At 38.5% G+C, this 1,153,433-nt stretch overlaps 5 protein-coding genes across 9 annotated transcripts; 3 read left to right on the forward strand and 2 right to left on the reverse strand.

Moving 5' to 3' along the window:
• Positions 1–20,896: 20,896 nt before the first annotated feature.
• Positions 20,897–21,405, reverse strand: LOC150080265 (protein PET100 homolog, mitochondrial). The gene has a single exon (XM_090381404.1). It carries the CDS (start codon positions 21,188–21,190, stop codon positions 20,954–20,956), a length of 237 nt encoding a protein of 78 aa, XP_090237530.1. The 5' UTR covers positions 21,191–21,405; the 3' UTR covers positions 20,897–20,953.
• A 30,822-nt stretch (positions 21,406–52,227) lies between these two features.
• On the reverse strand, positions 52,228–115,275 carry RpS27 (ribosomal protein S27). Its single transcript, XM_090381772.1, has 4 exons — positions 115,155–115,275; positions 88,981–89,089; positions 78,687–78,797; positions 52,228–52,356 (listed from the first exon to the last, which is right to left on the reverse strand). The coding sequence occupies exons 1-4, from the start codon at positions 115,158–115,160 to the stop codon at positions 52,328–52,330; spliced, it is 255 nt and encodes an 84-aa protein (XP_090237898.1). The 5' UTR covers positions 115,161–115,275; the 3' UTR covers positions 52,228–52,327.
• Positions 115,276–168,959: 53,684 nt separating this feature from the next.
• Positions 168,960–255,134, forward strand: LOC150080267 (ATP synthase subunit C lysine N-methyltransferase). Of its 2 annotated transcripts, XM_090381259.1 has the most exons (5): positions 168,960–169,237; positions 193,328–193,577; positions 206,852–206,989; positions 232,137–232,187; positions 254,862–255,134. In XM_090381259.1, the coding sequence occupies exons 2-5, from the start codon at positions 193,341–193,343 to the stop codon at positions 255,009–255,011; spliced, it is 576 nt and encodes a 191-aa protein (XP_090237385.1). In that variant the 5' UTR covers positions 168,960–169,237; positions 193,328–193,340; the 3' UTR covers positions 255,012–255,134. The 2 variants fall into 2 exon arrangements, with proteins under 2 accessions (XP_090237385.1, XP_090237386.1); XM_090381260.1 differs by lacking the exon at positions 232,137–232,187.
• A 35,429-nt stretch (positions 255,135–290,563) lies between these two features.
• Positions 290,564–293,863, forward strand: LOC150080268 (uncharacterized). The gene is made up of 3 exons (XM_090380670.1): positions 290,564–290,704; positions 290,815–290,967; positions 291,938–293,863. Exons 1-3 carry the CDS (start codon positions 290,564–290,566, stop codon positions 293,861–293,863), a joined length of 2,220 nt encoding a protein of 739 aa, XP_090236796.1.
• A 22,505-nt stretch (positions 293,864–316,368) lies between these two features.
• On the forward strand, positions 316,369–920,944 carry LOC150080269 (uncharacterized). 4 transcript variants are annotated; one of them, XM_090381639.1, is made up of 26 exons: positions 316,369–316,683; positions 393,574–393,731; positions 397,811–397,897; positions 413,856–413,951; positions 422,333–422,439; positions 465,511–465,603; positions 492,156–492,257; positions 525,874–526,018; positions 556,564–556,684; positions 577,058–577,243; positions 600,605–600,698; positions 634,699–634,768; positions 651,264–651,446; positions 670,615–670,727; positions 717,692–717,855; positions 727,277–727,385; positions 746,810–746,956; positions 775,887–776,021; positions 809,526–809,654; positions 810,014–810,142; positions 816,301–816,429; positions 844,810–844,975; positions 853,905–853,933; positions 881,393–881,572; positions 916,136–916,288; positions 920,220–920,944. In XM_090381639.1, exons 3-26 carry the CDS (start codon positions 397,812–397,814, stop codon positions 920,342–920,344), a joined length of 2,991 nt encoding a protein of 996 aa, XP_090237765.1. In that variant the 5' UTR covers positions 316,369–316,683; positions 393,574–393,731; position 397,811; the 3' UTR covers positions 920,345–920,944. The 4 variants fall into 4 exon arrangements, with proteins under 4 accessions (XP_090237765.1, XP_090237766.1, XP_090237767.1 ...); XM_090381641.1 differs by lacking the exon at positions 316,369–316,683 and adding an exon at positions 368,691–368,885; XM_090381640.1 differs by lacking the exon at positions 393,574–393,731.
• Positions 920,945–1,153,433: the final 232,489 nt, after the last annotated feature.

Raw genomic sequence — 1,153,433 nt, forward strand, 5'->3', positions numbered from 1 at the left:
TTTCCAGTGCCCGAAACATTGCCTTATGCTGTATGGAGTCAAATGCCTTTTCATAATCCACAAATGCCAGGCATAATGGTGTTTTATATTCATTTGCTTTCTCCATTAGTTGTGATATTACGTGAAGGTGATCCATAGTTGAGAATCCTGTCCTAAAGCCAGCTTGCTCTTTCGGTTGATTCTCATCAAGTATTCTTTCTAATCTGTTAGTAATGACCCTTGTGAACAACTTGTAGATATGGGATAACAAGCTAATTGGTCTATAATTTCCAATTTCTGATTTATCTCCTTTCTTATGCAGCAAAACTATGATTGCATTATTCCACTGCTTAGGCATCACACCTTTTCTAATGCACTTTGTGAAGAGCCTTGCCAGTTTTTGTGTTATGTCTCTTCCTCCCAATTTTAACAACTCTACAGTAACTTCATCTTCCCCCGGGGCTTTCCGATTCTTCATTTTCTTCAATGCATGTTCTACCTCATCGGGAAGAATATCGGGTATGTCGTATGTGTTGCTACTTTGCAATCCATCTTCCCCACTGCTGGTATCATTCCCTCGCTCCTTGTATAATTCTCTATAGTAGTCTTCTGCTATTTGAATTATGCCTTCTCTGCTGTTTATAAGTACACCATCGCTATTCTTCAGTTTCAGTATCATTTGTCTTCCTGTATTACTGCTCATGGCTGCTGATTTAAATCCTTTGTTTTCCCTTAATGCTTGTTCTACTTTTCTTGTGTTAAATCTTCTTATGTCCTCTCTGAGTCTCTTTCTAATGGCTTTGCATAACTCAGTATACTCAATTTTCTCCCTGTCAGTGTTTTTCTTGCTCTTCATTTGTCGTCTTTGGTTCATCATGACAAGTGTTTCTTGACTAATTTTTTCTTCTTTGGATTTCTGTTTCCCTATAGGTTTCTTGGGCTTTATCACTTTCAGAAAGTTGTAATATTCCTCGTCGATATCTTGGTCCTGAGCAGTCTGCAAAAGCTCAAACTTGTTCTTAAGTTCCAGTACATACTGCTTTTTCTCCTCCTCTGTTATTTCAAAGACCTTTGTATTATTTACTCGAGTCAGTTTTTTCCTTTCCTTTCCTACATCTATATCAAGTGTACATCTTACCATTCTGTGATCACTTCCAACATTTACCTTATTCAGGACGGTAACATCATTCACAATATATCTTCTGTTAGTGAGGATGAAGTCGATTTCATTAGTTGTTAATCCATTTGGACTCTTCCATGTCCACTTTCTGTTCACCCTTTTCTTGAAAAAAGTGTTCATTACTGACATTCCTTGAGATTCTGCAAATTCCACAAGTCTTTCACCTCTTTTATTTCTTTCACCAATTCCAAAATTTCCTATAGTTCCTCTTTCTGTGCTGTTTTGCCTTTTTCCAACCTTAGCATTGAAGTCCCCCATAATAATAGTGTAGTGGGTTTTCTGCTCATCTAGAAGACTCTCAATTTCAGTGTACATTTCTTCAACCTCTTCATCATCATCATGGCTCGATGTTGGTGCATAAATCATTATAATCTTTAGCTTGTACCTCTTAGAAATCTTGAGTATTAGTCTTGACACCCTTGGTGATGTACTTTTGAATTCCAAAATGTTGTTTTTAAAATCTTTATGGACCAGAAACCCAACTCCACCTTCACTCCTTTCACTGTTTCCATTGGTGTACAGCAGATTTCCACTCGATAAACTTATAAGTGATTCATTTCTTCTTCTTGTTTCAGCCAAACCAATGATATTCCAATTCACATTTTCTAATTCCTTTTCCAGCTCTAATATCCTGTCTTCACCGATGAGTGATCGTACATTATAACAGGCCAAGTTCAATTTCCGTGCATGGCAGCCTGGTCGTACCCAGAGATTCTTAGCACCCTCTGCTTCCACTCTGATCCTCTCGCTGCCGTAAGAGGGAGAGTGAACGCTGCTGGGGACTGAGGGCCATTTGTATTGTTGTGCTCTCATTGCTGGAGGGTTTGGTCTTTTCCTCTTCACGCTGACCAGGCGTCTTGAAGAGAACCACTCTACACGTTCGTTGCCACCTAAGTGACGTAACAGGGCTTACCATCGAGAAGGTGTGCATGAGTGGATTTTAGGGAGGCAGGCCAACCGGACTTCTCCTAAATCTTCTGTAATAGAGAGATATTGGATCCATCAGTGTTTTAGGCTGAGTGTCTGATAACACACAGGATACCTGTTCCCCTCTAAGCCCCTTGTAAATTATGCAAATTAAACATTGATCTATATGTTATCTACATTGTGCTGCACTACGTTTTGTGGACCTTAAAATTGATTTTAAAAAGATGAACAAGCAACGGAGATGCAATTTTTCATGAAAGGAAATACCTGATAGTGAGTCCCTCAACAGTGGATCAAGGGCACCTACCCAATGTAATGAGATACCCTGCACATCAATTGAAACTGCATCATCTGCACAGGAAAATAAAGCTATCCCACCACGCTGGAAACAACTGATGATCAGCAGGTACAAATCGCCAATGGTGACAATCATTCCACCACAGTTAACAGTGCTACCCCTACTTCTCTGTTACAATACACGGCAGTTACACATGACCCTGAAGGAGTCATACATGATGTAACTACCTCGGCCACGAAGTATTGCCAAACAGTAAAAACTTTGATGCACAGGGAAAACTGTCCACAGATAAGCGATGCTCATAAACAGTCAGCTGAATACTCATATTTAATGAGATTAAGCAAATTAAAGCCCAATTAAAACTCAAGACTGCTTGAAGAAATACAACTCAAGGCACAAGTAGTTACAAATAAATTGATTAGACCATAGAACCCAACCTTCAAAGTGGCAAAAGAGCTACACCAAAAGAATACAAGGTACCAGCACATCACGATGACCAACAAAGGAAGAACCCCACTAATCAGCTCAATAGCAAAGATGCAGGTCTCAGTGAAGGTAACTCTCCCAAACCTGCATCTAACATCACTGGGGGATGGCTACTCAAAGACCTCAGGTGGCCCTCTCCACAGTACTGACCTTAAATAATACTGAACCTAAAATGTTAGAACAGACAATCCATACTGGAAAAGATCCATTGATACCCACATTTGCAGAAGTAGCCACCAGTCAAAAAGATGCTCAAAATATCCAAAAGATCCCACTAGCAAGGCTTACAAATTGCTTCCACTCCCTGCTCAAGTCATCTCACCAATCAAGAGTTTCATTCAAATGATATATTAAACCTATCAGAAAATGGAACGTGGAAGACGAATGGGAAAACAGGTGCCATGCAACTGTCAACTAAGAGGATTCACTCCTATTCATACAATATCACAGCAGGCCAGACTCGTGGGCAAATCTTTGTTTCTCGAATGGAACCAACTACTGAACCAGGCAGCATTAAGGCCATCTTTGCAGAAGTACACTGAATACACCTAACTGTGAGACAGAGAGAAACCACATACCCAACCTATGCATCTTTCATCCTTGCCTGACACCCAAAGAAGGTGAGTTTCATGCTGGAAGCTCACCTTCAAAGAAGATGAGCTTCAAGGCTATGGCAGCTGGAACTCTCATCAAGCTCTTCCTAGATCAGATGCCAAGAACCACAATAAACCAACATAATCAAATGCAATAGCAATTAAAGCTGCCAAGCCAAACAAATTCATGAGAAATCAGATAAATCCACTGAGAAAAAACTTACTATTGGAAACAAAATGTCCACATATCAGTCAATGCAACTACCAGCAGATTATAATATAAATCCCCAAGGCTGTAGACCAATGCGGACCCAAAAAAGAGACTTGCCACGTGTACAAACTCCGATTACTATGGCTACCACCATTCGAATTGCCTTTCAAAATGCAAGGAATATTTAACAAGTTAGACACTGTTGAACAGCTTCTGCTCTCGAAAACCCTTGATATTCTCTGTATCACTGAAAAGTGGTGGGACTCCCTTGCCTGTGCTCAGGCTGGTTACCAGATGCTCTGCTCTCTAGAGAGGATCACAGAGGAGGGAGATTGCAATACTCTATAATACCATCCTCTTTTCATTGGTACATTCTGTGGTAACCCAGTCCCTTGCATTTGAAGCTGCCATGGTGTCCCCCAAGCTCAACACCGACATGATAGACATAGCAACAGTATACATTCCACCAGGCCCAAACAGTGACATTATTGAAGATGTTTCGCTTGCTAGTAAATCATTTCCACGCCTCTGCTATAGCACATTGATTGTGGAGATTTCAATCTTCCACCTACTCTCACACACATCTGAGTATTAGCCTACTCAACTACCACCCCATGAGAGGATCTAATCTCAGATTTGGTATACTCCTCAGCACAATCCAATTATCGTCCCATTGCAGTTACTTCTACTCTTTCTCAAGTAATAGAGAAATCAATTAATCGCCAACTCTTAAACTGCTAGAAACCTTCCGTCTGATCAACAATTGCCAGTATGGATTCCGTCAGTGTCGGCACTGGTAATATTCTGGCTTATGTTACCCATTTATGGACAAATTCAATGGAAACGTTCGTGAAACACAAGCAGTTGCTCTTGACATCTCAAAGGCTTTCGATCGTGTTTGGCATAAAGGTGTAAACAAGCTTCCATTGTATGGTTTGCCAATTGTTTTTTCTAATTGGTTATCCAGTTTTCCTCTGATCGCTCATCAGAGGAAAACTGATGAGCGATCAGAGGGTGATGGTAGATGGCTCTCTGTCTTCTGACTTCTCCACTAATGCTAGTGTCCCCCCAAGGTTCAGTTCTTTCCCCCACTCTTTTCCTCTTGTATATTAATGACCTTCTATTGATTGAAAATCCCATCCATAGTTTTGCCAATGATAGCACATTGCATTCCACTTTCCATTTTGAGAAACCTTGCCCTGCTTCAACTTCTCGAATATCCACTACCAATTCCTTAAATGCTGATCTCCAGGTAATTCTCCAGTAGGGCAAAGACAACTTAGTTGATTTCAATCCTTCTAAAACTCAGCCTTGTCTTATATCTAGCAAAAAAAGGATTATTCTGCTCCTATGCTTATCTTTGGTGAAACTCCAATTTCTAGGCAAAATGATATATCTCTTTTGGAGATTACCCCGACTTCTAATCTCTCTCTCTCTCTTGGCACAAGCACATTACATATATTGCTTCCTCTACATCTAAAAAACTTTGTTTTCTCTTTCGCTCTCGGCATTACTTTTCTTCCAAACAGCTGTTCAGCTGGGATTACAAATCGCGAATCCGCCCTACCATGGAATATTGTTCCCAAATCTGGGGCAGTGCCCCCAAAACCTCTCAGGCTTCTAGATTCCATTCAGAAGAGTGCACTTAGGTTAATTAATGACTCCTCTCTAACAGAGTCTCTCCATTCACTGTCTCATAGACATACTGTTTCTGCTGCATGTCTTTTCTACAGATACTTCCATGGGCACTGTTCTAAATTGGCTTCTATAATTCCTGCTCTCTCTTTCAAAACAGTCCGAACACGTGCCGCCAACATCCACTTATTGTCCAACTTCAAACTCACAGAACCAATTTTTCATCTTTCTTGTTTATTCATCCAACTGTTGTTTTCTGGAGCGACCTTCATACGTATTTCTGAAAATTACAATCTACAGAAGTTCAAGTCTAATGTCAACAAATATCTTATTTCGTCTTCTCAACTTCCAACCGAAGCACGGTACTAAGTACTATAGGTTCTAATACCTCTCGTGTTTGGGGTTTTCATAAAAAAAAAAAAAAAAAAACCATGCGATCAAGAAGACAGTCCTCACAATCTCTCAATCTGATCACGAACCAATTGCCATGCTCTTGCACTTAGCCACACCTAACTTTGATATCCAAGGCCCTAAAAAGATAAAAGAAATAACAGCAACCAAATACATTGATCCACCATGATGTCCGAAAGCTGCACAGTTGATCGCTTGGGAAGCTCTCAATAATTGCGATCTCGAGCTGGCTGTGGACCTCATGATCAGGTGGATCAGAACTATCAAAAGTTATGGAGTGGCAAAGACTGTCTGTATCACTCCCCATTCCAGAGCTTGGTGGATACCTGCATTGAACAAAACCTTTCAAGAAAAACAAAGTCTGCATAAGAGATGGAAAGAGTCAGGTGCTGTTCAAGATCAGATTGCCTTCTCCAGAACACGGGCAGTGTTCATCTGCAATTAAAAAACGATTTTTTAGATGATTTTTAATTGCAGAGATCATCTGCAATTAAAAATCATCTAAAAGCAACCCTATGAAAAGACAAACCATTTTGACTCTCAGCACACGGGAATTCCTAAAACACTGGACCGTGAACTGTGGATGGATCATATTGCATGGTTCTCAAACCTTGTGACCCTGACATATTCAGACATCTTACCCATCAACAATGTCCCAACTGATATGCTTGCCACCATTCAAATCACCAGGAAGCAGCTTATAACTGCTATAAATGGATTGCCGCCCACCACAACTGCAGGCACAATTAATGATCAAGCGCCTTAGCACTTGTTCATTAACTGTGGTCATCAATCCACTAAAATTTTAGGGTCTGTAGTCTAATGAAAGACCCTTATAATGTCACTTGGTTGTCTGTCTGTTCGTCCGTCTGTCACAGCATTGTATCTCTGGAACCACTCAACCTATTGACTTGAAATTTTGCACCGGTTTGTACATCAGGTGGGCCAATGTAACGCCATATTGATCAATTGACAAAAATTTGTCTAAGAAATGGGTAAAATTTGAGGGGGGGGGACAAAAAATGTTGACAACCTATAGCTTATTATACACCATTGGAAAGAGCTCAACGAGTAGGTTTAAAATATAATTTAAAATATTTTTTTAATTAAAAATGGCGGTGCCAGACAGGAAAATGGGAGTAATTTTCATGTCCCCCCTCTACCTCTATTTCCGTCGCTAATGGAGCTAAAAATTTAAAAATCACATTAGCTATGCGTTATTCGATGCTTGTCAAGGGAAAACTATTCCGATTGAAATTATCATTTACTTTTTCATGTTATAATTAAAAAAACAATTTTTTATTGGACTTCAATAGCGTGCTTCTTTGTACTAAGTAACTCTCCTTTTGGTGACAAAATGGTTGCTAAGTAGTTAATAATTCTATAAAGGTCATTTATAAATTATGCGATGAGAAGTATTTTTTAACAATTTTCAAAGCTGAAGTTGTCCCGGCAAGGAGGTACTCAGAAAGACAGTGTTCTGGCAGCAATGGTGAGGAGGCACCTGCACGGAGTCTTGCATGGCCCTCACCTGCTAGTCACTTGTCCCCCAAGACTTTAACCACTTCTCCCACCCTTGTCATTCACAACAAATGGAAAGACTCAGACATTTTCATTAGTTCTTCAGTTTTTAGGCCAAGCCGAGATACTAGAAACTTTTTTCAGTTTTGTGACTACAGACCTTTCATCCTGAGTGCCCGGCACTCAGTAGTTGACCAATTTATTAACCATCTTAAGACAGCACTACTTTTCCCCTCTCTGGAACAGATATGCTGTGAGGCTGCATCCTAAATACCAATCTGCATCCCTCATTAAACAGTTCAGGCCAATCTCTTGCTCTTCCAGCCTCTTGAAACTCATGGAGAAGATGCTACTTTCAACTATCACCAATCAAATCATGCCTCACAAATTCATTATGCCATTCCCAGAAGAATCACAGTTACCAATTTAACATCCATAACCAGCACCATTCTCAGAGCACTAGAAGCTAAAGCAGAACACTAGAAGCTAGAAGCTTCCAGGTTGACAGATTCTCAGAGCACTAGAAGCTGCCTTTGACTCAATCAGGATTCCCTCGCTCATTCACCTACTAGAAAATTACTTCCATATAAAATGACATGTTGTGGTTCATCACAATCCTGCTCTCTGACAGAATCATTCTTACAGCGGATCAAGATATAATCTCAAGAAAAATCACTGCAGTAGTTCCCCAAAGTGGAGTCCTCTCCAGAGCATTATTTACTGCAGTCATTATTCCGTTTGTGCAACAGAGAGTAAACATCTGCTATGCTGATATTAAGCTAGATAGCCAGATTACCCCGGCAAACATATCTCAAACGTTATTGAAAAGATCCGTCAAAATTTAAACAGCTTAGGATCCAATCTCCATCAATTTGGACTACTTGTTAACCTGCAAAATCAGCACAGACTGTCTTTTCTTTGAAGCACCAACCCACTGAAGGACTTCAGTGGGTTGCTGCTTCTCTAGATGGTATTCTCCTACCAGTGGTCAATATACATATGGACTTGGGAATCATCTTCAATTACAAACTGACCATCAATCTCCACATTGACAAGCTCATAACGAAATTCTGCAAAATGCACTGGACTACCAAACAACAACTGCTCCACATTAAAGATCTGGAGGTGACTCATTGGTACATATACACCTCTGTATACTCCATCGTGTTATATTCCTCAGAAATCTGGGCATCTGCAGCCCCAACAATATCAAGTGCGTGTACTCCTCCAAATACTATCTCCTTTGCTGGATTATAAACATCGTCATCCATCCCAGCAAAGAACAACTGCGATGGCAACTGCACTAAACTTTGCCCGACTGTCAAATCTTGTAATAGAAAGACGCCTCACCCTAACTGCCAAAATGACTACCAGAATAATCCCAAAGCCAAACATTTCGGAACTGTGCATCCGAGGAAACCCTCAACCTGGACTGAGGTCAGCTCATATACTTAATGCCAACCCTAATGGACTAGCCCTTAATGACCATTTTCTCCCCAGGCAGATGCTCATCACAGTCCAAGCAATCGACAGCGACCTCGACAAATTTGCCAAGGATCGGAAATACTAGAGACAGACCCTTGATGGCCTAACCTCAACCAGACAAACTGCACAGTAATGTGGGTAGTATAATAAAGTCAAAAAGTATGTCTATATAATATTGTAAATAATGCCAAAAGTATATCTTTATGAATATATTGTAAATAATTTAACTGAAATTTATTTTGTTATTGGCCCAGGGGGATGAACCCGAATCTCGATGTAAGCCCCTTTTCCCAAGGCTTTTGTCCACCAGTAAAGCCCCTGGCATTGCTACTGTGAAGGGTACATTGTATACATCCTTTTGTATACAATAAAAATTATATACACTGTGATGGACAAAAAAACTACATCACTTGTGAATTTTGCAAATAATGTCTTTTGCGCTGCATTGTGGGTTGCATAAATGTTCGAAATGCATTTGTTAGATGGGATATATATCTCTGTGAATGAAATCCAATAAAAAGACTCCACCTGATATACCAAATTGCCATAAATATCTTCCCCAAAGGGCAAAATGCATAATTAATGGAAATATGAGAAATCATGCAAATGGCAATCATGACAACCAAACATACATTTTATTGCATTTACATATACAAACTGAAATGACAATTTAACATAATGGTATTATGTACTATAAATCAGCAAAATCCTCAATATTTTGTTGTTCCTCCTCGAGCTGCAATTACAGCCTTGCAACGATCTGGCACAGAGTTAATCAACTTCTGGATATACAGTTGCCCAAATTTTGTGGTACCACACCATTACAATGCTCTGCTGCAGCTGAATCTTACTTGTTGGCTTCTTCTGAACAATTTTAGACATTATGTACCAGCAATTTTCAATAGGGTTCAACACTGTAATGCCACCATTTCTGAGGTATAATTGCACCTGAAGGGGGAAAAACATTGGTGTATGTTTTCAGCCTTGTGAGACAAGAAGACAAACTCATCATTAAATCTAAATAGCATAAAACTTATCAATTTTGCTGTGTGGCAAAGTGCTGAGTCATGTTGAAAAATACAGTTTTGGACATCTGTGTGGTGATCCCTAATAACAGGTTTCAGGCACTCCTCCAAGATAGCAATGTTTCTGCATTCACCTTTCCGTTAATAAACATAATTTGCCCCACTCCTTTGCTTGTTATGCATCCCCAGACCGGTGGGGAACTTTACAGTTGGTGTTATTCAGTCAGGATGGTATACCTCCAATTGTCGTGTTTTAACATATCGCTTCTCATCCGAGCCATGCAGGTTGAATTTCGATTTGTCAAAAAAGATGACGCATTGCTCTTTTGTCCATGAAACATGCATTTTAGCCCAAGCAAGTTCACTTCTTCCTCATTTGTTGGGTCAACAAAAGCTTCTTCTTGTGCCAATAGGCATGCAGACCACATTTCAAAAGCTGTCTTTGGATAGTTTGTGCACTTGTTTCAATGCCAGAGGCCATCTCAAAATCCAGTTTTAGATCAGGAGCACTAGCATGGTGACTACAAAGGCATAGCCATTTCAAATATCAATCTTATGAAGGCATAGTCACTCTCTTATGAACTGATCCAGGTCTTCTCTTCACATCACCAGTTTCACGCTTTAATTTCAGCACCCGGGATACTGCTGGCAGGTGGCAGCCTATTTTATCAGCGATAGTATGGATAGCACGCATAAGAAAGCCCTTCCTGGGACAGAGCAACAGCTACACTTTTTTTTTTTTTGGTATCAACTAGAGACATATGGAGCCATGCTTATACCTCTGCAAAACAGGATACTAATGAGTGTGTATACCCTTCCAACGGTGTATTTAAGAAAACGACAGATGCAATACCTTACAATTACTGTCTGATGCAATAGAAGTTTTATCTGACTAAATACCTGTTTTGCGATAAACAAAATTACTGTAATCAAACAATATCTTATACATTTCACTACAAATGTTACTTTTTTAAGATGATGCAGTTTTTTTGTTCGCCACTATATATATATATAACCATCCCCATTAGTAGAAGTCCAGGATATCGGGGGGTATGTTTTGTTTATTAAATTTGAACTTGTAGGATATTTGTTTTATATCCCACTCCTCAGAAATTATTATTGGTCTACGTATGTTTATTGACCTGTTTGCTGATCTTATTGCTAGAGTCTCACTGGTTTCTAATCTAAATTTTGTCTCTTGTCTGTCTAATATTATGGTGTTTTCAAAGGATGGGTAATGTCCTGTGTCTAAGTGGTGGGCTACCAACTCGGAACTAATTTTTTCTGTCCAGTCTATTTTTTCTTTATTATTTGAGGCTACTTTTAAACTGCTTTGGTGCTTTTGGATTCTCATATGTAACGATGTTATCATGCTGCCTACATATATATACAAACACACACACTTACAATCGCAGTCTGGTGTGCAAGGAATTGCATAAACTACATTTGTTTGTTGTTTAAAATGTATTGTTTTTTTGTTGTTTGTTGAATTTTTAAAGTATGCCCATAATTTCTTGGAGTTGCTGAAGGCTGTTTACTTCAATCTTTGAAAAATTTTTTTCAAATGTTGTTGGTACATTCCAACATACGGAAGGCCTATCCATTGGATTGTTTTTTCATCACTTCTCATTTTGGTTTTTCTTTACTGTTTCTTTCGGCAGTATTTAAGTCACTGTTTATCAGCCATTTTGGGTAGCCGCGGTTGGAGAATCTGTCCTTAAGTGATTCGATTTCCTGTTTACAATCATCTTCTATAGATGAATACTTGAAAGCATTGCTGAATTGGACTATTAAGGTTGATTTTTTGTGAGAATGGGGTCTATAGCTGTCAAAATGCAAATAATTTCCTTTATTTGTAGGTTTATGATATATTTTGTGTTGATTTTGGCGGCATTTCTTGTTAATATTAGATTTAAGAAGTTTATGCTTTATTTCTTCATTTTCTGTTGTGAATTGTAGCCTTTCATCTAAATTATTCAACTCGTGAAAGATTGTATTTATGGTATCTGGTTTGCCTATAAGCAATCATCTACGTACCTTCTATAAAATTCAAGGGATGGGGAAGGGTACTTGGTAATGATGTGATTTTCTATTTCCAGAAGGTAAAATTCAGAGAGATGTCCACTTATGGAAGCACCCATTGGTTACCCAAATACTTGTTGATAAAAAAACTCCTTAATGGGCAAAATAATTGGCAGATAACAGTATGTTTAGTAAGTTTGTTATATCAGTGATTTCTAATTTTCTTCCATTTTTTTTGATTCCCATAATGATTTTTACACAGTCAATGTCGACAATTACTTCCTTGGATTTCTTCCCCTTTAGAATTTGCTTTTGGGAAAGTCAGCAGTCCTTGATTAGAGAAATGAAAGTGAACAAGAAAGCATCAAATGTAATTCAGATCTTTTTCTTTCTTTTTTTTTTTTGCAGTTTTGGAAGAGCTCTTGAGAGCCAAGTCTCAACAGCAGTGCTCTTGTTATAAACAAAACTTTTACTCAACATTTCTGAAGAAGTGCAAAGTTTGCTACTGCCTTTCTTGTAGCAATCATAATGAACCTATGTGATCCAAATCCACAGGCAGAAAAATGCTCAGTAAGCTAATGTTTAAAAGCAGTTAAAACATTAGCTTACTTGGAAATAGTTCTATGACCTGTATTTCAATATAAAATGTGTACTGTATTTTGCCAGTGAAATTTAATTTATATTGCAGTGTGGCCTTCAAAAAACCTTTTTCTGAAAATTTTGTTTTCCCTCCTGTTTTTTTTCCAAAGAACTTTTTTCAGAAAACCTGTTTTGGCAAAAAGTAAAACCTGCTTTCTTCCTGCCTACAATAACCTTTAGCTTTTCAAAAATCAGAAATTGGCAGCTACATAGCAGCATTAATTTTCCTAACCAGGAATTCAAACTTGCTCATTTCACTGACAACATCCTTGATATTACTGGAGACAATTTAGACTTAAGTTTCCAGTCTTAATCGTTTTCATATACACCTTGAAAAATTACTTGTCTTTCTTTCTTTCTTTCTTTCTTTGCTCTCTTTGTGATTTTTCAGTTTACTGTATATATTAATATATATACATCCTTTGAAGTTATGTAAGTTTGTTAACTTGGAATTGGCCTCCCCTTCATTTAAAACAATATTAGAAATCACCAATGGTAGATTCCGAAAAAAATGACAGGAGGGGCACCATTTTGTGCCTTGTGTGTGCACAAACAAGGCACAAAATAATGCACAGAACAAAACAAATATGACACTCAAACGTAATGCGACTAGCAGACACAGGCATGCAGCTAAACTTTGAAATAAACATTATGCACCACCATACTGTGTGGCACCTAGAACTAATGGCAATCACATCAGCATTGCAAACTGTAGTCAGTTTGCAATGCTGTAGTCAGTTTGCAATGCTGATGTTTAAAATGCTGCATAGTTTAAAAAGCTATGCCTCAATGTAAAAATAGCTAAAATCTTAACAATAAAAAAAAAAAAAATTTGTAGCTAAAGGGAATTTAAACAGTTGATGTATATTCTCAGAAAAATGACAGGAGCACATACCCCTGTGCCCCTACCCTGAATCCGCCTATGGAAAGCACTCTGGCTTTTGAGGCCTCATACCAGAACTCTTGATCAAGGTAATGCAATCATTACTTTGACCCATATTATCAGATAAGTGGGTATCTATATTACTTAACCCCAGACTTGTAGCCTTGAGGGGTGTTGTGTACAGCACATGCCTTGTATATACAATAAAGAGTTCTACTTATCTAATTAGCAGTTTACCTGAACCCTAAGGGCTCTTCAATATTGGCAAAGACTTTAGCACCACCTTTGTTTAAATGTATCCTGTCTCTTCAAAATAGGCTCCTTCTACCTATAAGTGTGGTTCATGCAAATAAAAATATCTGCTTCCCTAAAAACCTTGTAGCATCCCTCTAGTCGTAAGTTGTGCTTTGGCAGAACTGCAGACAAATACATACTAAGCTAACCTATTAATATACTGCTACTGGTGCCAAAACATTTGGCTTTACCTAGATGTTTTGTTACCCAAGGCAAGATATGTACCCTGTCTCTGTGATTTGTCAATGTCATTTGTTTAGAAGTACAGTAAACTCCCAATTATCTTGGATGGATGCAAAATAAATTTGTCAGGATAATCTAAAAAATGATAAAAAACTAATAAAGTCACAAAAACATGAATTTATTTACACATATTCCATATCTCTCTATATGTTAAAAAAAGTTTTCCTCCTAGTGATATTTATTCGAGCCAATGGGAGAAGAGGGCGAGGCAATTACATCACTACAAATGCAATTAATTATTGACAACTGCCTCCATAACATTCACCAACCTCGTGCACATGCTTTCCTGTCAAACATTTGATGTTCCATTGTAACGTTTTCTGTATATTAATGAATATTGTATATTTGTAAATGCAGTAATTTAGTCTTTTGTAAATATTTTAAATATTTGTACAGTCTGTAAATATTTCAGTGAAATATTTTAGTCCTGTTCTTTGCAATGCAACAATATTCCTCATGCATTACAAAACCCGAAGCAAAAGGCCTTTTCCTAAGTGACCTATGTAAATGCAGGTAAATAATTACATAGTAATATTTATTAGACCTTGAAAATGCTATGCACTACAAATGCATAGGTAAATTACATAGGTCATTTCCTGATTAGATGTCAATCACAGTAACAGTGTTTTTTTGTCTGGCAGCACAGGGGGTCTCCCCCAACTCCACATTTTTACTCTGTGTAAAATGCAATACTCTGCATAAGGCAAGGGTGTGTGTTAGTGAGTTTTGTCAAGTATTAGTGTGGGTTGGGTTGTTCCTCTGGCTACTTAGCCTGAGGAGCTGTGGAGCACCACTGACAACCGCAGTTTCCATCACCGGCACGGAGAGGTGGGCCAGGATGCATTAGGAGAGAAGAAAGCTCTGGCAGGGTGAACCCTGGGGTAGCCTAGGCATCCAAAGAGAGCCCAAAAAAATTTATTGGAAAGGAGATAATGGGGAGATATGAAGAGGGTGAGATAAAAGGGTAGAGAACAGAGGGAGCAATGTTGAGGCACTTGCCTGATTTAAAAGGAGGGACTGTAAGGAGATCCCTGGTACAGGATGCCCATCCTGGTTGGCGCCTCCGTAGCCAGGTGGGAAGGAGCAGCAGTGCGTAGCACACGCTTCTTGATTAGACCGGGGTTCGAGCCCGTCACCACCAAATACGGAGGATGCGGAAAGGTCAGGGAATGACCACCGCATATCTCGGAGCAATATGGCCTTAGTTGCTAATGCTCCTAAAAACTAAAATAACAAATAACATAACCATCCTGGTCCAGAGGGTGGGAGTTGAAATTGGGTGGTGGGGTAGGGCACCAGGTGGGGTGGGGGAAGGAGACTCAACCACCCCAGGTGGTAGGAATAAAAAAACCAAGGGAAACATTCCTATGGAATGTTTGCAGCTCTATCCCACACTGGCCTGAGGATTACCCTAATGGCCAGTGTCAGTATCCCACACCATGCCAGCTAGGAAAAGCTACAGCATGGTATCAGCTTGGATAACCATGAGGCCCCTGAGGGCCTGCATAGCCATCAGTCTGTCCAGTGAAGAGGCTAAGATAGAATATGCAATTAATAATAACTTTCATTCACTAACATTCACAAAATTTTACTTTTTATAGTATTTTCTTACTTTCTATTTTCTTTTATATATTAAATTAGATATTGATCAGGGTGTTTCGACAGGTGTCTTTTACATAGAAAAGATTTAACTTACTCCATCATACCTCTACATATTATGTAGAAAAGTATTCACGGGGGTTGGTTGGCGCGAGCCCCCTAGTTCACATTATAAAAAGTGTTGTGAGATTTCACAAAATTTAATACAATTTTTTTTTAAATAAAACAAAGTTTGCTTTTCCTTTCTGTGAATGGTGCTATATAAATTTCAAAGCATCACCTTGTCTTCTTGACATTTCCTTGTTACATTAATAAAAAAAAAACACGAAAAAGGTGGTTGACCCCTAACTACCTTTTTCACTTTTAGTGATAAGCTGACTGAAGTTTTTGTTCAATAGAAAAGACTTTTCTGTTTTAACATGACACATGCATACACTCATTTTCAAAAAAAGAAATCTCAGAATAATGTTAAATTATAGCAGAAGAACTGAACAATTACTGAAATATGACTAAAGTGAGCTAGCAGACAGAAGCAAAAGCGGGAATGAAGTTTCTAAGAATTCAAGGACCTCGTGTATGGATACATTAAAAAAAAAAAAAAGTAAATGAACAATGAGTGTTAACGGATTCCACTTATTCCTTTTGTTATACTACTTACACTGGCTTAGACTTCTGCAGGCTGTAAAAGCCCTTGTTAATCCTCAAAGCAGATAATTGAATCTACTGTAATACAATATCCAGCAGTTTGTCAAAACAGCAGATTCATTATGCTGTGAGACAGTTTTCCCATGCAGTTTAAACTCTCAAGGCAGAGCAATTAACACTTAAAATAAGTGGGCAAGCATAATAGTAGTGCCTGAAAAGCAGCTGTTTGTGGTACGCAAGGAAGTCAAAAGAGAGGAAGAGATTAAATTAACAAGGGCTCACTAAATTGAAACTGCTTATCATGCATGGGCTTAGATCACCCAAAATCTAAAGCTTGGCTTTCAAACCCTCAGGTTTGTAACGGTAACATTCCTATTCCAGTACTGAATGCCTTTGGAGAAGATAACATAGTATTAGTAGTGGCAAATGATGCAAGGAAGTAGAAAAAGGCATGTCAACGTGATTTGAATTTAGATTGGTTGTAATTTAAAAGTACTGAATCACTTTATTATCAGCGAAGATCCTACTGAAATGCACATCAGATTTCTATTTTGCAAGTTCACTTCATTCAATGAGATTTCTTTAGTACTCTCTTAAGTTAGTTTTTCTCTTGTTTTTGCTTAGTAATCACTTTTATTCTACATAATGGGTTACATTTTTTTTTTAAATGGGCAAATTTAAATTTTGAATTTAGTTTTATCTTGAAGGCATTTTATGTTGAAATCTTCCAAATCTAAAGATGGAAAATTTTCTACTCATTTAATATCGAGCAAAGATATTAAATTTTAGACTATTATCTGTTATTTATCCATATTCATTGCAGGTCTCAAATTAGAAGCTTTTCTTGAAATAAGTAATAGAGTGAAGTTGTTCCTAGGACATTAGGAATTTTCCATTCGCAGATAATTGGAGGTATGCAAACCCTTAGCAATAATTATGAGAGAATGCTTGGATTCAGAAGAGGTTCCTATGGACTGGAAATATGTGACTATATCTCTAATTAGCAAAGGGGGATCAAAAGGTGATGAGTAATTACAGACCTGTTAGCTTAATATCTGTTTGAGGGAAAATAATGGAGTCACTGTTTAAAGAAGTGATGCCGGCTTGTTTGTTTGTTATTTGGTTTTTAGGAGCATTAGCAACTAAGGCCATATTGCTCGGGGATATGCGGTGGTCATTCCCTGACCTCTCCGCATCCTCCGTATTTGGTGGTGATGGGCTCGACTCCCGGTCTAATCAAGAAGCGTGTGCTACGCACTGCTGCTCCTTCCCACCTGGCTATGGAGGCGCCAAGTGATGCAGGACCATCTAGATAGGAATGCAGTTTTACTGCAATCACAGCATGGATTTATCAAGTGGCAGTTTTGTCTGATTGGATACTGTGATGCAGTAACCAAGGAACTGGATGCAAAAATTAATTTTGATATCATATACTTGAGCCAGCACTGAGGCCAATATAAAGAAAATAATTAAAAATAAAAATTATTATATTAAAATTCAAAATATTAGTTGTGCCTTCCGGGCGATGGTAAGAGATATCTCTCTCCCTACACTGTTGTTTAAAAAAAAATCACAGGAATTCTCAGTTATCAGGGACTAGCTTGATATTATATGTAATACTTCATTTAAGAGTAAGTGATGTACTACACAGTTTGACTTTTATACAACGACAAATGGAAGAAATATACCTTCTCCCCATAAAATATTTACTTTAATAGGGTAACATGAGATATGTACTATCTCTCTGCTTTATTTCCCTTGCATAAAATTCAGGAATTGTATCCACCTTTTCATATGAATAATTAATTGTGAATATGAAATATTCACAATTAATTATTGTTTCAATACAAAAAAAGGACATGTAAAAGACGGAAAAATAACCAATTTTATACATAAGTAAACACAAGACACAAGACAGAACTAAATGGATACTTAAATACTGTTCAAGACTTAGACCTAAGTGGATATTTAAATATTCTCCAAAACTTAGACCTAAATGTATATCAGATGAACTATTGAGAGAAGTGGCAGAGAAGAAAAGAGCATGGGATGCATATAAATTATATGGTGATTCAGAAGCCTATGGTAGATATAAATTAGTTTGTAATCAAATCACAAAGGAGGTTAGGCCAGCTAATGCAGATTATGAGAAGTCTCTGGCAAAGAATGCAAAGAAAAGTGCCAGACTTCTATGCTTATATTAAGAGTAGAAGGAAGTGATTGAATTACACTGAGCCACTTGATGACCCTGCTCATGTTGCACACATGAGGAATTCTTTAGGGGAGAGGATGCCAGAAGTTTATCAAACTCCAATGAGGAGCTAAATGACTTTGCGATAACTGAAAGGAAAGAGGAAGAGTTGAAACTGAACATAAAAAAGGCACTTGGGGTGGATGAGATATCCAATCATATTAAGAAAAGCAGCAAAGGAGGTAAGCAAGCCTTTACGATAATTATGAGCATCCCTGGATTTTTTTTTTACCTTGGATTCAGGGGAGGTCCCTACAGAGTGGAGAAGTGCAAATGTATCCCCAATTCATAAAAGAGGATTGAAAGATGACAGGTGTAATTACAGACTTAGCTTAACATCTGTTTTAGGGAAAATAATGGAGTCTCTGCTTAAAGAATTAATACATGACCATCTGGGAAGGAATGCAATTATACTGCAGTCACAGCATGGATTTTTTTCAAGGGCAGTCTTGTCAAACCAAACTGATAGGTTACCATGATGCTGCAACCAAGAAACTGGATGCAAAAAATTATTTTAATATCATATACTTGGATTTCAGGAAGGCTTTTGATACTATTGCAGATAAAAGACTGCTATATAAACTGGAGCAATGTGGCATTAAGGGCAAGTTACTGCTATGAATAAAGGGATGGTTAAGTGGAAGAAGGCAGAGAGTGGTTATCAATAGGGACTGCTCTTCCTAGACTAATGTTATCTGTGGAGTACCCCAGAGTTCAGTGCTGGGCCCTTTGTTTTTTCAATATTTATTAACGATATTGATGAAGGTATATCAGGCTTAATGTCAAAGTTTGCAGACAACACAAAGGTTGGCAGGGTGGTTAACACCAGCAATCAAGATGAGTTACTGCAACAAAATCTATGAATTTTGGATCAATGGGGTATGAAATGGCAATTAAAGTTTAACATTGACAAATGCAAGGTACTATACATGGATAGCAGTAATCTCAGATTAATTTCTTATCAACTGTGTGATACTAAACACAGGGTAGCAGAAATTGAAAAAGACCTGGGGGTAATAGTCGATTAGTTATGAAATTCTCTGAGCAGTACAGACATGCTGCCAAAACAGCTCATGGGGTTTTGTCAATAATATATGGAAACTTTGATAGCAAGGATAAAGAGGTGATTAACCCTTTATACAAACAATGGTTAGGCCACATCTTGGGTACTGTATACAGATTTGGAGGCCTCACTTTAGGAAAAATGTTGATCTGCTGTAATGGGTACAAAGAAGGGGAACCAGATTGGTGAAGGGAACAAAAGGGTGCACTTACCTAGAAAGGATTTGGTTCTTCAAATTGCAGCTTCTGCAGACTAGGCACCTGTGGGATGATCTGATTGAGATGTTTAAGGCCTTGAATGGATTGAGTAAGCCGAATGTGAATGGCATTCTTCCTCTTGCTGAGACTACACATAAGGGAGCATAAATTTAAGTTGAAGAAGGATGGTTTCAGGATAGATGTGCAGAAGTTTGCCTTCAGCCAGTGGATGTTAGATTGTTGGAACAGGCTTCCATCTGTTGTTGTGGAAGTGGATGGTTTGAATAAATTCAAGAATTAGACAAATTCTTGGAAGGTATGGGTGAGAGAAGTGTATACAGCATTTTTTCCTACATCATTTGCCACTACTACTTACTCAACAATATCAGTTTTGTAAATGAATCGCAGTTCCGATTTTTATATAAGAGCAGAAAAGGGGAGACAGTATTCCTCCCATATCTCGCTGTTAAAATGAATATAACTGTTATAAGTACTAAATATAATACTGAATCCAGATACCCGAAATACAGAAGGGTACAGAATGGAAGGATCCCACTCTTAACCCTACAGATGACTTCTTCCCTAGCCGAAACAGGCTGCACATAGTTGATAGATATCTCCTCATGTCAAAGTCTCCTCAGGCAAATGCTGAAGGTTGCACAGTCACTTAATGTGGACCTTTATAAATTTGCTATAAGGTGTGCTGCAGAAAATTTTAATAATCTAAATGTGTATGTTTCACAAGGTATACATTATTTTTAATATATGCATAGGCTGTAAATAAACATTTAATTTTGTGTGTCCCACAGACCAAAAGTTAGCATCTATGTCCCTACTGCACTATGGTTAGGCAGTCTAGGGTTAAAAATCGGAAAAGTGAATGAATTGTTATGAATATATTGTTGTTCACAAATTCCCCACAAAGTTTAGGAACCCTAAGTAAACTTTAGCCCAACAAAAAAAACTAACCCACAACAATGGCCCCTGAGAAAATTACAACTGTAACATTAATAAATGGTATTTCTGAGTGATATTATTATTAGCCATATTAGGTGCTAATATGCACCTAATATGGCTTACACCTAATTATGCACCTAATAAGGTGCATATTAGGTGCTAATATGCACCTAATATGGCTTACACCTAATTATGCACCTAATAAGGTGCATATTAGCACCTAATATACCATATTAGGTGCATATTAGCACCTAATATACCATATTAGGTGCATATTAGTACCTAATAGAAAATTCAAGTTTTCCTTTTAATTAATCTCTTTAATGTTTCATGCTTTATAAATCAAACGTATTTCTGCAATATTCAGTAGAAAACAAACATTTTAATTAAATTATTTTTAAAATGCAAATCATTTCTTGTTATCCACCAATTTATTCAAAAGCTCCTGGTTACGCCTTTCTTGAAAACGTTCAATACATTTTTCCACTAATGCACGATTTTCTGGATTATCGGGCGGATACATCTCCCGCTTAGTTTTCACAACCCATTTCTCAAATAGTTGAGGTTGATTAAAAAGATAAAATGTGCCCACAGGGAAAAGCATATAAATGCTCATTCTAATCACTTCCAGATGCCAATTTCCCATGTCCAGAGGTTCACTATAAATATCAAAAAACTTTGACAACGACCAGATTTACTAACAAGTTCAATAAAGTTTTACATATTTCAATATCATGAATCAACTGTTTAAATAATTCATTTATTGCAAACCAACATTTGCCTACTATACTTCCATTATAACAACTAATAAAACGCACTTTAAAAGCGGACTCGAAAGATTAAGATGTTCAGACAAGTACATGTATATAGTCACAAACACAGTAGAAAGATAGTATCAACTCCCATAGACAATAATGTTAATTCCAGTTACAAGTTAAAACGCATAGAAAGTAGCGCCACCAATTTCGGACCTAAGAAACAGGCTGGAAGAGTGGGTAGAGAATTTTCTACAGCTTTGTAATTGCCATGGACAATATATCAATTCACCGATTATTAGTATGAAATATTCACAATTAATTATTGTTTCAATACAAAAACAGGACAGTGTAAAAGACGGAAAAATAACCAATTTTATACATAAGTAAAAACAGTGCTTTTTTTGTAAAAAAAATAGGTGCCGATACTCATTCCTTGCTATCAGGAAAAATTGAAAATTAAAAGGATATGAAAAGTATTCTAAAATTTTTTTTCCTCATATTGTTACTTTAGTAGTAATATTTTTAGAATAAGAACAACAAGTTAAGTATATTAACACAGTTTATTAAACATAAATTTATTATTCAAGTATATATAAAAAAATAAGTAAAAAATAATTTCATAATAAAGTTTTTGTAGAATATTCCAAATTTTTATTAAGTTCTCATCAGACACCCTATGCCAGGGTCGGCAACCTTTTTTGAGTGAAATGCCATTTTTGATTGAAGAGCCGCACCTCAGCTTGTGCTGAGGTGCGGCTCTTCAATCGGCTTTTTAAGAAATGGAATAGAATGGGAAGGTGTTTATTAAAAAATATATATTTTTTGAAATATTATTTGTTAATACTAAAAAAAAACGTAACAAACATCCAATTCGGTACAAATAAATGTGACTATTCCTGATGGACTTCTTCAGCGAGTCTCTCAACATCATTCGAGTATGTCGTAATTAAACATGCTCGCATTGTTCAGACAACGGTTTCTTGATTTATTTTTAATATAGTTCATGTTCAAAAATATTTGCTCGCAGAAATACATCGAACCAAAAACTGAGAAGTCCAAACGCAAATATTTTCAAATTTATATATGGGTCCGGCAAGCTACTCCATGCATCGAACACAATTTGGTCTGCATTTTAAACTCATCTATCGCGGTCCATTTGTGTAGAATTGCAAGGGCAGCCTTTTGCCTCTCCAAATCCTCAATTTCAGTTTTAAGGCATTTTAGCTCCACATGTCCTTGATTTTTAAGTCCTCTTAACTCCATTTCAAATTGTGCTTCATGTGAGCTGTAAAGTTAAAGAGCAGCAGTTAATGTTAAAAGAGCTGCATGTGGCTTGCGAGCCGCAGATTGCAGACCACTGTCCTATGCCGACTTATTTTCTTCCTCTTTGTGTGTCGTTGCTGAATGACGTTTCCGAAGCAGCCACGAATCCACATATTTTGCTGGATCGAAGCGGGTCAGCAGTGTGCCTACAATTTTAAGAAACAGTAGTGAAGAAATTGTTTTTGTCATCAAAGAAGTGCTGGTTGGGCTGGCGATCAGATTCATTTATGAAAATCCTCGTTCACATTCACTCAATGAAATTGGTATCGTACTCAGAGCGTTCATCAAATGCTTCAATTCTTCCGAAACCTTCTTATTAATCAGGTATCTCCGAAATCCACGAATTGCATCTCTTTCATTTAACTGTAACCTAATTGACAATTTTCTAACTTCATTTTCACCAGATACCAACAATTCATGTTTAGAAGGATTAATACTTTTCTTGTCCTCATTTTCCTTCTCTCGTCATCAGTATTGTCACTAGTTCTTAAATTTGAATTTTTTCTTTTCATTGTTTTGAAACTGTCCAAAATGACGGTGTCATTCGGATATTCAGGTACTGTGACCATGTAAACAGAGATAGGAAAAATGTGAATAACGCACTTCCGCGAAACAACAGATGATTATTTGTCGGGGTAAAAGAAAATCGCTTTTCTAATTCTCGAACGGGGAGCTTACAGTTGATTCACAAAGGTGTTTTACCTACGGCCAGCGATGAAAGTGAACTAAAACAGCATTTTAAATTTTGTTATTATCAAAAGAAATTTCTCATTAATGTTTTGTTCAGTAAATATAATTGTGTATTATACTTAATAAAATTTTCGAATATTTAATTTTACTTTTACATGCAACAAAATATGGAAAATGTAACGCACTAAAGAAATATAAGTTTGACTTTTTTGGAATATGGCCCCTGTACGGGAAAAGGTTGGACACCACTGAAGTAGAAAGTGGGCCAAAGCCCATTGGGAATACACCTTGATCTGCTCACTCTTGACTAGCGCGACTCCTTCGTATGTGGGACAGGAGGTCGGATAGGTCTTAAGAGGTACCACTAAGTTGTAGAATGCTTTAACTCTCTTAATTAACTCAGTACGCATCACTGTTAGCATTTCTGGCCTTCAGGCCAGAAATGCTAACAGTGATGCGTACTGAGTTAATTCTCTCCTAATCCGTTCGCTATATGAAAATTTTCTCGCTCAACGGAAAGTATTTTAATGTAACTTCCAACGGGAATTCAAAATAATTTGTTATAAAAGGACTTCGTTAAAGTGAAGTCCGACTGAGTAATTTAGAATTATAAAAATGGTTATACAGTTTTATATAGAAAATATCTTAACAATAGACAGTAAAAAATGCAAATAGTTAAATATAATTTTAAGCTTATTTCAATAGTAGGTAAACATGTGAAAACAATTTAGGGAATATTACAAATTTCGAAGTGCACTGCATCCAAATATCACACGTCATTGATAAAGGTGCCAGTACCGTCCCAAAAACAGCACTGAAAAAAATATCGACAAAGTTAATTTAACAGTTATGGTAGCCATGTGATAACGCTAAAAGCAGTCGTCTTTTTTCCTCCTCAGTTCAAACCTCTGTTTATCACCCACTACTTTTTTCTTTCCCCCCGTTGTAATTAAAATTTATTTCTCAAGTATACATATGGTAATTTCCTATGTTTTCAGATTTTTAATTTATTTTCCTTTATTTATTTATTACTTTTGCTATGGCATCCTATGAAATGAATACTGTATCATATAGCTGCTAACCACAGCCGTTAATATTTTTTTTTTTTTTTTTTTTTTTGGTATACTACACAACAAAAGAATACGGAATCAATGAAAAATTTGGAATATGATTATGTAGCTAAATTTTTACTGTTTTATTGTTGAGTTAGTTACTTTCTTTAACAAAATTTGGCATTCTTTCATTTAGATCACTATTTCATTTAGATCACAAGGGTAGGAGACCGGCAGAATTACTTAACAAGTACAGGTCATTGTTGAAAAAAAGCCGGGAATTAGGGTTGAATTTGCAAGTGTCTGCAATTCTGCCCAGACACGATAGGATGGAGTATATGATGAGAACCTTGTCGATCAATTCGGCCCTGGAAAGATTGTGCAAGGCTCAAGGGGTAGAATGTTTTTCGGCCTGGACTGTACTTGTTAACAGGAGAGACTGCTTCTACAGGGATGGGATACACTTAAATAGAAAGGGTGCAAGAATATTTGCTGATGCTATCGAGGCAGTGTTAGGTGGTTCGGAAAACTGTTATGTTGGGGGGATACAAAGACTAATAGATTAACAGTAGCCACTGGCAGAGGTGAAAGTGATTCTTGCACTGCTTCTACTGGAATCAGCAGAAGCCTGAAAAACAAGATGCAGGATATTTCAGAGACTGCTGGCAATCATTGCGGTAAAACTAAACACATGGGTTCTGTTAGGGTAGCTAAGAATAGAAACAAGTGTATGTATACTTGCGTGTACACCAATGCTAGGATTTTGGTAAATAAATTTCATAAATTTGAGGTATTGCTCAAAGCATCAAAGGGGATATTTTTGAGATATCAGAGGCGGGGTGTCACACAGATAAAAAGAATGCAGAACTGGAATTTGGGTAGTACAACGTCTACAGAAAAAAAAATCAAATTCCTATATTAGGGTTATCCGTAAATGATTACATTAACCCGAATTCGTGTCTGTAAATTGCGTGCGTTCTCTAGTCGATTTGCCTGTTTTGCTGGACGAAAAAACCCCAGTTTCTGTGGGAAAAAACCTTGCTATCTACGCCTGAGACCGACTAACTCAGCCACGGAGTGAAAGACGTCTACAGAAAGGATAGACAGGATAGGAAGGGAGGAGTGGTTATGCTATTAGTTAAGAAACACATAAAATTAAAGGAAGTGAAGCCAGTCAACATCGCTGGACAGTGCAGTTTCGAGTCAGTTTGATGTGACATAAGTATTGGGAGATTAAAATTGAGAGAAGGAGTGTGCTATAGGTCTAATGACTCTGATGAGTACAATAAAAAACTGTACAGGGAAATAGAGTGGCCCAGTAAATCAGAGAGTATTATACTGGGAGATTTTAATTTCCCAGATATTGACTGGAATTTGTGGGTTGGTCACTCACACATTAGCAAGGCTTTCCTGCATTTATTGGATGATTGCTTTCTACATCAGCATGTTCGGAAGGCAACTAGAGGGAATAATACTCTTGATTTGATTATCAGTAGTGATTCATCATGCATTAAGAATCTGCAGATAATGGAACCACTAGGTGGTAGTGATCACAGTGTGCTGAAGTGGGATTTACTCAAAGAGGTAACTACCATCAGGGGTAAAGGGAAGGGTTTTTGCTTTCGTAAAGGCGACTACGATAATCTAAGACAGTATTTAAATTCTATACAGTGGGACCAACTGAAGCTGTTACCAACAGCAAATTCAAAATGGGAAGCATTCAAAGAACTTATCTTGGAAGCTACTAGGCTTTACATACCAACTAAGAAATATTATTTATTTCTTAGTTGGTATGTAAATTATCCATTTTTAGGCCTAAACCTTGTTCAAGGTTTAGGCCTAAATGGATGTCAGATGAACTAATGAGACATATGACAAAGAAGAAAAATGCATGGGATACATATTCACACGTAACACAGAAGCCTATGATAGATACAAGTTGATCCGTAACCAAGTTACAAAGGAGGTTAGGCAGGCGAAGGCAGATTACGAGAAATCTTTGGCAAGGGATGCAAAGAAAAACAGCAAAGAGTTCTTTACTTATGTAAATTCTAGAAGGAAGGGGATGAATCAGATTGGTCCACTTGATATCGATGGATCAACTGTTGATGATCCTGCTCAGGTAGCTAACAAACTAAATGAATATTTTGCATCCACATTCACACATGAGGAGTTATTTAGCGAGGGGAAAGCCAGAGGTGTATTCAACTCTAGCAGTAAGCTAGAGAATCTTGTAATAACTGAGAGTAAAGTGGAGGAGAAATTGTTGAAGATAAACACAAGAAAGGCACCTGAGGTGGATGGGACCTATCCAGTTATATTAAAGGAGGCAGCAATGGAAGTAAGCAAACCCTTAGCCATAATTATGAGAGCTTCCTTGGACTCAGGGGAGGTACCCAAAGACTGGAGATGTGCAAATGTGACCCCAATTCATAAAAGAGGATCAAAGGCTGACACAAGTAATTATACACCTGTGAGTTTAACTTCTGTTCCACGAAAATTAAGAGACGCACTGCAGAATCATCAAGACAAGATTTCAGTTATAGCTCGGACTCAGCATGGTTTTGTTAAGGGGAAGTCTTGCTTGACCAATTTGATTGGATACTATGATGCAGTCACAAAAGAACTGGATGCAGGGAATAACGTTGACATTATATACTTGGATCTTAGAAAGGCCTTTGACAACTGTTGCACATGGAAGACTGCTGCACAAATTGGAGCAGTGTGGCATTGCAGCCAAATTGCTGCTATCGATAAAGGAGTGGTTGAGTGGGAGAAAACAGAGAGTGGTAATCAATGGACACTGCTGATCGTGAACAAATATTATTAGTGGAGTCCCTCAGGGTTCAGTGTTGGGTCCATTATTGTTTTCTCTTTTTTATAAATGATATTGATGATGGTATATCAAACTTAATGTCCAAATTTGCAGACGATACAAAGGTTGGCAGGGTTCTCAAGGACACTACTGACACTATGCTGCTGCAACAGGATCTGGAAAGGTTGAGCAGATGGGCTTAGAGGTGGCAAATTAAGTTTAACATTGACAAATGTAAAGTACTACATAAGGGAAACAGTAACCCCAGAGCAACGTATCAACTCTGTGGTACTACACTGACAGTGGTAGAGAATGAAAAGCACCTGGGGGTAATTGTGCAATCAGATATGAAGTTCTCTGAGCAGAGCAGAGAACTCATGGTGTCTTGTCAATTCTGTACAGGAATTTTTCTAGCAGGGATAAGGAGGTGATTATTTCCTTAGCATTTTAGCATTAGCATTAGTAGAGGCATATGATGCAAGAAAGCAAGCTTATGCAGCATCAGCCAAAAAAAAAAAAAAAAGCCCTTCCACTTCACCCCTCCGTTCGTTCGAAATTCCTGTCCAGCTGAGCCTTAAATTTATTTGGGCTATCAACTTCCACAACAAGGGATGAAAGTCTGTTCCACCAACCAAGTGTCCTCTGGCTAAAGGCAAATTTCCGCACAATCTGTCCTACATCTGTCTTTCCTCAATTTGAATTTATGTCCTCTCAGGTGATTAATCTGAGCAAGAGGAAGAATCCCATCAGCATTGAGCATGCTCAAACCATTCAAGGCTTTATACACCTCTAGCAGATCACCTCGCTGGTGCCTAGTCTCCAGACACTGTAATTTGCAAAACTTAAGCCTTTCTTCGTAAGAGCAACCCTTTGTTCCATTCACTAATATTGTTGCCCTTCTCTGTACTCGTTCCAGCAGTTCTACATCCTTCTTGAAATGAGGCCTCCAGACCTGCATACAGTACTCTAGGTGTGGCCTGACCATTGCCTTATACAGGGATTAATCACCTCTTTATCCCTGCTAGAAAAATTCGTATATATCATTGACAATACACCATGAGCTACTCTTGCAGCCAGTCTGCACTGCTCAGAAAACTTCATATCTGCCTGTACAACCACCCCCCAGGTCCCTTTCATTCTCTACCACTGTCAGTGTAGTACCACAGAGTTGATACGTTGCTCTGGGGTTGCTGTTTCCCATATGTAGTACTTTACATTTGTCAATGTTAAACTTCATTTGCCACCTCTCAGCCCATCTGCTCAAACTTTCCAGATCCTGTTGCAGTAGCATAGTGTCAGTAGTGTCCTTGTAACCCTGCCAACCTTCATATTGTCTGCAAACTTGGACATTAAGCTTGATATACCATCATCAATATCATTTATAAATACAGAAAACAATAATGGACCCAACACTGAACCCTGAGGGACTCCACTAATAACATTAGTCCACGATGAGCAGTGTCCATTGATTACCACTCTCTGTCTTCTCACCCTCAACCACCCCTTTATCCATAGCAGCAATTTGCCTCCAATGCCACACTGCTCCAATTTGTGCAGCAGTCTTCCACGTGCAACAGTGTCAAAAGCCTTTCTAAGATCCAAGTATATAATATCAAAGTTATTCCCTGCATCCAGTTCTTTTGTGATTGCATCATAGTATCAAATCAAATTGGTCAAACAAGACTTCCCCTTAACAAAACCATGCTGTGTCCGAGCTATAACTGAAGTTTTGTCTAGATGATCCTGCAGTGCTTCTTTATCCAGTATCTCCATTAATTTTCCGTGAACAGAAGTTAAACTAACAGGTCTATAATTACTTGTGTCGCCCTTTGATCCTCCTTTGTGAATTGGGGTCACATTTGCACATCTCCAGCCCATGGGTACTTCCCCTGAGTCCAAGGAAGCTCTCATAATTATGGCTAAGGGTTTGCTTACTTCCATTGCTGCCTCCTTTAATATAACTGGATAGATCCCATCAACCCCAGGTGCCTTTCTTGTGTTTATCTTCAACAATTTTTCCCCCACTTTACTCTCAGTTATTACAAGATTCACTAGTTTACTGCCAGAGTTGAATACACCTCTGGCATTCCCCTCGCTGAATAACTCCTTATGTGTGAATATCGATGCAAAATATTCATTTAGTTTGTTAGCTACCTGAGCAGGATCATCAACAGTTGACCCACCGATATCAAGTGGACCAATCTGATTCATCCCCTTCCTTCTAGAGTTTACATAAGTAAAGAACTCTTTGCTGTTTTTCTTTGCATCCCTTGCCAAGGATCTCTCATAATCTGCCTTCACCTGCCTAACCTCCTTTGTAACTTGGTTACAGATCAACTTGTATCTATCATAGGCTTCTGTGTCACGTGTTAATTCGTATGTATCCTTAGTTGGTATGTAAAGCCTAGTAGCTTCCAAGATAAGTTCTTTGAATGCTTCCCATTTTGAATTTGCTGTTGGTAACATCATTAGTTGGTCCCACTGTAAAGAATTTAATGTCTCAGTCAATCGTAGTCGCCTTTACGAAAGCAATAACCCTTCCCTTTAACCCTAATGGTAGTTACCTCCTTGAGTAAATCCCACTTCAGCACGCTGTGATCACTTCCACCTAGTGGTTCATATATTTTTCAGTATCGAGTATTATCTACGAGTTCCGTTTATATAACTTCCGTATCAAGTTATTATTTATTATTATTATTATTAATGGCTACATGGTGCAAGGAAGCCTGAGGCTTTTGCTGCACCAGCCAAAAAATAAAAAATTTTGAGTTACCCTGAAAGAGAGAGAGAGGGGGGGTAAAAGGAATCACCAAGAAAGAGAAGAATAATGATATCCAGCTCAGGAATCTGGGTGTGCCAAGCCCATACTTAATTATGTTACGTTTGTAATCTAAGTTGTTATATGTATTTAGTTAAAAAGTACAATTTAATTGACAATGAAGTTTAACAAGATTAATAGATTTTACTGATTAATTGACAATATTATGTTATGTACTATACTATTCTAAGCTTACGCTATCTAGTTCGGGATATAACGTTGTATCGTATAACAATGGCGAGAAGTTACGAACGTTAAATCTACCGACACTTAAGTATTAATTAACTTCAAATCTCGCTGTCTCAATTCAGAATAAACTAAGGATCCTGACTAGATCTATAAGTTACTTATAGAAAATAATTTAATATAACAATTGGTCAATAAAGGGGCTAAATATGGCTAAAAAACTTCTCTTTCAACAGACTGCAACTTGTAACACGTGGATTTGATACCCTTACCGACTAAGTAATACTTACAAAATCTCTATCTAAGTTAAACTTTAAACTAAGTATCGTAACTAGGAATATAAAGCTACTCTAGAAAATAAGTTAATATGCCAATTTAAGCTAATAAAACAGAAAAAACTTCTCCATTACAGGAGCAGTAAAAACTTCTCCTGCACAAGGCTACTCTCGTTCTCCCAATGATATATTTCAATTATGACATATTTCAATTTTTTTAAGGGATTTTGATGCTGGACTAGATCAGTAAGCCAAGTTCACATTTTTAACTTTTTGTTTTAACATAATTTTCAAGATTGAATAAGCATTTTTTGCATATTATCTTTGTGCTTGTGGTTCCCAATCCACTCAAAGTCAATAAAACATGTTTTATTGCAAACGTTTTTTTTTTACAAAATTTTCCTTATGAAATACCAAATCAACTTTAGAAAAGAAGATATTTGATACACATATCATTGTATTCAACAATTCCTTTGATGGCCATTTCAATCCATACTTTATTTCACATTAAAATACAATAACATTTTTTCAATATCAAGATCTTTTGGGCCTAATAGTAAATTTTTATATGTTTCACAATTGTTGCTCTTTAAAATATTTCTGGCTAGGTAACCTGAGACATATGGCCAGTACATTGTCATCAAAAATATCCATATCCTCACTGTACCTGGTTGATTTTGACTCACTTTGTCAGGAGACTTACTGGTTCACTAGCATCCTGGTGATCCAATTCAAGCAAAGTATCAGTATGGTTTAAGAGGCCAAGAAGAACAGCAGCATCATCATTTTCACAATTAGATAATGTACTTTGTTTATTAATTGCATGCACAGTTTGTCTTTTTCCTGCATAGCTGTTATTTACTTCCTTAAACAATTCAGCAAAACAGGACAGAATCCTGGCTTATTAGTAATGTTCAACATTAAATGCTTCAGGGTTTTTCTGCTTGGTAAATTGAGCTTCCTTCTCAATAGCTTATAAGTACTTTGGCTTTGAAGGTAAACATTAAAAGCAAAAGCCGTGGGCATGGCTGAAAAACATGAACTGAACGCCACACAATCAGTTGAAGGAGAAACTCAGTATTTGGCCAAGCAAATTTGATAAGGTTTTCCCTTTCAGTGTTTGTAAAACACCAATCATAAAGATGAGCTCCACACAGTCTAGCATTATTATATAATAATGATGCATAATTATCTTAATGTCGAATACTATCATACTTACCAACTGCTTTCAGCCAGTCAGTAACCCAGAAAAAAAAAAAGTCAAAACCACTGATGATAATTTAAAAAAAAAAAGGGTTAATATGAGCAGGAATGGCAGGGAAGAGTAAACTCCCCAACCCAATTATGTCTTTACATCTATAAATTCAAATTATTTAATTATTTGAAAAATTATTTACTTTGATTAATATCATTACACTATTCATATTAATATAGCTGAGTGGTCAGAAGTGGGAGTGCAGTGGCACACACTGTTTGAGTAGACTGCAGTTCAAACCCCTGACTACTAAATATGGTTGATCTGCTAACCAGTGCATAGCAGATTATGGTCCATTTCCCTCGATATGAATTGGTTGACGAGGTTTCCATCCTGCAGTGGATTGATAATGTCTGCTGCTTACCTCTTATTCATATTAATTAATGTAATAAGTTTGGAATTAGTTAATAATTAGCTATTCAGTAGTGTTTTTTTTTTTTTTTTTTTTTTTTTTTATACATTTCATTAAATATTTCCTGGTTCCATTGGCGGATTTCCGCACAGGCGCACGAGGGGCGCCCCTGGGGCCTCTTAAATCGAGGGGGCCTCAAATTTCAGGTCTCAAAAAAAAAAGTTTCATTTTAAATTTTTACACTCATCTTTATTACCGTTACTGAATAAAACTATAATTTAATATGAGAAGTTAGTAAACTCTTATGCGAATATCACCACATATTATATGAAATATCTATGCGAACTAAGTGAATCTGAAGTAGAATACATATTATCATTAAAGCTTAAATTAAACACTTTCAGTTTTTTCTTAGTGGAGGTAATTCCACGAGTGAAGAACTCTGTGACGATATTGCTCAAGAAACGATATTAGAATTGTTCGCGGATGCAGTTCAAAACTATTCGCAACTAATTGGGAACCAATAAGCAAGCGCAGTAGTCTTTTAAAGCCTCTGAAATCACTACTGCGCTGGCTCACATGTAACGAAGCATCGTCTTTTTTAATAGCGTTCGGAACTAACATTTCACTCACGAATCTGTTACAAATTACTAGAGTTTGGTGTGGTTGGTGTTTTAGTGTAGGAGTATTTTTGTTCTGTTATCAAGTAAGTATCTGTAATATCTTATGTATTGTTTATGTATTTATCAAAACTGAATTGTTTGACGAGGCGTGACATTTATAGCAAGTGATAATTGGGAATTAATTTTTTAATTCCCAATTAATAAAATATGTATGAAAGAATTGCGCAACCAAAATGATTAAAACCGCAACACCAAATCTAGGGCGCGTGCTATAGTAAAAACGTGCGCGTAGAATGCACACTGTAGTGGTACCGAAAATATTTAATAAATAAATATTCATTTATTGCAGAGGGGGGTCCTCAAAATTGAATTGCGCCTGGGACCTCTCAAGTGAAAATATTTAATAAATAAATATTCATTTATTGCAGAGGGGGTCCTCAAAATTGAATTGCGCCTGGGACCTCTCAAGTGCTAAATCCGCCACTGCCTGGTTCTATCAATTATGATATATTACCTTAAATGTTCTTTCGGAAATCAGTATAATCGCACTCCAGATTTATTACACGAGAAGTACTTCTCTTCATAATGTCAGCAGACAAATATATATAAAAAAAAAAGAGATAATAATAATAATAATGCACAAAAATAATTATAATAATAGTAACCGAAATGCAATGAAAAATTAACTCGCTACGCTAATAATAATACGCTACGCCAATAATAATACACAAATAATTAAAATAATAGTAACCAAAATGCAAAGGAAAATGAACTCGTTACGCTAATAATAGTACGTTATGCCAATAATAATAATACACAAATAATTAAAATAATAGTAACCAAAATGCAAAGGAAAATGAACTCGCTACGCTCAGCAATTAATCTTTTCAAACCAGTACCAATTTTATTAGCAATGGGCATGCGCGTTAGAACTCTGTGGATTTTGATGTTTATAGGTCCGAAATTGGTGGCGCTGAAAGTAATTCAGCGAGTTGACGCTCTGTATCTTACTACAAAGTAATTATTTACATACTTCATGAGCAAACTAGAAATTCCTGCGCTACTGAAGCCTACGGGTGCGTGATTCGACACCTTTGACGTCAAACACTGCAGCCAGCTGGCAGGCAGTCAATTCATAGCCTACTATAATATTGAGCACAGAGTAGTAAGATACTCTGTGGTACTCACAGAGGCGTAGCTAGGTTTTTGGCGCCCTTAGCAAATTCGTGGCTACACGCCTTTTTACGATTATTGGTAAAATTATTATTATTAGTCATATGGTACAAGGAAGCCTGGGGCTTATGCTGTACCAGGCAAGAGAGAGAGAGAGGTAAAAGGAAATCACCAAGAAAGAGATGAATGATGATATCCGGCTCAGGACCATGGGTGAGCCAAGCCAATACTCACCAGATGTGAGCCCCTCATCATAAAAAGGCGCGTAAATAAAATTATCATAATAAATAATAATAAAACTTCAGTACCCGGTACATAATGTGTCTTGCAGCTAGCATATTTAACGTGTTTTACATTTAAGAGTCATCGGCAGTGGTTAAAAGCGTTTTAATTTTTTAATCCATGAATTTTATTGATATTATGGATATTAATAAAATTCATGGATTCAATAATATAACAATGTTTTTATTTTATTTATAACAATTATATATCGGTTATGAAAGTATTGGTCTGTGATGACTAAAGCAGGATATATAATTTTTACATTGAAGAGATTTTAGTTCAAGACTAAATACACCATCTATAGTTGTTCCATTACGTGTAGTATTTATCGAAAGATCTGATGACACGTCTAAGTTGAAGAATGTTATCATAAATGTGCAGAACTCTTTTTCCAGCCTCAAAGTTTAATTGTAAAGAAAAAAAAAAATAACATTCAATCTAAAAACACCAGTTGACTTGAAACCAGATGCGTTTTCGAATTAATGCTTTTCCAAGTTTCCGAAACCCACGGGGCTCACATCTGGTGAGTATGGGCTTGGCACACTCAGGGTCCTGAACTGGATATCATCATTCTTCTCTTTCTTGGTGATTCTCTTCTAATTTTGACTCACTCTCTCACTCTGTCTCAGGGTTACTCGGGAACTTTTTTTTTTCCTGGTACAGCATAAGCCTCAGGCTTCCTTGCATCATATGGATATTAATAATAATAATAATAAAGATTTTTTGTATCTTAAAACCTTAATATTTCTGTTTCTTAGCTTTCCAACGATATGCTATACGTCCACATTTCCATAATCACATATTCATTATTTTCCACTATCCTGGAAAACTACTGCAATTTTCAGAGGTTTGAAAGTTTTTCCTCTAGTATAGACCTAAGAAGAAGCTCCGTGCAAAATTTCATTAAATTGGTCCAGTAGAAGATAAATTATCGTTGCCATCATACAAGTATGATGCTACAATACAAGATACAACAATTCGCTTCTGGCGGAAGCTGAATATGACGTTACTTCCGTAACGCATTTCACATGACGGTTTTTCGTTACAATTTTTTTGGAATAAAGCCAGTAAAAACGTTTATAGCGTCAATAAGTACAGTCTGACCTTTGTTTAACGAACTTCTTTATATCAGATTTTTTCTGTTTAGCGAATTTTTTTGAATTCCCCTTCGTAATTACATTTAAAATAGTGTCCGTAGAAAAAATAAAATTTTCCATATTAGATTATGATGTTAATGGATTAACATCACAATTTCATTTAAAAGTCCGTAGTGTCCGTAGAAAAAATGAAATTTACATCACATGCCTCTACTACTACTATATACCGAGAAGTCGAGCTGGTCAACTACTTTATATGTATCCATAGTCAGTTGGCAGATCAACGGTATTCCAAATTCTTACAATAGGCTCTGGTCAGCCTTCTACTGTAAGCACCGTGTTAGAGATTTAAGAGAAAGTAGTTTACCTTTACCCCCAACAAGGTGTCATCTGTTGTTTCGCTGAAGTGAATCATCCACACTCTGCCATAAATTTTCCCTATTTCTGTTTACATGGTCACAGTAATTGAAAATCCGAGTGTTTCCGACATTTCGTACAGTTTCAAAATAATAATAATAAAATTCAAATTTAAGCCAGTTTTGTAAACAAGCGGAATGTTTTTTTTTTTTTTAATAATTTCCTCTTTATGCAGTCTTTCTACACCGTGCTGATGTCGGCTTCTTTTCTTTGGTGGCATGTCTAAAATTAATTCGTATTTTTTTGTTTTATTTGAATTATAAATCACAATATTTACGATTACCCGTTTAAATAGCAAGCACAAAACTACACACATTATTTATAACTCAAAACTTATGAAGTGGTCCCTTAAAAATGGACAGCAAATAGATCTGTGCTGCTATGCAATATGTATTCAAATTTAAGGATGCATGCATTTTTACATACATTTTTATTACATATATACAAACACTGTCTATTTACAATAATCACATTCTGCGTAATTTTAATTATACAGCTTCACTTGCAAGCAATAAAACGCAATAAAAGATATACTATGTATGTATGTTTGGGTGGCACCTAGACGTTTGGTCAAACTCCACCTTGGAAAATCTGTGTTGAAAAAGTAACTCTGTCTACACTCTACAGCGATCAACACCCGGTCAATCATTGCCCATTTCTAAGCATGAGGAGTTGTGCCTGCTTTATCTAGTGCTGCTGTACCAATTTGTCGTCCAGTGGAAGGATGCATGCAGAATTGAATCGCCCTCTGAAAACATTTGGCAAAAATCAATTTTTACCCCGCCCTCTGCTCCCATTCTGATGCGATATCTAGGGACGTCATTTCGTCATCTAGCCTCGGGTATCGAAATAACTTGACACCAAATTGATGTGGCCTGTCAATGGCACCTGCCCCAATGCCAAGACATTCCAACGCTACTGTCCGTGTACCTCGAACTTGGAGTAACATTCTAGCTGACGTGCCAGTATGAGCACTTGCTCCTACACAACTGTTACCACTATGTCAATGAAACTCGTCTATCGGGGGCGCACATGATATGAACTCCATTCCACACAGGTGCCACATTTTTTGCACAATTATACAAAGAGATGGCGGCAGGTGCAACTTATTTTTTGAATTTTCCTTGTACATATATTAGAATGTATATAAATATTGTATATACACCAATGAGCCAAAACATTATAACCAGCGAGTCGTTATGCAAATCAAAGCAACTGTAGGTGAACTACGGCACATGCACGGGATATGGTATAAAACACACCTGATACTGATCTCAGCTACTCAGTTACTCTTGTTCTTCAGATGGGAAAGGTAGCAGACTTAAGCGAGTTTGACAAAGGCCAAACGACTGGGTCAGCGCATATCCGAATGGCAATCGGCCATGGTTAGTACCTACCGAAATGGTCTGAGGAGCGGAACCCACGAACAGTCGGCGAGGTGTTGAACAACCATGGCTCATCAATGCTCCAGGTGAGCGAAGGCTCTTCCAGATGGTACATGGCAACAGAAGGGCGACTGTGGCACAACTCCCTGGTAATTGGGATGCTGGTGATGGGAGTAATGTGTCACAACACACAATACATCGAACCCTGGTGAAAACGGGGCTGCGTTGCCGCAGGCCTCTCTGAGTGCCCGTGCTAACCATGGTTCACCGGCGACAGCGCCTACAATGGGCATGCGAGCATCGAAACTGGACCTTGAGTGATTGGAAGGACGTCTGGTCCACTGAATCATATTTCCTGTTGCATCATGTGGACGGCTGGATACGTGCGTGTCGCTTGCCTGGGGACATGATCGTGCTTGGTTGCTGTGAAAAATATTTTCATTTTCAGCCCTTTCACTTACTTTCAAGAGGTATTTGGCCTAATAATGCCTGATATATTTTTCACGGCCTATACAACTAAATTATATAACGATAGCGTCACTTGAGCTAAGCTTTTACTTTCGCTTTCAAATCACCCCAGGGATGCGGTCGCCGTAAGGGGACACTACAGTGATGTCACCCGTTCTCCTGAGCGGACAAGAATGTTGATCGAACGCAAAGGTCCGAAGAACGGTGAATTGTTATATGAGTAGAAATTACCAGAACAAGGCACAGCAGGTCTTGCATAACAAGACCTTTATAAAGATATTAATTGTCACTACGACGCCGTGCATGGTACAGTATCAATTTATTTCTCACCCCCCCCCCCGAGGCGATGCGGAGATATATATATTTGAAGGGGAAAAAGAAAGAAAAAAGACGAAGAGGGGAGACGGACACACACAGAGACACAGTTATCTTTGTGCAAGACATGACTGAAGAAAGAGTAGTAATAGTTTTGGCCGATTTTTGTCATTATGTGAAGAAGAGGTAAATTAATAATTAATAGGAAAAGATGAGAAAAGAATCGTATTGATGTCTGATACAGATTTCACCCCCCCAAGGCGTTGCAGAATATTTTCGGGTAAGTCAACCCCTATTGTTTGATAACAAACAGTATTAAATCACCCAAAAGCCGAATCCATTACCTGCATACGTTTAATGCATTTATAAGACATCATTCCTCACATAAATATATATAAATATACCCCGACAATTGTATTATTTTCTTAGTATTCAGTTTTAATGGAAAATGCGACTTATTAATTTAATGGTCGAATATTAATTACACTATTAAGTTAATATAATTACCTGTTCTAGTTTTTTCCTGTTAATATAATTCCCTGTTCTAGAATTTTGTACTTGATAGAGAATTAGTGTAAAAGTCACATGAAGAACATTACAAAATTATAATATTGCTAAAGCAAGATACTGCTTGTATCCAGTTAGTTTACTTAACAATTACATACCAACTAATCTAACTTATGTACCAGTTATATTGTACTCACTTGTATACATATATGTTAAATAAACCTTATTTTGTTTGTTATTATTTTGCGTTCTGATCATTCTTTCTAAATTACATACAATTCACTGAACAATAATTATTTTTAAAGAATCATTTATGGCGGCATTTCGAACCAGCCCTTAGCTAAGAGTTGTTTCGGGATGAAAAACACAACGCAATTCTGTCGCTGCGAGTACGCTCACTGTGACATGTTGAGTGAGACTTGAGGGCGCAGGATTTTGTCCTAATTTGAACCACTAGATAGATCATTCGAAACCCAGGCTTTTCTGGAATTCACATGATATTGTGCTGACTTGCTATAGCGAGGATTCACGAGTATATTGATAGGCAAGAGCATAATATGACGGAAAAGCCTGTGGAACATTGCACCGTGGGACGAACACAAGCCAGTGTCATGCTTTGTCATCCATGTGCCAAGCACTCTGACCCCTACCACCGCTAAACATCATTGCTGACCAGGTACACCCTTTCATGGCAAGTCTTTCCTTCTGGCAGTGCAGTCTTTCAGCAGGATAAGGCACCATGCCACGTCACCTGGATTGTTTGCAGAACATGAGGAAGACTTACAGGTATCCTGGCCTCCAAATTCCCCAGACATCAATCATTTCTGGTTTGTATTGGAACAGCAACTCCGATCTGTGGCGTCTCAACGAGGGACTTTACAGGAATTAAAGGATCTGCTGGTTACGTGTTGGTACCAAATACTACAAGACATTTAGTAATCTTGTAGCGTCCATGCTTCACCTGGTACGAGCTGTTTTGGCTGCACGACGTGGAAGATCAACATCATATTAGGTAGGTGGTCATGTTTTGGCTAAATGGATTTAGCCAAAACATGATAAATGGATTTTTATAAAATTTTGCTTAAACAAATGAATTACTTTGTGTCTACAGTGGTATCATCACAGTCAACCCTATGAAGTGTAAAAAGCCTGGGCTCGAATCCTGTTGATGACGCAAGGAACCTTAATGGGCTTTTTTCACTCTGTGGCTGAGTTCGTCAATCTCTGGACAGACAGCAAAGTATTTTCACCCAGAAACTAGGGTCTTTCATCCATCACGACGCAAATTGACCGAAGAATATGAAATTTACACATTACATAAATTGGTATATAGAAGAAATTCTGGGTGACTCTAATAAAATATTTTTTACTTTTTCCAGTAAGATCACGAACTTCACAGCTTCAATAGTTAGGATCTCACAGGCAGTGTGGTCTTAACATAAGGATACTATATATTATCATGCAATATTTCTTCCAATAGCATCTTACGAAGCTGGAGTTTTATGCCAAGATACCATTAAGCCAGGCTGGAACATTTTGAAGTCATTCCAAATCTCGATCAGAATGCAAACGTGTTAATTGAAAATCTCAACCACTTTGGAGCCTTCCAAGGATTTTCTTTTTTTTTGCTAGAACAGTTCTTAGGGCTCGTATGACATTGCATACATGTTTCCTCTTCAACGAACTTGTTCCTGTTATTCTGTTCTAAGCTTTGGCTAAATAAGAGAGTTATGACAGCGGACTTGTAACCATTTATAAAGTGAACTTTAAGGATGTATAAATCTTGTTAATTAAATTTGAATTTAAAATGCTAATTTTAGTTTTTACTTGGACTAATCCTGACACACGACACAAACTACAAAACGTTCACACTACATATGCATTCATTAACGAACACATCAGGCCTGTTTTAGTTTCTGTATTTCATCTGAGTGATCGACATGTCTGGGATCCACCACAGAGAGTGCACATACGCGTACTTTGATTAGTATCACAACTTGAGACTAACAGTTGTATGATAAGGAAGGGAATATTTCCTCGGATCGATTGTTAGAACACCTTTTAGACTTGGACAATTATAAGGCTTTATAGTCATAAATGAAGTTTTTAAACTAAGTAATCGTAGGTGATTAGTGAATTTATTTGTATTGGTTATTTATACATTGAGTGTAGTGTATATAAAATAATTGTACATATTGTGGTTTTCAGAGCTTTAGACAAATGGTTTTTAGATAGTAGAAACCCACCTCCGCAATGGCATGAATGGTAAACTCTGCTATTATGCCCGACTGCTTTTAGCATTAGCATTAGTAGAGGCATACGATGCAAGAATGCAAGCTTATTCAGCATCAGCCCAAAAAAAAAAAAAAAAAACCCTCTCCCATTTCACCCCTCCGTTCGTTCGAAATACCTGTCCAGTTGAGCTTTAAATTTGTTTAGGCTATCAACTTCAACAACAAGTGATGGAAGTCGGTTCCACCAACCAACCACCCGCTGGCCAAAGGCAAATTTCCGCACATCTATCCGACATCCGTCCTTCCTCAATTTGAATTTATGCCCTCTGAGGTGATTATTCTGAGAAAGATGAAGAATCCCATTGGCATTGAGCATGCTCAAACCATTCAAGGCCTTATACACCTCTATCAGATCACCTCGCCGGTGCCTAGTCTCCAGACTCTGTAATTTGCAAAACTTAAGCCTTTCTTCGTAAGAGCAACCCTTTGTTCCATTTACTAATCTTGTTGCCCTTCTCTGTACCCGTTCCAGAAGCTCTACATCCTTCTTGAAATGAGGCCTCCAGACCTGTATACAGTACTCAAGATGTGGCCTAACCATTGCCTTATACAAGGGAATAATCACCTCCTTATCCCTGCTAGAAAAATTCCTGTATATCATTGACAAGACACCATGAGCTACTCTTGCAGCTCGTCTGCACTGCTCAGAGAACTTCATATCTCCCTGCACAATTACCCCCAGGTCCTTTTCATTCTCCACCACTGTCAGTGTGGTACCGCAGAGTTGATACGTTGCTCTGGGGTTATTGTTTCCCATATGCAGTACTTTACATTTGTCAATGTTAAACTTCATTTGCCACCTCTCAGCCCATCTGTTCAACCTTTCCAGATCCTGTTGCAGCAGCATAGCGTCAGTAGTGTCCTTGACGACCCTGCCAACCTTTGTATCATCTGCAAACTTGGACATTAAACTTGATATCCCATCATCAATATCATTCATAAACACCGAAAACAACAACGGACCCAACACTGAACCTTGAGGAACTCCACTAATAACATTAGTCCACGTTGAGCAGTGTCCATTGATTACCACTCTCTGTCTTCTGCCACTCAACCATCCCCTTATCCATAGCAGCAATTTGCCTCCAATGCCACACTGCTCCAATTTGTGCAGCAGTCTTCCATGTGCAACAGTATCAAAAGCCTTTCTAAGATCCAAATATATAATATCAAAGTTATTCCCTGCATCCAGTTCTTTTGTGACATCATAGTATCCAATCAAATTGGTCAGGCAAGACCTGCCCTTAACAAAACCATGCTGCGTCTGAGCTATAACTGAATTCTTGTCTAGATGATCCTGCAGTGCTTCTTTAACCAGTGCCTCCATTAATTTACCTGGAACAGAAGTTAAACTAACAGGTCTATAATTACTTGTGTCAGCCTTTGATCCTCCTTTGTGAATTGGGGTTACATTTGCACATCTCCAGTCTATGGGTACCTCCCCTGAGTCCAAAGAAGCTCTCATAATTATGGCTAGGGGTTTGCATACTTCCTTTGCTGCCTCCTTTAATATAACTGGATAGATCCCATCCACCCCAGGTGCCTTTTTTATGTTTATCCTCAACAATCTCTCCTCCACTTTCCTCTCAGTTATTACAAAATCATCCAGCTCACTGCCAATGTTTACTTTACCTACATCATTCTCCTTCCTGAATAACTCCTCATGCGTGAATGTAGATGCAAAATACTCGTTTAGATTGTTAGCCACCTGAGCAGGATCCTCAACTGTTGAACCATCAATATCCAGTGGACCAATCTGATTCATCCCTTTCCTTCTCGAGTTCAAGTATGTAAAGAACTCTTTTCTGTTTTTCTTTGCATCCTTTGCCAAGGATTTTTCGTAGTCTGCCTAATCTCCTTTGTGACTTGGTTACAGACCAACTTATATCTATCATAGGCTTCCATGTCACCCATTAATTTATATGTATCCCATGCATTTTTCTTCTCTGCCACATGTCTCATTAGTTCATCTGACAACCATTTAGGCCTAAACCTTGAACAATATTTCTTAGTTGGTATGTAAAGCCTGGTAGCCTCCAAGATTAGTTCCTTGAATGCTTCCCATTTTGAGTTTGCTGTTGGTAACATCATCAGTTGGTCCCACTGTATAGAATTTAAATACTGTCTCAGACCATCATAGTCGCCTTTACGAAAACAAAAACCCTTCCCTTTACCTCTGATGGTAGTTACCTCCTTGAGTAAATCCCACTTCAACACACTGTGATCACTGCTACCTAGTGGTTCATTTATCTGCAGGTTCTTAATGCATGAAGAGTCACTACTGATAATCAGATCAAGAGTATTGCTCCCTCTTGTTGCCTCACGAACATGCTGGTGTAGAAAACAATCATCCAATAAATCCACAAAAGCCTTGCTAGTGTGCGAGTGACCAACCCACAAATTCCAGTCAAAACCTGGGAAATTAAAATCCCCCATTATAAGACTCTCTGATTTACTGGCCCACTCTATTTCCCTGTACAATATCTTATTATACTCATCAGAGTCATTAGGCCTATAGCACACTCCTACTCTCAATTTTGATTTCCCTATGCTTATGTCACACCAAACTGATTCGGCACTGCCCTGTCCATCGATGTCGACTGGCTTCACTTCCTTGGACTTTATGTGTTTCTTAATTAATAGCATAACCCCTCCTGTCCTGTCTATCCTTTCTATACACATTGTATTCCCCAAATTCCAGTTCCGCATTACTTATATCTGTGTGACACCACGTCTCTGATATCCCAACAATATCTGCCTTTGATGTTTTGAGCAATACCTCAAATTCATCAAATTTATTTACCAAACTCCTAGCATTGGTGTACACGCAGGTATACATGCACCTGTTTCTTTTCTTAGCTACCCTAACACAACCCATGTGTTTACTTGTAACGCAATGACTACCAGCAGTCTGCTTCAGGGGGCATTGCTAGCAAGGATAGCAGTAATGTTGCGAGCGGAGTTTTGAAAAGCTCGTATTTGCTCTAGGTTTTTATATTTTCAATGTTCTTAGTGCCAATGAGCCTGAGATGCTTTGAGAGAAAATGATTCCCATTACTCTAATGAATTCACACAGTAATCGCTATTTACTTAAAATGGTATCTTGAGGCTAGAAATGCTGAGGCATTATAGAAATTTGAAAACAAGGGGACTAGATTATAAAAAAAAAAATCATAACTGTGCCACCAAAGGAGAATTCCCTACTCATGTTGGAACCATGAGCAGAAGACAATTGTCTCTATATAACTTGTCCCTTTCTGGCATTAACTGCTGAAAAACAGGGGACAGAACCTACAAGTATATTTTTCTTACAAATTTTAAAATTAAAGATTATTTTTAATCTTTCTTAGTGCTTGAAAACCACTTCTATAGATCCTTAATACACAAAAATGACTTCAGAATATGCTAGTTCAAAGAACAATTCACTGTAAAAAAAAAAAAAAAAAAAACTGAGAACATATGGAATACAACTTCTCTACTGACTTGCAGAATCGGTACAACTTTTTGGCTTCCACCTACTGTACCTTGAACTTGCTCATTTACAAACTGGACATGCGCATACAGCTTACATAGGGTGACTCTGCATACTTAATCATACTTCAACCACTTTACTGTTATCATTATCATCATTATTATTAGCCATATGGTGCAAGGAAGCCTGAGGCTTATGCTGCACCAGCCAAAATTTCTGAGTTACCCTGAGAGAGATAGAAGTAGAAGGGAATCACCAAGAAAGAGAAGAATGATATCCAGCTCAGGACCCTGGGTGTGCCAAGCCCATATTCACCAGATGTGAGTCCCGGGATGTTGTATTTGAAATAAACTATTAAAATATTTTTTGTGAAATATTAAAATTTATTAATTCTAGGGTCCCATCTAGAAACTCCAGGGGGTCTTGGCATAAATCAAACTCTTTGGTGTTTGTGTTGGATAATTTTTAATGTAGAATGGTGAAAAATTAAAAAAAGTGTATTATAGTACTTCTAAACAATACCAAACTGAGATTTGAGTGGGAAAAAATCGGCAGGATTCCAATTCAATTATCTAGAACTTTTTATATTTCTTTCGGTTATTATAAAAGGGTCATAATTATGTTATCACATTAAAATGAATATTTAAATAATGATTCGACTCACGTGAGCAAATTGACGACTTATTCTTGTGGGGTGGGGAGAGGTGATATTCCATTTTAAAATATTTTTTAAAATTTCTTGGAATGAAAATAATAGTATACATTACTTTATTAAAACTTCAACTATTTATTACAACTCCCCTTTCAAGAATATTTAGTATTCCATCATCAGAGAAGTCCCAATTTGAATGAACTGAGAATTCTCGGATAACCTGGAAACAACTCAGCTGTTTCCAGGCCGCTGCTCAGTAAAATCATTCTAAAAGCTTCTCTATGAAGATTTTAGAATCAAAGGTTTGAAGATTTCAAAGAGAGTAATTACGTTTTTTAAACTTATTTTTATATAATTTCATGCCAATTTTACCAAAACGAATATCAGATAATAATGCTTTCTAAAAATAATTATAAATGGAAACCCAAATATGCTAATTCAACCATTGCTAAGTTTAGTTTCTTGTAATAATTTATTATTTTCAAATAGCAATGCTCAACTGTATTATTTGCAAGTAACGAACAGTACGGTTCAAATATTTACCGTACATTGACAAAGGAGAGAGAGAGATAGTTAACGATTATACTCATATAGCGTAAAGCCTGCCATCTAGAGAAAGAAAGAAATAAAAAACTCACCACAGTTTCTCTTTGTCCAGTTGTTAACCGCTTTATCGGGAATTAATAATGCCAGCACACGAATACTGCACGTCAATTTACGAGTCTGTCTGGATAAATTTTGTTTCTGAATGCGAGTACTTTTGCTTTTGATTAGTCTTAGTGCAACGTTTTTATTCCCTTGCACTACTAAGTCCTTTACATGTGGATTTAATTAGGTTTCGACAAGACCCTGAATCCACTGCATTATTACGGAACTGTTTCGTTTTGTTATCGGCATTCTTTTAATTACCTTTTATAGGGAGAAGGGAACATAGATGGTTAATTTTTATAGAACACATACGAACTTAGATAAACTATACATTCCAAATTTGGATTAACTGCATGAAAATCGATTACTTCCACACATCACTTAAGATAAAAACAAACGTACATAGACCTGGAAAGCGTTGAAACAAAAAAATATGATACAGAACTCTGCTACTGGGGTCTGCATTCATTGACGAAGTGATTACTGCTTCTCAATACCTATTAAGCAGGCCATATTTATGCACATACCATTGCACAATGCTGGGAGCAAAAGAGGGTTTAAAAAAGATAAAATAAATAAAAATTCCCATCTCCTATAAATGACACCATTGTATCTGCACGACCACAAAGATGGTGGGAATCAGGAATCACACTATCCCAGAAGAGAGAGTGCACTGCCAATATCATCGAGCTATGCTGTGCAGCTGCTGAAATTTCGATATTTGAAAATGGATATTTTTGGAAAAGACCTTTAGTTGAATAGCATACTGCATTTAATATGGTTTTAATTATCCTAATTATATACAGTAGCTTATTTTTCGATTTGGCACTTCACAATTTTCAGAGCCCTTTTTACTAATTTTATGAAAATCTAACAAGTAAATTTTAGAGTATATCACAGTAATTAACTGCAGTTTTAAACTAAATACTTTTTAGGTCCTAATAAAGTAAGTTTTTTGTATTCAGCTAAGCATTTACAAAGTCAAACGGCATTATTTAGAAATAAATTTTCTCTTTATATTCTGGGACAACAAAACGGTCGGTCAGAGTTCACAAGACAGACAGAATACAAGAAACAGCATTGTATTTAGCAGTCACAGGCTTGAACCCTGGTCACTCAAGGCACATGTACTTATGCACCCGTGCACCCGACCACTTGGCTACGGCAGCCTAACTGTTAGAAACATGATAGCTGTTTCACAGCCTGAGAATAAAGCTACGCCTTGCTTCCTGTGTCTGAATTCTTATACTGAATCCAGAAAAATCAAAATGTATGGTGTTTAGAATGAAAAACAAACCACTAAATATTGATTTAGACGTAACATACAAAGAAAAAGAACCTGAAAGGGTGAATGAAACCAAGCTTCTCGGAATCTGGCTGGATGATAAGCTAAGTTGGGCAAAACAAATGATAACCCTACGAAAAACTTCGTCACTAGCAGGAATACTTGCCAGGTTGTCTCCTCTTCTCAGACAAGTATTCCTTTCTTTAATTCAGCCGCACCTCACCTATGGATTCATCTCATGGGGTACTACGAGCCAAGAAAACCTTGCGAGAATCAACTCCATTCTCAATCGATGCATTCATTCAATTTTGGGCATTCCCTGGAATACATAGGTTAGTTTGAGATGCAAGTGAGACTCCTAAGCACCTACCAGCTATTGCAGAAAGCCAAGGCGATCCTTGTTTACAATGCTATGAAGACAGCAGACTTTCCTCCTCTTCAGATCCTTTTTCATAACCACAGATGAAGAAAAAATATCATACAATCTAAGAAATGAAGCCAACCTGAAGATCTTGCTTTAAGCCATAGGTCAGAAAAGTATAAAATAGAGGTGCTAAAACCTGGAACAAACTTCCTACAAAAATAAAAAAATGTCAATTCACTAAATCAATTAAGAAACTATTAATCGAACACATCACCAGGGATGTCTGATTCAAATTACCTTCCACTCAACTCCTGAATTTTAAAAACACCAACATGGAAATAATGTATAAATGTTAAAAGCAGTTGGCAAATAGTTTGTAAATTTCTGTGCGTGTATTTCATCATTTTTTTTCTCTCCTCATTTAATTGTAAAAAATGTTCACAATATTATAAGTAGTGATGCTTTTCGAAGTTTTCTGTAAAGAAATGTACGAAACACTCCAATTTATTTGTCTTTCCTGTTGAACATTACCTGTACAATTTTCAATTGTATATTCATCATTTTTAAGGGAACACCCCCTAAAGTCATTGGCTTGTGTTCTCTCTCCCTTATTTGCTGTTATCTCCCAAAAAAGTGTAACATAAAATAGGGATAAAAAATTACTATTATTAAATAGAAGAGGTGAAATACTATTTGCTAACGCAATCAGTACAGTGTGTGGTCAAAGATAAGTCATAATGCATTTGTATGAAAAAAATTCAAGGTTTCCCATGAGTTTAACTTAAACATAATGAGAAACCATGGTCGGGTTGCATCAGATATTTGGACTCATCTGACCAGCATGTTGTTGTTACTTGCAGCAATATGACTCATCTGTAGTAGAATCTTACCTGCCTATAGTGTTTATGAAGAATTTGTATTACACGAATGAAGCAACATTTAAAACCAAGGGTGGAATTAACTGGCATAACCGCTTATACGAAAAGCAAGAAACATCAGGTGTTACTGCATGAATAATAACAGGTTTACTGTGTGGGTCAGGATTTGGTTTGTAGGGTGGTGGTGATTGTCACGACACTGTCAATGCCATCAATTGTCTGAAAATTTTGCTGAACTCTTTCCAACACTAAGACGTAGAATTACGAAAAGCATAATACAGCAACAATAGTGTTCCCCTGCATTTCAGAAATTTTTGTCCAATGATTAAAGGCCATTCAGCTGTCCACAAAGTATCTGAACATAGCCAAATGATTATTCAGAGAATTTAAATTTAAAAAATGAAATAAGTTAAACTAAAAATAACTTACAATTTCAACATTTTAAATGGTGGAAGAGATATGGAATAAAAAACCTTTTTTCAAAATTTCAGTTAATTATATAAAGTATTTTGTGACTTCCTGCAGCAATTTAATACATGTTCTACTAATAGAGAAGTTTTCACCCACCAAGCCTGTTCTCATCTAAAACACACTTTGTAGACAAATGTACCAGGTAGGTGGTTATAAAATAAGTTTCCCTATTCAAGAGACCCTAGTGTCAAAAGTTAGAACTGTGAAAATCTGTGGGTATGTGATTTAGGATATGGAGAAGCGATTTGATTTGTAGAAGCAAAAAAAAAAAAAAAAAAAGTCCAAATTTCCACCACCAGGGGTAAAACAGCACTGCACAAATACAAGTCATTTACTTCAAGAAACACTGCTTACACAAATGATATCCTGTTAGATTTTGGTAAAACTGTTCTACCAAAATAATAGTAATGCTAATATCGGAAACTTAAAGATTTGCGTAAAGGACCTTCGACGTCAGTGGGGCTTCGAAAACTAATAGACATTTGAAGGGACCGGTGAGTTAGTTGCAATTCCAGGCAGGGGATGACCACATACTGGAACGGAGGTAGTTGATGAAATGACGGTTGCAATGGTTTCCATATCAGAATGCGAAACACTACCAGTCAGCAGTGCCAAGAGACTTGAACCTTCCTCGGTCTACTGTATGTAAAAGTACTTTGAACAATTTTATGCTGGTTCCTATACAAGATTCACATAGTGCAAAAACTAGTCTTGTGATCAGCAACAACAAACAGACTTTGCTCTATGATTTCTGGCTCATATGGAACTTGATGATACACGGGCTCGAATGATCTTGTGGTCTGATGAGGCACATTTCACTCTTAATGGGACAGTAAATGCACAAAATTACAGAATATGGGGAACTTCTCGTCCATCTTCTGTGCATGAAAGACCACTACAAAGAACATATGTTACTGTATGGTGTGGATTCACAGCAAGTTTATAGTTGGACTATTTTTCTTTGAAGAAAGAGTGTCTACACCTCATGGCCCGTAAGGTGTATAGTAACTAGCACGGTACTGCACTCTTCTAAGAGATCACATTATTCCTGCTCTGCAAGAAAGGCAATGCTTGGAGACCGTAGCGTTCATGCAAAATGGTGCCCCTTCCCACGTAGGAACTGCTCCGTTCAACATTTGGAAATTATTGCATCATTTCTAGACTTTCCGCAGTCCTGACCAGCCCAATCAACAGATCTCAATCCCTGTGATTTCTGGCTATGGGAATACCTGAAAGACAGTTTACTGTCGTGGCATACAGATGCTTGTCGAATTGAAAGTAAACATTAAACAGCATGTAGCCAACATCCCCAATGAGATGCTATGTTAAATTGTCACACGCAGTCTTTCATTTTCAGAATGTCATCTCAAGTGAAGGTAAGCACATAGAATATCTGTAGATTTCTAAGCTCTGATATTAAAATCTAATCCTAAGTTAAGTATTCCATCTCATATTTGCAGTGCCTCACCTGGTGGCAGAAATTTGAATTAATTTTTTTTTCTTCTACAAATTGCTTACCCATACCTTGAATGACATACCCACTGATTTTCACAGCACTGTCTCTAACAAATTTGACACTAGAGTCTCCTGAATAGGGAAACTTATTTTATACCCACATGGTACTTATTATTTATAAACCAATGTAGTACAAATTTTGCAAAAAAGTTTCTGGTTTGCTGTAGCAGGAATAAAGCTTTGTGGAAATGACCTTATTCAAAATGGTCACTGCTAATGATTATATACATTATACAGTGCAGTCTCATTTTCCAAAGCCCATATGTAGAATCCACTGCAGTCATATAGAAAGATATCCAGTTTCCCACAATGATTGGTTTAACCCCTCATGAAATTTCAGTAGTAAAAATATTCACCTAAAATGGATTTATCCTTTTAAAGGTAATCAACAAATATTCCCTTTGTATCCCACTTCCCAAAAAACCAGATCCATGGTAACTGATGATGCCCTTTCAAAATTTTCTTGTGGGGAGATTCTTCATGCCATTCTACCGACGGTTTGGTGTCCGGATCACATTTAATGAATCCAAATTTTTTGTGATTGCCCATTGGTTTGCAAAATTACCTGAATCCACAGAAAATTTTCATACAAACTGTTTTTGCTAGCATTATAATGTTCTTTTGTGAAATTGCGGGTTTTGGTAGACACAAAAAAAAAAAAAAAAAACACAATTATATGTATATAAACACACACTCACTGATCACTGAATTATGACCACATACCGTGTTGGGTCACTATTTGCACAGATAACAGCCACTATTCACCTAGGTATTGACTCCACCAGATGTCTGAAGACTTCCACTGGGATCTGCAGCCATTCTGACTGTAAGACTCCCCAGTATCGGAACAGATGGTTGCATCTCCATACCTCACTTCCTGCTCCAAAACATCCCACAGGTGTTCAATTATATCGAGGTGAGGCATTTTTGGAGGCCAGTCATTCACTGTGTTCCTCAAACCATTCACGCAGTGTAGGACTGATGATATGGCATATTATCGTCTTGGAAGATGGGAAAAATACATGGCAGGGTGCACACGGTCTTCTAAGAGCTGCCGGTAGGCTTCAGGAGTTCTAGTACTTACCAACAAAACATGCCCCATATTAAGCAACCATTGCCACCTGCCTGGATAGTGGGCACCATGGGTCCACAGACTCGCATTGCTTGCACCAAACACAAAGGTGTCCGTTGGCATGTTGCACTAGGCATTTGGACTCATGACCAGCACGTTTCCAGTCCTCCAGTGTCTGACCAGCATGTTGCTGCTACCACAGCAGTATGGGCCTGATGACCTGGTGCATCATCACCTTGGAAGATGGGAAAAAGGCAACGTGTCAGAGTGCATGTGGCCTCCTAAGAGCTGCTGGTAGATTTCACATACCATACACAATGGGTCCATAGACTTGCACCATACACGGAGTCCACTGGTGTGTTGCACCAGGTATTTGGACTCATCTGACCAGCATGTTGTTGATACCACAATACTCGTTGCTGATGACCAGGAGGAGAGGGTGTCTCTTGGGTCATCTACTGTGGAACCCTGTACATCTGGCAATAAACTGCGACCTGCCATTGAGCTAACAGTGTACTGCAGCTGTCATGAACCATTAGCATGCACCCTGCATAATACTTTACAGTTCTGCTGGTGGGAGGTTTGAACCATTTGACACCATTCTTTGTACACCCAAGCGACAGTGGGTCATGATCAACCGACAAAACATGCCGTTTCCAATATGGATGCACCTGACACACGAGCTCCCACAATCATGCCGTTTTGAAACTCCACGATTTCTTTACGTCACATAACTGCTACTTTATCAGTTTTATTTCCATGACTGCATGCAAGTTACCACTACTATCGTGTACAAAGCTGTTGGGCTTTTTATACTCTGAGCAACGTGACATAGTCCATTATAGATGGGATGGTCACAATACAGTAATCACTGAGAAATCTCTCTCTCTCTCTCTCTCACACACACACACACATACATACACACACACACCTGAAAATTCTGGTTTACGTGCGTGTCTGTAATTTATTATTTTTATAGTAGTCTCAAATAATGAAGTACATGGCCACAAACTTTTCAAATACTCCTCATATTACAACTTAATCTAATGTCGAGCCAACTAACAGCCTACTTACAAATGATTAAAATTTTCTCACTTCACATCATTATTGGGAACCATTTAACCCAATTTTGGTTTATGTGAGTGTGTGTGTAGTACTGCCAGGATTTAAGATAGGTTACAGAGTGTAACAGTCGTGTTCACTGTTCCTTGTACTGTGTGTATAAAAGAAATAGGTATCAAAACTTTTTAAAATGTAATAAAATTAGATTGTAAGATACACATTTAAACCAACAGGAATTTATTTTTGTGGCATTTATTTTTTTTTTGAAATTTTACTTCTTCAATGTTGCTTCTTCCTGAATGAACAACCTGAAACAGATGCACAGAATTAAACAAATTTGGAAAGCCTTTTGTTATAATAACATCAATAACATGCAAGAAAATCATTAATTTTGTTATACAAGATGTGGCAATAAAGTCTCCAGACTGATGCAATAAAAAGAACATCAAGTGAAGGAGCCAAAAATGGATTTTATTCAAAGTTTCCATTCTGAAAGTTTCTGAAAAGAGTAAAGGAAGGGATTCAAAGAGATTATGTTCAGTTTGGCAGTTACATTTTTCTTTATGTCAATATCCTGAAATTATTTCCTTTGAGGGAAGTTTTCACACTGAGAAAGAGAAAAGTCTGATGGTGCTAGATCAGGAAAGGAAGTATAGGGGGATGGTTGTTCTGTACAATGCCACATTTCTTCATAAACATCTTTACAAATACAGAATGGGCAGGGGCATTGTTGTGCAAGAAGAACCAGCTGCCTTCCTCTCCAAACTGATCTCACCAGAGAAATGCACTTCAATAGTCTCTGAAGCACTTGTATGTAGAACAAGGCACTGACTTCTCCCCTTTAGGTACAAATTCCTTGTGAATCACAGTTGCCTCACAAATTTTGCACAGACCTTCCCTCCTCCTAAATCTTTGTCCAGAACTTGAGAAATCAATCCATATTCATATCCAACTCATCAACTACCATTCTGAGGCGTCAAACAACAATCTTTCTACAATTTCCCAAACTTTTGCAACTCTGCCCTCACTTCAAGAGGTTGATGGGTGCCCACTTCTTGCATCATTGTGAACATCCTCATGTCCATCTATTCAGACACCAGTAAAACTTAACATTTCATCACCATAAACAGTTCTTATTTCTGTTGCAGATTTTCACAGTTTAAAATAAAATTTGATGTTTGTTGCCCAGTTGCAAAAATTGGGCCATGGAATGTTAATGCTACTAACCAGGGCTGTGAAAAGGTACTTGGGGGCCCCTGGTACGGAACATCCAATGCACCCTCCATTTGCACAGTCATACTACTAACAAAACTGGTTGTTACTTGCAGTAACAACCTACTGGATAATCTCTATATCACCATCAGTTGGAACTACTACACACCACCTCAGTTTATTTTCAAACTTATTAAACATGAATGCATCAGTCTAGGAATGTTATATTGCCACACACTGTACACAGCATTATTCTGCAAAAATGAAAATATAAAACAATATTAAACGAGCAAAGATTCCTATGGCTAAAGAATTTATTTCTAATTAAGCAAATGAATGATCTGTGATGCTTTCATTTTAAGGCTGTAATGTCTAATTATTTATATATAAATAGAACATTGTCCTATTAATCTACTCAAAAAAAAAAAAAAAAATAAGTTCATGCAGAACATTATAATTCAGCAAGACCCCCTAAGATTCTGGAGTTTACAACTAATCATTACCTGCAACAATCATGTGAGTTTTAAACAGTCAAACTCAGCTATGCCAGGCCTTCAGTCATGGACACCAGCATACTTTTGTAACAGAAGTCTGTGTGAAGCTGGAATCAGAAATGTATGAAGGGAAACATTCTACAGCTATTATAGTTCCAATTTATGTAAGAAAATGGAAAACAATTCTGTGCACAGCTTCATTAACCCACTTGCAATTGCACAAGAATTAACTGAATTCCAGCTATTTTGAGCTCTTTTTTACATTTATTAATCATTCTAGCCATGCAGCTGGAATTCAAAATAACTTGACAGTGCTTTCTATAATTTTTTTTGGACACTGAATTTTCCACTAGGGCTGCTGGAAATATTTGTTGGAATTTAAGTTGAACACTACATAAATGTTTAAGTCCTAATTTATTACTATTTTACTGTAACTCCCAACATTAAATTACTACTAAATTCAAATTTAAATATTTACAAAAACTTATTTTTTATATACAGTGGCAGACAAAAAAACTGCATCACCTTAAAAAAAAAAAAGTAACATTTGTAGTGAAACGTATAAGATATTGTTTGATTTGTCATTTTGTTTGTCGCAAAGCAAAAGTATTGCGTAAGATAACGATTCTATTGCATCAGACAGTAATTGCAAAGCACTGCTTCAGCCGTTTCTATAAATACGGCATTGGAAGAGTATACAGGCATACCTCGGTTAACGTTACCTCTGATAACGAAGCCTCAATATAACGAAGTCCGCAATTTCAAGCCCCATTTAACATAAAAAAAAATATTCCATTTTTGTTTAATCACCTGAAATCTAAACAAACTGAAGAAATTACGGAAACCTTTGGGGATTCTCGTGATTGGTTCGAGAAATTTAAAAAACGGGCCAGGATTCATAGTGTAAAATTAACAGGAGAAGCTGCAAGTGCAGATGTTGAAGCTGCAAATAAGTTTCCAGAAAAACTAAAGGAAATAATTAAACGTGAAAATTTTCCACCAAATTTGGTGTTCAATGTTGACGAAAGCGGTTTGTTCTGGAAACGGCTACCAACAAAAAGCTTCATTTCTATTGAAGAAAAATCGGCTGCTGGGTTCAAAGCAGCCAAAGACCGTTTAACGTTACTCTTTGGATCAAATGCCTCTGGCGATTATAAATTAAAATTGTTATTAGTTTACCATTCAGAAAATCCGAGGGCGTTAAAAGGTAACATAAAAATGAATTTACCTGTAATATGGAAAGCAAATAGAAAAGCGTGGGTTACCATGGAGTTATTTACTGATTGGTTTGTTAACCACTTTTGTCCTGGAGTAAAACGGTACTGTCAAAAGAAAAACAACTTTGAAGAAAAAGCTGTTTTGTTGTTAGACAATGCTCCGGGACATCCTACTGATCTTAACACGTTGGACACATGCATTCCTGTCAAAGTTGTGTTTCTTCCAGCAAACACAACTTCCCTGATTCAACCATTGGATCAGGGAGTAATAGCATCATTTAAAGCTTATAATCTGCGTCGAACTTTAAGCAATTTAACTGAACTAGAGGATAAAGAGGAAATAACAGTTAAAACCTTTTAGAAAAACTACACCATTAAAAACGCAATAGAAAGCATTGATAGTTCTTGGAAAGAAGTCACTAAGAAATGCTTAAATGGAGTTTGGCGCAAAATATGGCCAGAAGTTGTACCAGAAGAAGAAAATAACATCCAAGAATTAGAAATGAAGTTATCCAGATGGCTCAATCAAATAGGTTTCGAAAATGTCGATGAAGAGGATGTTAGAAATTTATTGAATGCAGAAGATGATGGTTTTTCAGTGGAAGATTTAGAAAGCCTTGTTAGCAACGAAGACAAAGATAATGAAGGCGAAGTTAAAGAAGTACCTGCCGAAAAAGTGTTAACAACCAAAGATTTAAAAAGGTGCTTAAATGATATTGAAAACGTTTTAAATTTTTTTAGTGAAAATGATCCTGACTTAGGAAGAAGTGTTATAGTTAAGCGATCAGCGTTAAATGCAATAACTCCGTATAGGCAATTGTTAAATGAAAGAGAAAAAAAGCATAAACAATCAACTTTAACCTCATATTTTAAAATGTGATTTCACTTTGTATGTAAGTTGACTGTTTATTTAATAAAACTTTTCTTTGTTCGAAAAAAAGCTTTTCATTTTCTTTATGTAGGAACGTATCCCTATTCTGGCCATAGTATTTTTACCTCTGAAAACGAAGTTTCGCTTAACGAAGTAATTTCGTGGAACGCATCCTATTCGTTAATCGAGGTATGCCTGTACATACTCATTAGTATCCTGTTTTGCAGAGGTGTAAGCATGGCTCCATATGTTCACAGTTGACATGAAGAAAAAAAGTGTAACTGTTGCTCTGTCCCAAGAAGGGTTTCCTACACGTGCTATCACTGATAAAATAGGTTGCCACCAGTCAACAATACCCAGGGTGCTAAAATTAAAGCATGAAACTAGTGATGTGAAGAGAAGACCTGGATCAGGCCATAAGAGAGTGACTACGCCTCCCCAAGATCGATATTTGAAATGGCTATGCCTTCATAATCACCATGCTAGTGCTCCTGATCTAAAACTGGACTTTGAGATAGCCTCTGGTGTTGAAACAAATATGAACTATCCAAAGACGGCTTCCGAAATGTGGTCTGCATGCTTATTGGTCCAAGAAGAAGCCTTTGTTAACCCAACAAACGAGGAAGAAGCAACTTGCTTGAGCTAAAATGCATGTTTCATGGACAAAAGAGCAATGGGACACCATCATCTTTTCTGACACCTGCAATGCTCGGATGGGAAGCGATAAGTCAGAAGACAAAAACTGGAGGCACACCATCCTGACTGCATAACGCAAAGGGGTGGGGCGAATCAAGTTTATTAATGGAATGGTGAATGCAGAAACCTACACTGCTATATTGGAGGAGTGTCAGAAACCCGTTATTATGGATCACCAAACAGACGTCTAAAATTGCATTTTTAAACAAGACTCAGCACCTTGTCATACAACAAAATTGGTTAAGTATTATGCTATTTAGATTTAAGGATGAGTTTGTCTTCTTGTCTCACAAGGCTGAAAACACACACCAATGTTTTCTCCCCTTAAGGTGCAGTCATACCTCAGAAATGGTGACATTAGTGTTGGACTGGCCCAGCAACAGTCTAGATTTGAACCCGACTGAAAATTGCTGGTACATAATGTCATCTAAAATTGCTCAGAAGAAGCCAACAAGTAAGATTCAGCTGCAGCAGAGCATTGTAAGGGTGTGGTACCACAAAATTGGGCAACCGTATATCCAGAAGCTGATTGACTCTATACCAGACCATTGCAGCTTGAGGAGGAACAACAAAACAGAGGATTTTGCTGATTTACAGTACATAATACCATTACGTTAACTTGTCATTTCAGTTTGTACACGTAAATGCAATAAAATGTATGTTTGTTTGTCATGATTTCCATTTGCATGATTTCTCATATTTCCATTAATTACACATTTTACCCTTTGGGAAGATATTTATGGCAATTAGATATATCAGGTGGAGCATTTTTATTGGATTTCATTCACAGAGATATATATCCCATCTAACAAATGCATTTCGAACATTTCTGCAACCCACATTATTTGCAAAATGCACAAGTGATGCAGTTTTTTTGTTTGCCACTGATGTACATTAATATCCTCTATATCTATTAATTTATTACACTGAAAATGAAAATTTTTTCAACAGAAATATAGCAGCCTGTATATTTTTAATGCTGATTTCGAACATAAAGCCCACTTTTCCCTAGCCCCCTCAGTTACTTCAGTATTCTAGTTTTCACATACTTAAATCTTAATCTGTTCATATTAGTTGGAATGCTGATTGAGAAGTTGTGCAGCCTGCAGTTCTCTAGACTATTCTACACCACCTGCTCCCCATACATCAGACAGATATATAAAGCAAATCACCTGGAAAGGTCAATCAGTTGGAATTATAAATGTGCGAGTTAACATTAACTCACACACTTATAATTCCTGGTGTTTTTATAGTTTATGTTAATTTTAGTTTAACATGCTTTTAAAATATCACACCAGCACATTAATTCATCAGACAGCATTTGTTGTGCAGTGATTACACAATTAAATCTTTTAGATGGCCTCTGGTGCTTAAAATTTGAATGCTATTCTACCTTTTTCCAACAGTTCCATTGGTTGAGTGTGAGAAGACAAGAGTGGTTATCAATGGGCACTGTTCTCCTTGGACTGCTGTTATTGGCAAAGCTCCCCAGCATGGTTTCAGTGCTGGGTGCATTGTCGTTTTCACTATTTATTTAATGATATTGATGAAGGCATATCAGACTTAAGTCACTAATCAAAGAATGCTACTGCAAAATATCTACAAAAATTAGGCAGAAGATGAGCTGAGTAGTGGCAACTGAAGTAGTTTAAAATGGATAAATACAAGTTACGGCATATGAGTAACAGTAATTGCAGAATATCATACCAACTATGTGATACTGCATTCAGATTAATGGAGAATGACAAAGACCTGGGTAATTATGCAGCTGGACAAAGTTCTCTGTACAATGCAGACTCTGCCAAGGAAATCCACGGCACCATTTAAAAAACTTAAATCGAGAAGGGATGGTTGCAGGATAGATATGTGGAAATTTGCCTTCAGGTAGCATTTTGTTGATTGTTATAACAAACATTCTGGTGTCGTGGCAGTGGATAGTTTGAATAAATTCAAGAGCTAAACAAATTATATTAGAGGGGATAAATATGTGATGTGGGAAGTTTTTTTTTTTTTTTTTTGGCAAATGTCAAATTTTGATTCCCAAAGAGAATGTAGCATCTACTGTACCTCTTTGATGACACTGCCTGCAACGTAGTTAGCAATTGATATACAGTCAAATCTCGTTACTACAAAGTTCAAGGGACCTAAATTTTCACGTTCTGCAATAATGAGGCCCCCCAAAAGTGTCAAAATTTTACTGTTTTTTTTTTTTGGTACATACATACTATACACTGATGAGCCAAAACAGCTCGTACCAGGCAAGGCATGGACGCTACAAGATTTCTAAATGTCGTGTGGTATCTGGTACTAACATGTAACTAGCAGATCCTTTTAAACTCCTGTAAGGTCTGTGGTTGAGATGACGCAGATTGGAGTTGCTGTTCCAACACAAACCACAGATACTCGATAGGATTGATATCTGGGGAATTTGTAAGCCAGGTAAATGACCTGGAAGTCCTCCTCATGTTCAGCAAACCAGTCTTGAACAATCCTGGCGGTGTGGCATGGTGCATTATCCTGCTGAAAGATGGCACTACCAGAGGGGAAGACCATTGCCATGAAAGAGTGTACCTGTTCAGCAATGATGTTTAGGTAGGTGGTAGATGCCAGAGTACCCAGCACATGGATGACTGGACCCAGAGTATTCCAGCAGAGCATTGCCCAAAGCACGACACCGCCACCAATGGCTTGTTTTCGTCCCATGGTTTATCCAGGTGCCATCACTTCCCAGGTAAACAACGCATACGTACCTGGCCGTCCACATGGTGCAACAGGAAACATGATTCATCAGACCAGATGACCTTCTTCCAATTACTCAAGGTCCAGCTTCGATGCTTGGGTGCCACTGTAGGTGCTGTTGCTGGTGAACAGTGATTAGCATGAGTTCTCTGAGTGGCCTGCGGCTATGCAGCCTCACTTTCAGCAGGGTTCGATGTACTGTGTGTTGCGACACATTACTCCTGTCACCAGCATTTCAATTACTGGCAAGTTGCACCACAGTCGCCCTTCTATTGCCATGTACCATCCGGGAGAGCCTTTGCTCACCTCTAGCATCGACAAGCTATGGTCGTCCAACTCCTGGCCGGCAGTTCGTGGGTCCCCCCCCCTCGGACCACTTCCGGTAGGTACCAAACACGGCTGATCGTGAGCACCCTGCCAGCTGTGCCGTTTCAAACATGCTCTGACACAGTTGTCTGGCCATTACAATTTGGCCTTTGTCAAACTCGCTTAAGTCCACTGCCTTTCCCACCTGAAGAACAAAAGTAACACTGATTAACAGAGCTTGGCACCAGGCGTCCTCATACTGTGTCCCGACCCACGCACGTGCCACAGTTCACTTGCAGTTGCTTCGATTTGCATAACGACGCGCTGGTCATAATGTTTTGACTCATCAGTGTATATCTAAGAATAATAATAACAAAAATAAATTAATTTAAATTAATAAAAAAATAAATAAAAACAAAAGCCTTATCTAACAATAGAGTAATAGAAATAAAACATTTTTTAAAGATTTTATTTTATTTGTAAGATCAACTAAGAAAAGAGCAATTAACGGAAATGAAAATATTGTACAATATACAGGGTGATTCACTACCAGTGTGGCAAACTTGCAGGTGTATGGGGCACAAAGACGAATTGGAATCACATAGCATTGCAGGGTCCGAAATGCCTTTGTCATGCGGTAGAGGACGTTGAACGGGAGGTCGCGTGAACAGCGATCCTGCTGGAAGTCAGCACTTGCGAACCGTTTCTGTTGAAGAAACCAAGTAGCAAAAGTCCTCCAGAGTGGATAATCCGCAGGCTCCAATGATCGGACGCGTTGCAGATGGTATGAACTCATTTGGTTTGTTGACAGTATCCTCCATACAGTGGATTGGGAAATACCCAATCATTGGCCTATCGCTCGAGTACTCTTACTCGGATTGCCTTCTGCAAGACGTAGGACATTCTCCTCATTGTCTGGCGTCCTCGTCATTCGCTCTCGATTCATGGTATCTCTCGTAAAACAACCAGTCTCACGTAACCTTCTGTGCACACGTGTGAAAATTGTATGAGGAGGAGCATGCATGTGCGGGAAACATTCCTGGTACAAGCGCAGAGCGGCGTGCCCGTTATAGTCTGCAGCTCCACATGCGAGGTGCATGTCGGCCAGTTCAACGTTTGAATACGTGTCCATCCTACTGCCTTGGGAACCGGTTCGCAAATGCTGACTTACAGCGGGATCGCTGTTCATGCGACCTCCCATTCAACGTCCTCTACCGCATGACGAAGGCATTTCGGACCCTGCAATGTTATGTGATTCTGATTCATCTTTGTGCCCCCTACACCTCCTGCAAGTTTGTCGCACTGGTAGTGAATCACCCTGTATATTTAGATATATGCAATATTTTAGTATCATAGTAAAAATTACAATCTTAACATAAAAGGAGACACAAACCATTAACTTTATAATAAATTAATCTAATTGAAAGAAAGATCTAATGTTATTTGCACAGTTTTTGTCCCACATGCATTTTTAACTACATCATTTATCAAATGAAACAGCTGTTTCTTTATCAACGTTACTGCAGGCCAACACATTCTCTACTATGTTCAATGCATTTTGGACATCTTTTTTAGCTGGAAGTGTATGTGCTTCTTCAGTTTCGCTGGTAACAAAAACATCGTTTTGTTTGGTGCTCAGCAGTACTTCTGGTGTTAATGTTGCAGTGGTAGCAACTTCATCATCCACCTTCACAAACTCTTCAAATTTGCCAACAAAATCCATCTGCTCCTCCAAATTCCTCCATTCCTCAATGTTGCTATCACATTCGTCTGCTGGACCATGTTTTTCAATGATATTCTCTCCATGCTCTTTCTGAAGCAGTTGATTATTACACTTAGATGCAATACTGTCCCAAGCAATAAGATTATGGACAGCAGCCAAGACATTCCTTGGCTGAACTGGAGGAACAATTTGGCTGCAAATTGTTCCTCCTTCTATGCTGTAGATCAAGTACCTGATAAGGTACTTGATCCACAGAGGGGGGGCTCTGTATGCACTCCTGAGGTTATAAATAATGCCCTGATCCAGTGGTTCCATTAAACTGGTAGTATGAACAGTTTTGTTTCAAGCTCCTTGTGGTTTCCACGACGAATATGTTTTCAGTTTTTTTTATCGTTGTTCCAGTGTCATGCACTTCTTTGGTTTTTCAGTATTGTAGATAAAGGGATGTGTTCCTTTTCAATGTCCGTTTTGCTTCTTTCCGTCCTATCAGCCTCTTGTATAAAAATTTTGTTTAATATCCAGGCTTAATGCCATCCGTTTACGATTTGTTGCCATAACACTGCTATATAAAATTTAATATAAACAAATTTTAAATTAATTTAAAGACAAGTTCCAAAAAAGACATCAGATAAAATGGCACAAAAAAATAGACTGCTGTATACTGTAGCAAAACTCTTTGAACTGGGGTAACAATTGCAACTGACCTTAATCACATGGAAACAACTTAGAAAAACTTTTTCTTTTGTTAATTTAACAACTCATCCTTCAGAAATTTGTTTTTCAGAGTGCACCTAACATTGTAGCTACCATAAACTGCTTTTGTTTACACAAAACTAATTTCTAACAAGTCAGTGCCAACCTTCTGGAAGTAGTAATAGTAGTAGCATGTGATCCAAGAAAGCAATTGTATGAGCTTATGCAGTATCAGCAAAAAAAAAAAAAAAAAAAATCACACCATTCCTTCCAAATGCCTGTCCAGTTCCTCCTTAAATTTATCCAACCTATCAACTTCCACAACGACAGATGGAAGTTTGTTCCAGCAATTAACCACCCGCTGGCTAAAGGCAAATTTCTGCACATCTATTCTTAATTTGAATTTATGTCCCCCTAGGTTCGTAATCTGAACAAGTGGAAGGATCCCATCAAAATTCGGCGTACTCAATCCATTCAAGGCCTTATACACCTCAATCACATCACAGCACAGTTGGCTCGTCTCCAGCCACTGCAATTTGCAGAACTTAAGCCCCTCTTGGTAAGAGGATCCTTTCATTTCCCTCACCAATCTTGTTGCCATCCTCTGTACACGCTCAAGCAAATCTACATCCTTCCTAAAATCAGGCCTCCAGACCTGTACGCAGTACTCAAGGCGTGGCCCATCCATTGCCTTAAACAGAGGGACAATCACCTCCTTTTCCCTGCTAGCAAAATTCCTATATATCATTGACAAAACCCCATGACCTGCCCTGGCAGCCTGTCTGCATTGCTCAGAAAACTTCATATCTGACTGCACAATTACTCCCAGGTCTTTTTCATTTTCTACCACCTTAAGTGTAGTACCACACAGTTGGTACATTTCTCTGGGGTTACTTCTACCCATATGCAGTACCCTGCATTCGTCAAGGTTAAACTTCAGTTGCCACTTCTTAGCCCATCCGCCAAAGTTATCTAGATCCTGTTGCAGTAGCATACTGCCATTACTGTCATTAACAACCCCGCCAACCTTTGTATCATCTGCAAACTTCGACATTAAGTCTGATATACTTTCAGCAACAGTGTCAAAAGCTTTCCCGAAATCTAAATATATGATATCAAAATTATTCTTTGCATCCAGTTCCTTTGTAACCACATCATAATATCCTATCAAATTTGTCAGACAAGCCATTCCCTTAACAAAACCATGCTGTGTCTGAATTATTGCTGCAGTCTTGTCTAGATGATCCTGCGATGCATCTTTAACCAGTGACTCCATTATTTTACCAGGAACAGAAGTTAAACTAACTGGCCTGTAATTACTCGTGTCACCCTTCGATTCCCCTTTGTGAATTAGGGATACATTTGTACATCTCCAGTCTGTGGGAACCTCCCCTGAGTCCAAGGATGCTCTCATAATTATGGCTGAGGGTTTGCTTAGTTGCTTTGCCGCCTCCTTTAATATAACTGGATAGATCCCATCTACCCCAGGTGCTTTTCTTATGTTTAACTTCAACAATTTCTCCTCCACTTTTCTCTCAGTTATTACAAAATCATTAAGTATTCTGCTACAATTTGATAACCTTCTGCCATTTTCAAAACTTAATTCCTCACGTGTGAATGTAAATGCAAAATACTCATTCTGTTTGTTTGCTATCTGAGCAAGATCATCAACAGTCGAACCATCAATGTCAAGTGGAACAATCAGATTCATCCCCTTCCTTTTAGAGTTTATATAAGTAAAGAAATCCTTGCTGTTTTTCTTAGCATCTTTTGCCAAGAATTTCTCGAAATCTACCTTCACCTGCCTAACCTCCTTTGTGACCTGATTACAGACTAGCTTATATCTGCCATAAGCTTCTGAGTCGCTTGATAATTTATATGCATCCCATGCATTTTTCTTCTCTGTCACCAGTCTCATTGGTTCATTTGAAAACCATTTAGGCCTAAACCTTGAACAATATTTCTTAATAGGTATGAAACTTTTAGTAGCATCCACGATTAATTCCTTGAATGCTTCCCACTTAGAATTTACTGTTGGTAACATCGTCAGTTGATCCCACTGTACAAAATTTAAAAACTGTCTGAGACCACTGTACTCATCTTTACGGAAGCAAAAACCCTTTCCTTTACCCCTGATGGTAATTATATCTTTAAGTAAATCCCACATCAGTACACTGTGATCACTGCCACCCAGTGGTTCCTTTATCTGCAAATTCTTAATACATGAATGATCACTGCTGATAACCAGTTCAAGAGTATTACTCTCTCTAGTTGCCTCTCGAACATGCTGCTGCAGAAAACAATCATCCAATAAATCCACAAAAGTCTGATTAGTGTGTGAGTGACCAACCCACAAGTTCCAGTCAATATCTGGGAAGTTAAAATCCATTATAAGACATTCTGATTTACTGGCCCACTATTTCTCTGTACAATTGTTCATTGTACTCATTCGAGTCATTATTCCTATAACACACTCCTACTCTTATTTTTGCTTTCGCAGTGCTTATGTCACACCAAACTAACTGAACAGTGCACTGTTCATCTATATCAACTGGGTGCACTTCTTTTGATTTTGTTTTTCTTAATTAACAGCATAACACCTCCTCCCTTTCTATCCTGTCTATCCTTCCTGTACACATTGTACTCCCCAAATTCCAGTTCTGCATTTCTTATATCTGTGTGACACCACATCTCTGCTATCCCAACAATATCCACCTTTGATGTCTTGACCAAGACTTCAAATTCATCAAATTTATTTACTATACTTCTAGCATTGGCATACATGCTCCTATTCCTAGTTACCCTAACACATCCCATATACCCACCAATTTCACGATGACTGCCATCTGTTCCTGAAACCCCCAACACCCCTCGCTCCAGGTCACTACTTATTCTAATAGAAGTTGTGCAAGAATCACCTTCACCTCTGCCCGCGGCTACTATTAAACTACAGGTGACCCCCGCTTAACGCTGATCATTCGTTCCGGAAAAACAGATCGCTAAGTGAATCCGCGCTAAGCGAGCGCCGCTTTCCCATAAGGTAACATGTATTTGTGAGCTGCGGTCGGTGCCATAGGATATTTCCTAATCAATAATAAACGGTAATGAAAAGATGCACAAATGTCGGTCAAAATATTTAATATTCAAATATTTGCACATATAAAATATTCTGCACTACATACGTATAATTATGTGGTAACTACTTGCGTCTCAAAAGTAAACAAAATTCCAATTAACATAATGAATTTAATTGATTTAATTTAATGGATGAATTTAATCATGAAAAATGTGTGGATTTTGAGTTGAACTTTGGCCCTCTTCCAAATAAACTAAAAGGGGTATTAATTTTAAATGGCCCGCAGCGTTACCACCCAACAATAAAGTCAACCGATCCTTCGCCGCTTTGAAACTTGCCATGTTTTTTGTTCTTTCAATATGAAACTTCTTTTAGGCATTCGTTTCCACAAAAGTCCTGCTTCATCTGTGTTAAAAACTTGTTGAGATGTATAACACACAATACCCCTCTTCAATAATTTTAACAAGTTCTTTTTTGAAAGTTTCCGCTCCTAATCTGCACTAGCGGCTTCTCCCTGGATTTTAAATCTATTCTACCAGTTTTAAATGGTTCCACATTTTTTTTTAGGCGAGTGTTCTTCAGATCATCGTATTGGCTAATCTCTTTTTTTAATATTTAACTTAACTGAATTCTGCACTGGAATATTATCTTCAAAAAAATTAGTCTTTCCATTTCAATCCTAATAGCCGGTCTAGTCCTAGTTGCTTGCAGTGGAACAGCTATCTTTCCCGCTGCTAAAATTAATTCTTTATTTTTTCATAATTGTTCTTACAGTTAAATTCGCGAGTCCTAAATTATGGCACACATCCGCTTGTCGTTGACCGGAATCGATTCGCTTCAAAACGTCTAATTTAATTTTTAAATTCAGTCTTTTTCTTACATTTATAGTCTTCGTACTGCACCCAGACGTTGTTGCATTTTCATTCCTGTCGGTCATTATTAGCTCTTCGAAAATAACTGCGTTGGTTGAATTAATTATGATACAATGTTCAAGTAAACTGTCCGTTACGCACGATGTCTAATACTGTACTGAGTGATGACTAACTGGACTTCGGATAAACGCATATAACGCAAATATTACAAGCAATATATTTGATCATTTTTTAAAATGTTGATCTCGGAACTACGTAACAAGCTACTGTACTTAAATTAGCGTGAGAGAAAATTTCACTGAGCGTGGGAAAATTGATGAAGTCGGCGTGGGAAATGTTTTAATGCTGTTTTGCTATTCATTTTCAAGCTATCGACTCCATCAAATGAAACGATTTCGTTAAATATGTCAAAAATGTAATCTGTAAAAGAGCGTTATAGTGATCTGTGACAGCGTTATAGTCAGATACGGGTTATAATATAAGAACAGCGTTATAGCGAATCAGCGTAAAGCGAACCGCGTTATAACGGGGGCCTGCTGTATTTGTTTTTGTATCCCCCCCCCCAAGCTAGCAGTTTCTAACACTGCCTCGACAGCATCAGCAAATATTTTTGCACCCTTTCTATTTAAGTGTATCCCATCCCTGTAGAAGCAGTCTCTCCTGTTAACAAGTACAGACCAGGCTGAAAAAAATTCTATCCCTTGAGCCCTGCACAATCTTTCCAGAGCCGATTTGATCGACAAGGCTCTCATCTTATACTCCCTTCTATCGTGTCTGGGCAGAATTGCAGACACTTTAGGAAGTAGGAAGCCAGGTGGCCAGAGGCAATAATCGGACAGTTCTGCCAAGATTTGTATCAAACACAAAATAACAATATTTCTCACAGGGTGAAAACGAACTTTGCAATACATATTAACCAAATTTTGTAATAAACAAATATATTTACACAGAAAAGCCTATCCTTTTGCAAGGGAATGGTATGTGCTTCACATAAATGAGTTTGTATTAATGAGATTTTACTGTATACCATACATCTACGGCAGTGGTTTTCAACTGGGGTGCTGCAACAACATTCCAGAGGTGCCACGTAATGTGAGTTTAAGTTACTCAAACTGATTTTTTTTAAAAATTGATTTATTTCATTATAAAAAGGTTTACGGTATCCACTGCATGCTTTCTTTTTAATTTTGTGGTGATCTATAATTGTTGTTTATTTAGTACCTCTATAAAAAGAATAAAATTATTATATAAGTACAAATAATTTGTATTATGAATTTTAATTTTGTTTATAGTTATATTATTATAATAACCGTCATATAACATGTTTTTTTAAAAATATTTATGTATATACAGGTGGTGACTCGCAATTCGACAGTCGGATTTCGCGGGCCAGCGAAAACGCTACATGATATTGCACGATAGAATTCTTTGCTGGACTACGTAACTGCATTTAATGTTACTAAATAGCACTAAATAGTGACAGCTGCTTCATACATTTTAACCAATGGTATTAAAGAGCGAGAGTAACATTTAACCAATGATAGATAAAGTGGGAATAGATCCCTCAATCGTTCAGCTACGTTAGCCGCCCTCAAAGAGAGCTACAGGTATGCCGTCAGTTCTTCCTCGATTATGAGACATTATCTCGTTAATAATCGTAGTCTGAGTTCACGTTTGCTCTAGTTGTTTGTGCTAATTTATAATTCTGCATTTCTCATAAAGTAAAAATTTTGTGCTTTGGCAGTTATTTTTTGAGTGAAATTTGATAATGGGTCCAAAGAGAGGCGAACAGCAGAATAATTCAGGAAAGAAACACACTTGGTTGAGCATAGAAAAGAAGAAAGAAATTATAGAAAAAGTGCAGAAAGGTAGAACAATTTACAGATGTAGCTCAAGTGTATGGCATCCCTAGGTCAACCGTGGCAACCTTTTGGCAACAAAGAGACAAGATTATAGGTGCTAGGGTGTTCGCTGGAGCAATGAAAATTTCTGACAGAAACAGATTTAATCAACGAAGAAATGGAAAAGCTGCTTCTTACCTGGATTAGAGAAAGACAGATGAAAGGAGATCCAGTAACTCAGGCAATGATCTGTGAGAAGGCTAGGTTAATTTTTGAGAATTGCAGAAGAAAATTCCAGGCCGTATCTCAGATCAAACTGATGAATTCAAGGCAAGTCGTGGGTGGTTTCACAGATTCAAAGGTAGAACAGGTATCCATAGTGTTCTCAGACATGGGGAAGCAGCTAGTGCAGATAAAAAGGCTGCAGAAGAGTTTGTGAAAAAAATTGAAGATTTAATCATGAAGGAAGGCTACTTGCCGCAGCAAATTTTTAACGGGGATGAAACCGGGACATACATCACGCAAGAAGAAGTGACGCTCCCAGGACATAAGTCTATGAAAGATAGGCTTACCTTGTTATTGGCAGCAAATGCAAGTGGAGACTTTAAAGTAAAGCCACTTCTCGTTTACCACTCTAAAAATCCTCACTGCTTTGGGAAGAAAATCATAAAGTCCAAACTGCCAGATGTGGAGATCCAATGCAAAAGCCTGGGTAGACCAGAAAGTCTTCAAAGATTGGATTTTTGAGGAGTTTGCCCCGAGCGTAAAAAAATTCCTCATTGACAACAATTTACCTTTGAAAGCACTGCTGATTCTTGACAATGCTAGTGCCCACTCCCAAGACTTGGCAAACATTCTTGAAATTGACTTTGATTTCATCAAAGTCCAGTTTTTGCCTCCAAACACCACATCACTGATCCAACCCATGGATCAAGAAGTAATTTCCTGTTTTAAAAAACTTTACACCAAGGCTTTGTTTTCACAGCTTTTTGACGTGACTCATTCTTCTGATAAGACACTGAAGGAGTTCTGGAAGACTGAGTTCAATATTCTTCATGCCATTTCCTTTATTAAAACTGCCTGGGAGGGAGTGACACAGAGGACCCTTCGTGCATCGTGGAAGAAACTCGTTCCTTCCTTTTTTCGGGATGACAACAATGCAGTCATCCCGAAAAAAGTCATCCCCAACAACAACAAAGCCGCTGAAGAATCAGAAGCAACTGCAGCCATGCGAGAAATCATTTTGACGGAGGAGAACCTCGACATAGGAGAAGTTGATGAGGCTGATGTGGAACATTTTTTTTTTTTTTTTTGATTTGGTAGTTGTTGGCGCATCGGCTTCTGTGGCCATAATGCACCTCCCAAGGTTTTTGCAGTACTTTGATCCAAGCCCGAGGCGGGAATCGAACCCGCGACCTTTGGGTTGCCGGGCAGGTACTTTACCCACTCGGCTAGCCCGGTCGGCTATGTGGAAGAGCTTGTGGAGGATCACGATGACAAACCAACTGTGGAAGAACTCAAAACACTCAGCGAACAGGAAGCAAAAGAGAGAGAAAAGGAAATTTCACTTGAAGAAGAAGACAGGGAAAAAGGGCCGATTCCAACAGCTGCCATTAAAGAAATTTTATTCCACTGGGAGAAGGTGCAGTCTGCTTGTTTAAAATGGCATCCCAACACTGCTGTTGTAACTAGAATGACAGACTTGTTTAACAACACTACTATGCATCACTTCAAGGCTATCTTGAAAAAGAGGGGGAGAGAGTCCATCCTTGATCAATTCCTCATCCCCATTCAAGCCAAGAGGACAAGAGAAAGGGTAGAACAAGATAAATAAAACATCCTTCCAACATCTAAGGCTCAATGAAATGTATGTACTCATTATGTATTTTGTAATTTCGTTTATATGGTAGAATATAGTAAAGTCAATAATACTGTGTATTTCTCTCCAGCAACGAATTAATCAATTTTCCATAAACTTATATGAAAAATATTGACCCACAATTCGACAAATTCGCAATTCGACGACGGATTATAGTCAAATTGCGAGGCACCACTGTATACAGATAATCGGATCGTGTAGGCAGAAAATTGAGTAGGGGGTGCCACAAAATAAAATAAATCACTTCAGGGCGCTGTTATTAAAAAAAGGTCGAAAACCACTGACCTATGGTAACGATGAATTTTAATGTGATCCAAGGCTAGCCAGTATCACATGGAACTCAGCCATGTATATGCTACTTTGTGCCAGGATCAAGATGGATACTACACTATGTAAGAGGATGCACAAGTCACATTTGTGTAGAATGGCAAGAATAAGGGAAATTCTGCTCAATGTGTTGAAGCGTTGCCAGTAAATTGTATCATCCCTTTCCCCAGAGTGACATCCAGTTCAATTACCAGCCCTTTGATCCAAATACCAAATGATCAGTTGGCAGTACAATGGGTGTTGTACAGATTTTCTCACTGTGGCTCAAAAACTGATGTCCACAAAGGGTAGTCAGACATGGATTTCAGTTTAAAAGCACATTGTAAGGACAACTGCTTACGTTGACGAGATAGGAATGGCTCATTTGCTTTAAAATAGACTTTGGGCAGGTGATCTATGAAATGTGAATGGCCTCATGGTGGATTGGATCTAGCCAAAGTGCACTATCCACAGCAGTAGTTTTCAACCGGGGTGCTGCAACAACATTCCAGGGGTGCCACGTCATTTGGGTTTAAGTTACTTGAAGTTATTATTTTTTAAATTTATATATTTATTTCATTATAAAAAGAAGTACGGTATTCTTTAATTTTGTGGTGATCTATAATTGATGTTTACTTAGTACCTCTATATAAAAGTAAAATTATTATATACAGTAATACCTCGACTTACGCTACCCCGACTTACGCGAACTTGGAGTTACGCGGTTCTTGATTTTTTTCGTTTGGTGTATATCTAAAATTAGCTTACCAGTGATTTGGAAGTCAAATCATAAAGCTTGGGTGACAGCTTCCGTTTTTGAGGACTGGTTTGGTCACCATTTCATACCCGAAGTCGAACGTTATTGCAAGTCTAAACAGATTCCATTTAAAGTGATGCTTCTTATTGACAATGCACCCAGTCACCCTCCTGCCACCCTAATTAATTTTGACCCACGTGTGAAAGTTGTGTTTTTGCCTCCAAACACAACTAGCTTGCTTCAACCGATGGACCAGGGAGTCATCAAAACATTCAAGGCTTACTACACGAGGCATTCGTTTGCATGTCTGAATGAAGTTATGAGACAAAATAGTGAGATATCTGTTAAAGACTTTTGGAAACAATTCAATCTTTTAGATGCCGTAAGGATCATTGAAGAATCTTGGGATGAAATTCACAAAAAAACATTGAATGGTGTCTGGAAGTAACTTTGTCCATTTGTTTTTTTCAAAACCGAGACGAAAACAATGCCAGAAACTGATCATGTCGCTCATATGATAGAAGAAGTTGTTAATCTTGCCAGGCAATTAGATTTGGAAGTCAATGGTGATGATGTCAACGAGCTGCTGGATTCACATAGTCAGGAGCTGACAATGAATGAGCTCATAGAGATGCGTGAGCACTGAAGTATCCGACACTTCAGACCCAGTTCCACCAGAAAAGCACATAAAGCACATGACAATTGCAAGCTTGACAGAAGGTCTCAGCTCAATTGAAGAACGAGTTATAGCTATAAAGCAAGGGATAAAAAATTTATTAGCTTGCTACGAAGAAATTCTGCTTGAAAAAAAGAAGGCGCTGCGTCGTCAGACGAATTTGTTAGATTTTATGAAGCCTTCGACATCGAAATAACTTTTTTTACGTAACTCATTTATTTTTTAATACATATTTTGTATTAATATGTATAAAGAACTGCAATTTTATTAAATATTTTAATTCTAAACCAGTGTTTTTGTTAGTCCTCGGTCCCAATTAAACAAAATTTATATGTATTTATATGCAAAGTTATACCCCGACTTACGCAAATTCGACTTAAGCGATTTTCGTCAGGCCCACCTATCGCGTAACTTCGGGGCATTACTGTATATATAATTTGTATTATGAATTGGTGTTTGTTGTTTGGTTTTTAGGAGCATTAGCAACTAAGGCCATATTTCTCCAGGTATATGCAGTGGTAATTCCCTGACCTTTCCGCATCCCCCATATTTGGTGGTCATGGGCTCGAACCCCGGTCTAATCAAGAAGCGTGTGCTACGCACTGCTGCTCCTGTCCACCTGGCTACGGAGGCGCCATTATGAATTGTAATTGTGTTTATAGTTATATTATTGTAATAACTAGCATATATAATTTTTTTTTTTTTCTGAGAGAGAGAATCAAATCTAACAGGCCGAAAATTGAGCAGGGGTGCCACAAAATAAAATAAATTACTTAGGGGTGCTGTTATTAAAAAAAAGGTCGAAAACCACTGATCTACAGCATAAGAATAAATTTGGAAATTATAATCAAGTTTAGAGTGGACAAGAGTGCTACCAAGGCACAGCAGGGTACATCAAACGGGACTCCATGAAATTGAGGAATGGCAAAAAGAATGTTATGCACTTTTGCCCTTAGCTGATATGGATATCTTGGAGAAAAGTCAGCTTCCTGTCAAAAATAATTACCAGGAATTTTACTTCTGCTATTATCAGGGTGATGCTTTGTCCAAACCTTAATTGTGTGCCAAGATGAAGATACCATTTGCAACAGAACTGTACACAGATGGTCTTCTGTAATAAAAGTTTGAACCCATTAGTCAATGTTCAGGATATAAGATTATCTATGGCTTTTTGCACAATCATCCATCAGATCACGTTCCTTGCCATATCAATCAAGTACTCCCTTTTATTGACCCTAGTATTGCATGAATTACAAATTACAGTAATATCATCAATCTTAGAGGGCTTTGTATACAGTTGGTAGAAATTTGATCTGTAAAAAATTTTTATTTTAATTTTGAAAAGTGCAACACTCAGAACAGATCCTCTTTGGACCCGCTCCTCTTGGCAAAACATTCAGTCATACACGAACTTCAAAAAAGGCAGTTAGGTAGGAAGTTTTTAATAAAAACAGGAAGGAGATCCCCAAGGCCAGAGTTGTTTAGGTCTGGGTAATATGCCAAATGAGGTTGAGTCACAAGGACCTGTTTCTTCAATATCAAAGGAAACTGATACCAAATACTTGGATTTTAAAAAAGCGCCACAAGAGTACATTCCCAATCTAATTAAATAGTCCAAAGTAAGATAATCTTCAGAAGCCACAATGTGACCTGGAAAGGAGGCCATTTACTTCTAAATACCAAACAAGGTGAGCATTGACTATTCCTTCCAGGATCTTGCACAGACAACTTGTCAGAGTGATTGGATGATAGTTAATTAGCATACAATTTATTAGAATTCTTTCACGGTTTTGGAAAGGAAAAGAAAATCTTACTTTGCAAGAAATCTGGAAACTCTTTCAATAAAGATTCTACTGAATAGGATTAGGAGGTGATCCACTGACTCCGACAGGTTGCTTATCATTTCAAAATGGATATTATCTGATCCAACAGCAGTTGGTTGTGAGAGAAATAATGCTGCTCTTAGTTCTTGTATGAAGTGGTTCAGTGGTTATATGGTTCAGCAATTTAAAAGTTTAATATCTGTTTTTCCTTTTTTCTCTTTTAGAGGCATGAACTCTGGGGACAATCACTGCAGTTGATATGTAATTATGCATTCTTTATGATCTTAGATCACTGAAGAATACGATACATATTTTCCCTTTATTTTCCAGATCTTCTGCCAGATTACCTTGTAGATAGTATACGAGAATATCTGGAAAACTAAGACTGGTAGTGGATGAAATAAAACAGATCCAAGATCCCTTTCGGCTCTCACATCACTATAACATACTCCAGCCCATGCAAGTTTAAGGAAAAGAGATTTTCTTGGCAAAATATTAGTGAAATATACCCCATACCCCATTGTACATTTGGAATTCCATCAAGGTACTGGAAACCATGTTTATGTTTTCAGAATTGCAGCTACTGCTTTACACACACTACAATATACATCACTCAACCATCATTAATAGGTTTCTAGACATTATTCCAGCCAACCTTTTGAACAAATGTAGGCACACTCCTTATTTATTCATTTGATGAATATTCTGAGAGCTGAATAAGAGATAATTAGCTCTGCTTTGGATTTCTCTTTCTTCCTTCTGGCTCTGGCATGCTGGAGCAGTGGTTCCCAAACAGTGTGGCACGAGATTAGGAAAAACTCCATTGAATTCAATGACAATCACTATTTAGGTGTGCCACAAACGTGTCTTAAGGGAACTTATCATAAGTTCCCATTATAACTAAGAATCATGTTCAATGCATGCATCTCTGCGTAGAAGCACAGTGGTGTTCCACTCCCAAGTGCATTTTTTGCTTTGCTGGGTTGTGGGCATTCCTTTAGACTCAGTGGTGGGTTAGGAGTCCAGGTACTGAAGAATAAAACAAAATAAAAACAGAAATAGACTGACCATTACGCCCCATCTCTTTGTCAGTGGTGCGGCTTTGCATTTGAGTGCTTGTACCTGTCCTATTTTTAATTTTCGCTGCATCAGGACCGCCGCTATTCAAGTCCTCTGCATTGGCAGTTCAATCTGGGGATTGGATGGTGGACTGATCTTTCGATCGATTTGCCTTTGCGGCGATTTGGCTAGCAATCGAAATGCAGCGATTCCCTGACCATTATTGACCTTGTGGTCCTCTGTTGAGATGGGGCATAATGGTCAGTCTATTTCTGTTTTTATTTTATTGTAGTTGTTCACATCTCTGCTCGTGATATTTCACATAAATTTGGACCTGGTGCCTGTCAGAGGGGGTGCTGTTAAATTTAATTTAATTGGCTATTCAAAACTTAATTGATTATATTTTACTATCTTTGTATTTAGACTTCTAAATTATCTTCGAGAGTTTCTGCTGCAATAATTTTATTCTCTTCCTTCCCTGTTGATTTGATCGTTATGTATAATTAACCCCGGGGACTCACATCTGGTGAGTATGGGCTTGGCACACCCAGGGTCCTGAGCTGGATATCATCCTTCTTCTCTTTCTTGGTGATTCCCTTCTACTTTTGTCTCTCTCTCTCTCTCTCTCTCTCTCTCTCTCTCTCTCTCTCTCTCTCTCTCTCTCTCTCTCTCTCTCTCTCAGGGTAACTCGGGAGCTTTTTTTTTTCCTGGTGCAGCATAAGCCTCAGGCTTCCTTGCATCATATGGCTATTAATAATAATAATAATAATAATAATAATTTCACAATTTTCGCTCTTCTGTCTTGCCATGCCGCTGGCTTTTTTATTTATTTTTTATCATTATTCTCATACCCTAGGGGCTCACATGTGGTGAGTATGGGCTTGGCACACCCAGGGTCCTGAGCTGGATATCATCATTCTTCCCTTTCTTGGTGATTCCTTTCTACTTCTCTCTCTCTCAGGGTAATAAGGAATTTTTTTTTTTTTTTGGCTGGTGCAGCATAAGCCTCAAGCTTCCTTGCACCATATGGCTAATAATAATAATAATAATTTAAGTTCAAGCGACATGTAGAGGAAAATGCTTTTTTGCTGCCTATGATGCATGCTTTACCCCTTTTTTATGTAAGATTCAGTTTTCAATTATTTCAAGCATTATTCAAATATAAGTATATACAGTGGATTCCAGTTATTTGGGCCACTGTTTAACCGGGGTAAATCTTAAAAAACAGAAACCAATCGAGAAAATAGCCAGGGTTTACTTCGCTTAATTGGGACAAAATGCCGTTTAATCGGGGCAGGAGACTGCAGCACTGAAGATTATCCTACGATTGTCTCCGACCGTACCACGTAGTTCCGTCGGATTTCTGGAGGTCACAACCATAAAACAATTAGCAGTCACCTGTTTATTGGGCTTTTCTCTTAGTGAAATCTATCATAAACTAATAGTAAACTCGATTTCATTGAATTTGCGATGATACCGACAACTGGAATTCTGTATGTTATTATGGTAGAATGTGTTTAACACTTCTATGGAATCTTCAATCATATAAAAAAAAAATAATTTGCAGAACCGTCTCTTCATTCCTATTTTTAAAGCTTCATAATTTGTTACTCCGTTCTCACTTGCACGTATCGTGTTACTTGCAATTTGTGTGTGTCGTGTTCTTTGTTATTGATTGCTTATCTTTTTACTGTTTTAAATTTTAACCCCCACCCACAAATGACAGTGAACAGAAATGTCAACTAGTTTAGTTAGTATGCACATATTACAGTACGTATTAATTCTTCCGATTATCATGTATATTCTTCCAAATTTCACGTATCATTATATTTTTTAATTGGTATAAAGGGTAAATTTGTACTTAATATATCTTTACTTTTATAGCCTGTGGATAATATTCCTCATTTTTTCGCTAATTAGAATCGCTGTTTAATTGAATTAAAATTCAATTCACAAACGTGATCACAATGACCGGCACTTATATTGAGCTTTCATTAGAGGCAGCAGCACGCAAATCCTCCATATGAAGCCAAGATATATCCAATTTTAAATTTAAGAATTAAATAAATAAAATAAAACATATAAATAAAATAAAATAGCCAAAAACTGTAGAGCAAAAATTAACATAAAAATAACCCAAAATAAAACAAACGGAAAAAGGAGAGTAAAGGTAAAAATAATCAGTAGCCGAAAAACCCTTATATAATTTCGCACTTTAAATCCAATTAATAAAACCGATATAAATTTAAAATAATGCCAATTACATAATAATTTAGCGGCATCAGCACTTGTGAACTCCAAAAGGATTATATTTCAGCCAGTGGTCGCTATCCAGCAAAATATCAATGAATGTCCCTATATAATCTGAACCAAACAGAACTCAAAATTATAAAGTATGTCTACATTATAATTTTGAATTCTGTTCACTGTTTTCTGTCTTGTCCAGACTGTATGGGTACACCCGCTGACATTTTGCTGGATAACGTTTAATGACTGAAATGTAATCCCTTTTGGAGTACAAAGTCAGAGTATAATCTGTGATATGCCTTTGAAAAGGTAGTGCTTGGAAGTTCCTGGTTCCTACCTAATTATCTATTATAAAAGTGTTGTTGGTTACTTAGTGTTTAAAGGTAAATTGGCAACTTAGACTATAATGCACAAACTCAAAATGCAGGTTACCATTTATTATTATTATTAGCTATAATGGTGCAAGGAAGCCTGAGGCTTATGCTGCACCAGCCAAAAAAAAAAAAAAAAAAAATATCTCCCTATTACCTTGAGAGAGAGAAGTAAGTAGAAAGGAATCACCAAGAAAGAGAGAATGATGATATCCAGCTCAGGACCCGGGGTGTGCCAAGCCCATACTCACAAGATGTGAGTCCCTCATGTATATCAAAAATTATAAAAGGATAAATTTAAATCTGTGTGTGTATATTATAAACAGTAAAATGTTTTAAAAGAAAACATGTCTGTTATCCAAACTCTGGCTGAGTGTAAACAATTCAGCCAGATTGTTAAAAGCAGTAAGACATACATATAAACGGACATCTGTAAAAATATGATGAATGGTTAAAATAGTTTTGCAAGACCAACTTCCTCTTCAGACCCTGCAGAAACTGGTAGTCATTGCTTGATTACATGCTTAATCTCATTTAGTTTATACGTAGCTTGTCCGCGCCAAGAAGCTTCGCACTGGAGTACAGTTTGTTATATATTACTTGCCTGTAGTCTGTATATGGGACTTCAAGGCAACAGTTATTCAATGGGATTACTGGTTTGGCAGTGATATCAGCTGGATCGTTTCACCTGATTCTGATGTGGATTGGAGCCAACATCATAATCATATCCAAAAAGAGAATAAAGCATCTGCCAAATGTGAGGCAGAACTGGATGAGGGATATGCTTCACTGTTGATGATAAAGCATGTAAATGTAACACACTTAATGAATCAGAATATAACTTATATTTTTGGTAATAGCTAACCTTTATAAGATCCAGGGATAATTCTAATGTATGCAACTTTACTGTACTGCATAAAACCATCTGTGTGTGACTGGCAGGAAGTCAAAATATTGTGCTCGATATGCTGCAAAGAATTTCTGGTAGTTGGGTGGACCCTCCCAATTCTGCCCAGTTACCAATGTCAAATCCATAATTGTGCAGGACAATTCCTTCCACCCTGCATGCTCAACTTCTGCACAATTCTCCCTGAAGGTCTGGGGCAGACATTGAGAGAAACTGATATGAGTGTTGTACAGATTTTCCCATTTTCACTCAAAATGGTGTCCATACGAGGCAACTGGACAGAGATATCAAATTAAAAGCATACTGCAAAGACAACTGTTTATGCTAGAGAGAGAGAGAGTTTCCTGGTATCTAAAGTGTAGGTGCTGGTTCCCAGTAATGCTAATCTGGAGGTCAGCACCATCAATGGGAGGTCCTCTCCCAACATACAGGTGCCCACATCAAAAGGATATAAAATGGGATTCATACTTTGGTGGATGTAGGCATGCATCTCCTAGGGTGCATTTGTGCTGCTAAAGGTGGGTGTTCCTTGCTTTTTCTTATTTATATTTTATTTTGAGAATCACACTCCACAAAGTCCAACCTTAACCGAGCAGCAATTTGCTATATTTGTTATGGTTTAGTCCATCCCCCCCCCCATAAGCCTTAGTGATATTACCATGTTGGTCTCTATTTTGAAATTAAAACTGATATTTGATGTGAACCTTTGATATGAAAAGGTCTGAATTACTGCAATATATTTTTTACTGGACAATAAGTCATATTTCTGTAAAAGATTTCTCAGTTCATATGGAATAGCAGTTTAGCCTGAAATGTCTTAAGAATGTACTTCAAAAATTACACCGTTACTAATTTAATTTATAAATATCTTACCTTCTGTTAATCTTGCTTTGCCACCAGTTGGTTGACATAACACTGTAGAGCAACCAACACACAAAACTACAGTCTGAGCATGGCTAAACACAGTGGTAATCTTGTAACAGCCTATTATATAAACAAAGAAAAACACATGAGCATATAAAAACATGTTTATCATTACAGTGTCATTATAGCAACATTCAAAATTCACATACATGCTATCCTAAAAAACAGAACAAACTGCAAAGGTAAATGAGTAGTCATGAGTAATCTTAAGTACCAACCCAGATGTGGAAACAATATTCCACAGCAAGACAGATTTGTATATATGCTGTAGCTAAAAGAAAGTAATGCTGAGAGCTAAAAAAGAAAACTCAGTTTTTTAGATTCAGAGTAAGCAATATTTGTGATATGCTTATATACAAGAGATTAAAAGTTAGGGCAATACTGAATAGAGATATGTGACCTTGCCTAAAAGTCTGAGTGTTGTTGATGACTAAGGGAGCAACATTTTTTAGAAAAATAACACAGGTCTGAGTTACAGAAGGACTGCATAACTATGTTTTCTTACACTCACTGGCAGTGGATGTCAATAAAGAATTAATACAGATGTCAATTAATACAGAAGAGGAAAACACCACCTACATATGAGGACAAAATTCCATGGTGGGGTGGATTTAAAATTTTACAGTCACAACTGTTTAGAAGAAAGGTAATGCAGAGAGAAAAAACAAATCCTGTTTTTCTGATACTGAGGAAGCAATATTTGTGATGTTTATGTAAAGAGAGATTAGAAGTCAGGAGAATCCTGAATAAAGATGTGTAATCTTGTCCAGAAATCTGAATATTATCAAAGATAAATACAGGAGCAGAAGACTTTTTTTGTGAAAAAGGCACACAGGACTGAGTTTCAAGATTGAAGTTAACTAAGTTTTCATCACTTCACTGCAGAATTAACACAAGACTGGCATTTAAGTAATTGGCAGTGGATGTCCAAGAAGCTGCTTGCAGAGCAGTTTCTTAAACTGGAAACTAGAACATAGTGTGCTATTAGGCAAAACTGTGGAGAGGTAGCCAGTTACTGAAAGGTCATTAACATATGAGGAAAAGAGTGTATGAAAAAACTGAACCTTGGGCACCATTATCAGTTGACAAGTTAGGAGAGAGAAAGCCAGTTCTGCTTTTACTTCCAGTGAGAACAGTTAAAGAGAAAACTGGCTACCAAATTACAAAATGTGGAAAGCAAATCATAAGTGATGGAAACTAGTTTAAAAGGCCTTTATGCCAAACATGAGCAAAATCTAGGACAGGGTGGCTGGCCTTTTTTGTTTTACTAATGTGCCATCCAGGACAAATAACAAATTTGGGGAGGAAAAAAACATCAGACTTCTGGAATACATATAGTGCATAGTATTTTTGCTAACTCCATTGTGGAAAAAAAACAAAAAAAAAAAAAAAAAACCCCTTACATAAGTACTACAATTATTTGTTGCTATGTTATTGTACTTTTATACAAAAATTGCCCTTAATGAGGTGACTGAATCTGTTTCAAGCTAATGATTTATTCAAAATCAGATTATAATTAAAAAACAAAAAAATAAAAATAACCTATTGTTTATTACTTTTTTGATGCAGTAATATCCTCTACATCTATTGATGTATCATTTGATTCGATTTGGCAACTTGTAAATCAGAAATCCAGAACTTATTCAATTTTGCCTTTGTATGGAAATACAACTGAAGCTGAAAGGTGTAAGGCTTTTCTAAAGGTTTGATTTTCAAAACTATCTAAAAGACACAACGTGGTTTTATTAAGGCAAAATCATGTTTAACTGAAGAGGTAAGCTATTTTAACACGGTGACCCATGAGTTGGAGGTAGGGAACAATTTTGACAGTTTTAAACTGTAGCAAAGCCCAGCCTCTTGTGAAAGGTTACTGTATAAGTTGGAACATGGTTGGGAATTACTGGCAAGATTCCAAGAGAATCTTTCCAGTAATTCCCAAGGGGATGGCTGCAGGGCAGAGCATAGTGATTAACAGATATTCTTCAGATTGGTGTAATTCAGAAGTGGGGTTCCCAAGGATTGGTTTTTGGTCCAAGAACCAATCTTTGTGGAACCTCACTTCTGACATCATTTGTGAAAATTGGAAATTTTCACGAATAATGTCAATGAAGGGAGATGACAAAGATTAGAAGAGTCATTAATGATCAGGGCCAATTAGTGCTCCTTTGGGATGACTCAAACAGACTTCAAGAATGGCCAGGAAAGTTGTAGCTATCTTTAATGTAGCAAAATGCAAGATCTTAATAACTCACACAGTTGGTGAAGTTGAATTAAAAACAGTAGAGGAAGACTTCAAGGGGATGGCTATCTATTAATCACTATGCTCTGCCCTGCAGCCATACCCTTGGGAATTACTGGAAAGATTCTCTTAGAATCTCGCCAGTAATTCCCAACTATGTTCCAACTTATACAGTAACCTCTCACAAGAGGCTGGGGATTTGGGAGTTATGATATAGACAGATGAGATTCTCTGGAGAGTGTAAACAGGCAGCCAGGAAAGCAGTGTCCTATCAATGATTTATCAAACAATAGCCTGTATGAGAAAACCAAGACCACACTTGGAATACCATGACCAAGTATGGAGACATCATCTAAAAAAAGATTCTTAGCTTCTTTAAAGGGTCCAAAGTTGAACAACTTACAAAGTGAGATTGGCAAAAAGGGTGACCATACAAAGAAAGACTTCGAATATGTGGGATACATGCTTGGCAACCTGGCACCTTACAAGGGACCTAACCGAGGTTCACAAGGCTCTGAAAGGGATTAATAAAATGAATGAAGGCAAAATATTGAGTATGTGATGAGTTTCATTTCAGAACATATATGTACATGAAGGGAGGAGAGAGAAAGTTATACTTCTGATGAGAAACTGCTTGAATTCAGCAGGATCATACTCTGATTTAGAACTTTCAGAAACAGTTTGTGTGAAGGAAAGGTGAGAGTACAGGTGTACTATGGACCACACAACAGTGATAGATATGATAAGGGTTTCTAATTTAAGCCTGAGTGCCTCATGGAAAATTTGATTTACTATCAATTGACATTTTCCATGGATTGGCAATTGGACCTGAGGTGGAAAAAAAAAAGGTAAACTTCAACCATTATCAACCCACTGCAGGATGGAAGCCTCCTCAACGATTTATGCTGAGGGAAATGGACCATAATCTGCTATGCTGGTCCAGTGTGGGATGGCAGATCGACTGTATTTAGCAATTAGGAGCTTTAACCCCAGTCTACTCAAAGAACGTGCTACTGCACTCCCGCTCCTGACCTCGTCTACAGAGGCACTAAATATTCTGAATCAACTTGCTTTATCTGTATAAGCATGTAACAGAGAATACTGAGAGCAGGAACAATCGATCTGGTCATCTGCAGTGACACAAATAATATCACACATACAGGTAGTTTCTGCTTTACGAGTTCTTTATTTCAAGTATAAAGTATCATCAAAATTGAAAATATGAACATTAATTGAAATAAATAAATGACAAACATTCATAAACATGGCATTTCAAGCCACACACACAGCTACACAATACTACATTACTAGTGTAGTACTGTATAGCTATTCGTACTAGTGTAGTACTGTATAGCTACTGGTACTCGTTCAGACAAATGAGAGCATCTCACTGATTCACATAACATAAAGCAGTTACCACACTGACATTACAAATAGTGATTGTGTTGCTCTTAATTTCCACTGTCTTGTCTTATTTCAAGTTATGAAGTAATACTACAGAGGGTGATATTAATAAAAAGAAATAGCGAAGATGAATAACATTGGAAACAGAATATGAGATCATAAGCAAACGTGATCTCATTCTTCTTCATCATCATCATCAGTCAATGATGAAGAAGAATAAACACTAACGTTTGTATGACAAATAATTTCTTTATTATTATAATTTACATGATTTTAAAGACTATGTTTTCATTATTTTGGATAAAAAAAAAATCATTGTTTTTTCATTGTTGAGAACGCAATCCCTGTTTTTAACATTATGTCTATGGGAAATGAGTCTCCACTTTATGAGCTTACGCTAGGAACAAATTAACTCGTAAAGTTGAGATCTACCTGGAACTGTTTCCAGTGAGTAATCAGTGTCCTTAAAGGAAAATGACAAATGAGATTTTGGTAGAAAGGTAACAGTTTTAATTTCAAGAAAGGGTTTATTGCAGACTGAGAAGTTTCCTGCATTCAATCAAGATGAAATTAGCATTAGTAGAGACATTGATGATAGAAACCAAGCTTATAAAGAATCAGCCAAAAAAAAAAAAAAAAAAAATTCCCATTTCAAACAACCATTCACTCTGAACATTTTGTCCAATTCTTCCTTGAATTTATTTAAGCTATCAACTTCCATGGCAGATGGAAATTTGTTCCAGCAATCAACCACCCGCTGGCTAAAGGCAAATTTCCAAACCTCTATTCTATAACTGTCCTTCAATTTGAATTTATGCCCCCTCAGGTTCATAATCTGAGCAAGAGGAAAAATCTCATCAGTATTGGGCCTACTAAACACATTCAAGGCTTTATACACTTCAATCAGATCACCTTGCAGGTGTCCTAGACTCCAGATGTTGAAATTTGCAGAATTTAAGCCTTTCTTGGTAAGAGCAAGCACCCCTTCGTTCTCCTCACCAATCTTGTTGTCCTTCTCTGTACTCGTTCTAGCAACTCTACATCCTTCCTAAAATGGGACCTTCAGTCCTGTATGCAGTACTCAAGGTGTGGCCTGACCACTGCCTTATACAAATTGATAATCACCTCCTTGACCTGCTCTGGCAGCCCATCTCCACTGCTCAGAGAACTTCATATCTGACTGCGCAATTACCCCCAGATCTTTTTCATTCTCTACCACCCTGAGTGTACTCAGTTGGTATGTTTCTCTGGGGTTACTTTCATTCTCTACAACATTCAGGGTGGTAGAGAATGAAAAAGACCTTGAGGTAATTGTGCAGTCTGATTATGGAGTTCTCTGAGCAGTGGAGATGGGCCACCTCGAACATTAAGCCCGGTATACCTTCATCAATATCATTGATAAATATACAAAACAATGGGCCCAACCCTGGGGGGGGGGTTCGGTGTTGGGTCAAATATATAGCATAAGGATGAAAATACATTGAGCCATGAGGTACTTTAAAGCCATTCTCCATTAAGCACTTAGTGCATTCATTCTATTAAGGACAATGATAGAATAGATGAAAAATGAATTTAGTAAGCTAAGATTTATATTCTGGGGAGATTCCCTTGGATTCAAGCATCAGATAAGCAACAAACTGGTCGTTTTAACCTGAGTGGCAAGGGGCATTACAGTGTCTAGATGTGGTCACACAGCAGATGAAAACAGTTTTGAGATTATATGAAAGATAATACTGCGAGTAGGTTAGAGGTTAAGACAGAAGATACTTGTCGACAACAGACTTTTGAAGTTGATAACTTTCAGGAAATATATATAAAAGAAGGTAATTCCAGAAAACAGAATCGAACAGTAAATGGATGCAGACTGGTTGCTGCATGTATTCGGACTGTTTGTAAGACAGAGAAGGGGAATTTATACATACCAAGTCAAAAGAATGGTACCCATGTAAATAGAAAAGGCATGCAACAGAAAAAGTTTGAGAGAAAGAATGGAAAGAATTTACAAGAGATGGGTCCTTAAGTAACCTGACTGCTCTCTTTCAAATAGTCCAGAAGCCTGAGAGAGGTTCTGGGTGCATGCAACAATATTCATTGTGTGTGTGTGTGTGTGTGTGTGTGTGTGTGTGTGTGTGTGTGTGTGTGTGTGTGTGTGTGTGTGTGTGTGTGTGTGTGTGTGTGTGTGTGTGTGTAATGTGGTTATTATGTTTAGATGTATGTATTCTTTTAGATTTGCGAGTTCTTCTGTGCTGTGTTAATGCCATTGTATTTTTGCCATAGGCCAATTGTACATTAATTGTAGATTGTTACCGATTATTGGTGTTTTTCATATAAGTATTAGTGTTTATACAAATTTGTAATCAAGTTATCCTAGTTTGGTTATCTTCATTCCATATGGCCTATACATTTTGAGTTAAGATAAAAAGTATAATGCTAAATGATAATGATTTTTCATTAACATTTTACTAATGAAAACATTTTATCTGTAGCCAGATAATTATTAAATCTTAATTTCTGTATAAATTTATATAATAATACTAAATCTTAAAGACTGTACAAATTTATATAATAATATAACGTATTGCATTGAAGTAGGGGATTGAAGTAGGGAAGTTACTTTAGAGTTGTTAAAATTGGGAGGAAGAGACATAACACAAAAACTGGCAAGGCTCTTCACAAAGTGCATTAGAAAAGGTGTGATGCCTCAGCAGTGGAATAATGCAATCATAGTTTTGCTGCATAAGAAAGGAGATAAATCAGAAATTGGAAATTATAGACCAATTAGCTTGTTATCCCATATCTACAAGTTGTTCAAAGGGTCATTACTAACAGATTAGAAAGAATACTTGATGAGAATCAACCGAAAGAGCAAGCTGGCTTTAGGACAGGATTCTCAACTATGGATCACCTTCACATAATATCACAGCTAATGGAGAAAGCAAATGAATATAAAACACCATTATGCCTGGCATTTGTGGATTATGAAAAGGCATTTGACTCCATACAGCATAAGGCAATGTTTCGGGCACTAGAAAGACAAGGCATAGATACTCCATATATTATGATTTTGAAGAAAATATATGAGAGTGCTACATCCTTTATTGGACTAGACAAAGATGGTAGCAAATTTAAAATCGAGAAAGGAGTTCAACAACGAGACACAATATCTCCGAAGCTGTTTACTGCTGCCCTTGAGGAAGCTTTCAGAAGATTAGACTGGTCGCAGAAAGGAGTCAATGTGAACGGAGAGTACCTAAACCATTTACGATTTGCAGATGACATTGTGGTCATAAGCCACGATCCCAAAAAACCAGAGGAAAATCTTAATCAGTTATGCACAGTTAGTAAGGATTTTGGGCTAAAGATGAATATGGCTAAAACAAAAGTAATGATGAACAAGTATGCCACGGAAAGGGAAATATTGATTGAAGGAGCAGTAATTGAAAAGGTGGAGTCATATACTTATCTGGGACAAGTTATTAGCTGTAATAATGATAAATGGCTGGAAGTCAAGAGAAGAATAAATTTTGGATGGTAGCATTCAGGAAATATAGTCACATACTGAAGAGCAATATCCCAGTTTGTCTGAAACGTAAAATAATGAATCAATGTATACTCCCCACCATGATTTATGGAAGTGAAACTTGGGCACTCACCAAAAGAATGGAAGAGAAGCTAAGAACTACACAGCGAAGAATGGAACGAATTATATTGGGAATCAGACTGTTAGATAAGAAGAGAAACACATGTATTAGGCAGCAAACTCAAGTAAAGGACATTCTTATCAAAACTAAAGAACTAAAATGGTCCTGGGCAGGACACATAGCTCGAAGACATGATGACAGATGGACTAAGAAAATAACAGAATGGTACCCACGAGGAGCTAGAAGAAAACCTGGAAGACAAAGGCAGAGATGGATAGATGAAATTCATGAGTTTTTGAGTAGTAAATGGATGGCCAGTGCTCAAAACAGAAGGAACTGGAAAGTTGCTGGAGAGGCGTTCATCCTGCAGTGGATTGAAAATGGCTGATGATGATGATGAGGGGATTGACGGCCACGTGGTGTAATGCAATACGTTATGTTATTATATAAATTTATACAGAAATTAAGATTTAATAATTATCTGGCTACAGATAAAATGTTTTCATTAGTAAAATGTTATGAAAAATCATTATCATTTAGCATTATACTTTTTATCTTAACTCAAAATGTATAGGCCATATGGAATGAAGATAACCAAACTAGGATAACTTGATTACAAATTTGTATGAACACTAATACATATATGAAAAACACCAATAATTGGTAACAATCTACAATTAAACGTGTATATATATACTATCGTTGAATTATATTAAATATTAACATAAGTTAAATTATAATAAAGTGAATAAATAAATAAATAATTAAGCATTCATTAGAGGCCGCGACATGCAATTCCTCCATATGAAGCTGAAATACATCCAATATTTTAAATTAAATAAAACAAAACATAAGCCTGTAGTATGGCAAAAACTGTAGGGCGAAAATTAACATAAAAATAACCCAAATAAACAAACGAACGAAAAGAAAGAAGACATAAATAGTAGCCCTGAAACCCTTGTATAATTTCGAATTTTAATTCCAATTAACAAAAACTATACAAAATTTAGGATAATGCCAATTACATATTAATTTAGCGGTACCCCCCCCCCGAGAGGTACCAGTTCCGAAAGACGTGAAATATCACCAAAAGAGGGTTAAAGGAACTACCAAACGATAACAAAATCAAAATAAATTAAAATAAAATAGACTGACCATCATGCCCCATATCGACAGAGGACCACGAGGCCAATAATGGTCATGGAATCGCTGCATTTCAATCGCTATACAAATCGTCGCCATGGTGAAAAGATCGAAGTACCAATTCACCCTCCCTCCTCCGATCGATCCACCAATGCAGAGGATTTGCACGGCGGTGGTCCTTATGCAGCGAAAAATAAATTATAGAACAGACAGCACTCTAGAGCAGAGCCACACCACTGACATACTGTAAGCTGAATCAGCTTATATAGAAGAAAAAAAGAAAAATAGATGGCGGCACAGGCGTTGCTAAATTAGCATATCGACCCATTACTATTGAATTATATTAAATTTTGACGAAAGTTAAATTATAATAAAATGAATAAATAATTTGCCATACTACAGGCTTATGTTTTATTTTATTTAATTTAAAATATTGGATATATATATATATATATATACAGGGTGTCTCAAAAATACATGGCATAACTTCAGGAATGAGTTCCTCATATGTAGACAATAAAAATATTTTATATCAACATAGTTCTGGAAATGCTTGGTTCCCGAATTATTAACCGGAATGTCTTATCTCCCGCAGGTGATTTCCTTCATCACAAGGTACTGACAGAATCTGGTGGTTTTCCATTCCGACCATGTACTCAAATCAGGAGCAAGCAGATATGCACTTTATGTACAGTTTGGTGGACGGCAATGCTCTGGAGGCTTGTCATTTGTACCACGAACAGTTTCCAGAACGAAGATGTCCAGACAGGAAAACTTTTGAAGGTATCCATCGCCTCCGACAGAGGACGACTAAGATCTACAACTCCTGAAGTAGAGGAGATTTTGGATGTTGTGCATTGCTATTCTGCATGGAATCAGCACACGCAGAATAGCAATGCAACTGGCTGTTCACAACGTTCAACCATTTGGAGAGTGTTGCGAGAACACCAACTGTATCCTTACCATCTGCAATGAGTATGACGATGTCAACGGGAATTTGGCATCGTCTTCACGAGTCCATGAGACATCAATGTAAGACCTGTATTCAGGCAGAAGGTGGACATTTTGAACAATTACTATAAGGTGATGTGAACAGTTAAGTGTCATAGACAGACCTTCTAAACTCGGAAACCAAGCATTTCCGGAACTATGTTGATATAAAATATTTTTATTGTCTACATATGAGGAACTCATTCCTGAAATTATGCCGTGTATTTTTGAGACCCCCTATATATATATTTAAGATAAGAAAGGCAACTTATTCCAGTAATCAACAACTCACTGGCTAAAAGAAAACTTTAAAATTAGGTCTAAAATCTCTTCCTTACCCTGTTAATTTGAATTTATATCTCCTAGTTTTGAAATTCTTTATAACAGTGCAAATTTCACCTTTATTCACTTTACTAATAGCTAATTCTGCACATGCTTCCTTACATAATTTTGCCACTACTAATACTAAAACTGGTTATCTTTTATTGATGACTCTGCAGATAAAAATTACTATCACGCAATATCAACATATTTTCTTCTACAATTCTAATAACCTAATCATTTTTCACAGAGAAGTGTGTTCTTAAAATTAATTTAAGATAAATAATAGGTTTACCAAATAATGTTCTTTGCTAGTTACATTAGTAAAATAGTTTCTCAGTATTCCACATTAATCTCCCCCCATTCTATTTCACCAAGAGTTGATTCCAAAAAGTAGTTAATTATCACCTTAGAATCTGCTAAAATTTAGATTTTATAATGCTTGAGGAGTATTCATTTACAAAACTTCTAAAGAAAAAAAAAAAAAAAATCAGCAAAAACTCACCAGGGCATTTAACATCCATGAAAAAGGAGTTTGGATGCTGGACAAGTCTTTTAAGTTTGCACTTCCTTCTCTCTTCATCTGCTGATGGATGAAGCAGGTCTTTTGCCAGCTAAACAATAAACAATTTTAGATAATATGAAATATTTGTTTATAACTGCCTTTCACTCTCAATAACCTATATTAACCTCCAAAAAAGTATCTAGACAGATGTAAGTCACTACCACTCACTTCCATAGTGTGTAGGTCCTTTGGACAATATGGCACATTCCATCCTCCTGGGTAGGCTTTCAACCAATAAACAATAGATTGCAGCAAGCACACTCCATCTTGCCTCTTGCAGAACAATGATCAATTCAGCTATTGATGTGAGACAGGTTGGTCTGACCCTCATCAGACATCAGACAGTTCATCTCACAGCATTCAAATTAGAATTCTGCACTGGCCATTCCAACTTCTGTACATGTCCATGAACCATTCTTAAACAGCACCAGTAGTTCAGCATGGAACAGTATCCTGTTCAAACAAATATGCTCCTGTGCCATAGAATTGCCATATTATGGGTGCACAGCATTTTCCAGAATGTTAAGCATTAACATTCAGTTCCCCACTCAACCACCAAAGATCCTAGGGCAGGGAAGGTGAACCAATGGAATACACAGGAACATATACAAGCATGTGGACACCCATAAATATTTTATATTATAAAAAAGGCATTCTTATATTTGAAGACAAATTTCTTTAAGTGTATATTCTGAACACAATTACAGTGAAACCATGATTCTAATTGAATGAAAAATTATACAGCAACAAATTCTCATTAGACGTTCAAGTGCATTTACTTTTTTTCATAATAGCAATAAAGATTACTAATTTTTGTAAGTTTTTTTACTCCATGTGGCATATGAAAATTGGCATATTTTTTGTTTCAACTCATTTTTGAGATACACACTGCAAACATCTTGCCATTTCTGTCCTAGGCCATACCACAAGAAACAGATGCACACCATAAACCCACCTAGTCTGATCTTTGTCCCTGGTGCAGTTCATCAGAATAGGGTCTAGTATGACTTGTCACTTCACAGAACCACACAAAGACTGATCTTAATACAGACAACTTCTACTGATATCTTATACTCCTGGTGATGTGCAGGGATGGCTCATGAGACTGCAATACTCCTTCCTAGTACTCTCTGGTTAAAAGAAGTGTGCTTCCACGGTCTTCCTTTGTGTTGATGAATGAATGCTGGTCATATCGTCATAATTTCATTTCATAAAAGCATCATCACCAACTTTGAATGGTGTCAGCTGTCAGAAATTGCATAAACTGATATGTCAGCAATGTAACATCTGGCAGAGTAATATCCACCCCCCCCCCCCTCACAGTTCAACTTCATTCTGTGTCATGACAAGAACAACTAAATTGTTTTGTTCATATGTAATCCTTATATATTGGTCTGAGTCACCAAAAGTCTAACTGACTAGGAAAATGGGTGTCCAGATGTTTTTGGCAGGTAATGTTTCACAAATTAGATATTCTATATCAAAATGAAGGTGTACAAAGAAATTCACATTTACTTAATTCAAGCAGTACACACAAAAACTATTCCTTGAACAAAATTATATTTTATTCTCACTGTACTGGTTGCACAAAATACTGACCACTAGGTTAACAAAAATAACATAAATAGTTAGTTAGTTAGTTATTTGGTTTTTAGGAGCATTAGCAACTAAGGCCATATTGCTCAGGGGATATGCGGTGGTCATTCCCTGACCTTTCTGCATCCTCCGTATCTGGTGGTCACAGGCTCGAACCCCGGTCTAATCAAGAAGCGTGTGCTACGCACTGCTGCTCCTGCCCACCTGGCTACGGAAGCGGCATATATATAACATAATTGTTTTTCAAAAGGTATGTGTTCCTATAAATTGCCAATAACATTGAGACCAAAGCCTTATGGGGGGAGGACAGAGTTAAGCAGACTTGCTGATGGAAATCAAGGTGAATGCTTATGTTCAGATATACATAATAACCACACTCATAACAAAAATAAATATCAATATTAAAATAAAAAATAGGTGTCCCAAAGGGTCTACCACCTCCACAAATGCCAAGCTCTCAAGAACAAAATCTTCCAGATAACACACACCTTCCAGTAACTGTGGTTATCCACATAAACTCATATTGAAAACAAAACAAAATTTTTATCAGGTACACTAAAACCACAACAATAAAAGACATTAAAAATGCCCATCTCGACACCCACCTCTCAAGACTCTCACCGCTAAAAACCATATACAGTGGGGCCTCGACTTATGATGACATTGACATCCGATATTCTCAGGAACCAATATACCCTCCATACGACTGTTTATTTTAAGGACCAGTGATATTTGCAGGTACCGATGGCTGGAACAATACATGGGTGAAAATTTTCAGACGCGTGGTGCACGGAACATCACTCATTCATACGATTGTTCTCAACCAATTAGCATCTTTTTTATTGTTCAACACATGGCGTGCAAAACATCACTACCCATACGATTGTTTCAGATCTATGATCTGAAACTCAAAGCTCCATCAACCAGTGGCAGTGCTGTGCACTTTGAAGACTTTAAAGTCAGCAGAGTTCAAGCACTTCAAAAAAGGGCGAATATCAAAAGTGTTGAAAGGCATGGGGAGGCATCCAATACTGAAAAAAAAAAAAAAAAGCAGCTGAGACCTTTAAAATTGAATTACAAGGATTTTGTTAATCATTTTGTTAATTTTGTTATCTTCCCCACCAGCATTGACAAAACCGGCCTCTTCTGGAAGTGAATGCACAGGAGAACGTACATTACTAAGGATGAGGCTAGTTTACCTGGGAATAAGCCTATGAAAGATAGGCCCACTCTCCTGTTGGGTGCCAATGCCTTTTGGATTCCATGCTGAAGCCTTTTTTGCTTGTGTATCCCTCTAACACCCCCAGAGTATTTAAACAACAAAGGCATGCCGGGAGCATTTTGGCACAATAACAAGAAGGCCTGGGACAGTAAACTTCAAGCTCCCATTCATTGAAGATATATCCTATGAATGGGAGCTTGAAGTTTACTGTCCTTCAGTGAAGAGTTATCTTGAGAAAAATAAGCTTCCTGTGAAGGCACTGCTCCTGCTGGATGTGCCAGGCCATGATCCCAACCTTGTTCAATCTCTTGAGGCACAATTTGACTGTTCAAGTCAAATTTTTGCCACCCAACACTACTCTTCTTCAACCAGTGAATCAGCAAGTGATTGCAAACTTCAAGAAAACCTACACTACGAAAAAGTTGCTTTGCAGAGACCTCTGGTGAAAATGCTGTAACCCTCAAAGGTTTTTGGAAGTCCAAGTTCAACATGCTGGATTGTTGAGGCTGGGTATAAGTTCTTGGCATGATGTTTCCACCAGGTGCTTAAATTCAGCCTTGAAAAACATCTGGCCTTTAATAATCCATAACATTGACGGATTTCAAGATGATGGTGCTTTGACAAATGATATTGTCACTCTTGATAAATCAATGGGTCTGGAAGTTAGCGAAGAGAACATGGAGGACCTTATTGATGCTCATGGCCGTGAGCTAACAACATAGGGGGGGCTACAAAAGTTGGAGAAAATTACGGTGAGTGACACTGGAGAAGAAGAGGAAGAAAAAGACACCCAAAAAGTGTCAGCTGAAGACTCATTGCTTGTTGGAAGCATTTAAGAGAAGTGGTAAAAAAACACCCCAACTATGCCACCACTGATTTCATCAGCTCTGCACTTCAAGTCTAAGGTAAATGCTAATTTGTTTGTTTTTATTTTAAGGTGTTTTATGACTATTTATTAAATAATCTGCACAAAACACTAAATCAATGTATTATTTGTTTCAACTTACAATGGGTTTTGTGGAACGAATTACCATTGGATGTTGGAGACCCACTGTATACTGCCCACAACGTAGAGATTGAACTAAACCTATAGGACAAAGCAAGAGTAAACTCAGAGTAAAAGAACACAAGGACACTGAAAAAAGGCAGAGTAACATATTCAGACCCAGCTTTCCACAGGAGCAACAATGGACATTTTCCAAAACATCAGTACTGGTCACAAACTGCAACAAAGGAATCCAGATCGAAAACAGCCACATAAACATCCTTATGTGGCTGTTTTTGTCCTAACCCCAAATAAAAATAAGTTTAAACTTCTTAACCACTACCCAAATCTCAAACCAAATAACTCTCCCCAACGAAAGAGTGGATTACGACCTAGATCAATTCTTAACCAACATGGACACGGATCTTAACTAGTAAAGTTTTCCAACAAGATTAGAGTATATAATTAAAATTCTATCACATATCCTTAAATGTGTATAAACATCCCCCATTACCATTAAGGCCAATAGCTGCAATAATACCCTCAGGGCCCAAGTAAACCCTGGGATCAAGACGAAGATAATCCCTTACTCTTTTCCACCAAACCACCTGGTAAAAGGTTAAGTAAATCACAGTATTAGTAGGAGATAATTTATTAGACTTCATGTAGTGTGCCTGGAAAGTTTTCTGTGTTACTCTTCCTCAGAGACAGATAACAGACAACCAGGGTCTAACCTCTAAAAGCTTTCATTTCTGTGCAGCACCCAGATGTGCCTGCTTCCTCTTTCCACCTCTTTTCTTAGGGGGAGGGGGAACATCATGATACATCGTAAGTAAGGCTATAATACAGCAACAGGATAAGATATGACAGTGAGATTATCTGTAAACAGAATAGTATGCATACTGTACTGTTGGCTGCTGACTCATGATTTCTGGTTTCAGTAATTTTTTGTCATCTGTTTTTTTTTTTTTTATGAAAACCCCAAACACGAGGTATTAGAACCTATAGCACATAGTACTGTGCTTGGGTTGGAGGTTGAGAAGACGAGAGAAGATATTTGATGACATTAGACTCGAACTTCTGTAGACCATATTTTTCATGAAAGACATATGAAGGAAGGTTGTTCCAGAAAATGGCAGTTGAATAAAAAAATGAGGAAGATGAAAATTTGGTTCTGTGATTTGAAGTTGGACAGTAAATGGATGTTGGCTGGTGGTGGCATGTGTTCGGACTGTTTTGAGAGAGTGGGAATTATAGAAGCTAATTCAGAAGAACAGTGACCATGGAAGTATCGGTAGATGAGTGGAAAGACTCTGTTAGAGATGAGTCATTAATTAACCTAACTGCCCTCTTCTGAATGGAATCTAGAAGCCTGAGAGAGGTTTTGGGGGGACTGCCCCAGATGTGGGAACAATATTCCATGGTACGGCGGTTTTGCAATCTGTACAGAGTTAACAGCTGTTTGGAAGAAAAGTAATGTCAAGAGCGAAAGAGAAAACCAAGTTTTAGATGCAGAGGAAGCAATATTTGTAATGTGCTTGTGCCAAGAGAGATTAGAAGTCAGGGTAATCCCCAAAAGAGATATATCATTTTGCTTAGAAATCGGAGTGTCACTAAAGATAAGCACAGGAGCAGAAGAATCCTTTTTGAGAGATATAAGACAAGACTGAGTTTTAGAAGGATTGAAATCAACTAAATTGTCTTTGCCACACTGAAGGATTATCTGGAGATCGGCATTTAAGGAATTGGTAGTGGATATTCAAGAAGTTGAAGCTGATTTAGCAGGGCAAGGTTTCTCAAAATAGAAAGTGGAATGCAATGTGCTATCATCAGCAAAACTATGGATAGGATTTCCAGTCAATGGAAGAAGGTCATTAATATACAAGAGGAAAAGAACTGAACTTTGGGGGACACCAGCATTAGTGGAGAAGTTAGAAGACAGAGAGCCATCTACCATCATCCTCAGTGAGCGATCAGAGAGAAAACTGGATAACCAATTACAAAAAACAGATGGCAAACCATACGATGAAAGTTTGTTTAGAAGACCTTTATGCCAAACACGATCAAAAGCCTTTGAGATATCAAGAGCAACTACTTGTGTTATACCGAACCTTTCCATTGAATTAGTCCATAAATGGATAACATAAACCAGAATATCACCAGTGGATCGACACGGACAGAATCCATACTGGTGATCGCTGATCAGACGGAAGGTTTCTAGGTAGTTTAAGAGTTAGTGGTTAATGGATTTCTCCATTACTTTAGAAAGAGTAGAAGTAACTGCAATGGGACAATAACTGAATGGGAGGGATTTGTCACCTTTTTAGGAACTGTCTGGATATGAGCAAATTTCCAAGCAGAAGGGAAAACACCTTTGGAATAAGAAAGTTAAAAAAGGCAGCAAAGAATAGGAGTAAGTTCAGGAGCACAGGTTTTGAGAACAAGTGGAGAAATACCATCAGGACCTAGAGCTTTCTTAGCACCATAATTCATTGGAATCCTTCTGACGGAAGACCACAGGAGGCATTGAATGGAGTGTGTTGGGAATGGTGGGAGGTGTTTTACCAAGATCATTAACACATGAGTTGGAAGAAAAATGGGATGCTAGCAGGTCAGCTTTATCCTTCGCTGAATTGACAACAGAACCATCTTGTTTTGACAGAGGTGGGAGCAGAGATGGGCAAAAGTTACAGCCAATAGCTTTGGCAAGAGACCAGAATGCTCAGCTACCATTAGGGCAAGAAGCAAGTTTTCTACTCTTAGCCTGTTCAAAATCTAGTTTGGACTGATTAATAACTGCTTTACAATTGTTGCGAGCTTTCGTATAGGCAGAAAATGAAACTGAAGAATTGGAAACAAGCCAATTACGATATGCACCATTTTTCTCCTGAAAGGCCTTTGCACATTTATTGGAAAACAAAAGTTTAGATAGAGGACGAAATTTAAAGTGGAGTGTGGAATAAAGGATTCCATTCCTACAAGAATAATTTCACTGACACGATCTGAGCAAACATTGACATCAGAAGTTTTGAAACAGTAGTCCAACCAAGAAAAAGAAACCTCGCAGGTCATCCCATTTTGCTTTCTTGTAATACCAAACAATACGAGGTTGGGAATAGACATCAAATAAAGGCTCCATTGTAGAAGAGACAATCACCAGGTTGTGATCTGAGGTGCCTAAAGGACCACTCACTTTGACCGTGTACTTAGACGGGTTTTTTGTGAGAAAAAGATCAAGCGTGTTGACTGTATGGTTAGGATTGTCCGGTAGTCTTGTAGGTAAATGAACAATCTGTGCAAGGTCATTAGTAATTGCAAAAGCCTGAGCATCTCGACCAGCTGGGTCGGTGTGACTAGAAAACGGAAGCTAGCTGGAGTTGTGAACATTAAAATCACCAATAAAAATTACCTCACTGTTAGGAAAGTTGCAAAGAGAGGAAGTCAAAGAGCTCCAAGTGATTAGTGGAGTTGGGAGAATGGTAGAGACAACAGATGAATTTGACAGAATGAGGTAGAGAGATTTTAAGGCAGAGAAGATCGAAAAGAGGAGATTCCAAATTACCAAGTCTCTGGCAGGGAATATCGGAACGGACATAAGTACCACCTTTGAGGCGAAAGGAATCATTCAGCAAATAATTTGGGCAACTGAGTTGAATCAACTGATAACTGAGATTCTGTTAAATCTGAGGTCCATAAAATCTAGGGTTTACTGTACTGTAAACACTGCTTCTGCTTATCGGTTGACAGGTTTCAACCGAAAAGCCTTTTAAACAAATAAAAACAAATTCTGTTTACTTTTCATGGGGCAGAGGAGTTTAACTGGACTTTTTTGCACTTACAGAAATTCTTAATACCTGACAAATCAATGCTGATCACCAGTTTAGGAATTTAAGGCTTTGAATGGATTGAGCAAGCTCAATGCTGAGAGGATTCTTGCTCAGGCTGCACATGAGGAGACACAAATTGAAGCTGAGGAAGGACAATTGCAGAACAGCTGTGTGGAAGCTTGCCTTTAGCCAGCAAGTGGCTGATTGCTGGAACAAACTACCATCTGTTGTTGTGGAAGTTGATAGCTTCAGTTAAGTTCAAGGAAGAACTAGACAAACTATTGGAGGGAATGGATAGGTGAAATGGGAAGGGTTTTTTTTTTTTCTGGCTGATGCTGTATAAGCTTGCTTTCTTGCATCATATGCCATCACTAATGCTAATTACAGTATCAGTTAAAAGTCAATTTAAATCAAAGACCATTATGGTAAAAGTTTTTTTGGACAGAGCATCTCAAACACCTGCACCTAAGGCATTTAGAGTGAATAGCACTATTCTGATTCAGGATATCACAATATACAGAGTGCTACAGCAAACAAGCACTAAGTGAACTGCACTGTAGCAGGTTGTACTGTTTTCTTTTGTTGTCTTTCTAACATGCTGGTATAGGAAGTAATCACCCACATTATTCAAAAATGTTCTGCTTTCAGTGAGCTCTCAACCCTGGAGGTGCTGTATGTATGTATGTAATTAAACTTCTGAAAGCCATGGCTGGAAATGCAGATTTTTGATCAACCCACCACTCCACCAATGGACTAGCCCAGTGGTGCACAAACTTTTTCACTCGCAATCCCCTTTATTAAATATAAAATTGACGCAATCCCTCAATGTAAACCCCGCGGTAGGATGACCAGATTTTAGAGAAGAAAAATGGCATTTTATAAATTATGTAGTAGAAAATTTTGTTCGAGTACTGAGAAAGGAATAAAAATCTCGTTTCCATTTTAATTTACACATTAAAATAATTGTTTAATATTTTAATTGAATAAAGCAAAAACAACAAATCAAATTCTTATTCTTCAATTAAGATTACAAAACAATAAAAATTGAATAATTACAAAACAAAACAATTAACGAGCCTGGATAACCAATAATATTTGGTCCGTATTTGGCACAATGTTTGAAATCGCTAATTTAATGTCATCTGGATCAAATCTGGAATGCTTTTTTGTTTTTATAGATGTTAATTTTGAGAAACCAACCTCATAAATATGTAGACCCGAAAGGTAGCAAAGTTTGTATCGCCATTTTCAATAATTCTGGACACTCATCTCAAAGAGAAAGCCAAAATTTTCCCAAGCAGTCTTGAAAAGAGCACATAATGCTTCGTCAAACGAGAGATCAATAAGATCTTCCTTTGGCTGAATGGTAATTTCAGGACATGAAGAAGTGTCAAAAGCAAAGTGGTCATGAATCCAATACAGCTAGGCCTCGCATAATGCGAGTTCGATTAACACGATATTCAGTTAACGCTATTTGAAAAATGATACCACTTTTCACTTTACACAATGCAAATTTCCAGTTAACGCGATCTTTTTTTTTTTTTTTATGCGATAGTTGAAAAAGATTTGAATCGCACGTTAAGCTTACCATGAGTCGTATGGTCAATAAACAAACATTTGCCTGCTGCCCGCCTCGGTGTGTTCCATCAACTATTGGAAGAAGACATGTTTGTCTCCTGCTAATAAAGTCAATGCAGACTTGCATTTAAAAATTCAAATTTTTAAATGAGTCAGATGAAAATGTTACCGCGAAGGAGATAACGGTAAAAGGATTAGATGAAATCTTTCGTATCGCATAGAACCTCAAACAAAAGTTTTGATGTTCTCTGCAATATTTATTTCGCCAGGGCCCAGAGAAGATTGTTGTCAGCTATCGGAAATTGATTGATGAAAAGAGAAAGTCAACACTATTCAAATATTTCCGTAACGGTAATTTCTTCATTGTGTATTTTGTCAGAGGTTCCCAAAGTTTCTCGGTTCACGGCGCACCCAGACCAAAAGAAATACCTAACAGTTTCGTTTAGTAGTTAAGTCCAAACAACTTAATAAGAAATGCTGAAACTGTGAACTACCTTGAGCTAGTAGTTCGCACGGTGTCCGACAGATGTCGAGTATCGCTGTGTTTCACTCGAAAATTTAAAATATTCCGCGGCGCACAGTTTAAGAACAGCTGTTTTATACAATAAACATTTAATTCCATAATTATTTTCATTATCTTTTACATTATATACAGTTAAAAAGTTATTTAAAAGTTTTTTTTTAAATTTTTATGGAAATTCCAGAAGGTCAAGGACCAATTATAATTTTTCCTATTGGTTATGATATTCGATTAACGCGTTTTCGTTTTGCGCTCGCGGGACGAATTAATCGCATTAATCGAGGCCCGCCTGTACAACTTTCTTTCTGGAGATACATTAAATCATTTGGAAAAATTCTTAATTAATTGTTAAGTGGGTGGCAATGATATCCCTAAATTGCAAACTGTCAATATTATAACAAAATCAGAAAAGCACGGGAACACCTCAGTATTATAACGCTCAAATTCAGTTTTCCAAAGATTAAGCTTCCCTTCAAAAGTTTTATTCTATCAAATATATCAGCAAGGGAGCTAAGTTTTCCAAGCCATTTTGGATTTGTAAACAATTAAGCAAGGTTCTGATTTTTATCCGATAAAAACAACAAAACTTCATGTTTGAGATCAAAAACACGTTGCAACACTGGACAACCACCTCACTTTCGTATATAAAAAGAAGTGTTTCATCACATTTCATTACAAAGCACTGTGAAAAGTCTACTATTTAAGCTTCTACTTTTTAATAAAGTCGATCACACTTATCGCATCCTTTCAAAACTTTGTGCAAATCAGTTTGCATTTCCTTTGCTACTAATGCTTCCCTATGTTCTGTATAATACAATGATTCAAAACTATATTTGAGTCAATTTCCTTTACTTTGCCTTTCAAACCTTTATTTTCTCTTGTTAATGCATCCGTACAAATTGTAAAGCAGTTGTTCCACGTTAGAGTATTTGTTTGAAAGAAAATATTTATAACATCAAAAATCTTCTCGACCTTCGTTCTTCCTTTCAAAGCTTTGCAAAATAGAAATTTCTCTAAAATATTTCCCTCGAAGCAGTATCTCACACATACAGTAAGTTGAGCAAGGTTTTAAATATCTGTGAATTCATGTAATGGTATTGCAAAAATTTAACTTTCTCTCAATCGATTTAATAAACTGGATTTTATGTTCTCCGATAACTATAATATGCTGCGAGACTGTCTCTGGATAGAGGAACGGTATTTAAATCGTTGCTCCATGCATAATTGAAATTATTTTGATAGCAACAAGAGATTCAGCAATAGTATGTGATTTCAAATTTTTTTCTATTAAATATGAAACTTCCAACGATGCTCTTACAGCTTTACAAGGAACTGCCATATGTTTCTTCTTAAAAGATTTCAGACCTTGTATCGGCACATCTTTTGAAAAGGTCCAGTTTTGTTTGTTTGGTTTGGTTTTATTGGCGCATTAGCATCTAAGGCTATAATGCGCCAAGACCAGAAAAGGTCCAGTATTTTTCATTATCTCTGGATGTTTCATATGTGTCTTTTTAATTTAACAGGTTTCATGCTTTCTTTAGCTAGTTTTTCGTAACATATTATGCACAAAGGACGTTGCTCATCATCAACAACACCGTAAGTAAAGCCATACTTCATAAATTCTTCTTGATATTTTCTGTTCTTTTTCATTCTTTTCGATTTGGAATATGATGGAACTTGTCCACAATAAAGTCACTTTCTTCCGTTAACACACTCACAAAAAAAAAAAAAAAAAAAAGCCTGTTTTACACTGAAAACGGTAGATTTTTCACTTTTGTAGGCATATCAATTTATAAATTGATAAATTTACTCAATTTATAAGCATATAAATTAAAAGCAAACGACGAAACCAGCCATGACAAGCACATAACACATACTGAACAAGGATTAGCGAGAAATATCCACACTGAGCGCTGGTTTGACCGGGAAAGATAATTTTAGCCACGCCCATGTTTTTTTTATGGCGGAAAATGTTCATGGCGATTTAAAATCAGCGACCGCAAATACGTGAATAGCGGGGGTTTACTGTATTAATACATACTGAGAAGTCACACTAGTCAGCTGCTTTCTCTGTGTCCATAGCCAGTGAGCAAATTAAGGCTTATTACGCACAAGGGCAATAAGTAAGAAAACAACCTGCATTAAACATGAAACCACCCTAAAAAATAGTGGGAATAGGGTTCATTCGTATCTCAAACTTCGTTCGAGTAGTAAGGTCTCTATACCTACAGTACTGAAAAAGTAATTTTAAGTTTTTTTTAGCTTTTATGTACACAATAACTAATTTTATTTAAAAATTGCTGCATCCCCTCTGAGGGTCGTCGTGCCCCATAGTTTGCACACCACTGGACTAGCCTATAGTGTGCCCCCATTCCTTCTCAGTCTACATGATCCATTCAATCAGACCATAACCTCCAAAACTTTGAACCTAAACACAGAATATTATCTATTATCCATGCCAAGAGTGTCACAGTTATGCCAGTTAAGTTGTAACAAAAGAACTGCAGGCAGCATAGAAGTCAGTATCTCTGATATCTCTAAAAAGGGATTGTAACATAATGGTTATATCCAAATCTCTACTTTTAGTATTTAGATATATAAATTTAATGAATACTGTATATGTAAATCACAGTGCAGCATCTCTTAGTAATCCGAGATCGCTATACATTTTCTATAGCTGTTCACTTTAATTCTGACGAACATATGGTTGATAACTCTATCATTGGTCAGCAACTTAAAAATAGTGCCTATTTCAACAACTGACCACTGACAGCTACCATGAACCACACATTTTTGTGTCAGGATTGAAGAGCGAACAGACTACAGTAACATAACCTGCCTTAAGCCTCAGAGCTGACCACAATTAAATATTGTACTTTCTATTAGAGTTCTAGGTAAAATACAGTAAACCCTCAACTTAATGGACTAATAGGGGAGAAGGGATGTCCGTTATATCAAACGTAACCTAGGGGCATTTTTATTGTTCTTAATTTAGTTTTTATCTCGTGCAACTCGTGTTTTCTACTCCGTTCTGTAGAACCACATTTAGAGCTATCAACTGTATTTTAAAGAAAAATGTTGCAATTTGGGCTTTGATTTACGGATATCAGGAACTGTTTTTTTACACCGTAAATTTCACAAACACATGCTACTGAGAGAGGCCTTGTAGTAGTAATAGCAGTGGCATGTGATGCAAGAAAGCAAGTGTATACACTATACACTTGCTTTCTTCAGCATCAGCATCAGCAAAAAAATCACACCATTCCCTCCAAATGCCTGTCCAGTTCCTCCTTAAATTTATTTAACCGATCAAATTCCACAACGACAGATGGAAGTTTTTTCCAGCAATTAACCACCCGCTGGCTAAAGGCAAATTTCCGCACATCTATTCTACATGTCTTTTCTTAAATTGAATTTATGCCCCCTTAAGTTTGTAATCTGAACAAGTGCAAGGATCCCATCAGAATTCAGCATGCTCAATCCATTCAAGGCCCTCAATCAGATCACTGCACTGGTGCCTAGTCCCCAGCCACTGCAATTTGTAGAACTTAAGCCTCTCTTGGTAAGAGGATCCCTTCATTCCCCTCACCAATCTTGTTGCCCTTCTCTGTACACGCTCAAGCAAATCTACATCCTTTCTAAAATGAGGCCTCCAGACCTGTACGCAGTACTCAAGGCATGGCCTGACCATTGCCTTATACAGAGAGACAATCACCTCCTTCTCCTTGCTAGCAAAATTCCTATATATCATTGACAAAACCCCATGACCTGCCCGGGCAGCCTGTCTGCATTGCTCAGAAAACTTCATATCTGACTGTACAATTATTCCCAGGTCTTTTTCATTTTCTACCACCTCAAGTGTAGTACCACACAGTTGGTACGTGTCCCTGGGATTACTTCTACCCATATACAGTACTTTGCATTTGTCAAGGTTAAACTTCAATTGCCACTTCTTAGCCCATCTGCCAAAATTATCTAGATCCTGTTGCAGTAGCACACTGCCATTACTGTCATTAACAACCATGCCAACCTTCATCAATATCATTGATAAATATACAAAACAACAGAGGACCCAACACCGAACCCTGTGTGACTCCACTAATAACATTAGCCCACGAAGAGCAGCATCCATTAATTACCACCCTCTGTCTTCTCCCACTCAACCATCCTTTTATCCATTGTAGCAACTTACCCTTAATACCATTCTGCTCCAATTTGTACAATAGTCTTCCATGCGCAACAGTGTCAAAAGCTTTCCTGAAATTCAAATATATGATATCAAAATTATTTTTTGCATCCAGTTCCTTTGTAACCACATCATAATATCCTATCAAATTTGTCAGACAAGACTTTCCCTTAACAAACCCATGCTGTGTCTTAATTATTGGTGCAGTCTTGTCTAGATGATCCTGCAATGCATCTTTAACCAGTGACTCCATTATTTTACCTGGAACAGAGTTAAACTAACTGGTTTGTAATTAGTCGTGTCATCCTTCGACCCCCCCCCTTGTGAATTGGGGATACATTTGCACATCTCCAGTCTGTGGGGACCTCCCCTGAATCCAAGAAGGTTGCTCTCGTAATTATGGCTAAGGGGGTTTTAGTTGCTTTGCCGCCTCCTTTAATATAACTGGATATATCCCATCGACCCCAGGTGCCTTTCTTATGTTTAACTTTAACAATTTCTCCTCCACTTTGCTCAGTTATTACAAAATCATTAAGCACCCTGCTACAATTTGATAACCTTGTGGAATTTTCAAACCACAATAACTCATAACCATAATGTGTGAATGTAGATGCAAAATACTCATTCAGTTTGTTTGCTATCTGAGCAGGATCATCAACAGTCGAACCATCGATGTCAAGTGGACCAATCAGATTCATCCCCTTCCTTTTAGAGTTTATATAAGTAAAAAAATCCTTGCTGTTTTTCTTAGCATCTTTTGTCAACAATTTCTCGTAATCTGCCTTCGCCTGCCTAACCTCCTTTGTCACCTGATTACAGACTAGCTTATATCTGCCATAGGGTTCTGAGTCGCTTGATAATTTACATGCATCCCATGCATTTTTCTTCTCTGTCACGAGTCTCATTAGTTCATTTGAAAACCATTTAGGCCTAAACCTTGAACAATATTTCTTAATAGGTATGAAACTTTTAGTAGCATCCACGATTACCTTGAATGCTGCCCACTTAGAATTTACTTTTGGTAACATTGTCAGTTGATCCCACTGTACAGAATTTAAAAACTGTCTGAGACCACTGTACTCACCTTTACGGAAGCAAAAACCCTTTCCTTTACCCCGATGGTAATTATATCTTTAAGTAAATCCCACATCAGTACACTGTGATCACTGCCATCTAGTGGTTCCTTTATCTGCAAATTCTTAATACACGAATGATTATTCTAATTTCTCTGCCACATTTAAGTTCACACACTTTCTTTCAACTCCTGTATCACTTGATGCCATTTTAAATTGTAAGGATTGCAAAATTATTTAATAAAAAATCAATTCAGAAATCACAGAAACACTGTATACAACCTGACCGCAAGATAGCTTGAGGCAGACCAAGACAGAAACAAAGCAAGTCGGCAGACCTGCAGTTTAGTGTCTCGAGTCACGTTCAGCTCACAAGTCACCACCTGCTCTTATCTGTTATCTGGGAAAACAGTTATTTGAACATGTTTTCAGAAAGAATAAAAAACAATTTCCTGAATTTGATTATTAAAATAAAAGTAGATAATTATCAAAACAATAATGGAAATATGTAATTATTATTAATTTTTAATTAATAATAACACTGAAGTTTTGTATAACCTAAAAAAAAAAATAATAATATGGTCAAGATTAATATGTACATTACTGTATTATTATTTGTCCGGTCCGTTAAATCCGAAATATCGGAGTCCGTTAAATCGAGAGTTTACTGTATATCTGATCTATAATCTATTGTGTATTTAAAACAATCTCATTTTTATATTAAATTCAACTGGAGACATAAAACTGTCTAAAATTATTTCAGTAATATCAGTTGTGTACAATGCCATTGCTAATTATTACAATAAAGTTGGACTTAACAATATTCTTTTTGAACCAAATCCTCTCCCCCAATATATAGCAACTTTTTAAACTGATGCTAAACATTCCAGAACAGCCAACATTCAGAGTGTGAGGTTAAACAGATTAACTGCTGCTATGTTCTCCAGCTGCTTGGCAGCGGGCCACAAATTTGTTTGTAACAGAATTAGGTTTGTTTGTTTCAGTATTTATTAGGCACATCGGCATCTGTGGCCATAGTGCGCCAACAGAAGAACTAGGATGGTTCACATTACTTTCTGACAAAAGCACCAACAATTAAATCTACAAATTTCATTCAGGACATGAATCTTGCAATGTGAATGCATAAGTATATGACCACAAGCTAGTTTAGTTTCAGGGGATATACGGTTAAGAATGCATTAATAAAAATAATATATATATATATATATATTTTTTTTTTTTTCTACAAGGAAGAGGACAAATGTTTTTCATTTCTACACACAAATGCAGGAATTAATTTAAACTTTATTTGTATAGCAACTGACAGATTCAGTCCTTTACCTGCCCCAACCCCCAAACTTGAAAGTAGTCATCTTTCCTCCGCAACCTTCTCTGAATGCACTCTTTCTTTTTTCATTTGGTAATCCCCTATTATATCACTGTTTCCATTGGTATATTAGTTTTGACTTGCTTTACCTTTTTTAGAGTCTATTTGTTTATTTTAATCCTAATGAACAAACGTGGGCCGACAAACACTTTCATTGGTCAGCACTTTCACAACTGACTGATGACAGGTATCATCAACTGTGCTTTTGTTTGCCAGGATTAAAGTATAAAATCCTATTTACTAAGCATAAGAGGTTAATTTAAACAGATACCAAGAGGCAGCATCTGCAGACACATTTCTCCTCCAAGCAATCAACTATAATTCACGAAATAGGCCTTAGTAGTTAAAAAAAAAAGGGGGGGGGGGAATTCATAACAATTGCAATAAATACACCGATCCAAATATATGTCAAAATCTTTAACATAAATGAAAAAACTACGTACAGGATAAAACTGTACATTTAATACAGTAGAATGTCGGTTATCCGGAATAATTTGAAAGGCTAATTTTTCTTCATTTTTTTTTATTAACCATAGTATTTGAGACAAATGTTTATTATGCTACAAGAGTATTTCTGTCTGTTTTTTTACATTGTATATCTAGTGAAATGTTGGATTAGGACTAATGGGTTTTCTTGGAAACCATGAGTGATAGTTTAGTCAATTCAGTTACATGAACCAATTTTCCATGACATATTTTGTTCTCCATTTCATATTATGTTTAGTTTAACTCCAGATTTGATAAGAATAATGTCGGCCCGAAACTGTGCAATTTCTTATTTTTCTCCGTTTTTTTACAGTAAAATGTCAACGAAAAGAAACGGCACTGAAATGGGCAGAAAACTAGGAAGAACATGATATAATCAAATTGATATTATTAAGGAACTTGAGAGATTTCGCAGCAAAAAAAAAAAAAAAAAAAAAAAAAAAGTTCCCAACAAATGAAACAAAAACGATCAAACATTATTTTAAAAAATTACTTTAAATTATTTCCACATAAAATTTGCATATGTAAATGTGCGAATTTTTATGTAAGTTATTATTTTAATTTAATTTAATTCACTTTTTCACACTACTTAGTCTTTCTTTTACATTAATACATTATAACAGAATTTATTTAATTTTACCCTACGTTCGATTATCCGGAAGAGGTCGGACATTAATTATTTAGGATAACTGAAGCAATTAAGTGATAAAATCACGAGTTAAAAATGATAAAACACCAAAGCTTTCAAAGGCAACTGTCTCCTTTGTCAATTTTACAGTAATCCTTAAATTACACAGCAGGATTAAATAACCCACCAAGGGATATCTACCTGTATACCACCTAAAGTTGTCCAATTGTTAAAAAAAAGACAACTTAAGTCCACAGGTGATCTTAGTAAGTTTAGAACATAAGCAAAATCCCACACAGTTGGCCAAATGCTGGGAAGATTTCTAAGGACACATACTGGACGTATTAGTATTAGCAATGGTCACTGGGTGCAAGGAAGCCTATAGCTTATGATCACTAGCCAAAATAAACAAATAAATAAATAGAATAAAAATAAAAATTATAATAAAAAGAAAATTAAAAAACAAAATAAAATAAAATAGACAACCTATGCATTTCCCTTTGCCCATGCTCGGAGAACTTCATGTCTGACCGTATCGTAATACCCAAGTCCCTTTCCTCCAATTAAAGGCTTTAGTTCAACTGTACTAAGTGTACAGGAACCTCTGTAGCCAGGTGGGCAGGAGCAGCAGTGCGTAGCACATGCTTCTTGATTAGACCGGGATTCGAGCCCGTGCCCACCAAATATGGAGGATACGGAAAGGTCAGGGAATGACCACCACATACCCCCGAAGCTATATGGCTTTAGTTGCTAATGCTCCTAAAAATCAAATAACAACAATAACCAAGCGTACAAGTTATTTTGGGGATACTGTTCCTCGGGTGCAATACGTTACACTTTGCTGGATTAAAGCATAGCTGCCATTTTTCTGACCATCCCTAAAGTCTATCTAGGTCACACACTGAAGAAGCTCTGCTTGGCTGTGATCATTAACTACTCTACCAGCTTTACATCATTGGCAAATTTAGACACCATGCCCTCTATCCCTTCATTGATGTCATTTATGAAAATCAAAAACAACAGTGGTCCTAGTGCTGATCCTTGGGGAACCCCACTTTTACATCAACCCAATCTGAGGAATAACCATTTATCACAACCCTCTGCCTCCTGCCCTGAAGCCATCCATCTAAGAATTTTGTGATTCCAACCTGTTCCAGCTTAAAAGGCTTGTTGAGACTGAGTCAAATGCTTTGCTGAAATCCAAATAAACAATGTCAAAATTATTCCCTAAGTCCAGCTCTTGAGTGACCCAGTCAGAATAGCTAACCAAACATGATTTGCCCTTTACAAAGCCATGCTGAGTATCGGTCAGAATTCCATTTCTATCTAAATAATCCCGAATTCCACCCTTGATCATTGTTTCCATGATTTTCCCTACTACTGAAGTTAGACTAACCGGCCCGTAATTTCCCACTTCACTCTTAGAACTGCCCTTATATACTGGAGATACACTGGCACTTTTCCAATCCAATGGAATCACTCCTGAGTCCAGTGTTGCTCTCATAATTAACCTCAACGGTTCAATGCACTCCGTTAAAATCTAGGGGCATGTGCCATCAACCCCCTTACTAGCCTAGAGGCTAGAAAGTTTTTTCATTAAATAAACATGTAAACTTTCAATATCATTAATTGCCACAAAGGGTTTTTCTTCTGTAAATATCGATGCAAAATAACTGTTGAGTTCATCTGTAACTTCGGCTTTGGTATCTAATACTATCCCCATCAATTACATAAGGGTCCGATCTGGTTTGTCCTCTTCTTTGCATTTATATATGTGAAGAATTCCTTAACTGCACTCTTTGCTCTCTTCTTTATTCCTTATCCCCACTCTTGGCTCTCTCCCAGACTCAGGAATGCCCCGTCAGGTATGTAATCTGAAACAAGAGGAAGAATCCCATCAGCATTGAGCCTGCTCAATCCATTCAAGGCCTTCTACACCTCAATCAGATCCCCTCGCAGGTGCCTAGTCTCCAGAAGCTGCAATTTGCAGAACTTAATATTGTTGCCCTACTTTGTACTCGTTCTAGCAACACTACATCCTTCCTAAAATGAGGCTTCCAGACCTGTATGCAGTACTCAAGGTGTGGCCAGACCATTGCCTTATACAAGGGGATAATCGCTTCGTTATCCTTGCTCGCAAAACTCCTGTATATCATTGACAAGACCCCATGATCTACCCTGGTAGCCTGTTTCCACTCTCAGAAAACATGCATTTCTCTGGGGTTACTGCTACGCATATGCAGTATTTGCATTTGTCAATGTTAAACTTCAGTTGCCACTTCTCAGACCATCTACCCAACCTTTCCAGATCTTGTTGCAGCAGCATACTGTCATTACTGTTATTAACAACCCAGCCAACCTTGGTATCATCTGCAAACGTGGACATTAAGCCTGATATACCTTCATCAATATCACTCATAAATATACAAAACAATGGGCCCAACACCAAACACTGAGGAACACCACTAATAACATTGGTCCATGTAGAACAGTATCCATTGATTACCACTGTCTTTTCCCACTCAACCATCCTTTTATCCATTGTAGCAATTTGCCCTTAATGCCATAATGCTCCAATTTGTACAGTAGTCTTCCATGTGAGCAGAATCAAAAGCTTTCCTGAAATCCAAGTATATGATATCAAAATTATTTTTTGTATCCAGTTCCTTTGTGACCACATCACAGTATCCAATCAAATTGGTCAGACAAGACTTCCCCCTGACATGCTGTGTCTGAATTATTACTGCTGTCTTGTCTAGATGATCCTGCAATGCTTCTTTAACCAGTGACTCCATTATTTTCCCTGGAACAGAAGTCAAACTAACAGGTCTGTTATTACTTGTGTCACCCTTTGATCCCCCTCTCTGAATTAGAGATACATTTGCACGTTTCCAGTCGGTGAGGACTTACCCCGAGTCCAAGGATGCTCTCATAATTATGGCTTACTTCCTTTGTCACCTCCTTTAATATAACTGGATAGATCCCATCTACCACATGTGCCTAACTTCAACAATTTCTCCTCCACTTTGCTCTGTTATTACAAAATCATTCAACTCCCTGTTAGTTTGATAAACATCTGTCCCTCTCCTTGAATAACTCCTCATGTGTGAGTGTAGATACATTTTTCTTCTCTGCCATGAGTTTTTGAATTTCAGATCAGTGATCCTCTGAAACCCAGACATAAAATAATCTCTTGTTTTGTCAGCTGTTTGCATTTAGACAGCAAAATCAGAACTCTTTGGCAACATTAAACACCTGTCATGGCACTCTATAGACACTACTACGAGAATTGAATTTGTCTATGCCTTTGCTAGGTTTGTACATAATAATGTTTACGTGTATAATGTTTGGGCCTTACTACTGATATACATAAGGCAATTTGATTCTAACTGTACAAGGTGTCACTCTGTTTCAGTTTTCTCTATCAAAAAGTTCTCACTTTATGTGTAAATATCTCCTTCTGTATAGCATTAGTAGAGGCATTTGATGCAAGAAAGCAAGCTCATGCAGCATCAGCCAAAAAAAAAAAAAAAAAAAACCCACTTCCACTTCACCCCTCTGTTCGTTCAAAATACCTGTCCAGCTGGGCCTTAAACTTATTTAGGCTATCAACCTCCACCACAAGGGATGGAAGTCTGTTCCACCAACCAACCACCCGCTGGCTAAAGGCAAATTTCCACACGTCTATCCTACATCTGTCTTTCCTCAATTTGAATTTATGCCCTCTCAGGTGATTTTTCTGAGTTATAGGAAGAATCCCATCAGCATTGAGCATGCTTAAACCATTCAAGGCTTTATACACCTCTATCGGATCACCTCGCTGGTGCCTAGTCTCCAGACACTGTAATTTGCAAAACTTAAGCCTTTCTTCGTAATAGCACCCCTTTGTTCCATTCACTAATCTTGTTGCCCTTCTCTGTACTCGTTCCAGCAACTCTACATCCTTCTTGAAATGAGGCCTCCAGACGTGTATACAGTACTCTAGGTGTGGCCTGACCATTGCCTTATACAATGGAATAATCACCTCCTTATCGATGCTGGAAAAATTCCTGTATATCATTGACAATACTCCATGAGCTACTCTTGCAGCCCGTCTGCACTGCTCAGAGAACTTCATATCTGCCTGCACAACCACCCCCAAGTCCCTTTCATTCTCTACCACTGTCAGTGTAGTACCACAGAGTTGATACGTTGCTCTGGGGTTGCTGTTTCCCAAGTGTAGTACTTTACATTTGTCAATGTTAAACTTCATTTGCCACCTCGAAGCCCATCTGCTCAACCTTTCCAGATCCTGTTGCAGCAGCATAGTGTCAGTAGTGCCCTTGACAACACTACCAACCTTTGTATCGTCTGCAAACTTGGACATTAAGCTTGATATACCATCATCAATATCATTTATAAATACAGAAAACAATAATGGACCCAACACTGAGCCCTGAGGGACTCCACTAATAACATTAGTCCACGATGAGCAGTGTCCATTGATTACCACTCTCTGTCTTCTCCCCCTCAACCACCCCTTTATTCATAGCAGCAATTTGCCTCCAATGTCACACTGCTCCAATTTGTGTAGCAGTCTTCCTTGTGCAACAGTATCAAAAGCCTTTCTAAGATCCAAGTATATAATATCAAAGTTATTCCCTGCATCCAGTTCTTTTGTGACTGCATCATAGTATCCAATCAAGTTGGTCAGGCAAGACTTCCCCTAAACAAAACCATGCTGTGTCTGAGCTATAACTGAAGTCTTGTCTAAATGATCCTGCAGTGCTTCTTTAACCAGTGCCTCCATTAATTTTCCTGGAACAGAAGTTAAGCTCACAGGTCTATAATTACTTGTGTCAGCCTTTGATCCTCCTTTGTGAATTGGGGTCACATGTGCACATTTCCAGTCTATGGGTACCTCCCCTGAGTCCAAGGAAGCTCTCATAATTATGGCTAAGGGTTTGCTTACTTCCTTTGCTGCCTCCTTTAATATAACTGGATAGATCCCATCCACCCCGGGTGCCTTTCTTGTGTTTATCTTCAACAGTTTCTCCTCCACTTTACTCCCAGTTATTTCAAGATTCTGTAGCTTACTGCTAGAGTTGAATAAACCTCTGGCATTCCCCTTGCTGAATAACTCCTCATGTGTGAATGTCGATGCAAAATATTCATTTAGTTTGTTAGCTACCTGAGCAGGATCATCAACAGTTGACCCATCAATATCAAGTGGACCAATCTGATTCATCCCCTTCCTTCTAGAGTTTACATAAGTAAAGAACTCTTTGCTGTTTTTCTTTGCATCCCTTGCCAAGGATTTCTCGTAATCTGCCTTCGCCTGCCTAACCTCCTTTGTAACTTGGTTGCATATCAACTTGTATCTATCATAGGCTTCTGTGTCATGTGTTAATTTGTAAGTATCCCATGCATTTTTCTTCTCTGCCATATGCCTCATTAGTTCATCTGACATCCATTTTGGCCTAAACCTTGAACAATATTTCTTAGTTGGTATGTAAAGCCTAGTAGCTTCCAAGATAAGTTCTTTGAATGCTTCCCATTTTGAATTTGCTGTTGGTAACATCATCAGTTGGTCCCACTGTATAGAATTTAAATACCGTCTCAGTCCATCGTAGTCGCCTTTACCCCTAATGGTAGTTACCTCTTTGAGTAAATCCCACTTCAGCACACTGTGATCACTGCCACCTAGTGGTTCATTTATCTGCAGATTCTTAATGCATGAAGAATCACTGCTGATAACTCCCTCTAGTTGCCTCCCAAACATGCTGATGTAGAAAACAATCATCCAATAAATCTACAAAAGCCTTGCTAGTGTATGAGTTACCAGCCCCCAAATTCCAATCAATATCTGGGAAATTAAAATCTCCCATTATAAGACTCTGATTCACTGGCCCACTCTATTTCCCTGTACAGTTCCTTATTATACTCATCAGAGTCATTAGGCCTATAGCACACTCCTACTCTCAATTTTGATCTCCCAATGCTTATGTCACACCAAACTGACTCAACACTGCACTGTCCAGCGATGTCGACTGGCTTCACTTCCTTGGTTTTTATGTGTTTCTTAACTAATAGCATAACCCTCCCCCCTTCCTATCCTGTCTATCCTTTCTGTAGACGTTGTACTCCCCAAATTGCAGTTCTGCATCCCTTATATCTGTGTGACACCACGTCTCTGATATCCCAACAATATCTGCCGTTGATGTTTTGAGCAATACCTCAAATTCATCAAATTTATTTACTAAACTCCTAGCATTGGTGTACACGCAAGTATACCTGCACCTGTTTCTATTCTTAGCTACCCTAACACAACCCATGTGTTTACTTGTACTGCAATGGCTCCCAGCAGTCTCTGAAATACCATGCATCTTGTTTTTCAGGCTTCTGCTCATTCTAATAGAAACAGTGCAAGAATCTCTTTCACCTCTGCCAGTGGCTACTGTCAATCTATTGGTCTTTGTCTCCCCCCAAGCTAGCAGTTTTCCGACCCACCTAACACTGCCTCGATAGCATCAGCAAATATTCTTGCACCCTTTCTATTTAAGTGTATCCCATCCCTGTAGAAGCAATCTCTCCTGTTAACAAGTACAGTCCAGGCTGAAAAAAATTCTACCCCTTGAGCCTTGCACAATCTTTCCAGGGCCAAATTGATCGACAAGGCTCTCATCATATACTCCCTCCTATCGTGTCTGGGCAGAATTGCAGACACTTTCAAATTCAACCCTAATTCTCGGCTTTTGTTCAGCAGTGACCTGTACTTGTTAAGTAATTCTGCCGGTCTCCTACTCTTAATATTATTAGTGCCAATGTGTACAACAGGTCTGTTATTACTTGTGTCACCCTTTGATCCCCCTCTCTGAATTGGAGATACATTTGCACAAATTTCCAGTCGGTGAGGACTTACCTCGAGTCCAAGGATGCTCTCATAATTATGGCCAAGGGTTTGCTTACTTCCTTTGTCACCTCTTTTAATATAACTGGATAGATCCCATCTACCCCATGTGCCTTTCTTACGTTTAACTTCAACAATTTCTCCTCCACTTTGCTCTGTTATTACAAAATCATTCAACTCCCTGTTAGTTTGATAAACATCTGTCCCTCTCTTGAATAACTCCTCATGTGTGAGTGTAGATACATTTTTCTTCTCTGCCATGAGTTTTTGAATTTTAGATCAGTGATCCTCTGAAACCCAGACATAAAATAATCTCTTGTTTTGTCAGCTGTTTGCATTTAGACAGCAAAATCAGAACTCTTTGGCAACATTAAACACCTGTCATGGCACTCTATAGACACTACTACGAGAATTGAATTTGTCTATGCCTTTGCTAGGGTTGTATATAATAATGTTTATGTGTATAATGTTTGGGCCTTACTACTGATATACATAAGGCAATTTGATTCTAACTGTACAAGGTGTCACTCTGTTTCAGTCTTCTCTATCAAAAAGTTCTGACTTTGTGTGTAAATATCTCTTTCTGTTTATATTCCTGTAACAATAATACATGTTTTCCAATGGTTGTATTTCCAAGTTTTTTTCTCCCCTTACTCTGAACTGAGCCTCCAGGGTTTTTACTACTACATTTAATTGTACAGCACTCTCTCCTGTGAATCTGGGAGCTGTCTCTTTTCACCAGCGTGCTAATAGTAGAATTGGCCTACCTTCCTGTCAGAGATGAGTACTTGAAAGCCATTCAGGTGATTGCTTCTTCCAGGTAACCAAATAGCCTGAACAAGACAACATACATAATTCACACATGCATCATACCACTCACACTTCTGGCCTTTCCTACAGATTTCTGTATCCTCAATGAAACAGGGCAGAGTTGCACTAATGTTCCAGGTGCTTCTGTACCAAAACATATGTACACCTTTGCTCACTTAGCAACTTTTAAACACCACACAGAAAGAAATCAATCATAATCCATAGTGTACCAAAATGTACACAGAAAATACTGTATAGACAAAGTGAGCAAAGATACAAGGGAAAATTTGATTTCATTTACAAATTTAAAAAATAATAAAATAAATCTATCTATATAAAGAGAGGGGGGAAGGGACTAAAGAGTGGCGTGTCACACGACATACTGGCAACGGCAGACTAATTTGCTATTTAGTTTAATTAGTTAAGGTTTAATTTGCACGGGTTCTGCGTGTCTTTAATCCACTTTAATGGTGTAAGTTTTTACCAATTACTACTGTAGTTGGTCCTTAAGTATCGCAAATAAATAATGACTTCAGAAATAAGGCTTGAGTTTTCTTATTCATCAGTCGCCAATTCGGGTCTGCTGATTTATATATATACTCAAGCAAGGCAGAAATTTCACCAAATAACCCCAACTCTCTCAATTCAGTTTTCTTTAAAACAAATGATAATTTCGCGGAGCCTGCGTTCATCAAAAAAATAGCTCACCCAAATAAAAAACTAGTTACACACAAACAAAGGGTTTGTGTGTAACGAAACAATTAGGATAAACAAAAGTTTTGAGACCCAGCCAATTCAAGGGACAATGAATTTTACGCACTTAGGCCTAAGTGCCACGCGGCAAGAGCCATTTGCCTTTATAGTAACTTTTATGCTTTAAACACAAATTAATATTCGAAACTAATGATAACTAATGTACATACTTACAGGCATTTTTTATCCCGCAGTAAAAACTAGGAAAATTCCAAAAGTTATGCTTAACTTCCACTTGATCTGAAGCACGACGTTCGCAGATGTGCAAGGCACACAGGTGGATAACACTGGAAAAGAACTTTTACCAATAGAGGGCCCAAGAATATTATTATCACTAAATGATTGTTATCAAAGTGATTACAACACTTTAGATGACAACAAATGTTGTAAGTTTTGATTGCAACACTTTTGATGGCAACAAATGGTGTAAGTTTTGATTGCAACACTTTTGATGGCAAAAACGGTGTAGGTCTTGATTGAAACATATGGTGTAAGTTTTTACTGCAACATGTGGTGTAAGTTTTGATGGCAACATATGGTGTAAGTTTTTACTGCAACATGTGGTGTAAGTTTTGATGGCAACATATGGTGTAAGTTTTTACTGCAACATGTGGTGTAAGTTTTGATGGCAACATATGGTGTAAGTTTTGATGGCAACACAGCTGAAAATAAAAATTAAAATATACACTAAAAGCACTAGCATTAGCATTAGCATTAGTAGAGGCATTTGATGCAAGAAAGCAAGCTTATGCAGCATCAGCCAAAAAAAATATATAAATAAATAAATAAAAAATACCCACTTCACCCCTCTGTTCGTTCGAAATACCTATCCAGCTGAGCCTTAAACTTATTTAGGCTATCAACTTCCACAACAAGGGATGGAAGTCTTTTCCACCAACCAACCACCCGCTGGCTAAAGGCAAATTTTCGCATGTCTATCCTACATCTGTCTTTCCTCAATTTGAATTTATGCCCTCTCAGGTGATTATTCTGAGCAAGAGGAAGAATCCCATCAGCATTGAGCATGCTCAAACCATTCAAGGCTTCTACACCTCTATCAGAACATCTCGCTGGTGCCTAGTCGCCAGACACTAATTTGCAAAACTTAAGCCTTTCTTCGTAAGAGTACCCCTTTGTTCCATTCACTAATCTTGTTGTCCTTCTCTGTACTCGTTCCAGCATCTCTACATCCTTCTTGAAATGAGGCCTCCAGGCCTCTATACAGTAGTCTAAGTGTGGCCGGACCATTGCCTTATAAAAGGGAATAATCACCTCCTTATCCCTGTTAGAAAGATTCCTATATATCATTGACAATACACCATGAGCGACTCTTGCAGCCCATCTGCAATGCGCAGAGAACTTCATATCTGCCTGCACAACCACCCCCAGGTCCCTTTCATTCTCTACCACTGTCAGTGTAGTACCACAGAGTTGATACGTAGCTCTGGGGTTGCTGTTTCCCATATGTAGTACTTTACATTTGTCAACGTTAAACTTCATTTGCCACCTCTCAGCCCATCTACTCAACCTTTCCAGATTCTGTTGCGCAGCAGCATAGTGTCAGTAGCGCCCTTGACAACCCTGCCAACCTTCGTATCGTCTGCGAACTTGGACATTAAGCTTGATATACCATCATCAATATCATTTATAAATACAGAAGACAATAATGGACCCAAAACTGAACCCTGAAAGACTCCACTAATAACATTAGTCCATTAGCATTAGCATTAGTAGAGGCATATGATGCAAGAAAGCAAGCTTATTCAGCATCAGCCAAAAAAAAAAAAAAAAAACCCTCTCCCATTTCACCCCTCCGTTCGTTCGAAATACCTGTCCAGTTGAGCTTTAAATTTGTTTAGGCTATCAACTTCAACAACAATTGATGGAAGTCGGTTCCACCAACCAACCACCCGCTGGCCAAAGGCAAATTTCCGCACATCTATCCGACATCCGTCCTTCCTCAATTTGAATTTATGCCCTCTGAGGTGATTATTCTGAGAAAGATGAAGAATCCCATTGGCATTGAGCATGCTCAAACCATTCAAAGCCTTATACACCTCTATCAGATCACCTCGCCGATGCCTAGTCTCCAGACTCTGTAATTTGCAAAACTTAAGCCTTTCTTCGTAAGAGCAACCCTTTGTTCCATTTACTAATCTTGTTGCCCTTCTCTGTACCCGTTCCAGCAGGTCTACATCCTTCTTGAAATGAGGCCTCCAGACCTGTATACAGTACTCAAGATGTGGCCTAACCATTGCCTTATACAAGGGAATAATCACCTCCTTATCCCTGCTAGAAAAATTCCTGTATATCATTGACAAGACACCATGAGCTACTCTTGCAGCCCGTCTGCACTGCTCAGAGAACTTCATATCTGCCTGCACAATTACCCCCAGGTCCTTTTCATTCTCCACCACTGTCAGTGTAGTACCGCAGAGTTGATACATTGCTCTGGGGTTACTGTTACCCATATGTAGTACTTTACATTTGTCAATGTTAAACTTCATTTGCCACCTCTCAGCCCATCTGTTCAACCTTTCCAGATCCTGTTGCAGCAGCATAGCGTCAGTAGTGTCCTTAACGACCCTGCCAACCTTTGTATCAACTGCAAACTTAGGCATTAAACTTGATATCCCATCATCAATATCATTCATAAACACCGAAAACAACAATGGACCCAACACTGAACCTTGAGGAACTCCACTAATAACATTAGTCCACGTTGAGCAGTGTCCATTGATTACCACTCTCTGTCTTCTGCCACTCAACCATCCCCTTATCCATAGCAGCAATTTGCCTCCAATGCCACACTGCTCCAATTTGTGTAGCAGTCTTCCTTGTGCAACAGTATCAAAAGCCTTTCTAAGATCCAAGTATATAATATCAAAGTTATTCCCTGCATCCAGTTCTTTTGTGACTGCATCATAGTATCCAATCAAGTTGGTCAGGCAAGACTTCCCCTTAACAAAACCATGCTGCGTCTGAGCTATAACTGAATTCTTGTCTAGATGATCCTGCAGTGCTTCTTTAACCAATGCCTCCATTAATTTACCTGGAACAGAAGTTAAACTAACAGGTCTATAATTACTTGTGTCAGCCTTTGATCCTCCTTTGTGAATTGGGGTTACATTTGCACATCTCCAGTCTATGGGTACCTCCCCTGAGTCCAAAGAAGCTCTCATAATTTTGGCTAGGGGTTTGCATACTTCCTTTGCTGCCTCCTTTAATATAACTGGATAGATCCCATCCACCCCAGGTGCCTTTTTTATGTTTATCCTCAACAATCTCTCCTCCACTTTCCTCTCAGTTATTACAAAATCATCCAGCTCACTGCCAATGTTTACTTTACCTACATCATTCTCCTTCCTGAATAACTCCTCATGCGTGAATGTAGATGCAAAATACTCGTTTACATTGTTAGCCACCTGAGCAGGATCCTCAACTGTTGAACCATCAATATCCAGTGGACCAATCTGATTCATCCCTTTCCTTCTCGAGTTCAAGTATGTAAAGAACTCCTTTCTGTTTTTCTTTGCATCCTTTGCCAAGGATTTTTCGTAGTCTGCCTTTGCCTGCCTAATCTCCTTTGTGACTTGGTTACAGACCAACTTATATCTATCATTCGCTTCCATATCACCCATTAATTTGTATGTATCCCATGCATTTTTCTTCTCTGCCACATGTCTCATTAGTCCATCTGACATCCATTTAGGCCTAAACCTTAAACAATATTTCTTAGTTGGTATGTAAAGCCTGGTAGCCACCAAGATTAGTTCCTTGAATGCTTCCCATTTTGAGTTTGCTGTTGGTAACATCATCAGTTGGTCCCACTGTATAGAATTTAAATACTGTCTCAGACCATCATAGTCGCCTTTACGAAAACAAAAACCCTTCCCTTTACCTCTGATGGTAGTTACCCCCTTGAGTAAATCCCACTTCAACACACTGTGATCACTGCCACCTAGTGGTTCATTTATCTGCAGGTTCTTAATGCATGAAGAATCACTACTGATAATCAGATCAAGAGTATTGCTCCCTCTTGTTGCCTCACGAACATGCTGATGTAGAAAACAATCATCCAATAAATCCACAAAAGCCTTGCTGGTGTGCGAGTGACCAACCCACAAATTCCAGTCAATATCTGGGAAATTAAAATCCCCCATTATAAGACTCTCTGATTTACTGGCCCACTCTATTTCCCTGTACAATATATTATTATACTAATCAGAGTCATTAGGCCTATAGCACACTCCTACTCTCAATTTTGATTTCCCTATGCTTATGTCACACCAAACTGACTCGACACTGCCCTGTCCATCGATGTCAACTGGCTTCACTTCCTTTGACTTTATGTGTTTCTTAATTAATAGCATAACCCCTCCTCCCCTCCTGTCCTGTCTATCCTTTCTATATACATTGTATTCCCCAAATTCCAGTTCCGCATTACTTATATCTGTGTGACACCACGTCTCTGATATCCCAACAATATCTGCCTTTGATGTTTTGAGCAATACCTCAAATTCATCAAATTTATTTACCAAACTCCTAGCATTGGTGTACACGCAGATATACATGCACCTGTTTCTATTCTTAGCTACCCTAACACAACCCATGTGTTTACTTGTAACGCAGTGACTACCAGCAGTCACTGAAATATCCTGCATCTTGTTTTTCAGACTTCTGCTCATTTGAATAGAAGCAGTGCAAGAATCACTTCCACCTCTGCCAGTGGCTACTGTTAATCTATTAGTCCTTGTATCCCCCCCAACTAGCAGTTTTCCGACCCACCTAACACTGCCTCGACAGCATCAGCAAAAATTCTTGCACCCTTTCTATTTAAGTGTATCCCATCCCTGTAGAAGCAATCTCTCCTGTTAACAAGTACAGTACAGGCTGAAAAAAATTCTACCCCTTGAGCCTTGCACAATCCCTCCAGGGCCGAATTGATCGACAAGGCTCTCATCATATACTCCCTCCTATCGTGTCTGGGCAGAATTGCAGACACTTTCAAGTTCAGCCCTAATTCACGGCTTTTTTTCAACAGTGACCTGTACTTGCTAAGTAATTCCGCCGGTCTCCTACTCTTAATATCATTTGTGCCAACGTGTACAACTATATCACCTTTTGTGCCCTTAAAAGATGATATCCGCTCTACAACATCATCAACCTTTGCCCCTGGCAGACATACCCTGGTCCTATTCCACCTATCCTTTTTACAAAGCATGTTCCCCGTTTCCCTGACAATAGAGTCACCAACAACTACTAGTTCCTGTGGGACCAGCGCATTCTTCCTAGGGGGCTGCCCCTGTGTTGCCTGATGACCAAGTGCAAGCTCCGGCGTTGATGTGGGCAGCTGAGAGCTTGATGGGCCCCTCAATTTATTTCCTTCGAGGGCATCCACCCTGTCCTTCAAGGTCTCATAAAGGCCCATAACAACGCTGAGTTGTCGCCTGATTTCCTTGCACTCCTTACATCGTGCACACACAAAGACATCCCGGGACATGATACTGCCCCTTGGCAGTATCATGTCCCGTACCCGACTGCTCCGCAAACATCAAGCAAACAGTGCATTTTAATAGACTGTGATTCAGAGGGCAACTGCCCCCCTCACTTCTCCCCTGAACCACAGCATTCCCATTAGCTTGAGCCTTTTGCTTTGCTGCTCTGGTCAGAGTCATGATTCCAATTTAATTCAATAAAATTTAAAACAAAAATTGAATCCTTAAGTTATATCCCAAAACAGTTATGTTATATATATATATATATATATATATTTTTTTTTTTTTTTTTTTTTTTTCGGTATCTAGTGTTCCCTTTATACAAATTCCGTAGTATCACGTGTACCACTATAGTTATGTATTAATTATTTGTTACGATTAAGTCGTTATATATATTTATAGAGTTAAAAATACAATTTAATTGACAATAAAGTTTATCAAGATTAATAGATTTACTGATTAATTGACAATATTATATTATGAACTTTACTACACTAAGCTTATGCTATCGTGTAAAAATGGCGGGAATTCACGAACGGTATTTCTACGGACTCATAAGTATTGATTAGCTTCGAAATCTCCCTATCTCAATTTAGAATAAACTAAGGATCCTGACTAGGTCTATAATCTACTTATAGAAGATAATTTGATATAACAATTGGTTAATAAATCGACTAAATTTGGTTAAAAGACCTCTCGTTCAATTTGTGACACGTGGATTTGATACCGTTACCGATACTAAGTAATATCTACGAAATCTCTGTCTAAGTTAAACTTTAAACTAAGTATCGTAACTAGGAATATAAAGCTACTCTAGAAAATAAGTTAATATGACAATTTAAACTAATAAAGCAGAAAATAAATCAGGAAAAACTTCTCTGTTTGAAGAGCTTTCAGTCCACGATGAGCAGTGTCCATTGATTCCCACTCTCTGTCCTCTCGCCCTCAACCACCCCTATATCCATAGCAGCAATTTGCCTCCAATGCCACACTGCTCCCAGTTTTTCAGCAGACTTTCATGTGCAACACTATCAAAAGCCTTTCTAAGATCCAAGTACATAATATCAAAGTTATTCCGTGCATCCAGTTCTTTTGTGACTGCATCATAGTATCCAATCAAATTGCCAGGCAAGACTTCCCCTTAACAAAACCATGCTGTGTTCGAGCTATAACTGAAGTCTTGTCTAGATGATCCTGCAGTGCTTCTTTAACCAGTGCCTCCATTAATTTTCCTGGAACAGAAGTTAAACGCACAGGTCTACAATTACTTGTCAGCCATTGATCCTCCTTTGCGAATTGGGGTCACATTTGCACATCTCCAGTCCATGGGTACCTCCCCCTGAGTCCAAGGAAGCTCTCATAATTATGGCTAAGGGTTTGCTTCCTTCCTTTGCTGCCTCCTTTAATATAACTGGATAGATCACATCCACCCCAGGTGCCTTTCTTGTGTTTATCTTCAACAACTTCTCCTCCACTTTACTCTCAGTTATTACAAGATTCTCTAGCTTACTGCTAGAGTTGAATACACCTCTGGCTTTCCCCTCGCTAAATAATTCCTCATGTGTGAATGTCGATGCAAAACATTCATTTAGTTTGTTAGCTACCTGAGCAGGATCATCAACAGTTGACCCATTGCTATCAAGTGGACCAATCTGATTCACCCCCTTCCTTATAGAGTTTACATAAGTAAAGAAATCTTTGCTGTTTTTCTTCGCATCCCTTGCCAAAGATATCTCGTAATCTGCCTTTGCCTGCCTAACCTCCTTTGTAACTTGGTTACAGATCAACTTGTATCTATCATAAACTTCTGTGTCACTTGTTAATTTGTATGTATCCCATACATTTTTCTTCTCTGCCATATGTCTCATTAGTTCATCTGACATCCATTTAGATCTAAACCTTGAACAATATTTCTTAGTTGGTATGTAACGCTTAGTAGCTTTCAAGATACGTTCTTTGAATGCTTCCCATTTTAAATTTGCTGTTGGTAACACCATCAGTTGGTCCCATTGTATAGAATTTAAATACTGCCTCAGACCATTGTAGTTGCCTTTATGAAAGCAATAACCCTTCCCTTAACCCCTAATGGTAGTACCCTCTTTGAGTAAATCCCACTTCAGCACACTGTGATCACTGCCACCTAGTGGTTCATTTATCTACAGATTCTTCATGCATGAATATTCACTACTGATAATCAAATCAAGAGTATTACTCCCTATAGTTGCCTCCCGAACATGCTGATGTAGAAAACAATCATCCAATAAATCTACAAAAGCCTTGCTAGTGTATGAGTTACCAGCCCCCAAATTCCAGTCAATATCTGGGAAATTAAAATCCCCCATTATAAGACACTCTGATTTACTGGCCCACTCTATTTCCCTGTACAGTTTCTTATTATACTGATCAGAGTCATTAGGCCTATAGCACACTCCTACTCTCAATTTTTATCTCCCAATGCTTATGTCACACCAAAATGACTCGACACTGCACTGTCCATCGATATCGACTGGCCTCATTTCCTTGGATTTTATGTATTGCTTAACTAATAGCATAACCCCTCCTCCATTCCTATCCTGTCTATTCTTTCTCTAAACATTGTACTCCCCAATTCCAGTTCTGCATTCCTTAAATCTGTGTGACACCACTTCTCTGAAACCCCAACAATATCTGCCTTTGATGTTTTGAGCAATACCTCAAATTCATAAAATTTATTCACTAAACTCCTAGCATTGGTGTACACACAAGTATACATGCACCTGTTCTTTTTCTTAGCTATCCTAACACAACCCATGTGTTTACTTGTACCCCAATGATTCCCAGCAGTCTCTGAAATATCCTGATTCTTATTTTCCAGGCTGCTGCTGCTCATTCCAATAGAAGCAGTGCAAGGTTCACTTTCACCTCTGCCAGTGGCTACTGTTAATCTATTAGCCTTGTATCTCCCCAATCTAGCAGTTTTCCAACCCACCTAACACTGCCTCGATAGCATCAGCAAACATTCTTGCACCCTTTCTATTTAAGTGTATCCCATCCCTGTAGAAGCAGTCTCTCCTGTTAACAAGTACAGACCAGGCTGAAAAAAATTCTACCCTTTGAGCCTTGCACAATTTTCCAGGGCCGAATTGATCGACAAGGCTCTCATCATATACCCCCGCCTATCGTGTCTGGGCAGAATTTCAGACACTTTCAAATTCAACCCTAATTCACGGCTTTTTTTCAACAGTGACTTCTACTTGTTAAGTAATTCCCCGGTCTCTTACTCTTAATATCATTAGTGCCAACGTGTACAACTATATCACCTTTTGTGTCCTTAAAAGATGGTATCCACTCTACAACGTCATCAACCTTTGCCCCTTGCAGACATACCCTGGTCCTGTTTCTGGCAGACATACCATGGTTCTTTTTTCCTCCATTCTTCTTCCATCTTTGCATGTTTTCAGCATATATTTTTATTCCCAAAACAGTTTTCAGATGGGGATACTGTATTTAAAAATACAGTTTGATAGGAATACTGTATTTAAAAATACAGTATTCCTATCAAAACAGGTTTATGCAGATCCTTTCTGGATATTAACAGCAAAAAAAGATGTCATATTTTAACAAGTCACAGGTGTAATAACTAAACTAACTGTTGTATTTATCTACCTCAAATTTTATTTAATCCTTCCTCATCTGTTATTCCTTTGTTTCTGCTATTATGATGGAAGGCATTACTTTTATCTTTCTATAGCAAGGTTCTCAACTCTTTAACTACTTATTTAAATACTAGGTAGGATCAAAAAGATTGAGGATTGAATTTTCATTTACAGAAATATAATACTGTATTAACAAATAATCTTTTCAAAATAATGACTTGGCCAGTCACACATTTTTTCATTATATTATTGCGAAAAAACTTCAAAGTCCTTTTCTGAAAGCCCTCTGGCAATACTTGTACTTGTAACTTTTGGTTCACTGGAAAATAATGATTCCTTTAATCAGATCTTTATATGTGGTGAAAAAAATAAATAAAAATTGCAGTGCCATTTTCAATCCACTGCAGGATGAAGGCCTCTCCAGCAACTTTCCAGTTCCTTCTGTTTTGAGCACTGGCCATCCATTTACTACTCAAAAACTTATGAATTTCATCTATCCATCTCCGCCTTTGTCTTCCAGGTTTCTTCTAGCTCCTCTTGGGTACCCTTCTGTTATTTTCTTAGTCCATCTGTCATCATGTCTTCGAGCTATGTGTCCTGCCCAAGACCATTTTAGTTCTTTAGTTTTGATCAGAATGTCCTTTACTTGAGTTTGCTGCCTAATCCATGTGTTTCTCTTCTTATCTAACAGTCTGATTCCCAATATAATTCGTTCCATTCTTCGCTGTGTAGTTCTTAGCTTCTCTTCCATTCTTTTGGTGAGTGCCCAAGTTTCACTTCTATAAGTCATGGTGGGGAGTATACATTGATTCATTATTTTACGTTTCAGACAAACTGGGATATTGCTCTTCAGTATGTGACTATATTTCCTGAATGCTATCCATCCAAAATTTATTCTTCTCTTGACTTCCAGCCATTTATCATTATTACAGCTAATAACTTGTCCCAGATAAGTATATGACTCCACCTTTTCAATTACTGCTCCTTCAATCAATATTTCCCTTTCCGTGGCATACTTGTTCATCATTACTTTTGTTTTAGCCATATTCATCTTTAGTCCAAAATCCTTATTAACTGTGCATAACTGATAAAGATTTTCCTCTGATTCTTTGGGATCGTGGCTTATGACCACAATGTCATCTGCAAATCGTAAATGGTTTAGGTACTCTCCGTTCACATTGACTCCTTTCTGCGACCAGTCTAATCTTCTGAAAGCTTCCTCAAGGGCAGCAGTAAACAGCTTCGGAGATATTGTGTCTCCTTGTCGAACTCCTTTCTCGATTTTAAATTTGCTACTGTCTTTGTCTAGTCTAATAAAGGATGTAGCACTCTCATATATTTTCTTCAAAATCATAATATATGGGGTATCTATGCCTTGTCTTTGCAGTGCCCGAAACATTGCCTTATGCTGTTTGGAGTCAAATGCCTTTTCATAATCCACAAATGCCAAGCATAATGGAGTTTTATATTCATATCCTTTCTCCATTAGCTGTGATATTACGTGAAGGTGATCCATAGTTGAGAATCCTGTCCTAAAGCCAGTTTTCTCTTTCGGTTGATTCTCATCAAGTATGCTTTCTAATCTGTTAGTAATGACCCTTGTGAACAACTTGTAGATATGGGATAACAAGCTAATTGGTCTATTATTTCCAATTTCTGATTTATCTCCTTTCTCATGCAGCAAAACTATGATTGCATTATTCCGCTGCTTAGGCATCACACCTTTTCTAATGCACTTTGTGAAGAGCCCTGCCAGTTTTTGTGTTATGTCTCTTCCTCCCAATTTTAACAACTCTACAGTAACTTCATCTTCCCCCGGGGCTTTCCGATTCTTCATTTTCTTCAATGCATGTTCTACCTCATCAGGAAGAATATCGGGTATGTCGTATGTGTTGCTACTTTGCAATCCATCTTCCCCACTGCTGGCATCATTCCCTCGCTCCTTGTATAATTCTCTATAGTAGTCTTCTGCTATTTGAATTATGCCTTCTCTGCTGTTTATAAGTACACCATCGCTATTCTTCAGTTTCAGTATCATTTTTCTTTTTGTATTACTGCTCATGGTTGCTGATTTAAATCCTTTGTTTTCCCTTAATGCTTGTTCTACTTTTCTTGTGTTAAATCTTCTTATGTCCTCTCTGAGTCTCTTTCTAATTGCTTTGCATAACTCAGTATACTCAGTTTTCTCCCTGTCAGTGTTTTTCTTGCTCTTCATTTGTCGTCTTTGGTTCATCATGACAAGTGTTTCTTGACTAATTTTTTTCTTCTTTGGATTTCTGTTTCCCTATAGGTTTCTTGGGCTTTATCACTTTCAGAAAGTTGTAATATTCCTCGTCGATATCTTGGTCCTGAGCAGTCTGCAGAAGCTCAAACTTGTTCTTAAGTTCCAGTACATACTGCCTTTTCTCCTCCTCTGTTATTTCAAAGACTTTTGTATTATTTACTCGAGTTAGTTTTTCCCTTTCCTTTCCTACATCGATATCAAGTGTACATCTTACCGTTCTGTGATCACTTCTAACATTTACCTTATTCAGGACGGTAACATCATTCACAATATATCTTCTGTTAGTGAGGATGAAGTCGATTTCATTAGTTGTTAATCCATTTGGACTCTTCCATGTCCATTTTCTGTTCACCCTTTTCTTGAAAAAAGTGTTCATTACTGACATTCCTTGAGAATCTGCAAATTCCACAAGTCTTTCACCTCTTTTATTTCTTTCACCATTTCCAAAATTTCCTATAGTTCCTCTTTCTGCGCTGTTTTGCCTTTTTCCAACCTTAGCATTGAAGTCCCCCATAATAATAGTGTAGTGGGTTTTCTGCTCATCTAGAAGACTCTCAATTTCAGTGTACATTTCTTCAACCTCTTCATCATCATCATGGCTCGATGTTGGTGCATAAATCATTATAATCTTTAGCTTGTACCTCTTAAAAATCTTGAGTATTAGTCTTGACACCCTTGGTGATGTACTTTTGAATACCAAAATGTTGTTTTTAAAATCTTTATGGACCAGAAACCCAACTCCACCTTCACTCCTTTCACTGTTTCCATTGGTGTACAGCAGATTTCCACTTGATAAACTTATAAGTGATTCATTTCTTCTTCTTGTTTCAGCCAAACCAATGATATTCCAATTCACATTTTCTAATTCCTTTTCCAGCTCTAATATGGAAAGGTACTCAAAAATTATTAGCATAGGCACATGATGCAAGAAAGCAAGCTTATACAGCATCAGCCAAAAAAAAAACACCCTTCTCATTTCACCCATCCACTCGCTCCAAATGTTTATCTAGTTCTCCTTTGAATCTATTTAAGTTATCAACTTCTACAATGACAGATGGAAGTTTGTGACGTCAATCAACCATCTGCTGGCTGAAGGCAAACTTCCGCACATCCATCCTACAACTGTCTCTCCTGTTAACAAGCACAGACCAGGCTGAAAAAAATTTACCCCTTGAACCTTGCACCATCTCTCCATTGCCAAATTGACTAACAAGGCTCTCTCTCATCATAATACTCCCTCCTATCATGTCTGGGCAGAATTGCAGACACTTTCAAATTCAACCCTAATTCACGGCTTTTTTTCAACATTGACCAGCACCTGTTAAGTAATTTCGCCGGTCTCCTACTCTTAATACCATTAGTGCCAACATATACAACAATATCACTTTTTGTGACCTTAAAAGATGATATCTGTTCTACATCGTCATCCACCTTTGCCTCTGGAAGACATACTGTGGTCCTGTTCCACCTATCCTTTTTGCACAATATGTTCCATGTTTCCCTGACAATAGAGCCGCCGAAAACAACTAGTTCCTTTGGGACCAGAGCATTTTGCCTTGGTGGTTGCCGCTGTGTTGCGTCATGTTCAAATACAAGCTCTGGCATTGATGTGGGCAGCTGAGATCTTGATGGGCCCTGAATTTAAATCCTTTAGAGGCATCCACCCTGTCCTTAAAGCTCTCATATAAGCCCATAACAACGCTTAGTTGGCACCTGATTTCCTCACTCCTTACATCGTGCACACACAAAGACATTCCCCTTGGCAATATGTCCCGTTTCTGATTGCCCCACAAACATCAAACAAGCAGTACATTTCAAAAGGCTGTGATTCAGAGTGAGGGCTGTGAGACGCAGCACTCCCATTAGCTTGAGCCTTTTGCTTTGCTGCTCTGGTCTGAGTCATGATTTCGATTCAATTTCAATAGAAAAATATAACTTATTCTAAATAACCCTAAACTTATATCCCAATGCAGTTATGCAGTTATAACACTATATATATATATATATATATATATATATATATATATATATATATAAGTAAGTTCCAGTTACAGTGATCATGTTTGCAAATTGAATTTTGATTCTAATAAATGGCGATTCTAATAAGCAAAAATCAACAAATATTATCCAGAGGCTATAAAAATAAAGATATAAAGCACAAATTTACACTTTATTACCAAAGGTTTATTACCAATTAAATGATACTTAAAAATCTGAAGGATATTCCGATTTTTACGTTCCGAACAAAATAAAAATAAATTTATCCACAAATTAGCAAAAGAAAAATAAATTTATACTTACGGAAAATGTCTTTGTGTGTGCGCGATGTAAGGAGTGTGAGGAAATCGGGCGCCGACTCAGCATTGTTATGGGTACATATGTTTAATTAATATGTATATTAATTAACACTTTGTAATATGATTATAATTTAAAATAGTCACTTATTTTAGATTGCTTCAAATTATCACTACAAAGTCTATTTATATATTTTTCAATATTGTATAACAGTCTATATTCACAATCACTTGCACCAGTTTTTTCCAATGCTCTCCTCAGAACAGCTATAGCTTCACGAGTTTGACGTTTTGTAACTAGAATTTGTTCGGGTTCATCTTCATTTTCCTCCTCCTCGGCAAAATTATCAGTAACAGACTGGGCAATTTCTACATCTGTTAGAGCTGTAGTAACTTGTAGATCATCTATGTCCACCCAATCATTAAACTCCTGTTCACCCATGTCTTCAGGCTTTTCAACATGATCAGTATCGTGACTTAGTTGCCCATCATGAATAATTAATCCACATTTTTGAAACAGTTGCTAATGCAGGTTTCAGAAACTTCATTCCAGGCGCTCATTGTCATATGAAGTGCATCTAGAACAGTTATCTGCTTTGCGATTAGCATTAGCATTAGTAGAGGCATTTGATGCAAGAAAGCAAGCTTATGCAGCATCAGCCAAAAAAAAAAAAAAAAAAAAAAAAGTAACATAAATAAATAAAAAAAACCACTTCCACTTCACCCCTCTGTTCGTTCAAAATACCTGTCCAGCTGAGCCTTAAACTTATTTAGGCTATCAACCTCCACCACAAGGGATGGAAGTCTGTTCCACCAACCAACCACCCGCTGGCTAAAGGCAAATTTCCTCACGTCTATCCTACATCTGTTTTTCCTCAATTTGAATTTGTGCCCTCTCAGGTGATTTTTCTGAGCTAGAGGAAGAATCCCATCAGCATTGAGCATGCTTAAACCATTCAAGGCTTTATACACCTCTATCAGATCACCTCGCTGGTGCCTAGTCTCCAGACACTGTAATTTGCAAAACTTAAGCCTTTCTTCGTAAGAGCACCCCTTTGTTCCATTCACTAATCGTGTTGCCCTTCTCTGTACTCGTTCCAGCAGCTCTACTGCCTTCTTGAAATGAGGCCTCCAGACCTGTATACTGTACTCTAGGTGTGGCCTGACCATCGCCTTATACAATGGAATAATCACCTCCTTATCGATGCTGGAAAAATTCCTGTATATCATTGACAATACTCCATGAGCTACTCTTGCAGCCCGTCTGCACTGCTCAGAGAACTTCATATCTGCCTGCACAACCACCCCCATGTCCCTTTCATTCTCTACCACTGTCAGTGTTGTACCACAGAGTTCATACGTTGCTCTGGGGTTGCTGTTTCCCATGTGTAGTACTTTACATTTGTCAATGTTAAACTTCATTTGCCACCTCGAAGCCCATCTGCTCAACCTTTCCAGATCCTGTTGCAGCAGCATAGTGTCAGTAGTGTCCTTGACAACCCTGCCAAACTTTGTATCGTCTGCAAACTTGGACATTAAGCCCGATATACCATCATCAATATCATTTATAAATACAGAAAACAATAATGGACCCAACACTGAGCCCTGAGGGACTCCACTAATAACAGTCCACGATGAGCAGTGTTCATTGATTACCACTCTCTGTCTTCTCCCCCTCAACCACCCCTTTATCCATAGCAGCAATTTGCCTCCAATGTCACACTGCTCCAATTTGTGTAGCAGTCTTCCATGTGCAACAGTATCAAAAGCCTTTCTAAGATCCAAGTATATAATATCAAAGTTATTCCCTGCATCCAGTTCTTTTGTGACTGCATATCAGATGATGTGACTGCGATATCAGATGATGTTCCCAAACCTTCATCTATAGACTGGATGATTCTTTGTCTCATATCTGATCTATAAAAGGTCTTAAAGGTTTTTATTATTCCCTGGTCAAGTGGTTGAATTAGTGATGTGGTATTTGAAAGTAGAAAAACTAATTAAATGTTTTTGAAAGTCAACTTTGGATGAGCTCAGCAGTTGTCCAAAACCAATGCAGTTTTTTTTTGATTTTCTTATCCAATTTAAAATTTCATTTACGAAGATAATCTTCAAATAAAGAAGCTGCCATCCAAGCATTGGTATTATTGGCATATTCAACAGGCAGCTGTTTAACTCCTTTAAAAACATCTAGGCGATTTACTCTTGCTAACTAACGGCTTTATCTTGATTGTTCCCGTCATGTTGCATGTTAAAAGAACCATAATCCTGTCCTTGATCTTCTTTCCTGCAGACACATTCCATTTAAGCAACAGAACCTTCAGTGCGCCACCCAGGCAATAGCCTATATGCGCAAAATTCTTAATCTTTTTAGTTTTATTACAATTATTATTTGTGTGAATTATCATCACTACTATGGTTATTAGGCCAAAATTGTTCTAACATTTCTGTTGATTAAACAGTTTATTTATTTTTTTTTTTTTTTCGGTCTTTAGCCTGTGGTCACACAGAGATAAGCAAATATCCCGTGTGACCACAGTTACCGCCCCTTCCTCGTGGAGGAAGACCTCTACTCGTAAGGCGGCTAAAAATTTTTATCATAATAAAATTATAGTGTCACACTAGGTCTCTCTCCAAGCACAGCACTATCTCTAATCATAATCTGTTCTTCTTCGATTTAAGGCTACAGCCTTTTCATATTCGGGACAGGTATGGTCTATGGCACTATGTTCCGCTGTCTGTTTTTTACGCTTGCAATTTATACAGCAAGGTGACTTTTCCTTGTTCTAACAATCTTTATATGAATGACCTTCGGTGGAACAATGTCCGCAGAACGTTTTCATTTTACAGGTCTTCGCAATATGGCCATAATTCATACATCTGTAACACTGGGTTACCGTGACAATATCACGGACCCGACAAGCGGACCAATTGATGAACACTTTTCCTTTTCTTATCAACTGTTTGTGGACAGGACCTGCTATCTGCACTATCCAGTTATTCAACTTCTTGCTCTTTGCCTTGTTCACAGATATCACATCTTCATCCTGCAGACACAGAGGAATTTTTAAAAATCATGCAGTGGTCTGGGGGTTCATCTGTATTAAAAATGTCTTCAGCATTATAAGTGCTTAACACAGTTTGCCAAGAGGTTTTCAACCAGGTTTCAGCTGCAGAACCATTGGATTCCTGTTTTTCTCCGTGAAGTTTTTTGTAAACAATATCATGCCTCTCCTTCCATCTTGTCAGCCATCGATCCACCACCTTAAACTCTTCGTGTAGTTTTTCAGCAAAATCATTAGCTTTCTGAGGAAGAATGCTACAATTGACTGGTGCATTAAATGAGCTGGCCTGTTTGAACCAAACGAACAGAGCTTCATCTACTGTTTGGCCTTTCCCTTCATGCTTCCTTTTTCTGGTTTCACTAATCACATTAGTGTTTAATGTGTGAAGTGATTTTAACAATTTTGATAAAAATGACTGAGGCACTCCTAATTTTATTGCTGCTTCCCTTTGAGATATATTGCCTAAGTTTAATTTATTGTACGTTTCGATAATGTGTAACTTATCTTTTACACTCAAATTCACTCTCTTTCTGTTCACTGACTTTTTTTTTGGTAGTAAAATTTAAAACACAGTAAAATATATAAGCGTCAGTCAATAACAAAGCACACAGCACACACAAATTAGAACTAACACAACACACGCAAGTGAGATGAACTTTAGATATAGAAATGAAGAGCAGATTTCAGCGAAGGGGAAACACATTTCACCATAATAACATGAAAACGCAGAATTCCAGTTATCGGTATTAACGCAAATGAATAAGATCAAGTTTACTACCCGTTTATTGCACTAACAGAAAAGCCCAATAAACCGGAAACTGGCTAATTTTGCATTAGCCAGAAAATCCCAAGATTTATCGGGATTTTCTTACGTCTGGCAGCAGACGAATGGCTTTCATTTTACTTACATTTACTTATTGTACAGCAATTGCAGAACAGTAGTGCGTGTTCCTATGTGTCACCAGTAAGCAAAATAAAGACAAAATTCATGGGATACCTAGTTCCTGAAAAACGCGACGCTGTCACCCTTCTCGCTAGCGGACGAACCGACCTTATGTAGACGGTAATCGATGTCAGTATGGATAAACGTCGTGAATTAACAACTTTAAAGATAGATGATAGTGGGTGCCCGATGCATGATTCTCTATCGCGGAGGTGGTACAGAAATTGCACTGTTCCCGTTCGACAGTATCAAAAGTGTGCCGGGAATACATTATTTCCCGAATAACATCTCTTCAGGGATAACTCTGTGGGCGGAGAAAGGTACTGGATGAACGTGGCCGTGGACGTCTGTCTCGCATTATTTCAGCTAACCAGAGAACGATAATGGCACAAATCACCGCCGACTTCAACGAGATAAGTGCCAGAAACGACTCCAACGTGGCCATTAGGTGATCATTAGCCGCAATAGGTGATGGGAGCCGCCGACGTAACAGATTCCCATTGCCAATACCACGACACAGGACCGTACGCCTCAACTGGGCGAAAGAACATCGGCCCTAGACCTTGTATGATTGGACGGGTCTGCTGGTCCAATGAGTCCAATTTCCAGTTATCTCGAGCGGACAGAAGGGTGCATATCTGGGAGAAACCGCACCCCTCATGAAAACAAGGAACTGTTCAGGCAGGTGAACGGTCGGTAATGGTCTAGGGCGTGTTCAACTGGCACAGGTTGGGACCTCTAGTAGGACCTCTAGCATGGACACGTAACCTCAAGATATTACGTGTCCATGTTTGCAGACCATATGCATCCCGTCATTGTCATCGTGCACCACACTGGACAATGGACTCTAACAGCAGGGCAATGCGCCTCTGCACAGAGTCTTGGTGATTAGAACATGATTCGAAGAGCATTCTGCAGATTTTTCCGCCATGCAATGGCCTCCCCATTCACCAGACATGAACCCTGTGGAGTATCTTTGTGGTGCTGTGGAAAGATCCGTTCGAGCTGTGGATCCTGCAACCAGGAATGAGGGAATTATGTACAGCGGTGGAGCAAGCATGGATGGAAATACCTGTGGAACTCTTTGGTACACTATGATGAACCCTGTGGAGTATCTTTGTGGTGCTGTGGAAAGATCCGTTCGTGCTGTGGATCCTGCAACCAGGAATGAGGGAATTATGTACAGCGGTGGAGCAAGCATGGATGGAAATACCTGTGGAACTCTTTGGTACACTAGTGGACTCAATGCCTCGCCATGTGAGTGCCCTTATCCGGGAGAAAACTGGGCCTACCCGTTACTAGGTAGGTATCCCACGATTTCTGTCTACTAAGTGTACATTAAGAGATATTTTTACTATCAATAAGTACAGGACATCAGCTACATTTAGTGAAAGAGAGAAACACTGTTTGCAGTGAATAAATTCATAAAATAACCTTTCCTATCCTCTACTTTCAATATATAATATATTAATTTAGTAACCGATGCAGAAATGTACATACTTGAATTAATTCCAAGATTTTGAAACCACAGAAGCAAGAAAATGGCGGATCTAACAGCATGCAACACCTGAAAAACACCGATCGGACCCATCGAGAGCTGGACGACCAAGACGAATCAGAAGTCACACTGTTAAGTTAGTTAAAGTAAAAGCATATACAATTCTGCTATTATTATATCATGTTATTTCTACAACTACCAAACTATTATTTTTAGGCGAGCCGAATAAGTAAATTCATCTGCCGTGCACTGTATATTATGTCCGTCAATTGCGTGTTTTCTTTGGTCGATTTGCCTGTTTTGCTGGTCGAAAAACCCGCGTGGCCGAGTAGACCTTGCTGTCTACGCCTGAGACCGACTAACTGACCCACGGAATGTTTCTACAACTACCGAGCAATGGACCTGGTGGTATCGCATTGACAAGCCTTACGTTATATTAAGTTCAACTTTTTCGATACAGAACTGTCGGACGGTGCACTGGAGAAAACGCGAACCCCTGTTTTGATCTGCTAAATCAGTGATATTTCTACGTTCCGCCATGAACTTGGAAAACAATTCACTGCACTTACCGGAGAGAAATAAATACCTTTTAACCTCAGATTTTACTTGACTGCCATTGTGCACAGTTAATGTAAATACACCAAACATCCCAACAACAAAACGCATAAAGAATTTAGATTAAAATTATTTTACATGCATTAAGAATTTGCTGTTATAAGAGGCTCAATAGGTAACAGTGATCACAGTGCATCGACGCAGGATATACTTTTTATGGGTCTTTTTTCTCAACGTGGCTGAGTTAGTCGGTCTCAAGGAGGCTGCATGATTTTTTTCTACTGGAAACAGCAAAGAGAAATTCGATCTCATAACACATACAATTTACCGACAATATACACGGAGCAGCATGGCCTTAGTCGCCGATGCTCCCAAAAACTAATAATAACAACAACAACAGTAGGATATATACATTCAGTGATCACTGAATTATGACCACCTACCTAATACCTCATAGGTCCTCCTTTTCACCTCAGTGCAGCAGCTATCCGACGTGGCATTCATTCAACAAGATGTCGGAAGTGATCAAGAGGTACGGCCAACCAAGCTGTGTGTAGTGCGGCTAGCAATGCAGGTATGGAGGTGATTAGTGTATTCAGACGCCTGATATGCCTTTCCATAATGTCCCACAAGTGCTCTATGGGATTGATATGAGGAGGGAGTTCGGAGGCCAATCGACATGCTGGAAGTCAGAACTGTGTTTCTCAAACCATTCCTGCACATCAAGTGCCCGATGGCTCGGCACATCGTCACCTTGGAAGACACCATCGCCATTCGGGATCAAGTGTAACTTACTGGAGTGTACACATTCAGCAAGCAGTTGACGATAGCGGAGACCAGTAATGCGTGGTTCCACATGCACCAGGAGTGCAAGTTCCTGCCAGGGAAACATGCCCCACACCATACAACTGCCTCCACCTGCCTGCACTTTTGATACCATGCATGCTGGATGAAGAGCCTCATGTTGTTGCCTCCAAATCTGTACATGACCAACCAGTGGAGTAAATGTTCCAAACCGTGGATGGTCGTGTACAGATTTGGCACGCCGTCTTCCAGTCCCCTAACGTCCAACTTGCATGCTCTTTGCACCAGGCGAGTGTTTTACGCCGATGAACCTTGGTTAGGAGAGGATGCCGTAGGGATCGTCTGCTGGCATAGTCCATGCTGTGTTGGGTAGTCAACTCTTCAACAGTGCCTGCACCTATTCGCCTGTACGAGTCATCGGATCCAGCGCTCACCTCTAACATCTACATTTCGCTGACTTTTGCAATTTTGCCGTCCGGTCATTGTTTCAGCATTTTGACTCCAGTTTTGGTACACTTTAACAACAGCAGCTCCCGAACAGCCCACCAGTTCAGCCGTTTGGGAAATCGAGGCACCAGCTTGTCGAGCTCCCACAATCTGTCCTTTATTAAAGTGCGATAAATCCTTCGTTTTACCCACATCATGCTCTCAATTTTACTACCAATTGAACCACTGACACCTTATCTTTATTACATAGGTCGACTAACTGCGCAGTCTCGTACCTCACTGGGTAAACGGGTCGCATTCGGTTTTCATAGGGGTGGTCATAATTCAATGATCACTCAGTGTACAAAGAGAAGTAACTGCCATCAGAGGCAAAGGTAAGGGTTTTTTTACGCAAATGTGACCGCTATCATATCCAGGTATCATCGTAAGGGGTGGGGGGAATGACGACCAAGTTTTTGAGCGTTTTTTCTTTTAAATATAGCTTGGAACACCTACAGGCATGGTTAAGGGGGAATATTCCCCTCGACCCCCCTGAATACGAGCCGATGGATGTGACAATAGTGGTCTGAGACAGTTTTTAAATTCAAGATAGTGGAACCAACTGATGACGTTACTCTCATCAAATTTCAAATAGGAAGCATTCAGGACAGTAATCATAGAAACGACTAGGTTTTTTATATCAATTAAAAAATCCTGCTCAAGGCTAAGATCTAAATAAATGGCAGATGAAGTAAAGAAAAGCGTGGTAGAAAATAACAGCAAACCTAGAACAATATTTCTTATTTGGTATGAAAAGCCTAGTAGCTTTCAAGATTAATTTTTTGAATGCATCCCATTTTGAATTTACTGTTGGTAATATACCTGGAAAAATTTATCAATGATCAAATAAAAAAACTAAAATAACGATACAAAAACCTTAAAAGTCACAAAATACACGCTTCAAAATCACAATTTTTTATGGTCTCAAACAACCAAACAAAGTTCAATACCATAGAAGTAAGAAAAAAAAAAAAAAAAATTGCATAACGACTAGCGAGTCAACAGCGGAGATTCACAAAAATAATACAAATGTTGAAAAATTGCATCCAACTTAATAGGAGGATTTTCTCCGCACAAAAGCTCAAAAATACCGTGTTATGCGAGTTTTGCCACAATTCTCAAAACCGTGTTAGAGCGAGGCCGTGGTATTTAAGGACCGCGTTGTGCGAGGATTGTCGCAATTTATCAATCGAGAAACAGTGTTGTAGAAAAGCGGTGTTACACGGGTTTTGCCAGTATATGTATATTCAACCATTCCAGAATATTAGGACATAATTGCGCAGATCAGACAGCAAAACAATGATTGAAAAAATTGGCCTATTTGCAGTGACAAAATATATGATGTAAACGTGGCAATATAAAATTCCTGACAACTGCCCTTGAGGGTTTCTGCACTAGGAAAGGATGGGATCTAGACATGCATAATATCTCATGGAGGGCGGCAGCTGGTTCATGAAGTACAACTCTGCAATTGTAAACTGTGATGATCAGCACTGTGTAAAAATAACCAGAAATGTGTGTAAAGTGTTGTCTGTGCAGTGTACTATTGAAGTGTTTTGTCCTAATATTCTGGAATGTATAAATATACATGTACAGGCTGTATACACATAGAGGCTCAAAAAACAGGTTCTGTATTTTATCCAGTCAGTTGTACACGAGTCTAATTTAGTTACTTTTTTTTTTTTTGTAAATTGAATTTCGTTGATATTATTTCCTTTGTTGGAGACGCTGGATTTTCCGTCGTGTGAAGAGGTCTTGCGTGAAGCATGTGAAGGCGTGGTAATCATGTTCAGAGTCTAACAGATGGCTCTCTCGGTTTCTTCGTAGGTTTGTTATTATTATTATTATTATTATTTCTCCCTGATTGGGGGATCCACTCCGTGACGGGTATTGCTACCAAGTACACAGGGTGGTTGTAAAGTCTGGTGTTACTGTCGGTCGAGGAAATCTCTGAGTATCCTACAGGTATTCAGGATTGCGACATTCTGGAGTTCCTTGGTGTTCTCTGGAGACCTATTGCTGCTAGGTTGCTATGTAGGGTCTTTGGTACCATACCGGTGGTTGACACGATGATTAGGGTGGTTAATACTTCTTGCATATGCCACATCTCCTTGACTTCATGTCTCAGGTTCATGTGCTTCCTAATTTTTTTCTCATGGATTTTCTGGACATTGCTATTGTTCGGCACCGCTATGTCAATCAGATAGGTAGCCTTTTCCCATCTTGTCCACAAGGGTTATGTCCGATCTGTTATTATTATTATTATTATTATTATTATTAGCCATAGGGTGCAAGGAAGCCTGAGGGTTATGCTGAGCGAGCCAAAAAAATAAATTAAAAATGCCATGTTTTCCTGAGAGAGAGAGAGAGAGAGAGAGAGGAAGCGAATCACCAAGAAAGCAAGAAAGGAGAAGATATCCAGCTTAGGGCCCTGGGTTTGTCAAGCCCATACTAATCCCATAATAATAATTCTTCTTCAAGATTAATGGAGACCTACTAGCTTTCCTCACCGCCTTATGGAGGAATAGAAGTGTCCACCTCACTTTGAAGAAGACCCACTTTACAAGAAAAATCAATGCAGGAGTCCCACAAGGTGGTGTCCTGTCTGGCCTTCTCTTCTCAGCCATCCTGATTCCTTTCATGAGTCCTCGGGATGATGCTATAATATATGCCGACGATATAAATTTTCTTACATTAATCCCACCGTCTGCAAACCCAATGACAATTACGTCTTCCATCACAAAGAACTTGACCGCCCTTTCAACTTACTTGAAGATGATTGAATTAAACTTTAACCTTTCAAAATCTGCAATAATGATTTACTCATTGAAACACCAACCAACAATAAATCAACCTTCAGTTTTAGGTACTCTCATCCCAGTAGTCACCTGCCATAAGGATCTCGGTGTCTATTTTGATCCGAAGCTGAAATTTAATGTTCACACAGAATACCTCTGGAAACGATTTAACACTCTACGCTCGAGAGCGAAACAACACTTACTTCATTGCAACGATGCCGCAACCACTACCAGATTTCTTCAAACCACTGTTTATCCGGCTATATTATACGCTGCTGAGATTTGGGCATCTGCGTCGCCCTCACTTCAAAAACCGGTGTTCTCGTCTGAATACTGGACCCTGAAATGGGCCACAAATAAGCATCTCCGACCCGCTCAATGGAGAACAACTGACATGGCTGAGCAGCTAAATGTACCCAGGCTTCCGAGGTTAACTGACAGCAGGCGTTTAATGACTTCAGTAAAAATGTACACAGGAGTGATAAACGCCCCAAACATCTGGGATTTCTGTCAGTGGCACAATCCTCCGCAATCCTTGAGGTTAGAGCCCACACTAACCCTCAAATACAACCGGCTGAAACTGTGTAGTCGGTTCCTACCTGCCCAGGCACTCCCCAAAATTCAATCACTGCTCCGTCTTGGAGTCGACCTTCAGAAATTGGCTACCGACTACAAATATCGTCACATGCTCCTCGAGTGGAGTACATCTGTGGAACTGGGATAATTTCCTCCATATGACGTTCAGTCCACATATTTTCATTATTTTAATTTCATTTTACATGTTTAATTTTGTGTAACTAATAATTTCCACGTAACGGTAAAATTTTTTTTTTGCCAATTAAACTAATTTATAATGTAAAACTTCTGGCCATGTCGCCGTGATGAGTATTATTGTCTCTAGTACATATTCTGTACTTATCAGCAATAAAGAATTTATCTTTATTATCAGATGTGAGCCCCTGGGGTCCTAGTAATGAAGATGCGTCGTAAGTCGTCGTATAATGGACAGTCCAACATCAGGTGTTGCCAGCTCTCCAATCCTCCACAGGAACAGGTGGGCCTCTACACTCCCCAGTAAGAAGAGTTTGGATTTAATAGATCTGTGTCCGGTGAAGAGAATAGTTGGGCAAAGGCCGGGGGAAAATCAAAGGGGAGAACTTGGATATACTCTGTTAATGTCAAGGATAAATTTTCGCTTGATTTCTCCTATAGGTGAATTTGTCCATCTTACATGCGATACCTGCTGCAAATGGGTTACAAGGCATTTCTTTTCTGCTCTGCGACTGTTCGCCAGATCTACTGTGAAGCTCAAGAAGGTATAGGGGATCCCTCTGGACAGTTGGCTCAGAAATCCACAGTGGACGATCTCCAAATCAAGTGGAAGGGTACCAGCCGAATTCAGTAGTGCATGGGTGCTAACTGTGCACCAGGCACGGTGACGGTTAAGAGATTTGAACGCTGAATGGTTACAACTGTCTTTCTGTTTGTTGTAATTGTGGCCTTCGTGAACCTGATACCAGAAACATAGGTAATAGCTGCAATAAATATGGCCTTATAAAACAATGACAGAGTGAACCGATTCAGTCCCCAATCACGTCGTGAGACTGACAACCAGGGCAGTAAAATTTCTAATCTTTGCCCTCTGATATTTAAGATGTGGTTGAAATGACAGTTTTGGATCAAGGATGAATCCAAGATATTTTAGCTACGCTGTTAGTTTAACTGTTTTATCTTCAATTTTTATTTATGGTGGCCATCGGATATTTAGAGTATCCTTCAGCAGGATAGATCTTGTTTTCGTTCAGAAGATCCTAATATAGTGCAATCTTGCCCAGTATTAAAGAAGTCAGAGAGAGTGGTTTGCCTAGTTCTCAAGCTGTGCTGTATTGGTAGCGACAGTGAGTATGAGGTCATCTGCAAAAGCTTGCGAACCAACCTGACCCAGATCAATGTGGAGAAAATCGTCCATGACAATATTCCACAAAAGCGGTCTCAGGACAGAACCCTGTATACAAGGCAGGTATACCGATCCTTGTATACCTGCCTTTCGAGTTTCTGGAATGGTGTGTTGATAAATACAGATCTGTCGGATAAATAGGTTTTAATAATGCTATAGAGGTTTGTTGGTAAGTTTGCTTTCCGAAAACGGCCAAGGACGCTCGGCCACCAGAGCGAATTGAACGCCTCAGCGAAGTCAACGGAGATAACAAGAAATTATTTCTTATCTGTTGATACAGCAGCCAGAAGCTAGTTTTGGAGAGAATGAACTGTGGAGCACCCCGGAAGGAAGTTTGGTATTTGAATAGTGATTTTGAATTCTATTGTACAGCAGGCGTTCAAGGAGCTTACTTAGGACTGATAGAAGGGCTATCGGCCTGTAGGAGTCCCGTAGTTCTGACGGCTTGGTTGGATTATTTAATTAACTTGACGTTAGCTATTTTCTTATCATAGGGGTATTTTCGAGTTTGAAGGCAGCAGTTGTAGAGATTTAATATGAGCTCTGGTGAGTATCCCATTGCCTTCTCTACAATTTCAGACTCGAGCAGATCCAACCGTGGAATTTTTTTCATTCGGATCATTGCAGTAGTTGCATGCAGCTCCTCAGCAATAAAGGGCGGCTCTATCTGATGTGTGGCATGTTTAATTATCTTGGCAAACTTTAAGTTGCTCCGGCGTAACTGGTGAAACTTGTCGTTGGAAAGTTACCTCCAAGATGATGTGAATGGACTGCTCCCAAGAGGTAGCCACTATTCCTTGTGGGATCTTCTTAGAGGTGTTAACCTTCCCACTTGAGAGCTTGTTTGTTGTGATTTTATACACCATTTCTCAGGGGTTATTGTTCTCAGTGGTGGAAATAAGCAGCTCCCAAGACTGATTTTGCAAGTTCTGATTTTGGCAGTTTAGGTATTTCGTACCTCCCGGTTTAGTTGTCTGAGGGCCTCCACCTTGGCGGCACGCCAAGATCTTCGGTCCGCTGGAAGGCCTTTCTCCTTGTGTTGACTACTTTATGCAGTCTCTGCAATTCGGCGAACAATCAGGGCAAGGCTCCCGGTATGGGACACTTCCTTTTTATTGCAGCGTTTCTTGCTTTGGTAATCATTGTAGTTATTCGTCGTTGTAGTATTTCGGTATTATGCAGTTGGTACAGTTCTGATAGTACCTCTCTTGGAGAAGTAGTCAGATAGTCCTTGAAGAGTTCCCAGTTTGCTTTGTTCATTGCATAAGCGATGAAGAATTTGTCTCGATATAGGAAGTCTGTTTAGTGGGCTTGTGGGCTGGTAAGTTATCATCTCGATGGTCAGAAATAGTAAACGAATCCTGGATCCTCCGGCCAGTAAGATTGCCTGCTATGTTTCTGGTGGCCAAAGTGATCTCAATCGTGGACTACCAGAGAGTGTTGCAGAAGTTTGGTAAGTTATGCGGCTGATTGAGGATGGCTATTACTGAATTTGAGAGAAACTCTTCAAGTCGTTGGCCCTCCTGTTTCCCTGTCTGTCTGGCGTCGTACTATGCCATGCTGGGGACCAGCAATTCACATCTTCCCCAATGTTAATCTTTTCGTTTGGTAAGATATTTAAAACATTTGTAAGACATCTAATTACAAAAGCAATATCTACCCCCGGCCTGACAATAGAGGGCAACTACATAAAACGACCCCATAGAGTTGATAATATGGGCGCTTACTGCCCAGGCTGTGTAAAGTTGGGAAATCTTCATTACTGTTATATCGTGGTTACGGACTGCAACAGCTGCCCATGGAAAATTTTAAGCACTCCAACATTATACTTTTTAGTGCGGGTCCCCATAATAAATTCTCGTTTTTTGGATACGCTTGGCCTTGATGTCCCGAATGGAGTGGGCATGACCCAACTTGAAACTTTAGCAGTTGGCACAGACAGGCATGGCCACTTTGTTGGGGCGAGAATTGAAATCATGACCCTTCTCAGAACAGTGGTCGCAGGTAGCGACAGTCTGGGTACAAGTGTGGAAGGTATGACCAAACTTTCAGCATTTGTAACATTTAGGTACAGCTATGTGTTACCGGAATCGGTCGCTGCTGCAGTTTACGTAGATCCTCCTCTGGTTACTTAAGACTTGCCATGCTGGAGGTGGTAATTCAACAATCCAGTTGACATTTTCTCCAACCTTAGATTTAGTAGAGTATTTTGGGTTGATTAGGTAGTGCCTGTCTTGATTAGGTAGGATACTCTGCAGGTTTCGATGGTATAAATCTTCAGCTAATTGCACGGGGATGATATCTTTGTTCAAATCAAAAATTATTATTGATGGCCCCTTTCTTTTGGGGAGCACAGTAGTAAGTCCGAGCATAGTGATTTTCGGGTTCTGCATTATTTCATTTGCTTCTTCTCTTGTTTCCGTGTCAATAACAATTCAAATATTTCGTGTTTTCCTTATCGCTTTAATTCTAGTCTTCCTAAAGTCATTGTTGAGGTTATTCATAACAGTACTCTTTATTTCCTCACTTTTTCAGGTATCAGTATCAGCTAGCAGAAAAACTACAAGGTTTAGCTGTTTCAGCAATGACTTTTTCCTGGGTAGGGTTTCGTTCCTGATTGAAACGTTGGTTTGTGGCATCCTCAGCACGTAAGCATAAGAATAGGCGCGCTGTGGCGCGCCTATTCTTATGCTTACGTGCCAAGCTTAAAGGCCAAGCTAGCCATGGCCTTTTCAAAGGACATGGGGATATTTGTTCTATCAGATATGAAATTTTCTGAGTAGTGCAGACGGTCTGCACAGTAGCTCATAATGTCTTGTCAACGATATAGAGCAATATTTCTAGCAGGGATAAAGAGGTGATTATCCCATTGTACAAAGCAATGGTCAGTACTGTATACAAGTCTGGAGGCCTCATTTTAAGAAGGGTGGAGTGCTGCTGAAACAAGTACAGAGATTGGCAACGAGATTAGTGAATGGAATAAAGGATTTCTCTTACGAAGGCTTAAGTTTTGCGAATTGCAGTGCCTGGAGACTAGTCACCTGCAAAGTGATCTGATTGGGGTAACTGAATAAGGCCTTGAATGGTTTGAGCATGCTCAATGCTGATGGGATTCTTCTTCTTGAAACCGCTTGTAAGGTGCGACATATATAACTGTGACCGACTTATCCATCTGTTCAGCTTAAGAGTTTGCATGTTGAAAGCGAGTTAGAAGGAAACTTAGCAAACTAAATCTCACCATTTTTGGCTACTTCTGTCTGGCAATCAAGTATTCGATTAGATGACCGCTTTTGCTGGAACCCCTCATCAACAGGTTTCAGATGGCCCATCTGCCCTTTCAAAACTTACTTAATTTGTGCATCTCCGGAATTTAGCCTATACTTCAAGCTAGTAAGCTGCCCAATTGCAGCAAAACTTTGTTGCTCCATGCCTTTTCGCCTACCCGATTACTGCCTTTCTCGACGTGCCATCCGCCCCTTTTTCAGCTCAGATCCTTCGATTATAATTCAGCTGTATACAATGAAGGATAGGACGGGCGTTCAGCAAAAGTCCTGTGCCGAATGTGGGTTCAAACCCGAGGCTCCGGCATTACTTTGTGTTACGTGTCGTAGAATCTTCTGTCGTGATTGCCAGCCACCTAAAGCTAAAAGGTTGAACAAACAACGGAGAAGAAAATGGACCTGCCACCTAAAGCTAAAAGGCTGAACAAACAACGGAGAAGAAAATGGACCTGCCACGCAAGTAACCCAAAAAGTGCGGACATCTCGAAGGAAGAGATATCCACTACCACTCTTGCAGAAAAAAAACCCATCCAACACCCTCCCTGGCCTTCTTGATGTGCACAGTTCGATTGAAGGTAGTATTGTGTCGTCTGCGTTGAGAACACTTGGAGATTCAAATTTATGCTTTGGGAAAGACTTTGCTTCTTCGGATAGGGAGTTTGATACCGCTCCTGCCAAAGGTAATAGCCCCTTTGATAGTTTGTCAATTAAAAGCGCTCTAAGGGACAACACGTCCCTAATCAATGCCCTCCCTGAAAGATTTAAGATCACTTTCGGGGAGATTCTGTCCCCAATAATCGACTCTCATGACTGCCTTAATGACGAAAATAGAAAACTCAGACCCCAAAATACGGAAATTCTCGACCAAGTGCTCATAATGAATGAATAACTCAGGGATCTCAAAATCTTTATAAGTGAATGCTGTTTTCCCTCTAGTCAGACGACAGTGATGGATCATCTGGAACTTCAGGAGCATTCACAGGATGCAGATGATGCACTTCCAAGACCTCCAACTCAAACTGAGCGCGTCCAGCAAAGAACAAGAGAACTTAAAAATCTGCACAGTTTGCCGCTTTTTGCAGACAGAACAACTGAACAGATCGTAGCCCCGGCCGTGATGTTGAACCCTTTGGGTAGTCATCCCCCTTACACCGCTCTCTATCAGCACGATCCGACCTTCGAGGCTGACAGCCCTTTTATCCAGGACAAGTGTAAGATTCCTGGTGAATCTAGTCTGCACCAACCTTGCAAAAGACGTCAGGAGAAGCCTGGTGGCCAGGTTCTGAACCAGGATCATCACTGTTACAACAGGATGGAGATGAGAAAAACCCCACGCCTAAACAGGGATGAGCGGATCTATGCTCAAGCAGTTGCCTTCTGTCTCTCTGATCAATTTAACTATCATGCGCAATTTCCCAGGCATAACCCACAAATGGCTTGCACTCAAAGTGTTTTGACTGTGAAAACACAAGGTAACAGAATTCCATGCGAGGAGCCTAATATGTCGGTTCCTACTGAACCTACCTCGGTCCCTCGGTCGCGGAGTCTTGAGGAAATATATAATATTACAGCTGTCCAGACCCGAAAGAGAATTTTTGTCTCCAGACTGGGACCAGCAACAAAAGCGGAAAATATCAGGGCACTCTTTGCCCAAGAACATGGGATCAACTTAGATGCAAAAGCTATCAAAACTAGACACCCGACCTATTCTTCCTTTATCATCTCCTGCCCTGCGAATGCAAAGCATATCATCTGGATTGTAGTTGCTGGCCGGTAGGCACCCTTATAAAGCCGTTCCAAGAGAGGAGCAGATCGATCGCTTACAGCGGATACAGGCGAGATAAACAGCCATAGCTACAAAAGGATGACTTGCTACCAGGTTCACACGAAGGAGAGATTCTTTGGTTTATGCAGAATGTACGCAGCCAAAAAATCAAGCTTCGTTGTCTCCAGACCCTCCTATTGCTTAATGAGTTTGATGTCATCTGCCTTACAGAAACATGGTTAACGGTGGATAGACAGGTTGATCTTGCCCATTTTAACACCCCTTGTGAATCCCATTGAGAATCACAGGATTAACGGGCGAGGCAGAGGTGTTGAAATCCTGTTCAACGATCGATTCCAGCCAATAAGGACACGAGTGAGCCAGTCAAACAACTTTGAGGCAGTCTCCCTGACGCTGAGGAGTCTTCTTCTTCAAATCCAATGTTGCTTGGTTTACCTTTCTCCAGACCACAATGAAGACTCTAGAGCTTAGCTGCTCATGCGATTAGCAACCAACTTAGTGCCTAATATTCGAACTGTTGTAGCAAGTGATTTTAACTTACCACTGCCCAGGCATGGGAATGCTCTTGAGGGCCTTGAGGTCACTCTTCGTGCCTTTAACCTTACACGGTTAGTGTTGCAACCAACTAGAGCGTGTCGAGCGCTGGACCTAATCTTCCACAACTTGCAAGATATCAAATTCCTACCTAGCAAACTTTCGATTCCAATCTGATCACACGCCAATTGCGTGTAAACTATCCTTACCGAGCAATTCCCTTGGGTTACCTGACGAGTATTCCGCTGAATTGCCTAGGATAGCCTTCTCTACCAAATATCTGAAGCCAGAGATCATTCTCCAATACTTGATTGGGTTTGACTGGGGCGTCTCTATTCTGAGCCGTTGGAGGATGCCGTTATGCTCTTGTCGGAACAACTGAAATTAATATTTTCTATGAAAACCCCAAACACGAAAGGTATCAAAACCTATAGTACTTAGTACCGTGCATGGGTTGAAGGAGAAGTATGGGGGAAGGGGATGCCGGAAACAAGATTGGTGAGGGGAACGAAGGGATCCTCTTACCAAGAGAGGCTTAAGTTCTGCAAATTGCAGTGGCTGGAGACTAGGCACCTGCGCGGTGATCTGATTGAGGTATATAAGGCCTTGAATGGATTGAGCACGCTGAATTCTGATGGGATCCTTCCACTTGTTCAGATTACGAACCTAAGGGGGCATAAATTCAAATTAAGAAAAGACAGATGTAGAATAGATGTGCGGAAATTTGCCTTTAGCCAGCGGGTGGTTAATTGCTGGAACAAACTTCCATCTGTCGTTATGGAAGTTGATAGCTTGAATAAATTTAAGGAGGAACTGGACAGGCATTTGGAGGGAATGGTGTGATTTTTTTTTTTTTTTTGGCTGATGCTGCATAAGCTCATCCATTTGCTTTCTTGCATCACATGCCACTACTTCTACTACTACTACTACTTTGCTCTAGAGACTAAACATGGGTTTCACCACTTCAAGTCTCCAATAAGCAAAGTGGTGGTATTTCATCGGTTGATCAAAGTCAATTGCACTACATGGTGCAGCCAGAATCACCAGGATTGATAACAGGTCGAATCGGGGTTTCAATAAGGAAACTAAGATGGCTTTCATCAAGAAGCAGAAGGCCTATCGGAAATGGCAGAAAACTCAACTTCCCTCAGACCGTTCCATCTCTAAGAAAGGAAGAGCTTGCTTCTTGAAAAAGAAAAGGCAGGTCCTCAACCAAGCTGTTTTCAATAGGTTGAAGAGTAGTAGAAGGATCCTTTTGCATCATCATCATCTAGCCATTGACAAAAAGCTTGTCCAGGAATGGGCACAGTTCAACTTACTGCAGGCAGATTTTCCTGACTCTGATTCCTCTCTCTCTCTCTCTCTCTCTCTCTCTCTCTCTCTCTCTCTCTCTCTCTCTCTCTCTGTCTCTCTCTCAGGAGGACTGGTTACCTAGGGCACACTTGTCTGAAATAGAAATAACTAGAGAGACCCTAATTGATGTCATCAATAAACTACCCGACAAAGCTACTTTAGGTCCAGATGGTTTCCCACTCTTTATTATCAAAATTTGCAGCCCATATATAGTCGACCTTCTCCTTCACCTTTTCAGACAAATTCTGCAATCTGGAATAGTTTCTTCAATTTTAAAAACCTACCATGTTAAGCCCATTCCAAAGATCAAGAAACCAAAATCTCCTAAAGACCTGCGACTAATATCCATCAGTTGTCCTTTACTCAAAATTTTTGAAAAAGTAATTCAGCAACAATTGCCCAGCATTGCTTTGCACACAGGCCCAAGTACCTACATACTGTCCTACAAAGGAGATCGACAACTATCAATCTTCTTGATGCCCTCTTCAGAATTCAGCGCACCCTTAACAACAAATCACAGATTGATATCATATTCCTCGACATAAAATCGACTTATGACAAAATACAGCTCCCAGCTTTTTTTACCATTCTGAAACACTACTTCGGCCTGGCAGATACCTTACTTCAAATTTTGAAGTAGTCTATTTTACTTCCTAGACATCTGACTGTGACCCACAATGACTTTCAAGTAACTATTGACGTCTCAAGAGGCATTCCACAAGGAAGTGTACTGTCAGCTACCCTGTTTGCAGCAGTTTTGGAGCCTTTCCTTGCTCAGAATACGAACTTTGTCTCTTATGCCGATGATCTGAAGTACTACGTGAGCTCAGATCATAATCATCAAATTGATAATATCAACCAACAAGCTTCTAGGCAGATATTAAGCTTGGAAAGTTATCTTGCCACAATTGGGCTCCATCTGATCCCTTCCAAATCAACGCAACTGACGATAACCAAGAAGAAAGTCAAAAATGATATCCAAATCCTTGTTAGTGGGGAACCGGTGCAAAAGGTGACCTCTCGTACGGATCTTGGCCTCACCTGGGATGTTGGACTCACTTTTCAACCTCACTTTGCCAGGATGAGGCAGAAGACGTACGCTGCTCTTTGGGTAGTGCGTCAAGAACTCATTGGTGTGCATCAGCCAGCGCTGCTTGTTCGGCACATCCTGAGGTGCATTACGCCGATTCCTCTCTATGCTTCAGAAATTTGGTCATCTGCCTCATACCTTTAGAAGTATCTCAGTTTAGAGTACTGGTTGCTTAGAGGGATGAACAGGGTGGTAGGCCACCCCCTAACTATCTGCAGATCGATTCTACAAGCAAATCTGGGTACCACTCCCTGGAGACATATCATCATGACAAAAAATGTCTTCACGCTTGCACGGCTTATAACGAGGCGAATTGATGTTCCATCGGTATCCACATTAATCTCTGGCCCTAGGAGGGCAAGTGGGGAGCACCCCGACTCCTGTCTCCCTCTACGTCTTACGCTGTCAAGCATTGATTCCCTGAGGAGCATGTTTCCAGCCAATTGTCTTCGGATCTTCAATAAATTTAGGATCCACCCTGAGAGGTTCTGTGAAGACAAGCCCTACAGGAAGGAAATCCTCAAGAACTGCTACCAGATAATGAACTTATAATACTCACCTGCTCCTGGACATAACAGACTGTTGTGTTTTTTTTTTTTTTTTAATATTTGTATATTACTGTATATTTTGTATATTTAATCCTGTAAATGTCTCGGGTCGAGCACACATGTACTCTTGTCTATTGTACATGTGTTCCTCGCACCTTAATCTGTAAATATTCACACCCTTCTGGCACAGAGCCGTCCCAGGGGGACCCAAGGTTTCTTGGGAAATAAACTGATTAATAATAATAATAATAATAATAATGATATTTCTTGCTCAGATTAAACGCCTGAGAGGGCATAAATCGAGGAAAGACAGTTATAGGATAGATGTACGGGATCGTTCGGTCGTTCTAGAAGTTGATAGCTTAAAGAGATTGAAGGCAGAACAAGACAGAAGCGAATGAATGGTTGAAATGAGGTCTTTTTTCTCTTTTTTTTAGCATTAGCATTAGCAAAGACACGTGATGCAAGAAAGCAAACTTATATAACATCGCCAAAAAAAAAAAAAAAAAAAAAAAACATCATTTTACCCATCCACTCACTCCAAATGTTTGTCAAGTTCTGCCTTGAATCTATTTAAACTATCAACTTCCACAACAACAGATGGCAGTTTGTTCCGATAATCAACCGCCACTGGCAAAAGGCACACTTCCGCACCCCTATCCTACAACCGCTTTTCCTCAATTTCATTTATGCCCTCTCAGGCGATTATTCTGAGCAAGAATAAGAATCCTATCTGCGTTGAGCCTGCTCACACCATTCAAAGCTTTATACACCTCAATCAGATCACGTCGCAGGTGCCTAGTCTCCACACACTGTAATTTGCAAAATTTAAGCATTTCTTCGTAAGAGCAACCCTTTGTTCCATTCACTAATCTTGTTACCCTACTCTGTACTAGTTGCAACAGATTTACATCTTTCTTAAAATGAGGCCTCGAGACCTGTATACAGTACTCAAGGTATGGCCTGACCATTGCCTTATACAAAGGGATAATTACCTGCTTATCCTTGCTAGAAAAATTCCTGTATATCATTGGCAAGACACCATGAGCTACACTTCCAGACCTCTGCACTGTTCAGAACACTTCATATCTGCCGACACAATTACCCCCAGGTCCTTTTCATTCTCTACCACTGTCAGTGTGGTACCACAGAGTTGATACGTTATTCTGGGATTACTTCTTCCCATATGTAGTACTTTACATTTGTCAATTTTAAACTTCATTTGCCACCTCTCAGCCCATCTGCTCAACTTTTCTAGATCCTGTTGCAGCAGTGCACTGTCATTAGTATCATTAACAACCCGGCCAACATTCGTATCATCTGCAAACTTGGACATTAAGCCTGATATATCATCATCAATATCGTTTATAAATACAGAAAACAACAATGGATCAAACAGAAGGACTTAACTAATAAACTAGTTATTAACTAATAATAACTTAACTAATAGCAGTGTCCATTGATTACCACACTCACTCTCTTCTCCCCCTCAACCATCCCTTCATCCATAGTAGCAATTTGCTTCCAATGCCACATTGCTCCAATTTGTGCAGCAGTCTTCCATATGCAACAGTATCAAAGGCTTTCCTAAGATCCAAATATATGATATCAAAGTTATTCTTTGCATCCAGTTCCTTTGTGACCACATCATAGTATCCAATCGAATTAGTCAGGCAGGACTTCCCCTTAACAAACCCATGCTGTGTCCGAGCTATAACTCAAGTCTTGTCTAGAGATCCTGCAAAGCTTCTTTAACCAGTGCCTCCATTAATTTCCCTGGATCAGAAGTTAAACTAACGGGTAGGTAATTACCTGTGCCTCTCTGTGATCCTCCTTTGTGGATTGGGGCACATTTGCACATCTCCTGTCCACGGGTTCCTCCCCTGAGTCCAGGGAACCTTACATAATTATGGCTAAGAGTTTGCTTACTTCCTTTTATAAAACTGGATAGATTCCATTCACCCCAGGTGCCTTTCTTGTGTTTATCTTCACAATTTCTCCTCCAGTTTACTCTCAGTTATTAGAAGATTATCTAGCTTACTGCCAGAGTTGAATACACCTCTGGCGTTCCCCTCCCTGAATAATTCCTCATGTCAGAATGTCGATGCAAAATATTCACTTAGTTTGTTAGCTACCTGAGTAAGATCATCAAAAGTTGAACCATCGATATGATCTTGAACCATCGATATCATCTGAGTCATCCACTTCCTTCGAGTTTACCTAAGTAAAGGACTCTTGGCTGTTTTTTTTTGCATCCTTTGCCAAAGATTTCTCGTAATCTGCCTTTGCCTGCCTAACCTCCTTCGTAACTTGGTTGCAGACCAGCTTATATCTATCATAGGCTTCTCTGCCACATGTTAAATTATATGTATCCCTTGCATTTTTCTTCTGTCACACGTCTAATTAGTTCATCTGACATCCATTTAGGCCTAAATCTTGAACAATATTTCTTCGTTGGTATGAAAAGCCTAGTAGCCTCCAAGATTAATTCTTTGAATGCTTCACATTTCGAATTTGCTGTTGGTAACATCATCAGTTGATTCCACCATATAGAATTTAAATAATGTCTCAGACCACTGTAGTCACCTTCACGAAAGCAAAATCCCTTCCATTTACTCTTGATGGTAGTTACCATTGAGTAAATTCCACTTCAGCACACTGTGATCACTGCCACCTAGTGGTTCCATTATCTGAAGATTCTTGATGCATGAAGAATCACTCCTGATAATCAGATCGAGTATTCTTCCCTCTAGTTGCCTCCCGAACATGCTGCTGTAGAAAACAATCATCCAATAAATCTACAAAAGCCTTGCAAATGTGTGAGTGACCAACTCACAAATACCAGTCAATATCCGAGAAATTAAAATCCCCCGTTATAAGACACTCCATTTTACTGGCCCACTCTATTTCTCTGCACAATTACTCACTATACTCATCAAATTCATTAGGTCTAAAAGACACATCTACTCTCATTTTTCCTTTCCCAGTGCTTATGTCACACGAAACAGACGCATCATTGCATTGCATTGCCCACCCACCGACATCAGTTGGATGCACTTCCTTAGATTTTATGTTTTTCTTAACTAACAGCATAATCCCTCCTCCCTTCCTGTCCTGTCTATTCTTTCTGTACACATTGTAATCACCAAATTCGAAATCTGCACTTCTTATGTCTGTATGACACCATGTAGGATAGATGTGCGGAAATTTGCCTTTAGCCAGCGGGTGGTTGGTGGGTGGAACAGACTTCCATCCCTTGTCGTGGAAGTTGATAGCCTAAATAAGTTTAAGGCTCAGCTGGACAGGTATTTCGAACGAACAGAGGGGTGAAGTGGAAGTGGTTATTTTTATTTATTTATGTTACTTTTTTTTTTTTTTTTTTTTTTTTTTTTTGGCTGATGCTGCATAAGCTTGCTTTCTTGCATCAAATGCCTCTACTAATGCTAATGCTAATGCTAATGTCTCTGATTGCCCAACAATATCTGCCTTTGATGTCTTGACTAGCACTTCAAGCTAATCAAATTTATTAAATATACTCCTAGCATTGGTGTACATACAAGTATACATTCACCTGTTACTGTACTACTCTTAGTTACCTTAGTTACCCTAACACAGCCCATATATTTACTCGTTCCACTGTGACTCCCAGCAGTCCTGGAAATTCCCATTGCCTTTCTTTCAAGGCTGCTGCTCAATTGCATTTCAATTGAAGTAATGCAAGAATCACCTTCACCTCTGCCAGCAGCTACTGTTAATCTATTAGTCTGTGTAACCCTCCCCAATCTAGCAGTTTTCCGACCCATCTAACTCTGCCTCGACAGCCTCAGCAAATATTTTTGCACCTTTTCCTTTTTTAGTGTAACGCATCCCTGTAGAAGCAGTCTCTCCTGTTAACAAGCACAGACCAGGCTGGGAAAAATTCTACCCATTGAGCCTTGCACAATCTCTCCAGGGCCGAATTGATCGACAAAGCTCTTATCTTATACTCCCTCCTATCGTGTCTGTTCAAAATTGCAAACACTTTCAAAATCAACACTAACTCACGGCTTTTTTTCAGCATTGTCTTGTACTTGTTAAGGAATTCTGGGGGTTTGTAATCATTAGTGACAGGTATACAACAATATCACCCTTAAAGGATATCACCTTAATATCACCTTAAATTTGTCCCCTTAAAGGATGATTTAGACTGATGAAAGCATGCTATATAAGCTTGCTTTCTTGCATCATGTACCTTTACGAATGCTAATGCTCAAGTTTGTTCTTAAGAATCGTATTGGAACAATTTCTTTGTTGTGAATTAAATTCCAGTCATAAATTATGCCTAAGTAATTTATGCATAATTTGGGTTAATTGATGTCTTATTTAAAGAATGGTTTCTAAATTGTTTACTTAAAGGGAAACATCGAGATTTAAAAGTTTTATTACTATTGGATAACGCGCCAGGCCATACAAAAGATTTGTCATCCAAAATGTTCAAGTAATGTTCCTACAACTAATACAACGTCTTTAATTCAGCCATTAGATAAAAGCATTATAACTACCTTTAAAACTCATTACTCAGAAAATCGTTACAACAGATTTTGAAAAAATTGATTCTGAATCTACTGAAGTGATGGAGGCATGTAAACGTTTTTCAATTGTGGACTGTATCAGAATCATAGCTTTATCACTCAAAGAAGTAAAACCGTTAACACCTTGTTTTTATATTGGTTTTTAGGAACATCGGCAGCTAAGGCGACGTCGATCCTTTATACTGTTTGTGAATTGCATATGTTCTGAGATGGAGTTTCTGTTTTTCCTGGACGAAAAACCGGAGTTTCCGGGAGAAAAATTCATGCTTCCCTCGCCCGACTAACTCAGGCACTTTGTGAAAAAGACCCGTAAAAATTCCTCCGGTGATAGTCTTTTCCAACCGGTGGAGAGGACGGCGATCCGACCAACTGAGTTACCCACGAAGGCACCGTGAACAGGTGCGTGTTGGAAAAATGTATGGCCTGAATCAGTTTATTCCAGAAATATGGTCGAACCGACAGAAAACGGAATCGGTACGATTGTAGAGTTTGCTTATTCGGTAGGAGGGGATGGTTTTGATGATATTACTACTGAAGACGTTCAAGAATTACTGACAGAAAAAGGGGCTGGCGAAGAGGATTTGGTGGAAAAGGCTTTGGAGGTAATCCAAATCAATTCAGAGGATAATAGCGAAGATGATAATTCGGAACTTCGAAATTTTACACTAAAAAGCATTCGGGAAAGCATAAATTTGGCCGAGCAATAAAATTAGAATCTTATTTTTTGAATTCAGATGCTTCGAACGAAAGGAACAGTTAAAAAGGGAGCATCAGAAATGCTTAGCTCCATACCACGCAATTTACAAAGATCTATCAAACAAAAGCAAACAATTCCAGGATACTGATTATTAAAGATAGCAGAAATCTAGGTGCTGCAGAAGAAAGATCAAAAGGCGACAATAGTCTGCACTAGAGAAAACGTTCTTGCTTGATTGTGCTTAGCAGCAAATAAGAGGAAGAAAATTAAATGAACGCACATTTTCTGACATATATGTATCACAATTACTATTTTAAATAAAAATGAAGTTTCCGATAGTTATAAAAAATTATGAGTTTTTGTTAGCTTTTGGAACGTAATACCCCTTTTTGTACTAGTAGTAGTGGCATGTGATGCAAGAAAGCAAGTGTATGAGCTTATGCAGCATCAGCCAAAAAAAAAAAAAAAATCACACCATTCCCTCCAAACGCCTGTCCAGTTCCTCCTTAAATTTATTCAACCTATCAACTTCCACGACAGATGGAACTTCCAGCAATCAACCACCCACTGGCTAAAGGCAAATTTCCGCACATCTATTCTACATCTGTCTTTTCTTAATTTGAATTTATGCCCCCTTAGGTTCGTAATCTGAACAAGTGGAAGGATCCCATCAGAATTCAGCATGCTCAACCCATTCAAGACCTTATACACCTCAATCAGATCATTGTGCAGGTACCTAGTCTCCAGCCACTGCAATTTTCAGAACTTAAGCCTCTCTTGGTAAGAGGATCCCTTCATTCTCCTCACCAATCTTGTTGCCCTTTTCTGTCCACGCTCAAGTAAATCTCCATCCTTCTAAAATGAGGCCTCCAGACCTGTAGGCAGTACTCAAGGCATCGCCTGACCATTGCCTTATACAGAGGGACAATCACCTCCTTTTCCCTGCTAGCAAAATTCCTATATATCATTGACAGAAACCCATAACCTGCCCTGGCGCCTGTCTGCATTGTTCAGAAAACTTCATATCCGACTGCACAATTACTCCCAGGTCTTTTTCATTTTCTACCACCTTAAGTGTAGTACCACACTGTTGGTACGTTTCTCTGGGGTTACTTCTACCCATATGCAGTACTTTGCATTTGTCAAGGTTAAACTTCAGTTGTCACTTCTTAGCCCATCTGCCCAAATTATCTAGATCCTATTGCAGTAGGATCTAGATAATTTGGGAGTATTGCACAATTACTCCCAGGTCTTTTTCATTTTCTACCACCTTAAGTGTAGTACTACACTGTTGGTACGTTTTTCTGGGGTTACTTCTACCCATATGCAGTACTTTGCATTTGTCAAGGTTAAACTTCAGTTGTCACTTCTTAGCCCACCTGCCCAAATTATCTAGATCCTATTGCAGTAGCACACTGCCATTACTGTCATTAACAACCCTGCCAACCTTCATATCATCTGCAAACTTCAACATTAAGCCTGATATACTTCATCAGTATCATTGATAAATATACAAAACAACAGTGGACCCAACACCGAACCATGTGGGACTCCACTAATAACATTAGTCCACAAAGAGCAGCACCCATTGATTACCAACCTTTGTCTTCTCCCACTTAACCATCCTTTTATCCATTGTAGCAACTTATCCTAAATACCATTTTACTCCGATTTGTACAATAGCCTTCCATGCGCAACAGTGTCAAAAGCTTTCCTGAAATCCAAATATATGATATCAAAATTATTTTTTGCATCCAGTTCCTTTGTAACCACATCATAATATCCTATCAAATTTGTCAGACAAGACTTTCCCTTAACAAACCCATGCTGTGTCTGAATTATTGCTGCAATCTTGTCTAGATGATCCTGCAATGCATATTTAACCAGTGACTCCATTATTTTACCCGGAACAAAAGATAAACTAACTGGTCTGTAATTACTCGTATCACCCTTCGATCCCCCTTTGTGAATTGAGAATACATTTGCACATCTCCAGCCTGTGGGAACCTCCCGAGTCCAAGGATGCTCTCATAATTATGGCTAAGGGTTTGCTTAGTTGCTTTGCCACCTCCTTTAATATAACTGGATAGATCCCATCCACCCCAGGTGCTTTTCTTACATTTAACTTCAACAATTTCTCCTCCACTTTGCTCAGTTATTACAAAATCATTAAGCACCCTGCTACAATCTGATAACCTTGTGGAATTTTCAAACCATAATAACTCATAACCATAATGTGTGAATGTAGATGCAAAATACTCATTCAGTTTGTTTGCTCTCTGAGCAGGATCATCAACATTCGAACCATTTATATCAACTGGACCAATCTGATTCATCTCCTTTATTTTAGAGTTTATATAAGTAAATAAAATCCTTGCTGTTTTTCTTAGCATCTTTTGCCAAAGATTTCTCGTGATCTGCCTAACCTCCTTTGTGACCTGATTACAGACTAGCCTATATCTGCCATAGGCTTCTGAGTCGCTTGATAATTTATATGCATCCCATGCATTTTTCTTCTCTGTCACAAGTCTCATTATTTCATTTGGTTACCATTTAGGCCTAAACCTTGAACAATATTTCTTAATAGGTATGAAACTTTTAGTAGCATCCACGATTAATTCCTTGAATGCTGCCCACTTAGAATTTACTTTTGGTAACATCGTCAGTTGATCGCACTGTACAGAATTTAAAAACTGTCTGAGACCACTGTACTCACCTTTATGGAAGCAAAAACCCTTTCCTTCTTTACCCCTGATGGTAATTATATCTTTAAGTAAATCCCACATCAGTACACTGTGATCACTGCCACCTAGTGGTTCCTTTATCTGCATATTCTTAATACACGAATGATCACTGCTGATAATCAGATCAATAGTATTACTCTCTCTGGTTGCCTCTCGAACATGCTGCTGCAGAAAACAATTATCCCATAAATTCACAAAAGTCTGACTAGTGTGTGAGTGACCAACCCACAAGTTCCAGTCAATATCTGGGAAGTTAAAATCCCCCATTATAAGACATTCCGATTTACTAGCCCACTCTATTTCTCTGTACAATTGTTCATTGTACTCATTCGAGTCATTAGGCCATTAAGCCTAACACACTCCTACTCTTATTTTTGCTTTCGCAATGCTTATGTCACACCAAACTGACTCGACAGTGCACTGTTCATCTATATCAACTGGGTGCACTTCTTTTGATTTTATGTTTTTCTTAATTAACAGCATAACACCTCCTCCCTTTCTATCCTTTCTGTATACATTGCACTCCCCAAATTCCAGTTCTGCATTGCTTATATCTGTGTGACACCACGTGTCTGCTATCCCAACAATATCCGCCTTTGATGTCTTGACCAAGACTTCAAATTCATCAAATTTATTTACTATACTTCTAGTAAATAAATATCTTGAGTACTGTATACAGGTCTGGAGGCTTCATTTTAGGAAGGATGTAGATTTGCTAGAATGAGTACAGAGAAGGGCAATCAGATTGGTGAGGGGAAACAAAGGGATGTTCATACCAGAAAAGGCTTCAGTTCTGCAAATTGCAGCATCCAGAGACTTGGTGTTTAATGCTTTGAATGGATTGAGCAAGCTCAATGTTGATGCCATTCTTACTTGGACTATACATATAAGGTTTCAGTTCGGCAAATTGCAGCATCCAGAGACTTGGTGTTTAATGTTTTGAATGGATTGAGCAAGCTCAATGTTGATGCCATTCTTATTTGGACTATACATATGAGGGGACAAATTTAAATTGAGAAAAGATGGTTGTAGGATAGATATGCAGAGGTTTACATTTAGCCAGCAGATGACTCCAGTCAATCAACAGTCCCAACTTCAAAGGGTCCGAAAAACCAACCCAGATACAAGACTAAGGATGAACATTCAAAACCTAATCACACCAGTGACACTCCTGACGATGTATTTCTGAATACATCTAATAAAAACAAAGTCAAACTCACTGAAAGGGGAAAGGGATGGGTGATGATGGAATGAAAATGCACCAGGTCAAGGTTACTACTGATAATGTCTCTCTCAATAACACCAATGATAGCAAAATAAGATTCATTGGAAAAAGGGATAGAGGAAACCTCGTAGTGGTTCCTAAAAAGATTTTGTGGCATGTCTCCAGGCTGGCACCCTCCATGGAGGCTGACCTAGAATGCTACTTTAAGAAAAAAATTAAAAAATTAAAAAAAAAAAGTTAACATATCAGCTGAGAAAATTAAGTCACTTCATCCTGAAATATACTCCTCCTTTAAGATCAGCTTTGATCAAAAGGATGTAAAACTTATGACATCTAAACATAATTTCCCTGATGGGGTTACAGTTCAGGCGTTTAGGTTCAGAAAACATAAGGACTACAGGCCTATCACACACAACACCTTCTACAAAAAAAATGACCTGGAAAGGCTGAAAGCAATCAATGAATAATAATACTCATGGCAGAAACAAAGATAAAAGAATCTTCATAAATATATACTTTCAAAATTGTAGAAGCATCATTGAGAAGCTCAATAAATTTAAAATAGAGGTTAGCCACTCTGACTTTGATATCTGAGTTCTCACAGAAACTTGGCTAACCCCTGACATCTTGGACTCAGAAATTTGTCCCTCAAACTTTCAAATTATCATAAGAGATAGGGAAAAGAAGAAAGGGGGAGGAGTAATGATTTTACTGCACCAAAAAATTGTCATCTCTGACATCATCTCCCTAGAAGATATTGAGGGAATTTACATCAAAGCCAAAGTTGGCAACATAACGGTGCAACTGGTAGGAATCTACTTACCACCCCCAGTCAAAAAGACCACCTTAAAAAAAACTTGAGAAGGGACTAGAACCCATTCTTATCTCCTTCAGGAGTGATGTCAAAACAATAGTGCTAGGTGACTTTAACACTCACTTTGAGTATGGATTGGGCAAGGAAGACCATAACAATAAAAATAGCTACTTATTGCAGTTTCTCAAGGATATGTTCCTCAGACTGAACCTGAAACAAAAATGCAAACTCCCCAGCAGAAAAGAGGAACTCCTTGACCTAGTATTCACAAATTTGGACAAAAATATTAACTATACTCCCAGTTATTTCCACTCAGATCATCTAGCCTTATTGCTTGTCTTTGATCTCAAGACCAAATATATCATCAATGAAGTCAGGCAATGCTCCTTTAATTTTAGGAGAGCCCTCTGGGACAAAATAAGAAATGAAATCTCAAATGCGAACTGGCAACCATTATTTAGGAGTCAAGATCCAGATACAATTCTGGATATGCTGTATAACAACTTAAGACCCAATTATCAAAAATTATACACCCAAGAGCCATGCAAAGGCAAACACTAACAAATTTCCTGTGTGGTTCTCAAAAGAAATCATTCAATTACTTAAGAAAAAACAACAAATTTTCATCAAATTCAAAAACACACAGACATGACAGCTACATCCAGTTCTCCAATCTAAGAAGGCAGATAAAAAACAATATCAATTTGGCCTACCAAAATTACTTATCTTTTTTTTTTTTTTTTATGTGAACTTCAAACACGAGAGGTATTAGAACCTATAGTACTTAGTACTGTGCTTGGTTTGGAGGTTGAGAAGACAAAAGAAATATTTGTTGACACTGGACTTGAACTTCTGTTAGATTGTAATTTTCAGGAAATACGTATGAACGAAGGTTGTTCCAGAAAACGGCAGTTGAATGAATAAATGAGGAAGGTGAAAAGATGAGGAAGATGAAAAAGATGAGGAAGAAAAGTTGGATCTGTGAGTTTGAAGTTGGGCAGTAAATGGATGTTGGCTGGTGGTGGCACGTGTTCAGACTGTTTTGAAAGAGAGAGTGGGAATTATAGAAGCCAATTCAGAAGAACAGTGCCCATGGAAGTATCTGTAGAAGAGGCATGCAGAAGAAACAATACGTCTATGAGAAAGCGAGTGGAGAGACTCTGTTAGAGATGAATCATTAATTAACCTAACTGCCCTCTTCTGAATGGAATCAAGAAGCCTGATAGAAGTTTTGGAGGCACCACCCCAGATGTGGGAACAATATTCCATGGCAAGGCGGATTTGCGATTTAAACAGAGTGAGCAGCTGTTTGGAAGAAAAGTAACGCCGAGAGCGAAAGAGAAAACCAAGTTTTTTAGATGCAGGGGAAGCAATATTTGTAATGTGCTTGTGCCAAGAGAGATTAGAAGTCAGGGTAATCCCCAAAAGAGACATATCATTTTGCCTAGATATCAGAGTGTCACTACAGATAAGCATAGGAGCAGAAGAATCCTTTTTGCGATATATAAGACAAGACTGAGTTTTATAAGGGTTGAAATCAACTAAGTTGTCTTTGCCCCACTGGAGAATTACCTGAAGATCAGCATTTAAGGAATTGGTAGCAGATTTTCGAGAAGTTGAAGCTGATTGTGCAGGACAAGGTTTCTCAAAATGGAAAGTTGAATGCAATGTGCTATCATCGGCAAAACTATGGATAGGATTTCCAGTCAATGGAAGAAGGTCATTGATATACAAAAGGAATAGAGTGGGGGAAAGAACTGAACCTTGGGGGACACCGGCATTAGTGAAGAAGTTAGAAGACAGAGAGCCATCTACCATCACCCTCAGTGAGCAATCAGAGAGAAAACTGGATAACCACTTACTAAAAACAGTTGGCAAACCATAAGATGGGAAGCTTGTTTAGAAGACCTTTATGCCAAACACGATCAAAAGCCTTTGAGATGTCAAGAGCAACTACTTGTGTTTCACCGAACCTTTCCATTGAATTTGTCCATAAATGGGTAAGATAAGCCAGAATATCACCAGTGGATCGACACTGACAGAATCCATACTGGCAATCTTTGATCAGACGGAAGTTAAAGAGTTAGCGGTTAATTGATTTCTCCATTACTTTAGAAAGAGTAGAAGTAATTACAATGGGACGATAATTGGATGGGAGGGATTTGTCACCGTTTTTAGGAACTGGCTGGATATGAGCGAATTTCTAAGCAGAAGGAAAAACACCTTTGGAACAAGAAAGTGAAAAAAGCCGGCAAAGAATAGGAAGTAAGTTCAGGAGCACAGGTTTTGAGAACAAGTGGAGAAATACCAACGGGACCTGGAGCTTTCTTAGCCTCAAGATTCGTCAAAATCCTTCCGACATCCTTTTGACGGAAGACCACAGGAGGCATTGAATGGAGCGTGTTGGGAATGGTGGGAGATGTTTTACCAAGATCATTAATACATGAGATGGAAGAAAAATGGGATGCTAGCAGGTCAGCTTTATCCGTGGCTGAAGTGACAACAGAGCCATCTGGTTTGGACAGAGGTGGGAGCAGAGATGGGCAAAAGTTGCAGCCAACAGCTCTGGCAAGAGACCAGAATGCTCGGCTACCATTAGAGCAAGAAGCAAGTTTTCTACTCTTAGCCTGTTCAAACTCTAGTTTGGACTGATTAATAACTGCTTTACAATTGTTGTGAGCTTTGGTGTAGGCAGAAAATGAAACTGAAGAATTAGAAACAAGCCAATTACGATATGCAACATTCTTCTCTTGAACAGCCTTAGCACATTTATTGGAAAACCAAGGTTTAGACAAAGGACGAGATTTTAAAGTGGAGTGTGGGATAAAGGATTCCATTCCTACAAGAATAATTTCACTGGCACGATCTGAGCAAACGTTGACATCAGAAATTTTGAAACAGTAATCCGACCAAGGAAAAGAAGTAAAGATGTCTCGCAGGTCATCCCATTTTGCATTCTTGTAATGCCAAACAACACGAGGTTGGGAATAGCTGTGAGATAAAGATTCCATTGGAGAAGAGACAATCACCAAGTTGTGACCTGAAGTGCCTAAAGTACCTCTCACTTCGACCGTGTACTTAGAAGGGTTGTTTGTGATAAAAAGATCAAGCGTATTGGCTGTATGATTAGGATTGTCCGGTATTCTTGTAGGTAAATGAACAATCTGTGCTAGGTCATTAGTAATTGCAAAAGCCTCAGCACCTCGTCCTGCTGCGTCGGTGTTGCTAGAAAACGGAAGCCAGCTGGAGTTGTGAAGATTAAAGTCGCCAAGGAAAATTACCTCACTGTTAGGAAAGTTGGACTGGAGAAAGTCAAGTTGCAAAGAGAGGAAGTCAAGTTGCAAAGAGAGGAAGTCAAAGAGCTCCAAGTGATTAGTGGAGTTGGGAGAACGGTAGAGACAACAGATGAATTTGACACAATGAGGTAGAGAGATTTTAAGCCAGAGAAGATCAAAGAGAGGAGATTCCAAATTGCCAAGTCTCTGACAGGGAATATCAGAACGGACATATGCACAAGTACCACCTTTGAGGCGAAAGGAATCATACAGCGAATAATTTGGGCATCTGAGATGAGCAGTAGTTGAATTAACCGATAACTGAGATTCGGTCAGAAAAAGTACATGGGGTTTGGCAGACTGCGAGTGGAAATGGACATCGTTGAGATTAGAATTGAGACCACGTATATTTGTGAAATGAAATAGGAAGTGCTTGGGAGGTTTAGATCTTTTCGTAGATAAGCTTGCTCTATTAGTTTGACATAGTAAGAAAAAGTAGGTGGGGCATGCTGTATGAAGTAATGAAATTTTTGGATATGGCATACATGTGGTAAGAATATACCCAGATCCTTGACATAATGTGGCCTCGACAATGCTCCCCGCATACACACTACTCGGACTCCCTCCAGTCACTATCTGGCAGAGTAGAGGTAGCAAGATTATATGCTAGCTGATCCGGAAGCCTCCTAGAGAGTTACCAATAGGTTTGGTGCGGTAAACAGGCATGATATGGGTCCATTCTGGAAGCATTGGAAAATGGGTTATAAAAACCACAAACATATGAACAAAATGGAGACCATTCAATTAGATGAATTTGCAAACTTCTACAGTGAACTATAGAAGTTGAAAAAGCTGATCTATATTGAAAAAGCTGATCACAGCAGTAAGCTGGATAACACCTCTCATCCCTCCTCATACTTCAGTGATACTCTGACACAATTTGAAGTCAATCTAGAGATTTTATTGAATACCCTTAACAAATTCAAATTAAGCTATGACACAAACACTGACAGTCTCCCCATGGCACTCTGGAAACACTGCTTTGTTGTCCTGCAACAACTTCTACATCTGATAAAAGCCATTTTCAAAAAGGGACCACTCCCCGGAAGATTAAAGGAAACCACCAGTACCCCACTTTTTAAAAGGGTGCAAAAGACACACTGCCTCATTTTGTCCCATACTCAAAGCCAACTCCCTAAGCAAGATCATTGAGAACCTCCTTTACTCTCAGCTCTGCTGCTTCATGAAAAACAAATTCAGCCACATTCATCATGGTTTCCTTATGGGCAGATCAACAGTGACCAACCTACTCTCCATAGAACATGACATCAAACATAGCCTTGATAATAACAATCAGATAGACATTATATATCTGGACCTACAAAAAGCCTTTGACTCAGTACCACACAAGTTGCTTTGCCTCAAATTAAAGCACAGAGGTTTATCAAGTAATGCCTTATCACTTATGTCTAACTTTTATGACAACAGGAAAAGCAGGGTTCTTTTTGAAGGAAGTTACTCCTCCATTTTCCATATACAGAGGGGAGTTCGACAGGGTTCTCCTCTGGGGCCACTACTTTTTGCTATATATATTAATGACATACAAGATTGTATGCAGCATGTTAACATCAAAGTGCTCTCATACACAGATGACTTGAAAATATACAAAACTATCTATCAAAACAATGTAGGATAGATGTGCGGAAATTTGCCTTTAGCCAGCGGGTTGTCTGTTCCACCAGTTGGTTGGTGGAACAGACTTCCATGCCTTGTTGTGGAAGTTGATAGCCTAAATAAATTTAAGGGTCAGCTGGACAGGTATTTTGAATGAACGGAGGGGTGAAGTGGAAGGGTTTTTTTTTTTTTTTTTTGGCTGATGCTGCATAAGCTTGCTTTCTTGCATCATATGCCTCTACTAATGCTAATGCTAACAACACAAGACTGTGAACCACTGGAAAATGGGCTAGAACACTATCACCTGATGGATTTCAAACAATGGCCTAACACTAAACTTATAAACAAATGCTGCACCATGTCTGTTGCAGACTATCACAAAAAACACAAGATTAATTATCCCTGTAAAACTAATAACCATGAGCTATTGAGAATATAAGAGGTTTCAGTTTTGGGAGTATGGTTTTCTGACAAGGGAAACTTCAACACACATGTAAATAAAACTACAGCTAAGGCCTCCAAATCCCTTGGACTGCTTAAAAGAATCTGCTTCAACTTTACCAACATACAGCTCATAAAAACAGCTTGCATAATGATAATCAACCCAATTCTAGAATATGCCTCACAAATCTGGAATCCTCACACCAAAATTCTTAAAAAACAACTGGAATGTATTCAGAAATCCATAGTCAGATTCCTAATGTACAAATCCAGGTTGGAATTGAACACAAAATCCTACGATGAATGGTGCATTCACTTTGGGATGGTACCACTCTACCAAAAAAGGGCTGAGGCAGGCTGCAAATTCTTAATGCATCTCGTGGCTGAAAAGTTGGATGTCCCCGAGCTGCTCTACCTCATCAATTTCAGCTGTCCTCCAAGAGCATTGAGAAGACACAATATGCTGGCACAAGAGCCATTCAGAACTGATCAACTTAGATTTCATTGCTTCAACAGAACTGCAAAATTGATAAATGAATCCAACATTGATATTCTAGATGAAGACATCAATATCAAAAAAAGAGTTGCAAAGGTTTTATAATCAAGTAACTAGAAAATGAAAATAAATAATTAACTTAATAATAATAGGTATATTTTAGCTATAAATTTTTCAATAAACAAAGATAATAAATAACAAAGATAATAATAAGAAATAATTAAAAAAAAAAAAAAAACTGGATAACTATAAGAATAATAACACAAATCAATCAATGTAACTACTCATTGTGAACAAACAAGAAAAGATAACAAAAATGCTTAGAAATACAAATTCTCTGTCACCCCAGCTTTGCTCAAATGCAAATTGATTTTACATTGCATATTAAGATCTGACATTGTATACTGACTATAAAAAGAATTATTACTGTATTGCTACTGTCATATTCCTCCTCTGTAAGGCTTCGGCTGTTTTGGAGTAATAAAAAAAAAAAAAACCCTCCATCTGTTGTTTTGGAAGTGGGTAGTTTGAATAAATTCAAGTTTAGACAAAACAAGAATAGACAAAATATTGGAGATGGACAGGTTATGTGGGAAGTGGTTTTTTTTTTTTTTGCCTGATGTATTATTTATACGCTTGCTTTCTTGCATCATATGCCACTACAACTATTAATTAGTAACATTTGATGCTGAACAGATAAAAACTTATTTGCACATACTTTTGTAGAATAAAATTTTTCACCAGCATGGTTAACATAGTGCTTATAAAAAGTGACACTTAGATTCCCCTCCCCCCTTTTTTTACTTACCATTAACTAAACATTAGTTGAAATATTTCATTTCATTTTAATGAATTCACATGCAACTTAATTAAATTTTGAGATTAATTTTTTTGGAAATTATGGGCTACACATAGAAAGAGGCAAACCAGTTATATGTTTCACTGTTATAATTCCTGTAATTACACACTGTTTTGTACTTTTATTCTTCAAACGTAATAATACTAATACCGGGTTGTCCAATAAGATTCTTTAATAAGAAACAAAGAGTTATTTAGGTTATTCAGCCAAATAAACACTTCAGGGCTCACATCTGGTGGGTATGGGCTTGGCACACCAAGGGTCCTGAACCAGATATCATCATTCTTCTCTTTCTTGGTGATTCCCTTCTACTTCTCTCTCTCTCTGGGTAAATCAGAAATTTATTTTGGCTGATGCAGCATAAGCCTCAGGCTTCCTTGCACCATATGGCTAATAATAACAATATAGTTGGTTGAAATATAGTTTATGCTACCCCTCGTGTTTTGCTACGTGATGAACAGGTTACATGAAGGATGCGAACTGAGAAAAATGGTTGTAATTAGAAGGGGAAAAAAACAAAACAATTATTACCCAAGGGGCTCACATCTGGTGAGTATAGGCTTGGCACACCCAGAGTCCTGAGCTGGATATCATCATTCTCTTTCTTGGCGATTCCTTTCTACTTCTCTCTCTCAGGGTAACCTGGGAATTTTTTTGCTGGTGCAGCATAAGCCTCAGGCTTCCTTGCACCATATGGCTAATAATAATAATAATGAGGGGTCATGTTTTTGATTAACTTTCATTTGTGTTTAGTGAAAAAAAAAGGTTAGGTTTTTAAGTGACTTTGGGAGGGATTCAAGCAAAAATCGACCGTTGGCCATGGGCTACCGTAAACTAAAGTTTTATCTTTTTTTCTTTTTGATTGATTGACTATTTAAATGCAAATGACAAAACTATTATATTTAGGCCAACTGAATAATTAAATTCATATGCCATACTACATCTTATGTCTGTTAATTGTGTGTGTTCTATGGTCGATTTGTCTGTTTGGTGAACGAAAATTCCCAGTTTCTGGGGGAAACCTTGCTATCTGCAAATGACATTATGGCATGAATAAAAATCCACTAACAATCAGGTTTCAACTCCTTGGTGCATGGGTTTTATGAGTGTTAAAATATTATTATTAGCCATATGGTGCAAGGAAGCCTGAGGTTTATGCTGCACCAGCCAAAAAAAAAAAAAAAATTGACTCACTCGGAGAGAGAGAAGTAGAAGGGAATCACCAAGAAAGAGAAGAATAATGATATCTAGCTCAGGACCCTGGGTGTGGCAAACCCATACTCACCAGATGTGAGCCCCTGGGATTATATCTTAGCATTTTAGAAATTATGTTGACTATTTCAGTGCTCAGCTTGTACAAACAAACTGAGCATTGCAATTTTCAGAAATAAGAGCAGGTACAAACAAGTACATGGATAAACAAGTGATGTCACTTGGTGACTCAGTTTAATTCTGAATACAGTATTATTTCTAAGCATGCCTAATTATCAACAACCGTTTGGAGATTACTCTCTCTACTCATTGTTTGTACTTCTTCCTGCATTGTTTTCTAATTACATTTTTTGCAATGAAACAAAAGTAGATAATTTTAAGTTTATATAAAAATAAAAAAGAAACTTTTTTTGCTATCACTTAGGGGAGAAATAATCTTGTTAATAAATACATCTGATAGGTAGTCTCTAATTCCAACTGATGATTAAAATGAGGGCTGTAACACATCCTTCCCCTTATTTTTTCCCGACATTAGTGTAACATTAGGGGCTCACATCTGGCGAGTATGGGCTTGGCAAACCCAGGGTCCTGAGCTGAATATCATCATTCTTCTCTTTCTTGGCGATTCCTTTCTACTTCTCTCAGGGTAATTTTTTTTTTTTTGGCTGGTGCAGCATAAGTCTCGGGCTTCATTGCACCATATGGCTAATAATAATAATAGTGTATTTATGCTTTCACGCACCATTATTACATCTGATTGTTTATCACAGACGCAACCAAAGACCTCAATTTCTGAAGATGGGGAAATTATATTCCAAACAGATTTACGTGAAAACATATATGAAATATGACTATATTTAACAACCTAATTGCATGCAAACTAGCAAAGAAATGGCAAAAAACTGAATGTTTCAATTGAACTGTAAGCTTTGTACTTGACCATGGCCCTTATGACTATGGCAAAATGTACTCAGCTATCTTTACTATGAGATTGTAAAATTAAGCCGACCAATAAAATATCACCAGTAACACGATAAACATGTGCTCAAGAACAAATCCAAAGCATCAGCTCATTGTGGCTCTTCACCAGAAATATTTTGATCGGTTTCCTAGAGCAAGGAAAGTTACTTTTCTCTATTTGGATCACAGGAGTTGTTAATTCCCAACAGTTAGTTCTTTTTTTAACGACATTTACAAAGGTTCTGCTGAGAACTAACTGATGAAGAACAGCAGAATAATCCAATGTATTAAATAGCTGGTTAGGTTAATGTATGCTAGCAAAACTTACTCAGCACACAGAGACATTAACAACACCTTGATCAAAGAAAAATTGCGTGCTTGCGATTTATATATTACATGAACGCCTTACTTTGCGCCATCTATTAGCAAATATCTAACGAAATATTGACACTAGGTAGTAATATTTTGTATTTATACTGCGAATTTTTTAAATGTTTAATTAATGTTTTTGAGAAATTAGTTTACTTTGCAATATACCTGATATAAACACGAACTTTTCAATATTTGGTATATATGTTCTATCAAGTACGAAAACCACTAAATTGAGGCTCAGCGCAAGGGCTATGCGAGAATTTTATAAGACAGGTGGACTAAAAGCCGTTAGGAACTAAAGTAGTGTTTCGGGAAATCATCAATTAAGCTTTTAATATCGTGTAACAGCAAAACAAATCCACATTATTCAGATCAGAAGGACTACAGCACCTTTAATCCCTACCTGGGACCCACCCATATTCACACGTAATTCAAAGCTATGAAAACCACATAGTAGATGTATTAGTACTCTGCGATGAAAATATACAAGTTGACCTAACGATTTAAGGTACTATTGTAATGATTTAATGTAGTAATAAATGTTTTTTGAGAAGTAGAGCGTATTCAGTGATATTTGAGAATACGTGTTATAAATGTTAAGATTTGTACTATGATTGCTCATTTAGTATACTTCTACAACACGAAGAATAGAGGCATGTGATGCAAGAAAACAAGCGTATGAGCTTATGTAGCATCAGCCAAAAAAAAAAAAAAATTCACTCAACCATTCCCTCCACAAGTTATTTCACTTTACTCGGGGGCATGCCGGATTCTGTGAACGAGTTGTGTGAGATAATGGATGTAAAATGCCGTGTAGGTTGATAAGGTCAAAATGAGGTTCCAGTTCAGTAGTTACAGTATGTAATCAGTCAGAGCATGATATTTGTAATAGTTGGGGAATGTGTGAACCTGCCCATCAGTATGGATTTAATTACATAAATGACCCCAGGTGCTCACATCTGGTGAGTATGGGCTTGGAACACCCAGGGTCCTGAGCTGGATATAATAGCTCATGGAGTATTGTCAATGATATACAGGAATTTTTCCAGCAGGGATAAGGAGGTGATTATTCCATTGTATAAGGCAATGATCAGGCCACACCTAGAGTACTGTATACAGGTCTGGAGGCCTCATTTCAAGAAGGATGTAGAGCTGCTGGAACGAGTACAGAGAAGGGCAACAAGATTAGTGAATGGAACAAAGGGGTGCTCTTACGAAGAAAGCTTAAGTTTTGCAAATTACAGTGTCTGGAGACTAGGCACCAGCGAGGTGATCCGATAGAGGTGTATAAAGCCTTGAATGGTTTAAGCATGCTCAATGCTGATGGGATTCTTCCTCTAGCTCAGAAAAATCACCTGAGAGGGCATAAATTCAAATTGAGGAAAGACAGATGTAGGATAGACGTGCGGAAATTTGCCTTTAGCCAGCGGGTGGTTGGTTGGTGGAACAGACTGCCATCCCTTGTGGTGGAGGTTGATAGCCTAAATAAGTTTAAGGCTCAGCTGGACAGGTATTTTGAACGAACAGAGGGGTGAAGTGGAAGTGGGTTTTTTTTTTTTTTTTTTTGGCTGATGCTGCATAAGCTTGCTTTCTTGCATCAAATGCCTCTACTAATGCTAATGCTAATCATTCTTCTTTTTCTTGGTGATTCCCTTTTACTTCTGACCCTTGTTTTCTCTCTCTCTCTCAGGGTTAAAAAAAAAAATTTTTTTTGGCAGGTGCAGTATAAGCCTCAGGCTTCCTTGCACCATGTGGCTAATGATAATAATAATAATAATAACCCAAAGTAATAAAAATATATATGAAACTTATCCACAACACTGCTGGTTCAGCAGCCAGCTATTATTGTGCATGTAATATGAATTAGAATGTCAATTAATCATTTGTGCAAATGTAGCAGTTATTTGGTACCTACATTCAAGGTTGTGTAAAACGAAAAACAGATGGTAATTGTGCATTCCACCATGAAGTTCTCTGAATAGTGCACACAGGCTGCTAGGACAGCCCATAGAATTCTATCAGTGGTATACAAAAGGTTTGCCAACAGGGACAAAGAAGTGATTATCTTGTTCCATAAGGCAATAGTTATATTGCTTGTACAGGTCTGGAAATCTTGTTTTAGGAAGCAAGTGATCAAGTTGGAATGGGTGCAGAGAAGCAAAACAAGAATCATGAATCACAGTTTTGGCAATGGCCCAGGGCTTTACAGCTGATTGAAAATTTTAAAATCATGTTATATAACTATTCAGAAATTCATTTAGCTTAGATGTTTGAACAATCAGGAATCCAAAGATTATAATCAAGTTTAACTGTAAATTTAGTAAATTTTAATATAATTTTAAATGTCTATTAAAATTATTGTAAAACCTTTTGATTACATAACTGATTCTAAGGAACAATTTTTATAAGAACCAATTATGCAATCAAAAGGCAAAAAAACTGGCAATATTACTGGAAAGATTATACATTATTCAATTTTTGTACCATATAACTTTCAAATGCCCAGGGAAATATCATCCTTTGGCTGAATTCAGTATAGGGTACACTGATGAAAGTTTGTTTGTTATTTGGTTTTTAGGAGCATTAGCAACTAAGGCCATATTGCTCCGGGGATATGTGGTGGATGCGGAAAGGTCAGGGAATGACCTTTCCGCATCCTCCGTATTTGGTGGTCACGGGCTCAAACCCCGGTCTACATCAAGAAGCGTGTGCTACGCACTGCCACTCCTGCCCACCTGGCTACAGAGGCGCCTGATGAAAGTGAGGAAAGACAGCGGTGATTGACAGGTGAAGGCACTTCCCACTCAGTGCTGTGATTGATGGTCAAGTTCTGTGTTTGGGTGATTATTGTGGAGGCATTTCTTTCTGATTGTTTTGTGTTGTCAAGGAGGGAGTGCTTAGCTTAGGTAGGGTGTTTATTTCCCCATCCCGCTGTTTTTGAATCGGAAAATGAGTTCACGATCCAAAAAACAAAGGCAAGTGGGAGAACACCCTAGGCATATCAATCTAGCACAGTGGATGGAGTCATAACTTGTCAATCTCACTGTTTTGCTAGCCGCCATGTTTGATGGGGTACCCTAATCTGGAGTTTTACCCATCCTTTACATGCAGCTTGAAATGCAGAAAACTTTATGTATTAGTGAAACTGATTTCTAAATATCAAGACTGTACATCTATAGCAGTAACAAGCCCAAGCTACAAAACAATCTGCACTGAATTTTTACTAATCCTAAAAGTATTTTTTGCAGTGAAAGATATTTTTAGGGCCATTAAAAATTTTGAATTGCTCAAATTTTTTTAGATGTAATTCTCTCCCTCCTCTTCTTATGGGCAAGGGCGTGGAACAGTCTGCTGTGCCATTACTTAACAGACTAGTGAGGGACACAGAAGGGTACTCTTAAAAAGAAAGTTCTGCAGGCAAGACACCAGCAAGAAGACCTGATTGAAGTGTTTAATGCTTTACATGGAGTGTGTTGCTGATGTATCCCGCCTGTTTTTCAGATGATAAACACAGGGGACATAAACTGAAATTGAAAAAGGATGTTTACTGGAGAGATGTGTGAAAATTTGCTTTCAGCCAGGGAGTAATTGATTGTTGGAGAGACTTCTGTCTGATATAGTGGAAGTGGGTAGTTGGAATAAATTTAAGGAAGGATTAGACAAATTATTAGAGGGGATAGACTAAGGATGTGGAGAAATTTTTTTTTTTTTGGCTGATGCCATATAAGTTTGCTTCTATGCTCATTTGCCACTAGAAATGCTAAATAATAGTTACTTTCACATTTAAAAATTGACTCATTGCGGCTTTGTGAATGATATATGATTTATCACCTTTATAGGATCAAAGATTGAGGGTTCAAAACAAGCCTTTTTTTTTTTTTTTTTTTATGAAAACCTCAAACACGAGGGGTATTAGAACCTATAGTACTTAGTACCGTGCTTAGGTTGGAGGTTGAGTTAGTTAAGTTAGTTAGTTAGTTATTTGGTTTTTAGGAGCATTAGCAACTAAGGCCATATTGCTCTGGGGATATGTGGTGGTCATTCCCTGACCTTTCTGCATCCTCAGTATTTGGTGGTCATGGGCTCGAACCCCAGTCTAATCAAGAAGTGTGTGCTACGCACTGCTGCTCCTGCCATTGGATATTGAGAAGATGAAAGAAGATATTTGTTGACATTAGACTTGAACTTCTGTACACTGTAATTTTCAGGAAATACATATGAAGGAAGGTTGTTCCAGAAAATGCCAGTTGAATGAATAAACGAGGAAGATGAAAAGTTTGTTCTGTGAGTTTGAAGTTGGACAGTAAATGGACGTTGGCTGGTGGTGGCATGTGTTCGGACTGTTTTGAAAGAGAGAGCAGGAATTATAGAAGACAATTCAGAAGAAAGTGCCCATGGAAGTATCTGTAGAAAAGGCATGCAGCAGATCCTTGGTAAGAGCACCCTTTTGTTCCCCTGACCATCTCAATGCCCTTCTCTATACCTATTCCAGCAGCTCTACATCCTTCCTGAAATGAGGCCTCCAGATCTGTATGCAGTAGTCAAGATGCAGGGATAAGGAGGTGATTATCCCATTGCCTTATTCAATGGTATAATCACCTCCTTATCTCTGCTAGCAAAATTACTGTATATCATTTAAAAAAAGCCCTATGAGCTGTCCTGGCAGCCTGTCTGCACTGTTTAGAGTACCTTATATTGGACTGCATACCCCAAGGTCTTTTTCATTTTCCACTACTCCGAGTGTAGCATCACACAGAGACATTCATGTGTTGTTGTGCGGACCCCAGGGTTTCCCCCATTAGCCGCTATTGTACTTCTTGTGTTGAAGCTTATGCCAAAACCGGCCATTTATATGTAGTATTGTTGGGTGTGTAAAGATGTTGCTGCTGTGTTGTGGTGACCAGGTCCTACCCTCATGCCCGCCACAAGGAGTCGGCCAGGGTCTACTATTAGCTCATGCTAGGTCAACCCAGGGCAATGATCCAGGAAAACCCAATTAGAGACATGAGAAGAGAAAGACAAAAGGAGAAGTATGGGAAATGGAAAGGGAGCGAAAAGATAGAAAATAAGGGAATCAGCAGAGGGATCTGCCTTGGAATTTGAGCTACTCTTGCAGGCTGTCTGCACTGCTCAGAAAACTTCATATCTGCCTGCACAATTATCCCCAGATCCTTTTCATTCTCTACCACTGTAAGTGTGGAACTACAGAGTTGATATGTTATCTGGGATTACTGCTTCCCATATGTAGTACTTTACATTTGTCAAGGTTAAACTTCATTTGCCACCTCTCAGCCCATCTGCTCAACTTTTCTAGATCCTGTTGCAGCAGTGTACTGTCATTAGTGTCATTAACAACCCTGCCAACCTTCGTATTGCCTGCAAACTTGGACATTAAGCCTGATATACCATCATCATTATCATTTATAAATACAGAAAACAACAATGGACCCAACATAACCCTGAGGGACTGCACTAAAAACATTAGTCCACGAAGAGCAGTGTCCATTGATTACCACTCTCTGTCTTCTCCAACTCAACCATCCCTTTATCCATAGCAGCAATTTACATCCAATGCCACACTGCTCCAGTTTGTGCAGCATTCTTCCATGTGCAACAGTATCAAAGTCTTTTCTAAGATGCAAATATATGATATCAAAGTTATTCTTTGCATCCAGTTCCTTTGTGACTACATAGTATCTAATCAAATTAGTCAGATGAGACTTCCCCTTAACAAACCTATGCTCTGGCATTCCCCTCCCTGAATAACTCCTCTGCAAAATATTCATTTTGTTTGTTGCTACCTGAGCAGGATCATCAACAGTTGAACCATCGATATCAAGTGGACGAAACTGATTCATCCCTTTCCTTCTAGAGTTTACACAAGTAAAGAATTCTTTGCTGTTTTTCTTTGCATCCTTTGCCAAAGATTTCTCGTAATCTGCCTTCGCCTGCCTAATCTCCTTTGCAACTTGGTTACAGATCAGCTTATATCTATCATAGGCTTCTGTGTCACATGTTAATTTATGTGTATCCCATGCATTTTTCTTCTCTGTCACATGTCTAATTAGTTCTTCTGACATCCATTTAGGCCTAAATCTTGAACAATATTTCTTTGTTGGTATGAAAAGTCTAGTAGCTCCCAAGATTAATTTTTTGAATGCTTCCCATTTTCTAATGTAGGACCATTAGAAACAGGCATGCAACTATACTGCAATCACAGCATAGATTTGTCAAGAGGCATCCTCGTCTAACCAATCTGATAGGTAACTGTGCTGTAGTAACCAAAGAACTGGATGCAAAAAATAATTTTGACATCATGTACTTGGATTTCAGGAAGAATTTTGATACTGTTCACGCATAAGACTGCTGAACAAACTGGAGGAATGTGTTATTAAGGGCAAGTTACTGCTATGGATGAAGGGAAGATTAAGTGGAAGAAGAGAGAGTGGTTAACAATGAGCACTGTTCTTCGTGGGCTAATATTAGTGAAGTTCCATGCTGAAACAATTGTCATTTTCAATATTTACCAACAATATTGATGAAGGTATATCAGACTTAATGTCTAAGTTTACAGATGATACAAAGGTTGGCAGGGTGGTTAATAACAGTCAATCAGGGTGAGCTACTGCAATAAGATCTAGGAAAATTGGATTCATGGGCTAAGAAATGGCAGTTGAAGTTTAACATTGACAAATGCAAGGTACTGCAGATGAGTAGCAGTAACCCCAGTGTAAATTATCAAGTGTGTGGCACTGCACTCAGGGTATTGGAGAATGAAAAAGACCTGGGGGTAATTGTGCAGTCATACATGAAATTCTCTGGGCAGTGCAGACATGCTGCCAGAACAGCTCATGGGTCTTTGTCAACGATATATAGAAACTTTGCTAGCAGGGGTAAGGAGGTGGTTATCCCTTTGTATAAGGCCATGGTTAGGCCACATCTTGAGTACTGTATACAGGAATGGAGGCCTCACTTTAGGAAGGATGTAGATCTGCTGGAATGGGTGCAGAGAAGGGCAACCAGATTCTTGAAGGGGACAAAAGGGGGCTCTTATGTTGAAAGGTTTCAGTTCTACAAATTACAGCTTCTTGAAACTAGGCATCTGCAGGAAAATCTGATGGAGGTGTTTAAAGCCTAGTGCGTAAGTTTGCCTTCAGCCAGCGGGTGGTTGATTGTTGGAACAGGCTTCCATCAGTTGTTGTGGAAGTAGATGGGTTCAATAGATTCAAGGCAGAACTAGACAAATTCTTGGAGGTTACAAATGGGTGAACTGTGTTTTTTTGGCTGATGCTATATAAGGTTGTTTTCTTGCATCATCTGCCAATTACTACTATTGCTTTATCCATAGCAGCAACTTGCTCTTATATGCAACAGTATCACTATGTGTTTTATGTGCAACAGTATCACTATGTGTTTTATGTGCAACAGTATCACTATGTGTTTTATATGCAACAGTATCACTATGTGTTTTATGTGCAACAGTATCACTAGCTTTCCTCAAATCCAAGTTCCTTTGTGGCCACATCATAGTATCCAATCAAATTGGTCAGGAAAGATTTCCCCTTAACAAAGCCATGTTGTTTCTGAATTATAATTGCAGTCTTGTCTAGATGAACCTGCATTACTTCTTTAACCAGTCATTCCATTATTTTCTCTGGAATAGAAGTTAAACTAACATCTATAATTATCTGGGTCACCCTTTGATCCCCTTTGGAAATTAGCAATACATTTGCATTTTTCCAATCTGTAGGGACCTCCCAGAATCCAAGGATGCTCTCTTAATTATGGCTATGGGTTTGCTTACTACTTCCTCACTGCCTTCCTTAATATAATAGGATAGATCTTATCCACCCCAGGTGCCTTTCTTATGTTTAATTGCAACAATTTCCCCTTCCACTTTCCTCTCAGTTAATTCAAAATCATTTAGCTCCCTGTTAGAGTTTGGTAAACTTCTGGCCTTTATTTCCCTAGAAAATTCTTCATGTGTGAATGTAGATGCAAAATACTCATTCAGTTTGTCAGCTACCTGAGCAAGATCATCAACAGTCAAACCATCAATGTGAAGTAGACAATCTGATTTATCCTCTTCCTTCTAGAGTTTATATAAATAAAGAAATCTTTGCTGTTTTTCTTTTCATCCTTTGCCAAAGATTTATCATAATCTGCCTTTGCTTGCCTAACCTCCTTTGTGACTTGATTACAGACTAGTGTATATCTGCCATTGGCTTCTGTGTTGCTTGATAATTTAGATGCATCCCATGCATTTTTTTACTCTGCCACAAGTTTCATTAGTTCAACTGACATCCATTTAGGCCTATACCTTGAACAGTATTTCTTATTTCTTATACAAAAAGCCTAGTAGCTTCCAAGATTAATTCCATGAATGTTTCCCATTTGGAATTTGCAGTTGGTAACATCACTAGTTAGTCTCACTGTATAGACTAGAGATGTGCAAATGTATCCCCAATTCACAAAAGGGGATCAAAGGTTGACGAGTAATTACAGACCTGTTAGTTTAACTTCTGTTCCAGGGAAAATATTGGAGTCACTGAACACTGCAGGATCATCTAGACAAGGCTACAGTTATATGAGTTCGGACACAGCATGGTTTTGTTAAGGGGAAGTCTTGTCTGAGCAATATGATTAGATGCTTATCTCTGCCCACAAAGGAACTGGATGCAGTTCCTTTGTAAGCAGAGATGCTCATCTCTGCCCATCTCTGCTCCCAGAGGTGGGAGCAGTTGCAGTCAGTTACCATTAGGCAAGAAGCAAGTTTTATACTCTTAGCCTATTCAAAATCTAGTTTGGACTGATTAATAATTGCTTTACAATTGTTGCGAGCTTTGGTGTAGGCAGAAACTGAAACTGAAGAATTAGAAACAAGCCAATTACGATATGCATTGTTCTTCTCTTGAACAGCCTTAGCACATTTATTGGAAAACCAAGGTTTAGATAAAGGACGAGATTTTAAAGTGGAGTGTGGAATAAAGGATTCCATTCCTACAAGAATAATTTCACTGACACGATTTGAGCAAACGTAGACATCAGAAGTTTTGAAACAGTAATCCGACCAAGGAAAAGAAGAAAAGAAGTCTCGCAGTTCATCTCATTTTGCATTCTTGTAATGCCAAACAATACGAGGTTGGGAATAGCTGAGAGATAAAGGCTCCATTGGAGAAGAGACAATCACCAAGTTGTGATCTGAGGTGCCTAAAAGTCCACTCACATCGACTGTGTACTTAGAAGCGTTGTTAGTGAGAAAAAGATTAAGCATGTTGGCTGTATGGTTAGATTTGTCCAGTATTCTTGTAGGTAAATGAACAATCTGTGCTAGGTCATTAGTAATTGCAAAAGTCTCAGCATCTCCACCAGCTGGGTCGGTGTGAGTAGAAAACGGAAGCCAGCTACAGTTGGGAACATTAAAATCTCCAAGGAAATTTACCTCACTGTTAGGAAAGTTGGACTGGAGAAAGTCAAGTTGCAAAGAGAGGAAGTCAAAGGGCTCCAAGTGATTAGTGGAGTTCGGAGAATGGTAGAGACAACAGATGAATTTGACAGAATGAAGTAAAGAGATTTTAAACCAGAGAAGATCAAAAAGAGGAGATTCCAAATTATCAAGTCTCTGACAGGGAATATAGGAATGGACATATGCACAAGTACCACCTTTGAGGCGAAAGGAATCATACAGCGAATAATTTGGGAAAATGAGATGAGCAGTAGTTGAATCAACTGATAACTGAGATTCTGTCTGAAAAAATACACGGGGTTTGGCAGACTGCAAATGGAAATGGACATCATTGAGATTAGAATTGAGACCATGTATATTTGTGATCTGAACTAGGAAGTGTATGGGAGGTTTAGATCTTTTTGCAGATAAGCTTACTCTATTAGTTTGACAATTCAGGGTGTATTCAATAGTAAGAAAAAGTGGGGGGGGGGGACATGCCATATGAAGGAATGAAATTTTTGGATATGACGTACACATGGTAAGAATACACCCAGATCCTCGACATTTCCCCTGCATACACACTACTTGGACTCCCTCCAGTCATTATCTGGCAGAGTAGAGATAGCAAGATTATTCACTAGCATTATTCACTAGCTGATCCGGAAGCCTCCTAAAGAGTTACCAATATGTTCAGTCTGGTGTACTAACTAGTGGCCGACCTGCGAACACTGTTTTAGAGCTGTACCCTCGAAATGTAAGGAAGATTGGATCTTCCCGTGATGTTCATCATAAATCAAAAAGTCATCAGTCATACTGCACAATGGAAGAGATGGGGAAGGATTGACCAGAACTTAGCTCTGGAGATTAAACGTGGGTTCCACCACTTCAAGCCTCCAATAAGCAAAGTGGTGGTATTGCACTGGTTGATGAATGTCATCTATTACCTAGTATTGCCTGGTAACACAGAGGAGCGGTAATACTCCATGTTGTGTGGGCACCACACCTCGACCCTTGCTTACGTTGGTTCACACCTTGGTGGTCACCCACAGTGTGTTTGTGCATGGAGGTTATACCAGGATTTCTAATAATCCCACCATCGTGAAGGTGCAAGCAGAGGATTTGACTGTCACAGACCATCCAGACTTGGCCGAAATTAGTCCACTTGACTTGAATGTCACCCGAATATCAGTTCCATCAGTGTTTTAGATTCCTAGGTAGCAAGTACAGCTTGTCTGGCATATCTGAGATAATGTCTGTGACAACCTCAGCGAACATTGGTTGGTTGATTGGGAGAATACAGAGAGTAGTTATTACTAGGCTCTGTTCTTCTTGGAATAATGTTATTCGCGGAGTTCACTAGAGTTGTTGCCAATACTTATTAATGATACCGATGAAAGAATATCAGGCTTAATGTTTAAGTTTAGGTATATATATCTCAAACTGATAGCGTAAGGTATAAAGTAAAACTAGATGGCATAATACAAAGCACTGTATTAGGAATCTGTTAGCATATTATAGTATTATCAATGAATCAAAAATAATATTAGTCTTATTAAAATTCATTGTTAATTAAGTTGTATTTCAATGGAAATCATGACCCAGACTAGAGCTGCGAAACAAATATCACAGACTAGTGAGAGTACTGTGACTCGGGGGAGAAACGAAGGGGGCGATTCTCCAATACATCACAATCTCAAAAAATGTGCAAAATGTGAAATGTTTGGCGACCTGTCTAAAACAGGACATGATCTAGCCAAGGAGGATGCCTTTATGTGTTCTAGGTGTATAAAGTGTCAAGAAATTAGGCACCAACTCAGTGTTCTGATGGGCGTGTATGAGAGCTTGAGGTGTAGGGTAAATGCCCTCAAAGAAATTAATATGAGGGCCCCCATCAAGCTCTCAGCAGTCCAGCTGAGCTCACTCCTCTGCATCAGGCAAAACAGAGGTAATCTCCAAGGCAGAATGCGCTAGTCCCAAAGGAACTAGTAATTGTTGGTGACTATTGTCAGGGAGACGGGGAATATACTGTGCAAGAAGGATAGGTGGAACAGGACCAGGGTATGTCTGCCAGGGACAAAAGTTGATGATGTTGAGCAGATATCATCTTTTAAGGGCACAAAAGGTGTTGTTTTTTTTATTATTATTATTATTATTATTAGCCATATGGTGCAAGGAAGCCTGAGACTTATGCTGCACCACCCAAAAAAAAAAAAATTCCCGAGTTACCCTGCGAGAGAGAGAGAGAGAGAGAGAGAGAGAGAGAGAGAGAGAGAGAGAGAAGTAGAAAGGAATCACCAAGAAAGAGAAGAATGATGATATCCAGCTCAGGATCCTGGGTTTGTCAAGCCCATACTCACCAGATGTGAGCCCCTGGGGTTAAATACACGTTGGAACCAATGACATTAAGAGTAAGAGATCTGCAGATTTACTCAACAAGTACAAGTCAATGTTGAAAAAAAGTCGCGAGTTAGGGTTGAAAGTGTGAAAGTGTCTGCAATCCTGCTCAGACACAATAGGAGGGAGTATATGATGAGAGCATTGTCGATCAATTCAGCTCTGGAGAGATTGTGCAACGCTCAAGGGGTAGAATTTTTCTCAGCCTGATCTGTGCTTGTTGAGAGGAGAGACTGCTTCTACAGGGATGGGGTACCCTTTATATTTAAGTGTACCCCATAAGAATATTTGCTGCTGATGCTATTGAGGCAGTGTCAGGTGAGTTGGAAAACTGTCAGCTTGGGGGAGGGATACACAGACTAAAAGATTAACAGTGGCCACAGGCAGAGGCAAAAGTGATTCTTGCATTGCTTCTATTAGAATGAGCAGCAGCCTGGAAAGCAAGGCTATGGAGATTTCTGGGACTGGTGGGAGTCATAGTGGAACAAGTGAATACATGGGCTGTGTTAGGGTAATTAAGAGTAGGAAGAGGTGCATGTATATTTGCATGTACACCAATGCTAGGAGTATAGTTAATAAATTTGATGAGCTTTAAGTAGTAGTCAAGACATCAAAGGCAGATATTGTTGGGATATCAGAGACATGGTGTCACACAGATATAAGCAGTGCAGAATTGGAATTTGGGGAGTACAATGTGTACTGGAAGGATAGATAGGACAGGAAGGGAGGAGGGGTTATGCTGTTAGTTAAGAAACACATAAAATCTAAGGAAGTGCATCCAAATGATGTTGATGGATAATGCAGTGTTGAGTCTGTTTGGTGTGAAATAAGCACTGGCAAAGGAAAAATGAGAGTAGGTGTGTGTGTTATAGGCCTAATGAATCTGATGAGTATAATGAACAATTGTGCACAGAAATAGAGTGGGCCAATAAATCAGAATGTCTTATAATGGGGAATTTTAACTTTCCAGATGAGTGGAACTTGTGGGTTGGTCATTCGAACACTAGCAAGACTTTTTTGAATTTATTGGATGACTTTTCTGAAGCAACATGTTCGAGAGGCAACCAGAGGAAGTAATACTCTTGATCTGATTATCAGCAGTGATTATTCATGCATTAAGAATTTGCAGATAAAGGAACCACTGGGTGACAGTGATCACAATGTACTGATCTGGGAATTACTTAAAGATGTAACGACCATCAAGGCTAAAGGGAAAAGCTTTTGCTTTCATAAAGGTGACTATAGTTGTCTCAGACAGTTTTTAAATTCTGTACAGAAGGTCAACTGATGATGTTACCAATGTTGAATTCTGTCGAGGCAGTGTTAGGTGGGTCGGAAAACTGCTAGTTGGGGGGGATACAAGGACTAATAGATTAACAGTAGCCACTGGCAGAGGTGGAAGTGATTCTTGCACTGCTTCTATTGAAATGAGCAGAAGTCTGAAAAACAAGATGCAGGATATTTCAGAGACTGCTGGTAGTCATTGCGGTACAAGTAAACACATGGGTTGTGTTAGGGTAGCTAAGAATAGAAACAGGTGCATGTATACCTGCGTGTACACCAATGCTAGGAGTTTGGTAAATAAATTTGATGAATTTGAGGTATTGCTCAAAACATCAAAGGCAGATATTGTTGGGATATCAGAGACGTGGTGTCACACAGATATAAGTAATGCGGAACTGGAATTTGGGGAATACAATGTGTATAGAAAGGATAGACAGGACAGGAGGGGAGGAGGGGTTATGCTATTAATTAAGAAACACATAAAGTCCAAGGAAGTGAAGCCAGTCGACATCGATGGACAGGGCAGTGTCGAGTCAGTTTGGTGCGACATAAGCATAGGGAAATCAAAATTGAGAGTAGGAGTGTGCTATAGGCCTAATGACTCTGATGAGTATAATAAGATATTGTACAGGGAAATAGAGTGGGCCAGTAAATCTGAGAGTCTTATAATGGGGGACTTTAATTTCCCAGATATTGACTGGAATTTGTGGGTTGGTCACTCGCACACTAGCAAGGCTTTTGTGGATTTATTGGATGATTGTTTTCTACATCAGCATGTTCGTGAGGCAACAAGAGGGAGCAATACTCTTGATCTGATTATCAGTAGTGATTCTTCATGCATTAAGAATCTGCAGGTAAATGAACCACTAGGTGGCAGTGATCACAGTGTGTTGAAGTGGGATTTACTCAAGGAGGTAACTACCATCAGAGGTAAAGGGAAGGGTTTTTGTTTTCGTAAAGGCGACTATGATGGTCTGAGACAGTATTTAAATTCTATACAGTGGGACCAACTGATGATGTTACCAACAGCAAACTCAAAATGGGAAGCATTCAAGGAACTAATCTTGGAGGCTACCAGGCTTTACATACCAACTAAGAAATATTGTTCAAGGTTTAGGCCTAAATGGTTGTCAGATGAACTAATGAGACATGTGGCAGAGAAGAAAAATGCATGGGATACATACAAATTAATGGGTGACATGGAAGCCTATGATAGATATAAGTTGGTCTGTAACCAAGTCACAAAGGAGATTAGGCAGGCAAAGGCAGACTATGAAAAATCCTTGGCAAAGGATGCAAAGAAAAACAGAAAAGAGTTTTTTACATACTTGAACTCGAAAAGGAAAGGGATGAATCAGATTGGTCCACTGGATATTGATGGTTCAACAGTTGAGGATCCTGCTCAGGTGGCTAACAATCTAAACGAGTATTTTGCATCTACATTCACGCATGAGGAGTTATTCAGGAAGGAGAATGATGTAGGTAAAGTAAACATTGGCAGTGAGCTGGATGATTTTGTAATAACTGAGAGGAAAGTGGAGGAGAGATTGTTGAGGATAAACATAAAAAAGGCACCTGGGGTGGATGGGATCTATCCAGTTATATTAAAGGAGGCAGCAAAGGAAGTATGCAAACCCCTAGCCATAATTATGAGAGCTTCTTTGGACTCAGGGGAGGTGCCCATAGACTGGAGATGTGCAAATGTAACCCCAATTCACAAAGGAGGATCAAAGGCTGACACAAGTAATTATAGACCTGTTAGTTTAACTTCTGTTCCAGGTAAATTAATGGAGGCACTGGTTAAAGAAGCACTGCAGGATCATCTAGACAAGAATTCAGTTATAGCTCAGACGCAGCATGGTTTTGTTAAGGGCAGGTCTTGCCTGACCAATTTGATTGGATACTATGATGTAGTCACAAAAGAACTGGATGCAGGGAATAACTTTGATATTATATATTTGGATCTTAGAAAGGCTTTTGATACTGTTGCACATGGAAGACTGCTGCACAAATTGGAGCAGTGTGGCATTGGAGGCAAATTGCTGCTATGGATAAGGGGATGGTTGAGTGGCAGAAGACAGAGAGTGGTAATCAATGGACACTGCTCAACGTGGACTAATGTTATTAGTGGAGTTCCTCAAGGTTCAGTGTTGGGTCCGTTGTTGTTTTCAGTGTTTATGAATGATATTGATGATGGGATATCAAGTTTAATGTCCAAGTTTGCAGATGATACAAAGGTTGGCAGGGTCGTTAAGGACAATACTGACGCTATGCTGCTGCAACAGGATCTGGAAAGGTTGAACAGATGGGCTGAGAGGTGGCAAATGAGGTTTAACATCGACAAATGTAAAGTGCTGCATATGGGAAACAGTAACCCCAGAGCAACGTATCAACTCTGCGGTACTACACTGACAGTGGTGGAGAATGAAAAGGACCTGGGGGTAATTGTGCAGGCAGATATGAAGTTCTCTGAGCAGTGCAGACGAGCTGCAAGAGTAGCGCATGGTGTCTTGTCAATGATATACAGGAATTTTTCTAGCAGGGATAAGGAGGTGATTATTCCCTTGTATAAGGCAGTGGTAAGGCCACATCTTGAGTACTGTATACAGGTCTGGAGGCCTCATTTCAAGAAGGATGTAGAGCTGCTGGAACGGGTACAGAGAAGGGCAACAAGATTAGTAAATGGAACAAAGGGTTGCTCTTACGAAGAAAGGCTTAAGTTTTGCAAATTACAGAGTCTGGAGACTAGGCACCGGCGAGGTGATCTGATAGAGGTGTATAAGGCTTTGAATGGTTTGAGCATGCTCAATGCCAATGGGATTCTTCATCTTTCTCAGAATAATCACCTCAGAGGGCATAAATTCAAATTGAGGAAGGACGGATGTCGGATAGATGTGCGGAAATTTGCCTTTGGCCAGCGGGTGGTTGGTTGGTGGAACCGACTTCCATCACTTGTTGTTGAAGTTGATAGCCTAAACAAATTTAAAGCTCAACTGGACAGGTATTTCGAACGAACGGAGGGGTGAAATGGGAGTGGTGTTTTTTTTTTTTTTTTTTTTGGCTGATGCTGAATAAGCTTGCTTTCTTGCATCATATGCCTCTGCTAATGCTAATGCTAATGCTAATTAATGCTAATGCTAAATGGGAAGCCTTCAGGGACTTAATTTTGGAGGCTACTAGGCTTTTCATTCTAACTAAGAAATACTGTTCAAGGTTTAGCTTAAATGGATGTCAGATGAATTAATGAGGCTTGTGGCAGAGAAGAAGAATGTATTGGATGCATATAAAGTATCAGGTGACACAGAAGCCTATGGTAGGTATAAACTAGTCTGTAATCAAGTCGCAAAGGAGGTTAGGCAGACAAAGGCAGATTATGAGAAATCTTTGGCAAAGGATGCAAAGAAAAACAGCAAAGAGTTCTTTACTTATGTAAATTCTTGAAGGAAAGGGATGAATCAGATTGGACTGCTTAACATAGATGGGTTGACTATTGATGATCATTCTCAGGTAGCTGATAAACTGAATGAGTATTTTGCATCTACATTCACACACGAGGAGTCATTCAATGAGGGGAGTGCCAGAAGTTTATTAAACGCTAACAGGGCGCTAAGTGATTTTGTAATAACTGAGCGCAAAGTGGAGGAGAAATTGAAGTTAACATAAGGAAGGCACCTGGGGTGGGGATCTATCCAGTTATATTAAAGGTGGCAGAAAGGAAGTAAGCAAACCCTTAGCCATAATTATGGGAGTTTCCTTGGACTCAGGGGAGGTCCCCATGGACTGGAAGTGTGCAAATGTATCACCAATTCACAAAGTGGGTTCAAAAGGTGACACAAGTAACTACAGACCTGTTAGTTTAACTTGTGTTCTGGGGAAAATAATGGAATAGCTGGTTAAAGAAGCATTGCAGGATCATCTAGACAAGACTGCAGTAATAGTTAACACACAGCATAGGTTAGTTAAAGGGAGGTCTTTTCTGACCAATTAGATTGGATACTATGTGTGTCACAAAGGAACTGAATGTCAAAAATAATTTTGATATCATATACTTGGATTTCAGGAAAGCTTTTGATACCGTTGCACATGGAAGACTGCTGTACAAATTGGAGAGTTATGGCATTAAGGGTAAGTTGCTACAATGGATAAAGGGATGGTTGAGTGGGAGACAACAGAGAGTGGTAATCAATGGACACTGCTCTTTGTGGACAAATATTAGTGGAGTTCTCCAGGGTTCGGTGTTGGGCCCATTGTTGTTTTGTATATTTATAAATGATATTTATGAAGGTATATCAGGTTTAATATCCAAGTTTAAAAAGATACAGAGGTTGGCAGGGTTGTTAACTACAGTAAAAATATCAGGTTTAATATCCAAGTTTAAAAAGATACAGAGGATGGCAGGGTTGTTAACTACAGTAAAGACAGTATGCTACTTCAACTGGATCTAGATAAGTTGGGAAAATGGGCTGAGAAGTGGCAATTGAAGTTTAACATTGATATATGCAAAGTACTGCATATGGGTAACGATAACCCAAGAGAAACATACCAACTCTGTGACACTACGCTCAAGGAAGTGTACAAGTGTGTGTTAACGGAAGAGAGTGATTTTATTAGCATTAGCATTAGCATTAGTAGAGGCATTTGATGCAAGAAAGCAAGCTTATGCAGCATCAGCCAAAAAAAAAAAAAAAAAAAAAACCCACTTCCACTAAAGTGTAAAGTGAAAAAGATCTGGGGGTAATTGTGCAGTCAAATATGAAGTTCACTGAGCAGTGCAGATGGGCTGCCAGGGCAATTTATGGAGTCTTGTCAATGATATATAGGAATTTTGCTAACAGGGACAGGGAGGTGATTATCCTGTTAACCAAGGCAATAGTCAGGCCACACCTAGAGTACTGTGTACAGGCCTGGAGTCCTCATTTTAGGAAGGATGTAGAGTTGCTAGAACAAGTAATTATGGCAGTTTCCTTGGACTCAGTGGAGGTCTCCATGGACTGGAGGTGTGCAAATGTATCACCAATTCACAAAGTGGGTTCAAAAGTTAACACAAGTAACTACAGACCTGTTAGTTTAACTTGTGTTCCGGGGAAAATAATGGAATAGCTGGTTAAAGAAGCATTGCAGGATCATCTAGACAAGACTGCAGTAATAGTTAAGACACGTGTACGCCATATCCAAAAATTTCATTACTTCATACAGCATGTCCCACCCACTTTTTCTTACTATTGAATACACCATGAATTGTCAAACTAATAGAGCAAGCTTATCTGCGAAAAGATCTAAACCTCCCAAGGACTTCCTAATTCATTTCACAAATATACGTGGTGTGAATTCTAATCTCAACGATGTCCATTTCCACTTGCAGTCTGCCAAACCCCATGTACTTTTTCTGACAGAATCTCAGTTATCGGTTGATTCAGCTACTGCTCATCTCAGAGGCCCACATTATTCACTGTATGATTCCTTTCGCCTCAAAGGTGGTACTTGTGCATATGTCCGTTCTGATATTCCCTGTCAGAGACTTGGCATTTTGGAATCTCCTCTCTTTGATCTTCTCTGGCTTAAAATCTCTCTACCTCATTGTATCAAATTCATCTATTGTCTCTACCGTTCTCCCAACTCCACTAATCACTTGGAGCTCTTTGACTTCCTCTCTTTGCAACTTGACTTTCTCCAGTCCAACTATCCTAACAGTGAGGTAATTTTCCTTGGTGATTTTAATGTTCACAACTCCAGCTGGCTTCAGTTTTCTAGTAACACCGACCCAACAGGTCGAGATGCTGAGGCTTTTGCAATTACTAATGACCTAGCACAGATTGTTCATTTACCGGACAATCCTAATCATACAGCCAATACGCTTGATCTTTTTATCACAAACAACCCTTCTAAGTACACGGTCGAAGTGAGAGGTACTTTAGGCACTTCAGGTCACAACTTGGTGATTGTCTCTTCTCCAATGGAATCTTTATCTCACAGCTATTCCCAACCTCGTGTTGTTTGGCATTACAAGAATGCAAAATGGGATGACCTGCGAGACTTCTTTTCTTCTTTTTCTTGGTCGGATTACTGTTTCAAAACTTCTGATATCAACGTTTGCTCAGATCGTGTCAGTGAAATTAATCTTGCAGGAATGGAATCCTTTATCCCACACTCCACTTTAAAATCTCGTCCCTTATCTAAACCTTGGTTTTCCAATAAATGTGCTAAGGCTGTTCAAGTGAAGAATGTTGCATATCGTAATTGGCTTGTTTCTAATTCTTCAGTTTCATTTTCTGCCTACACCAAAGCTCGCAACAATTGTAAAGCAGTTATTATTCAGTCCAAACTAGAGTTTGAACAGGCTAAGAGTAGAAAACTTGCTTCTTGCCCTAATGGTAGCCAACCATTCTGGTCTCTTGCCAAAGCTGTTGGCCGCAACTTTTGCCCATCTCTGCTCCCACCCGTGTCCAAACCAGATGGTTCTGTTGTCACTTCAGCCAAGGATAAAGCTGACCTACTAGCATCCCATTTTTCTTCCAGCTCATGTATTAATGATCTTGGTAAAACACCTCCCACCATTCCTAGCACGCTCCATTCAATGCCTCCTGTGGTCTTCCATCAAAAGGATATCAGAAGGATTTTGATGAATCTTGATGCTAAGATAGCCCCAGGTCCTGATGGTATTTCTCCACTTGTTCTCAAAACCTGTGCTCCTGAACTTACTCCTATTCTTTGCCGCCTTTTTTCACTTTCTTGTTCCAAAGGTGTTTTTCCTTCTGCTTAGAAATTCGCTCATATCCAGCCAGTTCCTAAAAACGGTGACAAATCCCTCCCATCCAATTATCGTCCCATTGCAATTACTTCTACTCTTTCTAAAGTAATGGAGAAATCAATTAACCGCTAACTCTTTAACTTCCGTCTGATCAAAGATTGCCAGTATGGATTCTGTCAGTGTCGATCCACTGGTGATATTCAATTAACCGCTAACTCTTTAACTTCCATCTGATCAAAGATTGCCAGTATGGATTCTGTCAGTGTCGATCTACTGGTGATATTCTGGCTTATCTTACCCATTTAATTATAGACCTGTGATTATAGACCTGTGACAAGTAATTATAGACCTGTGAGTTTAACTTCTGTTCCCGGAAAATTAATGGAGGCACTGGTTAAAGAAGCACTGCAGGATCATCTAGACAAGACTTCAGTTATAGCTAGGACACAGCATGGTTTTGTTATAGCTAGGACACAGCAAGGGGAAGTCTTGCCTGACCAATTTCATTGGATACTATGATGCAGTCACAAAAGAACTGGATGCGGGGAATAACTTTGATATTATATACTTGGATCTTAGAAAGGCTTTTGATACTGTTGCACATGGAAGACTGCTGCACAAATTGGAGCGGTGTGGCATCGGAGGCAAATTGCTGCTATGGATAAAGGGGTGGTTGAGGGGGAGAAGACAGAGAGTGGTAATCAGTGGACACTGCTCATCGTGGACTAATGTTATTAGTGGAGTCCCTCAGGGTTCAGTATTGGGTCCTTTATTGTTTTCTGTATTTATAAATTATATTGATGATGGTATATCAAGCTTAATGTCCAAGTTTGCAGACGATACGAAGGTTGGCCGGGTTGTCAAGGACACTACTGACACTATGCTGCTGCAACAGGATTTGGAAAGGTTGAGCAGATGGGCTTCGAGGTGGCAAATGAAGTTTAACATTGACAAATGTAAAGTACTACATATGGGAAACAGCAACCCGAGAGCAACGTATCAACTCTGTGGTACTACACTGACAGTGGTAGAGAATGAAAGGGACCTGGGGGTGGTTGTGCAGGCAGATATGAAGTTCTCTGAGCAGTGCAGACGGGCTGCAAGAGTAGTTCATGGTGTATTGTCAATGATATATAGGAATTTTTCTAGCAGGGATAAGGAGGTGATTATTCCCTTGTATAAGGCAATGGTCAGGACACACCTAGAGTACTGTATACAGGTCTGGAGGCCTCATTTTAAGAAGGATGTAGAGCTGCTGGAACGAGTACAGAGAAGGGCAACAAGATTGGTGAATGGGACAAAGGGGTGCTCTTACGAAGAAAGGCTTAAGTTTTGCGAATTACAGTGTCTGGAAACTAGGCACCAGCGAGATGATCTGATAGAGGTGTTCAAAGCCTTGAATGGTTTGAGCATGCTCAATGCTGATGGGATTCTTTCTCTTGCTCAGAATAATCACCTGAGAGGGCATAAATTCAAATTGAGGAAAGACAGATGTAGGATAGATGTGCGGAAATTTGCCTTTAGCCAGCGGGTGGTTGGTAGGTGGAACAGACTTCCATCCCTTGTCGTGGAAGTTGACAGCCTAAATAAGTTTAAGGCTCAGCTGGACAGGTATTTCGAACGAACAGAGGGGTGAAGTGGAAGTGGTTATTTTTATTTATTTATGTTACTTTTTTTTTTTTTTTTTTTGGCTGATGCTGCATAAGCTTGCTTTCTTGCATCAAATGCCTCTACTAATGCTAATGCTAATTTATGGACAAATTCAATGGAAAGGTTCGGTGAAACACAAGTAGTTGCTCTTGACATCTCAAAGGCTTTTGATCGTGTTTGGCATAAAGGTCTTCTAAACAAGCTTCCATCTTATGGTTTGCCAACTGTTTTTAGTAATTGGTTATCCAGTTTTCTCTCTGATCGCTCACTGAGGGTGATGGTAGATGGCTCTCTGCCTCATAACTTCTCCACTAATGCCGGTGTCCCCCAAGGTTCAGTTCGTTCCCCCACTCTATTCCTTTTGTATATCAATGACCTTCTTCCATTGACTGGAAATCCTATCCATAGTTTTGCCGATGATAGCACATTGCATTCAACTTTCCATTTTGAGAAACCTTGTCCTGCTCAATCAGCTTCAACTTCTCGAAAATCTGCTACCAATTCCTTAAATGCCGATCTTCAGGTAATTCTCCAGTGGGGCAAAGACAACTTAGTTGATTTCAGCCCTACTAAAACTCAGTCTTGTCTTATATCTCGCAAAAAGGATTCTTCTGCTCCTATGCTTATCTTTAGTGACACTCTGATTTCTTGGCAAAATGATATATCTCTTTTGGGGATTACCCTGACTTCTAATCTCTCTTGGCACAAGCACATTACAAATATTGCTTCCTCTGCATCTAAAAAACTTGGTTTTCGCTCTCGGCGTTACTTTTCTTCCAAACAGCTGCTCACTCTGTATAAATCGCAGATCCACCCTACTATGGAATATTGTTCCCACATCTGGGGTGGTGTCCCCAAAACCCCTTTCAGGCTTCTTGATTCCATTCAGAAGAGGGCAGTTAGGTTAATTAATGATTCATCTCTAACAGAGTCTCTCCACTCGTTTTCTCATAGACGTATTGTTTCTGCTGCATGCCTCTTCTACAGATATTTCCATGGGCACTGTTCTTCCGAACTGGCTTCTATAATTCCCGCTCTCTCTTTCAAAACAGTCCAAACCCGTGCCGCCACCAGCCAACATCCATTTACTGTCCAACTTCAAACCCACAGAACCAACTTTTCATCTTCCTCATTTATTCATTCAACTGCCGTCTTCTGGAACAACCTTCCTTCATACATTTCCTGAAAATTACAATCTACAGAAGTTCAAGTCCAATGTCAACAAATATCTTCTTTCGTCTTCTCAACCTCGAACCTAAGCACGGTACTAAGTACTATAGGTTCTAATACCTCTCGTGTTTGGAGTTCACATAAAAAAAAAAAAAAAAACAAAGAATGCCAAGAAGATTGGTGAGGGGAAGAAAGGGGTGCTCTTACCAAGAAAGGCCTAAGTTCTGCAAATTGCAATGGCTGGAGAGTAGGTACCTGCGAGGTGATCTGATTGAGGTGTATAAGGCCTTGAATGGGTTGAGCAAACTGAATGCTGAGGGGATTCTTCCTCTTGCTCACACTAAGAACCTGAGGGGGCACAATTTCAAATTGAGGAAAGATAGTTGTAGAATAGATGTGCGGAAATTTGCCTTTAGCCAGCGAGTAGTTGATTGGTGGAACAGGCTTCCATCTTTTGTTGTGGAAGCTAATAGCCTAAATAAAGGCTGAGATGGTCCGGCATTTGGAACAAATGGAGGGGTGAAATGGGAGCGTTTTTTTTTTTGAGTAATGCTGCCTAAGCTTGCTTTCCTGCATCGAATGCCCCCGCTAATGCTAAAGTTTTCAGATGATACAAATTGGTTGTTTGGGTGGTTAGTGACTAATCAGGATATGCTACTGCAAGTAGATTTAGAAAGAAAATAGGCATCTGGTTCTGAGAAATGGAATTAAAGCTTAACATTGACAAATACAGAGTACAGTACTGTATATGGAGAGCTCTAATCCCAAAATAACATTTTGCGTGGCACTACACTCAAGTTAATGGAGAACAACAAAGAGCTGGAGGGGTTATTGTGAGGTTAGATGTGAATTTTTCTAAGCAATTCAGACATGCTGCTATGACAACTCATAGAGTTTGTTGGTGATATGCAATAATTTTGCTAGCAGTGATAAGAAGCTAATCATTCTGCTGTATAAGCTGATGGTTAGGCCACATCTTGAATACTGCATACAGGTCTTGACGTGTCATTTTAGGAAGGACATGGTTCTTTTGGAACAGGTGCAGAGAAAGGCAATGAGATTATTCAGAAAGAACAAAAGGTTGCTCTTACCAGGAAAGTCTTCAATTTGTAAATTGCAGTTTCTTAAGACTAGGCACCTATAAGGAGGTCTGATTGGGGTGTTTTAAGTCCCTGAATAGATTGAGCAAACTAAATGCTGATGGCATGCTTCCACTTGCTCAGGCAGCACACATGAGAAGGCATAAATTTAAATTGAGGAAGGATGGTTGTAAGACTGATGAGTGGAAATTTGCTTTCAGCCCATAGGCAGTTGATTGTTAGAAGAAACTTTCGTCTGGTGTTGTGGAAGTAGGTTGTTGGAATAAATATGAGGAAGAATTGGACAAATTATTATAATAAAGGATGGACAAGTGATGTTGGAAGTGTTGTTTTTTTTTTTTTTTTAGACTGATACTATATAAGCTTGGATCTGTTTCCACTATTAATGCTGATATGAATCAAAGACTGTTGATAACTGGGCCACATAGCACTATATGATTGTCAATAGTTATATATATTACATGTTTAATGACACCAAACTTACAATGCCAACCCAGTATATCAAAAATGAAACAGACATTCAAAACTGCTTCATGTTTATATTTAGAACCACCAGATGGGTGAAACAATACTTTTCCCTCTGCAGATAGCAGCCATTTGGGGTGACCGACCGCCACCACATTTGGCTCCAGAATGCTGTAGTTTCATATTTATATAGTTACAGTTTAGCAAATATTGACAGATCATGTGAATTAAAATGTTTGTTCACATTGAAAAAAAAAAAAAAATTAAATAGTAAATTCTCTGTGCTATGCATTTTTATTTTACTAAGTAGTATTAATTTTCCTCATTTTTGATTTTTAGGTTATATGAAAAAATGACAGCAAGAAATCATTCAGAAGAAACAAAACATTTTGGTGTAATAATAACTGGAATTATTAGTTCAGTTACAATAGGCATGGTAACAGTTTGCGTGCCTTTCCTGCTACCTGCTTTACGAAGATTCTGCCTTCCATATGTTCCTGCAACAAATTCCCAGGTTAATAATGTTTTAAAAATGCTTTGTGGAAGGAAGGGGAACATTCTTGACTTGGGAAGTGGAGATGGAAGGATTGTAAGTTTATATGAAGAAACATCATTATTAATATGGTAGTAATAATTAGTAATAAATTTGGTATTAAGACAGTATTACAAACTAAAGTGGTCTTCACTACAATTTTTTAAGAACACTATTCAGCATAGCTTCATTCAAACTTCATGTTTGAATTTTGAATGAAGGTATGCAGTCACAATGATTATATAAGCTTTTCTATCCTTGGCCTACTCGAGAATAAACAGAAATTTATTTTATTAAGGTTTATATATATATATTTCCTTTATTACCCTAAAAAAAATAGAAAAAATTCAAGACAATGAACATAAAGCAAATACCTCATGTTAATTTTTGAGGCTAGGGAGGCTTGCAATGCAAAAAAAAAAAAGAAATAAAAAAGGACAAAATGAATATTGCAGGAGTGATAATTAGCATTAGTAGAGGCATATGATGCAAGAAAGCAAGCTTATACAGCATCAGCCAAAAAACCCCTCCCATTTCACCTATCCATTCACTCCAGAAGTTTGTGCGGTTCTCCCTTGAATTTATTTAAGCTGTCAACTTTTACAACAGGTGGAAGTTGGTTCCAGAATTCAACCACCCGCTGGCTAAAGGAAAATTTTCCCACATCTGTTCTACAACTGTCTTTCCCCCAGTTTGAATTTATGCCCTCTCAGGTGATTATTCTGAGCGAGAGGAAGAATCCCATCAGCATTGAGCATGCTCAAACCATTCAAGGCTTTATACACCTCTATAAGATCACCTCGCTGGTGCCTAGTCTCCAGACACTGTAATTTGCAAAACTTAAGCCTTTCTTCATAAGAGCACCCCTTTGTTCCATTCACTAATCTTGTTGCCCTTCTCTGTACTCGTTCCCGCAGCTCTACATCCTTCTTGAAATGAGGCCTCCAGACCTGTATACAGTACTCTAGGTGTGGCCTGACCATTGCCTTATACAAGGGAATAATCACCTCCTTATCCCTGCTAGAAAAATTCCTATATATCATTGACAATACACCATGAGCTACTCTTGCAGCCCGTCTGCACTGCTCAGAGAACTTCATATTTGCCTGCACAACCACCCCCAGGTCCCTTTCATTCTCTACCACTGTCAGTGTAGTACCACAGAGTTGATACGTTGCTCTGGGGTTGCTGTTTCCCATGTGTAGTACTTTACATTTGTCAATGTTAAACTTCATTTGCCACCTCTAAGCCCATCTGCTCAACCTTTCCAGATCCTGTTGCAGCAGCATAGTGTCAGTAGTGTCCTTGACAACCCTGCCTACCTTTGTATCGTCTGCAAACTTCGACATTAAGCTTGATATACCCTCATCAATATCATTTATGAATACAGAAAACAATAATGGACCCAACACTGAGCCCTGAGGGACTCCACTAATAACATTAGTCCACGACGAGCAGTGTCCATTGATTACCACTCTCTGTCTCCTCCCCCTCAACCACCCCTTTATCCATAGCAGCAATTTGCCTCCAATGTCACACTGCTCCAATTTGTGCAGCAGTCTTCCTTGTGCAACAGTATCAAAAGCCTTTCTAAGATCCAAGTATATAATATCAAAGTTATTCCCTGCATCCAGTTCCTTTGTGACTGAATCATAGTATCCAATCAAATTGGTCAGGCAAGACTTCCCCTTAACAAAACCATGCTGTGTCCGAGCTATAGCTGAAGTCTTGTCTAAATGATCCTGCAGTGCTTCTTTAACTAGTGCCTCCATTAATTTTCCTGGAATAGAAGTTAAACTCACAGGTCTATAATTACTTGTGTCAGCCTTTGATCCTCCTTTGTGAATTGGGGTGACATTTGCACATCTCCAGTCTGTGGGTACCTCCCCTGAGTCCAAGGAAGCTCTCATAATTATGGCTAAGGGTTTCCTTACTTCCTTTGCTGCCTCCTTTAATATAACTGGATAGATCCCATCCACCCCGGGTGCCTTTCTTGTGTTTATCTTCAACAATTTCTCCTCCATTTTACTCTCAGTTATTACAAGATTCTCTAGCTTACTGCTAGAGTTGAATACACCTCTGGCTTTCCCCTCGCTGAATAACTCCTTATGTGTGAATGTCGATGCAAAATATTCATTTAGTTTGTTAGCTACCTGAGCAGGATCATCAACAGTTGACCCATCGATATCAAGTGGACCAATCTGATTCATCCCCTTCCTTCTAGAGTTTACATCAGTAAAGAACTCTTTGCTGTTTTTCTTTGCATCCCTTGCCAAAGATTTCTCGGAATCTGCCTTCGCCTGCCTAACCTCCTTTGTAACTTGGTTACAGATCAACTTGTATCTATCATAGGCTTCTGTGTCATGTGTTAATTTGTATGTATCCCATGCATGTTTCTTCTCTGCCATATGCCTCATCAGTTCATCTGACATCCATTTAGGCCTAAACGTTGAACAATATTTCTTAGTTGGTATGTATAGCCTAGTAGCTTCCAAGATAAGTTCTTTGAATGGTTCCCATTTTGCATTTGCTGTTGGTAACATCATCAGTTGGTCCCACTGTATAGAATTTAAATACTGTCTCAGTCCATCGTAGTCGCCTTTACGAAAGCAATAACCCTTCCCTTTATCCCTAATGGTAGTTACCTCTTTGAGTAAATCCCACTTCAGCACACTGTGATCACTGCCACCTAGTGGTTCATTTATCTGCAGATTCTTAATGCATGAAGAATCACTGCTGATAATCAAATCAAGAGTATTCTTCCCTCTAGTTGCCTCCTGAACATGCTGATGTAGAAAACAATCATCCAATAAATCCACAAAAGCCTTGCTAGTGTGTGAGTGACCAGCCCCAAATTCCAGTCAATATCTGGGAAATTAAAATCTCCCATTATAAGACTCTCTGATTTACTGGCCCACTCTATTTCCCTGTACAGTATCTTATTATACTCATCAGAGTCATTAGGCCTATAGCACACTCCTACTCTCAATTTTGATCTCCCAATGCTTATGTCACACCAAACTTACTCGACACTGCACTGTCCAGCGATGTCTACTGGCTTCACTTCCTTGGATTTTATGTATTTCTTAACTAATAGCATAATCCCTCCTCCCTTCCTATCCAGTCTATCCTTTCTGTAGACGTTGTACTCCCCAAATTCCAGTTCTGCATTCCTTATGTCTGTGTGACACCACGTCTCTGATATCCCAACAATATCTGCCTTTGATGTTTTGAGCAATACCTCAAATTCATCAAATTTATCTACTAAACTCCTAGCATTGGTGTACACGCAAGTATACATGCACCTATTTCTATTCTTAGCTACCCTAACACAACCCATGTGTTTACTTGTACCGCAATGACTCCCGGCAGTCTCTGAAATATCCTGCATCTTGTTTTTCAGGCTTCTGCCCATTCCAATGGAAGCAGTGCAAGAATCTCTTTCACCTCTGCCAGTGGCTACTGTTATTCTATTCGTCTTTGTCTCCCCCCAAGCTAGCAGTGTTCCGACCCACCTAACACTGCCTCGATAAAGACTTGTGGATCTTTCAGAATATCCAGGAATGTCAGTTATGAACACTTTTTTCAAGAAAAGGGTGAACAGAAAGTGGACATGGAAGAGCCCAAATGGATTAACAACTAACAAAATCGACTTCATCCTCACTAACAGAAGATATATTGTGAATGATGTTACTGTCCTGAACAAGATAAATGTTGGAAGTGATGACAGAATGGTTGTTTGTTTGTTGTTGTTGTTTGGTTTTTAGGAGCATTAGCAACTAAGGCCATATTGCTCCGGGGATATGCAGTGGTCATTCCCTGACCTTTCCGCATCCTCTGTATTTGGTGGTCACGGGCTCGAACCCTGGTCTAATCAAGAAGCGTGTGCTACGCACTGCTGCTCCTGCCCACCTGGCTATGGAGGCACCCACAGAATGGTAAAATGCACACTTGATATAGTTGTAAGCTTTTTTTTTTTTTGTAAAAAAATTGATGTCAGTACTCATTCTTTGCTATCAGGAAAAATTGAAAATTAAAAGGATATGAAAAGTATTCTAAAATTTTTTTTTCCCCTGATATTGTTACTGTAGTAGTAATGTTTTTAGAATAAGAACAACAAAATAAGTATAGTAACATAGTTTATTAAGCATAAATTTATTATTCAAGTATACAAAAAAATAAGTAAAAAAAAAGAGAGAGAATCCAAAGAGCTGCACCTCAGCTCAAGCTGGGAGGGGGGGAGGCAAGAGTTTTTTAAGAAATGGAATAGAATGGGAAGGTGTTTATTAAAAAATGTATATACTCTGAAATATTATTTATTAATAGTGAAAAAAACAAAACAAACATCGAATTAGGTACAAATTAATGTGACTTTTGCTGATGGACTTCTTGAGCGAGCCTCTCAACATCATTCGAGTATGTTGTAATTAAACATGCTCGCATTGTTCAGACAACGGTTCCTTGATTTATTTTTAATATAGTTCATGTTCAAAAATATTTGCTCGCAGAAATATGTTGAACCAAAAACTGAGAGAAGTCCAAACGCAACTATTTTCAAATTTATATATGGGTCCGGTAAGCTACTCCACACATCGAACACAATTTGGTCTGCATTTTAAATTTGTCTAACGCTGTCAATTTGTGTAGAATTGCAAGGGCAGCCTTTTGCCTCTCCAAATTCTCAATTTCAGTTTTAAGGCATTTTAGTCTTGCACTCCACATGTCCTTAATTAGCATTAGCATTAGCATTAGTATTTGATGCAAGAAAGCAAGCTTATGCAGCATCAGCCAAAAAAAAAAAAAAAAAAAACCCCACTTCCACTTCACCCCTCTGTTTGTTCAAAATACCTGTCCAGCTGAGCCTTAAACTTATTTAGGCTATCAACCTCCACCACAAGGGATGGAAGTCTGTTCCACCAACCAACCACCCGCTGGCTAAAGGCAAATTTCCGCACGTCTATCCTACATCTGTCTTTCCTCAATTTGAATTTATGCCCTCTCAGGTGATTTTTCTGAGCTAGAGGAAGAATCCCATCAGCATTGAGCATGCTTAAACCATTCAAGGCTTTATACACCTCTATCAGATCACCTCGCTGGTGCCTAGTCTCCAGACACTGTAATTTGCAAAACTTAAGCCTTTCTTCGTAAGAGCACCCCATTGTTCCATTCACTAATCTTGTTGCCCTTCTCTGTACTCGTTCCAGCAGCTCTACATCCTTCTTGAAATGAGGCCTCCAGACCTGTATACAGTACTCTAGGTGTGGCCTGACCATTGCCTTATACAATGGAATAATCACCTCCTTATCCCTGCTGGAAAAATTCCTGTATATCATTGACAATACTCCATGAGCTACTCTTGCAGCCCATCTGCACTGCTCAGAGAACTTGATATCTGCCTGCACAACCACCCCCAAGTCCCTTTCATTCTCTACCACTGTCAGTGTAGTAATTTTTAAGTCCTCTTAACTCCATTTCAGATTGTGCTTCAAGTGAGCTGCAAAGTTAAAGAGCCGCAGTTACATGTTAAAAGAGCTGCATGTGGCTTGCGAGCCACAGGTTGCCGACCTCTGTCCTATGCTGACTTCTTTTATTCCTCTTTGTGTGTCGTTGCTGAATGACGTTTCCGAAGCAGCCACGAATCGACATATTTTGCTGGATCGAACCGGATCAGTGGTGGGGGCCTACAATTTTAAGAAACAGTAGTGAAGAAACTGTTTTTGTCATCAACAAAGCATTGGTTGGTCCGGCGATCAGATTCATTTGTGAAAATCCTCGTTCACATTCACTCAATGAAATTGGTATCGTACTCAGAGCGTTCATCAAATGCGTAAATTTTTCTGAAACCTTCTTATCAATTAGGTGTCCATGAATTGCATCTCTTTCATTTAACTGTAACCCAATTGACAATTTTCTAACTTCATTTTCACCAAATGCCAACAATTCATGTTTAGAAGGATTAATACCTTTGTTGTCCTCGTTTTCCTTCTCTCGTCATCGATATTGTCACTAGTTTTTAAATTTGAATTTTTACTTTTCTTTGTTTTGAAACTGTCCAAAATGATGGTGTCTGTCTGATATTCAGGTACTGTGACCATGTAAACAGAGATAGGAAAAATTTACGGAAAAATGCGGATAACGCACTTCCGCGAAACAACAGCTGATTATTTGTTGGGGTAAAAGAAAATCACTTTTTTAATTCTCGAACGGGGCACTTACAGTTGATTCACAAAGGTGTCTAACCTACAGCCTGCAAGGAAAGTGAACTAAAACTGCATTTTAAATTTTGTTAATTATCAAAAAAAATTTCTCATTAAATGTTTTGTTCAGTAAATGTAATTATGTATTGTACTTAATAAAGTTTTCGAATATTTTCAATTTTACTTTTACATGCAACAAAATATGGAAAATGTTTCTTTGAAGTTAACTTTGAAATATAACTTTGAAGTTTTTTTGAATATGGCCCCTGTACGGGAAAAGGTTGGACACCACTGCAGTAGAAAGTGGGCCAAAGTCCATTGGGAATACAACTTGATCTGCTCACTCTTGACTAGCGCGACTCCTCCGTATGTGGGACAGGTGGTCGGATAGGTTCTACCAGGTACGACTAAGTTGTAGAATGCTTTAGCTCTCTTAATTTGTGGAGCAGCACTAATTGCCTGAAGGCCAGAAATGCGAACAGTGCGTACCCAAGTTAATTGTCTCCTAATCCTTTCACTATATGAAAATTTTCTCGCTCAACAGAAAGTATTTTAAATGTAACTTCCAAGGGGTATTCAAAATAATTCGCTATAAAAGGACTTAGTGAAACAGAGGTCCGACTGAGTAGTTTAGAATTATAAAACTGGTTATACAGTTTTATGTAGAAATATCTTAACAATAGACAGTAAAAAATGAAAATAGTTAAATAATTTTAAGCTTATTTGAATAGTAGGTAAACATGAAAAAAATTTACGGAATATTAAAAATTTCGAAGTGCACTGCATCCAAATGTCACACATCACTGGTAAAGGAGCTGGTGAGCTGTACCGTTGCGTACTGTCCCAAAAAAAAGCACTGGTTGTAAGAAAAGAAAGGAAAAAACTGACTCAAGTAAATAATTTGAAGGTCTTTGAGATAACAGAAGAGGAGAAAAAGCAATATATACTGGAACTTAGAACAAGTTTGAGCTTGACCTTTGAGAACCAAGATATCGACCAGGAATACAACAACTTTCTGAAAGTGATAAAACCCAAAAAACCTATAAGTAAAAAAAAATCCAAAGAACAAAAAATTAGTCAAGAAACACTTGTCGTGATGAACCGAAGACAATAAATTAAGAGCATATCTTGCTCTTCATTTGTTGAGTATGACAAGGACAAAATTGAGTATATTGTGTTATGCAAAGCCATTAGAAAGAGACTCAGAGAGGATATAAGAAGATTTAACACAAGAAATGTAGAACAAGCATTAAGGGAAAACAAAGGACTTAAATCAGCAGCCATGAGCAGTAATACAGAAAGACAAATGATACTGAAATTGAAGAAAAGCAATGGTGTACATATAAATAGCAGAGAAGGCATAATTCAAATAGCAGAAGACTATTATAAAGAATTATATAAGGAGCGAGAGAATGATGCCAGCAGTGGGGAATATGGATCACTAATTAGCAACACATATGACATACCCGACATCCTTCTTGATGAAGTAGATCATGCATTGAAGAAAATATAGAATCAGAAAGACCCGGGTGAAGGTGAAGTTACTGTAGAGTTGTTAAAATTGGGAGGAAGAGACATAACACAGAAACTGGTAAGACCCTTCACAAAATACATTAGGAAAGGCGTGACGCCTAAGGAGTGAAATAATGCAATCATAATTTTGCGGCATAAGAAAGGAGATAAATCAGAAATTAGAAATTAAAGACCAATTGGCTTGTTGTCCCACATCTACAAGTTGTTCACAAGGGTCCTTACTAAAATTACAGATTAGAAAGAATACTTGATGAGATTCAACCAAAAGAGCAAGCTGGCTTTAGGAGAGGATTCTCAACTATAAATCACTTTCATGTAATATCACAGCTAATGGAGAAAGCAAATGAATATAAAATGCCATTATACCTGGCATTTGTGGATTATGAAAAGGCATTTGACTCTATACAGCATAAGGCAATGTTTTGGGCACTAAAAAGACAAGGCATACATTATGCCTTTATGATTATGCCCATACATTATGATTTTGAAGAAAATATATGAGAAAGCTAACTTCCTTTATTAGCTTAGACAAAGGGAGTAATAAATTTAAAATTGAGAAAGGAGTTCGACAAGGAGACACAATATCTCTGTGTTGTTTATTGCTGCCCTTGGGGAAGCTTTCAGAAGATTAGACTGGTTGCAGAAAGGTGTCAATGTGAATGGAGAGTACCTATACCATTTACGATTTGCAGAAGACATTGTCACCATAAGCCACGATCCCAAAGAATTAGAGGGAAACCTTAATGAATTATGCAGAGTTAGTAAGGATTTTAGACTAAAGATGAATATGGCTAAAACAAAAGTAATGATGAACAAGTATACCACAGGAAGAGATATAATTGTTGAAGGAGTAGAAATTGAAAAGGTGGATTCATATACTTATCTTGGACAAGTCATTAGCTGTAACAATGATAAATGGCTGGAAGTCAAGAGAAGAATAAATTTTGGATGGATAGCCAGGAAATATAGTCACATATTGAAGAGTAATATCCCAATTTGTCTGAAACGTGAAATAAAGAACCAATGTATACTTCCCACCATGACTTATGGAAGTGAAACTTGGGCACTCACCAAAAGAATGGAAAAGAAGCTGAAAACTACACAGTGAAGAATGGAACGAATTATCAGACTGCTAGATAAGAAGAGGAATACATGGATTAGGCAGCAAACACAAATAAAGGACATTGTTATCAAAACTAAAGAACTGAAATGGACTTGGGCAGGACACATAGCTCGAAGATATGATGATAGATGGACTGAGAAAATAACGGAATGGTACCCAAGAAGAGCTAAAGGAAAACCTGGAAGGCAACAACAGAGATGGACAGATGAAATTCACGATTTTGTGGGTAGTTAATGGATGGCATTGCAAAGAACAGAAGGAACTAGAAAGTTGCTGGAGAGGCCTTCATCCATTGGAAAGAGCTGCTGATGATGATGATGTTGTTATACATTAGGATAAATTTTGTTGTATTTTTCAGAATTTTTCCATCACAGTGCTATATTTATTTAACAAATCATCAGTTAGGCCTCATATGAATAATGTTCTCTTTACCTGCCTTATAATCAGACAATCCGTTGGTAACATGAGTTGTTGCTCTCGGTAGATACACCTGCTTCTAGTCCAAAAAATGTTACCCATTTCTGTGACAGTGGAATGAACCTGTCCAATAAACTAAATATTCTTGAACCTGAGCAATATGCACTAAATGTTCTGTTCTAGGGCCAGAGGCGGGAGTGCATCACTTGCCAGATCACTAGATACTTGATTCCTTGAGAGATTTCCAATTCCACATATTAGGAATAGTGTGAGACCAAGAATTGAACCCTGTGGGACCCAACTCATAAAATTAGGAATGAACAGCAGTGGCCATTTATAACTGCTCTCTGTCTTCTATCATTTAACCATCCCTTTATCTATAGCTGATGGAAAAGACCAGTTATTAAAGGAAGCAACAAAAGATATAAGCAAGCCTTTAGCTGTTATATGAGAGCATCCATGGCTTCAGATGATGTTCCTATAGAGTGGAGATGTGAAAACATCTCTCCTATTCACAAAGGTGGTTCAAAGGGCAAAATGAACAACTACAGACCTGTCAGTTTGATTTCTGTGCCAGGGAAGGTTATGGAGGCTATAGTTAAGGATGTTAACAAAGCCATTTTCTACCCTTAACAAAGCTATGTTCTGCTTCTCATAAGAGAAGCAGAACATAGCTTAACATAATAGCGTTCTGCTTCTCATAAGAGAAGCAGAACGCTATTATGTTAAGAGTAGAAAATGTCTCATTAATATAATTAGCTTGTGTCTCATCATCATCATCATCAGCCATTTTCAATCCACTGCAGGATGAAGGCCTCTCCAGCAACTTTCCAGTTCCTTCTGTTTTGAGCACTGGCCATCCATTTACTACTCAAAAACTCATGAATTTCATCTATCCATCTCCGCCTTTGTCTTCCAGGTTTTCTTCTAGCTCCTCTTGGGTACCATTCTGTTATTTTCTTAGTCCATCTGTCATCATGTCTTCGAGCTATGTGTCCTGCCCAAGACCATTTTAGTTCTTTAGTTTTGATAAGAATGTCCTTTACTTGAGTTTGCTGCCTAATCCACGTGTTTCTCTTCTTATCTAACAGTCTGATTCCCAATATAATTTGTTCCATTCTTCGCTGTGTAGTTCTTAGCTTCTCTTCCATTCTTTTGGTGAGTGCCCAAGTTTCACTTCCATAAATCATGGTGGGGAGTATACATTGATTCATTATTTTCCGTTTCAGACAAACTGGGATATTGCTCTTCAGTATGTGACTATATTTCCTGAATACTATCCATCCAAAATTTATTCTTCTCTTGACTTCCAGCCATTTATCATTATTACAGCTAATAACTTGTCCCAGATAAGTATATGACTCCACCTTTTCAATTACTGCTCCTTCAATCATTATTTCCCTTTCCGTGGCATACTTGTTCATCATTACTTTTGTTTTAGCCATATTCATCTTTAGTCCAAAATCCTTACTAACTGTGCATAACTGATTAAGATTTTCCTCTAATTCTTTGGGATCGTGGCTTATGACCACAATGTCATCTGCAAATCGTAAATGGTTTAGGTACTCTCCGTTCACATTGACTCCTTTCTGCGACCAGTCTAATCTTCTGAAAGCTTCCTCAAGGGCAGCAGTAAACAGCTTCGGAGATATTGTGTCTCGTTGTTGAACTCCTTTCTCAATTTTAAATTTGCTACTGTCTTTGTCTAGTCTAATAAAGGATGTAGCACTCTCATATATTTTCTTCAAAATCATAATATATGGGGTATCTATGCCTTGTCTTTCCAGTGCCCGAAACATTGCCTTATGCTGTATGGAGTCAAATGCTTTTTCATAATCCACAAATGCCAGGCATAATGGTGTTTTATATTCATTTGCTTTCTCCATTAGCTGTGATATTACGTGAAGGTGATCCATAGTTGAGAATCCTGTCCTAAAGCCAGCTTGCTCTTTCGGTTGATTCTCATCAAGTATTCTTTCTAATCTGTTAGTAATGACCCTTGTGAACAACTTGTAGATATGGGATAACAAGCTAATTGGTCTATAATTTACAATTTCTGATTTATCTCCTTTCTTATGCAGCAAAACTATGATTGCATTATTCCACTGCTTAGGCATCCCATCTTTTCTAATGCACTTTGTGAAGAGCCTTGCCAGTTTTTGTGTTATGTCTCTTCCTCCCAATTTTAACAACTCTACAGTAACTTCATCTTCCCCCGGGGCTTTCCGATTCTTCATTTTCTTCAATGCATGTTCTACCTCATCAGGAAGAATATCGGGTATGTCGTATGTGTTGCTACTTTGCAATCCATCTTCCCCACTGCTGGTATCATTCCCTCGCTCCTTGTATAATTCTCTATAGTAGTCTTCTGCTATTTGAATTATGCCTTCTCTGCTGTTTATAAGTACACCATCGCTATTCTTCAGTTTCAGTATGATTTGTCTTTCTGTATTACTGCTCATGGCTGCTGATTTAAATCCTCTGTTTTCCCTTAATGCTTGTTCTACTTTTCTTGTGTTAAAACTTCTTATGTCCTCTCTGAGTCTCTTTCTAATGGCTTTGCATAACTCAATATACTCAATTTTCTCCCTGTCAGTGTTTTTCTTGCTCTTCATTTGTCGTCTTTGGTTCATCATGACAAGTGTTTCTTGACTAATTTTTTCTTCTTTGGATTTCTGTTTCCCTATAGGTTTCTTGGGCTTTATCACTTTCAAAAAGTTGTAATATTCCTCGTCGATATCTTGATCTTCAGCAGTCTGCAGAAGTTCATACTTGTTCTTAAGTTCCAGTACATACTGCTTTTTCTCCTCTTCTGTTATCTCAAAGACCTTTGTATTATTTACTCGAGTCAGTTTTTTCCTTTCCTTTCCTACATCTATATCAAGTGTACATCTTACCATTCTGTGATCACTTCCAACATTTACCTTATTCAGGACGGTAACATCAGTAACAATATATCTTCTGTTAGTGAGGATGAAGTCAATTTCATTAGTTGTTAATCCATTTGGACTCTTCCATGTCCACTTTCTGTTCACCCTTTTCTTGAAAAAAGTGTTCATTACTGACATTCCTTGAGATTCTGCAAATTCCACAAGTCTTTCACCTCTTTTATTTCTTTCACCAATTCCAAAATTTCCTATAGTTCCTCTTTCTGCGCTGTTTTGCCTTTTTCCAACCTTAGCATTGAAGTCCCCCATAATAATAGTGTAGTGGGTTTTCTGCTCATCTAGAAGACTCTCAATTTCAGTGTACATTTCTTCAACCTCTTCATCATCATGGCTTGATGTTGGTGCATAAATCATTATAATCTTTAGCTTGTACCTCTTAGAAATCTTGAGTATTAGTCTTGACACCCTTGGTGATGTACTTTTGAATACCAAAATGTTGTTTTTAAAATCTTTATGGACCAGAAACCCAACTCCACCTTCACTCCTTTCACTGTTTCCATTGGTGTACAGCAGATTTCCACTTGATAAACTTATAAGTGATTCATTTCTTCTTCTTGTTTCAGCCAAACCGATGATATTCCAATTCACATTTTCTAATTCCTTTTCCAGCTCTAATATCTAATAGCTTGTGTCTCAATGACTGTTAATTGTGATAACTTTGCTTCTAGTCCCTTCTCAGTTATCATAAAATCTTTCAGCTCCCAATTAGCATTATCTAGACTACCGGTTATCCTCAACTTCAAAAATTTTCTTACACTTGAATCTGGATGCAATGTATTTATTTAGCTTATCAGCAGCCAGTTTAGAATAAATTACTGCTTCTACAAAAGATACCAAGTGGACCAATATGACTGATTCCTTTCCTTTTATTGCTGACATAAGAGAAGAAATCCTTGCTACTCTTTTTTTTTGCACTCAAAGCTAATAGCTTCTCTTAATATGCTTTAGCATGCCTAATCCTCAATTAAATAAATTTATTACTGACTAATTTATATTTACTATAGTTTTTAGAATATACTGATAGTTTATCATCATGTTATAGAGAAGTCAGCAGTCAAATACTATGATAAATTTGTTATATTCTATTACAGATTATATTTTTATTTTATGTAGGTTATCGCAACTGCAAAATGTGGTTTATATTCAGAGGGTGTTGAACTCAATCCATGGTTAGTATTATATTCCAAAATGAAGGCATTCATGATGGGTGTGAGGAAGAGTACAAATTTCAAGTGCCGGGATTTATGGAATGTAATGTATTTTTAATAATGAAAAGAAATTATAACTAAGCATTGTTTTTGTTTGTGTTTTACTTTTTCTTGTCACCACTATATCCCACATCTCAAGCCTTTCACGTAAGTTTTCCAAATGTTTGTGGACTGGACTTTGAGTAATGAGTTTTTGGTAGTTGTGGGCTCTGTGGAGTGAGTTTTTCTGGAATTATGAAATTTTATAAAAATTAAGACTTTATGCTTAAATGTTATTTTTTGACTTTATTGCCCAACACTAAAGTTATTTTAAAAAATTAAACCATAATTTTTTTTTTAAAAATTCATAAAGCATCCATTCTAACTTTTTTTTTTTTTTTGATATAATAATGTTCTCTACATCCATTTTTTATCACTTTATTTATTTTATGAACTTTTAGATCTGAATTTCAGATAATTTCTCCAATTTCAACTTTTGTAAGCCCAAATCAGATTTGAAGTCAACAGGTGCAGTTCCTCCTCTAATTTTACCCCAACTGTTTTTTTGCTGTTGTCTATTATAAACATGTGTCTCACAATTAGTTGTCATAGTTTATAACAGATAGGAAACACAGATAAGAGATGACAATGTGTACTGGAAAAATTTCAAGATAACTTGTACATTAATGGGAACATTGTTTGAAGTGACCTGTAAAATTCCCCAGCAGTGGCAGCTATAATGTGCCATCAAGCCATGGCACTGACACAGTTGCACTAAAAAAATAAAATTAAATTCTTTTTGTATTTATTGCTGATATTATTTCGAGCCCATCACCACCAAATACGGAGGATGCGGAAAGGTCAGGGAATGACCACCGCATATTCCCGGAGCAATATGGCCTTAGTTGCCAATGCTCCTAAAAACCAAATAACAAACAAACAACAAACAGCTGATATTATAAATGATTAAATGTTATATAACCAAATTCATAAGTCAAGAATGAAGTGACATGGCAGTTTAAAACTGGCTCTCATTGTGTCCATATAACAAATAATCCATACGTGCCCACAGTAATTCTTTGGAGCTTTTCTCTCCCAGCTGAAGGATGGCTAAGTTGGGCCATGGCAAAATTAGCTTCAATATCTAGTTTCACATGCTTTTATTTGTGTTTATTCTAAATGAGTAAGATAAGAAGTAATTCAGTTAAAAAAACTTTCGTTGCTGTCATGATGATAAACTTGAAATTGAATGGTTAGGCAGTCCTCTGCCTTATTTAAATATTATGAAAAAGCAATGTTATGGTGAAAAAAATTTTGAAATCACAAATGGCTGCTACTGCATCCTAGATGCAGTAGCAGACATTGGTGATTTCAAAACAACCCACACAAGAAAACTGTTGATCTACTTATGTACTCCTGAAAGAGCTAAGGTTTACAGGATTATTGTTACTGTTCAGACTTATATATTGACTTAATATGGCACCTCCATAGCCAGGTGGGTAGGAGCAGCAGTGCATAGCACACGCTTCTTGATTAGACCGGGGTTCGAACTCGTAATCACCAAATACGGAGGATGCGGAAAGGTCAGGGAATGACCACCGCATATCCCTGGAGCAATATGGCCTCAGTTGCTAATGCTCCTAAAAACCAAATAACAACAACTTAATATGTTTAATAATAAATAATGTTTAGTTAAATGAGGTTTACCTTTTTCTTTTGTGTATTTTAGCATTACCATTAGTAGAGGCATATGATGCAAGAAAGCAAGCATATGCAGCATCAGCCAAAAAAAAAAAAAAAAAACACTTCCATTTCACCCTTCCGTTCGTTCGAAATACCTGTCCAGCTGAGCCTTAAATTTATTTAGGCTATCAACTTCCACAACAAGGGATGGAAGTCTGTTCCACCAACCAACCACCCGCTGGCTAAAGGCAAATTTCCACACATCTATCCTACATCTGTCTTTTCTCAATCTGAATTTATGCCCTCTCAGGTGATTATTCTCTGTGCAAGAGGAAGAATCCCATCGGCATTGAGCATGCTCAAACCATTCAAGGCTTTATACACCTCTATCAGATCACCTCGCTGGTGCCTAGTCTCCAGACACTGTAATTTGCAAAACTTAAGCCTTTCTTCATAAGAGCAACCCTTTGTTCCATTCACTAATCTTATTGCCCTTCTCTGTACTCGTTCCAGTAGCTCTACATCCTTCTTGAAATGAGGCCTCCAGACCTGTATACAGTACTCAAGGTGTGGCCTGACCATTGTCTTATACAAGGGTATAATCACCTTCTTATCCCTGCTAGAAAAATTCCTGTATATCATGGACAAAACATCATGAGCTACTCTTGCAGCCCGTCTGCACTGTCAGAGAACTTCATATCTGCCTGCACAATTACCCCCAGTCCTTTTCATTCTCTACCACTGTCAGTGTAGTACCACAGAGTTGATACGTTGCTCTGGGGTTGCTGTTTCCCATATGTAGTACTTTACATTTGTCAATGTTAAACTTAATTTGCCACCTCTCAGCCCATCTGCTCAACCTTTCCAGATCCTGTTGCAGCAGCATAGCGTCAGTAGTGTCTTTGACAACCCTGCCAACCTTTATATCATCTGCAAACTTGGACATTAAGCTTGATATACCATCATCAATATCATTTATAAATACAGAAAACAATAATGGACCCAACACTGAACCCTGAGGGACTCCACTAATAACATTAGTCCCCAATGAGCAATGTCCATTGATTACCACTCTCTGTCTTCTCCCCCTCAACCATCCCTTTATCCATAACAGCAATTTGCCTGCAATGCCACACTGCTCCAAATTTGTGCAGCAGTCTTCTATGTGCAACAGTATCAAAAGCCTTTCTAAGATCCAAATATATAATATCAAAGTTATTCCCTGCATCCAGTTCTTATGTGACTGCATCATAGTATCCAATCAAATTGATCAGACAAGACTTTCCCTTAATAAAACCATGTCCGAGCTATAACTGAAGTCTTGTCTAGATGATCCTGCAGTGCTTCTTTGACCAGTGCCTCCATTAATTTTCCTGGAACAAAGTTAAAATCACAGGTCTATAATTACTTGTGTCAGCCTTTGACCCTCCTTTGTGAATTTGGGGTCCTTAGCAGCTAGCAGGTTTCCAACTGCTGTAAGCAGTGACTTTTGTGTATCCACAAGTAATTATGCGATGCACTACTTTTAAACAATTAACATCACCAGAACACTATTCTGCTATATTTTAAGATGCAGCATGTTGATATGAGGCATTTGTATTCTATTCTACATTTCACCATTATGAAAGTGAATATTATAAAATTTTAAAAAAGATTAATAAGTGTTTTTGTCATATCATACATCTTGTATTGAGATTTACTGATCTTTCATCAGAAAGCACATAGTATTCAGTTAATGCATTTCTGATGACTTTTGAATAATGAAGCAATTCTTAGTTACAATATGAATATGTTATAACTTCAAGCACAGAAAAACCTCATAAATCAGGTATTCAAAAATTTTAGAAGAGGAAAGGGGGAAAAAAAATTCTAAAGATTACTCCTCAAGTCCCATACTGCTAACCTGCTATCCACCATGCTGAACAGTATCAAGTACGGATATAACCTCAAAGAAAGAAGGAAGAACCTGTACACCCTGACTCACCTGATGTACATGGATCACATCAAGCTCTACGCGGGAATCGAGAAGTAACGACAGCAACTACTTCAGATCACCGAAGAATTCAGCAATGATATTAGGATGGAATTTGGTCTAGACAAATGCAAGACCCACAGATTGCACCAGGGAAAATTAGTCAACTGAAACTACCAGCTGCAGACTGGTAAAGAAATCAAATCCATGGCAGAGGGAGAGGCCTACAAATACTTGGGGATGATGCAGGCTCAGCAGTTACAGCACAAGGAAATTAAGGCCTGCCTGACCGAAAAATACGATCAGAGACTTAGAAGCCTGCTGAAAGCAAAGCTGAATGGAGGGAACACAGTTAAAGCCATAAACATCTATGCTGTCCCAGTGCTAACAAACTCCTTTGGGATCATAGATTGGACTAACGCCAAGCTGGAGGATATCATGAGAAAGACAAGGACAATGATGACCAAGAGCCGCCAGCACCACCCGAAATCTGCTGTGGAGAGACTGACAGTTGCCCGGGAAGAAGGAGGAAGGGGCTTGATAGACCTCATTGAACAACAGAAGACAGTGATAGTTAACCTGAAGGATTACTTCCAGAAACACACAGCAGCACTCCACCAGGCCATAAGGAAGATAGACAAGCGGTATACCCCACTCGACCTAAGCGAGGAGTCCTCCCCCCAACCAGAGTTACAAACGAAGCTAGAAAGATGGGCAGAGAAGACTCTCTATGGCAGACACTACAATGATCTCCACCAAGATCACATCGATAACACTGCTTCCAATGCATGGTTCACAAGCAGTATGCTCTTCCCTGAGACTGAAGGATTCATGCTGGCCAGCCAAGACCAGGTAATCAACACCAGAAACTATAGACAATACATCGCTAAGGAGCCCAGAATGTCAGATGACACATGTCGACGATGGCTATCAACTTCCACAACAAGGGATGGAAGTCTGTTCCACCAACCAACTACCCACTGGCTAAAGGGGGAGGGGTGCAAGGTGATCACCCAGATTGAGTACACTCATAGACACGACCAGGTGGCCAGGATAATATATCAGAAGCTAGCAAGGAAATACCAGTTGATCGAAGAAAGTGTACTGTACTACAAGTACGAACCCTAGGCATTACTAGACATCCCAACCTACAAGCTGTACTGGGACTGCACCATAATAACACATAAGACAATCCCGCACAACAGACCGGACATAGACCCTTGTGAACAAGAAGGAAAAGGCTGCCTATATGATTGACATAGCAGTACCAAACACTGGCAACCTGCAGTAAATCCATGGGGAAAAAATCAGGAAATACTTGAACCTAAGACAGGAGATCAAAGAGTTGTAGCATATGCAACAAGTAATGACTATCCTGATCATCGTGTCAACCACAGGTATGGTGCCAAACACCCTACATAACAGCCTAGCAGCAATAAGTCTCCCAGCAAACACCTACAAGGAACTCCAGAAAGTCAGAAATCCTGAAAACCTGTAGGATAGTCAGAGTTCCTCGACCAACAGTAACACCAGACATAACAACAACCATCCTGTGTACTTGGTAGCAATACCCGTCACGAGGTGGAATCCCCAATCAGGAAGAAATAATATAAGAGCAATAATAATAATAACATTAACATTAGTAGAGGCATTTGATGCAAGAAAGCAAGCTTATGCAGCATTAGCCAAAAATAAAAATAAATAAAAATTAAATAAATAAAATATAACCACTTCCACTTCACCCCTCTGTTCGTTCGAAATACCTGTCCAGCTGAGCCTTAAACTTATTTTGGCTATCAACTTCCATGACAAGGGATGGAAGTCTGTTCCACCAACCAACCACCCGCTGGCTAAAGGCAAATTTCCTCACGTCTATCCTACATCTGTCCTTCCTCAATTTGAATTTATGCCCTCTCAGGTGATTATTCTGAGCAAGAGGAAGAATCCCATCAGCATTGAGCATGCTCAAACCATTCAAGGCTTTATACACCTCTTACAGATCACCTCGCTGGTGTTTAGTCTCCAGACACTGTAATTTGCAAAACTTAAGCCTTTCTTCATAAGAGCACCCCTTTGTTCCATTCACTAATCTTGTTGCCCTTCTCTGTACTCGTTCCAGAATCTCTACATCCTTCTTGAAATGAGGCCTCCAGACCTGTATACAGTACTCTAGGTGTGGCCTGACCATTGCCTTATACAAGGCAATGGAATAATCACCTCCTTATCCCTGCTAGAAAAATTCCTATATATCATCGACAATACACCATGAGCTACTCTTGCAGCCCATCTGCACTGCTCAGAAAACTTCATATCTGCCAGCACAACCACCCCCAGGTCCCTTTCATTCTCTACCACTGTCAGTGTAGTACCACAGAGTTGATACGTTGCTCTGAGGTTGCTGTTTCCCATATGTAGTACTTTACATTTGTCAATGTTAAACTTAATTTGCCACCTCTCAGCCCATCTGCTCAACCTTTCCAGATCCTGTTGCAGTAGCATAGTGTCAGTAGTGTCCTTGACAACCCTGCCAACCTTCGTATCGTCTGCAAACTTGGACATTAATCTTGATATACCATCATCAATATCATTTATAAATACAGAAAACAAAAATGGACCCAATACTGAACCCTTAGGGACTCCACTAATAACATTAGTCCACGATGAGCAGTGTCCATTGATTACCACTCTCTGTCTTCTCCCCCTCAACCACCCCTTTATCCATAGCAGCAATTTGCCTCCAATGCCACACTGCTCCAATTTGTGCAGCAGTCTTCCATGTGCAACAGTATCAAAAGCCTTTCTAAGATCCAAGTATATAATATCAAAGTTATTCCCTGCATCCAGTTCTTTTGTGACTGCATCATAGTATCCAATCAAATTGGTCAGGCAAGACTTCCCCTTAACAAAACCATGCTGTGTCTGAACTATAACTGAAGTCTTGTCAAGGTGATCCTGCAGTGCTTCTTTAACCAGTGCCTCCATTAATTTTCCAGGAACAGAAGTTAAACTAACAGGACTATAATTACTTGTGTCGCCCTTTGATCCTCCTTTGTGAATTGGGGTCACATTTGCACATCTCCAGTCCATGGGTACTTCCCCTGAGTCCAAGGAAGCTCTCATAATTATGGCTAAGGGTTTGCTTACTTCCTTTGCTGCTTCCTTTAATATAACTGGATAGATCCCATCTACCCCCAGGTGCCTTTCTTGTATTTATCTTCAACAATTTCTCCTCCACTTTACTCTCAGTTATTACAAGATTCTCTAGCTTACTGCCAGAGTTGAATACACCTCTGGCATTCCCCTCGCTGAATAACTCCTCATGTGTGAATGTCGATGCAAAATATTCATTCAGTTTGTTAGCTACCTGAGCAGAATCATCAACAGTTGACCCATCAATATCAAGTGGACCAATCTGATTCATCCCCTTCCTTCTAGAGTTTACATAAGTAAAGAACTCTTTGCTGTTTTTCTTTGCATCTCTTGCCAAAGATTTCTCGAAATCTGCCTTCGCCTGCCTAACCTCCTTTGTAACTTGGTTACAGATGAACTTGTATCTATCACAGGCTTCTGTGTCATGTGTTAATTTGTAAGTATCCCATGCATTTTTCTTCTCTGCCATATGTCTCATTAGTTCATCTGACATCCACTTAGGCCTAAACCTTGAACAATATTTCTTAGTTGGTATGTAAAGCCTAGTAGCTTCCAAGGTAAGTTCTTTGAATGCTTCCCATTTTGAATTTGCTGTTGGTAACATCATCAGTTGGTCCCACTGTATAGAATTTAAATACTGTCTCAATCCATCATAGTCGCCTTTACGAAAGCAATAACCCTTCCCTTTACCCCTAATGGTAGTTACCTCTTGGAGTAAATCCCACTTCAGCACACTGTGATCACTGCCACCTAGTGGTTCATTTACCTGCAGATTCTTAATGCATGAAGAATCACTACTGATAATCAAATCAAGAGTATTACTCCCTCTAGTTGCCTCCTGAACATGCTGATGTAGAAAACAATCATCCAATAAATCCACAAAAGCCTTGCTAGTGTGTGAGTGACCAGCCCCCAAATTCAAGTCAATATCTGGAAAATTAAAATCCCCCATTATAAGACTCTCTGATTTACTGGCCCACTCTATTTCCCCGTACAGTTTCTTATTATACTCATCAGAGTCATTAGGCCTATAGCACACTCCTACTCTCAATTTTGATCTCCCTATGCTTATGTCACACCAAACCGACTCGACACTGCACTGTCCAGCAATGTCAACTGGCTTCACTTCCTTGGATTTTATGTATTTCTTAACTAATAGCATAACCCCTCCTCCCTTCCTATCCTATCTATCCTTTCTGTAGACATTGTACTCCCCAAATTTCCAGTTCTTGCATTCCTTATATCTGTGTGACACCACGTCTCTGAAATCCCCACAATATCTGCCTTTGATGTTTTGAGCAATACCTCAAATTCATCAAATTTATTTACTAAACTCCTAGCATTGGTGTACACGCAAGTATACATGCACCTATTCTTTTTCTTAGCTACCCTAGCACAACCTATGTGTTTATTTGTACCCCAATGATTCCCAGCAGTCTCTGAAATATCCTGCATCTTATTTTCCAATCTTCTGCTCATTCCAATAGGAGCAGTGCAAGAATCACTTTCACCTCTGCCAGTGGCTACTGTTAATCTATTAGTCCTTGTATCCCCCCAATCTAGCAGTTTTCCGACCCACCTAACACTGCCTCGATAGCATCAGCAAACATTCTTGCACCCTTCCTATTTAAGTGTATCCCATCCCTGTAGAAGCAGTCTCTCCTGTTAACAAGTACAGACCAGGCTGAAAAAAATTCTACCCCTTGAGCCTTGCACAATCCTTCCAGGGCCAAATTGATCGACAAGGCTCTCATCATATACTCCCTCCTATCGTGTCTGGGCAGAATTGCAGACACTTTCAAATTCAACCCTAATTCACGGCTTTTTTTCAACCTGTACTTGTTAAGTAATTCCGCAGTTCTTGTATGATGGTGCTCCAACTTGCTGATAACAAACTTACCGAAGAGGGGGGATAATTTTCTAAAAAAAAAAAAAAAAAAAAGTTTGGTTAAATGACTATGTGATGTGTACTTCAATTGATAGTAATCATTCCAGATTAGGAACAACCAATGGGAAACATACACTGCAGAATTCAATTATCAAGTAATCATCCTGTTATATCTTAGTGTCATTCTAACTTATATTGCAAGCTTCAGAAAGTGAAAACTCAGTGTCAGTGATTTACACATGCCCAAGAGCAAAAACAACAAAAAACTGCCCTCTATTTTTAACCACTTTAAATAGTGTAGAGTTTAAAGAGTTTTAATTAAACATTTAAAATATCTGTTAGTTGAACAGGGTGTCTGTAATTGTTGCTTTTAGCAGTAATCAATATATCTTAGTGTCATTCTGATTGATATTGAGAAGCATGAAAGCTTTGGAAAGTGAAAACTCAGTATGAGCAGAGGCATATGATGATGCAAGTAAGCAAGTTATATAGCATCAGCCAAAAAAAAAAAAAAAAAAAAAACTTCCCATTTCACCCATCTGGTCACTCCAAATGTCGTCAAGTTCAGCCTTAAATTTATATAAGCTATCAATTTCCACAACAGATGGAAATCTGTTCCAGCAATCAACTACCATTGGCTAAAGGCAAACGTCCACACACCGATTCTACAACTGTCTTTCCTCAATTTGAATCTATGCCTCCTCAGCTTCTTAAACTAAGCGAGTGGAAATATCCCATCAGCACTGAGCCTGCTCAAACTGTTCAAGGCCTTATACACCTCAATCAGAACACCTAGAAGGTGCCTAGTCTCCAGATGCTGCAACTTGCAGACTTAAGCCTCTCTTGGTAAGACTACCCCTTTGTTCCTCTCACCAATCTTGTTGCCATTCTCTGATCTCATTCTAGCAACTCTACATCCTTCCTAAAATGAGGCCTCCAGACCTATACAATACTCAAGGTGTGGCGTGACCATTGCCTTATACAAAGGGATAATCACCTCCTTGTCTCTGCTAGCAAAATTCCTATATATCATTGACAAAACTCCATGACTTGCTCTGGCAGCCCATCTGCACTGCTCAGAGAACTTCATACCTGACTGCACAATTACCCCCAAGTCTTTTTCATTCTCCACCTCCCTGATTGTAGTACCACACAGTTGATACGTTTCTCTTGGGTTACTGCTACCCATATACAGTACTTTGCATTTTTCAATGTTTAACTTTTGTTGCCACTTCTCAGCCCATCTGCCTAACTTTTCTAGATCCTGTTGCAGTAGCATAATGTCTTTACTGTCATTAACAACCCTGCTAACCTTTGTATCATTTGCAAACTTCAACATTAAGCCTGATATACCTTCATCGATATCATTGATAAATACACAAAACAACAATGGGCTTAGCACCGAATCCTGGGGGACTCCACTAATAACATTAGTCCACGTAGAGCAGTGTCCATTTTTTACCACTCTCTGCTGTTTCCCACTCAACCATCCCTGGCGCCTCTGTAGCCAGGTGGGCAAGAGCAGCAGTGCATAGCACATGCTTCTTGATTAGACCGGGGTTTGAGCCCATGACCACCAAATACAGAGGATGCGGAAAGGTCAGGGAATGACCATCTCATATCCCTGGAGCAGTATGGCTTTAGTTGCTAACGCTCCTAAAAACCAAATAAAAAACAAACAAACAAATCAACCATCCCTTTATTCATTGCAGCAACTTGCCCTTAATGCCATACTGCTCCAATTTGAAAAGCAGTTGTGTGTGTGTTGGGGGGGGGGGGAGTACAAAAAATGTTATTAATTGCAATTCTTGTCTTGTTTTTGTTGAGTTTATTTTGTTTCAAATCTGAATTTTGTTTGCAGTCAAATCTGACTGCAATTCACAGAAAACTCTAAATTCTAGGGTGTATAAAGCGGGTGTTAGCAGAACTTAATAAGAGACACATTTATTTACAAACCTTTAATGAACATTATATACAACATTTACAAAAAAAAAAAACAAATAATTACATACATCCATACCCATTTCCATATATATGAACCATACTAGTACAATACACCGTCTCATCAACTATTCCTGATTTATATATTATTAACATCAGTTTGTATCAGATGTATCTTACTTAATATGAATCCTCGATGATTACTCAGTCATTCTCTTACATTACCAAGTTCTATCACTTACATCAGAAAAGCTCATTTCAACTCTTTTTACTCTTTTTGTATATTTGTTTCCAGCCTTTAACGCATGAAATGTATTACAACTGGTATTCTCTTACCTCAATAATATTCACTACAGATCACCCATTTTGCCTTAATTACTTTCTAGTTATCATCTTAGTCATCCCTCTTTACTGAAGAGGTCTCTCTACTAATAAAATTTCTTTCTCTTTACACCTCAACTGGTATGTTATCTTGTGTTGGCACCTGGCCTAATTTAATGATATAGATTAACATATCCTTACAGCACTACCCCCTATAAATATAATTTCTTTACTAATTCCTTTATACTATTACTTTCTTTTTATTACCCCTGTATCTCACTTACATTATTTCATAATCATTTAACATTTATAACAAATTATCTCAACCTTAGTAACTAACTAACTAACTTGCCGTGGGGGATGTCTTTGTGTGTGCGCAATGCAAGGAGTGTAACAAAATCAATCAAGAGTAGGAGACCGGCAGAATTACACAAGTACAGGTCACTGTTGAAAAAAAGCTGTGAATTAGGGTTGAATTTGAAAGTGTCTGCAATTCTGTCCAGACACGATAGGAGGGAGTATATGATGAGAGCCTTGACGATCAATTCGGCCCTGGATAGATTGTGCAAGGCTCAAGGGGTAGAATTTTTTCCAACCTAGTCTGTACTTGTTAACAGGAGAGACTGCATCTTCAGAGATGGGATACACTTAAATAGAAAGGGTGCAAGAATATTTGCTGATGCTATCGGGGCAGTGTTAGGTGGGTGAGAAAACTGCTAGCTTGGGGGGGATATAAGGACTAATAGATTAACAGTAGCCACTGGCAGAGGTGAAAGTGATTCTTGCACTGCTTCTATTGGAATGAGCAGAAGATTGGAAAACAAGATGCAGGATATTTCAGAGACTGCTGGGAGTCATTGCGGTACAAGTAAACACATGGGTTGTGTTAGGGTAGCTAAGAATAGGAACAGGTACATGTATACTTGCGTGTACACCAATGCTAGGAGTTTGGTAAATAAATTTGATGAATTTCAGGTATTGCTCAAAACATCAAAGGCAAATATTGTTTGGGTATCAGAGATGTGGTGTCACACAGATATAAGGAATGCAGAACTGGAAATTGGGGAGTACAACGTCTACAGAAAGGATAAACAGGATAGGAAGGGAAGAAGGTTTATGATATTAGTTAAGAAACACATAAAATCCAAGGAAGTGAAGCCAGTCGACATCGCTGGACAATGCAGTGTCGAGTCAGTTTGGTGTGACATAAGCATAGGGAGATCAAAATTGAGAGTAGGAGTGTGCTATAGGCCTAATGACTCTGATGAGTATAATAAGAAACTGTACGGGGAAATAGAGTGGGCTAGTAAATCAGAGAGTCTTATAATGGGGGATTTTAATTTCCCAGATATTGACTGGAATTTGGGGGCTGGTCACTCACACACTAGCAAGGCTTTTGTGGATTTATTAGATGATTGCTTTCTACATCAGCATGTTTGGGAGACAACTAGAGGGAAGAATACTCTTGATCTGATTATCAGTAGTGGTTCTTCCTGCATTAAGAATCTGCAAATAAAGGAACCACTAGGTGGAAGTGATCACAGTGTGCTGAAGTGGGATTTACTCAAAGAGGTAACTACCATCAGGGGTAAAGGGAAGGGTATTACTTTCGTAAAGGCAACTATGATAGTCTGAGACTGTATTTAAATTCTATACAGTGGGACCAACTGATAATGTTACCAACAGCAAATTCAAAATGGGAAGCATTCAAAGAACTTATCTTGGAAGCTACTAGGCTTTACATACCAACTAAGAAATATTGTTCAAGGTTTAAATGGATGTCAGATGCACTAATGAGACATATGGCAGAGAAGAAAAATGCATGGGATACATATAAATTAACACATGACACAGAAGCCTATGATAGATATAAGTTGATCTGTAACCAAGTTATAAAGGAGGTTAGGCAGGCGAAGGCAGATTACGAGAAATCTTTGGCAAGGGATGCAAAGAAACACAGCAAAGAGTTCTTTACTTATGTAAACTCTAGAAGGAAGGGGATGAATCAGATTGGTCCACTTGATATCGATTGGTCAACTTGATGATCCTGCTCAGGTAGCTAACAAACTAAATGAATATTTTGCATCGACATTCACACATGAGGAGTTATTCAGCAAGGGGAATGCCAGAAGTGTATTCAACTCTGGCAGTAAGCTAGATAATGTTGCAATAACTGAGAGTAAAGTGGAGGAGAAATTGTTGAAGATAAATACAAGGGGTGGATGGGATCTATCCAGTTATATTAAAGAAGGCAGCAAAGGAAGTAAGGAAACCCTTATCCATAATTATGAGAGCTTCCTTGGACTCAGGGGAGGTACTATAGACTGGAGATGTGAAAATGTGACCCCAATTCACAAAGGAGGATCAAAGGCTGACATAAGTAATTATAAACCTGTTAGTTTAACTTCTGTTCCAGGGAAATTAATGGAGGCACTGGTTAAAGAAGCATTGCAGAATCAATTAGATAAGACTTCAGTTATGGCTTGGACGCAGCATGGGTTTGTTAAGGGGAAGTCTTGTCTGACCAATTTGATTGAATACTATGATGTAGTCAGAAAGAAACTGGATGGAAAGAATAATTTTGATATCATATATTTCGATCTTAGAAAGGCTTTTGATACTGTTGCACATGGAAAACTGCTGCACAAATTGGAGCAGTTTGGCATTGGAGGCAAATTGCTGCTATGGATAAAGGGGTGGTTGAGTGGGAGAAGACAGTGAGTGGTAATCAATGGACACTGCTCATCGTGGACTAATGTTATTAGTGGAGTTCCCCAGGTTTCAGTGTTGGATCCATCGTTGTTTTCTGTATTCATTAATTAGCATTAGCATTAGCAGAGGCATTTGATGCAAGAAAGCAAGCTTATGCAGCATCAGCCAAAAAAATAAAAAATAAATAAAAAAAAATAAAAAAAAAATAAATAAATAAAAAAAAAAGAAACCACTTCCACTTTACCCCTCTGTTCGTTCAAAATACCTGTCCAGCTGAGCCTTAAACTTATTTAGGCTATCAACTTCCACGACAAGGGGTGGAAGTCTGTTCCACCAACCACCCACCCGCTGGCTAAAGGCAAATTTCCGCACGTCTATCCTAAATCTATCCAGTTATATTAAAGGAGGCAGCAAAGGAAGTAAGCAAACCCTTAGCCATAATTATGAGAGCCTCCTTGGACTCAGGGGAGGTACCCATGGACTGGAGATGTGCAAACGTGAACCCAATTCACAAAGGGGGATCAAAAGCTGACACAAGTAATTATAGACCTGTGAGTTTAACTTCTGTTCCTGGAAAATTAATGGAGGCACTGGTTAAAGAAGCACTGCAGGATCATCTAGACAAGACTTCAGTTATAGTTCAGACACAGCATGGTGTTGTTAAGGGGAAGTCTTGCCTGACCAATTTGATTGGATACTATTATGCAGTCACAAAAGAACTGGATGCAGGGAATAACTTTGATATTATATACTTGGATCTTAGAAAGGCTTTTGATACTGTTGCACATGGAAGACTGCTGCACAAATTGGGGCAGTGTGGCGTTGGAGGCAAATTGCTGCTATGGATAAAGGGGTGGCTGAGGGGGAGAAGACAGAGAGTGGTAATCAATGGACACTGCTCATTGTGGACTAATGTTATTAGTGGAGTCCCTCAGGGTTCAGTGTTGGGTCCTTTATTGTTTTCTGTATTTATAAATGATATTGATGATGGCATATCAGGCTTAATGTCCAAGTTTCCAGACGATACGAAGGTTGGCAGGGTTGTCAAGGACACTACTGACACTATGCTGCTGCAACAGGATTTGGAAAGGTTGAGCAGATGGGCTACGAGGTGGCAAATGAAGTTTAACATTGACAAATGTAAAGTACTACATATGGGAAACAACAACCCCAGAGCAACGTATCAACTGTGTGGTACTACACTGACAGTGGTAGAGAGTGAAAGGGACCAGGGGGTGGTTGTGCAGGCAGATATGAAGTTCTCTGAGCAGTGCAGACGGGCTGCAAGAGTAGCTCATGGTGTATTGTCAATGATATATAGGAATTTTTCTAGCAGGGATAAGGAGGTGATTATTCCCTTGTATAAGGCAATGGTCAGGCCACACCTAGAGTACTGTATACAGGCCTGGAGGCCTCATTTCAAGAAGGATGTAGAGCTGCTGGAACGAGTACAGAGAAGGGCAACTAGATTGGTGAATGGGACAAAGGGGTGCTCTTACGAAGAAAGGCTTAAGTTTTGCGAATTACAGTGTCTGGAACCTAGGCACCAGCGAGGTGATCTGATAGAGGTGTACAAAGCCTTGAATGGTTTGAGCATGCTCAATGCTGATGGGATTCTTCCTCTTGCTCAGAATAATCACCTGAGAGGGCATAAATTCAAATTGAGGAAAGACAAATGTAGGATAGATGTGCGGAAATTTGCCTTTAGCCAGCGGGTGGTTGGTAGGTGGAACAGACTTCCATTCCTTGTCGTGGAAGTTGATAGCCTAAATAAGTTTAAGGCTCTGCTGGACAGGTATTTCGAACGAACAGAGGGGTGAAGTGGAAGTGGTTATTTTTATTTATTTATGTTACTTTTTTTTTTTTTTTTTTTTTTTTTTTTTTTTTTTGGCTGATGCTGCATAAGCTTGCTTTCTTGCATCAAATGCCTCTACTGATGCTAATGCTAATCTGTCTTTCCTCAATTTGAATTTATGCCCTCTCAGGTGATTATTCTGAACGAGAGGAAGAATCTCATCAGCATTGAGCATGCTCAAACCATTCAAGGCTTTATACACCTCTATTAGATCACCTCGCTGGTGCCTAGTCTCCAGACACTGTAATTTGCAAAACTTAAGCCTTTCTTCGTAAGAGCACCCCTTTTTTCCATTCACTAATCTTGTTACCCTTCTCTGTACTCGTTCCAGTATCTCTACATCCTTCTTGAAATGATGCCTCCAGACCTGTATACAGTACTCTAGGTGTGGCCTGACCATTGCCTTATACAAGAGAATAATCACCTCCTTATCCCTGCTAGAAAAATTCCTATATATCATTGACAATACACCATGAGCTACTCTTGCAGCCCGATTGCACTGCTCAGAGAACTTCATATCTGCCTGCACAACCACCCCCCAGGTCCCTTTCATTCTCTACCACTGTCAGTGTAGTACCACAGAGTTGATACATTGCTCTGGGGTTGCTGTTTCCCATATGTAGTACTTTACATTTGTCAATGTTAAACTTCATTTGCCACCTCTCAGTTCATCTGCTCAACCTTTCCAGATCCTGTTGCAGCAGCATAGTGTCAGTAGTGTCCTTGACAACCCTGCCTACCTTTGTATCGTCTGCAAACTTTGACATTAAGCTTGATATACCATCATCAATATCATTTATGAATACAGAAAACAATAATGGACCCAACACTGAGCCCTGAGGGACTCCACTAATAACATTAGTCCACGACGAGCAGTGTCCATTGATTACCACTCTCTGTCTTCTCCCCCTCAGCCACTCCTTTATCCACAGCAGCAGTTTGCCTCCAATGCCACACTGCTCCAATTTGTGCAGCAGTCTTCCATGTGCAACAGTATCAAAAGCCTTTCTAAGATCCAAGTTATTCCCTGCATCCAGTTCCTTTGTGACTGCATCATAGTATCCAATCAAATTGGTCAGGCAAGACTTCCCCTTAACAAAACCATGCTGTGTCTGAGCTATAACTGAAGTCTTGTCTAAATGATCCTGCAGTGCTTCTTTAACTAGTGCCTCCATTAATTTTCCTGGAACAGAAGTTAAGCTCACAGGTCTATAATTACTTGGGTCAGCCTTTGATCCTCCTTTGTGAATTGGGGTGACATTTGCACATCTCCAGTCTGTGGGTACCTCCCCTGAGTCCAGGGAAGCTCTCATAATTATGGCTAAGGGTTTGCTTACTTTCTCTGCTGCCTCCTTTAATATAACTGGATAGATCCCATCCACCCCGGGTGCCTTTCTTGTGTTTATCTTCAACAATTTCTCCTCCACTTTACTCTCAGTTATTACAAGATTCTCTAGCTTACTGCTAGAGTTGAATACACCTCTGGCTTTCCCCTCGCCAAATAATTCCTCATGTGTGAATGTCGATGCAAAATATTCATTTAGTTTGTTAGCTACCTGAGCAGGATCATCAACTGTTGACCCATCGATATCAAGTGGTCCAATCTGATTCATCCCCTTCCTTCTAGAGTTTACATAAGTAAAGAACTCTTTGCTGTTTTTCTTTGCATCCTTTGCCAAAGATTTCTCGTAATCTGCCTTCGCCTGCCTAACCTCCTTTGTAACTTGGTTACAGATCAACTTGTATCTATCATAGGCTTCTGTGTCATGTGTTAATTTGTATGTATCCCATGCATGTTTCTTCTCTGCCATATGCCTCATCAGTTCATCTGACATCCATTTAGGCCTAAACCTTGAACAATATTTCTTGGTTGGTATGTAAAGCCTAGTAGCTTCCAAGATAAGTTCTTTGAATGCTTCCTATTTTGCATTTGCATAACATCATCAGTTGGTCCCACTGTATAGAATTTAAATACTGTCTCAGTCCATCGTAGTCGCCTTTACGAAAGCAATAACCCTTCCCTTTACCCCTAATGGTAGTTACCTCTTTGAGTAAATCCCACTTCAGCACACTGTGATCACTGCCACCTAGTGGTTCATTTATCTGCAGATTCTTAATGCATGAAGAATCACTGCTGATAATCAAATCAAGAGTATTCCTCCCTCTAGTTGCCTCCCGAACATGCTGATGTAGAAAGCAATCATCCAATAAATCCACAAAAGCCTTGCTAGTGTGTGAGTGACCAGCCCCCAAATTCCAGTCAATATCTGGGAAATTAAAATCTCCCATTATAAGACTCTCTGATTTATTGGCCCACTTTATTTCCCTGTACAGTTTCTTATTATACTCATCAGAGTCATTAGGCCTATAGCACACTCCTACTCTCAATTTTGATCTCCCAATGCTTATGTCACACCAAACTTACTCAACACTGCACTGTCCAGCGATGTCCACTGGCTTCACTTCCTTGGATTTTATGTATTTATTAAGTAATAGCATAACCCCTCCTCCCTTCCTATCCAGTCTATCCTTTCTGTAGACGTTGTACGCCCCAAATTCCAGTTCTGCATTCCTTATATCTGTGTGACACCACGTCTCTGATATCCCAACAATATCTGCCTTTGATGTTTTGAGCAATACCTCAAATTCATCAAATTTATTTACTAAACTCCTAGCATTGGTGTACACACAAGTATACATGCACCTATTTCTATTCTTAGCTACCCTAACACAACCCATGTGTTTACTTGTACCGCAATGACTCCCAGCAGTCTCTGAAATATGCTGCATCTTGTTTTTCAGGCTTCTGCTCATTCCAATAGAAGCAGTGCAAGAATCTCTTTCACTTCTGCCGGTGGCTACTGTTAATCTATTCGTCTTTGTTTCCCCCCCAAGCTAGCAGTTTTCCGACCCACCTAACACTGCCTCGATAGCATCAGCAAATATTCTTGCACCCTTTCTATTTAAGTGTATCCCATCCTTGTAGAAGCAATCTCTCCTGTTAACAAGTACAGTCCAGGCTGAAAAAAATTCTACCCTTTGAGCCTTGCACAATCTTTCCAGGGCCGAATTGATCGACAAGGCTCTCATCATATACTCCCTCCTATCGTGTCTGGGCAGAATTGCATAATGATATTGATGATGGTATATCAGGCTTAACGTCCAAGTTTGCAGACGATACGAAGGTCGGCAGGGTTAAAACTAATGACATGATGCTGCTGCAACAGGATCTAGAAAAGTTGAATAGATGGGCTGAGAGGTGGCAACTGAACTTTAACATTGACAAATGTAAAGTACTGCATATGGGAAGCAGTATCCCCAGAGTAATGTATCAACTGTGTGCTACTACACTGACAGAGGTAGAGAGTGAAAAGGACCTAGGGTAATTGTGCAGGCAGATATGAAGTTTTTTGAGCAGTGCAGGCAGATATGAAGTTTTTTGAGCAGTGCAGACAGTCTGCAAGAGTAGCTCATGGTGTCTTGTCAATGATATATAGGAATTTTTCTAGCAGGGATAAGGAGGTGATTATCCCCTTGTATAAGGCAATGGTGAGGCCACACGTTGAGTACTGTATACAGGTCTCGAAATGTAGAGCTGCTGGAACGAGTAGAGAGAAGGGCAACACGATTATTGAATGGAACAAAGGGTTGTTCTTATGAAGAAAAGCTTAATTTTTGCAAATTACAGTGTCTGGAGACTAGGCACCTATGAGGTGATCTGATTGAGGTGTATAAAGGTTTGAATGGTTTGAGCATGCTCAGTGCTGATGGGATTCTTCTTCTTGCTCAGAATAATCACCCGAGAAGGCATAAATTCAAATCAAAGAAAGACAGTTGTAGGATAGATGTGCGAAAGTTTGCCTTTAGCCAGCAGGTGGTTGATTGCTGGAACAAACTTCCATCTGTCATTGTAGAAGTTGATAGCTTAAACAGATTCAAGGCAGAACTAGACAAACATTTGGAGCAGATGGATGAGTGAAATGAGAAGTGGGGTTTGTGTTTTTTTTTTTTTTTTTTTTTTGGCTGTTGCTGTATAAGCTTGCTTTCTTGCATCATGTGTCCTTTCTAATGCTAATGTAATATAAGTGGTGTTACTTCCTATTGATATTTACTAATGCTTATTACTGCCCAACATGTGTGTGTGTTTTTAGGGAATGACATCAAGATTAGAATATTCCATTCATGCATATGAGCCTTTCTCATACATGTAACCAATGAAAAGACCTATTCAATATGTGTGTACACAAACAGTTGTGTACATAGTGGCCGAGACTCATGGCTGTGGTCTGGCACATTTAAAGTATTACTTACAAAATTATTACAGATTTTTAGCAACCCATCTTCCAGTTCTTTAATAGTCCACTTTATTGGATACACTATTGAGAATCACTCCTCTGATAGATTTGTATCCTCATTTTGATTAATTTGTTCTACTGTTACCTTTTGGAAGGTGAATAGTGTGTAATGGGAGACTTTAACTTACCAGATATTGACAGGAACTTGGGAGTTGGTCACTCACACAGTAGCAGAAATTTTTGGATTTATTGGATAACTCTTCTACAGGAGTGTGTTAGAGAAGCAACTAGAAAAAGCAATACTCTTGATATGATTACTGGCAGTGACTCATCATGCATTAAGAATATTCATTTAGAGGAAACATTAGGTGGCAGTGATTATAATATATTGTGGGATATACTTAAAGATATAACAACTTTATATACAGTATATATATGATGTGGGATATACTTAAAGATATAACAACTGTCAAAGGTAAGGAAAAGGGATTTTGCTTTTCTTAAGGCAACTACAGTGGTCTTAAACAGTATTTAAATTCCCTTCAGTTGGATCAGCTGATGACATTACCAACTCTAAATTCTAAATAGGAGGCATTTATGGATGTAATCATAGAAACTACTATGCTTTTTATCCCAACTAAGAGGCAAGCTAAGGCAGATTATGAGAAGTCGTTGGTTAAGAATGCAAAGAAAAGGAGCAAAGAGTTCTTTGGTTATGTTAACACTAGAGGTAAAGGAATGAACCACCTTGGTCCACTATGTGGTTCATTCCTTTACTAACATACATACAGAAGTTTTTAGCGATGGAAATGCCAGAAGTATACAAAGTTATAATTGGGTGCTAAATGATTTTGTGATAACTGAGAGGAAAGTGAATTTGAGGCTAAAAGTAAATAAAGTATCTGGGAGCTGATGGAATCTATCCAGTTATATTAGAAGCAGCACCACACCAAAAAAAAAAAACTCTTGACCATAATTAAAGAGCATCCTTGGATTCAAAGGGAAGTTTCTATAGATTGGAGGCATGCAAATGTATTGCCTGTTCACACAGGGTCACATGAGCAATTATAGGCCTGTAAGCTTGACTTCTGTTTAAGATAAAAGTCAGTGGTTAAAAAAGTATGACAGTATCATATTACCAGGAATGAAATTATATGGAAATCACATGATGGGTTTGTTATGGTGGGAGGGGGAGGATTTTGTCTAACCAATTGTGATTAGCTACTATGATACAGTAACAAAGGAACTGGATGCAAATAGTAAATTTTTGACGTCATCTTAGATTTCAGTAAAGCTTTTGATACTGTCCTACATGAAAGACTGCTGTACAAATTGGAGAATTGTGGCATTACTGACAAGATTCTGCTATAGATAAAGGGATGGTTAAGTGGTAGAAGGCAGAGAGTGGATATTAATGGGCACTGCTCTTCTTGGACTAATGTTAATAGTGGTGACCCTCAAATTTCAGTGCTGGGTCCCTTACTATTTAAGGTATTTATTAACAGTATTGATGAAGGCACATCACACCTATGGTTTTAGTTTAAAAATGACACAGAGGTTTAATTACAGCAAACAAGGCATACTACAAAAAGACCTAGATAAATTAGGCATATAGGCTGAGAAGTGGCATTTGAGGTTTAAAATTGGTAAATGCAAGATACTGCATGTGGGCAGCAGTAATCTCAGAATAACATATGAGTTAGGTGGTGGAGAATGAATGAGACCTAGGAGTAATTTTGCAGTCTTACATGAAGTTCTCTGAGCAGTGTAGACAGGCTGCAACAGCCGATGAGGTTCTGTCAATGATATATAAGAACTTTGCTAACAGGGAAAAAGCGGTGATTATCCCATCCCATTATATAAAGAAATGGTTAGGCCACATCCTGTCTGCAGTACAGGTCTATGGCTTCCAGACCTGTACTGTTTACAGGTCTGAAAGTCACATTTAATTAAGATATGGATCTCTTGGAACAGGTGCGGAGGATTGCAACCAAATTAGTTAAGAAAAAAAAAAAGAGGTACTCTTACCACAAGAGATTTCAGTTTTGAAAATTGCAGAGCTTGAAACCTATGCACTTGCAAGGAAACCTGATTAAGTGTTTAAGGCTTTAAATGGATTGAGTAATCTTAATGATGATGATGGTATTCAAACTCTTTCTCAGAATTGAAAAAGGATGGCTGCAGGATAGATGTATGAAAATTTGCTTTCAGTCAGAAAGTAATTGATTGCTGTAACAAACTACCATCTGGCATTGTGGAAGTGGATAACTTCCACATTTTAATTTTTAATTTCTCAGATATTGACTGGAATTTGTGGGTTGGTCACTCACACACTAGCAAGGCTTTTGTGGATTTATTGGATGATTGTTTTCTAAATCAGCATGTTCGGGAGGCAACTAGAGGGAGCAATACTCTTGATTTGATTATCAGTAGTGATTCTTCATGCATTAAGAATTTGCAGATACAGGAACCACTAGGTGGCAGTGATCACAGTGTGCTGAAGTGGGATTTACTCAAGGAGGTAACTACCATCAGGGGTAAAGGGAAGGGTTATTGCTTTCGTAAAGGTGACTACGATGATCTGAGACAGTATTTAAATTCTATACAGTGGGACCAACTGATGATGTTACCAACAGCAAACTCAAAATGGGAAGCATTCAAAGAACTTATCTTGGAAGCTATTAGGCTTTACATACCAACTAAGAAATATTGTTCAAGGTCCAGGCCTAAATGGATGTCAGATGAACTAATGAGACATATGTCAGAGAAGAAAAATGCATGGGATACATATAAATTAACATGTGACACAGAAGCCTATGATAGATATAAGTTGATCTGAAACCAAGTTACAAAGGAGGGAGGTTAGGCAGGCGAAGGCAGATTACGAGAAATCTTTGGCAAGGGATGCAAAGAAAAACAGCAAGGCGTTCTTTACTTATGTAAACTATAGAAGGAAGGGGATGAATCAGATTGGTCCACTTGATATCGATGGTTCAACTGTTCATGATCCTGCTCAGGTAGCTAACAAACTAAATCAATATTTCGCATCTACATTCACACATGAGGAGTTATTCAGGAAGGGGAATGCCATAGATGAAGTAAACACTGGCAGTGAGCTAGATGATCTTGTAATAATTGAGAGTAAAGTGGAGGAGAAATTGTTGAAGATAAATACAAGAAAGGCACCTGGGGTAGATGGGATCTATCCAGTTATATTAAAGGAGGCAGAAAAGGAAGTAAGCAATCTGTTAGCCATAATTATGAGAGCTTCCTTGGACTCAGGGGAGGTACCCACAGACTGGAGATGTGCAAATGTAACCCCAATTCACAAAGGAGGATCAAAGGCTGACACAAGTAATTATAGACCTGTGAGTTTAATTTCTGTTCCAGGAAAATTAATGGAAGCACTGGTTAAAGAAGCACTGCAGGATCATCTTGACAAGACTTCAGCTATAGCTCGGACACAGCATGGTTTTGTTAAGGGAATTTATGCATGGTTTTGTTAAGGGAATTGCCTGACCAATTTGATGATGTAGTCATCATCAAATTGGTCAGACTATATATTTTGATGTAGTTATCAAATTTTGATGACTACATCAAAATATGATGTAGTCATCAAATTGGTCAGGCAAGACAAATTTGATGATGATTCTATGACCAATTTGATGATGATACTATGATGTAGTCACAAAAGAATTGGATGCAGGGAATAATTTGATATTATATATTTGGATCTTAGAAAGGCCTTTGATACTGTTGCACATGGAAGACTACTGCACAAATTGGAGCAGTGTGGCATTGGTGGCAAATTGTTGCTATGGATAAAGGGATAGTTGAGTGGGAGAAGACAGAGAGTGGTAATTAATGGACACTGCTCATCGTGGACTAATGTTATTAGTGGAGTCCCTCAGGGTTCAGTGTTGGGTCCATTGTTGTTTTCTGTATTTATAAATAATATTGATGATGGTATATCAAGCTTAATGTCCAAGTTTGCAGACGATACAAAGGTTGGCAGAGTTGTTAAGGACGCTACTGACGCTATGCTGCTGCAACAGGATCTGGAAAGGTTGAGCAGATGGCCTGAGTGGTGGCAAATGAAGTTTAACATTGACAAATGTAAAGTACTACATATGGGAAACAGCAACCCCAGAGCAACGTATCAACTCTGTGGTACTACACTGACAGTGGTAGAGAATGAAAAGGACCTGGGGGTAAATGTGCAGGCAGATATGAAGTTCTCTGAGCAGTGGAGATGGGCTGCAAGAGTAGCTCATGGTGTCTTATCAGTGATATACAGGAATTTTTCTAGCAGGGATAGGAAGGTGATTATTCCCTTGTATAAGGTAATGGTCAAGCCGCACCTTGAGTACTGTATACAGGTCTGGAGGCCTCATTTCAAGAAGGATGTAGAGCTGCTGGAACGAGTACAGAGAAGGGCAACAAGGTTAGTGAACGGTATGAAGGGTTGCTCTTACGAAGAAAGGCTTAAGTTTTGCAAATTACAGTGTCTGGAGACTAGGCACCGGCGAGGTGATCTGATAGAGGTGTACAAAGCCTTGAATGGTTTGAGCATGCTGAGTGCTGATGGGATACTGCCTCTTGCTCAGAATAATCACCTGAGAGGGCATAAATTCAAACTGAGGAAAGACATGTAGAATAGATGTGTGAAATTTGCCTTTAGCCAGCGGGTAGTTGGTTTTCGAACGAACGGAGGGGTGAAGTGGAAGGGTTTTTTTTGGCTGATGCTGCATAAGCTTGCTTTCTTGCATCATATGCCTCTGCTAATGCTAATGCTAACTTGAATCAGTTTAACGAAGAAATAGACATATTATCAGAAGGAAATAACAGATGAGGTAGATAGGTTTTTTTTTTTTTTTTTTTTTGGTGATGCTGTATAAGCTTGCTTCCTTGCATCATTTGCCAGTATTACTACTACTAATTCTAATAATAATAATAATATTATTGCCTTTATTCCCTATTATCATATAATATTCATTCGATGGTATACACAACAAAACAGCATCTAATGTTGCTGAGTGCAATAGGGTTGGCTTAATATTTTACATTGTTTGAGTTCTTATTGATAAGAATAAAAGTATAAAATATTGGAATAATGAAATAAAGCCATAATTATGATATGATTAAATATAATAAAAATCAAGGAGTATTATAAATATATATCAGGAATCGAAGGAGGGGAATGAAATGCAGAACATATAGTTGCCCATCAAAACATAGTTTACGATGTAGTTTCATTTGTGTGTGTGTGTGTGTGTGTGTGTGTGTGTGTGTGTGTGTGTGTGTGTGTGTGTGTGTGTGTGTGTGTGTGTGTGTGTGTGTGTGTGTGTGTGTGTGTGTGTTATTTTTTATTTATTTGTTTTTTGTTTTTTTCAGGTAAATCTAATACAGTATAATAACATAATAATATTTGGAGTAGAAGAAATGGTAAGTTTTATATTATATATTTATGTTTAGCATTAGTAGAGGCATATTGATGCAAGAAAGCAAGCTTATATAGCATCAGGAAAAAAAAAAAATAAATAAATAAAAAACCCTTCCAATTTCACCCATCCATTAACTCCAAATGTTTGTCTAATTCTGCCATGAACTTATTTAAGTTGTTGACCTCCACTACAACAGATGGAAGTCTGTTGCAACTGTCAACCACCTGCTGGCTAAAGGCAAATTTCCGAACATCTGTTCTACTATTGTCTTTCCTCAATATGAATTTATGTCCCCTCAGGTGAGTAATCTGGCATGAGGAAGAAATTCATCAGCATAGAGCTTGCTCAAACCATTCACAGCCTCATACATCTCAATTAGATCACCTCACAGGTGCCTAGTCTCCAGACACTGCACTGCAGTTTGCAGAACTTTAGCTTTTATTCATAAGAGTAACCCATTGTTCCACTCACCAGTCTCGTTGCCCTTCTCTGTACTCATTCCAGCAGCTTTACATGCTTCCTAAAATGAGGCCTCCAGACCTGTATTCAGTACTCAAGGTGAGACCTGACCATTGCCTTATACAAGGGGACAATCACCTCCTTATCCCTGCTAACAAAATCATATAGACAGATAGATACAAAGGGTGTCACAAAATTCCAGGTATTATCAGCAATTGGAATCTTTTGCAAGTTCTGACACAGTAGTTCATCAGTATAGAGCTGTGTGGCTAAGATAAACTTCAGTTAGACTTACTACTATTCTATTTATTAATAAAGTTTTATTAAGAGCAGTTCGAGATTGATCTGGTCTGACATACAGTATTTTACAAAAACGCCTATTGTAAAAAAAAGGTTTACAAGCAATTGTAAAAAAAAATTATGATCATTATGATCGTTCTTTATTGAACAGCTCTTGTAGGTAATGCATTATTGTCCATGACATCTAGACGAACCTCAGCATTTGTGGTTTTTTCCAAAGCAACTAATCGTCCCAGGCCAAACCACGAAAAACAGCCCCAGACCATCATGCTACCGCTGCCAAGCTTTATTTATGGAATATCCAGTCCAGCAGGCAGTTTTTTTTGGCATTCACCATACCAGGCTGTAGTGGAGGGTATATGCCGCATACCCTATGGATTTTTTTGGGTGATTAGCATATACCTTCTGGTTTTTGAATGACTTGTAAAAAAAAAAAAAAAGGTAAAGTGCAGCCATTATCAACCCACTGCAGGATGGAAGCCGCCTCAACAATTCGTGCTGACTTGTAAAAACAAATATTAAAATACTGTATTTACTAAAAATTAAAAAAATAAATTTATTAGAATTTGATTCTTAGGCAATACTTATAGGTCTATTATTTTTAATATCTATGCCATATATATATATATATATATATATATATATATATACAGGGTGTCTCAAAAATATTGGTACAAACGTTTAGGGGAGGTAGGTAATATCTAAAGGAATGTGAATCACATAGGAACCCATAACCGGAAATGTCACCGTGATTTGGTACACGGCGCTGTTCATCAGTTCGGGAGAGAGAAAATTTCTGGTTTACTCATTCAAGCAGTAGTTGCTGCACAAAGAGCATGCATCGATATATGAACTGTGAGCAGGCAGACATGCACCTAGTGTATGGATTAGCACAGGGACCACACGGTGTGTGCCCCCATGCGGCACAACATTGCTTCGCAATAAATGTGTGGGCAGGTATGGTCGGTGACTGCTTAGTCGGCCCATACCTGTTACCATCCCGCATGAACTCTGCTAAATATCGGATCTTTCTTGAACAAGTTCTACCAGGGTTACTTGACGATGTTCCAGCAAATGTGAGATGCAACATTTGGTTTCAACATGACAGGGCGCCTGCCCATTATGGAAGGTGTGTTCATGACCATTTGAACAGGCGTTTTGGGCGTCGATGGATTGACCGTGGTGGACCCGTTGCCTGGCCCCAACGCTCACCTGATTTATTGAGCCTTGATTTCTTTCTGTGGGGGCCCTCAAATCTATCATGTATGAATCGCCTGTGGAGACAGAAAGGGATCTCGTGGCGAGACTCGTCTACGCTGCTGCTGCTGTCAAAGAAACTCCAGGTGTGTTCGACCATGTCCGCCAGTCCATGCTGTGTCGGTGTCACGCATGCATCGTGTCTCATGGTGGAACCTTCGAGCATCTGTTGTAACATCATGAAATGCATCCATCTCGTACTCCTTTGTTAATATTATGTCAAATAAATGTTTGCCACTAATTACTGTCTTGTGTCATTTCTGATTCTTGTGCCTCTGCTACTACTTTCCCCGTGACGTTTGCGGTTATGGGTTCCTATGCGATTCATATTCCTTTAGATGTTACCTACCTCCCCTAAACATTTGTACCAATATTTTTGAGACACCCTGTATAAGTAAATATGCAGTATATATAATATATATACAGTGGAATCTCGTTAATACAAAGTTCAAGGGACCTAAATTTTCACGTTTTGTAATAACAAGATTTGTAGTAACAAGGTACCCCCAAAAGTGTCAAAATTTTACCTTTTTTTTTTTTTTTTTTCGGTAACTACTGTATATCTAAGAATAAAAATAAAAACAAAAGCCTTGTCTAACAATACATTAATAGCATATTTTTTAAAGATTTTATTTTATTTGTAAGATAAACTAAGAGAAAAGCAATATTAACAGAAATGAAAATATTGTACAGTATATATTTTGATATATGCAATATTTTAGTATCACTGTAAAAAGAATTACAATCTCAATATAAAAGGAGACATACAAACTATTAACTTTTTAATAAATTAATCTAATTTAAAGAAAGAATTCAATGTTGTTTGCACAGTTTTTGTCCTATGTGCATTTTTAACTACAGCACAGACGTTATCAAATGCAACAGTTGTTTCTTTATCAATGTTACTGCAGGCCAACACATTCTATATTATGTTCATTGCATTTTGGGCATCTTTTTTAGATGGCAGTGTACTTGCTTCTTCACTTTTGCTGTTGCTGGTAACAAAAACATCGTTTTGTTTGGTACCCAGCAGATCTTCTCGTGTTGGCGTTGTAGTGGTAGCAACTTCATCATCCACCTTCACAAACTCCTCAAATTCACCAATATCCATATGCTCCTTCAAATCCCTCCATTCCTCACTGTTGCTATCACATTCATCTGCTGGACCATGTTTTTCGATGATGTTCTCTCCAAAGCCACTCTTTCTGATGCAGTTGAATATTACTTGATGTAATACTTTCCCAAGCAATAACAAGATTATGGATAGCATCCAAGACATTCCAATTTGGCTGAAAATTGTTCCCTCCTTCTATGTTGCAGATCAAGTACCTTATCAGGCGGGCTCTATATGCTCTCTTGAGGTTATAAATAATGCCTTGATCCAGTGGTTGCATTAAACTGGTGGTATTGGGGGGGGGTTAAAAACAACAGTCGTATATTTGTCAACTTAAGTGTCTCGGCAGAATGTGCTGTACAACAGTCTAGAATCGTCAAAATGTCCCTTTTTTCTGAAGGCATTCTTCTGTCCAATTTTGATAACCAAGACTGAAAAATTTTGACCACCAAGCACTTCTATTGGCCTGATAATCACAGGGAAGTTGGTTAACTGCTTTAAAACACGGCTTGGAAAACTTACCAATCACAAGTGGGCATAGTTTTGTACTGCCATCTGAATTGCAGAATAACAGAACAGTGAGTCTTTGTTTACTTAATTTTCCACCATGACAAGACTCTTTTCGAACAGCAAATGTTTTGTTTGACGGGAAATTATAAGATAAACCTGTCTCGTCAAGATTAAAAATATCCTTTGCCTCATATTTTTCAAGGATGGACCGTACGGAACACAACCAGTCTGTAGCCTTTTCTTTGTCGACTAATCCAGACTCACTGCAAACATTTCGCGAAACCAAGTTATTCCTGGCTTTAAATCTTTGGAGCCAGCCACTGCTGCATTTGAAGTCGCTAATCCCATGTTGCTGAGCTAGATAATTTGCCTTTTCTTGCAAAATTGGACCCGATATTGGCAAATTATATGCATGCATTTTTTGATACCACTCAAAAAGTTTTGTTTCAAGCTCCTCGTGTTTTGCACCACTAATTTGTTTCCTGTTTTTCATCTCTGGTCCAGTGTCACACACTTCTTCAAGTCTTTTTCGGTTTTTCAGTATTGTAGATAAAGTAATGTCCATTTTGCTTCTTTCCATCCTATCAGCCTCTTGTATAATTTTTAGTTTAATTTCCAGGCTTATTTCTGTCTGTCTATGTTTTGTTGCCACAACACTGTTAGATAAGATTTAATATAAAAAAAGACACAAGTTCTGCAAAAGACATCAGCTCAGATAAAATGGCACAAAAAATAGATTGCTGTATATGATAGCAAAAGACTCTCTCTGAATTGGGGTAACAATTGCAACTGAGCTTATTCCTGTGGAGAGCGAGGGGAGTACATGTAAACAACTTAGAAAAACTTTTTATTTTGTTAATTTAACAACTCATCCTTCAGAGAGATGTTTCTCAGAGTGCATTTGGCTTTTTGTAGGTACCATGAACTGCTTTTGTTTACACAAAGCTAATTTCAAACAAGTCAGTGCCATCCTTCGGGAAGTAGGGAGCCATGTGGCCTAGGGCAATAATCGGATTGCTCTGCCAAGATTTGTAATAAACATACCAAATGACAATATTTATTTCTCACAGGGTGAAAAAGAACTTTGTAATACTTATTAACCGAATTTTATAATAAATGAATATGTTTACATAGAAAAGCCTATCCTTTCACAGGGGAATGGTATGTGCTTCATATAAATAAACTGCAATTAATAAGCCTGATATGCATAGTATACTCTGCTTTTGGTAACATTCATAGAGTATACTTACTGCTAATTTTATGACTACAGCACAATCATCACACTTGTAGACTATGTACCATGACATCACTCCAAATCGCATTCTTCCATTAGCATTAACATTAGTAGAGGCATATGATGCAAGAATGCAAGCTTATGTAGCATCAGCCAAAAAAAAAACATTTCACACATCTGCATTTCCTCTAAACGATTGTTCAGTTCCTCCTTGAATTTATTTAAGTTATCAACTTCCACAACAACAACAACAACAGATGGAAATTTGTTCCAGCAATCAACAACCTGTTGGCTAAAGGCAAATTTCCACACATGTATTCTATAACTGTCTTTCCTCAATTTGAATTTATGCCCCCTCATTAGTCGGAAGTCCAAGAACAGTGGGTCTTTGCACCAAGCCAGACAGCATCTGGCATTATTCTGGGTGATTAGCAACTTGTGGAAAGCTGCACAACTGTGGTAATCCGTATTATGTTGCATTCTACACACTGCACTATTTTGACTTGGCGCATTATAGTCTTAGATGCTAATGCGCCATAAAATCCTAAAACAAACAAAGCACACTGTACTTGTGCTGATATATGTCCCACTTGTCTCACTGAGGGCTGAGGTATGCTGCAACGTCAGCTATGATTTTGGAGGGCTCTCCTGTAATGTTCCATCAGTTTTAAGGGATTTTCCAGGTCATTTTGTGTTCCCAGGCGAAACCATGGTTTCAGCACCAGCTCACTTCCATTTGCAGAACACATCACCAGTCATTGAACTAGATATCTTCAATGCTGTTGAAATGTCATGTATAGACCAATTGGTTATGTGGCACCCTATTATTTTTCCATGCTGCAAGTCTCTTAACTCTGCTGATCGCAGCATCGTACATTCACAATTGTATTATTGTCTACTTGGAAGCCCATGAACATATTTATAATTGTGTCTAACATGTGGTGCTGAGGTAGGATGTGACCAACTATCATTAGCATTAGCATTAGGAGAGTTGGCGCACTATGGCCATAGTTGCCGATGCGCCCAAGAAATTCCCAAACAAACAAACAAGCATTAGTAGAGGCGTATGATGCAAGAAAGCAAGCTTATACGGCATTATCTGCTTTGAATTTCTGCCTTCTCAAATGTTCCTTCATTGCACACAAGAGTATCCTTGTGTGCAAACAAGTTAATATTACTATCAACAGAAGAGTGTTCAGATATTAATTTTAGGGCAGTGTAAGTGTCCATGAATAATTCCCTCTGTACTTCCAACACCTATGTACACTTGCATTAGTAGAGGCATATGATGCAAGAAAGCAAGCTTATGCAGCATCAGCCAAAAAAAAAAAAAAAAAAAAAAAACCACTTCCACTTCACCCCTCTGTTCGTTTGAAATACCTGTCCAGCTGAGCCTTAAATTTATTTAGGCTATCAACTTCCACAACAAGCGATGGAAGTCTGTTCCACCAACCAACTACTCGCTGGCTAAAGGCAAATTTGTGCACATCTATCCTACATGTGATTAAGTGCTCATCTATCCTCTCATGTGATTATTCTGAGCAAGAGGAAGAATCCCATCGGCATTGAGCATGCTCAAACCATTCAAGGCTTTATACACCTCTGTGAGATCATATTGCCGGTGCCTAATCTCCAGACACTTGTAATTTGCAAAACTTAAGCCTTATTGCACATTATAGTTAGTCTGTTTTCACAAATCAGCTCCATGACACTGTGAACATTCACATCTACAAACTCTACAGCTGCATATGAACAAGCAGTAGGTTAGCAACTTTTTCATAGTCTTTGGAATACTTATTTCACTAGTCACACACAATTGCATGTGATAGGGTCTCTTCTTCCGTGCTCTGTTGTGCATTAACACGTTTACTTCCACCTATATTTGAGAAACTGCATTAGTATGCTTTAATTTGTAGAATAGATGTGCAGAAATTTGCCTTTAGCCAGCAGGTGGTTGATAGTTGCAACAAACTTCCATCTGTCGTAGTGGAGGTTGACAACTTAAATGAGTTCAAGGCAGAACTAGACAAGCACTTGGAGTGAGTGAATGGGTGAAATAGGAAGGTTTTTTTTTTTTTTTTTTTTTATTTGGCTGATGCTATGTAAGCTTGGTTTCTTGCATCATATGTCTCTGTTAATGCTATTTTTTGTAATATTGAAAAATAACATTCCGAAACTTCTTATATAACGGTTGAAAAATAAGTCTGTAATTCATATCTAAAAGCAAACTGACTTTTGATCTGAGCTGTAAATCGGACAAAATGTGACACATGTGCTGAGTACGCTTAGTAGATGGTTTTATGTGAAACATCCTTTGTGTTTCTTTTAGGTATTTTGATTTGTATATATTATTTATGAAATAAAAGAGCTTTTTATTATAAATATTTTATTGATCATTCACAAATTTCCATAATTTCAGCTAAAAAACAAGATACAATGGATTTATGATAACTAAAGTAAGAGACATATACTTGCGATTGCAACGTATCTAAATGTCTCTGAAAAACAGAATTGATTGAGGTACCTGATCTTGTAGTTGAAATTGAGGGATTAGAGTTAGATCGAACATTTCGTACAGGTAAGTAATTAGTGGTTTAGTTTCTTCCAATCCGAAGTTAACATTGAAATCGCCACTCATGATCATGGGTATTTTATGTAAATTTTTCTTTAACAGCACTGCACCTTGAATTAAGTACAGTAGCAAAATGAAATGAATGAACTCCATTATATCCTGTATGTTACTGTTAGGAGAAATATAGACAACCGTTGTTATCACTTGGCCGTTGGGTAACAAGCAATCTGCTGTATGTATATTGCCAATGGGCTGAATACTGATTGTCAAACCAGTTGTTTGTTGATAGATGACATCTAAGTATAGCATAGCAATGTCTACCTCTTCCATCTTCTTGTTTACCTCTTCCATCTTATTCAGCCTCATTATTTCTGCATCACATATATATTATAAAAATAAAAGTTTCTAGATAAAATAAAAATCGAAATAACGGCACCTTCAATCCCCGAAGGTGCCATTATTCTGAAAGTCTACTGTATAAACAAAAAAAAGAAGAAAAAAAAAATCTGCTGATAGCTCAGGTTCTGTCGGTGTGCTGACAGAATCACAATTCACTTTAAGTAAACTAAACAAAGGTGTGCAAGTTATCTCTAGACGACTTGTTCTGCTATATTTGTGGATATTGTATGCTGCATTTGTTGAATAATAAGACACACTAGACCATAAGATGGTCCCAGTAGGAAGAGAATTTTGATGAAATTATTTTATTATATATTTGAAATATATATATGTTCACATACTACATATTCACAGGTAAAGGTATTATTTTTCTCAGTTTGGGGAGTAGAAAGACAAAAAAGCCTTTCAACTGCCCTGTTTCTATGTTCTTTGACATCAATTTAGCCAGTGATTTTGTAAGTTACAACTCGCTATTTCCAGCAGTGTTTTTGGTGGGAATATTGTAGTGTAAGGATATTTAAATTGTAATAAATAAGTATTTTGAAAGGGTTAATCATCTTTTATATCTGTTGTATTTTTTGATTAGTTAACATATTAAATTTGTGTTTTACAAATAGATTAAATAGGCTTAGTAGCGTTCGTTACTGTATTTTTTTAAATTTAGCTAATGACTTTGTAAGTTACAACTCGCTACTCTTACCACTATTGTATTGGTGTTTTGGCTGGAATATTGTAGCGTAATTCTATAGCATAGAAGAATAATAGGGTTTTAATTCAGTCGCGTAGAAGAATAATAGGGTTTTAATTGTAATAAATAAGTATTTTGAAGGTTTTATTCACTTTTTGGGCATATATCTTTTGTATTTAGCTAAGGATACAACTGATTTAGCATTGTGATCGTTATGGTCGAGTGTAACTTGATAACGTATATCTTGAATTTGATAGCTAAGATACAACTATCAAATTACTGCATTAGCTTAGTATAGTTTTGTATAGTCAAGATAGTATAGTAAATTAATCAAATAAATTTATTAATCTTATTAATTTTCATTGTTAATTAATTGAATCATATTGAAACAGAAATCATGCCCCAGACTAGAGCAGCAAAGTAATGGGAGTGCTGTGGGTGGGGGAAACCGAAGGGAGCAATTCTCCAACGTATCACGGCCTAAAGAAATGTGTAACGTGTGAGATGTTTGCAGAACTTTCTAGGATGGGATATGATGTTGCCAAGGGGGGTGTCTTTGTGTGTGCGCTCAATGTAAGCAGTGTGAAGAGGTTAGGCGCCGACTCAGCATTGTGGCACCTCCGTAGCCAGGTGGACAGGAGCAGCAGTGCGTAGCACACGCTTCTTGATTAGACTGGGGTTCGAGCTGTGACCACCAAATACGGCGGATGCGGAAAAGATCAAGAAATGACCACCGCATATCCCCGGAGTAATATGGCCTTATTTGCTAATGCTCCTGAAAACCAAATAACAAACAAACTCAGTGTTGTTATGGGCCTTTATGAGAGCTTGAAAGGCAGGATAGATGCCCTTGAAGGACAAATTCGGTGACCCATCAAGCTCTCAGCTGCCCACTTCAAAGCCAGAGCTTGCACTTCATCATCAGGCAACACAATGACAACTTTCAGAGCAGAATGCACTGGTCCCACAAAAGCTAGTTATTGACAGTGACCCTGACAATATGTCAGGGAGATGGGAAATATATTGGGCAAAAAGAATAGGCGCAATAGGACCAGGGTATGTCTGCCAGGGGCAAAAGTTTATGATGTTGTAGAGCAGATATCATCTTTTAAGTGCACAAAGGGTGATATTGTTGTACACGTTGGCACTAATGACATTAAGGATAGGAGATCTGCAGACTTACTTAACAAGTACAGGTCAATGTTGAAAAAAAGGCGCAAGTTAGATTTAAATTTGAAGGTATCTGCAATTTTGCCCAGACATGATAGGAGGGGGTATATGATATTGTTGAAATATCAGAGAGCCTTGTCAATCAGTTTGGCCCTAGAGAGATTGTGCAAGGCTCATTGGGTAGAATTTTTCTCAGTGTGATCTATGCTTGTTAACAAGAGAGACTGCCTCTACAGGAAAGGAATACACTTAAAGAGAAAGGGTGCGAGAATATTTGCTGATGCTATCGAGGCTGTGTTATTCACAGACTGCAGGCAGAGGTGAAAGTGATTCTTGCACTGCTTCTATTGGAATGAGCAGCAACCTGGAAAGTGAGGTAGTTGGGATTTTAAGGGCTGCTGAGAATCATCGTGGAACAAGTAAATACATGGGTTGTGCTAGGGTAACTAAGAGTAAAAATAGGTATATGTATACTTGCGTGTACACCAATGCTAGAAGTATAGTAAATAAATTTGAAGTGCTGGTCAAAACATCAGAAGTGGATATTGTTGGGATATCAGAGATGTGGTGTCACACAGATATAAGCAGTTCAGAATTGGAATTTGGGGAGTATAATTTGTACAGAAAGGATAGACAGGACAGGAAGGGAGGAGGGGTTATGCTATTAGTTAAGAAAAACATAAAGTCTAAGTAAGTGCATCCAATTTACATTATAGACAATTCAATGTTGAGTCAGTGTTGTGTGACGTAAGCACTGGGAAAGGGAAAATGAGAGTAGATGTGTGTTATAGACCTAATGAATCTGATGAGTATAATGAGCAATTGTGTAGAGAAATAGAGTGGGCCAGTAAATCAGAATATCTAATAATGGGGGAATTTAACTTTCCAGTTATTGAATGCAACTTGTGAATTGGTCACACGCACACTAGCAAGACTTTTGTGGATTTATTGGATGACTGTTTTCTATATCAGCATGTTCGAGGTTTAACCAGAGGGAGTAATACTCTTTATCTGATTATTAGCAGTGATTCTTCATGCGTTAAGAATCTGCAGGTAAAGGAACCACTAGGCAGCAGTGATCACTTTGTACTGATGTGGGATTTGCTTAAGGATGTAACTACCATCAGGATTAAGGGGAAAGGTTTTTGCTTTCGTAAAGGTGACTACAGTGGTCTCCGACAGTTTTTAAAGTCTATAAAGTGGGTTTAACTGATATTTAAAACAGTGAATTCTAAATGGGAATCCTTCAGGGAATTAATCTTAAAAGCTACTAGGCTTTTCATACCAACTAAGAAATACTGTTCAAGATTTAGATCAAAATGGATGTCAGATGAACTAATGAGGCTTGTGACAGAGAAGAAAAATGTGTGGGATGCATATAAATTATCAGGTGACATAGAAGCCTATGGCAGATATAAGCTAGTCTGTAATCAAGTCACAGAGGAGGTTAAGCAAGCAAAGGCAGATTACAAGAAATCTTTGGCAAAGGATGCAAAGAAAAACAGCCAAGATTTCTTTACTTATGGAAACTCTAGAAGGAAAGGGATGAATCAGATTGATCCACTTAACATTGATGGTTTCACTATTGATGATCATGCTAAGGCAGATAAGCTGATAAAGTATTTTGCATCTACATTCACACATGAGTAGTTATTCAAGGGGGGGGATGCCAGAAGTTTATCAGACTCTAACGGGGAGCTAAGTGATTTTGTAATAACTGAGAGTGAAGTGGACGAGAGATTGTTGAAGTTAAACATCAGGAAGGCACCTGTGGTGGATGGGATCTATCCAGTTATATTAAAGGAGGCTGCAAAGGAAGTAAGAAAACCCTTAGCCATAATTATGAAAGCTTCCTTGGACTCAAGGGTGGTCCCCTTGGACTGGAGACGTGCAAATGTGTCCCCAATTCACAAAGGGGTGGTCAAAGGATGACACGAGTAATTACAGACCTGTTTGTCTAACTTCTTTTCCAGTGAAAATAATGGAGTCACTGGTTAAGGTAGTGATGCAGAATCATCTGGACAAGAGTTCAGTTAGGTGCCTCCGTAGGCAGGTGGGCAGGAGCAGCAGTGCGTAGCACATGCTTCTTGATCAGACCGGGGTTCGAGCCCATGACCACCAAATACGGAGGATGTGGAAAGGTCAGGAAATGACCACCGCATATCCCCGGAGCAATATGGCCTTAGTTGCTAATGCTCCTAAAAACCAAAATAACAACAACAAAGAGTGCAGTTATAGTTCAGATGCAGCATGGGTTTGTTAAGGGGAAGTCTTGTCTGACAAATTTGATTGGATACTATGATGTGGTCAGAAAGGAACTTGATGCGAAGAACAATTTTGATATCATATATTTGGATTTTAGGAAAGCTTTAGATACTGTAGCACACATGGAAGGCTACTGTACAAATTGGAGCAGTATGGCATTAAGGGCAAGTTGCTACAATGGCTAAAAGGATGGTTGAGTGGGAGAAGACAGAGAGTAGTTATCAATGGATACTGCTCTTCATGGACTAATGTTATTAGTGGAGTCCCCTGTGTTTGGAGTTAGGCCCATTGTTGTTTTTGGTATTTATCAATGATATCGATTAAGGTATATCAGAGTTGATGTCTAAGTTTGCAGACGATACGAAAGTTGACAGGATTGTTAATGACAGTAATGATAGTAGACTACTACAACAGGATCTGGAAAAGTTGGGCAAAAATGGGCTGAGAGGTGGCAACTGAAGTTTAACATTGACAAATATAAAATGCTGCATATGGGTAGCAGTAACCCCAGATTAACGTATCAACTGGGCGGTACTAAACTCAGGGTAGTGGAGAAAGAAAATGACTTGGGGGTAATTGTGCAGTCAGATATGAAGTTTTTTGAGCAGTGCAAAAAAGGCTGCAAGAGTAGCTCATGGTGTCTTGTCAATGATATACAGGAATTTTGCTAGCAGGGATAAGGAGGTCATTGTCCCCTTGTATAAGGTAATGGTCAGGCCACACCTTGAGTACTGGAGGCCTCACTTTTGAGCTCCTGGAACGAGTACAGAGAAGGGCAATGAGATTGGTGAGTGGAACAAAGGATTGGTGTTACCAAGAAAGATTTAAGTTCTGCAAATTGCAGTTTCTGGAGACTAGGCAGCTGCAAGGTGATCTAATTGAGGTGTATAAGGCCTTGAATGGATTGAGAAGACTCAGTGCTAATGGGATTCTTCCTCTTGCTCAGATTACTCACCTGAGGGGGCATAAATTCAAATTGAGGAAAGGCAATTGTAGAATAGAGGTGCAGAAATTCGCCTTTAGTGAGCAGGTTGTTTATAGTTGGAACAAACTTCCATCTAATGTAGTGGAGGTCGGTAACTTAAGTTCAAGGCAGAACTGGACAAACATTTGGAATGAATGAATGGGTGAAATGGGAAGTTTTTTTTTTTTTTTTTTGGGCTGATGCTAGATAAGCTTGTTTTCTTGCATCATGTGCCTCTGCTAATGATAATTTAGGACCGTCAGTTTGACATCAACAGTGCAAAAGAGGTTGGTAACTTAAATAAGTTCAAGACAGAACTTGACAAACATTTGGAATGGATGGGTGAATTGGGAAGGATTTTTTATTCTTTTTTTTTTTGGCTGATGCTAGATAAGCTTGCTTTCTTGCATCATATGCCTCTGCTAATGCTAATTTAAGACCATGAATTTGACACCAACAGTGCAAAAACTTCTTCTGGTGTATACATGTTTTGCCAGGGCTACAGTTTTGTAACAAATTCAAACTATAATGCTGCATGAAATGCTAAAACTTAGAGCTACTAAAAAGATGTTTTTCTCTTTCCACCAGTGACTCGCTTATTGCTTATTCTTAATGATCACGGATAAGGTCAATCAAGTAATTATTAATACCAGTAATTTGGATTAATTGCACTGCTTATTTTTGCACATGTAGATCTCAGGAAGGAGAAGTAGGGAGGGAGGGTGGTAATTCATTCCCAGTAATCTTATTCAGAAAAAGGTTTCTAGAATGAAGGGGTTTTATTGATTTTTTTTTTTTTCATTGAAACAGAGGAAGAGTTCTAGTGAGTTGTGTAAGACCTCACTTGGATGTGTGACCAACGTTTTCTTTTTTGTATGCTCCATATATTGTCACATGCCACCTAGGGGTATATCTATAAGGTACTGGAATCAATAATTCTCCCTCCCCGCTAGTGATCTGCACTAAGTGCTTATATTGAAAATGTTGACACAATATCTGGGATATAAATTTTGGCAATAAACAGGGAATTTAAATTATATATTCATTTCTGATTTTTTACTCTATTTTATTTTATTTTTTGACATCAGTAAGTGTGCCACTAACAAGAGCTGCATATGGCACGCTTGCCACAAGGTTGACACATTGGGACCATAAAATGCAGAGGAATTTTAAACATTTTCCAGGAGAAAAAGAGTGCCTTTTGGTCCATTAAATGGTAAGTCTGAAGCAGGTGTAGCATAGCACTGGTGGCACTAAGTTTTGCAGTAAATAAAGGTGCAAACACTGTTATCACCTCACACAAGGGGCGCTTCCGTAGCCAGGTGGGCAGGAACAGCAGTGCATAGCACACACTTCTTGATTAGACCGCGGTTCAAGCATGTGACCACCAAATACGGAGGATGCGGAAAGGTCAGGGAATGACCACCGCATATCCCCAGAGCAATATGACCTTAGTTGCTAATGCTCCTTAAAAAAAAAACCAAACCAAACCAAATTTGTTTGGTAAACAAATTGTGAGAGCTATATTTTCCATTTAGTGGTATTGATCGGAGACTATGTATGCTTATGTACATAGCTTAATTAATACTGAAGTATATACATACTAACTAATTGATATTGCTGTTTTTTGGATTGTAATTTAAAACAGTAAAAAAAGTAAGCAATCGATAATGATGAACACGGCACGCACAAATTGCAAAAGTGAGATACGAAGTAACAAGTTTATAAAGCTTAAAAAATAGGAATGAAGAGAAGATTCTGAAATTTTATTTATGCTTTTTATATGATTGAAGCTTTCATGAAGGAGAAACACATTTCACCATAATAACCTGCAGAATTCCAGCTATCGGTATTATCACAAATGCAATAAGATCGAGTTTACTACCCGTTTATAACAGATTGTACTAACAGGAATGCCCAATAAACCAGAAACTGCAAATTGTTTTTATTGTTTTATGGTAGTGGCCTCCAGAAATGTACTCCTCTGCTCAAGCTATCATGCCTCACAGAATTTCTGTTTGAACAAAAAAATGTGAGCTCCTGAAAACTTGAGTTGGCCTACAATATCACTTGTTAAGGAAGGCCTCCGTAGCCGAGTGGGCAGGAGCGGGAGTGCAATAGCACACGCTCTTTGAGTAGACCGGGGTTCAAGCCCCTGACTGCTGAATACGGTTGATCTGCCAACCCGCACTGGACCAGCGTGGCAGATTATGGTCCATTTCCCTCAGCATGAATTGTTGAGGAGGCTTCCATCCTGCAGTGTTTATAGGAGCATAGGAGCATATGTTAGCATTAGCATTAGCATTAGCATTAGTAGAGGCATTTGATGCAAGAAAGCAAGCTTATGCAGCATCAGCCAAAAAAAAAAAAAAAAAAAAGTAACATAAATAAATAAAAATAACCACTTCCACTTCACCCCTCTGTTCGTTCGAAATACCTGTCCAGCTGAGCCTTAAACTTATTTAGGCTATCAACTTCCACGACAAGGGATGGAAGTCTGTTCCACCCACCAACCACCCGCTGGCTAAAGGCAAATTTCCGCACATCTATCCTACATCTGTCTTTCCTCAATTTGAATTTATGCCCTCTCAGGTGATTTTTCTGAGCTAGAGGAAGAATCCCATCAGCATTGAGCATGCTCAAACCATTCAAGGCTTTGTACACCTCTATCAGATCACCCCGCTGGTGCCTAGCTTCCAGACATTGTAATTTGCAAAACTTAGCCTTTCTTCGTAAGAGAACCCCTTTGTCCCATTCACCAATCTAGTTGCCCTTCTCTGTACTCGTTCCAGCAGCTCTACATCCTTCCTGAAATGAGGCCTCCAGGCCTGTATACAGTACTCTAGGTGTGGCCTGACCATTGCCTTATACAAGGGAATAATCACCTCCTTATCCCTGCTAGAAAAATTCCTATATATCATTGACAATACACCATGAGCTACTCTTGCAGCTCGTCTGCACTGCTCAGAGAACTTCATATCTGCCTGCACCACCACCCCCAGGTCCCTTTCATTCTCTACCACTGTCAGTGTAGTACCACAGAGTTGATACGTTGCTCTGGGGTTGCTGTTTCCCATATGTAGTACTTTACATTTGTCAATGTTAAACTTCATTTGCCACCTCGAAGCCCATCTGCTCAACCTTTCCAAATCCTGTTGCAGCAGCATAGTGTCAGTAGTGTCCTTGACAACCCTGCCAACCTTCGTATCGTCTGCAAACTTGGACATTAAGCCTGATATACCATCATCAATATCATTTATAAATACAGAAAACAATAAAGGCTCTTCTTTAGAAGACAGATTGGGAATTGGCTGGTAAGTTAGGATACACTGCAGATGCACAAGCCACCTTTTTTCAATTTGCAGTGGGTTGATAATGGCTGCAGTGGGTTGATAATGGCTGCACTTTACTTTACTTTCTATCACTTGTTATCTTGTGAATACAGCAAATGACAACAGTGTGCATAGGTGCTGGCAGCATGGTGCAAAACCTTTGGATTTCAAAGTAATACACAGTTTTTAATATTTTCATTAATTTATTGAAACAAAAAAAAATATATTAAATACAAATAATTTATCAAAATAAGAACAAAATTAAAATAACTATTGCAAAACAGAATTTTCATTATTATCTTTAAATAAAAATTGCAATCTTATTGGCTTCTCTGCAAATTTTGATATAGTTGCATTCATAAAATCTTCATTTCCATTAATTCTTTTCTTAATTAAGGTATTGCATATATTCAAAAATTTGGTGCACAAACAATTTATTCCCACATGAAAAATATCCTGCCAGCATCCATGACAATGTGTCTTTAACCAATACAACTAAAGGGGGGGCGCCTCCGTAGCCAGGTGGGCAGGAGCAGCAGTGCGTAGCACACGCTTCTTGATTAGACCGTGTTCAAGCCCATGACCACCAAATACGGAGGATGTGGAAAGGTCATGGAATGACCACTGCCATATCCCCGGAGCAATATGGCCTTAGTTGCTGATGCTCCTAAAAACCAAATAACAAACAATACTTTGTTTGTTATATAGCTAAAGGGGAAATATAGCTCTCACAATTTGATGTTTGATATACTTACATGCGAGTTCGTGTGAGGTGATAATAGTGTGTTTCCACCTTAAGATGCCTATTTTGGAATGGATGATCATGATAACCTGTGGGTATACCTCATTTCAGCTGTGCTGATTTGAAGGGTAATATTAAGGGGGGGGGGGATATTGTTATAGTCATAAGTTTATGCCTTTTGCTATACCTTGAATATGGGGAGAGTCCACATGTCACTGCTAATTTTTTATGGTGGATATAGCAGTTTAAAAAGTCTGCAAATTGAAAAAAGGTGGCTTGTGCATCTGCAGTGTATCCTAACTTACCAGCCAATTCCCAATCTGTCTTCTAAAGAAGAGTCTTCTGAGTTGGATGATGAATTAAAGTGCCACGTTTCGCTAATTAGAAAGCATTGAATAACTTAGTGAGCGATTTAGGTCAAACCAAAGCCAATGCAGAGTCCTAACGTCTTATTTAAAATCTTGGAATCTGCTAAATGCCAACTGCAAAACATGCACATACAGAAGAACATGTTACTTATACACATTTTTACACAGTTGCAGAATCCCTGTGCTACTCTTTTGATCTGATTGATTTTTATGAAGAAATTGGTGTTAGTTACTATCCAGAAATGGAGTATTTTCATAGTTCAAGTAGTTTGAAAGCTGTGTGAGTTCACAATGCCTTTCAGTGAAGAGGCATCAGAATTGGCTGATGGATCTGATGAACAGGGAAATTGGGATTACACCTCAGAAACCTGTTCGAGTAAAGTACCATTAATTTCCGTAATCAGCAAGCATTGGATGACTTAGTGAGGGATGTAGGTCAAACAAAATTCAGCTCAGAACTCCTGACATCTCATTTAAAATAGTGGAATGTAATAGAACTAGTTTGCAAGATTTCCATATTCAGAAAAAGACATCACTTATGCACATTTTATATTGGTGCAGAATCCTTGTGCAAATGTTTTGATTCGATTGGTTAGTCACAATACAGATATAGAGTATTTTCATAGGTCAAGTAAAAGTTTGAAAGCTGTGTTCTTCACATTGGGAATTCATTGATTCCTGCGTACACTCTGTTCATATTAAAAAGACTATGGAAATGTGAATTATTTGTTAGAGAAGATCAAGTATGACCAGTATAAATGAGATGTCTGTTGAAATTTCAAGATTCTTTTTTAGATTTGCAAAGTTGTTTCTCTAAGTTTCTCTGCTTTCTCTATAGCTGGGACAGCAAGACAGGTAGATTAGCCTAGGAGAAAAGATGGAGAAGAACTACAAGGGAAGATCTGTCCAGAATTGAGTTGCAGCTTGGCACACAGTGTAATAAATAATCCCTTGGTTCCAAGAAACAGTCTTGCTTCCACCACTTCATAGTAAGCTGGGAGTGGTCAAACAATTTGTTAAAGCATTGGATCCACACTTCAGGCCTTTATAATCTGTTTCCAGAATTGTCTGATGGAAAAGTGAAAGGTGGCATATTTATTGGCTTGCAAGTTAAACAGATATCGGCTTCATGAGAATTGGAAAACAAAATGGCTGTTATTGACAGTTTTGTCTTGTAGTGATTGCTTTCTGTAAGGTTAAATGAAATTTATTTACAAAGATCTAGCTAACAAGCTATTTGAAAATTATAGAAGAATAGGATGCAGAATGTCATTTTAAGCTTCATTACTTGCACTCCCACCTGGATTTCTTCAGACTAGATCTGGACAGTATTGATAAAGAGCATGGGGAGAGATTCCAACAGGACATATAGTCACTGGAGAAGAGGTTCCAAGGAAGATGGGAGGAAGCTATGATGGGCAAGACGACTATATCCAGTTCTTGTTTCGGGATGATCACAAAGACTAAGATGTTCTAGAGTGCATTTTTTTTTTTTTTTTGGTTATCCTGAGAATTGTTTCTGATTTTTAATTTGTAATTTTTTTACTTATAGCAAAGATGTACTCTATTCTGCATGGAAGTTAAACATTAATAAATCTAATATAGTTATGTATATTTACTTCTCTTTAAATTCTGGGCAAATATTGAATCTAAAGCTAAGGTAATTTTCAGAATTACAACACTCAAATTAGCACATAAAGAAACCGGGAAATGCAGATAAACAAAACCTTGTTTGAAAATTCTATTTATCTGCATTTTCCTTCAATTTTTAAAGAACTTCCAAATTCCTTAAAAAAATTTACACTGGTTAGCATGCAACTATCCAGAAACCCACTTGACACCTGGTTAATTAACTAAGTGAAAAATGGGTCAGGTGTCCTCTAGCCTTAAAATAAACTGAAGTGGGTGTAGAACATTATTTTTTAGTGTGCCTACATCTGTGATATTCAGTTACTATTTGTGAAAATTCAATTACACTAATTTTCTGGGTGGCAAAGGTCCAGGTGAAATGCTTCATTTAAAATGTACGAATGACAAATGGATAAGAATGCACAGGCATTTATAATTCCAAGGTAAATTCCAAGACCCCTTATTTCAAATTCAATATAATAAAAAGAATAAACTAATTCCCTGTAACAATAAAATAAAAACAGTGTTCTTGTCACTGTGATTACATATTTATTAGCATGTTGAAGCTCACCTTAAAATGAACAATGTGGGCTATCAGAATAGCATATACCTTGTATACTTTTTTGGCACTTTAGGTGTGGCAATACATTTTATGATGAAATGTACCATACAAAATACTATCATGAATTATGAGCTTTCCTTTATAACTGCAATAAAAAATGGGTCATTCAAATTAGCTGAAAAGATTTTTTAAATTCTTTTCAGAGAAATTTTTTTAAATTCTAGTAATTATAAATGCACTTTAAAAGAAAAACGTCCTAGTTTTTTTCTTGAGAGGGAGAGAAAAGTCTAATCTCATCAACCCATCCATCCATCTCATATCAACTGTCTACCCCAAAATAAATCATATCCACCAAAAGGTAGATCGTTCACACTGGTTGAGTACTTGAAAGCAGGCTTCCTCTGATTGCTGCTTCCTGGTAAGTGTCCAGAAGCACTAAACAGAACAACAACATTCATGAATGCATAACACGAACATAAACAATGTGCTAATTTCTGGCCATTTTACAGTGTTCTATATATCATTACAGATTATCATGGCAAAGTTGAGCTAGCAATCAGGAACTGCCCTACCTAAGACACAACACATATCCATGACCATGGTTGAATAGCACTGTCCTATGAGACTCAGACCCAGACTTTGCCAAATTAGTAACAAGCAATGAAACCATTATACTATCATAAAGACCTTTGTTGCAGTAGATATCATTACTCTATATATGGCAGAGGTACCATGTGGATTTTCCTGCTGCTATGTTACGCACTCGCAGCATTAATATTTAGGCACACCATAAAAGATAATACAGAGTTGCCTTTCCATGCTTTTATCTGTTGGATCTGCTGTTTCTAAATATTAGTTTATTTCTATGTTTCTATTTCCATCCTGTTGTTTTCTTTGCAGTCCATCAGCATCTTAGGCAATTTTGAGGGTATGACGTCTGTATGTGGAAATTATGTTAAGTGTATGGCCATTTTACAGTGTTAACAGTCCTATTACAGGAATAGTAACTTTTCTTTTTTTTCTCTCTAAATCATTGATGTTATCCAGCTTTCCAGTTGGCTTTTTTGGGCCATCTATCATTTGTGGAATTAGTGTTGCTAACTTCAAAGAAAAGACATCAGGATTCTGCAATCTAGTTTATTGTTACCCATTACTGCTATACTTGCAGGAGTAATGGGTTCTCTGGATTTAACCTCCCATGGATGAGTACCTTACTTACTACTCTGTATTATAAAATGCATATAGATTTCTTATGTAAATAGTGTATTAACAAAAAAAAAACCCACTTTTTTTGATGTCTTGGAATATTTTCACCCCCTTGTGGACTACCATCTTATCCTAGTGAGAATGATGGAGTACTACAATGACCCCGAAAGGTATGCTGGTGAGAGCTTAAGCTCCTGGTAGAGCCACCCTAACCAGACAAGGGGGTGAATAGTGCATTCCACTATTCACCCCCTTGTCTGGTTACAAAGTGTATTTCACTATTGAAGAGAAGAGACAGCAGCTTTATATGTACAAGGTGCATTCAAGTTATAAGGTCTCCAAATTTATTTCTCACAAAGTAATCAAAGTGTACACACAGGACTGCTTTAGTGTAATTTCCAGTTAGGTCTGAATGTTTTCAGAAGATTGTGCGCAATGCAGTATGTCACATTGATTGCAGTACCCTAAACAGTATACAATGTTTATAATACTTAAAATCAAGGACAACGTGTGATCTGATTTTTGCTTCTCACTGGGAAAAGTCCGATTGAAATCCATTGGAAAATGTCAGAAGTGCATCTTGTAAGATTTATAAATGCATTTGTAGCTGGTATGTAAGTTTCTTGAAGGACAGGAGTCCTGCGAGAATGAAGCACGTGAACCAAGATGTTAAACGAGTTGTTCTGAGGCCAACATCCAGGTTGAGGAAATGGTTTTGGGTGACAGAAAACCAACAGTGAATGAAATTTCAACAGATACAGCATTTCTGTGGGATTCCTGCATACTATACTCAGTATGCATACTGTTCCTGAGAAAGGCAGCTTTCTCAGGAACAAAAATACAATCCTGTCATTCGAGATGATGCAGTGAATGGATCTTTCTTTTCTTCTATTGTCACAATGGATGAGATATGGGTTCCACTCTTCAATTGAGAGAAAAAACATCACTCTACCCAATGGAAGCACACTGATTGACCACCACACAAAAAGTTCCTTGTTGCTGCAGATGCAGAGAAAAATGATAATTGCTGTTTTAGTAATAGTAATTGCCAAACGGTGCAAGGAAGCCAGACACTTTTGCTGCACTAGCAAAAAAATATATATTTTTTTATATATTGATGGAAATCCTTATACTTTGTGTACCCATGGGCAACAGTGACAGGCATCTCATATGAAGAAGTTCTGAAGAAAAATTTCATCCCAGCACTTCAGAAAAATCCATATAGACAATCACATTTGTTTCCATCAGAACAGCACTTCACCCCATCATTCTGGAAATGTGCAAAATATTTTTAAAGAAAACAACATTGATGTTGGCCCACGTCCTCAAACTTTCCTTACCTTGCACCTTGTGACTTTTGCTTGTTCCCAATGTTGAAGGATGCTCTTTGTGGCAGAAGATATCCTAGCTGACAAGCAGCTGCCTCTGCAAATCAACCAGTGGGCCAAACATACCTCCAAAGAAAGCTTTGCTGCTGCCTTCACAGCTTAGAAGAACAGGTGTGAAAAATGTGTGCATCTTCTAGGAGACTGTTGAAAAATGAGGCAAGTGTCACCTCTATGTCTTGTTTACTTTATGAGAAATAAATTTAGAGATTTTATGACTTAGAACATACCGCATATAATGAAAATGCTCAAATAAAATTAAAAGAAACAAGCAGAATGCGTAATGAAAAAAGAAGAAAATTTTCATTATTGTTGTGATGCTAGTTTTTGCACTTACATATATGGATTCTCAAATTTATTTAGTTTGAATAAAATTGAAAAAAAAATCATTTTTTTTAAATTTAAGTCTATATAAAAAAAGTAACAATTAGCAGATTAAAAATTAAATTTAAATTTAATTTTTTATTCTGATTTCTTTTCTCATTCCATTTCCTTAACTGACTTTTGATTAATTTCCAGATGCCTGATATAGAAAAGAAACTATCAGAAGAACTGCAGAATGGAAGTTGGGTGATAGCATGCAGGTATCCCTTACCTACGTGGAAACCAATTTGTTTTATTAATGCAGGGATTGATTCTGTGTGGAAATATGAGAAAGGCAGGTCATGATATAAAATTTTAATTATGTTATTTTGAGCAATAATTCATTCTCCTAGTACAGTATCTATATTATATAAAAAAAATTATTTTCTGAAACCAACAGAATGGCACACCATTTCAAAACCTTTTCTGGTTACTTATTCATAGGCATATAACATGCAGAGTAAAAGTAACATTTCTGATAAAACAGCAGTGAAATTATTAAAAGTAATATTTTACTTACTACACATTTTGTATAATAAAAATGCATTTAGAATTCTTATGTAAATAATGTATTAATAAAAGAATACTTTTTTACTGCCTTGGAATATTTTAATATAAAATATTGAAATATTTTGCTGTTTAACCATTGTATTTGAGAATATAACTTCTGTGGATTTCAGATTATAACTCCTTCTGCTAGTATGGCATCATTAAGGAGTTAGGCATCAAATGATATATGAAATAACAAACAAAGAAACCTGGTTTCCTGCAACCAAAACTTAAATTTTAAGTTTAATCTTAAATTCTTTTCTTAAATTTTTTTCGAAATATCTTTGAGCCAAGAATTTTGAATGAAGATCAAAGAATGAGAAGACTTCAAGTTTTGAAATAATTTTGAAAAAAATTTAAGATCCAGACTCTGAGTACTGTAATTACTGTAATTACCACAAGGTTCTAGGAATTGACATGCCCTATGAGTAAAGGCTGCCTGCAGGATTCAATCCCTGGCTCTTTGTTCTGAATGAATTTCTGGCCTAAGATTTGGGCACCGTGGAAAGCCTGACCTTTGCAGATGACATGATTTTCCTTGTAAAAGGTAACATGCGAGTGATTGTAGAGTAAAGATCAAATGCCGCCCTCAGAATATTGCCTGAAAAAAAAAAAAAAAAATACTTCTAAAAGGCAATTTGGACATAAGATGTCCACAAATAAAAATTAACATAACTACTATAAAAATGGTAACAGGACTAAAATACTCTGGAGTGGTTTTTGATTCAAAATTAACTTTTTATTCCCATTTGACCTACTTGGCAAAGAAAGTGAGAAATTATACAGGTATGATTGCCAGGTTCAGTCGAGCTGACTGGCGGCTCAAAAGAAAGACCCTGGCAATCATATACTGTGCAGTGTTCCTACCTGTTATCACCTATGGAGCCAGTTCGTGGTTCACCCTCTAGGCCATAGTAAGAAATAGAAATAAAAGTGAATCGATACAAAGGACATCTGGGGGGTACTAGATTGACCTGGGTACCCCCCAGGACTACCCTGCCATGTGTAGGAACCTGGGGCCCCACACCAAATAAGTAACCATGAGGGGAGGGAGTTGTTCAGCAGCCAGGAAAGCAAATTAGCTGAAAAATATCAGTAAGCTAGTAGCAAGGGGATGTAAAGGAATGAATGAGAATGAAAAACAGAATGAATAGACTGGGCTGTTGTTTGTTTGTTGTTTGGTTTTTAGGAGCATTAGCAACTAAGGCCATATTGCTCCGGGGATATGTGGTGGTCATTCCCTGACCTTTCCACATCCTCCGTATTTGGTGGTCACGGACTCGAACCCCGGTCTAATCAAGAAGCCTGTGCTACACACTGCTGCTCCTGTCCACCTGGCTACGGAGGCACCAATAGTTTCTGTGTAAATTTTCCTCTTTATGATGAACAGATGTTCTTCTACCTGGGAAGGGGGCCAAATCTGTGCTATTAGCTGTGTTCTGGGAATGTCATAAATTATACATTGATATAGAATGTGTGCCCAGTCTTCACTCTCACTACAGGTGCAGTTTGGGTCATCAGTCAGCCTTAAGGAAGTTAGTTTCACCTTTAGGGAGCAGTGACCTGTCAATATAAATGTTATAAAAAGTCCAGGGACATACCACTTAGGTGGCTTTGGGCTAACTATTGCCACTCATGGCAGAAACCTTTTGGTAACCAGACCTCTGGTTTCCTGCTCCCACTTTGTTTGCCCTAGCTCATGGGGCTTTGTGGTTATTCTTTTTTTTTTTTTTTTCAGCATTGAAGGTGTTTGCTGTACCAAGGACTATCCCCAGAAAATCTGTGGGTATGCCCTTTTTAAGTCTATAATACATACCTCTTTTGGCTACTTCCAGGTAAAGTGGGAGAGCTCTGGCCAGCAATATTCAATCAAATTGGTCAGACAAGGCTTGCCCTTAACAAACCCGTGCCATCTCTGAACTATTACTGCAGTCTTGTCTAGATGATCTTGCATCATTCTTTAACCAGAGCCATCATTCTTGACTCCATTATTTTCCCCGGAACAGAAGTTAAACTAACATGCCTATAATTATTTGTGTCATCCTTTGAAACCCTTTGTGAATTGGGGATACATTTGCACATCTCAGGTCCATGGGGACTTCCACCGAGTCCAAGGATGCTCTCATAATTATGGCTATGGGTTTGCTTACTTCCTTTGCTGCCTCCTTTAATAACTGGATAGATCCCCTCCACCCCAGGTGCCTTTTTTATGTTTAACTTCAACAATTTCTCCTCCACTTTACTCTCAGTTATTACAAAATTATTTAAATCCCTGTTAGAGTTTGATAAACATCTGGCCGTTTCCTTGAATAACTCCTCATGTGAATGTAGATGCAAAATACTAATTTTGTTCGGCAGCTATCTGAGAACGATCATCTATAGTCAAACCATTGATATCAAGTGGACCAACCTGATTCCTCCCCTTCCTTTTAGAGTTTATATAAGTAAAGAAGGCTTTGCTGTTTTCTTTGCATCCTTTGCCAAAGATTTTTCATAATCTGCCTTCGCTTGCCTAACCTCTTTATGGCTTGATTACAGACTAGCTTGTATCTGCCATAGGCTTCTGTGTCACTTGATGATTTATGTGCATCCCATGTATTTTTCTTTTCTGCCACGAGTCTCATTAGTTCATCTGACATCCACTTGGGCCTGAACCTAGGGCAGTATTTCTTAGTTAACAAAAAGCCTAGGCGCTTCCAAAATTACTTCTTTGAATGCTTCCCATTTAGAATTTGCTATTGGTAACATAGTCAGTTGGTCAGACTTTATAGAACCTAAAAAATCTCTGACACCACTGTAGTCGCCTTTACGAAAGCAAAAACATTTCTCTTTACCCCTGATGGTAGTTACATCTTTAAGTAAATCCCACGTCAGTACACTGTGATCACTGGCACCTAGTGGTTCCTTTATCTGTAAATTCTTAATGCATAAATAATCACTGCTGATAATCAGATTAAAGGTGTTACTCCCTCTTGCTGCCTCTCTAACATGCTACTGTAGAAAACAATCATCCAATAAATCCACAAAAGCCTTGCTAGTGTGCGATTGACCAATCCACAAGTTCCAGTCTATATCTGGGAAGTTAAAATCGCCCATTATAAGACACTCTTATTTACTGGCCCACTCTATTTCTCTATATAATTGTTCATTTTGCTCATTAGAGTCATTAGGCCTATAACAAACTCCTAACCTAATTTTTGCTTTTCCAGTTCTTATGTCACACCAAACTGACTCAGCATTGCACTGGCCATCTTTGTAAAGTTGATGCACTTCCTTAGATTTTATGTGTTTCTTAACTAACAGCATAACCGCTCCTCCCTTTTTATCCTTTCTGTACACATTGTACTCCCCAAATTCAAATTCTGCACTGCTTGTATCTGAGTAGCACCACGTCTCTGATATCCCAACAATATCTGCCTTGGATGTCTTAACCAGTGCTTCAAATTCATCAAATTTATTTACTATACTCCTAGCATTGCTGTACATGCAAGTATACATGCACCTGTTCGTACTCTTAGTTACTCTAACACACAGCCCATGTATTTACTTGTTTGATGACACCCAGCGGTTCCTGAAATCCCCAGCAACTGGCTTTCCAGGCTGCTGCTCATTCCAACAGAAGCAGTGCAAGAATCATTTCCACCTCTGCCTGTGGCAACTGTTAATCTATTAGTCTGTGAATCCACCCCAAGCTAGCAGTTTTCCGATCCAGCTAACATTGCCTCAATAGCATCAGCAAATATTCTTTTCACCCCTTCTATTTAAGATTGCTTCCCCTGTAGAAGCAGTGTCTCCTTTAACAAGTTCTCGCACAAGATGTTCCTCTATTCCCAAGTTTCTGAAAACTTCCCGTACTTTCTCTCTGTTCACAGCATCAAACATATTATGTCCAAAAATGCCATTCATAGTTCATTGTTGTGTTCATAACATTTTTCCATCAGTTGCCTAATGCACAAAATTAGATCCACTGTCAATCTCCTAGGCCTAAAGCCAGGGTCTAGCATTGGTGTACATGCTAGGCCTTGGTGTGTACTCCTAGCATTGGTGTACATGCTAGGCCCTGGTGTGTACTCCTAGCATTGGTGTACATGCAAGTATACATACACCTGTTCTTACTCTTAGTTACTCTAACACAATGTATTTACTTGTTTGATGACCCTCAGCAGTTCCTGAAATCCCCAGCAACTGGCTTTACAGGCTGCTGCTCATTCCAACAGAAGCAGTGCAAGAATCATTTCCACCTCTGCCTGCGGCAACTGTTAGTCTATTAGTCTGTGAATCCACCCCAAGCTAGCAGTTTTCCGACCCAGCTAACATTCCTCGATAGCATCAGCAAATATTCTTTCACCCCTTCTATTTAAGTTTGCTTCCCCTGTAGAAGCAGTCTCTCCTTTAACAAGTTCTCTGCACAGGATGTTCCTCTATCCCCAAGTTTCTGAAAACTTCCCATACTTTCTCTCTGTTCACAGCATTAAACATATTATGTCCGAAAATGCCATTCATAGTTCTTTGTTGTGTTCATAACATTTTTCCATCAGTAGCTTAATGCACAAAATTAGATCCACTGTCAATCTCCTAGGCCTAAAGCCAGTGCCAGCTCTAGGCTTAGGCACAATCAGCACCGGCCTAAGGGCACAATGGCTTTGGTGTGCCAATATTGTAAAAAAAAGTAATAGTATTAAAGAGGACCAGAGAATCAAAGCGTTGGTGGTACAAGCAGTGCCCCCCAAAAGCCGTATTGCAAGGGACGATGTTTTTAGCATTTTTTGTTTTTGGTTTGCCTATTTGATTTTTTATACCAGGCGCCGTAAACAAAGCTGAAGCAAACGCCTTGTTCAAGAACATTGCAAATTTTAAATTCATTTGTTCATTAATTATTTGGCATGACATATTAAACAACATAAATATAACAAGTAAAGCTTTACAAGAATTTGGATTAAATTTAGAAAACGCAAATTCGCTTATTGCTAGTTCGATGCGCCTCCGTACCAGGTGGGAAGGAGCAGCAGTGAGTAGCACACGCTTCTTGAATAGACCGGGGTTCGAGCCTGTCACCACCAAATATGGAGGATGCGGAAAGGTCAGGGAATGATCACCGCATATCCTGGAGCAATATGGCCTTAGTTGCTAATGCTCCTAAAAACCAAACAACAAACAAACAAACTAGTTCGATGCGATATCTTCATGATTATAAGTGCAACGAAAAGTTGAAAAATATTTTGCTGGAAGCAGAAGATATTGCAATAAAATTATTGAAAAAAAATTTGAAAAAATTAGAACATGGAGACGAAAAGTAATGTTTCCCTACGAAAATAAAGATGAAGCAATATGCGATGAAGAAGAAAATTTTAAAATAAATTTTTTTTGGAACATTTTAGACCTCACTGCTTTGAAGGATCGTTTTGATTTGTTAGCTGAAACACAGTAATAATTTTAATATTCTTTTGAATTTAAATAAATGTAAGTCTATGAATGACATAGAACTTTTAAAACATTGTATGAATTTAGAAATGCTTTTAACAGCAGAAAAAGAAAAAGGCAATATCGAGAATGGATTTACTTCATGAAATTAGATATCTTCACTGTTCATATTCGAATGAAGAAATGTCACTAGTGTTGCCAACTCTTAATAATACTTCCGCTAGCTGCATACTCAAAATTTGCTATTTTTAGCACTTAACCCGCCAACTTTTTAAATTTTTGTTTGGGTTAAATCCTATTAACGTGTGCCTTAAAAATTTTTAAAACCCCTACATTATGTCCAAACAAAAACTTCCAAATTGCGTATCAAATGCAGTTTATTCTGAGGAAGAAGTCAAAAATAACAACTACCATTAAAGAAAGACAAAATACTTCCTCACGTTAAAAAAATCACTTCCATATTGATTGTACATCATATGTAAAACGTTATTATTGTTATTATAACGGAGTTGATGAGTTTATGCAGTGGCAATATTGATCACACGATTTCTTGGTTGGCGAAAAATCACATTTTGCAAAATACAGCTTTTTGTGAAGTTTGCAATCTTGAAATCCGGCTTACAAAAAGTAAATGTAAAACTAATATTATTATTGGCTATATGGTTGCAAGGAAGCCTGAGGCTTAAGCTGCACCAGCCAAAAAAATTCCCGAGTTACCCTAATAGAGAGAGAGAGAGAGAGAGCGAGAGAGAGAGAGCAGTAGTAGTAGTAGTAGTAGTAGTGGCATGTGATGCAAGAAAGCAAGTGGAGCTTATGCAGCATCAGCTAAAAAAAAAAAAAAAAAAAATCACACCATTCCCTCCAAATGCCTGTCCAGTTCCTACTTAAATTTATTCATCCTATCAACTTCCACAACGACAGATGGAAGTTTGTTCCAGCAATTAACCGCTCGCTGACTAAAGGCAAATTTCTGCACATCTATTCTACATCTGTCCTGTCTTAATTTGAATTTATGTCCCCTTAGGTTCGTAATCTGAACAAGTGGAAGGATCCCATCAGAATTCAGCATGCTCAACCCATTCAAGGCCTTATATACCTCAATCAAATCACCTCGCAGGTGCCTAGTCTCCAGCCACTGCAATTTGCAGAACTTTAGCCTCTCTTGGTAAGAGGATCCCTTCATTCCCCTCACCAGTTTTGTTGCCCTTCTCTGTACACATTCAAGCAAATCAACATCCTTCCTAAAATGAGGCCTCCAGACCTGTACGCAGTATTCAAAGCGTTGCCTGACCATTGCCTTATACAGAGGGACAATCACCTCCTTTTCCCTGCTAGCAAAATTGTTATATATCATTGACAAAACCCCATGACCTGTCCTGGCAGCCTGTCTGCATTGCTCAGAAAACTTCATATCTGACTGCACAATTACTCCCAGGTCTTTTTCATTTTCTACCACCTTAAGTGTAGTACGACACAGTTGGTACTTTTTCTCTCGGGTTACTTCTACCCATATGCAGTGCTTTGCATTTGTCAAGGTTAAACTTCAGTTGCCACTTCTTAGCCCATCTGCCCAAATTATCTAGATCCTGTTGCAGTAGCACACTGCCATTACTTTCATTAACAACCCTGCCAACCTTTGTATCGTCTGCAAACTTCGACACTAAGCCTGATATACCTTCATCAAGAGAGAGTCAAAAGGGAATGACCAAGAAAGAGAAGAATGATGATAGCGAGCTCAGGACCCTGGGTGTGCCAAGCCCATACTCACCAGATGTGAGCCCCTGGGGTTAAATATATTTATATGGGGTTGTAAGAACCTTGCCGTAAAGCAAAAAGTATTAGACCTAGATCATTTTTTGATGATAGTAGATTATCGTCATCTCAAAATTTATTATTTCTAAACTTCTGGTCCCAAGATTGGTCTCAAGATTGCACTGCTCTTGATTTAAATATCAATAAGAACACTGTTATTGAAAAATGCAAAGATCTGAGGGAGATCTGAATGATATCAATAATTGATTCAGATAATTAACTGGAAGGGGGGGGGGTCAGAAAATGGAATACCTATCAAACGGTGAAATTGATGAATCAGCATTTTTCAAAAGAAATAGAGGACGACTAATAGGAACAGAATTGGTTTTTGGTGCATTTTCGAAAGAATTACGAAACGATGTTTTTTTAGTTCCTTTAGAAAATAGAGATAAAACAACTCTATTATCGATTATATGAGAGAGAATATTGTCAGGTACAAGAATCATCAGTGATGGATGGCCTGCATATAAAGATCTCTACTGAAACATTAATTATACCCATGATGAGGTTATTCATCGCTATAATTTTGTTTCTCCAGATGATTCAAGATCTCTTACTCAAAATATTGAAAACATTTGGTTACATGGCAAAAGAAAATTAAAATACCAATTTGGAACACGGTTATCTATATGAGTTTCTATTTAGAAGAAATTTTTCTAAAGAAACATTATTTAATTACCTTATTTTAGAAATAAATAAATTAGAAAGGTAAATTTTTTTTGTATTTTGAAAGTTTCAATTGAATTTTTGATTTTCCATAATTTTTTATATATTAAATTTTTTCTAACTTTTTAAGCATATATTTTTTATTTTTTTATGGTACCCATTGTTTTTTATGGCATCCATTAATAGGTTTAGCCTTCATTTGTTTGTAGGGGTTAAAAAATTATATTATATATAAATAGTTATTTATTTTCTGTTTTTAATATAAAATAAATATCTAAATATAAAATAAATATCTAAATCCACATTTTTCGATTTGATTCAACAATTTAAAGCTGTGACCGGTCATGTCGTTTGTCCGCGAGTGTAACTATGTATTGAAATTGTTGGGTTCTCCTCAGGGAAATTTCTGAATAATATAAAACCGATTCTTCACTTTATAAAAAAAAACCATGAAATAAGATATCCCTACTATGTTTGCAATGTTTTATCAATAAAACATTTCAATTATGAAATATTTATATTGTTAAATAAATAATTCTTAATTTAAATGTTACATTGCTAAAATATATAAAATGCTAAACTTATTTTAAATTTTTACATTTATACTCTTTCCTCTAAAAAATCCGCTATCACATATTTTAGTCCACCAAACCTGAAACAATTCCGCTAAAACTAGCGGGAAACCGCTAAATTGGCAACACTAAATCACCCGCTAAATTCCCCAATTCATTTGTGATCAGCAATTAACATCTTCCTTACCAAACCTATTCATTGCTATACGCATTTTCCTAACGTTGCCTGTCTCTGTGTGAAAGGAGTTTTTCGAAACTGAAATTTATTAAAACTCATTTGAGAATAACGATGAGTCAGGAAAGATTAGGCGGCTTAACAATATTATCGATTGAACGAGATGTTTTAAAAGAACTTTATATGGAAGAATTGATAACAAATTTTGCGACAGTAAAAGCCAGAAAAGTTTTTATTTTGTTAAAAAAATTGTTTTTTGCTACGATTTTCAATAATTATTCTTATAGTTTATAAACACAGCTATAAGCTGTGTTTATAAAGTATACTTAATTTAAGATTTTTTTTGCTTTGTTTTTGCAAAGTTATTACATTTATTATTGTTATACACCTATTTTATAAGTATAATTTTAAATATTTTATTCAAGAATTTTTTTTAGTTTTCGAATAATTTATTGTTGTTATATACCTTTTGTAAATAAAAGTTTGTAAATTTAATTTTCTGTAAGATTTTTTAAATATGTTCTATTACGACATGCCCTTTTTGTAAAATTTATAAAGCTTAAAAATTTAAAATAAAAAAAATGATCAGGCGCTGAAAACCAAACTGACCAAGGAGCGCCACATACCCTCAAGCCAGCCCTGCCTAAAGCCATACTCCTCGGCCATCTGGTTTTCAATCGTTCCTCTTATCTTCCACATCAACACTCTCTCATACAGCTTACTCACTTGATGTCGTGGGGTCTTGTCAAGAGCAGATCATGGGGTTTTATCAACGATATACAGGAATTTTTCTAGCAGAGATATGGAGGTGATTATCCATTTGTATGAGGAATAGTCAGGCCACACTTTTTAAGTACTGTGTTCAGGTCTGGAGACCTCATTTTAGGAAGGAAGTAGAGTTGCTAGAATGAGTAGAGAAGGAAAACAAGACTGATGAAGGGAACAAAGGGGTACTCTTGTGAAGAAAGGCTTAAGTTCTGCAAATTGCAGCGTCTGGAGACTAGGCACCTGCGAGGTGATCTGATTGAGGCCTGGAATGGATTGAGCAAGGTCGATGCTGATAGGATTCTTCCTCTTGTTTGCTCACATTTCAAACCTTAGGGGACAAACTCAAATTGAGGAAAGACAGTTGTAGAATAGATGTGCAGAAATTTGCCTTTAATCAGTGGGCAGTAGATTGTTGGAACAAATGTTGATCTCTCATGAAAGTCTCGCTCCAGAATCTCATGGATTCTGGAGCAAAAGGATGAGTGAAATGGGAAATGTTTTTTTGGCTGATGCTGTATAAGCTTGCTTTCTTACATCATGTGCCTCTACTAATGCTAATGTCAGTGTGATGCCTCTATAATGGAACACTTCTTCCTGTTCTCGCTATTGAATAACTGTGTGGTCAAACCTTGTTTCCAGTTTTTGTTGATATTGGGTTTCAGGAGCATCAGCGACTATGGCCATGTTGCTCCACGTATATTGTCTGTAAATTGTGTGTGTTCTCAGGTCAATTTTCCATTTCCTATAGGAAAAACCATGCTACCCTAGCCTGAGACTGACCAACTCAGCTATGTTGTTAAAAATACTCATAAAAATTCCTTCCGTCGATGGGATTCAAACTTAGGTCTTTTCTACCCGGTGTGGAGGATGGCTTTCCTTCCAATTGTGCTATCCACGAGGGCCTTTCCAGTCCTTCGTCACATTTCTCTCTTATTCCAGAATTTGCAAAATGGTCTGTTCTCGCTATCACTGCCTTGCCATTTATACCAGCAGATTTATCTGTCTTGATGTATTTCCGTGCCTGCACCATATCACTCCATGTCAGGTCTGTCTGGTCTCTCTCTGTATCTTCTCTTTCATCCCCTCTTTCATGATCAACCTGCCTTTGTCCCTTTTACTGGCTGTCCTGCACATTCAACAGATTGTGCAAATATTTCTTCCATGTTTTTGTAATCTTTTCATCCATGGTCATTAGGTTCTCATCCATCAGGTATTTGCTCTTTTCACCATCTCTTCTCCTATTACTGACCATGCCATACAGCATCTTTTTATTACGGTTGATAGGTTTAAGATTAAGATATGGTTTAAAAAATTAAAAATTTAAAAATTCAATACAGCAGGCCCTCATAATGCGGTTTGCTTTATGCTGTTCTTATTTTATTACCCATATTTCACTATAACACTGTCACAACTCACTGTAACTCTTACTAGCATACAGATTTCGTTAAACATGCACTTTTGACATGTTTAACGAAGACGTTTCATCTGATGTAGTTGATAGCTTGATAATGAATAGCAAATCAACATTAAAACATTTCCCACTCCGACTTGAGAAATTATTCCACACTCAGTGAAATTTTCTCCCAGACTAATTTAATTGCTAATTATGTAGTTCCGAGATCAACATTGTAAAAAATTATCAAATATATTTTGATAATTGCTTGTAATATTTGCGTTATATGCATTTATCCGGAGTCTAGTTATCACTCAGTACAGTGTTAAGACATCGTCTGTAACAGACAGTTTACTCGAACATTGTGTCATAATTAATGCAACCAACACAGTGACATTTTTGAAGAATTAATAAGGGCGGATAAGAATGAAAAAGCAACAATATCTGGACGTGGTACGAAGACTGCAAAGGTAAGAAAAAGATTGAATTTGAAAATTAAATTAGACGTTTTGAAGCGAATCGATTCCCTTCAACGACAAGTGGATCTGTGCCATAATTTAGGACTGGCAGGTTTAACTGTAAGAAAAATTATAAAAAATAAAGAATTAAGTTTAGCAACGGGAAAGACAGCTGTTCCACTGCAAGCAACTACCACTAGGCCGGCTATTAGGATTGAAATGGAGAGACTTCTAAAAAATTTTATTGAAGATGATATCCAATACAGAATTCCGTTAAGATAAATATTTTAAAAAAAAAAAGCGATAAGCCTATATGATGATCTGAAGAAAGCTCACCTCAAAAAAAAAAATGTGGAACCATTTAAAGCTAACAAGAGCTGGTTCGACATTTAAAATCCAAGGAGAAGCTGCAAGTGCAGATCAAGGTGCGGAAACTTTCAAAAAAGAACTTGTTAAAATTATTGAAGAGGGGTGTTATGTGTTATACTTCTCAACAAGTTTTTAACGTAGATGAATCAACTTTTTTGGAAACAAATGCCTAAAACAAGTTTCATGTCGAAAGAAGAAGGAAACATGGGAGGTTTCAAAGCGGCGAAGGATCGGTTGACTTTATTGTTGGGTGGTAACACTGCGGAGGATTTTAAATTAAAAATCCATTCAGTTTACCAGGAAAAAGGCCGAAGTACAACACAAAATTGACACATTTTTCACGATTAAATTCATCAATTAAATTAAATCAATTTAGATCAATTAAATTCATGATTTTAATCGGAATTTTAAATTTAATTTTGATACTTAATGTAGTTACTTACTACATAATTATATACGTATCTAATGCAGAATATTTTATATGTACAAATATTTGAATATTATATATTTTGACTGACATTATCTTTTCACTACCATTTGTTATTGATTAAGAAATGTCCTATGGCACAGACTGCAACTCACATATACACGTTACCTTATGGGAATACAGCGCTCGCTTAGCGCTGATTAACTTAGCACTCTGTTTCTCCAGAACGAATTAACAGCATTAAGCAGGGTACGTATTAACCTGTACGTATTAAAAATTACATTCTAGTACACTGAGTGGGGTATCTACCTAGAAATGGGTAGGCCCACCTTTTGCCCGGATAAGAGCAGTCACACGGCTAGGCATTGAGTCCAGTAGTTCACGAAAGCATTCCACATGTATTTCCATCCATGCCTGCTGAACCGCTGTCCATATGTTAGCCGTATCCGTGTTCTAGTCACCACAGCTCTGTGGGGAGGCACATTGTCCTGCTGGAAGAGTCTATTGCCCTGTGGGGGCACAATGTCTGTGAAGGACAGATGGTCTGCAAGGACAGACATATAACCTGCACCATTCAGAGATGCGTCTAGACGTACTAGAGATCCCAACACCTGCCAGTTGAACATGCCCCAGACCATGACTGACTGTCCAGCTGAGTGAACAGTTCCTTGTTGACATGACAGGTGCATAGCTTTGTGCAGCTCTTGCCAGAAAAGTGCCTTCCATCTGCTCAAATTAAATGGAAATGGGACTCATCAGACTGAAAGACCCGTACTGATCATCAAAGGTCCAGTGCCAATGTTCTTTCACCCAGTTGAGGCGTAGTGTCCTGTGTCGTGGTGTTAACAATGGGACTCTGGTGGGTTGGCAGCTCCCATAACCTATTGAGACTAATGATCACTCCCTCATTGAAGTCGGCGGTGATTTTTGCCACTGTCGCCCTCCAGTAGGCTGAAACAATGAGAGACATGTCGACGACCACTTTCATCCACCAGCTTTCTCCACCCACAGCACTGTCTGCAATGCCCGATACAATCTTGATACTGTCAAACGGGGATAATTCAATTTCTGTACCACTTCCCCTATAGATTGACCCATGCGTTTAGCACCCACTGTCGCCCATCTTTCAAAGTCTGTTAACTCATGGCGTTTATCCATTCTGACCTCGAATTACCATCTACGTGAATGCAGTTTACCTATTTAAGTTCTATCTAAGAGAGGAGTGATCACTATGGCTAGTGGACGAACCCACTAAACAGTGGATTCATCCACTAGCGAGAGGGGTGACAGTGTCACGTTGCCCAGGAACCAGGTACCCCCTGAATTCTGTCCTCTGTGTATAGCACAATCATTAAATTAAATAAAAAGAATAATACACAATTATTTTGTTCATTAATGCTTTATATTTTCTTTTAGTACAGAAATCGTTTTTTTTTTTTAAATGCATCGCACCAAAGCATGTTGAAATGTTTCATTTTAACTGTATAACTTCCCAGAATATTTAAACTTACAAAAGTAAAAAAAAAATTAAATTTGTATTTCTCTGAAAGCTACAGTTCAATAAGAATAATTCACTAATATTCTGTATTTTAAAATTATATAATTGCACAGAATAGAGCCCCGGAAACAGGTATCCCATATATTAGTATTAGTAATAGCTACATGGTGTGAGGAAACTTATGGGTTACGCTGCACAAGCCAAAAAAAAAAATAAAATAATAAGAAAATCTTTAAAAATAAATAAAATAAAAGAATATAGACTATATATACCTTTCCCTCCTGCCTTAGGTAACTATTCAGCTGAATTTCTCCAAACTGTCAGCCTCTACCACCCAAGTAGGTAACTTATTCCAGTAATTTATAACTCACTGGCTAAAATAAAACCTTGCAATCCAGTCTAAGCATCTCTCCCCATAACTTGAATTTGTGGTCCCTAGTTCTAAGGTAATTTATAATCGAGAAAATTTCATTCTCATTCATTGTATTTATGCTTCTCAGAACCTTAAAACCACAATTAACTCTGTTCTAAGATGCTTAGTTTGCAAGCTCTGCAATCCACATATTCGAAGTCTTTCCTCATATGGACGCCCTCTGATCTTACCAGTCTTTGGATCCTTTCAAGGATCCAAGACTAAATGTCTTTCTTTAGATTCTAACCTTTTTATTTGGGTGTGGTCTAATATTATTTCAAGCGTAGTCTAACAACAGCCTTATACACTGATGAACCAAAACATTATGACCAGCGAGTCATTATGCAAATCAAAGCAACTGCAGGTGAACTACAGCGCAGATCGGAACACAGATAAAAAAACACCTGATACTGAGCTCCGTTAATCAGTGTTACTCTTGTTCTTCAGATGGGAAAGGTAGCGGACTTAAGCGAGTTTGACAAAGACCAAATTGTAATGGCCAGACTACTGGGTCAGAGCATATCTGAAACGACACAACTGGTGGGGTGCTCACAGTCAGCCATGGTTAGTACCTACCGAAAGTGGTCCGAGGAGGGACAACGTACGAACTGCCGGTGAGGTGTTGGACGACCACGGCTCATCGATGCTCGAAGTGAGCGAAGGCTCTCCCGGATGGCACACAGCAACAGAAGGGCAACTGTGATTCAACTAGCAGGTAATTGAATACTGGTGACGCGAATAATGTGCCACAACACACAGTACATCGAACCCTGCTGAAAAGGGGGTTGTGTAGCAGCAGACCACTCTGAGTGCCCATGCTAACCACGGTTCATCCGCGACAGTGCCTACAATGGGCGCACGAGCATCGAAACTGCAACTTGAGTGATTGGAAGAAGGTCATCTATTACGATGAATCTCAATTCCTGTTGCACCATGTGGACGGCCAGGTATGTGTGCATCGTTTACTTGGGGAAGTGATGGCACCTGGAAGCACTGGGACGAATACAAGCCGGTGGCGGCGGTGTCATGCTTTGGGCGACGTTCTGCTGGATACCCTGGGTTCAATCATCCATGTACTGGACATTCTGATGGTCTTCCCCCTCTGCCGGTGCCATCTTTCAGAAGGATAATGCGCCCTGCCACACCCACACTTCCTAGACTGTTCAAGACTGGTTCGCGGAACATGAGGAAGACTTCCAGGTATTGCCCTGGCCACCAAATTCCCCAGGCATCAGTCCCACCCATCTAGCATCTGGGGTTTGTGTTGGAACAGCAACTCTGATCTGCGGCGTCTCAACCACGGACCTTACAGGAATTAAAGGATCTGCTGGTTACGTGTTGGTACCAGATACCACAAGACACATTTAGAAATCTTGTAGGTGCCCATGCCTCGCCAGGTACAAGCAGTTTTGGCTGCACGCGGAGGACCAACATCATATTAGGTAGGTGGTCATAATGTTTTGGCTCATCAGTGTATAATGAGATTAGGACGTCTTTATCTCTACTAGAAAATGTTCGATAAATGATCGATAGGACACTATGAGCCTTCCTTGCAATGTATCTTAAACGCACTTAGAACTTCATGTCTGATTGTATCATGACACCCAAGCCCCTTTCCTCCACTACTGGCTTTAGTGTAACTCCACGAAGTGTGTATAAGTTATTTTGGGATTACTGTTCCCCAGGTGTAATACCTTACATTTTGCTGATTATGGTCTATCTCGGTCACTCTGAAGAAGCTCTGCATGGCGATGATCATTAATTACTCTATCAATCTTTATATCTGCAAATTTATACATCACACCCTTCATCGATGTCATTTATGAAAATCATTAACAACAGTGTCCTAATCTGGTCCTTGGGGAACACTACATCTTAATATCAACCCAATCTGAGGAATGACTTTATCACAACCCTCTGCTTCCTGCCCTGAAGCCATCCTGCTATCTGTTTAAGGATTTCTCTGTGATTCCAACTTGTTCAAGCTTATAAATTAAATGCTCACGTTGGACTGCGGAGCAATATGGCCTTAGTTGCTAATGCTCCTAAAAACGAAATAACAACAACGTTGGACTGAGTCAAATGCTATGCTGAAATCCAAATAAACAATGTCGAAATTATTCCGTAAATCCAGCTCATGAGTGGCTGTCAAAATAGCTACTCAGATTGGTTAAACATGATTTTCCATTTACAAAACCATGTCGTGATTCTATTTCTATGAAAATGATCCTGAATTCCACCCCTGATGATTTGCCTCTATGATTTTTTTGACTTCTGCCGATTGAGAGCTCGGTAATTTCCCACTTCACTCTTAGAACCACCCTTATGTATTGGTGATACATTGGCACTTTTGCAATCCGACGGAATCACTCTGGAGTCCATTGATGCTCTCGTAATTAGCCTCAATGGTTCACTGCACTCACTTGCCACCTCCCTTAAAATTATAGGGTATCCTACGTACATTATAAATAATATACTATCCCACGTACATTATATAAGGGTCCAGCGACTTCTCCTAATCTGCCACTGCCAGTCTAACCTTTTCTGTGGCACTATTACAGATCACTTGGCACCCCCGTAGCCAGGTGGGCAGGAGCAGCAGTGCATAGCACATGCTTCTTGATTAGACCAGGGATCGAGCCTGTGACCACCAAATACGGAGGATGCGGAAAGGTCAGGGAATGACCACCGCATATCCCCGGAGCAATATGGCCTTAGTTGCTAATGCTCCTGGGCGCCTCCATAGCCAGGTGGGAAGGAACAGCAGTGCGTAGCACATGCTTCTTGATTAGACCGGGGTTCGAGCCTGTCACCACCAAATACGGAGGATGCAGAAAGGTCAGGGAATGACCACCGCATATCCCGGAGCAATATGGCCTTAGTTGCTAATGCTCCTAAAAACCAAATAACAAACAAACAGCTAATGCTCCAAAAAAAAAAAAAACCAAATAACAAACAAACAGCTAATGCTCCAAAAAAAAAACCCAATTAACAATAACAATACAGATCACTTTGTTGCTGTTATAGGCTTCAGTACCCTTTATTGCTCTTTAACTTTTCCATGCCATCTTTTTCTGCTCAAGTAATTTGCCAACTTCATTACTCATCCAACTCGGAATCCTCCTGGTTAAGGATTTTTTGAATGGCATATACTTTGTATGCATTCAAGTTTTCTGTGAATAATGTTTTAAAGGTATACCATAATTCAATTGTATTCACTCTCTGTGCAATATCTATCCAGTTAATTGAGGCCATGTAGCAACTTAAGGCATCGTAATTTCCTTCTCTGAAATTTTAACCCGTTCCTTTGCCTAACTATTGCTACCTCTCTCTTCGTCGTCCGCTGTAGAACTGAGTGATCACTTCCTCGTACTGGTTCCTGTACTGTCAGCCCTGTTATGTCATCTGGTTCATGGGTGATGATGAGGTCTAGAAAATATTTTCTCCTGACATGTTGATACAAATAAAAATCATCTAGTTGATAAAAAAAAAAAAAAAAGTTTGATCCCCATGTTTTATTTTCTTCAATCAATTAGAGGCAAATTAAAATCCCCTATGATAAGCCAATCACAGTTACTTGCCATTTCATTTGAACGTAGAGGCTCTCATCATAATCTGCGCAATCAGATTATGGTTAACCCTAATCTAATTAGCATGACATTATGCCTTTGCTTAAAACTATCTGACACCATACAGATTCTATACTACCACGAGAAACAACTGAATCCAGGAAAGCTTTCGCGCTCAGGCTGCTTTTGATAAGAATCATACCCCATTACCAGTGCTATCTGCCCTATCCTTCATAAATTATACATACTGTACTGAAACTTATCAACCCCTATCTCTGGGTTGCATCACATTTCTGTAAGCCCTATAATATCAGCGTTACTTATCTTCATCAGCAGTTCGAATTCACTCATTTTATTGACGACACTTCTGACATTACTGTATAAACAATTCAGATTTAATATTCTTGTGTAGTTATTTATCCTGACATATACCTTAAAGTTATTTAAGCTCGCTTCCCTGGCATTAGCTACCAACTCATATGAAACGTTTCTGCCCCCAGAACACATTGTCAGTAGAATCTGTTGCAGTAACAAACAAAAACTCTAGAGGTATATGCAAGCGTTACTTTGGACAATATCATTAGATAAACATGTATTTATATTATCCCCTAAAATAGCAGTTTCCCTGAACCTTTAAGGTATCCTCAATGATACTGGCAAAAACCCTTGCACCGCCTTTGTTTAAATGTATCCCATCTCTACAAAACAGATTCTTTCATCCTACAAGTGCGTGCCAAGCTGATAAAAATTTCACCCACACAAGCCTTGCACAGTCCTTCAAGTCTTGAGTTAATCCCCAAGGCTTTCAGCATATGATCCCTCCAAGCAGAATTGCAGACATATACATTGTGACCTAACTCGCAGCATTTCGTCAGCATGGTCCTATATTTGTCTAACAAATCAGATCGTGTATGTTTAATATCATTATTCCCCACATGAATAATAATATTCTGTTTATCACCTTTAAAATCTGAAATTCTGTTGGTAACAGGGGCGGGCTGTCCCAATGGTGAAAGGTTTGTACTGCACCTGGGTGCCAATGTTCAAGGGGAACTTTAAAACCTTAAATATACATACACGTATGAAGAAAATTTTAGAGGTGGTGCCAAATTTCAATCTGGCACCCGTTCTCCACATACACGAGTAATTATAGACCTGTGAGTTTAACTTCTGTTCCAGGAAAATTAATGGAGGCACTGGTTAAAGAAGCACTGCAGGATCATCTAGACAAGACTTCAGTTATAGTGCGGACACAGCATGGTTTTGTTAAGGGGAAGTCTTGCCTGACCAATTTGATTGGATACTATGATGCAGTCACAAAAGAACTGGATGCAGGGAATAACTTTGATTTTATATATTTGGATCTTAGAAAGGCCTTTGATACTGTTGCACATTGAAGACTGCTGCACAAATTGGAGCAGTGTGGCACTGGAGGCAAATTGCTGCTATGGATAAAGGGGTGGTTGAGGGGGAGAAGACAGAGAGTAGTAATCAATGGACACTGCTCATCGTGGACTAACGTTATTAGTGGAGTCCCTCAGGGTTCAGTATTGGGTCCATTATTGTTTTCTATATTTATAAATGATATTGATGATGGTATATCAAGATTAATGTCCAAGATTGCAGACGATACGAAGGTCGGCAGGGTTGTCAAGGACACTACTGACACTATGCTACTGCAACAGGATCTGGAACGTTTGAGCAGATGGGTTGAGAGGTGGCAAATGAAGTTTAACATTGACAAATGTAAAGTACTACATATGGGAAACAGCAACCCCAAAGCAACGTATCAACTCTGTTATAGTACACCGACAGTGGTAGAGAATGAAAGGGACCTGGGGGTGGTTGTGCAGGCAGATATGAAGTTTTCTGAGCAGTGCAGACGGGCTGCAAGAGTAGCTCATGGTGTATTGTCGAAGATATATAGGAATTTTTCTAGCAGAGATAAAGAGGTGATTATTCCATTGCCTTGTATAAGGCAATGGTCAGGCCACACCTAGAGTGCTGTATACAGGTCTGGAGGCCTCATTTCAAGAAGGATGTAGAGATCCTGGAACGAGTACAGAGAAGGGCAACAAGATTATTTGATGGAACAAAGGGGTGCTCTTACGAAGAAAGGCTTAAGTTTTGCAAATTACAGTGTCTGGGGACTAGGCACCGGCGAGGTGAACTGATAGAGGTGTATAAAGCCTTGAATGGTTTGAGCATGTTCAATGCTGATGGGATTCTTCCTCTTGTTCAGAATAATCACCTGAGAGGGCATAAATTCAAATTGAGAAAAGACAGATGTAGGATAGACGTGAGGAAATTTGCCTTTAGCCAGCGGGTGGTTGGTTGGTGGAATAGACTTCCATCCCTTGTCGTGGAAGTTGATAGCCTAAATAAGTTTAAGTCTCAGCTGGACAGGTATTTCGAACGAACAGAGGGGTGAAGTGGAAGTGGTTATTTTTTATTTATTTATTTTTTATTTATTTATTATTAACTTTTTATTATTATTATTTTTTTTTGGCTAATGCTGCTTAAGCTTGCTTTCTTGCATCAAATGCCTCTACTAATGCTAATGCTAGTCCGCCTGTCCTTATTACAAAAAATAAATTCCTGTTCCACTACAATGAAGTCTCCTAATAGAAGAAGTCCTTTTGAACCAGAGGTGGAGCAATATGGCCTTAGTTGCTAATGCTCCTAAAAAGCAAATAACAACAACAACCAGAGTAGTTTGCATTTGGTTATTCTGTTCTGGGCCCGAATCGGGAGTGCATTACTTGGTTGGTTACTAGAGACTTGAGTCCCTGACCAACATCCAGTTAAATCATTCTCGAAGGCAAACACCCGTTTTTTCAGTGATTCAAATTGTTCTAGCAATGCACCAAATTTTAACTTATGATTGCTGATACAAACTGAATGTCCAAGTTTGTATCATCCGTAAACTTGGACATTAAGCCTGATATATACCTTCATCGATATCATTGATAAATACACAAAAGGACAATGGGCCCAGCACCGAACCCTGGGAGACTCCACTAATAACATTAGTCCACATAGAGCAGTGTCCATTTATTACCACTCTCTGCCAATTCCCACTCAACCAACCCTTTATACATTTCAGCAAATTGCCCTTAATGCCATATCGTTCCAATTTGTACAGCAGGCTTCTGTGTGCACAGTATCAAAAGTCTCCCTGACATCCACGTATATGATAGTCAAATTGGTCAGAAAAGACTTGACCCATCGTGTGTGTGTGAACTATTACTGTAGTCTTGTCTAGGTGATCTGTATCAATCTAAGGATGTATCTGAATCTAAGGATGCCCTCATAATTATGGCTAAAGGTTTGTTAATTTCCCTCGCTGCCTTCTTTAATATAACTGGATTGATTCCATTTACCCCAGGTGCCTTTTTTATGTTTAACTTCAACAATTTCTCCTCCGCTATGCCCTCATTTACTACAAAGTTTCGGCAAGCTGTGTGGCATCGGATGATATTTAAAACCATTTAACTCCCATAGAGCTGGAATCACTTTGTCCTTGAGAGAGCCACGACAGCTGTTACAGGCCGACTTTTGACTTACATCCAAGGACGCCGCAAGTGGGTAGGCGAGTTAAGCGTTGCTTATGGGGGGCAGTTCAGGTGGGCACCAAATTTTATTTTGATATATACAAGTCGGACCTCTGTTTAACGAACTTCTTTATAGCGAAATTTTCCATTGAACGAAATTTTTTGAATTCCCCTTGGGAATTACATTTAAAATAGTTTCCGTAGAATGAAGAAAATTTCCATGAAACAAAGGATTACGAGAGACTTAACTGGGAACGCATTGTTCGAACTTCTGGTCTTCAGGCAATTAGTTTGGCTCTTAATTCGTGATACTAAGCAAGAATTAGAAGAAATGAAGAAAAATAAACGGAAAACGGCATTTTTTTTTTAACAGCTAACAAAAATTAACACCACATACAACCGTTGATTCTTCTCGCCCATACAGTACTATACGATTTCGTATGCATTAACAACATGAAAGGAAAGATAGATGTAGAATAGATGTGTGGAAATTTTCCTTTAGCCAGCGGGTGGTTAATTGCTGGAACAAACTTCCATCTGTCATGGAAGTTGATAGGTTAAATAAATTGAAGGAAGAACTGGACAAACATTTAGAAGGAATTGTTTTGTAATTTTTTTTTTTTTTTTGGCTGATGCTTCAAAAACTCATACACTTTCTTTCTTGCATCACGTGCTGCCACCACTACCACTACTACTACTATTACTACAACGAGAATTGCTGGTGCATGTTAAGAAAAATGCTCCTTTTCTCTCTTTCTTTTGTTTTCAGTGCTGCTCAAAACTAATACTAACAACTGTTACAATTACTACAAAAAACATCAAATCGTAAAGAAACAACCTGAAAACAAACAAACAAACCAAAAAAAACCTCACCTCATCAGCCCTCGCATGCCGGCTGGTACACTTCATCAAACATCCACACTGAAAACACTTGTATTCCAAAGCTATCAGTTTCACCCTCATACACCATTCAATTACACTCGTACATCCATCCTTTTGCAAACTGAATAAAACGCAATAGCCCAGGTAGCGGAGCAGTACGAGGCCGACTAAACAACAGCACGATCATTTCGCATTTCACGCTAAAATTAAAAACGAATTTGCATCCAATCAAGAAATCAGAAACGCAAAATGAGTTAAATTACGCATTCCCAGTAATCAGCCAATCACAAAACTCGACCGGACAATCACCCACTTCTACGGCCACGCCCGCAACAGAGATACCATGTTCTGTAATTCAGCCAGAATAAGATATATGATACTAATTTTAGCAAGGCAATCTGCAGCGTTCAGGGAATCTTCAAAAAAAGTATATCAAAATGACAATAGTACTGAACAATTGCTAAATTTGATTCGGTTATGGCAGAACGTATTCGCCGTATTCAAAATCTGAATGGAAAAATATCATGCATTATTTGGGTGATGAAAAACAAAATGAAATTATTTAAATAATTTCACAAAGTATTACAGATAAAATACTAGAAATGACCAGAGAAGCTAAATATTTTGCTATGATTTGACTATAATCACTGAAGAGGAAAATAAAGATATGGATACAAGGAATCGTTCTAAATCAATAGCCTGAAAAATAACATCTTATAAGATTCTTTGTTCAATTATAATTTGGTATAATATTTTAAATAAAATGAATCCGGTAAGTAAAATTCTCAAAAAAAAAAAAAAAAAAAGATTCTGATACACATGAAACTTTTGAATGTATACAAAAATATCACGGAATTTTTTTAAGAAAATAGAATAGAGGAAGCAGGTCAAACAATTCTCGATTCGGCTAATAATATGGCTATTATCATTGTCATTGAAGCTTCGTTTCCAGAAGGAAGCATTGTAAGAAAAGGATTGAAATAATGTCATTTCGATTATAAGTGTAGAGATGATATTCAGGATCCAAATTTTCAAAATTAATTTTTTCTTTCAAAAAAATAAATTTTCTGAGAGAAATTAATATGGACACAATAATTTTCTCGTTAACTTTAAGGTTTCAAATACGAAAGAACATGCAGAAATATTTAAAATGTTTTATAACATTTCTGAATAAAAAAAAAAAAAAGGTCACATGACGATTTATTAAATCATTGCAAATATTTACATATTAAGTTAAGTGACATTTATGTAATGAGTCCGATATTGATGGTTTAGCATTATCTGAAGAACTCAGAGTAGTTCAAATTTATATTAAAGACAATATTACTCCATTTCAAGTTTTACAATACAGGGTCTCTCAAAAATACACATAACTTCAGGAATGAGTTCCTCATATGTAGACAATAAAAATATTTTATATCAACATAGTTCCGGAAATGCTTGGTTTCTGAGTTTTGAAGGTCTGTCTATGACACTTAACTGTTCACATCAACTTATAGTAATTGTTCAAAATGTCCACCTGCCTGAATACAGGCCTCACATCGACATCTCATGGACTCGCGAAGACGATGCCAAATTCCTGACATGTTTCGTATTGTCTCACAACCTGCCACAATTCGATTGCGGAGAGTTTCCACATCAGCTACCGGAGTCGAATGCACCAATGACTTTAAATGGCCCCCACAAGAAGAAATCTAGTGAGTTTAAACCAGCTGAGCATGGAGGCCAGGCAATTGGTCCACCTCTACCCATTTACCGACCAGGAAATCTTCGATTCATGTAATTGGGGGCTGTGTGGCTGAAATGTGCGGGAGCGCCATTGTGCATGAAGTGTGCTTGTTGACGAATGATCAGTGGCGTGTCGTCCAAGAAATCAGGCATGTTGTTTTCCAGAAAGTTTCTGTACGCCTGCCCTGTGAGTTTGTTTGGAAGTACATGGGGCCCAAATAACTTATCACCAAAAACACCCGCCCAGATGTTGAGGCTGAACCGCTGTTGGCGATGTGATGGAAGAATTGCATGTGAGTTTTCCTCAGCCCACACATGCTGATTCTGAAAGTTTTGGATTCCGTCTCGTGTGAACTGTGCTTCATCTGTGAATATCACTAAGGCAGGAAAGTGAGGAGTTGTACCACACTGCTGCAAGAACCACTGGCAGAACATTACTCGCGCTGGGTAATCTGCTGGTGACAAGGCCTGTACCCGTTGCAGACGGTAAGGATACAATTGGTGTTCTCGCAACACTCTCCAAATAGTCGAACGTTGAGCAGCCAGTTGCATTGCTATTCTGCATATGCTGATTCCAGGAGTGGCATGCACAACATCCAAAATCTCCTCTTCTACTTCAGGAGTCGTAGATCTTGGTCATCCCCTGTCGGCAGCACGAGGTGTAAAGGTCTCATGTTCACAAAGGCGGCGATGGATACCTTCAAACGTTTTCCTGTCTGGACATCGTCGTTCTGGGAACCTTTTTTGGTAAAAACGACGAGCCTCCAGAGCATTGCCGTCTGCCAAACCGTACATAAAGTGCATATCCGCTTGCTCCTGATTTGAGTACATGGTCGGAATCGAAAACCACCAGATTCTGTCAGTACCTTGTGATGAAGGAAATCACCTGTGGGAGATAAGACATTCCGGTTAATAACTCTGGAACCATTCCCGTGAACTATGTTGATATAAAATATTTTTATTGTCTACATATGAGAAACTCATTAATGAAGTTATGCCTTGTATTTTTGAGACACCCTGTATATTTTTAAAAACGATTTTACAGATGCTTTTCCAAATGTAGCAGATGCATTAAGAATATTTCTGACTTTACCAGTTTCAGTTGCCTCAGGTGAATGGAGTTTTCCAAAATTAAAATTAATCACAATTTATTTACGAACGACGAGGTCTCAGCAACGAATCTCTAATTTGGCAATCATTTCAATAGAAAATGATCATTTGGAACAAGTAAACATAAATGAATTAATAAATTCACACATCTTGAAGCAAAACAACATAAATTTGTATAATTTTTCGAGGACTCTTCATATAATTTTGTATAATAAATTTGTATAATAAATTATAATTTTCCTTTTGTTTTATTATTGTGGGTACGATTAACTGTGATTTATAATTTAATGATTTTTTATTTTTGTTTGTTTCATTATATTACATGTGAGATATGTTGTAATTCTTTTCTTTTTCAGTAAATTAATAATAATTATTTACGCCTTTTTTATTTTTTAATCCAAATATTTTGGGGCAGCAAATTTGATTTCGCTTACTGGCTGCACATAGGGTCGCAGAGGCCCTGCTTGCATCCTCATTTGAAAATGCTGTTTGAAGAAGATCGTGATCTCGAGCCGCTACAATCTTCACATCGTTCTTGAACGAAAGCCGACATCACACAAGGAACAGAATGAACCGAAATCGTAATTTGGGAATTGGCGTTAAAACTATGCGTGGATGCTTCCGTGTCTCTTAAAATTCTGTTGCTTCTCCGGCTGTTGTTATGCCCGCATTATTATGTCTGTTTTGGCTTCGCTTTTTGTGTAAGACTGGGCTTCGAGGACTCTTCATCGTTTTCATTTGCAGTAACAACTTCCATGACTTCTTCCAAATTCACTTCTAACATTTCTGGGGAGATGTAAGGCTCTGAAGATATGGATGGATCTTCTCCGGCTGTTTGTTATGCCCTCATTATTATGTCGGTTTTGGCTTCTTCGCTGTTCGTGTACGACTGGGCTTCGGGGACTCTTCATCGTTTTCATTTGCAGTATCAACTTCTATGATGCCTTCCAAATTCACTTCTAACATTTTTGGGGAGATTTAAGGCTCTGAAGATATGGATGGATCTTCTCCGGCTTCTTTGTTCAACTCCATCGCACGCTGTAATTTCTTCCGCTGTTGAAATAGCTTAGATCTCTCCTTTTTTACTCAATGGAGGTGGTTTCGGTGGTTGCATTGCACGTATACGTGCTCTATACGCCTTACAATACTCACTACAGTGTACCCCCATTTACAGTTAGTTCATTGTACGATGAAATCACTTTATAATGGATGCTCCATAACAAAATACAGGCTGGCCTCGATTAATGTGATTAAATTCGTCCGGGACCGCATCGCGCAAAACGGAAACACGTTAATCGAATATACTAATCAATAGGAATAGGAATCAATATAATTGGTCCTTGACCTTCTGGAATGTCCATAAAGAATTTTAAAAATACCTTTTAAATAACTTTTTAACTGTACACAATGTAAAAGATAATGAAAATAATTTGGAATTAAATGTTTATTGCATAAAACCGCGGTTCTCAAACTGTGCGCCTTGGAATATTTAAAATTTTCGAGGTAAACACAGCGATACTCGAGATCTGTCGGACACCGCGCGAACTACTAGCTCGAGGTAGTTCACAGTTTCAACATTTCTTAGTTGTTAGGACCAGGGCTCCCACGCCTGGGTTTTTCCACCCAGATCTGGGTTTTTCCACCCAGATCTGGGTTTTTTGATTGTCATCTGGGTTGATAGGTTTTTTCACAAAAATATCTTATTATCTGTGTTTTTTCGGTAAGTTTTAATTTTAAGTCAAAATTTATTTTTATTTCTTGTAAATACAATAAAATTTAATACATTTAATAACAGTTTACAATTTTCTTAATTGTATATTGTAATAATACTGATCATAATTTGCAATATCTCAAGTGCTTGTACACTACAAATGTAAAAGGATTTCAAAGTTTTCGCAGGGTTCTACACTATGGTTTTTGTTCGTGTTACTAAAATCTATGCGCAGCCTATTGAGCAGGCGGTCTTTACTGCACAGTCTTTCGTGATCGTTCGTGGTATTATTGCATTATTTGGTGTGCTTTTTATATTTAGGCATGCACTACATACAGTGATATAATAAATTTAAATTGTAGTGACTATTTCTATTTTATGTTAATGGATTAGTGCCTTATTTTTTTATTTTATAGAACATTTTTAAATAAGATAACTGCTAACTAGCCATACCCACGAATTGCCCACAATGTCTGAAACTTGTTCCCCACAGAGAAAGATGAGTAAACGGTGGTGTACTCAAAATTTTAGAAATGAATGGTTAGAAGATCCGGAATTAAAGGATTGGTTGAAAGAAGACTAATGAAAAAGGTGCGTCTTACTGTATTTGTTGTGAAATGAAATTAAAGAATGCTAATAAATCGATGTTACTAGCGCATAAAAATACAGTTAAACATAGAAAAAGTGCAAATATTGCTAAGACAAATTCAACGTTAGACACCTTCACAAAAAGTAAGCCTACGGAGAATGAAGAATTAGCAAAGGCAGAGTTAACAATTGCTGCACTCATTTCTGAGCATAATATTCCATTTGCGCAATGTGATCACCTTATAGAAGCATGTAAGAAAGAATTTCATGATAGCAATATTGCAAAACAAGTTCAGATGAAGGCGACTAAAGTCTCTTATCTTATACAAGATAGCTTAGCCTATCATGAAAAAATATACATTTCTAACATATGCAGAAACAACAAGTTTTCAATAACGAAACAGGCCTACGCGCTCTGGATTCATTAAGAATTTATTACAGTATACACAGAGCGTACAAATAAAGGAAGAAATATATGAGCTTTCGGCTATATGGTAGCCTTCATCAGAATTAAAAATACATGAATGGCAGTCGGAATGAAGATGTGCACTGCCAGGTGCGTGAGACGCGAGGTTTAATTGTTTGTTGACGTCTGTGGCTGTGACGCATGATGACGTGGCCAGCGCTTGTCCAATGATAGAACTACTGACTCTGTGATCGGGTTGACTTGGCAACCACTGTTCCTGTTCAAGGATTTATCCGAAGATTTTATATTTAACGATTCCAACCAGGTACGTTTTAGGTAATGGTGGGATCTGTCTACCACCACGACATCGCGGTGTGGGTCGATGTCGTGGTGGGTTGTCCAGACATGTTCGGCGATAGCTGAGTGTTCTATATCCGCTAAACGGATCGCTCTTTTGTGCTCCGAGAGACGTTTCTCGAGTCGACGTCCAGTCTCTCCAAAGTAGCAGCTAGTGCAGTCACGGCAAGAGATGCGGTAGACCAAACCGCTCTGCAGAAGGGTGGGGACAGGTGTTTTCACGTTGGAAATGAAAGAACGCAGTTTCTTGCCTGGGAGTTGGATGCACTTTATTCCGTGCGTTCTCAGGATTCTACCGATCTGTTGTGACAGGTTGGGGTAGTATGGGATGAATGCCCTCGTGGATGGCTCGTCACTGTTGGTGTTGTAGCTGGTCGTCACGATGTCACGTGTCTGTAGATCACACCTGTCGAGGACGTCAATGGGGTAGCCACACCTCGTAAGGTCTACTTTGACCCTAGTGACCTCTTTGCGTCTTTCATCAGCGGAGCTGGAGTGTGTCCAGGCGCGAGTAAGCAAGGTTCGGGCAGTGGAGAGGAGGTGGCCTCGCGCGTGTGCTGACCGGAAGTTGGTGAACTGGCCAGCACACATGGGCTTACGATAAACTGTAGTCCTCAGGTATGTGCCTTCACGTCGGACAAGTGTGTCTAAATATGGTAAGGAGTTGTTCGACTCCAGCTCAATCGTGAATTTTATGAAGGGCGATAGTGAGTTGAGGTATGATAGAAGTCGCTGACCTGAGTCTCTAGGGATGACCACGAACACATCGTCAACATAGCGACACCAAAAGGCGATGTGATCTGGTGCGTGTGCAAACGCACGTCCCTCTAACTCCTCCATCACGATGTTTGCTGTGACCGAGCTGACAGGGGAACCCATGGCCGTGCCATGTATCTGCTGGTAGACTGAGTCATTAAATATGATCGCACCCCCTGTTAAGCACAGTCTGAGGGCGGCGGAAATGTCATCGGGTGTGAGACCAGTTCTTTCGTTGAGGGTTCTATCATTGTCCAAGAGTTGTTTTGCACAAGAAATGGCAAGTTCCACAGGGATGGAGGTAAAGAGCGATATGACGTCGAACGATGCCATAACTTGATCCTGCGAGATGGATACAGTGCGAATCCTCTTTATGAATTCAACACTGTTGGAGACGGTGTGGGTGGTCTTGCCAACTAGAGGAGAAAGAAGTCTCGAGACAAATTTAGACAGCTCGTAAGTCGGTGATCCACAGCAGGATACAATTGGTCTCAGTGGTGTGTCTTCTTTGTGCACTTTCGGTAGGCCGTAAAACCGTGGGATCTGACATCCGGAGGCACGGAGGTGATTACGGGTTGACTGTGTGATCTTCCCTTGTTTCAGCCAACTGTTGATGAGGATATTCACCTCTGATTCCCATCGTTCTAAAACTCTGTTGGGGTTGATGGTCAGGGGTTTGTATACGGTGGTATCTCGTAAAAGTAGTAGCGCTTTCGCCATGTAATCAGTATATGGATCGGCTGCCTCCATCATGACATACAACGTGCTTCAGCGAGCAAGGCAACCCTACTAGCCGACCTTAAGACTCTGATTCCCGATCCCGTTTACACCGATGTGGTCAACACTTTATGTCACCAGGCCGTCAGAGAATCAGATCTTTATTGTGCCCGACAGAAACGTAAGTTTTGTAATTTGATTAATGAATCCCGTCAATTTCGCAGCCAACGTAATACCCCTCTCACTAATTCCACGGACTTCGTATTGAACCTAAGCAGCAAACAGTTATCTGCGGACCAAATAAACTTATTGACTCTTGGCATGACATTTGCCGTTCTTCCTAAGCACCGGCCGATCACCGACATCGCCTTAGGTGTGGAAGCCAGCTTATCACGCCTCCCAGAAGATGTAGCCAACACAATCCGCTTGAAGACTGCAGCAGTTCTACACCGTGCTCGCCCCGTCTCTTCTAACCTCAACCGTACACAGTTTTCTGCCCTCAAGGCATTGAAACAGGATTCGTCCATCGTCATTCTACCGGCAGACAAAGGCCGCCGTACGGTTGTAATGGATCACACTGATTACATGGCGAAAGCGCTACTACTTTTACGAGATACCACCGTATACAAACCCCTGACCATCAACCCCAACAGAGTTTTAGAACGATGGGAATCAGAGGTGAATATCCTCATCAACAGTTGGCTGAAACAAGGGAAGATCACACAGTCAACCCGTAATCACCTCCGTGCCTCCGGATGTCAGATCCCACGGTTTTACGGCCTACCGAAAGTGCACAAAGAAGACACACCACTGAGACCAATTGTATCCTGCTGTGGATCACCGACTTACGAGCTGTCTAAATTTGTCTCGAGACTTCTTTCTCCTCTAGTTGGCAAGACCACCCACACCGTCTCCAACAGTGTTGAATTCATAAAGAGGATTCGCACTGTATCCATCTCGCAGGATCAAGTTATGGCATCGTTCGACGTCATATCGCTCTTTACCTCCATCCCTGTGGAACTTGCCATTTCTTGTGCAAAACAACTCTTGGACAATGATAGAACCCTCAACGAAAGAACTGGTCTCACACCCGATGACATTTCCGCCGCCCTCAGACTGTGCTTAACAGGGGGTGCGATCATATTTAATGACTCAGTCTACCAGCAGATACATGGCACGGCCATGGGTTCCCCTGTCAGCTCGGTCACAGCAAACATCGTGATGGAGGAGTTAGAGGGACGTGCGTTTGCACACGCACCAGATCACATCGCCTTTTGGTGTCGCTATGTTGACGATGTGTTCGTGGTCATCCCTAGAGACTCAGGTCAGCGACTTCTATCATACCTCAACTCACTATCGCCCTTCATAAAATTCACGATTGAGCTGGAGTCGAACAACTCCTTACCATATTTAGACACACTTGTCCGACGTGAAGGCACATACCTGAGGACTACAGTTTATCGTAAGCCCATGTGTGCTGGCCAGTTCACCAACTTCCGGTCAGCACACGCGCGAGGCCACCTCCTCTCCTCTGCCCGAACCTTGCTTACTCGCGCCTGGACACACTCCAGCTCCGCTGATGAAAGACGCAAAGAGGTCACTAGGGTCAAAGTAGACCTTACGAGGTGTGGCTACCCCATTGACGTCCTCGACAGGTGTGATCTACAGACACGTGACATCGTGACGACCAGCTACAACACCAACAGTGACGAGCCATCCACGAGGGCATTCATCCCATACTACCCCAACCTGTCACAACAGATCGGTAGAATCCTGAGAACGCACGGAATAAAGTGCATCCAACTCCCAGGCAAGAAACTGCGTTCTTTCATTTCCAACGTGAAAACACCTGTCCCCACCCTTCTGCAGAGCGGTTTGGTCTACCGCATCTCTTGCCGTGACTGCACTAGCTGCTACTTTGGAGAGACTGGACGTCGACTCGAGAAACGTCTCTCGGAGCACAAAAGAGCGATCCGTTTAGCGGATATAGAACACTCAGCTATCGCCGAACATGTCTGGACAACCCACCACGACATCGACCCACACCGCGATGTCGTGGTGGTAGACAGATCCCACCATTACCTAAAACGTACCTGGTTGGAATCGTTAAATATAAAATCTTCGGATAAATCCTTGAACAGGAACAGTGGTTGCCAAGTCAACCCGATCACAGAGTCAGTAGTTCTATCATTGGACAAGCGCTGGCCACGTCATCATGCGTCACAGCCACAGATGTCAACAAACAATTAAACCTCGCGTCTCACGCACCTGGCAGTGCACATCTTCATTCCGACTGCCATTCATGTATTTTTAATTCTGATGAAGGCTACCATATAGCCGAAAGCTCATATATTTCTTCCTTTATTTGTACGCTCTGTGTATACTGTAATAAATTCTTAAGTTTTCAATGATAATAGATGAAAGTACAGATTTATCTTTATCGCAAGTTCTAGCTGTTATTGTTGTTAGATATTTTGATATTCAAAAACTTCATGTTACTTGACACTGTGTCGAAAATGGTACTTCAGAAGGGCTTTATCAAGCTGTAAAAGATCTTTTCATAGAAATAAACATTCAAATAAGTAATTTTGTTGGCTTTGGAAGTGATAATTGTGCCACAGTAGTATAAGGTTGGGGTTCTAACCGAGTACGGCTCTATGAATTTTGGCGTCAATTTTCGTGCGTGCTGCCGCGTCGGTCGCTTGTTTTGCCGTTTCGGTTTTGCGCGTGTGCCGGTGAGGCGAGCCGAGGTTTAGGCTTAGCTGTTGCGCCGAGGCATAGTTGCGGAGTCGGAGGAAAAAATATTTTAGTTCTTATTTCGCCCGCTAGATGGCGCCACTTATTTTTTGCATTAAATATATAAATTTTATTTTCGCTTTGCCGAGGCTCGAACCCATGTCGTTGCTACTGGTGGTCCGGTGCTTATCCCCACGGCTACCCTTTCAGTTGTAAAAATATGTGTAAATGTAGCTCTTATAGTTAAGAGTGGTGTGAGTGTGACGTAGGAAGTTGTATTTCGCCTTGTTCTGATTGGAGGGGGATATGAACCGATGTTCTGATTGGTTTGGGGGTATAAACCGACTTCGACTCTGAGTTTACCGGTGATTTTCTGGTCGCTTGATGCCGTAGCAATCGTCTGTTTTTTGCCGTGTTGTTTATCAAGCTACCGTGTTCGCAATGGATTGTGGGTTTGCGCCCGCACGCGCACACACACACACAAGCCCGAGCTCGCGCACGCACACACACACACACACACAAGAAAATAGAGCAGTAGACATTCTTTCCCAAGACAAAGGATTTGGCGGGAAAAACGTGGACGCTGTAGACATACAGGCACTTGGGGGGTCACAAAAGCTCGAGCACGACGATGGCCACGACAACAGAAGCCCACGAAACAGTGCCGCCATCTAGCGAGTCATTCTGAAAGCTGAAATCAAAGATTTTATTTTATTTAAGGTGTTTAAATTTTTTTTTTTTTCCTAGGTAGCTATGACTTTGCCGTTTAAATATATTTCAGTGGCTTTGCAATATGTGGCGCCATCTGTGGAAGCAATCTGAAAGCTGAAAATTAAAAGATTTTATTTAAATATATATATATATTTTTTTTTCCCTACATACTTCTTGAACGGAGATTGCCACGACATCGTAACAACCAAGAAACTGTGTCGCCATCTAGCGTGTTATTCTGAAAGTTGAAATTAAGGATTTTATTTAAATATATATTTTTTTCTCTCACATACTTGGTGTCACAATACTTCTTGAACGGAGATTGCCACGACATCGTAACTACCAAGAAACTGTCGCCATCTACCGATCCATTCTGCAAGTTGAAAAGCTGAAAAATTAAGTATTTTTATATGTTTAATGTTATGTTGTGTTTTTTTTGATGGTTAAATTTTTATATGTATATATTTTTACCCATAACTATTTATGATGGTTCCTCTTCAAGTTGAATTTATATCCTGATGTTTAGAGTCTATCTTGGAAAAAAAAAACCTGAAAAGTAAAATGTATTGATGTGTATATATATTTATTTACCTTCTTCGTGATATGGTGGTGCCATCTTCAGATTCTTTCCACAAATTTGAATTTTTTTTTTTTTTTAAAATCTATATTCGAAATCATTTCTTTCCTAAAAGTAAATTCTCAATTTTTTAAAAAAAGGTTATTGATTAATGGAAAATTAAAACTTAATTTCTACTTTCTACTTTCTAAGAAAAAAAGACAGACAATATTTTTCAAATAGACATGTTTTTATTGGTAAGTTTTACAGATGTTGTTACTAATCACAAAAATCAACACAAAAACTTACATATGCACATTGCTTTGATCAGAACGGATACTTTGTATATTTCGTAGTGTAAGCAGTTTGAAGTTCTTCGATCATCGAAACTACAGCATTGTACAAAGCATAATCGTTGAACTCAGTAACTACACCTTCTTTCGAACACTTAGCAGAAAAAATTTTAACAGTTGTAGATGGTTCAGCATTTCTTACGAAGTAAGCATACACGTCGTTAAACGAAACATCGATAGAGCCAGTAAACACATCGTTCTTTATACGTTCTCTAACACAATCAAGATGTTCCAATATAACTGATTGCATTAAGAGAAATGCGGGTTTTTCGTCTTCTAGACGTTGAAGAAAAGAATCTATGTCTATGATTCTGTTAGATATAGCTTCAAGTTCAGAAAGGTGGAGAGTCATTCGTCGTTCTGCAGATAGCGAGAATTGTTTCCAATAGAAATCACAAACACCACCATCTGTATTGATTCGGATCCCCGGTAGTTGGATTTCATCTTTAGATCTGGCTCTTACGGAAAGCAAGATATCAGTTATTTTGTTTTTGAATTCATCCCACTGGTTTCTGGATAGCATCATGTGCGTATTAGTTGTCTCAATCGTAACATGTGGCTCGAATTCATGGCAATAAACACGAACTGTGCTACTATGGCTCAGACGCCTGTAGAAAGTTACGTTTGGTCTTATATCATCAAACATTTCGTGTCTTGACATTCTGGATAAAAAAAAAAACTGCAGCAGTGGAAAAATTTACAACCACACTGAGAAAGTTCCAAACTGTAAATGCGGTCCAAGGGCTATAACAGCTTGTGGTTAGAATCTAGTCGTGTTGTTACTGGCTCATAAGCTCGTGACGTGTCAGGAACAGGTAGAGGCATGTCGTACAATGGTTATATAATCCCATATAGCTAACGCAGGTGTCGCTCCCAAAGTCTTTTGTTCAAATTTAGAGAGGGCTAAAGCAAAAGATAACAAAGCTAGTTCAATTTCAAAGGTGTCGGGTGATCACAGGTTGGGCACATGGCATACAAAGGCCATATATATCGTCATATAACTAAAGGAGATACCACCCCCAAGTCTGTACCACCGTTCCCAAGCCTTTGTTCAAAACCTTTGTACGACATGTGTCTGAGCTACCGCTCCCTAGTCTTTGTTCAAATGTAGCGTAACAAAAAAAAGCAAAAGATAGCTCACCTTCAAAGATGTCGTTCGGGAACGGCTAGACACATGTCATGCAAAGGTTATATTTCATCATATAACTAAAGGTGATACCAACCCCAAAGTCTTTGTTTAAATTTAGAGTAGTAAAAGCTAGTTCAACTTCAAAGGTGTTGGTTGGGAACAAGTAGAAACATGTACAAAGGTTATATAACTAGCGCTGTTATCGTTCACAAGCCCTTGTAGTAACAAAAGGTAAAAGATAACTCAGTTTCAAAAGGTTACCTTCAAGGATACCACACCTACCCTTACTGATGTGTAAGGATTTCGCTCTCATGCCATGGTATTTTCCTATTGGTGGTGACTTTCACATACTATTGAATCTAAGCACTGATTGGCTGTCGTCAAATGTTGTTTCAATCCACGAGTTTGCTTTAAAAAGGGGTCAACACGGTCACAATTCACAAGTGCCTTTTTTTTCCTATTACAAGAAATCAAAATGAGTAGTGAAGATATTTTCTTTGGGGACGAAGTAGATTCGAAGTTCATAGATGAAGTTATCAGGGTAGAGAAGGATCATGAAGATGCTAGGATGATTGAGGCTGAGATAGAATTCTGCCAAACTTTGGTGTATTCGAGTGTAAGTATTTCTTTTTTCATTACTGAAAAAATTTTTTTTTATTTGATTTTTTAAATATGTTTATAGAATTATTGTTTGGTAACTGAGTTTCTTTTACGTTACCCTTTCAGAATGCGGAGTTCTTTGGCTATGGTGATGACGGTATTGAGCATCGACCAGGATGCTCACATGACAACATGCTAGAAGGTGCGGGGGGAGAAGAATTGGAGGCTGAGAGTCCGTTATTACTAGATGGATTTTTGAATGTTGACGATGATGATGATGTAAGTATACCTATAGATATATATATATATATTTTTTTTGTTTTTGTTCGCGAAAAACAAACCCCTAAAGCTCATGCGATGTTTTTTTTAAATTTTAGATGGAAGAGAGAGAAGTAGTCGTACAAGAAAGTTTTGAGCAGTACTACGAAGTACAGGATGGGGTTGCACGTTATTCAAAAAAATATCGGACCTTATTTAAAACGTATGAGGTCCGGTTTACAAACATTGTAAACTTAGCAGACGGGGATCTGTTTTTTTCGAACTTTCGGCGGATGCTAGAAGAGATAATCGCAAATTTAAGTAATCAGGGTGATTATTCTCATGTTAGGTTGTGTTTAGACGCACCCAGTCTAAAAAATCCCATAAACTTGCCATTTATGCCTCTAACCGATCTGACATTTGACCGTGTGATGGCCGCATTTATAGCTGTCGACCAATCAAACAGTGAATTTATGATAACGGACGACTTGAGTCTGGACGTGATTCTTATTAATATCACGAATAGAGGGGAGGGTGGCTATCGTTCTGAGAATATTAAAAAAAGGGCAATGTTGAATTTGAATGACTTTTTAAAAAAAAAAAAGCTGTCATTCAAATCAACAATACCGATAGTTTATGTCTCGCCAGAGCATTAGCTGTTGGTATTTCGGCCCATCAGGACGATGCTAAAACATACAGACAGGTGCGAGAGGATAAGCGTAGTATGCAAACTATCAGAGCTACAAATTTACATGGTATCGCAGGGGTTGCCTTAGAAAGTTGTGGTTTGAATGAAGTTGAGTTGTTTCAGCGAGCGATCCCTGATTACCAACTGGTTGTAATTTCCGCTGAGTGCGGTTTTGAAGTTGCATATCGGGGCCCCACTGCTGATAAACAGATATTTCTACTCAGTCACGACAGACATTATGATCTTGTGCGATCTTTGAAAGCTCTGTTTGGCAGTGATTATTATTGTCCCCTATGCCTTAAGGTTTTACCTACTCGAGAGAGATTAAACACACACAATTGCTCTTTCAAGTGCAATAGATGCAGAGCTGTCGCCGTTCATAATGAAGACAACCTTCTCCTGTGTAATTTTTGTAATCGTTTTTTCCAAGGCGAAGCATGCATTAACGCTCACAGGGCAAACAATACCTGCTCTGAAGTGCATCGCTGTGGCGTTTGTATGTGCACTTTTCTTACCAATACAGCACACAAATGCATCCACCCCGACTTCTGTAGCTATTGTAAAACTGTGCACAAAACACAACATTGCTTTGTTCAAAAACCTGAGGACCCGAAGCACGATGTTTCTGTTGTATACTTTGACACAGAAACAGTCTTGCTGGATGGTGAGCATGTGGCTGTGCTCTGCGTTGCTTCTTTTGGCGATCAGGAACGCGTTTACTGGGGCCGCAATTGCATGGCGGAGTTTTTGGATGAGCTGTTAGGAACCCGAGAGACCTTGAAACGAGGTAGTGATGGCCGAAAACTTCGACACATAGAGCCAAAATATAAGAATGTGCGAGTAATCGCCCACAACCTTCGTGGTTTTGACGGTTACTTTGTGCTTTCTTATATTTTCGCGAAACACATAGCTCCTCACACTATCTATGATGGGTCAAAGATTTTGGGTATCTTTCTATCTTCGTTAAACATAGTCTTCTTGGACTCTTATTCTTTTCTAACAGTTCCACTCCGAAAACTGCCAGCTATGTTCGAGCTGCCAGAGGTGCGTAAGGGCTTCTTCCCTCACGAATTCCACAAGATAGACACATTAGATTATGTGGGAGCTTTGCCCGATCAAAAATATTTTAAACCGGAATTCATGAGCGAAGAAACCCGTACGGAATTCGTGTTACGGTACCAAGAGAAGTCACGAGATACCTACAACCTGAAATGTGAACTTTTGGCCTATGCCTTAGACGACGTGAGAGTATTGCGAGATTCCTGCAATAAGTTCCGTTCTCTCTTTATAGCAGTCTCGCAAGTTGATCCTTTCTGTCAGGATATTACTATCGCCGGTGCTTGTAGTAGGATCTTCGCCAGAAACTATTTAGAACCAAACACAATGGCTATCCTACCACCTGGCGGCTACATAGGGAGTAACACACAGAGTAGGAAGGCGTTGGCTTGGCTTTCGTGGCAGGAACAACAGAACAACATTAAAATTCAACACGCTCGATCACAGGGTGGTGAAGTTAGAGTAGGTCCTTTTTTATTAGATGGGGTATGTGGTAGCACCGCTTACGAATTCTACGGTTGTTACTATCACGGGTGCAAGAATTGTTTTCGACCTAGTACTATACAGACACAGAGAAACAAACCTATGGGCACCCTATACGCTGAAACCATGGATCGCGAGGCCTTCATTAGGTCTCGAGGATATGATGTGATTTCCGTATGGGAATGCCAGTTTGACAGCCAACAGAAAAACGACCCTGCCATGAAAGAATTTGTTGCAGCATTCATAACGTATGAATCGATTACACCACGTAGCGCTCTCAGAGGAGGTAGAGTTGACTGCTTTAAACTTTACCATCAGGTGGCGGATAACGAGGAGATTCACTATGTGGATTTCTGTTCGTTGTATCCGTGGGTTTGCAAATACGGCGTATTTCCTCGCGGTCACCCCGAAGTCATTCTTAGCGACTTTGACTATAGTCACAATGCATACTTTGGTATAATCCATGCTAGGGTGACAGCGCCCGAAAAGGAGTTCTTACCCGTCCTCCCAATAAGCTCCAATGGCAAGCTAGTGTTCCCACTATGCGGCGCTTGTGCCGAGCAGATGTCTCCCACCTGTAATCACAAGGATCGGAGCTTTTCGGGAATCTGGTGCACGCCTGAGTTTTACCTGGCTGTTGAGAGCGGTTATAAAATTGATAACATCTACGAAGTTTGGCATTTCAAATAAAGAGCCATAAGTCTTTATTTGGTGGCTACATAGACACCTTCTTGAAAATCAAACAGGAGGCGTCGGGCTGGCCCGAGGGGGTTGAACCCGATGCATACATTTCCGATTTTAAAAGTAGGGAAGGCATCTCTATGGACAGGCACGAAATAAAGGCGAACCCCGCTAAGCGCGCACTTGCAAAATTATGTCTCAATAGTTTATGGGGTCGGCTCGCAATGAGAACTAATAGGGTGAGCACTGCAGTATGTAACACTTACGAAAGCGTTGTACAGCTTTTTATGGATGACACAAAAATCATCCACGACGCCATGTTAGTGTCGGAAGAAATAATGCAAGTTGCATTTGCCCCAATTGATGGAACGGAAGAACCATACCGTCAGGGTAATGCAGTCATTGGCTCTTTCGTCGCTTCCTATGGCCGAATAAAGCTTTACAAAGCTATGGCCCCTCTACGCCAATCTCTTTTATATTGCAATACTGATTCGGTGGTGTTCATCCAAAAACAGGGGGACGAACGTCCACCCATAGGTCACTCGCTGGGTCAGCTCACAGACGAATTGTCTGGGGACCACATTGTTGAGTTTGCCTCGACTGGTCCCAAATCTTACTCCTTCCGCACCCAAGGGGGTAAAACAGTGACCAAATGCAAGGGTGTGACACTTAATGCCAAAAACGCGAAGTTAGTCAACATGAATGTTATGACCGCTGCTGCAAAAGGCCAACATGTTGACGTTTCTGTCGATGTACCGTTTTCTGTCCGGAGAGACAAACGTACTTCTCGTCTCCTTGAGTCCTCAGTAACAAAAAGGTTTGGATTTACTTTCGCTAAACGTGTGGTAGGAGACGACACACGCACTTACCCTTATGGATATTTCCAAGACACATAGCGAAAGCTAACCACCTAGTCATCATACTATCAACATTAGAAAAAAAACCCAGTGAAATCCCCATGTTTTTGACACTAAGCAGTTTTTTCAATGGCTACCTCTGGTGACGTCTCCTTTTTTTTCAGGATGTCGGCGAAGTCGATCGGGCACGTCTTCCCCATCCTATTCCCACCGACGTCACATTCGTGACGGCACTCGGATGGGAATCGCAGGGCGCCGGGGCATGGGGGGAATCGCGGCACCCCTCACGTTGTGATGGGCGCGCGCACGGGGGAATCGCGGCACCTCTCCCACCCATCACGTGATGGGCGCGCGCACGGGGGGATCGCGGCACCCCTCCCACCCGCCACGAAGTCTCGGGCGCGCTTAGAGGGAGGAATACCCTTTTTTTTCCGTGTCAAGAATGGTTTCATGGAAAAGACAACTTCCAAAAAAAAACCTTTTTCATAACTCACAGTTTTTTTTTTTTAAAAAAGGGGACAATGTTTCGTTTTTCTGGAGACGTCACCTTCTGTCTTTACAGTTGCTAGTCCTACCTCTCGCATTGGCGCGCGAACACACACACACATAAATACTTGGTCCAGACTCGAGCGCGATCATTTACATAATGTTTCACCATCCATTCACAGCGATAGTCTCGGGAGCAACACAGAGTGGAAAGACAACGTTTGTATTGTCGCTATTAGAAAATAGTGAAAGTTTAATTTCGCCACCACCTCAAAGAATCGTCTATTGCTATTCAGAGTTTCAAGATAAGTTTCGGTGTTACTCGCAAATCGAGTTCGTGGAGGGTTTAAACATCCCCGAATTTGATCCATCAGTAAAAAATTTACTTGTTTTAGACGATCTCATCAACCAAGCAAAGGATAGTATTGTCGTTTCTGAGATATTTATAAAAGGATCACATCACAGAAATCTGAGTGTTATTTTGTTAACACAAAACCTGTTTTCGCAAGGATCGCAGTTCCGTACTATTAGTTTGAATTCGCACTATCTGATTGTTTTTAAAAACCCTCGCGACTCAAGACAAATCTCACACCTAGCAAGTCAAGTGTTCCCCGGGTGATCACGTGTTTTAGTCGACATATATAAGCATGCAACACGCGATCCTCATTCATATTTACTGTTTGATTTTTGTCAGAACACTGACGATAGATTGAGACTGCGCTCACACATGTTACCAAACGAAGGACATACGATTGTTTACATCCCCATATGGCTCTGCGTCAAAAAAACAATGCTAACTTTATAAGGTATCTGTCGGAAGTTCGACCGAAACAGGCAACCGCTTTATTAAGGAGTTCAAATCAAACACAAATAAATTCACTCTGTGAAATATGTAAAAACATAGTCAAAGGTAGCATTCCGTTGACAGAGAGAGTGAAAAACAAGTTACAACGCAAAAAACGTCTGCTCAGAACACTAGCAGATAAAAAAGTAGCATTTAAAACTAGGCGGAAATTAATTCTTCAACAAGGAGGTTCACTGTTCCCCCTGATCGCAAGTATAGTGGTTCCGCTCATTACAAGTTTGATTAGAAGATGAGTGAATCTTTCCGTAAATTCTTGCTTGTAGCTGCACCGCCAGAACAAAAACAGATGCTCTCTTTAGACGAGCAAATGTCTGCAAATGTCTTCTAAAAAGACAGGATTTGCAGCCCGAGTCTAAAGTTAAAATGTATCTTCAGATACTACAGTCATATTTAGGCCTGAAAACTAATGCCGCAAAACAAGCGTCCTCGTCGGCATCAAGCGATATCGAGACCAGCGTATCGAACGTAACGGCGTCGCTACCCACAATCCCCTCCTCCTCTGAAGCGCTGGAGCAACGGTACTCCAAGAGCGAAGTTATAAAGCCTCGTAAGCAGGTCAAGCGCAGATATGCGGGTTTGATATCGCCTCGTCGTTTGAGACGTAAGCATACGTGGATTTCGTTGTGGTAAGTTTTTTTCAATAAAACAGACACTTTTTAAAAATAAATAAAATTTTATTTTGTAAGTAAAGGTTCAATGACATGTAATGTGGCTAACAAATCATTTGCCCACAAATCTTTACAATAATATTTGTTTACAATCTTTGACATAGAAATATTTCTACACCGATGAGTCAGGAAAAAAATACAATGTAGTCCACACGCTATAGATTCTGGATGTTGAATCACCACTTTGTTATAAGTCCATTTCTTACTGTTTTGGTTAAGGAACTCTGCAATGTCCGATGTCGGCGGTCGTGCAAAGCTGTCGAAATATTGACTGCTGTTTTTTCCCAGAAAAATGCAAACCCAGTGAGTACCGGGCAAATACGAAAAGTCCGTATTAATGACTAACAATGCTGGTTTCCTCTGTATTCTTGACGGTAACTCGTCCCTGGCACAGACACCGATCAGATGTTTTCTCGATTCACTGTCTGCTTCTAAAACCTTCAAAATCTGATCAGTGTTCATAATTCACGAGGATTGAACGGTCTTTAGTCACAGAAAGAATGTTTTCGAATTCGGCATACAAGATCACTGTTACGTTTTCGGGTAGAGGTTCTGCGAATTTCAGTTCAAGTCGAACACCGCCTCGCCGTAAAGAAGTGATGTGCGCGCCGACAGCGTTACTGTCGGGAGTTAGGTCGAAAGCATAAAGCACATTCCCTTCTGTATAATCCAAGATTGATATGTCGTTTCCACAGTCTGAATTCCATTTGTTTAGCGATGTGAAAAGAGACAGGTAGGACCGGGTATAATGTCCATTCTTATAATCGGGTGTTAGCGGAATGGAAGGATGCTGCACACCATCAGCCGTCAGAAGTAAATAGCACAGGTTGTAGTGACCAAAATTGAATGGGTTGGTTTTGAGGGAGCCATTGAAACCATCACTGGACACAATACCGACTATTAAACGAGTGGGGATCTGGCCTAGATATATATTGTCTCGGGTAGAGTCTGACATGCCTTTTGGTATTGAATAGTAACTTACATCAGCTCTGTTAATGGGATATACAAGAGGATGTTTTTCAAGAACACTCATGTGGGCTAACTGTATGCTGGGGTTAAGTTTAACTTTACGCACAAAAAGACAGGCTTCGCGTATATGAATTTTAGCAGTATTGTCGAGAGACAACAGACAGAACTCGGGCGAACTGCGAACCATTCTCAGGCGGAGCGATAAATTGTTAATAATATATTTGGCCTGATGGCACAAATCTAGTCTGAGACGACCCAGAAGTTCCACAGTTTTGATTTTCGAAAAAAACTTCATACGTTGATTCATACCACTGTCAGGCTGAGAAAACATTTGCGAAACATCGGAAACATTGTCTTTTACGAACAGTTCTGTAGTGAGTTGGGATTTTTTTGCTCCTCTGTCAAAATTCAAAAGCGTTTCTAAATAAGCTCTATAGGGGTATGTATCACTGCTAGGATTTATTAATTTGTCTTGAACGAAAAGATCCACATGTTTAAACATGGAGTGAAAAAAGTTGTTGACAACACCTACACTCGACTGTAATTCTTTTCCGTCGCTTTGAGTTAACTGTACTTTGAGTCGCAAATAAGTTTTTCCCAGGTCCAGATATTCTTCTGATGTTCCCGGTATGGAAAATTCTATTGGCCCCGGCGTATCCACTGAAGCTAAAGGCAAGAAAGTAATGTATGAAGATCGCTCGATGCATAGATTAGTGGCAGGCTGAGCAAACAGGTCTAGTTCTGACATCATAACTTCACCCATCATTGAAAGATGTCCTGATATTTTTTTTTCTTTCGACGCTTGCCTCCACTCTGACTACGGACTTTTTGCTTAATGGCCTGTCCTACTTCAGAAGCTCGATTTATAAACGAGCGTTTCACGGGTGCTCCCGAAATGACATCATCGATCATATTACGACCTGCCGATAGCACTTGGCGACCGATGAACTTGGCTGCGGGCTTCAGAAGAGGAGAGAGAAATGTAAATGCAGATCTGAATATACTGCCTAAACCTTGACCTCTCTGGATCGCTGCTCCTGCAAAGTAGGGATTTCCCCCCGCTTGCACTGAGTAGTAATCAACGTACGCGTTCATTGGGGTCGAAAATGTAACTTAATTAGAGTTTTACCACCTCTGAATGGAAATAACTGACCACTGTCTGTGCGAATTTGAATAGAAATGGATGGAATGTTTGAGAGCAGTACAGGGTAATAAACCAAATGTAAGAATTCACCACTGCTTCCGAACGGTACTACTCGCAAAAGAGGCGCTCTGATATCACCCACAACCTGGTCTTCTATCACACTACTATAAACAAAATAAGAGCCTACACCTCTATTTATATCTCCGGGAAATTTCGATCTCGCTGTTCCTTCGAAACCATCAGGCATACGCTCAAAACCGAGTAACTCACCGAGTCCTGTCTCAGGGAAGCGAAGACGCTCACCGCTTTCTATTTCAAAAGAAACAAAACCACGGGCATTAACAGAACCTTTAATTTCGGGGGCTATAAAAGTCATAACCTTTAGAATTTCGGAGATGCTATCGTAATTACCATAAGGAATTTTATGCTCGCGAACATCACAAGTCGGCTGTTGTACGAGTACAAGCTTCCTATCAGCACACTCACTGTTAGGCTTTAATGGTGGTAACACTATTTTACCTTTAGGTATCCACTTTCCTATGTACTCCCCTTTAAAAGTTCTAGATTTGTCAACAACTTCACTCACTACTACTTTGTGTACTAGTCCTAGAATTCTGGCAGTTCGTAAAGTCATACGCAACTCACAGCCATTTTTAACGCGAATTGTAAATCTCACTTTGAATTCTGTCTCTTCTACTTTAAGCTCTAAATTGGTATTAAGACCACACATATGTTCAATCAATTTAGACGAATTTTTGTACTCATCGTTCAGCATGTAAACCTCAGGGTTCCTAACTGTCGGTTCTTTCTGCAGAATTGCAAACTCGGCCCAACCTTCGGAAATATTGTCCCATGACTTAGGTACGTGTATTTCTGCAAGTGCTACCTCCCACTTGCCTTTGAGAGGTATAGTGTCGGGCAATATAATAGTAAAATTAGCTTGCGTATTCTGGGGATGGAAATCCATGCACGCATTACTCGGTAGTGTTAAGAAGAACATCTTTAGCCGAAACCCAACTGTTGTAGGAAGCAGGGTATCCTAGCCACTTAACACGGAATTGACGTTCTCCTCCCACACGTCGCTCCTTAAGTACTTTTTCAATAAGATACACGTCGATTGGTAACGAGTCGTGAATATTAACAAGCTGTAACTGTTGTTCATAAAAGGTACCTTCGATCGTATCGCCTGTTTTGTCTTGTACTCTGTACACAACTGGTTTTCTTCGTTTCAACACTTGAGATATAGTAAAAACCTCGTGAGTCCAATTGCCCCAGAATCCTTTGCAGAAAAGATTCGAACCTGTACTAAGAACGACACGATCCCCCACTTTAAATTTAGGAATCTGTTCTTTGGTTTTTTTCAAGTACAATTTCCTGTAGACATCTTCTTCATTATGCAAAGTGACATCGGCAGGTGGCATTCCTATAGCTCGATGTGGCGTTCGATTATAAGTAGCTACAATGTCGGGAAGAACATGCACATATTTCTTACTTTCAGAATAAGTTATCCATTTAAATATTTTTTCTTTCAGAGTTCGAATAAAACGTTCAGCGATTGCAGCCTTTTTCTCCGATCTAGTAGTATAAAAATTAATGTTGAGAGACTTAAATAGGGCCCTCACATCTTTGTTTATAAACTCTTTGCCCTGATCGCTGTTAAGACTGAATTGAAAATTGATTTGAATGCTTTTACCATCTGCTTCGATGTTTTATTTCTAAGTGTTCTCACCCAGGCGTATCTAGAAAAAGCGTCTATACAGACGAGTAAATAGCACACTCCACCATTAGCATCTGACAGATTGGAAACTTCTGCTAAGTCACACTGAAACGTATGGTGTAGACCAGGAACTATTATTTGGTTTCTAGGAAAATTAACTCTTTGAGGTTTGTGTCTGACATAAGCAGGTTGAGATGACAAATACTCTTTCACGATACGTCTGGGTAATTTTGTATGTTTTTGTAATGCATTAACACCACTAAAACTTCCAACGACGCGCGGATCGTTGTAATCTTCTAACATTTCTTTTTTTTTTTTCCAGATGGACTTCTACGAAAACCAGGAATACTTATGGCGCGACCCCTGTTTCTTTGCATCTTATATGGCGGGTTTGGATGCTAATGGTTAAAGATGGGGTAAAACTAGCGATGACCCCACTATCTTGTAATTTTTTTTTATTTTATTTTTTTATTATTTATCAATAAACATATCTATTTGAAAAATATTGTCTGTCTTTTTTTCTTAGAAAGTAGAAATTAAGTTTTATTTCGAATATAGATTTAAAAAAAAAAAAATTCAAAGTTGTGGAAAGAATCTGAAGATGGCACCACCATATCACGAAGAAGGTAAATAAATATATATACACATCAATACATTTTACTTTTCAGGTTTTTTTTTTCCAAGATAGACTCTAAACATCAGGATATAAATTCAACTTGAAGAGGAACCATCATAAATAGTTATGGGTAAAAATATATACATATAAAAATTTAACCATCAAAAAAAACACATAACATAACATTAAACATATAAAAATACTTAATTTTTCAGCTTTTCAACTTGCAGAATGGATCGGTAGATGGCGACAGTTTCTTGGTAGTTACGATGTCGTGGCAATCTCCGTTCAAGAAGTATTGTGACACCAAGTATCCGTATGTGAGAGAAAAAAATATATATTTAAATAAAATCCTTAATTTCAACTTTCAGAATGACACGCTAGATGGCGACACAGTTTCTTGGTTGTTACGATGTCGTGGCAATCTCCGTTCAAGAAGTATGTAGGGAAAAAAAAAAATATATATATTTAAATAAAATCTTTTAATTTTCAGCTTTCAGATTGCTTCCACAGATGGCGCCACATATTGCAAAGCCGCTGAAATATATTTAAACGGCAAAGTCATAGCTACCTAGGAAAAAAAAAATTTAAACACCTTAAATAAAATAAAATCTTTGATTTCAGCTTTCAGAATGACTCGCTAGATGGCGGCACTGTTTCGTGGCCATCGTCGTGCTCGAGCTTTTGTGACCCCCCAAGTGCCTGTATGTCTACAGCGTCCACGTTTTTCCCGCCAAATCCTTTGTCTTGGGAAAGAATGTCTACTGCTCTATTTTCTTGTGTGTGTGTGTGTGTGTGTGTGTGTGTGTGCGTGCGCGAGCGCAAGAGCTCGGGCTTGTGCGTGTGTGCGTGCGCGAGCGCAAGAGCTCGGGCTTGTGTGTGTGCGCGCGTGCGGGCGCAAACCCACAATCCATTGCGAACACGGTAGCTTGATAAACAACACGGCAAAAAACAGACGATTTCTACGGCATCAAGCGACCAGAAAATCACCGGTAAACTCAGAGTCGAAGTCGGTTTATACCCCCAAACCAATCAGAACATCGGTTCATATCCCCCTCCAATCAGAACAAGGCGAAATACAACTTCCTACGTCACACTCACACCACTCTTAACTATAAGAGCTACATTTACACATATTTTTACAACTGAAAGGGTAGCCGTGGGGATAAGCACCGGACCACCAGTAGCAACGACATGGGTTCGAGCCTCGGCAAAGCGAAAATAAAATTTATATATTTAATGCGAAAATAAGTGGCGCCATCTAGCGGGCGAAATAAGAACTAAAATATTTTTTCCTCCGACTAAGCCTCGGCGCAACAGCTAAGCCTAAACCTCGGCTCGCCTCACTGGCACACGCGCAAAACCGAAACGGCAAAACAAGCGACCGACGCGGCAGCACGCACGAAAATTGACGCCAAAATTCATAGAGCCGTACTCGGTTAGAACCCCAACCTTATACTACTTGCCACTATAATGGGTACTGAGAGTGGGTTCTAGTCATTGCTAAAAAAAGGATGTACCATCAGTATTTATAATGGGATGTGTTTGCTATTCTTTTGCATTATGTGCTAGTCATTCAGTCAAGGTACTACCATCATATCTAGAAATATTTATAAAAAATATCTCTTGTTATTTTTCCCGTAGTAGTAAAAGATTAAACGAGTTCAAAATGATTCAAGATGTTGTAGATACTGCTAAGCATAAAATCCCCAAATTAGCACAAACACATTGGTTATCCCATGGCAATGTAATCAAAATTATTATTGAGCAGTGGGATGCGTTAGTTCTTTATTTTCAGTCTCAATCAAAAATTGACAAAATCGATGGTGGAGGGAATATTTATAATACTATGATCACCAAAGGAACCAAGCATATGTTGTTTTTAGGATATGTACTGGAGAAAATAAACTGCCTGAATATTGAATTTCAATCTGAGCATTTCAGATTGCACTTACTTCATTCAATGGTTTCGATTGAGTATAAAAATATTCTTAGTTTTTTTCATAAAAGAAGAAGTCATTACTTCGTGCAAGCTGGTTGAAATTGATCCAAGCAATGCAATAAGTCATAAGCCTTTGAATAAAATATATTTGGGAGGCTGTTGTATGGCCTTATTAAATTCAACACCACTTGGTGACAGTGAAAAGAGGTTTAAAACTGATTGTTTAAAATTTCTTGTTGAACTTTGTATGGAAATCAGAAAAAGATTTCCTCTAAATGACGATGGAATTATCGCCAGTCTCAATGTTCTTGACACAGTAGTGATACATGATCGTGCCAAATTGCCATCTTCAATTTTACATTTAGCAATGCAGTTCCCTCATTTTGTTTCTGAATACAAAATAGATCTAGATGATGAATGGAGATCATTTCGTTTAAATCAAGATTTAGATCTCTCTTACAAAACCATCCCTGAGTTTTGGTATCTGCTACGTAATGAAAAAGATGGCTTTAATAATTCTAAATATAAGATTTTATCTAACTTTATGACCAGTCTAACTATTTAACCTCACTCTTCGGCAAGTGTAGAAAGCATCTCCCAAGTAAACCATATAAAAACAAAATCCACAAACTCCCTTAAACTAACCAGAAACTGTGAAAGATCGACTAATGTCAAAACAAGCGATAAATAGATCTAATCAAAATTACTATACATGGAAACCTAAATCAGAATTGGTAAAAGAAGTCATACAAGGAACTTGTCATAAAAGAACATTTGAAAAAAATGTTCAAAGAACGTTTGAAAAAAATGAAAGAACCTCAAAAAATAAATGTGGAGGGAACTGAATGGGATGAAAATTCTGATTACAATTAAATAAAAGATATTAGCATTAGCATTAGCATTAGTAGAGGCATTTGATGCAAGAAAGCAAGCTTATGCAGCATCAGCCAAAAAAAAAAAAAAAACCCACTTCCACTTCACCCCTCTGTTCGTTTGAAATACCGGTCCAGCTGAGCCTTAAACTTATTTAGGCTATCAACCTCCACCACAAGGGATGGAAGTCTGTTCCACCAACCAACCACCCGCTGGCTAAAGGCAAATTTCCGCACGTCTATCCTACATCTGTCTTTCCTCAATTTGAATTTATGCCCTCTCAGGTGATTTTTCTGAGCTAGAGGAAGAATCCCATCAGCATTGAGCATGCTTAAACCATTCAAGGCTTTATACACCTCTATCAGATCACCTCGCTGGTGCCTAGTCTCCAGACACTGTAATTTGCAAAACTTAAGCCTTTCTTCGTAAGAGCACCCCTTTGTTCCATTCACTAATCTTGTTGCCCTTCTCTGTACTCGTTCCAGCAGCTCTACATCCTTCTTGAAATGAGGCCTCCAGACCTATATACAGTACTCTAGGTGTGGCCTGACCATCGCCTTATACAATGGAATAATCACCTCCTTATCCCTGCTGGAAAAATTCCTGTATATCATTTACAATACTCCATGAGCTACTCTTGCAGCCCGTCTGCACTGTCAGAGAACCTCATATCTGCCTGCACAACCACCCCCCAAGTCCCTTTCATTCTCTACCACTGTCAGTGTAGTACCACAGAGTTGATACGTTGCTCTGGGGTTGCTCTTTCCCATGTGTAGTACTTTACATTTGTCAATGTTAAACTTCATTTGCCACCTCTCAGCCCATCTGCTCAACCTTTCCAGATCCTGTTGCAGCAGCATAGTGTCAGTAGTGTCCTTGACAACCCTGCCAACCTTTGTATCGTCTGCAAACTTGGACATTAAGCTTGATATACCATCATCAATATCATTTATAAATACAGAAAACAATAATGGACCCAACACTGAGCCCTGAGGGAATCCACTAATAACATCAGTCCACGATGAGCAGTGTCCATTGATTACCACTCTCTGTCTTGTCTTCTCCCCCTCAACCACCCCTTTATCCATAGCAGCAATTTGCCTCCAATGTCACACTACTCCAATTTGTGTAGCAGTCTTCCATGTGCAACAGTATCAAAAGCCTTTCTGAGATCCAAGTATATAATATCAAAGTTATTCCCTGCATCCAGTTCTTTTGTGACTGCATCGTAGTATCCAATCAAATTGGTCAGGCAAGACTTCCCCTTAACAAAACCATGCTGTGTCTGAGCTATAACTGAAGTCTTGTCTAAATGATCCTGCAGTGCTTCTTTAACTAGTGCCTCCATTAATTTTCCTGGAACAGAAGTTAAACTCACAGGTCTATAATTACTTGTGTCAGGCTGTGATCCTCCTTTGTGAATTGGGATGACATTTGCACATCTTCAGTCTGTGGGTAACTCCCCTGAGTCCAAGGAAGCTCTCATAATTATGGCTAAGGGTTTGCTTACTTCCTTTGCTGCCTCCTTTAATATAACTGGATAGATCCCATCCACCCTGGGTGGCTTTCTTGTGTTTATCTTCAACAGTTTCTCCTCCACTTTACTCCCAGTTATTTCAAGATTCTGTAGCTTACTGCTAGAGTTGAATACACCTCGGGCATTCCCCTCGCTGAATAACTCCTCATGTGTGAATGTGGATGCAAAATATTCATTTAGTTTGTTAGCTACCTGAGCAGGATCATCAACACTTGACCCATCAATATCAAGTGGACCAAACTGATTCATCCCCTTCCTTCTAGAGTTTACATAAGTAAAGAACTCTTTGCTGTTTTTCTTTGCATCCCTTGCCAAGGATTTCTCGTAATGTGCCTTCGCCTGCCTAACCTCCTTTGTAACTTGGTTGCATATCAAGGCTTCTGTGTCATGTGTTAATTTGTATGTATCCCATGCATTTTCCTTCTCTGCCATATGCCTCATTAGGTCATCTGACATCCATTTTGGTCTAAACCTTGAACAATATTTCTTAGTTGGTATGTAAAGCCTAGTAGCTTCCAAGATAAGTTCTTTGAATGCTTCCCATTTTGAATTTGCTGTTGGTAACATCACCAGTTGGTCCCACTGTATAGAATTTAAATACTGTCTCAGTCCATCGTAGTCGCCTTTACGGAAGCAATAACCCTTCCCTTTACCCCTAATGGTAGTTACCTCTTCGAGTAATTCCCACTTCAGCACACTGTGATCACTGTCACCTAGTGGTTCATTTATCTGCAGATTCTTAATGCATGAAGAATCACTGCTGATAATCAAATCAAGAGTATTACTCCCTCTAGTTGCCTCCCGAACATGCTGATGTAGAAAACAATCATCCAATAAATCCACAAAAGCCCTGCTAGTGTGTGAGTAACCAGCCCCCAAATTCCAGTCAATATCTGGGAAATTAAAATCTCCCATTATAAGACACTCTGATTTACTGGCCCACTCTATTTCCCTGTACAGTTCCTTATTATACTCATCAGAGTCATTAGGCCTATAGCACACTCCTACTCTCAATTTTGATCTCCCAATGCTTATGTCACACCAAACTGACTCCACACTGCACTATCCAGCGATGTCGACTGGCTTCACTTCCTTGGTTTTTATCTGTTTCTTAACTAATAGCATAACACCTCCCCCCTTCCTATCCTGTCTATCCTTTCTGTAGACGTTGTACTCCCCAAATTGCAGTTCTGCATCCCTTATATCTGTGTGACACCACGTCTCTGATATCCCAACAATATCTGCCTTCGATGTTTTGAGCAATACCTCAAATTCATCAAATTTATTTACTAAACTCCTAGCTTGGTGTACACGCAAGTATACCTGCACCTGTTTCTATTCTTAGCTACCCTAACACAACCCATGTGTTTGCTTGTACCGCAATGGCTCCCAGCAGTCTCTGATATACCATGCATCTTGTTTTTCAGGCTTCTGCTCATTCTAATAGAAGCAGTGCAAGAATCACTTTCACCTCTGCCAGTGGCTACTGTCAATCTATTGGTCTTTGTCTCCCCCCAAGGTAGCAGTTTTCCGACCCACCTAACACTGCCTCGATAGCATCAGCAAATATTCTTGCACCCTTTCTATTTAAGTGTATCCCATCCCTGTAGAAGCAATCTCTCCTGTTAACAAGTACAGTCCAGGCTGAAAAAAATTCTACCCCTTGAGCCTTGCATAATCTTTCCAGGGCCGAATTGATCGACAAGGCTCTCATCATATACTCCCTCCTATCGTGTCTGGGCAGAATTGCAGACACTTTCAAATTCAACCCTAATTCTCGGCTTTTGTTCAACAGTGACCTGTACTTTTTATGTAATTCTGCCGGTCTCCTACTCTTAATATTATTAGTGCCAACGTGTACAACTATGTCACCTTTTGTGCCCTTAAAAGATGATATTCGCTCTACAACGTCATCAACCTTTGTCCCTGGCAGACACACCCTGGTCCTGTTCCTGTTCCACCTATCCTTTTTACAAAGCATGTTCCCCGTTTCCCTGACAATAGAGTCACCAACAACTACTAGTTCCTTCGGGACCAGCGCATTCTGCCTTAGGGGTTGTCTCTGTGTCACGCGATGCCCAAGTGCAAGCTCTGGCGTTGATGTGGGCAGCTGAGAGCTTGATGGGCCCCTCAATTTAGTTTCTTTGAGGGCATCCACCCTGTCCTTCAAGCTCTCATATAGGCCCACAAGAACGCCGAGTTGTTGCCTGATATCGATACACTCCTTGCATCGCGCACACACAGAGACATCCCCCTTGGCAGTATCATGTCCCGTACCCGATTGCTCTGCAAACATCAAGCAAACAGTGCATTTTATAAGGCTGTCAGTCAGAGGACAACTGCTCCCCTCAGTTCTGCTCTGAGCCACAGCACTTCCATTAGCTTGAGCCTTTTGCTTTGCTTCTCTGGTCTGAGTCATGATTCTATTAATTTATTAATTAATTATGTTATGTTATTAATTATATTACGTTTGTAATCTAAGTCGTTATATGTATTTATTTAAACGTACAATTTAACTGCTAACGAAGTTCAACTAACGCTATCTAGTATCCACCCTTTCCTTCAAGCTCTCATATAGGCCCACAAGAACGCCGAGTTGTTGCCTGATATCGATACACTCCTTGCATCGCGCACACACAAAGACATCCCCCTTGGCAGTATCATGTCCCGTACCCGATTGCTCTGCAAACATCAAGCAAACAGTGCATTTTATAAGGCTGTCAGTCAGAGGACAACTGCTCCCCTCAGTTCTGCTCTGAGCCACAGCACTTCCATTAGCTTGAGCCTTTTGCTTTGCTTCTCTGGTCTGAGTCATGATTCTATTAATTTATTAATTAATTATGTTATGTTATTAATTATATTACGTTTGTAATCTAAGTCGTTATATGTATTTATTTAAACGTACAATTTAACTGCTAACGAAGTTCAACTAACGCTATCTAGTACGGTATATAACCTACGGTATATCTATTACGGTATCACAATGGCGGGAAGGTTACTAACGGTAGCGGTAGTTACGAACGGTAGTTACGAACACGTGGAAACACTTACCGATACTTTTACAAGGCCGAGTAAAGAATAAATACACCAAATTAATCAAAAAATCACAAAATAATGTTATACTACTAAATTTAAATCAAAAGTTTTAGAAAAACAATAATTTCAAATCAATAAATAAGAAAAATCCACTTAGCGGCTTTGAGCACGACCGTCACTAGTGGCCTCGTCACTTATTTGTGTTGCTATACTATATGATGAAAATTAGGGTTTTTTTGGGTTTATTTAAGTTGCAATCTAAGTTTTTTTTAAATTTGTGAATGGGAGCCCTGGTGGTACTCCATTTCGTCATTGTTGCTCCTAGGAAGTTTGTCACTATCGGATTGACCTTGTAGATCTTCAGGAAGTTTCAGGCTCCTAGGAAGTTTGTCACTATCGGATTGACCTTGTAGATCTTCAGGGTTTCTATTAGCCAGCTATGAGGTACGGAGTCAAAGGCCTTGCCGTAATCGATGTAGGCCGTGTATAGGTTGCGGTGCTTCTTGAAGGCTTGCTCCATATCTGTGGCATCCATGGTGAATTGCTCCTTGCATCCTTTGCTCCTCTGCTTGCATCCTTTCTGCTGCTACCCATACGAACTCCGATTGCTATGGCTACCACCATTCGAATTGTCTTTCAAAATGTAAGAAGTATCTGTATCGAGCTGGACACTGTCGGACATCTTCTACTTTCGAAAAAACCCTAGATATCCTCTGTATCGCTGAAACATGGCTTAGAAATGGGCAGGACTCCCTTGCCTGTGCACCTCAGGCTGGTTACCAGATGCTCTGCTCCTCTAGAGTGGATCGCAGAGGAGCAGGAGTCACAACATTCTACAATACCACCCTCGTTTCATTGGTACATTATGTTTTGATTTGATTTGGATTTTATTGGCACATTAGCAACGTACATTATGTGGGAACCCAATCACTGGCATTTGAAGCTGCCATGGTGTCCCTCAAGCTTAACACCTACTTGATAGACATAGCAACGGTATATATTCCACCACACCCAAACAGTATATCATTGAAGATGTAATCCATTTGCTAGTGAATTACCTCCACGCCTCAGCTAAGCACATTGTTTGTGGAGATTTCAATCTTCCACCTACTCTCGCACATCTTAGTAGGACAGTCATTAGCAGTGTGGATTCACTGGGTATCAGCCTTCTCAACTGCCACCCCACGAGAGGATCCAATCTCTTAGATTTGGTATTCTCCTCAGCACCATGCAACCTCGAAGTCAACCTTCACAATCTCTTTCAATCCGATCACGAACCCATTGCCATACTCCTGCACTTAGCCGCACCTAACTTCGATATCCAAGGCCCAAAAAATAAAAAAAGAAATAACACCCCCTCCCATAAATTCATTGATCCACCATGATGTCTCGAAGCCGCATCCTCCTTCCCTTGGGATTTTAGAAGCTCTCAACAATTGCGATCTCCAGGTGGCTGTGGACCTTATGACCAGGTGGATACGGACCATTGCCAATTACGAAGCCACAAAGTCTCTCTGCATCACTCCCCATTCAAGAGCTTGTTGGACACCTGCACTGAACAAAATCTTCCAAGAAAAACAAAATCTGCATAAGAGATGGAAAGAGTCAGGCGCTGTACAAGATCGGATTGCCTTCTACAGAGCAAGGGCAATGTTCAACTGCCAGAAATTATCTGCAATAAAAAAAAACATCTAAAAGCAACCCTACAAAAAGGCAAACCATTTTATAACTCTCGGCACACAGGAATTCCTAAAACACTGGACTTTGAACTGTGGATGGATCACATATCACGGTTCTCGAACAATGTGGCCCGACATATCCAGGCAACTTACCTGTCAACAACGTCCCAAGGTATGCTTGCCACCGTTTGCATCACCAGGAAGCAGCTTATACTGCTTTAAATGGATTACCACCCACCACAGCTGCAGGCCCCGAACTTGTGCCACAATTCATGATCAAGTGTCTCGGTACGTTTATCATCGATCCACTACTCTCAATTTTAAACCATGTCTTAACACAGCACTACTGTCCCCCTCTCTGGAACAGATATACTGTGAGGCCAGATCCTAAATGCCAATCTGTGTAGTAGTAGTAGTAGTAGTAGTAGTAGCATGTGATGCAAGAAAGCAAATGTATGAGCTTATGCAGCATCAGCCAAAAAAAAAAAAAAAAAAAATCACACCATTCCCTCCAAATGCCTGTCCAGTTCCTCCTTAAATTTATTCAACCTATCAACTTCCACAACGACAGATGGAAGTTTGTTCCAGCAATTAACCACCCGCTGGCTAAAGGCAAATTTCCGCACATCTGTTCTACATCTGTCTTTTCTTAATTTGAATTTATGCCCCCTTAGGTTCGTAATCTGAACAAGTGGAAGGATCCCATCAGAATTCAGCGTGCTGAACCCATTCAAGGCCTTATATACCTCAATCAGATCACTGCGCCGGTGCCTAGTCTCCAGCCACTGCAATTTGCAGAACTTAAGCCTCTCTTGGTAAGAGGATCCCTTCATTCCCCTCACCAATCTTGTTGCCCTTCTCTGTACACGCTCAAGTATATCTACATCCTTCCTAAAATGAGGCTTCCAGACCTGTACGCAGTACTCAAGGCGTGGCCTGACCATTGCCTTATACAGAGGGATAATCACCTCCTTTTCCCTTCTAGCAAAATTCCTATATATCATTGACAAAACTCCATGACCTGCCCTGGCAGCCTGTCTACATTGCTCAGAGAACTTCATATCTGACTGCACAATTACTCCCAGGTCTTTTTCATTTTCTACCACCTTAAGTGTAGTACCACACAGTTGGTACGTTTCTCTGGGGTTACTTCTACCCATATGCAGTACTTTGCATTTGTCAAGGTTAAACTTCAGTTGCCACTTCTTAGCCCATCTGCCCAAATTATCTAGATCCTGTTGCAGTAGCACACTGCCATTACTGTCATTAACAACCCTGCCAACCTTTGTATCATCTGCAAACTTGGATATTAAGCCTGATATACCTTCATCAATATCATTGATAAATATACAAAACAACAGTGGACCTAACACCGAACCCTGTGGGACTCCACTAATAACATTAGTCCAAGAAGAGCAGCACCCATTGATTACCACCCTCTGTCTTCTCCCACTTAACCATCCTTTTATCCATTGTAGCAACTTACCCTTAATACCATTCTGCTCCAATTTGTACAATAGCTTCCATGCGCAACAGTGTCAAAAGCTTTCCTGAAATCCAAATATATGATATCAAAATTATTTTTTGCATCCAGTTCCTTTGCAACCACATCATAATATCCTATCAAATTTGTCAGACAAGACTTTCCCTTAACAAACCCATGCTGTGTCTGAATTATTGCTGCAGTCTTGTCTAGATGATCCTGCAATGTATCTTTAACCAGCGACTCCATTATTTTACCCGGAACAGAAGTTAAACTAACTGGTCTGTAATTACTCGTGTCACCCTTCGATCCCCCTTTGTGAATTGGGGATACATTTGCACATTAGCAGTTCAGGCCAATCCCTCGCTCTTCCAGCCTCTTGAAACTTATGGAGAAGGCATTAATTTCAACCATCAGCAATCAAATCATGCCTCACAAATTCACTATGCCATTCCTGAAAGATCCACAGTTAACAATTTAACATCCATAACAAGCACCATTCTCAGAGCACTAGAAGCTAAAGTAGAACTTGCCGTCATGTACTTCGACCTGGAAGCTGCCTTCGACTCAATCAGCATTCCTTCACTCGTTCACCTCCTTGAAAATTACTTCCATATAAAAGGTGACATGTGGGTTATCACAACCCTGCTGTCAGACAGAATCATTGTTCTGACAGCGGATCAAGATATAAACTCAATAAAAATCACCGCGGGAGTTCCCCAGGGCGGAGTCCTCTCCGGAGCATTATTTACTGCAGTCATTATTCCGTTTCTGCAAGAGAGAGAAGTCATAATCTGCTATGCTGACGATATTAGCATTAGCATTAGCATTAGTAGAGGCATTTGATGCAAGAAAGCAAGCTTATGCAGCATCAGCCAAAAAAAAAACCCACTTCCACTTCACCCCTCTGTTCGTTCAAAATACCTGTCCAGCTGAACCTTAAACTTATTTAGGCTATCAACTTCCACGACAAGGGATGGAAGTCTGTTCCACCAACCAACCACCCGCTGGCTGCTGGCTAAAGGCAAATTTCCGGACGTCTATCCTACATCTGTCTTTCCTCAATTTGAATTTATGCCGTCTCAGGTGATTAATCTCAGCAAGAGGCAGTATCCCATCAGCATTGAGCATGCTCAAACCATTCAAGGCTTTATACACCTCTATCAGATCACCTCGCTGGTGCCTAGTCACCAGACACTGTAATTTGCAAAACTTAAGCCTTTCTTCGTAAGAGCACCCCTTTGTTCCATTCACTAATCTTGTTGCACTTCTCTGTACTTGTTCCAGCAGCTCTACATCCTTCTTGAAATCAGGCCTCCAGACCTGTATACAGTACTCTAGGTGTGGCTTGACCATTGCCTTATACAAGGGAATAATCACCTCCTTATCCCTGCTAGAAAAATTCCTATATATCATTGACAATACACCATGAGCTACTCTTGCAGCCCGTCTGCACTGCTCAGAGAACTTCATATCTGCCTGCACAACCACCCCCAGGTCCCTTTCATTCTCTACCACTGTCAGTGTAGTACCACAGAGTTGATACGTTGCTCTGGGGTTGCTGTTTCCCATGTGTAGTACTTTACATTTGTCAATGTTAAACTTAATTTGCCACCTCTCAGGCCATCTGCTCAACCTTTCAGATCCTGTTGCAGCCAGCATAGTGTCAGTAGTGTCCTTGACAACCCTGCCTACCTTTGTATCGTCTGCAAACTTCGACATTAAGCTTGATATACCCTCATCAATATCATTTATGAATACAGAAATCAATAATGGACCCAACACTGAGCTCTGAGGGACTCCACTAATAAGATTAGTCCACGACGAGCAGTGTCCGTTGATTATCACTCTCTGTCTTCTCCCCCTCAACCACCCCTTTATCCACAGCAGCAATTTGCCTCCAATGCCACACTGCTCCAATTTGTGCAGCAGTCTTCCATGTGCAACAGTATCAAAAGCCTTTCTAAGATCCAAGTATATAATATCAAATTTATTCCCTGCATCCAGTTCCTTTGTGACTGCATCATAGTATCCAATCAAATTGGTCAGGCAAGAGTTCCCCCTTAACAAAACCATGCTGTGTCCGAGCTATAGCTGAAGTCTTCTCTAAATGATCCTGCAGTGCTTCTTTAACTAGTGCCTCCATTAATTTTCCTGGAACAGAATTTAAACTCACAGGTCTATAATTACTTGTGTCAGCCTGTGATCCTCCTTTGTGAATTGGGGTGACATTTGCACATCTTCAGTCTGTGGGTACCTCCTCTGAGTCCAAGGAAGCTCTCATAATAATGGCTAAGGGTTTGCTTACTTCCTTTGCTGCCTCCTTTAATATAACTGGATACATCCCATCCACCCCGATTGTATTTCTTGTGTTTAACTTCAACAATTTCTCCTCCACTTTACTCTCAGTTATTACAAGATTCTCTAGCTTAGTGCTAGAGTTGAATACACCTCTGGCTTTCCTCTCGCTAAGTAACTCCTCATGTGTGAATGTCGATGCAAAATATTCATTTAGTTTGTTAGCTACCTGAGCAGGATCATCAACAGTTGACCCATCGATATCAAGTGGACCAATCTGATTCATCCCCTTCGTTCTAGAGTTTACATAAGTAAAGAAGTCTTTGCTGTTTTTCTTCGGATCCCTTGCCAAAGATTTCTCGTAATCTGCCTTCGCCTGCCTAACCTCCTTTGTAACTTGGTTACAGATCAACTTGTATCTATCATAGGCTTCTGTGTCATGTGTTAATTTGTATGTATCCCATGCATTTTTCTTCTCTGCCATATGTCCCCCCCCCGTGCAAATGCTCTGGATTTAACAATGTTTACGATTCAGCTGGCCAAGTTCGCCCGAGGGCTAGGTCAACCAGAACAGATCGCTATTTTGGCTCTAAAAGCAAGACGAAACTCTACGATGTCTGGTCGTCAACTCTCTCTTGAGGTTGTTGTGACAACAGGTAAAAATATTTCCAACCGGTCTGTGTTAAGGTACAAGCAAAGCGGACTCTATGCAGTTAAGCCCAGACCACAAAGCTCGTCGAAACTGGTACCATGAACATGTGACTTGGAGCCCTGACAAATGGGGTACATACCATCTCGCCAACATCAGAGAAAGGGACACTTACGTTGGAGACGGTGTTCTCGTGTTTTGGCGGAATAATGATCAACGGCCACACCCCTTTTCACGCTTTTGCTAGGGGTACCGTAACAGCATATAGGTAACCGAGAACAGATTCTCGAACTCTATGTGAGTCTGCGTGGGTAGCGCAGTGGTATCATCATCGTCCTCCCCATACCGTGGGGAAAAGGCCCGGGTTCGAATCCCGTCGATGACGAGAGGAACTTTAATGGGCTTTTTTTTCACTCTGTGGCTGAGTTAGTGGGTCTCAGGCGTAGATAGCAAGGTTTTTCACCCAGAAACTGGATTTTTTCGTCCAGCAAAACAGACAAATCGACCATAGAGCACACGCAATTAACAGACATAAGATACGGCAGATGAATTTCATTATTTGGGTGGCCTTAAAATAATAGTTAGTTTAGTAGAACCCTATGTGAGGCTTTTTAGGGATGCCGTTGGCCCAGATTTTCTTTTCATGCAAACGCCACTGCACATAGAGCTCAAGTGGTGGAGGATTATTTTGAAACTGAAGGACGACCGACGTGGCCAGCACGATCACCATTTGAATGAACATGTGTGGAACGCCCTTGGACGTTGCATTGCATATCGACAGCCAATTCCTCGGTCATCAGTTCGTGAGATAAGGTCTGCGCTGGTGAAAAATCGGATTTGTTGCTACAGAACCTTATAGACACCCATACATCGAACATGGTTCACTGCTGTCAGGCCTGTTTAGCTGTTGGAGGGGATCGTCAGGGCAGTACTTATAAACAGGCGCATGAGGCTCTGCCTCACCATAGAGGAAGGGGGGCCTTGCATGGCGTCTGTAATCTCAAAATTTTAAAGCGATCTTTGTATTGCAAAGTTTGTGTTTAAACAGATCGGTAAAATAATTGTTTTTTTTTTCAGATTATATTTAGATATGCATGTTTTTTTCTTTTTTGTAGTCTGGTATCTTTAAAGGGGGGGGGCCGTAAGAGCTTAGCGCCTCGGGTCCCGAGAGGTGTAAGTACGGTCCTGGGGATCGTATACAGTACTAATGTCATGTCACACCGGCTGTAGCCGTAAAAGGTGTTGTCGGCGTGTGCCTTGTGTATTTAATAGAGTTCTGCTATTTTCCAGATCATGTATCGACTTCTGTAATGTGACCCTTTTTGATAATTATTCTTATACAACCCCTATAAATGTTCCTTATAAGTGTCCGAAGTTTTTCTCTGTCCGTTCATTTCATCGTTATTCTATGGTACCTCGTAAGTTGCACGTGTTACGTGCAACTTTTTTACGTGTTCCCCCCCCCCCTCAAATTTTGTCGAGCAGTGTATATTTGCGTTACAGTTCGACAAATGTGAAAGGAGTATGCAAAATCGCAGAGCAAAGCCAACATTTATTGTTAAAAAAGCAGCAACATTGCGTCACATATTTTTACATTTGTTCCAACAATTGCTGCTTTCCTCAGTTTGTTCCGTTAGTAATCACCTGTTCTGCGTGCCACAGGTACATCACATCGGAAGAAAGGTCGTAAGTTCTATAGTCTCCGCTTCGCAGAACGACCGGGGTCATCACGTAGCCTTTTCTTACAGGTTTCCGTGGTTACTTGCGTCACACTTTGTACTCAGGAAGTGACTGTATCATAACTTCTATGTCAGCCGTGAATCTTAGTGTGTGTGTTTGTATGCGTAATTTTCCGATTCGTTTGTATGTATGTGTAGATTTCAAAATTCATTTGTGTTCATGTTAGAGTAAATCCATGTTGCAAGAAACCTACTACATTTTCTCTCCAGACTGGAGTTAAGTAAATATTTTTCTTCCTCTTCCAGGTTTTGGTGAATTGAACTTTTATAGGTACGTGTTTTTAATGCTCATCTAACAGAAATTTATTTAATTATATTCAAATGATTCGGTAATCAATCCTGAAGTGTTTAAATGTTGGAGATAATCACAGTTTCTTGGCAAGATAATTGTTTGTGATATACTGTATTCTGGCAATAGTTCCACCCTTAACTGTTTAGTCCCTCTATAACAAAACCATTTTTATTATAAGTAATGAAACGTGGTTACATCGTCCTAATTTAAATAAAATTTAAGAAACAATTTTAACTTATATAATAGGGTTACAGATAAGGCAGAGTTCTGTTCTATTCTGCTCCTGTTGACGTAACTACCCCTATATCAAAACAAAAGTGAATAAACCATTTTAAACGACTTCAATATCCATTATAGGGTTTACCAGATGTCTCGGTTTTCTGCACACTTGTTTCAGCACACCAAAAAGGTTTTTCCGTACCATCGAGTAGTTCTGAATAAAAAACATAATAAATAAATAACTAAAATAATAATCACGTAAAAATAAGAATTATTATGTCAACCAGAGTTTACTTATTTTTCCAAATAGACAACACTGCTATGTAGTCAATGGAGCAGTTCGTTTCCGGTTGGTAGAATTCCAGTTAACAGTTCGAACCTAACCTGGGTGTGCAGGTTCGATTTTTTTTTTTTTTTTTTCCATTTTTTTGTTACTGTTCCACATACATGATTCTTGTTAGGATAGGTTAATTCTGTTTATATTAAAGAAGGCAACAAAGCATCAGTATATTATATTGTCTGTGTTCTCCCGTAGGTTTGATGTTTTCAGAACAAAAAACGAGTTTCTTTGCAAAAAAACAAACTTAGCCATGTTGTGAAAAAAAAGAATTTAAATTAATCACATTCGGATTTGGGCTTTCAGCCTGACTCGTGGGTGGCACAGTTGGTAGAATTACTGTCCTCCCAACACCGGGTGTTGTGAGGAGCACAGTGATTCTACAGAGTGAGTTTGAGTCCCCTTGATGATGTGAGAAATTTTTATTGGATTTTTTTCACAATGTGGCTGAGTTAGTCTGTCTCAGGTAAGGGTAACATGGTTTTTTTTCTTTTCTCCCGGTAACTTGGGTTAAGACATTGATATGCTTTAAAAACTGATAACAACTGTGCAGAGGATTTAAGCTTGAGCAGAGGCAGTGGTTGTTTGGAAAGGAGCTTTTTTTATCCAGTAAACAGAAAACGACCATAGAAAACATGCAATTTACAGAGCAGTCTGTCCTCAGTCACTGATGCTCCTAAACCGTATACAACAATGATAACAATAGTATTAATATGCTATCCCAAGGGTGAACCGGTATTGTAATAAAGGTAGGGTTGAAGCAGTAGGATAGATTTTAGTTATAAATGGCCATTGCTCTTGGTAGGATTAATGTTATGGGGGGGACACCCTTAATTGGAAGAGGTCAGAATGGTGGACCTTTTTCCTGGATCTTGTCTCCATGAACCTTAGTGGTTGATATATTTAGACTATCAACAGGTTTTAACTTCCTGGGGCAGAAAAAAGTATAAATGTTCTTTCAATCAGGAAGGCTTCAGTTCTGCGAATTGTAGCATTTTGAGACCAGGCACCTGTGGGGAGATCTTATTGAGGTGTTTAAAGCCTAAATGGATTGAGTAAGCTGAATGTTAAGATATTCTTCCACTTGCTGAGGAAGTGGAAGAATATCTTAACAGATACTCTGGGGAGTCATAAATTCAAGTTGAACAAGGATGGTTGAAGGGTAGATGTGCAGAAGTTTGCCTTCAGCCAGCAGGTGATTGTTGGAACAGGCTTCCTTCTGTTGTTGTGGAAGTGGATGGGTTGAATTGTCCTCTATTTGACAATTTCCAATTAATTACTCATCAACTGATCATCAGCTGCTCTTGAATACATGGAAACTATAAACTAGCTTAAGATACTAAAATACTGAGGCCTTCTTCCCTGCAAGTACCATTTATTGGCATCAATTTAAAATATTATGGATTCTTATTGTGATCCATGTCATGACTAAAGATAATGCTATAGTTTTAATGCAGTAGGTGTCCAAGAATATTAATCAGGGTATGTACTATATATATGTGTTGTGAAACTCCACACCACGTTTAGATTTTTTTTGCATCTACAAATTCATAAAATTACATTATGGAAATCATTATTACTGATACTAGAGGCCATAAAATTTGACTGATATTGCACTACCTTCAAACGAATAGAAAAATTCCACACAAAGGATTAATTTCCTATTTATTAACTTCTGGAAAACAATTATAAATTAGTCTGCTTTACTTTGTAAACCAAACTATATGATGTATAATTGTGTTTCGGGTAACCAAAAGCCTTTAAAGCTATAATGCCTTAACTACTCATACACTGCGATTGAAGAGATCATCCAAAAGTAAAACATTTTTTTGTCAAATACATAAATAATAATAAAGGAGAGAAGGAAACACAGTATGTAACTTACATTAGAAAAACATCTAGTTACCTGAATATAAATGACTGATGCAAACATGAAACCGAAACAAACAAGATAAAACGTCCAACATGTTGTAAAACAGAATTAAAAAAAAAAAAAAAAAACTTTTGCACAAAAAAATACCTCAAGAGTAAATCATGTGTTTTAAACATCAGTGTATCACTTCAAGACATAAAGCTAATATAAAAAGAAAAATTAAAATAAAAAGAAATTCTAAAGCTATAAAAAAAAATAAAACAAGCATGAGAAATATTTCCTAGCATAACTAGTGAGATATGCTATTGCCAGTGAAAAACAGTAACAAATATGGTGGCACTATACCTGGTGGGTGTATTCATGCCATATCTCTGGTGGAAAATGATAAAAAAAAAAACAATTCAAGACATACCCCAGTTAAAATTTGTCTATATTTAGGAAGGTGCAGAAAATTTTTGAGGTGGATCTCACAGGTGTAGCACCTTTGCTGCATTTCTTAAATGAGGTTCTGGAATGGTTTCCCAGCAAGTACCCCCCCCCCTCAGATTTTGATAACTGCAAAACATATAATTATAGTGATTCAAACAGTAACCAGATAAAGCTAAAAAAACCCCAGTAAACTAAGAGATGTCTCCTGATCTCTGCTGCAGAATATTTCTTATTAAAGTTACAAAATTAGCACACTGATTTACTCATTCAGTATTATATTATGTTGGGACTGTAGCTAGTTGTGACATGGAGATCTGAGGTTACATCTGTAGTTCTTGGCAGATTGATGCTTGGGCCCATGCATTCCTTTGAAATGGCGGCATATTGGTGATTGTAGTTGATGTTGATCTTCTGTAAGTCAAGATGAATAGATTAGTATTAGTAACGGCCGCATGGTGCAAGAAAGCCTATGGCTTATGCTGCACCCGCCAAAAAAAAAAAAAAAATCCGAACAAAACAATGATAAAAACAATAAATAACTAAATGATAATAATTAATAAATAAAATAAAAAATAAATAAAAAGGAAATTAAACCTATCATCCTATACGCTTCCCTTACCTGAAAGTACTATCCAGATGACCTTTGAATTTCCCCAAACTGTTGGCCTCTACCACCCATGAAGGCAACTTATTCCAGTAATTTATAACTCGCTGGCTAAAATAAAACTTCCTGCAGTCCAATCTAAACATTTTCCCCCGTAACTTGAATTTATGTCCCCTAGTTCTAGCATCATTTATAATCTTGAAAATTTTGTCCTCATTGATTTTACTGATACCTCAATCAAATCTCCTCTAAGGTGTCTAGTTTCCAAACTCTGCAACCCACATATTCTAAGTCTTTCTTCATAAGGACGCCCTTTTGCAGATCTCACCAGGCGAGTTACCCTTCTTTGCACCCTTTCAAGAAGCTCGATGTCTTTCTTTAGGTGCGGTCTCCATACTTGAACACAGTATTCCAAGTGTGGTCTAACATAAGCCTTATATAATGGGATTATCACGTCCCTATCTCTACTTGCAAAAGTTCGATAGATCATCGATAGGACACCATGGGCCTTCCTTGCAACCTGTTTACAATGCTCAGAGAATTTCATGTCTGACCGTATCGTAATACCCAAGTCCCTTTCCTCCAGTACTGGGTTTAGTTGAACTCCACCAAGTGAATAAGTTTTTTTGGGATTACTGTTTCCCAGGTGTAATACCTTACACTTTGTTGGATTAAAGCACAGCTGCCATTTTTCTGACCATTCCTGAAGTCTATCTAGGTCTCTCTGAAGAAGCTCAGCTTGACAGTGATCATTAACTACTCTACCAATTTTAACATCATCTGCAAATTTAGACATGACGCCCTCTATCCCTTCATCAATGTCGTTTATGAAAATTAAAAACAACAGTGGTCCTAATACTGATCCTTGGGGAATCCCACTTCTTACATCAACCCAACCTGAGGAATAGCCATTTATCACAACCCCCTGCCTCCTGCCCTGAAGCCATCCTTCTATCCATCTAAGGATTTTCCCAGTGATTCCAACCTGTTCCAGCTTATAAAGCAACCGCTCATGTGGGACTGAGTCAAAAGCTTTGCTGAAATCTAAATACACAATGTCGAAATTATTCCCTAAATCCAGCTCGTGAGTGACCCTTTCGAAATAGCGAACCAGATTTGTTAAACATGATTTTCCCTTTACAAAACCATGCTGAGTATCCTTGAGAGTTTCAATTCGATCCAAATGATCCTGAATTCCACCCTTGATCATTGCCTCCATGATTTTCCCTACTACTGAAGTCAGACTGACAGGTCGATAATTTCCAACTTCACTTTTAGAGCCACCCTTATGTATGGGAGATACATTTGCACTTTTCCAATCCAAGGGAATCTCCCCAGAGATGACCCTTGATGGTTCCGATAATTGCATTTGGCAAGAATTTGTTTCTGAACTGGGAGCACCTGCATGCTAGAGTACTGGTTTTGCCACTTGTCATTCATTTTAAGAAGTTTTGACAACTGGAGGAATTTCTAAGTCCTCTCTCTTTGAGACCGTAGTTTGCCAATCATAGGCAGACACAATGGCACAGTATGGGTTAAGACATTGATATGCTTTAAAAACTGATAACAACTGTGCAGAGGATTTAAGCTTGAGCAGAGGCAGTGGTCGTTTGGAAAGGAGGCTTATGGGGATTCTCCAGCCTATGTATTCCCAAATGTTTGTCATATCGAATATAGGTATTAAGTTGATAGTGACTTAAAATTACAATTTCTGATGTTTGTGATAAATGTGTAGTCAAGGTTGCTACATAACACAGATTATAGAATCTGGAAAAAGTTTGCTTTGTAGATTATTTTTTCATTTGAGTGTTGGAAAATAGTGATAATAAAGGCTTATTGATGATACAATATGATTAATGATAGTAATCAGGATGTGTTTCATCAAGATCTAGATAAACTAGGCAAATGGGCTGGAAATCGGAAAGCAAGGTTCAGTAGCAGTAATCGCATACCATTTGATTAACACCAAACTCAAGGAGTTGATAAGGGGGAAGTTCTAGTGATAACTGTACAGTGTGACATGTTCTCTGACAGCGCATAGAGACTGCTAGAATAGATCATGGTGTTCTCTAACCGATATACAGGAACTCTCCCAGCAGGAACAAAGAGGTAATTATCTGTTCATATAATGGAACGGTTAGGCCACATCTGGAGTATTACTTACGGGTTTGGAAACCTCATTTTAGTAAGGATATAGTTCTGTTGGAAAATAATACAGAGAAGAGCAACAAGATTAATTGGGGCACAAAAGAACGTTCTTACAATGAATGACTGTGGTTCTCTAAATTGCAATTTCTGGATATGTCTGCATGTTGATTTTGAAGTGTATAAGGTTTTAAAAAGTACACTCAAAAAGTAAACTTTAAACACTGATGGCATCTTATTTGTGTGATGAATAGGGTGCTTTTCATTACATGTCTTCATCTAAAAGTGGGCAATTATTTGGTGGACATCAGTGGCGGTTTCAGGTAGGGGCTGAGGAAGTTATAGCCTCCCAGTTGTGATCAAAAGAATATGGATTTTTATTTCTGTATGGTGATTAAAACTTGATGATTTCCAGGAATATAGCTTTAGCCCCCCCCCAACTGCTTTAAAAAATCCTGAGACTCCCAGTGGTGGACACTTACTACTATCTAGATAGAAAAGTGCAAAAAGGAAAACAGATTGAAACTGTTATTAAGCATCTGTTTTTAAAGGCTTTCAACTTTTTAAATTGGATATGGTGTTTGATGCTATGTAATATACTTCATGCTATTTTTATATCCATTATTCTCATATGGTGCTCTAATTTGGTTGTCAGCTTTAGTAAAATCTAAATAATGAAAAATTAATTTTGAAATGGTTAAAATTTAAATTAAACCTACTTTTTTTTTTTTATTGGTGACTCCATTATTTTCCCTGGAGCAGAAGTTAAACTAACAGGTCTGTAATTACTTGTGTCACCCTTTGATCCCCCTTTTGAATTGGGATACATTCACACATCTCCATTTGCAGGGACTTTCTCCGAATCAAAAGATTCTCTCATAATTATGGGTAAGGGTTTGCTTACTTCCTTTGCTGCTTCCTTTAATATAATTCAGTAGTCCCATCAACCCTATGTGTCTTGTTAACCGTATGGTGCAAGGAAGCCTAATGCTTATGCTGCACAAGCCAAATTTCTGCATTACCCTGAGAGAGAGAGAGAGTGAGCAAAATAATCATTGTTTGTCAGCAACCTGAGCAAGATCATCAATAGTCAAACCTTCGATATCAAGTAGAACAATTTGATTCATCCCATTCATTCTAGTTTATACATAAGTAAAGAAGTGTTTGCTGTTTTTCTTTGCAGCCTTCACCAAAGAATTCTCATAATTGCTTTCGCTTGCCTAACATCCTTTGTGACTTGATTACAGTCTAGTTTATATCTATCATAGGCTTCTGTGTTACATGATAATTTATATGCATCCCATGCATTTTTCTTCTCTGCCATTAGTCTCATCACTTCATCTGACATCCATGTAGGTCTATCTATACCTTGAAGTGCATTTCTTAGTTGGTATGAAAAAGTCTAGTAGCTTTTATGATTAATTCCTTGAATGGTTTCCATTTAGAATTTGCTGATGGTAACATTGTCAGTTGGTTCTACTGTATAAAATATAAAAACTGTCTTAGATCACTGTAGTTAACCGTTACAAAAGCAAAAACCTTTGCCTTTACCCTTTATGATAGTTGCATCTTTAAGTAAATCTCACATCAATATGCAGTGATCCGTGTTTCTTTTATCTGCAGATTCTTATTGCATGAATAATCACTGCTGATAATCAGATCAAGAGTATTACTCTATCATGTTGCTTTTCTAACATGCTTCTGTAGAAAACAGTCATCTAGTAATACCAGAAATATTTTACTAGTCTGTGAGTGACCAATCCACAAGTCAAGCGAATATCTGGATAGTAAAGACCTCCTCTATAACACATTAGTATTAGCATTATCAGAGGCTATGATGCAAGAAAGCATCATAGTCTTAGAAGCACAACAATGTCAAAAGCTTTCCTGAAATCCAAGTATATGATATCAAAATTATTTTTTGCATCCAGTTACTTTGTGACCACATCGTAGTATCCAATCAAAATTGTCAGGCAAGACTTCCCCTTAACAAACCCATGCTGTGTATGAATTATTACTGCAGTCTTGTCTAGATGATCCTGCAATGCTTCTTTAACCAGTGACTCCATCATTTTCTCTGGGACAGAAGTTAAACTAACAGGTCTGTAATTGCTCATGTCACCCCTTGATCCCCTTTGTGAATTGGGGATACATTTGCACATCTCCAGTCCGTGGGGACCTCCCCTGAGTCCAACGATGCTCTCATAATTGTGGCTAAAGCAAAACTTAGCATTAGCATTAGTAGAGGCATTTGATGCAAGAAAGCAAGCTTATGCAGCATCAGCCAAAAAAAAAAAAAATAAAAAATAAAAAATAACCACTTCCACTTCACCCCTCTGTTCGTTTGAAATACCGGTCCAGCTGAGCCTTAAACTTATTTAGGCTATCAACTTCCACAACAAGGGATGGAAGTCTGTTCCACCAACCAACCACCCGCTGGCTAAAGGCAAATTTCCACACGTCTATCCTACATTTGTCTTTCCTCAATTTGAATTTATGCCCTCTCAGGTGATTATTCTCAGCAAGAGGCAGTATCCCATCAGCATTGAGCATGCTCAAACCATTCAAGGCTTTATACACCTCCATCAGATCACCTCGCTGGTGCCTAGTCACCAGACACTGTAATTTGCAAAATATAAGCCTTTCTTCGTAAGAGCACCCCTTTGTTCCATTCACTAATCTTGTTGCCCTTCTTTGTACTCGTTCCAGCAGCTCCACATCCTTCTTAAAATGAGGCCTCCAGGCCTGTATACAGTACTCTAGGTGTGGCCTGGCCATTGCCTTATACAAGGGAATAATCACCTCCTTATTCCTGCTAGAAAAATTTGTATATATCATTGACAATACACCATGAGCTACTCTTGCAGCCTGTCTGCACTGCTCAGAGAACTTCATATCTGCCTGCACAACCACCCCCAATTCCCTTTTCATTCTCTACAACTGTCAGTGTAGTATCACAGAGTTGATATGTTACTCTGGGGTTGCTGTTTCCATATGTAGTACTTTACATTTGACAATGTTAAACTTCATTTGCCACCTCTCAGCCCATCTGCTGAATCTTTCCAGATCCTGCTGCAGCAGCATAGTGTCAGTAGTGTCCTTGACAACCCTGCCAACCTTTGTATCGTCTGCAAACTTGGACATTAAGCTTGATAAAGCATCATCAGTATCATTTATAAATACAGAAAACAATAATGGACCCAATACTGAACCCTGAGGGACTCCACTAATAACATTAGTCCACGACGAGCAGTGTCCATTGATTACCACTCTCTGTCTTCTCCCCCTCAACCATCCCTTTATCCATAGTAGCAATTTGCCTCCAATGCCACATTGCTCCAATTTGTGCAGCAGTCTTCCATGTGCAACAGTATCAAAAGCCTTTCTAAAATCCAAGTATATAATATCAAAGTTATTCCCTGTATCCAGTTCTTTTGTGACTGCATCATAGTATCCAATCAAATTGGTCAGGCAAGACTTCCCCTTAACAAAACCATGCTGTGTCCGAGCTATAACTGAAGTCTTGTCTAGATGATCCTGCAGTGCTTCTTTAACCAGTGCCTCCATTAATTTTCCGGGAACAGAAGTTAAACTCGCAGGTCTATAATTACTTGTGTCAGCCTTTGATCCTCCTTTGTGAATTGGGGTCACATTTGCACATCTCCAGTCCATGGGTACCTCCCCTGAGTCCAAGGAAGCTCTCATAATTATGGCTAAGGGTTTGCTTACTTCCTTTTCTGCCTCCTTTAATATAACTGGATAGATCCCATCCACCCCAGGTGCCTTTCTTGTATTAACCTACAACAATTTCTCCTCCACTTTACTCTCAGTTATTACAAGATTCTCTAGCTTACTGCCGAGTTGAATACACCTCTGGCATTCCCCTCGCTGAATAACTCCTCGTGTGTGAATGTTGATGCAAAATATTCATTCAGTTTGTTAGCTACCTGAGCAGGATCATCAACAGTTGACCCATCGATATCAAGTGGACCAATCTGATTCATCCCCTTCCTTCTAGAGTTTACATAAGTAAAGAACTCTTTGCTGTTTTTCATTGCATCCCTTGCCAAAGATTTCTCCTAATCTGCCTTCGCCTGCCTAACCTCCTTTGTAACTTGGTTACAGATCAACTTGTATCCATCATAGGCTTTTGTGTCACGTGTTAATTTGTATGTATCCCATGCATTTTTCTTCTCTGCCATATGTTTCATTAGTTCATCTGACATCCATTTAGGCCTAAACCTTGAACTATATTTCTTAGTTGGTATGTAAAGCCTAGTAGCTTCCAAGATAAGTTCTTTGAATGCTTCCCATTTTGAATTTGCTGTTGGTAACATCATCAGTTGGTCCCGCTGTATAGAATTTAAATACTGTCTCAGTCCATCGTAGTCGCCTTTACGAAAGCAATAACCCTTCCCTTTACCCCTAATGGTAGTTACCTCTTTGAGTAAATCCCACTTCAGCACACTGTGATCACTGCCACCTAGTGGTTCATTTATCTGCAGATTCTTAATGCATGAAGAATCACTACTGATAATCAAATCAAGAGTATTACTCCCTCTAGTTGCCTCCCGAACATGCTGATGTAGAAAACAAACATCCAATAAATCCACAAAAGCCTTGCTAGTGTGTGAGTGACCAGCCCCCAAATTCCAGTCAATATCTGGGAAATTAAAATCCCCCATTATTAGACTCTCTGATTTACTGGCCCACTCTATTTCTCTGTACAGTTTCTTATTATACTCATTAGAGTCATTAGGCCTACAGCACACTCCTACTCTCAATTTTGATCTCCCAATGCTTATGTCACACCAAACTGACTCGACACTGCACTGTCCAGCGATGTCAACTGGCTTCACTTCCTTGGATTTTATGTATTTCTTAACTAATAGCATAACCCCTCCTCCATTCCTATCCTGTCTGTCCTTGCTGTAGATGTACTCCCCAAATTCCAGTTCTGCATTCCTTATATCTGTGTGAGACCACGTCTCTGAAATCCCAACAATATCTGCCTTTTATGTTTTGAGCAATACCTCAAATTCATCAAATGTATTTACTAAACTCCTAGCATTGGTGTACATGCAACTATACATGCATCTGTTCTTTTTCTTAGCTACCCTAACACAACCCATGTGTTTACTTGTACCCCAATGATTCCCAGCAATCTCTTAAATATCCTGCATTTTATTTTCCAGGCTGCTGCTTATTCCAATAGAAGCAGTGCAAGAATCACTTTCACCTCTGCCAGTTGCTACTGTTTATCTATTAGTCCTTGTATCCCCCCAATCTAGCAGTTTTCCCACCCACCTAACACTGCTTCGATAGCATCAGCAAACATTCTTGCACCCTTTCTATTTAAGTGTATCCCATCTCTTTAGAAGCAGTCTCTCCTGTTAAGAAGTACAGACCAGGGTGAAAAAAATTCTACCCCTTGAGCCTTGCACAATCTTTCCAGGGCCGAATTGATCGACAGAGCTCTCATCATATACGCCCTCCTATTTTGTCTGGGCAGAATTGCAGACACTTTCAAATTCAACCCAAATTCACAGCTTTTTTTCAACAGTGACCTGTACTTGTTAAGTAATTCCGCCGGTCTCCTACTCTTAATATCATTAGTGCCAACATGTACAACTATATCACCTTTTGTGCCCTTAAAAGATGATATCCGCTCTACAACGTCATCAACCTTTGCGCCTGGCAGACACCCTGGTCCTGTTCCACCTATCCTTTTTACAAAGCATGTTTCCCGTTTCCCTGACAATAGAGTCACCAACAACTACTAGTTCCTTTGGGACCAGCGCATTCTGCCTTAGGGCTGCCGCTGTGTTGCGTGATGACCAAGTGCAAGCTCTGGCATTGGTGTGGGCAGCTGAGAGCTTGATGGGCCTCTCACTTTTAATCCTTCGAGGGCATCCACCCACCCACCCTGTCCTTCAAGCTCTCATACAGGCTCATAACGCTGAGTTGTCGCCTGATTTTCTTACACTCCTTGCATCGCGCGCACACACAAAGACATCCCCCATTGCAGTATCATGTCCCGTACTTGACTGCTCCACAAACATCATGCAAGTAGTGCATTTTAAAAGGTTGTGATTCAGAGGGCAACTGTCCCCCCCTTAGTTCTCCCCTGAGCAACAGCACTCCCATTAGCTTGAGCCTTTTGCTTTGCTGCTCTCGTCTGAGTCATGATTTCGATTTAATTTCAATAAAATTTCAATTTCAGTACAAAATTAAAACCCTAAACTTGTATCCCAACACAGTTATAACGCTATATTTATGTTTCAGTATCGAGTGTTATCTATGAAATCCCTTTATATAACTTCCGTATCAAGTTAAGTATTAATTATTTATTTTTACTAATTATTTATGTTACGTAACCTAAGTCGTTATATGTATAGTTAAAAGTACAATTTAATTGACAATGAAGTTCAACAAGATTAATAGATTTTACTGATTAATTGTAATATTATGTACTATACTATACTATATTAAGCTTATGCTATCTATTTCAAGATATTTTGTATCGCGTAACAATGGCGACAATTACGAACGGTAAACATGTGGATTTGATACCCTTACCGATACTACAAAATCTCTATTTAAGTTACTTTAAACTAAGTATCGTAAATATAAATATAAAGCTACTCTAGAAAATAAGTTAATATGCCAATTTAAGCTAATAAAACGGAAAATAAATTAGAAAAAACGTCTCTGTTCCAGGAGCGGCAAAAAGCTACGTCCGCACATGCTACCCTCGTTCTCAAACTCCCCTTACTTCCTTTGATTTCATTCATTTTACATTCTGATCACTGGCTCCCTCTACCGTGTACATTATTACCTTGTTCATTATACTCATAAGAGTCATTAGTCCTATAATACACTCCTACTTTCATTTTTGCTTTCCCAGGTATTATATCACAGCATACTGACTCATCATTGCCCTGGCACCCATATAAAATAGATGCACTGCCTTAAATTTTATGTGTTTCTTAACTAAGAGCACAACCTCTGTTCTCCTTCCTACCCTTTCTCTACACATTGTACTCCCCATATTCAAATTCTGCATTTCTCATATCGGAGTAACACCACGTCTTTGATATTCCAGCAATGTCCACATTTGATGTCTTCACCAGCACTTTAAATTCATGAAATATATTTGCCATGCTCTTACCATTGGTGTACGTGCAAGTATACATGCACCCATTCTTACTCTTAGTTTTCCCTAACATAGCTCATGTATTTACTTGTTCGATGATTACTCCATGCAGTTCTTGAAATCCTCAAGAACTTGCTTTCCACATTCCCACAGAAGCAATGCAATAATCACTTTCACCTCTGCCTGCAGCATCTGTTAATCTATTAGTCTTTGAATCCTCCCAATCTAGCAGTTTTCCGATGCACCTAACACAGCCTCTACAGCATCAGCAAATATTCTTGCACCCTTCCTTTTTAAGTATATACCATTCCTGTAGAAGCAGTCTCCTGTTAACAAGCACAGACCATGCTGTGAAAAATTCTCTGTAAAATTTATCTGTAATAAACTTTCAACTTTTTTTCAATATTGCTCTGTACTTGTTAATTAAGTCTGCAGATTTCCTACTCATAATGTCATTAGTGCCAACTGTACAACAGTATCAGTTTTGGTGCCTTTAAAAGATGATATGGCACCCAATAAATCCCCAAACAAACAAACAAACAATAAAAGATGATACCTGCTGTATTACCTCATCAACTTTTGCCACTGGTAGACATAGCCTGGTCCCCTTGCCACCTATCCTTTTTGCATAATATATTTCCTCTTTCCTTGAAAATAGTCATCATCAACAACTAGCCCCTGTGGGTCCAACGTATTCTGCCTTAGGGGTTGCCGCTGTATTGCCTGATGCTCAAATGCAAATTCTGGCATTGAGGTGCGCAGCTGAGAACTTGATAACTGTAGAAAACAGTCATCTAATAAATAACAAAAATTTCTGTGCATGTGACCATGACCATCCCACAAGTTCTATTCGGTATGTAGAATGTTTAAATAACCCAGTATATGATAGTCAGATCTACTGGGACACTCTGTTTGTCTGTACAGTTGATTGTCAAGCTCATTACAGTCATTAAGTCTATAACACACTCATACTCTCATTTTAGTTTTCCCAGATGTCACATCAAACCGATTCACCATTGCACTGGCTACCCATGTTGAATGGATTTACTACCTTAGATTTAATTGCTTCTTAACTAAGGGCATTACTCCTCTTTCTCATCTGTCCTTTCTCTACATATTGCACTCACCATATTCTGCATTGCTGATATCTGACTGGGATCATATTTCCAGTATCTTTGTCTGCATTTGTCGACTTAACCACTTCTTTAAATTTATCAAATTTGTTTACTCTTAACATTACAATTATTCGTGTACCAGTACAAGTATATATTTTTGCTTTTTGCAAAGATTCAGTGAAACTTCCCTTTAACGGACAGCCATGGGGAACGAAAATCTGTCCGTTAGAGAGGTGTCCGCTAACAAGAAGTCTGAGGGAGAAAAAAAAAGAAAGAAAGAAAAATCGTTAAACGTTTAACGTAAAATTAAATTAAATTATAAACAGATTTTGCACAATATTTTTGTAAATAATATACATACAATTGTGTTATGCATGTTATGACTTTATCTTAAGAAAAATACATACAGTAATCACTTATTTTCTTCTGCACCTTCTTCCGGCTGATAATTTTGTTTTCAACATTTGTTTGGAGTGAAGTAACCATCGAAAGTCCTTCAGTATCTTCTTCAGCGGCGAAAAACATATTTAAACGATTGATTTGTATGAGCGCTTCTTCTATTTTCATCGGTGGTTCGTCGTTAATATGTTCTTCGACAGAATGACCTCCTTCCATTTCTTCATCCTCATGAGGAACTTCTTGAAAAATATCGATGATAATGTCGTTGATATCTAGAGCACCATCTTCTGTAGTGAGGTTCGAGTCTATATCTTTGTAGCCAGGGTCACTTGTAGCGGAAGTAAAAAAAAAAAAAAAAAAAGCGGAAGTATCGTACATTGTCAATAGATGTTGAAGTTCTTGTTCTTCTTGGTGCTCCACATTGCTGTTCACAACTTCAATTTTTGCGTTTGAGAAGCCAGACTTTACAAAACAGTTCACGACAGTTTGTTTTCTAATTGCGTTTACTGAAGAGGAAATCCATTGAATCGCATCTAGGATGCTGAGTTTATTTGCAAAGTCACTCGCACATGTTACATCGTTCATGTTTGCAATGAGATGTCTTAAAACACCTTTTCTGTAGTGAAGTTTAAAATTTTTTATTATCCCTTGATCCAAGGGCTGACACTCTGCAGATGTGTTTGGTGGCAGAAAAACGATTTGAATGTTGGACAATTCAATGTGTGGGCACGAGATGCAGCATTATCCATGAAAAGAATAATTTTTCTGTTTTGACGAATCATGTTTTGGTTAAAGTGACTTATCCATTCACTCATGATATCTCGTGTCATCCACGCTTTTTTATTAGACTTCCAGTCAACATTCAAAAGATTCAAATTTATGCCCTTGAAACAATGAGGATTTTGTGGTTTTCCTATAACAAGAGGTTGTTCAAAGTCTCCCAGCATATTTGTACACAATAGTACAGTCAAGCGTTCCTTAGAAATTTTTCCGCCCTGGCACTTTTCGTTTTTTAGACTCATTGTTTTTTCAGGAAGAGCTTTAAAAAACAACCCTGTTTCGTCACAGTTGTAAATATCCTTAGCTTCAAAATCACAACATAAATCTTCCAATTTGACGGTCCCTCTGTTACAACCCCAGTATCAACAGATCCACCTTCACCACTTACATTTTTCCAAGAAATTTTATGCTGAGTTTTGAACTTGTCTAGCCATCCCACAGAAGCTTTGAACTCATTTACTCCCATAGATTTCGCAACCTCCAAAGCCTTTTCCCTAATAATAGGCCCATTAAGGGGAATTTTTTTAGCACGTGCGCGACAAAACCACTCATATGTAACATTGTCAATTTGAAGTCCAACAGTTTTCGGGAATGATTTTTGAACCTGATCATTTACGTGTTGCCAAAATTGTTTGAGCAGTTCATTTTTTTTCTTTAGGATGTTGTCTTCCCGATTTTGAATTTTGCAGCGAGATTGCGAACACTATTTTTTTGCCAATCATATGCATTAATGAGTTCAATTTTTATCTTTTAAAGTTAAATGTTTAGGAGAAGACACTGTGCACTTCACATGACACTGAACAAAACTGAAAACTGAAACTCAAAAGACGAAAGGCCGACAAAATCCCCCCCCCCAAATTCATCAGAAGTTTTACACATGCCTTAAAATTCTTGAAAAAGGGTTTAGAACCGCGACGTAAACCTTGATAAAATTCAGAGAATCGGAAATAGAAAAGAAACACACGATTGAGGCAATATGTGGAAGAAACGTTCCTAGAAAAAGGGCCGTGAGCTTGCCCACTGTCCGTTATTGGGAGATCAAATTAAGTGCTAATCTAAAGTGCAGATTGCCTGTCTGCGTCGTTACAGAGAATGTCTGCTAGACAGAAGCTGAAAACACATTAAAACCAATAGAGGAGAGTTGGGGAAAATGTCTGTTTGAAAATGTCTGTTGTAGAGAGATGTCCGTTAAAGAGAGGTGTCCGTTAGGAGACGTTTCACTGTATATACTTGCTCATCTCATGATGACACCTCCAAACAGCTCCTGTAATCTCTGATACCTTGCTTTACAGACTACTATATGTCCCAATAGAAGCAGTTCAGGAATCCCCTTCACCTCTGCTTGTAGCTACTGTTAATCTATTAGTGTGTGTACCTTCCCCAGCCTAGCAGTTGGCTGACCCACAGCCTTGTAGTGTTAGCAAATATTTTTGTACCTCATCTGTTTAAGTGTATCCCACCCCCATAAAAACGATCTTTCCTTTTTACAAGAACATTATAAGAGTGCAGTTTAAAACCTGAATTGCCCAGAAAGTTGGGCCCAACTACGATTTATGATGATCACAAAGACTCCAAGATTGAGGATATAATAGAAGATATATATATCAGAAAAATTTAAAGTACTATGACTTTACGCTTGAGGATGTAAAAAACTGTAAGAAGCGAAAGAAGAACTGCACCCACTCCTTGAGAGATCCCAAATACCAAGAGTACTTAAAATCCGTAGATGCTGTTCATTCAAAGACATTTTATTGGATAGAAACACAACATCAAGTATAAATTCTAGTACTTCACAATCAACAGAAATCAGGTTTTTGCAGCTAAACTGCCAACAATCCATTTCAGTTACAAATGACTTAACAAAAGTGTTGCAAGAACATTTTATTCAGGTTATGGCTCTTCAAGAGCCCTATTCATACAAGGGCCTTGTAAAGGGTCTTCTCATTCGCTATAGATTAGTACAATCCAATCCAACTACGGTTAGAACTGGTGGAAATACCTGATGTCGGAATTGGGCTGCAATAGTCATCTTAGATCCAAGCCTCACAGTTACAAGAATTCCCAGTCTCTGCTCCACCCATGCTGTGTGTGTGTGTGTGTGTGTGTGTGTGTGTGTGTGTGTGTGTGTGTGTGTGTGTGTGTGTGTGTGTGTGTGTGTGTGTTGGAGGGCTAGTTTGGCTAGTCTGCGCTATCTCGTTATACTGTTAATGCTCCCAATACAAAGACTCTATACAACCATTTGTGGTCTACTTGGATATGACACTTAATATTCTCTGTGGGAAGAATGTTATTGTAATGATGGATGCAAATGCTGAGTCTACTCTGTGGAGTGCTGCAACTATAAATAAAAAGGGTGAACTAATGGAACACCTAATCTTATCTCATCACTTAATTATATTAAATACCCCTGGCTATCCACCAACATGTGTGATGCCTATGGGTTCTTCTTGCATCTTCTGCTATTAGTCCGAGACTTTCCAACTGGAAGTTGCACCCTAGCTGGTCTACTAGCGATCACAACATCATGACATTCCAACTTAATTGTGATCAATCGCGATCCAGATTTGATCCTACTGACAAACCAAGATTTCACACAAAGAAAGCAAAGTGGGATAAATTTGACTCCGCACTTAAAGACTCCTTTACACAAGACCAAATAGAACAATTGACTACTCTCACTGCAGATGAACAGACACGAATAGTTCAAAACATAATTATTGCAGATTGTAGACAGTCCATGAGCTATAGGAAAAGGAAGCCCTACCATGTGCCGTGGTGGTCCTCAGACTTGACACAATTAAAATCATTGATGAGACAGGCAAGAAGAGATTTCCAGAAAGTGAAGAGAGACAGATCTCGTCCCACTCTGGAGGTTGTTCTTTTGCAAAACAGATACAAACAAGCCCGTAGAAACTATCATCAGGAAATCTACAAGAGGGAAAAAAGCTTTGTGGGAGCAACTAGTGAGTACTCAGGGAAACAGTTCTCCCTGGGGTCTGGTTTACAGATTAATAAACAATAAAATTCCAACTGGGTGAAGTGTTTGCATCGGTTACAACCACTGATGACCAAGAAACCATATCTTGGGTATCCACCATGAATAGGATCCTGGATGTTACTATTTATCAAGAAGAAGAAGTATGTACGGATCCAAAACAGATAAACATCAGAGTGAAAAACACTTGTTATTCGGGCTTGCCTGATGAACCTCCTTTTACCTTTGAGGAGATTGATATTGCTATCCAGTCCATACATTCGGGCAAATGTCCTGGACTTGATGGCATTGAGGTGGAAGTGCTCAAGCGTGTATGGGAAAACGGTTCCTGTAGTTATTGCAACATTATTCAACTCTTGCCTTAATCATGGTATTTTTCCCTGCAATTTGGAAAGTTGCTAACTTAAAAATTCTCAAAAATCCAAAGAAGCCAGAATCTGATCCGCTGTCATATAGGCCTATTGCCTTTCTCCCTGTTGTGGGCAAGGCTTTTGAAAAAGTTATTGAGAGTTGTCTTTTGACTACCTATGTTACAAAAGGACTTTCTTCACCTGTACAGTTCGGTTTACAAAGGGTAGAGGAACCGAAGATGCCACCGCTTCTCTTTTAGAGATACAGCTGGAAACTGACTAAATATCTGCTCGGTCTCTTTGTGGACTTCAAAGGGGCCTTTGACACTCTTTGGTGGCAAAGTGCCCTGGAGAAGTTCTGGGAGGCCGAAGTGTCTACACCTATATACTGGTTGCTAATGGGTTACTTTTCACAGCGTTCAATTGATAAGAGTGGTTCCATTCAAGTTTCAAGAAAAGTTACCAGAGGATGCCCACAGGGGTCTATTCCTGGCCCCCTGTGCTGGAATTTAGTGTTCATCTCCTGGTTAAATAAACATTTTGATGCAACAACCATGATCTCATATGCAGCCCTAACCATCTTGGTCCAAGGAAACTCCAGGAAGTCTCTTGAAGATGCTGCCAACCGGGTCTGCAGGAGCTGTCTGTGTGGTCTGACTAGCATAAACTCCAGGTATCTACGAGTAAAACAGCCCAAATGTTGCTTAAAGGCAGGTTAGACAGAGGACTTTCCCCTCAAATAAAATATAAAGGACAAGCTATTAAATACAGTTCAACCATAAAATACTTGGGAATTATTTTGGATGATGGTCTGAGTTTTATACCCCATGCAAAATACATTAAAGAAAAATGCAAGTCATTATCTATAGTGAGACAAGTAACATGAAAAGAGTGGGGCCTTAAAGGTCACTCACTGAGATTGTATTATAACTGCATATTCCTGTCCATTATCACATATGGTGCTGGTGCCTGGGGATATAGGACAACCAAGTGTACTATTATCAAACAGCTATTGCGAGCACAGCGTGCTGCCTTTCTTATGTTATCGAGAGCTTGTAGGACAATTTCTACTGCAGCGTTGCAGGTCCTGACAGGAAGGATGCCAATACAATATTTTTTTTTTTTTTTTTTTGGTAGTTGTTGGCACATCGGCTTCTGTGGCCATAATGCACCCCCCAAGGTTTTTGCAGTACTTTGATCCAAGCCCAAGGCGGGATTCGATATGAGGTCCAGTATAGATATTTTAGATACCATCTGAAAAAGGCACATCGTACTTCTTTTGATAACGTGGAACCTGAGTGTTCCAATAACAACCGAAAAGGAGAGATTGCGCACCATATATGTTAATAAGTGGCAGACTGACTGGTCTGTATTGGAGACGAGAAAGGTGACAAGAGAATATTTGCCTAATGTAAGGGAATTCAGGAAAAGGGAACTATTGTGGTTTGCTCCTGGACTATATGGAATGTACCTTTTGTCAGGTCACGGCAGTGTCAATAGCAAGCTATATAAACTTGGATTGTCTCCTTCCCCTCTTTGTCTCTGTGGAGGTGAAGAGGACGCAGATCATATTCTTTTGGAGTGTCACTATTATACTGACTTACGGAATGAACTCATTACTAGTTCCTATGACAGGAGAATAAACCTTTGCTGATCCAATCACAAGATGCATTTTAAGTGTTTAACTTATTTGCAACAGAGTATTTAAAATAAGAGAGGAATCGAGAGCTGCTGCCCTGAGATAGCCTGGATCTGGATCAAGAGAAAGACTTGAACAAGGACTGACATTCTCTTTGCAGACTTGCACAAGAACTGCTATCTAGAAAGAATTGACTAATATATTGGATTACATTATCACTTATTTCTCTATGTCTTCTTATAAGAAGAACTGGTGTAAGCTGACAAGTAGCATAAAAGCTTCCTGCATTTTGTCTCACGAACATTAGGTGATACATTGTGATGGAAGTTAAATCCTTATTGATTGGAGTGATGAACCTGCTGTGTTAGAAATTGTAAATAGTGTACGTAGTATGCAGTTTGACTCTAGTGCTTCAGCTGTGCCAAGCCATTGGATACTTATTATCTAACACTGAAATTAAGGATTGTTCAACTACCAAACCTCCTCCTGGTCTGTCATAGAGTTCTGATATGCTTTTCTCCAAGAGGATCTCCTGTCAAACAGTGGGAGTGCTAAAGAAATCTTCAACATTGGAAGAGCTACATTTCAAGCTGAAGGATCTATTGAGGAAGTGCCTCGACATCTCCTAGTTCTGGTCACAGGATAGGAATTGCTAATCCTAATTTAGGATAGGATTACACCACAACATGGCTTATAAAAAGACAGGCTGAAAATTGTCTCCGCCACCTCTTTTTCTTCCCTTTTTTTTTCTTTCATCTTTTCTCAATTTCTCTCAACTTCCTTTTATTCCGGCAGGTCCCTTTTCTGACCCCCACCACCCCTAACTTTTCCAGTTATTCCCATTTTCCTTTTTTCATAACTCTGTCTGAGTTTGCATCCCGCCTCGGGCTTGGATCAGAGTAGTGCAAAACCCTTGGGAGGTGCATTATGGCCACAGAAGCCGATGCACCAACAACTAACAAAAAAAATAAAAAATAACTCTGTCTATCCTGCAACTTTATTCCGGTATAGACTAGCATGAAGCATGAAGGTAATAGAGCCTGGCCACCTCTACACGGTGGGGATGGGGGCTGGAATGCTGTGACCAGGTGTTGCCACTTCCCACATGTTAAGAGCCAGGTACCGGCCAACTACATAGCAACAGAACACATCATAACATTTACACACCCAACACACTACATACAAATGGCTGGTTTTGGTGTGAGCCTCAACACAAGTAGTACAATAGCGGCTAATGAGAGAAACCCTGGGGTCCGCCACAACAACAACACATGAATATATATATATATTCATGTATGCTTGTAAATATATATATATATATATATATATATATATATATATATATATATATATTTACAAGCACACATCACACTGTGAAATATTCTAACTCCATGGCTTTGCACAGTCTCTTCAAGATTGAATTGACAAGGCACTCATCATTTACTTCCTATTGTTGTGACTTGGCATAATTGTAGACATTTTAAAATTTATTCTTCTATCTAGAATTTTTCTCAGCATTGTTCTTTACTTGTTTAGCAGTTCCTTATATCTCCTTCTATTCTGACATCAATATAAAGTAAAACCTGGATAAGAAGTTTTCCAAGAGACTGGAGGTTTAGAACATCTTACGTGGGAAAACTTCTTAGAAGGGAAAATGACCTCAGGGAATGAAATATTAACTACACAAATAAAAATGAAAAGATACACATACATAAGTTAAAGATCATTTTAAGTACTATTTCAGAATTTATAATATTTTACTCATCTATGGGAAACATTTTTAAACTGAGGATTTAAAAAAGTTTCCCATAGATAGAGTAAAATTTTATAAAAGATCACAATTACAGCAAGACAGAGCAATAATCTACTAAGTAATTCAGAACTGTTCACAACCCATCAGAACTTAATGCTTAATGCGGTCGACCTATCCATTTATGGATATAGATGAAAACAATTGCAATATGTCACTTCCATTGTATTAAAATGTTTCTACTGTTTTTTTGCTTGAAGCGTCAGACTACAGAAAATACAAGTTAGTGCCAAGCATCATTTTAGTTGGTAGTAAACCAAGGCCTCTGTAGCCGAGTGGTCAGGAGCGGGAGTGCAGTAGCACACGCTCCTTGAGTAGACCGGGGTTCAAGCCCCTGACTGCTAAATACGGTCGATCTGCCAACCCGCACTGGACCAGCGTGGCAGATTATGGTCCATTTCCCTCAACATGAATTGTTGAGGAGGCTTCCATCCTGCAGTGGGTTGATAATGGCTGCATTTGCCTTTTTTTACACCGAAGTAGGTAAAATGGCATCGTTTCTGTTATATCTCAAATTTGAATGCCTTCACAACGAGTTGCCCCTCGATGAGCAACACTTTGCCAATGGATTCTCGGCAGATACCCTAGCACAACCCCACACCTCTGGTGGGGTGGTATGAGAATAAGTAACATTAGTCTTTTCCATTGGCCAATTGGAGGTAGTGCAATATGAGGGCAATTCAATGTAAAGGCATTCACAATATGAGATGTAACAAAAACGATGCTATTTCGACTACTTCGCTGGTTTACTATGAAGCAAAATGATGCTTGGAATGCACTTATTTGATTACCAAATGTTTATATTTTTTAATATTATAAAATTAATAATTTCTATATTTAAAAAATGTATTAAGTGGGAAAACGTCATTATAATAATACACTATGTATTCTTTATCACGAACTTTTTACCCGGGGGAACTTCTTATGTGGGAAAATAATCCATTACAACATATAGAGGTGAAACTGGGACTTAAGAAACCAAACCTGGTACAGGGGAAATCTTCTTATGTGGGAATTTCTTATCTGGGTTCTACTGTATTATGATCACTATAACATAGTTGGCCCCCTATCTGGAAATTCTTAATGCACAATGAGTCACTGTTGATAATCAGATCAAGAGTATTGGTTTTTCTTGCCTCTCTAACATGCTGCTATAGAAAACATCTATATGCTGCATCAAATAAATCCAGAAAATATCTATTACTGTGTGATTGACCAACCCAAAAATTCCAGTTGCTATCTGGAAAGTTCAAGGACACCATTTTAAGACATTCTGATATACTGGCCATCTCCATGTGTAGTTATTAATTATACTCATTACAGTGATTTGGCCTGTAGCAGACTCTTATTATCACTTTAGTTTTCCCAGTGCTTATGCAACCTGACTCAACATTACACTGGCCATCCACATCTTGTGTGTACTGTCTTAGATTCTGTGTGCTTTTTTTCAATATAGAGCATTATTCTTTCCCACCCTCTTCCTGATCTGCCTGTCCAATCTGTACACTTTGTACTCACCATATTTAAATTCCACATCACTTATGTCTGAGTGGCACCATGTTTAGAATGGACTATTTCCGCATTCATTGAATTAACCAGTACTTTATCAAATACCAGTATGTAAAAAAAAAAAAAAAAGAAACGCACCTGGGGTGGATGGGATCTATTCAGTTATATTAAAGGAAACAGTGAAGAAAGTAAGCAGGCTTTAGCCATGATGAGGGCATCCTTGGACCTGGGGGAGGTCCCCACGGACTGTAGCTGTACAAATGTATCCCCAATTCACAAAGGGGCATCGAAAGGTGACACGAGTAATTACAGGCCTGTTAGTTTAACTTCTCTTCGGGGGAAAAATAATGGAGTCACTGGTTAAAGAAACATTGCAGGATCATCTAGATAAGACTGCAGTTATAGTTCAGACACAGCATGGGTTTGTTTAGGGGAAGTCTTGTCTGTTCAATTTGATTGGATATTACGAAGTGGTCACAAAAGAACTGGATGCAAAATAATGCATCCAGTGTTGCACGTACAAATTGGAGCAGTATGGCATTAAGAGCAAGTTGCTGCTATGGATAAAGGGATGGTTGAGTGGGAGAAGACAGCGAGTGATAATCAATGGACACTGCTCTTTGTGGACTAATGTTATTATTAGTGTCTCCCAGGGGTCTGTATTTATCAATGATATTGATAAAGGTATATCAGGCTTCATGTCCAAGTTTGCAGTCGATACAAAGGTTGGGAGGGTTGTTAATGACAGTAAGTTCCAGATCCTGCAACAGGATCTGGAACAGTTCAGCAGGTCGGCTGAGAGGTGGCAACTGAAGTTTAACATTGACAAATGCAAAGTGCTACCCCAGAGTAACATACCACACAGTGGTATGTTACTCTGGGGCTCCCTCAATTTGAATCTATGCCCTACTACACTCAGGGTAGTGAAGAATGAAAAAGACCTGAGGGTAATCGAGTAGTCTAATATGAAGTTTTCTGAGCATTGCAAAAAGGCTGTAACAGTAGCTCATGGGGTCTTGTCAATGATATATAGGAATTTTGCTAGCAGGGATAAGGAAGTGATTGTCCCTTTGTATAAGGCAATGTTTAGACCACATCTTGAATACTGCATGCAGGTCTGGAGGCCTCATTTTAGGAATGATGTAGAGCTGCTGGAACGAGTACAGAGAAGGGCAATGAGATTAGTGAGTGGAACAAAGGGTTGTAGTTACCAAGAAAGCCTTAAGTTCTGCAAATTGCTGTCTGGAGATGAGGTACCCACGAGGTGATCTGATTTAGGTGTATAAGGCCTGGAATGGTTTGAGCAGGCTGAATGCTGATGGGATTCTTCCCCTTGCTCAGATTACAAAGCTGAGGAGGAATAGATTCAAGAGGAAAGACAGTTGTAGAACAGACGTGTGAAAATTTGCCTTTAGCCAGCGAGTGGTCGATCTCTGGAACAAACTTCCAGCTGTCACTGTGGAAGTTGACAGCATAAATTCAAGGCTAAACTAGACAAACTTTTGGAGTGAATAGATGGGTGAAATGGGAACTTTTTTTTTTTTGTGCTGATGCTATAAAATCTTGCTTTCTGGCATCACATGTCTCTATTAATGCTAATGCTAAATTTGTTTACTATACTCTTAGCATTAATGTACAAGGAAATATACATGTACCTGGTTTTGCTTTTAATAACTCTAACACAAAACATATTTCCTTGTTCCATGATGAACCCCCCCCCCCCCAGCAGGCTGTGTAATCTCAGGGGTTCACATCTGCTAGTATGGGCTTGGCACACTCAGGGTCCTGAGCTGGATATCATCATTCTTCTCTTACTTGGTGATTCCCTTTTGACTCTCTCTCTCTCTTTCTCTCAGGGTAACACTGGAATTTTTTTTTGGCTGGTGCAGCACAAGTCTCAGGCTTCCTTGCACCATATAGCTAATAATAACACTCACCCACTGATGTATATGGATGACATCAAGCTCTACGCTGGAACCGAGAAGCACCTTCAGCAACTACTCCAGATCACTGAAGAATTCAGCAAGGATATTAGGATGGAATTTGGTCTAGACAAATGCAAGACCCACAGATTGCGTCAGGAAAAATTAGTCAACCGAAACTACCAGCTGCAGAGTGGTAAAGAGATTGAAGCCATGGCAGAGGGACAGGCCTACAAATACTTGGGGATGATGCAGGCTCATTAGTTACAGCAAAAGGAAATTAAGGCCTGCCTGACCGAAAAATATCATCAGAGACTCAGAAGCCTGGCTTTGCTGAAAGCAAAGCTGAATGGAGGGAACACAGTTAAAGCCATAAACACCTATGCTGTCCCAGTGATAACATACTCCTTCGAGGTCATAGATTGGACTAACACCGAACTGGAAGATATCATGAGAAAGACAAGGACAATGATGGCCATTGTCCTTGTCCCACCTGAGACAAGGACACCACCCGAGAGCTGCCGTGGAGAGACTGACAATTGCCTCGGAAGAAGGGGGAAGAGGCCTGATAGACCTAATCGAGCAGCAGAAGACAGCGATAGTTAACCTGAAGGATTACTTCCAGAAACACACAGCAGCACTCCACCAGGCCATAAGGAAGATAGACAAGCGGTATACCCCACTCAACCTAAGCGAGGAGTCCCCCCCAACCAGGAGGTACAAACGAAGCTAGAAAGATGGGCAGAGAAGACACTCCATGGCAGACACTACAGTGATCTCCATCAGGGTCACATAGATAATATTGCTTCCAATGCTTGGCTCAAGAGCGGGATGCTCTTCCCCGAGACTGAAAGATTCATGCTCGCCATCCAAGACCAGGTAATCAACACCAGGAACTATAGAAAATACATTGCCAAGGAGCCTGGAGTGTTAGATGACACATGTCAACGATGCCACCTGGCCTCAGAAACGATCCAACACATCACTGCGGAATGCCAGGTGATCACCCAGACTGAGTACACTCATAGACAAGACTAGGTAGCCAGGATAATACATGAGAAGCTCGCAAGGAAATAACAGTTGATTGAAGAAAGTGTACCGTACTACAAGTACAAACCCCAGGCAGTACTAGAGACCCAAACCCACAAGCTGTACTGGGACCACGCCATAATAATGGATAGGACAATTCTGCACAACAGACCGGACATAACCCTTGTGGACAAGAAGGAAAATGCTACCTATCTGATTGACATAGTGGTACCCAACACTGTCAACCTGCAGAAAACCCATGGGGAAAAAATCAGGAAGTACACAAACCTAAGACAGGAGATCAAAGAGATGTGGCATATGCAACAAGTAACAACCATCCCGATCATCGTGTCAACCACAAGTATGGTGCCAAAGACCCTACATAACAGCCTAGCAGCAATAGGTCTCCCAGCGAACACCTACAAGGAACTCCAGAAAGTCGCAATCCTGAACACCTGTAGGATTGTCAGAGAGTTCCTTGACCAACAGTAACATCAGACATACCAACAACCACCCCCATGTACTTGGTAGCAAAACCCGTCACGAGGTGGAATCTCCAATCAGGGAGAAATAATATAAGAGCAGCAATAATAATAATAATCTTAGACATCCCACATTTCAGGTTGCTGCATGTCTCAGTAGAAGCAGTGCAAGAATAACTTTCACCTCTACTTGCTGCTGCTAGTCTGTGTATCCCTCCCACCCCAAGGCTACCAGTTTTCCGACACACCTAATACTGCCTTGATAGCAAAAAGTGGGCTCAACACCGAACCCTGTGGGACTCCACTAATAACATTAGTCCACAAAAGTGTCCATTAATTACCACTCTCTGTCTTCTCCCACTCAAACCTTTTTTCAACATTGACCAGTACTTGTTAAGTAAGTCTGCTGATCTCCTAGTCTTGATGTCATTAGTGCTAGCGTATACAACAATATCACATTTTGTGCCCTTCAGAAATGATATCTGCTCTACAATGTCATCAACTCCTTCCCCCTGGCAAACATACCCTGGTCCTATTTCAACTATCCTTTTTTCACAATATATATTTTCCGCTTCCCTGACAATAGAGTTACCAACAACAACAACTAGCTCCTGTGGGACTAGTGTATTCTTCCTTGGGATTTGCTGCAGTGTTTCCTGAGGATCAGGTGCAAGCTCTGGCGTTGATGTGGGCAGCTGAGAGTTTGATGGGCCCCAGTTTAAATCCTTCAAGGGCATTAGCATTATCAAGAGTAGGAGACCAGCAGAATTGCTTAACAAGTACAGGTCACTGTTGAAAAAAAGCCGTCAAATAGGGTTGAATTTGAAAGTGTCTGCAATCCTACAAAGACACGATAGGAGGGAGTATATGATGAGAGCCTTGTCGATCAATTCGGCCCTGGAAAGATTGTGCAATGCTCAAGGGGTAGAATTTTTTTCAGCCTGGACTGTACTTGTTAACAGGAGAGATTGCTTCTACAGGGATGGGGATACACTTAAATAGAAAGGGTGCAAGAATATTTGCTGATGCTATCGAGGCAGTGTTAGGTCGGTCGGAAAACTGCTAGCTTGGGAGGAGACAAAGACGAATAGATTAACAGTAGCCACCGGCAGAGGTGAAAGAGATTCTTGCACTGCTTCTATTGGAATGAGCAGAAGCCGGAAAAACAAGATGCAGGATATTTCAGAGACTGCTGGGAGTCATTGCAGTACAAGTAAACACATGGGTTGTGTTAGGGTAGCTAAGAAAAAGAACAGATGCATGTATAGTTGCATGTACACCAATGCTAGGAGTTTAGTAAATAAATTTGATGAATTTGAGGTATTGTTCAAAACATCAAAGGCAGATATTGTTGGGATATCAGAGACGTGGTGTCACACAGATATAAGGAATGCAGAACTGGAATTTGGGGAGTACAACGTCTATAGAAAGGACAGACTGGATAGGAAGGGAGGAGGGGTTATGCTATTAGTTAAGAAATACATAAAATCCAAGGAAGTGAAGCCAGTGGACATCGCTGGACAGTGCAGTGTCGAGTCAGTTTGGTGTGACATAAGCATTGGGAGATCAAAATTGAGGGTAGGAGTGTGCTATAGGCCTAATGACTCTGATGAGTATAATAAGAAACTGTACAGGGAAATAGAGTGGGCCAGTAAATCAGAGAGTCTTATAATGGGAGATTTTAATTTCCCAGATATTGACTGGAATTTGGGGACTGGTCACTCAAACACTAGCAAGGCTTTTGTGGATTTATTGGATGATTGTTTTCTACATCAGCATGTTCGGGAGGCAACTAGAGGGAGGAATACTCTTGATTTGATTATCAGCAGTGATTCTTCATGCATTAAGAATCTGCAAATAAATGAACCACTAGGTGGCAGTGATCACAGTGTGCTGAAGTGGGATTTACTCAAAGAGGTAACTACCATTAGGGGTGAAGGGAAGGGTTATTGCTTTCGTAAAAGTGACTATGATGGACTGAGACAGTATTTAAATTCTATACAGTGGGACAAACTGATGATGTTACCAACAGCAAATGCAAAATGGGAAGCATTCAAAGAACTTATCTTGGAAGCTACTAGGCTTTACATACCAACTAAGAAATATTGTTCAAGGTTTAGGCCTAAATGGATGTCAGATGAACTAATGAGGCATATGGCAGAGAAGAAACATGCATGGTATACATACAAATTAACACATGACACAGAAGCCTATGATAGATACAAGTTGATCTGTAACCAAGTTACAAAGGAGGTTAGGCAGGCGAAGGCAGATTACGAGAAATCTTTGGCAAGGGATGCAAAGAAAAACAGCAAAGAGTTCTTTACTTATGTAAACTCTAGAAGGAAGGGGATGAATCAGATTGGTCCACTTGATATCGATGGGTCAACTGTTGATGATCCTGCTCAGGTAGCTAACAAACTAAATGAATATTTTGCATCGACATTCACACATGAGGAATTATTTAGCGAGGGGAAAGCCAGAGGTGTATTCAACTCTAGCAGTAAGCTAGAGAATCTTGTAATAACTGAGAGTAAAGTGGAGGAGAAGTTGTTGAAGATAAACACAAGAAAGGCACCCTGGGTGGATGGGATCTATCCAGTTATATTAAAGGAGGCAACAGAGGAAGTAAGCAAACCCTTAGCCATAATTATGAGAGTTTCCTTGGACTCAGGGGAGGTACCCACAGACTGGAGATGTGCAAATGTGACCCCAATTCACAAAGGAGGATCAAAGGCTGACACAAGTAATTATAGACCTGTGAGTTTAACTTCTGTTCCAGGAAAATTAATGGAGGCACTAGTTAAAGAAGCACTGCAGGATCATTTATACAAGACTTCAGTTATAGCTTGGACACAGCATGGTTTTGTTAAGGGGAAGTCTTGCCTGACCAATTTGATTGGATACTATGATGCAGTCACAAAGGAACTGGATGCAGGGAATAACTTTGATATTATATACTTGGATCTTAGAAAGGCTTTTGATACTGTTGCACATGTAAGACTACTGCACAAATTGGAGCAGTGTGACATTGGAGGCAAATTGCTGCTGTGGATAAAGGGGTGGCTGAGGGGGAGAAGACAGAGTGGTAATCAATGGACACTGCTCGTCGTGGACTAATGTTATTAGTGGAGTCCCTCAGGGCTCAGTGTTGGGTCCATTATTGTTTTCTGTATTTATAAATGATATTGATGATGGTATATCAAGCTTAATGTTGAAGTTTGCAGACGATACAAAGGTAGGCAGGGTTGTCAAGGACACTACTGACACTATGCTACTGCAACAGGATCTGGAAAGGTTGAGCAGATGGGCTGAGAGGTGGCAAATGAAGTTTAACATTGACAAATGTAAAGTACTACACATGGGAAACAGCAACCCCAGAGCAACGTATTATCATCTCTGTGGTACTACACTGACAGTGGTAGAGAATGAAAGGGACCTGGGTGTGGTTGTGCAGGCAGATATGAAGTTCTCTGGACAGTGCAGACGGGCTGCAAGAGTAGCTCATGGTGTATTGGCAATGAGATATAGGAATTTTTCTAGCAGGGATAAGGAGGTGATTATTCCCTTGTATAAGGCAATGGTCAGGCCACACCTAGAGTACTGTATACAGGTCTGGAGGCCTCATTTCAAGAAGGATGTAGAGCTACTGGAACGAGTACAGAGAAGGGCAACAAGATAAGTGAATGGAACAAAGGGGTGCTCTTACGAAGAAAGGCTTAAGTTTTGCAAATTACAGTGTCTGGAGACTAGGCACCAGCGAGGTGATCTGATAGAGGTGTATAAAGCCTTGAATGGTTTGAGCATGCTCAATGCTGATGGGATTCTTCCTCTCGCTCAGAATAATCACCTGAGAGGGCATAAATTCAAATTGAGGAAAGACAGATGTAGGATAGACGTGCGGAAATTTGCCTTTAGCCAGCGGGTGGTTGGTTGGTGGAACAGACTTCCATCCCTTGTCGTGGAAGTTGATAACCTAAATAAGTTTAAGGCTCAGCTGGATAGGTATTTTGAACGAACAGAGGGGTGAAGTGGAAGTGGTTTTTTTTTTTTTTTTTTTTTTTTGGCTGATGCTGCATAAGCTTGCTTTCTTGCATCAAATTCCTCTACTAATGCAACTTACCCTTAATACCATACTGGTCCAATTTGTACAGTAAACTTCCATGTACATCAGTGTCAAAAGCTTTTCTGAAATCTATGTATATGATATTAAAATTATTTTTTGCATCTAGTTCCTTTGTAACCACGTTGTAGTATCTAATCATTTTCAGACAAGTCTTTCCCTTAACAAACTGTGTCTGAATTATTGCTGCAGTCTTGTCTGTATGATCTTGCGATACATCTTTAAACAGTGACTCCAATATTTTACTAGGAACAGAAGTTATTTTACTTTATTTTACCTGGAACAGAACTAACTGATCTGTAATTACTCGTGTCACCTTTAGATCCCATTTGTGAATGGGGAATACATTTGCACATCTCCAGGACGTGGGGACTTCCTCTGAATCCAAGAATGCTCTCACAATTATGGCTAAGGGTTTGCTTAGTTCTTTACCGCATTCTTTAAAATAACTGGCTAGATCCCATTAACCCCAGGTGCCTTTCTTATGTTTAACTTCAACAATTTTTCTTCCACTTTGCTCTCAGTTATTACAAAATAATTAAGCAACCTGTTACAGTTTGATAAACTTCTGGCATTTATCTCGCTTAATAACTCCTCGTGTGAATTTAGAATCAAAATACTCATTCAATTTGTCAGGCTATCTGAGCAGGATCATCAACAGTCAAATTATTGATATCAAGTGGACCAATATGATTCATCCCCTTCCTTTTAGAGTTTATATAAGTAAAGAAGTCCTTTCTGTTTTTCTTAGCATCCTTTACCAAAGATTTTTCGTAGTCTGCCTTTGCTTGCTTAGTCTGTAATCAAGTTTGTGACTTGATTACAGACTAAGGGGACTTACTGCATTGCTGAAAGAGGGTACCAAAGTGGTTAAAATGGACTATTTTTTTATAGGTGTGTTAATTGATATATCAAAATTCTGATCAGTATGTTATATAGGTTATGTTAACATTCATCTAGTAATTAGTTATTTAATAACTTATTTCAGTATGATTTTCAAAAATTTTGGTGAAAATGGAATACAATAGACAAAATATCTACAAAACAACAAATCAATAATAAGAGGAAGAACAGGATACTCTTACCAGGAATGGCTTCGGTTCTGCAAACTGGAACAGCTGTAGACTAGGCACCTGCAGGGAGATCTGATTGAGATGTTTAAAGCATTTTGAACATCAGCATTGAGCTTACTCAATGCTGATGGAATCCTTCCTCTTGCTCAGACTACATGCATTGAGGGGTATATAAATTAAAACCAGGGAAGGATGATTGCAGGATAAATGTGTTGAAATTTACCTTCAGCCAACAGGTGGTTGATTGTTGGAACAAACTCCCATCTGGTGTTGTAGTGGTCAATAGTTTGAATAAATTTGAGGAAGAACAAGCTATTTGAGAGGATGGACAAATGATATGGGAATGTTGGCTCTTTTTTAGGTGCTTTTGGAATATGAGGTCTGTTACAAAATAAACGAGATTGATTTTATAAAAGATTTTCATGTAAAATTTTCTACATTGAAGGTTCTCTTCTTTAAAGTAGCTTCCATGGAAAGCTACTCATTTTCTCCAGCATTGCTTCCAGAGATGGAAGCTTGGCGCATTATAGCCTTAGTTGCTAATGCGCCAATAAACCCCAAACCAAACCCAAACCCAGAGATGGAAGCAGTGCTGGAAGTCGTCTTCTGTGAGGTCTTTCAGTGCATTGTTTATGGCATTCTGAATGTTGTCGATTGTCCCAAAATGATGTCCTTTCAGATTCTTGATCTTTGTAAAAAGAAATGTCGCAGTGACAGATCTGGGGAATTGGTGGCTGTGGTAGCACTATAATGTTTTTGGAGGTCAATAATTCCTCCTTATCAGACATTGCAAAGTGGCCTTTTAAGGTTGACATGCAGAACCATTTTCTGTAGCTATTCAAGGACTTCTCAGTAGAAAGTTTGATTTGACAGTTTTACTCGAGGAACGAACTCTTTGTGCACTAAACTGTTCAAAAAAACAGATGAACATCGATTTGATTCTGGATTTGCTCATTCATGCTTTCTTCAGTTGTGGCGAATTTGTGCTGTGCCATTCTTCACTCTGTATACTCTTCTATTCACAGAAAATGTTCACAAATTTTGGTATTTTTTTTATTTCCGAATCATACTCAAAAATCCAAGTTTTTTTCACCTGTTATCACTCACCGAACGAACTCTGGTTCAGTTTCAACATGATCGAGGAGGTCGAGAGACAGATGTTTTTCCTATTTTGCTTCTGTTCTTCAGTGAGATTTTTTTGGCATCAATTTTGTGCATGGACAGATCAGTGACTCATGTTCAGCTCACCTGCCATCAATCTCATGGTCAGCTGTCAGTTGGACACAATCAGAAACCTTACCTTCTTCACATTCTCCTCTGTTGTTGCCAGGACAGTAATCCCTGTGTTTGGTTCATCTTTAACAGCTTCCAAAAAGGCTGTGTGCCATTGGAAAACTTGGGCTTGGGATAAAACTTGATTTCCATAAGCTCTTTTTAACTTTTCATGCATTTCTAGTATACTTTCGTTCAGTTTGGTGCAAAATCTGATGTTAATATATTTTTTTTTATGCTCCATTTTTTGTGTAAGCTAGCACAGTTAACAAAAATGTGCTTGCTTATTTGGTATAAGCAAGCACATTTGGTATTATAAACTGAATGCAATGAGACCTGATATGTGGAATGTGTGCACAATGCTGCCATGTTGAATTCTATAAAATCAGTCTAATTTTGTGAAATACCTTATATATATGCCTTATTGTCTTCATCATGTCCATCCATCTGCATGTAACAAGTCAACTCCTAATTGATGAATTTTCATGAAATTTTTATATTTGGGTCTTTTAAAAATATTTGTTGAGCCATGCCAAATTTCATTAAAATTGGCCTAATAGAAATCTTGCAATTATTACAAGGGCTGTTCAATAAAGAATGATCATAATTTTTCATAAACAACAACACTGCTTGCTATTTCTAACTGAGCTATGGAATTTAACACCAAACCAAGCTCCATCACATAGCAACTGTGCAGTTGACTCGTTCACACAGTGACCTTGGCAGTCTTCAAGTTTATGCCTGTTCAGTTTTGCCTACGAAACAATACACATAACACATGAGGAACAGTATGCTGCTCTCAAATTTTTTTTCTGTTTGAAGAAAACATCAGTTGAAGCATATGAAATGTTAAAAGTAGCTTTTGGTGAATGTATGCTTCAGTATAGCACAGCTCACACAGGTGGTTTAGAATGTTTAAAGATGGACATGATTCAATCACAAAAATCAGCCATCCAAGAGCTCCAATTACTGCTGTCACCGCAGAAACCATAGACACTGCTTTTGCAGTCATGAGAGAAGATTGTTGTATAACAGTAAGGCAACTGGCAAAGATATTATGAATATCAGTAGGAAGCACACCCGACATTCTTCACATTTGTATATGACTTGTGTGTGCCCACTGGGTTCCAAGACTACTCACAGTTGAGCAATAGCAAGTTCACATGGAGGTTTCTCAGGAGCTGCAGCGGACAGTTACTGAAGATGGTGAGGTTCTGCACAAGGTGATAATGGTGAATGAGACATGGCTTCATCATTTCCACCTAGAGAGTAAGCAACAAAGCTCTGTTTGGAAGTCTGTCACCACCAGTGATGAAAAAAGAAAAATTTATGGCTTCTGCAGGAAAGGTTATGGTCTTCTCTTGTTTTGACATTCAGGGAATGGCTTACCTGTATGTTGTGCCATGTCATATTACTCTTAGGAGACCTTACTGCAGAACTGTACTGCACAATTTTCAGAATCACATTCGTAGCAAATGACCACAACTGCACCAGGTGGGCGGTTGCAGCATCATGACAATGTAAGACCACACACTGTTCATGCTATCGAGTACTTAGCCAGCATTAATGTTAAATGTGTTCCTCACCGGCCCTACAGCTCTCATATTGCACCTTGTAATATTTTTTATTTCTAAAGTTAAAGCAGTTTTCTTTTCAAACTTATTTTGGATTTTGCAATCTCCATTGCTAAGTTATATTCTTCTGTGTTTTATTTATCATATTTTTAAAACACATGAGATCTCATCCAAATAAATAAATTTTAGTATTGTATCTGTGCATTGTATTTGTAATCCTCTGCTTATGACCATGAATGGTTTTTGCGAGACCCCCCCCCCCTCTCTCAATTGATCGGCATCAGTTGTCCACCAAATCTTGAGAAAATGGGAAAAGAAATGAAGAATCAGACCCAATGAGGAGAGTGAAAGAGGTTGTGGACCATTTTCTTAATTATTCATTCTAAGGCACAGAAAGGTCTGAAAGTGTCAATCTATATGAGCAGTTAATTATTTTTATGTTAGATCTTTTTTTGTTGCTGTGCACAGAATTTTTGTTGATAGTAAATATGCTGGTATTATATCTATGTCCTTCATTACATATGTTAGAAGTAGAATTATAAGCATAAATTATGTACTTAATGAATGCATAATGATGTTACAAAGAAATTGTAGATTGGTCTGATTCCTTTATAATATGAATATAAATTTGACATGATGAAATTTATTCATGATGTTACATGCAATGTTTTGAAAGGTATGTATTTTTACTTCAAAAGTAATTGCCAATACATACAAGTACGTCATCATTTTTGTTAATAAAATACAATTACAGGAGTTATGGAATTGCAGAGAAAGTTTTATTTTCCTTATGATATATAACATACAAAAGCATATATTTCTAATTGCTGGCAGGTTTACTCTTTTATCTAATCTACTGTGTTCCATATTTTGAAGTTCGTACTTTTCATTTTTATAAAAGTAATGATTGCTCATGTTGCTGAATTATCACAATGAGTACAGGAAGCTGCAGTCACAACTTTCCGTACAACTTCCTGCTTTTCATTTGACAACTTGATAACTGTAATATACATTAATAGCTAATGATGTATGTTGAGGGTGCAGATATTTGCAGTTATATTCGAAGCAGGAATATTTCTTTGGATCTACATCAGCAAATTTTTAAATTTGTTTCTGTATTTGTTTATCTTTTCAGTTAACTGATGTTAAGTTAGATTTTAACCTATTTTTTAAATTTATTTAGAGGAACTGTTTCATGTAGTTATTTATGATATCTGTCACTGGTACAGAGACAGAAACATTAGCAGAAATGTTTCTAATATTATGGATTTAAATTAAATTATTTTATTCCAGCTTATACAAATAAAAAAAAAAAAAAAAAAAAAAATAGGCATAGAGAAGTAAATCCAGTGATTATAGTGGAATGTTTGTAAGATTTTGAATGGAAAGTGCCAAATGTGTAGCAGCATTGTCATGCTGTAAGTGCCTATTTTCTGAAGTCCATTTTTATAATTAAAAAAAAAAAAATCCTCTAATTGAAATACAATGCAATAAACATTATCTTCACATTTGATCAAGATTGTCTTGCTTTTTTGGGACTGAGTGGACTGAGCCATTTTTACTGGTGACATTACTTCCCTCATTGCTGGTGACACCCACGTCACCAGTAATGAGGGAAGAAACAAAAAGTGTAGGTCAGCAGCAGCATGTTGATGAAGATTCTGATGTGTCTGAACTTAGCATTAGTTCAAGCATATTTAGCATTTCGTTAATTGAGGCATATGATGCAAGAAAGCAAGCTTATAGAGCATCAGCCAAAAAAAAAAAAAACACCTTTCCATTTCACCCATCCAGTCACTCCAAATGTTTGTCTAATTCAGCCTTAAATTTATTTCAGTTATCAACTTCCACAACAACAGATGGAAGTCTGTTCCAGCAATCAACTACTGGCTGTCTAAAGGCAAACTTCTGCACATCTGTTCTACAATTGTCTTTCCTCAATTTGAATCTATGCCTCCTCAGGTTCTTAATTTCAGCAAGTGGAAGTATCCCATCAGCATTGAGCCTGCTCAAACCATTCAAGGCTTTGTACACCTCACTCAGATCACCTTGCAGGTGCCTAGTCTCTAGATGCTGCAACTTGCAGAATTTAAGCCTCTCCTAGTGAGAGAACCCCTTTATACCTCTCACCAAACTTGTTGCCCTTCGCTGTACTCGTTGCAACTCTACATCCTTCCTAAAATGAGACCTCCAGACCTGTACACAGTACTCAAGGTGTGGCCTGACCATTGCCTTATACAAAGGTATAATCACCTCCTTGTCTCTGCTAGCAAAATTCCTGTATATCATTGACAAAACTCCATGGCCTCCTCTGGCAACCCTTCTACACTGCTCATAGAACTTCATGTCCGAATACACAATTACCCTCCCAGGACTTTTTCGTTCTCCACCTCCCTGAGTGTAGTACCACACAGTTGGTACGTTTCTCTTGGATTACTGCTATCCATATACAGTACTTTCCATTTGTCAATATTAAACTTCAGTTGCCCCTTCTCAGCCCATCTACATAACTTTTCTAGATCCTGTTGCAGTAGCATACTGTCTTTACTATCATTAACAAATCTGCCAACCTTTGTATCATTTGCAAACATGGACATTAAGCCTGATATACCTTCATCAATATCATTAGTAAATACACAAAACAACAGTGGGCCCAGCACCGCTTCCCTGGGGACTCCACTAATAACATTAATCCACATAGAGCAGTGGCGATTTATTACCACTCTCTGCCGTCTCTCACTCAGCCATCCCTTTATCCATTGCAGAAACTTGCCCTTAATGCCATACCGCTCTAATTTGTACAGCAGTCTTCCATGTGCAACAGTATCAAAAGCTTTCCTGAAATCCAAGTATATGATATCAAAATTATTTTTTGCATCCAGTTACTTTGTGACCACATCGTAGTATCCAATCAAAATTGTCAGGCAAGACTTCCCCTTAACAAACCCATGCTGTGTCTGAACTATTAATGCAGTCTTGTCTAGGCAATCCTGTATTACTTCTTTAACCAGTGACTCCATTATTTTCTTCAGAACGGAAATTAAACTAACAGGTCTATAATTATTTGCAGCATAACCTTTGTGAATTGGGGATACATTTGCACATCTCCAGTTACATGGGGACATCTCCTGAATCTAAGGGGACTCTCATAATTATGGCTAAGGGTTTGCTTACTTCCTTCGCTGCCTCCTTCAATATAACTGGATAGATTTCATCTGCCCTAGGTGCCTTTTTTATGTTTAACTTCAATAATTTCTCCTCCTCTTTGCTTTCCATTATTACAAAATCATTTAGCTCCCTGTTAGAGTTTAGTAAACTTCTGTTCTCCCTTCCTTACAGAATTCCTCATGTGTGAATGTAAATGCAAAATACTCATTAGGTTGTCAGCTGTCTGAGCAGGATCATCAACAGACCAATCTGATTCATCCCTTCCCTTCTAGAGTTTACATAAATAAAGAAATCTTTGTTGTTTTTTTTTTGCATCCTTTGCCAAGGATTTCTCGTAATCAGCCTTCCCTTGCTTCACCTCCTTTTTGACTTGATTACAGACTAGCTTATATCTGCCATAGGCTTCTGTGTCACTTGCTAATTTATATGGATCCCATGCATTTTTCTTCTCTGCCGTGAGCCTCATTAATTCATCCGACATCCATTTAGGCCTGAACCTTGAACAGTATTTCTTAGTTGGTATGAAAAGCCTAGTAGCCTCCAAGATTACGTCCCTGAAGGCTTCCCATTTAGAATACAGTTGATCCCACTGTATAGAATTTAAAAACTGTCTGGGAGCACTGTAGTCACCTTTACGAAAACAAAAACCCTTCCCTTTTCGCTTGATGGTAGTTATATCTTTAAGTAAATCCCACGTTGGTAGACTGTGATGACTGTCACCTAGTGGTTCCTTTATCTGCAAATTCCTAATGCACGAGTCATCACTGTTAATAATCACATCAAGAGTGTTACCCCCCTTAGGTTGCCCCTCGAACATGTTGCTATAGAAAACAGTCCTCCAATAAATCCACAAAAGTCTTGCTAGCATGTGAGTGACCAATCCACAATTGCAGTCAATATCTGGAAAGTTAAAATCCCCCATTACAAGACATTTGATTTACTGGCCCACTCTATTTCACTGCACAATTGTTTGTTGTATTCATCAGTCCTATAACACACTCCTACTCTCATTTTCCCTTTCCCAATGTTTGTCACACCAAACTGACTCAACATTGCACTGTCCACTCACGTCAACTTGATACACTTCCTTAGATTTTATGTTTCTTAACTAACAACATAACTCCTCCTCCCTTCCTACCTTGTCTATCCTTTCTGTACACATTGTACTCCTCAAATTCCAATTCTGCACTGCTTATATATGTGTGACACCATGTCTCTGATATACCAAAAATTATCTGCCTTTGATCAGCACTTCAAATTCATCAAATTTATTTACTATACTTCTAGCATTGGTGTATATGAAAATATACATGCACCTGTTCTTACTCTTAGTTACCCTAACACAGCCCATATATTTACTTGTTCCATGATGACTCCTAGCAGCTCTTGAAATCTCCAACAACTTGCTCTCTAGGTTGATGCTAATTACAATAGAAGCAATGCAAGAATCGCTTTTGCCTCTGCCTTCAGCTACTGTTAATCTTTTAGCCTGTTAATCCCCCCTCCAAGCTAGCAGTTTTCCAACACGCTTAACACTGCCTCGATAGCAACAGCAAATATTCTTGCCCCCTTTCTATTTAAGTGTAGCCCATCCCTGTAGAAGAAATCTCTCCTGTTAGCAAGCACAGATTATGCTGAAAAAATTCTATCCCATGAGCCTTGCACAATCTCTCCAGGGCCGAATTGATTGACAAGGCTCTCATCATATACTCCCTCCTATCGTGTCTTTGTAGGATTGCAGACACTTTCAAATTCAACCCTAGCTCATGACTTTTTTTCGACATTGACCTGTACTTATTAATTAAATCTGTAGATCTCTTACTCTTAAGGTCATTAGTTCCAATGTGTACAACAATATCACCATTTATGCCCTTAAAAGATGATATCTGCTCTACAACGTCATCAACTTTTACCCTTGGCAGACTTGGAATAGGACATACTCTGGTCCTATTCCAACTATTTTCATTTTTGCATAATATATTCTCCGTCTCCCTGACAGTAGTCATTAACAATAACTGCAACAATAACTTACTGCACTCTGTGATCATCAGTGAGATTGCAAGGTACAAACTTGGCTGAATTTGCATCACATTCCCAAATTGCATTAAAATTAAAATCTTTAAGAAATACCAATTTCATTTTTAGCAGCTTTTTTGGATAGTTAAATGACCATTAGTCCTTGTCAGGTAAAAAACATAAATGAATCAGTTACTGGTTTTGAAGTTGGGAGATGGCCTGAGCAAGGGTCAACTTCAACAAACAAGCAACCTCTTAAAACTTTACATATCACTGAAATGTCTTGAATGACACATAGCATCTTATTCATAAGCTGTTTTTAACATTTTTGTCTGTTGTACTTTTCCCTAATTTAAACAAAACTTGATGAAAATTTTCTGCTTAGTAAAAGCATTCATTTTAAAATGTTGTATAAGACAGCTTCTGTTCAGTATATTTGCCAAATCAGTTGACTGAAAAAAATGGGTGATTGAATGTTGCTAAGTCCAGCCAAGTCACCAAAGTCCCCAAACTTTTTGATAACACCTTGTAAGCTTATGTGTAAGAAACTCACAGATGGTGGAGAGTGCAGGCAAGAGCAGAGTTCAAGGAATTCTTGCAAAGAGAATTAAGAATGGGGATAAGGAATAAGCTTGCTTTCTTGCATCAAATGCCTATACTAATGCTAATGCTAATACTTATATGCAAATTAAAAACAAATTAACTAATTGTGTGCACTGCAGTACATTTCCGGTGTGGTTAGCAAATGGTAATGAATCATGATAACGCTCGCGCGCACACACACACAGTTGTTGTTGTTATTTGGTTTTTAGGAGCATTAGCAACTAAGGCCATATTGCTCCAGGAATATGCGGTGGTCATTCCCTGACCTTTCCGCATCCTCTGTATTTGGTGGTGACAGGCTCGAACCCCGGTCTAATCAAGAAGCGTGGGCTACGCAGTGCTGCTCCTTCCCACCTGGCTACGGAGGCGCCCACACACACACACACACACACACACACACACACACACACACACACACACACAGTGATCACTGAATTATTACCACCCTGTCTGCAGTGAACTGCACAGCATAGCTTGTAGTATAAAAAGCAAAACAGCTTCCTATGCTAGAGCAGTGGCAATTTGCACCTGGTTGTGCAAGTCAGTGTGATAAAGTAGCAGTTATGGGATGTAGTAATGATATCATGGAGTTTCACAATGGGATGTGAGGGCATGATTCTAGGAGTTCCTACATCAGGTGCTTCCATATTTGAAATGGCATTTCTTGAGTTGCCCATGGCCCACTGTGGTTAAGGTGTACAGTGAATGATAACAAATGGGTCAGACCACCTCCCACTGACAGAACTGTGAAGGATTACGCAAGGCACACGTTTGTGATAAGCGAAGGGTGCAGTGCATTGCATAAGCTCAACAGCAGGTCAGTTGCGAGAGCTGACATCACAATACAATATGAGGAATTAAAGAACAGTATCCCAAAGACCGCTTCCATAGCCGAGTGGTCAGGAGTGGGAGTGCAGTAGCACACGCTCTTTGAGTAGACTGGGGTTCAAGCCCCTGACTGCTGAAGACGGTCGATCTGCCAACCCGCACTGGACAAGCGTGGCAGATTATGGTCCATTTCCCTCAGCATGAATTGTTGAGGAGGCTTCCATCCTGCAGTGGGTTGATAATGGCTGTACTTTACCTTTATCCCAAATGATGATGCACTGTATAGGGTTCCACAGCAGACTACCCAAAAGACACCCTGTCCTCATTGCTGATTATGGTCATGGCAAATGCTGTTGTGTCAACATAATGCTGGTTGGATACTGAAGGACTGGAAACAGGGGTGCTGGTCAGATGAATCCAAATACCTGTGCAACATGCCAACAGATGTCTTTGTGTGTGGCACAGGCAACACGAGTCCACAGACCCATCATGGTGCCCATTATCCAGGCAGGTGTCAGTGGTTGCTTAATATGGGGCATGTTTTTGTTGGCAAGAACTAGGACCCCTGGTGCATATGGACCAATGTGTCACTGGTGAACCTCTTGAACCACACTGTGCACAAGTGGTTCAAGGAACACAGTGAAGAAATCACCCATCTTGATTGTCCTCCGAATTTTCCAGAATTCAGTCTAATTGAACATGTGTGGGATGTTTTGAAATGAGGCATATGGACACAACCATCATCTGTTCTGATGCTGTGGAAAGCCTTGCAGGCAGCATGGCTGCAGCTCTTTGCTGATGTCTTCAGACATCTAGTGGAGTCAATATCTGTGCAAATAACAGCTGTATTAGGTAGGTGGTCATAATTCAGTGATCACTGTATGTGTGTATAAAATAAGTATAAAACAATGACTTTTAAGTAGAAAGCAAAAGCATTTTGTTTCTGCACATCTGCTACATTCCCATTCTTTCCTCCAGTCAGTTAGGGCAGAAAACATAATATCTAGTGCTTCAGCTAAAATTATGGTATTAGTATTAATGGTGACAGATGATGAAGCAAGCTTATACAGCATCAGCCAACAAAAACAAAACCATTTCGCCTATCCATCCCCCCCCCCCAATAGTTTATCTAGTTCTTCCTTGAATTTATTCAAACTATCCACTTCCACATCAACAGATGGAAACTTGTTCCAGCAATCACTACCCTTTGGCCGAAGGCAAACTTCTGCACATCTATCCTGTAACCATCCTTCCCCAACTTGAATTTATGCCCTCTCGTGTGTAGTCTCGGCAAGTGGAAGAGTACCATTAACATTCAGCTTACCCAATCCAGTCAAGGCTTTAAACTCCTGAGTCAGATTGCCTGCCGATGCCTGGTCTTGAGACACTGTGATTTGCAGAAATGAAGCCTTTCTAGGTAAGAGTACCCTTTTGTGCCTTCCACCAATGTGGTTGCCCTTCTCTGCACACATTCCAGCAGATCTACTTCACTTCCTAAAGTGAGGCCTCAGGATATAGAGTACACAAAATGCATCCTAACCTTGGCCTTATATAAAGGGATAATCACCTCCTTATCTCTGCTAGCAAAGTTTCTATATCTCATTGAAAAAACCCCATTGGCTTTCCTGGCAGCATGTCTGCACTGCTCAGAGAATTTCGTGTCTGACTGCACAATTACCCCCAGGTCTGTTTCATTCTCCAGTATCCTGAGTGTAGTACCATGCAGTTGATAAGTTACTCTGGGGTTACTGTTACCATTGTGCACTACCTTGCATTTGTTAATGTTAAACTTCAGTTGCCATTTCTCATCCCGTCAACCCAACTTTCCTGGATCTTGTTGTAGTAGCTCACCCTGATGACTGTCGTTAACCACCCTGCCAACCATTGTATCATCTGCAAACTTAGACATTAAGTCTGATATACCTTCATCAATAGCATTGAAAAATATTGAAAACAACAATGGACTCAGCAAACCTTGGGCAACTCCACTAATGACATTAGTTCATGAAGGATAGTGCCCATTGATGACCACTCTGTCTTCTTCCACTTAACATCCCTTTATCCGTAGCAGTAACTTGCCCTTATTGCCACATTGCTGAAGTTTGTACAGCAGTCTTTTATGTGCAACAGTGTTAAAAGCCTTCCTGAAATCTAAGAATATGATGTCAAAATTATTTTTTGTATCCAGTTCATTGGTCACTGCATCATAGTAACCAATCAATTTGATTAGAGAAGACTGCCCCTTGAGACATCCATGCTGTGATTTCAGTATAATTGCATGACTGTCCAAATGGTCCTGCATTACTTCAACCATTGATTCCATTATTTTCCCTGAAACAGATGTTATGCTTACAGGTCTAATTACTCATTTCATCTTTTGATCCCCCTTTATGAATTGTGGATATATTCACACTTCTCCAGCCTATAGGGACCTGAATCTAAGGATGCCTGAATCCTTCTTTGCTTTCATAATTATGCCTGAGGGTTTGCTTACTTCTTTGCTGCCTCCTTAATATAATTTCATATAGATTTCATCTGCCTCAGATGCCTTTATTTTTGTCCATCCTCAACAATTTCTCCTGTACTTTGTTTTCAGTTATCACAGTTCATTTAATTCCTCATTAGAGTCTGATAAACTTTTGGCATCCCCTCCCCTAAAGAATTCCTCATATGTGAATGTAGATGCAAGATACCTATTTAATTTGTCCACAACCTTAGAAGGGTCATCAACAGTTAACCCATAAATATCAAGTGACCCAATGTGATTCAATCCCTTCCTTCTACTGTTAATATAAGCTTAGAAGTCTTTGCTATTTTTCTTTGCCAGAGACTTCTCATAATCTGCCCTAGCTTTCTAATTTATATTTACTATAGCAAGGGTGGTGGACCCATGGCAGGCATGCCCAAAGTGGCACACATACAGATTTCTTAGGCACGCAGAATTCAGACCGTCTCAAAAAAATTTTTCAAACTTCGAAACAACATCACTCCAGGAATCCACCTTGAGTTGTGACCTGCACGTGTCCATTCTTTCTGCCAGGCATGTAGTGATGTCATACCATTCAGTAAATAGCTGTATTCATGCAGTGATCTGTTTGAAGTCAGAGTTGCTGTTTGTTTGTTTGTTATTTGGTTTTTAGGAGCATTAGCAACTAAGGCCATATTGCTCCGGGAATATGCGGTGGTCATTCCCTGACCTTTCCGCATCCTCTGTATTTGGTGGTGACGGGCCCGAACCCCAGTCTAATCGAGAAGCATGTGCTACGCACTGCTGCTCCTTCCCACCTCTAGACATTTAATCACACAGTCTTGAATATTGCTTTCCAAGAGGCATGCGAAAAATTTTGATGGGCACACGGTAATCTTTTAAAAGATTTAGCCAATTTTGGCACGCACCCTTAAAAAGATTCGCCACCCCTGTACTATAGGCTTCTGAATCATATGGTAATTTATGTGCATCCCGTGCACTTTTCTTCTCTGTCATGTGTCTTAGTAATTCATGTGACATCCATTTAGGTCTAACCCTTGAACGGTATTTCGTTGTTGGTAGGAAAAGCCTAGAAGCTTCTTTGATTACTTCCCCGAATACTTCCCATTTAGAATTTGTTGTTGGTAATATCATTAGTTGGTCCTGTGTAGCAGGACCAACTAATGGTATTACCATTAGTTGGTCTGAGTACTACAGAGTACTCAAAAAACTGTTTGAGTACTCTGTAGTCATTTTCATTTTTTTTTTTTTTTTTTTTCATTTATTGAGTAAAGCGGCCTCTAGCCAAAAAAAACTGGCAAATCTGCCGTACATATAGAAATAGTATAGTACACTAAACAATTATTAACAATACAAATTTCACATTCACATTACAAATCAACTTACTGTGCAACGGTCATCCCCTCAGCTACAGCAGAACAACCTGGAAAGTAGGCTACAGCAGAAACCGATGAAGAGACACTGTCCACAGATGAGCACAAGCATCACATCCTAGAGACTAACCATCACAATGAGCTGGACAAGTAGGCTACAACAGAAACTGATGAAGAGACCCTTTCACAGTGAGCACAAGCATCACATCCTAGAGATTGATTATCCCTGGTATTCTCCAAAAGATAAAAAGTTCAACGAACAGCCATCTACCAGCAGCCAGAGAGCTCAACAGAAGTTACTCATATTAACCAGCAAAACCAAGCTGGAAGAAGATGTTATTGCAGAATCAAGTCCAAGAAAAACAACTAAGGCTTCTTACCAACTGCATTGGCAAGAGCAGAAGTGGACACCCACCCATTAAGGAAACAGAGTATCAACATTTATACTTCTTCTCACCTTCTGCAGGCCATAACCATTTTGAGTAACATAACCCGATGTATAGAATAGAGCTTTCTGGTGTTGCTTACTTTGATTGCATGGCCAACCCAGATTGATGCACCATACGTAACAATTGGCAGAAAAATGCAATCATAAATCAAATGGAGTGCTTTCCCCTTTATCCCCCATTCCACCCGCATTATTCTTGAGATCATTGCAATAAATTTCTTCACTTTCTCTGATATATAATTAATATATCTGATATATAATTAATGTATCAGAGGTTCAAACCACTAGCAATACATATTCCCAAGTATTTAATCATTAACACCTGCTGTAAGGAAATACCATTAAACCTTACGAGGGGAGGTCTACTAAGAGCCAGTTTATCCTTCAACATCATGATTTTAATTTTGGATGTAGAGATTGTCAACCTATATAAATTACACCATTTGCATAATTCTTTCAATATGCAATCAGATCTCATTTCAAGCTCCTTTCTGGTGTTTCCGTGCACAAGTATTACTATATCATCTGCATAAGCTATTGTGTGTGAGTGATCAAATTCTCTCTTGAGCCAATCTTCCAAAACCAAGTTCCACATTAAAGGACCAAAGATGGATTCCTGCAGGCAGCCTCAAGTCACACAATGTGTAATTGATCCAAAATTAGACTTAATTGTTACTGTGCAATCCCTAAAGTAATCCTTAATTATAGAGAAAATATTAAAAGAACATTTAGCCATGCAACATCATCAGTACACTGTCCCAACTAATGGAATCAAAGGCACCTGCAAAGTCTACAAAAATTCCCAAGGTATATTTATAATTTGATTCCCGAACATTGCAAACTAAAGAGTGAAGCGCATCCTCAGTACCTAGGAGTGAAACCATATTGCTTGTTAGAAATGCCAATATTACTGTTTTGGTAGATAGCAATCTGCATAGCTTAAAAGCTTCTCATAAACTTTACCAAGACCAGGAAGCAATGCAATAGGTCTATATGAAGCAGGTGAACTTCTTGGCTTGGATAGAGATTTAAGGATAATCTTGAGCAGTGCATCCTTCCAAGGAGATGGAAATACACCATCTCTTAGACAGTTATTAAAAACTTGTAACAATTCATTTGAATAAAGATTAGAGAACTTTTTGATTACCTTTCCCTCCAGTAGGTCCATACCTGGACATTTGTTATTTTTAATGGACTTAACAATGGCGAGAAGTTCATCATGGGTAAAGGGTAATTCTTCAGTGTTGTTACCATGTGACTCATTCAATGCCTGCATATGACAATATTATTATTATTATTAGCCGTATGGTGCAAGGAAGCCTGAGGCTTATTCTGCCTCAGCCAAAAAAAAATTCCCGAGTTACCCTGTGAGAGAGAGAGAGAGTGAGTCAGTCAGAAATAGAAGGGAATCATCAAGAAAGAGAAGAATGATGATATTCAGTTCAGGCCCTTGGGTGTGCCAAGCCCATACTCACTAGATGTGAGCCTCTGGGGTTGTGTTCTAGATTAACACATGGGTTTTCAGCCATGTTATCATTACGCATAAGGTGATCTAAGGTTGCACTCGTGGAATCTTCCCAACTATACGTCTCAGTGGTGCCCTTGCCACTAGAATATATAACATCAGCAGCTGCTCTGAATTTGCCAGTACAAATTTTATAAACCAACCCCCAGGGGTCATTATTTCCTGCTTTTTTTTCCAATGTTTTCCAGCAGTCATATTTTTGTTTAGCGATAGCGTGGACATACTTATTACGAAGACTTTGATAGTCTTTCTTTAATCGAATAACTTCCAAGGCACTTTCCCATGTTTGCTCTTCTGAAATTGCTTCCTAGCCTTATTAACCTGTTTTTTCAATAGAGTAAGCTGAGGTGTCCACCACTTAACTGGTCTATGTTTTATCATAGCAGCTACACACACATCATAGATAAGTTTTTGCAAAAACTCCACAGAGTTCTCACCTGTCATGAAGACTTATCTCCAAGTTTGCATGCTTAACAGAAAAGCGCTGTAATTGATTCAAGCCAACATTGTTTCCCTATGTGTATTGATTTCATAAAATATCGCACTATGATCACTCGATACCCAGTCAAATTTGACTTTCCATCCACAGACAAATCTAGTGCCAGTTTAGTTTGTAAGAGTTACGTCTATGTTTGATTCACCATTTACTGTCCAAAAGGTGGACTCCTCTCCAGGTTGATTATGAAACATAAGCTCCTGCTCTGCTATCATATCATAAAGCCTTCCCTATATCCTTGGTAGTGCCATTGAACCAAAGTGAACCCTTGGCATTCCCTGCATCTAATTCTTTTGTGACTACATCATAGTATCCAATCAAATTGGTCAGGCAAGACCTTCACTTAACAAAACCATGCTGTGTCTGAGCTATAACTGAATTCTTGTCAAGATGATCCTGCAGTGCTTTAACCAGTGCTTCCATCAATTTTCCTGGAACAGAAGTTAAACTCACAGGTCTATAATTACTTGTGTCAGCCTTTGATCCTCCTTTGTGAATTGGGGTTACATTTGCACATCTCCAGTCTGTGGGTACCTCCCCCGAGTCCAAGGAAGCTCTCATAATTATGGCTAATGGATTGCTTACTTCCTTTGCTGCCTCCTTTAATATAACTGGATAGATCCCATCCACCCCGGGTGCCTTTCTTGTGTTTATCTTCAACAATTTCTCCTCCACTTTACTCTCAATTATTATTATTAGTAGTAGTAGTAGTAGTGGCACTTGATGCAAGAAAGCAAGTGTAGGAGCTTATGCAGCATCAGCCAAAAAAAAAAAAAAAAATCACACCATACCCTCCAAATGCCTGTCCAGTTCCTCCTTAAATTTATTTAACCTATCAACTTCCACAACGACAGATGGAAGTTTGTTCCAGCAATTAACCACCCGCTGGCTAACGGCAAATTTCCGCACATCTATTCTACATCTATCCTTTCTTAATTTGAACTTATGTCCCCGTAGGTTCGTATTCTGAACAAGTGGGAGGATCCCATCAGAATTCAGCGTGCTCAACCCATTCAAGGCCTTATAGACCTCAATCAGATCACCGCACAGGTGCCTAGTCTCCAGCCACTGCAATTTGCAGAACTTAAGCCTCTCTTGGTAAGAAGATCCCTTCATTCCCCTCACCAATCGTGTTGCTCTTCTCTGTACACGCTCAAGCAAATCTACATCCTTCCTAAAATGAGGCCTCCAGACCTGTACGCAGTACTCAAGGCCTGGCCTGACCATTGCCTTATACAGAGGGACAATCATCTCCTTTTCCCTGCTAGCAAAATTCCTATATATCATTGACAAAACCCCATGACCTGCCCTAGCAGCCTGTCTGCATTGCTCAGAAAACTTCATATCTGACTGCACAATTATTCCCAGGTCTTTTTAATTTTCTACCACCTTAAGTGTAGTACCACACAGTTGGTACGTTTCTCTGGGGTTACTTCTACCCATATGCAGTACTTTGCATTTGTCAAGGTTAAACTTCAGTTGCCACTTCTTAGCCCATCTGCCCAAATTATCTAGATCCTGTTGCAGTAGCACACTGTCATGACTGTCATTAACAACCCTGCCAACCTTCGTGTCATCTGCAAACTTCGACATTAAGCCTGATATACCTTCATCAATATCATTGATAAATATACAAAACAACAGTGGACCCAACACCGAACCCTGTGGGACTCCACTAATAACATTAGTCCACGAAGAGCAGCACCCATTGATTACCACCCTCTGTCTTCTCCTACTTAACCATCCTTTTATCCATTGTAGCAACTTACCCTTAATACCATTCTGCTCCAATTTGTACAGTAGTCTTCCATGCGCAACAGTGTCAAAAGCTTTCCTGAAATCCAAGTATATGATATCAAAATTATTTTTTGCATCCAGTTCCTTTGTGACCACATCATAATAACCAATCAAATTTGTCAGACAAGACTTTCCCTTAACAAACCCATGCTGTGTCTGAATTATTGCTGCAGTCTTGTCTAGATGATCCTGCAATGCATCTTTAACCAGTGACTCCATTATTTTACCCGGAACAGAAGTTAAACTAACTGGTCTGTAATTACTCGTGTCACCCTTCGAACCTCCTTTGTGAATTGGGGATACATTTGCACATCTCCAGTCCGTGGGAACCTCCCCTGAATCCAAGGATGCTCTCATAATTATGGCTAAGGGTTTGCTTAGTTGCTTTGCCGCCTCCTTTAATATAACTGGATAGATCCCATCCACCCCAGGTGCCTTTCTTATGTTTAACTTCAACAATTTCTCCTCCACTTTGCTCTCAGTTATTACAAAATCATTAAGCACACTGCTACAATTTGATAACCTTCTTCCATTTTCAAACTGTAATAATTCCTCACGTGTGAATGTAGATGCAAAATACTCATTCAGTTTGTTTGCTATCTGAGCAGGATCATCAACAGTCGAACCATCGATGTCAAGTGGACCAATCAGATTCATCCCCTTCCTTTTAGAGTTTATATAAGTAAAGAAATCCTTGCTGTTTTTCTTAGCATCTTTTGCCAAAGATTTCTCGTAATCCGCCTTTGCCTGCCGAACCTCCTTTGTGACCTGATTACAGACTAGCTTATATCTGCTACAGGCTTCTGCGTCGCCTGATAATTTATATGCATCCCATGCATTTTTCTTCTCTGTCACGAGTCTCATTAGTTCATTTGATAACCATTTAGGCCTAAACCTTGAACAATATTTCTTCATCGGTATGAAAAGTCTAGTAGCTTCCACGATTAATTCCTTGAATGCTTCCCACTTAGAATTTACTGTTTGTAACATCGTCAGTTGATCCCACTGTACAGAATTTAAAAACTGTCTGAGACCACTGTACTCCCCTTTACGGAAGCAAAAACCCTTTCCTTTACCCCTGACGGTAGTTACCTCTTTGAGTAAATCCCACTTCAGCACACTGTGATCACTGCCACCTAGTGGTTCCTTTATCTGCAAATTCTTAATACACGAATGATCACTGCTGATAACCAGATCAAGAGTATTACTTTCTCTGGTTGCCTCTCGAACATGCTGCTGCAGAAAACAATCATCCAATAAATCCACAAAAGTCTGACTAGTGTGTGAGTGACCAACCCACAAGTTCCAGTCAATATCTGGGAAGTTAAAATCCCCCATTATAAGACATTCTGATTTACTGGCCCACTCTATTTCTCTGTACAATTGTTCATTGTACTCATTCGAGTCATTAGGCCTATAACACACTCCTACTCGTATTTTTGCTTTTGCAGTGCTTATGTCACACCAAACTGACTCAACAGGATTACAGGATCATCTAGCTCACTGCCAGTGTTTACTTCATCAATGGTATTCCCCTTCCTGAATAACCCCTCATGTGTGAATGTAGATGCAAAATATTGATTTAGTTTGTTAGCTACCTGAGCAGGATCATGAACAGTTGAACCATCGATATAAATTATTTTTAATTTTTTTTTTTTGCTTTGATTTAATAAATTATTTTCTTCTTTCTTTTTTTTTTTTTTATTTAAAAAAAAAAAAAAAAGTCACCTGAACAGGCTCATGATGAATAAAATTCACCGCAATTGTAAATCCGAAACTTTTTTTGGTTGGATTTTCTTTAATTCAACCGTAGCATCAATAGGAATCGTGATGGAACGTTCAATGTATAGCGGGATCGCGTTATAATGGTGTCCCGCTTTAGTCTATATTGATTATTTCAAACCCGACCCCAGTAATTAAATAAAATAGACAAACTGTTGGAGGGGGTGGATAGGTGAAATGGATTTTTTTTTTTTTTTTGTCTGAATCTGTATAAGCTTGCGTTCTTTCATCATTTGTCACTACTAATACTAAACTGTCTAATTTATGTTAGCACAACCTGATATTTTCATTTATTGCACTTTTCTAACGTATGCAGTGAGTTTAAAAGGAGAAAAATCTTAAATATTTCATAATGGTTAAAATTTGTTATATAACCTTCCAAAGCTTATTTATTAGCAGGTTTGTGAATTTGTCGCAAAAGTTTTGTAAATAGTACGTGGATTTTCCTCCCCTTGGAATCATTTGCTGTTACGCAGTTTTATTACCTTGAACGTTCAAAAACAGTTCTGCTTTCAAACGAGGAAATTTATTTTCAGCAAATCTAATGCTTGATGATTTCGACGATTTTAGAGACAGTGTAATGTACTCTGCTGATTTAAATAATGCTGTTATTTGACAAATATTAGCCTAAATTTGAGCAGTAGGTGGCGACTCTTGTCGTGAGTTAAGATGCTTACATGAGTATTTTGACATCCTCTCATCTGAGGGAATTTGTTTTTGGACTTTTAATAACAGCCATTCCAAGTGAAATGTGTAATGCCATTCTTGTTTGGTATTAAATTCAGATGACTTCCTGGTTAAAATATATGCCCCATTTGACAGGTACGTAATATTTACAGTAGTTTAGGAAAATGCGCTTATTAATTTTAAGTATTGATTTAAATTTTGGTGACTTGTTAATTGCGAATTACATATACATGCTTTCACTAAAAGTAACAAAAATTTTCCTCCATAAATATACTACTTTTCTTATTTTATGTATTAGAAACATCATTTTCCTGTGTGTAATGTCTTGTATGTCCAGCAATTTTTATATTCTGATCCTATTCTGTGCAGTACAATATTAACAATATTAATGTACACAGTAAAGTATTTGCTCGTTTGGTGATATCTCTCCCCATTTGAGGAGAGATATCACCTAAAAAAACAAAGAAAATACAGCACACAATTAGGTGATATCTCTCCCATTTGGGGAGAGATATCACCTAATTGTGTGCTGTATGTGTATTTTTTTAAATCTTTATTTTTTATTATCCATTTTCAATATCTTTTTGATCTTATTTTTTACCTTTCTTTCATTTTCTTTCTATCCTTTATCTTTCTTTTTAAATTTCCTATATCTGTCTATATTTTTGAGGGCTAACGAGAGCCCTGTGTATTTCCCTATATATTGGAAATATATATTGCATACATCAGTTGATTATTTTTAATTTTATGACTGATATAAACACAAATGCTTAAAGGAATGTGTGTTTTTATGCATGCATTGGCAGTGCAGAGCTTTTGGGTATATATTAAATAAAGTATGAGGGCTAATTTTTAGTGACTTAATATTTCAATTCTTGTGAATGTCAGTCATATTTAAATTGTATCAGGGTTTTTATCTCAGAGTACAGATGTTTTCATACAGCAGCTGTGGTTTTACATCAAATTAAATATGGCTTATAATCATAGAACACAAATTTATAGACATGATGTAGTGATGCCATGTGGCTATATTATGTTTTTAAATTTAGTATTTGGACAACTGAATACTTTTGCTGTATTACCCAAACATTCTAAGAAAATTTAACTATACTGAGAATGTATTTTTCTTACCCCTATAGCATTATTTACTTCCTTTGTACTTCTCCCAAGTTTCAATGTCACAGATACTCTGTTAGTTTTTTAGTCTCAAATTCCAACTTGGTGCATCAGTAGATGAAATAGTCTGAAGAAATGGGGAGATGCCCTATGGACAAAACAGAGGGCTCATGTATGTAGTGACCAGCCAAGAGAAGCAATTCTGATTAAGGCTACAGACCAGAATAATCAAATTCATACTGCTTTGGTTCAGGAAGCTTGTTTTATTGGGAGATTCCATTTTCAGGGAAATGAGTCACATTTTATGCAGTGAAGATGGGTAGACTAGAATGAGGGCGTGTCTGAAGGGAGTGCTAATTGATACCCTTACCAATGATTTTCAAGGCTTGAGGGTTAAAGAGAGCATTATTATTCATGTGGGAACTAAGAATGTTAAGCACATGTGAACTGATGATTTGTCGGATAAATATAAAATCATGCTGAAAAAATGCCATGATTTAAGTCAATGTATGCACCTGCAATACTATCTGGGAATGATAGGAGGGACTATATGGTGAATGCTTTGTGGGATTAACTCAAGACTTGAGGAACCCTGCAAGGTATTTGGTGAGAGAATTTTTTACCACTGTGTCTCTCCAGTAGGTTGAAGGAATATATTTTTTAGAGATAGAAATATATTTAAACAAAGGTGCTGCAAGGTCTTTCTCAGTATCACTGAGGAGCCTTAACACATTTTCCAGACTTTTCTGAAAACCTTTTTGACCTGGGATTGAGCCAATCTGGATTGGAAAGGGCAGAAACATTTTTGGGCTTTATTCTCACTGTGACTGAATTAAGCAGCCTATAGTGAAGGTTGCTTAACAGAAATATCTGGTTCTGTCAAATTGGAAGAAAATTCTAAAATTAGGATGGTTTTCCCTTCACCTGGATTAAAATCTGAAGCATATTTGCCTTCAGGAAGCAATGAAAGTGTTAAGGGATTAGAGAAACTGCCATTTGGGGTGGGGGATAAGGGTAATATAGGCATGCACTTATTTTATGATAAAGCAACAAAACTTGCACACACCTCAAGAGTTCTTGATTATGGTAACAAAAATTGATATTCCTAAGATGTGAAGGTAGCAATGCTTCAACCAAATGGGAAACTAATGCAAGTAAACAAGCTTAAGTTAAAATAAAGGGGCTAATTGTACAGGTTTACATAACGGTCTCTGAGTAGTGCAGACAGGCTGCTAGGAGAGCTCATGAGGTTCTGTCAATGAAATACAAGAATATTGGAAGCAGGGACAAAGAGGTGGTTATCTCATTGTAAAAGGCAATGGTTAGGCTGCATGTTGATTATTGGGGGTGGGTTGGGATTAAATTTTTTTTTTTGGCTGATGCTGCATAAGCTTGCTTTCTTGCATCATATACCTCTACTAATGCTAAATATTATATACAGGTCTGCAGATCTTGTAGGAAGGATGCAGATGTCTTGGAAAGAGTGCAGAGAATAGTAAGATTAGTCAAGGACACAAAAAGATACTGTTATCAAGAATGACTTCAATTTTAGGCACTTGTGAGGAAACCTGATTGAAATGTTTAAAGCTTCAAATGGATTGAGTAAACTAAATTCTGATGACATCCTTACTCTTTGTTAGACCCTTAAGGGGACATAAATTTAAGTTGAAAAAGGATGATTGCAGGATGGTCAAGAGCGGGAGTGCAGTAGCACACACTCTTTGAGTAGACTGGGGTTCAAGCCCCTGACTGCTGAATATGGTCGATCTGCCAACCCGCACTGGACTAGCGGGGCAGATTATGGTCCATTTCCCTCAGCATGAATTGTTGAGGAGGCTTCCATCCTGCAGTGGGTTGATAATGGCTGCAATTTGCTTTTTACTTTTTTATGCAGAAATTTGCTTTCAGCTAGAGACTGATTGTTGGAAGAAACTTCCATCTGGTGTTGTATCCCTGGATATAATCAAGGAGCCTGAGACTGGTTTTGGGAGCACCATCCCAGATTTGGGAATAATATTTCATGGTAGGGCAATTTTAAATTATACATAGTGACTAGTTTTTAAGAACAAAAATATGCTGAAAGGAAAAAAGAGGGTCAATATTCAGAATGCAGAGTAAGTGATATTCGTGACATGCTTATGCTGAGAGCAAGAGGGAGGGAGGGAGGGAGATTAGAAAGCTGAGCAATTCCTAATGGAGATGTGGTCTTGTCTGTCTAGAAATTAGCATTAGTAGAGGCATGATGCAAGAAAGCAAGCTTATATGAGGGGGGGTATCAAAAAGTTTAGTTTGTACCCTTACCTAGAAATAATAGCCCTAGAAAGGTGAACCTTCACAGGCACTTTAATCCTTTTCTGTGTACTCTCCATGTATAGTAACACATTTCTCCCATCTATGGATCAGTTGTTTAATGCCTTGATCATAGAAGTCAGTGGTTCAACTGTTGATCATCCTGCTCAGGTTGCTGAATAAGTATTTTGCATAAGTATTTTGCAATAAGTATATTGCAACTGAATAAGTATTTTGCGTCTACATTCACACGAGGAATTCTTTAGGGAAGTGAATGCCAGAAATTTATCAAACTCTAATAGGCAGCGAAATTATTTTGTAATAACTGAGAGGAAATATAATCGGGATCCATCCAATTATATTTAATTAATATATTTAATTCTATTTAAGAAGTGAAGGAAGTAAGCAAATCTTAGCCATAATTATAAGAGCATCCTTGAATTCAGGGGAGGTCCCTGCAGGCTGCGGATGTGCCAATGAATCCCCAGCTCACAAAGGGGTGACATGAGGTCCGCAATTTTTGCCTGAAACCACGATTCCACTTCATTGATGACTTCCTGAGATGAATCAAAGCAGTGTCCACGCAATGGTTTGACATGACTTTGGTCTCCAGATCATAATGGTACACCCAAATCATCACCATCCGATCATCCAAATCTTCACCATCCTTGTCACCATCCGATCAAAAAAGTCCTCAACATCCACATTACACAAATCCAACAGTTGGCGAGAACATTGCATTCGACATTGCTTCTGCAAAAGCATCAGCAAACTTGGAACCCATTGTGCGGAGACCTTAGACATGTGCAGATGGCCATGTAAAATGCTGTGGGCAGACCCATAACTAATTCCCACTGCTTTTGCGATGAAATGAACAGTCACACGTCCGTCACTCAGCACCAGCTGCTCAACCTTTGCAACCGTCTCACTGTCTGTGGATGTCGATAGCTTTCCTTCTCTTGGTGGCGGCTCCGTAGCCACGTGGGCAGGAGCAGCAGTGCGTAGCACACGCTTCTTGATTAGACTGAGGTTCGAACCCGTGACCACCAAATACGGAGGATGCGGAAAGGTCAGGGATTGACCACCGCATATCCCTGGAGCAATATGGCCTTAGTTGCTAATGCTCCTAAAAGCCAAATAACAACAATAACAACTTCTCTTGGTTCATCAAAGACACTTGTATGACCACACTGGAACTCCCGTGCCCACTTTTTTACAGTCATAGCATGGACAGTTCTGCCAATACAGTTTAAATTTCTTTGTCAATTTCTTGAGCTTTTTTTTTTTTTTTTTATGAAAACTTCAAACACGACAGGTATTAGAAGTTCCAGTACTTAGTACCATGCATGGGTTAGAGGTTGAGAAGACGAAAGAAGATATTTGATGACATTAGACTTAAACTTTAGTAGACTGTGATTTTCAGGAAATACGTATGAAGGGAAAACGTTGTTCAAGAAAATGGAAGTTGAATGAATAAACGAGAAAGATGAAAATTTGGTTCTGCGAGTTTGAAGTTAGACAGTAAATGGATGTTGGCTGGCTGCATCACGTGTTCAGACTGTTTTGAAAGAGAGAGCAGGAAATATTAGCATTAGTAGAGGCATATGATGCAAGAAAGCAAGCTTATGCAACATCAGCCAAAAAAAAAAAAAAAAACCACTTCATCCCTTCATTCGTCTGAAATACCTGTCCAGCTGAGCCTTAAATTTATTTAGGTTATCAACTTCCACGACAAGGAATGGAAGTCTGTTCCACCAACCAACTACCCGCAGGCTAAAGGCAAATTTCCCCACATCTATCCTACATCTGTCTTTCCTCAATTTGAATTTATTCTCTCTCAGATGATTATTCTGAGCAAGAGGAAGAATCCCATCAGCATTGAGCATGCTCAAACCATTTAAGGCTTTATGCACCTCTATCAGATCACGTCGCTGGTGCCTAGTCTCCAGACACTGTAATTTGCAAAACTTAAGCCTTTCTTTGTAAGAACACCCCTTTGTTCCATTCACAAACCTTGTTCCCTTCTCTGTATACTTGTTCCAGCAACTCTACATCCTTCTTGAAATGAGGCCTCCAGACCTGTATACAGTACTCAAGGTGTGGTCTGACCATTGCCTTATACAAGGGAATAATCACCTCCTTATCCCTGCTAGAAAAATTCCTGTATATCATTGACAAGACACCATGAGCTACTCTTGCAGCCCGTCTGCTCTGCTCAGAGAACTTCATATCTGCCTGCACAATTACCTCCAGGTCCTTTTCATTCTCTACCACTGTCAGTGTAGTACCACAGAGTTGATATGTTGCTCTGGGGTTGCTGTTTCCTATATGTAGAACTTACGGCCTCCGTAGCCGAGTGGTCAGGAGCGGGAGTGCAGTAGCACACGCTCTTTGAGTAGACCGGGGTTCCAGCCCCTGACTGCTGAATACGGTCGATCTTCCAACCCGCACTGGACCAGCGTGGCAGATTAGGGTCCATTTCCCTCAGCATGAATTGTTGAGGAGGCTTCCATCCTGTAGTAGGTTGATAATGGCTGCACTTTTTTTTTTTTTTTTTTTTTTTTTATGTAGAACTTTACATTTGTCAATGTTAAACTTTATTTGCCACCTTTCAGCCCATCTGCTCCACCTTTCCAGATCCTGTTGCAGCAGCATAGTATCAGTAGTGTCCTTGACAACCCTGCCAACCTTTCTATCATCTGCAGACTTGGACATTAAGCTTGATATACCATCATCAATATCATTTATAAATACAGAAAACAATAATGGACCCGACACTGAACCCTGAGGGACTCCACTAATAACATTAGTCCACGATGAGCAGTGTCCATTGATTACCACTCTGTCTTCTTCCACTCAACCACTCCTTTATCCATAGCAGCAATTTGCCTCCAATGCCACACTGCTCCAATTTGTGCAGCAGTCTTCCATGTTCTACAGTATCAAAACCCTTTCTAAGATCCAAATATATAATATCAGAGTTATTCCCTGCATCCAGTTCTTTTGGCACTGCATCATAGTATCCAATCAAATTGGTCAGGCAAGACTTCCCCTTAACAAAACATGCTGTGTCCGAGCTATAACTGAAGTCTTGTCTAGATGATCCTGCAGTGATTTTTTTTACCAGTGCCTCCATTAATTTCCTTGGAACAGAAGTTAAACTCACAGGTCTATAATTACTTGTGTCGACCTTTGATCCTCCTTTGTGAATTGGGGTCACATTTGCACATCTCTGGTCTGTGGGTACCCCCCTGAGTCAAAGGAAGCTCTCATAATTATGGCTAAGGGTTTGCTTACTTCCTTTGCTGCCTCCTTTAATATAACTGGATAGATCCAATCCACCCCGGGTGCCTTTCTTGTGTTTATCTTCAACAATTTCTCATCCACTTTACTCTCAGTTATTACAAGATTCTCTAGCTTACTGCCAGGGTTGAATACACCTCTGGCATTTCCCTCGCTCAATAACTCCTTATGTGTGAATGTCGATGCAAAATATTCATTTAGTTTGTTAGCTACCTGAGCAGGATCATCAACAGTTGACCCATCGATATCAAGTGGACCAATCTGATTCATCCCCTTCCTTCTAGAGTTTACATAAGTAAAGAACTCTTTGCTGTTTTTCTTTGCATCCCCTGCCAAAGATTTCTTGTAATCTGCCTTTGCCTGCATGACCTCCTTTGTAACTTGGTTACAGATCAACTTGTATCTCTCATAGGCTTCTGTGTCATGTGTTAACTTATATGTATACCATGCATTTTTTTTCTCTGTCTTATGTCTCATTAGTTCATCAGACATCCATTTAGGCCTAAACCTTGAACAATATTTCTTAGTTGGTATGTAAAGCCTAGTAGCTTCCAAGATAAGTTCTTTGAATGCTTCCCATTTTGAATTTGCTGTTGGTAACATCTTCAGTTGGTCCCACTGTATAGAATTTAAATACTGTCTCAGACCATCGTAGTCGCCTTTACGAAAGCAATAACTCTTCCCTTTACCCCTGATGGTTGTTACCTCTTTGAGTAAATCCCACTTCAGCACACTGTGATCACTGCCACCTAGTGGTTCCTTTATCAGAAGATTCTTAATGCATGAAGAATCACTACTGATAATCAAATTAAGAGTATTACTCCCTCTAGTTGCCTCCCACACAAAAGCCTTGCAAGTGTGTGAGTGACCAACCCACAAATTCCAGTCTATATCAGGGAAATTAAAATCCCCCATTATAAGGCTCTCTGATGTACTGGCCCACTATTTCCCTGTACAGTTTCTTATTATACTCATCAGAGTCATTAGGCCTATAGCACACTCCTACTCTCAATTTTGATCTCCCAGTGCTTATGTCACACCAAACTGACTCGACACTGCATTGTCCAGCGATATCAATTGGCTTCACTTCCTTGGATTTTATGTGTTTCTTAACTAATACCATAACCCCTTCTCCCTTCCTATCCTGTCTATCCTTTCTGTAGACGTTGTACTCCCCAAATTCCAGTTCTGCATTCCTTATATGTGTGACACCCCCCATCTCTGATATCCCAACAATATCTGCCTTTGATGCTTTGAGCAATACCTCAAATTCATCAAATTTATTTACCAAACTCTTAGCATTGGTGTACTCGCAAGTATACATGCACCTGTTTCTATTCTTAGCTACCTTAACATAACCCATGTGTTACTTGTACCGCAATGACTCCCAGCAGTCTCTGTAATATCCTGCATCTTGTTTTTCAGGCTTCTGCTCATTCCAATAAAAGTAGTGCAAGAATCACTTTCACCTCTGCCAGTGGCTACTGTTAATCTATTAGTCCTTGTATCCCCCCCAAGCTAGCAGTTTTCCGACCCACCTAACACTGCCTCGATAGCATCAGCAAATATTCTTGCACCCTTTCTATTTAAGTGTATCCCATCCCTGTAGAAGCAGTCTCTCTCTCTCTCTCTCTCTCTCTCTCTCTCTCTCTCTCTCTCTCTCTCTCTCCCCCCCTCCCTCCCTCCCTCCCTCCCTTTCCCTGTTAACAAGTACAGTCCAGGCTGAAAAAAATTCTACCCCTTGAGCCTTGAACCATCTTTCTAGGGCCGAATTGATCAACAAGGCTCTCATCATATACTCCCTCCTATCGTGTCTGGGCAGAATTGCAGACAATTTCAAATTCAACCCTAATTCACAGATTTTTTTCAACAGTGACCTGTACTTGTTAAGTAATCCTGCCCGTCTCCTACTCTTGATATCATTAGTGGCAACTATATCACCTTTTGTGCTCTTAAAAGATGATAACCACTCTACGTCATCAACCTTTGCCCCTTGCAGACATACCCTGGTCCTGTTCCACCTATCCTTTTTACAAAGCATGTTTCCCGTTTCCCTGACAATAGTCACCTGCAACTACTAGTTCCTGTGGGACCAGTGCATTCTGCCTTAGGGGTTGCCGCTGTGTTGCATGATGAACAAGTGCTAGCTCTGACGTTGATGTGGGCATACGAGAGCTTGATGGGCCCCTCAATTTAGTTCCTTCGAGGGCATCTACCCTGTCCTTCAAGCTCTGATATAGGCCCATAACAATGCTGAGTTGTTGCCTGATTTCGTTACACTCCTTGCATCACGCACACACAAAAAGACATCCCCCCATGGCAATATCATGTCCCGTACCTGATTGCTCCATAAACATTATGCAAACAGTGCATTTTAAAAGGCTGTGATTCAGAGGGTAACTGCCCACCTCAGTTCTCCTCTGAGCCACAGCACTCCCATTAGCTTGAGCCTCTTGCTTTGCTGCTCTGGTCTGAGCCATGATTTAATTTCAATTTAAGTACAAAATTATAACCCTAAACTTGTATCCCAATACAGTTATAAATATATATATATATATTTCAGTATCAAGTATTAATTTTCTACGAGTTCCCTTTATATAACTTCCGTATCAAGTTATGTATTAATTAATTCTACAGGGATGGGATACACTTAAATAGAAAGGGTGCAAGAATGTTTTCTGATGCTATCGAGGCAGTGTTAGGTGGGTCGGAAAACTGCTAGATTGGGGGGATACAAGGACTAATAGATTAACAGTAGCCACTGGCAGAGGTGAAAGTGATTCTTGCACTGCTTCTATTGGAATGAGCCGCAGCCTGGAAAATAAGATGCAGGATAGTTCAGAGACTGCTGGGAATCATTGGGATACAAATAAACACATAGGTTGTGTTAGGGTAGCTAAGAAAATGAACAGGTGCATGTATACTGGCGTGTACACCAATGCTAGGAGTTTAGTAAATAAATTTGATGAATTTGAGGTATTGCTCAAAACATCAAAGGCAGATATTGTGGGGATTTCTGAGATGTGGTGTCACACAGATATATAAGGAATGCAGAACTGGAATTTGGGGAGTACAATGTCTACAGAAAGGATAGACAGGGTAGGAAGGGAGGAGGGGTTATGCTATTAGTTAAGAAATACATAAAATCCAAGGAAGCGAAGCCAGTCAACATTGCTGGACAGTGCAGTGTCGAGTCAGTTTGGTGTGACATAAGCATTGGGAGATCAAAATTGAGAGTAGGAGTGTGCTATAGGCCTAATGACTCTGATGAGTATAATAAGAATCTGTATGGGGAAATAGTGGGCCAGTAAATCAGAGAGTCTTATAATGTAGGATTTTAATTTCCCAGATATTGACTGGAATTTGGGGGCTGGTCACTCACACACTAGCAAGGCTTTTGTGGATTTATTGGATGATTGTTTTCTACATCAGCATGTTCGGGAGGCAACTAGAGGGAGTAATACTCTTGATTTGATTATCAGTAGTGATTCTTCATGCATTAAGAATCTGCAGGTAAATGAACCACTAGCTGGCAGTTATCACAGTGTGCTGAAGTGGGATTTACTCAAAGAGGTAACTACCATTAGGGGTAAAGGGAAGCGTTATTGCTTTCGTAAAGGCGACTACGATGGACTGAGACAGTATTTAAATTCTATACAGTGGGAACAACTGATGATGTTACCAACAGCAAATTCAAAATGGGAAGTATTCAAAGAACTTCTCTTGGAAGCTACTAGGCTTTACATACCAACTAAGAAATATTGTTAAAGGTTTAGGCCTAAGTGGATGTCAGATGAACTAATGAGATATATGGCAGAGAAGAAAAATGCGTGGGATACATACAAATTAACACGTGACATAGAAGCCTATGATAGATAAAGTTGATCTGTAACCAAGTTACAAAGGAGGTTAGGCCGGCGAAGGCAGATTACGAGAAATCTTTGGCAAGGGATGCAAAGAAAAACAGCAGAGTTCTTTACTTATGTAAACTCTAGAAGGAAGGGGATGAATCAGATTGGTCCACTTGATATCGATGGGTCAACTGTTGATGATCCTGCTCAGATAGCTAACAAACTGAATGAATATTTTGCATCAACATTCACACACGAGGAGTTATTCAGCGAGGGGAATGCCAGAGGTGTATTCAACTCGGCAGTAAGCTAGAGAATCTTGTAATAACTGAGAGTAAAGTGCAGGAGAAATTGTTGTAGGTTAATACAAGAAAGGCACCTGGGGTGGATGGGATCTATCCAGTTATATTAAAGGAGGCAGCAAAGGAAGTAAGCAAACCCTTTGCCATAATTATGAGAGCTTCCTTGGACCAGGGGAAGTACCCATGGACTGGAGATGTTCAAATGTGACCCCAACTCACAAAGGAGGATCAAAGGGCTACACAAATAATTATAGACCTGTTAGTTTAACTTCTGTTCCTGGAAAATTAATGGAGGCACGGTTAAAGAAGCACTGCAGGATCATCTAGACAAGACTTCAGTCATAGCTCGGACACAGCATTGTTTTGTTAAGGGGAAGTCTTGTGCCTGACCAATTTGATTGGATACTATGATGCAGTCACAAAAGAACTGGATGCAGGGAATAACTTTGATATTATATACTTGAATCTTAGAAAGGCTTTTGATACTGTTGCACATGGAAGACTGCTGCACAAATTGGAGCAGTGTGGCATTGGAGGCAAATTGCTGCTATGGATAAAGGGGTGGTTGAGGGCGGGAAAACAGAGAGTGGTATTCAATGGACACTGCTCATCGTGGACTAATGTTATTAGTGGAGTCCCTCAGGGTTCAGTATTGGGTCCATTATTGTTTTCTGTATTTATAAATGATATTGATGATGGTATATCAAGCTTAATGTCCAAGTTCGCAGACGATACGAAGGTTGGCAGGGTTGTCAAGGACACTACTGACACTATGCTACTGCAACAGGATCTGGAAAGGTTGAGCAGATGGGCTGAGAGGTGGCAAATGAAGTTTAAAATTGACAAATGTAAAGTACTACATATGGGAAACAGCAACCCCCAGAGCAACGTATCAACTCTGTGGTACTACACTGACAGTGGTAGAGAATGAAAGGGACCTGGGGGTGGTTGTGCAGGCAGATATGAAGGTTTCTGATCAGTGCAGATGGGCTGCAAGAGTAGCTCATGGGTATTGTCGATGATATATAGGAATTTTTCTAGCAGGGATAAGGAGGTGATTATTCCCTTGTATAAGGCAATGGTCAGGCCACACCTAGAGTACTGTATACAGGTCTGGAAGCCTCATTTCAAGAAGGATGTAGAGATGCTGGAACGAGTACAGAGAAGGGCAACAAGATTAGTGAATGGAACAAAGGGGTGCTCTCACAAAGAAAGGCTTAAGTTTTGCAAATTACAGTGTCTGGAGACCAGGCACAGGCAAGGTGTTCTGATAGATGTGTATATAGCCTTGAATGGTTTGAGCATGCTCAATGCTTAATGGATTGTTTCTCTTGCTCAGAATAATCACCTGAGTGGGCATAAATTCAAATTGAGAAAAGACAGATATAGGATAGATGTGCGGAAATTTGCCTTTAGCCAGTGGGTGGTTGGTTGGTGGAATAGACTTCCATCCCTTGTCGTGGAAGTTGATAGCCTAAATAAGTTTAAAGCTCAGCTGGACAGGTATTTCGAACGAACAGAGGGGTGAAGTGGAAGTGGTTATTTTTTGTTTATTTATTTATTTATTTTTTTTTTGGCTGATGCTGCATAAGCTTGCTTTCTTGCATCAAATGCCTCTACTAATGTTAATGCTAATTATGTTACGTTTGTACTCTAAGTCGTTATATATATTTAGTTAAAAGTACAATTTAATTGACAATGAAGTTTAACAAGCTTAATTGATTTTACTGATTAATTGACAATATTATACTATACTAACACTATCTAGTTCGGAATATAACGTATCGTATAACAAAGGCGGCAAATTACGAACTATAAATCTACAGACACTTAAGTATTAATTAACTTCCAAATCTCGCTGTCTCAGTTCAGAATAAACTAACGATCCTGACTAGGTCTATAAGCTACTTATAGAAAACAATTTGATGTAAAAAATGGTCAATAAAGTGGCTAAATAGGGCTAAAAAACTTCTCATTCAGCGGAGCTGCAACTTGTAACACATGGATTTGATACCCTTAATGATACTTTTATGCAATTACAAGGCCAAATAAAGAATAAATACACCAGATTAATCAGAAAATCAGAAAATAATGCTGTACTACTAAATTTAAATCAGAAGTTTTCAGAAAAACAATAATTTCAAATCAATAAATAAGAAAAATCCACTTAGCGGCTTTGAACACTTCTGGCTCCCACTGTAGAAGCCAATTCAGAAGAACACAGTGCCCGTGGAAGTACCTATAGAAAAGACATGCAGCAAGAACAGAACGTCTATGAGACACAGAGTGGACAGAGTCTGTTAGAGATGAGTCATTAATTGAACTAACTGCCCTCTTCTGAATGGAATCTAGAAGCCTGAGAGAGGTTTTGGGGGCACTGCCCCAGATGTGGGAACAATATTCCATGGTAGGGCGGATTTGCAATTTGTACAGCTGTTTGGAAGAAAAGTAATTCCAAGAGTGAAAGAGAAAATCAAGTTTTTTTGATGCAGAGAAAGCAATATTTGTAATGTGCTTGTGTGAAGAGAGATTAGAAGTCAGGGTAATCCCCAAAAGAGATATATCATCTTGCCTAGAAATTGGAGTGTTACCAAAGATAAGCATAGGAGCTGAAGAATTCTTTTTGCGAGATATAAGACAGGACTGAGTTTTTAGAAGGATTGAAATCAACTAAGTTGTCTTTGCCCCACTGGAGAATTACCTGAAGATTGGAATTTAAGGAATTGTTAGGGGATATTCAGAAAGTTGAAGCTCATTGAGCAGGGTGAGGTTTCACAAACTGGAATGCAATGTGCTGTCATCAGCAAAACTTATGGATAGGATTTCCAGTCAATGGAAGAAGGTCATTAATATAAAAGAGGAAAAGAGTGGGAGAAAGAACTGAACCTTGGGGGACACCAGCATTAGTGGAGAAGTTAGAAGATAGAGAGCCATCTACCATCACCCTCAGTGAGTGGTCAGAGAGAAAACTGGTTAACTAATTACAAAAAACAGTTGGAAAACCATAAGGAAGAAGCGTGTGTAGAAGACCTTTATGCCAAACACGATTGAAAGCTTTTGAGATGTCAAGAGTAACAGTGCTTGTGTTTCACCAAACGTTTCCATTGAATTCGTTTATAAATGGGTAACATAAACCAGAATATCACCTGTGCATCAACATTGACAGAATTGTTACTGCTGATCATTGATCAGATGGAAGGTTTCTAGATAGTTTGAGGTGACGGTTAATTTATGTCTTCATTACTTTAGAAAGAGTAGAAATAATTGCAATGGAATGATAATTGGATGGGATGGATTTGTCACCCTTTTTTGGAACTGGCTGGATATGAGCATTTTCCAAGCAGAAGGGAAAACACTTTTGGAATAGGAAAGAGAAAAAAAGGCAGCTAAGAACAGGAGTAAGTTCAGGAGCACAGGTTTTGAGAACATGTTCAGAAATACCATCGGAACCTGGAGCTTTCTTAGCATCAAGATTTTTCAAACTCCTTCTGACATCCTTATGAAGAAGACCACAGAAGGCATTGAATGGAGCATGCTGGGAATGGTGGGAGGTGTTTTACCAAGATCATTAATACATGAGTTGGAATAAAAATGGGATGCTAGCAGGTCAGCTTTATCATTGGCTGAAGTGACAACAGAACCATCTGGTTTTGCCAGAGGTGGGAGCAGAGACGGGCAAAAGTTGCGGCCAATAGCTTTGGCAAGAGACCAGAATGCTTGGCTACCATTAGGGCAAGAAGCAAGTTTTCTACTCTTAGCCTGTTCAAACTCTAGTTTGGACTGATTAATAACTGCTTTACAATTGTTGCAAGCTTTGGTGTAGGCAGAAAATGAAACTGAAGAATTAGATACAAGCCAATTATATTTGAGGCAAATTAGATTTGAGGCAAGAATATTTGATGAGAATCAACCGAAAGAGCAAGCTGGCTTTAAGACAGGATCACCTTCACATAATATCACAGCTAATGGAGAAAGCAAATGAATATAAAACATCATTATGCCTGGCATTTGTGGATTATGAAAAAGCATTTGACTCCATACAGCATAAGGTAATGTTTCGGGCACTGGAAAGACAAGGCATAGATACCCCACATATTATGATTTTGTAGAAAATATATGAGAATGCTACCTCCTTTATTAGACTAGACAAAGATAGTAGGAAATTTAAAATCAAGAAAGGAGTTCGACAAGGAGACACTATCTCCGAAGCTGCCCTTGAGGAAGCTTTCAGAAGATTAGACTGGTCGCAGAAAGGAGTCAGCGTGAATGGAGAGTACCTAAACCATTTACGATTTCCAGATGACATTGTGGTCATAAGCCACGATCCCAAAGAATTAGAGGAAAATCTTAATCAGTTATGCACAGTTAATAAGGATTTTGGACTAAAGATGAATATGGCTAAAACAAAAGTAATGATGAACAAGTATGCCACAGAAAGGGAAATAATGATTGAAGGAGCAGTAATTGAAAAGGTGGAGTCATATACTTATCTGGGATAAGTTGTTAGCTGTAATAATGATAAATGGCTGGAAGTCAAGAAAAGAATGAATTTTGGATGGATAGCATTCAGGAAATATAGTCATACTGAAGAGCAATATCCCAGTTTGTCTGAAACGTAAAATAATGAACCCATGTATACTCCCTACCATGACTTAAGGAAGTGAAACTTGGGCACTCACCAAAAGAATGGAAGAGAGGCTGAGAACTACACAGCCGAAGAATGGAACGAATTATATTGGGAATCAGACTGTTAGACAAGAAGAGAAACACATGGCAGCAAACTGAAGTAAAGGACATTCTTATCAAAACTAAAGAACTAAAATGGTCTTGGGCAGGACACATAGCTCAAAGACATGATGACAGATGGACTAAGAAAATAACAGAATGGTACCCAAGAGGAGCTAGAAGAAAACGTGGAAGACAAAGGCTGAGATGGATAGATGAAATTCATGAGTTTGTGGGTAGTAAATGGATGACCAGTGCTCAAAACAGAAGGAACTGGAAAGTTGCTGGAGAGGCCTTTATCCTGCAGTGGATTGAAAATGGCTGATGATGATGATGAGTTTAAAAAAAAGACTGAAGTTAGTAAAGTTTTCTTTGCACCATTGGAAATTTACTTTGAGATTAGCATTTTAGTAATTGATTGTTATTAGCCTGTCTGTAGATTACATATATTGTTTATAATGGAACTTGTATCTGTTTTTTTTTTAAAGACAAATGAAAAAAGATAATTTAATTGAAAGGTGCTGATCTCTGAAATTGTAAGGCTGCCACCATGAATTGCCCTGTATTGCACTGCTAAAAAAAAGAAGTATAATGTACATTATTAATAATGCATCCACCTTTCCATCATCAAATGACCATTTCAGTACTTATTGGCATCACTGAGAATTTTAACACCTTATCAGTATAGCATATGGCAAGCTAGTGATGATTTAAGATGAGAGATGCCAAAAGTTGGGAAAAAACTAAGTTTAACACATTTGTGTTGCTTAATTGCTCTGTGCCTGTCTGTAAATTGTACACACCTTAGCTGTACAGACATTATTAGCTGTCTTATTGTTGTGCAATAGTTCAGCTCTTCCATAGGCATGTTCCGAATTTTGATATTGGTATTGTAATTATTTATGTAATATATTGAGCTTTTAATTTGAGCAGCTAGCTCTATAATTTTAAAGCAAGATGATAAGGTTGTTTATGAAGTGAATTAATATAAAAAGTAATGTGTTAATGTTTTGATGTTAATATTTTAATCTACATGCAACAAATCATAATAATTTAGTTTTTATTGTGGGGCTTCAATTTTACATGGCTACAAATATTGCTCAAAATGTTGTCATGTTGAATCAGTAACATTTCCGATTTGAGAATGAAATTATGAATATCTGAAGGAAAGTTGATATCAGGTTACATTCATCATCTGTTTGGATCAGCCTCTTTATTTGTAATGCACAATTATCATAATCATCTCTATTTGATCACCCTCTTTAGCTGTGACATTTTTGGATTGTGTCTGTAGATGCAGGCAGTGATGAATCCAGGGGGATGATGGAGGTGAGTTTCACCCCCAGTGGAATAAAATTCCCCCCCGGCAAAAAATATATTTATTTTAATATTTGTTCCAACACCTCGGACCTTGAAATTTTTGCCACATTTTTTGTTTAATTTTAATTGATATTTTCTTCTTACTGTTCTTTTCAGTTTTATCAGTTTACTGTGTTGAAATTATAAAACACAAATTCAATAAATTTATATCAAATAAACAATACAAAAAATCACATCAACTAGAGCAGTGTTTCCCAAAGTGTGGTACTCTTACCACCTCTAAAGATAATTAAATATGCAACATTTCTGGTTGCATAAATTGTACCTGAAAGCTACTATTTCAAGTGTTGGCATTTTTGTTTTATGGTTTTCAGGTTCCCTTTATTTTTGAACAAATCATCTCTTGATAGTGTTTCACATAAACAGTCTACTTGCAACTAATTCTTTGTTTGTATGTTGCAAACAAAGTCCTTCTATTCCAGGAAAATTAATGGAGGCACTGGTTAAAGAAGCACTGCAGGATCATCTAGACAAGACTTCAGTTATAGCTCGGACACAGCATGGTTTTGTTAAGGGAAAGTCTTGCCTGACCAATTTGATTGGGTACTATGATGCAGTCACAAAAGAACTGGATGCAGGGAATAACTTGGATATTATATACTTGGATCTTAGAAAGGCTTTTGATACTGTTGCACATGGAAGACTGCTGCACAAATTGGAGCAGTGTGTCATTGGAGGCAAATTGCTGCTATGGATAAAGGGGTGGTTGAGGGGGAGAAGACAGAGTGGTAATCAATGGACACTGCTCATGGTGGACTAATGTTATTAGTGGAGTCCCTCAGGGTTTAGTGTTGGGTCCATTACTGTTTTCTGTATTTATAAATAATATTGATGATGGTATATCAAGCTTAATGTCCAAGTTTGCAGACGATACAAAAGTTGGCAGGTTGTTAAAGACACTACTGATGCTATGCTGCTGTAACAGGTTCTGGAAAGGTTGAGCAGAGGTGGCAAATGAAGTTTAACATTGACAAATGTAAAGTACTACACATGGGAAACAGCAACCCCAGAGCAACGTATGAACTCTGTGGTACTACACTGACAGTGGTAGAGAATGAAAGGGACCTGGGGGTGGTTGTGCAGGCAGATATGAAGTTCTCTGAGCAGTGCAGATGGGCTGCAAGAGTAGCTCACTGTGTCTTGTCTATGATATACAGGAATTTTTCTAGCAGGGATAAGGAGGTGATTATTCCCTTGTATAAGGCAATGGTCAGGCCACACCTTGAGTACTGTATACAGGTCTGGAGGCCTCATTTCAAGAAGGATGTAGAGCTGCTGGAATGAGTACAGAGAAGGGCAACAAAATTAGTGAATGGAACAAAGGGTTGCTCTTATGAAGAAAGGCTTAAGTTTTGCAAATTACAGTGTCTGGAGACTAAGCACTGGCGAGGTGATCTGATAGAGGTGTATAAAGCCTTGAATGGTTTGAGCATGCTCATTGCTGATGGGATTCTGCCTCTTGCTCAGAATAATCACCTGAGAGGGCATAAATTCAAATTGAGGAAAGACAGATGTGCAGAAATTTGCCATTAGCCAGCGGGTAGTTGGTTGGTGGAACAGACTTCCATCCCTTGTTGTGGAAGTTGATAGCCTAAATAAATTAAAGGTTCAGCTGGACAGGTATTTCGAATGAACGGACGGGTGAAGTGGAAGTGCTTTTTTTTTTTTTTTTGGCTGATGCTGCATAAGCTTGCTTTTTTGCATCATATGCCTATGCTAAAGCTAACAAGATAATGGCTGGATCACAGGCCGTGAATAGGTTTGCCTGAATTGGTTCCTCAGTGATGAATGCTATTGTAATTAGAGTCTCATGACTTTCAGGGGAAGAGCTAAACGATGTATGGGCAGAGAGAGGAGTCTACTGCAGACACTATTTCAATTGTTGGCAGTTTTGCTTTATGGCTTTCAGGTTCCCTTCATTTGTTTTTTTTTTTTCACAGCAAGAGTCTACTTATGGCTAATTCTTCATTCGTATACCAAAAATAAGACAATGACTTGGTGGCAGCCTATAAACAATGCATTTTATAACTTTTATTATATATGTATCTGTACTATATGTAGTTTGTGGTGGGATCATCTGTTGCTAGGTTATGTTGATGAATGCCCTGTGAAAGACAAAGAAATAATAAAGCTATATACACGTATGGAAAGTTGAAACAAAGAAAGAAGAAAATGCACGGGAACTGAAATGAGAAAAATTCAGCCGATCACAGGGATATCCAATCTTTGATTCTTTTATCCTTGCCACCTTTTACAAATTATATATCACTCAAAGTCGTGCAGACGGTGCAGTTGGGATAGAATACTCTTTCGGTGAAGTTAGGATTTGGTCGACAGTGAACTTTCAATCGGTATTTCATAAAGTGAGAAAACAATTATGAGTGCAAAAAACCAATTCAGATCATTAAATGCACTACATTGTCATTGTCTATTAGAATCATATGTTCGGTTATATAAATTATTTTGAACGCCTTTGTGATTTTATGAAGCACATTTCTAGACGTCACAATATCTTTATCGTGATATCTTTAATTTGCAGTTTCCCTTTTATTGGACTTTTTTTTTTAGTTATTATAAATGAGTAGTAAACTCAGTCTTATTGCATTTGTGATAACACGGATAGCTAGAATTGTGTGGGTTTTTATGTTATTGTGGTGAAATATGTTTCCCCCTCCATGAAATCTTTAATCATATAAAAAACATGAATAAATTTTCAGAATCTTCTTCTTATTTCTATATCTAAACTTCGTTAACTTTTTACTTGCGCATATCGTGTTACAATTTGTGCGTGCCATGTTCTTTGTTAATGATTGATACTTATCCTTTTTTTACTGTTTTAAATTTTACAACCCAAAAAAGAAAAAAAAAGTGTGAAGAGAAATATCAGATTACAAACTGTTATGTTTAGTTAGTATGTATATTAATTTAGCTATGTATGTAAGGGTAAATTTATTTTTATTTTGCTAACCCGGTGTTTCCCAACGTGGGTCCCACGCCCCACATGGGGGAAATTTGATTGTTCTGGGGGGCAATTCAAAAATTGCTCGTCTATAGTTTAAAACAACCGCCTACTATGACTTAACTTGTACAAAAGAAGAATTGTTGGTAAAGTCTCTGTTTATTGCTCATACTGCAACTGTCAATCGTACTCTTGAGGCTAGTTATGAAATTTCTTTACTCATTGCTAAATCTGGGAAAAATCATACTATAGGAGAGAATTTAATCAAACCATCAATATCAGCATTTCTTAAAACAGTTCTGGAAAAAGATGACAAAGACGTGAAAGCTATGCCACTCAATAACAATATTGTTAGCGGAAGAATAGATGAAATGAGTGAAGATATTGAAATACAACTTGTTGGAAAGCTGAAAACAAGAAAATTCTCAGTGCAAATGGATGACTCAACTTTGAGAGACAGTGAAGCCGTACTGATAACTTATGTAAGATATATTGATAAAGGTAATTTTGCTGAAGAAATGTTATTCTGTAAATCATTAGAGAGCACCACTACCTCCAAAGATATATATAATAAGCTAAAAAATTACTTAGATGACAATAATATATCAATGAAAAATATAACATCTTGCGCTGCAGGTGGTGCTCCTAATATGATGGGCAAGAAAAATAGCTGCCTAAAATTGATGAAAGATGAGAATCCAGAAATGCTTCTTGTGCATTGTGTTATTCATAGGGAAAACTTGTCTCTTCAAGCTTTTTTGTGAAGAACAAAATGAAGACCATGTGAGATTTTTACTTCACACTGAAGTAAGGTGGCTCTCGAAAGGGAACTGCTTGAAAAGATTTATGGAACTATTTGATACTATTAGTGACTTTTTAAGTGACAAACCTAAAATGAAGCATCTGTTAACAGTCGATGGTAAAGCATTTGTGAGTTATTTAGCCGATATCTTTGAAAAACTAAATATATTAAATAAACAACTTCAAGGAACAAATAAAATTCTCGTCGATGCAAAAGCGAAAAGACATTTGGTTTCATTACATTTATTAAATTATGTCAAAAATATATTTTTAAAAAAAGTTTGAACAATTTCGTTGTCTGCAAAAATGTGAAGTGACTGATACCGCTGTATTTTGTTATTGTTGATCATCTGAAAATTCTGTCCGATGATTTAAAAGAAAGGTTTTTTTGATTTAAAACAAATTGATTTTCCAACCTGGATGATGCAACCAATGTTAGTGGATTTGTCTGATGTATCAATACAGTACCAAGAAGAATTCTCAGAAATGCAAAATGATGAGTCAGTTAAAACTTTATTCAATATAAAAGAAGCGATGGCATGGCTTTGTGATGAAACAGAAATTAAATACCCAAATTCAACCAACTTTGCAAGAGAGCTATTGTTACCGTTTCCATCTTCATATTTAGCTGAATGTGGATTTAGTTCCATAAATGATTTGTTACTAAAGAAAAGAAATCGACTGGATATCACAATGTCTATTATATGTTTTGAAAATTTACTTCCTATTTTTTTCTTAATTTTTCCTAATGATTTCTTCCTAAAACCTAAGTCTCGTGTCCTGAACAAGTTGTAATTAGGCTTCATTTAGGGAATAATTCAATTTTTGAATATAAAAAAATATATATATCGGTGTTTCCCAACGTTACATAGGGGGCATCAGAATTTTAGAAAGACTTAGGTGGGGCATGGTAAAAAAAAGGTTGGGAAACACCGTGCTAACCTGTGGATAATATTCTTCCTATTTTCTCATGTCATTTAATTTTGTTAATTGGTAAGGTTATAAGTGTAATTTGTGTTTTATATATTTATTTTTATAGCCTGTGGATAATATTATTCCTGTTTTCGCTTATACAAAGTTCAAGGGATCTACATTTTCACATTTTGTAATAACGAGGTTTGTAGTAACAAGATTCCCGAAAAATGTCAAAATTTTGCCTTTTTTTTTGGTACATACTATCTGTCCAAGAATAATAATTAATAATAATAATATCAAAAATAAATTAATTAAAATTAATAAAATAATAAAAATAAAAGCCTAGCAATACAGTAATAGAAATAACACGTTTTATAAAGATTTTATTTTATTTATAAGATAAACTAAGAGAAAAGCAATTAACGGAAATGAAAATATTGTACACTATATACTTTGAAATATACAATATTTTAATATCACACTAAAAAGAATTACTATCTTAATATAAAAGCCTATAAACCATTAACATTTTAATAAATTAATCTAATTTAAAGAAAAAGTCCAATGTTGTACACAGTCTTTTTCCTATATGCATTTTTAAGCTACAGCACAGACATTATCAAAATGCAATGTTGTTTCTTTATCAACGTTACTGCAGACCAACACATTCTCTATTATGCTCAGTGCATTTTGAGCATCTTTTTTAGATGGCAGTGTGTGTGCTGCTTCACTTTTGCTGTCCCTGGTAACAAAAACATCATTTTGCTTGGTGCTCATCAACTCTTCTGTTTTTGGCATTGCAGTGATAGCAACTTCATCATCCACCATCACAAACTCTTCAAATTCACCAACAAAATTCATTTGCTCCTTCAAATTCCCCTATTTTCAATGTTTCTATCACATTCATCTGCTGGACCATCTTTTTTTGATGATATTCTCTCCATCAGAAGAAGAAGCAGTTTGATTATTATTTCTGAAGCAGTTTGATTATTACACTTGATGCAATACTGTCTCAAGCAATAACAAGATTACAGAAAAGCATCCAAGACATTCCAATTTGGCTGCAAATTGTTCTCTGCTTCTATGTTGCTGATCAAGTACCTTATCAGGCAGGCTCTGTATGCTCTCTTGAGGTTATAAATGGTGCCTTGATCCAGTGGCTGCATAAAACTGGTGGTAAGGGGAGTTAAATCAACAGCTGTATATATCTACACATCTGTGTAGATCATCAAAAAGTTCCTTTTTTTCTGAAGCCATTCTTCTGTCCACTTTTGATAACCAAGACTATAAAATTTTGATTGTAAGCCAAGCACTTCTATTAGCCTTATAATCACAGGAAAGTTGGTTAACTTTTTTAAAACATCTTGGCTTGGAAAACTTACCAATCACAAGTGGGCTTAATTTTATTATTATTCTTAGCCATATGGTGCAAGGAAGCCTGAGGCTTATGCTGCACCAGCCAAAAAAAAAAAAAAAATTTGGGTACCCTGAGAGAGAGAGAGGTAGGAGGGAATCACCAAAAGAGAGAGAGGTAGGAGGGAATCACCAAAAGAGAGAATGATGATGATATCCAGCTCAGGACACTGGGTGTGCCAAGCCCGTACTCACCAGATGTGAGCCCCTGGTTTTTTGTACTGCCATCTGAATTACAGAGCAGTGAGTCATTGTTTACTTCATTTTCCACTATGACAAGACTCTCCTCGAACAGCAAATGTTTTGTTTGGCAGCAAATTATAAAATAAACCCGTCTCGTCAAGATTAAAAATATCCTCATATTTTTAAGAATGGACCATACAGAACACAACCAGTCTGTAGCCTTTTCTTTTTCGACTAATCCAGACTCACAGCAAACATTTTGTGAAACCAAGTTATTCCTGTTTTTAAATCTTTGGAGCCAGTCACTTCTGCATTTGAAGTCGCTAATTCCATGTTGCTGAGCTAGATAATTTGCCGATTTTTTGCAAAATCGGACTCGATCTTGGTAAATTAGATGCACGATTTGTAGTATAATTGTAGCACGAATTAGTTACCTCTTTTTTATCACTGCTCCAGTGTCATGCACTTCAAGCTTTTCTGTTTTTCAGTATTCTAGGTAACTTGGGGTTGTTGTTATTCCTTTGCAATGTCTTTTACTTCGATCCATCCTATCAACCTCTTGTATAATTTTCAGTTTAATTTCCAGGCTTAATTCTGTCCGTTTACATTTTTTCATCATAACACTGCTAGATAAGATTTAATATGAACAAACTTTAAATTAATTTAAAGACAAGTTCCAAAAAAAAAAAAGACATCAGTTCAGATAAAATAGCACTAAAAATAGATTATGCTGTATTGTAGCAGAAGACTCTTTGAACTGGTGTAATGCAATAGACCTTAATCCCATGGAGAGTGAGGGAGTGTATGTAAACAACTTAGAAAAACTTTTTTTATTCTTTTGTTAATTTAAGCTCATTCTTCACAATGACAATTTTTTTTGAGTGCATTTAAGTTGTAACTACCATAAACTGGTTTTGCGTATACAAAAGTAAATTCTAACAAGTCAGTGCCATCCTTTGGGAAGCAGGGAACTGCGTGGCCAGAGGCAATAATACGGGAAATAATCAGACAGCTGTGCCAGGATTTGTATTAAGCATATAAAATAACAATATTTATTTCTCACGGGGTGAAAACAAACTTTGTAATTTACACATTAACCGAATTTTGTAATAAATGAATATATTTACATAGGAAATATCGTTTCGCAGGGGAATGGCATGTGCTTCATATAAATGAGACTTTGTATAAACCGAGTTTGTATTATTAATTAGATTTTACTGTAGAATCAAAATTCTGTTCACAATAATTGGCACTTACTACATATTGCATAGACTGAACCGTATTTTATTATGGAGAGTCCATTGTAAAGTGATTTGATTGTGAACCAGCGGGCTCCGCTATAGCTCATCAGGGTGAATGGCAACTTTGTGTAAGTTAGAGAACGCAGAAGTGGAGTTGACTTCTTGTGTTGTGTACGGTGTTCCATAGTTTTTTTAAGTGTGAAGTTTAAATATTTTTAACGCATTCATTTTATATTACTTAGTACTTTAGCACGTTTCATTTATAATAACAAATAGAATTATACCTCGATTATGGCCGAAAAACCAGTACAAAAGACTGTACTTTCTTTCATTTTTTCTAAAAAGCGAAAACTTAGTTCTGAAGTAGAAGCAGAAAATAAACCTGCGATTACTGTCGAGGAAAAAGAAGAGAATGAAGAAACAAGGCATCTGTGAGAAAACAAAGAATAGTAACGCAAGCAATAATCCCGACACAGATGAAGTGGAAATTGTTGAAGAAAGAGGTAGGCAACTAGATAACATGAAAAAAAATATAAATTATAACAAAAATTGGGAAACCAAGTATAACTGGTTATACTTTGACAAATCTCGCGATGGAGCATTTTGTAAGTTTAGCAAGATTTTTCTCATGTACAGTCTTTCCATGGAGAAAATTTGTTCACAAGGATTGCATAAGCCAATTCATTCTGTGCTAATTAATGAAAGCGAAAAACAGAAATATGATAACCAAAAATCTCTGTGTGCCTTAATTGAGGGTTTATATTTTTTGGCTAAAGAAGAAATACCTCACACAACGAAATATGAACCTTTTAATTAAATGAATAATACTTGAACACGATGAAACCCTAAACTCCCAGTTAGAAGAGCAGAGCAGCCATTCAACATATATCTGTAAAGCAACTGGATCTGAATTTCTTTTGTATATTGCTGAAGTGCTCGATAAGCAGGATATAAAGAACATTAAAGGTAAATACTTCTCTTTAATGGCTGACGAATCAATGAATATCAATAATTACTATCTTAATACATTTTGCGGATGACGGAAATAATATCAGGGAAATGTTTCTGTGTTTGGTCAAACTTGACAGTACAGATGCAGAAACAATGACTCAAACTATCGTGAGAGAATTTAAACAGAGAGACGACTTAAAATATTTATTAGCCTGTGCCTTTGATGGTGCTGCAAATTTTTCTGGGAATATTAATGGAGTTTGGAGGAAACTGTTCTGAAATGGCAAAAGAGAAATACTTTACATTCATTGCCAAGCACACATATTTTCATAGCATTAACTAGTGCAAAAAATAAATATCCAACCATCAAATGCATGTTACATGTTATGAAAGACGTCGACAACACTTGTTTCATAAATTCTCTCAAGTTCCGATGATTTATGAAATCATTGGAAATCAAGTTCCGATGATTTCTGAAACCATTGTACAAGCTGTCCTGGAAGGGCCACTGTTAAAAATTCCCGAAATGATTGAAGTTTGTTGGCTGAGCAATTTCTAATTGATTAATGCAGTGAAATTGTGTTATAGTAACATCATGATGACATGTGAACATATTCACAAAGACGGAGCCAATCTTGCATCACTGACAGATGGAATTAGAAAAATCTAGCTTTTTAATTAATCTGTCTTGCATGATGCTTTATTCACTGTTTCAAATTTGAGTAGTTTTACAAAAGGAAGAGCTCCACTTGTCTTCACTGCCGATGCTTATCAACTTGACAATATAACATTTAGAAATATATCATCAGATTGTATTGAACAAAACCCAGAAAGTACAATTTCTAAAAGTTATCATAAAATGCTTTGGACTATTCATCATATTTGACCAGTTGTTCTAAATGAAGATATTAGTACAAGTTACAAAACGGCAAAAAGATTTGTTGATACCATGGTCAGTCAAATGAAGGATCATTTTAATGACAAAGCAATGTCGATCATGAACGTTACTGCAAAGTTTGAATCATTGAAATCTTTCTGCAAACTAACAGAAGATGACATAAAGATAATCTCGTCTTGTCTAAATTTGAACTATGATCCTTTGTTGGAACGACATTCGCTCATTTAAATATGTGACAAAAAGAGAAAACCAATTCAACAACAATCTTATACATTCAATTTTGGAATCAAATATTGAATATGTTGAGCTAAACACATTATGTATCAAGCTATGCTGTATTCGTGTTTCAACTGCTAGTGCTGAAAATTTTTTTAACACAATGAATCGGTTGATGACAATACATATTAAGGAACTGAATAGGACAGGAAACATTGCAAAATTGCATGAAGACAAGTATTTGTAGAGGCATATGATGCAAGAGAGAAAGCTTATGCAGCATTAGCCAAATAAAAAACTTCCACTTGACCCCCCCCGTTCGTTTGAAATACCTGTCCAGCTGAGCCTTAAATTTATTTAGGCTATCAACCTCCACAACAAGGGATGGAAGTCTGTTCCACCAACCAAACAACTACCCGCTGGCTAAAGGCAAATTTCCGTACATCTATCCTACATCTGTCTTTCCTCAATTTGAATTTATGTCCTCTCAGGTGATTATTCTGAGCAAGAGGAAAATCCCATCAGCATTGAGCTTGCTCAAACCATTCAAGGCTTTATACACCTCTATCAGATCACCTCGCCGGTGCCTAGTCTCCAGACACTGTAATTTGCAAAACTTAGCCTTTCTTCATAAGAGCAACCCTTTGTTCCATTCATTAATCTTGTTGCCCTTCTCCGTACTCGTTCAGCAGCTCTACATCCTTCTTGAAATGAGGGAGGCCCTAGGCATAGAAGGCCCTAATGAGTTATAGGAAAAATTAATAAATGAAGTGATTGAAACATATGCAAAGAAAAAGCAAAGAACAAAAAGATTATTATAATACTTGCATGTTTATTATAATTTGTATGTTTTTTTTTTTTGCCAATTTTAATCTGTGATTTTAATATAAAACTGCGATTATTGTCATTAATGTGGTTTTTGTGAACTAACTATTAGTATTTAGATGTTAAATAATAAATATTCCCTTTTATTTTCTCATATTCTCTTATTATAACGTTCATAAATATGCAGATTTGTTTGTAATATACGCATACATTGTAAATATTAAATAATAATAAAAAATATATACATATATTGTATGTAACCCCAAATTTATATTCTCTCCCAGTGCAAACAGTCTGGATTCAACACTGGATGCAGGTTTTTAGATTTCCATTACAACCAGTGATTAGCAGGATTCAAATCTACACTAAGAATTTGCCACTTTGTTTTAAAAGCTCTGCCATCATTTCTCCTACCAAAATGTTCTCTTAATAATTTAGTAACTCTCTCTCTCTCGAGAATATTTGTTGAGCCTCCATCCTGTTGAAAGATCACATGGCTCAAAATGCCTGTTTGTCCCAAATGCGGAAGATGACATTTTTCAATATATCTTCACATCTCTGTCCGTTTGTGAATACAGTAACAAAGTATCCATTAACATTGAAAAAAAATAAAATAAAAAATTGTTTTATGAAAATGAATATGAAACTACATCATACTGTTACTTTGTCATTATGTAATAATTGTTTATCAGTTATTGCATGTAGGTTTTCATCAGCCCTACACAACACAGTTATGCATATTTACAACATATTAACAATACCATAGTGGGCTGGATTTCATTGAATTATAAAATTCAATCTGGTCATATTCAAGGTGCACAAAATTCACAGACTTCTGAGTCAGAAGGTAACAACTTTGGCTGTTTTGATAAGAGTGGAATTTCAGGATCTTGGTCATTGTTTTGAATGCAGATGTCTTGAGTATTCGTAAATGTCCGGACACCTCTTGTATTACATGCTTCTCAGGGCGAAGGTCAGCACAATTAATTTACATTTGGATTAATCTTGGGGAGAGTTTATACTTATAAAAGGTGTAGTGTTTTAGTTTTTTTTTCTTTTTTTTTATGAGTAATGTACAATTTATTCAGAATTTAGTGTCAGTACCTTCAGGGATTGAATTTTTCTTTGTTTGCTTCTGTTTTGTAGGTTGATAGTAGCTGTGTCATTATTACTGTTTTTGATAATAACAGGAGATGAGAAAAATGCATTATTCCAAAGAGTATTATTTTTAACTACAAATCCTGCTGCTTTTCCTCAATTACACTGGATATTCTTTCTTGGAATGCAGGCGAGCTTATCAGGAGAGATGGGCTAATACAGATTGAATGATCCCTTCCATACTGGATGTTAATTGGGCCTATGAGACAACACTGATGTACATTAAGAAACGGATTAAAAAATGAATTAGTTATCAGAATTTTTATTATTATTTAAAGTGTTATTTTTCACTTTATGAAAAATAATATGAAAAGTATTATTGTTGTCACGCTGGTCATCCATTTTGTTCTCTGCCTTAAACAAAAAGTTTACAGGTAATAAAAAGAGCAATTATTGTTTATAAAATAATTGTTTAAAGATAATTATTGTTTATAAAATAATTGTTTAAAGATAATTATTGTTTATAAAAAAATTGTTTAAAGATAATTGTTGTTTATAAAATAATTATTATTATTTATTTAATTTTTTTTCTAGAATGATGTTTCACATTCAGATTTTTTTGATGTTCTTGCCCTTTGCCATTGGACTAAATGGTTCAAATGTTTGCACTAAACAAGAAACGTAAGTTGTTTTTTTTTTTTTTTTTTCCATCGCAAGTACTGTATATCAGTTCAACATAAATGCTGAAATATTTAAAACATTATTTTGCAGTTTCTATATAATTATATAAATTTGTTTCTTGTTGAAGCACATGAAGTTAAATCTTATAGCATACGCATTTATGAATATTACTAATTTATCCACCCCCCCCTCCCTCCAGAAGAGTAGGTATTTTGAAGTGACACAGCTACAAAAAAAAACAAAAAAAAACCAGAAAACTTTTCATAACCTCAGTGACTGGACTGGCTGATTTTTCATAACGAGCATTTAGAAACTTATAATGTAGCTAGAATAGATATTTTTATTAAATTAATTTTATAGTCAGATGCAAATTAAATTAAAGAAAGGTTAATGATTCTGCTTTCAGAAAACTTTTCAGATAAAATAAATAGCAGTTTAAAAGTAGCATTCTATAGCCTTTATTTCACAAATCTTATTTGATAATGCTTTATACTTTTATTTAGCTGGAATAAAAGCATTAAAGAACTGCCCAGTTTCACATGGAAAACAAAAAAAAAAGACTAGATATTAGTAGAAACAGTTCTACATGCTATAAATTAGTTAATTTTAGAACATAATAGTGCTTTTCTAATAATTTTCTCTGTTTTTCACTTTTATTGCCCCTTTTCTTATGTCATGTCAACTTTTCCATGTTAACTGCCACAATTTTAATTGCATTGTGCTGAAGAAGAAGAAATGATGCTGATGCCAAATACTAGCTTCATTATTCTTCATTATTCTGCCAAGGGCAGATCAGTGTATACATTGCCCTACTTCTCCATAGCTCCCTGTCCTCAGCCTCCCTCTTCATCTTCTCATATCCACCATCCCCTCTCAATCCATCCTTCATAGTTTCCTCAATCTTCCTGTGGGCCTGTTCTCCTCAACTTTTCCTTCCATCACATTCTTTATCAATTGCTTACCTTGCAAAACGTGTCCAGTACAATTTCTCTTCTACCTTTTGATTATTTTATTCAAACATCGTTCTCACCTACCATTCTTAAAACCTCATTTTTCACTTTATCAACCCATCTTATTTATCTTTTCCATCCTCCTCCTTCATATCTGCAGCTCAAAGCTTGACAAGCTTCTAATATTTTCTATCCCCAATGTCTGTCTCTGCTCCATAAAGTATCACACTCCTTACCAGAAAGGAAGGTGCCTCCGTAGCCAGGTGGGAAGGAGCAGCTAGTGCGAAGCACACGCTTCTTGATTAGACCGGGGTTCAAGCCCGTCACCGCCAAATATGGAGGATGCGGAATGGTCAGGGAATGACCACCGCATATCCCGGAGCAATATGGCCTTAATTGCTAATGCTCCTAAAAAAAACCAAATAACAAACAAAATAACAATACCAGAAAGGAAAAGGTGTGAGATAGCACTACTGTCTCATACCTCTGCATATTGAATAATTTAACCCAGTCTACTCTGAATCTGTATATATAGAGGGGTTGGTTTCAAAAAAGATTTGTATTCACCCACAAGTAATTGTGATAAAAGGTTGAAATACCATGTATTAACACTTTTTCAACATAGTCACCAGACAAAATGACGCATTTTTGCCACCTGTCAATACACTTTTGTAGAGGTCCTCTGACTCTCCTTCAAACCACAATTTGGCGGCAGAAATCATCATCAGTAAAGTGTTTTCCACAAAGAAAGGACTTCAAGGCACAAAAGTGAAAGAAAGGAAAGAGAAAGAAAAAAAAAAAAAGAGGGGAATAAGCAGGATGCAACAATGTTTCAGTTTTTCCTGGCATATCGAAAACATGTGCAAATTATGCCCTTTCCTTCTTCTGGTGAGGGGTCAGAAGTCTGGGGACCCATCTAGCAGACACTTTACTCATATGCAACTGTTGATGGGTGATGTTCTTCACAGATCCTACACTAGTTTGGAGCTCTGCAGCTAATTCTTTGACAATAATATGATCTTACAGGATTAATGCCTTAATTTTTGCAATATTCTTATGTTACAGCAGTACTGGGCATCCTGTGATTTCTTTGTCATGCACTAAGGTTCTTTCACATTTGAATTGTTTATACCAATGGCTCCCAAACTACTAAGATCTATGGACCACCTCAAAAATTAAAAGTTTGCAGATCCGTGTGTGTGTGTGTGTGTGTGTGGAGACACACACACACACAGTGTCCCAGGAGGAAAGGTCAATATTCCAGGAGGTGAAAGGATATGCCATTTTAAGCAAAAAAAGTTCAGATAAACATGTGCCCTATCCCGAATGGGTTCCGAGATAGAGGCATTTGAATATTTATTTTTAAGTGACAAATTTAGAACAGTTTATAATAAATTTTAAAAAATGCCACCATCAAGTTCAGTGCACTTTTCTACTCTCATGAGAACATGGCATGTTGCTTATCTGAGTGTATCTTCACGTTCCTTTATATGGGCAACAGCGTCCAATATGCGAGCTAGCAGATCATCTCTTGTATCCTCCTTTTCTTCTGTACACTTCACTCTTCATCCAACCCCGTAAACAAAAATCTAATTATTAAATGGAACCACCACGACCAATCCACTGAATTGGGAAAATTTGGTCCAGATGTTGCTTCATACGTCTGGTAGAATGGGAAGGGGTCCCATCATGCTGAAAGTACAAAACACACCGTGGGGCCAAAGGAATGTCCTCTAGTTGTTCACCTAATATATTTTGCAAAAATTGAAGGTAATTGTGTCCTGTCATTCAATGTTCTAAAATAACGGGACCTATCAACAGGTTATTGATCACACTGTGACTACCCCTATGCACATTGATTGAGAAACAAACTTGTAAATTTGTTTCCACTGTACCATGTGGATTCATGCGACCATCGATGAATGTTACATGGGTTTTGATTCCATTCCTGGTAAACATGGCTTCATCAGTAAATAGTATTGATGGAAGCACTTCACGATTGGCATTTAACCAGTGACAAAATTCAAGACGCGTGGCACTGTCCCCTATGTGAAGATCTTGCACATACTGTTGGTGAAATGGGTACAAGCTCTCTTCATGTAGTGCTTGCCATACATATGTTCTTGAAACACTGAGATGTGCAGAAAGTCTTTGCATGCTAATTGTAGGACCATGCTGAACCACATTCAGAATGTGTTCCCATTCCTGCACATTTTCTTGACGTCCTCGTTCAGATGAAACATGAGCACTGGGAAGCATACCACTTTCACGCAATGTGTTGAAAACTTTGGAAAACACTCTACGATCCGGAATTCGACGTGTAGGAAAGCACTGACGGTAATCTTCAACAGCAGCATGGGCACTACCATCGCAGAAGCCGTAAACATACAGCTTATCTGCATATTTGGCATTAGTAAAAATGTTCGGCATTTTTAGCGAACTTCTACAATTAGAACTGACAACTGATGCTGCTCATTGATTCACTCGCAGTCTGATTCACTTCTACAGTCACAACAATCAACTGATAACTGGCAACTGACAATCAAATGACACAGTCTGATGGGAGGGAAGGAAAATATTGCGCGGCAATTTCAAAACAAATTCAAAACAAAACAAAATGTACATTAAAGTAGCTCTATCTGGGAAACCATTCAGGATAGGGCACATGTTTCTATGAACTTTTTTGCTTAAAATGACCTATCCTTTCACCTCCTGAAATATTGATCTTTCTCCTGGGACACCCTGTATAGATAAAAATATATAGAGCCTATAGGTATAGGGTGCAGAGTAGTCTAAAGAACTATCTGTTGAATCCATAATAAAATTTCAAGAAAGTACCTGTAAAAAACCCAACTAGCTGTATTCTAGCTAACCTTTACCTGTACTTCTCAAAAACCTCCTTACCTTTTTTTTTATGCAAGTATAGATACATTGACAACCTGCTGGTTATCAATTGCAATAATTTCCTGCAAGACTTTTCCCACATCTATCCTCCAGAGCTCACTCTAGAAAAAACTAATAGCAATAACCTTGCTGCATATTATCTAGACTTGGATATTAATCTCCATAACTCCAAGACTACCATAAAAATCTGCAATAAAAGTAATTCAACTTCAAAGTAGTCATCTTCACACATTGGCACTCCAGCTAACATCGTCCTCACTCAATGTATAAGAATAGCAACTATATGTAACAGCCACAACTTAGTCACCCTAAACATAAGATACCTCTATAACAAATTGCTGGATAACAAGTTTCCAGCAGCCTACCTACATTTCATTTCAATAAAGCTGTCCACATTTTATTTTACAAAAAATTAATCAGCCACCCTATTAAGGAAGGAGCAGCAGTGCGTAGTACACGCTTCTTGATTAGACCGGGGTTCGAGCCCATCACCGCCAAATACGGAGGATGCGGAAAGGTCAGGGAATGACCACCGCATATCCCGGAGCAATATGGCCTTAGTTGCTAATGCTCCTAAAAACCAAATAACAACCTATTAATATAAAATGTATAATATAAAGCAATCATCCTCACCTATCAGACTGTGTAAATATGTACAGCATATACCCCTTAGCCTCTTTGGTGTCTCACAGTCTGAAAAACTTGTGCCCACCGATTGGCTAATTAAGTGGGGTTTACTTATTTTAAATTTGATATATATTTTCTTAATTTTAATGCATTTTTATTTTAACTCTTTATATATTTAGATATCTGCTTTATTTTAAAACTTGTTACACATTAAAGATTTTAACCCTAAATGGTAAAAATGGTTTTTCCACCATTTTCAACACTTGTAACCTGCTCCCAGAACTTCCTTCAGGGTCCTACTAGAGGAACGGGAATTGCAACCCCGAACTGCCCGAGCACCTCCTTTGTCACTCTTCTTCATAATACTTAAAGGGTTAAAGAAATACTTAAAGGGTTAAATTGCTTTCCTCCTTAAAGCAATCGAGATGTTATTTTCTACTATATTCTCTGTTTTCACCTTACAATAAGTTCAGCATCTATATCATGCTTCTTTACAGTTAATTCTCTTTGCTTTCTTGGGATGCATGCTACATGAGTTTAATCCGTTGTCACCCAATCATAATTCTGTGTTTTATTACTTCCACTTCCCTACACACAAGGTCGCTTCACTTCCACATATACATGCTAACAATTAGCGGGAATCTCTCTTGTTTGGAATCTCCTACGCTGCGTGCAGGCACGCACTCCTCGGCTCCCCTCCCATCTTCAGCATGGCATGTTAGTAAGTACCACCTCGACCCACTAATTTATTTTACTTCCATCTCATTCTTTCTTTCTTCTCATTGCTTTTATTTCTATCTTCGAATATTATTTTCTTAGTTTTTTTCACTTTTACGCCAGTTGTTATTATTATAGTTATTATTATTAGTATTTCTTCCGCCTCTGTAGGGTCAGCCACGAGATATATGTCAGCTTTCACATTCTTTTATTCACTTCGTTATCACAGTAATTTACACTGTATTGAGTATATCTCATGTTTGAAACAGAGGCCCTTACTTATCTGTTGCATTTTTCTTGGCTTTGGTGCCTGACTCCTAAAAAAAACGCAAAAATCATCGTAAATGCAACAGTAAGTAATTTCATATTACTTATTTCATCTTTTTTACTGGTACTTTCTTGCAAATTTCTTTACAGGTACTTTCTTGTAATTTTGCTATGGATTCAACAGATAGTTCTTTAGACTACTCTGCACCCTGTACTTATAGGCTCTATATATTTTTATCTATATTCCTTATAGTTGCTAGTTTCTTCTACTATTAATGTAGTAATCTAGAACTATAATCCTTTATACATTTCATACTCTTTTATACCTTTCATAATCTTTACCTTCTCTCTTATAAACATAATATTATATATAGGTAGTTCCTGACTTTACGAGTTAATTTGTTCTTAGCGCACGCTTGTAAAGTGAGAATTTATTTCCCATAGACATAATGCTGAAAACAGGAGTTATGTTCTCAACAATGAAATTAGTTAGCTAATTAGTTTGTTTAAACTATGATTGACTTATCCAAAGAAATGAAAACATAGCCTGTAAAATCAAGCAAATTATAATTTAAAGAAATTATTTATGACTTACAAATGTTAAAGAATGTTTATCCTTCATCATCCACTAAATGCACACTCATTGATCACTCATTGTTGGGTTGTCACTCATTATTGGTTTGTTGCACAAGTCATCTTCTTCAGAAATGCTTCAAGAGGCATTTGTTTCCGAGATCTTCTCTTTTCTTTATGAATTTTACGATAGTATGCATAAGCATTTTTTAATGGTACGCACAGATTGCAACTGACTAAGACGATAAGCGCAAGTGAGATTGCAACTAACACAATATGCGTGGAGTAACAAGTTTACAAAGAAAAGGAATGAAGAGAAGATTCTGAAAATTTATGTTTTTCATATGATTGAAGATTTCTAGTTAAGGAGAAACATATTTCACCATAATAACATAAAAACCCACACAATTCCAGCTATTCGTAATTTTGCAAATGCAGTAACATCGAGTTTACTACCCATTTATAATTGATTGCACTAACTGGAAAGCCCAGTAAACTGGAAAATGCAAATTGTTTTATGGTCGCGACTACCAGAAATGTGCTTTAGAAAAATATCACAAAGGCGTTCTGAATTGATTCTTATAATGGAACATATGATAACGATGAAAGTGTAGTGTGTTTTAATGATTTGAATTAGTAACTAATACAATTTACATTATAAAAATGACCTTTTAGAGAGATAAATAGCTTAGTTATATAGTAAAAACTTCAACTTCAGAGGTCTTGGAACGAATAACCAAAAAACAATATGTTATTGGGTTCACATTACGATATTTTCGCGATACGATGGCGTCGTGAACAGATTAATATCGTAAAGTGGGGTGCACTGTATTGTATAGCTACAAGCGTGGTTTTAAATGCGGGATTTATGAATTGCAAAACATTCATGTTTTGCAATTAATGTTCATATTTTTGAATTGTTGATACTTGAAAAAAAAACTCGTAAACTCGGCAACTCGTAAAGTGGGAACTGCCTGTATATATACAGTTGTGTCCCCATATCCACGGGGGATATGTCCCAAAACCTACTGTGGATATAAGCGAACACCTGCTGACCCCATATATAACATGATTTTCTTGTACATATGCATAATAAAGTTTAATTGATAAATTAAACAAACAGTAAGACATTACCAACATTAAATATGGTAATAATAAAGTACAGCAGACTCTCGATTTACCGGGATTGGATTAACTGGGAAGCAGATTAACCGGAACACTTCAAGACTCCAAATAAATAAAAAAAAAAAAAATCAACCAGAAATCATAAAATTCAAGTAATAACTAAAATAGGTATAAAAGATATTTTGCAAGTCGTAAATGAGCGACAAGAACCGGCATTATAAGTCGTCATTGGGAGATTAGTGTACCTATTATCTTGCAACACCTACTGTCTTCGCACCTACTGCTCAAAACAAAAGAAAAAGAAAAAATGAGACCAAATGTTCTAGTTAGATTTACGCGTCGCATCGATTGTTGTGTTCCGTCGCACCGGAAAAGGACAAATTTTTTTTGTTATTTATGTCAGGGATGTCGGAAGTTTTTTTTTTTTATAGTAACTATTTTTTATTTATTTATTTTTTATTTTAAAAATCGCGAAAATGATGGGCAAATGCTTTCAGATTAAACAAAAACTTGAAATTATTCAACAGTTTGAAAACCGTGCATCCGTTAAATCTCTAAAGAAACATTATAATGTTGGTGACGAAACCATACGCGACATTGTAAAAAATAAAGGGAAGCATCGTATTGGACATGTGAGTAATGTGTGTTAAGTTTTTTCGTTTTTTTTCCATGGTTAACCGTGGGTAACTGAATCAGCGGATACGAGGCCACAACTGTATATATAAAATATGTTGTATATAGCAATTAATATTGAAGACAATTCATGATGGATTTATAGAAAAAAAAAAAAAAAATATATATATATATACAACATATTTTATACACATTATGGTCGTAATGCATCATTGCTGTTGCAAGTGTGTTGGCCCATAAGTATTAGTTAAAGTTGGTTATAATTTATTAACTTTCTTTCCATATTACTCATATAAAAAAACACTCACATGCATGCACACACCCACCCACCCACCCATATCTGGTAGATATACTCTGGTCTTATTCCACTTATCCTTTTTACACAATATATTACCCGTCTCACTGACAATAGCTATCTCCTGAGGGACCAGTGCATTCTGCTTTGTAGATTGCTGCTGTGTAGCCTGATGCACAAGAGGGAGCTCTGGCATTGAGTTGGGCAGCTGAGAGCTTTATGTGTCCCCCACTTTAATACCTTCGAGGGTATTTACTCGACTCTTCAAACTCTCATAGGCGCCCATCAGAACACTTAGTTTACAGTAAACGCTCTCTGCACCTAGCACACACACAAAGACATCCTCCTTGGCTAGATCATGTACTGGTAAACTTTCATTGTATTAATTGTCCACAACCTTTTTAATGTAAGGTATTAATTAAATGAAAGTAATACCTTACATTGTATTAATTTCATTTAATTGTCCACAACCATTTCACAAGCGCACACATTTTTTGATCCTGTGATGTGTTGGAGAACTGCCCCCCCCCCTCGGTTCTCCCTCAAGCCACAGCACTCCTGCTACTTTGTACTTGTTGCTTTGCTGCTCTAGTCTGGGGCATGATATCTGATTGAATACAATGAAAATTAATAAGATTAATCAATTATCAGTACTACACCATCTAATAGATTTCTAAATGCAGTGATATGTACTATGCTATCTAGTTTTATGTTAGCTACCCATTTACTACAATTAAAAAATTTGAATTCCACTCTGTACTATAACAATGGCAGCAAGATTCGAATGAAATAACAGTTTTACCTATAATAAGTAGTAACCTACAAAATCTCTATCTAAATTAAAAATAAAAATAACAAGCATAACTAGGTCTATAAAGTACAATATAATATGACAATCAAGTAAATAAAATGGCAAAAAACACTTATTTCTTGGAGCTTGAATTTCACTGCATCCACTTGCAGTTGAACTCAGTGCCTTCTCCAATCTAGTCAGTCTCTAGTCTGTCAATTTCATTGATATCACTTTCTCTGTTGCAGTGTTTGAATGTGAAATCATGTGATGATAATAACCATACAATGAAAGTTTACCAGTCGGATGAGCATAGAGACAGGACCAAAACATCTGTGAAAATTGAAACAGCACATGTCACAACTAATAAGATTATTTAAAAAAATTTCAAGAACTTTACAAGAAGATTGAAGACTGACTTGTGATAAATTGTTTTGTGTTGTTGGTATCATTGTAGTTGCCATTGTAGGTGTTGTTGCCATTGTAGAATTTATAAAATTTTGACAAAGCATGATTTCATTGCTCATATAGCCTGTAGCATTGTATTTCAAGGTTGCTCTTGCAAGTAATCTTATTTAAACTGATGATTCTTTTATATGTCTCAGATGTATGGAGTGTGGTGAACTGAAGCTAAAATTTTGGGCATTACCGAATTTTTTATTTTTAGTATGAAAACCTCAAACAAAAGGGTATAAGAATCTATAGTGCTGTGTATGGGATCAAGGCTGAGCAGCTGGAAGATACTTGTTGCCATTACACTTGAATTTTTGCAGATTTTATAATTTTCAGGAAATATAGTTGAAGGAAGAAGGAAGGTTGTTCTAAAGAAGAGAAGTAGAAGGGATAAACGAGGAAGAGCAAAAGTGAATTTTGAATAGTTGGACAGAGAATGGATGTTGACTAGGTGTGACCTGTGTTTGGAAGAGCAGGGGAATTACGGATACCAATTTGGAAGAATAATTCCTGTCAAAATATCTATAGAAAAGGCTTGCAGGAGAAACAATGTCCGTGACAGAGAGTGGAGAGAATTTGTAACAGAAGGACGATTAATTAATCTGATTGATCTAGGATAGAACAAGAAGCTTGAGAGTATTTGTGATGTTCTTATGCCGAGAGAGAGAGAGAGAGAGAGAGAGAGAGAGAGAGAGAGAGAGAGAGAGAGAGAGAGAGAGATATTAGAAGTCAGCATAATCCCTAATACATATGAAATTGTCTAGAAGTTTGAATGTCATTCAAGATAAGCATATGAGCAGTAGGCCCTTTTTTGTGAGAAATAAGATTGGACTGAGCTTTAGAAGGATTAATAATTAGCATTAGTAAAGGCATATGATGCAAGAAAGCAAGCTTATACAACATCGGCCAAAAAAAAAACCCCTTCTCATTTCACCCATTCACTCGCTCCAAATGTTTGTCTAGTTCTGCCTTGAATCTATTTAAGCTATCAACTTCTACAATGACAGAGGGAAGTTTGTTCCAGCAATCAACAACCTGCTGGCTAAAGGCAAACTTCTGCACATCGATCCTACAACTGTCTTTCTTCAATTTGAATTTATGCCCTTTCAGGCGATTATTCTGAGCAAGAAGAAGGATCCCATCAGCATTGAGCATGCTCAAACCATTCAAGGCCTTGCACACCTCAATCAGATCACCTCGCAGGTGCCTAGTCTCCAGACACTGTAATTTGCAAAACTTAAGCCTTTCTTCGTAAGAGCAGTCCTTTGTTCCATTCACTAATCTTGTTGCCCTTCTCTGTACTCGTTCCAGCAGCTCTACATCCTTCTTAAAATGAGGCCTCCAGACCTGTATACAGTACTCAAGGTGTGGCCCGACCATTGCCTTATACAAGGGGATAATCACCTCCTTATTCCTGCTAGAAAAATTCCTGTATATCATTACAAGACACCATGAGCTACTCATGCAGACTGTCTGCACTGCTCAGATAACTTCATATCTGACTGCACAATTACCTCCAAGTCCTTATCGTTCTCTACCAAAGTCATTGTAGTACCACACAATTGATACGTTACTCTGGGGTTACTGCTTCCCATATGCAGTACCTTACATTTGTCAATGTTAAACTTCAGTTGCCACCTCTCAGTCCATCTGCTCAACTTTTCTAGGCCCTGTTGCAGTGCATACTGTCATTAGTGTCAGTAACAACCTTGCCAACCTTCGTATTGTCTGCAAACTTGGACATTAAGCCTGATATACCATCATCAATATCATTAATAAATACAGAAAACAACAATGGACCCAACACTGAACCCTGGGGGACTCCACTAATAACATTATTCCACGAAGAGCAGTGTCCATTGATTACCACTCTGTCTTCTCCCACTTATCCATACCAGCAATTAGCATTAGCGAGTTAAGTTAAATTAGTTTTCTTTGCTTAATTGAAGGATTAACTGGAAGTTAGCATATAAGGAATTTTTGTTGGGGGAATTTCAAGAAGTTGAGGCTGTTTGTGCAGGATGCAGTTTCTCTAAATATAATGTAGTGTGCTCTCACTGGCAAAATGATGGAATCAGTTTTCTAATCAATAGGTCATTAATAGTATAGTAAATCCAAATGCAACGAGGCATAATATTATAAGAGCTTAAAATTATCTATTAAATATTGTTGTAGATACACCATAGCTAGCTCTTAAACAAAAACTACAATAGTAGTGTAAAGGCATTCTTGGTGGTTGTGGTGCCCACCACCACCAAAAATAAGTTACAGTAGTCTTCTCTATTAGTGAATAATTACTTATTAGGGATAGTGCAATACATGGTAACTCGGGGATGATCACAATATGAGATAAAGTTGAAACGATGCCTTTACACTACTATGGTAATTATCTATAGTGTATCTACACCAATAGATAATTTTAAGCTCATAATATTATGCTTTGTTGCATTTGGGTTTACTGTAGTATTATCATGTATACCTTTTGGCATCTCTTATATTGTGGGATTAACTTCAACTGGGTTGTCATGATTACAATACTAGGTTAACTGCCCACCCACCGATGAAAGGCCAACAAGCCTCGAAATGGTGCCATCTGGGTAGTGGTGCCCACCGAGAATAAGTAACAATAGTCTTCTCTATTAGTGAAGCATTACTTATTTGAGGTAGTGCAATCCATGGTAACTCGTGTGGGATGATCGCTATATTAGATACAGTTGAAACGATGCCTTTACACTACCCTGGTAGTTTTTGTGTAAGAGCTATCTCTGGTGTATATACAACAATATTTAGGTCATTAGTTAGGTCATTATATGACCTAATTAGTCACTAATTAGGTTATTAATATATAAGAAAAAAAGTAGAAGAAAAACTGAATGTTGTGGAATGCCAATGTTAGTTGAAGTTAGAAGATAGGTATCATCTATTACCTGCAGTGAGTGGTCAGAGAGAAAATTGGCTACCCAACTGGAGAAAGTAGACTGCAAACTATTAACACTGAAATTTGTTTTAGAACACTTTTATTGTATGAAAACCTTGGAAATTGAAGTGCAACTGCTTCACTATGATCTAACTTTTTCATAAGATTTGCCCAAAGATGAGTACCGTAAGTCAAGATATCACAAGACTGACGGAATTCATAATGGTGATCATAATGGAATCAGGTAGAAGATTTTGAGATGGTGTAAGAATTTTTGGTTGATGGATTTCTCGATTATTTGGAAAGACTAGAGGTAAGTGCAATTGGGATGGGGGAATCTGTCACTCTTTTTAGGAACTATTTGGATAAGGGCAAATTTTCGTGTAGAAAAAAAAAAATAAAAAAACACTAGTGGTATAAGAGAATGAAAAAGGCATTACAGAACAGGAACAAGCTCTGAAGCACAGTTTTTGCGAACAAGTGGAGGACTTGGAGACTTCTTAGCATCAAAATTGTTCAGAATTCATTTTGATGTTCTTTGTAGGACCGCAACAGGAATGTGTGTTCCAACACCTTGAGGATTTAGTGTCAAACAACGTTAACTACAAAATTATTTTGTAGTGAATGTTTTTGTAATTAACCAAGAAAGTTATTTGACATTGTCTTAGTTTACCAGAAATGTACTTACAGTTAAGCTAACTTTAAAGTACTGCAGAAATGCAGTTCTATGACATGATATGCATTGTTATTTGTATAGTGTAAAACTAAAGACATCTCAAAGAAAAAATGCAATTTTGTAGTTAACATTGTTTGACACTAAACCATCGATATGTTTGGTATGTTAGGAGGTGATTTACCAAGGTCATTGATGTAAGAATTGGAGGAAACGTACATGTTAATTAGTCAGCTTTATCTCTTGCTGAGAATGAAATAGGACCATAAGATTGTAACAGAGGCGGATGGACAAATGTTTTTGACTATCATTTTGAGAAGTAAGTTATAAAGCAATTGTGAGATTGCACTTCGAATACTGTGTCAAGGTATGGAATCTACACCTAAATACAAGAGCAAATTTCTTGAAAAGCCTCAAAGATGGGTAATATTCCTGGAGATCAGCAAAAGGACACTCATGAGAAGAAATTTTGACTATATTAGCTATGGAATTTGGTAACTAGGTACCTTACAATAGTTTTTCTCAGTCTGTGGATTGTGTAATGCCACTCTAAAATTGATACAATGCTTTATTTTGACCTAATCAAAGAACTGAGATAATTAAATTTTTAACTGTTATATATATACATATATTTTCTCTTTATTCTTCAGAATGGACACACTGGGTCAGGGGACTTTTTATAGTTTGAAATAGAGAAAACAAGAACATTACCATATTTTATGGTACATGTGGAGTTCATCAGAATTACTCACTGGTATATGTTAGGAGGTGATTTACCCTAGGATATGTTAGGAGGTGTAACTCTACTGGCATTTGGCTCTGGTGTTTCTTAGCCTTTTTCACTATCCATTATTAATCATAACGATAGACAGTGAAACAGATCCACAGTTGACTGTAATGATAAATATAATTTTGTATTGTACTTAACTATAAAATTGATTACAGACTTGATTGTATCCTGCAGTTGCATTAGATTGGACCAACAGCAGAACTCAACCCCAAATGGCTTGTTTCAGGTCGTCCCATAGTTCTCAGTCAGGTTTAGATCTGAAACTGAGCATGTAAATGACGTTTGGTAAGGTTACCCTTCATGCTTCTGGAATCATTTTCAAATGATCCTTGCCTTGTGACGTAGCACATTATTGTGCTAGAAGTAACTGTTACGAGATGGATGAGGTCCTCCTTTTGCATCCCAGGCCAAATGGCTCACATGTCATTTTGATATATTGGATACAGATTATGAATGTGTAGTGTTCACAAGAAAGACAGACGTAACAGAATGGGAGAAGGCAATTTTCTTTTATTTATAAAGCACATTGATTTAAGAAGAGTATGTCCTGTAGATGAGAAATGTTGAGATATTGAGTCAGTCTAGTGTGACATAAGTAAAGGGAAAGAAAAAAATGAGATTATTGGATTCAGGGGAGTAACCTGTAGATTGGAGATGTGCAGATGTCTCTCCTATTCACAAATGGGGATCAAAGAGCAAATTGAGGAAAATTGAGAAAAAATCCAAGGAAAATAATGGAGTTCCGGTTAAAGAGCAGTGAAGGAACATATAGAGAGGAATGCAGTTATACTGCAGTCACAGCATGGATTTGTTAAGGAACAATTTTGTCTGGTCTGAACAATCTGATTGAATATTATGATGGATATTATATTATATCCATCATAATATATTGGATATTATATTAGATTATGATGAAATCAAACAAACTGAATGCTAAAAATGACTTTGACATCATATACTTAGATTTTGATACTGCACTGCAGAAAAGCTTTTGATACTGCACCACATAAGACTGCCCTACAAATTGGAGCAGTTTGGCATTAGGGGCAAGTTGCTGCTATCAGTAAAGGGATGGTTCAGTGGGAGAAGACAGAGTAGTTATCAAAGGATGCTGCTCTTCTTGGACTAATATTGTTAAGAATCTTCTAGGGTTTAGTGATGGGCCCATTGTTCTCAATATTTATTAATAATATTTTGAATACAAATCAGGCTTAATATCTAAGTTTGTAGATGATATGAAGGTTGGTATGAAGTTAATGACAGTAATTAGGGAATGCTACTGCAACAAGATCCAGAAAAATTGGGCGAATGTGCTGAGCGGTGGCAGTTAAAGTAGTTTAACATTGATAGTAGTGTACTACATATGAGTAAGTGTTATCCCAGAATAACATGACTATGTGGTAACACATTCAGGTTAGTTGAGAACAAAAAATACCTGTGGTAATTGTGTGGTCAGATATGAAGTTCTCTGAGAAATGCAGACAGTCTGCTGAGACAACGTATAGAGTTTTGTCAGTAATATACAGGATTTTTTCCAGCAGAGATAAGTAGTTGATTGCATTGTTGAACAAGGCAATGGTTGGGCCATATATTGAGTACTGCTTACAGGTCTGGAAGCCTCATTTTAGGAATAATGTTGATCTGTTGGAATAGGTGCAGAGAAGAGCATCCAAGATTAGCGAGGGGGAATAAAAGGGCACTCTTACCAAGAAAGGTTTCAGTTCTGCAAATTTCAGTGTCTGAAAACTAGACACACACGAGGAGATCTGATTGAGATGTTTACGGCCTTGAATGGATCGAGTAACCTAAATACTGATGGCACTCTTTTTTTCTGCTCAGACAACACATATGAGGGGACATAAGTTTAAATTGAGGCAGGATGGTTGGAGAATAAATGTGCAGAAGTTTGCTGATTATTGTAATAAACTTCCATCTGGTGCTGTTCAAGTTGGCAATTAGGATATTTTTAAGGAAGAACTAGTCATTCTTAGAGGGTCAGATGATACAGGATTTTTTTTTGTTGATGTTGCTTTTTGCATCATTTGTTAATATTAATATTAAGCAAGTAACACTAAGTCACTTTATTAATAAATGTCAGTGTCGTATGTAAAAATGTTTAATTACTTCAGTTGAACTGCAGTTTAATTGTAAAATATTTTCATAGAATTATAGTTTTTCATTATGGAGTTTTTATTAGGGAATTAAGATTTTTTTTTTTTAAAGTGTAAACATTTTAATTTTCAGTTTCCTGACTACAATGCGTGTCACATTTAATAAGCCCTACCAAATACGAACATTTACTTGGTGCTTGGCATTTCCTCCTAGATGCTCCAGATACCGGTGAGTACAGTCTGAACTTTTGTCGTAACAGAGAAATTTAGAATATTTGGTTTCTGTGTTTATTGGTTAAAAAGATAAATAAATAAAACAAACAAAAAGTTGCAAAAAATGTAGAATAATTTCAGTTTAGAAATCAAGTATTGCTTAAAAGCATTAACATATTTCCACAAAATAACTGAACTTTTCAGATTGATATTAATTCATACATTCTGGAATGAATATTATTGAATAATTATTAATGTCAATAGACGTTAATTTTTCGGTGTGCAAAGTTGGTGAGATTTGTCAGGTCTCATAGAATCATTCAATGCCTGCAAAAGGTCTTCTGAGCAAATCTGAAGAAAGTTTTCAACGGTGGTCAAGGATAAATTGATGTTCAGCATCTTGTGGGAGAACAAGAATGGTACTGATAAGGATGGCCCTAAGATTATGATAGTTTGGGCAGTGATAGATATGTTCTCAGTCCTCGAGGATACCACAGTTGTCAATAGATCATGAGTGAATTTTGGAGACGTTGGCGAAGTGCACCTTATTGGTCAATTAAGTGTCGACAGAGAACTAATACACATTTTTTCTAAAAAACCTTTAAGAATTTAAATACACAAAAAAAATATATATAGGAAATAGCCTGAAAAAGTCCAAAATGTTTGGAAATAACAATTCATTACAATTATATGTACCCAAACTGAGCCCGAACATCGTTTGTGTTACCCGGCCCGGGTCAGCCCGAGGGGCTGGTCCGGGCCTATGCAGACCTCTAAGGCAGTATATTTACAGATTCTGGAGCTAAGATATTGCAGGTGATGGTGGATGGTCAGCTTGGAGTCAGTAGTGATGCCAAAATACTTAATTTGCATCACAATTGTGATAGAAGTGGATTCTGTTTTGATAACTAAATGTCATTGATACTCAAGTTTCCTTTGAGGAGTTTTGCTTTTTTTTCTCAGGAGAAATTTTTAGTTGTGTCATAGTCCAGTGTTAGAGTATATTGGTTGTATTGTTGGCATGGTCCTTGAGGAGAGCTGTAATGGGTGCAGGGGCAGTAAAGACAAGATCATCTGCATAAGAGAGAGAAAGAGAGAAGTCATGTAGTATATTGCAGTGCAAACTTAAACTTTAGTTGTGATTTATTATATTCACACTCATTTTTTTTTTTTCCTACCATAATTAACTATTGAAATAATTGATTATGGGCAATCATTCACTTATTGAAATAATTGATTATGAATCATTTGATTATGCCCATCACTACTATAAGGCTCTGAGAGGGGATTGGCAAAACTTTTACAGTTATGAAGTATTCCAGCACTAGAGACTATAAATTCAAATCATTGGGGGGTGAAGAGATTTATACTGGGTTGCAAGAAGTTCTACTTTAGCCCATTTGAATTGTTGATTGCTGAAACAAGTTATCTCTATGGTTATTGAGGCTGGTGGAGAGGTTTATACTGGATTGCAAGAAGTTCTGCTTTAGCCTATTTCAATTGTTGATTGCTGGAACAAGTTATCTCTGTGGTTATTGAGGCTGATAGCTTGGAGAAATTCAACACAGTAATTATTATTTTCTTATATACCTTTTTTACATATTTTCTTTTATTTTTTATATCTTTCTTTATAATTTTATTGTTATTTTTTATTATTTTCATTCTTTTATTAATATTATGTTTATTTATAGTATGAACCACAGCTATAATGCTCAATACATTATATGTGATATCAATATTTGTAAAAGAATAAGAGAAGTTTACCTCAATATGATACATAGAACACTTCCTTACGATATTCTCCAGAAATTAAAATGAGAACAATAAAAAAATATATATATAAAATCTGACATTACAGTAAGAAATAATTAACAATAATTAAAAATCAAATGAACACAAAAATCAATTTAAAGTAAAAAAATTATTTAACGAAAAAAATTGAAAAATTATTTTCCTTCCTGAAGCTGACAATGCTTTTTGACCATATGTTGTGATCACAGGAATGAAAATTACCAAATAGGGGTGAGCATGGAACTTAAATAGGGATTATTTGTCTTCGTGCATGCACATAAAGGATCACAAATCAGAAGGATTAGATATGGCTGGCGAACATTAACAGTATTCTCATGTAATTTAATTTTGACAGTTTTTGCAATTAATAATTGCAGAAATCGTCAATCTGCAAAAAACCGTCCATTTCTGCAATTAATAATTACAGTAGTAATGGATGGTTTCTGCAATTTAAATGGACGGGCGGAGATTAGATATGGCTGGAGTCAGAGATTAGATATGGCTGGCGAACATTAACAGAATTCTCATGTAATTTAATTTCGACGGTTTCTGCAATTAATAATTGCAGAAACCGTCGAAATTAAATTACAATTACAAGTTTCTGCAATTAATAATTGCAGAAACCGTCGAAATTAAATTACATGAGAATTCTGTTAATGTTCGCCAGCCATATCTAATCTCCGACTTGTGGTCCTGCACGTGCGAAGACAAATAATCCCTATTTAAGTTCCATGCTCACCCCTATTTGGTAATTTTAATTCCTATGATCACGACATACGGTCGAAAAGCATTGTCAGCTTCAGGAAGGAAATTGCAATTTTTTTCATTAAATTAATTTTTTACTTAATTTTTAATTGTGTTCATTTGATTTTTAATTATTGTTAATTATTTCTTACTGTAATGTAACATTTTCGTTTTTTTTTTATTGTTTTCGTTTTAATTTCTGGAGAGTATCATGCGGAAGTGTTCTACATATTATATTGAGGTAAACTTCTCTTATTCTTTTACAGATATGTTTATTTATTTATTTTTAGATGGTGCAACAGATGCCTGTGGCTTCCTTGCATTGTATGGCTAATATTAATACTAATGAACTGAGTCACTTTAATGAATTTTCTGTCTTTAAGATTAAAACTGTTGTAATATTTACTTCTCCCCTAATTTTACTTACTAATTGTAAATATATCACTACTTCCATGTCGTAAGGTATGCCATTTTTATGGTTCGTGTGTTTGCTATACAGCAGGTCCCCGTTATAACGCGGTTCGCTTTACGCTGATTCGCTATAACGCTGTTCTTATATTATAACCCGTATCTGACATAACGCTGCCACAGATCACTATAACGCTCTTTTACAGATTGCATTTTTGGCATATTTTTTTGATGGAGTTGATAGCTTGAAAATGAATAGCAAAACAGCATTAAAACGTTTCCCACGCTGATTTAAGAAATTTTCCCACGCTCAGTGAAATTTTCTCGCACGCTAATTTAATTGCCGTACAGTGACTTATTACGTAGTTCCGAGATTAACATTTTAAAAAATTGTCAAGTATATTGCTTGTAATATTTGCGTTATATGCATTTATCCAAAGTCTAGTCATCACTCAGTACAGTATTAGACATCGTGCGTAACAGACAGTTTACTTGAACATTGTATCATAATTAATGCAACCAATGCAGTTACATTTTCAAAGAGCTAATAATGGCCGATAAGAATGAAAAAGCAACAACATCTGGGCACAGTACGAAGACTATAAATGAGAAAAAGACTGAATTTGAAAATTAAATTAGACGTTTTGAAGTGAATCGATTCCAGTCAATGACAAGCGGATTTAGGACTTGCAACTTTAACTGTAAGAACAATTATAAAAAAAAAATAAAGAATTAATTTTAGCAGCGGGAAAGATAGCTGTTCCACTGCAAGCAACTAGGATTAGGCCGGCTATTAGGATTGAAATGGAAAGACACTAACTAATTTTATTGAAGATAATATTCCAATGCAGAATTCAGTTAAGTTAAATATTAAAAAAAAAGAGAGAGAGAAAAAGAGATTAGCCAATATGATGATCTGAAGAAAACTCGCCTAAAAAAAAAAGTGGAACCATTTAAAACTGGTAAGGGCTGGTTGAATAGATTTAAAATCCAGGGAGAAGCCACTAGTGCAGGTCAAGGAGCCGAAACTTTCAAAAAAGAACTTGTTAAAATTATTGAAGAGGGGTATTATGTGTTATACTTCTCAACAAGTTTTTAACATAGATGAAGCAGGACTTTTGTGGAATGCCTAAAAGAAGTTTCATATTGAAAGAAGGAAAAACGTGCCAGGTTTCAAAGCGGCGAAGGATTGGTTGATTTTATTGTTGTGTGGTAACACTGCGGGGGATTTAAAATTAATACCCCTTTTAGTTTTTTTGGAAGAGGAGTAACGTTCAATCTAAAATCAACACATTTTTAATGATTAAATTCATCAATTAAATTAAATAAATTAAAATCAATTAAATTCATTATTTTAATTGGAATTTTAAGTTTACTTTTGATACGTAAGTAGTTACCACATAATATACGTATGTAATGCAGAATATTTTATATGTACAAATATTTGAATATTAAATATTTTGACCAACATTTGCACATCTTTTCGCTACTATTTATTATTGATTAGGAAATATCCTATGGCACCGACCACAACTCACAAATACATATGTTACCTTATGGGAATGCGGCGCTTGCTCGGCACGGATTCACTTAGCGCTCTGTTTTTCCGGAACGAATTATCAGCGTTAAGCGGGGGTCACCTGTACCTGTAGTTAATTCAAGTGAGGCAAAGAATGCATGCTGTATAATTAATATTTAGCTTTTAGATGAGTTGCAGAGCTATTTACCTTGTTGAAGTTTTGGTAATCCACTGTAATTTGCATATAATCCAGTGAATTATAACTTGTTTTAGCACTGATGCACACTTATTTCACATCACATACTTCTGGAATATTCATGTTTCCTGCATGTTTTCAGCAATAATTCATTATATTTACTGAACTGATTGCTGCCTGTCCTTAGAAAAAAAAAAAAAGCATTCTGTGTGGAAAGATAGGAAAGTGAGCTTGAGAGATAAGTCGGCGAACATTAAAATGGAAACAGCATCATTAATTTTGTGTGTAGGCGCCTACGTAGCCAGGTGGGAAGGAGCAGCAGTGCTTAGCACACGCTTCTTGATTAGACCGGGGTTCGAGCCCGTCACCACCAAATACGGAGGATGCGGAAAGGTCAGGGAATGACCACCGCATATCCCGGAGCAATATGGCCTTAGTTGCTAATGCTCCTAAAAACCAAAATAACAAACAAACATTAATTTTGTGTAATGAATTTATGTTTAATGTTTTAATATTGATAAACAGTGAGTTTTATGTTAAGAAAGATTGAGATACAAGTAGAGGCATTTTCCTGCCATTTTTAGTTCATTGAAAAGCATAGGAGTTAATTTGATTCGGAGGAAATTGGACAGAATGTTATAAGTTTAAATGGACGAGTAAAAGACTGTTTACTGTTATTGTTGGAGTTATTTGCAATAAAAATAAATGCTTTGAGGTATTCTTTTCATGATGAAAGGTGAGATTAGCATTAGTAGAGGCATATGATGCAAGAAAGCAAGCTTATATAGCATCAACCAAAAAAAAAAAAAAAAAAAACCCTTCCTGTTTCACCTATCCATTGACTACAACAGTTTTAGTTCAGCCTTGAAATTATTTAAACTGACTGTCAACTTCCACAATGACAGATGGAAGTTTGTTCCAGCAATCAACCACCCACTGGCTGAAGGCAAATTTCTGCACATCTATTCTACAACTGTCTTTCCTCAATTAGAATTTGTCTCCTCAGGCAACTAATCTGGATTAGAGGAAGAATCCCATCAGTATTGAGCTTGCTCAAACCATTCAATGTCTTATACACCTCAATCAGATCACCTCACAGGTGCCTAGTCTCCAGACGCTGCAATTTGTAGAACTTAAGCCTTTCTTGGTAAAAGTAACACTTAGTTCCACTCACTAATCTTGTTCTAGTAGCTCAACATCTTTCCTAAAATGTGACCTCCAGACCTGTATGCAGTGTTCAAGGTGTGGCCTGACTGCTGCCTTATACAAGGGGATAATCACTTCCTTATCCCTGCTGGCATAATTCCTATATATCATTGACAAGACCCCATGAGCTACACTTGCATGTACATGCAAGTGTAGCTCATGGGGTCTTGTCAATGATATATATCACTTGCAGCCTGTCTGCACTATCAGAAAACTTCATATCTGACTGCACAATTACCCCAGATCCTTTTCATTCTCCACTACTCTGAGTGTAGTACCACACAGTTGGTATGTTACTGTGGGGATTACTGCTACCCACATGCAGTACTTTGCATTTGTCAATGTTAACTTCAGTTGCGGTTCTCAGCCCATCTGCTCAACTTTTCTAGATCCTGTTGCAGCAGTGTACCGTCATTAACAACCCTATGAGCCTTCGTATCATCTGCAAACTTGGACATTAAGCCTGATATACCTTCATCAATATCATTGATAAATACAGAAAACAACAATGAGCCCAACACGCATGCCTTGTAAGGAAGAGACGGTTGCTTAATTTTTCTTGCTTAACATATGGAAGAAAGTCAAGTGCATCCAACAAAATAGGTTTTAGAACTTTTTGCATGTACTTAAAGGGAGAGTTAACCTTTGTACACTATCTTATCGACTTGATGTGCTGAAATGAAAAATATTATTGTGAATTTTGGGCTAGTTAATTTGATGTACTGTGGCCCACCATAATTATTGGTACTATTTTGAACAACACACACAGCCAGCTTTCTGTTTTGTAAACAGAATATCCTTTGCATGAAAATAAAGTTACTAATGAAATTTCTAATTATGCTGTCATCTCTGTTATTTTGTATGCCCAATAGTAGAGGCATAATATGCCTCTACTAATTTCTTTTCTAATTTTTTTTCTTTTCTTGTCACCTGACACAAGCCATAACAGATCTAGATATCCAAAACCTGTGATGCATTGTGAATCACATGGCTACATACAGAAGAGATTGTATACTTTAGTTAAGAAAGAGAGAAATACTCTCATGTCATTTATTTATCTGGTGGGATGCAGTCTACTGATAGAATCTAGTGTGATTGTTTGCTTTGCTATTAAACTGTTATTTCAGGTACACTGCAAATCCCCTGATTATTAAACTGAAATTTTATATTTAATGAAATGTTTGTTTCAGGATCTTGATTGCAGCTACGTACCTTCCTTACTGTCATTAACAATCCTACTAACCTTCATATCATCTGCAAACCATGAAACACTCAACATGCATGTTGAGCATTTCGTGGTATTCAGTTTTATTGATCACTAAGTAGGGTTTGACAATAGATTCCTTGTCATACTGTATCAGTGCTATTCAGGCTACACATGGTGACTACAGTATATGCTGCCTGCCACCAGCATATACTGTACGCACAAAGTGTGCATTGTGTGGTAAACTATTATGCAGTAGATAATTTTGGGATAGAAGTTAGACGAAACTTGTTAATGTTGGACTTGAATTTCTGTAGTTATAAGATTTAAGAAATACATATGAAGGAAGTTTGTTCCATTGAAGAAAAGTGCTAGTGATCACAAAGTGGGTTATACATAAAATGTTTGGACTGTAAATATAAGCATAGCATGGCTGAGATGAAAGAACTAGAGTTATAATGTCACTTAAGACAGATGATGTCACTGGTTGTAAAACCATACACATCATCCATGATAATAAATGCCAGCAACAGCAAATAAATGTCTATGTGATAGAAAATGGAGTGTGCTTTTGAGAGAGAGTGCTGCTCAGCCCAATTGTTTTTTTTTTTTTTTTTTTTTCTTGATATATTTTAGAAAGGTTTTGGAGGTTATCTTCCTCTTCCCCCCACGCGATGCAGAATTGTATTCCATGGCAGTTCGGATTTGAGGTTTTTTTAGATATTCAGAATAAAAAATAATTTAAAAATCCCAGTTTTTTTTTATATAGAGGGGGGTGGTTGATACAGAGGGGAATGATATTTGCAATTTGTTGTTGGTTTTGATTTTTTGTTATATTGACTATGTCAGTGATAATGTGTACTGGTTCATTTGGCTTATCATGACTCTGTGTGTATGCGTGCATGCATGTGTGTGCACATGCATGCAGTGCACTCTACTCCCTCTACTTAGGATCCATTAACTATAGTCCCAGTAGAAGATGACCTTAGTTCCTACGGTCTCTGTCTTGATTTAAGCCCAGACCTTTCTGAACCAGTTACTGGTGAATCCATTTAATTTGTATGGAGCAGTATGTGTAGATAAAAAGTTAAGAGGTAAACTTTTTATCTACTTGTTTTATTTTGAGGGAAAAAAAAAACCCAGATAAATCATGGAGTTAAATATAAGCATAACCTGAGAATTGCACAAAAATTGCTAATAATGGTGAAATTTTTGGCAATCATTTTATTAGCTGTAGTTATCTGTGGTCTTAGACAATAATGATAGTGTGGTTCTGATGCAAAAAATTGTGTAAGCAAGTATTGGTTTATTCTATTTTTTTACTTCCAGAATAGCATACAAAGTGGGTTATAAAACTCAAGCAAATGTGAATACTAGGATAATAAATGTCTGCTGTAAGGGTTATGTTACCAGTGGAGATGGAAATAAATGCATTCGTAAGTCTGTTTTATAAATGTGTATTTTTAAGAGTCTTTTGTTATATTTGTATTTCGTTTGGCATTATTTTACTACTGTAATTAGGGAAGATAGGGCAGTGCAGCTAAGGAACAAAACTGTAATAAATGGTATTTTTATATTGCTAATAAATTCATTTTTATTAAAACACTTTAGTTATGTACAGATAAGCAGCTTTACCAGGAAATTTAATCTACAGAATTCTTGTATCTCTCAACAAAAAAAGAAAAACAACAACACAAGCTTTTAAGTTGCAGTGTTTATCACATTTATGTCTTTTGTTCAACTTTATAGTAATTACTGTCATAGAACATCTGAACAATTAAGCTTCAAGCCTTGTGCATGGTGGGGAGGTAGTGAAAGGGTTGTAGCTTCCCTATTGAAGAAGGGGGACTTATAGCTTTTCCGATTAAAAAAAAAGCTAATGACACACTTGTTCCAGCAATGTTGCAATGCAGTTATCCCACTCTTGTAGAGTGATTTATCAATGTCTAAAGTGCTTCTATGGCTGATGTAAACTCCTAATTTTTTTTATTTTTTTGTTCGGATAAGTGAAATTTAAATTTGGTAACAAAAAAGTCTAATGGGGCCACATCTAGTGAGTAGGGTGGACACAATAGCAATTTATGTACAAATTTCACTGACACGATCTGAGCAAACACTAACATCGAAAGATTTGTAACAGTAATCTGACTAAGGAAATGAAGAAAATAAATCATTGTAATGAAAAACAACACAAAGTTAAGAATGGCTACGAGAGAACAGTTCAATTGGAGAAGAGACTGTTACCAAGTTATAAACTGAGGTGCCCAGAGGACCACTCACCTTGACCATGTACTTAAACAGTTTTTTACAAGAAAAAGATAAAATGTGTTGGCTTCATGTTTAGGATTGTCTGGTATTCTGGTAGGTAAATGAATAATCTGTGCAAGGTCATTAGTAATTGCAAAAGCCTCAGCATCTCGACAGCTGGGTCCATGTTACTAGAAAGCAGAAGCCACTCTGGCGTTGTGAACATTAAAATCATCAAGGAAAATTACCCCACTGTTAAGAAAGTTGGACTGGAGAAAGTCAAGTTTCAAAGAGAGGAAGTCAGCATTGCAAATGATTAGTGGATTTGGGTGAATTATAGAGGCAACAGATGAATTTGACAGAATGTGTTAGAGATTTTAAGCCAGAGAAGATTGAAAAGAGGAGATTCCAAATTACTAAGTCTCTGATAGAGAATATCAGAATAAACATATGCACAAGTACCACTTTGAAGCAAAAAAGAATGATACAGCGAATAATTCTGACAATTGAACTGAGAAGAGCAGTGATTGAAACAACTGATAACTGGGATTCTATCAGAAAAAGTATGGAGGATTTGGCAGACTGTAAGTGGAAATGGACATCTACAAAATTGGAACTGAGACCATGTATATTTCTGAAATGACTGAGAAAGTATTTGGGAGGTTTAGATCTTTTTTGCAGATAAGTTGTTCTGTTTATTTGACTATTCATGGTGTATTGAGTAGTTAGAAAAGGTGGGGAGGATGTTTGTATGAAGTAATGAAATATTTGAATATGGCATACACATGTCAAGAATATTAGCATTAGTTGAGGCATATGATGCAAGAAAGCAAGCTTATACAGCATCAGCCAAAAAAAAAAAAAAAAACACCTTCCCATTTTGCCCATCCAGTCACTTCAAATGTTTGTCTAGTTTAGCCTTAAATTTATTTAAGCTATCAACTTACACAACATCTGTTCCAGCAATAAACTACCTGCTGGCTAAAGGCTTTCCCCCCCACCTCACTTTCAGTCATTCTGTTCCAGGTTGTCTTCAGTCTGTGTTTTGGCCTAACCATTGGGTCTCAGGTTTGCTGCTATTATGTTACAGTCCTTATGTCTTTTTAAGATAAGTCCTAACCACTTTCACCTTTTTTGTTTTTTGAAGTGTAAAGCAAATTGTTCTGTTCTCTGTCTTATTCTTTTCTTTTTTTTCTGTTCAGTATACTTCCATTATTTTTCAAATTTTTATTCTCACAACATTCAAATTTTCCCTTTTTCCTTTAGCTTATTAGGCATGTTTCTACTACATAGGTAAGCATTGTTCTAACCAAAGTATTAAACAGTTTCATATTTGTTTTACTTTTTATATATTACTGCCTAAGTGTGAAATTAAGGGCAAGTTACTGCTCTGAATAAAAGGATGGAAGACAGAGTGGTTATTAATGAACACTGCTGTTCACCCCACTAATGTTATTAGTGGGGTTCCCCCAGGGCTTAGTGCTGGGCCCGTTGTTGGTTACCACTTTTATTAATGATATTGATGTAGGTATATTAGGCTTAATGTCTTAAGTTTGCAGCTGATACAATGGTTGGCAGGGTGGTTAATGACAGTAATCAGGGTAAGCTAATGCAATGAGATCTAATAAAATTAGGCAGATGGGCTGAGAAATAGCAGTTAAAATTTAATATTGACAAATGCAAGGTGCTGCATATAAGTAGCAGTAATCCCAGATTAATGTACCAATGTGGTACTAAACTTATAGTATAGTGGAAAATGAAAAAGACCTGGGAGTAATTGTGCAGTCAGATATGAAGTTCTTTGAGCAATTCAGACAGGCTACCTGGACAATCATTCGGTTTTGTCTATAATATACAGAAACTTTGCTAGCAGAGATAAGAAAGCGACTTTTGCATTGTATAAGGCAACAGTTAGGCTGCATACAGGTTCGGCCGCCCCATTTTAGGCAAGATGTAAATCTGCTGGAACAGGTGCACAGGATAGTGAGATTCATGAATGCGAACGAAAGATGGTATTATCAAGCCAGACTTCAGTTCTGCAAACTGTGGCATCTGGAGACTAGGTGTCTGTAAGGTGATCTGATTGAGGTGTTTGAGTCATTAAATGCATTGAGTAAGCTGAATGTGAATGGCATTCTTCCTCTTGCCAAGAGGCACATGAGGGAGCATAAATTTAAGTTGAGGAAAGATGGTTGCAGGATAGATGTGCACAAGTTGATTGTTGGAACAGACTTCCATCTGTTATTGTGGAGGTGGGCAGTTTGAATAAATTCCAGGAAGTAGACAAATTATTGGAGGGAATGGACTTGATTTGATGATTTGAGAGTTTTTTTTTTTTTTTTTTTCTCTCCCTTAGTGCTTCCTTGCATCATATGCCACTATTACTAATAATTATATAAACATATCAATTTCTTCCATATTCTCCATCTGTGTGTATCTACCTTGAACCAGTTGCATTACCGTGTGTAGATTTATTGGTTTGGGAGGGGAGGAATTTCGCCACAGTATTTGAAATCAAATGTTGTATATTTTACTACATTTGATTTTTCAGTTACAGAAATAATTCTGTATGTCCATTGAAGACCATGGCCAGGTATTTGGTCTTAAAGTTTGAGCATAAGCTCAAGCCTTTAGTGCCATTGTCTCTAAGTTGAACATACCATTGTCTGTTTGGTGTACTGTGATTCCAGGTGTTGATGATGCTGTGCCAATAAACAATCTGTTATCCATGGTTCTGCCTAAGTTTCTGAATTTTTTTTTTTTTTTTAAGTTATATAACATTACCCAAACAGATGAATTCACTATACATTTAAAACTCTGAGACAACACCAGGACAACTGTTTTGAAGTTGCTGGCTTCTCATCAGCTGTAAATTGCCAAATGTCAGCTGATAACGTCTGTTTTAAAGTCATGATTTTGGGAAATTTTAGTGATGTACTTGAGTGATTTTTTTGAAAAATATGCTAATAATATTTGCAGTATGAAATAATTAAATATTATAAAATTAAGTATTTATAGCTAGTCTTCAGATTATATACAAATGCATATTGTGGACATTGTAGTTGTTAGTGAATATAATACAAATATTAGAAGCAATACTGCATATTCCTTAACTTATCTTGGAATTACGTAACAAGTCACTATATTGCAATTAAATTAGTGTGTAATAACATTTCACTGAGCATGAGAAATTCTCAAATTGACATGGGAAACATTTTGTAAGATCCACATCTTACATAAAGTTGATGTTATGTTTATACGTATATTTTTATTATTATTTTTTTTTTTTTATTGTTTTAGAAAGGAAGAAAATGGTAGAAGAAAGAGTAGGCTTGTGTTAAGGGGAAGCAATCAACACAGTCCTTGTAATTTCAGAAACAGAAAAAAATACATTTACTTGTGATTGTTGAGGGAGTGCGACATGGTATCATCTGAGGACCTTCAAGCAAGGGAAGTAGTAGGCTGTATACGAAAACAACGAAAATAAGACAAAAGAGACCGAGAAATTTCAGATCATGTAAAGATGTGAAAACCTCTACCTGTGCTATCAGAGAGTGGAAATCTTGTAGACAGAGAGATCTCCAGTGGGGAACCTTTGTGGGAGGACAGTGGTGATGCATTGAAAATGACAGATAAAAGGGCCACTAACTAGTATTGCCCAGCAGGTGGAGAAGATATAAACAACTGGTAATGCCATAGGAAAAGTATCGAGGAAAGAGAGGGTAATGTGCAAATTGAGAAAATAGTGCTAGCAAATGAAAGGGAACAACAAAAAAATAAAATAAAATAAACACGTAACTACCCTACAGTTTTAATGCTATTTTGCTATTTGTTCTTATGTATGCTATTGACTACATCAGATTTCTTCGAAATTAATATGCGAAGCCCATCAAGCTCTCAGCTGCACAAATCAACGCCAGAGCTGACTCTTGTGCATCAGGCAATGCAGCGGCAATCTCTAAGGCAGAATGTGCTGGTCCCACAGGGGTTAGTTATTGTTGGTGACTCTGTTGTCAGGAAGATGGGTAATATATTGTGTACAAAGGATAGATGGAATAGGACGAGGGTATGTCTGCCACGGGCAAAAGTTGATGGTGTTGTAGAGTGGATATCATCTTTTAAGGACACAAAGGGTGATATTATTGTACATTAGCATTAGTAGAGGCATATGATGAAAGAAAGCAAGATTATGCAGCATCAGCCAAAAAAAAAAAAAAAAAAAACACTCCCATTTCACCCCTCTCCAAATACCTGTCCAGCTCAGCCTTATATTTATTTAGACTATCAACTTCCACAGCTAGGGATGGAAGTCTGTTCCACTAACCAACTACCCGCTGGCTAAAGGCAAATTTCCACACATCTATCCTACATCTGTCTTTCCTCAATTTGAATTTATGCCCTCTCAGGTGATTATTCTGAGCAAGAGAAAGAATCCCATCGGCATTGAGCATACTCAAACAATTCAAGGCTTTATACACATCTATCAGATCACCTCGCTGGTGCCTAGTCTCCAGACACTAATTTGCAAAACTTAAGCCTTTCTTCGTAAGAGCAGTCCTTTGTTCCATTCACTAATCTTGTTGCCCTTCTCTTTACTCGTTCCAGCAGCTCTACAACCTTCTTGAAATGAGGCCTCCAGACCTGTATACAGTACTAAAGGTGTGGCCTGACCATTGCCTTATACAAGGGGTTAATCACCTCCTTATACCTGCTAGAAAAATTCCTGTATATCGTTGACAAGACACCATGAGCTACTCTTGCAGACCGTCTGCACTGCTCAGAAAACTTCATATCTGCCTGCACAATTACCCCCAGGTCCTTTTCATTCTCTACCAATGTCAGTGTGGTACCACAGAGTTGATATGTTACACTGAGATAACTGCTTCCCATATGTAGTACTTTACATTTGTCAATGTTAAACTTCATTTGCCACCTCTCAGCCCATCTGCTCAACTTTTCTAGATCCTGTTGCAGCAGTATACTGTCATTATTGTCCTTAACAACCCTGCTAACCTTTGTATCGTCTGCAAACTTGGACATTAAGCCTGATATACCATCATCAATATCATTTATAAATACAGAAAACAACAATGGACCCAACACTGAACCCTGAGGGACTCCACTAATAACATTAGTCCACGAAGAGCAGTGTCCATTAATTACCACTCTGTCTTCTCCCACCCAACCATCACTTTATCCATAGCAGCAATTTGCCTGCAATGCCACACTGCTCCAATTTGTGCAGCAGCCTTCCATGTGCAACAGTATCAGAAACCTTTCTAAGATCCAAATATATGATATCAAAGTTATTCCCTGCATCTAGTTCCTTTGTGACCACATTATAGTATCCAATCGAATTGGTCAGACAAGACTTCCCCTTAACAAAACCATGCTGTGTCCGAGCTATAACTGAAGTCTTGTCTAGATGATCCTGCAGTGCTTCTTTAACCAGTGCCTCCATTAATTTCCCTGGAACAGAAGTTAAACTGACAGGTCTATAATTACTTGTGTCGCACTTTGATCCTCCTTTATGAATTGGGGTTACATTTGCACATCTCCAGTCCATGGATACCTCCCCTGAGTCCAAGAATGCTCTCATAATTATAGCTAAGGGTTTGCTTACTTCCTTTGCTGCCACGTTTAACATAACTGGATAGATCCCATCCACCCCAGATGCCTGTTTTATGTTTATATTCAACAATTTCTCCTCCACTTTCCTCTTAGTTATTACAAAATCATCTAGCTCACTGCCAGAGTTTAATTCACCTCTGACATTCTCCTCCCTGAATAACTCCTTACGTGTGAATGTAGATGCAAAATACTCATTTAGTTTATTAGCATCCTAAGCAGGATCATCAACAGTTGAACCATCAATATCCAGTGGCCCAATCTGATTCTTCCCTTTCCTTCTAGAATTTACTTTGGTAAAGAACTCTTTGCTGTTTTTCTTTGCATCCTTTGCCAAAGATGTCTCATAATCTGCCTTTGCCTGCCTAATCTCCTTTGTGACTTGGTTACAGACTAGCTTATATCTATCATAGGCTTCCATGTCACCCATTAATTTATATGTATCCCATGCATTTTTCTCTTCTGCCTTATGTCTCATTAGTTCATCTGACATCCATTTAAGCCTAAACATTGAACAATATTTCTTAGTTGGTTTGTAAAGCCTAGTAGCTTCCAAGATAAATTCTTTGAATGCCTCCCATTTTGAATTTGCTGTTGGTAATATCGTCAGTTGGTCCCACCGTATAGAATTTAAATACTGTCTCAGACAACCGTAGTCACCTTTACGATAGCAAAAACTCTTCCCTTTACCCCTGATGGTAGTTAACTCTTTGAGTAAATCCCACTTCAGCACACTGTGATCACTGCCACCTAGTGGTTCCTTTATATGCAGATTCTTGATGCATGAAGAATCACTACTGATAATTAGATCAAGAGTATTACTCCCTCTAGTTGCCTCCCAAACATGCTGTTGTAGAAAATAATCATCTAATAAATCCACAAAAGCATTGCTAGTGTGTGAGTGACCACCCCACAAATTCCAGTCAATATTCAGAAAAAAATTAAAATCCCCCATTATAAGACTGTGATTTACTGGCCCACTCTATTTCCCTGCACAGTTTTTTAATATACTCATCAGAGTCATTAGGCCTATAACCCACTCCTCCTCTCAATTTTGATTTTCCATTGCTTATATCACACGAAACTGACTCGACACCACGCTGTCCAGTGATGTCGACTGGCTGCACTTCCTTGGATTTTGTGTTTCTTAACTAATAGCATAACCCCTCCTCCCTTCCTATCCTGTCTATCTTTCCTGTACACGTTGTATTCTCCAAATTTCAGTTCTGTATTCCTTATACCTGTGTGACACAATGTCTGTGATATTCCCACACTATCTGCCTTTGATGTTTTGACCAACACCTCAAATTAATTTAGCAAACTCCTAGCATTGGTGTGTATACGCAAGTATACATTTGTTTTTTTTTTTTTTTATTAGGAGTATTAGCAACTAAGGACATATTGCTCCGAGGACATGCGATGGCCATTCCCTGACCTTTCCGCATCCTCCGCAAGTATACATGAACCTGTTCCTATTCTTAGCTACCCTAACGCAACCCATGTGTTAACTTGTACTGCAGTGACTTTCAGCAGTCTCTGAAATACTCTGCATCTTGTTTTCCAGGCTGCTGCTCATTCCAATACAAGCAGTGCAAGAATCACTTTCACCTCTGCCACTATTAATCTATTAGTCCTTGTATCCCCCAAGCTAGCAGTTTTCCGACCCACCTAACGCTGCCTCGATAGCATCAGCAAATATTCTTGCACCCTTTTTTATTTAAGTGTATCCCATCCCTGTAGAAGCAGTCTTTCCTGTTAAAAGTACAGACCAGGCTGAAAAAAATTCTACCCCTTGAGCCTTCCACAGTCTTTTCAGGGCCAAATTGATTGACAAGGCTCTCATCATATACTCCCTCCTATCGTGTCTGGGCAGAATTGCAGACACTTTCAAATTCAACCCTATTCACGGCTTTTTTTCAACAGTGACCTGTACTTGTTAAGTAATTCTGCCGGTCTCCTACTTTTAATATCATTAGTGCCAACGTGTAGAACAATATCACCTTTTGTGCCCTTAAAAGGTGATATCTGCTCTACAACGTCATCAACCTTTGCCCCTGACAGACATACCATGGTCTTGTTCCACCTATCCTTTTTACACACCATGTTACCTGTTTCCCTGACAGTAGAGTCACCAACAACTACTAGTTCCTGTAAGACCAGTGCATTCTGCCTTGGGGATTGCCGCTGTGTTGCGTGATGATCAAGTGCAAGCTCTGGCGTTGACGTGGGCAGCTGAGAGCTTGATGCGCCTCTCAATTTAGATCCTTCAAGGGCATCCACCCTGTCCTTCAAGCTCTCATATAGACCCATAACAACCTTGAGTTGTTGCCTGATTTCCTCACACTGCTTACATTGCACACACACAAAGACATTCCCCTTGGCAATATCATGTCATGTTGGTATCAATAGAAGATCTGGAGATTTACTTAACAAGTAAAGGTCAATGCTGAAAAAAAGTAATGAGTTAGGGTTAAATTAAAGTGTCTGCAATTCTGCCCAGGCACGATGGGAGGGAGTATATGATGAGAGCCTTGTCAATAAATTCGGCCTTGGAGGGATTGTGCAAGGCTCATGGGGTAGAATTTTTTTTAGCATGGTCTGTTGTGCTTGTTATCAGGAGAGACTGCTTCTACAGGGATGGGACACCCTTAAATAGAAAGGGTGCAATAGTGTTTGCAGATGCTATTGAGGCAGATTTAGGCGGGTTGGAAAACTGCTAGCTTCGGGGGATTCACAGACTAAAAGGTCAAAAATACCCACAGCCAGAGGTGAAGGTGATTCTTGCACTACTTCTATTAAAATAAGCAGCGGCTTGGAGTGAGCTGTGTTGGGGGTTTCGAGGACTGACGGCAATCATCATGAACCAAATAAATACATGGGCTGTGTTAGGGTAACTAAGAATAAGAATAGGTTGCTTGTATACTTGCATGTACACCAATTCTAGAAGTATAGTAAATAAATTTGAAGTGCTGATCAAGGCATCAAAGGCAGATATTGTTGTGATAGAGATGTGGTGTCACACAGATATTAGGAATGCAGAATTGGAATTTAGTAAATCAGAATGTCTTATAATGGGGGGTTTTAATTTCCCTGATATTGACAGAAACTTGTGGGTTGGTCGCTCGCACACTAACAAGACTTTTATGGATTTATTGGGTGATTTTTTTCTGCAGCAGCATGTTCGAGAGGCAACCAAAGAGGGTAATACTCTTGATCTGGTTATCAGCAGTGATTATTCGTTTATTAAGAATTTGCAGTTAAAGGAACCACTAGGTGGCTGTGATAACAGTTTACTGATGTGGCGGGATTTACTTAAAGATATAATTGCCATCAGGTGTAAAGGGAAGGGTTTTTGCTTCCGTAAAGGTGACTATAGTGGTTTCAGACAGTTTTTAAATTCTGTATAGTGGGACCAACTGATGATGTTACCAAAAGCAAATTCTAATTGGGACTATTAATTCCACGATTAACTCCTTGAATTAATCGTGGAAGCTACTAGGCTTTTCATACCGATCAACTGTTGTTCAAGGTTTAGGCCTAAATAATTGTCAAATGAACTAATAGGACTCGTGGCAGAGAAGAAAAATGCATGGGATGCATATAAATTATCAGGCAACACAGAAGCCTATGGCAGATATAAGCTAATCTGTAATCAAGTCACAAAGGAGATTAGGCAAGAGAAGGCAGATTATGAGAAATCTTTGGCAAAGGATGCTAAGAAAAACAGCAAGGACTTTACTTATATAAACCCTAAAAGGAAGGGATGAGTCAGATTGGTCCACTTGATGTCGATGGTTCAACTGTTGATGATCCTGCTCAGATAGCTAACAAACTGAGTATTTTGCATTTACATTCACACATGAGGAGTTATTAAGAGAGAAAAATGTCACAAGTTTACCAAACTGTAATAGGGTGTTTAATGACTTTGTAATAACTGAGAGCAAAGTGGAGAAGAAATTGTTGAAGTTAAACATAAGAAAGACTCCTGGTGTGGATAGGATCTATTAAAGGAACTAAGCAAACCTTAGCCATAATTATGAGAGCATCCTTTGACTCAGGGGTAGTCCCCACAGACTGTAGTGTGCAAATGTATCCCCAGTTCACAAAGGGGGATCGAAGCGTGACATGAGTAATTACAGACCAATTAGTTTAACTTCTCTTCCGCGTAAAATAACGGAGTCACTGGTTAAAGATGCATTGCAGGATCATCTAGACAAAACTACGGCAATAATTCAGACACAGCATGGATTTGTTAAGGGAATGTCTTGTCTGACGAATTTGATTGGATACTATGATGTGCTTACAAAGGAACTGGTAAAGTAATTTTGATATCATATACTTGGATTTCAGGAAAGCTTTTGACACTGTTGTGCATGGAAGACTACTGTACAAATTGCAGCAGAATGGTATTAAGGGTAAGTTGCTACAATGGATATAAGGGTGGTTGAGTGGGAGAAGACAGAGGGTGGTAATCAATGGGCACTGCTCTTTGTGGACTAATGTTATTAGTTCAGTCCCACAGGGTTCGGCGTTGGGCCCACTGTTGTTTTGTATATTTATGAATGATATTGATGAATGTATATCAGTCTGTATATCTATATTAGTGTCGAAGTTTGCATATGATACCAAGGTTGGCAGGGTTGTTAATGACAGTAATTGCAGTGTTCTACTGCAACATGATCTAGAAAATTTGGGCAGGTGGGCTGAGAAGTGGCAACTGAAGTTTAACGTTGACAAATGCAAAGTACTGCTTATTGGTAGAAATAACTCCAGAGGAACATACCAACTGTGTGGTATCACACTTAGGGTGGTATAAAATGAAAAAGATGTGGGAGTAATTGTGCAGTCAGATATTAAGTTTTCTGAGCAATGCAGACAGCCTGCCAGAGCCAGTCATGGTGTTTTGTCAATGATATATATGGCAGGGTTTCTCAACCTATGGGTCGAGTTAAATTTTTAATAGGTCGCGAAATGATAGCTGCTACCTTTTGCCGAAGTGAGAAGCCAGAGCACATGATATAAATTGTATCATGCCAGAGCATCATCCTGTCGCTTCATCCTTTGATATTCAATCTTATGACAGAAAGACAAATTAATTTTCTAACCTAAAAGTTTAAAACTGAAATGAAATGGTCTCAGCGCGAAACAAACGGCGTGATCACGACCAGTTCAAACAGTTTAAAGGTAAGAATTATTTTTTATGTACTTGTTTATTTACTTTACTGTCCTGTTATGTAGTTAGTGTGATACACTGCCTGTGGTCCATTTCAATATGTGTTCGATGATATTATCGTATTTTGTATTTCGCTGAGATTGAGTAATATTAAATTTCTAGTTTTTCGTTTTTCAAATTTTCATTTGGCTCTTAAATTAATATATTTATTTTGTTGTATGTCATTAATTCATCACAATGAAAACTTTTAGTAAATTTTCAATAGGAAACAATTTAAAATTCCTTTTAAGTTTTTTTTTTTTTTTTTTCCCCTTGGATTTAATAATGAGTAAACAAGTCCAATTATCTAGTCCAATTTTTTTTGGAATAAAAGAAAAAGAAAATTCCCAAGAAACTAATTTGTATAATAAAAATGTAGAAATGTCTAGTACTTCAAGCGAACCAGTAGCAAAAAATACAAAACAAGACAAGAGTTTTAATTACAATTATCAAGAGAAATATATTAATCATGGTTTCACCTTCATAAAAAAGAATGGAATAGATTTACCACAATGTGTTATATGTGGAAATGTATTGGCCAACTCTTCATTCAAAACTAATAAACTATTAAGACATTTGAAAACAAATCATAGCCAGTATAAAGATAAACCTACGGATTTCTTTTTAAGAAAATACGATGAATTAAAAACAACTAGATCCATTTTGACAAAATTTGTTTCTACGGACAAAAAATTCTTGAAATGTTCTTATTTAGCAGCCTTTCATATTGCTAAATGCAAGAAAGCATATATCATTGGAGAAATGGTATTAAAGCCTTGCATGAAAGTCATTTGTAGTGAATTATTTGGTGAAGAATATGAAGCAAAAATAAATTGCATTCCCATGTCAAACGACACTAAGTCGACGGATAAGCGATTTTTCTGATGACCTTGAATTAGTTGGTGGAAAAAATACAAAAATCCCAGTATTATGCAATTCAATTAGACGAATCGACAGACGTATCAAATGATGCAATAATATTGGTTTACACCAGGTATATTGATTTTTCATGTAAAGATAAACAGGAAGAATTACTATGTTCTTTGAAATTAGTCTTCAGCAACGTCAGAAGAAATTTTTAAAAACATCAATTCGTCTTTCCAAACAAAAAACATTTCTTGGAATAGTTGTATAGGGATTTGTACTGATGGGGCTGCAGCAATGACAGGAAAGCATAGGGGTTTAGTATCACACAAAGAAAATTGTTCATCTAGATTTAATAACTCACTGTTTTCTTCATCGGGAACAATTAGTTACGAAAGATATGAGTGAAGATTTACATGACATTTTAAATCAGTGTGTACAAATAGTTAACCAAATTCAAAAGAGTGCAGTAAACAGCCATATCTTTAATATAATGTGTGAAGAAATGGGTTCAGCCCATAAACAGGTATTGTTATATTCTCATATGAGATGGCTTTCAAGAGGAAAAGTTCTGAAACGATTATTCGAACTTAGAGTAGAAGTTGAAATATTTTTAAATGACCAGAAGGCAACATTAAGTGAATATTTTAAAAGTAATTTGTGGCTTGCTAAAGTTGCCTATCTAGCTGACATATTTTCATTAATGAACAATTTAAATTTGTCAATGCTAGGAAATCGGACCAATCTTTTTATTTGTTATAATAAAATAGAAGCTTTTGTTAAAAAACTTGATCTCTGGTTAAACAAAGTTAAAAAGGATTGTTTTGATATGTTTCCATCATTCTTACAAATGATTGAGGACATGATAACTCAGAAGGAAATTTTGGATATACGTCAATTATAAAAAATCATTTATTAAAATTAAAAGAAAAGTTCATTCAATATTTCCCACCTACAGGAGATATTCGTTTGGGCAATATGTGGGTAATAAATCCTTTTCAACAATGTCAATCAAATAATTTATCTCTATCAGAAGAAGAAAATTTAATTGAATTATCAACGGACAAGAGTTTGGAAATAAAGTTTAAAGAAAACCAGAATAATTTTCCTAAATTTTGGTTACAAATTGAAGAAGAATATCGGACTCGGAGTGAAAAGGCAATAAACTTGTTACTTCCATTTGCAACAACTTATTTGGCTGAAAGTGGATTTTTAACAATGGTTGTTACGAAAAATAAGTTCAGAAACCGACTCGACATAAGTTCAACAATGAGAATAGTATTAACTAATTCTATTGAAGTAAGAATTAATAAATTAATTGAGGATAAACAACAACAACAAAGTCATTAAATATTATCTTGTATTATTTTGTTCATTATTTTTGTAAGAGTTTTTAATAAATATAATTCAAACTATTTTAGTGATTTTTATAATTTTGAAACAGCCTGCTTTATTTAAAATTGTTAGCCTTATATTTTTACATAGTTGAATTTAAATAATAAAAAATGAAATTGAAGTATTTGTTATGAATCGAAATTCGTCTGAAACGCTTTCAGTAGAAATGTACTGAATGTTACTTTTCACATGTAGAAGTTATTGTCATATATGCATAATTTTATTTATTTATGTAATATATAGTGATTCCAGTCTACCAGGTTTTTAAAAAATTTATATTATAAACATTTGGGTCGTGGTACAATTACAAACAAATATGTTGGGTCACGTGGCAAAAAGGTTGAGAAATGTTGTGATATAGAGGAATTTTGCTAGCAGGGAAAAAGGAGGTGATTATCTATTTGTATAAGGCAATGGTCAGGCCACGCCTTGAGTACTGCATGCAGGTCTGGAGGCCTCATTTTAGGAAGGTTGTAGATTTGCTTGAGCATGTACAGAGAAGGGCAACAAGATTGGTGAGTGGAACAAAGGGATCCTCTTACCAAGAGAGGCTTAAGTTCTGCAAATTGCAGTGGCTGGAGACTAGGCAGCTGTGAGGTTGTTATGTTTGTTATTAGGAGCATTAGCAACTAAGGCCATATTGCTCCGGGAAATGCGGTGGTTATTCCCTGACCTTTCCGCATCCTCCGTATTTGGTGGTGACGGGCTCGAACCCCGGTCTAATCAAGAAGCGTGTGCCACGCACTGCTGTTCCTTCCCACCTGGCTACGGAGGCGCTGCTATGAGGTGATCTGATTGAGGTGTATAAGGCTTTGAATGGGTTGAGCATGCTGAATTCTGATGAGATTCTTCTGCTTGCTCAGATTATGAATCTAAGGGGGGCATAAATTCAAATTGAGGAAAGACAGGTGTAGAATAGTAGGAAAGACAGGTGTAGAACAGGTGGCTAATTGCTGGAACAAACTTCCATGTGTCGTGGAAGTTGATAGCTTAAATAAATTCAAAGAGGAACTGGACAAACTTTTAGAGGGAATGGTTGTGTGAATTTTTTTTTTTTTTGGCTGATTCTACATAAGTTCATACTCTTGCTTTCTTGCATCACATGGCTCTATTACTAAATGTTTTCGTTAAACATGTCAAAAATTAAATCTGTTACAGAACTTCATATGGAATCATGGATTGCCAATCACAGAAAAGATATTACTGTGGATAGCTCTGTTGTGTTCTGTGTTTGTAAAAAAATGTTCCATGCAAGAAAAAAATTCCAGATCGGCCAACATGTGGAAACAGCATTGCACATTATGGCCAAGCAAAGGAAAAATTTCCAGATCAGTTACTTTTAACCAAGCCATTTACTTCAAAAGAAGGGAAAAGTGATTTACAAAGGATTGGTGTCTCACCCCAGTAGATAGCAATATCCTTTTCAAAAAGTTAAACAATCAATTCTTCAAGCAAATTTTGAAAAAATATTGTAAAAACCAAAATATTCCAGATAATGTACCTTGAGAAAGAATTACCTTAACTCTATTTATGATGACATTATTACCAAAATTTCTCAAGATATTAGAGAAAAGTACATTGGATTCCTGTTGATGAAATGACTGATGTTTGTGCTGCTATATTACGCATTTTACATGTGGAAAATGAAATGCAAAACCATCACGTTCCATATTTACTTGCTTGTATGGCCATAAATTTACAATGGATCATTTTGAGAAATATATTGTGTATTGTAACAAAAATTATTCCTGGAGTGAGTTTGAAAGGGGAAACTTTTAAAGATGTTAAAACATTTCATAAATGATTTTATTACTTTAACATGTTGAACACAAATAGACAGTGTTTCAATTTATTGTAGTAAACAAGTAATAAATGTAAAAATTGTAGTGCATATATTAGCATTTTGGTGTATATTTTAGAGCCCATTTGACTTGTTTTTCGGTGCATATAATGTGATGTTTAATTATAACGTATTAAGGTAAGATATAAATTTAGTTCAAAATCTAGATTTTATTCATATAAGTTAGATTAAATTTTTAACCTTTTTTTTTGTTTTGTTTTGTTTGATAACTCTAGACATGAAAGGTGTAAGAACCTATAGTACTTTAGTACCATGGATCGAAGGCTGAGAAGACAGAAGACCCTTGTTGAAATTAGACTTGAATTTCTGTAGATTTATAATTTTTCAGAAATACATGCAAAGGAAGGTTTCTCCAAAGAAGAGAAGTAGATGGGATAAATGAGGAAGAGCAGAAGTTAGTTCTTTGAGTTTGGAGTTGGACAGTGAATGAACATTGGTAGTACATCTTTCAAACTGTTTTGGAAGCAAGTGGTGGAATTAGATGCCAATTCAGCTGTGCTTGTGGAAGTATCTATAGAAAATTATCTATTGAGGTTAATTTATGTGGCATTATTGGACTCAAGAGAGATTCCTTTGGATTGGAGAAGTGCCCAAGTATTGCCAATACATAAAGGAAATTCTAAGAGTGAAGTCAGTACTTACCAACCGGTAGGTACTGACTTCGATTCCTAGGTACTGACTACTGATTTTTCCTACCACTGAAGTTACTTCAGTGGTAGGAAAAATCTTACAAGCAATGAAGTTTATCCAGGTACATTTAGATAGAAATGGCATGCTGAAAGGAACACAACATAGGGAAATCATGTTTAACTAACCTGGTAAGCTACTTTCACAGTTGCTCATGAGCTGAATCTAGAGAACAATTTCAACATAGTTTATTTGAATTTTAGCATGGCTTTTGACTCGGTCCCTCACAAGAGCTTACTGTATAAGCTGGAACATGTGGAAAGATTCTGAGATGGATTGGATGGTTGCTGCAGAGTAGAAGGCAGAAGGTTGTAATTAATGGATATTCTTCAGATTGGTGCAACACCAGAAGTGGGTCCCAAGGATTGGTTCTTGGGCTACTGTTTTTATGATTTTTATAAACAACATTGACAATGAGATAAAGGGCATGATGTCAAAATTTGCAGACAACATAAAGATTGGGGAGAGTCATTAATGATCAGTGCCAAGCAGCACTCCTTCAGGTTGATTTGAACATCTTCAAGAATGTTTGGAAAAGTGGCAGTTATGTTTTAATGCAGCAAAATGCAAAGTCTTACACTTGGGGAATAGCAATCCCAAAATAACTTATACACTTGGTTGGGGTGAATTAAAAACAGTTGAGAAAGAAAGGGATCAGGGAGCTACGAGGCAGATATGAAATTTTCTGAGCAGTGTAAACTAGTGGTCAGGAATGCCCATGGTGTCCTATCAATGATTTATTGGACAATATCCAGTAAAGATAGGGAGTTAATAATCCCACTGTTGTAAGACCACATTTGGAATACTGACCAAGTATGGAGACCTCGCCTGAAAAAGACATTGAGCTTCTTGATAGGGTCCAAAGCAGGGCAACTTGCGTGGTGAGATTGGCAAAAGGGCAACTGTATAAGGAAAGGCATCGATTATATGGGCTACAGAGCTTGGCAACCAGACTCCTAAGAGACCCCCTCGACGTGGGTACCTGTACGTGGTGAGTGGACCTCCCAGTGATGCTGCTGGTTTTCCAGATTAGCACCACTGGGATCTAACGCCCATACCTTGGTTCCAGGGTTACATCATTGGAATCCGGCGTGTGCAGCCGTGTGCCACGACCCGTGGATTTCGGAAAGGGGGATCCTGGTGGTTGAGGGGCCCAAGCCTTAATACACCACTTTGGCCCCTGCTTCAACATGACGGGAGGTCCCCGGACCGGCCCGACTGGGATCAATCGGCGGGTGGTTTTTTACTGCTAGGGTCAACTGCGTTCCAATAAGTCTCCCTCCCTTTGGTCCTGGGACAGGATAAAGACTTATTGGTAACGTGGGTATGGTGCTCCTAAGCGAACTCGGCGTCCCATTTGTGTACGCAGTACCTGCTAGTTCACGAGTGGGCGTCCCCTCGTTGGGCTCCGTGGTGGGTAAGGTGCTTTTGGCATCAGATACTTTCTCTTTACTCTTATGAGTAATTTAAAACCCTCTTTTTCTGGGGCCCCAACAAGGCCCCTACCCAATCGATCGTCTGATGATAGTGAGAGCAATTCTGCTAAAAGAGCCAGAACTGAGGAGAAAACACCATCTGTGACACCTCTTTTCCTCATTCTCCATTCCACCGGAGAGCAGTCAGTTGGGAAAATGTTACCTTTCTTTATCCAGAAAGGATTAGAAGGGATGGCAGGTTCAACCAAATCCGTAAAATGGCTGCGTTCTGGAGATATTTTAATTGAAGCTTCAAATACAAATCAAGCCGAAAAAATTTTGAAAGCCACATCTATAGGGGGTATACCCATCATCGTAACCCCTCACAAAACTTTGAACTCTTCACGAGGTGTCAGTCATATCAGAGTGGCATCTCCTTCACGTTTCTGAAGAAGAGATCTGCTCTGAATTAAATGAACAAGGAGTAACAGCTGTCAAGCGAATATCCATGCGTAAGGATGGGAATCTCATCCCTACCCGAGTTCTCAGCCTAACATTTAACACCCCATGGCCTCCAAGTTCCATCAAGGCAGGGTACTTACACTACCCAGTGAGGATTTACGTTCCTAACCCACTGAGATGTTTTAAATGTCAAAAGTACGGCCACTCACAAACAGCTTATTGTGGTAACCCTGCCTGTGCTCGATGTGGTGCTAAAGATCACGAGAGCAAGGAATGTCTAGCTCCTAAGCCTAATTGTACTAACTGCCAAGGAGAGCACCCTGCATACTCTCGCGCATGCCAGCGGTGGAAAGACGAAAAGGAGATCCAAAAATTAAAAACGGAGCTGAACATCTCCTATCTAGAGGCCGTAAAACGCATACAACCAATAAATAGCGGGAAGCCTACATATGCTCAGAAGGTTTCTGCGAAGTGCACTATCGGTACACAAACAGAGATGACTGTACCACCAAGAGAGTCATTCACTCCGATTGCATGCTATTTATTGAGTTCACAAAAGCCTACCAAAAAAACACAATCAGCTGCCACTCCTATATCCGTACCTCCTAGTGCTCCACCACTACCAAAACCAAGTGGTAAAAAAGAGCAACCAATAATAACAGAAACAGTGGATGTAGAGTACAAGGAGGTATCGGACGAATCAGTCTTGGAACTCTTTGTGGAGGAAGAAATGGATACCGGACAGCGTCCATACTTCCCCAAAAGAGATAAACCCAAGACTGATAAAAGTAAGCCCTCAGCAACTCGGAAGCCACCTGATGGACTCACCAAGCCAAAATAATGGCTAAATTCCTACAATGGAATTGTCGTGGATTCTGGCGAAATACTGATGACATCAAGGCCCTCCTGCAAAAGCACGAGCCCATTTGCTTTTGCTTGCAGGAGACTTACCTAAAGGCAAATGATGATCCCACCGTGCGTAACGTCACAATTTTTTGTAAGGATAGAATTGCAGATGGTCCTGTTCATGGAGGAGTCGCTATCCTTGTGGGCAACCAGACTCCCATTCAGCCCTTGTTAATTACAACCAGCATAGAGGCTGTTGCAATTCGCCTTACAGTGGGATTCCTATTAACAGTGTGCTCTATTTATTTGCCACCTGGGACTGACATCTCCCAGGAAGACCTTGATGATCTTATAAAGCAGTTGCCTCCCCCTTTCTTACTTCTCGGGGGATTTCAATGGACATAATACTCTGTGGGGTAGTGCTAGCATTAACGGAAGGGGACGAGTCATAGAGTGTATGCTAAATGACAATGACCTCTCCCTTCTAAATATTGGAACAAACACATTCTTCCACATGCCTACCCGTACATTTTTTGCCATAGATCTCTCTATCTGCTCCCCTTCTCTACTCCCTTTGCTCACTTGGGAAGTGGAGGAGAACCCATATGGAAGTGATCACTTTCCTGTGATAACCTCGTTACAAAGTGGGAGACCGTGTCTTCTTTTCAGGTTACCACGGTGGAAGTTTGATCAGGCTGACTGGAGTGCCTTTCAACACCTGGCAAATTTTGACATCTCTGCAGTCAGTCAGGAGCCTATCAATGATGCAGTCACGTACATAACAGAAAATATTGTCCATGCAGCTGCAACTACAATTCCAAAAACGTCCACCCGGTTTCCTTCGTTTCCAAAACCATGGTGGAATTCACAATGCACAGCAACAAAAAAAGGCTCAAAATAAAGCGCGGAGGATATTTCGCCGATATCCTACCACGACCAACCATATAGCCTTTAAACGCGCGCGAACCAAAGCATGCTACATCCGCCATCAGAGTCAAAAGGGATCGTGGATCCACTTTACTTCATCAATTACTCAGTCTACTAGTACTAAGTTGGTCTGGGATAAAATTCGGAAAATGAAGGGGAAATATACAGCACACCCCTCATCGGTCCTGGAATATAATGGATGTACTATTGCAGAATCTACTGCAATAGCCAATGCTCTTGGGGAAACTTTTTCTAACATCTCTGCAACATCATCTTACTCCCCAGAGTTTCTGGTCTTAAAGCACAACAGTGAAAAACAGACCCTTAAGTTCACATCGAAGGGGTTCCCATGCGTATAATGGCCCATTTACTAGCCACGAGCTGAAAGCAGCACTTGCCCGTACAAAGGCTACCGCTGTTGGACCAGACAACATCCATTATTAAATGATAAAACATCTTTCACCAGAATCCATGGACCGTCTGCTCTTTCTGTACAACAGAATCTTTCTTGACGAGCATTTTTCGGATACCTGGCGCAAAGCAACTATACTTGCTTTTCCAAAGCCAGGAAAGGATCCTAAATGTCCAAAAAACTATCGTCCTATTGCTCTGACCAGCTGTCTGTGCAAAATATTGGAGAGAATGGTCAATGCTCGTCTCTTATGGTATTTAGAATCGATTGACCTTCTCTCCCGCTTTCAGTGCGGCTTCCAAAGAAACAGGTCCACATTGGACCACTTAATTAGACTGGAAACATCTATCCGAGATGCTTTCCTAAAAAGAGAACATTTGGTGTCCATCTTCTTTGACATGGAAAAAGCGTACGACACAACTTGGAGATTTGGTATTTTAAAAGATCTTTACAATCTCGGTCTAAGAGGTCACCTTCCCATTTTTATTAAAAATTTTTTATCCTGCCGTTATTTCCAAGTTCGTGTAGCATCCTCCCTTTCGCGGCCCTTTTGCCAAGAGGATGGGGTACCACAAGGATCTGTCTTAAGTGTCACGCTTTTTGCCATTAAAATAAATTCTATTTCTGAACAACTTCCTCCAACTATAAACAGTGCATTCTATGTCGATGACTTCAGCATATTCTCTCAATCATGCAATATGAGGGTTATTGAGAGACAACTGCAACAAGCTATTGACCGTCTTAACTCCTGGACCATGGCCAATGGTTTCAGGTTCTCACCGGAGAAGACCGTTTGCGTATATTTTTGCGCAAACATAACCTCCACCCTGAGCCTGAATTACAACTTGGACAAAGCACCATTCCAGTTGTATCAGGCGAAATTCCTGGGACTCATTTTTGAAAAAAAGCTGACATTTGTCCAATGCATTCATCAGCTATGCACAAAGTGCACGAGAGGGCTTAACATTCTCCGCTCTCTCTCTTCTACCTCTTGGGGTGCAGACCGATGCACTCTACTATGTCTATACCGTGCACTTGTATGCTCAAAATTAGATTACGGGTCTCAGGTATATGCATCTGCCAGAAATAGTGCTGTTCGTTGGCTTGACCCCGTCCATCATCAAGCCATTCGTATTGCTACTGGTGCATTCAGAACATCACCTGTCCAAATTCTGTATGTCAAAGCAAATGAACCATCCTTGTCGCTTCGACAAATGCAGTTGTCTCTACAATATGCCTTCAAGCTGAAGTCCCTGCCAGACCATCCCACGTGGACATCCGTTTTCGAGCCACGATGGGAAAATCTTTATAATACACGACGGACCGCCAATCGCTCATTCGGCATTCGTGTTCAAGAGCTACTCAATGAGCTTAACATCTTGGTAGACAAGGTTGCTCGATCACCAAAGGGGAGCCCCTTCCACCCTGGCATGCACAAACACCAGCATGCGACTTCTCGCTCAAGATTGCGACAAAGTCTAATACTCCAGCTTCCGTCTACCTTCAGCTCTATTCACAACACCGTGCAGAACATTGTGACTTCTTGCTAGTTTACACAGATGGCTCAAAGTCAGAATCGTATGCGGGATCTGCTGCTGTTTTTCCAATTGATACCATATCAGAACAGATACCCCTTGATTGCAGCATTTACACTGCAGAGCTGCATGCTATAGAGTTAGCTCTAGATCACATTAGAAAACACCGTTACCAATGGTGTATTATATATGCCGATTCAATGAGTGCACTACAGGCTTTATCAGTGGTGTCACGTACTAATCATCCAACCCTATCCCGAATTCAGCAGATAATATACAGCCTCTATGTAAGTGGATTCGATATCCGCTTCTGCTGGATCCCCAGTCACATCGGGATTAGAGGAAATGATTTGGCTGACATTGCAGCCAAATCATTTCCTCTGAAATCGGCACCCCTGACGGATAATCTTGACCTGTTAGTCCCCTATACAGACTACAGGCAAGTGATCCGTAGTAACCTACAATCTCATTGGCAAGATTCGTGGCATCGCCTGGTTACTACAAACAAACTATGTCGAATTAAGCCTGTGATCCATCCTCGGCGGTCCAGCTTACGCAGGGATTGCAAAGAGGAAGTTGTTCTTGCTCGGCTCCGCATAGAACACTGTCATTTGACACACTCCTTTTTGCTGAGGGCTAATGATCCTCCTATGTGCGAGCAATGCGACACCATTTTATCTGTTCAACATATTTTATGTGACTGTACCAGTTTTAGAAATGCTCGTTTTATCGCTTTTAACCATCTGACTGAGCCGTATACACTCAGTCAGATTTTATCCGACAATGACCATGTGTCTGCTATTTTTAGCTTTCTAAAATCAGTAAAGCTTTTTACTCACATTTAAAAAAATCTACCTTACTATTGTTACTTGTTTACTGATATTTGTCTTTTACAGTTTATACTTGTTTTTATGGCACCTCCGTAGCCAGGTGGGAAGGAGCAGCAGTGCGTAGCACACGCTTCTTGATTAGACCGGGGTTCGAGCCCATCACCACCAAATACGGAAGAAGCGGAAAGGTCAGGGAATGACCACTGCATATCCCGGAGCAATATGGCCTTATGCTAATGCTCCTAAAAAACCAAATAACAAACTAACAAACTTGTTTTTATACCCTGACTTAGTGACCTAATTCATTAGGTCACTGAAAGTTTTATTTTTTTATGACAAGGTTTTGGTGCATTATAGCCTTAGTTGCTAATGCGCCAATAAAACCCAACCAACCAGCACCTTAGAGGGGGGGGGATCTGTTTGGGGTTTATAAAGCTCTGAGAGGGGTTAGTAAAATGAATGGAGAGATTTTCACTGTTATAAAGAATTCTAGAACTAGGGACCATAAGTTCAAATTGCAGGCTAAAAGTTCTCTTTTAGCCAGCAAGTTGTTGATTACTGTTGTTGCCTCTGCATGTAATTGAGGCTGACAGTTTAAATGAATTCAAAGGTGAACTGGATAGTTATCTAAGTGAGGCGGGAAGCACTTAATTTTCTTATCCACATTTTCATTTTTTATTTATTTCATTTTATTTGTTGATTTATTTATTTTTTTTTTTGTCAGTATATAGAAAAAGTCCATGGCTTCCTTGCACTATGTGGCTGATACTAATACTAAAAAAGACATACAAAATAATTGAGCATCTGCATGACAGAGCTCATATGAGAAGGGTCATTAATTAAGAGAGTTAGAGAGAGGAGTTGGGACTCTATTCTCAGATGTGGATTTGAAATATGTACAGAATCAGGCCACCGTAGCCTAGTGGTCAGGCGCGCGGGTGCGTAAGTACACGTGCCTTGAGTGACCGGGGTTCAAGCCCGTGACTACTGAATACGGTGCTGTTTCTTGTATTCTGTCTATCTTGTGAACTCCTCTGACCGTTTGGTCGTCCCGGAGTATAAACAGAAAAATTTATTTATTTATTATTTAGAAGAAAAATAACTCAGAGTAAAAAGGAAAACCCAGCTTTTTTTTTTTTTTTTTTGATGCAGAGGAAATATTTGTGATGTGCATATCCCAATAGAGGTTTTAAAAGTCAAGGTGAACTCCAGTAAAGATATGTGATCTTGTCTAGAAATCTGTGTTATTGAAAATGAGCACAGGGCAGCTAGATTCTTTTTGTGAGAAATAATGCAGATTGAGTTTTAGAAGGATTCAAGTTAACTAAGTTTTCTTTGTCTGACTGAAGAATCATCTGGAGATCAGTACTTAAGGAGTTGTCAGTGAGTATTTGAGAAGTTGAGGCTGCTTGTTCAGGACAAGACTTCTCAAACTGGAAGGTGGAACATAGTGTATTGTCATTAGCAGAACTATGAATCAGATTTCTGATCAGTAGAAGCTAATTATTATACAAGGGGCAAAAAGAGTTAAGAGAAGAATTGAACCTTGGAAAATGCCAGCATTAGTTCAAGTTGGAAGACAGGAGCCATCTACCATTACTTCCAGTGAGTGGTCAGAGAGAGTAAACTCTGTCCATTTGCAGAAAGCGATAGCATACCATATGTATGCTATTAGTTATTTGGTTAGTTATTTTGGTTTTTAGGAGCATTAGCAACTGAGGCCATATTGCTCCGGGGATATGCGGTGGTCATTTCCTGACCTTTCCACACCCTCCGTATTTGGTAGTGATGGGTTTGAACCCCGGTCTAATCAAGAAGCGTGTGCTACGCACTGCTGCTCCTTCCCACCTGGCTACGGAGGCGCCTTCAATATGTATGCTATGGGAAATGTTAAGTGAACTGCTTCAGTTTCATCAAACGTTTTCATGAAATTTGTCCAAGGATGAGTAACATAAGTCAAGATATCACCACTGGATCGAGAAGACTCTGACTGAATCCATGTGTGTGTGGGGGAGAGAATGAGCCTTGTTGAGTGCATGAAGTATCTGAAAAACAAAATACGTGTTCTTTATGCTAAGCTAAGAAGGATGATAAGAACTGATTTGGGGTATATAAAGGGAAGGGCTTTGAACCTTCTCTATGAATGTTTATTTGTTCCCATTATTACTTATTCCTCAGTGGCTTGGCTGCATAGAATAATGAATTCTGTAATAAAGAAATACTTGCTCCAAGCACAGAGGTTCACTTTCCTGAGCACAACTCGTGCTTGTAGAACAGTATCGACAGATGCCTTACAGGTTCTGGTGGGTCGATTACTGGCTGATTTGCAGACTGTTTTGTCAGCATTATTATACTTCACCAAGAATATTAGAAAATCAATATTGGACATAGTTTCTTGTCCAGACCCCGAAAAGATATATATGAGGTCTGTTGTGAAGGATGAAAAGATTAGGATAAAAGGCGAGTTAGTGGCTGTATGGCAACAAAGATGGGATTCCAGTGAGAAAGGCCGAGTTACCCATGTGTATCTGCCACGAGTAGACATACTGAATGTACAAAAAAAATCCTTGGCAGCAGTTTGGACTCTGTGCTACATTTTTAATCACAGGACATGGATTAGCAAGAAGGTTGCAGGAGTTGGGGCTTGCAGTAAGTGATTTATGTTCCTGTGGACAACAAGAAACCAGTGTACATATCATGTTGCACTGTAATTGTTATCTTGATCTTAGGAATGAGTTGGAGATCTGCTTGGGTGAACTTGAGCAAAGAAATCTATGGATCATGTTCATGGATATAAGCTTTTTTGGGAGTTTTAATAAATTTGTGAGTTTGGTTTTTAAACAGAGAGCAAGATTACAGCTAGATAGTAGTACCCGCCTCCCCGTGGCTGGGGAGGTAACAGTTCATTAGGATAAGTGGGACTGAGGTAGCCAATACTATATTTTTCTTAGCTATGGCTAAGAAGTATAGTGCTCTCTTTAAGTTGAATTGAGTTTTGTATTTTTAATAGTTGATGTTTATAAAATAATGTTTTAATTACGGCAGTAGAATAATACTGAAGTAGCATTATTCACTTATAAGCTACGGCTTAGGAGGTGGATGTGCTGAAGGTGTTTCTGAATGAATGACTAAATTCATATTGAATATAATGATCAGATTAGCATTAGTAGAGAGGCATATGGTGCAAGAAAGCAAACTTATATAGCATCATCCAAAAAAAAAAAAAACCCCTTCCTGTTTCACCTATCCATTCACTCCAAAGGTTTGTCTACTTCAGCCTTGAATTTATTTAAGCTGTCAACTTCCACAATGAAAGATGGAAGTTTGTTTTAGCAATCAACCATTTTTTTTTTTTTTTTTTTTTATGTGAACACCAAACACGAGAGGTATTAGAACCTATAGTACTTAGTACCATGCTTGGGTTGGAGGTTGAGAAGACAAAAGAAGATATTTGTTGACATTGGACTTGAACTTCTGTAGATTGTAATTTTCAGGAAATACGTATGAAGGAAGGTTGTTACAGAAAACGGCAGTTGAATGAATAAATGAGGAAGATGAAAAGTTGGTTCTGTGGGTTTGAAGTTGGACAGTAAATGGATGCTGGCGGCACGTGTTCGGACTGTTTTGAAAGAGAGAGCGGGAATTATAGAAGCCAATTCAGAAGAACAGTGCCCATGGAAGTATCTGTAGAAGAGGCATGCAGCAGAAACAGTACGTCTATGAGAAAGCGAGTGGAGGGACTCTGTTAGAGATGAATCATTAATTAACCTCACTGCCCTCTTCTGAATGGAATCAAGAAGCCTGAGAGAGGTTTTGGGGGCACCACCCCAGATGTGGGAACAATATTCCATGGCAGGGCGGATTTGCGATTTATACAGAGTGAGCAGCTGTTTGGAAGAAAAGTAACGCCTAGAGCGAAAGAGAAAACCAAGTTTTTTTAGATGCAGAGGAAGCAATATTTGTAATGTGCTTGTGCCAAGAGAGAGATTAGAAGTCAGGGTAATCCCCAAAAGAGATATATCATTTTGCCTAGAAATCGGAGTGTCACTAAAGATAAACATAGGAGCAGAAGAATCCTTTTTGCGAGACATAAGACAAGACTGAGTTTTAGAAGGGTTGAAATCAACTAAGTTGTCTTTGCCCCACTGGAGAATTACCTGAAGATCGGCATTTAAGGAGTTGGTAGCAGATTTTTGAGAAGTTGAATCTGATTGAGCAGGGCAAGATTTCTTAAAATGGAAAGTGGAATGCAGTGTGCTATCAGCGGCAAAACTATGGATAGGATATCCAGTCAATGGAAGAAGGTCATTAATATACAAGAGGAAAAGAGTGGGGGAAAGAACTGAACCTTGGGGGACACCGGCATTAGTGGAGAAGTTAGAAGACAGAGAGCCATCTACCATCACCCTCAGTGAGCGATCGGAGAGAAAACTGGATAACCACTTACTAAAAACAGTTGACAAACCATAAGATGGAAGATTGTTTAAAGACCTTTATGCCAAACACGATCAAAAGCCTTTGAGGTATCAAGAGCAACTACTTGTATTTCACCGAACCTTTCCATTGAATTAGTCCATAAATGGGTAACATAAGCCAGAATATCACCAGTGGATCGACACTGACGGAATCCATACTGGAGAACGTTGATCAGACGGAAGGTTTCTAGGTAGTTTAAGAGTTGGCGGTTAATTGATTTCTCGATTACTTTAGAAAGAGTAGAAGTAATTGCAATGGGACGATGGGAGGGATTGGTCACCCTTTTTAGCAACTGGCTGGATATGAGCAAATTTCCAAGCAGAAGGAAAAACACCTTTGGAATAAGAAAGTGAAAAAAGGCAGTAAAGAATAGGAGTAAGTTCAGGAGCAAAGGTTTTGAGAACAAGTGGAGAAATACCATCAGGACCTGGAGCTTTCTTAGCATCAAGATTCATCAAAATCCTTCTGATTTCCTTTTGACGAAAGACCACAGGAGGCATTGAATGGAGCGTGTTGGGAATAGTGGGAGGTGTTTTACCAAGATCATTAATACATGAGCTGGAAGAAAAATGGGATGCTAGCAGGTCAGCTTTATCCTTGGCTGAAGTGACAACAGAACCATCTGGTTTGGACTGAGGTGGGAGCAGAGATGGGCAAAAGTTGCGGCCAATAGCTTTGGCAAAAAACCAGAATGCTCGGCAACCATTAGGGCAAGAAGTAAGTTTTCTACTCTTAGCCTGTTCAAACTCTAGTTTGGACTGATTAATAACTGCTTTACAATTGTTGCGTGCTTTGGTGTAGGCAGAAAATGACACTGAAGAATTAGAAACAAGCCAATTACGATATACAACATTCTTCTCTTGAACAGCCTTAGCACATTTATTGGAAAACCAAGGTTTAGATAAAGGACGAGATTTTAAAGTGGAGTGTGGAATAAAGGTTTCCATTCCTGCTAGAATAATTTCACTGACACGATCTGAGCAAACGTTGACATCAGAAGTTTTGAAACAGTAATCCGACCAAGGAAAAGAAGAAAAGTCTCGCAGTTCATCCCATTTTGCATTCTTGTAATGCCAAACAACACGAGGTTGCGAATAGCCATAGGATAAAGGTTCCATTGGAGAAGAAACAATCGCCAAGTTGTGATCTGAAGTGCCTAAAGGAGCTCTCACTTCTACCGTGTACTTAGAAGGGTTGTTTGTGAGAAAAAGATTGAGCATATTGGCTGTATGATTAGGATTGTCTGGTATTCTTGTAGGTAAATGAACAATCTGTGCTAGGTCATTAGTAATTGCAAAAGCCTCAGCATCTCAACCTGCTGCGTCGGTGTGACTAGAAAATGGAAGCCAGCTGGAGTTGTGAACATTAAAATCACCAAGGAAAATTACCTCACTGTTAGGAAAGTTGGACTGGAGAAAGTCAAGTTGCAAAGAGAGGAAGTCATCTGCTGGCTAAAGGAAAATTTCTGCAGCACATCTTCTGCAAATGCCTTTCCTCAATTTGTATTTATGCCCCTCAGGTACGGAATCTGAGCAAGAGGAAGAATCCCATCAGCATTGAGCTTGCTCACACCATTCAAGGCCTTATGGTCAACAGGTCATTTAGACTGTTGGCATTCGAGGTGAGCAGACGCGCTTAGACAGGGCTCCTCAGTTAAGTGGTTTACTTTTGGATAGTGCTTTTAAATATTTGATTTATTTAGATATTGTTGGATTATTTTGTTATAGGTTTTCCTGTAACTGTTTGATTTTAATAATATTATAGATATAATTTTTTAAAGTTACTTTCCTTGATATTTATTTAATTTTATAACGGTAGTTACGAGATGTGCCTTAAACACGTCACAGGGTATCGCGACTCACACGGAAATAGCCGATGGAGATTTGCGGGTGAGTAATGATTTAATCCGTTGTGGAACCTGTGGAATGTTTTCCAAGGTCGACCTGGTGACTAATCCTACCTCACCTGGGGATTCTTTTCTTTGTGATTGATGTAAGGAGTGCACCAATCTTAAATTACAATTTGGTGCACTGATGGAACAATTTGAGTCCCTGAAAAAACGGGTGCTTGCCCTCGAAAATAATGCATCTGGGCACTCGTCAGGGACTCAAAACTCCAGCAATTTACCAAGTGATGCACACCCGATTCGAGCCTCAAAACAGAAAAACCAAGTGCAAACTACTCTGGTTAAAAAGGGCATTGTTTTATTAGGAGACTCCATTGTCAGGGAAACGGGGAATATTTTTTGTAATAAGGATAGGTGGAGCAGAACCAGGGTATGTCTGCCGGGAGCAACTATTGATGATGTCACCAACAGATTGTCAGATTTTAAAGGGGGTAAAGAAAATATCATTATTCATGTGGGGACAAATGATATTAAACGTACACGATCTGACGATTTGTTGGAAAAATATAGGACCATGCTGAGGAAATGTCGCGAGCTAGGCCATAATGTCTATGTGTCTGCAATTCTGCCCAGACATGATAGGAGGGATTATATGTTAAGAGCCTTGTGGATTAACTCAAGACTTGAAGGAATTTGCAAAGCTTTAGGGGGTAAATTTCTGTCAGCATGGCCCACACTTGTAGGTAGAAGGAATTTGTTTTGTCGAGACGCGATACACTTAAACAAAGGTGGTGCAAAAGTTTTTGCCAATATTATTGAGGATACCTTAAAGGTTCAGGGAAACTGCTAGTTGGGGGGGGGGGATGTGGGTAATACTGACACGCGTTTATCTGATAATATTTGTCAAAGTAACTCTTCCACATACCTTAAGAGTTCTTATCTGTTACCCCAACTGGACGTATTATCTAGATGTTCTGGGGGCAGAAACGTTTCACGTGAGCGGGTAGCTAATATCAGGGAAGAGAGCCTAAAAAACTTCAAGGGTTGTGTTAGGGTTGTTAAATATACAAGAACAGTAAATCTTAATTGTTTATACAGTAATGTTAGAAGTGTCGTCAATAAAATGAGCGAATTCGAACTGCTGGTTAAAACAAGTAACGCGGACATAATAGGGCTTACAGAGACGTGGTGCCACCCGGAAATTGGGGATGATGAGTTCCAGTACGGCTTGTATAATGTATTTAGGAAGGATAGAGTAGATAGAAGGGGTGGTGGGGTAATGCTTCTTATCAGAAGCAGCCTGAGTGCGACGATAGCTTTCCCGGATTCAGACATTTCATATGCTAGTATAGAGTCTATATGGTGTGAGATAGTTGGAAACAAAGGTATAATGCGAGTAGGAGTAATCTACAGACCAGCTGATTGTGATGATTATGACAAAAGCCTCTACATGCAAATGGAATGGGCAAGTAAGTGTCAATGCCTTATTATGGGTGATTTCAATTTGCCTCTAATTGATTGGAGTAAATGGGAAGGAAACTCGACATGGGGAACAAAATTTTTAAATCAACTAGATGACTGTTATTTGTATCAACATGTCAGGGAAAGTACTAGAGAAAAGAATATCCTAGACCTCATCATCACACATGAATCAGATGACATAACAGGGCTGACAGTAGAGGAACCAGTAGCAGGAAGTGATCACGGAGTTCTACGGTGGATGATGATGAGAGAGGTAGCAGAAGTAAAAGGCAAAGGAATGGGTTTTAATTTCAGAAAAGGAAATTATGATGCCTTAAGGTACTACATGGCCTCTATTAACTGGGTAGATATCATGCAGAGAATGAATACAATTGAACTGTGGTATGTTTTTAAAACATTAATCACAGATGCCTTGAATACGTATATACCATTAAAAAAATACTCCACGAGAAGGGTTCCAAGTTGGATGAATAGTGAAATTGCCACATTACTTGAGCAGAAAAAGGTGGCATGGAAAGGTTACAGAGCAATAAAAAGTACTGAAGCCTATAACAGCTACAAGGTGATTTGTAATAGAGCCACAGAAAAGGTTCGACAGGCAAAGGCAGTTTATAAGAAATCACTAGCAAAGAGGGGGGGGGGGGATAAAGAATTCTTCACATATATAAATGCCAAGAAGAGCAGGACAAACCAAATCGGACCTTTACGTAAGGGAAAGGGGATAGTAATAAATACACCAGCTGCCGTTGCAGATGAACTCAACAGTTATTTTGCATCGATATTTACAAATGAAAAGCCTTTTGTGGCAATGGGAAATTGTGGGAGCGAAGTTAAAAAATATGTAATTAATGATATTGAAATTTCGCAAGATTATTTAATGAAAAAACCTTCGAGCCTAGAGACCAGTAAGGCTCCTGGAGTTGATGGAATATACCCTATAATCTTAAGGGAGGCGGCAAGCGAGTGCATTGAACCATTGAGGCTAATTATGCGAGCATCACTAGACTCTGGGGAGATTCCCTTGGATTGGAAAAATGCAAATGTATCTCCCATACATAAGGGTGGCTCTAAAAGTGAAGTTGGAAATTATCGACCTGTCAGTCTAACTTCAGTAGTAGGGAAAATCATGGAGGCAATGATCAAGGGTGGAATTCAGGATCATTTGGATCAAATTGAAATTCTCAAAGATACTCAGCATGGTTTTGTAAAGGGAAAATCATATTTAATAAATCTGGTTCGCTATTTCGAAAGGGTCACTCACGAGCTGGATTTAGGGAATAATTTCGACATTGTTTATTTAGATTTCAGCAAAGCTTTTGACTCAGTCCCACATGAGCGGTTGCTTTATAAGCTGGAACAGGTTGGAATCACTGGGAAAATCCTTAGATGGATAGAAGGATGGCTTCAGGGCAGGAGGCAGAGGGTTGTGATAAATGGCTATTCCTCAGATTGGGTTGATGTAAGAAGTGGGGTTCCCCAAGGATCAGTATTAGGACCACTGTTTTTAATTTTCATAAACGACATTGATGAAGGGATAGAGGGCGTGATGTCTAAATTTGCAGATGATGTTAAAATTGGTAGAGTAGTTAATGATCACTGTCAAGCTGAGCTTCTTCAGAGAGACCTAGATAGACTTCAGGAATGGTCAGAAAAATGGCAGCTGTGCTTTAATCCAACAAAGTGTAAGGTATTACACCTGGGAAACAGTAATCCCAAAATAACTTATTCACTTGGTGGAGTTCGGGCGCCTCCGTAGCCAGGTGGGAAGGAGCAGCAGTGCGTAGCACACGCTTCTTGATTAGACCGGGGTTAGCGCCCGTCACCACCAAATACGGAGGATGCGGAAAAGTCAGGGTATGACCACCGCATATCCCGGAGCAATATGGCCTTAGTTGCTAATGCTCCTAAAAACCAGAATAAACAAAAACAAACAAACTTGGTGGAGTTTAACTAAACCCTGTACTGGAGGAAAGGGACTTGGGTGTTACGATACGGTCAGACATGAAATTCTCTGAGCATTGTAAACAGGTTGCAAGGAAGGCCCATGGTGTCCTATCGATGATCTATCGAACTTTTGCAAGTAGAGATAGGGATGTGATAATCCCATTATATAAGGCTTATGTTAGACCACACTTGGAATACTATGTTCAAGTATGGAGACCGCACCTAAAGAAAGACATCGAGCTTCTTGAAAGGGTGCAAAGACGGGTAGCTCGCCTGGTGAGATCGGCAAAAGGGTGTCCTTATGAAGAAAGACTTCGAATATGTTGGTTGCAGAGTTTGGAAACTAGACACCTTAGAGGAGATTTGATTGAGGTGTTTAAGGCTCTGAGAGGCATCAGTAAAATGAATGAGGACGAAATTTTCAAGATTATAAATGATGCTAGAACTAGGGGACATAAATTCAAGTTACGGGGGGAAATGTTTAGATTGGATTGCAGAAAGTTTTATTTTAGCCAGCGAGTTATAAATTACTGGAATAAGTTGCCTTCATGGGTGGTAGAGGCCGACAGTTTGGGGAAATTCAAAGGTCATCTGGATAGTACTTTCTGGTAAGGGAAGCGCATAGGATGATAGGTTTAATTTCCTTTTTTTATTATTAATTATTATTATTTAGTTATTTATTTATTTTTTTATTTTTTTTTTTGGCTGGTGCAGCATAAGCCATAGGCTTTCTTGCACCATGCGGCCGTTACTAATACTTATACACCTCAATCAGATCACTTTGCAGGTGACTAGTCTCCAGACGCTACAATTTACACAACTTAAGCCTTTCTTGGTAACAGTAACACTTGGTTCCACTCACTAATCTGATTGCCCTTCCCTGTACTCATTCTAGCAGCTCTACATCTTTCCTAAAATGAGGCCTCCAGTCCTGTATGTAATACTCAACGTGTGGCCTGATTATTGCCTTATATAAGGGAATAATTAGCTCCTTATCCCTGCTAGCAAAATTCCTATATATTATTAACAAGACCCCATGAGCTACTCTTGCAGCCTTTTTGCACTGTTCAGAAAACTTTGTACAGCGACGAGCCAAAACATTATGACCAGTGAGTTGTTATGCAAATCGAAGCAACTGCAGGTGAACTATAGCACGTGCATGGGTCTGTGTGAGTTTGACAAAGGCCAAATTGTAATGGCCAGATGACTGGGTCAGAGCATATCTGAAACGGCACAGCTGGTGGGATGCTCACGGTCAGCCGTGGTTAGTACTTACCGAAAGTGGTCCGAGGAGGGAAAACCAAGGAACCACCGGCAAGGTGTTGGATGACCATGGCTCATCATTGCTCGAGGTGAATGAAGGCTCTCCTGGATGGTACGTGGCAACAGAAGGGCAACTGTGGCACAACTCGCCTGTAATTGGAATGCTTGTGATGGGAGTAATGTGTCACAATACATCGAACCCTGCTGAAAATGGGCCTACGTAGCCGCAGGCCACTCCGAGTGCCCATGCTAACCACGGTATACTGGCAACAGCGCCAACCAACAATGGGCACGTGCATCGAAACTGGACCTTTAGTGATTGGAAGAAAGTCGTCTTGTCCAATGAATTACGTTTCCTGTTGCACCATGTGGACGGCCGAGTACGTGTGCATCATTTACCTGGGGAAGTGATGGCACCTGGATGCATCATGGGATGGAAACAAGCCATTGGCGCTGTTTCATGCTTTGGGCGATGTTCTGCTCGGTCCAGTCATCCATGTGCCAGGCACTCTGATGTCTACGATTTACCTAAACGATCTACCTAAACATCATTGCTGACCAGATACCCTTTCATGGCAATGCTCTTCCCCTCTGGCGGGTGCCGTCTTTCAGCAGGATAATGTGCCATGCCACACCACCCGGATTGTTTGCGACTGGGTCGCGGAACATGAGGAATACTTCCAGGTATTGCCCTAGCCTCCAAATTTTACAGACATCAGTTCCATCGAGTATCTGTGGTTTGTGTTGGAACAGCAACTCTGATCTGCGGGGTCGCAGCCAAGGACCTTACAATAGTTAAAGGATCTGCTGGTTATGTGTTGGTACCAGATATCACAAGGCACATTTAGAAATCTTGTGGCATCCATGCCTTGCCAGGTACGAGCTGGTTTGGCTGCTCGTGGAGGACAACATCATATTAGGTAGGTGGTCATAATGTTTTGGCTCATCGGTGTATCTGACTGCACAATTACCCCCAGGTCTATTTCATTCTCCACTACCCTGAGTGTATTACTGCACAGTTGCTATATTACTCTGAAGTATGAAACCGTTTGTTATACGGGACTAAAAAAGAGTACCAAAAGGTACTCTTTTAGTCCCGTATAACACACGGTGGGTTACGTTCCAAAAGCTAACAAAAATACTCCATTTCGTTAACAAAACTAACAAAAATACGCCATTCTAGATTTCTTGTGTCTTCTGCTCTCTTTAAAAAATCAATAATCTGGGTTTGTTTGCTTTTGCTTGATAAATCATTGTATGGAACTAAGCAGTTTTGAATCTCCATTTTGAACTTTGGCTCCTATCATTCAAGAATCTGCATTCGAAAAATAAGATTCTAATTGCTAGGCTAACTTTATGCCTTCCTGTATGCTTTTTAGTGTAAAATTTGGAAGTTTAGAATTTTCATCTGCGCTATCATCATATGAATTGATTTTATTTTACCTCTGATGCTATTTCCACCAAATCCACTACGCCGACCTCTTCTTCTACTAGTAATTCTTGAACTTCTTCAGTAATATATTTTTTATTTTTTTAGACACATCGGTAATTGTTTATAAATTGCATTTGCATGTGTCCTGAAGTCAATTTTCTGTTTTGCTGGACGAAAAACCCAAGTTTCTGGAAGAAAAAACCATGCTACCCTTGCCTGAGCCTGACTAACTCAGTCACGTTGTGAAAAAGACCCATAAAAATTCCTCCTTTCATTGATGGGATTCGAACTCAGGTCTTTTCCACCCAGTGTGGGGAGAAGGGCGATTCTACGAACTGTGCTACCCATGAGGGCTTCAGTAGTCATATCATCAAAACCTTTCCCTTCTGCTGATGTAGCAAGGTCTACTGTCACACCGATTCCATTTTCTGCCCGTTCGATCTTATTTCCTGAATGAACTGTCTCTGACCGTACATTTTTCCACACACATTTAATGTTGACGGTTTTACTTCTTTCAGTGATAAAGCTATGATTCTGATATACTCTGCAATTGAGAAATGTTTCCATGCTTCCATTACTTCAATTTTTTCAAAAATCCATTGTAACGATTTTCTGATGTATTGAGTTTTAAAGGTGGATATAATGCCTTTATCTAACAGATGAATGAAAGAAATTGTATTAACCCAGTATAACTGTGGTGGTAGGAACATAATTTCAATGTTTAGATGACTTAAATCTTTTGGATGGGCCTGGTGTGCTATCCAATAGTAATAAAACTTTGAAATCTAGATTTTTCCACAAGTTCAATAGCACAGAACATAACACGGGAATTTCCCAACAAAATAAAATACAAGGATTTCTCAATTTTTTTTTGACTAGTGAGTCAACAGCAGGGATTCAAAAAGAGTGGAAATGTTAAAAAATTACAACCATCATAAGTGCAGGGTTTTCCCTGCACAAAAGTTCAGAAATACCCTGTGCTGTTACTTATATAACACTCTAACCCTGTTAGAGCATGTTATATAAGTCCAGGATTGCTGCAATTTATCAAACATGTTAGAGCGAAACCGTGTTGTAGAAGTACCGTGTTATACAGGGGTTGCCTGTATATGATATCAAAATTATCCATTATTTTCTTGACAGTAATGGAATTCTTCATTAATTTCAGAAGAGTAGAAATAGGTGCAATGGGATGATTATTGGAAAGGAGGAGTTCATCACGCTTTTTAGAAGGGAGCTGAATACGAATAAATTTCCATGCAGAAGAAAAAACATCAGCAGTATAAAAAAAAAAAAAAAAATAGGAACCAACTCTGGAGCACAGGATTTCAGAACAAGTAGTGTAATGCCATTTAGGACCTTGATATTTCTTTGCATCAAGATTGTTCAGAATTCTAATTAGAAAAAAATCCTTAGAAGACTGCAAGAGGCATTGAGGGGAATGTATTTGTTGCGTTAGTAGGTGATTTATCAAAATCATTAATGTAAGAGTTGGAGGAAAAGGTAGAATGTTAATTAGTCAGTTTTATCTTTTATCTGAAAGTGTAACAGGCCATCAGGTTGTAACAAAGTTGAAGTATGGATGGGCAGAAGTAATGACCAACAGTTTTGGCCAGAGACAAGATGTGATTATTTATTTTGACTAGAAGATATTTTCCTATTCTTCGCTTGTTCAAAATCCAGTTTGGATTGATTAATACAAAGGTAATAATAAAATGAAATATTATGAAAAAAATTTGAAAATAATCTTATGCAGATTTTGAAAGTCTGTTCATGGCACTGCCGTCTGCTGTAATCCAGTTTTAAAATGTAGAATGATTTTCATATTTATGTTATTAGTATTTGCCATGTGGTGCAAGAAAACCACAGGCTTTTGCTGCAATGACTAACAAAAGAAAAAAAAAATAAATAAAAATCTAGGGAGCTTCGTCCCTTGCTCACTTTGCTCGTCAATCCCCGCACATGCTTTTCTACTTAAAATGTAGAGGTATGATGGAGTAAGTCAAATCTTTTCTACATAAAAGACATGCCTGTCAAAAAACACACTGATCGATATCTGATCAGGAAATGACCTATGTAATTATTTACCTGTGCATTTGTAGTGATGTAATTGACCTGCCCACTTGTACCAAGTGACCCACATCCCTGCTATCCCACCATGCGAAATTCTCAAGGTCGAATAAATATCACTATGTAATTATTTACCTGCGTTTACATAGGTCACTTAGGAAAATGACTTTTGCTTCGGGTTCCATAATGCATGAGGAATATTGTTGCATCCAAAAGAGCAGGACTAAAATATTTATAAACTATACAAATATTTAAAATATTTACAAAATACTAAAGTATTTGCAAATATACAAATATTTAAAATATTTACAAAATACTAAAGTATTTGCAAATATACAAATATTTAAAATATTTACAAAATACTAAAGTATTTACAAATATACAAACTATATCAGAACAATGGGTTTCTTCATCAGCTGACATTAATATACAAAAATCATTACAATGGAACATCAAATGATGCCGGGCGTGGTTATATATTAGACAGTTAAGCACATGCATGAGGTTGGTGAACGTTATGGAGGCAGCTGTCTTGAAATGCGATGTTTGTCAACCTTGTGTACGTGCTTCACTGTCTAATACATAACCACACCCTGCATCATTTGATGTTCCATTGTAAACATAAACAGCTAAGGACAAATGAAATGGCCAGTTTGATACAGGTTCACAGGCTCCCCGCTCTGATTAGGGTGAACCGCCTTACTACGACTTTCAAAATGATCGTTTCTGTATATTAATGTCAGCTGATTAAGGTACCCATCATCCCGATATATAATAGAGGTATGATTGTAAATAGTTTAGTATTTTGTAACTATTTTAGTTTTTTGTAAATATTTGTATAATTTTGTTATTACAGGCTGGCCTCGATTAACGCAATTGATTCGTCCCGCGAGCACATTGCGCAAAACGGAAACGCGTTAATCGAATATAATAATCAATAGGAAAAATTATAATTGGTCCTTGACCTTCTGGAATGTCCATAAAGAACTTTAAAAATACCTTTTAAATAACTTTTTAACTGTATACAATGTAAAAGATAATGAAAATAATTATGTAATTAAATGGTTATTGCATAAAACAGCGGTCCCCAAACTGTGCGCCGAGGAATATTTTAAATTTTCGAGGGAAACAGCGATACTCAACATCTGTCGGACACCGCACAAACTATTAGCTTGAGGTAGTTCACAGTTTCAACATTTCTTATTAAGTTGTTTGGACCTAACTACTTAAACGGAACCGTTAGGTATTTCTTTTGGTCAAGGTGTGCCGTGAAAAAATTACTGAGACACTAAGGGCACCGTGAACCGAGAAAATTTGGGAACCTCTGACATAAAATACACAATGAAGAAATAACTGTTGCGGAAATATTTGAATAGTGTTGACTTTCTCTTTTCATCAATCAATTTCCAATAGCCGACAACAATCTTCTCTGGGCCCTGGTGAAATAAATAACGCAGAGAACCTCAAACCTTTTGTTTGAGGTTCTCTGTGATACGAAAGATTTCCTCTAGTTCTTTTACCATTATCTCCTTCGCGGTAACATTTTCATCTGGCTCATTTAAAAATTTGAATTTTTAAATGCAAGTCTGCATTGACTTTATTAGCAGGACACAAACAAGTAACACGTCTTCTTCCGATGGTTGATGGAACACACCGAGGCGGGCAGCAGGCAAACGTTTGTTTATTACCCGTCTGACACGCGGTAAGCTTAACGTGCGATTCAAATCTTTTTCAACTATTGCATAAAAAAAAAAAAAAAAAATTGCGTTAACTGGAAATTTGCATCGTGTAAAGTGAAAAGTGGTAAAATTTTTTCAAATAGCGGTAACTGAAAAACGCGTTAATCGAACTCGCGTTATGCGAGACTTGGCTGTATTTGTATAATAATAACATTATACTAACATTATAATGTTAGTATATATTAGTGACATAATTTCCCCACCCTTTTCATCCATTGGCTCGAATAAATATCACTAGGAGGAAAACTTTTTAATGTATAGATAGAAATAAAAATAATAATAATAATTAGCAGTAATAACAAAAATATAATAATAACAGCTTAAGAATTTGGTGTGTTTACCATGTGCTGCAACTGTGGAAACTTGAAAAGGGGGAAACCTAGTGGTAGAGGGAGCCTAGCTTCAACACACCATTTTGCCCCCTGCTTCGATAAAAGGTGGTCCTGGATGACCCAGCCAGGATCAGTCAGCTAGTGGGTTCACCTGCAATCGTCAATCATGCCAATGCCATGGTCCGAGGGTACAAGATTCAGATATATAATCAAATATAACAATAAATATTATAAAGGAAGATTTAAAAAATAAAAGAAGATATAAAAAGTAGATAACAAATATGCTTCCCTCCTCTTGCAGGTCAAGAGGAGGGAAGTTTTTCAAGTTGTCAGCTTTAGATTGAAACTTGAAATTTTTTCAAGTTGTCAGCTTTAGCTACCCATGGATGGAGGCAATTCGTTCCATTAATCAACAACCCCTGGCAAAAAGAAAACTTCCAGTCTGCACTTCTTTCTCCCTTTGTAATTTGAATTTATGCTCCCTGATTCTGGAATCCTTTATAACAGTTAAAATTTTGCTATCCTCTCTCAGAGTGTTATTAGACCTCAATCCCTCTAAGAGGACCTGATCAAGGGTGCCTAGTTGACCCATCAATGTGGGCACCTGTACATGGTGAGAGGACCTCCTAGTGATGCTGCTGGCCCTCCTCCTCTGCCAAATTAGCATTACTGGGATACAATGCCTGCAGTCTACGTTGCAGGCTAACACCTTAGGAATTCGGCATGTTTGCCATGCACTGCAACCTGAGGAAACTTGAAAAGGGGGAACCTGTTGGTTGAGGGAGGACCAGCTTCAACATACTACTTTGGCCCCTGCTTCGACAAGACAGGTGATCCTGGATGTTTCAGACAGGATGAATTGTCTAGTGTGTTTGCCTGCAAGGGTGAACTGTGCCATTGTCATGACCCTATCTTCATGGTCCAAGGTTTGCTTTGCTGGGTAGTGGACTTCCCATTTGGACTCCATGGTGAGTGGGTAGCTCGGGTACTGAACTACAACTAAAAACACTATGAATCCTGAAAAAATTATTTCTTCAGGGGTTTCAACATGGTTCCTATCTGAAAATAAAAACAAAGATCCAGACGATATCAATGTAGCAAAGAGACCCCGAACTGAAGTATCCTCAGATTCCGTACCAAGATTCCTAATCATACACTCTAACACCAAAAAACCTATTGGGAAAATGTTGCTCTTTTCATGCAGAAGGGTTTAGAGGGGCTAGCAGGTTCTCCAAAATCACTGAGGTTTTGTTCTGGGGATCTCTTGATTGAAACCAAACACGACAGGCACCCTGAGCAGCTACTCCGAGTAACATCAGTCGGAGAAATACCAATTACTGTGGCACCGCACAGGCACAAAACATTAAATTCATCAAGAGGTGTCATCTCGGAGTGGTACCTCCTTGAGGTTCCTGAGGAGGAAATCTGTTTTGTACTAAAGCCAGAAGGAGTGATAGCTGTTAGAAGAATTTCTGCACGTAAGGATGGGAAGTTAGTACCAACCAGAAACATCATCCTTGTGTTTAGTACTGCAACATCTAATTTCATAACAGCTGGGTACGTAAATTGCACAATAAGATCATACATTCCAAACCCACTGCAATATTTCAAATGCCAAAAATATCGACAATCACAGATGGCCTGTGCTCGGTGTGGTGCAAAAGACCATGAAAGCAATGCATGTACTGCCACCAAATTCACTTGTCAACTGCGAAGGTGAGCACCTTGCATACTCAAGGGCATGCCAGCAGTGAAAACAAGAAAAGTAAATACAGCAACACAAAGCAGAGCTCAATATCTTATATCAGGAGGTGAAAAAACTGGTAATGCTAATAAGTAGCAGTAAGCCCACTTATTCTCAGGGTGCCTCCTTAGCCAGATGGGAAGTAGCAGTGTGTAGCACACGCTTCTTGATTAGACCGGGGTTCGAGCCTGTCACCACCAAATATGGAGGATGCGGAAAGGTCAGGGAATGACCACCACATATCCCGGAGCAATATGGCCTTAGTTGCTAATGCTCCTAAAAACCAAATAAACAAACAAACAAACAAACTTATGCTCAGAAGACCGCAGGGAAGTGATCTGTTGGGACTGAAAACAGATATGACAAGCCCACCAAAAGAATCTTTTGTTCCCATTGCATGTTACTTATTGAACAGCACTCAAAAGCCAGTATAAAACACTCAGCCAGCTGCCCCTCTAACAAAACAAAATAATACAGAGGAAACTAAATAACTTTACTCTCTGCTCACAACAAATGAAAACATAGAAATAGAGAAGGAAACAAATTACAATGCAGTCTTGGAACTTTGTGGACAAAGATATGGACACTGGACAACATTCATACTTCCCCAAAAAGGATAAATCCAAGTACAAAGTCCAAATAATGGCCAAATCCATACAGTGGATTGCCATAGATTCCAATGGAATTTTGATAATATTAATAAGGCATAAGCCAGTGTGCTTCTGTTTGCAGGAGACATATCTAAAGGCAAAAGAAGACCCTACTTTACGTAATTTCAGCATAACATATAAAGACAGAACTGGGGATGGACTTGCTCACAGTGAAGTCACCATTCTAGTGATCAACCATCCCCCTTTTAAAGTAATTCCTCTTGCAACCACCATATAGATGCAGTTGCTATTCTCCTCTTTGTAGTTTCTTCTCAGTTTTTTTTTGGTATATTTGCCACCTGGGATCAACATCTCCCAGACAGACCTTGATGATCTCATGGCACTCTGATTTTTAGGCAAGATCATCTAGGCTAATCCCTCTTGACATAAGCACATTACAAATATTAATTCCTCTGCATCTAAAAATCTGGGTTTTTTTCTATCATTCTCAGCGTCTCTTTTCTTCCACACAGCCGTTCACTCTGTACAAATCGCAAATCCGTGCTACCATGGAATATTGATCTCACATCTGGACCCTGCCCTCAAAACCTCTTTCAGGCTTCTAGATTCTATTCAAAATAGGTCAGTTAGGTTAATTAATGATTCTTCACGAACAGAGTCTCTCCACTCTGTCTCATAGACATGTTTCTGCTGTATGCCTTTTCTATAGCTACTTCCACAGGAACAGTTCTGAATTAGCTTCTATAATCCCCACTCTCTCTTCCAAAGTCCGAACACATGCTGCAACCAGGCAACATCTTTTACTGTCCAACTTCAAACTCACAGAACCAGCTTTTCTTCTTCTTCATTTATTCATTTTCTGGAACAACTTCCAGAAACTTTCATTTTCTGGAACAACTTCCAGAAACTTTCATTTTCTGGAACAACCTTCCTTCATGTTTATTTCCTGAAAATTACAATTTACAATAGTTAAAATCTAATGTCAACAAATATCTTCTTTCATCTCAACCTTCAACCCATGCACGGCACTAAGTACTATAGGTTCTAATAGCTCTCGTGTTTGGAGTTTCCATAAAGAAAAAAAAAAAAACCCATTCCCAATCACCTCTCCTCTCTTTACTTGCAATAGCTGAACTCTCATTATAACTATGCTTGTTATAAATGAATTCGACTGTGTATGTATATATATATATAAGAAAGTAATACATAGTATTATAATAAATTTGCTGTCTTGTGCTTTATTGCAGCATTTTGTTCTAATGCCTGTATCCATGGTACATGTTTGACACCTGAGGAATGTGACTGTCAGCCTGGTTGGGGTGGTCCAACTTGCAATGTATGTAAGTACCATGCTTTAGATATTGTTGTACCATTTACATTTAGAAAAGTACAATCAGTTAGCGAGTGTCCTAGATGTAAAAAAATCAAGATAACAATTATATAATAGAATAAGGTGTGATCAATAAATAAATTCTCTGGTGCTAATTAAAAGAAAAAAAAAACAGTAGTTCTATTTAACAAATGAAAAGGAGGACTTCTTTCCGTATCATAGCTTCATAACAGAGGAATTATTGTGGTAATTACACTTATGCCTGAATTCCTTATACTTATGGGCAGCATCAAAACATCTTGTTTTGTTGCTGCCCATACCTTTGCTTCATTACCTTTACCTTTGCTTCATTACATTTGCTTCATTGCTTCATTATCTTTACTGTATTTGTACTTCCAATAGTTTTACAGGTACATCAAATCTCGACATTTTAAGGCAGGTTTGGGAATCTTTTAAGTTGGTAGGCTGTATACAGAATGGCAGATCCCAAGAGGCAGAAGGCAATGGAGAAAGCTGACAAAGTGTAAAGAACAGAAGGAGAAAGCTACATTCATATTGTTCTATGACACTAGATTATTTGAAGTAGTAATATTATAATAGCAAATTGATATATGGAAACAAACTTCCTGCATCTGCCAAAACAAAAAATAAAAATCTCTTTTACTAATGCCTTTTCTTTTCCCAAAATGTGACCATCCAGTTCATCTTAAACTGTACCAAACTTAATTTGGAGGATAACTTATTTCAATGACCAAAAAACCCTTAGATATCAGGAACTAGATACATGAATAAATCTTGCTTGCTTGCTTGCACCGACCGGGCTAGCCAGGTGGGTAAAGTGCCTGCCTGGCAACCCAAAGGTCATGGGTTCGAATCCCGCCTCGGGTTTGGATCAAAGTACTGCAAAAACCTTGGGAGGTGCACTATGGCCACAGAAGCCGATGCGCCAACAACTACCAAAAAAAAAAAAAAAAAAATAAATAAATAATTCTTGCTTAGACTTTAAAATACAGTCAGTCCTCGTATAGCACGATAGTTGTGTTTCTAGAAACCCTTGTGCAATGAAAATCGTGCAATATAAACAACAGGCCCTATGGGAAAAATAGGGTTAGGTGCCGACCACCCAAGATTGAACACACATTTGTAACCAAAACATTACCAAACACAATAAATAATCGTAATAAAATACGTATTTTATTATGACTATTACATAATAAAATATTGCTAATGCTTTTGCTTCTATCGTAAGCAAACTTGTTTTTTGTTTGATTTTCTATCCTAACAGATGACAGTCGTTCCATCTCTTCCAATTCTTTGTGTCTTAATCTAATGGATTTTAATTACACTTTGAATTGTTCCTGCTATGAAAGTTGTTTTTATTTTCTCCGCATTCTTTGTAATTCTCGGTGTTGCCTAATTTAGGTCTGTAGCACGTGCAATATCACATGGTCTTTCATTTCGCTCAAAGCGTTTGACAATTTCATATTTTTTTCTCTATCGACAGAGGCGGACTGGCCATAAGCCTTACTGGGGAAACCCCGGTGGGCCGGAGGCCGGTGTGATTTTGGCCATAAACCGTAGTGAGGCCACTATAAATTTTCCCGGGTAAGAATTTTTGACTCAGTCCGCCTCTGTTTATCGATATTGCGTTTTTTTTTCTCTCTCTGAATCTGCAGTGTCTTCACCAGGACGCTTCCTTTTCACACCTTTTAAGTATTTTACTAATTTTTAGGGAATAAAGCGTAATTACAAAACGAGGAGGCACGGTTAATACACATAAACAAAGCTGTCCGCGTATAGCAACTGAATAAACAACACCATAAGGGCAGAGATACACTATTAACACCTCACATTTCTAGGGGTTACTACCATAAAACAATAAAAACAATTTCCAGTTGCGTTTCTGCTAGTGGAATCTGTTATAAACTGGTAGTAAACTCGATCTAATTGCATTTGCGATTATACCGATAACTGGAATTGTGTTGGTTTTTATGTTATTATGGTGAAATGTGTTTCCCCTTCACTGATATAAAAAACATTAATACATTTTCAGAATCTTCTCTTCATTCCTATTGTGTTGCGTTCGGTTGGGGTGATTCCGCGTTCTACTGCCATTTCTTGTAAACACAAAGGCGAATCATGCATAAGCGAATTCGGTTCGTGTTATATAAGATATCGTTCCCCTATTTATAAATCGTGTATGATCGAATTCTTGTAGTGTAAACACGTGTTATATGAGGACTGACTGTACATTTCTTGTACAAGTATATGATTAAAATAAAAATAATACCAGTTAAGAACATACTTTAAAATGTTTAAAATACATGTTTAAAAGCAAATAACAAATAAAAATAAAAATAAAAATAACAAATTCTAAAAACAGGAGATTTTGACATCTACCCTGCCCATCCATTAATACCTGGACACCCCTCCGTTGATAGTTGCCTCTGTCGATATTTGGTCACATTCTTCCAGGCACCACTTGTCAGATAACTATAAATATGCCCATAGGCCTTCAAGGAGACAGTAGTAAGATTGTAAATACAAGATGCCATGATCAATGGATTTAACAGACTTCTAGCATTTAATAATAATAGAGCACCATGCAAGCATTTGATCAGTGCATGACATTTTGTAGGCAGCAAAGATCCCTAAGTCAACAGTTGGTTATGCAATCTGCAAATGGAAGATGATTGGTGAAAATATGAAGTGCTAAAACTGACAGAACAGGAAAGAATAGCCATGCAAAGAATTTCCCTCACAACACAGGTCGACATTGTTGCAACACACACACAAACCCTCACTGAGATAATGGGGATACTGCATGATATGGGTTACCATGGTTGTGTAGCCATCTGCAAGCCTCTAATCACCCCTACTAATTCCAGATGGTGTGAGGCCCACCATTCTCAACCTGTAGATCAATGAAAACTGTGCTTTGAAGTGATGAGTCACAGTACATGATCTACCAGTTTGACAAGTGCCAGGGTGTGGTGAATGTCCAGAGAAGTTAACTACCAACAATTAAGTTGGGCATAGGCAGCATAATGTTCTGGGGCTGTTTTTCATGGTTGGCCTGGGTCCATTGGTTGTTTTAGACAAAACGATGAATGCTGAAGTCTATTCGTACATGAACTTTCACAGCACTGAAGATCCCTGTGGACAATTGGTGATGTGATCTGAAAATGGAAGCTGACTGGCGTTGAAACTGTCACAGAACAACTCGGGAAAATCCCCAAAGCTGAAGGAATGGGGCAGGAAAGCCCTGCAAAGAATCATCCACTCAGAAAGCAGGTCAACATTGTTGTAGCACACACAGGCCCCAGTGAGATGATTGGACACATGTCAGCACTAGTACAGTGCACAGTATGTGGCATGATATGGGTTACTGCAGTTGTGCAGCCATCTACAATCTGCTAATCACTTTGACTAATGCCAGATGCTCTCTAGCATGTCGTAAGACCTACGGTTTTTGGACCATAGATCAATGGAAAGCAGCAAGTTATGTTAGATAGTCTGCAAGCTTGATGGTCATCCCTGGGTGTGGTAGATGCTACCTGCCAGACTGTATCATCCTGCCAACGAATTATAAACTTGTCCTTTGTGGTTTGGATTAGGTTTTGCAATTTGTTAGAGATTTTATTCAATAAAAGATGCTATAATTGAAACATAGTTGAAATCATCCGAATGAGAAACATATTTTTCGACCATTAAATAAGGTTTTTAATTCGGAAATAAAACGTTGATCAAATATAATTCAAGTTCAGTTGCAAGCTGTTAAAGCACTTTATTAGGAAGATAATGAAATGATTATACAGAAGGCATATTAAGGTGAAAAAATAGTTTTATTAAATAAAACAGTACAATTATAAATTATATCAAATTGTACAAGACAGAGTTACTTACAGGTTAGAGAATTCTTTCAGTATAACCTATAACAACAGTTAAAAATATAAAATTGACAGTTTCCTAACAGACTGATGTGAAAAAACAGGGAAAGATTAATCTTATCATTGTACAAAAACAGGCATACAGAGCATGGTCATGCCATATTTGTTCAGCATTATAAAAATACATAAATCTGGTTACCCCCTATGCCTTTTCATTTTTTATAGATCCTTCTGCCTTCTCCAGGTTGTATTTGTTTTTAGTGAATATCACTTCCTCGTGGTTGCTTTCATATTTACTTACGTCGTTAATAATGCAGAGGATGTTTTTTCTAAAACTAAATCAAGTCTGTTTAAATTCTGAAAACATCTTAGGGTGCTTGGATGTAGAACTTAATTGGCCTGCTTTCCAGCAACCAGCACCTTCATGCAGCTTAAATGAATCATGTAAGTTAATGGGAAAACACTGTAACAGCATGTCAGGAGAGGTCATCAATGGGAGGGAATTTTAGTGACAGACTGATGTGAAAAAACAGGGAAAGATTAATCTTATCATTGTACAAAAACAGGCATACAGAGCATGGTCATGCCATATTTGTTCAGCATTATAAAAATACATAAATCTGGTTACCCCCTATGCCTTTTCATTTTTTATAGATCCTTCTGCCTTCTCCAGGTTGTATTTGTTTTTAGTGAATATCACTTCCTCGTGGTTGCTTTCATATTTACTTACGTCGTTAATAATGCAGAGGATGTTTTTTCTAAAACTAAATCAAGTCTGTTTAAATTCTGAAAACATCTTAGGGTGCTTGGATGTAGAACTTAATTGGCCTGCTTTCCAGCAACCAGCACCTTCATGCAGCTTAAATGAATCATGTAAGTTAATGGGAAAACACAGTAACAGCATGTCAGGAGAGGTCATCAATGGGAGGGAATTTTAGTGTAAGCATGCTGTTTGTTTGTCAGCTGCTGAAGCAGTGGAGGTTGTGTTGTTGGTATATGCGCTGATTGGAAGAATGAATGGCATTGTGGCATATGCACTGAAATGAAATGTTCTGTGTTCTCACAGGTCTTTTTTCTAGTAGCTTTTGCTGTTTATATCAGTATTTTTGTTAATTGATGATTATAGCCTTTTTTAAAATATAACTGAAAGTTTTTAAAGTTGACAATCTTACTTGTATATGTATATACGACTCAGTTTATACAATCTGGCATGTGCAATGGCTTTGAATATTGGAAGTTTCTGGAACGGTCAATATTGTTGTACATGTTGGCACTAATGACCTTAAGAGTAAGAGATCTGCAGATTTACTTAACAAGTACAGGTCAATGCTGAAAAAAAGTTGCAAGTTAGGATTAAACTTGAAAGTGTCTGCAATTCTGCCCAGACACTATAAGAAGGAGTATGTGATGAGAGCCTTGTCATTCAATTCGGCACTGGAGAGATTGTGCAAGGCTCGTGGGGTAGAATTTTTTTCAATGTGGTGCTTGCTAACAGGAGATACTGCTTCTACAGGAATAGGATACACTTAAATAGAAAGGGTTCAAGAATATTTGCTGATGCTTTCGAGGCAGTGTTAGGTGGGTCAGAAAACTGCTAGCTTGGGAGGATTATACTGCTTCTAACAGGAGATACTGCTTCTACAGGAATAGGATACACTTAAATAGAAAGGGTGTAAGAATATTTGCTGATGCTATCGAGGCAGTGTTAGGTGGGTCAGAAAACTGCTAGCTTGGGAGGATTATACTGCTTCTAACAGGAGATACTGCTTCTACAGCAATAGGATACACTTAAATAGAAAGGGTGTAAGAATATTTGCTGATGCTATCGAGGCAGTGTTAGGTGGGTCAGAAAACTGCTAGCTTGGGGGGATTCACAGACTAAAAGAATAACAGTAGCCACAGGCAGAGGCGAAAGTGACTCTTACACTGTTTCTATTGAATGAGCAGCAGCCTAGAGAGCAAGTTGCTTGGGATTCCAAGAGCTGCTGGTAGTCATCATGGAACAAGTAAAACCATGGCCTGTGTTAGGGTAACTAAGAGTAAGAACAGATGCATGTATACTTACATGTACACCATGCTAAGGTCCTTGAGGTTGTCACACATTCTCTCAGATATGCCAGACAAGCTGTACTTGCTACCTCAGAGTCTAAAACGCTGATGGAACTGATATTCGGGTGACACTCAAATGAAGTGGACCCAATTTCGACGAAGTCCAGATGGTCTGTGATAGCCAAATCCTCTGCTTCCACCTTCACGATGGTAGGACTGTTAGTAATCTTGGGTATAACCCCCCATGCACAAGCGCACTGTGGATGACCACCCAGGTGTGAACCAACGTAAGCATGAGTCGAGGTGTGGCACCCACACCACATGGAGGAATGCCACCCTTCTGTGTTACCAGGCAATATTAGGTGGTAGATGACTCTCATCAACCGGTGCAATACCACCAATTTGCTTATTGGAGGCTTTAAGTGGTGGAACCCATGTTTAGTCTCCAAAGCTAAGTTCCGGTCAACCCTTCCACATCACTTCCATCATGCAGTATGATTGATGACTTTTGAGGTTATGATGGACATCATGGCGAGATCAAGTTTTCCTTACATTTTGAGGGTACAGCTCGAAAACAGTGTTCGCAGGCCAGCCACTAGTTAGTACACCAGACCAAACCTATTGGTAACTCTTTAGGGGTCTTCCGGATCAGCTAGTGTATAATCTTGTTACTTCTACTATGCCAGATAGTGACTGGAGGGAGTCTGAGTAGTGTGCATGCGGGAGGCATTGTTGAGGCCACGTTAAGTCAAGGATCTGGGTATATTCTTACTATGTGTATGCCATATCCAAAAATTTCATTACTTCATACAGCATGTCTAACACACTTTTTCTTACTATTGAATACACCATGAATTGTCAAACTAATAGAGTAAGCTTATCTGCAAAAAGATCTAAACCTCCCAAACACTTCCTAGTTCATTTCAGAAATATACGTGGTCTCAATTCTAATCTCAAAAATGTCCATTTCCACTTGCAGTCTGTTAAACCCCAATGTACTTTTTCTGACAGAATCTCAATTATTGGTTGACTCAACTACTGCTCATCTCAGTTGCTCAAATTATTCGCTGTATGATTCCTTTTGCCTCAAAGGTGGTACTTGTGCATACATCTGTTCTGATATTCAATGTCAGAGACTTGGTAATTTGGAACCAACTCTTTTTGATCTTCTCTAGCTTAAAATCTCTCTACCTCATTGAGTCAAATTCATCTGTTGTCTTTACTGTTCTCCCAACTCCACTAGGGCACCTCCATAGCCAGGAGCAGAAGTGCGTAGCACACGCTTCTTGATTAGACTGGGGTTAGAGCCTGTGACCACCAGATACGAAGGATGAGGAAAGGTCAGGGAATGACCACCGCATATCTGCGAAGCAATATGGCCTTAGTTGCTAATACTCGTAAAAACCAAATAACAAACAAACCAACTCCACTAATCACTTGGAGCTCTTTGACTTCCGCTCTTTGCAACTTGACTTTCTCCAGTCCAACTTCCTTAACAGTGAGATAATTTTCCTTTGTGATTTTAATGTTCACAACTCCAGCTGGTCGAAGTGCTGAGGTTTTTGCAATTACTAATAATCTCACACAGATTGTTCGATTATCTACCAAAATACTAGACAATCCTAACCATACAGCCAACACGCTTGATCTTTTTTCTCACAAACAACCCTTCTAAGTACATGGTCGAAGTGAGTGGTCCTTTAGGCACCTCAGATCACAATTTGGTGATTATTTCTTCTCTAATGGAGTCTTTATCTCATGGCTGTTCCCAACCTCGTGTTGTTTGTCATTAGAAGAATGCAAAATGGAATGACCTGTGAGATTTTTTTTCTTCTTTTCCTTGGTCAGATTACTGTTTCGAAACTTCTGATGTCAACGTTTGCTCAGATCGTGTCAGTGAAATTATTCTATTAGGAATGGAATCCTTTATCCCACACTCCACTTTAAAGTCTCAACTTTATCTAAACCTTGGTTTTCCAATAAATGTACTACGACTGTTCAAGAGAAAAACGTTGCATATCATAATTGGCTTGTTTCTAATTCTTCAGTGTCATTTTCTGCCTACACCAAATCACGCAACAATTGTAAAGCAGTTATTAATCAGTCCAAACTAGAGTTTGAACAGGCTAAGAGTAGAAAACTTACTTCTTGCCCTAATGGTTGCTGAGCATTCTGGTTTTTTGCCAAAGCTATTGGCCGTAACTTTTGCCCATCTCTGCTCCCAACTCTGTCAAAACCAGATGGTTCTGCTGTCTCTTCAGCCAAGAATAAAGCTGACCTGCTAGCATTCCATTTTCCTTCCAACTCTTGTATTAATGATCTTGGTAAAACACCTCCCACCATTCCCAACATGCTCCATTCAATGCTTCCTCTTCCATCAAAATGATGTCAGAAGGATTTTGATGAAACATGATGCTCAGAAAGTTCCAGGTCCTAATGGTATTTCTCCACTTGTTCTCAAAACCCATGCTCTTGAACTTACTCCTGTTCTTAGCCGCCTTTTTTCACTTTCTTATTCCAAAGGTGTTTTTCCTTCTGGTTGGAAATTTGCTGATATTTAGCCAGTTCCTAAAAAGGGTGACAAATCCCTTCCATCCAGTTATCATCCTATTGCAATTATTTCTACTCTTTCTAAAGTAATGGAGAAATCAATTAACAGCCAACTCTTAAACTACCTAGAAACTTTCCGTCTGATCAACGATCAGCAGTATGGATTCCATCAGTGTCGATCCATTGGTGATATTCTGACTTATGTTACACATTTATGGACAAATTCAGTCCAAGTTTGCTGAAACACAGTTGCTCTTGACATCTCAGAGGCTCTCTGAGAGTAGTAGTGGCATATGATGCAAGAAAGCAAGTGTATGAGCATATGCAGCATCAGCCAAAAAAAAAAAAAAAAAAAATCACACCATTCCCTCCAAATGCCTGTCCAGTTCCTCCTTAAATTTATTTAACCTATCAACTTCCACAACGACAGATGGAAGTTTGTTCCAGAACAATTAACCACCCGCTGGCTAAATGCAAATTTCCGCACATTTATTCTACATGTCTTTTCTTAATTTGAATTTATGCCCCCTTAGGTTCGTAATCTGAACAAGTGGAAGGATCCCATCAGAATTCAGTGTGCTCAACCCATTTAAGGTCTTATACACCTCAATCAGATCACCACGCAGGTGCCTAGTGTCCAGCCACTGCAAATTGCAGAACTTAAGCCTCTCTTGGTAAAAGGATCCCTTCATTCCCCTCACCAATCTTGTTGCTCTTCTCTGTACATGCTCAAGTAAATCTACATCCTTCCTAAAATGAGTCCTCCAGACCTGTACGCAGTACTCAAGGCGTGGCCTGACATTTCCTTATACAGAGGGACAATCACCTCCTTCTCCCTGCTAGCAAAATACATATATATCGTTGACAAAACCCCATGACCTGCCCTGGCAGCCTGTCTGCATTGCTCAGAAAACTTCATATCTGACTGCACAATTACTCCCAGATCTTTTTCATTTTCTACCACCTTAAGTGTAGTACCACACAGTTGGTACTTTTCTCTCGGGTTACTTCTACCTATATGCAGTACTTTGCATTTGTCAAGGTTAAACTTGAGTTGCCACTTCTTAGCGCATCTGCCCAAATTATCTAGAGCCTGACAGTAATGGCAGTAGCACACTGCCATTACTGTCATTAACAACCCTGCCAACCTTTGTATCATCTGCAAACTTCGACTAAGCCTGATATACCTTCATCAATATCATTGATAAATATACAAAACATCAGTGGACCCAACACCGAACCCTGTGGGACTCCACTAATAACATTAGTCCACGAAGAGCAGCACCCATTGATTACCACCCTCTGTCTTCTCCCACTTAACCATCCTTTTATCCATTGTAGCAACTTACCCTTAATACCATTCTGCTCCAAATTGTACAATAGTCTTCCCTGCGCAACAGTGTCAAAAGCTTTCCTGAAATCCAAATATATGATATCAAAATTATTTTTTGCATCCAGTTCCTTTGTAACCACATCATAATATCCTTCCATTGACTGTAAATCCTATCCATAGTTTTGCCGATGATAGCACATTGCATTCCACTTTCCATTTAGAGAAACCTTGCCCTGCTCAATCAGCTTCAACTTCCTTAAATGCCTATCTCCAAGTAATTTTCCTGTTGGGCAAAGACAACTTAGTTGATTTCAATCGTTCTAAAACTCAGATAAACTTTGCAAAAAGGATTCTTCTGCTCCTATGCTTATCTTTGGTGACACTCCGATTTCTAGGCAAGATGATATATCTCTTTTGCGGATTCCACTGACTTCTAATCTCTCTTGGCACAACACATTACAAATATTGCTTCCTCTGCATCTAAAAAACTTGATTTTCTCTTTTGCTTGTGTTACTTTTCTTCCAAACAGCTGTTCACTCGGTACAAATCACAAAACTGCCCTACCATGGAATATTGTTACCACATCTGGGGTGGTGCCCCCAAAACCTCTCTCAGGCTTCTAGATTCCATTCAGAAGAGGGCAGTTAGGTTAATTAATGACTCATCTCTAACAGACTCTGTCCACTCTCTGTCTCATAGACTGTTTCTGCTGTATGCCTTTTCTACAGATTCTTCCATGGGCACTGTTCCTATGAATTGGCTTCTATAATTCCCACTCTCTCTTTCAATACAGTCTGAACATATGCTGCCACCAGCCAAAATCCACTGAATGTCCAACTTCAAACTGACAGAACCCACTTTTCATCTTCCTCATTTATTCATTCAACTGCTGTTTTCTGGAACAACCTTCCTTCATATGTATTTCCTGAAAATTACAGTCTACAGAAGTTCAATTCTAATGTCAACAAATATCTTCTTTCATCTTCTCAACCTCCAACCGAAGCACAGTACTAAGTACTATAGGTTCTAATACCTCTCGTATTTAGGGTTTTCATTAAAAAAAAACAAAAACAAAGTATAGAAAATAAATTTGATGAATTTGAAGTAGTGATCAAGACATCAAAGGCAGATATTGTTGAGATATTAGACATGCAGTCAAACAGCTATAAGCAGTACAAAATTGGAATTTGGGGTATACAATGTGCACAGAAAGGATAGATAAGGTAAGAAGGGAGGAGGGGCTGTGCTATTAGTTAAACACTAAATCTAAGGAAGTACATCCAGTTGACATGGATGAACAGTGCAATGTTCAGTCTGTTTGGTCTGACATAAACACTGGGAAAAGGAAAGTGAGAGTAGGAGTGTGTTATAGGCCTAATGACTCTGATGAGTACAATGAACAGTTGTGCAGAGAAATAGTGGGCTAGTATATCAGAATGCCTTGTAATGGGTGATTTTAATTTTCCAGATATTGACTGGAACTTGTGGGTTTGTCATTCACAAGCTAGCAAGACTTTTGTGGATTTATTGGAGGATTGCTTTCTACAGCAACATATTCGAGAGGTAAGCAGAGAGAGGCATTAGGATTAGTAGAGGCACATGATGCAAGAGAGCAAGCTTCTCCAGCATCAGCCAAGAAAACAAAACAAAACCATTCCCATTTCAATGATCCGTTCATTCCATATGTTTGTCTAGTTTGCCCTGAATTTATTTAAGCTATCAATTTCCACAACAACAACAGATGGAAGTTCATTCCAGCAATCAACTATCCACTGGCTAAAGACAAACTTCTGTACATCTATTCTATAACTGTTTTTTTTTCTCAGTTAATTCATTCAAGGTCTTATACACAATCAGATCGCCTCGCAGGTGCCTAGTCCCCAGAAGCTGCAATTTGCAGAACTTAAGCCTTTCTTAAGCATTAGTAGAGGCATTTGATGCAAGAAAGCAAGCTTATGCAGCATCAGCCAAAAAAAAAAAAAATAATAATAAATAAATAAATAAAAAATAACCACTTCCACTTCACCCCTCTGTTCGTTCGAAATACCTGTCCAGCTGAGTAAATCTACATCCTTCCTAAAACGAGACCTCCAGACCTGCACGCAGCACCCAAGGCATGGCCCGACCATTGCCCCACACAGAGGGATAATCACCTCCCCCTCCCTGCCAGCAAAATTCCTACATATCACCGACAAAACCCCATGACCCGCCCTGGCAGCCCGTCCGCACCGCCCAGAAAACCCCATATCTGACCGCACAACCACTCCCAGGCCTCTTTCACCCTCCACCACCCCAAGTGTAGCACCACACAGCTGGTACGTCTCCCTGGGGCCACCTCCACCCACATGCAGCACCACGCACTTGTCAAGGCCAAACCTCAGTTGCCACCCCCTAGCCCATCCGCCCAAACTATCCAGATCCTGTTGCAGCAGCACACTGCCATTACTGTCATTAACAACCCTGCCAACACCCGCATCATCTGCAAACCCCGACACACTCTCATCAACATCATTGATAAACACACAAAACAACAGTGGGCCCAACACCGAACCCCGCCGGAATCCACCAACAACACCAGTCCAAGAAGAGCAGCACCCATCGACCCCCCCCCCGTCCTCCCTCACCCAACCATCCCTCCATCCACTGCAGCAACTTACCCCCAGTACCACCCTGCTCCAACCTGTACAACAGCCCCCCATGCGCAACAGCGCCAAAAGCCTTCCCGAAATCCAAATACACGACATCAAAATTACTCCCCGCATCCAGCTCCCCTGCAACCACATCACAATATCCCATCAAATCTGTCAGACAAGACCTTCCCTTAACAAACCCATGCTGCGTCCGAACCACTGCTGCAGTCCTGTCCAGACGACCCCGCAATACATCTGACCAGTGACTTCACCTGGAACAGAAGCCAAACCAACCAGTCCGCAATCACTCGTGCCACCCCTGAACCCCCCTGTGAACCGGGGACACACCCGCACATCCCCAATCCGTGGGAACCTCCCCCCCGAGTCCAAGGACGCTCCCACAACGACGGCCAAGGGCCCGCTTAGTTGCCCTGCTGCCCCCCCCCCCCCCCCTCAATACAACTGGACCAATCCAATCCACCCCAGGCGCCCCCCACCTATGCCCAACCTCAAGAACCTCTCCTCCACCCCGTCTCAGTCACTCCAAAATCACTTAAGTATCCTGCCACAATTTGATAACCCTCTGCCATTTTCAAACCTTAACAATTCCTCATGTGCGAATGTAGATGCAAAACACTCATTCAGCCCGTCTGCCATCTGAGCAGGACCATCAACAGTCGAACCATCTACGTCAAGCGGACCAATCAGACTCATCCCCCCCCCCCTCCAGAGCCCACACAAGTAAAGAAATCCCTGCCGCCCCTCTCAGCATCCCCTGCCAATGATTCCTCACAATCTGCCCGCCACCCGATCACAGACCAGCTCACATCTGCCACAGGCCCCGGAGTCGCTTGACAATTTATATGCATTCCATGCATATAAATTATTCTTCTTTCTTTATTCATGCATTTTTCTTCTCTATTACGAGTTTCACTAGTCCACTAGACAACCATCCAGGCCCAAACCCCGAACAACACCTCTCAATAGGTATGAAACTTTTAGCAGCTTCCACGATTAATTCCTTGAACACTTCCCACCCAGAACCTACTGTTGGCAACATCGTCAGTCTATCCCACCGCACAGAACCCAAAAACTGTCGGAGACCACTGCACTCACCCTTACGGAAGCAAAAACCCCCTCCTTCACCCCCGACGGCAATTAAATCCCTAAGCAAATCCCACATCAGCACACCGCGACCACCGCCACCCAGCGGCTCCCCAATCCGCAAACTCCCAATACACGAACAACCACCGCTGACAACCAGATCAAGAGCACCACTCTCTCCGGCTGCCTCCCGAACACGCCGCTGCAGAAAACAATCATCCAACAAATCCACAAAAGTCCAACCAGTGTGCAAGTGACCAACCCACAAGCTCCAGCCAACATCCGGGAAGCCGAAATCCCCCACTATAAGACACTCCGATTCACTAGCCCACTCCACCTCCCTGCACAATTGTTCACTGCACTCATCCGAGTCATCAGGCCTACAACACACTCCCACTCCCATCTCCGCCCCCGCAGCGCCCATGCCACACCAAACTGACCCAACAATGCACTGCTCATCTATATCGACTGGATGCACCTCCCCTGATTCTATGCTTCTCCCAATCAACAGCACAACACCCCCCCCCCCCGCACACACTGCACTCCCCAAACTCCAGCTCAGCACTCCCCACATCTGTGCGACACCATGTCTCCGCCATCCCAACAACATCCGCCTCCGATGTCCCGACCAACACCTCAAATCCATCAAACCCACTTACCACACCTCCAGCACTGGTACACACGCAAGCATACACGCCCCTACTCCCACTCCCAGTCACCCCAACACATCTCATATACCCACCTATTTCAGGATGACTGCCATCCGTCCCTGAAACCCCCAACACCCCACGCTCCAGGTCGCTACCCATTCCAACAGAAGCCACGCAAGAACCACCTTCACCTCTGCCTACGGCCACTGCTAAACCACCAGTCCCTGTATCCTCCCAAGCCGGCAGCCCCCCGACCAACCCGCTGCTGCTTCGACAGCATCAGCAAACACTCCCGCACCCTTCCACCCAACTGCATCCCATCCCTACAGAAGCAGTCCCTCCCGTCAACAAGCACAGCCCAGGCCGAAAAAAATTCTACCCCCCCCCCCCCGAGCTCCGCACACCCCCTCCAGGGCCAAACCGATCGACAAGGCTCCCATCATACACTCCCTTCTATCGTGTCTGGGCAGAACCGCAGACACCCCCAAATTCAACCCCAATTCCCGGCCCCTGCCCAACAGTGCCCTGCACCTGTCAAGCAACTCTGCCAGTCCCCCACTCCCAACACCACCAGTGCCAACATGCACAACTACATCACCCCCCCCGCGCCCCCCAAAAGACGACATCCGCTCCACAACGCCATCAACCCCTGCCACCAGCAGACACACACCGGCCCCGCTCCCCCCCACAAAGCATGCTCCCCGACAACAGAGCCCCCAACAACCACTAGTTCCTGAGGGACCAGCGCACTCTGCCCTCCAGTGCAAGCTCCGTCGCCGATGTGGCCAGCTGAGAGCCTGTGGGCCCCTCAATTTAGATCTTTCGAGGGCATCCACCCTGTCCTTCAAACTCTCATACAGGCCCATAACAACGCCGAGCCGCCGCCCGACCCCCCACACCCCCCACACCGTGCACACACAAAGACATTCCCCATGGCAACGTCATGCTCCGCTCCAGAGAGCTCGGCAAACACTTCACAAGCTGCACACTTTTTTAGGCTGTGATCCGTTGGAGATCTCATTATCCCTTCTCGCAAAATTCATGTTTATCCTTGACAAGACCCCATGACCTACTCTGGCAGCCTGTCTGCACTGATCAGAAAACTTCATATCTGACTGCACAATTACCCCAAGATCGCTTTCATTCTGCACCACCCTGATTGTAATACCACATAGTTGGTACATTTCTTTGGGCTTAGTGCCCAATGTACAGTACTTTGCATTTGTCAATGTTAAACTTCAGTAGCCACATCTCAGCCTATCTACCCAACTTTTCCAGATCCTGTTGCATGCAGCAGCATACTGTCACTGCTGTTATTAACAACCCTGCCAACCTTTGTGTCATCTGCAAACTTTGACATTAAGCTTGATATATCTTGATCAATATCATTGATAAATATAAAAAAAAAAAAAAAAATGGGCCCAACACCGAACCCTGAGGGACACCACTAATAACATTAATCCATGTAGAGCAGTACCCATTGACCACCACTCTGTCTTCTCCCACTCAACCGTACTTTTTTCCATTGTAGCAACTTGCCCTTAATGCCATAATGCTCCAATTTGTACAGTAGTTTTCCAATTGCAACAGTATCAAAAGCTTTCCTGAAATCCAAATATATGATATCAAAATTATTTTTAGCATCCAGTTCCTTTGTGATCACATCATAGTATTAGCCGACCGGGCTAGCCGAGTGGGTAAAGTACCTGCCCGGCAACCCAAAGGTCGCGGGTTCGATTCCCGCCTCGGGCTTGGATCAAAGTACTGCAAAAACCTTGGGAGGTGCAATATGGCCACAGAAGCCGATGCGCCAACAACTACCAAATCAAAAAAAAAAAAAAAAAAAACATCATAGTATCCAATCAAATTGGTCAGACAAGACTTCTCCTTGACAAACCCATGCTGTGTCTGAATTATTGCTTCAGTTTTGTTTCATTGATCCTACAATGCTTCTTTAACCAGTGACTCTATTATTTTCTCTGGAACAGAAGTCAAATTATAACAGTTCTGTAATTACTTCTGTAACCCTTTGTGAATTGGAGATACATTTGCATATCTGCAGTCCGTGGGGACTTCAACGAAGTCAAAGGATGCTCTCATAATTATGGTCAAGGGTTTGCTTACTTCCTTTGCTGCCTCCTTTAATATAACTGGATAGATTCCATTCATCCCAGGTGCATTTCTTATGTTTAACTTCAGCAATTTCTCTTCCACTTTGCTGTCAGTTATTACAAAATCATTTAACTCTCTGTTACAGTTTGATAAATGTCTGGACCTCTCCGCCTTTAATAACTCATGTGTGAATGTAGATGCAGAATACTTATTTAGTTTGGCAGCTATCTGAGAACGATTATCTACTGTCAAACCATTGATATCAAGTGGACCAATCTGATTCATCCCCTTCCTTTTAGAGTTTATGTAAGTAAAGAAGTCTTTGCTGTTTTTCTTTGCATCCTTTGCCAAAGATTTTTCATAATCTTCCTTTGCATGCCTAACCACTTTTGTGACTTGATTACAGACTAGCTTGTATCTACCATAAGCTTCTGTGTCCCCTGACAATTTATGTACATCCCATTCATTTTTCTTCTCTGCCACAAGTCTCATTAGTTCATCTGACATCCAGTTGGGCCTGAACCTAAAGCAGTATTTATTAATGTTGGAACAAAAAGCCAATAGCTTCCAAGAATACTTCCTTGAATGCTTCCCATTTAGAATTTGCTGTTGGTAACACCATCAGCTGGTCCCATTGTATAGAACCTAAAAAATCTCTGAGACCATTGTAGTCACTTTTACCAAAGCAAAAACCCTTCCCTTTACTCCTGATGGTAGTTACAGCTTTACGTAAATCCCACATCAGTAGACTGTGATTACTGCTACCTAGTGGTTCCTTTTTCTGATCTAAGTCTGATACATAATTAGTAGAAACGGATTGATGTCAAATTTTCATATCAAATTTTCAACATATCAAACTACTATAAAGTAGTTTGATATGTTCCTCCTTTTAAAATAAATTTTTTAGAAAGGTGTAATGTTCAGATTATCATATTCTGAAATATATATAATTAAAAAACAAATTAACATGTTATGCTCTGTGCGGTTCTTGTACCAGAACAAATTTAATTTTTAAGTATCTCTAAGCAACTTTCAAATGTTTTTGTAAATTTGCCTCTGTATATCAGCATTTTATAAGATAATTTTCAGGATAAGCTCAGATTTCTCCTATAACAAAATTACAAAAATTAAAAAATGTGCCAGAATGGTTTTTCTCTACTAATTTGAGGTAGAGTGCATTGTTTGTTGTACTGCTATGCAATTCTACATGTGGAGTAATTGTGTTCTAATTCTCTAAGTTTATTGTATATTGAAACAGTGATATACATACAAGTAGTTTGCACGTCACCTCATATTCTACAAATGTCTGGAAAATGATCATTCAGCTTCATACTGTGATTTGAAAAGTTCAAGGACTAATGCTGTCATGCACCAGACTAGAAATAGATGTGTTATGTCTAGTGGGTATGAAGACATTTAATCTTACACATCATACCCCTTACTCTGTACTCATACATTGCAACAGTCCTGCATAGTCATTGAGTGCAGACATGAGTTTCTGTTTTGCCAGATTTCATGGATTGAAAATTGTATGAAAAAATTTAGCTATGAATGTGCATTAAATTATGCAAAAATTGGGAATTTGGCTATAAAAACTATCAAATTGTTAAGAGAAACCTTTTGGAACTATATTTCAGCAAGAGTTTTGTAAGTTGTTGTTATTTGGTTTTTAGGAGCATTAGCAACTAAGGCCATATTGCTCCGGGAATATGCGGTGGTCATTTCCTGACCTTTCTGCATCCTCTGTATTTGGTGGTGACGGGCTCGAACCCTGGTCTAATCAAGAAGCATGTGCTACGCACTGCTGCTCCTGCCTACCTGGCTACGGGGCACCCGTTTTGTTAGTGGTATGCTAAATTAAAGATGGCTGGGAATCGGTCCAAAATGATTCTATCTCACTTCTCACTTCAAAAATTGCTGACATCATATGATCTCATGCTTACCAACCTAGTTGGTCATGAAGTAGTTAGTCACTTAAGTAGAATCGATGTTTTTCACATTTTGGTCCATCTTAACTGAAGATTTGCAGATATGGCATGTTTCTGCCAAATTCATTCTTAGAATTCTAATCAAGCACCAGAAAAGATGACATGTTCAAGTGTGTTAGAAACTATTGGTTGCACTGGAAATTATTCTAATTTCAATCATTAAAGTTGAAAAGACATTCTGTGTTTATGACCCCGAAACAAATGCCCAGTCTTCATAGTGGGTGTTGAGGTTTGTTGCTACCAGAAAGAAAGAGACAAGAGTTTCTCAAATATTTAAAAATATAGTGATAATTTTCTTTGATTCCTTTGGACATCATTCAATGTGAATTAACTTCCTTCATGTCAGACAGTGAATCAGCAATTCTGTAAAATATATTTGAGGCATGAAAAATTGAATAAGAAACAGCCTGAACTTTGATATGACAAGAGCTGGGCTCTGTATCAAGATAATGCACCACCCTACTCGCACTGTGATCGAATTTTGGGCTGAATATCTGGTCCCCTTGCTTCCTCAACTCCCTTGTTCTCATGTGATTTCTGTTTCTTTCCAAAAATGATATTTCTGCTAAATGGGAAAGAATTTAACAAATTTTTTAGATCTTTTTGCAGTCACTTACCCTGATTACTGTCATTAACAATCCCGCAACTTTTGTTTCATCTGCAAACTTAGACATTAAGCCTGATATACTTTCATTAATACCATTAAAACCCTGAAGTGAACTAAGAAAATGCACCAAATGTTCTGCAGACATGAAAAAAAAATCTCCAGGAATGCTTCTATAATTGGAAAATTGGCTTGCATTATTGTTTAAGTGCCAAGGAGACTGCTTTTGTGAGGGGGGCACAACCCACAGTAGCCTCTGAATATCTGTTATTTACAGCCCTAGTCCATGAAACTTTCAGTCACATTTTGTACACACACAAAAAAAGGTCATGGAAAGCTATCTCTTCAGTAGTGAAATTAGAAAACTAAAACAATTTGATATACACATTGGCTAAGCATTTAACTTACCTTGAGCCACTGTAATGATTTGTGGGAATGCTTACAAAATTAAAGAACATGTGCACCGTAAAATGTTGCCCATATCATAGGTTATGGGCACTGTGGACTGTTTCAGTTCTGGTTCAAACTGTGGATGCTAGAAACTTGGTTTCTAGATTAGATAACTTGTCATTTTTGCACATTCATTGAGGGTTACTGTGTTTGAAGAAAAACTAGAGTAACAGAACTGTATCTATCCCAAATAACATATCTGAACATAATAACCAAATAACCCATCCAAAATAACATATCTGAACATTCATCTCACCTCCATAGGTTGCTAACAAATCATTCTGATTTGTTAGCAACCTATGGAGGTGAGATTATAATTGCAAGGGACTAGTATTAGTATTAATAAAGGCAAATTGATAAAGGCATCATCAGCTTAAAAAAAAATAAATTCATTCCACAAGATTGGATGATAATTTATTCTAGCAATTAATAACCCTTTGTCTATAATTGGATTTTCTTATGTCCAGTCCATAACTGTCATTTCTTAATTTAAATAATAGTATTATTAAATTAATTATACAAGGAAGTAAGCTTATACCACATTAACCAAAAAAAAAAAAAAACTATTCAGCTCACCTGTCCATTCCCTCTAATTAGAGGGGATGGACAAATTATTGTGTAATTCAACACCAGATGGAGATTTGTTCCAACAATCAGTTACTCTTTGGCTGAAAGGAAATTTTTGCACCTGTTCTACAGCCCGCACATCGTTTAGTTTGTCGTTATGACCACCATCACTTAATTCACTCAAGCTTTTCAAACCTATAGTATCTCACTCAGATTTCCACACAGATGGCGATCTCAAAACTGAAGTCAATTTTAGACTATTCCAGAAGGTAAGGAATGTTGTTAAAACATATATATTTCTTGTGTATTAAAATATCATAATTTATTACAGTATTTATTTTTTAAAAATTTGTTTTTTTTTTAATGTTAAATTCTTGTTATCTATTGTATTTTAAACATTACTTATAATTTGATATACAAAATAAAAAAAATTATGCTATAAATTGTTTAAATTTTAGATATGAAAAGTTAAATTTTTCTCCTGTTTTTTTTTTTTCCCCTGCTATACAAAAAAAAAAAAAAAACCAGTGATGCACAGTAAGTGAGAATAATTTTTAACTCTTAAAATATCTGAGGTGTAATTTATTAACATTTTGCCTATTACAAAGCATTTTTGCCAAAAGAAATAAACTTTATATCGCTGTAATTATTATATCATACATAACTTGTATATTAAGTTTTTACTTTTTTCATATGTAACTCTTGTTTCAAATGAACACATTGGGCCAATGTGGTTTATTATCCTCAAATTTTATTGCAGGATAATAAAACCATGTGGCAGCTGTAATTTTCATTGACCGAATGGGAGTTTTCACATGTCAGTGGTAAGGTAAAAATGACTGGATGATGGTTATAGCTTGATCGGTTTGAGTTTTTCAGCTGCATGCATCTCTAGTCAGGATACAGTAAAAATTGCATATAATTGTTAAAACTCATTAGTTGGTGTGAAAGTCCTACTTTGACATTAGTGTAGGGCATTAAACAAATGGTAGCTACCATCCGGAGGTTAATTAGTAGCTCAAGGTCAGTTGCTAGATCTCCCCTTTCCTCTGATAGCAGGAGCATGAGTTTTTATTATCAAGTCTTATTTTATTACCCTTTGTGGTGGAGGAAGCTATTAAATTATTCTAAGACACTGAGTTCTGTTTACATTTTTCATTTTAAAGTGAGTTGAAATGTCTACTGCTATGATGCTGTCAAGTGCATGCCATTCATGTGCAAGGACCCTCTGTATTGCCATATCCTGCAATAAAAAATTATCACTTACGTAATTATCATATACGGGTTCAGAGTTTGTGGGGGGAGAGTGATGATTGTTGTGCCAAATTATTATAGTCCAGCAAAAGGGGCACTTGGTTGGACTGTTGCAGCAGAGTACCCCTGCTGATTGAACCATCACAAACAAATGTGTGTAGTGGGCACATGGGAGCAGGGCTATTGACTGGAAATAGTTGCGTACTCTGAAGAATGAGTTTCCAACTTTACCATGCAGATGGCTGAATGTGGTATACTCAACATGAGGCTCTTGAAACCTACTGCACAAAGGGGTTGATAGGAGTAGTGTAATGGTCTAGGGCCATGGTTTTCAATTAAATTTAAGTTAAGGTTCACTAAACTTGACTGTTGAATCTCTGGTGGGCCAATCATCAGTCAGTGAGAAAAGTGACACTTCGAATCGCTCTTTATATCCTTGCAGTTAGGCCCATAGCTTGTGTGTGTGATTCACAGGAGGTTTTATGCATTTTCATCAGTAAGTGAGCTTCTGTATCTTGACTTGATGAATGTTAATGAACTAAAACCACTTTCACAAATCAGGTTGACCTAAACATTGTTAGAATTTTTATAATCACTGTTGTGATATCAGGATATTTGTTATTATGTAACTGTATCCAAAATTTTGTGTAGTAGACTTAAATAATTCAGTAATGCTTGATTTTGTTGTAAATTCACACATTTACAATTTAAATCGAGCGTCATCAATTTCAAACCATTCTTTTATTTCCTGCATCCATTCAGATGTGGTTTCTACTGATAGTGGGCTATCAGCAAATTGTAGCGCACACTGTTTGCCTTTCAGATTTTTGAATCTATGATCAAACTTGCTTTTCAATTTATTTAAGAATTCTAATAGTACATCAGTTTCATACATACTTGTTACTTCTTTATCTTGAAAATTTTTAAGAGTGGGGAAGAAAATAAATTCATTACTTCTTGCATCTTGAATGAAAAACTGAAGTTTCTTTTTGTAACTTAAGATAGACTCATGGCGTTCGCTGATGTTTTTATCTTTTCCTTGGAGACAAATGTTTAGATCATTAATGTAAGTAAAAATATCAACCAAAAATGCTAGATTGGAAAGATGGTGGGCATCCTTCAAAATATCAGCAAAATATTTAGTTTTATCACTGTCTTCAATCTGCTGCAAAAAACTCAATTTCACATCCTAAATTACATATCCTTTTCAGCATTCTTCCCTTGCTCAACCACCTCACGTTGTTGTAAGCAACCACGTCAGGAAACTCAGTATCAAAATCTTTTTAAAACTGTTTTAGTTGCCTGTGTGACAGTGCTGATTTCGATCACAGAAAATTAACTAATTTGGTCATTTCACTCAGGAGAAAGTGAAAGCCACCACTCAGTTCAGAAACAAAATATTTGTTTTGTTTCTGAACTGAGTGGTGGTCAGTTTATCTTATCTTATTTTCTTATCTTATTTCCTATAATACAGTGATAGGAAATAAGATTGTTTTGTTTCTTTAAGCCTGCCAACAAGTGCACTGCTTTCACCTATCATGGCTGGAGCTAGGGCTTACAATACCGGTCAAAATCTTAATACCGATATTTCAGTATTTTTAATTTATGAAACTGGGATACTGGTATTAACACCAGTATTCCAAAAACAAACATTTTTCTCAATAAATTTTGATGATAGTTAGGTGCAATAAAGTAAGGAAAAAAACAAGTACTGTAATTACTTGAATTCATGTTTTAAATAAACTTTTATTGCAATAATAAATATTGTGGATAAAATCATTAAAATACAGTTATTCTAAAAGCAAAAAAAAAAAAAAAAATACATATTGTTACTGCAAAGTTTAGTTATGTTTAAGCATCCACACTACCTGTCCGAATAAAGTGAGCTCTTAAGAAACATAAGTAATCAATAGTGTGATCGTTTAAAATGGATCTAATTTTGGCACATACAGTATTTGATTAGCGGCAGAAAACGCCCCTTCGGATTCTATTCTGGTACTATTGTACTGAGATAATCGTAGACAAACTCAGTCCATATTTGCTAGGCTTTGAACTTTTTTAGCAAAAATAGTTAAGTGTTTCATTAATTTCCAACTCAAGTTCATCTTTTAAAATCTCATTGGAGTTGGGCAATTTCTTATTTTATGAAGAATTTGCGGAACACTGATGTTCTGTTCCACGTTAGTCTTTCATGGTTGAATTATGTTCATCATTTTCTGAAGGAGAAAGACGTTTTATTCAGCGAAGTATAATTTTCACTATAGTATCTTTACTGAGTCTGGGAGAGAGTAAAGAGTGGGGATAAGGAATAAAGAAGAGAGCAAAGAGTGCAGTTAAGGAATTCTTCACATATATAAATGCAAAGAACAGAAGGGCAAATCAGATTGGACCCTTATGTAATGGACGTGGGACAGTATTAGGTACCACAGCTGAAGTTGCAGATGAACTCAACAGTTACTTTGCATCGATATTTACATAAAAAAAACCCCTTTGTGTCAATGAGATATTATGGAAATGAAGTTGAAAAAAATGTAATTAATGATGTTGAAATTTCAAATGATTATTTAATGAGAACTTTCGCACCTATAGGCGAGTAAGGCTTCTGTGGTTGATGGCATATATCCTATAATCTTAAAGGAGGCAGCAAGTGAGTGCATTGAGGCTAGTTATGAGAGCATCACTGGACTCTGAGAGATTCCATTGGATTGGTGTAAATTGGAACATAAAGGTGGTTCTAGGAGTGTAACGGGAAATTACCGACTGGCCAGTCTAACTTCAGTAGTAGGGAAAATCATGGAGGCAATGATCAAGGGTGGAATTCAGGATCATTTAGATGGAAATGAAATTCTGTAGGATACACAGCATGGTTTTGTAAAGGGAAAATCATGTTTAAATAATCTGGTTAGCTATTTTGACAAGGTCACTCAAGAGCTGGACTTTAGGAATAATTTCGACATTGTTTATTTGGATTTCAGCAAAGCATTTGACTCAGTCCCACATAAGTGGTTACTTTATAAGTTGAAGCAGGCTGGAATCATAGGGAAAATCCTTAGATGGATAGCATGATGGCTTGAGGGCACTAGGCAGAGGGTTGTGGTAAATGGTTATTCCTCAGATTGGGTTAATGTAAGAAGTGGGGTTCCCCAAGGATCAGTATTGGGACCGCTGTTGTTTTTGATTATCTTAAATGACATCTATGAAGGGATGGAGGGCGTGAGGTCTAAATTTGCAGATGATGTAAAGATCAGTAGAGTAGTTAATGATTGCCACCAAGCAGAGCTTCTTCAGAGTGACCTAGATAGACTTACGGGATGGTCAGAAAAGTGGCAGCTATGTTTTAAGTCAGCAAAATGCAAAGTCTTACATCTTGGTCACTAAAGTCAGTAGTGGAGGAATGGGACTTGGGAGTTACGATATGGTCAGACACGAAGTTGTCCAAGAATTGTGGACAGGTTGCAATGTTGCATGGTGTCCTATTGATGATTTATCGAACATTTGTTAGTAGAGATAACGTCATAATCACATAAAGGTGATTTTATAACCTTTATGTGATTAAATTATAAGCAATTATTTTTTTTAAAATTAGTACCGAAAAACCGGTATTTTTTGTATCAATACCTGAAAAAAATGACTGGGATCCCGGAATTGTAAGCCCTAGCTGGAGCCCCATTTTTACTGTTCTAATTTTTACATTTCTAAGTTCTTTGGAAGTTAATAATTTTAAGTTCCAAAGAATATAAGGGGAAATAATTGCAATATTTCCTCTTATATTTTCATCCTTTGAAATGGAACCATACATATTTTCTCTCACAAGGCTGCTTTCACAATGCACTTTGAAAATCGGCAGTACCCACCTTATTCTTCTGGCTTTTCACCTTCAAACTTCTTCCTGTTCTCTAAAATTAAGAAATCATTATAGGGTTATGGATATCAGACCGATGAGAAGGTAATTGATGAAGTTGAAACCTGGTTTTCTGCTCAAAGGAGGAGTTCTATCCAAGAGGCCTGATAGATCCTGATTATCCACAGATGGGGAAAAATATGACTCTAGAAGGGTGTCTACATGATGAAATTATCAGCCAAGTTTCAAATCACTAACTGAAATATTTTTAGGTGAGGTAAATATTTATTGCCTTGTTTTTACAAGGGGCAGTAAATATTTACTGCCCCTTGTAAAATAGCTTTTAACAGTATTCAGATATTTTTCAGTCTCAGAGAATAAGAAGGCTCCTTGAGCCGTCTTCTTATTCTCTGGAACTGAAAAATATGGCAGTGCTAATAAAATAAACGAATCCCTCTACACTAATGTAAAACAAGTGGCAGAAAAATTCATATCTGAAAATAAACTAATTGCTGATATGTACAGTAGAGTACTAGTTTATGGATAGCCATTTAAAGGGACTTAATTGCAAGGTTTTGGACAAGTATCCTATTTGAAGTCTTGTATGTTTAATATGAATTTTCTAATTAATTTTGACATTTCTGCCTACATTTTCATCTATAAAGTGATTGTTTGCGGCTTTGAAATGGATCCATACATATTTCAGTATTCTTTAATCTGCATATTGAGAGATCCAATAGTTTCTTGATTATAATTTCTTGAAGTGAGGTGAAAAGTTTTGATATCTGTGTAATGTGTAGTTTTAAGTAATGTTAAAAGAGATACTTCATTTTACAATCACCATAATGGTCAGAATTTATCACGCAAACCTATATTTACACATAAGTTCCGGATGGAATGGATTTTTTTTCTGTTATTTGCCTAACCATTGAAACCTACTGTAGTGATAAGATAATTTATGCATTTCTTATTTACTAACATATTTTTTATGCATTTATTATTTACTAACATATTTTTTATCACTTGTTATTTAATTCATTTTATGCAATTATTGTATAACTCATTCATTTTTTACATTTATTATTATTTAACTCACCTTTATGCATATACAGTAAACTTCCATTTAGCACCTTTGAAGGGACAGGCCCCAAAGAGTTCTGCTCATTGGGGGCCAGTTCACACCACTTCACAGAATTGAATATGAGATCAGAAGAAAAGAGTGATAAAATTGGGTTAGTACTATAAGTGGGAGTGTTATAATTGCAGTTTACTGTATTAGTATAATTCATTTTAAGCATTTATTATTATTATTTATTTAATTATCTATGATGCAATAATAAAGTAGTAAACTACAGAAAATTATTACAGAAGGGAGTGAATTTATGTAAATATTTTAATAAATCCACTGTCAGTGTATGTGAGAATGGAAAATAAAATTAAATGTTGTCTTTAATTTTCAAAGCTAGAATGGTAGGTAGTTGTAATAATTGTTTTTCATATATGGAAGTGATACTTATATATAGTCCTATTTCATATCAGCATGCCCTGTTGGTAAATATGGACCGATGTGTGAACAAGACTGCATTTGTAATAATGGTGCTCTTTGTGATCCTGTAACTGGAGCATGCACATGTAAACCAGGTGATGTACACATTATGTTTTTGGCATTTTATAAATATTTTAGTTTAATTCTTTTAAAGGGGTGGGCAAAAATATAATGAATACCAGGTAAGGCCTTGGAAGTAATTTAATTGGGCCCTTGACTATTCCCAGATTTTATTAATAATATAATTTTCATCCATTTCTCAAGTGATGGCTGTTTACTTTTTGTATGAGCATAGAGATCAGCTGTTCTCTATACCAACAATTTTGTTTCATTGCAGTTAACCAGCAGAACAATAAGGCAAATTGTGCCGTTGCCCCTGGCCTCATACTTGAAAACTATTTCAAGTCCATTGGACCTTGAAGATAAAAAAAAAAAAAAAAAAAATGATTCAGACTAATACAAAGGAAGGCAGATTGTGCAAGGCTCAAGGGGTAGAATTTTTTTCAGTCTGGTCTGTACTTGTTAACAGGAGAGACTGCTTTTACAGGGATGGGATACACTTAAATAGAAAGGGTGCAAGAATATTTGCTGATGCAAACGAGGCAGTGTTAGGTGGGTCGGAAAACTGCTAGCTTGGGGGGGATACAAGGACTAATAGATTAACAGTAGCCACTGGCAGAGGTGAAAGTGATTCTTGCACTGTTTCTATTGGAATGAGCAGCAGCCTAGAAAACAAGATACAGGGTATTTAAAACTGCTGGGAGTCATTGTGGCGGTACAAATAAACACATGGGTTGTGTTAGGGTAGCTAAGAATAGGAACAGTTGCATGTATACTTGTATGTACACCAATGCTAGGAGTTTGGTAAATAAATTTGATGAATTTGAGGTATTTCTCAGAACATCAAAGGGAGATATTGTTGGGACATCAGAGACGTGGTGTCACACAGATATAAGGAATGCAGAATTGGAATTTGGGGAGTACAATGTGTACAGGAAGAATGGACAGGATAGGAAGGGAGGAGGGGTTTTGCTATATTAGTTTAGAAACACATAAAATCCAAGGAAGTGAAGCCAGTCGACATCGCTGAGCAGTGCAGTGTCGAGTCAGTTTGGTGTGACATAAGTAGTGGGAGATCAAAATTGAGAGTAGGAGTGTGTTATAGGCCTAATGACTCTGATGAGCATAATAAGAAATTGTACAGGGAAATAGATTGGGCCAGTAAATCAGAGAGTCTTATAATGGGAATTTTAATTTCCCAGATATTGACTGGAATTTGTGGGTTGGTCGCTCACACACTAGCAAGGCTTTTGTGGATTTATTGCTTGATTGATTTCTACATCAGCAGGTTTGTCAGGCAACTAGCAGGAGTAATACTCTTGATCTGATTATCAGTAGTGATTCTTCATGCAATAAGAATATGCAGATAAAGGAACCACTAGGTGGTAGTGATCACAGTGTGCTGAAATGGGATTTACTCAAAGAGGTAACTACCATCAGGGGTAAAGGGAAGGGTTTTTGCTTTCGTAAAGGCGACTATGGTGGTCGGAGACGGTATTTAAATTCTATACGGTGGTACCAACTGATGTTGTTACCAACAGCAAATTCAAAATGGGAAGCATTCAAAGAATTTATAGTGGAAATTACTAAACGTTTCATAAATATTAAGAAATATTGTTCAAGGTTTAGGTCTAAATGGTTGTCAAATGAACTAATGAGACTCGTGGCAAAGAAAAAAATGCGTGGGATGCATATAAATTATCAGGCAACACAGAAACCTATGATATATATAAGCTAGTCTGTAAGCAAGTCATAAAGGAGGTTAGGCAGGCAAAGGCAGATTAAGAGAAATCTTTGGCAAAGGATGCTAAGAAAAACAGCAAGGATTTCTTTACTTATAAAAACTGTAAAAGGAAGGGGATGAATCTGATTGGTCCACTTGATATTGATGGTTCGACTGTTGATGATCCTGCTCAGATAGCAAACAAACTGAATGAGTATTTTGCATCTCCATTCACACATGAGGAGTTATTAAGGTTTGAAAATGGCAGAAGGTTATCAAATTGTAGCAGGGTGCTTAATGATTTTGTAATAACTGAGAACAAAAAAGGGGAGGAGAAATTGAAGTTAAACATAAGAAAGGCACCTGTGGTGGATGGAATCTATCCAGTTATATTAAAGGAGGTGACAAAGGAAGTAAGCAAACCCTTGTAATCCCCTGAGTCCAAGTAAGCATCCTTGGACTCGGGGGAGGTCCCCATGGACTGGAGATGTCCAAATGTGTCCTCACTTCACAAAGGGGGAATCCAAGTGTGAAATGAGTAATTACAGACCAGTTGGTTTAACTTCTGTTCTGGGTAAAATAATGGAGTCACTGGTTAAAGATGCATTGCAGGATCATCTAGCAAGACTGCAGCAGTAATTCAGACATAGAATGGGTTTGTTAAGGGAAAGTCTTGTCTGACAAATTTGATTGGTTATTATGATGTGGTTACAAAGGAACCGATGCAATAAATAATTTTGATATCATATACAGTACTTGGATTTCAGGAAAGCTTTTGAGAGTGTTGCACATAGAAGAATACTGTACAAATTGGAGCAGAATGGTATTAAGGGTAAGTTGCTACAATGGATAAAAGGATGGTTGAGTAGGAGAAGACAGAGGGTGGCAATCAATGGGCACTGCTCTTCATGGACTAATGTTATTAGTGGAGTCCCACAGGGTTCAGTGTTGGGTCCACTGTTGTTTTGTATATTTATCAGTGATATTGATGAAGGTATATCTAACTTAGTATCGAAGTTTGCGGATGATACAAAGGTTGTCAGGGTTGTTAATGACAGTAATGGCAGTGTGCTACTGCAACAGGATCTAGAAAATTTGGGCAGATGGGCTGAGAAGTGGCAACTGAAGTTTAACATTGAAAAATGAAAAGTACTGCGTATGGGTAGAAGTAACCCCAGAGAAACGTACCAACTGTGTGGTACTACACTTAAGGTGGTAGAAAATGAAAAAAAATCTGGGAGTAATTGTGCAGTCAGATAAGAAGTTTTCTGAGCAATGCAGACAGGCTGCCAGAGCAGGTCATGGGGTGTTGTCAATGATATACAGGAATTTTGCTAGCAGGGAAAAGAAGGTGATTGTCCCTCTGTATAAGGCAATGGTCAGGCTATGCCTTGAGTACTGCGTGCAGGTATGGAGACCTAATTTTGGGAAGGATGTAGATTTGCTTGAGCGTGTACAGAGAAGGGCCACAAGATTGGTGAGCGGAATGAAGGGATCCACTTACCAGGAGAGGCTTAAGTAGTAGTAGCAATGTGATGCAAAAAAGCATGTGTATGAGCTTATGCAGCATCATCCAAAAAAAAAAAAAAAAAAAAAATCACATCATTCCCTCCAAATGCCTGTCCAGTTCCTCCTTAAATTTATTCAACCTATCAACTTCCACAACAGCAGATGGAAGTTTGTACCAGCCATTAACCAGCTGCTGGCTAAAGGCAAATTTCCGCACATCTATTCTACATCTGTTTTTTTTAATTTGAATTTATGCCCCCATAGGTTCATAATCTGAACAAGTGGAAGGATCCCATCAGAATTCACGTGCTCAACCCATTCAAGGCCTTATACCCCTCAATCAGATCACCGCGCAGGTGCTTAGTCTCCATACCCTGCAATTTGCAGAATTTAAGCCTTTCTTGCTAAGAGTATCTCTTCATTCCCCTCACCAATCTTGTTGCCCTTCTCTGTACACGCTCAAGTAAATCTACATCCTTCCTAAAATCAGGCCTCCAGACCTGTACGCAGTACTCAAGGCGTGGCCTGACCATTGCCTTATACAGAGGAATAATCACCTCCTTTTCCCTGCTAGCAAAATTCCTATATATCATTGACAAAACCCCATGACCTGCCCCGGCAGCCTGTCTGCATTGCTCAGAAAACTTCATATCTGCCTGCACAATTACTCCCAGGTCTTTTTCATTTTCTACCACCTTAAGTGTAGTACCACACAGTTGGTACGTTTCTCTTGGGTTACTTCTACCCATATGCAGTACTTTGCATTTGTCAAGGTTAAACTTCAGTTGCCACTTCTTAGCCCACCTGCCCAAATTATCTAGATCCTGTTGCAGTAGCACACTGCCATTACTGTCATTAACAACCCTGCCAATCTTTGTATCATCTGCAAACTTCGACATTAAGCCTGATATACCTTCATCAATATCATTGATAAATATACAAAACAACAGTGGACCCAACAACGAACCCTGTGGGACTCCACTAATAACATTAGTCCATGAAGAGCAGCACCCATTGATTATCACCCTCTGTCTTCTCCCACTTAACCATCCTTTTATCCATTGTAGCAACTTACCCGTAATACCATTCTGCTCCAATTTGTACAATAGTCTTTCATGCGCAACACTGTCAAAAGCTTTCCTGAAATCCAAATCATTTTTTGCATCCAGTTCCTTTGTAACCACATCGTAATATCCTATCAAATTTGTCAGACAAGACTTTCCCTTAACAATCACATGCTGTTTCTGAATTATTGCTGCAGTCTTGTCTAGATGATCCTGCAATGCATCTTTAACCAGTGACTCTATTATTTTACCCGGAACAGAAGTTAAACTAACTGGTCTGTAAGTACTCGTGTCACCGTTCGATCGCTCTTTATGTATTGGGGATACATTTGTACATGTCCAGTCTGTGGGAACCTCCTCTGAGTCCAGGGATGCTATCATAATTATGGATAAGGGTTTGCTTAGTTGCTTTGCCGCCTCCTTTAATATAACTGGATACCTCCTTTAATATAACTGGATAGATCCCATCCACCCCAGGTGCTTTTCTTAATTTTAACTTCAACAATTTCTCCTCCACTTTGCTCTCAGTTATTACAAAATCATTAAATATCCTGCTACAATTTGATAACCTTCTGCCATTTTCAAACCTTAATAATTCCTCATGTGTTGAATGTAGATGCAAAATATTCATTCAGTTTGTTTGCTATCTGAGCAGGATCATCAACAGTCGAACCATCGATGTGAAGTGGACCAATCAGATTCATCCCCTTCCTTTTAGAGATTATATAAGTAAAGAAATCCTTGCTGTTTTTCTTAGCATCATTTGCCAAGGATTTCTCGTAATCTGCCTTCGCCTGCCTAACCTCCTTTGTGACCTGATTACAGACTAGCTTATATCTGCCATAGGCTTCTGAGTCGCTTGATAATTTATATGCATCCCATGCATTTTTATTCTCTGTTACAAGTCGAACTCATTAATGTGTATGATCTGCAAAAAAATAGTGTTCGCAATCTCACTGCAAAATTCAAAATCGGGAAGACGCAGGTAAGCGACAACCTAAAGAAAAAAAATGAACTGCTAAAACAATTTTGGCAACACAGAAATGATCAGGTTCAAAAATCATTCTCGAAAACTGTTGGGCTTCAAATTTGTCACGCACGTGCTAAAAAAATTCCCATTAATGGGCCTATTATTAGGGAAAAGGCTTTGGAGGTTGTGAAATCTATGGGAGTAAATGAGTTCAAAGCTTCTGTGGGATGGCTAGACAAGTTCAAAACTCGGCATAAAATTTCTTGGAAAACCGTAAGTGGTGAAGGTGGATCTGTTGATACTGGGGTTGTAACAGAGTGGACCGTCAAATTGGAAGATTTATGTCGTGATTTTGAAGCTAAGGATATTTACAACTGTGACGAAACGGTTGTTTTTTTAAAGCTCTTCCTGAAAACACAATGAGTCTAAAAAACGAAAGTGCCAGGGCGGAAAAATTTCTAAGCAACGCTTGACTGTACTATTGTGTACAAATATACTGGGAGACTTTGAACAACCTCTTGTTATAGGAAACCCACAAAATCCTCGTTGTTTCAAGGGCATAAAGTTGAATCTTTTGGATGTTGACTGGAAGTCTAATAAAAAAAGCGTGGATGACACGAGATATCATGAGCGAATGGATAAGTCAATTTAACCAAAACATGATTCGTCAAAACAGAAAAATTATTCTTTTCATGGATAATGCTGGATCTCACCCACACATTGAATCGTCCAACATTCAAATCATTTTTCTGCCACCAAACACATCTGCAGAGTGTCAGCCCTTGGATCAAGGGATAATAAAAAAATTTAAACTTCACTACAGAAAACGTGTTTTAAGACATCCCATTGCAAACATGAATGATGTAACATGTGCGAGTGACCTTGCAAAGAAAATCACCATCCTAGCTGCGATTCAATGGATTTCCTCTTCAGTAAACGCAATTAGAAAACAAACAGTCGTGAACTGTTTTGTAAAGTCTGGCTTCTCAAACGCAAAAATTGAAGTTGTGAACAGCAATGTGGAGCACCAAGAAGAACAAGAACTTCAACATCTATTGATAATGCACGATACTTCCGCTACAAGTGACCCTGGCTACAAAGATATAGACTCAAACCTCACTACAGAAGATGGTGCTCTAGATATCAACGACATTATCATCGATATTTTTCAAGAAGTTCCTCATGAGGATGAAGAAATGGAAGGAGGTCATTCTGTCAAAGAACATATTAACGACGAACCACCGATGAAAATAGAAGAAGCGCTCATACAAATCAATTGTTTAAAAATGTTTTTCGCCGCTGAAGAAGATACTGAAGGACTTGCGATGGTTTTTTCACTCCAAACAAATGTTGAAAACAAAATTATCAGCCAGAAGAAGGTGCAGAAGAAAATAAGTGATTACTGTATGCATTTTTCTTAAGATAAAGTCATAATATGCATAGCACAATTGTATGTATATTATTTACAAAAATATTGTGCAAAATCTGTATATAATTTAATTTAATTTTACATTAAACGTTTAACGATTTTTCTTTATCTCTTGTGTATGTAATTGTATATTATTTACAAAAATATTGTTCAAATCTGTATATATTTTAATTTTACATTAAACGTTTAACGATTTTTCTTTCTTTTCTTTTTTTTTTTTTCTCCCTCAGACTTCTTGTTAGCGGACACTTCTGTCTAATGGACACATTTTCGTTCCCCATGGCTGTCCGTTAAAGGGAAGTTTCACTGTACGTGAATGCTCACTGCTGATAACCAGATCAAGAGTATTACTCTCTCTGTTTGCGTCTCGAACATGCTGCTGCAGAAAACAATCATCCAATAAATCCACAAAAGTCTGACTAGTGTGTGAGCGACCAATCCACAAGTTCTAGTCAATATCTGGGAAGTTAAAATCCCCTATTATAAGACATTCTGATATACTGGCCCACTCTGTTTCTCTATATAACTGTTCATTGTACTCATTCGAGTTATTAGGCCTATAACACACTCCTTCTCCTATTTTTGCTTTCGTAGTGCTTATGTCACACCAAACTGACTGAACAGTGCACTGTTCATCTGTATCAACTGGGTGCACTTCGTTTGATTTAAGTTTTTCTTAATTAACAGCATAACACCTCCTCCCTTTCTATCCTTTCTGTACACATTGTATTCCCCAAATTCCATTCCTTATATCTGTGTGACACCACGTCTCTGCTATCCCAACAATATCCGCCTTTGATGTCTTGACCAACACTTCAAATTCATCAAATTTATTTACTATACTTCTAGCATTGGTATATATGCAAGCATACATGCTCCTATTCCTAGTTACCCTAACACATCCCATATACCCACCTATTTCAGGATGACTGCCTTCCATTATTTTACCCGGAACAGAAGTTAAACTAACTGGTCTGTAATTACTCGTGTCACCGTTCGATCGCCCTTTATGTATTGGGGATACATTTGCACATCTCCAGTCTGTGGGAACCTCCCCTGAGTCCAGGGATGCTCTCATAATTATGGATAAGGGTTTGCTTAGTTGCTTTGCCGCCTCCTTTAATATAACTGGATAGATCCCATCCACCCCAGGTGCTTTTCTTAAGTTTAACTTCAACAATTTCTCCTCCACTTTGCTCTCAGTTATTATAAAATCTTTAAGTATCCTGCTACAATTTGATAACCTTCTGCCATTTTGAAACCTTAATAATTCCTTATGTGTGAATGTAGATGCAAGATACTCATTCAGTTTGTTTGCTATCTGAGCAGGATCATCAACAGTCGAACCATTGATGTGAAGTGGACCAATCAGATTCATCCCCTTCCTTTCAGTTTCCCTGAAACCCCCAACACCCCTTGCTCCAGGTCACTACTTATTCTAATAGAAGTTCTGCAAATTGCTGCAGCTGGAGACTAAGCACCTGCGAGTGATCTGATTGAGGTGTATAAGGCCTTGAGTGGCGTACACCTCAATCATGGGTTGAGCACGCTGAATTCTGATGGGATTCTTCCACTTGTTCACATTACGAACCTCAGGGGGCATAAATTGAAATTGAGTAAGGACAGATGTAGATTAGATGTGCGGAAATTTGCTTTTAGCCAGCAATTAACCACCCTTTTTTTCCAGCAATTAACCACCCTTTTAGCCAGGGTGGTTAATTGCTGGAACAAAATTCCATCTGTTGTTGTGGAAGTTGATAGGTTAAATAAATTTAAGGAGGAACTGGACAAATATTTAGAGGGGATTGTTTTGTAATTTTTTTTTTTTTTTTTTTTGGCTGATGCCTCATAAGCTAATACACTTGCTTTTTTGCATCATATACCACCACCACCACTACTACTACTACTACTACTACCATAGTCAAATGTTCATTTCAACATGAAATAGAAGCATTTGATACTATACCATCCCCATCTGGCAATGCACAGGGACACCATGGAAGCTCATTTCATGTGGGCAAAGGGTACTCAGACATCCCTGCAAAACACCAACTAGGAGTTTAACTAGGCCTTGGAAATAAAAACAATTTAAATGGGCCTTTGACAGTCCCCAGATGACTGTTGAGGTCTCTACAAACACATGGATCTCCACAGTGTTAGTTTTCATGGGAGAGGCAATGCATAAGACATATCACCAACCATAATCAGTGGTCTTGCTGTTTGTTTGTTATTTGGTTTTTAGGAGCATCAGCAACTAAGGCCATATTTCTCTGGGGATATGGCGGTGGTCATTCCCTGACCTTTCCGCATCCTCCGTATTTGGTGGTCACGGGCTCGAACTCCGGTCTAATCAAGAAGCGTGTGCTATGCACTGCTGCTCCTGCCCACCTGGCTACGGAGGCACCAGTGGTCTTGCCTTTCATGGTACAGTGAATGCTGTTATTGGTCCATAGAATAGTGAAAATTGGTTCTATAGAGTGATGAATTTCATTACACTTTTTTTCCAATTAGATGGGCAAGAATGGGTGTAGAGTATGAATGGAGAACATCTGCTGCCTGAGTGTGTACAGTGCACTATGGAGCTATTTTTGTCATTTTAAAGGAAATCGTAAGAAGTAGTGTAGGAAATCATGTATAACTGCCAAAACAAAATGCCTACCCAGGAGGATAGCTGTAGTCTATCATAGTGCTCAGAGGGAGGTCCAACACACTTTTGAAATGAGTGGCATTGATGTCAGTATGAAACCAGTGTTTCTGGTTACTTTTTTGGAGGGTGATGTCAATTTCCTTTTAAAATAGCCCTTCTTCAGATTTTATTATTAAAAAACAAAGAAACAAATTAATAGTGGATGGTTATAAAAAAGATAAATGTTAGATTGTTACTGAGCTATGGTCACTTTGAAATCTTTCCATCTACATATTGTTTACATAAAAATAATTATCCAGTTGTGATCTGCTATAAGAGCTTTTTAATTAAAGTTAAAAAATTATTTGGTCACAAGTATGGCAATGAAGAGGTATTGATAATAATTGATTCGTAATGTATTAGAAGTGGCCTCCGTAGCCAAGTGGTCAGGAGTGGGAGTACAATGGCACGTGCTCTTTGATTAGACTGGGGTTCAAGCCCCTGACTGCAAAATACGGTTGATCTGCTAACATATGCTGGATGAGCATGGCAGATTATGGTCCATTTACCTGAACATGAATCGTTGAGGAGGCTTCCATCTTGAAAGTAGATTGATAATTGCTGCAGTTTACTTCTATTTTTTTTTTTTTTTTATGGTATTAGAATCTCTAGTATTCTCCATAGTTAGTGATCCAAAAGATCAAAAACACGCACTACACCCAGTTTTCAAAAATAAGAAATGTGGCATGTACTACTGCCAATTCAAGGAAAGTAGTAATGCATAAGTGAATATACTGATGTAATAATATCTGGAATTTAGCTCACTCTTTGCCTGCTTGGGATGTAGTTTCGGGAATCATTCAGTTATACTCATGCACATGGTGGGGTTGAATTAAAAACAGTAGAGAAGAAAGGGATCTGGGAATTATATGGACAGATATGAAGTTCTCTGAGCAGTGTAGATAGGTGGCTAGAAAAGTCCATGGTGTCCTATTGATGATTTATCAAACAGTAGCCTGTAGAGATGGGGAGGTCATAATCCAGCTGTATTATGGCAAATGTAAGATTGTATACATTTGCCATAATTCTTAATTAATTAATGGCATAAGATTGCCATACAATCTTATGGCATTAATTTTCTATAAGATTGTATACATTTGCCAATGCTTGAACAATGTTGGAATACAATGTTGTCCATGTATGGAGTGCGTAGCACACGTTTCTTAATTAGACCGGGGTTCGAGCCCGTGACCACCAAATACGGAGAATGTGGAAAGGTCAGCGAATCACCACCGCATATCCCCTGAGCAATATGGCCTTAGTTGCTAATGCTACTAAAAAACCAAAAAAAAAATAAATAAATAAAAATAATATGTCTCTGCACAATTGCTCATTATACTCATCAGATTCATTTGGCCTATAACACACACCTACTCTCATTTTTCCTTTCCCAGTGCTTATTTCACACCAAACAGACTCAACATTGCATTGTTCACCAACATCAATTGGATGCACTTCCTTCGATTTTGTGTTTCTTAACTAACAGCATAACCTCTCCTCCCTTTCCGTCCTGTCTATCCTTTCTGTACACATTGTACTCCCTAAATTCCAGTTCTGCATTGCTTATGTCTGTGTGACACCATGTCTCTGATATCCCAACAGTATCTGCCTTTGATGTCTTGACTAGCACTTCAAGCTCATCGAATTTATTAACTATACTCCTAGCATTGGTGTACATGCACCTGTTTCTACTCTTAGTTACCTTAACACAGCCTATGTATTTACTTGTTCCACTATGACTCCTAGCAGTCCTGGAAATCCCCATTGCCTTGCTTTCCAGCCTGCTGCTCAATTGCATTTCAATAGAAGTAGTGCAAGAATCACTTTTACCTCTGCCAGTGGCTACTGTTAATCTATTAGTCGGTGTATCTCCCCAAAGCCTGCAGTTTTTTGACCCATCTAACTCTGCCTCGATAGCATCAGCAAATATTCTTGCACCCTTTCTATTTAAGTGTATCCCATCCCTGTAGAATTTATTAATCTTATGAAATTTTATTGTCAATCAGATTGTGCTTAAATGGAATCATGAATCAAAGCAATGCCCACAGATTGATTAATCAGAGTGCTGTGGCTTGGAGGAGAACCGAAGGTGGGATTCTACAATGCATCAGTCTAAAAAAAATGTACGAAATGTGGAATTTTTGCAGAACTGTCTAGAACAGGACATGATCAAGCCAAGTGAATGTCTTTTTTGTGCTAGGTGCAGTGACTATGATAAAATTAGGCACCAACTTAGTGTTCTGATGGGCATCTATGAGAGTTTGAAGTGTAGGGTAGATGCCCTCGATGAAATTAATAAGAGGGTCCCATAAAGCTCTCAGCTGCCTAACTCAATGCCAGAGCTCACTCCTGTGCATCAGGCGCCACAGCAGCAGTCTCCAAGGCAGAATGCATTGGTTCCACAGGAAGTAGTTATTATTGGTGACTGTATTGTCAGGGAGATGGGGAATATATTGTGTAAAAAGGATAGATGAAACAGGGTATGTCTGCCAGGGGCAAACGTTGATGACGTAGAGCAGATATTATCTCATAAGGGCACAAAAGGTGATATTGTATACAAGTTGGCACTAATGACCTTAAGAGTAAGAGATCTGCAGATTTAATTAACAAGTACAGGTCAATGTTAAAAAACAGTCACGAGCCAGGGTTGAATTTGAAAGTGTCTGCAATTCTCTGCCCAGACACGATAGGAGGGAGTATACGACGAGAGAGCTTTGTCAATCAATTCGGCCCTGGAGAGATTGTGCAAGGCTCATGGGGTAGAATTTTTTTTCAGCATGTTCTGTGCTTGTTAACAGGAGAGACTGCTTCTACAGGGATGAGATGCACTTAAATAGAAAGGGTGCAAGAATATTTGCTGATGCTATTGAGGCAGTGTTAGTGGGTCGGAAAACTGCTAGCTTGGGGGGGGGATTCACAGACTAAAAGATTAACAGTAGCTGCAGGCAGAAGCGAAAGCAATTCTTGCACTGCTTCTATTGTAATGAGCAGCAGTCTAGAGAGCAAGTTGCTGGGGATTTCAAGAGCTGCTGGGAGTCATCATGGAACGAGTAAATACGTTGACTGTGTTAAGGTAGCTAAGAGTAAGAACAGGTGCATGTATATTTGCATATACACCAATGCTAGAAGTATAGTAAATAAATTTTTTGAATTTGAAGTACTGATCAAGGTATCAAAGGCAGATATTGTTGGGATATCAGAGACATGGTGTCACATAGATATAATCAGTGAATAATTGGAATTTGGGGAGTAGACTGTGTACAGAAAGGATAGACAGGGTAGGAATGGAGGAGGGGGCTGTGCTGTTAGTTAAGAAACACAGAATCTAAGGAAGTGCATCCAGTTGACGGGTGGACAATGCAATGTTGAGTCAGTTTGGTTTGACATAAACACTGGGAAAGGGAAAATGAGAGCGGGGTGTGTTATAGGCGTAATGACTCTGAGTACAACAAACAATTCTGCTGAGAAATAAGAGTCGGCCAGTAAATCAGAATGTCGTGTAATGGGGGATTTTAACTTACCAGATACTGACTGGAATTTGTGTGTTGGTCACTCGCACACTAGCAAGACTTTTGTGAATTTACTGGAGGAATGTTTTCTACAGCAACAGGTTTGATGGGCAACCAGTGGGGGTAATACTCTTAATCTGGTTATCTGCAGTAATGACTAATGCATTAGAAATTTGCAGATAAAGGAACCACTAGGTTATACAGTGATCACAGTCTAATGATGTGGGATGTACTTAAAGATGTAACTACCATCAAGGGTAAAGGGAAGGGTTTTTGTTTTCGTAAAGGTTACTACAGTGGTCTCAGGCAGTTTTTGAATTCAGTTTTTGACCTGTTAGTTAAAAACAGTGAATTATATAGGGAGTTCCTCAGTGAATTCTGAGGGAGGCTTTCAGGGAATTAATCTTGGAAGCTACTAGGCTTTTCATAACAACTAAGAAATACTGTTCAAGATTTAGGCCTAAATGGATGTCAGATGATCTAATGGGACTTGGGGCAGGTCAATATGAAAAATACGTGGGATGCATATAAATTAGCAGGTGAACCAGAAGCCTATGGCAGATATGAGCTAGTCTATAATCAAGTCACAAAGGAGGTTAGGCAAGTGAAGGCTGATTACGAGAAATCCTTGGCAAAGAAAGACAACAAAGACTTCTTTACATATATAAACTGTAGAAGGAAGGGGATGAATCAGATTGGTCCACTTAATATAGATGGTTCGACTTTGATGATCCTGCTCAAGTAGCTGATAAACTGAATGAGTATTTTGCATCTACATTTACACATGAGGAGTTATTCAAGGCGGGGAATGCCAGACGTTTTATCAAACTCTAACAGGGAGCTAAGTGATTTTGTAATAACTGAGAGCAAATTGGAGGAGAAATTGTTGAAGCTATACATAAAAAAAGCATCAGGGGTGGATTGAATCAATCTAGTTATATTGAAAGAGGCAGCGAGGAAAGTTAGCAAACCCTTAGCCGTAATTATGAGAGCAACCTTAGATTAAGGGGAGGTCCCCATGGACTAGAGATGTGCATATGTATCCACAATCGTCTCTAATCTTTTGTAACTCAGTACCTCCTGTGCTACTTTTTTTTTATGTTTTGTTTTTAGATATTCCAGATATTCATAAATGCTATTGTGCTTCTTTCAAAACTAATTTTTTTTTTTTTTTTTTTTTTTGAAAACCCCGAACACAAGAGGTATTAGAACCTATAGTACTTATACCATGCTTGGGTTGGGGGTTGAGAAGACTAAAGGAGATATTTGTTGACATTAGATTTGAACTTCTGTAGACTGTAAATTTTCAGGAAATACGTATGAAGGGAATATCTTGTTCCAGAAAACGGCAGTTGAATGAATAACCAAGAAAGATGAAAAGTTCGTTCTGCGAGTTTGAAGTTGGACAGTAAATGGATGTTGTCGGGTAGCGGCACGTGTTTGGACTGTTTTGAAAGAGAGAGTGGGAATTAGTGGGAAGAGAGAGAGAGAGAGAGAAGCCAATTCAGATTAGTGCCCGTGGAAGTATCTGTAGAAAAGGCATGCAGCAGAAACATTACGTCTATGAGACAGCGAGTGCAGAGACTCTGTTAGAGAGGAATCTTTAATTAACCTACCTGTCCTCTTCTGAATGGAATCTAGAAGCTTGAGAGAGGTTTTGGGGACACCAACCCAGATGTGAGAACAATATTCCAAGGTAGGGCAGATTTGTGATTTTTACAGTGTGAACAGCCGTTTGGAAGAAAAGTAACGCTGAGAACGAAAGAGAAAACCAAGTTTTTTAGATGCAGAGGAAGCAATATTTGTAACGTGCTTGTGGTAAGAGAGATTAGAAGTCAGGATAATCCCCAAAAGAGATATATCATTTTGCCTAGAAATCGGAGTGTCACCAAAGATAAGCATAGGAGCAGAAGAAGAATCCTTTTTGTGAGATATAAGACAAGTTTGAGTTTTAGAAGGATTGAAATCAACTAAGTTGTCTTTGCCCCACTGGAGATCGGCATTTAAGGAATTGGTAGTGGATATTTGGGAAGTTGATGCTGATTGAGCAGGGCAAGGTTTCTCAAATTGGAAAGTGGAATGCAATGTGCTATCATCAGCAAAACTATGGATAAGATTTCCAGTCAATTGAAGAAGGTCATTAATATACAAGAGGAAAAGAATGGGGAAAAGAACTGAACCAACCTTGGGGGATACCAGCATTAGTGGAGAAGTTAGACAGAGAACCATCTACCATCACCCTCAGTGAGTGATCAGAGAGAAAACTGGATTACCAATTAGAACAAACATTTGGCAAACCATGAGATGGAAGCTTGTTTAGAAGACCTTTATGCCAAACAGTCGAAAGCCTTTGAGATGTCAAGAGCAACTGCTTGTGTTTCAGCAAACTTTTCCATTGAATTTGTCTTTAACACAAGCCAGAATATCACCAGTGGATCGGCACTGATGGAATCCATACTGGCAATTGTTGATCAGACAGAAGGTTTCTAGGTAGTTTGAGTTGGCGGTTAATTGATTTCTCCATTACTTTAGGAAGAGTAGAAGTAATTGCAATGGCACAAAAATTGGATGGGAGGGATTTGTCAACCTTTTTAGGAACTGGCTGGATATGAGCAAATTTCCAAGCAGAAGGAAAAACAACTTTGGAATATGAAAGTGAAAAAAGGTGGCAAAGAACAGGAGTAAGTTCAGGAGCACAGGTTTTGAGAACAAGTGGAGAAATACCATCAGGACCTGGACTTTTCTTAGCATCAAGATTCCTCAAAATCCTTCTGACATCCTTTTGACGGAATACCATAGGAGGCATTGAATGGAGTGTGTTGAGAATGGCGGGAGGTGTTTTACCAAGATCATTAATACAAAAGTTGGAAGAAAAATGGAATGCTAGCAGGTCAGCTTTATCCTTGGTTGAAGTGACAACAGAACAATCTGTTTTTGACAGAGTTGGGAGCAGAGATGGGCAAAAGCTGCGGCCAATAGCTTTGGCAAGAGACTAGAATGCTCGGCTACCATTAGGGCAGGAAGCAAGTTTTCTACTCTTAGCCTGTTCAAAATCTAGTTTTGAATGATTAATAACTGTTTTTCAATTGTTGCGAGCTTTGGTGTAGGCAGAAAATGAAACTGAAGAATTAGACACAAGCCAGTTACTATATGCAACGTTCTTCTCTTGAACTGCCTTAGCACATTTATTGGAAAACCAAGGTTTAGATAAAGGACGAGATTTTAAAATGGAGTGTGGAATAAAGAATTTAATTTCTAAAAGAATAATATCACTGACACGATCTGAGCAAATGTTGACATCAGAAGTTTTGAAACAGTAATATGACCAAGGAAAATAAGAAAAGACATCTCGCAGGTCATCCCATTTTGCATTGTTGTAATGGAAAACAATATGAGGTTGGAAATAGCCATGAGGTAAAGGCTCCATTGGAGAAGAGACAATCACCAAGTTGCTAAAGACCGCTCACTTTGACCATATACTTAGAAGGGTTGTTTGTGAGAAAAAGATCAAGCATGTCGGCTGTATGGTTAGGATTGTCTAATATTGTGGTAGGTAATTGAACAATCTGTGTGAGGTCATTAGTAATTGCAAAAGCCTCAGCAATTCGGCCAGCTTGGTTGGTGTGACTAGTAAACGGAAGCCAGCTGGAGTTGTGAACATTAAAATCACTAAGGAAAATTACCTCACTGTTAGGAAAGTTGGACTGGAGAGAAAGTCACTGTGGGTGACCACCCAGGTTCACACCTGGGTGGTCACCCACAGTGTACTTGTGCATGGAGGTTATACCCAGAATTACTAACAGTCCCATCATTATGAAGGTGCAAGCAGAGTATTTGGTTTGTTACAGATCATCTGGACTTCATCGAAATGGGGTCCACTTGACTCGAATGTTACCCAAATATCAGTTCCATCAGTGTTTTAGACTCCCAGGTAGCAAGAACAGATTGTCTGGCCTATCTGAGAGAATGTCTGTTACAACCTCAAGGACCAGAGAATCTATTTCGTGGTCCATTCTTGGAATTTATGAATCCTATTAATGACAATATAAGAACTCTCTGTGGAGTTCTTATAAAAACTCTCCATATAGAGTTCTTATACTTTCATCATGGAGCAACTCAATATTTAATTTTTTTATCATATCCTTTTCTTCCTTTACCTCTCTTTGTTGTACTGTATCTGTCTGTGTCCAATGCCAAAAGGTTTTTGCTCTGACAAGATAATGGTCTGATCTGCAGTCAAATCCTCTATACACTCTGACATCATTTAATAAAACTGAACTTATTTGTTTTGATATGTCATAATTAATATGGATCTATATTGCTTAGTTGTTTGAGTCCATGGAAATTTGTGAATATTTTTATGCTGAAAAAATGTGTTATTGATTTTAAAATCGAATTGCCCGCATAACTTTATTAATTGATTACCATTGTCATTTCTTACTTCTCCTCCAAATCTTCTTACCACTCAATTTTGATCTTTCTGTTTTATCCTAGCATTCATATCTCCCATCACGAAAACTTCCTTTCTTCTTGGTACAGATTCCATAGTCTCTCTCTGTGTGTCCCAAAACTTAACTTTCTCTCCACCTGATTTGTCATTAGTTAGGGCAGCTGTACCAGTTATCGCAATTTCTCTCCCTTATATCACCAGTTCTACCACTATAACCCTTTCATTTATATGTCACCAACTTCTGTCTTAGTCTTTTATGTATGACAATTGATACTTCTGCTTTTGCTCTCATACTTTTATCAATTCCACTCCAAAAATGGATGTATTTTCCCCATATACTTCTCACCACATCCCTTCTTCTTTATCTCGGATAACACTGCTATGTTATCTGTGTCCCTTCAGTAATTCATTGGGCACTTCATTCATCTTGGTCGATAATTGGATAAATTGGATTTTTATTTTACAAAAATCACTACTGTGATTATTAAAACCAATTTTAGGATTTGTGAACTAGATAATATTTCTAACCAGGGAAGAAGGTGGCGTGGGAGGACAGCATGAAGAAATATTCATAAATGATGGCTCAATGTTGAGTTTAATTTACTGGGTCATTTTGACCCAAGCAGACCTAAGGTTTTTGACCAGTAGAAATCTGGAAATTTTTGTATATAAAACACTTAGGTATGCTGCCCAAATTTTCCAACTGCTAATTGTTGCCAGCACTCGTTCATGAGGTTCACCTTGCATGACCGCCATACCGGGCATTCTTTATTAATTTTTTTACTAACATTTTTCGACTGAAGAAAAACAACCTATGCCTGAAAGGTATTGATGTTTGTTTATTTTTTCTGTCTTCAATTTTAATAAACTGTTCTAAGAAATGTAAAAATGGCTCAACAATGTGTAAGAACTTTGAGAAAATGTAGAAGAAATGCTAATGAAACATTAGAGAAGAGATCTAATAGACTAAGAGAAAACGAAACACTACGAAGACAGACAGAAAACATTGAAGAAAGAGAAGCAAAATGGGAAATGAAAAGACGGGCGAAATGCCATGTGACTAATCAAATAGAAGTACCGGATGTGAATGATCAAGGCGCCTCTGTAGCCAGGTGGGAAGGAGCAGCAGTGCGTAGCACACGCTTCTTGATTAGACCGGGATTCGAGCCCGTCACTACCAAATACGGAGGATGCGGAAAGGTCAGGGAATGACCACCGCATATTCCCGGAGCATATGGCCTTAGTTGCTAATGCTCCTAAAAACCAAATAACAAAACAAAAAAACAACGAATAATCAACAAGCTGTAATTAATGTGGAAGAGCATGACATAGGAAATATGTGTTACAACTGAGAGTATTGTAATGCAAGATATTGGGGACACGAGTTAAACACATTGAGTAAATACACTAAATGCTGTCATGTGGAAAGGTTTCACTTGACCCACTGTCTGAGACACTCTATTACGAGAGCTGCTTACAGGGGATACACGTGAAGCAAATAACTACAGAGAACATATATGAGAGTGCAACTCAGCAATGGTGTTCTCATCAATGGGTACAGACATTAAATCATCACCTGGAAATGGTCCATACTGTTTTAGAATACACGGCTAGATTTACCATTTGGTCTCACCGCTATATCCAATGAGGCAAATAAGCCAGGATGTGGACAACTTTATATTTTTGATTCTGCTGAAGCAACAACAAAATGGCTTGAAAAACAATCAAACCAAGGGTGTATGGGCGAAGTAATGCAACAATTGGATGAGATGCTGCGACAAGTTAACCCATTTGCTGAGTCATATAAACAAATGCATAAAATAACCTAGGCCAATCCAACAATGAATGTGCACATGGCATTTATAGAAGACCTGGACTTAGATAAGATGGATATAATGCACCTACATCCAAAGCGGAGGTTGCTGCATTATTTGTTGGAGAATGCGGGGAACCACCTGCAAATAGAGACATATGCATATGTCCCACAGGTGACTGCTGTAGAATTATATCACTGCTAAACAAGATTGGTGAAGACTGAAGGATCTAGATTAAACTATTTAAACTATTTATGCCATAATAAGAAAGATGACGTATGTTACCCCGGGTACAACTAGTTATTATCATTTTTATTTATGTATATATAAATTAAAATTAATTAATAAATTGTAAAAAATAATGTAAATTGTATATTATATTGCGGCCCCGGGTGCCAAGCGATTGTGATCGAGCGTTTTCTCTGTGCTTAAAGTGTAATTATCCAAAAGCGATTTAGAATTCTATTAAGTTCCTGCCGTTAAGAAATTTATTTATTTAATATCAGCTACTGTTACAAAAGTACTTGTACAGAGCAAGAAAGAAAAGCTACCTTTCTTTATTTCTCATATTTCTTTTACTAACACTTACTACTTTACGCTTGGTCACACCGGGCACTGCTCCTGCCTCCCCGTGGCGGGGCTGGAAATCTTGGCAGAAAAGCTAATCTGCCAAGGGCCAAAAGGAGCAAGCATGGACCAAAATACATTTCCGCCTCTAGAGCCGACAAGCTCTCGGCTAGAGTTAGACCCTGATCATAACACGTCGCAACCCAAGAGGTTGAAAACCACTTCCTCAGTGACAAATTGTCCTGCATTTCTTATAATGCACTCTCTTGCAGATCAGCCTCTAAGTAAGCTCTCTCCATTCCTTATCCAGAAACACCTGAAAAGTTTGGCAGGATCTCCTAAGACAGTCAAGAGATTACAATCAGGCGACCTTCTATTGGAAACAGTGAACAGTAGACATTCAGAGAAACTGCTAAAACTTACAAGCTTTGCTGGAATTCCAGTAAAGGTTTCTCCCCATGCTACCCTAAATACATCTAAGGGTGTTATATCCAGCTGGGATCTATTGAATGTCATGGAGGAGGAGATAACACAAGAGCTTCAAGATCAAAATGTCACTGCCGTGAAAAGAATTATGGTGAAAAGAGAAAATATACTCACACCTACCAGGAATATTATTCTAACTTTTAACACGCCAAATCTACCACCATTGATAAAAGCAGGCTACCTACTCTGCCGCATTAGACCATATATTCCTAACCCATTGAGATGTTTTAAGTGCCAGAAGTATGGCCACTCTCAAACGACGTGCAGAGGAAACCAGATTTGTCCTAATTGCGGGTCCGCCGACCAAAGCGACTGCTTGGCAAAAGAAATGACTTGCCCCAATTGTAAAGGAAACCATCCAGCCTACTCAAGGACATGTGACAGATGGAAAACTGAAAAGAAAATCGTTAAATATAAGATTGAAAATAAAGTAAGTTTTCAAGAAGCGAGGAAAGTAATTGCTCCCAGTATGACTAAGCGTACATACGCCAGTATTGCGCAAAATTATCAATCAGTGGGCACCCAAACCGATGTTACAGTAACTTCAAACACTTCAATCTCTGACTGGGCTCGGGCTGTTCTCTCCCAGCAACAGTCCAATATCCCTAAGCAGTTGAACCAGGCAAATAATACTGCACTTGCAGTACCAGCAACATCTTCTCCTCCCACAGTGATTGCTTCTACATCGAATAATCGGAGCTCACATTTAAAAAAGAATATCCAAGAAACATCTATGGATACACTCGACTCATCTAGACAAGAAGAACCTATCTTAGAAATTCATGCGGAAGAAGAAATGGACACCGGTCGACCATTCTTCTCCAAAAAAGACAAACCAAAGCCTGAACGTCACAAGCCAGCCACATTAAAAAAACAGTCAGATACAGCTTCTTCTACTAAACACCAGTAATGCCTTATATTCTACAATGGAATTGCAGAGGACTTCGTAGCAACCTTAATGATATTCAAGTCTTAATTAACCGCTACTCTCCAGTTGGTTTCTGTCTACAGGAAACCTATCTAACTCCTCAAATTTCCACCAACATAAAGAACTATTGACAAGATCGTAATACTTCAAATGCTGCCCGTGGAGGCGTGGCCATCTTTGTTAGCTCAAAGATCCCAACCAAACAAATTGTTTTGCAAACTGATATTGAAGTTGTTGCCGTACGTTTGATAACTCAGATTGCGTTAACACTAGCATCAGTCTATCTCCCACCAAGTCATACCTTCTCTTACCAAGATCTGGAAAATCTGCTAATACAATTACCACCCCCTGTCTGTCTGTTGGGTGATTTCAATAGCCACCATCCCTTATAGGGATCAACAAAATTAGATACACATGGCCGCCTAATTGAAACTTTTCTAGACAAGCAAAACCTTACTGTTCTTAATACTGACGCACCCACTCACATACAATTACCAACTGGACAAACCTCTGCAATTGATCTATCAATATGTTCCCCGATTCTGTTTCCAATCATAGAATGGTCTGTTTTAGATGACCCCTTAAGCAGTGATCATTTTCCAATTATTTGTGATCTGCTCACTGCACAGCCACCATCAGTCAAACCCTGCAGGAAATGGAAGTTCTCTCAAGCCAACTGGGTCAAATTTCAATCAGTTGTCACCCTGGATGAGCAATACATACGAACACAATCGATAGATGAAGCCACAGATTATATCACTTCACACCTACTATCTGCAGCTAAATGTTCAATTCCATTGTCGAATCCCCAATCCCGACAGCACCTTAACTATTGGTGGAATCAAGAATGCACAATAGCTAAGAAGTTAAAAAATAAAGCGTGGAATTTATTTCGTAGTTCCCCAAACACAGCTAATCTTATCAATTACAAGAAACTAAGAGCAAAAGCACGTCGCATTCAAAGAGAAGCCAAGAAAAATTCTTGGATTCGGTTTGCTTCTACCATAAACAGAAACACTAACTCCAGGTTAATATGGAAGAAAATCAGACAGATTTCCGGAAAATTTCCAACCACCCCTTCACCAATTCTTTCATGGAATGGGCAAGAACTATCTGCTCCTGAAGACATTGCAAATGCCTTGGCCAAAACCTTTGCCGAAGTTTCTGCGACATCAGATTATTCTCTGGTTTTTCAGAAAATAAAGACCAAGACTGAACAACGAGCCATCAACTTTCGAACCTCAGTTTTCTTTCCATATAACCAGCCTCTTCAATATCATGAACTTCTACATGTCATTAAAACAACATGCAACAGTGCCACTGGACCAGATGGAATATCTTGCATTATGTTACAAAACCTTGGTGACAGAAATTTACAAATACTGCTGGTCTACTATAACCGGATATTTATGGAAAACATTTATCCCAGCTCTTGGCATCATGCCACAGTTCTTGCCTTTTTGAAACCCGGTAAAGATCCTACCAGTCCTAACAGTTATAGACCTATTTCTCTATCCAGTTGCCTCGGTAAATTACTTGAAAAAATGATCCATAATCGCCTTGTCTGGATCATCGAAACACAACAACTAATTAGCAATAATCAGCATGGCTTTCGAAACAACAGGTCCTCCTTAGATCTCATGATCAAAGCAGAGTTTGCAATTCGTAATGCCTTTGTAAAAAATGAACATCTTGTTATGGTTTCCATAGACATAGAGAAGGCATTTGATACTACCTGGCATCGTGGCATCCTCAGTGACCTCCATGCTCTAGGTCTACGAGGCAACCTGCCTATATTCATCAGGAACTTTCTCAGGACTCGTTCGTTCCAAGTTCGATACCGCAACTCGCTTTCTATGTCATTTTTACAGGAAGAAGGAGTGCCACAAGGGTCTGTACTGAGTGCAACCCTTTTTGCTCTAAGAATCGATTCCATCACAAAAGAACTTCCAAATACTGTTGAGACCTACCTTTATGCCGATGATCTCTCTATTTCTTGCCATTCTCAGAATATGAGATCCATTGAACGACAGCTGCAGATATCTTTGAATAAAGTCCAAAGGTGGGCAGAGTTAAATGGCTGTCGTCTATCACAGCAGAAAACTGTTGCAATACACTTTTGCAATCAACGGAAAATGCATACAGATCCAGAACTTCAGATGCAAAACTTTACTGTTCCAGTTACTAACAACATCAGATTCTTAGGATTAATCCTTGACAGGAAACTAAATTTCCTTGAGCACATTAAATCTGTCCGTATATCCTGCCTCAAAAAAGCTGAACATACTAAGAGCTTTATCTGCCTTGTCTTGGGGAGCAGACCGTACATCTCTTTTGCTTTTATATAGAGCATTGATCAGATCCCGATTGGATTATGGTTCTCCACTTTATGATTCTGCCTGTAAGAGTACACTACGATGGCTGGATCCTATACAGCCTAGCGCATTGCGGATTGCACTTGGTGCTTTCAGGACATCTCCTACTCATAGTTTGTATATTGAAGCACGAGTCCCCTCTTTGTCTCCGCAGGAAAACACCACTTCTTAAGTATGCATCCTATTGGGCCATATCTCTTTAATCCACCACTGGAAAACCTTTATAGAAATAAACCCAGTAAAATAAGACCGGCAGGCTTACGCCTTATTGAATTAATGCAAAGTTGGAACATTCAAATTCTCAATAGGAAACATGTAATGAATTACTCCCAACCGCCGTGGATTCCTCCTCCTCAGTTATATTTGGATACTTATCTTGACAAGTGGGGAAAGAATCGTCTACCAACACTCAGTGTAAAACAACTCCATGCAAGTCATATTCAGAAATACGTTGATTTTTTGCCCATATATGCTGATGGCTCCATATCACATTCAGCCGTTGGAGCAGCGGCAGTATTTCCCTCTACCATCATCTCGGCTGCCCTTCCACCTGAGTATAGCAGCTTCTCCGCAGAACTTCATGCAATAAAATTAGCTTTAGACAACCTGAATCTCTACCCATCTATAAAATATGTTGTATACACAGACTCTCGCAGCTCAATAACCGCAATGCAAAACTCTTCCTACAAGGCTCATCCTGTGTTAAATCAAATCGGAAGACTCCTATTACAAATTGAAGAACGTCATCAATCAGTGACCTTTTGCTGGATCCCAGCACATTCAGGGATAAAGGGTAACGAACTTGCTGATGAAAATGCTAAAAATCTGTCAACCTTTGATTTAACCTCCATTCCGGTTCCAGCCTCTGACTACTGTCACATCATACAAACAGCATGTTTCTCGAAGTGGAATGAGCTATGGCACAAACAAAAGAATAATAAACTCTACCAGTTGAAACAGGATCCAAAACATTGGTACTCTAGCACAAAAACAGTGCGAAGAGAAGAAGTGGTTCTTGCACGGGCACGTATTGGACACACATATCTGACCCACCGCCATCTGCTCAGAGGCGAAGATCCTCCTCAATGTCCATACTGTTCAGAAAATTTAACAGTTAAACATATTCTGATTGACTGCCCTCAATATCAACAGGACAGAACATCCGTCCTGTGTTCCCTGAGAAATCTACGAGAACCAATGACATTACAACATATTATTGGAGATGATGCAAACATCAACGGGTTTTTCTCTTATCTGAAAATAATTGGACTTTATGATAAATTTTAAATATCTCTGTAAATGCAACCAAGTTGTTAGGCCTAAATTATGTTTTTAACTTTTTCATGTGAATAGGCGCATTATAGCCACAGCAGCTTATGCGCCGATAAACACCCATAACACACACATATTATATTGCCATGTGCTGATTTCAGAAATGAATGTATATGTGGCACATGCACATAAATGAAATGCTTTTAGTTCATACATGAAAGTTGTTGATATTTTCCCATTTTTTTTTTTATATAAATTGTGAATTATTATTACTATTATAATAATATGCCTGAAATGTAATAACTAACTTGTTTCAGCTTGCATTTGTGCCTTCAGTTCAATCAAACTATTGATGTGAGGTCTTCTCTATGAGACTCCACAACTTTTTCACATCTTCATTATCCACTTCCAGGTTAAGGTGTTCTGCCCTGTCTGACATTTCCTTCTGACATTTTCTTACATTTTTGAAAGTCTTCAGTTATGGAGAAACTGTAGGCAAAGATTTCTTCAACAACCAGTCAGTGGAATGCTTGACATTTTTCCAGCTTGTAGCAGTGTTTCATACTGCCATTAAGATGCTGCACTCCTTCCAAAACTGCATGAGAGTTGTTGCTTCCTTTCCATCAGTAGCAAAAACAGCCTGAGCCATGGTTTTCTGAGATAATGCTGCTTAAAGGTGAAAATGGTTTTTTGATCCAGAGGCATTTTGGGGCGGGATGTGAACACTACTTCAACTTGAGGGCAAGAATCTACAATATGAGAAGCATGACCAGAAGAATTGGTGAAGATTAACAATGCCTAAATTGACATGTTTTTTCCCAACAAAGATTGTTCCACTTCTATTACAAAAGTGCACAAAACAGTAAAAGCATTGTAGTAATGGATGCTTTCTTATTTGATTTCCAAATCACTGGTAGAGCTGTGAAGACAAATGGTTGTCAGATGAAGTATTGAGATGTGTGCCAGAGAAGAAAAGTGCATGGGATGCATATAAATTATCAGGTGATGCAGAAGCCTGTGGTACAAAAAAATTAGTGTATAATCAAGTCACAAAGGAGTTTAGGCAAGTTAAGGCAGATTATGAGAAGTCTCTCACAAAGAATGCAAAGAGAAAAAAAATGACTTCTATGTTTGAATGAATCACATTGGGATGATGTCTATGGATTAACTGTTGATTATCCAACTAAGGTTGTGAACAAATTGAATAGATATTTTGCATCTACATTTACACATGAGGAATTCTTTAGGGAAGGGGATACCACAAGTTTATCAACTCTAACAAGGTGCTAAATGACTTTGTAGCATGGATTTGTTATCCATGCTGTGATTAGTAACTGATAGGTTACTATGGTGCAGTGACCGAAGAACTGGATGCAAAAAATAATTTCTGCATCATATACTAGGATTTCAGGAAGACATTTGGTACTGTTGCACATAAAAGACTGCTGTACAAACTGGAACAGTGTGGCATTAAAGGCAAGTTACTGCTATGGATAAAGGGATGGGTAAGTGGAAGAAGACAGATTAGTCATCAGTAGGCACTGCTGCTTGTGGATTAATGTTATTAGTGGAGTTCCCCGGAGTACAGTGCTGCACCCATTCATATTTATCAATGATATTGATAAAGGTATATCAGGATTAGTGTCGAAGTTTGCAGATGATACAAAGGTTGGTAGGGTTGTTAATGACAGTAATGGCGGTGTGCTACTGCAACAGGATCTAGAAAATTTGGGCAGATGGGCTAAGAAGTGGCAACTGAAGTTTAACATTGACAAATGCAAAGTACTGCATATGGGTAGAAGTAACCCCAGAGTAACTTATCAACTGTGTGGTACTACACTCAGGGTAGTGGAGAATGAAAAAGACATAAGGATAATTGTAAGTCAGACATGATATTATCTGAGCAGTGCACACATGCTTCTAGGACAGCTCATGGTGTTCTGCCAATGATATATGCAAACTTTGCTATCAGGGATATGAAGGAGATTAACCCTGTGTATCCATCTCCTTCTCACACTTATGTGAAACTTTATCTCTGTATCATGACCTAGAAGATGCAAAATATTGAAATAATCTTCAACTTTCATCAAATTATAAGTTTTATTGTATTGCATTTAGGACTGCAGATCTTAAAAATCAAAACATGTTTCTTCATGACTTTTATAGATGCAAGTTAGCCATGGTAGTTTTTGCACCAGTAACTCAAAACAGCTGAAGTGCTTTCATTTTGGGCATTTAGATAAAGATAACATTCCATTCAAATATAGTATTATATTAGTATTTTGGTAATTTAAACACTGCACATGTATCTTTCAAAACACTTAGCTATTTTTTGAAAAATTTGTGATTTCATTTATTGTATTAATAGAGGCATGTGATGCAAGAAAGCAAGCATGAGCTTATGTAGCATCAGCCAAAAAAAAAAAATTCACACAACCATTCCCTCTAAAAGTTTGTCCAGTTCCTCCTTAAATTTATTTAAGCTATCAACTTCCACGACAAATGGAAGTTTGTTCCAGCAATTAACCACCCATTGGCTAAAGGCAAATTTTCGCACATATATTCTACAGCTGTCTTCCCTCAATTTGAATTTATGCCCCCTTAAGTTCGTAATCTGAACAAGCGAAAGAATCCCATCAGAATTCAACATGCTCAACCCATTAAAGGTCTTACACACCTCAATAAGATCACCTCACAGGTGCCTAGTCTCCAGCCACTGCAATTTTCAGAACTTAAGCCTCTCTTGGTAAGAGACAAATTATTATTATATACATATAACTTGTTCCTAAGCAATGGGCATCTTGCCTTCTCCCAAACAGAAAGGAAGAATTTGTTTTTGCCCATGTACAAAATTCAGTATATATGTTGAATTACTATTTATTTATTTTGTTAATTTGTGAAATGTATGTTGTATATCAATTTTTTTTAAAATCGGGCAGAAATAGTAGTACATAACAAAGTTCATAGAATGTTTTGTTGAAGTATGCGAAGTGAAGTGAAAATGGTTACTTTTTACATATTATTAACCTGTTAATTGCCATGAAACTGTTTGTCTCACTTTTTTTGAGCATTTGGTCACATAACATGTCACAGTTCACTTTGCTGTTTGAACTGGGTGCCTCCATGTAGTATCACAAACAGCATATTATTTAAGTAAAATGAGCCTAGATGGCCCAGCCGATAATATGATTTTGATTTCAGTTTTATTTGGATAGGTCATGGTATATTTGGCACATTATACCATTTTACCTTATCAGTTGATATAATTAATTCTTAAAAGGAAAAATGAATCTCTGATTTCTTATTAACATTATGCGAATTAGTGAAAGTTACTTTTCATTGCTATTAACTTTTTAGTGCACACACACACACACACACAGAGTCAAAGCTCTTTATAGTGACCCCTCTTTTTAACATCACAGCATGTTTTGATGATCTATGTAGCTCCTAGCCAGTTTTCTATTAACCTAATGCTATTTTACATTTATCTTATTGACCTTAAAAGATGAATGAATTCTCTATGACAATTTCTACTGCTCTCTTTGTTTTTTACTTCTTTAATTACAATATTTGCATTCAAAATGAAAGAAAAAATGAAAAGTTCAAAAACATGAAAAATTTGATTGGTTATTATGATGTGGTTACAAAGGAACTGGATGCAAAAAATAATTTTGATATCATATATCTGGATTTCAGGAAAGCTTTTGACACTGTTGCGCATGGAAGACTATTGTACAAATTGGAGCAGAATGGTATTAAGGGTAAGTTGCTACAATGGATAAAAGGATGGTTAAGTGAGAGAAGACAGAGGGTGGTAATCAGTTGGTGCTGCTCTTCGTGGACTAATGTTATTAGTGGAGTCCCACAGGTTGTTGTTGGGTTTTTAGGAGCATTAGCAGCTAAGGCCATATTGTTCTGTGGATATGCGGTGGTTATTCTCTGACCTTTCTGCATTCTCCGTATTTGGTGGTCACGGGCTCAAATCCCGGTCTAATCAAGAAGCGTGTGCTACGCACTGCTGCTCCTGGCTACGGAGGCGCCCCAGACTTGGAGGAGATGTGTGTGTTGAAGACTCTGCTGAAGTGGATGTGGACATTGTGTTTCAGGATGTGCAGAATGAAGAGGAACTCATTGTAGATGCAGTGGAAGCCTGAAATCTGTAGTGATGAAGAGGAGGAACTATTGTGGTTGAGCAAGTAGTTTTGGTAAAGGATGCTCTTCAATTTTTTTTTTTTTGTTTGTTTTTGGGGGCAGCCATACTGCAAAAGTGATTGAACTGATATGTGCCTTCATAATTCTGTTTTAAATCATGCTCTGCCACTGACACAGCACACTTTAATGGATTATTTTAAAGTCTGAAACCAGTTCCTCTGTGGTTAGACCATTATATATATTGAAGTATGCATGATGTACATAGATACTGTACATATGTACAATAATTACTGTACATATGTACAATAATTACTGTACATATGTAATTTACAAATCAATGTTTAGCATTAGTAGAGGCATTTGATGCAAGAAAGCAAGCTTATGCAGCATCAGCCAAAAAAAAAAAAAAAAAAAAAACCCACTTCCACTTCACCCCTCTGTTCGTTCAAAATACCTGTCCAGCTGAGCCTTAAACTTACTTGTGCATATGTCCGTTCTGATATTCCCTGTCAGAGACTTGGCAATTTGGAATCTGCTCTCTTTGATCTTCTCTGGCTTAAAATCTCTCTACCTCATTGTGTAAAATTCATCTGTTGTCTCTACCGTTCTCCCAACTCCACTAATCACTTGGAGCTCTTTGACTTCCTCTCTTTGCAACTTGACTTTCTCCAGTCCCACTTTCCTAACAGTGAGGTAATTTTCCTTGGTGATTTTAACGTTCACAACTCCAGCTGGCTTCCATTTTCTAGTCACACCGACCCAGCAGGTCGAGATGCTGAGGCTTTTGCAATTACTAATGACCTAGCACAGATTGTTCATTTACCTACAAGAATACCGGACAATCCTAATCATACAGCCAATACGCTTGATCTTTTTCTCACAAACAACCCTTCTAAGTACAAGGTTGAAGTGAGAGGTCCTTTAGGCACTTCAGATCACAACTTGGTGATTGTCTCTTCTCCAATGGAACCTTTATCTCATGGCTATTCCGAACCTCGTATTGTTTGGCATTACAAGAATGCAAAATGGGATGACCTGCGAGACTTCTTTTCTTCTTTTCCTTGGTCGGATTACTGTTTCAAAAGTTCTGATGTCAACGTTTGCTCAGATCGTGTCAGTGAAATTATTCTTGCAGGAATGGAATCCTTTATCCCACACTCCACTTTAAAATCTCGTCCTTTATCTAAACCTTGGTTTTCCAATAAATGTGCTAAGGCTGTCCAAGAGAAGAACGTTGCATATCGTAATTGGCTTGTTTCTAATTCTTCAGTTTCATTTTCTGCCTACACCAAAGCTCGCAACAATTGTAAAGCAGTTATTAATCAGTCCAAACTAGAGTTTGAACAGGCTAAGAGTAGAAAACTTGCTTCTTGCCCTAATGGTAGCCGAGCATTCTGGTCTCTTGCCAAAGCTATTGGCCGCAACTTTTGCCCATCTCTGCTCCCACCTCTGTCCAAACCAGATGGTTCTGTTGTCACTTCAGCCAAGGATAAAGCTGACCTGCTAGCATCCCATTTTTCTTCGAGCTCATGTATTAATGATCTTGGTAAAACACCTCCCACCATTCCTAACACGCTCCATTCAATGCCTCCTGTGGTCTTCCGTCAAAAGGATATCAGAAGGATTTTGATGAATCTTGATGCTAAGAAAGCTCCAGGTCCTGATGGTATTTCTCCACTTGTTCTCAAAACCTGTGCTCCTGAACTTACTCCTATTCTTTGCCGCCTTTTTTCACTTTCTTATTCCAAAGGTGTTTTTCCTTCTGCTTGGAAATTTGCTCATATCCAGCCAGTTCCTAAAAAGGGTGACAAATCCCTCCCATCCAATTATCGTCCCATTGCAATTACTTCTACTCTTTCTAAAGTAATGGAGAAATCAATTAACCGCCAACTCTTAAACTACCTAGAAACCTTCCGTCTGATCAACGATCGCCAGTATGGATTCCGTCAGTGTCGATCCACTGGTGATATTCTGGCTTATGTTACCCATTTATGGACTAATTCAATGGAAAGGTTCGGTGAAACACAAGTAGTTGCTCTTGACATCTCAAAGGCTTTTGATCGTGTTTGGCATAAAGGTCTTCTAAACAAGCTTCCATCTTATGGTTTGCCAACTGTTTTTAGTAATTGGTTATCCAGTTTTCTCTCTGATCGCTCACTGAGGGTGATGGTAGATGGCTCTCTGTCTTCTAACTTCTCCACTAATGCCGGTGTCCCCCAAGGTTCAGTTCTTTCCCCCACTCTTTTCCTCTTGTATATCAATGACCTTCTTCCATTGACTGGAAATGCTATCCATAGTTTTGCCGATGATAGCACATTGCATTCAACTTTCCATTTTGAGAAACCTTGTCCAACTCAATCAGCTTCAAGTTCTCGAAAATCTGCTGCCAATTCCTTAAATGCCGATCTTCAGGTAATTCTCCAGTGGGGCAAAGACAACTTAGTTGATTTCAACCCTTATAAAACTCAATCTTGTCTTATATCTCGCAAAAAGGATTCTTCTGCTCCTATGCTTATCTTTAGTGACACTCCGATTTCTAGGCAAAATGATATATCTCTTTTGGGGATTACCCTGACTTCTAATCTCTCTTGGCACAAGCACATTACAAATATTGCTTCCTCTGCATCTAAAAAACTTGGTTTTCTCTTTCGCTCTCGGCGTTACTTTTCTCCCAAACAGCTGCTCACTCTGTATAAATCGCAAATCCGCCCTGCAATGGAATATTGTTCCCACATCTGGGGTGGTGCCCCCAAAACCTCTCTCAGGCTTCTTGATTCCATTCAGAAGAGGGCAGTTAAGTTAATTAATGATTCATCTCTAACAGAGTCTCTCCACTCGCTTTCTCATAGACGCACTGTTTCTGCTGCATGCCTCTTCTACAGATACTTCCATGGGCACTGTTCTTCTGAATTGGCTTCTATAATTCCCGCTCTCTCTTTCAAAACAGTCCGAACACGTGCCGCCACCAGCCAACATCCATTTACTGTCCAACTTCAAACCCACAGAACCAAATTTTCATCTTCCTCATTTATTCATTCAACTGCCATTTTCTGGAACAACCTTCCTTCATACGTATTTCCTGAAAATTACAATCTACAGAAGTTCAAGTCCAATATCAACAAATATCTTCTTTCGTCTTCTCAACCTCCAACCCAAGCACGGTACTAAGTACTATAGGTTATAATACCTCTCGTGTTTGGGGTTCTCATAAAAAAAAAAAAAAAAAAAAAAATTTAGGCTATCAACCTCCACCACAAGGGATGTAAGTCTGTTCCACCAACCAACCACCCGCTGGCTAAAGGCAAATTTCCGCACGTCTATCCTACATCTGTCTTTCCTCAATTTGAATTTATGCCCTCTCAGGTGATTTTTCTGAGCTATAGGAAGAATCCCATCAGCATTGAGCATGCTTAAACCATTCAAGGCTTTATACACCTCTATCAGATCACCTCGCTGGTGCCTAGTCTCCAGACACTGTAATTTGCAAAACTTAAGCCTTTCTTCGTAAGAGCACCCCTTTGTTCCATTCACTAATCTTGTTGCCCTTCTCTGCTACACTACAATCTATGTTACTACACTACAATCAATGCAAAATGTAGTCTTCATTTTCTTGTTTAATAGTGTAGTATTCTTTACATTGTATTATATCATGTTAGCAGAATTACATAAAATGTTCAAATTTTGCTTTGTTCTTTTAATGATTTATGAGCTATTGGTATAATGACCTTTTGATGTAATTGTTTTTCTCATTCCCCTGGGGGACCACTATAAAGAGCTTTGTACATGTATGTACAAAGAGTGTGTACACATACGTATATATATATACTAACCCCACTCAAGATTTTGATGTGTGCTACCTGTAGCATATATATATATATTTATCTTTTATTTTTATCTGTTTTGTATTATCTCTTATTTTTAGTTGTCTGATTTGGGCATACAAAAGGCAGAATTTAATAAGGACTGTATATTTCTGATCTAGAAGTTGAAGAAATTAAACTATACGATATATAAATAGGTTTAGAAAATGTTATTGCATCAACAAAAGTAACAAGCTTTTTTATTTTTTCACGATTTTTGTCTTTCTGTTTTGTAAATTGTGATTTGATTTTTGACAGTAATTTTGTTCTAATGTTGAACAGTAAATCATTTATTATATGATGTGTTCATTTTTACAAAATTTCCAAATTCCATAAAGAAATTTGCCCCACAGAGCTCACCACCATGAGAAATTCACTAATCTCTCTCTCTCTCTTTCTCTCTCTCTCTCTCTTTCTCTCTCTCTCTCTCTCTCTCTCTCTCTCTCTCTCTCACACACACACACACACACACACAGGATCTCATGTAAGAAAGAGTTAATCACAGAAAATGGAAAAAAATCCAATTAATTAAAAAAAAATGAACATGCCTGTAACGTGTTGTATACACTTGTCATTGTGTTTTTGATAAGATGATCTTTCACTAATTGCAGAAAGATTACAATTCATTTGTATTAAATTATCAAGAAAAATGTTTTGATAAAGTTATAGTTTAATATATACTGGCTGCTAAAATCGTCTATATAATTTCACTTGTGTGTTTGTGAAAAAGCAGGGAAACTGTATCACGTTTATCAGCTTCAGTTTGAGAAAAAAGAGAGAGAGAGAGAGAGAGAGAGAGAGAGCGCGTGCGCTTTTATGTTATATATTATTGATACTTAATGTTACTTGTATAATAGGATGGCAAGGAGTTGACTGTGGAAGTCCCTGTGATGAAGGTTTCTATGGTTATAAGTGTGAACAGATCTGCCGTTGTGAAAATGGTGCTCACTGTAATGCTATTTCTGGCGCCTGCAAATGTGCAGCTGGTTATCGTGGTCCTCTGTGAGTAATTTATACTTTATAGTTCAACCAAAAATTGAAAAATTGTTTGTTTTTCTAGTAATATGGTTTGATCAACTTGTAGTCAGAGAAAAATATTGTGGCCGTTGAAATGTGACCACTTCCTAATGAACTGGTTCAGCTTAATAAAAGATTAGTTGAGCCATCAGTGTTGGTATTCACTATATACTAGTATTTGAAGATTAAATTCACAAGGCTTAATATGACATGGGTTTAAATTAACTGTATAGTATTACTTTACCCATAAATTTAACTACATATGTAGTGTAAAGGCATTGTTTAATTTTATCTCATATTGTGGCTGCCTTCACAACGAGATACCAGGTATTGCACTAGATTGAATAAATAATGCTCCTCTAGTAGAGGAGACTATTGCTATTTATTCTCAGTGAGCACCACCATCCAGATGGCACTGTTTCAAAGCTAGTTGGCTTCATCATCGGTGGGCGGGCAGGTACTTGATAATGCTAACATGCCATCACAGTTGTGAAGTCATTCCACAATATGAGAGATACTAAATAGTGAACTGAATGATACAGTATTTGAAGATTAAATGCACAAGGCATAATGTGATATGTGTTTAAATTAACTTTATAATATCGGTGTAGATACACCATAGATTACCCATAAATTTAACTACATACGTAGTAAAATTAAGCGATGCCTTTATACTACATATGTAGTTAAATTTATGGGTAAACTATGGTGCACCTACACTGATGTTATATACTACATATTAGTATGTAGAGCATTTATGAACATATAAGGAAAAAATGATCTGGTTTGTCAGGGTCTGAAAGTGGGATGATAGTTAGTGCTAGGCACATACACCTCACCCTATTTCCAAACCAGTGTTTCTAGTGGGCTGCTCCAGAGCCACTGTTGTGAAAGAGGTGTGGACTGGAAAACTGAGAAAAAAATACTTTGCTATTACAGATGATATAGGAGAAAATGGATATGGAATCTTAGTACCTGCCAGTGGCACTAGAGACGCTCACTGTCAGATACAATGCCATGCAGTCCAAACCCATTTCCTGCAGGACATTGTGACATACTATCTATAAATTGGAGTATAACATGGTGCAAGGAACATTGATTGAGCAGTCAGTGAATTTCAGAAGGGTGTGCTAGGTTTGAATTACACATCCTGTTTGCATTATGGCTGACAGTAGCAGGCTGTGGATGGCAAAAAGAGAAACTGTGCCTAACATACATTGTTCAGAGAGTGCAGGTAGTGTCGAATGTGCTGCACAATGGGTGGCTCTGCCAGTGGGTCTGTGGAATGTGTGTCGAGTATCTTTGTTACCGCCTAGCACAAAGATGCCCAACATTGAAGAGTTACCAGTGTTATTGTTTACTCAATGCTTTTGTTTGTTTCCCAACAATAATGGTATCTTTCAGAAGGATTGTACCATATTATATTGTACTGAATGCCATATGTAGCATTAGTTGAGACATATGCTGCAAGAAAGCAAGCTTATACAGCATCAGCAAAACAACAACAACAAAAAAAAAAAACCTTCCCATTTCACCCATCTGGTCACTCCAAATGTTTGTCTAGTTCAGCCATAAAGTTATTTAAGCTATCAACTTCCACAACAGCAAATGGAAGTCTTTTCCAGCAAATCAGCCACCCGCTGGCTAAAGGCAAACTTCCGCACATCTATTCTATAACTGTCTTTTTTCAATTTGAATCTGTGCTCCCTCAGGTTCTTAATCTGAGCAAGTAGAAGTATCCCATCAACATTGAGTTGCTCAAACCATTCAAGGCCTTATACACGTCAATCAGATCACCTCGCAGGTGCCTAGTCTCCAGATGCTGCAACTTGCAAAATTTAAGCTATCTTGGTAAGAGCATCCCTTTGTTCCTCTCCCCAATCTTGTTGCCCTTCTCTACTTGTTCTAGCAACTTTACATCCTTCCTAAAATGAGGCCTCCAAACCTGTACTAAGTACTCAAGGTGTGGCCTGATCATTGCCTTATACAAAGAGAACCTTGTATCTGCTAGAAAAATTCCTATATATCATTGACAAAACTCCATGACTTGCTCTGGCAGCCCATCTGCACTGCTCAGAGAACTTCATATCTGACTACACAATTACCCCCAGGTCTTTTTCATTCTCCATCTCCTTGAGTGTAGTACCACACAGTTGGTACATTTCTCTTGGGTTACTGTTACCCATATGCATTACTTTGCATTGTTCAATGTTAAACTTCAGTTGCCACTTCTCAGCCCATTTACCTAACTTTTGTAGATCCTGTTGCAGTAGCATACTGTCTTTACTATCATTAACAACCGTGCCAACCTTTGTATCATCTGAAAATGTTGACATTAAGCCTGATATACCTTCATCGATATCATTGATAAATGCACAAACCAACAATGGGCCCAGCACTGAACCCTGGGGGACTCCATTAATAACATTAGTCCATACCGAGCAATGTCGATTTGTTACCACTCTCTGTCGTCTCCCACTCAACCATACCTTTATCCATTGCAGCAACTTGTCCTTATTGCCATATCACTCCAATTTGTACAGCAGTCTTCCATGTGCAGCAGTATCAAAAGCTTTCCTGAAATCCAAGTATATGATATCAAAATTATTTTTTGCATCCAGTTCCTTTGAGACTGCATCCAATCATATTGGTCAGACAAGACTTCCCCTTAACAAACCCATGCTGTGTCTGAACAATTATTGCAGTCTTGACTAGGTGATCCTGCATCACTTCTTTAACCAGTGACTCCATTATTTTCCCCAGATAGAAGTTAAACTAACAGGTCTATAATTATTTATGTCACCCTTTGAACCTCCCCCAAGTCTGCTGACGAGGCTACTGGGAGTCAGAAGTATTCAAAGCCGCTAAGTGGATTTTCTTATTTATTGATTTGAAATTGTTTTTCTAAAACTTTTGATTTAAATTTAGTAGTATAGCATTATTTTGTGATTTTCTGATTAATCTGGTATATTTATTCTTTACTCGGCCTTGTAATTGCATAAAAGTATCGGTAAGGGTAATCAAATCCACATGTTACAAGTTGCAGCTCCGCTGAAAGAGAAGTTTTTTAGCCATATTTAGCTGCTTTATTGACCAATTGTTACATCAAATTGTTTTCCCTAAGTAGCTTATAGACTAGTAAGGATCCTTAGTTTATTCTGAATTGAGACAGCGAGATTTGGAAGTTAATTAATACTTAAGTGTCCGTAGATTTATCGTTCGTAACTTGCCACCATTGTTATACTACCCAACGTTATATCACGAACTAGTATAGTACAAACTAGCCTAGTATAATACAATATATAATATAATATTGTCAATTAATCAGTAAAATCTATTAATTTTGTTAAACTTCGTTATCAGTTAAATTGTACTTTTAACTAAATACATATAACGGCTTATATTACAAACGTAACATAATTAATTAATACATAACTTGATACAGAAGTTATATAAATGGAACTTGTAGATAATACTCGATACTGAAAAATATATATAGCGTTATAACTGTGTTGGGATACAAGTTTAGGGTTATAATTTTGTACTGAACTTGAAATTTTATTGAAATTAAATCAAAATCATGACTCAGACCACAGCAGCAAAGCAAAAAGCTCAAGCTAATGGGAGTGCTGTGGCTCAGGGGAGAACTGAGGGGGGGGGGCAGTTGGCCTCTCAATCACAGCCTTTTAAAATGCATTGCTTGCATGATGTTTGTGGAGCAATCAGGTACGGGGACATGATATTACCATAGGGAGTGTCTTTGTGTGTGTGTGCGCGATGCAAGGAGTGTAACGAAATCAGGTGACAACTCAGTGTTGTTATGGGTCTATGTGAGAGCTTGAAAGACAGGGTGGATGGCCTCGAAGGATCTAAATTGAGGGGCCCATCAAGCTCTCAGCTGCCCACATCAACGCCAGAGCTTGCACTTGGTCATCATGCAACAAAGCAGCAACCCCAAGGCAGAATGCGCTGGTCCCACAGGAACTACTAGTTGTTGGTGACTCTGTTGTCAAGGTTCGGGGAACATGCTTTGTAAAAAGGACAGGTGGAACAGGACCAGGGTATGTCTGCCAGGGGCAAAGGTTGATGACATTGTAGAGTGGATATCATCTTTTAAGGGCACAAAAGGTGATATAGTTGTACATTTTGGCACTAATGATATTAAGAGTAGGAGACCGGCGGAATTACTTAACAAGTACAGGTCACTGTTGTAAAAAAGCTGTGAATTAGGGTTGAATTTGAAAGTGCCTGCAATTCTGCCCAGACACTATAGGAGGGAGTATATGATGAGAGCCTTGTCGATCAATTCGACCCTGGAAAGATTGTGCAATGCTCAAGGGATAGAATTTTTTCAGCCTGGTCTGTACTTGTTAACAGGAGAGACTGCTTCTACACGGATGGGATACACTTAAGTAGAAAGGGTGCAAGAATATTTGCTGATGCTATCGAGGCAGTGTTAGATGGGTCGGAAAACTGATAGCTTGGGAAGGGGATACGAGGACTAATAGATTAACAGTAGCCACTGGCAGAGGTGAAAGTGATTCTTGCACTGCTTCTATTGGAATGAGCTGCAGCCTGGAAAACAAGATGCAGGATATTTCAGAGACTGCTGGGAGTCATTGCGGTACAAGAAAACACATGGGTTGTGTTAGGGTAGCTAAGAATAGGAACAGATCCATGTATACTTGCGTGTACACCAATGCTAGTAGTTTGGTAAATAAATTTGATGAATTTGAGATATTGTTCAAAATATCAAAGGTAGATATTGTTGGGATATCAGAGACGTGGTGTCACACCAATATAAGGAATGCAGAACTGGAATTTGGGGAGTACAATTTATACAGAAAGGATAGACAGGATAGGAAGGAAGGAAGGAGGGGTTATGCTATTAGTTAACCGTACTTTTATCCCATCCCCCATAACCCTAATTTTCAATCTCACTTGAAAATTGCCCCCCACTGAGAGAAACTGATAATTTCCATAATTTCTACTCAATTTAAAAAATTTAAACTCTCAGTATACATAAACAGAAGTATATTCTTTGATTTCCTACCTTTGGCATTCAGCAAAAACTATTAATTCATTTGAAAACAGCAAAAATGTGCCACCACGTATCAATTTATGAAATTACGAGAGCAAAAAATGACGGCAGACACGTTTTATCTTGTTACGCGTTACTGCATTAGTCAAAATTCCCGCTTCATTTGTCTACAACGAATCAACAGACGCGGAGATATAATTAACTGGTCAAGCTTACGTCATTAGCGTTACCATGGTGATCCAAGGAGAAAATTAAAAAGTAAACAACTTTTGTGGAAAACAAACAGTTGAGCATCATTACTTGCGAACATATTTTGCATGCCGTTTTCACAACATTTTGCTTTACTGCTTTTCGTAATGGTTGTACGAAAGAATTGCCATCAATTGTTTTTGAAAAACTAAAATATCGCATTTCCTTTCTTCAATGTGTATTGTATCTACTAACAAAAAATCAAGGAAATTCATCTATTGTAAACCACAGCGGAAACGGAAGAAAAAAAAAAGTGCCGTAAAACTGACCACTACTATGCGCATTTCATAAAAAAAAAAAGTTCGCTTTATTGTAATTGTTTTTAGAGGACTAAATGGGAACAGCAGTTTCATGGATGTGTATTTGATCATCTTATGAAATTTAAAAAAAAAATTTCTATTCATAGTTGCGTTATTAACTTTGAAAACTGATGTCGAAGGAACTTCGCATGCATCTCACCTGGTGTGCAAACAAAAAAAATACGCTACGAGTAATGTTGCATTGTTTTCACTACGCTACGAGTAGATGCATTGTTTTCACAATCCATTACTCATCTCGTAGTAACGGATTAGGAAATTGTAATTGTTACTGAATACTTCGATATTTCCTTGATATGCATTTGATACCATCAATAAATTTCGAGGGAAAAATTGAATTTTCATTATCACACACACGCCCCAAAAATTCACCATAAAGTGTCATGTGTTTGGATGCCTGAATTTCATTCTGAACTGCAAATGTAATTTCACTTCTCTTGCGCTGACAGAGTAGCTGTTTGCCAAAAGAAGGGAAACAGGGTTCATTTTCCTGAAATTTCCAGTTCCTTTCATTCACTTTGGGGAAAAAAACCCCTTAGGGTAGATTGTCAAAGGTCCAGAGCTGTAACTACTTTAAAGTGGTTACAGTCCCTAACTTGGCAATGTTATTATGAATGAAATGCTGATCTTGGGAAATTTTATAAAAATAGTGTAATTATTATTTCTAAGTAAACAATATATTATATTATTATGATATCAAAGCAATTTATCAATACACAATCTTTCATGAATAAGGTTTGTGTGCAGTGTATTCTTGTCCTGTGCAATTGAATTTCAATATTGCAAGTGAAAGTCTTGTTCTGCACGTATGGTTGTTTCCTATTTCGCCTTACTGAGTTTGAACTGAAAAGGCAAGGCTTTCCAAGATCTGACTGTGTTCACTTTTTTTATTGTAGTACTTAATTTGTCTCTTGTTTATGAAATTATAATAGCTGTAATTTATTGATATTTTATGCAAATAAGAAAAAAAATAAGTAAATTTTTTAAAAAATACGACGGTTGTCGTATTTTTAACACAGTAAAACCAAAGGAAGTTCAAATAATTATTTTTATTCGTATCATGATATTTTCATAGTTTGAAATTAATAAAAAAATATTATGAATTCTCAAGAACATAATTTTTGCAACTTTTCTAATTAGTTTCACCACAGATGCTGAAGTAGTAATGACTCTGTTTGATCACAGATGATGAAGCAATAATGACTCTGTTTCATCCCAGATGCTGAAGTAGTAATGACTATTTCATCACAGATGCTGAAGTAGTAATGAATGTTTCATCACAGATGCCGAAGTTGTAATGACTGTTTCATCACAGATGCTGAAGTAATAATGACTATTTAATCACAGATGCCGAAGTTGTAATGAATGTTTCATCATCCCAGATGCTGAAGTAGTAATGACTCTGTTTGATCCCAGATGATGAAGCAGTAATGACTCTGTTTGATCCCAGATGATGAAGCAGTAATGACTATTTCATCACAGATGCTGAAGTAGTAATGAATGTTTCATCACAGATGCTGAAGTAGTAATGAATGTTTCATCACAGATGCCGAAGTAGTAATGACTGTTTCATCACAGATGCTGAAGTTCTCATAAGTGCTAACTTCAACTGATGAAAGAATAAAAGTAATAGTAATGATTGTAGGGAAATCTACAATTCCAGATTCTGTGGACTGTTATTAGATACATAGGAACTGATAAATTGGCAAAAACCGTTGATGACGCTGAGTTTTGAGAAAGTGAACATACCACAGCAACACACACTGAAAGCGTGACTATATCAAAAGAATAGTCACCAAATGAAGAAAAACTGCTGGCCTCCAAAATATTCACACAGCCCAGAACATTATATGTTGGCGCCTCCGTAGTGAGGAGCAGCGCGTAGCACACGCTTCTTGATTAGACCGGGGTTTGAGCCCATGACCACCAAATACGGAGGATGCGGAAAGGTCAGGGACTGAGCACCGCATATCCCCGGAGCAATATGGTCTTAGTTGCTAATGCTCCTAAAAACCAAATAACAACATTATATGTCATCTGTCAGGTACGAAGGCTGCAGCAAGAACGCCAATCACTAGAAGATTGTCCTTTCGATAATATAATGTTAATCCATATAGTGATTCATACCAGATGTTAGAAGAACAGATGACGATGAAATTAGCTTTCTAACAAACTTTTTTTAGGATTGTATTTTTCAGGAAGTTAAAACTTGGAAAATATGTGGAATAATAATGGTTGGTTAGAAGTGACAGACTCAAAAGACAAAGAAACAGACTGATTAGCATGTATTTACAGATTTTTTTTTTGCCTTTGTTTTTAGATAGATGCCAAAGAAATTACATTGCGTTGGAATAGCCTGAAGATGAACAGCTAGTTTCGTTCAACGATAAACTTTCTTTTTTTTCCGCCAAATACATACCAGTAAAATAGCAAAATATGAACTGCATACTACATTATGCAAATATGGTGATTCAATACATACTGAATATGGAGATTTATGTAGGAAGACAAAAGCCAAACAACTTTTCAAACATGTCTGGATGTGATGAATCAGCTTGTTTGCCCTATTGAAGAAACTAATCATAATATGCTCCTATAATGCTTGATTCTAGCGTTCTGTCTTTGACTGCTAAAATGTTACGAGGAAACACTGTTTGTTGGTTCACTAAAAAAAAAAAAAAAAAAAAAAAGAGAACTCCCAGATGAATATCACAAAAAAAACCAGAAATGTGGTCCTACACAACCCACTTTGACTGCTCTATAGATAGCAACAGTGGTGACAGTAGAAAGCCAGAAATTGCGCTTCAATATGAACTAATGTGGAATAGATCCATAGGATGAAATGTGAAAAACTGAATATGACCAATGGTGTTTTTTTAGGATTCTTGACATTTCAGGAATCAATGCCATAAACATCCTGTACAGCAAATATCCAGAAGTGAAAAATACACACGAAGAGCTTCTCATAGAGATTGGCATCAGTAGTGAAATCACACAACTCTAAAAAAGAGTTGCCATTCGGCCTCTGCCAAAACCGCTTCATGTCAAAGCTGCGCAACTATAGTTGCATCCAACTAAAAGAAGATTTCTGGGCCTTCTCAAGTAGTGGTGCACCAGGAAGAAAGAATAAAAATAAAGTCTTCTGCAACATGTTATTCCAACTAACCTGCAAGAAACACACCACCTCTGAAACAAATGTCTCATAAGAAGTGACCTGCAAAAAATGTTGTAGTAGTGACATATTAAAATTACGGCATATATTTTATACTGTTTTATATTAGCATACATAGTTTTTGCATATATATATATGCAAAAACTGTGTATGCTAATATATTTATACATATACTTTTTTTTATCAAATGCTTATCAGTTTTACACCAATTTTTTGCCGTTTCCAACATGAATTTCCTTGATTTTCTGTTCATAGGAGCAATACACGTTGAAGAAAGGAAATACGATCTGTTCGCGCTTCAATAAACAGTTTCGATAAAGCGAAACAGTTGCTACTGTTTCGATTTATCGACTAACAGTAGCTCGCCCGTGTCTTTTTTTATTTTCTTAGCGTCCGAAGTAGCCGCGCGGAGACATAAAACGCCGTTTGGCCCTCTCTCGATGTAGCTGTATCTAGGAAGTGTGACGTAACCGCTGGCTTCTTTCTCACACCTCGCTCCACGAAAACAATTTCGCTCTGTAAACAGAAACTCCCGCTCCAAAACAAACAAACGAATCAGATATCGGGTTTCATAAGCCATAGGTTAATTCGGGTGGGGTTAGAAAAATAACAGAAAAAGGCCTAAAAAAATACACACTTGATGTCACATTTTTGTCATTTGCGCGAAATTCAATAGAAGGTTTTGAAAATTGAAGTGGGAAAATCGAAGAAAACAGTTCTGGCTTCACCTATAGCGAATTTCAGCTGTGCCCATAGAGTAAAAATTATAGAATTTATTAGTTGACCTTTGAACTGGGTCCACCAAACCCAAGGAGCCTGATGACTCTGATGAGTATAATAAGAAACTGTACAGGGAAATAGAGTGGGCCAGTAAATCAGAGTCTTATAATGGGGGATTTTGTTTTCCCAGATATTGACTGGAATTTGTGGGTTGGTCACTCACACATTAGCAAGGCTTTTGCGGATTTATTGGATGATTGTTTTCTACATCAGCATGTTCAGGAGGCAACTAGAGGGAGTATACTCTTGATCTGATTATCAGTAGTGATTCTTCATGTATAAGAATCTGCAGATAAAGAAACCACTAGGTGGCAGTGATCACAGTGTGCTGAAGTGGGATTTACTCAAAGAGGTAACTACCATCAGGGGTAAAGGGAAGGGTTTTTGCTTTCATAAAGGCAACTACAATGGTCTGAGGCAGTATTTAAATTCTATACAATGGGACCAACTGATGATGCTACCAACAGCAAATTTAAAATGGGAAGCATTCAAAGAACTTATCTTGGAAGCTACTAAGCGTTACATACCAACTAAGAAATATTGTTCAAAGTTTAGATCTAATTGTACCCCAATGATTCCCAGCAGTCTCTGAAATATCCTGCATCTTATTTTCCAGGCTGCTGCTCATGCCAATAGAAGCAGTGCAAGAATCACTTTCACCTCTGCCAGTGGCTACTGTTAATCTATTAGTCCTTGTATCCCCCAATCTAGCAGTTTTCCCACCCACCTAACACTGCCTCGATAGCATCAGCAAACATTCTTGCACCCTTTCTATTTAAAGCGGTGGGAGGTAGGAAGGAGAGGAAATAAATGACTAAAACATAATTGCTTGCATAATGGATAGGAATATCAAAAAAAATGGCATCATTCTGATAAGAGATGAGTTTAGTTGTTTTAAGTTTAGTTGTTTAGTTATTCTCATCAGAGAATCGATATATTGGATCAGTAAATTGATTATATTCTGTCTACTAGACTAGTTTTCATGTATAATGGGAGGAAATGTCAGTTTTCTTGGCTAAAAATTAAAACATCTCCACTCAGGGTTCGCCATAACCCTGAATGAAAAATTCCTGTACAGAGAACTTCTCTGATCTGTGATGGGAACCGAACCTAATCTTCTTTCAAGTGATGGATAATAACATCATTATGCTATCATGTAGAACTATAAAGGATGATCTGATATATACAAAACGACAGGATAGATAGTTACTGTCAACACAAATTGAGAATGGTATGACATAAATTAGAGTAGGAGCATGTTGTGAACTAAGTGAGAATGACGAGTGTGATAGTTGCTTATGAAGTAGATATGAATAATTTATGGGGAAAATTTCATAAAGAACTGCCAAACTTGTTCACTACCAGTAAGTACATTTTGAGCAGTGGCTACTCAAACTTTTTTGTACCCTCCCTCGTTTCCATGAGTCCCATTCTCTTATCGCCAAGTAACTTAGTAACATACTATCATTTATGCCTAAACTTAATTATTATTTCAATTTTATATTGTGATAAACATCACAACATCGAAGTATGAATTCGTAAGTTTTTTGAATTAACTGAAGTAGTTTATAGTGTTACTCTTTTTTGGAAGTTGGTTCAAGTAAGGCTTTAAATGGTTTGAACAAGCTCAATGCAGATGGGATTCTTCCTCTAACCCAGATTAATCGCCTGAGGGGACATAAATTCAAATTGAGGAAAGACATTTGTACAATAGATGTATGGAAATTTGCCTTTAGCCAGCGGGTGGTTGACTGCTGAAACAAACTTCCATCTGCTGTTGTAGAAGTTGACAGCTTAAATAAATTCAAGGCAGAACTAGACAAACATCTGGAGAGAATGGTTGGGTGAAATGGGAAAGATTTTTTTTTTTTTTTTTTTTGGCTGATGCTGTATAAGCTTGCTTTCTTGCATCATATGCCTCTACTAATGGTAATGCTATTTGTGCTGCTGCACATCTGTATCTGCCCTTCATATTAGCGCCATTATCAAAAGGCAAACCAATGCATTTCATAGTAATAGTAATAGATGTATGTGATGCAAGAAAGCAAGTGTATGAGCTTATGTAGCATCAGCCAAAAAAAATAAATAAATAGATATAAAAAAAGAAATAAAAAAAAAATAATACACACAACCATTCCCTCTAAAAGTTTGTCCAGTTCCTCCTTGCATTTATTTAAGCTACGAACTTCCACAACGACAGATGAAAGTTTGTTCCAGCAATTAACACATGCTGCTAAAGGCAAATTTCTGCACATCTATTTACAACTGTCTTTCCTTATTTTGAATTTATGCCCACTTAGGTTTGTAATCTGAGCAAGTGGAAGAATCCCATCAGAATTCAGTATGCTCAACCCATTCAAGGCCTTATACATCTCAATCAGATCACCTCGCCGGTGCCTAGTCTTCAGACACTGTAATTTGCAAAACTTAAGCCTTTCTTCGTAAGAGCAACCCTTTGCTCCATTCACTAATCTTGTTGCCCTTCTCTGTATGCACTCAAGCAAATCTACATCCTTCCTAAAATGAGGCCTTCAGTACTGTATACAGACCTTTACGCAGTACTCAAAGCATGGCCTGACCAGTGCCTTATACAAAGGGATAATCACCTTGTCTCTGCTAGCAAAATTCCTCTATATCATTGACAAAATCCCATGACCTGCTCTGGCAGCCTGTCTGCATTGTTCAGAAAACTTCATATCTGATTGCATAATTACTCCCAGGTCTTTCATTTTCTGCCACCCTAAGTGTAGTACCACACATTTGGTATGTTCCTCTGGGGTTACATCTACCCATATGCATTACTTTGCATTTTTCAATGTTAAACTTCAGTTGCCGCTTCTCAGCTCATGTGCCCAAATTTTCTAGATTCTGTTGCAGTAGCACACTGCCAATACTGTCATTAACAACCCTGCCAATCTTTGTATTATCTGCAAACTTCGACACTAAGCCTAATATACCTTCATCAGTATCATTCATAAATGTACAAAACAACAGTGGGCCCAACACTGAACCCTGCGGGACTCCATTAATAACATTAGTCAACAAGGAGCAGCATCCATTGATTACCACTCTCTGTCTTCTCCCACTCAACACCCTTTTATCCATTGTAGCAACTTACCCTTAATACCATTCTGCTCCAATTTGTACAGTAGTTTTCCATGTGCAATGGTGTCAAAAACTTTCTTGAAATCCAAGTAAATTATATCAAAACTATTTTTTGCATCCAGTTCTTTTGTAACCACATCATAGTATCCAATCAGATTTGTCAGACAAGGCTTCCCCTTAACACACTCATGCTGTGTCTGAACTATAACTAGTCTTGTCTAGATGATCTTGCTGTGCTTCTTTAACCAGTGACTCCATTATTTTACCCAGAACAGAAGTTAAACTAACTGGTCTGTAAGTACTCGTGTCACCTTCAACCTCCCTTTGTTAATTGGGGATGTGTTTGCACATCTCCGGTCCGTTTGGACTTCCCCTGAGTCGAAGGATGCTCTCATAATTAAAGCTATGGGTTTGCTTAGTTCCTTTGCCGCCTCCTTTAAAATAACTGGATAGATCCCATCCACCCCAGGTGCCTTTCTTATTTAATTTTGGCGCATTATAGCCTTAGTTGCTAATGCGCCAATAAAACCCAACAACAAACCAACCAACCATCTTAGTTATTACAACATCATTAAACATCCTGTTTCAATTTGATAAACTTCTGGCATTTTCCTTCCTTATTAACTCCTCATGTGTGAATGTAGATGCAAAATACTGATTCAGTGTGTTTGCTATCTGAGGAGGATCATCAGCAGTCGAACCATTGATATCAAGTGGACCAATCTGGTTCATCCCCTTCCTTTGGAGTTTATATAAGTAAAGAAATCCTTGCTGTTTTTCTTAGCATCCTTTGCCAAAGATTTCTTGTAATCTGCCTTTGCTTGCCTAATCTCCTTTGTGACTTGATTACCGACTAGCTTATATCTGCCATAGGCTTCTGTGTCACCTGATAATTTATATGTATCCCATGCGTTTTTCTTCTCTACCACGAGTCTCATTAGTTCATTTTACAACTATTTTGGCCTAAACCCTGAACAATACAGTTACAGGCTCCGCAAAAACGATAAGTGTTTGCCTTTTATTTACATGATTGTTATTTTATATTGTACTTAATACGTAGTCATATAGTTATAGTTACGCTGGTTATTTTTTATTTTTAATTTAGATAAAGAGTTTTTGTGGATTTTACTTACGATAGGTAAAACCGTTATTTCGTTCCATTTTTGTAGCCATTGTTTTTGGATATAGTGGTAGGGAATTCAAATTTTTTAATTGAGGTAGCTAGGTAGCTCTACCGCATAATTATATAGTAATACGCTTCACTGTTTCTATTTAATAGTTTCTATTCGAATACTATTGACATTTAATTTATTGATTTTATTAATTTAAACTACCATGCCCCAAACTAGAGCAGCAAAGCAACGGGCACAAAGTGGCAGGAGTGCTGTGACTCGGGGGAGAACTGAGGGGGGCAATTCTCCAATGCATCACAGCCTAAAAAAATGTGCAACTTGTGAAATGTTTGCCCGACTCTCTGGAACGGAACATGATATTGCCATGGGGGATGTCTTTGTGTGTGCGCGATGTAAGGAGTGTAAGGAAATCAGGCGACAACTCAGCGTTGTTATGGGCCTATATGAGAGTTTGAAGGACAGGGTGGATGCCCTCGAAAGATCTAAATTGAGGGGCCCATCAGGCTCTCAGCTGCCCACATCAACGCCAGAGCTTGCACTTGGTCATCACGCAACACAGCGGCAACCCCTAAGGCAGAATGTGCTGGTCCCACAGGAACTAGTAGTTGTTGGTGACTCTATTGTCAGGGAAACGGGGAACATCCTTTGTAAAAAGGATAGGTGGAACAGGACCAGGGTATGTCTGCCAGGGGCAAAGGTTGATGACGTTGTAGAGCGGATATCATCTTTCAAGGGCACAAAAGGTGATATAGTTGTACACATTGGCACTAATGATATTAAGAGTAGGAGACCGGCGGAATTACTCAACAAGTACAGGTCACTGTTGAAAAAAAGCCGTGAAATAGGGTTGAATTTGAAAGTGTCTGCAATTCTGCCCAGACACGATAGGAGGGAGTAAATGATGAGAGCCTTGTCGATCAATTCGGCCCTGGAAAGATTGTGCAAGGCTCAAGGGGTAGAATTTTTTTCAGCCTGGACTGTACTTGTTAACAGGAGAGATGGCTTCTACAGGGATGGGATACACTTAAATAGAAAGGGTGCAAAAGTATTTGCTGATGCTATCGAGGCAGTGTTAGGTGGGTCGGAAAACTGCTAGTTTGGGGGGATACAAAGACTAATAGTTTAACAGTAACCGCAGGCAGATGTGAAGGTGATTCTTGCACAACTTCTATTAGAATAAGAAGCGACCTGGAGCGAGGGGACAGATGGCAGTCATCATGGAATAGTTGGGTATATGGGATGTGTTAGGGTAACAAGGAATAGGCATAGGAGCATGTATGCTTGCATGTATACCAATGCTAGAAGTATAGTAAATAAATTTGATGAATTTGAAGTGTTGGTCAAGACATCAAAGGCGGATATTGTTGGGATAGCAGAGACGTGGTGTCACAAAGATATAAGGAATGCAGAACTGGAATTTGGGGAGTACAATGTGTACAGAAAGGATAGACAGGACAGAAAGGGAGGGGGTGTTATGCTGTTAATTAAGAAAAACATAAAATCAAAGGAAGTGCACCCAGTTAATATAGATGAACAGTGCTCTGTTGAGTCAGTTTGGTGTGAGATAAGCACTGCGAAAGGAAAAATAAGAGTAGGAGTGTGTTATAGGCCTAATGACTTGAATGAGTACAATGAACAGTTGTACAGAGAAATAGAGTGGGCCAGTAAATCAGAATGTCTTATAATGGGGGATTTTAACTTCCCAGATATTGACTGGAACTTGTGGGTTGGTCACTCACACACTAGTCAGACTTTTGTGGATTTATTGGATGATTGTTTTCTGCAGCAGCATGTTCGAGAGGCAACCAGAGAAAGTAACACTCTTGATCTGGTTATCAGCAGTGATCATTCGTGTATTAAGAATTTGCAGATAAAGGAACCACTAGGTGGCAGTGATCACAGTGTGCTGAAGTGGGATTTACTCAAAGAGGTAACTACCGTCAGGGGTAAAGGAAAGGGTTTTTGCTTCCGTAAAGGGGAGTACAGTGGTCTCAGACAGTTTTTAAATTCTGTACAGTGGGATCAACTGACGATGTTACAAACAGTAAATTCTAAGTGGGAAGCATTCAAGGAATTAATCGTGGAAGCTACTAGACTTTATATACCGATTAAGAAATATCGTTCAAGGTTTAGGCCTAAATGGTTATCAAATGAACTAATGAGACTCGTGACAGAGAAGAAAAATGCATGGGATGCATATAAATTATCAGGTGACGCAGAAGCCTGTGGCAGATATAAGCTAGTCTGTAATCAGGTCACAAAGGAGGTTCGGCAGGCGAAGGCGGATTACGAGAAATCTTTGGCAAAAGATGCTAAGAAAAACAGCAACGATTTCTTTACTTATATAAACTCTAAAAGGAAGGGGATTAATATGATTGGTCCACTTGACATCGATGGTTCGACTGTTGATGATCCTGCTCAGATAGCAAACAAACTGAATGAGTATTTTGCATCTACATTCACACGTGAGGAATTATTACAGTTTGAAAATGGAAGAAGGTTATCAAATTGTAGCAGTGTGCTTAATGATTTTGTAATAACTGAGAGCAAAGTGGATGAGAAATTGTTGAAGTTAAACATAAGAAAGGCACCTGGGGTGGATGGGATCTATCCAGTTATTTTAAAGGAGGCGGCAAAGCAACTAAGCAAACCCTTAGCCATAATTATGAGAGCATCCTTGGACTCAGGGGAGGTTCCCACGGACTGGAGATGTGCAAATGTGTCCCCAATTCACAAAGGTGGATCGAAGGGTGACACGAGTAATTACAGACCAGTTAGTTTAACTTCTGTTCCGGGTAAAATAATGGAGTCACTGGTTAAAGATGCATTGCAGGATCATCTAGACAAGACTGCAGCAATAATTCAAACACAGCATGGGTTTGTTAAGGGAAAGTCTTGTCTGACAAATTTGATTGGTTATTATGATGTGGTCACAAAGGAACTGGATGCAAAAAATAATTTTGATATCATATACTTGGATTTCAGGAAAGCTTTTGACACTGTTGCGCATGGAAGACTACTGTACAAATTGGAGCAGAATGGTATTAAGGGTAAGTTGCTACAATGGATAAAAGGATGGTTAAGTGGGAGAAGACAGAGGGTGGTAATCAATGGGTGCTGCTCTTCGTGGACTAATGTTATTAGTGGAGTCCCACAGGGTTCGGTGTTGGGTCCACTGTTGTTTTGTGTATTTATCAATGATATTGATGAAGGTATTAATGTCGAAGTTTGCAGATGACACAAAGGTTGGCAGGGTTGTTAATGACAGTAATGGCAGTGTGCTACTGCAACAGGATCTAGATAATTTGGGCAGATGGGCTAAGAAGTGGCAACTGAAGTTCAACCTTGACAAATGCAAAGTACTGCATATGGGGAGAAGTAACCCCAGAGAAACGTACCAACTGTGTGGTACTACACTTAAGGTGGTAGAAAATGAAAAAGACCTGGGAGTAATTGTGCAGTCAGATATGAAGTTTTCTGAGTAGTGCAGACAGGCTGCTAGGGCGGGTCATGGGGTTTTGTCAATGATATATAGGAATTTTGCTAGCAGGGAAAAGGAAGTGATTGTCCCTCTGTATAAGGCAATGGTCAGGCCACGCCTTGAGTACTGCGTACAGGTCTGGAGGCCTCATTTTAGGAAGGATGTAGATTTGCCTGAGCGTGTACAGAGAAGAGCAACACGATTGGTGAGGGGAATGAAGGGATTCTCTTACCAAGAGAGGCTTAAGTTCTGCAAATTGCAGTGGCTGGAGACTAGGCACCTGCACGGTGATCTGATTGAGGTCTATAAGGCCTTGAATGGGTTGAGCACGCTGAATTCTGATGGGATCCTTCCACTTGTTCAGATTACGAACCTACGGGGACATAAGTTCAAATTAAGAAAGGACAGATGTAGAATAGATGTGCGGAAATTTGCCTTTAGCCAGCGGGTGGTTAATTGCTGGAACAAACTTCCATCTGTCGTTGTGGAAGTTGATAGGTTAAATAAATTTAAGGAGGAACTGGACAGGTATTTGGAGGGAATGGTGTGATTTTTTTTTTTTTTTTTTTTTTGGCTGATGCTGCATAAGCTCCTACACTTGCTTTCTTGCATCATGTGCCACTACTACTACTACTACTACTACTAATATTTCTTAATAGGCATGAATAGCCTAGTAGCTTCCAAGATTAATTCCTTGAATGCTTCTCACTTAGAATTTGCTTTTGGTAACATCATCAGTTGGTCCCACTGTATAGAATTTAAAAACTTATAATGTTAATATTATGCAGTTTCATTACGGTGCACGATAGATTATTATTAAAGCTGAAATGATGCATGTTAGCAAACGTTTTCTGTATCAGCCAAAAATAAATAAATACTAGCAGTACCCACTGTGAAAATTTCGCAAGGTTCAAATACATCTTAAAAATAATACTAAAATGGGCAGAATAGTTAAAAGTCCACTATAAACTCATCTTTCATTTTAAAAACTGATCTCCTCCCCTGGTTCCTCATCTCCATGTCTTTAATGTCCTGGTGAAACCTCTCACTCTGTTCTTCACTTACTCTTCAATTTTCTGGGGAAAAAAATTATGTGGAAGTGTAAAAATGTACCATGACACTCATGTTGTGGCTGAACTTCTTAAAATGTAGTACAGTCTCTATAATACTTCTTTTGAAAACAACAATTTTTGTATTCTTTTGTGCCCTTCTGGTAACCTTATCTTGACTTTTATTTATGGTCATCGCAAAAGCCAGCCGAATAGGAAACTGCTGTTTTTTAAATGAGAATGGCAAAGTCGTATCGGATGGAGTCAAATTTACATGTGCTAAGAGTCCCCGTTTTTCTTTAGCTTCTGTTATTATTTCTAGATCCAAACAATTCTGATGCATAATTTGACTTATAAGTCTTGTACCGTTGATCAATCTTCTGAAATTGCCATATTCCTCAGTAAAATAACAACTGCTCCTACCTTCAACTCCAAAATGTTGGGCGGTAAACCCCTTAAACTCAGGCTGTTCAGGAATTCGATTGGATATTGCAAAGGTTCTTCAGATATAATTGTGTTAACTCTTATATTGTAATGAATCACCAGGCATCATTTGTAAAATTTCTAAATTGATTCTTTTACACTTGGCATTTTTTGTGGCAGAATAGCATGCAATGAAACAGCATTTACATAAGTAAGGCCATGGCCAAAAATAAAAGGAATCAAGCTGTCATGAACTAATAGATTAGGATCTAATTCAAATTCATTTCAAATACGTTTTAAACTTATTAAATGTAACAAATGGCAATGAGTGTATGAGCTCCTGGTGTGCAACATGGGGACATATAGTGACTGAGCAGTGCATTGGAATCCTAATGATTAGTTCTTTCTTTTAAGGTAGGCAGCACTAGTAGAGAATTATTTATTTATTATTTTTTTTCAGAACAAAGGACACAATTGTGCGAATGTGCAAATTGTTAATCAGTTAAATAGTTAATGGGCAAATCAGAAAAAATGCCTTATCAACTTAGTCAACTGTTTAACAGTTAACATCTTCCTGTGGCTTCATCTATGAAGTGAACGTTGAACTATTCTCGTTTGTAGTACAGAACTGGCAGTTCCGTAAAATAAAACTATTCGGAATTTTTAAACTTTAATAACTTTGTGCACACCTAAGAAGAAATAGCTTCAATTTGAGACCACTTCCAACCCAACCGGTTAAGCCTATTGTTCACACTGACAGAGTAAAGAAAACGGCTTCCATAACAAATATGTAGATAATAATAATGTTAAAAATTAAAATAAAAAAACAGAATATTCTTACTGTTCCCATTCCCACAAGATAATCATAAAATACTGCATTAAACAATCAGACTGAAATAATTGCAAAACACCTGGAAAATTTCAGTGAACAGATGCAGCTGTGGTAAAAATGTGTGCTGTTGGGGCAACGTGACTAACTTCTGGGGCAGATTATCAAAGTTAGTTATTGCCAGATGAAGGAACAATTAACTGCTACATTAGCATTAGTAGAGGCATATGATGCAAGAAAGTAAATCAATATAGTATCAGCCAAAAAAAAAAAAAAAAAAAAAAACCCTTCCCATTTCACCCACCCATTCATTCCAAATTTTTGTCTAGTTCTGCGTTGAACTTAATTAAGTTCTTGACCTCCAATACAACAGGTTTGTGCCATCTGTCAACCATCCGCTGGCTAAAAGGCACATTTCTGCACATCTCTTCTACAATTGTCTCCTCAGTATGAATTTATCTCCCCTCAGGTGAATACCATTCAAGGCCTTATACACCTTGGTTAGATCACCTCGCAAGTGCCTAGTTTCTAGACGCTGCAATTTGCAGAACTTAAGCCTTTCTTGGTAACAGTAACCATTTGTTGCACTCACCAATCTCATTGTTGCACTCACCAATCTCATTGCTCTTCTCTGTACTTGTTCCAGCAGCTCTACATCCTTCCTAAAATGAGGCCTCCAGGCCTGTATGCTGTACTCATGGTGTTGTCTGACCATTGTCTTATACAATGGGACAATCATCTTATCCGTGCTAGCAAAATTCCTGTATATCATTAACATGATACCATTGAGCTGCTCTTGCAGCCTGTCTGCACTGCTCAGAAAACTTTATATCTGACTGCACAATTACCCAAGGTCCTTTTCATTCTTCTCTACCTGAGTGTAGTACCATCCAGTTCGTATGTTACTCTGGGTTACTACTACCCATATACAGTACTTTAGATTTGTTAATGTTAAACCTCAGTTGCCACCTCTCAGCCCATTTCCTGAACTTTTCTAGATACTGTTGCAGTAGTGTACTATCATTTCTGTCATTAACAATCTTGCCAACCTTTGTATTATCTGCAGCCTTAGACATTAACCTTGATATGTGTTCATCAATATCATTGATAAATACAGAAAACAACAATGGACCCAACACCAAACCCTGTGGGACTCCATTAATAACATTAGTCCATGAAGAGTAGAGTCCATTGATTACCACTCTGTCTTCTCCCACTCAACCATCCTTTTTTCCATTGTAGCAACTTACCCTTAATGCACACTGCTCCAATTTGTATAGTATTCTTCCATGTACAACAGTATCAAAAGCTTTCTAAAATCCAAGTATATGATATCAAAATTATTTTTTGCATCCCGTTCCTTTGTGACTGCATCATAGTATCCAATCAAATTTGTCACACAGGACTTCCCCTTAACAAATGCATGCTGTGTCTGAACTATAATGTTAAACCTTAAGTCTTGTCTAGATGATCCTGCATTGCTTCTTTAACCAGTGGCTCCACTATTTTCCCTGGAACAGAAGTTAAACTAATAGGTCTGTAATTACTCGTGTCACCCTTTGTGAATTCGGGACACGTTTGCACATCTCCAGTCCATTTAGACCTCCCCTGAGTCCAAGGAAGCTTTCATAATTATGCCTAAGGGTTTGCTTACTTCCTTTGCTCCCTCCTTTAATATAACTGGATAGATCCCATCCACCCCAAGTGAATGGGATCTATCCAGTTATATTAAAGGATCTTGTCTTGTGATGTCTTGTCTTGAAATTATCTTGTAATGTTCTCACATGTAAATAGATCCCATAAAAATGGGATCTATTTACATATGAGAACATCACAGGATACCAGTACTGCACTAAGCAATGAATCGTACAAAAAATGTACTAGTAAAGTAAATTGCAGCCATTATCAACCCACTGCAGGATGGAAGCCTCCTCAACAATTCATGCTGAGGGAAATAGACCATAATCTGCCACGCTGGTCCAGTGCGGGTTGGCAGATCGACCGTATTCAGTAGTCAGGGGCTTGAACCCCGGTCTACTCAAAGAGCGTGTGCTACTGCACTCCCGCTCCTGACCACTCGGCTACGAAGAATGTACTAAGGAAGTAGCAAATCTTAACAGATGGAATTTTTTTTAGCCACCAACCAGAAAATACAAGTTGCTTTGATACCAAGAATGGAATCGATAGACACGTAATGGAGACAAGTCATGTGGAAACAACTCTCAGTTCCAGTTTGTATTTTTCAGCACCAATGGAAGAAACCACACAAGGCACTCATGCTATCCTCTTGTGTACTGACAGTACAAGCTGCTACTGGAGGAGTTGTAATGGTTTGGAATGGGATTAAAAAAATTCCCCAAGTTAGGTCCAAAAGTGTATGTGCCTGCAATTCTGCCCAGGTACAATAAGGAGTGATTATATGCTGAAAGCCTTATCAATTAACTTGAGACTTGAGGTATCTGCAAGTTTTTTTGTTTTTTTTTTTATAGCAACATGAACCACACTTGTAGATAAGATGGAGTCTATTTTGTAGAAACAGTATTCATTTGAATAAAGGTAGTACAAGGGTTGTTTTTGCCAGTATCATTGAGAGTACAAAAAAAAAAAAAGTTCTTGTTTATACTCTGGCAACCACCAAGTCAGGAGGTTAAAATAAATATGAATACGATTGTTAATCGTATTTAATCATCATGGGCTTGAGCCACTGTTCACTCAAAGAGTGTGTGTGTGCACACTGCACTCTTGCCCCTATCTGCTCAGCTGTGGTATCTCTTAAGGGTTTAGAGACACTGCTAGTTAGTGGGGAGAAGAGTAATATAGACATGCATCACACTTAAGAATTCTTGCATGTTGTCACAATGGTCAGTGTTCAAATTTTCTGTATTTAATGTATGGGTAGTTCCCGACTTTGAGTTAATTTGTTCCTAGCGTGTGCTCGTAAAGAGGGAATTTATTTCCCATAGACATAATGTTAAAAATAGGGGTTACGTTCTCAACAATGAAATTACTTAGCTAATTAGTTTATGTTTAAACAATGATTTATCCAAAGAAATGAAAATGTAGTCTGTAAAATCAAGCAAATTATAAATAATAAAGAAATTATTTTTGACTTACAAATGTTAAAGAATATTTATTCTTTGTCGACTACATGCACACTCCTTGATCACTCATTATTGGCTCGACACTCATTGGTTTGTTGCACAAAGGGTCGTCTTATTCGGAAATGCTTCAAGAGGCACTTGTTCCCAAGATAATCTACTCTTTTCTTTATAAATTTCAATAGCATGCATCAGCATTTTTTAACAGAATGCACAAATTGCAACTAACATGATTTGCGCAGAGTAACAAGTTTACTAAGCTTAAAAAAAAAAAAAAAAAGAAATGAAGAGAAGATTCTGAAAATTTATTTATGTTTTTTATACGATTGAATATTTCAGTAAAGGGGAACACATTTCACCATAATAACGTAAAAAACCACACAATTCCAGCTATCGGTATTTTCGCAAATGCAATGACATGGAGTTTATTACCTGTTTATAATTGCTTGCAGTAGCAGAAAAGCCTAATAGGGTGAAAAGGCACCAGGCAAGGGAGCCCGGTGCGATCGCCAACAAGCGTCTGCAGGAAAACTATACAATGACCCTGTTGGTGGTGTCCAGTCTGGTGTCATGTCCAAGTTGTCATCTGTGGGACCTGGGTCCTGTCCATGTTAGTCCTTTATCTTAGTGTAGTTTATTTCCTAAGTCTTGCAGTTCTCAGGAATGTGTCTTGTTCACAGACCCAGCTGGTGGGATGTCTAAGCTTGGTAGTCATCTCCATTTGTCATTCATGGGACATGGGTCCCATCCATGTTAGTCTATTTTGGTATAGTTTGTTTCCTGAGTGTTCTAATTCTTGGGGGTGGGTCATTTCTGGTGTCCCAGTCCAAGTGAGCTGAAGGACAGTTGTTCTTTGGTTATAATGGTAGTGGGCTGTGGCCATTTGGTTTCTCCTCCTCGCGAACAGTGCCTGTGCATAATCTGAAAAGGCTTGATACTCCTCCTTTGTGTCTAGGAGGTGATGTTCTTGTCCCTGTGGTAAGTAGTGGATTCTGGTGAGTAAAACACCACTTAGGTTGTTGGAAAAATAATAAGTGTGGCATGGAGAATTTCAGTGGTTAGCAGTTAGTCCATGATGAATTACCAGAACAGTGAGCCAAGGACAAAGCCCTGTTGGCAGCCCCTGGACACCGGGCATGAGGACTCCTTGTATTTAGTTCCTACCATAACCGTCCTGTTGCTCAAATAGTCACGAAGACAGTAATACAGAAAAGGTCAATTGGATAGTTATCTATGTCCATTTGAGCTTTCCTACCTGTCCAGTTGAGTTAAAGCTCAACTGGACAGGTATTTCGAACGAACGGAGGGGTGAAATGGGAGAGGGTTTTTTTTTTTTTTTTTTTTTGGCTGATGCTGAATAAGCTTGCTTTCTTGCATCATATGCCTCTACTAATGCTAATGCTATGTGAGGAAAGAAATGCATAATTTGTCTATTTTCTTATCAAATTGTTTTTTTAAATATCTTATCTACTTTTTAAATTTTGGTAAATATGTAGCTCTAAAGTTCAAATCACATAGGTTGGAGTTAGTAGGATAATTTTTTTATTATCAAGTTGACATTGTTTAACTAATTTAACATTAGTTATGTTAATTAATAACATTGCGATTGTTACAGTACAGTAATACCCCGAAGTTACGCGATAGGTGGGTCCGACGAAAATCACTTAAGTCGAATTTGCGTAAGTCGGGGTACAACTTTGCATATAAATACATATAAATTTTGTTTAATTGGGACCAAGGACTAACAAAAACACTAGTTTAAAAGAAAAATATTTAATAAAATTGCATTTATTTATACATATTAATACAAATTATGTATTAAAAAATAAATGAGTTACGTAAAAAAGTTATTTCTATGTCGATGGCTTCATAAAATCTAACAAATTCGTCTGACGACACAGCGCCTTCTTTTTTTCACACAGAATTTCTTCGTAGCAAGCTAATAATTTTTTATTCCTTGCTTTGTATCTATAACGCGTTCTTCGTTGTGGTCTGTTTTCTAAAATTTTTAAGCCCTTTTCAATTGAGCTGAGACCTTCTGTCAAGCTTGCAATTGTCATGTGCTTTTCTGGTGGAACTGGGTCTGAAGTGTCGGATAATTCAGTGACGTTTTGCTCACGCATCTCTATGAGCTCATTCATTGTCAGCTCCTCACTATTGTGAATCCAACAGCTCGTTGACATCATCACTATTGACTTCCAAATCTAATTGCCTGGCAAGATTAACAACTTCTTCTATCATATGAGCGACATGATCAGTTTCTGGCATTGCTTTCATCTCGTTTTTGAAAAAAAAATGGACAAAGTTTCTTCCAGACACCATTCAATGTTTTTTTTGTGAATTTCATCCCAAGATTCTTCAATGATTCTTATGGCATCTAAAACATTGAATTGTTTCCAAAAGTCTTTAACAGATATCTCACTATTTTGTCTCATAGCTTCATTCAGACATGCAAATGAACGCCTCGTGTAGTAGGCGATGAATGTTTTGATGACTCCCTGGTCCATTGGTTGACGCAAGCTGGTTGTGTTTGGAAGCAAAAACACAACTTTCACACGTCGGTCGAAATTAATTAGGGTGGCAGGAGGGTGACCGGGTGCATTGTTAATAAGAAGGATCAATTTAAATGGAATCTGTTTAGACTTGCAATAACGTTTGACTTCGATTATGAAGTGGTCAGTCCTCAAAAACGGAAGCTGTCACCCAAGCTTTATGATTTGACTTCCAAATCACTGGTAAGCTAATTTTAGATATATTTTTTAAAACTCTTGGATTTTCTGAGCGATATATTAAGAGAGGTTTTAACTTGCAGTCACCAGCTGCATTCCCGCCGACCATCGTTGTCAATCGGCCTTTGGAAATCTTAAAGCCTGGAAAGTTTTTTTTTTTATTCGTGAAAACGATGTACTGTAATTTCCGACAAAAGTTGAGCATGAATTCGAATGCACACATATAAATATGACAGTTGGAATGCAAATTCTTGTATATGTGTGTGCAGCTCATGCGGCAGCAAAGTTGAATTTTGTTCATCTTTCACTCTTGCTCTCCACCGTCGCACTGTATATCGATAGCATATGAAAAACGACCTTGAAGATAGTGGGCGGCAGTGTTGCCAAACGAAAAAATCAAGAACCGCGTAACTCCGAGTTCGCGTAAGTTGGGGTATTACTATATAGCATATTATATATCTTGAACTTGATGGTACCCATAGACTGGAAATGTGCAAATGTGACCCCAATTCACAAAGGAGGATCAAAGGCTGACACAAGTAATTATAGACCTGTGAGCTTAACTTCTGTTCCAGGAAAATTAATGGAGGCACTGGTTAAAGAAGCACTGCAGGATCATTTAGACAAGACTTCAGTTATAGCTCAGACACAGCATGGTTTTGTTAAGGGGAAGTCTTGCCTGACCAACTTGATTGGATACTATGATGCAGTCACAAAAGAACTGGATGCAGGGAATAACTTTGATATTATATACTTGGATCTCAGAAAGGCTTTTGATACTGTTGCACATGGAAGACTGCTACACAAATTGGAGCAGTGTGACATTGGAGGCAAATTGCTGCTATGGATAAAGGGGTGGTTGAGGGGAGAAGACAGAGAGTGGTAATCAATGGACACTGCTCATCGTGGACTGATGTTATTAGTGGAGTCCCTCAGGGCTCAGTGTTGGGTCCATTGTTGTTTTCTGTATTTATAAATGATATTGATGATGGTATATCAAGCTTAATGTCCAAGTTTGCAGACGATACAAAGGTTGGCAGGGTTGTCAAGGACACTACTGACACTATGCTGCTGCAACAGGATCTGGAAAGGTTGAGCAGATGGGCTGAGAGGTGGCAAATGAAGTTTAACATTGACAAATGTAAAGTACTACACATGGGAAACAGCAACCCCAGAGCAACGTATCAACTCTGTGGTACTACACTGACAGTGGTAGAGAATGAAAGGGACTTGGGGGGTGGTTGTGCAGGCAGATATGAGGTTCTCTGACAGTGCAGACGGGCTGCAAGAGTAGCTCATGGAGTATTGTCAATGATATACAGGAATTTTTCCAGCAGGGATAAGGAGGTGATTATTCCATTGTATAAGGCGATGGTCAGGCCACACCTAGAGTACTGTATACAGGTCTGGAGGCCTCATTTCAAGAAGGATGTAGAGCTGCTGGAACGAGTACAGAGAAGGGCAACAAGATTAGTGAATGGAACAAAGGGGTGCTCTTACGAAGAAAGGCTTAAGTTTTGCAAATTACAGTGTCTGGAGACTAGGCACCAGCGAGGTGATCTGATAGAGGTGTATAAAGCCTAGAATGGTTTAAGCATGCTCAATGCTGATGGGATTCTTCCTCTAGCTCAGAAAAATCACCTGAGAGGGCATAAATTCAAATTGAGGAAAGACAGATGTAGGATAGATGTGCGGAAATTTGCCTTTAGCCAGCGGGTGGTTGGTTGGTGGAACAGACTCCCATCCCTTGTGGTGGAGGTTGATAGCCTAAATAAGTTTAAGGCTCAGCTGGACAGGTATTTTGAATGAACAGAGGGGTGAAGTGGAAGTGGTTTTTTTTTTTTTTTTTTTTGGCTGATGCTGCATAAGCTTGCTTTCTTGCATCAAATGCCTCTACTAATGCTAATGCTAAGGTATACTGCAAAACTATATAGTGTAATACGTGTTATTGCATTTAGGAATCTGTTAGCTTAGTGTAGTATTGTCATTTAATCAATTAAATTTATTACTCTTATTAATTTTCATTGTTAATGAATTGTATTTAAACAGAAATCATGCTGCAGACTAGAGCACAAAGCACCACGAATGCATACGTACCTGCCTTTAAGAAAATATTGCAGGAGGAGGATGCTGAAATGGATGACTGTGGAGCTTGTTGGTCAGAGCAGAAAAAGATAGCATGGGACAGTTACAGAGCGATGAAAAGTACTGAAGCCTACAACAGGTATCTGTCTTTACTGATGGAAGAGGCTGTCTGAGTGACATTGAACCATAAGAAATTAGTGATGTTGATATTACAGATGACTATTTATTAGAAAACGTTTTGAGCATAAAGGCAAGTAAGACTCCCAAAGTTGATGACATACTCCCTATAGTTTTGAGGGAGTGTATTGAACCATTGAGGTTAATTACAAGGGCATCTTTGGACTCAGGAAATTCCTTGGACTTCCTGAGTCCATCTTTGGACTCAGGATTGGAGAAGTGACAATGTATCATCAATATACAAAAGTGGTTCTAAGAGTGAAGTCTAAGTAAGTACAGACTGGTTAGTCTGATTTCAGTGGTAGGAAAAATCTTAGAGACAGTGAGTAAGAGTGTAATCCAGGAACATTTAGATAGATGTGGCATCCTGAAGGACCGACACAACATGGCTTTGTTAAGGATAAATCATACTTAACTAACTTAGTAGGCTATTTTGAAATAGTTAACTCATGAGCTGGATTTAGGGAATAATTTCGACATAGTTTATTTGGATTTTAGCAAAGCATTTGACTCGGTCCCTCATGAAAGGTTGCTGTATAAGCTTGAACAGATTAGGATTGCTGGGTGGCTGCAGGGCAGAAGGTTGTGATTAATGGTATGCTTTGGCGTAATGTCAGGAATGGAGACCCTCAAGGATCGGTTCTTGGACCACTGTTGTTTCTCATTTTCATAAATCACATCAACGAAGGGATAGAAAGTGCGATGTCAAAATTTGCTGATGACATAAAGATTGGCAGAGTCGTTAATGATCAGTGTCAAGCAGTGCTCCCTCCCTCAGTATGACTTGAACAGACTTCAAAGATGGTCAGGGAAATGATAGATAAAATTAAAATATGCGAAATTAAAAGTGATAAAATCAACTGTAGTTTTCAAAGGTGACTATCAAAGGTTACTGTTTGTTGACAAAGTTGATTACTGTTGCTGTTACTTAACTTAAATAACATCAGCAGGTTTACGGCTCGCATGTGTTACTGAGCATGGGCGTTATCCTGTTTTTATCGATTTTAATTTCATCTAGCATTTTATCGCTTTTAACTTTACAGTCAGTGTATTTTATTTTTATTTGTATAACAAATTTTACCTTGTCTTATTTTATTGTTATTTTAATAAAGTTTCAGTCATAGACGGCTGGTGTGTTTTATTGCAGTTATCATGAGTCAGAACTTTCCAAACCCCAAAGGCCTATTTGAAAAATAGGCCTTTGGGGTTTGGAAAGACCGTAAACTGGTCCTATTCCAGGTTATGGAATAGGACAGACATGCAAGGGGCAAAATGTTGATGATTTAGTGTGGATATCATCTTTTAAAGGAACAAAAGGTGATATTGTTGTACATATTGGCACTAATGGACAGATACTAGGAGATCTGCGGAATTCCTTAGCAAGTACAAGTAAATGCTGAAAAAAGTCATGAGCTGGGGTTAAATTTGAAGGTATCTGCAATTTGGCCCAGACAGGATAGGGAGGAGTAAATAACAAGAGAGCCTTGTCAATCAATTTGGTCATGGAGAGATTATGCAAGGCTCATGGGGTAAAATTTTTTTCAGTGCTGTCTGTGCTTGTTAACAGAAGAGATTACTTCTACAGGAATGGGATGCACTTGAATAGAAAGGATGCAAGAATATTTGCTGATGCTATTGAGGCAGTATTAGGTGTGTCAGAAAACTACTAGCTTGGAAGGATTCACAGACTAATAGATTAATAGTAGCCACAGACAGAGGTGAAAGTGATCCTTGCAGTGCTTCTATTGGAATGAGAACCAGCTTGGAAAGCAAATTGCTCGGGGTTAGAAGAACTGCTGAGAACCATCATGGAACAAGTGAATGCATGGGCTGTGTTAGGTAACTAAGAGTAAGAACAGGTGCATGTACATCAATGCTAGGAATATAGTAAATAAATTTGTTGAATTTGAAGTGCTTGTCAAGATATTGTTGAGATATCAGAGAAGTGGTGCCATATGGATATAAGCAATGCAGAATTGGAATTTGGGGACTAATATGTGTACAGAAAGGATAGACAGGATAGGATAAGAGGGGTTAGTTATGCAGTTAGTTAAGAAACATAAAATTTAAGAGAGTGCATCTAATTCACATAGGTGGGCAGTACAATGTTCAGTCAGTGTGGTGTGACATAAGTTTGGTTATGGGAAACAAAGGGTTTCCATTATCAGGAAAGGCTTAAGTTCTGCATATTGCAGCATCTGGAAACTATATGGTCCTTCTGGGTGATCTGATGGAGGTGTATAATGCCTTGAATGGTTTGAGCAAGTTCAGTGTTGATGGGACTCTTTCTTTTGCTCAGATAATAAATTATATAAAGTCAAATTGAAGAAAGGCAGTTGTAGAAGAGATGTGTGGAAATTTGCCTTTAGCTAGCGGGTCGTTGATTGCTGGAACAAACTTAAATCTGTTGTTGTGGAAGTGGAAGTTGATAGTATAAATAAATTCAAGGAAGAACTGGACAAACATATGGAGTGAATGGATGGGTGAAATAATGGGAATGGTTTTTTTTTCTTGTTTTTTTTGTTTTTTTTTGCTGAATTTGTATAAGCTTGCTGTCTTGCATCATATGCCTCTACTGATGCTAATGCCAGTATGGACTCACATTTGCAATTGAACCTGAGAAAAGGTTTCAAGTGAGACTGAAAAAGAAAGTTAGCATAAGCAGCTTTATTTTATGTTATAAACGCATATGCACATTTAGTTATATAATCATGTATATATTAATTATTTATTATATATTAATATGTATATATTAATTATTTATTATGCATTAATATGTACATATTAATTATTATTTATATATATTTAATTATAATTATTGTTTATTATTATTATTATTATTATTATTTTTTTTTTTTTAAGGTGCTCCGAGAAATGTCCAGAAGGTACTCATGGGGAATTTTGTGCCAATAAGTGCGTTTGTCAAAATGGTGGCACGTGTGACCATGTTACTGGCAAGTGCTTTTGTCCTCCTGGTTGGATGGTAGGTTCTGTATTCAAGATTTTCAAGTCGAAATTTGTATATAAAATTTAAGTAATGTGTACAAATATTGAGCAGCTAGGAAAAGTAAAAAAATCCAGCCATATTCTTTACCATTGAGTTTGTATTAATGTTTAAACCTTAATGTTATCATTGATAATTTTAGTGTTGCCACTTCCAATATAAACAACGTAAATACAGATGAGCAATCAACGATTAAAATAAAAGTTGCATTGGGAAGCAATGTCATGTTTGACCAAGCTATTTGATTGCTATTATGTATTTGGATTTCATTTTTTTTTTTCCCCTTATTGTTGAAAACAAAATGAGATCACATTTATCATGGTCCACAATGACAAGAATTGAAGAAGAAATATGGAATAAGGTTCATAATGTTATTTTTGCCCTATAAAATTACTTACCAGAGCTTATCCTTGCAGTACTCGCCTCTAAACTCGTAAATTAAGAAAATGAATTCATAAAAAAAAAGGTGAAAGGTAAAAATTAAACTATTTAAAACATACCCTAAGGAAGAAAGGAAGTGAACAACTTTTTCCCAGATTGTATTATCGTCTATAAAAGAATCAGAATAGTCTTAAAAACCAAGAGTCTAGACTTTTGACATTTAGCATTATTAGAAGCATAGGATGCAAGAAAGCAAGCTTATACAGCATCAACAAAAAAAAAAAAAACTTCCCATTTCGCCCACATGGTCACTCCAAATGTTTGTCTAGTTCAGTGTTAAATTTATTTATGCTGTCAACTTCCACAATGACAGATGGAAGTTTGTTCCAGCAATAAACTACCCACTGGCTAAAGGCAAATTTCCACACATCTATTTGACAACTGTCTTTCCTCAATTTTAGTTTATGCCACCCCAGTTTGTAATCTGAGCAAGTGGAAGTATCCCATCAGCATTGAGCCTGCTCAATCCATTCGAGGCCATATACACCTCAATCAGATAATCTCACGGGTGTCTAGTCTCCAGATGCTGCAGAACCTAAGCCTTTCTCCTTAAGAACAGCCCTTTGTTCCCCTCACCATTCTTGTTGCCCTTCTCTGTACTCGTTCTAGCAACTCTACATCCTTCCTAAAATGAGGCTTCCTGATCTGTATGCAGTACTCAAGGTGTGGCTTGACCACTGCCTTATACAAGGGGATAATCATCTCCTTATCCCTGTTAGAAAAATTTCTGTATATCATTGACAACACCCTATGACCTACTCTGGCAGCCTGTCTGCACTGCACAATTACTCCGAGGTCTCATTTTCCACTGCCCTGAGTGTAACACCACCCAGTTGGTACATTTATCTGGGGTTAGTACTTTGCATTTGTCAATGTTAAACTTCAGTTGCCAGTTCTCAGCCCATCTGCCCAACTTTTCCAGATCCTGTTGCAGCAACATACAGCAGGCCCCCGTTATAACGCGGTTCGCTTTACGCTGATTCGCTATAACGCTGTTCTTATGTTATAACGCTGTCACAGATCACTATAACGCTCTTTTACAGATTAGAGTTTTGACATATTTAACGAAATCGTTTCATTTGATGGAGTTGATACCTTGAAAATAAATAGCAAAACAGCATTAAAACGTTTCCCACGCCAACTTGAGCAATTTTCCCACGCTCAGTGAAATTTTCTCGCACACTAATTTAATTGCAGTACAGTCACTTGTTACGTAGTTCCGAGATCAACATTTTAAAAAAATGATCATGTATATTGCTTGTAATATTTGCGTTATATGCATTTATCCGAAGTCTAGTCATCACTCAGTACAGTATTAGACATCGTGCGTAACGGACAGTTTACTTGAACATTGTATCGTAACCAACGGAGTTACATTTTCGAAGAGCTAATAATGACCGACAGGAATGAAAATGCAACAACGTCTGGGCGCAGTACGAAGACTATAAATGTAAGAAAAAGAGTGAATTTGAAAATTAAATTAGACGTTTTGAAGCGAATCGATTCCGGTCAACGACAAGCGGATGTGTGCCATAATTTAGGACTCGCAAATTTAACTGTAAGAACAATTATAAAAAAATAAATAATTAATTTTATCAGCGGGAAAGATAGCTGTTCCACTGCAAGCAACTAGGGCTAGGCCGGCTATTAGGATTGAAATGGAAAGACTAATTTTATTGAAGATAATATTCCAATGCAGAATTCAGTTAAGTTAAATATTAAAAAAAAAAAAAAAAAAAAAAGAGAGAGAGAGAGAGAGAGAGATTAGCCAATATGATGATTTGAAGAAAGCTCGGTAGAAGCCGCTAGTGCAGATTAAGGAGCCGAAACTTTCAAAAAAGAACTTGTTAAAATTATTGAAGAGGGGTATTGTGTGTTATACTTCTCAACAAGTTTATAACATAGATGAAGCAGGACTTTTGTGGAAACGAATGCCTAAAAGAAGTTTCATATTGAAAGAAGAAAAAAACATGCCAGGTTTCAAAGAGGCGAAGGATCGGTTGACTTTATTGGTGGGTGGTAACGCTGCGGGGGATTTAAAATTAATGCCCCTTTTAGTTTATTTGGAAGAGGGCCAAAGTTCAACTCAAAATCCACACATTTTTCATGATTAAATTCATCCATTAAATTAAATCAATTAAATTCATTATTTTAATTGGAAGTTTAAGTTTACTTTTGATACGCAAGTAGTTACCACATAATTATACGTATGTAATGCAAAATATTTTATATGTGCAAATATTTGAATATTAAATATTTTGACCGACATTTGTGCATCTTTTCATTACCGTTTATTATTGATTAGGAAATATCCTATGGCACCGACTGCAGCTCACAAATACATATGTTACCTTATAGGAAAGCGGCGCTCGCTTAGCGTGGATTCACTTAGCGCTCTGTTTTTCCGGAACGAATGATCAGCGTTAAGCGGGGGTCACCTGTATTGTCATTACTGTTATTTAACAACCCTGTGTCATTACTGTTATTTAACAACCCTTTGTATCATCTGCAAACATTGACATTAGGCTTGATATACCTTCATCAATATCATTGATAAATATACAAAACAACAATGGGCCCAGCGCTGAACCCTGGGGGACACCACTAATAACATTAGGCCATGAGAAGCAGTATCTCTTGGATAGTGCAGTGTTGAGTGAGATTGGTGTGACATAAGCACCCTGAAAGCAAAAACGAGAGGAGGAGTGTGTTATAGGCCTAAGGAATCTGATGAGTACAATAAAAAATTATACAGAGAAATAGGGGGCAAGTAAATCAGTGTTTTATAATGGATTTTTACTTCCCAGGCATTGGCTGGAATATTAGGGATTAGTCATGCACACAATAGAAAGGCTTTTGTGGATTTGGATGCTTCTTTTCTACAGCAGCATGTTAAAGAAGCAACCAGAGGGAGTAACACTCTTAATCTGATTATCAACAGTGATTATTCATGCATTAGGAATTTCCTGATAAAGGAACCATTAGGTGGAAGTGATCATTGTATATTGATGTGTGATTTACTAAAAGATGTAACTACCATCAAGTGTAAAGGGAAGGGTTTTTGCTTTCATAAAGGTGACTACAGTGGTCTCAGAGATTTTTTAAGTTCTATACAGTGGGACAACTGATGATGCTACCAACAGCAACTTCTACATGTCAAGCATTCAAGGAAGTAATCTAGGAAGCTACTAGGCTTTTTATTCCAACTAAGAAATAATGTGCTAGGTTTAGGCCCAAATGGATGTCAGATGAACTAACGAGACTTGTGGCAGAGAAGAAAAATGCATGGGATGCGTATAAATTATCAGGTGAGACAGAAACCTATGGTAGATATAAGGTTGTCTCTAATCAAGTCACAAAAGAGGTTAGGCAAGCGAAGGCAGATTATGAGAAATCTTTGGCAAACGATGCAAAGATTTCTTTACTTATATAAACTATAAATGGAAGGGGATAAATCAGATTGGTCCACTTGATATCAATGGTTTGACTGTAGATGATCATTCTCAGATAGCTGCTAAACTAAAGTATTTTGCATCTGCATTCAGACATGAGGAGTTATTCAAGGAGGAGAGGGCCAGATGTTTATCAATCTCTAACAGGGAGTTAAATGATTTTATAATAACTGAGAGAAAAATGGTGGAGAAATTGCTGAAGTTAAACGTAAGAAAGGCATCTGCGGTAGATGGGATCTATTCAGTTATATTAAAGGAGGTGGGAAAGGAAGTAAGAAAACTCTTAACCATAATTATGAGAGCATTCTTGGACTCAGGGGAAGTCCCCATTGACTGGAGATATGCAAATGTATCTCCAATTCACAAAGCGAATTAGAGGATGACAAGATTAATTACAGACCTTTAGGTTGACTCTTGTCTTGGGAAAATAATGGAGTTACTTGTTAAAGAATCATTGCAGGATCATCTAGACAAGACTGCAGTAATAATTCAGACACAGCACTGGTTTGTTAAGGGGAAGCAATTGTCTGACAAATTTGATTGGATAAAATGACGTTGTCACAAAGGAGCAGATGCAAAAAATAATTTTCATATCATATATTTGGATTTCAGGAAAGTTTTTGATACTGTTGCACATGGAAGACTACTGTACAAATCGGATCAGTATGGAATTAATGGCAAGTTGCTGCAATGGATAAAAAGATGGTTGAGTGGGAGAAGCCTGTGTGGTAATCAATGGACACTGCTCTTCATGGACTAATGGTATTAGTAGGGCCCATTCTTGTTTTGTATATTTATTAATGATACTGAAGTATATCAAGCCTAATGTCAACGTTTGGAGATGATACAAAGGTAAGCAGGGTTATTAGTAATAGGAATGATAGTATGCTTCTGCAACAGGATCTGGAGAAGTGCAGATGGGCTGAGAACTGGCAACTGAAGTTTAACATTGAGAAATGCAAGTACTACATATGGTACATACAAATACTACAAATTTTTTTTCAGTCTGGTCTGTACTTGTTAACAGGAGAGACTACTTCTACAGGGATGGGATACACTTAAATAGAAAGGGTACAAGAATATTTGCTGATGATATCAAGGCAGTGTTAGTTGAGTCGGAAAACTGCTAGCTTTGGGGGATACAAGGACTAACAGATTAACAGTAGCCACTGGCAGAGGTGAAAGTGATTCTTGCACTGCTTCTATTGGAATGAGCAGCAGCCTGTAAAACAAGATGCAGGGTATTTCAGAGACTGCTGGGAGTCATTGCGGTTAAGAAACACATAAAATCCAAGGACGTGAAGCCAGTCGAGATCGCTGGACAGTGCAGCGTCGAGTCAGTTTGGTATGACATAAGCATTGGGAGATCAAAATTGAGAGTAGGAGTTTGTTATAGGCCTAATGAATGTGATGAGTATAATAAGAAACTGTACAGGGAAATAGGGTGGGCCAGTAAATCAGAGAGTCTTATAATGGGGGATTTTAATTTCCCAGATATTGACTGGAATTTGTGAATTGGTCGCTCACACACTAACAAGGCTTTTGTGGATTTATTGGATGATTGTTTTCTACATTAGCATGTTCGGGAGGCAACTAGCAGGAGTAATACTCTTGATCTGATTATCAGTAGTGATTCTTCATGCATTAAAAATCTGCAGATAAAGGAACCACTAGGTGGTAGTGATCACAGTGTGCTGAAGTGGGATTTACTCAAAGAGGTAACTACCATCAGGGGTAAAGGGAAGGGTTTTTGCTTTCGTAAAGGTGACTACGGTGATCTGAGACTGTATTTAAATTCTATACTGTGGGACCACTGATGGTGCTACCAACAGCAAATTCAAAATGGGAAGCATTCAAAGAATTTATTTTGAAAGCTACTAGGCTTTACATACCAACTAAAAATATTGTTAAAGGTTTAGGCCTAAATGGATGTCAGATGAACTAATGAGACATATGGCAGAAGATAAAAATGCATGGGATACATATAAATTAATGGGTGACATGGAAGTCAATGATAGACATAAGCTGGTCTGTAACCAAGTCACAAAGGAGATTAGGCAGGTAAAGGCAGATTATGAGAAATCTTTGGCAAAGGATGCAAAGAAAAACAACAACGAATTCTTTACCTATGTAAACTCTAGAATGAAAGGGAAGAATCAAATTGGTCCACTTGATATTGATGGTTCAACAGTTGATGATCCTGCTCAGGTGGCTAACAAACTAAATGAGTATTTTGCATCTACATTCACCCATGAGGAGTTATTCAGGGAGGGGAATGCCAGAGGTGTGTTAAACTCTGGCAGTGAGCTAGATGATTTTGTAATAACTGCGAGTAAAGGGAGGAGAAATTGTTGAGGATAAACATAAAAAAGGCACCTAGGGTGGATGGGGTCTATCCAGTTATATTAAAGGAGGCAGCAAAGGAAGTAAACAAAGCCGTACCCATAATTATGAGAGCTTCTTTGGACCCAGGGGAGGTACCCATCAACTGGAGGTTTGCAAATGTGACCCCAATTCACAAAGGAGGATCAAAGGGCGACACAAGTAATTATGTTAAGGACACTAATGACAGTTCGGTCCTGCAGCTAGTACAGTCGATTCCGGTTAATTGGGACACATCGGGACAGATCACTTTGGCCCAATTAAGCGAAATTTTAATGAGCTGAAAAGCACATTCTAACGGAGGCAAAAAAGGTATGAATAAAATAAGGGAATGTGGTATTTAAAGGAAGCACACTGTATTTAAGTTATATTGGTACAAACATTTATTTAAAAATAACTAAAGCTAAAAGCAAACAAAATGTACGTATGTACATGTGTAAAATGAAGATACAGTACAGAATAATGTCCGTGTCAGGCAAAGGTTACACATTACTTAAGGGTTCTTACTTTGAAAAAATTATGAAGTGTACCCTGACGTGTCCTCTTTATGGACTGCAATTGAACAAAGTCGGCGCAGGTATCTAATGCTGATAAAGGACTGCCTTCATTGCCTTCCTGCATGAAATAACATCTCAATTTAGCGATACATTTCCTGGCATCCTGGTTAGTCACTCGCTTAGGTATATCATCGTCATCATTTTCTTGGTCTTTTGGTGTCTCTGAGTGTTTTGCCGCAATTTGTTCAATAATCGTTTCCTTATAATCTTCATTTTCATCGTGGCATTGAAGGTTATTGTCAATCGTTAAAAATTCTTCACAATTTTGGACCTGTTGCAGTTCCAAAGTCAGTTCATTTTCTGTACAACTTATCGCGTGTAAATCACAATTAGTCGCGAAACCACATTTAGCAAAACAATTCCGAATTGTTTTACTGGTTATTACTCGCCAACTATCGGCGATAAATTGTACAGCTTTTAACATCGAAACTTTTGCACTAACCTCTATTGATTTCGAAGATGATGTCAGCAGATTTTCCTCAATTGCTTCAAGGATGTGATTAACCAGCTTTCCGCGATAATAGGTCTTCAAATTTTTTATAATTCCCGCGTCCATAGGCTGTATCAGGGATGTGGTGTTAGGGGGTAAAAATTCCAGTTCAATATTTTTTAAACCAGCTACATTAGAGTGTGTGGTGCAGTTGTCCAATATCAACAGAATTTTTCTGGACTTCCGTTGCAGTTCTGCATCCCAGTTCATTAGCCATTACGTAAAAATATATGTGGTCATCCACGCCTTCTTATTGGCATAATACGAAACTGGCAAACTGCTTATTGTAAGCCCCTTGAAACAACGAGGTTTGGCACTTTTACCAATAACCAAAAGTTTGAGTTTATCATTTCCTGACATGTTTGAGCAGCACAACACTGTTACACGATCCATTGCTTTCTTTGAACCAGACAGTGTTATGTGTTGATAGCTGAGGGAACCATCCGGCATAGCACGATAATATAGACCTGTTTCATCGGCATTGTAAATGTCATCCCCACTAAATTTTTTAAGCAACTCTGGCAGTTTTTCACATTTCCATTGCTCAGCACTCATAGCATCAGCACTGTCCTTCTCGCCTTGTGCTTTTTTGTAACTAATGTCATGTCTACACTTCCATCGAGACAACCAACCATCCGTCGCTTTGAAATTTACGTGACCTAGCTTTTTGGCCAACTCTTCTGACTTGTGTTTTAGCATAGGACCGCTTACACGCACTCCTCGTTTAGATACAGTGGAAAACCATTGATTCAAAGCATCTTCGACGTCTGGATCTTTGCCTTCCCTCTTTCGCTTATGAGATGTTTTCTTTAAATCCACACGCAATGTCCACTTCTCTCTAAGTTTTTCTTGTTGCTGTAGCAGTCGTGAAATCGTAGATTTTGGCACCTTTATTATCTCCTCTAGCTGACGATGACTGATGTTAGGAGGTTGACTTTTTATCTTGTCAAGAATAGCGATTTTTTTCTGAAAGTGACAAATCTTTACGTGGCATCTTGACAGGGGTCTTAAATGTACTGAAAAAAAGGGGAGGGGGAAACCAAAATCAGTGCACTGTTTGGTACAGTTTTTAATCTATTCTAACCCACAAGATGTATACATATGTACCGACTGTGATCGTAAACAACTGCAAGCAAAATTTCTTCAGAATCCGATTACCACAACACAGAACAAACGTAAAACAACCACTGTACAGCACGACTTCGCAATAACTGATTCTGCTGCTGCTCACATGATCTCTTTGTTACGAACCATCTAAATTAGTTTATTGTTCAATAAACAAATTCTGTTTATACTCCGGCACGACAACCAAGTCAGTAGAGTTTACAATAAATCACCAATTATCGTATTTAGTAGTCACGGGCTTGAACCACGGTCCACTCAAAGAACACGTGCGATGCACTCTCGCTCCTGACCACTGGGCCACGCCAGGCCTAATAAACTATATTTAGATGTTTGTGCGCTCTATCTAAATATAGTTTATTGTTCAATCAAGACCGTCATTGCCCCAATTAAGCAGCGAGTTGTCCCAAATAAGCGAAACAAATTCAGACTAAATATTTGTTTTGTTTCTGTTCTTCATAATTTGCCCCAAATAAGCGGCTGCCCCGATTAACCGGTGGCCCAATTAACCGGAATGCACTGTACTACATATGGGTAGCAGTAACCTCAGAGTTGATAGACCTGTTAGTTTAACTTCTGTTCCAGGAAAATTAATGGAGGCATTGGTTAAAGAAGCACCACAGGATCATCTAAAGACTTCAGTTATAGCTTGGACACAGCATGGTTTTGTTAAGGGAAGTCTTGCCTGTCCAATTTGATTGGGTACTATGATGTGGTCACAAAGGAACTGGATGCAGGGAATAACTTTGATATCATATATTTGGATCTTAGAAAGGCTTTTGATACTGTTGCACATGGAAGGCTGCTGAACAAATTGGAGCAGTGTGGCATTGGAGACAAATTGCTGCTATGGATAAAGGGATGGTTGAGTGGGGGAAAACAGTGTGGTAATCAATGGACACTGCTCATCGTGGACTAATGTTATTAGTGGAGTCCCTCAGGGTTCAGTATTGGGTCCTTTATTGTTTTCTGTATTTATAAATGATATTGATGATGGTATATCAGGCTTAATGTCCAAGTTTGCAGACGATACAAAGGTTGGCAGGGTTGTCAAGGACACTACTGACACTATGCTGCTGCAACAGGATTTGGAAAGGTTGAGCAGATGGGCTTTGAGGTGGCAAATTAAGTTTAACATTGACAAATGTAAAGTACTACATATGGGAAACAGCAACCCCAGAGCAACGTATCAACTCTGTGGTACTACACTGACAGTGGTAGAGAATGAAAGGGACCTGGAGGTGGTTGTGCAGGCAGATATGAGGTTCTCTGAGGCGGGCTGCAAGAGTAGCTCAGGCGGGCTGCAAGAGTAGCTTGCAGGCGGGCTGCAAGAGTAGCTCATGGTGTATTGTCAATGATATATAGGAATTTTTCTAGCAGGGATAAGGAGGTGATTATTCCCTTTTATAAGGCAATGGTTAGGCCACACCTAGAGTACTGTATACAGGCCTGGAGGCCTCATTTCAAGAAGGATGTAGAGCTGCTGGAACCAGTACAGAGAAGGGCAACAAGATTGGTGAATGGCACAAAGGGGTGCTCTTACGAAGAAAGGCTTAAGTTTTGCGAATTACAGTGTCTGGAAACTAGGCACCAGCGAGGTGATCTGATAGAGGTGTACAAAGCCTTGAATGGTTTGAGCATGCTCAATGCTGATGGGATTCTTCCTCTTGCTCAGAATAATCACCTGAGAGGGCATAAATTCAAATTGAGGAAAGACAGATGTAGGATAGATGTGCGGAAATTTGCCTTTAGCCAGCGGGTGGTTGGTAGGTGGAACAGACTTCCATCCCTTGTCGTGGAAGTTGATAGCCTAAATAAGTTTAAGGCTCAGCTGGACAGGTATTTCCAACGAACAGAGGGGTGAAGTGGAAGTGGTTATTTTTTATTTATTTATGTTACTTTTTTTTTTTTTTTTTTTTTGGCTGATGCTGCATAAGCTTGCTTTCTTGCATCAAATGCCTCTGCTAATGCTAATGCTACTGCATATAGCTAGGAGTAACCCTAGAGTAACATTCCAACCATGCTGTACAACACTCATGGTAGTGGAGAATGAAAAAGACCTGTGTGTAATTGTGCAGTCAGATATGAAATTTGAAGTTTTCTGAGCGGGGCAGACAGCTCATGGTGTCTTGTGAATAATATGCAGGAATTTTTCTGTCAGGGATAAGGAGGTGATTATCACCTTGTATAAGGCAATGGTCAGATCGCACGTTGAGTACTGCATACAGATCTGGTGGTCTCATTTTAGGAAGAATGTCAAGCTTCTAGAATGAGTACAGTGAAGGGCAACTAGATTGGTGAATGGAACAAAGGGTTGCTCTTATGAAGAAAGGCTAAAGTTCTGCAGACTGCAGTGTCTGGAGACTAGGCACCTGACAGGTGATCTGATTAAGGTGTGTAAGGCCTTGAATGGGTTGAGCATGCCCAATACTGATGGGATTCTTCCTCTTTCTCAGAATAATCGCCTGACAGAGCATAAATTCAAATTGAGAAAAGACAGTTGTAGGATAGATGTGTGGAAGTTTGCCTTTAGCCAATGGGTGGTTGATTGCTGGAACAAACTTCCATCTGTCGTTGTAGAAGTTTATAGCTTAAATAGATTGAAGGCAGAACTTGACAAACATTACGTGAAATAAGGGGTTTTTTTTTTTTTTTTTTGGCTGATGCTATAAAAGCTTGCTTTCTTGCATCATGTGCCTTTGCTAATGCTAAGATGTATAAGGCCTTGAATGGTTTGAGCAAGCCAAATGCTGATGCGATTCTTCACCTTGCCCAGATCACTTGCCTGAGGGGACATAAATTCAAATTGAGGAAAGACAGTCATAGAATAGATATGTGGAAATTTTCCTTTAACTAGCAGGTGGTTGGTTGCTGGAACAAACTTCCAACTGTTGTAGTGGAAGTTGACAGCTTAAATAAATTCAAGGTAGAACTAGATGAACATTTGGTGTCAATGGATGGGTGAAACAGGGGTGTTTTTTTTTTTTTTTGGCTGATGCTGTATAAGCCTTCTTTCTTGCATCATATGCCTCTACTAATGTTAATTCAATTTTCAATATACCGTAAAAGGTAGTAGTAGTGGCATGTGATGCAAGAAAGCAAATGTATGAGCTTATGCAGCATCAGCCAAAAAAAAAAACAAAAAAAAAAAAAAAACACACCATTCCCTCCAAATGCCTGTCCAGTTCCTCCTTAAATTTATTCAACCTATCAACTTCCACAACGACAGATGGAAGTTTGTTTCAGCAATTAACCACCCGCTGGCTAAAGGCAAATTTCCGCACATCTATTCTACATCTGTCCTTTCTTAATTTGAAATTATGCCCCCTTAGGTTCGTAATCTGAACAAGTGGAAGGATCCCATCAGAATTCAGCGTGCTCAACTCATTCAAGGTCACAATTACAATAAGACACAGCAACAATCCACTAATTAATTCAGAACTGTTCAAAATGATCAGAACTTAATGACAAATGCTTCACATGGTCAACAATATCCAATTATGGATATTGATGAAACAATTGCAATATATCACATCCATTACTGTATATTGTAATGTTTTTATACTAAAAAGGTTTTAGCACTGAAAGCCTCAGTCTATGGAAAATTCGCTAATCTAACAGGTTAGTGCATAGCATCATTTTTGTTCGTTGTAAATCACCGAAACGGGTGAAATGACATCGTTTTTGTTACATCTCATATCGTGAATGCCCTCAAAATGAGTTGCCTTGATATTGCACTACCTTGAATACCTGGCAATGCTTCGCTAGTAGAGAAGACTATATTACTTATTCTTTGCAGAGATACTCATTGGTATCTTCCGAGTATCTAGTGGTATCCACCGCTGGGTGGTGTCTTTCACAACGAGTTGTCCTGATATTGGCCTACCTCATATAAACATTTCTTATTTGAGGCAACTCATGCAATATCAGAATAACTCGTGCAATATTGAGCATCAGCTTGAATAAGCAATGCTTATTCGAGTTGGTAATCGCCAGTGGAGAAGTCTAATGTTGCTTATTCGTGGTATCTGCTGAGAATAAGTAGCAGTGCATACCACCACCCCAATCCTGGGTGGATACCACCACTCGGGGGTGGTGGTGATGGTGATGGTATCCTCCGAGAATAAGTAATATTAGTCTTCTACACTGGCGTAGCATTGCACTATTCAAGCTAGTGCAATATCAGGTCAACTCATTGTAAAGGCATTCACAAAAATTATGCCATTTCACCTGCTTCAGCGATTTACTATGAACTAAAATGATGCTATACAGTAATTTGTTCAATTGCCAAAATGTTTATATTATTTAATATAAAAATAAAGAATTTCTATATTTAAAAAGCATGTTAAGTGGGAAAATGTCATTATAATAATACACAGTGTATTCTTTATCGCTTACTTCTTATGCGGGAAAGCTTTTTACCTAGGAAACTTCTTATGCAAGAAAATTTTTTTTTTTTTTTTTTTGGTAGTTGTTGGCGCATCAGCTTCTGTGGCCATAATGCACTTCCCAAGGTTTTGCAGTACTTTGATCCAAGCCCGAGGCGGGATTCGAACCTCCGACCTTTGGGTTGCTAGGCAGGCAGTTTACACACACGGCTAGCCCGGTCGGTGCAAGAAAATAATACATTCCAATATATACAGGGTGATTTCACTACCAGTGTGACAAACTTGCAGGAGGTGTAGGGGGCACAAAGACGAATCGGAATCACATAGCATTGCAGGGTCCGAAATGCCTTCGTCATGCGGTAGAGGATGTTGAACGGGAGGTCGTGTGAACAGCGATCCCGCTGGAAGTCAGCATTTGCGAACCGGTTCCCGAGGCAGTAGGATGGACGAGTATTCAAATGTTGAACTAGCTGACATGCACCTCGCGTATGCAGCTGCAGACTGTAATGGGCGCGCGCGCGCCGCTCTGTGCTTGTACCAGGAACGTTTCCCGCACCCCGGGGGCTCACATCTGGTGAGTATGGGCTTGGCAAACCCATGGTCCTGAGCTGGATATCATTATTCTTCTCTTTCTTGGTGATTCCTTTCTACTTCTCTCTTTCTGTCTCTCTCTCAGGGTAACTCGGGAATTATTTTTTTTTGACTGGTGCATAAGCCTCAGGCTTCCTTGTACCATGTGGCTAATAATAATAAAAAAAAAATAATAATAGGCGTGCTCCTTATCGTATGACGAGAAGGTTAAGACTGGTTGTTTCTCGAGAGGTACCATGAATCAATAGTGAACGACGAGGATGCCAGACAATGAGGAGAATGTCCTACATCTTGCAGAAGGCAATCCGAGTATGAGTACTCGAGCGATAGGCCAACGATTGGGTATTTCCCAATCCACTGTATGGAGGATACTGTCAACAAACCAAATGAATTCATACTATCTGCAACGCGTTCAATCATTGGAGCCTGCAGATTATCCGCTCCGGAGGACTTTTGCTACTTGATTTCTTCAACAGAAACAGTTCGCAAATGCTGACCTCCAGCAGGATCACTGCTCACGCAACCTCCCGTTCCACGTCCTATACCGCACGACAAAGGCATTTTGGACCCCGCAATGCTATGTGATTCCGATTCGTTTTGCCCCCTACACCTCCTGCAAGTTTGTCCCACTGGTAGTGAATCACCCTGTATAGTTGATAATAGGTATTAAGAAACCAAACCTAGTATAGGGGAAAACTTCTTATGTGACAATTTCTTATCCAGATTTTACTATATTATAAACTTGACTGATATCATTAATTTGTAGGAATAACTTTTATTTAATGCTTTCAGCGGTATATACATATATACTGTATATGTTACTAGCAGAGTGTAGAATCCAGGCATATAGAATGCCTTGAAAAAAAAGTATTCAATACTTTTTTTCATTTTTCTGTGTAAGTGAATCACAGTTCCCAACTTTTACAGAAAGGCATGTGGAGAAAATACTATTTCCTTCCCCCATTTTGTGTAAAGGAATTGGAAGGGATGAAATTACAATTTAATTGGATTAGTTTTTGATTTTTTCAACAGGAGCATTGGGATGGGGGGGGGTAGTAGTATTTCTCCTGTATACCCTTGTATAAAGGTTAGGCATTGTGATTGATGTATATAACTGATACTGTTTTGTAAGTGAATCACAGTTTTCGAATTTTTTATAATGGCATATGGGATTAAAACTATCCCCACATGCAAACTATTAATTTTAACTGTGAGATACAGGGAGTGCTACCCCCACTCCATGTATAAAAGTTGGAAGCTGTAATGATTCATTTTTTATGTAACAGTATCAGTTATGTAAGAGAATTGCAGTTCCCAACATTTATACAAGAGCCTACTGGGGAAATAACACTCCCCACCATATCTCACTGTTAAAATGAATGTATAAGGTTAAACTATTAAATATGGAGACAATTGAAAAAATGTATTTTTAATATGAAAAAAACTTTTATATTAGCAAGTTTCGAAGTACTCTGGATTTTACGTGCTTAGTCAGTGCTTCTGCTGTTGTCCATAACAACTCTGGAAGTCTTTGGCTTCAACATCTTTTAAAATTTTTTTTCATGCCAATTTTAATGTCTTCAGCATCTTCAATGTGCCTTCCTTCGAGAAAAATTTCCAGTTTAGGAAACATCCAGAAGTCAACCAGTGCTAGGTCAGGGGAATAGTGCAAGTAATCTATTGTAGTGATCTGTTTCTTTGCAGAAAATGTGGTTATGTGAAGCAGAGAATGAGTTAGGTGCTTTGTCATGATGGAGAATCCAGGAATGACTTTTGTACAAATTATTTTGTTCCTTTTCATGGCATTGCCTAACCTTTTTTAAGTCTAATTTATAGTTCCCTCCCACAGCACAAATTCTTTGTGAAGAATGCCATGAATGTCGGAAAAAAAAAAAAACTTTTCAAAATTGTTTTGATTTTCAGCTTTGCCATTCATGGCCTTTTTCTGTCTGAGTGAGTGCCCTGTTCTCTTCTTTGATTGATGTTTTGTTCTGAAAAATTATTGGTACCATCAAATTCAACCCATGAATAATGAAACACACTAAGGCCATAAAGATGCATACTTATATGTAATCATTGGCTATTTCAAAGTTTAATGGAACTTTTTGGTTTTTTTCTCTCTGGAAGTGAAGTAAAATGGAGGAAATAAATGTCTTTAATAGCCATATTAGAACCAACATGCCTTACCCAAAGTACTGCATATGGGTAGAAGTAACCCCAGAGAAACGTACCAACTGTGTGGTACTACACTTAAGGTGGTAGAAAATGAAAAAGACCTGGGGGTAATTGTGCAGTCAGATATGAAGTTTTCTGAGCAGTGCAGACAGGCTGCTAGGGCGGGTCATGGGGTTTTGTCAATGATATATAGGAATTTTGCTAGCAGGGAAAAGGAGGTGATTGTCCCTCTGTATAAGGCAATGGTCAGGCCACGCCTTGAGTACTGCGTACAGGTCTGGAGGCCTCATTTTAGGAAGGATGTAGATTTGCTTGAGCGTGTACAGAGAAGAGCAACACGATTGGTGAGGGGAATGAAGGGATTCTCTTACCAAGAGAGGCTTAAGTTCTGCAAATTGCAGTGGCTGGAGACTAGGCACCTGCGCGGTGATCTGATTGAGGTCTATAAGGCCTTGAATGGGTTGAGCACGCTGAATTCTGATGGGATCCTTCCACTTGTTCAGATTACCAACCTACGGGGACATAAGTTCAAATTAAGAAAGGACAGATGTAGAATAGATGTGCGGAAATTTGCCTTTAGCCAGCGGGTAGTTAATTGCTGGAACAAACTTCCATCTGCCGTTGTGGAAGTTGATAGGTTAAATAAATTTAAGGAGGAACTGGACAGGCATTTGGAGGGAATGGTGTGATTTTATTTATTTTTATTTTTTTATTTATTTATTTTTTTTTTTTGGCTGATGCTGCATAAGCTCCTACACTTGCTTTCTTGCATCATGTGCCACTACTACTACTACTACTACTACTACTACTACCCTAATCCAGATAACAAAATGACCCAAAGAAACTATACAAACAACAGAAGATAAATCACATTCTCCTGAATAGTAAAAGCTTCATCTTAGACACTGCATGCCAATACCAAATTAGAGCTGCCTTAATGCAATGTAGCATCTTCATTCAAGCCTTGATCAGGCTATGGAGGCCCTCTCCATGCAACATGATTTAGAATTGCCTTAAAATTAATATGAAGGTTATTAGAATGAAGACCAAACATCCCTCACACTCTTCTTTTCAGATAATATATAGCACGCAAGATGTGGCTGCAGTTCTTGACCCCCAGATATGGCCCATAGGTTTGAAGGTTAGAAAACTCTTACCAGTTGATGTTTCAGATAGTAGACATAAAGCAGACAAATAGCAGTTAAGCACGTTATTTAGCCCAGATCTTGGAAACCAAATAGAAATCAGAATAGAACATATTTTGCACATATGAATAGAGACAATAATATAAGTACTGATAGAGTGAGTTTTGTTCAAGTGAATGGGGAAAAATACAAATCTGTATCTTTGCAACTGATTAAGGTTCTTGAAGAAAGTAATATAGATATTTTTCAAGAACCACGTGTTTTTAAAAGAGAGTTAGAGCTTTTCCTTTGGGATGGGGTGAATTGTATAACATACTGGGAATGTGATGGCTATGATTGCGATTTCATATTAAAAACTTTATAGTGACACAGATTGACTGTTTTATACTACTCATAGGGTTTGTGTGGAGATTACATGTGGTTTTGGGCAAGCATATTACATTAGTCTATATGTCAGTGTAGTGAGGAAATTACTGGATACACTGAAAAGGGTCAGGAATTGGAAGAATTCATCTTTGAAAAGGATCTGGTTATTTTAAATGATACAGAGAGTATCCTGACTTACTGTTCAAGTACAGGAGAATCACATATAGATGTGACCATCTGTAGTAATTCAATGAGGAATATGATATGTAACTGGTAAGCCAGAGATCAATGGACTACCGGTGAACCTGGGTTGATCATGGACTATTTGGAATATATGTGTGGTAATAATGTACAAAAGGACATAAATAGATTTTCGTTGAAAACTGTGGGCTGGGAAAAGTTTGATGGGAAGGTTATTGAAGAAATGGATAGTGTGGGACAAGATGAATGGCATAATATGAATGTAGACAGGAAAGCGGAAGTTCTCAAAAATATATTACAAGAGGCTTCCAGAGTTTCAGTGAGAAGAATTAAACATTATGAATGATCTGTTCCATGTTGGAGCCAGGGCTTGAAAATACTGAGAAAAGAGGTTCAGATTGTCAGAAGACAGCTCTAACAGTTTCATAGGCTAAGAATGCCAGAAGTGGTTTTTTGGTTTAAATGTATATACACTAACATTAAGAAGCAATATAATGGGCTAATAGTTAAAAGCAAAAACAAAGTGTGGCAAGATTTTGTACAAAAGGAGGGACAGACCCCATAGAGTTCTGTGTATAAGATTGTCAGATAAGACGAAAGGATATACAGTAACTGATATTCAAGGAGATGAAACTATTGGTCGGCATGACACAATTGACCTTGGAGAATTTATTACTAGAAGATTCTGAAGAATTGGAAGATGATTATCATAAGGACAGAGAATAATGAGTATATTGTGTGTGAAAGGGATACAGAGTTTACGTGATGAGGATGATACAATCAAGGTCATAAAAGTTAAAGCCTGTTGAATCGACGTAATTGAGGTGGATGTAGTGAACAAGTTTTTTAGGATAAGACTGCAAGTTTTGAGGTCGGTTTTTAGTGAATGTCTTAAAAAAGGTTGTTTTCCTGATATTTGGAAAGGTGTTATATTGACGATTTTGAAGAAAGATACTGGTCAAGCTGCAAATGATAATTGGTTCATATAGCCCAACTGTACTGTTATCAGCTGTTGGAAAATTATATGGATGGTTAGTAATTAAAAGACTGAAGGAAAGGTACCAAGGATTGGTGTCTGAAATGCAGTTTGGTTTTGTACCGGGCAGATCATTGGAAGATGCCCTATATCAGTGATGCGCAGGCCACACGGTGCCCACCTAAAGATTTTTTGTCAGCCATCCCAGCCTATAAGAATATTTCAATAAATATTCATTTTACTAATCCCTCTCAGAGGGATTAGTAAAACTCAATCAAACTCAAAGATAAACCTCAATCAGGTGACCTCTCAGGTTCCTGGATGCCAAGCTCTGTAGCCCACTTAATCGGGAGTCTTTCCTCATGTGGTTGTCCTTTTGCCGATCTTACCATTCGAGTTTCCTGTCTTTGGACCTTTTCAAGAAGTTTAATGTCTTTATTTTTCAGATGAGGTCTCCATACTTGATTCCATTCTTTTAGTAATGAAGACTATCATTACTAAAATAATATTTCATTTATTTCAAAGGATGTTTTATTCACGAACTGAAAATTCATAAAACATGCAGTTCTATTATCAAAAGTAATAAAGTAAATAGTTACAGAAAACATAAATGCTAATGATACATAACAGATGTCGTCAGTGTCATTTCCATGCCACAGATATGCAGATTAAGTGTATACACCTATTCTCACATTTAAACTCTTTCCATTACTGAAAAAAAGGAGGAGTAGACAGACAAAGTTGAACCTGTTAACCTTCCCAACATTACTGCCATCTATGAACACGTGCAAACATCATTATTTGCTGTTAATACCACAGATCAGTGTCATATCTACCTCTCTGAATTGTAATAAGATGTATGTATTATGGGGAAGTGAACACAAAAACTTGTATATGTAGAAATTGTGACATAATTTTAAGAATTATTTTTGAACTCTTGGCATAAAAATTGACTGCAAACAGTTGATATATTAGTGGAGGTAAAAATCATGTTGGCCAATGTTATTAGCTTCCCCTGTTTCAAACTAATAACCTATAGCATGTATTCCATGGTCAGTTGATATATGCAAACAGTTGATATATTAGTGGAGGTAAAAATCATGTTGGCCAGTGTTATTAGCTTCCCCTGTTTCAAACTAATAACCTATAGCATGTATTCCAGTCAGTTTGGCAGGCAGTTCTAGTTCAGCTGAAGGCTGATCATCTTCTCTGTCACAGTTGTAAGGTGTGACCCCATCTTTAACAGTAATGTGTGCTGCTGATTGGAATTTGGCCACAAAAAAAAAAAAAACTTTCACAGGCTAGAATGGTCAAGTCAGGCTACTCTGGATCAGAAAGCTTCAAATTGCCCTCTTGGTTTTAATTGGTTAAAAAACACACCACAATATTTGTTGCTTCTCTCCCCCCCCCCCCCTTCCCAAATGATAATGTTCCACAATCACTCCTTTTTGATTACAAAATACAGCGAGTAACACTGTCTTGGATTGGATACAGACTTTCTTTGGTCAAGTTTGCCTGTATAGCACTGAATGCATGGTTGATTGTTGGAACAAACTTACATCACTTGTGGAATAAACTTGTATGTTGTGTCATTTCTTCATACAAGTTTCCTGATTTGAATAAATTCAAATAAAGAATTAGATTCAAAGTAAGAACTAGACAAATTCTTGGAGGGTATGGATGGATGAAGTCAAGTTTTTTTTTTTTTTTTTTTTTGATTTTTTTGCTGATGCTTTTTTATAAGATTGTGCTTTCTTGCATCGTTTGCCATTACTAATACTAATTATTTCTCAGCTGTTCGGTATTTTCAGGGTGAACTGATCACATCACCATTTATTGCTAATGCACAATAGCCTTAATTTTGAATTTTGGATAAGTTTTTAATTGTTTGAGTCATCCTGCTTTCATTTAACTCCAGTTATTGAGATTTTGTTTTAGTTGTGGAAGCCTCTAAATTTTGTACAACTAATATTCATAAGTTTTTTGCTCTTCAGTGATGCACATATTTTTGCACATGTCTTGTTCATTTAATAAAATATATTAAGCTGAAATATTTATGATTCTAGGGAGATGTGTGTGCCAATCCTTGTAGTACAGGCTTTTTTGGACAGAACTGCAGTGAACGATGTGCTTGTTATAATGGTGCTTCTTGTCACCATCTCACAGGTACATGCAGTTGTGGACCTGGTTACCGTGGTCAACAGTGTCAAGAGGAGTGTCCTTTGGGAACACACGGATTGAACTGCTCGTTGGTATGTGTCTTGGAGTTTTAAAATGAAGAAATTTCTTTGATAATATTACTATTTCAATTATATATGTAATAATGGAAATGTTGTGCAACTCTCCATATATTATTCTTTCAATCCTTATATGCTTTTATTAAGAAAAATATTATTAATAAATTAATGAAACCAATAATAGATGGTAAGTATGAGTAGCCATCTGAGAATTATTTCAAGACATTACACAGGCACTAACTTAACATTAATAAATAATATTACATTGCTGAAAAAGCAATAATTTAATTACTGCCTATAGTTTCAGAAATTGTTATATATTTACATCCTCAGAGTGACTGAGGATGGTATGTGTGATTTATGAAACCATCACTGATAATTAAATTATTGCTTTTCTAACAATGTACAGGTAGTTTCCGACTTTACGAGTTAACTCGTTTCTAGCACGCGCTCGTAAAGCGAAAACTTGTAAAGCGGGAATTTATTTCCCATAGACATAATGTTAAAAATAGGGATTACGTTCTCAATAATGAAATTAATTAGCTAATTAGTTTGTTTAAACAATGATTGATTTATCCAAATAAATTAAAACGTAGCCTGTAAAATCAAGCAAATTATAATAATAAAGAAATTATTTATGACTTACAAATGTTAAAGGATATTTATTCTTCTTCATCATCATCATCGACTAAATGTTGATCACTCATTATTGGCCCGGCACTCATTGGTTTGTTGCACAAGGAGTCGTCTTCTTCAGAAATGCTTCAAGAGGCATTTGTTTCCAAGATAATCTTCTGTTTTCTTTATAATTTCAATAGCATGCAAAGCATTTTTTAACAGAATGCACAAATTGCAACTAATGCGATTTGCATGGAGTAACAAGTTTACAAAGCTTAAAAAAAAAAAAAAAAAAGGAATAAAGAGAAGATTCTGAAAATTTATTTGTTTTTTTGTACAATTGAAGATTTCAGTAAAGGGGAAACACATTTCACCATAATAATGTAAAAAACCATACACTTCCAGCTTGGTTATTTTCGTAAATGCAATAACATGGAGTAATGACTAATTTTACAGCTGAAATTTTGAAGTACTGTTGATTATCTATTAAGATTCTTAGCAAATCTTATTGTCTTAGTACTCAGAGGTGAGTACTAAGATAATAAGCTTTGCTAAGAATCTTAATAGCATGGAGTTTACTACCCATTTATAATTGCTTGCAGTAACAGAAATGCCCAATAAACTGGAAACTGCAAATTGTTTTATGGTCATGACCTCCAGAAATGTGTTTTAGAAAAATATCACAAAGCCTTTCAAAATTGGTTCTTATAACAGGACATACACCGATGAGTGAAAACATTATGATCACCTACCTAATATGATATTGGTCCTCCACATGCAGCCGAAACAGTTCGTACCTGGCGAGGCATGGATGCTACAAGATTTCTAAATGTGTCTTGTGGTATCTGGTACCAACACGTAACCAGCAGATCCTTGAACTCCTGTAAGGTGTGTGGTTGAGATGCCGCAGATCAGAGTTGCTGTTCCAGCACAAACCAGAGATGCTCGATGGAATTGATGTCTGGGGAATTTGGAGGTCAGGGCAATACTTCGAAGTCTTCCTCATGTTTCGCGAACCAGTCTCGAATTATCCGGGAGGTGTGGCATGGTGCATTATCCTGCTTAAAGATTGCACTGCATTGCCATGAAAGGGTGTACCTGGTCAGCAATGATGTTTAGGTAGGTGGTAGATGTCAGAGTGCCTGGCACATGAATGACTGGACCCAGGGTATCCCAGCAGAACATCACCCAAAGCACGACACTGCCACCACTGGTTTGTTTTCGTCCCACGCTGCATCCAGGCACTATCACTTCCCCAGGTAAACAATGCACACGTACCCGGCTGTCCACATGGTGCAACAGGAAACGTGATTCATCTGATCAGACGACCTTCTTCCAATCACTCAAGGTCCAGTTTCGACGATCACTTGCCCATTTAGGCACTGTTGCTGGTGAACCGTGGTTGCGTGGGCACTAGGAGCGGCCTGCAACTAAGCAGCCCCATTTTCAGCAGGGTTCGATGTACTGTGTGTGTTGTGACACATTTCTCCCATCACCAGCATTCCAGTTACTTGCTAGTTGCACGAGAGTTGCCCTTCTGTTGCCACGTACCATCCAGGAGAGCATTCACTCACCTCGAGCATCAATGAGCCGTGGTCGTTCAACACCTCGCCGGCAGTTTGTCGGTTTCCCCTCCTCAGACCAATTTCGGTAGGTGCTAACCACGGCTGACCGGGAGCCACCCACCAGCTGTGTCGTTTCGGATATGCTCTGACCATTACAATCTGGCAGGCCATTACAATTTGGCCTTTGTCAAACTCACTTAAATCCACTGCCTTTCCGATCTGAAGAACAAGAGTAACACTGTTTAAGGGAGCACAGTATCAGGTGTTTTTTATACTGTGTCCTGACATGCACACCACTGTAGTTCACCTGCAGTTGCTTAGATTTGCAGAACGGCTTGCTGGTCATGTTTTGGCTCATCTATGTATGATAATGATGAAAGTGAAGTGCATTTTAATGATTTGAATTTTTAACTAATACAATTTACACTATAAAAATGACCCTTTAGAGAGTTATATAAGCGAAAATTTCAACTTCCAAGGTCGCGGAATGAATTACCAAACGATAATGTGTTATTGGGTTCACATTACGATATTTTCACAATACGATGGTGTCTCTGGAATGGATTAATATTGTCAAGTGGGGTACACTGTATTGTACAGATATGCGTGTGGTTTGAAATGCAATATTTATGAATGTTTAACATTAATTTAATTTTTGTATTTAATGTTCATATTTTCAGTTTTGTTGATGCTTGACACTTGAAAAAAAAAAAAAAAAAATCTCATAAACCCGGCAACTTGTAAAGTAAAAACTCATAAAACGGGAATTGCCTGTAAATTATTACTTTTCTAGCAATATTTGTTCCTCACTATTAATGCTGTAAATAGTTTTGTTCTTTTAACTATCAAAATTTTAATTCTTGAGAGAGAGAGAGAGAGAGAGAGAGAGAAGGAATACTAAATTTTGAAATGGTGCATGGAAACTCAAGATATGGGCATATATGATTTCAATATTTGGAATGAATTGTTGCACATTTAAAACAAAGGATGTCTTTTGATCTGAAAAATGTTCACTATGATTGAAACCATTGTCTCCAACAAGCTGATAGTGTTTAATTATTAAATAGTTTTTATCTTGTTATTTATATTAACTAGATAGCATTTTTCAAGTGTTATAACATTTCTTTTCAAATTTATTTTTCATAAAATATGCAAGATACGGAAATGATCACTTAGAAGGAACATACATTTTCGCACTTTATCTTTTAAACTGTGAAAGTCACTGCAAACACACCTTCAAACAAACATGCATTGTCTGGAAGTGTGTTTTAGCCTATTGGTGAATGGCCAAAGAGCTGCTTGTTGACTAGGAAATGTACATGTAGCATCTGTCTTCATTAGAAATAACCAAAAGTCACTAGGTGCAAGATCAGGTGAGTATGGAGGATGTGGGATAACCTCAATTTTTTTTTTTTTTTTTCTTTTTTGGGGGGGTGGGGGGAATTGCAACTTAATAGTGTGATGAGGTGGAGCATTGTCCTGATGGCATTGAATGTGATTCATGTGTAGACATGCAGAAGAAATGCCGAAAGGAACTTTTTCTTCAGCATTTCTTCATATGTTTCCTGTCACTGTAGTGCCTTAGGGAGCGCAATATGTAAGAATTATTCCATCTCAGAAAACAGCAGCTGTCACTTTTGGCGCCTCCGTAGCCAGGTGGGAAGGAGCAGCAGTGCGTAGCACACGCTTCTTGATTAGACCAGGGTTCGAGCCCGTCACCACCAAATATGGAGGATGCGGAAAGGTCAGGGAATGACCACCGCATATTCCCAGAGCAATATGGCCTTAGTTGCTAATGCTCCTAAAAACCAAACAACAACAACAACTGTCACTTTCGGCAAAGTGGCTTTTTAAACACTCAATGTGCCTTCTTTGGCCAGACTTCTTTGTTTCAGGATTGAACATGGAATCCATGGTTCGTACATTGTTACAATCAAGGAGAAAAAAAAACAACAAAACAACCATTCATTGAAGCATCTCGCATGAACAGCTTCACACAACTTGACACAAATGTCTTTCTGTTCCTGAAAAAGCTGCTGTGGAACTTAACCTGGCTGACATCTTGCTCATTCTCAGATCTTGAAGTATGCCTGTAGCTGTTGCAGTTTCATCTGCTGTTGATCTCTTGGCCAGACTTCTTTGTCTGGCCAAGAGATCAACAACTTCTTCCATTCAGGGATGTTGGCTTCAGAATGACTGATTTTAGGTCTTGGTTGACAAGTTTTGTTTTTTTTCAAGGCTCCCGTCCTTCACAGAAATTTCGTATCCATCTATTCACAATTTTCACAATCATAATGCTGTCAGAATAAATTTTTGACATTTTCCACTGAATTCAAATAGAAGTTTTCACCCATTAAATGCAGAAACTGGATTATTGCACATTTTGCTGACTGAAGACAAATCAGCAAGTATGCCATACTGCCATTTTAAGTACAGCCACTCCCCGACTTACGTAAGGGTTGCATTCCACGGAACTCTACATAAGTCAAATTTCATGTAAGTAGGAATTTCCCTAAATACTTATTCAACACTCACAACTATGCATGTTGAATTTGATTGAAGCAAAAAAGAAATGTTTGACAAACATGTAAATAGAATTATTCATTTAATTTTTTTTTTTATCTCATGCACAGGAAAAATGACAAAAGTGCACAAAATTACAAAAATTATAAAATTATGATAAGAGAGAGGAGGCAGGGATAACGTCAGCAAATTTTACCTTTCGAGCATCGTTGCCAGAATTAACTCTCCCACTGATAAGCACGCCGCTGCTGAAGTTGAGGGCTCTGGAGATTTAGAAGGAGGTTTTTCCGACACATTACAAAATTTGTAATGCAGAATCTGCACTGGCAACTTCACCACATACTTTAATGTTTTGGAAGCCAGTGCCAAGCTTGAACCTATTAAACCACCCATTGCTTGCCACAAACTTGGCTTGGGGTTCGCCATACTTATCCTTAATATCTTCATAAATACATCTTGCTTTTTCTTGAATGGCCATTGGACTTGGGGGTACTTGCTTCTGAATCTGATTTTCCATCCATATTATTAATAGCTTTTCCATCTTCTATATAGCACCTGAACACTGTTTTGTGATCACTGTTGATCTTAAATGCTTTGATCCTTTAACATGTTCATTTATACGCGCACTGTCCCTTAAAATAGTATTCACTGTTGAAGCAGCGAGATCTAATTCTGTGCAATAGATGACAAACTTTGTCCTGCTTCGTACTTCTTAATTAATCATCTTCATTTCTAAATCAATTTTGTTTTGTTTCCTAGCACTGCCTGCACTTTCCGTTGGTTGCTTTCCCTTCATCATTGTAATAAGTAAATAGGAATGAAGAGAAGATTCTTAAAATTTATTTATGTTTTTTATATGATTGAAGATTTCAGTGAAGGGGAACTCATTCACCCCTAATACCGTAATTTAAAAACCCACAGAATTCCAGTTATCGGTATTATCGCAAATGCAATAAGATCGAGTTTACTAACCATTTATAATCTTTAACAGAAAAGCCCAATAAACCAGAAAGTGCAAATTGTTTTTATTATTTTATGGTAGTGACTTCTAGAAATGTGTTTTAAAAAATATCACAAAGGCGTTCAAAATTGATTCTTATAATGAAACATATGATAACGATGAAAGTGTAGTGCAATTTCTATTACAAAAATGACTTTTAGAGAGATAAATAGCTTAGTTATATAGCGAAAATTTCAACTTCAGATTTCTTGTAACAAATTACCAAAAAAGAAATGTGTTATTGGGTTCATAATTAGATATTTTCATGATACCTCCATTTATTCCTACAGGATGCAAAATACATTTCCATGATTTTTTTAAGTTTGCACAGGCCTGCAAAAACGTAAAGTCGAATTTCTGCAAGTCGATTATTGCGTAAGCCGGGAATGCCTGTATTGCAAACATACTTTGCTGTTTGGAGTACTTTGATTAATTTATTGTGTTGTATTGAGCTGCCATATTTTTTGACAGCATTCTAAAATAACTTCCTACCAAATTTAAGTCTCAATAATGTATCCTACCATTTTTTTTTTAAATTAAATTTAGAGAATAACTTGTACCCATCTCATAATATAGCAGATTGTTTCTTTTAATTTGTCATACAAGCATTTCATGCTGAATATATACATGTGTTCCTTCAAACAATGTACAAGTAAAATTTGCACTGTAATGAACCCTACTATCTTTTAATAAATACATGCTCTAAGGGTAGATGGGTCCCTCTAGCAATTTTACTGCTGCCCACTCTCTGGGTTTACAACTGAGAATGAATTTCTTTGACTCAATTTGAACCCTTCTCTGTCTCTGACTCAATATTATTATTATTATTAGCTATATGGTTCAAGGAAACCTGAGGCTTTTGCCTGCACCAGCCAAAAAAATAAATAAATAAATAATTTCGAGAGAGAGAAGGGAATCACCAAGAAAGAGAAGAATGATGATATCCAGCTCAGGACCCTGGATGTGCCAAGCCCATACTCACCAGATGTGAACCCCTGGGGTTAATTCCCACAGCTCCTTAGTCTTTTTGCGATAACAGTTTTCTTCCTCAAGAGGAGTGTTTCCATTTACAGTGGGTTTCCCCAGCCTACAAGTTATTTTTTGGTAGGAATTTTTTCCCACCATACAGTGCGGTTCAAGGTGTATTGGTTGGTTAAGCCTCGGGCTGTCATGCACTCCCATACTCCATCCATCCATGTCCTCCTAGGTCTTCTTCTTCTCCTTCTTCCAGGACTTATCTATTCCAGGATAGCCTTTGGATATCTGGTTCCTTGCATCCGTTTTACATGTCCATACCATGTTAAACACTTTTCTTTGATAGTGTCAATAATATTCTTTTTCATTTCCATTTTCTCTCTTGTCTTCATTCCATTTTCTTTCTCTTCTAGAAGTTCTTGCTGAGCATCTCCAAAAATCCATTTCTGTGGAGAGCAATTTGTTTTCCACTCACCTATCCAACGTCCAGGTTTCTGCCCCATATAATAGAAGACTTTGTACAATTGTATGAAATATGTTTCTTTGTCTTATTTAGGATATTTGTGCTCCATAGAACAGAATTTAATATCCCGATAGCCTTTCTGCCATCTGCAGTTCTCTTATTGATCTCTGCTTGGGATCATCCATCACTTTGTAAGATTAATCCCAAATATTTGAATTTATCGACTTGTTTGATTTTAAAACCTGCAATATTTAGAATGTGTCCTGATCCTGAAGACAACATTTCAGTCTTGCTAAAATTGATTTTTAGACCCCATTGTTTATATTCCTCAAACAATTGATGACATGAATAGTCTTCATCTTCTAAGTCTTGTACTATCACTACCTGATTGCAAAAAGTAAATTTTTAATATAGGTGTTCTTAATAATCGGCAATCCCATTTTACTGCATTTTTTTGACCAGGATCTTAGGCAGATTTCAATATAAATTTTGAAAAGTGTTGGTTACATGCAACAGCCTTGTAATAAGCCTTTTGAAGCGTGTAATTCAGGTGACAAAGTTGATCCCACTTTAATCCTGCCTCTGTTATTCCTGTAAATTGTCTTAACACGTTCACTGTCCAGGGAATCACATGTGATGCACAATCGTTTTTTGTAATAAGTTCAGGCATCATATGTGATTCCCAAGGGTCTTGCCAGCTTAAACATTTTTAAAAAATTGGACTTCTGACCTATGTTTTTAATCTTTTGTGGACTTATTAACAAGAATATATTTTTTTAGAAAAGTTAATGAACCTGCATAAAAGTTTCCTAGTTTTTACACATAGCTACATCAAATATTTCAAATTACATGCAATGTTAGGAATAAATAAAACAGATTTCAAAATGTTAAGAAAAGTGTATTTTATTTCAGAAGTACAAAAAACTGAAAAAAGACTAATTTTTATGTTTATTTTCAAAACATTTCATACAATATGGCTTCTCACATGATTTGCATTCAGTATGAACTTGTTTGGCAGCCAATTTGGGATTTTTTTCCAGCAATTTTTGCTTCTTCGTAACATCCGTGACACCTTTTCCTGTGAATTTTACCGTGGGAAAGCCTCTGAATTTCCGACAGAAAATGCTGAGATGAAGATTGACAAATGGTTGTACTAGAGGTTGGTTCCTTTTTGATTCCCATCAATTCTTTAGTGATTGCCTCTGTCACTTCTAAAAGACATTTTGTCTTTCTTCTCTTGCTGCAATTCATTGAAAATTATGAATGTGTTCACAATTGCTGTCCCAAAAACTAATTCTATTGCAATTTTTTTATACCATATCAATGATTTTCTCATTGGTGACTGGTAACTTGAAAGTTGGTCTGATACATCGATCCCCTTTTTTGCCTTATTGTATTCAGTTATCATTTCTGGTTTTACTTGTTCATTTCTTCTTCCACACTTCTTCATTTCATCACCAAAACATGTTGACAACATCAAAACATCTCTCTTACCATGCCACTTAGTGATCACAATATTATCTTTTTGCATTGTTATTTTTTAACCCCTGCGTAATTTCTTCTGGATTATTTCCTTAGGAACTCCCAATCTATTACTGCGAAGTGTACCACACAAATCTGTTTTATTTGATTTCAGGTAATTTGCAAGAGGTATGCTAATATAATAATTATCTGCAACTAGAAGTCGCCCTTGGTTTATTAGTCTGTCTAATAGCTTTATAACCACACATCCAGGTTTATCGATTCCTGGCAGGGTTTGCGGGGTTTGACCGTTGTAAACATCGAAAGACCAAACGTAACCATCTTTTGTACACAACTTGTATACTTTCAATCCATATTTGTTACTTTTTGAAGGGTTATATTGCCTGAATAGAAGCCGACCTCTGAACGGTATCATAGATTCGTCGATAACAACAACATCCCCAGGAAAGTATAAATTACGTAAATTTGTAATTACTAGATCAATAAGGGGTTGAATTTTATACAATCTATTAGAATGTTCTGCTGTGTTATCTGCAAAATGCCAGCATCTTAGTAGGTTAGTAAAACGATTGTAAGTCATTCCAAAATTATGTAACAATGGATGATAGTACATGGGGTCTGTTTTCCAATAATACTCCCATCTCGGATATGAAACAATACCTGAGAATAAGATGAATCCCAAAAACTTTTTCATTTCACTTTCATTAGTATCTTTCCATCGTTGCATTCTTCCTTTCGCTGTTACTTGACTATTCATAACCTGATGAGCATATAAATTTGTCTGATTCACCATAAGATTCATGACGTCTTCATTTATAAATTTATAATAAACGCGGGTTATAGAAGCTTTACCATTTTCCATTATACTGTCAATATTTTGGATACCGGATGAACCTATGAAAGTTTCCTTCTGAGGTGGAGAAATGTTGTAAGTCCAAGGACTTTTACTAACACTAGCAGAACCTTCATGTTGCCTTGATGTACCCGCCATATCCGTAAATTGTGTCAATATTTGTTTCATTTCATTTCCACTGTCAATATCAGGCTATGAAACTGTCTCTGGTACGTAATCGTCGTCGCTATCACTAGAAATTGGCTCATAGTCACTTTCCTCCAATATTCTTTGCAACTCCTCGTCACTAAGTCCACGACTACCCATTTTCACACTAGAAAGTAACTAATAACTTGTGACCGTGGCCGAAACACTTCTAGGTCAACAATATAACCTCAAAAGTAATAAAATTGGCGGGTAGTTGTAAGTGAATCATACGTGATTCATGGACGTGGAGGAGTAAATTTGTATTCACAAGTCCAGGCATCACATATGATGCATAGTAAAAAAAAAAAAAAAAAAAAAACATAAAAAACATTACATACAATATACAAAATAGCCATATGTACATATTTACGTACACTTTGATTAATCTGATAGTTTCATATCTGGACTTCTCAGGTCACGCAAATGTAATATATGGGGACAGTGAACGTGTTAATAATGTTAATCAGTTGTCCATCAATATTTGCCTCTTTCAGTGCTTCCCATAAGAGTTTTTTTAGAACACTGTTATGTGCCTTTTCAAGGTTGATGAAAATCAAAGATTTCTTTTCCTTCCAATTGGCATTTTTCAAGGATCTGTCATTCTGTTGAGATATGGTCTATACAGGACCTCCCGGCTGAAAAACCACTTTGTTCTTCTGACACCTCTATTCAGGCTTCTAAATAGTTCCTGATCCATTTTCCAAGAATCTTCAACAGTAGGTTCAGGATGCATATTTCTCTGTAATTTGAACAGCTTTTCCAATCGTCCTTCTTATAAATTGATGTAATATATCCTGTTGTCATTTCTTTTGGTATTTCTTCTCCTCTCAGTATACCATTTAACAGTTTTTGTATCAGAACAGCCACTCCTCTTCCTCTGTATTTCAGAAGTTCTCTCTAAACTCCAGGTCCAGGGGATTTGCCATTCCTTCCTTCCTTCCTTCCTTCCTTCAGCAAGAATTCCATTTTCCTAATAGAAACTTTTAAACCCATGTCTTCCACCAAAATCCTCCACCATCTTGAACTCTTTCCAGTCTTCTCTTAAAAGTCCTTCATGGTACTTCATCCAGTCTTTCAAAGGTATTAATTGCAAACCAGCATTGTTTATTCTGTTTTCTCAAGTCTTTAAGGACCCTCCACGATTCCGCTGATCGCTTGAAGCCCAATTTGCAATTAATAGTCGGTCATTTTCTTTCCCATTCTTCATTTTTCATTTCTACTACCAACCGATTGGCTATTTTCTTCTTTTCAACATAAATGTTCCTATATGCATCATTCCTATCATATCACCCAGCCATTTCTGATATGCAAGTTTCTTTTCCTCTACAGCAGCTCTTACTTTCTCTATAGTCCAGGTTTTTTGGTCCTTGGCTCTTTTTTTTTTGCCTAGGATTTAATGAGCTATTTTTTTTACGATATTTTTTAAATATTCATAGATTTCTTCAGTATTACCTTTTATCTCTATGTTAATTGCATCATCCAATCTCCGGGTAAAGTTGTTTCTAATGCTGTCGTCCTGAAGTAGTTCAATGTTAAATTGATCTACTAGTAGCATTTCTCTTTCCCTGCATTGTTGGTTGTCCATGCTTATTTTCTTAATCCAGTTCCACTTCAGTGTTGTTTTAACAAGAAAATGGTCAGATCCACATTTGGCTCCTCTATAAACTCTATGACATCTTTCAATACATATATCCCTGAATGTTTTGAAATAATGTAATCTATAACTTGATCTAATTTGTCTTGTCTCCTGTGACTAAGTACAGGGTTGCTAAAATTAAAGTATCCCTATGTAGAGGGCTCTGGAGCGAGTTCTAAGGCTCATACTGAAGAGAAATTTGGAGAACAGGTACAATAAAGAATGTGCTTGCCATTTATTCAGGAAAACTTTTAATTAGTTACAAAATTTGTCACTGTATGGTACTGTGTCACGTAACTTTCTTAGTTACGATTATGCAAATAACTTACGTTATTTGCATATTCGTAAATTATTGCCACAGCACCACTACTCAGATCTACTGTACTGTATAAAAGCAAAGCAGTCTCTTCAAAATCATACAGTAGATGTTTGCCTGCACTACAGCGGCAATGGCAACAAAGTTGCAGGAAAAGGCACTATTAGTGAAGCTGTACTATCAGGACAGCAACAATGCAGCTGCGGCTATCAGAGAATTCCGGCGTCAGAAGCACATAAGGCCCATGTGGACCCATGACTGTTTGTGCTGTCCGCAAAATGATTGCAAACTTTGAAGCGACAGGACATCTTGGTGTTCAACCAGGTAGAGGTCGAAAACAAGTGGATTCTTCTCATGTTGATGTGGCTATGGCTGTCCTGGATTTATCAAGTCAATCTCCACGTTGTAGTGCAAGTTTTCCAGCTGTTTTTCGTGAGGTGGACATGCCATATTTCACTGTAAGGCTAGTAATGGATCAGGTGTTGCAGTACTATCCTTACAAGATCCACATGCTACAGCAGCTAAAGCATGGTGATGCAGATATTCATTTTACATACGCACTTCAGTTTCTGGTGCAAATGACAATGGATATCACTTGGCCATGGAACATTATTTGGAGTGATGAAGCCCACTTCTGCTTAAATGGACAAGTGAATATGCACAACTGTCATATTTGGGCAACAGAAAAACTTCGAGTTATTCAAGAGGTCCCGTTGCATTCTCCAAAAGTGACAGTGTTGGTGTGGATTTATGGCTACATTCTTGATTGGGCTATATTTTTTTTGAACAGATAACACCGACTGGACCCCCCGCATCTGGCAAATTTCACAATTCCAGAGCTGCAACAATGTGGGTGCCTTCAGGATACCATATTCATGCAAGATGATGCGCCACCCCACAACCACCGTTGTGTCCAAAGATTGCTAAGGCAACACTTTACAGATGAACAGAACATCAGCCGTTGTTTCTAGCACCTTGGCCACCCCGATCACCAGACTTTACCCCATGCAACTTCTGGTTGTGGGGTTTTTTGAAGAACCAAGTGTATCGGGAAGGATGTCAAACTTTGGCACATCTGAAGGATAGCATTAGATGTCATGAGTTGGCTATTCCAGTTGACATGTTACGTACTGCTGTAGAAAGTGCTGTTCTTCGAATGGAAACTGTTGTTGACCAAAATGGAGGACACATTAAACAATTGTAGCGCTGTTCAAGTGATTTGTATTGCCACAGTGCTATATAGTGACGAATTTTGTAACTAATTTTTTTTTCCAATAAATGGTGGGCACATTCTTTATTGTACATGTTGTCCAAATTTCTCTTCAGTATGAGCCTTAGAACGCGCTCCAGAGCCCTCTACATAGGGATACTTTAATTTTAGCAACCCTGTATATAGATGGATATCCTTGTGTTGGAAAAATGTGTTGTTTATTCTCAAGTTGAACTGTTCACAAAGATTGAATAGTCTATCTCCGTTGTTGTTCCTCTCTTTCTCTCCAAATCTTCCAATAACTTTGCTATTTTGTTCAGTTCCGACGGTTGGATTGAAATCTCCCATTAAAAATATCTTTTTGTTCTTAGGGATTTTTTCAATTAGCATTAGCATTAGTAGAGGCATTTGATGCAAGAAAGCAAGCTTATGCAGCATCAGCCAAAAAAAATAAAAAAATAAAAAAAATAAACCACTTCCACTTCACCCCTCTGTTCGTTCAAAATACCTGTCCAGCTGAGCCTTAAACTTATTTAGGCTATCAACCTCCACCACAAGGGATGAAAGTCTGTTCCACCAACCAACCACCCGCTGGCTAAAGGCAAATTTCCGCACATCTATCCTACATCTGTCTTTCCTCAATTTGAATTTATGCCCTCTCAGGTGATTTTTCTGAGCTAGAGGAAGAATCCCATCACCATTGAGCACGCTTAAACCATTCAAGGCTTTATACACCTCTATCAGATCACCTCGCTGGTGCCTAGTCTCCAGACACTGTAATTTGCAAAACTTAAGCCTTTCTTCGTAAGAGCACCCCTTTGTTCCATTCACTAATCTTGTTGCCCTTCTCTGTACTCGTTCCAGCAGCTCTACATCCTTCTTGAAATGAGGCCTCCAGACCTGTATACAGTACTCTAGGTGTGGCCTGACCATCGCCTTATACAATGGAATAATCACCTCCTTATCCCTGCTGGAAAAATTCCTGTGTATCATTGACAATACTCCATGAGCTACTGTTGCAGCCCGTCTGCACTGCTCAGAGAACTTCATATCTGCCTGCACAACCACCCCCAAGTCCCTTTCATTCTCTACCACTGTCAGTGTTGTACCACAGAGTTGATATGTTGCTCTGGGGTTGCTGTTTCCCATGTGTAGTACTTTACATTTGTCAATGTTAAACTTCATTTGCCACCTCTCAGCCCATCTGCTCAACCTTTCCAGATCCTGTTGCAGCAGCATAGTGTCAGTAGTGTCCTTGACAACCCTGCCAACCTTTGTATCGTCTGCAAACTTGGACATTAAGCCCGATATACCACCATCAATATCATTTATAAATACAGAAAACAACAATGGACCCAACACCGAGCCCTGAGGGACTCCACTAATAACATCAGTCCACGATGAGCAGTGTCCATTGATTACCACTCTGTCTTCTCCCCCTCAACCACCCCTTTATCCATAGCAGCAATTTGCCTCCAATGTCACACTGCTCCAATTTGTGTAGCAGTCTTCCATGTGCAACAGTATCAAAAGCCGTTCTAAGATCCAAGTATATAATATCAAAGTTATTCCCTGCATCCAGTTCTTTTGTGACTGCATCATAGTATCCAATCAAGTTGGTCAGGCAAGACTTCCCCTTAACAAAACCATGCTGTGTCTGAGCTATAACTGAAGTCTTGTCTAAATGATCCTGCAGTGCTTCTTTAACCAGTGCCTCCATTAATTTTCCTGAAACAGAAGTTAAGCTCACAGGTCTATAATTACTTGTGTCAGCCTTTGATCCTCCTTTGTGAATTGGGGTCACATTTGCACATTTCCAGTCTATGGGTACCTCCCCTGAGTCCAAGGAAGCTCTCATAATTATGGCTAAGGGTTTGCTTACTTCCTTTGCTGCCTCCTTTAATATAACTGGATAGATCCCATCCACCCCGGGTGCCTTTCTTGTGTTTATCTTCAACAGTTTCTCCTCCACTTTACTCCCAGTTATTTCAAGATTCTGTAGCTTACTGCTAGAGTTGAATACACCTCTGGCATTCCCCTCGCTGAATAACTCCTCATGTGTGAATGTCGATGCAGAATGTTCATTTAGTTTGTTAGCTACCTGAGCAGGATCATCAACACTTGACCCATCAATATCAAGTGGACCAATCTGATTCATCCCCTTCCTTCTAGAGTTTACATAAGTAAAGAACTCTTTGCTGTTTTTCTTTGTATCCCTTGCCAAGGATTTCTCGTAATCTGCCTTCGCCTGCCTAACCTCCTTTGTAACTTGGTTGCATATCAACTTGTATCTATCATAGACTTCTGTGTCATGTGTTAATTTGTATGTATCCCATGCATTTTTCTTCTCTGCCATATGCCTCATTAGTTCATCTGACATCCATTTTGGCCTAAACCTTGAACAATATTTCTTAGTTGGTATGTAAAGCCTAGTAGCTTCCAAGATAAGTTCTTTGAATGCTTCCCATTTTGAATTTGCTGTTGGTAACATCATCAGTTGGTCCCACTGTATAGAATTTAAATACTGTCTCAGTCCATCGTAGTCGCCTTTACGGAAGCAATAACCCTTCCCTTTACCCCTAATGGTAGTTACCTCTTTGAGTAAATCCCACTTCAGCACACTGTGATCACTGCCACCTAGTGGTTCATTTATCTGCAGATTCTTAAGGCATGAAGAATCACTGCTGATAATCAAATCAAGAGTATTACTCCCTCTAGTTGCCTCCCGAACATGGTGATGTAGAAAACAATCATCCAATAAATCCACAAAAGCCCTGCTAGTGTGTGAGTAACCAGCCCCCAAAATCCAGTCAATATCTGGAAAATTAAAATCTCCCATTATAAGACACTCTGATTTACTGGACCACTCTATTTCCCTGTACAGTTCCTTATTATACTCATCAGAGTCATTAGGCCTATAGCACACTCCTACTCTCAATTTTGATCTCCCATTGTTTATGTCACACCAAACTGACTCCACACTGCACTGTCCAGCGATGTCGACTGGCTTCACTTCCTTGGTTTTTATGTGTTTCTTAACTAATAGCATAACACCTCCCCCCTTCCTATCCTGTCTGTCCTTTCTGTAGACGTTGTACTCCCCAAATTGCAGTTCCGCATTCCTTATATCTGTGTGACACCACGTCTCTGATATCCCAACAATATCTGCCTTTGATGTTTTGAGCAATACCTCAAATTCATCAAATTTATTTACTAAACTCCTAGCATTGGTGTACACGCAAGTATACCTGCACCTGTTTCTATTCTTAGCTACCCTAACACAACCCATGTGTTTACTTGTACCGCAATGGCTCCCAGCAGTCTCTGAAATACCATGCATCTTGTTTTTCTGGCTTCTGCTCATTCTAATAGAAGCAGTGCAAGAATCTCTTTCACCTCTGCCAGTGGCTACTGTCAATCTATTGGTCTTTGTCTCCCCCCAAGCTAGCAGTTTTCCGACCCACCTAACACTGCCTCGATAGCATCAGCAAATATTCTTGCACCCTTTCTATTTAAGTGTATCCCATCCCTGTAGAAGCAATCTCTCCTGTTAACAAGTACAGTCCAGGCTGAAAAAAATTCTACCCCTTGAGCCTTGCACAATCTTTCCAGGGCCGAATTGATCGACAAGGCTCTCATTATATACTCCCTCCTATCGTGTCTGGGCAGAATTGCAGACACTTTCAAATTCAACTCTAATTCTCGGCTTTTGTTCAACAGTGACCTGTACTCGTTAAGTAATTCTGCCAATCTCCTACTCTTAATATTATTAGTGCCAACGTGTACAACTATATCACCTTTTGTGCCCTTAAAAGATGATATTCGCTCTACAACGTCATCAACCTTTGCCCCTCGCAGACATACCCTGGTCCTGTTCCACCTATCTTTTTTACAAAGCATGTTCCCCGTTTCCCTGACAATAGAGTCACCAACAACTACTAGTTCCTTCGGGACCAGCACATTCTGCCTTGGGGGTTGTCTCTGTGTCACGCGATGCCCAAGTGCAAGCTCTGGCGTTGATGTGGGCAGCTGAGAGCTTGATGGGCCCCTCAATTTAGTTTCTTCGAGGGCATCCACCCTGTCCTTCAAGCTCTCATATAGGCCCATAAGAACGCCGAGTTGTTGTCTGATATCGATACACTCCTTGCATCGCGCACACACAAAGACATCCCCCTTGGCAGTATCATGTCCCGTACCCGATTGCTCTGCAAACATCAAGCAAACAGTGCATTTTATAAGGCTGTGAGTCAGAGGACAACTGCCCCCCTCAGTTCTGCTCTGAGCCACAGCACTTCCATTAGCTTGAGCCTTTTGCTTTGCTGCTCTGGTCTGAGTCATGATTCTATTAATTTATTAATTAATTATGTTATTAATTATATTACGTTTGTAATCTAAGTCGTTATATGTATTTATTTAAACGTACAATTTAACTGCTAACGAAGTTCAACTAACGCTATCTAGTACGGTATATAACCTACGGTATATCTAGTACGGTATCACAATGGCGGGAAAGTTACTAACGGTAGCGGTAGTTACGAACACGTGGAAACCCTTACCGATACTTTTACAAGGCCGAGTAAAGAATAAATACACCAAATTAATCAAAAAATCACACAAAATAATGTTATTCTACTAAATTTAAATCAAAAGTTTTAGAAAAACAATTTCAAATCAATAAATAAGAAAAATCCACTTAGCGGCTTGGAACACGACCGTCACTAGTAGCCTCGTCAGCAGACTCTGCAGTTCTCTCAGATTCTCCCAAAATTCATCCTTCAAGGTATCAGCCATATCATTAGTCGGGGCATAGAACTGGATATCATCATTCTTCTCTTTCTTGGTGATTCCCTTCTACTTCTCTCTCTCTCTCTCTCTCTCTCTCTCTCTCTCTCTCTCTCTCTCTCTCTCTCTCTCTCTCTCTCTGTAACTTTTTTTTTTTTTGGCTAGTGCAGCATATGCCTTAGACTTCCATGCACCATACAGATGATAATAATAATATATTCCCAAAATACACATTTCTCTCCCATACATTGTCAATTTCAACGAGATCATTCTTTCATTAATAAATTTCTAGTTTTTGATGTTATGTCTCAATTTCTCTTTAACAGCAATAGAAACTCTTGCTCTTTCAATCTTATTGACTCCACTGCAAAATTGGTAGTATTCTCCCATTATTTCCTCACCACATCCCTTTTTCTTTGTCTCCGATAACACAACGATGTCTAAATCGAATTTTTTCAGTTCATCTGGAAGAAAGTTTCTTTTAGTTGAAACACCTTGAATATTCCAGCATCCCAAAATCATTGTCCTTTTCCATTATTTGCCGAGTTGTTTCCAAAAATGCAGTCTGTTTTCGTTTTCAGTTTTAGATCGTTTAGCATTTGTGTATTTTTTACACTGAACAAGGAGCTAGCCTGTTGCAGCAACCCCCCAACCTGGAGGACCAGGATATATCTCTCTTAGTCTGGCTCCTACCCTTTGACCTGTCCAGCTTGGGAGGCCCTACCAGTAGCTAAGCTACCGCCTACTTAGCTCTTCGGGTCATCGGGACATGCAAGCCCTCCCACCACGACAAGTTGGAGAATACCATCCATGTAAATCAATTTTTTTTAAATTTTAGTAAACCATGTAAATCAGTTTTTTTTTTTTTTTTTTGTTTTTTTTAAATTTAGTGAATTTCTTATTTTTGTCAACAATCTGACAATAGTTTTCATAACTTCAATTATCTTTTAGAAAAAAAAAGCAAACTTTATTCTGCGATTTTTAATTTCTAAGGCAGTACATATGATATAGTCTAGTGATAATATCCTCTCTCAATTTAGAAAGCAAAGAGTAAATAAAAGAACTTAGTTTATTAAAAACTAATAGCATTAAAGATTTATTTTCAAAGAAAATAAATATACAGGATAGCAACTCCTCTAACTTGAATTGCCACTAGGGAAATACAAGCCAAAAAACATCATTCCCTGTTAATAAATTAGTAAAGGCCACCTTCCTTGTAATCACAATTATAAAAGATTAGTGAGAGATGATAAAAAGACAGTATGTCATGAACATCAAAAGAATTTGATGGATAACGAAATGATCAATAGTATGCCACAACTCTTACGGCATACTTTACTGTGCCAAGTGCACTGTTTGGATGCTTCATGTGCTGATATGATTCAATAATATGTTACAACATCAAATATTTAAATATTATTTAACTTTAACTTCAGCATAGTTGTAATTGGAGAATCAGTTTGCCATCTAGTGGCACTATTCACACTATTCAGAGAAGACAAAGTTTTTTTGAATTAAATCAAAATGGATTGATTTGAAAACATCCCCCCCACCACACACAATGTACACAAAGCTTGCAGTACTGCATTATCAGACTCTTCTTTCATGATAATGAATTTCTTTCTCATAATAATGAAATTCTTATGAATTTCTTAAAATAATGAAATAATAATAATAATATTCTTTTTTTTCTTTCATATTAATGAAAGAAGTATGAATTCATGTACAGTGTCCTTGTCTGGCAAATGAAAAGTGCATATGGAAGCTTGAAATATAACAAAATAGCCAAATTTGTGCTTTTTAACTGTTCTTTCTGATGGGATTCTTCCTCTTGTTTAGAATAATCACCTGAGAGGACATAAATTCAAATTGAGGAAAGACAGTTGTAGGATAGATGTGCGGAACTTCCTCTTGCTCAGAATAATCACCTGAGAGGGCATAAATTCAAATTGAGGAAAGACAGTTGTAGGGTAGATGTGCAGAAGTTTGTCTTTAGCCAGCGGGTAGTTGTTTGGTGGAACAGACTTCCATCTTTTGTTGTGTAAGTTGATAGCCTGAATAAATTTAAGCTTGAGCTGGACAGGTATTTGGAACAAACGGAGGGGTGAAATGGGAGAGTTTTTTTTTTTTTTTTTTTTTTTTGGCTGATGCCGCATAAGCTTTCTTTCTTGCATCATATGCCTTTACTAATGCTAAGGTCATCAATACAAAAATTAGAAGAAAAGTAGGATGCTAGCAGGTCAGCTTTACCTTTGGCTGAAGTGGCAATAGAACCATTTTGTTTTGACAGAGGCAGGAATATGAGTTGGATAATGAGTAAGTTTTCTACTCTTAGACTGTTCAAAATGTAGTTTGGTCTGATTAATAACTGCTTTACAATTGTTGCAAGCTTTGGTGTTGGCTGAAAATTAAGCTGATAATTTGGATACAAACAAATTTCGATTTGCAACATTCTTATCTTGAACGTTCTTAGCACATTTATTGGAAAACCAAGGTTTAGTTAATGGACAAGATTTTAAGTCGCAATGTGGAATAAAGGATTTCATTCCTACAAGAATGTCACTGACACGATCTGAGCAAATGTTGAGATTAGAAAATTTGAAATGGCCATGAAAGAATGAATGCATTGGAGAAGTGCCCATCACCAAGTTGTGATCTGAGTTACCTAGAGGACCACTTAACTCAACCATGTACTTAGAATGGTTGTTTGTGAGAAAAGGATGAAGCATGTTGGCTGTATGGTTAGTATTGTGCGGTATTCTGGTAGGTAAATGAATAATCTGTTTGAGGTCATTAATAATTGCAAAAGCCTCAGCATCTCGACTAGCTGATTCCTTGTGGCTAGAAAAAGGAAGCCCGCTGGAGTTATGAACAATAAAATCGCCAAGGAAAATTTCCTCACTGTTAGAAAAGTTGGACTGGAGAAAGTTAAGTTTCAAAAAGTTCCAGTTGATTAGTGGAGTTGGGAGAATAATTGAGGCAACAGATGAATTTGACAGCATGTGGTAGAGAGTTTTTAAGTAAAAGAAGATTGAAAATTGGACATTCAAAATTATTAAGACTCTGACAAGGAATATCAGAGCAAACTTACACACAAATACCACCTTTGAAGCAGAAGGAATCATACAGCAAATAATATGGACAATTGTGATGGGCAATGGTTGAATCAGCTGATAATTGGGAATCTCTCAGAAAGAGTACTTTGACAGACTATAAGTGGAAATGGACATCATTGAGAGAACTGAGAACACTATTGGAACTGAGACCATTTATATTTGTGAAATGAATGAAGAACTGTTTGGGTTTTATATCTTTTGCAAAGAAATTTTTTACCTTAATTTGACAATTCATGATGTATTCAGTAGTAAGAAATTGACTTTGAAATTAGGTCCACTTGACTTGTGTCACTTCCATTAGCTCTTTAGACTCAGGTTGCAAAACCTGACATACCTAAAGGAATGTTTGTGACAGCCTCATCTCATATTGATAAAACTGGCAGCTAGCTGGGAATACTTACTGGAGGAGAAAACTCAGATGCACCACTTAACCATGTGGTCAACGTGACTTAAATATATCATTAAATTTAGAGCAGATATAAATTCCACTTCATCAGCAGTTTGCTAGATTGGGAAGTTCAGCTGCACTTCTTCCTTTTGAAGTGCTGTTCATTTAGCGCAGGGGTCCCCAACCTACGGGCCGGATCCGGCCCGAAAGACTATTTCATCCGCCTCATGAAATTTATTCTATAGAAATCTTTTTTGGTTGCTACATATCGTATATAAGGATATTTTTAATCAAAATATAATGTAAATGCGTCCGAATATAATTTTGTAACATTGTTGCAACTCTGAGCGCTTCCACTTGGCAGCAGTGTTTCTTGCGATGTCGGAAATCCCAGCAGTTCGACAAAACATGCCTCAACTTAGACTTGTCTGCTAATGTTAAAGATCAGCTGAAACAAAAAGTTACAGATTTTATAAATTTTTCGATTGCAATTGATGAAAGTGAAGATATTACCAGCACAGCACAGTTACTCATTTACATACGTGGTATAAATCAAAATTTTGAAGTCACTGAAGAACTGGCTGCACTTGAAAGCTTGAAGAATAGAACCTCTGGTGAAAACATATTTTATAGCGTATCAAAAGTGTTTGAAGACCTGTAGCTTGATTGGGAATTGTTGACAGCAATTACGACCGATGGTGCAAAGAATATGGTTGGAAAAAATATTGGTTTCATTGGCCATGTTAATAAATATTTTGATTCCAAAAACATTGAAAGACCTATGCAATTTCATTGTGTTATTCACCAGCAATCGTTGTGCGGTAAATTTTTGTCTTCGAACTCAATCATGTCGACTATAATTAGCATTGTGAATTTTATACGCAAAAATGGCCTGAACCATTGTCAGTTTAAAATTTTCTTGGAGGAAATTGAAAGCGAATATGGTGATTTGTTGTATCATACAGAGGTGCAATGGTTGAGTCGCGGTAATGTGTTAAGATTTTTTCAACTCAGAACCGAAATAGACATATTCGTGAACGAAAAATTAAAACCAGTCCCAGAATTAAGACTCTAAATGGTTATGGGAACTTGCATTTTTAACAGATATTTGTGAACATTTGAATACATTGAATAAAAAACTTCAAAATTGTGATCTACTTGTAAATGACTTGTTCTACAATATTAAAGCATTTCAGACAAAATTAGAATTATTTAAAAATCAAATTGAACAAAATAATTTTTCCCATTTTTTGAGTTGTGAAAGTTTATATAATAATATGCCCAATTGTGATTTTTCTACTGACAATTTTGTCCGAAATCTTGAATTATTGATGGAAGCATTTGTTGATCGATTTATTGATTTCGAAAACAATAGAAAATTATTTACATTATTTCAGAATCCATTTGATGTAAATGTTTCACAAATAGATAAAGATCTACAATTAGAAATCATAGATCTTCAAAGTAACGATAACCTGAAAACATTATTGAAAAATGAAACATTAATTAACTTTTATAAAACTTTGACAGAATATGAATTTCCAGAATTAAAAAAAATTAGCAAGAAGAATAATTTCTATTTTTGGTAGCACTTACCTATGTGAACAAACATTTTCAAAAATGAAATTATAAAATCCAAACATCGATCAAGAATGACAGATGAACATTTGCAAGACTTTTTAAGATTGGGAACTTCTACTATTAAACCTAACATTTCAATTTTTGCTAAATCCAAACAACTACTAACATTTCAATTATTGGTAAATCAAAACAACTACAAACATCTAATTTATTTGCTATTTCTGTAATATCAAATGTGATTATAATAATAAAAATTGTGATTTTTAATATGACTGTCTTTATTTACAATAAATATCCCTTGTTTATAATTTTTTATAGTTTTTCTATCTTGTACGCCCCGTTTGATCTGATGAAGTCGCTAAAATTGCATTTTTTGATTTACAGTGGTTTTAGTCGTCAAAATTGCACCGACTCCGGCCCGCTATTTGTTATGAATTTTCTATGTGGCCCTCCAAGACCCCTGATTTAGCGAAACACTGTAGCAATTTGTTGAACAATACTTAAAATCATCATATCTAAAGGACTTTGTTTTCTCAATACCAGCTTGCGTGTGTTTTATTCCATCATTCATAAAAAAAAAATAAAAAAAAAGAAAAAGAAAGATACAATTAATAAATTACCAAAATTTCTATAAAATGTTATTATTTTCATTTATTTATTATACATTGTTACTTATTTATAGATTTGTGATTGTGAGAATGGTGCTCATTGTAATCCTGTCACTGGAGCTTGCATTTGCACTCTTGGATTTTTAGGAGAGCGTTGTAAAACTAGAGGTTAGTTTGTGCTTTTAATTTGAGAAAATTTTGTTAAAATTATATAGCAATCCAATGGTAAACTATAATTTAGAGTAATTTTTAATATTTTAAGATTTTTTATCCATAAATAAATAAATTATAATTATGTGGTTTTATTGAGTTCCTTTCCATTACACCCCTTCTCTCAGTTTCTTATTTTTCAAATATAATTTGTACTGATATTTTATTATATTCTCTTCCGCAGAATATAAAGGTTTTTAGTTATGTGCAGATCTTGTTTTCCTTACAAGATCTGCACACAGATTTGCTACATACCTCCTCCTACTATGTCCTGTTAAATTTTAGATAATACAGCACTTCAACAATCCATTTGGTGATTCAAGAAATGAGAAAATTTTTTTTACAAATATCATGAGATGATTTGACTAACAAAAAGTGTACTTCCACCATTTTGTAAGGTTTAAGTATGCTTTTGCAGCACCACTTTCAAAAACATAAACTGATTCTCAGACCCATTTATCCTGTCTGTGGCTATATCATCAGGTTATTATCTGTAGAAGCAATATAAATTAAGAATAGTACTAGGGTAGTAGTTCCAACTGTGATCCATAGGTCATAATGGATATAATAGCCATATTGTCTGTTATGATCCATTAACAACAAATGGTACTGGGGATCCACAAGTGAATCAAGTGCAAACAATATTTCGAATATGCAGCATTCTGAGTGTAAGTTTAGATTACTGCTCAGTACTGCTGCTTCCAAATCACAATGGGGCTTATTGACTATCGAGTATGCAGGATGGAAAGAAAGCACAAGTTAGTGCAATATAGTCATTCATTTTCTTATAGGAGAGAGAACCTCACCAGCAGAAATTCCCTAGGGAATTTAGACATCTTGAAGTATAAAGCAAGTGGCATATAAAATTAGCATTTTAGCATTAACATTAGTGGAGGCATACAATGCAAGAAAGCAAGCTTATGCAGCATCAGCAAAAAAACAAAACAAAAAAAACCCTCCCATTTCATCCCTCCAAATGTCTGTCCTGCTCAGCCTTAAATTTATTTAGGCTATCAACTTCCACAACAAAAGATGGAAGTCTGTTCCACCAATCAACTATCCACAGGCTAAAGGCTAATTTCTGCACATCTATTCTATAACTGTCTTTCCTGAATTTGAATCTCTACACCCTCAGGTTCTTAATCTGAGCAAGAGGAAGAATCCCATCAGCATTCAGCTTGCTCAACCCATTCAAGGCCTTATAGACCTCAATCAGATTACTTCGCAGATGCCTACTCTCCAGACGCTGCAATTTGCAGAACTTAAGTCTTTCTTGGTAAGAGCACGCTGCCAATCTTGTTGCACTTCTTTGTACTGGTTATAGCAACTCTACATCCTTCCTAAATGAGACCTTTACCTGTACACAGTACTCTAGGTGTGGCCTGACCATTGCCTTGTATAACGGGATAATCGCATCAGTAACCATGCTAGCAAAATTCCTATATATCATTGACAAGACTCCATGACCTGCTCTGGCAGCCCTTCTGCACTGCTCAGAAAACTTCATATCAGACTGCACAATTACCCCCTCAGGTCTTTTTCATTCTCCACCTCCCTGAGTGTAGTACCAACAATTGGTACATTTCTCTTCGGTTATTGCTACCCATATGCAGTACTTTGCATATGTCAATGTTAAACTTCAGTTGCCACTTCTCAGCCCATTTGCTCAACTTATCTAGATCAAGTTGGAGTAGCATACTATGCTTACTGTCGTTAACAAAACTGCCAACCTTTGTATCATCTGCAAACTTGGACATTAAGCATGATATACCTTCATCGATATCATTGATAAATACACAAAACAACAATGGGCCCAGCACCAAACCCTGAGGACAGCACTAATAACATTAGTCCATGTAGAGCAATGTCTATTGATTACCACTCTCTGTCATCTCCCACTCAACCATCCATTTAACAATTGTCGGCGCTTACTCTTAATGCCATACCTTTCTAATTTGTACATCAATCTTTCATGTGCAACAGTATCAAAAGCTTTCCTGAAATCTAAGTATATGATATCAAAATTATATTTGGCATTCAGTTCCTTTGTGACTACATCATAGTAACCAATCACATTGGTCAGACAAGATCTCCCTTTAACAAACCCATGCTGCATCTTAACTATCACTGCAGTCTTGTCTAGATGATCCTGTAATGCTTCTTTAACCAGTGATTCCATTATTTTTCTTGGAACACATGTTAAAATAACAGGTGTATAGTTACTTGTCACCTTTGGAATCCCCTTTGTGAAATGGGTGATACATTTGCACACCTCCAGTCCATGGGGACCTTCCCTGAGTCCAAGGAAGCTCTCATAATTATGGGTAAGGGTTTGCCTACTTCCATTGCTGCCTCCTTTAATATAACTGGATAATCTCGTCCACCCCAGGTGCCTTTTTTATGTTTAACTTCAACAATTTCTCCTCCACTTTGCTCTCAGTTATTACAAAATCATTTAGCTCACTTTTACAGTTTGATAAAGTTCTGGCACTCACCTCATTGAATAACTCCTCGTGTGAATGTAGATGCAAAATACTTATTCAGTTTATCAGTTACCTGAGCATGATCATCAATAGTCAACCCATCTGTCTTAAGTGGTCTAATCTGATTCATCCCTTTCCTTCTAGAGTTTACATAAGTAAAGAACTCTGTGTTGTTTTTCCTTGCATCCTTTGCGAAGGATTTCTCGTAATCTGCCTTCGCTTGCCCAACCTACTTTGTGACTTTATTACAGACTAGTTTATATCTGCCATAGGCTTCTATGTAACCTATGCATGCTTTATATGCATCCAATACATTTTTCTTCTCTACCATGAGTCTCATTAGTTCATGTGACATCCATTTAGCCCTAAACCTTGAACAGTATTTCTTAGTTGGAATGAAAAGCCTAGTAGCCTCCACAATTAAGTCCCTGAAGGCTTCCCATTTAGAATTCAACATTGGTGACATAATCAGTTGATCCCACTGTACAGAATTTAAAAACTGTGTGAAACCCCTGTAGTCACCTTTACCAAAGCAATAGCCCTTCCCTTTAGCCTTGATGGTAGTTACATATGATTCCCACATCAGTACATTGTGATCACTGCCACCTAGTGGTTATTTTATCTGCAAATTCTTAATGCATGAATAATCACTGCTAATAACCAGATCAAGAGTATTACATTCTCCAGTTGCCTCTCAAACATACTGCTGCAGAAAACTATCATCCATTAAATCCACAAAAGTCTTGCTAGTGTGCGAGTGATCAATCCACAAGTTCCAGTCAGTATCTGGAAAGTTTAAAAAAAACCCCCATTATAAGACATTCTGATTTACTGGTTCACTCTATTTCTCAGCACAATTGCTCATTATACTAATCAGAATCATTAGGCCTATCACACACCTCTTATTTTTCCTTTCCCAGTGCTTATGTCACACCAAACAGACTCAACATTGCATTGTCCACCAACAGTAATTGGATGCACTTACTTTTTTGTTTCTTATCTAACAGCATAACCCCTCCTCTCTTCCTGTCCTGTCTATCCTTTCTGTACACATTATGCTCCCCAAATTCCAATTCTGCACTGCTTATGTCTGTGTGATACCACATCTCTGATATCCCAACAATATCTGCCCTTGATATATTGGCTAGCACTTCAAGCTCATCAAATTTATTAACTTTACTCCTAGCATTGTTTTACATGCAAGTATACTTGCATGTACACCAATGCTGCTCATTCTAGTAGAAGCAGTGCAAGGATCACGTTTGCCTCTGCCTGCGACCACTGTTAACCTTTTAGTCTGTGTATTCCCCCAAGCTAGCAGATTTCTGACCCACCTAACACTGCCTCGATAGCATTAGCAAATATTACTCTTAATGTCATTAGTTCCAGTGTGTACAACAATATCACCTTTTGTGCCCTTAAAAGATATATACTGCTCTACAACGTCATCAACTTTAGCTCTGTCAGAAATACCCTAGTCCTGTTCCACCTATCCTTCTTGCATATTAAATATAATAATAATAATTGAGGCAAATTGAAGCAAATACCATACTGGATGATTCTAAAATTCATGCTAACCCTGTTCTAAATCAAAACTTACATTCCAAGTTTTTGTCTTTGGCATAAATTTAAGAAAAACATAAACATAAGAAATAGTGTAATTTTAGAAGATTAAATTCTGTAACTTAATAATTCTTATTACGTAATAGTCGTAATAAAATACTTACGTATTTTATAATACGTAAGTATAAATTATAATACGTAAGTCGTAATAAAATGCTTACGTATTTTATTACGACTATTACGTAATAAAATATTGCTAATGCTTTTGCTTCTATCATAAGCAAACTTGTTTTTTGTTTGATTTTCTATCCAAACAGATGACAGCCATTCCATCTCATCCAATTCTTTGTGTCTTAATCTAATGGATTTTAATTACACTTTGAGTTGTTCCTGCTATGAAAGTTGTTTTTATTTTCTCCGCATTCTTTGTAATTCTCGGTGTTGCCTAATTTAGGTCTGTAGCACGTGCAATATCACATGGTCTTTCATTTTGCTCAAAGTGTTTGACAATTTCATATTTTTTTTCTCTATCGACAGAGGCGGACTGGCCATAAGCCTTACCGGGGAAATCCTGGTGGGCCGGAGGCCGGTGTGATTTTGGCCATAAACCGTAGTATGGGGCCACTATAAATTTTCCCGGGTAAGAATTTATGACTCAGTCCGCCTCTGTTTATCGATATTGCTTTTTTTTTTTTTTTCTCTCTCTGAATCTGCAGTGTCTTCACCAGGACGCTTCCTTTTCACACCTTTTAAGTATTTTACTAATTTTTAGGGAATAAAGCATAATTACAAAACGAGGAGGCACGGTTAATACACATAAACAAAGCTGTCCGCGTATAGCAACTGAATAAACAACACCGTAAAGGCCGAGATACACTATTAACACCCCACATTTTACTAAAGCACATTTCTGGGGGTTACTACCATAAAACAATAAAAACAATTTCCAGTTGCGTTTCTGCTAGTAGAATCTGTTATAAACTCGATCTAATTGCATTTGCGATTATACCGAATAGCTGGAATTGTGTTGGTTTTACGTTATTATGGTGAAATGTGTTTCTCCTTCACTGATATAAAACACATGAATACATTTTCAGAATCTTCTTCATTCCTATCGTGTTGCGTTCGGTTGGGGTGATTCCGCGTTCGACTGCCATTTCTTGTAAACACAAAGGCGAATCGTGCATAAGCGAATTAGGTTCGTGTTATATAAGATAACGTTCCCCTATTTATAAATCGTGTATGATCAAATTCGTGTAATGTAAACACGTGTTATACGAGGACCGACTGTACATAAAAATAACAGGTATTTTTAAATAGCATATACAAAAAGACTTGATATGGTGCACAAAAGCACATCAATTTGAGTTAGCTTTAGTATTATAATATAATCAGTAAACTTTATTATAATGACTAAGTGATACAAGAATGTGGACTTTTTATGCATTTGAAAAAAAAAAAAAAAAAAAAAAAATTTTTTTTTTTTTTTTTTTTTTGTTATCATTCATAGTTTCCCCATTGCTAAAAAGTGCCTATCCAATTCTGCTTTGAAGTTTACCAATGTATCCACCTCAACCATTATGGTAGACCAGGGAAGGGCAAGTTTTATAAATGGCAGGCAAAAAAAAAAATGTCTGTGAGGTATACGTGGGCCAAATTTTTTTTTAGATTTCCACAATTTTAAGAATTATTAAAATGGTATATAATGAAAAAATTGCCATGAACATTTTTATGTTATTTATTGTAATATTTATATATACATGTACATATATATAATTAATTTTATTAATAAGGAAAACAAAATACAAATTCAAGACTAAATTACAAAAATAAAATTATAGTAACAAAATACAAATACAATTCCAGTAACAAAAATTTCAATATTTTCTTTTTATAATATATAACGAGAGATTTGATACTGTTTGTTTTTATCAGTGAATCGATATTTGTCATAGCAGTGTGCAGAGTATTTTCTAATTTGTCAGAAATTCCATTATTTCAAAACTATATGTAGTAAACAGCAGGCTGTTTATTATATATATATTTTTTAAATTACGTGGGCCAGAGTTGGCCCACAGGCTGAAAGTTGCCTTCCCCTGTGGTAGACAATTCATTTCATCGATGTACATCATACTACTCAAAGTAAACTTCAAGAGATCTAGCTTCTTGTTACTCCCCAAAATTTTGTATTCATGCTCCTTGATTCTTCTGCCACTGAAAATATATCTCCCTAATCTATTTTACTGAATCCCTTCAGGGGCCTTATATACCTCTATTAGATGCCCCTAAGATACCTAGTTGTCAAGCTATGCAGTCCACACTTTAAATCATTGGAATATGTAACGAAGCCACTGATGGAGTGATACGGGCAAAAGCAGATTATGAGAAAGCATTAAGAAAGAGAACTAAGAATGGGGACAGGAAACTCTTCTCATATATGAATACAAAAAAGAAGAGAGTAAAACAAATACATCCCATAACTGGTCGCAATGGATGATCCATAGAAATCCCAACAGAAATAGATGAGTTGAACAGATACTTCTCATTGATATTTATGGTCAAAAACAAGCTTGAAACTTACGGGAATATTGAGGAATCAGACTGCTTTAAAATAAGTGCTATAAGGATTTCACTTGTTAGAAAAGGCACTGAGATTAAAGGAGGGTAAGGCGCCATTGGAAGATGGTATATATTCAGTTGTAATTAAAAATCTGAATATATCAGACCATTGGTAATGTTAAGGTTGTGATTCAGGGCCTTTTCAGAGAATGGTATGTTTTATTCCAGCCTGAGGTTATTAAGAAAGAGGTCATACCCAACCAATTGGTAAATTACCATGATGTAATTATTAAACAGTCAGATGCCAGTAACAATTTTGAAATTATATGTAGACTTTAGTAAAGCTTTTGATAGAACTGCCTTTCTCATGGAAGGCTGTTATATAATCTGTAAGGGGTTAGAGTTATTAGTAAGATTCCATGCTGGATTGCAGGCTGACTAAAAGATAGGAGACAGAATATTGCCATAAATGGTCAGTCTTCACGGTTCATGCATAACAGTGGGGTCTCCCTCAGGTATCTTCTTCTTTCCTATTTCTCATTTTTATAAATGATATTGACAAAGGTATAGAAGGTATGTTGTGAAAGTTTGGTGATGATTTGAAGATGGGAAAGGTGTTCAGCACTTTGAGCGAGTTCATTATGCAAAAAGACAACTTGGATCAACTGAAGTTTTATCCTTTCTAAATGTAAAGATATGCGTTCAGGGACCAGAAATAATCCTTGATTCACATATAAGCTGGGGGAAAAGGAGCTAAAAATGGTTCAAGACAAAAAAAAAAAAAAAAAAGACAGGTGTATTACGATTCAGGCTTGAATCATATACAGTTTTTGACATGAAATTTTCCATGCAGTGGAAACAGGGGCTAGGAATGCACACGGAGTATTGTCTATGATTTATATGGGCTTTTCTAGTAGGAAGAAAGATGTTATTCCACTTTATGATGCAATGACTAAGCTGCATTTACAATATTGTATTCGGGTCTGGAGACTACCTGAAAAAAGACAGCGCTTCTGGAGGGGGTTAAGTGATGCACATGAAAAGAACAGTTGAGAAAGTGTAGGCTGCAAAATTTGACAAGACAACTAAAGAGTGATCTTATCGATGTGCACTGAAGGAGTCAGTAAAATGAATGAGAAAGGGCTGTTTTCCCTCATAGATGAGTCATGAACTGTGGACACAAATATAAAAGTTCAGAGAATAATAGAAAAATGAATCACTAAGTTCACCTGTAGGCAGTGGGTTAGTATAAGAGCAGTGTTTCTCAACTTTTTCTTTAATTCTTGCTCCAAAAAGGACTCTTTTTTTTTTTTTTTTTTTTTGGACAATTTTTTCCTCTAATCGTCCCCATGAAATTTTAAACAAGAAAATACTTTATACTTTTTTAAAGGGGGCTTAGAGGGGAACAGGCATTCTGTGTGTTATCAGACACTGTCTAAAACACATATGGATCCAATGTATTTCTGTTTCAGAAGATTTAGAGGTCTGATTCGCCTACTTCCCTAAAATCCACTCGTGCACACTTTCTCGATGGTAAGCCCTGTTACATCACTTAGGTGGCAACGAATTTGTAGAGTGGTTCTCTTCAAGACGCCTGGTCAGCGTGAAGATGAGAAGGCCAAACTCTCCAGCACATTACAGTGCGATGTAACAAATGGCCCTCAGTCCCCAGTGGCTTTCACTCTCCATCTTACATACGGCAGTGAGAGGATCAAAGTGGAAGCAGAGGGTGCTAAGAATCTCTGGGTATGACCAGGTTGCCATGCACGGAAACTGAACTTGGCCTGTTACAACATAAGATCACTCATTGGTGAAGATAGGATATTTGAGCTGGAAAAGGAATTAGAAAATGTGAATTGGAATATCATCGGTTTGGCTGAAACAAGAAGAAGAAATGAATCACTTATAAGTTTATCAAGTGGAAATCTGCTGTACACCAATGGAAACAGTGAAAGGAGCGAAGGTGGAGTAGGCTTTCTGGTCCATAAAGATATAAAAAACAACATTTTGGAATTCAAAAGTACATCACCAAGGGTGCCAAGATTACTACTTAGGATTTCTAAGAGGTACAAGCCAAAGGTTGTAATGATTTATGCACCAACATTGAGCCATGAAGATGAAGAGGTTGAAGAAATGTACACCAAAATTGAGAGTCTTCTAGATGAGCAGAAAACTCGCTACACTATCATTATGGGGGACTTCAATGCTAAGGTTGGAAAGAGACAAAACAGTGCAGAAAGAGGAACTATAGGAAATTTTGGAATTGGTGAAAGAAATGAAAGAGGTGAAAGACCTGTGGAATTTGCAGTATCTCAAGGAATGTCAGTAGTGAACACTTTTTTCAAGAAAAGGGCGAACAGAAAGGGCGAACAAGCTAATGAAATTGACTTCATCCTCACTAACAGAAGATATATCGTGAATGATGTTACTGTACTGAACAAGGTAAATGTTGGAAGTGATCACAGAATGGTAAGATGCACACTTGATATAGATGTAAGAAAAGAAAGGAAAAAAAACTAACTTGAGTAAATAATATGAAGGTCTTTGAGATAACAGAAGAGGAGAAAAAGCAGTATGTACTGGAACTTAACAAGTTAGAGCTTCTGCAGACTGTTCAGGACCAAGATATCGACGAGGAATACTACAACTTTCTGAAAGTGATAAAGCCAAAGAACCTTAAAAAAGAAATCCAAAGAAGAAAAAATTAGTCAAGTAACACTTGTCATGATGAACGGAAAAAACAAATGAAGAACAAGGTAAACACTGACAAGGATAAAATTGAGTATACCAAGTTATGCAAAGCTATTAGAAAGAGACTCAGAGTGGACATAAGATTTAACACAAGAAAAATAGAACAAGCATTAAGGGAAAACAAAGGACTTAAATCAGCAGCCAATGAGCAGTAATACAGAAAGACAAATGATACTGAAACTGAAGAATAGCAATGGTGTACTTATAAAGAGCAGAGAAGGCATAATTCAAAAAGCAGAAGACTACTATGGAGAATTATACAAGGAGCGAGGGAATGATGTCAGCAGTGGGGAAGATGGATCACAAATTAGTAACACCTACGACATACCCGATATCCTTCCTGATGAAGTAGAACATACATTGAAGAAAATGAAGAATCAGAAAGCCCCGGGTGAAGATGAAATTACTGTAGAGTTGTTAAAATTGGGAGGAAGAGACATGACAGAAACTGGCAAGACTCTTCACAAAATGCATTAGAAAAGGTGTGATGCCTAAGGAGTGGAATAATACAATCATAGTTCATAAAAAAGTAGATAAATCAGAAATTGGAAATTATAGACCAATTAGCTTGTTATCCCACATCTAAATTTTGTTCACAAGGAGTCATTACTAACAGATTAGAAAGAATACTTTATGAAAATCATCCAAAAGAACATGCTGGCATTCTCAACTATGGATCACCTTCACCTAATATCACAGCTAATGGAGAAAGGAAATGAACATAAAACACCATTATGCCTGGCATTTGTGGATTATGAAAAGGCATTTGACTCCATACAGTATAAGGCAATGTTTCGGGCACTGGAAAGACAAGTCGTAGATACCCCATATATTATGATTTTGAAGAAAATATATGAGAACACTACCTCCTTTATTAGACTAGATAAAGACAGTAGCAAATTTAAAATCGAGAAAGGAGTTCGACAAGGAGACAGTATCTCCTAAGTTGTTTACTGCGGCCCTTAAAGAAGCTTTCAGAAGATTAGACTGCTTTCAGAAAGGAGTCAATGGGAATGGAAAGTACCTACATTTACGATTTGCAGATGACATTGTGATCATAAGCCACGATCCCAAAGAATTATATGAAAATCTCAATCAGTTATGCAGAGTTAGTAAGGATTTCAGACTAAAGATGAATATAGCCAAAACAAAAGTAATGATGAACAAGTATGCCACAGAAAGGGATATAATTATTGAAGTAGCAGTATTATTGAAAAGGTGGATTCATATACTTATCTGGGACTGGGGGTATCCCCAGCTGGCAGAGTGAGCTGTTTTGATCAATCTTTCTAAATTTCGTGTTCAAATATTTTGGTTTCTGTTTTGTGTTGTTATATTTGTTTGAGCTTTCATATCATTCTAGTACTAATATTAATTTAAATTTAAGTTAGATTTTTATTATTAGTGATATTTTCTTGTTCTTGGTTTTGTATTATGGTATCAAAGAGGATTATTTCCTCAGACCCCCGGAAAGGGTAGTTAGAGGAAGAAGTTAAGGTGGTGAGTGATATTCCACGACATGGAGAACCAGTAGTGAGGCTACAAGATCTGGGTGTATGGGAAGAATGGAGTGATGCTTCTGGGCCCAGTATGGAAGATCAGAGTAAAAAGAAACCAAAAATAAGACCTAAACTGCCATCAAGAACAGTGTTGAAGGCACAAGAGAAAGAGGTTGTGTGAGTGGTGCTTGTACAAACAGGGTGTTGCGAACACAAGCTGTGGGTATAGCGATAGATATACATATACGATAGACTCCGCAGGAGATGTATGTGATGAATGTTGCTCAGAGAGACTTAGCTGAAACTGCTTCTCCCTCAACTGGGTTTGAGGAGCTGAGAGAGGTTAAGGCTAGTTTAAGAACTTTAATCTTTGGGTAAGAATTTCCAGGTAGGGTTATAGAAGAGGTTCTGACATTATGGGATTGTCTGGAAGACGTTCTCCAAAATACAATTTTGAAAAATACTGTGTTAAAGGCAAAGCTGGAGACAGGCCTGTGGGGAGACAACTTGCAGCGAGTACTTATTCCGAGGCTGTGATGTCAACCGCGGAGCAAAAGATAAAGTCAAAGACTGTGATCAATTAAGGCTATAATGGAGAAATTCAAGACCAGTGAAGACGTGAAGTCGGAGCTCTTGAAGACTATACGTCTAGCCTCGAAGGACACAAAGGTGACAGGTGTTAGACCTATCTGAGAATGACGTGTGGCATTGGAAGTTGCATCTGAACAGGATATTCATAAAATCACGAATTGTTCACAACTAGGTGAGATGGGCCTAGAGTTGGAAAAGTTGCTTAAAAGAAAGCCAAAGCTGGTGATCTTCGACCTCGAGCAGGATGTGGATGAACATTTTATGGACGAGCTGTGGATTTGGAATCTTAATGGATCTGGAGATTCTGAGGCATAGTTTAGGACCGAGACTGATTTTGACTAGAAATAAAGCCAAGGGTAGGCCTGGCTTTAATTTTATCATTCAGACTTCTGGTGAGATCAGGAGATTCCTAGTCTCGCGATCTAGAGTCTTTGTAAATTGGAGCTACCACAGAGTGAGGGATCTCGCTGTTCCAACTGGGAACTCAGTGTTTCAAATGTATGGCTTTTAGCCATGTCGCGAAGCATTGTTAGGGGCGAGTTGTTCTGTAACCTTTCTCTATAAGAGTAACCTTTCTCAAAGAAAGGTTACTCTTATAGAGATTGTGAGAATCATGCGGATTCTCACAAATGTGTTAACTGCTGGAGGAGGAAGGTTCCCTCTGACCATTCTGCAGCTGACAAGTTGCAGAATGCAGCTTGTCAGCTGCAGAATGGTCAGAGGGTGCCCAGAGTATGCTCAGGTATTAGACATTGTAAAGTGTTGAACAGATTATGGAGATTAAGAAGGCTTACTCCATAATGCAGACAAAAGGTCAGAGGGCTATGAATGTAGCCTCGCAGTTGGCTCAGGTCATTGTGGAGAAGGGAGTTGACCTGGTGTTATTGCAGGAGCCATATGTACTTCAAAATAAGGTCATTGGGTACCTGAAGAGATATTGAGTGGTGGCTGCACCTCGTTCCCCATATTCAGTAATTATAATATCTGATCCAGACCTTGCGGTTACTGTGATCTCATCACTATGCACAGAGCATGGTGCGTGTGTTGAAGTGATTGTGGGAATAGGAAGGGTGTATTTGATATCATTATATTGTAGACCCTCTGAGTACATGGAGGTATTTATATGATACCTCGAGCAAGCTGTGCATACACTGGGTCAAACCCATTTGATAGTGGTATGGATGCAAATGCTGGATCTACTTTTTAGGGTGGCCAGGGCTCTGATGAAAGAGGACAAGATCTGGAAGAGTTCCTGGTTACCTCGGAGATGGTTCTTATCAATGATTCAGAGCACTGCCTACCTTCTCTTCGATGGTGGGAGAATGATGTATTGATGTCACGATATGTTCTAGATCTATATTAAGATCTGTAGAGGGTTGGAAAGTGCCTGAGCACTTAAAGATCAGTGATCGTGATTTATCACCTACAATATAATAAGCAACCCAAGCACGGTACTAAGTACTATAGGTTCTAATACCTCTCGTGTTTGGGGTTCACATAAAAAAAAAAAAAAAAAAACTGATCTTCCAATGAGATGTTGGAAGGAGACCGGAAGGTTTTCAACCCGAAACACTGATTGGATGAGGTTTCTCACTCTGTGGCAGTCCTCAATAAATCAATGTTATCAGTAGCATGATTTGTCTGTGACAGAGAAGGCTGAAGTAATTACTAATGTGCTAAGAGATGTGAGTGGTTTTTGTCTTTGAAGGAAGCGCCGACCTCAGAGGTCGGTTCTGTGGTGGACTGCGGAACTGTCGTGTATGAGGTGCAGTGTGCTCAGAAGAAATATCGGAGGGAGAGAAGGAATTTCTCTTCTAGGATTGTGAATGAACTGAAGAGACAATACCAAGATAAAAGAAATTTGTATTCCAAGAAAATATTACAATGTAAGAAGGATTCATGGCAGATTTTTGTTAGAGAGAGGGGCTCTGCTGACTCCTGGTTTCCGATTTATAAACTCATACCAAGATAAAAGAAATTTGTATTCCAAGAAAATATTACAATGTAAGAAAGATTCATGGCAGATTTTTGTTAGAGAGAGGGGGGCTCTGCTGACCCCTGGTTTACGATTTATAAGCTCATCACTGAGAAAATTTATGGGAATACCCTGGGGTGGATGGATTCTGTCTCTTGTCTTCTGGATGATCTGTTTATACAGAATACTCCGGACAATGTAAAGCAAACAGAAATTGTGCATGATAATGAAAATTATGATACTGAGGCGAGTGACCCTTCTATCCCGTTGAGCTCGATTTTGCACTACATCAGACCAAAGATGGTAAGGCTCTGGGACTTGACCAGATAGAAACTGCTGTAATTAAGCATATGTCAGGCGAGCCCGGACAATATGCTAGAGGTGTTTAATTCCTGCCTTCGAGACAAGGGTTTTTCCTCTCGTCTGGAGGAGCTGCTGAAGGTTATCCTCAAGAGTCCTGAGAGCCCCATGAATGAGCCACATTCAGCCAATATCATTGTTGCCCGTTGTTAGTAAGTTGCTGGAGAGGCTGGTCCATGGGTGGCTGGTGGACTGCTGTGGTGCTCAGGGGCTGGCATCCAGTAATAAATTTGGGTTTAAGGCTGGCATCCTCTTCAGAGGATGCCATTAGTCATTTGATGAGATGGACAGATGAACATCTAGTTGATATGTTCTGGGCTTGTTCGTGGACTTTGGGGGGGGGGCATTCGATGCTCTGTGATGAGACAGTGTTCTGCACAGGGCTAGAGCGTATCTCTGTCTAGGAAATCTGTACCACCTTCTGAAAGACTATTTTTGTGGAAGGCAGGTAATGGTTACAACTCCATTCATTGAATGTGAGAGCAGTCTATTGAGGTTGTCCTCAAGGTTCAGTCCTGGGGCCAACACTTTGGAACTGGGTGCTCGAGTACCTAATGATGCATCATGTGGATGGCACAAACATCATAGCTTATACAGACGAATGTTGTTATTCCGGTAAGTGGTGACTCTTGCTGGATGTTGGAGGAGCAGACAGAGGCTTCTCTGACCCAATTGTTAGATTGGGCAGGTCTACAAGTTTCTGATGAAAATTCTGTTGCCATTCTTCTGAGGGACACCTCAGTTTGACTTTGCCGCCAGTTTGCCGCTCTGGAAATTTTTCTCTTAGAGTGGTGAAGAAAACAATATATCTAGGTGCCTGGGAGAGCGTATGACCTTTGTAGCACATGCTATTATTGAAACGGTTGTATGCCAAGCTCCAGCAAGTCACTCGTGTAGATTGGGGCATGAAGGGCGTGCTCTCCACCTCCTTTATGATAACATCTTTATCCCGATCTTATGCAGATGGGGCTTGGGGAGGATGAACAAACATTCACATATCCGAAGGATTTTGTTTTCTACTCAAAGGTTTGATCTTCTGTGAATTACCAAAACCTGTAGGATGTAGCAACCTGTAGCTACAGATGTGTTGTGCATCCTCTCTGGGAAGATGCCAGCTGAGTTAGTGGTGGTGGTGCAGTATTCCTTGCGGTTTGCCCTTAAGAGAGGAATCTCTAGACAGATTTTTGGCGTTAGGTTGTGCCCAGTTGGGCAGGCTGCTACAATGCTTGATTTATCATCTGAACCAAGGCGGGTCAATGATGAATTGGAGGCCATCTGGCAATTGCAGTGGACCAATTCTGAGAAGGGTTGGCATTTGTACACTTTTATGCCTTCAGTTCATGTTGTGAGCCGAGAGCGACATTCTTGGCTCCAGTTTGGGCTTGTGGCTTCGGGCCATGTCCAGTTCTCACTGGACATGGCCCGAAGTCAAGGTTGTTTTGGCTAGGGTTGTCCCCGACAGAGCTGTGTGCTTGTGGAAATCCAGAGACTGGCCTGCACACAGTGCTGGAGTGTTCTTTGTATCAGGACATTAGAGCAAGACTGGAGCGAGGGATGCTCGCTCTTACTGAAAATAATTTAAAGGAATTGTTCGATGTTCGTAACAGTTTTAGTTACTTTTTAGAATTTGTTAAAGTCAGTTATGTAAGAAATAGGGCAGTGCCCATCTAGTAGTAGCGATGAACCCCCTCCTAGTGGGGACGGTAACTCGTGGTGTGTGATTGGCCTATCCCCGCCACGAGGCTAAATGGTCAAAATTTCAGATAATTAATTGTTTTTTGTTTGTTTGAGTTGACCAGTTGGTCTCGTGTTTTTTTCTTGAAATAATCTATCAGCCTGGTAGAAGAAGAAATATGAATGATTACCAAGTTGCATGTGGATGAAAACTTGGGTGGCAACTTGGGATGGAAGCTCACTCAAATGACTTATCTGGGATAAGTCATTAGCTATAATAATGATAAATGGCTGGAAGTCAAGAGAAAATAAATTTTGGATGGATAGCAATCAAGAAATATAGTCACATACTGAGGAGCAATATTCCAATCTGTCTGAAACATAAAATAATGAACCAGTGTATACTCCTCACCATGATTTATGGAAGTGAAACTTGGGTACTCACCAAAAGAATGAAAGAGAAGCTTAGAACTACACAGCGAAGAATGGAGCGAATTATATTAGGAATCAGACTGTTAGATAAGAAGAAAAATACATGAATTAGGTAGCAAACTCAAGTAAAAGGACATTCTTATCAAAACTAAAGAACTAAAATGGTTTTGTGCTGGACACACAGCTCGAATACATGATGACAGATAGACTAAGAAAATAACAGAATGATATCCAAGAGGAGTTAGAAGTAAACCTGGAAGACAACGACGGAAATGGACAGATGAAATTCACGAGTTCGTAGGTAGTAAATGGATAGCCATTGCACAAAACAGAAGGAACTGGAAAGTTGCTGGAGAGGCCTTCATCCTGCAATGGATTGAAAACGGCTGATGATGATGATGACTTACTCATTTTATTCAGTGGGATCCATGAGCCTGATGCTTCTTAGCTAAAAGTTCAATGTTTGGTATGATGTTAGCATTAGCAGTAGCAGAGGCATATGATGCAAGAAAGCAAGCTTATTCAGCATCAGCCAAAAAAAAAAAAAAAACCAACCACTACTCCCATTTCACCCCTCCGTTCGTTCGAAATACCTGTCCAGCTGAGCCTTAAATTTGTTTAGGCTATCAACTTCAACAACAAGCGATGGGAGTCTATTCCACAAACCAACTGCCCGCTGGCTAAAGGCAAATTTCCACATATCTATCCGACATCCGTCCTTCCTCAATTTGAATTTATGCCCTCTCAGGTGATTATTCTGAGCAAGAGGAAGAATCCCATCGGCATTGAGCATGCTCAAGCCATTCAAAGCCTTATACACCTCTATCAGATCACCTCGCCGATGCCTAGTCTCCAGGCTCTGTAATTTGCAAAACCTAAGCCTTTCTTTGTAAGAGCAACCCTTTGTTCCATTCACTAATCTTGTTGCCCTTCTCTGTACTCGTTCCAGCAGCTCTACATCCTTCTTGAAATGAGGCCTCCAGATCTGTATACAGTACTCAAGGTGTGGCCTGACCAATGCCTTATACAAGGGAATAATCACATCCCTGTCCCTGCTAGAAAAATTCCTGTATATCATTGACAAGACACCATGAGCTACTCTTGCAGCTCGTCTGCACTGCTCAGAGAACTTCATATCTGCCTGCACAATTACCCCCAGGTCCTTTTCATTCTCTACCACTGTCAGCGTAGTACCACAGAGTTGATACTTTATTCTGGGCTTACTGTTTCCCATATGTAGTACTTTACATTTGTCAATGTTAAACTTCATTTGCCACCTCTCAGCCCATCTGCTCAACCTTTCCAGATCCTGTTGCAGCAGCATAGTATCAGTAGTGTCCTTAACAACCCTGCCAACCTTGGTATCGTCTGCAAACTTGGACATTAAGCCTGATACACCATCATCAATATCATTTATAAATACAGAAAACAACAATGGACCCAACACTGAACCCTGAGGAACTCCACTAATAACATTAGTCCACGTTGAGCAGTGTCCATTGATTACCACTCTCTGTCTTCTGCCACTCAACCATCCCTTTATCCATAGCAGCAATTTGCCTCCAATGCCACACTTCTCCAATTTGTGCAGCAGTCTTCCATCCGCAACAGTATCAAAAGCCTTTCTAAGATCCAAATATATAATATCAAAGTTATTCCCTGCATCCAGTTCTTTTGTGACTACATCATAGTATCCAATCAAATTGGTCAGACAAGACCTGCCCTTAACAAAACCATGCTGTGTCTGAGCTATAACTGAATTATTGTCCAGATGATCCTGCAGTGCTTCTTTAACCAGTGCCTCCATTAATTTTCCTGGAACCGAAGTTAAACTAACAGGTCTATAATTACTTGTGTCAGCCTTTGATCCTCCTTTGTGAATTGGGGTTACATTTGCACATCTCCAGTCCATGGGTACCTCCCCTGAGTCCAAAGAAGCTCTCATAATTATGGCTAGGGGTTTGCTTACTTCCTTTGCTGCCTCCTTTAATATAACTGGATAGATCCCATCCACCCCGGGTTCCTTTTTTATGTTTATCCTCAACAATTTCTCCTCCACTTTACTCCCAGTTATTTCAAGATTCTGTAGCTTACTGCTAGAGTTGAATACACCTCTGGCATTACCCTCGCTGAATAACTCCTCATGTGTGAATGTTGATGCAAAATATTCATTTAGTTGTTAGCTACCTGAGCAGGATCATCAACAGTTGACCCATCAATATCACGTGGACCAATCTGATTCATCCCCTTCCTTCTAGAGTTTACATAAGTAAAGAACTCTTTGCTGTTTTTCTTTGCATCCCTTGCCAAGGATTTCTCGTAATCTGCCTTCGCCTGCCTAACCTCCTTTGTAACTTGGTTGCATATCAACTTGTATCTATCATAGGCTTCTGTGTCATGTGTTAATTTGTAAGTATCCCATGCATTTTTCTTCTCTGCCATATGCCTCATTAGTTCATCTGACATCCATTTTGGCCTAAACCTTGAACAATATTTCTTAGTTGGTATGTAAAGCCTAGTAGCTTCCAAGATAAATTCTTTGAATGCTTCCCATTTTGAATTTGCTGTTGGTAGCATCATCAGTTGGTCCCACTGTATAGAATTTAAATACTGTCTCAGTCCATCGTAGTCGCCTTTACGGAAGCAATAACCCTTCCCTTTACCCCTAATGGTAGTTACCTCTTTGAGTAAATCCCACTTCAGCACACTGTGATCACTGCCACCTAGTGGTTCATTTATCTGCAGATTCTTAATGCATGAAGAATCACTGCTGATAATCAAATCAAGAGTATTACTCCCTCTAGTTGCCTCCCGAACATGCTGATGTAGAAAACAATCATCCAATAAATCCACAAAAGCCCTGCTAGTGCGTGAGTAACCAGCCCCCAAATTCCAGTCAATATCTGGGAAATTAAAATCCCCCATTATAAGACTCTCTGATTTACTGGCCCATTCTATTTCCCTGTACAGTATCTTATTATACTCATCAGAGTCATTAGGCCTATAGCACACTCCTACTCTCAATTTTGATTTACCTATGCTTATGTCACACCAAACTGACTCGACACTGCCCTGTCCATCAATGTCGACTGGCTTCACTTCCTTGGATTTTATGTGTTTTTTAACTAATAGCATAACCCCTCCTCCCCTCCTGTCCTGTCTATCCTTTCTATACACATTGTACTCCCCAAATTCCAGTTCTGCATTCCTTATATCTGTGTGACACCACGTCTCTGATATCCCAACAATATCTGCCTTTGATGTTTTGAGCAATACCTCAAATTCATCAAATTTATTTACTCAACTCCTAGCATTGGTGTACACGCAAGTATACATGCACCTGTTTCTATTCTTAGCTACCCTAACACAACCCATGTGTTTACTTGTACCGCAATGACTTCCAGCAGTCTCTGAAATATCCTGCATCTTGTTTTTCAGGCTTCTGCTCATTCCAATAAAAGTAGTGCAAGAATCAATTTCACCTCTGCCAGTACCTACATCGACCTAGGAACCAATGGGAGTGGCTCCAGCCAGGATGTCGTCGCTCCCAGGATGAAACAACACACCTAGAAAAGGACCAAACCCCACCAACGAGTCATCAACAGACTGCACTTGCTGGAGGGCACTGCAAATTGCCACTATGGCGAACTGGGCAGGGCTCCCTTGCCCAGCCCATTTTCTCTCCCTATCCCTGGTGTGGTGAGGGGAAGGACTTCCTGCCCCCTCCCCACCCCACCATCCCCTCATTTCCCTCTGGTGGGGGCAAGGGCATGCCCCACTGATATACCTGGTGCGTCTTCCCTATTGACCCCATACTTCTGTCTTTTCCCCCCAGCCTTCCGTCTCTCCCCCACTCTACCTATATCGCCAGCGAAAAGCGAATGCCCCACACAACGTAAAAATTTTAAATGCCAAACTCGACACACTTGCAACCTCTTTCGGCCTAATTAAATTCAAGCGTTTACCCCCCCCCCCCCCCTTTTTTTTTTTTTTTTTTTTTATATAGGTCCTATCCACTGAAATCTCAGGAAATTAGGTGGCAGGACCTGCCAGAGTACTTATCTAAAAATATTGGTGTACCTGGTCTGCCTCCACGGGGCTAAGTGTGGGCAACGTTGGGCCTCAGTAGGGGTCCAGCAGCTAAACAGCCAGATGAACAACAGAACACAACACTACACGTGTACAATATCCATACACTTTTAAATCTCTGGCCTTCCCAGTGAACTGGTACAACCACAATGAAAGCAACGCGGAGATGGGGGAAACCCCTGGTGCCGTTAGACACTAAATACACTTTACACTTTAGTACCACAGAGTTGATACTTTATTCTGGGCTTACTGTTTCCCATATGTAGTACTTTACATTTGTCAATGTTAAACTTCATTTGCCACCTCTCAGCCCATCTGCTCAACCTTTCCAGATCCTGTTGCAGCAGCATAGTGTTAGTGGTGTCCTTAACAACCCTGCGAACCTTTGTATCGTCTGCAAACTTGGACATTAAGCTTGATATACCATCATCAGTATCATTTATAAATACAGAAAACAACAATGGACCCAACACTGAACACTGAGGGATTCCACTAATGACATTAGTCCACGATGAGCAGTGTCCATCGATTACCACTCTGTCTTCTCCCCCCCCCCCCTCAACCATCCCTTTATCCATAGTAGCAATTTGCCTCCAGTGCCACACTGCTCCTTGTGCAGCAGTCTTCCATGTGCAACAGTATCAAAAGCCTTTCTAAGATCCAAGTATATTATATCAAAGTTATTCCCTGCATCCATTTCTTTTTTGACTGCATCATAGTATCCAATCAAATTGGTCAGGCAAGACTTCCCCTTAACAAAACCATGCTGTGTCTGAGCTATAACTGAAATCTTGTCTAGATGATCCTGCAGTGCTTCTTTAACCAGTGCCTCCATTAATTTTCCTGGAACAGAAGTTAAACTCACAGGTCGATAATTACTTGTGTCACCCTTTGATCTTCCTTTGTGAATTGGGGTCACATTTGCACATCTCCAGTTGTGGGTACCTCCCCTGAATCCAAGGAAGCTCTCATAATTATGGCTAAGGGTTTGCTTACTTCCTGTGCTGCCTCCTTTAATATAACTGTATAGATCCCATCCACCCCAAGTGCCTTTCTTGTGTTTATCTTCAACAATTTCTCCTCCACTTTACTCTCAGTTATTACAAGATTCTCTAGCTTACTGCCAGAGTTGAATACACTTCTGGCATTCCCCTTGCTGAATAACTCCTCATGTGTGAATGTTGATGCAAAATATTCATTTAGTTTGTTAGCTACCTGAGCAGGATCATCAACAGTTGACCCATCGATATCAAGTGGACCAATCTGATTCATCCCCTTCCTTCTAGAGTTTACATAAGTAAAGAACTCTTTGCTGTTTTTCTTTGCATCCCTTGCCAAAGATTTTTCGTAATCTGCCTTCGCCTGCCTAACCTCCTTTGTAACTTGGTTACAGATCAACTTGTATCTATCATAGGCTTCTGTGTCACTTGTTAATTTGTATGTATCCCATGCATTTTTTTTTCTCTGCCATGTCTCATTAGTTCATCTGACATCCATTTAGGCCTAAACCTTGAACAATATTTCTTAGTTGGTATGTAAAGCCTAGTAGCTTCCAAGATAAGTTCTTTGAATGCTTCCGATTTTGAATTTGCTGTTGGTAACATCATCAGTTGGTCCCACTGTATAGCATTTAAATACTGTCTCAGTCCATCGTAGTCACCTTTACGAAAGTAATAACCCTTCCCTTTGCCCCTAATGGTATTTACCTCTTTGAGTAAATCCCGCTTCAGCACACTGTGATCACTGCCACCTAGTGGTTCATTTATCTGCAGATTCTTAATGCATGAAGTATCACTACTGATAATCAAATCAAGAGTATTACTCCCTCTAGTTGCCTCCCGAACATGGTGATGTAGAAAACAATCATCCAATAAATCCACAAAAGCCTTGCTAGTGTGTGAGTGACTTGCCCTCAAATTCCAGTCAATATCTGGGAAATTAAAGAGCAACCCTTTGTTCCCTCTCACCAATCTCTTTGCTCTTCTCTGTACTTGTTGCAGTAACTCTACATCCATCCTAAAGTGAGGCCTCCAAACCTATATGCAGTTCTCAAGGTGTGGCTTGACCATTGCCTTATACAAAGAGATAATCACCTTATCCCTGCTAGCAAAATACTCTATATCATTGACTCCATGACCTGCTCTGACAACCTGTCTGCACTGCTCAGAAAAATTCATATCTGATTGCACAGTACCCCCAGGTCTTTTTCATTCTCTACAACTTCATCAGCTTTTGACCCTGCAGACATATTCAGATTCTATTCCAGCTATCCTTTTTGCACAATATTTTCCCATTTTTCCTATTTCTCCGACAATAGAGTCACCGACAGCAACTAGCTCCTGTGGGTCCAATGCATTCTGCCGTGGGGATTGTTGCTTCGTTGCTTGATGATCAATTGCGAGCACTGCATTGATGTGGTTAGCTGAGATTGATGGGTCCCTCAGTTTAAATCATTCGAAGGCATCCACCCTGTTGTTTAAGTTCTTATAAAGGTCTATAACAATGCTGAGTTACTGCCTCATTCTTTACATAGAACATACACAATATCGATCAGGTACTTAGTTCTTTTCCTTTTTGTTGATGAGGGTTATGTGGTGCGTTGTGCAGGATTGTCTTATCTGTTATTATGGCATGGTCCCATTATTCAGTAGGGATCTCTAGAATGGCCCAAGGTTAAAAATTTTAATACACTACAGCTTTCTTGAATCAGCTGGTATTTTTGCACTAGCTTCTCATATATCATCTTGGCGAACTGATCATGTCTATGAGTATACTCCATCTGGCTAATCAACCTGTGAATCTTGCAGTGATGTGCTGGTTTGTTTCTGGGACCAGGTGGCATCATTCACATGTGTCATCTGTCACTCTTTGGTGATTGCTTCTCGGCCTTCTGGCTTAGATCGTATATTATTGTATTGGTCGTTAGTGATGTATATCCTGTAGTTCTGGTGTTGATTGCAGTGGCCAGTATCAATTTCCTTCCTGAAATAATTTTGACAGTTTCTCGTAGGGAATATGTTCAAAAACTCATATGTACTTAAAAAGTTCTCGTCACCCTCAGTTTTCAAATAAAAAAAAAAAAAAAAAAAAAAGTTGAACTGCAGCCATTATCAACCCACTGCAGTATGGAAGCCTCCTCAACAATTCATGTTGAGGGAAATGGACCATAATTTGCCACGCTGGTCCAGTGTGGGTTGGCAGATCGGCCATATTTAGTGGTCAGGGGCTTCAACTCCGGTCTATTCAAAGAGCGTGTGCTACTGCACTCCCGCTCCTGACCACTTGGCTACAGTGTTGTAGCTAGTTTTTAAATATTGTAAGTTAATGACCGAAAACCAAGACCTGTAAGTGTTTTTTTTTTTTTTTTTTTTTTTTTCATATTTTCTATATATTTTATCCGTTCATTTTTATTTTATTTTTTTCTAGACAATTTGGGAGATTTCTAGAGCATTCTGGATCTTTCTACAACATTCGAGAATGTTCTGGGTCAAGAATATTGTTACGTGTGGAACAAAGGTTGGGATGTTTCTGGAAAGTTCTAGAACGTTTGACGGAGTTCTCTAAAAATATTATTGAGCCTTCTTGAAACTTCTCTACCAGTTTGTATACGTGTGGGTTCTGCATCAAGCAAGCATTTTCATATTTCAAAAAGTCTCTATTCGTAAACAACACTGTTTTGTTGTAACAATGTTTTTTGTAACAATGTCCAGGAATTAATGAAACAGTTACATCTGGAGCACGTCCCCGAGCAATAGAGGCTGTTCTTTGAATAGCCTCCACTGCTTGGAGACGTCAGTTTGAAAGCAGTTTTACTTCATAATGGAAATAAGTATACCATTGGTCCATGCAGTTCCCACGAAGGAAATGTAAGAGAACCTGTAGGTTCTTATGCAAAAAATATGCTGTCAAGAATACAAATCGAATATCTGTGGCTACCACGCTTAGAGGGAACAGGTATCCTGTGTGTTATCAGACACTCAGCCTAAAACACTGATGGATCCAATATCTCTCTATTACAGAAGATTTAGGAGAAGTCCGGTTGGCCTGCCTCCCTAAAATCCACTCATGCACACTTCTCGATGGTAAGCCCTGTTACGTCACTTAGGTGGCAACGAACGTGTAGAGTGGTTCTCTTCAAGACGCCTGGTCAGCGTGAAGAGGAAAAGACCAAACCCTCCAGCAATGAGAGCACAACAGTACAAATGGCCCTCAGTCCCCAGCAGCTTTCACTCTCCCTCTTATGGCAGCGAGAGGATCAGAGTGGAAGCAGAGGGTGCTAAGAATCTCTGGGTACGACCAGGCTGCCATGCACAGAAATTGAACTTGGCCTGTTATAACGTACGATCACTCATCGGTGAAGACAGGATATTAGAGCTGGAAAAGGAATTAGAAAATGTGAATTGGAATATCATTGGTTTGGCTGAAACAAGAAGAAGAAATGAATCACTTATAAGTTTATCAAGTGGAAATTTGCTGTACACCAATGGAAACAGTGAAAAGAGTGAAGGTGGAGTTGGGTTTGTGCTCCATAAAGATTTTAAAAACAACATTTTGGAATTCAAAAGTACATCACCAAGGGTGTCAAGACTAATACTCAAGATTTCTAAGAGGTACAAGCTAAAGATTATAATGATTTATGCACCAACATCGAGCCATGATGATGAAGAGGTTGAAGAAATGTACACTGAAATTGAGTCTTCTAGATGAGCAGAAAACCCACTGCACTATTATTATGGGGGACTTCAATGCTAAGGTTGGAAAAAGACAAAACAACGCAGAAAGAGGAACTATAGGAAATTTTGGAATTGGTGAAAGAAATAAAAGAGGTGAAAGACTTGTGGAATTTGCAGAATCTCCAGGAATGTCAGTAATGAACACTTTTTTTCAAGAAAAGGGTGAACAGAAAGTGGACATGGAAGAGTCCAAATGGATTAACAACTAATGAAATCGACTTCATCATCACTAACAGAAGATATATTGTGAATGATGTTACTGTCCTGAATAAGGTAAATGTTGGAAGTTATCACAGAATGGTAAGATGTACACTTGATATAGATGTAGGAAAGGAAAGGAAAAAACTGACTCAAGTAAATAATTTTTTTTTTTTTTTATGAGAATCCCAAACACGAGAGGTATTAGAACCTATAGTACTTAGTACCGTGCTTGGGTTGGAGGTTGAGAAGACGAAAGAAGATATTTGTTGACATTGGACTTGAACTTCTGTAGATTGTAATTTTCAGGAAATACGTATGAAGGAAGGTTGTTCCAGAAAACGGCAGTTGAATGAATAAATGAGGAAGATGAAAAGTTGGTTCTGTGGGTTTGAAGTTGGACAGTAAATGGATGTTGGCTGGTGGCGGCACGTGTTCGGACTGTTTTGAAAGAGAGAGCGGGAATTATAGAAGCCAATTCAGAAGAACAGTGCCCATGGAAGTATCTGTAGAAGAGGCATGCAGCAGAAACAGTACGTCTATGAGAAAGTGAGTGGAGAGACTCTGTTAGAGATGAATCATTAATTAACCTAACTGCCCTCTTCTGAATGGAATCAAGAAGCCTGAGAGAGGGTTTGGGGGCACCACCCCAGATGTGGGAACAATATTCCATGGCAGGGCGGATTTGCGATTTATACAGAGTGAGCAGCTGTTTGGAAGAAAAGTAACGCTGAGAGCGAAAGAGAAAACCAAGTTTTTTAGATGCAGAGGAAGCAATATTTGTAATGTGCTTGTGCCAAGAGAGATTAGAAGTCAGGGTAATCCCCAAAAGAGATATATCATTTTGCCTAGAAATCGGAGTGTCACTAAACATAGGAGCAGAAGAATCCTTTTTGCGAGATATAAGACAAGACTGAGTTTTAGAAGGGTTGAAATCAACAAAGTTGTCTTTGCCCCACTGGAGAATTACCTGAAGATCGGCATTTAAGGAATTGGCAGCAGATTTTCGAGAACTTGAAGCTGATTGAGCAGGACAAGGTTTCTCAAAATGGAAAGTTGAATGCAATGTGCTATCATCGGCAAAACTATGGATAGCATTTCCAGTCAATGGAAGAAGGTCATTGATATACAAGAGGAAAAGAGTGGGGGAAAGAACTGAACCTTGGGGGACACCGGCATTAGTGGAGAAGTTAGAAGACAGAGAGCCATCTACCATCACCCTCAGTGAGCGATCAGAGAGAAAACTGGATAACCAATTACTAAAAACAGTTGGCAAACCATAAGATGGAAGCTTGTTTAGAAGACCTTTATGCCAAACACGATCAAAAGCCTTTGAGATGTCAAGAGCAACTATTTGTGTTTCACCGAACCTTTCCATTGAATTAGTCCATAAATGGGTAACATAAGCCAGAATATCACCAGTGGATCGACACTGACGGAATCCATACTGGCGATCGTTGATCAGACGGAAGGTTTCTAGGTAGTTTAAGAGTTGGCGGTTAATTGATTTCTCGATTACTTTAGAAAGAGTAGAAGTAATTGCAATGGGACGATAATTGGATGGGAGGGATTTGTCACCCTTTCTAGGAACTGGCTGGATATGAGCGCAAATTTCCAAGCAGAAGGAAAAACAACTTTGGAATAAGAAAGTGAAAAAAGGTGGCAAAGAATAGGAGTAAGTTCAGGAGCACAAGTTTAGAGAACAAGTGGAAAAATACCATCAGGACCTGGAGCTTTCTTAGCATCAAGATTCATCAAAATCCTTCTGATATCCTTTTGACGGAAGACCACAGGAGGCATTGAATGGAGCGTGTTAGGAATGGTGGGAGGTGTTTTACCAAGATCATTAATACATGAGCTGGAAGAAAAATGGGATGCTAGCAGGTCAGCTTTATCCTTGGCTGAAGTGACAACAGAACCATCTGGTTTGGACACAGGTGGGAGCAGAGATGGGCAAAAGTTGCGGCCAATAGCTTTGGCAAGAGACCAGAATGCTCGGCTACCATTAGGGCAAGAAGCAAGTTTTCTACTCTTAGCCTGTTCAAACTCTAGTTTGGACTGATTAATAACTGCTTTACAATTGTTGCGAGCTTTGGTGTAGGCAGAAAATGAAACTGAAGAATTAGAAACAAGCCAATTACGATATGCAACATTCTTCTCTTGGACAGCCTTAGCACATTTATTGGAAAACCAAGGTTTAGATAAAGGACGAGATTTTAAAGTGGAGTGTGGGATAGAGGATTCCATTCCTGCAAGAATAATTTCACTGACATGATCTGAGCAAACGTTGACATCAGAAGTTTTGAAACAGTAATCAGACCAAGGAAAAGAAGAAAAGAAGTCTCGCAGGTCATCACATTTTGCATTCTTGTAATGCCAAACAATACGAGGTTGGGAATAACCATGAGATAAAGGTTCCATTGTAGAAGAGACAATCACCAAGTTGTGATCTGAAGTGCCTAAAGGACCTCTCACTTCGACCTTGTACTTAGAAGGGTTGTTTGTGAGAAAAAGATCAAGCGTATTGGCTTTATGATTAGGATTGTCCGGTATTCTTGTAGGTAAATGAACAATCTGTGCTAGGTCATTAGTAATTGCAAAAGCCTCAGCATCTCGACCTGCTGGGTCGGTGTGACTAGAAAATGGAAGCCAGCTGGAGTTGTGAATGTTAAAATCACCAAGGAAAATTACCTCACTGTTAGGAAAGTTAGACTGGAGAAAGTCAAGTTGCATAGAGAGGAAGTCAAAGAGCTCCAAGTGATTAGTGGAGTTGGGAGAACGGTAGAGACAACAGATGAATTTGACACAATGAGGTAGAGAGATTTTAAGCCAAAGAAGATCAAAGAGAGGAGATTCCAAAGTGCCAAATCTCTGACAGGGAATATCAGAACGGACATATGCACAAGTACCACCTTTGAGGCGAAAGGAATCATACAGCAAATAATTTGGACATCTGAGATGAGAAGTAGTTGAATCAACTGATAACTGAGATTCAGTCAGAAAAAGTACATGGGGTTTGGAAGACTGCAAGTGGAAATGGACATCGTTGAGATTGGGATTAAGACCACGTATATTTGTGAAATGAATTAGGAAGTCCTTGGGAGGTTTAGATCTTTTCGCAGATAAGCTTGCTCTATTATTTTGACAATTCATGGTGTATTCAATAGTAAGAAAAAGTGGGTGGGACATGCTGTATGAAGTAATGAAATTTTTGTATATGGCGTACATGTGGTAAGAATATACCCAGATCCTTGACATAACGTGGCCTCGACAATGCTCCCCGCATACACACTACTCGGACTCCCTCCAGTCACTATCTGGCAGAGTAGAGGTAGCAAGATTATACACTAGCTGATCCGGAAGCCGCCTAGAGAGTTACCAATAGGTTTGGTCTGGTGTACAAAATAATACAAAGGTCTTTGAAATAACAGAGGAGGAGAAAAAGCAGTATGTACTGGAACTTAAGAACAAGTTTGAGCTTCTGCAGACTGCTCAGGACCAAGATATCGACGAGGAATATTACAACTTTCTGAAAGTGATAAAGCCCAAGAAACCTATAGGGAAACAGAAATCCAAAGAAGAAAAAATTAGTCAAGAAACACTTGTCATGATGAACCAAAGACGACAAATGAAGAGCAAGAAAAACACTGACAGGGAGAAAATTGAGTATACTGAGTTATGCAAAGCCATTAGAAAGAGACTCAGAGAGGACATAAGAAGATTTAACACAAGAAAAGTAGAACAAGCATTAAGGGAAAACAAAGGATTTAAATCAGCAGCCATGAGCAGTAATACAGAAAGACAAATGATACTGAAACTGAAAAATAGCGATGATGTACTTATAAACAGCAGAGAAGGCATAATTCAAATAGCAGAAGACTACTATAGAGAATTATACAAGGAGCGAGGGAATGATACCAGCAGTGGGGAAGATGGATTGCAAAGTAGCAACACATACGACATACCCGATATTCTTCCTGATGAGGAAGAACATGCATTGAAGAAAATGAAGAATCGGAAAGCCCCGGGGGAAGATGAAGTTACTGTAGAGTTGTTAAAATTGGGAGGAAGAGACAACACAAAAACTGGCAAGGCTCTTCACAAAGTGCATTAGAAAAGGTGTGATGCCTAAGCAGTGGAATAATGCAATCATAGTTTTGCTGCATAAGAAAGGAGATAAATCAGAAATTGGAAATTATAGACCAATTAGCTTGTTATCCCATATCTACAAGTTGTTCACAAGGGTCATTACTAACAGATTAGAAAGAATACTTGATGAGAATCAACCGAAAGAGCAAGCTGGCTTTAAGACAGGATTCTCAACTATGGATCACCTTCACGTAATATCACAGCTAATGGAGAAAGCAAATGAATATAAAACACCATTATGCCTGGCATTTGTGGATTATGAAAAGGCATTTGACTCCATACAGCGTAAGGCAATGTTTCGGGCACTGGAAAGACAAGGCATAGATACTCCATATATTATGATTTTGAAGAAAATATATGAGAGTGCTACATCCTTTATTAGACTAGACAAAGACAGTAGCAAATTTAAAATCGAGAAAGGAGTTCGACAAGGAGACACAATATCTTCGAAGCTGTTTACTGCTGCCCTTGAGGAAGCTTTCAGAAGATTAGACTGGTCGCAGAAAGGAGTCAATGTGAACGGAGAGTACCTAAACCATTTACAATTTGCAGATGACATTGTGGTCATAAGCCACGATCCCAAAGAATTAGAGGAAAATCTTAATCAGTTATGCACAGTTAGTAAGGATTTTGGACTAAAGATGAATATGGCTAAAACAAAAGTAATGATGAACAAGTATGCCACGGAAAGGGAAATAATGATTGAAGGATCAGTAATTGAAAAGGTGGAGTCATATACTTATCTGGGACAAGTTATTAGCTGTAATAATGATAAATGGCTGGAAGTCAAGAGAAGAATAAATTTTGGATGGATAGCATTCAGGAAATATAGTCACATACTGAACAGCAATATCCCAGTTTGTCTGAAACATAAAATAATGAATCAGTGTATACTCCCCACCATGACTATGGAAGTGAAACTTGGGCACTCACCAAAAGAATGGAAGAGAAGCTAAGAACTACACAGCGAAGAATGGAACGAATTATATTGGGAATCAGACTGTTAGATAAGAGAGAAACACATGGATTAGGCAGCAAACTCAAGTAAAGGACATTCTTATCAAAACTAAAGAACTAAAATATTCTTGGGCAGGACACATAGCTCGAAGACATGATGACAGGTGGACTAAGAAAATAACAGAATGGTACCCAAGAGGAGCTAGAAGAAAACCTGGAAGACAAAGGCGGAGATGGATAGATGAAATTCATGAGTTTGTGGGTAGTAAATGGATGGCCAGTGCTCAAAACAGAAGGAACTGGAAAGTTGCTGGAGAGGCCTTCATCCTGCAGTGGATTGAAAATGGCTGATGATGATGACTTCAAACTCCCAAACATTTTCAGCTTTTGTAAATACTATTTACCATGCTAATAGAAGTTGGTGTTAATAAACGATTTCATGACGTCCAGAAATGCCTCAATTATGAACAGTTGGTTTTTAAGGTTAAGCTTGGCATCCTAAAAGTGGTAGCTTTGCTGACTGGGTTACAAAGTGGACACACTAAATACTGCTCCTTTTTATGTGAATGGGACAGCCAAGCAAAGGATTACAACTACAGGGTAAAAAAAAATGGCCAGACAATTCAGAAATTACACTAAGCCAAAAAAATATTGCACATCCTTTGGTGGATAAGTCAAAAATTTGTTTACCTCCATTGCACATCAAGCTCAGTTTGATAGAAAATTTGTGAAAGCGATCAACAAAAAAAGGATTTTCCTGTTTGAGGCAAAAGTTACCTCGAATCAGTAACACCAAGATAAAAGAGGGAATTTTCGTGGGTGCTCAAATCAAATTGCTATTTCAAGAGGAGGAATTCACTAAAAAATTAAAATGCTACAGAAATAAGAGCCTCGAAGACATTCAAAAACATCTGCCACAACTTTTTGGACAATGAGAAATGAGAAAATTACAATGAGTTAGGATGCAATATGATGTTAAATCTTTATTTCCTACCCTCCCAGATAGACTTTTTTTTCCTGAAAACTTAGGAGTGGTCTGCAATGAACACAGTGAAAGGTTTCACCAAGATATTTCTCAAATGGAAAAATGGTCCCAGGAAAGTGGAGTTCAAATATGTTGGCAGACTGCTGTTGGAATCTCGTACGGGAGACACCAATGGACGATTATAAAAAGCAAAAAATGACAAAATAAGTGTTTTGTTATTAGATAAACATTTTTGTAAATAGAATAAGGTTAATAGACCCAGTTTTCAATATTTAGTACTGTATGTAACATTTTCTTAAAATATATGAAATCTTTTTTTACTAGAAACTTAGTTTTTGACTTTGATCTCTTCTGTCTTAAAATTGGTGTGTGTTACAGCAATATGGTTGCCATATTTGAATTCAGCAATGTTAAATCTACAAGAATCACCCTGATATTTAACATGGAATGAAAAAAAAAATTTTTTTTGCCTGCAAGAGTTACTTGATCTTGGACGGCAAGTGCAAATCCTTCAGTCTCGGGAAAAAGCATCAGGTCCTTCAGCCAATCATTTGAAGCCATCTTATCTATGTAGTCTTGACATGGAAGTAATTGTAGTGTTTGCCCTGGAGTGTCTTTGTATTCCATATTTCCGTCTGTTTCTTCTTTCTGTATGAGTGAGTTCTTGTTAAGTTTGAGTGTTCTATTGTGCAAGTCCTTAATGGCCTTCTCTTTTTCAGTGAGGTCATTCAAGGTTGTCGTGCTGGAGTATAAACAGGAAAAAAAAAAAAAAAAAATTCCCTCCCTCCTTTACAGGTTGTGGTCTCAATGGCCGACTTCAGGTGGTGTTGGCAGCTCTTGGTCATCATCATTATCCTGGTCGATCTCATAATCTCCTCCAGCTCAGTGTTGTACCAATTTGTGATGCCAAAGAAGTATGTTAGTACTGGTACTGCATAAGTGTGTATGGCTGTGATCGTGCTCTTGCCGTTCAGGTTTGATTTTAGCAGACTCCTCAGTCCCTGATAGTAATTCTGTCAGGCAGGCAGGCCTTGATCTCCTTCTGCTCTAGCTGCTTAGCCTACATCATCACCAGATATTTTTTATTAGGTCTCTCTTTCTCTCTCTCTGTGTCAGTGTCTAACTGGATTTCCCCAGTGCATTTCATGGGTCTTGCATTTGTCTAGGGCTAATTGCAACCTGATGTCAGTACTGGACTCTTTAGTGATCTGTAGTAGCTGTTTCAGTTGATATATTTTCCTGGAAGTAACTGCACAGGTTCTTAATCACCTTCTCTTGTTCAATGAGGTCAGTCAGTCGGTCCTCTCCCTCCTTTACAGGATGTGGTCAGTCTCTCAATGGCCAACTTTGAGTGGTGTTGGTGGCTGTTGGTCATCATTATCGTGGTTGATCTCATAATCTCCTCCAGCTCAGTGTTGGTGCGATCTGTGGTGTGAAGGAGTATGTTGGTACTGGGACTGCATTAGTGTTTATGGCTGTGACCATGTTCCTGCCATTCAGCTTTAATTTTAGCAAGCCTTTCAGTCTCCAATGGTATTTCTCAGTGAGGTGAGCCTTGATCTCCTTGTGTTCTAACTGGTGGCCTGCATCATCCACAGATATTTGTATGTCTCTCCCACGGTCATGGCTACAATCCCTTCACCGGTCTTCAGCTGGTAGTTTTGTCCGACTGGATGTCTTTGATGCAATCCACGGGCCTTGCATTTGTCTCGGCCAAATTGTATCCTGATGCCAGTGCTAAACTCTTTAGTGATCTGGAGTAGCTATTGGTGTTGATTCTTGATTGCGGCATAGAATTAGATGTCATCCATCAGGTGAGAGTATACAGGTTCTTCTTCCCTTCTTTTAGGGTATATCCGTACTTGCTGATATTAAGCATGGTGGACTATGGGTTAAGCACTAGACAGAACCATAGTGGGCTCAGGGCATTTCCCTGGAAGAGTGCTCTTCTGATAAATGGGTATTGTTCTGGTCATGATGTTCTCGATCCTGATGATGGTCCTCCATTTTGCTATGGATGCTTCTAGGAAGTGTCAGAGCCAGGTTGACTTTGTAGATCTTCAGTGTCTCTATCAGTCAGCTATGGGGCATTGAGTCAAAGGCCTTGTAGTAGTTGATGTAGGCCATGTACAGTTGTGGTGGTAGGCTTGCTCTCTAACTGCAGCATCAGTGGCCAATTGCTCCTTGCATCCTCTGTTCATCTGCTTATATCCCTTCTGCTGCTCAGCCATAATGTTCTGGCTCTCTAAGTGGTCTGATATATTCTTAGTTATGCAGCTGGTCAGGATCTTGAACATAATATAATAATATTATGATTATTATTGGCTGTTCCTGAAAAAAAGTCCACTTGCTTGCATCATTTGGTCTCACTAATATTAAATCTGAAGACAAAATCTCTTAGGTAAGTTTATGGTTGAAAGCATGTTGTATTAACTTACCATCCTATGGTGCTGATTTTAATGTGAAATGCATATTTTATTAGTGATATAATTTTTTTCCCAAATAAATTCCTCTTGCATTTTCCAAAAAAAAATATTTACCTCCTGTTTTTTTACAACACATTTCTACATTTTGCAAAAAAACCTGTTTTGTCTAGCCTCATATTTCCTAATCTGCTTCAGCCCAAAGATGTCCTGTTTTCCTCTTTTTTACCATTCCCTGAACCCCATGGAATTGTAAACAAATTTGAAAGTCAAAAGTTGGCAGCTATTTTTATAACATGTTTACTAGGTTAGTGAACGTGTTATAAGTATGTTCTACATGTTAATTATTAAACATTGTGTATGTGTCTGGAAAACAGATTTTAATTGTAAATATTTATCTAAACTTTTGGAATTGGGAGTCATTGTCCCATAGAAGAGATAAAAAAAAATTATTTTGTTTTTTTATTTAAATATATTGAAACATGCAAAGATTTCATAGGTAACCTCTATTTATTATTAATTTTCTAAATTTTTTAGCTTGCCCTGAGGATCAGTTTGGTGATGAGTGTCAATACGTATGCAACTGTAAACAAGAAAATACTGCTTTGTAAGTATGAAATCATGCCAGAAAAGAAAAACTACATGGGAAAAATTTTATAATTTGTCTGAATTCATTTGGTGATAAAAACTACTTTGTGGCTGTGCACAAAGAGTAATATTTTAACTTTATACAGCATATTCAAGAGTGTGCAAGAAATTTTCAGCTGCATTCTGGGAGCCAAAATAAGGGGGTGAAAGTTATAAACACGTCTGAACATTTTATTTTGGAATTACGTTAAAAAGCATATAAACTAATATTAATTGTTTGAAGTGAATTTTTTGAAGTGCAAAAGGTGAAAGGTGTCTTTGCACTTGAATTCAGACCTCATCTCATTGAATTAGTGAACATTCTCACAGTGATGCTGATTGCTTCCCTACTATATTCAGTTTAGCACTGCAGTTTGCATTATCTAGGCTTCTTTTTCGTACACTATGCTCTTTAAATTACCTTATAGGTACTAGTAGTAGTCAAAGCAGTTTACATTTGGTGACCATGCTGGCCAATTAGCATAGTTTTCCCCAACATAACCATCAACCGGTTCTGTCAAACAGGGCCCCGTGCTCAAATGGTCAAAACGATATTGTTAATTAATGTAAAAAATATTACTCGTATTTAAAATTTTTGTTCAGTATAATATAAAATTATTCAGTTATGTCTTAGTTACAGTAAAATTTGAAAAAAAAAAAAAAAATCACTATTATAAAAATACTCCGCATAAGTATTGCACAGGACCCCAGGGCCTCACAAGTAATTCTTGAACAGGACTCTGCAAATTTTGGGGCTGGCTCTGCCATCAACTGGGTGGCAACACCATCAGAGTCATGACGTAGCCCAGTGGTCAGGAGCGAGGGTGCATAGCACGCGTTCCTTGAGTGGACCGGGGTTCAGACCCGTGACTACTAAATACGATAAATATTTGTATTGACGATTTATTGTAAACTCTACTGACGTGGTTGTCGTGCCGGAGTATAAACAGAAAAATTTATTTATTTATTTATAAATCATGCCTTATCTGGAAAGATACATCTTCCTGCAGCCCCAGAAAAATATCTTCCAAAAGGTGTCAGTGAGGAGTAGTAGTAGTGGCATGTGATGCAAGAAAGCAAGTGTATGAGCTTATGCAGCATCAGCCAAAAAAAAAAAATAATAAATAAATAATAAAAAAAAAAAAAAAATCACACCATTCCCTCCAAATGCCTGTCCACTTCCTCCTTAAATATATTTAACCTATCAACTTCCACAACGACAGATGGAAGTTTGTTCCAGCAATTAACCACCCGCTGGCTAAAGGCAAATTTCCGCACATCTATTCTACATCTGTCTTTTCTTAATTTGAATTTATGCCCCCTTAGGTTCATAATCTGAACAAGTGGAAGGATCCAATCAGAATTCAGCGTGCTGAACCCATTCAAGGCCTTACACACCTCAATCAGATCACCATGCAGGTGCCTAGTTTCCAGCCACTGCAGCTTGCAGAATTTAAGACTCTCTTGGTAAGAGGATCCCTTCATTTCCCTCACCAATCTTGTTGCCCTTCTCTGTACATGCTCAAGCAAATTGACATCCTTCCTAAAATGAGGCCTCCAGACCTGTAGGCAGTACTCAAGGCATGGCCTTATACAGAGGGACAATCACTCCCTTTTCCCTGCTAGCAAAATTCCTATAAATCATTGACAAAACCCCATGACCTGCCCTGGCAGCCTGTGTGCATTGCTCAGAAAACTTCATTTCTGACTGCACAATTACTCCAAGGTCTTTTTCATTTTCTACCACCTTAAGTGTAGTACCACACAGTTGGTACGTTTCTCTGGGGTCACTTCTACTCATATGCAGTACTTTGCATTTGTCAAGGTTAAACTTCAGTTGCCACTTCTTAGCCCATCTGCCCAAATTATCTAGATCCTGTTGCAGTAGCACACTGCCATTACCATTAACAACCCTGCCAACCTTTGTATCATCTGCAAACTTCGACACGAAGCCTGATATATCTTCATCAATATCATTGATAAATATACAAAACAACAGAGGACCCAACACCAAACCCTGTGGGACTCCACTAATAACATTAGTCCACGAAGAGCACCCATTAATTACCATCCTCTGTTTTCTCTCACTCAACTATCCTTTTATACATTGTAGCAACTTACCCTTAATGCCATTCTGCTCCAATTTGTACAGTATTCTTCTATGTGCAACACTATCAAAAGCTTTCCTGAAATCCACATATATGATATCAAAATTATTTTTTGCATCCAGTTCCTTTGTAACCACATCATAATATCCTATCAAATTTGTCAGACAAGACTTTCCCTTAACAGATCCATGCAGCATCTGAATTATTGCTGCAGTCTTATCTAGATGATCCTGTAATGCATCTTTAACCAGTGACTCCATTATTTTACCCGGAACAGAAGTTAAACTAACTGGCCTGTAATTACTTGTCACCCTTCGATCCCCCTTTGTGAATTGGGGATACATTTGCACATCTCCAGTCTGTGGGGACCTCTCCAGAATCCAAGGATGCTCCCATAATTATGGCTAAGGGTTTGCTTAGTTGCTTCCTTTAATATAATGGATAGATCCCATCCACCCCAGGTGCCTTTCTTATGCTTAACTTCAACAATTTCTCCTCCACTTTGCTCTCAGTTATTACAAAATCATTAAGCACCCTGCTACAATTTATAACCTTCTGCCATTTTCAAACCTTAATAACTCCTCATGTGTGAATGTAGATGCAAAATACTCATTCAGTTTGTTTGCTATCTGAGCAGGATCATCAACAGTCAAACCATCGATATCGAGAGGACCAATCAGATTCATCCCCTTCCTTTTAGAGTTTATATAAGTAAAGAAATCCTTGCTGTTTTTCTTAGCATCTTTTGCCAAAGATTTCTTGTAATCTGCCTTCGCCTGCCTGACCTCCTTTGTGACCTGATTACAGACTAGCTTATATCTGCCATAGGCTTCTAAGTTGCTTGATAATTTATATGTATCCCATGCATTTTTCTTCTCTGTCACGAGTCTCATTAGTTCATTTGATAACCATTTAGGCCTAAACCTTGAACAATATTTCTTAATAGGTATGAAACTTTTAGTAGCATCCACGATTAATTCCTTGAATGCTTACCACTTAGAATTTACTGTTGGTAACATCATCAGTTTATCCCACTGTACAGAATTTAAAAACTGTCTGTACTCACCTTTACGGAAGTAAAAACCCTTTCCTTTACCCCCTGATGGTATTTATATCTTTAAGTAAATTCCACATCAGTACACTGTGATCAATGCCACCTAGTGGTTCTTTTATCTGCAAATTCTTAATACACGAATGATTACTGCTGATAACCAGATCAAGAGTATTGCCCTCTCTGGCCTTGCCTCTCGAACATGCTGCTGCAGAAAACAACCATCCAATAAATCCATAAAAGTCTTACTAGTGTGTGAGTGAGAAACCCACAAGTTCCAGTCAATATCTGGGAAGTTAAAATCTGCCATTATAAGACATTCTGATTTACTAGCCCACTTTTTTTCTCTGTACAATTGTTCATTGTACTCATTCGAGTCATTAGGCCTATAACATACTCCTACTCTTATTTTTGTTTTCGCAGTGCTTATGTCACACCAAACTGACTCAGCAGTGCACTGTTCATGTATATCAACTGGATGCACTTCTTTTGATTTTATGTTTTTCTTAATTAACAGCATAACACCTCCTCTCTTCCTATCCTGTCTGTAGACATTGTACTCCTCAAATTCCAGTTCTGCATTCCTTTAATCTGTGTGACACCACGTCTTTGCTCTCCTAACAATATCTGCCTTTGATGTCTTGACCAACACTTCAAATTCTTCAAATTTATTTACTATACTTCTAGCATTGGTATACATGCAAGTATATATACCTATCCTTATTATTAGTTACCCTAACACATCCCATATACCCACCTGTTTCACGATGACAGCCATCAGCTTGGACACCCGGTCACTATGGAAGAATGCTTAAGGCCTGTTAACTAATGACCATATAAATACCATATCAGTTTACAGTAGAGAATTGCTCGTGATGATACTTTTCCATCATATCTATGTAGATTTTTTTCCTCCATTTCAGTAAGTTGTGTTATTCCCTATGAACTGATGAAGTGTGTACTAGAATTCCACACTTCATCAGTTTACATTTTCACTTCATGAGTAAACAGTATTTAACTGACAAAACCAAATCTTGAGCATGACAACATCAGCAGAGATTTCATCAATAGAACTCTTGTCATTGAGAATAGTATAATGGAGATTGTGATTGAACTTTATGTGCATGAGCGGGGTACAGTTGCTGTTGCTGGAAATATGAGTAGTACCAAACAGGTGTCTGGAGAATCCATAGAAAAGCACTAATTTGTTAGATACTTGTCCATAGATATTCTTGTTTCCTGTGAAGATTTTCACTTTCAGCATCTTGATGGTTTACAGATGGCACGATAGTCTTATAGCTTGACGTAATATAACAGTTTCACAGTGTAAGTTACCTTGTATAAGTGAATTTTTTCAAGTGCAGCAATACATGAGGTGGATATCTGCATAATCAGTATTGGAAAGTAATGTCTAGCAAAATGCTAATATTATGTGTGAAGCAGTTGCATCAGTGTGTTGGCTCTTATTGGGTGGGGGGGGCAGAGACAAGGGAAAACACAAGAGAATGGTTCTCTTCCAAGAGCAGATGTGGGAAAAGGGCATATAAATCATTGATGATACACAGCATAATATAATAACTGCTGATTTTTTTTCTACATACTTGTTTTAGCATTAGCATTAGTAAAAGCATATAATGCAAGAAAGCAGGCATATACAGAATCAGCCGGAAAAAACCCTTCACATTTCACCCATCCATTTGCTCCAAATGTTTAATTCTGCCTTGAATTTATTTAAGCTCAGCTTCTGCAATGGCTGATGGAAGTTTGTTCTAGCAATCGACTGGCCAAAGGTAAAATTCTACACATCTGTTCTACAACTGACCTTCCTCAATTTGAATTTATGTCCCCTCAGGTGATTAATCTGTGCAGGAAGAATGCCATCAGCATTTAAACTTGCTCGAGCCATTCAAGGTCTTATTCAGATCACCTTGCAGGTGCCTAGTCTCCAGACACTGTAAGCCTTTCTTCGTATGAGCAACCCTTTGTTCCATTCACTAATCTTGTTGCCATTCTCTGTATTCGTTCTAACAGCTCTACATTCTTCCTAAAATGAGGTCTCCAGACCTGTATACAATACGCAAGGTGTGGCCTGACCATTGCCTTATACAAGGGGATAATCACTTCCTTATCCTTGCTAGAAAAATTCTTGTATATCATTGACATGAGCTACTCTTGCACACTGTCTGCACTGTTCAGAAAACTTCATATCTGACTGCACAATTATCCCCAGGTCCTTTTCATTCTCTACCACCCTGAGTATAGTACCACAAAGTTGATATGTTACTCTGGGGTTACTGCTACCCAGTGCTTTTTTTGGGGCGGTACGGCATACCGGAACCTTTATTAACAGTGACATTTGGATGCAGCGCATTTCGAAATTTTAATATTCTGTAAATTTTTTTTCACGTTTACCTAATGTATTCACATGTTTTCAAATAGGCTTAAAATTATTTAACTAAATTTGCATTTTTTACTGTCTATTGTTAAGATATTTTCTACATAAAACTGTGTAACCATTTTCATAATTCTAAATTACTCAGTCGGACCTCTGTTTAACAAAGCCTTTTATAGCGAATTATTTTGAATTCCCCTTGGAAGTAACGATTAAAATACTTTCCGTTGAGCAAAGAAAATTTTCATATAGTGAACGGATTAAGAGAGAATTAACTTGGTATGCACTGTTCGCATTTCTGGCCTTCAGGCAATTTACGCAATTAGTGCTGCTGCACGAATTAAGAGAGCTGAAGGGATTACCATTCTGCAACTTAGTGGTACCTGGTAAAACCTATCCGACCACCTGTCCCACATACGGAGGTGTCGCGCTGGTCAACAGTGAGCAGATCAAGGGGTATTCCCAATGGGCTCTTGTTCACCTTGTACTGCATTGGTGTTCAAACTTTTCCCGTACTGGAACCATATTAAAAAAAGTTAGATTTCTTTATGCTGATTTAGTTGACTTTCCGGGCTGGTCGTAGGTTGGGCACCACTGTGAATCAATTGTAAGTGCCCCGTTCGAGAATTAGGAGAGAGAGATTTTCTTTTATCTCGAAAAATAATCATCTGTCCTTTCGCGGATGTGCATTATCGGCATTTTTCCATAAATTTTCCTTATCTCTGTTTACACAATCACGGTACCAGAATATCCGAATGACACTAACATTTTGGACAGTTTCAAAAAAAAAAAGAAAAGAAAGAAAGAAGAAAAAATTCAGATTTAGGAACTAATGACAACATCAATGACGAGAAAGGAAAATGAGGACAACGAAGGTATTAATCCTTCTAAACATGAATTGTTGATATTTTTTTTTTTTTTTTTTTTTTTTATGAAAACCCCAAACACGAAAGGTATCAAAACCTATAGTACTTAGTACCGTGCATGGGTTGAAGGAGAAGTATGGGGGGAGGGGAATGCTGGAAACTTTGCTCTAGAGACTAAACATGGGTTTCACCACTTAAAGCCTCCAATAAGCAAAGTGGTGGTATTTCACCGGTTGATGAAAGTCATCTACCACCTATAAATATATTTGGTGAAAATGAAGTTAGAAAATTGTCAATTAGGTTACAGTTAAATGAAAGAGATACAATTCGTGGATTTTGGCGATACCTAATTGAAAAGATGGTTTCGGAAGAATTGAAGCATTTGTTGGACGCTCCGAGTACGATACCAATTTCATCGAGTCAATGTAAACGAGGATTTTCACAAATGAATCTTATCGTCAGCCCAACAAGAGCTTCGTTGATGACAAAAACAGTTTCTTCATACTGTTTCTTAAATTTGTATGCCCACTGCTGACCCGCTTCGATCCAGAAAAATATGTCGATTCATGGCTGCTTTGGAAATGTCATTCAGCAACCGACACAGAAAGAGGAAGAAAAGAAGTCGGCATAGGGTGTCGGATGAAAACTTAATAAAAATTTGGAATATTCTACAAAAACTTTATGAAATTAATTTTACTTATGTTATTTATTTTTACTTATTATTTTTAGGGTCCGTAGTCTAACGAAAGACCCCTTATAATGTCACTCAGTTGTCTGTCTGTCGTAGCATTGTATCTCTGGAACCACTCAACCTATTGACTCGAAATTTTGCATGGGTTTGTATATCATGTGGGCCAACATAATGCTATTTTGATCATTGTTGACAAAAATTTGTCCAAGAAATGTGGGGGGGGGACAAAAATTGTTGTTGACAACCTATAGCTTATTATACACCGTTGGAAAGAGCTCTGTTATATATATATTGCACTTCGATAGCGAGCTTCTTTGTACTAAGTAACTCTCCTTTTGGTGACAAAAAGGTTGCTAAATAGTTAGTTAATAATTCAATAAAGGTCATTTATAAATTTTGAGACTAAAAATATTTTTTTTTAAATTTTCAAAGCCGGAGTTGTCCCGGCAAGGAGGTACTCAGAGCCAGTGTTGAGGCGCCAGTGGTGGGTAGGCACCTGCGCTGAGCCTTGCACGGCCCTCACCTGCCAGTCGCTTCTCCCACAAGAGTTTAATCGCTTCTCCAGGAAGAAGTAGGAGTTGCTTCTCCCATCCTTGTCACTCACAACTGGAAACACTCAAATAGACAACGTTTTCGTTAGTTCCTTGGTTTTAGGCCAAGCTGGGGTACTGGAAACTTTTTTTTCAGTTACCATAAAGCTCTCTATTTGAGATACTACACTAATGACCATTCGTTACTACGGACCCTTTCATCCGGGGGATGCCCAGCACTCAGTAGATGACTGATTTATTTACTTATTTTACTCACATTTAATTATTTTTTTATATACTTGAATAATAAATTTATGCTTAGTAAACTATGTTAATATACTAAATCTGTTGTTCTTAATTCAAAAACATTACTACTAAAGTAACAATATCAGGGAAAAAAATTTTTCAGAGTACTTTTCATATCCTTTTAATTCTCAATTTTTCCTCAAAGCAAAGAATGAGTACCGGCACCTATTTTTTTACAAAAAAAGCACTGCTGCTACCCATATGCAGTACTTTACAATTTTCAATGTTAAACTTCAGTTGCCACCTCTCAACCCATCTGCCCAACTTTTCTAGATCCTGTTGCAGTAGCCTACTGTCATTAGTGTTGTTAACAACCCTGCCAATCTTTGTATTATCTGCAAACTTAGACATTAATCCTGATATACCTTCATCAATATCATTAATAAATATCATCAATATCAGAAAACAACAATGGACTCAACACTGATCCCTGGGGGACTCTATTAATAACATTAGTCCACAAAGAGCAGTGTCCATTGTGGACTAATGTTATTAGTCCTGTTTTGGATTCAGTCATTAGGTTTTTAACTCTCAAGTTCACGTGCCTATTTTGCATGCATTTCCTAAATTGCTCCACTTAATAATGATAATAAAATTTACAGAAATATCGAAACATAAACCATGCAGTTTTCTGATAACGATTTTAACACTATAACAGATGCAAGTACACATAATGAATTTCTATTTTTTATTGGAAACTTATATTTTTAAATTATTTTAAAATGATTTTTGTGCCACTGACTGATTTCATTGCTCGTCTCAGCAACTTTTCCAACAGATTTACATACTTCTTAAAATGAGACTTCCAAACCTGTATGCAGTACTCTAGGTGCAGCATCACCTTTGCCTTGTACGTTTTGTAAAGTAGGATAATTTCCTATTTGCTTCTAGAAAAATTACTATATACTATTCACAGACCCTAACAGCTGTTATAGCAGCCTATCTGCACCATTCACAATAAGAGGTCTAGATCTGAATCCTGAGGGACTCACTAATAACAGTAGTTTGTGAAAAGTAGTGGCCATTAATAATCTCTCTGACTTCTCTCACTTAACCATCCCTTTATTCTCAATAGTAACTTGTCCCTAATGCCTTGCTACCCAAGTTTGTATAGCAGCTGTTATAGCAGCCTATCTGCACCATTCACAATAAGAGGTCTGGATCTGAATCCTGAGGGACTCACTAATAACAGTAGTTTGTGAAAAGTAGTGGCCATTAATAATCTCTCTGACTTCTCTCACTTAACCATCCCTTTATTCTCAATAGTAACTTGTCCCTAATGCCTTGCTACCCAAGTTTGTATAGCAGCTGTTATAGCAGCCTATCTGCACCATTCACAATAAGAGGTCTGGATCTGAATCCTGAGGGACTCACTAATAACAGTAGTTTGTGAAAAGTAGTGGCCATTAATAATCTCTCTGACTTCTCTCACTTAACCATCCCTTTATTCTCAATAGTAACTTGTCCCTAATGCCTTGCTACCCAAGTTTGTATAGCAGATGATAACCACCAAATGATCACCTTCTGCTGGATTCCAGCACATTCTGGAAATTCTAGAATTACCAGCACATTCTGGAATTTCTGGAAATTCTGGAATTTCTGGTAAACTGGCCGATAAAGTGGCAAAAAATCCATCTACCTTAGATTTAACCAATATCCACGTTCCAGCATCAGACTATCCACAAATCATTCGTGGTGCATGCCTAACAGAATGGACAGCACTCTGGCACTCTCAAACAAATAACAACTTTTTCAATTTAAATAGGATCCATTCTCATTCAACCATCCCTTTATTCATAGCAGCAATATCCAATACTGCTTTACTGCTCCATTTTGTACAACAGTATCAATATCTTTTCTGTAATCTAAGAATATGATGTCAAAATTATTTTTTGCATCCAGTTCCTTTCACTGTATTATAGTATCCAATCACATTGACCATTTGTTAGCCGTGTAGACCATGATTTTTTCATTTAACACATAGTCTCCAAGCCCTATAGTAACTTACACAGTCATCTGGTTTATAAGTTACATATTGCGAAATAAATTAGTGTTTCCCATCCTTTTTTCAGATTTGAACCACTTTATGTTTGAGGTGGAAACCATAGAGACAAAGGGTGATATTGTTGTACACATTGGCACTAATGATATTAAAAGTAGGAGACCGGCAGAATTACTTAACAAGTACAAGACAATGCTGGAAAAAAGCTGTGAATTAGGGTTGAATTTGAGTGTCTGCAATTCTGCCCATACACGATAGGAGGGAGTATATGATGAGATTCTTGTCGATCAATTCTGCCCTGGACAGATTGTGCAAGGCTCAAGGAGTAGAATTTTTTTCAGCCTGGTCTGTGCTTATTAACAGGAGAGACTGCTTCTACAGGGAAGGGATACACTTAAAAAGAAAGGGTGCAAGAATATTTGCTGATGCTATCGAGGTAGAGTTAGGTGAGTCGGAAAACTGCTAGCTTGGGGGGGGGGATACACAGACTAATAGATTAACGGTAGCAGCTGGCAGAGGTAAAAGTGATTCTTGCACTACTTCTATTGAAATGCAATTGAGCAGCAGCCTGGAAAGCAAGGCAGTGGGAATTTCCAGGACTGCTAGGAGTCAGTGGAACAAGTAAATACATGGGCCGTGTTAGGGTAACTAAGAGTAGAAACAGGTGCATGTATACTTGCATGTACACCAGTTCTAGGAGTATAGTTAATAAATTCGATGAGCTTGAAGTGTTAGTCAAGACTTCAAAGGCAGATATTGTTGGGATATCAGAAAATTAGGAAGATGGGCTGAGAAATGGCAACTGAAGTTTAACATTGGCAAATGTGTAAGGTATTTCATATGGGTAGCGGTAATCCCAGGTGTCACGCAGACATAAGCAGTGCAGAACTGGAATTTGGGGAATACAATGTGTACAGAAAGGATAGACGGGACAGGAAGGGAGAAGGGGGTTACGCTGTTAGTTAAGAAACACATAAAATCAAAGGAAGCGCATCCAATTGACGTGGGTGGACAATGCAATGTTGAGTCTGTTTGGTGTGACATAAGCACTGGGAAAAGGAAAAATGAGAGTAGGTGTGTGGTATAGGCCTAATGAATCTGATGAGTATAATGAGCAATTGTGCAGAGAAATAGTGGGCCAGTAAATTAGTGTGTCTTATAATGGGGGATTTTAATTTCCCAGATATTGACTGGAATTTGTGGGTTGGTCACTCACACACTAGAAAGGCTTTTGTGGGTTTATTGGATGATTGTTTTCTACAGCAGCATGTGCGGGAGGCAACTAGAGGGAGTAATACTTTTGATCTGATTATCAGTAGTGATTCTTCATGCATCAAGAATCTGCAGATAAAGGAACCACTAGGTGGTAGTGATCACAGTGTGCCGAAATGGGATTTACTCAAAGAGGTAACTACCATCAGGGGTAAAGGGAAGGGTTTTTGCTTTCATAAAGGCGATGGTTTGAGACAGTATTTTAATTCTATACGGTGGAACCAACTGATGATGTTACGAACAGCAAATTCAAAATGGGAAGCATTCAAAGAATTAATCATGGAAGCTACTAGGCTTTTCATACCAATAAAGAAATATTGTTCAAGATTTAGGCCTAAATGGAGGTCAGATGAACTAATTAGACATGTGACAGAGAAGAAAAATGCATGGGATACATATAAATTAACATGTGACACAGAAGCCTATGATAGATATAAGTTGGTCTGTAACCAAGTTACAAAGGAGGTTAGGCAGGCGAAGGCAGATTATGAGAAATCTTTGGTAAAGGATGCAAAGAAAAACAGCTAAGAGTTCTTTACTTATGCAAACTCTAGAATGAAAGGGATGAATCAGATTGTTCCACTTGATATCAATGGTCCAACTGTTGATGATCCTGCTCAGGTAGCTAACAAACTAAATGAATATTTTGCATCAACATTCACACGTGAGGAGTTATTCAGGGAGGGGAATGCCAGAGGTGTATTCAACTCTGGCAGTAAGCTAGATAATCTTGTAATAACTGAGAATAAAGTGGAAGAGAAATTGTTGAAGATAAACACAAGAAAGGCACCTGGAGTGGATGGAATCTATCCAGTTATATTGAAGGAGGCAGCAAACGAAGTAAGCAAACCCTTAGCCATAATTATGAGAGCTTCCCTGGACTCAGGGGAGGTACCCATGGACTGGAGATATGCAAATGTGACCCCAATTCACAAAGGAGGATCAAATGGAGACACAAGTAATTACAGACCTGTTAGTTTAACTTCTGTTCAAGGAAAATTAATGGAGGCAGTGGTTAAAGAAGCATTGCAGGATCATCTAGACAAGACTTCAGTTATAGCTCAGACACAGCATGGTTTTTTTTTCGTTAAGGGGAGGTCTTGTCTGACTAATTTGTTTGGATACTATGATGTAGTCACAAAGGAATTAGATGCAAAGAATAACTTTGATATCATTTATTTGGATCTTAGAAAAGCCTTTGATACTGTTGCACATGGAAGACTGCTGCACAAATTGGAGCAGTGTGACATTGGAGGCAAAAATTGCTGCTATGGATAAAGCAAAAAAACACTGAATGATAAAAAAGAATGACTGGTTGAGTGGGAGAAGACAGAGAGTGGTAATCAATGGACACTGCCCTTCGTGGACTAAAGTTATTGGTGGAGTCCCTCAGGGTTCAGTGTTGGGTCCATTGTTGTTTTCTGTATTTATAAATGATATTGATTATTGGTATATCAAGCTTAATGTCCAAGTTTGCAGACGATACGAAGGTTGGCAGGGTTGTTAATGACACTGACAGTACATTGCTGCAACAAGATCTTGAAAAGTTGAGCAGATGGGCTGAGAGATGGCAAATGAAGTTTAATATTGAAAAATGTAAAGTACTACATATGGGAAGCAGTAATCCCAGAGTAAAGTATCAACTCTGTGGTATCACACTTACAGCGGTAGAGAATGAAAAGGACCTGGGGATAATTGTGCAGGCAGATATGAAGTTTTCTGAGCAGTGCAGTCAGCCTGCAAGAGTAGCTCATGGTGTCTTGTCAATGATATACTGGAATTTTTCTGGCAGAGATAAGGAGGTGATTATCCCCTTGTATAAGGCAATGGTCAGGCCACAGCTTTAGTACTGTTTACAGGTCTTATTTTAAGACCTTATTTTAAGAAGGATGTAGAGTTGTTGGAACGAGTACAGAGAAGGGCAACAAGATTAGTGAATGGAAAGAAGGGGGTTTGCTCTTATAAAGAAAGTTTTGCAAATTACAGTGTCTGGAGACTAGGCACCTGCGAGGTGATCTGATTGAGGTGTATAAAGCCTCGAATGGTTTGAGCATGTTAAATGCGGATTGGATGCTTCCTCTTGCTCAGAATAATCGCCTGAGAGGGCATAAATTCAAATTGAGGAAAGACGGTTGTAGGATAGATGTGCGGAAGTTTGCCTTTAGCCAGCGGGTGGTTGATTGGTGAAACAAACTTCCATCTGTCGTTGTAGAAGTTGATAGCTTAAATAGATTTAAGGCAGGACTGGACAAACATTTGGAGCGAGTGGATGGGTGAAATAAGGGTGTTTTTTTTTTTTTGGCTGATGCTATGTAATCTTGCTTTCTTGCATCACTTTGCTTATTGGAGGCTTGAAGTGGTGAAACCCATGTTTAGTCTCTAGAGCAAAGTTTCCGACCCTCCCCCCTCCTCCCATACTTCTCCTTCAACCCATACACGGTACTAAGTACTATAGGTTTTGATACCTTTTGTGTTTGGGGTTTTCATAAAAAAAAAAAAAAATCATATGCCTTTGCTAATTACAAGTACGAACCTAGATCGTCACACATGTTTGAAATAACAGTCATGGGCCACAAAAGAATATTTAATTACTTGAAAATATATAATAACTATTTTTTAAATACAGCGATATACACCGATGAACCAAAACATTATGACCAGTAAGTTGTTATGCAAATCGAAACGCTGCGGGTGAACTACGGCGCATGCGCGGGTCGGGACACAGTATAAAAACGTCTGATAATGAGCTCCGTTAATCAGTGTTACTCTTGTTCTTCAGATGGGAAAGGCAGCAGACTTAAGTGAGTTTGACAAAGGCCAAATTGTAATGGCCAGATAACTGGATCAGAGCATGTCCGAAATGGCATGGCTGGTGGAGAACTCACATTCAGCCGTGGTTAGTACCTATGAAAAGTGGTCCAAGGAGGGAGAACCCACGAACTGCCGGCAAGGTGTTGGGACAACCATGGCTCATCGATACTCGAAGGCTCTTCCGATTGGCACATGGCAACAGAAGGGCGACTGTTGTGCATTCGCAAGTAATCAGAATGCTGCTGACGGGAGTAGTGTATCACAACACACAATACATCGAACCCTGCTGAAAATGGGGCTGCATAGTCGCAGGCCACTCCAAGTGCCCATGCTAACCACAGTTCACTGATGACAGCACTCACAATGGGCATGCGAGCATCGAAACATGACCTTGAGTGATTGGAAGAAGGTTGTCTGGTCCAGTGAATCACGTTTCCTGTTGCACCATGTGGATGGCCGGGTACATGTGCGTCGTTTACCTGGGGAGGTGATGGCACCTAGATGTACCGTGGGATGAAAACAGGCTGGTGCTGGCGATGTCATGCTTTAAGCAATGTTCTGCTGGGATACCCTGGGTCCAGTCATCCATGTGCTGGGCACTCTGACATCTACCACCTACCTAAACATCAATGGCTAATGGGGGAAACTCTGGGCTCCGCTCAGGCAACCCAACACACAACACCTAAACGTCATTGCTGATCAGGTACACCCTTTCATGGCAGCGGTCTTCCCCTCTGGCGGTGCTGATTTTCACCAGGATAATGCACCATGCCACACCGCCCAGATTGTTCGAGACTGGTTTGCGGAACATGAAGAAGACTTCCCGGTATTGCCCTGCTCTCCAAATTCTCCAGACATCAGTCCCATCGATCATCTGTGGTTTGTGTTGGAACAGCAACTCCAATCTGCGGCATCTCAACCACGCACCTTACAGGAGTTAAAGGATCTGCTGGTTACATGTGGGTACCAGATACCACAAGACACATTTAGAAATCTTGTAGCATCCATTCCTCGCTGGGTACAAACTGATTTGGCTGCACATGGAGGACCAACATCATATTATATAGGTGGTGAAAATGTTTTGGTTCATCAGTGTATATTCATACTTAACAGATGTAAGTATATGTTAGGTTGTTACAGGCATACCTGTATCTTTTATCACTGTTAATTGGATTTTACTGTAAAATCAGCCGTGTGTTATTATCACATCCCATGGGCCACTTTTCTAAGTTATGGGATTTACGAGGTCCGTTGAGCACAGTTTAGGAAACATTGAATTGTAGGATATTGGTAAAATAAAAAGAGAAAAGCTCATTGGTTATCTTGTTACATTGGAGATAAGTAAGGAAGGAACCTTTTTTTTTTCTTCTTTTTTTTTCCTTTTTTTTTTGTCCCTATCTAAATAGCATTGGTAGAAATCCTCCTTGGAAGTTTTATATTGCACACTTATGGAACTGTTATTTATAATAATTTGCCAAAATATGATTGGAATTAACAGCCTTTTACTCTGAATGTGTGATTTTATTGATTGCCGTTGATTAAAATGACAGTATTAAATATATTGCAGTTTATTGGGACCCATATCTAACTGTTGACATTATATAGATTGAGCCCTTGTGAATTTGCTGCAGTTTTCTTGATATTTTTTGCAAAATTAATTGCTGCATAAGTACTGTATCAATTGTGCAATATGTTTTTTATATATAGATAGTCCTCACACTTATGACTCAACTGATTCCTGAAAATTGTCTTGAATAAAGCACATGTTTCTATGAGAGCAATGTAAAAAATTTGGGCTTTAAAATATTGGAGTTTGATCCTTCATCCAAATGATAAGAAATATTCTAACATTAGTAGTAAATCCCACTTGCTATTTGAATATTACTGTTTCTTGCATTGGAGCAGAAGTTCAAGGAATATTCAAGGCTTGACTGTTGTTTGCAGGTGTCTCACCTTTCCCAGAATTCCTAATTACTCATCTTTATATCCATTAATAGGGTTCTTTGTTCCAGAGAACCAGAAATATGTCACAGTTGATTTTCTCTTATCATCCAGATAAGAGAAAATTTAAGACCAAATATATTTAAAAAATAGTAAACAATATGTAGTTTTCCCACCGTCAGTAAGTCAAGAACCACTACTAAATAGAATAATCACTATTTTCCATAGATTTAACCCAATTAGCTATCTGAATTACATATGCATGCATACTCATATGCTTTGTCAAATCAATAAATAAATAATAATCAAGATAAGAAACTATTTTATATATCAGGCCGGCTGGCCAACTTAGCTTCACAAGTGTGGATCAGGACCTTAATGGAGCATGTTCCTTAAGTAGTAAATGTCATAAGAATGGAGCATCATAAGTCGAGGACTGACTATATGAAAAACTCATAAGACAAAAATTATGATTATTTTAAAAAATATAATAATTCTTGCACAGGTGTCATCCACACACAGGTAATTGTAAATGCAATCCTGGATGGACTGGAGAAGATTGTTCTCGTTCGTGCCCTGCACTCACTTATGGGAGTAGCTGCCAAAACACTTGCAGTTGCAACAATGGAGCTTTATGTGATCCTGTGAACGGAACCTGCTTTTGTCCTGCAGGGTACACGGGACCTAAGTATGTATGTCTTCCTGTTTGAATGTATTTTTAATTATCTTTACCACATTGCAATCAACTCTTTTTATCTATATGTTTTAAAGACCTCAAGCTTTATTTATTTATTCATGGATATTCATTGCTTGAACATCTCACATCTCCATCCCTTAACTAGTTTAGTATTTTTATTGTACTATTTTGAATAAGTAATGCTATCATTTATTCTCAGTGGATACAACCACCCAGATGGCTGTTTGGCCCTTCCTTGGTGGGTAGTTAGGTACCTGATGGTATAACAAGTATGACAATCCAGTCACTCATTATACCACCAGGTACCCACCCACCGATGAAGGGCCAAATAGCCCTGAAATGTCCATCTAGGTGGTGGGATCCACTGAGACTAAGTAACAATAGTCTTCTCTAATGGAGAAGCGTTACTTATCCAAAGTGGTACAGTGACAGGCGACTTGTTGTGTTTGAGATGTAATGAAAACGATGCCGTTTCACTAACTTCAGTGTAAGTAGTGATTTACTACGTACAGAACTGATTCATTACACTAACTTGTATGTCTAAATATTAAGTTGTCATTAAGTGTGGTCTATGTTATTTAATTGTGGCTGTGGTCTTAGAGTAGCATATGTGATTACTGGTATGCATGCTGAATAATTGCATCAGCACATTGCTGGTATGCTTCCATTCTGAATGGAAGCATACAAATCAGTTTATTTAGAATTTTTTGTTGAACGTTAAAAAAAATAATAAATTAGAAACTTTCCTACACAAAGATTTATATATATATATATATATATCCAATTTTTTAAATTTAATAAAATATAACATAGGCCAGTAGTATGGTAAAAACTGTAGAGCGAAAATTAACATAAAATAACCCAAATAAACAATCAAACGAAAAAAGAAATAGATATAATTAGTAGCCCAGAAACCCTTATATAATTTCGATCTTTAAATCCAATTAACAAAAACTATACAAAATTTAGGATAATGCCAATTATTTATTAATTTAGCGGAACCCCCCCTGAAAGGTACCAGCTCCAAAAGGCGTGAAATATACCAAAAGAGGGTTAAAGGAACTACCAAACGATAACAAAATCAAAATAAATTAAAATAAGATAGACTGACCATCATGCCCCATCTTGACAGAGGACCACGAGGCCAATAATGGTCATGGAATCGCTGCATTTAAAATGTGAATTTTAAAGCGCCGTGAATATTATCCGCCATAAAAAATCATGGGCGTGGCTACAATTATCTTTCCTGGTCAAAACAGCGCTCAGTGGGTGGGGGGAGAGGGGTGACAAAATCGCGAGTGTGGATGTTTCTCGCTAATCCTTGTTCAGTATGTGTTATGCGCTTGTAATGGAAGTTTTTGTCGTTTGCTTTTAATTTATATGCTTATAAATTAAATAAATTTATCAATTTATAAATTGATATGCTTACAAAAGTGATAAATCTACCGTTTTGCAGTGTAAAACAGACTTTTTCGAGTGTGTTAACGGATGAAAGTGACTTTATTGTGGACAAGTTCTTTCTAACCCGTACAAAAATATGGCTACGAATAACAAGAGAAATGTGAAAATATCAAAGAAGGTGATGACATTAGTGAATAAAATTGAGTAATTAGACAAAATTTCTAATGGTTAAAGTGTCTCCTCAGTGGCAAAACATTATAAAATCAATGAGTCAACGTTACGATCAATCAAAAAATCGGAAGAAAAAATCCGCCGTAGTGTCCGTGAAAACGCGCTAATTGTTTCAAAAATTTGCTCTGTAACTCGTGATGTTAAATTAGGAAATATGGAAAAGGCTTTAAATCTGTGGATAGAAGACCGAACTCAAAATAAAATTCCGTTAAGTTCACTCATCATTCGTGAAAAGGCAAAACTCCTTTATCAACACTTTAGCGAAAGTGGTGATAGCTCTGGCGGGATACGTTTTTTAGCCAGCAAAGGTGCTGGTTTGAAAGATTTGTTTGAAATTTCTAATAAATATTACATTTAATATTAAATTGTTTCTTATTTTCGTTTCGATGCCATATGCTTGCAATTCACTACAGTCTATGTACATAGTCATATTATGAAGGTACATATAACACATACATAGACAAAATTTTAGACTAGTTTTTCTTATATATTTCATACTTTGGAACGGAACCCCTTTATTACTATGGGAGCCATAACTCAGTATTCGCATTTTCGGTATTCGCGACATTTCTCAGGAACGTAACTCCCGCAAATAGCGGGGGTTTACTGTATATATATATATATATATATGTATGTATGAAATCCCCAAACATGAAAAGCATTAGAACCTATTGAACGTAGTACCATGTGTGAGTTGAAGGTTGAGAAGACAGAAGAAGGGTACTTGCTGACATTATACTTGAATTTCTGTAAATTGTAGTTTTCAAAAAATACACATGAAGGAAAGTTGTTCCAGAAAACATAAGTTGAATGGATAAATCTCCTCTTTTTGATCTTCTGTGGCTTAAAATCTCTCTACCTCATTCTGTCAAATTCATCTGTTGTCTCTACCATTCTCCCAACTCCACTAATCACAAGTGATTAGTGGATTTGGGAGAATGACTATTTGACTTCCTCTCTTTGCAACTTGACTTTCTCCAGTCCAACTTTCCTAACGGTGAGGTAATTTTCCTTGGTGATTTTAATGTTCACAACTCCAGCTGGCTTCAGTTTTCTAGTCACACAGACCCAGCTGGTTGAGATGCTGAGTCTTGTGCAATTACTAATGACCTCGCACAGATTGTTCATTTACCTACCAGAATACTGGACAATCCTAACCATACAGCCAACATGCTTGATCTTTTTCTCACAAACAATCCTTTTAAGTACATGGTCGAAGTGAGTGGTACTTTAGGCACCTCAGATCACAACTTGGTGATTGTCTTTTCTCCAATGGAGGAATTAGCATTAGTAGAGGTATATGATGCAAGAAAGCAAGCTTGTGCAGCATCAGCCAAAAAAAAAAAAAAAAACTTCCACTTCACCCCTCCGTTCGTTTGAAATACCTGTCCAGCTGAGCCTTAAATTTATTTAGGCTATTAACTTCCACAACAAGGGAGGGAAGTCTGTTCCACCAACCAACTACCCGCTGGCTAAAGGCAAATTTCCGCACATCTATCCTACATCTGTCTTTCCTCAATTTAAATTTATGCTCTCTCAGGTGATTATTCTGAGCAAGAGAAAGAATCCCATCAGCATCGAGCATGCTCAAACCATTCAAGGCTTTATACACCTCTGTCAGATCACCTCGCCGGTGCCTAGTCTCCAGACACTGTAATTTGCAAAACTTAAGCCTTTCTTCGTAAGAGCAACCCTTTGTTCCATTTACTAATCTTGTTGCCCTTCTCTGTACTCATTCCAGCAGCTCTACATCCTTTATTTCATGGCTATTCCCAACCTTGTATTGTTTGGCATTACAAGAATGCAAAATGGGATGACCTGCGAAATTTCTTTTCTTCTTTTCCCTGGTCAGATTACTGTTTCAAAACTTCTGATGTCAGCGTTTGCTCAGATTGTGTCAGTGAAATTATTCGTATAGGAATGGAATCCTTTATTCCACACTCAACTTTAAAATCTTGTCCTTTATCTAAACCTTGGTTTTCCAATAAATGTGCTAAGGCTGTTCAAGAGAAGAATGTTGCATATCATAATTGGCTTGTTTCCAGTTCTTTTCATTTTCAGCTTACACCAAAGCTTGCAACATTGTAAAGCAGTTATTAATCAATCCAAGCTAGGTTAAACAGGCTAAGAGTAGAAAACTTGTGTTTTGCCCTAATGGTAGCTGAGCATTCTGGTCTCTTGCCAAAGCTATTGGCCGCAACTTTTGCCTATCTCTGCTCCCACCTCTGTCAAAACCAGATGGTTCTGTTGTCACTTCAGCTAAGGATAAAGCTGATCTGCTAGCATCCAATTTTTCTTCCAACTCGTGTATTAATGATTTTGGTAAAACACCTCCGACCATTCCCAACACACTTCATTCAGTGCCTCCTATGGTATTCCGTCAGAAGGATTTTGACATTTCAAATGATTTTGATCGTGTTTCGCATAAAGGTCTTCTAAACAAGCTTCCATCTAATGGTTTGCCAACTGTTTTTTGTAATTGCTTATCCAGTTTTCTCTTTGACCGCTCACTGATTGTGACAGTAGATGGCCCTCTGTCTTCTAACTTCTCCATTATGTTGGTGTTCCCCCAAGGTTCAGTTCTTTCCCTCACTCTTTTCCTCATGTATATTAATGACCTTCTTCCATTGACCGGAAATCCTATCCATAGTTTTGCTGATGATAGCACATTGCATTCCGCTTTCCAGTTTCAGAAATTTTTCCCTGCTTAATCAGCCTCAACTTAGCATTAGCATTAGTAGAGGCATTTGATGCAAGAAAGCAAGCTTATGCAGCATCAGCCAAAAAAAAAAAACCCACTTCCACTTCACCCCTCTGTTCGTTCCAAATACCTGTCCAGCTGAGCCTTAAACGTATTTAGGCTATCAACCATCCACCTCAAGGGATGGAAGTCTGTTCCACCAACCAACCACCCGCTGACTAAAGGCAAATTTCCTCACGTCTATCCTACATCTGTCTTTCCTCAATTTGAATTTATGCCCTCTCAGGTGATTTTTCTGAGCTAGAGGAAGAATCCCATCAGCATTGAGCATGCTTAAACCATTCAAGGCTTTATACACCTCTATCAGATCACCTCGCTGGTGCCTAGTCTCCAGACACTGTAATTTGCAAAACTTAAGCCTTTCTTCGTAAGAGCACCCCTTTGTTCCATTCACTAATCTTGTTGCCCTTCTCTGTACTCGTTCCAGCAGCTCTACATCCTTCTTGAAATGAGGCCTCCAGACCTGTATACAGTACTTTAGGTGTGGCCTGGCCATTGCCTTATACAATGGAATAATCACCTCCTTATCCCTGCTGGAAAAATTCCTGTATATCATTGACAATACTCCATGAGCTACTCTTGCAGCCCATCTGCACTGCTCAGAGAACTTCATATCTGCCTGCACAACCACCTCCAAGTCCCTTTCATTCTCTACCACTGTCAGTGTAGTACCACAGAGTTGATACGTTGCTCTGGGGTTGCTGTTTCCCATGTGTAGTACTTTACATTTGGCAATGTTAAACTTCATTTGCCACCTCTCAGCCCATCTGCTCAACCTTTCCAGATCCTGTTGCAGCAGCATAGTGTCAGTAGTGTCCTTGACAACCCTGCCAACCTTTGTATCATCTGCAAACTTGGACATTAAGCTTGATATACCATCATCAATATCATTTATAAATGCAGAAAACAATAATGGACCCAACACTGAGCCCTGAGGAACTCCACTAATAACATTAGTCCACGATGAGCAGTGTCCATTGATTACCACTCTCTGTCTTCTCCCCCTCAACCACCCCTTTATCCATAGCAGCAATTTGCCTCCAATGTCACACTGCTCCAATTTGTGTAGCAGTCTTCCATGTGCAACAGTATCAAAAGCCTTTCTAAGATCCAAGTATATAATATCAAAGTTATTCCCTGCATCCAGTTCTTTTGTGACTGCATCATAATATCCAATCAAGTTGGTCAGGCAAGACTTCCCCTTAACAAAACCATGCTGTGTCTGAGCTATAACTGAAGTCTTGTCTAAATGATCCTGCAGTGCTTCTTTAACCAGTGCCTCCATTAATTTTCCTGGAACAGAAGTTAAGCTCACAGGTCTATAATTACTTGTGTCAGCCTTTGATCCTCCTTTGTGAATTGGGGTCACATTTGCACATTTCCAGTCTATGGGTACCTCCCCTGAGTCCAAGGAAGCTCTCATAATTATGGCTAAAGGTTTGCTTACTTCCTTTGCTGCCTCCTTTAATATAACTGGATAGATCCCATCCACCCCGGGTGCCTTTCTTGTGTTTATCTTCAACAGTTTCTCCTCCACTTTACTCCCAGTTATTTCAAGATTCTGTAGCTTACTGCTAGAGTTGAATACACCTCTGGCATTCTCCTTGCTGAATAACTCCTCATGTGTGAATGTCGATGCAAAATATTCATTTAGTTTGTTAGCTACCTGAGAAGGATCATCAACACTTGACCCATCAATATCAAGTGGACCAATCTGATTCATCCCCTTCCTTCTAGAGTTAACATAAGTAAAGAACTCTTTGCTGTTTTTCTTTGCATCCCTTGCCAAGGATTTCTCGTAATCTGCCTTTGCCTGCCTAACCTCCTTTGTAACTTGGTTGCATATCAACTTGTATCTATCATAGGCTTCTGTGTCATGTGTTAATTTGTAAGTATCCCATGCATTTTTCTTCTCTGCCATATGCCTCATTAGTTCATCTGACATCCATTTTGGCCTAAACCTTGAACAATATTTCTTAGTTGGTATGTAAAGCCTAGTAGCTTCCAAGATAAGTTCTTTGAATGCTTCCCATTTTGAATTTGCTGTTGGTAACATCATCAGTTGGTCCCACTGTATAGAATTTAAATACTGTCTCAGTCCATCGTAGTCGCCTTTACGGAAGCAATAACCCTTCCCTTTACCCTTAATGGTAGTTACCTCTTTGAGTAAATCCCACTTCAGCACACTGTGATCACTGCCACCTAGTGGTTCGTTTATCTGCAGATTCTTAATGCATGAAGAATCACTGCTGATAATCAAATCAAGAGTATTACTCCCTCTAGTTGCCTGGCGCCTCTGTAGCCAGGTGGGAAGGAGCAGCAGTGCGTCGCACACGCTTCTTGATTAGACCGGGGTTCGAACCCGTCACCACCAAATACAGAGGATGCGGAAAGGTCAGGGAATGACCACCGCATATCCCGGAGCAATATGGCCTTAGTTGCTAATGCTCCTAAAAAACCAAAATAACAAATAACCCTCTAGTTGCCTCCCGAACATGGTGATGTAGAAAAACAATCATCCAATAAATCCACAAAAGCCCTGCTAGTGTGTGAGTAACCAGCCCCCAAATTCCAGTCAATATCTGGGAAATTAAAATCTCCCATTATACGACTCTCTGATTTACTGGCCCACTCTATTTCCCTGTACAGTTCCTTATTATACTCATCAGAGTCATTAGGCCTATAGCACACTCCTACTCTCAGTTTTGATCTCCCAATGCTTATGTCACACCAAACTGACTCAACACTGTACTGTCCAGTGATGTCGACTGGCTTCACTTCCTTGGTTTTTATGTGTTTCTTAACTAATAGCATAACCCCTCCCCCTTCCTATCCTGTCTATCCTTTCTGTAGACGCTGTACTCCCCAAATTGCAGTTCTGCATCCCTTATATCTGTGTGACACCACGTCTCTGATATCCCAACAATATCTGCCTTTGATGTTTTGAGCAATACCTCAAATTCATCAAATTTATTTACTAAACTCCTAGCATTGGTGTACACGCAAGTATACCTGCACCTGTTTCTATTCTTAGCTACCCTAACACAACCCATGTGTTTACTTGTACCGCAATGGCTCCCAGCAGTCTCTGAAATACCATGCATCTTGTTTTCCAGGCTTCTGCTCATTCTAATAGAAGCAGTGCAAGAATCTCTTTCACCTCTGCCAGTGGCTACTGTCAATCTATTGGTCTTTGTCTCCCCCCCAAGCTAGCAGTTTTCCGACCCACCTAACACTGCCTCGATAGCATCAGCAAATATTCTTGCACCCTTTCTATTTAAGTGTATCCCATCCCTGTAGAAGCAATCTCTCCTGTTAACAAGTACAGTCCAGGCTGAAAAAAATTCTACCCCTTGAGCCTTGCACAATCTTTCCAGGGCCGAATTGATCGACAAGGCTCTCATCATATACTCCCTCCTATCGTGTCTGGCCAGAATATCCGAACATCTGGGCAGAATATCTGGGCAGAACTTCTCGAATATCCGCTACCAATTCCTTAAATGCCGACCTCCAGGTAATTCTCCAGTGGGGCAAGGACAACTTAGTTGATTTCAATTCTTCTAAAACTCAGTCTTGTCTTATATCTCACAAAAAGGATTCTTCTGCTCCTATTCTTATCTTTGGTGACATTCCGATTTCTAGGCAAAATGATATATCTCTTTTGTGGATTACCCTGACTTCTAATCTTTCTTGGCACAAGCACCTTACAAATATTGCTTCCTCTGCATCTAAAAAACTTTGGTTTCTCTTTTGCTGTCGGCATTACTTTTCTTTCAAACAGCTGTTCACTCTGTACAAATCACATATCTGCTCTAACATTGGAATATTTTTTTGACATCTGGGGCGGTGTCCCCAAAACCTCTCTCAGGCTTCTAGATTCCATTCAGAAAAGGGCAGTTAGGCTAATTAATGATTCATCTCTAACAGAATCTATCCACTCTCATCTCATGGTTGTTTCTGCTGCATGACTTTTCTACAGATACTTCCATCGGCACTGTTCTTCTGAATTGGCTTCTATAATTCCCACTCTCTCTTTCAAAACAGTCCAAAGATGTGCTGCCACCAACCAACATCCATTTACTGTCCAACGTCAAACTCACAGAACCAACTTTTCATCTTACTTGTTTATTCATTCAACTGCCATTTTCTGGAACAACCTTCCTTCATATGTATTTCCTGAAACTTAGTCTACTAGGTTCAAGTTCAAGTTTAATGTCAACAAATATCTTCTTTTGTCTGCTCAACCCATGCTCGGTACCAAGTGCTATCGGTTCTAATATCTCTCGTTTGGGGTTTTCATAAAAAAAAAAAAAATTGGAGGAATGTAGAGTTATGAACATTACCAAGGAAAATTGGATGGGAGAAAGTTGAGTTTCAGAGAAAGGAAAAGAGTTCCAGGTCATTATTGGAGTTGGGAGAAAGATAAAGGCAACAGGTGAATTTGACAGAATGGGATAAAGAGATCAAAATGGCAGATTCCCAATTACTATACCTTTGACAAGGCATATCAGAGTGGATATATGCACGAGTGCCACTCTTGAAAGGAAAGGAATCGTACACTGGATAATTAAGACAACTAAGATGAGCAGTGTTTAGGGCAGTAAATAATTGGGATGCTGTCAAAAAAAGTAAGTTGGATTTGGCAGCCTATAAGTGGAAATGGGCATAATTGAGACCACTTATATGTTAAATGAATGAGGAATGTTTGGGCAGTTTAGATCTTGCAAATAAGTTTGTTCTATTTGATTACTCATAATGTGTTTGGTAGATAAAAATAGAGGGAATAATGTGATGTACGAAATAGTGAAATTTTTTGATATGGTACACAACAAGAGTATACTCAGATCCTTGCCATTCATGCATCTGCCAGATAATTACTGGAGGAAGTCCTAGTAGTGTGTAAGCAGGGGACATTGTCAAGGCTGAGAAGAGACAGTGAGATTATACTCTAGCTAATCTAGATGACTCCTAGAGAGTTACCAATAGGTTCGACCTGGAGTACATTTCAGTCAGCCTGTGAATGCCATTTTAGAGCTATACACTCGAAATGTAAGGAAGATTGGATCTTGCAACTATGTCCATCATAACCGCAGAGGACATCTGCACTTCATGGTGAAAAAAGATGGGATAGCCAGAGCTTTACTTTGGAGACTAAACATGGATTTCACCACTTTTCAAAACTACAGTCAGCAAAGCAGTGGTATTTGCACCAGTTGATGAGTGTCATTTACCACTTATTATTGTCTGGTGACACAAAAGAGCAACATTCCTCCATGTGATGTGGAAACCACACCTCAAGACCTGCTTTGTTGGTTCACAAACTGAAAATTATACAAGAGGTTGACAGGATGGAACAAAGTAAAATGGACATTAAAAAAGAATGAAACATCCCTTTACTTACTTTGTTTACATACTGAAAAATCAACAAAATTTGAAGTATGTGACACTAAATCAGCAATAAAAAAAAAAACAGGAAACAAATTTGTGGTGCAAAATATGAGCCCAAAACTGTTTAAGTGGTACCAACAAATGCATGCATCTAATTTACCAATATCAGGTCATTCAATTTTGGTTGATAATCTATCTCAGCAACATGGAATTAGCAACTTCAAATGCTGAGCAGCTTCCTCCGAATATTTAAGGATTGGAATAACTTAGTTTTTCAAAATGCTTGTGATGAGTTGACAAAGAAAAGCTCATAGATCAATTATCTTAATTCAGGAGCTTGGAAAATTTACCAACCACTTGTGATTGGTAAGTTTACCAAGCAAAGATGTTTAAGAGTTAACCAACTTCTGTGCAATTATGAGGCCAATTGAAAATGGACAGAAGAATAGCTTAAGGAAAGGGAACATTTTGATTATTCTAGATAGCAAGTTCTGCTGAGGAACTTAAGTTGACAAATAATACAACTGTTTTTACCACTAGTTTTTTGCAGCCACTGGAGCTAGGCATTCCACCTAATAAGGTATTTGATCTTCAACATAGAGAGGGAGAACAATTTGCAGCCAAAGTGGATGTCTTGGATGCTATCCAAAATATTTTTATTTCGTGAGAGAGTGTATTGCATCTAGTGTAATAACACTAGCTAACAAAAACTGTTAATTATCATATCTCCGTAATGAAAATATGGGGTACTGGAAGAAATAAACACGCTGATTCTAAAAATCACCATGAAAAATCCCAATCACTTCTACAACAAAAGATGTAGCAATGTTTAATGTTGAAAATAAAGGGATATATATGTATAATTCATTTGTAATACATGCGTAAAAAATATTATATGGTCTCGATAATTCATTTAACTTCAGAAAAAATATCATACATCAATAATATATAATCAGCATACCTGTAATTGTCCTTAATGTTTGCTACTAAATGATTTTCTCTTTTATTCCTGCTTACTCTCCCTCACAAGGAACCAGCAGTAATCCCCTCCATCATTACAGGATCCCAGCTACCTTGGTTCCACTATTCCATTGTGGAAATATATTAATGAAACATCTTCCCTTGTTCATCACTCACATCGCCCAGATTTTCGGGGGGGAAATTCGAGATAGGAATGAAGAAAATGAATTTTCAATGACATTTGACAGCCCATCTTTTTGTAGCACTCGAGTAAATTAGACACCAACATTTCATAGTTTTCTTCTATCCTATTGTCCAAAAAACCCTGTAGACCTTAAATCAGTGGTTTTCAATCGGCGTGCCACATAATTTGGGTTTAAGTTACTTAAACTTATTTTGTTTTAAATTTATATATTTATTTCATTATAAAAAGGTGTATGGTATCTTTTTAATTTTGTGGTGATCTATAATTGATGTTTATTTAGTACCTCTATATAATGAATAAAATTATTATATATAAACAGTACATTTATAATTTGTATTATGAATTATAATTTTGTTTATAGCTATATTATTATAATATCTATCATATAACATATATATATGTAAAAAGATAAAGATGCAATGAAATTACGAAGAGCTATACAAGGTCATGCAAAATTTATAAAATATAGATAAGACCAGGTTATGGATCCTACAGTAGACGCAGAAAGGACTGGCAACCATAATGAATAATAGACAAAAAGGTAAAAATCAGTATATTTGCATATATGATAGGGGAGTTGATCTATAAGGTCTAGTAACCATGGAAGAATAGGGATAACCTGTAAGTAAAAAATTAATTTACCTGAAATAAATATAAAATGCAATTAATAAGGTCCTAATAATTATAACAACTAAAAGCTGTGTGTCCTAGGACTTTAACTACTTCTTCACTAGGGTCGGCAGCGATAATCGTAGAAGCCACAACAATAGTCCAGGTCACTGTTTCTGTTATGATGTACACATAAATGGTATACATCGCAGCCAACCTGACTGAGACCAGAAGGAAGAATAAAATAATAAGTAAACTATAAAATAAAAATAATAATGATAATTAAAATCCTGTGGAAAGAAAAGTATAAAATTTAAACTCAAAAATATCTAGATGGGGCAAAAAACAAGAGAACTTACTGTCTGTATGGACTGGAAGACATTATTGTCAGTGGTGATAGGAGGAGATCTAAGTGTTCACTTGAGATATATATATATATATATATATATATATATGTCAGTTGAAGTAGCCCCCGTGTAGGAGGGGGGGAAGGTGTAAAATCATAATCCGGCACTGTATCCGCGTGACGGGGAAGTGAACAGTTTAACAGATGAGGCAAAAAGCCAGCAGAGGGAGAAACAAAAATTAACAAAATAGTGTGGAAAAGACACTGAACTTTGTAATAGAAGAAACAAGTAACGATAGTAGAGAAATAGCATCTCGATATTGCTTTCGACCAGCTTAATTGCTCACGAGAAATAAAATGTAGTAAAAAGAATGGCTGAAAGTAATTGAAATGGGGGTGAATAAAGTAGTGCTCGGACAGTCCGGTGTTGCAAGCCCATAGGTGGCCCCTGGATGGATGGCTGGACAGTTGCTTCGTGTTTAAGTCAATGGTGGCAATGTTAAAGAAATCAAAATAGGATAAAGAATGAGATAAAAATAAAAATATAAAAATACACAAAAACGATGACAAGACAAGAAACATAATACCCCCGTTAATAGACAATCCATGGGCACAAGCTTTCCACACTGTGAAAAATGACAGAGTAAAGGGGGTATGAAACTACACAATGTGTACAAGCCAGAATGTAAAGGAGGTTAGTCTACTGACATGATGTTTAGAAATGGGTCGTAGTTTGTAATATTTTTAAATGCTTTTGTGAAGTGATGGCAGAGGAAAACAGCCGGGAATTTATTATGTAGTAATTTATTGTAGAGTATTTTAATGTTGTCTGAAAATAGGCTGATGCTATTGCATATTGTAGCAATTCTTATACATTGGGAAAGAATTATGTTTGCATGAACCTTTTTTAAAAATGTTAGAGTGACAATGGGTAAGACGTGACTACATTGAAACTAAAAGCTTCTCTTTTGTTGTATATGTTGATAGTAGTATGAGGGCTGTCGATTTTTATGTCTAGGTCTAGGTAGCTGGCTGAAAGTTCATTATTATTTGTTTTATCCAGGGTTAGTTCTGCAGGGTAAAAACCAGCAAAGTTCTGTTTAAAAGTTGGGTAGTTGAAAATGATAAAGTCGTCAATGTATCTATAAAGCTGTATGTCTGAGGGTAGGGCTGCCTTGGTCCGGTAAGGTTAGCTAAGATGCAGCTAGCAGGGGATACCTATGGTTTTATGGCAGTTGAATGAATAAACAAGGAAGATGAAAAGTTGGTTCTGTGAGTTTGAAGTTGGACAGTAAATGGATGTTGGCTGGTGGCGGCATGTGTTCAGACTGTTTTTAAAGGGAGAGCGGGAATTATAGAAGCCAATTCAGAAGAACAGTGCCCATGGAAGTATCTGTAGAAAAGACATGCAGCAGAAACAGCATGTCTATGAGACAGCGAGTGGAGAGACTCTGTTAGAGAGCAGTCATTGATTAAACCAACTACCCTCTTCTGAATGGATCTAGAAGCCTGAGAATGTTCTGGGGTCACCGCCTCAGATGTGGGAACAATATTCCATGGTAGGGCAGATTTGTGATTTGTACAGAGTGAACAGCTGTTTGGAAGAAAAGTAATGCCGAGAGCAAAAGAGAAAACCAAATTTTTTAGATGCTGAGGAAGCATTATTTGTAATGTGCTTCTACCAAGAGAGATTACAAGTCGGGGTAATCCCCAAGAGAGAGATATCATTTTTCCTAGAAATCGGAGTGTCACCAAAGATAAGCATAGGAGCAGAAGAATCCTTTTTGCGAGATATAAGACAAGACTCAGTTTTAGAAGGATTGAAATCAACTAAGTTGTCTTTGTCCCACTGGAGAATTACCTGGAGATCGGCATTTAAGGAATTGATAGTGGATATTTGAGAAGTTGAAGCTGATTGAGCAGGGCAAGGTTTCTCAAAATGGAAAGTGGAATGCAACGTGCTATCATAGGCATAACTATGGATGGGATTTCCAGTCAATGGAAGAAGGTCATTAATATACAAGAGGAAAAGAGTGGGGAAAAGAACCGAACCTTGGGGGACACCAGCATTAGTGGAAAAGTTAGAAGACAGAGCCATCTACCATCACCCTCAGTGAGTGATCAGAGAGAAAACTGGATAACCATTTCCAAAAAACAGTTGGCAAACCATAAGATGGAAGCTTGTGTAGGAGACCTTTATGCCAAACATGATCAAAAGCCTTTGAGATGTCAAGGGCAACTGCTTGTGTTTCCCCAAACTTTTCCATTGAATTTTCCATAAATGGGTAACATAAGCCAGAATTACACCAGTGGATCGACACTGACAGAATCCATACTGGCAATTATTGATCAGACGTAAGGTTTCTATGTAGTTTAAGAGTTGGCGGTTAATTGATTTCTCCATTACTTTAGAAAGAGTAGAAGTAATTGCAATGAGACGATAATTTGATGGAAGCGATTTGTCACCCTTTTTAGGAACTCTCTGGATATGAGTAAATTTTAAAGCAGAACTTTGGAATAAGAAAGTGAAAAAAGGTGGCAAAGAACAGGAGTAAGTTCAGTAGCACAGGTTTTGAGAACAAGTGGAGAAATACCATCAGGACCTGGAGCTTTCTTAGCATCAAGATTCCTCAAAATCCTTCTGACATCCTTTTGACAGAAGACCACAGCAGACATTGAATGGAGCGTGTTGGGAATGGTGGGAGGTGTTTTACCAAGATCATTGATACAGGAGTTGGAAGAGAAATGGGATGCTAGCAGGTCAGTTTTATCTTAGGCTGAAGTTACAACAGAACCATCTGGTTTTGACAGAGGTGGGAGCAGAGATGGGCAAAAGTTACGGTCAATAGCTTTGGCAAGGGACCAGAATGCCCAGCTACCATTAGGGCAAAAAGCAAGTTTTCTACTCTCAGCCTGTTCAAAATCTAGTTTGGACTGATTAATCACTGCTTTACAATTATTGCGAGCTTTGGTGTAAGCAGAAAATGAATCTGAAGATTTGGATACAAACCAATTACGATATGCAACGTTCTTCTCTTGAACTGCCTTAGCACATTTATTGGAAAACCAAGGTTTAGATAAAAGATGAGATTTTAAAGTGGAGGGTGGAATAAAGGATTCCATTCCTACAAGAATAATTTTACTGACACGATCTGAGAAAATGTTGACATCAGAAATTTTGAAACAGTAATGTGACCAGGTAAAAGAAGAAAAGAACCCTTTCAGGTCATTCCGTTTTGCATTCCTGTAATTCCAAACAATACGAGGTTGGGAATAGCTATGAGATAAAGAGACAATCACCAAGTTGTGATCTGAGGTGCCTAAAGGACCACTCACTTCGGCCATGTACTTAGAAGGGTTGTTTGTGAGAAAAAGATCAAGGGTGTTTTGACTGCATGGTTAAGATTGTCCGCGGTATTCTTGTATGTAAATGAACAATCTGTTTAAGGTCATTAGTAATTACACAAGACTCAGCATCTCGACCAGCTGGGTTGGGGTGACTAGAAAATGGAAACCAGCTGGAGTTGTGAACATTAAAATCACCAAGTAAATTTACCTCGCTGTTAGGAAAGTTGGACTGGAGAAAGTCAGGTTGCAAAGAGAGGAAGTCAAAGAGCTCCAAGTGATTAGTGGAGTTGGGAGAACTGTAGAGACAACACATGAATTTGACACAATGAGGTAGAGAGATTTTTAGCCAGAGAAGATCGAAATGAGGAGATTCCAAATTACCAAGTCTCTGACAGGGAATTTCGGAACAGACATATGCACAAATACAACCTTTGAGACGAAAGGAATCATACAGTGAATAGTTTGGGCCACTGAGATGAGCAGTGGTTGAATCAGCCGATAACTGAGATTCTCTCACAAAAAGTTCGTGGTGTTTGGCAGACTGCAAGCAGAACTGGATATCATTCAGATTAGAATCGAGACCACGTATATTTGTGAAATGAACTAGGAAGTCTTTGGAAGGCTTATATCTTTTCGCAAATAAGCTTACTCTATTAGTTTGACAATTCATGACGTATTCGATAGTAAGAAAAAGTGTGGGGGGACATGCTGTATGAAATTTTTGGATAGGGCGTACACATGGTAATAATATACCCAGATGCTTGACATAACGTGGCCTCAACAATGCTCCACCGCATACACACTACTCGGACTCCCTCCTGTCACTATCTGGCAGAGTAGAGGTAGCAAGATTATACACTAGCTGATCCGGAAGCCTTCTAAAGAGTTACCAATAGGTTCGGTCCAGTGTGCCAACTAGTGGCCGGCCTGCGAATACCATTTTAGAGCTCTACCGTCTAAATGTAAGGAAGATTGGATCTTGCCATGATGTTCATCATTACCTCAAATGTCATCAGTCATACTGCATGATGGAAGAGATGTGGCAGGGTTGACTGGAACTTAGCTCTGGAGACTAAACATGGGTTCTACCACTTCAAGCCTGTAATAAGCAAAGTGGTGGTATTTCACTGGTTGATGAGAGTCATCTACCACCTAGTATTGCCTGGTAACACAGAGGGGTGGCATTCCTCCATGGTGTGGCCGCCACACCTCGGCTCCCTGCTTACATTGGTTCACACCTTGGTGGTCACCCAGAGTGTGCATGTGCATGGAGATTATACCCAGGGTTACTAACACCACCTTAAGTGTAGTGGGGTTACTTTCACCCATATGCAGTACTTTGCATTTTTCAATTCTAAACTTCAGTTGCCACTTCTCAGCTCATCTGCCCAAATTTTCTAGATCCTGTTGCAGTAACACACTGTCATTGATAAATACAAAACAAAAGGGGACCCAACACCAAACCCTGTGGGACTCCACTAATAACATTAGTCCACAAAGAGTAGCACCCATTGATTACTACCCTCTGTCTTCCCACTCAACCATGCTTTTATCCATTGTAGCAACTCACTCTTAATACCATTCTGTACTGTCCAATTTGTACAGTAGTCTTCCATGCGCAGCAGTGTCAAAAGCTTTCCTGAAATACAAGTATATGATATCAAAATTATTTTTCCCATCCAGTTCCTTTGTAACCACATCATAATAACCAATCAAATTTGTCAGACAAGACTTTCCCTTAACAAACCCATGCTGTGTCTGAATTATTGCTGCAGTCTTGTCTAGATGATCGTGCAATGCATCTTTAACCAGTGACTCCACTATTTTCCCGGAACAGAAGTTAAACTAACTGGTGTGTAATTACTCGTGTCACCCTTCGATCCTGCTTTGTGAATTGAGGATACATTTGCACATCTCCCGTCTGTGAGGACCTCTCCTTAGTCCAAGGATGCTTTCTTAATTATGGCTTAGGGTTTGCTTAGTTGATTTGCCACCTCCTTTTAATATAACTGGCTAGATCCCATCCATCCCAGGTGCCTTTCTTATGTTAAACTTCAACAGTTTCTCCTCAAAATCATTAAGCACAAAATGTAACAGTGTGCTTAAAGATTACAAAATCATTAAGCACCCTGTTACAATTTGATAACCTTGTGGCATTTTCAAAACTTAATAACTCCTCATGTATGAATGTAGGTGCAAAATACTCATTCAGTTTGTGTGCTCTCTGAGCAGGATCATCAACAGTCGAACCATCGATATCAAGTGGATCAATGAGATTCATCTCCTTACTTTTAGAGTTTATATAAGTAAAGAAATCCTTGCTGTTTTTCTTAGCTTCCTTTGCCAAAGATTTCTTGTAATCTGCCTAACCTCCTTTGTGACTTGATTACAGACTAGCTTTTATATATCATAGGCTTCTGTGTTGCCTGATAATTATATGCATTTTTCTTCTCTGCCACGAGTCTCATTAGTTTATTTGACAATCATTTAGGCCTAAACCTTGAACAATATTTCTTAATAGGTAGGGCGCCTCCATAGCCAGGTGGGAAGGAGCAGCAGTGCGTAGCATTTAAAGGAGCATATAGATTTTGTTTGTGAATTTGAGAAATTTGGTAAGGTGGACGATGAAGTTGGTACCGCAGCAACACCAGCAATAGAATATCTGCTGGGTACCAAGCAAAACAATCAATTTTTTGTTACCAATGATGAAAGTGAAAAAGTGGACACACCCTGCCTTCAAAAAAAAAAAATGCATTGAACATAATAAAGAATGTGTTAGTTTGCAGTAATATTGATGAAGAAACAAATATCGCATTTGATAATGCCTGTGCTGTGGTTAATGCATATAAAACAAAAACTGTGCATAGTAAACTAATTATTTTTTTTTATAGTATATTGATTAAAGGGTTAACTGGTTTGTATGTTTCTTTTAATATTAAAACTGGAATTGTTTTACTACTTTGTGATACTAATTACATGTGCTATATTTTTATTTCCAATATACTGTTTCTTTTTTCTTAATTTATCTTATAAATTAAAGAAAATGTAAACAAAATGTGTATTATTCTTATTATTGTTAGCAAGGCTTTTGTTATTGTTTTTATTGTTTATATTTACTATTTCATTTTATTAATTTATTTATATTTGTTTGCGAAAAGGCCTTTAGTTTCGGATTCCATATTGTCAAAAGATATTGCTTCAACCGAAATACTGAAACTAAAATATTTATTATAAGATAAGATACAAAAACATAAACATAAGCTTCTGTTTGTTTATATTTTTGTATCTTATCTCATCTTAATCTTATAATAAATATTTTAGTTTCAGTATTTGGGTTGAAGCATATCTTTTGACTATATTTGTTATCATTATTTCTTATTATTGCTATATATATGCACAAAAAATGCTACATTTTACACTTTTGGTTGGATCTCATTTCTAAAATCCTTGTTATTACACAACATAAATTTAGGCCCCTTGAACTTTGTATTAACGAGATTCTACTGAACTTCAATTTCTAACTATAGTTATTAAACTCGTAAATTAATAATGCATATTAAAATAATTTTTTCGTTATACTTTTTTAAATATAACTTTTCAGCACATTTTTATTATTTATGAGTATTATTTTATGTATTATTATTTTTTTATTTCTTTCAGAATACTCACATCTTATATAGTTGCAATATCCATACAGATTTTTAATTTGATAACTTTTTTATCAAATAAAAAATATTTCGATTCTCCAAAGAGATTTAAAATTAAATTGTTATAAAATTTTGAATGAACACTCCAAAAATAAAATGGCATTTTATTTATGCATGAAAATTATGAAAGTTTCTTGTGAATACTACTTATAATGACTTATAAGAAGTGTTTTTATTTATTTCAATTTTAATTTCAAACTCAGATGTGAAGAACAATGTCCTCCAGGAAAATATGGTCTTAATTGTGCCAACAACTGTTCTTGCAAAAATGGGGGGAACTGCTCACATATCTGGGGCGTCTGTTCTTGTCTTCCAGGTAAGTGACTGAAGATAAGTTTATCTCAAAATTAAGTAAAAACTTCATTAATAGGATTAATACTCATATAACAAGCTAGAATTCTCAGAAATCTGCCACCTTTTTAAAATGGTATGTTAAAGAAAACAGCATTCTTCATTGAGTGAGGGGGCGCCTCCGTAGCCAGGTGGGAAGGAGCAGCAGTGCGTAGCACATGCTTCTTGATTAGACCGGGGTTCGAGCCCGTCACCACCAAATACGGAGTATGCGGAAAGGTCAAGGAATGACCACCGCATATCCCGGAGCAATATGGCCTTAGTTGCTAATGCTCCTAAAAACCAAATAACAAATAACAAATCATTGAGTGAGTGAATATCAGGGAGGGCTCTTCAGGGACTCTAGTAATCTACCAAGTGATGCACTCCCGATTCAGACCCCAGAACAGAATAACCAAATGCAAACTACGCTGGTTCAAAAGGACTTAGTACTATTAGGAGACTCCATTGTCAGGGAAACGGGAAATATTTTTTACAATAAGGATAGGTGGACTAGAACCAGGGTATGTCTGCTGGGAGCAACTATTAATGATGTCATCAACAGATTGTCAGATTTTAAGGGGGCCAAAGAGAATATTATTATTCTTGTGGGAACTAATGACATTAAGCATACATGATCTGATAATTTGTTAGACAAATATACTGAAGAAATGCTGCAAGTTAGGTCACAGTGTTTATGTATCGGGAAATCTGCCCAGGCACGATAGGAGGGATTATATGCTGAAAGCCTTGTGGATTAATTCAAGACTTGAAGGACTCTGCAAGGCTTTTAGAGGGAAATTTCTGTCAGCTTGGCCTGCACTTGTAGGAATCTGTTTTGTAGAGACGGGATACATTTAAACAAAGGTGGCGCAAGAGTTTTTGCCGCAAGAGTATTATCGAGGGTACCATAAAGGTTCAGGGAAACTACTAGTTTGGGGAGACAACGGTAATGTAGATATCTGATAATATTGGTCAAAGTAACATTTACACATACCTCAAGAGTTCTTGTTACCACAATAGAACGTATTAGCAAGATGTTCTGAGTGCAGAAAACGTTTCTAATGAGCCGGCAGCTAATGCCAGGGAAGTGAGCTCAAATAACTTTAAGGGGCGTGTCAGGTATTTATCTATAAGAGAACACTAAGTCTTAATTGTTTATGCAGTAATGTGAGAAGTATCATCAATAAAATGAGTGAATTTGAACTGCTGGTATAATAGGGCTTGGAAACGTGGTGCCACCTGGAGAAAGGGGATGACGAGTTTCAGTACAGTATGTATAATGTATTTAGGAGGGATAGAAGGGGTGGTGGGGTCATGCTTCTTATCAGAAGCAGCCTGAGCATGACGAAAGCTTTCTTGGATTCTGATGTTTCGCATGCTAGTATAGAATCTGTATGGTGTGAGATAGTTGGAAACAAAGGTATAATGATAGCAGGAATTATCTACAGGCCAGATGATTGTGAAGATTATGATGAGTGCCTCTACTTGCAAATGGAATGGGCAAGTAAGCTTGAATGTCTTATTATAGGTGATTTTAATTTGCCTCTAATTGATTGGAGCAAATGGGAAGGAAACTCCACACGGGGATCTAAATTTTTAAATCAGCTAGATTGATTGCTATTTGTATCAACATGTCAGGGAAAGTATACTAGAGAAAAGAATACTCTAGACCTCATCATCCCCCCCATGAACCAGATGACATAATAGGGCTGACAGTACTAGAACCAGTAGCAAGAAGTGATCACGGAGTTCTAAGGTGGACAATGAAAAGAAAATTTCAGGAAAGGATTGACAGATTGAGATTCTATATGGCTTCTATTAACTGAGTAGATATCTCACAGAGAGCGAATACAATTGAATTTTGGTATACCTTTAAAACATTAATAACAGAAGCTCTGAATGCTTATCTCTCTATACATTAAAAAAGTTTTCCTCCTAGTTATATTTATGCAGGGCAGTTACATCGCTTATTCGAGCCATAATTGCCTCCATAACGTTCACCAACCTCGTGCGCGTGGTTCACTGTCTAATACATGACCATGCCCGGCATCATTTGATGTTCCATTGTAATGTTAGGTGATGAAGGGACCCAAGAGAGTTTGTATGTTTGTAAATAGTTTAGTATTTTGTAAATAATTTAAATATTAGTATAGTTTGTAAATATTTTAGTCCTACTTTTTCAGATGCAACAATATTGCTCATGCATTTCATAGGTCATTTCCTGATTAGATATTGATAGGTGGGTCTGGAATCCAAGACACTTGATTTGCTAATTATACGTACTAACATAGTAATTAACACAATGCCGCAACCTAGACTGGCAATCACCGATTCTGAGAGAAAATTAAGCCGTCATGAATCTTCATAGAAATATAGAGAGAAACATGCCAAAAGGTTATGAATTAATCATAGAATAAGTTCAATGACAACAGACCAAGTGGAAAATCAATGCTACAGGAAGCGGGTAGCTAATATGGACGAAAAACAGGCCGAAACTCAGCAAACTGTTAAACGGCTCAGATGTAACGTAAAATCTTCACAAGATCCTGATAACGAAGAAATCACTGAAGTATATTGCGATTTAGGTGATATGGCAGGTGAATGTCAACATTGCGGTGGATTATCTTTTCATGGCGAACTCTGAAGAGCTGCACATTCATGTTGTCATGGGGGGAAGGTATGTTTACTGACAGCAGATACCTATCCAGACTCTTTAAAGACTTTGTTGTTTGACAACATGGAAAAAGGGAGACACTTCCGCGAAAACGTTCGAGCCTACAACAATATTTATGCCTTCGTCTTTTAATGCCGAAAACATGGACTTTCAAGGTGGCTGTGGGCCTTATATGATGCGAACATGAGGAGGTGCCATGGTGAAAGGAATGACGAGTTTAATGTCTGTTAGAGACATTCCACAATTCGGCGAAATCTACATTTATGAAGACTGAGAAGTGTTGATGAAACAAGCTATAAGTGTGAAAAGGACTAATGTAGACCCGATCGTTTTCTCGTTCAAGTCTACATTAGTGGGGGTTGGCGAGCGAAGCAAGCAGGAGGTGGAGCCCCCTAGTATACCATTAAAAAATACTCCATAAGGAGGATTCCAAATTGAATAATGGAGTTGCCAGATTACTTGAATAGAAAACAGTGACATGGAAAAGTTAGAGCAATAAAAAGTACTGAAGCCTATAACAGCTACAAATTGATCTATAATAGTGCCACAGAAAAGGTTAGGCTGGCAAAGGCAGATTATGAGAAATCGCTGGCAAATTGAGAAAAGAGGGGGAGGGGATAAGGAATTCTTCCCATATATAAATATAAGGAAGAGAAGGACAAACCAGATCAGACTGTTGTGGTTTGTCCTTCTCTTTGCATTTATATAAAGAAGATAGACTAACCAGATCAGACCGTTAGGACGTGGGATAGTATTAGTTACCCTAGCTGAAGTTGCAGATGAATTAAACAGTTATTTTGCATCAATATTTACAGAAGAAAAATCCTTTATGTCAATGAGAAATTATGGGAGTGAAGTTGAAAAAAATGTAATTGGTGATGTTAAATTTCACATGTTTATTTAATGACAAAACTTTCAAGCCTACGGGCCAGTAAGGCTGCTGGGGTTGATGGCATATACCCTATATTCTTAAGGGAGGTGGCAAGTGAGTACATTCAGTGGCATAGCCAGGGGAGTGGCGGTCCGCCCCGGGCAACACCTTCATGTGAGACAGTTTTATTTTTCAATGATTCTTTTATTTATGTAAGTGTAGCTAGTTGTGAGAGGAGCTTTTCTAAATTAAAATTAAGAATTATCTAAGATCTACAATGAGTACCTTGCATTTAAGAAATCTTGCCATACTGTCTATAGAACAGCAACTGAGTGATGAAACAGACATTGATGATTTTGCTAACAGAAAAGCAATAAAAATAACATTTTAGAATGGTGGAATTACAGTTTTACTTCAAAAATAAACATAGTGTTTTAATTTATTTCCCTGTACATTGTTTTGACTTTTTGTATTTTGTTAGTATTTTTGGTGTGTATTGAGAAGGGCGGCAAACTCAGGGGCCTCCCCGGCTGGCAAAGTACTGAGTACAATGAACCACTGAGGCTAATTATAAGAGCATCGCTGGACTCCGGAGTGATTCCGTTGGATTGGAAAAGTGCCAATGTGTCTCCAGTACATAAGGGCAGTTCTAAGAGTGAAGTGGGAAATTACCGGCTGGTTAGTCTAACTTCAGTAGTAGGGAAAATCATGGAGACAATGATTCAAGGGTGGAATTCAGGATATTCAAATAGAAATGGAATTCTGAGGGATACTCAGCATGGTTTTGTAAAGGGAAAATCATGTTTAACTAATCTGGTTAGCTATTTTGACAGGGTCACTCAAGACTGGACGTAGGGAATAATTTCAACATTGTTTATTTGGATTTCAGCCAAGCATTTCACTCAGTCCCACATGAGCGGTTACTTTATAAATTGGAACAGGTTAGAATCAGAGGGAAAATCCTTAGATGGGTGGCTTCAGGGCAGGAGGCAGAGGGTTGTGATAAATGGTTTTTGCTCAGATTATATTGATGTGATAAGTGGGGTTCCCCAAGGATCAGTATTAGCATTAGTAGAGGCATACAATGAAGAAAGCAAGCTTATGCAGCATCAGCCAAAAAAAAACCCTCCCATTTCACCCTTCATTCGCTACAAATGCCTGTCCAGATCAGCCTTAATTTTATTTAGGCTCTTAGCTTCCACAACAAAAGATGGAAGCCTTTTCCACCAATCATCTACCCACTGGCTAAAGGCAAATTTCCGCACATCTATTCTACAACTATCTTTCCTCGGTTTGAAACTGTGCCCCCTCAGGTTCTTAGTCTGAGCAAGAGGAAGAATCCCATCAGCATTCAGCTTGCTCAACCCATTCAAGGCCTTATACACCTCAATCAGATCACCTCGCAGGTGCCTACTCTCCAGGCACTGCAATTTGCAAACTTAAGCCTTTCTTGGTAAGAGTACACTTTGTTGACCTTCTTTGTACCTGTTCTATCAACTCTACAAACTTCCTAAAATTAGGCCTCCGGACCTGAACACAGTACTCTGGGTGTGGCCATTGCCTTGTATAACTGGATAATCACCTCCCTGTCCCTGCTGACAAAATTCTTATATATCATTGACAAGACTCCATGATTTGCCCTGGCAGCCCATCTGCACTGTTCAGTGAACTTCATATTTGACTGAACAAGTATCCCCAGGTCTTTTTCACTTTCCACTTCTCTGAGTGTAGTACCACACAGTTGTTATGTTTCTCTTGGTTATTGCTACCCATATGCAGTACTTCGCATGCGTCAGTTAAACTTCAGTTGCCACTTCTCAGCCCATTTTCCTAACTTATCTAGATTCAGTTGGAGTAGCATACTGTCGTTAACAACCCTGCCAACCTTTGTATCATCTGCAAACTTGGACATTAAACTTGATATACCTTCATCAATATCATTGATAAATATATAAAACAAATGGGCCCAGCACCAAACCCTGGGGAACTCCACTAATAACATTTGTCCACGAAGAGCAGTGCCCATTGATTACAACTCTCTGTCGTCTCCCACTCAACCATCCCTTTATCCACTGTAGCTACTTACCCTTAATGCCATACCTTTCCAATTTGTACAGCAGTCTTCTATGTGGAACAGTATCAAAAGCTCTCCTGAAATCCAAGTATATGATAACAAAATTATTTTTGGCATTCAGTTCCTTTGTGACCACATCATAGTATCCAATCAAATTGGTCAGAGAAGACCTCCCTTTAACAAACCCATGCTGTGTCTTAACTATTGCTGCAATCTTATCTAGATAATTTTGCTGCATATGAAAGGAGATAAATCAGAAATTTGAAATTATAAACCAATTAGCTTGTTATCCCACATCTACAAATTGTTCACAAGGCTTATTACTAACAGATTAGAAAGAATACTTGACGAGGATCAACTGAAAAAGCATGCTGGCTTAAGGACAGGATTCACATAATATTGCAGTTAATGGAGAAAGCAAATGAATATAAAACACCATTATTGTTGGCATTTGTGGATTATGAAAGGGCATTTGACTTCATACAATATAAAGCAATGTTTCAGACACTGGAAAGGCAAGGTATGGACACCCCATACATTGATTTTGAAGAAAATATATGAGAAAGCACCTCCTTTATTAGACTAGACAAAGACAGTAGCAAATTTGAAATTGAGAAAGAAGTTTGACAAATAGACACAATATCTCCAAAGTTGTTTACAGCTTTTATGCAGAGTCATGCTGCTATTGTGCAGTTATGCAGGGTTAGTAAGGATTTCAGACTAAAGATGAATATGGCTAAAACAAAAGTGATGATGAACAAGTATACTACAGAAAAGGGTATAATCATTGAAGGAGCAGTAATTGAAAAGGTAGATTCATATACTTATCTGGGACAAGTCATTAGCTGTAATAATGATAAATGGCTGGAAATCAAGAGAAGAACAAATTTTGGATGGATAGCATTCAGGAAATATAGTCACATACTGAGGAGCAATATCCCAGTTTGTCTGAAACATAAAATAATGAATCAGTGTATACTCCCCACCATGACTATGGAAGTGAAACTTGGGCACTCTGAAATGAAATGTAAAATAATGAACCAACGAATCAGCTTTGGTTATCATAGTTGACTTCATTGGTGCCGATCGCTTCACCACTTCTCGTTTTCTGTCTTTCTCCTTTATTATTGTGTTCACTGTTGACACTGACAAATCTAAATTCCGATCAATACTTCTTCATGTTTGACCATTTTCAAACATCCTTATTTTAATTTTCTGATCTGAATCGATTGCTTTCCTTTTTTTTTGACAGATTTACTAGTACCGCTGTCACTTATTCTCTTAGTCGGCACCATAATAATGGTCAAAATGAAATTTTCTGTAAAGAACTTCACAGCCTTAAGGCGAAAACTCGCTATTATCACCCCACGCGAGCTCACATTTTACTAAAGCATATTTCTGGAGGTCACTGCCATAAAACAAAAACAATTTGCACTTTCCGAGTTATTCGGCTTTTCTGTTAGTGCATCTAATTACAAACATGGAGTAAACTTGATCGTATTTCGTTCGAATCTTGCAGCCATTGTTTTTGTATATAGTGATAGGGAATTCAAATTTTTAATTGAGGTAGTTAGGTAGCTCTAACTAATAATTTATAGAGTAATACGCTTCACTGTTTCTATTAGATAGCGTAGTATTGACATTTAATTAATTTAATTTATTGATTTTATTAATTTAAAGTATCATGCCCCAAACTAGAGCAGCAAAGCAACGGGCACAAAGTGGCAAGAGTGCTGTGACTCGGGGGAGAACTGAGGGGGGCGATTCTCCAACGAATCAGAGCCTTTAAAAATGTGCGACTTGTGAAATGTTTGCCGAACTCTCTGGAACGGAACATGATATTCCCATGGGGGATGTCTTTGTGTGTGCGCGATGTAAGGAAATCAGGCGACAACTCAGCATTGTTATAGGCCTATATGAGAGTTTGAAGGACAGGTTGGATGCCCTCGAAAGATCTAAATTGAGAGGCCCATCAGGCTCTTAGCTGCCCACATCAACGCCAGAGCTTGCACTTGGTCATCACACAACACAGCGGCAACCCCCAAGGCAGAATGTGCTGGTCCCTCAGGAAATAGTAGTTGTTGCAGACTCTATTGTCAGGGAAACGGGAAACATGCTTTGTAAAAAGGATAGATGGAACAGGACCAGGGAATGTCTGCCAGGGGCAAAGGTTGATGACGTAGAGCGGATATCATCTTTTAAGGGCACAAAAGGTGATATAGTTGTACACATTGGCACAAATGATATTAGGAGTAGGAGACCGGCAGAATTAATTAACAAGTACAGGTCACTGTTGAACAAAAGCCAAGAATTAGGGTTGAATTTGAAAGTGTCTGCAATTCTGCCCAGACACGATAGGAGGGAGTATATGATGAGAGCCTTGTCGATCAATTCGGCCCTGGAAAGATTGTGCAAGGCTCAAGGGGTAGAATTTTTTTCAGCCTGGACTGTACTTGTTAACAGGAGAGACTGCTTCTATAGAGATGGAATACACTTAAATAGAAAGGGTGCAAGAATATTTGCTGATGCTATCGAGGCAGTGTTAGGTGGGTCGGAAAACTGATAGCTTGGGGGGATACAAGGAATAATAGTTTAACAGTAGCCGTAGGCAGAGGTGAAGGTGATTCTTGCACAACTTCTACTAGAATAAGTAGCGACCTGGAGTGTGGAATGTTGTCGGTTTCAGGGACGGATGGCAGTCATCCTGAAATAGGTGGGTATATGGTATGTGTTAGGGTAACTAGGAATAGGAGTAGGAGCATGCATGCTTGCATGTATACCAATGCTAGAAGTATAGTAAATAAATTTGATGAATTTGAAGTGTTGGTCAAGACATCAAAGGCGGATATTGTTGGGATAGCAGAGACGTGGTGTCATACACGTATAAGGAATGCTGAACTGGAATTTGGGGAGTACAATGTGTACAGAAAGGATAGACAGGATAGAAAGGGAGGAGCTGTTATGCTGTTAATTAAGAAAAACATAAAATCAAAAGAAGTGCATCCAGTTGATATAGATGAACAGTGCACTGTTGAGTCAGTTTGGTGTGACATAAGCACTGCGAAAGGAAAAATAAGAGTAGGAGTGTGTTATAGGCCTAATGACTTGAATGAGTACAATGAACAATTGTACAGAGAAATAGAGTGGGCTAGTAAATCGGAATGTCTTATAATGGGGGATTTTAACTTCCCAGATATTGACTGGAACTTGTGGGTTGGTCACTCACACACTAGTAAGACTTTTATGGATTTATTGGATGATTGTTTTCTGCAGCAGCATGTTCGAGAGGCAACCAGAGAAAGTAATACTCTTGATCTGGTTATGAGCAGTGATCATTCGTGTATTAAGAATTTGCAGATAAAGGAACCACTAGGTGGCAGTGATCAGTGTACTGATGTGTGATTTACTTAAAGATTTAATTACCATCAGGGGTAAAGGAAAGGGTTTTTGCTTCTGTAAAGGTGAGTACAGTGGTCTCCGACAGTTTTTAAATTCAGTACAGTGGGATAAACTGACGATGTTACCAACAGTAAATTCTAAGTGGGAAGCATTCAAGGAATTAATCGTGGATGCTACTAAAAGTTTCATACCTATTAAGAAATATTGTTCATGGTTTAGGCCTAAATGGTTATCAAATGAACTAATGAGACTGGTAACAGAGAAGAAAAATGCATGGGATGCATATAAATTATCAAGCGACTCAGAAGCCTATGGCAGATATAAGCTGGCCTGTAATCAGGTCACAAAGGAGGTTAGGCAGGCGAAAGCAGATTACGAGAAATCCTTGGCAAACGATGATGAGAAAAACAGCAAGGATTTCTTTACTTATATAAACTCTAAAAGGATGAATCTGATTGGTCCACTTCACATCGATGGTTCGACTGTTGATGATCCTGCTGTTGATGAAACTGGATGAGTATTTTGCATCTACATTCACACATGAGGAATTATTAAGGTTTGAAAATGGCAGAAGGTTATCAAATTATAGCAGGATACTTAATGATTTTGTAATAACTGAAAGCAAAGTGGAGGAGAAATTGTTGAAGTTAAACATAAGAAAAGCACCTGGGGTGGATGGGATCTATCCAGTTATATTAAAGGAGGTGGCAAAGCAACTAAGCAAACCCTTAGCCATAATTATGAGAGCATCCTTGGACTCAGGGGAGGTTCCCACCGACTGGAGATGTGCTAATGTATCCCCAATTCACAAAGGGGGATCGAAGGGTGACACGAGTAATTGCAGACCAGTTAGTTTAACTTCTGTTCTGGGTAAAATAATGGAGTTACTGGTTAAAGATGCATTGCAGGATCATCTAGACAAGAATGCAGCAATAATTCAGACACAGCATGGGTTTGTTAAGGGAAAGTCTTGTCTGACAAATTTGATAGGATATTATGATATGGTTACAAAGGAACTGGATTTCAGGATTTGGATTTCAGGAAAGCTTTTGACACTGTAAACAAGGAAAATATCTTAGTTTGCTTTGAAACTTGATTCAGATGGTGCAAAAAAAAAAAAAACAACTATGCGAACAGCTAAATAACCCATCCCTCTAAGGTTCCATTTATTTGTGGTTCACACAGAGATGAAGTTTAGGAGAACCCATATCTGGATCTTTGTTGTATGAAAAGGCACTGGATATTAACAAAAAATTAGGCAGTCGCTCAGATTTTAAATCCAGTGTTTTTATTTCTAAACTTACTACCCCCCCCCCCCTTTTTTTTTTTTTTTTTTAATTTTTTTTTCAGTTTCCAGAACAGTAAAAAAAATTTTTTGATAAGTTCAAAAATCTGAACAAATTGGAAGTCTGAACTAACACCCCCCCCGTCCTAGTTACTGTATTTCCCCATGTATAAGATGCACCTTTTTTCCAAAAATTTGGGGTCTAAAAACTGGGTGCGTCATATACAATTGTTGTAGATTTTTTTACTTGCATTTCCCCGCTTTTTCGCACTTGTTGTCTTTGCGCTCATTGTTTCGCACTTTTTACCGGTATATTAGGTTACGTTTTGCCACATTCTGCCCAGAAATGGCTCAGAAAAGATTTTCGTACAGTGCTAAATTCAAGTTAAAAGTGATCCAGTTTGCAAAAGTGAATGGAAATCGTGATGCTGAACGTAAGTTTGGTCCTCCTCCAACTGAGAAAACAATCAGTCTGGCTACGGGAAGAATAAACCCTACTGAAAACGCCACGGCAAAAGATGCTGTTGTTGTTGGTTTTTTTTTTTTTTTTTTTTTGAGCATTAGCAACTAAGGCCATGTTGCTCCGGGATATGCGGTGGTCATTCCCTGACCTTTCCACATCCTCCCTATTTGGTGGTGACGGGCTCGAACCCCGGTCTAATCAAGAAGCGTGTGCTACACACTGCTGCTCCTTCCCATCTGGCTACGGAGGCACCTACGTCAGAAGAAGGCCATGAGAGACAAGTCAGCAAAATAGCCTGATTTAGAGAGGGAATTGAAGATATGTATTGAAGAGCATAGGACAATTGGAATTCCTGTGTCCACAAAGATGGTTCAGCATGAGGCAAGAATTGCTGATGAAAAAGAAGTTACTGATTTCAAAGGAGGACACAATTGGTGCTTCAGTTTCATGAAACTGAATGGACTAAGCATGCGTACACGCACCAGACTTGCCCAAAAGATGCCTGAAAGCTATGAGCAGAAGGTCCTTGAATTTCATCGTTTTGTTATTCAATGTCGGAAGACACATCAGTTTGAGTTTGGACAGATTGCAAATATGGACGAAGTCCCCCCTTCAATTTGATGTCCCAAGTAACAGAACTGTTGATAAGAAGGGGGTGAAAACTAACTGTGAAGACAAGTGGACATGAAAAGAGCCATTATACAGTTGTTCTAGCTTGTTGTGCCAACGGAACCAAGCTGCCTCCTATGCTGATTTTCAAACGCAAAGCTGTCTGAGACCACTGCAATCTCCTTTATGAAAGTAAAAACCCCCTTCCCTTTGCCCTTGATGGTAGGTTACATCTTTAAGTAAATAACACATCAATACACTGTGATCACTGCCACCTAGTGGTTCTTTTATTTGTAGATTCATAATGCATGAAGATTCATTTCTGATAAGCTGCAGGTGGTAGATGACTTTTATCAACCGGTGAAATACCACCACTTTGCTTATTGGAGGCTTTAAGTGGTGAAACCCATGTTTAGTCTCTAGAGCAAAGTTTCCGGCATCCCCCTCCCCCATACTTCTCCTTCAACTCATGCACGGTACTAAGTACTAAAGGTTTTGATACCTTTTTGTGTTTGGGGTTTTCATAAAAAAAAAAAAAAAAAAAAATTGGAAGACTGTTGTACAAATTGGAGCAGAATGGTATTAAGGGTAAGTTGTTACAATGGATAAAAGGATGGTTAAGTGGGAGAAGACAGAGGGTGGTAATCAATGGGTGCTGCTCTTCATGGACTAATGTTATTAGTGGTGTCCCACAGGGTTCGGTGTTAGGTCCACTGTTGTTTTGTATATTTATCAATGATATTGATGAAGGTATATCAGGCTTAATGTCGAAGTTTGCAGATGATACAAAGTTGGCAGGGTTGTTAATGGCAGTGTGCTATTGCAACAGGATCTAGATAATTTGGGCAGATGGGCTAAGAAGTGGCAACTGAAGTTTAACCTTGACAAATGCAAAGTACTGCATATGGGTAGAAGTAATCCCAGAGAAACGTACCAACTGTGTGGTACTACACTTAAGGTGGTAGAAAATGAAAAAGGCCTGGGAGTAATTGTGCAGTCAGATATGAACTTTTCTGAGCAATGCAGACAGGCTGCCAGGGCAGGTCATGGGGTTTTGTCAATGATATATAGGAATTTTGCTAGCAGGGAGGAGGAGGTAATTGTCCCTCTGTATAAGGCAATGGTCAGGCCACGCCTTGAGTAGTAGTAGTAGTAGTGGCACATGATGCAAGAAAGCAAGTGTAGGAGCTTATGCAGCATCAGCCAAAAAAAAAAAAAAAAAATCACACCATTCCCTCCAAATGCCTGTCCAGTTCCTCCTTAAATTTATTCAACCTATCAAGTTCCACAACGACAGATGGAAGTTTATTCCAGCAATTAACCACCCGCTGGCTAAAGGCAAATTTCCGCACATCTGTTTTACATCTGTCCTTTCTTAATTTGAACTTATGTCCCCGTAGGTTCGTAATCTGAACAAGTGGAAGGATCCCATCAGAATTCAGCGGGCTCAACCCATTCAAGGCCTTATAGACCTCAATCAGATCACCACGCAGGTGCCTAGTCTCCAGCCACTGCAATTTGCAGAACTTAAGCCTCTCTTGGTAAGAGAATCCCTTCATTCCCCTCACCAATCGTGTTGCTCTTCTCTGTACACGCTCAAGCAAATCTACATCCTTCCTAAAATGAGGCCTCCAGACCTGTACGCAGTACTCAAGGCGTGGCCTGACCATTGCCTTATACAGAGGGACAATCACCTCCTTTTCCCTGCTAGCAAAATTCCTATATATCATTGACAAAACCCCATGACCTGCCCTAGCAGCCTGTCTGCATTGCTCAGAAAACTTCATATCTGACTGCACAATTACTCCCAGGTCTTTTTCATTTTCTACCACCTTAAGTGTAGTACCACACAGTTGGTACGTTTCTCTGGGGTTACTTCTACCCATATGCAGTACTTTACATTTTTCAAGGTTGAACTTCAGTTGCCACTTCTTAGCCCATCTGCCCAAATTATCTAGATCCTGTTGCAGTAGCAAACTGCCATTACTGTCATTCACAACCCTGCCAACCTTTGTGTCGTCTGCAAACTTCGACATTAAGCCTGATATACCTTCATCAATACCATTGATAAATACACAAAACAACAGTGGACCCAACACCGAACCCTGTGGGACTCCACTAATAACATTAGTCCACGAAGAGCAGCACCCATTGATTGGGCAGATGGGCTAAGAAGTGGCAACTGAAGTTTAACCTTGACAAATGCAAAGTACTGCATATGGGTAGAAGTAACCCCAGAGAAATGTACCAACTGTGTGGTACTACACTTAAGGTGGTAGAAAATGAAAAAGACCTGGGAGTAATTGTGCAGTCAGTACTGCGTACTGACTGCACAATTGACTGCTCAGTACTGCGTACTGAGTACTGCGTACAGGTCTGGAGGCCTCATTTTAGGAAGGATATAGATTTACTTGAGCGTGTACAGAGAAGGGCAACAGATTGGTAAGGGGAATGAAGGGATCCTCTTACCAAGAGAGGCTTAAGTTCTGCAAATTGCAATGGCTGGAGACTAGGCACCTGCACGGTGATCTGATTGAGGTCTATAAGGCCTTGAATGGGTTGAGCATGCTGAATTCTGATGGGATCCTTTCACTTGTTCAGATTACGAACCTAAGGGGGCATAAATTCAAATTAAGAAAAGACAGATGTAGAATAGATGGGCGGAAATTTGCCTTTAGCCAGCGGGTGGTTAATTGCTGGAACAAACTTCCATCTGTCGTTGTGGAAGTTGATATGTTGAATAAATTTAAGGAGGAACTAGACAGGCATTTGGAAGGAATGGTGTGTTTTTTTTTTTTTTTTTTGGCTGATGCTACATAAGCTCATACACTCGCTTTCTTGCATCACATGCCACTACTACTATTGCATTTGCTATAATACCGATAGCTGGAATTCTGTGTGATTTTATGTTATTATGGTGAAAAGTGTGTCCCCTTCACAGAAATCTTCAGTCGTATAAAAAAAAAAAAATCTTTAAAGAACTTCTCTTCATTCCTGTTTTTTCAGCTTGTTACTGCATATCCTGCTTGTGGAATTTGTGTGTGCTGTGATTGTCATTATTGATTGCTTATTATTATTATCCTTTTTTGAATTTTACTATTCTAAAAAAAAAAAAAATAAAAATAATGAAAAACATTATCATAAGTTTGAAGTTACGTAAGTCGGGGGCTTACTACAGGATATCCAAAAATATTCAGCAACCTACGTAAAAATATGGCGATGGATAAAAACCTTACCACGCACTACTCACATGGCCAGTACAATGCTTCCCTTTATTTTTTTTTTTTCAATGTTGATTTTAAATCCAATAGCTCCTTTTATTTTTTACAATTTTGTGCATGGTTTGGTCAACAACATTGTTTCTTTAGAGAATTAACGGATGCACAGTTTTCAAACTTTCGTTGAATAATTTCAAGTTTTTGTTTAATTGAAACTGCAACTCGTTTGCGTTTACCCATCATTTTCGCGATTTCTAAAAAAAAAAAAAATTTTCATAACATACCAGGAAGCCAAAAAGCACATCATTCAATTTATGCAGAAACGCAAATATGGAAAAACAGCTCAACAGAATGTTGAGACTATCTCAGTCTCTGGGACTACTCAGGACTGACATCTCAGTCCCTCCAAACACTTCAATTGCTGATTGGGCCAGGTCCATGCTTAATGCTAAGCCACAACCTGTCAAACAAAGTCTACAAGAACAAGAAAGTAATACTCTAATTTCCGTTCCACCCAATATACCTGTAACTACTAAAAAAGCAGACAAATCAGCACCAACGGATCGTATCCACACCAAGAAACAATCCCCCATACATATAGATGTTGACAACAAAGTTGAAACAGGTGAAACTATATTACATCTTCATGCAGAAGAAGACACAGATACAGAGTGATCGGCATTCCCAAAAAAAGAGAAACATAAAACTGAACGATACAAACAAACTGCTCGAAAAAAACAGACAGATCAAAACACAATTCCAAAAACTCTGTAATGCAGCACATACTTCAATGGAATTGTAGAGGCATGCTTGGCAATACAGATGACATATATGGCCTGATTAATAGATATAATCCAATGATAGTTTGTTTACAAGAAACCAATTTAATGCCGCAAGTAACTCTCTCAATCAAAAACTTCACAATGTATAGAAAAGACAGGAATACTGCAAGATCCACACATGGAGGGGTGGCGATCTTAGTTAACTCTAAAATTCCCTCTCGAATTATCTCTCTACAGATTGACCTGGAAGCTGTTGCTGTGTGTGTGGCCCTTGGAGTAATGCTAACACTAGTTTTAATATACCTTCCGCCAAACTACTAAAAGAACTAGAAGATCTTATAGTCACTAAAAGAACTAGAAGATCTTATAGTTCTTATAGTCACTAAAAGAACTAGAAGATCTTATAGTTCTTATAGTCACTAAAAGAACTAGAAGATCTCTAGAAGATCTTCTGTCTCTTCGGTGACTTCAATGGGCATCACCCATTGTGGGGATCTTCCCACATGGATCATAGAGGACATCTGATTGAGACCTTACTGAACCAACAGCAGTTAACCTTATTAAATACTGGCCATCACACTTATATTCATCTTCCCACAGGATCCACCTCAGCAATTGACCTGTCCATCTACTCTCACATACTATTCCCCAGTATGGAGTGATCAATCTTAGAAGATCCACACAATAGCAATCATCTTCCAATTATATTCAAAATTCAAACAAAACAATCCCAATGTCTCGACCACAGAATAAAATGAAATTCTTGAAAGCAAATTGGAAAAAATACCCAGTCTGTGTGTCCTTTGATGATCAATTTATAAAAACACAATCTATAGACAAAATCACCGAGCACATTACCAGAAATATTCTGGCAGGAGCTTCTGAAACAATTCCTCAATCCTCTGCAAACCAACACAGATATGCAAAACACTGGTGGAATGAGGTTTGTAATAGTGCCAAAAGAGAGAAAAATAAAGCCTGGAATCAGTTTCATAGGTCCACCACAACAGCCAACCTCATATTATATAAAAAACAAAAGGCAAGGGCAAGACAAATAAGAAAACAAAGAAAAGCAAAAAAAGACTCCTGGATAAAATTTGCCAGTACCATCACGAAGGACACCAGCAGTTGGATAATATGGAAAAAAATCCAACAATTAATAATAAATACATTCCATTTACTGCTCCAATCCTGATTAGAAATCAACAAGAACTGTCCTTCCCTAAAGAAATAAGAAATTTCATTGGAGAAACTTTTAGTGAACTATCAGCAGCATCTACATATGATAATTCATTCCTGAAAATTAAAACCTCAGCAGAAAAATATAAAATAAATTTTAATACCACATGACCTCTTTCTTATAATCAGCCCTTCAACTTAACTGAACTCCAAGAAGCCCTAAACAGATCAGCAAACAGTGCAGCAGGACCGGACGGAATCTATTACATAATTCTCAAACAACTTAATAACACATCTTTAAAAATATTACTAGTATTCTATAATTGGACTTTCCTTGAATGTGTTTATCCTTCCTCATGGCAGCATTAGCATTAGCATTAGTAGAGGCATTTGATGCAAGAAAGCAAGCTTATGCAGCATCAGCCAAAAAAAAAAAAAAAAAAAAAAAAAAGTAACATAAATAAATAAAAATAACCACTTCCTCTTCACCCCTCTGTTCGTTCGAAATACCTGTCCAGCTGAGCCTTAAACTTATTTAGGCTATCAACTTCCACGAAAAGGGATGGAAGTCTGTTCCACCTACCAACCACCCGCTGGCTAAAGGCAAATTTCCGCACGTCTATCCTACATCTGTCTTTCCTCAATTTGAATTTATGCCCTCTCAGGTGATTTTTCTGAGCTAGAGGAAGAATCCCATCAGCATTGAGCATGCTCAAACCATTCAAGGCTTTATACACCTCTATCAGATCACCTCGCTGGTGCCTAGTCTCCAGACACTGTAATTTGCAAAACTTAAGCCTTTCTTCGTAAGAGCACCCCTTTGTTCCATTCACTAATCTTGTTGCCCTTCTCTGTACTCGTTCCAGCAGCTCTACATCCTTCTTGAAATGAGGCCTCCAGACCTGTATACAGTACTCTAGGTGTGGCCTGACCATTGCCTTATACAATGGAATAATCACCTCCTTATCCCTGCTGGAAAAATTCCTGTATATCATTGACAATACTCCATGAGCTACTCTTGCAGCCCGTCTGCACTGCTCAGAGAACTTTATATCTGCCTGCACAATCACCCCCCCCAAGTCCCTTTCATTCTCTACCACTGTCAGTGTAGTACCACAGAGTTGATACGTTGCTCTGGGGTTGCTGTTTCCCATGTGTAGTACTTTACATTTGTCAATGTTAAACTTCATTTGCCACCTCTCAGCCCATCTGCTCAACCTTTCCAGATCCTGTTGCAGCAGCATAGTGTCAGTAGTGTCCTTGACAACCCTGCCAACCTTTGTATCATCTGCAAACTTGGACATTAAGCTTGATATACCATCATCAATATCATTTATAAATACAGAAAACAACAATGGACCCAACACTGAGCCCTGAGGGACTCCACTAATAACATTAGTCCACGATGAGCAGTGTCCATTGATTACCACTCTCTGTCTTCTCCCCCTCAACCACCCCTTTATCCTTAGCAGCAATTTGCCTCCAATGTCACACTGCTCCAATTTGTGTAGCAGTCTTCCATGTGCAACAGTATCAAAAGCCTTTCTAAGATCCAAGTATATAATATCAAAGTTATTCCCTGCATCCAGTTCTTTTGTGACTGCATCATAGTATCCAATCAAGTTGGTCAGGCAAGACTTCCCCTTAACAAAACCATGCTGTCTGAGCTATAACTGAAGTCTTGTCTAAATGATCCTGCAGTGCTTCTTTAACCAGTGCCTCCATTAATTTTCCAGGAACAGAAGTTAAGCTCACAGGTCTATAATTACTTGTGTCAGCCTTTGATCCTCCTTTGTGAATTGGGGTCACATTTGCACATTTCCAGTCTATGGGTACCTCCCCTGAGTCCAAGGAAGCTCTCATAATTATGGCTAAGGGTTTGCTTACTTCCTTTGCTGCCTCCTTTAATATAACTGGATAGATCCCATCCACCCCGGGTGCCTTTCTTGTGTTTATCTTCAACAGTTTCTCCTCCACTTTACTCCCAGTTATTTCAAGATTCTGTAGCTTACTGCTAGAGTTGAATACACCTCTGGTATTCCCTTTGCTGAATAACTCCTCATGTGTGAATGTCGATGCAAAATATTCATTTAGTTTGTTAGCTACCTGAGCAGGATCATCAACAGTTGACCCATCAATATCAAGTGGACCAATCTGATTCATCCCCTTCCTTCTAGAGTTTACATAAGTAAAGAACTCTTTGCTGTTTTTCTTTGCATCCCTTGCCAAGGATTTCTCGTAATCTGCCTTCACCTGCCTAACCTCCTTTGTAACTTGGTTGCATATCAACTTGTATCTATCATAGGCTTCTGTGTCATGTGTTAATTTGTAAGTATCCCATGCATTTTTCTTCTCTGCCATATGCCTCATTAGTTCATCTGACATCCATTTTGGCCTAAACCTTGAACAATATTTCTTAGTTGGTATGTAAAGCCTAGTAGCTTCCAAGATAAGTTCTTTGAATGCTTCCCATTTTGAATTTGCTGTTGGTAACATCATCAGTTGGTCCCACTGTATAGAATTTAAATACTGTCTCAGTCCATCGTAGTCGCCTTTACGGAAGCAATAACCCTTCCCTTTACCCCTAATGGTAGTTACCTCTTTGAGTAAATCCCACTTCAGCACACTGTGATCACTGCCACCTAGTGGTTCATTTATCTGCAGATTCTTAATGCATGAAGAATCACTGCTGATAATCAAATCAAGAGTATTACTCCCTCTAGTTGCCTCCCGAACATGCTGATGTAGAAAACAATCATCCAATAAATCCACAAAAGCTCTGCTAGTGCGTGAGTAACCAGCCCCCAAATTCCAGTCAATATCTGGGAAATTAAAATCTCCCATTATAAGACTCTCTGATTTACTGGCCCACTCTATTTCCCTGTACAGTTCCTTATTATACTCATCAGAGTCATTAGGCCTATAGCACACTCCTACTCTCAATTTTGATCTCCCAATGCTTATGTCACACCAAACTGACTCAACACTGCACTGTCCAGCGATGTCGACTGGCTTCACTTCCTTGGTTTTTATGTGTTTCTTAACTAATAGCATAACCCCTCCCCCCTTCCTATCCTGTCTATCCTTTCTGTAGATGTTGTACTCCCCAAATTCCAGTTCTGCATCCCTTATATCTGTGTGACACCACGTCTCTGATATCCCAACAATATCTGCCTTTGATGTTTTGAGCAATACCTCAAATTCATCAAATTTATTTACTAAACTCCTAGCATTGGTGTACACGCAAGTATACCTGCACCTGTTTCTATTCTTAGCTACCCTAACACAACCCATGTGTTTACTTGTACCGCAATGGCTCCCAGCAGTCTCTGAAATACCATGCATCTTGTTTTTCAGGCTTCTGCTCATTCTAATAGAAGCAGTGCAAGAATCTCTTTCACCTCTGCCAGTGGCTACTGTCAATCTATTGGTCTTTGTCTCCCCCCGAGCTAGCAGTTTTCCGACCCACCTAACACTGCCTCGATAGCATCAGCAAATATTCTTGCACCCTTTCTATTTAAGTGTATCCCATCCCTGTAGAAGCAATCTCTCCTGTTAACAAGTACAGTCCAGGCTGAAAAAAATTCTACCCCTTGAGCCTTGCACAATCTTTCCAGGGCCGAATTGATCGACAAGGCTATCATCATATACTCCCTCCTATCGTGTCTGGGCAGAATTGCAGACACTTTCAAATTCAACCCTAATTCTCGGCTTTTGTTCAACAGTGACCTGTACTTGTTAAGTAATTCTGCCGGTCTCCTACTCTTAATATTATTAGTGCCAACATGTACAACTATATCACCTTTTGTGCCCTTAAAAGATGATATTCGTTCTACAACGTCATCAACCTTTGCCCCTGGCAGACATACCCTGGTCCTGTTCCACCTATCTTTTTTACAAAGCATGTTCCCCGTTTCCCTGACAATAGAGTCACCAACAACTACTAGTTCCTTCGGGACCAGCGCATTCTGCCTTGGGGGTTGTCTCTGTGTCACGCGATGCCCAAGTGCAAGCTCTGGCGTTGATGTGGGCAGCTGAGAGCTTGATGGGCCCCTCAATTTAGTTTCTTTGAGGGCATCCACCCTGTCCTTCAAGCTCTCATATAGGCCCACAAGAACGCCGAGTTGTTGCCTGATATCGATACACTCCTTGCATCGCGCACACACAAAGACATCCCCCTTGGCAGTATCATGTCCCGTACCCGATTGCTCTGCAAACATCAAGCAAACAGTGCATTTTATAAGGCTGTGAGTCAGAGGACAACTGCCCCCCTCAGTTCTGCTCTGAGCCACAGCGCTTCCATTAGCTTGAGCCTTTTGCTTTGCTGCTCTGGTTTGAGTCATGATTCTATTAATTTATTAATTAATTATAATTTATTATGTTATGTTATTAATTATGTTAAATATAATTAATTATATTACGTTTGTAATCTAAGTCGTTATATGTATTTATTTAAACGTTCGTTATATGTATTTATTTAAACGTTTAACTGCTAACGAAGTTCAACTAACGCTATCTAGTACGGCATACAACTATCGTATCACAATGGCAGGAAAATTACTAACGGTATCATGCAGTAATTCTTGCTTTTCCTAAACCGGGAAAGGACCAGTCAGTTCTGCAAAACTACCGACCAACTTCTCTCACCAGCTTTCTCAGTAAAACACTCGAAAAGATGATACACAGCAGACTAAAATGGATCCCTGAAAGTAAAATGCTGTTAAATTGCAACCAATACTGTTTCCACCAAAACAGATCCTGTTTGGATCTTTTGATAAGAGCTGAAACCAATATTCGCAACGCTTATGTTAAAAATCAAAATCTAGTGATGATCAGTCTAGACATCGAAAAAGCTTTTGATACCACATGGAGGTATTGCATTCTTTGAGAGCTCTATTCCTTAGGGTTGAGAGGAATTTTCTTAAGCACAGAACCTTTCAAGTTTGTCACCAGAATATACTCTCAGAATGTTTTATCCAGGAAGAAGGGGTGCCCCAAGGGTGGCCCCGAGTGCCACGTGAGTGATCAAAGCGAATTTAAAAAGTGAACTTCAAAGCGACTTCTCCAGAATCAGCAGATTACTGAGAATTTAAGTCTTTATTTACAAAATTATTTCATTTCTGCTCTTCTGAATAAAGAAGCAAGCTCTTCAAAAAAGAAAGGAAAGGTACCTTTCTTCTTGTATATTGAACTAATTTATATAACACACTAACCACTAACCTCTGATCGCTTGGTCACTGGTGGCACCGCTCCTGCCTCCACGTGGCGGGGCCGGTAACCTGGGGGAAAAGTTATCCTCCGGGGCAAAAAGGAGCAATCATGGATTTTGACAATTATCCCGCACTTGAGCCTAAACGCTCAACTCATGACCTGATTGAAACCGAACATGACTTATCACAAACCAAAAGACAACGTAGAAATGAGAATCAGCAGGAATTCCCAACATTCCTTATATTCCATTCTCTCTCATCCAAGCCTATGAGTGCCCTTTCACCATTTCTAATTCAGAAATGTTTAGAAAGTGTAGCTGGTTCACCGAAAATGGTGAAAAGACTCCGATCCGGGGATCTACTAATTGAAACAGCGAAATATCAGCATTCTCAGGCTCTACTAAAATTATCAAATTTTGGAGGAATACCTATACAGGTCACCCCTCATGCTACACTAAATAGTTCCAAAGGAGTAATAGCTGAGTGGGACTTGATGAATGTCGCTGAAAATGAGATAGTCGAAGAACTAAAAGAGCAAAAAGTCGTCCAGGCAAAACGAATAATGATTAAAAAGGACGGTGAACTTGTTCCAACTAGAAACATTATTTTAACGTTCGATACACCTACCTTACCATCATGTGTGAAAGCCGGATACCTAAACTGCCGAGTACGTCCGTACATTCCCAACCCAATCAGATGTTTTAAATGTCAGAAATTTGGACATTCGCAAACAGTATGTCGAGGGGACACTACTTGCCCGAACTGCGGCTCCAAAGATCATGCACAAAATGACTGCACTGCAGAAAAGCCACAATGCCCTAACTGCAAAGGCCAGCATCCAGCTTATTCAAAAAATTGCGAACTCTGGAGAGTAGGCAAAAAGATTCAGAAGTACAAAGTCGAACAAAAGGTCACCTATCAGGAAGCTAGGAAGCAAGTTATGCTTGATATGCCAAAAATTACATATGCTGCAGCAACCAAAAAATATCAGTCAACAGCAACACAAATGGCAGTAACAGTACCACCATCCATTTCAATTGCTGATTGGGCTCGATCAGTGCTATCATCCCCACAGCAGTCACCTACAGAACAATCTAAAGTAACTTCTGCTAGCAATACCCCGCTAACAGTTCCACCAACCGCTTCTGATACCCTACCAGAAACTGCAAAATCAAAAGCATCACCCCCAAACAGTACAAACCAAACATGCTCAACAATTATGGATATAGATTCTGGTACCCTACAGAATGAACCAATACTAGATCTACATGCAGAAGATGATATGGAAATTGGACGCCCCACTTTTCCAAAAAAAGAAAAGATCAAACTAGATCGAGGCAAACAGGTAGGACACAAAAAACAGACAGAACCATACACAATTTCTAAAACTAAATAATGCACAGCATTATACAATGGAACTGTAGAGGTCTACGAAGCAATATTTTTGATATTTATGAACTAATCAAACAACATAGTCCAGTTATCCTATGCCTGCAAGAAACCAATCTAACCCCACAAGTGACTCCAGTGATCAAAAACTATAGTATATATCAACAGGACAGAAACAATAATTCAACAAGAGGAGGTGTAGCCATAATTGTCGACAACAAGGTTCCTACAAAACAGATCCCGCTGCAGACCACATTAGAGGCTGTAGCAGTACGAATTGATCTGAATGTTATGTTAACAGTAGTCTCACTGTACCTTTCCCCAAACAAAGAATTCACTGTGAAAGAGCTGGAGGAACTTATAAGGCAGTTTCCATCGTCTTTTATTCTGCTAGGAGATTTCAATGGGCACCACCCTATGTGGGGATCACCCCAGATAAACAAAAGAGGAAAACTCATTGAAACAATTATTAATAACCAGAATCTCACATTATTAAATACTGGTGCTGACACCTATATTCACTTTCCAACCGGAGTATCTACTGCCATAGACTTATCAATATGTTCCCCAAAATTGTTCCCAATCATTCAGTGGTCAGTCTCAAATAACCCACTGAGCAGCGACCATTACCCGATTATTTGCAAATTGCAAACAAACAGAACCTCACATATAATCAGTCCCATAAAATGGAAATTCTCCAAAGCAGATTGGAACAAGTTCACCAATGCAATTTCCTTTGATGATCAAGTTATTAAAAACCAGCCTATTGATGATGTTACCGACCATATTACTACACAGATAATAACAGCTGCAACCAGTGCCATACCCAAAGTCACAATCGGTCCACATAGATATGCCAATATTTGGTGGAATCGTGATTGTCGAGATGCTAAAAAAGAACGGAATAAGGCATGGAATCTTTTTCGCAAGCATCCAACAACCGAGAACCTAATTAATTTTAAGAAACTCAAAGCCAAGGCACGTTACGTGCAGAAAAAAGCAAAAAAAGACTCTTGGATCCGGTTTGCTTCTACCATCACTAAAAATACTGAAAGTAGAAAAATATGGAATAAAATAAAGAAACTAAATGGAAAATACCTCCCAGAAAAAACTCCTATTCTAAGCTGGAAGGGTAAAGAGTTTTCCTCTTCAGTGGACATTGCAAATGTCCTGGCAGAATGCTTTTCTCAAATATCAGCCACGGCAGCATACGAGCCTGCCTTCAAACAGCATAAAGCCAGCGCAGAAAAGTATAAACTGAACTTTCATACAACGGCATCTCTCTCGTATAACAGACCTTTTACATTACTGGAACTAGAGAGCTCTCTAAACCGATCAGCGAATACTGCACCAGGGCCTGATGGAATATACTACATGATGCTTAAACATCTAAACAATCAAGCTGTGAATTCACTACTGGCATATTTCAACCGGCTATTCTCAGAAGGTTACTTCCCCCTTTCTTGGCGCCACTCAATTGTCCTAGCCTTTCCTAAACCTGGAAAGGATCAGACAGAACCACAAAACTATCGGCCAATATGTCTCAGCAGTTGCCTTGGTAAGATAATGGAAAAAATGATTCATGCTCGATTAGTCTGGTTTCTAGAATCTTATTCGGTAATGGACAAAAATCAATATGGCTTTAGGAAAAATCGATCAACTCTAGATCTTATGATCAAGGCAGAATCCAACATACGGAATGCTTTCATCCGTAGAGAACATCTCGTCATGGTCTGCCTGGACATTGAAAAAGCCTTTGATACAACCTGGCGTTATGGCATACTTCAAAATCTCTATGCCACAGGACTTCGGGGCCAGCTACCACTAATCATACAGAGCTTTCTCCAAAATAGAACATTTCAGGTGCGTTATTGCAATACACTATCCCAAAAGGTTGTTCAGGAAGAAAGGGTCCCACAAGGATCAGTTCTTAGTGCAACACTCTTTGCAGTTATGCTGAACAATGCAACAGATAATATTCCGCGTAATGTCGACACTTATCTTTACGCAGACTACCTTACTATATCCTGTCATTCACTAAATATGTGCTCCATTGAACGCCAACTGCAACTCTCAATAAACAAAATAGAGTCATGGGCATCCCACAATGGCTATCGCCTATCCAGAACAAAAACCACTGCTATTCACTTTTGTTAAAAGCGACAGCTTCATCCAGATCCTGAGCTAAGGTTAGGAGCTCAACTAATACCACTTAGCAACAATATCCGGTTCTTGGGTTTAGTACTGACACTAAACTTACCTTTCAGGCACATATAATGCAAATGAGAACTCAGTGCATGAGAAAGATGAATATTCTCAAAGTTATCTCTTCTATGACATGGGGAGCCGATCGCTTCACACTCTTACACTTATATCGTACTTTAATAAGATCTCGACTAGATTATGGAGCCCCAGTCTATGACTCTGCGCGTAAGAAAGTACTAGCCCGGCTCAATCCAGTCCAGCATAGTGCTCTGAGAATTGCTTTAGGAGCCTTTAAGACCTCCCCAGTGCAAAGTTTGTATATGGACGCCAATGAACCACCACTACATCTTAGGAGAAAAGTATTGCTCCTTAACTATGCAGCCAAACTACGTAGCCTCCCTTCTCACCCCATCTGGACATATCTGTTTGAACCTCAGTGGGAAAATTTGTATAAAAATAAACCCAATGAAAACAAACCTGCTGATATCTGGCTACAAGAGCTAACCAAAAATTGGAACATCTGTCTAGGAAACATCTCTCAAGCTGCAGATGTATTACAAGCGCCATGGACAATGTATATACCTCTTTGCGTCAACTATTTTCTACAGTGGGGAAAACACTCCCTATCAAATCACAATCTTAGACAGTTACATGCGGACCATGCATTGACCAATGCTCACAGTCTTCATATATACACAGACGGATCCAAGACTGATATATCCGTGGGAGCTGCAGCAATCAGTCCTACATCCACTGTTTCTGTACAATTACCGTGTGAATGCAGTGTATTTACTGCCGAATTATATGCAATCAAAATGGCTCTAAATCTCCTTAATGATCTTTTAAATATCCAGGTCATAATATACACAGACTCTTTAAGTGCAATGAATGCCCTACAGGAAAATCGACAAATTTCCCATCCACTTCTCACACAAATCAGATCACAGTTATATCACCTCAATAAAAATAAGCTGACTGTCACTTTCTGCTGGATACCCAGCCACGTCGGAATTCCAGGAAACGAGCGTGCAGACGAAGCAGCAAAACACCCTGCTTGCTCTGATCCCATCCCAGTTCCTTTTTCTGATTACAAGCCAATCATACAGAGGATATGTACAGAGATGTGGTCTGAAAAGTGGCATAATCAGATATCAAACAAACTTCTTGAAATAAAACAAAACCCACAGCTATGGAGATCTAGTTCCCGATTAACCAGGCACGAAGAGGTCGTCCTTGCAAGAGCACGAATTGGTCATACGCACCTAACGCACCTTTTTTTACTGCTAGGAGAAGAGCCTCCTCTCTGCTCGCACTGTAGTTCCATTCTTACAGTGAAACATATCATTATTGAATGTGCACACTATGGTTCAGCTAGAATTGAATGTTTCAGATCTTTAATCAACTCACAAAAACCCTTGCAACTAGATAATATACTTGGAGATGACGCCAATCTATCAGAACTGTTTAAATACTTAAAAATGATAAACGTATACAGTCACTTCTAGAACAATTCCTTTCACATATAGACCAACAATCTTAAGTTATAGGCGCATTTTGGCCATAGCAGCCCTTGCGCCAATAAACCCCACTTCAACAACAACAACAGCCCCAAGGGTTCATACTTGGTGCTACCCTCTTTGCAATTAGGCTAAACACCATGACACAGAATATTCCTAGAACTGTAGAGATATATATGTATGCTGACGATCTTGCTATATATTATGCCATTCATCAAACATTAATACCATTGAGAGACAGCTACAACTTTCCATAAATAAGCTGGAGACATGGAATCAACAAAATGGTCACCATCTATCAGAACAAAAGATGATTGCAATCCATTTCTGTAAAAAATGCAAATTACATCCAGAACCTGACTTAAATTAAGAAATCATCAGATCCCTCTCGCCAGCAATATCCCCTTTTTAGGTTTAACACTAGATGTGAAACTAAATTTTTCCATGCATATAAGTTATCTTAGAACCATCTGTTTGACAAAACTCAATATACTTAGAGCTATCTCTTCCATAGCATGGGGTGCAGATAGATACACTCTTCTGCACTTGTATCATTCTCTCATCAGGTCATGTCTAGACTATGGTGCAATCGTCTATGACTCAGCCAGAAAAAGTCTGCTTACAAGACTAAATACCATGGAACACAGTTCTCTTCACACTGCTCTTGGGGCCTTCTGAACTTCCCCGGTCCAAAGTCTCTATATAGAGGCAAACAAACCTCCACTCCACCTTAGGAGGAAAATGTTACTACTCACCTACGCAGCCAGACTTAAAAGCCTTCCAGATCATCCCAATCAACTGCTAATCTTCAGTCCTGAATGAATAACATTTTATAACAATAAGCCCACTGAAAACAGGCCCACTGGTGTTGGATTACAAGAGTTGATTCACTGCTGGAACGTACATTTTGAAAACACACTCAAAGAAACTAAAATACCTGATCCACCTTGGTCCACAAACCTATCTTACTGTGACACATATTTCCAAATGGGGGAAATAGTCCCTGAAAAACTGTAACATCAAACAACTGCACGAAGGGCATGCTTATAGCAATGCGCAGAGCTGCATACTATATACTGATGGCTCAAAATCAGACTGTGCTGTAGGTGCTGCAGCAGTTTTTCCCTCGTTCACAGTGTCTGCATCTCTCTCGACTGAATGCAGCAGCTATACTGCAGAACTGTATGCAATTCAGCTAGCTATTGAGAATATCAGTATTCATCTCAACACCAATAGTTTAATGTACAGACTCCATGAGTGCGCTGTCTGCAATAAGTAATATATTCTGAACTCCACATCTCGTAGTAAAAGAAATACAGTCTGGTCTAAATCGTTTATGGAATAGGAATCATACTCTAAGCTTCTGTTGGATTCCAGGGCATGCTGGCATTGTAGGTAACGAAACAGCAGACCAGGCAGCCAAACAATACCGCACCTCCATCTTACCAAGTACCCTATATAGATTTACTAACATATATCCATCATATCTGTAGAGACCAGTGGTTAAATATCTGGAAGACCCATATGAACAATAAATTGTTTGAAATTAAACTTGAACCACAATTATGGACTCCAGCTACATGCGAAACAGGTATGAAGAGGTAATACTGGCAAGACTACACATAGGGCACACACACACACCTGATCCCCTTGTTCCTGCTCATGGGTGACGATCGTGCTATGTGTACGCATTGTTCATCCCAACTTACAGTCTGGCATATTCTGTTACAGTCTGGCATATTCTTAGACTGTTCAATTCCTTCTCACATCAGAAATCATACTTTCCGCTCTCTGATGCAAATGCAAGAACCTTTATCACTAACCCACCTGTTGGGAAACAATGCTAATCTGGACGAGCTCTTTGCTTATGTTAAACAAACCAGACTATATGAATATTTCTAAAATCAAATAAAGCAAATTTCCAGCATCTATCCAAATACTGGAATAGGCACATTTTGGCCTAAGTTGCCCTTGTGCTGATAAACATCTACACCACCAACAACAACAACAATTCTATTCAAGAAGATCACAACATCATTATTCTCCCTGCAGACAACAGCTGTTGCACTGTTGTTTTTGACAAGTCTCAGTATATTCAGAATTCTTGTGTTTCTTCTGAAAGATGGCATGTTTGTGAGTCTGTGAGATCCTTCTGTTAAAATATTAAAGAAGATGAAGCCTAAAGTTAATAAGCTTGTATATTTGTGGTTTTTGCTGAACAAGATTAATAAAGCAGTGTGTTGAAGGCTTCATGTGTTGGACAGCCATCTTGCCCAGTTTTATGATCTGAAAAACTGGGAAAGCTGACCCTGAGATCCATAAACTGGGTATTCCTCTCTGTCCCACTGTTGCAATCTGTAGCACCCTGACACGTGAATTCTCTAAATTCATTACTAAGTTAATGCCCCTTGTAGGCAAAACTTGTCAATAGTAGTGCACAGTTTTTCCAGGCTATTAAAGCTGAATTTGCAAAGGCAAAGTCATGGTTTCCTTAGACCTGGTCTCCCTATTTATTTCTGTTCCCCTTCAACAAGCTATTATATGGCATCCCTGTAGAAGAGTCATCTCACTTTCTGTTGAAGATATTTGCACTTCATTAAATTTGTTAGACTCAGGGCCATAATTGTGTTCAATCATTCTTTATACCTGCAGATTCCAGGTACAGCCATGGGTGTCCCTGTCAGCTCTGTTATTGTCAACATTGGTGTGTAGGAGCTCAAAGTTATTGTCTTGAATTTGTCAGTTCTGATCTGGTTCTGATAGCACTATATGGATGACAGGTTAGCGGCCATTTCTGCGGGATTGGTACCTCTAATTCTCTGTTATCTCAACCTTTTAGTGGTTACATGACCGTATGTGACATGATTAGTGGTTTGGATGAACATTGTCTTTCTTTTTAAAAATTCATGTTTACATTTGTGAATTTATTTTTTCTTTATAATCTCATGATAAATGTTTTTGATAATATATTCAGAGACAAGATATGCAACTTAAGTTTTTGGAACTAAAAGTGATGCTTAAATAATTGAGTTGTCTGATATACAACATTGCTAGAAAAGATATTAGTATTTCACTGAAGTTGAACGAGGAATAAAGAAGTTGGTTTGCAGCATAAACCTGCTAGGCTATACATTTTGAAGAATATTTCTTTAAAAATGTTAAATGTTAAAAATATGTTAAAGATGGTAAATGTTTCTCTTTAAAAACTGAGTTGTTATTTTAGCGGAATAGTACCCATGTAAATTGAAATGGATTTGAAAATCTAGAACTACAGCTTGAATAGAGTGAAATCTCACTTTAATTTCCTGAAGGAATAGAGATGATTCTCATACATTTTATAGTACTTCCTATTTCACTTTTTCAGTGGATAAATTGCTGTCTTTATTATACTTCTCACACACACACACACACACACACACACACACACACACACACACACACACACACACACACACACACACACACACACAAAACTATAATAAATACAGCAATCTGGTCACTGAAGAAATTGTACAAAATGATCAAAAAACATCTGAAAATTATCTGTATTCCTTATAGAAATAAAAGACAGGTTTCACTCTATGCAAGTTGGTGTTCCAATTTTCACTATTCTTCAAAATAATAACTGCACTGCATTTTATTACAGTAAAATTATTTATCTGTTTATTTAAAATAACTCCAGGCATAAAGACAAAGGCTAGGAGGGTGGATCATAAATGCACAATTTCTTGTTTATACAGTTTTATACTTTAGAATAATTTGCTAATAAATTAATATGTTTACAAATTTTGCTTTCAATAATTCTTTACAAAAGGCAAACTTACAGTCATTCCTTTCCTTCTACATTATAGTTGCTTATACTTTAAGCTCTGGTATGGCATCTGTTCACTTCTGTAATTTTTAATTATTTTTCCTATAATTCCTTTACTTTTAAATGAATTAATTTACTCCTTCTCAGGCTTAAACTTCATAAAGCAAAAAACTTTAAAACTTAACAAAACTTATTATAACATCAGAATTAAAACATAAAAAATTATCTTTTGCATTATTAAGTTAACATTGTTAGTTTATTTACAGAGTTCTTTTCTTCTTTTGATGCCGTCTCCTATTGGAGGTTGGCGATCACCACGCTGTATTTCTGTCTTGGGCTAGATGAAAAAGATCCTCAGCTGATCTGCCAGTCCAGTTGTAGACATTTTTCAGCCAAGAAAGTTTCCTCCTCCCCACTCCTCTCTTTCCCTCTATTTTCCCCTCTATTATTACTTTAAGCAATTTATATTTCACATTTCTAAGGGTGTGTCCCAAGTAGGCAGTTCCTTCTCTTCACTAAGCTCAACAATTCACGTTTTCTTCCTGCTCTTTTCAAGACTTCAATGTTGCTGATTCTGTCTATCCAAGATATTTTTAGCACATGTCTGTAGGTCCACATTTCGAAGGCCTCTATTTTGTTCATGCTTGATGTTTTCAGTATCCAAGTTTAAACTTCACACATAGCACCTAACGAATTTTAGTCTGTGACCAGCATTGCTCTGTATTTTGTAAAGGCATTTCTCACAACATCTATTCTTGCTTTTATTTCTGCTTCCAGATCTAGATCAGAATTTAGCCAAGGTCTAGATCCAAATTGGGTGTCAAGGATTTAAAATGATATCTAAAGTTAATAATTATTAACTTCAAATATCGTTTTAAATCCTTGAAAGTCCTTCAAACTGTGCCCACTATTTTTTTTTTTTTTTTTTTTGTTGTTGTTTGACCCCTCGAAGATAAGACTTGAACATCTGGTCCACCTCAGCACCTTGTTGTAACTTCACAGTCCCTTTCCCAAGGTCACATCGTCCTGATGTTCATTCAAGATAGTTGAACCTTGCAAATTTCATTGCATAACTTTGTATGTTTCTTTAAGTATATCCTTTCTGTACTGTTTGTTTTCATTAAATTTTCTTAACTTTACCTTAAAATGGTTTACTAAACCAACTGTATTTGCAGAGAACATTTTCTCAAGAACATTCATTCCTTAAATTTCATTCCAGTTTCTTTATTGTTTCTTTTGTTTTCTTCTCTGAACGTTTCATTCTCTGTTAATGCCATATGCCACTTAGGTTTGGTGCATAAATTCATCTCTTGCTAAGTTTTGCAAGAGTACTTAGCTTTATTTCTTGTTATCTATGTTTCCAGGGCTTAAAGTTAATGTGTAATGTTGATCTCAGCCTTGTATTCGGTTTGGGCATCACTTTATCCAGCTATTTGAGTAGTCAGTACTCTGCTGCCAAGGTCTGAATCTGTTTGGGAGTGAAGGTTGGTGGTTGTGGTGTCCATATAACTGCTCCATACCAGATAAAGACCATGTTTGGAATTATTAACAGGACTCTCCATCAGACCTATCTCTTCTTGTGTGATAGCCTACCAGGTTTTGTATAAGTTTCTCCTTAATTCCTCTATATGCTTGTTGAAAGAAAGTTTAGAGTTCCAAATAAGGCCTAGATCCTTTAGAAACCATATTTGTAAATCAAATAGAAAACTTAGAAAGCTATGAATTTTATTTCAAGTGCTACATTATCTATCTATACATTAAAAAAAAATTTCCTCCTAATGATATTTATTTGAGCCAATGGGAGAAGAGGGCGAGGTAATTACGTCACTACAAATGCAATTAATTATTGACAACTACCTCCATAACGTTCACCAACCTCGTGCATGCGATTCACTGTATAATGTTTGATGTTCCATTGTAATGTTTTTTTGTATATTAATGAATATTTTATATTTGTAAATACCGTAGTTAAGTATTTTGTAAATATTTCAGTTAAATATTTTAGTCCTGTTCTTTCGGATGTAACAATATTCCTCATGTATTATGGAACCCGAAGCAAAAGGCCTTTTCCTAAGTGACCTGTGTAAACGCAGATGTTACCTTCAGCCAATATCACTATGTAATTTACCTCTGTAAATTACATAGTGATATTGGCTGAAGTCCAGTATAGTATACACCTGCAGATACTTCAATGAAAGCAAGGAAGACTGTGATAAATGAAATGTGAAGGCAACTCCCTTTTCTGATTGTTTTGTGTCATTGAGGAGGAGGGGGCTTAGCTTAGGTCGGGTGTATATACTTCCATTCCGCTGTTATAAAATGGGAAAACGAGTTCTCGATTTAAAAACAATGGAAAAAATGTGGAGAGGACAGTGGGCAGGGAAAGCAGTGGCATCTGCCAATCACTGCTTTGTTCCTGTCCGTTTATTGAAATATGGGAGTCACAACTTGTCAATCACTGCTTTCCCAATGTTTTGCTTGTCGCTATGGGTGTACACCATTCTGGATTTTACAGTGATATTTATCCAACCTTTAGAATGCCGCACACTACAAATGCACAGGCAAATAATTACATAGATCATTTCCTGATTAGATGTCGACCAGTGCATTTCAATATGTATTTTACTTAGAAAAGATTTGACTTACTACGTATACCTCTACATTTTATGTAGAAAAGCGTTCACAGGGATGGGTGAGCAAAGCGAGCAGGGGGCGAAGTGCCCTAGTGAAATATTATTATTATTATTATAGACCAGATTCACAACTGTAAAGATTTAGAAATTATGTAACCATTTAATGATATATATATATATATATATATATAGGATCTTTCAGTTAAATTTATTCATCAGTGAGGATATACAGGTGGGCCTCGATTAACGCGATTAATTCGTCCCGCGAGCGCATCGCGCAAAACGGAAACATGTTAATTGAATATAATAACCAATAGGAAAAATTATAATTGGTCCTTGACCTTCGGGAATGTCCATAAAAAATGTTAAAAACACTTTTTAACTGTATATAATGTAAAAGATAATGAAAATAATTATGGAATTAAATGTTTATTGCATAAAACAGCAGTTCTTAAACTGTGCGCCACGGAATATTTTAAATTTCCCAGGGAAACACAGCGATGCTCGACATCTGTCGGACACCGCGCAAACTACTAGCTCGAGGTAGTTCACAGTTTTAGTATTTCTTATTAATTTGTTTGGACCTAACTACTAAACGAAACTGTTAGGTATTTCTTTTGGTCTGGGTGCGCCTTGAAAAAATTACTGAGACATTAAAGGCGCCGTGAACCGAGAAACTTTGGGAACCTCTGACATAAAATACACAATGAAGAAATTACTGTTGCGGAAATATTTGAACAGTGTTGACTTTCTCTTTTCATCAATAAATTTCCGATAGCCGACAACAATCTTCTCCGGGCCCTTGCGAAATAAATATCGCAGAGAACATCAAACCTTTTGTTTGAGGTTCTATGCGATACGAAAGATTTCATCTAATTCTTTTACCGTTATCTCCTTCGCGGTAACATTTTCATCTGGCTCATTTAAAAATTTGAATTTTTAAATGCAAGTCTGCATTGACTTTATTAGCAGGAGACAAACACGTCTTCTTCCGATTGTTGATGGAACAACCATCAACCATCGGAAGAAGTCGTACGGTCAACAAACGTTTGTTTATTGACCGTACGACTCCCGGTGAGCTTAACGCGCGCGATTCAAATCTTTTTCAACTATCGCATAAAAAAAAAAAAAAAAAAAAGATCGCGTTAACTGGAAATTTGCATCGTGTAAAGTGAAAAGTGGTATCATTTTTCAAATAGCGTTAACTGAATATTGCATTAATCGAACTCGCGTTATGCGAGGCCTAGCTGTAATAATTTTATTCAGTTGTAATTTGCTCAAACAATTTATATACACATCACTGCCATGATTGGAGAAAATTCACTAAACCTGTTTTCCATCATCTGGTTATAACAGAATTGTGGTCACTACATTCAGTACTGTCGTCTTCAACAGCATTGTCTCCATCTTCAGAATTAGTTCCAAGGATGTCAAAAACCAGCATGAGGCCCTAAGGCAGTGTCATCGAGCCATTTTCCTCCTCCAATTTCTCTTTTCTGTAACTCATGACTGTGTCTGGGCTCCTATTCAGTGTCGAGGTCCAGGGTAGCTAAGCCTCAGCAATGCTCCTCTCCCCAGTTCTTCTGCCTGCCCATTGTCTGTTTATTTCATAATCCATATTTTCATTAATCTACTCTAACATTTATGTTTCAATAGATTAACTCTAACATTTTAGTCCAGCACTAAAATTCATATACACTTATTTGGCTACATGTCAGTATTTACGCATAAATGAAATAATTGCATAATTACACAGCAAACAGGAATGTTGGTTGGACTCTAAAATTGAAACTAATACCAAATTAATAATGAGATCAGAATAAAATAACTGCATGCTTACAGTGCACAAAAATGCTGCAATCTGAAATCGAAACTGGAATCATGAGTTTTTGTGTGGATCATTATTGCCATCCATTTCAACTTTTACCCAAATTACTTAGGCTACTGACCCACTGCTGATATCAAATCAGTCTTGAATCTATGAATTTCAGTTAGATAGGAAGGTACCAAGAACTTCATCCCTACAAATGCAAATACCAATCATGGGCAACAGTTTGAAATATGGTGAATGACCATCGCCCATATGACCAAATCAGGGCTAATTTAATTCCCCGCTTTCATCCAGTTTACCATGGAATTAGAAGCAGACAATGGCCTTTGTTCTCTGGATGTGAAAAGGAAGTATACATTGTGCGTGGGCTCATGCATCAAAACTTCAGTTTTCAGGAATCCCCATGTGTGCAGGCCAATTTACCAACTAGGCAGATCAGCACATTCTCCTGGGCATCTATAGAGCACTGCTCATACTTTGTTTAGTAAGGCATGGTCACATTCCAGTTCTGTGGTATATATGATACTGAATTTGCTAAATTAAGAGTGGATTTAATGAGGTGTGCAAGGGTGGTATGATGGCAGCATGGTTTAGCTGTATACAACTCCCCAGCAAGAAATTGCAATCTCTCGTGAATAACATGAAACTCCTGTTCTTTTGCTTGTTCAAAGTGGGTTTGTTTACTGCATAAGGTATTTAGATTGTGAGGTGTGTTACATAGGTGAATCTGTCAGGAGATTGGAGAACTGCATATATGAGCATGAGGGTGTTATCTGCACTGCCAAATTTGTTTGATCTGCCATTGCTGAGCATTACTAGACTGAAGAAAGTGGTATGTTTACACAGTTTCCAAATCAACTAATGGCTTGAATCACTCCATATTTTTTATGGTGGTCCCCATTTTTAATTGTAATAAAGGTACCTGCAGCCATCCCATTATTGAATCCACTATCCTACAACTCCACTGCTAGTGCATGTCGTTTATAGCTGCCACATTCTGATTAGTTGCTTTTTTTAGTATCTTATGTCATGATTTGCCCTCTATCATATGGCAAGCATGCTATTTATATCATACTCTGATGCACTAGTTAGATTACAAAGAGGCACCCATGCACTGCCCTGAAAGCTTCTCATTCCATGATGTTAACTTGTTTTATTCTGTGCATTTTTATCTTTATATTTTTATTTACTTTTTGTATATTTATTTTAATAAAGTTTTTAATTAGTTGTTTCAATTAATGTTTTTACAATATGTGATTATTAAAATCAGGAAATTGTTGAAAAATTTAATCCGGATAAACAGTAAATGAAGTTCATGATAGTACAAATTCCTAGGTCTAATAACCTTTGAGCCCAACCATCGCTGCATTATGGAATCAAAAGCTATCAGAGCTTGATATTATGCTGGAATCAAAGCTTGCTTATCAAAGGAATCAAAGCTGATATATCCTACGGTATAGTTCAGCACTACACTTTGTTTTTACTGTTCTGCACATAGTGTATGAGATATATATAAAAAAATAAAGTGCAGCGTGACTTCTTGAGGAGGCTTCCATTCTTCATTGGACTGACAGTAGCTGCAGATTTATTTTTTATTGCCTATCGTTCATAAATTCAATTGATATCTATCAATTGAATTTATGAACGATTCCTGAGAAACATGTGTTGTTCCTTAATCAGGGGGTTACTATAGTCTAGAAGACTATGTATATAAAGTGCTTAGCATCATAATACACAGCCATTTCTGAATAAACAGAAAATTTTTAAGGTGGCATCGTTTTAGGTTATATCTCATATTGTGAATGCCTTCACAATGAGTTGCCATGATATTGCACTACTTCGAATAAGTAACGCTTCACCTAAGGAGAAGACTAGTGTTACTTATTCTCAGATAGGTACCACCACCCAGACAGCACTGTTTCAGGGCTATTTGGCCCTTCGTCAGTGAGTGGGTAGGTACCCAAGTGATGCAATGATGGCAAAAACAGTTATGAAGTATAACTCCACAATATGAGAGATGCCTGATGGTGTATGATGTATTTAGACTAAGGCGCATTTAGGGCTAGAGCCTCAAGCTGCGAACAAATTTAGACTATGTATATAAAGTGCTTAGCATCATAATACACAGCCATTTCTGAATAAACAGAAAATTTTTAAGGTGGCATCGTTTTAGGTTATATCTCATATTGTGAATGCCTTCACAACGAGTTGCCATGATATTGCACTACTTCGAATAAGTAACGCTTCACCTAAGGAGAAGACTAGTGTTACTTATTCTCAGATAGGTACCACCACCCAGACAGCACTGTTTCAGGGCTATTTGGCCCTTCGTCAGTGAGTGGGTAGGTACCCAAGTGATGCAATGATGGCAAAAACAGTTATGAAGTATAACTCCACAATATGAGAGATAGTCTAAATACATCATACACCATCAGGCATCTCTCATATTGTGGAGTTATACTTCATAACTGTTTTTGCCATCATTGCATCACTTGGGTACCTACCCACTCACTGACGAAGGGCCAAATAGCCCTGAAACAGTGCTGTCTGGGTGGTGGTACCTATCTGAGAATAAGTAACACTAGTCTTCTCTTTAGGTGAAGCGTTACTTATTCGAAGTAGTGCAATATCATGGCAACTCGTTGTGAAGGCATTCACAATATGAGATATAACCTAAAACGATGCCACCTTAAAAATTTTCTGTTTATTCAGAAATGGCTGTGTATTATGATGCTAAGCACTTTATATACATAGTCTAAATTTGTTCGCAGCTTGAGGCTCTAGCCCTAAATGCGCCTTAGTATAGTCTAGAAGTTAGTCCTCAGAAATATTATGAACAGGCATGGAAGAGAGATTTGAACAATAAAATTTCTGCTAGCAAAATAAAAGAAAGCTTCCTGAATGCATGAACATAATGGATGAATAAGATGAACCGAACTTCCCAACTACTGTGTGATTGCATACTGTAGCATCGCTGGCCATACAGTTCAGGAAGTTTTACCTTGTAAAATATTGTGGGTGATGGAAAAGACATTAATGAATTATAGCTGCCTGTTTAATAAAATAAAGCTTTCTGAATGCATGAACATAATGGATGAATAAGATGAACCGAACTTCCCAACTACTGTATGATTGCATACTATAGCATCACTGGCCCTACAGTTCAGGAAGTTTTACCTTGTAAATAAGGCTGTATTTGTATATACAGTAAATGGTATTTCATCTACAATACAGCCACTCCCCAACTTACGTAATACTTGACTTACGGAAATTCAACTTTACGTAAGGTTTTGCTGGCTGGTGCAAACTTAAAAAAAATCCTGGAAACATATTTTGCATCGTGTGGGAATAAATGGAGGTATCATGAAAATATAATGTGAACCCAATAACACATTGATTTTTTTTTTTTTTTTGGTAATTCATTCCAAGACCTTGGAAGTTGAAATTTTCACTGTATAACCTTTTAGAGAGATAAAATGACATTTAATCTCTCTAAAAGGTCATTTTTATAATGGAAATTGCGCTACACTTTCATTGTTATCATATGTTCCATTATAAGAATCAATTTTGAATGCCTTTGTGATATTTTTCTAAAACACATTTCTGGAGGTCACTACCATAAAACAATAAAAACAATTTGCACTTTTCGGTTTATTGGGCTTTTCTGTTAGTGCAGCTAATTATAAATGAGTAGTAAACTCAATCCTATTGCATTGGCAATAATCCTGATAACTGGAATTGTGTGGGTTTTTATGTTATTATGGTGAAATGTGTTCCCCCTTCACTGAAATCTTCAATCTTATAAAAAACATAAATAAATTTTCAGAATCTTCTCTTCATTCTTATTTACTTATTACAATGATGAAGGGAAGGCGACCAACGGAAAGTGCAGGCAGTGCTAGGAAACAAAACTAAACAAAATTGATTTAGAAATAAAGATGATTAATTAAGAAGTATGAAGCAGGACAAAGTTTGTCATCTATTGGGTGGAATTAGGTCTCTCTGCTTCTACAGTGAATACTATTTTAAGGGATAGTGAGCGTATAAAAGAACATGTTAAAGGATCAACGTATTTCACACCAGGGCCAGTCTGTCCCAATAGTGATCACAAAACAGCGTTCAAATGCTATGGCCAAGATGGAAAAGCTATTAATAATATGGATGGAAAATCAGATTCAGAAGCAAGTGCCCATGAATCTATCAGCCATTTAAGCAAGAAGTATTTGTGAAGATAAGGATAAGTATGGCAAACCTCAAGCCAAGTTCATGGCAAGCAACAGGTGGTTTAATAGGTTCAAGCATCACGCTGGTTTCCAAAATTAAAGTATGCAGTGAAGTCACCAGTGCTAATTCTGTAGCTGCAGAGAAATTTTGTGATGTGTTGGAAAAAACCCCTTCTAAATCTCCACAGTCCTCAACTCTGCAGCGGTGTGCTTATCAGCTGGAGAGTTAATTCTGGCAACGATGCTCGAAAGATGAAACTTGCTGACAATTATGCCTATCTCCTCTCTCTTTTTGTAATTTTATAATTTTGAAATTTTTGTAATTTTGTACACTTTTGTAATTTTTCCTGCGCATGAGATAAAAAAAAATTTAATAATTCTATTTACATGTTTATTAAACATTTCTTTTTTGCTTCTATCAAATTCAGCGCACATAGTTGCGAGTGTGGAATTTCCCTAAATGCTTATTTAGGGAAATTTCCACTTAGGTAAAATTCGACATGCGTAGCATTCCACGGAACGCAACCCTTATGTTAATCAGGGAGTGGCTGTATATCATTTGGGAGAACTTTATTAGGCACTCTATCCTTTCTGTGAATTGGAATACTCCCTAAGGTAACAGCATCACTTGTTCGTCCCATGTAAATAAAGCAGGTAGGCACTTCAGTTGTATGTGTGCAATTTAGTGTGAGAATGGGGAGACGAAAGATTTAAGTGACTTTGGAGATGGTGTGGTGGCTGTTGCTAGAAATGCTGGTGTATCTCCAAAATTGCAACTATACTGGGGTTTTCATGTACAAATGTCTCAGGTGTATTGAGATTGGTCCAATAACCAAATGGCATTCAGCCAACAGTGAACCTGTCTTCTTGTTTTTCAGAAACAAGAAGAAACAACTCAGAAACTTGTTGATGCTAGAGGCCAGTGGAGGCTGACATAATTTATATAAGGTAATGGAAAGAACTACAGTCAATTAAATAACTCAGTACAAGAAGTAACCAGAGGCATTTCAAAATGAGAACTGCTCACCAATTCATCATACCTTGTAGCAGATTGGCTACTGCAGCCAGTGACCGAACTGGGTTCCACTCCTACCAGCAAAAAACAAGAAGACTGTACAGTTACAATTACAGTAGTTTCAGGAATGCCAACATTGGATTGGAAGATTGGAAAAATGTTGCCTGTGGTCTGATGAATCCCACATCCTGCTGTTGCACACTGATGGGTAGTGTAATGGTGTGGGGGAGTGTTTTTGTGGTGCATCTTAGGCCCTTTGACAGTAGTGGAACAATGTGTGGAAATTGTTTATAACTGGGTGGATCCCTTCATGACAGCAGTGTAGTTGTCTGAGAATGGATTCTTCCAGTAGGATAATGCACTATGTCACAAGTACTAGAATTATGCAGAACAGGTTCCAGCAAGAGGAAGACAATGAATTCAGCATACTATGACCACGCCAGTTACCAGATCCCAGTTTTGAGCACTTTTGGGATCTGGAATGAGCTCTTCAAAGTCGAGATCCAAAACTATTCAATTTGCAACAATTGTAGGAAGCATTTGAGCCAACATTGGAAGCATCCTTGTGGCATGCTTTTAGCTTCCTGTTGAGTCTGCCATGATGAATCCAGGGCTCTTGTGAGGGCTAAATTGGCCTACTTGCTGTTAGGTATTACCTAATGAAGTGCCACTCAGTGTAGAGATGGTATTATCTACATATTTAGTGACTTAGAAAGAATACATAAGAAAAAAAAAACATTTCAATAAGTAAATAGAACTGCATTATTCTACAGTGTGATAAATTCCTTTCCACTTTTAAATATTAATACCTCAAAATTTATAGGCCATATCAAAAAGTTTTTTTTTTTTTTTTTTTGTTGTAATCACTATGTGGGATTTTTTAATCAATAAAATAATTATTGATTGAAAAAAATCAATAAAATTGAATAATTTAAAATTTGACCACTAGAAAAATCCACAAAGTAATTAATTTAGAAAAATAACACAAATGTAAATTATTTATCAGTCTGTATTGACAGTCAAATCCCCACCATTATTTTCTAATAAATAGTCAAGACAGAGCATTATGTAACATCTTGTGATTCTGATGTATGACAAATTCTAGGCGTACAAGTTAAGTTGCATTAGCATTAGTAGAGGCCCATGATACAAGAAAGCAAGCTTATAGAGCATCTGCCACAAAAAAAAAAAAAAAACTTCCCATTTCACTGACTCATTCGTTCTAAATGTTTGTTTAGTTCTGCCTTGAATTTATTTAAGCTATTACCTTCCACAACAACAGATGGAAGTTTGTTCCAGCAATTAACCACACGCTGGCTAAAGGCAAACTTCCACACACATATTCTACAACTGTCTTTCCTTGGTTTGAATCTATGCCCTGTCAGGTTTTTAATCTGAGCAAGAGGAAGGATCTCATCAGCATTGAGCCCGGTCAATCCGTTCAAGGCCTTATACACCTCAATCAGATCACCTCGCAGGTGCCTAGTCTCCAGAAGCTGCAATTTGCAGAACTTAAGCCTTTCTACATAAGAGTGCCCCTTTGTTCCCTTTACCAGTCTTTGTTGCCCTTCTCTGTACTCATTCTAGCAACTCTACATTCTTCCTAAAATGAGGCTTCCAGACCTGTACGCAGTACTTAAGTTGTGGCCTGATGCAGTACTCAAGGTGTGCCCTTGAGTACTGCATCAAGAAGATAATCACTTCCTTATCCCTGTTTACAAAATTCCTGTATATCATCGAAAAGACCCCATGGCCTACTCTGGCAGCCTATCTGCACTGCTCAGAAAACTTCATATCTGACTGCACAATAACCCCCAGTTCTCTTTCATTTTCCACTACCCTGAGTGGAACACCACCCAGTTGGTACATTTCTTTGGGGTCACTGCTACCCATATGCAGTACTTTGCATTTGTCAATGTTAAACTTCAGTTGCCACTTCTCAGCCCATCTGCCCAACTTTTCCAGATCCTGTTGCAGCAGCAGCATACTGTCATTACTGTTATTAACAACCCTGCCAACTTTTGTATCATCAGCAAACTTTGACATTAAGCTTGATATACCTTCATCAATATCATTCATAAATATACAAAACAACAGTGGGCCCAACACTGAACCCTGAGGGACACCACTAATAACATTAGTCCATGTAGAGCAGTACCCATTGATTACCACTCTGTTTTCTCCCACTCAACCATCCTTTTATCCATTGTAGCAACTTGCCCTTAATCCCATACTGCTCCAATTTGTACAGTAGTCTTCCATGTGCAACATTATCAAAAGCTTTCCTGAAATCCAAGTATATGATATCAAAATTATTTTTTGCATCCAGTTCCTTTGTGACAGCATTGTAGTATCCAATCAAATTGGTCAGACAAAACTTCCCTTTGACAAACCGACGCTGTGTTGTTTAAATAATCCTGTGACGCTTCTTTACCCAATGACTACATTATTTTCCTGGAACAGAATTCAAACTAACAATTTGACTTCTGTGTTTTGATTTCAAACAATCTGTAATTACTCATGTCACCCTTTGATCCCTCTTTGTGAATTGGAGATACATTTACACATCTCTAGTCCGTGGGAACTTCCCCCGAGTACAAGGATGCTCTTATAAATCATGGTGAAGGGTTTGCTTACTTCCTTTGCCACCTCCATTAATATAACTTCATAGATCCCACCTACCCCAGTTGCCTTTCTTATGTTTAACTTCAACTATTTCTTCTCCAATTTGCTCTCAGTTATTATCATCATCAGCCATTTTCAATCCACTGCAGGATGAAGGCTTCTCCAGCAACTTTCCAGTTCCTTCTGTTTTGAGCACTGGCCATCCATTTACTACCCACAAACTCATGAATTTCATCTATCCATCTCCGCCTTTGTCTTCCAGGTTTTCTTCTAGCTCCTCTTGGATACCATTCTGTTATTTTCTTAGTCCATCTGTCATCATGTCTTCGAGTTATGTGTCCTGCCCAAAACCATTTTAGTTCTTTAGTTTTGATCAGAATGTCCTTTACTTGAGTTTGTTGCCTAATCCATGTGTTTCTCTTCTTATCTAACAGTCTGATTCCCAATATGATTCGTTCCATTCTTCGCTGTGTAGTTCTCAGCTTCTCTTCCATTCTTTTGGTGAGTGCCCAAGTTTCACTTCCATAAGTCATGGTGAGGAGTATACATTGATTCATTATTTTACGTTTCAGACAAACTGGGATATTGCTCTTCAGTATGTGACTATATTTCCTGAATGCTATCCATCCAAAATTTATTCTTCTCTTGACTTCCAGCCATTTATCATTATTACAGCTAATGACTTGTCCCAGATAAGTATATGACTCCACCTTTTCAATTACTGCTCCTTCAATCATTATTTCCCTTTCTGTGCCATACTTGTACATCATTACTTTTGTTTTAGCCATATTCATCTTTAGTCCAAAATCCTTACTAGCTGTGCATAACTGATTAAGATTTTCCTCTAATTCGTTGGGATCGTGGCTAATGACCACAATGTCATCTGCAAATCATAAATAGTTTAGGTACTCTCCGTTCACATTGACTCCTTTCTGCGACCAGTCTAATCTTCTGAAAGCTTCCTCAAGGGCAGCAGTAAACAGCTTCGGAGATATTGTGTCTCCTTGTCGAACTCCTTTCTCGATTTTAAATTTCCTACTGTCTTTGTCTAGTCTAATAAAGGAGGTAGCACTCTCATATATTTTCTTCAAAATCATAATATATGGGGTATCAATGCCTTGTTTTTCCAGTGCCCGAAACATTGCCTTATGCTGTATGGATCAAATGCCTTTTCATAATCCACAAATGCCAGGCATAATGGTGTTTTATATTCATTTGCTTTCTCCATTAGCTGTGATATTACATGAAGGTGATCCATAGTTGAGAATCCTGTCCTAAAGCCAGCTTGCTCTTTCGGTTGATTCTCATCAAGTATTCTTTCTAATCTGTTAGTAATGACCCTTGTGAACAACTTGTAGATGTGGGATAGCAAGCTAATTGGTCTATAATTTCCAATTTCTGATTTATCTCCTTTCTTATGCAGCAAAACTACGATTGCATTATTCCACTGCTTAGGTGTCACACCTTTTCTAATGCACTTTGTGAAGAGCCTTGCCAGTTTTTGTGTTGTCTCTTCCTCCCAATTTTAACAATTCTACAGTAACTTCATCTTCCCCCGGGGCTTTCTGATTCTTCATTTTCTTCAATGCATGTTCTACCTCATCAGGAAGAATATTGGGTATGTCGTATGTGTTGCTACTTTGCAATCCATCTTCCCCACTGCTGGCATCATTCGCCTGCTCCTTGTATAATTCTCTATAGTAGTCTTTTGCTATTTGAATTATGCCTTCTCTGCTGTTTATAAGTACACCATCGCTATTCTTCAGTTTCAGTATCATTTGTCTTTCTGTATTACTGCTCATGGCTGCTGATTTAATTCCTTTGTTTTCTCTTAATGCTTGTTCTACTTTTCTTGTGTTAAATCTTCGTATGTCCTCTCTGTGTCTCTTTCTAATGGCTTTGCATAACTCAGTATACTCAATTTTCTCCCTGTCAGTGTTTTTCTTGCTTTTCATTTTTCGTCTTCAGTTCATCATGACAAGTGTTTCTTGACTAATTTTTTCTTCTTTGGATTTCTTTTTTCCTATAGGTTTCTTGGGCTTCATCACTTTCAAAAAGTTGTAATATTCCTCGTCGATATCTTGGTCCTCAGCAGTCTGCAGAAGCTCATACTTGTTCTTAAGTTCCAGTACATACTGCTTTTTCTCCTCTTCTGTTATCTCAAAGACCTTTGTATTATTTACTCGAGTCAGTTTTTTCCTTTCCTTTCCTACATCGATATCAAGTGTACATCTTACCATTCTGTGATCACTTCCAACATTTACCTTATTCAGGACAGTAACATCATTTATTTAAAATTATTATTATTATAAAATTATAATTTTATAATTATTTATTAGTTATTATAAAATTATAAACTCAGTTATTATAAAATTATTTAACTCCATGTTAGAGGTTGATAAACATCTGACCCTCTCCTCTTTGAATAACTCCTCGTGTAAATGTAGACAAAATACTCATTTAGTTCAGCAGATATCTGAGAATGATTATCTACAATCAAACCATTGATGTCAAGTGGACTAATCTGATTCATCCCCTTCCTTTTAGAGTTTATATAAGTAAAAAAGTCTCTGCTGTTTTTCTTTGCATCCTTTGCCAAAGATTTTTCATAATCTGCCTTTGCTTCCATAACCTCCTTTGTGACTTGGTTACAGACTGGCTTGTGTCTACCATAGGCTTCTGTGTTGCCTGATAATTTGTGCATTCATGAAACTATTGCAACAATTTTAATAGAGTTCTTAAAAAGGAAGTAATGAAACATTTTACTGGCTTTGATATGCTTCAATAAATAAGTATAGCTCTGAGGGCTGTTATAACACTATCACCATTCTTGTAATTAAGTGTAATTTAAAGTGCTTTATTTTTAGGCACTTTTGTAAAATGAACTTGGCTGGACCCGGTCACTTTACTTACGGCTAATGCTTCAAACTTTATCTTTACGTTGAATATGACCACAGCACTCGAATATTCTAATCCCAATGTTATTCTTTTTTCTTTTTTTTTTTCCTTTTTTCTTTTTTTTTTTCCATAAAAAATGGAAAACTAACTTGTTTATTTGTTGGAGCAAATAAATTGCTTGCACCTCTGATGGTCAAATTTCAAATTAATTTAAAAAAAAAAATTTCACAGATATTGATTACAATACAAAATTCCATTTATTGAGATACAACCTATTGTTTTCTGGACAATTTTTAAAAGTGGAAAAAAGGACTTTATAATGATCTTATATATTTGTGTACCATATTTTAATTTTTTTTCCCAGGTTATATAATTTTTGAAATAAGTCATGATTTATTGTCCAAAAATTCGTCCTTTAGTTTCCTGTAAATACAGTGGTAATATATGTATTGTTTTATATTTATAAAATAGTTATAATGCTAATTGTAATCTCCAGAATTTGAAAAAAATAAAAATAAGGAATTATGCTTATCCAGTGCTTACTAAATCTATAGATCCTTTCACTTGAAATCAACTCTAACTTAATGCTTAAACTTAACTAGGCCAACAGTGCTAAACCTAAGTTAACCTTTTAATCTGTCATTCTGATTGAGAAAATAAGCTTATATAACCAGCAGAGTTAAAACAGTATTTTGTGATAATTTACTAAATTTAAGAAATCAAAACTAACTCATCCATCTTTGTGATGGATGAGTTATTTTTGTTTTCTTATCCATTCATCCATTCTTCTCAATTGGTACCTGTTCATTTTTGTAGATAGACTATTCATTGCAACTTAAAGTATCCTGTATTATTTCTTTGCAGTCACCTATTGATGTTACTTGTGTTGAAACAGACAAATAAACAAAAAAAAAGTTGTATAAAATATTAAAGCTTTTCATAATTATAAACACATCTGTTCTTCTAGGAAGTTGTAACTTTTAATTTTTATTGATATTAAAGTCTTATCTTGAATTATTAAATTTATTCTCTTAAGGTTGGTCTAGCATTCACTGCAATCATCCTTGTCCTCTTGGGCAGTATGGTCAGAATTGCCAAGAAAAATGCCAATGTTCAAATGGAGGATCATGCAATCCTGTAAATGGAGAATGTACCTGTAAGCCTGGATATATTGGCAAACAATGCAGCCAGAAATGCAAGGTGTGAGGTCATTTTCTACAATGATTAAAATTATCAAGAAAATCTTCTCTTTGCCACACAAATCAGAAAAAACAGTTATGAGCATCTTTTGACATTACTTTTTTTGTGTGTTTATCATTAAAATTCACTTGCAGATGATAAGTTCAGTTTCTTCTAAAGTGACAGTGACACTTTACAAAAATTCGTTTTCAGTATGCCATTTGGCATGGGAAATTGGTTTATTTAAAATATGATTAGACAGAAACAATTCTTTACCAAAATAAAAAAACAAATCCCCCCCCCCCCGTAACAATTCAGTGGTCACGTAGCTTTTATAATGCCATCAATTTTTAAAGTGGATTGTCCTCTGCTTTAAAAGTTCATTTATGCTCTTAAGAATTTGTTTTGTTTGTATTATTCTTAAAATAGATGTTCTTGCTAATCTGTTTAGAGACGTGATACACAGCTTTTAAGTTTCTAGGAGAGAAAGTGCTGTCATAAATAATTGAGTCATCTGATGCTCAACACTGATAGAAGGTATGTTAATAATTCACTTATGTAAAACAAGAAATAAAGATAATTGGTTTCCAGAATCTTATTTCTAAATGAAAATGGCTGTATGTTTTAAAGAAATTTTCTCTTGAAAAATAGTAACCAAGTTGTTCTTTTAGTGGCATGATGCACAGGTAAATTGAAATGTAGAATAGTAAAAACCTAAGTACTTCCTCCTAATTATAGTGAGACCTCTCTTTAATTTCTTGAAGATCATTTTCAGATATTTCATTGTTCTTCCTGTACCACTTCTTCATTAAATGATTTACTGTTCTTATTTACACCTCAGCTTCATAACACTCACATACTTTCACTGTAACAATGACAACAGTTTTCACTGACGATGTAATACAAGAAGTGGCACCATGAAACATCCGTGTCACACAGATATAGGGAATGTAGAACTGGAATTTGGGGAGTACAACGTCTACAGAAAGGATAGACAGGATAGGAAGGGAGGAGGGGTTATGCTATTAGTTAAGAAATACATAAAATCCAAGGAAGTGAAGCCAGTCGACATCGCTGGACAGTGCAGTGTCGAGTCAGTTTGGTGTGACATAAGCATTGGGAGATCAAAATCAAGAGTAGGAGTGTGCTATAGGCCTAATGACTCTGATGAGTATAATAAGGAACTGTACAGGGAAACAGAGTGGGCCAGTAAATCAGAGAGTCTTATAATGGGAGATTTTAATTTCCCAGATATTGACTGGAATTTGGGGGCTGGTCACTCACACACTAGCAGGGCTTTTGTGGATTTATTGGATGATTGTTTTCTACATCAGCATGTTTGGGAGGCAACTAGAGGGAATAATACTCTTGATTTGATTATCAGTAGCGATTCTTCATGCATTAAGAATCTGCAGATAAAGGAAACACTAGGTGGCAGTGATCACAGTGTGCTGAAGTGGGATTTACTCAAAGAGGTAACTACCATCAGGGGTAAAGGGAAGGGTTATTGCTTTCGTAAAGGCGATTACCATGGTCTGAGACAGTATTTAAATTCTATACAGTGGGACCAACTGATGATGTTACCAACAGCAAATTCAAAATAGGAAGCATTCAAAGAACTTATCTTGGAAGCTACTAGGTGTTACATACCAACTAAGAAATATTGTTCAAGGTTTAGGCTTAATGGATGTCAGATGAACTAATGAGACATATGGCAGAGAAGAAAAATGCAAGGGATACATACAAATTAACATGTGACACAGAAGCCTATGATAGATATATGTTGATCTGTAATCAAGTTACAAAGGAGGTTAGGCAGGCGAAGGCAGATTATGAAAAATCTTTGGCAAGGGATGCAAAGAAAAACAGCAAAGAGTTCTTTACTTATGTAAACTCTAGAAGGAAGGTGATGAATCAGATTGGTCCACCAGATATATCGATAGTTCAACTGTTGATGATCCTGCTCAGGTAGCTAACAAACTAAATGAATATTTTGCATCGACATTCACACATGAGGTGTTATTCAGCAAGGGGAATGCCAGAGGTGTATTCAACTCTGGCAGTAAGCTAGATAATCTTGTAATAACTGAGAGTAAAGTGGAGGAGAAATTGTTCAAGATATACACAAGAAAGGCACCTGGGGTGGATGGGATTTATTCAGTTATATTAAAGGAGGCAGCAAAGGAAGTAAGCAAACCCTTAGCCATAATTATGAGAGCTTCCTTGGACTCAGGGGAGGTACCCATAGACTGGAGATGTGCAAATGTGACCCCAATTCACAAAGGAGGATCAAAGGCTGACACAAGTAATTATTTACCTGTGAGTTTAACTTCTCTTCCAGGAAAATTAATGGAGGCACTGGTTAAAGAAGCACTGCAGGATCATCTAGACAAGACTTCAATTATAGCCCGGACACAGCATGGTTTTGTTAACGAAAAGTCTTGCCTGACCAATCTGATTGGATACTATGATGCAGTCACAAAAGAACTGGATGCAGGGAATAACTTTGATATTATACACTTGGATCTTAGAAAGGCTTTTGATACTGTTGCATATGGATGACTGCTGCACAAATTGGAGCAGTGTGGCCTTGGAGGCAAATTGCTGCTATGGATAAAGGGGTGGTTGAGGGGGAGAAGACAGAGAGTGGTAATCAATGGACACTGCTCGTCGTGAACTAATGTTATTAGTGGAGTCCCTCAGGGTTCAGTGTTGGGTCCATTATTGGTTTCTGTATTTATAAATAATATTGATGATGGTATATCAAACCTAATGTCCAAGTTTGCAGACGATACAAAGGTTGGCATGGTTGTTGGCAAGGACACTACTGATGCTATGCTGCTGCAACAAGATCTGGAAAGGTTGAGCAGATGGGCTGAAAGGTGGCAAATGAAGTTTAACATTGACAAATGTAAAGTACTACATATGGGAAACAGCAACCCCAGAGCAACGTATCAACTCTGTGGTACTACACTGACAGTTGTAGAGAATGAAAAGAACCTGGAGGTAATTGTGCAGGCAGATATGAAGTTCTCTGAGCAGTGCAGATGAGCTGCAAGAGTAGCTCATGGTGTCTTGTCAATGATGTACAGGAATTTTTCTAGCAGGGATAAGGAGGTAATTATTCCCTTGTATAAGGTAATGGTCAGGCCACACCTTGAGTACTGTATACAGGTCTGGAGGCCTCATTTCAAGAAGGATGTAGAGCTGCTGGAACGAGTACAGAGAAGGGCAACAAGATTAGTGAATGGAACAAAGGGTTGCTCTTACGAAGAAAGGCTTAAGTTTTGCAAATTACAGTGTCTGGAGACTAGGCACCGGCGAAGTGATCTGATAGAGGTGTATAAAGCCTTGAATGGTTTGAGCATGTTCAATGCTGATGGGATCCTTCCTCTAGTCAGAATAATCAACTGAGAGGGCATAAATTCAAATTGAGGAAAGACAGATGTAGGATAGATGTGCGGAAATTTGCCTTTAGCCAGCGGGTAGTTGGTTGGTGGAACAGACTTCCATCCCTTGTTGTGGAAGTTGATAGCCTAAATAAATTTAAGGCTCAGCTGGACAGGTATGTCGAACGAACGGAGGGGTGAAGTGGAAGTGTTTTTTTTTTTTTTTTGGCTGATGCTGCATAAGCTTTCTTTCTTGCATCATATGCCTCTACTAATGCTAATGCTAATCTGAGAATTATCTGTACCCTTCTAGAAATGAAAGATGGGTTTCACTCTATGCAAGTTGAAGTGCTTGGATTTTTGCTATTCTCCAAAATAACTGCTACATTGTATTTTATTATAGTAAAAATACAGAAACATTATTTGTAAGGGAGCTTAGGAAGACAATTTTTAAGTGGTATATTGTGAAATACTATTATTAAAGACCGTGTTTAGGATAATAGATTTACAAAAAAAAAATAATAATAATAAATAATAATCAACATTATTATTAATTGACATAATGATGTCAATTCAGTTATGATTCTTCAAACAATTTATGTACACATCATTAGAATGATTTTGGAGGAAATTCTCTCAAGGGTAGCTGATTCATATAACCACCACCACCATATCCCACACTCAGTCCTCCTGTTTAGTTTATGATCCATACATTCATTGTTTCACTCTAAGCACTTACACTCATTCTTCTATTAATTTGTGCTGCACAGGCATTCCTTTTCCCTAAATCTTAATGCAGAATTCAGTGAATCGTCACCTTATTCATATCCAACTCAACATTCTGATGATCAAATGATGATTTTATGCATTAAGAATCTGCAGGTAAAGACCCACTGGGTGGCAGCAATCACAATAATAATAATGTGGAATTTAATTAAAGACAACTACTGTCACGGGGAAAGGCTTTTGCTTTCATAAGGGTGACTACAGTGGCTTCAGACAGTTTTTAAATTCTGTGCAGTGGGACCAACTGATGATGATGTTACGAACAACAAATTCTAAATGGAAAACATTCACGAAAGTATTCAAAGAAGCAACTAGGCTTTTCATACCAACGAAGAAATACTGTTCAAGGCTTAGGCCTAAATGGATGTCAGATGAAGTATTAAGACACATGACACAGAAGAAAAGTGCATGGGATGCATATAAATTATCAGATGATACAGAAGCCTATGGTAGATATAAATTAGTGTGTAATCAAGTCACAAAGCAGGTTAGGCGATTAAATCATTTTATTAAGGCAGATTATGAGAAGTCTCTGGTGAAGAATGCAAAGAAAAAAAACAGCAAAGACTTCTATGCTTATAGCATTAGCATTAGTTGAGGCATATGATGCAAGACAAGCTTCTAGAGCATCATCCAAAAAAAACCCCTTCCCATTTTGCCCATCCGATCACTCCTAATGTTCACCTAGTTCAGCCTTAAATTTATTTAAGCTATCAACTTCGACAACAGCAGATGGAAATCTGTTCCAGCAATCAACTACATGCTGGCTAGAGGCAAACTTCCACATATCTGTTTTACAACTGTCTTTCCTCGATTTGAATCTTTGCCCCCTCAGGTTCTTAGTCTGAGCAAACGGAAGTATCCCGTCAGCATTGAGCCTGCTCAAACCATTCAAGGCCCTATACACTTCAGTCAGATCACCTTGCAGGTGCCTAGTTTCCAGATGCTGCAACTTGCAGAACTTAAGCCTTTCTTCGTAAGCACACCCCTTTGTTCTCTCTCACCAGTCTTGTTGCCCTTCTCTGTACATGCTCAAGCAACTCTACATCCTTTCTAAAATGAGGCCTCCACACCTGTACGCAGTACTCAGGGTGTGACCTGACTATTGCCTGATACAAAGGGTTAATCACCTCCTTGTCTCTGCTAGCAAAATTCCTATATATCATTGACAAAACTTCATGACCTGCTCTGGCAGCCCATCTGCACTGCACAGAGAACTTCATATCTGACTGCACAATTATCCCCAGGTCTTTTTCGTTCTCCATCTCCCTGAATGTGGTACCACACAGTTGTTATGTTTCTCTTGGGTTACTGCCACCCATATGTAATACTTTGCATTTGTCAATGCTGAACTTCAGTTGCCACCTCTCAGCCCATCTGCCTAACTTTTCTAGATCCTGTTGCAGTAGCATACTGTCTTTACTGTCATTAAAAACCCCGCCAACCTTTGTATCATTTGCAGACTTGGACATTAAGCCTGATATACCTTCATCAATATCATTGATAAATACACAAAACAACAATGTGCTCGGCATCGAACCCTAGGGGACTTCACTAATCATAGTTCATGTAGAACTGTGTCCATTTATTACCACTCTCTGCCATCTCCCACTCAACCATCCCTTTATCCATTGCAGCAATTTGCCCATTTCTTGGTAGTTTGATTTCATATAATTTAATTTTCATATTTGCATTTAGTCTGGGTTAGTTGAAATTTGAATTTTGTGTGTCCGCACTATGGGTGGTTAATGGCTCATAATAGCCAATCCACATATCAGTAAACTGAACAACGGGAATTAGCATTAGTAGTGCAACTGATGAAAGAAAAAAAAAAATTTGTTCCAACAATCGACCACCTATTGGTTGATGACAAACTTCCACACATCAAATTGAGAAGGATGGTAGCATCTGAAGGATGCTACCATCCTTCTCAATTTGATTTTATGCCCCTCGTGTGTAGTCTGAGCAAGAGGACAAATGCACTTATACACTTCAGCATTGAGCTTGCTCATGTCATTCAAAGCTGTAAACACCTCACTCGGATCATTTCACATGTGTCTATTCAGACTGCAGTTTGCAGAACTGGAGTCTTTCTTGATAAGAGCACCATGTTTTTTTCCCATCACCTTTAAAGAAATTTTTCTCTTGAAAAATAGGAACTAAGCTTTTATTTTAGTGGCATGGTGCACAGGTAAATTGAAATGTAAAATGGTAAAAATCTAAGCACTCTCTCCTCATTAGAGTGAGACCCGTGTTTAATTTTTTAAAGATCATTTGCAGACATTTCATTTTTCTTCCTGTACAATTTCATTAAATGATTTACCTTTCATATTTATACTTCAGTTTCATACACTCACATATTTTCACTATAATAATCACCAACTTCATTTACCCTTCTCTGTATCCATTCCAGCAGATCTGTATCCTTCCTCAAATAGGCATCCTCACTTGTATACAGTACTCCAAGATGTGGCCTAACCATTGCCTTGTACAGTGGGATAGTTACCTCCTTATTCCTGCTAGCAGAATTCCTGTATATCAGTGGCAAAACCCCATGAGCTGTTCTGGCAGCTTATCTGTACTGTTCAGTGAACTTCATAACTGACTGCACAATTACCCCCAGGTCTTTTTCATTTTTTACTACTCTGAGTGTAGTATCACACAGTTGGTACCTTTATCTGGGATTACCGCTACCCATGTGCTATACCTTGCATTTGTCAACGTTAAACTTCAACTGCCATTTCTTAGCTCATCTGCCTAATTTGTCAATGTTGTCGTTGCAGTAGCTTACCTTGATTGCTGTCATTAGCCACCTGGCTAACCCTTGTAACATGGGCGCCTGCGTAGCCAGGTGGGAAGGAGCAGCAGTGTGTAGCACACGCTTCTTGATTAGACCGGGGTTCGAGCCCGTCACCACCAAATACAGAGGATGCGGGAAGGTCAGGGAATGACCACCGTATATCATGGAGCAATATGGCTTTAATTGCTAATGCTCCTAAAAACCAAATAACAACAACAACCTTGTAACATCTGCAGATTTATTCAAACTAAATATACAAAAAGAAAACAAATGAAAAAGAGAGGGTCTAACTACACAAAGAACATAAAGGAACATAAATAAATTGGTAGGAGTGACTTGAAGAACCAAATGAACTGTTCTATCCTTAAGTATTGTGTTACATTACTAAGAAAGAAGATACATACATGGAATCATCCAATATTTAAATTAACTTGGTTCTGTTATATTTAAAGCTTATGTGTACCAAAATGAATTTTGCTACACATAACCCAGAGAAATTAAATAAACAAAAAAAATTGAAAATTAACAGCTTAACATACCTCCATTGGAGATGGAGGGGGGGGGCTTTTCTGATATGGAGCACCATTTGAAAGCTTAGTTTCCAAATCACTTAAATTGTGCATTAAGGCAGCCATATTAATTCTGAAGGTATGATCTAATTTAAAAATCAACCAACCAGAATACACAATTCTAAATATACAGCTGGAACAACCATCAAGATAAGTATTATTAATATTATTATTATTATTAAGTATTATTATTAAATGGCAAAGAAGTAGAATTAGTACAAGAGTTAGGTTATTATAATGTCAGAATAACAAGTATTGTGGGTACTGAGAAGATGAATAGCAGTGCACTGCTGCTAAACTTTAATTATAAATTGATTTGTTCTGAAAGTAAGATGTAGTAGCTTTTAGGACTAATTTCAAAGAAAGATTAATAGTAGAATACTGTGAGCAGAATTTAAAATGGAAAGTTGGGTGATGTCACATAGCTCAGTTGAAGCCTCAAAAAAAGATGAAAAAGATGATACTTCGAAAGGAATACTAACTAATGCAGATTTAATTAGCAGGTTATTACTATAACAATTTCATCTGTAGTTAAACCATTGATTTAATAGACTATACGGAGAATGCTACCATAAAATACATTAAATCCAATTTGTTAAACTCAAAAGAAATACACAGTTTCTGAAGTTGTCAGAATATTGTGAAAAAGTGCCATACTATTGCAATAAAAAACATTAAACATTGTAGTACTTTATTTTATTGCACATATTGTATGGAGTAGAAGAGTTGAAATTTTGCTGTGTTGTATGGGTGGTGGTGGTGGCGGCAATTCTGAATAAAGTGTATTCACAGTCTGAGGAGCTCTTGGGTATCCCTTTCTGAAGGTTCAGATGACATCTCTACTTATGGACATCACCTTCCATTGGCAGGCTGATGGAAGGTGATGTCATGCAAAATCCTAGCTTTTTAGCACTCTGCTTTTATGTGAAAATATTTTAACTGATGGCAAATACTCTCAGACTAAAACAGTTGGGTCGCTGGATCTCCCCGGAAAATGAAAAACCTGATTCAGTGAATGCTGTCTGTATTTACAAAGTCTGTGTTAAATTGAGGTCCATTGAAGAAAAGGTTTAATATGTTTTAGGAAACTTTGGAGCTATCTCCAAAGTTTACTAAACCAAATAAAAGTAAAAATACTGGTAGAATTTTGTTTGTGTAAGCCATTCGCTTTTAGTGCAACACTTTATGCTGCAGTGCTGTGCCTGTCACTTTTAATGACAATCATAGTATTGCAACATAAAGATAACTACCAGTTTATGTTGAGAGAAAATAATAGATACAACAAAAGAATATTTGAAAAGAAATATTGACTGTAGAAAAGAAAGAATAATTGAAAAGAAATATTGACTATATAATTGACTACATTTTATAGAAAATGGTCTTAAACAATTAGTTAAAGGTATAAAAGGATATAGAGGATTTGAGATTGGAAGTGATCATCTTGAGAAAGTTAAAAATGATAATTTGCATAAAAAATGAGTGTGTAAAACTGTATAAAAACAAAAATTAGAAAAGTGCTCAGATCTTCTATTAAATATTAGCATTAAATATATGAACTTTATATGAACCTTCTTGCTCAAGCTAAAGGCATTTTTGCTAGTAACATGATTTTAAGTCGAAGACTGGCAAATTTACGAGGACTTTAATGGAATCTTTAAAATAAATAAATGGGGAGATCTGTAAATACAGGAAAAATGTAAAAGTTATTCATGTGGCATCATTTTTCATATTTTTTATTTTATTATCTTGTAGTTTTGAATATATTAGTTTTTTAAACGTAGTGAAGTGTTTCCCATCCATCATTCTGCTATCTTATGTTACTAAAACCACGTCTTTCAGTGATCATAAAATTATCAAAATTTATTTTCCATCATTTTTTCCCCCCCATTCTTTTTTAGCACCTTACCTTTGGCTTTTTGTGTTCTCAAATGTGCAGTTGTGACTGGAACCATTCTGATGGATGTGATCATGTCACTGGTAGATGCATGTGTTCTTCTGGATGGAAAGGTATGCATGTAATTTGAATTTTCAGTATTTGCACATGTTCATTCACAATTAATACCAAAGATATATTTTAATGATATTGCTGTGTCTGGTAATAACTGCAGTTTTATATAATTAGCACAGAATCTGTTTTAAAAACTTTGTCTTTGTAGTTAGAATACTTCATTTGGTGAGGTATTTAGTTGTACAGGAATAATCATTTCTCTTTTTTTTTTTTTTTTTTTTTAAATAAAGTTTGGCCGAGAAAAGCACTCAGGTACCTTTTTAGTATAAACCTTTAACTGTTAAGCAAGGATGTTCCAAAAGAAGCTGGGTGACTATCAATTTGGGTGACTCTTTCAAGAGCCAATGACCTAAATTGAAATAAAAAACAACAATAAGGGAGTTCTCTGTTTCAGTGATAATCATTATACAGTATGGCATTACCGATATATTAATAGGGCCTAAGATTAATATAACAGCTACAGGGATCAATAGATTCTACATTCTATAAATATTTTAAAAGAATAAAGGAGATTACCTCAATCAGTTCCATAGAATAACTTCAAGACAACACTCTCCAAATATAAATGGATAAAAATAATTTAATGAATTCTTGCACTCACAGCCCGTGAAATTCTGCATACCACAGGATTGAAGGCAAAGGACCCTACAGACCTCAAAACACGTCAGGCCACCCCCACGAAACTGAGTGATAGAAGACATTGTTAAATAATTAATTAAAATTTAATCAAAAACGAAAGAATTAATTACGGCAATGAAATAATAAAACTATTTTACGAGAATTTTCGACTGACCATGTTGTCCACAATCCAGATTGTGGGGAATGTTATGTCGGTGAGACAAAACCACGTTTTAAGGATTGACTGGGGGAGCATATGAGTGCGATAAAGAACGCAGACTATGGAAAATCTGCTGTGGCGGAGCATTTTTGGGAGGGGCATCATCAAATCTCCCCAGACGAAGCGGTTTATCATCGCTCAGGCGCATAGGTTTTGGGACCGCAAGTGGCTTGAGAGCTTGCAGATTTGTTCCACTGAGAACAATACTATTAATAGGGACAGGGGAATATGCATTCATCCCCTCTTTGAGGCAGTGATCCTTGGATGGGATGAACGATTGCGCCTGGCAGGCTCCCAAGCCATTTCCGGTTCTGTAACACATGAGGAGAACATTGCACATGTTTCTGAACCACGTGAGGAGTGCTGTGAGCCTGTGAGTATTTAAGGGTGTACTGCAAGGTAAAGTGTGCTGTTGAAAAAGGAGGCAGATGCATTCGAAAGCTCCGGTTTTAACGCTTTTATCTCTGTATATTTTATTGTATTTTATTGATTTTAACGCTTTTATTACTGTATAATTTATTGTAAATTGTAATGTTATTGTAAATAGTATTTATTGTAATTAGTATTTTACATCATTTTATCCAAGTAATATTAAATTATTTAATTGGTTTTTTGTGTTTATTTAATTTTATTTTAATTCAACATTCATTAACACGGTTGGTGTCAACTGCTTAATTCACAATATGAGTATTCCCAACCCCGTAGGCCTATTTGAAGAATCAGTTGTGGAATATTTATAGGCTTTGAGGAATTGGTTAAATACAATTGTATCTTTTGTAAGTGAATTGGTGATAACTATCATATTGGAGAAACATACCGGTATTGGTAGGCTTATGGTAAATGTTGAATTGTATTTTATTAGTATCCCATGCGAGTGTAAAATTTAAGAAATTTAACGATTGTAAAATGTAATCTCGTGTGAACGTTATTTAATGTCTGCAAAACGTCTTGAATGATGTGATCATTGGTGATAATAAGCATATCGTGAAGATAACTCCCATAATAGATAATCTGGGTAAGAAACAGCATTAAGTTCAATGTTAGCCAAATAAATCTCCTATATAATTTATTCTTTGTGTGGGCCAAGTGCGTGCAGAGAGTGTCTAGAAATTAGGCATCAACTCAGTGTTCTACTGGGCGTCTATGAGAGCTTGAGGTGTAGGGTAAATGCCCTCGAAGAAATTAATATGAGGGGTGCGTCAAGCTCTCAGCTGCCCAACTCAATGCCAGAGCTCACTCCTGGGCATCAGGCAACACAGTGTCAATCTCCAAGTCAGAATGCGCTGGTCGCAAAGGAACTAGTTATTGTTGGTGACTCTATTGTCAGAGAGATGGGGAATATATTGTGTAAAAAGGATAGATGGAACAGGACCAGGGTATGTCTGCCAGGGGCAAAAGTTGATGATGTTGTAAAGCATATATCGTCTTTTAAGGGCACAAAAGGTGATATTGTTGTACCCGCTGGCACCAATGACATTAAGAGTAGGAGATCTGCAGATTTACTTAACAAGTACAGGTCAATGTTGCAAAAAAGTCGTGAGTCAGTGTTAAATTTGCAAGTGTCTGCAATTCTGCTCAGACACGATAGGAGGGAGTACATGATGAGAGCCTTGTCAATCAATTCGGCCCTGGAGGGAATGTGCAAGGCTCAAGGGGTAGAATTTTTTTCAGCGTGGTCTGTGCTTGTTAACAGGAGAGACTGCTCCTACAGGGATGGGATACACTTAAATAGAAAGGGTGCAAGAATATTTGCTGATGCTATCGAGGCAGTGTTAGGTGGGTCGGAAAACTGCTAGCTTGGGGGATTCACAGACTAAAAGGTTAAAAGTAGCCGCAGGCAGAGGTGTAGGCGATTCTTGCACAACTTCTATTAGAATAAGTAGCGACCTGGAGCGAGGGGTGCTGGGGGTTTCAGGGACTGATGGAGAGTCATCGTGAAACAGGTAGGTATATGGGATGTGTCAGAGTAACTAGGAATAGGTGCATGTATGCTTGCATGTATACTAATGCTTGAAGTATTGGTCAAGACATCAAAGGCGGATATTGTTGGGATATCAGAGAAGTGGTGTCACACAGATATAATGAATGCAGAACTGGAATTTGGGGAGTACAACGTCTACAGAAATTATAGACAGGATAAGAAGGGAGGAGGTGTCATGCTGTTAATTAAGAAAAACATAAAATCAAAAGAAGTGCATCCATTTGATATTGATGAACAGTGCACTGTTGAGTCAGTTTGGTGTGACATAAGCACTGTGAAAGCAAAAATAAGAATAGGAGTGTGTTATAGGCCTAATGACTCGAATGAGTACAATGAACAATTGTACAGAGAAATAGAGTGGGCTAGAAATCAGAATGTCTTATAATGGGGGATTTTAACTTCCCAGATATCGACTGGAACTTGTGGGTTAGTCACTCACACACTAGTAAAACTTTTGTGGATTTATTGGATGATTGTTTTCTGCAGCAGCATGTTCGAGAGGCAACCAGAGAGGGTAATACTCTTGATCTGGTTATCAGCGGTGATCATTCGTGTATTAAGAATTTGCAGATAAAGGAACCACTAGGTGGCAGTGATCACAGTGTACTGATATGGGATTTACTTAAAGATATAATTACCATCAGGAGTAAAGGAAAGGATTTTTGCTTCCGTAAAGGTGAGTACAGTGGTCTCAGATATTTTTAAATTCTGTACGGTGGGATCAACTGACGATGTTACCAACAGTAAATTCTAAGTGGGAAGCATTCAAGGAATTAATCGTCGAAGCTACTAAAATTTTCATACCTATTAAGAAATATTGTTCAAGGTTTAGGCCTAAATGGTTATCAAATGAACTAATGAGACTCGTGACAGAGAAGAAAAATGCATGGGATGCATATAAATTATCAAGTGACTCAGAAGCCTATAGCAGATATAAGCTAGTCTGTAATCAGATCACAAAGGAGGTTAGGCAGGCGAAGGCAGATTACGAGAAATCTTTGGCAAAGGATGCTAAGAAAAACAGCAAGGATTTCTTTACTTATATAAACTCTAAAAGGAAGGGGATGAATCTGATTGGTCCACTTGATATCGATGATTCCATTGTTGATGATCCTACTCAGATAGCAACAAAACTGAATGAGTATTTTGCATCTACATTCACACATGAGGAGTTATTAAGGTTTGAAAATGGCAGAAGGTTATCAAATTGTAGCAGGGTGCTTAATGATTTTGTAATAACTGAGAGCAAAGTGGAAGAGAAATTGTCAAAGTTAAACATAAGAAAGGCACCTGTGGTGGATGGGATCTATCCAGTTATATTAAAGGAGGCGGCAAAGCAACTAAGCAAACTCTTAGCCATAATTATGAGAGCATCCTTGGACTCAGGGAAGGTCCCCACGGACTGGAGATGGTACAAATGTATCCCCAATTCACAAAGGGGGATCGAAGGGTGACATGAGTAATTACAGACCAATTAGTTTAACTTCTGTTCCTGGTAAAATAATGCAGTCACTGGTTAAAGATGCATTGCAGGATCATCTAAACAAGACTTCAGCAATAATTCAGACACAGCATGGTTTTGTTAAGGGAAAGTCTTGTCAGACAAATTTGATAGGATATTATGATGTGGTTACAAAGGAACTGGATACAAAAAATAATTTTGATATCATATATTTGGATTTCAGGAAAGCTTTTGACACTGTTGCACGTGGAAGACTATTGTACAAATTGAAGCAGAATGGTATTAAGGGTAAGTTGTTACAATGGATAAAAGGATGGTTGAGTGGGAGAAGACAGAGGGTGGTAATCAAGGGTGCTGCTCTTCGTGAACTAATGTTATTAGTGGAGTTCCACAGGGTTCGTTGTTGGGTCCACTGTTGTTTTGTATATTTATCAATGATATTGATGAAGGTATATCAGGCTTAATGTCGAAGTTTGCAGATGATACAAAGTTTGGCAGGGTTGTTAATAACAGTAATAGCAGTGTGCTACTGCAACAGGATCTAGAAAATTTGGGGAGATGGGCTAAGAAGTGGCAACTGAAGTTTAACCTTGACAAATGCAAAGTACTGCATATGGGTAGAAGTAACCCCAGAGAAACATACCAACTGTGTAGTACTACACTTAAGGTGGTAGAAAATAAAAAAGATCTATTCTACAACTGTCTTTCCTCAATTTGAATTTATGCCCCCTCAGCTCCATAATTTGAGGAACCAGAAGAATCCGATCAGAATTCAGCGTGCTGAACCCATTAAAGGCATTATACACCTCAATCAGATCACCGTGCAGGTGCCTAGTCTCCAGCCATTGCAATTTGCAAAGCTTAAGCCTTTCTTGGTAAGAGGACCGACCCCCTTTGTTCCCCCTCAACAATCTTGTTGCCCTTCTCTGTACTCGTTCTAGCAACTCTATATCCTTCCTAAAATGAGGCCTCCAGACCTGTACACAGTAGTCTAGGCATTGTCTGATCATTGCCTTATATGGAAAGTGATAATCACCTCCTTTTCCCTTTTAGCAAAATTTCTGTATATCATTGACAATATCCCCATGATCTGCTGTGGCGGCCCATCTGCATTGCTTAGAAAACCTCATATCTGACTGCACAGTTACTCCCAGGCCTTTTTCATTTTCTTCCACGGTAAGTGTAGTACCCCACAGTTGGTACGTTTCTCTGGGGTTACTTCTACTCATATGCAGTACAGTCAGTCCTCATATAGCACGATAGTTGTGTTCCTAGAAACCCTCGTGCAATATAAACAACAGGTCCTATGGGAAAAATAGCGTTAGGTGCCGACCACCCAAGATTGAACACACATTTGTAACCAAAACATTATCAAACACAGTAAATTTTCGTAATAAAATATGTAAGTATTTTATTACGACTATTACGGAATAAAATATTGCTAATGCTTTTCCTTCTATCGTAAGCAAACTTGTTTTTTGTTTGATTTTCTATCCAAACAGATGACAGCTGTTCCATCTCTACCAGTTCTTTGTGTCTTAATCTAATGGATTTTAATGACACTTTGAGTTGTTCCTACTATGAAAGTTATTTTCTCTACATTCTTTGTAATTCTCGGCGTTGCCTCATTTTGGCATATAGCACGTACAATATCACATGGTCTTTCATTTCGCTCAAAGTATTTCACAATTTGATATTTTTTCTCTATCGACAGAGGCTGATGGGCCATAAGCCTTACCGGGGAAACCCCGGTGGGCCGGTGGCCAGTGTTATATTTGCCATAAACGCTAGTATGAGGCTACAAATTTTCCCGGGTAAGAATTTTTGACCCAGTTCGCCTCTGTTTATCAATATTGCTTTTCTTTTTCTCTCTGAATGTGAGTGTCTTTACCAGGATGCTTCCTTTTCACACCTTTTAAGCATTTTACTCATTTTTAGGGAATAAAGCATGATTACAAAATGAGGAGGCACACTTGATACAGGTAAACAAAGCTGCGTGCGTGTAGCAACTGAATAAACAACACCGTAAAGGCAGAGACACACTATGAACACCTCATTAGCTCACATTTTACTAAAGCATATTTCTGGGGGTTACTACCATAAAACAATAAAAACAATTTACAGTGCATTCCTGCTAGTGGAATATGTTATAAACTTGGTAGTAAACTTGATATAATTGCATTTGCAATAATATCGATAGCTGGAATTGTGTGGGCTTTTACGTTATTATGGTGAAATGTGTTTCTCCTTCACTGATATAAAAAACAAATATATTTTCAGAATCTTCTCTTCATTCCTATTGTGTTGCGTTCAGTTGGGATGATTCCGCGTTCGACTGCCATTTCTTGTAAACACAAAGGCGAATCATGCATAAGCGAATTCGGTTCATGTTATATACGATATTGTTCCCCTATTTATAAATCGTGTATGATCGAATTCGTGTAGTGTAAACACGTGTTATACGAGGACTGACTGTACTTTGCATTTTTCAATGTTAAACTTCAGTTGCTACTTCTCAACCCATCTGCCCAAATTTTCTAGATCCTGTTGCAGTAGCACACTGTTGTTAACAACCCAGCCAACCTATGTATCATCTGCAAACTTTGACATTACACCTGATACACCTTTATCAATATCATTGATAAATATACAAAACAACAGCGGGTCCAACACCGAAGCCTTGAGAGATTCCACTAATAACATTAGTCCATGAAGAGCAGCATCCATTGATTACCACTCTGTCTTCTCCCACTCAACCAGGATTGGCCCTAGGCCCTGTGCCTGGTAGAAAAATTAAAAATTAAACAAAAAAAAAAAGAAAGAAGAATAGATGAAAAAAATAAAAGAAATAAAAGAGAAGGAAAAGGTTTTTTTTTTTTTTTTTTTTTCCATGTTAAAGGGCTCCTGTGAAACCTGAAGCAATGCCTTTTTTTTAACATATGTTTAGAAAATATGATTATATTTTATTAATGAGTACAAAAGACAGACAAAAATAATGTTTTTATTATTATTTATTTATTTTTTTTTAAATTCATAATATGTGAACAGCACAGTCTGTATAATTTATAAAGGTGTGGAAATTTTGGCCATTGTCTAGGTAATTATCTCAAGGCCAGTTTTTACACATTACTTGAAATATCAAAAGTAATTAATTTTCACTCATGTATACCCCACTTTAGGTATGGGCCAGACATAAGGTGGGGTATACATGTAAGAAAATAACAGAATGGTATCCAAGAGGAGCTACAAGAAAACCTGGAAGACAAAGTCGGAGATGGATAGATGAAATTCATGAGTTTTTGGGTAGTAAATGGATGGCCAGTGCTCAAAACAGAAGGAACTGGAAAGTTGCTGGAGAGGCCTTCATCCTGCAGTGGATTGAAAATGGCTGATGATGATGACATGTATGAAAATTAATTACTTTCGTCTGGCTCCCGCTGTATGGCCGAGCAATCCCTCTCACCCTGCTGAACACAGTACGCATCACTATAAAGTTGTATTGTAATGTTGGTGTGTTTTTATTTGAATAATTGTAAGTAAAATTTATATTATTCTTCATTTTATTTATTGAGTTGGAGCTGGAAGGCGACACAAACCCAGTGGCATAACTATGCCAATGCAGCTGCATTGGAGCCAAGCTTGAAAGGAGCCCCGTGAAATTTGGAAGACAGATTCATTTCTCAAGACAATTCACGATTTTCATTCATAAACGAGCAAGTTTTTTAAATTAAATGTAACATATTCTTATCGACCCAGCGACTGGCCACTACTCGAGTATTGTCTAGATTGATTCCAAGCTTATAGAAATATTAGTAAATAAAAGATAGTCGTGAAATATTCAGCAACTGCAGTGTCAAAAATATTAAATATACAGTACATCATAGTCTGATTTTATTTTAGTGTTGGTGAATTAAAATTTTTTGTGTATACATACTCTGATTGTTGTCAGAGGTTAATTTGTTTTATTTTATAATAGACAAATTTGTTGCATAACAGTCTGGCTATGGTTTTTAACGCATATCGTGCTAGATTTGCTCCCCCCCCCCTTTTTTTTGATCTGAAATGAAAAACTGCAAGGACTAGGAATGAGTTATTACTATGCTAACAAGAGAAACATTTCAGTTGCAGTTCGTTTGATCGTTGTGTATGGCATTCTGAACCTTCCTGTAATTAGCATTTATCCCATGGTGTTCAGAGAGGGAATAAGCAATGACCAGGCACGGTAAGGCACCTACTTCGGTCACTACAAAGTATTAAATTTTGTTAAGTTTATGGTTTCGAGGTCCATTTTCACAAAAACATTCTACTCTTGTCTATTGCTCTGTTTCTATACAGCCAACAAGACCCAAAAAGTCAGTAACTTTGTTACTGACTTTTGTTCAGCATCAACAAAGAAATGGTCATTTTCCAAAAATAAGTGAAGGGTCTTTCTATAAAGCCTCTCTGTGAAACAAGGTAGGAGTATCAAATGCAGTGTAAGGTATCAAGTTGGTGATTTCGATGATGCGCTTTTGGAAATACCATCAGAAGATGGCCAAGCAAGAAGTGAAGCTGAATCACCAGCTAACCAGATCAAGGAATACAAGTTTCTTGTTCTTTAGTGTTTTGGAATGATTTTTTTGTTTAACGTGGTAGATGACTTTCATCAACCGGTGAAATACCACCACTTTGCTTATTGGAGGCTTGAAGTGGTGAAACCCTTGTTTAGTCTCTAGAGCAAAGTTTCCAGCATCCCCCCCATACTTCTCCTTCAACCCATGCACGGTACTAAGTACTATAGGTTTTGATACCTTTCGTGTTTGGAGTTTTCATTAAAAAAAAAAAAAAAAAAAAAAAAGTAAAGAACTGCCAAGTGATTCTACAGATCTTGCTCATTCTTCTTTCTTTCATTTAAAAACCTTCTGCACTGGATGTCAAAATATAGAGAGACTGGCTTTAAACAAATCTTAGTTGGTACCACAAAAAAAATTATTATTGTTACCCGTAATTGATTACATAAACCCATATTTGCATCTGTAAATTGTGTGTTCTCTGGTCGATTTCCTGTTTTGCTGGACAGAAAAAACCTCAGTTACTGGGGGAAAAACCTTGCTATCTATGCCTGAGAGCAACTAGCCACTGAGTAAAAAAAAAATCCCATTAAAGTTCCTCGCATTGTCAGCAGGATTCGAACCCTGGCCTTTACAACCCGGTGTGGGAAGAAGAATGACTATACCACTCTGCTACCCATGCAGACTAGTTGGTGCCACAGAACTTGTGGCAGAATTGCAAGTATCTCCAGAATTTCACACAAGAAGATTACAAAAAAAAAAAAAGAAAGAAAGAGGCACTTCAATTACCAGCCTGCTGATGAACCTATAACAAATCATAAGGAAGCTTACAAGGTAAACAGCTTTAATAAAATTGTAGATAAGGCTTTGCAATTTCTAGAGTCATGTTTCCAACAGTTAATAAAACATAATAATCTTTTTGGTTTCTTGGGTAAATTTCTAAGAATTCCAAAGGATGAGTTAAGAAAACACGCTGCAGATTTAGAAATTGCACTTTTAGATGCTAAAATCATTGAGGGCAACGAATTGTCAAGTCTGTGAAGCTGGCAGATATTGATGACCACACGCTAGTGGAGGAAATGGAAGCATGGAAACCATTTCTTCCAGAATCATGCTTCGAAAATTCTTTATATTTTTACAATTTCTCACAACTAGTGAAAGAGCCACTGGACTTACGAATTTATTGATATTGCTAAGAATATTTTTAACGATTCCAGTGACTGTAGCATCTGGGAAAAGAAACTTTTCCCAATTAAAGTATATTAAAACATAATTTAATAAATATTTAAATTATAAATTATACAAATTATTTAATAAATCATTTAATTAAAACATATCTAAGGTCGACAATGCTTCGACAGAGACTCACCAGCCTTGCTATTGTATCCATTGAAAGAGAAGAAGCTAGGAATTTAAATTTTGAGAAAGTCTTCAAAGATTTTGCTGATAAATGGGCAAGAAAAATATCCTTCTGATTAGTTTTGTTTAAATTGATTTCTGGTCAATTGTTAACAAATTGTAATAATGTAAAAGTAATAAACAATTATTAATAGTTTTAGTTTATCATTTTTTCAAAATATTGAAGGATTAATATTGAATTTTTAAATGGGCCCCTGCATTTGCCAAAGCCAGCACTGCACTCAACCACCCTTTTATCCACTGTAGCAACTTACCCATAATACCATACTGCTCCAATTTATACAGTAGTCTTCCATGCACAACAGTGTCAAAAGCTTTCCTGAAATCCAAGTATATGATATCAGAAATAGTTTTTGCATCCAGTTCCTTTGTAACCATATCACTTTGTATCCAATCAAATTTGTCAGACAAGACTTTCCCTTAACAAACCCAAGATGTGTCTGACTTATTACTGCAGTCTTGTCTAGATGACCCTGCAATGCATCTTTAACCAGTGACTCCATTATTTTCCCCAGAACAGAAGTTTAACTAACTGGTCTGTAATTACTCATGTCACCCTTAGATCCCACTTTGTGAATTGGGGATACATTTGCACATCTCCAGTCTGTGGAGATTTCCCCTGAGTCCAAGGATGCTCTCATAATTATGGCTAAGGGTTTGCTTACCTTCCTTTGCTGCCACCTTCAATATAACTGCATAGATCCTGTCAACCCCCGGTGTCTTTCTTATGTTTAATTTCAACAGTTTCTCCTCCACTTTGCTCTCGGTTATTACAAAATCATTAAGCACCCTGTTACAGTTTGATAAACATCCAGCATTTTCCTCCCTTAATAACTCCTCATATATGAATGTAGATACAAATTACTCATTCAGTTTGTTTGCTATCTGAGCAGGAGCATCAGCAGTCAGTAAATTGATATCAAGGAGACCAATCTGATTCATCCCCTTCTAGAGTTTATATAAGTAAAGAAGTCCTTGCTGTTTTTCTTAGCATCCTTTGCCAAAGATTTCACGTAATCTGCCTTCGCTTGCCTAATCTCCTTTGTCACTTGATTATAGACTAGCCATGGGCTTCTGTGTTGCCTGATAATTGATATGCATCCCATTCATTTTTCTTCTCTGCCATGAGTCTCATTAGCTCATCTGACATCCATTTAGGCCCAAACTTGAACAATATTTCTTAATTGGTATGCAAAGCCTAGTAGCTTCCACGATTAGTTCTTTGAATGCTTCCCACTGAGAATTTGCTATTGGTAACATCATCAGTTGTTCCCATTGTATGGAATTTAAAAACTGTCTGAGGCCATTGTTGTCACCTTAACGGAAGCAAAAAACCCTTTCCTTTACCCCCGATGGTAATTATATCTTTAAGTAAATCCCACATCAGTACAGTGTGATCACTGCCACCTAGTGGTTCCTTTATCTGCAAATTCTTAATGCATGAATAATCACTGCTAATAACCAGATCAAGAGTATTACATTCTCCAGTTGCCTCTCAAACATACTGCTGCAGAAAACTATCATCCAATAAATCCACAAAAGTGTTGCTAGTGTGTGAGTGACCAACCCACAAATTCCAGTCAATATCTGTGAAGTTTAAATCCCCCATTATAACACAATCTGATTTACTGGCCCATTCTATTTCTCTGTACAATTGTGTTGTAGACCTGATGACTCTGATGAGTACAACAAACAACTGTACAGCGAAATGGAGTGGGCCAGTAAATCAGAATGTCTTATAATGGGGAATTTTGACTTCGCAGATATTGACTGGAACTTGTGAGTTGGTTACTTGCACACTAGCAAGACTTTTGTGGATTTACTGGATGAATGTGTTTTTCAGCAGCAGCATGTGCGAGAGACTACCAGAAAAATATTACTCTTGATCTGATTATCAGCAGTGGTCAGAGTGGGATTTACTTAAAGATGTAACTAGTAAAGGGAAGGGTTTTGCTTCCGTAAAGGTGACTATGGTGGTCTAAGACAGTTTTTTAATTCCATAGTGTGGGACCAATGTTACCAACAGCAAATTCTAAATGGGAAGCATTGAAGGAAGTAATCTTGGAAGGTACTTGGCTTTTCATACCAACTAAGAAATATTGTTCAAGATTTAGGCCTAAATAGATGTCAGATGAACCAATGAGACTCGTGGCAGAGAAGAAAAATGCATGGAATGCATATAACTTTTCAGGCGACACAGACGTCTATGGTAGATATAAACTAGGCTGTAATCAACTCATGAAGGAAGTTAGTTAGGTGAAGTCAGATTATGAGAAATCTTTGTCAAAGGATGCAACGAAAATCAGCAAATTCTTCTTTACTTATGTAAACTACAAAAGAAAGGGATAAATCAAATTGGTATTTTGCATCTACATTCACACATGAGGAATTCTGTAGAGAAGTGGAGACCAAAAGTTTATCCAACTCCAATAGGGAGTTAAATGAGTTTGTAATAACTGAGAGCAAAGTGGAGGAGAAATTGTTTAAGTTAAACATAAGAAAGGAACCTGGGTTGGATGGGATCTATCCAGTTATATTAAGCAAGACCATACTTACACTTCTCGGGGCACAAGGCGCTAAGCATTTATGCCCCCCCCCCCCTTTAAAGATACCAGAGGCGCAGAGTCCAAAAAGAAAAAAACTTGCATATGTAAATATAATCAGAAAAAAAAAAAAAAATATATATATATATATATATATATATATTTTTTTTTTTTATTGATCTATTTAAACACAAAAGTTGCAAAGCGTTGTAATATAAAAATTGCTTTAAAAATTTGAGATTACATAGGCCGTGCGAGGACACCCTCTCTGTGGTGACCCCTCGAAGCTAGTGCTTAATGCCCCTGTTTATAAGTACTGCTGTAACATTAAGGGAGGCATCAAACTCTTAGCCATAATTATGAGAATGTCCTGGATTCAGGGAGTTTCCCGTGGACTGAGAAATGCAAATATATCCATAATTGACAAAGGAAGATCAAAGGGTGATGCAAGTAATTGCAGACCTGTCAGTTTAACTTCTGTTTTGTGGAAAGTAATGGAGTCACTGGTTAAAGAAGTAATGAAAGATCATCTAGACAAGACTGCAGCTATAGTTCAGACACAGCATATGTTTGTAAAAACATATTATTACATATGTTTGTAATCTTGACTGGCCAATTTGATTGGATACTGCAATGTGGTCACAGAGGAACTGGATGTAAAAAAAATAATTTTGATATATACTTGGATTTCAGGAAAGCTTTTGATACCTTTGCACATAGAAGGCTGCTGTAGAAATTAGAGCAGTATGGCATTAAGGGAAAGTTGCTGCTATGGATAAAAGGATGGTTGAGCAGGCAAAGACAGATAGTGGTGATTAATGGACACTGCTCGTCGTGGACTAATGTTATTAGTGGTGTCCACCAGGGTTCGATGTTGTGCCCATTGTTGTTTTCTGTATTTATCATTGATATTGATGAGGGTATATCAGGCTTAATGTCCAAGTTCGCAGATGATACGAAGGTTGATAATGTTGTCGATGACAGTATATGGTTGCAACACGATCTTGAAAAATTGGGCTGAGAGGCAGCAGCTGAAGTTTAACATTGACAAATTCAAAGTTCCTCATATAGTTAGCAGTATCCCCAGAGTAAGATATCAACTGTGTGGTACTACACTAAGGATAGTGGAGAGTGAAAAAGATCTTTGGGGGGAGGGATAATTGTGCCATCAGATATGAAGTTTTCAGAGCAGTGCTGACAGGCTGCCAGAACAGTTCCTGGGGTCTTGTCATTGATGTAGTAGTAGTAGTAGTAGTAGTGGCATGTGATGCAAAAAAGCAAATGTATGAGTTTATGCAGCATCAGCCAAAAAAAAAAAAATCACACCGTTCCCTCCAAATGCCTGTCCAGTTCCTCATTAAAGTTATTCAACCTATCAACTTCCACAACGACAGATGGAAGTTTGTTCCAGCAATTAACCACCCACTGGCTAAAGGCAAATTTCCGCACATCTATTCTACATCTGTCTTTTCTTAATTTGAATTTATGCCCCCTTAGGTTCGTAATCTGAACAAGTGGAAGGATCCCATCAGAATTCAGCGTGCTCAACCCATTCAAGGCCTTATATACCTCAATCAGATCACCGCGCAGGTGCCTAGTCTAAAGCCACTGCAATTTGCAGAACTTAAGCCTCTCTTGGTAAGAGGATCCCTTCATTCCCCTCACCAATCTTGTTGCCCTTCTCTGTACCCGCTCAAGTAAATCTACATCCTTCCTAAAATGAGGTCTCCAGACCTGTACGCAGTACTCAAGGCGTGGCCTGACCATTGCCTTATACAGAGGAATAATCACCTCCTTTTCTCTGCTAGCAAAATTCCTATATATCATTGACAAAACCCCATGACCTGCCCTGGCAGCCTGTCTGCATTGCTCAGAGAACTTCATATCTGACTGCACAATTACTCCCAGGTCTTTCATTTTCTACCACCTTAAGTGTAGTACCACACAGTTGGTACGTTTCTCTGGGGTTATTTCTACCCATATGCAGTACTTTGCATTTGTCAAGGTTAAACTTCAGTTGCCACTTCTTAGCCCATCTGCCCAAATTATCTAGATCCTGTTGCAGTAGCAGACTGCCATTACTGTCATTAACAACCCTGCCAACCTTTGTATCATCTGCAAACTTCGACATTAAGCCTGATATACCTTCATCAATATCATTGATAAATATACAAAACAACAGTGGACCTAACACCGAACCCTGTGGGACTCCACTAATAACATTAGTCCAGGAAGAGCAGCACCCATTGATTACCACCCTCTGTCTTCTCGCACTTAACCATCCTTTTATCCATTGCAGCAACTTACCCTTAATACCATTCTGCTCCAATTTGTACAATAGTCTTCCATGCGCAACAGTGTCAAAAGCTTTCCTGAAATCCAAATATATGATATCAAAATTGTTTTTTGCATTCATTTCCTTTGTAGCCACATCATAATATCCTATCAAATTTGTCAGACAAGACTTTCCCTTAACAAACCCATGCTGTGTCTGAATTATTGCTGCAGTCTTGTCTAGATGATCCTGCAATGCATCTTTAACCAGCGACTCCATTATTTTACCCGGAACAGAAGTTAAACTAACTGGTCTGTAATTACTCGTGTCACCCTTCGATCCCCCTTTGTGAATTGGGAATACATTTGCACATCTCCAGTCCGTGGGAACCTCCCCTGAGTCCAAGGATGCTCTCATAATTATGGCTAAGGGTTTGCTTAGTTGCTTTGCCGCCTCCTTTAATATAACTGGATAGATCCCATCCACCCCAGGTGCTTTTCTTACGTTTAACTTCAACAAATTCTCTTCCACTTTGCTCTCAGTTATTACAAGATCATTAAGCACCCTGCTACAATTTGATATCCTTCTGCCATTTTCAAACCTTAATAATTCCTCACGTGTGAATGTAGATGCAAAATACTCATTCAGTTTGTTTGCTATCTGAGCAGGATCATCAACAGTCGAATCATCGATGTCAAGTGGACCAATCAGATTCATCCCCTTCCTTTTAGAGTTTATATAAGTAAAGAAATCCTTGCTGTTTTTCTTAGCATCTTTTGCCAAGGATTTCTCGTAATCTGCCTTCGCCTGCCGAACCTCCTTTGTGACCTGATTACAGATTAACTTATATCTGCCATAGGAATATGTGCAGGAACTTTGCTAGCACGGCTAAGGAGATGATTATTCCTTTTCTATAAAGCAATGGCCACACCTTGATTACTGTGTACAGGTCTGGAGGTCTCATTTTAAGGAGGATGTAGAGGTGCGGTAACAAGTACATTGAAGGGAACAAAGGGTTGCTCTCGCCAAGAAAAACTTCAGTTCTGCAAATTGCAGTGTCTGGAGTCTAAGCACCTCCGAGGGTGATCTGATTAAGATGTTTAAGGCCTTGAATTGTTTGAGCAAACTCAATGCTGATGGGATTATTCCTCTTGCTCAGATTACACACTTGAGGGGGCATAAATTCAAATTGAGGAGAGTCAGTTGTAGAATAGATGTGCTGAAATTTGCCTTTAGCGAGCAAGTGGTTGATTGCTCGAACAAACTTGTGGAAGTTGATAACAAATTCAGGGAAGAACTGGACAAGCTTTTGGTGTGAATTGATGGATGAAATGTGAAGGTTTTTTTTTTTTTTTTTTTGCTGATTCTATATAAGCTTGCTTCCTTGCATCATATACCTCTACTGTTGCTAATGCTTATTCAGTTGGAGGGTATGACTTTTCTCTCTCTCTACAGATAATGGTCAATAAAACATCAATAGGACATTATGGGTTTAGTGGTCACCTTTTTTACACTGCTCAGTATACTTCATATATCTGACTGTATTGTCCATCCCAATTCTCTTTCTTCTTTTACTGTCTTTAATTCAACCTCACCAAGTGTTTAATTTGTTTTGGGGTTGCTATTCCCCAAATGAAAGACCCTGCATTTTGTTGTATAAAAACGTAGCTGCCACTTTTCTGACTTTTCTTGAGTTCAAGTCGTGCTGAAGGAAATTTACCTTTCACAGATAATTAACAACTCTCCCAATCTTTATGTCGTTGATATTATGCCCTTCATCCCTTCGTTGATGTTATTTATGAAAATCAGAAACAACCGTGGCACAAGAGCCGATATTTGGAAATTTAATTTCATCTCTTCAGTTATTAATTAGCTATTTAAATGTATCAAGATGTAACTCCATAAATTGCAGTTGAATAAAATCCTTCCATGCACAGATTTATAATTGTTATATTTTTAGGCATTATGTGGAATGTTCAGGGCTATGCTAAGACTATTAAGTTCCTGGGTGCAAATAAAATTCATTCCTCCTGCTACATGAAAAGGAGAATGGCTGCAGGATAGATGGCAAAAATTTTCTCTCAGCCAGAGAGCAATTGATTATTGGAACAATCTGCCATCTGGTGTTGTGGAAGTGGATAGTTTGAATAAATTTAAGGAAGTATTAGACACCAATTATTATATGGGATGGACAGATGGTGGTACTTGTTTTTTGCTGATGCTTTATAAGCATGCTTCCTTGCATCACTTGCTACTACTGATACTAAATCGCTTTCTTGCAACTAAAAGCTGTCATTTGGATTGTGTGTATGTTTACACGATTCTCGGTATTGATAGTCACAGATCTCAATTGAGGGATCATTGATTGTAATCTTTCAGCAAGATCCTTTGTAGCACAAAAATCTAAAATAAATTCAGATCTAATACAATTGCAATACAACATCCTCAAAATGATTATTATAACTGGCTATTAAAAATGACTCGTTCAGCTTGGTTTATGTCTGTGTAATGAGCCAATTTGCTTCTAAAGCTTGAAGAAGGCTCCCCCCCCCCTAACTTTGAACATTTTAGTCATTGATTTTGAATTAATTCCATTTATTGTGCTATTATTGTTAACACGATAAATGGAAACAAGATAAGTGTAATATATGACACATGAGTTTGCTAAGAAAACAATTCTATCCAGGTTGGTTAAGAGTTACAACATCAAGTGTTACAAAAGTTTAACTAAAAGTTACAAAACCAAAAACAATAAAGAAGACTACATAAAAGAAATAACATAAGACAGACTTCAAAATCCTGACCAGAAGGAAATAAAGGCAAGTTTATGTTAATGCAATATGAGATATTTGTTTTATTCATCCGTATCCTTTTGGTATACATCAGTTGTTGTAAATAAAAAGTACTTTTTGTATTTTTGTTAATGTTTTTATTAAGTAATAATAGAAAATGTAAATGATCTTCTATTATAGTCATATGAGTAAAAATTAATAACGTTGACAGGTGTACCATACTTTCATTCCTTTTTGTTTAAAACTCTAATTTGAGCATATTAAAAACTATATCATTAACGAAAATTTTGTTTCAAGGTGTGTGTGCGTGCACCTGCATGCAGGGCAAATAACAGTGGTATGTGTAGAATTTGATATTTCCAAAATTCGGGGTGTTTCTGGCTGTTCACTCTAAAAATCCAAACTGTTTTTATCTATCACATGCTCCCCCCTCCAAACACTAAGAATTGTTTTTTCTTGTATATGCATTCCATGTATATGTGATGTGTATACTACTTGCATTGTAACTGACAGGTATAGAATTGCCCAGGTGTGTTTAGACATGTTGAGGCTTATAAGTAAGATAATTATATAAACCTGTGGTGTGTTTTTTCTGCATTCAGTTGTGCTCTGGTGCAGTCATGCTAACTAGTATCTGTTTTTCACATGATTTTCATATTCTGTATCTTTGAGAATGGCATCTTGGGATTGTGTGGACAATCCAAATATATTTTTTTATAATCTTGAACATATTATTTGCAGTAACTGTATTGTGGGAAACCCAGGCTGGATATAACATCATTTGTGAAAAATGTATATGTCACTTATATTGTAATTTAATTAGGTAACTGAGATAAAAAGTTAGGTCCACCCATAAAATGTGTCATACTTTTGTGTGGGGGGGGCTTACAATTGTAGAAATATGGTAAAAAAAACCCGTGACATTTGCCATTCCCATGGTGTGAAGGGAACCCTGGGATCATATTAATGATGCTACTTTTTTTTCATAAATAAAGCAGATTATAATGTGAAAAACAAGAAGAGCACTGTATGGATATACTTCGGCTGTAATGCCATTACCATATGGAGACATATACCATCAGATTTCAAATCTGAAGTTTGTAACTAAAGGATGATATAAGCTATTGCAACAAAGAAATTCATAACTCTGGATCACGGCTGTTTACACAAAGTGAACTTGACAATATCATTAGAGATTTAAATCTGCCCAAAGGATCTGCAGAGCTATTAGGATCAAGACTGAAATTCAAGAATCTGCTGGACCCTGGTGGTTTTGCATTTTTCTGAAAAAGGCTCAATTATATATTACAATCTTCCTGCAGTTATGAACTTTTTTTGGAATTATCTTTGTGGATGTACATGTGACTCGTAATTTTCGGATGTTGTGTTTCTTTTTTTTTTGTTGTGTATCACAAAGAAACACAAGAAAAGCCTCAAATTAGACTATAATTAGAAATGTTTTGACATTATTTTTTTTGTGTGTTACATAATATTTTAGTATTATTATCACTTTTTATTGAATGGATATTAAAAAAATATTTCATTAATTCTCATTTTATTTAGGTGTACGATGTGATAGTCAATGTGAGAGAGGTAAATGGGGCCCTCTCTGTTCAAATACATGTGATTGTAAAAATAACTCTTCTTGTGATCCAGTCACTGGAGCCTGTGTTTGTGAACGAGGATGGATGGGAAAAGATTGCAATCAAAGTAATTTTTTTTTTATATTTGTAAACTTAATAGTGTAAGAAAATTAGACCTAATATTAGTATTGGCAGACTAATGCCAGATGACAGAAACCTTTCTTTTTAGAGAGAATGTAGCAAGTAGGGAAATGAAACACTAAATTTAATCCATGTCACCTCACTGTACCTATTTCTTTAAATATTTGCCCAATTTAAATTTAAATGAACTTCCCACTTCCATAAGATTAGATGCGAGACTTAAGTAGTCACCAGTTTGTTGAGGAAATTATTCTTCCCATGACAGAAGCTAACACTGCCCCTTGGAAGTCTGAAACACTGATGGAAACTCATCTCAAATCTCACTTGAATTGAGTGCAGAATAGTCCAGTTGGATGGCATTCAAATTGACTGCTTGTACCTTCATACTAGTGAATCTGTTAGGTACTCAGTATATTCCTTGTGTGCACAGTCCAAAAATAGTATGAATGTCTATTATGCTTCAGTGACCACCCATACACTCCTACAAAGAAATGCCCATACCTCTGTAACAGCAGGCAGTACCAGATGGTAGATCATCTTCACTGTCCAGTGTAAATCTACTACTTTGCTTAATGGTGACTTGAAATGGTAGATCTCTAGCATATTTCCATCTCTTCTGTCAGAAAGTGTAAATTGTGTATTTTGAGGTTATGGTGGTTATCAAGGTGTAGCTGAGCATTCCATACATGGAGTATACTTTATTATTATTTCTTGTGTGAAGGCAGTTCAGAGCAAGACTATAGCAATCCTGCTGTGTGTATATATATGAAGATACCATACCCAGCAAAGCCAGTCAGTGCAGTGGTGAATATTTTTGCATAGTATGGTGTGGGGTTGTGTTGTTAAGGTCTTATTGCAATTGGACTCTTTGTAGGATATGCACCCTGCTAGTTACCATCCCTGCCCAACAAAAGCAGACCATCGTTTTGAGGGTACAGCATTAAAGGTTTTCACAGCTAGCTGCTAGATAGTTCCAGACCAAACTTTTTTTTGTAACACTCCAGGAGATGCTTCATCAGCCTGTAAATAATCATTTATTCCTTCTGATAATTTGCTCAGTTGTCCTTTAAATTATTTCAAACTATCCACTTCCGCAACTCCAGATGGAAGTTTGTTCTTCCTTCTTTGAATTACTCTCTAGCTGAAAGCAAATTTTCATACATCTATCCTGCAGTCCTTTTCCAGTTTAAATTTATGTCCCACTTACATGTATGTCTAAGAAAGAGTAAGGATGCCATAACCATTAGTTTACTCAATCCATTTAAATCTTTAAATCAGGTGTCACTTCAATCAGGTATCACTTCACAGATGCCTAGTTTAAAACTCCAAAATTTTCAGAATTGAAGTCCTTAGTAAGAGTACCCCTTTGTATCCTTTACCAATCTTGTCCTCTTATCTACACTCATTCCATCAGATCCACATCCTTCTTAAAATGGGGCTTCCAGACCTATACACAGTACTCAAGATGTGGCCTAATGATTGTCTTATAAAGCAAAACAATTACCTCTATATTCCTGTATATGATATACAAAATCTCATGAGCTCTCCTAGCAGCTCTTCTGCACTGCTCAGAGAACTTCATGCACAATTACCCCTAGGTCTTTCTCATTCTCCATCTTCAGTTTGGTGTGGCCCAATTGGTTTTGTTCTGGAATTACTGCTACCCTTGTACAGTACCTTGCATTTGTCATCCTGAAACCTCATTTGCCATTTTTTAACCCATTTGCTTAATTTCTCCAAGTCTTATTGCTATAGCATACCTGATCGCTGTCATTAACCACCCTTCCAACCTTTGTATCATCAGAAAACTTAAACATTAAACTTGTGTCTTCATTAATATCAATCATTAAATATAGTGCAACCTTGATATAATGTAGGTGTCAGGCTTTAATGCCATTATTATGCCATAGACTTTAATGCCATTGTTATATCTGAAAAAAATTTACCATTGTTTTCCCAATATTTTTTTTACATAAATACACTTTTTGTAGTAAATAAATACCTACTAATTTATGAGTATACAGACTAAAAGATGAAGTATTAAATGCTGTATCATTCCCTTTGTATACTACTGATACACATTGCTTTTGTGGACTTAACATTTTATGCATCTGTTCCAAAATAATTATGTAATTTAGTTTGCCAGAACTGATGACAGCAATTTTTCAGTACATAATTCTTAATAAATAGTGCTCAGATGCAATGAATGAAGATGTTCACTATCAGTGTTATGCTAACCACACTACTTCTTTATGTTTCTAAGCACTTTGTTAATTTCTGGTGCTTTTTTCTTATACGGATCATCCACATTATTGTCTGAGTCACTCCCTATGTCACTGGCCTTCTGTTTGTCGCTTGTCTTCCCACTTCACAGAAGTTGCAATTTCTTCCTCACTCAGGTAATGCCATTGGAGCTACTGCATCCACCTCAATCCAAGCAGCCAGGTAATTGCTCTAAGACTGCCACCAAGTACATTACAAGCAACCTTTGCCTCTTCTTCTGAAAATGCTAATTCAAGGTTATTATTAATGATCTCATCTTTCCCAATACATTTTTTCCAGCAGTTTTCAATTCTCACTTGCTAATCCAATATTGTATGTGACGTCTTTTAGTGTTAATGTTTTCAGAAACTCTAGAACTTAAAATTTTGGAGTTCACAACACCAGCAAGTAGCTCACCACGATAGTAGGCTTTGTAAGTAGTAGGCTCACCATGATAGTAAATAATGTCCTGCTGTCTGAATAAATGCAGTTGTGTTTCTTGGCAGAAATGTGACTCTGATTAGCCACATTTTGATTTCAGGACATCAGCCAAAGTATGAACTGGGCAGTGATCCAACAGTAATATAGCCTTTTCTTCAAGTTTTTTTGGAAAGCAGGTGGCATTTCTGATGAAACAAACTCACTTTCAAACCATGGAGCAAAAATATCACTCATCGCCCAAGTATTGGAGCTATATTTATAAATCACAAGTAGAGATTTCATGTTTACATGCTTAAAACACTGGGGACTTCAACTTTTACCAATGCACAATGGCTTTAGCTTGTGATTTCCAACCTTGTTTACACACAGTAATTCACTCTTTGTTAGTTTCATGCCTGCTTTGTTGGGTGCCTTTTTAGTATCCAGCGACTTGTACAACTTATAACAGTTGTACAACTGTTTATATGTGAATTCACCATCTTGAATCACATTATGTTGAAATTTAGGAAATGCTTCTGCTGCTATAATTTCACCAAATGATGATTTGCCTAAAAAGACTAACCTGGGATATCCCACGATGAGCCTTCCATCTTCAAAGCCACCAATCAAAAGTGTTAAATGTGTCATCATCTCCACAAAGTAGCTTATGAAATTTAAGTGCCTGTGCTTTCAAAATTACCTCATATATCTGTACTCCTTCACTATGCTTCTGTAGAAACCACTTGTATAAGCATTTGTTCACATCACTGTTTTCACGGTCTAGTTTTCTTTGGAGGCCTACTTCATCGTCTACGGAGTCTGCAAATGAACATCATTTTTTTCCCTCTTTCATCTAGCCATGGATCTTTCCTTCAATTCTCACATTCCACATTCCCAAAATATACTGCATTTTATTCACCACTCTAGACTCTTCCGATAGCCTTTAACCTTTCTTCAATTGTATAATTTTTTCTTTTAGTGAGCCCTTACTTTAGTCCTACTGATTTATTTATTAATTTTGCCATGTATTTATTTCCAAAATATTCCCAAATGCCCTAGAATTTACCATGTTTTGAAAAAACTAAATCAAAACCAAATTGTCCAGCCTATCATAGTGCAGAAGTGAATTCACATGATTTCTCCATAAATTACTTGTCGGTTCATGTATGTTTTTGTTTAGTTTAGCCCTTAGCAGTTTTTGCTATCTTAAGTGTAACTTCTGTTCAAAAAAAGACTGTCATGTGCTGTTTACAAAATTTATTTTGCAACTAATGTAATGCACTTAATGAATTGTAGCTCTATTCCCCTCCAGAGGATTGTTTGTAATTAATGTTCCGCTAATATCCTCTTTTATTGCATCTTTATCTGAGGGGAGAATAACTGGGTTTCTACGGTAATTAGTCTCTGATGAGTCCTGTTGTTTATAAAAATTACCCTGCAATTTAATACTGAATATATTGAAGAAAATATACAGCCAATTTTTAGCTGATTTCCCTTCTTGGAAATACAGTAGTAGAAAGTACAGTAGATACGAGCATATAGAGTACAGTAAACCCCCGCTATTCACGGGGGATACGTTCCTGAGAAATGTCGCGAATCCCGAAAACGCGAATACTGAGTTATGGCTCCCATAGTAATAAAGGGGTTCCGTTCCAAAGTATGAAATATATAAGAAAAACTAGTCTAAAATTTTGTCTATGTATCTATTATATGTACCTTCGTAATATGACTATGTACATGGACAGTACATAGTGAAATGCAAGCATATGGCATCGAAATGAAAATAAGAAACAATTTAATATTAAATTGTAATATTTATTAGAAATTTCAAACAAATGTTTCAAACCAGCGCCTTTGCTTGCTAGCAAAAATAAAACATGACGCCAGTGCTATCACCAGTTTCGCTAAAGTGTTGATAAAGGAGTTTTGCCTTTTCGCGAATGATGAGTGAACTTACCGGAATTTTATTTTGAGTTCGGTCTTTTATCCACAGATTTAAAGCTTTTTCCATTTTTTATAATTTAACATCACGAGTTACAGAGCAAATTTTTGAAACAATTAGCGCATTTTCACGGACACTACGGCGGATTTTTCTTCTGATTTCTTGATTAATCGTACCGTTGACTCGTTGATTTTATAATGTTTTGCCCACTGAAGAGACACTTTCACCATTAGAAATTTTGTCTAATAACTCAATTTTATTCGCTAATATCATCACCTTCTTTGATATTTTCACATTTCTCTTTTTATTCGTAGCCATATTTTTGTAGGGGCATTTGATGCAAGAAAGCAAGCTTATGCAGCATCAGCCAGAAAAAAACCCACTTCCACTTCACCCCTCTGTTCGTTCAAAATACCTGTCCAGCTGAGCCTTAAACTTATTTAAGCTATCAACCTCCACTACAAGGGATGGAAGTCTGTTCCAACAACCAACCACCCGCTGGCTAAAGGCACATTTCCGCACATCTATCCTACATCTGTCTTTCCTCAATTTGAATTTATGCCCTCTCAGGTGATTATTCTGACTAGAGGAAGGATCCCATCAGCATTGAGCATGCTCAAACCATTCACGGCTTTATACACCTCTATCAGATCACCTCGCTGGTGCCTAGTCTCCAGACACTGTAATTTGCAAAACTTAAGCCTTTCTTCGTAAGAGCACCCCTTTGTTCCATTCACTAATCTTGTTGCCCTTCTCTGTACTTGTTCCAGCAGCTCTACATCCTTCTTGAAATGAGGCCTCCAGACCTGCATACAGTACTCTAGGTGTGGCCTGACCATTGCCTTATACAAGGGAATAACACCTCCTTATCCCTGCTGGAAAAATTCCTGTATATCATTGACAATACTCCATGAGCTACTCTTGCAGCCCGTCTGCACTGCTCAGAGAACTTCATATCTGCCTGCACAACCACCCCCAAGTCCCTTTCATTCTCTACCACTGTCAGTGTAGTACCACAGAGTTGATACGTTGCTCTGGGGTTGCTGTTTCCCATGTGTAGTACTTTACATTTGTCTATGTTAAACTTCATTTGCCACCTCTCAGCCCATCTGCTCAACCTTTCCAGATCCTGTTGCAGCAGCATAGTGTCAGTAGTGTCCTTGACAACCCTGCCAACCTTTGTATCATCTGCAAACTTGGACATTAAGCTTGATATACCATCATCAATATCATTTATAAATACAAAAAACAATAATGGACCCAACACTGAGCCCTGAGGTACTCCACTAATAACATTAGTCCACGATGAGCAGTGTCCATTGATTACTACTCTCTGTCTTCTCCCCCTCAACCACCCCTTTATCCATAGCAGCAATTTGCCTCCAATGTCACACTGCTCCAATTTGTGTAGCAGTCTTCCATGTGCAACGGTATCAAAAGCCTTTCTAAGATCCAAGTATATAATATCAAAGTTATTCCCTGCATCCAGTTCTTTTGTGACTGCATCATAGTATCCAATCAAATTGGTCAGGCAAGACTTCCCCTTAACAAAACCATGCTGTGTCCGAGCTATAACTGAAGTCTTGTCTAAATGATCCTGCAGTGCTTCTTTAACCAGTGCCTCCATTAATTTTCCTGGAACAGACGTTAAGCTCACAGGTCTATAATTACTTGTGTCAGCCTTTGATCCTCCTTTGTGTATTGGGGTCACATTTGCACATTTCCAGTCTATGGGTACCTCCCCCGAGTCCAAGGAAGCTCTCATAATTATGGCTAAGGGTTTGCTTACTTCCTTTGCTGCCTCCTTTAATATAACTGGATAGATCCCATCCACCCCGGGTGCCTTTCTTGTGTTTATCTTCAACAGTTTCTCCTCCACTTTACTCCCAGTTATTTCAAGATTCTGCAGCTTACTGCTAGAGTTGAATACACCTCTGGCATTCCCCTCGCTGAATAACTCCTCATGTGTGAATGTTGATGCAAAATATTCATTTAGTTTGTTAGCTACCTGAGCAGGATCATCAACAGTTGACCCATCAATATCAAGTGGACCAATCTGATTCATCCCCTTCCTTCTAGAGTTTACATAAGTAAGAAACTCTTTGCTGTTTTTCTTTGCATCCCTTGCCAAGGATTTCTCGTAATCTGCCTTCGCCTGCCTAACCTCCTTTGTAACTTGGTTGCATATCAACTTGTATCTATCATAGGCTTCTGTGTCATGTGTTAATTTGTAAGTATTCCATGCATTTTTCTTCTCTGCCATATGCCTCATTAGTTCATCTGACATCCATTTTGGCCTAAACCTTGAACAATATTTCTTAGTTGGTATGTAAAGCCTAGTAGCTTCCAAGATAAGTTCTTTGAATGCTTCCATTTTGAATTTGCTGTTGGTAACATCATCAGTTGGTCCCACTGTATAGAATTTAAATACTGTCTCAGTCCATCGTAGTCGCCTTTACGGAAGCAATAACCCTTCCCTTTACCCCTAATGATAGTTACCTCTTTGAGTAAATCCCACTTCAGCACACTGTGATCACTGCCACCTAGTGGTTCATTTATCTGCAGATTCTTAGTGCATGAAGAATCACTGCTGATAATCAAATCAAGAGTATTACTCCCTCTAGTTGCCTCCTGAACATGCTGATGTAGAAAACAATGATCCAACAAATCCACAAAAGCCCTGCTAGTGTGTGAGTGACCAACCCACAAATTCCAGTCAATATCTGGGAAATTAAAATCTCCCATTATAAGACTCTCTGATTTACTGGCCCACTCTATTTCCCTGTACAGTTTCTTATTATACTCATCAGAGTCATTAGGCCTATAGCACACTCCTACTCTCAATTTTGATCTCCCAATGCTTATGTCACACCAAACTGACTCAACACTGCACTGTCCAGCGATGTCGACTGGCTTCACGTCCTTGGTTTTTATGTGTTTCTTAACTAATAGCATAACCCCTCCCCCCTTCCTATCCTGTCTATCCTTTCTGTAGATGTTGTACTCCCCAAATTCCAGTTCTGCATCCCTTATATCTGTGTGACACCACGTCTCTGATATCCCAACAATATCTGCCTTTGATGTTTTGATCAATACCTCAAATTCATCAAATTTATTTACTAACTCCTAGCATTGGTGTACACGCAAGTATACCTGCACCTGTTTCTATTCTTAGCTACCCTAACAACCCATGTGTTTACTTGTACCGCAATGGCTCCCAGCTGTCTCTGAAATATCCTGAATCTTGTTTTTCAGGCTTCTGCTCATTCTAATAGAAGCAGTGCAAGAATCTGTTTCACCTCTGCCAGTGGCTACTGTCAATCTATTGGTCTTTCTCTCCCCTCAAGCTAGCAGTTTTCCGACCCACCTAACACTGCCTCGATAGCATCAGCAAATATTCTTGCACCCTTTCTATTTAAGTGTATCCATCCCTGTAGAAGCAATCTCTCCTGTTAACAAGTACAGTCCAGGCTGAAAAAAATTCTACCCCTTGAGCCTTGCACAATCTTTCCAGGGCCGAATTGATCGACAAGGCTCTCATCATATACTCCCTCCTATCGTGTCTGGTTAGAAAGAACTTGTCCAGAATAAAGTCACTTTCTTCGTTAATACACTCGAAAAAGTTTGTTTTACACTGCAAAACGGTAGATTTATCATTTTTGTAAGCATATCAATTTATAAATTGATAAATTTATTCAATTTATAAACATATAAATTAAAAGCAAACGACGAAACCTTCCATGACAAGCGCATAACACATACTGAACAAGGATTAGCGAGAAACATCCACGCTCGCGATTTTGTCACCACTCTCCCCCCACCCACTGAGCGCTGTTTTGACCGGGAAAGATAATTTTAGCCACGCCCATGTTTTTTATGGCGGAAAATATTCACGGCGCTTTAAAATTCACATTTTTTTAGGTTTCATTTTATATTAAATCGGCGATCGCGAAACCGCGAATACAGATACCGCGAATAGCGGCGGTTTACTGTATTCACTTTTTACAGTTTCCAATATGAAATTGCTAGTTCTTTGAACACTACTTTTTTTTCATAATTAGTTGTGGGTGATATAATCATACCTGCGGTATGATTATATCACCCACAACCTAGTTAATAACCACTCTATCACTTTTGCCACTGAATTGATCCTTTATTCCTAGCAGTAACTTGCTCCTAATGGCACTGTTCCATTTGTACTGAAGTCTATGTATCTGTGACATCAAAGTTATTTTTTGCACTTATTATTTTGACTACCTCATGGTAGGTAATTATATTAGTCAGACAAAATCTCCCCTTAAAAATTCATGCTCTGATCTATATGTCTGTTTTCCTATCAAGATGATCTGCATTACTTCTCTGACTACTGGCTCCATTATTTTCCCCTGGAAGTCAAGTTTACAAATAACTGTAATTGCTAATTTCACCTTCTTATCCCCCTTTTCAAATAGGAGAGATATTTGCACATCTCTAACTGTAGGGACTTTTCCTGAATCCAAGGATGCCCCTCATAATTATAGCTAAAAGTTTGCTTAATTCTTCTGCTGCTTCCTTTTAATATAATTTGGTAGATTCTGTTAGGCCCAGGCACCTTATTTCCTTTTGTGTTCAACTTCTCTTCTACCCTCCTTTCAGTTATCACAAAATAATTTATTAAAAAACTTCTGAAATTACTTCATTGAACATTTCCCATTTCGTATTTTTATTTATTAAAATTATCACTTAGTTCCACTGTAAAAATTCAAAAATTGTCTAATCCTTTTTGTAAATGACAATCCCTTCAACTTTTACTTGACAGTTCTGTGTGAATAAATTGCATATTAATACTCTCTGGGGCTTAGAGGGGGAACAGGTATTCTGTGTGTTATCAGACACTCAGTCTAAAACACTGATGGATCCAATATCTTTCTATTACAGAAGATTTAGGAGAAGTCCGGTTGGCCTGCCTCCCTAAAATCCACTCATGCACATGTTCTCGATGGTAAGCCCTGTTATGTCACTTAGGTGGCAATGAACATGTAGAGTGGTTCTCTTCAAGATGCCTGGTCAGCGTGAAGAGGAAAAGACAAAACAAATGGCTCTCAGTCCCGAACGGCTTTCACTCCCCCTCTTACGGCAGCGAGAGGATCAGAGTGGAAGCAGAGGGTGCTAAGAATCTCTGGGTATGACCAGGCTGCCATGCACGGAAACTGAACTTTTTTCAAGAAAAGGGTGAACAGAAAGTGGACATCTGTTCCATGGAAAGTGGAAGAGTCCAAATGGATTAACAACTAATGAAATTGACTTCATCCTCACTAACAGAAGATATACCGTGAATGATGTTACCGTCCTGAATAAGGTAAATGTTGGAAGTGATCACAGAATGGTAAGATGCACACTTGATATAGATGTAGGAAAGGAAATGAAAAAACTGACTCGAATAAATAATACGAAGGTTTTTGAGATAACAGAAGATAAGAAAGAGCAGTATGTACTGGAACAAGAAGAAGTTTGAGTTTCTGCAGACTGCTCAGGACCAAGATATTGACGAGGAATATTACAACTTTCTGAAAGTGATAAAGCCCGAGAAACCTATGGGGAAAAAGAAATCCAAAGAAGAAAAAATTAGTCAAATTAGTCATCATAACAAGTGTTATGATGAACCGAAGGCGAAGATTACGATGAACCGAACCAAAGAGCAAGAAAAACGCTGACAGGGAGAAAATTGAGTATACTGAGTTATGCAAAGCCATTAGAAAGAGACTCAGAGAGGACATAAGAAGATTTAACACAAGAAAAGTAGAACAAGCATTAAGGGAAAACAAAGGATTTAAATCAGCAGCCATGAGCAGTAATACAGAAAGACAAATGATACTGAAACTGAAAAATAGCGATGGTGTACTTATAAATAGCAGAGACGGCATAATTCAAATAGCAGAAGACTACTATAGAGAATTATACAAGAAGTGAGGGAATGATGCCAGCAGTGGGGAAGATGGATCGCAAATTAGCAACACATACTACATACCCGTTATTCTTCCTGATGAGGTAGAACAGGCATTGAAGAAAATGTAGAGTTGTTAAAATTGGGAGGAAGAGACATAACACAAAAACTGGCAAGGCTCTTCACAAAATGCATTAGAAAAAGTGTAACGTATAAGCAGTGGAATAATGGAATCATAGTTTTGCTGCATAAGAAAGGAGATAAATCAGAAATTGGAAATTATAGACCAATTAGCTTGTTATCCCACATCTACAAGTTGTTCACAAGGGTCATTACTAACGGATTAGAAAGAATACTTGATGAGAATCAACCGAAAGGGCAAGCTGGCTTTAGGACAGGATTCGCAACTATGGATCACCTTCACGTAATATCACAGCTAATGGAGAAAGCAAATGAATATAAAACACCATTATGCCTGGCATTTGTGGATTATTAAAAGGCATTTGACTCCATACAGCATAAGGCAATGTTTTGGGCACTGGAAAGACAAGCATAGATACCCCATAATATTATGATTTTGAAGAAAATATATGAGAACGCTACCTCCTTTATTAGACTAGTCAAAGACAGTAGGAAATTTAAAATCGAAAACGTAGTTCGACAAGGAGACACAATATCTCCAAAGCTGTTTACTGCTGCCCTTGAGGAAGCTTTCAGAAGATTAGACTGGTCGCAGAAAGGAGTCAATGTGAATGGACAGTACCTAAACCATTTACGATTTGCAGATGACATTGTAGTCATAAGCCACGATCCCAAAGAATTAGAGGAAAACCTTAATCAGTTATGCACAGTTAGTAAGGATTTTGGACTAAAGATGAATATGGCTAAAAACAAAAGTAATGATTAGTATTAGTAGAGGCATATGATGCAAGAAAGCAAGCTTATGCAGCATCAGCCAAAAAAAAAAAAAAAAAACCACTTCCATTTCACCCCTCCGTTCATTCGAAATAACTGTCCAGCTGAGCCTTAAATTTATTTAAGCTAACAACTTCCACAACAAGGAATGGAAATCTGTGCCACCAACCAACTACCTGCTGGCTAAAGGCAAATTTCCACACATCTGTCTTTCCTCAATCTGAACTTATTATATGATCTGAATATTTATTATATTATCTTATATTATATTATGTTATATGATATTTATTATATTATCTGAATTTATTATATGATATGAATATTATATGATGAACAAGTATGCCACAGAAAGGGGTATAATGATTGAAGGAACAGTAATTGAAAAGGTGGATTCATATACTTATCTGGACAAGTCATTAGCTGTAATAATGATAAATGGCTGGAAATCACGAGAAGAATAAATTTCAGATGGATAGCATTCAGGAAATATAGTCACATACTGAAGAGCAATATCCCAGTTTGTCTGAAACATAAAATAATGAACCAATGTATACTCCCCACCATCACTTATGGAAGTGAAACTTGGGCACTCACCAAAAGAATGGAAGAGAAGCTGAGAACTACACAGCGAAGAATGGGACGAATTATATTGGGAATCAGACTGTTAGATAAGAAGAGAAACACATGGATTAGGCAGCAAATTCAAGTAAAGGACTTTCTTATCAAAATTAAAGAACTAAAATGGTCTTGGGCAGGACACATAGCTCGAAGACATGATGACAGATGGACTAAGAAAATAACAGAATGGTACCCAAGAAGAGCTAGAAGGACAATGGCCTGGAATACAACGGCGGAGATGGATAGATGAAATTCATGAGTTTGTGGGTAGTAATGGATGGCCATTGCGCAAAATAGAAGGAACTGGAAAGTTGCTGGAGAAGCCTTCATCCTGCAGTGGATTTAAAATGGCTGATGATGATGATGATTAATACTCTGATTACTTGCAGCTAGGTTCCTTAATCTTTTTAATCCTTGCTGTTAACTTAATCAATAATATTGCTAACTCTTGTGACAATTTTATAATGTTGACACAAAGTAGCCATACAGTAAATCCAGGAATGTTCTACTACAAAGTGAGTGATGACCCAGAAGTTCTAGTTAACAGGGTACACCAGTAAAAAATACACCATATATTCTGTAGCACCTGAATATATTTATTAATAGCAGAAGATACTGTATAATACATTTGATATATCATAATGGGTATGAAAAGTGGGACATTGTATTGCTGTAAGACCACATGTTCTTTATGACATCAAAGATGATGTGCACTGCATAATTTCCTATTTCTCATAGACACATCCTCTGGGACTTAGTAGATGAACTCTTCCTCATTCCTCTTCAGGTCACAAATGTTTGCTAGTTTATTTGCATATACATTGGACTCGATTAGCCCCAGAAAAAAAAAAAAATTAGGGGGGGGGGATTAGATCTGGAAAGTAAGTAAGTGTTAAGAAAGAAATTCCTTTGTTTGGAAATGATCAGATTTCCAAAATTGTCGTGTAACACTGCCATTGCTGTGCTTAGTGTTACACATCCTATTGAAGCCACTACGTATTAATGTCACTTTCCGTATGCTGGCCTAATCTGTCATAAAACTTAAGTAAAACTAAAGTAGTGCAACCCATGTTTTGTCTCTAGAGCAAAGTTCCAGCAACCCCCATCTCTTTCATCATGCAGTATGACTGATGGCTTTGAGGTTATGTGGGCATCATGGTGAGATCCAATCTTCCTTACATTTTGAGGGTACAGCTCTAAAATGGTGTTTGCAATGTGACTGCTAGATGGTCCACTGGATTGAATCTATTGGTAATGCTCTAGGAGGCATTTGAATCAGCTAATGTATAATGTTGCTATCCCTATTATGTCAGGTATTGACTGGAAGGAATTCAAGTAGTGTATATATGGTGTTAATTGTCAAGGCTACATTACATCAAGGGGGCTGGGTATATTCTTGCTGTATGCATGCCATATCCAAAAATTTCACTATTTCATAGAACATGCCCCCCCCCCCGCCCCCACTTTATCCACTGAGTGCATCATGCAAAGTCAAACTAATAGAACAAACTTATCTGTGAAACAATCTAAACTTCTCAAACTCTCCCTCATTCATTTCACAATATGTGGTCTCAGTTCCAATCACAGTGATATTTCCACTTGGTCTGCCTAGCTCCACTCACTTTTTCTGACAGAATCAGATCGTGTCAATTGTCAGTTGCCTCAATCACTAGTCATCTCAGTTCTCATTATTAGTGTACAATTCCTTTCGCTTCAAATGTGGTACTTTTGTGTATGTCCACTCTGATATTCCCTATCAAAGACAGTAATTTTGGAATCTCCTATTTTTCTATGGCGTACAGTATCTTTAACCCATTCATATCAAATTCATCTGTTGTCTCTGTTATTCTCCCAGCTTCACTAATCACTTGGAACTCTTGAACTTCCTTTATTTGAAACTCTTCTTTCTCCAGTCCAACTTTCCTAACAGTGCGGTAATTTTCTATGGCAATTTTAATGTTCACAACTCCAGCTGGCTTCAGTTTTCTAGTCACACAAACCCAGCAGGTCGAGACACCAAGGCTTGTGCAATTACCAGTGGTACAGATTGTTCATTTACCTACCAGGATACCAGACAGTCATAACCACACACTTAACACTCTTGACATCTTTGTCACTGACAACCCTTCAAGGTTGAGGTGCTATATGCAGTGGTCCTATAGGCACCTCAGATCACAACTTGGTGATGGTCTCTTCTCAGACTGAGCCTTTCTTTTACGGCCATTCCCATTCTTGCATTGTTTGGCATTACAAGATTGAAAATGGGATGATCTGAAAAATTTAATATTCTTCTTTTCCTTGGTTGAATTACTGTTTTAAATTTCTGATATCAGTGTTTGTATCACTGAAATTATTCTTGTTGGGATGAAATGCTTTATTCCACACTCCACCTTAAAATCTTGTCCTTTATGTAAACTGTGGTTTTCAAATAAATGTGCTAAGGTTCAAAATAGGTATATTGCAATTGGCTCACATTGAAAACTCCAATTCTTCTGCCTACACTAAAGCTTATAACAATTGTAAAGCAGTTATTTATCAATTCACACTAGAATTTAATTTAATATTGGCCACAACTTTTTCAGTCTATGTTCCTACCTCTGTTAAAACCTGATGCTTCTATTGCTCCTCAGCCTTTGTTTCTTGATGCAAAGAAAGAAACAAAGGCTGAGGAGTATATATAAAACAAGTGTATATATACATGTGTATATATACTTGCTTCCATCTTATGGACTGATGGTGTGTATATATATATATATATATATATATATATATATACACTTGTTCTCAAAATCTGTCTCCTGAACTTACTCCTCTTCTGTGTCACCTTTTCACACTTTCTTATTTCACTGGTTTTTCCCCCTTCTGTTTGCTCATTTCTAGCCAGTTCCTAAAAAAAGGCAAACAAATCCCTCCCATCCTTTATCATCACACTGCACTTATCTTTACTCTTTCCATAGTAAGAAGAAATCCATTAACTGCTAACTCCTAAACTAATACAACCTTCCATTTGATCATTGATCACTAATATGGAATCCGTCAGTGTCAATCCACGTGATATTTTGCCTCGTATTACCCATCTATAGGCAAATTCAATAGGGATGATGTTTGGTGTAACAAGCTTCCATCTTATGGATTGCCAACCGATTTTTGCAGTTGAGTATCCAGTTTTCTCTCTGACCACTCTGTGAGTGATGTTAGATAGCTCTCTGTTTCCTAACTTCTCTAATGCTGGTGTTCCCCAATATTTAGTTTTTCCTATTGAATATTGATGACCTTCCATTGACTGAAAGTCCTCTCCAAAGTTTTGCTGATGATTGCATATTGCATTCCACCTTTCAGTTTGAGAAACCTAGCCCTGCATAAACAGCTTCAGCTTCTCAAAAATCCACCACCAGCATCTTGAATATGCTGGTCTCCAGTGGGGCAAAAATAACTTAGTTAATTTAAGTCTTTCTAAAACTAATTTAGTACTACAAATAATTTAATATTACAAATATTGCTTCTTTTCACCTAAAAAACTGTGTTTTCTCTTTACCTCTTGCAGTTACTTTTCTTCTAAACAACTACTCACTCTGTATAAACTGAAATCCCCCACCATGAAATATTGTTCCTTTACCTGGGGTGATGCTCCTAAAACCTCTCCATTCAAAAGAGGAAAGTCGGATTAATTAATGACCTATCTCTTAGAAAGTCTCTCCACTCTCTGTCTCACAGATGTTTTCTCTTTCTGCTGCATGCCTTTTCTGTAGGTACTTCCGTGGGCACTATTCTTGTGAATTGGCTTCTGTAATTCCCCTCTCTCTTTCAATGAAGTTTGAAGACATTCCACAGCTAAGACTGAGACAGTATTTAAATTCTATACAGTGGGACCAACTGATGATGTTACCAACAGCAAATGCAAAATGGGAAGCATTCAAAGAACTTATCTTGGAAGCTACTAGGCTTTACATACCAACTAAGAAATATTGTTCAAGGTTTAGGCCTAAATGGATGTCAGATGAACTGATGAGGCATATGGCAGAGAAGAAACATGCATGGGATACATACAAATTAACACATTACACAGAAGCCTATGATAGATACAAGTTGATCTGTAACCAAGTTACAAAGGAGGTTAGGCAGGCGAAGGCAGATTACGAGAAATCTTTGGCAAGGGATGCAAAGAAAAACAGCAAAGAGTTCTTTACTTATGTAAACTCTAGAAGGAAGGGGATGAATCAGATTGGACCACTTGATATCGATGGGTCAACTGTTGATGATCCTGCTCAGGTAGCTAACAAACTAAATGAATATTTTGCATCGACATTCACACATGAGGAGTTATTTAGCGAGGGGAAAGCCAGAGGTGTATTCAACTCTAGCAGTAAGCTAGAGAATCTTGTAATAACTGAGAGTAAAGTGGAGGAGAAATTGTTGAAGATAAACACAAGAAAGGCACCCGGGGTGGATGGGATCTATCCAGTTATATTAAAGGAGGCAGCAGAGGAAGTAAGCAATCCGTTAGCCATAATTATGAGAGCTTCCTTGGACTCAGGGGAGGTACCCACAGACTGGAGATGTGCAAATGTGCCCCCAATTCACAAAGGAGGATCAAAGGCTGACACAATTAATTATAGAACTGTGAGTTTAACTTCTGTTCCAGGAAAATTAATGGAGGCACTAGTTAAAGAAGCACTGCAGGATCATTTAGACAAGACTTCAGTTATAGCTCGGACACAGCATGGTTTTGTTACGGGGAAGTCTTGCCTGACCAATTTGATCACAAAGGAACTGGATGCAGGGAATAACTTTGATATTATATACTTGGATCTTAGAAAGGTTTTTGATACTGTTGCACATGGAAGACTGCTGCACAAATTGGAGCAGTGACATTGGAGGCAAATTGCTGCTGGGGAGAAGCTGAGGGGGAGAAGACAGAGAGTGGTAATCAATGGACACTGCTCGTCGTGGACTAATGTTATTAGTGGAGTCCCTCAGGGCTCAGTGTTGGGTCCATTATTGTTTTCTGTATTCATAAATGATATTGATGATGGTATATCAAGCTTAATGTCAAAGTTTGCAGACGATACAAAGGTAGGCAGGGTTGTCAAGGACACTACTGACACTATGCTGCTGCAACAGGATCTGGAAAGGTTGAGCAGATGGGCTGAGAGGTGGCAAATGAAGTTTAACATTGACAAATGTAAAGTACTACACATGGGAAACAGCAACCCCAGAGCAACATATCAACTCTGTGGTACTACACTGACAGTGGTAGAGAATGAAAGGGACCTGGGGGTGGTTGTGCAGGCAGATATGAAGTTCTCTGAGCAGTGCAGACTGGCTGCAAGAGTAGCTCATGGTGTATTGTCAATGATATATAGGAATTTTTCTAGTAGGGATAAGGAGGTGATTATTCCCTTATATAAGGCAGTGGTCAGGCCACACCTAGAGTACTGTATACAGGTCTGGAGGCCTCATTTCAAGAAGGATGTAGAGCTGCTGGAACGAGTACAGAGAAGGGCAACAAGATTAGTGAATGGAACAAAGGGGTGCTGTTACGAAGAAAGGCTTAAGTTTTGCAAATTACAGTGTCTGGAGACTAGGCACCAACGAGGTGATCTGATAGAGGTGTATAAAGCCTTGAATGGTTTGAGCATGCTCAATGCTGATGGGATTCTTCCTCTCGCTCAGAATAATCACCTGAGAGGGCATAAATTCAAATTGAGGAAAGACAGATGTAGGACAGAACTGCGGAAATTTGCCTTTAGCCAGCTGGTGGTTGGTTGGTGGAACAGACTTCCATCCCTTGTTGTGGAAGTTGATAGCCTAAATAAGTTTAAGGCTCAGCTGGACAGGTATTTTGAATGAACAGAGGGGTGAAGTGGAAGTGGTTTTTTTATTTTATTTTATTTATTTAAATTTTTTTTTTTTTTTTTTGGCTGATGCTGCATAAGCTTGCTTTCTTGCATCAAATGCCTCTACTAATGCTAATGCTAACGCTAAAATGCTAATCAGCATTCATTTGCTGTCAAAGTTCAAATTTACAGAACCAAATTTTCTTCTTACTCATTTATCACTTCAGTTTCTGTTTCCTAGAACACTTTCCTTCACGTGTATTTTTTGAAAATTACACGCTACAGAAATTAAAGTCTAATGTCAAGTATTTTCTGTCTTCTCAACCTTCAAGCCATGCATGGCACTAACTACTATAGGTTCTAAACACGAAAAGGTATTAGAAGTTTTCATTAAAAAAAAAAAAATTGTCATTATAGATTAATTATGTTGTGTTTCACTTGGATTTAGTAAGCAAACAGTATGTGATTCAGTAGTCTTTCCAAAGTTAGTCACAGCTCCATTTCCTTTGAATGTTTTCAATATCTCATTTGTGGACTCAAAAACACTGAATGCTACACAGCCTCAAATTGTCTTAACCTTGGTGTTTTCCGGTGTAAATTTTCATCCCATTACTCTCCATTGTAACTGTTAGCCTGACAGTGCTATGCTAATCAAATGATCTTTTATATTGGCTAAGTACATTTGTTTTTTCCTTTGGTGCAATATTGATGTTCAGTCTGAACCACAGATTTTGACAAAATAAAATTCAATGATTTTTTTTTAGTAGTGCTGTCAAAACCAATTTAAAAGCTTTTTCCAAGCCAAAGGTCACACATAGGACAGCCACATTTGGTCAACGTCCATGGTCAGTGTCATGTGTCTTGTATCACAACGTCGATGCAGTACAATGTAGGAATAGTGAGACCAATATCCACATGGACTGTACACTGGACATTACCTTGTATAAGTTATGGCAGTTGATTGCCGTTGTAGGTAACTGTGCTTGCTGCAAGACAAAAGTAACTGTGCCTTGAATAGGCACATCATCACTATCATTGCACCACCAACATGTTTATGGTCATATCCACATTTTATGAAAGCAACGTGAGGCCATGGTATAATGCACTGTTTTGTGCTCAGCTGGCTATAAGCAGTCGTGTATGGTTTGGAGACTTTTCATGGCTGGCATGCCCTGCATTCTCTGAACACCATTATTCAATGTCTCACTGGCAACACCTGCATTTCCATCATTACCAACCAAGTACATCCCTTCATGGTGCCAGTGTATTCAGACAATTCTGGCATCCATCAATAAAACAACATGCCTGAAACCTACTGGAAAAGGACATTTCAATGCTACAACCATCCATCTGATAATGTGCAGCCATTACTGAATACATTGTGCAACACCTTGTGGAACCCATGCCAAGATGGGTACTGGCTGTATTATGGGCAAAAGGTGGCCTTATGAGGTATAAGGTAGGTGTTGCTAATGTTTTTGTTTTTCCAATGCCCATGTTGCACAGAACTAATTTAGTATTAAATTAAATCAGTTTAGCTGTGAAGAGCTTTGGACATCAGGAATATAGTTATTTTTTATTACATGTTAGTGGTGGTATTAGCCATGTGGCACAAAGAAGCTTCAGCTTTTTGCTAAAGAAAAAGAAGAAGAAGAAGAAAAAACTATTTTTATTTCATTTCTCACATAGCTGCCAATTCACATGAACTTTGAACATTATCAAACTGTAACTTGTTCCAGTGATTAACAATCCACTAAAGAAAAACTTCCTAAAATTCAGTCTGTAATCCTTTCTCCTTAATTTCTGTTACCTAGTTCTAGCATAATTTAATACCATGAAAACTACACATTTGAAGTTTTTCTTCCTTCACATGCACTCTCTTTTGTCCATGTGTGTAATGTACAAACAATCTTGGCTAGATCGTTCTGTATATCAATATAATTTCAACTGCACTAGATATACAATAGATGCTGCTGTCATAGATTTAAATCTGATAACTATAAACAAATGTCTGATAACTTAAACAATGAGTACTGTATACAGGTCTGGAGGCCTCATTTTAGGAAGGATGTAGAGTTGCTTGAATGAGTACAGAGAAGGGCAACAAGATTGATGAGAGGAATAAAGGAGTTCTCTTACCAGGAGAGGCTTAAATTCTGTCAGTTGCAGCATCTGGAGACTAGGCACCTGTAAGGTGATCTGATTGAGGTGTACAAGATTTTGAATGGTTTGAGCAGGCTCAATGCTGATGAGATATTTCCACTTGCTGAGATTAAGAACCTGAGGGGGCATAGATTCAAATTAAGGAAAGACAATTGTAGAATAGATGTGTGGAAGTTTGCCTTTAGCCGGCGATTAGTTGATTACTGAAACAGACCTCCATCTGTTGTGGAAGTTGATAGCTTGAATAAATTTAAGGCTAAACTAGACAAACATTTGGAGTGATCAGATGGATGAAATGGGAAGGGTTTTTTTTTTTTTTTTTGGCTGATGCTCTATAAGCTTGCTTCCTTGCATCATATGCTTCAACTAATGCAAATGCTAATGTGTCACTAAGAGATTGTCAGATTTTAAAGGGAAAATACAGCATTATTTATTCTTGTGAAGACTGATGATATTAAGTGTTCACAAACTGATGAGTTGTTGGAAAAACTGTAGCAAGTTAAATCAGAAGCGCGTGCGTGCGTGTGTTCATGCTAGGTGGAATTATATGAGTATGCTTGAAAGCCTGTGGATTAACTCAAGACTTGAGGGATTGTGCAAGGCTTTTGGGAAGGAAATTTTTATCAGTGTGGCCTGCAATTGCAGATAGAAAGAATTTATTTTGTAGAGATGGGATATGCTTGAACAAAGGTGGTGCTCAGTTTTGGCCATTATCATTGAGTTATCATTATCATTAAGGGATCAGGAAAACATCTAGTTAAGGGGCACTTGGGTAATATAGATATGCATTTATCTGATGATATGGATCAAAGCAATGCCTGCACATATCTAGGAAATTCTTGTTTGTTGTCATAACAGCCACTATTGTCAATAAATGTTTTGAAGATAGTGATAGTTCAAATGAGTGTGAAGCTCATGCTAGGGAAACAAGCTTTAACTTCAAGAACCTATTTAAAAAAATGTTAAGTCAAGGTAGTAAACTATACAAGAACACTTTGTCTTACGTGTATACAATGCACACATAATTGAGGATTCGTCAGTAAAATGAGTGAATTTGAACTCCTGTTTAGGACAACTAATGCTGACATAATTTAGTATTAGTATTAGTATTAGTAACGGCCGTATGGTGCAAGAAAGCCTATGGCTTATGCTGCACCAGCCAAAAAAAAAAAAAAAATCCGAGCAAAACAATGATAAAAACAAAAATTAAATAAATAAATAAATAATAATAATAATTAATAAATAAATAAAAATAATAAAATGAAATTAAAAATTAAATAAAAAGGAAATTAATCCTATCATCCTATGCGCTTCCCTTACCCGAAAGTACTATCCAGATGACCTTTGAATTTCCCCAAACTGTCGGCCTCTACCACCCATGAAGGCAACTTATTCCAGTAATTTATAACTCGCTGGCTAAAATAAAACTTCCTGCAGTCCAATCTAAACATTTCCCCGCGTAACTTGAATTTATGTCCCCTAGTTCTAGCATCATTTATAATCTTGAAAATTTTGTCCTCATTCATTTTACTGATGCCTCTCAGAGCCTTAAACACCTCAATCAAATCTCCTCTAAGGTGTCTAGTTTCCAAACTCTGCAACCCACATATTCGAAGTCTTTCTTCATAAGGACGCCCTTTTGCCGATCTCACCAGGCGAGTTACCCTTCTTTGCACCCTTTCAAGAAGCTCGATGTCTTTCTTTAGGTGCGGTCTCCATACTTGAACACAGTATTCCAAGTGTGGTCTAACATAGGCCTTATATAATGGGATTATCACGTCCCTATCTCTACTTGCAAAAGTTCGATAGATCATCGATAGGACACCATGGGCCTTCCTTGCAACCTGTTTACAATGCTCAGAGAATTTCATGTCTGACCGTATCGTAACACCCAAGTCCCTTTCCTCCAGTACTGGGTTTAGTTGAACTCCACCAAGTGAATAAGTTATTTTGGGATTACTGTTTCCCAGGTGTAATACCTTACACTTTGTTGGATTAAAGCACAGCTGCCATTTTTCTGACCATTCTTGAAGTCTATCTAGGTCTCTCTGAAGAAGCTCAGCTTGACAGTGATCATTAACTACTCTACCAATTTTAACATCATCTGCAAATTTAGACATCACGCCCTCTATCCCTTCATCAATGTCGTTTATGAAAATTAAAAACAACAGTGGTCCTAATACTGATCCTTGGGGAACCCCACTTCTTACATCAACCCAATCTGAGGAATAGCCATTTATCACAACCCTCTGCCTCCTGCCCTGAAGCCATCCTTCTATCCATCTAAGGATTTTCCCAGTGATTCCAACCTGTTCCAGCTTATAAAGCAACCGCTCATGTGGGACTGAGTCAAAAGCTTTGCTGAAATCTAAATAAACAATGTCGAAATTATTCCCTAAATCCAGCTCTTGAGTGACCCTTTCGAAATAGCGAACCAGATTTGTTAAACATGATTTTCCCTTGACAAAACCATGCTGAGTATCCTTGAGAATTTCAATTCGATCCAAATGATCCTGAATTCCACCCTTGATCGTTGCCTCCATGATTTTCCCTACTACTGAAGTCAGACTGACAGGTCGATAATTTCCCACTTCACTTTTAGAGCCACCCTTATGTATGGGAGATACATTTGCACTTTTCCAATCCAAGGGAATCTCCCCAGAGTCTAGTGATGCTCGCATAACCAGCCTCAGTGGTTCAATGCACTCGCTTGCCGCCTCTCTCAAGATTATAGGGTATATTCCATCAACTCCAGGAGCCTTACTAGTCTGTAGGCTTGAAAGTTTTTTCATTAAATAATCTTGCGAAATTTCAATATCATTAATTACATATTTTTTAACTTCGCTCCCACAATTTCCCATTGCCACAAAAGGCTTTTCATTTGTAAATATCGATGCAAAATAACTGTTGAGTTCATCTGCAACGGCAGCTGGTGTATTTATTACTATCCCCTTTCCCTTACGTAAAGGTCCGATCTGGTTTGTCCTGCTCTTCTTGGCATTTATATATGTGAAGAATTCTTTATCCCCCCTCTTTGCTCTGTTTGCTAGTGATTTCTCATAAACTGCCTTTGCCTGTCTAACCTTTTCTGTGGCTCTATTACACATCACCTTGTAGCTGTTATAGGCTTCAGTACTTTTTATTGCTCTGTAACGTTTCCATGCCACCTTTTTCTGCTCAAGTAATGTGGCAACTTCACTATTCATCCAACTTGGAACCCTTCTCGTGGAGTATTTTTTTAATGGTATATACGCATTCAAGCTTATAAAGGACTAATTGAAATGTGGTGCTACTCAGAAATAGGGGATGATGAGTTTCACTGTAGTATTTAGGAAGGATAGGGGAGATTTTTGGAGTTGTGTTGTTATGCTTCTTATTAAAAGCAAACCTGAACATAACAAAAGTTGTCCCAGATTCAGAAGTTGTGTGCTAATACTGAGGCCATGGGATATTAGCTGGAAGAAAAGTTATAATGAAATTAGGAGTAATCTACAGGTCAGAAGATTGTGAAGAAGAACCTTTACATGCAAATAGAATAGGTAAGCAAGTGTGAATATCTTGTGGGTGATATCAGTTTGTCTCTAATTGATTGGAGCAAGTGGGAGGCAAACTCACCATGGAGAACAAAATTTTTTAAATCAGTTAGATGATTGTTATTTGTATTGCCCTGTTCGGGAAAGTATTAGCTGAAAAAATATTCTAGAACTGATCATCGCCCATGAACCACATGACATCATAGGGCTAACGATACAGGAATTGTTATCCAGAATGTTCACCAAATTGTGATTTGAATATTGATGATGATGAGAGGGGATAGCAGTTATTAAAGCAGACAGATAAATTGGATAAATAAATTTTCCTTGCTTTAATTTTCAGGAAAGGAGATTATAACAACCTAAGATGTTACACAGCCTCTATCAACTTGGGGAGATACTCACCAAGGTGAATACATTAGAATTATGGTATAACTTTAAAACTAGAGTCACAGAATCTTTAAAAGTGTAAGAAAATATAACACAAGGAAGATTCCGCGATGGATGAATAATGAACTAGCCAGTTTAATAAAGCAGAAAAAGATGCCATAGAAAAGTTAGTGTGATAAAAAGTACCTAAGCCTGTAACAGCTACACATAAGGTTGGTAGAATATTTAACAATCATCACCAAGCATAGTTTCTTTAGGATGACTTAGTTAGACTTCAGAGATAGTTGGAAAACTGGCAGCTATCTTTTAATGCAGCAAATTGCAAGGTCTTACACTTGGGGAATAGCAATGCCCAGGATACTTGCACACTTGGTGGGTTTGATTTTTAAAAATTGTAGAGAAAGAAAAGGGTTTTTGGAATAATGATATTGTTGGATATGAAGTTCTCTGAGCAGATGGTAAGGAGAGCCCTGGTGTCCTGTTGATGAATTATTTGAGCAATAGCCTGTAAGGATAGGGAGGTACGGTGTCTAAGACAATTGGAAGCCCACTTGGAATACTGTGTCAAAGGATGGAGACCTCATCTTAGAAAAGACATTGAACTTCTTGAAAGTGTCTGACAGGCAACTCACATGGTGAGATCAGCAAAAGAACAACTGTATATGGAAAAACTTCAGTTATGTGTTCTACAGAGCTTGGCAACCAGGCACCTTAGAGGGGATCTGATTGAGATTTCTAAGGCTTTATATTCGATGATTTATTGAATATTTTCTTGCAGAGATAGGGCATGATACCATTATACAATGAGTTGGCTTTCCATTTGCAACATATATTCATACCTTGCCTCCGTAAAGGTGGCTACAGTGGTCTGACAGTTTTGTGGTCTCAGACAGAACTTGTGGGTTGGTCACTCACATGCTAGCAAGACTTGTGGATTTATTGAATGATTGCTTTCTGCAGCAGCATGTCTGAGAGGCAACCAGAGAATGTAATACTCTTGATCTGGTTATCAGCAGTGATTATTCGTGCATTAAGAATTTGCAGATAAAGGAACCACTAGTTGGCAGTGATCACAGTGTACTGATGTGGGATTTACTTAAAGATATAATTACCATCAGGGGTAAAGGAAAGGGTTTTTGCTTCCGTAAAGGTGAGTACAGTGGTCTCAGACAGTTTTTAAATTCTGTACTGTGGGATCAACTGACGATGTTACCAACAGTAAATTCTAAGTGGGAAGCATTCAGGGAACTAATCGTGGAAGCTACAAGGCTTTTCATACCAATTAAGAAATATTGTTCCAAGGTTTGGGCCTAAATGGATATTAGATGAACTAATGAGACTTGTGGCAAAGAAGAAAAATTGTATGGGATGCATATAAATTATCAGGTGACACAGAAGCCTACAGCAGATATAAGCTAGTCTGTAATCAGGTCATCGTGACTACAAAATGGAAGCCAGCTAGAGTTGTGAACATTAAAATCACCAAGGAAAATTACCTCACTGTTAGGAAAGTTGAACAACTGGAGAAAGTCAAGTTGCAAAGAGAGGAAGTCAAAGAGCTCCAAGTGATTAGTGGAGTTGGGAGAATGGTAGAGACAACAGATGAATTTGACACAATGAGGTAGAGAGATTTTAAGCCAGAGAAGATCGAGAAGAGGAAATTCCAAATTGTCAAGTCTCTGACAGGGAATATCGGAACGGACATATGCACAAGTACCACCTTTGAGGCGAAAAGAATCATACAGCGAATAATTTGGACAGCTGAGATGAGCAATAGTTGAATCAACTGATAACTGAGATTCTGTCAGAAAAAGTACATGGGGTTTGGCGACTGCAATTGGAAACGGACATCGTTGAGATTAGAACTGAGACCACGTATATTTGTGAAATGAATTAGGAAGTCCTTGGGAGGTTTAGATCTTTTTGCAGATAAGGTTACTCTATTAGTTTGACAATTCATGGTGTATTCAATAGTAAGAAAAAGTGGGGCAAACATGCTGTATAAAGTAATGAAATTTTTGGATATGGCATACACATGGTAAGAATATACCCAGATCCTTGGCATAATGTGGCTTCGACAATGCCACCCGCATACACACTACTCGGACTCTCTCCAGTCACTATCTGGCAGAGTAGAGGTAGCAAGATTATACACTAGCTGATCCAGAAGCCTCCTATATAGTGTTACCAAAAGGTTTGGTCAGGTGTACTAACTAGCAGCTGCCCTGCAAACACTGTTTTAGAGCTGTACCCTTGAAATGTAAGGAAGATTGGATCTTGCCATTGATGTCCATCATAACCTCAAAATCATCAGTCATACTGCATACGGCACCTGTTAGGTGCTCTGATTGAGGTGTATTAAAGCCTTGAATGGTTTGAGCAGGCTCAATGCTGATGGGATTCTTCTCCTTGCTCAGATTAAGAACCTGAGGGCATAGATTCAAATTGAGGAAAGACAGTTGTAGAGTAGATGTGTGGAAGTTTACCTTGAGCCAGCAGGTAGTTGATTGCTGGAACAGACTTCCATCTATTGTTGCGGAAGTTGATAGCTTAAATAAATTTAAGGCTGAACTGGACAAACATTTGGAGTGACCGGATGGGTGAAATGGGAAGGTTTTTTTTTTTTGGCTGATGTTGTATAAGCTTACTTTCTTGTATTATATGCTTCAACTAATACTGAAAGTTCATAGTATAGAATGTGCTGAATTATATACATGGTGTCCGGGCTAGAGGTATCCAAAAATAACTGCTTATAATGCAAGAACTACTTATTATATTTTCTGAGACGAAAGTGAAGTCAAAAGAAAATCTCTCCAAGATTTGTTTTGTCTCATTTTGCTGCATTTGGGGTACAGAGAATCCTCACCAAGTGATCAAAAATGAAGGGGACAGACCAAAAGTCAATGTCTGGTTAGGAGTGCAGAAAAATGGCATCATCGGTCCATTTTTTTCCCGTGTTGCTTTATTAAAGACTGTGCGTACCAGAGAAAAGTTTGGAATTTTAACGATTTGAAACAGCAAATCATTGAAACAGTTGCTCTAATAAAGCCTCAGATGCTGGAGAACACTTGACAAGAGTTCGAGTATCGTTTTGACATCTGTCGAGCTACAAAAGGTGCCCATATTGAACTTTATTAACCTTCTTAAAAACTTGGTGAGTTACTCTGTATAATAACAAAAAAAATTATTTTAATACACCTTATAGATGCTGAAATATGTGTGTGTATTTTTGGATACCTCTAGCCCAGATACCCTGTATTTATCATGAAGAAAAATAAAAATAAATGAACATCAGATAAAATAATAATACTTTTTACTGCTTGAAAAATTATGTTAAATTATCATCTATTAGTTTAAGAAAACAAAAATATGTGTGCGAGTTCTTTGTCTTCAATCCAACCCATATTCATTTTCATTTATGGATTCTGATGATGATTCATGTCCATTATTAACTATTTTTTTCAATTTCTGTGTTTTTCTCTCTCTCTCTTTTTTTTTTTTTTTTTTTTTTGGCAGCGTTAAGCCCATTTTCTACAATTTTTTATTTTTACATGAGCCCAAATGAATTCAACAGTCTGTTTGGATTTGAGGTCTTGTTTTTTCAACATTGTACTGGGTGGTTAGCTGGGCCACTGTGCTGTGCTACAAAACAAGACATGATGCTCACCATGGGCAGCAAAAACTTGACTCTGCCATGTGTAACCTTTGGCTGGCTGTTCAGCTGCTATTGATCCAGTCAGACTCATGACACCACAGAATGGAACACTTTACACATTGGCTGTTGTTAAAATACTGGCACCTGCATATCTTCTCTCACAGCCATCCCATCTTAGTCAGATCTCAATACCGGCCCATTCTTTCTTGTAGACACAAATTGATTGCCACTTGTGCGAATTGCAATCTTATATACACTAGCTGATCCAGAAGCCCCTTGACTTTGAGCCTTCACAGCATCACACACTAGTCCATTCCTATACAAGGAAGCATTGCTAATGGAAAGCCAACTCAGTGTATAAGTAATTGTGAGACCACACTTGGTATACTATGTGCAGGTATGGAGACCACACTTAAAAAAAGACATCAAGCTTCTTGATAGGGTCCAGAGATGTCAGTGCACCTGATGATATCAGCAAAATGGTGCCCGTATGAGGGAAAACTGAATGTGGGCTGCAGAACTTCAAAACTGGACACCTTAGAGGAGATTTGATTGAGTTGCATAAGGCTCTGAGAGTTGAAAGTAAAATGAATGAGTGCAAAAGTTTTGCTATTATAAATGATTCCAGAACTAGGAATGATAAATTCAACTTGCAGGCAGAGAAGTTTATACTGGATTGCAGGAAGTTTTCTTTTAGCTAGCAATTTGTTAGTTATTGGAATAAATTGCTTCCATGAGTGGTGTTTGAGCCTGACAGCTTAGGGAATTTCAAAGTTCAGCTGGATAAGGAAGGTCAAATATGTAATTTATTATTTATTTAATTAATTTATTTATTTTTTTAAGCCAGTGCAACAGAAGCTCAGGGTTTCCCTGTACCATACAGCTAATACTAACAAAATGCAAGTATTAGCTGTATGGTACAGGGAAACCTATATAGTGAGAACAAAGTAAACTATATAGTGAGAAAAAAATCACTATAAAAGTTTTTTTTTTTCCATCATCTGTGCAAAAAATGTTAGACTGAAAGTAATAACATAGAACTTAATACATTTTCACAACTACAGTATGCTACTTTCCTGGTAATTGATATGTACTTGCCTAATAATTGATATCCCCTCCTCTACCTGTTCATATGTGTTTACTGATGTAAATTAATATTCAACTAATTTCCATTTTAATATTTTTGTTTTTATATTTGATTTTTTTTTAGTATAGATCATACTAAATACCAGTTTTGATAAGTTTATTCAATTTACAGCATGCATTTTTGGCTCTTTTGGTTACAACTGCTCTGAAAGATGCCCAAATTGTATAAATAGCAATGGGAGCTGTCATCATATTTCTGGCCATTGTACCTGTTTGCCTGGCTATACTGGACTAACCTGTAGTGAGAGTAAGCATTCACTTCAAAAATTTATTTAATAACAACAGTTTATGTATATTGGGGAAAAAAAAAATAAAATAAAATAATGGTCCAAATTAACTTAACCTATCTGAAATCCATGAATGGAGAAGCAGTTCTTATTATGAAGTGTTCTGGAATTAATGTTTGGAGAGAATGACATTTTATGGTTGTTCATAAAGAATGAATGTGAGGTAAGAATGATACTAATTAAAACATGAATTTTTATAAAAGTGAATACAAAGATTATGGTTTACTGTTAGTAAAATAAAATTCCTACAAAATACAACTATTTAATAATTGGCAACATGTTTGTATTTTGTGTAGAATCTCATAAATTAGGCCCAATTTAGAATGAATGTTGGAAAGAGGGTTGTATGTTGTGAAAATGTTTTCTCTCCTTGATTGGTCTTGATAATATGATTCAAGAGAAAAATTTTGCCAGTTAAACCAGTAGTTTGTCTCTAGAATGAAAACCATCATCCCAAATCCCTTAAATGCAGGGTGATGTGCCATGCAGTCATGCTCTGGCTGTAATGCAGATTATTTAAGTGAGATGACAGAGATTATCTAATAGGATGTTGGAACATACAGCCTTTCTCATACCACAATGACAGCATTCTGTTGAACAAAAATGTTCACCTTAGATATAACTGAACATTTTTCGAAAAACAAGCACTGCATCAATTTCAGCAATATAAAGATCATTGAATTTGGCCAGAAATTATCTTTGTGACACTTGCTCAAGTTCCGTCATCTGAAGATCAAATCAAATAATATACAAATTAAAAGAATAGAGTGCATCCCTGCATCAAGTATTTCAATTTATTATAATATAAGATCTCTTTGTATTATCATTGTCCTGTGGGATACAGTGGCTGTCATTATTTTTTATTTTCCTATATTGAAAAAGTTTGTAACCTTGCTTGCATACATTTTATTATACAAATAAAGAATTCAGTTCAACCCCTAATAACAGTAACTAACTTTAATAATATAAGTAACTAACAGAAGCTTCTGTTAATTACTTATATTATTAAAGTTAGTTACTGTTTTTACCGGTTAAACTGAATTCTTTATTTATCTATGGAACCCGATACCACAAGCCTCTTCAATTTTATTTTATTATATATTTTTATATATTATATGTTTATTATGTACATTGTACTTATATATGCATATGGATCTGTGTATCTAACTATAGCGCGCGCGCACACACACACACACACACACACACACACACACACACACACACACACACACACACACACACACACACACACACACACACACACAATATATATATATATATTAGTGTGTACATATGAATAAATTATACAAATTGCATTTGCATTGATATTCATGACTAATGTATCACTTTAAAGATTTACTGTTATATATTTATTCTAAACCATATATATTATTAAAATTAATAATGTTTACTAAGCTTAAGTCCATAAATAAGAGAGGCAACCAGAGGGACTAATACTCTTGATCTGATTATCAGCAGTGATTATTCATGCATTAAGAATTTGCAAATAAAGGAACCACTAGGTTGCAGTGATCAGTGTACTGATTTGGAATTTACTTAAAGATGTAACTATCGTAAGGGGTAAAGGAAAGGGTTTTTTGCTTTCATAAAGATGATTACAATGGTCTCAGACATTTTTTTAAATTCTGTATAGTGGGACCAACTGATGATGTTACCAACGGCAAATTCTAAATGGGAATCATTCAAAAAATTAATGTTGGAAGCTACTAGGCTTTTCATACCAACTAGGAAATACCGTTCAAGGTTTAGGCCTCAGTGGATGTAAGATGAACTAATGAGACTCGTGGCAGAAAAGAAAAATGCATGGGATGCATATAAATTATCAGGAGACAGATGCCTATGGTAGATATAAGATTATCTGTAATCAAGTCACAAAGGAGGTTAGGCAAGTGAAGGCAGATAACAAGAAATCTTTGGCAAAAGATGCAAAGAAAAGCACCAAACACTTTACTTATATAAACTCTAGAAGGAAGGGGATCAATCAGATTGCTCCACTTGATATTGATGGTTTGACTGTTGATGATCCTGCTCAGATAGCTGACAAACTGAACGAGTATTTTGCAACTACATTCACACATAAAGAATTCTGTAGGGAAGTGGAGGACAGAAGCTTATTGAACTCTAACAGGGAGCTTAATGATTTTGTAATAACTGAGAGCAAAGTAGAGGAGAAAGGCACCTGGGTGGATGGGATCTATTCATTTGTATTAAAGGAGGTAGCAAAGGAAATAAGCAAACCCTTAGCCATAATTGTGAGAGCATCTGTGGACTCAGGGGAGGTCCCCATGGACTGGAGGTCTGCAAATGTATCTCCAATTCACAAAGGGAGATCAGAGGGTAGCATGAGTAATTACAAACCTGTTAGTTTAACTTATGGGGAAAAGAAGCATTGCAGGAACTGTGTGGTACTACACTCAGGGTGGTAGAGAATGAAAGGACCATGAGGATAATTGTGCAGTCAGATATGAAGTTTTCTGAGTAGTGCAGACAGGCTGCCAGAGCAGGTCATGGGATCTTGTCAATGATATACAGGAATTTTGCTAGTAGGGATAAGAAGGTGATCATCTCTTTTTATAAGGCAATGGTCAGGCCACACCTTGAGGCAGTGATCAGTGTACTGATGTGGAATTTACTTAAAGATGTAACTACCATAAGGGGTAAAGGGGAGGGTTTTTGATTTCATAAAGGTGACTACAGTGGTCTCAGGCAGTTTTTAAATTCTATACAGTTGGGATCAACTGATGATGAACCTTGAATACTGCTTACAAGTCTACAGGCCTCATTTTAGGAAGGATGTAGAGTTACTAGAACAAGTATAGAGAAGGGCAAAAAGATTGGTGAGGGGAATGAAGGAGTTCCTTACCAAGAAAGGCTTAAGTTCTGCAAATTGAAGTGTCTGGAGACTAGGCACCTGCAAGGTGAACTGATTGAAGTGTATGAGGCCTTCAGTGGGTTGAGCAGGCTCAATATGCTGATGAAATTTTTCCACTGATTCAGATTACTTACCTGAGGGGGCATAAATTCAAATTGAGGAAGGACAGTTTTAGAATAGATGTGCGGAAATTTGCTTTTAGCCCGCAAGTGTGTAGTTGATTGCTGAAACAAACTGCCATCTGTCATTGTGGAAGTTGATAGTTTAAATAAATTCAAGGAAGAGCTGTAAAAACCTTTTTAAAGTGAATGGATGTATGAAATGGGATTTTTTTTTTTTTTTTTTTTTTTTTGGCCGATGCTGTATAAGCTTGATTTCTTGCATCATATGCCTCTGCTAATGGTAATAAAATGAGTGAAATTCACAGTAATAATATTAGCGTTAAAAGTTACTTGTGGAAAATTTTGCAAAAAGCAAGCTTTTACAGCATCAGCAAAAAAAAACCCTTCCCATATAACCTGTCCATCCTCTCTAATAATGTCTAGTTCTTCCTTGAATTTATTCAAACTGCTCAACTTTACATCACCAGATGGGTGATGTATAGTTGTTCCAACAATCAATCACTTATTGAAGAAACATTTATGCACCCTTATTTGCAGAGATGAAGCCTTTTCAAGAAAACCCACCCTTATGTTCCACTTACTAAACTTGTTGCTCTTCTCTGCACCAGTTCCAACAGATCCACACCCTTCCTAAAATGAGGCCTCCAGACCTGTATGCAGTACTCAAGGTGTGGCCTTTACCTTATACAATGAGATAATTACCTCCTTATCTGCTGCCAAAATTTCTGTGTATCATTGAAAAAACTCCATGAGCTGTCCTGGCAGCCTGCATTCACTACTCATTGAAATTCATGTCTGACTGAAAAATTGCTCCCATGTCTTTTTTATCCTTCACTTCCCTGAGTTTGGCACTACATTGTTAGTATGTTACAGTTTGTACAGAAAGGACAGGGAGAGGTATAGCCTGCATTCACTACTCAGAGAAATTCATATCTGTCTGAAAAATTGATCCCATGTCTTTTTTATTCTTCACTTACCAGAGTGTGACACTACATTGTTAGTATGTTACAATTTGTACAGGCAGCACAGGGAGAGGTATGGAAGGGTTATGCTCTTAATTACAAGCATATTAAATCTAAAGCAGTCCTTATTCTTCATGCATTAAGAATCTGCAATTAAAAGACAACTGGGTGGCAGTGATTCCAGTGTACTAATGTGAGATTTACTTAAAGACATAACTACTGTCAAGGGTAAAGGGAAGGGCTTTTGCTTTTGTAAAAGTGTATGCAGTGGGACCAACTGATGATGTAACAAGCTGCACATTCTAAATGGGAAGCATTATGGGAAGTAATCGTTGAAGTTATTAGGCTTTATTAGGCTTTTCATACGAGGGGCATTCAATAAATTATATACCTACCTATGAAGGAGATAGAGGCAAAATTCTGGTTTTATTTTTCAGTGCAACTCTCCAGAACTTCAGTATACTTGTTCCATTTTCTTGGCAATGTGGAAATACCAGATAAATAAAATTCTTTGTCCTGTCCATCAAAGACTGCAGACACATCAGACTTTAGTTGATTGTCATCAGCAAAGTGACACCACATACATTATTCTGAATGTACCAAAACAGGAAATAGTCATTGGGGTGTCAGATCCAGTCTGTAAGGTGAATAGGTAAATTCTGTAAAGTCACAATCTCTCAAAGCAGCAGCAATGGCATGTGACCTGTGCACTGGTGCATTGTCCTGAAAAAGCAGCACACCTCTAGAAAGTTTTCCATGGCGTTTTTCCTTTATGGCATCCCTTCAGTTGTATATTAGGGATGCATATGACTACTCAGTGAATGTCTGATTGTGTTCCAAGTAATGAATGTACAAAATTCCCTCAGCATTCCAAAAAATGGTGGCCATAATCTTGCCAACTGAAGGTTATGTTTGAAATTTTTTGGCTGGGGAGAACCCTTATTCTTCCATTGCATTGATTCTTGCTTGATCCCAGTGATGAACCCATGTTTCATCACCCATAACAATTCTGGAGATGGAAGGTTCAGGATCCCTTCCATAAAGCTCTCAATTCTCCTCACAACACCATACTCTGAATTGCTTCTGCACAGGAGTCAGAAATTTTGGGACCCACCTTGCACTGACCTTAGTCATCTCCAAATGTTCATGGAGGATGGTTATAACTGTTCTCTCAGATATGTCACATTCCCTAGAGTGTTGGGACATCTTTAAACATCTGTCATTTGGCACAAGGGTTTCCACAGCTTAGCACATTTCTGGAGTGGTCACCGTCACAGCCTTCCTTGAATTATTCTGACCAGAATTTCATCTGGTACTCTGAAGGTGCACTGTTGCCATACACAGCCACCATCCTTTCAAGAATGGCCTTTGGCCCGTTTCCTCTTTGATGAGAAACTTGATGATTGAATGATGCTTCAATTTCAGCAAATCCATAATTTGATACAGGTGTCTTTCTTCTTTCTGTTACAGCAGCACAACCTAAAAACATAGTGGGAACAAAATTAGTATAATTCGAGTTGAGATGTGTAGGAACATGATAAATCATGGAAATATAACTATGGGAAGTACCTTAGGTAGATAATTTATTGAATGCCCCTCATACCAACTAAGAAATACTATTCAAGGCTTATGCCTAAAAGGATGTACAAACTGATGAGACTTATGGAAGAAAATAAAAATTTATAGGATGCACATAAATTATCAGGTTATACAGAAGCCTATGGTAGATATATACTAGTCTGTAATCAAGTCATGGAGGTTAGGCAAGCTAAGGTAAATTAAGAGACATCTCTTGCAAAGAATGCAAAGGAAAGCAAAGACTTCCTTACATTAAAAGTAGAAGGAAGGGATGAATCACATTGTCTACTTGATATTGATAGTTTAACTCTTGATCCAGCTCAGGTTGCTTACAAACTGAATAGTTATTTTTGCATCTACAGTCACACATGAGGAATTCTTTAGGCAAGGGGATGCCAGAAGTTTATCAAACTCTAACAGAGAGCTAAATGATTTTGTGATAGCTGAAAGGAAAATGGGAAAGAAATTGTTGAAATTAACATAAAGGTTGGTGGGGTGGGTGGGATCTATCCAATTATATTAAGGGAAGCAGCAGAGGAGGTAAGCAAATCCTTAGCCGTGATTATGAAAGCATTTTTAGATTCAGTGGGGGAGGTGGGTCCAAAACTGTTGATGTGCGAATGTATTCCCAGTTCACAAAGAGGGATCAAAAGGTGACTTGAGTAATTACAGATCGTAATGTCTGTTCCAGGGAAAATAAGGGGCTCAGTGGATAAAGAAGTAATGCAAGATCATCTAGACATGAATGCATTTACAGTCGAACTTGGTTATAACGAGCATCAAGGGACCGACAAAATTTCCTCATTATAACTCATTACTCACTATATCAGTGATGAGTTAAATCTACATCCTATTTTTTTAAAATTCTCAATAACTTGATAAAAAGAAAAACTAACATTAGTATATACCTACATATTATTTATATTAATATGCTTGTATTCGGTTTTTAAATCTATCCAACCAACCGTTGTTACATACAAAATCATCACGTCCAAATTGTTTAGCTAATTTTTCTGCTTGAGCCTTCAAGATTGGACCATCAATTGAAAATCCAGCACTTCTTTGTGTAGTTGAACTATTGAAGCAGTGCTTCCTCGACGTTTGTAACCTCACACTTTCTTAATTTTTTTTTTTTTTTTTTTTTTTCAGTTATATTTTTGTCCAGTGCCGATATGTAAACATGTTTATTCTTCCATAATGTCAATACTGTTGAAACGGACAAAGAAAACATTTTACACACTTCAGCATTTTTTGCCTAATTTAGTATTTTTCGTGAATTGAGCATTTTCTTTTGTTAGTAGACATGTTTCCGAAGGAAGGGTTCGTTTCTAACTGATTTTACTTTAAAATGACAAAGTGATCTGCATACAAAGTTCTTAAAGTCCTGTTTCCAAAATTTTTAGAATTGCTGTTTCCAAAATTCTTAAAGTCCCAAAATAAATTTATGGTTCAGTGAATACAAGACAATCTGTAAATAAGTTAATGCGACAAGCGGAACGGCAATGCACTATTGTATAACTCCCGTCCCTGAAAGGATAAACTGGCTGCTAATCCGATGCAGGTGGTCATAAAAGCTAAGTCGCCCTTTTCGTTTTTGTCTGTTCCAAGAATTGGGTTTTTGCGACTACTTACCGAGCAATTAAGAATGTTTGCATATTTAATAAATTTGTACGGTGTATCCATGTAATATGCTCATTATAACAGTGAGTGGTTGTATCGGAATATGCATAAATTTAAATCATTATGGCTTTTTGCTCGTTACAGCCGTGATCTCATTATTTCCGTGCACTTTATCACCAAGTTCGACTGTATATTGCAGTCACCATGAATTTGTTTAGGGGCGATCTTGTCTGATCAATCTGATTAGGTACTGTATGATTCATTAACAAAAGGAACTGGATGCAAAAAAGCATTTTGATATCATATATTTGGAATTTGGGAAACTCTGATACTGTTGCACATAAGACTGCTGTATAAATTGGAGAAGTGTGGAATTAAGGGTAGGTTACTGCTATGTTTGAAAAGATGGTGGTAGAATGGGAGAAGATAGCAAGTGGTTATCAATGAACCCTGTTTTTACTGAACTATTATTAGTAGTAGAGGCCCACAGGGTTCAGTGCTTGGCCTGTTGTTTTTTTTATATTTATTAATGATATTGATGAAGTTATATCAGGCTTAATGTCTAAGTTTGCACATGATGCAAAGATCAGGGTAATACTTGATTAATGACAGTAATCAAGCTGAGCTACTGCAACAAGATATGTTAAAATTAGGCAGATGGGCTAAGAATTGGCAATTGAAGTTTAACTCATAAATGCAAAATACTGTATATAGGTAGAAATAATCCCAAATGAATGTTCTACCCTGAGTATTCTACTCAGGGTAAAGGATAATGAAAAAGACCTGGGGATAGTTTTGCACTCAGATATGAACTTCTCTGAGAAGTGCAGTTAGGCTGCACCTTGAGTACTGCATACATGTCTGGAGGCTTAAATTTAGGAAGAATGTCGATCTGTTGGAATGTGTACAGAGAAGTACAACAAGATTGGTGAAGGGAACAAAAGAGTGGTCTTACCAAGAAAGACTTCATATCTGAAAATTTGGGAAATGATTTGATTGAAGTGTTTAACACTTTGACTGGATTGAACAAGTTTAATGCTGATGGAATTTTTCCTTTTGCTTATTCTACACATGAGGGGACATAAATTCAAATTAAGGAAAGATGATTACAGAATAGATGTATATGGAAGTTTCCTTCAACCAGTGGGTGGTCAATTGTTGGAACAAATCTCCATCTTTTGTTGTCAAAGTGGTTAGTTTGAATAAATTCAAGGGAAGAAGTAGGCATATTTTTGCAGCAGATGGACAGATAATGAGTTGGTTTTTTCTCTCCCTTCCTGTCTGATACTTTGTAACTTACTTTCTTGCATCATTTGCCACTACTAGTTGTTGTTGTTATTTGGTTTTTAGGAGCATTAGCAACTAAGGCCATATTGCTCCGGGAATATGCGGTGGTCATTCCCTGACCTTTCCGCATCCTCCGTATTTGGTGGTCACGGGCTTGAACCCCAGTCTAATCAAGAAGCGTGTGCTACGTACTGCTGCTCCTGCCCACCTGGCCATGGAGGCGGCCGCCACTACTAGTACTAATACTATTTCAAAAGTGCAGAGAATGCTGATGAACCTGTCATGCATTAGTTCTCAGGTTTCCTCACCTTACCTTACCTTACCTTTAACAGTAAAAGCAGGTTACCCCTTGTGTCATAGTCTTCCATATACACCAAATCAAGTGAGGTGCTGTAATGGGCAAAAATTCATCACTTGTTAAGTAACATATAGGAGATACAATTTATCATAATTGTGAACCCAGAGGCCATATGGACACAAGCTGTTTTTAATGCACAGTCACTTTATAATGTAAACTGTAATTGCATGGAGCATATTTCGAAGCCTGTGAGTAATGGAAACGAGGTAAGAAAATTCAAATGTACAAGATTGAACGTAATTATATACCAGGAGGTGAGAAAACAACTCTTCCTTGACACCCTAAAATGTAGTTGCCAAAAAACATGAAATTCACAGTTATTTCTCCAAAAATGTCACTTGTTGAGTGTGGATTTCTATAAACAGATTCTCAGCAATCTCCTGGACATACAATATCAGTGTAGTAATAGTCTGAACTGTCCACTTCCAGCAACTCAGAAAGTACAAAAGAAAGAGAAAAAATTGGATTCTTTTAAAGCAACAAACTTTCTTCAACACAGATGATAGACTATGATAATACAAGCAATACAGAACTACTACTTGAGATATGCTCTAATGATGGCATGGATACAAGATTCTCCATATTTTCAAAAAAAAAAAAAAACAAAAAAAAAACCAATATAAAAGAGATCATAAGCAAACAGCCAATAAAAAAACCCACCTCAAAATCTAAATAATGGATTATCTCCTATAAAGTATAAGTGTAAAGTGTATTTAGGGTCAAACGGCACCAGGGGTTTCCCCCATCCCCACGTAGTTTACATTGGGTGTGATACAGTTCACTGTAAAGACCAGAGATTTAAAAGTATATGGATCTTGAGGTGTGTGATGTTGTGTACTGTTGTTGTTCTGGCCATTTAGTCGCCAGACCCCTGCTGAGGCCTGACGTTGCCCACACTTCGCCCCGTGGAGGCAGACCAGGTACCCAGTAGTAGTTGTTTACTCTGGCAGCTCCTGCCGCCTAGTTTCCTGAGATTTCAGTGGCTAGGACCTAAAACAAAAAAAAAAAAAAATATTACGTTTGCGTGGGTTGACCGCTAGATTGAAAGACCGAAATGTGGGCGAACTTAGTTTTGGAACTATTAAATTTTGACCTGTGGGGTATACAGTGGCGAGCAGATAGAGAGGGAAGGGAGACTGAAGACTGGGGGAGAAAGACAGAAGAAATGGGATCAGTAGAGGAGACGACTCCATTATAAATCAGTGGGGCATGCCCATGCCTCACCAAGTAGTTGGTGAGGGGGTTGGCGAGTTGGGCAGGGGGGGGCAGCCTCCTCCCCTACCGTTGAGGGAGAGGGAAAGAAAGATGGGTCCAGCAAGAGTGCTGGCACCGATTGCCATTATGGCTGGCATATGCAGAAAGCTCTGCGGTCTCATTGGGCTGGTTGGAATGACGCTGCGTCCCATCCGGGAGAGGTCCACATATCGGGTGTGCACTTTTCGTGGGTTAGGTCCAGTTCGTGTGATTCTCTTATCATGTTGTTTTTTTTTTCTCTTTTTGAGTCAGTTAGTTGTTTGTTTGTATTGTTTGCTGTCATAGATTATTCATTTCATGGTTGTTGCTGTTGTGGTGGTGGATGTGGGAGAGTCCATCTTCTTGTGAAGAGGTCTTGTGCATATTGAGTGAAGGCACTATAGGTATCTTTTTCAGTTAGTATCAGATATTCCTGGTCTCATAGCATTATTTGGGTGGTGGTTATAAGTCGGCAGCGGAGATCCTCGTACAGTGGACAGTCGTACATCAAGTGCCCCCATGTCTCACATAGACCGCAGTGGCATAGGGGGTATCACTCAATCCGAATCCATGGAGATTTTCTCTTATGGCGCCATGGCCAGTCAACAGGTAGGTGGCGAGAAGTCCAGGAGAAAGCCAAGGTGGATAGTTTGGGTACACCAGTTGGCTATCAGGAATAAATTTTTTGGTGATTTCACCTTTGGTTGATGTCTGCCAGTGGTTTTGCCAGCTCTGGTTGAGATGCGCGAGGAGACGCTTGCCTTCCACTCTGTGGTCAGTTTCAGGGTCCATGGTGAAGTTCAGGTGGTTAAGCCTCCCATCCCTTGGAGAGTTGATATGTTAGGCCGCAGAAGACTATTTCCAGATCTAGGGGAAGAGTCCCTGTCAGGGCCTGGAGAGTGTGCATGCTTACAATATTGCAAGCTCTTGTTATTGTAAGTAATATATACCGCTGAGTGGTGTCCAGTTTTCTTCTGTTGACGGCCGTGGTGGCCTTCCGGTACCACACACCAGTGGCATACGTTATGGCAGGCAGGAATACGGTTTTATAGAATAGCTTGAGGGCTCTCCTCCGCAGGCCCCAATCCTTTCGGGAGATTCTCATGAACAGAGCAGAGTATCTTCTGATATTTTTCAGTATGTAGGTCAGATGAGGGGTGAATGAGTTATTATCTAGGACAACCCCAAGGTATTTATTCCTTTGTAAGCTTAATTGTAGTGCCTTGGATGTGGATTTGGGGTGGTCTCCTGATGTCCAGGGTACCTTTTAACAGAACTGAGTTGGCCTAGGTTAAGGATATGCGGAGATTGTTTTCATCGGTCCACTTCTGTAAGGTGTCAATGGCACGAGTAGCAGAAGTTTCTAACCTGGCTCTGCTGTCCTCTCGCAGTACCAGGGTCAGGTCGTCCGCATATGCCTGAGTTGCCACACGACCTAGGTCTAGGTTTAGAAAACCGTCGAGAACCATGTTCCAGAAGAGCGGACTCAAGACTGAGCTCAGTGGGCATCCTCTGAAGATCTGTCTGGAAATGGAACGATATGGAGTTTCTATGACAACCATTCTGTTCCCAAAATATGTTTTGATGCTTTGGTATAGGTTGGCCGGGATGTTGGCCTTCCAGAGTCTGCCGAGGATGCTTAGCCACCACAGGGTGTCAAATGCCCTGGCAAAATCTATTGTGATTACAAGTAGATATTTATGGTTTGTTGTTTCAGCAGCCCCTCCTAAAGCCGAATTGATTCTGTGATTGTAGGCCTGCAGCCGTGTAGCATGTTTCGATTCTATCTTTAAGGAGGTGTTCAAAGAGTTTACTTAGCACCGAGAGAAGGGCTATTGGTCGGTATGACTCTGGAAGGTCCTGTTGCTTGTTTGGACTTTTCAGGATTAAGTGCAATTTGGCAGTCCTCCAAGCTTGTGGAAAGCATCCCTCATTAAGGCAGTGATTAAAGAGGGTGAGTATTACCTCTGGAATTGTCTTGACAGCCTTCTTGACAATTTTAAGCTCCAGTAGGTCGATACCCGGTGATTTCTTGTTCCGCAGTTTTGTGTGAAGTTCGGTGATGGACAGCGGTTCTTCCGTATTAGTGGTAGTATAGGTATCATTGTCTTGACATAACTGTTGCTGTTCTGGTGTAGTGGGAGTAATATATCCCAGAAACATGCTGTCCAAGATGTTGATATTATCCTGCCAGGTCTTGGTATAAGTCCCTAACAGCATCTTTGTTGCGGGGATGACTTCTCCCCTGGGGAGTTTATTTGTCGTTATTCTGTAGACAACCCCATTTCTGGGGTTGTCTACAGGGGTGTCATTCCTGGTTATAGAAACTAGTTGCTCCCATGAGCGCTGTTTCCTGAGTCGGATTAGAACAGTGTACTCATTTCTTGCAGCGCGATAGTGGTCGCAGAGTTGGTCTATTTCTGCTGCTGGCCAGGAAAGTTGTGGTACCTGGTAGCTGGGAGGATATCTCGCCTTGGGTGGCAGTATAACGAATCTGCATAGAATTTGCCGAGCGAGGTTATAATATGGGCACAGGCGACCCAGGATGTACAGTAGCTGGAAATCTTGGTTACAGTGATACTAGGGTTCCAAGCCCAGGGGTTGTCTCTGTTATCCTGAACTATTTTGTAGGATAGGGGATATCCTCTCAACTCCCAGTTGTGCACATATGGCTCTTGGATAAGTAGGATGTCGAGGTTCTGTTCATTCGCTTTCTTGGTGATTTGTCCGGCCACGGCCTTAGATTGCTGTGCGTTTAACTGTGTGATGTTGACCCACTCTAGGTTAAAAGGTCTAAGGCGTGCGTCCATAATCAATCCTCATTTGGTATGCACCCTTAGCGTTGATGTAGATGGGACACTGATTGTCCCTGACTGACTGAGTGAGTGAGTGGTCTGCTGGCATCTTCTATGATTTACAGTTTGCACAGGTGGGCGGGTCATCGTTTTTTTTTTTAGGGCAGGTGCCAAACTCATGGCCTTTTTCTGCACAGTGGCCACAAGTAGGCTCTGTCTTTGCACAGGTGTACGTCGTATGTCAAAATCGACAGCAATGGAAGCATTTGGGAACAGACACATGCTCTTTGAAGCGATGGCTGCCCCAATGTATGAAAACCCTGGTTGTTTGGGCAATCATTTTCCATGCCTCTTGTGTGAGTTCAACCACCCAATTGGTGTGGTCTCCTGTCCTGGATTTTGTTTGGAATTTTGGGGTGATCAGTGTCGTTGGTTCCATGATCTCCTATAATGGAATTATAGAGGATTACATTGCAACATTCATGACATGAATGATCACCCTTTAATCCAATGCAATGGCCATTTGTTAGCAAGAGCTAATCTCACTAATGAGGTGCCTCCTTCACTAAAAAGTTATACTCTCTACAGACAAGATGGAGATTCTGCACACAACTCATGATGTTGCTATTTTATGGAATCTTTAATTTACATCAAACACATAGAGCTGTGTTTGGAGTGGCTGTCGTGACATACATTGATCTCATCATCTCATTCACTTTTGTCTCCATACATCCCCCAACAAATCATGCATATGCACTGAAGCAGACTTAGATCACCTTGTAATGGAGATACCGATTCCATTTTGCTTAATAGGTAATTGGGCACCACACCCACTTTAGAGATCATGTCAAATTGAGAAACAAAGACAAATACTTGAATTAATGCATCCTAATAGACTACCCACACTACCAAACTACCACGTAACCTTTATTGGTCTGTCAGATTTATCTGAGCCATTAGCACAACATCACCTCATAGGGAACAACACTAGCTTGATTGAATTTTACCCTTACTTAAAGTGAGGGTGCCTCTGTAGCCAGGTGGGAAGGAGCAGCAGTGCGTAGCACACGCTTCTTGATTAGACCGGGGTTCGAGCCCGTGCCCACCAAATACGGAGGATGCGGAAAGGTCAGGAAATGACCACCGCATATCCGCGGAGCAATATGGCCTTAGTTGCTAATGCTCCTAAAAACCAAATAACAAACAAACAAATAGCACCATTTAAACTTGCAACAGTTCATTAATGAGGTTAGATTTGTATTCTGGGCACACATTGTGTCAATTGTCCCCTGGTGGAAAATATCAGACTAATATTTTTTTGCATTTTCCATTTCTACATGCATTAGATAGTGTATATTCCAAGAGGGAACAAGCATTCTGTGTGTTATCAGACTCAATCTAAAATGCTGATGGATCCAAGATCTTTCTATTTTAGAATATTTAGAACTCCGGTTGACCTGCCTCCCTAAAATCCACTCATGCACGGCTTTCAGAAGATTAGACTGGTTGCAAAAAGGAGTCAAAGTAAATGGAAAGTACCTAAACCATTTACAATTTGCAGATGACATTGTGATCATAAGCCATGATCCCAAAGAATTAGAGGAAAATTTTAATCAGTTATGCAGAATTAGTAAGGATTTCAGATTAAAGATGAATATGGCTAAAACAAAAGTAATGATAAACAAGTATACCACAGAAAGGGGTATAACCATTGAAGGAACAGTAATTGAAAAGATGGATTCATATACTTATCTGGGACAAGTCATTAGCCCTAATAATGATAAATGGCTGGAAATCAAGAGAAGGATTTCAGATGGATAACAGTCAGGAAATATAGTCACATAGTGAAGAGCAATATCCCAATTTGGTCTGAAATGTAAAATAATGAACCAATGTATACTCCCCAACATGATTTATGGAAGTGAAACTTGGGCACTCACCAAAAGAATGGAAGAGAAGCTGAAACTACACAGTGAAGAATAGAACGAATTGTATTAGGAATCAGACTGTTAGATAAGAAAAGAAATACATGGATTAGGCAGCAAAGACAAGTAAAGGACATTCTTATCAAAACTAAAAAACTGATATGGACTTGGGCAGGAGACACAGCTCGAAGACATGACAACAGATAGACTAAGAAAATAACAGAATGGTACCCAAGAGGAGCTAAAAGAAAAACTGGAAGACAACAATGGAGTTGGACAGATGAAATTCACAAGTTTGTGTGTAGTAAATGGATGGCCATTGCACAAAACAGAAGAAACTTGAAAGTTTCTTGAGAGGCCTTCATCCTGCATCGAATTGAAAATGGCTGATGATGATGATTACAAATTTCATCTTTCTTCCATTTACGGTTTCTTTATACAGCCAGCCAGTTGAAATGATGTCAGCTTAAGGTCATGACATACATGGTGGTTAACTGTAACCACCCTGTATGCAGTGATCAAATTTGAAAGTTGTACTTATATAAATGTTGAATAGAATAACAAGAAAGTGGAAACAAGAAGGCAGAAAAAAAGATATATATGAGGGTGGTTTGATAAAGAATCGCCCTGACCTAGCTGCAGAGGCGCTAGCCTGTTGATTCTTGGCACAGATTTTAATCCTTCTCTACATAGCCACCGTGCAGATTTACACATTTTTCCCAACGATGGATGAGGCTACGGATACCGTTTTTGTAGAAGTCTTTGAAACATTTTTGCAACAGAGTCATGGTCTTTGAACTTAACTCTTGCAGAAATGAGTGTCGCGTTGTCAGAGAAGTGGGTTCCTCGAAGAAATGATTTGAGGGAAGGAAACAAGAAGTTCGATGGTGCAATATCGGGTGTGTAGGCTGGATGGGGCAGTATTTCATATCAACAAGTGGCTGCTGGTGTTGTTGCAATTTCAGAAGTGCGAACTGGGCATTGTCTTGAAGCATTCTCACACCTTTGGACAGCATGCCACACCTACATGTTTTAATTTTCTCCCATAATTTTGTGAGTAAGTTGGCATAATAGGCACCTGTAATTGTTCTACCTTTCGGCAAGTAATCAGTCATTATTACACCTTTCTCATCCCAGAACACTGTCAGCAAGACCTTTCCTTCTGATGCTTGGACCTTTGCCTTCTTGGAGGGTGGGGAACCATGCCATTCCATGGACTGCTTTTTACATTCAGGGTTGAAAGGGATGTATCCAACTTTCATCCTGAGTGATTAGACGAGAGAAAAAGTCTTCCTCATTTTTTTGGCACAGGGCTAACAACCCTTGTAATTTCTGTTGTCAGTCAGCCTTCTGGAAACCAGTCAATAATTGGGGAATCCATCTTGCACTCAATTTCCGTAAATGGAGTTGGTCATGAAGGACTGTTTCAACCTTCAATGTTTCAATTAACTTAACTCAAGTTAAGTCATTAAACATGGAAGATCGCCTACCAGCGATCTTCCATGATTAATGACTCCTTTTCTGATTGTGCTATCATTAATGGCTGAATGTGGGATGGACTCAGATTCTACTGATGTCTAACCACACCTAAACTGTCTATGCCAGTGCTTCACAAAGCCATAGGATGGAGCTTCAGCCTTATATACAGCAGTCATCGCCTCGTGGATTTCTTTAAATTTCCCCTTCAAGAATAGATACCGGATTACAGCTCTGGCTTCAGCTTTGTCGATGATGCTACACAAAATATCATGACTCTGTGAATATGTGGAAGTAGGTGTGGGAAATTCTTTATTGAACCACCCTCGTATATACACATTGAAAAAATATATATATAATATATATATATATATATATATATATTTTTTTTTATAATTTATAATATATTCTAATTTATATAACCATATAAAGTAGAATAAGGATTAAAATAAAATAAAATAAAGCCAGCAGTACGGCATGACAAGAGCGAAAAGGAGAAATTAAGACTAAATTCAAATCAAACAGGGAGGGAAGAGATGGGTAACAAGAGTAAAAATATTGCAGCAGAAACTCTAAATTAATTTAGAAAATCTAAATGTACGAATAATAATTCTTTAAAATTTAAAAGCAAATTAAATAGAAATTTGACGGTGCCCCCTCTGACGGGCACCAAGTCCAAATTATGTGAAATATCACCAAACAGAGATTTAAACCACTACAATAAAACAAAACAAAAATAGACTGAAAATAGCATCATGTAGAGGAATATGCTTTTTGCTGCCTCTGATGTATGCTGTACCCTCCTTTTTTATTTTTTATTATGATATATTCCATTTTCCAACTATTTTAACATTATTTAAATATATGTATAATTACATCAGGGAATTGAACAGCGGTGGTCCTGATGCAGCGAAAATCAAAAATAGAACAGACATGAGCACTCCAGTGCTCATGTCTGTTCTGTTTTTGGGCGAATTGCTATGCATCTGTACTGCCATGTATAGTTCATTATTCATTTATATAAACGGATTAAGTTTACTTTGTAAGTAGTGTGGCTTTGCACTGGAGTGCTTATGTCTGTTCTATTTTTGATTTTCGCTGCATCAGGACCACCGCTGTTCAATTCCCTGCATTGGCGGTTCGATCTGGGGATCGGTGTGGCGGACTGGTCTTACGATCGATTCTCCTTTGCGGCGATTTGTTTAGAGTTCGAAATGCAGCGATTCCCTGACCATTATTCGCCTTGTGGTCCTCTGTCGAGATGGGGCATAATGGTCAGTCTATTTTTGTCTATTTTTGTTTTGTTTTATTGTAGTGGTTTAAATCTCTGTTTGGTGATATTTCATATAATTTGGACCTGGTGCCTGTCAGAGGGGGGCACCGTTAAATTTCTATTTAATTGGCTTTTAAATTTTAAAGAATTATTATTCGTACATTTAGATTTTCTAAATTAATTTGGAGTTTCTGCTGGAATATTTTTACTCTTGTTACCTGTCTCTTCCCTCCCTGTTTGATTTGAATTTAATCTTAATTTTGCCTTTTCGCTCTTGTCATGCCATACTGCTGACATTATTTTATCTTTATTTTTATTTTAATCTTTATTCTAATTTATATGGTTATATTTCAAGCATCATGTAGAGGAATATGCTTTTTGCTGCCTCTGATGTATACTGTACCCTCCTTTTTTATTTTTTATTATGAAATATTCCATTTTCCAACTATTTCAACATTATTTAAATATATATATATATATATATACACACACTGATGAGTCAAAACATTATGACCAGATCACGGCTGGTGGGGTACTCACGGTCAGCCGTGGTTAGCACCTACCGAAAGTGGTCTGAGGAGGGAAACCCACGAACCGCCGGCGAAGTGTTGGATGACCATGACTCATCGATGCTCGAGGTGAGCGGTGGCTCTCCCGGATGGTACGTGGCAACAGAAGGATGACTGTGGCACAACTTGCCGGTAATTGGAATGCTGGTGACGGGAATAATGTGTTGCAACACACAGTACATCAAACCCTGCTGAAAATGGGGCTGCGTAGCCACAGGCTGCTCCAAGTGCCCATGCTAACCATGGTTCATCGGCGATAGTGCCTACAATGGGCACGCGAGCATCGAAACTGGACCTTGAGTGATTGGAAGAAGGTCGTTGGTCTGATGAATCATGTTTCCTGTTGCACCATGTGGACAGCCGGGTACAGGTACATGTGCATCGTTTACCTGGGGAAGTGATGGTGCCTGGATGCACTGTGGAGCGAAAACAAGCCGATGGTGGTGATAATGTCATGCTTTGGGCAATGTTCTGCTGGGATACCTTGGTTCCAGTCATCCATTGCCAGGCATTCTGACATCTACCACCTACCCAGTCTAGTAAGTTGTGTGATTTTTGTTGTCTGTGTTTTATTGTCAAAAATAGGTAGTTTACTGAAACTTGCCAACTTATTAATATATCAAAGCAATTGTCCAGTCTCCAGAGGCTGTCAAGGTGATAACGGAATCAAGATTCCCGAGTTAAGTACATTTTATTTTAAATTTTTAGTATAACTTCCGTACGCACAGTGATACCCATCGAATCATTTCTCTCACTATCAGACAAAGATAGAAACAATGTTGACTGTTGAATGCCTAAAGGCGATTGCTCATCCACCTGGGCTATTGTTCTCCTTCTGCTACTGAGCGCTTTTCTCCCTGCTACTTCTAGCTGACTCCCTATTTCCAAGCTACAGGAGCCATGGCAATCGCTAGAATTGACTAATTTGAAGAATGCTTAAAAACTTTTATGTCTTACCTTAATGTAACTTTACATAGAATTGGGCTAAAAATCTACAAAACATCTCAAAATTCATATAATATTAAAATCTTTAAGACCATAATGAATTCGGATCGACTGAATGAGTCATTGGATACTTTTCCTATGTTGCCTTCTTCCTCTCAAGTTGATGAGGATAGAGACTATTAATAGAATAAGTGCTAAAAGAAACCAGGATACAAACATCTAGACTTCATCCGATGTCATCATCTAAGGAGAAGATTCCGCCACTTCCTCCTGTGGATCAGGGTGTTGGTTCTACGGAGGCTTTGTCTGAAGTTACAGACCAATCTTTGCCAAATCCTGTTATTGGTGTCCACGTGCAGCAAGTTTTTTTCTCTCAGGTCTGCTTTATCTGGCATTATATCCGATGGTGGTAAACTCATCAAGCAAGTAACCACAGATATCCAAAACATCTGGTCTGCCATGGAACAGATTCTAATTATGGAGAATGAATGCCTCAAGGCAAAACTGGAAGAAAAAGATTGTCAAATTGACAAACTTTTACAAAATTCTGGTAAGTCAGAAGATTTTCATCCCACGCCAGCTGTGCCTACATTATCTTATGCTCAGGCCAAACAGCTATACACTCCGGTGCATAAAATGAATACCAAAGGTATTTCAGGTAAATCTATACCACAACCAACTCAAAAGAATCCCAAAAAGGAAAGACCACAGGATCAACTATTGGACCCCAACCTACCAGAAGGTACACTACAAGCTGTTGTTGTTGTTGTTGTTATTTGGTTTTTAGGAGCATTAGCAACTAAGGCCATATTGCTCCGGGATATGCGGTGGTCATTCCCTGACCTTTCCGCATCCTCCGTATTTGGTGGTGACGGGCTCGAACCACAGTCTAATCAAGAAGCGTGTGCTACGCACTGCTGCTCCTTCCCACCTGGCTACGGAGGCGCCTACACTACAAGCAAAAATCTTGTATTTCAAAACGGCACTAGAAACTATATTTAAAGACCACCCAATAGCGTATTGACTGGAGTTTGGTCCCAGATCATTACCATATTTAATAAATTAGAAGCGTTACTGACAGAAACCTATCTCAACAGCGAGAAAGCGATGGCTAAACTTCAAGCCTACATGCAGTGTGGGCCAAAACAAAATGCTACAGCATGCACCCATATACGCGGAAATGCTGAGGAAACAACCAAATACAATGGAAAACCCACAAACGAAATGCCAACCAGCCTCAAGGAAAACCCTGCTACCACCCCCCCCCCCCCCCCCCCCCAACATTGTTGTCCTGAGACCGCTTACCACAGATGATCAAGTATCAAGACACAATTCATACAGGAACTAACTAATGATTTTAAGTCAACAAGAATTAAAACAATAAGGAAAGCTAGGAACCCGGGTATAGTCATGGAGACCGAAACCAAAGAGGAAGCTACCCAAATAATAACCAACCCCAAGATAACAAACATAAGGTTAAAAGTGGAGGAACCAAAAAGGAAAGGGCCCGCCATAAAAATCTATGTCCTGGATGCCAGTATGTCACCAGAAAACCTAACCTCAGAAAGCCAGGAACCTACAGAGATCCCTACCGGAAACCAACATCAAAGAGCAAATAATGCCTAGATTTGCTATCAAACCGACGACAAGGAAACACAAGGAACTGGGTTGTCGAGCTCAGCCCACACATGGCAAATCCTAGCAAAGCAAACATGAATCTTAATCAACTGGAGCAGCCATAGATTCCATGAACGTATAGTAGTTCCAAAATGTTACAGATGCTGCAAGTTTGGCCACACTACCCACATTTGCAGCCAAAACACCCGAACCTGTGGTCACTGCACCGACAAAGGCCATGACTACAAGGACTGTCCAAAGGAAAATGAGGAACCAACATGTGCCAACTGTAAGAGTCAGAAGTTGGACGCTTCACACTCAGTTAATGATAACAAATGCTCTATTTACGTCAAAAACAAGAGTTTAAACCAAGCCAGAATCAATTATGGCAGCACACCATAACTACTATAATACCACAAAAATCAAATTCATCCAACTGAATGCACAATGGGCAAGGGCCTTAGCCGACCAAGTCAGGCTCAAGGCTGATGAAATTAATGCAGATATAATCATATTACAAGAGCTGTATACCCACTCCAAACTAGTCAGGGTGGTATCCCCTCAACTACAAACTAATACAAGCAGATGAAACCACCCCGTGGGTGACAATTATAATTAGAAATCCTGACATCACTGCAACCAAAGTCTCCCACCTGTTCATGAACTGGGCGGCCTGTGCTCAAATTATCACCGCACTAGGTGCCCTCTACATAATCTTGCTATAATGCAGACCTGGTGAAGACATCACCACAGCCACCAGATACCTTCAACATGCTACCAACTTACTAAGAGGGGATGCAAATTATCATCGGAGTGGATGCAAATTGTAGATCTCCAACCTGGCACAGCCATACTTCCGACAGACAAAGTACTAGGAATGGCCAGAGACTGGAGGAACTTGTTATGGGCTCATCTATCATAGTCCTCAATAAACCAAACCAGCTGCCAACTTTTTGCAACCTCCGTTGGGAGGATACAATAGATCTCTCTTGCTACTCGAAACATAGCAGGAAACTGGATGGTTCAGGATGCCTGGACCACTTCAGACCAAAGGGTCCTGACATTCCAATTCAACAGGAACTTAAATCGACAACTGCCAGCAGAAAGAATGCCCCAGCGCTATGCGTTGCAAACTGGGACCTGTTCCAGAAAACCCTCACAGACAACAAACAAAAAGATGCTAGAAATCAAAATGGCTGGCAACCCTGACAAACTTCAGAAGACCATCACCGAAACAATAACAGTGGCTGCAAACACCTCAATCAAATGGAGATGGCCCAAACCTGGTGCTGTACCTTGGTGGAATCAAGAACTTCAGCAGCTTCATAAGGACGTCCAGACAAAAAGGACAAACTTCCAAAAGGCAAGAAGAACTTGGCCTGAGCGGGGAGGTGGGGTGCGCTCAGAAACCTGTATAGAGATGCGAAATGCTTATACTGCCCTGATAAGAAAAAATAAAAAGGAAACCTGGGAGAGACTAGTAGCAAACTCAGGGAACACTGACCCCTGGGGTTGTTGTCACAAAAAAACGCTCCCCAGAGGTGAAGTGCTTACAACCACTGTCACGCCCCAAGGAGAAGAAACCTGCTCGTGGGAGGTTTCAATAAACAATATACTACAGGGATGGGGATACACTTAAATAGAAAGGGTGCAAGAATATTTGCTGATGCTATCGAGGCAGTGTTAGGTGGGTCGGAAAACTGCTAGCTTGGGGGGGAGACAAAGACCAATACATTGACAGTAGCCACTGGCAGAGGTGAAAGAGATTCTTGCACTGCTTCTATTAGAATGAGCAGAAGCCTGAAAAACAAGATGCATGGTTATTTCAGAGACTGCTGGGAGCCATTGCGGTACAAGGTAAACACATGGGTTGTGTTAGGGTAGCTAAGAATAGAAACAGGTGCAGGTATACTTGCGTGTACACCAATGCTAGGAGTTTAGTAAATAAATTTGATTGAATTGACGTATTGCTCAAAACATCAAAGGCAGATATTGTTGGGATATCAGAGACTTGGTGTCACACAGATATAAGGGATGCAGAACTGCAATTTGGGGAGTACAACGTCTACAGAAAGGATAGGAAGGGAGGAGGGGTTATGCTATTAGTTAAGAAACACATAAAATCCAAGGAAGTGAAGCCAGTCGAGATCGCTGGACAGTGCAGTGTCGAGTCAGTTTGGTGTGACATAAGCATTGGGAGATCAAAATTGAGAGTAGGAGTGTGCTATAGGCCTAATGACTCTGATGAGTATAATAAGGAACTGTAGAGGGAAATAGAGTGGACCAGTGAATCGCAGAGTCTTATAATGGGAGATTTTAATTTCCCAGATATTGACTGGAATTTGGGGTCTGGTTACTCACACACTAGCAGGGCTTTTGTGGATTTATTGGATGATTGTTTTCTACATCAGCATGTTCGGGAGGCAACTAGAGGGAGTAATACTCTTGATTTGATTATCAGCAGTGATTCTTCATGCATTAAGAATCTGCAGATAAATGAACCACTAGGTGGCAGTGATCACAGTGTGCTGAAGTGGGATTTACTCAAAGAGGTAACTACCATTAGGGGTAAAGGGAAGGGTTATTGCTTCCGTAAAGGCGACTACGATGGACTGAGACAGTATTTAAATTCTATACAGTGGGACCAACTGATGATGCTACCAACAGCAAATTCAAAATGGGAAGCATTCAAAGAACTTATCTTGGAAGCTACTAGGCTTTACATAACAACTAAGAAATATTGTTCAAGGTTTAGGCCAAAATGGATGTCAGATGAACTAATGAGGCATATGGCAGAGAAGAAAAATGCATGGGATACTTACAAATTAACACATGACACAGAAGCCTATGATAGATACAAGTTGATATGCAACCAAGTTACAAAGGAGGTTAGGCAGGCGAAGGCAGATTACGAGAAATCCTTGGCAAGGGATGCAAAGAAAAACAACAAACAGTTCTTTACTTATGTAAACTCTAGAAGGAAGGGGATGAATCAGATTGGTCCACTTGATATTGATGGGTCAAGTGTTGATGATCCTGCTCAGGTAGCTAACAACTAAATGAATATTTTGCATCAACATTCACACATGAGGAGTTATTCAGCGAGGGGAATGCCAGAGGTGTATTCAACTCTAGCAGTAAGCTGCAGAATCTTGAAATAACTGGGAGTAAAGTGGAGGAGAAACTGTTGAAGATAAACACAAGAAAGGCACCCGGGGTGGATGGGATCTATCCAGTTATATTAAAGGAGGCAGCAAAGGAAGTAAGCAAACCCTTAGCCATAATTATGAGAGCTTCCTTGGACTCAGGGGAGTTACCCATAGACTGGAAATGTGCAAATGTGACCCCAATACACAAAGGAGGATCAAAGGCTGACACAAGTAATTATAGACCTGTGAGCTTAACTTCTGTTCCAGGAAAATTAATGGAGGCACTGGTTAAAAAGCACTGCAGGATCATTTAGACAAGACTTCAGTTATAGCTCGGACACAGCATGGTTTTGTTAAGGGGGAAGTCTTGCCTGACCAACTTGATTGGATACTATGATGCAGTCACAAAAGAACTGGATGCAGGGAATAACTTTGATATTATATACTTGGATCTTAGAAAGGCTTTTGATTCTGTTCCACATGGAAGACTGCTACACAAATTGGAGCAGTGTGACATTGGAGGCAAATTGCTGCTATGGATAAAGGGGTGGTTGAGGGGGAGAAGACAGAGGGTGGTAATCAATGGACACTGCTCATCGTGGACTTATGTTATTAGTGGAGTCCCTCTGGGCTCAGTGTTGGGTCCATTATTGTTTTCTGTATTTATAAATGATATTGATGATGGTATATCAAGCTTAATGTCCAAGTTTGCAGACGATACAAAGGTTGGCAGGGTTGTCAAGGACACTACTGACACTATGCTGCTGCAACTGGATCTGGGAAGGTTGAGCAGATGGGCTGAGAGGTGGCAAATGAAGTTTAACATTGACAAATGTAAAGTACTACACATGGGAAACAGCAACCCCAGAGCAACGTATCAACTCTGTGGTACTACACTGACAGTGGTAGAGAATGAAAAGGACCTGGGGGTAATTGTGCAGGCAGATATGAAGTTCTCTGAGCAGTGCAGACGGGCTGCAAGAGTAGCTCATGATGTCTTATCAATGATATACAGGAATGTTTCTAGCAGGGATAGGGAGGTGCTTATTCCCTTGTATAAGGCAATGATCACGCCACACCTTGAGTATTGTATACAGGTCTGGAGGCCTCATTTCAAGAAGAATGTAGAGCTGCTGGAACGAGTACAAAGAAGGGCAACAAGGTTAGTGAAAGGAACGAAGGGTTGCTCTTACGAAGAAAGGCTTAAGTTTTGCAAATTACAGTGTCTGGAGACTAGGCACCGGCGAGGTGATCTGATAGAGGTGTACAAAGCCTTGAATGGTTTGAGCATGCTCAATGCTGATGGGATACTGTCTCTTGCTCAGAATAATCACCTGAGAGGGCATAAATTCAAATTGAGGAAAGACAGATGTAGCATAGATGTGCGGAAATTTGCCTTTAGCCAACGGGTAGTTGGTTGGTGGAACAGACTTCCATCCCTTGTTGTGGAAGTTGATAGCCTAAATAAATTTAAGGCTCAGCTGGACAGGTATTTCGGAAGAATGGAAGGGTTTTTTTTTTTTGGCTGATGCTGCATAAGCTTGCTTTCTTGCATCATATGCCTCTACTAAAGCTAATGCTAATTACATTTAAAATAGTTTCAGTTTAACAAAGAAAATTTCCATGTAATGAACGGATTAGAAGAGAACTTTGTATGCATTGTTCTCACCTCTGGCCTTTAGGCAATTTTTATTTATTTATTTCGTATGATGTGATCAATACACGAAGGAATCAGTTTTTTCTTGCTTTCTTCGTGTATCGTGGCCGGGATATCCAACCAACTGGTTGGTTCGGCACCATCGTAATATCCTACCAGAGGCGGGAATCGAAACCACAACCTTTGGGTTGCTAGGCAGGCACTTTACCTACCCGGCTAGCCCGGTCGGCTTTAGGCAATTAAAAAGTGCGAATTAATGTTAGTGGTGTCCGTAAAACCTATGCAGTCACATACTGAGAAGTCGCGCTAGTCGATATGCTTCCCATAGCCAGTCAGAGGATTAAGGAGATTCTCGACACAGGTTATAGCCTGTTGTAAACGTGTGTTGTGGTTCCCCCTATACTCCGACAAACTGGCATATGTTTTTCAGAGAAGTGAGTGATCTATGCCTTCCAGTAAATTTCTCCTGTCCATGGTCACAGTAGCTGAATATCCGAGGGCGCTGAATCTCTTTAAAAGTTACAGCTGTCAGTTACAGGCTCCGCAAAAACGATAAGTGTTTGCCCTTTATTTACATGATTGTTATTTTATATTGTACTTAATACGTAGTCATATAGTTATAGTTACGCTGGTTATTTTTTATTTTTTATTTAGATAAAGAGTTTTTGTGGATTTTACTTACAATAGGTAAAACCGTTATTTCGTTCCATTTTTGTAGCCATTGTTTTTGGATATAGTGGTAGGGAATTCAAATTTTTTAATTGAGATAGCTAGGCATCTCTAACGCATAATTATATAGTAATACGCTTCACTGTTTCTATTTAATAGTTTCTATTCAAATACTATTGACATTTAATTTATTGATTTTATTAATTTAAACTACCATGCCCCAAACTAGAGCAGCAAAGCAACGGGCACAAAGTGGCAGGAGTGCTGTGACTCGGGGGAGAACTGAGTGGGGCAATTCTCCAACGCATCACAGCCTAAAAAAATGTGCGACTTGTGAAATGTTTGCCGAACTCTCTGGAACGGAACATGATATTGCCATGGGGGATGTCTTTGTGTGTGCGCGATGTAAGGAGTGTAAGGAAATCAGGCGACAACTCAGCGTTGTTATGGGCCTATATGAGAGTATGAAGGACAGGGTGGATGCCCTCGAAAGATCTAATTTGAGGGGCCCATCAGGCTCTCAGCTGCCCACATCAACGCCAGAGCTTGCACTTGGTCATCACGCAACACAGTGGCAACCCCTAAGGCAGAATGCGCTGGTCCCACAGGAACTAGTAGTTGTTGGTGACTCTATTGTCAGGGAAACGGGGAACATCCTTTGTAAAAAGGATAGGTGGAACAGGACCAGGGTATGTCTGCCGGGGGCAAAGGTTGATGACGTTGTAGAGCGGTTATCATCTTTCAAGGGCACAAAAGGTGATATAGTTGTACACGTTGGCACTAATGATATTAAGAGTAGGAGACCGGCAGAATTACTCAACGAGTACAGGTCACTGTTGAAAAAAAGCCGTGAAATAGGGTTGAATTTGAAAGTGTCTGCAATTCTGCCCAGACACGATAGGAGGGAGTACATGATGAGAGCCTTGTTGATCAATTCGGCCCTGGAAAGATTGTGCAAGGCTCAAGGGGTAGAATTTTTTTCAGCCTGGACTGTACTTGTTAACAGGAGAGATTTCTTCTACAGGGATGGGATACACTTAAATAGAAAGGGTGCAAGAATATTTGCTGATGCTATCGAGGCAGTGTTAGGTGGGTCGGAAAACTGCTAGTTTGGGGGGATACAAAGACTAATAGTTTAACAGTAACCGCAGGCAGATGTGAAGGTGATTCTTGCACAACTTCTATTAGAATAAGAAGCGACCTGGAGCGAGGGGTGTTGGGGGTTTCAGGGACGGAGGGCAGTCATCATGGAATAGTTGGGTATATAGGATGTGTTAGGGTAACAAGGAATAGGCATAGGAGCATGTATGCTTGCATGTATACCAATGCTAGAAGTATAGTAAATAAATTTGATGAATTTTTAAGTGTTGGTCAAGACATCAAAGGCGGATATTGTTGGGATAGCAGAGACGTGGTGTCACAAAGATATAAGGAATGCAGAACTGGAATTTGGGGAGTACAATGTGTACAGAAAGGATAGACAGGACAGAAAGGGAGGGGGTGTTATGCTGTTAATTAAGAAAAACATAAAATCAAAGGAAGTGCACCCAGTTAATATAGATGAACAGTGCTCTGTTGAGTCAGTTTGGTGTGAGATAAGCACTGCGAAAGGAAAAATAAGAGTAGGAGTGTGTTATAGGCCTAATGACTTGAATGAGTTCAATGAACAATTGTACAGAGAAATAGAGTGGGCCAGTAAATCAGAATGTCTTATAATGGGGGATTTTAACTTCCCAGATATTGACTGGAACTTGTGGGTTGGTCACTCACACACTAGTCAGACTTTTGTGGATTTATTGGATGATTGTTTTCTGCAGCAGCATGTTCGAGAGGCAACCAGAGAAAGTAACACTCTTGATCTGGTTATCAGCAGTGATCATTCGTGTATTAAGAATTTGCAGATAAAGGAACCACTAGGTGGCAGTGATCACAGTGTGCTGAAGTGGGATTTACTCAAAGAGGTAACTACCGTCAGGGGTAAAGGAAAGGGTTTTTGCTTCCGTAAAGGGGAGTACAGTGGTCTCAGACAGTTTTTAAATTCTGTACAGTGGGATCAACTGACGATGTTACAAACAGTAAATTCTAAGTGGGAAGCATTCAAGGAATTAATCGTGGAAGCTACTAGACTTTATATACCGATTAAGAAATATCGTTCAAGGTTTAGGCCTAAATGGTTATCAAATGAACTAATGAGACTCGTGACAGAGAAGAAAAATGCATGGGATGCATATAAATTATCAGGTCACGCAGAAGCCTGTGGCAGATATAAGCTAGTCTGTAATCAGGTCACAGAGGAGGTTCGGCAGGCGAAGGCGGATTACGAGAAATCTTTGGCAAAAGATGCTAAGAAAAACAGCAAGGATTTCTTTACTTATATAAACTCTAAAAGGAAGGGGATGAATATGATTGGTCCACTTGACATCGATGGTTCGACTGTTGATGATCCTGCTCAGATAGCAAACAAACTGAATGAGTATTTTGCATCTACATTCACACGTGAGGAATTATTACAGTTTGAAAATAGAAGAAGGTTATCAAATTGTAGCAGTGTGCTTAATGATTTTGTAATAACTGAGAGCAAAGTGGAGGAGAAATTGTTGAAGTTAAACATAAGAAAGGCACCTGGGGTGGATGGGATCTATCCAGTTATTTTAAAAGAGGCGGCAAAGCAACTAAGCAAACCCTTAGCCATAATTATGAGAGCATCCTTGGACTCAGGGGAGGTTCCCACGGACTGGAGATATGCAAATGTGTCCCCAATTCACAAAGGTGGATCGAAGGGTGACACGAGTAATTACAGACCAGTTAGTTTAACTTCTGTTCCGGGTAAAATAATGGAGTCGCTGGTTAAAGATGCATTGCAGGATCATCTAGACGAGACTGCAGCAATAATTCAAACACAGCATGGGTTTGTCAAGGGAAAGTCTTGTCTGACAAATTTGATTGGTTATTATGATGTGGTCACAAAGGAACTGGATGCAAAAAATAATTTTGATATCATATACTTGGATTTCAGGAAAGCTTTTGACACTGTTGCGCATGGAAGACTACTGTACAAATTGGAGCAGAATGGTATTAAGGGTAAGTTGCTACAATGGATAAAAGGATGGTTAAGTGGGAGAAGACAGAGGGTGGTAATCAATGGGTGCTGCTCTTCGTGGACTAATGTTATTAGTGGAGTCCCACAGGGTTCGGTGTTGGGTCCACTGTTGTTTTGTGTATTTATCAATGATATTGATGAAGGTATATCAGGCTTAATGTCGAAGTTTGCAGATGACACAAAGGTTGGCAGGGTTGTTAATGACAGTAATGGCAGTGTGCTACTGCAACAGGATCTAGATAATTTGGGCAGATGGGCTAAGAAGTAGCAACTGAAGTTCAACCTTGACAAATGCAAAGTACTGCATATGGGGAGAAGTAACCCCAGAGAAACGTACCAACTGTGTGGTACTACACTTAAGGTGGTAGAAAATGAAAAAGACCTGGGAGTAATTGTGCAGTCAGATATGAAGTTTTCTGAGCAGTGCAGACAGGCTGCTAGGGCAGGTCATGGGGTTTTGTCAATGATATATAGGAATTTTGCTAGCAGGGAAAAGGAGGTGATTGTCCCTCTGTATAAGGCAATGGTCAGGCCACGCCTTGAGTACTGCGTACAGGTCTGGAGGCCTTATTTTAGGAAGGATGTAGATTTGCTTGAGCGTGTACAGAGAAGAGCAACACGATTGGTGAGGGGAATGAAGGGATTCTCTTACCAAGAGAGGCTTAAGTTCTGCAAATTGCAGTGGCTGGAGACTAGGCACCTGTGCAGTGATCTGATTGAGGTCTATAAGCCCTTGAATGGGTTGAGCACGCTGAATTCTGATGGGATCCTTCCACTTGTTCAGATTACGAACCTACGGGGACATAAGTTCAAATTAAGAAAGGACAGGTGTAGAATAGATGTGCGGAAATTTGCCTTTAGCCAGCGGGTGGTGAATTGCTGGAACAAACTTCCATCTGTCGTTGTGGAAGTTGATAGGTTGAATAAATTTAAGGAGGAACTGGACAGGCATTTGGAGGGAATGGTGTGATTTTTTTTTTTTTTTTTTTTTTTTGGCTGATGCTGCATAAGCTCCTACACTTGCTTTCTTGCATCATGTGCCACTACTACTACTACTATTTTGCACTTTATTCAAATTGAGTACAGTGCGAAATGTACACTGTATTCAGATTGAGGCAACTAAGATATTATTTAAACTTTACGAAGATAAAATGTTGGCAAATTTTGAAACTTTGTCTATCCTTTCACTGTGTAGAAAATGTTCTAAAATATAATGGCATACAGGCAATAAAACAAAACAAAACTGTATCACCAATCTCCAAAAAACTAGTGCGAATTAAGGATGATTGCTAAAGAACTTGATGTGGAAACTATAAAGATCGGTCGTGTGTTCGGGCCACAATGAGCAACTTGTAGCTTGCGGATGGCAATTGTGGGTTGGAGGAATTATCCCGCTTTGTGCAAACATTTTGAAGCAAAAGTTAAATATTCCTTATTATTAAGTCGACTTTTAAATTTGGAATTTCTTAACCATTTAGCACTAATGATCAACATCCTGCAGGAGCACTCTTTCCTTTCAGAAGCTTTACAGAATTGCAATAGTAAAAGCATACAAATTAATTATTCAAACTATCAATGCTATTGATAGTTTGAGAAATTCTGAAGGAAATTATGAAGCTAAAATTGAGAGCATGTTGAAGTGGAAAGAATTTGAAGGAATCAAAATTGAAAGTAAGAACAGTCAAATTGTCTCATGACAAGTTGTTAAATGAATTGTTTTATCCTTAAAGGATAAGTTATTAATGCAACAGGGTGATTTTAAATTAAATAAAGAAAATAACGATACCATTGAAAGAAATTTTAAACGTATGCTACCTGAAATCGTTGAATGTGATAGAACTTTCGTCTCGGTGGCAAGACGGTGAAAACCGAATAAGAAATTTGTTTTCTGATAAAATATGAGATAAAAATTAATGATTTTAGAGATTTTATCGAAGACAGTTTATCTTTAAAATAAGTGAAATTACGTTTTCAATTAAGAAAGCCAGAAAATATCTTTGAAACCATTGCGATTAGCAGTGCTGAAGCTGAGTGAGCTTTCAGCGTAATGAATAATATTGTGACAATTAAAGATGGTGCAGATTATGAAGACCATACATCTAAATGGAAAACCATTGCTTCAATTTGATCCGGATCATTACGTCAAATCATTCCTCTGTAATCATCGCTCAGCTATTGAGCAAAGCAGAAAATTGACAACAAATATTAATAAAGTAAATCGTATATGACAATTTTTAAAATAAATTTTTCTTGAATATTTGTGAAATAATTTGTTTGTAATCTGTGATTTTTTTTGTGTACTTTTTCTAGAAAGTTTGTTTTTTATGTACTATTTGTTTTTATATTGTGGAATGTTTTGTAATAGTATCTATGTTATTTGTGATATGGGAAATATTTCATGTTATTTTTTATTCGCAATATTAAAATTTTACCATAAAAAAATGTATCCATTATATTTCCCTAGTTTTTTAAAAAAAAAAAGACGAATAAAAAAGTTGCGCATTTGCCAAGCACGCACGGTAGATGGTTTATGCGAAACAACCTTCACGTTTCTTTTAGTTATTATGATTTGTATATATCGATTACGAAATAAAAGAGCTTTTTTATTGTAATTATTTTATTGATCATTCACATATTTTCATAATTTCTGGAAGGCAAGATACAATGGATTTATGATAACTAAAGTAAGAGATGTATACTTGTGATTGCAACATATCTAAATGTCTTTGAAAACAGCACCGATTCATGTACTGATACATGAATCGGTGCTGTTAAGGGCACCTAACAATGGAATGTAACGAAAATGTGAGACGAAAAAAGAAATTGTTGACAAATATTTGTATTGTTGCAATCATACTTACTGCAGTAGTATGATTCAGAAAGCATGGTTGTGACGTCATACTATTCAAAAATTCTAAAAAGTTGAGAACTCCAGAGACTGTCGTATCCGGAATCCTGAGCCATGCAACCACCAAGTATCTTCATAAGAGAGGGCTAACACCAAACTTCTACCATTTATTGGGATACACTCGCTCTTGCTAAGTAATGGAACAGCAAAAGGACCAGATCCCTTTGCAAGAGTTTCAATAGTGAGTTGCCCTGTAGAAATGCAAATAATGGAAATCCAGAATCAACCTTTGAATACAGAAGGTGACCCAACTATTCATTCCAAGCCAACTAGCCCACCATTAATGAACCCTAGATAATCATAGTTTGGCTAATTGGCCTCATTATCCATATCACTGTTAACAGTGAAAGTGGGTATTGAGAGGAAATTGCAAAAGCACCCTTAATAAGATTACTCAAGAGACACATTGTATTACTCAAGTAACACATTGCATTACCTTAATGAGATTAGTCAAGAGACAATTGACAGAACTCAAATAACTCTAAAACTAACACCCATCAACAAAATATTTAATAGAATGTATTCCATTTCCAGGTAGCTTCTCATAAGTTAAAGCAGTCTCCTGCAGTGCACGCTAGTGCAGAGAACTAAAATAATGAACATAGCAGTGGCAGGATATGATGTAGAATGATGAATCACTCTACACAGTCCAGACATCGGATAGATGCATCTGATGTAGCATATGCCAAAACAAGTTTAAAGTTAAAATTTGTATGCTTTAATTGAATGTGATTTCAATCATTGAGAAACTTTCTGATCTAACTGAAGACTGATTGCTAAGGCTAGGGCTCACATTCAACTTAGTAACAAATACTGTCCTTCACGGTTCTCTCTAGGTTTGGTGTATTAGGTTGCTAATATCTTTTTAAATTGTATAGCATTACCACAACATATAAATTCATTATATGAGAGATGCCAAGTGGGGTGTAATTTAATACATGTAGGATTTAGGGCTAAAAAGCCCCAGACTTCCAAATTTTTAGTCCTGAATCCTACATGTAATAAACTACATCCCACTTGCCATCCACATTGCAGAATTAATTCACACAGGGTTGTCACCATCAACCTGGATATACCATCAGGGTGCCTACTCACTCACTGATGGGGGACCAGATAGCTCTGAAACAGCTGTCTGGGTGATGGTGCCCACTGAGAGTAAGTAACAGTAGTCTTCTCTACTGGGAAAGCATTACTTATATGAAATATAATGAGATAGACAACTTGTGAAGGAATTGACAAAATGATATGTAATGATGCCAATGCACTAAATTATATGTCAGTAATATTGTAATTCAGGTTTTAAACTGATAATGCTATATTTCTTTTAGTTTGTCCTTCTGGACAGTGGGGTCAAAGATGCACAGAAGAATGTAAATGCAGGAATGGAGGACAGTGTGATCCTGCATCGGGTGATTGTATGTGCTTACCTGGATGGAAGGGAGATGACTGTACTACTCGTACGTATTTACTTTTTTCATTTATTTTTTGTCCTTCCCCCAATTATAAATTTTTATTGTAAATTTCTAAATAATGAACTTAACTTTTTCAAGTGGTCCTTATGGAGACAGCTGTATTAATAGCCTTGCAATAAACAAGCTATTTTTATCAGTAATTTATATTTTAAACCTTGAAATAGTATGAAACTACATGCTTCATATTCTATTATAAAATTCTTTGTAAAATTCATAATTTTACAAAGGTTAATTATTTTTGAACATATTAAATTATATCATTGAATTCAGAAAATAACTTCTGCAAACAACTCCATTAGGATTTACTTTATTATTACTTTTTTTTCCTTTTAACATATCCCCAGCTTGTCCAAACGATACCTTCGGACTTCGATGTAATCAGAAGTGCAACTGTCAAAATGAAGGCAAGTGTAGACCAAGTGATGGTGCATGTCGCTGTGCTCCTGGATGGATGGGCAGAAGATGTACCGAGGGTAAGTATTGCTTATGTTTGAGATACGCTTTGTTGAGGATCACATCTGATCCAAATAAATACAGCAATCTGATATGCATGAGTCATTTAGTATTTATTTTGTCCTTTGGTTTATTGTGTATAACTTTTGTAATGTTAAACTAAATATAATTCATAGTGAGCTAAAAAATTTATTTTCTATGATAGTTGAGATAATATTTCAGGAGATATAATAGGGATATCAAAAACCTGTTATCATTCTAGTATAAGGGATCAAGAATTTGAGTTGGGCATGTACAATGTGTATGAAAAGGACAGGCATGAAAAGAAGGGATGGCTTCTCATTTTAAAGCATACAAATTCAAGAAAAGCATGTCTGTTGACTGGGCAACACTTGTTCCTTGATAAGGGTGCATTCTCTACACATATTTCTACTTTCTGTACTTTAACAGTGTGTGAACAAGCATAAAATCAGTTACTGAAACTTCATTTTTCGACAATATCTTATTAAAGTTTTGCACACTTTCCAATTCTCATGTTTAGCACGAAGTGCAGTGCATCATTATCGCACATATGTTTAAGAGAGAGAGAGAGAAGTTTAAACCATTGATTAAAAACCAAACCAACAAAGGTTAATATCTGATTAAATAACTAATACTACTTGTACATAAAAAAAAAAAAGTAAGGTCATCTGTTTCCTATGATAATACAGGCAAACAAAGTAGAAGATGCATTCATTCACAACATTTGGAGAGTGAATGAAACAGTTCATCTTTTGCAGTTCAGAAGACATCTTTTATTGCCTTTAAATCTTTTTAAAGTTCAAGATATTAAGTGGAACATTTAAAAAAAAAAAAACTGTGAATAAGAGGATCAAATGGAGGATTAAAAGTTCTGTTCTGAATGCAGTCATTTACCTTATCACTTATTTTACAGCTGCTTGATACCTTAATATCTTCCAAATTTTCAAATTTGCTTTCAAGTGTAAATACCAATGAGAAGTATCTGTTCAACTCATCTGCCATTTCTGCAGGACATTCCATGGACCTTCCACTGCAACCGTTTAAGGGACCTATTAGAATTACTCTCTTTTTTCCTTGTATTCACATATGAGAACTCCTTATCCCCAGTCTTAGTTTTTTCTAGTTCTTTTTCATAATCAGCTTTTGTCTGAATTGTCCCATTCATGGCTTTGTTATGAATGATGCTCATACAAATCAGAATTGATTGTCTCTAACTGTCCCATGCTTGTTCGTTTCATTTGTGCCTTCAAGGATAAATCCCTTGAAAATAGCATATTTGTATCCGACACTCACTCCAGCTAATCAAGCCCAGTCTCATCTCTCTCTCTTGAAATTGAATTTCTTACCTTTACTATATGGGTTTTTTTTAGATAAAATCTGTTTTATGGTATGATTATTGCCTATTGCTCGTTCTCTCACTGTCACTCACTTTGATATAGTTAGGCTCCTTAGTGAGGATATTTAGAGACCCTTTTACTCTCTTGGGTATGCTGAGATGAATAGTAATCATTCAGGTTGTTCAAAACCCATTATTCTAGTATTCCAGTTTGTAATTGGCAAGTTGAAGTCACCCATAATTGGCACGTTGAAGTCATCCATAAGTCACCCACCCTTGCTATCCTATTCAAATTGCCTACAGAGGTTTTTGTTCATACTCCACAGTCATTTGGCCTATAACATACACCTAATATCATCCCTTTAATACAAGTCATTTCACACCACACTGACTCAGTGAAGATTTGTTATCTTTGGGCAGTTTTTGATCAGAAACCTCACTCCTCAATCCCTCCATACTTTCCTATCTCTGCTTAATGCACAATATTCACTAAAATTAAATTCATAATCTCAAAATCTTGACATGTTATCATGTCTCAATAAGTCCATCAGCTTTAATTGACCTAATCAAAAGCTCAAATTCATAAAACTTTTTTACAGTTCTCCTGGCATTACTCTATAGCATTAGCATTAGTAGAGGCATTTGATGCAAGAAAGCAAGCTTATGCAGCATCAGCCAAAAAAAAAAAAAAAAAAAAGTAAACATAAATAAATAAAAATAACCATTTCCACTTCACCCCTCTGTTCGTTCGAAATACCTGTCCAGCTGAGCCTTAAACTTATTTAGGCTATCAACTTCCACGACAAGGGATGGAAGTCTGTTCCACCCACCAACCACCCGCTGGCTAAAGGCAAATTTCCGCACATCTATCCTACATCTGTCTTTCCTCAATTTGAATTTATGCCCTCTCAGGTGATTTTTCTGAGCTAGAGGAAGAATCCCATCAGCATTGAGCATGCTCAAACCATTCAAGGCTTTGTACACCTCTATCAGATCACCCCGCTGGTGCCTAGTTTCCAGACACTGTAATTTGCAAAACTTAAGCCTTTCTTCGTAAGAGAACCCCTTTGTCCCATTCACCAATCTAGTTGCCCTTCTCTGTACTCGTTCCAGCAGCTCTACATCCTTCCTGAAATGAGGCCTCCAGGCCTGTATACAGTACTCTAGGTGTGGCCTGACCATTGCCTTATACAAGGGAATAATCACCTCCTTATCCCTGCTAGAAAAATTCCTATATATCATTGACAATACACCATGAGCTACTCTTGCAGCTCGTCTGCACTGCTCAGAGAACTTCATATCTGCCTGCACCACCACCACCCCCAGGTCCCTTTCATTCTCTACCACTGTCAGTGTAGTACCACAGAGTTGATACGTTGCTCTGGGGTTGCTGTTTCCCATATGTAGTACTTTACATTTGTCAATGTTAAACTTCATTTGCCACCTCGAAGCCCATCTGCTCAACCTTTCCAAATCCTGTTGCAGCAGCATAGTGTCAGTAGTGTCCTTGACAACCCTGCCAACCTTCGTATCGTCTGCAAACTTGGACATTAAGCCTGATATACCATCATCAATATCATTTATAAATACAGAAAACAATAAAGGCCCCAATACTGAACCCTGAGGGACTCCACTAATAACATTAGTCCACGATGAGCAGTGTCCATTGATTACCACTGTCTGTCTTCTCCCCCTCAACCACCCCTTTATCCATAGCAGCAACTTGCCTCCAATGCCACACTGCTCCAATTTGTGCAGCAGTCTTCCATGTGCAACAGTATCAAAAGCCTTTCTAAGATCCAAGTATATAATATCAAAGTTATTCCATACAGTAGGACGTCGTAGACATACAGTAGACATACAGTAGAACGTCGATTGTCTGAACCACCGCCGCCCTAAAAAAAAATTACGGTATCTACTTTTAGTGCACTGGTTATTATGCTTAAATATTACTCCTGCTGCTTAAATGTGGACCCAGGACAGTCTCCTGTGACCTTGATGCATCATGACCCAAGCTTAGAGACACCTTGAAATGTCACAAATATACAACAACTGAGGAGATCATTCTGAACATGACACAGAAACTATTAGGGACTACTGGGTTTTTCCATTAAGAGGCCCATCTGGACCTATATTAGGATTTTGTTTTCCAAATAGAAGCCCATGGGCTTTTATTGGGGACAAATAATAATGCGCTTTCTCGTAACATACCGTATATCGGTGCTCTGCGCATGCCCGAGATGTCATTGCAATAAATGTGAACTGTGCGTCTTTATTCGTTGTCAGAATATTTAATCCTAAAAATGAAAAATAAAAAGTCTAGTAAACGAAAATCGTATACTATCCAGGAAAAACTAGAGTTTGTGACACGTTTAAAAGCAGGGGAAAGTCAAAATTCGATATCGCAACAAACAGGCATTGACAGGAAAAATCTTTGCCGTTGGTTGCAACAAGAAGCAGAATTATTGAAGCTGGTTAAAAAACGTAAAGACAAACGTCTTGAGGGTGCAGGAAGGAAAGCGTTTTATCCCAAAATTGAGAAAAAACTATTTGAATTTTTCAAAAAGGAACGAAATAACCACCGATCAGTTACCTGTAACACATTGCGAAACTATATTTTCTCACCAGAATTTGGCCTTAAAATACCACCGGCTTTTAAAGTAAGCAACAAGTTCTTATTTGGATGGACCAGGAGACATCGGATTAGATCATGTAAAATAACTCATCATGGACAACTCGGATTGCTCTGATACAACAGGTTCTGAATGAAAATTACTAATATAAATAATTCTCTTCTTGCAATTATTATTTGTCTTTATATTTTTATTTTTTTAAGATAATAAGAATAATTTTTAATTTCATACCGTTCTATTGTTGCAATAATTAAAATAAAATAACCTTTCATTAATCAAATAAATATTATTTAAAATAAAAATAGCCTTTCATTAATCAAATAAATATTATTTCAAAATAAACCTGTTTCCGTTAAGAAGCTCATGGGCTTCTATTTAGGGACAACATGAGAACCTTAAAAATGCAAAAACCAAATACAAGCCCATGGGCCTCTTAACAGAAAAACCCGGTACTTCCAGAAGTTGCAGGTGCATTGGATTGGTGTATTCAGTGTCAAGGTGACTACTTTGAAGGCAATCCATCTGAATAGCCAGTAACCATTTCCTAGATGTTCAGTCCTCAACTTTTTTTATCACACCTTATATAACATCACATAGTCTGATAACATGTTACTTTTCAATGTACTCTTTGGAGTCAGTACACTTTTGCCACCAGTGCTGCAATTCATTGATTCCAGCTGTGAAGGTTTTCTCTTTGCCTTCAGAACTGCATCCTCTTCAGCAGTGACATCTCTGTCAGTGGGAACATGGATGACCGCCAAGTTTTTTTTTTTTTTTTAAATTAGGAAATAGGTGAAAGTTCAATGATGCTAGATATGATGAATATTGAAGATGGTCCAACATGTCAAAGTCACATCATGCAGTGCAGCCATGGCAATGACAGACTTGAGTAGGTACATCATTCAGGTGGAACAAGAGTCTTTTTCTGAATTTTTCTCACCATTTGCCTTTGCTGTTTTTGCACAAATGCCTCACAAAGCATACATTAACAATGCCCCTCTGACTGTCTGGCCTTTCTGAAAGTAATCCACTAGCAACAGCAACACTGCATCAGCACCTCAAAAAACTGATGCTATCACTTTGCCAGCAGAAGGAATCAAGTTGGCATTCTTTGGAGGTGAAGAAGAGCTGTGCTTCCATTGTTGGGGCTGCTCCTTTGTCTCTGGCTGAAAGTGATGGAACCATGTCTCACCCATGGTTACAAACCCTGCAAGGAAATTTGCTGGATCTGCTTGAAAATGATGGCCAAGCTTGACAAACCTTGTGCACTTTGGATCCATTGTTCTGACAACTTCTGTTATTAATCATTTAGATGAAATGCCCAAGATGCTGGTAGTGTACTGAACTATCACTTATTGATCACTCATCATCGGATCATGAACACATGTAAACAACTTCTAGAGTGATGGAAGTTGCAGGTTTTCCATAGCATTGGGTCCTTCCAGGACCCATGATGATAATTAAATTTTAAATGATGAGAATAGCCTTCCAGGCTATTCTCATCATTTAAATTCTGAATCCTTCCCCAACATTGTAAGCCTATCCTCATGAATTTCCTTTGGTGTTAGTCCCTTTTTTTCCCCAAATATTGGATGACTGTATGGTGACTGATTTCATCCATCTTTTCTCATTCACTCAACTTTGTTGACTTCAGGACCTGTAATTAAAAAAAGATGCTATTGAAACTGCATGTAACTGGTGGGCTACTGTTTGAAGTATTATACATTAATTACAGAAATTTTTAACTATCCTTTCATAATCAGGCCACAAACTTTACATACCCCCTCATATAGGATGTAACCAATATATAAGACTGAACACAGTCTCAGATATGTTTACTATTATTTCTAAGCTGCCATTATATAACAGTGGTAATTACCATTTTTATGCATAAGATATACTTTTTTAGTTATCCATCTGCAATCAACCATTTTTTCCCCCAAACTTTATTATCTTTATTTAAAAAAATAATAAAGACAAACTTTTAATCATGTTAACATGTTAATACAAATTAACATGTTCAAGGTACATTTAATATGCTTGGCAGTATTAAATTGCAAGGCTTGAAAATACATGTGCTAATTTTAAATTGAATTGTTTGTTTTTGATATGCTAGAAATGATTACACAGTTCAGCATACAGTCACAATTGACCTTATAAGCATCTTGTTCATTTTAATCTATTCTAGTTTGTCCCGAAGGCTATTATGGAGATCACTGTATGAATCAGTGCCAGTGTGATGGAGAAAACTTTTTGTGTAGTGCTGTCAGTGGTTGTATTTGTAGGTATGGCTATGGTGGACCAAAATGCTCAATTCGTAAGTTTTATTTTATTTATTTATTTTTGAACTTTTGAAGATTAAGTTTTTGGTTGTGGCATTTCTCAAAGAAACTTTTAGTAAAAGGAAGTAAACCACAAATTAATTTTTAAGTATTTATTGTGCTGCATGTTTGATTACTTCAGTTACAGTAGTGTGCATTCATTTATACCCACAGTCCAGTCTCCAAACCTAGCTTAATTTACTTTTCTGGAAAGAAAATGTAGGAGCAAACTTAATTACAAAGAAATCTGGGCATGTAACTACCTATCCTGTTAGTTGATATCTTGAATAAAGAGCATTAGTTCATTGGGAATGGGGTTATATACTTAACTTGTTATTCTTAAAATTAAAATTATAAGATTCCATTCTTCTGACAAAATTACTGGTCTGTCAATATTTATATATTTGTAAACCAGTAAATAATGAAGGCTTAATAATAAGGTTTCACTTGTTTAAAACTTAAACTAAGTAATGCTTATCTATTATCAATGTATTATATAAGCAACTTACTAAAAAGTAAGATTAATATCTATGTATTATTTCTAAGTAGCATGCTACTAATTGAGAACCTTCTTTTTTCATTTTTCCTGTGTTGGTTTTTTTTTTTTTTTTTTTTTGTAAGCTACATTTAATAAGGAACTCTTAAATTTAGTAACAACCAATTTCTAAGTTCACTATTTATAAATTGGTCTTTATCCAGTATTTGATAATATTTTGATATTAGGTAATATCAAAATATTATCAAAAATGTTTTTAGATATTAGAAATAAGGTCTACAAAGAGAGCTCTAAATATTCATAGACCAGTAATTTTATCAGAAGAATGGAATTTAAAACATATATGTTATAATCCTAATTTTAGGAATAATGAGTTAAGTACATAAATTCCACATTCACAGTGAACTAACGTTCTTTATTCAGGACTTCAATAACAGAATAGGCAGTCACATGTCTGGATTTACAAGTGGACTTTCATAAGATATTCACCCTCTATTTTTTCTTTTCTTTTACTTTTCAATTTTTCTTCTCCAATCTATTACATTGTATAAAAACATTATGGGAATCCTGTTGTCTCGAAACTTTACTAGACATGTTGGACAGACAACTTGTGTGATCAAGACCTACTAATATTCGTGAAATCGGACCAATGCTAAATTATTGTGATTTTCGCTTGTAGAGAATCTGAGTCCTCATTTTGAATTTAAATCAATGTTTTGAATTTAACCAAATAAAAATAGAATAATAAATATAATTAATGGGATATTAAGAAATATTAAAATTTTGAAATATTATATTTTTTCTATAATCATATAAATTTTTATGTTTAAGTCAGGAAATCTCTTACTTAAGATATTTTTCAGGAATAACTGCATCCATGTAAGATGTAATCAGAATAGATGGAAATTATTTTGAAGACCTGCTTAAAGATGAAAGAACCTTGTGCAAGACAAAGGAATGAAGACAAGCTTTTACCCTAAATCATGCTGCTGTTGTTGTTATTTGGTTTTTAGGAGCATTAGCAACTAAGGCCATATTGCTCCGGGATATGCGGTGGTCATTCCCAGGCCTTTCTGCATCCTCTGTATTTGGTGGTGACGGGTTTGAGCCCCGGTCTAATCAAGAAGCGTGTGCTACGCAGTGCTGCTCCTTCCCACCTGGGTACGGAGGCGCCCCTAAATCATGCATGGCGAATAATTGAAAGCGTAATGGGAGATTACCCGAAGCTTGATGGGGGCCTTTCATTTATACCAACTTCAAAGGGGAAGCGGACACATGTATATATAGCCCCTGCACATTCCATTGCCATATTTCAAAAGCATTGGGGGTGGGGGGGAAGTAAGTAGGCCAAAGGAAGAGAAGCAGGATAGAAGGAAAAAATTCCTGCTCCCCTCGTATTTCACTAATAGTTTGGGAATTTGAAAATCTAGGGATTTAGAACAGCTTAAAGGTAATTTAGAGGAAAGAATATGAAAGTTTCCACTCGGAAATACAGGTGCATCAGTACCCGTCCCTATTAGTATAGGTCCTGAATGGGGAAACTGTTGTTATGTTTTGTTATTAAATTTGAACTTGTAGGATATTTGTTTTAGATCCCACACCTGTGAAATTATTATTGGTCTATGTATGTTTATTGACTTGTTTGTTGATCTCATTGCTAGAGTTTCACTGGTTTCTAGTTTAAATTTTGTATTTTGTTTGTCTAATATTATGGTGTTTTCAAAGAATGGGTAATGTCCTGTGTCTAAGTGGTGAGCTACCAACTCAGAACTAAATTTTTCCGTCCAGTTTACTTTTTCTTTATTATTTGAGGCTACTTTTAAACTGCTTTTGTTTTTATGGATTCTGCTATGAAACGATGTTCTTGTGCTGCCTATATACACCAATGAGCCAAAACATTATCACCACCTACCTAATATGATGTTGGTCCTCCATGTACAGCTAAAACAGCTCGTACCCGGCAAGGCATGGATGCTATAAGATTTCTAAATGTGTCTTGTGGTATCTGGTACCAACACGTAACCAGCAGATCCTTTAACTCCTGTAAGGTCTGTGGTTGAGATGCTGCAGATCAGAGTTGCGATTCCAACACAAACCACAGATGCTGAATAGGATTGATGTCTGGGGAATTTGGAGGGCAGGGCAATACCTGGAAGTCTTCCTCATGTTCCCCGAACCAGTCTCGAACAATCTAGGCGGTGTGGCATGCCGCATTATCATGCTGAAAGACGGAACTGCCTTTCAGCAGGATAATACACTGGACAAGAACCAGAGGGGAAGACGGTTGCCATGAAAGGGTGTACCTGGTCAGCACTGACGTTTAGGTAGGTGGTAGATGCCAGAATGCCCGGCACATGGATGACTGGACCCAAGGTATCCCAGAAAAACATCGCCCAAAGCATGACACTGCCGCCACTGGCTTGTTTGCATCCAGGTGCCATCATTTCCCCAGGTGAGCGACGCACGCGTACCCAGCCATCCACACGGTGCAACAGGAAACGTGATTCATCGGACCAGACGACCTTCTTTCAATCACTCAAGGTCCAGTTTCAATGCTCACATGCTCGTTGTAGGTGCTGTCGCCGTGAACCATGGTTAGCATGGGCACTCGGAGTGACCTGCGCCACGCAGCCTCATTTTCAGCAGGGTTCAATGTACTGTGTGTTGTGACACATTACTCCCGTCACCAGCATTCCAATTACCGGCAAGTTGTGCCACAGTTGCCTTTCTGTTGCCATGTACCATCTGGGAGAACCCTCACTCTGAGCCATGGTCGTCCAACATCTCGCCGACTGTTCATGAGTTTCCCTTCCTCGGACCACTTTCGGTAGGTACTAACCATGGCTGACAGTGAGCACCCCACCAGCCGTCCCATTTCAGACATTTTCTGACCCAGTCATCTGGCCATTACAATTTGGCCTTTGTCAAACTTCCTTAAGTCCACTGCCTTTCCCATCTGAAGAACAAGAGTAACACTGATTAACGGAGTTCAGTATCAGGTGTTTTTTATACTGTGTCCCGACCCGAGCACGTGCCATAGTTCACGTGCAGTTGCTTCAGTTTGCATAAAAAATGACTCACTGGTCATAATATTTTGGCTCATCGGTGTGTGTGTATATATAGTCACAGTCTGTTGTGCAAGGAATTACATAAACTGTTTGTTTGTTGTTTAAAGTTTATTGTTTAATTATTTTTTGTTAAATTTTTAAGGTATGCCTATAGTTTCTTGGAGCTGCTGAAGGCTAAGTTTACCCTAGAATCTTTGAGAATTTTTTTTCTAAGGTTGATGGTAAGTTTCAATAATGGGAGGCCTATCGATTACTTCTTGTTTTTGTTTTTCTTTATTTCTTTCGGCAGTATTTAAGGCACTGCTTATAAGCCATTTCTGGTAACTGCGGTTGGAGAATCTGTCCTTAAGTGATTCTATTTCCTGTTTACAGTCGTCCTATATTGTTGAATACTTGAACACGTTGCTGAACTGGGCTATTAAGATTGGTTTTTGTGAGAAAGGGGTCCATAGCTGTCAAAATGTAAATAATTTCCCTTATTTGTAGGTTTGTGATATATTTTAGTATTGATTTTGGTGGCATTTCTTGTTAATGTTGGATTTAAGAAGTTTATGTTATTGTTTTCTTCATTTTCTATTGTGAATTGTAGCCTTACATCTACATTATTTAATTCATAAAAGATTTTATTTATATCTGGTTTTCTTATAAGCAGATAATCATCAACGTACCTTCCAAAGAATTTAAGGGAACGGGAAGAGTAATTGGAAATGATGCGATTCTCTATTTCCAAGAGGTAAAATTCAGAGAGATGTCCACTTATGGAACCGCCAATTGGTACCCCAAACACTTGTTGCGAAAAGACTCATTCGTGGACAAAATAATTTACCGATAACAGTATGTTTAGTAAGTTTGTTATGTCAGTGATTTCTAATTTTGTTCTGTTCTTTAGTGTGGGATCATTGCATAACAAATGCTGAGTAGCCTTCCCTGCTTTTGTGTGGATGTACATTTGTATATAGCGATTTTATATCAAAGGAATATAATTTGTCATCGGGTTCCAATTTTATATTTTTGACCGACGAAAATAGATGTTCCGTATTCTTTATGCAATATTTGGAATAATTCATTAAAGATTTTAGTAAATCAACTACAAATTTTGCCAAGTTTTCTGTTGACGTGTTTTTGAAACTTACTACGGGCCTTAATGGTTTTTTGGGTTTGCGTAACTTAATCACCAAAGACGTAGGGCGAACGTGTTGTTATGGGCTAAGAGATCTGTGTGCAAATTGTTTGTGATCTTTTCTTTGGAGTGCAACCTTTTTAATTCTTTTTCGATTTTTGATCTGATAGTGGGAACAGGGTTTTTTCTAGTTTTTGGTATGTATCTGTATCTTGTAGGAGGTTTTTCAGTTTGTTGTCATAATCAAATTTGTTTATTAATACTATTGAGTTGCCCTTGTCAGCCTTTTGGATGATGATGTTTTTATTCGTGGCTAATTTTTCGATGCACTGAAACTCTTCCTTTGAATGGTTAAGAGTAAGGTAAGGTAAGTGAAAGGTAAGATTTTGTTTTTTATTTTATTTGCTTAATTGGTTTTTTTTCTATTGCTGTGACTATGTAATCCTGTTTAGACTCATATCACATATTCATTGTATGGGACCTTTTTTGGGGTCACACTGTAATTGAGGCCTTAATTAAGGAGATTGCGTTCTTCTTTTGTCAAGTTATAGTTGGAATGATTGGTTACGAATTCACTGTTCGGGGGACCTGTTTATGCATTCCTACAGATTGTGGTCTCTGTGCTTTTAAAAGGGAAAACCATTTTTTCTCATGTCTTGCTGTAAGTATTTCAGTGTGAAATTTTATTCTCTCCTGTAGATGGTGGGGGAAGGCATTTCATAAGTCCTTCATCACAAGTGATTTTAGTCGATTTTTGACTCTGTGAATATAGTGCAGAAGGTTTCCATTTGCATTGGTCCTTTGTTTTAGTGCATGTTTTACTATGGATATGGCAGCTCTTTTGAACTTTCTTCTAAAATTTCTGTAGTTTGCTTGTATTTTTATTTGCACAAATTTCGGAATAATTTGTGAATATATGCATTTTTTTAGGAAAGCTACGTGCATTTTTTGTTGTAAATTCTTTTGTCTTGTTGCAACGTTCTTCCATCTTTAAGCAGGTCTTTGAAATAATTTTGATCTATTCTGATTACATCTTAAGTAGATACAGTTATTCCTGAAAAATATCTCAGGTAAAAGATTTCTTGACTTAATATTTCAAAAGTTTAATATTCCTTAATATCCCATTTATTATATATATTATTCTATTTTTATTTAGTTGAATTAAAAACATTGATTTAAATTCAAAATGAGGGCTCAGATTCTCTACAAGAGAAAATCACAATAATTTATAGCATTTTTCCAATTTCACAAATATTAGTGGGTCTTGATCACACAAGCTGCCTGTCCAACATCTCCAATCTATTAATGAAACAAGGGAGTAAAGGCACTCCTGTTCTCTTTATGTTTCTGGTTGCCGTTCATCTGCCAACAGTTTTACCATTTAACTAGGTTCACTTCATTGATTTTAGTTATATAACATCGGTGTAAATACACCATAGTTAACCCATAGATTTGAGCTACGATTGTAGCGTAGAAGGCATCGTTTTAATTGTATCTCATAATGTGGTTGCCTTCACAACAAGATAGCTACTATTGAATTACTTCAAATAAATAACGCTTCTCTAGTAGAGAAGCGTTATTTGAGATACAATTAAATGAGATACAATTAAAACGATGCCTTCTACGCTACAATCGTAGCTCAAATCTATGGGTTAACTATGGTGTATTTACACCGATATTATATAGTTAATTATCAAAATCCATAAGGATTATGCCTAGTGCATTTAATTTTCCAAATTGATTTTAGCGTGCTAAGGTTTTAAAAATTGGTCAATTAAGTCATTCATTAAAGTATTTAGTCCACATTGAAGGGAAACTTATCTACGTTTCTTTTAGGAATGGATATCAATTGCTTTCATCTAATTTCAGGTATTCTCTGTTTAATTATGTTCAGTGTAATTCTTCAAAATTTGTTTATTCTATTATGGATATTAAGACTATTTTTCCCTCAAATACTGTAAGCTCAATGGTTTTTTGCAAAGTTTATTTTATGGTTTAATTTATTGTTATGCATTATAGTTTTATTTGTTATGCAGTGGGAACTATAGCTTCAACAAATCAATGTAGTTGGATTTGTTCTATTTTACATATTAGTGGGTTTTGAGAAAGACTCATTTGCTCAATGTCATAATCAGAATCGTACCAAGTGTAACCTTAATTTCTGAATTGTTATTCTCTGCTGTTCTTTGGTTCAATCAGTATCTTTTTTCTACAGTAGTCACTTAAGAACACTATAGCCCCAGCAGCTCGTGCACCATTAAACCCCAACACACACACACACACACACACACACACACACACACACACACACACACACACACACACACACACACACACACTCGAACAAAGTTCCTGTGGATTCTGTCCAGTCGCTCATTCGAACAAAGTTCCTATGGATTCTGCCCAGTCAGGTTCACAAGATTGCACGAGGAATCTAGAATTTCACTAAATTAGTTAAGTAGAGTTTTTATGCTGGAGTAATGATTGAGGCAGTATACAGGCAACCCTATATTACATGGTACTTCTACAACACAGTTTCGCTCTAACACGATTGATAAATTGTGGCAATCCTTGCACAACACGGTACTTATATAACAGTTTCGCTCTAACATGGTTAGAAAATTGTGTCAAACCTCGCATAATGGTATTTTTGAGCTTTTGTGGGAGGGAAACCCAGCTATTATATTGTATGTAATTTTTTAATTTCCATTCTTTTTTGAGAATCTCTGCTGTTGACCTGCTAGTCCATATGCAGAAAAATGTTTTTTTGGAAATCCCCATATTTTATTTTGTTGGGGTCTATGCTGAACTTGTGCTTGTTTGAGACCATAAAAAATTGACTTTGAAGTGTGCAGTTTGTGACTTTTAAGGTTTTTGTAAGGTTATTTTGGTAATTGTTTATAAATTTTTTCAGGTTTGTATTACTAAACTTTGTTCTTAAGAACCATATTGGAATAATTTATTTGCTGTGAATTAAATTCCAGCCCTAAATTATCCCCAAAGAAAGTAAAAAAAAAAAACACTGCTCAAAAGAAACTTTATTTCTCTAGAATCTTTGATTCTAGAGAAATAAATAACCTAACCAAATTTTGAATCGTCTTAAAATTGGGGGAAAGATATATCATATGTTGCAAAAAGCTTAAATTTAAATGAAGCAACAATCTGGACCATAAAGAAAAATGAATGGAATAGAACTGCTGTTGCTGCAGGAATTTTCATTTCTGAAAATATTATTACTATTATTATTATTATCAGTTTATTAACCACAAGAAACAGTGGGTCAACCCAAGATGGCAATGTGCCAGGAGGGTGTGGAATTTACATACTGAGGTGTGAGGAGCCACATGTACATACGTGCTCGACCTGAGATATTTACAGAATTCAACTTATATAAGCTTGAAATAAAAAAGTTTGTAGTAATAAACAGCAAGGCAAAAGTAAAAGGAACATAAATGCAGCAGGCACAAAAAAGTCCAGATGTAGTGATCCTCACAGATTCAATAGCTGGTAAAAGTTCTTAAGAATTTCTTTTCTGTAGAGCTCGTCCTCACAGAAGTTATCTGGGTGGATGCCCAGTTTATTAAAGATCTGGAGGCAATTGGCCAGAAACATGTCCCTCGAGGAATCAATGTTTGTAAGAGTAAGCTGCAGAAAGATTAATGGGGTTACAGTTGGAGCATCAATTCGGCCAGTGATAAGCCGTGCTAGCATGAGGGCATTTCTTGTACTGATGAGAAGTTTCCAGGGAGTGGTACCTAGATTATCTTGGAGGATGGATCTGGAGATAGCAAAAAGGCTAGTCCACCACTCCACACCATCTGAGCAATCACTATTCCAGACTGAGGTACTTGTTTAGGTGGGATGCAGGAGCAGATGACCAAATATCAGAGACATAGAGAGGAATAGGTGTAATGCACTTCAGGATGTACTGACAAAGCAGTGCTGGCTGATGCACACCCACAAATATGATAGCTTGTCCCCGAGCACCAATAATTGAGAAAATGGAAAAAGCACTCAGTATTTAGATTGATGATAGCAGTAAAAAACAGATCCCATTAGGCAGCAATGTAATTAAACAAAAACCACTACTAATTTATAAGCATTTAAAAGAAAATGGAGAATCTTTTGTTAACCCAGAGTTTGTTGCCAGTAAAGGTTGCTTTGAGTGATTTAAAAACTCTTCTCATTACATAACATAAGAATTCAAGGGGAAAGTGCATCGGCTGATAATGAAGCTGCCAAGAAGCATTCAAAGGAATTTCAAAAATTATTGAAGAACATGGATACGTCTCATCAAGTTTTCGATGTCCATGAGACAGGTCTTTGGTAGGAAAAAATGCCCAACAGAAAGTTTATTTCAAAAAAGAGAAAACTGTATCAGGTTTTAAGGCATCAAAAGATCGCACAGTGTTACTTATGTGCAGTAACGCATCAGGAGATTACATGATAAAACCTATGCTAGTTTATAGATCCTCTAATCCTCATACAGTGAAAGGTGTGAATAAAAACGTATTACCGGTTTTAATGAAAAGCAAATAAAGCTTGAGTTACTGCCAATTTATTTAAAGAATGGTTTCTAAATTGTTTTGTGCCAGCTGTGGAAAACTATTTAAAGCTGAAAAATCTATATTTCAAAGTTTTATTACTATTGGATAATGTGCCAGGCCATCCAAATGTTGAAGTAATGTTCCTACCACCTAATAGAACTTCTTTAATTCACCCATTAGATCAAGGCATTATATCTACCTTTAAAACTCATTACTTCAGAATATCGTTACAATGGATTTTGGAAAATATTGATTCCGAATCTATTGAAATGATGGAAGCATGGAAACATTTTTCAATTGTGGACTGGTTCGGAATCATAGCTTTATTGCTCATTGAAGTAAAACTACCAAACACATGCATGCTGGAAAAATGTATGGCCGGAGTCAATTCATTCAGGAAATATGGTCAAACCGGCAAAAAACAGAATCGGTGTGATAGTAGAACTTGCTAAGTCAGTAGTAGGGGAAAGTTTTGATGTTATGAATACTGAAAGCATTCAAGAATTACTGAAAGAAAAAGAGGCTAACAACGCAGATTTGATGGAAATGGCATTGGAGGTAAACCAAACCAAATCAATTCATAAGATGATAGTGCAGATGAAAATTCTGAAGTTTCAAATTTTACACTAAAAAGCATACGACAAGGCATAAACTTAGCCGAGCAATTAGAATCTTATTTTTTGAATGTAGATCCTTCGACTGAAAGGAGAACAAAGTTCAAAAGGAGGCTTCAAAAATGCTTAGCTGCATACCATGAAAATTTCAAAGATCTATTGAGCAAAAACAAGCAAATCTAGATTACTGATTTTTTAAAGAGAGCAGAAGATGCACGAAATCTAGATGCTGCAGAAGAAACTTCAGAAGGTGAAGATATTCTGCAACAGAGAAAATGTTCTTTCTCTTTTGGTTGTGCTTTGCAGCGATGAAGAGGAAGAAAATTAAATGAACATACATTATCTAACATATGTGTATCACAGTTTGTAAGACATTTGTTCAGTTATTATATTTTTAATAAAAATGAAGTTTCCGATAATTATAAAAAAACCTAATTTTTGTTAACTTTTCGAATGTAACTCCCCTTTTTGTACTGGTTCTTAGTCCAGCTTAACACTATTGTGCACTACACGAGATTTTATAGGAACCTAACTACCATGTTATACGAGGGTTACCTGTACATGAATGTACACTTATAATTTCTATAAAAAATATTTAGCAGAATAAAATTCTATTTAAAAATGATTCTCGCAGTTTATTAGGGTTGCTTACTTTGTAGCAATATTTCTAAGAATATTACGTAATTTTAAAATTATGTATGTTTTACAAGCTAGTCTTTTTTTTTTTTTCCCCCTCCTGTTTCTTAGCTGTAAGTAATTTGTATCAAGTTTTTAGCTGAAATGTCAGTTTGCAGATTGTTTTCATGATGAAAGTGAAAAGTGAAAATTCATGCATTGCCCGTCATTTTGTTAGCCTTTTCAATCATTTGTCTGTGCATAATTCAGTATGAAATAGTAATCACAGAAGAGTGAAGCAGATAGGTATCAGAATGTTGTATTTTTGGAGGTTAGAAGTTGATTACATGTAACCTACTTGTTCTGGTTATGTTTACTTAATTTCATTAAGATTATGGTTATGTTTACTTCTTAATTGCATTAAGAAGTTATGTTTGCTTAATTGCATTAAGAAGTAAACATAACCAGAACAAGTAGGTGGTTTGTCATATCACTTTTGTTCCATTAGAATGTCTCGTGTAACACAAGTGATATATTGGGATGCATTGCAGCTTTTGATCCACAGACTTTTTAAACTTTGACTTATCTACCATACAAGGAAGGAAGGATTTAGATCTGCTGGAATGGGTGCAGAGAAAGGCAACGCATTTGGTGAGGGGAACAAAAGGGTGCTGTCACCAAGAAAGGCTTGAGTTCTGCAAATTGCAGCATCTGGAGACTAGGCACATGCGAGGTGCTCCAATTGAGGTGCATAAGGCTTTGAATGGTTTGAGCAAGCTGAATGCTGATGGGATTCTTCCTCTTATTAGATTATACACCTGAGAGGGCATAAATTCTAACTTAAAAAGGATGGTTGCAGTATACATGTGCAAAAGATTGCCTTCAGCCAGCAAGGGGGCTGATTGTTAGCATTAGTAAAGGTGTGGCATTGGAGAAAAATTGCTGCTATGGATAAAGGGATGGTTGAGTGGCAGAAGACAGAGAGTGGTAATCAATGGACACTGCTCAACGTGGACTAATGTTATTAGTGGAGTTCCTCAGGGTTCGGTGTTGGGTCCATTGTTGTTTTCTGTATTTATAAATGATATTGATGATGGTGTATCAGGCTTAATGTCCAAGTTTGCAGACGATACAAATGTTGGCAGGGTTGTTAAGGACACTACTGATACTATGCTGCTGCAACAGGATCTGGAAAGGTTGAGCAGATGGGCTGAGAGGTGGCAAATGAAGTTTAACATTGACAAATGTAAAGTACTACATATGGGAAACAGTAACCCCAGATCAGTGTATCAACTCTGTGGTACTACGCTGACAGTGGTAGAGAATGAAAAGGACCTGGGGGTAATTGTGCAGGCAGATATGAAGTTCTCTGAGCAGTGCAGACGAGCTGCAAGAGTAGCTCATGGTGTCTTGTCAATGATATACAGGAATTTTTCTAGCAGGGACAGGGATGTGATTATTCCCTTGTATAAGGCATTGGTCAGGCCACACCTTGAGTACTGTATACAGGTCTGGAGGCCTCATTTCAAGAAGGATGTAGAGATGCTGGAACGAGTACAGAGAAGGGCAACAAGATTAGTGAATGGAACAAAGGGGTGCTCTTACGAAGAAAGGCTTAAGTTTTGCAAATTACAGTGTCTGGGGACTAGGCACCAGCGAGGTGATCTGATAGAGGTGTATAAAGCCTTGAATGGTTTGAGCATGCTCAATGCTGATGGGATTCTTCCTCTTGCTCAGAATAATCACCTGAGAGGGCATAAATTCAAATTGAGAAAAGACAGATGTAGGATAGACGTGGGGAAATTTGCCTTTTGCCAGCGGGTGGTTGGTTGGTGGAATAGACTTCAATCCCTTGTCGTGGAAGTTGATAGCCTAAATAAGTTTAAGGCTCAGCTGGACAGGTATTTTGAATGAACAGAGGGGTGAAGTGGAAGTGGTTATTTTTTATTTATTTATTTATTTTTTTTTTTTTTTTGGCTGATGCTGCATAAGCTTGCTTTCTTGCATCAAATGCCTCTACTAATGCTAATATTTGTAATGTGCTTGTGCGAAGAGAGATTATAAGTCAGTGTAATCCCCAAAAGAGATATATCATTTTTCCTAGAAATCGGAGTGTCACCAAAGATAAGCATGGGAGAAGAAGAATCCTTTTTGCGAGATATAAGACAAGACTGAGTTTCAGAAGTATTGAAATCAACTAAGTTGTCTTTGCCCCACTGGAGTATTACCTGCAGATCGTATTTAAGGAATTGGTAACGGATATTCGAGAAGTTGAAGCTGATTGAGTGGGGCAAGGTTTCTCAAAATGTAAAGTGGAATGCAATGTGCTATCATCGGCAAAACTATGGATAGTATTGCCAGTCAATGGAAGAAGGTCGTTAATTTAATAGAGGAAAGAGTGAGGAAAGAACTGAACCTTGGGGGACACTAGCATTAGTGGAGAAGTTAAAAGACAGCGAGCCATCTATCATCACCCTCAGTGAGCGATCAGAGAGAAAACTAGATAACCAATTACAAAAAACAATTGACAAACCATAAGGTGGAAGCTTGTTTAGACAACCTATATTCCAAACACAATGGAAAGCCTTTGAAATGTCAAGAGCAACTGCTTGTGTTTCACCAAACGTTTCCATTAAATTTGTCCATAAATGGGTAACATAAGCGAGAATATTACCAGTGGATCAATACTGGTGGAATCTATACTGGTGATCGTTAATCAGACAGAAGGTTTCTAGGTAGTTTAAGATTCAGCGGTTAACTGATTTCTCCATTACTTTAGAACGAGTAGAAGTAATTACAATGGGACGATAATTGGATGGGAGGGATTTGCCACCCCTTTTTAGGAATTGGCTGGATATGAACAAATTTTCAAGCAGAAGGAAAAACACCTTTGGAATAAGAAAATGAAAAAAGTCGGCTAAGAACAGGAGTAAGTTCAGAAGCACAGGTTTTGAAAACAAGTGGAGAAATACCATCAGGATGTAGTTTTCTTAGCATCAAAATCCTTCTGACATCCTTTTGATGGAAGACCCCAGGATGTACATGTGTTTGGCAGACTTCAAGTGGAAATGGATATCGTTGAGGTTAGAAATGAGACCACGTATATTTGTGAAATAAACTCGCAAGTGTTTGGGTAGCACTGAATGGGACATGTTGGGAATGGCGGAAGATGTTTTACCAAGATCATTTATACTTTGAAGAATAATGGGGTGCTAGCAGGTCAGCTTTATTCTTAGCTGAAGTGACAACAGAACCATCTGGTTTTGACAGAGGATGGGAGCAGAGATAGGCAAAAGTTGCGGCCGATAGCTTTGGTAAGCGACCAGAATGCTTGGCTACCATTAGGGCAAGAAGCAAGTTTACTACTCTTATCCTGTTCAAAATTTAGTTTGGACTAATTAATGACTGCTTTACAATTGTTGCGAGCTTTGGTGTAAGCGAAAATGAAAAGAACCAGAAACAAGCCAATTACGATATGCAACATTCTTCTCTTGAGCAGCTTTAGCACATTTATTGGAAAACCAAGGTTTAGGTAAAGAACGAGATTTCAAAGTGGAGTGTGCAATAAAGGATTCCATAATAATTTCAGTGACACCATCTGAGGAAACATTGACATCAGAAGCTTTGAAACAGTAATCCGACCAAGAAAAAGAAGAAAAGAAATCTCTCAGGTCATCCCATTTTGCACTCTTGTAATGGCAAACTATACGAGGTTGGGAATAGCCATGAGATAAAGCCTCCATTACAGAAGAGACAATCACCAAGTTGTGATCTGAGGTGTCTAAAGGACCACTCACTTCAACCGTGTAATTAAAAGGGGTTGTTTGTGAGAAAAAGATCAAGCGTTGTTGGCTGTATGTTTAGGATTGTTCGGTATTCTTATAGGTAAATGAATAATTTGTGCAAGCTCATTAGTAATTGCAAAAGCCTCAGCATCTCGACCTGCTGGGTCAGTGTGACTAGAAAACAGAAGCCAGCTGGAGTTGTGAACGTTAAAATCACCAAGGAAAATTTCCTCACTGTTAGGAAAGTTGGACTGCATGAAGTCAAAAAGCTCCAAGTGACTAGTGGAGTTAGCATTAGTAGAGGCATATGATGCAAGAAAGCAAGCTTATTCAGCATCAGCCAAAAAAAAAAAAAAAAAAACCCCTCTCCCATTTCACCCCTCCGTTCGTTCGAAATACCTGTCCAGTTGAGCTTTAAATTTGTTTAGGCTATCAACTTCAACAACAAGTGATGGAAGTCGGTTCCACCAACCAACCACCCGCTGGCCAAAGGCAAATTTCCGCACATCTATCCGACATCCGTCCTTCCTCAATTTGAATTTATGCCCTCTGAGGTGATTATTCTGAGAAAGATGAAGAATCCCATTGGCATTGAGCATGCTCAAACCATTCAAAGCCTTATACACCTCTATCAGATCACCTCGCCGGTGCCTAGTCTCCAGACTCTGTAATTTGCAAAATTTAAGCCTTTCTTCGTAAGAGCAACCCTTTGTTCCATTTACTAATCTTGTTGCCCTTCTCTGTACCCGTTCCATCAGCTCTACATCCTTCTTGAAATGCGGCCTCCAGACCTGTATACAGTACTCAAGATGTGGCCTAACCATTGCCTTATACAAGGGAATAATCACCTCCTTATCCCTGCCAGAAAAATTCCTGTATATCATTGACAAGACACCATGAGCTACTCTTGCAGCTCGTCTGCACTGCTCAGAGAACTTCATATCTGCCTGCACAATTACCCCCAGGTCCTTTTCATTCTCCACCACTGTCAGTGTAGTACCGCAGAGTTGATACATTGCTCTGGGGTTACTGTTTCCCATATGTAGTACTTTACATTTGTCAATGTTAAACTTCATTTGCCACCTCTCAGCCCATCTGTTCAACCTTTCCAGATCCTGTTGCAGCAGCATAGCGTCAGTAGTGTCCTTAACGACCCTGCCAACCTTTGTATCATCTGCAAACTTAGACATTAAACTTGATATCCCATCATCAATATCATTCATAAACACCGAAAACAACAATGGACCCAACACTGAACCTTGAGGAACTCCACTAATAACATTAGTCCACGTTGAGCAGTGTCCATTGATTACCACTCTCTGTCTTCTGCCACTCAACCATCCCCTTATCCATAGCAGCAATTTGCCTCCAATGCCACACTGCTCCAATTTGTGCAGCAGTCTTCCATGTGCAACAGTATCAAAAGCCTTTCTAAGATCCAAATATATAATATCAAAGTTATTCCCTGCATCCAGTTCTTTTGTGACTACATCATAGTATCCAATCAAATTGGTCAGGCAAGACCTGCCCTTAACAAAACCATGCTGCGTCTGAGCTATAACTGAATTCTTGTCTAGATGATCCTGCAGTGCTTCTTTAACCAGTGCCTCCATTAATTTACCTGGAACAGAAGTTAAACTAACAGGTCTATAATTACTTGTGTCAGCCTTTGATCCTCCTTTGTGAATTGGGGTTACATTTGCACATCTCCAGTCTATGGGTACCTCCCCTGAGTCCAAAGAAGCTCTCATAATTATGGCTAGGGGTTTGCATACTTCCTTTGCTGCCTCCTTTAATATAACTGGATAGATCCCATCCACCCCAGGTGCCTTTTTTATGTTTATCCTCAACAATCTCTCCTCCACTTTCCTCTCAGTTATTACAAAATCATCCAGCTCACTGCCAATGTTTACTTTACCTACATCATTCTCCTTCCTGAATAACTCCTCATGCGTGAATGTAGATGCAAAATACTCGTTTAGATTGTTAGCCACCTGAGCAGGATCCTCAACTGTTGAACCATCAATATCCAGTGGACCAATCTGATTCATCCCTTTCCTTCTCGAGTTCAAGTATGTAAAGAACTCTTTTCTGTTTTTCTTTGCATCCTTTGCCAAGGATTTTTCGTAGTCTGCGTTTGCCTGCCTAATCTCCTTTGTGACTTGGTTACAGACCAACTTATATCTATCATAGGCTTCCATGTCACCCATTAATTTGTATGTATCCCATGCATTTTTCTTCTCTGCCACATGTCTCATTAGTTCATCTGACAACCATTTAGGCCTAAACCTTGAACAATATTTCTTAGTTGGTATGTAAAGCCTGGTAGCCTCCAATATTAGTTCCTTGAATGCTTCCCATTTTGAGTTTGCTGTTGGTAACATCATCAGTTGGTCCCACTGTATAGAATTTAAATACTGTCTCAGACCATCGTAGTCGCCTTTACGAAAACAAAAACCCTTCCCTTTACCTCTGATGGTAGTTACCTCCTTGAGTAAATCCCACTTCAACACACTGTGATCACTGCCACCTAGTGGTTCATTTATCTGCAGGTTCTTAATGCATGGAGAATCACTACTGATAATCAGATCAAGAGTATTGCTCCCTCTTGTTGCCTCACGAACATGCTGATGTAGAAAACAATCATCCAATAAATCCACAAAAGCCTTGCTAGTGTGCGAGTGACCAACCCACAAATTCCAGTCAATATCTGGGAAATTAAAATCCCCCATTATAAGACTCTCTGATTTACTGGCCCACTCTATTTCCCTGTACAATATATTATTATACTCATCAGAGTCATTAGGCCTATAACACACTCCTACTCTCAATTTTGATTTCCCTATGCTTATGTCACACCAAACCGACTCGACACTGCCCTGTCCATCGATGTCGACTGGCTTCACTTCCTTGGACTTTGTGTTTCTTAATTAATAGCATAACCCCTCCTCCCCTCCTGTCCTGTCTATCCTTTCTATACACATTGTATTCCCCAAATTCCAGTTCCGCATTACTTATATCTGTGTGACACCACGTCTCTGATATCCCAACAATATCTGCCTTTGATGTTTTGAGCAATACCTCAAATTCATCAAATTTATTTACCAAACTCCTAGCATTGGTGTACACGCAGGTATACATGCACCTGTTTCTATTCTTAGTAACCCTAACACAACCCATGTGTTTACTTGTAACGCAATGACTACCAGCAGTCTCTGAAATATCCTGCATCTTGTTTTTCAGACTTCTGCTCATTTGAATAGAAACAGTGCAAGAATCACTTCCACCTCTGCCAGTGGCTACTGTTAATCTATTAGTCCTTGTATCCCCCCCAACTAGCAGTTTTCCGACCCACCTAACACTGCCTCAACAGCATCAGCAAAAATTCTTGCACCCTTTCTATTTAAGTGTATCCCATCCCTGTAGAAGCAATCTCTCCTGTTAACAAGTACAGTCCAGGCTGAAAAAAATTCTACCCCTTGAGCCTTGCACAATCCCTCCAGGGCCGAATTGATCGACAAGGCTCTCATCATATACTCCCTCCTATCGTGTCTGGGCAGAATTGCAGACACTTTCAAGTTCAACCCTAATTCACGGCTTTTTTTCAACAGTGACCTGTACTTGCTAAGTAATTCCGCCGGTCTCCTACTCTTAATATCATTAGTGCCAACGTGTACAACTATATCACCTTTTGTGCCCTTAAAAGATGATATCCGCTCTACAACGTCATCAACCTTTGCCCCTGGCAGACATACCCTGGTCCTATTCCACCTATCCTTTTTACAAAGCATGTTCCCCGTTTCCCTGACAATAGAGTCACCAACAACTACTAGTTCCTGTGGGACCAGCGCATTCTGCCTAGGGGGCTGCTTCTGTGTTGCCTGATGACCAAGTGCAAGCTCTGGCGTTGATGTGGGCAGCTGAGAGCTTGATGGGCCCCTCAATTTATTTCCTTCGAGGGCATCCACCCTGTCCTTCAAGGTCTCATAAAGGCCCATAACAACGCTGAGTTGTCGCCTGATTTCCTTGCACTCCTTACATCGTGCACACACAAAGACATCCCCCTTGGCAGTATCATGTCCCGTACCCGACTGCTCCGCAAACATCAAGCAAACAGTGCATTTTAATAGACTGTGATTCAGAGGGCAACTGCCCCCTTCAGTTCTCCCCTGAACCACAGCACTCCCATTAGCTTGAGCCTTTTGCTTTGCTGCTCTGGTCAGAGTCATGATTCCAATTTAATTCAATAAAATTTAAAACAAAAATTAAATCCTTAAGTTATATCCCAAACAGTTATGTTATATATATATATATATATATATTTTTTTTTTTTTTTTTTTTTTTTTTTTCGGTATCTAGTGTTCCCTTTATACAACTTCCGTGTCACGTGTACCACTATAGTTATGTATTAATTATTTGTTACGATTAAGTCGTTATATATATTTATAGAGTTAAAAATACAATTTAATTGACAATAAAGTTTATCAAGATTAATAGATTTACTGATTAATTGACAATATTATATTATGAACTTTACTACACTAAGCTTCGAAATCTCGCTATCTCAATTTAAAATAAACTAAGGATCCTGACTAGGTCTATAATCTACTTATAGAAGATAATTTGATATAACAATTGGTTAATAAATCGACTAAATTTGGTTAAAAAAAAAAAAAAAAAAAAAAAAAGACCTCTCGTTCAAATTGTGACACGTGGATTTGATACCGTTACCGATACTAAGTAATATCTACAGAATCTCTGTCTAAGTTAAACTTTAAACTAAGTATCGTAACTAGGAAAATAAAGCTACTCTAGAAAAAAGTTAATATGACAATTTTAACTAATAAAGCAGAAAATAAATCAGGAAAAACTCTGTTTGAAGAGCTTTAAGGAGCAACGTCTGCACAGGCCAACCTCGCACCCAGACTCGGAGAACTCAGTTGGGAGAACGGTAGAGACAACACATGAATTTGACACAATGAGGTAGAGAGATTTTAAGCCAGAGAAGACAGAAAAGAGGAGATTCCAAATTACCAAGTCTGACAAGGATTATCGGAACGGACATATGCACAGGTATCACCTTTGTGGCGAAAGGAATCATACAGTGAATAATTTGGGCAACTGTGATGAGCAGTAGTTGAATCAACTGATAACTGAGATTCTGTCAGAAAAAGTACATAGGTTTGCCAGACTGCAAGTGGAAATGGACATCGTTGAGATCAGAAATGAAACCATGTATATTTGTGAAATAAACTAGGAAGTGTTTTGGAGGTTTAGAGCTTTTCACAGATAAGCTTACTCTATTAGTTTGACAATTCATGGTGTATTCAGTAGTAAGTAAAAGTGGGGTTGACATGCTGTATGAAGTAATACAGTTATTAGTGGAGTTCAGTGTTGTGCCCATTGTTGTTTTGTATATTTATCAATGATATTGATGAAGGTATATCAGATTTAATGTCCATGTTTGCAGATGATACAAAAGGTGGCAGGGTTGTTAACGACAGTAAAGACAGTATGCTAATCCAACTGGATCTAGATAAGTTGGAAAAATGAGCTGAGAAGTGGTAACTGAAGTTTAACATTGGCAAATGCAAAGTACTGCATATGGGTAACAATAACCGAAGAAAAATGTACCAGCTGTGTGGTACTATAATCAGGGAAGTGGAAATTGAAAAATACCTGGAGGTAATTGTGCAGCAAATATGAAGTTCACTGAGGAACAAAGGGGTGCCTTACCAAGAAAGGCTTAAGTTCTGCAAATTGCAGTGCCTGGATAGTAGGCACCTAAGAGGTGATCTGATTGAGCTGTATAAGGTCTTGAATGGGTTTAGAAAGCTGAATGCTAATGGGATTCTTTCTCTTGCTCAGACTAAGAACCTGAGAGGGCATAGATTCAAATTGAGGAAAGACAGTTGTAGAATAGATGCGCAGAAATTTGCCTTTAGCCCGCTGGTAGTTGATTGGTGGAACAGGCTTCCAACTTACTTTTGTAGTGAATGCTAATAGCCTAAATACGTTTAAGACTGAGCTCGACAGGCATTTGGAATGAATGGTGGGCTAAAATTGGGTGGTTTTTTTTTTTTTTTTTTTTTTTTTTGGCCTATTTCTGCATAAGCTTGCTTTCTTGCATCGTATGCCTCTACTAATGCTAATGAAATTTTTGGATATGGTGTACACATGGCAAGAATATACCCAGATCCTTGACATGGAAGGGGCATTATAGAGGTTGTAACCTCTACAATGGCCCTTCCCCTGCATACATACTATTCGGACTCCCTCCAGTTACTATCTCGTAGAGTAGAGGTAGCAAGATTACACACTAGCTGATCCGAAATCCTCCTAAAGAGTTACCAATAGGTTTGGTCTGGTGTACTAACTAGCGGCCGGCCTGCAAACACCGTTTTACAGCTGTACCCTCAAAATGTTAGGTAGATTGGATTTCGCCATGATGTTCATCATGACCTCATCAGTTGTACTGCATGATGGAAAAGATGGGGAATGGTTGACCGGAACTTAGCTCTGTAGACTAAACACGGGTTCCACCACTTCAAGCCTCCAATAAGCAAAGTGGTGCTATTGCACCGGTTGATGAGAGTCATCTACCACCTGTTGTCTTGCCTGTTAACACTGAGGGGCGGCATTCCTCCATGTGGTGTGGGCACCACACCTCGACCTCTGCTTATGTTGGTTCACACCTGGGTCATCATCCACAGTGTGCTCGTGCGTGGAGATTATACCCAGGATTACTAACAGTCCCACCATCGTGAACGTGCAAGCAGGGGATTTGGCTGTCACAGACCGTCAGGACTTCGCCGAAATTGAGTTCACTTGACTTGAATGTCACCCAAATATCAGTTCCATCAGCGTTTTAGACTCCCAAGTAGCAAGTACAGCTTGTCTGGCATATCTGAGAGAATGTCTGTGACAACCTCAAAGGCCTTTCGACGAAAGACCACAGGAGACATTAATTGGAGCGTATTGGGAATGGTGTGAGGTGTTTTACCAAGATCATTAATATATTAGTTGGAAAAAAATGAGAAGAAATACTGTCATTATTGCTATTAACAACTCTTGCCTACTTTTGTGTCATCTGCAAACCTGGACATTAAGTCTGATATTGTTGATATGTTATTTTCTATTTAAAATAAATAAATGCACAAGGCATAATACTTTAAGAGTTTGGTATCTATATAATATCGGTGTTTAGATACACCATAGATAACTCTTAATAAACTACAAAGTAGTTGTTGTAGGCATCATTTGCTCTTTCTCATATTGTGCTCTGCCTTCACGACGAGTTGCCATGATATTGCACTACTTCGAATAAGTAACGCTTCACTAATAGAGAAGGCTATTGTTACTTATTCTCAGTTGAGTACCACCACCCAGACAGCACTGTTTCACGGCTATTGGCCGATCATCAATGGGTGGGCAGGTACCCTGGTATTGCAGACATGACGACCCAGTTGTGAAGTTGATCACACAATATGAGAGATGCCAAGAGGTGTAGTAGTAGTCAATACACCTCTTGGCATCTCTCATATTGTGTGATCAACTTCACAACTGGGTCGTCATGTCTGCAATACCAGGGTACCTGCCCACCCACTGATGATCGGCCAATAGCCGTGAAACAGTGCTGTCTGGGTGGTCGTACTCAACTGAGAATAAGTAACAATAGCCTTCTCTATTAGTGAACCGTTACTTATTCGAAGTAGTGCAATATCATGGCAACTCGTCGTGAAGGCAGAGCACAATATGAGAAAGAGCAAATGATGCCTACAACAACTACTTTGTAGTTTATTAAGAGTTATTTTCTATATAAATATAGAAAACATCAGTGGGCCCAGCACCGAACCCTGAGGGACTCCATTAATAAATTAGTCCACGAAGAGCACTGTTCATTGATTACCACTTCGTGGCTTCTCCCACTCAACCATCCCTTTATCCATAGCAGTAATTTGCCCATAATCATAATGCCACGCTGCTCCAATTTGTACAGCAGTCTTTTATGTGCAACAGTATCAAAAACTTTTCTGAAATCCATGCAGAGGCACGCCGACATGGGGTGCAAAGGGTGCATTGTACCTGATTATTTAGGGGCGCCAGCACTAAAGGCTATTAAATTATATAATTCTTATATTACAAATCTCAACAAAAAATTATAAAAAGCAAGGAAAATTGATTTTACGTAACGATATATAGGTAATGCAGTTGTTGTTGTTAATATAGTTTACTATAGGTATATATTTTTCTTTGTTGTGATAAACATCGAATTTCTTTTATTTTTTGTGTTGATATTTCTATAAAAAGTTTTGTTTTCTGCAGTTAATAGAAATTACTTTTTTAAATCTGTCTGTAATTTTTATTTTTGTTATTCTTTTTTCATCTCATATTTGTGATAAACGTGGAAAGAAAAACCATTTGTTTTATGTTATGCAATTATTTTCTTTCTGTATCTTTAATTAAAATATAATTATAAAACTTTAAATGGAGAGTTTATTAATTTTAATATTCCCTTTTTATTTTCAATGCAGAGCTCTATATCTCTATCAAATTTTTTATAGATTAAATTTAAAAGTGGTAAAGAATATCTGCTAGTTGCGTTTTTATTGCTCCATAAAAAAAATGTTTAACCTATACATTTGGCAAATGAATAAATTTGACTGATAGCTGAAAGGCGTTTGACTTTTTTTTTTTTGACGGTCATCGTATGATCGTTAAGACGACCAGATGATGCACCAGTATTGGACCGGCATCTTTGCCAGACTAATGTAAAGACATAGATCCATAAGACATGTACTATGTAATATTGGCATAAATTCACCACAGTCTAACATGTAGAGTAGAGAGTTAAGCTTATTACCCATAAGTTTAACTACATTTCGTAGTGTAAAGGCATTTGATTTTATCTCATATAGTGGCTACCTTCACAACCAGGTATTGCACTACTTTGTATAAACAACTAAGTAGTTAAGTAGAGGAGAAACCCACCGATGAGTGAGCTAACAAGCTCCGAAACGCGTCTGGGTGGTGGTGCCCACTGAGAATAAATAACAGTAGTCTCCTCTATTAGAGAATCGTTGTTTATTCAAAGTAGTGCAATAGCTGGTATCTCGTGAAGGTAGCCAAAATATGAGATAAAATCAAACCATTGCCTTTACACTACTACATGTAGTTAAACTTATGGGTAAACTATGGTGTGTTTACACCAATATTATATACACTGGTGTGCAAAATTTAAGGACCAGTCAGGTTTTCACTTGTAGCTTCTCATAGGAGAGACCTGGTTATGGAAAAAGCATACCAAAGGAACCTCTTGAGGTACAGAAATGATGAAGGAAACAAGACCAACACAACAACGGGAACAAAATGGTACAGAGAGAGATTTTATTCAAAAATGGCAGCATAGCACTAACTGCCATGATATAGATGCATCAGTGCCAAAGATGGAACAAAAGGAAGAGGTGGGCCTCAGTAGGAGATATGACCACCCCTAATGTCGATGCAAGCTTTGCACCGCCTGTCCATTCCTCTGTCAGCGCCATCTTCAGCTGGTGAAGATTTTCTGGTGGGTGTGGACGTGCCGCTAGGCATCTACCCAGAGCGTCCCATATATGTTTGATGGGATTTAGATCCGTGGAAAATGGGCAGGCCAATCCATATGAACAATGTTCTCACTTTACAAAAGCATATCAACAGCTGCAGTGCAATGGGGTGTGGCGTTATCATCCGTAAACAAGAACTCGAGGCCAATGGCACCTCAGAACAGACGCACGTGGAGAAGGATTACCTCAGTACAGTAGCATGCACCTGTTACAGTACCGCCTTCCAGTAACTGGAGTTGCGTACGTCCATTCAAGATAATGCCTCCCCAGACGAGAACATCTCGACTGCCTCGATCCTTTCAGTGATGTTTGCAGGATGATACCGTGTACCAACCTCTTGCCAGATTAGCTGATGTCCAGAATCGCTGCTGAGACTGAATCTACTCTCATCAGTAAAGATTACCTTAAGTAAAGATTTTGTGGTTGTAACCTTTAGAAATAGTGTTGGTCCTTAATTTCAACCCATATGCCTTGTGCATTTAGTCTTCAAAATAAGACATGTATGTGTGAATTGAACTCGTCTTCATTAACTTTTCAGTGACTGTTGAGAAAACTGTTGATTAAAGGCCTAAAGGATGGCAAATTATTTCTTGCACCCAGGCGGCAAACACCCTTGACACGCCCCTGAATCCAAGTATATGATATCAAAACTTTTTTGCATCCAGTTCCTTTGTGACCACATCATTGTATCCAATGAAATTGGTCAGACACGATTTCCCCTTAACAAGCCCATTTTATGTCTTAACTATAACTCGAGCCTTGTCTAGATGATTCTGCATTGCTTCTTTAACCAGAGACTCCATTATATTATTTTCACCCGAATAGAAGTTAAACTATCAGGTCTGTAATTACTCGTGTCACCCTTTGAATCCCCCTTGGTGAATTGAAGATACATTTGCACATCTCTCCAGTCTGTGAGGACCTCCCCTGAATCAAAGGATGCTCTCATAATTATAGCTAACGGTTTGCTTACTTCCTTTGCTGCCTTCCTTAATATTTTGTATTTAGTATTAGCAATGGCCACATGGTGTAAGGAAGCCTATGGCTTATGCTGCACCAGCCAAAAATAAAAAATAAATAATAATAAATAAATAACATTAATAATAAAATAATAAAAAATAAAATAAAATGATAAGAATAAAATAATAATAATAAGAAGAAGAAAATAAAAATGAAAATAATAATATAACTGGATAGATTCCATCCATATGTTTATCTTCAACAATTTCTCCTCCACTTTGCTCTCAGTTATTACAAAATCATTTAGCTCCCTACTAGAGTTTAATAAGCTTCTGTCCTCCACTTCCTCCAGAATTCCTCATGTGAGAATGTAGTTGCAAAATGCTCATTCAGTTTTGTCAGCCATCTGAGTAGGATCAACAGTTGAACCATCGATATCAAGGGACCAATCGGATTCATTCCTTTCCTTCTAGAGTTTACATAAGTAAAGAAGTCTTTGCTGTTTTTCTTTGCATCCTTTGCCAACGATTTCTTTTAATCTGACCTCACTTGCCTAACCTGTTTTGTCAGCCATCTGAGTAGGATCAACAGTTGAACCATCGATATCAAGGGACCAATCGGATTCATTCCTTTCCTTCTAGAGTTTACATAAGTAAAGAAGTCTTTGCTGTTTTTCTTTGCATCCTTTGCCAACGATTTCTTTTAATCTGACCTCACTTGCCTAACCTCTGTGACATGATTACGGACTAGCTTATATCTACTATAGGCTTCTGTGTCACCTGATAATTTATATGCATGCAATGTATTTTTCTTCTCTGCCACAAGTCACATGATTAGTCAGCACATAATAATAATGCTCTCTTTACTCCCCTTCCTTAAAATCTGTTGGTAACATCATCATTTGTTGTTCCAGGCAAACATACTCTGGTTCTAGTCCACCTATCTTTATTACAAAAAATGTTACCTGTTTCTCTGACAATAGATTCTCTCAATAAAACGAAATCTTCTTGAACCAGAAGTGATGGTATGCTATGCATAAATTTTTATCACTCCTCCACACTATTTTTACCTAACCGAAAACCTTGTGCTGGACTCCAGGTTGGTCTCCATTTCTTTGCTGCCCAGAATTCCACATATCAGTCTGTTTTCTCCTCTGGAAAAATCTCTAATTCAAGGGATCATGTGTTACTTTGTATTTATCATTATACTGTACACCTTCTGATAAGTCTTTCGTTAATGAATTTCACTGAATGTGTTTGGGATAGGCTGTGTAGAGGAAATTTCTTCATTAAATTTTAAAGTTTTTTTTAAAAATGAAAGCATTGTGTATAAATTCTTTTAAATACAGTAGAACCCAGATAAGAAGTTTTCCAAGGGACTGGAGGTTTAGAACTTCTTATGAGGGAAAATGACCTAGGGGTATGAAATATTAACTACACAAATAAAAAAGAAAATATGCACATACATAAGTTAAAGATTGATTTTAAGTACTATTTCAGAATTTATATTTTACTCTGCCTATGGGAAACATATTTAAAATGAGGATTTCTAATTGCTTAACATTCTGTTCATTAAACTCATTACCAAGTTGGAAGAATGAGCTTTGGGGTTTCAACATACCTTAAAAGGTCACAATTACAATAAGACGGAGCAACACTCCACTAATTAATTCAGAGCTGTTCACAACCATTCGAACTTAGCAGCAAATGCTTCACTGTGCTTCACGTGGTCTTCGCTATTCAATTATGGATATCGATGAAAACAATTCCAGTATGTCACCTCCATTATATTAAAATGTTTATATTAAAAAGGTTTTAGCGCTGAAAGCCTCAGACTACAAAATTCACTAATCGAACAAGTTAGCGCCAAGGATCATCATTTTAATTCATGGTAAATCACCGACCAAAATAGGTGAAATGGCATCATTTTTGTTATGTCTCATATTGTGAATGCCTTCAAAAAAAATAATTATTATATTATGGTAGCCGTAATTTATTACATAAACACGTTTAGTGTCTGTAAATTGCATGTGTTCTCTGGTCGATTTGCCTGTTTTGCTAGATGAAAAAAACCCAGTTTCTGAGGGGAAAAACCTTGCTATCTACACCTAAAACTGACTAACACAGCCACGGAGTGAAAAAAGCCCATTAAAGTTCTTCGCGTCACTGAAGGAATTCGAACCCAGGCCTTTTCCACCCAGTGTGGGGAGGATGGTGACGATACCACTGTGCTGCCCGTGCAGACTGTGAATGCCTTCCCGAGTTGCCCTGATATTCAAATACCTTGAATAAGGTAGTTCAATATTGCTTCGCCAGTGGATTCTCAGAGGATACCACCACTCAAGGGTGGTGGTATCCTCCGAGAATAAGTAACATTAGTCTTCTCCACTGGTGAAGTGTTGCTTATTCGAGGTAGTGCAATATCAGGGTAACTCATTGTGAAGGCATTTACAATATGAGAAGTAATAAAAACGATGCCATTTCACCTACTTCAGTGATTTACTATGAACTAAAATGATGCTTGGCACTAACTTGTTCGATTACCAAAATATTTATATTGTTTTATATTTTTTTGATATAAAAATGAAGAATTTCTATATTTAAAAAACGTATTAAGTGGGAAAACATCATTATAATAATACGCTTTGTATTCTTTATTACAAACTTTTTATGCAGGGAAAAACGTTTTACCTGGGAAACGTCTTATGCAGGGAAATAATATTTTACAATATATAGAGTTGAAATCGGAAATTAAGAAACCAAACCTAATATAGGGGAAAACTTCTTATGCAGGAATTTCTTATCCAGGTTCTAATGTATTATTTTTTTTCTTAATTTGACATGATTGTAAAAATATTGTCAAAAATCAAACCAGAAATTTTTAAAATACCAAAAAAGTTCATAAAAAGAAATAAATTTATTACTTTTTTTTTTTTTTTTAAGTACTAATATCTTCTATTCATCTATCACTCACTTCAGTTGCATCAACTTACGGATCAGAATTCCAAATAATTCTTCAATTTCAGCTTTTGTGAGCCCAATCAGAAAACAGTATCTAACAGGTGTCTCAAGTGTTCTCCTTAATTTCAGTGCTATTTTGCTGCTGCCATCTAGTGAAATCTATTAGTTGTAAAAATAGATAAGAGATGGTGACATGTAATGGAAAAGTTGATACATAAACAAGCATTATTTGAAATGTCCCTGTATGTACTTCCCGTAGTCCACACATGAAAAATGTTTGTCTGTCTACATACATATGACAAGGTCAATTTTTGTACCACTTAGAACCTTTTACACTAATGGTATATCTGCCATTTTATGTATTGAAGTGAGAGATACTCCTTAACTGTTTTATTCACTTATGAAATTATTTATACAAGAAATTTTTGTACCTTTTTAAATATTTTGTAATGTGCAGTTATTTTGGATTCATATGAGAGTAGCACTTTAGAATGCATACTATATAAATGTTTGTCTTTAGAAAACTAATGATCTGACAGAATAGCTTAATTTCAATTGCAATTTTTTAACTGGTAAATAATAAAGTGACATATTTGCATGTTATAGGTCTTCTTAGTAGCAGTGTACAGAAAAAGGATGACGATAGCACGTCTACTGCTGGTGTAATTTCTGGAATAATTTTGGCATCTATATTATTAGTAATAATCATATTACTGGTACTTTACTATAGGCGACGAGTAAAACGACTTAAGAGTGAATTGGCTTATGTAACGTAAGTAATCTTTAGAAAATATGGTTCAAGCAACTTTTCTAACATAAATTTTATTCTGTTTTCTCTTTTTGTTTTAAAGTATAATTATAAACTGCACGGAATGTAGACAATGAATCCAACTTTCCCAACTTCTCTCTAATCATATATGGTCCTAGGATAGTGTTGTGGTGAGAGTTGGGAAAGTAAGAAAAATTATGACACAGTGAGTTCAGGGTTGAACTCTAAATGTAATGTGAATAGCTATTGCACATTTTAACATGATTATAAAAAGGCAGTTATGGCTGAATTATAGAACAAACTTATGTGAAATAACTAAATATTCATATACATGATATACAGATACAATAACAAATACAGTCGAAGCTCTTCATAGCAACCCTGGGCCTTGAGGTTGTCACAGACATTCTCTCAGATATGCCAGACAAGCTGTACTTGCTACCTGGGAGTTTAAAACGCTGATGGAACTGATATTCGGGTGACACTCAAGTCAAGTGGATCCAATTTTGGCGAAGTCCGAACGGTTTGTGACAGCCAAATCCTCTGCTTGCACCTTCACGATGGTGGGACTGTTAGTAATCCTGGGTATAACCTCCATGCACAAGTACATGGTGGGTGACCACCCAGGTGTGAACCAACGTAAGCAGGGGGTCGAGGTGTGGTGCCCACACCACATGGAGGAACGCCCCCCCCTCTATGTTACCAGACAGTACTAGGTGGTAGATGACTCTCATCAAGCGGTGAAATACCACCACTATGCTTATTATTATTATTATTATTATTAATAGCCATATGGTGCAAGGAAGCCTGAAGTTTATGATGCACCAGGAAAAAAAAAAGTTCCCGAGTTACCCTGAGAGAGGGAGAGAGAGAGAGAGAGAGTCAAAAGTAGAAGGGAATCACCAAGAAAGAGAAGAATGATGATATATAGCTCGGGACCCTGGGTGTGTCAAGCCCATACTCACCAGATGTGAGCCCCCGGGGTTCATTGGAGGCTTGAAGTGGTGGAACCCATGTTTAGTCTCTAGAGCTAAGTTCTGGTCAACCCTTCCCCATCTCTTCCATCATGCAGTATGATTGATGACTTTTGAGGTTATGATGAACGTTGTGGCGAGATCCAATATTCCTTACATTTCGAGGGTACAGCTCTAAAACGGTGTTCGCAGGCCAGCCGCCAGTTAGTACACCGGACCGAACCTATTGGTAACTCTCTAGGAGGCTTCTGGATCAGCTAGTGTATAATCTTGCTACCTCTACTCTGCCAGATAGTGACTGGAGGGAGTCCGAGTAGTGTGTATGCGGGGAGCATTGTCGAGGCCACGTTATGTCAAGGATCTGGGTATATTCTTACCACATGTACACCATATCCAAAAATTTCATTACTTCATACAGCATGTCCCACCCACTTTTTCTTACTATTGAATACACCATGAATTGCCAAACTAATAGAGCAAGCTTATCTGCAAAAAGATCTAAACCTCCCAAGCACTTCCTAATTCATTTCACAAATGTACGTGGTCTCAATTCTAATCTCAATGATGTCCATTTCCACTTGCAGTCTGCCAAACCACATGTACTTTTTCTGACCGAATCTCAGTTATCGGTTGATTCAACTACTGCTCAACTCAGATGCCCAAATTATTCTCTTTATGATTCCTTTCGCCTCAAAGGTGGTACTTGTGCATATGTCCGTTCTGATATTCCCTGTCAGAGACTTGGCAATTTGGAATCTCCTCTCTTTGATCTTCTCTGGCTTAAAATCTCTCTACCTCATTGTGTCAAATTCATCTGTTGTCTCTACCGTTCTCCCAACTCCACTACTCACTTGGAGCTCTTTGACTTCCGCTCTTTGCAACTTGACTTTCTCCAGTCCAACTTTCCTAACAGTGAGGTAATTTTCCTTGGTGATTTTAATGTTCACAACTCCAGCTGGCTTCCGTCTTCTAGTCACACCGACCCAGCAGGTCGAGATGCCGAGGCTTTTGCAATTACTAATGACCTAGCACAGATTGTTCATTTACCTACAAGAATACCGGACAAACCTAATCATACAGCCAATATTCTTGATCTTTTTCTCACAAACAACCCTTCTAAGTACACGGTCGAAGTCAGAGGTCCTTTAGGCACTTCAGATCACAACTTGGTGATTGTTTCTTCTCCAATGGAACCTTTATCTCGTGGCTATTCCCAACCTCGTATTGTTTGGCATTACAAGAATGCAAAATGGGATGACCTGCGAGACTTCTTTTCTTCTTTTCCTTGGTCAGATTACTGTTTCAAAACTTCTGATGTCAACGTTTGCTCAGATCGTGTCAGTGAAATTATTCTTGCAGGAATGGAATCCTTTATCCCACACTCCACTTTAAAATCTCGTCCTTTATCTAAACCTTGGTTTTCCAATAAATGTGCTAAGGCTGTCCAAGAGAAGAATATTGCATATCGTAATTGGCTTGTTTTTAATTCTTCAGTTTCATTTTCTGCCTACACCAAAACTAGCAACAATTGTAAAGCAGTTATTAATCAGTCCAAACTAGAGTTTGAACAGGCTAAGAGTAGAAAACTTGCTTCTTGCCTTAATGGTAGCCGAGCATTCTGGTCTCTTGCCAAAGCTATTGACCGCAACTTTTGCCCATCTCTGCTCCCACCTCTGTCCAAACCAGATGGTTCTGTTGTCACTTCAGCCAAGGATAAAGCTGACCTGCTAGCATCCCATTTTTCTTCCAGCTCATGTATTAATGATCTTGGTAAAACACCTCCCACCATTCCCAACACTCTCCATTCAATGCCTCCTGTGGTCTTCCGTCAAAAGGATATCAGAAGAATTTTGATGAATCTTGATGCTAAGAAAGCTCCAGTTCCTGATGGTATTTCTCCACTTGTTCTCAAAACCTGTGCTCCTGAACTTACTCCTATTCTTTCCCACCTTTTTTCACTTTCTTATTCCAAAGGTGTTTTTCCTTCTGCTTGGAAATTTGCTCATATCCAGCCAGTTCCAAAAAAGGGTGATAAATCCCTCCCATCCAATTATCATCCCATTGCAATTACTTCTACTCTTTCTAACAGAGTCTCTCCACTCGCTTTCTCATAGACGCACTGTTTCTGCTGCATGCCTCTTCTACAGATACTTCCATGGGCACTGTTCTTCTGAATTGGCTTCTATAATTCCCGCTCTCTCTTTCAAAATAGTCCGAACACGTGCCGCCACCAGCCAACATCCATTTACTGTCCAACTTCAAACCCACAGAACCAACTTTTCATCTTCCTCATTTATGCCGTTTTCTGGAACAACCTTCCTTCATACGTATTTCCTGAAAATTACAATCTACAGAAGTTCAAGTCCAATGTCAACAAATATCTTCTTTTGTCTTCTCAACCTCCAACCCAAGCACGGTAATAAGTATGATAGGTTCTAATACCTCTCGTCTTTGGGGTTTACATAAAAAAAAAAAAAAAAAAAAAAAAAACCCTCTTTTTAACTTTCCAACACATTATATCATCCAATGTTTTTGGTCCCTGCCATTTCCTCTTTAACCTAATGATATTTTACATTCAGTATAACAACCTTGAAAATAAAAGGATTTCTGATGCCTCCATAGCCAGGTGGGCATGAGCAGCAGTGCATAGCACACACGCTTCTTGATTAGACCGGGGTTCGAGCCCATGACCACCAAATACGGAGGATGCGGAAAGGTCAGGGAATGACCACCACATATCCCCGGAGCAATATGGCCTTAGTTGCTAATGTTCCTAAAAACCAAATAACAAACAACAACAAACAAAAGGATTTCTCTCTAATGACCATTAAATTTCTACCTCTTAATCTGAATTTTCACTTTCTTTTTACAATATTTGTGTTTAAAAATGACAGAACAGTTCAAATATATTGAATAATTCCAGCCTGACGATTAGAAATCATTTCCCATACTCCTTTTCTCGTAATGCAGTAATCAAATGAACATTGGCTAGAAGTCATTTGCAGTGTGTGTTTATTGGTATGGCTCCAAGAATGTGGATAGCTTTGCCAATCACATAAAATTAGGATTTCGCAAGCTGTAGATAATGGTGTGCATTCTTAAGAGTACACTGTTCACTATCCTGAAAGATCGGAAGATGATTGAAAGTTTATAAAAATTTGCTGCTGCACAGGGTAGAATTTGAGCATGAAAGGCAATCTTAAAAAGATAATTTTGGAATAGCTAATGATGATGCATGCAAAAAAAGTTCCCCTAGATGGTAATCTTTTAAAAGCTAAGGCTGAATCATTTGCACATCAAATGGATAATTTTCTAGATCCTGCAACAGGATCTAGAAAAGTTGGACAGATGGGCTGAGAAGTGGCAACTGAAGTTTAACATTAACAACAGCAAACTACTGTACAGGTGACCCCCACATAACGCTGATAATTCGTTCCAGAAAAACAGAGCGCTAAGTGAATCTGCGCTAAGCGAGCGCCCCATTCCCACAAGGTAACATATGTATTTGTGAGTTGCGGTCGGTGCCATAGGATATTTCCTAATCAATAATAAATGGTAGTGAAAAGATGCACAAATGTCGGTTAAAATATTTAATATTCAAATATTTGTACATATAAAATATTCTGCATTACATACATATATAATTATGTGGTAACTACTTACGTATCAAAAGTAAACTTAATTCCAATTAAAATTAATTTAATTGATTTTAATTGATTTAATTTAATTGTTTAATCATGAAAAATGTGTGGATTTTGGGTTGAACTTTGGCCCTCTTCCAAATAAACTAAAAGGGGTATTAATTTTAAATCCCCCGCAGCATTACCACCCAACAATAAAGTCAACCGATCCTTCGCTGCTTTGAAACCTGGTATGTTTTTTTTTCTTTCGATACGAAACTTCTTTTAGGCATTCGTTTCCAAAAAACGTCATGCTTCATCTATGTTAAAAACTTGAGTAGTATAACACATAATACCCCTCTTCAATAATTTTAACAAGTTCTTCTTTGAAAGTTTCGGCTCCTTGATCTGCACTTGCGGCTTCTCCCTAGATTTTAAATCTATTCAACCAGCCTTTACCAGTTTTAAATGGTTCTACATTTTTTTTTTTTTTTTTTAGGTGAGTTTTCTTCAGATCTTCAGATCATCATATTGGCTAATCTCTGTCTGTCTCTCTCTCTCTCTCTCTCTCTCTCTCTCTCTCTCTCTCTCTTTTATAATATTTAACAACTGAATTCTGCATTGAACTTTATCTTCAATAAAATTAGTTAGTCTTTTCCATTTCAATCCTAATACCCGGCGTAGCCCTAGTTGCTTGCAATGGAACAGCAATCTTTCCCGCTGCTAAAATTAATTCTTTATTTTTTATAATTGTTCTTACAGTTAAACTTGCAAGTCCTAAATTATGGTACATATCCACTTGTTGTTGACGGGAATCGATTCGCTTCAAAACGTCTAATTTAATTTTCAAATTCAGTCTTTTTCTTACATTTATAGTCTTTGTACTGTGCCCAAACGTTGTTGCTTTTTCATTGTTATCAGCCATTATTAACTCTTCGAAAATGTAACTGCGTTGGTTGCATTAATTAGGATACAATGTTCAAGTAAACTGTCCGTTATGCACGATGCCTAATACTGTACTGAGTGATGACTAGACTTCGGATAAATGCATATAACGCAAATATTACAAGCAATATACGTGATCATTTTTTAAAATGTCGATCTCGGAACTACGTAACAAGTCACTGTACTGCAATTAAATTAGCATGCGAGAAAATTTAACCGAGCGTGGGAAACGTTTTAATGCTGTTTTGCTATTCATTTTCAAGCTAACGACTCCATTAAATGAAACAATTTCGTTAAATATGCTGAAAATGCAATCTGTAAAAGAGCGTTATAGTGGTCTGTGACAGCGTTATAGTTAGATACTGGTTATAATATAAGAACAGTGTTATAGCGAATCAGCGTAAAGCGAACCGCTTTATAATGTGGGCCTGCTGTATATGGGTAGAAGTAACCCCAGAGAAAGTACCAACTTTGTGGTACTACCTAAGCCAACATATCTTGTTGCCCTTCTCTGTACTCATTTTAGGAAAGATGTAGAGTTGCTAGAATGAGTACAGAGAAGGGCAACAAGATTGGTGAGGGGGGGGAGGAACAAAGGGGTCTTCTTACCAAGAAAGGCTTAAGTTCTACAAATTTCAGCATCTGGTGACTAGGCACCTGCAAGGTGATCTGATTGAGGTGCATAATGCCTTGAATGGATTGAGCAGGCTCAATGCTGATGGGATTCTTCCTCTTGCTCAGATTGCGATCCGAGGAGGCATAAAATCAAATTGAGGAAAGACAATAGATGTGCAGAAATTTTCCTTTAGCCAGTGAATAGGTGATTGCTGGAACAAACTTCTATCTGTCATTGTGGAAGTTGATAGCTTAAATAAATTTGAGGAAGAACTGGACGAACTTTTAGAATGGAATGGATGTGCGAAATAGGATTTTTTGGCTGATGCTGTATAAGCTTGTTTTCTTGCATCATATGCCTCTGCTAATGGTTCCAGAAATTTAAGACTCATCATGTCTTTCAAAAAAAAGTGTGTGGTGAAAATGCAACCATGGACAGTGATTCTACAAAGGAATTTAAGGAAAATTGTTTAAAAAATGTTTTTCTGGCATACAACATCTTCAATGCTGATGAGGCTGGACTCTTTCTTAAATTTGCTACCAGATAAAACACTTATATTTAAAGGTGAAATGTGTGGCAGAAGAAAAGGCCAAACGATGGATTACTGTTCTCCCAGCAGCAAACATGACTGGCACAGAGAAGCTTCCTCCTTTAATCATTAGGAAAGCCCAGAAGTTTCAATTCTTTAAAGGTTTGAAGACATTGCCAACTATGTATCAAGCAAAACAAAAGGTGACATCACAAATCTAGGAAGAATAGACCAGAGACTTAGATCGCATGATGATTGAGAAGAATAGAAAAATTTTGCTGTTTGTGGATAACTGCACTCCTCATTGTCAAGTAAACGACCTATGTACAATCACTGTCAAGTACCTACCACCAAATGTGACATCAGCTCTTCAGCCATTTGATCAAGTTGTAATCCAGTTTTTTAAGAATAACTACCAAAGAATGCTATTAAATAAAATTGTGCTGTCTTGAAAGCAAAATTCAGTGCGAAATTGACATCCTGCAGGCAATGTATTTATGTGTTTAATCAAGGAATGAAGCTGATGAAAAATTGATCGCCAACTGCTTCAAACATGCAGAATATACCACCTTAAATGATGCAATGCGTGGTTTCGCATGCTTCTTCCTTTATTAATTTAATACTGTAGTAAATATTATAAATAACCTTAAATTACATTGTATTAGTAGAATATTCATTAAATATTCAAGCTTTTACTTGTTTTGTTGGGGATTTTATAAACAATCGCTATAACAACCATTTTTCTCATTCCCCCTGGAGGGTCGTTATATAGAACTTCGACTGTATATCTCTAATGTAGAACTGTTATTCTGATAAGTTGAAATGGGATGATGCGTGGTGATTCATCTTAACAGAATTAATTTAAATGAGAGTTTCATTCTCTTTGTCGATCCCTTCCAGCACTCTTCAGAGACAGAAACATGACTTGATTGAGCCTTGACACACAGCCAGAATTTTAAGTTTTTGTATTGAGGTGAACAATTATTTTTAAATGTTTCAGTAAATACCTTAACATATATTGGAATAAAGTGGCTGTTCTTTTGAATAACTTTGTTGAAACCAGGATTGCTATGATAGAAATTTCTGTAACAAAAAGATAAAAATTCTCAAAGGTGAATTTAGTAACAGATTTTGTGGAATAGAATTAACAAAGGAATTCCTTTAATTTTCAGCAGAATGAATAGTAGGCACATGTTCTTGGCTTGCTTCATCAAGTCATGAGTATATCTTTTATTTTAGTTTTTTGTTTTTCGTATTCCACCCCTAACGTAATTCACAGTAGAAGTTTTAACACTGTTCACTTAATCTTGGCCTCTGGAGATGGAAGTAGCTTCCAGTAAACATTAAGCTAATATAAATCAATTCCATATTAATAAATTATGTTTATCAAGGATGCAGAGTTGCCTTAACTTCCTGGTAATACATACTGTCTTTGGGGAAAGGCTGTTTATTTGTTAATGTGCTATTTTTCAATCCTCCACTGTTAGCTAACAAGTTGATAGTAGCAAACAAGTTGACAATCAAGTTGATAGTAGCCTTTCTGTTACCCTACACAAATCCTGTCAGCCTCCATTGGCCTCTTGCATTGAGCTGTTTCTAACCACGGGGTTGCTGTTGATTGAATTTTATTTAGTTATTCAACCAAGTTATTCAAAGGTGTGTGTGTGTGTGTGTGTGTGTGTGTGTGTGTGTGTGTGTGTGTGTGTGTGTGTGTGAGAGAGAGAGAGAGAGAGAGAGAGAGAGACATATCTGAACACCCCAGCAGAGTTGCTGTTTCAGATTATACTCATACCAGTGCATCTGGCACTGACTATCATGCTATTTTCAAAGTCACTTAAATCTTTCATCTTGTCCATTCTCTGAATTGTGTGCATACAGCAACCCTATATATCTGTCTGTCTGTCTGCTTTATAACATGGTACAAATACTTGATGCAGTCACTATAGGAGCTCTATTTCACTATAAGGGTTAGGTATACCTAATAAATAAATACTAGCATATTAACCAAGTAAATTGTCCACTGAGCCACATGCTGACTAATTTAATCATTTAGTTTTTTATCACTACCACTTTTAAGAAACCTACAATTATCGAATTATCACTACCATTAAACAAAACTTATTGAACAGTTTAATATAAATCTAAAAAATTCAAAAATATTTATTAGTGGTATTACACTATATTTAACTGAAATGTTTACAGTTAATGTTTAGTCTACAGTTAAAATAAAAACACATTTTTGCTTTAGGTATGCTGTGGATCCATGCCCATCTCCCGGTAAGTTTGATGGATTTTTTTTTTAAATCTTTAATTCTGTTTCTTATTCTTTCCTTCACTTCTTTCCTCGAGATTAAAAATTTTATCTTTTTCTAAGCTTGATTGGTTTATCTTTGAGAATAAAAATTATATTCACAAAGTAAAAGGATAAAAAAATTAGTAGAAATATACTCAAAGCTTTGAGTATTAATTATTTGAGCTTTAAAGCACACTTGATGATTAACACATATTCCAGGGGTGGCCAAACTTTCTTAACGTAAGAGCCACATATGATAAATTTCAGATGTTTGAGAGCCACAAGACATGAACAAATATTACACACATGTTTTTATTGTTACACGCACATTTTATTATAAAACTTTTACATAAATATTAAGAAATACATGTACATATATTGTTTATTCATGTATGTAGTTTTTAAACTGTTAATTTATTAGTTTCAATAATCACAAAGTACCTATATATATATATATATATATATATATATATATATATATATATATATATATATATATGTGCTAAATGTTTTCAAAATCCTGGTTGATTATTGTTTTAACTATATTGAGTGTATTTAATACGGTAATGAACTATGAAAACATCTTAGAAAAATATGCAAATTTGCATTGCATTAATATTAAATGAGATTGCCAAAAATAAAAATAAAAGGGGTAAAAACAGATATTTTCAATGATATTTATTAGTCTTAGTAAATATCCAGTCAAAACATGGAGAAAAATATGTAAACCAATAAAATTAGATATTTTAATCAGATACCACCTTACAAAATTATAAGTCTTATCGTAATATTTTTATGACACAAATAGACATTGCTACAATTATTAGGCTATTTACTGCTAGTAGAGGTCTTGTGAGTCTCCATCTTGGCTATGAGTCATTTAAATTCTGGCTGATGTGTTGTCAAGGCTGTACGAATTAGCTCCGTCGGATGTTGATTTGTAAGGATTGTACAATGCTTCGACTTCACAAACTTCAGGCGCTTCCGTAGCCAGGTGGGAAGGAGCAGCAGTGCATAGCACACGCTTCTTGATTAGACCAGGGTTTGAGCCCGTCACCACCAAATACGGAGGATGCAGAAAGGTCAGGGACTGACCACCGCATATTCCCGGAGCAATATGGCCTTAGTTGCTAATGCTCCTAAAAACCAAAAAACAACAACACAAACTTCATTACAGAGTACAGTGATTCACACAGCATTATGTTGTGCTGAAAATTGAGATGAGTTATGCACTGGTTTTCTTCAGTTCAGGATATTTTATTTCTGGAACTTGCTCTCAAAACCCAATTGTAGACTGGGATTTATGGATCATCTTTAGACCAAGGTCCTCCTGTAATTCTATTGGTTCCATTTCCACAGCAGATAATTCTGTAACCAGAGGTTCGAGAATTGGACAACCATCATTGATCACATCAACAATGAATGGATTTACAAGAAAGACGAAGCAGGGCTTCAGCTTCTGCAAGTCCTTAAACCTGTCTAGGAAATTATCAAGCAGTCTTTGTATTCCTTGAGTTTATGTTCTTTTATTTCAATATCAGTGAATGTATTTACTCTTCTTTTGAGATTGGGAAAGTAACTGAAGTGTCTTGACAATGTCTCTTTGAAAAACTTATTTTATTCTGAAAACTGAAAATTGTCTGAGTAAGATCAGAAATAATCTTATCCTTGCAGTGCAAGGATAAGATTATTTCTGATCTTATCCTCTACACACTTTCAAGTTGAAAGTGTGTAGATGATTCATTATATCTGTAAGGAACATTAGATCTTGCATCCATTCATCATTTTCCAGTTGAGGATAGAATCTTTTCTTTTCTTCAAGAAAAGTAATAATAGGCTCCAACAGATCTACTGAAGACATTGGTTGACAGCCAACTCACAATGCAGTAGAAAGAGACATCACTCGGTTTATCTACCAGCTCCAGTTGTTCAATAAAATTTTTGAACTGTCGGTGGGTCTTCCCATTTAAGTGTATGAAATTGACAATTTCAAGGATAGATTTCATACTTGAAGTATATGACCGCCAGGTGTTCATGATGAATAATGCAATGAACAGGGAGAAACTCTGGAAAGCTGGGATCACTTTTCATAAGTGCAATTAATCCTGCATTTTTCCTCACCATTGCAGGTGCTCCATCTGTTGCAACACTGACGAGTTTATTCAGTGGAATATTAGCATTTGTTCAGGCTCTGTCAAGTGCATTTTTAATGTCAACACCACGAATTGTTTCTTTTAGTGCCACTAAGTCCATCTCTTCTTTCACAGTTACATCAGAGGAAACATAACAAGCAAATACCACCAGTTGTGGGTTGTCTTGTATGTCTGTAGATTCATCAAGAGCTAAGCTGAATGCAAAGGAATTCTTTAATTCATTCTGCATTTTGCCTGCAACACTGACGTTTCAACATCAGCACTGATCTGGGAGATACGCCTCTCTGTAGTGTGGCGTGAAGCTGGTGTTTGTGCTGAAGTATTAGTTGCTGAAGTTTTGTGTTATTTGGATCTAACACTGCAACAACTTAGCTATATTCTTAACAAATTCACCATCAGAATATGGGCATTTAGCAAGAGCAATATTCCATGATATAACAAAACTAGCTTCAGTCGTTGTATTGGCTTCCTTACTGAACATTGTCAACAGTGCTTGCTGGCTATTTAGTGATGATTTTAACACAGTTAACTTGTTTTTCTGTAATTCTGATTTGAGTGCATAATCAGATGAAAAGTTTTTGTGATTTGTTTCATAGTGGCGTTTCAAGTTACTGGCTTTGTAATGACTGAGTGACACATTGCAGATAAAGCACAAAGGTTTACCTCCTCTAACGGTGAATGCAAAATCTTCCACCCACTCTGGCTTAAAATTTCTGTTTTCATCTTCATGCTTTTGCTTCTTACAATTTTATGACGCCATCTTCCTTCACAAAATTTTCATAGACACTTCTAAAAAAAATTAAAGTGAAAAGAAACAATAAGCTCCAACGCGTGCAATGCAACCAAAATTTACAGTGCCCAGTATCACACTAACACCCTGCTAATTTCACTGCCAGCAAAACATAGCCACACACACAACACAATCACACGGTCGCAAGCCATGCCTGCTAAAACTAACATTGTCAGTACCGGTTTGTGCGATTACTGATTCTCTAGCACAATTCCTCTATAATCCTTGCTAATGCAAAATTTCTTTAATCACCGACTCGAATCTAGCATTCAAGTTAGGATTTACCATGAACATTAAACTTAATGTTTTACCATGAACTTTACCATGAACATTAAACTTATGTTTTAATCCAGTGGACTCAGTTTATACCTGGTAAATAATTATGAAGCTTGAAAATTTATTTACCTTTTATATGAATTGTAATGCAAAAAGGAGCTCAGCCAACATATTTCCACGTGCCTCACATTATATGCCAAAGAACTGCATGTGGCACAAGATCCACAGTTTGGCCACCCAGAAGAAGACAGGACAGAAAGGGAGGGGGTGTTATGCTGTTAATTAAGAAAAACATAAAATCAAAGGAAGTGCACCCAGTTAATATAGATGAACAGTGCTCTGTTGAGTCAGTTTGGTGTGAGATAAGCACTGCGAAAGGAAAAATAAGAGTAGGAGTGTGTTATAGACCTAATGACTTGAATGAGTACAATGAACAATTGTACAGAGAAATAGAGTGGGCCAGTAAATCAGAATGTCTTATAATGGGGGATTTTAACTTCCCAGATATTGACTGGAACTTGTGGGTTGGTCACTCACACACTAGTCAGACTTTTGTGGAGTTATTGCATGATTGTTTTCTGCAGCAGCATGTTCGAGAGGCAACCAGAGAAAGTAACACTCTTGATCTGGTTATCAGCAGTGATCATTCGTGTATTAAGAATTTGCAGATAAAGGAACCACTAGGTGGCAGTGATCACAGTGTGCTGAAGTGGGATTTACTCAAAGAGGTAACTACCGTCAGGGGTAAAGGAAAGGGTTTTTGCTTCCGTAAAGGGGAGTACAGTGGTCTCAGACAGTTTTTAAATTCTGTACAGTGGGATCAACTGACGATGTTACAAACAGTAAATTCTAAGTGGGAAGCATTCAAAGAATTAATCGTGGAAGCTACTAGACTTTATATACCGATTAAGAAATATCGTTCAAGGTTTAGGCCTAAATGGTTATCAAATGAACTAATGAGACTCGTGACAGAGAAGAAAAATGCATGGGATGCATATAAATTATCAGGTGACGCAGAAGCCTCTGTCAGATATAAGCTAGTCTGTAATCAGGTCACAAAGGAGGTTCGGCAGGCGAAGGCGGATTATGAGAAATCTTTGGCAAAAGATGCTAAGAAAAACAGCAAGGATTTCTTTACTTATATAAACTCTAAAAGGAAGGGGATGAATATGATTGGTCCACTTGACATCGATGGTTCGACTGTTGATGATCCTGCTCAGATAGCAAACAAACTGAATGAGTATTTTGCATCTACATTCACACGTGAGGAATTATTACAATTTGAAAATGGAAGAAGGTTATCAAATTGTAGCAGTGTGCTTAATGATTTTGTAATAACTGAGAGCAAAGTGGAGGAGAAATTGTTGAAGTTAAACATAAGAAAGGCACCTGGGGTGGATGGGATCTATCCAGTTATTTTAAAGGAGGCGGCGAAGCAACTAAGCAAACCCTTAGCCATAATTATGAGAGCATCCTTGGACTCAGGGGAGGTTCCCACGGACTGGAGATGTGCAAATGTGTCCCCAATTCACAAAGGTGGATCGAAGGGTGACACGAGTAATTACAGACCAGTTAGTTTAACTTCTGTTCCGGGTAAAATAATGGAGTCGCTGGTTAAAGATGCATTGCAGGATCATCTAGACAAGACTGCAGCAATAATTCAAACACAGCATGGGTTTGTTAAGGGAAAGTCTTGTCTGACAAATTTGATTGGTTATTATGATGTGGTCACAAAGGAACTGGATGCAAAAAATAATTTTGATATCATATACTTGGATTTCAGGAAAGCTTTTGACACTGTTGCGCATGGAAGACTACTGTACAAATTGGAGCAGAATGGTATTAAGGGTAAGTTGCTACAATGGATAAAAGGATGGTTAAGTGGGAGAAGACAGAGGGTGGTAATTAATGGGTGCTGCTCTTCGTGGACTAATGTTATTAGTGGAGTCCCACAGGGTTCGGTGTTGGGTCCACTGTTGTTTTGTGTATTTATCAATGATATTGATGAAGGTATATCAGGCTTAATGTCGAAGTTTGCAGATGACACAAAGGTTGGCAGGGTTGTTAATGACAGTAATGGCAGTGTGCTACTGCAACAGGATCTAGATAATTTCAGCAGATGGGCTAAGAAGTGGCAACTGAAGTTCAACCTTGACAAATGCAAAGTACTGCATATGGGTAGAAGTAACCCCAGAGAAACGTACCAACTGTGTGGTACTACACTTAAGGTGGTAGAAAATGAAAAAGACCTGGGAGTAATTGTGCAGTCAGATATGAAGTTTTCTGAGCAGTGCAGACAGGCTGCTAGGGCGGGTCATGGGGTTTTGTCAATGATATATAGGAATTTTGCTAGCAGGGAAAAGGAGGTGATTGTCCCTCTGTATAAGGCAATGGTCAGGCCACGCCTTGAGTACTGCGTACAGGTCTGGAGGCCTCATTTTAGGAAGGATGTAGATTTGCTTGAGCGTGTACAGAGAAGAGCAACACGATTGGTGAGGGGAATGAAGGGATTCTCTTACCAAGAGAGGCTTAAGTTCTGCAAATTGCAGTGGCTGGAGACTAGGCACCTGCGCGGTGATCTGATTGAGGTCTATAAGGCCTTGAATGGGTTGAGCACGCTGAATTCTGATGGGATCCTTCCACTTGTTCAGATTATCAACCTACGGGGACATAAGTTCAAATTAAGAAAGGACAGATGTAGAATAGATGTGCGGAAATTTGCCTTTAGCCAGCGGGTGGTTAATTGCTGGAACAAACTTCCATCTGTCGTTGTAGAAGTTGATAGGTTAAATAAATTTAAGGAGGAACTGGACAGGCATTTGGAGGGAATGGTGTGATTTTTTTTTTTTTTTTTTTTTGGCTGATGCTGCATAAGCTCCTACACTTGCTTTCTTGCATCATGTGCCACTACTACTACTACTACTACCCCTGACATTTTCAGTGCTTTTTTTGTAAAAAAAATAGGTGCCGGTACTCATTCCTTGCACCACCAAATAAGGAGGATGCGGAAAGGTCAGGGAATGACCACCGCATATTCCGGAACAATATGGCCTTAGTTGCTAATGCTCCTAAAAACCAAATAACAAACAAAATAACAAACAAACTCATTCCTTCATGATAATGAAAAATTAAAAGGATATGAAAAGTACTCTAAAAATCTTTTTTTCTGATATTGTTACTTTAGTAGTAATGTTTTTAGAATAAGAACAACAAATTAAGTACAGTTAGTTCTCGACGAGTTAATTCGTTCATAACGCACGCTTGTAAAGTGAAAACTCGTAAAGCGGGAATTTATTTCCCATAGACCTAATGTTAAAAATAGGGGTTACGTTGTCAACAATGAAATTAGTTAACTAATTAGTTTTTTTAAACAATGATTGATTTATCCAAAGAAATGAAAATGTAGCCTGTAAAATCAAGTTAAAATCAAATTATAATAATAGAGAAATTATTTATGACTTAGGAATGTTAAAGAATGTTTATTCTTCTTCATCATCAACTAAATGCACACTCGTTGATCACTCATTATTGGCTCAGCACTCGATTTGTTGCACAAGGAGTCGTCTTCTTCAGAAATGCTTCAAGAGGGGTTTATTTCCAAGATAATCTTCTCTTTTCTTTATAAATTTCAATAGCATGCATAAGCATTTTTTAACGGAACACACAAATTGCAACTAACACGATTTGCGCGGAGTGACAATTTTACGAAGCTTAAAAAATATGAATGAAGAGAAGATTCTGAAAATTTATTTGTTTTTTATACAATTGAAGATTTCGGTAAAGGGGAAACACATTTCACCATAATAATGCAAAAACCCACACAATTCCAGCTATTGGTATTTTCACAAATGCAATAACATCGAGTTTACAGTTTATAATTGCTTGCAGTAACAGAAAAGCCCAATAAACCGTAAAGTGCAAATTCTTTTTTATTGTTTTATGGTCGTGATCTCCAGAAATGTGCTTTAGAAAAATATCACAGAGGTGTTCAAAATTAGTTATATATAACATATGATAACGATGAAAGTGTAGTGCGTTTAATGATTTTAATTGGTAACTAATACAACTTACACTATAAAAATGACCATTTAGGGAGTTATATAGTGAAAATTTAAACTTCCGAGGTCGTGGAATGAATTACCAAAAAACAATGTGTTATTGGGGTTCACATTATGATATTTTTGCGATACAGTGATTAACGGATTAATATCATAAAGTGGGGTGCACTATATTGTATAGCTACGTGCATGGTTTTAAATGTGGTATTTATGAATAATTTTTTGCAATTAATGTTCATATTTTCGATTTTGTTGATACTTGAAAAAAAAAAAAAAAAACTCTAAAGCAAGAACTGCCTGTATATTAGCACAGTTTATTAAGCATAAATTTATTATTCAAGTATATAAAAAATTAGTAAAATGTGAGTACAATAAGTAAAAATAATTTCATAATGAAGTTTTTGTAGAATATTCCAAATTTTTATTAAGTTCTCATCTGACACCCTATGCCAGGGGTCGTCAACCTTTTTTGAGTGAAGAGCCATTTTTGATCTAATTAAAAAAAGAGAGAGAATCCGAAGAGCCTCACTTAAGCTCAAGCTGGGAGGAGGAGGTGGGGGGATGCGAGGGGGGGCCTACAATTTTAAGAAACAGTAGTGAAGAAACTGTTTTTGACATCAACGAAGCGCTAGTTGGCCTGGTGATCAGATTCATTTGTGAAAATCCTCGTTCACATTCACTCGATGAAATTGGTATCGTACTCAGAGCGTTCATTCAATTCTTCTGAAACCTTCTTATGGCACCTCCGTAGCCAGGTGGGCAGGAGCAGCAGTGCGTAGCACACGCTTCTTGGTTAGACTGGGGTTCGAGCCCGTGACCACCAAATACGGAGGATGCGGAAAGGTCAGGGAATGACCACCGCATATCCCCGGAGCAATATGGCCTTAGTTGCTAATGCTCCTAAAAACCAAATAACAACAACAACCAAAACCTTCTTATCAATTAGGTATCCCCAAAATCCAAGAATTGCATTTCTTTAATTTAACTGTAACCTAATTGACAATTTTCTAACTTTGCTTTCACCAAATGCCAACAATTCATGTTTAGAAGGATTAATACCTTGAGTTTTCCTTGTTTTCGTCTCTCGTCATCAATTCTTAAATTTGAATTTTTTTTTTGAAACTGTCCAAAATGTCAGTGTCATTCAGATATTCAGGTACTGTGACCATGTAAACAGAGATAGGGAAAATTTACGGAAAAACATGGATAACGCAATTCCGCGAAACAACAGATGATTATTTGCGGGGTAAAAGAAAATCACTCTTCTAATTCTTGAACAGGGTGTTACAGTTGATTCACAGAGGTGTCCAACCAACAGCCCGTGAGGAAAGTGAACTTAAACAGCATTTTAAATTTTAATTATCAAAAAAATTCTCATTAAATGTTTTCTTCGGTAAATGTAATTGTGTATTGTACTTAATAAAATTTTCAAATATTTTCAATTTTACTTTTACATGCAACAAGATATGGAAAATATAACACACTAAAGAAATCTAACTTTGAATTTTTTTGAATGTGGCCACTGTACGGGAAAAGGTTGGACACCGCTGCAATAGAAGGTGGGCCAGAGCCCATTGGGAATACACCTTGATCTGCTCACTCTTGACCAGCGCGACTCCTCTGTATGTGGGACAGGTGGTCAGATAGGTTTTACCAGGTACCACTAAGTTGTAGAATGCTTTAGCTCTCTTAATTCGCGCAGCAGGACTAATTGCCTGAAGGCCAGAAATGCAAACAATGCGTACCAAGTTAATTCTCCCCTAATCCGTTCGCTATATGAAAATTTTCTTCATTCAACGGAAAGTATTTTAAATGTAACTTCCAAGGGAAAAGTCAAAATAAAAGGACTTTGTTAAACAGAGGTCCGACTGAGTAATTTAGAATTATAAAAATGATTATACAGTTTTATATAGAAAATATCTTAACAATAGACAGTAAAAAATGCAAATTTAGTTAAATAATTTTTAAGATTGCATTATATCATTAAGAATAAACTAAGTAAAAAGGGAAAAAATGCATTATCTTTTTATTGTAATTAAAAATATGAAACAATTTTCATATTAAGTTTTTAATTTTTTGATTATTTTTCATATCAGTTTAGAATGATTCAAAAAGGAATGATTACATAATATTTTTTGGAAAATTTGCTTTCTGTGGCTCCCTCCCCAGCACTTACATAGATACAGAAATCTGTTTTTGTATCTTGTTTGGAATTGGCAATCCATGGCCTAAGTTGCCCATGCTCCATAAAACAATTAATCTATCAATGAATTGCATCTTGTTTCAAAGTAGTTTTTTATATGTTTAGCCTTCAATTTTTATAACTTGTCTTATGTAGTTCAGAACAATAGCAGGATTGATTTTTTACATTAATATCATGTCCGACTGAGTAATTTAGAATTATAAAAATGATTATACAGTTTTATATAGAAAATATCTTAACAATGGACAGTAAAAAATGCAAATTTAGTTAAATAATTTTTAAGATTGCATTATATCATTAAGAATAAACTAAGTAAAAAGGGAAAAAAATGCATTATCTTTTTATTGTAATTAAAAATATGAAACAATTTTCATATTAAGTTTTTAATTTTTTGATTATTTTTCATATCAGTTTAGAATGATTCAAAAAGTAATGATTACATAATATTTTTTGGAAAATTTGCTTTCTGTGGCTCCCTCCCCAGCACTTACATAGATACAGAAATCTGTTTTTGTATCTTGTTTGGAATTGGCAATCCATGGCCTAAGTTGCCCATGCTCCATAAAACAATTAATCTATCAATGAATTGCATCTTGTTTCAAAGTAGTTTTTTATATGTTTAGCCTTCAATTTTTATAACTTGTCTTATGTAGTTCAGAACAATAGCAGGATCGATTTTTTACATTAATATCATAGAGGTTTGAGAGCATGTGAGTGCTAATAATTTTGATACTTTTTGATGAATTGCTTTCTGTGGGTTTGATGCATATGTAATTTCCCATGTATATCTGCATTTAGCAGTGAGCTTCAAATCTGTAAATTCTTAGCCATTGTTAATTAATATGTTTAAATATGGACAAATCAATTAGAACAAAAGTTACAGCTATAGATTGATTCGAAGTTGAACTCTGAATGTGTATTGACCAGCTGATGCACAAGTTTGGACTGGTTTAGAAGAAAAGTGGAATTTACAGATACTATTCAAAAAAACAGTACACATGAAAATATCTGTAGAAAAGCCATGCAACAGAAATTGAACACCTGTGTTATAAGGAGTGGAGTGAATTTTTAAGATTGAATCATTAATTAACTGCTGCTCCCTTTTGAATAATCAAGCAACTAATAAGAAATATTTAGAAAGAGAGTCAAGAGAAAGAATTGGGTTATATTAATTACCCCGTCTACTCTCTTTTGAATCCAGAAGCTCCAGAAGTTTTTGGCATACCATCCAGATATGGGAACAATATTCCAGGGTTCGGTAGATTTGAGATTTGCACAGTCAGTAGCTGTTCAGAAGAAATGTAACACTGGAATCAGAAATATAGATACTACATTTTTGATCCTAATGTTATGAAAAAGAAAACCCAGTGTCTTTTTTTTTTTTATGCAAAGGAACCAATACTTGTTATATACTTATGCCAAAGAAAATTGGAAGTTGCAGCAATCTCCAGTAAATATATCTGATTTTGTCCAGAAAAATCTCTTATTCAAGATGAACACAAGAGTAGAAAATGCTTTTTTTGCAAGAAATAACACAGGGTTGAATTGTAGAAGGATTGAAGTTTTCTTTATTTCACTAAAGAATTGCCTTGGGATTGGCAGCAAATATTCAGAAAGTTGAAGCTGTTTGATCAGAGCAAGAGAAATGTAACATGGTTTCTGAAACCATAAGGTGGAGTGAAGCTTGCTGTAGGGTTTGCCAAATTTTTACAAAGATGAATAACAAAATTGAGATATCACTTGTAGATTGACATTGAAATCAATTGGCAGTCATTGATCAAGTGGAAGATTTTGAGATACTATAAGAGTTAGTGATTGATAAATTTATCCATTACTTCATGTTAAGAGTAGAGATAAATGCAATGGGATGACAAATTATAAAGGAAGAATATGTCACCATTTTTAGGAATTGGCTGAATATGAGCAAATTTCCAAGTGAAATGAAAAATACCATTGAAATATGAAAGTTTAAAAAGGTGACACAAAACAAGAGTACACTCAGGAGCACAGGTTTTTACAGGAAGTGGAGAAATGCCATTAGCAGCATCTATACCATCTAGGTATATGCAATGTGAGTTGATAAGTAATGAATTATAAAACATGCACAATGTACAGGCATTGAATGTTGAACTAAGAGTCTAAAATGAAAATGGTTATTGTATAGCTATGTTGCAACAGCCTTAACAACATATTAGTTTAGAAATATATGCTTTAACACTAAAAGGAAGAGGATGAACCACATGGTATAAATGGCATAATTTTTGATGATCCTCTTCAGGTTGCTGACAAATTGAATAAAATATTTGCATCTACATTCATCTGGGAAGAAATTTTTTGGGATAGGAATAACAGAAGTACACATAGTTATAACTGGGAGTTAAATGATTTTGTAATAACTAAGAAGAAAATGGAAGAGAAATTTGTTGAAGCTAAAAGTAAATACTGATGGGATCTATCCATTTATATTAAAAGAAGCAGCAAAAGAGATAAGCAAACCCTTAATTATAATTATGAGAGCATCCGTGAATTCTGGAGAAATCCCTATGGATTGAAAATAAGCAAATGTCTCCCCATTTTTTTTACAAAGAAGGATCCAAGGGTGAAGTGAGTAATTAGACATGTAAGTATGATTTTGCTCCAGAGAAAATAATGGATTCAGTGGATAAAGAAGTAATGCAGACTCACCCAGACAAGAATGTAGTTATACAGCAATCACGGCATGGATTTATTAAAGGATGATCTTGTCTGACCAATCTGATTGAATATTATGACCCAGTAACAAAGAAACCGGATGCAAAAAAAATAATTTTAACATCATATACTTTGGCTGTGCACACAACAAATTGGAGCAGTGTAGCATTAGAAGCAAGCTATGGCTTTGGTTGAGTAGGTGAAAACACAAGAAAAGCAGTACCTAGTGGGTATCACTAGGCACTGCTTTTCTTGGATTAACATTGGGATTATTAATAATGCCTTCCATAATCACTTTTCCATAGTTTATATAGTTTTTCCTCAAATTTATTCAGACTGTTCACCTCAGCACTACCAGGTGGAGAATTGTGCCAGCAGTCAACTACCAACTGGCTTAAGGCAAACTTCCACACAGCTGTGGAAATTTGCCTTAAGCCGCACATCCATTCTATTCTCAAAGCCTTAAACACCTAAGTCAGATCTCCCCACAGGTGCCTTGGTTCCAGACACTGCAACCTTTCTTGATAAGAGAACTTGAATTTATGTCTTCCCCTCCATTTGTGCAGCATAAGTAAGAGCAAGGATGCCATCAGCATTAAGCTCTCTCAATCTATTCAAAGCCTTAAACACCTCAGTCAGATCTTCTCGCAGGTGCCACTCTTCTCCAAACCTATTCCAAAAGAGCCACAACCTACCTAAAATGAGGCTTCCACATCTGTATGCAATACTTGAGATGTGGCCCAACCATGCCTTAAGCAATGGGATAATCACCTCCTTATTCCTGCTGGCAAAATTTCTGTATACCATTGACAAAATACCATTGATCATCATGAGCTATTCTAGCAGCCTGTCTATATTTGCATCTACATCTTTATTTTTATTATTATTATTTTTGTTTATGGAAACAGCAAACATGATAGGTATTAGATTTAAGGTTGATAGTCTTAAATTTATTTAGGCTATCAACTTCCACAACAAAAGATGGAAGTCTGTTCCACCAATCAACCACCCGCTGACTAAAAGCAAACTTCCGCACATCAATTCTACAACTGTCTTTCCTCGGTTTGAATCTATGCCCCCTCAGGTTCTTAATCCGAGCAAGAGGAAGAATCCCATTAGCATTCAGCTTGCTCAACCCATTCAAGGGCTTATACACCTCAATCAGATCACCTCACAGGTGCCTACTGTCCTGGAGCTGCAATTTTCAGAACTTAAGCCTTTCTTGGTTAGAGCACCCCTTTGTTCCCCCTCACCAATCTTGTTGCCCTTCTTTGAACTTGTTCTAGAAACTCTACATCCTTCAAAAAATGAGGCCTCCAGACCTGTCCACAGTACTCTAGGTGTGGCCTGACCATTGCCTTGTACAATGGGATAATCATCCCCTGTCCCTGCTAGAAAAATTCCTATATATCATTTACAGCACTCCATGACCTGCCCTGGCAGCGCGTCTGCACTGCTCAGCAAACTTCATATTTGACTGCACAATTACCCCCAGGTCTTTTTCACTTTCCACTTCCCTGAGTGTAGTACCACACAGTTGGTACGTTTCTCTCGGGTTATTGCTACCCATATGCAGTACTTTGCATTTGTCAAATGTTAAACTTCAGTTGCCACTTCTCAGCCCATTTGCCCAACTTATCTAGATCCAATTGGAATAGCATACTGTGTTTACCATCGTTAACAACCCTGCCAACCTTTGTATTATCTGCAAACTTGGACATTGATCCTGATATACCTTCATCAATATCATTGATGAATACAAACAACAACAATGGGACCAGCACCGAACACTGGGGAACTCCACTAATAACATTTGTCCACGAAGAGCAGTGTCCATTGGTTACCACTCTTTGTCATCTCCCACTCAACCATCCCTTTATCCATTGTAACAACTTACCCTTAATGCCATACCACTCTGATTTGTACAGCAGTCTTCTGTGTACAACAGTATCAAAAGCTTTCCTGAAATCCAAGTATATGATATCAAAATTATTTTTGACATTCAGTTCCTTTGTGACCACATCATAATATCCAATCAAATTGGTCAGATAATACCTCCCTTTAACAAACCCATGCTGTGTCTTGACTATTACTGCCGTCTTGTCTAGGTGATCCTAGGTGAATGTAGATGCAAAATACTCATTTAGTTTGTTTGCTATCTGAGCAGGATCATCAACAGTCAAACCATCGATATCAAGTGGACCAATCTGATTCATCACCTTCCTTTTAGAGTTTATAAGTAAAGAAATCCTTGCTGTTTTTCTTAGCATCCTTTGCCAAAGATTTCTCTGAATCTGCTTTCGCCTACCTAACTTCCTTTATGACTTGATTACAGACTATCTTATATCTGCCATAGGCTTCTGAGTCGCTTGATAATTTATATGCATCCCATGCATTTTTCTTATCTGTCACGAGTCTCATTAGTTCATTTGATAACCATTTAGGCCTAAACCTTGAACAATATTTCTTAATAGGTATGAAACGTTTAGTAGCTTCCACAATTAATTCCTTGAATGCTTCCCACTTAGAATTTGCTGTTGGTAACATCATCAGTTGGTCCCACTGTCCAGAATTTAAAAACTGTCTGAGACCACTGTAGTCACCTTTACGGAAGTAAAAATCCTTTCCTTTACCCCTGATGGTAATTTTATCTTTAAGTAAATCCCACATCAGTACACTGTGATCACTGCCACCTAGTGGTTCCTTTATCTGAAAATTCTTAATACATGAATGATCACTGCTGATAACCAGATCAAGAGTATTACCCTCTCTGGTTGCCTCTCAAACATGCTGCTGCAGAAAACAATCATCCAATAAATCCACAAAAGTTTTACTAGTGTGTGAATGACCAACCCATGCTTTGCAGTCAATATCTGGGAAGTTAAAATCTCTCTCTCTCTCGAAAAGGGTCTTGCAGATTATAAATAGCATAGCATGAAAATTAAAAGATTTTTGAGAAATTTAATTCGGTGTAGGCATATGTATGCAAGAAAGCATGTTTATACAGCATCAGCCAAAAAATAAAAAACTTCCCATTTCCCCCATCCATTTACTCCAGAAGTTTGTCCACTTCTTCCTTGAATTTATTCCAGCAATCAACTACCCGCTGGCTAAAGGCAAATTTCCACACATCTATTTGACATCTGCCTTCCCTCAATTTCAGTTTATGCCCCCTCAGTTTTGTAATCCAAACAAGAGGAAGAATCCCATCAGCATTGAGCCTGCTCAATCCATTAAGGCCTTATACACCCCAATCAGATCATCTCGCAGGTGCCTAGTCTCCAGCCACTGCAATTTGCAGAACTTAAGCCTTTCTTCATATGAGTGCGCCATTTGTTCCCCTCACAAGTCTTGTTGCCCTTCTCTGTACTCACTCAAGCAACTCTACTTCCTTTCTAAAATGTGGCCTCCAGACCTGTATGCAATACTCAAGGCTTGGCCTGACCATTGCCTTATACAAGGGGATAATCACCTCCTTATCCATGCTAACAAAATTCATGTATATCCTCGACAAGACCCCACGACCTGCTCTCGCAACCTGTCTGCACTGCTCAGAAAACTTCATATCTAACTGCACGATTACCCCCAGATCTCTTTCATTCTCCACTACACTGAGTATAGTACCACATAGTTGGTATATTTCTCTCGTGGTTACTGCTACCCATATGCAGCACTTTGCATTTGTCAGTGTTAAAATTCAGTTGCCTCTTCTCAGCCCATCTACCCAACTTTTCTAGATCCTGGTGCAATAGTATACTGTCATTACTGTTATTACCAACCCTGCCAACCTTTGTATCATCTGCAGACTTTGACATTAAGCTTGAAAAACCTTCATGAATATCATTGATAAATATACAAAACAACAGTGGGCCCAACTTCGAACCCTGGGGTTCGAAGTTGGACCCACTAATAACATTAGTCCACAAACAGCTGTGCCCATTAATTACCACTCTCTGTCTTCTCCCACCCAACCATCCTTTTATCCATTGTAACAACTTGCCCTTAATGCCATACTGCTAAATTTGTACAGTAGTCTTTCATATGCAACGGTATCAAAAGTTTTCTGGAATCCAAGTTAAGTATATAATATCAAAATTATTTTTTGAATGCAGTTCCTTTGTTACCACATCGTAGTATCCAATCAGATTGGTCACACAAGACTTTCCGTTAACAAACCTATGCTGTGTCTGAATTATTACTGCAGTCTTGACTAGAATCCTACAATGCTTCTTTAACCAATGACTATTATTTTTACAGGAGCAGAAGTTAAACTAACAGGTCTGTAATTACTCGTGTCACCCTTTGTGAAGTGGAGATGCATTTGAACATGTACATTCCATGGGGACCTCCCCTGAGTCCAGTAATGTTCTCATAATTATGGCTAAGAGTTTGCTTACTTCCTTTGCTGCCTTCTTTTGTATAGCTGGATAGACTCCATCCATCCTAAGTGCCTTATGCTTAACTTCAACAATTTGTCCTCCACTTTGCTTTCAGTTATTACAAAATCATTTAACTCTCTGTTAGAGTTTGTTAAACATCAGGCCTTTCCCTCCCTGAATAACTCCTCATGTGTGAATGTAGATGCAAAATACTCATTTAGTTTGGCAACTATCTGAGAATGATATACAGTCAAACTATTCGTATCAAGTGGACCAATCTGATTTATCCCCTTCCTTTTAGTGTTTATATAAGTAAAGAAGTCTTTGCTGGGTTTTTTTTTTTTTTTTTTTTTTTTTTTGCATCATGTGCCAAAGATTTCTCATAATCTTCCTTCGTTTGCCTATCCTCCTTTGTGACTTGATTACAGACTAGCTTATGTCTACCGTAGGTTCTGTGTCACCTGACAATTTATATGCATCCCATGCATTTTTATTCTTTGCCACAATCTCATTAGTTCATCTGACATCCATTTGGGCCTAATCCTAGAACAGTATTTCTTAGTTAATATGAAAAGCCTAGTAGCTTCCAACGTTAATTTTTGGAATGCTTCACATGTAGAATTTGCTGTAGGCAACATCATTAGTTGGTCCCAATGTATAGAATTTAAAAAATCTCTGAGACCACTGTAGTCACTTTTACAAAAGCAAAAATCCCTCCCGTTACCCCTGGCGGTAGTTAAATCTTTAAATCCCATAACACTGTGATCACTGCCACCTGGTGGTTCCTTTATCTGTAAATTCTTCAGATCAAGAGTATTTCTCCCTCTGGTTGCCTCTCTAAAATGCTGCTGTAGAAAACAATCATCCAATAAATCCACAAAAGCCTTGCTAGTGTGTGAATGACCAACCCACAAGTTCCAGTCAGTATCTGGGAAGTTAAAATCCCCCATTATAAGATATTCTGACGTTTAATGAATGCTTAATATTAACATTAAACATAAACTTAGTCTTTTCCCCAAAAATTAAAATTAAATTAAATAAACCAATCCCTACCTCATAATTACTAATCTAGCAGACCTTTGAATTTCCCCAAGCTATCTGTCTTTAATTACCCATGTAGTCAACTTTTATTATATTGATTACAACTTCTTGGCTAACGGAAAACTTTCAATCCATTTTATTATTCTTTCTCTTTAGTTTGAATATGACCCCTGGTTCTAGCATCATTCGGTACCATGAAAATTTTGCCTTTATTCATTTTTACTACTATCCCAGAGCCTTATAAACTTGAAAAAGATGCACCCCTTTCTCTAAGATGCATAGTTATCAAGCTCTAGCTCATGCATTCAAGTCCTCTCTCTATGGTAACACCCTTGGCCAGTCCACCATGTGTATTGTCCATCAGACCTTGCATGTCTTTTTAGGTGTGGCCTCCACATCTGTACATTTTATTCTAAATGTGGTTTCATAACTCATAATTGTATATCTTACATAATGTAATTATAACCTACTGTGAATAGTGGCACACTTTGTTTTTTCCTTTCTTCACCTTCTATTCTGTCCATCCTCCCCCTCTCCCCTTTCAAAATAGTACTTGCTCATAACTTCCAATTCAGATTGTAGTTTGCTCTCTGTTAAGGTATTTATAAACTTCAGTATCTCATTCTATGGCCAATGTTTCATGGGTTTTAACTTAGAGGAATTTCTTTCTGATTAATGATGTTTTTTGTTATTTTTTAGCAGGTTAGTTCAGTTTATTATTGGCCTGTTTATATATTAAATTATGTTCACATTATTTTTTTTTTAATTATTCTTTTTAGTACCGTGTTTTTTCTTTTCTTTGTTATTTTCAGCTCCTTAACAAGAGCACCTGTAGGCATTAAGATCCCAGTGAAGCCAATCTGGAATACCAGCAACATTAGCATTATTAGAGGCATTTGATGCAAGAAAGCAAGCTTATGCAGCATCAGCCAAAAAAAAAAAAAAATAAAAATAAAAAATAATAATAAAAATAAATAAATAAAAAATAACCATTTCCACTTCACCCCTCTGTTCGTTCGAAATACCTGTCCAGCTGAACCTTAAACTTATTTAGGCTAACTTCCACGACAAGGGATGGAAGTCTGTTCCACCAACCATTACTGAGACCTTACCGGCTATAAGCTAACACCATAGGAATCAGGCATATTTACCACGGATTGCAACGCATGGAAATTTGGAGGGGGGCATCCTGGTGGTTGAGAGCTCCAGCTTCAACACACCACTTTGGCCCCTCCTTCAATGAGATGGGAAATCCTGGATGGCTCACTGTGATAGTTTTAGCTAGATAGTTTGCTAGATAAGGGTTAAGCACGCAAAAGCTATGTCCCTGCCATCATGGTCCAAGGGATATGATTCAGGCTGGTAGATGTGCAGGTATGGTGCTTAGGTATCCCTGAAATCCCCTTCCCAAGCACATTTATTGCTTTCCAGGGTCCCTTTGGGCTCCATAGTGGGTGGACAGATTAAGTTGGGTGTCCCAGAAGATTGGCTGTTAGCTAGGCTTTTCGAATGGTTGTCCCTATCAGAAAATTATGCCCTATAATGTCACCTCAGCAAAGAGACCCAGAATGAAAGATATATCAGATCCAACACCTAGTTACTTGATTGTACAATCCATTAGTGAAAAGCCCATAGGAAAAAATGCCGCCATTCTTCATACCAGAAGGGTTAGCAGGCTCCTCTAAATCAGTCGAGCAGCTTTACTCTGATAAAATCCTTGTAGAGACTAAATTGATAAATATTCAGAACAGCTCCTCCAAGCCACATCTATTAAGAGAATGCCAATTACAAGAACCCCATAAGACACTGAATTCCTTCCAAGGCAACCCAGAATATGATCTAAAAGTGTCTGAAGAGGAAGTCCATTCTGAACTTAGAACTCAAGGCATGACAGCAGCAAATGAATATTCATACATATAGGGATAGGAGTTCAATATACTACTCAACTGTAAAATTAGTCTCATACTTCAGTTACAGCTGGGTACTTTTTCTGTCCATTGAGGCCATATGTATCTAATCCACTAAGATGCTTAAGTGTCAGAAATATGGATAAATAACCTGTTGTTGCATGAACCTTCTGTGGTGCAAAAGACATGAAATTATATTATATTATGCTTCAAAGTCCACATGTAATAATTGTCAAGAAGAGCACCTGCATACTCTTGAGCATGCTACTGGTGGAAGGAAGAAAAAGAAATACAGAAACTTAAACTTGAGCCAAACATAAAATACTAGGAAGCTAGATAAGTGGTGAAACCAGTAAATAGCAATAAGCCAACGTATGTTGAAAAGGGTTATTTGTTGTTGTTATTTAGTTTTTTTTTTTAGGAGGGGGTTAGCAACTAAGGCCATATTGCTCCGCAGATATGCGGTGGTTATTCCCTGACCTTTCTGCATGCTCCATATTTGGTGGTCACGGGCTCGAACCCTGGTCTAATCAAGAACCGTGTGCTACGCATTACTGCTCCTGTCCACCTAGCTACGGAGGTGCTATTTGTTGAAAAGGGTGCTCGGATGATTCCATTGGGACAAAATGATTGTTTCATCCAAAGAATCATTTGTTCCCATTGCCTTCTGCTTATTCAATTCTTAAAAACCCCCACAGAAAAGTCAGTCGGCTTCCAATCCATTATTAGTATCTCCTAATGCTCTACCAGCAACAAAATCCAGTAGTAAAGCTAAACCATACAAAACCAAAGTGCCGGTGGTAGTATGGGAAAAAAATTGATGGTGAAGCTAAGGAGGTACTTGACAAAATCAGTGTTGGAACCCATAGCAAAGTATGAGATGGGCACAAAGCAGGTTCCATGTAGCCCCTGAAAAGAAAACCCCAAGGCTGAGAAAAATAAGCCCTCAGCACTTTGGAAACCAACTGACAGGTCTGCCAAGCCCAATTAATGGCTAAATTCCTAGAATGAAATTTTCATTGTTCCTGGAAAAATTCTGATGACTACAAGGCCCTCCTGCAAACGAAAGTATGAACTGGTTTGCTTTTGTTTGCACGAGACATATCTTGTGCAAGCAGATAATAAAGGCAAATGAAGACCCTTTCTTGCTTAACATTACTGTCTTTTGTAAAGAGAGAATTGAGAATGGACCAACCTTGGTGGAGTTGCTCTCCTTGCAGGTAACCAAAACTGATATCAGCTTTTGGTACTCACAAAAAACAGAGGCAGTAGCAATTCTGATTGCTTCTGCCTCTAATTGCAGTTGGGTTTTTACTAATAGTGTGCTCCATCTATTTGCAGCTTCAGACAGACATCCCCTGGAGAAACCTTGATGGCATTAGTATGCATAGCCTTCTCCTGTCTCTTGTGGGATAATGCTAACATTAATGGGATAGGATGTATCATAGAGTAGCCATTTCCCAAATTGGGAATCCCTGGGATCTGCAGACCCCTGGGGGTCCATAGACCAGTTACAGGGGGTTCGTGAAACGTTCAGATGGTATTAATAATATGTGTTTATTTTCTTCAAAAATATACTGATAGAATCGCAACGAATTTTGTTATAGAACATTACTTATTTTCGATACAATTAGTACATATAATTATACATATTTCAAATTATATGTTCTGTGTATAGCAAATTGATGATAAATAAAGTTATTATTATTATTATATATATATAAAAATAAAAATAAAGTTGAGTTGTTTCACACACAAAACTTTGAATTTTCTTTTCAGAAAACCCAGTATTCATATATATATAGAGAGAGGTCCACAAACATGTTTAGATTTTTGAAGGGGCCCCATAAATCTCAGTAGTTTGGGAACTGCTGAGCTGGATATCATCTTTCTTAGTGATTCCCTTCTACTTTCTGAATCTTGTTTTCTCTCTCTCTTTCTCTCAGGGTAATTAAAAAAATTTTTTTTGACTAGTGCAGCATAAGCCTCAGGCTTCCTAGCACTATATGGCTAATGATAATAATAATATGCTGATTGACAATGACATCTCGCTCCTAAATATGGGAATTAACACCTTTATCCACATGCTTTTCCAGACATTTTCTTCCATTGTTCTTTCTAGCTGTTTCCAATCTCCCTTCACTTAGGAATTGAAAAAAGAATCCATATGGGAATCCAGGTAACCAAAAAAGTATATCATATATCCTTTTATGACTATCACAGTGGAAGATTAATCAGGCTGATGGAATGCTTTCCAACATCTGGAATTTTGGCATCACTGCATTTCCAAAACCATGTTAGAATGTAAAATGCACAACAGCAAAAAAAAAAAAAAAAAAAAGATTGAAACAAGCTTGGGAGATATTCTGAAGATAACCTACTGTGGATCCATTTTGCATCCTTTATTATTCACTCAACGAACACCGAGATGGTCTGGAAAAAATCTAGAAAATGAAGGAAAATACATGTTTATTGAGAAAACTTTCTAGCACTTCCACAACATACACCCCAGAATTCCTTGTCTTGAAACAGAAAAATGAGTAAACTGGCTCTTAACTTCAGTCTGAGGAGTTTTTCACATTATGAAGTAGAGTTAAAAAAATTAAAAAAAAAAGAAGCTCTAGCTATATAGCTAGTGCTGTTGGACCAGATGACTTCCATTATGAAATGATTAACACCTTACACTAAAATCTATTAATCACCTGCTCTTTCTATATAACAAAATATTTCTCAGAGTAGAGTAGTTTCCACCATCTCGGTGAAAGGCCATCCATTGCCTTTTTTGGGAACCTTTCCTGGCTTAGTAACAGCAATTTTCATCACCTTTCCTAAGCCAGATAAAGGTCCCAAATTTCCAACTAAATGTTTTCTATTGCTTTGGCTAGCAGTTTGTGCAGAGAGAGAAATGGTAATGCCTGTCTTATGTAGTATTTATGAATCATGTCTATTGGAAACAAGTGATGAATTGCTAAAACATTTTATTATAATTGTTTCTTTAAATTCTTTTAACCTGAAATGTTATCCATATAATATGCCTTAGTTATAAATTTACTGACATTGTCAATAATTATTTCCTGTTTGTACAGCCAGTTTGAGCAACATAAAATAAAATTGGCAAAAACTACCACTTGCAAAATGCATGTGTAACTCAAAATTTGCATGCAACTTCCATATAAAATGGCACTCTGGTATAAATAAAAAAATGAAAAAAAAGGATGATCCTATTAAAAATGTGATTACCTTTATCCTATATTTTCAACCTTATAATACACTAGTGTGCAAAACTTAAGGACCAGTCAGGTTTTCACCTGTAGCTTTCTCATAGGAGTGGCCTGGATATGGGAAAAGCATACCAAAGGGACCTTGTGAGGTACAGAAATGATGAAGGAAACAACACCGACACAACAGAAACAAAACAGTACAGTAGGAGATATGGCCACCCCTAATGTTGATGCATGTTTTGCACCGTCTGTCCATACTTGGAACAGCGTTGTTGATAAGTTCTTGCAGTAACATCGTCCATTCCTCCGTCAGTGCCACCTTCAGCTGGTGAACATTTTCTGGTGGGTGTGGACTTGCCGCTAGGCGTCTCCCCAGATCATCCCATATGTGTTCAATGGGATATGAACAATGTCCTTACTTTCCAAAAGCATATCAACAGCTGCAGTGCAATGGGGTGTGGCATTATCATCCATAAACACAAACTCGGGGCCAGTGGCACCTCAGAACAGACGCACATGGAGAATGATTACCCCAGTACAGTAGCTTGCACCAGTTACAGTACCGCCTTCCAGTATCTGGAATTATGTAAGTCCATCCAAGATAACGCCTCTCCAGACGAGAACACCTCGACCACCATATTGATCCCTTTCAGTGATGTTTGCGGGGTGATACCATGTGCCAACCTCTCGCCAGATTAGCTAGTATCCAGAATCGCTGCTGAGACTGAATCTACTGTCATCAGTAAAGAGTACCTTACCCCATTGTGCTGCTGTCCAGTCCTTGTGTTTGATGCACCACTGTAAACGGTCTCTGATGGGCAGGTGTTAAAGGGACACAGTGTACTGGCCGTCAGGCAAACAGTCCACCTTTGTGAAGTTGCCTGGCCACAGTAAACTGCGATATCCTGCGTCCTATGCAGCTGGTTTGAGAGGCCAAGAGGGACCGACACCGTCTGGTGTCGGTCCCTCTTGGCCTGTAGGAGTAAAATAGCAGTCATCATTGGGCATTGTTTTTCGTGGACGACCACCACTGGTCCTTTGAACAGCTGTACCTGCCGTTCTGAAGGCCGACCATGCATGTGAGATGATGCTATGGGCGATACCGAACTCTGCAGCCACACTCTTCGCATTTCAAGCTTCCTCGAGCTTTCCAATTATTCGACCTTGGGTAAAGTCATCCAGATGTTGTCTGACCGTTTCATTGTCTGTAACACTGTATGAAACCATTCAAACGTCTGTAATAATCATGCTGACCATTCGGTAATTTGCACATAACTGCTGAACTGCTGCTTTTATCTGTTTATGTGAGCCCTCTCATCACGATTCAAATTTTTGCATGTGCGCCAGCTTTCTACTGAATGGCCACAGTTATGCAAATTGCCACAGGCTGTGTCATTTGATTTTGTGGTTGTAACCTTTAGAAATGGTCCTTAAGTTTTGCACACCAGTGTACTATCTAGATCATGTGTGATGATCAGGCTCAGAATATTCTTGTCTTATATACTTTTCCTAACTTACTGATATAGACAGTAATCATCTGAATAATAAAAATTGTGGTAATCATCTGGATAATAAAAATTTTACTTAGCTACTACTAACTGTGAAAAGTACAATTTATTTTTAAAAATTAAATTTTTTTTTTTTCAGTCATATTAATGACTAGAAAAAAAAGAAAATTTCATTGAGTAATGTTCACTGAACATTTCTCAATGAAAGTGCTTGTACTGAACAGATAGGCTGAACAGGAAGGAGCACAACTGATGGAATTATCATACCCCTGAGGTTAGCAGTCCTGCCCTGCTAGTATTGCTACGTTTGACTCCGTGAACAGAAATCATTTAATAAAGACCCTAACAGATGATGGTAAAATTGGATCTGTGATCAACTTTCTATCTGAATTCTGTAGTGACAATAATGCAATAATATAGCTTGGCAACATCAAATCGAATAATATTCCCATCATGAAAGATGTAATACAGAGGTGTCCTCTCTCTCTCCCTTACCTTTTGAACATCTAGAAAAATCCTACAAAAGAAGGATTAGAGGGTCTCTCTGGAAAAGCAATATACCAACATAAACCACATAAAATACATAGACACCATAGGAGTTATGGCAGAAAACCTGAAAAACTTGAAAAAAAAAAAAACCCTAAATTGCCTCAGCTCAATATGCATCAAATATGACATGCCCATGAACTTCAACAAAATTAAAATCATTAAGTAGAAACCAAGAAAATATCTATGTAATGATCAGTAACCAAACAACAGAAGAAGTACACATCTTCTTCCACCTAGAAATTCTAATAACAGAAAACATCACCTATATGAAGTCAATCAAAGGCAGAACTGCACAGAGTTTATTGGCTGTGAGCAAACTTTCTGTAATCTGGAATCAAAACAGAATAACCACATAACTAAAACTGTACAGATCAGTTGTACCGCCTTCTGAAGTATAACTATGGATCAAGATGTTGGATAATGAAGAAAACAAAATTTCAACCTTTGAGATGAAATATCTCAGAACATAAAACAAAACAAACTGGTCAGAGAAGAAAACTAGAGACAATAAGAAGAGAACTCAATTGCACAGTATCTGTTATTGAAATTATAAATAAAAAACAATTGCAATGGTTTAGACAGTATATGAGATGACTCAGGACAGATTGCCAAACCTACTCCTAACAGAGAGAATAGAAGGATAAAGATAAAGAGGAAAACCTGTCTAGAAAATATAATCTCACCATCATCAAAGAGCTATTTCACAAGGTAAACAACAGAGAATCCCTTAGAAAAGATGTGTTTAAAGGACAACCCACCATAGGGCACATGAAAAGAAGCAGTATTTGTAAGTCTGATTTGTATTATATGAAAATTGCCACGTGTGACAAAGTAATCAGAATTTAGTTTATAAAATTTAGAAGTAAGCTATGCTGTTATGATTGTAATGTTTTAATGTTACAGGTCCAAGGGCTGCACTAACCTAAGGGAAAAAAAAATTCAAAGAGTAATATTAAAAATTGCCAATGCTATAATTATCCTAAGATGACTACATTTTTAGCTCCTTGACAACACTAATTTTACAGAATTTTGTAGGATAATTATAGCATTAGCAATTATTAATATTACTCTTTGAATTTTTTTTTTCTTTTCAATTTAGTGCTGCACTAACCTGTAATTTAGAAGTAAGCTATGCTGTTATGATTGTAATGTTAAAACATTACAATCATAACAGCATAGCTTACTTCTAAATTTTATAAACTAAGTGCTGATTATTTTCAGTTGCACATGGCAATTTTCATATATTACAAATCAGACTTATAAATACTGCTTCTTTTCTAACCTGTGGCATTTTTTCAGCACGGTCTTATGTTTTTTCCAACAAATCATCAGTTCATGTGTGCTAATATCATTAGTTCCCACATGAATAATAAGGTTCTCTTTACCGACCTTAAAATCTGTCGGTGACATCATGTTGCTTCCAGCAGACATACTCTGGTTCTAGATGCCAATCCTTATTACGAAAAATGTCACTCACTTCCTTGACAATGGGATCTCCCAATAAGACTGAATCCTGTTGAACCAGAGCAGTATTCACTTGAATTAATGGTGAATTTCTTGGCAGGTTAATAGAAGTTTGAATCCCTAATAAGCTACCAGCTACATTTGTCTCTAGAGCAAACATCCATTTCCCATTGACTCACATTCTTATAGCAATGCACTGTTTTAATTTGAGATCAATACCCTTCGTACATCAGATACAAAGAAAATACCCATCAGCTGAGTGATGTTTATCAACTAATGAAACTCATCATCACCTTAAATACATACCACAGGTGTGTTGAACTCATTATCCATATGGGAATTACCTGCTGCTATTTCCATTTGAGTCACAATATCTTCGTACAAAGTAAGCAAAGTGGATTGTGTCACACCCATTATTAAATAAGAATTCAACTAAAAAAAATTCCAAAATTAACTTAAACAGAATTTAAATCAGCTACATTTTAATCAGAAATAAAATATTACAGTAATTAAGCAGCAAGAAAAACTTTATCTGCTATGAACTTTGAAGATTGCTATGAAGATTTAAGCCTACATGATACCAAAAAGAATGGATCTAAGCAGCGTTAATGTCAATAAAAATAAGAATTAAATTTACAAGGAATAATTTTACAAAACTGCTCAAATTAAATTTATAAAATTACAGAAAGAGAAGAATTTTAAAAATATTTAAAAAGAGTAAGGAAAATCAAAAATTGGTTTACTGATGCTCTTAATTCTATTTTAATTCTTACTCTTAATCCGATCTTCGGCATCTTTTTTGGATATCCTTTCAGTGCCATCAAACACACATCTGGTCTCTGGCTGCCAAATCTCAAGTTCCTAAATTATCTTCAGAGGCACTTAATAAAGTACGTCAAAACCTGCTGAGATGACTTTGTCTCCTCTGCAGCTATAGTGCTGAAGGTTTCTAAATTTGTGAAATAAAATGAAAACAGAGAGATAAAGAATAGGATACAATTAGAAAGAATAAGAAATAATTTCTTCTCTTGGAATCTCATCTCATCAGGAACTATGAAACAGCATCTGAAAAAAAATTATAAATAAAGAAGAAAGATCCTACATATTTTCACCACTCTCGTATATGTATTTTGTATATTTTATTTACCAAATAGTTGTTAATAAACTTTATCATTAACAAAGAAAATTCTAATGTTATTTTAGATCGTCGTCATTTTGATAATCCTGTATATGCTTACCAAGGGGTGCCAGGTCCAAGCTTGAATAATAATGGCCAAGGGCTATCAGCTACAAAACAGATCTATAATGACTTGGGGATTAAGAGCAATATCACAAAGGCAAAAAAAGATTATGATGATGACTGTGATAGCTTGAGTGAAAAAGGTATCAGTATTTTCTAGGAAAAATCTTTTATTATTTTGAGTTAAGTCAAAGAGTGAGCCATATTTCTTACATTCGTTAGATTTAGATTTTGATTTAATTTGTTAGTTTTAATCATTATATCAGTTGTAAACTGCCAGAGATACATTAAAAATGTCAAATAATGTTATTGCTCTTCAGTATGTCACCATAATCCTGCTGTCAAGGCTAAAGAAGCCATACATGTTTCACAGGCTGCTAAGTGGAAATTTATTTATTGATTTGAAATTATTGTTTTTCTCTAAGTTTTGATTTAAATTTAATAGTGTAGTATTTTTTTATGATTTTCTGATTAATTTGGTTTATTTATTTTTAACTTGGTCTTTGTAATTGTATAAAAAACCACAGTCGACTTCTGCTGACATTGTATCGATAGAAGCATTCAAATTTTGCCATCATTGTTTTTGTATTGATATCAAAGATACTGGAAGTTTCTACGTAGCTAGTAGCAGTGTATTCAATATCAGCAGAGGATTATAAACTACAATTTATAGCACTACTTACATGTTTTAATAATTTAACTTTATCATGTATTATATAACGTAATACATGATAAAGAATCGGGGATTTGGCATAGATATAGTATCACAAATAGCTCGTGTGCGAGTTCAAATCATGGAGGTTGGCAATAGATAGTTAAATTTATTATCTGTTATGACTAATTAGAATTTACAAACATAAATTTATAGTTTAATACATATAACTTAAACTTCATAGGAGATATGGAATTCATATAAACTAAACGTGGTAGGACATATGAAATACATATCGTAAGCTCGATACTGAAATATATATATATATAGTGTCATTACTGCATAGGATATGTTTAGTGTAGTATTTTTAATTGTATTGAAATTCAATCGTGATCTTACCTCAGAGCAGCAAAGCAAAAGGCTCAAGAAAGTGGGAGTGCCATGGCTCGGGGGAGTACTGAGGGGGGGGTTGTCCTCTGAATCATAGCCTTTTGAAATATACTGCTTGTTTGATGTTTGTGGAGCTAACAGGATATGATATGGCCAAGGGGGTGTCTTTGTGTGTGCTCGATGTAAGAAGTGTCAGAAAGTTGGGCACCAACTCAGCATTGTTATCGGCCATTATGAGAGCTTGCAGAAGAGGGTGCATGCCCACATCAACACCAGAGCTTGCACTTGATCATCAGGCAACACAGCAGCAAATCTCAAGGCACAATGTGCTGGTCCCACAGGAATTAGTTGTTGTTGGTGACTTTATTGACAGGGAAATGGAAAATATATTGTGCAAAAAGGATAGGTGGAACAAGACCAGGGTGTGTCTGCCAGGAGCAAAAGTTGCTGACATTGTAGAGCAGATACCATATTTTATTATTATTATTATTATTAGCCATATGGTACAAGGAAGCCTGAGGCTTATGCTGCACCAGCCAAAAAAAAAAAAAAAAATTTCCCCGAGTTACCCCCTGAGAGAGAGAGAGAGAGAGAAGTATAAAGGAATCACCAAGAAAGAGAAGAATGATGATGATATCCAGCTCAGGACCCTGGGTTTGCCAAGCCCATACTCACCAGATGTGAGCCCAAGGGCACAAAAGATGATATTGTTGTACACATTGGCACTAATGACATTAAGAGTAGGAGATCTGCAGAATTAGTTAGCAAGTACAGGTCAGTGTTGAAAAAAGTCACAAGTTAGAGTTAAATTTGAAAGTATCTGCAATTCTGTCCAGACACAATAGGAGGGAGTACAAACAACAATGGGCCCAGCACCAAACCCTGAGGGACTCCACTAATAACATTAGTCCACGTAGATCAATTATCACTCTCTACCGTCTCCCACTCAACCATCCCTTTATCCATTGCAGCAACTTGCCCTTAATGCCACACTGCTCCAATTTGTACAGCAGTCTTCCATGTGCAACAGTATCAAAAGCATTCCTGAAATCCAAGTATACGATATCAAAATTGTTTTTTTCATCCAGTTCCTTTGTGATCACATCGTAGTATCCTATAAAATTGGTCAGACAAGACTTTCCCTTAACAAACCCATTCTGTATCTCATCTATTACTGCACTCTTGTATAAGTGATTCTGCATCACTTCTTTAACCAGTGACTCCATTATTTTACTCGGAACAGAAGTTAAACTGGCAGGTCTATAATTATTTGTATCACCCTTTGAACCCCCTTTGTGAATTTGGGATACATTTGCACATCTCCTGTCCATGGGGACCTACCTTAAACCTAAGGATGCTCTCATAATTATGGCTAAGGGATTGCTAACTTCCCTTGCTGCCTCCTTCAATAAAACTGGATAGATGCTATCCGGCCCAGGTGCCTTTTTTATGTTTAACTTCAACAATTTTTCTTCCACTTTGCTCTTTGTTATTACAAAATCATTTAGCTCCCTACTAGAGTTTAGTAAACTTCTATCCTCCCTTCCTTACAGAATTCCTCATGTGTGAATGTAGATGCAAAATACTCATTCAGTTTGTCAGCTAGCTGAGTAGGATCATCAACCGTTGAACCACCAACATCAACTGAACCAATCTGATTCTTTCCCATCCTTCTAGATTTTCCATAAGTAAAGAAGTCTGTTGTTTTTCTTTGCATCACTTTTCCAAGGATTTCTCGTAACCAGCTTTCGCTTGCCTAATCTCTTCTGTGACTTGATTACAGACTAGTTTATATCTGCCATAGGCTTCTGTGTCACCTGATAATTTATATGCATCCTACACATTTTTCTTCTCTGTCACGAGCCTCGTCTGACATTCATTTATGTCTAAATCTTGAACAGTATTTCTTAGTTGGTATCAAAAGCCTAGTAGCTTCCAAGATTAATTCCTTGAAGGCTTGCCATTTAGAATTCGCTGTTTTTAACATCATCAGTTGATCCCACTGTATAGAATTTAAAAACTGTCTGAGACCACTGTAGCTCCATTATGAAAACAAAAACCCTTCCCTTTACCCCTGATGGTAGTTGCATCTTTAAGTAAATCTCACATCAGCACACTGTGATCACTGTCACCTAGTGATTCCTTTATCTGCAAATTCTTAATGCATGAATAATCACTTCTGATAATCAGATCAAGAGTATTACTCCCTCTGGTTGCCCCTCGAACATGTTACTGTAGAAAACAATCCTCCAATAAATCCACAAAAGTCTTGATAGCGTGCGAGTGACCAGTCCACAAGTTCCAGTCAATATCTGGAAAGTTAAAATCCCCTATTACAAGACATTCTGATTTACTGGCCCTGTCTGTTTCTCTGCATAATTGTTTGTTGTACTCATCAGAATAATTAGGCCTATAACACACTCCTACTCTCATTTTCCCTTTCCCAGTGCTTATGTCACACCAAACTGACTCAACATTGCACTGTCCACCCATTTCAACTGGATGCGCTTCCTTAGGTTTTGTGTGTTTCTTAACTAACACATAACCCTTCCTACCCTGTCTATCCTTTCAGTACACATTGTACTCCCCAAATTCCAATTATACACTGCTTATATCTGTGTGACATGATGTCTCTAATATCCTGACAATATCTGCCTTTGATGTCTTGATCAACACTTCAAATTCATCAAGATTATTTACTATACTTCTAGCATTGGTGTACATGCAAGTATACAAGCACTTGTTCTTACTATTAGTTACCGTAACACAACCCATGTATTTACTTGTTCCGTGATGACTCTCAGCAGCTCTTGAAATCCCCAGCAACCTACTCTCTAGGCTGCTGCTCATTGCAATAAAAGTAGTGCAAGAATCACTTTCACCTCTGTCTGCAGCTACTGTTAATCTTTTAGTCTGTGAATTCCCCCCAATCTAGTAGTTTTCCGACCCACCTAACACTGCCTTAATAACATCAACAAATATTCTTGCACACTTTCCATTTAAGTGTATCCCATCCCCGTAGAAGCAGTCTCTCCTGTTAGCAAGCAGAGACCATGCTGAAAAAAAAATTCTACCATTTCACATGAGCCTTTCACAGTCTCCCCAGTGCTGAATTGATTGACAAGACTCTCGTCACATACTCCCTCCTATCGTGTCTGTGCAGAATTGCAGACACTTTCACATTTAACCCTAACTCGTGACTTTTTTTCAACATTGTCCTGTATTTGTTAAATAAATCTGCAGCTCTCTTACTCTTACGGTCATTGGTACCAGTGTGTATAACAATATCACCTTTTATGCCCTTATAAGATGATATCTGCTCTACGACATCGTCAACTTTTGCCACTGGCAGACATACTCTAGTCCTGTTCCACCTATCATTTTTGCATAATATATTCCCCATTTCCCTGACAATAACTAGCTCCCGTGGAATTAGCGCATTCTGCCTTGGAGATTGCCGCTGGATGCCGAAAATAATTTTGATATCATATGCTTGGATTCCAGGGAAATTTTGATACTGTTGTGCATGGAAGACTACTGTACAAATTGGAGCAGTATGGCATTAAGGGCAAGTTGCTACAGTGGATAAAAGGGTGGTTGAGTGGGAGAAGACAAAGCGTGGTAATCAATGGATACTGAAAGTGTCTGCAATTCTGCCCAGACACGGTAGGAGGTAGTACATGATGAGAGCCTTGTCAATCAGTTTGGCCCAGGAGGGAATGTGCAAGGCTCAAGGGGTAGAATTTTTTTCAGCGTCATCTATGCTTGTTAACAGGAGAGACTGCTTCTACAGGGATGGGATACACTTAAATAGAAAGGGTGAAAGAATATTTTCTGATGCTATCAAGGCAGTGTTAGGTGGGTCGGAAAACTGCTAGCTTGGGAGGATTCACAGACTAAAAGGTTAAAAGTAGCCGCAGGCAGAGGTGAAGGTGATTCTTGCGCAACTTCTATTAGAATAAGTGGCGACCTGGAGCGAGGGGGTGCTGGGGGTTTTAGGGACTGATGGCAGTCGTCGTGAAACAGGTGGGTATATGGGATGTGTCGGGGTAACTAGGAATAGGTGCATGTATACCAATGCTAGAAGTATAGTAAATAAATTTGATGAATTTGAAGTGTTGGTCAAGATATCAAAGGCGGATATTGTTGGGATATCAGAGACGTTGCGTCACACTGATATTAGGATTGCAGAATTGGAATTTGGGGAGTACGATGTGTACAGAAAGGATAGACAGGAAGGGAGGAGGAGGTGTCATGCTGTTAATTAAGAAAAACAAAAGAAGTGCATCCAGTTGATATAGATGAATAGTGCACTGTTCAGTCAATTTGGTGTGACATAAGCACTGCAAAAGCAAAAATAAGAGTAGGAGTGTGTTATAGGCCTAATGACTCGAATAAGTACAATGAACAATTGTACAGAGAGTGGGCTAGTAAATCAGAATGTCTTATAATGGGGGATTTTAACTTCCTAGATATTGACTGGAACTTGTGGGTTGGTCACTCACACACTAGTAAGACTTTTGTGGATTTATTGGATGATTGTTTTCTGCAGCAGCATGTTCGAGAAGCAACCAGAGAGGGTAATACTCTTGATCTGGTTATCAACAGTGATCATTCATGTATTAAGAATTTGCAGATAAAGGAGCCACTAGGTGGCAGTGATCACAGTTTACTGATGTGGGATTTACTTAAAGATATAATTACCATTAGATGTAAAGGAAAGGGTTTTTGCTTCCGTAAAGGTGAGTACGGTGGTCCCAGACAGTTTTTAAATTCTGTACAGTGGGATCAACTGACAATATTACCAACAGTAAATTCTAAGTGGGAGGTATTCAAGGAATTAATCGTGGAAGCTACTAAAAGTTTCATACCTATTAAGAAATATTGTTCAAGGTTTAGGCCTAAATGGTTATCAAATGAACTAAAGAGACTCGTGAAAGAGAAGAAAAATGCATGGGATGCATATAAATTATCAAGTGACTCAGAAGCCTATGGCAGATATAAGCTAGTCTGTAATCAGGTCACAAAGGAGGTTAAGCAGGCGAAGGCAGATTACGAGAAATCTTTTGCAAAGGATGCTAAGAAAAACAGCAAGGATTTCTTTACTTATATAAACTCTAAAAGTGGGGGATAAATCTGATTGGTCCACTTGAAATCGATGGTTCGACTATTGATGATCCTGCTCAGATAGCAAAGAAACTGAATGAGTATTTTGCATATATTCAGACTTGTGGAGTTATTAAGGTTTGAAAATGGCCGAAGGTTATCAAATTGTTGCAGGGTGCTTAATGGTTTTGTAATAACTGAGAGCAAAGTGGAGGGGAAATTGTTGAAATTAAACATAAGAAAGGCCCCTGGGGTGGATGGGATCTATCCAGTTATATTAAAGGAGGCGGCAAAGCAACTAAGCAAACCCTTAGCTATAATTATGAGAGCATCCTTGGACTCGGGGGAGTTCCCCATGGACTGGAGATGTGCAAATGTATCCCCAATTCACAAAGGGGGATTGAAGGGTGACACGAGTAATTACAGACCAGTTAGTTTAACTTCTGTTCCGGGTAAAATAATGGAGTCACTGGTTAAAGATGCATTGCAGGATCATCTAGACAAGACTGCAGCAATAAATCAGACACAGCATGGGTTGTTAAGGGAAAAGTCTTGTCTGACAAATTTGATAGGATATTATGATGTGGTTACAAAGGAACTGGATGCAGAAAATAATTTTGATATCATATATTTGGATTTCAGGTAAGCTTTTGACACTGTTGCACATGGAAGACTCTTGAACAAATTGGAGCAGAATGGTATTAAGGGTAAGTTGCTACAATGGATAAAAGGATGGTTGAGTGGGAGAAGACAGAGGGTGGCAATCGATGGGCATTGCTCTTCATGGACTAATGTTATTAGTGGAGCCCCACAGGGTTCGGTGTTGGGTCCACTGTTGTTTAGTATATTTATCAATGATATTGATGAAGGTATATCAGGCTTAGTGTCGAAGTTTGCAGATGAAAAAAAGGTTGGCAGGGTTGTTAATGACAGTAATGGCAGTGTGCTACTGCAACAGGATCTAGAAAATTTGGGCAGATGGGCTAAGAAGTGGAAACTGAAGATTAACATCGACAAATGCAAAGTACTGCATATGGGTAGAAGTAACCCTGGAGAAATGTACCAACTGTGTGGTACTACACTTTAGGTCATAGAAAATGAAAAAGACCTGGGAGTAATTGTGCAGTCAGATATAAAGTTTTCTGAGCAATGCAGACAGGCTGCCTGGGCAGGTCATGGGGTTTTGTCAATGATATATAGGAATTTTGCTAGCAGGGAAAAGGAGGTGATTGTCCCTCTGTATAAGGCAATGGTCAGGCCATGCCTTGAGTACTGCGTACTGGTCTGGAGGCGATTTGCTTGAGCGTGTACAGAGAAGGGCAACAAGATTGGTGAGGGGAATGAAGGGATCCTCTTACCAAGAGAGGTTAAGTTCTGCAAATTGCAGTGGCTGGAGACTAGGCACCTGCACGGTGATCTGATTGAGGTGTATAAGGCCTTGAATGGGTTGAGTACACTGAATTCTGATGGGATTCTTCCACTTGTTCAGATTACGAACCTAAGGGGGCATAAATCCAAATTAAGAAAAGACAGATGTAGAATAGATGTGCGGAAATTTGCCTTTAGCTAGCGGGTGATTAATTGCTGGAACAAACTTCCATCTGTCGTTGTGGAAGTTGATAATTTAAATAAATTTAAGGAGGAACTGGACAGGATTTGGAGGGAATAGTGTGTTTTTTTTTTTTTTTTTTGCTGATGCTGTATAAGCTCATACACTTGCTTTCTTGCATCACTTGCCACTACTACTACTACTGTTCATGGACTAATGTTATTAGTTGAGTTCCCCAGGGTTCGATGTTCACTCCCCAAGGGTTTGATGTTCACCCATAATTGTTTTGTGTATTTATCAATGATATTGATGAAGATATATCAGGCTTAATGTCAAGGTTTGCAGATGATACAAAGGTTGGCTGGGTTGTTAATGACAGTAATCACAATATATAGTACTGCAACAGGATGTAGAAAAGTTGGTCAAATGGGCAGAGAAGTGGGCACTGGAGTTTAACATTGTCAAACAAAGTACGGCATATGGGTAGCAATAACCCCAGAGAAATGTGTAGTACTACACTCATGGTATTGGAGAATGAATGAGACCTGGGGGTAATTGTCCAGTCAAATATAAAGTTTTGTAGGCTGTGAAGACAGACTGCCAAAGCAGGTCATGTGGTCTTGTCACCTGGTGTTGCCAGTAACCTGGGAAAATAAACTCCATCTTCCAGGGCTAAAAGGAGCTACGATGGATAGCAACAGAAGAAACAATTACGGATCTCTCGATCCGGTTCCATCGACCATCCATGGATGATATAGCTACATCCAGTGCAGAGAGACAGCAAAAATAAGAAACTGATAATCCTGTTCCTCCTCTTTTCTAATTCTGCACTCCTTGACAGACATCCCACTGAGTAAGCTTTCCCCATTTTTAATCCAGAAATGTTTTGAAAATGTGGCTGGTCCTCCAAAAATGGTCCGAAGACTCCAATCCAGAGACCTTTATTTGAGATGAGTGAACATAAACACTCAGGAAGACTGCTTAGAATATCTACATTTGGTGGAATTCCCACAAAGGTTACCCCACATGCCTTTAACTTCTCTAAAGAGGTAATAACAGAGTAGGATCTCTTTAACCTTTCAGAGGAAGAGATCGATGAAGAACTAAACGATCAAAATGTCATACAAGCGAGAAGGATAGCCATCAAGATAGATGGAGTACTTACTCCTACTCGGACATTAATTCTCACATTCAATATACCTTCTATTAACTGTAAAAGCTGGATATTTGAAATGTAAAATTAGACTATACATTCCTAACCCACTCCGCTGTTTTTAATTCCAGAAGCTTAGGCACTCCCAAGCAGTCTGCAGAGGTGTTATGACCTGTGCCTCCTGTAGTTCAAAAGAGTACATACACACAGACTGCACTACTGAAATACAGTACTGTCCAAGGAAATCATTCGCCATACTCAAAGGAGTGCACCCAATGGCAGAGAGAAAAGAAAATTCAGAAATACAGAGTTGAACACAGAGTGCCATATCATGAGGCAAAGAAACAGTTTTTAGTGTCCACTAAATTGCTCTCTTATGCTTCAGTTTTGCAAAAGCAACAGTGCTCTATAACAGTACTGATTGCTCAGTTCCTCCAAGCATGTCAAGCTGACTGGGCAAGATCAGTCCTTTCCTCACTGAAAGAAAACTATGCAACAGCAAAAAAGCCTTTCAGTAAACACACCACTGATGATACCACCAGATAAAGCCTTTGTACAGCACCCAATAAAGCAAACACGTTCTGAAGGAGAGAGAGTTAAAAATCTCGAACTGATACAATGGGCATTGATACAAAATCACATGAAGATGACACACTTCTGTAAATACATGCAGAGGAAGACATGGACGTCAGTAGACCAATATTCTCAAAAACGGAAAAAACAAGAATAAACAGGCCTAAACAAGCTGCATCCCATAAGCAAACAGATACACCTGATAATACTCAATAATGCATAGAATCGTACAGTAGAATTGTCTTGGACTCCAAGCTAACTTAGATGATGTTTATAATCTTATTACAGAATATAAGCCTGTTATTCTTTGCCTACAAGAAACAAATCTTGACCCCTCAAATTGGCCCCCCATAAAACATCATATAATGCTTAGGAAAGATAGAAACAACTCTAATATAGCTCATGAAGGGGTGGGGTAACATTGCTAGTGAACTCCAGAACTCCTTACAGAACTATCCCTCTGCAAACAACTTTAGAAGCAATTGCTGCCTGAGTTAGGGTTGAGATAACAATAACAGTTGTTTCCTTATATCTTTCGCCAAATCATTCCTGCACTTTTTTTTTTTTTTTTTTTTTTTTATGAAAACCCCAAACACAAAAGGTATCAAAACTTATAGTACTTAGTACCGTGCATGGGTTGAAGGAGAAGTATGGGGAGAGGGGGGGATGCCGGAAACTTTGCTCTAGAGACTAAACATGGGTTTCGCCACTTCAAGCCTCCAATAAGCAAAGTGGTGGTATTTCACCGGTTGATGAAAGTCATCTACTTTTGCTGATTTGGATGATTTAGTTACTCAGCTGCCACCACCTTTTTGTATCTTGGGTGACTGGAATGGGCATCACCCCTTATGGGGTTCTTTACATATTGATAAGAGAGGTCAATTGATTGAAAAAATTCTTGAAAGGCACAACTTAACTTTGTTAAACAACGGCAGTCACACATACATGCATTTCTCCTCAAGGTCAGCTTCTGAAATTGACCTTTCAGTGTGCTCACCAAACTTGTTTCCAATTATTAATTGGACAGTTACTGACAACTTATGTAACAGTGATCATTTTCCAGTCTTATGCACACTTTTGACTAACTCTCCACCTCAAACTGAAATAAAAACAGTCTGGAAGTTTGAAAAAGATAACTGGATGAACTACCAAAAACTGGCACATTTAGATATTCAAACCATTGACTCTGTGGTAGCTTACATCACTCAGAATATAATGGCAGTTGCAGAAACTGCCATTCCCAAATCATTTATCAAAGCCCGCCACACCCAAAAAAAGAGAAGAATCAATCTATTTCATAAAAACACAACCAATTTGATACAGTTTAAAAGAGCAAGAGCTAAAGTTTGCCATATACAATGTATAACCAAAAAAGAGACATGGTCCCGATATATGCATCCACTATAAACAGAACCACGGACATCAAAACAGTTTGGAATAAAGTGAGAAAAATTAATGGAAAATACCCTCCTATAACCACTCCGATTCTACTTCAAAAAGGGAAAGAAATCTGTAATCCTCTCAAAATTTCTTGAAATTCATTAGGTCAAATTTGAAACAATCTCAGCCAACTGCACATGATCCACCTTTCAGTCACATAAAGTACAGGCAGAAAAAATATACTCGAAATTTCAATACTACATGCCAGCTTCCGTATAACGTACTCTTACCATGACAGAGTTAAACAGTACACTTTTACGATCAAAAAACAGTGCTGCTAGCCCCGATGGAATTTGTTGTGCCAGGGGTCAGGAACCTGTGGCTCGCAAGTCGCACGTGGCTCTTTCAACCTATAACTGTGACTCTTTAACTTTTAGCTCACATGTATGACAAGCTACGCATTTTCGTGAGCAAATATTTTCAAACATGAAATATATTAAGAATAAATCATGAAACTGTTTGAACAATGTGAGTCTCTCAGCATGTTTAAAGATGAAAATTACAGCATACTCGCATGGTGTTGAGAGACTCACTCAAGAAGTTCAGCAACAAAAGTCACATTAATTCATAACTAATTGGATGTTTGTTACTTTTTTTTTTTTTTTCTTTCGATATTAATAAATATTTCAAATATTTTTTTTTTAATAAAACACCTTCCTACTCTATTCCATTTCTTAAAAAACTATCCCCGCCCCCTCATCCCAGCTTGAGCTGAGGTGTGGCTTTTCGGATTCTTTTTTTTTTTTTTTTTAATTAAATCAAAAATGACTCTTCACTCAAAAATGGTTGCCGACCTTTATAGTATGCCATGTTAAGTCATTTGAATGAAGAGCCCCAGTCTGCTCTTCTAAAACTATATAATAGAATATTTTTTGAGGATTACTACCCAATTAGCTGGTGTCATTCCATTCTACTAGCTTTCCCAAAACCATTCTGGTCCAACAAATTACTAACCTATTGCTTTAACAAGCTGTTTAGGAAAGACATTAGGTGGAACAGAACCAGGGTATGTCTGCCAGGGGCAAAAGTTGATGACATTGTAGAGCAGATTTCATCTTTTAAGGGCAAAAAAAGGTGATATTGTTGTACATGTTGGAACTAATGACAATAAGAGTAAGAGATCTGCAGATTTACTCAACAAGTACAGGTCAAAGTTGAAAAAAAAAGTTACAAGTTAGGGTTGAATGTGAAAGTGTCTACAATTCTGCCCAGACACGATAGGAGGGAGAATATTACGAGAGCCTTGTCAATCAATTCTGCCGTGAAGAGATTGTGCAAGGCTCAAGGGGTACAATTTTTGTCAGCCTAGTCAGTGCTTGTTGATAAGAGAGACTGCTTCTACAGGAATGGGATACACTTAAATAGAAAGGGTGCAAGAATATTTGCTGATGTTATCGAGGCAGTGTTAGGTGGGTCGGAAAACTGCTAGCTTAGGGGGGATACACAGACTAAAAGGATAACAGTGGCCGCAGGCAGAGGCAAAGGTGATTCTTGCACTGCTTCTATTAAAATGAGCAGCAGCAGCAGCAACAGCATGGAAAGCAAGGCAATCGAGATTTCCAGGACTGTTGGAAGTCATAGTGGAGCAAATAAATACATGGGCTGTGTTAGGGTAACTAAGAGTAGAAACAGGTCCATGTATACTTACATGTACAACAATGCTAGGAGTATAGTTAATAAATTTGGTAAGCTTGAAGTGCTAGTCAAGACATCAAAGGCAGATATGGTTGGGATATCATAGATGTGGTGTCACACAGATATAAGCAGTGCAGAATTGGAATTTGGGGAATACAAAGTGTACAGAAACAATAGACAGGACAGGAAGGGAGGAGGTGTTATTCTTTTAAGAAACATATAAAATCTAAGGAAGTGCATCCAGTTGATGTTGGTGGACAATGGAATGTTGAGTTTGTTTGGTGTGACATAAGGAAAGAAAAAATGAGAGTAGGTGTATGTTATAGGCTTAATGAATCTAATGAGTATAATGAGCAGTTGTGCAGAGAAATCAGAATGTCTTATAATGATTAAAGTGTTAACTTCCATCAAGGCTAAAGATAAGGGCTTTTATAAAGGTGACTACAGGTATCTCAGACAATAGTGTGTTTGTTTTCTACATCAGCTTTGTACTTACATGTACAACATGTAAGTACAAAGCTGATTATTTAACATGTAAGTACATTGTTTTCTACATCAGCATGTTCAGGAGGCAACTAGAGAGAGAGTAATACTCTTGATTTGATTATCAGTAGTGATTCTTCATGCATTAAGAATCTGCAGATAAAGGAGCAACTAGGTAGCAGTGATCACAGTGTGCTGAAGTGGGATTTACTCAAAGAGGTAACTACCATCAAGGGTAAAGGGAACGGTTTTTGCTTTCGCAAAGGCGACTGCGATGGACTGAGACAATATTTAAATTCTGTACAGTGGGACCAACTGATGATGTTACCAACAGCAAATTCAAAATGGTAAGCATTTCAAAGTACTTATCTTGGAAGCTACTCGGCTTTACATACCAACTAAGAAATATTGTTCAGGGTTTAGGCCTAAATGGATGGCAGATGAACTAATGAGACATATGGCAGAGAAGAAAAATGCATGGGATACATATAAATTAACATGTGACACAGAAGCCTATGATAGATACAAGTTGATACCTAACCAAGTTACAAAGGAGGTTAGGCAGGCGAAGGCAGATTACGAGAAATCTTTGGCAAAGGATACAAAGAAAAACAGCAAAGAGTTCTTTACTTATGTAAACTCTAGAAGGAAGGTGATGAATCAGATTGGTCCACCAGATATATCGATAGTTCAACTGTTGATGATCCTGCTCAGGTAGCTAACAAACTAAATGAATATTTTGCATCGACATTCACACATGAGGTGTTATTCAGCAAGGGGAATGCCAGAGGTGTATTCAACTCTGGCAGTAAGCTAGATAATCTTGTAATAACTGAGAGTAAAGTGGAGGAGAAATTGTTCAAGATATACACAAGAAAGGCACTTGGGGTGGATGGGATTTATCCAGTTATATTAAAGGAGGCAGCAAAGGAAGTAAGCAAACCCTTAGCCATAATTATGAGAGCTTCCTTGGACTCAGGGGAGGTACCCATAGACTGGAGATGTGCAAATGTGACCCCAATTCACAAAGGAGGATCAAAGGCTGACACAAGTAATTATAGACCTGTGAGTTTAACTTCTGTTCCAGGAAAATTAATGGAGGCACTGGTTAAAGAAGCACTGCAAGATCATCTAGACAAGACTTCAATTATAGCCCGGACACAGCATGGTTTTGTTAACGAAAAGTCTTGCCTGACCAATTTGATTGGATACTATGATGCAGTCACAAAAGAACTGGATGCAGGGAATAACTTTGATATTATACAAAGGGTACTAAGAAAGTTTTGCAATACAGCTTTGTTTATTTAATTTTTTCAAAGTAATTTCCTCTACATTCAATACACCTCTCCATCCTCCGAAACCAATCTTTAAACCAGTTCTGCCAAGTTTCACTAGGGAGTAAAGCACACTCGTTGTCCCAAGCCCGTAGAAGGTCCTCATCACTGGAAAACCGCCTCCCTTTTAGCTTCATTTTCACATGCGGGAACAGTGCAAAGCCGCAGGGAGCAAGGTCTGGACTGTAGGGAGGGTGATCGAGAAGTTTCAGTCCTGTCATGGTCAAATATTCGGTGCAGGCTTTGGCGCGGTGAGCTGCAGCATTATCGTGATGGAGGTACCAGGTGTGTCCATTCTTGACTTTGGCCGCAGGTTCTTCATAGATCCAATAACTTTAGGTAGGAATTGTTCAGGCTGTGACTGTTTTCTGCGTGTCCAAAACGACACGTTCCACAATTCCACTCGATTTGAAAAATACAGCTATCATTTTCTTCTTTACAGATCGGGATTTTCTGACAATTACGGGTGTGTCGTCATCATCAAAGACCCAAACTTTGTTTTGAGCCTTGGTCGGCAGATCGTAATAGTACAGCCAAGTCTCGTCACCTGTCACGATGTTGTTCACATACCGAGATTGTCCCTTATCAAACTTTTTTAACATCTCCCGGCACCAAGTCACACGTCGTGTCATCTGCTCTTCAGTCAGTTGATGCGGCACCCAGAGAGAACAAAGTTTCTTCACGTGCAAATGATCTTGCAGAATCGAACGAATTGCTGATGCACCTAGGCCCAAAGTATCCTCTATCTGTTGGTAGGTCACTCGCCTGTTTTCGTCAAGCATTTTCCTCACAGCAGTAACGTTTTCCTCCGTAACTGACGTTCGTGGCCTTCCCGGCCTCTCAGAATCCTCCAGAGTGAAATTTCCCCTTTGGAATTCTCTATACCACCTGAATATCGTTGTACGTTGTGGACAATCATCATCTAGTGCAAGAGTCATTTCTTCTAAGCACTGGTCTATGGTTAAACCACGCACGAAATTATACCGCAAAACTGTCCTTATCTCATTTCGTGACCACGATGCCATCACAAGCACTTTACACTCTCACTACTAATGAATAACTGAGCCCATCGACTTGGCGCGGCGGCTACTGTGCACGTATGAATATATGTCAACATGCAGCAACAAGCAGCTTCCTGTGATTCATTGTTGCGTCATATTGCAAAACTTTCCTAGTACCCTTTGTATACTTGGATCTTAGAAAGGCTTTTGATACTGTTGCACGTGGAAGACTGCTGCACAAATTGGAGCAGTGTGGCATTGGAAGCAAATTGCTGCTATGGATAAAGAGGTGGTTGAGGGGGAGAAGACAGAGTGGTAATCAATGGACACTGCTCATCGTGGACTAATGTTATTGGTGGAGTCCCGGGGTTCAGTGTTGGGTCCATTATTGTTTTCTGTATTTATAAATAATATTGATGATGGATTATCAAGCTTAATGTCAAAGTTTGCGGACAATACAAAGGTTGGCAGGGTTGTTAAGGACACTACTGACGCTATGCTGTTGCAATAGGATCTGGAGAGGTTGAGCAGATGGGCTGAGAGGTGGCAAATGAAGTTTAACATTAACAAATGTAAAGTACTACATATGGGAAACAGCAACCCCAGGGCAACGTATCAACTCTGTGGTACTGACTACACTGACAGTGGTAGAGAATGAAAAGGACCTGGGCGTAACTGTGCAGGCAGATATGAAGTTCTCTGAGCAGTGCAGACGAGCTGCAAGAGTAGCTCATGGTGTCTTCTCAATGATATACAGGAATTTTTCTAGTAGGGATAAGGAGGTGATTATTCCCTTGTATAAGGCAATGGTCAGGCCACACCTTGAGTACTGTATACAGGTCTGGAGGCCTTATTTCAAGAAGGATGTAGAGCTGTTGGAACGAGTGCAGAGAAGGGCAACAAGATTAGTGAATGGAACAAAGGGTTGCTCTTACGAAGAAAGGCTAAGTTCTGCAAATTACAGTGTCTGGGGACTAGGCACCAGCGAGGTGATCTGATAGAGGTGTATAAAGCCTTGAATGGTTTGAGCATGCTCAATGCCGATAGGATTCTTCCTCTTGCTCAGAATAATCACCTGAGAGAGTATAAATTCAAATTGAGGAAAGACAGATGTAGGATAGATGTGTGGAAATTTGCCTTTAGCCAGCTGGTAGTTGGTTGATGGAACAGACTTCCAACCCTGAATAAATTAAAGCTCAGCTGGACAGGTATTTCGAATGAACAGAGGGGTGAAGTGGAAGTTTTTTTTTTTTTTTATTATTATTATATTTTTATTTTATTTATTTTTATTTTTATTTTTTTTGGCTGATGCTGCATAAGCTTGCTTTCTTGCATCACATGCCTCTACTAATGCTAATGCGGGATTTTAACCTTCCAGATATTGACTGGAAATTTGTGGGTTAGTCACTCGCACACTAGCAAGACTTTTTTTGATTTATTGGATGACGGTTTTCTACAGCAGCATGTTCAAGAGGCAACCAGAGGGAGTAATACTCTTGATCTGATTATCAGCAGTGATTATTCAGGCATTAAGAATTTGCAGATAAATGAACCACTGGGGGACCAGTGATCACAGTGATATGAGAATTATTTAAAGTGTTAACTGCCATAAAGGCTAAAGAGAAGGGCTTTTATAAAGGTGACTACAGGGATCCCAGACAGTTTTTAAATTGTGTACAGTGGTATCATCTGGTGATGTTACCAACATTGAATTCTAAATGGGAAGCCTTCAGGGACTTAATCTTGGAGGCTACTGGTTTTTCATTTCAACTAAGAAATCTCGTTTGAGGTTCAGGCCTAAATGGATGTAATATGAATTAATGTGGCTCGTGGCAGAGAAAAAAAAAATGTATGGGATGCATATAAATGATCAGGTGACACAGAAGTCTATGACAGATATAAGCTTGTCTGTAATCAAGTCGCAAAGGAAATTAGGCGGGGGAAGGCAGATTATGAGAAATCTTTGGCAAAGGATGCAAAGAAAACCAACAAAGACTTCTTTACTTATATAAACTCTAGAAGGAAAGGGATGAATCAGATTGGACCAATTAACATAGATGGGTTGACTATTGATGATCATGCTCAAGTAGCTAATAAACTGAATGAGTATTTTGCATCTGCATTCACACACGAGGAGTTATTCAATGAGGAGAATATCAGAAGTTTATCAAACTCTAACAGGGAGCTAAGTGATTTTGTAATAACTGAGGACAAAGTGGAGGAGAAATTTTTGAAGGTAAACCTAAAAAAGGCATCTGGTGCAGATGGAATCTATCCAGTTATATTGAAGAAGGCAGCGAGGGGAGTTAGCAAACCCTTAGCCATAATTATGAGAGCTTCCTTGGACTCAGGGGAGGTCCCCATGAACTGGAGGTGTGCAAATGTATTACCAATTCACAAAGGGAGTTCAAAAGGTGACACAAGTAACTGTAGACCTGTTAGTTTAACTTGTGTTCTGGAGAAAATAATAGAGTCACTGGTTAAAGAAGCATTGCATGATCATCTAGACAAGACTTCAGTTATATATCTTGGACACAGCATGGGTTTGTTAAGCGGAAGTTTTGTCTGACTAATTTGATTGGATACTGTGATGTGGTCACAAAGGAACTGCTGAATGTGAAAAATAATTTTGATATCATATACTTGAATTTCAGGAAAGCTTTTGATACTGTTGCGCATGGAAGACTGCTGTATGAATTGGAGTGGTAATCAATGGACACTGCTCTTCATGGACAAATGTTATTAGTGGAGTTCCCCAGGGTTCTGTGTTGGGCCCATTGTTGTTTTGTATATTTATCATTGATATTGATGAAGGTATATCAGGATTAATGTCCAAGTTTACAGATGGTTGGCAGGATTGTTAATGATACTAGTATGCTACTCCAACTGGATCTAGATAAGTTGGACAAATGGGCTGAAAAGTGGCAACTGAAGTTTAACATTGACAAATGCAAAGTACTGCATATGGGTAGCAGTAACCCAAGAGAAATATACCAACTGTGTGGTACTACACTCAGGGAAGTGGAAAGTGAAAAGGACCTGGGGGTAATTGTGCAGTCAAATATGAAGTTTTCTGACAGTGCACACGGGCTGCCAAGACAGATCATGGAGTCTTGTCAACGAGAGCTCACATCTGGTGGGTATGGGCTTGGCACACCCAGGATCCTGAGCTGGATATCATCATTCTTCTCTTTCTTGGTGATTCCTTTCTACTTCTGACACTTGATTTTTTTCTCTGTCTCTCTCTCTCAGGGTAAATCAGAATTTTTTTTTTTTTTTTTTGGCTGGTGCACCATATGGCTAATAATTATAACATGTAGGAATTTTGCTAGCAGGGACCGGGAGGTGATTATCCTCCCGTTCCCTGCTGCAAGGCAATGGTCAGGCCACACCTAGAATGCTGTGTATAGGTCTGAAGGTTTCATTTTAGGAAGGATGTAGATTTGCTAGAATGAGTACAAAGAAGGGCAACAAGATTGGTGAGGGGAACAAAGGGGTGCTCTTACCAAGAAAGGCTTAAGTTCTGAAAATTGCAGCTCCTGGAGAATAGGCACCTGTGAGGTGATCTGATTGAGGTGTATAAGCCCTTGAATGTGTTGAGCAAGCTGAATGCTAATGGGATTCTTCCTCTTGCTCGGATTAAGAACCTGAGGGGGCACAGATTCAAATTGAGGAAAGACAGTTGTAGAATGGATGTGCGGAAGTTTTCTTTTAGTCAGCGGGTGGTTGTTTGGTGGAACAGACTTTCATCTTTTGTTGTGGAAGTTAATAGCCTAAATAAATTTAAGGCTGAGCTGGACAGGCATTTGGAACGAATGGAGGGGTGAAATGGGAGGGGTTTGTTTTTTTTTGGCTGATGCTGCATAAGTTTGCTTTCTTGCATCATATGCCGCTGCTAATGCTAATTAGAAAAAATTATTAATGCCAGGTTGACATGGTTCCTAGAGACAGAAAATATCCTAATTCGAAATCAATATTGCTTTCGAAAAGGTAGGTCAACACTTGTCCTCATGGTGAAAGCTGAATGGAACATTCGAAATGCATTTCTCAGGAATGAACACCTAGTGATGATATGTCTTGACATTGAAAAAGCGAGCATTTTGAGCAGTAGGTCCTTTCAAGTAAGTATTCACTCTGCTCTCTCGCAAACATTTGAGCAAGAAAAAGGGTCCCCTCAGGGTTCTGTGCTTAATGCCATGCTCTTCTCCTTCAGGATTAATTCAATTACCACGTGCATTCCTGACTCAGTGGAAATATCCTATAAACTGGCAGTCTCGTGTCACTCTCAAAATATGCCTGTAATTGAAAGACAGCTTCAAGGCACAATTAACAAGCGCTTATTCAGTGGGCAAAAAATAATGGTTATTGACTCTCAAAGCAAAAAACAACAGCAATACATTTTTGCCTTAAACAGAATTACATCCCAATCCAGACTTACAACTCGATTCTTATCCAGTTACTTATCAATAGAGTATGAAATTTCTTGGGGTAATTCTGGATAAAAAAAATTAAGTTTTTTAGAGCATGTTAAGCATATCTGTACAACCTGTCTAAGGAAGCTGAATCTACTTGGGACAATTTCTGCTCTGTCTTGGCGGTGCAGATCAATACATGCTGCTACACCTATACCATACACTAATTAGATCGAGACTAGACTATGTGTCTCCTGTATATGCCTCAGCCAGACAGAGTGTATTAAAATGGCTTGACCCTGTACATCACTGCTCTCTGAATTGCCCTAGATGCTTTTTGTGCATCACCAATTCAGAGTCTTCATACAGAAGTATGTGAACCACCTCTATTCCTTCATCGACATGCTCTGCACTTAAGCTATGCGGCTAAGATCAGAAGTTCTTCCCCACATCATTCTATATGGCAATATCTTTTCACACCAAAATGGAATAATTTGTATAAAAATAAACCATGCAATATTAGGTTACAAAATTTAAACACATCTTTGGATCTAAATATGGATAACATAACTGCAGATGAAAGCATGACTACACTGCCACGGCAAATACCCTTGGCAAATATTGATAAACATTTCCAACAATGGGGAAAGCATACCCTTCAAAATTGAAATATTAAGCAAATCCAAACAGCTCACTCCTTTCAATTCTCTTGTTACACTCAAATTTACACCAAAGGCTCCAGACACTAAAGTTGGTGCAGCTGCAAGTACTACCAAATTTAACAATATCTCATCAGCTTCCTTTGGAGTATAGCATGTACACTGCAGAACCGTATGCTATCCTGATGGCATTAAAAAATGTAAAGCAGTCTTCATACCTTGAAACCATAATCCATACAAATTCCTTAAGTGCCGTATCTGCTCTTCAGTGTAAACTTCCCTCAAGTCACCCCTATTTACAACAAATTTAAATAAATTTAGCGCAGCTTCATACAAACAGGCAAAAAAAATAATCTTCTGTTGGATACCCAGACATTCTGGAATCACAGGCAGTGAAAAGAAGATTTTTCTGCCAAGAATGCGAGTCTCATAACATAAGACATCCACTGACACACTGATCCCTTACACTGATTACAAACATGTCTTACAATGTATCAGAAGGAAAAAATGGCTGTCCATTTGGTTGAAGAATAACACCAATAAATAGTTCCAGCTTAAAAACGATCACAAGCAGTGGCCATCAAGCCCTCAGAGGGAATAGGAAGGAACAAATTGTACTTTGTGGCTTGGGCATACTACCCACCTAACTCACAATTACCTGCTTACATTGGATGATCCTCCACTATGCAGCAACTGCCAAACTCAACTCATATCTTATCATATAAAACAACTCATATAAAACATCTTATCCTTGATTGCCCATTATACTTGAAAGAATGACAGATAGCTTTCTCTTCACATCTATATTCCTCTAATAAACTTATTTGCAGAAAATTGACACTGACCAGATATAAATAATAACTTTACCTTTCTGAGAACAATAAACTAATATCATCTAATCTAAATCCACCTATTTATCAAGCTTATACCAAATAATATTGTAATAGGTGCATTATGGCCTTAGTAGTCCTTGCACCACTAATCAAACAAACAACAACAGGAATTTTTTCAGCAGGGATAAGTAGGTGATTATCCTTTTGTATAAGGCAGTGGTCAGGACACACACCTTGAGTACCACGTACAGGTCAGGTGGCCTCACTTTACAAAGGATGTAGAGCTGTAGAACGAATACAGAGAAGGGCCACGATATTGGTGAGGGGAACAAATGAGTGCTCTTACGAAGAAAGGCTTAAGTTCTGCAAATTGCACCTTTTGAAGACTTAGTCACCTGCGAGGTGATCTGAGTGAGGTGTATAAGGCCTTGAATGGTTTGAGCATGCTCAGTGCAAATGAGATTCTTCCTCTTGCTCAAATTATAAACCTGTGGGGACATAAATTCAAATTGAGGAAAGACAGTTGTAGAACAGATGTGCAGACATATGCCTTTGGCCAGTGGGTAGTTGATTGATGGAACAAACTTCTATCTGTCATTGTGGAAGTTGATAGCTTAGATGAATTCAAGACATAACTGGACAAGCTATTGCTATTGGAGCAAATGGATGGGTGAAATGTGAAGTAATTTCTTTTTGTTGTTGTCTTTTTTTTCTTCCTTTTCTTTTGGCTGATGCTATATATGCTTGCTTTCCTGCATCATATGTCTCTACTTTAGGTAGAGTAATACGATGCTTATTATTATTATTGGCAGCATCATAATGCTAATTCTAATAATAATAATTAGAAAAATGTATTAATTAAAATTTATTTTAATTACTATTTGCTATATGTTTTACTGATGTGATAAGTTTCTAGAAAAACACATAGGATATCCCTAAAGTCCTGTGAAAGAGGAACAGTAAATTTAACTGAAAGATGGAATACTGAATGAGGATTATGAAATCATAAAATAGCCTGCCATAAACAATATAATATACAAGAAACAAGAGGGTATAAACCTAAATAAGGCTTGAAGAAATTGCATTTTACCATGTGGAATAATTATTAATTTACCAGGCCATGTAATAAATATAGGAATTACAATTACCAAAACGTAAACTTACATGTAGCTATTAAATACTTAATTCAGCAGTTAGCAACTATAGCAGATTTCTTTAGCAAATCAACTAATATTTTAGTTTCTTTTCAGATTTCAAAGCTTGAAAATTTATTTCCATTCTACATACCAACTGTAAAGCAACTAACCCAGAGAAGAAAGTCTCCTTTCTTCTTCTTTGTCCAACCACTCCATTTCTATGTCTGCTAGGTAACTAGATGGGTTACCCTTGCCTCTCCCAGGATTAAAAGAATATAAAATGTTAGACATAAATATCAAAACTATAGGACCTGTAAAGTCACTTCAAATAAATTGTAAAAATGAAAGAAATGACCCATTTTCTACAAAGTGACAAAAACCAGGCATATTAACCCTTAGTGTAATTTAACACATTACTACACAAATTAGGTGCATAAAATTTCTCCAATATGATTTAACTAGTATTTTTATGCTATAAGAACTCACTTTCATAAATTTTATTTCCAATCACAATGTTACTGAGGGTGGCAGTACAACTGGCATTGTACTGCCACCCGCAAGCAGCACACTGCTGATATTTTACTTTTCTGATTGCTTGTTTACTGATTGGCATTGTTCCTGCCTCCACACAGAAAGATCAAAATTGAGGAGCAGAATATTAAACATCTACACCCCTCCCCATTTACCATTAGTAAATGCACATGATGCAAAAAAGCAAGCTTATACAAAGGGTACTAGGAAAGTTTTGCAATAGAGCTTTGTTTATTTAATTTTTTCAAAGTAATTTCCTCTACATTCAATACACCTCTCCATCCTCCGAAACCAATCTTTAAACCAGTTCTGCCAAGTTTCACTAGGGAGTAAAGCACACTCGTTGTCCCAAGCCCGTAAAAGGTCCTCATCACTGGAAAACCGCCTCCCTTTTAGCTTCATTTTCACATGCGGGAACAGTGCAAAGTCGCAGGGAGCAAGATCTGGTCTGTAGGGAGGGTGCTCGAGAAGTTTCAGTCCTGTCCTGGTCAAATATTCGGTGAAGGCTTTGGCGCGGTGAGCTGCAGCATTATTGTGATGGAGGTACCAGGTGTCCATTCTTGACTTTGGCCGCAGGTTCTTCATAGATCCAATGACTTTAGGCAGGCATTGTTCAGTATACCACTTAGCTGTGACTGTCTTCTGCGTGTCCAAAACGACACGTTCCACAATTCCACTCGATTTGAAAAATACAGCTATCATTTTCGTCTTTACAGATCGGGATTTTCTGACAATTACGGATGTGTCGTCATCATCAAAGACCCAAACTTTGTTTTGAGCCTTGGTCGGCAGATCATAATAGTACAGCCAAGTCTCGTCACCTGTCACGATGTTGTTCACATACCGAGATTGTCCCTTATCAAACTTTTTTAACATCTCCCGGCACCAAGTCACACGTCGTGTCATCTGCTCTTCAGTCATTGATGCGGCACCCAAAGAGAACAAAGTTTCTTCACGTGCAAATGATCTTGCAGAATCGAACGAATTGCTGGTGCATTTAGGCCCAAAGTATCCTCTATCTGTTGGTAGGTCACTCGCCTGTTTTCGTCAAGCATTTTCCTCACAGCAGTAACGTTTTCCTCCGTAACTGACGTTCGTGACCTTCCCGGCCTCTCAGAATCCTCCAGAGTGAAATTTCCCCTTTGGAATTCTCTATACCACCTGAATGGCGTTGTACGATGTAGACAATCATCATCTAGTGCAAGAGTCATTTCTTCTAAGCACTGGTCTATGGTTAAACCACGCACGAAATTATACTGCAAAACTGTCCTTATCTCATTTCGTGACCACGATGCCATCGCAAGCACTTTACACTCTCACTACTAATGAATAACTGAGCCCATCAACTTGGTGCGGCGGCTACTATGCACGTATGAACATGTCTCAACATGCAGCAACAAGCAGCTTCCTGTAATTCATTGTTGCGTCATATTGCAAAACTTTCCTAGTACCCTTTGTATAAAAAAAAAGAAACAAATCTAATTTCACCCATCCATTCACTCCAAATGTTTGTCTAGTTCTGCATTGAATGTGTTTAAGCTATCAACTTCTACAATGACAGATGGCAGTTTGTTCCAGCAATCAACCACACGCTGGCTAAAGGCAAACTTCCACACATCTATCTTACAACTGTATTTCCACAATTGAATTTGAATTTATGCCCTCTCAGGTGATTATTCTGAGCAAGAGGAAGAATCCCATCAGCATTGAGCCTACTCAATCCATTAAGGCCTTATACACCTCAATCAGATCACCTTGCAGGTGCCTAGTCTCCAGCCACTGCAATTTGCAGAACTTAAGCCTTTCTTCATATGAGTACCCCTTTTGTTCCCCTCACATCAGCATTGAGCCTGCTCAATCCATTAAGGCCTCAATCAGATCACCTTGCGGGTGCCTAGTCTCCAGTCACTGCAATTTGCAGAACTTAAGCCTTTCTTCATATGAGTATCCCTTTTGTTCCCCTCACCAGTCTTGTTACCCTTCTCAGTACTCACTCAAGCAACTGTATATCCTTTCTAAAATGAGGCCTCTAGACCTGTACAGTACTCAAGGTGTGGCCTGACCATTGCCTTATACAAGGGGATAATCACCTCCTTTTCCCTACTAGAAAAATTCCTGAATATCATTGACAAGACACCATGAGCTACTCTTGCAGGCCGTCTGCACTGCTTAGTAAACTTCATATCTGCCTGCACAATTACCCCCAGGTCCTTTTCATTCTCTTCCACTGTCAGTGTGGTACCACGTTACTCTGGGATTACTGCTTCCCATATGTAGTACTTTACATTTGTCAATGTTAAACTTCATTTGCCACCTCAGCCCATCTGCTCAACTTTTCTAGATCCTGTTGCAGTGTACTGTCATTAGTGTCAATAACAACCCTGCCAACCTTCGTATCATCTGCAAATTTGGACATTAAACCTGATATACCGTCATCAGTATCATTTTTAAATACAGAAAACAACAACAGACGAACACTGAACCCTGAGGGACTCCACTAATAACATTAGTCCACGAAGAGCAGTGTCTATTAATTACCACTATCTGTCTTCTCCCATTCAACCATCCCTTTATCCATAGCAGCAATTTGCCTCCAGTGCCACACTGCTCCAATTTGTGCAGCAGTCTTTCATGTGCAACAGGATCAAAGGCTTTTCTAAGGTCCAAGTATATGATATCAAAGTTATTCTTTGCATCCAGTTCCTTTGTGACTACATCATAGTATCCAATCAAATTAGTCAGACAAAACTTCCCCTTAAAAAACCCATGCTGTGTCCGAGCTATAACTGAAGTCTTGTCTAGATGATCGTGCAATGCTTCTTTAACCAGTGCCTCCATTAATTTCCCTGGAACAGAAGTTAAACTAACAGGTCTGTTAGTTTAACTAACAAATGTGAGTTAGCAAATGTGACCCCAGTCCTCCTTTGTGGATTGGGGTCACATTTGCACATCTCCAGTCCATGGGTACCTCCCCTGAGTCCAGGAAAGCTCTCATAATTATGGCTAAGGGTTTGCTTACTTCCTTTAATATAACTGGATAGATTCCATCCACCCCAGGTGCCTTTCTTGTGTTTATCTTCAATAGTTTCTCCTCCACTTTACTCTCAGTTATTACAAGATTATCTTGCTTACCGCCAGAGTTGAATACACCTCTGGCATTCCCCTCACTGAATAACTCCTCATGTGTGAATGTCGATGCAAAATATTCATTTAGTTTGTTAGCTACCTGAGTAGGATCATCTACAGTCAAACCATCGATATCAAGTGGACCAATCTGATTCATACCCTTCCTTCTAGAGTTTACATAAGTAAAGAACTCTTTGCTGTTTTTCTTTGCATCCTTTGCCAAAGATATCTCGTAATCTGCCTTCGCCTGCCTAACCTTCTTTGTAACTTGGTTACAGACCAGCTTATATCTATCGTAGGCTTCTGTGTCACATGTTAACAAGATGCATGGTATTTCAGAGACTGCTGGGAGCCATTGCGGTACAAGTAAACACATGGGTTGTGTTAGGGTAGCTAAGAATAGAAACAGGTGCAGGTATACGTACGTGTACACCAATGCTAGGAGTACAGTTAATAAATTTGATGAACTTGAGGTATTGCTCAAAACATCAAAGGCAGATATTGTTAGGATATCAGAGACGTGGTCTCACACAGATATAAGGGATGCAGAACTGCAATTTGAGGAGTACAAAGTCTACAGAAAGGATAGACAGGATAGGAAGGGGGGAGGGGTTATGCTATTAGTTAAGAAACACATAAAACCCAAGGAAGTGAAGCCAATCGATATCGCCGGACAGTGCAGTGTTGAGTCAGTTTGGTGTGACGTAAGCATTGGGAGATAAAAATTGAGAATAGGAGTGTGCTATAGGCCTAATGACTCTGATGAGTATAATAAGGAACTGTACAGGGAAATAGAGTGGGCCAGTAAATCAGAGAGTCTTATAATGGGAGATTTTAATTTCCCAGATATTGACTGGAATTTGGGGGCTGGTTACTCACACACTAGCAGGGCTTTTGTGGATTTATTGGATGATTGTTTTCTACATCAGCATGTTCGGGAGGCAACTAGAGGGAGTAATACTCTTGATTTGATTATCAGCAGTGATTCTTCATGCATTAAGAATCTGCAGATAAACGAACCACTAGGTGGCAGTGATCACAGTGTGCTGAAGTTGGATTTACTCAAAGAGGTAACTACCATTAGGGGTAAAGGGAAGGGTTATTGCTTCCGTAAAGGCGACTACGATGGACTGAGACAGTATTTAAATTCTATACAGTGGGACCAACTGATGATGTTACCAACAGCAAATTCAAAATGGGAAGCATTCAAAGAACTTATCTTGGAAGCTACTAGGCTTTACATACCAACTAAGAAATATTGTTCAAGGTTTAGGCCAAATGGATGTCAGATGAACTAATGAGGCATATGGCAGAGAAGAAAAATGCATGGGATACTTACAAATTAACACATGACACAGAAGCCTATGATAGATACAAGTTGATATGCAACCAAGTTACAAAGGAGGTTAGGCAGGCAAAGGCAGATTACGAGAAATCCTTGGCGAGGGATGCAAAGAAAAACAGCAAAGAGTTCTTTACTTATGTTAACTCTAGAAGGAAGGGGATGAATCAGATTGGTCCACTTGATATTGATGGGTCAACTGTTGATGATTCTGCTCAGGTAGCTAACAAATTAAATGAATATTTTGCATCGACATTCACACATGAGGAGTTATTCAGCAAGGGGAATGCCAGAGGTGTATTCAACTCTAGCAGTAAGCTACAGAATCTTGAAATAACTGAGAGTAAAGTGGAGATGAAACTGTAGAAGATAAACACAAGAAAGGCACCCAGGGTGGATGGGATCTATCCAGTTATATTAAAGGAGGCAGCAAAGGAAGTAAGCAAACCCTTAGCCATAATTATGAGAGCTTCCTTGGACTCAGGGGAGGTACCCATAGACTGGAAATGTGCAAATGTGTCCCCAATTCACAAAGGAGGATTAAAGGCTGACACAAGTAATTATAGACCTGTGAGCTTAACCTCTGTTCCAGGGAAATTAATGGAGGCACTGGTTAAAGAAGCACTGCAGGATCATTTAGACAAGACTTCAGTTATAGCTCAGACACAGCATGGTTTTGTTAAGGGGAAGTCTTGCCTGACCAACTTGATTGGATATTATGATGCAGTCACAAAAGAACTGGATGCAGGGAATAACTTTGATATTATATACTTGGATCTTAGAAAGGCTTTTGATACTGTTGCACATGGAAGACTGCTACACAAATTGGAGCAGTGTGACATTGGAGGCAAATTGCTGCTATGGATAAAGGGGTGGTTGAGGGGGAGGAGACAGAGAGTGGTAATCAATGGACACTGCTCATCGTGGACTAATGTTATTAGTGGAGTCCCTCAGGGCTCAGTGTTGGGTCCATTATTGTTTTCTGTATTTATAAATGATATTGATGATGGTATATCAAGCTTAATGTCCAAGTTTGCAGATGATACAAAGGTTGGCAGGGTTGTCAAGGACACTACTGACACTATGCTGCTGCAACAGGATCTGGAAAGGTTGAGCAGATGGGCTGAGAGGTGGCAAATGAAGTTTAACATAGACAAATGTAAAGTACTACACATGGGAAACAGCAACCCCAGAGCAACCTATCAACTCTGTGGTACTACACTGACAGTGGTAGAGAATGAAAGGGACTTGGGGGTGGTTGTGCAGGCAGATATGAAGTTCTCTGAGCAGTGCAGACGGGCTGCAAGAGTAGCTCATGGAGTATTGTCAATGATATACAGGAATTTTTCCAGCAGGGATAAGGAGGTGATTATTCCATTGTATAAGGCAATGGTCAGGCCACACCTAGAGTACTGTATACAGGTCTGGAGGCATCATTTCAAGAAGGATGTAGAGCTGCTGGAACGAGTACAGAGAAGGGCAACAAGATTAGTGAATGGAACAAAGGGGTGCTCTTACGAAGAAAGGCTTAAGTTTTGCAAATTACAGTGTCTGGAGACTAGGCACCAGCGAGGTGATCTGATATAGGTGTATAAAGCCTTGAATGGTTTAAGCATGCTCAATGCTGATGGGATTCTTCCTCTAGCTCAGAAAAATCACCTGAGAGGGCATAAATTCAAATTGAGGAAAGACAGATGTAGGATAGACGTGAGGAAATTTGCCTTTAGCCAGCGGGTGGTTGGTTGGTGGAACAGACTTCCATCCCTTGTGATGGAGGTTGATAGCCTAAATAAGTTTAAGGCTCAGCTGGACAGGTATTTTGAACGAACAGAGGGGTGAAGTGGAAGTGGTTTTTTTTTTTTTTTTTTTTTTTGGCTGATGCTGCATAAGCTTGCTTTCTTGCATCAAATGCCTCTACTAATGCTAATGCTAATATGTATCCCATGCATTTTTCTTCTCTGTCACATGTCTAATTAGTTCGTCTGACATCCATTTAGGCCTAAATCTTGAACAATATTTCTTTGTTGGTATGAAAAGCCTAGTAGCTTCCAAGATTAATTCTTTGATTGCTTCCCATTTTGAATTTGCTGTTGGTAACATAATCAGTTGGTTCCACCGTATAGAATTTAAATACTGTCTCAGACCACCGTAGTCAGCTTCTTGAAAGCAAAAACCCTTCCCTTTACCCCTCATGGTAGTTACCTCTTTGAGTAAATCCCACTTCAGCACACTGTGATCACTGCCACCTAGTTGTTCCTTTATCTGCAGATTCTTGATGCATGAAGAATTACTACTGATAATCAGATCAAGAGTCTTACTCCCTCTAGTTGCCTCCCGAACATGCTGCTGTAGAAAACAATCATCCAATAAATCCACAAAAGCCTTGCTACTGTGTGAGTGACCAACCCACAAATTCCAGTTAATATGTGGGAAATTAAAATCCCCCATTATAAGACACTAATTTACTGGCGCACTCTATTTCTCTGCACAATTGCTCAATACTCATCGTATTCATTAGGCCTATAACACACCTACTCTCATTTTTCCTTTCCCAGTGCTTATGTCACACCAAACAGATTCAACATTGCATTGTCCACCAACATCAATTGGATGCACTTCCTTAGGTTTTATGTGTTTCTTAACTAACGGCATAACCCCTCCTCCTTTCCTGTCTTGTCTTGTCTATCCTTTCTGTACACATTGTATTCCCCAAATTCCAGTTCTGCACTACTTATGTCTGTGTGACACCATGTCTCTGATATTTCACCCAGGGTCCTGAGCTGGATATCATCATTCTTCTCTTTCTTGGTGATGCCTTTCTACTTCTCTCTCTCTCTCACACACACACACACACACACACACACACACACACACACACACACACACACACACACACACACACACACACACACACACACACACACACGGGTTACTCAGGAATTTATTTTTTTCGGCTGGTGCAGCATAAGCCTCAGGCTTCCTTGTACCATGTGGCTAATAATAATAATAAATCCCAACAATATGCCTTTGATGTCTTGACTTGCACTTCAAGCTCATCGAATTTATTAACTATACTCCTAGTTATTAACTATATTTTGCCAAAATTGGGACCGCTTGACTCGAATGTCACCCGAATATCAGTTACATCAGTGTTTTAGACTACAAGGTAGCAAGTACAGGCATATCTGAGAGAATGTCTGTGACAACCTCAAGGACCAAAGTTGTATACCTATAAATAATACTATACATATTATGATTAGAAATTGACAACTGAGAACTTTTACCTATTTTAAGAAATTAACTGTATATTATTTACTCCCAATTATAATTTTTATATATGTTTGTAACTCCGTTTTTACTGAAACACAATGTTACACATGTGGGACAGTAAATTATTTTTCGCGTGAGTATCCAACACTCACTTAATCATTTGCGTTAGTAGAAACATATGATGCAAGAAAGCAAGCTTATACAGCATTAGCCAAAAAAAAAACACTTCCCATTTCACTGATCCATTCATTCCAAATGTTTGTCTAGTTCTGCCTTGAATTTATTTAATCTATCAACTTCCACAACAACAGATGGAAGTTTGTTTCAGCAATGAAGTAAGGTGCTGGCTAAAGGCAAACTTCTGTACATCTAGTCGATAACTGTCTTTCCTCAGTTAGAATCTGTGCCCCTCAAGTTTGTAATAAGAGCAAGAGGAAGAATCCCTCAGCATTAAGCCTGCTCCTTCCATTCAAGGCATTATACACTGCAATCAGATTGCCTCGCAGATGCCTAATCTCCAGAAGCTACAATTTGCAGAACTTAAGCCTTTCTTAATAAGAGTACTCTTTTTTTTTTATTTTTTTTTTTTAGTATTCTTAATAAGAGTTCCCTTTGCCAGTCTTGTTACCCTTCTCTGAACTTGTTTTAGTAACTGTACATTCTTCCTAAAATGAGGCTTCCAGGCCTGTACACAGTACTCAAGGTGTGGCCTGACCATTGCCTTGTACAAGAGGATAATCACCCCATTACCTACCCTGGCAGCCTGTTTGCACTGATCAGAAAACTTCATAACTGACTGCACAATTACTCCAAGGTCTCTTTTATTCTCCACTACCCTGAGTGTAACACCACGTAGTTGGTACATTTCTCTGGGGTTACTGCTACCCATATGCAGTACTTTGCATTTGTCAATGTTAAACTTCATTTGCCACTTCTCAGTGCATCTACTCAACTTTTCCAGATCATGTTGGAGCAGCATACTGTCATTACTGTTATCAACAACCCTACCAACCTTTGTATCATCTGCAAACTTTGACATTAAACTTGATATACTTTCATCAATATCATTGATAAATATACAGAACAACGATGGGCCCAACACCGAACCCTGAGGGACACCACTAATAACATTAGGCCATGTAGAGCGATACCCATTGACCATCTCTCTCTCTCTCTCTCTCTCTCTCTCTCTCTCTCTCTCTCTCTCTCTCTCTCTCTCTCTCTCTCTCCTCCCATTCAACCAACCATTTTTATCCATTTTAACAACTTGCACTTAATGCCATACTGCTCCATTCTTGTACAGTAATTTTTGTAATTTGCAACATATCAAAAGCTTTCCTGAAATCCAATTGTATGATATCAAAATTATTTTTTGCATCCAGTTCTTATGTGACCACATCATTGTATCCAATCAAATTGGTCAGAAAGATTTCCCCTTGATAAACCCATGCTGTGTCTGAATTATTGCTGCAGTATTGTCTAAATGATCCTGCAGTGCTTCTTTAACCAGTGACTCCATTATTTTCCCTAGAAGAGAAGTCAAACTAACAGGTCTGTAATTACTTGTGTCAACCTTTGATCTACCTTTATGATTTGGAGATAAATTTGCACATCTCCAGTCCGTGGGGACTTCCCCCAAGTCCAAGGATTGCTTTCCTAATTATGGCTAAGGGTTTGCTTAATTCCTTTGCTGCCTCCTTTAATATAACTGGATAGATCCCATCCACCACAGGTACCATTGTTGTGTTTAACTTCAACAATTTCCCTGCTACTTTGCTCTCAGTTATTACAAAATAATTTAACTCCCTGTTAGAGTTTGATAAACACCTGGCCCTCTCCTCCTTGAATAACATTTAATTTATCAGCTACCTGAGCACGATCATCTACAGTCAAACCATTGATATCAAGTGAACCAATCTGATTCATCCCCTATCTTTTAGAGTTTGTCTAAGTAAAAAAGTCTTTGCTGGTTTTCTTTGCATCCTTTGCCAATGATTTTTCATAATCTGCCTTCGCTTGCCTAACCTCCTTTGTGACTTGACTACAGACTAGCTTGTATCTACCATAGGCTTTCGTGTCACCTGACAATTTATGTGCATCCCATGCATTTTTCTTCTCTGCTACGAGTCTCATTAGTTCATCTGACATCCATGAAGAATCACTCCTGATAATCAGATCAAGAGTGTTACTCCGTCTAGTTGCCTCCCGAACATGCTGCTGTAGAAAACAGTGATCCATTAAATCCCCAAAAGCCTTGCTAGTGTGCGTGACCAAACCACAAGTAAGTTAGATATGTACATGCTGTTCCTTAAAAGTGTAAGGATTATCAAAACATCCCCCATCTTTTATTATTTTATTTTCTTGTTTTGTTATTTATCCCTGCTACTTCAACTTTATTACCTTGTTCCTGTGCCGATGCACCCACCCTTTGTTATAAGATTGTATTTTAAAGTGATAGATGTGCACCTCCCTCTGTTCAAAGAGTATTGGTCCCACGTCTATCACTTTAAGTTTCCTCACAGCTGTGCTCTGAAATAATCAGAAAACTGTGATCGCAAGCCATAACATTGTTGATTTTACTATTTTATTTTTTTAATATTGGACAAGTTCCTCTTAGGAGTATTCCATCCATGAGTTTAAGTCCTGAAAGTGACAAGCCCAAAAAAAAGAAACAAAAATTAGTGTGCAGACAGTATAGTGATAATTATTTGTATTTTGTTTTTTTCTGGTGTGGTGATAAAACATGCCCAATCCCAGAGTGTGTCATGTGCAGAGAAAAACTGAGCAATGCTTCCATGGTTCCCAGTAAACTGAAAAGACAGTTCTCAACAAAACATTCTTCTCTGGCATGCAAAGATATCAATTATTTTCGACAGTTGTTGTTACAAAACAAAAAACAGGAAAAGTTCATGACTTTGTCAGTACGTGTTTCGGAAAAAGTACAAGAAGCTAGCTATAAAGTAGCCAAACTTATCACAAAGCCCAAAAAGCCACACACAATAGCCAAAACTTTGTTAATTGCCAGCTTGTTGTAAAGAGATGGTAAAAAAGTCGTAAAAAATTTGACGGTGAAAAAAGAGAAGGGCAACCAGACTGGTGAAGGGAACAAAAAGGTGCTCTTACCTAGAAAGGCTTCAATTCTGCAAATTGCAGTGTCTCGCAACTAGACACCTGTGGAGAGATCTGATTGTGGTGTTTAAAGCTTTGAATGAATTGAGTAAGCTGAACGTTAGTGGCATTCTTCCACTTGCTGAGACTACACACATGAGGGGGCATAAATTCAAGTTGAGGAAGGATGATTGCCTTCAGCCAACAGGTGATTGATTGTTGGAAGAGGCTTCCATCTGTTGTTGTGCAAGTGAATGGGTTGAATAAATTCAAGAAAGAACTAGACAAATTCTTGGAGAGTACGATTGGGTGAACTGTGTAGGGTTTTTTTTTTTTTTGCTGATTCTGTATAAACTTGCTTTTTTTTCATCATTTGCCATTACTACTACTATTATGGATGAACCTTATATTAACAGGGTCTCATGATAGATGAGTTAGATTTATAAATCATCCCCTCTACTCCTCTGTTTCATATACATTCAGTAATAAGTGATGATTATTTTCTAACAGTTATGAAAAATCAGGTATTCATTTCCATATTGATTCAGTTCCCCCAAAACTGTAACATATACTGTACTGTAAAATTTGTTTCCTTTTGTTATTTTTATACTGGAAAAACCTCGTAATTAGTCTTCATGAAACCTCTATAACAAACCATTCTTTTACATATCCCTATGATACATAAATGATAATTGGCATTATTCAGATACTCTAAGAAAATTAGACATTCGACTTAAGTTTATTTTATATTTATACATGTTTGTCTTTATTAGCTGTTGTAAAAAATATCTGACTACAATTTACATCATTAATTAGATATAAATGTTAGAGTTATTTAGTAAAAAGCTTCATGAGTAAATAAAGTGTTTCTTGCTGATTAATAGCTGAACGATTACATTGCTGTTTCAGTACCTGATAATGCAAATGGCTAAATTTTATTTCTCTAACCTACTTACAATTTGTTCAATTTTAGGTGCCTGTGGAGGCTTAACTGAAGAAAATTCTGAAAAGTGTAAGGCTAGTTTAGACTATAATCCAAATATATACCATAGTATTGATGACTTGAAGCCAAATCATTCCAAAAAGGAACCATTTTATGATGAAGTGAAAGACAGAAATAATGAAAGTACGTATATTAATGCTTCATTAGCTTTTCCAGTGACAACCATTATATATTCTTTAATTGTTTGGTGAATAAAAACATATAATACAGTCAGTTCTGCTATAACACGATGCATGTGTTCCTAAAAATCTCCACGTTATGGTATTTCGCACATTAAAAATAACAAGGCTTATGGGAAAAATAGGGATAAGGCAAAGCAATTTAAAAAAAATGTTCAGTGTGGTAAGTAAAACACTAAAAAAAAAGTTATAAACCCAATAAAATTGCTAACACAGGTTTAACCATCTTAAATTTCTAATAAATAAATAAATATTACAGCAAATATAGCACTGGCATGTTTTTTTTTTTTTTTGTTTTTTTGGATTGTAAAATTTAAAACAGTAAAAAAGATAAGGAATCATTTTTGACATTTTTTAAGCTTCATAAACTTGTATGTATTGCTGCGCAGGTCGCTACGTTCAGCTTGGTGCCGGGTTTTGCATTCACCTGGTGTTACTTGCATTTTTCCCTAATATATCATTTGCGTTGGAACAAATAGCATTGCTAAAATGCACGTTAAAGCAGAACTGATTGTATCTGTAAAAATTATAGTGCATTTATTGGAATGTGTGAATTATTACAAATCTTTTCTTGTTAAATATTTACCTACTCTGAATACTGAGTGCTAGTGAACCAGCTTTGACAGTTTGTTTGAATATGCACAATTTTTCTCAGATGTGAAATGGAAAAAGATCTTTATTTGATTCTGATGAAAAAATATCTTTATTTGAAGTCCTGCACAAAATATAGTTGTTTCACTCTGTGTCACTCTTTTGGAGAATTCTGATTTCAAATTCCATTGGAGAGGAGAAATTCTTAAAAGTCCTCTTCATTTAAGGCTATGGTTAGCTGATACGTGGAGCGAGAAGTTTTTTCCACATGAGTTATTCCAGATTTTTCAGTCTGCACAGCATAAAAATGGGCATGCATGCACGTGTACACACCACACACCCTACCCCATTCTGCTGACATAACTGACTGAAGCAGTATGGCCTAAGATGCTGATGGTCTTTGTTAATAACAATAACAAATTAGTATTAGCAGTGGCAAACAATACAAGAAAGGAAACTTATGCCACATCAGCAAAAAAAAAAAAAAAACACTTTCAATATCACTCATCCCTTTCATTTCAATATCACTCCAGTAATTTGTCTAATTCTTTCTTAAACTACCCACTTCCACAACAACAAATGAAAATTTGTTCCAACAATCAACCAACCAACCACAAGCTAAAAGCTATCCTCTGCATATCTATCCTGCAACTAGTCTTCCTCAATTTTAATTTATGTCCCCTCGTGTGTAATGAGCAAGAGGAAGAATGCCATCAGCATTGAGCTTGCTCAGTCTGTTCAAAACCTCAGTCTATTCAAAATCAGATCACCTTGAAGATGCCTAGTCTCCAGACACTGCAATTTGTAGAACTGAAGCCTTTCTTGGTAAGACCACCCTTTCATTCCCTTCAGCAATCTTGTTGCCCTTCTCTGCTGATTTACATCTCTCCTAAAATGAGGCAAACCTGTATACTCAAGGTCTGGCCTGACATTATAAGGAGTAATATTCCACTGTTCCACTGTATGAATATTCCATACAGTGGAATATTCATCTCCTTACCCCTGCTAACAAAATTTCTGTATGTCATTGAGTTTGAGTTTGATTTTGGTTTTATTGGCGCAAAAACAACTGTATGTCATTGACAAAACACCGTGAGCTGTCCTAGCAGATCTGTTCATATCTGACTACACAATTACCTCAAGTCTTTTTCATTTTCCACTACCCTCGGTGTAGTACCACACAGTTGGTACTTTAATCTGGGATTACTGCTTCCCGTGTGCAGGTATCTTGCATTTGTCAGTGCTAAACTTCAGCTGCCATTTCTCAGATGATTTTTTTTAGATCTGGTTGAATAGTACCCTGATTACTGTCATTAACCAATCTACCAATCTTCACATCATCTGAAAACTTAGACATTATTATTAGCCTAATGTGGCTTCATTAATATCATTAATAAATATTGAGAACAGCAATGGGCCCAGCACTGAACCCTGCTAATAACATTAGTTCAAGAAGAGCAATGTTCCTTGATAGATACTGTTTTCTCCCACTCAACCATTGCTTGACCCAAAGAATAACTTGCCCTAATTTGCTCTCATTTGTACGGCTATCTTTTATGTACAATAATCAAACCCTTTTGTGGAGTCTAAAATATAACACATTGCATACAACAACACATGTGCATGTAAAGTTGAAATCAAAGGCTGTATATTAGGTATACTTATCACAGTTCTTAACACATTCTTTCTAAGAACTGATTATTATACAATTCCTTGTGAGTGACAGTCATTTTAGAAGTTAACATTCAATTTTAGAAGTTTAGCACTTCTGCTGTGCCTTTTTGATTTCCTCACACTATTCATTTTTAACCACTTACATGCTTTGTTCATCATTCATGATGATCTACCTGATTTTGACATACTGTTTCCAAGAGTTCATTTTGAATGTTCTGCTCTTTCAGTCTCTGGCAAATATGCAACTATGTATCACACCTTGTGGAAGGATCAAGCTCTTGGCCCATTCTGAAAAAGACCTTGGGGGTAATTGTGCAGTCAGATATGAAGTTCTTTGAGCAGTGAAACAGGCTGCCGAGATAGCCCATGGGATTTTGTCACTGATATACTGGAATTTTGCCAGTTGTATAACAATGGTTAGGCCACACCTAACCATTGCTTATACAAAGTAGCATTGCTTGTATGTATTTATTTCGAATGCATTTCTAGTCAGGATCCTTGGATTTGACTTGCTAATAATACCCGGCCTTGAGACTGACTAACAAGATACTGGGGAGGAAATCCGCGACTACCGACAGCTGGTCTCAAACCCTGCACACTCCACTCAGTACAGCCTTGTGCTCTTGCTAACATGGCTACTGGGGACCCATTGCTTGTATTGAGTATTGCCTACAGGTTTAGATACCCATTTTATGTAGGATGTGGATCTGTTGGAATGGGTGCAGAGAAAGGAAATGAGATCAATGAGGGGAAACAGAAGGTTATTCTTACCAGGAAAGGCTTCAGTTTTGCAAATTGCAGTGTCTGTCTGAAGATGGTACCTGCAAGGAGATCTGAGTGAGGTGTTTAAAGCTTTGAATGGAGTGAGTAAGCTTAGTGCTGATGGAATCCTGAAATTCTTAATATGAAGCTAAAGTTCATAGTTACGGCAGTGAATGCAAAGTTGAATGCCATAAACTTGGTTTGGCTATGAATTTGATGATATAAATATACTTGCTGAAGAAATTGATACTTGATCTTTGGTGGCTACTTTAGTGACTCTGCTTGTCACTTGGATGTATTGTAAACAATACTTATGTTTCCAACTTTCTAAAAAACAATTTTCGAAGTTAATTTTTTAATATAAATTTTGTTAAACATTACTCTTTGTATTGAATTCATTTTTGTAATGTTTAGTTACTTGATTTGCAGTCTCTCAGTTGCTGTGCAGGTATGTGGTGCAGCTGTCATTTTATTTATAATATGTTATTTTTCGAAAATGCCAATTGCTTGAGCTTTCCAGATGGATAGGTCCCACATAGTTGTGCTTTTACTGAATTAAAGTATACCTATTATCTGCTATCTTTGCCAATACCAAGTGAGTCCCAGATATGAAGTTTGTAATTTAATTATATTATCTATCGATTGTCAATATATATGTCACAAATTGAGCTACTCCGCTTTTTTTTTTTTTTTTTTGGCTCAATTTCATAATTTGTATTCTGAGAAGTGATACGATTTAATTGATTATGTGCAGCTATCTGATATATGCAGTTAAAATTAATAAACTGCACTTTGCTGTCTAAAGAATTGTGAAATGCACCATTTCTTTTTATTTTTATTATTTGCAGAAGTTCTTCCGTACATGGTTGATGATGTTTATGACCATTTGCAATACAATCGACCATCAACAGATATGAAACCCCACTACCATAGGATGGATGGAACAATTAAAGTTCACAAACATAAACCATGAAGGTAAAGTCATTAGTGTTTCTGGTAACAGCATCCTCTTCTGTGGAGCGCAATGGTAAAATGCCCTGTGTTTGTGTTTATTTGTAAATGTGCAAATGCATGAATCCTGGAAATCCTCACATAGGTTAAAATTGACATAACTTGTATGTGTGTGTTTATACTTCCTATAGGAGAACCTGGATTATGCAGTTAACCTTCCACTTAGTCAAAGAAACAGAACACAAACTCAAGTTTCTTCCCAGTCTTTTGCATAGTGTAGATAGGTTTCAACATCAAGGTTTAGCCAAAAGATTTCTACAAAATTTCTATATTTTTTATTTGAAAATACACAATTTTGTACTTTTATTTTATTATTATTAATATTGTATTGAGTTCTTGAAGACATTCATTTTATCAGGAATTTTACCAGAAATTATTAATTTTGTTAGGAATCACTCAGTATGCAGCTTTTTATTTTTCAGCTGTGCAGCAGTTTTAAAGTTTCTACTTAAGACTGAAGGTAAAATTAACTACATTAATTACAGTAATCAAAGTGAACTCTAACAGTCATACATGCATTAATATTGAATACATATCATGCATGAAGCCATCATTCACATTTTAAACATGTCACATGTAATTAGATTTTTTGGGATATTTATATATATATATATATATATATATTATATTGATGCATTTATTTTTATAATTGATATTGAACTTGTTGAAAAAATGCAAACATGGATGAGTCTTGTTGTATCTAGAGTTGTACAAAAAGAGTTTGAGATCGTGTTTTTAAGTAAATCAAAATATTGTAGATAAATAAAGTATGAAATAAATTTATCCTCAAAAATTGTTCAAGTTATTAAGTTTCCAGCATTTTTCTTCATAGTTTTTTAAATTACACTGAACTTCTGTGGTTGAATTAGTCAATTTTAACATCTTTGATCCAAAATAGCTATTGTTGTATGCAAAAAAAAAAAAAAAACCATCTTTATAAATAAATAAATTATATTTACGATATATGACACAATATGCAGCAATGTGCGGGAAAATGGTCAGTCACAATCAACTTGCTGATCACAAAGCACAGTTTAGTCAATCACAGTGCTAGAAATTTAATTATTCTCTTGCTTCTCTATGATCTTCAAATTGTTTTCACATGCCTAATGTATGTATTTTTTATAATAAATATCAATTTATTGGCAAGGAAAATATTATAATAGGGTAATACTCTAGGTACCTACCCTGTACAGTGGTAGCAAAAGGGCTACCTTTTGGCTACCACTGTACAGAAGAATATACAGGAACTCCCCGACTTACGTAAGCGTTGCGTTCAGCAGAATGCTACGTAAGTAAGAATTTCTCCCGTGTTTGTGCAGCACTCGCAACTGTGCTCGCTGGATTGATTGAATCAAAAAAGAAATGTTCGACGAACATGTAAATATAATTATTTATTGTATTTATTCAATTTTTTATCTCATGCGCAGGAAAACTTACAAAAGCATGCATTTTAAAAATATTTCAAAATTATAAAATTACAAAAAAGAGGAGACAGGCATAACGTCAGTAAGTTTTACCTTTCAAGCATCGTTGCCAGAATCGACGGCTTCAGCTGATAAGTATGCTGCTGTGGAGGTTGATGGCTGTGGAGATTTAGAAGGGGTCTGCAGCTCAACCTTACAAACATATTAATGGATGTCTGGATGGGTGGCTTTTTTTCTTTTCATTGTAGATGGCCCCGAGTGCCAAGCGGTTTTTTTTTTTTTTTTTTTTTTCCCCCTGTGATTATAGAGTGATCTCCAAAGTGATATAGTTTTGTTTATTTTCTAGTGCATCTGTTATTTTATTTACTTGAAGTGGTTCTGCACTTTAAAGGTCAAAAGTAAGAACCCAGATAGGCAATCCACCTTTCTTTTCTTTTTCTTTATGTATATCACTAACCAACTCTACTAACTTAAACAACCTCTTGGTCACTGGTGGCACCGCTCCTTCCTCCACGTGGCTGGTAACCTGGAGGATAAACCAACCCTCAGGGCTAAAGGGAGGAAAGATGGAAACAAATAAATTTCCAAATTTAGAGCCAAAGTGCTCTCAACAAAGTGACAAATATGATACTGACCGTGACTTCTCTCTCTCGAAGAGAATAAAAAAGGACACTGATAGACAGGCATCACCAGCTTTCCTAATAATACATTCTCTGCCAACGCAACCTGTGAGCAAGCTCTTCCCCTTCATCATTCAGAAATGCCTCGAACATGCCGCAGGTTCACCAAAAATGGTGGAACGTCTCCAATCTGGAGATTTGTTAATAGAGACCACCAATTCTCGACACTCTGAATTATTATTACGTCTGACATCCTTGAGTGGAATCCCAGTTCAAATCACACCATCACATACCACCCTCATTTCTTCAAAGGGAGTGATCACTGAATGGGATTTATTGAATGTCCCTAAAGATGAAATAGTTCAGGAACTTAAAGAACAAAAAAGTCACTCAGGAAAAAAGGGTCATGATCTGAAAAGATGGCAGTTTAGTCCCTACCAGGAATATAATTTTAACTTTCAGTTCTCCAAACCTACCAGCTTCAGTCAAGGCAGGATATTTACACTGTCGTGTTCGGCCATATACCCCAAACCCTCTAAGATGTTTTAAATGCCAGAAATTCAGCTATTCCCAGACAGCATGCCGTGGAGACGCAAGGTGTGCAAACTGTGGGTGTAAAACTCATACTTAAACAGAATGTAAGCCATCAACCCCACAGTGTCCAAATTGCAAGGGCAACCATCCGGCATATTCCAAAGACTGCACCCTCTGGAAGTTGTTCAGCAGAATGCTAAAAAAATACAAAAGTATAAAATTGAAAATAAAGTATCCTACCAAGAGGCAAGTAAAATTAAGTATGCCAAAATGCACCTATGCTTCTGCTACTTACAGTCATCAAGCAGTAGCATGTCAGACGGAAGTGTCCATTCCTCCAGATTCATCGATCTCAGATTGGGCTCGATTAGTCCTCTTGGACCATCATCTATCTCCACCAAACACAGTAGACCAATGCACCATTGACAGTTCCATCTCAGAGAATTCCCCGTTCTCCGGCAGTGGATAATTTGCAAAAATCTGATCCTGTTGAGGTGAAGCAATCTCACCTATCAAGCATGGACACAGATGCTGCCATATGCTTACAAGAACCAGAATTTAACAACAAAAATATCTGTTTCAGTCAAAAACTATACTATCTTCAGAAAATATCGATCTGAAACTAACAGCCACCATGGAGGAGTAGCTATACTATTGGAATCACGAGTCCCCTCCAGGCACATTCCATTGCAAACACCATTAGAAGCTGTTGCTACCCTTATAATAATCGGTATCACATTGACAGTGGTCTCGACATATCTTCCGCCACACCATCCATACACAATTCAAGATCTGGAAAATCTTATTTCTCAGTTACATCTCCTATCTGTCTATTAGGAGATTTTAATGGACATCATCCATTGTGGGATTCTCTGGTCTCAGATGGGCGTGGTGAACTTATTGAATTGCTACTTGACAGAGAGAATTTGACACTATTGAACACTGGCTTACCTACTTACATCCATTTTCCTACTGGCTCAACCATTTAAATAGATCTCTCAATCTGCTCTCTGATCCTCTTCCCAATTATAGAGTGGGCAGTACATGACAATCCTCTAAACAGCGACCATTATCCACTAATTTATAGCATTCAAACCACCCAGTCTAAACAAACAAACAAAAAAGAAATGGAATTTTTCCAAAGCTAACTGGACAGAATTTACCAATCATGTATCTTTTGATGAGGATATCATTGAGTCTTCTGCTATTGACACTGCCACCAATCATATAAAAACACAGCTACTAACAGCTGCAAAGCCGCCATCCCACAGTCTCAAATAAGAAACTGTTGGCATACCAATCACTGGTGGAATGATGACTGTAAAAAAGCAAAAAGAGGAAGAAACACAGCATGGAACACCTTCCACAAATATCCAATGACTGCCAACCTTATTAACTTCAAGAGACAGAGCCAAAGCTCGTTACATTCAGCAAAAGGCCAAAAAAGATTCGTGGATAAAATGATAAAATTTGCCTCATCAATCAACAAAAATACTGATACCCGAATAATCTGGGAAAAATAAAGAAGCTAAGCGGGAAATATCATATATCACCTCCTATTATTAACTGGAATGGAAAGGAGATTTGCTCTCCTGGAGAGATTGCCAATGCCTTAGGAACTGTGTTCTGTGAATTGTCCACCTCAAGTGCATATCAACCATCTTTTCAGAAAATTAAAGCCAAAGCTGAGAAAAGGAAACTGAACTTCAAAGCTACATGTCCTTTACCCTATAACCAACCACTCACAATATCTGAACTGAAAGAATCTATATATATCTCAAGAAACAGTGCTCCTGGTCCTGACAGAAATTGCTATATAATGCTTCAACATCTCAATCAGAAATCACTATTGTCATTGCTAAAATTTTACAATCAGATATTCTAAGAACATATATTCCCCACTTCCTGGCAACATTCTAGACCAATTATAGACCAATTTCTCTAACCAGCTACTTGAGTAAGACTTTGGAAAAAATGGTTCACCGTCGACTTACCTGGTATCTTGAATCCAAAACATAATTAGTAACAATCAGTTTGGTTTTCGAAAGAACAGATCTTCCCCATACCTCATGACAAAAGCTGAATCAAACATAAGAAACGCATTCATCAGAAATCAAAATCTCGTCATGATATGCCTTGATATAGAGAAGGCTTTCAATACCACATGGTGATACGGCATCTTAAGAGATCTCCATTCTGTTCATATGAGAGGTCATTTGCCATGTTTTATTCAAAGCTTCCTTCGACACAGGTCTTTCCAAGTTAGGTACCGACAGGTTTTATCTCAAACGTACAAGAAGAAGGAATCCAAGGCTCTGTTCTTAGTGCCATTCTGTTTTCAATATGAATAAACAATATCACAAATCGCATTCCAAACACCGTTGACTCATATCTCTATGCAGATGATCTTACCATATCCTGCCATTCCCAGAATATGAACTATATTGAGAGGTGTCTACAAATATCCGTAAATAACATTGAATTATGGATGGCACAAAATGGATACAGACTGTCAAGCAACAAATCTACAGCTATACATTTCTGCACAAAGCACAGAATGCATCCACACCTGAGTTGCACTTGGCCAATCACCCTCAACCAATCGTGAACAGTATTCGCCTCCTAGGGATAATTTTTGATAAGAAGTTAAACTTCCAGGAGCACATCAAATATCTAAGAACCACTTGCACAAAGAAAATGAATATACTCTGGGTCATCTCCAGTACATCTTGGGGTGCAGAGCGTTATACCCTGCTCCACTTATATAAGTCCCTAATTAGATTTCGGCTGGACTATGGAGCACCTGATTACGACTCAGCTAGGGAGAGCACCTTAGCCCATCTTGCACCCATTCAACACCCTTCTCTTAGGATAGCCCTAGGTGCATACAGAACGACTCCAGTTCAAAGTCTTTACGTTTAAGGCTCACAAAGTTTTTACGTTGTTTTTACGAAGTCTTTGCGTTGAAGTTAATAATATTCTCAGAGAATCAAAAGATCCAGATCCCCTGTGGACTTCCTTCACACTCTCTTGTGATGAATATTTTGAGCAATGGGGTAAAGGTTCTATAAGCAGACATTAACATTCAACAACTACATTTTGCTCACACACAAAAGTACCCCCACTTTACCCAGATCTATACTGATGGCTCGAAGTCTGAGAATCGAGTGGGTGCAGCAGCAGTTATACCACTGAGCTTCATGCCATTAAGCTTGCTCTGAAAAACATCTCACTGCTGTCAGTAAATAAAAGCATAATATATACTGATTCACGGTGTGCTCTTTTAGCTTTAAAAAGCACTTCCTCACCTAAAATCCTTTATTAAAGTTCATAAGACATAAGCTGATGTGTCTACATGAGCATCAGTAAACTGTTCTCCTGGATCCCTTGCCACTGTGGTGTTCCAGGAAATGAATGTGCAGATGATGCTGCAAAGCATCTTTCCAACATAGCCTCAACAAATGATCTAGTCCCATATCCTGATTATAAACACAATATACAGAGAACATCTATGGAACAGTAGACACTTTTGTGGAAAATGCAAACATATAACAAGCTATTTCAAATAAAACTTGAACCACAATTATGGACTTCTAGCCTTCGTAAAAATAGAAAAGAAGTAATCTTAGCCAGAACTCGAATAGGTCACACTCACCTCCCACATCTCTACTTGCTAACAGGAATTGATACTCCTCAGTGCACACTGCTAGCAACCACTTACAGCAGTGGTTTTCAATAATAACTTTAACTAAATAATAATTTTAAGTTACTTAAAGTTGTTATTATTTTATTTTTTTTTAAATTTGTATATTTATTTCATTAATAAATGGTGTACAGTATCCATTGTACTGTATCTTTTTAATTTTGTGGTGATCTATAATTGATCCTTATTTAGTATCTCTATAGAAAGAATAAAATTATTATATAGGTATATATTAAAAGGTCGAAAACCACTGTGTTAGGTATTTCTTTTGGCTTGGGGGTGCCGTGAAAAAATTACTGGGACACTAAGGGCGCCGTGAACCAAGAACGTTTGGGAACCTCTGACTTACAGTAAAACATATACTCCTTGGATGTAGCTTGTTCAACAATGCCCGATGAACATCTGTTAGTTTGATTTCAGATCTACAACAACTGCTGTCTCTCAGTAGCATCATAGGTAAAGAAGCAAATCTCTCGGAATTCTTTCTCTATTTAAACCAAATTCAAATGTATGACTGTTTGTAACTGCTACTCAAGCAGTTTTTTTATTTAAAGTCAATTGATTTGGGAGGCACAATATCACATCACAACAACATCATAGATTTCTTTGTAGCAAGCATATCATTCACCCCTCTGTTAACTTTTAAGAATCGTTTGTTGTCAGGATCCATCTTCTCAAACCTTGCCATTGCCAATGCAATTTCACAATGAACTAATGAGACTCGTAACAGAGAAGAAAAATGCATAGGATGCATATAAATTATCAAGCGACTCAGAAGCCTATGGCAGATATAAGCTAGTCTGTAATCAGGTCACAAAGGAGGTTAGGCAGGCGAAGGCAGATTACGAGAAATCCTTGGCAAAAGATGCTAAGAAAAACAGCAAGGATTTCTTTACTTATATAAACTCTAAAAGGATGAATCTGATTGGTCCACTTGACACCGATGGTTCGACTGTTGATGATCCTGCTCAGATAGCAAACAAACTGAATGAGTATTTTGCATCTACATTCACACATGAGGAATTATTAAGGTTTGAAAATGGCAGAAGGTAATCAAATTGTAGCAGGATACTTAATGATTTTGTAATAACTGAGAGCAAAGTGGAGGAGAAATTGTTGAAGTTAAACATAAGAAAAGCACCTGGGGTGGATGAGATCTATCCAGTTATATTAAAGGAGGCGGCAAAGCAACTAAGCAAACCCTTAGCCATAATTATGAGAGCATCCTTGGACTCAAGGGAGGTTCCCACGGACTGGAGATGTGCAAATGTATCCCCAATTCACAAAGGGGGATCGAAGGGTGACACAAGTAATTACAGACCAGTTAGTTTAACTTGTGTTCCTGGTAAAATAATGGAGTCCTGGTTAAAGTTGCATTGCAGGATCATCTAGACAAGACTGCAGCAATACACAGCATGGGTTTGTTAAGGGCAAGTCTTGTCTGACAAATTTGATAGGATATTATGATGTGGTTACAAAGGAACTGGATGCAAAAAATAATTTTTATATCATATATTTGGATTTCAGGAAAGCTTTTGACACTGTTGTGAATGGAAGACTATTGTACAAATTGGAGCAGAATGGTATTAAGGGTAAGTTTCTACAATGGATAAAAGGATGGTTAAGTGGGAGAAGACAGAGGGTGGTAATCAATTGGTGCTGCCCTTCGTGGACTAATGTTATTAGTGGAGTCCCACAGGGTTCGGTGTTGGGTCCACTGTTGTTTTGTATATTTATCAATGATATTGATGAAGGTATATCAGGCTTAATGTCAAAGTTTGCAGATGATACAAAGGTTGGCAGGGTTGTTAATGACAGTAATGGCAGTGTGCTACTGCAACAGGATCTAGATAATTTGGGCAGATGGGCTAAGAAGTAGCAACTGAAGTTTAACCTTGACAAATGCAAAGTACTGCATATGGGTAGAAGTAACCCCAGAGAAACGTACCAATTGTGTGGTACTACACTTAAGGTGGTAGAAAATGAAAAAGACCTGGGAGTAATTGTGCAGTCAGATATAAAGTTTTCTGAGCAATGCAGACAGGCTACCAGGGCAGGTCATGGGGTTTTGTCAATGATAAATAGGAATTTTGCTAGCAGGGAATAGGAGGTGATTGTCCCTCTGTATAAGGCAATGGTCAGGCCACGCCTTGAGTACTGCGTACAGGTCTGGAGGCCTCATTTTAGGAAGGATGTAGATTTGCTTGAGCGTATACAGAGAAGGGCAACAAGGTTGGTGAGGGGAATGAAGGGATCCTCTTACCAAGAGAGACTTAAGTTCTGCAAATTGCAGTGGCTGGAGACTAGGCACCAGCGCAGTGATCTGATTGAGGTGTATAAGGCCTTGAATGGGTTGAGCATGCTGAATCTGATGGGATCCTTCCACTTGTTCAGATTACGAACCTAAGGGGACATAAATTCAAATTAAGGAAGGACAGATGTAGAATAGATGTGCGGAAATTTGCCTTTAGCCAACGGGTGGTTAATTGATGGAACAAACTTCCATCTCTTGTTGTGGAAGTTGATAGGGTGAATGAATTTAAGGAGGAACTGGACAGGCATTTGGAGGGAATGGTGTGTTTTTTTTTTTTTTTTTTTTTTTTTTTTTTTGGCTGATGCTGCATAAGCTCATACACTTGCTTTCTTGCATCACATGCCACTACTACTACTACAAAATGCCATTGCCATCTCTCTCTGGTGATGAAGTGTCTCGGCTCATTTGGTTCATCTTGAACTTCGTCAGCATTTTTTTTCTTTAGATAATTCCTTCTCTTCTTCCTCTAACTGAAGTAGCTCTGCAACCTTTACAATCTTATCTGTATCCTCTTCATATGATTTGTCTTTTTCAAAGCCTTTTTCGTGCCGTGGGCATATGTGCCATATAAACAACTTTTAGTAATTTCCGCCCAGGCCTTATTAATGGCATGGTAAATATTGTAAGATTTCCAAAGTCTCTTAATGTAAAATTTTTCTCACCATCTACTGCAGACAATGCCTGAGCAAATGTTGTGCATATATAGTATGCTTTTAAATTCGAAATAACACCCTGATCAATAGGTTGGATGAGTGAAGTTGCATTTGGCGGTAGAAATATGACTCTCATCTACGCATCTAGGCGATTTCAAATTGAAATCGCCTAGATGCGTAGGAATAGAAGCAAAATCTTGAAAGGAACGTTATTGTTTTTACAATATCTTTCAACCTTGGGAATGAAGCACCGTTTAAACCAATCCTCAAAGAGAGATATTATTATCCATGCTCTCTGATTCGATTGGAAATGCACGGGTAGGGTGGCTTTATTGATGCCCTTAAATGAACGAGAATTTTCAGAATGGTACACAAGCATTCTCCCGCTGCATTAGCTCCAAGCAATAGCGGGGCCCTATCTTTTGAAGCCTTGAAACCGGGCATTGTCTTTTCTTCTTTGGCAACGTGTGTTCAATCCGGCATTTTTTTTCCAATACAGAGCAGTCTCGTCAAATGTTAAAAATTTTCTGTGTTTAATAGCTGCCTTCATCAATAATTTTTTCCAACACATCAAAAAATTTCTCAGCAGCTGCAGAATCTGCACTGGCCACTTCACCACATACTTTAACATTGTGGAAACCAGAGCAATACTTGAACCTATTAAACCACCTGTTGCTTGCCACGAACTTGGCTCGGGGTTTGCCGTACTTATCCTTAATATTTTTATAAATACTTGTTGCTTTTGCTTGAATGGTCATTAGGCTCAGGGGCACTTGCTTCTGAATCTGATTTTCCATCCATATTATTAATAGCTTTTCCATCTTCGATATAGCACCTGAATGCTATTTTGTGATCACTGTTGACCTTAAGTGTCTTGATCCTTTGACATGATCATTTATACGCGCACTGTCCCTTAAAATAGTATTTCACTGTTGAAGCAGCAAGACCTAATTACCTTGCAATAGATGACAAACTTTGTCTTGCTTCTTACTTAATAATTTTCATCTTCATTTCTAAATCAATTTTGTTTCGTTTCCTGGCACTGCCACTAAAACCACTTGCACTTTCTGTTGGTCGCTTTTCCTTCATCATTTCACCATAATAGCGTAAAAATGCACACAATTGCAGTTATTGGTATTATCGCAAATTCAATAAGATCGAGTTTACTACCCGTTTATAATTAGATGCACTGACAGAAAAACCCAATAAACCGGAAAGTGCAAATTGTTTTTATTGTTTTATTGTGGTAGTGACCTCCAGAAATGTATTTTTAGAAAAATATCACAAAGGCATTCAAAATTGATTCTTATAACAGGAACACGTGATAACGATGAAAGGTACTGCAATTTTGATTATAAAAAAAAAGACCTTTTAGACAGATAAATAGCTTAGTTATATAGTAAAAATTTCAAATTCCTAGCTCTTGGAACAAAGTACTGAAAAAAACAATGTGTTATTGGGTTCACGTTACATTATTTTCATGATACCTTCATTTAATCCTACAGGATGCAAAATATGTTTCCACGCTTTTTTAAAGTTTGCACCGGCCGGCAAAAACTTACGTAAAGTCAAATTTCCGTAAGTCAAGTATTATGTAAGTCGGGGAGTTCCTATATAAGTAACATTATATCAAGATTTTCAATCATTGCACAAAAATAACAAACATAAATACATAGAAAAATAATAACACAGAAATTAACACAAACATAATGAAATGAACATGGATAGCATCCATGTTAATTTCAAATATCTGAAATTCCATAGTACTATTTGCTCATCACTAGACCTGAAATCTTTTTTTTTTTTTATTATTATTTTTTTTTTTTGGAAAATTTTGCACCAACAAACTGGCCATAACTATAAACAAATAACCTTAAATCTTAAAAGCAACGTCAATGTGCACATTTCTCCCACTAACAGGATAAAAGGGTGGTCAATCAGTAACAACCAGACTGTTAAATTTCTTGGATAACAAGAAATTTAACAGTCTTGGATAACAAGAAATTTAACATCTGAAGACAATAAGAGATATAATAAAAAAACTTCATTGCCATGATTTCCCATATTACAAGACTGGGTTTGGTTTGGTTTTGGTTTTTTTTTTTTTTAGGAGCATTAGCAACTAAGGCCATATTTCTGCGGGGATATGCAGTGGTCATTCCCTGACCTTTCCGCGTCCTCCGTATTTGGTGGTCACTGGCTCGAACCCGAAGAAGAGTGTGCCACGCACTACTGCTCCTGCCCACCTGGCTATGGAGGCGCCACAAGACTGGGTGTTGAAGGGTAGATTCCTACAGCTCATATATACAACTATCTTTGTTCCTATTGTGTTGTATGCTATAGAAATATGGTACCACTGCATAACCAGTTCATCTGGACCCAGCTGACCAGACACAATGGCTGATTCTTCTTGAGATGAATCGAGTCTGCTGAACGACATCTACAGTTGCACTTCAGGCCCTCACAAGCAAGCTTCCTCTGGAGCTTTATGATGATTTTCATGCACTAGTCCATGCTTTCTGAAAAATCCAGCCAGTTCCTTTCCTTGGAATACAGACACACATAGACTTAGTAGAGGTTAAAGCTGAAAAGACTCAAATCTGGAATAAACTTCATTCCATCTGTCAGGAATACCAATCTAACGACAACAAGGGATTTACTGCCAGGACATTTATTCTAAATATTATTGCCATTAATAAGAAATGTCTCGCATGGTTCACACCAAATCTGGAAAATACTTTTCACTTCACTGGGCATGGTTCCATTTTGAACAAGCATCTGGAGTTGGGCCTCTCTACTGACTCACTATGTCACTATAGTAACGTTTAAGATTGGGACGATCTCACCAGTTCATGTTCTATCTATCTGGATCTGAAACAGCAACTCCTTCTGAACTTGATTTGACCTCTCTTCAAAGTGAAAGTGCACTCATTGACTCCACGGAATCATTCTTGACTTTCTCTACCTTTGGCACAGCTAGAGAAACTTGTGGGTCAGAATATCATACAAGCAGATAGTTATCTAAAAATAATGGTACACTTAAGACTGGTTATTGCCTACAAGTACGGCCTACAATCCTAACCCAGTCAGATGTTTCAAATGACAAAAATCTCAATGTTCAAAAATAATCAGCAGAGTTTCACATTAGTATCCTGTGGGTCCAAAGAACATTGCACATTACAAATATTAAAATTTCCCCACTATCAAGGTGGTCATCTGCTTTCTGAAATGAATGTGAACAATGGGAAAGGGAGAAGAAAATTCAGAAATGCAAAGCTGAGTTTAAAATAACATGTTAAGGGAAGGGGTCCTGCTTTTTTTAAGGTAATTGCAGTGGTCTCAGACAGTTTTTAAATTTTATACAGTGGGACCAACTGATGATGTTACCAACAGCAAATTCTAAATGGGAAGCATTCAAGAAATTAAACTTGGAAGCTGGTAGACTTTTCATACCAACTAAGAAATACTGTTCAAGGTTTAGGCCTAAACGGAAGTCAAATGAACTAATGAGACTTGTGGCAGAGACGAAAAATGCATGGGATGCATATAAATTATCAAGCGACACAGAAGCCTATGATAGATAAAAAGCTAATCTGTAATCAAGTCACAAAGGGGGCTAGGTAACTGAAGGCAGATTATGAGAAATCTTTACTTATGTAAACTCTAGAAGAAAGGAATCATATTGGTTTACTTGGTATCGATGGTTCGACTGTTGGTGATCCTGCTCAGGTAGCTGACAAACTGAACGAGTTTTGCATTTACATTCACACAGGGATTCTCTAGGGAAGTGGAGCCCAGACACTTATCAAACTCAAACAGGGAACTAAATTATTTTTTTATAACTCAGAGGAAAGTGGAGAAGAAATTGTTGAAGTTAAATGTAAGAAACACACCTAGGTGGATGGGATCTATCCAGTTATATTAAAGGAGGTAGCAAAGAAAGTAAGCAAACCCTTAGCCATAATTATGAATGCATCCTTGGACTCAGGGGAGGTTCCCACAGTCTGGAGATATGCTAATGTATCCCCAATTCACAAAGGGGGACACGAGTAATTACAGACCCTAGTTTAACTTTTGTTATAGGAAAAATAACGGCATCACTGGTTAAAGAAGCATTGCAGGATCATCTAGACAAGACTGCAGTTATAGATCAGACTCGGCCTGGGTTTGTTAAGGGAAAGTCCTGTCTCACCAATTTAATTGGATACTATAATGTGATCACAAAGGAACTGGATGCAAAAAATTTTGATATCATTAACTTTGATTTCGGGAAAACTTTTGATACCGATGATGCATATGGAAGACTACAGATTGGGGCAGTATGACATTAAGGGCAAGATGCTTCTATGGATAAAGAGATGGTTGAGTAGAAGAAGACAGAGAGCATTAATCAATGGATGCTGCTCTTCATGAACTAGTATGATTAGTGGTGTCCACCAGGGTTTGGTGTTGGGTCCGTTGTTTTCTATGTTTCTCAGTGATATTGATGAAGGTATATCAGGCTTAATTTCCAAGTTTGCAGATGATGTGAAGGTTGGCAGGAATGTTATTGACAGTAATGACAGTATCTGCTGCTACAGGATCTAGAAAAGTTGGACTGATGGGCTATAAGGTGACAACTGAAGTTTAACATAGACAAATGCAAAGTACTGCATATGGGCAGCAGTAACCCCAGAGTAATGTACCACTGTAGTGGAGAATGAAAAAGACCTAGGGATAATTGTGCAGTCAGATGTAAAGTTTTCTGAGCAGTGCAGGCAAGCTGCCACAGCCAGTCATGGGGTTTTGTTAATGATATCCAGTAATTTTTCTAGCAGTGATAAGAAGGTGATTATCCTTTTGTATAAGGCATTGGTAAGGCCTCACTTTGAGTACTACATACACGTCTGGAGGCCTCATTTTAGGAAAGATGTAGAGTTGCTGGAACTAGTGCAGAGAAGGGCAACAAGATTGCTGAGGAAGGGATGGCTGCTCTTACCAAGAAAGGCTTAGGTTCTGCAAATTGCAACATCTGGAGACTAGGCACCTGCGAGGTGATCTGATTAAGCTGTATAAGGCCTTGAATGGTTTGAGCAAGCCCGATGCTGTTGGGATTCTTCCTCTTGCTCAAATTATGCACATGACGGAGCATAAATTCAAATTGAGGAAAGGCAGTTGTAGAATAGATGTGGAAAAGTTTGCCTTTAGCCAGTGGGTTATTTGATTGCTGGAACAGACTTCCATCTGTCGTTGTGGAAATTGATAGCTTAAATAAATTCAATGAAGTGGGCAATCCTTTGGAGCGAATGTATGGGTGAAATGGGAAGGGTTTTTTTTTTTGCTGATACTGTATAAGCTTGCTTTCTTGCTTCATATGCCTCTACTAATGCTAATGTACTCAGGCAAGATCAAATCTCCTCTTATAGTTTTTGTGGAGAAGTAGTCATTTGGTTGATTCCAGGATTCCTTCAAATCGTTCCGCTACAGGCACATCTGGAAGCTGTTTGCCTTTTCTTTTTTTTGTTGAATGTTTGTTATATAGTTTTAGGCACATCAGTGACTTGGCCATGTTGTGTGCCAATTGCATGTGTTCTGTGGTAGGTTTGCCTGTTTGCTGGACAAAAAACCCAAATTTTCTTGGAGGGAAAAAAAATCATTGTTACACTGAGCTCAGACCAAATCAGCCCTTGAAAAGAGCCCATAAAAATTCCTTATGTTTTTGATGAAATTCAAACTGAAGTCTTTTCCACCCAAAATGGAGATGGTGGCAATTCTACCAACTGTGCTGTGAGGATAAAGCAGTTGCAGTTCACTTGTGATTATCCTAGCACTAAAATTATCACTATACTTTCCTCTGAATCACCACTAAGCATACAAGAATCTCTGAGGGTCATTTTGAAAATCTAGCTGCAACTACTGTCTCCTTTCTGGATTTTAGTGGACATGTATTGAAGCTTATATTGGGCAATCGTGAACATTAGGTCAACTCTGCTGTGATATTCTATAGCGATAAAGAACTTGGTAGAAGGCAAGAAATATGTATTGTACTTTGCTCGTGTGTGTTGTTTAGTTTCTGGTCACTTTTCTACTCAGAAGCAGCAGTCACTTCGGTGGCTACTCCTTTTCGCTACCCATCCATGCCGCAAGAAAGCAGGCAACAACTATGCAGCCGACCGGGCTAGCCCGGTGGGTAAAGTGCCTGCCTGGCAACCCAAAGGTCGTGGGTTCGAATCCCGCCTCGGGCTTGGATCAAAGTACTGCAAAAACCTTGGGAGGAGCATTATGGCCACAAAAGCCGATGCGCCAACAACTACCAAAAAAAAAAAACTATGCATGAACTGTTAATGTGGAAAAAGATCAGAAATGCATATGCTGACCCCTATGAATGCCAAAGCAAAAACACAGAGTATCAAGGAATATCAAGAAATCTCACAACCTTCCAAAAACAGTTGCACACCAAAGAAGGGAGAAAAAAATAATAATAAACAATAATAGTTCTCTCTTAAAAGGTGCCAGTAACATCCCACTTTTTAAGAGGTTGCCACACACATGCTTTCACATAATCGTACTCTTTCATTTTTTTTAAGAAACCCCCAAATATGAAAGGTAATTGAACCTATAGTACTGTGCGTGGGTTGAAGGTAGAGAATATGAAAGAAGATACATGTTGACATTATACTTGAATTTCTATAGACTGTAATTTTCAGGAAATACATGTGAAGGGAGGTTATTCCAGAAAAAGGAATAAGAAACAATAAATGAAAAAAAAGTTGAATCTATGAGTTTAAAGTTTGACTGTGAAAGGATGCTGACAGGTTGAGGCACGTGTTCATACTGGTTTTTAAGGGAGAGTGAGTAGGAATTATAAAGTCAATTCAGAAGAACAGCACCCATGGAAGTATCTATAAAAAAGGCATGTAGCAGAAACACAACATCTATGGGATAGAGGGTGGAGAGACTGTAAGAGATCATTCATTATTTAACCTAACCAGCCTCTTCTGAATGGAATCAAGAAGCCTGAGAGAGGTTTTGGGGGCACCACCCCAGATGTGGGAACAATATTCCATGGCAGGGCAGATTTGCGATTTATACAGAGTGAGCAGCTGTTTGGAAGAAAAGTAACGTTGAGAGAGAAAGAGAAAACCAAGTTTTTTAGATGCAGAGGAAGCAATATTTGTAATGTGCTTGTGCCGAGAGAGATTAGAAGTCAGGGTAATCCCCAAAAGAGATATATAATTTTGCCTAGAAATCGGAGTGTCACTAAAGATAAGCATAGGAGCAGAAGAATCCTTTTTGCGAGATATAAGACAAGACTGAGTTTTAGAAGGGTTGAAATCAACAAAGTTGTCTTTGCCCCACTGGAGAATTACCTGAAGATCAGCATTTAAGGAATTGATAGCAGATTTTCGAGAAGTTGAAGCCGATTGAGCGGGGCAAGGTTTCTCAAAATGGAAAGTGGAATGCAATGTGCTATCATTGACAAAACTATGGATGGGATTTCCAGTCAATGGAAGAAGGTCATTAATATACAAGAGGAAAAGAGTGGGGGGAAAGAACTGAACCTTCGGGGACACCAGCATTAGTGGAGAAGTTAGAAGACAGAGAACCATCTGCCATCACCCTCAGTGAGTGATCAGAGAGAAAACTGGATAACCAGTTACTAAAAACAGTTGGCAAACCATAAGATGGAAGCTTGTTTAGAAGACCTTTATGCCAAACACAATCGAAAGCCTTTGTGATGTCAAGAGCAACTACTTGTGTTTCACCGAACCTTTCCATTGAATTAGTCCATAAATGAGTAACATAAGGAAGAATATCACCAGTGGATCGACACTGACGGAATCCATACTGGCGATCATTGATAAGACGGAAGGTTTCTAGGTAGTTTAAGAGTTGGCGGTTAATTGGTTTCTCCATTACTTTAAAAAGAGTAGAGGTAATTGCAATGGGAGGGATTTCTCACCCTTTTTAGGAACTGGCTGGATATGGGCAAATTTCCAAGCAGAAGGAAAAACACCTTTGGAATAAGAAAGTGAAAAGAGGTGGCAAAGAATAGGAGTAAGTTCAGGAGCACAGGTTTTGAGAACGAGTGGAGAATTACCATCGGGAACTAGAGCTTTTCAGGTGCCTCCAATAGCCAGGTGCACATTCTTCTTGATTAGACTGGGGTACGAGCCCGTCACCACCAAATACGGAGAATGTGGAAAGGTCAGGGAGTGACCACCGCATATCCCGGAGCAATATGGCCTTAGTTGCTAATGCTCCTAAAAACCAAATAACTAACTAACTAACCTGGAGCTTTCCTAGCATCAAGAATCGTCAAAATCCTTCTGACATCCTTTTGATGGAAGACCAGAGGAGGCATTGAATGGAGCGTGTTGGGAATGGTGGGAGGTGTTTTACCAAGATCATTAATATATGAGTTGGCAGAAAAATGGGATGCTAGCAGGTCAGCTTTAACCTTGGCTGAAGTGACAACAGAACCATCTGGTTTGGACAGAAGTGGGAGCAAAGATGGGCAAAAGTTGCGGCCAATAGCTTTGGCAAGAGACCAGAATGCTCGACTACCATTAGGGCAAGAAGCAAGTTTTCTACTCTTAGCCTGTTCAAACTCTAGTTTGGACTGATTAATAACTGCTTTACAATTGTTGCGAGCTTTGGTGTAGGCAGAAAATGAAACTGAAGAAATAGAAACAAGCCAATTACGATATGCAACATTCTTCTCTTGGACAGCCTTAGAACATTTACTGGAAAACCAAGGCTTAGATAAAGGACGAGATTTTAAAGTGGAGTGTGGGATAAAGGATTCCATTCCTGCAAGAATAATTTCACTGACACGATCTGAGCAAATGTTGACATCAGAACTTTTGAAACGGTAATCCGACCAAGGAAAAGAAGAAAAGAAGTCTTGCAGGTCATCCCATTTTGCATTCTTGTAATGCCAAACAACACGAGGTTGGGAATAGCCACGAGATAAAGGTTCCATTGGAGAAGAGACAATCACCAAGTTGTGATCTGAAGTGCCTAAAGGACCTCTCACTTTGACCGTGTACTTAGAAGGTTTGTTTGTGAGAAAAAGATCAAGTGTGTTCGCTGTATGATTAGGATTGTCCGGTATTCTTTTAGGTAAATGAACAATCTGTGCAAGGTCATTAATAATTGCAAAAGCCTCAGAATCTCGACCAGCTGGGTCGGTGTGACTAGAAAACAGAAGCCGGCTGGAGTTGTGAACATTAAAATCACCAAGGAAAATTACCTCACTGTTAGGAAAGTTGGACTGGAGAAAGTCAAGTTGCAAAGAGAGGAAGTCAAAAAGCTCCAAGTGATTAGTGGAGTTGGGAGAACAGTAGAGACAACAGATGAATTTGACACAATGAGGTAGAGAGATTTTAAGCCAGAGAAGATCAAAGACAGTACATTCCAAATTGCCAAGTCTCTGACAGGGAATATCATAACGGACATATGTACAAGTACAACCTTTGAGGTGAAAGGAATCATACAGCGAATAATTTGGGTAACTGAGATGAGCAGTAGTTGAATCAACCGATAACTGAGATTCTGTCAGAAAAAGTACATGGGGTTTGGCAGACTGCAAGTGGAAATGGACATCGTTAAAATTAGAACTGAGACCACATATATTTGTGAAATGAATTAGGAAGTGCTTGGGAGGTTTAGATCTTTTTGCAGATAAGCTTGATCTATTAGTTTGACAATTCATGGTGTATTCAATAGTAAGAAAAAGTGGGTGGGACATGCTATATGAAGTAATGAAATTTTTGGATATGGTGTACATGTGGTAAGAATATACCCAGATCCTTGACATAACGTGGCCTCGACAATGCTCCCCGCGTGCACACTGCTCGGACTACCTCCAGTCACTATCTGGCAGAGTACAGGTAGCAAGATTATACACTAGCTGATCTGGAAGCCTCCTAGAGAGTTACCAATAGGTTCGGTCCAGTGTGCTAACTAGCGGCTGCCTGCGAACACCGTTTTAGATCTGTACCCTCGAAATGTAAGGATTATTGGATCTCGCCGCGATGTTCATCATAACCTCAAAAGAAATCAATCATTCTGTATGATGGAAGAGATAGGGAACGGTTGACCGGAACTTAACTCTAGAGACTAAACATGGGTTCCACCACTCAGATGATACAAAGGTTGGCAGGGTTGTTAATGACAGTAATGGCAGTGTGCTACTGCAACAGAATCTAGATAATTTGGGCAGATGGGCTGAGAAGTGGCAAGTGAAGTTTTAACATTGACAAATGCAAAGTACTGCATATGGGTAGAAGTAACTCCAGAGGAACATACCAACTGTGTGGTACTACACTTAGGGTGGTAGAAAATGAAAAAGACTGGGAGTAGTTTTGCAGTCAGATATGAAATTTTCTGAGCAATGCAGACAGGCTGCCACAGCAAGTCATGGGGTTTTGTCAATGATATACAGGAATTTTGCTAGCAGCGAAAAGGTAATTATCCCTTTGTATAAGGCAAATGTCATGCCATGCCTTGAGTACTGCATACAGGTCTGGAGGCCTCATTTTAGGAAGGATGTAGATTTGCTTGAGCGTATACAGAGAAGAGCAACAAGATTGGTGAGGGGAATGAAGGGTTCTCTTACCAAAAGAGGCTTAAGTCTGCAAATGCAGTGGCTCGAGACTAGGTACCTGCGAGGTGAACTGATTGAAGTGTATACGGCCTTGAATAGGTTGAGCACGCTGAATTCTGGTGGGATTGTTCTGCTTGCTCAGATTACGAACCGAAGGGAGCATTAATTCAAATTGGCGAAAGGCAGTTGTAGAATAGGCATAGAGAAATTTGCCTTTGGCCAGCGGGTGGTTAATTGTTTGAATAAACTTCCATCTGTCTTTATGGAAGTTGATAGTTTAAATAAATTCAAGGAGGAACTGGACAAACTTTTAGAGGGAATGGCTGTGTGAATTTTTTTTTTTTTTTTTTTGGCTGATGCTACTATCTTCAACATTCAAACCAGTGTTTAGAAACAGGATGAGATTTTAAGGTGGAGTTTGAAATAAATTAATTCATTCCTACAAGAATAGTTTCTCTGACATGATCTGAGCAAACACATCAGAGTATTTAAGAGTTTTCCAAACAAGAAAAATATGAATATAAATTTTGCAGAACATCCCATTTCATATTCCTATAATGCCAAATAAATGTTGAGAACAGCCAGGAGAGAAATCCATTGGAGAAGAGACCATCACCAAGTTGTGATCTGACGTGCCTAGGGGACCACATAACTAAACCATGTCCTTGGAAGGGTTTTTAGTGAAAAAAAGATAGTGCTGGCTGTGTGATTAGGAGTGTCTGGTGTTCTGATAGGTAAATGAACAATCTGTGGGAATTTATTAGTAATTGCAACTCAACCAGCTGGTTCCATGTGACTTGAAAATGGAAACCAGCTGGAGTTGTGAACATTAAAATCAAGGAAAATTACCTCAGTTGAGAAAGTTGGACTGGAGAAAATCAAGTTTCAAAGAGTCAGGTTTCATACATTTAGTCCCCTACTTATGTAAGGCTGAGTTACGTAACTTCAGACTTACGTAAATTTGTTTGGTAAAATCGTAAAGATACTTTCTGTATAATTTTAAGAGTGAAGTCGAATGAAGGAATAATAAGTATAAGTTTTTATTTTCGTTATGGTGTAACTATTTTTCTTCATTCTTCTAAGGATATGTGGTTTTTGTAATTTAGACATATCAGGGATATAGTAGCAATATTTTATTAGTCATTCCAAAGTTACTTAAAAATCGATTTATGTAAGAAGTCCTGGAAGAATGTATGTTGGGGACAGACTGTACAGCAAGAATATACCCATTGCCTTAACATAACATGGCCTCTGCAATCCCACCCCCCCTGCATACCTAGGACACCCTCTAGTCACTATCCGGCAGAGTAGAGGCACCAAGATTATACATTAATTGATACCATTACCTCCAAGAGAGGTACAAATAGGTTCATTCCAGTGTACTATCTAGCACCTGCCTTCAAACACCATTTTAGAGCTGTAATAAAGAAAGATTGGATCTTGCCATGATACCCATCAACCTCAAAAGACATCAATCATACTGAAGGAAGAGATGGGGATTTGCTGGAGCATTGCTCCGGAGACAGTGTGGGTTTTCAGCACTGTGAGCCTCCAATAAGCAAAGTGATGATATCACACCGACTGATGAGAGTCATTTACCACTTGTTAAATCAGAGAGCCAGTATTCCTTTGCATGGTGTGGTTGGTCAACTCCAATACTCGGTGCCATATTTCAGTGCATGTTCATGGGAGTTATAATCATGGCTACCAATAGTCCCCACCTTGAAGTTGCAATCAGAGGATTTGGTTGTTGCAGAAAGAGTCAGACTTTGCCAAAATTCAATCCACTTGACTCAAGTGCAATTTAAATATCAGTGCCATCAGAATTTTAGGCCCCTGGGTAGCAAGCCCAGCTTGTCATACCTGATAGAATGACACTCTCAGGGACCATAAAAAAAATAAACAAAATAAAATAATAGTGCTGCTGTATTAAGAGGTCAGCAACATAGACACTCCCTCAGAATCGTACTAGAACAAAACAGAAAATGGGAGAATTAATAGGGGAATTAATTTGCCAAGCACTAGGCAGGAAAAATCTCGCACCCACTGGAGGGAATGCAATAGCAGTGGTGGCTAATGGCACTGCGAGTAGGTAAAGGATCTATAAATAGGTGATTTAGAAGAGAATGCAAGAACAAAGCTATCTTGAGTTGATATGAAGATCATTTAAGGAGCTTCGTGATGATCGAACACACGAAAAATCTTGAAGTGCTAGCAATGTGTTTTTGATTATTATTAGCCATATGGTATAAGGAAGCCTGAGGCTTATACTGCACCAGCCAAAAAAAAAAAATTCTGAATTATCCCGAGAGAGAGAGAGAAGTAAAAGGGAATCACCATGAAAAAGAATGATGATGATATCCAGCTCGGGACCCTGGATATGCCAAGCCCATACTCACCAGATGTGAGCCCATGGGGTGAAATTATTGACAAGAGCACATTCATTTCCATGATAAAAGTGGATAAAGCCGGATGATAATCAAAGTATAATGGACAGTGTATAAGATATGTTTCCAGTGTTCAGTTACACAGAAGAAGCAGAGATCTGTATCACTAAGGTTTAAGAAGTGTATCTTTGTGTTGTTGAGATCCATGGCCTGTTATGATGCGAAAAGACTCAGTTTAAACCAATTATTATTATTCTTATCGAGGAGAAGTGATAAGTCTGGAATGAAAGTTTGGGTGACAGTTCCCTTCTAGCCATCATTCTGTCTAGTTTTCCTTTGTATAGTGCATTGTTTCCAGCATAGACCTTTCCTTGGTGGGATCAACAGTATTATCAATCGTTATGTTTTGAAATTACAGTGAGATATTCTTTCTGATGTGATAACTGAAACCTTTAAAGATAACGTGAAGATCTAAGGGAAAGGTGCCTTTAATCGCCTGAAGGGCTGAGTTGGAGACAGTTCTGTATGTCCTAAGCAAAGCTAATGAGGCCAGCTGCACCTGAAGTAATGAGATATGCCCTTTTAAAGCATATGCAAGTATTATATTGTATCTGTAGAATATTCTTAGTGTTCTTTAAACCCCATTCATTCTTGTAAATTTTAAAGATTATCTGCAAAGATCTTTATTTATCCAGATTTTGTAAATGAAGCAGAAAGGTGGGATGGTCATCTATCAAAACACCAAAATGTTTAAGAGCTGCCATTAATAATAAAGAATTACCTGTGAACTTGACAATTTGCACTCTTGTATAACTCAATTTTGCATCATATGCCTCTACTAATGCTAATCAGTCACCTGGAGACAATTCTGGCTACTTGTCTGCACCACAGGAAGGTAGGCCAGTGCCATTAGAGCTCATGCTATCTCAATTCTTGACTCTGTCCCATCTGATGTTGCCAAGAGGTGATGCAGATTCCTCTGGGGGGCCCACTCTAAAGGAGGAAAAAGGTTCCCATGGTATTAGCATAAAAGAAAGAAAGAGAGAGAGCGAGCCATGAGATTCTTGATTTGTACCAAACAGGAATAACATCATTCATATAGCCATGCCCCGTTATCAAATGAAGTCTCCAAACTCAAGATTGACCATATTTGAACCTTTTTTATTTTGCAGATAAGTCACATCCAGGAAAAACTTTTAGTTACCTCCCCCATTGAAGTAATCACCTACTGTGCAAAGCTATATTCAGCTCTGTCCACAATTTTTTTTTTTTTTTTTTTTTTTTGCAGTCATCTTATGTTTGTAGATTAATACTAGTGTTCAAATCCTGAGTGGAAATTTTCTTTTATATCAGTACGATAACCCCATATACAATACAATACAATACATATAAACCCAATGGGACTATCCTGGATAGCACCTGCAGGGCTGAGGTTGATACAGTTCAGCATGGTCTATTCGTAGCTGGTAACATTGTTCTCTGTAATGATTTCAGTGGGGTACTAAATCTTATTATTTTAAACCTGTGAAACCATACACCTGCAGCATAAAAACTATGGAGTAATACAGTGGCATAATTCTTGATAATCCCATTTGGCTTTTGAAATTCTTATTGAAAAGCCTGTATACTTTTTCGCCTTCACAGCAAGACGGATTACACGAGGAAAAAACTCAGTTTGATCAACAATAACCCTCAGATGCCTAGTTTCCCAGAACCAGTGGCAACCATATATCATTTATTTTAACTTGTTTGTTTGTTGTTTCTTTGTTATTTGGTTTTTAGGAGCATTAGCAACTAAGGCCATATTGCTCCAGGATATGCGGTGGTCATTCCCTGACCTTTCCGTATATGGTGGTGACGGGCTCGAACCCCAGTCTAATCAAGAAGCATGTGCTACGCACTGTTGCTCCTTCCCACCTGGCTATGGAGATGCCTATTTTAACTTGTGGAGGACGATTAGGCTCTATGGCTTAAAGATCATGTGACGTTTGTTCAACTCTGCCATTTAAATCTGTAGCTTCCATAAAGGACACTGAATTTATAATTTAGATGAGGCAAAACCAAAATGCCTCCATAGCATATCATCCTGTCTGTGCAGAGGGAGGACTCAAGAACCAGGCCTGTAGATCCTCAGAAGAAGACATATCCCATACTCAGGAGAGGGAAAAAAAAGTGGGAGGTCAAAAACCTCTTAAGTTTGTGACCCAGACAGAGCAAGGAGATGTGTTCAAACAAACAGTCATAAAACATTAAAACTAAAATTAAACTAACATGGTTATATCCGTAAACAGAACACATTTACACTCAGCATATAACACAAACAGATGCCGAAGTTAAAAAAAAAAATCAGATGAAAACAGTTAGTGTTTGTCTAATAGATCAGTGCCTTTCAAAAACAAGAAGCAAAGTCCTGGAAGGTGCAGTAAGCTTTCTTGGTTTTTCACAATGTGATATTCTAGTCCAGGACAAAAGTTTCTAACACAATTTTTTAAAGGAATTCTCAAGTCCTCATAAATGTCACCGTCAAATAACACATGCTGCCAGTTTTCACATTTGCAAGAGCAGAGGTTAGTATGATGAAGTCAGAATGTATACAGTTTGTTTAGCGATCAGTGTCCAGTAATGATATATGACATCTGCGTCAATATGGAGAACCATTTTCTTCTTCCTTTATCCATTAGGTAGGTAACCTCTGGGAAAAACTTTCTAGTAACCTGCCTGGTCAGCGACTTGTCCCATCGTGTCTGCCATATGTTAACAAGTTCATTCCAGATGTTTTTCTTCTTGCCCTCCATGTTATGATTTTCAAGTTGATTCTAATATCAAAGAAGTCATGTGGAATTGCTTTTTTCAGTCTATAACACAACCCTCTGTAAGCTACACGAAGATCTAGTGGAATAGATCCTGCAAGAACGTGAGAAGCTGATGAGACTACGGAAGGCACACACCAAGGCTAATGTGCTCCTTTGTATAGAAATCAAATTATTTTGAAATATTTTATTCTGTAACCTGTGAAACCAGGCTCCGGCACTGAAGGTTGCAATAGGGACGAATGCTGCTGAGTAATAAAGACTTAGAGTTTTCCTTGAAAGGCCCCAGTCGACAGGACTGGGGCCTTTTGCGGCTTAAAGACAGTTTGTATTAAAGATGAATAGCACAGGTGGTAGAATCACTGTCCTCCTTACACCAGGTGGAAAAGGCCTGCATTCGAGTCCCACGGATGATTTATGAGCCTTTTTAACAACGTGGCTGAGTTAGTCCGTCTCAGGCACGAGTAGTGTGGTGTTCCTCCGGAAACAGGTTTACGCTGGGTAATGTGGCCTTAATCACTGATGCTCCTAAAACTCTACAAGAACAAAAACTTTTTTTTAAATGATAGCTTATTGTTTAATGTCCAAAGGCTTAGATCCATTAAGTGCCATTTGCTTATAACTAAGATCAGAGTGGAAGCAGAGGGTGCTAAGAATCTCTGAGTACAATCAGGCTGCCATGCACGGAAACTTAACTTGGCCTGTTACAACGTAAGATCGCTCATCAGTGAAGACAGGATACTAGAACTGGAAAAGGAATTAGAAAAGGTAAATTGGAATATCGGTTTGGCTGAAACAAGAAGAAGAAATGAATCACTTATAAGTTAATCAAGTGGTAATCTGTTGTACACCAATGAAAGGAGTGAAGGTGGAGTTGGCTTTCTGGTCTGTAAAGGTATAAAAAACAACATTTTGGAATTCCAAATTACATCACCAAGGGTGTCAAGACTACTCAGGATTTCTAAGAGGTATAAGCTAAAGGTTATAATGATTTATGCACCAACATCGAGCCACGATGATGAAGAGGTTGAAGAAATGTACACCGAAATTAAGTCTTCTAGATGAACAGAAAACTCACTACACTATCATTATGGGAGACTTCAATGCTAAGGCTGGAAAGAGACAAAACAGCGCAAAAAGGGGAACTAGGAAATTTTGGAATTGGTGAAAGAAATGAAAGAGGTGAAAGACTTGTGGAATTTGCAGAATCTAGAGAAATGTCAGTAATGAACACTTTTTTCAAGAAAAGGGTGAACAGAAAGTAGACATGGAAGAGCCCAAATTTATTAACAACTAATGAAATTGACTTCATCCTCACTAACGAGATGTATTGTGAATGATGTTACTGTCCTGAACAAGGTAAATGTCGGAAGTGATCACAGAATGGTAAGATGCACATTGAAATAGATGTACGAAAAGAAAGGAAAAAACTGACTGGAGGAAATAATACAAAGGTCTTTGAGATAACAGAAGAGGAGAAAAAGCAGTATGTACTGGAACTTAAGAACAAGTTTGAGCTTCTGCAGACTGTTCAGGACCAAGATATCAATGAGGAATATTACAACTTTCTAAAAGTGATAAAGCCCAAGGAACCTGTAGGTAAAAATAAATTCAAAGAAGAAAAAAATCAGTCGAGAAACACTTGTCGTGATGAACCGAAGACGACAAATGAAGAGCAAGAAAAACATTCACAGGGAGAAAATTGAGTATACTGAGTTATGCAAAGCCATTAGAAAGAGACTCAGAGAGGACATGAAAATTTAACACAATAAAAGTAGAACAAGCATTAAGGGAAAACAAAGGATTTAAATCAGCAGTCATGAGCAGTAATACAGAAAGACAAATGATACTGAAACCGAAGAATAGCAAGGGTGTACTTATGAATAGCAGAGAAGGCATAATTCAAATAGCAGAAGACTACTATAAAGAATTATACAAGGAGCGAGGGAATGATACCAGCAGTGGGGAAGATGGATTGCAAAGTAGCAACACATACAACATACCCGATATTCTTCCTGATGAGGTAGAACATGCATTGAAGAATCAGAAAGCTCCGGGGGAAGACGAAGTTACTGTAGGGTTGTTAAAATTGGGAGGAAGAGACATGACACAAAAACTGGCAAGACTTCACAAAATACATTAGAAAAGTTGTGGTGCCTAAGGAGTGGAATAATACAATCATAGTTTTGCTGCATAAGAAAGATAAATCAGAAATTGGAAATTATAGACCAATTAGCTTGTTATCCCACATCTACCAGTTGTTCACAAGGGTCATTACTAACAGATTAGAAAGAATACTTGATGAGAATCAACCGAAAGAGCAAGCTGGCTTTAGGACAGGATTCTCAACTATGGATTACCTTCACGTAGTGTCACAGCTAATGGAGAAGGCAAATGAATATAAAACACCATTATGCCTGGCATTTGTGGATTATGAAAAGGCATTTGACTCCATACAGCATAAGGTAATGTTTCGAGCACTGGAAAGACAAGGCATAGATACTCCATATATTATGATTTTGAAGAAAATATAAGAGAGTGCTACATCCTTTATTAGACTAGACAAAGACAGTAGCAAATTTAAAATCGAGAAAGGAGTTCGACAAGGAGACACTATCTCCGAAGCTGTTTACTGCTGCCCTTGAGGAAGCTTTCAGAAGATTAGACTGGTCGCAGAAAGGAGTCAATGTGAATGGAGAGTACCTAAACCATTTACGATTTGCAGATGACATTGTAGTCATAAGCCACGATCCCAAAGAGTTAGAGGAAAATCTTAATCAGTTATGCACAGTTAGTAAGGATTTTGGACTAAAGATAAATATGGCTAAAACAAAAGTAATGATGAACAAGTGTGCCACAGAAAAGGATATAATGATTGAAGGAGCAGTAATTGAAAAGGTTGAGTCATATATTTATCTGGGACAAGTCATTAGCTGTAATAATGATAAATGGCTGGGAGTTAAGAGAAGAATAAATTTTGGATGGATAGCATTTAGGAAATATAGTCACTTACTAAGGAGCAATATCCCAATTTGTCTGAAACGTAAAATAACGAACCAATGTATACTCCCCACCATGACTTCTGGAAGTGAAACTTGGGCACTCGCCAAAGGAATGGAAGAGAAGCTGAGAACTACACAGGAAGGAATGGAACGAATTATATTGGGAATCAGATGTTAGATAAGAGAAACACATGGATTAGGCAGCAAACTCAAGTAAAGGACATTCTTATCAAAACTAAAGAATTGGGCAGGACACATAGCTCGAAAACATGATGACGGACTAAGAAAATAACAGAATGGTACCCAAGAGGAGCTAAGAGAAATATTGGAAGACAACGGAAAATGATATTCATGAGTTTGTGGGTAATAAATGGATGGCCATTACACAAAACAGAAGTAACCGGAAAGTTGCTGGAGAGGCTTTTATCCTGCAGTGGATTGAAAATGGCTGATGATCAGGAAGTCAAGTTGTCACAAATGCTATGATACAGTTATTAAAAGTTCTTTCAATCCATTCATGTCGGATTAAATTCCATAAAAGGCATTCCAGGACCCCTTTTATCCCTACAGGGACATCCTAGTGTTATCTGCCGAGTTGTTGATTGATGACAAGATTAGACATGTATAGTATCTTATGTAGGACGGCACCTGAACGTCAATTCATCTCTGCCTTTGTACACTGATGATTACAGAAAGCACTGTAAAAGGCCAGAAATGTGTGTAACGTTATGTTCGTGCAGTGTGTGTTGTTTAGTTGTTTCTGGCCGTTTTGTTACCAGGCAGGCGATCACCTGGAAAGTCAGTGTCCGTCTACACCACGGGGTGGTAGGCCACAACTACGCATGTATCGCGACCTCCCTGGTTTACCAGCTCTTACTGCCCTAATATCAGAGCAAAAGAAAAAAAATAATAATAAGGAAAAAAATATATACATATATATATATATATACCTATTTAAGAAAGTAATAAAAACTAGATAAAATCCTGTCCATCGGACAGCCCAAACCCAGGGAACCAGCAAAAATGAATAAATAAATAAATACAAATTAAAAGTGAAAAAAAAAAATAAAGTAATAAAATAAAATTAAATTAAGGAAAAAAATATATATATATATAAAAATAAATAAATAAGTAAATAAATAAAATAAAAAATTAAAGAAAAAAAATATATATATATCTGATCCTGCACTGGCCAGTGCCAGCAGGGGTCTCCACTAGGAAGGCTAGGAGGTATTCCATAGTTGAGTGTGAATACGTCTCCGGCGATCAAAAGCATGACGAGCAAATTCTTGCAGGGACTGGAAGTTTTCTGTGGTGCTCAGGAAGTCCGCCTCATTTCCAGGGACAGTGATACTGGTGGAGAGAAGAAGGTTCTGTCGAAGATCTTGGTATTGATGGCAGTGGTATAAGATATGTTCCCAGTCTTCTGGGTCACCACAATAACAGAGAGGTGATTCAGCAAGGTTGAAAGTTGCAAGTTTGGCATTAAGGGAGCCATGACCAGAGAGGAAGTAGTGTACACACCAGGATGAAACCATTTCTGAGTGGACTCTAACATGGCAAAGTTGATGTTAGGGATGAACTTTAAGAGGTAGCGGACCATCTATCTTGCCAGCTCTGCATCAAAATATTCCAACAGCGTTTTTTTCTCTGCATTGGGATCCACAGTGACATCGATGGTAATGCCAAGAAAGGTGACAGGGACGGTGTGCCTTATGTAGAAGCACAGGCCTCGGTACTTAAGAAAGAGATCGAGGGGCAGAGAGCCGTTAAGGACCTGCAAAGCAGGAGTAGACACTAGTCCTACAGGCCCTGCACATTGCTAAAAGCATTTTACGTTGAATGCTGTGAAGTTTAGTCCGTGCTGAAACCTTAACATGCCAGAACCAGGCGGCCGCGCCATAGGAACAAATTGGTAGAAACACAGCTTTGTAATAAAACCATAGAGAACGAGAATTAAGACCCCAAGATTGTTTAGAGAGACGCAGAAGTAAGAATGTAAGTTTTTTGACTTTCTCTGAGAGATCTTCCAAGTATTTAGTAAATGTAAGTTTACTATCAATGATCAGACCAAGAAATTTTAGAGAAGAAACCATGAAAAGTGATTTGTTTTGAAGTTTTACAAAAGGTGGCTGTGAAATATTAAGCGAACCCTTAACCAGCATCATTTTAGTTTTCGATGAGGATATGGATAACTTATTTGTGGTGGACCATTGAGAGAGAGATCTGACATGACTAAGTTGGCAGTGCTTTCAAGGGAGGCACGGGAATTGCCCTGCATCAGCAGGGTGAGATCGTCTGCATAGGCCAATTTGGAAGTATAAGGAATAGTTTTAAGGAGCCATTCGTCAAGAACGATGTTCCAGACAAGTGGTCCAAGAACAGAGCCTTGGGGACAGCCCCTAGTGACAGAGCGGGAGATGAGTTAGATCCAGAAATAACAGAAACTGTACGGTTTTCAAAATAACTTCTTAAAAGGTTATAGAGAAGAAGAGGACAATCGGCAGCACGTAAGCGAGCAAACAAACTAGACCACCATAACAGATCAAACGCCGCAGAAAAATCAAAAATAGCAAGAACGTATTTATAATTTGCCGAGTTAACTCGAGAAAGGAATTCAACGACTTCTTCTTCAGTTCCTCGTCCAGTTGGGAAACCATATTGATCGTCTGTTACAAGAGAGGTATTCGTGAACAGTGAAGTGAGTCTTATAGCAATCAGCCTTTCAAGTGTTTTGGCCAAATGCGATAACAGAGCAATAGGATGGAAAGACTTGCCACTTTGGGTGTTTGAAGGTTTAGGAATTAGTTTAAGAAGAGCTGTCTTCCAGATAACAGGGAATGTGCTTTCATTCAGACATTTGTTGAATAGAGTTGGAAGAACCGTTGGACGTAGCTTGTGGAATTGTTTGATAAAGATGCCCTCATGAAGGTCGAGGCCCGGACAACCAGAGTTTTTAATTTTTAGGACAGCTGTGTCCACCTCTAGCTGCGTAAATGGCTGAGATTCAGAAGTAGTAGTGTAGGAATTATTCAGCTGTCTTATTTGTTGATGAGTAGTCAAGTCATCCTCTGGGCGATCAAAGGAAGCAGATTGTCCAAGATAGTGTTGATGGTGTCCTCCCAAGTGAGAGTTTCCGTGCCGTTTGCGGGTACCGACCAATGAACAAATAGGATTTGTTCCTCGTAAGGCGATAAACAAGGCCCCATGGGTCCCGATTGCCAGTAGAAGTAACCAAGTTCTGCCAAGATTTTATTTTACAGGTAGTGATGGTTTTGACGTATTGTCTTTTGAGAACTTGATATTGTGTTTTAAGACTTTCGACGTCAGGAGATGGCCAGTTCCTGCGATGTCTTTGGTAAGTGCGTCTAGCCCGATGCACTTGCTGACGAAGCAGAGTAAGTTCTCGGTTCCACCATGGAGTGGGATGGGAGGACTGAATTTTCTTTTTGGATGCTTTATACCAGACGTAGCTGAGAGCATCATTAACATAGGAAGCTAATTCAGAAGCTGTAAAGTGATGGATGAAGTTTATGGTTTCAATTGGGAAATCAATGTTGATTGAGTCATTAAACCGGTTCCAATTGATGCATCGCAAAGAAAATCTAAGGTCCTGTAGTGGAGGATTATATGATTGTGCAGAGTAAGTCACGGAGAAGGTGATCGCACGATGGTCACTTGAGCAAATGTTAGTATTTACTGTCCAGTCATTAATGTTTGAAGAAACTGTGTAAAGGGTAGCAGTCATGTCTATATTTGATTCGCCATTTAGAGAGCTGAAGGTATAAGGTGAGCTGGGTTTATTTAGAACCGTCAGCTCATGTGAAAGGAGAAAGTCTTCTATGAGTGAACCCTTGTTATCAGTATGGTCGGAGTGCCATAGACTGGATTTGGCGTTAACATCTGACATTATAATAAGTTTGGCAGTACCTACCAAAGAAATAACTTGAGCGAGGTAGGCAAGATGAGGTGTAAAGTCGGAAGTTGGTGGGCAGTATAGTGAAACTAGAAAGTAAGAGCCATGAGGAGTAGACACACTTATGCAGACAGCATGTTCATTAGTAAGACTAATTATCTTGACTAAGTCCAATTTAGAATTACCTATGCGAAGGCCGTACGTGGTTCAGCATGTTCCGGCTGAATAAGGGTATCCAGTTATTTTACCGCGGAAATGGTATGGTTCTTGTAAGGCTATAATATCATATTTAATTTCGTCGGTTACCTTTCGGACTTCATCGGCCACCAATCGTGACCGCTGAGCATTCAGTTGAAGCAGGCTAAGTTCCGAGACTGATTCATTTGCAGATGAAGAACTGGTAATAGACAATGTATCCATAGTTAGTCCGTTGTCTTACAAGATCTATGATACGCAAAAGTTCTGGCCATTTGTAGTCACGAATTGCCTCATTCGTCAGCGATCCTTAATCGTGCAATCTCTAGAGCTCTTTTATATTCATGACAGGATCGCGGATGGAGTGCCGAAAGTCTCTTTGACGCCTCTTGCAATTTATGCAGCAGGCAGGCAGGCTCATCCTTATGAGGGCATTCTGCATGCACATGACCACTACAGGCGCAATGTCCACAGGATGGGGAATTATGGGTACAGTATTGTGTTGTGTGCCCATATCCCAAGCACGAAAAGCACTTAGTAACTATTGTAAATGGCCTATGCCTATTTGAGCTACAAGCAAGAAATATTGTCTATTGATGAAATACACCTGTAAATTTTTGGGGAGAAACTGATTATCCAGTGTACCAATGACAAGGACCTTGACTTAGTTGTGAATCTGAACGAGGTCTCTTTCTTAATCTCCTCCATTGTGAAATCATAGTCAGCTAGATTTTTATTATACAGTTCTTCTAATATGTCCTCCTTACTTAGATCCTTGGGCACGTCGTAGATAATTATGGAAGGGTTACTTTTTTTAGGAACTCCCGTAGAGATTCCTGCAGAGGACAAGGAATCAGATGTTGAGATACTATTTAAGTCCGACTTAGAGGCCGTTTCCAAAGTTACGCTTTTATTGCGTGCTAATTTGATTGATTTTATTTTAACTGTTTTAAATTCTGTCTTCAAAGTGTTGGTTACCAAGGTTTTTACATCAGCGCTGGTTTTAAAATTGCTGTTCTGTAACGCTCTAAGTACCATTACATTCTCACTAGGTTTAGCTATTTGTTCCTTCAGTGTGGGTCTATTTTGGGCTACATCAGCATAAGATCTAACAGAAGGGGATCCCTGTAGCAGGAGGTCCTCATTTTGCACTTTCCTAGCAGCAGGGGCTTGAAATTCTGGCTCTTGTAGATAATTTGTTTTATTTGGAGTCATTGGGGAAAAGGTTTGTATTATTTTGTCTAGAAGATTAGCTCGCATATTTATTTCATGATTAGTGGCCTTCAGTACTTCATTTTCCATCAGGAGGGCTGTTGTTACTTTCCATAGTTTGGACCATTTGTCCATAATAGCATCTCCTGCCTTTTTAGTTACTTTGTTGGTCTCTCCCAAAACAAAGCTCCTCATATCTTTACGCATTTTTGAAATTAGACAAGATTAGACAACCACATCTCAGTAAAATAGCTTCAGTATAACTGAAATAATTGAAACAGTTTCCACCTCTTAATAAGTCGAATACTCCTACCCGCCAAATGGAATTGAACACTCCCTGGAAATCCACAAATACAGCAGTTCATATTTCGCTGAAGAGTTCTCAAGATGTAATATAAAGTCAACTTTTGCATGTAAACCCATATCATCTTGAAGAAATGAGGTTCCTGGAAACCAGCAACAGTGTAGTTCTGATAGCCCTCAATCTCTCCTATATTTTTCTTAAATTGGCCAACAGAGCTATCGGATGGTATGATCTTGGCTATTGATTTGTTTATTAGGTTTCTTAAGCAATTTAACTAATGAAACGCTCCATGGAGCAGGAAAAATTCCTTCTAAAAGATACTGGTTGTAAAGCATTAGTAGTTATTCTGGTAAAACTTGAAAGAACATGAATATAAAAACATTTTCAATCATATCCTGTCTAGAACACTTATTAACCTTCATTTTTCCAAGGAGTGTTTTCAGTTCTTCTGTATTAAAGAGTACTACTGTCAGGACTGTAGTTCTTCTGATTTGCAAGTCAGCGACAAGGCAAAAACTGGCGGGGAAAAAACCATTACATTAGGTCACCCAGAAAGTTATTTCAACTATCCATGTGTATTGTGTCTGTAAAGCGCATGTTCTGTGGTCGATTTGCCTGTTTTCTGGACAAGAAATTCCAGTTTCTGATAGGAAAAATTTCCTTACTCTACCTTAGACCAATTAACTCAGCCACAGAGTGAAAAAGCCCATTAAACTTCCTAGCGGGTTTCAAATCCGAGCCTTTCTACCTGATGTGAAGAGGAAGTGATAATGTGCTACCCGTGTAAATGAGACAAGGCCAGCAAATTCAACTCCAAAGGAATTCACTTGGTCACCCTGTAGAGAGCCCTTGTGGGTAGCACAGTTGGTAGAAGCCCCTTCTTCCTCGCACTGGGTGGAAAAGTTCTGAGATCAAGTCAAGTTGATTATGTGAGGAATTTTTATTGATCTTTTCACAACGTGACTGAGTTAGTCAGCCTCAGGTGAGGGTAGCATGGTTTTTCTCCTGGAAACAGGTTTTTCATCCAGACTATACATGGAGCAATTGGCATTAGTCGCTGATGCTCCTAAAATCCTACTACAAGAACACCCTGTAGAAAAATAACTCACATTGGTGGATTCAGTATCGGTATTTCATCACACTGGCATGCCAGGCCAGCAAGTAGATACCCACAATGAGGTTAGTAGGGATGTAATTCACCCACTTGGTTGGTGGCCTACCTATTCATTCCATTTAGGGGTCTTGGCGTGCCATGTACCACAAGGTCCCAAGATTGGAAAGCCCAGTCCCAGGGGTTATTTGCAATGTTTACTGCCTGGAATGACCAGGCCAGCAAGAGTCGAGGTCGAGTTGAAAACCAGTAGTCTGGCGAATTCCATTCTTGGAGTTCAGTGTGATATATCTGGTTCCAGTAGCTGGATATTCCTAAATTGGCCAGTTTAGGAATAGGCTATGCTATGGTTGCTATGCCTTGCTATGGTTGTCATGGGAAGGTTGCCAAGAATTCCTTCTCCATGGTCTGTGTGGGTAGCACAGTTGTATCATCACTGTCCAAGCCTTGTGGAAAAGGCCCAGGTTCGAATCCCGTCGATGACAAAGAACTTTAATTGAGATTTTTCACTCAGCCATGCAGTGAGTCAGTCAGTTTCATGCGTAGATAGCAAGGTTCTCTCCCCCCCCAGAAAGGGGTTTTTTTCTTCCAGCAAAACAGGCAAATCGAGCAGAGAACACATGCAATTTACGGACAAACTACATATACAGGGTGTCTCAAAAATATTGGTATAAACGTTTAGGGGAGGTAGGTAACATCTAAAGGAATGTGAATCGCATAGGAACCCATAACCGGAAACGTCACGGGAAAGTAGCAGAGGCACAACAAGCAGAAATGACACAAGACAGTAATTAGTGGCAAACATTTATTTGACATAATATTAACAATGGAGTACGAGATGGATGCATTTCATGACGTTACAACAGATGCTCAGAGGTTCCACCATGAGACGCGATGCATGCGTGACACCGATGCAGCATGGATTGGCGGACACGGTCGAACACACCTGGAGTTTCTTTGACAGTACCAGCAGTGCAGACGAGTCTCGCCACGAGATCCATTTCCGTCTCCACAGGCGATTCATATACGATAGATTTGAGGGCCCCCCCCACAGAAAGAAATCAAGGCTCGATAAATGAGGTGAGTGTGAGGGCCAGGAAACGGGTCCACCACGGCTAATCCATTGACCCATTGACGCCCAAAACGCCTATTCAAATGGTCACGAACACACCTTCCATAATGGGCAGCGGCCCCATCATGCTGAAACCAAATGTTGCGTCTCACATTTGCTGGAACATCGTCAAGTAACCCTGGTAGAACTTGTTCAAGAAAGATCCGATATTTAGCGGAGTTCATGCGAGATGGTAACAGGTATGGGCCGACTAAGCAATCACCGACCATACCTGCCCGCACATTTATTGCGAAGCGATGTTGTGCCGCATGGGGGTGCACACCGTGTGGGTTGTCGTGTGCCCACACGTGAGCATTGTGCTGATTGAATAAGCCTCATCCTGGAAAATTCAAGTCTTGAACACCCTTGGAGAAACCACTGCTCAAAAGCCACACGTGCAGGATGATCTTGGGGGAGCAGTAACTGAACCCTTTGGAGATAAAAGGGGTGTAAGGAATCGTGCCAAACACGCTGTACACCGCAATGAGACACTCCTAAGGCAGAGGCAACAGCACGTGTGCTAGTAGTAGGATTATTCTGGATGGCATTCAACACACTTTCTTCCATGGCGGGAGTCCGCATCGAACGTGGTCTGCCCACGCTACTCCTGTTACCTCTAAATGACTCATAATCGCACAAATTTTGATGCACATGCGCAAACAAATGGTGGTCCGGTACATATCTGTCTGGGAAGTGTTCTCCATTGAGCGGCTCGTCCATTGCCCTCTGCTAATCCATACACTAGGTGCATGTCTGGCAGCTCACAGTTCGTATATCGATGCATGATCTTCCTGCGGTGACTACTGCTTGAATGAGTAAACCAGAAGTTTTACCTCTCGCAAACTAATGAACAGCGCCATCTACCGTCTTACGTGGACGTTTCCCGTTATGGGTTCCTATGCGATTCACATTCCTTTAGGATGTTACCTACCTCCCCTAAACATTTGTACCAATATTTTTGAGACACCCTGTATATATATAAATTAGAATGATGATTAAAAAACTAAAAATAATGCCAGCAGCATGGCAAGAAAGGGCAAAAATTTTTAATCTTGTTACCCTTCTCTTCTCTCCCTGTTGGTTTGATCGTTATGTTTAATTTTTACTATTTTCACTCTTCTGTCTTGCCATGCTGCTGGCATTTTTATTTTTTTAATCATCATTCTAATTTATTTTTTATATTTCAAGCATCATGTAGAGGAAAATGCTTTTTGCTGCCTCTGATGTTTGCTTTACCTTTTTATTTTTTATTATGAAAGATTCAGTTTTCCACTATTTCAAACATTATTCAAATATACCATGCATATATACATGCATGTTTGTGTGAACACTGGGTTTTTTGAAAAAAAATTTTTAAGTTTTATCTGTGAAACAACTCGACTTTATTCTTATTTTTATACAGATATACATATTTGTAAAATAATAAGAGGAGTTTACCTCAATATAGTAGTACGTAGAACACTTCCGTATGATACTCTCCAGAAATTAAAACGAAAAAATTGAAAACTTACATTAGAGTAAAAAATAATTAAGAACCAATTTAACACAATTCAAATCAATTTAACGCAATTAAAAATTAAAAAGAATCTAACGAAAATATTCAAAACGATTTTCCTTCCTTATTTTCGTTAGATTCTTTTTAATTTTTAATTGCGTTAAATTGATTTTAATTGTATTAAATTGATTTTAATTATTTATTTTTTACTCTAATGTAAGTTTTCGATTTTTTCGTTTTAATTTCTGGAGAGTATCATATGGAAGTGTTCTACGTACTATATTGAGGTAAACTCCTCTTATTATTTTACAAATATTAATAACAATGTAGAACGTAATGAGTATTACAGCTCTGATTCACACTGTCTAACATATATACATAATAATAATTTTAATTATCACCAATTTGCTATACATAGAACAAATAATTTGAACACAATTATATATACTAATTTATCAAAAATAAGTAATGTTCTATAACAAAATTTGTGTGATTCTATCTATATTTTTTAAGAAAATAAACACATTACCTGATACTTTCTGAACGTTTCACGGACCCCCTGATATAGTGGTCTATGGACCCCAGTTTGGGAAACGCTGACCTAGATAATTCCACAGTCCACCAACTAATAACACTCCTCTTGATTTGTTGCATTTTGGAGGCACAATTCACTAGGGGGATTGAAACCCAAGGTGGACTTGCCATTTGCGTCTACACCTATGATGATCCAGAAGAGCTAGAGCGTAATTCAGCTCCTCCAGGTGAATTGCAATGTCGTGGCTATATTGTAAATATACCCCAGGGACTCACATCTGGTGGGTATGGGCTTGGCACACCCAGGGTCCTGAGCTGGATATCATCATCCTTCTCTTTCTTGGTGTTTCCCCTTCTCTCTCTCTCTCTCTCTCTCTCTCTCTCTCTCTCTGGGTAACTCAGAAATATTTTTTTTTGACTGGTGCAGCATAAGACTCAGACTTTCTTGTGCCATATGGCTAACAATAATATGACAGAACTGCGATTCAACACAAGTCACCTTCCAGGGTTGCTGCAGGTAGATGTGATGTGGTGAGAGAATGTATTCGAGCGATGATTATGTCTGGTTTCCTGATTACAATAATACCTGCAAAGCAGTCGCCACCAGAGGTCTGAATTTCCTATAGGCAATGCGAGTAGTAGAAAATTGCCTATTTTCTATAGGCATCAATATTCCTTTCTTCAAATATTTTGGTAGAATTGGTTAGCCACAACGATTGATTTGTGGGCGTTTTATCAGTGGGAACCAAAGCCTTTAGCATTAGTAGAGGCATTTGATGCAAGAAAGCAAGCTTATGCAGCATCAGCCAAAAAAAAAAAAAAAAAACCACTTCCACTTCACCCCTCTGTTCGTTCAAAATACCTGTCCAGCTGAGCCTTAAACTTATTTAGGCTATCAACTTCCACGACAAGGGATGGAAGTCTGTTCCACCAACCAACCACTCGCTGGCTAAAGGTAAATTTCCGCACGTCTATCCTACATCTGTCTTTCCTCAATTTGAATTTATGCCCTCTCAGGTGATTATTCTGAGCGAGAGGAAGAATCCCATCAGCATTGAGCATGCTCAAACCATTCAATGCTTTATACACCTCTATCAGATGTATAAACAGCTCTACATCCTTCTTGAAATAGGGCCTCCAGACCTGTATACAGTACTCTAGTTGTGGCCTGACCATCGCTGGTGCCTAGTCTCCAGACACTGTAATTTGCAAAACTTAAGCCTTTCTTCGTAAGAGCACCCCTTTGTTCCATTCACTAATCTTGTTGCCCCTCTCTGTGCTCGTTCCAGCAGCTCTACATCCTTCTTGAAATGAGGCCTCCAGACCTGTATACAGTACTCTAGTTGTGGCCTGACCATTGCCTTATACAAGGGAATAATCACCTCCTTATCCCTGCTAGAAAAATTCCTATATATCATTGACAATACACCATGAGCTACCCTTGCAGCCCGTCTGCACTGCTCAGAGAACTTCATATCTGCCTGCACAACCACCCCCAGGTCCCTTTCATTCTCTACCACTGTCAGTGTAGTACCACAGAGTTGATACGTTGCTCTGGGGTTGCTGTTTCCCATGTGTAGTACTTTACATTTGTCAATGTTAAACTTCATCTGCCACCTCTCAGCCCATCTGCTCAACCTTTCCAGATCCTGTTGCAGCAGCAGAGTGTCAGTAGTGTCCTTGACAACCCTGCCTACCTTTGTATCGTCTGCAAACTTCGACATTAAGCTTGATATACCATCATCAATATCATTTATGAATACAGAAAACAATAATGGACCCAACACTGAGCCCTGAGGGACTCCACTAATAACATTAGTCCACGATGAGCAGTGTCCATTGATTACCACTCTCTGTCTTCTCCCCCTCAGCCACCCCTTTATCCACAGCAGCAATTTGCCTCCAATGTCACACTGCTCCAATTTGTGCAGCAGTCTTCCATGTGCAACAGTATCAAAAGCCTTTCTAAGATCCAAGTATATAATATCAAAGTTATTCCCTGCATCCAGTTCCTTTGTGACCGCATCGTAGTATCCAATCAAATTGGTCAGGCAAGACTTCCCCTTAACAAAACCATGCTGTGTCCGAGCTATAACTGAAGTCTTGTCTAAATGATCCTGCAGTGCCTCTTTAACTAGTGCCTCCATTAATTTTCCAGGAACAGAAGTTAAACTCACAGGTCTATAATTGCTTGTGTCAGCCTTTGATCCTCCTTTGTGAATTGGGGTCCCATTAAAACATCTCCAGTCTGCAGAGTCCAAGGAAGCTCTCATAATTATGGCTAAGGGTTTACTTACTATCTCTGCTGCCTCCTTTAATATAACTGGATAGATCCCTTTCCACCCCAGGTGCCTTTCTTGTGTTTATCTTCTACAGTTTCATCTCCATTTTACTCTCAGTTATTACAAGATTCTCTAGCTTACTGCTAGAGTTGAATACACCCCTGGCTTTCCCCTCGCTAAATAACTCCTCATGTGTGAATGTCGATGCAAAATATTCATTTAGTTTGTTAGCTACCTGAGCAGGATCATCAACAGTTGACCCATCGATATCAAGTGGACCAATCTGATTCATCCCCTTCCTTCTAGAGTTTACATAAGTAAAGAACTCTTCGCTGTTTTTCTTTGCATCCCTTGCCAAAGATTTCTCGTACTCTGCCTTCGCCTGCCTAACCTCCTTTGTAACTTTGTTACAGATCAACTTGTATCTATCATACGCTTCTGTGTCATGTGTTAATTTGTATGTATCCCATGCATGTTTCTTCTCTGCCATATGCCTCATCAGTTCATCTGACATCCATTTAGGCCTAAACCTTGAACAATATTTCTTAGTTGGTACGTAAAGCCTAGTAGCTTCCAAGATAAGTTCTTTGAATGCTTCCCATTTTGCATTTGCTGTTGGTAACATCATCAGTTGGTCCCACTGTATAGAATTTAAATACTGTCTCAGTCCATCGTAGTCGCCTTTACGAAAGCAATAACTCTTCCCTTTACCCCTAATGGTAGTTACCTCTTTGAGTAAATCCCAATTCAGCACACTGTGATCACCGCCACCTAGTGGTTCCTTTATCTGCAGATTCTTAATGCATGAAGAGTCACTGCTGATGATTAAATCAAGAGTATTCCTCCCTCTAGTTGCCTCCCGAACATGCTGATGTAGAAAACAATCATCCAATAAATCCACAAAAGCCTTGCTAGTGTGTGAGTAACCAGCCCCCAAACTCCAGTCAATATCTGGGAAATTAAAATTTCCCAGATATTGTAAGACTCTCTGATTTACTGGCCCACTCTATTTCCCTGTACAGTTTCTTATTATACTCATCAGAGTCATTAGGCCTATAGCACACTCCTACTCTCAATTTTGATCTTCCAATGCTTATGTCACACCAAACTGACTCGACACTGCACTGTCCTGCGATGTCCACTGGCTTCACTTCCTTGGATTTTATGTATTTCTTAACTAATAGCATAACCCCTCCTCCCTTCCTATCCAGTCTATCCTTTCTGTAGACGTTGTACTCCCCAAATTCCAGTTCTGCATTCCTTATATCTGTGTGACACCAAGTCTCTGATATCCCAACAATATCTGCCTTTGATGTTTTGAGCAATACCTCAAATTCATCAAATTTATTTACTAAACTCCTAGCATTGGTGTACACGCAAGTATACATGCACCTATTTCTAGTCTTAGCTACCCTAACACAACCCATGTGTTTACTTGTACCGCAATGACTCCCAGCAGTCTCTGAAATATCCTGAATCTTGTTTTTCAGGCTTCTGCTCATTCCAATAGAAGCAGTGCAAGAATCTCTTTCACCTCTGCCAGTGGCTACTGTTAATCAGTCTTTGTATCCCCCCCCAAGCTAGCAGTTTTCCGACCCACCTAACACTGCCTCGATAGCATCAGCAAATATTCTTGCACCCTTTCTATTTAAGTGTATCCCATCCCTGTAGAAGCAATCTCTCCTGTTAACAAGTACAGTCCAGGCTGAAAAAAATTCTACCCCTTGAGCCTTGCACAATCTTTCCAGGGCCGAATTGATCGACAAGGCTCTCATCATATACTCCCTCCTCTCGTGTCTGGGCACAATACTCCCTCCTATCGTGTCTGGGTCTTAATTGATTACTGTTGAATGGTTCATAAGGGGTTGGATTCGGGATTCTCCATTGCATGTTGACAGACAGGACATGCACGGTCCGTGACGGAGTGTTCATGAGGTTTTTTGATATATTTCCAATTAACAGATTTTGCTGGGAAGATTCTTCGCTGGGAAATCGATGAACATGTGGCCTTCCTCACCATAGTATCCGAAGACTGGTCATGGCCTGATGCATCTGGAGGATGTGCCCCATATCGAAGGCAGTTGTAGCACTTGGTGGCAGGAAAAGTGGCGGAAGCAGTACGAGGACCTCCATTGAATATTCTTGTCTTGGTTTGGAGAATCTTTCTTACAGTTGGGGAAGACCTCAAAAATGCAATTAAGGCTATTTTTTTGCTTTTGTTCTTTTGGGAATACTGCACCCTGACTGGTATTCTGCTTCCTCGGGCTCTAGAAAACCGGTAAGGTTTCTTGTAATTATCTCAGAGTCTAGCTCGGTACTGGGGGAGAGAGGGGGGGGTATCAATATTGTAAACGAGGATGCTGGATTCCTGTAATTTGAGGATTTTGACCCTCAGACTCGTGCCCTGCAGGCTGTTGAATTTGTTCTACATCTTGGTGGCTGCCTTGAAGGCAATTCTGTGATCTCTGATTTTCGATTTTCTTTACTCTGATATTAAGTTCTGTGCCAAGATTTTCAGAACTTCCATCCTTACTTCCTCACTGCTCTCATTCATCTTGGTCGGATGCTTCGGCTGTTTTAGTGCGGCAGCTTAGGAAATCCTAGTCGTGGTATGGCTTATTCATGCAACATCTTTTGTCAGCTCTTCTGAAGCTATTCCTGTCTTGGCACCATCCTCCCCACACCGGGTGAAAAAGGCCCGGTTCGAATCCCGTCGATGATGACGCGTGGTACTTTAAAGGGCTCTTTTTCACTCCGTGGCTGAGTTTGTAGATAGCAAGGTCCCCCCCCCCCCAAGAAAGTGGTTTTTCATCCAGCAAAACACAAATAAACCATAGAACACGCAATTAACAGGCATAAGAGACAAAGTACTGCAAATGAATTTAATTATTCAGGTGGCTTAAAAAAATAAGTTTGGTTTTGTCTTGGCACCTTGCCAGTAACAACAGAAAGCACCTCGCCCTTGGTTTTCACTTGTTCGTTATCCAAACAAAAAAAAAAAAAAAAAAACTATTATTAGACCACCCGAATATCTATTTTCATGTGCCATGCTGTGTGTCATATGTTTATTACATTCTGTGTGTGTATTCTATGGTCGATTTGTCTGTTTTGCTGGAAGAAAAATTCCAGGAAAAACCTTGCTATCTACACCTGAGACTGACTAAATCAGCCACAGAGTGAAAAAAAAACCCATTAAAGTTCCTCGTGTCATCGACAGGATTCGAAACCGGGCTTTTTCCAGCCAGTTTGGGGAGGATGGTGATAATACCACTGTGCTAACCGCGCACACTGTTTAAATCCATTTGCAACATGTATGTATAAATGTTTCTTGTTTTGGGTGGGGAGGATGGTGATGATACCACTGTGCTAACCGCGCAGACTATTTAAATCCATTTGCAACATGTATGTATAAATGTTTCTTGTTTTGGGTGGCCCCTAGATGTATGTCCAACTTCACCTTGAGGTATTCTGTGATTGGAAACAGTACAGCTGAGCTGTGAATACTCCTTGACTAAACAGACTGTGGACTTTTGTTTTGAGACCATTTTCACAAATTATTTTGACAGTATTTCTTGAGACTCAACCCTAACGATGTACCTGCCTTTGTTCTCTGCCATATTGGATATCATTATGATATCGTAGCTTCCCAGACCTATAACATGGTAACCCCATCAAGATAAATCTTCATTGAACACCAGTGAAACCAGCATCGAACAGAAATCACTTCTCTGAACCGGAATCATCTGTACTCCCAAAAAATTCTGTTCCCCCCAGGCGCCTCCGTAGCCAGTGGGAAGGAGCAGCAGTGCGTAGCACACGCTTCTTGATTAGACCGGCGGTTCGAGCCCGTCACCACCAAATACGGAGGATGCGGAAAGGTCAGGGAATGACCACCGCATATCCCGGAGCAATATGGCCTTAGTTGCTAATGCTCCTAAAAACCAAATAACAACAACAACTGTTCCCCCCATCCCCAGGCTTAGTCTATGGAGGTTAGTAGTCAACTTCAGACTCCCATAACTAATCAACTACTTAACGTTTTCCATCAAAACACTCGTCAGGACTTTTCCCTAAGATAAAAGCATCCTTATTTGTACTAATCTGTCTTACTCTCAAAATTACACATTCGACAACACCTGCCTACAACACGACAAAAACCATGGAAAATGGGCTTTCCACATGTTAAATCTATTATAGCTTTTCGCCAGCACCTGCTGGGAAAGAAATAACCATCCCAACAGGATTACCAGCATATAAGTATACCCTCCCACTACCTTATATGTACCCAAGAGACTTTTCATATAATTTTCTCTCAAAATGATTTGTCCACCAAACCCCCATACTATCCCTATGTGGGAGAATGAATCTACAACTGTTGATTCTATGTAACTAAACCACCACGGACTTACGACAGGTCTTAAAAGAATTAGTGTCATCTGTTACCTCGGACAGGATCCCATTTTCCTTAGTAACAAATTTATTTACAAAAATTGGAAGGAAAATGTTTCAGTATCTATGTTACAGCAACCACCTTCAAGAGGAATCTTTGTTCACCCACTTTCATCCACCTACTTTTTTGGATAAGAATTAAGATCTCCCAGGATCAGCTTGACTCCTTTTTCCATTAAGACCATTTATACCCTTCTAGGACCACACCATCAAAATTGATAATAAAAAAAGACTTGTCCCTGAAACCATCAGTTTTTATCCAATTTTTAAGACTTTCAAAGGACGTAAAACAATAACCAAATACCCCAGCCCTAAAAGTAGATCATGGGTTCAACCATTACCCAACTTTCTTCTGGAAATCACACGTACAACAAAAACAAAATGTGAGCCTATTGCCAGGGTTCAGGGCCCCTGGCAATAGGCTCACAGACAGTGCACCGTCAGATAAGGGAAGACTGATGCTACAGGTTGGACTATCAGGAATTCCCGAAAGTAGAATAGCTGAGAGAAATTATTGATCAAGAAAGAGCGGCAACCCCCCCCCCACCAGCAAATGAAACAAGAATGCCCCAACTGCCAGAACAGCATCTGTGTTCTGTCAGCTGGGGGCATTCTAAGATACAATAACAAAAAATGAAGATTACATTAATAAAGAGGATACAACCGACTCCCTAACATCTATAAATTAAGCCACATCACAGCTTAAATGTGACATGCTATACCGCTTTTGCAATTATCTGTGGCATGCATGCCACAGATAATTGCGAAATGGAATCAAGTAATGAAATCAAAAATGCTAAGAGAAGAATACAGAAATGTTAAAATAAGATCTTTACGCACAATTAAGAATAAAGGCATTGTTCTGGAAACCACTAGCTCTAATGATCTAGATAAGATTGCATCTTCTGAAACAATTGTCAAACAAGGTCTCTCTACAGCCACACCGAAGATGCAAGATCCCAACGATACTTGTGTATGATGTTCCCAAAGAATTATCAAAAGATATCACATTTGTTATATACACCATAAGAACCTAGCTTCAAATTTGATGAAGTCAAAAAGAATCCATCTAATCTCAGGTTTAACACAGGATCTAAAGCCAACTCAACAAATTGGGTCATTGGCTTCCCTGCAAAATTTCTAAAATGTTTTGAACAGGACAGACTTTATTTTGGGTATCAAGCCCATAAGTACCATCGGTTTACAATAATGAACAAATGCTTTAGATGTCTGACTTTTGGTCATTCATCCAACTGTAATCAAAAAGTAGTGTCGTGTGGTCATTGTGCCATACTCAGATTGTCCTCAAAAAACAGAGTATACCAAAATACATCTACTCCAAGAGTCGTCATAAGGATTACGATCATTCCGTAAGGGACACTTCATGTCCAGAATACATTAGCGCACCGGAACAGTCTAAAACAAGAACCATTAATGAGTAACATTGAATAGAACTCTACTCTTAATGCATCTTTCCCTGACCATGAGGATATTACCATACTGCAAATGAATTTTCATCGCTTCAGGAATGTCAGATGAAGTCCAAGTTCCCATCACTGAGAATTCCTGCAATTTGCTCTGCTTACAAGAACCCTATTTTTCCAGAAGTTTTCATTGACACAACTCAAAATTAATGAGTTTCCGATCTCTAGCCAGATCCAAAATCTGCAATAGTGGTATTTAATACCTTACTTGACATAACAGCTATTTCTTCCCCGTGTATCCCAAATGCTACATGTGTACAAGTACAAATCTCGTCACTTTCTCATACTTTTTATTTAGTATCGCTACTGTCTTCCATTTGAAGATATCCAAATCTCCCTAAACTATCTAGACCAGTGCTTTCAACCTTTTTTTAATAACGGCACCTCTAAGTAATTTATTTTATTTTGTGGCACCCCACTCAAATTTCTGCCTCTGTTAAATCCAATTCTCTGTGTGTGTGTATATATATATATATATATATATATATAATATTAAAATATATATATATATGTTATATGATAGTTATTACAATAATATAATTATAAAAATTACTTTTCATAATACAAATTATATGTATACAGTATATAATAATTTTATTCTTTATATACAGGTACTAAGTAAACAGCAGTTATAGATCACCGCAAAACTAAAAAGATACTGTGCCCCTTTTTATAATGAAATAAACATAAATTTTAAAAAAATAAGTTTAAGTAACTTAAACCTAAATTACGTGGCACCCCGGTTGAAAACCACTGACCTAGACTGTCATTGAAAAACTATGCCCATCGCCAATCATTATCGCTACAGACTCCAATGCCAAGTCTCCATTATGGTTTAGTACCTCCAATGACCACAGATGACAACTGGAGAACTTCATACTGATATAACCTGCACATCCTAAATAAATCCAACCAACCCAGTACCTTCATAATAAATGGTGAGTCTAACATCGACCTGACTCTCACGACTGCAAGCATCACTAACAAAATATCAAACTTAGCTGTGATTGAGGATCTTACATGTAGTTACCACCATGCAATTTCATTTACAAAATCGGAGGTTACCTCCTCAAAACTTGCTATAAAATGACTTCCATGGTGAAATTTTAGATTTATTTAATCAGTTTAATGCCGAAGTACAGCCTTCTATATCCAAACTGCCTTATTACGAGCAACTGAATGCTTGTAGTAAGCAGGAGCGGATTAAGGTCGGTTGAGGCCCTGGGCGCAGAAGAAAATATTGGATCCCTTAAAAAAAAGAGAGAGACAGGGAAAATAAAAATACATGTTAACCATTTTTTTAAATAAGTAAAAAATATTATGTACTATTAATGTTTTATTTCCAATAAAATTTGAATATAATATATGTATAATATAATTAATAATAGCATAATAATAATCACAAAGTTTTGAACTAATTTGTTGGGGTTTTGCGTGGGCCCTTCAGAATTCGGGGCCCAGGTGCGCCGCCGTTAAATCCGCCTCTGGTAGTAAGGCAGTTTGGATATAGGCTAAGAGAATAATTCTAAAGAAATCATCTGTTCACTGATGGATTCCGGATTTAAGAAGACATGCTCACAGGGCAAGGAAACTGTATCGAAGACACAGTTCGAAGACACAGTATCGAAGACTCTTGGCCTCCCAGGCACATTATAGCCATAGCAGCTTATGTGTCAATAAACCCCCATAACAACAACAACAACTTGGCCTGCCAATGAAGTACAAATACCCAGAAATGAATACAGAACCATAAAACATCAGTATAATCTCGAAATCTCAAAGCACAAAAATCGCTATTTGGCAGTCTTTCGTCTCTACTGTGTCGCAACTGGAACTCGTGGGGACTACTTTATAAGCTTAGCATAGATAAAGTCCCAACCAATGATACTTATGACTCCATACTAACTAACGACTCTGAAATGTCATGATACTGTCACAATGATAAATTTTCCCTCAAGATGATCAGTCAACAGACTCTCCCACTCAGTCCATAACAAGAACCCTTAATGTTCAATACCCTTCCACTGTGGATACTGACCTGTTTATTCAACAAGAACTTCAAACAGCTTTAAATAAAATCAATGTCCTGGACCTGACTTTCTGGAGAATACTGTCATTAAGAAGTTCGGAGAAAAATTCTGTTAAATCTCTTCAACAAATGTCTTCTTTTTGGTACGTTTCCCTGTCTCTTGAAGAATGCGCTAGTCAAACTACGAAGAAAACCCATCTGACCCCAGAGCCTTCCGCCCCATTTCTCTCCAACCGAATTTGGGAAACTCTATGAACGACTACTATCCCCAAGAACCTATGATCTCTTCCAAGCTCAAGACATCTTTTCACCTCACTAGTATGGATTCGTTAAGGGCAAGTCCAGTGAAGATGCACTTCTTGCATTAAAAAATTACAACCAGAGTTCCACATCAAAATATGAAATTATCCATCTTCATAGACTTCGAAGGTACTTTTGACTCTCTCTGGTGGGAGAGCGCCGTGCAAGTCTTCGGAACATTTCATGCTACTCTCAGTTGTACCAAGCTATCCGAACCTACTTTTATCACAGATCTATACAGGTTACTTCAAAAACCTGCAGCATAACATGAGCTGTCAATAGAGGATGTCCTGAGGGCTCTGTTCTGGGGCCACTCCTCTGGAACATTACACTGAATACACAAAATGGCTAACCAGACATTTTGATTTTGCTACTCCATTTGTGTATGCTGATGACCTTGTCATTGTCTTCTCAGGCAACAAATTCAAGAAAGTGCCTCTCTGGTCTTAAAGGATCTCATCGAATGGGCAACTGCCAACAAACTTAAAATTTCTATGTTCAAGACCCGGCTCATGATATTTAAAGGTCAACTAAATATTAATCGTCCTCCTATCTTGAAAATAGCTAACAAGCAAATACCATATGTCAAGCATTAAAAACATCTTGATGTGATCATTGATGATAGACTCAATTTTACTCTTCACGTAAACCACCTAATTGATAAAATCAAGGAACTATCTGAACTGGATATTGTTCGGATTACGAGAACTGACTGGGGGCTTGGACGCAGAGTTCTCATGTTACAGGGCAGTATTCCAACCTATTCTGCTCCGGTTTGGTGTGACAGAATTAAGAATGTCAACCTGGAATCAAAATTACTCTCCTTGCAAAGATCCGTGATTCTTACAATGCTCCATGCCTGCAGGGTTCTCAACTGATGCCCTGTAAGTCATAGCTGGAGTACTACCTCTGGACTTGCACATTTTGCATCGTGCCTTCTGTTACTTTCAAAAGTATCAAACCTCCATGGAATTCTGCAGAATGCAGATTTATGCCCTTGCAGACACCAAAGACCCTGATTTGGTCTGATTTAATAAAAATTTGGCAAGATTGTTGGGACACAACCCCTAAAGGCAGAACTACATATAAATTTATACTAGATGTCTCCTTTACTGCTAACAAGAAAAATTCTCTATGTTCTCTCCAAACCTCTACACATCATTTATCATAATCGGACATGGCTTTTTTATCCAAACTCTTTCAGTTCAGAATAAGCCAGTAGCGTAGCTACCATTAGGCAGGCAAGGCAATTGCCTCCGAGCCTTTAAGGGCCCGGCGTCTTTGGCTGTTTCCTCTTTTTGCAATTTTCATTAATTAAGTAGGGGCCAGAACATTTTCTTTGCCTCCGGGCCCGAAAAAGGGTAGCTACGCTACTGGAATAAGCAATATCGATTCTTGCCTTTGTCTCCAACTGAAACCACTTGCTCTATCACTGCCCTTTTTATGTTGTCCTATGGAAACCCCTACAACACTGTATAAACAGCTTCTCACCTGACAACGAAAAACATCTAGTAGAATCTGCCTCACACCTTGGAATCCTACAACAATTTGCTTCCGAGTTATTTGCTAGAAGAAAACCTGTTGGCCAATCCTGCTTCAACTTCGCCTCCATCTCCTATGGTGTCTCCAGCACCGTCAATAATGCCGTCAGCCTCAACAGTGAGTGGTGTCTTGCAAAGTTAAAATATTGTCACCTTGAATAGCTCTTAGAAGGTCATCTTTTGAAGATCTACCTCACATTGATCCAGTTTGTTTTTTTTTTACTTTTATCTTTTTTTTTTTTTTTTTTTTTGCTTTAGCCCTGGCAACCCGAGGATTGCTGGTACCCACTGGTATTGCACTGCCTCCAGTGAGTGCGGGATTTGCCAACTTAGATATATATATTTAGTATTAGTATTAGTATTTTTTTTATTAGTATTAGTAATGGCCAAATGGTGCAAAAAAGCCTATGGCTTATGCTGCACCAGCAAAAAAAAAAAAAAAAAAAAAAAAAAACCGAATAAAACAACGATAAAAAAAATAATAAAATAATAATAATAATAATTAATAAACGAAAAAAGAAATTAAATCTATCATCCTATGCACTTCCCTCACCCCAAGGTACTATCCAGATAACCTTTGAATTTCCCCAAACTGTCAGCCTCTACCACCCATGTAGGCAACTTATTCCAGTAATTTATAACTCGCTGGCTAAAATAAAATGTCCTGCATTTCAATCTAAACATTTCCCCCAGTAACTTGAATTTATGTCCCCTAGTTCTAGCATCATTTAAAATCTTGAAAATTTCGTCCTTATTCATTTTACTGATGCCTCTCAGAACCTTAAACACCTCAATCAAATCTCCTCTAAGGTATCTAGTTTCCAAACTCTGCAACCCACATATTCAAAGTCTTTCTTCATAAGGACGCCCTTTTGCCGATCTCACCAGGCGAGTTACCCGTCTTTGCACCCTTTCAAGAAGCTCGATGTCTTTCTTTAGGTGCGGTCTCCATACTTGAACACAGTATTCCAAGTGTGGTCTAACAAAAGCCTTATATAATGGGATTATCACGTTCCTATCTCTACTTGCTAAAGTTCGATGGATCATCGATAGGACACCATGGGCCTTCCTTGCAACCTGTTTACAATGCTCAGAGAATTTCATGTCTGACCGTATCGTAACACCCAAGTCCCTTTCCTCCAGTACTGGGTTTAGTTGAACTGCACCAAGTGAATAAGTTATTTTGTGATTACTGTTTCCCAGGTGTAATACCTTACATTTTGTTGGATTAAAGCATAGCTGCCATTTTTCTGACCATTCCTGAAGTCTATCTAGGTCTCTCTGAAGACGCTCAGCTTAACAGTGATCATTAACTACTCTACCAATTTTAACATCATCTGCAAATTTAGACATCACGCCCTCTATCCTTTCATCGATGTCGTTTATGAAAATTAAAAACAACAGTGGTCCTAATACCTTAGGGAACCCCACTTCTTACATCAACTCAATCTGAGGAATAGCCATTTATCACAACCCTCTGCCTCCTGCCCTGAAGCCATCCTTCTATCCATCTAAGGATTTTCCCAGTGATTCCAACCTGTTCCAGCTTATAAAGCAACCGCTCATGTGGGACTGAGTCAAAAGCTTTGCTGAAATCTAAATAAACAATGTCGAAATTATTTCCTAAATCCAGCTAGTGAGTGACCCTTTCAAAATAGCGAACCAGATTTGTTAAACATGATTTTCCCTTTACAAAACCATGCTGAGTATCCTTGAGAATTTAAATTCGATCCAAATGATCCTGAAAACCACCCTTGATCGTTGCCTCCATGATTTTCCATATCACTCAAGTCAGACTGACAAGTCGATAATTTCCAACTTCAATTTTAGAGCTACCCTTATGTATGGGAGACACATTGGCACTTTTCCAATCCAAAGGAATCTCCCCAGAGTCTAGTGATGCTCGCATAATTAGCCTCAATGCACTCACTTGCTGCCTCCCTTAAGATTATAAGGTATATTCCATCAACTCCAGGAGCCTTACTCATTTAAGCAGTAGTCGCCGCACGAAGAGCATGCATCGATATACGAACTGTGAGCTGGCAGACATGCATCTAGTGTATGGATTAGCAGAGGGCCCACACGGTGTGCGCCCCAGTGCGGCACAACATCGCTTCGCAATAAATATGTGGGCAGGTATGGCCGGTGACTGCTTAGTCGGCCCATACCTGTTACCATCCCGCATGAACTCCGCTAAATATCGGATCTTTCTTGAACAAGTTCTACCAGGATTACTTGACGATATTCCAGCAAATATGAGACGCAACATTTGGTTTCAACATGAAGGGGTGCCTGCCCATTATGGAAGGTGTGTTCGTGACCATTTGAACTGGCGTTTTGGGCGTCGATGGATTAGCCGTGGTGGACCCGTTGCCTGGCCCCCACACTCAACTGATTTATCGAGCCTTAATTTCTTTCTGTGGTGGGTCCTCAAATCTATCGTGTTTGAATCGCCTTTGGAGACGGAAATGGATCTCGTGGCAAGACTCGTCTGCATTGCTACTACTGTCAAAGAACCTCCAGGTGTGTTCGACCGTGTCCGCCAATCCATGCTGCGTCGGTGTCATGCATGCATTGTGTCTCATGGTGGAACCTCTGAGCATCTGTTGTAGCATCATGAAATGCATCCATCTCGACTCCATTGTTAATATTATGTCAAATAAATGTTTGCCACTAATTACTGTCTTGTGTCATTTCTGCTTGTTGTGCCTCTGCTACTACTTTCCCGTGACGTTTCCGGTTATGGGTTCCTATGCGATTCACATTCCTTTAGATGTTACCTACCTCCCCTAAATGTTTGTACCAATATTTTTGAGACACCCTGTATATAATTTGGGCAAATGGGCTGAAAAATGGTAACTGAAGTTTAACATTGACAAATGCGAAGTACTGCATATGGGTATCAATAACCAAGAGAAATGTACCAACTGTGTGGTACTACACTCAGGGAAGTGGAAAGTGAAAGAGACATGGGAATTGTGCAGTCAAATATGAAGTTCGCTGAGCAGTGCAGAGGGGCTGTCAGGCAGGTCATGGAGTTTTGTCAATGATATCTATGAATTTTGCTAGCAGGAACAGGGAGCTGTTTATCCCGTTATACAAGGCAATGGCCACGCCACACATAGAGCACTGTGTACAGGTCTGGAGGCCTCATTTTAGGAAGGATGTAGAGTTGCTAGAACGAGTACAAAAACAAGATTGGTGGGGGAACAAAGAGGTGCTCTTACGAAGAAAGGCTTAAGTTTTGCAAATTGCAGTGCCTAGAGAGTAGGCACCTTCTATATTATGGAAGGAGCGCCTTTTCCTACAATAACTGATACCTGCAAATTATGCGAAAAAGCAATTCTTCATAAAAACAAAGGAGAATATATAAAATGCTCCAAATGCAAATGCCTAATTTGTCAGAGCTGCTCGGGCTAAGCCTAAAAAAACTATCGAGTGTGGCTCGCGCGAAATTTACTGCATACTGCTGCCGGAAAAGGTTGGCGAATGAGCATGTGAGCCCTTCCCCAAATGCCTTGGGTTCAATAACCAAATCAAAGCCTGACTCTTAACTATCACCATCTCGTCCACAGCAGTGTGCGCCTTTTGGTAAGGCAACCAGCCAATCTAGAGGGGGGTGTAGCGCTACTAACAAGTGACGCCATAGAGCAATTAGAAAGCCCACAGAACTGCTGCTCTTTAGTAGTCGCCCTGGCAGAAATCCGTCAACCTGGCCTGTCAATCGCAGATAAAAGCCCTGATCTTACTCAGAATGAAATTAAGGACGACGGGAATATCCTGCATAACTATAGTGATCACGTCAATATTATTACAAACGTCTTAACTAATCTTTGCACTCAACTAATACTCATCAGTATTTACTGCAGGTTCCTGTGCATGTCAGCTAAAATACAAGTGAAGTCCTACGTCGAAGATCTAAACCGCCACCTTACAACTTGTGATGGCTTTTACCATACATTAGATAAAAGTTCTAAAGAACGTGACACTTCGTATTCAGCCCTTTCTAACTCCCTAGGACTCCCGCCAGAGGAAACATGCTCCTACTCTGAAAGTATTAGTCACCTAACCAATCTGATGAAACGTCTAGGAGCACAATTAGAAGATCTAAGGGATGAAATTTACTCTATGCGTGAACAAAATAAAGCTGTCAGGCATATGATAACGGATCTCTTTGACTCATCTGGGTCAAACCACAATATCGTCCTACAGAGATTAGCTGACTTTCAGCATCTCTCCAATACTGATGTGACTAATGAACTGTCACTAGAAGAGAGCCAGCACAACCTTGAAAATGACAAGGGACAGATCGGGTCACCAAAGATCAATTTTCGACTGCAGAGTGCTCCTTCCAGGGAAGAATACCCTATCACAATGCATAGTTGCCTATGTCCTGATCACTTCGCACAACTCTCAGAGCACCTTAGCCGGTTAGAACGAGTAATTAGGAAACTGCATTCAGTCACCACTGCAAACTAACCTTGCAAACCTAACTATAGAAAATGAATATCTAAGTTCTCAAAACAAAGTAATATTAGACAAATTATATGACGTAGAAACACATCTGCATGACTTGAAACAGTATGTTAGTCAAGTCGGGATACCAACAAGTCACCGTTAATTTATGGAACCAATATTGCAACACCCTTCTCCCTATCTTTCTCCCAATACTTCTTCCGAAGAGCCTACTCTGGGAAGTAAGCCTGATTCCACTGTGACCCCACCTCATACGCGTGAAGAAGAGAAAACTAATGAATGTGTGGAATTTCGGAAACTCCCTATCTAAAGCAAGTCCTTCAGCAGAAATGTTACTCTACTAAGCTGCCATTTCCGCGAATACGTGATTCACATGTTTCCCCTGCAGTTGCCAAGGCACCTTGTACAACCAGAACCACCCTGACCTCTGTAGGCCCAGAAAAATGTCCAACTACTTCGACTTTTACTGTGGGTGCCACATTAACTCATGTGGGAAAATGCATCGACAGATCCACAACAAATAATCCAGTGGCAAATTGCCTTAATGAAGACGTTACTGAGTGGCCGGATCAAGAAGCGAATACTCCATGCACCAGTCTGCCGGATTACCCGCCAATCCAGAATGCCATACACTGTCTCAGTAGCCTTATGCCGAATAGACTGAATAACAAATCATATGGGAACAGAAATGAAATTTTCTTCAAAAGAAAAGTTGTTCAAAACCTCCCGTCCCCTCCTACTCATCTAGTCGTAGCGGGTACAGCCGAAACAACTCCATCTTGGCAGCTGGTACACAATACCCTACCAATAACAACTGTGGTAGCTTGTCAGGTGCATCATACTCCTCTCGAATAAAACCCATGATCACAAGACCCATCCAACAATCTAAAGCCATCTTTGTTTCCCGAGTCGCCTCTCAGACTATTCCAGACCAAATTGTGTCTGAATGTCTAGACTCATGAATATAACTGTAAGAGTCACCCTATTGAAGAGGGCAGCCACATGTGCATCCTTCAAAATTGAGTGTGATGGAAAAGATATTAATAATGTTGCCGCCATTTCCTTCTGGCCAGTGGGAGCTCTTATCAGGCCTTTTTATCACAACGGTCAGCCGAGATTAAAATTACCTCGCTATGTATATCCCAGTAAGCCAACCACAAACTCACAAGTATGACACCAAAAGAAGGAAACCAGGCCATTGAAGAATATACGCACCACGTCAGTTACACAGGATAATGAACCTCTACCAGATCACTAGTCTGATGTCAATCGAATTTCTACAATAGTCACTACCCGACACATGATACAAAGTAAGACTATACCCCGTAGAACAACTATTAGGATACAGATAAAACCATTATCCATAGGGAAGATTTTTTATCAGAATGTTAGGAGCTTACAAAACGAGTTGGACACATTGGAACAAATGCTCTTGTCACGGTCTGCTGATGTTATCTGTCTCACCGAGACCTGGCTCCAGCCACATCAAGAGTCTATAGACGTGCTGTGTACAAAGCCTACTTCAAATCCAGATCTGTAGTGAGGGGTGAAGGAGTAGCCCTCTTTGTACGTGACATAGCACTTCAAATAATCTCAGTCGCCTACGCGGATTCAGAGCTTTATGAGGCATTATTTGTCACTTTAAAAGTCCACTCAGCACTCTTAGATATAGCAGTCGTTTACATTCCACCTGTCCCTAGTTTAGAAATGATAAATAATGTAGTAGACTGGCTTCTCAACAAATTACATGTGTCAGCCACCCATATAGTATGTGGAGATTTTAACCTTCCACCACAGCTTAATAACCGGCTGGACACCATGTTAAATAAACTACAGCCATGCTCCATCTCTCTTATCAATTACCAATCTACAAGAGGTGAAAATAGACTTGACCTAATTCTGTCTTCTGGTAAATGTATAATTGATGTACCGCCTGAAATGTTCTTTCCAACCGATCATAGCCCAATTGTAATGCTCATAATGCTACCGTATGTGGACTTCAATGCCAAGGAAAAAATTAAGAGCCAGCTTGTCACTTCGCCAGCCTTTTTGAACCCAAAGAGATGCTTATTTGCTGCCAGCTGTATCCCGTGGGAATGTCTACTCAAATGTGATGCCATATTTGCAAAAACTCTCTTAACCAGTTGGATCAACTCTATTACAGAATTTGCAGCTTCCCAAGTAGTAAGGATATCATCAAAATCGAAAACCTGGTGGAACTCTAGCCTAACTGCATTGTTTAAACTAAAGCAAACTCTGCACAGAAAAATGGAAACTGTCTAATGACACACAAAATAGAATTAACTACTCGAGGGCCAGAGCAATATTTAATAGGGAAAAATCTAGAGCAATCAGCCACTACATGAAAGACACACTTGACAGAGGAAAGCTACCTCGTTGCACACATAAAAAGTGACACAAATCAGGGGCATGACAAAGAAGCGTGGATGGACCACATCAGCAGTTCCCACAGCATATATCATGAGTCTCAAGTCAGGGAGTTTGAGTGGGATCAATTAGTTGACAATGAGATGGAGTCTGTTCTTATCACTATAGAAGCACTAATACTTAGTGCTTCTTACTTAGTTAGTTGGCCTGAGGGAGTATTAACTCCCTCAGGCCAACTAACACAGCTGGAGTTGATGGAGTCCCCCACTTCATGGTAAAGTGTCCCAGCCCTTACCTAATTGAACCACTCCAAGCAATTTATAGCTCTATCCTTGCTTGCCGAGTTTTCCCTCGCCGCTATCTACTGCATCTACCCTGTTAAAAGTACTGGAGAAAGCTCTATTGCCAAAGTGGTCGAATCAGATACTGGCTGGGCAGCCTCAACAAATTCATTATTCAATAACTGCAAAATCTACTATTACTAACCTCCTCACAGTTCAAGCCGCAATACTAAATGCTTTTCAGGCCAGAAAGGAAATTGCAATAATTTATGCCGATATAAAAGCAGCCTTCGATAGTCTGGATGTACATGCCTTACATCATCTGCTCCAACACGCCTTCCAAATAAAAGGAAATTTGCTGAAGTTCCTACAGACCTTACTTGTCGGTCCATTTTTTACGGCACAGATAGTCAGATCTTCCAACGCCAACTCCATGCAGGAGTTCCACAGGGTGGAGTCTTATCTTGACTCCTCTTTACCGCCATGATGATCCCGTTCTGCAAAGGTAGGGATGATGTATGCACTTATGCAGACGATATTAAGATCCTAACACCCATCCAACCGTCCATGACCAATAGGGCATTGTGTGACAAGATTCATTATAAGACTAAAGACCAACAGACTGAAGATGGCTGACAGGTTTATACCCGCCAGTGCGTTAGAATCAATTCAGTTGCTAACACATATCGGAATTGACCTACTAAGGCTCATAGAAGATTCGAAATATAGGAAACAAACCGCAGTGTGGTTCGCTGAGGCTAACTGTTGCCTAGTAGTTGTGTGAATTTCTGTCAAGAACTGTCTGTACGCAATTGAATAATGTATATCTCGCACAAGTTGATTCAGTGGATGTGATGTTAGGATGAAATTGTATTACAATTGCCAGGACTCTAGACAGAAATGCAGTGATGAGTAATGCAGTTTATGTAGTTTATATTTCATCTGTTCATGTATATTTAACCTTTCTTGTATATTTTAAACATTCTTTTATTCATATTTTATGGTAATCCCATGGCATTTTCTGCCGTGAAGGGAATTTGTCTCTTACCAATATACACCTATATTTTAATTTTGATAGGACAAATAAAGATTTATTTGTTTATTTTTAAAATGTACCTGTATGGCTCCGGGGAGACAAACGCTCTTGATAACCTATGCTGCAAAAATTAAATGTCTTACCAAACAGCCGACCTGTCAATATCTTTTCCAGTCCACTATGGGATAATCTACACTGAATGAACAAAAATCCTGGGATACCAATCTACCTAGTAACGGGTAGGCCCACCTTTCCCCCGGATAAGGGCAGTCGCACAGCGAGGCATTGAGTCCACTAGTTCACAAAAGCGTTCCACAGGTATTTCCACCCATGTTTGCTGCACCGCTGTCCATAATTCCGTCGCATTCTTGGGTGGATGATCCAAAGCTCAAAGAGACATTTCCACAGCATCCCAAAAATACTCCACATGGTTCATGTCCGATGATCGGGAAGGCCATTCCATGGTGATAATATCTGTGGAATGCTCTTCGAAACATGTCCTTGACACCACGGTTCTGTGGGGAGGCAAATTGTCCTGCTGGAAGAATCCATTGCCCTTTGGGTGCACGATGACAACAAAGGGATGCAGATGATCAGCACGGATGGACACGTAACCTGGACCGTTCAGAGATGCGTCTAGACGTACGAAAGGTCCCAACATGTGCCAGTTGAACACGCTCCAGACCATTACTGACTGTCCACCTGCCTGAACAGTTCCTTGTTGACATGATGGGTGCATAGCTTCGTGCGGTTTCCGCCAGATAAGCATCCTCCCGTCCGCTCAAAATCAAAAAAGAAACTCTCTGAACCAAGAAAGAAACTCTCAGTTGTGCAAAATAGAAAGAGGAAAGGTACAAAAGAGGAAGCTCTTCGAAAACAGACTGAAGCACTTAATCATTACATTAAAAAACCGAAATCTGCAAATGAAACTCTTCAGCCTTTAGTCAGTCAGTGGCGGATTTAACACTTGTGAGGCCCCAGGCGCAATTCAATTTTGAGGCCCCCTCCTCTAAATATTTTCGGTACCACTACAGTGTGCATTCTACGCGCACGTTTTTACTATAGCACGCGCTCTAGATTTGGTGTTGCGGTTTTAATCATTTTGGTTGCGCAATTCTTTCATACATATTTTAACTAATGTTTAAATGAAAAAAATTACACAACTACGATCCCTCCCAAATCTAACATTAATACTTAAAATTAATAGATAAAATCTAGCATTAATGATAATATGTATTCTACTTCAGATTCACTTAGTTCGCATAGATATTTCATATAATATGTGGGGATATTCGCATAATAGTTTACTAACTTCTCATATTAGATTATAGTTTTATTCAGTAACGGTAATAAAGTTGAGTGTAAAAATTTAAAATGAAACAATTTTATATATTTTTTTGAGACCTGAGATTTGAGGCCCCCTCGATTAAAGAGGCCACAGGCGCGCGCCTCGTGCGCCTGTGCGAAAATCGGCTACTGGAAACAGTTCATGATCAAGATGAAGAAGTTTTTGTCACTAAGCCGAACACTATCTGCGATTATCTGCCTAATAACGATGAAGTTTCGACCACTCAAACGTCTTAAAATATGTCATGTACTTCAGCAACAAACCCGTGTCTCTCTGATGTCAAATATTTCTCAACCTTCACGTCGAAAAAAATTCAAATCATCAGTGGTCTCAAAAAACGAATTCTCGGCAGAAACAACAATCAGCTTAGAAGAACAATGTGAATTGCCATTTAATTTGGGCACATTTGTGGAGGAACAGACTCAATCAATTCAGTTTGAAGATCCTGCAAAGTGATCAAAACTCACCGATCAATTTCGCATTATTTTAACAGAATCGGGACCTGTTCAAAAGAAAGATATTTTTTATCCTAGAAATCCAACTGGACGTAAGTTTAGTAATGCATATTAAAACCAAAAAATGGATATTGGTGAAATTGTTCCGAGAATCTGGCTGGTATATTTATCTTCCGAAGATTATGCGTTTTGTTTCTGTTGCAAATTATTTTCAAAGACAGATTTATGCGATTCGGGCAGTAGTTTTGTGTTTTTGGTCACAAGGAACGTTTGGAACAATGGTGCGAATTTAGAAAGAATCTTACGAATAGAACCACAATTGATGCACAACATGAAAGATTATGCGAACTGGAGAAGAAACACTGGACAAATGTAATTTCAAGGATTATCGAATTTGTAAAATATCAGTGCCTAGCGTTTCGGGTTCGTCTGACAAACTTTTCGAACACCAGGTGGGTCAGAGTCTCTTTAGAGACGGTACGTGTTTTATTGGGACTGGCCCATCTCCCCGTGGTGTGGACGAGTACCCAGAATCATTTGTCCAGGTGACTGATGCTTCTGGGTAGCCAAGCGGCCAGAACAGAACAACAGAACACACACATAATACACACAAACCGACGTCACACACATCTGGCCCAATTGTAGTGATACTGTTCTTCACAGAGATACGAGGCGGAGTTGAACAAAAGTTCTAGGTGCCGCCCTTACATATACACATGTCCACATGACAAACTTTTCGAGTTTCTCTCGAAAAGTTTGTCATGTGGACAAGTTTTTTAAATTCTATTAATTTTAAAACACTTTTTAAAATTAATAGAATTGTTTGGTAAATTCAATCTTGTTATGTCGAAACATATCGAAAGAACCTGAGCCTAAATGCCATTACTTAAGAAAAGATATTCGAAATGAAATTATTAATTTGTTAGGCATTACTATCACTGAGAAGATTTTGACTGCAATAAAAAAAAGAGTAATATATTATTCTATCATATTGGATATTGTACCTGAAATATCAGTCATATCGAGCAAATATCAGTTGTTATACGTTATGTTTCATGTTCAGACGATACGGTATTAATTGAAGAAGAATCTAAGCACAAGAATCTAAGAAAAAATACGTGCTAGCTATCTCAATTGATTTTGCCGGGGCGTTCAACACCCTATGGTGGCCGAGCGTCCTGAGCCGGCCCCGGGAGACAGGGGTTCCTGGCAACCGCTTCAATGTGCTTAAAAGCTTTTTCACCGAAGATAAAAGCTCCCTACAAAGAAATAGAAAGAAAAATATACAGAGGATGCCCACAGGGGTCAGTACTTGGACCAACAATGTGGAACCTCCTGATGGACCAGTTTCTAAACAAGGATCTGGAAGGAGTCCGCTCACAAGCTTTCGCGGACGACCTCATCTTAACAAAAAAGCTAACTCCAGGACACAACTGGAAATACTGGCAAACCGCGCCGTGCAAATTCTCCAAGACTGGGCCACACACCATTTACTACAAATCTCACCGACGAAGACCAACTCCATTCTCTTAAAGGGAACACTGAACATCCACAGACCACCCCAAATTAAAATTGGCACTAGAACAATAAGGCTCAGCACAGAGCTCAAATTCCTGGGCGTCATCTTGGATACCCGCTTATCCTTCAAACCGCACTTAAACTACATAAGAAGAAAAATAAGAAACTGCACTGCCTTAATAAACAGAATTGCCCAAAGAGACTGGGGATTGAAACAGAGAACGATGATGTTTTATTATAAAGCAGCCTTCTTACCAATCGCAACATACGCAGCTGGTGCCTGGTACAAAAAGGCCAGCACAGCTACAAACCTAAGAATACTTGATTCTATACATAGAATCATGCTACTCACTGGTAATCACACCTGTAGCACAGTGAGCACACACGCTCTGCAAGTCATCGCAGTAACCCTCCCCTTAGACCTAGAGGTGGTGAGGAGAGGCATCCTTGCTAAAGGCAATGCTTATACACACCTTGACTTCAACGGAGATCCAGGAAATAACCGCATTACAGAAAAAAGAAGCCTCCAGACCCACTTGCTGCAGGCACGATGGGATGTATCCATCAAAGGTCGGATAACAAAGAAATTCTTTCCATATATAGATAGATTCCAACCTAAATTACCAACCTGGTATGGACCTGGTCTGTTTGTGACGTACCTACTCACAGGACATGGTGCCTTAAACGACATACTAATAACTCTGGGAAGAATTGAAAATCCAAATTTCACTTGTGGCGCTCCAGAAACTTGGTCGCACCTAATGTATGACGGCCACCAATACGATGACATCCGCTGCCAGCTGGTGATAAGACTACAACATTCACCCAAGGACCAGGAGCAATTCATTCTGGACGATAACGGACCATATATGGCATTCACCGAATTTGCACAGAAACTGTTTAACAGACGCCGAGCCACACTAGCCCAACAAGCAAATAACAACACAACTGGAAACTAATTGGGACAAGTTACTATTCCCACAACAAATTCCATACCTCCAACGAGAATAAAAGGACATGGTCTACAACTCTGCGACTGACTGAACCCTAAATCTCCAAAAGGGCCACACGGATCTGAACCATGCAGCTTCGCTGCGATCAAGCCTCGTTGAGGACCTGACTCGATTCCTTTCCAACCCTACCACGGCGGGGAGGAGACATCTTGTCTCCCCTCGCCGAATACCTCCTCCCCTTTCCTCTCTGGTGAGGCATGGGCATGCCGCACTGACCAACTGGAGGAGCCTCCTCTATCGCTCCCATATTTCTATTTTTACCACCCACTCTTCTGTATCCCCTCCTACTCTATCTATATACAACGCGAACGCCCCACACACTAAATTTAACAACACTCAAAATAATCTTCGCCCAATCTCGGCCTATCCAACAACGTAAAATCAAACCCCCCAGCGGTGTACAGGCATACAACGTATGTTGTATGCAGACAAGCGAAATGATCTTGTCTTGAGAGTTTCGATCAAACACTCCTGTTCTTAGGAGATAGGTAATTTTGGTCCCAAGTCACCAAGACCAACCACTCCAAGGCTAGGAGGATGTTCTACCAAAACAATTGTAATAATTATATTGGCATATATACGTGATTTCCTAGTCTTAGTCATTTTCACCACAGTTCAATTATTTTCAGTACATTTTCTGATTTTCAAATGAAGTCAAGTTGAACTGTCCGGTTTGATTTCTCTCAAGAAAGAAGTCAGCCCCAGTGGTCTTCGCCGTTTTGTGCCACTATAAGTCTTAAAACTCTTTTTCAGGTGGTTTTCTTCTAGTTTCTGAAGACTTCTAATTATTCTCTTTTTCCCGAGAGTCCTAATTTGTGTATGATTTGGAATTCCAATGACAGTCCATAGGTAAGAAAATGGAGTATTTTCACTTACAAAAGTTCTCGTTGTGAAAAACACGTTTCGTTAAGTTCATGTAGATTTCAAGTGTATGTATGCGGTAGTTCCTATCTATATGGTCACAGATCTAGATGTCACTTAAGACCACACAAGGTATAACTGCATAAGTTTCAGAAGAAGTTATGCTTGTAAACTATGTTTCCATCTAGTTCCTTAGTTTTTAATTTCAGGTATCACGCCCCAGAACCAATCAACATTCTTATGAGAATCCTGTTAACACCCGAGGGTCCCCTGTATATCCTAATTGTTATAAGGTGGCTTATGCTGATGATTTGGTTTTGTGCGTGACAGGAAGATCTAGAGCAGTATTAGAAAGTAGAATGGAGGTTATTGTTCAGGATTTTACTGATTGGGCTACATTAAATAAACTAAAAATTTAATCTTCTAAAACTGTCATGATGTTATTAAAAGGAAAATTACACTAGTAATTTTCCTTTTAATAACATCATGACAGTTTTATAGTAAACATAAAACGATTATGTAAACAGTAATTAGTAAACAGTAAACAAATTCCTCTTGTTTCCCAGGTAAAATATTTAGGGGTTATCTTGGACGGCCTCCGTAGCCGAGTGGGCAGGAGCGGGAGTACAGTAGCACACGCTCTCTGAGTAGACCGGGGTTCAAGCCCCTGACTGCTGAATACGGTCGATCTGCCAACCCGCACTGGACCAGTGTGGCAGATTATGGTCCACTTCCCTCAGCATGAATTGTTGAGGAGGCTTCCACCCTGCAGTGGGTTGATAATGGCTGCACTTTACTTTTTTTTTTTTGGATGACAAGTTATTATTTTCCCAACATTTGAATTATTTAAGTAGGAAAATAAAAAATTACACTGCTTCTATAGTTAGGGTTACCAGAAAAGATTGGGGATTAGGTAAACGCATTTTGTATCTATATTATAAAGCTATTTTTATTCCGATTGTGTCGTATGCTGCATCAATTTGGTATGTTCGTACTGTCAATGTAAAATTTAAACAAAAACTATTATCAATACAAAGAATAATGTTGTTAACTATTTTGCGTGTTTGTAAGACTGTTTCGACTAATGCTCTACAGGTGATTGCGGGGGTATTTCCTTTGGATTTAACAGTCGTGTATAGAGCTTTTTGTTATTTTATAAGAAAAGGAATACAAATTACATTTCTGGGGATTACTAATGAAGTTTCTTCTGCAGTCAGCAAACAGAAGAAAGAAATTTTGGTGAAATTAATTAAATTATGGCAGGACCGTTGGGATTCCAGTAGTACTGGTAGAGTAACTTATTTATTTATACCTAGTGTTGAATTTAATTTTAATAACAAATTGCATCGCTGGTTTTATCCAAGTATGGAATGCTCATATTTGATTATGGGGCATGGTTCCTTAAAAAGTAAGTTGCATCAGTTTAGTTTAGTGGAAGATCCTTACTGTGTTTGTGGAAGGTTGGAAACATGGGATCATATCTTATATGAATGCAATTTGTATGATGAATTTAGATTAGACTTATTTAATTTGGTACCTAAATTTATTAGGGGTTCTGAATTAATTTGGCTGTCTAATGAAAGGAATTTTGTAGAATTTCAACGGTTTTGCAGGTTGACATTTAATAAAAGGAGGAGTATACATGTTGTTACTAATACTGACTAAAGACCTGTTTTTTTTTTTTTGTTTTTTTTCCCCTCCTCTGGATAGATAGGCATTCTGTCTTGGAGGCGGGGAGAAAATTTTTATTTTTTTTATTTTTTTATTTTTTTGGCTGGCCTTGTGGAATGACTATGAGGCGGAATTGTTGCACTCACTAGTAAGATGTATTCTCCTAGTTGGTGCATTTTTTTTTTTTTTTTTTTTGCTGGCTCTTGGGTGTGGGCACCCCAGGAGCGGGACTGCTGGCACCCACCAGTCTTGCACCCTTACTGGTGGGTGCGGGATTTAGGTGCAATATGCACAGCCAGAGCTAATAGATCCAGGCATAGCTCCTCGTGCCAGGGATGGGCACCAGGTGGTAATTTCCCAATGGACTATCACCTGGTGGCAGAGTAGCCTGTTTGACTTATAACACATTACACACACGTGCACACACACCTACACTAACAGGCCATTATGAGAATATGTTATATGATAAATTGGTGGAGATGGATGTATGTCCGGGTGCCACCCTTCGACAGTTAAATACATACATACATACATACATACATACATAGATGTTCCCACAATCTTTTATTTTCTTGTTTACCTCGTTCACTGGATCAGATGTTATTCCCATTAGTTCCGAAGCCAAACCTTTCCTAAGCCGACCTGTCATCCCCTTCAATACGATATACAGATCCAGGGGAATGGTTCCTGCTAAGACTTGTAATGCGTTGTTTGATACAGTTCTAGGGGAATTTAAAACAGATAATAACATGGATCTTTGAAGAGAAATAAATTTCATTTTCGTTTTAACCGTTATGACACTGTGATACCAAATGGTTGCAGCATATGAGACTATTGGCAGAAATATTGTTTTATATCATAAAAACAAGATCCTTTTACTAAGTAGTCCCCATTCTTTCCTTGATATTCTTATTATTGAGGCAGTAAAATTCCTTATTTTATCTCTAAGTTTACATACATGTGGCAGAAAGTTTAATTTATCATCGATTATGATGCCTAAATATTTGTTTTGGGATACATATAGGATTTGAGAGTTGTCTATCAAGATCTTAGGAGGTCGATTATAGTTAAAATGAGCTTTAAAGGTCATAAATTTGGTCTTCGTTGGTGATATTTTTAGTTTGTTAAGTTTGGTCCATACAAATAGATCATTTAATATAATTTGCATTTTTTCCTCGAGTATCCTCCTCGAACAACCCTCAACAGCAATTACTAAGTCGACGGCGTAAGCGATTTTCATAGTCTCCTCGTGGTATTTTGTCATCCACTGATCTAAGACTGCGTTCTAGAGGAGAGGCCCCAGTGCCGACCCCTGAGGGCATCCTCTGGAAACAGTAGCTGAATACACTAGGTGTTTTGCAAAAATTCTGATAGATCTGTCTTGGAAGTAGGACCTGATGATTCTATAAGTATAGTTGTCACTTAAGACCTTAAGTGCAGTGACACAAGGGCACTCTCCCACCATACCGTGTCAACCCCCCCCCCTCAAAGTCAATAAACACTGCCAGCACGTACTTAGCTTGGGAGTTTTCTAATAGTTCTTGAGGGTGGCAATGGCATCTTCTGTTGAAGAACCTTTTTTAAACCTGAACTGATTAATTGAACATAGATGGTTATCCTGTAACATTTTTTGTATACTTGGAGAGAGCAGCCTTTCAAAAAGTTTCCCCAAGTTTGCCAATAGGGAGATTGGTCTGTATGCCCTGGGATTAGATGTCGACTTCCCAGGCTTATGTAAAACTTTAAGCAGGGCAATCTTCCACAGTCTTGGAAAGACTCCCTCGATATAACACTTGTTCATGAGATTGAGGAGGATATTAGGAAATAGGTCATAAAATTTGACTATTATCTGGTTTTCTATCAGATCCATCCCTGGACATTTTTTGCTATTTAGTTTGAAAACAGCTGTTCCTAGTTCAACAAGAGTAAAAGGATTGACGTCACATGTTCCAATATATTGTTGATTGTCTCTCCTAATTTCTGCTTGTTTGGGAGAATCATCTTCTGGATTGTCTTGAGGAAAAGCTTATTTACAATAGTATCAACAGTAGAGTACCTGTCGGTAGTTTCTTGTCCGTCCACTATAACAGTGTTATATATGTCTCCGGAGATTAACTTGAGAAGTTCCTGGAAATCTTGTACACTAGACCCCACGGTTTGGTGTTTCCCGTGTTACGAACAAGTTTTGCCAACATTCAATTTTTGTATCTGCGACTGCTTTATGTAGCCTTTTCCTTAGATCACTGTATTGTTGTTTCAGTCTCTGGACATCAGTGTCTGCCAGGTGCCTGTTTCGTTGGTAAGTTTTCCTAGCATTCATGGTTTGGGTTCTTAATGCAGTAAGTTCCGAAGTCCACCAGGGGACAGATGGGCGTCTGGATTGTTTACGTTTAGCAGAGTAGCTCATAGCAAGGAATAAGTGCGACAGAACATAGTTTGAATATTCTATGGCAGATAAGGAATTTAAAGTAGCAGCCACCTCATGACAAAAGAACAAATTTAGAAAATTCTTAAACTTGTCCCATTTAATTTTTTCCATGGAATATCTTCTCAAGTCCACCAACTGTAGATCCGCATTTATAACTGTGGGTTTGATACTGAATACTATAGCGTTATGATCACTATTAATAAGTGATGGTAGAACATTCCAATTAATTATCTGCCCGTCCAGTTTAACAGAGGTGATAGTTGCATCAATGTTTGATGTTCCATTTAAGGACGAGAATGTGTAATGTCTGTTTGGCAAAGTTTGAACTATTAAATTGTAAGACAATATTAAATCTTCCACAGCAGAATCTCTGTTGTCTGAAATTCTGCTGTGCCAAAAAGATGATTTGGCATTTAAATCAGCGCATATAATTAAATTCTCTGAAGCAAATTTTGTGCATATACGATCCAGCTGATGATGTAAGGACGTTTGAATATCTGCTGAAGGAGGGCAATACAGAGAAACTTGATGAAAAGTAATAATTAGAGACGAGATCAAAAGACAAGTTACAGTGTCTGTACACTCTCCCGAGATGGTTGTCACTACTAATTCATGATTGCATATTGCTATTGCAGTGTTAGGAGGTGTTTATATAGAATGAACAATTCTGAGGGATAACAGGAATCCCATAATCCTGTGAATCAAACCCCCTACTTGAGTCGAATAATAAGGTTCTTGAAAACATATAAGATCATAATTATTTTCAATCATCGCCACTCTTACTTTATCCATGACCACTCGTGAACGCTGGCAGTTTATTTGCAGTATTTTTATACCCTCAAAATTCACACCCACATTAAAAAAATTTGTAGTGGCCATATTATTCATTATGAGCTTTTTGGTTTGCTATTCAACAGCTCGTTTATACTCCGGACAGTTATTGTCTCGGACTGAATGCTGACAATCTCTGTTGCGTCTTTTACAATTGACACACCAAGGGGGTTCTTCCCTGTGTGTGCATTCAGCAAACACATGTCCACCGCCTCCACAGTGGCCACAAGACACGGTCTTATGTGTGCAATTTAAAGCTGAATGGCGATAGGCCAGACAGCGGAAACATTTAGTAACCACTGTGAAACGACGGAATTTATGTGAAGTGAAGCCAAGAAAGATACGATCATTCTGTATTAAGCGTTTAAAAATTTGGGGGGTGAATCCTATTACCCAGTTTGTTGTTTTATTTCCAGAGCCTGAATTAAATCTGAACATTGTACCTTTTTTGACTTCCTCTTGTTCAAACCCATGATCTTTTAGGTTCTTTATAAACAAATCTTCTAAAATATCCTCTTTTGTATATTCTTTCGGCACACCGTAAATTAAAACCGTGGGGTCTAGTAACTATGGTTTGTCATAGACAAACCTCCATTTGTCAGCTGCGTCATTTTGCTAATTTTATTTGCATCCATGGGATTAGTAGTTTCAATTAAGAGACGTTTGTTTCTTAGCAACCTGATATTTTTGATTTTAATATCTCGATCTTCTTTTTTGAACACCTCTGTCACTTTAATTCTAACATCCTGACTGGATGAAATTTCAGAATCGGCATTCGGTCTCAATATAATGATGTATTTATGGTCATTAAAGTTATTTTTTGATGGGGGAATAACACCTTCGTCCAAAGGAAGTTGAGAAAAATTATGTTGTAATTGTTCATCTTCTCCTCTAGGTTTATGTACAATATTTTCAGTATGTTGAATGCCTGCTGCAGCAGCAGTTGATCCTCTAACTGATTCAGCAAAGGTACGCTGTTTGGGTTGGTCCTTGATTAGATGGTAAAAAGTCTCAGTGCGTATTTGTAATTCTGATGTTTTTACTTTCAGTCGTCCATTGTCGATCAATAATGCATTCGTAAGTGACTCCAGGTCTGACCACAAATGATGTATATAGTTTGAGGCTGCCTTAGTGACTTTGCTGCTATCTGCAGATAAAAATTCTCCGAGTGCGTGTTTAATCTTGGTCATTATTGAAAGTACCACCGAGGTATCTAAAGACTCCCCTAGGTCCAAGCCGTCAGTGAATGATGTATTTTGCACGAATTCTTGTACATTAGCCAAAGCGTTGGCAACTGTGTCTTTGCATTGAACTGATTTGGATTTTTATCCAGGTCAGAACTACTGGGATTAGAAGCAGATGAAATAGATTTATCATCTGCCGAATTATCCTGATCACCTCTTGTTATTTTTAATATTATGGGATGTTTTTTCCCAGCTGATTTATTAGGCTTATCTGCAACCGAAGAAGACAAGTCCCCATCAGAATCAAGCACATTGATACACTAGAATCCATAGTTTTGTGTTCATGAATGAAACAGTACACACAAAATATATAATTTAAAATAATATTCCAGTCTTCCCTAAAATTAAAATATTTTGTATCACTCCAATTTGAATTTATCTTCTTTCAAGTTATTCTTCTGGTCTGGATCCTTGTATTCCAATTACCTTCCAATAACCTTTTAAAAAATAACAATATATAAAGTTTTTATATACTGGAAAACTACGGTCTGTCTAACCAGCTGGATGAAAAATTGCATGAATTTTTTGAAGTTGCAAAGTAATGAGTTTTCAAAAAGAGCCCATATCTAATTTATATTTATATGTAGTGGAATGAGAATACTGTCCACTTATACACTACAGCACTTTGTGGGTCTTATATTTTCTATTTCAATTATATTATATTGAATTATTCACAAAGGAGGATCAAAGGCTGACACAAGTAATTATAGACCTGTGAGCTTAACTTCTGTTACAGTAAAATTAATGGAGGCACTGGTTAAAGAAGCACTGCAGGATCATTTAGACAAGACTTCAGTTATAGCTGAGACACAGCATGGTTTTGTTAATTAAGGTGAAGTCTTGCCTGACCAACTTGATTGGATACTATGATGCAGTCACAAAAGAACTGGATGCAGGGAATAACTTTGATATTATATACTTGGATCTTAGAAAGGCTTTTGATACCGTTGCACATGGAAGACTGCTACACAAATTGGAGCAGTGTGACATTGGAGGCAAATTGCTGCTATGGATAAAGGGGTGGTTGAGGGGGAGAAGACAGAGAGTGGTAATCAATGGACACTGCTCATCGTGGACTGATGTTATTAGTGGAGTCCCTCAGGGCTCAGTGTTGGGTCCATTATTGTTTTCTGTATTTATAAATGATATTGACGATGGTATATCGGGCTTAATGTCCAAGTTTGCAGACGATACAAAGGTTGGCAGGGTTGTTAAGAACACTACTGATGCTATGCTGCTGCAACAGGATCTGGAAAGGTTGAGCAGATGGGCTCAGAGGTGGCAAATGAAGTTTAACATTGACAAATGTAAAGTACTACACATGGGAAACAGCAACTCCAGAGCAACGTATCAACTCTGTGGTACTACACTGACAGTGGTAGGGAATGAAAGGGACTTGGGGGTGGTTGTGCAGGCAGATATGAAGTTCTCTGAGCAGTGCAGATGGGCTGCAAGAGTAGCTCATGGAGTATTGCCAATGATATACAGGAATTTTTCCAGCAGGGATAAGGAGGTGATTATTCCATTGTATAAGGCGATGGTCAAGCCACACCTAGAGTACTGTATACAGGTCTGGAGGCCTCATTTCAAGAAGGATGTAGAGCTGCTGGAACGAGCACAGAGAGGGGCAACAAGATTAGTGAATGGAACAAAGGGGTGCTCTTACGAAGAAAGGCTTAAGTTTTGCAAATTACAGTGTCTGGAGACTAGGCACCAGCGAGGTGATCTGATAGAGGTGTATAAAGCCTTGAATGGTTTAAGCATGCTCAATGCTGATGGGATTCTTCCTCTAACTCAGAAAAATCACCTGAAAGGGCATAAATTCAAATTGAGGAAAGACAGATGTAGATAGACGTGCGGAAATTTGCCTTTAGCCAGCGGGTGGTTGGTTGGTGGAACAGACTTCCATCCCTTGTGGTGGAGGTTGATAGCCTAAATAAGTTTAAGGCTCAGCTGGACAGGTATTTTGAACGAACAGAGGGGTGAAGTGGAAGTGGTTTTTTTTTTTTTTTTTTTTTTTGGCTGATGCTGCATAAGCTTGCTTTCTTGCATCAAATGCCTCTACTAATGCTAATGCTAATGCTATTCTATGTAGATGGCGCTACAGACAAGATGGCCACTACCAAGAAAGTTTTCCCCTCCAAAAACATCAATAAGAACTTCCTATTGGCTTCTTCTATTAAGTACAATGGCTGCTAATGCTTTTCCTATGTGACTCTATGTTACACTACAGATAGTCAGCCACGTTAGTCTTAGATATACCATGTGCTTTCAGAATTTCCATTGAAAGTCTATGGAGAGATCATTAAAAAAAAAAAATTACAAGTCTGTAAATTTTTATCTGCTTATTTCTTAACAGCCCCTTTACCAAACTTTACCAAACTTATATCACTAAACTCACCAATACTTGGTAAAAACGAGGTGAAATTTTTTCAGTGGGGGGGGGGGGGTGGCCTAAATCCGTAGATATATTCAACAAGAGCAGGAGCACACAAACACAATGTCATGGGAGGCTTGAGTCGCCCTCTCCACCAGAGCAACTTTCTCCTGCGGGTTTTCAGGAGTGGTGATCACGAAGGTGAGATTTGTTTTTCCGTAGGAGCAGTAATTGTGGAGATCGCCTTCCATCATAGATGTTTATGGAAGGTAGGGGGGGGGAACCAAGTCATGTTCTCTTAGTTGTATCCACACGGAAATCTTTGAGAATTGTTGGAGTAGTCTTTGCCCAAAATTACACAGTTATGGATCACCTCCCCAGTCAAGAGCTAGATCCAAGCGCTGTAGCCAGAAATAATTGGACGCACTCTCTATTTCCCTGTTGTCAGCGGCATGGTGACCAGTATCATCTGTCAAACAAAAGGAAACAGACAATCTGCCGGCTTTGGGAATGGTATCCCCTGAATGGCCTTAGTTCTGTCTATTCTTCCCAGTAGTGGTTCTAGTGCTAACGTAAATAACAAAGGACTAAGCGGACATCCTTGTTTTACTCCCCTATCAATTTTAATGTTTTTCGAAATTTCTCAATTTATCAAAAGTCGTGTGCTACTACGTGTATATAGATTTCTCAGGACTGTAAACAACTGAGATCCTATGTTCGTATCTTTAATTATAGAGAAAAGGTAGTCGTGGTCGATTCTATTGAAAGCCTTTTCTAGGTCGATTGCCACTAATGCTAAATTGTAACTCTTTCGTTTCCGATATTCTAATATATATTTTAATAGCCAAAGGTTATATTGTATCCGGCTACCCGGTATACCGTGTGCATACCTGTGTGCACACGGTATACACGGTAGCACTGTGTGCTTCTAACTACCTGGGTTACGTTGCGTTTTAACTTAGTTATCAAAATCTTTGCAAATATTTTGTAGTCACAATTAGCCAACGTTATAGGTCTCCAGTTACCAATTTTCATTAAATCCCGTCCATGCCTCGGAATGAAAGTAGTATAGGCATTTAAAAAGCCTTCGGGTACAACCCCTTCCTGAAAAAAAATTGTTAAAGACGGCCAGAAGAATAGGCGCTAACAAGTTCCAAAACTTGTTTATAAAATTCAGCCCTCAAACCATCCGGTCCCGGCACGCGTCGTAATTTACATGATTTTAGAGCCACAGTTAGATCTCCCATAATTATTTCCCTGTCCTGTAATTCTTTTTGCTCGGGTGTGAATTGTCCAATCATCCAAATGGAGTTGTCTCTCTTTTTTTTCTGCAAATCAAGCTCTTTTTCATAGTAATTTACAAAACTATTCATAATAGTTAGCGTTGTTGAATGTGTGCTGTCATCGTCTTTAATTTCCAGAACCGTTTTGGCTAAATTGTTTAGCCTTAGTCTTCTTTGGTAAAACGCAGCTGAAGGACTGTCAGCCTCCTTAAATTCCAGCTGTATTTTTCGCGCCTTTTCTTTCTCTTCTTCCAATATTATACGGTCAATAATCGCTTGTACTTCTGCTGTTGCCCTTTCATCCCCGCACCGTTGGTAAATTCTTTTTTCTTGTAAGATATCTTTCAGTCTATTTCTGCGTTGTTCGTTTCTTTCCTTAATTTTCGAGTAATAAAATGATTTAGCACTTTCTTTAATTTTCGTCCACATTTCCACCTTGCTCTACTATCTTTTTAATAACTGTTGTAAAGTGCCAATCCTCTCTCTCTCTCTTCTTTGCTCTTCCAATAGCCTTTTCCCAGACTAACGTTTGTAAATAAATCTCCCTTCCACATTACTGTTATGTGATCTGAAACTTGTCGACCTCCCGCAAATTTCACATGCCGTATCATTGTCATCTTATCCTTCAACTGACTCGTTGCATAAGTGCGATCTATCCTAGTTCCTATATTATTGGCTATTCTGTTGGCCGCTCGTTTCCCCTGATTTTTTTCCTCGAGACGTCTACCAAGTCTCATTTAGTACAAACCTCGATTAATTCACGAACCCCCCACCCTGTACCATGATGCGGGGTACCCTCCAGAATTTTGTCCATAATGGGGTCAGGAACGCAGTTCCAGTCCCCTGCCATTACAACCTACTGCACCCACCTCATATAGTTGCCCAGTCCCTGAAACAGAGTTTTCCTTTCTAAAGTGGAATTTAGACTATAGACACAAATTAGTCTAATTGTGCGCCCCACATAACTCCAATCCACTGCCACAACCCGACCTTCTGTATCCCTACCCGCCAGTCGTACAGTCCCTAAAATTGGAGGAACCACTACTATTCCCACCCCTGCCAATCGATTTGTCCCAAAACTTCAAAATCCTAACAACCAATATCTGTTTTGAAACTGCTGGATGTCTGCTAAACTTGCGAAGTGAGTTTCTTGTAGAAACCAAATCTTCACCCCCATGTTCATCATAATTTGCCATATCATCCTTTGTTTGTTAACCGCTCTCAGACCCTGTACATTTAACGACATAAATGTTTTTCCGAACATTATGAGCAAAACTTTACTAGAACTTCTGCTAAGATATTCCTATGTTCAGCATTTAACTTTAATTTGTTATTGGTGAGCAACACAGTGAAATCTCCAACATTCTTGTTTCCAATATTGGAAATAACGAAATCTCCCCTAGTGAACTGTATATTTACTACTTCACCCTCCTCGTTTTCATTCCAAAGAAAAATCGGTTCTCTTCGAGTTTTAACAATTCCCTCAAATATTCCCTCGAGGGAGTATTCCCTCGTTTGTATGCCCTCTGAATCCGAATCAGACCCCGAAAGTGTTTTGCAATCTTTCTTACCGGCTGACAAAATTGATACATCTTCCCCCTCTATTTGTTTTGTTTCGGTCTCTTCTTGAATTCCCTCTGTTCCCCCTTTTGCTCTTTTAGTTTTACCGCTTATTTCTTCCTTCTCCCCCCCCCCCGCTTATGTACCTTTTGTACTGTATTTTCCGCTTCCATGTCCTCAGTTAGCTCCGCGTGTTCCGATTGTGTTGCCGACATATCGTACGCTATTGTAAACGTTGGTGTGATTTCTTTAATCTGCGTCTCACCCCTCTGCGCTACTCTGGGAGGCTACGATTGATGTATCCCTAGCCACTAGGAACTTGGCGGATTTGTGACTGACTGGAAGGTGGAGGAGGCATGGACTACCTCAGACCACCGTGCAATCAGCAATCACCTTTAAACTAATCAGACAACTGACAACAGTAACACTAACAAACCAACAGAAAAACAGATATGCAGTTGCCAAAGCAGACTGGATGTCATTCAAAAACCTGCTCATCACAGCCATAGAAAGCAACCCAGCCAGTATAAACCCACAGAATGACCCGGATGACCTGCTGAGGGGGACCACAGACCTAATACAAACCATTAGCGATCGAACAATCAAAAGAAAAAACCCAAAACCTGGTGCTGTTCCTTGGTGGACCCCAGAAATAGCCGTGCTTCGACGCCAGATGCAAAAAGCTAGGAAAGATTTCCAGAGAGCCCGTAGGATTTGGCCCACACATGAAGTGGAGGCTTTAAGACAGCGCTATCGAGAAGCCAGAAATCACTATATGGACACGATACAGAAAAGCAAGACGCGTTCCTGGGAGCGTCTAGTATCCACGACAGGAAGAACTGACCCCTGGGGTGTAGTTTACAAGGTGACTACAAACAAACTGCCCAGGGGAGGTGATCAGCACCACCAGGACCTCGCAAGGAGACTACACAACCACTTGGGAGCAATCAATGGGTAATATACTTGACACAATTTTCAAGGAACTCGCGACACTAACTCTGCAAGAACAACATAGGATCTGCGAAGAAAATGAAAAATATATCACCCCTGCGCTCGAGTCCCCCCTTCACCCATGAGAAACTCAGCGCGGCTGCTACAAGGATCAAAAACCGATATGACTTGATATGATCGAACCGGAGATACTGAAAAAAATAGTAGAAATTGCCCCGCAAATCCTACTCACCCTCTACAACAGGTGTTTGGAAACAGGGAAATTCCCTGCGGCATGGAAAACTGCAAACACCAAGCTAATTCTGAAAAACCCTGCTAAGAACCCAAAATGTCCATCATCATACAGACCCATCGCGCTGCTCTCAGTAGTCAGTAAATTATACGAGAGGCTGCTCCACATGCGGATACAGATCCACTACGAAAGGGCAGGCCTGGCAGCTAAAAATCAGTTTGGCTTTAAGCCAGGATCCTCTACGGTGGACGCCCTTGGAGATCTGCTTAGGAAAGCACAAGAGTGCAGGAAAAAATATCTATTGGTCATTTCAGTCGATTTTGCCGGGGCGTTCGACTCACTTTGGTGGCCGAGCGTCCTGAACAGACTGAGAGAAGCTGCAGTACCAATCAACTTATACAAAGCAATGGAAGACTACCTTTCAGACAGAAGAGTGGAAATAAATACAAATTATCAAAAAATCACAAGAAACATACATAGGGGATGTCTGCAGGGGTCTGTCTTGGGTCCTCTCATTTGGAACATGGTCTTGGACGATTTCCTGTGCCAGGACATGGGGCTGGCTGAGGCCCAGGCCTTTGCGGACGATCTCATTGTTACTATTGAGGCAGATTCCAGAGTCCAATTGGAAAACATCGGTAATCATCCAATGCAGAAATTACAATATTGGGCCACAAAAAACCAGCTAAAAATTGCACCGACGAAAACCATATCCATCTTGCTGAAAGGAACTCTTCAGGTACAGCGTCCGCCCCAAATAAAAATAAATGGCCTAACCATCAAACTCACCAAGCAAATGAAGTAATTAGGAGTTATCATAGATAATATCCTATCCTTCATACCTCACCTGAAACACATAAGAATGAAAATAAGAAGATACTCAGCCCCAGTAGCTAGGATTACGAGGAAGGATTGGGGACTGAAAAAACGAACCCTAATGCTATATTATAAGTCAACCTTCATCCCAGCAATAATCTACGCAGCTGCAGTATGGTACACCAAAACATCACTGGTATCCAACAAGAAAATCCTGGATATGACACATAGGACCATCCTATTGACAACCACACGAGCTTGCCACCAGGTAAGCACACCTGCACTGCAGGTTCTTGCTGGAGCGCTACCCCTGGATTTAGAAGCTGTGAAAGCAGGACTGCTCTACCTGCACTCAAAGGGAGTGGCCGCAAATCATCAGGACTTCACAATCAACCCAGCAAGCAGTCAAAAAACGGAAAGAGCACGGCTACAGACCTACCTCCTTCAGGAGTGGCAACAAAGATGGACAGAGACGACAAAGGGCGAGATCACTCGTAAATTTTTTCCAGAACTGAACAAAATATACCCAAGGCAACCGGGCTGGTTCTTCCCGGGCTTGCACCTGACCTCGTTACTCACAGGACATGGACCCTTCAACCAGAAACTGTTCAGCTTCTGCCTCGTCGATGACCCAAATTGCACGTGCGGGGAGGTCGAAAGCTGGGACCACCTGCTTTACGACTGCACACAATACGAAGACCTCAGATGCACCCTCATCACGAAAATCCATCTCCCCAAAGGACTTGAGCATCATTTCATTGACACGGAAGAGGAGTACCGCGCACTCTCCCAGTATGCACAGGACCTCTTCACAAGGAGAAGGGTGTTAAATGCCATACACCGAGACTGATAGTACAGTAACATAAATCGCATAAGACAGAGACAACTCCTGGAAAAGAAAACTGTGGAAGAAAAGAAAATGAATGGAACAGAAAGGAATAAAGAAAAGAAGAAGGGAAAAAAAAGAAGAAAAGAGAATCAATGAAAAAAAAAAAAAAAAAAAAGGACAGGGATTGCCTCATGAGTGTCCCAATCTGAATCAAGTGGACAAGAATAGAGACAACAAACAACAAACTGCAGCCTAACTCCCAAAGCCTCGTGGCAGCCTGAAGAGGGCACCCTAGCCCCTTCACCTTTAAACCCTACTCCCCCGGGGAGACGATTCTCTCGTCGCCCCCTCCCTCATTTCTGCTCTGGTGGGGCATGGGCATGCCACACTGAAACTTGGGGCTGTCTTCCCTATTGGCTCCATACTTCTGTCTTTCTCCCCCCAGTCCTCAGCCTCCCCCCCTCTCTATCTTCACGCTAGCGAAGCCCCACACACCTAAATTTAAATACATCCAAAATATCTTCACCCACGTTCTGGCCCAACTCAAGTGACTTCAACCCCACAGTTGACGTTGGCACATGTATGCTGTACATATGTGCATGTGTGTATATATGTGCTTGTGTGCACGCATATATGCATGCTTATAAATACAATAAAATTTTTTTTTTTTTTTTAGGTCCTAGCCACTGAAATCTTAGGAAATTAGATGGCAGGACCTGCCAGAGTAACTTAAGCCTACTGGGTTCCTGGTCTGCCTCCACGGGGCAAAGGTGTGGCAACGTTGGGCCTCAGCAGGGGTCCAGCGGCTAAATGACCAGATGAACAACGGCACTACACATACAATATCCATACACTTTTAAATCTCTGGCATTTCCAGTGAACTGGTACACCCACAATGAAAACTACGCGGAGATGGGGGAACCCCTGGTGCCGTCTGACACTAAATACACCTTACACCTTACTATAGTTTCCACGCTCTCAGCGTTAGGCATATCTTTTGGCGGCTCGCTCGCTTTCTGCTGTCCTCCCCCACCAGCAACTCTTTCGGCAAACGTGCGTTCCGGGCATTGAATGAATTTATCCGTGGAAGCTCCGCATTTTTTACAATTATTAAGGCAGTTGGCTGTAATATGACCTGTGCTATTACAATTAAAACAACGTGATTTTTGGCATTCTGCTCCCAAATGGTCTTTATCTCCACACCTCAAACAAACTTTCTGAACTTCTGGGTAATTTATTAATAACCTATGACCCATCAAATCGATGATGTTTGGCACAGGCGTTTTCATGTCAATATGAATTTGCACCGTACCTGTTTCTACGCCTGGCCATTCCTCATATTCTTTCCTGTGAATCTTAACAACCTCACCAAACTTGTTAAAAAAGCTCCCGACAGGACTATTAGACTCTACCGGAAACCTGTCAATAGTAACCATTTTGCGTATGTTACCAGTTTGCACAGGTTTGATCATTACGTTTCTAATAGAAAACCCTTTCAAAACCTTTTCTCTTGCCTCTATTGTTTTCAAGACCAACTGATATTTCTGCCTCGTTAATGGAGTTAATCCTTTTATCTCGTGAACCCAAACAACCTGAGTCACTCCCCGCATTACCTCTCTAATTGGACAAACCTCTGTAGTCTGAAACTCCACTGTTCTTTCTCTAAAAAAGAACTGTGCCATAAAAAATAGGTTCCTTAAAAGATATATTAGAATATCGGAAACGAAAGAGTTACAATTTAGCGTTAGTAGCAAGCGACCTAAGAAAGGCTTTCGATAGAATCGACCACGACTACCTTTTCTCTATAATTAAAGATACAAACATTGGATCTCAGTTGTTTACAGTCCTGAGAAATCTATATACACGTAGTAGCACACGACTCTCACGACGACTTATGCGGTGGAAGAATTTGTCACTCGTTACTTTTGGTACGAAGTCGAGATTAAACATAAACGAAGATAAAACTAGGATCAAATTGTTATGGGAATGGGTAGATCGGCCTTTACCACAACGAGAAGTGGAGTCGGATAAATCGATTCAAATATTGGGAATTCCGTTTAGAGAGAGTCCCTAGCTACCTGTAGGAGGGCTCACCACTAAAATACGGGAAAGTTTAAAAGAGTGGGAAGTGGGACAATTTTCTTTTGAGAACAAATCCATTATTGTTAGAACCGTAATTCTTCCTAAAATCTTATACACGGTGTTTATAACAGGAATCACAGCTAGGACAATGAGACGATTTTACGTTCCAACATTTCAGTTTCTATGGGGAGGAAAACGGCAAGAGATAGCGCAGAAATTTTTATTTTTACCGTGGGAAGATGGAGGAATAAGTATTCCAAAAATTAATTTGAGGTGTAGCTGTAAGAGACTGCTGGATGTGGCTAATATGGTGCAATCTAACCATTTAGTAGCGTTACTGATAAAATATTTTATGGGATTTAATACAGCCTTAATTAAAGGCGGCAATTATCTAGGGCCAAAAGCAGAGACAATTCCTATGTATTACAAAAAAAATTCGGGATATGTGCACGCAGTTAAGGGAGAAAGATATATCTCCTTTCTAAGGGTGATTTAAAACGACTACTGGACACTGTTTAACTCAGAAAATCCAGAAAAGCCAAATTTAGGAAACCATAATGTGCAGTTGTTTTTTTAAAAATCTAAAAATTGGCGGTAACTACCCATCGCGTATTGATTTTTCGTGGAGGGTTGGTTACGAAAACATACCAGTGAACGATATCACGTATAGATTTAGTCAGATAGGCAACAGATTATGCCAATTTTGTACCGAAATTGAAACAGTGTACCATTTATTTTATTATTGTCGATTCGCGCAGGAAGTTTGGAAGAGAATTTGTAGATTTTTGAGGATAAGGCAGTTTAATTCGATCATCCCTTGGGCAAGAAAAAACTGTTCACGATATTTTTAATTACAGAGGCAAAATAGCATGTGTGGCAGCTTCGAAAACGGAAAAGGTTTAGGACCTTTAGGAGATCTCTTTGGGACTTGAAACAAACAATGTCTGCTTCCATGCATGTTTTTACAGTTGGAAAATGGCGTTTAGTGTCTGATAAGTTTCTGAAAAGGTGTGGAGAGCCATCTCTTCTGTGCAGTTTGGTTGGAGATGAGGTTCATCTAAAGTACTAGTTTTAGTTATTTGAAGAAAAAAAAAAGCACCTGGGTTATTTATTTTTTTTTTTTTCGTTTATTACAAAATTCAGTTTTCTTGATAAAAATCTAGATCTCTTAGGCTCTCATTAAAACAGTTCCATGACATAGGTTTAAATTTTATAACTAATTTGTTTGGTTTAATAGATCTGGTCCAATGGGTTATTTTTCACATTAAATTCTCAAATAGCTTTGAAACGATCGTCTGAATTAAGATTTTTCATGATTTAGGTTTGGATTTTAAAATTCATTTTTTTTTTTTTTTTTTTTTTATATATTAGTATTAGTAACGGCCGCATGGTGCAAGAAAGCCTATGGCTTATGCTGCACCAGCCAAAAAAAAAAAAAAAAAAAAACCGAACAAAACAATGATAAAAACAAAAAAAAAAATAGTAATAAATAAATAACTAAATAATAATAATTAATAAATAAAAAAAATAAAATAAAAAGGAAATTAAACCTATCATCCTATGTGCTTCCCTTACCCGAAAGTACTATCCAGATGACCTTTGAATTTCCCCAAACTGTCGGCCTCTACCACCCATGAAGGCAACTTATTCCAGTAATTTATAACTCGCTGGCTAAAATAGAACTTCCTGCAATCCAATCTAATTCATTTGTTTGGTTTAATAGATCTGGTCCAATGGTTTTTTTTTTTTTTTTTTTTTCACATTAAATTCACAATAGCCTTGAAACGATCGTCTGTGTGGTGGTATCCTCTGAAAATAAATAACAGTAGTCTTCTCTACTAGAGAAGCGTTATTTATTTGAAGTAGTGCAATGCCGCTATCTCGTTGTGAAGTCAACCACAATATGAGATACAATTAAAACGATGCCTTGTACACTACTTATGTAGTTCAAATTTATGGGTTAACTATGGTGTAACCAATATTATATAGTTAAGTAGAGTGCTTAGTGTCAAACGGCGCCGGGAGTTTCCTCCATCTCCGCGTAGTATACATTGTGGATGTGAAACAGAACTGTCAATGCCAGAGGTTTAAAAGTGTATGGATTATGTATATGTGTAGTGTCATGTACCGTTGTTCTTCTGGTCATTTAGCCGCTGATCTCCTAATGGGACCCAACGTTATCCACACTCTGCCCCGTGCAGGCAGACCATGTATCCACTAGTTTAGATATTATTTATCTGACAGGTCCTGCTACCTAGTTTCCTGAGATTTCAATGGCTAGGACCTTAAAAAAAATAATAATAAATAATAATAAAAAATAATTAAATAAAATAAACATAAATAATAATAAAAAATAATTAAATTAAATAAAAATAAATAATAATCAAAAATAATAAAATAAAATAAAAATAAATAATAATAATAAATAATAATAAAAAATAAAATGAAATAAAAATAATTAAAAAAATAAATAAAAAGGGGAAAATCGCTAGAATTGGTAGACAAAAGTCGTGCGAGGTTGAATTTTACATGATTCAATTTTGATGTTTAGGGCGTACTCTGGTGTATAGGTAGAGTAAGGGAGGAAGACTGTGGGAAAAGACAGAAGAATGGGGGCCGATAGAGAAGATGACCCCAGTGGTCTCCCTGCCCAGGCCCCACCAGAGGAAAGGAAGGGTGGCAGGGAGGGGAGAGAGATGGAGAACCGTCACCCTCTGCTGGGAGGAGGGTATAAAGTAACTCGAGACAGGGAGCTCGATTTAGATCGCCAATAAGGCTCTTTGCAGCAGAGCTGCACTGTCAAGTCCAGTGGTATCTGTCTAGCCTCCATAGAGGTCTGACCAGTTAGTTAGTTGTCGTTCATGAGATTCAGGTCCCGTACATTCTGTCTTCATTGTAGTCTTTGCAAGTGGTAGTCAAGTCCAGTGTTTGTCGCGTTTTCATCACTCTTGTCCGGGAAGTGGAGTTTACTGGCCGGATCTGTTGTTCGTCCAGTAGTCGTGTTTCAGTTAGTCTCATTTCATGATGAGATGATGTATGTATTTGTCTTGGGCGGGACCTGGAACGTTAGTTCATCTCTGCCTCGTTTCACTTTTAGATTAGAGGATTCTGCAGAAATGGCCAGAAGTGAGCTGGCTGTTTGGCTACCCGGAATCAGCAGGTCGAAAACGCGCCACCACCAGCACGGGAAGGTAGACCAGGGGCAACCAACCGGCGGCAGCAGAAGAGAGGGACGATAAGAGCCCAACAAAGTAAGAGCCAAAAATAGTTAAAAAAAAGGGAAAAAAAAGGATCTTATTCAACTATACAAAAATTAAATACTGTACACAAGATAAACAGATGATACTTTGAAGTTACAAAGTAAACAATGCAAGTAATCTTTTGCATATAACATAAAAAAAAAAAACAAGGTCAAAGAAAATAATTAAGGCTAACAGTACCATTCAACTGACAAAACTTTACACAAGCATTTTATCCCAGAAGCAGGCAGAAGCCTTATAAACAGTTGAGGTTAAATCCAGTAAGTCTTGCAGTCATTAGTCGCAAAGTCAGTCAATCACCAATAACAAAGTCACATTCAGTTAACAGCCATCCGAGCAAAGGAGCACAGGAATTTTCATCGCCAAACTGAGTTGTAGTTGGAGGACACTTGTAGAGTTTCGGAAAAAAAAAAAAAAAACACACACCCACACAGAGTACAAGTCCAGAATTGTAGATCTTGTTGAGAAAATGAACGTCATTGCAGTGAAGGTGAAGAGTCTTGAGCTGAATTTGAAACATTCGCAGGTGCAGTCATTGCAGAAAGGATTGCAAGCCTTTTATTGAAGGTTGCCTTAGCAAAATCCTGAAGGGCATGGTAACTCGTGGCATTTGATACAAAATTAGGTTCCAATCCTGATGAAAAGTTGGGAATTGCATTCTGCAGAATTACTCGAAATTCATTGTATGAGGGACAAGAGTACAACACGTGCTGCCAATCTTCCACACCGCCACAATGACAGAGTTCCGTAGAAGACAAGCAAAATTTAAAGAGTTTCTTTTTAATGATCCATGTCCTGATATCAAATAGGAGGTAAACAAGTCAAGGCTAAACCAGACTGCAGATTTTTTTTTTATCCATAAGAGAGTCAACTTCAGGAAAAAACTTATGTGTTACATTGCCCAGTGTTGTGCCATCCCACCTACTCTGCCACAAATTGAACTACTTTTGCCAAATTCTTTGTCGTTCAGCTTTAACATATGAGGAAAGACAGATGTAGGATAGACGTGAGGAAATTTGCCTTTAGCCAGCGGGTGGTTGGTTGGTGGAACAGACTTCCATCCCTTGTGGTGGAGGTTGATAGCCTAAATAAGTTTAAGGCTCAGCTGGACAGGTATTTTGAACGAACAGAGGGGTGAAGTGGAAGTGGGTTTTTTTTTTTTTTTTTTTTTTTTTGGCTGATGCTGCATAAGCTTGCTTTCTTGCATCAAATGCCTCTACTAATGCTAATGCTAACATCGACTTCAATGTTAATAGAAATTCCAAGGATCTGAGTGGGAATCTGACGTTTCAAGCGATAACATAAGCCTCTGAAAATTACGTAGAGATCGAGTGGTAACGTCCCAGCTAAAACCTGCAAGGTAGGTGTTGAAACTGTTCCACAAACCTTCAAAATACAAAGTAACACTGTACGCTGGATTGACATCAATTTTGATTGAAATTGTACAGTCTGCACCCTATGGAACCAAGCGCCAGCAGCATAGGCAACCATAAGGAGAAACACAGAGTTATAGTAGATTCTTAAACATCTTCTAGAAAGACCCCACTCAGTTCTAGAAACTCTGACAAGAGCGCCGGTGAAATTTCTGATCTTAATTCGCAGATTGGATAAATGAGGGAGAAAATTTAACTTGCTGTTAATTCCCAAAAAGTTTAATTTCCGTTATTAGAGGTATTTGTGTAGTATTTATTTTAACTCTTGGTGGTCGACGAACATCCAATTTAGAGCCAAGGATCACAATTTTTGTCTTGGTAGAACTAATTTTTAACTTATTCTCAACTGTCCATTGTTGAAGATCAGATAGAACTTTCTCAACGGATATTTCAATAGAAGATCTTGAATTGCCACCAACAAGGCCTGTCAAATCATGCGCATATGCCATGATCTTCACGTAGTCAAAGGTTCGGGGAATCCAACTTTGCAAAACAAAGTTCCAGAAAAGTGGTCCCAAAATGGAGCCTTGAGGTAACCCTCGAAAGGCCTAACGCAAAATTTGTCTGTACTTAGATCTGGCGGTGATAAATCTGTTAGAGAAATAGCTCTTAATTAGAAGATAAAGTTGCTGGGCACATTCGGCATGACGTAAACGTTCGAGGGCACTTTCCCACCAAAATTACGTAGAGAATCAAAAGCACCCTCGAAGTCAATAAAGATAGCAAGAGTATACTTGAAACTGGAGTGTTCAACAGAAGAAATGAAGTTAACAAGGACGTCCTCGCAAGACCTTCCAGGAGTGAATCCGTGTTGATTAGGCGAAATTAGTCCCCGTTCCAATAACAAGTTGTTTAATCGCAGGGGAATTAGAATAATAGCTTACAAATTACAATAGCTTACTAATAGCTATTAGAACAATAGCTTACAAATTACAATAGCTTACTAATAGCTATTAGAACAATAGCTTACAAAGGTTGACCAATAAGGCTATAGATCGATAAGACCTCGATTCCTGAGGGGGCTTGTCTGGTGTCCTAATCAGCTTGATAAGGGCAGTCTTCCACAGATCCGGGAAAGTCCCAGCATCTAAACATTTATTGAAAAGTTGTAAAAGTATACTGGGCTTAATCTTGGCGAGCCGTACAATAAAGGTACTCTCCAGCATGTCCATCCCTGGGCATTTCTTAACTTTCGCTTGTTTGACCGCTGCGTCCAACTCGATGGCACTAAAGGGCTCAGTCTTAATTGAAGAACCATACAGGGAATTGGCAGAACGAATATTAGTGTGAAAATCAGAATCGGAGCACACATTGTCCTGTAGAAAAAGATTATCTAGAATAATGGTTACAGAATCCATCCAGTTAGTGGTATCCAGACCATTGTATACGATCGACCTATACACTTCTTGTGTAAATAATTTATTTCTTACAATTTTATAAAGTAGCCCCCACGGGTCTGCATTACCAGAGTTGTACACAAATTCTGTCCACGTTTCCTTCTTCCTGGTAGCAATTGCCTTTGCATAACGTTTCTTGAGAGCAACGTAACAATTATAAAAGATGCGATCATCAGCCCGAGACAAATGACGATTTCGCTGATAGGTGCGTCGAGCGTGGCGGACCTGTTTCCGAAGCGACGATAATTCTGGCTACCACCAGGAACAAGTTTTGGAATTGACACGTTTTTTCCTTGATGATTTATATGATGCATTAATCAAAATTTTTTGAATCTGTGTCACAGCTTCAGACACAGCCATTGCGTCAAAATGAGAGTTAGTCAGTTTGGAGAAATCAGCATTTACAGAGTATTCAAATATGTCCCAATTAATATTATTAATTGAGAAGCGAACGTACTCAGGCACACAGATACTCGAATCTGAGGGACGAGAAGGTATGGAGACCGAGAAAGAAATTGCCCAATAGTCACTCGTTGTCCAGTTCGGCTGTACAGTCTATTGTTGATAGTTAGATTACAGGAGGAATTTGAAAAAGTGATATCAATGTTTGATTCGCCGGAGAACGTAGTGAACTGTTGAGGTCTGTTAAAAATCTTCATATTATTATTAATAATAGATTCTTCCAGTAACTGTCTGTGAGCATCAGAGTGTGCACTAAACCAAAACTTAGACTTGGCGTTTACATCCGCTGAAATAAGGATATTATGAGGTGTTCACAGGCTTTCCCGTTATAGTGTGTTTGCCGGATAACCTTTATTACCTAGTGATTAAGACAATCAACTATTACAATTACTCAACATTCAAGTGTATAAAATGGTTTCTGGACAAGCTCATCACTAACATTAGCATTCCAGGAGGCCTGGGCTTCAATCTGGTCGACTAGCGATTTAGTTAGGACAAACTCTCTTATCCTCAAGATCTGCCCCTAGGCATTAAGGGCAAACTCGCGATATAGATAGGCTCTGTGTTCTCCACTCTTTTCCCCCCTTTTCCAGTTGGCAAGGATTCTCTAGAGTGGCCGCTTAACAATGGTTCTTTTACAAGTTTGCATGTAATTAAAAAGAATGGTCATGACATAAATATTAACAAACAAAAAAGGTTTATTAAACATATATGTATACAAAGGAGTATAATATAATTGGTACATAAGTTAGATTAATTGGTATGTAATTGTTAAGTAAACTAACTGGATACAAGCAGTATCTTGCCTTAGCAATATTATAATTTTGTAATATTTTTCATGTGGCTTTTGCATTCATCCTCTAGCAAGAACAAAATAATTTGTGTTCGTCATAACATAACACTGTTCAAATACTAGAACAGGGAATTATATTAACTTAATAGTGTAACTAATATTTGACAATTAAATTAATAAGTTGCATTATCAATTAAACTGAGTTCTAAGAAAATAATACAATTGTCGGGGTATATTTATATATATATGTGAGGAGAGATGTCTTATAGATGCATTAAAACGTATGTAGATGGTAGGTTCGGCTTTATGAAATTTAATACAGTTTGTTATTAAACAATAAGGGTTGACTTACCCAAAAATATTCTGCACCGCCTCGGTGGGGGGGGGGGATCTGTATCAGACATCAATATGGTTCTTTTCTCATCTTTTCCCTAGTAATTATTAATTTACCTCTTCTTCACACAATGACAAAACTCGGCCAAAACTCTCACTGCCCTTTTCTTCCTGTCATGTCTCGCGCAAAGTTAACTGTGTGTGTCCCCTTATTTTTGCCCTTCTCAAATATATACATCTCTCCGCATCCCCTCAACTGACATTTCTCCTGACCTTTTACTGACTCACGCGTCAACAATGTGGGGAAAAGCACTACACTTGTGACTGCCAACTCGTGGGATTTAACACCTATAAATGATATGTTATATTAATGTGTTTATAAAGTTCTGATTACTCAAGATGTGCTGTGTCTTGTTCTCTAATTTCTACTCGTATAACAATCTACTCCGATCTTGCGTGATTGACGCTCTTGTCCGCTCACAGGAGAACGGGTGACGTCACTGTGGTGTTCCATTACAGCAACCGCACCCCTGGGGTGATTGAAAACGAAAGTAAAAGCTTAAGCTCTGTCAAGTGACGCTATGTTATATCCTTTAGTTGTACAGGTCCTGAAAAAAATATCTGGCACTATGAGGCGAAATTACTTCTTGAAAGCAAGTAAAAGGGCTAAAAAAAATGAAAATATTTGCCTTTTTACAGAGGACCCAGAAAATTCAATGTGGATTCTAAATAATTTAATGAATTATTTAAATCTTCAGATGGAGGGCAGTATATTGAGATGATATAAAAGGTCATGGTAGAATATGTGACAAGGATACAAGTTGCAGTTTGGTGACAGAGACCATTAATGACAGTTACATCAATTCTGTCATTTAATACAACAATAAAAGTCTTCGGTTGCTGGTGAGCAGGTTGGATTATTCGGGTGGAAACCTGTGCTCTTTGAACCATCTCCAATTCGCCCTTTAGCAAAATATAGCTCTTGAATAGTGATAATATCGATGGAGTTTTGTTCTGCTGTTAATCTAATCTCGTCCGAAACAACTCCTGAATGATGCCCGTTGATCTGCATAAGTTTCAGATTAATAGACTGAACACTAGGCAAGTTCGTACTACTAACATCACCAGTAGGGAAATTATTTACACTATATACACTGGAATTGGGTATGTTACTCATCAACAATCCTCAGTCGTGCTGTTTCCAAGGCCTTTTTGTAGACAGGACAGTTGCTATCTCTCACCGAATGGTGACAGTCACGTTTTCCTCTCTTACAATTGATACACGATGGCTCTTCGTTTTTATTAGGACACTCGTTAAACACATGACCACCATGTGCACAGTGACTGCAAGACGGACTCGTGCGTGCAGTACTGAGCGGTGGTACCATATCCCAAGCAGTGAAAGCATTTCGTCACAACAGTATAAGGTCTGTGTCTATGAGAACTCCAGGCAAGAAATATGCGCTCCAGAGTAATTATATGTTTGTAAATCTTGGGAGAAAAACTAACAGCCCAGTTTACAGATAAATTTGACCTTGCTTTAGTTGAGAAGAGAAAGAAAGTTCCGTTCTTAACCTCCTCAAATGTAAAATCCGAATCGCCAAGGTTTTTGTTATATAAATTTTCAAATATCTTGTCATGTGTCAATTCTTTTGGGACATCATAAATCAGTACAGTGGGGTTTCCCTTTCGAGGAACACCTGAGCTGATACCTGCAGATGTAAAAGACTCCGAGGAGGACAAACACTCCAGATCTGTTTTAGAGGCCGTTTCCAGAAAGACTCCTTTGTTCCTCACTAGCCTAAGAGACTTGATCTTAACATTTTTTAAATCCTATTTAAGAGTTTTAGCCACCAATGTCTTAACGTTAGCACTTGTCTTACAATCACTGTTTTCAGAAGCTCTAAGAATTAAGACATTGCCAGGTTTCAATTTAGGAACATTTGCAGCGGAACGGGCAGCATCAGCAAAGGTTCTGACAATAGAGTCAGTAGCGGTGTCTTCCTGCAAAGTTGAATCATCCGTGACAATCGGGGCAGGGGACACATCATGTCTTAATGTAGGTTTGTCTGTAGAGGAACTGTCACTAACAGATTGTTTGGCCAAACAAGCCATATTTGTTGTTATACCGGAAAATGTATTTATAACTCTTTCCAAAAGATTGGTACGTGTATTTATTTCTCTACAAGGAGATAAGTCGCAACGGTCTCCAAATTTAGCCATTTATCCATTATAGTGTTACCTGATTGCTTGGTAATCTTGTTGCCTTCATAAGAAAGGAAACTAGAGAGATCTCGTCTCATTTTTGCAATTCTGTCGTATAAAATAAGAGCATTCTATCCCGGATCGCTTGCCTGAGCATTTGTTAAATTATTTTTCTCCTCTGCGCCTGCAGTTCCAAGTTTATTACTCGAAGGGAGATCCCGCTGATGTTCTTTGTCAAGAGTTGATTGTGAAAGAGAATCAGTAGCAACTTTTGAAGATGAGTTTTCCTGAGAAGAAATAGTTGGTTCCGGTGATTGAGTCAATGGCACTTGAGGGGTCAGAGGTGTTGAGATCTCACCAAGAGATGGCAACGGAGAAAAGATATCAGCTTCAGAAGGTTGTTTATCATCCACGTTAACTGAAATCAGAAATATATGCGTAGTGCGAATTTAATATCTTAAAGTGATGATACTGAGACAAAAGAAGAGTTTAACTTGAAACCTCTTCAGTCTTCGCGGAGTCCAGACTCTTCAGGTCAGATTTTTGCAATCTGGTACCTGATCTTGGCAGAAAATGGGTGTGTTGTACAGATCTTTATGCAGATGGTGAAAATTTGCGACGCATGCGTGCTATTGAAACAAGCACTGCTGGCACTGGGTAAGTGTAAGAAGCAAGTAAACACTGAAGGCAGAAAACCGTGAAACTTGTAGCTCCGATGCGACGCCCGTCAAAGGTCACGCACGGAAGGGGAAAGACAGCCCCAGTCAAATTAGCGAGGATAGAGACTGTGGTGGTCAGTCAAAGGAGTGGCCACCTCCCTAAAGCTTCGGCTATAGCGGCTAAGCGGAGTGACCAAAGAGCAATAGCGGTGAGAAGAAAATGGAAGAAACTCAAAAGAGAGCTCTAATAACGCAAAACTATGCTTACCAACAGAATCCTCAAGTTGTAATTATCTATTTGGTAACAAACTCGTCTATTGAAGGAATAGTTCCAGTGATACCAGAATCCAATATGTTATAAAGATGTTTTTGCCAATGTAATATTGTTGTTATGAACAGAAACCTTGAATCCCTGGGTCATCTTTTGGGGGGGGGTGCAGCTTCCAGAGGTTTGCATTCTAGGGTTTGCAATTATTTTTGGGCATCTTCCTGTGTTAGGGTTTCAATTATTACGCTTGTGTAGCGTGTTTTTCGGACAGATTTAATTTTGGTCGTTTTGAGGTCCTCTGCTAGTTTCGTTATGATTTTTTTACCGCTTCACTGGTGGCGTGTCCTTCTGTGGAGGTTGGTCGGAGGATGACCAAGTGCGGGGTTGGCAGTAGTGTCTTTCGTTTGGGTACAGTTTGAATTTTCATCGTTGGAGGTCCCTGTCTTTTGATCCTCAGTGCTTGGGCATATGTGGGCGCGTGCTGTGGCATTTGGTTTGCCCCACATTCCATGTATGCTTGGGGCCATGTAGTGGCTCTTTCACTCTCTAAATAGGTATCCATGAGAATTGTCTCCATTTTGTTAAATATAGTTACTATCTGGGCTCTGAGTGCAGTAGAAATTCTGTTCGGGTGTTCTTTGAAAATATTTTCCAGGGCCGTTTTGAGGAAGAGAGACTTCTCATATACATTCCCCTGTGGTAGTGTAGGATCCAAGGGTGGGTCCTGCTGTTCCTTTTGTGTTGTGTTTATCTCTTGTGGCTCCCTCTTCTCAGTCTGAGAACGCATTTCCCGTTCCAACATGACAACCATCGGCGGCTTCCAGTTCTTTCGTTTGGTCGAGAGGGCCGCGGACCGGGTGTCATCCAGGTAATTCAGTTTGTCCGTTAAGATCTGAATGTTTTTGGTTTGTTTTGATTGCTGGGAACACTTGATTTTTTTCATTTTCCCCTCCATTCCCTTGCAGATCAGATTAGCGAGACTGTTCGAATTAGCGAGAAACTATTGATCGGGTTGGTTGGGGTTTGTAAAATACTGGCAAATAATGCCCACCACAAGTTCGTGGGTGTATTTGGTGGTCACTGGTGGCGTTTGAAGATATGGGCTATCCCCCTATATCACTTTAGTGGGGAGGAAACAGCCAGGTGCTGAAATGCCCTTAGAACGGTAGAGCTAGTTCCCTATGGACTTTCTGGGGGACGCAGAGATGATGATGACATTAAAATTATTGTAAAATGCACCAGAAAGAAATTTGGATGACACTATAGAAAGTTTATGATGGAGCGGGGGAGGGAATCACTAAATTCATATTTCACAGCATTAGAATCGCAATTTTGATCACAGTTAGGTTGGAGCAGTAGTCTATTTGGTTCACACAGATGGAGGCACCCTCCCCAGTCAAGGGCCAGATCCTAGATTGGTAGCCGCGTTATCTCGGAGCGCTTCTCTATTCCCCCCCCCCGCGAGCCACGATGACCCCGCATTCTCGCAAACAAAGTAGAACAGAAAATAACGCTAGTATCTGGCGTAAATCCCAATGATTAACTAAAAGTTACTCACCACAGGACTCTTACAGTTGATATATTCTTATGGGAGCACTTTTTGAAACTTAGACCATAATCTAAACACATCTTATTAGGCAATATTTAGGGAGTGATGTTTCACATGTCCGACTACAATGGTGGACATATTGCAATCTTCACGTCAAGTAGTGAGACACATTGGCGTTGAGTAATTAACACGTTAAAACACACTAATAGACCCGACCCATAAATCAAGAGACAACCTCGCTACGTTGTTCTTTGTCCTTAAAAGCTTGTTACGTAGAAAATCCAACCTGTAGCACAAGTTAAAATCACTAATTTATACTGAAATTAACAGAGTGTAAGTTAGCACGTGCATACTGAACGGCAGCCATATTGGTAATCCTGATGCTTAGGTAGGTGGTAAATGTCAGAGTGCCCAGCATATGGATGACTGGACCCAAGGTTTCTCAGCAGAACGTTGTTCAAAGCATAACACTGCCGCCACCGGCTTGTTTTCATCCCATGGTGCATCCAGGCACCATCACGTCTCCAGGTAAACGATGCACACGTACCTGGCTGTTCACACAGTGCAACAAGAAACGTGACTCATCGCACCAGACGATCTTTTTCCAGTCATTCAAGGTCCTGTTTCCATGCTCGCAAGCCCATTTTAGTGCTGTCGCCGGTGAACCGTAGTTAGCATCGACACTCGGAGAGGCCTACAGCTAGTAGAGTGTAGAGTGTGTTTAGTGTCAAACGGCACCAGGGGTTCCCCCCCATCTCCGCGTGCTATACATTGAGGGTGTGAAACAGAACACTGTCAATGCCAGAGGTTTAAAAGTATATGGATTTTGTATTTGTGTAGTGTCATGTACCATTGTTCATCTGGTCATTTAGCTGCTGGGCCCCTAATGGGACCCAACGTTGCCCCACTCCGCCCCGTGGAGGCAGACCAGGTACACCACTATTATAGTTATTTACTCTGGCAGGTCCTGCCACCTAATTTCCTGAGATTTCAGTGGCAAGGACCTAAAAAAAAAAAAAAAACACGCTATAGATAGGGGTCAGCCAAAACAAAGGGAGTACTAGTTGGGCGATTTGATGTTGTTAAGTTTTTGGATGTAGAGCTCAAACAATTTGGAGTTGATTCAGACATTAGTTGTAAGTTAGAGAAGGGGAGGGAGACTGAAGACTGGGGGGAAAAGACAGGGATACGGGGTCCATAGGGAATATGACCCCAAGTCAGTGCAGCAGGCCCATGCCCCACCAGAGTGAAAAAGAGGGGTGGCGAGGGAGGAGGACACCAGGGATGAACTCCCCCACCCGCCAGGGAGTGGAGGCAAAGGACCATGCAAGGGAGCGTGGCTAGGGAGGCCTAAAGGTAGCAGCTGAGCTGTGCTAGTTGTAGGTTCTGTCACTCCTGGGAAAGGAAGGAAGGAAGGAGTTTTTTTTTTTTTTTTTCCTTCTCCTGAGAGGACTGTCATATCCAGGAAGTTTCTTACTTTGATCTTCAATGGGTGGTGTTTGGGTGCCTAACCCATCTAGCAGTGAAGACAGACTGTGCAAACTCTGTAAAGGCGGCATAGTGCTGCTCGTCCATTATAATCAGGTGCTCACAATGCCGGGGATTTTCTTACATCACGTGATCCCAGGTTTCTTCAGTCCCGCAGTGACACAGCGGATCTTCTTCTATGCCTAGGGATGTTAGCTTCACTTTAAAGGGTCCGTGGCCTGTAAATAGAAATGTAGTATGGAGGCCTGGTGAGTATCAGGGAGGAGGCTTTGGACTGATGAGGTTCACAGAGGGAATGAACTTTTTGGTTATCAATCCTTTGTTGGTGGTGTCCCATGTCTCTTGCCAGGTCCTGTACATAATTTCAGAGATTCTCTTCCTTTCCTGTTTGGGTTTGTTATCAAGGTTAAGAGTGATGCCTGCTGTTTCGGTGGGAATACTCTTCTTCAATCGTTGATATAATCCCCTTCTTATTACCTCTAGGTGTAGGGATATACATCCAGCTAGCACCTGTAGAGCTGGGCTGCTTACTGTACAGCACGCCCTTGTTACGGCAAGGAGCATATAACGCTGTATGGAGTCTAGTTTACGGCGATTTCGGTCGAGGGAGGCCCTAGTACACCATACTGAGGCTCCATAGCAAGCTATTGGCACAAATATGGCATTATAGATGAGGGCCAGAGCCCGGCACCATTTTCAACACGGTTCGATACTATGTGTCGTGACACATTACTCCCGTCATCAGCGTTCCAGTTACCGGAGATTTGCACCACAGTCTCCCTTCTGTTGCCACGTACCATCTGGGAGAGCTTACACTCACTTCGAGCATCGATGAGCCGTGGTCGTCCAACACCTCGCTGGCAGTTCGTGGGTTTCCCCTCTCGGACCACTTTCAATAGGTACTGACCACAGCTGACTGTGAGCATCCTACCAGCTGTGCCGTTTGGGATATGCTCTGACGGTCTGCGTGTGTAGCACAGTGGTATCGTCACCATCCTCCCCACACCGGGGGGGAAGGCCCGGGTTCGAATCCCGTCGATGGTGCGAGGAATTTTAATGGGCTTTTTTTCACTCCATGGCTGAGTTTGTTGGTCTCAGGTGTAGATAGCAAGGTTTTTCCCCCAGAAACTAATGTTTTTTGTCCAGCAAACAGACAAATCGACCATAAATACATGCAATTAACAGATATAAGACAGTGCAGAGTGTGTTTAGTGTCAAACCGCACCAGGGGTTCCCCCATCTCTGCTTAGTATACATTGTGGGTGTGAAACAGAACACTGTCAAAGCCAGAGGTTTAAAGTGTATGGATTTTGTATATGAGTAGTATCGTGTACTGTTGTTCCTCTCGTCATTTAGCCACTGGACCCCTAAATGGTTCCAACGTTGTCCACACTCTGCCCTGTGGAGGCAAACTAGGTACACTAGTTTTGTAGTTATTTACTCTGGCAGGTCCTGCCACCTAATTTCCTGAGATTTCAGTGGCTAGGTCATAAAAAGAAAAAAAAACCCTACAAATAGGTGTCAGCCAAAAGAATTATGCAATTGATTTTTTTAAATTTTTGGGTGTAGGGCTCAGGCAATTTAGAGATGATTCAGACACTGGTAAGTTAGAGAAGGGAGAGGGAGACTGAAGATGGGGGGGAAAAGACAGAGATAAGGAGTACATAGGGAAATGACCCCCAGAAACAGTGGAGCAGGCCCATGCCCCACCAGAGGAAAAGAGACGTGGCAGGCGACCAGGGTAACCTCCCTCCCTGCCTGGTTGGTGGAGGAAAAGAACCACGTAAGGGAGCGTGGCAAGGAAAGCTTAATGGCAGCAGCTTCAGGGCTTCTGTCCATTTTGTCACTGCATAATATCAGTGTGTGAAGAGTCTAAATCAAGACGATTCAAAGCAGTATTGTCATCCATGGGACAGAGGTCCCATCCCATTAGTGATGGTAGTCGTTGACAGTCCAGCTTGAATTTGGGCAAGACGAGTTGATCAAGTGTATATTCATTCCAGCGGTAGGGATCTTCTTGTGAAGAGCTCCTGGCAGTATTGCGAGAAGGCCTTGTACTCTCTGTCGCTGTCCAACAAGTAATGCTCCTGGAATTTTGGATTGAGGTTAATTCTGGTAATCAGAATGTAGCGAAGGTCCTCATAGAAAGGGCAGTCATACATTAGGTGAGTCCAACTCTCCAGCTCTCCACAGTGGCAGAGGGGAACATCAATAATTCCAAGACTTGAGAGTTTGGCTCTGATGGATCCGTGACCTGTTAACAAGAAAGTTGCGTATACAGGCCTGGGGAGAACCACGAAGGAGACTGAGATATACCTTGTTGATATGTGGAATAAATTTCCTAGTGATATCTCCTTTTGTAGAATTTGCCCATCTATTTTGCCATGTCTGTTGTAAATGGAGACTAAGGCGCTTCTTTTCAGCATTCAAGTTGTTAGTGGGATCAATGGTGTAGTCCATGAACGTCACCGTTGTGCCTTTTGATAGTTGGTAGAGGAGCCTGCAACGTATCACCTCCAGGTCCAAAGGAAGGGCGCCTGCCAGCATCTGAAGGGCATGGGTAGTGACAGTACGGCAGGCCCTGGTAATGGTAAGGAGGATAAATCTTTGAATAGTTTCAAGCTTCCTTCTGTTTATTACTATTTTTGCTCTCGGATACCATATCCCTGCAGCGTATGTAATCGCCGGCATAAATATTGCTTTGTAGAACAGTGAGAGAGTGCGGCGGTTGAGGCCCCAATCCTGTCCCGTAACTCTGGCGACCATGGCAGTGTAGTTCCTTAATTTTGTCTGCAAGTGTTTCAAATGTGGGAGGAATGTAAGTCCTGAGTCCAGGATTATTCCTAGATATTTCAATTCAGTACTGAAATGTATTGTGGTTTCGTTTATCTTAATTTGTGGACGTCTTCTGAGGGACCCTTTCAATAAGATGGAATTAGTCTTCATTAAAGAGATTTGAAGATTATGATCGCTTGCCCAGTTTTGTAATATCAAGAGAGCCTGGTTCGCAGAATTTTCTAACTGTGCTCTGCTGTCTGCAGACATGGCCAGGACCAGATTGTCTGCATAGGCCTGAGAGATAACTTCATTAAGGTCAGTGTTGAGGAAGTTAAGTACAACATTCCAAAGGAGCAGCCCCAATACCGAGCCTTGGGGACAGCCCCTGTAAACCTGGCGTTTGACTCTGCAATATGGTGCATTGACATTTATTTCTCTGGCTGTGAGGTAGCTTCTTATGGTGCTATAAAGGTTTCCAGGAAGACAGGCACGTCTTAGTCGGCTGAGGACGCTCGGCCACCAGAGTGAGTCGAACGCCCCAGTAAAGTCTATGATAATAATCAGGAAATATTTTCTATTGGAGTTTGTGGCAGTTGTAAGGATATTCTGGAGTGCATAAACTGTTGAGCATCCTTCTTTGAAACCATACTGGCTTGTAGAAGATAAATTTGCTGCATTATAATGTACTGTGATTCTACTGTGTAGTAGGTATTCAAAAAGCTTGCTTAGCACAGATAACAGGGCAATCGGTTTATAAGAGGATGGGATTTCTAGAGGCTTGGTTGGGTTTTTCAGAATCAGGCATATGTTAGCTATCTTCCAATCAGATGGGAAGACTCCTGTCAGCAGGCAGTGAACAGGTCGAGGATGAGGTATAGGGAAAGCTCCATAGTCTTCCTTATAATCTCTGGTTCGAGTAGGTCCGGTCCTGGACATTTATTATTGCGGAGTCTATGAGTTGTAGTGTGCAGCTCCTCAATAGTGAAGGGCGGCTCTTGATGTTCTGGACTGTATTTACTGTTGTCCTGGCAGAGTTGTTGTTGTTGACTTGTACAAGGATCCATTGCTGGTTGGATAATTGTATCTAATATGTTATTGATGGATCTGTCCCATGAGGTTGTTATGTTCCCCTCTTGAGAGTTTATTGGTTGTGATTTTATAGACTACATCCCAGTGATCAGTGTTTCCAGTTGTGGAAACAAGTTGTTCCTATGATGTTTTTTTTTTTTTTTAATGAAAACCCCAAACAGGAAAGGTATCAAAACCTATAGTACTTAGTACCGTGCATGAGTTGAAGGAGAAGTATGGGGGAAGGGGGATGCCAGAAACTTTGCTCTAGAGACTAAACATGGGTTTCACCACTTCAAGCCTCCAATAAGCAAAGTGGTGGTATTTCACCGGCTGATGAAAGTCATCTACCACCTATAATTTGCTTTTGTTTTCTGATAGTAGCCGTGTATATATTTCTGATCTCTCTGTATTGCTGGCGGAGAGCCTCTACCTCTGCAGACACAGCACGACAGATGAATTTAATTATTCGGGTGGCCTAAATATAATAGTTTGGTTTTTTTGGATATGCTCTGACCCAGTTGTCTGGCCATAATTTGGACTTAGTCAAACTCGCGTAAATCCGCCGCCTTTCCCATCTGAAGAACAAGAGTAACACTGATTAACGGAGCTCAGTATCAGGTGATTTTTATAGTGTGTCCCGACTGGCGCACGCGCTGTAGTTCATCAGCAGTTGCTTTGTGTTGCGACGCGCTTATCATCGCTTCGCAACTAGCGCCACCTATTTCTTAAATTATAATACCGATCTTCATTGCATTAGTAATTTTTCATGTTTTATTTTGATTCGAATTGCATTAATTAATCTTCTTTTCCAGTTACCAATATCAGTTAGCAGAAGAATAACCAATATTAGAACTCATGGGAATATAATTGTAAATGTTGTCATCAGATAAAGCTAAGAATGAAACAAAGTTTCGTTTGATACTCTAATACAACAGATGATTCTATCATTGCTCTTATAAAATAGAGTTAAAAAGGAATATTATATAAAGAAAGTTACATAAGAGGAATTACATTATTTCTTCTGTTTTTGCGCAGTATTTCCATGTGGGCAACTGCCTTGAAAGAATCGTGAAGCGACTTTAACAATTAAAAACAAAACTACGTGTAACGATATTAAGTAATTATCTGTAATTACGATCACATTGACAATTATAGTATTTCGTCATATAATTTCGAAAACTCTTAAACAATAAAAGGTTACCAAATAATTATTCATTATAATTACTCTTCTTTACGAAATTATTTGTCTTCGAAGGGAACCGGATGCGAAATTAGCATAAGAGGTACATAAGAACGTTGGTACAAAGTGGAACTGTTGTTGATGGACTAGAATCAGCGCCACCTATCACTAGCGTTGTTGGGCAGGTGTTCAATATGGAGGAGAGAGAGAAATAGTTTTTTGTAAACACACTTATTCTAGAGATGCGCGGGATGATGTGGGAGAGTCAAAACAGAACATTGAAAGCAGAGCAAAAGCAGTGTCCACGGACTAGAATCGGCTCCACCTATCGTTGATCGTTTAGAACAGATGTTCCATCAAGGAGAGAAAAATAGTTTTTTGTGAACAGACTTACTCTAGAAATGCGTGGGAAGATGTGAGAGAGTCTTGGCACTAAGGCAGTGTCGACATACTAGAATCAGCGCCACCTATAGGTAAGCGTTTGGGAGCAGGTGTTCTCTCAAGGAGAGAATGCATAGTATGATGTGGAGAAATAAGACCATTGGACAACAAGCAGTGTCTACAGACTCAAATCAGCGCCACCTACCGGTTTATTTTAATTGCCACAAGAAAAGCATAAATGCTTGAGTGTGCTCTTTAGTTCCGAAGTTTTTCGAGAGCAGTCAGAGTTTTGTCTTGAAGAGGAGGAGCAGGAGAAGTCACAGTGTAAGTAAGGAGCCTCAGGCCGAATCCCTCCCTTTCTTTAAAGTACGGCATGCTATAGTAAAATAGTATTTGATAACTTTAACTTGGTAAAAGTGAATTTCTAAAATACGTTTAGTTAAGGCTTAAAGTTTTTCTAAGCTATTACCAAACCTTAAGAACTCAAATAGAGTATAACAACTTCAGATCGACATTTCATCTGTTTGGGTAAGTTTCTCTTGTTAATTGTTTAGTTAGTTATGATTCACTACTGTTTCTTAGCCTCTATACCGGACCTCTCTCCTTCGGCCAGCGGTTATACCAAAGTATCTTAAACATTCTAATAATCTTAAGGAACGAGATTTGAAAGAAGTTATAAAGCTGACTAAAGGAACTTAAAAGACGAAATTCGATATTTGAAAGTATATTACGAATTGGGAGTTTAAAGTATGAAAGGTTAATATTGAGAGCATATTATAAAGTTGCATAAATGGAACTTTAAGGTATAAAAGTCTAGCTAGAGCCCATTGAAAACCTAAATGAATGAAACTCAAATTGGGAGCTGTACTTATCTGGTCACTGACACCATTCTTGAGTTCCCAAGCAATTTTGATTACATTATAATTTAATGTTTGAATTCATAAGAGTGAAAATAGGGACCTAATTATCTTACCTTTTCATGTGGTAGAAAAGGGAAATTAGCGACCCTCATTGATTCAGTGGACTAAAACAAGCCAAATGAATGTAAATCGAACTAATTCTATACTAGTTGTCTAGAGGCCTACATTGATAAAATCTTGTGCTAGAATATTACTTTTAATGATATTTTTGTATCAATTATGAGCCATTGCCTTGTCATTTTTTTGTATTCATTTTCTTGATCTATTAAATATGTTACATTTATAGTTACCATATTGTTTCTTTCTCTCAATTAGAGAGAGAGAGAGATAATCTTTAATGCCCTTCACGGCCAAAAAAGCCAGGGGTTTACATTTTTACAGCCTCCCGAAACTTCCGGGAAACTCGAACAATTATTTACAAAAAAATGTAATTTTACAAATTAAAATATATTTTGATACAAAGGAGAGAACTCCTTATGAGAGTTAAGTTTGATTGAGCTAACTTAACATCGAGATAAGAGCACCAGCTCAATCAGACAGGAACAGATGCAAGGTACACATCAGTCATTGCTGATTAGTCCTACTAGTCTTAATTTTTTTCCGGTAAGTCCAGTCAACAGCGAATTCGTTCAGGTCGGCGTCAAGTGCCTGGGTTTGCTTCAGCATTTGCTGAGGGAGGAACCTGTCCGAGAGATGGAGTCGTGCTGAATGCGAGTAGAGCTCGGGATTGGCCCTAAGGGCAGCAGGGGGGGGGATCCTCCAGCCACAGATATCCCAGAATGAAGGTGTTGCGATTATGCCTGTTATCATCTTGACTGTTGATAGGAGGCGTTGGTCGTCGACTAAGGTGGGAAGCCATGGAATCCAGAGAGAGTTGGCAAGCTGCATGGTACAAATCAGAGCTGGAAGGTTGTGCTTCCTGTTGGCCCACTTTAGGAGCCAGAATTCTGTGGCAAAGAGTGGTTTCTTTATTGACGGTGCTGCTGACGCTCAAATTTCAGCAGCATAGAGTAAAGGTGGAAAGATGATTATTCTTATGTACCTCACGGTTGTCTTTTTATCTCTGATATGAAGGAGATGCTGCTTTGCTATCCACCGGAGTCTTGAAGCACGTGTGAGGAGCATGTCTATGTGGGCGTTGAATCGAAGTTTGGAGTCGAATACAATGCCCAGATCACGATGGCTGGACACAATTGGGATGAGCTAGGGAAGGAACAATCCGAGAACGTCCACCACCAGAACGTCTTTCATGTGTAAACTCGGAAGAGGTTATAAAATACTTTGAAACAAATTTGATTGAACCCACTGCTCGCTTTCTGCCATCATTGTAGAATCATCATGCTACTTTTGGTCTTCAGACAAAAAATCATGTGGAAGGATGGCATTATGCCTTAAATAAATCAAGTCATACGTGTTAATATATGAAAGATGATAACCCATTTAAAAAAAAAAACAACCAGCTAATTTTAAGAGTAGCATTAGAATCGCCATAAGAAGAGGTATATGATGAAAGAAAGCAAGATTATATAGCATCACCCAGAAAAATATAAACTGTCCCATTTAACCCATCCATTCATTCAAAATTCTTGTCCAGTTCTGCCTCGAATTTATTTAAGTTTTCCACCTCCAATACGACATATGGAAAATTGCTCCAACAATCAACTACCCGCTGGCTAAAGGCAAATTTCCGCACATCTATTCCACAATTGTCTTTTCTCAATTTAAATTTGTCTCCTCAGGTGAGTAATCTGAGCAAGAGGAAGAATCCCATCAGCATTTAGCTTGCTCAAACCATTCAAGCCCTAAACACCCCAATTAGATCCCCTCGCAGGTGCCTAGTCACCAGATGCTGAAATTTGCAAAACTTAAGTCTTTCTTGGTAAGATCAATCCTTTCTTCCACTTACCAATCTCGTTTCCCTTCTCTGTATTCTTTCCAGCAGCTCCACATCCTTCCTAAAATGAGGCCTCCAGATCTGACAATTACCTTATACCAAGGGATAATCACCTGCTTATCCCTGCTAGCAAAATTACTGTATATCATAGGCAATACCCCATGACCTGTTCTGACAGCCTGTCTGCGCTGCTCAGAAAACTTCATATCGGAATGTACAATTGCCCCCAGTTCATTCTCTACCACCCTGAGTGTAGTACCACACAGTTGTTACGTTTCTCTGGGGTTACTTCTACCTATATACAGTACTCTGCATTTGTTAATGTTAAACTTCAGTTATCACTTTTCAGCTCATCTGCCCAGTTTTTGTAGATCCTATTGCAGTAGCATACTGTCATTAACAACCCTGCTAAACTTTCTATCATCTGCAAAATTGGATATTAAGCCTGATATTCATTCATCAATATCATTGATAAATATACAAAAAAATGGCCACCACACCGAATCCTGGGGTACTCCACTAACAGCATTAGTTCATGAAGAGCAGTGTCCATTGAATACCACTCTCTGTCTTCTTTCACTCAACACCCTTTCATCCATTGTAACAATTTGCCCTTAATGCCATACTGCTCCAATTTGTACAGCAGTCTTCCTTGTGCAACAGTATCAAAAGCTTTCCTGAAATCCAAGTATATGATATCAAAATTATTTTTCGCATCCAGTTCCTTTGTGACCATATCATGGTATGCAATGAAATTGGTGAGAGAAGATGTCGCCTTAATAAACCCATGCTCTCTGACTTCAAGACTGCAGTCAGTCTTGACTAGATCGAACTGCAATGCTTCTTTACCAGTGACTCTATTATTTTCCACCGAACAGAAATTAAAGTAACATGTTGCAATTACTCGTATCACCATTTTTAAGGATACATTTGCACAACTCCAGTGCGTGGGAACCTCCTCTGAGTCCAAGGATGCTCTCATAATTATGGCTAAGGGTTTGATTACTTCCTTTTCCGCCTTTAATGTAACTGGATAGTCCCATCCACCCCAGGGGCATTTCTTATGTTTAACTTCAAGTCTGCCTCCACTTTGTCTCAGTTATTGCAAAATCATTAAGCTCCCTGTTAGAGTTCAAATAGCTTCTATGCTTCACTTGACTACAGAATGAGCTTCTAGTTAGAGGTTAGTGATCTTCAAACTGTACACATAAACTTCATTGGTTATATGTGTATTTCTTTAAATATCTGAAAAATAATTTTTAATTAAATATTTCTTTTTATGTTTGGCAGAAAACACAATAAATTTGACGGGCAAAATGAAAACATGATAAATGTCAGATATATTTTCGTTTTTATGTGTTCTTTTTCCGCAAGATGTCGTGTTTTCAAGCAATCTGAAAATCGGATAAGCTTCGTTATGCTGGGAAGCTTGCTTTTAACCTGTAGTGTGAACTTGCGCAGAAAACTGCTGCTCTCAATTCTCAGCTGATTAGAATGAAGATGGTGACTTTCTTGGGGAACTTTCAGTGTTTTGAAAGGTATAATGGCTGTTGTGGTGTACAAAGCAGGAAGCATGGGGAAATCTTTTGAGTCTTTTGATAATAATGGAGACCAGAATGGAGAATCAAGTGGAGAAACCAGTGATGCAGAAGTTAAAACAAACAATGACAACGAAGTTAAACATTCGAAGTCCCATCATGATATTATTGGGGGTAATGAAATAATCGGGATTTCTAGGGTCACCGCGCACTCAATTGATGGTGTTGTGACGGATACTGAATGCCCGAAAGACCGGCACATTTTAACGAAATCGGACAAGTTTAAAGAATGCTTACAGCACTTCGTGAGGTAAGTTGTAAATATACTTTCCTGAACTTTATCAAGGAACTTTGTGAATATTATGTTGACAATTGTCAAACTGCTAACACGGTTTTGCTTGTCACCTTTTAGTTCATTATACTCTGTAATGGTCGCGAAAAAAATACATTTATGTTTATTTAATAATTTCAGATTGTATGTAGTAAGAGTGGCAAATTTATGAATATGTAATGATGATATTGGCTTATATCACGGTCGCAAAACGGGGTGTGGAAAGGAAGGGGTTAGCGGTTATTCTTAACGATCAGTCGATATCTGGACTCTACATGCATACTGTGGAAGAAATAGTGCTTTTAAAAACTACCTCTAAATCGAATTCTATCAGCATTCATTACTGACTTTCACAAAATGCTGTGTATCCAGTTTATTATAGTAGTAGTAGTGGCATTTGATGCAAGAAAGCAACTGTATGAGCTTATGCAGCATCAGCCAAAAAAAAAAAAATAAATAATAATAAATAAATAAAATAAAAAAAATCACACCATTCCCTCCAAATGCCTATCCAGATCCTCCTTAAATTTATTTAACCTGTCAACTTCCACAACGACAGATAGAAGTTTGTTCCAGCAATTAACCACCCGCTGGCTAAAGGCAAATTTCCGCACATCTATTCTACATCTGTCTTTTTTTAATTTTAATTTATGCCCCCTTAGGTTCGTAATCTGAACAAGTGGAAGGATCCCATCAGAATTCAGCGTGCTCAACCCATTCAAGGCCTTATACACCTCAATCAGATCACCGCGCAGGTGACTAGTCTCCAGCCACTGCAATTTGCAGAACTTAAGCCTCTCTTGGTAAGAGGATCCCTTCATTCCCCTCACCAATCTTGTTGCCCTTCTCTGTACACACTCAAGTAAGTCTACATCCTTCCTATAATGAGGCCTCCAGACCTGTACGCAGTACTCAAGGCGTGGCCTGACCATTGCCTTATACAAAGGGACAATCATCTTCTCCCTGCTAGCAAAATTCCTATATATCATTGACAAAACCCCATGACCTGCCCTGGCAGTCTGTCTGCATTGCTCAGAAAACTTCATATCTGACTGCACAATTACTCCCAGGTCTTTTTCATTTTCTACCACCTAAAGTGTAGTACCACACAGTTGGTACGTTTCTCTGAGGATACTTCTGCCCATATGCAGTACTTTGCATTTGTCAACCTAACGAATATGATTATTATTGAATAGATTTGCATGGAATTTAAATATAGCTGAAGCAGACATTGAATTCCAGATATTATTATTATTAGCCATACAGTGCAAGGAAGCCTGAGGCCTATGCTGCACCAATCAAAAAAAATTTCCGAGTTACCCTGAGAGAGAGAGAGAGAGAGAGTGAGTGAGTGTAGAAGGGAATCGCCAAGAAAGAGAAGAATGATGATATCCAGCTCAGGACCCTGGGTGTGCCAAGCCCATACTTACCAAATGTGAGGTCTTGAGGTTATTGGCATTTTCAAAGATTTGAATTCAGTAGTGATTTCAGGTTGGCATATCATAGTCATAAAAATAATAATGATTAACCAAGTTGAAAAATACTGCACCTCTATTTCACAGTGTATTGTACTGTAGAGGTGATTATCCCCTTGTATAAGGCAATGGTCAGGCCAGACCTTGAATACTGTATAAAGGTCTGGAGGCCTCATTTTAGGAAGGATGTAGAGCTGTTGGAGCAAGTGCAGAGAAGGGCAACAAGATTAGTGAATGGAACAAATTGTTGCTCTTATGAAGAAAGGCTTGTTTTGCAACTTACAGTGTCTGAAGACTAGGCACCTGCAAGGTGATCTGGTTGAGGTGTATAAAGCCTTGAATGGTTTGAGCATGCTCAATGCTGATGGTATTTTTACTCTTGCTCAGAATAATTGCCTGAGAGGGCATAAATTCAAATTGAGGAAAGACAGTTGTAGGATAGATGTGTGGAAGTTTTCCTTCGGCCATTGTGTGGTTGATTAGCATTAGCAAGGGCACATGATGCAAGAAAGTAAGCTTATATAGCATCAGCTAAAAAAAAAAAAAAAAAACACACACCCTTCTCATTTCGCCCATCCACTCACTCCAAATGTTTATCTAGTTCTACCTTGAATCTGTTTAAGCTATCAACATCTACAATGACAGATGGAAGTTTGTTCCAGCAATCAACCACCTGCAGGCTAAAGGCAAACTTCCGCACATCTATCCTGCAACTGTCTTTCCTCAATTTCAATTTATGCCCTCTCAGGCGATTATTCTGAGCAAGAGGAAGAATCGCATCAGCATTGAGCATGCTCAAACCATTTAAGATGTTATAGACCTCAATCAGATCACCTCACAGGTGATCTGATTGAGGTGTATAAAGTCTCCAGGCACTGTAATTTGCAAAACTTAAGCCTTTCTTCTTAATAGCAACCATTTGTTCAATTCACTAATCTTGTTGCCCATCTTTGTACTTGTTCCAACAGCTCAACATCCTTCTTAAAATGAGGCCCCCAGACCTTTATACAGTACTCAAGGTGTGGCCTGACCATTGCCTTAGACAAGGGGATAATCACCTCCTTATCTCTGCTAGAAAAATTCCTGTATATCATTGACAAGACACCATGAGCTACTCTTGCAGACTGTCTGCACTGCTCATAAAACTTCATATCTGCCTGCACCATTACCCCCAGGTCCTTTTCACTCTCTACCACTGTTAGTGTAGTACCACACTATTGATATGTTACTCTGGGATTACTGCTTCCCATATGCAATACTTTACATTTGTCGATGTTAAGCTTCAGTTGCCAACTCTCAGCCCATCTGCTGAACTTTTCTAGATCCTGTTGCAGCAATGTACTGTCACTAGTGTCATTAACAACCTTGCCAAGCTTCGTATCGTCTGCAAAGTTGGACATTAAGCCTGATATACCATCACCAGTATCATTGATGAATACAGAAAACAACAATGGACCAAACACTGAACCCTGGGGACTCCACTAATAACATTAGTCCCCGAAGAGCAGTGTCCATTTATTCATTTATTACCACTGTTTTCTCCCATTCAACCATCCCTTTATCCATAGCAGCAATTTGCCTCCAATACCACGCTGCTCCAATTTTTGCAGCAGTCTTCCATGTGCATCAGTATCAAAAGCCTTTCTAAGATCAAAATATATGATATCAAAATTATTCTTTGCAGCCAATTCCTTTGTGACTAAATCATAGTATCCAACCAAATTGGTCAGACAAGACTTCCCCTTAACAAACCCATGCAGTTCCCGAGGTATAAATGAAGTCCCTTTATTATTATTAGCCATATGGTGTAAGGAAGCCTGAGACTTATGCTGCACCAGCCAAAAAAAAAAAAAAATTCGGGGAGAGGGAGAGAGATGCATTCACATCTTGAGTCCAAGGAAGCTCTCATAATTATGGTTAAGGGTTTGCTTACTTCCTTTGCTGCCTCCTTTAATATAACTGGATAGATTCCATCCACCCCTTAAATTGTTTATCTTCAACAATTTCTGTTCCACTTTACTCTCAGTTATTACAAGATTATCTAGCTTACTGCCAGATTTTAATACACCTCTGGATATACCAGAGTTTAATTCCCCTCCCTTAATACATGAGAGTTTAATTTCCCTCCCTTAATACACCAGAGTTTAATTCCCCTCACTGAATAACTCCTCATGTGTGAATGTAGATGCAAAATATTTATTTAGTTTGTTAGCTACCTGAGCAGGATCATTAACAGTTGAACCATCGATATCAAGTGGACCAATCTGATTCATCACCTTCCTTCTAAAGTTTACATAAGTAAAGAACTCTGCTGTTTTTCTTTGCATCGTTTGCCAAAGATTTCTCATCTGCCTTTTCCTGCCTTACCTCCTTTGTGACTTCATTACAGAACTGTTTATATCTATCATAGGCTTCTGTGTCACCTGTTAATTTATATGTATCCCATGCATTTTTGTTCTCAGCCACATGTCTGAGTTCATCTGACCTCCATTTAGGCCTAAATCTTGAACAAAATTTCTTAGTTGGTATGAAAAACCTAGTAGCTTCCAAGATAAGTTCTTTGAATGCTTCCCATTTTGAATTTGCTGTTGGTAACATCATCAGTTGGGCCCACCGTATAGAATTTAAATACCAGACTACCACAGTCACCTTTACGAAAGCAAAAACCGTTCACTTTACCCCTAATGATAGTTACTTCTTTGAGTAAATCCCACTTCAGCACACTGTGCTGAAGTGGGATTTTATCTTCAGATTCTTAATGCACGAAGAATCACTACTGATAAACAGATCAAGAGTATTACTGTCTCTAGTTGCCTCCCGAACATGCTGCTGTGGAAAACAATCATCCAATAAATCCACAAAAGCCTTGCTAGTGTGTGAGTGACCAACCCACAAATTCCAGTCAATCTCTGGGAAATTAAAATCCCCCATTGTAAGACTCTTATTTACTTGCCCACTATTTCTCTGCACAATTGCTCATTGTAATTATGAGATTCATTAGGCCTATAACACACACACACACCTACTCTCATTTTTCTTTTCCCAGTGAATATGTCACACCAAACAGACTTAACATTACATTGTTCACAAACACCAATTGCATGCACTTCCTTAGATGTTTTGTTTCTTAACTAACAGCATAACTCCATCCTCCCTTCCTGCCCTGACTATCCTTTCTGTACACATTGTACTCTCCAAATTCCAATTCTGCACTGCTTATATCTGTGTGACACCACGTCTCTGATATCCCAACAATATTTGCCTTTGGTGTCTTGACTAGCAGGTCAAGCTCATCAAATTTATTAACTATACTCCTAGCATTGGTGTACATGCAGTTATACATGCACCTGTTTCTACTCTTAGTTACCTTAACACAGCCCCTGTATTTACTTGTTCCATTATGACTCCCAGCAGTCCTTGGAAATCCCCATTGCCTTGCTTTACAGGCTGCTGCTCAATTGCATTTCAATAGAAGCAGTGCAAGAATCACTTTCACCTCTGCCAGCGGCTACTGGTAATCCATTAGTCCATGTATCCCCCTCCAATCTAGCAGTTTTTTGACCTACCTAACTCTGCCTCAATAGCATCAGCAAATATTCTTGCACCCTTTCTATTTAAGTGTATCTCATCCCTGTAGAAGCAGTCTCTCCTGTTAACAAGCACAGACCAGGCTGAGAAAAATTCTACCCCTTGAGCCTTGTGCAATCTCTCCATGGCCGAATTGATTGTCAAGGCTCTCATCATATACTTCCTGCTATCGTGTCTGGGCAGAATTGCACATACTTTCAAATTCAACCCTAACTCATGGCTTTTTTTTTTTCAACATTGACCTGTATTTATTAAGTAATTCTGTCAGTCTCCTACTCTTAATATCATTAGTGCCAACGTGTACAACAATATCACCCTTTGTGCCCTTAAAAGATGATATCTGCTCTACAGTGTCATCAACCTTTGCCCCTGGCAGATATAACCTGGTCCTGTTCCACTTATCTCTTTGCTGAAATAAACTTCCCTCTCTCATTGTAGAAGTTAACAGCTTAAACAGATTCAAGGCAGAACTAGACAAACATTTGGAGCAGGCGGATGGGTGAAATTAGATTTTTTTTTTTTCCCTTTCCTTCCTGAATTTGCTGTTGTTAACATCATCAGTTGGTCCCACCGTATAGAATTTAAATACTGTCTCAGACTGTCTAAAACCTTTAGGTTGTTGGTATATAAGCTTGCTTTCTTGCATCATGTGCCTTTACTAATGCTAATTTAACCCTACACTATTTGTGCCACCAATTGGAATACTTGATTGTGTGCTTTTTATTAGACAATATTTACAATTAAAAATCTGAGTCACCAAGGTGTCTTCAATTTTTAAATGTATAGTAGTAGAGGCATGTGATGCAAGAAAGCAGTCTTATGTAGCATCAACCAAATGAAAAAAATATATATATATTTTTACACTTTTTTTGTTCTAGCTGTAGTTAACTATTCGCTGGCTAAAGGCAAATTTCCGCACCCATATTCTATAACGGTCTTTTCTCAATTTGAATTTATACCTCTCAGGTTCTTAATCTGAGCAAGAAGAAGAATCCCATCAGAATTGAGCTTGCTCAACCCATTCAAGGGCTTATACACCTCAATCAGATCACCTTGCAGGTGCCTAATTTCCAGATGCTGCAATTTGCAGAACTTAAACTTTTCTTGGTAAGACCATCCCTTTGTTCCCCTCACCAATCTTGTTGCCCTTTTCTGTACTCGCTCAAGCAACTCTACGTCCTTCCTAAAATGAGGCCTCCAGACGTGTACGTAATACTCAAGGCATGGCCTGACCATTGCCTTATACAAATGGATAATCACCTTGTTTTCCCTCCTAACAAAATTCCTTTATATCAATGACAATACCCCATGACATGCTCTGGAACCCTGTCTGCACTGCTAAGAAAATTTCATATCTGACTGCACAATTACTCCCAGGTCTTTCATTTTCTACCACCCAAAGTGTAGTACCACACACTTGGTACGTTTCTCTGCAGTTACTTCTATCCATAGGTAGTACTTTGCATTTGTCAATGTTAAACTTCATCTACCAGATGTATTTTAAATACTAGGGTTAAGCAACATGAAGTATCAGTCCGTGCATCATGTACAAATGCTTCAGAAATAGCATTCTATGCGATAAATGAAAACCACACATTCCTGTTTAATGAAGCCAAAATTTAAATATTCACTAAAGTAATTTTTAGTGATGGAAGACATTTTGTCATGAACGTGAATTTAATACAAGTTTTGAAATACTATTAAAATATGATAAAAATACTATAAAAATAAAGAATTAAAATCCACAAAAATTTCCTCCTTTAAGTGGACCAAAACTTTTCAACAAGTGTCATGTTCACAGGGTAGGAATGAAACTAACGAAATTTGTGCATCTTTGAATCTTATAAGTAGGAGAGTGGTCTTTGGTACACATGCGTTCGGCGCCTCCGTAGCCAGGTGGGAAGAAGCAGCAGTGTGTAACGCACGCTTCTTGATTAGACCGGGGTTCGATCCCGTCACCACCAAATACGGGGATGCGGAAAGATCAGGGAATGATCACCGCATATTCCCGGAGCAATATGGCCTTAGTTGCTAATGCTCCTAAAAACCAAATAACAAACAAACAAACACATGCGTTCGAATGACCATGAATCAGAAATAAGAAATTGATGACGAATGTTAAACTAGTATCTTTTTGTAATTTTATTTCTAAAATTTCAATAGTGTTAAATTAGAAGAGAAAGACAAAATAATCAACATCAAACATAATGACAGGATTAATGAAAAAATATTTTATTACAATGGCGTATGTTGGACACTGTTATAGACAAATTAACAACCTTTTTAGAGGTACAGAAATGAAAATAGTAGCAAAACCGGGCCATAAATTATATGCCACACTGAAAAATCACTCGGTACTATCGTCCTCCGAACAAACACATGACCTCGTCTACCATGAGGAGTTATTCAGCAAGGGGAATGCCAGAGGTGTATTCAACTCTAGCAGTAAGCTACAGAATCTTGAAATAACTGGGAGTAAAGTGGAGGAGAAACTGTTGAAGATAAACACAAGAAAGGCACCCGGGGTGGATGGGATCTATCCAGTTATATTAAAGGAGGCAGCAAAGGAAGTAAGCAAACCCTTAGCCATAATTATGAGAGCTTCCTTGGACTCAGGGGAGGTACCCATGGACTGGAGATGTGCAAATGTGACCCCAATTCACAAAGGAGGATCAAACACAAGTAATTATAGACCAGTGAGCTTAACTTCTGTTCCAGGAAAATTAATGGAGGCACTGGTTAAAGAAGCACTGCAGGATCATTTAGACAAGACTTCAGTTATAGCTCAGACACAGCATGGTTTTGTTAAGGGGAAGTCTTGCCTGACCAACTTGATTGGATATTATGATGCAGTCACAAAAGAACTGGATGCAGGGAATAACTTTGATATTATATACTTGGATCTTAGAAAGGCTTTTGATACTGTTGCACATGGAAGACTGCTACACAAATTGGAGCAGTGTGACATTGGAGGCAAATTGCTGCTATGGATAAAGGGGTGGTTGAGGGGGAGAAGACAGAGAGTGGTAATCAATGGACACTGCTCATCGTGGACTAATGTTATTAGTGGAGTCCCTCAGGGCTCAGTGTTGGGTCCATTATTGTTTTCTGTATTTATAAATGATATTGATGATGGTATATCAAGCTTAATGTCCAAGTTTGCAGATGATACAAAGGTTGGCAGGGTTGTCAAGGACACTACTGACACTATGCTGCTGCAACAGGATCTGGAAAGGTTGAGCAGATGGGCTGAGAGGTGGCAAATGAAGTTTAACATTGACAAATGTAAAGTACTACACATGGGAAACAGCAACCCCAGAGCAACGTATCAACTCTGTGGTACTACACTGACAGTGGTAGAGAATGAAAGGGACTTGGGGGTGGTTGTGCAGGCAGATATGAAGTTCTCTGAGCAGTGCAGACGGGCTGCAAGAGTAGCTCATGGAGTATTGTCAATGATATACAGGAATTTTTCCAGCAGGGATAAGGAGGTGATTATTCCATTGTATAAGGCAATGGTCAGGCCACACCTAGAGTACTGTATACAGGTCTGGAGGCCTCATTTCAAGAAGGATGTAGAGCTGCTGGAACGAGTACAGAGAAGGGCAACAAGATTAGTGAATGGAACAAAGGGGTGCTCTTACGAAGAAAGGCTTAAGTTTTGCAAATTACAGTGTCTGGAGACTAGGCACCAGCGAGGTGATCTGATAGAGGTGTATAAAGCCTTGAATGGTTTAAGCATGCTCAATGCTGATGGGATTCTTCCTCTAGCTCAGAAAAATCACCTGAGAGGGCGCAAATTCAAATTGAGGAAAAACAGATGTAGGATAGACGTGAGGAAATTTGCCTTTAGCCAGCGGGTGGTTGGTTGGTGGAACAGACTTCCATCCCTTGTGGTGGAGGTTGATAGCCTAAATAAGTTTAAGGCTCAGCTGGACAGGTATTTGGAACGAGCAGAGGGGTGAAGTGGAGGTGGGTTTTTTTTTTTTTGGCTGATGCTGCATAAGCTTACTTTCTTGCATCAAATGCCTCTACTAATGCTAATGCTAACCACATTTCATGTAAGGATTGAGATTCTGCTTACATTGGATCTACCAGATGTATTTTAAACTCTAGGGTTAAGCAACATGAAGTATCAGTCCGTGCATCATGTGCAAATGCTTCAGAAATAGCATTCTATACAATAAATGAAAACCACACATTCCTGTTTAATGAAGCCAAAATTTAAATATCCAACATAATTATACTAAGTTATTGATTGCTGAAACTAGAAATGAAATTACAAAGAAACTCATTAATATTCGTCATCCCTTTCTTTTTCTTTCTGATTCGTTGTCATTTGAATATATGTATCAAAGACCAATCTCCTATTTATAATCTTCGAAAGACCCACAAATTTCGTTAGTTTTATTCCTAACCTGTGATCATGACACTTGTCAAAGTTTTGGTCCACTTAAGGGAGGAAATTTTTATGGATTTTAATTCTTTATTTTTATTGTATTTTAATAGTATTTCAAAACTTGTATTTTAAATTCACATTCATGACAAAATGTCTTCCATTACTAAAGATTGCTTGGGGTTTGATATTTCTGGGGTCTGGTTGGGGTTCACTATGATCCTGGGATGTTAGACTACCTGTGTGTTGATAGTGAGGAACACATTAAGTTTTAAATTAAATTATTTTAATATCATTTATAATTTTAACGTCACTTATAATTTATTCACATAAGGAGAGTTAGTTAAGAAGACATCCTACTGACTGAATAAAAGGTAATTCCTTGTTTATTCCTCAAATATTAATAGAACGTAGGAAGAATTGAGCATTTATAAGCTCTTGTTTATTTAGCATATTCTTAATGCACGAATAATCACTTCTGATAACCAGATCAAGAGTATTACTCTCTCTGGTTGCCTCTCTAACATGTTGCTGTAGAAAACAGTCATCTAGTAAATCCACAAAACGTTTGCTAATGTGCAAGTGGCCAACCCACAAGTTCTAGTCAATATCTGGGAAGTTAAAATCCCCTATTATTAGACAATCTGATTTACTGGCCCACTCTATTTCTCTGTACAGTTGTTCATTGTACTCATCAGAGTCATTAGGCCTATAACACACTCCTACTCTCATTTTTGCTTTCCCAGTGCTTACATCACACCAAACTGATAATCTTTGACAGATGTCAAGCATGGGAATGTCATTATCTTAAGAAGAAGCTGCCCAGGCAAAATTAAGCTGCTATTTGTTTAAAATAATATTCCTGTAAAGCTAGCAGAGATAATCCCTACATAGGGAAGGGGACAGGGGAAAGGAAGCACAAAGGGTGGCAAAATAAGGGCCCCCCCCCATTGGATTTTCTGTGTCACCATATACAAGCTTATCACCCAAATGCCGCTAGCCATTGTGGAGTGAAATGTGTGTGAGCTCTACGGTTTATGGCCAATTGTCTGTTTAACAACCGGTTCTCAAAATTCTTGTAAATTTAACAGTTGGCTTGCGTAAGCTGGCTGCAACTATACAAAACTGCTATGATGGCTGTCAGCTGCTAGTCTGTACGAGCTAATGTCTAACACAGTCCATGTGGAGTCTTGCTGTTATTCTTACTGTGTTGTGATATGAGCCACATGTTGCACACCACAGGCCTTGACCATATGGCTGTCCTATGTGTGTGACCTTTGACTGGTTGTTTGACTGGTGGTGAACCAGTCCTGGTAGACTTGTGAAACTACAGAACAGGTGCACTTTACCATCTTGGCTGTTGTCAAGATATTGGAATTTGCATGTCTTGCACCCACAGTCATTCCATGTTTGAAGTCAGAAAGATCTCAATGCTGACCCATTCTTAATTGCGACACTCAAAAACTAATTGGCACGTGTCTGAACTGCAAACTTATGTCAGCCATTCCCAACTTTGAGCCTTCACCAGCATCACAGACTAGTCCATTCCTACACACACAATAGGGTATAGCTAATGCAATGTCAATTCAGTGTATGTGTGTACATGCATGCACACATTTTTTTTCAAGTATGGGGCATTAGGATTATCAATATATATATATCCATTATGAAGGCTGTTTCAGCACATTATCAACAAATTGCACCCTATATACATGTGTGATCTCTGTGGAGCAAATTATTTCATGAATTTTTAAAATTTTTTTAAAACCTTTATATGTACAAAGGGTTAAAATGCTTTGAAATATTAATACGTTCTTCCTTCGGCATTATTTCCCAACTCCAGAGTAAAATTATTGTCTAATTAAATCAGAATTTAAAAATTATATTTTTTAAATTTGCAACTAAAAGTGGCATTATTGTTTTTTGTTGCAACAATATCTGTTCTCTACATCTGATTTGGTATTACTTGATTTGGTGTTATCAGATTCTGGTACTGAATTCCACAGAAGTTTGACAGTTTTAGCATGTGATCTCTGATTTTAAGCTATTTTTGTGTTGCCACCCATTATAAATTGTCTACAATTAGTTGAAAACACAGATAATAGAAGCTAGCATACTAGAAAAATTTCAAGAAAATTTGTACATTAAATGGACATATTGTTTGAGGTGACTACAAAATGTAGATCTGCATACATACTTCTCCAGCCCTCATATGAACAATGTGGATCTACATATGTACTGCTAGCTGAAACGATTAATAAAATTTGGCCTGTTACCTAGCATACAAATTTTTGTCCTTCTGTGGGGAAAGTTACTGCATGTTATTCGAAGATTTCTAAAAAATAAAATGCTTTGCTGTCTGAATCATCGAAAAAGGTCTGTGCTTGTCCTACCACTTAATGCCCTAGTGTTTTTTTTTTTTTTGGGGGGGGGGGGGGAAGAAATTGCAAATTTTTCTGAGGCAACTCTGTTTCCTTCTCTGTAGATCCCCAGAATTTGTTCTCCTTTTTACTGGTGCACCAAATTCCTAGTTTTCCTTTCTGTCACTCCTGATGTTTTGCCCTCTGAATTCCTGGAGACTCCATTTTAACCCATTGTAATTTTTCTCAGATTTCACTGTACTGTTCTAGCATACAAATTTTTGTCCTTCTGTGGGGAAAGTTACTGCATGTTATTCGAAGATTTCTAAAAAATAAAATGCTTTGCTGTCTGAATCATTGAATACAACCAATACCTTCAATGATGAAAGAAAAAGAATAGCCACAAAGCTCCACGAGCTATGGCAAACAAAGTGGGAGCAGGAAACCAGAGGTCTGGTCACCAAACGGTTTCTGCCACTGGTGTCAATGGTTAGCCCAAAGCCACCTAAGTGGTATGCCCCTGGACTTTTTACAACATTTATATTGACAGGGCACGGCTCCCTAAAGGCGAAACTAACCTCCTTAGGCCTGACCGATGACCCAAACTGCACCTGTGGCAAAAGTGAAGACTGGGCACACATTCTCTATGAATGTATAATATATGACATCCCCAGAACAGTGCTAATGGCACAGATTGGTCCCCTTCCCAGGGGAGAAGAACATCTCTTCATCATAGAAGAGCAAAATTATAAAGCATTTACATCTTTCACACAGAAAGTTTTCGAAATGCGCAGAGCAATGCAAAGAATGGCAATTCAGCCCCCCAGCAATTAAATAATAATCAATAGTAAAATTGCCCAAGTTTCCCACCACGCCCAGATGATGACTTAAAAACTGTTAGGATAGCATTATTCTGCACCCTGACAGAAACCTGACATAACAAAACTCCCCATGACTATCATGCCATGTGTAGGAACCTGGGGCCCCCAACCAATGTAGGGGAGGGGGATGGGAATGCATGCAGAGAAAGTGAATGGGAATGAGCAGAAGAGCAAATGTAATTGGCCGAAAGAATACAAAGTTAAAAATAACTTACATTACTTTATATATACTGTACCAACAAACATTTACAAACCACATAAACACTATCACTGCATTCTCCCCTGGCCTGCAAAAAAAAAAAAAAAAAAAAAAAAACCTTGCAGCTAGGCCTGCACCACAACTGAAGAATAACAGTAAGTTGCGGTGCCCAGAGAGTGCAGTGCAGAAAGAAAGAGTCGAATAAATGAGATGAGAGCTAGAAGAATGAATAAAAGTGTAAGTGTGAGAGAAAAGAACACAAACCACAAATGCTAAGTACACACTAACCCTAGTTTTAATTAGTATTTAAATTTACGCTACCTATCATTGCATCCCCTCCTGGTGTGTGAGAAAAAGATGAATGAGTTGAGTGAAATAAAAAAAAATAATAATAAAAAAATAAAATAAATATATATATATATAAAAAAAAATTATAAAATAAGAAAAAAGTATTAAAGTAAAAAAAAAAAAAATAAAAAAAAATTATAAAATAAGAAAAAAGTATTAAAATAAAAAAAAATAAAATAAAAAAAAATTATAAAATAAGAAAAAGTATATAAAAAAAAAAAAAAGAATGCAAGTATATTGAGAATGCACATTACGAATGAAGTAAATGTGTGTCTCCCCCCCCACCTGGTAAGTTCCCCACTGCCAGCTAACATATCCCACCCCCAGAGCGGGATGGGCAGCTGGACCTTTATACCGGATTCAACACTCCTTGGATATGACACCGACGAAGACATTCTGCGGCTTTGCTGCCAACACGCCATTGGCAATCCGAACTGGGTACTCTAACCTGGTTCCCTTTAAAACCCCATCCCCAGGCAGGGAATGGAGGAGACGGATCTCTGTCTCCTCTCCTCCCTGCCTACCCCCCCATATTTCGCCTGGTGGGGCTCGTCTCCACTGACCTCTTTGGGGATGCCTACTCTATCTGTCCCTATTCTTCTGTTTCTTCCCCAGTCTTCAATCTCTCCCCCCCTCTCTCTCACTAAATCGACCGAGTACACCCCTTAACAATGCCGCCAAATTATAACCAACGTCTAAATTCTACCGGTTTTGTGCAAATCTCTAAGATATCAAACACTATCAGCTTTTATCTAGCGTTACATGTCTAAATTTAATAACATCAAAATTTTGCCCGACCTATTTGGCCTTTAACACATCTCTTTAGTGTTCAACCCTAACCAGCGATTTCCTAACAGCAATCCCATTAAGCATTAATGTCAAATGCATAAACTTTTTTTTTTTTTTTTTTTTTTAATAGGCCCTAGCCACTGAAATCCCAGGAAACTAGGTGGCAGGACCTGCCAGAGCAAATTGTTGTGATACTGGATACACCCGGCTAGCCTCCACGTGGCAGGGTATGGGCAACGTCGGGCCCCACTAGGGGCCTGGCGGCCAATAAGCCGGATAAACAATGGGCACAACATATCACACTGCACAGACATGACCCACACACTTTCAAGTCTCTGGCTTGACAGTGTACTGTCCTCGATACAGCGAAACACACGCGGAGATGGGAGAAATCCCAGGTGCTTGTCTGACACGAACATACCTTATGTACTGTTTTTTAGCCTGCATATGGAGGAGTTAGGGAGCAATGGAATGGATAAGCTCTTGAGCAGGCAGTGTATGCTGTTGTCCTCCCCTCCCTTTTTCAGAATTGTAACAAGAGTTAATGCTGAAAACATCCTGTGAAATCTCATCATGCTCAGCTGTCTATGTTTTGGCCACTATGCTTCCAGGCTTTATCCCAAGACCGAATACACATTCCTTTCTTCCTTCTCTCATTTCATCACCCAGTGAGCTATTAGTTAGTGAGCTGCACGGATTTTCTCAATCAAAGAAATTATATTTTCATTAGAATTGTCATGAATTTCACTTTTATTACTGCATCAGTTTCTTTTGCACACTCACCCCCATCATATTTGTTAAAAGTTCTATAATCAAAATTGAGATTCATCTTGCAATTCAGCAGTGGGAATGCACTGAAACAGAAGGGCCACCAGTTTTCTTTTTTGATATCCAGAAAAGGCTTTGATGTTTTTGAATTCTGTTTGAACAATAACAATACCAATATTTCATATATATATATATATATATTATACTTATTGTATGTAACTTTATTTTTCAATAAAAATTAAATAATTAAAAAATGTGTTTTTAACAGCTTTTATTTAAAAAAAAAACAAAGAAAATATTAGTTCTGTTGAAAATTAAAAAAAAAAAAATTTAGACATAAAATATAAATACAAATTTCTTAGTCTTCTATTTTCTGGTTTAAAGACAAAAGGGGCTCACATCTGGTGAGTATGGGCTTGGCAAACCCAGGGTCCTGAGCTGGATATCATCATTCTTCTCTTTCTTGGTGATGCCTTTCTACTTCTCTCTCTCTCTCACTCTCATGGGGTAACTCGGGAATATATATATATATTTTTTTTTTGGCTGGTGCAGCATAAGCCTCAGGCTTCCTTTGTACCATATGGCTAATAATAATAAAAATTTAAAGTGTGTGTGTGGGGTATGGGTATTTCTGTTGACTATTAATTTAAGAAACTTAAAATATGTATATACAGCAATACCCTGCATAGCACTGATAACTGGTACCGAAACTGTTATGTGAATGGGTTTTAACTGAATGCATACCAGAGAAACAGTCTATAAACAATATGCACTTGATAGCCAATTAAAATGATTAGAAATAAAAAATATTGCAAAAATTTTATTAATGAAAAGGTAACATCATGAGAGATGAGAAAAAAAGCTTTATTGTTTATTTGGGTATTTCAATAATAAATGTCTGATGTCTCTTCATTTTCTTGGAGTACAAGTCTTTGTAGCATCGAATTCCATCTTGTAAAATTGCCATATCTTGATGCTACGTTCAACATCCGGATCTCCATTCATAATCGCCTTGCAGGCCATGTCAACCCCACAAAAAACGTTTTCCAATTCTTCTGTTAAATTTTTTGGTGCCACATTAGTGTTGTACACTTCAGAATTGTTTTCCTCTTCTTTATATGCAGTTTGCTTATTAATTTCAAGGAGAGTTGCATCATCTAAGTCATTTGCATGTGAGTCAATGCAGTCACATACATTGGTGGTGTCCGAAGTTCGAATCCCAAGTGTTTTCTGATTGCCAAACAGAATGCATGTTGTTGGCAGCAATTTCTACCCAAGATGCAAATATATTTTTAATCGTATTTAAAGGAGTAAAAAAATAAATTGTGAAATGAAAAGTTTGAAAAGCTATCACGTTGTCTTGCCAGGATGGAATTATAAATACTGAACACTGTTGCACGTTGCTGTTGGTACATGTGAGACAGAGTTGGCACCGCAGCATATATGTACGCATACCTAGGCTACAACAACACAGCATATATGTAGAGTACGTGTCTAGGCTATTGAATGAGTTTTAATATACAGTAAATTTTCGACTTAAACTTAATTGAAAACTGTGTTATAGTGAAACCCGTGCTGTTTGAAGCCGTGCTAAGCGAGGTTTTGTTGTAATATATTAGATATTATTATTTACTTAAATTTTTTCCAAATCTACTTAAATTTTTATAACAAATTTGTTACAAATTTGGTGTGTCACAAAGCACACAATATTGGGAGCACAGTGGAAGAAGTGGAAAGAATTTTGAATTTGCTCCTGTTGTAGTGGTTTTCAGAATCGTCACAGATAATGTCTTTGCACAGCTGGCCATTATACAGGTATTGAACAAATACTAACAGCACAACTAGGCTACTGAATGAGTTCATTGAGAAGATCGTCTGAGCAAAGTAAAATTCTTCTTTTTACGGTGTCATTAGAGAGCAGCACCTTTTTTATTTTTACTGATTTGTTGGGTCTGAATGTTGTCTTTGCACAGGTCAATAACTCATGGCATTATGAAATTTTTACCAATAGTGTGGGCCTCTCCTTGACAAGCAATGCTATAACTCATTTTCATTGAGGCTTCTAATAATTCTTTTTTATAACTCACAAATATAGATTTCACCAAGGAAGTCTTTTTGTGATACTTTTTCTCTTCGAAATAAGCAGTGGATTTACTGTTCAAGTCTTGATGATTTGTTTCAAAATATTTCATCAATAGTGTTTCATACAGTTATTTATGAGTTTCTGTTCACATATTAAGCATAGAAGGATTTGATTCTGCTCATCACTTCAGTAATAGAGGCCATATTTCAAATATTCATTTTCTCTGGAGCTGATGCTTTTAGATGAACTTGATGAGTGTTTATGATTATACTTCCCCCCCCCCCCCCCCATGATGGCAACTTCGGCAAATGTGTGTATTTCTTTCAAGTTTCACAGAGAAACCTTCCATCCGTTAAATCGCGTTTTCATTATGTGCATGATGTACAGTGGTTAGCTATGGTACAAAACATACAATACAATTTATGTATATATTTTGTGCCAATAAAATTGGCTGTTGCAATATAGCATCCTGTCTGAGTCACAGCAAAGCAACAACGGAAGGCCTCTATAGCCGAGTGGTCAGGAGCAGGAGTGCAGTAGCACACGCTCTTTGAGTAAACCGGGGTTCAAGCCCCTGACTGCTAAATACGGTCCATCTGTCAATCTGCACTGAACCAGCATGGCAGATTATGGTTAATTTCTCCTCAGCATGGATTGTTGAGGAGGCTTCCATCCTGCAGTTCTGTTCTCAGCTTGTCTAAATCTAAAAAAAAAAAAAATTTTTTTTTTAGATTCTATGGAGGTTACTTTAAATTCTATTTTAAAATTTATCCATGATTGGATAGTGTGAAATAAAAATTAAAAATAGTTACACAAAAAAAACTGTCACTCCAGCATAAACTCACAACACAATGTTTCTGGCACTTGTATCTACTGTACACTGTATCTCTAAGATGGGAAAATAGCTAAAAATTGGCCGTTTATACATTTTAATATATTCATTATTCAGTTGCCTAGTAATTTTTGTAAACAACAAGATTTGTCAGTGAATAATTACTATAAACATTGTTTCTTCTCTCAGCTGGAGATGCAATAATAGAATATTTCAGTGGAATGCTTAATTACAAATAACTACCTGTGGAGTCTGAAATCTGGATATGGCTGCTATTCATTAAGTGCAGTAAATTAGTTACAAGGTAAATTTTTGTAAACAACAGCATATGACATCCTTTCATTGACTAGAAGTTTCACTTAGGATAGCAAAAACTGCTAAAAGTTAAACTAGACAAAAATATACATGAAGTGACAAGTGATTTATGAAAAAATGCGACTTTTAAAATTTTATTTTAAATTTAATATTTAAAAAAAATTTTTTTTTACTTTATTTTATTTTACTAAACCACATGAAAATCTGCAATTTTGGATGCAACGCCCAAGGTACCCTTTGGTACTGCTTGCGGTAGTTGGTTGAGAACCACGGGAATAAACAGTTTTGCAATATGATCTGTGATGGGTTTTTTTTTTTTTTTTCCCTTCTGGGATCACTGGCAACAGAAAAGTTTCCAACATAATACATGCCATGTTGAAGGAAAAGATTTGCCACCTGCACTATCTGATCTGGATTGCCTTCTGGGGTTACCAATAGGCTTGGTTTGGTGGAATATAGTAGCTGCTTGGGAAAACTGTTTACCATCAAATTGTAAGGAACATTGGATCCCATCATAATCCTCAAAAAATATGACAATGAATGGTAAAAGAGAGATGAGGCAATGTGATATCTTTGCTCTGGAAACTAAACTTAAACTTTTTCAAGCTTCCAGTAACAAACAAGGGAAATTGTATAGTCTGGTGAAGTTCTCGTAGCTTTGCTGACAGGCTGCTAGGACAGCTAATCATAGGATTTCATCAGTGATATACAGGTACTTTTTCAGTAAGTAGAAAGAGGTGCTTATCCTATTGTATAAAGTTAAGCCATATCATGAATACTGTATACAGGGTTTGAAAGCATTGTTTTAGGAAGGATGTAATTTTGTTGAATCGGGTACCAAGAACAACAACTTTTTTTTTTTTTTTTTTTTTGTGGGGTTTGCTAAAGGAATATTTTTACTGAGAAAGAAGTATATAAATTTCATTGTCTGGAAAAGTGAGCACATTTAGAGATCTAATTGAGATGTTCAAGGCTCTAAAAGGATTGAGTAAACTAAATGCTAATGTTATCTGTAATATATTTCTCAGGTGAAAACTCCACACTTAGGTAGCATACATTTAAATTGATTAAAGAATGTTTGTAGAAATAGATGTGCAGAAATTTTAACCAGAGTAAATGATTGTTGGAATAAACTCCCACAGATTGTTGTGGAGATTATGAAGTTAAAATAGATTTAAAGAAGTATTGGAAAAAATTCTGGTGGACAAAACAAGTCTTTTGGCTGACTCAAGTCATTACAGAAAAGTAGCATGATCACTTGAGTCACTTTGAACTCGGTCATCATTCAGCATAGTAGCAGTGGCCAGTAAGTGAGGAAATTAACTGAATCACTGAATAGTCACTGAATGTTATTCAGTACCAAACCTGCCTGAGGAAAATGGCAAGTAACTTAATGAATGATTGTATTAGTGAACAAATTATTGGGAGTGGGAGAAAATTTTGTGTGTGTGTGTGTGTTGGTTTAGGTATTAGGTGAATAATTGGTATACTATTGACTCACTCTGCACACTATATTCAAATAAAAATTATCAAATTATTTTATTGTTTATAAATAGTCAAATCAGCATTAGTAGAGGCATACGATGCAAGAAAGCAAGTTTATGCAGCATCAGCCAAAAAAAAAAAAAAAACTTCCATTTCACCCCTCCATTTGTTCCAAATGCCTGTCCAGCTCAGCCTTAAATTGATTTAGGCTGTCAACTTCCACAACAAAAGATGGAAGTCTCTTCCACAAATCAACTACCCACTGGCTAAAGGCAAATTTCTGCACATCTATTCTACAACTGTCTTTCCTCAATTTGAATCTGTCCCGTCAGGTTCTTAATCTAAGCGAGAGGAAGAATCCCATCAGCATTCAGTTTGCTCAAGCCATTCAAGGCCTTCTACACCTCAATCAGATCACCTCACAGATGCCTAATCTCCACGTGCTGCAATTTGCAGAACTTAAGCCTTTCTTGGTAAGAGCACCCCATTGCTCCCCTCACCAATCTTGTTGCCCTTCTTTGTACTCGTTCTAGCAACTCTACATCCTTCTTAAAATGAGGTATCCAGACCTGTACACAGTACTCTAGGTGTGGCCTGACCATTGTCTTGTATAACAAGATAATCACCTCCCTGTCCCTGCAAGCAAAATTCCTATATATCATTGACAAGACTCCATGACCTGCCCTGGCAGCCCATCTGCACTGCTCAGCAACTTCATATTCGACTGCACAATTACCCCCAGGTCATTTCCACTTCCCTGAGCGTAGTACCACAAGGTTGGTACATTTCTCTTCGGTCATTGCTACCCATATGTAGTACTTTGCATTTGTCAATGTTAAACTTCAGTTTCCACTTCTCAGCCCATTTTCCCTACTTATCTAGATCCAGTTGGAGTAGCATACTGTCGTTAACAACCCTGCCAACCTTTGTATCATCTGCAAACTTGGACATTAAACCTGATATACCTTCATAAATATCATTGATAAATGTACAAAACAACAATGGGCCCAGCACCGAACCCTGGGGAACTCCACTAATAACATTTGTCCACGAAGAGCAGTGCCCATTGATTACCACTCCTGTCGTCTCCCACTCAACCATCCCTTTATCCATTGTAGCAACTTCCCCTTAATGCCATATCTCTCCAATTTGTACAGTAGTCTTCCATGTGCAACAGTATCAAAAGCTTTCCTGAAATCCAAGTATATGATATCAAAATTATTTTTGGCATTCAGTTCCTTTGTGACCATGTTATAGTATTCAATCAAATTGGTCAGACAAGACCTCCCTTTATCAGACCCATGCTGTGTCTTAACTATTACTGCAGTCTTGTCTAGATGATCCTGCATTTCTTCTTTAACCAGTGATTCCATTATTTTCCCCAGAACACAAGTTAAATTAACAGGTCTATAGTTATTTGCTTCACCTTTTGAACCCCCTGTGAGAATTTATGATACATTTGCACACCTCCAGTCCTTGAGGACCTCCCCTGAGTCCAAGGAAGCTCTTATAATTATGGCTAATTGTTTGTTTACTTCCTTTGCTGCCTCCTATCATATAACTGGATAGATCCCATCCACCCCAGGTGCCTTCCTTATGTTTAACTTGAACAATTTCTCCTCCACTTTGCTCTCAGTTATTACAAAATCACTTAGCTCCCAGTTAGCATTTGATAAATTTCTGGCACTCCCCCTTGTTGAATAACTCCTCATTACTTAAATGTAGATGCAAAATACTCATTCAGTTTATCAGCTACCTGAGCATAATAATCGATAGTTGACCCATCTATGTTAAGTGGTCTAATCTGATTCATATCTTTCCTTCTAGAGTTTACATAAGTAAAGAACTCTTTGCTGTTTTTCTTTGCATCCTTTGCCAAGGAATTCTCGTAATCTGCCTTCGCCTGCCTAACCTCCATTGTGACTAGATTACAGACTAGTTTATATCAGCCATAGGCTTCTGTGTCAACTGATAATTTATATGCATCCCACACATTTTTCTTCTCTGCCATAAGCCTCATTAGTTCATCTGACATCCATTTAGACCTAAACCTTGAACAGTATCTTTTAGTTGGAATGAAAAGCCTAGTAGCCTCCAAAAGTAAGTCCACGAAGGCTTCCCATTTAGAATTCAACGTTGGTAACGTCATTAGTTGATCCCACTGTACAGAATTTAAAACTGTCTGAGACCCTTGTTGTCACCTTTTCAAAAGCTATAGCCCTTCCCTTTAGCCTTGATAGTAGTTACATCTTTAAGTGGCGCCTCTGTGGGCAGGAGCGGCAGTGCGTAGCACACGCTTCTTGATTAGACTGGGGTTCAAGCCTGTGACCACCAAATACGGAAAGGTCAGGGAATGACCACTGCATATCCCCGGAGCAATATGGCCTTAGTTGCTAATGTTCCTAAAAAAAAAAAACAAATAACAAAAAAAAATAACATCTTTAAGTAATTCCCATATCAGTACATTGTGATCACTGTCACCCAGTGATCCCTTTATCTGAAAATTCTTAATGAACGAATAATAACTGCTGATTATCAGATCAAGAGTATCACTCCCTCTGGTTGCCTCTCGAACATATTGCTGTAGTAAAGCAATCCTGCAATAAATACACAAAAGTCTTGCTAGCGTGCAAGTGACCAACACACAAGTTCCAGTCAACATCTGGAAAATTCCCCTTTATAAGACGTTCTGATTTACTGGCCCACTATTTCTCTGCACAATTGCTCATTTATACTCATCAGATTCATTAGGCCTATAACACACACCTACACTCATTTTTCCTTTCCCAGTGCTTATTTCACACTTTTTGTGTTTCTTAACTAACAGCATAACCCCTCCTCCCTTCCTGTCCTGTCTATCCTTTCTGTACACATTGTGCTCCCCAAATTACAATTCTGCACCTCTTATATCTGTGTGACACCACATCTCTGATATCCCAACAATATCTGCTTTGATGTCTTGACTAGCACTTCAAGTTCATCAAATTTATTAACTAGCACTTCAAGTTCATCAATTTATTACCTGTACTCCTAACATTGTTACTCTAACACTGCCAAGTACTACCCATGTACTTTACTTTGTTCCACTAAGAGCCCAGCAGGCCTGGAAATCTCCATTGCCTTGCTTTCCAGGCTACTGCTCATTCTAATAGAAGCAGTGTAAGAATCACTCAAATTAGTAATGAAAGGTGCATTTCTTAGTGCATTATTTTGCACTAAGAAATTTTGAAGTCAATTGAAAACTATTGAATAATTGCTTGATTTCTTATGATAGCAGCACAACAATCATTCAGTAATTCATTTCAATTGATCACTATTGCTAGCCTATGTATACTCTCTCAGCTATTGACTGTTCCTGGATCTTGCACCCGAAGTGCACATACTGTTTGTTGTGAAACCATTTGGTATTCTCAAGGGCAAATCCAGCATTTGTTTTTGGAAGGGGTAACAATATAGGAAAATGAAAGAATATGAAAATATCTTCACAAATACCACTTAATACTATAATAATAAATAAATGGGAGTAGTGCATAATTTGGCAATTACCCCCCTTCCATCAGCCCTTGTGTATTGTAGATTTTGAACCAAGAAACACGACCACTTTTGTAGGCTTACAGATTTAATTATTGCACATTTTTTTTTACTTTAGCATTAGCATTAGTAGAGGCATATGATGCAATAAAGCAAGCTTATTCAGCATCAGCCAAAAAAAAAAAAAAAAAAAAACCCTTCCACTTCACCCCTCCGTTCGTTCGTTTTGATTCAGTTAGGTGGATTTCTGTGTCTTGGCAAAAGGGGGCTGATAATTAAATGCAGTTTACTTCAACAATGCTGGATGCTCTAAAATCTTCCATTTTAGGATGTGCCACAGTAGAATCAAATTCTTTTGCCAAATTGAATTGTTAGTGACCTCTGCAAAAACCAGACAGCTCTCAGTTTCACCTACCTGCCCAATTTCTTTTCTTTCTTTTTTTTTTCTCTTTGTTTGGTTGATGCTTTATAAGCATGTATCCTTGCATCATTTGCCACTACTAATATATGAAACTTCCTGCTTCATGTATTTGCATCAGTTACTTCAAAGTAGAGCAGTATTTTCAGCGACTACTGATCACATTTTAAAGTGTGTTGAGTTGTTTTATGCTGTGGTATTTCATTTTCAAGTGCATGAGTCTATTTCATTAACAGATGTTAGCATTATACCAATAATAACATTTTTTTTTTTTTTTTTTTGCTGATTCTTTATAAGCATTGTTTCTTGCATTGTTTTAAATTAATAATTAATTTTTACCAAACACCAGTACTAGATGACCTTCATCAACAGGTGAAATACCACCACTTTGCTTATTGGAGGCTCGAAGTGGTGAAACCCATGTTTAGTCTCTAGAGCAAAGTTTCCGGCATCCCCCTCCCCCATACTTCTCCTTCAACCCATGCACAGTACTAAGTACTATAGGTTTTGATACCTTTCGTGTTTGGGGTTTTCGAAAAAGAAAAAGACTACCTCTTGCTGTATTTTTGATTTTTAATGTTTGCTTTCACTTACTTGGGATGTATTACTTAGTATTATGAATTGGAAGCAGATTAAGGCATTGTAATGCTATGTATCGTTACAACTCAGTCAATCCTAGCAGCAGAAACCTTGCATGATACTGATCTACATCATGACTGAAGAAGTGATTCACTTGTTCAGCTATGGAAGTAATTCATAAATCCTATTTCCAATGATCAATCTAGGCTAGAAAGCCAAAAATTCAAGAAATAACATTAATATTTAGAAAATTTCAGAATGTCACTTGTCAAAACCTTTGATATCTGGTTTAGAAATACCAAGTATCCAGTGTGAGTTTAAAAGTCGTTTTTGCCCTTCAGCCAAAATGATGCATAACAAACTATAAAGTGGAAGGAGAGGACGAGATATGCTTTCTGTTCACCTGTAATAATAAATGAGTTAAATGCATTATTTGCAATGAACATCATTCCAACTTTTAATGTTAAATGTTCACAGAAAAAAGCAAACCTTAACCCCTGAGTTGTGACGGGTAACCTGACATGATCCCCAGAAATAACATTCTTGCATAAACCATTAATCATTGATTAAAAATCTGTAATTTTTTTTACCTTTTAAATGTCTTTTACTGCACATATTTCAGAAACTACCTGCAGTAGTGAAATGTGTTTTTTATGGAAATAATATTTTATAATTTTTTTTTTTTACAGAAATTGCATGTGAGAACTTGCCACTATTTAGCTTTTTTCTTGAAGAGTAGCATGATACCAGACAAGCACCTACCCTATATGTGTTTAAATTTCAGGTTGCTTGTTTTTCTTCATCCACTAGTTCAGTAAACATCTGCATTCTTATCGTACTTGTTTTTGAATTATTTATTATTATTTTCATAGAGTCAAGAAGATTACATGAAACCTGATATTCTCTCCAGGTGGTTGCCATGTTGCAGAAAGCAAGATATGTAGTTTCAAATTTTGTGTATTGCGAAGCTTGTCAAATTTGAAATAAACCTGAAAACAGAAGTATAATATTAATGTTTTTTTAAATTTTGTTAATAATATTATATACGTAATAAGCAGAAATATATGGGCATGTTTGAAATTTTGTGTACCTAATGGTCTTTTAAACTGGAAAATTGGAAGAGAATAAGAGTGTTTCTGTTTTATGTCCAAAAGATTTTTTGGAAAGTTTCAGCAGAATTAATTTTTTTTTTTTTTTTTTTAAAAAAAGGTGTAAAACACATTTTGAAGGTAACTTGTTCCAGTAATCAACAAATCACTGGATATAAGAAAACTTTCTACAATCCAGTCTAAATCACTTCCCTAGTAATTTGAATTTATGGCCCCCTAGTTCTAGAATTCTTTATAACAGTGAAAATTCCATCTTCATTAATCTTACTAATCCCTTTCAGAGCCTTATAAACCTCAATCAGGTCCTCCTCTAAGTTGCCTGTTTGCTGAGCTCTGTAGCCCACATAATCGAATTTGTTCCTCAAAAGGTCACCCTTTTGCCCATCTTTGAACCATTTCAAAAAGCATAATGTCTTTTTTTCAGATGAGATAACCATACTTAAACAGAGTATTCCGTGCTGTCTTACAATTGCCTTATACAGTGGGATTATGACCTCCCTATCTCTATTTATCTCTGATTTATGTAACAGTCACGATATTGTTCGATAAATCATTAATTGGATACAATGAGCTTTCCTGGCCACTTCTTTTCACTGCTCAGAAAATTTCATGTGTGTCCATATCATAATTTCCAGATCAATTTCTTCCTCTGCTGTTTTTAATTTGATCCTACTAAGTGTATATGTTATTTCTTAAGTGTAAGTAAGACCTTGCATTCTGCTGAATTAAAACATAACTGCCGCTTTTCTCCCCATCCTTGAAGCCTGTTCAAGTCAACTTGAAGCGCTGCTTCTCATTGATCATTAACGACTTTCCCAATCTTTACATTGCCTTCAAATTTTTATCTTGCACCCTTTATCTCTTTGTTGATGGTATTTATGAATATAAGAAATTAAATATAAGAAAGGCATCTGGGGTGCATGGGATCTTTCCAGTTATATTATTAAAGGATGCGGCAAATTGAGCAAAGCAAACCCTTAGCTATAATTATTAGAGCATCCTCAAGTTCAGGGGAAATCCCCACAGACTGGAGATGTGTAAATGTAACCCCAGTTCACAAAGGGTGACGTGAGCAATTACAAACCTGTTATTTTAACTTCTGTTTTGGGGAAAATAATGGAGTCATTGGTAAAAGAAGCATTGCAGGATCATCTAGACAAGACTACAGTAATAATTCATACATGGATGGGTTTGTTAAGGGGAAGTCTTGTCTGACCAATTTGATTGAATACTATGATATGATGGGGCCTCCGTAGCCAGGTGGGCAGGAGCAGCAGTGCGTAGCACACACTTCTTGATTAGACCGGGGTTCGAGCCTGTGACCACCAAATACAGAGGATGTGGAAAGGTAAGGGAATGACCACCGCATATCCCTGGAGCAATATGATCTTAGTTGTTATGCGCCTAAAAAACCAAAACAACAAACAATCAACAACTATGATGTGGTCACAAAGGAACTGGAAAAAATAATTTTGATATTGTATACTTGCAATTCAGGAAAGCTTTTAATACTGTTGCACATGGAACACTGATGTACAGATTAGAGCATTATGGTATTAAGGGCAAGTTACTACAATGGATAAAAGGATGGTATATTGGGAGAAAACAGAGTGTTAATCAATGGACACTGCTCTTCGTGGGGGAATTCCACTAATGTTATTAGTGGAGCCCCTGGGGTTTGCTGTTGGTCTCTTCATTGTTTTGTATATTTGTCTAATTTTGCAGATGATACAAAAGTTGGCAGGGTTGTTAATGACAATTATGACAGTATGCAACTGCATCAGGATCTAGAAAAGTTGGGCAGGTGGGCGGAGAAGTGACAACTGAAGATAACATTGACAAATGCAAAGTACTGCATATGGGTAGAAGTAACCCCAGAGAAATGTACCAAATGTGTGGTACTACACATTTGGTACATTTGAACATGCAGCCAGGCAGAAAAACAAGAGGAAAAAGCAACAACAAGATAGTGGTAAAGCACCACTATCTCTTCATTAATGGTCTTTATTATTATGAATTTGCCATTTGGGGGTCTTTATTATTATAAATTTGTCATTTTATTATGAATTTGGGGGGCATTGTCGAGGCCACGTTATGTCAAGGATCTGGGTATATTATATTCTGGGTACACCATATCCAAAAATTTCATTACTCATACAGCATGTCCCCCCCACTTTTTCTTACTATTGAATACACCACGAATTGTCAAACTAATAGAGTAAGTTTATCTGCAAAAAGAAAGATCTAAACCTCCCAAACACTTCCTAGTTCATTTCACAAATATACGTGGTCTCAATTCTAATCTCAACAATGTCCATTTCCACTTGCAGTCTGCCAAACCCCATGTACTTTTTCTGACAAAATCTCAGTTATCGGTTGATTCAACTACTGCCCATCTCAGTTGCCCAAATTATTCGCTGTATGATTCCTTTCATCTCAAAGGTGGTACTTATGCACATGTCCATTCCGATATTCCCTGTCAGAGACTTGGTAATTTGGAATCTCGGCTTTTCGATCTTCTCTGGCTTACAATCTCTCTACCTCATTGTGTCAAATTCATCTGTTGTCTTTACCGTTCTCCCAACTCCACTAATCACTTGGAGCTCTTTGACTTCCTCTCTTTGCAACTTGACTTTCTCCATTCCAACTTTCCTAACAGTGAGATAATTTTCCTTGGTGATTTTAATGTTTACAACTCCAGCTGGCTTCCGTTTTCTAGTCACACCAACACAGCTGGTCGAGATGCTGAGGCTTTTACAATTACTAATGACCTTGCACAGATTGTTCATTTACCTACACGAATATCGGACAATCCTAACCATACAGCCAACATCATGATCTTTTTCTCACAAACAACCCTTCTAAGTACAAGGTCAGAATGGGTGGTCCTTTAGCCACCTCAAATCACAACTTCGATTGTCTCTTCTCCAATGGAGCCTTTATCTCATGGCTATTCCCAAACTCATATTGTTTGGCATTACAAGAATGCAAAATGGATGACCGGCGAGATTTCTTTTCCTTGGTCGGATTACTGTTTCAAAACTTCTGATGTCAACGTTTTCTCAGATTGTGTCAGTGAAATTATTCTTGTAGGAATGAATTCTTTATTCCACACTCCACTTTAAAATCTCGTCCTTTATCTAAACCTTGGTTTTCCAATAAATGTGCTATGGCTGTTCAAGAGAAGAGTGTTGCATATCGTAATTGGCTTGTTTCCAATTCTTCAGTTTCATTTTTTGCCTACACAAACCTCGCAACAATTGCGAAGCATTCATTAATCAGTCCAAACTAGATTTTGAACAGGCTAAGAGTAGTAAACTTGCTTCTTGCCCTAATGGAAGCCGAGCATTCTGGTCTCTTGCCAAAGCTATTGGCAGCAACTTCCTTACCCATCTCTGCTCCCACCTCTGTTAAAACCAGATAGTTTTGTTGTCACTTCAGCCAAGGATAAAGCTGACCTGCTAGCATCCCATTTTTCTTCCAACTGTATTAATGATCTTGGTAAAAACACCTCCCACCATTCCCAGTACACTCCATTTAGTGCCTCCTGTGGTCTTCCATCAAAAGGGTGTCTGAAGAATCGAATTTTGACTATTCTTGATGCTAGGAAAGCTCCAGGTCCTGATGGTATTTCTCCACTTGTTCTCAAAACCTGTGCTCTTGAACTTACTCCTGTTCTTTGCCGCTTTTTTCACTTTCTTATTCCAAAGGTGTTTTTCCTTCTGCTTGGAAATATGCTCAAAAGGGTGTTAAGTCCCTCCCATTCAATTATTGTCCCATTGCAATTACTTCTATTCTTTCTAAAGTAATGGAGAAATCAATTAACCCGCAACTCTTAAACTACCTAGAAACCTTCCGTCTGATCAATGGTCGCCAGCATGGATTCCGTCAGTGTTGGTCCACTGGTGATATTCTGGCTTATGTTACCCATTTATGGACAAATTCAATGGAAAAGTTTGGTGAAACACAAGCAGTTGCTCTTAACATCTCAAAGTCTTTCGATTGTGTTTGGCATAAAGGTCTTCTAAACAAGCTTCCATCTTATGGTTTGGTAACTGTTTTTTGTAATTGCTTATCCAGTTTTTTCTCTGATCGCTCACTGAGGTCACCCTCAGTGAGCAATCCGAGAGAAAACTGAGTGTGATGGTAGATGGTCTCTGTCTTCTAACTTCTCCATTAATGCTGGTGTCCCCCAAGGTTCAGTTCTCTCCCCCACTCTTTTCCTCTTGTATATTAATGACTTTCTTCCATTGACTGGAAATCGTATCCATGGTTTTGCTGATGATAGCACATTGCATGCCAATTTCCATTTTGAGAAACCCTCAATCAGCTTGAACTTCTCGAATTTCTGCTACCAATTCCATAGTATGAATCAGAGCTGTACTACTCAATATGTTCTACGTTGATAATTTTAGTAAAATATTAGTAAAATAATAAGAGGAGTTTACCTCAATATAGTGCGTAGAACACTTCGTATGATAATTTCTGGAGGGTATCATACGGAAGTGTTCTACGCACTATATTGAGGCTACCAATTCCTTAAATGCCAATCTCCAGGTAATTCTCCAGTGGGGCAAAGACAACTTAGTTGATTTTAATCCTTCTAAAACTCAGTCTTGTCTTATATATTACAAAAAGGATTCTTCTGCTCCTATGCTTATCTTTGGTGACACTCTGATTTCTAGGCAAAATGATATCTCTTTTGGGGATTACTCTGACATGTAATCTCTCTTGGCACAAGCACAAATATTGCTTCCTCTGCATCTGAAAAACTTGGTTTTCTCTTTCGCTCTTGGCGTTACTTTCTTCCAAACAGCTGTTCACTCTGTACAAATCACAAATCCGCCCTACCATGGAATATTGTTCCCTCATCTGGGCCTGTGCCCCCAAAACCTCTCTCAGGCTTCTAGATTCCATTCAGAAGAGGGCAGTTAGGTTAATTAATGACTCTTCTCAAACAGAGTCCCTCCACTCACTGTCTCATAGTCGTACTGTTTCTGCTGCATGCCTTTTCTACAGATACTTCCATTGGCGCTGTTCTTCTGAATTTGCTTCTATAATTCCCGCTCTCTCTTTCAAAACAGTCCGAACATGTGCCACCACCAGCCAACATCCAATTACTGTCCAACTTCAAAATCATAGAACCAACTTTTTGTCTTCCTTGTTTATTCATTCCACTGCCATTTTCTGGAACAACCTTCCTCCATACGTATTTCCTGAAAATTGAAGTCTACAGAAATTCAAGTCTAATGTCAACAAATATTTTCTTTCATCTTCTCAACCTCCAACTTATGCATGGTACTAAGTACTATAGGTTCTAATACCTCATGTTTGGGGTTTCATTAAAAAAAAAAAAAAAACCCACTCGGGGCAGTGGAGAATGAAAAAATCTGGGGGTAATTATGCAGTCAGATGTTTTTTGAGCAGTGCAGACAGGCTGCCAAACAAGGTCATGGGGGGTCTTGTCAATGATATACAGGAATTTTGCAAGCAGGATAAGGAGATGATTATCCCCTTGTATAAGGCAATGGTCAGGCCACACCTTGAGTACTGTGTACAGGTCTGGAAATCTCACTTTAGGAAGGATGTAGAGTTGCTAGAATAAGTACAGAAGGGCAACAAGACTAGTGAGGGGAACAAAGGGGTGTTCCTACCAAGAAAGGCTTAGCATCTGGAGTCTAGGCACGTCTGAAGTGATCTGGTTGAGGTGTATAAGACTTTGAATGGTTTGAGCAGGCTCAATGCTGATGGAATTCTTTCTCTTGCTCAAATTACGAACCTGAGGGGGAATAAATTCAAATTGTGGAAAGATAGTTATAGAATAGATGTGCAGAAATTTGCCTTTGGCAAGTAGGTGGTTGATAGCTGGAACTTCCATCTGTCGTTGTAGAAGTTGATAGCTTAAATAAATTCTAGGAAGAATTGGACCAACTTCTAGAGTGAATGGAAGGGTGAAATGGGAAGTGGGTTTTTGTTTAGTTTTTTTTTTTTTTTTTTGGTTGATGCTTCATAAGTTTTTTTCCTCCATCATATTCCTCTACTAAATCTAATGCTAATTTGGTTAAGTCAGGAGCCATTGAATGTGTTACGTGAAGCAAATGTGAGTGGGATGGCCTGAGCTCGAGAATTATTGAATATGTGAGGAGAATCACTTTGGATAAGTTAAGGCACAGATAATGAATATAATGTACAAGGAGAATCACTTTCTGAATTTGTAGAAGAAGAACACTAAATATACCAGTAAACTAATGTGGCAAATTAATGCAACAGTTAGGGTTATATTTAGCAAAGTAAATTCTGTTACCTGGGTACCAAGATAACTTAATAGTAAAAATAAAATTACAAAATTAAGAATGAGGCAAATATAATCTCCTTCAGAGTTCACATGAACTGCTCTTTCTCTGGAGAAGCAAGTGTACCTTCTTGGTTGGTTGGGGATTATTTCATTGTTTGTTTCTTACTTTATTCTATTTTGATTATTATGAATTGCATCTTTTGAAAATATAACTCTAATTATAGCATTAATTTGCCTCATTAGTTTTATGGTGTGGCACCTCCGTAGCCAGGTGGGCAGGAAGCATCAGTGCATAGCACATGCTTCTTGATTAGACCGGGGTTCGAGCCAGTGACCACCAAATACGGAGGATGCGGAAAGGTCAGGGAATCACCACCGCATATCCACAGAGCAATATGGCCTTAGTTGCTAATGCTCTTAAAAACCAAATAACAAACAAACATTAGTTTTGTGGTGTATAAGTGTTCCTTTTTCAAAATAGTATTGGAGATATAACCATGTTTGTCTTTATATAAAGTTACCCAACTTTATTCTTTTATGATATTCTTCATTCTATATGACCTTTTTATTTTCTTAATGTCTCTGTTTTATCTTTTCAGTGAGGACTCAAAAAAGAAAGTATTATCCATTATTGTAAGTATTAGCTTATTTCACGTGATTTTGATGCAATTTGTATTGAAAATATCCTTAGGTAGTGTTAAAATTCCTATACTCAAAAGTTTAGGATTTTTTTTTTCCAGTATTCTTTAATGAAGACATTAGATTATATGTAATTGGAGAAGTGTGGCATTGGAGGCAAATTGCTGCTATGGATAAAGGGATGGTTGAGTGGCAGAAGACAGAGAGTGGTAATCAATGGACACTGCTCAACGTGGACTAACGTTATTAGTGGAGTTCCTCAGGGTTCAGTGTTGGGTCCATTGTTGTTTTCTGTATTTATAAATGATATTGATGATGGTGTATCAGGCTTAATGTCCAAGTTTGCAGACGATACCAAGGTTGGCAGGGTTGTTAAGGACACTACTGATACTATGCTGCTGCAACAGGTTCTGGAAAGGTTGAGCAGATGGGCTGAGAGGTGGCAAATGAAGTTTAACATTGACAAATGTAAAGTACTACATATGGGAAACAGTAACCCCAGATCAACGTATCAACTCTGTGGTACTACGCTGACAGTGGTAGAGAATGAAAAGGACCTGGGGGTAATTGTGCAGGCAGATATGAAGTTCTCTGAGCAGTGCAGACGAGCTGCAAGAGTAGCTTATGGTGTCTTGTCAATGATATACAGGAATTTTTCTAGCAGGGACAGGGATGTGATTATTCCCTTGTATAAGGCATTGGTCAGGCCACACCTTGAGTACTGTATACAGGTCTGGAGGCCTCATTTCAAGAAGGATGTAGAGCTGCTGGAACGAGTACAGAGAAGGGCAACAAGATTAGTGAATGGAACAAAGGGTTGCTCTTACGAAGAAAGGCTTAAGTTTTGCAAATTACGGAGCCTGGAGACTAGGCATCGGCGAGGTGATCTGATAGAGGTGTATAAGGCTTTGAATGGCTTGAGCATGCTCAATGCCGATGGGATTCTTCCTCTTGCTCAGAATAATCACCTGAGAGGGCATAAATTCAAATTGAGGAAGGACGGATGTTGGATTGATGTGCGGAAATTTGCCTTTAGCCAGCGGGCAGTTAGTTTGTGGAATAGACTGCCATCGCTTGTTGTTGAAGTTGATAGCCTAAACAAATTTAAGGCTCAGCTGGACAGGTATTTCGAACGAATGGAGGGGTGAAATGGGAGTAGTGGTTTTTTTTTTTTTTTTTTTTTTGGCTGATGCTGAATAAGCTTGCTTTCTTGCATCATATGCCTCTACTAATGCTAATGCTCTACTAATGCTAATAAAGAGATCAACCACAATCACAGAGAAGCAGACTTGAAAGAACAGAATCTTTCATGATAAATTTCTGCTTTGGGTGGGGAGTGGAGATACACAGACTAATAGATTAACAATAGCCACACACACATAGGTGAAAGTGATTCTTTTATTGCTTCTTTTGCAACATGCAACAGCGGGAAACCAAGGTGTCAGGAATTTCAAGCCCTGCTGTGGGTCTTCAGGAAAAAAATAAATACAGGGACTGTATTAGCATTAGTAGAGGCATACGATGCAAGAAAGCAAGCTTATGCAGCATCAGCCGGAAAAAAAAAAAAAAAAAAAAAACCCCTTCCATTTCACCCCTCCATTCGTTTCAAATGCCTGTCGAGCTCAGCCTTAAATTTATTTAGGCTATTAGCTTGCACAATCAGCTACCTGCTGGCTAAAGGCAAATTTCCGCACATCTATTCTACAACTATCTTTCCTCAGTTTGAAACTGTGCCCCCTCAGGTTCTTAGTCTGAGCAAGATAAAGAATCCCATCATCATTCAGCTTGCTCAAACCAATCAAGGCCTTATACACCTTAATCAGATCACCTCGCAGGTGCCTATTCTCCAGGCGCTGCAGTTTGCAGAACTTAAACCTTTCTTGGTAAGAGAAAGCTCCCCTCACCAATTGCTCCCCTCACCAATTGCTCCCCTCACCAATCTTCTTCTTTGTACTTGTTCTAGCAACTCTACATCCTTCCTAAAATGAAGCCTCCAGACCTGTACACAGTACTCTAGGTGTGGCCTGACCATTGTCTTGTATAACAAGATAATCACCTCCCTGTCCCTGCAAGCAAAATTCCTATATATCATTGACAAGACTTCGTGACCTGCCTTGGCATCCTGTCTGCACTGCACAGCGAACTTCATATTCAACTGCACAATTACCCCAAGTCATTTTCACTTCCCTGAGTGTAGTACCACACAGTTGGTATGTTTCTCTTCGGTTATTTTGCTACCCATACACAGTACTTTGCATTTGTCAATGTTAAACTTCAGTTGCCACTTCTCAGCCCATTTGCCCAACTTATCTAGATCCAGTTGGAGTAGCATACCTTCTTTAGTGTTTTTAACAAACCTTCATATCATCTGCAAACTTGGACATTAAACCTGATACACCTTCATCAATATCATTGATAAATATACAAAACAACAATGGGCCCAACACCGAACCCTGTGGAACTCCACTAATAACGTTTGTCGACGAAGAGTAGCGTTCATTGATTACCACTCTCTGTCGTCTCCCACTCAACTATCCCTTTATCCATTGTAGCAACTTATCCTTAATGCTATACCTCTCCAATTTGTACAGCAGTCTTCCGTGTGCAACAGTATCAAAAGCCTTCCTGAAATATCAAAATTATTTTTGGCATTCAGTTCCTTTGTGACCACATTATAGTATCCAGTCAAATTGGTCAGACAAGACCTCCCTTTAACAAACCCATGCTGTGTCTCGACTATTACTGCCGTCTTGTCTAGGTGATCCTGCAATGCTTATTTAACCAGTGATTCCATTATTTTCCCTGGAAGACAAGTTAAACTAACAGGTTTTAACTAACTTGTGTCACCTTTTGAACCCTTTTTGTGAATTGGTGTTACATTTGCACACCTCCAGTCCATGGGATCTCCCTTGAGTCCAAGGAAGCTTGGACTCAAGCTTTAAACTAATTAGGGCTAAGGGTTTGCTTACTTCCTTTGCTGCCTCCTTTTATATAACTGGATAGATCCCGTCCACCCCAGGTGCCTTCCTTATGTTTAACTTGAACAATTTCTCCTCCACTTTGCTCTCAGTTATTACAAAATCACTTAGCTCCCAATTAGCGTTTGATAAACTTCTGGCACTCCCCTCATTGAATAACTCCTGATGTGTGAATGTTGATGCAAAATACTCATTGTTTATCAGCTACCTGAGCATGATCATCAATAGTCAACCTATCTTCTGTCAGTCCTCGTATAGCACGATGGTTGTGTTCCTAGAAACCCTCGTGCAATGCAAAGTCGTGCAATATAAACAACAGGCCCTATGGAGAAAATAGGATTAGGTGCCGACCACCCAAGATTGAACACCCATTTGTAACCAAAACTTTACCAAACACAATAAATAATCGTAATAAAATACTTACGTATTTTATTACGACTATTACGTAATAAAATATTTTATTACGACTATTACGTAATAAAATATTGTTAATGCTATCATAAGCAAACTTGTTTTTTGTTTGATTTTCTATCGAAACAGATGACAGCCGTTTCACTCTTCCAATTCTTTGTGTCTTAATCTAATGGATTTTAATTACACTTTGAGTTGTTCCTGCTATGAAAGTTGTTTTTATTTACTCTGCATTCTTTATAATTCTCGGCATTGCCTCATTTAGGCCTGTAGCACGTGCAATATCACATGGTCTTTCATTTTGCCCAAAGCATTTCACAATTTCATATTTTTTCTCTATTGACAGAGGCGGACTTGATATAAGTCTTACCAGGGAAACCCCAGAGGCCGGTGTGATTTTGGCCATAAACCATAGTATGAGGCCACTATAAATTTTCTCGGGTAAGAATTTTTGACCCAGTCCACCTCTGTTTATCAATATTGCTTTTCTTTTTCTCTCTGAATCTGCAGTGTCTTCACCAGGATGTTTCCTTTTCACACCTTTTACGTATTTTACTCATTTTTAGGGAATAAAGCACAATTACAAAACAAGGAGGCACGCTTGATACACATAAACAAAGCTGCGCGCGTGTAGCAACTGAATAAACAACACCGTAAAGGCAGAGATACACTATTAACACCTCACATTTTACTAAAGCACATTTCTAGGGGTTACTACCATAGAACAATAAAAACAATTTCCAGTTGCATTTCTGCTAGTGGAATCTGTTATAAACTGGTAGTAAACTTGATCTAATTGCATTTGCGATTATACCGATTGCTGGAATTGTTGGTTTTTACGTTATTATGGTGAAATGTGGTTCCCCTTCACTGATATAAAAAACATAAATACATTTTCAGAATCTTCTCTTCATTCCTATCGTGTTGCATTCAGTTGTGGTGATTCTGCGTTCGACTGCCATTTCTTGTAGACACAAAGGCGAATCGTGCATAAGCGAATTTGGTTCGTGTTATATAAGATATCGTTCCCCTATTTATAAATTATGTATGATCGAATTCGTGTAGTGTAAACACGTGTTATACGAGGACTGACTGTATGTTAAGTGGTCCAATCTGATTTCTTCCTTTCCTTCTAGAGTTTAGATAAGTAAAGAACTCTTTGCTGTTTTTCTTTGCATCCTTTGCCAAAGGTTTCTTGTAATCTGCCTTTGTCTGCCTAATCTCCTTTGTGACTTAATTACAGACTAGTTTATACCTGCCATAAGCCTCTGTGTCACATGATGCATCCCATACATTCTTCTTTTCTTCTACGAGCCTCATTAGTTCATCTGACATCCATTTAGGCCTAAACCTTGAACAGTATCTCTTAGTTGGAATGAACAGCCTAGTAGCCTCCAAAACTAAGTCCCTGAAGGCTTCCCATTTAGAATTCAATGTTAGTAACATCATCAGTTGAGCCCACTGTACAGAATTTAAAAACTATCTGAGACTTCTGTAGTCACCTTTAAGAAAGCAAAAGCCCTTCCCTTTAGCCTTGATGGTAGTTTACATCTTTAAGTAATTCCCATGTCAGTACATTGTGATCACTGTCATCCAGTGGTTATTTTATCTGCAAATTCTTAATGCATGAATAATCACTGCTGATGATCAGATCAAGAGTATTACTCCCTCTGGTTTACTCTTGAACATGTTGCTGTAGAAAACAGTCATCCAATAAATCCACATAAGTCTTGCTAGTGTGTGTGTGAGTGACCAATCCACAAGTTTCAGTCAGTATCTGGAAAGATAAAAAAATCTCCATTATAAGACATCCTGTACTTGTTGAGTAAGACTGCAGATCTCTTATTCTTAATGTCATTAGTTCCAACGTGTACAACAACATCACCTTTTGTGCCCTTGATCATTATACTCATCAGATTCATTAGACGTATAACACACACCTACTCCATTTTTCCTTTCCCAGTGCTTATTTCACACTAAACAGACTCAACACTACATTATTCACCAACATCACTTGGATGCACTTCCTTAGATTTTGTGTTTCTTAACTAAGGGCATAACCCATCCTCCCTTCCTGGCCTGTCTATCCTTTCTGTACTCCCCAAATTACAATTCTGCATTGCTTATATATGTGTGACAACACGTCTCTGATATCCCAACAATATCTGCCTTTGATGTCTTGATTAGCACTTGAAGCTCATCAAATTTATTAACTATACTCCTGTTCCTACTCTTTACTCTAACACAGCCCATGTATTTACTTGTTCCACCATGACTCCCAAGAGTCCTTGAAATCTCCATTACCTTGCTTTCCAGGCTGCTGCTCATTCTAATAGAAGCAGTGCAAGAATCACTTTTGCCTCTGCCTGCAGCCACCATTAAGCTTTTCTGTGTTTCCCCAAGTCTGTGTATCTCCCCAAGCTAGCAGTTTTTTGCCAAACTGCCTCGGTAGTATCAGCAAATATTCTTGCTCACTTTATATTTAAGTGTACCCCATCCCTGTAGAAGCAGTTCCTCCTGTCAATAAACACAGACCAGGCTGAAAAAAATTCTACCCCTTGAGCCTTGCACAATCTCTCCATGGCCAAATTGATCGAAAAGGCTCTCATCGTACACTCCCTCCTATCGTGTCTAGGCAGAATTGCATACACTTTCACATTCAACCCTAACTCGCGACTTTTTTTCAACATTGACCTGTACTTGTTGAGTAAGACTGCAGATCTCTTACTCTTAATGTCATTAGTTCCAACGTGTACAACAATATCACCTTTTGTGCCCTTAAAAGATATCTGCTCTACAACATTATCAACTTTTGCACCCGGCAGACATACCCTGGTCCTATTAGGGTAACTAAGGGTAATAAGAGATGCATGTATATTTGCATGTACGTCAATGTTAGGAGCATTTTAATTAAATTTGATGAATTTGAAGTGAATTTGTTTTTGAAGTCATCCAATGCAAACATTGTAGGAATATCAAAGACATGGTGTCATTCAAACAAGTGATGCTAAACTTGAATATGGGGGAGCACAGTGTATACAGTAAAGACAGACTGAGGAGAAGGACGGGGTTATATTCTTAGTTTAGAAATATTAAATCTAATGTAGTGCATCCAGGCAACATTACAACTGTCTAATGTTGAATCAGTTTGGTTTGACGTAAGCACTGGGAAAACAAAAGTGACAGTAAATGTGCTATAGGCTTAATGACTGACAAGTACAGTGGATTCTGGATATTTGGGCCACAGGTTAATCGGGGCAGCCATTTATTTGGGACAAATCTTAAAGAACAGAACCCAATCGTGAAAATAGCCAGGATTTACTTCGCTTAATTGGGACAACATGGCATTTAATCGGGGCAGGAGACTGCACCACTCGAGATTACCCTATGATTGTCTCCGACCATACCATGTGGTTCGGTCGGATTTCTGGAGGTCACAACCACAAAACAATAAAAACAATTAGCAGTCCCTTGTTTATTGGGCTTTTCTGTCAGTGCTTTAATCATATAAAAAATTAATTTTCAGAATCTGCTCTTCATTCCTATTTTTTAAGCTTCATAACTTGTTACTCCGTACTCACTTGCTTGTGCATATTGTGTTACTTGCAATTTGTGTGTGCCGTGTTCTTGGTTATTGATTGCTTATTTTTTTTACTATTTTAAATTTTAACCCCCCACCCACAAATGTCAGTGAACAGAAACGTCAGCTAGTTAGCATGTACATATTACAGTGCGTATTAATTAAGCTATGAATGTAAGTGTAAATTTATTTTTATTTTGCTAACCTGTGGAAAATATTCTTCCGATTTTCACGTATCATTTAATTTTTTAATTGGTAATGTAATAAAGTGTAAAATTGTACTTAATACAGTATATCTTTACTTTTATTGCCTGTGGATAATATTCCTCCTATTTTCGCTAATTAGAATCGCTGTTTAATAGAATTAAACTTCAATTCACAAATGTGATCACAATGACCGGTGCTTCCTACATCGTATAGGAAATGGTATTTTATATGGTGAGTCCATCGTAATGTGATATGATCGTACGCAATATCAATTGTAAAGCTGTATTTTTAAATACGTGAAACTCTGCATAATTGGGGCAGCCGCTTAATTGGGCCAAAATGCTCTAGACTCTATGTGTCCCAAATAATTGGAATTGACTGTATATGAAACAGCTGTACGAGAAATAGCGGGCCAGTAATCCGAATGTCTTGTAATGGTTGATTTTAGCCTTCCAGATGTTGACTGGAATTTGTGGGTTGGTCACTCACACACACACTAGCAAGACTTTTGTGGATTTATTGGATGACCTGTTTTGTACAGCAACATGTTAGAGAGGCAGCAGGAGGAAGCAGTATTGTTGATATGGTTATCAGCAGCGATTCTTTGTGCATTAAGAATCTGCAGGTAAAAGTTCCACTAAGTGTCAGTGATTACAGTGTACTGATGCTGAATTTACTTAAAGACATAACTACTGTTAAAGGGTAAAGGGAAAGGCTTTTGCTTTCATAAGGGTGACTACAGTGGTGTCAGACTGTTTTAATGATTCAGTGCATTGGGATCAACTGATGATGTTACCAACAGGAAATTTTATAGGGGTAGCATTCAGGAGAAATAATCATAGAAGTTACTAGGCTTTTCATGCCAACTAAGAAACACTGTTCAAGGTTCAGTCCTAAACAGATGTCAGATGAACCAATGAGACTTGTGGCAGAGAATAAAAATGCATGGATGCATATAAATTATCAGATACAGAAGAGAAAGCTCTGCCAGAGAATGCAAAGAACAGCAACAAAGACTTCTATGCTTATATTAACATTAGAAGGAAGGGGGTTGAATCCCATTGGGCCACTTGATTTTAGTGGTTTAACAGGTTGCTGACAAACTGAAGAGGTATTTTGCATCTGCATTCACACATGAGGAATTCTCTAGGGAAGGGAATGTCAAAAATTTATCAAACTAATGAAGAGCTAAATGATTTTGAGAACTGAAAGGAAAGTGGAAGATATGTTGAAGCTAAACATATAAAAGGTGCCTGGGGCAGATGAGATTTATCCAGTTATATGAAGGGAGATAGCAAAAGAGTAAGCAAACCCTTGTCCATGATTATGAAAGCTTCCTTAGATTCAGTGGTGAGCCCTATGGATTATAGATGTGCATATGTATTTCTAATTCACAAAGGTGAATCAAAAAGGTGACATAAGTGATTACAGACCTGTTAGCTTAACGTCTGTTCCAGGAGAAATAATTGAGTCACTGATTAAAGAAGTAATGCAGGACCATCTAGACAAAAATGCAGTTATACTTTAATCACATCATGGATTTGTTAAGGGGCAGTCTTGGTGGACCAATATTATTTTATTAGTAGTGGAAAATGATGCAGAAACGAATCTTGTAGAGCATTAGCCAAAAAATAAATAAATTACCCACTCACCCCAAAAAACTTTCATCTTCACCAAGAATTTGCCTAGTTCTTGAATTTATTCAAACTACCCACTTCCACAACAGATGAGATTTCACGTTTGGAACCAATCTACTGAATCTATGGAGTCAGTAGTTCTTTTTACGCGTAATTTTTAGGAATGTATCTATCGTGTAAAAAGAGATTTGGGTGTATATGGCATTGAGGGTAGTTTACTGATGTGGATAAAGGTGTGGGCAAAGGCAGAGAGTGGTTATTAATGGGCAGCACTCTTGGTGGACTAATATTATTATTATTGGGATCCCCTAGTGTTTACTACTGAGCACATTGTTTTCACTATTTATTAATTAAGGAAAGTATATCAGGCTTAATGTCTAAGTTTTCAAATGATAAAAAAGGTTAGCAGGGTTGTTAATGAAAATAAGATAAGTTACTGCAACTACATCTAGAAAAATTAGGCTGATGAGCTAAGAGATGACATTTGAAGTTTAACATTGACAAATTCAAGGTACTGCATATGGGTAGCAGTAATCCCAAATTAACATACCAACTTTGTGGTACTACACTCAGCACAGTGGAAAATTAAAAAATGGAGATAATTGTGCAGTCAGATAGGAAGTGCAGAAGGCTGCTAGTATACATATGGGGTTTTTGAATGATGTACAAGAACTTTGCTAGCAGGGATAAGGAGGAGATTATCACTTTATACAAGGGCTTGGTTAAGCCACATCTTGAGTACAGGTCTGGAGGCCACATTTTAGGAAGGATGTATATCGTCATTCTTCTCTTTCTTGGTGATTACCTTCTACTTTTATCTCTCTCTCTCTCTCAGGGTAACTTGGGGAATTTTTTTTTTTTTTTTTTGGCTGGTGCAACATAACTACTGTTGCACCAGCCAAAAAGGCTTCCTTGCACCATATAGCTAATAATAATAATAATAATCTGCTGGAATGGGTGCATAGAAGAGTAGTGAAACTGGTGAAGGGAACAAAATGGTGCTCTTACCAAACAAGACTTCTGAAAATTGCAGCATCTGAAGATTAGGCATCTGCTAGGAGATCTGATTGTGATATTTAAGGCCTTGAATGGATTGAGTAAGCACAATATTGATGGCTTTCTTCCTCTGCTGAAACTAAACATTGAGGGAACATAAATTTAAATTGAAGGATGGTTCTAGGATAGATGTGTGGAACTTTGATTTCAGCCAGCAGATGGTTGCTTGTTGTAAGAAACTTCCATCTGTTGTTGTTGGAAGTGGGTAGTTTGAATAAATTCAAGGAAGAACTAGACAAATTCTTGGAGTGGTTGGATGGATGGATGGATGGATGGATGGGTGAGGCAGGTAGTTTCTTTTTTTTTTTTTTTTTGGTTTGTCTTTGCTGATGCTCTAAGTTTGTTTTGCATCATTTGCCACTACTAACACTTTGTTCAACAGTAAAAGTATTCAGGTCTGCATCAAGATGATACTGCCATGGGGGATGTCTTTGTATGTGCACGATGCAAGGAGTGTAAGGAAATCAGGCGACAACTCAGCGTTGTTATGGGCCTATATGAGAGCTTGAAGGACAGGGTGGACGCCCTCGAAGGATTAAAAGTGAGGGGGGGCCCATCAAGCTCTCAGCTGCCCACACCAATGCCAGAGCTTGCACTTGGGCATCACGCAACACAGCGGTAACCCCCAAGGCAGAATATGCTGGTCCCAAAGGAACTAGTAGTTGTTGGTGACTCTGTTGTCAGGGAAACGGGAAACATGCTTTGTAAAAAGGATAGGTGGAACGGGACCAGGGTATGTCTACCAGGGGCAAAGGTTAATGACGTTGTAGAGCAGATATAATTTTTTAAGGGCACAAAAGGTGATATAGTTGTACACATTGGCACTAATGATATTAAGAGTAGGAGACCGGCAGAATTACTTAACAAGTACAGGTCACTGTTGAAAAAAAGCCATGAATTAGGGTTGAATTTGAAAGTGTCTGCAATTCTGCCCAGACACGATAGGAGGGAGTATATAATGAGAGCCCTGTCGATCAATTCGGCCCTGGAAAGATTGTGCAAGGCTCAAGGGGTAGAATTTTTTTCAGCCTGGTCTGTACTTGTTAAAAGGAGAAACTGCTTCTACAGGGATGGGATACACTTAAATAGAAAGGGTGCAAGAATGTTTGCCGATGCTATCGAGGCAGTGTTAGGTGGGTCGGGAAACTGCTAGACTGGGGAAATACAAGGACTAATAGATTAACAGTAGCCACTGGCAGAGGTGAAAGTGATTCTTGCACTGCTTCTATTGGAATGAGCAGCAGCTTGGAAAATAAGATGCAGGATATTTCAGAGACTGCTGGGAGTCATTGGGGTACAAGTAAACACATGGGTTGTGTTAGGGTAGCTAAGAAAAAGAACAGGTGCATGTATACTTGCATGTACACCAATGCTAGGAGTTTTGTAAATAAATTTGATGAATTTGAGGTATTGCTCAAAGCATCAAAGGTGGATATTGTTGGGATGTCAGAGATGTGGTGTCACACAGATATAAGTAATGCAGAACTGGAATTTGGAGAGTACAGCGTCAACAGAAAGGATAGACAGGATAGGAAGGGAGGAGGGGTTATGCTATTAGTTAAGAAACATAAAATCAAAGGACGTACAGGCCAGTCGACGTCGCTGGACAGTGCAGTGTCGAGTCAGTTTGGTGTGACATAAGCATTGGGAGATTAAAATTGAGAGTAGGAGTGTGATGTAGGCCTAATGACTCTGATGAGTATAATAAGAAACTTTACAGGGAAATAGAGTGGGCCAGTAAATCAGAGTCTTATAATGGGGGATTTTAATTTCCCAGATATTGACTGGAATTTGTGTGTTGGTCATTCACACACTAGCAAGGCTTTTGTGGATTTATTGGATGATTGTTTTCTAAATCAGCACGTTCGGGAGGCAACTAGAGGGAGCAATACTCTGATTTGATTTGATTACTGATTTGATTATCAGTAGTGATTCTTCATGCATTAAGAATCTGCAGATACAGGAACCACTAGGTGGCAGTGATCATAGTGTGCTGAAGTGAGATTTACTCAAGGAGGTCACTACCATCAGGAGTAAAGGGAAGGGTTATTGCTTTCGTAAAGGCGACTACGATGGTCTGAGACAGTATTTAAATTCTATACAGTGGGACCAACTGATGATGTTACCAACAGCAAACTCAAAATGGGAAGCGTTCAAAGAACTTATCTTGGAAGCTACTAGGCTTTACATACCAACTAAGAAATATTGTTCAAGGTTCAGGCCTAAATGGATGTCAGATGAACTAATGAGACATATGGCAGAGAAGAAAAATGCATGGGATACATATAAATTAACATGTGACACAGAAACCTATGATAGATATAAGTTGATCTGTAACCAAATTACAAAGGAGGTTAGGCAGGCAAAGGCAGATTACGAGAAATCTTTGGCAAGGGATGCAAAGAAAAACAGCAAGGAGTTCTTATGTAAACTCTAGAAGGAAGGAGATGAATCAGATAGGTCCACTTGATATCGATGGTTCAACTATTCATGATCCTGCTCAGGTAGCTAACAAACTAAATCAATATTTCGCATCTACATTCACACATGAGGAGTTATTCAGGAAGGGGAATGCCATAGATGAAGTAAACACTGGCAGTGAGCTAGATGATCTTGTAATAATTGAGAGTAAAGTGGAGGAGAAATTGTTGAAGATAAATACAAGAAAGGCACCTGGGGTGGATGGGATCTATCCAGTTATATTAAAGGAGGCAGCAAAGGAAGTAAGCAGTCCGTTAGCCATAATTATGAGAGCTTCCTTGGACTCAGGGGAGGTACCCACAGACTGGAGATGTGCAAATGTAACCCCAATTCACAAAGGAGGATCAAAGGCTGACACAAGTAATTATAGACCTGTGAGTTTAACTTCTGTTCCAGGAAAATTAATGGAAGCACTGGTTAAAGAAGCACTGCAGGATCATCTTGACAAGAATTCAATTATAGCTGAGACACAGCATGGTTTTGTTAAGGGAAGGTCTTGCCTGACCAATTTGATTGGATACTATGATGTAGTCACAAAACAATTGGATGCAGGGAATAACTTTGATATTATATATTTGGATCTTAGAAAGGCTTTTGATACTGTTGCACATTGGTGGCAAATTGTTGCTATGGGTAAAGGGATGGTTGAGTGGCAGAAGACAGAGTGGTAATTAATGGACACTGCTCATCATGGACTTATGTTATTAGTGGAGTCCCTCAGGGTTCAGTGTTGGGTCCATTGTTGTTTTCTGTATTTATAAATGATATTGATGATGGTATATCAAGCTTAATGTCCAAGTTTTCAGATGATACAAAGGTTGGCAGGGTTGTCAAGGACACTACTGACACTATGCTGCTGCAACAGGATCTGGAAAGGTTGAGCAAATGAAGTTTAACATCGACAAATGTAAAGTACTACATATGGGAAACACCAACCCCAGAGCAACGTATTAACTCTGTGGTACTACACTGACAGTGGTAGAGAATGAAAAAGACCTGGGGGTAATTATGCAGGCAGATATGAAGTTCTCTGAGCAGTGGAGATGGGCTGCAAGAGTAGCTCATGGTGTCTTATCAGTGATATACAGGAATTTTTCTAGCAGGGATAGGGAGGTGATTATTCCCTTGTATAAGGCAATGGTCAGGCTGCACCTTGAGTACTGTATACAGGTCTGGAGGCCTCATTTCAAGAAGGATGTAGAGCTGCTGGAACGAGTAAAGAGAAGGGCAACAAGGTTAGTGAACGGAACGAAGGGTTACTCTTATGAATAAAGGCTTGAGTTTTGCAAATTACAGTGTCTGGAGACTAGGCACCGGCGAGGTGATCTGATAGAGGTATACAGAGCCTTGAATGGTTTGAGCATGCTCAATGCTGATGGGATACTGCCTCTTGCTCAGAATAATCACCTGAGAGGGCATAAATTCAAATTGAGGAAAGACAGATGTAGGATAGATGTGCGGAAATTTGCCTTTAGCCAGCGGGTAGTTGGTTGATGGAATAGACTTCCATCCCTTGTTGTGGAAGTTGATAGCCTAAATAAATTTAAGGCTCAGCTAGACAGGTATTTCGAAAGAATGGAGGGGTGAAGTGGAAGGGTTTTTTTTTTTTTTTGGCTGATGCTGCATAAACTTGCTTTCTTGCATCATATGCCTCTACTAATGGTAATGCTAAGATTCTTTGTCTTATTTGAGCACGTGATATTCAAAATCAATTTGTAAGATGGAGCCTTGTTAAGCATCAGCAGAACTCAGAAGATTGGCCATTAAGGTCATGGGAGGGATTCTCCAGCCACAAATCTCCCAAAATTAAGATGTTGCCATTAGCATCTTAACTATTGCTTGGAAGTATTGGGCATCAATTATGGTGTGTAGTCTTTGGATCTCCAGAGCTTTAGCAAGCTCATTAATACCAATCTAAGCTGGAGGGTTGTTTCTTGTTGGCTCACTTTAGGGTCCAGAATTCTGCAGAAGAGAGAGAGGTAATTGTTTTTTAATTAAACAGAGAAAATTTAAATTTCGTTAAATATTTTTATGTAATTATCTTTTATAAAATATAAGTGTAAATACACCATAGCAAACCCAAAATGAAAAACTACATAAGTAGTGTAAAGGCATCGATTTTATTTTACCTCATATTGTGACTACCTTCACAGCAAGTTATCATGTATTGCACTACCTCAAATAAGTAATGCTTTGCTAATATTGAATTGTTTCCAGTGCCCCTGAGGACCATATGTCAGCTACATAGTGAAACATCACTCGTAGCACAACCGCTGCTGCTACTACTACTGTGTTTTATTTGAAAATGAAGTAAAGTTTGACTGTGCTACCATTACACATTTAAATGATTCACAAACAATTCAGTTTGCTATTTTAATGTAACTTATTTCTCCTATTTCAGTTTGTCTATTGTGTCTGTAGAAGTGTGTGTTAATGGGCTGATTTGCATATTAAGAAATCCTATGCAGGAATAACTTTCAGGGGTAAACCCCTGCTCTTTCCATCTGAAATTGGCTAGCTACCACCTTGATTGAAAAGGACATTAAAAGTTCCTCCAGTCATCAACAGGACTGCAACCCAACCTCTCCAAACAGGTGATAGGTCTGGGTTTGACTCTCATCCATGCCTGGAGAAAATAATCTGAACAGTGAGCTTGACGCAGTGGTGGTGGTAAGGTAATAGAAATATTGCTTGCAACCAGAACTGCAGTAACTACATTTTTAGTAGTTATTGTAGTGTTGTAGATTAGCTTGGACATAAGTTCTTTTTTCTAGACTTTAGTTACTTAGTATGAATCAGAGCTGTAATACTCAATACATTCTACGTTGATATTAATATTTGTAAAATAATAAGAGGAGTTTACCTCAATATAGTATGTAGAACACTTCCATATGATACTCTCCAGAAATTAAAATGAAAAAATCGAAAACTTACATTAGAGTAAAAAATAATAATTAAAAACCAATTTAACGCAATTAAAAAGAATCTAACAAATATTCAAAACAATTTTCCTTCCTGAAGCTGACAATGCTTTTCGACCACATGTCATGATCACAGGAATGAAAATTACTGAATAGGATTGAACCTGAAACTTAAATAGTGATTATTTGTCTTCGCGCATGTGCGTAAAGGTCCACGCATCGGAGATCAAATATGGCCTCCGAACATTAACAGAATTCCCATGTAATTTAATTTCTACGGTTTCTGCAATTAATATCGCGTATAATTACGTTGAACATTAAGTATTTTGGCCTTGTTAAATAAAAAAGTATGATTATCTTTAATGGCATGAAAGGCTAATTCTGACGCTGCTGAACGAGAAGGACGAACTGAGGCTTCATGTTGATTTACACAAATATTCAGAGAAAATCGCATCGAACCTTGGTAAGACGAGTTGCATCACCGCAAGAAATGTTGTATACCAGATCATTAATTTGTGTTGCGAACGCAGAAAGAACCGAGCGATTGTTCACTATAGTGTGTAATTTCCGTATTGGCCTGGCCACAATTTTAAATTTGGTATCTTTAAAGAATCTATTAAGCTGTTTGTGCCACTGTTCAACATATGGGACAAAAATAAAGTATTTTTTGATATTACTGTTGTTGGTTGGTGTAGTATTTTGTATCCTATCCTTAGCCTGTACCCTAATTCGTTTTATTGTGGCAAGGCGATAACCCCTGTTTAAGAACCTGCTTGTTAATATTTGTATTTCTGAGCTCAAAGCAGATTCCGTCGTTGATTTTTATAGGCATTTAGAAATTGATTAAAGATAATCGATCTTTTGTAGGTGAATGGATGATAGCTATTATAATGTAGAAGCATACTGGTGTGTGTAGATTTTCTATAGATGCTAAATCGGATTTTATTTGAGTCCCGAGTAAGCGTGAAATTTAGAAAGTGTAATGACTTTGTATTCGTATCCTCCCTTTACAATGTAAATTTGAGTCTAGAATGAATATTATTAAACAAATGTAAAATGTCTTGGACAGTAATAACTAGAACTCGTCTAAATACCTCCCATAGTATATGATACGGGGTCGAAAAGGTGTCAAATGTATATGCTCAATCGTTGAGAGATAGATCTCTGACATTAAGCCGCTCAGGCTCATACCCATTGGCAATCCAAAAATTTGTTTGTACACCTTTTCTCGAAAGGTGATATAGTTGGCCTCAACTAACAGTTTAATCAAGTGAAAAATTTCCTTAATAGGTAGCTTCGTATAATTAATCAGAATCGAGTTTTTATTTAACATATCCCAAATAATATCTAATGTGTATTCAACGTTTACATTTGTATATAACGAGGTAACATCTAGTGAAAATAAATTGTCATTGTCGCCAAGTCTACAGTCTTTAAGATTATTAAATAATGTATTGTAGTTAATCCCAAATTGTATTACCTGTCTAAAGGGTTTTATAATGCTATATACATGTGTGGCTAAGGATGAAAATGCCGAGTTCTTGTAGGAAACAATAGGTCGAATAGAAATCCAATCTTGTGAATCTTTATCTGACCGAAAAGTGCAGGAATATTGTATGTTCTGGCCTTCAATTCCTTTAACAGGGCCATAGTAATGTAGTTGTTTTTTCGATATGGGGTTAACGTTTTATGTATTGATTGACAAAATTAGTAAACAGTGCCGGGTCTACTTCAAGATAAGTGGAGGTATCTGAAACAACTGAATCTAACTTATTAATATAATCAGGTTTATCTAGTATTACTACTGTATCTCCTTTATCTGCTCTCTGTATAATAATGTCCTTATTTCTCTGAAGTTCTCGTAAAGCTGAACTGTCATGTGTATTCAATTTAGGAAGTCGCGTTTCTTTTATGTTATTCACTACTTGGCTAACTTGTTGAATAAATAAATCTTTTTGTGGAACATTACGAAGTCCAAATTCAATATCAATTACGCATTGTTTTTAAGTAGTTTTCGGGGTGGTAAATTATAATTTAGTCCTTTGGATAAAAGCGAAATCTGGTCCTGTGATAGCATACACGAGGAAAGATTTGTAACTTGTTGATATGTCGGTTCGTTGAATACTGGGTGAGGGGGGGGGGGTGTTCGTGACCTAGCTGATGTATTCTGTGGTAGTACATTGTGTGTCTGTGCAGGGGGTTGTCACCCAACTCATATGTACTTTTTTTTTTTTTTTTTTTATGAGAACCCCAAACACGAGAGGTATTAGAAGCTATAGTACTTAGTACCGTGCTTGGGTTGGAGGTTGAGAAGACGAAAGAAGATATTTGTTGACATTGGACTTGAACTTCTGTAGATTGTAATTTTCAGGAAATACGTATGAAGGAAGGTTGTTCCAGAAAATGGCAGTTGAATGAATAAATAAGGAAGATGAAAAGTTTGTTCTGTGGGTTTGAAGTTGGACAGTAAATGGATGTTGGCTGGTGGCCGCACGTGTTTGGACTGTTTTGAAAGAGAGAGCGGGAATTATAGAAGCCAATTCAGAAGAACAGTGCCCATGGAAGTATCTGTAGAAGAGGCATGCAGCAGAAACAGTGCGTCTATGAGAAAGCGAGTGGAGAGACTCTATTAGAGATGAATCATTAATTAACCTAACTGCCCTCTTCTGAATGGAATCAAGAAAACTGAGAGAGGTTTTGGGGGCACCACCCCAGATGTGGGAACAATATTCCATGGCAGGGTGGATTTGCAATTTATACAGAGTGAGCAGCTGTTTGGAAGAAAAGTAACGCCGAGAGAGAAAGAGAAAACCAAGTTTTTTAGATGCAGAGAAAGCAATATTTGTAATGTGCTTGTGCCAAGAGAGATTAGAAGTCAGGGTAATCCCCAAATCATTTTGGGGATCAAAATGATTTGGGGATTAGATTAGATCAAAATATATCATTTTGCCTAGAAATCGGAGTGTCACTAAAGATAAGCATAGGAGCAGAAGAATCCTTTTTGCGAGATATAAGACAAGACTGAGTTTTAGAAGGGTTGAAATCAACAAAGTTGTCTTTGCCCCCACTGGAGAATTACCTGAAGATCGGCATTTAAGGAATTGGTAGCAGATTTTCGAGAGGTTGAAGATGATTGAGCACAACAAGGTTTCTCAAAATGGAAAGTTGAATACAATGTGCTATCATCGGCAAAACTATGGATAGCATTTCCAGTCAATGGAAGAAGGTCATTGATATACAAGAGCTCTGAAAAGAGTGGGGGAAAGAACTGAACCTTGGGGGACACCGGCATTAGTGGAGAAGTTAGAAGACAGAGAGCCATCTACCATCACCCTCAGTGAGCGATCAGAGAGAAAACTGGATAACCAATTACTAAAAACAGTTGGCAAACCATAAGGTGGAAGCTTGTTTAGAAGACCTTTATGCCAAACTCGATCAAAAGCCTTTGAGATGTCAAGAGCAACTACTTGTGTTTCACCGAACCTTTCCATTGAATTAGTCCATAAATGGGTAACATAAGCCAGAATATCACCAGTGGATCGACACTGACGGAATCCATACTGGTGATCGTTGATCAGACAGAAGGTTTCTAGGTAGTTTAAGAGTTGGCGGTTAATTGATTTCTCGATTACTTTAGAAAGAGTAGAAGTAATTGCAATGGGACAATAATTGGATGGGAGGGATTTGTCACCCTTTTTAGGAACTGGCTGGATATGAGCAAATTTCCAAGCAGAAGGAAAAACACCTTTGGAATAAGAAAGTGAAAAAATGCGGCAAAGAATAGGAGTAAGTTCAGGAGCACAGGTTTTGAGAACAAGTTTAGAAATACCATCAGGACCTGGAGCTTTCTTAGCATCGAGATTCATCAAAATCCTTCTGATATCCTTTTGACGGAAGATCACAGGAGGCATTGAATGGAGCGTGTTGGGAATGGTGGGAGGTGTTTTACCAAGATCATTAATACATGAGCTGGAAGAAAAATGGGATGCTAGCAGGTCAGCTTTATCCTTCGCTGAAGTGACAACAGAACCATCTGGTTTGGACAGGTGGGAGTAGAGATGGGCAAAAGTTGTGCCCAGTAGCTTTGGCAAGAGACCAGAATGCTCGGCTACCATTAGGGCAAGAAGCAAGTTTTCTACTCTTAGCTTGTTCAAACTCTAGTTTGGACTGATTAATAACTGCTTTACAATTGTTGCGAGCTTTGGTGTAGGCAGAAAATGAAACTGAAGAATTAGAAATAAGCCAATTATGATATGCAACATTCTTCTCTTGAACAGCCTTAGCACATTTATTGGAAATCCAAGGTTTAGACAAATGATGAGATTTTAAAGTGGAGTGTGAGATAAAGGATTCCATTCCTGCAAGAATAATTTCACTGACACGATCTGAGCAAACGTTGACATCAGAAGTTTTGAAACAGTAATCCGACCAAGGAAAAGAAGAAAAGAAGTCTCGCAGGTCATCCCATTTTGCATTCTTGTAATGCCAAACAACACGAGGTTGGGAATCATCATCATCATCATCAGCCATTTTCAATCCACTGCAGGATGAAGGCCTCTCCAGCAACTTTCCAGTTCCTTCTGTTTTGAGCACCGGCCATCCATTTACTACCCAAAAACTCATGAATTTCATCTATCCATCTCCGCCTGTCTTCCAGGTTTTCTTCTAGCTCCTCTTGGATACCATTCTGTTATTTTCTTAGTCCATCTGTCATCATGTCTTCGACCTATGTGTCCTGCCCAAGACCATTTTAGTTCTTTAGTTTTAAGAATGTCCTTTACTTGAGTTTGCTGCCTAATCCATGTGTTTCTCTTCTTATCTAACAGTCTGATTCCCAATAAAATTCGTTCCATTCTTTGCTGTGTAGTTCTTAGCTTCTCTTCCATTCTTCGCTGTGTAGTTCTTAGCTTCTCTTCCATTCTTTTGGTGAGTGCCCAAGTTTCACTTCCATAAGTCATGGTGGGGAGTATACATTGATTCATTATTTTACGTTTCAGACAAACTGGGATATTGCTCTTCAGTATGTGACTATATTTCCTGAATGCTATCCATCCAAAATTTATTCTTCTCTTGACTTCCAGCCATTTATCATTATTACAGCTAATAACTTGTCCCAGATAAGTATATGACTCCACCTTTTCAATTACTGCTCCTTCAATCATTATTTCCCTTTCCATGGCATACTTGTTCATCATTACTTTTGTTTTAGCCATATTCATCTTTAGTCCAAAATCCTTACTAACTGTGCATAAACTGATTAAGATTTTCCTCTAATTCTTTGGGATCGTGGCTTATGACCACAATGTCATCTGCAAATTGTAAATGGTTTAGGTACTCTCCGTTCACATTGACTCCTTTCTGCGACCAGTCTAATCTTCTGAAAGCTTCCTCAAGGGCAGCAGTAAACAGCTTCGGAGATATTGTGTCTCCTTGTCGAACTCCTTTCTCGATTTTAAATTTGCTACTGTCTTTGTCTAGTCTAATAAAGGATGTAGCACTCTCATATATTTTCTTCAAAATCATAATATATGGAGTATCTATGCCTTGTCTTTCCAGTGCCCGTAACATTGCCTTATGCTGTATGGAGTCAAATGCCTTTTCATAATCCACAAATGCCAGGCATAATGGTGTTTTATATTCATTTGCTTTCTCCATTAGCTGTGATATTACGTGAAGGTGATCCATAGTTGAGAATCCTGTCCTAAAGCCAGCTTGCTCTTTCGGTTGATTCTCATCAAGTATTCTTTCTAATCTGTTAGTAATGACCCTTGTGAACAACTTGTAGATATGGGATAACAAGCTAATTGGTCTATAATTTCCAATTTCTGATTTATCTCCTTTCTTATGCAGCAAAACTACGATTGCATTATTCCACTGCTTAGGCATCACACCTTTTCTGATGCACTTTGTGAAGAGCCTTGCCAGTTTTTGTGTTATGTCTCTTCCTCCCAATTTTAACAACTCTACAGTAACTTCATCTTCCCCCGGGGCTTTCCGATTCTTCATTTTCTTCAATGCATGTTCTACCTCATTGGGAAGAATATCGGGTATGTTGTATGTGTTGCTACTTTGCAATCCATCTTCCCCACTGCTGGTGTCATTCCCTCACTCCTTGTATAATTCTCTATAGTAGTCTTCTGCTATTTGAATTATGCCTTCTCTGCTGTTTATAAGTACACCATCGCTATTCTTCAGTTTCAGTATCATTTGTCTTTCTGTATTACTGCTCATGGCTGCTGATTTAAATTCTTTGTTTTCCCTTAATGCTTGTTCTACTTTTCTTGTGTTAAATCTTCTTATGTCCTCTCTGAGTCTCTTTCTAATGGCTTTGCATAACTCAGTATACTCAATTTTCTCCCTGTCAGCGTTTTTCTTGCTCTTCATTTGTCGTCTTTGGTTCATCATGACAAGTGTTTCTTGACTAATTTTTTCTTCTTTGGATTTCTGTTTCCCTATAGGTTTCTTGGGCTTTATCACTTTCAGAAAGTTGTAATATTCCTCGTCGATATCTTGGTCCTGAGCAGTCTGCAGAAGCTCAAACTTGTTCTTAAGTTCCAGTACATACTGCTTTTTCTCCTCCTCTGTTATTTCAAAGACCTTTGTATTATTTACTCGAGTCAGTTTTTTCCTTTCCTTTCCTACATCTATATCAAGTGTACATCTTACCATTCTGTGATCACTTCCAACATTTACCTTATTCAGGACGGTAACATCGTTCACAATATATCTTATGTTAGTGAGGATGAAGTCGATTTCATTAGTTGTTAATCCATTTGGACTCTTCCTTGTTCACTTTCTGCACACCCTTTTCTTGAAAAAAGTGTTCATTACTGACATTCCTTGAGATTCTGCAAATTCCACAAGTCTTTCACCTCTTTTATTTCTTTCACCAATTCCAAAATTTCCTATAGTTTCTCTTTCTGCGCTGTTTTGCCTTTTTCCAACCTTAGCATTGAAGTCCCCCATAATAATAGTGTAGTGGGTTTTCTGCTCATCTAGAAGACTCAATTTCAGTGTACATTTCTTCAACCTCTTCGTCATCATGGCTCGATGTTGGTGCATAAATTATTATAATCTTTAGCTTGTACCTCTTAGATATCTTGAGTATTAGTCTTGACACCCTTGGTGATGTACTTTTGAATTCCAAAATGTTGTTTTTAAAATCTTTATGGACCAGAAACCCAACTCCACCTTCACTCCTTTCACTGTTTCCATTGGTGTACAGCAGATTTCCACTTGATAAACTTATAAGTGATTCATTTCTTCTTGTTGTTTCAGCCAAACCGATGATATTCCAATTCACATTTTCTAATTCCTTTTCCAGCTCTAATATCCTGTCTTCACCGATGAGTGATCATACGTTATAACAGGCCAAGTTCAATTTCCGTGCATGGCAGCCTGGTCGTACCCAGAGATTCTTAGCACCCTCTGCTTCCACTCTGATCCTCTCGCTGCCGTAAGAAGGAGAGTGAAAGCTGCTGGGGACTGAGGGCCTTTTGTATTGTTGTGCTCATTGCTGGAGGGTTTGGTCTTTTCCTCTTCATGCTGACCAGGCGTCTTGAAGAGAACCACTCTACACGTTCGTTGCCACCTAAGTGACATAACAGGGCTTACCATCGAGAAGGTGTGCATGAGTGGATTTTAGGGAGGCAGGCCAACCGGACTTCTCCTAAATCTTCTGTAATAGAGAGATATTGGATCCATCATTGTTTTAGGCTGAGTGTCTGATAACACACAGGATACCTGTTCCCCTCTAAGTCCCCTTAGGTTGGGAATAGCCATGAGATAAAGGTTCCATTGGAGAAGAGACAATCACCAAGTTGTGATCTGAAGTGCCTAGAGGACCTCTCACTTCAACTGTGTACTTAGAAGGGTTGTTTGTGAGAAAAAGATCGAGTGTATTGGCTGTATGATTAGGATTGTCCGGTATTCTTGTAGGTAAATGAACAATCTGTGCTAGGTCATTAGTAATTGCAGAAGCTTCAGCATCTCGACTTGCTGGGTCGGTGTGACTAGAAAACGGAAGCCAGCTGGAGTTGTGAACTTTAAATTACCAAAGAAAATTACCTCACTGTTAGGAAAGTTGGACTGGAGAAAGTCAAGTTGCAAAGAGAGGAAGTCAAAGAGCTCCAAGTGATTAGTGGAGTTGGGAGAACTGTAGAGACAACAGATGAATTTGACACAATGAGGTAGAGAGATTTTAAGCCAGAGAAGATCAAAGAGAGGAAATTCCAAATTGCCAAGTCTCTGACAGGGAATATCAGAACGGACGTATGCACAAGTACCACCTTTGAGGCGAAAGGAATCATACAGCGAATAATTTGGGCATCTGAGATGAGCAGTAGTTGAATCAACCGATAACTGAGATTCTGTCAGAAAAAGTACATGGGGTTTGGCAGACTGCAAGTGGAAATGGACGTCGTTGAGATTAGAATTGAGACCACGTATATTTGTGAAATGAATTAGGAAGTCCTTGGGAGGTTTAGATCTTTTCGCAGATAACTTGTTGTACTTGGTTGCAAGCCCGCTACAATGTGTTAGAATTCACACGAATGTGTCTTGACCTATAATGTTTGCAATTTATTAACATGTCTGTTTTTTTTTTCTGAGGCCTGTGCTTCCTGTCGCAAATCTATGGAGGTTTTCAATACAGACCAATCGTTCGGATGTAAATAATTTTTTTTAATTTTTCGCGAAGCTTCCTAACCTGGGAAAGGTATTTTTGTTTATTTGAATATCGAGATTTTAAGGCAAGCTTAACAATATTACGGGATGTGGCCAGTGTTAGTTGTTTTATGCCTGAAATTTTTTGATTTAATAATGTAATTTTGTAGTTTCGCGTTGCTGGTGTGGCTTGTGCATGGTAGCCTAAAGCTCAATGTGGAGACCTATGTTCAATAGTATGTCCATGCGCATATAGAAATCCAGGCGTACGTTGTTGGAGATGATGTAGCATGATTAAGTTATAGACTATTGCACTCAGTTGCTCAGCAAAAGCTTTGTTAGACACGTTGTGTTCTGTTGTGGATTTTCAAAAACGGGGCAAACACAGAAATTACGGCATATTTATAAACCCAGCTTTATAAATATGGCGTAATTTAAATTTTAAAACATTACGTATTATAACAATTATAGGAAATGATTTTTGGAACTAGGAAGTTGCAAAAATAAAATGCAAGTTATAAACACCCCCTTCGCTCATCATTTAATAGTAATAGCCAAAATCAACCACCTGATCAATTAATAAATTAACAAACATCAGTTTATTTTTTATAGAGTCACAGATTATCGAAATTTCATAATTGGAAAGTTATTTACATCCATCGCAATCAGGAAGAGTCGACTCCATAAAGAGTGCTCATGATCAAGTGCAAAAATATGCAAAAATTTCCAGACAAAGTACCAGGTAAATGCACAATACTAACTAATCTTGATTGAAAAATTAATGGCACCCATCTTTACAATTCTTGATATGGCAGGAATCACCAGCGATATGAACATATTTTAAAAGATATTTGAATATTAGTGGTATGAGGAGAGTTCGGAATTTTGAGCTATAAATCTTATATTTGGGTGAAACAATTATTGTGATAATTAGTGAATTTTCCCAGAAAAACTAAAAAATACATTCAAAGTACTGTATGTCTTTTTTTTTTTTTTTTTTGTAGCCTTTGTTGTTTTCGTGTATCTTTAAGTGTTTTTTTTTTTTTTTTTTATGGCTAGGAGCCTCAAAGGCAGGAAGTGGGCAAACTTGTCTGTAAACCTTCGTGGGTAGCACAGTTGTCCTAATCGCTGTCCTCCTCACACCGAATGGAAAAGAAATTCAAATTACTTTTTCACAACTTAGTTAATAATGCTCCCGGAAATTCGAGTTGTTCGTACAGCAAACAGAAAATCGACCACAGAACACAATTTACAAACATAATATATACGACGCAATATAAAGTCTAAGTTCTAAATATGGTCGATTTGCTGACTCGCCTAAAACCAACCAAACTTTCTAGACTTCTGCGAGTACCTGCGGATACCTTAATTAAACTTTGGGGAATGAAAGAATATCAATGCTGTAACAATCCACTTATCTGGAAAGATGGACTCTAATAATAACAGTTAATTAAAAGAGAAAAATATGAATAAATTGAAACGGATAAATAATTTATCAGAAAAACTAAATATGTTGCTTAATTAAATTAACCCTGGCAAAATTCGGAACGATGTTGTTTTGAAGGCAATATTTTAGAAAAGAAATATGGTAACTTTTGGGCCGAGTATCTTAGTGTTGATTTAATGTAATTTTGCACCAAGCCATTCAAAAAATCCCCCATAATTGTGTGTATCGATAGGGTTACACCTGGAGAGACAGTAAGTGAATGAAATAATCAATAAGAGTTTAAAAAATGAATTAGATAGTATGAATCAGAGCTATAATACTCAATACGTTCTATGTTGATATTAATATTTGTAAAATAAATAATTTTTTAAAATAATTATTTTACAAAAGACTCTAGTTACTGTAGCAGAGATGAAAGAGAGTTTGGAGGTGCCAAATCTAAAAATAGATTTGTTGAGCTGAAAAGCAATTTGAGTTGTCAGGAAGACTGGATTATTGAGTGTGGCTATCAATGATAGATTAGTGAGTCTTCCATTTTTTTCTTTTGAAAAGTGTTGTTGTGAGGGTAGTCACAGTATGAGATACAATTAAATCGATGCCTTTACACTGCTTATGTATTTTTTCATTATGAGTTTGCTATGGTGTATTTACACTTATATTTTATAGTGTTTTTTAAACTCATAATCTATTATGCTTTGAGCATATATATTTTATTTAAATTGGGTGGTGGTGCCCACTGCGAATAAGTAACAATAATCTTCACTATTAGCAAAGCATTACTTATTTGAGGTTTTTTTTTTGTTTGTTTGTTTGGGCCATATTGCTCTGGGAATATGCAGTGGTCGTTCCCTGACCTTTCCGCATCCTCCGTATTTGGTGGTGACAGGCTCGAACCCCGGTCTAATCAAGAAGCGTGTGCTACGCACTGCTGCTCCTTCCCCACCTGGCTACGGAGGCGCCTTATTCGAGGTAGTGCAATACATGGTAACTTTGTGAAGGTAGTAACAATACAGGGTACAATTAAATCGATGCCTTTACACTACTTATGTAGTTTTTCATTTTGGGTTTGCTATGGTGTATTTACACCTATATTTTATAAAAGATAAAAAAATTTAATGAAATTTAAATTTTCTCTGTTTAATTAAAAATGGATTACCCAATATCATAACACAAGATTGGTTGATGTTTGATTACTTTAGAAAGTTGGCATTATGTGAATTTAATGCTAAGAAGCAAGGTAAACAAGTATTTATGCTATCATGTGACTGAAATTTACTGCATAATGCTATTCCAGAAAATCCTTTTTCCCCTCCTTCCTATATGTCTCTTCCATCTCCTCCACCTCCCAGAGCTGGCGACTAGCTTTTGGTAGTGGTGCCTAGATGTTGAACAAATTTATCAAGGCCTGTATTAACCTTTTTTGGAGAATGTACATATGTATTTTTTTAAAATGGCATTTCAACTATGTTTCTAATAATGTATCAGTTTATTTCTAATGTGTCAAATTGTCTTAAAGTTTCAGTAAGTGTTTCCATTTCATCTGTTTTTCAATTGCAGATATTAGTAGTGGAAAATGATGCAAATAAGGTATACGGCATCACAAAAAAAAAAAAAAAAAAAAAATCCGATATCACCTATTCATTCCCTCTAACAGTTTGTATAGCTCTTCCTTGAATTTATTCATATTACCAGCTCCCATAATCAATATATTACAAAATCAATATGCTTCAAGTTTCAGTAAGTGTTTCCATCTCTTATCTGTATTTCAATCACAGATACCATCTATTAGCATTAGTAGTGGCAAGTGATGTAGACAAAAGCAATCTTATACAGCATCATCGGGAAAAAAAAAACTTCCCATATCAACTATTCATTCTCTCTAACAGTTTGTATAGCTCTTCCTTGAATTTACTGAGATTACCCAGATTTGTATAATCCCATCAGGTCTGGCTTTACCTGTGTTCGACTTGACAGGATTACCTGTCAATAATTAATAACTATCCTGATCGGATTGTGGATTGACCTACTCTGTTTTCTTTTGGAGTTATAAATTGCATGACTCTCTTTTCACTGCCTACACTGTCCCCAGTCTGAAGAAGTGTAATCCATTATCACCTGGAGAGTTTTGTCCTGTTATGATGGCTTCTGTGTTATTCCGTTTATATCACAAGATCCTTAGTAAAAGAAAAATGAGTGTGACGAAGTTTGACCATAGACAATTTGCCTTTATTCCATCTGATGGTTGTGCTGAGAATTTCAGTTTTGATTTCTAAATCTATAAGAGTTTAGGCCACTATGGACCTCCAAAAAGGAAAAAAAAAAAAAATACCACTTCTCATATCACCTATCCACTCCCTTTAACATTTTTGTATAGCTGTTCCTTGAATTTATTTAGATTACCCAGATTTGTAAATTGACCAGGTGATCTTTCTAGTGGTCACAGAGGCCCTTGTCTTGAAGGGTTTTCCTTGAACTTTTTCCACCTGTATTATTTCTTTGCAGAACAAGTCCTTTACCAAACTTCGTGTGGTTGGAAATAAACATCATATCCACCCCACAGCAGCAGGAGTATGACAACGAGACCCTCGCTCTCTCCCCATTGTTATTCAATGTGGTAATCGATATGCTCCTTCAAGAGTTGCAAAGCCATGTAGGTTATAACTTGTGAGGATATAAGATCAATGTCATGGCCTTTGCTCACAATTTGATCATGGTTGCTACAACAAAGTCTGGTTTATAACTGCTTGATCACTTAAGTTACTTTTTCTAGAGGATTAATCCTATTAAATCATGGAGTATGATTTACTCCTCTCAGACATACATTGTCCTTGGTTCCCTCTGGCCATGAAAAGGAGATAGAGGTCCAAAATACTAAGTTCCTGCTGAAGTTGAGTGAGATAATTTCTTGCTTGATTGTTTTTATGGAGTATCTTGGAGTAGAATTTTCTCCTGAAGGTGGGGGCTGATCTGCAGGCAATATTAAGGCTCTAAAGAGCACCATTAAAACCCCAGCAATGTCTTTTTATATCAAAAACATTGCTGCTTCCTTGGTTGAACCATCAGCTGGTGCTTGGTAGAACTACAGTTGTGTTTTAAGAAATTGGACCTCCAGGTTCAATCGGCTATACGTTTTTGGCTTAGGTTACCAAAAGATGCAGTTACTTCTAATTTTTATGCTGAAGTGTTAGAAGAAGGAATTGGTATTCCTCTTAGATGGATGATACCTGTTTACAATTGAAGTAGTCTGTTGATGTTACAATATTAGTTATCTCCTAAATTTAATAATTTGAGTGATGTACCTGTTATTACGAAAGAGATTGGTGCATAGGAAAAATTGTTGAAGGAGGGAAGTGGGTGTGTTGACTCTGTCAAGAAGGTTGAACATCATTGGAGGGATTTTCTTCATGGATCATATGATGGTAATGCATTTAAGGTGTTGCGTAAAGTCTCAATATTGATGGGCTGGAGATGGCACCCAGCTCTTATCTGGCTGTGAATACATTGACTTAATAAAAAGTAGAGTTGATGCTTTGCTCACCTTAGCTTGTACTTCTTGTGGTTGGACAAATGATAGGGCTTGTAGCGCTGGGCATCATGCTTTATAACCCTAACCCGTGTTGCACTTAGATGTCACCATTTCTGCAGAGCCAGAATAAGGCAACATGATGTCATAGTTAACATTGTGGCTAATTGCCTTTCTCAGAAACAGTGGACAGTCCTCAAAGGGACATATTACCAAACAATTAATGGAGGCAGAAAACCTGATTTGGTATGTATTTGGAGCAATTGTGCTGTCATCTTAGATGTTAAGGTTGTGTGCTATGGAAATGAGCTCGATATATCTCATAACCATAAAGCCAGGTATTACAATACCAACATCAGTTTAAAGGACTTAGTTAAAAGTTAAATATGCTACCTTCCAGTGTCATCTATTACAATTTCTTATAGAGGTGTGGAGTCCTGCCTCCTTTGTACAGATAGTAGGATTAACTGTGTCGGAGTTCAAGATCATCTCTGTCTGTGCATTGCAAAGAACTTAAATTTGTACATCAGACCAAAATCTGATGACCCTACTATGTTGCTTCACTTGACCACATTTGTAAGGCTACCACATCCAGAATATGGAGGTGGGGGACGAATTATTAGAAGGAATGGGCAGATGAGTTAGATAGTGGGGTTTTTTTTTTGGCTGATACTTTATAAGTTCGCTTCCTTGCTTATTTACTAATATTATGTCATTTATAATTTATTTAGCAGATAGATAAATGCTAATTACATAAAGGAATTTAATGAAATTTAATTTTCACTGAGTTTAATTAACTCTGGATTGGCCAATATTTTAACAAGGTCGGTTGATATTTGGCTCTTTTGTGAAGTTGGCACTATGTGAATTTAATGCTAAGAAGCAACGTAAACACCAGTATTTATCTTATCACTGACTGAAGTTTACTGCATAATACTGTCCCAAAAAAAAAAACTTTTTTTCCCTTTCTATGTGTCCCCTCCCTCTTTCCCACCTACCGGAACTTTTGGTGACTGACTTTTGGTAGTGGTACTTAGATATTGAACAAATTTATCAAGGCCTTTTCTGGAGAATGTACGTATATATCTTTTTAAAATATAATCTCAAGTATGTTTCTAATAATGTATTGAGTTTCAGTAAGTGTTTCCATTTCTTATCTGTTTTTCAATAGCAGATATTAGTAGTAGCAAATGATGCAAAAAAGCAAGCTTATCCATCGTCACATAAAAACAAAAAAAAAAAGAACTTCCCATATCACCAATTCATTCCCTCTAACAGTTTGTGTAACTTTTCCTTGAATTTATTCAGATTACCTAGTTTCACAACAACAGATGGAATTTTGTTACAAACTCGGCTACCAGCTGCCTGAATCAAAGTTTCACACATCTATCCTGCAGCCCTCCTTCATAAATTTCAATTTTGTCAATTTTCAATCTGCACAAGAAGGATGCCATCAACATTGAGCTTACTCAATTCATTCAAAGCCTTAAACACTCCAGTTAGATCTCCTTGCAGGTGCCTAGTCTCCAGATGCAGCAATTTACAGAATTGAAGCCAGTCCTCTTAGGAGCATCCTTTTGTTTCCCTCACTAACTTTGTTGCTCTTCTCAGCATCCATTCCAACAGATTCACATCATTCCTAAAATGAGGCTTCCAGACCTGTAGACTTACTGTGTAGTGTAACCATTACTTTGTACAACAGGATAATCACCTCCTTATCCCTGCTGGCAAAATTCTTGTGTATCATTAACAAAAGCTCATGAGGTGTCCTAGCAGGCTGTCTGCATTGCTTAGAGAACAGTCATATCTGACTGAAATTCTCTTATAATAGATGGCAGCATGAAAAGAGCCTTTAAAATTGGAGGAGACAGGAGTGTCATATGTTGATCATTGTTGTCCTATTTCAGCTTGCAAAAACCAAAATTTTCTGGAAATTGAGAAAAGTTCATAAAACTGGATCAAGTGACATGTATTGTATAAAAAATAAAGTCATCAGTAGTTTTTTACAATTTTTAAAAAATTTTGAATGTCATTTTTGACAATTTCACTCTAAATTTGGGCACAAGTTAAAAATAATAGCCAATTAAAATTTTAAAAGCATTTATGTATGAAGTTTTCATTTTTACATATTTTAAAACTGTACAAAGAAACTCACTTCACAGAGCTAGCTGCTAGTGCAGAGCTTTCCAAAATGGGTGTTAGAGTATCTTGGAGTGTTACATTGAGTTCCAAAATATGTGGCCAAATTTGTCATTTTTATTTTATTTATTATTATTATTTTTTTCATTCTTGTTACCTTTCACTACATACAAGGTTTGACTAAAAATTGTAATGAATGATCTTAATTTCTTAATGCATGACAGTAGCTAAAAAATTGTAAGCATGGCTTGCAGTGCTCACAATTACATTCAAAGCAGTTTTATATAGACTGGCTGGTTAGTTGTAATCGTGTTACAACTAACCAGCCAGTTACATATATTGTTACATATACATTTGTTAAATGGCAAAATGAGTTGTTTAAACAGTGTATGTCAGATCCTTTATTTTGACCCAGAGGTCAAAGTTCAAAGCTCCCACTGAAGAACAGTGCCATGAGCAAGGTAAAAAAACAAAGGTGTGACAGTCAGAATCATATATAAAGGTCATGCTGATTGCACTTTTTGACAGTGAGGTATCAGCATTTGTTCTGAGAGGTGGCACTGTTAATGAAGCCTATTCCAAGAGGTTTTAAAATGGTTGAGAGATTAAATCTATCATAAACGAACTGAAAAATGACAAAATGATTTGCTCCATCATGAGAGTGAACTGTGTCACATCCATTTGCCATCCATCAATTTTTGACTGACAACAATATTTCCATCATGCCACACTCACTTTATTTTCCTGATTTGGCACTATGCAACTTTTTTGCTGTTTCCAAAATTAAAACAGGCCATGAAAGAAAAATGATTTGGGTTGATTTAAGAATTCCATTCAAGCATGACAGACTACTTAAGTGCATTCACAAAAATGTCCAAAAATTGTTTGATCAGTGGCAGGCACAGTGGAATAAGCATACAGTTGCAGAAGCAGAATATATTGAAGAATTAATAACATAAACATTTATCATTGGATAAAACTGAGTTGTAACATTCACCAAACTTTTTAATCAGGCTTTGTATATTGATGTAACCAATTGATTAGAATACAATTAATGAGTAATACTTTACTCAGTAATTGTATTTTAATTGTATTTGGAAAAAAAAAAAAAAAAGTTGCATTTATTTATTTTTTATGTGCGTCATACTCTGTGGCTGGCGAGTTCTGGATGTGTTTTTTTCCATTTTAAGAATAACTGATAGACTTGATTTCAGATGGCCTGTATTAATCTTGTGCTTAGTACCACACATCTTCCCTCTTACTCTTGTTTATGCATTTTTGGCCCAACACAAAGGAAGTTGTGTACCACTGCATCTACTATAAGCTTAAAAATAAGGAAAGAGCGGATGTGCATTGAATAACTACAACTACAATCCATGCACTTTTGTCGAACTTACTTCAGAATGAACTGGAAAGTTTTAAAATGAGGTGGGCTTTCAAAGCCTAATAACAAGATGTAAAGGGGTATTAGCATTGCTCTTTGAAGAGCTAACTAACAAACACTTGATTGAACCTAATACTGAAGTGTTCTCTTTAGTATTAAGAATAAGAGAATTAACTATTGAATGCTAAATTTCTTTTCAAATTTTTTTTAGACTTGCACTGATAAAATATTGAAGCCCAAATAATGGATTGCCAAATATATATATATATATTATGACCACCTGCCTAATATGATGTTTGTCCCCCCATGCAACCAAAACAGCTCGTACCCGGCAAGGCATGGAAACTACAAGATTTCTAAATGTATCTTGTGGTATCTGGTACCAACACGTAACCAGCAGACCCTTTAACTCCTGTATGGTCCGTGGTTGAGACACCGCAGGTCGGAGTTGCTGTTCCAACACAAAACACAGCTGCTCAATGAGATTGGTGTCTGGGGAATTTGGAGGAGAGGGCAATACCTTAAAGTCTTTCTCATGTTCTGCGAACCAGTCTCGAACAATCCGGGTGGTGTGGCATGGTCCATTATCCTGATGAAAGATGGCACCGCCAGACGGGAAGACTGTTGCCACGAAAGGGTGTACCTGGTCAGCAAGGATGTTTAGGTAGGTGGTAGACATCAGAGTGCCTGGCACATGGATGACTAGACCCAGGGTATCCCAGCTCCAAAGCATGACACCGCTGCCACCGGCTTCCTTTCGTCCCACGGTGCATCCAGGTGCCATCACTTCCCCACGTAAACGTACCCGGCTGTCCACATGGTGCAACAGGAAATGGGATTCATTGGACCAGACTACCTTCTTCCAATCACTCAAGGTCCAGTTTCAATGCTCGCGTGCCCATTGTAGGTGCTGTCGCCGGTGAACCGTGGTTAGCATGGGCACTCGGATTGACCTGCAGCTACGCAGCCCCATTTTCAGCAGGGTTCGATGTACTGTGTTGTGACACATTACTCCCGTCACCAGCATTCCAGTTACCGGAGAGTTGCACCACAGCCGCCCTTCTGTTGCAACGTACCATCCGGGAGAGCCTTCGCTCACCTTGAGCATCGATGAGCCGTGGTCGTCCAACACCTCGCCGGCAGTTTGTGGGTTTTTCCTCCTCGGACCACTTTCGTTAGGTACTAACCACGGCTGACTATGAGCATCCCACCAGCTGTGCGATTTCGGATATGCTCTGACCCAGTTGTGTGGCCATTACAATTTGTCCTTTGTCAAACTTGCTTAAGTCCCGCTGCCTTTCCCATCTGAAGAACAAGTGTAACACTGATTAACGGAGCTCGGTATCAGGTGTTTTTTATACAGTGTCCCAACCCGTGCACGTGCCATAGTTCACCTTCAGTTGCTTCGATTTGCATAATGCCTTGCTGGTCATAATGTTTTGGCCCATCGGAGTATATATATGAACATACAGGGTGATTCACTACCAGTGCGACAAACTTGCAGGAGGTGTAGGGGGCACAAAGACGAATCAGAATCACATAGCATTGCAGGGTCCGAAATGCCTTCATCATGTGGTAGAGGACGTTGAATGGGAGGTCGCGTGAACAGTGATCCTGCTGGAAGTCAGCATTTGCGAACCATTTCTGTTGAAGAAACCAAGTAGCAAAAGTCCTCCGGAGTGGATAATCTGCAGGCTCCAATGATTGGACGCGTTGCAGATGGTATGAACTCATTTGGTTTGTTGACAGTATCCTCCATACAGTAATTGGGAAATACCCAATTGTTGGCCTATTGCTCGAGTACTCGTACTCGGATCGCCTTCTGCAAGACGTAGGACATTCTCCTCATTGTCTGGCGTCCTCGTCGTTCGCTCTCGATTCACGGTACCTCTCATGAAACAACCAGTCTCACGTAACCTTCTGTGCACACGTGCGAAAATCGTATGATGAGGAGCACGCCTGTGTGGGAAACGTTCCTGGTACAAGCGCAGAGTGGTGCACCCATCACAGTCCGCAGCTCCATACGAGAGGTGCATGTCGGCCAGTTCAACGTTTGAATACCTTCCCTCTTACTGCCTCAGGAACCAGTTCGCAAATGCTGACTTCCAGCGGGATCGCTGTTCACACGACCTCCCATTCAACGTCCTCTACCACATGACGAAGGCATTTTGGACCCTGCAGTGCTATGTGATTCCGATTCGTCTTTGTGACCCCTACACCTCCTGCAAGTTTGTCGCGTGGTAGTGAATCACCCTGTATATTCAAGCCTCACAAATCTGAACTTCATTATCCTCAGATGTAGACCTGAATAAACCCATAGTTACTAATGCTGATGCCAGTGTCAGATTCTGAATGATATCCTACTTGCCGTCTTCAAACACCACTCTTCCAACTTGTTGCTATGGCACTGTACTTAGTGTGTAACTCAGTCTACTAATTATCTCTAAAATTCAGTTTGTTTTTAATTGTGACAATAGTCAGGGTGATGAAATTATGTATTATTACTTATTATATGCATTACCAGGCATTTTAGCATTAGCATTAGCATTAGTAGAGGCATATGATGCAAGAAAGCAAGCTTATTCAGCATCAGCCAAAAAAAAAAAAAAAAAACCCTCTCCCATTTCACCCCTCCGTTCGGTCGAAATACCTGTCCAGTTGAGCTTTAAATTTGTTTAGGCTATCAACTTCAACAACAAGTGATGGTAGTCGGTTCCACCAACCAACCACCCGCTGGCCAAAGGCAAATTTCCGCACATCTATCCGACATCCGTCCTTCCTCAATTTGAATTTATGCCCTCTGAGGTGATTATTCTGAGAAAGATGAAGAATCCCATTGGCATTGAGCATGCTCAAACCATTCAAAGCCTTATACACCTCTATCAGATCACCTCGCCGGTGCCTAGTCTCCAGACTCTGTAATTTGCAAAACTTAAGCCTTTCTTTGTAAGAGCAACCCTTTGTTCCATTTACTAATCTTGTTGCCCTTCTCTGTACCCGTTCCAGCAGCTCTACATCCTTCTTGAAATGAGGCCTCCAGACCTGTATACAGTACTCAAGATGTGGCCTAACCATTGCCTTATACAAGGGAATAATCACCTCCTTATCCCTGCTAGAAAAATTCCTGTATATCATTGACAAGACACCATGAGCTACTCTTGCAGCTCGTCTGCACTGCTCAGAGAACTTCATATCTGCCTGCACAATTACCCCCAGGTCCTTTTCATTCTCCACCACTGTCAGTGTAGTACCGCAGAGTTGATACATTGCTCTGGGGTTACTGTTACCCATATGTAGTACTTTACATTTGTCAATGTTAAACTTCATTTGCCACCTCTCAGCCCATCTGTTCAACCTTTCCAGATCCTGTTGCAGCAGCATAGCGTCAGTAGTGTCCTTAACGACCCTGCCAACCTTTGTATCATCTGCAAACTTAGACATTAAACTTGATATCCCATCATCAATATCATTCATAAACACCGAAAACAACAATGGACCCAACACTGAACCTTGAGGAACTCCACTAATAACATTAGTCCACGTTGAGCAGTGTCCATTGATTACCACTCTCTGTCTTCTGCCACTCAACCATCCCCTTATCCATAGCAGCAATTTGCCTCCAATGCCACACTGCTCCAATTTGTGCAGCAGTCTTCCATGTGCAACAGTATCAAAAGCCTTTCTGAGATCCAAATATATAATATCAAAGTTATTCCCTGCATCCAGTTCTTTTGTGACTACATCATAGTATCCAATCAAATTGGTCAGGCAAGACCTGCCCTTAACAAAACCATGCTGCGTCTGAGCTATAACTGAATTCTTGTCTAGATGATCCTGCAGTGCTTCTTTAACCAGTGCCTCCATTAATTTACCTGGAACAGAAGTTAAACTAACAGGTCTATAATTACTTGTGTCAGCCTTTGATCCTCCTTTGTGAATTGGGGTTACATTTGCACATCTCCAGTCTATGGGTACCTCCCCTGAGTCCAAAGAAGTTCTCATAATTATGGCTAGGGGTTTGCATACTTCCTTTGCTGCCTCCTTTAATATAACTGGATAGATCCCATCCACCCCAGGTGCCTTTTTTATGTTTATCCTCAACAATCTCTCCTCCACTTTCCTCTCGGTTATTACAAAATCATCCAACTCACTGCCAATGTTTACTTTACCTACATCATTCTCCTTCCTGAATAACTCCTCATGCGTGAATGTAGATGCAAAATACTCGTTTAGATTGTTAGCCACCTGAGCAGGATCCTCAACTGTTGAACCATCAATATCCAGTGGACCAATCTGATTCATCCCTTTCCTTCTCGAGTTCAAGTATGTAAAGAACTCCTTTCTGTTTTTCTTTGCATCCTTTGCCAAGGATTTTTCGTAGTCTGCCTTTGCCTGCCTAATCTCCTTTGTGACTTGGTTACAGACCAACTTATATCTATCATAGGCTTCCATGTCACCCATTAATTTGTATGTATCCCATGCATTTTTCTTCTCTGCCACATGTCTCATTAGTCCATCTGACAACCATTTAGGCCTAAACCTTGAACAATATTTCTTAGTTGGTATGTAAAGCCTGGTAGCCACCAAGATTAGTTCCTTGAATGCTTCCCATTTTGAGTTTGCTGTTGGTAACATCATCAGTTGGTCCCACTGTATAGAATTTAAATACTGTCTCAGACCATCATAGTCGCCTTTACGAAAACAAAAGCCCTTCCCTTTACCTCTGATGGTAGTTACCTCCTTGAGTAAATCCCACTTCAACACACTGTGATCACTGCCACCTAGTGGTTCATTTATCTGCAGGTTCTTAATGCATGAAGAATCACTACTGATAATCAGATCAAGAGTATTGCTCCCTCTTGTTGCCTCACGAACATGCTGATGTAGAAAACAATCATCCAATAAATCCACAAAAGCCTTGCTAGTGTGCGAGTGACCAACCCACAAATTCCAGTCAATATCTGGGAAATTAAAATCCCCCATTATAAGACTCTCTGATTTACTGGCCCACTCTGTTTCCCTGTACAATATATTATTATACTCATCAGAGTCATTAGGCCTATAGCACACTCCTACTCTCAATTTTGATTTCCCTATGCTTATGTCACACCAAACTGACTCGACACTGCCCTGTCCATCGATGTCAACTGGCTTCACTTCCTTTGACTTTGTGTTTCTTAATTAATATCATAACCCCTCCTCCCCTCCTGTCCTGTCTATCCTTTCTATATACATTGTATTCCCCAAATTTTGTATTCCCCAAATTGTATTCCCCAAATTTTATTTATTTTGTTATTTATATATGACAGTTCTAAAAGTAATACAACACTACCATGAACACATGGTAGTGTTATTCATTGTGAACATGATATTTGCTGTATACAATCCCTGTTCACAGTATTATTGTATTATTACTTATTATATGCATTACCAGGCATTTTATTTATTTTGTTATTTATAATGACAATTCTAAAAGTAGTGACAACACTACTTTTAGAACTTAATTGTCATGAAACAAGCAGTAATTGTAATTAATGACTGCTGTCAAGATATTTTAGTTTCTCTGTAGAATTCATGAATTTTTCAGTTTAAAGTAAATGGAAATGCTTTTACTATTTGAAAATTTTTCCAGAATAAAATGATTTTCAGGAACATTTCCCTTTCATAACTTGAGGGATAGGTATATAAATTTTAATAGTATGATTAATTAACCTCAGTGAAAATAAGTTTTTAACACAATGTTTAGATATTAGGTTTTGCTTTTTAACTGGTGAACATGAAATAGCATTTATAAGGAATTGCAACATTATGCATTGCTTCTATTGCAGAATGAAGTTCAGCAACTTTCTGACATTGAAAAGCTACTTCTTTATTTGCAACTTCCTACAGGATCACCACCTGAAAATGACCCATTAAAACAGTAAGTTCTAATTTTTTATTCATAAATAAGCAATTAAAAAAACTTAGACAATGACGTGTACATATATAATATAAAGTGTACCATAAACTTTAATAACATATTGGGGAAAGGAAGTGGAATTATTGGAAGAACTAGGCTGATATAGTTTACCAGAATAACAGGTATTGCAGAAACCAAAAGGATAATACAGGAAAGCTGCATATTAACAATAATTATAAATTAGTTTATTCTGCAGTTAGAGAAAGGAAAGGGTGTACCAGTGGATTTTAGATCCAGTTTTGAAGAAAGTTGACTGGGGAGCATTATCTAGTTGAAATATTATGGACAAAATTTAATGTGGAAAGTTGGGTGATAAATTGTGCATGGGATCCATCTGGAGGCTCAAAAAACTTAAACTAGAAAAAGTCTTTAGTATATATTAGTAAAGCAATAGAAATTAATGACAAGAGTAAAATAAATGTGTAGCAGTAGGTTTTGAAACCAGTTTGGGAGAAAGTTTAATTGGCTGGGAGCATTGTCTGGTAGAGTTGCATTTAAAACAGAAAATTGGGTGGCAAAATTTGTGTGCTCATGTGCACGCACACAGTCAAAATGAAGACAATAAATGAAAAAGATGAATTTCTTTAATATGTTAAAAAGAGCATTAGAAACTAATGACAAGGAATTAATAATGGTTGGAGATTTAAATAGCATGGAATCTGTGGTTATACCAATATTGCAATTGTTTAAAGAAGAATACACTAATACAAAATTGAAAATCTATGTAAACCTTTATAAATTAGTGTTAGTATTAATAGAGGCAAGTGATTCAAGAAAGCATCACCCAAATTATACAGCATCACCAAAAATAAAAATATACAGCAGTAGAAGGATGTATTTACACAAATTTTGTTAGATTTTTGTCTTGGACAGAACAAATGAATACTGAATGTTTACATATATTTTCAGACTGAGTAGCTGTCATGAATTAACATGTTGGTGGCAGGCCTTGAGTACTGTCAGCGATAGCACTTCAAGCAAAAACAGTGCTGTGTGTCTTTGGATTTTTCAGGGAAAATAATGCAGTTTTCAGTCAATGGCCATTTTTGACCAGCAGCATATATGTGATGGTCGGTCGCAGATCATCTGCCTCATGTGTGCATATATAGGTTGTGATAAAGTACTTTTAAATTCATGTAACCCTCTACAGCCTTCCTGGAATATAAACAGCAGGTCATTTATTTACTATAGTTTGGACCAGGTATGTCAAAGTGGTGGACCTCTCAAGCATTGTCGAGTTTCACAGGTTTAAAGGTTAATTAAAGCTAAAGGTTAATGATAAATAGCTGTATTTATTTATTTATTATTATTTTTTTTATTTCTACACTTTACAAGCCTATGCATTTTAAGTTTGCAACTCATTTACATATCTAGGTATATCTCATATGTATAAACCTTAATTTCAAGGAATATAAATTTAAGAAAGGGATATTAATAAAATGAAATTAAATAAATACTTCCATAACAGTGTATGTTGGTAATTAAAATATACATTAACAAGAGAACAAATTATGATATGTAAATATATTAATAAAAAGTTTAAGGTTTAAAATTTAAGGACAAGTTTACCAATATTGCAATTGTTTAAAGAAGAATACACTAATACAAAATTGAAAATCTATGTAAACCTTTATAAATTAGTGTTAGTATTAATAGAGGCAAGTGATTCAAGAAAGCATCACCCAAATTATACAGCATCACCCAAAATAAAATATATATATTTCCCTTATCACTTGTCCAAACCCTCTAAAAGTTTTAGTCTTCCTTGAATTTATTTAAAACTACCCACTTCCACAACATCATTCATTTGAAAGTTTGTTTCAACTATCTGCTGGCTGAAGGCAAATTTCCACACATCTATCCTACAACCGTCTTTCCTCAATTTTAATTTATGCCTCATCATGAGTGGCATGAGGAAAAATGCTTCATGATAGAGCTTACTCAATCCATTCAAAACATTAAACACCTCACTCAGATCTCCTCTCAGCTGCAGACATTTGGCAGTGTAATCGTTGTCAGCAGAGGATTATAAACTAAATTATAGCACTGCCTACGTTTTTATAATTTAACTTGTCATGTCTACGTGACGTACGACAATAATAATATTAGTAGAGCTATTAGAGTCGGTGATTTGGCATAGATAGCTGGCACACGAGTTCAAATCACGTGGGTGGCAATAAATAGTTAAATTTATTATCTATTATAAACACTTCGATTTTACAAAGTAACGTTTTAACTTAATACATATAACCCCTTAGATTTTACAAATGTAATGTTATAACTTAGTACGTAAAACTTAAACTGGATAGGAGACACGAAATTAATATAACGTAATTTGGAAAGAGATGAAACTTGATCCCGAAATATATATATATATGGTGTTATTACTGCATTGGGATAGAAGTTTAGTGTAATATTTTTAATTGTATTAAATTTCTATTGGAATTGTATTAAAATTGAATTGAAATCAATCCTCCAACCAGAGCAGCAAAACAAAAGGCTCAAGGTAGTAGGAGTGCTGTGGCTCAGGGAAGAACTGAGGGGGGGTTGCCCTCTGAATCACAGCGTTTTGAAATGTATTGCTTGTTTGATGTTTTTGGAGCAATCAGGAACAAGACATGATATTGCCAAGGGAAATGTCTTCGTGTGTGCTTGATGCAAGGAGTGTGAGGAAATGAGGCACCAAGTCAGCCTTATTATATGCCTTTATTGAGAGCTTGAAGGACTTTAATTGAACGAGGCCCACCAAGCTCTCAGCTGCCCACATCAATGTCAGAGCTTGCACTTGAACATCAGGCAACACAGCGGCAATCCCCAAGGCAGTATGCATTGGTCGCACAGGAACTAATTGTTGTCGGAGACTTGTCAGGGAATATATTGTGCTAAAAGGATATGTGGAACAGGACCAGTGTATGTCTGCTAGGGGCTAAAGTTGAAGACGTTGTAGAGCAACAATATCATCTTTTAAGGGCATAAAAGGTGATATTGTTGTACACGTTGACACCAATGATATTAAGAGTAGGAGAATGGCGGAATTACTTAAGTACAGGTCAATGTTGAAAAAAAGCCACAAGTTAGGGTTGAATTTGAAGGTGTCTGCAATTCTGCCCAGACACGATAGGAGGGAGTATATGATGAGTCTTATCAATCAATTCGGCCCTGGAGAGATTGTGCAAGGCTCATAGGATAGAATTTTTTTAAAGCCTGGTCTGTGCTTGTTAACAGGAGAGACTGCTTCTCTCCTGTTAACAGGGATGGGATACCTTTAAATCAAAAAGGTGCAAGAATATTTGCTGACGCTATTGAGGCAGAGTTAGGTGGATCGGAAAACTGCTAGCTTGGGGGAATAAACAGATTAATAGATTAACAGTAGCAGCTGGCAGAGGTGAAAGTGATTCTTCCACTGCTTCTATTGGAATGAGCAGCAGCCTGGAACACAAGGTGCCAAGGATTTCAGAGACTGCCGGAAGTCATTATGGAACAAGTAAATACATGGGATATGTTAGGGTAGCTAAGAATAAGAACAGGTGCACGTATACTTGTGTGTACACCAATGCTAGGAGTTTAGTAAATGAATTTGAGGTACTGGTCAAATCATCAAAGGCAGATATTGTTGGGATATGAGAGGCGTGGTGTCCCACAAATATAGGACATGCAGAATTGAAATTTGGGGAGTACAATGTGTACCGGAAAGATTGATGGGATAGTAAGAGAGGAGGCATTATGCTATTAGTTAAGAAACACAAAATCTAAGGAAGTGCATCCATTTGACATGGGTGGGCAGTGCAGTGTTGAGTCAGTTTGGTGTGACATAAGGACTGGGAAAGCAAAATTGAGAGTAGGATTGTGCTATAGTCCTAATGACTCTGATGAGTATAATGAACAGCTGGACAGAGAAAAAGAATGAGCCAGGAAATCAGATTGTCTTATGTTGGATTTTAATTTCCTAGATATTGACTGGAACTTGTGGGTTGGTCATTCGCCCACTAGTCAAGGTTTTATGGATTTATTGGATGATTGTTTTCTACAGCAGCATGTCCGGGAGGCAACTACAGGGAGTAATACTCTTGATCTGTTTATCAGTAGTGATCTTCATGCATTAAGAATCTGCAGATAAAGGAACCACTAGGTGGCAGTGATCAGTGTGCTGATGTGGGATTTACTCAAATAGGTAACTACCATCAGGGGTCATGGGAAGGGTTTTTGCTTTTGTAAAGGTGACTACTGTGGTTTGAGACAGTATTTAAATTCTATACAGTGCGATCAGCTGATTTGTTACCAATGGCAAATTCAAATGGGAAGCATTCAAAGAATTAATCTTGGAAGCTACTAGGCTTTTCATACCAACTAAGAAATATTGTTCAAGATTTAGGCCTAAATGAATGTCAGATGAACTAATTAGTCATGTGAGAGAAGAAAAATGCATTGGATTCATATAAATTAACAGGTGACACAGAAGCCTATGGAAGATATAAACTGGTCTATAATCATGATACAAAGGAGGTTAGGTAGGCAAAGGCAGATTACGAGAAATATTTGGCAAAGGATGCAAAGTAAAACAGCAAAGAGTTCTTTGCTTATGTAAACTCTAGAAGGAAGGGGATGAATCAGATTGGTCCACTTGATATCAATGGTTCAACTGTTGATAATCCTGTTCAGGTAGCTAACAAACTGAATGAATATTTTACATCTACATTTGCATATGAGAAGTTATTCATGGAGGTGAATTTTACAGTTGTATTAAACTATGGATGTGAGTTAAGTGATTTTTTAATAACTGAAAGCAAAGTGTAGGAGAAATTGTTAAAGATAAACAAAAAAGGCACCTGGGGTAGATGAGATCTATCCAGTTATATTAAAGGAGGTGGGAAAGGAAGTAAACAAACCCTTAGCCATAATTATGACAGCTTCCTTGGACTCAGGGGAGGTACCCATGGACTGGACAAGTGCAATTGCGACCCCAATTCACAAAAGAGGATCAAAGTGTGACACAAGTAATTACAAACCTATTAGTGTAACTTCTGTCCAGGGGAAATTAATGGAGGCACTGGTTAAAGAAGCACTGCAGAATCGTCTAGACAACATTTCATTTATAGTTCGGACACAGCATGGGTTTGTTAATGGGAAGTCTTGTCTGACCAGTTTGATTGGATACTATGATGTGATCACAAAGGAACTGGATGCAAAGAATAATTTTGATATCATATATTTGGATCTTAGGAAGCTTTTGATACTGTTGCACATGGAAGACTACTGTACAAATTGGAGTAGTATGGCATTAAGGGCAAAGTGCTGCTATGGATAAAGGGATGGTTGAGTGGGAGAAGACAGAGTGGTAATCAATGGGCACTGCTCTTCATGAACTAATGTTATTAGTGGAGTCCCCCATGGTTCAGTGTTTGGTCCATTGTTGTTTTCTGTATTTATTGATGAAGGTATATCAGGATTAATGTTTAAGTTTGCAGATGATGCGAAGGTTGGCAGGGTTGTTAATGATAGTACACTACTGCAAGAGGATCTAGAAATGTTGAGCAGATGGGCTGAGAGGTGGCAACTGAAATTTAACATTGACAAATGTAGTATGCATATGTGTAGCAGTAACCCCAGAGTAACATATCAGCTGTGTGGTACTACACTCAAGGTGGTAGAGAATGAAAAGGACTTGTGCAGTCAGATAAATTTTTCTCAGCAGTGCAGACAGTCTGCAAGAGTAGCTCATGGTGTCTTTTCAATGATATTCAGGAATTTTTCTAGCAGGGACAAGGATGTGATTATCCTCTTGTATAAGGCAATGGTCAGACTACATCTTGAGTACTGTATACGGGTCTAGAGGCTTCATTTTAGGAAGGATGTAGAGTTGTTGAAATGAGTACAGAGAAGGGCAACAAGATTAGAATGACAAAGAAGACAAAGTTCTTTGTCAAAAGAACTTTGTCATCCATTGTAACAATATGGGACCATTTCTTGGACCTTCATAAAGCATGCTCAAGTTGGTGATGAGGCTTGTCATCACCATTTGAGGCTTGTCTTCTGCTTATCTCTCAACGTCCATGGAGCCTATTGAGCACTGACCTTTTTCATCTTCAAAGGTTTCATTAGGATTGAATTGACACCACTAATTGAAATGCCTACAGACAGTTACACACCTTCGTCTTTGTTCTTCGTCTGTCTTGCATCACTAGGTCATGTACACAGTTAATGTTTTCCTCAGTGGTGGATTATCCAGAACAATCTGTATCTTCACACAATTCCCTGCCACTATGAAATTCCAGTGCTACTTCACAACTGTGGAATAACCCAATGTCTGCACCATAAGCATGAATCTTCCATGGGGGCATTCCTTTCAAAGACGTATTTTATCACTGCCCATTGTTCTTTTTTCTCTATTTTGAAAATTTTATACTACTTAGATTGCAAAATCACCTGCAAAAAAAAAAAAAAACAGACTAGACTAGCTCTATTAAGCTGATTTGGTACAGTGACATATAAGGTGTACTACCTGCTGAAAAAATACTGCATAATCATATTTGCTAGAAGTAGCTTAGAATATGAAATTTTTTATTGTCCTTCGTATTTGTATATGCACAGCTAACTTTAATAACCTGCTTACCACTCATCTTATAACTTGGTTGTGGCACCATTCCTGCTCTGCCTGCTTGGGCCAAAACCTGGTCAGAAAAGCTCTTTGTTCCAGCCAGGTCTAAAAGGAGCAAAGACAGTAGGCCAAATCCGGGTACTTACTCCTCTTGGACTTTCAAAGATGTCCAACCTAACTGTATAATCAATGCTCCAGAAACCAACTCAGCAAAGGGGGCAGAAAACAGGGAAATGCCCAAAAACAAGATCTTTATTTCTCATTATACACTTCATTTAAGAGCAGACAATTGGAAAAATATCCCCATTCTTCATACAGAAAATGCTAGACAGATTGACATGAACTCAGCAACGAATTAAAAGAACACAGAGTAACAAATGCCAAAAGAATAACAATCCAAAGAGATGGAAATATCTAGTGATGGGCATAATTGAGAATCATAATTGAAATATTGATTATGGGAAAATTGTAACCAGCTCTTCAAATTTATTTATTAAGCACCTAGCATTATTCTACCCCCCCCCATCCAAATCGTAACATAATTTACACGTGTGTGTGTGTGTGTGTGTGTGTGTGTGTGTGTGTGTGTGTGTGTGTGTGTGTGTGTGTGTGTGTGTGTGTGTGTGTGTGTGTGTGTGTGGTAGAAGTAATAAAACTGTTGAAAAGCAGGTAGACGAGGTGTAACTTGCACAAAATTCCAAAACTAAAAGGATAGAAGAAAAGGAAGTAATGAAGGTGGGATAAAGATAGAAAGGATGAAAATATCCTAAATGATATGATGAATTAAATCAAATTATTGGCTGAATTGGTAAGCCAATTAAAAGGGACTGAACTGTAAAGCAGAAGTAATGAGTTAAAAATGTAAAGGAATAGCAAGCATCAGATAAAGGTGGAAAAATTTAGTAAAATACTCTAAAGAGGGAGAAAGAATATTACAAAAAAAAAAAATCTGATGCAAGCTAAACATAAATATTGATACACAATACACAAAACATAAATATTGATACACAATGTAGTCCCCCTGATGAAATACAGGTATTTCATCAGGGGGACTACACCTGATTACCTGATTATGTATCAGGTAATCAGGTGTAGTCCCCTGATTACCCTTGTTTCTATGCTCACCCGTATATGTGGAAAAAAAATAATTCAAAAATGAGTGTGAAAAAAAAATTATTAAAAGGAGGACAAAAAAGTACACCTTCCACAAAGATAGGTAAAGTAGTCCCAATGCAGCGTTCATTGTAAGGCATAAGTAATTAAAGTAAAATAAGTATTTATAGTATAAACTAGATGCATAATAGGTAACTACATGCATGTGAAAGATGATGTTGTGATATAGAAAAGGTCATAATTTTGAGTGTAATGTAACAAGAATAATTTACAGTGCAGAAGAATATGCAAGCAAATGGTATAAGGCTAGGGAATAAAGTGAAGTGAGGGAGGGAATGAAAGTGCATATAAAATTAGGCGAACATAGCGAAGGGTAGAAGAAAGTAAGAACATTCGTATTACCCTTGTATTACACTAATAGCTTTATGAACAAGAAAAAGGAGTAAAAAGATAAAAAGCAGAGAAAAGAATATTAAAAGTACTCAGGCAAGCTTGGGGCATAAAGTCCAAACCTTTTAGAAAGGGTCCTGGTAAAATGGAAGCTAATACCATATTTATTGTTTTTTATATAACAGTAAATATGAAGATGGCAGTACAAGTTACACAGAAAGCCAAAAGGAAATGGACAGAATAAAAAATTTTTGAAGCAAGCAAATGGCAAAAAGTGATACAAACAAGACCAGCTAATGACAGGAAACAGAAATGGCTGTAATTTAAAGAATAGCATTGTGCAGAGCAGCAGATAACTAATTCTTAAATTGATATAAAATATTATACCAAAGAGTTAAAACCAGATGAAATAGCGGAAAAATAAAAATAAAATGGATATGGCAAATGCACCGAAGCGCACAAAATAGCAGCAGTGGATGCAGAGATGTATATATATCATCATCATCATCAGCCATTTTCAATCCACTGCAGGATGAAGGCCTCTCCAGCAACTTTCCAGTTCCTTCTGTTTTGAGCACTGGCCATCCATTTACTACTCAAAAACTCATGAATTTCATCTATCCATCTCCACCTTTGTCTTCCAGGTTTTCTTCTAGCTCCTCTTGGGTATCATTCTGTTATTTTCTTAGTCCATCTGTCATCATGTCTTCGAGCTATGTGTCCTGCCCAAGACCATTTTAGTTCTTTAGTTTTGATAAGAATGTCCTTTACTTGAGTTTGCTGCCTAATCCATGTGTTTCTCTTCTTATCTAACAGTCTGATTCCCAATATAATTCGTTCCATTCTTCGCTGTGTAGTTCTTAGCTTCTCTTCCATTCTTTTGGTGAGTGCCCAAGTTTCACTTCCATAAGTCATGGTGTGGAGTGTACATTGATTCATTATTTTACGTTTCAGACAAACTGGGATATTGCTCTTCAGTATGTGACTATATTTCCTGAATGCTATCCATCCAAAATTTATTCTTCTCTTGACTTCCAGCCATTTATCATTATTACAGCTAATAACTTGTCCCTAATAAGTATATGACTCCACCTTTTCAATTACTGCTCCTTCAATCATTATTTCCCTTTCCATGGCATACTTGTTCATCATTACTTTTGTTTTAGCCATATTCATCTTTAGTCCAAAATCCTTACTAACTGTGCATAACTGATTAAGATTTTCCTCTAATTCTTTGGGATCATGGCTTATGACCACAATGTCATCTGCAAATCGTAAATGGTTTAGGTACTCTCCGTTCACATTGACTCCTTTCTGCGACCAGTCTAATCTTCTGAAAGCTTCCTCAAGGGCAGCAGTAAACAACTTCGGAGATATTGTGTCTCCTTGTCGAACTCCTTTCTCGATTTTAAATTTGCTACTGTCTTTGTCTAGTCTAATAAAGGATGTAGCACTCTCATATATTTTCTTCAAAATCATAATATATGGAGTATCTATGCCTTGTCTTTCCAGTGCCCTAAACATTGCTTTATGCTGTATGGAGTCAAATGCCTTTTCATAATCCACAAATGCCAGGTATAATGGTGTTTTATATTCATTTGCTTTCTCCATTAGCTGTGATATTACGTGAAGGTGATCCATAGTTGAGAATCCTGTCCTAAAGCCAGCTTGCTCTTTCGGTTGATTCTCATCAAGTATTCTTTCTAATCTGTTAGTAATGACCCTTGTGAACAACTTGTAGATATGGGATAACAAGCTAATTGGTCTATAATTTCCAATTTCTGATTTATCTCCTTTCTTGTGCAGCAAAACTATGATTGTTATTCCACTGCTTAGGCATCACACCTTTTCTAATGCACTTTGTGAAGAGCCTTGCCAGTTTTTGTGTTATGTCTCTTCCTCCCAATTTTAACAACTCTACAGTAACTTCATCTTCCCCCGGGGCTTTCCGATTCTTCATTTTCTTCAATGCATGTTCTACCTCATCAGGAAGAATATCGGGTATGTCGTATGTGTTGCTACTTTGCAATCCATCTTCCCCACTGCTGGTATCATTCCCTCGCTCCTTGTATAATTCTCTATAGTAGTCTTCTGCTATTTGAATTATGCCTTCTCTGCTGTTTATAAGTACACCATCGCTATTCTTCAGTTTCAGTATCATTTGTCTTCCTGTATTACTGCTCATGGCTGCTGATTTAAATCCTTTGTTTTCCCTTAATGCTTGTTCTACTTTTCTTGTGTTAAATCTTCTTATGACATCTCTGAGTCTCTTTCTAATGGCTTTGCATAACTCAGTATACTCAATTTTCTCCCTGTCAGTGTTTTTCTTGCTCTTCATTTGTCGTCTTTGGTTCATCATGACAAGTGTTTCTTGACTAATTTTTTCTTCTTTGGATTTCTGTTTCCCTATAGGTTTCTTGGGCTTTATCACTTTCAGAAAGTTGTAATATTCCTCGTCGATATCTTGGTCCTGAGCAGTCTGCAAAAGCTCAAACTTGTTCTTAAGTTCCAGTACATACTGCTTTTTCTCCTCCTCTGTTATTTCAAAGACCTTTGTATTATTTACTCGAGTCAGTTTTTTCCTTTCCTTTCCTACATCTATATCAAGTGTACATCTTACCATTCTGTGATCACTTCCAGCGTTTACCTTATTCAGGACGGTAACATCATTCACATAAATAACAAAACAAAATTTGTCCTTTTGTGGTGTGACAGAACGCAACAATCAGCGTGACGCACTAAATCAAACTAAACATTTGGGTTTTTTTTTTTTTTTTTTTTTTGAGCGGTAGGTCTGAAGACAGCAGGGGTTGCAAGATAAATAGGTACACTAATCTCCCAATGAAGATTTATAATGCCAGTTCTTGTTGCTTATTTATGACTTGCAAAATATCTGTTTATACCTATTCTAGTTATTACTTGAATTTTATGATTTCTGGTAGTTTTTTTTTTAATTTTTTTATTTTTTATTTGGAGTCTTGAAGTGTCCCAGTAAATCAAGAGTCTGCTGTACTTTATTATTACCATATTTAATGTTGGTAATGTCTTATTATGTGTTTAATTTATCAATTAAACTTTATTATATGTATGTATGTACAAGAAAATCATGTTATATATGGGGTCAGCAGGTGTTCGCTTATATCCGTGGTTTCAGCCATCCACGGTAGGTCTTGGAACGTATCCCCCACTGATATGGGGGTCCCACTGTATATACATCTGCATCCATTGCTACTGCTTTGCATGCTTTGGTGCATTTGCCATATCAAGTTTATTTTTATCTTTCTGTTTTTTCATCTGGTTTTAACTCTTTGGTATAATATTATATTTTATATAAATGTAATAATTAGTTATCTGCTGCTTTGCGCAATGCTATTCTTTAAATTACAGCCATTTCTGTTTCCTGTCATTAGAAGGTCTTTTATGTAACACTTTTTGCCATTTGCTTGCTTCAAATTTTTGTTCTTTTTTTCCTACATTTTTCTCGTATTCAGCTATCTTCTTTCTTTTTGGCCTTTGGCTTTCCATGTGACTGGCACTGCTATCTTTATTTTTATCTATCATATTTATTACAATATACATATACAGGGTGATTCAAAAAGGACTTTAGAACTTCATAAGTGTATAGAAATTTATTCAGGAGACTTATATAATTTATTTAACTGTCATATTGTAGCAAAAAGCATCAAGTTTTACTGACGTAGTGCCGTAGTACTGAATTCCGTCACAGCAAGTGCCAAGCAGGCCGTTAGCATGGCCACCTTGTTCCTCCAGGTTTGACACCTAGACTTTTTCTATGGGGTTTCATTAAAGATCAAATGTTTGTTCCATCCTTACCTACCAATCTTGCCAAGCTAAAAACTAAAATCACTACCACAGTTACAGAAGTTACGACGAATATGTTACGTCGTGTTTGGGAGGAAATTGAGTTCAGATGGGATGTCTGCCGTATCACCAATGGTAGTCACATCAAACCAAACTGTCTGTTCTAGGTAAAACTTGATGTTTTTTGCTATAATATGACAGTTGAATAAATTGTCTCCTGAATAAATTTCTATACACTTACGAAATTGTAAAGTCCTTTTTGAATCACCCTGTATATACATTTGCATCCATTGCTGCTGCTTTGCGCACTTTGGTGCATTTGCCATATCCAGTTTATTTTTGTCTTTCCGCTATTTCATCTGGTTTTAACTCTTTGGTATAATATTTTATGTATATATATGTATATATATACACATACACACAGCAGACTCTCGATTAACCGGGACACTTCAAGACTCCAAATTAAAAAAAAAATCAACCAAAAATCAAAAAATTAAAGTAATAACTAGAATAGGTATAAACAGATATTTTGCAAGTCATAAATAAGTGACAAGCAGCATTATAAGTCATCATTGGGAGATTAGTGTACCTATTATCTTGCAATCACTGCTGTCTTCTCATCCGCCGCTCAAAAAAAAAAAGAGACCAAATGTTTATCTTGTTTTAGTGCGTCGCTTCGATTGTTGTGTTTCGTTGCAGCGCAAAAGGACAAATTTTGTTTCATTATTTATGTCAGGGATATCATAATTCTTTTATAGTAATTTTTTTTTTTTTTTGTTTAGAAATCGTGAAAATGATGGGTAAATGCAAAAGAGTTGTTTTCAGTTAAACAAAAACTTGAAATTATTGAAAAGTTTGAAAACAGTGCATCCATTAAATCTCTAAGGAATCATTATAATGTTGGTGACCAAACCATACACAACATTGTAAAAAAATAAAGGGAAGCTATTAGATTTAAAATCGACATCGCAAAAAATAAAGGGAAGCATCGTATTGGACACACGAGTAGTGCGTGGTAAGTTTTTTTTTTTTTTTTTTTGGTTTTTTATCTATCGCCATATTTTTTTTTTAGGATTGTAAAATTTAAAACAAAGAAAAATAATAAATAAATAAATAAAATAAGCAATCAATAACTACGATCAATGCACTCACAAATTGCACAAGCGAGATACAGGTGGTGCCTCGCAATTCGACATACCGCTATTCGACAGTCGGATTTCGCGGGCTAGCGAAAATGCTACATGATATTGCACGATAGAATTCTTTGCTGGACTACGTAACTGCGTTTAATGTTACTAAATAGCACTAAATAGTGACGGCTGCTTCATACATTTTAACCAATGGTATTAAAGAGCGAGAGTAACATTTAACCAATAATAGATAAAGCGGGAATAGATCCCTCAATTGTTCGGCTACGTTAGCCGCCCTCAAAGATAGCTACAGGTATGCCATCAGTTCTTCCTCAGTTATGAGACAACATTATCTCATTAATAATCGTAGTCTGTGTTCACGTTTGCTCTAGTTGTTTGTGCTAATTTATAATTCTGCATTTCTCATAAAGTAATAAATATTGTGCTTTGGCAGTTATTTATTTTTTGAGTGAAATTTGATAATGGGTCCAAAGAGAAGTGAACAGCGGAATAATTTAGGAAAGAAACACACTTGGTTGAACATAGAAAAGGAGAAAGAAATTATAGAAAAAGCTATTAGATTTAAAAAGGGTAGAACAATTACAGATGTAGCTCAAGAGTATGACGTCCCTAGGTCAACCGTGGCAACTTTTTGGCAACAAAGAGACAAGATTATAGGTGCTGGGGTGTTCGCTGGAGCAATGAAAATTTCTGACAGAAACATCTTTAATCAATGAAGAAATGGAAAAGCTGCTTCTTACCTGGATTAGAGAAAGACAGATGAAAGGAGATCCAGTAACTCAGGCAATGATCTGTGAGAAGGCTAGGTTAATTTTTGAAGAATTGCAGAAGAAAATTCCAGGACGTATCTCAGATCAAACTGGTGAATTCAAGGCAAGTCTTGGGTGGTTCCACAGATTCAAAGGTAGAACAGGTATCCATAGTGTTCTCAGACATGGAGAAGCAGCTAGTGCAGATAAAAAGGCTGCAGAAGAGTTTGTGAAAAAATTTGAAGATTTAATCATGAAGGAAGGCTACTTGCCGCAACAAATTTTTAACGGGGATGAAACTGGTGGTAGATGACTCTCATCAACCGGTGAAATACCACCACTTTGCTTATTGGAGGCTTGAAGTGGTGGAACCCATGTTTAGTCTCTAGAGCTAAGTTCCGGCCAACCCTTCCCTATCTCTTCCATCATGCAGTATGATTGATGATTTTTGAGGTTATGATGAATGTCGTGGCAAGATCCAATATTCCTTACATTTCGAGGGTACAGCTCTAAAACGGTGTTCACAGGCCGGCCGCTAGTTAGTACACCGGACTGAACCTATTGGTAACTCTCTAGGAAGCTTCTGGATCAGCTAGTGTATAAACTTGCTACCTCTACTCTGCCAGATAGTGACTGGAGGGAGTCCGAGTAGTGTGTATGCGGGCAGCATTGTCGAGGCCACATTATGTCAAGGATCTGGGTATATTCTTACCACATGTACGCCATATCCAAAAATTTCATTACTTCATACAGCATGTCCCACCCACTTTTTCTTACTATTGAATACACCATGAATTGTCAAAATAATAGAGCAAGCTTATCTGCGAAAAGATCTAAACCTCCCAAGGAATTCCTAATTCATTTCACAAATATACGTGGTCTCAATTCTAATCTCAACGATGTCCATTTCCACTTGCAGTCTTCCAAACCCCATGTACTTTTTCTGACTGAATCTCAGTTATCAGTTGATTCAACTACTGCTCATCTCAGATGTCCAAATTATTTGCTGTATGATTCCTTTCGCCTCAAAGGTGGTACTTGTGCATATGTCCGTTCTGATATTCCCTGTCAGAGACTTGGCAATTTGGAATCTCCTCTCTTTGATCTTCTCTGGCTTAAAATCTCTCTACCTCATTGTGTAAAATTCATCTGTTGTCTCTACCGTTCTCCCAACTCCACTAATCACTTGGAGCTCTTTGACTTCCTCTCTTTGCAACTTGACTTTCTCCAGTCCAACTTTCCTAACAGTGAGGTAATTTTCCTTGGTGATTTTAACGTTCACAACTCCAGCTGGCTTCCGTTTTCTAGTCACACCGACCCAGCTGGTTGAGATGCTGAGGCTTTTGCAATTACTAATGACCTAGCACAGATTGTTCATTTACCTACAAGAATACCGGACAATCCTAATCATACAGCCAATACGCTTGATCTTTTTCTCACAAACAACCCTTCTAAGTACAAGGTTGAAGTGAGAGGTCCTTTAGGCACTTCAGATCACAACTTGGTGATTGCCTCTTCTCCAATGGAACCTTTATCTCATGGCTATTCCCAACCTCGTATTGTTTGGCATTACAAGAATGCAAAATGGGATGACCTGCGAGACTTCTTTTCTTCTTTTTCCTTGGTCTGATTACTGTTTCAAAACTTCTGATGTCAACGTTTGCTCAGATCGTGTCAGTGAAATTATTCTTGCAGGAATGGAATCCTTTATCCCACACTCGACTTTAAAATCTCGTCCTTTATCTAAACCTTGGTTTTCCAATAAATGTGTTAAGGCTGTCCAAGAGAAGAACGTTGCATATCGTAATTGGCTTGTTTCTAATTCTTCAGTTTCATTTTCTGCCTACACCAAAGCTCGCAACAATTGTAAAGCAGCTATTAATCAGTCCAAACTAGAGTTTGAACAGGCTAAGAGTAGAAAACTTGCTTCTTGCCCTAATGGTAGCCGAGCATTCTGGTCTCTTGCCAAAGCTATTGGCCGCAACTTTTGCCCATCTCTGCTCCCACCTCTGTCCAAACCAGATGGTTCTGTTGTCACTTCAGCCAAGGATAAAGCTGACCTGCTAGCATCCCATTTTTCTTTGAGCTCATGTATTAATGATCTTGGTAAAACACCTCCCACCATTCCCAACACGCTCCATTCAATGCCTCCTGTGGTCTTCCGTCAAAAGGATATCAGAAGGATTTTGATGAATCTTAATGCTAAGAAAACTCCAGGTCCTCATGGTATTTCTTCACTTGTTCTCAAAACCTGTGCTCCTGAACTTACTCCTATTCTTTGCCGCCTTTTTTCACTTTCTTATTCCAAAGGTGTTTTTCCTTCTGCTTGGAAATTTGCTCATATCCTGCCAGTTCCTAAAAAGGGTGACAAATCCCTCCCATCCAATTATCGTCCCATTGCAATTACTTCTTCTCTTTCTAAAGTAATGGAGAAATCAATTAACCGCCAACTCTTAAACTACCTAGAAACCTTCCGTCTGATCAACGATCGCCAGTATGGATTCCGTCAGTGTCGATCCACTGGTGATATTCTGGCTTATGGTACCCATTTATGGACTAATTCAATGGAAAGGTTCGGTGAAACACAAGTAGTTGCTCTTGACATCTCAAAGGCTTTTGATCGAGTTTGGCATAAAGGTCTTCTAAACAAGCTTCCATCTTATGGTTAGCCAACTGTTTTTAGTAATTGGTTATCCAGTTTTCTCTCTGATCGCTCACTGAGGGTGATGGTAGATGGCTCTCTGTCTTCTAACTTCTCCACTAATGCCGGTGTCGCCCAAGGTTCAGTTCTTTCCCCCACTCTTTTTCTCTTGTATATCAATGACCTTCTTCCATTGACTGGAAATCCTATCCATAGTTTTGCCGATGATAGCACATTGCATTCAACTTTCAATTTTGAGAAACCTTATCCAGCTCAATCAGCTTCAAGTTTTCGAAAATCTGCTGCCAATCCCTTAAATGCCGATCTTCAGGTAATTCTCCAGTGGGGCAAAGACAACTTAGTTGATTTCAACCCTTCTAAAACTCAATCTTGTCTTATATCTTGCAAAAAGGATTCTTCTGCTCCTATGCTTATCTTTAGTGACACTCCGATTTCTAGGCAAAATGATATATCTCTTTTGGGGATTACCCTGACTTCTAATCTCTCTTGGCACAAGCATATTACAAATATTGCTTCCTCTGCATCTAAAAAACTTGGTTTTCTCTTTCGCTCTCGGCGTTACTTTTCTCCCAATCAGCTGCTCACTCTGTATAAATCGCAAATCCGCCCTGCCATGGAATATTGTTCCCACATCTGGGGTGGTGCCCCCAAAACCTCTCTCAGGCTTCTTGATTCCATTCAGAAGAGGGCAGTTAGGTTAATTAATGATTCATCTCTAACAGAGTCTTCCACTCGCTTTCTCATAGACGCACTGTTTCTGCTGCATGCCTCTTCTACAGATACTTCCATGGGCACTGTTCTTCTGAATTGGCTTCTATAATTCCCGCTCTCTCTTTCAAAACAGTCCGAACACGTGCCGCTACCAGCCAACATCCATTTACTGTCCAACTTCAAACCCACAGAACCAACTTTTCATCTTTCTCATTTATTCATTCAACTGCCGTTTTCTGGAACAACCTTCCTTCATACGTATTTCCTGAAAATTACAATCTACAGAAGTTCAAGTCCAATATCAACAAATATATTCTTTCGTCTTCTCAACCTTCAACCCAAGCATGGTACTAAGTACTATAGGTTATAATACCTCTCGTGTTTGGGGTTCTCATAAAAAAAAAAAAAAAAAAAAACTGGGTTATTTTGGAAGCGCTTACCAAATCGAACATACATCACGCAAGAAGAAGAAGTGAAGCTCCCAGGACATAAGCCTATGAAAGATAGGCTTATCTTGTTATTGGCAGCAAATGCAAGCGGAGACTTTAAAGTAAAGCCACTTCTCGTTTACCACTCTAAAAATCCTTGCTGCTTTGGGAAGAAAATCATCAAGTCCAAACTGCCAGTGATGTGTAGATCCAATGCAAAAGCCTGGGTAGACCAGAAAGTCTTCAAAGATTGGATTTTTGAGGAGTTTGCCCCGAGCGTAAAAAAATTCCTCATTGACAACAGTTTACCTTTGAAAGCACTGCTGATTCTTGACAATGCTAGTGCCCACCCCCAAGACTTGGCAAACATTCTTGAAATTGACTTTGATTTAATCAAAGTCCAGTTTTTGCCTCCAAACACCACATCACTGATCCAACCCATGGATCAAGAAGTAATTGCCTGTTTTAAAAAACTTTACACCAAGGCTTTGTTTTCACAGCTTTTTGACGTGACTCATTCTTCTGATAAGACACTGAAGGAGTTCTGGAAGACTGAGTTCAATATTCTTCACGCCATTTCATTTATTAAAACTGCCTGGGAGGGAGTGACACAGAGGACCCATCGTGGAAGAAACTCGTTCCTTCCTTTTTTTGGGATGACAACAATGCAGTCCAAGCCGCTGAAGAATCAGAAGCAACTGCGGCCATGCGAGAAATCATTTCGACGGCGGAGAACCTCCACATAGGAGAAGTTGATGAGGCTGATGTGGAAGAGCTTGTGGAGGATCACAATGATAAACCAACCGTGGAAGAACTCAAAACACTCAGCTAACAGGAAGCAAAAGAGAGAGAAAAGGAAATTTCACTTGAAGAAGAAGAAGAAGACAGGGAAAAAGGGCTGATGCCAACAGCTGCCATTAAAGAAATTTTATTCCATTGGGAGAAGGTACAGTCTGCTTGTTTAAAATGGCACCCCAACACTGCTGTTGTAACTAGAATGACAGACTTGTTTAACAACACTACTATGCATCACTTCAAGGCTATCTTGAAAAAGAGGGAGAGACAGTCCACCCTTGATCAATTCCTCATCCCTATTCAAGCCAAGAGGAGAAGAGAAAGGGTAGAACAAGATAAATAAAACATCCTTCCAACATCTAAGGCTCAATGAAATGTATGTACTCATTATGTATTTTGTAATTTCGTTTGTTATATGGTAGAATATAGTAAAGTCAATAATACTGTGTATTTCTCTCCAACAACGAGTTAATCAATTTTCCATAAACTTATATGGAAAATATTGACCCGCAATTCGACTCTAATTCGGCGACGGATTATAGTCGAATTGCGAGGCACCACTGTACGGAGTAACAAGCAAAAAAATAGGAAAGAAGAGAAAAGATTCTTACAATTTATTTTTTATTTATTTATTTTTTTTTATATATATATGACTGAAGATTTCAGTGAAGGGGACACATTTCACCCTAATAACGTAAAAACCCACACAATTCCAGCTATCGGTATTATCGCAAATGCAATAAGAGAGTTTACTACCCGTTTATAATTAGATGCACGAACAGAAAAGCCCAGTAATCTGGAAGGTGCAAATTGTTCAATGGCAGTGACCTCCAGAAATGTGCTTTAGTAAAATGTGAGTTTGCGTGAGGTGATAAGTGTTTCCCCCTTAACCCTGTAAAGTTCTTTTCAGAAAATTTCATTTTGACCATTATCATTTTGGCGACTAAAAGAATAAGTGACAACGCTACTAGTAAATCTACCAACAAAAAGAAAGCCATCGATTTGGATCAGAAAATTAAACTAATAAGAATGTATGAAAATGGCCAAACATTAACAAGTATCACACAGAATTCAGATTTGTCAATAATAATATAGTAGCAATATGTTATTAGTCATTCCTGAGTTACGTAAAACTCGACAAAGTAAGAAGTCCTGGAACGTATCTCTTACTAGTAAAGGATAACGAAAGCTTAAAAACATACATATCTCTTACGTATGTGGGGGACTTTTGTATTTTTGGATTAACCGGGAAATCAGTTATCTGGGATTTGTTTTTAACCATCTATTCCGGAAAATCGAGTCTACTGTATGTGTATGTGTTTATATTAATATATTGAATAAAGTGTGCATAAATGGATGTGAAAGTTACACAAAGTGTGAGGATAGTTGAAAAAGAAGTAGTAGATAGGTGAAAGAATATTAATATCCTAAAAGTTATGTTATATCATGTTCTTTTATATTTGGATTCTTAACTACATCACCATTGGATCTAAAGTCACCATGTTACTTATATCCATGGAATTATCACATTCTTTCATCAATGGATTTAAATTAGTTCTTTATCCTTGGATGTATTTTCTTGCTAAATTAGATTCTTTCAAAGTTGATTCTTACTATACCTTTTAGGACTACAGACTATAATTATTGATCTTTCTCTATCTCAAAACTTTTGGTGATTCTTGCTTTCTATACTCTGATATGCTTATGATCATTCCCTTATATAAGACTATTCAGCTTAGTACAACGTAGCCTCATTTGGTCTACTGTATATAAATTTGATCTTCATTCTTTTTGCCACCGCCTTGTTCAACACTTATTTATCTATGAAAGATAGTGTGTTTATTTTTATAATTTTGTATGACTTTATCACGGTAAGGTCTTACTATTCCAACTGCATTTCTTTTTCCAATGCTAATTTTAAATTATCTCCATACAGTTGTGTTCTAAATACGACAGTAGAGCTTACTATTTTCCCACTGTTTTGCATTTCTTCGCAGCTTACTATTAAGTCTGTTATGCTGCTATAAATTGCTTCATTATGTAGATATATTGCTAATATGGTTGAAGTTTACTTGCAAACATCTACTCTACTGAATGTGTGCTTCATTTCCCCGCATTTTTCCTGCTACTACATATATTTTTCCCTCCAACTTATTTCTGCTGTGCATTTCTTGGAAACTCCAGGTATCGTTCACCTCTTATACTTTCGGTTTCATTTTAGATTTGTTTCTTGGCATGTTTCGACTACAATTTTTTCCTTACAATACAAGCATTTGGTATTAGCTCCCTTTTATACTAATGCTTACATAAGCCAGAGCCCTTACTATAAGGTTGGGCTTCACAACCACAGCAAGCTCAGTGTTATTTAATAACCTTTTCTTTGCTTTTTATCTTTCTACTGTCTATTTCTACTGTTCTTCCCGTTCGTAAAACTATTAATGTATACAAGGGTGATACAAACGTTCCCACTATCCTACTTCTATTGTTATTTTTAGTCTTTATTTATCTAAAATACTCCTTTTTCCATTCCCCATCCTCAATTTAATACCTCACCCTATACCATGTGCTTGTTCCAAATTTATTTATTAAACTAGTGAATTCCAATCTACAGAAAAAAAATAAATAAAACAAATCTAATTTCACCCATCCACTCACTCCAAATGTTTGTCTAGTTCTGCCTTGAATAATTTAAGCTATCAACTTCTACAACAAAAGATGGAAGTTTGTTCCAGCAATCAACCACACCCGGCTGAAGGTAAACTTCCGCACATCTATCCTACAACCGTCTTTCCTCAATTTCAATTTATGCCCTCAGGTGATTATTTTGAGCAAGAGGAAGAATCCCATCAGCACTAAGTATGCTCAAACCATTCAACGCTTTATACACCTCAATCAGATCACCTCTCTGGTGCCTAGCCTCCAGACACTAATTTGCAAAACTTAAGCCTTACTTCATAAGAGCAACCCTTTGTTCCATTCACTGATCTTGTTGCCCTTCTCTGCACTCGCTTCAGCAGCTCTACATCTTTCCTAAAATAAGGCCTCCAGACTTTTATACAGTATTCAAGGTGTGGCCTGACCATTGCCTTATACAAGGAGATAATCACTTCCTTATCCTTGCTAGAAAAATTCCTCTATATCATTGACAAGACACTATGAGCTACTCTTGCAGATTGTCTGCACTGCTCAGAAAACTTCATCTCTGCCTGCACAATTACTCCAAGGTCCTTTTCATTCTCTACCACTGTCAGTGTAGTACCACACAGTTGATACATTACCCTGGGGTTACTGCTTCCCATATGTAGTATTTACATTTGTCAATTTTAAACTTCAGTTGCTGCCTCTCGGCCCATCTGCTCAACTTTTCTAGATCCTGTTGCAGCAACGTACTGTCATTAGTGTCATTAACAACCCTACCAAAGTTCGTATTGTCTGCAAACTTGGACATTAAGCCTGATATACCATCATCAATATCATTAATAAATACAGAAAACAACATGGACCCAACACTGAACCCTAAAGGGATTCCTCTAATAACATTAGTCCACGAAGAGCTGTGTCCATTGATTACCACTCTGTCTTCTCCCACTCAACCATCCCTTAATCCATAGCAGAAATTTGCCTCCAATGCCATGCTGCTCCAATTTGTGCAGCAGTCTTCCATGAGCAACAGTATCAAAAGCCTTTCTAAGATCCAAATATATGATATCAAAGTTATTCCCTGTATCCAGTTCCTTTGTGACCACATCATAGTATCCAATCAAATTGGTCAGACAAGACTTCCCCTTAACAAACCCATGCTGCGCCCGAGCAATAACTTAAGTCTTGTCTAGGTGATCCTGCAGTGTTTGTTTAATCAGTGCCTCCATTAATTTTCCTGGAACAGAAGTTAAACTAACAGGGCTATAATTACTTGTTGCCCTTTGATCCTCCTTTATGAACAGTGTTTCTTAGTTGGAATGAAAAGCCTAGTAACCTCCAAAATTAAGTTCCTGAAGGCTTCCCATTTAGAATTCAACGTCGGCAACATCAGTTGATCCCACTGTACAGAATTTAAAAACTGTGCGAGAAAGCTCTCATAATTATGGCTATTTGCTTACTTCCTTTGCTGCCTCCTTTAATATAACTGGATAGATCCCATCCACCCCAGGTGCCTTTCTTATGTTATCTTCAATAATTTCTCCTCCACTTTGCTCTCAGTTATTACAAAATCATCCAGATCACTGTAAGAGTTTAATTTAACAGTTGAACCATCAATATCCAATAAACCAATCTAATTCATCCACTTCCTTCTAGAGTTTACATAAGTAAAGAACTCTTTACTGTTTTTCTTTGCAAACTTTGCCAACGATTTCTCGTAATCTGCCTTTGCCTGCCTAACCTCTGTTGTGACTTGGTTATAGACCAGCATATATCTGTCATAGGCTTCCATGTCACCCATTAATTTATATGTATCCCATGTATTTTTTTTCTCTTCCACATGTCTCATTAGTTCATTTGACATCCATTTAGACCTAAACTTTGTACAATATTTCTTAGTTGGTATGACACGCCTAGTAGCTTACAAGATTAATTCTTTGAATGCTTCCCATTTAGAATTTGCTGTTGGTAACATCATCAGATGGTCCCACTGTATAGAATTTAAATACTGTCTCAGACCTCCGTAGCTGCCTTTACGCAAGCAAAAATCCTTTCTTTATCCCTGATGGCAATTACCTCTTTGAGTAAATCCCACTGCCAATCTTTATATCATCTGCAAACTTGGACATTAAGCCTGATATACCTTCATTAATATCATTGATAAATATACAAAATAACAATGGGCCCAACCCTGGGGAACTCCACTAATAACATTTGTCCACGAAGAGCAGTGTCCATTGATTACCACTCTCTGTCGTCTCCTACTCAACCACCCTTTATCCATTGTAGCAACTTACCCTTAATGCCATACGTCTCCAATTTGTACAGCAGTCTTCCATGTGCAACAGTATCAACAGCTTTCCTGAAATCCAAGTATATGATATCAAAATTATTTTTGGTATTCAGTTCCTTTGTAACCACAGTCTTCTATCAAATTGGTCAGTCAAGACATCCCTTTATCAGACCCATGCTGTGTCTTAACTATTACTGCAGTCTTGTCTAGATGATCCTGCAATGCTTCTTTAACCAGTGATTCCATTATTTTCCCCGGAACACAAGTTAAATTAACAGGTCTATAGTTACTTGCATCACCTTTGAACCCCGTGAGAATTTGTGATACATGGTGCACCTCCAGTCCTTGGGGACCTCCCATGAGTGCAAGGAAGCTCTCATAATTATGGCTACAGGGTTGCTAACTTCCTTTGCTGCCTCCTTTAATATAACTGGATAGATCCCATCCACCCCAGGTGCCTTTTTTATGATTAACTTGAACAATTTCTCCTCCACTTTGTTCTCTGTTATTACAAAATCACTTAGCTCCCTGTTAGTTTGATAAAATTCTGGCACTCCCCTCATTGAATAACTTCTCATGTGTGAATGTAGATGCAAAATACTCATTCAGTTTATCAGCTATCTCAGCATGATCATCAGTAGTCAACCCATCTATATTAAGTGATCCAATCTGATTCATCACTTATCTTCTAGAGTTTACATAAGCAAAGAACTCTTGGCTGTTTTTCTTTGCATCCTTTGCCAAGGATTTCTCGTAATCTGCCTTCACCTGCCTAACCTCCATTGACTTGATTACAGACTAGTTTATATCTGCCATAGGCTTCTATATCACATGATACTTTATATACATGCCAGTCATTTTTCTTCTCTGCCACGAGCCTCATTAATTCATTTGACATCCAATTAGGCCTAAACCTTGAACAGTATTTCTTAGTTGGAATGAAAAGCCTAGTAACCTCCAAAATTAAGTTCCTGAAGGCGTCCCATTTAGAATTCAACGTTGGCAACATCAATTGATCCCACTGTACAGAATTTAAAAACTGTCTGAGACCCCTGTAGTCACCTTTACAAAAGCAAAAGCCCTTCCCTTTAGCCTTGATGGTAGTTACATCTTTAAGTAATTCCCACATCAGTAAATTTTGATCACTGTCACCCAGTGATCACAATGTACTGATGTGGTTAGCCGGGTGGATAAAGTGTCTGCCTGGCCACCCAAAGATTGTGGGTTTGAATCCCACCTTGGACTTGGATCAGAGTAGAAAATGCAAAAAATTTGTGAGATGCATTATGGCCACAGAAGCCGATGCACCAACAACTAACAAAAAAAAAAAAAAAAATGTTTTTTTTTTTTTTTTTTTTTTTGCGCATCTGCTTCTGCAAATTCTTAATGCATGAATAATCATTGCTGATAATCAGATCGAATGTATTACTCCCTCTGGTTGCCTCTCGAACATGTTGCTGCAGAAAACAATCATCCAACAAATCCACAAAAGTCTTGCTAATGTGCGAGTGACAAACCCATAAGTTCCAGTCAGTATCTGTAGAGTTAAAATCCCCTATTATAAGACATTCTGATTTACTGGCCCACTTTGTTTCTCTGCACAATTGCTCATTATACTCATCAGATTCATTAGGCCTATAACACACACCAACTCTCATTTTTCCTTTCCCACTGCTTATGTTGCCCCTAACAGACTCAACATTGCAGTGTCCACCAACATCAATTGGATGCTCTTCTTTAGATTTTGTGTTTCTTAACTAATGGCATAATCCTTCCTCCCTTCCTGTCCTGTCTATCCTTTCTGTACACATTGTACTCCCCAAATTCCAATTCTGCACTGCTTATGTCTGTGTGACACCACATATCTTTGATATCCCAACAATATCTGTCTTTGATGTCTTGACTAGCACTTCAAGCTTATCAAATTTATTAACTATACTCCTAGCATTGGTGTACATGCAAGTATACATGCACCTGTTTGTACCCTAACACAGCCCATGTGTTTACTTGTTCCACTATGACTCCCAGCAGTTCTGGAAATCTCCATTGCCTTGCTTTCCAGGCTTCTGCTCATTCTAATAGAAACAGTGCAAGAATCACTTTTGCCTCTGCCTGTGGCCACTGTTAACCTTTTATTCTGCCTATCCCCCCCAAGCTAGCAACCTGACACCACCTCGATAGCATCAGGAAATATTCTTGCACCCTTTCTATTTAAGTGTACCCCATCCCTGTAGAAGCAGTCTCTCCTATCAACAATTTCTCAGGGCCAAATTTCAATTTCTCCAGGGCCAAATTGATCGAGAAGGATCTCATCATATACTCCCTCCTGTCGTGTCTGGGTAGAATTGCAGACACTTTCACATTCAACCCTAACTTGTAACTTTTTTTCAACATTGACCTGTACTTGTTGAGTAAATCTGCAGACCTCTTACTCTTAATGTCATTAGTTCCAATGTGTAGAACAATATCACCTTTTGTGCCCTTAAAAGATGATATCTGCTCAACAACATCATCAAATTTTGTGCATGGCAGACATACCCTGATACTGTTCCACCGATAGGTGGAACGGGACAAGGATATTTCGGTGGATAGGTAAAACAAAAATAGGTTCCACCTATTTTTGTTTTATTGGCATTTTTTCGTACTAATTTTTCTTTTACAATCTTCTCCAACCTTCTATTGGCTTAGTAATTTAGCCCATAATTTTCTTAATTCATCATAACTTTCAGGATTTTTACGTTCTTTCACTTATCTACTGCATTTCTTTTTCAGCTATCCTCACCCTTCTAGTTACCGCCAATTTGTGTAAATTTCACATCTATTTATGCATACTTTATATAATATATTAATAACAAACTTATATTATACTCTTGCATCCTTTAATGCTGCTTTGCACATTTAGGTGCATCTGTCATACCTAACTTATTAATCTTTCATTTACTGAAACCATTTCATCAACTGAATACCTTTTTATTATATATAGATAGAGAGAGGGAGAGAGCGCCGTTGCCCAGCCCATGTGGGAGCAGCACGTAATCTTTAGTTTCGTAATATCAGATCGAATACCTCCCCCCCCCCCTTTTTTTAATTCTTCAGTTTTCAGCTATGTCGATTTCATAATCAACTAATTTTATATAATCAATTTTGGCATTTTCATAATTGAATAATTTCATGCAGTTTATTTCAATTATTAAATTAATTGATTATTGACCATTCGATGGAAATCATTTAATTATGACCATTGCTAGTCTCATCCCTACCAGAAATCTGTTTCTCACTTTTTGCATGCCTTAACTTCTAAGTTACATGAACATTCAGTGAGGCCGTGCATTTCAAATCAATCCCCTGTGGTGTTTAAATTACAAAGATGTGGGAACTCTGAAGCAGCTTCAGGGACATATGGACACCCTGAAACAGCTACATGTATAAACTGGAAATGAAATAAATTTATTCAAAAATATAAAACTGAACATAGCATTGCACAACAAGAAAAATGGCTCAACTGAGCATACGAAATAAACCTTCCTATGCACAAACAATAACAAAACACTGTTCATTTAGATCCAAACTGACTTTCCCATCCCTTCATATGAATCTCTTTTTCCTTTGGCTTGATTCAGATTTTGGTGACTTAATCAGTACTTCAGATTTATTATTAAGCACCTAGCATTAATATATAAGGAACTGTGTGTGTGCCTGTTTGTGCTTAGTAACTCAAACACAATTGATGTAAGTGCTAGTCACATGTAGACCCACCCATCTAGATACTAAATATGAGTGCATCACTGGACTCGGAGTAATTCCGTTCGATTGGAAAGGTGCCAACATATCTCCAATACATAAGGGTGATTCTAAGAGTAAAGTGGGAAATTACTGGCCTGTCAGTCTAATTTCAGTAGTCAGTCTAACTTCACAATGATCAAGGGTGAAATTCAGGATCATTTAGATAGAAATGGAATTCTGAAGGATACTCAGCATGGTTTTGTAAAGGGAAAATCATGTTTAACTAATCTGGTTAGCTATCTTCACAGGGTCACTCAAGACTGGACTTAGAGAATAATTTTGACATAGTTTATTTAGAATTCAGCAAAGCATTTGACTCAGTCCCACATGAGCGGTTCTTTATAAGCTGGAACAGGTTAGAATCACAGGGAAAATCCTTAGATGGATGGCTTCAGGGCAGGAGGTAGAGGGTTGTGATAAATGGTTTTTCCTCAGATTGGATTGATGTAAGAAGTGGGGTTTCTCCAAGGATCAGTATTAGGACCACTGTTGTTTTTGATTTTCGTAAATGACATCGATGAAGGGATAGAGGTCATGTCATCTAAATTTGCAGATGATGTAAAGATTGGTAGAGTTGTTAATGATCACGGCCAAGCAGAGCCTCTTCAGAGTGACCTAGACAGACTTCAAGGATGGTCAGAAAAATGGCAGCTATGCTTTAATCCAGCAAAGTGTAAGGAATTACACCTGGGGAACAGTAACCCCAAAATAACTTATACACTTGGTGGAGTTAAACTAAAGCCAGTATTGGAAGAAAGGGACTTGGGTGTTACAGTACAGTCAGACATGAAGTTCTCTGAGCATTGTAGACAGGTTGCAATGAAGGCCCATGGTTTCCTATCAATGATTTATCAAACATTTGCTAGTAGTGATAAGGATGTCATAATCCCATTATTAACATACTATGTTCAAGTATGGAGACTGCACCTAAAGAAAGACATTGAGCTTCTTGAAAGGGTTCAAAGAGGGGTAACTTGCCTGGAGAGTGATCAGTCTTTCCTCATATGTCCATATGAGGAAAGACTTCAAATATTTGGGTTGCAGAGTTTGGTAACTCGATCACCTTAGAGCAGACTTGATCGAGGTGTTTAAGATTTTGAGAGGCATAAGTAAGATGAATGAGTACAAAATTTTCAAATGATTCTAGAACTAGAGGCCATAAATTCAAGTTATGGTGGGGAGATGTTTAGACTGGATTGCAGGAAGTTTTATTTTAACCAGCAAGTTATAAATTACTGGAATAAGTTACCAACATAGGTTGTATAGGCTGACGTTTGGGGAAATTCAAAGGTCAGCTGGATAGTTTCCTATAGTAGGAGGGAAAAGCATAGGTTGTCTGTTTTCTTTTATTTTATTAATTATTTATTGTTGTTTTTAAATTTCTTCTTATTATTTTTTTTGTTGGTGCAGCATAAGCCATAGGCTCTCTTGCATCATGTGGCCATTAGTAATACTAATAATAAATCGAAAATAGGTGTAGATATATATATTTTTTATTTTTAAAGAAGGTACATTCTAGAACCTATGGTTTTAACTGTGGCTATTTATTTATTATTATTTTTTTGGCTGGTGCAGCATAAGCTAAGCCATAGGCTTCCATACACCCATGTGGCCATTGCTAATACTAATCTCTAATTTTCAGATTACCAAATGTTCCAGCAGAAGCAATGCTGGAATCAGCTCCTCCTCTACTAATTATTTCCATTAAATTATTAATGTACACCCTCTCCTCACCAAAATTAGCAAATATTCATATGCCCCTTTTTTATTCAAGTGCATCCCCACCCTCTTTTATTAACAAGTGCAAATCGTGCTGATTTTAAAAAAATAATAATAATGAATTAATCCATGATCCATGTGCAATATCTCCAGAGCCAAATTGATTGACAAACTCTCACCTGTCATTCCATGGCAAAATTCTATGGACTCTCAAATTGAGTTTTAACTTGTGGCTTTTGTCAACATTATCTTGTGTCCATTTAGCTGCTTAATATCATTGGTCTCAACATCTACAATAATCTTACGTTTGTGCTCTTAAATCGATGGGTCAACTGTTGATGATCCTGCTCAGGTAGCTAACAAACTAAATGAATATTTTGCAGCGATATTCACACACGAGGAGTTATTCAGTGTGGGAAATGCCAGAGGTGTATTCAACTCTGGCAGTAAGCTAGAGAATCTTGTAATAACTGAGAGTAAAGTGGAGGAGAAATTGTTGAAGATAAACACAAGAAAGGCACCTGGGGTGGATGGGATCTATCCAGTTATATTACAGGAAGTAAGCAAACCCTTAGCCATAATTATGAGAGCTTCCTTGGACTCAGGGGAGGGACCCACAGACTGGAGATGTGCAAATGTGACCCCAATTCACAAAGGAGGATCAAAGGCCGACACAAGTAATTATAGACTTGTGAGTTTAACTTCTGTTCCAGGAAAATTAATGGAGGCACTGGTTAAAGAAGCACTGCAGAATCATCTAGACAAGACTTCAGTTATAGCTTGGACACAGCATGGTTTTGTTAAGGTAAAGTCTTGCCTGACCAATTTGATTGGATACTATGATGCAGTCACAAAAGAACTGGATGCAGGGAATAACTTTGATATTATATACTTGGATCTTAGAAAGTCTTTTGATACTGTTGCACATGGAAGACTGCTACACAAATTGGAGCAGTGTGGCATTTTGGAGGCAAATTGCTGCTATGGATATAGGGGTGGTTGAGGGGGAGAAGACAGAGCGTGGTAATCAATGGACACTGCTCATTGAGGACTAATGTTATTAGTGGAGTCCCTCAGGGTTCAGTGGTGGGTCCATTATTGTTTTCTGTATTTATAAATGATATTGATGATGGTATATCAAGCTTAATGTCCAAGTTTACAGACGATACAAAGGTTGGCAGGGTTGTCTAGGACAATACTGACACTATGCTGCTGCAACAGGATCTGGAAAGGTTGAGCAGATGGGCTGAGAGGTGACAAATGAAGTTTAATATTGACAAATGTAAAGTACTACATATGGGGAAACAGCAACCCCAGAGCAATATATCAACTCTGTGGTACTACACTGACAGTGGTAGAGAATGAAAAGGACCTGGGGGTAATGGTGCAGACAGGCTGCAAGAGTAGCTCATGGTGTCTTGTCAATGATATACAGCAATTTTGCTAGCAATGATAAGGAGGTGATTATTTCCTTGCATAAGGCAATGGTCAGGCCACATCTTGAGTACTGTATACATGTCTGGAGGCCTCATTTCAAGAAGGATGTAGAGCTGCTGGAACAGAGAACAGGATATAGAGCTGCTCGAGTACAGAGAAGGGCAACAAGATTAGTGAATGGAACAAAGGGTTGCTCTTACAAAGAAAGGGTTAAGTTTTGCAAATTGCAGTGTCTGGAGACTAGGCACCGGCGAGGTGATCTGATAGAGATGTATAAAGCCTTGAATGGTTTGAGCATGCGCAGTGCTGATGGGATTCTTCCTCTGGCCCAGAATAATCACCTGCGAGTGCATAAATTCAAATTGAGGAAAGACAGATGTAGGATAGATGTGAGGAAATTTGCCTTTAGCCAGCGGGTAGTTGGTTGGTGGAACAGACTTCCATCCCTTGTGGAAGTTGATAGCCTAAATAAATTTAAGGCTCAGCTGGACAGGTATTTCGAACGAATGGAGGGGTGAAGTGGTTTTTTTTGTTTTTTTTTGGCTGATGCTGCATAAGCTTGCTTTCTTGCATCATATGCCTCTATTAATGCTAATTTGTGTGATAAAATGTTTGTGATACTTTGCAGTATCAAAAACTTTTGTCCCTGGAAGGCATACCTATCCTTATTGCACAAAGTATTTCCTGCTTTATTATCTTTCTATACTGTATACATTTGTTAATTTAATAAATACCTTTACATCATCAGATTTATTGACTACACTTTTAGCATATGAGGGGTGTGTCTTATGTTCATTATGACTCTACTACATGCCATCTAGTTGCTTACAGCAGTACTTTCTCTAGGAATTTTCCAATTGGATATTAAATTAGTTTTAGCACACCTGTTTAATTCTCCATTATTTTCTTACAGACCCATGGCTTTATAGCCAGTTCATGCTGCATCAGTTTTATAAAATTTCCTTGTAGGCTCTGTGCTTCCCTACTGATGTCAATGTATGCACTGAGAGTACTGTTTGAAGCAGTGCCCAAATATAATCTGCTTCTTTTTTCAATTAACATTAATATAATCCCACAAACTAAATTTTATTGAAATCTAATGCTGAAACTTAATTTAACTAAGTTTTATGAAACCTAACGCTGTCTTGGAGGCATTATTAAATATTATGCTCTTCTATTTAAGTGCAAGTCATACTGAGAAAATTTTACTCTGCCAACAATAAAATGCTATGAAAACGAAAATACCCAATCTTGTCTAATTTTATGCTGCTGAACATAAATCACGTTAAAATTTGTTGATTTGCTCTTATTTTCGAATTACCATTGGAGTCTCATATTAATGAGTTACTCTACATTGTCAACTATGGCTCTCAGCAAAACACATAGCAACACCACAGTTTCAGTACCACCACACTTTTATCACATGATCGGAAACTGTTGCCTCACTCTGCATCACATAAGTTGTCACCACAAATGCATCTTCAAATCTCTTGCAGTAATCCTCAAATATGGGTAGGTACTGGGTGATTTGTTCTCAGTTTACAGTTGTTCTCTTTGAGATTCCTACTTTTTGCACATTATTTGTATCATATAGGAGTAATATGCCCTATAATTGTGTGAACAGTCTGGATGACTTCTGTTACATATGTGGAGAAGCCACGTTAGTTCAAGAAAGCGTTCCTTAACTTGAGCCATAAAAAAAAGCCTACTTTTGTACTTTGGGTGTAAAGTAGGCAACCAGGACAAGAACTGGGCTCCACACATATGCTGCACTACCTGTTCATCAAAACTCATCGTATGGGTGAATCGAAAGGGATGTTTTATGCCTTTCACAGTGCTCGTGATATGGAGGGAACCAACAAATCACGTCACTGAGTGTTACTTCTGTATGGTGCCTCCTATTAGAAAAGGGATGACAATGAAGAAAAAGTGTACGGTGGTGAAGTATCCAAATGTACCATCTGCAATTCATCCCGTGCCTCACGGTGAAGTACTACCTATTCCTGAACCATCAGACTGTTTTTCTCTACACTGATAAACATCAACTTGATATATACACGAAGAATGTTTAAATATAACTAAATGCACAAGGCATAATGAGTTAAGAGTTTAATATCTATATAATATCGATGTAGATACACCATAGATAACACTTAAGAAACTATGATGGTAATTGTTGAAGAAGGCATCATTTGCTCTGTATCTCATATTGTGCTCTTCCTTCACAAAGAGTTGCCATGGTATTGCACTACCTCGAATAAGTAACACTTCACTAATAGAAAAAACTACTGTTACTTATTCTCAGCGAGGCATTTAAGGAATTGGTAGCAGATTTTCGAGAAGTTGAAGCTGATTGAGCACGACAAGGTTTCTCAAAATGGAAAGTTGAATGCAATGTGCTATCATCGGCAAAACTATGGATAGGATTTCCAGTCAATGGAAGAAGGTCATTGATATACAAAAGGAATAGAGTGGGGGAAAGAACTAAACCTTGGGGGACACCGGCATTAGTGGAGAAGTTAGAAGACAGAGAGCCATCTACCATCACCCTCAGTGAGCAATCAGAGAAAAAACTGGATAACCAATTACTAAAAACAGTTGGCAAACCATAAGATGGAAGCTTGTTTAGAAGACCTTTATGCCAAACACGATCAAAAGCCTTTGAGATGTCAAGAGTAACTACTTGTGTTTCACAAAACCTTTCCATTGAATTAGTCCATAAATGGGTAACATAAGCCAGAATATCACCAGTGGATCGACACTGACGGAATCCATACTGGCGATCGTTGATCAGATGGAAGGTTTCTAGGTAGTTTAAGAGTTGGCGGTTAATTGATTTTTCCATTACTTTAGCGAGAGTAGAAGTAATTGCAATGGGACGATAATTGGATGGGAGGGATTTGTCACCCTTTTTTGGGAACTGGCTGGATATGAGCAAATTTCCAAGCAGAAGGAAAAACACCTTTGGAATAAGAAAGGGAAAAAAGGCGGCAAAGAATAGGAGTAGGTTCAGGAGCACAGGTTTTGAGAACAAGTGGAGAAATACCATCAGGACCTGGAGCTTTCTTAGCATCGAGATTCATCAAAATCCTTCTGATATCCTTTTGACGGAAGATCACAGGAGGCATTGAATGGAGCGTGTTGGGAATGGTGGGAGGTGTTTTACCAAGATCATTAATACATGAGCTGGAAGAAAAATGGGATGCTAGCAGGTCAGCTTTATCCTTGGCTGAAGTGACAACAGAACCATCTGGTTTGGACAGGTGGGAGCAGAGATGGGCAAAAGTTGTGGCCAATAGCTTTGGCAAGAGACCAGAATGCTCGGCTACCATTAGGGCAAGAAGCAAGTTTTCTACTCTTAGCCTGTTCAAACTCTAGTTTGGACTGATTAATAACTGCTTTACAATTGTTGCGAGCTTTGGTGTAGGCAGAAAATGAAACTGAAGAATTAGAAAAAAGCCAATTACGATATGCAGCATTCTTCTCTTGAACAGCCTTAGCACATTTATTGGAAAACCAAGGTTTAGACAAATGACGAGATTTTAAAGTGGAGTGTGGGATAAAGGATTCCATTCCTGCAAGAATAATTTCACTCACACGATCTGAGCCAACGTTGACATCAGAAGTTTTGAAACAGTAATCCGACCAAGGAAAAGAAGAAAAGAAGTCTCGCAGGTCATCCCATTTTGCATTCTTGTAATGCCAAACAACACGAGGTTGGGAATAGCCATGAGATAAAGGTTCCATTGGAGAAGAGACAATCACCAAGTTGTGATCTGAAGTGCCTAGAGGACCTCTCACTTCAACCGTGTACTTAGAAGGGTTGTTTGTGAGAAAAAGATCAAGCGTATTGGCTGTATGATTAGGATTGTCCGGTATTCTTGTAGGTAAATGAACAATCTGTGCTAGGTCATTAGTAATTGCAAAAGCCTCAGCATCTCGACCTGCTGGGTCGGTGTGACTAGAATATGGAAGCCAGCTGGAGTTGTGAACATTAAAATCACCAAGGAAAATTACCTCACTGTTAGAAAGTTGGACTGGAGAAAGTCAAGTTGCAAAGAGAGGAAGTCAAAGAGCTCCAAGTGATTAGTGGAGTTGGGAGAACGGTAGAGACAACAGATGAATTTGACACAATGAGGTAGAGAGATTTTAAGCCAGAGAAGATCAAAGAGAGAGGAGATTCCAAATTGCCAAGTCTCTGACAGGGAATATCAGAACGGACATATGCACGAGTACCACCTTTGAGGCGAAAGGAATCATACAGCGAATAATTTGGGCATCTGAGATGAGCAGTAGTTGAATCAACCGATAACTGAGATTCTGTCAGAAAAAGTACATGGGGTTTGGCAGACTGCAAGTGGAAATGGACATTGTTGAGATTAGAATTAAGACCACGTATATTTGTGAAATGAATTAGGAAGTCCTTGCGAGGTTTAGATCTTTTTGCAGATAAGCTTGCTCTATTAGTTTGACAATTCATGGTGTATTCAATAGTAAGAAAAATTGGGTGGGACCTGCTGTATGAAGTAATGAAATTTTTGGATATGGCGTACACGTGGTAAGAATATACCCAGATCCTTGACATAACATGGCCTCGGCAATGCTCCCCGCATACACACTACTCGGACTCCCTCCAGTCACTATCTGGCAAAGTAGAGGTAGCAAGATTATACACTAGCTGATCTGGAGTCCTCCTAGAGAGTTACCAATAGGTTTGGTCCGGTGTACTAACTAGCGGCCAGCCTGCGAACACCGTTTTAGAGCTGTACCCTCGAAATGTAAGGAATATTGGATCTCGCCACGACGTTCATCATAACCTCAAAAGTCATCAATCATACTGCATGATGGAAGAGATAGGGAAATGTTGACCAGAACTTAGCTCTAGAGACTAAACATGGGTTCCACCACTTCAAGCCTCCAATAAGCAAAGTGGTGGTATTTCACCAGTTGATGAGAGTCATCTACCACCTAGTATTGCCTGGTAACATAGAGGGGCGGCATTCCTCCATGTGGTGTGGGTGCCACACCTTGACCCCTGCTTACGTTGGTTCACACCTGGGTGGTCACCCAACATGTACTTGTGCATGGAGGTTATACCCAGGATTACTAACAGTCCCACCATCGTGAAGGTGCAAGCAGAGGATTTGGCTATCACAGACCCAGACTTCGCTGAAATTGGGTCCACTTGACTTAAGTATCATCCGAATATCAGTTCCATCAACGTTGCCGGCCGGGCTAGCCGGGTGGGTAAATTGCCTGCCTGGCAACCCAAAGGTCGTGGGTTCGATTCCCGCCTAGGGCTTGGATCAAAGTGCTGTAAAAACCTTGGGAGGTGCACTATGGCCACAGAAGCCGATGCGCCAACAACTACCAAAAAAAAAAAAAAAAAAAAAAATCCATCATCGTTTTAGACTCCCAGGTAGCAAGTACAGCTTGTCTGGCATATCTGGCAGTTAAAAAAAGTAGGAATTACCTCTATGATGTCTTGTAGAATATTTCTGTGCTGATGCTGTTCGTTGTTCAATTAACATTGACGAATTCATGTAAGTTGTATGCAAATAACTTGCATGACTTCATAACATTCTTGGACAGAATCAATGATCCAATGCACCATGGAATCGGTGGCCCCCAAACCAGACCCCAAAATTACATTGAATCACCAACCCAAATCTTTGAATGTGAGAATTCAGTAAGTCCATACTTTAAAAACAATTTAAATGCTTCGAAACCAATTTAAACAATGAGTTCATCCTTTAAACACTTTAAAAACAATAATAAAAAAGCATTAAGAAGCCACTGAAACATTAAGGAATTAAAAGAATTTTGTTACTTCCCCTAAGTGGATGGGGCTTTGCAACTAAAGTCATGATCGCAGGAAAGTGAAACCACGAGTTGTGTGTTGGAATTTATAACATGAAGATTAGTTGCTATCTTGGTGCATCAAGGACCATAAATCAGATGGCGTAGGGGCAGTGTGCATAGACTGAATTTTGATGTAATTTAATTTCTAGTCTCAGCAATTAATAATTGTGTAATCATGTTGAATGCTAAGTATTTTTGCTTTGTTAAATATAAAGGTGTGGTCTTCACTGATCGCATGGAATGCAAGTTCTGAAGCAGAGGAGTGGGACACAAGGACGGACGGACATTGAATGTTGCTTCATTCTCATATTGAGTGTACAATTAATAAATCCCTGGTATGAAGAGTTGCAATCATTGCAAAATACATTGTAGACTAAATCATTTATTTGGAACGTGGTAGAGGATTGGACTGCATGATTAATAAGGGCTGCATATAGTTTCTTTGTGGGTTTGGCTATGATTTTGAATTGTGTGTCTTTGAAAATACTATTTAGTTGTTTGTACCATTGTTCAATATATGCTAAAGAAATAAAATATTTTTATTGATGGCTGGTGTGGTATTATGTAATCTATTTTTTGCTTGTAACCTTATTTGGTTTATAATAGGCAGGGGTAGCCTCTATTTTGAAATCTGTTTCTTAATGCTTGTATTTCTTTGTTTAGGGCTGCTTCTTTGAGTATTTGTAAGCATTAAGAAATTGATTTAGGATAATGAACCTTTTATAGGTTAAAGGATGACAACTCTTGTAATGTAGGAACATACTTGTGTTGGTGGACTTTCTGTATATGCTGAATTGAATTTTGTTCATAACCTCAGTGAGGGTGAAATTTAAAAAATGTAACAATTTTGTTTCAGTATTTTTGGCTTCTAGTGTAAAGTTTAATCTTGTATGAATATTATTAAAGTTCTGTAGAATGTCCTTTATGGTTCTGGAATCTGTGATGCAAAGTATATCATCAAGATATCTACCATAGTAGGTGATACATGGAAGAAAGGGTGTTAAATGCATTATTTCGATACTGGTAAGGTTTATTTCCACTAATAAACTGCTCAGATTTAACCCCATGGGTAGACCGAAAAACTGTTTGAAAACTTTACCTTGGAAGGTAATATAATTGGCTTCAATTAAAAGTTTTATCAAATCAAAAATATCTGTAATCGGGAGTTTTGTATGGTTAATAGGTAAGGACGTATTGTTTAACATGTCCAAGGTGTATTTGACATTCATGTTAATGTGTAAAGAGGTGACAACTAGTGAAAATAGATTGTCGTTATCTTTAAGTACTTTATCTTTCAGGTTATTAAAAAGCGAGTCGTTTTTTATCCCAAACTTTATAGTTTGTCTGAAGGGTTTGATTATATTATATATATTGCTGAGAATGCAGCTTGTATGGGATAAATGGGGGAACCAGTCTTAAGTAGTTTAATCTGGCCAAAAAGTGTAGGTATATTGTACGTCCTAGCTTTTATAGGCAAGATTATATCAACAAATTAAATTCTGTAGTATCAGATACTTCGACTTACCAAGAGGTCAATCCGGATCTATTTTCCAATTTAGTCAACCAATATAATAAGACATTAACAACATACCTGAAAAACAATTAAAAGTCAGGACGTACAATATACTCACACTTAATGATAATGGCAATCTATTTTCATTAGATGTTACCTTTTAATATGCTAACGTGAATATGGAATACACCTTTGACATTGCGTGTGACATGTTAAACAATAACTCCTTACCTATTAACCATAAACAAACCACCTGATTGCAACTGTTTTCGGCACCTCCATAGTCATGTGGGCAGGAGCAGCAGTGCATAGCACTCGCTTCTTGATCAGACCAGGGTTCGAGCCCGTGACCACCAAATACGGAGGATGCGGAAAGGTCGGGAAATGACCACCGCATATCCCCGGAGCAATATGGCCTTAGTTGCTAATGCTCCTAAAAACACAACAACAACTGTTTTTGTTTCGATAAAACTTTTAATTGAAACCAATTATATTACCTTCCAAGGTAAAGTTTTCAAACAGTTTTACGGTCTACCCATGGGGTTAAATCTGAGCAGTTTATTAGCGGAAATATTTCTTACCAGTATCGAAATAACACATTTAACACCCTTTCTTCCGCATATCACCTACTATAGTAGATATCTTGATGTGCTGATTAAGTCATTAAATGACTTAATAATTGTAGGGATAGCATAGCCATGTTGTCACTCAGATATAAGTGATACTGAATTTGATTATGGGGAGTACAATGTATACAGGAAGCACAGACAAGACAGAAGGGATTATGCTCTTAGTTAAGAAGCATATTAAATCTAAGGCAGAACATCCAGTCAACATGGGTGACTAGTGCAATGTTGAGCCAGTTTGGTGTGATTTATATCACACCAAACTGACTCAACATTTTGTTTATACAGGCAACCCCCATATAATATGGTACTTCTACAACACTGTTTCGCTCTAACACGATTGATAAATTGCGGCAATCCACGCCCAACACTGTACTTATATATCACGGTTTCACTCTAACACGGTTAGAGAATTTCGGTAAATCTCGCATAACAGGATATTTTTGAGATTTTTTGCGGGGATAGCCAATTATTTTAATTGAAGCCATGCTATTATGTTGGATGTCATTTTTCAACGTTTCCACTCTTTTTGAATCCTTGCTGTTGACTCACTACTGAAAAAAGAGAAATCCCAGTACAGTAAACCCCCGCTATTTGCGGGGGTTCCGTTTTTGAGAAATGTCGCGAATACCGAAAACGCGAATACTGAGTTATGGCTCCCATAGTAATAAAGGGGTTCCGTTCCAAAGTATGAAATATATAAGAAAAACTAGTCTAAAATTTTGTCTATGTATGTATTATATGTACCTTCATAATATGACTATGTACATAGACAGTACATAGTGAAATGCAAGCATATGGCATCGAAATGAAAATAAGAAACAATTTAATATTAAATGTAATATTTATTAGAAATTTCAAACCAGCGTATTTGCTAGCAAAAGAATGTATCCCGCCAGTGCTATTACCAGTTTCGCTAAAGTGTTGATGTGTAACATCACGAGTTACACATCAGTGTAAAAGTGTAACATCACGAGTTACAGAGCAAATTTTTGAAGCAATTAGCACATTTTCACGGACACTACGGTGGATTTTTCCTTCCGATTTTTTGATTGATCGTACCGTTGACTCATTGATTTTATGTTTTGCCACTGAGGAGACACTTTCACCATTAGAAAGTTTATCTAATAACTCAATTTTATTCGCTAATGTCATCACCTTCTTTGATATTTTCACATTTCTCTTGTTATTCGTAGCCATATTTTTGTAGGGGTTAGAAAGAACTTGTCCACAATAAAGTCACTTTCTTCCAAGTCTGTTTTACACTGCAAAACGGTAGATTTATAATTTTTGTAAGCATATCAATTTATAAATTGATAAATTTATAAGCATATAAATTAAAAGCAAACGACGAAACCTTCCACGACAAGCGCATAACACATACTGAACAAGGATTAGCGAGAAACATCCACGCTCGCGATTTTGTCACCCCTCTCCCCCACCCACTAAGCGCTGTTTTGACCGGGAAAGATAATTTTAGCCACGTCAATGTTTTTTTATGGCGGAAAATTTTCACTTTAAAATTCACATTTTTTTAGGTTTCATTTTATATTAAATCGGCGAACGCGAAACCGCGAATACAGATACCGTGAATAGCGGGGGTTTACTGTATTTTATTTTGTTGGGAAATTCCCATGTTACGTTCTGTGTTATTGAACTTGTACTTGTTGAACTTGCAGAAAAATCTAGAGTTCAAAAGTTTTACTACTATTGGATAGCACACCAGGCCATTCAAACATTGAAGTTTGTTCCTATCGCCACAGGTGCCTCCGTAGCCAGGTGGGCAGGAGCGGCAGTGCGTAGCACACGCTTCTTGATTAGACTGGGGGTTCGAGCCCATGACCACCAAATACGGAGGATGCGGAAAGGTCAGGGAATGACCACCGCATATCCCCGGAGCAATATGGCCTTAGTTGCTAATGCTCCTAAAAACCAAACAACAACAACTATCGCCACAGTTGTACTGGGTTAATACAACTTCTTTCATTCGCCCATTAGATCAGGGCATTATATCCACTCATAACTCATTCCATCAGAAAATCATTACAATGGAAAAAATTGATTCTGAATCTATTGAAGTAGCTTTATTGCTGAAAAAAGTAAAACCGTCAACGTTAAATGCGTGTGGAAAAATGTATGGCCAGAGTCAGTTCATTATCCCCAGGGGCTCACATCTGGTGAGTATGGGCTTGGCACACCCAGGGTCCTGAGCTTGGATATCATCATTCTTCTCTTTCTTGGTGATCCCTTTCTACTTCTCTCTCAGGGTAATAGGAAAAAAATTTTTTTTTTTTTGGCCAGTGCAGCATAAGCTTCAAGCTTCCTTACAATATGGTTAATAATAATAATTCAGGAAATATGATTGAACATGCAGAAAACGGAATCGGTTCATAACAGAATTTGCTGTTTCAGTAGGAGGGGAAAGGTTTTGATGATATGACTACTGTAGCCCTTGTGGGTAGCACAGTTGATAGAATCGCGTATATTAGCCCTCCTCCCCACACAGGATGGAAAAGACCTGCGTTCGAATCTCATCGATGAATGGGGGGGGGGAGTTTTTATGGGTCTTTTTCACAATGTGGCTGATATGCTATCCTCACCCGAGCTGAGTTGCTCGGGTGAGGGTAGCATGGTTTTTTCTCCTTTAAACTTGGGTTTTTCGTCCACCAAAACAGAAAATCAACCTCTGGACACACCACACATGCAATTTATAGACAATATACAGAGAGTAACATGGCCTTAGTCGCTAATGCCCCTAAAAAAAGATATTATTACTGAAAATGTTCAAGAATTATTGGTAGAAAAAGAAGCCGGCGTAGTGGATTTTGGTGCAAATGGCATCAGAGATAAAATCAATTCAGATGATATCGCAGATGAAAATTTTAAACTACCAAATTTTACACTAAAAAGCATAGGGGAATGCATAAAGTTAGCCAAGCAATTAGAATATTATTTATTGAATGCAGATTCTTGAATGAAAGGAGCCCAAAGTTCAAAACAGGAGCTTCAAAAATGCTTAGTTCAATAAGATGAAATTCACAAAGATTTATAGAGCAGAAGATACACGAAATCTAGAATGGTGTATTTTCGTTAGTTTTGTTAAAATAGTGTATTTTTGTTAGCTTTTGGAACATAACCCCCTTTTTCTACATTTCTTAGTCCCGTATAACACTGCTTCACACAATACGACATTTTACAGGAACCTAATAAACGTGTTATACAAGGGTTACCTGTATTCAGGGTATCTCAAAAATATTGGTACAAACGTTTAGGATCTAAAGGAATGCGAATCGCATAGGAACTCATAACCGGAAATGTCATGGGAAAGTAGTAGCAGGGGCACAAGAAGCAGAAATGACACAAGACAATAATTAATGGCAAACATTTATTTGACATAATATTAACAATGGAGTATGAGATGGATGCATTTCATTATATTACAACATATGCTCGAAGGTTCCACCATGAGATGTGATGCATGTGTGGCACCGATGCAGCATGAATTGGTGGACACGGTCGAACACACCTAGAGTTTCTTTAACAGTAGTAGCAGCGCAGACGAGTCTCGCCACGAGATCCATTTCCGACTCCACAGGCGATTCATACATGATAGATTTGAGGAGGGCCCCCACAGAAAGAAATCAAGGCTCGATAAATCAGTTGAGCGTGGGGGCCAGGCAACGGATCCACCCCGGCCAATCCATCGACTGTCAAAACATCTGTTCAAATGGTCACAAACACGCCTTCCATAATGGGCAGGTGCACCCCATCATGTTGAAACCAAATGTTGCATCTCACATTCGCTGGAACGTCGTCAAGTAACAATGGTAGAACTTGTTCAAGAAAGATCCAATATTTAGCGAAGTTCATGCGGGATGGTAGCAGGTATGGGCTGACTAAGCAGTCACCGACCATACCTGCCCACATATTTATTGCGAAGCGATGTTGTACCGCATGGGGGCGCACACCGTGTGGGTTGTCGTGTGCCCACACATGAGCATTGTGCTGATTGAATAAGCCTTCCTGAGTGAAATAAGCCTCATCCGTTAACAAAACATAGGCTGGAAAATTCAAGTCTTGAACACTTTCTTGGAGAAACCACTGCACAAAAGCCACACGTGCAGGATGATCTTGGGGGAGCAGTAACTGAACCCTTTGGAGATGAAAGGAGTGTGAGGAATCGTTGTGCCAGACACGCTGTACACTGCAACAAGACACTCCTGAGGCAGAGGCAACAGCACATGTGCTGGTAGTAGGATTATTCTGGACGGCATTCAACACACTTTCTTCTTCCATGGTGGGAGTTTGCGTCGAACGTGATCTGCCCGCACTACTCCTGTTACCTCTAAATGACCCATAATCGCGCAAATTCTTATGCACACGCACAAACAAACGGTGGTCTGGGAAGCATTCTCCATAAATTCATTAAGCAGCTCGTCCATTGCCCTCTGCTAATCCATATACTAGGTGCATGTCTGCCAGCTCACAGTCCGTATATCGATGCATGCTCTTCATGCACCGACTACTGCTTGAAAGAGTAAAGCTGAAAATTTCTCTCTCACGAACTGATGAACAGCGCTGTCTACTGATTTATGGTGACGTTTCCGGTTATGGGTTCCTATGCGATTAACATTCCTTTACCTACCTCTCCTAAACGTTTGTACCAATATTTTTGAGATACCCTGTATATAGGACTAAATCCTGCTGCTGTTTGAAACCGCCACAACTAGAGAAAGTGGGTCAGAGCAGAACGTGTTTTCTCCCCCTGTGTGTTTACTTGTTTCTTTGTGTGTCTTAAACTTAACAGCATTCATTCAATTGCTTTTCTTGGTTGAATGTTCAGGGAGAGATGGGTCCTCCGAGAAGTAATGTTGATATTTAGGGCTCCTTAGCGAATTAGACACGGTAAGAAATCATATTTTATCTCAATATCCACAAGTAAGAAAACCGTATCTTGTTAAAAACAATAAATAATATCTATATTTCTTAAATCTTACAAATTACCACCTTTGCATGCTATGTTCAATATGAAGTTAAGATAACATCTAGCATTGCATCTTTCACCAGAAATTGCAAACTTCGTTAGTAAGCTTATTTTACTTTCATTAATAGTAGCTTTTAGGTGGTAGATGACTTTCATCAACCGGTGAAATACCACCACTTTGCTTATTGGAGGCTTGAAGTGGCGAAACCCATGTTTAGTCTCTAGAGCAAAGTTTCCGGCATCCCCCCTCCCCCCATACTTCAATTTAACCCATGCACGGTACTAAGTACTATAGGTTTTGATACCTTTCGTGTTTGGGGTTTTCATAAAAAAAAAATATATATGTGTATATATATATATATATATATATATATAGTTTGATTGCTTAGATGAATTAAATTTGATTGTTTTATTGATTGTTTTAATATTTTATCCCTTGCTACGTTAATGCCATTGCCTTTGGCAATTCGACAATCATACGTGCTTGATATATTTTAGTTTGTTTAATTTATCTAAGCAATCAAACTATATATATATATATATATATATATATATATGAAAACAATGTTGAGAGTAGGGGTATGTTCTAGGCCTAATGACTGTGATGAGTATACCAAGCAGCAGAAATAGTGTCCCGTAAATCAGAAAGTCTTATAATGGGGAATTTTAACTTTCCAGATTTTGAGTGGAGCCGGGTGGGTAAAGTGCCTGCCCGGCAACCCAAAGGTTGTGAGTTTGAATCTCGCCTCGGGCTTGGATCATAGTAGAAAATGCAAAAACCTTGGGAGGTGCAATATGGCCACAGAAGCCGATGTGCCAACAACTACAAAAAAAAAAAGGTTCTGAGTGGGATTTGTGAGTTGGTCACTCACACACTTTGTAGATTTTGTGGATGACTGTTTTCTACAGCAGCATGTTCGAGAACAAGAGGAAGCAATATTCTTGATCTGGTTATCAGCAGTGATTTTTGGTGCATTAAGGATCTGCAGGTAAAAGACCTACTGGGTAGCAGCAATCATGATGTACTATTGTGGAATCTAATTAAAGACAACTGTTGTCAGGGGTAAAGTGAAAAGCTTTTGCTTTCATAAGGTGACTGGTCTAAGACGGTGTTTAAATTCTTTGCAATGGGACAACTGATGGAGTTACCAACAGCAAATTCTAAATGGGAAGTAAATGGGTATTCAGGGAAGTAATCATAGAAGCTACTAGGCTTTTCATACCAACAAAGAAATACTGTTCAAGACTTAGACCTAAATGACTGTCAGATGGACTACTGAGATGCATATTATAAATTATGAGGTGATTCAAATTCATTCTTTGCTGCTTTTCTTTGCCAGAGAAAAGCAGCAAAGACTTCTATGCTTATATTAGCAGTAGAAGGAAGGAAGGGATAGAATCACATTACACCACTTGATGTCAGTGAGTTAACTGTTGATGACCCTGCTCAGGTTGCTGACAAATTGAATAGGTTTTTGCATCTACATTCACATCTAGTGGGGGGATGCCAAATGTTTATCAAACTCCAGTGGGGAGCTAAATGACTTTGTGATAACTGAAAGGAAAGCGAAAGAGGAATTGTTGAAGCTGAACATAAAAAAAGCACCTGCGGTTGGCGGGATCTATGCAATCATATTAAGAGAGGTAGCAAAGGAGGTAAGCAAGCCTTTAACCATAATGATGAAAGCTTCCTTGCATTCAGAGGAGATACATGTGGACGGGAGATATGCTAATGTATCCTAAAGGAGATCAAAAGGTAACATGAGTAATTTCAGACCTGTTAGCTTAACATCTGTTCCAGGGAACATAATGTAGTCATTGATTAAAGAGGTAATGCAGGACATCTAGACAGAAATGCATTATACTGCAGTTACAGCATGGGTTTGTTAAGAGGTGATCTTGTCTAACTAATGTGATAGGTTACTATAATGCAGGAACTGGATGCAAAAAAATAATTTTGATATCATATATACTTTGATTTCAGGAAGGCTTTTGATACTGTTTGTACAGCAATCGTCCAGCAATCACAAGAGATTGCTGTGCAAACTGGAGCAATGGAGTATTAAGGGCAAGTACTGCTGTGGATAAAGGAATGGTTAAGTGCAAGAAGACAGTGCTTATCAATGGGCACTGCTCTCCTTGGACTAATGTTATCAGTGGAGTCCCCCAGGGTTCAGTGCTGGGTTCATTGTTGTTTTCAATAATTATTAATGATATTGATGAAGGTATATCAGTTTGTTTGTTTGTTTGTTAGTTATTTGGTTTTTAGGAGCATTAGCAACTAAGGCCATATTGCTCCGGGATATGCAGTGGTCATTCCCTGACCTTTCCGCATCCTCCATATTTGGTGGTGACGGGCTCGAACCCCGGTCTAATCAAGAAGCATGTGCTACGCACTGCTGCTCCTTCCCACCTGGCTACGGAGGTGCCTATATCAGTATTAATGTCAAAGTTTGCAGATGATACAAAGGTTGGCAGGGTGGTTAACGAGGGTAAGTTAACCACCCTGTGGTTAACTTACCCTCGTTAACCACCCTGCCAAGTAATCAGCGTAAGCTAGTGCAGCAAGATCTAGGAAAATTGGGTCAGTGGGCTGAGAAATGGCAGTTGAAGTTTAACATTGACAAATGCAAGGTACTGTATATGGGTATCAGTAATCCCAGAATATCTTATCAATTGTGTGGTTCTACACTCAGGGTAGTGGAAAATGAAAAAGACCTGAGAGTAAACTGTGCAGTCAGATATGAAATTCTCTGAGTAGTGCAGACATGCTGCCAGCTAATAGGTTTTTGTAAATGATATACAGAAACTTTGTTAGCAGGGATAAGGAGGTGATTATCCCTTTGTACAAAGTCATGGTTAGGCTGCATCTCGAGTATTGTATACAGTTCTGGAGGCCTCACTTTAGGAAGGATGTAGATCAGCTGGAATGGGTGCAGAGAAAGACACCCAGATTGGTGAAGGGTTCAAAATGGTGTTTGTACCTAGAAAGGTTTCAGTGCTGCAAATAAGGCCTTGAATGGATTGAATAAGCTGAATTTTAATGGCATTCTTCCTTTTGCTGGAACTACACACATGAGGGGGTATATGTAAGTCGAGGAAAGATGATTACAGGAAATATGTGTAGAAGTTTGCCTTCAGCTAGCAGGTGGTTGATTGTTGGAACAGGCTTCTGTGTGTTGTAGAAGTGGATGGTTTGAATAAATTCAAGGAAGAACTAGACAGATTCTTGGAGGGTGTGGATGGGAGAAGTGTGTAGTTTTTTTTTTGCTAATGCAATATAAGCTTGTTTTCTTGCATCATTTGCTGCTACTACTTGGAGAACTGCTGTTTTCAGTGAAGTGCTTCAAACAAGCAATGTCTTAATATTCATTGAGAGATTTAAGATATTATCCTTTAAGAATTGCTTTATCCCTAGGATGCATCTTACAGATGCTGATTTTTTATTTTTTTTAAAAATAATTTTGCAAATAATTTCTAAACATTCTCCAAATGATACAGTATATTTTGATTTTGTTTCAATTTATGCATGTTATGAGAACTTTACTATTTGTTTGGAATTAGAAGTGTATAAACACTACTCATCCACCAACCTTTAATTTGTCTACTCCTGGCCTTTCTGCTGAATGGAGTATGAATTACTGGTAATACATCTGATCACATGCAGCTCAAGTAATTCAAACAACAAAAATGGGATAAATTATAAAACTTAATAAAGTGATGTTTTCAATTCAACATGAAAGCTAAAAATTATTTTTTATATACAGTATATAAAAAAATTTGAGATGCCTTGCACATGTATAGATTTCATTTAGGGACACAATAGAATGGTTAAAGAATCCTACGTACATGCTTTTGCTTCCTTTGGTAAATATGCATATGTTGCTAAAGGCACCTATAAAAATTTTATCCAGGTGGTATTGTGGTGACAATGTATACATTAATGTGGTTAGTATATAAATAAATTTTCTCTGACATATCTTTTTAGTTTTTTTTTCTGAAATCTAATACAATTTTTTTAGAAAATGCCATGGCAATCCTTTGGGGAAGAAGGCAGATCTGGAAGTTACACAAGCTTATACTTGGATTCAGAGCCATTTGGAAGAAGATCCAAATGTATCACTTCCAAAGCAAGAGGTTTATGATGAATACAAGTAAGATTTTAAACTTTATTCCGAGTCAGATCTTAAAGTATATTTTATTGTAACGATATATGCTTTTTATAAAGAATTATTGTTTTATAATTTCTAGAGAACAACAGAAGCTTCATAAAATTAACAAGCAGTTTCAGGTACACTGGTGCTCCAAAGTGATGTTACAACCATCAAATATTTAGATGTCAAATAAATAGGTATCTCAAAAGTTCAAGTCACATAGGTTGGCATTAATGGATAACTTTATTAGCTGTTATAATTAACTAACTTTACACGCATAACAGTATAACGTAAACTTTATGTTGTGGTATATATATTTAATAACATAAGCTTGATAGCATAATACGTATTATTGCCGGTTAACTGGTGCATAGTGTTATTACTGCATATAAGTGTATTATTCTCAATTGAATTGGATTTGAGTGGCAATAATACCTCAGATCAGCAAAGCAAAGGGCTTAAAGCAGTGAGAGTGCTGTAGCTCAGAGGAGAACTGAGTGGGACAGTTGTCCTCCGAATCCTGGCTTTACAAAATGTACTTTTTGTTTGACGTTTTCGGAGCTATCTGGAACAGGACATAATACACCGAAAGGGGGGGGGATGTGTTTGTGTGGGTTTGATGTAAAGAGTGTGAGGATATTAGGTAAACTCTGCATTCTGGTGGGCGTTTATGAGAATTTGTAGAGTAGGTTGGATACATACAATGGAATTAAGTTGGGCTCATCAAGCTCTCAGCTGTCCACTTGAATGCCAGAGTTTACACTTGTGCATCAAGCAACCCCTGAGGCAGAATGTGCTTGGCCCAGAGAAGGTAGCTATTGCCTTAGTATTAGCAAGGGCACATGATGCAAGAAAGCAAGCTTATATAGCATCGGCCAAAAAAAAAAAAAAAAAAAAAGAAACTTATTTCACCCATCCCCTCGCTCCAAATGTTTGTCAAGTTCTGCCTTGAATTTTATTTAAGCTATCAACTTCTATGATAGATGGAAGTTTGTTCCAGCAATCAACCACCCGCTGGCTAAAGCCAAACTTCTGCACATCTATCCCACAACCGTCTTTCCTCATTTGAATTTATGCCCTCTCAGGCGATTATTCTGAGCAAGAGGAAGAATCCCATCAGCATTGAGCATGCTCAAACCATTCAAGGCTTTCCTCGCAGGTACATAGTCTCCAGACACTGTAATTTGCAAAACTTAAGCCTTTCTTTGTAAGAGCAACTCTTTGTTCTGTTCACTAATCTTGTTGCCCATCTCTGTACTCGTTCCAACAGCTCTACATCCTTCTTAAAATGAGGCCTCCAGACCTATATACAGTACTCAAGGTGTGGCCTGACCATTGCCTTATACAAAGGGATAATCACCTCCTTATCCCTGCTAGAAAAATTCCTGTATATCATTGACAAGACACCATGAGCTACTCTTGCAGACCGTCTGCACTGCTCAGAAAACTTCATATCTGCCTGCACAATTACCCTCAGGTCCTTTTCATTCTCTAGCACTGTCAGTGGCTCTATTCCAGGGAAACAGGTTGAATTGGATGAGGGTTTGTGTGCCAGGAGCACAAGTTGATGACATTATAGCAAATATCACCTTTTAAGGGTGCAAAAGGTGATATTGTTATACACATTGGCAATAATGATATTAAGAGTAGGAGAATGGCAGAATTACTCAAGAAACCCAGAATTACCCAGACAAAATAGGAGAAAGAACATGATGAGAGTCTTGTCAATCAGTTCGGCACTGGAGAGAGTGCATGACTTGTGGGGTAGAATTTTTCTTAGCACAGTCTGTGCCTTATTAACAGGAGAGACTGAGTCTACAGAGATAGGATACACTTAAATAGAAAGGGTGCAAGAATATTTGCTGATGCTATTAAGGCAGTGTTTAGGTAAGACACACAGACTAATAGATTAACAATAGCTGCAGTCAGAAGTAAAAGTGATTCTTACACTGCTTCTATTGGAATGTGCAGCAGCCTGGAAAGCAAAGTGCTGGGGATTTCAAGGCTTACTGTGGGTCATCATGGAACAAGGAAATATGGACTATGTACTTGTATGTACATCGATGCTAGGAGCATAGTAAGTAAATTTGATAAAATTGAAGTGCTGGTTAAGTCATTAGATGTAGAAATTGTGAGGATATCAGAGACATGGTGTCAATGCAGAATTTGAATATGGTGGGGGTACAATATGGAAAGGACATAAAGTGTTTATTGTCAAGTGGCACTAGGGTTCCCCTAACTCTGCATTGTATACTCTATATGTCACAGTACAAACTCTGTAAAGGCCAGAGATAGTGTGAGTTTTAGTGTAGTCCGTGTGGTGTAGTGTTGGTATGTTGTTCCTTTGGCCACTTCACCACAGGCTCCCTTGAATGGGGTTCCTCTTTCTCCATCCATCAGTACAATGAGGTGGGCTGGGTTATAGAATGTGAAAGGTACTCTGGCTTCACAGAAGGTTGTAACTTTTATTAGAAAAGAGCATGTGAGAGACAATTTGAGTAGGGAAGCAGAGATGAAAAAAGATAGAGTGTAATCTGGCTTCCATCTGGAAAATTTAAGTTAAAGTGGACAGAGGGGCACCTTGTGGAAGGAACCCATCCTCCACGTGGGAGGGGGCTGTTAAGAAAAGCGAAAATTTTGTGGTGATAGAGTTCATCAGGTAAAAAGATTTGAATTGGAGGTAGGATAGGGAAATAAGTATTTAAGGGGGGTAAAGTCATAGGGTGCCCAATCACACTGTAGACATACAATACTTCTCTGTTTCAAATCCACACTGGCCAGGCCAGCTGAAGCTGGTATTTGCAGATCACATGCTATACTTCAGAAGAGTGGGGCATGACATCAGCAAGGAAGGGGGGGGGATTCTCTGGTAAGATGCCCCACTGCAGTCTAATTGGAGGTCTGTCAGAACAACACGCACACACACACACAACATGTATTCAGCCCCACCTGCACACCTGTTATACATATACACAGGGACACTTTTTTTGACATATACAATGGTGCTCAAAAAAAAGTTGCATCACTTGCAAACATTCACCAAATTTCTGTGAAATTTGGCAGTATATCATTGTTTTTAATAGCATTACCCTATTGCATCATCCATTTCTAACAAGCTCTCTTACAGATGTCACTTGCCGTACATGATTGCATCACCCTAGTTGCAATATAAATATAGTGCATATGTTATGAGCCCAGTATTCTGTGCTATTTCAATGGCTAAATTTTCACAATTAACACCATGTGGGAAAAGTGTTGTGCTGCATTGAATGCAGAGAGACATTCTGTGCATGAAATAGCTAAAAGAATTCTCTGTAATCACTCAACAGCGACACATTTATTACAAAAATTGTCATAAACTGGCAGTCTAAACAGAAAGGAAGTGGACATCCACGAATATCTTCTGCAGTGCAGGACAGATTTCTCATCTGTTTGCACGTCCAAAATAAAAGGTCCTCATTGACAGATCGCAAAAAGGCATGGGAGGAGGATACAGGAGTAAAGTGCAAGTACTGCTACAGTATGTAGATGCCCTTTCTCATCGGAATTAGTAGCATGCTGCCTATGAAAAAAGCCACTCTTAATGCAAGAAATGAATGCCCAGCTTCTAAAGTGGGCAAAAGAGCATGCCAATTTGGTCTGCAAATCAGTAGAAATGTGTTATTTCTCTGATGAATCAAAATTCAACTTGCATGGTTTGGATGGCCAGCAGACTGTTAGATGAAGAGAAGAATTTCATCCTGATTGTAGTCTCCACAGTGAAACATTCTGCATCTTAAATGATATGGGGCTATATTTCACATATAGGAGTTTGTTGTCTTGAATTTGTGAAAGGCATGGTAAATGCTATGGTGTACAAGGACATTCTTGAGATGAAATTACTTCCACAATTAGAGATCACTATGGGGGTGCTGCCAGTTGCATTTTTCAGTACAACTCTACTCCATGTCATAGAGCCAAAACTATAAGTATACTTCATAAAATTAGAAAAGGTTTTAAATTTACAAAACGTCACATGCCTTCTTAAATAAATGTAATTTATTTCACTGTCTTTACTGTCCACAGGTGCCAAAATGGCTGATAGATAAATTGCAGGATAAATCAGTCTGCACAATAACATGGCCTGGGAATAGCCCAGACCTCAGTCCAATTGAATATTGTTGGAACAAAATGGATGTTTCAGTAATGCAAAAGAAACCAAAAACATTTTGAGTCTGCAGGGGATGGTAATCTGTGTTTGATATCATGAGATTTCTCAGGAATACATTCAGAATGTTATCCAGTCAATGCCATAACCACATAAAGCAATCGAAGCAAGGGGTGGCCAACAAAATATTATTGTTCATTTTGTTGGGTTTTTTTTGCTATATAGCTGCCTTTCATCCTAGTATTTGCAAAGTAATGAAAAATATCACTGCTTCCATAGAAATTTTTTTATTATATAAACCATAAGTAACACATGCTGTTATGTTGCAGAAAAATACTTATTTCTTTGAATATTTACCCATAAGGCATAAAAAGAAATTTTTTGTTCGATTAATATGCATATTGTTATTACTTATTTATGTTATTTCAGCTATTTCTAAAGTATTACTTGCCAGTATACAAAAAACCTAAAAAATGAGGTGATGCAACTTTCTTATGCACCACTATTAAGGGAAGACTGCGCAATCATGTTTTATTTTATTTTATTTTATTTTTTTTTTTCCTGTTGTTGCTGCTGCTGCAGGTTAAGTGGACACATTTCTCACCCAGCATGAACAGGCAAACACACACTAATATATACACACACATGTATACCTATACTCGAATACATATGCGCATTCATACATGCACATACCCATATGCAGTCATATTTGTTACTTCTTCGTTTATTCACATATACATAAATGGAGGAGCAATAATGTTTATTCACTGATGAGCCAAAACATTATGACCAGTGAGTCATTATGCAAATCGAAGCAACTGCAGGTAAACTACAGCACAGGTCGGGACACGGTGTAAAAAACACCTGATACTGAGCTCCGTTAATCGGTATTTCTCTTGTTCTTCAGATGGGAAAAGCAGCAAAGTTAAGCAAGTTTGACAATGGCCAAATTGTAATGGCCAGATGACTGGATCAGAGCATATCCAAAATGGCACGGCTGGTGGGGTGCTCAGGGTCAGCCATGGTTAGTACCTACCAAAAGTGGTCTGAGGAGGGAAAACCCACAATCCACCAGCGAGGTGTTGGACGACCACAGCTCATTGATGCTCGAGGTGAGTGAAGGCTCTTCCGGATGGTACGTGGCAACAGAAGCCGACTATTGCGCAACTCGCCGGTAATTGAAATGCTGGTGACAGGAGTAATGTATCACAACGCACAGTACGTTAAACCCTGCTGAAAATAGGGCTGCATAGCCTCAGGCTGCTCCGAGTGCCCATGCTAACCACAGTTCACTGGCAACAGCGCCTACAATGGGCATGCGAGCATCAAAACTGGACCTTGAGTGATTGGAAGAAGGTCAGCTGGTCTGACAAATCACATTTCCTGTTGCATCACATGGACGGCCAGGTGCATGGGTCTCGTTTACCTGGGGAAGTGATGGCACCTGGATGCACCGTGGGATGAAAACAAGCCGGCGGCGGCGGTGTCATGCTTTGGGCGATGTTCTGCTGGAATATCCTGGGTTCAATCATCCATGTGCCAGGCACTCTGACGTCTACCGCCTACCTGAACATCATTGCTGACCAGGTACACCCTTTCATGGGAATGGTCTTCCCCTCTGGCAGTGCCGTTTTTCAGCAGGATAATGCGCCATGCCACACTGCTCGGATTGCTCGAGACTGGTTCGCGGAACATGAGGGAAACTTCCAGGTATTGCCCTGGCCTCCAAATTCCCCAGACATCAATCTCATCAAGCATCTGTGGTTTGCGTTGGAACAGCAACTCTGATCTGCAGCATCTGAACCACGGACCTTGCAGGAGTTAAAGGATCTGATGGTTATGTTTTGGTACCAGATACCACAAGGCACATTTACAAATCTTGTAGTGTCCACACCTCGCTATGTACGAGCTGTTTTGGCTGCATGTGGAGGACCAACATCATATTAGGTAGGTGGTCATAACGTTTTCGCTCATCGATGTACATTCTTTTAGAATTAGTTAGTGGCAAATGATGCAAGAAAGCATCAATTACCACTAACTAAGCTTATACAGAATCAGCTAAAAAAAATAAATAAACTCCCTTCCCATTTCACCTATCCATTCCCTCCTATAGCTTGTCCAGTTCTTCCTTGAAAATATTTAAGTTATCTACTTTCACAAAAGATGGAAGTTTGTTCAAGTAATCAATTACCCACTAGCTAAAAGCAAACTTCTGCTATAATCCTTCCTCAGTTTGACCCCTCGACGTGGGCATCTGTACATGGTTAGGGTACCTCACAGTTACGCTGCTGATCCTCCAGATTAGCATCACTAGGATCTAATGCCTACAGCCTAGGTTCCGGCTAACACCATAGGAATCTGGCTTTTTTTCCATGCGCTGCGATCCGTAGAAACTCGGAAAGGGAGATCCTGATGGTTGAGGGGGGCCCAGCTTCAACACACCACTCTGGCCCCTCCTGCTTTGACAAGACGGGTAGTCCTGGATGGCTTAGTCGGCTAGTAGGCTTGCCTGCAAGGGTCAACCACGTCAATGTCATGCCCCTACCCTCATGGTCTGAGAGACAGTATTCAGGCTGGCGGCGGTGCGGGTGTAGTATCTGGGTAGCCCTGGCATCCCACTCCTGAGTACATTTATTGCTTGCCGAGTAGTGGGCGTCCCTTTGGGCTCCGTGGTGGGTGGGGAGCCCGGGCACTGAACAAAACTAAAAACTTCATGGATCCTAATACTCTAAATTTTTCTTCTGGGACCCCAACACTGGCCCTACCTGAAGTCAATGACATAGATGCAAGCACCATCACTTCAGCAAAGAGGAACTGAAACAATATCAGGTCCTACACCAAGATACATGATAATCCACTCTACTGGAGAAAAACTGATATGGAAAATGTCACCCTTCTTTATCCAGAAGGGTTTGGAAGGATTGGCAGTCTTCCCTAAATTGGCAAAACAGCTACGTTCTGGGGATATCCTCGTTGAAACGAAGTGTGAAAAACACACTGAACAACTCTTCAGAGCAACAACCATTGGAGGAATGCCAATTACGGTAACATCCCACAAGACACTGAACTCATCCTGAGGGGTGATCTCTGAATGGGATCTTATTGAAGTGTCTGAAGAGATCTGTTCAGAACTAAAATCGCAAGGAGTGGCAGCTGTGAAGCGAATATTTGTACGTAGGGATGGGAATCTAGTCCCGATTAGAAATGTCATCCTTATATTTAATACACTTACGTCGCCTAATGAGATAAAAGCTGGTTATCTGAACTGCACAATACGTTCATATGTTCCAAACACGTTAAGGTGCTTCAAGTGCCAGAAATATGGACATTCACAAATGGCCTGCCTTGGTGCTCTTGCTTGCACTCGTGGTTCAAAAGACAACAAAATGACATCATGTGAGACTTCAAAAACCACCTGTACAAATTGCCAAGGCAAGCTCCCTGACTACTCTAGAGCATGCCAGAGGTGGAAGGAAGAAAAGGAAATTCAAAGGCTAAAGGCAGTGCTAGCATTAATGGAAGGGGACGAGTCATTGAGCATATGCTCACAGACAACGGTCTCTCCCTTCTAAATGTGAGAACAAATACCTTTTTCCACATGCCTACCCATACATTTTCTGCCATTGATCTTTCTATCTGCTCCCCTTCGCTCCTCCCTTCTCTTACCTGGGAGGTGGAGGAAAACCTGTATAGAAGTGATCACTTCTCCATGATAACCTGCTTACACAGTGGGAAACCATGCCTTCCTTTTAGGTTAAAGGTGGAAGATTAATCGGGCTGACTGGAATGCCTTTCAAGATCTAGCAAATTTTGTGAGGAGCCTATCAATGATGCAGTTATGTACACCACAGAATGTATCGCTCAAGCAGCTGCAATTGCAAAAACATCTACCGGTTTCCACCATTTCCTAAACCATGGTGGAATCCACAATGTACAGCAGCAGCAAAAAAGCCGCAAAACAAAGCATGGAGGATATTCTGCCGATATCCCACCGCAGTCAATTTATCTTTTAAACATGCACGTGCTAAAGCACATTTTATCTGACGTCAGAGCAAAAAAAGAATCCTGAATTCATTTTGCATCGTCTATTAACCAGGCTACCAGCTCTAAGGTAGTCTGGGAAAAGTGCAGAAAATGAAGGGAAAGTACAGTGGTCCCTTCATTGGTCCTGGAACATAATGGATGTACTATTGCAAACTCTACTGCAATAGCTAATGCTCTTGGAAACATTTGCTAATATATCAGCAACGTCATCTTACTCCCCTGAGTTTCTGGTCCGTAAACACAACTGAAAAATGCCCTTAATTTTACATCAAAGGGCTGCCACCCATACAATGATCCTTTTACCATCTGTGAGTTAAAAACAGCACTTGCCTTCACAAAAGCTACTGCTGTTGGACCAGATGACATCCATTGTAAAACGATCAAACACCTTTCACCAAAATCCATAGACCATCTGCTCTTCCTATACAACAGAATTTTCCTTGAAGTGCAGTTCCTGGCACAAAGCAATTATTCTTGCTTTTGCTAAACTGGGCAAGGATCCTAAACTTCCAAGAAATTACTGCCCTATCGCTCTGACTAGCTGTGTAAATTATTGGAGCGAATGGTCAATGCTCGCCTTTTATGGTACTTAGAATCAAATGACCTTCTCTCTCAAAATCAACGCGGCTTCCAAAAAAATAGGTCCACTTTGGACCACTTAATTAGAATGGAAACATCTATTCGAGATGCTTTCCTTAAAAGATAGCACCTGGTGTCAATCTTCTTTGATACGGAAAAAGCGTATGACACAACTTGGAGATTTGATATATTAAAAGATATTTACAACTTTGGTCTTAGAGACCACCTTTCTGTTTTTATTAAAAGCTTTTTATCTTCTTGTCTCTTCCAAGTTCGAGTAGGATCCACCCTTTCCCGGCCCTTTTGCCAAGAGGAAGGGGTACTGCAAGGATCTGTCTTAAGTGTTATGCTTTTTGCCATTAAAATTAACTCTATTACCAAACAACTTCCACCTACCGTAAACAGTGCACTCAGTGTTGATGATTTCAGCATTTTTACCCAGTCATGCAACATGAGAGTTATAGAGAGACAACTACAACAAACCGTCGATCATCTTAACTCCTGGGCAAAGGCCAACGGTTTCAGGTTCTCATCGGAGAAGACCGTTTGCGCCCATTTTTGCCACAGGCATAATCTTCATCCCAAATCTGAATTGAGACTTGGACAAAGCACCATTCCAGTAGTAGCAGAAACAACAAAATTCTTGGGACTCATATTTGACAAAAAGCTGACATTTCTCCATGAAATCCATCAGCCACAACCAAATGCATGAGAGGGCTGAACTTTCTCCATGCTCTCTCTTTTACCTATTGGAGTGCAAACCGGTGCATGTTACTCCATTTGTATCATGCACTTGTGCGGTCAAAATTAGATTATGGGTGTCAAGTGTATGCGTCTGCCAGGAATAGCTTCCTTCGGTGGCTTGATCCCATCCACCACCAGGCTATCTGCATTGCTTCTGGTGCATTTAGAACATCTTCTGTCCAAAGTCTTTATGTTGAAGCTAATGAACCGTCTTTGTCCCTTTGCCGAAAACAGTTGTCTCTGCTGTATGTTGTCAAGCTTAAATCCCTGCCAGACCATCCCACATGAACATCTGTTTTTGAGGCACACTCGGAAAATCTGTACAACACTCGTAAGACGGCCAATCATCCATACGGTATTCTTATCCAAGGTCTATTCAGAAATTTGGATATCGTGTTAGACAACATTGCCCCATCACCTAGGCAATCCCTTCCACCCTGGCATGCTTGTGTTCCTGCCTGCAACTTCTATCTTACCACTGGGGGAAGGATAATACTCCATCTGATGTCTACCTGCAGCTCTTTGCAGCCCATCGATTTGAACATTCTGACTTCTTGCCAGTCTTCACAGATGGTTCTAAATCTGTTGGATCTGCAGCTGTCTTCCCAGATGCTACCATATCTGAGCAGATCCCTGCCGAATGCAGCATATTCACTACAGAGCTGCATGCGATTAAACTTGCCTTGGATCATATACAAATACACCACCACCAAAAATGTGTGATACATACTGATTCTCTTAGTTCATTACAGGCTTTGTCTTCAATGAGGCACAATCCTCATCCAGTCTTGTCCCGGATACAGCAGGGAATACACTCCCTTTCTGAATTGAAATTTGATATTTGCTTCTGCTGAATCCCCAGCCACACTGGGATCTTGTAAAATGATTTGCTGGACTCTGCAGCCAAATAAGTGACCCGTTATAACTCTTGTTTGTTAGTTTCCTATACAGACTACAGGCAAGTAGTTAGAAAGAAACTGGTTTCCCAATGGCAACACTCTTGGCATGGGCAGGCTGAAAATAAGCTATATGAGATTAAGCCTGTAATCGAACATTTGCCATCTAGTCTTTGCAGGAACCATAAGGAGGAAGTTGTTCTAGTTCAGCTCTGCATATGACACAGTCATCTGGTACATGCTTTTTGTGCAGGCACTGTAAAACATGTTTTTACCGAGTGTCTTAGATTTTTAAATGAATGCCATTTATGTTTTAGCGCTTTTAATCATCTGACTGAACCTTATACATTCAGCCAGATTTTAGCTGACAAAGACTATGTCCTCAATTTTTAAATTTTTAAAAATCACAACCCTTTATACTCGCATATAAATGGCTTTAGTATGTACCATATATAGCTCTTTTTTATCTGAATTTATTATCTAAATTTACTTGTCTTTTAGTCATTTGTATATACTGATATATTATTTTTAACTTACTTGTGTCCTATTCTTTTTAAATACTGAACTTGGTCCATCGTGGCCTTAGTTGCCCTTGCACCATAAAAACCAAAATCAAATCCTAAATTTGAATTTATACACCCTGATGTGTGTAATCTGAGCAAGAGGAAGAATCCCATCAGCATTTAGCTTGCTCAATCCATTCAAATCCTTAAATATCTCAGTCAGATCACCTTGCAGGTGCGTAGTCTCCAGATGCTGTAATTTACAGAACCAAAGCCTTTCTGGTAAAGAACTCCTTTGTTCCCCTCAACAATCTCGTTACTCATTCCAGCACATCTACATTCTTCCTAATATGAGACCTCCAGACCTGTGTTGCAGTACTCAAGGTGTGGCCTGAACATTGCCTTATACAAAGTATTAGATAATAACCTTATCCCTGCTAGCAAAATTCCTGTGTATCATTAACAAAACCCCATGAGCTTTCCTGGCAGCCTGTTTGCACTGCTCAGAGAATTTCATATCTGATTGCACAATTACCCCCAGGTCTTTTTTATTTTCCACTACCCTGAGTGTAGTGTCATACAGGTGGTACATTACTCTGGGATTACTGCT

This window comes from Mastigoproctus giganteus, chromosome 9 (genome assembly GCF_048544385.1).
Source record: "Mastigoproctus giganteus isolate SK-2022 chromosome 9, ASM4854438v1, whole genome shotgun sequence".
NCBI classification, from domain to species: Eukaryota; Metazoa; Arthropoda; class Arachnida; order Uropygi; family Thelyphonidae; genus Mastigoproctus; species Mastigoproctus giganteus.

Bases quoted from the DNA above. Each gene is read 5' to 3' on its own strand.
- LOC150080269 (XM_090381639.1), top strand. From the start codon at position 397,812: ATGATGTTTCACATTCAGATTTTTTTGATGTTCTTGCCCTTTGCCATT. The intron at 422,440-465,510 runs GTAAGTCTGTTT...GCTTTATTGCAG, and splicing joins AGATGGAAATAAATGCATTC to CATTTTGTTCTAATGCCTGT. The intron at 844,976-853,904 runs GTAAGTAATCTT...TTTTTGCTTTAG, and splicing joins AGTGAATTGGCTTATGTAAC to GTATGCTGTGGATCCATGCC.
- LOC150080267 (XM_090381259.1), top strand. From the start codon at position 193,341: ATGACAGCAAGAAATCATTCAGAAGAAACAAAACATTTTGGTGTAATA. The intron at 206,990-232,136 runs GTAATGTATTTT...TGTTTTTTTCAG, and splicing joins AGTGCCGGGATTTATGGAAT to GTAAATCTAATACAGTATAA. The intron at 232,188-254,861 runs GTAAGTTTTATA...ATTAATTTCCAG, and splicing joins TATTTGGAGTAGAAGAAATG to ATGCCTGATATAGAAAAGAA.
- LOC150080265 (XM_090381404.1), bottom strand. From the start codon at position 21,190: ATGGGAAATTGGCATCTGGAAGTGATTAGAATGAGCATTTATATGCTT.
- RpS27 (XM_090381772.1), bottom strand. The intron at 78,798-88,980 runs GTGAGTTTTTGC...TTTATATAATAG, and splicing joins CATGGATGTTAAATGCCCTG to GCTGTTACAAGATTACCACT. The intron at 52,357-78,686 runs GTAAGATATTTA...CATCTGTTTCAG, and splicing joins CAAAGCAAGATTAACAGAAG to GTTGTTCATTCAGGAAGAAG.
- LOC150080268 (XM_090380670.1), top strand. From the start codon at position 290,564: ATGAGTAGTGAAGATATTTTCTTTGGGGACGAAGTAGATTCGAAGTTC. The intron at 290,705-290,814 runs GTAAGTATTTCT...TTACCCTTTCAG, and splicing joins AAACTTTGGTGTATTCGAGT to AATGCGGAGTTCTTTGGCTA. The intron at 290,968-291,937 runs GTAAGTATACCT...CTATGCCTTAAG, and splicing joins ATGTTGACGATGATGATGAT to GTTTTACCTACTCGAGAGAG.